This window comes from Coturnix japonica, chromosome 4 (assembly GCF_001577835.2).
Source record: "Coturnix japonica isolate 7356 chromosome 4, Coturnix japonica 2.1, whole genome shotgun sequence".
Classification (NCBI taxonomy): domain Eukaryota; kingdom Metazoa; phylum Chordata; class Aves; order Galliformes; family Phasianidae; genus Coturnix; species Coturnix japonica.
The window spans coordinates 31,919,038-32,893,322 of NC_029519.1; the positions used below are offsets into that span (position 1 = coordinate 31,919,038).

The 974,285-nt window shown below is 37.0% G+C and overlaps 5 protein-coding genes and 2 long non-coding RNA genes across 16 annotated transcripts in view; 5 read left to right on the forward strand and 2 right to left on the reverse strand.

Annotated features, from left to right (window-relative positions):
* CCSER1 (coiled-coil serine rich protein 1) overlaps positions 1-65,994 on the forward strand; it is a 581,898-nt gene extending 515,904 nt beyond the window's left edge. For all 3 annotated transcript variants that reach the window (XM_015861337.2, XM_032444181.1, XM_015861338.2), the window contains one exon: positions 56,942-65,994. In XM_015861337.2, the coding sequence (XP_015716823.2) occupies positions 56,942-57,424 (483 nt within the window). In that variant the 3' untranslated portion in view covers positions 57,425-65,994. The remainder of the gene's footprint in view (positions 1-56,941) is intronic.
* A 29,589-nt stretch (positions 65,995-95,583) lies between these two features.
* Positions 95,584-99,699, forward strand: LOC107313249. Its single transcript, XR_001554880.2, has 3 exons — positions 95,584-95,714; positions 97,714-97,810; positions 99,366-99,699. It is a non-coding gene; the product is annotated as an uncharacterized LOC107313249 (long non-coding RNA).
* A 107,810-nt stretch (positions 99,700-207,509) lies between these two features.
* GRID2 (glutamate ionotropic receptor delta type subunit 2) lies at positions 207,510-845,123 on the forward strand. Of its 7 annotated transcripts, XR_001554883.2 has the most exons (18): positions 207,510-207,694; positions 342,522-342,677; positions 587,694-587,978; positions 603,210-603,415; positions 647,661-647,714; positions 655,068-655,241; positions 659,760-659,921; positions 666,657-666,776; positions 717,516-717,617; positions 727,043-727,240; positions 732,320-732,632; positions 752,027-752,165; positions 761,759-761,954; positions 785,378-785,544; positions 838,342-838,582; positions 840,136-840,533; positions 841,257-841,511; positions 842,468-842,576. XR_001554883.2 is itself a non-coding variant. In XM_015861346.2 (16 exons), the coding sequence occupies exons 1-16, from the start codon at positions 207,607-207,609 to the stop codon at positions 842,888-842,890; spliced, it is 3,024 nt and encodes a 1,007-aa protein (XP_015716832.1). In that variant the 5' UTR covers positions 207,510-207,606; the 3' UTR covers positions 842,891-845,123. The 7 variants fall into 7 exon arrangements, 6 of the variants coding, with proteins under 6 accessions (XP_015716832.1, XP_032300068.1, XP_032300067.1 ...); XM_015861346.2 differs by lacking the exons at positions 840,136-840,533; positions 841,257-841,511 and having other exon boundaries at positions 842,468-845,123; XM_032444177.1 differs by lacking the exons at positions 840,136-840,533; positions 841,257-841,511; positions 842,468-842,576 and adding an exon at positions 842,384-842,404.
* LOC107313253 lies at positions 764,496-779,267 on the reverse strand. The gene is made up of 3 exons (XR_001554885.2): positions 779,092-779,267; positions 766,800-766,958; positions 764,496-764,693 (listed from the first exon to the last, which is right to left on the reverse strand). It is a non-coding gene; the product is annotated as an uncharacterized LOC107313253 (long non-coding RNA).
* An 8,291-nt stretch (positions 845,124-853,414) lies between the features above and the next one.
* On the forward strand, positions 853,415-854,881 carry ATOH1 (atonal bHLH transcription factor 1). Its single transcript, XM_032444512.1, has one exon. It carries the CDS (start codon positions 853,461-853,463, stop codon positions 854,289-854,291), a length of 831 nt encoding a protein of 276 aa, XP_032300403.1. The 5' UTR covers positions 853,415-853,460; the 3' UTR covers positions 854,292-854,881.
* A 75,101-nt stretch (positions 854,882-929,982) lies between these two features.
* SMARCAD1 (SWI/SNF-related, matrix-associated actin-dependent regulator of chromatin, subfamily a, containing DEAD/H box 1) lies at positions 929,983-966,866 on the forward strand. Of its 2 annotated transcripts, XM_015861344.2 has the most exons (23): positions 929,983-930,299; positions 936,868-937,042; positions 938,599-938,776; positions 940,749-940,812; positions 944,164-944,252; positions 945,815-945,904; positions 946,299-946,383; positions 947,836-948,227; positions 953,053-953,255; positions 954,746-954,836; positions 955,994-956,093; positions 957,673-957,732; positions 957,942-958,017; positions 958,615-958,750; positions 959,442-959,579; positions 959,870-959,965; positions 961,339-961,456; positions 961,730-961,851; positions 962,988-963,176; positions 964,149-964,267; positions 965,047-965,229; positions 965,918-966,027; positions 966,321-966,866. In XM_015861344.2, the coding sequence occupies exons 1-23, from the start codon at positions 930,116-930,118 to the stop codon at positions 966,380-966,382; spliced, it is 3,060 nt and encodes a 1,019-aa protein (XP_015716830.1). In that variant the 5' UTR covers positions 929,983-930,115; the 3' UTR covers positions 966,383-966,866. The 2 variants fall into 2 exon arrangements, with proteins under 2 accessions (XP_015716830.1, XP_015716831.1); XM_015861345.2 differs by lacking the exon at positions 945,815-945,904.
* A 1,978-nt stretch (positions 966,867-968,844) lies between these two features.
* The window catches only part of HPGDS (hematopoietic prostaglandin D synthase), a 30,349-nt gene continuing 24,908 nt past the window's right edge, over positions 968,845-974,285 (reverse strand). Inside the window, exons 3-6 of the mRNA XM_015861350.2 lie at positions 973,216-973,308; positions 971,080-971,189; positions 969,889-969,987; positions 968,845-969,285 (exon numbers count right to left, since the gene is read on the reverse strand). Coding sequence (XP_015716836.1) covers positions 969,121-969,285; positions 969,889-969,987; positions 971,080-971,189; positions 973,216-973,308 — 467 coding nt within the window. The 3' untranslated portion in view covers positions 968,845-969,120. The remainder of the gene's footprint in view (positions 969,286-969,888; positions 969,988-971,079; positions 971,190-973,215; positions 973,309-974,285) is intronic.

Consider the following 974,285-nt stretch of genomic DNA (forward strand, 5'->3'; position numbering starts at 1 on the left):
GGTTTGGAGTGAAATCTTGCCCACAGTCAAGCAACAGATATAAGAGCTTTGTGCAACTGGAGACATGAAATAGAGATAAGTTCTGCATCCCAAAGAAGGAGCTGGAGACCAACGGAACTCTTAAGTCTAAACACAATCCTTGCAACTATCTTTGACAGCATGAAAGCTACCAATGGAAATCAGGCTGGAGATGCCTAAATTTAAACCTCAGTTGGAAGAAACTCCCTCTGATTTAATTAAGAAAATTAAATTAAAAACAAAAACAAAACAAAACAAAAAAAAGAGCTGTTAAACTGGCTTGTAATGTAAAATTTTCTAATTCTACATGGAGCTTGTAAAAAATAAAAATAAATAAATAAAAATTTGTATGTCCTGCCTTCCTCACAGACCAGGAAAAAGTATTTCAAATTCTTAAACAGAAAACATTCTCAAGGTTCACTTGCATATGGCAAATGGCTTCTTGCTATCTGCAGCAATCATACCACAGGTCTCTTGACTAGTATCAAGTGCTATCAAGTGCTACGCTTGAGCAGGTGCTCTGAGGTTTGGCATAGAAGCCATGCAACTGCTTTTGTTACTCTCTGGGAGTGTGCTTATTGTTATAGTCTTAGTAAAAAATTTATCTCCTATTGTAGCAAAGTTTTGTATTCAGTGCAAATATGGCCATGAACACCCACAGCAGTGGATAATGCAGAAGAGAGGTAATGTGAATGAGAAGAGCCAAGCTAGTTAACGCATGTACGTGTGATTGCATAATTGAAAGTTACATGTGCAGGTGTTGTCAATGTACAAAGCTTCAAAGAAAGAGAGAGGGAAAAAAAAAAAAAAAAGTCAAGGCTAGAAACAGGAATACAAAAGGAATTAATGTACTCACTGAAGAGTGAGTGACTTGCCATATCCCTATCATTTGCTTCTCTCTTCCAGACATGTAGCTCACTGACCAATGAATAGAATGTACACCGAGGTTAGTAACAGGATACAAATTACAAGAAGTGAGGATCACACTGCATTCAGTGTGATCAAGAGAAGCTCTCACTAATAACACATCTTGCAGACTGGAAGTATTCAGCCATATTTAGGCATGCTAAGTACACTTTATTTCTAAACTTAGTGAATTAATACACTACATAAATATATATACTTCAGTCTTACAGCTACACACTTCATCTTACCTTGCCTGAATCTTTCCAGTTGGGAAAATCCTAATAAATTATATCTCTTGGGGCATATTTGTAGATATTGCTCTGTTAGTATTTATATTCTAACTGAGCTTTAAAGAAGAGTTTTTGTCAATAAAATATTTTTTTCAGATGGAAGAGGAGGAACAAAAACTTACATTTAAGTATACCTTGAAGCCTAGCAAATAATTTAGCAGCAAGAGTCTCGTAGTAGCACTCCAAAAAAGTTATGGGCTGCTGTCTGTAGCCAGAGGTTTTGTTTATTTAGGAGAATCAATTGCCTTTTGCTTTCATCACAGAGGGAAAAATGTCGTTTTAATTAATACTTAGAGTACTTCATAAGATTTTGTCTTTTACTAATGTTAAAATTGTCTTTTCACAGACATACGGCATTTTCTAAAGGGGCATTATCTTCTGTTGAACAACTTCATTTGTAAAATATTTGTCTGATAAGCAGGTGGCTGAGCAAAAGCAGAAGGATTTTAGTTTAAATGTCAACAGAATTTCAGCTTCCAAAGAGTCTTTGTGGTTGCTTCACTGAGACAAAGTGACTAGCAAGGAAGTACAGAGGAAATAAGTTTTTTAATAATTCCTTATAGCATGCATGTGTATTTCTCACCTATCCAATCACTGGAAGAAGTCACTCATAATAAACACTAATAATTTAGTTGGGGTTTAGTAGCATGACACTAAATATTTTTAGTATTCACTGGAGACAGCTAACTTTTCCATTTGTGATAATTTCAAATTGTTGTGGTCATTTCCTTCATCCACCTTCCTACAAGAATTCCTTGAACTCAGTCTAGACATCTACATGCTACTGACTGCAGATTCCCTAATACTTCTGGAACCTGTGGATAAATTTCTGCTTTCTAGTGTAAGAGTAGATATGGTTATCTTGACTACACTGAAGAAAGAACCATTTTTCACATTATGCTAAGTTCTAAGTTAGTATACCAGAGGAAACATTTTGGTTTTTTTTCTTCCTAATGAATAATCTGATCTCTTCTGCCAAACACTGATTGACTCAACTTCTACTTTTCCAATCAGAAGTGAATTTTTAATACTCCACTTCTGTGGGGAATTCATAACAAAACTCACTGAAAGGCACAATGAAAAATATCATAGCTTGTATCATCTGACACTTCTGTTTCAGTTATTGACAAAATATTTGAGTGAATTCATGGAATTTTGGTGTCTAGTTTGTGTTTATTGCAGTGATATTTGGATGGATGGATCATGAGGTTTCTTTGGAAACCTAACCTTTAGAAAGGATTTTCAAAGACAATTCAGATCAAAGCAGTATTTATTTTACCTAGTGTGAAGGGAGGAAATAATAGAAAAACATATGTCTTGAGGCATGTTAAGTGACTTTAATAATTCTCCTTTATTTAGGACATTATACTGAACTAATATAATAGTTCTACCTTTGGGTTTCTTCTATCTTTGAGATATTTTAAACTGTTCATGCAAATCATGGGAGTCTCTAATGGTTTTTGTTGTTTATGAATGTAAAGTACTTAGGAGAGAATTTAATGATTTATTATTTATGCAGTGCATAACATTTTAGATTACACTATTTTTATTTGTGTTGCAAAATATCTTGTTGCAAAATAATCTGAATAAAGTCAGTGGAAATAAGCCTGAGAAATAAACTCTGCCATAACTGCACTAATGATTTCTGAAGTTAATCTGAATGAAATAGAATTATAGTGGTATTAAACACTGTGAAAGCATTAAAATATGTTCAATCTAGGAAATCAAGACTTTGGAATTTTGTTGCAAAGTTCTCTCTAATTTCCTAGATAGGGCTGTTAGGATTGGAATCCACAGCACATATAATATTTGTTTTTATCTCTCTTCTGTTCTTAAGAACACTTCTTTGACTCTATTGGATTTTAAAAATGCATGTCGAGCCTGGCATTCTGCTGTTAGTTTCACCAGGCTTTTTCTTCACCTGTTACATTTGCTGTGCTCTTTTACTCCCAGATTCTTTCTGAAGTAGAGTGTTTCTTTTCATGCCTTGAAATAGATAAAAACATAGGATCGGTCAGTATTAGAAAGGTAAGATATTTGGGTGTCAAATCTGCTTGTGCATCATAATGCAGCATCTCAAATTCAAGCCTTGCAAACACAGAGCTGGAGCTGGTGTTTGAAACTGCAAATAAAAATTCAGATGGGAAAAAATATCTCCTTTTGGAATACACAGAAGAAAAATTGTGCCATTAAGAAAAGTATATAGGTTTTTATTTTTCTTTTTAAGATGGCAGTTGATGGCAGATGTTTTCAGAAGAAACTCCTTGCTTTCTGTTTTTCAATAAAAACTCATAGGAAGCAATTTTTATTTATTTTTTTTTTAATGGAATAAATTGTTTTTATTTGAAAAGCACTTCCAGGATGTCCATTAACCTAAATTCTTATGCCTTCTTTGCCAATTACGCTGCTTAGAGACACTCAGTAAATCTCCTTGTCTTTTTTTTTTTTTTTTTTTCTTTAAACCTTCTCTAAAGGCAAAGTAGTAACATTTAATTGCATTGAAGTACTGTAATGAAACAGAAAACTGCTTGAAGGATAGATCTTTAAAATCAGTAAATAGTATTGCTTGTTTTTGTAAAGCAAAAATCCTCCAATTATCAACTAGTAAATTAAATTGTTTTTTTTTTTCATGGTTGTTTTTTGTTTAGTTTTTTTTTTAGTGGACTTGACTCAGTGAAATCAACTACCAAAGAAAGTAGTATGAGAATGTTTCTGAATTGAATAAAGAAAGCAAAAACAGCATATTACCTACTGTGAGCACAAGTGATCAAATAGAAGTGGAAATTTACGAATGCTTTCCAGTGGCACAGGCTGCAACAGTGTTTGGCTGTCTTAATTTAAATGGCAAGACGGCACAATTCTAGCTGTTGTAGTTCTGCTAATTGTCTGCATTCAAGGCTTAATGGTGCTAGAAAGAAATAGTACATTTCTCAGTAAAATATATCTGACACTTAAGCCAGCACTATGCTGAGCCATGATCCAAGTCACTATGAGCTGTGTGTAGCTTGATTTGCTAGTGTTTGAAGTAATGCTAACCTTTGAAATTCCCTGAGGGAGAGGAAGTATTATTCTCTTGATTTAAAATGTATTACAAGTGTTCACATACTAAGCAACATACACATTAGAGAGATTGCTGTAGGCTCACAAGTTATATTTCTGACACACTAATATTACCATGCACCTTTCTGTGCAGATGTGTGCATTTTGTCCTCAAAGGACTTGCTGTTGTCAGTTCCCTGAGCTTAGCATAATGGAGCTAAGGAAGCTTTAGGCTTTGGAGATGTAATTTGCTAATATGGAAAATAGTGTTTTGTTCTGTTTTGTTTTGTTTTAGCAAATGCATATCTTAAAACTGTAATTGCATTATGTAGTAACACAGTATGATGAAAAATTCATTATTGAATATGATTCTGTAGTGATGGCAATAATGTTCCAACCCTGCCTTCAATGCAGGGTTAGTACTGAAGGTGCAACTATCTCTAGCGATCTCAAAATTCAAAATAAAATATTTAAAGGTTATCCTATGTCATGCATCATGATGAGAGGATGCAAATGTATCTACTGTCTCAGGTCTCTGCAACATCAGGGTCTGCATTAAATAAATCTAACATATGTAACCCCGTGGAGTGTACTAAAGCCCCAGTAATGTTGCCTAGATGATGGCATTGAATAATTCCATGATATTCCCCAAAGTAGCAATAATTTTAGCTCTTAGTCATGAGAACTGGTATGTGTTGATTAGTTTAGGAATGTCAATATTACTAATCCATTCCAGCATATCTTGATTTACATCCTATTAGCAATTGGAAGTAAACTATGTCTCAAAAGGGTAAAATGTATTATTTTCTTGCTTCCACAAGTTGCTTCCATGCAGAAAAGCAGAAGTAGAAAAGCTTTTTTTTTTTTTTTTTTATAGATTATGGAATTCCTGTGCTTTTCCTAATTCCCATAAGTTTCTCAAATTCAAGTCGAAAAGATTAATTTTCTGGCTCTGCTCTATTGTATGGAAGACAGTTCCAGAACTCTCATTTCCTTTTTATTAATCTGAATGTATTGCTAAACTAACTGATATTAATGAACTGGAAACCAGACCATGTATAGACATCATGCATCAAAGTATTTGAACACTTCTATATTTGTTTATTTATTTAAACTTGACTGTTCATGCTGAAAGGAAGTGTATCTGTATAAGATTGTACATAGCTGCATTAAAATAATACTAGAAAAGTAGTGCAGCACATTTCATGCCCAGATCCCCTCAGTGTGGTACCCTAGGTGATTATCAGAACATATAATGCAATAGAAATGCTTTCACTGATTTCCTAACACACAGATCTTTAATGAATCAAGAGCATTTTTTTATTTTTCTGGTAGGTTGGTGGCAATGTTTATTTTATATTTGCATTGACAGACTTCTCAAATATTTCCCACTTGTGAAGGGAACTGAGGACCAGTTCTTGAGAGGTACATTCTCACTGGGTCCCACAGAGAAGTTTCAGGAGGGAGATTGGTGGTGTACTGGCCCACCTAGATTTTTCACTGTGCATATGTTTTTGACAGTTAATTTAGAGGGTGAGAAATGGCTCCATATTTGCATTTTTAACATTCATTTTAGAGAAGCTAGAAGCCTGTGGTTTTCAATTGCCTTTCTAACAGTGGTCAGATGATGAAGACAATCTGTTTAACAAACTGGCATATTAGATAGCTTTCTCCGTATGTCACACATTTGCCATTCCATCTGCTGGGTAATAAAGCCAGCAAAAACCCAGCCTGACCGACCCCTTAGGTGATCTTCTTATCTTCCAAAAAAAAAAACCACCAAAAATAAAAAACCAAAAAAAAAAAAAAAAAAAAAAAAACACCAAAAAGAAAACCAGTTAGTTAGTAGTTAGTTAGTGCTTCCTGTTGTTCTTGATACTATAAAATATAAAGTCAATAGGCTTAAACAAAGTATTTCTGGTAAGCATTATTTTTTATTCTTTGTTCTAAAAGGAGAAATATAAGGTTATGAAAATGATACACATTGTCAGTAACTTGTAACAGGCAAAATAAGTTCATACCTTTTCAGCTTTTTGATCAATTAGCATTAGCAAAGAAGTGTCAGACTGACAATGTTAGAAGAAGATTGCTTTTTTAGCAGCCCAGGTAATAACAGGGACTGACAAATGGAAGTTTGTGACTGTAGAAAGTGGAGAAAAATATGAAGAGGAGTTAAGCAAAGCATCACTTTGCCAAACCTCATCTTTATACTCACTTTGCATCTAACATAAGGTAAAACAGTTTGACAGAAATTGATACGAGTGTATTTTTCTAGCTAAACAAAAAACCTACTTGATATGTTGCTGTAAAATTGCCATTTAATGTCAGAGTGTTGCAGAACTTCTTTGATATATAGTTTAGCTAATCCTTTAACAACCCTCCACTAAATGTAATATTGTTGATTGCCAAATGCTGATAAGGTTATACTGAAAACAGTGAAAATTGGATTCATCATACTGTTTGACAGTGAATTTAAGTGTTTTTGTATTCAGTGTTCATCTCTGTCTCTCTCTCTCACACACACACACACACTCAAAGGAAAAACTTTGTCATAGCTATGCGCTTCTAGTAAAGATGCCATCTAGCCCTGGAGACTAGTAAAATGATTATAACCAGGTGTCAGCCTCAGTTTTTCTAGCATGGCCAATGACAAAGCTATCTGAACACAGCAGTAAGATGAAGGCTTAGTTTATAGACTTATATGAAAAAAAAAATGAGAAAAAAAAAAAAAAAGCAAACAAACAAACAAAAAACCCAACAATGAACCTCTTTTCAGAATGCACCATGGAAACTTTGTTTAAGAAAAATATTTTAACAAGGCAGAACTCTGCTAGAAAATTAGTTCAAATTTTGAGAATTATTTGAGATACAAATGGTAGTAGCAAAACATTATGTCTTATTAAACATTAGGATGTTTAATTATGATTAGATATAGTCTATAGATTAGACTATAGGATGTTCTCAGCTAAAAGACGGGATCACCAGCTGTGTAACTGTTATTTCTATCCTTAATGGGGTGCTTAGTTTTTTTATAGTGTAAATAGAAGAGAGCACACAAGCACAACTGAGGCTTTATACTGATGTATGAAATTGTGTATCATGTGTTCCACCTGCCATGGCCAAGGCTAACAAATGATAAAAAGATGAATACTGAGGTGTCCTTGCTGGACATGTTTGCAGGGGGGATCTGTGCATGATGTTACTGATGTACTCTGGCTTAAAGATAGAAATACGTGTATTAGGGATACGCATTAGGGAAGTTCTCTTCCATTGGTAAAGTTACTTTTCAGTACATGAACCAAGGTGCAACTATTCAGTCTCAGTCCACAGTTCTGTAAGATGATACTCTTCATCTACCTAAGCTTTTTTTTTTCTCTCTCTTTTTTTTTTTTTTAATGTGTAAATAACTACATTAATATTTCAGCAGAAATGTATGCTTAGACAAGCACAAATTTGCAACCTATATCAGCCTCTCAAATCTTAGTGCCATGAAAACTATTTAAGAGGTTGAAGAAAATTATCTGTCAGATGATGAAGTATTGTGATTTCCTTCTGTTAAGCAAAGGAAATTCGCATGACTGCATCCTTACATTCATAAGTTAGTACTGAACTTCAGATTGTGTTTGCTGTTTCCAGGTTTTATTAGTTCTTGCAGATATCTTTAAGTAGTAAGAGCTTCTTCTCTGTCCTTGACTAACTACTTGAAACATAACTTGTGAAGCTCTGCAGAGAATAGAGGGATAACTTATTTTTTCGAAGAGGGAATGTTTTACTGAAACAGAAAGTAAATGCAGTTGGATTCTCTGGTGATGAGAGCACTATCAAAATACATACACCCTGACGAGGGGCTGCTCCTGAAGGGAACACTGGGATATTTTGAGTTGATCCTGTTAAAGAAGTGGGAGTTGATTTCTGTTACATTGCTAAAGGTTTGGTTACTTTTATTACTCATATTTTCTATCAGTGCTAAAATGTATAAAAGTATATCAAGAGTTAACAGTAATTGAAGATGCTTCTTCGTTTGCACCTTTAATTACCTACAGCAGCTTCCTGACTTAGAGAAGAGTACAATAACAGTATTTGATAGAACAAGTTCTTAGCTACAAAATGCTATTTCTCAAATTAGTGACCACCACTAGCTGTCTATTTTTGCCAGTGATGAACAAGAGCCTGCACACGACTCTTGCAAACATCTGCACCAGTGGAGGTGACTCACTGCAACAGTGGCCACTGCTGAAATGCACTATCCACCACCTCACTGTGCTCATATCCGCTGTTTTGTCTCCATACATGTTCAGCAAATGCTGATGAATTTCAGTAGGTGCCACATAGGAATTCAGTGACATGTTAGCTTCATGTGCTCTTCAGTGCCAGATGGTATTCTGTCAGGCTGCCCCTCTGCTGCCATATATTGCACAAAAACAAATACATATTTTCCAAAGTTTTTCTTGAAATAAAGTAATTGAAATTATTTTTATTTAAATCCAATCTTAAGCTTATTTTAATCAGAATAGGGTCATGTGTTGGTTTTGTTTGTTTGTTTGTTGTTTGTTGTTTTGTTTGTGTGTGTGTGTGTCTGTGTGTGTGTGATTTTTTTGTTTAATATAAGCAGATCAACTGAAATATAGGACCACAGTGCCAGAAAGAAAGAGGACATTGTGTTTAGGAAATGAATAGCATGGGCAATGGGCAACTAGGTTGAATTTTTTTTCTTTATAGATTTGAAATCAGCTCCTATATTATCCATTGAGCCGTATAATAATATGTGGTGCCTTATTTTCAGGCTTTCCTTTTTATTCTCTTTTATAATTTCTTTCAAACGTGTTTTTGTTTGTTTGTTTTTGTGGTTGTTTTTTTTTTTGAGGATTTTTAAATTGTTTATTTATTATTTTGTTCGTCATAGAGGAATAGTTAGTACACAGACATCTGCGGTCACTTGGGGAAATAATATCTGTATTATTAACCTTGTTCCAGCATATATGCAAGGTAGGGTTTCTACTTGTTTATTTGTTTAAGAAAAGAATAAAGGCCAACAAGAGAAAATGATGAAACTCATCTCAGAAAGTTGTGCAGCCCTGTGAGTGAGGCCATTGCGCAGATAAGGGATTTCATTCTTTTTAATATAGAGATTCAAATCTGTTTTGTCTTGGGTTGGAGCTATTTGACAGTCTGCTATTCTTGGAACAAATGTTTCATGCTGAACAAAAGAAGTACCTGTAAGTTATCTTTTCATGAAGTGATATGTAAGACTGTTTTGTTTGGTTTTAAATTTAAACAACTTTTTTCCTTTTTCCCCAGTTGAAAAATGAGTATCAGCAATGATAAAGACCTTCACAGCTATAGTTTCTTAGATAAACAAAGCTTCCTTAAAGATAACTCTTTATACAGTGTCCAAATTTTTTTCACGCTATTTATGCTCAGATTATGAGAGTGTATGGCTAAATTCTTGATGTGTTTTGAAATAAATGGGGTGAACTGAAGAATTTAATGCTTCCAAACAACAGTTTAGCTAGGTAGAAAACATGGTAAGTGACAAGATTTTGACAGCTTTTGTGGTACAGCATTTGGAAGAAAGATTGGAAGTGTTTCCTCTCAGAAATGTTTTAATGTATTAGAGAATGTTTCATTTTCTTTTTCCTTGTTTTCTTTCTTTATTTTGGTTTGTTTGTTTGTATATTTTGCTTATTTTTGTTTTGATTGGTTTTTTGTTTTGTTTTGGGTTGTTGTTTTTTTTGTTTGTTTGTTTTGTAATCATTTATTATTTTTAAATCCTTGCAACATTTCTTCCTAGCTAGAAATTATTCTTTTATTTTAAATCTCCTCCTTCCTGGAATAAAAGAAGTTTGACTATATGCATTCACCCATACAAAACATCCTTCTGTACATTTATTCTATTTTGGTAGTCCCTTCAAGTTAATATGCATAAAGATTTCAGCTGGTACAGGAGTAGATCTTGTAACACAATGTATACAATAATGTAATATAATGTAATAGATGGTCTGTATAAATTGCTTTAAGCTAGAAAAGAGATTCTAGGTATTCTTATCCATATCCATTTCATTTTCTTCAGTCATGACTCAAAGTTGATCTATATTTACTAATTTCAGCATTTATGACAATACCACATTCAGTACTTCCTCTGCAGTCATAGGTTTTTTCCTTAGGCTTTAATCTTCATATTTGCTCATAGGATATGTAGTGTTTGTATTCTTCATGACTGCAGTCACTACAAAGTCATCCAAATCATATCTGTGGAAATTATATGTGCCATGGCATACTGACAGTTTTATGAGTGAAATTAATTGCAATATACAAAGATAAGTTTCTTACTTGTCACTCTCTTTTCTTCCCTCCACCCAAATATTCATAGGCTTCTTCTTTTGCTTTATTTGTTTATTGCAGTAGTCTGACATAATTTTAATGATGATTCTTCTTTCCAAGCTTTACTTATAATCTCTGATACATTATACTTTCTTCCTTCTTGAGCAAACAGGGTGATAATCTGAAGAATGATACTTTTCTGTAAGGCGAGTACAGATGAGATTGATGAAAGGTATATAATCAAGCTGTTTTTACTTAAAAAGAATGTCAGCCATTAATGTTACCTTTCTTGCTCTCAAGCTGATGATATTCTTGAAAAAACTAAATTACTTTTGAGTGGTATATTCAGGAGCATTTGGGGATATGCACGAAGACCTTTTATATTCAATTATTGTTATTGTAAACAGTAACGAAATGAGAAGTTGAAAAGATGAAGAAGCTAGTATTTGTATTTGTTGATGTGGAAGTAATATAACAGATACAGTGGGAGAAATATTGCATGATGTAGAAAATGTAAGTATGTTTCTGATTTGTTTATCATAGTGCATATTTTCAGTAAAATTATTTTAGTATTCATTTTCATAGGATTATACAATATCCTGAGTTGGAAAGGACCCAAAAATATCATCAGATCCAACTCCTGGCTTCAAACAGGACCAGAACTTTAGTTTCCATTCCAGACTGGAAGAATAAAATTAAATTTTCTACAGAATTAAAACTTCTGAATATGTTCAATCATAATGCTAAATTTTTGTCATTTCACATTGATATTACACTAGAATCAGTAGTCTTACAGAAACATCTTTTACTGCGATCAAGACAAGATATCCAAGTGATGGCTCAAGTAATCGGAATTACAGTATCAGGAAAAAAAATAAAAAAGTATTGTCAGAAAAAGTAAATTGAGTTATTTTTAGTTTTTGTGTCTAAAAGTGAAAGTATTCAAGACAATTGCATAAAAACGTTTTATTTGGATGGTACTTCATTTTACTATCTAACAACTGACTTAGTTTTTTTACAAAAATTAGAACCAGCTCTAACATAAAGAGAAGGAAATCTACCTAAAATTCTTTCCAGTGTGAGATATCTACATGTAGTGGAAATGCTAAATCACAGCCTGAAGCAGTGATTGAGAACGTGGTGGGAAGTCAGGGCCAACACAGGGGAACTCAGGTGCATGCAGTGTACCTGAGTGACTGGAAGGGGTGGAGCCAGGATCCTCTCCTTCCCAGACTTTATTTAAGGGTTGGCAGTGGAGGTGAGAGTGTTTTACTAGAAATACCTGTGCGCCTGAGGCTGTCTGAAGGTGAGCAGCTTTTTTCCTTTGTCTTTTGTATCCATGGCTGTGTGTTTGAGCAAATCATTTCCTGCAGCCTGTGACCTTGTTACTTTGCTGTTACTGCTATGCTTTCCATTGTGTTACTGTGTTACACTGCCCTATTCAATGGTGCTTTGGACAAATTTAGCACAGTAATACAGAAATAAAAAATGTAGCATATTTGGTCTTTTGGGACTTCGGGCTGTTGGGCCTGAGTTACTTTTTCTAATGTATTATCTGAGGCTTTTTTCTTGGAAGTGGGTTTATTGTTTTTTATTTTTTTAGTAATTACTAGGAGTTAGTTGTAAACAGATTAATACTAGTCAAACTTTTCACAGATTGAAGGATGAGCAGAAGTTTATTATTATTATTATTATTGGTTACTTTTTTTCTCTTTCTAATTTATAAAGCACTGTAAATTTTGCTGTAGTTGAAATTAATCTGAATTACAATGAGATTTAAAAGTTGTGGAGCAGATGAAAAGGATAGTCTCATGAGTCTTGATAGCCCTTGACTCTTCATGTCTCAAAGATATGAATGTAGCTTTAATTGCCATGTTTCTAATGATAATATTAATCAGTGGGAGCTGGTCAAACTGTGATTGAGAGAAATAGTGGCTATGTAACTAATAATACTTGTTCTAATTAATTTAAGAGTAGCTTGGATATGTTAAAACAAGCTAGACTCAGTGCAGCTTTTCAGTTTTCTGTTCCAGAAGAGTTCTGTAGGTAGGGCCAAGTGCTCTGTGACGTTTGCACAAGCTGAGAATTATTCTCAGAGTATGAGGGATGTGTACATGTGGGTGCTTTCTTACTCATAACTGACTGGAAAAAAAAGTTGATCACCTTTGTAATAATCATCTAAGCTCTGTTTTGAAGATGGCTTTTATTGTTCTTACAGAAGTCCCTTTCACTTACAGTAGTACTTGTTATAATTTCTTGTTTTCCATAAACTTCCTTGTGAGACTTCATATCTACATAGTTTGATGTTTAAGGAGAAACATTCATTTCACTTTGTAGCTTCACCATAGCTGACAAAGGTTTTGCATCTACTTAAAATCATGTTCTCAGTTCCATGGTGCTTAGAGAATGTAATCTCTCAAGTCACTCATATAAGTAATAAAAACCCACATCACTGAGTGAGCTTTGTGGCATGGGTAGATTCACTTGTTATTTTCCTTCATTTCTAAAATTTGCTTCTTGCTGGGACTTATTTTGTCTGTAAGTAGGCCTTTTTTTTTTTTTTTTTTTTCCTGCTGTTGCACTCTGATGTGAGTAGTTAGACCTCACTGAAGATACGAGTTTCACACTAGGAGTCTGTTTTTAATTTCAGATGAGTTGTGTCCATTCCATCACCCTTCTTCCTTCCAGTTAAATAGTGTTCTTCAAGGAACTCAAGCATTTTTGACACATGTGATCCTCATATCAACATTTTGGGCTGGCTCTGACTTCATACTGCTTAGAGAAAAGGATTATATGCAGTGTGTCCTACCAGCTGAAGACTGAATCATTCCTTGATCTTGTTGCAGTTTTTCCTACCCATAGGGACATGTTGGCCTTCTCCTAGAACTTGCTTAATGTTCTATGAATGACAGAACCATCTTCCCAAGGCTTTCCTATTTCCATCATAAATTTCTGGGCCTCTGCCCTTCTACAGTGCATCTTTCAAGTCTTGGTTACCAGCATGCTGAACTATTTAATTGATTTCAAGATAATAAATATTTATTCTGCACCTGAAGTCTTTGCTGTTTCAAGTGTTCTTTTATAGTAATCAAAATAGTAAATAGAGCACTTATTTATCAGAAAGATCTTTCTCAGAGACATCACCTTTCACTTTCAGAATTTATGCAGCCTCTCAACAACTTGACTTCGTCTTTCTCTGTGATATCACTCAGATCAGATTTTCTGCGCTATTTTTATTTTATTGGCTATTCTTTCATCTCCATTCCTGCTGAGATTGTAATTTAATTTCTGTTGTGTATCTTTCCCTTGCCCTTCTTCACTTACATTTATACATTCTAGTAATACTTCTTCTAAATCCTTCTGTCAGTCTATCTTTCCAGCAAAACGTCGCAGAGCTGTGACATTGCATCTGTATATTAACTTTCCAGTTCCTATAATCAGTGTCAATACTATCTGTATGTTTTGTTGATCATTCTCAATTCCTCCCTTTTCACTTATTTTTACTTTACTGCCTCATTCTGTTTGTATTTGTTTGAGAAAATGTATGGTTTTAACTGTACCCAGCCTTGACAAATACATTCCTTCTTCCTAAATTAGCTTATTCTTTAATTGAAATTGTGCTGCTGAGATTTTTCTCTACCTTTAATCACCCATACTCTGTCAGTTTTTTTCCTGTTCTCATGCAATATAGATGTTGGATATAGTCCCATTCCAGATAGAACAATATCCTAGACTACCTTGTCTTATTACTTCAAATGGATGCAATCTAGGCTCTATTTCTCCATTTTACACTACTATCATTTCTACCTTTTAAAATACTATTTTACTAGTACTGTCGTTTCATGGTCCAGTGTTCTTTCTGTTGATATTAAGGCCAACAGTCTATTCCTTCAATTAGCTTGCCATCTGAGATGCATTCAGCTCCCATCCATAGCGGTTATTTTCTGTTCTCTTTGATAAATCGGACTTTCTCTTCTTTGTTAGCTTTGTACTGTATATCTATATTCTCATATTCTAGAATACAATACCAAGTGCCTTCCAGATAGTTCTTATTATCATATGATAAAGAGACTACAAGAAGTTAGTTTTTAATTGGGAAATCAACACATATGAACAGAGTGGGAATTCAAACATTAGCTGTTCTTTGGAAAATCAAAAATAAGGGCACTAACATAAGCAGAAATCCATATTATCTATCTAGCATTCTAGGACATAACAATAAATGTCATGTAAGCACCCAACAGCTACTTTTCCCTCAGAAAATGTAATACTTAACTTATTGTGATCTATTCAAACATTTATCTCTGTGATACATATTCTGTAATTATCCATTTCACAAGGGAACATTTCTGTGTTATTCAGATAGGAGGTTGACAGAATCAACCTCATGTTTCGTTTTGTTCTCCTACACATTTTTCTATATCCTCCCCATTGTTCTTAATTATTGGCAATACTCAATGTTATTACATCGATATAACAACATAATAACAATATAACAGCATAATAACAATGTAACAGCACTTATACTACATTTTCCTGCTATGATAGATTAAGATTTGTGTCCTTAGCACTAACAAAGATGTTAAACAGGTTCCTGGTTTGGTTCCAGCAAAGGTATGCAACCTTAAAATAACAAAACAACAACAACAAAAAAAAACTAGCTGAACATCTTCCTGGTATCAAAAACTTTGCATTGTTCCACTGTGGAGTGTCTAAAGCAAAATATCATTCCCATATATATATATAGATATATATTTTATATATTTCTAATATAAAAGCAGAAAAACAAAAATGCTCAGGATAAAAAAGCCTCTAAATAACTTTTGATGACATTTCCTGTTGAAATAATTCCTTAATTTTTAAAAATGTAGCCCTCTGAGTGTTTACCTACCATTTCCTTTAACTGTAAGTAGTATGTATATAGCAAAAATGGGCAAAAATAAAATCTGCACTGACTCACATAATCTAAAATTTTGCATGAACAGCATTAAATCTATTAATTAAACAGCCTGAATCTGTTTTCCATCCTTAATAAAATTATTTTTCAGATGATACCAAGCTAGACAGCTCAAGCCCAAACATTTTGATGGCTCATATGAACAGAATTAAATTAATGTTTTATTTTGCTTTTTTGAGGGAGAACTAAGCTAGGTGTTGTGGTAGTAGGTGTGACAAGTAGGTGCTGTTTTGTTCTCTCCAAGTGGACAGAGAAAGTGGTGTATGGCATGTGTGAAGTTTTTAGCTTAATTTGCATCAGAACTGATGCACATTGAAGGTCAATGTGTTTAAGTATCGTTGTGTATAGGCCATTGCACAGTAAATCATCTAGAGTATACTCTGAATAAAGAAAGATACTCCATAAATGATAAGTTAGAAGGGTTATCAGTTTGCACTTGGTCATCATTTATAGTAAATAAATGATATGGATGTGCATTATACATCATTTTAAAGCATTTCTTCCACTTTCAGCACTACCAACTCAACTTAAGTAGCCATATTTTTGCTATAGGTATAATAATGTTGCTGTTACAATTAATCTAGCTCTCCACAAAAAGGAATTTTTCTTCTGGGTTATTCTTTGTATTTATCACCTACCTGTCTCATTTATATAACAGAAAACTGACCCAGTTGGAATTTGCATGCAGCTTTTAGGCAGAACTGAACATTTGTCTCACATCTGGCTTGGTAAAATAATACCCGAAGGAAGATATGACTGAGAAAGAGAAGCATTTCTTGATCAGTAGTTGGCAAGTACTAGGAATAAATATGTATTTAAAATAACATCTGAACTGCAAATGTTTAAAAATCACATTCTGATGCTTCTAGGTAAGGATTGTAGTACTGTAAAGTTGGTTTTAGGAAGTATTCAAGGTTGAGTAAAGCATCAGAAGTTAAAATAAATTTATTTATTTTACAAATTTAAATAAATAAATTTATTTATTTATAAATTTATACTTTTTTTCTGTTTTCTCTGTTAAATATTACAGATTTAGAGAAAATTGCTGACAGGAAATTCATTTCTAAGAAAACTTTGCAGTTTCTAGTTCATTTTATGTGTGTTTCACATCACATTACTAAATAGGTTACCTTTCTGTATTTTACCTATTTACTATTTAATGTAGACATTATATGCTTTTTTTGATTATTTTTTTCAGAAAACATTTTATTTAGAAATGCAGTTATAATGACCGAGCATTAGTCCTTATTTGTCAACAGTTTAATTTTGTAATTCTTCATGCAACGTTACTGTGTTGCAGAGGATGGATAAGAATTTTGGATATTTATTTGAAGAAACTCAAAGTAAAATCTTACATGAAATTAAAAAATAAATTGTTTCTTTGTGCAAACAACTTTAGAGAAACAACTTTGTCTACAACTGACCAAATTATGTCCAAAACATCTAATGCTTCTGATGAGTAACAATGCAGAAGAATAGCTAAAATATAAGCTAGATTGTTGATGTCCATATTTGAGAACAATCTTCACATCAGGTATACAAATTATTCAATTATCTTGAAAATAAAGAAAAAATATGACAGCTAGATAAGTGAATGTTTTTTTTTTTCTGAAAAGTCTTGTTGTTTTGAAGCCATTATAAAAGTATAATGAAGAGATCAGTCTTAGATTATAAAAGAAATTAACAAACTAAACCTTGCTTTCCATAATACCTGTATTTGTATGAAATTTTAATTCATATTTTCCTTGAAAAACTTGTTGGATATGCATCTTCAAATAAGCATAAAAGTAATGATTGCTAACATTTGCAAGTATAGAAAGTACATTTTTTAGCAGCAAGGCTTTCATTAATTTTAAAAGATAGTCTTGTTATCAGCAGTGTATGAAACAGCAGTAAATACTTCACTGTAGCTGGTGTGAATGCAGAAACAAAGATGGAAATAACTGTATGTAGCTAAAAAAAACTTCAAGCAGACATTGATACAAAAGTAGTTTTTCCTCACACCAATTTCTGTTTTCTAGAACTTTCTTTTCAATACTCTTTATTGTTACTTATGTCACAGCCACTTTTTGATTTCTTTCAGGGGCAGCTGTAGAAACCAAAAGCTCATGTTGAAGTTCATTTAGGTCTTGTCCTGTCAGCTCAGAGTGCCTTTGGAGAAGTATTAAATTCCTCTTTTTTTTATTATTAGCACTGTGTATATGCCACATAAACTACTCCNGCTGCTTGGTTGCTTGTTCTGTGCTTTAGAAAATAGAAACATGTTGACTTTCCTAATACACCCAAAACATTATATTACATCAGTTCATCCAGCTAAAATCTTTTCCCGGAGTAGTAAAACCTGTAGTCAGTAGCAGTAGACATCCTTTTTCCTGTACCTCTTTCCACAAAATTGTCAGTGCACTGTCTCTCCACTGATGGAGTAGATCACTCTTCTTCTAGGTGTTTGAAGAAGAGAAAATGGACAGCTGGTGCTAAACAGATTTAATGGATTTAATCAGTAGTGTTGTCCCATAGGGATGACATGTGGTCACTTACACGAGAATCTTACATTTCTTCTAAGAGAGGAGAGATCTACCAAATTTTAAGGAATTAATGGATAGTAGAAAGTGTTGGAGTTACAGCAGCAGATTTGTCACTTACATTCTATCCTTTACAAAATAATATAGAAATCTTTATTTTCCAGGAGTGTTCCTTTCCCTGTTGCATCTCTTTCATTGCTTTTTTGTTTGGTATTGCTAGAAGTATTTCTTTCTTTTAGTGGTAAGTTTGAATGATGCAAAATGATTACTTTGGACTTTATATAAGACTTTTTTTTTTTCTGTTGATGTTTCAGGAGGGAGGATGTTGGTAGTCAGCATAAGCTTCAGATCTTGGCCCTAAGTATCAAGAGATAAATAATTGTCCAGGTCTTGATGGATAGTTTCTCTTACATTGTACTTTAGGATAGAAATAAAATTGGTAATTCAAAGATAAAATGACTTTACAGTTGGGGAAATATTTTACATCATTAAAACATTTAACCTTTAATGCTTTTTGCTGTTTTTTCTTGAGGTGTAAATTTAGCTGTGTTTGAGAAATCCACACAAGATCTTATAAAGCACGTGCTTTGTTGTTTGTTTGTTTTTTTTTCTGGCCACTTAAGTTAGTTCCTCCAGCCTTTGTGCAGAAGCGTATTTGCTTGTCACTTGGGTTGCAAAAGTATCTGTTGCTAGAAAAGCTTAAATTGATAGTAGAAGAGCTTCAGTGTAAATAGGAGTGAGTAATACTGTCATGGGAATGGGCATGGAGAAAGCTGCTTGCATTCTAAGCGATGAACTCAGTTATCCTGGACCAATAAATAAGAAGTTGCAGTGTGATTCACTGCTGTGCATACACGTATATGGGAAAAAAAGATTCATCTACTTCATCTTCTCCAGCCATTCTTATCTCCATTGCTTATACTTCAAGTTTGGAAAGTCTGGATATCCATTTAAGTTTTTTCTTTTTGTTTTTTGTACAATATTGAAATAGCAGTGTTGTGTACCAAACAGGTTGGTGAACAGATCTGTTTTTCTACTGTATTCAGCTTTGCTATTTGATTGTTCAACAGAAAAGGCAGATGTGCCCTTTTCAGGAGGTTTTTCACCCATAGATTTATTTTTCTTATATTTGAGTGTGTTGTGTGTGTGTGTATGTATATGTATATATATATAAAGAAATGCTGTTGAATTATAACATACAGAATCACTCAGGTTGGAAGGTTGGAAAAGACCTTAAAGATCATAGAGTCCAACCATGACCTAACCATACCACCCTATACCACCCTGGGGAGCCTATTCCAGAGCTTAACAACCATTTCTATAAAGATGTTTTTCCTGGCATCCAGCCAAAACTTAACCTGGCTTCACTTAAGGCTGTTTCCGCTTGTCCTGTCACTAATTAATCACCCTCATAGTACATATCCTATGTTAATTTTTTTAAAATATCTGTTTAAAAAAGATATTGGATTGCCTAGAGAGAAATTTGGGTCATAATCTAGTGAAAACTGATGTGAATGAATGCTCTATTGACTTCAGTGCCAGATAGGTACAGGTATCACCAGAACAGATTTGTTTAGATTTTAGCCATGTAGTACTATTTTTCACAAAGTCATTTGCAATTTTTTTTCATTGCTTTTTTTTTTTTTTTTTTTTTTTTTTTTTAAGGTCTGTTATGACATTATCTGCTAAAATATTGTTTGGCACAATTTTTTTATTTTTTTTATTTTTTTTTTTTGGCACCACATTCATTTTCAGTGAAATGTCTCAAAACAGGAAACATTTGCTTGGAGGATGCAGTAGGCAGAAAACATCAGGTTTACAAGAATTAGTGGAGGATCTTGTAGTCCAAAAAAGTTGTCTGATTCAATTGTGTAAAGGTAAAGCTATCAGAAAAGCAAAATTCTACTAAAACTACTAAACTACTAAAACAGTATGCATATGCAGGGGAAGGAAAGAAGGGCAATAAAAGGAGCAAGTTTTTTTTTTTGTTGTTGTTTTGTTGTTTTTTTTTTTAGATGTGTAAAACCAATGTTAAAAAGTCCTTTAATGTTTCAATAATTGTTTGTATATTAGCATCCTGAAGCTTAAAGATCCAGGGTTTTTCTGGCATGCAAATGTGACTCTTGTGGAACACAGTACGTTTATGGTGTATTTGTCAAGAGGAAAGTGTCTTCAGGTAAAGGTTATCAGTTTAACTCATAAAGCACTCCTACTTTTTACTGGGTAAAAGGAACACTTGCAAGTTGTTAAGTGGGAAGAATTCGCTGAAGCTTAGATGAGGTGATCAGACATAGTGCACACAGGAGAGAAGTCTGTAGGTATGGAATACTGACTCTTTTCTCTGTGGATCCTGAAGTGTGTAAAAGCTGCTGTTTTCACTGTTCAATGCTTATATGGATATATAATCTTATCTTGATTACTTTTCTGGTTTTGTTCAGCTAAGAAAGAAGTAGAACATTTACTATCACTTCTTAAGTTCAAAAATGATCAAAATGACAGTAAAATTTTATAGTTCTTTTTTTTTTAAAGTAGAGGAACTGATAAAATGTATAGCTAGAAGGTATCTGAGATACAATAAAAGTGAATCATATTTAATATCCTTAATGGTACTTAGCTCGAGCTTATACCATGGAAGCCAATAGTGCTGTAGAAACAAGAGCTATGGCATAAAATAGGATTTCTTATCTAATAAAGATCTTGATCTGCTTCTGCAAAAGACAACAAATGTACTGTTAACTTTTCTAAGTCCATAAAAAATGTCCTGTTATACACAGTAATAAGGATTCTTGTCATCAGCAAATGAAGAAGACTTTTTCCATTTGCTTACTTTGAGTGGACTTATAGCTGGTGGAAATTGATGTGCTTTCATTAAAAAGTGCAGATACACACTGTTTGAGAGGACCCTAGTGTCAGGCTTCCAGAATCACCCATGAGAAATGCTGTCTTCTGATGAATGAGAGCACAATGCCAAGTATTTCTGCAACTTTTTACTCTCTCTTCTGCCTTGTGCTCTGACATGGAAGAAGTTCCACTTAGCCAAAACACAAATGCCTTCACCTAGATGGAGCAAAGGGGAGATTTCATTAAGTCTTCCTGCATATGGAGTCATTAATCAAGCACTCTGAAAGAACTTTGGTCTGAAATTTCTATATCTCTGCAAGAGAACTACAATGTGTATTTCACCACATCAGTTGGAGCTAATCTGCTAGGAGAAGGTTACTCTATAAATTAATGTTATGCTGCTGAAGTTGAAACAAGCCAAAGCTGTCTTCAAAGCACATCAGACAGTTTTTAATTAAACTCTCATAAAAATAGCTGTTTGAACTAGGGACCCCATTGTTTTTGCAGACTTCCACTGTCCTTATAATAAAAATTAAGTGACTGTTAATGGGGCTTGGATTCTTTTTGTTGTTGTTGTCTTTGAGCTTTGTTTTCCTTTGTTACTAACATTAGAAAGACACCTTGACTTCTCATAGCTTCTTTCCAATAATGTGTGAGAGTTGTGGTTACTAGACACAGAAGCTTCTAAAAATGTCAGGGGGAGGCTTGCAACCAAGGCTATAATAATAGTACACCTACTGTAATCACTAGAAAAAGACAGTTTATTCTTCTCTTGTGGATAGGACATGAAAATGTTCCTACAAAATGTACATGCAGACTAATAAATATATAGCAAGACCATAGGCAAAATGTTCTGACACGATAAGTAAACTGTTTGTTAGAGGAGTAAATGTTAACAGATAGTTTTACTGCTTTTGATTCAGTTCCATCTTTCAGGAAACTTATCTTACATGGAATTAAATCATATATTAATTCATACAAACAGCTTAATGAATTATCAGTTTGAAGGAGAGTGAATTGCAGATTTCTTTTCCTACATTATAGAGGAATCAAAGGACTTTGCCTTCTTTATGAGCTGTCACTGACAGAGGTTTAATTTAGGGAGAGCTAAACTCTGTCTCTGAAATGAGTGGTCTACCACAGTGATAATTCTTAGGCAAGCTGTGATTTTTATTCTATTTTTTATTCAGATCTTTTTCTGTCAGTAACTTGTAAATTTTAAAACCAGTCCATGTAGTTTGAGAAAGAACACATTACATTTTTTCTTAACAGTAAACAAATACAGAAGTCCCCAGTGCATCCAAGTCTTATTACTGCTGTAATCATAAACATGTATGTGGTTTTCCTCAAGACACAGATGGCTGCTAAAATCTTAAAATTAAGAATGCTGCTTAAGTGTTTTCCTAGATGAAATAAATGGTAAATCCTACTAATTTTTCTGCCAAGGGACTCCTGAAACAAAAGACCTATATGAATCATTAAAAATAAGTAAGTAACCTATACTTAAAAGGACTTTGTCTAAGCTTTAATTAAGTGATCAAGCTATTTGCAGATAAACATCTGGTGTTAACAATACTCCATTGTTACTTTGACCAGCTTTATATGTTAAAAGCTCTTTATCTGCAGTAGTGAATACTTATTGACAAATATTCATTTTTATTTAAGAACTAATCATTGATTTAAAAAAAAACAAACAAAAAACATAAACCTAATGCTGCCAAAGCAAATAAGATTTCAAAAGAGTAAAAGTAAATGAGCAGAGAGAGGGGCAGTGGCATGGCTTTCTTTGTTAGTATTTTGATGTTAATAGTGAGCTCAGGGCTAACAATAAGGTTATGTCTCTATGGGTAAGGATCAGGGGAAAGACCAACTGGGCTGACATCCTTTTGTGTGTCTGTTATAGCCTAACTAGGATGGAGAGATGGGTAAGAACAGTATGGTTCTATGCAAGTACAGCTGGCAGAAGCTGTGTAGTCACCAGCCCTTGTTCTGTTGGGGAGCTTCAACTTCCCTGATGTGTGCTGGCAATATAATACAGCTCAGAGGAGACAGTCTAGGAAGTTTTCAGAGCAGGTGGAAGACAACTTTCTGATGCTGCTGTTCACAGAAAGAGAAGGTCTGGTGAAAGATAGGAGCTTTGTTGGGCAAAGGAACCACAAAGTTTTAGAGTTCTCTATTCTTAGTAAAGACTTTGCAGTGGGGGGGAGGGCAGCAGAACTGCTACTTTGGAATTCTGGAAAGCAGACTATGAACTATCCAGGACACTGGCCAGGAGAATCCCTTGGGATTGTGACCTGAAGTGTAGAGGAATCCAGTTCGGCTGGACACTCCTGAAGAAGGAAGTCTTAAGGGTGCAGGAGCAGGCTGTCCCTGAGTGCCCTAAGATGAGCTGGAGAGAAAGACCACAAGTATGGGGATTTTTGATGAGGATCCTTTCTGTGGAAGAAGAAACAGGGCATCTTGGAGGGAGTACGAAGAAGTTGCCAGAACATGCAGGGAAAAAATTAGGAAGGCAAAACTCAGCTTGAATTCAACCTGGCCACCACAGTAAGAGACAACAAACAACAGAAAGAAATTTTGTTTTAATATATAACAAGAGGAATTATAATGAGAATCTCCATCGTTTACTGGATGCAGATGGGTACCTGACCACTCAGGATAAGAAAAAGGCTGAAGTTCTCCATGCCTTCTTTATATCTGTCTTTAATAGACCTGTTATTCTCGGGGTACTTTACCCCCTGTCATAGAAATCTGGGATAGGGAACAGAATAAATCCCTGAATACTGAGGTGGAGACAGAGACCTTCTACTCTATCTACACTGTTACAAGTCCATGGGGCCAGATAAGACTCTCCTAAGGGAGCTGGTGGAGGTGATTGCCAAGCCACTTTCCACTGTCGGTGTTCTTCATCTACTGAATAGGTCCCAGAGGATGGGAGGTTCACCAGCTTGTATCACATCTACAAGAATGGTTTTAAGGAGGATCTGAAGAACTGCAGGACTGTCAGTCTTGGTACTAGGGAAGGTTATGGAACAGATCATCTTGAGTGAGATCACGTGGTATGTGTGGGACAACCAGGGGATCAGGCCCAGCCAGCATGAGTTGTGAAATACAGATCCTGTTTAACCACTGTTTCTGGAGTTACTTAAGAAACATGGAGATGTTGTTTTTACTAGTACAGGACATGAGTTCAATCTGTAAGAAAATGGGATCTTTTCTATTAAATAGTCTACAGATATGTTTTTTTTTCCTATTATTCCTGAAATGCTGCTTTCAATTCCAGGATTAAATTATCATATAATAGCTTATAAAAATCTGAAGTTAAACAGTATCTGCTGGCGTCCATGTTTAATTAATGACCTACTTATTTCCTAAAAGAAAACAGATCAATTTTATGTTTTCAGTGTTCTTTTGCTTTGAAAAGGCTTTTTTCATAGTAGATGCCTGAAATTGTTGTAAACTTGACCATTACAGCTAGATATACGGCTATCTCCACAAATTCTGTGGAGTTCATTGGCTTTTTCTATCCAGTTAAAAAATGTGTTTAGCAAATTGGCTATTTGCATATCTTACACAGGTTTGCCTGCTCTTTCCCCTCACTTGTAATATTTTTTTCTAAATGGAAAAAGACTGCATTTAGTCTTACCATTAAGCAGATGTTTTATTATGTCATGTTAATTTTTTTAGTAGTCTGTTGGTGCTTTAGTGTTATGAGCTCAACAGATGCTTGCACACCTACTTTATCATCAACTCAGTCATCTGCTCTTTTTTTTTTTAACTCCCTCACCTGTCTGTAGAAATCTTTGTCCAGCAACATGTCCCCAGTGCAGGGTATGACCTTCACATTTTCCAGCTGATACAGACACAAAACAACCTTGCACTCATTTACTATATTTGTGTTTTCCTTTTTCTGAATTGGCTGTCTTTTTATTTACTTTTAATGGTAAGAAGTGAATGATGTGAATTCACATTTAAAGTTTTGTACATCAGTTAGGTGTTCCAGGAGTTCTGTGGTTGGAAAACTGGGAAATAAGAAGCAATTGTAGTTTTCTGTAATATAGAGGTACTAAAAATCTGGAACTGCTGATCTCTAAATACACTTCAATCTGTTTGTTGAAAAAATGAACACATTCCTGGAGAAGAGAGCAGGGAAAGGTGAAACATTTAGGAAGACTGGTAAAACCTTCCAAGCAATTGGACAAATAATTTTTCTTTTGTCTGTTACAGATTTTCATCTTTCTAGGGAATATCCACCTCTCTGCTTACCCAGGCCAATCCACGGCACTTTGTTTCTATTGCTTCAGAAATCTATTGCTCCTCAGTCATGACCTATCCCCTCTTTGCACAACAATCCTTTTGACTACCATCTTGGGTGATGTTTCCTTTAAGTTGTCAAACTCAAATTACAGTACTCCCAGTCTTGCTTTCTTAACTTTTTATCTTTTGTTTGGAAAAAGTCCAATGTGGATTCAGTTAGGAGATATCAGTGCTTTAATTATGAGAATGCTGTAAATTAGAGAACCCATCTTCCTCTGTCCTGTCTCACTTTACCCCTCAGTTTTTTTTCTATTAGATGTAAAAGTGTCCACTTGATTCATTAATGGTTACAGTTTTGTTCATGCAAGAAGTTGAACAGAAATGAAAGCAGCATGTAACTTCAATTTTCTAATATAATTAAACAAGGCAAAAGGAATCAATATTTTGCAGAATTATATATACAATGTAACAGGTGAAATTACCTTCTATTAGTTTTGAGTGAGGCTGGAAGCTGGAGGTGGTACCAGTAGAGAAACCATTACAAAACAGCAGTTTACTGCTGTATATTTCATGTACTTCCATGAGGCTACAAGATAATACTGCCTCAGAACTGCTAAAGTCATTTGCAGTCATTTCATACAACCTTAATGGAGAATAAGACTTCAAGTTAAACTGTTGAGCTCAATTTTATTAATTGGGTTGAAAACTTGAGTATGAAAACCCTAAACCAGAATGAGATTTTCACTAAAAATCTATTATTAAAGCAGTTTTGTCTTTAATTTCACATACAGTGCAGTTTTATCACTCTGAAAATGTGTAGGAGGGGTTTTGTGTGTTTTTTTTCTTGCTTTAAATCATTTTCTTGTTTTTAGTGTCCTTCCTAATAACTCCTTTTCATAATGTTCTGTTCCTATCTTTCTTCTCTGTATGCAGCTCCAGTCACAAAGCCCCTTTGAAATAATTGATGTCTTGTAATATTGAATGCTGTGCTTCACGTTAATCTATTGTTTGTCCTTAATTTATGCATTTTTAAAGACACTCAAAGAAAAAAACATGTTTGTATATTTCTGAGCAGCACTTTGCCACAGTAGTGTGCATCTTATAGGATATTTTGAGAGAGAAAAAAGTTATTTCTATATATATAAATAGATATGAAGAAATACTATCTGTGTTGTAGAATTTGTTGTTCTGTGCAGAATATCTGGTGACAGCTTGGTGTGTCATTGAGCTTCACAGAGAAACTCTATCTCAAGGCTCTAAGGATAGTGACTTGATTTGTATTAATAGCAGTTTCTGGTACATATCACTAATGCAATCCTTCTTCTACAGTATGAAAGATTTTAAATCATAAAATCACACAATCTCTGAATACCTTCTCTGAGCCAGTGTTTTGAGTTTTTTGTTTGTTTGTTTGTTTTGTTGGTGCTTGATTCTAGACAGAAGATGCCTACAGACTGACATAGTTTGAATGTTTCCTCCAGGATAAACATTTAGGATCCCAAAAGCTCAGCTTGGTTACAGTCTTGTTGAATTTTTGTTGCAATGCATTCAGTTTTCCTTCATTGACAATGTTAGATCATCTCCTTCTAGCTGAAGTCCAGTGTAATATTCTTGAATATTTAGTTACTGAGTTGTCTCATCCGCCATGACTGTCAACTTAGATTTGTTTTCCTGCATGATCTATCCACTATACTGATGCCACTCTAAAACACCCACTTTCCTCTCTCCTTGAGAATTCTTTACCTTTTGCATTTCATATCTTCCCATGTGTGTTCCTGTTGGTAGTAATTTTCATTCATCACACTCAGCATACAAAATAATATCCTCTATGGAGTCTCCCTCAGTTATACAACCTCTTTGAACATTAATTCAGAGTTACCTAATTTTTGTAATGCGGTTGGCCAAATATGTGCCATCCATTTTCAGGAGAAGTAAAAGTGAAAAGCACTCTTTGTACTTCAAAGAAAATTAAAAATAAAAAAAGTCACTTCTGCAGGCAGTTTTAGTGTCAGACTAACTGGAAGCAGCATGCTGGAGCTCGCTGAGAAGCAGAGCCCCAGTCATGACTGTGTGTCAGTGAAGCTGCTTGGTAGTGAGAGGTCACAGATCTCAGTTGCTAGAAGACAGTTACAACTGAATGTTATTGTGGAAAGTGGTTCTGCTTTACAGATTGTTAACAAATGTTTCTAGCTTGGGGATCTGCAGTGTACATAGAAAAATGACAGCCTAACATACAGTCTGCCTGGTAAAACCCTAGGATGTTTAAATTAAAATTTTCTTTTGAAGAATGCTTAAGAAAGAGATAATACTAGCATCTAGTGCTTCTTCCAGCAATTACTGTAATGTAATAAAATAATGGGTTCTGGATCTGTGATAATTACTGTGAACGCAGTTGCTCTCATGTATGTACACATATAGCCATGTACTTCTATAAAATTAGTTTGTTAAGTGTACTTTTATTCTCTTAGGAGTCCTGAAATTTGATAGCTTGTTCTTGTGGTTGTCTGACACATGCTGTTTCAACATTGGCCTACTGGGATAATTATGTAATTGCACTGCTTAATATCAAAACATTTATCAGCACTGTTTTTTTTTGTTTGTTTTGCAATAACAATAAATAAATGACTGAACTGATAGTATTGAGGAGAGAGAAGGTGCTGGCTGTTATTGGAATGAAAGAACAATTATCTGGTAATTGTTAGTCTTCTTGCCAGTAAAACTAAAAAATCACTCTTATGTTACTTTTCCTCAGTTACCAAAAAAAAAAAAAAAGTTTGTGTATGTACATTAGTGAGATGACACTTTAAAAACACAGTTAATCTGTTACTTCAGTTTGGGCTACATTAAATAATAATTTTGCCTTCTTTCTTTGGGTAAAATTTGCTATTTAACACAGTGAATATGATAGCTGTGACTTGCTGGATTGTTTTATGCTCTTGAGAAGCCGTATGGTGGTCTTTGACACAAGAATTTTAGGGAATCTTAGAGCATATACTAAAAGTCAGTGCACTGCAAAATACCAAAGCACACAAATAAGCAATGCATTTGAACCATCCAGGTTTAAGTTGGTTTACTGACTGCATTTTACTTTCTTGCCATTCATCTTTTCTTTCTTTGATCATGAATGAGAATTCAGATCAGCTTCCTAACTTTCTCATTATACCTTTTAAATTTTTTTTTTTTAATTTTTTTTTTTTTTTGTGTGTGTGTGTGTGTGGGTTTCAGTGTATTGTGTTTGGTGTTTGTTTGTTTTCCCAGTATGTAGAACCAATTAGTCCAGAGCGTGGTGATCTGTCACGGTTAGTATTAATGGTTGTTATCATTGCATTTCCTGTTTGATTTGTCAAGGTGGCATACTTTAGTTGCAGTTTTGGGAAGTCACAGATGGCTGAGCGTGAAGTGCAGGGTGGAAAATGAAGGGATTTTCCACAGATATGAAGGAAAGAGTACCTCTGGGAATCATGTTTCAGTTTTTAAACAATTGGTGCTGTCATTTTTTATTTTGACTCATTCTGCAATAGTGTGAATTTTTCATGCATGTTGTTCTTCCTTTGTCACTGTACCTGAAATTAAATCTAGTGCAAGAAAAAACCTGCTTACATCTTTTTTTTCTGAGTGGCTCATGATTATAGTCAATATTAGATTGTTAATTAGCAAGGTGAGGCAAATTTCTGTTTTGTATGGAATTGTTTTTCTTCCAAATTTGTTGTGATCTTTCTTATTTTTATTCTTTCTTGAAGGTCAGTTCCTTCTTCCATCAAAACAACTGAAATAAATTCTCTGGGTGTGTGTCCTAATATCTGAACAGATGGTAGTTGGCAGTCAGCTTCAGTTAGGTTAATAAAAAACCAAGACTGGCTGTAGTTTTCATTGCAACTGCTTGTTACTGGCTACTGCAAATTGTCTTGTGCTTTGTGAAGCCTGTTTAGATTTTGGAGTGAGCATATATTTTCATAAGGTGATGATATTCATCATCTTCAAACTGTAAGTGAGATTCTCACCAAAATGTGGCCCAAATAGATTCTTTTCTATGTTGAGTGGAGCCTCATGAGCTTATAGAGCAATAGAAGATTATTCCATGTAAGGATTTGAAATAGAATAGGAAAGGAAATTTAACATTTCATTTTGTCTCATGAGGGCAGCATCAAATTGCTGAATGCTATTTATTTTTACATGTGAAATGGTTAAAATGCTGTAATTTATTATGTATTTGAGACATTTAACATCCACTGTCAGATTTGCTTTCTGATGCATTCATAATTTCCCTCAATTGTGACAGATGCAGAGTATTCAGAAATTTAAAGAAAGGGGGAGATAGTCTCTATAAGAGGTGTATATTGTGTTCAGATGCTGGGGAGAAGAGCATGTAGTACAGAAGGTACTTCAAAAGAATGTAAGATGTTTTTACTTTTATTTGTGGGCTACAGAAGGTACAAGGGAGATTGCTGGTGGCAGCGAGGGGCTGCAGTGGCAGCACCATTTTGACATGAAATACTTTGGGTGAAAGCTTTGTTGGTTCTCTGGGAAGTAATGAAGTCTTTATCCAGAGAAGATTTTAGTACAAAACTGTAGTTCCAAATACAGAAAAATTCTGATAAACGAGAGAAAACAGCCAAAATTCTGGCAAAGTTCCTACTGACATGTGGAAGGAGTCACTCAAAGAATGCAGAGCTCTATATACGTTATTATACATTGTGGCATATACCTCAGTATACACACATTGTGTATATACACACATATACATTGTGGTATTGAGTAAGATTAAACATCATTGATCCATTTTTATCCAGGGATAAAAAGGAATTCTGAAAGTCTTACTATTCCTGTTTCGCTTTTTAAAAAAAAAAAAAATAAAAAAATAAAAAAATTCTGTTGTACAGAATGTCTAATGTAGCAGAATTGGTATGATTTATACTGTATCTGTTCCTGTCTGTAATCACAGCACCATCAAAGAGGGTAGAAATTATATTGGAAGTCGTATGGGAGGGGGGGGGATCAGTCTAAGTGCTAGAAATAAAGGACAACTGGAAAGCATTACATACTTCATTTTCCCATAAGCTTATACATGGAATCATAGAATAGCCTGGGTTGGAAAGGACCACAATGATCATCCAGTTTCAACCCTCCTGTCACAAGAAGGGTTGCCAGCCACTAGACCAGGCTGCCCAGAGCCACATCCAGCCTGGCCTTGAATGCCTCCAGGGATGGGGTATCCACAACCTCCTTGGGCAACCTGTTCCAGTGCATCACCACCCTCTGTGTAGAAAAACTTCCTCCTAATATCTAAGCCAAACCTCCCTAGTCTCAGTTTAAGACCATTCCCCCTTGTCCTGTCACTATTCACCCTTGTAAACAGCCATTCCCTCTCCTGCTACAAGCTATTTAATTTTTAAGTCGTGTAGTTGACACACTTTGGAAGTCAAATTGGATGAGGCATTAGAAACTTGCAAAAAGAAATCCTGAGAAATACTAGAAAAACCTTTCTTAGCACAAACAGAGCTGTGACAACTACATAAAAAGCAGAAGATTGGACAGGTTTTTATGGAGGACCATTGCACCTCTGATACTAAGGTAAAGAAATCTCAAAGCAACCCTATGCTCCTAAGAGTCTGATTGTACAATTACAGTTTTACCTCCTGTATCTGTGACTTGATGTCTTGAATTGAGTGCTTGAGAATGTTTGAACTTTCCTCCTGGTATAACAGCAACTGATTTGCACATAAGAGCTATTTGCAATCCAGAGATGCGTTCTTCCAGCAGCTTGTTCCCTGTGTGTGGCCATCAACTACCAAAACCAGCACCTCATGTGAATTTCACTGCATGATGTGGGCATGTGGGTCCCTAGCATGTCACAGTAAATCAAACCTTTATTTTTTACACCTCTGCTCCCTCAGTAGGACTATTATTGCAGATTGACAGAAGCAAGATAATTTGAAGACTGTTCTCTTAAAAAGTCAGAATTATCTAGCAACTCTTGGATTTCCAAAATCTACAATTTCTGTAAAAAAAATAATAAAAAAAATATTTTTCTAACATAAGAAACACATGCAAAGTTTGACAAATGAAATTTCATCTGAGAAAAGAAATAAAATAGACTTTCTGATCTTACCGTACCAGGTTACTAATTGTTTGCATCACTGACATGTTATAAACAAGAGGTGTTTCAGGTTCCAACTCTTTCAAAGGAAGACCAGTGCTTGTGGAGACAGGAACAGCAACAAATGACAAAAATTTGATCTCAGTTTATACAGCTTATGTTAAAGGCTGCTCCAAAAGTAATACCTTGTATTTTATTATGTTGGTTCACAACATCAGAAGTGGATGCTGGTGGTCTGGCAGAGGTTGTTCCTTCCACCAATATTCTGTTACTTTTTGTTGCTATGTGGCAGATGGCAGCAGATAGGCAGTCTGGCACAATGTTGTCTGAAGAAGTGTGAATGATGTGAACATTTGTCACTGAACTACTCCATGCTGGAAAAAATGTGAGTGGGTGACATTCTTTCGTATTTACTGAATACTGATGAAGACTAACCAGTGGATGTGAGCACAGTGAGGCAGTGGGTGGTGTATTTCAGCACTGGTGAAAGTGAAAGTGAGTCACCTCTGCTGGTGCAGGTATTTATGAGCGTGACATGCAAGCTCTTCTTTATCACTAGCAAAAAAGCCTAGCCAAGGATGGTCCCTGTTGAAAAATTGTACTTTGTAGTTGAAAAAACTGCTCTATTGAGTGGTGTTATTGCGTTCTTTCTGTCTATCTGTTGTAGCTTCCATGGAAATAAATATAAGGCATTATTTTCAGTGCAACCTACTTACGTGGTTTAATTGAATTAATGATACTTAGTCAGTGAGACAGGAAGGAAGTTAAAAATGTCTTTTAAAAGGACTTTTAAGTAAAGCAGGAAAAGAATAATAAAAGTGTTAGTGGTCTATGAAGGATCTCAAACATCGAAAGGTAATTCATGTGGTAATAGTTAAAAACAATGATGGATGAGAATAGCTTTGAATATAATAACTTAGAATTTATTTTGGACCATGAACAGTAAGTCACGTAAGCAGTAATTCATGTCTACTCTGTTATGGACCTGTAAAACAGTCTCATTTTATGTATTTATCTCCAGCAAGAAAAAGATGTTAATATGCCACATATATAGGTGATATAAAAAATAAAATTTAAAAGAGGAAGGCTTGAGTTTTTCTTTAATAGTTCTTTATGGTGCAACAGATGGATTGAATTCATTATTTTGTGAATCTTTCAAAAGCTCTTAGTCTCCAGACCCATTGTATGGCACAGATGGCATTTAATACAACTCATCATTCAATTAGGTGAATAAAATATAATTTTTTCCCCCTTATCTTTCAATCATGCACATTATTTATTCTGGGCATTATTATTATTGTTGTTGTCATTGTTGTTAGTGTTCTTGGTTTACAGAAGAAGGGGAAGTGTAGGTTGTTATGTTTTTGAGATAGATGGTGGAAAATTACATTTCATTCTAAAGTAGCCTAGAATACTTATGCAAATCAGCTTAGAGGAGATTTTGAACTGCAGAAAATCCTCATATCACAGAGCTAAATCGAACTGGGCAATGTAAATAGGGAAATGTTGCAATGCCCAACTATTTCTAGTTCGTGGTGCTGTGCAAGTCCAGACGGTAGGGGTTACAAGCATTCCAGGTTTTGCTTATTTACAGTAAGTCATTTGTTTCATTCCTCTGTCAAACTCAACTGGAATGGGTTCTAGAAAAGTTGGTGGAAAAAGTCTAGTCAAGGAATGATATGCAAAATGTTTAACAGCAGATAATGGTGGCAAATATTCCATTTGTTTACCATTTAAAGAAATAGTATTGGTATTCATTTACTTCAACAAAATGATTGGAAGCTAGGCAATTAGAAAATGTATTTTAATTATAAACATCAGAATTTTATTTTTAAATTGATGAGGAGGCAAAAGCTTTCCTCTAAGGTTAAAACCCAATGGAGCACACCTCTGCCATTCTACTCTTTCTCGTTCTTCAGTGATTTCCAACAATATTTCTCTTTCAACTTCCAATATGCTGTTTTCCACATTATGCAGATGCAAATCAAGAAAAAAGTAAGTATAGATGTGTATTTGGTAATTCTTTCTCAAAATAAGTGATCTCTATTGCAGTATTTCCCAGTGTTATTCAAGGTGAAAATTCAGTTTTGTTAAGCAGAAGTGCTTTGGCAAAAATGGTGAATTTCAGTTTTGTAATGAGACTAAAGTCCTTAGAAAAATAAATCTTTAAGAAAGTCAGGAACTTGACAAATTCTGCCCCTATAGACCATTGTCTGTTATGACTTTGTTACCTTGATATTACTCTGTCCTCTTTTTTTTTCAGCACTACAAAATGTTATTAATTTGTGACACATCTTTATCCATTTATTGTGGAAATTTAAATGATTCTCCTTCTCACTTCAGGAGTTGCTCTTGTTTTTAGAAAGTCAAGATATTGACAACTTATATGATTGTAAGAAAGCACTTTTGTCTCTTTAATGAGAAGCAATTTCACATCTATCTGATCAGGTTCTGTTATCAGGATTCATTCAAATAAATGAAAGCTTAGCTTTAGTCAGGGCTGAAGGATTGTATCCTTCATCGCATTCCAAATAAACTACAGCTCTTCAGTGTGATGGTTCACTGGACACCAAAGTATTTCCTGTGCATTGTTGGGTTTTCAAAAGTCACAAAATTATAGTCACTAACTGCCTAACTGTATTAATTTGCATCTTTCTTTTTGCGACTTCACATTAATTTGCATCTGTTTCCTACAACTCCATAGCATGTGCGAATCAAACATTACAATGCACATGAAGTCTCTAAATATGAGACTTCAGAGGCCTGCTCTATTTACTTTAACACGCCAATTAAATTTCTACTTAGTGTATGCAAATGTGTGTTGCAAATAAAACAGAACCCATTTTTGAAGATTTACAGGGATGCTATAATGTATAAAGTTGCAGAGGTGGTGGTCAGAAGAATTCTGTTTTCTTTCATGATTTTAAATTAGGTAATAACCAGAAGTGAGAATAAACAGTAAGTAAGCATAGGGTATAGGGTTTTAAAGAAGTGTCTTCCCAGAAGCATAGATATCATTCAAATAATTATGAAAATACAAGGAATGAGGAGGAGTACAAGAAAACTAGTAACTACAAATCTAACTTGTATGTTGATTGCATTACTTAGAACAAAATGGTATGTATTTGTCTCAAAGAGAATATCAGCAATGCAGTTTGTTACATATGTCTATTAAATCAGCAGGCTGAAATTTTATATTTTAGTTTTCTGGTGCAGCAAAGGATAGCATTAGTGTTAAAAAAGAAAAAAAATCCTCAAAATTGCACTAAAATGCAGAAAATGGCTCAAAAAATACATTATTGCTATCAGTGTTTCCCTTATTAAAGTCTAATAGCTGCATTTCTGCATGTGAATGAGCACTAAAAAACTACTATATATGTTTTTATGGCAATAGTTCATCATTTTCAATTAATGTTTTCTCTGGAAGCTTTATTTGAGGATTTACAGTATAGCCTGCATTAAAATTTGACAGATTAACTTAATTCCTAGGTATGAGGCCTATTCATTTAAAATAGCGGACTATAGCAAGAAGAAAAGTATGTGTATTAGTTATTTCAGCAAATGACATCTCAATAGTAAAGCATTTATTATTATAGATTTTTATGTTGTGGGAATGTGCTATGATTAGTATTGGTTAAATTTTAAAATCTACTTTTGTATTCCTAGAGTTCTGTAGCCTTAAGTATATTTGCAAGCCATGAAACACAAAGAGACAGATCCACAGTACCTGAACATATATTTTATTGTCAGTGTCACTGAGGCATAAACAAATAAAGATTATCATTAACTGTACATTATCAACTGTATATCACACAGTGTTTTTCACCAGAAGACATCAAAAGTTTCATAAAATAAGAAAGAGTTGTAGTGTCTGCTTAGTCTTACTTTTCAAGCATGTGCTGTTTAGGTCTTAACAAAACTTATAGAATCATGTGAAAATTGTGTATTGAAATCAAATTTGGTAAACTAATGTGTGCTTATTATTCTGTATTTACATTAATTATCCTTTTGTGTGTGTGTGTGTGATCTTGTATGAGAAGATGATGTGATGAGACTTAACATGATAATATTGGAAATTGCAAGGATAATTTTTAGTCTTGCATTTTTTTTTCCCCTCATCTGAGGTTTAAAAGAATCTTTAACCATAGTTTGCTTGGGAAGGTTTCTTTTTTATAGGACTGGAAAACCACTCATTGGAATGAGAAGGCACTCTGCAGCATTATGAAAATTACTTTCTTAGTGAGAAAGTATCTTTAGTAATGCTCTGATAGTAACACATTTTAAGATTCAACATGGAAAATAGAGTGCATTGCTGAAACTGACCATTTTATTACACAGTATAAGCTAACTAGGATTTTTAAATTTTATTTTTTTTTTTTTTGTGGGGGGGTGGTTGAAGGCTTTTTAATAAGGTCATTAGAGAATACTGTTAAGTTACAGAAATTGCAGTGTGTTTTGCATTACTGTTTGACTGAACAAAATCAAGAAAATAGCAAAAATAAGTTATAAATTACAGCAACCTATCTTTGTGTTTTCAACAGAACACCGAGCTTTTCATTCAATCTTTCCCCTCACTAATCTGATCCATGATGTTGAACTGGAAATGTGAATGTTGCTTTTCATTAATTATGATAATAACATTAATTACATTATGAATGATGTGTGAGCTCAAATCTCAGTTTTCAAGGTCCGGACCCAGATTTGATTTTAAGGACTGTTGATGAAGCTATTCTACAGTAGTCTTATCAACAGAATGAGACATTTTATACACTTGCTGAGAAAGAAATGGGCTGAAAATATACTATAGCTTTATCAGAAATGAAGCTTAAAATGTTCTCTATAATGCAGCATAATGCTAACTAAATTAGTATTTCATAAAACAGTTTGGCACTTTTAATATGCATCAAAAAGTAATCGTGTGTACTCATATTCTACAAGTTGTCATGGGACAACTACTACATTTGAGTTATTTCTCCACGTTTTTGTTTTTTTTTTCCCCCCTGTTTTGCAAGGTTTCAGTACTGTTCTCTAGCATTTTGTGATTTGAGCAGTTTCAAAGAGCCAAATTCCTTGTTGAGACCACAGCAATCTGGTATCAGCAGCAGGGAGTCTGCCTTTAAAACTTCATTGTCTGTGAGTGCTGTGAAGCTCCAGACTACCCGGGTCCCACAGCAAATGGGACTCCAGAACTCTTCCTGGAGTAATTCTGACATTTGCCAGCCTTCTGCAAAAGCAGATATTGGCACAGCTCTCTCATGAAATCGCCCAGAAGCTTCAGCCAAATCAGTCTTAATTAAAAAGCACATGCAATACAAACAAAAACTGTGGGGCTAAAAATTGTTGGAGAGAGTAAAATGAAAGTGTTAGGATACCAGCATTAACCACCAGGAATTCTTGGTCATTGCTCTCCATCTAATTTAATGGCTGGAGACTGTGCTCCAGGGCCCTGTGTAATTTGAAAAGGAGACAGTCAGATTCACGGCAGAATGAAACATCTATTTCTAGCCTTGCAATATTTCTGAAATCTGAGAAATTTAAAACTCAACAAAAAGCCAAAATGAAAGGCATTCTTTGAAGATTTTGTTGTGTTTTTGCTTTTAGCAGAACTTATACATTGCTCACTGCATAAATCTTCTAAATCCCTGCATTTTAATATAGTTTACATAATTGAGAACAACCTCAAAGATCATCAACTTTCCACCATTCTTCCTGCTGTAAGCAACTCCCCTTACTCTAAAATGTGACTAAGCTAAGATTGTCACTGCTTAGAATCCATGTAGTTGTAGCAGTTCTTTCTAGCTTTAAAAACCTCTGAGGTAGCTAGGCATCCTTACCTTTGTAGAATGAACAGAAGAGAGTCAAGAACTGGCATATCTAGATATACCTAATTTTGAAGACACTGTGGTATGCCAAACAGCCCCCACAACCTAAAGATTTAATATCTTCTTCAGGGAACTATGTTTCCATATAAAGGTATGGCACAATGACTGCACTGTACTGTAAAATTAGAGAAGAGCATCAATTTTCATGGAAAGTGTGATGTCATATTTATTCTGAGTCTAACAGACTGTTATGCTCTGCGTTATGCACAATCTCTGCTTGTTCCATTGCTGCCTATGCTAAAGGAAAAGGAAGAAACAAAGACCAAAGAATTATAAGTCACTTGAATTTGACCCAAGCCCAGCAAAATCAATTTATTACTTCCCTTTGCTTCCATAAGGATTGAAATAGGTTGTAAGAGAACCAGTAGCTCTGTGAATAGTTTTAAGAAAATTAAAATGCCTTTCTGTTACAAATTAATTAGCTTAGAGAACAACATCAGAAAATAATAGCTTCTAAAATAAGTTTATATAGAGTTCCTTAGTCTTAGTCTTCAAACTGATTTGGATTTAAATACCATGTCATTATATTTTATTGTATTTTTTTTTCTTATTTTTGTTTTTTTTTTTTTTTTTTTTTTTTCCAAAAGATCAAATAATAGGATCTCAGTTTCAAAGATTCAGCTGGAGCTGCACCAACTTCGTGAAATTGCAGCAGGTTCTTTATAATTTCTCCAGCCTTTCCTTTAAGGGATAGAAGAAAACTTTCATTTGACAAAACCTTCATATGACAATACTCAAACCTCAGTCATTAGAAGAATCTTTTGAGATGTTTCTACTTGTATATAGTATGCTTTAGTGAGAATATTCTTTCCATTGAAATTCATCCTGCTTTTTCTGTCATGGGGTAATATAGTATATTTTGTCAATACTGAAGTTGAATTTGAAGGGAAAAATGATATTTTGGCTATCATTTATAGGTAAGTCTTTCTGACTTGGCATGTGTCACTGCAGAACCACAATAGCAGGATGAGATTCTCTTTTGAAATTTCCCATATACTAATACAGTTTTAAGGAACCTTAACCTTAAGAGCACCTAATGTGCTCTGGAACTCCTTACACACTAAAAACATACAAAAATAACTACCAATTACTGAGGCTTTATTTTATTATTTATTCAAACTCTCTATACTTAATGGGCCAATTTTCAGTGTCCTCAGTAAGGGACTACTAAGTTACTTCTTTTGAAGACTGAGTGTGAGCCTAGGGATTACTTCAAGAAAACTGTATGACTACACCTGAAAATATAGTTTAGATTCATTTTTCTTTCTCCTTTTTTTTTTTTTTTTTTTAATGTTAATGCATGTTAAAGTAGTACCCATCACAGAGTATGGGTAGGGAGCACAGAAGTTATCAGGCAGGAAAAGCATTCCTGAATAAAAATATTTATGAATGTATGTTAATCATTAGAAGAGTGAGATAAAATCTATTTTTATCAAATCAGCTCAGATCACCGATTGAGCTGTACACCAACTTCAGAGGGTTAAGTTTGTCTTAAACAAGAAGGTTATCAAAAAGTGAATAACTTAAATGTGTAGCATTGAAATTAACCAGTTGGATTGTTTTGAACATAAATATGTAATAGATACAAGAATGATGTATGGAGTACACATCTGTATGCAATTGTTCTTAACAGCCTCAGAAAACCATTCTATTTCCTTTTGTGCAGAGTTCAGAGACTAGAAATAAAAATGAGGATTGTAGAATTCTTCTGCCGTGGCAATTTCCTCACTGCAGGGTGTCTGGGTTCCCATCATAATGGAGAATGTAGGAGGTGAGCAAGGATTTTCCCTTTTCAGTCTGCCTAAAAAACTCATACTACAACCACATACTTACTTATCTACCTTACTTTGATAAAAGCATCTGTATCTAAAATCTAAATGCATACATTTCACTCTATATAATGGAGAGGGAAAATGATTTCTTATTTTTAAGTAATCTAATCTGCTATCTATAAAGGAAGAGATAATAAATTGTCACCTGATACTTTCAGGTGTTGGCGGCTCTCATATATCTTATTACTTAGAAGATACCAGAAAGGGTAGAAGAAAAATAGAAAAGAAAATATTTGAAGCTTATCCTTTCAGGCCTTCAGTAAGAGATATATGCTCGACTACTGAAATAGATCTACTGAACAACTGCTCTGTGTTAACTGCTAGCATAAATGTATACATAAGAATTAAATACTAGATAGGCTCTATTTCCAGGGATAAAATGTAGCTACAGCAACCATTCGTCTTCTATATTGTGTAACATAACCATCTGCAATCATTTGTCTAAATTTTAAGATCTCCTCCCAGAAATCTGCAAAGAAACAAGCAAACAAATAATTATGAAAAAGGCTTTGTTTGAATCATTACATCACTTGATTATAAGCTATGCAGATAAGTAAAAGATTATTGTCTTTACTCTCTATACAGAAACATTGAAATAATGCAAAGTTGTAAAATTGTTGGAAAAACAACGTAGTAGTGATGCTGATTTATTTGTGCTAAGTTGTTTAGTGTGGCTGTGAATAACATTGAAGGTGATATATAAAAATCTGATATTTAAAATCAATCACATCTTAAAAATAACAAATGTCTGACAAACCAGAACAGATGGAATTCAGGTATTACAGTATAAGAGCATTAATAATTCCATTATTTTTTCTTTCTGGGAACAAATCCTAAACATTTTACTGGCTTTATGAAAAAGCATGTATGTTTTCCAGAGAGGAGAGAACTGTGTTCTTTTGGACTGGAATCCAGAAAACCCTAGTCGATCCCGGGGGTTAAATGATCCTTTACAGAATTAGGGAATAATCAATTATTTCTTTAGCTGTCATGTCCTATAGGCTGATAATTCTTCCTTTTCTCCTGTGATTGACACAAGAATAATTGTATTAATGTTTGTGAAGTAATCTTATAAAAAGGGGTAGTAGCATGAGTGGAGAAGTGAAATGAAGAAAAAAGTCAAGTGGAAAGTATGATCAAAGTTGAACTGCTGAAAGATGAGACACTGCAGTACTTAATTTCTGGTACCATCTCTGCAGCTGACACTTCCATAATATGGATAAGAATCTCTCATATCCTCCAATGGTAAATAGGTTCTCAAAGCAACATTTACTGAAGAATTTCATCTCTTAAGTTTAATCATAAATGTTGTCTTTACATTTTCTTAATAAAAAGTGGAAAGTGTTAAGAGTATAATATGTTTACAGCAAGTTCAAAAAAAATGCAACACCATACAGAGTAATGTCCTATGCTTACTTTTGAGCAAATCTAATCTCTCAGTGAAAGTCAGTTGGACATTGTGTGCTGAGATTATGTACAACCCATGCAAACGCCATGTGAATGTGTCTTTTTAATGCAATATGTTTATGCTAGAAAGAAGATTTAAAAGACCATTAATATATTTTTTCTTGGTATCTTATTGTTCACAAAAATATGGTTTCCATAATAATACTCTGCAGAAAAGCCTGAGAACCCAGGGTAGAATTTTAAATTGTGCTGTGTGGAAATTCTGCTCTGGTTTTCAGTATGATCTTGAGATGTCTATGATGCAGATATCCTGCTTCCCCTGTGTTTGAAACAGAAACAGTCATCACAGTTAATTAAATCAGCATACAGTCAGAATACTGTCTGTACAGAATACACACAGCTGTTAAATATGGGGCATTTCTGAAATTGGCTTTGAAGTATCATATATAGCTTTTACTATAATTCACAGTTAAAACATAAGTAAGATAGAGGCATTATAGTAGTTTTTTTCTTTTCTTTTTTCTTTTTTTTTTTAAACACCCCACCCTTATAAATTATCATATTCTGATGCTTCACTTCCTTGGCTTCCCCTGGCAATGTGTAAGCACTGAATATCATCTATTATTAGCGAACTCTAGTAATACTGTCTAGTTATAGGATTCGCTGATACAGCACAAATGGGAAGTAGCACTTATTTTTCTTCTCTATATATTTTTCAATCATTTTTATGCTAAAATTCAAAGCTGTTGTTTCTTTCTACTAGTAATAGCTATAATTGTTAAGGATTAAATGAGAGAAGCTTAGATTAATGTATTTATTTTCTCAAGAGAAATAAATGAAGTATATTAGGTATTTGGTCTAGTTATATTTAGTGTACTTTTAACTTAATTTCCACACTGGCTGTATAAATCAAAAGTAGTCAATTTCAGCCCATACATCACGTCAACTTTTCTTACCATGTTATGGGAATGTTACCTGTGCAATGTTTAGATTTCATGAATGGGACATCAATGCTTTTATGAGTCTGTAAATACAGATCCAAGCATGTGCACATATATGTTAATTGGACCTGGCCTGACATGTTCTGATGCTTCTTGTGGTTCTGTAATTTTATACAGTTTTTTGGTTGCTTTTTTCTTCCTCCTGATTGTTGATATCTGTGCTAATTCTCTGCATTTGTGAGCTTTGTTGCTGGCAAACTGTTTTAAAAAATGTTTAATATCAGAATTGTTGGAGGAAGTAGAAACATTTTTCATGAAATAGGATCACAAAAAATGATCATTATTTTCCTGCAGAAAATACATACCATATCTTTACAGATAAAAATTTCTATGTTTATACAGCATATATATATATATTTTTTTAGTTTTATTTTCTTTTATGTGGATATATGAGTCTGCTTGATCTTACTTTAAGAAGATACTGTGAGACTTAAATCCTATTAAAATAAAGATTAGTGAACGTTGTAAGGTAAAACAAATAAGAAAAGATTAGACATCCCTATTAGAGCATTCAGAAGAATATTTAATATTAATGAGTATTCAGAGCTAGTCATCCTGGTTACTAATTCCAGTTACTATGTGTGTTGAATTTAGAACATAAATTTTATGAAAACTGCTTTTAAGACTTAAAGGCAATGGTACTCCATCTTGAAATGGAGGGTGTTAAATGTGGACTATTTTTCAGTTAAATAATTTCAGGAGTCGGGGGAACTGCTGCTTAAAAGCTTTTTCATTTCTGCATAGGCATGTGAAATATTTTTTTTCCCATTTAAAGATTTCTATGTGTGCTCATTCCAACATTCATCTTCAGATGCTAGAAGGAAAGTGCTTTATTTTCCACACAGCAGCTGCTTCCTATTTATTTTCTAATACATGCTTTTAAAGGGCAGTGCTCTTAGAAGATCCTCCTTCTTCAGTAATCTTCTCCTTTTCTGGCATCTTTGGTCAAATGCTTTGGAGCTTGGGGAATTGAGCGGCTTGGCAGTCAGGAGTATTCAACAGTTCCTGTAGGCTTGTTGGCTTTTTCTTTTTTTTTCTTGTTACTACGACTGTTCAATAAATTGATTTTATTTATTTAATTTTTTTTTTCCAATAACAGCTGTTGCATGCTTATCCTCTTCCTTGTAGCTGCACCTCAAGAAAAAAGTGCAAGTGCAAAGAAAGAAGGGCATGGAAGAGAAAGATGCAAGAGTGATGCTGCTTGAGCATCAATTTCCTCAAAGCAGAAACATACTGTTCATACTGTACTGAAACAGCTGTGTGGTGGCTGAAAAAAATTGGGCTGCGTTGCAGGTTTAGGTCAATCAGGTTTGGTTGTAGAGCTTCTGTATTTGATCTCCTTCCTCTGCATTGCATGGGAGTTTGCCTGCCAAGAGATGTCCGATTGTTTCTGCATAAAAAGACGGTTGGTAGCTATACTGTTTGGCCTGGGGAGGTGAGCTTCTATGCTGGGCTTACTTTGCGTTAGTTATTTCATGTGGTAATTAGCTGTTGGTATGCATCCTACTGCTTACATCTTCCTAAGGTTAGTAGTGACTTTGCATGCTATTGTTCAGCCAATTGCAGGGAAATGTGATTTCAGCACTATCCTGGCTGCAGTAAATTAGATATATGTTTGGAAGAATGTGCTCAGTTGTGCTACAATGCCCAACACACTCATTATTTTTAGACCTACTTGATCTGGAAATGTTCATGACTTAAGTTTCTGAAATTTCTGCTTGATTTTCCTGAGAAGAGAGTGCTTTTTTAGCACATCCAGCAGCATAGGCATGAATGCATGTGCCCCGGTGGCACAGTGGTAAGAATGCTGCTTTGCAACACCGGGGCCCAGATTTGAATCCCCCTGTGGCGCAAGTGGTAGATGTGCTGCTCTGCTACACAGGAGGCTCGAATCCTGGGGGTTGGACTCGATGATCTCTAAGGTCCCTTCCAACCCGCACGAGACTATGATAGTACGATGATGATAATAGTATCAGTACACCAGTTTTTACTCCAGGACGCTCTCCTTAGCCTGTTTCGATAGCTGAGGAAGACCTTAGTTTGGGACCAAAGCGAAGAACTGCCAAACAGCCCATAACCCAGATTCAGTCTGTGAGACAGAAAGGTAGATGGCATGCAGTAATGACACCTGGAGTCAGCAGAGTAGATATATGCCCTGAATTATAATAGTTTCCCTCTTTCCTACAAGGCTTATGAAAGTGAAGCAAGAGAACGCTTGCTGATGTCTGAGAGGCAAAAATTTGAAGTAGACTGGAGCAGTCTGTAATATAAGCTCTCCTAAATAATGATCACCTAGGATGCATTGCAAGCACAGCCTACATAGCTTCCTTCAAATGTGCTCTTGGGTTAGTTAGGGGAGTCCCTTGTGTGTGCTTTGTAAGCTTTTATGAGTTTATGGATGTCAGTCTAATCTGAGGCTATCTTTTATCAACCCCCAGGGTATCTGTGTGTGCACATTTTCTTTCTTCATGAATTTCAAACGGTACCCATCTTTTATCTTTCAGTGAATTGGCATGCCTGGTATGCTGCCCAAGGCTGCTTCCTTGTCTATGTGCAGTATTTTGTTGTCCTTATCCAGCTTTCTTAAGTATGGTGCCTTTTCAGTTACCTTAGCTACATTTTTAGTTAATTGAAGAGTTGGGGCTTCTCAACCAAAAAGGCATGTTTTTTGGCTGTGGATTATTTATAGGTAAACCAGTTTTAAATTTGTTTTGGATGGTGGGGAAAAACATTGAACATTCATGACATTCATAGGGCTAACAAAATGAAAGAGTTATGCTTAATGGTGATTTGAACTTACAACAGGAAGTGTGATGGTCAGATTGGAGATCTCTTCTCAAGAGAGACTTGGGCTGTTTCTTTCTGGAGTGGCATGGATGCAAGCTAGTGGGGGAGGGATCAAATACTTCGACTCAAGGAGAAATTTGTTTTTGATGTCAGATTTATCTGTAAACTTTCCAGCTTCTATTTAGGACCAATGTACAGGGTGAACAAAGATGTGATCCTGGCTCTGGGGTGTAAATAAGAAAGTAGTAAGTGAACTTCAGGCTTGATGTGTGTGTAATTTCCTAAATCCTACCCCAAGCCCTTTGTTTCTCACTTATCCTCTTATCTCATTGTCTATTACTGGCAAAATACCTTGTAATTCTAAAATGTTTCTTTGATATTCAGCTCTAGCCAAACAGTATTCCTCTTGCAAGACTGCTAATCAGGATAAATATTTCTTTTTTTCAATTATTTTTCTTAAAATGTGTTAAGAAATCTTTTTGCAGAACAGTGTTTTTGAATGTATTTTGTTTGTTATGAGTTATTAAAAAAAATAAAAATAAAAGCACCCTTAATTTAGGTGAATGGAGGGATAAAAGATTGCTGTCACAAAAGTGCATGGTAGTCAGACAAGAAAAAACATAACACATTGGTCCTGCACACTAAAATCATTGGATGTTTTGCTAGTGGACTGAATGGGATAGTGATTTCACTTAACCATTTCAAACTTCAGGAATTCCAATGAAATTATGCATAATGAAATAGGATGGATAACAGTGAAGTTAACAGTTGACATTTAGTTGAGGGGAAAAAAAAATGCTAAAACTCTTGGCTACTTTTGAAGCTATTACACTGTAACTGGTAAGTCAGCCTTACAACATGGTTTTACATCTGAAAAAATGTTTAAGCATAAGTTAGTCGGTCATCCTCTATTACATTTTTTAAGGGAGAGACCGATGGTAAGGGCCATAAGAAAAGAAAGCGTTAATTTTCACTTCGCAACAGAAAGTTGTAAATGCTTCCCTGTGTGTGTGGCACAAAATATAGGAAATATAATATTATGATCTTGCTAACCTTCCTTTATGCTAGACAATAGAGAAGCAAAAGTGGATAAAGGTAATTCAGGGTTTTTGCCATGTCTTCTTTTTTTAATTTCAATTCTCCTAGAAATTTTGCCCCCCAAAAAATAAATAAATTTCAGTGTCTGCTTATTTATGTTTGCTTTTTAACTTCTTTTTCTTTGCAGTGTTTGTGTAATATGATTTTGATGAGGATAATAAGGAGCTGAAATGCTGAATAATTTGAAATATCCACTTTAATAGTTTTTATATTTTCAGGAAATAAAAATAAAATAGGGGAAAGCATATTTTTCCAAGTGACATCATCTTTATACTGCAATATTTCTGTGGCATGTTGGGTTCTTGGTCATTTTATTTGTTTTAGTGGGCAATGTTCTGAAAAATAATTTGCAAAAGAGGATAAGATCTACTTATATCAGAAAATAGATTCTATAAACACCAGTTCCATACTGATAAAGTCAACATGTTTTTGGGCTTGTTTTGTGTTGTCTTTGAGTTTGAATTACTGGTGTTGAATTACTCTACTGGTGTTGAATTATTCTCTTGTTTTGCACTGTTCTATGAGAATCATTCTCATAGTTCTTTCCCTATTTCTGTGATTGTCAGTACGTAAAAATATTTGACATGGAATGATTCATTCAGCTTAGTTTTGTAGGTGTCATTTTTTTCTGTTCTAGATGAAATCGGATTAACTGAACATTGTCCTGTAGTGCAGTGTTCATACAGTTAGTATTTTTTTTTTTTTTTTTACCTCACTTAAGAATATCAGTATCATTCTGGATTAGGAATGCTTCATCCTATCATAGGAGTCTAAACAATTTCTGTGTGATGTTGGAAACACTGTATTGGACTAGCTAAGGATAGGGTTTGCAGGTATGTCATTGTGTTTTTGTCTAACCATGAAAATGTGTTGTGGACATTTATTTTAGGAATACAAGAGATCTGGCTACTCTGAGGTATTTCATTTAACAGTGTTCTTATATATATCATTTTCTTTCTCTTTAGAGATGTCTTACTGTCAGTAATTTTATAATAAAAATAGAGAGACAAGTCAATTAAAGGATAATTAGAATTCCTTCTCTTGTCAGCAGGATACAGTTTGTCCTTTTTTTAGTCTTTTGATTTCTCCTTTGCAGACTGTATGTTGAACTGAGGGATGGTGTCACTGACTAACATAGCAGTAGCTGAACATTATTTGACAATGTATGTAATTTACACACAGTTCTTAGTATTTGAGCCCTTATTGCTGTCAAAAGTAAGGTTCTAATTTATGAAACTCAATTTGATGGAATCTTTTTTTAAAAGTAAATTGTTGTTAAAGAATATAACATAATAAGGTGTTGGCTAACTACAGTTCATCTTTTTTTGTTGTTATGCTTTTTTAATGGAATTTCTGGAACAATAGGAAATCACAGCAGAATGGTTTGGGCTGAAAGGCGCCTTTAAGATCATCTAGTTCCAATGCCCTGCTGTAGGCAGGGACACCTCTCACTAGACAAGGTTGCTTAAAGCCCCATCCAGCCTGACCTCGAACACTTCTAGGGAGGGGGCATCCAGAACTCCGCTAGGCAACCTGTTCCAGTGTTTCATCACCCCACAGTAAATAATTTCTTTGGTAAATAATATTTAGTACAAATCTAGATTTTAAATTTAAACTTTTCCAGTTTAAAACTGTTTCCCTTTGTCTGATCGCTATATGCCCTTATAAAATGTCCTTCCCCAGATTCCCAGTAGGCCTCCTTCAGGTACTGGAAGGCCACTATAAGGTCCCCCTGGAGCCTTATCTTCTACAGGCTCAAGAGCCCCAGCTCTCTCAGCCTGTCCTCATATGGGAGGTGCTCTGGCCCTATGAACATTATGGCCCTCCTCTGGTCCTGCTCCCTCCGACATCTCGATGTCCTTGTGCTGGGGGCCCCAGAACTGTACACAGTATTCTAGGTAGGGTCTCATGAGAGCAGAAAAGTGGGAGAGAATCACCTCCCAAATCATATTAGGTGGTATTAAGATAGGAAAATAAATAACCATATAACTATGAATTTAAGTTTAAAGCAGAAATCTAAGCATGTAGATAATAGAAGTTAGTTGTCAAAAGTAATTGCCACTGACTAATCAGTTTTAATTCAGATGACCTACAGGTGTGATAATCAGGTTTTAGTGACCATATGCTAAACCTGAGATTAGAAATGGACTGAACAGTTTTCAGGCATGCTCATTATAGAAAAATAGATAAGGCTCAAGGTGGAGATCTTGGAACAATTTATTTCGTCTACATAGCAAATCAAATGCTGTGCAGAAGTACTAGTTCGGCTTGCAAAGCCAGAACAGTGTGTTGGCACAGCAATAAGTGTCAGGTGAGTAGCACTATTTTTCAGAAGCGCTAATTAGCACTTGTGCTGTTTTCCTGCTTGTAATTCCAGAGCAAGCTCTCTTAGTGTTTCCTCAGGACCTTTGTGTCATACTTCACTGCTCATATTGCATGAAATATGGTCTCTGGAAGTGACCCGATGTTCCCTTGGATCCACTTTGCCATTTGCTATCCATTCATTTAGGTTTCAGTTATGCAAAAGGACCTCAAGTGTAGGCACCTGTGACTTTCTATTACCTCTGTAACTGAAAGCATGGCACAAGTAGCCCTTAATTCTTGGGCTGCACAGAGACCGTGAGACCCAAAAGGCTGTGTGAACATGGGGTCAGTCTAGTCCTGTTGAATGGAACCTGGGAAGTCCACAAGCACCTTTGGCTCCATAATTTAGATTCTACAGCCTGTAATCAAAAGTACTTGTATGACAAGGGCTCAACCAAGGTTCTAAATTTTTTAACCACTAGCTGCAATAGCTGTGGCTATTTATTTATTGAAGCTGAGGGTGTCAGTGGATATCAGTAAAGAAAGCATCCCAAAAGTGAACTCCTGCATGAATTCAAAAGAAACAGAGGTCATATGAGGGTTGCTAGAAGTGGAGAGCTGATCTATACTAAGTAGGATGTTTTTCCAATTAAGGATTTGCAACTTTCCCCACCCTTTTGTCCCCACGCTCATAGTGTGAATATTCCATGTTGAAAAAACTACCTCATTGGGACTGACTTTTGGATTTTGAGGATGTCTTAGGTAAAAACTCAGTAAAATAAATTTTGTTACCTCATAGTATGTAATACTGTTCTTCAGTCATGTTGTTGAAACATCCTCAATATTAATTTCATTTTCATTTGCATTTTTATTGTTATAAGAATTCTAAGCCATATATTATGACAAAGGGATACTCAGTAACTAAATGATTTTTTTTTTCCTTTGTCCAAGAATATAACTAGAATGGTGAATGGCTCCAAAGTTCCAAATGTTTAATTTGAAAAGGATTGTAAACAGCTGTAGTATGCAAACTTTTTATTAGCTTTAGTAATGGATTTTCTAGTTAGCCTTAGAAATGCAATATTGAGAATGCAGAATAGCAATTTACTGCATATTAATTGCAAATTCTTCACTATTTTCATCCCACTCAATAAAAACAATTACACTTTGTTGCCTTAGCTGTGTTTTATTAGTTACACAAATGAAATTTTTCAAGGATACTACGCATTGTAAAGATGAATATCTTAATTCAGCCCTCTGCAGGCTACTTGTTGCACTATTGTCACCATCAAGAAATCTTTGCAGGGCATTAGCTGAACACTCTGGGTCACTGGTATTTGACTGGATTGTTGATTAAAAGGGCATCACAGGGAAAATAACTTGCACTTTAGCATCTACATTGTTGATTTCAGTAACTAAAGGTGCTGCAGAAAGCTGAAAGGGAGAAACAGCAATGCTTTTTGATTTATGTTGCTTGCATTACTTTTGTAACTGATGGCAGCAGGGCTTGCAAGTTGATCAGCAGCTGTTTCTTGCCTACAACCTGTTGATACTCATCCATGCCTTATTTTGACACGTTGAGCTTTGTTTATTTCATGCATCACATGTTATCAAGACAGAATCTGTTGATCAGTAGGTTCAAATCTGGGTCGTAAAAGCTACTCTTATGGTCCAGGTGCTGCTGAAATCAATATGAAAGAGTGCTTTTAAGAGACTTGAATGAGGAGAAATTACTTGCTGCAAGAAAATTGTATTTCATATCGGATCATCTCTAGGCTGGAAGCTGTGAGCACAATAGCGAGGAGGTAGAAGAATTAAGGAGCTGACATAGTGACAGATGTGGCATACCAAAGTACGGAGTTAACCTGTGTTTTGGTAAATTAGATCTGCACTTACATAAACTGTCAGAACTCTGAAAGGAATATGAAGGGATATAAATTCAAAAGCATCATTCAAGGCTTCATCCTTTGGAGGTCGGTAGCACCTTTTATTTGTTGTTGTCATTCCTGGCTTCTTTATGTTGCTTTATGTTTTAGGAATTTGGGGCTAAGCTTGGAACAGAGACAGCTCTTCAAAAGGTGCTGAAGTCCAGCTGAGACCTAACAAGGGACAAGATAGCCTCTACTGTACTATGTAGTTTATGCTGCATTTTGTATTCCTTATGTACTCACAAACACAAAAGAAGGATGTGGTAGAAATCTTTAGGGAGTTCAGAAAGTCTTCAGGCTTCTGTCACAATAATTACTCTCTTTGGAGTGCACTTCCTTTAACACCTCTGAAAGCAAAAATCCTTTGGGGTGGTAAAACCTTGTTCTTCAAACGCAGCACTGTTAGTTGGTTGTCAGGATACATGGGTACACTAGTGAGAGAGTGTTTTGCTTGGTTTTATTCTCTATGCCAGCTGTCAAAAAGATATATTTAAGAAAGTTGCTCTACTTGGAAGAATTACATTATAGGAGTTTAAGAGAGTGAATTGCCTCTGGGTATAGGCACCTTAAAAATCTGTACCTTTTGGGGGGGTGTTTTTGTAATTCATGTCTTCTGCTGTCATTTTATATCAGTGCTTTATCACAAGATAGTCAGCAGCAATTTCCATTTTCAAATGTCCTGCAGCCACATTGTCTTGTTAACTCTTGTCATATTTCACTCATTGGATCTGAAAAAGGAAAGTGATTAATGGCAGCAGTGTTTTTTTTTTAATAATGTCCTATTCTGAATCTTTCTATAAGAGTAGTCAATTTTCATTACTTGAAAGTGAGCTGCTGAATGCTGGTCATTTTTTTTTTAAATCTTAAAATAAGAAAAAGTTGTGAGAGTGACATTGACATAGAGTAATCCTCACAACCATTTATGACACAAACATTTTAAGCAGCACATTCAGTTACAGGTTTTGGTTCAGTCTTCATGGATTCTGCACCAACATGAAATAAAACCAAAAATACATAGATTTTCTCAAACATACCCTAATGAGTGCCTGATCATGATGCTGATTTATCAAAATTTTATTTCAATGTGAGATCCATCTAGTTGGTTTTTTTTATAATTGGGTTTTTTTGTTTGTTCATTTGTTTTTGAGAAATAGACTCCTTTATCAAGAAAGCATGTGGGTTTTTTTGTTTGTTTGTTTTTGTTTGTTTTGTATATCTGGTTAGGAAATTCAGATCCAGATGTTTTATACTCTTAAGACAATTCTTAATCTCAGCTTATTTAAAACATCAGAGGAGGCATTTTTTTTCCCCTATGTATGAGGGGCACTCCAAAAGTAGTCTCTCATATTTTATTGTGTTGTCTCACAATGTCAGAGGCTGATGTTGATAACAAGTCAGGCGCTTGTACATCACTGGCAGAAATGCATAACTAATGCAAACTAACTTTTGAAAAAAGGTGCTTTGTGGCAGAGAATTTGCTCTATCCAATAGTGTTATCGTACTCTTTGTTGTAGTTTCCATGGAGATAAATGAAACATTACTTTCAGAGTGACATATGTATTCAAAATACATTGTTTAAAAGAAATTTCATGGCTGCATTTCACAGACTCATAAAATCACTCATGTTGGGAAAGACCAATGTAGTGATGGGCCCAAAACTGAACCCAGTACTCAAGGTCCAGTTTCACCAGTGCTGAGTGCAGAGGGATGAACACCTCCCAGGTCCTCAAGGCACCACCATTTCTGATACAAGCCAGCATACCATTGGCCTTCTTGGCTCCTTGAGCACACTGCTGGTTCATGTTCAGCTAAGCATCAACCAACGCCCTAGGCCTGTTTCCTTTGCACAATCTTCAGGCCAGTCTGCCCCAAGTCTGTAGCATTGCCTGGGGTTGTTATAGCCAAAATGCAGGATATAGCACTTGTTCTTGTTGAACTTCATCCCCCTGGCCTCAGCCCAGTGATCCAGACGGTCCAGAACCCTCTGTAGGGTACCCCTGGGTACATTGACATGTTGTCCCAAATTGGTGTCATCTGCAAACTTACTGGGGAATAGCCCATTTCCCAAGCTCACTGGTAGGCATATCATAAAGTGGCATGTGAGGATCTTTGGGCAGAGAAGTTGGTGGTTCAAGTTGAGCTACTGAAAAATGAAAGGGAAATGACGAATGGATTTTTTTTGCCTCAGCAATCACCAGCTGGCAAATCAGATTCTTGGAGAACTGCCAAACAGCAGTTTACAACAACCCTGCAGCTGCTCTAAGCTAGGCTAGAACACAGCTGGCATGAAGCCAGCTTAAGTTTTGGACGAAGATTCAGCCATCATATTGGCAAACAGATGTGCTGGGATTGTGGCTTTGCATGTTCATGTCTAGCCCTTATAGAAAGCAGTTGGTACCTACAAGTTCAATGCGAAGAATTTTGTTTGAAACTTTTACAGGATAAATATGTTAAAAATAAAAGCTCAGGTTTTTATGAAGTATTGTTATTGTTGGAGCTGCATATCTGGTTTCTACTATTCTTCATTATTTCTTTCTGGGATACTTTTCTAAATAATTATTAAAATATTCTGAATAATTTTTAAAATGCATCAGTAGGACAACTCAGTTGGACTAAGCATTTTCAAGCAGCAAAGTAAAATGCAATTATTGTGAACTGTATATACTGTCTTTTTCATATAAATGTTTGAATAATAGTAAAGGAAAACTTTCAAAGCAGGATTGGATGTCAGTGTATGTATTTTGGTTTTTTTGTTGTTTTTTTTTTTTTTTTTGAATGATAAAAGTATTCTAGGAGAGAGGTGAGGATTTTTTTGTTGACTTTTGACTTGTCACAGATCACTGATCTCTCTTTATCAGAAGCTTTTCTTCAGTAATTTGTCACGAATGACAATGCAAATGCTTTTTGGCAATGTTTCTATTAAATTCTTTGAATTCTGTGGCTAGCTATACATCCGACAGCAGGATTCTGCCATTTCTTGTTGACCACCTATTTCATATTGCTGGAGACAAGAGCCAGAGAAGTGTATGAGAGTGTTGTAGTATATTGTAAAGTTCTTATGATGTTTTAAAATTTAGTAAAGTTGGCTGTCAATTTGTCCCCACATGATATTTGTTTGATTAATGTGAGAGAAATTTCAGCTCGCAACTTTACAGAACTGAGAAAGAATTTCAATCAATCAGTTGAAAGACTTTTCAGACAATCCGTTGAACAACTTTGTAATAATTTTTTACGTAAAAGTCTTGGAACTGTTGTGGCTAGCCAGATGATCATGGGATAACTTTAAGTGCTGTACTCTTGAATCACCTATTTCAAGGAAAAAAAAGAAAAAAAAGAAAAAAAAAAGTGGAATTACTGAAAATAAGTAATTACTGTAGTGAAGGCAAGTGAGGGTAGCTCAGATCTAGAAGACAAAATAAAAGATCAAAATTAAATTCTAGATAAATGTATTAAATTCTACATAAATATTTATTCAAAGATGAAACATTAACTCTTCCTTTCTATTATAGAGGGAAATAGAAGGAATAGACTTGAAGTCAGAATGATTTTGCTTAGACATTAGGAATACCTTTCTTAAAAGTAAGGATAATGTTGTGGAAAAAAGATATCTGAGGAAAAAGTAGAAATTATATTTATGGTATATTTTTTTTTTTACCAGTTACTTAAAAAATAAGTAACTCAAGAGCAATATGGTGTTAAGCTGATCCTGGCCAGAAATGTAGAACAGACTTGATGTCCCATTGTGAAGTTCTTCTGAGTTCTGTATAAGTATGCTATCATATCTTTCCTGTTTCTCACCTCTTTGATTACTCCTTTGTCACAGCAGATTCCTTCCATTGGGGAACAGTTTAAATAATTTCATTTACAGGAGCAGCTCCTAAAGATTGTTTTGTTATTGAAGAAGTGTAATTATCAGAATGTGAAAGGAAATATTGTTTAATAAAAGGTCCAAGCAATATTCAAGAATACAAAAGTTCAACATCTTTAATGCTTTACTTTGTTTTCATGAAATACATTTCTTAGCTGTAAAAGTGCAGTCTTAGATTGTATTGGTGTTTTTACAATTTGCATAACTGTTGTGGAATGGACCAACAATTTTTCAGTTGACAAAATGCATAGGTTGGCATATGGTAACTTCATATATACTCTCTTACTACAAGTAATGTATTTGGCAGGGCACTGAATTTGAATCTCTTGTCCCAGTAGGAAGATTTTATTTCCTGACATAGGAAAGGAAGAAGAAAAAAAAAAAAACAAAAAAAAAACAACAAAACAACAACAACAAAAAAGGTTATTGAACGTAGGTTTTCCCCAGGAACAATTCCCTAGGAATTAAACTGAATTTCATCTCAACATCTGTGTGCTTCAGGCAAGAAAATCTGTGGAATGCTTTTCAGAAGCTTTCTACTCCTATTTTTTAGTCTGGACACAACCAGTACTGATTTAAATGGAAAAAAAGTTATGCCAGAATTGATCTTTCTCAAGACTACTGTCTCTGATGTCTAAGAACAGCATTGCTTGTATTGAAGCCTAAATTTGAATCTGTTTTGAAGAAGGTCCATTAGAATCATCATACAATTAAATAAAACAAAAAGCATATAAGCCATTAACATTGATTTTTATCATTCTCCTGCATTGCTTAGAAAAAGAAATACATGTAGAGTGGTATAGGTTGTCCTGAAACAATATGTAAGTTTCATGGAAGCATCCTGAAATATTTCTTTTAGCAAAATATTGTTGTAATGATTGGGATTGGGTTTTTAATCCTCTCAGCTTTGTTCTGCAGTGTCTGAGCCCATATAGCGATGTAAATGTCAAGAAGCTGCTATTGTGTATTTTCAGAGATCTGTTGCAGAAAGCTTGTATATAGTAATATAACTTTTATTCCATATGAATGGTAGAACTTGGTAGTTTTGTCAGTAAGTGTGACAGGAATAAAACAAGGGAAAACACATATTCCAAAATAGCATAGAAAATAAAGTACAACTGATACTATTATTAGAATCTATCCTCACATAACTGCAGAGAAAACAGATTTTAAATAGGTTTTACATTAACAACTTTTGAAACTTGTTTAAACACAGCTTCCAAGTATTTAAACTTTATTGGTGTCTCATATACTTTGAAAAAACTTACTCACCAGTGCTTAGTACAGGTGAATGATTACCTCCCTATTCCTGCAGACCACGTTATTTCTAATACAGGCCAGGATGTTCCTGGACTTCTTGGTCATCTGGGCACACTGTTGGTTCATGCTCAACCATGCATCAACCAACTCCCCCAGGTACTTTTCCTTTTCACAGTTCTCTAGCCACTTAGTCCTAAGCTTATAGCGCTGCATGGGGTTATTGTGGCCAAAGTGCAAAACCTGACATTTGCCTTGTTGAGCCCCATCCCATTCACCTTAGCCCAGTGATACAGCCTATCCAAATCCCTCTGAAGGGCCTTCCTACCCTCAGGCAGATCAACACCACCTCCCAACTTGGTGTCATCTGCAAACTTACTTAGGGTCCACTCAATCTCCTCATCTAGGTCGTCAATATAGATATTAAACAAGATGGGCTCTAGCACCAACCCCTGGGGGACACCACTTGTAGCAGGTTGCCAGCTGGACTTCACTCTGTTAACCACTACCCATTGGGCATAGCCATCTAGCCAGTTCCTTAACCAAAGGAAGGTACACCTGTCCAGGCCATGGGCACACAGTTTCCGCAGGAGAAGTCAAAGACTTTGCTGAAGTCCAGGTAGACTACATCAACAGCCTTTCCCTCATCTACAAGTCTGGTCACCCAGTCGTAGAAGGAGATGAAGTTGGTCAAGTACTATCTGCTCTTTGTGAACCCATGCTGACTGGGCCTGATCCTCTGGATGTGTGGTGTGTGATCTCACCCAAGATGATTTGATCCATAACTTTCCCTGGTACTGAGGTCAGGATGACAGGCCTGTAGTTTTCCAGATCCTCCTTATGGCCCTTCTTGTAGATGGGAGTCACATCAGCAAGCCTTCAGTCTTCTAGGACCTCTTAAGATAACCAGGAATGCTGATAGATGGTGGAGAGTGACTCCGCAATCACCCCCACCAACTCTCTCAGCACCCTAGAATGGAGCCCATTTTGTCCCATGGACTTGTGACAGTCCAGGTGGAGGAAGAGCTCTCTAACTGAAGCATCTCTAACTGCACCTGAAGCATCGGTGCAGTTCATTCCAGACTTCCAGATCAGGGCCTAAAGTGCCCTGATGATAACTGATCTGCCTACTAAAGGCAGACATAAAGAAGGTGTTGAGGATCTCAGCCTTATCCTCAGTGGTCACATTCCCTGCTGCATCAAGTAAAGGATAGAAACTTTCCTTGGTTCTTCTCTTACCATTTTTGTATTTGTAAAAGGATTTCTTATTCTCTTTTACTGTAGTGGCCAATCTGAGTTCAAGTTGGGCTTTTGCCTTCCATACTTCCTCCCTGCATACCTTAGCAAATTCCTTGTAATCTCCCCAAGTCACCTGTCCCTGCTTCCAGAGGACATAGACTCTTTTTCTTCCAGAGTCTCAACAGTAGTTCCCAGTTCATCCACAGTCTTCTTCCCCTACAGCTCACCTTATGACATTCAGGGATAGCCTGTTCTTGTGCCTTTCAACTGAATGCATGAGAGAATATTTAAATATAGTCTGACAGGCCAATCATATCCTTTCCAATTAGGTGTTCAGAGGTCAGAATGAAATATCACACCATGTGCAGACCAGACATCTAAGGCCACTTGGCTTGCCATGATCACATATATTGTCCTTATTTTAAAAAAAACACTGATGTCTGCATATTCACGAGCAAATTAAAAGTTGTTAATGTGCTGGAATTCTAACACTACTTTTTTCAGGCAGCTGAAGTAAAATTACTGATTTGGTCTAGCAGAGCACTTTGGCATGTGTTCTAGTGTTAGTACACTGTAAAACACATAGATTTACAAAATACACTGAAAGCTGAGCTTAAATGAGGCATGAAGACACTCTCAAAAGATGTTCTTTATGTTTTCTAATAATTTAAGTGTGTTAAGTGTTGATCTCTATTCAATAAAAATTCTTGCTGTTCCACCATATTAAATGCTCTTGAAAATCTGTTTGTTGTTCCTCCTTTTACTAAGTTCTGAACAAAATGCTGTGATTTATGCTATTTATTTAAAGAAAAACCTCAAATTGTTACATATGATAAGTATTTGTCTGTTAGTTTTGTTAAATGTGAATGAGCTATTCTTCTATTTTATGCTTTCAGTGTTTTGGGAGCTTTAGCAGGATTGAAGATTCACCTTTCATTTCAGTGCTCTGCCCTGTACTTTATACATAATGATATAGTGAGGAATCTTTTACGTACTCTGCCATTTTCCTGCTAAGATATTCTGCAACTAAAACTTCTGGGTTTCGTTTGTGTCTTTTATTTATGTATTTATTTATTTATTTTTGCTTCAGGCTACATATCCACACAGAATGGTGAGCCAAAATCTCAGCACAAGGGACAGAAATTCAGCACATACTCCCACCGAGGACCCTTTTAGATGCTCAAGCAACCAAGCAATGACCTATGAAAGCAAGAGCTGTCAACTGTCTAATTTGTGTCTGAGCAACCTCCTGAAAGAGAAGGAGATAGTGGAAGTCATCAAGCATACTAGAGGAGCCTATGAAGCCTTCACTTCAGAGACCACCCAGAATGGTTTGGCCACCACAGCACCAAGCACAGCGAAGCCTGCATCTCAGACAGACCGCTATCCACTGTTCTCAGGAGCTCCAAAAGACCATACTGCTGTACCTCAGCAGCACACCACTTTCACAGGCAGACTTGGACAGCCTCCAAGGGGACCCATCTCTTTACACATGTACAGCAGAAAAAATGTTTTCCTTCACCACAATTTACACACAGCAGAGCTGCAGACTTTAGGTCAACAAGATGGGTAGCAAGGTTCTTGTCTTCTTGCCACAGAATTAGAGTCCACTGAAAAGAAACATAAGCTCATACAGAGCTGAGTAATAAGTTTTTACTTGCTGCTACCTTTACTTGAAAATAATAAATTAAAAATTAACATTGTCTAGGTTTCATAATTTCCCATCTGAAACTGTAGGAAAAGAATGAACTAAACTGCTAAATAACTAGATTGATTTGCCACAAAAAAAGTTGCTACTGTAGAATAAATGGAGCCATTGGGCTGGCATTGCTAGTCCAAAATTGGCTAAGTGTTTTTGTTTTTTTTGCTTTTGTCTCTATAAAGCCACTAGCATCCTCTGAAATTCTAGAAAGTGGTCTTAAATAATACTGTGTATGCTTAATAAATTTACTCTTACAGTAGATGTGAGGAATGAATAGATACATAATTAGTAAACCCTATTGAATTACATAGAGAACAGGGAAATAAAGAGTAAGAAGTCTCTGAACCTCTTAAACTTACAGTGGAATTTGCTCACTTGTAGAGGTGTGTTACCTCTTTTTGCTGTATACATTTTATCAAGGCCTCATGCCACAGTTAGAGGAAATGACATTTCTTCATCTACAAGCAGAGATCATAGAGGCTCACTGGGTAATTGAATCAAAATAATTGGAACACAAAATAATGATGACAGCTTGATTTCTCAACCTTCTCTTCCCTCTCCCTACATTTTTTTAGCTACATTTGTTCTGGAGTTTTTGCTCTATGAGGACACATCACATTGAGGCGATGGTTGTTCTCAGCAGACACTATATTGCTCATGACACAATGTCACAGTCTATGTTACCAGGGCTGTTCTGAAAGTAATGCCTCCTGTTTTATTATGTTAGCACACATAGAAGCAGATGGTGGTGGTATGATAGAAGTTGATCTTTTCCAACAGTACTTCATTACGTTTTGTTGCCGTGCAACAAATGGCAACAGAAGAGCAATCTGACAAAATGGTGTCTGATGGAATTGCACACAAAGCAAAGGCCGTGTGATGATTGAATTCCTACAGAATTTCAGTGGAGAAAATGGCACCCAGTGACATTCATCAATGCTCACTGAGCATTTATGGAGACCAAACAGTGGATATGAGCACACTGAGGTTGTGAGTGATGTGTTTCAACAGTGGTGATGGCCACAGTGCTTTACCCCTGCTGGTTGCAGATGTTTGGGAGCATTGCTTGCAAGCTCTTGCTCATTACTGTCAAAAGATACATAGCTAGTAGTGGCAACTATGTTTAAAACTAGTATTTTGCAGCTGAGAATTTGCTCTATCAAACAGTGAATTGTGCTCTTTGTATCTATTGTAGTATCCATGGAGATAAAGAGGCATTCCTTTCAGAGCAACCTCTATATAATGGATCGTATAACTTCATTTCACTTGCCAAATTAAATAAATAAATAAATAATTGGGTGAAAGACTATATTAAGTGAAAGACTATATTAAGTACTAAGTCTGATCTTGAGTAAATTGTAATTTCTATGGACCATATCTGCACTTCATGGTGTATAGTAACTCAGCAGGTTTGCTAGTCTTGACACGTTAAATGCAAGTGAGATGAAGCAAATACTACCTGACATGTAGCTTGCCAATCTCATGGGGATGTGAATTCATCTGATCATGGTACACAACCTGAAGGCTTGTCAGCACCAGAAGAACCTGTTTTCCCCTTTTATAGGGCTTGAAAACAATATCACAGACAGGGTGCTGTAAACATGTGGTATATACTGAACATGACAGTTTGCAACCTCTCTGATGGCAGCTAATTTGTTCAAAAGATATTAGGATATATAGTTAGTAGCTTATAAATAATCTGGATGTTTAAATATGATTGAGGCAGATCTGAGACAAGTCACACCTCTGTTCAACTGGTGATGGGTAATGAAAGGCAAGGGAATAGCACATTCTCACACAAAGAAACAAACTAGTGTGATGATTAAAGTAGCAAATGATGAAAAAAGAAGATTTTCTAGCTTCTAATAACTTATAAAGGTAAGTCACATGGGGCATATAAAATGAGTTAATGAAAGAAATTTTACCTAATGTTAAACATATCTGCTAAACTAGTTAATATTTAGAATATTGAAGGCAAGGATTGGATATGTTAACATTTAGATTATGAGCTTGGAAGATATTCTGTAAAGTTCAGCAGCCTAAACTTTCAGGATTCTATTTATTGAGGGTTTTAATTAGAGTAGAGTTAATTGGATAATGTTATCTGATGTTGGAAAGTCACAGTTTTGTCTAAATATGCTATGATGGTAATTTTGAGTGTCCTGAGCTAGGTACATAAGGATCATTATAAACATTTGCCAAATTTTTTTTTGTGTCTTTATACATTTATATGTGTATTGCCACTGCCAAAATAGAAAAAAAAAAAATTGCAAACACAGCTTGACTGAATTAACTATGGGTATTAAAGAGTCATAGGCCTGCTCTGAAACTGATAGTTTAAACTCTACCAAAAAAGAAATAATAATAACAGAATTTCACTATTAAGACCTGTGTTTTTCTCTAAGCAGTCTCTTACAGTTATGGTAGATTGAAAGCACAGCTAGTTATGGATAACAATATATTTCAGTCTCACTAATCTCAAGAGTTGATGTATGCAATTATATTTCAGATCTGTACATAAATTAACATATATTGCAATCAAGGGTATTTTTTCCAGGACACAAATATACAACAACTACATTTAAAAAAATAATAATAATAATAGAAACAGAACCAAACAACAACAACAAAAACTCAATATCTTCAATGCTGACTTTATCTGTATTTGTAGTTGTTTGTTTTTTTCCTGGAAAAATGGACTTTTGGATTACCTTTTATTAAAGAAATCCATCCACGTATTTAAAAAAAAAAAAAAAAGAAAAAGAAAAGAAAATACATTTTAAATGCTACTATTTTCTTGGAAAACTTTTATAAAGCTGAAACATTAAAAAAAAAAAAAAAGCAGCTCGATTAAAGTGAGGAATATTTTTAAAATGTCATCTTGAAACTGTTTTGTATCAGTATTTTCAGTGCTGTTATTTGTAATACTAAGTGTAAATCTCACTCAGAGAAGGATATTAGCCACATGTTAATATACAATACAGCAGTAACTGTAAGACAGAGGTCCTTTGTTTGATCCTCTTGTGTATATACTAAATCATAAAGCAATGGCATGTGGACATTCTTTCAATGAATTGATTCCTTTGTACTAAAAATCTCTAGTTTTTTAAGAGTTACATGTATAAAATGATTTATACATTTCTCCAAGGCTGTACATATCCAAAGACATGACACCAGGGGAAAAGACACGTTATTTTTGCCACAGAAGTACCTTTTTCTTTTTTTCTTTTTTCTTCTTTCCTTTCCTTTTTTTTTTTTTTTTTTTTTTTCCTGTACATGAAGCATAACTGTAAAATTATTACTGAAAATTTCTTTTTGTTATTTCCATATTTTATGGTGTTATATAGGGCGTTTTAAGAAGGAGGAAATCCCCAAAGAAAAGCTGTTTCCATTTGAATCACTGTCCCATTTTTTGTTGCAGTCACTTGGCATGAGAAACATTATATGTGCCCTAAATACTTTTTAATAATTATATGCATGAAATGGTATATTATCTATACTATGATCCTTACTTCCCTAGAATTAGTACATTCTCCAAGATACATTTCATGCAATCACAGAATGGCAATCACAGATTGGCTTGGATTTGAAGGGACCTTAAAACCCATCAAATTCCGACCTCCTTGCTGCAGGCAGGGTTGCCACCCACAGGACCAGACTGCCTAGGGCCCCATTCAACCTGGTTACTGAGTAGCATGCAGTAACAGACTAGGACCAGTCTTACTTATGAATTATTAAGACAGAAGGAAAACACCTGTCTAGCACAGTTCATATATTTAATTTTCAAAACACTGGAAGAGTCCTTTTTATTTGTTTGTTTGGTTGGTTGATTTTGGTTTTGTTTGTTTGTTTGTTTTTTATTGCTTGCGTATGTGAACGAAGTATAAATGGTACTTCCATACTGGAACGGAAAGTCTGTCCACAAAATTCCCCACACACTGCTTAGGGAATTTGATAGCCTCTGAAATTATTCTGTGAGATAAATTTCTGCTGCCTTTTAAAGACAGCCCATTCTCCTATATACAAAATGAAACAGATGGTAAAGGTTCCTTTTCTTAAAACCCAGACTGTTAACATTTTAGATCATTGCTTTTACTTAGAAAACACACACAGCCATGCCAAATGGGCTTTTCTTACCTGTCTGTCTTTCTGCAAGATCTGATAGTAAGTATTTCCTCAGTAAGATTCTTGCATAATTGGAGCATTTGAAAGCTTACCTAGGCTCTTCAGGTTTGTCCCACAAGTGCATTCTAGTCACTACCTAAAAATTAGTAACTAACTTCCACTTTCCCAAAAGCCAGAGATTTCTGGCTGCTCTTGGGTCATAACAGTGATGTCTCCACTGATTTGATCAGCACACACCATTGATTTCAGTTAAGTTACACTGAGTGTATCATCTGATAACTGGGATTGTGGCCCTTTAGCCCAACTTGTCTCACCTTATGGAAAAGGAGATCTCAAAAATTCGATGAAACAGAAACACCAACTCTCAATTTAGAAAAAAAATAAATATATATATATATATTTTTTTTTCTTTCTTTGTAATAGTGTGCAGAACTAAAACAACAGAATAACATCAACAAAACAACCACAGCAGTAACAAAAGCACCAAAAACTCCTTATAAAATTCCAAATGAAATCCCCTCGTACAGTAGAGTAACAGTGACTTCTAATAAGACTTTGAAATAAAGCCAAAAAATCCACTGCAGTCTTCTTACAAAATTATGGAGTGACTGGATCCATGAGGGTCTTTATCTGAGTGCATTAATTAAATATGGCACAGCCTCTTTTCTTCCAGCCTTTTAATTGATTATTATTTATTTATTTACATACTTATTTTCTGAAGGAAAATTTGCAGTTTGATGCTTATGCCAGATAAAATAGAGAATACAGTTTGAAAGCATGCTGAGAAAAATGGTGGGGGACTTCTCTAATCTTGGAGAAATGTATAGCATTCTCTCCAAGATGTATTTTAATCTTCTGCTGTCAGCAAGAGCGTGGCAGAGGCCTCTCAGGAGAAGAGCACACTCAAATCATGCAGGCCATAGCTGCCTTTATATTCACTTTAACGTGTCCTACATAAGGCACTCCTAACATCATTTGAAAATTTCAGCAGCTGTAGAATGTGTTTCGCTGGGATTTAGTCAATCATGTCAAAGATAAAAGTGCCATGTGCTGCTTTAAATGTGGTAAACTCCAGCTGTTTGGATTGTGCTTCCTCACAGACTTTTTTTTCCCGAAGTTTTGAGAACATATACACTGTGATGCACATGATACTAACTTCTTACAGTATAAAAGACAGTGGAAATCTGTCCTCTGAAGGGCTCAAGATTTGCAGTTTATTTCCTAAGGGCAACTGCATGAACTTCAGTGATTTTCTGTTGTTACAAAGGTAATGGTAAGGGAACTTATTTATTTATCTATTTTAGAAATATTTGGTGTTTATTTTTTGTTGGAATGTACTTAAAGTATTCCTTTCCTTAAAAAAAAAAAAAAAAAAAAAAAAAAAAAATTGTAACATATTATTTTCAATTTCTTGTAAACTCTTAGTAGCCATGCTTGTCACTTGCATTGTGTACAGCTGCTAAATATTTTTGGATGCACCATTTTTGTTGCCTTCATTACCAGCAAATCTTACTCTTATTATTTTTCCCCAGTCATGTGCTAAAGACACAGAGAGAACTGTTGAGGATTTCTGCAAGAGTAATCCTGCCTATGTCAAGTAGAGCAAGAATGAACTTACCTGAAGGTCCCTATGTGAGCCCTGGAGATCAAAAATCTGTTCTGTTTGATCTGAACTAGGGAATATTTGAGAGACCCTGATGGATGTGGCAAGGGTCATTATCTGTTGGTTTCTCAAATTTCTATAGACATGACAGAGAATAAAATATACCATAAAGAAAGGTTTTTGTTGTGTACAAATAATATTGCCTTATATTTTTGTATTATGACCCTTGCTGTGCCTCTCTTTCAGAAGCATTTCATATAGGTACATGCATAGGTTAACTATGTAGACACGCTGCACCACGACACCATTTTTACTTTAAGAAGGCTCCTCTGGATTCTCTTAATATCTGTTCAGTAAAATGTTTTATCTGTTCAAAAAGAATCTCAAGCACATGTGTAGACAAATACATTGAATTATTTGATCCCATTTTCATCACGGTGATAAAGCCCCATAGGGTAGGTATAATGTATATGGATCACAACAGTATTAGTAGAATTTAAATTTACTTTTATTTTTCCATTATGTCAATGCACTTTATATGAGGGTTTAAGGTGAATTACAAACTTGCTTGCATTTGTTTTCTTGCCAAAACTTGATTTAAACAGGGTTCAGAATTTTCTGCTTAACTTTAAGCATGTAAACAATCTCATCAAAATAAAAAAGAAAAAAACAATGAATCTGATTATTTGGAAAGATAACAAACAATATATTTTATAACATAAACAATTTCATTCATATTTATTGTATGAAAGGTATGATATATAAAAAGAATTTTTCCTTTTATATAAATACTCTTCAAGGCTCACAGATATGTAGGAAAGAAACAGCCTTCCTGCTTCAGTCCAGCTGTAACATCATGTTTTGTTTACCAAATCATTAATTATTTTCTTTTAATCTGTTTCTTTCTCGTGGCTAAGAATTTGAAAAAAAGATAATAAAAGGGCTTTGTACATATTCTGCACATTGCATGTAGAGTGTTACATGAAGAATATAAGAAATCAAAGTTTTTACGCAGTGATGCATCTGATGTTTAAGCAAGGTGATCATCAGTATATAAAATCCATGTAAGTGGAGAACAGATGTTTTATAGCTTGGAAAAATCTATTGGAAGGGTAAAAGGTATCAGGTTGATAGCTGTTTTTCCTTGCATAGCTGTTTTCTTTGAATTATGTTGAAGTAATATTTTTAAAATAAACCTCTTGGAGTACAGAAAAATGATTACTCAGCACCATAAAGTATGGATAAGGGTAATTCCATGTGCAAGAAAATTTACGTATTTTTATTACCATAGTATCATGTTTGCTTGAAGTATAAGCAGAACAACACCAATACATTTTATCAGAGAAAAGAATCAGAAGAAAAGAGTGTATTAGTCTAAAAAGCCTGGCACATCATGTAGCCATTTCTAACTTTCTGAAATAGGTTTATGTAACAGTATTTCATGAGGACATAGTAGTGCTGTTATGCTAGGTATTGATGTCCTCTCAATAACAAGGAAACATTGAAGGTGGCAATGATCTAGATTGTGTATCAAGATCTGTATCTTTTTTAAAGGCCATTTGGGTTGGTTTTTTTGGTTTTTGTTTTTGGTTTTTGGTTTTTTTTTTGTTTGCTTGTTTGTTTGGTTTGGTTTTTTTGCTTGCTTCTTTTGTTTGTTTTTCACTTTCTAATGAAAGACCATGATTGTTTTTGAGAAAATTTTACGCAAATATCTCCATAAAAAGTGTGGCCTATGTGAAATTCAAACTGACAGGGAGAGATTATATGGCTTTGAAAATTATAACTATTCTTTAGTTCTGACAGAGGTCAATAGAGTGCTTTAGGCATTTATTTTGTTTTATTTTGAACTGCAGATAATTCTGCTTTGTGTATCAACATTAGAAATTTTATATGAGCCTTTTCTCATTGCCTACATGCTTAGAACTACCTTGCTGTTAAGATGGCAGTTTTTCAGAACTAATTGGGAATATAAAATTTCAAAGATTAATGATTTTTGTATTATATTATTCCAGACATCTGTTTAATTTCAACAACACTGCAGCAATGTTGTAAACAATTTTTTAAATGTAATTGACAAAACAATATATAATACATGAATTAGGGGCTTTGAAAGAGTTGCAATGATGAGAAACAGAGGAGGATATTCACATAAGTATTAATAATAATGTATAAATAAATGCATAGTTGGTGAACATGGAAAAAATATGAGTTCTGTGTGAGGCAATGGAAGACATCTTGCTGTCCAAGATTTCACACTGATGATATAGAATATAACTTAAATTTCAAAAGAAAGAAATTCTAAGAGGTAACACACTTTAAAAGGTAATTTAAGATCAAGTTGGAGTTACATTTACAATAATTGTCTGATTCCCCAGTAATCAGCTTCCAATTACATTTGGAGAAAAACTTTTAACTAAGATCTCACTGGACAAGTTCATTGGTGGTTTTTAGTGCTTACCCTTCAAACCCATGAATTAGTTAAATCCCAGTTTTCACTTAACTTTATTACATCATATTACTGTAATATTTAGAAATATTCAAGGCATAACACTTTCTAACCTTTGATTTGAGTATCACCATATTCTCTGATTTCCTACATTTGTATTCTGTCTTTTAATAGTTTTGTGTTTATGTTACTCATGTGCAATAAGAACCTGTTTGTTTCAAATTCAATCTTTGTGCACTGATTGAAAAAAAAAAAAAAAAAACCACCCAAAAAAACCCAAACAGCAACCAACAAGCCAAAAAACAAAACAAAGAAACAACAACAACAACAACAACAAAAACACCACCAAACAACAATACAGCCTTTGGAAACAAACACTTTTGTCTCTGAAGAATATCAAGCAGCATTCTGTTGTTTTTTTAATCGAATTACTGAGGATATAATTTCTGTGAGTTACTTTGAAGAGTTATCACGCTTCGTTAAACAATACTACAGAATTCTATTCATATTCATATTATTTAATTGACATTTTTTTGTTATTATTTGTAGCAGACATAATTTTTACTTTTACATTTTATGGAAAAAAAATGTATATTATTTTTTGAATATTTATATGAACTTTTAATTGTAGATCTTAATGCAGAAGTGTACATTCGGTATTTCCATTCCTGAAGTTAATTTAAAGGGCTCTTAAACTTTTCTTTCCCTTCTTCCAAAAAAATTAAAATGAAAAAAAAAAAAATTTAATAAAAATCCTGTGTTATTCTATGATTTTGTGTTGTTTTTCTTTGAAGTATGTTACATTTATTTGACTTTTCTTTGACTTTTGTTGGTAAAATACAAGTTGAACTTTAATAAATGTAAATGCTTTTGAATATTTATGCTATGAAAAATCTGTCACTAAGACATATAGTATTTTTCCTAATCTCCTTAATGAGCTGATGAGAAGTGCAGATTTAAGCTCTTTGCTACTGTGCTATCCGATAAGCACAGAAAATTGCAGTCCTTTCTGCACTATTTCCTGACCACTGAAGTAGTTTTGTATCAACAACTGTTCTCTGTTCCCTGCTCTGCTTTCCATTTGTTCTTAGCATAAAAATAGTAATTTCCATAATTAAAATAAGGCCTGATTTTATTTTTTATTTGTACAACTTCCTGTTCTCCTATATTCTATATGTTTGCTTATTGTCCGTAAGAGTGTTTTAAGAAAACATGTTATACTCCTCCACCTTGCTTCATTTTCCTTGAAGTATATCTAAATGAACCTCTTAACCTTCTAAGGCTAAAATCATTATTACTTTGATTCAAATATAGAAGTACATAAGCAAATTTTTACATTTGTAAGGCTACAAAATGTCATCATTGCATTTTATTAATAGAAGTATGAGGAGCAAAATGATGCTGATCCTGTAATAACTTATAATCTTGTCAACAGCAAAAATGCTACTTCAGCTTATTCCTGTCTGTGAAGAACTCCTCTGGGCTGCAATCTCAGTCCAGCATCACCAGCAACAAATATTTTCAGTCCCAACTCAGAAAGCTTCAGCTTGGCCTCCAGTTCTGCATCCAGAAATTGTTATCTCTCATTTCGCAGTCATATATCTACAACTCTCTCAGTGATTACATTAAAAATGCATCCTCTACTCTAAGGTTTTTGTTACTTTTCTACACACTGTTCAGTATCTTCTCTGTTTTAGTTGTGTGTATACTCTTGCCTTCTAGCTTTTGAGTGCCTTGCTGGAATATGAGGCCTAATATTTTGTTTACACATATATATTATAAATATACAATGTATACAATGTATATATATGTGTGCATGTGTAGGAAAAATAGAAATGAAATACATTATTAGAATATCAGTAGAAGAATACTTTCTAATTTTGGTAGTGTTACACCAGCCCATATCTATACAGAACACTGATATTTTCCTATGAATTTAAAATGCAGCATTATAATTCTACTCAATGATGGTAAATTAAAATCAAATTAGATTGAAGTGGTTTGAAATTTACACAGGTTATACAGTTTTTAGGAGACACAGAAACTTCCCTAAATTTTCACTCTTTTTGAAAGTTGTGAAGCTTGACTGTGTTGCCAAGAAGATGGATGTTTTAGCCTTTGCATGGTGACTGTCAAAAGTGCCTGAGAAATTCTTAGTGTTCACACATTATAAATGTTTCCTTACTTTCCTATATATTGTCCTCATTTTTTATGATACATTAGGATGGAAATCTCTTCACTATCACATCAGTACCTCAAAATCTACTATTACTTTGAGTGAAGCAATATTCATCAAACAGCAAAATAATTCTTGTATTGTTTGACTATGTAATATGAACTTCAAGTTAGAATTTTTGCGGATACCCCAGAGCACACAAGCAGAACAACACTCTGTGGCTGCTATAAAGAACTGCTCTTGCAACACTATTTTATTTTTTTTTTTCAGTAAACAGATTTACCTATTGAAAAGTAAAGAGAAACAGTCAAGAACAGAGGTGTCAACAATCCCTATGGTTCAGGTTGGGAGGTATTCAAAGGGATGTCATCTAAGGATGCATTCTCATAACTGCATTCTAATATCGTTTTGAATATTTTTGAGGATAGATATTCTCCAACCTCTCTGGGCAGCCCATGCCAGTGTTCAATGAACTTTACAGTTAAAAGGTTTCTTATGTTTATGCAGAATATTTTGTGTTTCAGTTTGCGCCTATTACCTTTTGTTTTGTAATATTTACCACGGGGAGGAGACTTGCTCCATCATCATCTCTTTACCATGAAGCACTAATACACATTGATTTCCGAAAACACATGACATGGGCCTTAGTCAGCATGTTTGTGTTGATTACAGATTCTGACACATCAACTGATATCACCTCATATACTTATCTTACTATCCTGTGAGTGAAAAAAATCAGTACAAAAATAAAGTAGATGTGCCATTTTTCTTTATTACATTATGACTTAATATATTAAAGTCTCTGTCATACACTTTATCATATCAACAGTTTTGAGAGTGAAGTATGAAAAATATAACTTAACTGCAAGTCAAGGAAAACTATTAAGGATCTCAATTCACCCTCTGAGCTTCAAAATATCTTTCTAATTCTAATGGTACATAACTAGATGAGAGAACCATATTCCTAAGAGCAACTTTCTCCAGGTAGTTACTCTGCTTCTAACATGCTTCAGTGTTCATTTTCATCTGCTGTTGGAGGCAAGAGATGCATTTTACTAGAACTGATGTTTCAGAAAGCACAATTAAAAGCCACATTAACAACTGTATGTGAAGGCAGTAACTGCACATTGAAAGGATTTATATGTTTATTTGACCAAATATGGACCCAATGCATTGTGACCCGAGCTCAGCAAAATTAACTCATATAATGCAAGCAGTAAAAACTGGAATGTATAATTATTTATAACATTTTATTTTACAACACTAAAGCCCTAATGCATATTGTCGCTGTAGAATACCACATGGAAGAGAATGAGCTAAGTCACAGTTTTCAGTTTTGTATTAAAAGAAATACTAATATCTATTAAATAATTAAAGGAAAATAATTCCAAAGATATTTTAAGTGTTGAAAAGGCCATAATAATCAGCATAGTTCCTTGAGTTCACCTCTCTTAATGACAAGCATGAAATGCTTTATCTAAGAATTAAATTTTATTCAGAAACACCCTACATATACTGCTTCACTGCAAGTTAACTTCTTTCTGAGCATAATTACATCTATGTGAAGCCCTGTTTCAAGCAAACTGATATTATGCAGAGCGCTGTTTTAGAGCAGTAGGCACACATCTCCCTCTACGCTGCTACATAACAGAGCGCATACATGCACTCCTATTAGCAACACAATCTAGATCCACACTGCTTTAAGTTATTTCAGTCATTTTAATTATCCTTTTCTTTTCTCCTTTCTCTTTTGTTTGTTTGTTTGTTTGTTTGTTTTTATACTCTTTCTTGTACTTTGTTGCAACTTTTATTTGTAATGTAAGGTACATTACAGCTTTAAGAGAGATTCTTCAATTGAGTTTCATCTGTCTCTGATTGAATTATCAGGTAATAAGATAAATACCATGCCTTAGAATGCAGGAGGAGGAAAAGGTATTTACTGTGGATATTTTGGGCTCTGGCTATGTAACACTTGGAAGAATCTAGAGCAAGTATTTTATGAGAATTTAAAAAGTTATGCAGGAGTGGTAAACAGGTGTGATTACATGTTAACTTGTTTTTTGAGATTATGAATGTTCAGAATTGACAAGATTTTCAGATTATAATAGCTTCAGGGCAAAATTTCTTCATATCTAAGAGATGGATCTGAAGGGTTTTTAAACTCAAAATTTGCTCTAACCTTCATTGATGCTCACAAAACATCCAATTTAAGATTTTATATGTAAACACTTGTGGGCCTGCTTCCTCTATTTAAAACTTTTCTCCCTTCTAGCTGTAATGATGTTATTACGTATGATTTTGAATCAGTTTTTTTAACCTACCTGAATGACAAGCAAAGACTGCTACTATGAATGTGATCCTGAGGTGGGGGTTGTCTTGGTTTTGTTTGTGCTGAAGGTTAGTCTTCCTCATAGTAGCTGACATGGTGCTGGATGTTCTGAATTTAGGAAAAGAACAATATTGATAACACATCCATGTTGTAGCTGTTGCTGAACGCTGCTTATGCTAAGAAAAGAACCCTCGCTGAAGATGCTGGGAGTGCAAAGGAAGCTGGGAGGGGATAGAATCAGGATAGCTGACCTGGGCTTACTAAAAGGTTGTACCATACTATATGATGTCATGCTGGACACTAAACTTGTGGCAGCTGGCAGGTGCAGGGGTATGTTGTTACTTGGGAATGATTGGGGCAGTAGTAACCATGTTATGTATCACTTGTTTTGTACATTAATATATTACCACTATTATTCCTTCATTTTCTATACTGTCTTTATATTACTGTCTTTAGCTCACACATGAGTTTTACTATTTTTTTTTTATTTTTTTTTTATCCTCCCAAATTTCTCCTCTGTCCTACTGAGGGGGAAGTGAGTGAACAGCTGTGTGGTCCTTAGCTGCCTGCTGAGTCAAACCGGAACAGGGGAGTAAAGAGACTGAAACTAACTCTTAAGAACTAATGGAAAAGTGCTGGATCCAACAAAAACTTTTTACTACTGTATTCCCTCTGATCACCGTTTTGCTCAATTAGTAAAAGACAAACTAATGTTTCTCAGTGTTCTAGCAGCATCAAGTCTAACAAAAGCATTCACTAGAAAAGCATCAGGTAAGTTGCATATAAGTAAGTAATCCTCTTTATTAGTTTCCATGGAAACAGGTTTCTATATAAACTGAGAAAGTAGCATATCTGCAAAACGCAGTGTTAGTTCAACCATGCAAACATTGTCACTGTTTGAGTAAAGGAGTTTAGAAAAAAAAAAAAAAAAAAAAAAAAGCAAAACAGTTTATATACATAATGTGAGCAATTCAATTGTAAAATTAAGAACTTTGATCCTGGAATACTAGCACTGTATAGCTGTTGCAACGTTGCTATTTTGTTAATAGTTAACTGGGATGATTATGCTAGGTATTGACTCACTTAGGTCCCAAGAAGTTTATTCTCCATTACAGAAGTAATGAAAGCAAAGCAAGAAACTTCTTTGAAAGATGCTTCAGCTAGTAACTAGTAGAAAAACTGACAGAACAGTGAAGGTAACAAGTCATGCAAAGTAACTGGTGTTCTTTTTTTTAAGGGTTTTTATACATGTAAGTTAATTCCCGAATCTTAGAATGTTTTTGGTTGGAAGGGAGCTTGATGGTCAGGTATTTCTTATGACCATCCAGAAGATCAGGCTGCACAGGGCCCCACATCTAACTTGGCCTTGAATGCCTCCAGGGACAGGGAATCCACAGCTTCTCTGAACAGTTTCAGTGCCTTTCTACTCTCTGAGTTAAAATTTTCATCCTAGTATTTAACTAAATCTACCTTCTTTCAGTTTAGATCCCTTACCTCTTGTCCTGTCACTATATTCCTTTAAAGAGTCTTTCCTCGTCTTTCATGTAGGCTTCTTACAGGTACTAGGATACCTCAGTGAAATCTCAATAAAGCCTTCTCCAGATTGAACAAAACCATCTCTGTCAGGCTCTCTTCACATGAGAACTGCTCCAGCCCTCTGATCATCCCCGTGGCCACCATTTGGTTTTTTTATAATAGGCAGTGTCCTTGTTTTGAGAGCTCCAGAGCTGGAAGCAGTTCTGCAGGTGGGGCCTCAAGGCAACAGAGCAGAAGGGCACAATGACTTCTTTTTCCCTTTTGCTGCTGATCATATGGCCGAGGATAGTTTTGGCTTTCTGGGCTGCAATGAACACTGCTGGCTTCTTCTGAGTGTCTCATATAGATCAACAACATGAAGTTCTTTTCTTCAAGGCTGTTCTCCGTCTGTTCTCTGCCTATATTTGTCCCTGGGATTGCCCCAAATCATGTGCAGGATTTTACACTTGACCGTGCTGAATTTCATGAAGTTTGATTGGACTCAAGCTTTTTTGTGTACTTCTTAATGACATCCCTTCCTGATATCTTCTCTATATTTCTTAGTATTTACAGAATATTCACCTTGACGTAACAAAACATTTTATTTTTGAGCCTGACTATTACAATCAGCTCTGTAATATGAAAATTGTAAAATGCCACTTACTGTGTAATTTGTATTGTGTCACTAATTAGGATAGATGCATAGAGGACCCAAGCTTCATGATACTGACTCTGTTTCCATTTTCTTCAAATACTCGGTTGAAAAACAAAACAAAACTATTAAAGCAGAACTCTGATTTACTTCCTTAAAGAGTGATACTTATTTTAGCTGTTGGAGTAGAATACCATACACAGTGATTATGCAGAAACCTTCCCCCTTATTTTGTTAAATCTGTGTGATGGTTTATTTTTAACTTTATTTTTTTTAGGGGGAGGTTTGGAGGGGAATTCTGAAATCAGAAATTTCTACAGTCTAATGGGATTTCTCTTTGGATGCTTGTGATAATATGTTAAGGACTGATACAGAAAGGCTTACAAACACTTCTCATTAAAGTCAAAGTTGCAGTTTTCACTCTGTAGAATAACTCCTGTGGTCTGTTTCAGCATAGTTCTATGCAGCTTAGCCTCAAATCATATATGAAGTGGTGAGTGTAATGTAGCATATTGTCCAAACCCTTCTGTTTTTTTTCCCTCTGGCTCAAAGCTAACTTTCTTATATGTTTCTTGTGATACGAGGTGAGAGGTGGGTGTTGCTGTGTGCCAGTCAGCATCACTTTGTGGACAGTTTTAAACTTGAAAGCATTTCTTTGGAGCTGTTTGCCTTTGGAAGAGAATGTTTACTGACAGAAGATCTGTCCTGTGACCAAATAACTCCAGCTTAGTAGGGGAGATTGGGGGGGGTAATACCATTTTATCCTGGGAAAGCAAGATACAAGTGGCTGCCTCCCTGCTCTCTTTTATCCTCTGGCAAGGCCCAGAAGATGGGAACAAAAGGTGTTCCTGTTGAGATCCAAAAGCCAGAAGCTGTCACTCCAAAAGGAGCTGCTTTAACCACCTTGGACTTATAAATAACTTTGTACCATTGTTGGAAAAAAGTTGTCATTGTTGTCATTTGAAAAACAACCTCTGATGACCCATTAATACTGAAGATTAACGACCCATTTCTACTGAAGATCAGCGTCTGAACTGTGAACCACACTGGACCCATGGTGGTGACTATCTCTCTTGCTTTCTACAAGGACTCCTTGCTTTTATTTTTTATCTTTTCTATCACCTGTCTTCCCGACCCCATCTCCCTAAATGACTATGATTTGTAATAAACTGGTTGGGCTAACATTTGACCTATTGTGCCTTGATCTTGTGTTGGGTATTCATACATTAAAAGAACCTCCTCTCCCTCCTATAAGTTGGAGTGAGACACTGTGTGGGAAACTGGTAATCACAGCCTGAACCTCTGATTAATCAGCTGAGGCAAGTGCTGGGTCAGCTGTGAGAGCACAGGTGAGGGTAATTCAGCTGTGCTCCTGAAAGGGATGGAGCTCGACTCCACCTCTTCTAGACTTCATTTAAGGGCTGACCACTAATGTAGCATCTCTTGGAGATTGTTTCTCTGTGGAGATTGCTTCAGTGTTTTCCAGCTAGAAGACTTCTATACTGGTGAGTTTTTCTAATAGATAACCTTTTGGATTTTTATTACCATCTTTGTATTATTTTAACCTTACAGACATGTATCTTCTTTCAGAGCAGTGGCTAAAAGCTAGGTATGGTATACATGGGCATTTAAACTAACAATATGGTGTTTTTCTTGTGCAACCATGTTAATTTATTACAAAAGCAATTGTAAATGAATTGGAACTTTAAGTCTGGTATACTTAAGACCTTAGAGCTGTTTCTTCCATGCATGTCTCCTCTCTTCCCCATTTCATATGGGGATATCTCTTATCTGCAGTCTTGCATTACCCCTAGTCTCCATGTTTGAACACTTTAATCATATGTGAGGGCAGGCCTGGAAACTCAGGCAGTGATAAGAGGTTCTACCTCAGGTCTGACATAACATGTTCTTTACTTAGTTCATCCTTCAACAACACGTTGATGTGTGTTTAAAACCTTACAGGAAATTGTCTCCATTTAAAGCTAAGGACTGTGCTGTAAAGCAGACTCAAAAACAGCATTGATTCAAAAACTATGCCTTCACTTTTCTTTACAAGTGTCTTCTTTTTTGAACATATGTCATTTCAGTCTTGCTTTATGAATGCTGTAGCAGTGTCACTGATTGAATAAGTAGCAAATCTCCAGGAACACATATGGAATGTATACCCTAACCAATATGGAATGTAAACCCTGACTTTGCCATAGTGCCAGTATGATACAGGATCACTTCAAATTCTGCTTTCTGAAATAGCTACAGCCTGTACCACAAGAATGAACATGTGGCCACTGGGTCACACCTCACCACTCAGAGATGCCATATGGATATCTAGTTTAGCCAGTTGGCTATAGCCTTCTGTCTTCTGCCATAATGACACACCAGTGCAGACTCTGAATTTCTCAAAACTCAATTACATGTGTGGCATAACTTCATAGACACGACAACTTCAGCCTTCAAAAGTCTGAACTCATTTTATGCTGCATCAGTGAAACTGTTTGCCAGTGTAAAGTGCTCTGGTGATGAGGTAAATATATCTCTGTGTGGGCTTTTCATATGTATAATTAAAGCATGTAGGAAAACAAGAGCTACAGTTGCTTCCTCTTTGGGAGGTATGCAATAAAGTATACTGATTCCTTATTTTACTTTCTATGGTCATTACAGGCAACTAAGATAGTGAATTAACTTAAGTATTTATAAAGCAGAAAAATACTCATGGAAATTACTTAGGATACTTTAAATATTTGTAGGAATAATGAAAATTCCATCTGTCATCCTAAAAATGCTACTGGTGATTGCTCAAGATCTGCAATACACTGTCTGGCACTCTGAGGAAGGCAGAAGAAGAAACCATTTGTTCTTCTCCATTGTGGAGTAACAAAATTGTTCATACAATTTTACATACATAAGAAGAATGTGAAGTCTTCGGGTAGGCCATGCTTGGAAAGCAATATTTCCTAACCTTAGAGAGCAAAGCCTTACTTTGAACTGGAAAAGAATAAGTCATTCTAACGTGTCTTGCATTTTGGTAATTCAGGTTTGAAATAAAAAATTTGCAAGACAGCCTTGGTTAGCCTATCAGTGTTCAAAAGACAAATGAATGATAGCAGAAGCTTTATTTCAGTTTCTTGTCTGAAACATTATCCTATGGCATAAAGGTGATGTCACAGAACTGTTTGGTTGTCACTACTTCTTGTTGTATGTCATGAGTCAATATCACCATTATCAGTGGTATTGGGTGGTGTGGGACAGACTGGTAATTTCCAAGCAGTTTTTTTATGTATCGTATAATGAAAGGACTTCACTGGAGATGCCTCAAAGGTTGCCACTTACAATTTTATTTTTTCCTAAGCTGTGTGTTACTGAACTGTAAGAACATACTGAAGGACTGGCAGCTGCATCTGTGCATAAGTTTAGCTTAGCTAATTAATTGTGCTACCTCTTGGTTTTAATTGCGGAAAATGGTATCATCCTTCAGAATATACATTGGGCTATCACTTACATGAGTGTTAAAGACAACTGCAGTCCTCTGAACTCACATTAACCTTCTAATAAAAAGTGTGGATTCATTGATATATTGATATTATCAAAGTATATCCTGTATTCTTAAGTATGCAGCCATTGTTCTTATGCTGTTGGTAGTTCTAATTAGGGCAGCCACCTTTTCTCGATGTGATGGCAAAGATTTCAAAAGATTACACATTATTGTGTATGTAAAAGATTAATACTATGTATGTGTGACTTTCGTGTAAAATCACAACAGTCCTTTGCTAAACGTGAAGTAAATCTTTTCTAAAACAAATAAATTTGTGCATGATAAAGTACTCAAAATCTACCACAGCATTCTGAAGTAGTAAAATCTCCCAGGGCAAAATTTCTTCCTTAACGTATTAGCAAATAATCTTTAGGAATAAGGTCTTATACTTTATTTGCATTCTAACTCCTGGCAAAAGTTTAAAAAAGAATTTGAGCCATTAAGTCAAATTCACAGTGTTTATTAATTCAAGATCTAGCTGCCAAAAATGCTTCCGCTTCCTCTCATGACAGGCTGATCTTTTCCCCAGGCTTTGTCTAGCTTTTTAGGATCACCTAGAAAACAAGCTGATTAGGATGAATGAAATAAGTTATAACACTGAAGAGGAAAAAATAGTAAAGTTTGTTTCAGAAATGATGAGCAAAACTCTCTAAGCTGATGCTCTTTGTCAAGGGGAATTTTCCATCTGGTATCTGTATATGCCACACTACCACCAGCACCTCAATCAATTTTAAATGTACTCAAGAAAAGGTTTTCTAGTTACATCTTGGTTTTTGGTTTTGTTTTGCTTTTACTGTTGAGAGGATACTTTTAGGGAGAGAGAACAATGGGCAATGGAAATAGATAAGGGGGAAGAGTGAGCGTATCCCCTGCCTATTTTGGTCTGTTCTCTTGTATTGAACTGGGATGTACTGTTTAACACAGTGCAAGGAAATGTCATTGTTGACATTCGGTGACATACCGAAGGCTAGCATTGAGAGTGTTTTTTCTTAGATAATCAGCGACAGAAACTACGCTGAAGATGAAGAAATATTACAAAACCCATTTACTGAAATTAAGATAAGTTGGCACTTGAAAAATATTGTCTTTCCCCATCGAAATATAGCATAGAAACGCAATTGCAATCAGTGTTAATGTACAATTTTTTTTTCAGTATCTAATGGTAGTGTTGGACTTGTAATTTTCTGATATTACAGTTCAGTACAGTGCTTGGTTCTACATTGTCAGTTTTAATCTTAGATGGCTAAGCACTTTTCAAAGCATATTCTTAATAGAAATAATGGTGACTGCATAAAAATGGATTTCTGTATTAAGAGGAAAATGTTGTATTTGCCCTCATCTCTTATTTCATCTCTTATTTTTTGCTGTTTGAAATATTTTTGCCAGCAATTTGGCTGAAAGTCACTTATTGAAGGTTATTTCTTTACAACTGTCAGGGAAAAAAAAAAAAAGAAAGAGAAAGAAAAAAAGAAAAAATACAGGAATACAGGAAAGAGAAATATATGACTCTTTCTTAATCTGCAAGGACATCTGCAGAATTTGAGACAAGAGAATCAAGAAAATGAGTGAATGCAAGGCATTTTCATGCCATGCTAGACTTGCAGAGACAAAGATGGATACTTTAAGATGTCAAAAGTATGAGGTGTTCTTAAAGGTTGAAACTTTTGAACCTTCACCAGCCTATTAGTCTTGTTGAGAAGCTTTTCTTTCTTTCTTTTTTTTTTTTTTTTTGATGTTCATCAGGAGTGTTTACTTTTTCTTTCACCTTCCTAGATACTGATAAACCCTACAAAATATTTTCTGCTCAGTGCCAGTGCACCTGTGATTATTGTGACAATGTCGGACTATACCACAAGACAAGTGGTCAAATCATGCTTATGACTTTATAGAGTCAATTATTACCAGAAAACTGTAACCTATTTTGTGTGTTTTAAAGCACAGAATGGATTAACCCTTAGAAAGTTACAAACTAAATGTTTTGAGCTATGGTGATGTAGCCTGATTTAGTGATTGTCAACCTTATCAACATCAGAAGAGTCAGAGCTTGATGGTTTTTAAGATCCTTTCCAATCTCACCTATTCAGTGATATGTACTGAGTGACCACTCCTTTTATCATTCTTTTAAGGTCCATCTGGGTGTGTTATACCCTTCCAAGGACCAATTAAAAGATTAAAAATAAACGTAAAGCACAGAAATAAATAGCTTTCATTTCCACATAGGTTTGGAAGCTATGTGCAGGTAAAGGATATATCTTCAAAGTGTCAAATCCTTCTTAGGCAAACTTGAAATGTGTGATTGATGAAAGGGAAACCAAGACAACTACACCTAATGTGGTTTTGATTAAGACAGCTCTCATACTGAGAGCTGTTACAAGCTCAATGCAATGTAATCTTTTAGATACTTGTGAAGATAGATGTTTTTCCTGCGCTATTTCATTCTGAATTTTTCTAGCAGTTACAACCTGTATAATGTCTGATGCTTGGATGCGCCTGTATCAACATTATCAATACTTGACTCAATTCCTTGTGGGTTTATGGTATTCCAGAGAGTAGATCAGGTATGTGATTTGATTATTCAAAGTAATCTTACTTACAAAAGCAGCAAGTCAAAACTAGTTCTAATCTGTTTAATGAGATCCTATTTTTGACTTGAGTGACCAAAACTCTGCATGTCTATTTTAACACTTTGAATTCTATTACAGTATGTAAATATACAGTACTTAGTTACTGTCCTTCTCTGTTTGAGTTAGATTAATACAATTCCTGAGGTTTGTCTTAAAATCAAATCAAGTTTTCTTCTGCTGTTTAAACAAAGCTGCAGCTGAATGTATGCTCATTAAAATTTAGTATTACAAAGATTTGCTAGAAAACCATCTATATACTAAGCTTTAAGGGTTTAGAGGCAGTCTTCCACTGAAGTATTAGTCCGTACATATAGATGCATTTCGAAACAAACAAAAAAGGATCTCGAATGAACAAAGCAATGAAAGAAAAATGAGTCCAATGGTAAAAACCTTATTACTGCATTTAGCTCTTTAGTCGGCAAATGTCTGTACTTTTAACTACATCTTCTATATTAGCAACTCTTATTAATTAAATGATTTTTATAAAAATATTTAACAAATTTATGATGTGCTTTTTTACTGTTTTGGATACTAATGTATTTTGATCACAGATCGCTGCTAGTGTGCTGGGTTTTTGTTTTTTTAGTGTTTTTCATCATGTTCTTGTTTCTGCAAATCACAACTGCTTGATTCTAATATATTATGGTCTATTTTTTTTTTTTCAGTATGTAGCCTTCCAGTACTTGAGAAAAATAAGTGCATTTTTCCTTAACATTTTGTATGGTTGATTATTTTGCAAAAAAAAAAAAAAAAAAAAGCCATTTGTAAATCTTAGTTCTGCTTTTAACCTCATTCAGCTCAAAGACTACTTTTTAGTTCCCTTTTATTTTCCCAGACTTTACGAGAAATTAGCTTTCCCTTCTATTTGCTTTTAAGCACTGCTACGATAGTAAATTTAAAATGCATTATAGATCTTTGTCACTTCTGTCTACCTGTTCCCATATGAAGTAATGAAATGTTCCTATTGCAAAGTCAGCAGAGCTTGCTTACCGATTTCCCATCAGACTCAATACGTGCAGAAGGCAGGACTCGTTTGCACAAACACAGCAGAATGCTGAACACCTGTTTGAAGTGATTACCCATGACCAGTGTTTTACTCCACTGGCAGCATTACATGAGTTTTACCTCTGATAGTTATGGTTCCCAGTGGACACATGCTCCCACCTCTGCTACTTGTTAAGGAAAATAACTTCTTCACCTGTTAATGAAGTCATGCTTCCTTTGGGGCAGAATTTTTTTTTTTTGCTTTGACTTTTCAGTAAAGAGCAGCGAGGCCTTAAATTGGTCTCAGTCAATTTGCCATTGTCACAATTTAAGTCACATTTTAGCTGCACTCAGTAATTCCTATGAACTTTAATCTTGGGCTACATTCCCGTAGTCCTGAAAAGACTGCATTTCTCTGTTGGGCAGACTGGCAATGCTGGCTTCACCTGTGGGTTCTTCTGGTCCTTGAAGGCTTCCCTGTAGGAGTGTATTGTAAGGGAAGCCTTGCCAACTGAGCTAAAACCATATGACAAGGGCTTACAACTCAACTGACCATCAGTATTGGTTTCCTTCTTTCTCCTAATAACTCAAAGAGCAGTAGAATATTTCAAGAGCATCTCAGCATATTTCAGATTCCTTATACTTAAGAGGAATCTATGGAACTAAAAAAATGACTGCTAATTTATATATGAATTATCAGTTATGTTTATGTATGTGATGAGTTATTTGATTCATTTCCTTTTCTACTGATGAATCAAAATTCTAAGCCTGCCTCTTGTAAAATACTTCCACTATATCTAGAGTGAAGGGCATGAGTTTGTAGGTTTTTTGCTTTTGTTTGTTCTCCAGACAGGGTTGCCAGCAGTTCTAAATAGATACAGACTGGGTTTAGACTGATTAATAGATAACAGGTCCTTCTCAAATACAAGACCATGCTTTTGAAGACACCAAAACAATTAATGCTATCATTGAGGCAGGTATTCCACATAAAAGTTAAGCAAATACTCATTCCGACTATTGCTTCCTGTGAATCAACTGCTGGCTAATGTCAAGGACAATACACATATACTTTTTTCTTTAATTCATTTGCATTTAATGTTGCTTAAGTGTAATCTAACAGTCAAGGCTGTAGCTCTTCCTTCCCACTTATCTGGGACATCACACCTCCCACTTTCCACTTCAACAAACACCTTGAACAGTTTTGATCTTTGAAAAAGTATTTAGTCCTCACGTTCCTTGATGGGATCTGAAAAAACTAATGAAACTTCATGTTTTCTTATTTAACAATAACTTACTTTCACAGACACATATGTTTGTTCAATTACTCAGTTTGATTTATTTTAGACTGCCACTCCAGGACTGATAAAGAATGCTTGAATTAGATGTGTTCTTGAACCTTCTAAGCGGCCTCTACTACAGCTTCTGAAGTGCAGACAGTAGGAAACAGGCCTGAAAATAATCCAGTGTTGTGTTGGTGACTAGATTAGATATATATGAATTGAACCTCATTGGAGAGGAATTCATAGACCCATAAAACCATAAAGCTAGCTTGATATTTAGAAGGTAGCTAAACAAGCAGTAGACTGAAGGTGATGTTGCAAGACTTGTGTGAAAGGAATTCAAAGCATTATTGTCAATACAGGCAAAAAAGAGAACGTTCAATTTTCTAGCTTCTAACCAAACTAATAAACCTAAGCTTTGAACTGAACACGTTAGAACTACTCAGTACCTCTTTTCTTTCAGCAATCTTTCTGAAACTTGTCTTTCTATTTCTATTATTCTTTTACTGAAGTAACTTCACAAGAATTTAGACTACATATTGGATTATAAAATCTGTGGAGTACAATGTGACAACAATCTAAAGACAAAAAATGAAGTAGGGAAGCTGGGAATGTGAATGAGTTCTGACATGAGATGAAAATAAAAAGTTGATGAAAATTATTTTGACTAAGCTCAAGTGACAGTTGGAGTAATTCAGGCAATGTGAATGAAAAATAATCAAGTTTAAAAGCATGTTTTGGAGTCCTGACTGGGTCTGTTTAATGAGCAGTAATTGTTGAAGTCATGTGATGAGACTGCGACAGGTATGAAGGGAATTCATAGAATTGTGCATAAATGATCAACTCAAACCATGCTGGGCATTTTATGTTTTATAAATAACCCTGAATCTCAAAGCACAAGGTTTGAGATGATAGTCAATCTAAGTTAAAATAACACAAGGAAACTAGAGAATGAATACTTCTGTATTAGAATGATGAAAAAACAACTCGTAATTGTTTAAGTGAAATGTACCAGGAGAATAAATGCACAACTATGACAAGCAGTCTACTCCATCCCTGCATCTGCATGTCAAGAAAATAAATTCCTGTTTAAAGGAATTCAGTTCTAATAAAAGCTCATAATACCTCTTGATGTCAAAATTGCACATATATAATAGGTATTATAAGCATTTGAGAGTTTTTAATAAATATGTGTCATTGACTAGAAGCCTTCAAAGGCAGACAAGTACATTTTAAAAGTGATTAATTTCTCGGTTACCTGTATTTTTCAATTGTATTTAATATAGGTTCATGGAGACAAAAGCCAGCAGTTGGCAGAGGGCAGAGAAAGCTTATGTTCAACCACGGTGAAAGAAACAGGCCCTAGGGAGCTTCTTTGTGTAATGATACAGATGACAAATCTCATGAAGTGTGGTCTGATCAGCAAAGAAAAAGATACCCAGCTACTTATTGGGACTTCTGTTGTGAGTTCATGGAAAACATTGAAAATAATGACTTTAAATTTAATTTTGGAGCAGAGTCCAAGAAATGCATGAAATTAGGAGAGGATGTATTCATTCAGTCACTTATAATGAGTGTGTCGTTGTGGGAGAAACTTAAGGTCACCTTTTTAATAGACAGGAGAAAAAAAAAAAAGGGGGGGAAAAAAAACCAAAAAAAACATACCCAAGTTCCAACATGCAAATTGAGCATAAAGATAACCATCTGGGAAATCAGATGCACTCCAACAGTCTGATGGCAATGCGAAGGGATATGGAGAGCAAACTTTTTTTATTAACTTCCATGCCTCCAGGATTTATTTTATTTGGTCTCTGGTGAGAATAAAGGCTCCAAGCCAGCCCCTGGAAGAGATAGAGATCTTCCTGACTGAAATCAAAGCTCTGCACTTCAGACGGTGATTTGGGTCTAGTATTTAAGTGACTTCCCTAGAAGAGTATTGTTTCAGGGACATCAAGGAGTTACTGTACAGATACAGGATCAGCCCCTAAGTAAGATAATCATAGTAGGAATACAGTTTTTAAACAGATCCTTACTATCAGAGACAGATATTGTTACACGGCTTTTAATGTAAAGTTAAATGTAAATGAATTATTAACAGAAAAAGACACTTTTCATCTATAGAAAATTATTAGTGTGTCAAGTTCAGGAGCTTACAGAAAACCTCTGATTAAGTGTGGCATATCTTCAGTTACCCGCAGTATCCTCTGAGGACTAAAATATTAGAGATATGATCTGTGAACATACATGTTGATATATTGTTATCAACTTTAACTTTTCAAGCAATGAGAGGAAATCTTAGCAGCAGGGATCCAGCAGAGTGCTCCTTTCACAATTCTAAAAAGCTGTGCTGACAAAACCAATGCTGTTTAATCTGAGATAAAGCTCAATTTGACACAAACATGAGATTCATGAGAGAAGGTCATGCAAAAGATAAATTATATTTGTCCTATTAAAAATGCCTGCAAATAATTTAAGTCCAGAACAACTGTAAATTATGTGCAAGTGCCCACATCTTCTTTTTCAAAAGGTCTATAAACATTAAACATATTCACCTCTGGCTCTTATTTTGAACAAAAAGATAACAGAAAAAAATAGGGTACTTCAACTATTTATATTAACTCTTTGCTCCTAGTTGTAGCAGACTGCTTCTTTCATGTACCTAGTGCTATTTCAGGCAATATATTTTAATTAATTTATTTATGGGAGCATCCTTAATGTTATACCTGGGGATTTTTCTCATATGATATGATGGTGAAAAAGTAGCAATGGAGATATATAATATCCTTATTACATCTGAATTCACGTTGGTGTGTCCTTTACAATCCAAATATTCAAGTAGAATTGCTTCATGGAGAATTTGGAATCTGTTCTTGGACAATTACTTGGCTCATGCAAACTAAGTCAGGAAAGCATACCAGTATAAATTCTTAATAACTCTACAAATATTATTCCAGACAAATGTTCTTGGAGGTCTGTTTACAACTGATGTGCTTTCTTTTGCATATGTATTCCAACTGGAGGCCAGGAAAAGATGTTTTTCGAAGGGAAGTTTTCTGTGAAATTTAGTGCTTCATCTGCTCCAGGTAAATACAAATCTATCCTTACAATACATGCATTAGATGGTTCTAAGTCTCCTTGTAAAACGCGTTGTTTTTTAGAAAGCTCAGTTTTGTATTTCTTATTCATATAGTAACAAGAAATTGCATAGAACTTCTGCCATTTCTCTACCAAAGAATTTTTGTCTCTGTGAAGATTTGTAAAGTATTTGGCAAGACAAGATAACTGGCCAGCCAATTTAAGGAATCTCCCCACAGGAGATAAAGAACTTTTCCAAAGTACTACTTCCAGTAGTTAACTTGTTCTGGTAAGGGCAGAGAAAGCTGTCACCAAAAAAGACTCTGCCAAACGTCTATGTCTAAAAATGCTAGTAGTACATAGATGGTTTTGATTCTACCTTGGGTCATGTGAGAATTAGCCAAACCACAGTAATGGCAGTCAGTTACCATTGTTCTGTCAAGCACCTTAGATGTCTTTCACTAGCAGCAGGTGTTGGGGGTTTTTACTCTTGTGGAAATTACTTGTAAGACTTTTAAATTGGAAAGCCAGATTTACAGCCTTTACCGCTGTACTTTTAGCACACTCACAGCCTAACTCTTACTAATATCCACAATATTTATTAGAGCACACAACATATGTAGTGTGTGGTAAGTATTCTCTCTAGTCAACTCATTGTAGAGACATAATGTCATGCATGGGCAACAAACATTATTGTGATAGTCAACCACAACTGAATTCCATAAAATGTGTCTATTTGTACATTCTTAGGCTATTTGAGCACTAGTTGTTGTGAAAGTCATATCAGTCTAGAGTTAGCTTAGTATAAACAGTGATTTCAGTGAAATTTCAAAAATCAACATGGTGATCCTTCTTACATATTACTATAAAATACAGATAGGCACCATGTTCAGCAGAGTCATTTAACTCTAAATTAAACTGTATGCTCAGGGTTAGTTATTACTTTGAAGGCAGACCAGGGAAATTTGTTAATCAGGCAGACAAACATGTGAGATGATATCTGTTTAAAAAAAGGGGCATTCACACTTTCAGTACAGTGAGACAATTCCAGTTTTCATCAGACAATATGAAATACACTTACAGATTAAAAGTAAATAGCCCTCAGATAAGGAGGAGTGACACATAGCAAGTCTATTTATAACCCTGGAGGCATACAGGAAACTGTGAACCATGATGTGATAGGTAGTGGATTATTGTAATGATAACCCAAGAAGTTCTCATTCTCAGAAAAGCAGAAATCCCAAGGGATCAGATGACTAAAGGGAGGAGAATCCCCCAAACTTAATCCTGAGAGATACTTACTTGATCACTGAACCAAGCTCAGAGTTACCAAAAAGGAATAATCTGAGTATTTAAAATTGTATTCCAAGGTAGAAGGTCCAAAACAATTTATAGCATTGGCTTTGGCTGACATATATCTTAATCAGCCAATTCTGTTCAATAAACCCGCTGGAAAGACAAACTAGTTGTCTTTTTCTGAATTACTTCTTGTTTAAGTCAATTCAGTTTATTTAAAAAGTGCTGGACTTGGATCATGAATGGAAGGGGAAAAAAAGTGGAATGGATTTTTTTGCTGCTGTTGACAGTATCAAGCTCTTTATTTGGCATGTGTATTTTATAACTTCACACCTTTGGATTAAGCAGTTTATAGAATTTTAATTCATGGTTCCAGGGGTGTTTATGATGTTTTCCTTCTCTTCCAACATGTTTAATCCTGGAAAGAGAAAAGCAAAGGGAAAGGAATGTCAAAAGATCAGTTTTGGTACCAATTCATTAATTATTTACCTACAACATAGGTCTTTTATAAAAGTTGTTTTGTGGGGGTAGGAACATGTCACATGGGGAGGCTGATTCCTTACTTGTCATTAATAAATAATTCTGTTCTCTATATTCACTTGTTGTCATAATGGATGTATATGTTTTTCTAATTTACAATATGCATTTAAAGAAAATCTATTTAAAAACTCAAATCTCTTTTCTATAAGTTTCAGATGAAATTGCACCTTTCAGAAAGTTTTGCACAGAAAGTGGAAACTAATAATTGGAAAGTTGAACTTTAAAATGTTGATTTTGCTTATACGCAATCTTATGTTGTAATCTAACTCATTGCACTTGGAAACCTAAAATTCTAGAATTTTAGCGTGTTTTTTTAAGTGAGAATTTGTAGATATACATCGATCACGTAACAGGAAAGTGTAGGTATACCATATTTCTCTGCACAGAGTCCTAACTCTTGAAGTACAGTGTTTGTTAAGGGGTAATGAATAGGACAGATGGAGAAACTACTACAGAAATAGGAGTGAAAGAGATCATACAACTTAAGAGTGTGGAATTGCAATGCCTTAGTGGCAACTATTACATAGGTCACTCTGAAGGCAATATTTCCTACTTTCTTTTATGGAAATTAAAAACAACTACAAAGAGCACAACAACACAATTTGATGAAGCACATTCTCAGCTACAGAACACTAGTTATAGTTAATACTAAAAGATTAGTTAAGTAATACTAAAAGATTAACATTGATCAAGGTAAAGAAAGTAAAATTTTCACAGTTTACATCTCACAGCGGTGACATCTTTTAGAGATATGCCATTGATGAAGGATATAATCATGTTTTTGTTTATATTTTATTGTGGTACAAGATTTGTAAAAACAGAAAGCTAATATATGATCACATTGTTTTCATTTGGAATGTAGCTGCATTTGTATCTTCCCATATGAGATTAGGCTCTGTTCAGGATCCCATTTGTGCTTGTCATAAGATCAAGAATTTCTTTTAAGAAATAATTTTCAGCTCTTATTCTAATTTTACTTACTCTTTTATTTTCATTTTCCCTCTCCATGAGTTCACAAGGATGGTCTTTGGTAGTAGCTCAATGCTAGTTTCCTTGCACAAAAGCTTGCATACTTCTGCACTTTTGAATTCCAAACACTTTGTATTATTACATGTTGCTCTGCAAGATTTAAATGCAGATTATAGAAAATAACCTCAGTTCACATCGGTCACTTGTTTCTGTGAGCAATCTTATGTAATTCTCATGTTCCTGGCCTTCTAGACACATTTTCGTCTCTGCACTGTTTTTAAATCTCCATTTAGTCGCTCACCTCAGTCGGCCTACTACTATTCTCATTCACATTCTGATCAAATGTGAATCAAATCAAATTCTATTTGAATCTGTACTATTTCTTCCTCATCAGATCAACAGATACACAGAGTACTGAAATCCACTATAGATTTTGCACTTACTGTGGCAACTTGTTTCTAGTACTGAGTATTGATGGGTTTTGGTGCATATTTATTTATTTATTTATTTCCTATATTCAATTCTCTTATTTATTACCAAGGCAAAGCCCATCAAAGGAAAGTGTGAAGTTCTAAAAGGTGAAAACAAGCAAGGATTTGGCTTGTATATTAGATGTGTCTGCCAAGTTTAAAAATTGTTGATGTAGAAAATATAACATGCAAATAATTATACTTCATTAGAAAAAATGAGCCTAGTATAAGAGGGAGGAATCAAGGAAAAGAAAAATCATCTTGCCTCTTCTGACAACATAATGTAAGCATAGAGTTCTTGAAGTAACTATTATAATCAGAGTTGAAATGGTAGATGACTTGTCCCTGGGTTTCCTCCATTTTCTGTTCAAAACAGTAAGATTTTGTGCTAAAAATGATATGAAATAAAGAGTATGTAGAAGCATGAAGAAAGTAATGAAATAGTTTAGAGAACAAAAATAAATAAATTGAAGAAAGAATAGCCAAACAGACTAAGAGAGGGGGGAAAAAAATAAAAAAAAAGGATATAAGCAAAAGTAAATAAATAATAATATTTAAAACAAAACAAAAAAACTGAAAGAACTCAAAGTGAAAAATAAGGAAACAATGTAGTTTGGAGGGACTGAAGATTCCTAGGTTTGTGGTTTTGAAGGTACAGTCTGAGACAAATTAATTTCAGAATTCTCAGGGGATTTAGAGTAACCACTAAATATATTCTGTCTTTTGTGCTGTTTAATTTTGTTGCTTGCAATGTGTATTCTGAAGGGATGCTATTACTTCTCTAAGCATTTTAATAGTACTGTTTGTGTTTGGTTTTCTGGGCATGAAAAATGCTATTTATCTAATAGTTGTTCTATATTCCAAGATATATTTGTAAGAGGATTTCCCTGTTTGTAGGGCTGGGACAGATTATCACTAGATAATTGATTAACAAGTTCAGTTTACAATATTTCAAAAGAAACATTTACCACTGTATATTTTGACAAGTGCTGCAGTCTTTATTGGTACAGTTTGCTTAACTAAATGTAATTTGCAATAATTATAAATGTGATTAATTATTTCTAGAATTATCAGTGAAGCTCTAGAAAATATGTTCAAATGAAGGACTAAGTGTTCACAAATAGATGTGGAAACATAGATAAATAAACCTTATCATACTCTGTGAGAAGAAAGAATGGAATGCAGACTCAGAAAATGTGTATAGTAGAACATGGTACTGCTGTGTTCTTAAGACGATTCTGTAATCAAAAGTAGTTTTTCTGGACTGATGCACAAACTCACCTCAAACATGCACACATAATTGAAAACAAACCTTTAAATAATGTCATCTTCATACCGTGCGTGTAAATTGCACACTAATTCATCAAAAACTCATATGGGTCTTGGAAAGGATGTTGATCTGCTTCAAAATTACAGTGATCTAAATGGAATTGGAGCTGTCATTGCTTTTGACATACACTCCTGAGTTTATGGTTAAATTACCACAAAATGATACCATATGCATTGAAATATCCAGGTTTCATAACTGCTAAATGAACTTGGGGTGTAGGGAAGAGAAGTAAACAATACGTTATGTGAAAGATAGAGTTGATAAATGAAATAATTTTGTTTGAATACACGTATGAATTTAACAATTGCACATAATACTAAATGGCACTCTTGCAGACAAAGCATACAAGATGCAACAATTCCTCTATTCTCTTTGTTGCCTCCCAAGATTACTTTTTGTTTGTTTCTTTTTTTTTTTTTTTTTTTTTTTTTTTTTTTTTTTTTTTCCTGATTTATAATCAACTTGCTCTTTATTAAGATGGAAATCTAGAGCATTCTCTATAACTGGCAGATTTCACAAACTTGTTCTTATACATTTGTAACCTCTTCACCACCTTCTGCATGTCCTGGGAACTGATAAGTTTACATGTCACTACAGCAGATATGGCTTTGAAAAGATGTTTTTCCAGGCTGAATCTAACAATTCCAGTATTGTATTTTATTCACTTCTGCTCTGAATATCGCAATGTTGATTTGAGATAGTATCATTAAAATTATTTGGAGTATTATACCCATATTATTCATCTAGAGATACACTTCCATCAGTTAGTATACAGAATATTGCATACAATGTAACTTTAAAGTAAAGCATTGCAAGTACTTTGTCTCATAGTATTTGTGTCAGATACAGAAAGTCAACTTAACTGAACTGTACCAAGAGTTCTTTCAATAAATTCAGTACGTAATTCAATTAATAATGTATTGCTGGAGGTGTTTCTATATATGGAACATCAGCTAAATTTATTCTCTGTCACTTATTTATGAAATAGTGTTTGAAGTTTTTTACAGAAGAGCAGAATGCCCAGCAGTTGTCTGATGAGAATATGCTGGGACTGAATAAGCTCCAGCTGCCTGATTGTTTTTAGCCTGAATGAAAGGTGAGTTCTTTCAGCTATCACGCATCAGTCCACATTTCATATATGTACATACAGATTTAATATACACAATCATTATTATTAATAAATATTAATAATTTTTCTGATATTATTGAGATAAATTCAGTATCTTTTCACAGAAATGGATACTTATATAGTAAAACTAACCTGCCATTTTATAGTACATAAAGATTTTTCTTAAGGGAAAAAAACCAAAAACAAAAATAAATGAAACATATTACTTCTTAGCCTGAGCTTTGGTCTCTCTACTCTTGCCTCCCACAAAATGACACAAGCTTACTAGAGAGACTTTATCTGCTATGAAACCTAATGATGAAGTGGGCACAATTCTGGGCATGGTCAAGTCTTTTTTAAATATCACCTAGTAGTGCTACTTTCCAAGAACAAATGCTTATTCCTGTCTGAAATTCTAGACCTGAGGCCCAAGTAGCCTGCTTTTCACATAATGGAAACATAGCTTTTAAAGTAAAATCTTTACTTTTTTAAGTTTCACTCAAATATCTTTTTGTAGGAGCATATGGTAGCTGTTGAATCATGACTTGAACTGCTGATTGAAAACCTGGTGATAAAATCCAGTTAGTCCTGGGAACACAGGTGAAAGTAATTCACCTCTCCAACTGGAAGGGCATGGAGTCTGGCTCCACCTCTTTTAGTCCTCATTTAAGGTCTGACTGCCGCTGTCTAAGGTTTTCTGATTGGAGATTCATACCTTGTGAAGTTTTCTCTGTGAGCCTAGATCTCTGGATTTGGGTGAGCCCCTTTCCTTTTGTACTTGTCCCTTTGCTACTGTGCTCCTGTATTGCACTTTCACCACACTGACCTTTCTAATTGTTGCAAGGTGTAATGTGATTTATATAAGATTGTTGTAAACCTGAAATGCAAAGAACAGAACTGCATTTAAGGAAATGAAAAAAAAATTGTTGGGAAATAATAAGGAAGTTAAAGTAAGATGGTATATTACAATTTATTTATTTATTTATTTATCCCCTGAAAGAAATGCTCAGTTGAATAGAACTAGTTTTGTTATGTTGTGTGGCTTTTTTTTTTTTTTTAAATGAATTATTTTGGATTTATTTAATTTGTATACCTGTCAGTCAAAAGGAAAAGGCATCTTAGGGGAACTTAACAGATAAACAGCATGCTGTTGATTCAGTTTAAATAGGATGATTGAATATAGAGATGGTTCAGGGTTCTTCATTCTATTGAAATAAAAAGATTCTGCCTAATGAACAGGAGCCTCATTATCTGGTGTATACCTGATAAGGAAGAATACTTCACAGAATAAGTTTTTTTGCTTTCTAAAAGGACGTGATTAGAGAACTACATTCAAATAAGTAAATAATTTTTTAACTGTTGTCAATGGTTTACAGGCTGATTTGGCCTGATTTCTTGACTTAATGGGGTTGGAGGACCAATGAACCCACACCCTGGGAAAGGGGAAAAAGGGGAGCGGTAGGGAGATGGGCCTAGAAACAAAACAACGGCAACAATCTGAGGAGGAAAGCTAATTTACTAGAAAACATATCAGAATACAAGATAACAATAAAATTGAAATTGAAGCTCATAAATGAAATAAAATGAGAGTAAGGGAGAGTGTTCAAAACCTGAAGGCTTTACTGTCATGCTGAAAGTGAGACTGCTAGCTGGGACAAGCAGAAAGGAAAAGGAGAGAGGTTTTGTGATGGCTTTACTTCTGAGAGCCAGGTACCCGGAACTATTAACAATCCATGGAACTGGATCATTAACGCTTTAACTCCCAGTGCTCTATGTGATGTTATGATGAGGAACACTGATACAAAACAATTGTAAAACTATGACAGCTGTGTATGAATAGGTAGCTTCTAGGCCCTATGGACATCTACAGCAGTGATCAATTCTTTTCTGCTACAGAGATACTGAGGATAAAAATAATGTGAGGTGTCTCTGAAAATCCTGGCTCTCCCACTCATTTTTCTTAAATGCTGTGTGCAGAAACCAGATGTAATAGAGTTGGAGAAGGAATTCTATTATGCCTTCACTGGTGTTTGAAACTCTCACTGCTATGCCCATATTAGTACTTAAGGTCATTTTTAGAGGTGCTGAGTTATATAGCAGCCTGTGTTCTTATGGGTCTGAACATGCCTTGTCCAAGTATACTTTGTAATTTTCTACTTGTAGACAACATTTCCCTCTTTCTCCTGTTTCCAGCACAGAATACCCTTAGGTAACTCCTTCCCTTTGTACCTTCTGCAAGGAGAAATGAAAGCATCGTTAGGTAATATTACCTTTTTAGAATGCTTTTTGTCATTCTACAAAGATGAAACTACTGAATACTGTAATTTAAATGAGTTTTGGTTGCCACCCTCAGGTTTAACAACAACAGGAAAAGCAAGTAAATTAAAAGCAAGTAAATAATCAGTTACTTTTCCTTGATTCTTGTGGCAGCTTGCCATTTTACACTTTTGTTTGTAGACTGATGAATGTCAAAGTTACAGTTTTGTGCAGCAGATGCATGTTTTTGGTTGGAATGAAACCAACAATAACAGCATTTTATACGAAGTACTGAGAGAAATCAATTTGTTATTTTCAGTGAAAAGCAGCTGCTTGGAATCTTACTTAGGAGATGTCTTAAATGTAATTTCTGGAGATGGGCTTAGTTTCTTAAATCATGAAAGGCTACAAACCATAATTATTAAATGTCTAGTACATAAAAAAAAATCTTTTAGTGTTTTTATTCAATGCAAATTTACCATCAAATGTCTAGAGAATGAGATCTAAATTCCACATGGAATGAGCAGTTAGTAATGAGAATAAATAAATATAGTAAAATAATTTTATTGATGACAGTTGTGTATTTAATGGATGCCAACTGTAAATTCAAGAAAAAAATAACTCTTGTAATAAAAATAATATTCTATGCATCTTTCCTTTTATTATTTATTTATTTATTTATTTAGTATGCTCCTAGACTCCATTGATGAAAAGTTTTTCAAAGAATAATATAAGGAACATAGTGGTAATGTTTCCCCTTTTCCATTCTTGTGAAGCTCTTATTGACTGGAAGAGGGGAAACATAACCCCTTTTTTCAGGAAGGGGTAAAAAAAAAAAAAGATCTGGGGAGTTACAGGCCAGTCGGTCTCAAATCTGTACCTGATAAGACTGTGGAGCAGAACCTCCTGAAGACCCTTCTAATGCACATAAAGATAAGGTGATAGGTGGTAACAACATGACTTCACCAAGGGTAAATCATGTCATACAAACTTGGTGACCTTTTATGATGAACTTATAATGTCAGTAGATAAAGGAAGACCAACTGATGTCATCTACCTGGACTTCTGCAAAGCATTTGATACTGTCTCTCATGACATCGCGGCCACAAAATTAGAGGAAAAATGGATTTGATGGATGGACTGCTGGCTGGATAAGATACTAGCTGGATGGTTGCACTTGAAGTTGTGGTTAACAGCTCACTGTTCAAGTGGAGACTGGTGACAAGACTCAGGGACTGATGCTGGGACCAGTGCTCTTTTAACATCTTTGAAGGCAACATGAGCAGTGGCATTGAGTGTGCCTTCAGTGGGTTTAGAGATAACACCAAGTTGAGTGGTGCAGTTGACTCACTAGAGGGAAGGGTTACTGTACAAATGGGCCCATTCCAAGTCAATCAAGTTCAACAAAGCCAAGTGTGAGGTCCTGCACATTGGTTGGGGCAGTCCTAAAAATAATTACAGGCTGTGCAGAAACTGGTTTGCAAGCAAACCAAGGAGAAGGATTTGGGGGTGTCGGTTAATGAAGAACTCAACATGAGTCAGCAATGTTGATAGGAAAATATAGGTTTACATTATGTTTTTCATAGGTTAATAAATCTGTTCTATAAGGTTTTAATGCATACTATTTACATTAATTTTTCTTGTTCTGTGTAGTTTCTATCACTTTATTAGTAGCATTTATCTTCTTGCCTTTCCTTGTTAGCTTTAATTTACCTGTTGTTTATACTATTTTTTTCCATGTAGAATGGAAACATTTCTCCTCCACTGCATTCACAATAACCATCTTCATTATTAATCCTGAGAGCAGCATAATGAGTGGATTCCATATTTTCTTACCTGAAAAACAAGTTTGTAATATGATGAGATGATTATGAAGAAAATTGTATTTTGAGACCCCTGATTTTATTTATTTTTATTCTATGTAGGCAACTTTTCCTCATGATGTATGAAGAAAATAATTAATGAATAAATTGTTAAGCTTCTCTTTATTTTTTTGAGATCACTTTCCCCATTGCAGGTCTGTCAATATAGACTTAAGGGAAAAATCCTCTAGCACTTTTTAAAATTAAAATCTTCTAGCTCTGCATTTCACTTTGAATTGAATATTTCATTTCAAAGGTCTTCTAGAATCAACAAAATTTTCTATTTCTCGAGTAAATGCAAATATACTTCCTTTATATGTTACTCATACAGACTTGAAGTATGATTAGAACTTTCACACATATCACATATTCTGAGTTTTCACCTGTTTTTATCCTGGTTTGATTCAATTGACTTGAACGACTTTCACCAATTGAACTGACCAGGATCACTGTGTATTTATGAGCATATTGTTTAGGACTTATACATGAACTGTAAGAGGAGCTTCAACATAAAACCAATTTATTTCATCTTTGTGATCTTGTCTCCTCTTTGTTTTTGAATAAAATTGTGAATAGTTATGCACATGTACCATATTAAAAGGGGAAGAAAAAAAAAAAAATCCAGCAAACTACAGTTGAATAATATTGAACTGCTTTACCAATTCACAATGTGGATCACTGATTAGAATATCATATTTCTTTGAGAATGTTTCTGCTTTCTCTTGACCAAAATCAGGCAATGTATAAAAAAACAACTTTCTTGTGTGTATATAGCTATAGATATATATAAACACTTATGTATCTATAAAAATACATGTAAAATCTATATATACAACTGTAAGCTTACTTGTAGATAAATATATAATAAGCCTATATTTCCTTATGTAATATGTAGCATAACATATAATACATGTATATACAATATATAATATATACCTTACTTTTGATTATATATATTGTGTGTAATATATGTGAAATCCAGATACTGCTCACTCAAAGCTGTCTACTGACTTAACTGATGAAAGACAGGCTGACAGGTTAAAAACTAAATGTAAAAACTCAGTGAGATACTCCTAAAAGCCCCCTGCCCAAACTTTCACCTCAGCAAATGTGTTAGAATATAAGCATTTAGAATTTTTAAAATAAGAGCTTGTAATTCTGGGTAGAAATACATGACTTGAAGTATTTCAAATGTATTAGCACAGCATGTTCACTAAGAAAATATTTTAAGCTCAATAAAGTATTGAATGTATTGAAATAAATATTTCATTGCAGAGAATCACTAGGTATATGAGACTTCAACTAGAACTTGATATTTTCAAAGCCTGTCTTCCTAATCCGAATATGATTACATTAATTGGCTATGTTATATTCGGTTGAATATTTCACTACAGAATAATTTTAGAGGATTAGTATAAAGTTAAATTTATACTAAGTTACTGTCTCCTTAATCAGTCATTCTCATAAAAGCTTTTAATACTCAAAATGTGCAGAGTGATGGAATTCTCAGATGTGCTCTAATTTTAGTTAAAATTAAACATGTTATTTCTTACATTTTTCTGAATGCATCTTTATAAATATGTAGTATTTGTCAGTCAACCCAAATGCTAAAGAGTGATCAACTTGTTACTTTTCTGCTTAGATTAGCATGTAATAGTCATGAGGAATTCAATAGAAGATCTATTAGTTTGTATTAATTTTGAATTCTAGTTAAATGTAGAAATTTGAGGAAAAACAATGCACTAAGAAAATAAAACCATGCTTTCTGGTATAATGTAGCATACTAAAGAAATCAAATTTCCAAACAGGTAAACATCGACTTCACCACTTTTTTTCTTTTACTTTTCTACTTTTAGCTGGTGCTGTGTGGCAGAGAACCACTTATGTGCAGAAATGATCACCTATCCATTTTTTCCCCCTTTTCTGGGTGGAATTGTTTTTCCCAGTTGAAGCAAGGGATTTCACTCTGCTTTTCCGCTCAACTATTTCCAAGTGAGTGTCTAACTCTTGGCTCTACCCAGTGCTACTGAAACTTCAAACTCTGTGTTTGACAGTGTTGCACAAATGCTCCTTAAACTCTGTCAGCCTGGTGCTGTTACCACTGCCATGGGCAGCCTTTTCCATGCCCACTGCCCTCTGGTGAAGCCTTTTGCTACCACCCACCTCACCGTCCCCTGATGTAGCTCCATGCTGTTCCCCTTTACTCCTTTTGCTGTCACCAGGCAGCATTGTTAATCACTGCCCCCCCCCTCTACATCCTCAGGAGGATCTGTAGGTCCTTATGAGGCCTACAGTTAGTATCTATTCAAGTACTACTTCCTGATATTTTACTGAAGAGAACTGGCGCTAAAATGGAGCCCTGCAGATCCCCACTGTTGACTGGCTGCCAGTCTGATGTAATCCGATTTTCTGTGAGAATTTCCAGTCAGCCAATTGTTCACCCATTTTGTTATGTACTTTTATGGCTGTGCGCTGGACATTTTGTACAGAAGGATACTGTGGAAAACAGCACTGAAAACGTTGCTGAAATCCAAAACATCAGCTGGTTTCCTTTTGTCAACTAAGATGAGTAACCTCATAATTAAAGGAAATTAAAATAATTAACCTTACAAACTTGTGTTGTCTATATAGGATGATTGACTGTATTGTCTTTCAAGTGTTTTCCAGCAACTCCCAGAATAGCCTTTGTGATTTGTACAGGTACTAAAGTGAAACTGACAGGCCTGTAATTACCGGGGTTGTCTTTCTTACCTGTCTGAAACATCTCTCCTTGTGAAGTGATCATTCTCATCAAGTAACAGATCAGTGTTACATTTGGTCCTCCATTTGCTGTTAACATATTAAAAAAAAGAAAAATCACTTTCTGTTCCCCCTGTCAATGATGTCTGGGTTACCTCTGTTGAATTCAGGTTAAAAGTATGTGAAAGAAAATTAATAGAAGATAGTTTCTCTTTGATTTGTTGCTCTCAGTGCAGTGCAGGATCTTTGCTTACAAGGGAAACTTGTAAAACTCACTGACCAGTAGGAGGACCAAACACAGAATAACATCTGATCTGACTGCTGCTACATTTGGCATAAATAATGGGTCATTTGCTTTCTTATATACAATGTTGATATAAAAGATTTTTTTTTTTTCTTTCTTTGTTTCATTCTTTTTTCTAGTCCTGGTTGTCTGTAACAATTATTGTATGTAAATTTCGATATCACTGCCACTGCTGATTCTTCAATATTACTTCTGGATTATGATTATTCTTAATGCAACATTTATCTTGTTTTTCTTTCTCCTTTTATTACTTTCTTATCACAACTCTTAAGTTATTCTGGAAAGCATTGAATGTTATCCCTAATCCTTTTGTTTTTATTAGCTTTGAAATATTTTTCAGACAGGGCTACATAATTCAAACTTCATCACTCCTGTATAAACACTACAGGTATTTGTGCATATAGGCATCCATTCTTGAAACTGAGGAGTGAAATTTGTGCTTTGTTGCTCTGTTCTGTTTCTGTAGAAAAAACATCTCTCATCTAGCAACACAGCCAGACTGGTACCTAACTAATAAAAAAATGTTTCTTCTTTAGAAATGACAATATTATTAAGCAATGTTTCTGTGTAACTGACATTGCATTATTATGTCCTTATCACTTTGGTGTTCAGATACTATGCAAAATCAATGCAAAATTGTCATGTAACATGAGAACTGTAAATAAAAGGAACTATAAATCCCTCTCCGTTTTAGTATTAGGTCCTTTTCTATATTCGGTAAGCAGTTAATTAGGTACTTAATATAAACTTCAGACGGGATCAGAGTGTCTAGATACTTTATCAGAAACAAGACTTAAACTTTAGGGAAAACCGTACAATTCTTTGAACCTGGGCCAGTAGCACCTCACAGTTATTTTGAAGTATTTGCAGTTATTACAGTTGTATTTTGAACTGGTTTTATGTTACAGTTTCCATTTTTGTTTTTTAATATTTCTGTTCTTTTTCCAGATTGGTTTTAATCTACATCATGGCCTGGTATGGTTTACGTTGCAGAAATGTTTGGACTACGCCAAGGGCAAACGAATCTAGGATGGAATGACTGGAGGTGAGGATAGCAGCTCTAGCATAATTTGCCCTTTTGATCAGGAAAATTAGCTGAGAAACCCTTGCTAACATGTGTGATACCAGCTCCAGTCCCTGCATATACATTCCATAAAATGTAAACTGTGTTCTGGTTTCAGTACTGATTTGAAAGTTAATGTGCACTGGCCATGAACCATGAGATATTGAAAAGGTGGGGAAAAAAACTCCATTACAAATATTGAAAAGTGTTAGAATTGAATGGTCAAGACCATTCTTTTCTGAATGATTTTAAATTGAAACACAACTAGTGACATGGAAGTATACTCAAAGGAAAATTACAAACTAAGTTATTTAAAGTTGTACCTTCAGATGATTGAAACACACACATTTCATGGTCAGAAATTCAATGTCAACACTGGCTAGCAGATAACTTCACAAAATAAAATGCATTTCTGTCCACAGCAAAACTGATTAGTTTTCAAACATCTCACATTAACAGCAAATTAATTAATTAAAGAATGAAATAATAATAATTAAAAAATAAATAAAATGTCATGGTATCCATCCAATAGGAAATAAATTATAATAATTCCTTAGATATATATTGGAAAATCTTGATAGAACAATTAAAGTAACAGCATTAATGATTCAAAGCAGAAATCAATTTCTAATCTATTTCTTGATACAGCTCAAATCAATCAATATGAGTAATCAAGAACGACACAATAGAAGTAGGGGCAAAATATTTGAGAAAATGCCTCTGTAGAATATGGATCTTAGAACCATTCATATATGGGCTTGGGAACTGGCCTAGCTGTGATCTGTTTATCAAACCTTCCCAGATTGATACAACTTTCTGGAAAGACTAATTGTATCTATGTGTGTTAAACTGTGAGTGGAGTTTGACTTCCGACATGGATGTCAGGATACACCTGATAACAGGAACAAGTGAAACATATTCCAAATTGGATTATCTCTAAGTCATATTTCTACTGAAAAGCAGCACTTGTAAGACTTGTACTTGTTTTTGTATACCTGTCTTGAGAAATCTTTTGGTCAAGAAAGTATTCAGTACCACTGAATACTTTTAGCAGTTTAGGACTTTCCTCTCACCTTAGATTTCCTTCTAGTGTTTTATGCCTCTTTCCTACCATGCCTTTGAAGACAACATTGAGAGAAAACTACTTGAAATAATGTTGTGAATACACCTGTGAATGAGGTAGACAATCCAAACACACAATGTATGCATACAATTAGGAGGAAAAAAATCCTCCTGTCTGTATTCACTATCACTTAATTTTTTTTTGAAATGCTGAATATAAGTGAAGTAATAGAACTAAATAATGAACAATCAAATTAAGATGTCATAGGAAGAATAGAAATTAGCTTAGCAAAGAGATTAGGGAAATGTCTTGATGCTGAAAACTACTGATTTTCCACAACCCTCTAGACTGTGTTCTCTCTCTCTCTTTTTTCTTTTTCTTTTTTTTATTTTTTTATTTTGGAGTGATTTCTAAAACTGAGGCAAAAGATCTGTTGTAACTCATCAAGATCATATCCTCTCTTATCTCCTGTAGCATCTTTCTCTGCCACGGAACTTGCCCACAAGCTAGCATGACTTTGAAGACTAGGAGACATCTGCCAGTTGAAACAAGCTGTGATGATGCAATAACAATGATAAATAAACTTCCTTGAAGCTCAGTAGGCTTCTGAGCTTCTACAATAAGTAATTAAAAAAAGAATAACTGAGGTTTTTAGGTGCTTTCATCTTCCATTTACTACTCTAGTTTTCCCTACTTCAGGCTGAAACTGTAATATTGCTTTTCTTCTAACTACCCTCTTTCCTATTTTCCTTTTTCATCCAATTGATATCTAAATAAATTCAACTACCTATACAAACAACATTTTCAACTCGTGCAGTCTATGGTAAAGGTACGCAAAATCTCTTGTAAATGTGTGTGTGATGATTTCCTTTATTCTACTTTTTGAAATGATATTTTATGGAGTTTTACAGCTTCAAAGAAAAAAACAACTAACTGAATAAGTGAATAAGAAGTGAATGCTTGCTAGGATTTTCCTGCAGGAGCTCAGTTCATTAACTGGCAATAAAAGCAATATTCAGTCAGCAGTTCATCTGATAATCGTTTATTCCTTTAAGGCTGTCTAACAGCATAATGAATTGTTGCACAGGTATTATGAAATATGTAAGCTGGCAAATGTCTGCATGGAGCATATAAGGAATTTCCAGAACATCCAGAACTTTAAAAGCAGTTACCTAGTTAATTCTTGGTAGATATACAATGAGTGGTCTGGAGTTAAAATCACAAGATTTTTTTGGTAAGGAAGCTGGAACACCAGTTTCTTTGGATCCATTTCTATATTATACTTGTTGCTATCTGCACTGCCCAAGCAAAGGAAATTTCTGTGACAAATTTTCTAAAGCTTGTGGATAAAAGACATTGAATGTAATTTGATGTGAAGAAAGGAAAAAAAATAAAGGCTGCTGCAGCAAGCAATGTAGATCGTAGTGTAAGGCAAAGCAAAAGTAGTCAAAGATAGGTCCTTGAAACAGAAATAGCGGCTGTTGTGGTCCATGCCGGAGGTAAGTAGCATCAGATGTCAGCTAGATATGCTGTTTTCATGTAAGCTATATCATACATTGAGCACTGTGGTAAGAGGGAAAGTTTTTATCTTCCATCCACTTCTTCTACTTAAGGCAAATTATCTTATGCACTGTAATTTCTAGGATATAAATTGGGATATGTAAGCTTTAAACAAATGAATAAAATTATACCGTGATCCAAATATCTCCTATTAAGTGTAGGCTCTCAAGTATAAGATATTACAGAATCACAGAATTGTAGGGGTTGGAAGGGACCTGCGGAAACTACCAAAGTCCAGCCCCCAATTATAATTGTAAAAATGTGCTTTGAGCAACATACGTAAGCTTATGTTTTCTGTTTTTCCAGCTATACTGAAGGAAATGGCAAGTTTATGAGGATGTGTCCAGGAGTAGTATTATGATTCGTCTATATAAGTGGTACCAGCAGTAAACAAACTAACTAACTAACTAACTAAAAACAAAAAACAATGTAACAGTAACTACAAAATCTGAGGCTTTGTTGTTTGTGGAAAAATTATGCAGCTAGCTGTTGTGAGATTCATCATTAATCTTCTGTATAGTATACTTTGTGAGACCATTAGGAACACCTTGTTTGTTTTGTAATGCAACCTTGCAGAAAAACATTAAAAATCATGATATAGTTTGCCTGGGTTCTTAAGAAGAGGGGAAAGGGGCAACTGGTGTAGTGGAGAAGATGCACAAAATTGAATTTAATGAGGTATATAAAATAAAACATTTTTAAATGTGTTCAGTATTATATGTATTCAGTACTGACATGTGTAATGGAAAACTTTATCTTTCTTCTCTCTCAACTTCAGGATTTCTGTTCATTGTTTCAATTATGCCTTTAAGACAGAGAGAATCTTTGCAGCGTGAGTATCCTTGCAGTGTGTCTGGAAAAAGTCAAACAGTATAGCTCAGCTCTCTTATTCAACCTGTGTCTATACAGTAATTCTGTTATAAAAGTAAGTAAATAAATAAAAATTCTCTGTTTGTGTTGCTTAGTGCAGCCATACATGCTGAACTGAAAAGCTGAAATAGAAACTATTTGCCATCTACTGCTTAGAGGTCCACTTGAACAAAGACCTAACAATTTGAGACAGATTTTGAGCAGGTAGGGCAATGATATTCCCTTTTTCCTGTCTTCATACAGGCAAAGAGCATGTGCAACAATATCATCTAACAAAACAGAAAAGAATGCAGCTGGATAAACTATTGGCTGGATAGCCATGGTCAATTGTCAGAAGTGAGAACTGGGAGGAATTGTTCACATCTGTAATATACAACCAGATTTATTTTCTATGCATAACTGTTTTGCTCACATATCACGCTTTGCTCATGGAACTTCTTGTGATACCTCGAGCTCCCAGGTCATGTATCCTCTCAAACTTCATTTTATAATGTAACCTCAAGAGAAAGAAGACAAATTTCTTCTTTTCAAGGTAAAGTTACCATAACTTGTTAGTGCTTTTTCTATATATTTTCTGTTTCATCTTTTTTGAGGTTGGGAAAAAAAAAAAAATCCCATCCACATCTCCTTATATTTTTTACTGATGCTGGTGGTCTGCCATGTTGGATCCTACAATGACCAGTTATGTGCCTTATTCTTGTTTGGAATCATACTTTTTAGTGCCCAAGGCAGGACTTTTCAGGAAGTGCAATGTAAAATGGAGAATTTTCTCCTTGTGATTCTCGGTGAATCAATCCGCTGGCTGGCATTTGTGCATTTGAAAGCTCTCTTTCATTAAATGGTTTATCTAAGGGAAGAAAGATTGATTATACCCATATGTGCAAAAAACATAATCTTTTTCTTTTCATCCCAGGTAGTACCGTAGTACCACAGTAGCAATCTGTAGAAGCGTACAAAACAATGTTTTCCTTCCTAAAACCTTTTCTGTTCTAGCCAAAATCCAATACTAGCATTAACAGGCTATTTAAGTGCTGCATTACATGAGATATTTAAAAGCCACCTAGAAATTTATATTAATAAATATAGTACACTATAATATATGTATTTCAGCTCACCTTGGAATTAATAAGCTAAAACACTTGAAGGCTTAATTTAACATTTATAATAAGCTTTTATTAAGACAGGCACAGAAATTTATCTTTCTGAAATTAATCACTTTTGTTTGTATTTTTTAGACAAGCTGATGCCATTTACCATTTGTAAAGTCTAAGAGCTGTAACTCTATTTTTCTCATTCCCCTAGGATCAGAAATCATGCTGTATAGGCCTTTTAAATTATTGTCTTCATTTTCCAAACAGAACTTGTTTTCTATATCATAAGAAAAGGGTTTCCAGTAAGAATATCTTTGCCCATCTGAAGTAGTGTGAATTCATTCAATTTAGGTGTACATGCATGTCTTCCTTGGAGTACCAGTACTGATATGTCAATCAGAGTTTAGAAGACTTTCATATAGTACTTCCTAGTAGGAGTAACAAAAAAAAATACCATCTTTTAATTTTATGTTACAAGTTTAATTTGCAGCCAGTGGACTGTACTGGAAAGAATTCCATTTTCAGGTTTATTGCAACGTTTCCTTTACATTTTTTCTTACATAACAACGGAGACATTTATAAGTATTGTATAATTACAGTAAATTTATGATATCTCCTTACTAGTTTTTGTTTTAGAAGCCTATCTTAGTAGCGACACAGAAGACAGTTTTACTTGCTTTCCATTCACAAGAAATAATTCACCCATTTTCAGCATGCTGAAATGTTTCCTTAGTCTCTTTTTAAGAGCAAAGAAAACAAAGTTATTTGGGATTCCAGATAAATCTGAGTATAGACAACTACTGATAATTCTGGAGCTGAGCCTTACAAAACAAAACTAGCTAGAAATGTTCAAGAGTCAACAGCAATTTACTGATAACAGGAAATAAGGAAGGGTTACAATTTGGCAATGTAATAAAATTTTCCTGGAATATAAAAGTCTTGGTTAAAATTTCCAGGACAAGATAGCATGAGCGAGAGATATATGTCCACTAAATACAAAAGTCTGTATGCTCTGAATACAAGATGCTTGTGGTAACAACATGGTTGAGAGTAGGGAAATAATGATGTTATTGTGCAAAAATTAGAAGTAAATTGAAACTTTAAAAATCCACTGTGAGAGTCTGTATAGTCTTGCACTATACAGCAAAAAACTACACATTCAGAAGACGGATTCTTCTCCTCTTGAAGGCAGATTGGTACCTGCGACTTTACTGGCAAGAAAACAAAATAAGAAAATACCTGAGTAAATTATAGTTAACTTTGTGGAAAATTCGAGATTCTAATGAGGTAGATGACAGATCTGAACTGCTGCCTTGATAAATTGTTTTGTAATTTATATCTGTATCTCTTTATTTATTTTTTCACAACTTGAGAAAGAAGTTTTAACACATACACAAAAGAAACAGTTCTGAATGAAGTGCTTTACCAACTGAAACTGTGAAATGTGTCTTCAGGCCTTGGCAGAAGATCAGTCACATTCAATTACATGATGAGACTCTGGCATGCAAAAAAGGAAATTTTTTAGAAATCCGAATTATTTCCAGTCTGCATTAAAAAGACCAGGGTTTTCCTTATAAACAGGAAATTAAAAAATAAATAATAATAATAATGAAAAAAATACCTAGGTATTCCAAACTTGTATGTTAAGATTTGATTGCCAAAGCTAGAGGCTGAAATGTTTGTGAGAAATCTTTTGAAGTATTACAGACCTGACAGTTGGCATGGTAGGTAGTGTATACTGAAAATCTGGAAGGCATCTGACAGTGTATCATGTAGCTACAACAGCTGAAACGATCATAAGTGAATTTGGCATCATTTGCAATGTATCCAAGTGAAATAAGACTTCACTTGCTATAAGAATATGAATAAGACAGATATAAAATTGGAAAGCTTCACTGACTGATATGACAAAAATTGATTTAACCCTGACACTTCTATATTCACCTAAAAAGTAAAAGCAAGGCACAAAGTGGTGATAATGCCTGCAGTAAGGATTTCATTTATGAGCTAACATCAAGCTCTTGTTTTTTAAAGGAGCTATTCTTACTCATACCTGGCTGGGAAAAGTTAAGACGTGTGATTTCTACTGAGATTTTTTTTTTTTTTTTTTTTTTTTGCCCCTTCTAGAAAACTGTACAAAGTCTGCCCTTTTTCTCAGTCTATTTTAATTAAAACAAGTAATTTTTATTGCTATCTGTAAATGCATTGTGTATGATTTGCCTGTTGTTTATCTGGGAAATACATAAAGCAGAAAGAAGCTGGGGGGGTTGGGAGGGGGAGGGGAAAAAATCCCTGCAAGGTTGTTCACTGCTCAGTGTCAGTGAAAACAGAAAAATACCATTTACAGGGTATATTAAACAGCCTGTTGGGGTCATACTGAGGTAAGATTCCTGAATGTACTTTGTGCCTAAATCAGCATTTTAACTCTTGACACTACTCCCTCATACTAGATAAAATTAAGTGACAAAAGTTAGGTGTTTTTTTTTTTTTTGCTCTGATATTGCTAAAAAGAACTTTTGGAAGAATTAATATACAGAAATCTGCAAAGTAGCTGCATATCAAGTTTTTTATTTTGCGCTGTTGACTTGCAGTACCCCATTTCATCTTGCTTGTAATAGCTGCAATATCTGAGAAAACCTTCTTATACTGGACCTGTTCTTTTCATTAGCTTTTCTTAAAACCTTGATATTTTTTCTTCTTTTCACAGAAATAAAACATTTTATGATATTTTTCTTCCCCCCCCCCCCTTTTTTTTTTTTTTTTTTTTTTTTTTTTCCAGACTCACATTTAATTAAATGTATTGGTTTGAGCCTTAGTGAAGACAAGGAAAAGAAAAAAAGAGCGGAAACAAAAGAACAAAACCTATGTATCTTTCTGCAGTTTGTAATCTAAGTACCACATATAGCCCTTTCTTCCATTTGCTTCCTAATAGCAATGGAAAAAGTGTGGCCCAAGTTAGAAATGGGGGAAAAAGAAAAAAAGACACCAACCAACAGCTAGATAAATGGGCACCTGGGAATTTACATGCAGATATACTCCTACTAGGATGAATGAAACAAGACTTCTAAGTAGAATAACAGTTTTACTTCTATGGTTGAAATGCTTATTCCAGTAATTTACTTTGATATAGATTAGCAGCAGTCATTTGCCATGTGGTATCCAGAGGTAGCTTTGGTACTTATATGCAAATTGAGAGCGTTACAGAAATAAACTATGGTGACTGGAATTATTAGGGTAGCTTTAACATTAGAAATGTAGTAGATGCTTATTCTCAATGGTTTGAGCAGAAAAGGTCATGGGCCTTTGTGAGGTACATTTTCAGAAACTACCAGCAGGGGAGAAAGTGGAAAAACTGAAGACAATGCCTTTTACAGTTCTTCCATCTTGCAGGTTACCTTGTGTCATTTCACTCAGAAAATCACAAATAAAGCTTTCTACGCAGTTCATAAAAAATCATAAATGTTTATATGATTGAGTGCTTCCATTACAGGGAGAACTAAAGAAATATTTACTATTTTTTTATTATTAATTTACCCTGTTGTTTCCCTCTGTTGAGCACAAATGTAGTACCTTTTCAACAACTAAATATGAAGGTGCTGTATTTCCTTATTTTAGAAGAAAAGATCTGGCCTATTTTGTAATGTATATGATCATTTTCTTCTGATCTTATAAATGCAAATACACTCAAATATTATTTTTCAGTATGCAAAAGCATTATGAACTACATGGTTTTTTGCAAGGATTATGTTCCTTCTTTTACTATCTGTTTTTTTTGTTGTTGTTGTTTGTTTGTTTGTTTTTTTGTTTTTTGTTGTTTTTTTTATTTTCTGAAGTTGCATCTAATTCTTATCTTTTTGTAAAGGCATATTCACAGTTGGATCTTAAAACATTTTTTATATTTCTTCTCTGCATACCTGCACTTTGTTCATCAGATCTATTTTGTAAATTAAAGAAAAACGTAAACTTGCAGTTCAAGATAAATAACTGCATTTTACATGTAAATTAATTTCAGTATGTACAAACATAGCAATGTTATTGGCAAGCAATGGTGTCATTTTGCCTTTTGGTTTATATGGCTCTTAAATGCTTCCAGTTAGATCTGCAAATTATTTTTAGAGAACTGCATTTCACCACCACCCAACCCATTACTCATCTTTTCATGCAAAGATAGACTTTGTAACTCTCTGAGATAAATTTAAATATAAATATGTATATATGGCTATTATCTTTAATCTACCTTTTTGAAAGCAGAAACATTGCCAATGACAGGAGGAATGTTTTAAAAAAATAATAATACTGTAGAGCCACATGCAAGAGATATGAGGTGTTTTTAAGATCATTTTTCTTATCGTTGTCTAGCTTGAGAAAAATAAGAAAATAAAAGGACAAATGTAGAGCTGTGATATGACTGTAATCCTTGGCTGTGTGTCTAATAACTTTTTGTGCCTTAAGATCTTTAGGCATCAATGTTACATGAAATACTTAACAAAATTTTGACATCCAAAGTTTTAAAGTATCTCCAATATCTGAATACAAAGCCACATCTCTGGTTTCAATATTCATATGCATATTTGTTTCTATTTCTTTAAACATGTATTAAGAATTGCATGATGAGTATTTCTTGTGAGTTCTCAGAATCAAATTTTAAAGAAGAATCTTGTTTAATATATATATTATTTATAGATGTGATAAAAATGTTACAATCTGTCCTATTCTGAAGTGAAGGCATCTCCACCACCTAGGAAGGGACATGGTTTAGTAGGATCTATTGGTAACAGGTGAACAGTTGGACTGGATGATCTTTTAGGGCTTTTCCAACCTTGGTGATTGATTCTATGATTCTATATTAGTTTCCATTTAATCCTTGTAAATGCATACCTCTTGTAATAAAAAATTTTCTCGTACCTTGAGAATAGTTATCTCTCTACTAAAGCTGGCTAGACATTCATCTATCAATGTTAGTCTTTCATTTTCTAGATCTGAAGAACAGCCAGGGTATTATTTTGTTGTTTTTCTCCTTTTCTTCATCTGCTATCTGTTTAGTATTGGTTATTGTAGAAAACATTAAGTATCCATCTGGTTATTTACATTAAACAAATTGTTTTGGGACAAAATTGTTTTGTTGTTGTTGTTGTTTGAGAGTAAGAGGAAATTAAATTTAAACATACATCTTGCAACATCAGTTTTGGATAATATTCATCATGATAACTTTCTTCTCTGGCAATCCAATGTGACAGTTTGCAAGACTAATAGATTGCGTGGAAGAGTAGCCCCAGGCAGGAGTGAATGGATAGAAACTCATCTCAAATACATTTCTTTTTGCAGGTCTCATTAGTAAGCAGCATTATCTGCTGTGATTCTTCTAGGAGGACAAGAGAACTATCAGTTATAATATAATTCCCCATAGAATCATGGACAGAGGAAGATAGAACTGCCCACTGATTGATTTGTTGTTAGGCCTCATGTTTACCTAAAGTGCAGCTACTTATTATCTGTATGTTGTGAAGATTTCATTACTTTCTGCACTCAACCCTCAATCCTTTCAATACATAAATAATTTCCTATAATGGTGTAAGCTCTGAATCTTTCAGATCTACTTACCTCTCTATTTCTATCGTTCTCCTCTGTAGCAGAAGATACTCTGTTCTTTAAAGACTGAAAAATAAGTTATTTCCTGAAAGCTGCACTCTAAACACATTTTTCCTACTTCCTTCAGAAAGGAAAACATGATATAAAGTCTACAATTCAGCAAGTACCACGTGCTATGACATTACAGGTAAAAACTACAATTTTTTTCCAGCTCTTAATGCATATGTATATATATGTTATGTATTGTATCTTTACACATTACATTTCAGCTGGAAGAGTTGTTTTATTGTCAAAATACTTGAAAATACTCGTTATTTACTCTGCAAAGATTACTGTATTTTGACCTTGGTCTATCAGTTCTTAGACAGATTTGACTACAGTGCTGAGAAAATAAATTTTGCCAAAATCACGTTCTAAAATGCAACTGACAGCTGTTTTCTTTCCAAACTTTGTTCATTAAAACAACTCTTTAGAAAAACATACAAAATAAATCTAAAAGATTAGAGGAATCAACATGTAGTACAATACTATATATTAAATATTAAATAAAAATCCTCAGAGTACTCAGGGGATTTACCCTTTTAGTATTGCTATGTATTAAGGAAGAATTACCTTGTTTACGCTCAGTTGTGCCTGTTTTCTCTCCATATTTTGAGTGATGTGTGTTTCTACTCCTTGATCAAACAATTTTGGCTTATCTGTTATTTTTCAAGGGATGTAGATGATCAATTATTAATCCATTTTTGAAAATGAAATCAAAGACTTGTCTGTTCTGATTGGAGATTCCTGAGTCTAGCTCCATCTGTGCTGCTTCTAGATCTGAAACGCAGCATAGTTGCAGGGGGAAGGATTTCAGGTCAGAACTGGATATTTTGTCCAGGCATTATTATCTGGATATGCCATCTGAATTAGTAGAAAGGTAGAGGTTCAAATAGCTGTCCCTTGCACAGCACAGATGTAGTATAGGACTTACTCTGAAAGCAGTGATGTATTAGCAAAACATCATTTCCTTTCACTCTCCTGTCCATCTCATGGATTCTTGTGTATCCATTTGTCAGTAGAAGAACTCAAAAAACTTTTCAGAACTAGTAATTTTGTACTTGCTTTCATGATAACTAGTGGAGAATAATATCTAGGGCCCAGGTGTCAAACTTTAGGATTAAGTTTTTATACAAATACTAACCTCAAAAAGCTTGGAAGACCTCTGAGCTAAGACTTGAATGCCAGAAACAGCATGTTTAAAGCACATCATGTGTTTCAAAACCATTAAAGCCAGAGATTTCTTTTTTTTCTTTTTAAATAAAAAAATCCTAAATTGCAACCCTAAAAATTTTCATATAGCTACAGCCTCACCCTTTAATGCTGTCACACTTTTTTTATTTCAGTTTTCCACAAGCACATAGAAGACTGCTTCTGTTCATGCCTTGAAAGGCCCCAGTTCTGATAGGATTGAGTATTCTAGTTCACATTTTAAAGAGTCACTATCCAGAAACCAGTTATTTTCTTCCCTTGCTGCTTTCTGCCTCATGTATCTTAACACAGTAGTCATTACTAGGGGATACGGGTCATTTAAGAGAGACAGAATTTCTCTCAGTACTTTCTCTGCTTGTACAATAGCCATGCTTAATATTTTTGTCCATGATTGTAAGAGACATGGTTCAGCTTCATTCTCTACCTGGGGCTATTCTCATCTTCCTGTTGGATGGATTGTAGCATTTTCCATGTAAGATTATGCCCACCATTCCTTTAATATTGAGTGAAAGAGGAAAACTATGAAAAGAAAAAAGGGGGATTATGATATCTCAGTCATACAAAACTGGGCAGGAGAATCCTATCTTCCATTTCCTACTCCAAGGCTTACCCATAAATTTTACTTTAGAAAAGTAATTTAGCACACAACTCTCCTCACAGACATATTTGAGCTCTTTTCTCTATTTTCCTCTAGCAAGAAATCACAAAACAGTTTATGTGTGCTTGTTTCGCACAGACAAGTTAAGAGATTCATTATCATCACTCCTTCCCTCTTTTTCTCTTTCTCTACACTTTTTAATGGATCTTTAACCCCACTACAAAATATACGGTCTTGCTATGGTTTATACTTATGACTTATGGACTTTCTTTTGATGCAGCTATCAGTGTTTCTGCAAATTTTAGACTTACATCCTTCAGAGCAGCTTGAAATTAATGAGTAGTTCTTGAGAAAAAATCCATTTTTCTTGTGCTGAAAAAGTCTACAAATCTCAGGAAGAATTCCTCTGAGACCTCAGGTCTATTTTCTTCCTCTTTATCCATGTTGCCCACACTGCTGGTGTTCACATATTCAAGCAAAGGGCAATTCTTTCATCTTTTCGCATGCACCAAATGACTTCTCAACAGAGCAGTGTTCTGAGAGTTTCTTTGGACTGGATTTTGGTGGATGTTCTGGTGCCTTTTGCAGTCTCTGTTTTTCTCCAGAAGAAGCCCTAGATGATTCAGTATCAACAGCATAGCCCAAGAGGCAATGCAATGCCCTGAGACTTAGAGCAAAGGCAGCTGAGGCCAAGTGGTTGATTGGTCTCAGCTGTGCATCAAATATTGCCACCAGCACCCCGAATTATCAGAATTGCTTCTTTGGGCACTGCTTTACAAAATACTTGATCTCTCTCTCAGTTTTTAAGTGAAAGTCGTTTTTTTTCTTCTATGTTAACAAAAAAAACAACATTTCCACAAAGAAAGTGATGTTTTCTGTGATAAATAAGAATCCCAAACATCTCAGCTGGGGCTGCAAAGGATCAACAATATAGCTGCAGTTTGTGATAAGAGGTAACTAGCTTTTATTATTAGTGTTTTATTGTGTTTGTTGGTTTGTTAATGTGACATGTATGACACAGAAACCATAAGAGAGCAGCAGTACTTTAAAAGGAAATAATTCAGGAAGATCTAAGTAGAGGCCATTTGGTTGAGATACACATTTCTAGCTTGTGAAGTTTAAATGTGTATAAATTTGGAAATAGGTGTAATCTGTGGTATTTATGTTTCCTTGTTTCTTATATGTCTTTACCATACCAAAAAATTTTGTATATACTGGTTTGGTTTTGCTTTTTTTTTGTTTTGTTTTGTTTTTTAGATGGTATAATGGAAGCATCCTGGGGAAAGAGCCTCAAGGTGCCCATAGAATTATGTGCATTCCTAATTCATATTACCACATAGAACCATGATAATATTCAAATATTTATGTTTGGGAGGAGCCTACTTGAGGGCAATAGTAATATTAATGCTCAGGCGGTTGCAATTTTCATTGTCCCAAGAACAGAGCACTATAAAATATATTCAAATATTAGCACCTCCATGCTAAAAAGTGTTAAACCAGTGCAAAAAGGAGGATTAATAATAAAAGATAAGTCTTGCAAAACTCAGAAAGTAATAGCAGATGTTTCCTGAGTCTGTGCTTCTTTATTTAGAATCAGGAGCTTCTTAGCTACTGAGGAGAATATTAAAATGGCTATATTGTGTAAATACTGAACTGCTGAAAAATACTTTTTTGGCTACTTTTCCAGTCTCACATTGGAGAGCTGAGAGAAGCAAAATAAATTCTAGTTCAGTATTTTTTAAACCCTACTTTTCAACTGAAAGTATATGAGAACAAGATTGTCTTCACACCATAAATGTGGAGTTCTCTTTCCATTGCTTGTTCAGTTCTCTGTTTACAATAGTATTTAACAGTTACTGAAATTTACCATCATCTGTTTGATGTTTTTATTAATGTTTGAATGGTAAACATATTCACAAGCCTATCACATGGATTAGTTAATTTCTAAACATCCCTGATGAACCCTCTTTAGAATTTAATGGAGGCATAATTATGAGGCTTCTGTGTGCATCTGCAACACCTCACAGGCTCTGCTGTAAGCCTTGGGCAGAGAAGGTATAGGAGGTGGTTTTAATTCTGCTAAAAGTGTTATTTATGTAGTTTTATAGTGAGATGGCTTCTAATCAGTAAAAATTATATAAGAGTTCCAGGCTCACTGCTTTAAAAAAGGCATATGCCTTTTGGATTAAAGGAGGGCAAGGCCCCAAAACTTGGCTTAAAAGAGAAAATAAATACAGTATTTTCTTTGTTTTCTTATTATTTTGTGGGAAAACTGTAATGTTTCCTTACCTGGAAAATCAAAATAACAAATAATTTTTAAAAGACTCCACAAAACAAGATGTTGATAAGAGTGGTTCTGGTTCCTCATGGCAGAATGCATTAAGCAACTCCTTCACTACATTTTCCCTCATTTCTTTCCACTTGATTTGCTGAGATATTTGGCCTACACCAGGACTGAAATACTGCTCATGTTTGTAGTTATTTAATATAATTATGTCTGTACTTTTACGTCTCCCTTTCCAGTTAGGCTATTCATGATTAATGCCTTAGTAGGTAACGCTTTCATATGAGCGCATGCATCCTTTGCTGCAGCTCTTAGTGACAGTACATAAGATAAGTTTCGAATTTATCATCTACAAACCATTCAGAAGGAGAAATCATAATTAGACTCGGAAGTTCTTTCGTGAGATGATAACCTTGAAGAGTGGGATTCTACCTACAGAGTGTAGCTATTCAGAATGTGAATACTTTATTGGCTCTGATACTGGATGCTGAAAGAGAAGTCGTCCTTTTATGTGATTTCAATTTGTGAGACAAGCACACTTTCAATAACCCATTCAAGAATTTAATTTTATTTTCAGAATACTAAATTCTTTTTTTAAAAAACAAACATTATTAAATTCTACTTTGGCCTGTGAAAGTTAGATCACTACAGTATCTTAAAAGGGAAGTCTTTGTTTTCTTTGACTTTCTATCACTTATCATTAAAACTATTTTAAACTTTCACATTGTATTTTTATTTCTAGAAGGAAACAACCTAAATGTATGTGGAAGGACCTCATAATCTATTATATTTCTTATTGTCGATTTTCAGTCATATATCTAATTATAGTAGAAAAAAAAATGCAAAAAACTGGAGATGTCATGTATAGCCCCCAAAAAGTTTAAATGGATCAACTCCTTTCAATCTTGTTGTTTTATTGGATCCGATTCACTACTAAAGCTATTTCAAAATGTAGGAATTATATACTTCTTTTCCAGTTCTTTTGATCTTGTGTTTTCTTTCCTTCTAGTGGGCATAAAAGGGGATTTAAAAAAAGGGAGATAAAATTGCAAGGATATTATTCTCTGAAGCAAAAGATGTACAACAAACCAAGAATCATTTGCATTACTGTATATCTAACTTGCACCACTTTTACTGCAATAAAAAACAGGGAAGAACTTATTCTAAATAATTTTTACCAACACTTGCTCTTACAAAACAGTCCTTTATTTATGCCATTTTGCAACTTCTTGTCATTCTGTGTTTTGTTATGAATGTGTAATCATTCTTTTTCCAAACATGAAAAATAAAAAAACGTCAAGGAAAGTACCATAGTTCTTTGAATTATAAAGTGTTATCTTGATTCTCATGTCTACCTTTTGAATGGGAATACAATCTGGTAAGGAATCTTAATTTAATTATGAATCCTCTTTTTGTGTGTGTGTGTGATATAAATATATAAATATATTAATAAATATATATAAATGAATAAGTTTCTTGTAAACTTGAAGAATTGGGTTCTCCCTCTGAAGAACATTTCCATACATATGACATCATATGACTGCATGTAGAATAATGATTTGTAAATGCAGTTCCACATTATCTCCTTTACAGGAAATAGCTCAGTGAACCGTTTTGGTCCAGTTGAACAGCTTTTGCAGAACAGTAGGACATTGGCTTTGCTTTTAAATCTAAAATTACTAAATTACATAAAATACTATACTGAATAAAGATATAAGACGAAAAAGGAGATTCATACTCTTTCATCTTTATTTGATCTTTGCTTCTTTAAATTTTTAGCTGAAAACTTCATTATTAATTTATTAGCTCAGGCTTTCACACCTAATTAAAGCCCAGTTAAGTACCATTTAAAATGTGATTTTTGTTTTTCAAAAAAGCCATTATAAGGCCATAGTTCCGTATGCATTTAAATCGAATAAAATGCCCCTCTGTTTGAAAGAAGCAGTGTGCCATAAATAAATAATTTTAAATGGTTTAGTTTTGAGGAAAGATCAGTTCTCTACAGTATTTTATTGAGTAAGTACAGAACATCTGGGAGCAGGTAGTGAAGAAAGGGCAAGTCGGAAGGGAGTGTGGTGAGCAATGCACCCTATGTCCAGGCCTTTTATCTGAACTATCACTAATTAACAGAAACTTTTCATGTTGATTACTCAGTCTGTCCAAATTCTTCTAGGGCCAAGTGCATCCCAAAGTTAGGAAGTATAAAAAGCAAGAAAAGTTATTTTATACTGTCCCCAGATCAATTCATGTTAATCAGTCTCTCTACTTAAGAAGCCGTGATTATGAGTTTCTAGTTTTTGATGATATGTGTCTTTTAGCTACACAGCTTATGAACCCAGTAATTTAACCTACTACAGTCTATCAGCAAGCAGATACAGGTAATTAAACAATTTCAATGAAATAAAATGAGTGTGAACTGGCAAATTCAAAAACCCAAATTGTATGTCAAGTTATATACTGCGAGGTTTAGGAAGGTCAGAATTAGGATATTCTCCTTCCTGCGAACACACTGTCTTGCCCTGGTCACCTTAATGAGTATTTCAATAGGTCGAGTGGAGGAATGGAGAGACTTATTGGCCTGTCATGTATTTTCCTTGGAATTTCACAGGCTTTTCAAAACGTACATTCTTGACAACCAGGCATTTCACATTCTCATTTCAGGCATTCACTTCAATGCATGAAAGCATTCCAGCATAACTGAGCACTGTATTTTTGTTCCATATAAGTAGGCTGAACTATTTTAAATGAATCTTGAAGGCAAAAGAAATCAGCCTAAGACAGAGAGGCCAACAGAGAAAATTTCAGTCTAATCAGTGTAAGCTTGTCTGCTGTTTTCTTACAGGCTAATTTAGGCCACAAGGAGTCCAAACTATGTACCAGAAGTTTATTTAGAAGGAAAACGCTCATATGCTGTCTGTGTATGTTCCTGTGTATTCTGATTCTAATTTACTGATCTGAAATTATTACAGTAAGAAGTTTCTGGCAACACTAGTCAGTAGTGTTGCTTCATATAATGTTCAGACACATTGTAATCTCAGTTTACAGTGCAAGCAGATGTGTGGCTTTGATGTACCAGAGTTTCAAGGCCGGAGTCAGGCTTTCAACAACACTGCTCAAGTGCTGATATGTTCAAAAAATCTGATAGAATTAATCAAAATACAGGTTTATAACAAACTTGCAAATATCAGCTTCACATATTTTTTGTCCTGAATTTTTATGTTTATGTATGTTCAGAATATTTATGTATATATTGCCCCGGTGGCACAAGTGGTAGGAATGCTGCGTTGCAACACCAGAGGCCCTGGGTTCGAATCCCCCCTGTGGCGCAAGTGGTAGAAGTGCGGCTCTGCTACACAGAGGCTTTAATCCCGGGGGGTTGGACTCGATGATCTCTAAGGTCCCTTTCAACCCGCACGAGACTATGATACTATGATATGCTTATTTTGGAGAGATTCATTCATAATCAATGGTTTAGCATTCACAACAATTTCATTATCTGAAATTTGAAAAATATATGATTTATACACTCATTCCCAGTGGATACATTAATAGGTACAAAACAATTAGCAGAACTTCAGTCTGTTTCTTTATACCATAGAATTTGAACAATTGAGAAAAAAGCTATGGAAATACTATACTCAGTATAACAAGAGAAGGAAATTTAGTGTTAAATATTCAACATCAAACTCCTATCAAGAATACTTAATATTATCATGCCATGTAGTGTTTAATTAAAGTTGTAGTTACCACAGCAATTGTAATTACTTTTTATTATGTACAAGTAGCATTTCTGAACTACTGTACTTGTCGGTGTTATGTCTTCATATGACCATGAAAGGCAAAGCTGATGAATACTTTGAGACCAGTGTGTAACAGAGGACTAAACCGAGGGAACAGAGCTAGAATTATCTATTTATGCAGTTATTACTGTCCACTTGGTAATACTAATTGGCAGCTCCTGAAGCCATGCAAACTTTTTTTCTATTAATTCCATCTGTATGGCATTACACTTAGTCAAGGTACTGTGTAGTGTTAGCAGTACATTTAGGATCTATGGAAATCATGTGTCTAAAAGAAAAATAGAGCAAACAAACAAATGAAAAACCCACCAGAAAGTGTGTTTTTTACTTAGAGTTGGTTTCAATTTCATGATAAATGTTTTGTTTTGTTCTTCTAGTGGCTCAGCCATCTCACCTTGACTTTTTCTTACAGGAGAAGAAACTCATCACATAAAGTTCTGGACCTCAAATCGTAAAGAAGGTTTGAAAAGTTGAGTGTTAAAAGTTCACAAAAACAAAGACAAAGTAGGTAAGCATTATATATATATATGCATACATATTAGTATATGCACACATAGTGAGAATTGGACCTAAATACTTTTTTAAAATTTTTGAATATCTGTCAGCACTGCAGAGTGACTAATGATCACTGAACTCTGAATAGTACGTAATAGCTATGCAAAATACAAAATGAAAATGAGACCTGGTCTTCTTTTCAGACTACACTTCCCTGGTAATTGGTAATTCGGTTCTCACTGACTTCATCATGATTTACTCCTTAATAGCTTAACTGTTTAATTTGAAACCAAAACTCTTTTAAGGACTGTCTTGAACTCTCTTCCATGTGCTGCTTCTGAAAATGTGTAAAATTCATCTTCTCTGCTCGAGATTGACTCCCTTTTTCACTTGATGTTTTGTGGCTTTCCACAAAAACATTTTCTGGTTTTTGGCTTTTCTCCCTACTCAACACAGCATATTAGTTTATTTTTAAAGCATCAAGAAAAGTATCGAAAATTTGCTTACTACTGGCTACTGTCTCAAGAAAACTAGAATTTACTGAAGAATCATTGCAATACATAGACATTTCAAGCAAACCAAGTCAAAAAGATTCTTACTTCAAAACGCTCTGAAGGAAAAAGAGGAAAGAAATTCATGAGATAACACCTTCTCTTGGTAGAAGGTTTACTCTGCACATTATTTTGATTTTCCTAGTATTCAGCTGATGGGATGTGTGGATTATGGAGCTGGTCAACACTTACCAAAGGATTTGTGTCTTTCTGCTGTCTCTAAGTTAGCAAAGAAGTCATCTGTCCTGCAGAAGGGTTCTTTCTGAGGTAAGAAGAGCAGGAATTAACATTTTCAGAAGTAGTATTTCTTCCCTTTCCTATTTGGTGTTAATGGCTAGTTTGAAGCTGTACTGTGGTGGATTTCTCCTGTTGCTAAGTCTAGGGAAGAATCTTTATCTGACATTCACAGGAAGACAAGCTGCAGTTACTTCATTGTAAAATGTTTTGGGAAGTTGGTGGCTGTGAAATAACATAAGAGGTCTTCTATTCATTAAACTGTGGAAGAGTTACTCAGGCTAGCAGAGGGTAGTTACCTTTACAGAAGTTCTTATATGAAATGCAGTGACAATTCACTGACTATGAAAAACTAATATTGTGCTAGGACTTCTTAAAAACCATTCTCACTATAAAAATGCACTAAATCTGCAAGAAGCAATTTCCTATTGCTTATTGGAATAACTCTACTTGCAAATGGGTTTTATTGTAACTTAGTTGCGTATGTTACTTTAAAAGGCTAAACAGTTATCTACTGGTAAGATAAGGAAAATCCAAGTTGCAAACCCAGGCAGAGCACGGTTTATGAGAGTTTGAAACTGAGGCTTTCTGCTATAAATAATAATAAGTCTAGTATGACAACACTGATGTTTACTCTCCATTGGTATTAGTCTGGAGATAGATAGAGATAAAGGGTTTTGTTTATCCTATTATAATCTAGTCTTCAACTTAGGACATTCTCCACATGACCTTAACCACAGCAGCTGAGCTCTCATCAGCAGCGGCTGTGCAGGAATCATCTGAAGTAGAAGTCAGTTTTCCTTCTAAACAAGGAGAATTCATCCCCTGAATAACAAATATTTTGGCAAAAACTAAGTGAGGCTTTGAGTACATTTGTACCCTTCATATCCCTTGGTTAGGAAAGAACGCAACAGTGTTATAAACCCACTATAGTAACTGATGTTTGTGGAAAACTGGAAAGAAGGACTTCTCAGCAGGACGTCCTATTAGAATTTTTTTTTTTTTTTTGTAGTTGCTGAGGTTTCAGTAGGCTGTTAGGATTGTAGCTTTTTCCCCACAGTAAGCTTGAATGCAGTCAGGGTATACAGTAGTGTCGTTGCTTGTTTTCCTGACTGCACATTCACTGTGGTGATAGAGAAATGATCCAGATGTACGCCTTGATATCTTTTCTTAGGTCCCATGCTTATGTCTAAATTTTGGAAGTAGGAAATCATGTCCTCCCCCTCTCTTTGATTCTCATGTTTGTCAGCTTCACTCCAAATGTTGCACATACTTCCTTTCCTCTATGCCTTTGATCCACTTATATTTGCTTCATTAAAGTTATCTTTAGATTTGTTTGTTTGTTTGTCTTTGACTTAGACATCAGTCAGCAGCACTGCCTTTGATGCCTGAGTCTGTCTGACATCTGTCTGGGAAAATACAGTAAGCTTTCCACAGGGAGGCACCAGTCTGCTGGTTTGATTCTTTAAATAATACAGCCCTGAGCTGGGCTATATTACAGAGGACACTTAGCAGTTTCTGGCTGCTATGATGTTTTCTGGGCTTGAGAAAAAAACAGAATCTGTGCTGCTTTAGAAACTCTAAGTCTTTGTGGAAAAATTCAAGCAAATTTAATTAGTTTTTTTCTTTTTTCCTATCCTGCTTTTATTGAATGGTGAAATCTGATATTAATAGCCTGGAGATGGTGACTTCTGACAAGTGTTTCTTACAGATTTACCGTAGCTCTTCTTTGTGAATGTTGCCCACTGACTCCAAAGTGGTGATTTACTTGAGACTGAACAAATAATTATAATATTGTTGCATTCAAAATGGAGGGGAACATTGTCTGCTTTCTTGTGTGTGTATGTATGTACACATGTAACCCATGTAAGTATAACAAAGAAATATTACGATTGGAAGAAAAGCCAGCATAAAGCACTTCCTAGATGCCTTTTTAAGTACAGTTGTATCTCAGCAACAGTCTGTGTTAGTGCTTCACTCACAGCATAAGTGCTGTACACAATAATCTCAGCTACTTAAAATCATAAAAATAAAAAAACAATAAAAAAATGTGGCCTTACAGTAACAATATCCCACAGCGCTGTTCATTTTCTAAAAGCCATCTGCATTTTTGTGATATGCAGATAACTATTTAACAGCTGAAAAAAAGTCTTCTGCTATTCTAGTCTGTGTAGATCAACAAAAAAATATGACTGGGGTGAGGGACTTGGAAAGGAAACACAATCAACTTTGGAGAATAAATCTGTTTCAGGAACAGATAATTTCTCATTTACAAATCTGTGCTTCAAGCAGAATCCAATAAAATATATACAGCCTGTGTGGCTTTGTGAGATTCTGCAGTGTGAAATTGGATATATTTTTATTGAACTTATCTTTTAGAAATTTGTTAAGTAATGGACATCATGTTCTGTTTCAGCTTCAGAGTAGTGTTGCAGCTTTATGATAGTAACATCCAGTTGTTCCACATAAGAAATATCAGACATTTGTCTTATTTCAAAGCAGAAACTTTGTTATTTAAGTCAAATAAATGATAAGTTTGTGCTTATGGGCTTGGATCATGAGCAAATGTTGATGTATTATGACAAAGACATTTTCTTCCTCCTTTCTCTTTGAATTTTGACGTTTTAATTAATCCATCAATTTATATGCACCTTGGTTTTATTACTTTATGCATGTCTATGTCATTATTTATGTCAGTTTCCAACTTTTAAGGTGCCGTTTCAAATTTTCTCCATCTTCTCAATTTTTATTTTTATTTTTTTAATTTGTATTTATTGTTATTCTTACTCTTATTTTATTTTTATGTTTATGTTTCTATTCATAATGAATTACCAACAAGTAAGCAGTGAGAGGTAGTAAGAAGACAATAAGACTAGAAATGTATAAGGTCCTGGATCTGAAACAGGAACTGTGGGCAACAGAATTGCTGTTGCTCCTGGTGGGATATCCTTGTGGAGATTTTGATCCTGGAAATAGATGCCACTGATACTAAATGATTCTTTAGAAAAATCAGATCTATTCTGAAAATAAATAAATAAATAATCCCCACCCCTACCCCCCCCCCCCCCCCCCCCCCCCCCTTTTTTTTTTTCTCTTATACAATCTTATTTTTCATTCTGGTATACATAAACCTTGCCATACATCATAAAATGCTGCAAAATACTTTTAGATAAGCTCAGTATTCCTTTGGGTATATTTGCTGCTTTGATAAGAAATGCACTATAAAAAACACTTGTAGCTGCTCTACTTTTAAGAAAGTTATTCTCCTGAAATTTCTTTACAGAAGAAAGAAGCCAGAGATTTAATTTTTCTGAGTTTAGTGATAGCATTCAGCAGTGTATGACCAGGAGAAGGAAAATTAATCAACTGAGAAGTAAAATAGCAATAAGGATATCCATGCAGTTTTAACACAGAATAATTCTGTAATACTTTTGACTTGAAAAGCAATTTGACTTTTGGTTCATGCCAAATCCTTTTTCATAAGGCAAACAATATACTGATGTTAGTCTGAGAAATTTCTTTTAAAGCAATGTCTCTTTCAATTAGAATTCTGTTAGTTTAACACTGCTTCTTGGACAGTAGTAGTTTATTGAAAGGCAAAATTTTAAGCTACTGCTTTTTCAAAATCCGCATAGAGTGAATGGTGCCTATATACTTCAGTGTAAGCTGACATTTTGCTGTTACTTTTCAAGTTTAAGCCTCCTTCTGGAAAGAGCACTGAGATAAAAGACATAGAGTTTGACAGTGAAAATGAATGGATACATAGATACTCTATAAATCTGTGAATAATTTCCTACACCTGGCTAGTCTAATCACATAGCTAGTGGGAAATAACTAGGCTAAATCTTTATGTACGTTGGCCAGTTATCCTATATAGAAGTATCCCTACATATAGGGTACTGCCAGATGAATATATCTATGATCTCTCCACTGATAACAAAATCCTTGAACCTATTCTATTTTCCAGCTGGAGAACTTTTTAAATTACCCACCAAGTAGTTACACGTGCTAATTTTGGACATCTGCCTCTAATTGAGTGTTTAATATTTTGAAAGTATCTGCTGAAGTATCTGCAAGCAAGCTTCCACCAGTTCTCTGTATGCAAAGATTTGAGATCCCTAAAATAAAGTGCAAAATATTTCAGAAAAGAAGGAAAAGGAGGAACATAACATTAAAATGACAGTTTTTTGAGTACCTGTGCCATAATTGCTAGTCACTGTATTGGCATTAACACCTTGGTGGGAAAGAGTTACAACCCACATTTTGCACACGGTAATTATTTGAAATAATGGTAGTCTTGAGAGAAATCCCAAAAATGTCTTTAGAATAAATTAGCTGTAAGATCATTTTCTAGTTTTGGTGCCTTGTTTAATGGTGCCTAATATGAGTCTTCTTCGTCTTGTTTGATTTATTTTTCTAGACATTTACCTGATACTTCCTATCAAGATGAATGATCAGACATGTTTAATATTTCTTACCAAAACCCACAATGAGTTTAGGTTTACTTTTGGGTTTCCATACCATTTAGTATGGTTACCCGGCACAGATTAATTCTGGCCATAAATTAACAGAGAGAGAATTTTAACAGATAAGAAGTAACTTTTTAAATCAGGAAAACAAATGTTGCAAATGTATCTCCAGCACCTGAAGTCAGTCTAGCATCATTTTCCTAAGTTAAGATCCTCCTCATCACAATTCAAAATGATCAGAAATTGAGAATATATTAGTTGTTTTAGTTGAGATTTGTGAAAAAGCATGAGTTTTATGAAAAACTGGATTATTTTCTAGGTGTACCAACACCATGAAAAGTGTCCACTCATCTAATTCTCTTCAAAAACTTCTCAACTTACTCAGTTTTTTGTCGCTGTTGTTTGTTCATTTGTTTAAATGAAAATCAATTGTGTGTAATCATCCATAACATTCAGTCCCATTACATGAAGCTAGGGAATTAAATGTAGTATCTTCTCCTCATTGTGTACATACCAGAAATCTTTCAGTGATGCACAAAGAAGGTACTGCCATGCAGATAGACTTCTGCTCACCTTGAAAAAAAATGGAACCCATCTTAATAAAACTGCCAAACGTTCTGCAAATGATAAAGCCCCATCTTCTTTGCACAAGTTGGATTACTCCTAATGGATGAAAGAAAATGCATTCTATTGCTCCTGATGCTGACACAGTTTCTGTTCCCTTGTGCACTGAACATAATAGAAGGTTAATTGTATGAGAAGCACTGTGACTGCTCTCATATATTCCTCTTTAAAGATCATGTAGTGTTTTAAAAAGAGCAGCAGGTTTCAAGAACAATTTATTTAGATTTAGAAAACTTAAAGTGCTGGGTTTCCTTTATTGCTCTGAGAAAGTGTTGACAGGGAAACAGATCACACAGCACATCAAAAATTTTATCATCGGGAGATTTTGCCATTTCTGTACTCGGGAGAAGGAAAATCAATTTTAATCTGTAGAGAAAGTATTTGTTTCAACTAGGAGTTTTAAAGAACATATCATACAATGATCTGTCTGGGTTGTCATAGAACCACAGAATGGCTTGCATTGGAAGGGACCTTTAAGATCATCCAGTTCCAACTCCCCTGCCCTGAGCAGAGATACATCTCAGTCCCATGGGGATTGCTCACAGCCCCAGCCAGCCTGGCCTTTAACATTTCCAGGAACAGAGAACTTGCATCATTGTCATAATCAAGAAAAAGTAAACATCTCAGATACTGAACAAGCATTTTTTTCTGACAAATTATTTTGACTTGGTTCATTTGGCTTGAATATTACAGATTTTGAGAGAATAATGGATTTTGTTTAAAGTAATTGTTTTGAAGAATTCTTCTTACCCAAGCCTCCTTTTTATTTATTTATTAATTTAAGTCTGAATGTATTTCTCATTAGTAATGAAGATTGCTGTGTGGATGCTAATTCCGTTGCAGCAGCTGGCATTGAAAAGCATGACTGTATTCCTAACTGTAACAACTTATGTAGCATAAAATGAAGAAAGTGTCCCAGGAGATTTATTTCTGTCCAAGTTTTCTGCTTGGCAGAAAATCGGTCCCAAAGTTGAGTGTTTTTAAGGCACCTGTATCTTTTCTTGAATTCAGATCGTTTGTAAGCATCCTGTGAGGAATGGTTCCAGCAAACGGGGATTAGACTCTCCCAGCTGTCTTGCATCAGTGTGCAAGAGGAATGATAATACAAGAGATGATACAAAGGCCACTGTAATTAGAATATTCAGGAGTAATCCTTGTCAGGCTTCTTAGCCAGGTTTACTGATGCTTGCAGGGAAGAAATTAAAGCTGTACCAAAATGTTATAGAGTATGACGCAGTTAGTAAGGAAAGAGTTTATGTGAGGTGAGTAAAACAAGTCGCAGTACCTGTGTTTCTTCCTTGAAACTTATCAGAAGGCCAAGCTCAGCAATGAAACCTGCATTTCTTTACTTTCCCCATGGTTGTTGTTTTCATTTTCACAGTGTTCTCTGTGTGGCTGATTCTTTGCAAACAAATAAGGGAACACAAAACTGCATCTTTCTGCAGAGGCAGTGTATATTAATAGTTAAAAACAAACATAAAAAGAAAATCATTTTCATTTTGCTTTCTGTGTAAAGGCAGGGCATGTGCTGGAACACTGTGTCGTATTCTCAAACTAAAAACATCCATATTTTATTATCCCTATCTGTCTGAAATAATTATCTTTGGGGATTATGATGTGGGTTGTGATATTCCATTCTTCCCCCTCTCATTTCAGTAATTGTTAAATTCCTAATAAACAGTTTTATCACTCAGCTGAGATTCCCAAAGGCATAATTTATCCAGTGCTGTGACAAGAGATAATAAAGCTAAAGGATCAGGATTTTTTATTATATTCTATTTTATTTTATTTTTCAGAAATAGTACTACTGTAGAATATGCAAGATTTAAGCTGGTATGACCAAGATGAAAGGTTGTCTATAGACTCTCTTACTGCTCAATGCTTCCCCTTCATGAATATCATTGTCTGGTTGCAGTTGTTTGTTTTTATTTTTTTTCCTCCTTCCCTATGTACTTGGTCCTCTGTCTGAAAGCCATTTTTAGATTGTGCTCCTGTCCTCCTTTGTTAGCGTGTCCGAGGGTGTAACTAAAGAGGAACTGTGTATGGGTCAGTGGAAATCGTAATTAAGGAGCGTGTAGGTACACCAGTGCCAGGATGTGAGCTTTGCAGACTGTCTCTTTGGGTGTCATCTGGTGGCTGCACAGGGTTGCAACCACTGCAGCTTTTCCTCCCATTTGGCATGATGGGTACTCCGGGTAGGTTTGTTCCTAGCTTACAGTGTGGGATGAAAACATGGATTTTGGAGGCTTCTTACTTCATCTCATTTCATTACGTTTTCTACTCCTTTTAATCATATGCCAAGAAGTAGTAAAGCTTAGTTAAGTACAGAAAATCTGCACAGGTATTATATTAATAGTATTTTAAAGTAAAAATATTTTTAAGTAAAAACACTCCAGTGTTTGTTGAAAATGGCAAAGCAGGAGATTATACTATAATGATCAGAATCTCAGTGTTCTTATATTAGAAATTATTTGTGACCCTCTAACAATTTCAGCTGTTTTGTTCCTTCACCACTGTCATTATATCTATCTGTGAGGCTCCACTGACACTTTAAGCTTGAGTCATTCTTGGACTCTCTGACTCCTTTGTGTGCTCTGGAGCCCTGTTTGAGTCATACAGTGAAGACCTTGTTACACTAGTAACACAATTCTAGCTGCATAGAATGTTGTTGAACTTCAATTCCTTTGAGGAGAAAAGGTTTCTGTGGTTTTGCCCTTGGATACCTCATAGTAAAAGTAAAGTTTGTATAAAACTATTTGGTTTGGCAGAAGAACTCACTTCCATTCTTTTGTTATACCAGCCAAGAATCTTTTGGATATGTGAAATAAATTCAAGAACTAAGGAGAAAATTGGCCTTAACAAAAATGCCTGCTGTAAAGTGTAATGTCACCAAAAACTGTGAAGGCTACTAAATGGAAAAAAATAGAATATCACTGTGATATAAAACATCTTGTTACAAATGTGCTTCCAGAAAAAAAAAAAAATACTGCCATTGAAAACAGAACTAGGGAAGAACAGCTGTTTTAGATGTTTATTTCCTACAGAGTATTCTAGAGTTTTTGAATATGTAAATTTTCAGATTCTGCTTATTCATACACCTGAGGGAAAAGGAAGCTTGGTTTTGGTTTATTATATCTATCAAAAACATGTAAGTTGGAACAACATGTCCAATTGCCATTCCATTTCTTACACCTTGGGTGTCTAATTGTAGAAGAGATTTTACAGAAATTCATTTCAGGGAATGTAATTGAAACTGTTGACATGGACGTTTCAGTACTATATATTGAATATTGAGTACAGGTATTTTCAGAAAGGAGATACTATTCAGCACTATACATAGCACTTAATGTGGTTATTTGAACTGCTATTGTGTTTTCAGTTTGGTTGACTTTATTATTTTAAAGTGAATGTAACTTTTCTTAACTAAAGCAATTTTCAGTCTAGTTCTATATTCCTGTAGGTATAAAAACCTAGATTGAAATCCCTGCTTAGGTGGTCGAAAATAAGGTATTTTGTCTTGTTTTTCTTTTTCTTTTCTTTTTTTTTTTTAAGTTAGGAAATCTTCTGACATTTTGCAAAATTAAGTTACGGGCAAAATATTTCTCAAACTAATACAGAACTGTTGTACTTTTGTTCTGAATAGGAGTATCTATAGAAATAGCTGTAGTTTAAATTTTTTTGTTGTTTGTTTCATATCATGTAAATATACTAAGATGCAAAGGAGGATAGCGATCTCAAATAAATTGTCATCAATGATTCAGAGAGTTACATGAATAAATTATGCCTAATTACCATCATATTTATGGTTAATAAGCATGCTTCTTAATATTAAACATTAAAACTAAGTAATTTTAAATAACCATATGTTTTCATACATTAAAATACCACATTCCTTCTGTAACTAATTTTATTTTCTTAGACTTACAGGAAAGATAATATAGAGGGGAGGGAGGGAGGTGGTTATTCGCAAATCTACCACCAAAGAAAAACAACATACTAATGAATAACAAGGAAATAATTAATGAGCACTGTGAGTGAACAATACGGTATTCAGTTTTTGAAACAGGTTGCTCCCTGGGCAACCTGTTCCAGTGTGCCACCACACTCTGTGTGAAAAACTTTCTCCTAATCTGTAACCTAAACCTCCCCTGTTTAAAACCATTCTCACTTGTCCTATCACTATTCACCCTCCAGTGAAAGGGTTGCCTTTGTTTTCATCAATGTTCATCTAGTGAGAGTCAAACAATTCATATATATCACAGTTCAAAATAAGTTAAAGTTGAGTATAATTAATTTTTACTGTTGAAATTCTTCATTCTACAGGTTGATTTAAGTATTGAATCCTTAGGTCCTTACTTCATAGTATGTTTAGGTCTTCTTTCCACTTCTCATCTGTTATTTTTTTATGAGGGATGTGAATCAAAAGGGAAAAAAAAAAAAAATCAGTTTTATTGGTTGTATACTAGAAGCATCCTATGAGGATCATCAGTTCCTTTTTTTCATAGAAATCAGGTTTAGGGATATGTTTTTCCTCATTATTCCACATAGCTTAAATCAGTAATTGTTGTTATTGGTGCCTTCATTATTATTTCACTATAAATATCATACTGAACAGCATATAAAAGGTCAATGACTTCATTTCCTCTACAATGAAACTCCAAGTGCCTTCATAATTTTCCTTCAAATCAAAGAAGGTGCCAATTTTAAACCTCCACACTCTGCAGATCCCTTTCTAAAACATTAATCCTTATGTTTCAGAAGAAAATACCGTTTATGTCTGTGATGTCTCGACAGTGACTTTAAATGGCTAAACACTAAAATGTCTTTACACTGCTAGTTTATCTTCAACGAAAAGTCAGATCTGAGTGAGAGGACACCACTTGAATGTTCAGAAAACAAACAAACAAATAAAGGAATGGATTTCTTTTTTGTGTCCAGTTCTGGGCTCCCCAGTACAAAAAAAGACAGGGATCTCTTGGAAAGAGTCCAGCAGAGGGCCACTAAGATGGTGAAGGGCCTGGAACATCTCCCCTATGAGGAGAGACTTAGGGAACTGGGTCTGTTTAGCCTTGAAAAAAGAAGGCTGAGAGGGGACTTTATCCAAGTTTATAAATACCTGAGGTGTGGGAGCCATAGTGGTGAGGCTGGTCTCTTTTCAGTGGTGCATGGGGATAGGACTAGGGGTAATGGGATAAAACCACAGCATAGGAAGTTCCGCATGAATGTGTGGAAGAACTTCTTTACAGTGAGGGTGATGGAGCACTGGAACAGGCTGCCCAGGGAGGTGGTGGAGTCTCCTTCTCTGGAGATATTCAAGACCCGCCTGGACGCCTACCTGTATGACGTGGTGTAGGGAGCCTGCTTTGGCAGGGGGGTTGGGCTCAATGATCTCTAGAGGTCCCTTCCAACCCCAACAATTCTGTGATTCTGTGATTTTTGCTATGATATTGAGTGGCTAATAAATTAAAAGCATTTTTTAAAAAAAACTTAAATACTTCATGACTAGTCTGAGAATAAAAGATGAGATTAAGTATAACTTTTCTAGCAAAGGTTTTCAGAGAAGTAAGATATTCACAGAGCCAAAAGAATTCTGTAAAAGTAAAGGGGAAAAAAAAAACCCAAACTTGAATACTGCTAGTCTGTCAGCCATGAAATCTGCTTGAGACAGTTCGAGATGCCCAAACAGGGCAAAACAGGTAAAGGTCAAGGTCACAGAGCTCATTTCACAGCATGGTGAAGGAGAAGCAGCCATTTTGTTTAAGACATCTGGAGTGGTGTTGTGTAGGAAAGAAAATGAAGATGAATACAATATTTGTGATGTGTGGTAGTTGCCAGAGCTCACATCAGTGAGCCTTTCTGAAATACCTGAGATTTCCCAAACATCGTTAGCCTACATTTTAGAAATAGAATCTTCCTCAAAACCTGGACTATGCATTGCCATGTCAACAGTTTCTATTCTACATGTTATTTGGGTAATGAAAAAAAATACAATACAGTGTGCTATATACATAAGATTAATCTTTCTCCTTTGACACCTAGATATTTGTTGTCAAGGTAAATACAGACCTCAACACCTCTTAAAAAACAAAAGAAAATAAAAAACATTTGAAATCTTCAGATTGAGGTAAGTAAGAAATTTTTAACCTTGCAATACCTTTACAAGTCATATTATCTAAAATCAAAAACTAGGCCAAAATTTTAACACAGTTTCTCTCTTGTATTTTAGATTTATGCAAAAAGACTTAATTTCCTTGTTTCCTACTCTTTCAATTATATTTGTCAAGCACCTGTTAGCCAGCCATATACACAGTTTTGATGCCTAGACTCAAGTTTCCAAATGTTGCTGTTTACATTTAATACATGCCACTATGTACCCAGGGGTATTAAAAGTGGCTTGAATTATATAGAAATGCGTTTAAGGATCTGTGTCAAGGTGCCTTGAAATAATGAGACCTAAACACCATCTGGTTCTATCAAAAGCTAATGTGTTAGACAAGTCAAGCAGTTCTGAAAAATCAGGCCACTTAGAGCCTCAATATGCAACATGCTGAGCAACTCCTGCCCTTCAGGATGAAGCTTCTTTTTAAAAATTTAAGTTTGAAATGTTGGACATAATTAATTTTCTGCTACGATTAGTTTGAGGCCAAACAATGGGATACAGATCACAGATCTAGGCTGTAGCTGGATCCTAAGGACATCCTTGCTTTGAAATGTAATATGCCTGAAGAAAAAGAGTTTCCCACACTCTTTGTTCCTTATGAGAATTTAAATATTTAATGTGGGAGAATGTAGAGTTACATTTTAAGCCTGTGTACTGAATATAGCTATCGAAGCCACTCTTATTTCATACTTCTTTGTTAAATTTGTTCTTTAGAAATTCTTTTTGATGATTTATTTCCCATGTCAACAGCCATTATAGGGAACAGTACTGAAACATTTCATGTTATTGTTAATTTTTCATTAGAGTTTATTATTTTAAATTGGTACATTGATGCTAAAAAATAACAAAACCCACTTTATTAATCAAAATCCCCAGTGCAGCAAATTACAATGTATGATTTCTGCTGAGGTTTTTATTTGTTTTTCTTTTTTTTTTCTTTCTTTTTTTTTTTTTTTTTTTTTTTTTTTTTGTTTACCCTTTTTCAAAGTTATAAATAATGAATGCTTTGTTATTGTTGTTGGTTTGGTTTGGTTTGGTTTGGTTTTTTTCCTCAGAAGGCCTTTGCAACTGTCCTGAAATCCTGGAAGTCTGTGGTAAAGGATACTAAATGTAGTATCCCCAAGCCTACTATTTGTTTTTGTTCTTGTTGTTTTTGTTTGTTTTTGTAAATAGAGACAATCCTTTACTGGGCAATTTCCATTTCTTTCCTCACATATCTAAATGCCTATGTTGCACTAAATTTCCTTGCTGCTCTTATCTACCAAAATAGATTTGTTGTTATGAATATAAACACAAACCAGCTGAGAATTTTCAGCTGTGGCTAATATTTGTTTGTATTGCTTGGAAAACAGTTATCTGGAATATTCGTTGCTTTTGTACATTTCCCATTCACCAGAAGTGACAGTCTCCCACTGCTTTGATGGGGGCTACACAAATAATCCAGAAACTTTTCAAACTGTAATTTACAAAAGCACTTCTAAAAGCTTGAGAAGAAAACAATAAAACAGCTTCCCACCCACACATATGCAAGACCCTCTGGAAAATGTGTTTAATTTCTTCACAATGCTACCTCCCTTATGCTTCTTAGATCCATAGATGCTACCTTACCTTTTCCTTCTTCTTTTGCCTTTTCTTCTGTCTGTGCAACACTGATATTTGTTCTTACTCCATGTAGTCAAGAATTGGGATAACTGGAATATTTGCCTCTTTATTAAGTATACCTAACTCAAAAAATTAAGGAAAAGGTTCCCTTTTTCTGACCAGTTAAGTTATGTGAGCTGCATAACATCTGCTCCAAACACATTAATCCCTACCCGTGCTCAGCTAGGCTTGCGTGACTGCACAGATCAATTATTGTAATTTCTTACTGTTCAAGAAGAGTGTTAATTACAGCCAGCCCAGATTCAAAAACAAGAGAGTGGGTGTCATTGCCAAGGAGTTATGTTAACAATCATCATCAACAGAAATAGCAGAAATATTACTAATGTAAGTACTAAATAGGAAAGGCTCAAGGTTTTAAATTAACCTTTTCTTTCTTTTCTTTTCTTTCTCTTCTTTCTTTTCTTTTCTTTTCTTTTCTTTTCTTTTCTTTTCTTTTTTTCTTTTTCTTTTCCTTTTCTTTTCTTTTCTTTCTTTTCTCTTCTTTTCTTCTCCTTCTGTCTTTTCTCTTCTCTTTTCTTTCTCTTGATTTCTCTTCTCTCTCTCTTCTCTTCTCTCTCTCTTTCTCTTACTCTTTCTTCTCTTCTCTCGTTCTCTTCTTCTTTCTTTTCTCTCTCTTCTCAGTTTCTCTCTCTTCCTCTTGCTCCTCTCTCTCTCTCCTCCTCTCCCCTCTCCTCTCCTCTCCTCTCTCCCTTCTCCTCTCCTTCATCTTCCTCCTCTCTCTCCTCTCCTCTCCTCTCCTCTCTCTCCTCTCCTCCTCCTCTCCTCTCCTCTCCTCCCTCTCCTCTCCCTCCTCTCCTCCCTCTCCTCTCCCTGCTCCCTCGTCCCTCTCCCTTCCTCTCCTCTCCTCTCCTCCTCTCCTCTTCCCCTCTCCTCGTCCTCTCCTCCCTCTCCTCTCCCTCCTCTGCTCTCCTCTCCTCTCCTCTCCTCTCCTCTCCTCTCCCTCCTCCTCCTCTCCTCTCCTCTCCTCCCTCTCCTTCCTCTCCTCTCCTCTCCTCTCCTCTCCTCTCCTCTCCTCCTGTCCTCCTCCTCTCCTCTTCCTCTCCTCGTCCTCTCTCTTCCTCTCCTCTCCTCTCCTCCTTACCTCTCCTCTTCCTCTCCTACTCTCCTTCTCCTTTCCTCTCCTCTTCTCTCCTCGCCTCCCTCTCCTCTCTCTCCTCTCTCTCCTCTCTCTTCTCTCCTCCTCCTCTCATCCTTCTCTCTCTCTTCCTCCTCTCCTCTTCTTCCTCCCTCCTCTCCCTCTCTCTCCTCCCTCTCCTCTCCTCTCCTCTCCTCTCCTCTCCTCTCCTCTCCCTCTCCTCTCCTCATCCTCGTCCTCATCCTCCCTCTCTCTCCTCCCTCTCCTCTCCTCTCCTCTCCTCTTCCCTCTCCTCTTCCTCTCTCTCTCCTCTCACTCTCCTCTCCTCTCTCTCCTCTTCCTCTTCTCTCTCTCCTCTCCTCTCCTCTCCTCCTTCCCTTCCTTCCTTCCTTCCTTCCTTCCTTCCTCCTTCCTTCTCCTTCCTTCCTTCTTCCTTCCTTCCTTTCACTTCTCCTTCTTCTCTCCTCCTTCCTTCCTTCTTGCTTCCTTTTCCTTCCTCCTTCTTCCCTTCCTTCTCTTTCCTTCCTTCCTTCCTTCCTTCCTTCCTTCTTCCCTTCCTTCCTTTCCTTCTTCCTCGTTCCTTCCCTTCCTTCCTTCCTTCATCTCCTTCTCTTCCCTTTTCCTTCCTTCCTTCCTTCCTTCCTCCTTCTTCCTTCCTTTGCCTTCCTTCCTTTCCTGTCCTTCCTTCCTTCTTTCTCTTCCTCTCCTTTCCTCCTTCCTTCCCCTTCCTTCCTTCCTCTTCCTATTTTAAGTTTAATGCACTCTTTGTAAAACATTCTTTAAAATAAACAGGAAAATGAATTAAGGTTAGAATTGAAGTGTGGAACCAATTTTTTCCTTGTTTCAAATAACCGGAGTGATCCATCAATATAAATACAAAAAAAAAAAAAAAAAAAAATAAAAAAAAATCAAACTGTTTTAAATAAATTGTTCCACCTGGGTAACATTCTTGGAGAAGTAAAATAACTTGTACATTTGTAGCATTCATTCTAACTACTTGGAAAGGGAATAAAAGAAAATGGAATGAATTTTCTGAAAAGTCTTCTGTGATAAAGCTCAGACTTTAACAGAAAGTGTGCAGTAGCTTAACAAGCTAGAACTTATAGTCTGGCTTTTCTTCTTCCTCTAAGACTTTTCTCCCACTACTTTTACTAGTTCAGCTGCAGTGCTCATACCATTGGTAGTCTACTGCAAAGAAGCTACTGCAAGGACAGTAGCAGAATCCTGCTCAAACTTGTCACCATTAAGTCTACTAGGGCAGTCTACTCTCTCCAGCATCAAAAGTCAAGCAAGCAACATTCTCATCCTACCGATGGCAGTTTAGCTCTCTAAGTTTTGGATGGTGATGCTCCTTTCCTCTGTGTATCAGGACATGCACAACGTAAACAGGGAAAAATAAATACACAAATATATATATATATAAATGTATATGCACACACACAAACATATACATGTATATAGTAGCTGATGAGAGAAGGATCCCTTCTTCTTTAGTACCAGCTTTGAAAATATCCTATTTATGAATATTAAAATGTTTGAAAAACTTAAGAGCATAATTTCTAACGATCTAACGATGATGTTGTTGACTAAAATATATTTCAGGTTCCAAGAGCATCAAGAAAATTTCCTAACAGGAAACACCTGAAATAAACAACATAGTGGAATTCCTGCTTAGGCGTGACAGTGAATAAACTCATAACTAGCTTTTGCTCTGACGGGGTATGCAGAATCTCTGCTGCTGTCACTGTGTACCGATCCCAAGTGGTATGCTGAAAGTGAAACACAGATGAAAAAGAGCGTAGGGTAGACAGAGAAAAAAAAGTGAGAAAAATACTAAAGAACTTAGCTTGAAGGGACAGGAGGGCTTGGCTAGTATTTTTTCTAGATGTTTTGTTTACTGAATGTAAATGATCCAAGTTGCTCAAAAGAGCTAAGCAAACTTCCCTCCTTTTCAAAGGTTTTTAACACATCCCACATGATGCTTTTATAATTTTTTTTGAATGTGGTTTGCTTCCTCTGTGTGTTTTAGTAAGAGATTGATGATGCATACAGAACTCCATTAACCTCTTTCCCATTTCTGGTTCTGTCTTGTGTTTTGTTCAGTTGTTTTATAAATGTCTGGACTTCAAGCAAGCTGCTCCAGGTTATTTTGAAGTGCAGCTCCATGCCAACAGCACCTTCATTCTGTTGCCTCCAAGCAGGTTCATTAAAATCTCTGTGGAGTAGCAAGCTTCTATTTGGCATTAATTCCAGCACAGCTCCTGAAACAGCAGTTTGTGATTGATCTTGAAAGCTGCTTTGGGTTTGGCTTTACTGCAACCCCCCTGGTGCACCTTGTGCCTTCTAACAGTGTTCCTTACAGCCAGCTTTTCAAACAGTTTAAACCCTTGGAAAGCTATTGCTGCTTTAAGCTTCACTGGGGTTTGTGGGCTGGATGGTTTTTTTGTTGTTTTTTTTTTTTTTGCATTTTAACTGTGAGGGTAGCAGGGTACAAAGCACCAGTAAGCAATCTTTTTTCCCCGTGTTTCACACCCTCTTTCACCAGGTTATCTTTCACTTTCTATCTGTAATACTTCTTCTGCACATTTGCAGTAGTTGACATTTGTTTTCACTTAAGCTGTGCCAGTTTACATAACTTGTATTCAGTTGTTATGCTTATGGCCAATACCATCTTGTGCAATTATAAATTAGAGGGGGATAAAACAGTTTACAGTTTACAAACCAAGTATGATTGCAGTTGTTTTATATCTTTCTCTCCACCCGCCTCCAACACTGGAAAATTGTTAATACAACTGCAAGTAGTATCACTATCTTGAGTATCTCCTTAAATTTGCAGAGAAACGAGTGTTCATATTTCTGCCTGACATAAATAAGCCTTAAATTATAACTACTTTCCAGCGATGAGATGTTTCATCTTTTTTATGGCTTGTCTCAAGGACTTGCGTTAGTAGGTGAAGTGCTATATGGTTCTATGTTCTTTTACTTATAAAATGAAAATTAGTCAGAAAACTAAATTACTGTTTTGTTAAATTCTTCTCCAAGTGACATCCCCTTATTAGGGAAAGGATTCTTCATTTTGGCTGCTCTTGTTCTTACTGTTAATTATGGCTGCATCTAAAATCTTTACTCTGGGGTAGGGCTAAATTGTGCTAAGTTTGTAGCATTAAACATAAGAGAAAAATGAAATATGGTCGCTGTGCAGAGTCAGACAGACAATACTGGAAAAGGCCATAGTACCACTGAGCTTGCTGAGCTTCAACGTTCTGAAGACTTCAAGGGTTATAAAAGTATTTTATAAATTGTGAGGAAAAGTACCAAGAAGCGTTTCTGAGGAGAGGCTTTTTGTTAAGATGCAAATTTGGTCCAGTGTGACAGCTTTCCTCCTCTAAACAGGCAGCAGATGCTGCTAGATTTTTCTATGTGAATGTGTGTCTCTGTGTGGAGGGGCAACAGAAGTTAAACTTCTCTGCTTATTGCATGTTTTTGATATGATGAATTTTGATGTTTGAGAATCCACAGCAGTCTGTGTCTATCTATGTTCTCCCACACTGTGGTTGATCTGTATTTTAAAGAATTGGTATGAAGATTTTTTCCACTCTTCCTTGTTTCAACCATTTCCACAGACAAATACAAGTTTCTGGATAGTATTTTATATGGCCCTGAATTTTATTTGTGATCACTTTCACTATATGTCTTTTAATATATGATAGCCTTGAACAGACTTTTGCAATAGATTATCCTCTCTTTCTTCCTTTGATGCCACGTGATAACACTTGCCTTGGTTTTGAGAAAAAGTAGGATGTAATAGCAGGTTTCTTTTAGATGTTTGATTTTGCATTTGTGATTCTACCTTTTCTGCTGGTTAGGAACTGCATTCAGCTTTCAGTAAAAAGCAAATTTATTCCCATCTCTCAATTCCCAATACCCATTTTTAATTTCATGAATCTTCCATATGTGTCAGTGCTCTGTTTTGCTTCTGCATTCCGCACTTGATAGGGATTTTAGGCTTTGAAATGCAATACTAATGTTCTTTAAAAAATCATCTAAATGCTGTTCTCATTCCCTTGTCTGTTTCTTTTGCACCTTCCTCTTTGACTTGACTATTCTGGGGCCTCTCTCTTCCAGCCACATTCTGGAACCTGAGCTCATACCAGAAAGCATTTTGATCCCCAAATAATCTTGGTGAAGTCACTAAGATCTTGCAGAGCAGATTGCTATGTGCTGTGTTCCAAGACTGGATGATTGCAGCCTTCTTCTCCGTGACTACAAAGTAGTTATGCACCAGGCTTTGATTGCATTAAGAACTACTGATGTTCTCCGAAAGTATGTGCTAACTTAACATTCTTTACAGTTTCCTTCTTTTCTCCTTCTTGCCTTAATTTTCCTTCTCAAAGCTTTTCTCTTTTTAATTTTCCTGCATGGAAAGCTATTATCCACAAACACATTGCTATTTTCTGATACTGAGCAGCCTAAATCTCAAGCCACCCCTCTACTTTAACAGCCCTTAAGTGAGAATATTGCCAGTGCTTAAGTATACTCATGCACTTGGAGAAAGTGATGCTTTGCCTTCCCCAGCAATATTTTCTGATAGCGATTGGTCCAATGTTAGATTCCTCTCCCTATTTCTACTTCCATATTTTGTTACTTTTCTGTGACATTTCTGTTGGTTTTAGAGAAAATTAAAACTTCCTAAGACCCCAAAGTGTATATATGTTACAGCAATAAAGAAGGTATGATAATGTAACTAATTCTTTTAAAAAATTTATTTCCATAGTTAAATGAAGAACCTTTGAAGGCAGTCCACATTAGTGCTTTATAATGCCATTTAATTTATGATATTTACTCTTTTTATAAGATAAACTTATTGCTTTTCCCACTGTATAACTACACATAAATACACACACATATATATATTAACATGACTAGATAACATGGTATTTATGAAATGATATATTTAAAAAAGAGTGAAAATCCAGCCAAGATATCCCTGCACTAAAATGAGCTTGCATCCTAACTCTCTTTACAGTCTCTTCAAATTATAGCATTCTAAAGCAAGGAAATATCTTTTGTTGTTGTTATTGTTGTTGTTGCTGTCAGTAACTTGAAAGACCAACCAGGAGGAAGTTTTACACCCAGAGGTTGGTGACGTACTGGAACAGGCTGCTCAAGGAGGTTGTGGATGCCCCATCCCTGGAGGCATTCAAGGCCAGGCTGGATTGGCTCTGGGCAGCCTGGTATGGTGGTTGGCAACCCTGCACCTAGCAGGGGGGTTGAAACAATGTGATCATACTGGTCTTTTTCAACCCAGGCTATTCCATGATTCTATGATATTGCTAATAGTTTTTGTGTGGTGGCAATGGCTGTTCTGAATGATATCAATGGAAAGAGGTGTTCTAGAAGTGGTGAATTTCTCCTACTTTGCTCTTGGTGTAGTACAGAATCACTCATCAAAGCATTGAAACAAGGCAAAATACCATAAAAACTTCAAATATTTTTCGTGTCTTGGTCACAGTGGGCACTGAGCTACAGTATTCATTTTTGAACAGTGATTTCAAGAAGCTCATTGCTACTGCCTAATATTAGCACATTTATGTACTCTGCTATGCATGTGTACTATGAAAGCAGAAATAAAGTTTTGGAATTTTTATATCACTCAATGACGTTTTTTGGCAGCAGAAAGGCTATCTGCACATACTATTGGAATCAGAAAATTAGATTTTAACCTCCAATGTCTTTTTAAACATAGCTAGCACATAAGTAAACAGCTGTGCTTATTACAGATCCAGAATGCAATAGTAATAATAAAAAAATATAATTGGAAGAAATTCCAAGGCATTCCCCTGAGATTAATTCTTTAAGCTCCCAGCAAATGAAGCGAGAGCCAGAACTATTCATTCTCCAGAGCTTGGTCCTATAAGACCAGAATTTTTGTTCTTTAACATTTGTCAGTAATATTTAGTACTCAGGAAATGCAGACTGCCAGCTGTTACACATCGTGTCACAGCAGTAGCATGCTCTGATATTTAAGTCTTATAGTTATTTTTGTGTGAATGATACTTGGGAAGCTTGAAACTTGACAGTGAATAAACACTAGGGCGTTCAACTTAACTTGGTATATCTAGTTGGAAGCTTGATAATGCTGTTTGATAGATCAGAAAATTAAACTAGGTAAGGTTATTGGAAGGGGAATTTCTTGTATGTTTGTATATTTACACTGCTTACCCTATTTTGCTTGAAATGTAATAGCAAATTCTGAGGCATTCTGAACAGCATGTTGATTGAGATGGCTGAATCCAGGGGTCATACGGTTACCTATGGCCCCACCAGTGCTGCTCAAGCCTGAACTGTGATGAATCATTACTATACCATTTCTAACTTCCTCCTTTTCTTCTCTACATGTTTAGTTCGCTGAGTGTGTGGTTTGTTTGTTTGGTTGGTTTGGTTTGGTTTCACCCCAAGTGGAAATAAGTTAGCAAGGAAGACTATTCCAGAAAGGATTTCTTGGGCATGAACAAGTGGAATATCATCTTTTTTTCTTCACACCTGCCAGAGATCCAAAGAACAATCCCCTTCCCCAAAACAAACAAGCAAAACCACAGAAAAAGTGGAAATGTTATATAGTTACAAATGCAGTTGTAAATGCACCAAGATGTTAGAGGGACAAGTGCTGAATGACTTCGGCATGATAGAAGCAAGACAGATGGGTTTTCCTCAGGCAGCACTCATGGCTTCAGTGAGAATCAAGCACTTGGCTTTGCTAGCTCACAGGATGCTGTTTTGGGAGCACATTTTCAACTGATGTTGTTATACAGTATTTAAAGGGAAACAGTAAGAATCCCATGTAGGTTGGGACTCCATCTGGACCATGAGAAGTGTATTGCTTAGCAACTAGCTGTTTACTGTTCTCAATTTTTTTTTTTGCTCTTGTAATTGTAAGCATATCTCCAAACAAGTCTGTCTAGCTTTTTTCTTTCTTTCTTTCCTTTTTTTTTTTTTAATTTTATTTTATGTATTTATTTATTTATTTATTTATTAACTATTTAAAATACAGATAAACAAAACTCAGAGCTGTCTTGTGGAAGAACGCATGACAGTACCTATGGGTCCATGCCCATGATAAAGAATAAAGACTACAACACTGCCACTACCCTCCCCAACATAAAAAGACACTTTTCTATGACTCACCCATGTATAACTGTGTGATTTCTTTAATACTCATTCACTTGTTGAGATTCGACATCACTTCAAGTAATTGACATATTGGAGTTAAGAGCCTCGTTCCCTTTCCATACAGTGTATTTTTAAGTTAGCTTTCTGTAATCTGAAACAAGTGAATATATGAAACAGAAACCACAAATGCACAAAAATATAAGTATGCATATATATATATACCTACATGTATTTCTGAAAAACCTGATTGTGTCTGTTCCTTCATCTTGAAATAGCAGATGACTTTTTAAAAACATTTATTCAGTTTCTTCTCTTGTTATATAGGCAAGAATTAGTATACATAGGTGATGTGTTGTCCAGTAGATATTTGAATAACTTAAAGTCACACAGTAATGCAAGACAACCCTATTATGATTCCTGACTTTGAAACACTTGCTTAGTAGTTATTTTTGCAGAGTTGAGTTGTACAAAATTGTTGTCTCTTATACTGTGATTCTTAAAATATTATGCTAGAAAGGCTATTATGGGAGATTAATTGATGCTGAATCAATGGAGTAAAAAGAAGCTCTAGAAAATATAGATTATTTATTTTCAAAGAACTTATAAATTCTGTTTAATTTGCGGTGTAACAGTTCATGGTTTTTGGAAACATTTTTCACTTCCTTTTGTAGAGAACACAAGGTAAGAATTCACTGTGTGTTAAGCACTCACCTCACTCTCTGCCTTCTTCTGAAAAAACCCTCACATTTGAGCCTTTGTGAAAATATTCATTTTCTTTAACGCATATTTCAGAAGATGCCTGATTAATATTTGAACTACAATTGCTGGAATCTAGCCTGACTTCTCAGTCTGTGTTTGCAGAACACCAACTGGTATAAGAATCTGATTCCATGACCAATTCTATTATTTATTAAAAAAATGTACATCATTATGATGTCAGTGTTTTGTTGTTTTTGTGTGCGTGTACATGCATGCTTTTTGCTATATTTTGTATTCATGGTGCACTCACATGTTTCAGAAACTATTTTCTGTATGCCTCAGAGCACTGAGGTGACAGTTATCATGCTTTGTCATTTGAAGCAAGCTAAGATTTATTAGTGTGAAAGGTCACAGTAGCAGTACTAAACCAACAGTCTAATTTTTGGGGGTTAATAAGCTACTGTCTGTCATTTAAGGTGCACTGAATGATCATAATCTCTTAGCCTGCAGCAAATAGAAAGTCAAATGTATTAACATAAGCCCCCTTTAAGGAAAAAGCTTATATTGTATTTGTTCTCTAATTTTTCTTCTCACACTGCTGCTGACAACGGTGGACTAATTTTATTCATTCCTTATTTGTTATTTATTTATTTGTTTTAGGAAATAAGTTCTGTGTTGTAGATTCCTTTTACTTGGATAGGCTTTTTGATCTATCTATCATCTATCTATCTATCTATATCTATCTATCTATCTATCTATCTATCTATCTATCTATCTATCATCTATCTATCTATCTATCTATCTATCTATATATTTTATATATATATATAATTTTTTTTTCTCCTAGGATCTGAGCCTTCTTCCCACTGTAGTCTTCTTATTTTTAACATGCAAGATAGCACTCCGGCTCGGACATAAAATTAGTTTTGCTCAATGGGTTTCTTGTCATGCATGTGCAAAAAGCTTCATTTGCCTCCAATTTAAATTTTTGTTTTCCTCTGGTGACTCATTTTGCTGCATCTGTGTTTATTCTATAACCTGTGGATAAGGCATGTTTTCCTAGCTGGGAGCTGGCTGGGCTTTTGCTGATGACTGCCATGTGGTTGTTTAGTCTTGCATGCTATTCTGTCTTGATTTCACTGAAGCTCTCACTGTCAACATTTCCCCAGGGTGCTCCATGCAACTCTTCTGGGAAGTTCTTCAGGTAGAGCTCCTCTGTGGGCTTGTGGGAGACATCACAGATGCTTGTCCCCTCTAATAAGGATTATTTTCCTCTAAAAAGTATGCATACTTCACTAGTCTCAGTAATAGGTGATTTTCTATTATAGATTGTCTTTTGCTTTATAGATTTTGTTTTGGTCACAGCAGCAGCTGATAGGAAGAGACTTATATGCTGGAAACACTAATAAGAAGAAATAAGTCGAGTGATAATTTTCTAAGCTGCCAATAGTGTGAGTTTGAGAACTGCTTTTTGGCTATGAGAGATTAAACTTTGGTTGGGTCTATGTGTACGGAAGTTGTACTTATAATTAACGGTAATTCACTGTAAATACAATAACAGTACAAGTACAAAGAACAAACAAAATAGTTAGAAAATGTAAGATGCCTTAGTACAGTTTAAGCTTACTGTGGTATCCTCCATCCATCTTTCTCAGTGTTCCATTATCTACATTAAGATTTAGCTGTACGTATATATAGTGTGTTTAATTTTTATATATAGTTTTATATATAGTGTATTCAGGTGTGCTTAAATTTTGCAGATTTTTTAAAATACACCATGCTAGGTAGGCTTGTATTTATAAAAGTTTGTAAGGACAAATATAAAATTTGGGAGAATCTTTTGAGCTTGTTAATAATACAAGAAATTTGACTTCGGAGTAGGAGATATGAGTATCTCTTTAGCAGAAAGATTGAAGGGTTTGTGTTCTGGAAAAGGTGGGGAACCTTGACCAGGATAAATGCAGTGGACTGCAAAGAGAGTGCACAGCTGACATAAGGTTACAGGTGGATCAAACAATACTGATGAAACAGAAACACCTGACAAGCAAGAAATAAAACTAGGTCAGCTTCCTAAAACAGGTAAGTGTTGCTATGTTTCTAGTGCTGCACCCATGAAGTAGCTCTTGATGAAGTACAACTGATGTGTTTGTGAGACCTTTTTAACATGTAAGTAAATTGGAAAAAGAGTTTACACCTTCTTTACACCTTCTTTTGATCAATAACTGAATGGTTAGAAATACATTTGAGCTGAAAGTTTAATATGAGAACAGAGAAATCTTAGTGTTGGGTAAAGAGAGTTAGAGTTGAATTATTATGGTCTGTCCTTGTGCTGTGGTTTTCCTTGCCTTCATCCATCTATTCTCCCAGTGGTTTCTCAACAAAGAAAATCTGCAGTTCCAGCCCATCAGTAAAAAATGCTCTTGAATATCTTGTTAATACTGAAGGTATTTATTTCTGATCATGACAAAACTGACTTGTATTCTGTATATTTCTGTAGGCAAATAGAAGGTTTGATTTTTCATGAGCAGATGAAACATTCTTAGAAATTGATGGGGGCTTTACACAAAGACTGCAAGATTGACCCTATGTCTTGTAATGCTATCAGCTTGGAAATGAGATTGTTTGGATAAGATTGGATTCAGCTTGTTGATACCTAGACCTGTGATTTTCACTGTTAATTGGCTGTTGGGAGAAAGCAGGGAGAAACATGTTCTGTCAGGAAGTATGTCTGGTCTATGAGATAAAATGACTGTTGTACCATTGTACCAAGTATTTTCTGTTTTTTTTTTGGTTTTTTTTTTTTTTTTTTGAATGTGAAAATCTTCACCCCTTGTTATTGCCCAGCACTGTAATGGCACTACAACTTCATTTTATTATCCATGCAGTCTAGCTACAGTGCTTGCTTGAGAAAGCTTTCTGTTTTCACTACAGACTTGGAAAGGACTCCTTGTCAAGGATTACTTCCCACAACCCACAACTCTACTAAAGGATTCAGATTAACAGCTGCACTTTTACAGTGGAGCGATGAAATTGCACTGTAAATGGCTTCTAGTGTGTGATATGAGACACAAAGAACATATCCACCTTTGAACTTACTACAGAAATAAAATTAAGCAAAAAAAAATATATATATATATTTACATACATAGTTCATATATTGCAAAATAAGAATTAGCAGAAGATTCATGTTCACTTTCTCTCTCTCTCTCTTTCTCTCTCTCTCTTTTTTTTTTTTTTTTTCTTATATGAAACTTTGTGGAGGTCTGGGTCATACAGGACCTGCTTCTATCAAGAAAGGCTATCCTACTTAAGTGGAAAAAGCAGATGTTTTCTTGTCTTTTTGTATCATGATGTTACATATTTAATCTCATGGTAGACTGACTTGTCTCCCCAGCATCTTCTCCTTTATTAGAGACTACTTGTGGCTTTGTCTCCTCTTTTGTTAATAGTACATTTCAGTATGAGGTGTTTGTGTGTAAATAAACACCTACTAAGTAGCTACTCCATGCTGTTATGACTCAATGGGATGATAGAGTTCTTGCTGAAATGAAAAAATGAGCTTTATTTAAAACATTCCCCACTCACCAAGGTTCTGATGCAAATATTTGAGTACAAACCCTTTCCTTCAGAGTTTGTATGTTGCTCTGTTTAAAACTGACTTGATGATGCTACATGCAAAAAGCATGCTAGCTCTGCTGTAAAATTCTGTTTTAATGGACAAGAGCATGCATGCATGGACTCCATTAGCACACACAGCTCACTGACTGAGACTGTAAAACAAGAACACTGATTATCTTCATCGCTGCATTATGAGAATGAAAAATTCCTTGGGAATCTGACTCAGACAGCTAAATGCGGCTCTGGCCCTCCATGACTGCAATAACCATGGTTGCTTACAGTCAGTCTGTGGATGCACTTCTGCCATACAGTTCTCTGTGGGTTTATGAATGTGTGTATCTGTTGCATCATGGAAGTGTATGTACTGACGCTATTACTGCTCCGTGGTGACTACCTCCAACAGCTGAACAAGCTCTTAAATGATAGCATTTACTTTAAAATATCTGCTGTTTAAAATTTCTCCTACCTAATTACTTGTCAGTCATTGAAAAAGAAGCTGTTATTTCATATACTTCCAAACCCTTTTCACACACAAATATTGCTTCTCTTATTCTGCACATGATTTTGAAGTGCAGAGATTCAATCAGCTGGTCTAATTACAAAAATGAAAAGTATACTTGGTTACTCCATTCTTTAGCATTCCTACTCCAGTCTCAAACAGATTTTGGAGAAAATATAGAAAAGTCTTCTGCATACAGCATCATCCACTGTGCTGAGGATAGGTATACATTCTAGAACAGGAGGTGGCCATCCAGCACTGGGTAAATTGTACAAAACTGAATGAGGTAGTTGGAGTGTCCTCTCATCAGCTGTGTCTGTTGAACAAAGAGAAATATCTGTGTTGGAAGCAACCATAGCATGTAAACGAGATTTACCATGAAACTCGTTTCTTTCCATAATAGAAGCCTAAGGACACTGTTGTACTTTGCTGAATTTGGAGGCTTTTTTGTCAGGCAGGGAGACTGTGCAAAAATGGTATCAAATGCAACCTCATGAGTCTTCTGTAGCTCTTCTTACTATCAGTGCTGCTTTACTGTTAACAGTGATTTTTTGCCAATGACCTTGACAAAAAATTCATCAGAAAATGATTATCTATGAGCACTGAGTTTGTGCTGGAGGGTGTTAGTGAGGTGTAATAAAATGCAAATTATTCGTACACTTGGCATCTAAATCTGGGCTTCATTCATTGCCAATAGCTACAGCTGTTGGCTTACCTTCATAACCAGACATCAGTCAAGGGCAAAGAGGAAGCAAGAAAAGTACATGGGAAAAAGCCAGTGACAAACAGGTCTGTAACTCTGAAAGATATTTGTCTTGAAACTGTCCTAATATTTGGGGATTTTTATTGCAAAGATACGAAAGTGTACTATGAGTGATCATACTAATATATTACAATTAACTATCTCTGTACAGACACTTTCCATTAATGTGATACAACATTGGTTTTGGTTGCTTTTTTTTAAAGTATTTTTCCTATGAAGCAGGAAGAGTTAGGGAACACCAAAAAAAAAAAAAATAAATAAAAATTTAAAAAAAATTGAAAAACACACTGAGAAGCTTGACTGTAGTGAATTCTCATACTGCTGTCTACAGGTCATATCCTGGACTTGTCGTAATCCATAACACAAAGCCTTTCAGAGCCAGGCAGCTTAGCCACAGCAGGTAACTCAAAACCTGAAAGGTACAAGTCTCCCAGTGAGAGTTGCATAGCTGTTTGGCAATACCCTCCAGAGTTTTTTAGAGTTGGACTTATGTGATGCCATATTTAAACTTTTCTTCTGCTAGAATAAATGGGACAATTTTGCAGAGACTTTGTGCATTAGATTACCGCTTACTCTCAGGAAAAGAAAGGTAGTTTCCTATAAAGTACAGTTTTCTATGAATTTCCAATATGCCAGTGTTATACTGCTGGCATGAAATTGAAGACTAAAACATTTTGGAAATATACATATGCTCTTTTTTTACCTCTCACCCTTATCTAAAATATGAAGATGTGTGGAAAGATGCTTTTGCTTACTCAGACATCAGACCCTACAGATGGCTAGAAACTGAGAAAAATATGACATCTATAAATGTGGCAGGATCTAGTTAAGAAGGAAAAAAAGCTTTTAAGTTAAAGATACAGAGTGGAAAAAAATCTTTATGCAACTTTCATTTTTTTTCTCTTGCATGAGAAATATTATATGCTGTTGTGAATGATTTTTGAAACTTGATGAGTATGACTTAGCATAGTGACAAAAAGTTGAAATGTTCATTCCTGCAGCTTTAAACAGTCTCAATGACCCATATAACTGTATGTACTTTCCCTCCTTCTGTTTAAAATTTAAATGGTTTCCTTCTGACTAGTAGTATTTGAAGAAACGTTAAAGCAAAAGAAGAAATCAGTCAAAGTCTTTAAATTTTGCTGATATAATGGACTAATTCAGTATCACTGGGTTGCATTTTGCAACATCTGACTTCAAATAGATTTGTCAGCAGCTGGAATTCAATAAAAGGTTGAATTCAGACCCACTAGTCTTCTCCAATTCCATTAAGCTGTTGTTTGGCAGTAGGAGCCACAGCACTGTTGAAACCTATGTTTTAGTAATAGAAGATCTTTAATGTTTGTGGGTATGAATAATAGCAAGCTATGGTTTAAAAAACAAACAAATAAAAAACGCTGATTGAGATCTAGCCAAACTCCTTCCAAAATTTTAAGCTGAACTCTGGGTCCTTAATTCTGATTATCCTTTCAGGTGAGTGTCTGCATCCTCTTTCAGAGTGTGGCAAACTTGTGGGGTGTGACAACCACAGTTACTCTCATTTGGTGAAGTTGTTTGGGTGGAACTGCTCTGGAAGTTGCACTGAGGCTTGCTATAAAAGAAGCAAGTTCAGATTTAGGTAAAGCTAAGTGCAGATTTGATTGTTAAAACTGCTATAAAGGAGCATAAGGCACTCTAGTGAAATAGGGTATAGAGAATGGGATAGGTTGCTTGTTTTGTCATTGCCTTTGTTTTCTGTGCCTGGTAACTACAAGCTGCCTTAAAACTACTAAGTGTATTTCATTAATTTTAACTTTTATTTTCAGATGCTAAAGTTTTGTTGTCTTTTTTTTTTCCACCTCCTGAAAAGTCTTTCAAGGATCTCAAAACTAGGTGTTAAGTAATCAGGGCACAGACGTTTTTGTATATGTCTAGATAAGTCGTGACATTGACGTGACTAGTGGGAACATTGACACTTGTCTGGATTGGGGTAGCTTCTAAATGTCTGTCTCTACCTGCTTAACTTCAAAAGGTTAGGCTGACTTAATTTTGGCTTTTTTCAGTGCTGCAGAAGAGAAAACAGTGGTCCACACTGAGGTATTATGCTCCTCTAAAGATTAGACTTTATAGCTTATCTTTTCTTGTCAGCAGCTAATATCTTCGTAGAGGTTTCTTTGGAAGCAGTTGTTTTGTTCTGACATAAATGTCAATTTTATATACATGTAAATAAATTAAAAACAAACAAACAAACAGCCTCCAGGAATGTAGGCAGGCAAGCTTTTGATGTTGCTTTATGAGTCAGAAATTAATTAGGGAATCAAGACTTCAGCATAATTATAAAGGAAAAAGCATTTCTCTGCTGCCCTCCAGCCCAAGTAAAGATAGTTTCATTTTCATATACTCACAATAACACCTGAAATTTAGCATGATACATTTAAAATGTCTGCCTTGATGCCAAGGAAAGTGCTAGAGGAAAAAACAATGGTATAGTGCTGCTTGTCTTTGCTTTTACAGTTTATAATAAGCAGATAATTATGTAATAGTTGGAGGGCATTCTCTGGTCCATGCTATAGAAACTTTCGCACCATGTGGGCCGGAATGAGAATTGCTGGACACTTATCTGTCATCAGGAATAATTAATTAAAATGAGTAGGCTTTTGACAGCATAGCTCTTCTTTCTTAACTGTGAATGTTTTATTTATTCAAGCTATAAATAATGTTGATTAGGACATGCTATCTGGCTTTGGTTACCTCATTTCTGTGAGGGGTTTTTTCTAGTTTCTTTCATGCTTTGTGTTCGTGTTTGAATTACAAATGTTTGCAGGAAGAACAAATATTAACATAAGAATCTGAACGTCAAGTGCTTGAGTAGACACTTTTCCCAACATCTTTAAATGCTTTGAAACTGGAAACAGGATAGAGGTTTGAAAAGAAATGGAATATAATAGTAGTGCTAAGCTGTTTCTGGTGGTGTTTTTTTTCCAAAAGAGTTAAATCTGTTTCTCATCCTTTTCTTTCCTTCCCTTCTTTAGCTCCTCTACAGCTTATGAGTAAAATCAGGGTTTCAAAAAACAGATCATCTATGATAGTCTTACTGTAAGGTAACTCTCCTCAAAGCCTGACAAATAGGTGTGACTTTAGTTGTTGTAATACTTCACAAGGCTGCATGCAGATTAGTTACCAACATAACACCACACGTTCAGGTGACAAAAAGAAAAAAAATATGCTAATTGTAAATCTTTACTGATTTATTTTTGCAGTAACATTGTTCTGTTTTTTCTCAAAGTGCATAGCATTTTCATGAAGAAAGGATGTTTGTTTGTTTTATAAAAGGGCTTTGTACGCTATCTCTGTGCTGTGGTAGGAGTTATTTTATATTAACAATTCATCTGGTTAAAAACAAATACTAGTAATTAATCAATAGCAGGTAATATGGGGAATCTTGGAGAACAGCAGTCTGCAGGTTATTATGTGCTGTTGTCATGCAACAGGGAAAAGAACTGTGGATTAAGTAGTACTCTGCTCTGTTGTTTAATTTCTCCTTTTTAAAATCGTTGTTCTCAAATGCAGCGAGCTAATTTGGTGAAACAGTATGGAATAGTACCATTTTATGACCTAGTATGACAAACTATCTGTATTAGTTAGAAGTTGCTGTTCAAGCTGGGATGAGCCTTCAGCTCAAGCAAATTTAAATCAAACAGTGCCTGTGCTGCTGATGATCCCTGACCTGTCTAAACTAGTACTCTCTGCTGCTATGTGTTTAAAAATTGGGAAACTGTTAGGTGAGGAGCCTTGAATCATTTGTTTTACCTCTAACACTTTCTGTCTTTTGAAATGAGATTAATTTGGTACATGGCAAAACACATACTTAAGCATATTTACTATCCAGAACACCAGCAATTATAATCTGAACTTGAAAATAGGATGGGTGATGTGGGGGTGGCAGGGGAATTATTCCCTCCAAAAGCATGGAGGCGTAAGACAATCCTAAAAATGTGAATCTTTTATACCCAGTTTATTATAAAACCATGGGAAAGCAGGAAAAAGCATCATAAAATGTTTCTAAATGTGGAGGATTTCAGCAGCATTACATTTAGAAATGAAGTTTCTAAGAAAACGCCTTCCACTGCCCTCTACTGCCTGCAAGCAGTGTAGTGAAGCTAGTCCTGCTCAATTGCATGTGCCTTTCTCAAAGACCTGTGCTGGGGAAATGGGTGCTAGTTACGAATGAATGGAGCTGTGAAGGTGAGTCATACTTTGAGGATAACTTTTTACTGCAGGTGCTACTGTAATATCTAAAAGCCTTTTTCTGTGATCACCTGAAACAAGACACACAGCACTGGCAGATGTAAAAAGCTTTTTCAAGTCATCTTTGATTGCTGGTTATATTCACTGCTTAATGTTGGCGTACTGTTCTTGTACCTCCGCTTCTCGGAGACTTGAATTTTGGGCTTCTAGAAGACTATGAAATGCTGTTCTAGCCTATTTGTATTACACAATTTCAGTTTTATTCCATTCACTAAGGAAAAATAAAATAACAGCAAAAGCACAGGTCTTAGAAGTTTGTACTGGATTTAGAGAACATCATGATAAAACTTTAGAGAGTAGAGGGCTAAGTGGATTTTAACATTACAAGTAACTTCATGCCCTTGACGCCCTACTCTCTTTTGGGACCACAATAGTCATTACAGCACCTTAGCCTGAAGGTATATAATTTTCTTTTATGGGCAACTCTATCGTTAGCAGGGCCTTTGAATACATTGTGGCAGTAACAAAACTGCTTGCTTACTCTACTGTGCTGGGAAATCTCCATTACCCATCCAAGGAGTAAATAATCTTCCTGTAAACTTCTGTTTACAGTCTGTACCTAAGTACTGGGTTAACAGAGACAGTGTTATTGCAGCAGAGGTTAAGGCTGATTCAAGTACCTCAGAACAGAGAAAGAAAATAATTAAGTCAGTATTGCAGGAATTATAGCCCAATGTAATACTTCCACACATTGATTTTTAACCTTTCTAATATTACCTAGCTATCTTATTCCCTCAGCTTTTATAACTTCACTCTGCCTTAACTTAAACATGAAATGGCTGTGTCTTGTACTTTCTGTGAAGAAACATAATTGGATGCTATGTGTAGATACAAGTGTTGTTGTCAGGCACCAGATACATTCTTCACCTTCATAAAAACCAGCAGCTCTTCAGGGTTGAGCTAATGTTACAGGCCAAGTAATTATTCCAGGTCAGTAGATGTACTTCAGTAAATACCACTTGGTTAGCACAGATCCCAGAAGTAAGTTAAACACAGTAAGTATATTTGTAAGTTTTTTTTTGCCACATCCTGAGCTTTTTGTAATGAGGTTGACTATGGCTTTATTGGTCAGGCTAGTCTAAGTAATGTATGGATGAACTCATGGTATGCAGCCATTATGAGGACTGAATATTTTGTTAATGCATTAGACATTTTTGTTACCCATGAGGAAAGCAAGATATGAAGTGGTGTCTCAATCTGGTAGCTAGAAGTTTACCTCAAGCTATTGTTCTCAGTGACTGTGCTCACATACAGATTGCTAGCAGGCAAGAGTCTCCTTCTGTTTTGTGCTCAGTATCACAAGTGGTCTTTGGGGTTTCTTGGATGTTGCTGCAGTACAACCTGTCTAACTGGCAGCCAGAGCTGCCTCTGAGCCTGCTTTTTCCCCTCCTGTAGATTTGAAGTGCTCTTGGCACTTAAGCATGAACACGTGGGATCTGCTGTAGGAAAGCATGTGCCCATGATCTGCTGAGTTCAGAGGACTTTATGTTGGAGAAAAAATCTGGAAGGTTATGACTACACAGTGTGAATGCACCTGAGGGTCAGGATGTAGATGGAAAATGTAGCTATCCGGGTTATTGCACCTGTGGTCTACAATATGCTCAATTTATTGGCTGAAGGCATAATTTTTTATGAAATTGCTGTCTAGCCTGTGCTTCCTTAAATCAGGTCAATGATCACAGTTAAATGTAGCTGGAAGGAAGGCAGCATATGAAAGTTGGTCTGGTTTTAGCAAGAAACTTAGCAAAAGAAGCTGTGCCAAAGATGAAAACCTGTACAGTTTTGAGTATGTCCATAGATGGAGCGCTTGCAAAATTGCAATTATCGTTAATTATGAATGGTGAGCTTGCCAACACAGGTAAACCAAAAGAACATGCCTATAACAAAAGATTTTGTTGGCCTATCTTAAGGGGGAAAGACTTCCGTATGGCCGTATCCTTTGTATTAGAAATATTGTTATGTTCTAATAATTCCAGTATATCCTTTCAAAAAGAAAAAACAAACAAAAAAATATTGTAAACCGACTGTTTCATTATCCTGGAGAAGGGGAGATTTCAGGGGATTTCTTCTCAACTCTTCTATTCATTACATGCCTGATGCCAAGTTTTTGTGGCAAAAACTAGCAAACCTTAAAGTAATGAGATACAATTAACCATACGTTGTTATCTGTTCCTTTATTTACATGGATACTTTTGTATTAGATTGTATTAGAATTGGAACTGTGCTGTAGCTTTCAGGATCGATGACTATAGAAGAATTACATTCAGGACTGTTTCATTCAGCAACTAAGTGTTGACAATGTTGATAAAAGCAAGTTTTGAAAGTTGTCATTTCTTTCTCTGAAAGAAAGATATCAATTCTAAATGCATTTGTCTATTGACTTAATTAGCCATTAACTAATGGTTATTTGTCAGTTATGTCCATTTCTATTAAATGGGTGCAGTTAATTTAGAAATTATTCAGCTTGCAAAATAACTGCCAGCTCTGTAAACAATTACAGTACAATTATGATTATATTTTTCTAGTGTCCATTTGATCACTGAAAATGCAGTTCTATAAATTAATTTAAATACTCTCCACAATGCATTTACAAAGCATAACTGATTAATACTTAGTGACTGTTCTTTCAGTTGGGTATAGAAACAGCCTGGTGATTATTCCACCTTTGCCAATCCTGTAGGACAAATGAGAGTAGAAGATACCATTTTTTATTTGACATAAAACAGATGATGCGAGACGAGCTGCTTGTAAAAGCTTTGAAAGTTGACAATTTCACATCCTTGTTATTCAGAAGAGGATTGCAAATTAACAGTTATTTTCATGGATAAAATCTTTCCTATGTAGATTGTTATGAAGTTGCTAAATTGCATTCTCAACCAAATTCGAACAGATAGTTTGGATCAGGGTTAGTCAGAAAAATAACGTTAGTCTTAATTGAGAATGGATTGGATATCTTCCTTTGCAATATCTGGACAAGGTAACGTATTGTCTTTGTAGAGAGAGAATAACACCACAAAGATCACTGTCAGGAAAATCACATTCTGTTAAGCATCACAGAGTAGTATTTTTTCATTTCTACTTAATTAGTATACGAAGATAAGAAAGTTTGCATAATATTTTTGGTTTTCACTTATATTATTTTTTATAGACTTCTGCAGAGATGAAATACTACTAGGAGATTTCATGTGGCCATAGATTTGTTTTGAGACTTATATATCTACCCTAACATGGAAGGTTGATGAGGAACAGACTTAAGATACAATGCTTTTAACACTCTTTTGTAAAACTTTTTGTCTATATATCTGTAAGGTACTCTTCCATGTGTCGTAACTATGGACTTTTGGTCAATCAGAGGTATTTCCAACTTTATGATGGAACCTGTGAGAAGTATTTCAGGAGAACTGCTGTTATTTCAATGTCTTCCAATCACATTTCTAATTTGAAGCACACAGAGCCTCAAGGGAAAGTGGCATTGCATATGCTGCTCCTGCCCTTCTGTTCTCCTCAGTTATGCAAAGCTCTGATTCTGATTCAGTGGACAAACTTAAGTGTAAAGTTATGAAAGAAAATAAGGTTTCAAAGGTTGAATCCCTGAGAAAGTGGTCTGTTTTATGCTAGAACCTCTTTTTTTTTTTTTTTTTTTTTTTTGAAAAGAAAAACAGGGTCGATAGAAATTGTGCAGTTTTTCTGCTTGACAACTAAGCCCCAGGTTAAAGAGAAGATGGAGAGGGAATTTTATCAATGCTTATAGATACCTAGTGGGTGGAAATCAAATGAATGGGACCAGGCTCCTTTTGGTCGGTGTCCAGAAACAGGGCAAGGGGCAATGGACTCAAACTAGAACACAGGAAGTTCCAAAGAACCTGGGAATAAACTTTACTGTGAGGGTGGCAAAGCTCTGGAACAGGCTGCATGGGAAAGCTGCATTGTCTCTTTCTCTGGATACATTCAAAACATACCTGGGTGCTACACTTTACTGTAGGGAACCTGTTTTAGAAGGTGTGCTGGACTAGATGATCTCTAGAATTTCTTTCCAGCCCCTACAATTCTGTGAACTTTTATTTATTTATTTTAATAAAATAACCTGAAATTGTTTATTTACTGTAGTGGGCATTCTAGCACTGTGGTTTTATTTTGATTTAATTTTCTTTTTCTTGCAGTCTTATCGTATGTTATTTACATGCCTGAAATCCTCAGACATTTTTGAGTCTTACTAAATAATGTGCTCAGGAAGGACAAGGCAAGCTTCAAGGAAAGCTGCATTTAATAGAAGAAAGGGCCAGTTGCTGTCTTTTGTAATTTGATGACTATTCTGGGGAACTTGCTGTCCTTTTCTATATTTGCCTATGTTGCTACTTTCTGCCAAAGCTGTTTGTTTTCTAGCTAGTTGTGATTATCAACGTCTTTACTACATTCTATTTGCAGATATCGGGTATATAGAAAGACAGTGATGTGTACTGGAAACAAAAAAATATATTGGCAAGAGCTTAGCTCTTTTTCCTAGTAGGGAAAAAAGGTGTTGAGGGAGAATTAAGTAACAGAATTTAAAGTGATTTCTTAATACATATTAAAAAATATATATCACAAGTATTTCTTCTGGTGTTTACAGCACTGCTTGGAGGGCACAGCTATAGAGACTGGGAATTGAAAATAGATTTTTTTTGTTTTTTGGGTTTTTTTTTTTGTCTTTTTATAGCCAGATATAATGCAGTCTTAAATGCCTGAAAGGAAAAATTGTAGAGCTAACACAGATATGTGCTGTGTAATATTTGCTACACAGCTGCATGCTAAGTCCTTCCAGAAGGGGTAATAAGGGGTCTACAGTCTAATGCCAAACAAGCTCAGATGGGTGGTCAGAAGTTCTGGACACTGCTCCACTACTTAGTTTTACACTGAATGTTTGGAAAAAGTATGTGTATGTATATATAGTACACATATATGTGTATGTACATAGCATGGGTTTAAGCTTCAGTTTATACACTTAAATGTATATTAAAATAGAATACACAGTTAAGGAAGAGACCATTTTCCATCCACAGTGGAGGACCCTGTAAAATACAGTGGAACATCAAATAGCATCAAGCTCTGTTGTTGTAAATAACTTAACTTTCAGCACACCATCTCAGGAAAACTAAAGCCAGATCCACTACATCAAGCTCTATTCCAGGCTATTAGATCAGACCATCAGTCTTTTCTTCCCCTATGTGTAAATAACGATGAGATAGTGTTATTCTAGAGCAGGGTTATAATTAAGGTCTTTCATAGGCAGGTGTATTGTTTGCATATTGTTTAGAGCCTTGCCAATATGCTGTGATGGATCTGCTTTCTGTCAAAAGTTCCAAGGCTTTTATCAGAAGGCTAATTTGTGAATGTTATTGAATACATGCGGAATGTAGTAATACTGGGTGCAGGTAGACTCTGGTTTTTTTTTTTAATTGTGTTCTCCAGTTGCAATGACTAATGCTAAATCTGCAGTGCACTGTTCTGATTTCCTCCCACCACACAGGGGCATTCTGAGCTCCTGGCATCCTCTTGTTTCAGTCTGAAATCCTCTGTGCTGCCTTTGTGCTTACCAACCATGACTTCAATGACTCTCCTCTTCTGCTTCTTAAGAGACTCAATTATTCTAGCTGTCATTTCTACTTGACTGTTATTAATGGTAGGAATGTGATTATATTTTTTTTTCTCAGAAATTCTTTCAAGTTTTGAAGTTTAAACTGATTGTCACTTTTTAAATCTATGTAGAAACTCAGCTTTACGGTTAGTGCTTCCATTACCTGTTAATACTTTCCAAAGGACATCAACAGTAGATTTTGAAGATAATCACCTAAACCATTCCAAGTTCTTACTTACATTTTCAGTTACAAGCATATGAATCTGTGAATATTAATTCTGTCTGAACTATCATTTTTTCATATTTTTCAGAGAAAAAAAGAAAAAAAAAACCAACTATTTGCTGTTCCCCTCTCTGAAAAAATCAGTTTAAGTTTTGTACTTGTTTAAAAAGTCATGTTTCTCATAGAGAATAATTGTGATCAAATGTTTTAAAATACCTTTAAAAAAGTTAAAATGAGGATACAGACCTTAAGCAGTTCTAATGAATGCTGTTACAGAATGCTTGGTGTTTGATATGCAGTATGTGTGCATTTCTACTCAGTGTTTTATTTTTTTTTAGATTGACTCTTCTTCTATAAAACTAATAGGAAGAAGAGGTTGAAAAGAATAGTCTCTCCTTGGAGATGAGTTCTACTTTGTTATTACATGAGGAGGTGAAAGGCTTTCTCTTTTTCTCTTCAGTGGCAGGCTAAATGGCTACACAACCATTTTTAGGAAGTGGCTTGAAATCTTGATATCTTCAGGAAGAAAGGATAATCCATAAATAATTGCTTCAGATCAGGTTCCACAATCTGTCTTTTAGCCTCAAATTTTTGAAGATAAATTCTTCAACATTGTTTTCACTGTCTACAGGAGCCTTAAGAATGCCTGGCAAGATCTATCTGCAGGATAGTGTCTTCTGTAATTCCTTAATTTAAACCAAGTATTTCTTTAATGATGTCTGTAGAAGAATATGAATTCATGGCATTGTGCACAGTTTATTTGTGACAGACTTCTCTGTACCAGCACATGAAGTGGACTGTGGTGTTCGTTTCAGCATAGCCCAAACCTAGTAATGCTTAGAAATAATTTAAATATCTAGTATTTATAATGAAAGCAATCTCTTTTCTCTGCAGTCTTACAAAAAAGAAATGCATTACAGTGTAAAACTTTTTTCCATGAAAATTCACGCCTGGAATTTTTGAACATCTTTAAAAAGATCTACAGATTAAATATTTTAAGATTATATATATTTTGAGGGGGGAACATTTTAATATTTGTACCTATAATAATGAAGACAGCCTTCTCTACATTTACAACTTTCAGAAAGAAAATGCTGTAGTAAGGGAAGTGACTAACTTTTGCAACACTGTCTTAAGGGGGAGAAGAAAAATCCAGATTTCCTAAAGGTCACTTAGTAAAACAATAGTTTTTGTCAAATACTTGGGCAGATCTGGACACTCTCTAGTGGTCATCTATAATTGAAAACTGTAAGAAAATGTCATATCTTGTCTTTTTGTCACTTGTTCTTTATCTCCCTGAGAGGCCAACTTCCCTCTTCCTCAGCTTGATTTTGTATTTAAGTTGTTCCATTTCAGTGTGTCTCATTAAACAATGCTGTGGTCAACCCTATAGGTTTTCCCTCCACAGCACAGAGATTTATCCAAATTTATTTTTCCCTCTGATAAGAAGGGCACAGTTCACATTGGCACTGTGTGTCCAGACTAGAAATGCAAGTTGATAGAACAGGTACACACAGCATTAGTGCTTACTATATGGAAATTTGTGAATGTTCATCTTAAATGGTACTTACCATGAGACAGTACTATTATTAGTATCAATAAGATGATCTTGCAGTTCCTTTTCCACAATATTTTAGCATATTGCTTTTGTTGGCTGACCATCACTAGGAAGTTCACAGATATGGCTGAATGAAAAACTTTTCAAGAAGTTTTGAGGGAATACTGAATTTTACTTACAGATGATATTATCTTTCTTTTGTAAGAAATCTGATTATGAAAATTAGTTTACAAAAAAGTGTATCTGTAATTGTCTGAAGTACATTAAGCTAGACAGGTACACAAATATTTCACCTAATCCCAGAAATTTGAAGTGTGACCTTAAACTCTTAAACTCTTGTACCATGCCGAACATTCCATTGTAGTGCCCAAGATGTGCATACAAGATACAGATGTTTCTGCTGGAGTATGTGCACATTCAGTATTCATTGCTGGATATGTTCTCTTGTAGCTGGGCTGATTTTGTTAAATATGTTGTCTTCCTCTTGGACAAACATATGAAGAAAATCATTAGTGTGCAGTGTACATACTTTATGAAAACATCCAAACTAACAATAGTTAGTGAGAGTTATAAATACTGTCTTGAGCCCTTACATTCAAACTGGGAGTTAGTGCCATCTTGCCTTCAGCCATTTGACTGTTCACTCCACCATTCTCATCCAACTGCTCAGCATTTAACTGTTTTTTGTAACTTGCCTGACTGGCATGAATGAAACTGCATCATCTGCAGCAGCAGAAAATTAGTAAAGTCCTTGAAAGAATGATAGGCAAGTGAATCTCACTAACTCTAGAATCAATAAAATTCGTATTTATTTATTTATTTATTTATTTATTTATTTTACGATTGCCATAACTAAAAAATACAAGGCTGTATGATCTTGAGCATATCTGAGCTCCACAGGATCATGGCCTTGAATGCCTTGCTGAAAGGGTAAGAACAGCCAAGCAGTCCTTACAGAAGTAATGAGTACCAGTTAAAGTGATCATGCTGGCAGGTTCAGTGCATTGTGCCTGCTCCTCCCTCCTCCTCATGCCCACACTGTATGAGACCAGCCTTCACTGGAGCATGCTCTTTGTAATTGTAATTGATAGGTAGACAGCTTTCAGAAGAACACTGCAAATGAGTACTACTCATTCCTGGTGTTTCTGGAACCATGCTGGTTAATTAGGGCTCTGTAAGACTTCCAAACCAGACCACTAGCACACCACATTTCAGCATGGATCTTCTCTCCTTTAGTTCTCTCTTGATTACTATAGCTCCAGAAAGATGGAACAATGACCTCCCCAGACTGTGGAGGCATTACTGGGAAGTTAAGGTCCATTATGAAGCAATGATACTTGTTCTCATTGTTTTGAGAACACTAGAATACAACTGGGACAAGGTTGTAATTGTGGTACTTTGCATAGTTACTACCATCATGAATGGCATTTCCAGCTGTAACTTCATAATAAAATAAACAAGCTCTGCATGAAATGATTCACCTGCACTGAGGAGATCACACAAAGAATCTTCTCAGTTACTATCATTATAGTGCTCTCTGTCTTGTTAGATACAGGATTTCTTGAGGCAAGGTGACTTCTAAAACTGATGTCAATTTTTAACTCTTAAAGTAGATCCTTGATGGATTTCCCGGTTAAAAACCTTAGGGTCTTGCTTTGTCTTTTCATATAGAAAGTTAAGTATTTGAAAGTTAGAAAATGCAAGGATATACTAACTGCAAGAAAACTAATTTGGTGACTTCTTTTCTCCCCTTTCCTGTGTGCATTTAAGTTTTTTCCTTTTGGCTCCATTTTCTGGATTTATTGTCAGTGTGTAACACAAAAAAATGAATTTCACTTTTATATTTTTGTGAAAGAGCCCTTATAGAATTTTACCAATTTTATATATATGTAAATATATATTTTATGTGTATATATATATATATGCACACACATATATAAGGAATACCTAATTTTGCAAATTAGTTTCTTGAGACTGGTGGAACACATCCTTTTCCTGAAAGTTTTATTCTTTTCCTTTAGTTAACTGCATAAAAATGGAAGATTTTAAAGGTTTCCCATATAATCAGAAATAATACTACATGTGTTGATAGTTTTAAACATATGGAAATTCACATATTATATAAAAGCAGGATTATCACCTGCTTTGAAAATAGCAAGTTACAGGAAATAATGAATTTGCAAGTTATACCATCCTGAATACTTATTAAAACTTAAGTGTTCTATATTTACTTTATTCTGTTTTGACACAGTTATACCAGACTATCCTTTTTTTTTTTTTTAATTGATTAGTTGTTTTTGTTTGTTTTAATATATTGACATATTTATATTCACAAATGTGGCTCAGCTAGTGACATGAGACTTCATTATGCCCTTATCAAGGCATGTGCTATGTAATGTAAGTCTAAGTGATTTTTTTTCAATTAAGGTGTACCAGTTTTCAGTTATAACTCTCTTCCTGGCTGATAATGATACTTCCATCTTGTTATGCAAGTAACCATTGAGAACTATCATTTAGTTCTTCAGCAGGTTAAAAAATAAAAAAGAAACAAAGCTAAGAACTGAGGAAGGAGACCCAGCTAGCCTGACAGATCAACCTTCTAGAAACACTTCTAAACTAGAGCTTGAAAAATGAAGCATATAGTTTAAGCATCATTTAACCTCCTACACTGAGCCTATTACTGCTACCCTTCTTACAGAGAAAATGCTGTTTCACTTCTGGTGGTAACTTTATATCCAGACTGAAGGAGCACAAGTTCTCTTAGCTATTTAAGGACTAGACACGTTGTGGGGGAAAAAGAAAAATCTTTAATTTCTCAGCAGCAATTAATTATACCTCTGCTCAAATGTGGAAGTCCTGAACATGTTGAATTGCTGATATCTAACCAAAATATACAGAATACTTAGTTATCATTTTATTCTAATAGGCATTTAGCATCTTAACATCCTATTAAATTTGGGATTTTTATTAAAATTTAGGTCCAAATTCTGCCATCCTTTCTGTTGTTGGGTGGCAAATTTTCAGTGCAAATAATAGCTTGGGCTACTGGCAAAAGAAAACATTGTTCAACAATAAAAGTGTATTAGAAATGCTCTGCATTGTTAATCTTGTGCAAATACCATTGTACTTAAAGATTTTGCTTTCTGGAAATATAGGAGAAAATTGTATCTCTATAGAGATATACTGTATACTCTAAGTGAGTTAGATACATAATATTAATAAATTGAGATTTATAAGCTGGAACACCTTGACTGTAATTGTGTAAGGCACAAGGGATGTTGATGCATCCCAGCAGATATTCAGTAGTCTAATATATGTGAAAATGACATAAACTTGTTTGAACTTCACTTTCTGTGACTCATTTATGCACTTACTTCTATTCCAAACATATGTAATATACTGTACCTTATAAACCTTGTGGTTGGATTGTCACTTAGAATGTTTTGGTCTAGCTCTCATCAGGATAGGTAACTGGAATATCAGTGATCAGAATTAATGGTGATTTAGGTTCCCCACACAATTTATATTTAAGACTGCATCTAATTCTATTCAGTTTAAATAAAAGAAGAAATTTGAATTCAAATCAGGGATTCTATATGAATGTAAAATGTGGGCTGGTAGTAGTTCCTCCTCCCATATAGATGTCCCAGTGATTTGCTGGTGAAGGTCATTACCTGCCTTTAGTCAAAAGAACAGACTTCTTGGCATAACAAAGTTAAATCATAAATAAATAAAAAGACTTAAATGTTAGAGATATAGCAATGGTTGAATTCAAGCAGATGAAGAAACGAACAACTGCTTTGCTCAGTTTAACACAGAGGAAAGAGAATTTTAGATTTCAGGAAAAGTAAATAATGGTGGAGCAGCAAAAAACAGCATCAGACCTTCTAGTGAAATATTTTCATGCAAAATTGTGATACATGATATATGGATTAGATGTCACACACACACATATATATATGCACACATACATATATATAATGTATATAAAAATTATTTCTTACAACAAAGCAACTGCAAGGGGTTATGTAATCTGAGTACTCAGATCAAGGATTTTGCCTTTAACATTGTCCAGTTAAAACCATCACAAGTTGATGTTCTTGCTTGTTTATAACTGCTACTATTTAGCAAGACACTCTCTGTAAGGATGTGATATTAGACAAAGCTAGCACCCAGTGAAATCTTTTTGGTTTTCCAAAATGAAAGCAGTGGATAGCTCCAGATAGATTAATAATCAATATCTCCAGAGAAAATTGTCAAAAGGACTTTTTATTTCCATATCAACAGATTCAAAGAAGAGAAAACTTGTCATTATCAAAAACAGAGCAAGATCCCTTCAGGCATCCTGATTCCTGTACAGCAGAGTTGTATACACATTATATTTGAAGTGGTATGCAGAAGGCAGATTAGTATGGGTGAGACATGAAGCTTAGAAATAACCTTTAGGTTGGTGGATCCGGTGATATGTCAAATAGAAAAAAAGTGAGAGGTGCTGTAAAAGTGCATTGATTTGTACCAGAGATATCAGTACTATTGTTTTGTAGTATTTTTGTTTCTTTGTTTTTGTTTTCTTTGTTTTTGTTTTCTTTGTTTTTGTTTTTAATTTTATGCTGCATAGTATTAAGTCGTAGTTCCAAAACAAAAGAGAGATTCATCTTTAGGTGAAAAATATGAGTGGGTGCAGGTGAAGATATGAATATGAATGTAAGACCGCATTTTCAATTGAACGTGTGAATTTGCCACACAATAAGATTACTACTGACTTATACATGTATCATGACGACTACAAGACTGAAAATCCACATGTTAGTTGTCACTTCTTTCCTTCCAATTGGGTTTCTTTTTCCCTTATTTTTGAAAACTTTTAACACAAGAGGGGAAAAAATAGCCAAATCTTGAAAAGCACAATCCTGACATACTGAGAAGATATTGATGTGTTGTTTCTACAGAACAGATTGAAAGGCTATTAGCAAACAGAAGGAGGGAAGGGCCTAAAGGATCCCTCCATGCAGACAGATTTAAAGATAAGGAGGATAATAATAGAATATGACTGCAAAGGCTAGAAGTTGCATATTGTATCTGCTAGTGTATTACGGTGATGATTCTTTTCTGTGATGGGAAGTTCTGAAATAAAGACTGATTAGGTCTGGATCACACTATCAGCTCTGGGAATGTGAATAGATATCATTTTGAACAGGTATCATTGACTTGCCTGACTTGGACTGCTTATGTCAAGTAAAACTCTCCTATGCCACATGTGTTTTATCCCAGTTCTTTCTATGACCTAGAAATACTTTGTTCACACAGAACTTTGACTTTGAAGAATATAACTTATAATGTGAGGAGAGGAAGTGCAATGTAGAGCAAGTCACAGATCCATTGAGACTGAAACCTCGATAACTGAGAGAAGAAAAAAATACTTTGATACTCTTATGATTCTCTGTAATTGAAACATTGGCTCACTTGAGTTACTGCTTCTATAAATTCAAGAGCACATTGTGAAGTGGTGTTGTTCACATGGGAAGGAAACAAGAATTTGGCCCTCTAACAAGTTATATCCAAAATAATGGGTTACTGTTGTACATGCATTAATTTCAGAAATATTTACAATTTTACTGATACAAACAAACAAAAAATACCCAATCCTTAAATTGCAGTTCTCACTATAAGAAATTTCCTCATGAAGTCATTAGACTGACATTAAAATATTAAATTAAATATACTAAATTCATTGTTCACAGCTGAGGAAAGAAGATTATTATCAAGGCTGCAAAAACAGTGGTTTGGATAGAGTAGTTATTTATCTTGTCTTTAAAGTCAACAGTGTGGAGTTTGTTCTTTTAAAAACTTGGATTGCGTAAAATTCTTCGCAGGATTCCTCTTCTTTCTGCAAATGAGCTTTAGCTGTCTTCTGTGAATTTTCATTAATGATCCTCTCAGTCATGCCATCATCTTCTTGGGCAATCTTAATCAAAAACAGATATGATGATATTGATTATATGTATCATTATTATATTATAGGCAACTGCAGAGTAAAGCTCTCAGTAAAAGGTTTTCTCCATTTTTGTGATACTTTTACTCCAGTTCTTCTCCCCTCCATCACCCCCTTTTCCCCTCCTCACCCTCCCTCCAAAATAATATATATATAAGCATTAGAGAATAGAAAACAGATTCTACAGAAAAAGTATGTGTCAGTATTTGTTAAAATAATTGAGTTATTTGAAAAAAAACAAAACAAACAAACAAAGCCTCTGCCGCTTGATCTAATTGAGTTTATATCCTGGTAATTTTCATGCTATAGGAACCTTCAAGCTTAGGCAAATTAAAATGTGATTACTTTAGAAGTCAATTAGGCTTGTATGTGTTGTGAAACTAAGAGGTTTATGACAATAACCTGGTTGCTATCTGTTAAAACAGCAATATGAGTCTTTCCTGAGAAGGCAGAAATTATTTACAGGCACTCCAGGGTACCCACCACTGGAACTGTCTAAGAAAGAAATTATTTTAATTACTGTTTTAAGTAATTAAACCTCTGAACTAGCAATTTTGTTTTACTCAAGAATTCATGAGCAATTCTCCATCAACATGATTCCATTATTGAATGCAAAAACACGTTTAGCCATTGTGTCTTGAGGCACTGTATGTTATAGGAGCACATTCTGTACCAAACATCTTGCAAGAAACGTGCATTTTTAGCAATGGCAACAGTGACAGTGGGTCACCTCTGCTGGTGCAGGTGTTTACAAACATGGCATTCAGGCTTTTGTTCATTGCTGGTGAAAATGCATAGCTAATGGTGGTGGCTGTGCTGAAAATTAGTATTTGTAGCTGAGAATGTGCTCTATCAAATCGTCTTATTGTGCTCAAAGAGCACATCTTGCATGAAGTAATTTAATATTATTTAATGTTAGTGTGCTCTTTTTATCTGTTGTAATTCCCATGGAAATAAATATTACTTTTGGAGCAGACTAGGTGCAAGGGATTTCAATAGTCATTCTTTTTTTCTTTTATCTTTCCTAATCTCATGTTATGTGATAATGCTTGTGTGTCTTCACTATATAGCCAGTGAACCTTTTCTTGCTCATTATTTGTAAAAGTTCCAGTAATTTTAACATCATATTTTATTCCCTTCATCTAAGACTTCATCTGTTTTCTTCCCCTACCTTCTGTGTTTCTCATTTCCCTTAATAATTATGTATTGTATTAATCCTCTAAAGCTCTTTTTTTTTACCCCCTCTTCTTTTTTTTTTTCTTTTTAAGTTCATCATCAGTTGTTATCACAATATGTACTTCTGTTTAAATCTCAAAATCATGAACTTCCAAATGCCTGCATTAGTGTTCTGATCTAAATTGAATCCTTGTGTGCTATTAAAGCCCCATGATGCAAAACAACTGCCAAGAACACATAAACTATCTTGTTTTATTAATATAATATTACAAAAGTAGTCCCATTATTGCAATGGAAAAAATAATTCCAAAGCAAAATAGCAATAAATTCAAAAAACTTCAATAATTATTCTGCAGCTTGTATATATAGATTGCTATCTCTGCTAGCTTGCCTGTTGGCAAACATCTATGCTGAGATGCTCCTTCTACCAAATCCCCTCCCAAAATGTATGAAAGTTATCATTATAACTGAATTGATTGCATCTAAAGTGTTAACTCCTCATTTAAATGCTTGGCTACCTTGCTGATGTTGCAAGAATATAAGTTTTTGCTGCCTGACACTTATGGCTATATAAAATGTTACTGAGCTAATTTTTTTAGCGTGAATTTAGCTATGGTTTGCACAGATCAGTTTCCTACTGGAAAATCTGGTCATCACTAATCCCTCTTGGTTTTACCTCAGTGTGACACTGAAAGAAGCAGCAACAGATGCTGTTAGAAATTCTTGTTTCTACTTTTCTGACTCCAAAATAATGAATGCTTCATTTTGTTTCATAACATGGGTTTTTCTATCTGAATGGAAAAATATTTTCTGTATAAAATTGATGATGAAACATCACCATGCAGAGGAAAAATAAACTATTTTTTGTGTGTTATGAAAAAGAAAATAAAACATTAAATATAATAACAGAATCATTATAATTGGAAAAGACCATTGTGATCATCTAGTCCAATTGTCAACCCATCACCACCATGCCCACCAACCCATGTCCCTCAGTGCTGTTTATATACAATTTTTGACTCGTTATTCACTTTTCCTCCCATAGTGCATGTTTCATTCTATTTGAAATGACATTGTAGTACCTTTCATTCATAATAGCAGGGATGTAAGTCAATAAATCAGAGATTAATAAAGAAATAATATTCATTAGAGATATTATGAGATATCTTTTTATAAGTTGAAATCAAGTGTGACAGGACTGCAAATGCATATCTGCCAAGTAAAACTATTTAAAGAAAGTTATTGATTCATAACTAGACAATTGATATGTGTGGGGTTTTTTGTAGATGCTGAACACTGTTCAACAAATGGTTCATCAAATTAGTGTTCTTTCTACATGGGTTGCTCCAAAAGTAATGCTTCCTTTTTATTCTGTAGAAACTATATCAGATACAAAGAGCACAGTAAAACTGTTTGATAGAGCAAATTCTCAGATACAAAAGACTATTTTTTTCTCAAAGGAGCCACCACCATAATCTTTGCTGTTTTACCAGTAATGAATAAGAGCTTACATACTGCACTAATAAAAAAAATCTTCATGACTGTCTGGAGTGTAGTTTGTTTTTCATATCACTATTTCCATAGCTTAAAGGCACCACTTACCACTTCCTTGTGCCCACAACCACTGGTTGGTCTCCATAGATATTCAGAAATAGTAAATGAATATTCATACATGTTTCCATGTCAGTTGCCATTTTGTCAGACTGGTTGGTTCTCTGCTGACATCTGTTGCACAGCAACAAAATGTAATGGAATAATGGTAGAAAGGTCCAACCTTTACAGCTGTATCACCAACATCTGCCTCTAACATTGTGGGCTAACGTAATAAAACTGGAGCAACCCTCATATATTGAAATGCCCATATTAATATGTTAGTTTGTGTTAAGGAACATATAACTACATCATAGACAGACCAATGGAAAGGTGGCTTTGTTCTAAACTGTAGTTTTCCCAACTTTGTTCTTAAATGTCTAGGCATTTGTGCCTTAGAACTTGCTGAAGGGATAAAACTCGCAATAACCTTTGACTTACTATAGCAATTGTATGTAAGCCCTGTACCTGATTCATTCTGCTCAGCACATGTAATGGGAAAATGTCTCTTCACTTACAGCTGCAGTACTTTCGTTTTCTTCAGTTATCTGTATTTACAGATTTACATAATGGAAACTACATACTTACAGAGATTTCTTAGGCTTATTAATAAGAGATGTCTGAAAGGTGTTGGAAGCAGGTGACCCAGAAAAGAGACTAGACCTTTCATTAGGTGATAGCTTTACTCTAAAGCTCAAAATAAAGAAAGATTTTGTTTTATTGACTGTAGTTTTACAGAAGGTGTTTTTATTACCTTCTTACAAAGCTATTTAATAAGGGCATGGATATGAGAGCTCTTTTACTTCAGAATGGATTCAAACAGAAGCTAAGTCTTGATTGGAACTATTGTAGCTCTGTCTTTTTGCTCTTTACTTCCTTTCTCTCTCTCCAGAATTTAAGCAGACTTAAAAGTCTAAGACAAAACATAAAATGGGAATATGGGTATAGAATATGGCAGTTCAATTAATACAAACTAAATAGAACCTTTTTCACTACTTGATGTGTTGACTGATTTTAATGGAGTGATGGATCCTAAAATCAGCCTAAGTTCCAAATTGAATATTATCTTAGTCACTTTTCATACATTTTTACCCTATATTTTATCTGCGTAAAGGCAAGCATAATGAATCAAGTCAAGACCAGTTATTAAAACTGATAAAAAAAGATAAATCCCTCAGAATGACAGCACAGACAAAACACATAGAGGCCAAGAACAGAGGACATATTAAATAAAAAATGTTGAGCTTAAAGGACATATGAAATCTTGCACTCCATTTGGACAAATCAGGGATTTTATTTAACTGGTATCAGCCAGACAATTTACAGGCATGATGGCCATAATAAATTTAGGATTTATGAAGAAATTCAAAAGCAGAGATTTTCTAAATGTCTTCTGTAGGAACTTTTTCTTTAATGAAGAAGATGCACAAAGTAAGATCTGCTAGAGACAAAGCCTGAGGTCAATATCAACCTTCGATTCTCATCAATAGAAGTAAATGAAAAGACTCAGAGGACAATGTGGAGAAACACTGAAGGCAGTCAAAGTGAAATGTGCCAATCTTATGCATGTTACAGTAGTCTGGAGGATGATCAGTTTGGCTTTCTTGTGGTCAGCAACCTTTTCCTCCTCGACAGAACAGCAGCTATAATTTAACTTTTCTGTCATTAGCATAGTGTTTCACTCTGTGGTCTCAATCCAGCTACTGTTGTTGATTGACATGAATTCCAATGAGAGCAGGACTGAACTGTGCCAGAAAGGTTTCTTGACAACTATGAGAGTCTGGTAGATGTAATCTATGGGTAAGTATACTGTGAAAAAGTCAGGCTTTCATATTCACCAGTAAGTAGTCCTTAAGAAACTTCAGAAATATAGATATAATATGCTAATGATTGATCAAGTTGATTTCATTAAGAATTCTATTGCAGATCAAAATGCAGACAAGATTTAGTTGTTACTGGGTATCTCAAGTGGGTAAATTCAGTTGTATATAGAAAGGTTCCTGAGAGAAATTCATGTCACAACTTTGAAAGTCAATATTTTAGCTAACAATAAAGAATAATATAAAGAAAAGGTTGTGCTGGGTTACGATGAACATCTATCCAACCTACTGTCCTGTTTCAGATAGAGGCTGGAGTAGGCAAGCAAAGTAAATGTTTGAGAAAGTATGACTGAGGCAATTATGTTATTGTACTTTGTTATTTTTCTTGCTGCAAGGCAACTACAGCTTGGAAAGTTTCTAAACTAGTAGTGCTTTCTGTATTTTTCATACATGATAAAGTAATGGTTGTGAAGAAAAAACAGACAAGAATTTTCCAGTTAAAGTACAAGAACTCACTGAGAATCTGAACATACTAAATATGTCACATTTCACTGGAGAGCTCATTATATCAATGGAATTTTATAAGAAAAGTAGTAACTGTCTTTCTGCTATTAATATTAATAACAGTGACTTAAGATTAAAGGCAAGGCCTTGTACTTAACATGATATTAAAGTCAGAAGATGATGGAAAGATATGTCACTGAAAAACTATCCCTTGATTATTTTTAAAACTGTGGGAAAGGGTAAAATTACAGCTTTTTGCAACAAATAGCACAGCATATGTTTGAACTGTGGAATTCATTATCCACACAAGACTTCTGTTGTAAGTGTTGTAAATAACAAATCCATAATCAGGCCATAGAAAATTGTTAATTTTCTCCTGAGAAATTGTAACAACTTTTGTATCTTTAGTGCAGCAAGTGGAATTGTGGTAACATTTCATTTCATTTGGATGTGTTTCTGATTACATGGGTTATATTTTCACAGGTATGCTTCTTTGATTTGGTAGAAAAATAATGATGGCCCTGCCACATACAGAGACTCCAAACTACATAAAGTAATACAGTTGATCAAATAATATATAAAATAGGGATAGACTATCACACAAAAGGAAACAACAAGTAGATTCACAGCTAAGATTAAGTTCATATCACACTCAAAGATTTATTTGTGCCAAAAAATTGAATAATTAATGCCACATAAGATGTGACAGTAGCAGGTCTAGGATCTGTTACCAATTCATCTTTTCAAATTTACCACTACTAATTGATGTAAAAAAATAACTTTTAACCAGTCTGTAAAATCATATCTGAATGATTTTTGCTAATGATTGTAAATATTGGTGAATATTCTCTAATATCAGTATAAATCTTTTTTATAAATGTGCACTATGTGTGATCATATCTTTAGTACAGCATACATAGTTCTCTGAGAAACATCATAGTATTTCTGGTAGTTGTGCTTAACAGTAAGCAGTGACATAGTACACTGATGCTGATTATCAGTAGAGAAAAGAAATAAGACTGACCTGCTGCTTTATCATTAGCTGTAAAACATTATTGTTTCTAAATTTTCTTTCATCACACTTCATGGAAGTTGTGTTTAAGGGAACAGTGTCTAGAAAATTTAACTGACAAAATGGTAGTTTAGGAAATGGTAAGAAGTGAAGAAGTTTTGAAAGTAATGGTTTCTGGAATTCAAAGGAAAAAGAATGATGGCAAGGTGATATGAGTCAAAGGGTAATGGCTTTAAAATAAAGGGGGGAAATTTAGGTTAGGTGTTAGGAAGAAATTCTTCAGCATTGTTTAGAAGGTGATGGAGTACTGGAACAGGTTTCCCAGATGTTGTAGATGTCCCATCCCTGGAAGCATTCAACACCAGATTGGTTGCAATCCAGAGCAGCCTGATCTAGTGGTAGGAATAAGATTGCCTTTAAGGTCCCCTCTAACTTAAGCCATTCTATGATTCTATGAAACATGCAAAATCAGATTAGATGATGTGATAGTGCCTTGAAGTCTATCAATATATTAATTCATGTCCAGTGGCCAGGGGACGTAGATGTAAACGGTATGATTACACCTGTTCAGTAGTTTGCACCTTGCTTGGCTTAATGCTATTATAGGTCAATTTCTTAAGTAATAAAAGGTAATAAAACATTTTTTTTTTTCTTCAGAGACAGAAATGAAGATATCATAAAAGTTCACCTGTAAATTGCACTATAAATTTTATGTGCAATGTCATTACTCAGCATTAAATCCAATGTTCTGCATGGTATTAAATTCAGCACTCTATACCTGTCCGTAGTGTGTGGAGCACCGTAATCAACACAGTGTGATTACACAACCTTCATACTGCCAGTCTCCTGTAAACCCCTTGATTATTATTAAGGCTGTACTCTTGATAACAAGGATATTATTTTTATTTGTCCTGTGTCCTTTTGTACTTATACAGTAAAAGCTAACCCATGGGATCAGTGTTGTACAGTTTATGTCATATTGTAATACCCTTGTTCATTTTGCAAGGATCTATACTTCACAAGTAGTCATTCTAGATTAAACAACGTACTACTCAGAAGGAAGAAAGGATGTGAAATGTGGCCCTAAGGATAGGAACTATCTGTCTTCAATTAGCAATTCAATGTGAGGTTATACATTTCCTACTCAGTCTTTTTCAATATTGATTCTGCTTCCTGCCCGGGCAGGCATTTCCCTTGTATACCTAATGTATACTTAGCAGCTTGACTTACAAGGTGCAATTCTGGCTTCTTACATTCCTGCTGTTACTCCTAGAGGTCCCAGCCTTTCCCTACATTAGTTTCTTCCTAGATGTTGAATGTTGCTGTAACTGCCACAGCTCCTTTTTGCAGAAAGACATTTGAGGCAGACTGCTCCTTGTACCTTCCTATAAAATGAGGTCTAAGGAGCAGCAGAACTGTAGGGAGGACTAAGAGTGGAGAAGATGGAAACCGTTACAGTATTAGTCTCCCTCATTGCTGCATATCAGCAACAAGTGTATGATTTCTGTGCTGCCTACCTCCATGGCACTTGAAGTAGGAGTTTCTTGCTACTTGGTGCAGAGAAGAGGTCAGAGGCAGCAAGGAGATATTTTGATTAAATATAGGGGTTTGACCCTGGGATGCAGTCTGTAAAAGACACTGTTAGCAACAGAGAAAGTTCAGTTTAATGAAATGGCACGTGGAAAAGGAGGAAAAAGTATGTGCCAGAGAAGGTTGCTCCACAAAGACTCTTTCTATGTTCTTTATAAGAAAACTCCAGGAGACGGTATATCTAGAGCTCTTCAACACAACAAAAACTGTCCCTTGTTTTACAGGTGGGGAGAAATCCTGCATTTATGAAATTGGGTTCTTTAAGCACGTAATGACTGAAAAATGACCTAAGATAATTTGACCCAATGGGCTGGGCATCAGGTTAATCATGCCTGGCTTCTGTTCCCAAATCCTAGATGGCTGCATAATCTTGACAAAGACTTTTTTTTGCTTTCTCTCACAGCTGATTTCCCTGTTCATAGCATGAGGACCCTAACATTTGGCCAATTGTCTTGTGAATATCAGATATGGGTGCCACTGTATTTTGTCCCTTATACTAAAGAACTAAAGTGATCTAGAAGATGAACTAATCAGCACTGCTTACTAACATCCAGCAGCTTGTAAAGTGTTCAGGCGTTATGTCAACTACTGTTTGTCTGCATTCATTATACTAGAGTGGGCCCACATCTATCTCTATAAAGGCAGATTATGCAACACTTAGATTATTCTCTCTCTCGGTCCTTGGCGAACCATCTGGGACTGCTACAAATCTAAGATTGCTATAAATCTCTGCTGTAATTTCTATCATAACAGACTGAGGATTAAGTTCTCTTATGTGCTTGTATGGGAGATTGGTAATCACAGTGTGAACCACTGATTAATCAGCTGAGGCAACTGTGGGGTCAGCTGCGGGAGCACAGGTGAAAGTTATGTAGCTGTGCTCCCGGGAGGGTGGAACACTCGACTCCACCTCTTCTGAGACCTCATTTAAGGGCTGACCCTCACTGAGGCAGCATCTCTTGGAGATTGCTTGCTAGTGAAGACTGCCTCAGCTCCTAGCATCATCACTGGTGAGTTCCCCTTTTCCTTGTACCTTCTATACTTCTATTACCATCCTTGTTGTTACCTTTCTTGTTAACGCCTGTATAACTACCACCAATACAGTGCTTATGGTAATGAACTGCACGTTACTAAAATTACCGCTTATTGTTTCTACCAAATGCAAGCCACTAACTGACAGAATTACCATTTACTATAATGCAGGTAATTGTTGACTTAAAACCTTGAGGTTTTAAGTCTTTTTTTTTTTTTTTTTTTTTTTTTTTATGGGATTCTTAATTTCCTTAGATGTTGTTGGTATCCATCTAGCCACCAAAACAAACAAATCTGCTGCTGCTTTCTCACTTTAAATGATTTTTTAATAGGTGTTTCTTATTCTCTCTGGTTTCTTTTGTGTTTTCCGAGGAAGATGAAATGGAGTTTTTCCACCTTTGAATTACTGTGCCTATACAATAAATATCTGCTTTCTGGAGAATTTTCTTTGGGTAGAATGTGTGTGACTAAGAGCTTATTTAAAAAAAAAAAATAATAAAATAAATAAATAAAGCAGGGTAGATGAAAATGAGTGTTATAGAAATATTTCATACCTAAGTACTAGGTCCAGGTATGACTTGATAATTCTTTTCTGTCCCTGTAACTACATTCCTGTCTGAAAATATTATTCTGTGCTTCCCAGAATATCTTTAGCAAAATATTTACATATATAACTACACTTGAGGGTACAGGAGGCGTGCTGTAAGCAGAAACCTTTGCCTCACAGATGTACAGTTAGGGATAACTAGCTGGAGAACTTAATCCTGCAACTCTTACAACAAGTATAAAGGCTTGAAGTGTGCATTCCCAGTGTTAGTGGTACTAATACTGGAATCATTCATTTGAAGAGGGGAGCCAAATCTGCTGACCAGTGAAGCAGGAGAGATGGCTTTCACCATCTTTAATTTGTCCCTCCTCTGTTTCCAGGTACTTAGGGAATCATTCGATGACATAATGAGTTCAGAAAACTGGCAGAGAAACAAATCTGAATATTCTTAAGTAGGAATCTCTCTTGCAGCATTTCCATTTATGGTTTTGGAAAGGTTTCTTTAGAATACATTATATGGCCTACTGTGCTCTATTCTGATTTCTAGAGGCACATAAATGCTACAAGCCTTACATCTGTGCTGTGTCTGAATTGCAAATTGATGTTCTCAAGACAGATTTTAGGAACACTAGAGGGAAGCAGAAACTTCTGAAGATCCATAATGCAAATTCTTAAGTTTGACGAAGACTGTGATGAAGATTGATTATACCATTTCTCAAGAGCTAAATGCAACCTTTGTCTATCTTTGAATCAGATATTGTTTTCCCACTGAATGAAATGCTTTTTCTTATCTACAGATACCAGGTAGCAGATTCTATTTGCTCATTCTTTCTTTTAGGAGAGTACAGACAAGTTGGTCTTTCTTGTAAAATATAATCTTAAAAAAATCGTATTTACTTTTATTTACTTTTGCCCTAGAATTGTAATCAAAACAAACTGCTGTTTGCTTGTGGTAGCATTTAACAGGGGAACCTGCTATCATTCACTTGTGTGTTGTGGGTGCATATTTCATCTGTGAGGTTAAGATGGACATGAAGGATTGTAGCACAGTAAAATCATCAGGACATTCTCCCTGTTCACTTCCAGATTTTCCTGTTTTTATATGATTGTCTCCTTTTGCTGCCTATGTAAAGATGATTTTGACAAGTGTTGCTGGTATATAGTAAATATATAGTAAATGTAATCTCTTAAACTTGCATCCTGTCTACTTAAACCAACTTCACACAAATTTAGATATAGTATTCATGTCCATATCAAATAGGAAATAAAAAAATCAGTCTCTCCAAATTTCTAATATAATGAACTGTACTCATTTTAACTTTCTTCTAAGTCTGTTTCCAACCCACTCCTCTGTTCGAAGGAATACATTTTGATGCAATGCATCTATAATACTCTTCCTCTTGTTCCACTCTTTTTCCAGCATACCCTAAATTTATAATTATGTGAATCAATGATTTTCTGTTAAGTTTTTCTTTGGGTTTACAAATTATGTCTAGAGGTCGTTCTTTACTAAGACAAGGTAGATGAATTTTTTGTCAAATGTCAAGGGTTATATTCATGCTGTTAATTTAAATTTCCATCACCTCCCTTTCTACACTTATCACTACACTATTTCATGCAGTTTCATAAAATGTTTAACAGGTGCCAGAAAAGAAAATCTGGTTCAGGAAAAATAAAGGTCAGTCAAATAAAGATTTTAGAAAAAGACTAAATGCAGGTAGAAAAAGCTTAATCATTTAAAAGGTCAGATTAAATAAGACACACTGTGGGGTAATTTGTCCCCCAGTTGCTTGACTTACAAAAGTTGTGAAAGCTCAGAGGTAAAGGAGTTTTGTTTTTAGAATCAGCTGCTGAAGCCAAATTTTATGTAGCTAGACATCTTTTACGTAAGTCATCAACTCAAAGATACCTTCGCACTTAATAAGTAAATCTTTTTTGTGTGAAGATCATAATGCAGTTTTGTCAGCTCTCAGGTTTTATTAAATAAATACTCAAAGATATAATGGGACAAAGACACAATTAAGATTTTAAGAGCAGTCTTGGCCTTCAGTGCTTGTGTCCTTGAATGGGTGTGTCAAGCATCTGAGTCTTGACAGACTGAAAATTATTTTATATGCTGCACATCTGCAACTGATAATTTGTTTTTATTAAATGTCTTATTTTTTTCTCCTCTGAGAAAAGAAGTGCATCTCCATTATTTGTAGTATGTTAGTGAGTGCTTCAGGAAGGTCTGATTGTCACAGAGCTTTCTTGTACACCCCTAGTTTAAAAGGAAAAAAAAAAAAAAAAAGGAGAAAAAACAGGAAAACAAAAAATTCTCCTTGTTACCTCAACATACTTATTTGTTCTTATTCATTTTTTTCCATTTTCCATTACAGAAAAAATAAAATTAGATGTATTCAGAGCACACCTGTTTTAAACTTTGTTTAGGGACAACCCTTGGTTTGTTTCACAATCCAGTAGATGATATTCTAGTTGCAATTAAAAGAGTTGTTTGAGTACATTTATAAATGAGAGATACTCTTTTATGTATGATGATCACAGAGATAATTTACCAGTGAAAAGAACAAGGAGAGGATAATACCATCTGTCAAAGATATTTCTCTGTCACAGAATCCAGGATAATTGGGAAATACTGGTAACATTGCTTTCCTTTATAAGAAATTTCTTATAATTGCTTTGCCAGGATCTTTCCCTGTCATCGTATCTTCTTCAGTGTCTGTAGAATGGCTAATAGGGGCTAACAAGGAATTGTAGGTGTCCGTAGGATAGCCATAAGCCTGATTATTATTATTTTATTTACTGTTAAGATTAAGGAATGTTTTCTGTTGCAGTTAATAATTCTATATCAACAGGTATTTCTATTTACATAAGGAAAGGAGACTGAGGTATGTGTGTGGTGTTAGAGGGTGGGGGTTGGCTTAATTTATTTTTTTATCTATTTAACTTATTTTTCCTTTCTAACTTCCACCCAACTTCCATTCTGAAAGTGATGTATGCCCAAATCTTTTTTCTCATATGAGTGACTGAATTTTGTGTTTTCTTGTTTCCTGACCATATTTTAGACTGAGAGCATTTGATTGAATTTTATTCTACACCAGTTTTATTGAATTATAAATAAGAAAAAGCATTGAGGACTTGGGTCAACTCCTTCTCATGTTTTCTCTTAATATTATATAAGAAATTTATTTACTTGTTTGTATAACTAAGTACTTTTAGCACACTCTGCTTATTTTTATTTTATTTTTTAAGCAGGCAGTTAGCTTGAAAAATTCTTATAAAGATGTCTGGGTTTTCTGCAGTTGTATTCTATTGTTGTTCTTAGGGCTTCAGTTTGCTCCCATCAGCTTTGACATCTAATCTTTGTTAAATCCACTTTCTGGAGCAGAACAAAATGCTGCTACCCATTAAGTATGATGCAGCTACAAACTAGAGTTAAATCAGGAAATACTGGATGTTATAGCAAGGAGTACTCCAGTTGAATCATGATATCTATTTCATTGCAGTATATTCTTTCTCTGACATGATAAAGCATCCCACTTCTGAATGAAACCAGGCAGGAGAGCTCTGTAGTGCCTATGAAACTCACTACAGTGTTGTGGGACTGTACATGAAGATTAAAGTACTTTTCAGCCAGTAAGACTTTCACCATACATTTGAAATGATATTAAGAAACCTCATTTGGGTTCCTCTTTTGCATGCTACATAGGTTGTTCCTTTTCAAGGAGCTGAGGCAAGAAAGCAATATGTATTGGTTCATAAATATACTTTATAAAGTGTTTCTTCGAATACAGGAAAAAAAAAAATAAAAGCTGAAATAATGAACATCAGTGGTAGTCTCCTGAATTTCCCTCATGTTTTTTCATTTTTTTTTTCTCTCTTGAAAATGAAGAGATGTTTTTACAGTTTGTTTTATTGTTCTTTGATCCATATTTTTACTGTAAACTTTATGTTCTCATCTATAGGACAAAGATGTAAATTCACTTATGCTGTATACTACTCAGTGGCAACCTTGAAAAAAACTTGTTTGTGCTTTCCAGCCTTTTCCAGGAAGCAGAAATAATACCAAATGGTATATAAGACCATTCCATACAAACAAAAAATACTTGAACCAAGAGCTCTGATGGTTTCTTTGTAAGTATATAACTTCTTTTTAATTCCAAAAATAGATCTTTTTGTTGTTGTAAACAACAAACACTTTATTGCAATAGCATTACAGTTACATGTACTTTATTAAGTCTTTATTTGTCTCAGTCTAGTTAAATGTGAATCATTTTAGTACTTTTTGTTGAAATTATATTGTGTACTCTTCTGTGTAAATCTAAGTTCCTGTTCCACCTTTGACAAAACCACATGGATCGGCGTAGTATGGTTTAATGCTTTTATAGATACTCACTAAAAGATAAATCTGCTGCTAGAGGCTTATTTTTCTGACTATGTGCAGTCGTACAAAATTCCCCAAATAACATACAGCTTTATGATGCTGACATTCTACTGAGAGAATGTCTCAAAGTATTCACTTCTAAAAATTAACAGAATTAAGAAAATGCCATAAAAACACTGCTGTTAGAGATTTACGTATTTTCTTTAGATTTTAACAGCTTCAAATGTCTTAGTTTCTATTGGATGTGCTATTCTTTATCACTGTCACAATGTATGTGATCTGTGTGTAGGATAAGCAATTATATTTCCCTGGTGACTAAAGACATTTCTGTATATGGCAGCATGTAAAAGTTTGGAATGAAAAACTTTCTAAATTTTAAACAATATAGGTTTGTGACATTTCTACTGAGCCATACCAAATTATCTTCTGGTTTTTTTTTCTTTTGCTTGTGCAAATAAGGGAAGGTAGTGGATGCAGTAAATGTGGGTTTCATTAGGACATTGTTTGTATTTACATATGCAAAAATAACAAATTAGTTATTGTTTTGCTGTATCCTTTTAATAGCGTATTGCTCTCTGAAGCATGTGCAGGGTTATGCAATAGTTGGAGTATACTATATTGCATTGCATTTAAATCTTTGTGGATGCTCAAAGGTCGCTATTTTATGGCACAACACTAACCCTCTAATGCTCTCACAATCCAAGCCAAAATCAGTTCAGTTTCAGCATGTGCTACTCCTCTTCTAGAGTAAAATCAGAAACAAACATATGCACAAGCCAGATATTAGATTCTTTCAGCATGATCTACAAGAGATTTTTCAACAAACCCACACTGTTTATTGGTTTTCACACGTTTACTCCCACATGTTCGCATACTATCTTCCTTACTATATGCTTGATTATTTTCGCTAAAACACTGAGCTCTGTGTTCTGTTTCTATATTTTCATCTCCTATTAGCACATCCTTCTTTTGCCAGTCTCCTCTTATTTCTCCCATTACCTGAGTTTCTGACTATATATATATATGTATTGTACTAATAGAACTTCTCAGGTTTCCTTGCTTGAGGAGCAGCAGCTCACATTCAAAACAAAATCTCACAGACCTGAGCTGTGAAACCTCCTGGACCAGCACAGCAGGGGAGGCTTAAAGGGAACAGGTTACATGAATAACTGGAAATCTAAGCAGGCAGGGAAAAACTCAGTACCTGAAGACACTGCCAACAGAAAGCCATTCTGGCAAATTTATAGTCAAAAAGCAACAATTAGGAGTTAGCTCCTGTATTATAACTGTTCCTTTATTTTGGCAGATTGCAACTGCATAATACTCTTTTCTTTTTTTTTTTAATTTTTTTTTTTTTAATTATTATTTGAATCGTACGTGATTCCAAGAAAGGCATCCAGTTTCATTTTGAAAACTCAGACACTCTTTTGCTCCATTAGTGTTCAACACTGGACATGAATTCCTTTCCAACCTAAAGAACAACTGCACCTGAGGTACAGCTTAAACCTGTTTGAATCCAAACACCATCACACACTTAGTTCAGCATCTTTGACAGCCAATAGTCACCAGCGTAGGTTCCATTACAGGTGAGATAGTCTCAGTGGTAGATTAAAAGTTAGGATCTTTGGCTGAAGGGGAGCATAGCTCTAAATTTTGAGAGAAAATTGCAGAGGAGAAAAGAAAAACTCATTTTTGGATGCTAAATTTATTTCATGTTCATGTGTTATGTCCACTTGCTTTTCACTAATTTTAGTGAGAACAATATTTTTTCCAGAGAGATTGTTCCTAAAATATCAAAACTGTGAGGGATGTCTTTGCAAGCATGAGATGAAATGACTGCCTCTTTCTCTATTAGGCACATGTGGAGTTAGAGACACTGAAGCATTCTGCTTTTTCCTGATACACAGGGTAGTTTGCATTAAAAAAGTTGCCTAAGCCTCTTAAGTGAAGTTAAGATACTCTCTTAAAAAATAGTATATGAATGAAATTACAAATCCTGTAAGTCAATAACAGATTTCAAAAAGTGGCTAGTTGGAGTACAAAAGATAAAATGAATAATTTACCAGTTCCCACTGATTTTTGGATTAAATTATTATTTTTGTAGAAGGTTTTTTTCCTTTTTTTATTTGGAAATGATGAGTTACTCTCTACAAATTCTCTTCTCATCCCATTTAGGTGTAGAAAATACATTAAATTGACAAAATAAAGTAAAAATTCCTAGCGACAACTCGCTGCAATGGTTACAATAACATATATTGGTTTCTGGACTGTTAAGACACTTGCTCTCATGAACATGTATGCTTGTGAGAGACAACCCTAAATGTAAATTAGAAATATTCTTTGTAGAAAAGGATCTGCATAGGTAAGAAAACACTATGAATATATAAGAAAGAAAATACTGACCTTTTTGGAAGTTAATAATAGAAAATAGGCTAGGACAACATGAAGTGCTGTTCTAACTGAAGTCTGAAAGAATATATTTGTCACTTGCAATGCAATATATAATAAACGTGTATATTCATGCAGATATTCATCCCTAAAAGTCAGATCAATATATCTTCATTTCAAGATATGGTGCCGTGGACCTAAAATAATTCTAGGATTGCTATCTGTTGGCAGATATACAATATTCTCTGTCATTTATTACACCTGTCAAGCTAATACTTCTGCTAGTGGTTTACTTCCTCTCTTTCTTGTGACTTGTTATAGTCACTGAAACATGAGCCTACTTGTGATAATGGGTCTGTATGTGGATCAATTGTGTCATCCTATAAGGGTGACATTGAAGTTAAAAGAAATGACTAGAGAAGGACTCAGGGGAAGTGAAGCTAATTAGTCAAGTTAAAAAGGGATAATTCATTGCAGGCTTTGTTTTAGAGACACATTTCAAAGTTTCATTTCCACTTCAAAGTTGCAGACTGTAGCTTGCAGAACTATCTTGATGTATAAAGTTGAAGAAAAAGTATCTTCTAATTGAACAATATCTGAATGAGATGCAAGACCTACATTGTTATAGTTTAAAACAATTATTGAGATGGAAAAACACACTTTGGAGTTTGGTAGATTTCCCTGCCACTCCCCAGTTACTTTGGACATGTTTTCCTCTTCTCTCACCTCCTCCAATCTTAAAAGATAAGGCACAGATATATGTGTGTGTTTATACACATGCACACACAAGTCTTTGGAAAAACATGCTGTTTAAATTCTGTGGAGGACTGTGCAGCAGTAAGTTAGCTGCCTGTATACGCTAGCGCGTATAGAAGGTGGATGAGTAATCAAAAAGCTTTATAGCTATCTTAACTGAAGAGTGAGCTGGTGAGAGCTGTGACAATCAGTATAATTAAGATTTCATTTTAATTCCTTCTAATCAGAACTGAAAACTTTTTGAATTGTTTCAGTTCGGGCAGATAACTCCATCAGCTCTTTTCAGCTAAGTTGCCTTAGAACACAAGAAAGCTAATGAAATTTTGCTTTTCCACTTCAGAACAAAAGAAAATACTTTAAAACCTTTCCTGCAATTATAGCTCTGAAACAACTAAACTTATAATGAGTAGTAGATTATAATCTGTCAAGTGAATGCTCCAGTGACTATACATTTAATTGGAATGTGCCAAAAATCTTTTTTTCCCAAAACACAAATAATGCTATTTCTATGCTGTTTTCTTTAGCTAAAATCATATGGTGAGCAAAAGTATCTATACTACAGGAAACGGTCAAGTTAAGAGTCCATGTGCTGCAGTTATTTAACCTAGTATATGGGTGTAATGGAACAGCTATGTTTTTCAAATTATATTTTTAGTACTGTGCAGCTATTTATGATATATTTCATTCATCTTCCTGTGAATAACTGTGAATAACAGTTCATGGCTATGGAATATCTGTAGATTGTCTAATATTAAGAGCTCAATAAGTGAATCTCCTTCAACAAGACAAAAGCTTATAATAAAAACACAAAGCAAGAGATAAATTTCTCATACTGCTGTTAAGCTATCTTTACATTTTAAAACATACTCAGTAAAGCACATATTTGGAAAGATGAAGAGAAAAGGTATAGCAATGATTGTTGACTAGATTGGAATATAAATAGTCAGAAAATTGTGAACCATATTCTTGTATCCACATAGATTCAGTGGAGACTTACGAGGAGGGAACCAAAGAAGAAAAGAATGAAATTAATATCCAAATATAGATAATGCTCTTTCATGTGATTTGAGTATTATTATCACATTAGGAAAAAGTAAGTTTTCTCCCACCCATGGTTTGCAAAATAGAAGAACTTCTCAGACAGTGAACTCTGAGAAATACATTAACTAAGATAATGCAGAATATCATTTGATATATAAATAAACATGTTCATTTGTATTTTAAAGGAAATTACAATACTAGCATATAATAGTAAAACATTACAGTTTGAAGAATATACATGGTCTTCCAAATGTTTTTATGCCCAATTGTACAGTTCCCATTGAATTCAATGAGTGTTGTAGTCTTAAAACAGAATTGGTCTGTGTGCCTGTCACTTGCTGTTCTAAGTAAAGTGGTCTGGAAAAAAAATCTTCAAAGGGATAGAAGTTCTATAGAAGCCATACATATTGCAATTTCTGTAGCAGACATATTAGGAAACTTGGAAAGTCTAGGTGGAAATGTAGATTCTGATTTGACAGGTAGAATTATATCCTGGGAGGTTGCAGCAGGATTTTGATATGCAGAATTCCCTTGAAAAAATGAATAATCCTTCAGTCACATGTTCAGAGTTCTCAGGGTGTTCTGATTTACTGGAATATATATAGAACTATTGTTTATTCAAATGGTAGTCCAATATATTCAACAAGCAATCACCTCGATACAGTACTGACGGAGAGAAGTAATTGGGAAGAATTTTGTTTGAGAAACAGTTTAATTGTTAGCATCTGGCAACAATCTAGTCACAAAATGCAATAGTAAGAATTTTTCTCTGCCATACAGTGGTGGTGTTGTACACTTCCTTTTACAAATTAGAGGAGAACTTCCTTGGTCATCTCTCTGTAGATAGGTATATTACAAGAGCTGCTCTGAAAGTAATTTATTTTATTATGTTGGCCCGTGATGCCAGAGGCAGATGTAGGTGGTGTGGCAGTAGAGGTTGGACCTTCCCACCAATATTCCATTATGCTTTGTTGCCATGTGACTGATGGCAGCAGAGGAGAAGTCTGACAGGCATGTGGGCTCTTGTTCATCAGTAGCAAAAATGCTCAGCTAAAGGCAGTGACTGTTGAAAACTAGTGTTTTGCAGCTGTGGAACTGCTTTATCAAACAGTGTTATTGTGTTCTTTGTAGTAGTTTCCATAAAAATAAGTAGGAGGCATTATTTTCAAAGCAAATGAAACATACGAAGAGGTATCTTGGGCTTTGTTTTTTGTTGTTGTTTTGTTTTGCTTTTCATTTCAGGATTTTAACATTTACGGGGTTCTTACTGACCTTTTGAAGTAATTTTGCTTTGGTCATTACTCACTTGCAATCTCATTTGAAGGGAACCTCAGTCTCACCCTTAAGGTAAAGAACTTCACTTACATAGTTGTTCTGCTATACAAAGAGAAATATCAATTCAGCATTAGATTCCTATAGTTTAGATGTATTTTACCTCATTCCAGTGGAATCCTTACCACACTATTATGTTTGTCATAGCAGACAGTCTTTTCATCAACTATTCAAGCGTCTGAAGAAATCTTTTCACCGCTGTGACCAACAGAACCCCACACCACTGAGACTATTTTTCTTTAAGACCCTTGCGAGAAAAAAATGCAAATGTCCTGCTGAAGGTAGATAATCGTTTTGCTCACTGCCTAAGTAGAATATGAGTTACTTGTGATGGATCAAATTTGTATAGTGTATTTTGTCCTTCTTAGAGTAGAATAGTTGAAAGGGACCTTTAAAGGTGATCTAATCCTACAACCCTTCAATGAACAGAGACATCTGCAGCTAGATCAGAGCCCTGCTTTCTCCTTGTGTTCCTTTGATTATTTTTTTTTTTGATTTTTTTTTTTTTTTGGTGTGTGTGTGTGATGTGTGTTTCTTTATTATTTTGTTGTTTTTAATGTAGTGCAAGGCAGTATGTGATAATGTACCACCGAGTGGGTAACTGGTCAGGTACTTAAATGATATTAATTCTCCATCTGAGATGTCTCTAAAACAACAAATTTGAACTGTAGCCTGCTGTAGAAAGAAAATGGGAAGATTCTTATTTACTTGCATACTTAAGTTAAAGAGCTGAGAGCCACCAAAGAGTAAGCGTTAATGTACCTGCATGAAAAACAGTGTTGTTCCTTCAGTTAACAGCAAACTGGAAACTTGAGACAAGTTATAGGTAATTGTTTTCTAATAATCTAATAGTTTAATCTTCAAATACTAAAGATATTAAAATTTGTTCCACAGTTACCCCGGATAATATACCTTATTATTTTATCATGAAAGGGAGAGGAAAAATAAAGGCTCTGCACCTCTCTGTCATTCCTATCTTCTTCAGTTCTAAAATTTTTCTTTAGAGATGGCAGGTCAAAGATGGACACAGTAGTTAGATGTTGGCGAGATGTGGATTTCTGCAATTAAATAATGGCACATTTCCATTTCACAGTTCTTTGATAAGAACTCTAAGCATTTAGTTTGTACTTTTTCATCAGCTGTTCAGTAGCGTCCTGTTTTCACTTCAGGAAAAAAATTAGTAGTTATTCAAGATACTGTCTTTTTATCAGTGAAGTTGGGAAAAAATATTGTTTTGTTGTTTATGTTTTTGATTCTGATGACATCTTCAGTTTATCCACACTGAATTTCACCTGCTGTTCCATTGCTCAGTTTTTCATCTTCCTGAGGAGTGTTTCTGCAATTTGTCAGCCTGTCCCCAGCCTTGCTAGCCTGAAAGGCTTTTTTTCATCAGCAACTTTTATCATCATCTTGCTGCTCAACTGCTTTTTCAGATCACTTATTTCGAAGTCTAATACCCAGACTGCAGGATTCTGCTGCTGATCATGTACCATTATGAAAATTGACCTTTACTTCTACAATCTGCTTCTTAATAATAAGCAGATTATTTATCTTTTCCAGATCTTTATCTCTTGAATCATATCTACTTAACATTGGGATGTCAGGATGTAACTTCTCTTCCGTAGCCAGGATTAGGATCCAGGAACTCCTGACTATAAAAACTAATTAAATGCAAATATGACCTCCACATCTACAGATTTGTCCACCTTCAGGGGGCATAGATAAGACACAGGGTTGTTTGGCAGGTATTCCTGAGTATTCCAGACCAGGTGATTTGCTTGTCTTTTCACTTTCTTCTCAACTCCTTCTCTTCAGTCATGCTCAGTTCCTTCCAAATAGACATCTTGCCTTTCCAGTGCTATTTGCAAGCTCCTAGCAGTCAGTACAAGCCTGCTTTTCTCTTTTTTTTATCTTCCTAAAATCTTTCAAGTTCTTCAGATTCATCCTAAATATCACTGGGATCAGTTCAATATTCTATCCATGAGCAACCTCAGAAATGAGATTTCAATCCTCCTCAATAAAATAAAATAAAATTATAGGCTAGCTTTTCTCCTGCCTTTGTTACTATTGACAATGATTTATTCCCTCTTTAATTATAGTGTTTGTCTCTGCAGATGGTCTTATCACTACTTTTCCTAATCAGTGTGAGTCATCTTTATTAGGCTCTTGTTCACGACTACAACCTTAAATCAGGAATTCTGTTAATGTTGAAATGTTATCAAAGAAATAAGTAGTGCTCACCTTCAAAATAGTGCTGTGAGTTATGACAGCTAATATCAGAGTCCGATACTCTTTGATCGGGTTCTTTAGTATATTCCGCATGTAGACGATAAAATGTTGAATATGAAATGTATGTAATTAAGATATTTCAAGTTATGTGAGATTTTGATTCAGAAAAGCGGAACAGCCATGTACTGAAGTCACTATACAAGCAGAATATAATGATTACAATTTACGTTTAGAATCATAGAGTCCACAAAGTAGGAAGAACCTTTAAAGTTCATATAGTTCAACTCCCCTGCAATAAGCAGGGAAATCCACAGTTGGATCAGGTAGCCCAGAGCCTGGTCAAGCCTTACCTAGAACTCTCCAAGGATGAGACATCCACCATATCTCTGAGCAGCCTATTCCAGTGCCACAGTACCCTCACTATCAAAGACTTTTTCCTTGTATCCAGACTACATTTATCCTCTTTCAGTTGGAAACCAATTCCCCTTGTCCTGTTACTTCAGGCCCTTCTAAAGAGTCTTTCCCCTTCTTTTCTGTAGCTCCCCTTTAGGTACTGAAAGGACTCTATTAGTTAGATCACAGTACAAATTACCTGTATATCTATGCCTCTCTATTATAATACTGGACATCCTCAGTCACCAGGAAGGAATTTGTGGGTTGAACCCAGCTCAAATCTGCTGCTGTTTTTAAAACTAAATTGATAGTTGTTTAGTTTTTGTATGCTGCCTTGGGCTGAACCATGTATTCACTCTTCTCGTGCTGGTATAACTACTTTAGAGAGGGAGATTCACACTCTCTTTCTTTTAAAGATCTCAGGGAGAAACACAGAACTTGTTGATCCATTCAATTGCTAATAGCTGTTTATCTATAACAAAGCCACTCCTTTATGTTGAGATAAAGTTAACTTCTTTGCAACAGCTGTGATCAGTCACATTCTGCATTATTCCCCAAGATTCATGAACATATCCCATCTCCCACAGCTCATCTCCACTAATCCTTCTTCCATTATACAGATTATGAGCCAATCAGCCTTCTTGAAGACGGCTATAACTCTTGGCTATGTTCCAGACTGTTCATGTCACTGACTCTTTTGGTAACCCTTTGTCCTTTCTTGTCCCAAATCCGTTTAGATTTATTCTGCAGACAGGTAAAATTGAGAACTTCAATCCAGCATTTTAGTTACGCTGAATGATTTTCTATTCACTCCTTTAAAGAATGTTTTATCCGTTTTATGGGTATACTTATACAGACAGAGATATGTGTAATTTCTATATATACTTCTGTATGATTATAAATGTACATACATATATATTGATATCTACATGTAAATAAAATATAGATTTGTACACTCTGTATATACATTTCACCCTTATTCACCTACGTCATAGCATGTACTTTTCTAAGTATATCATACTCACACTCAACATTTCCAATAATCCTTTGCCTTGTCTCTATTAGTTTGTACAGTTAAGACAGCAAAATTTCAGGCTTTAGTCCTCTAAATTTTAGTTTATGGCTTTTTTTTGTTTGTTTTGTTTTTTAAAGAGGCAAAAATTGATATTATATTTAATTAAATCCAGAGCTGTAGTGCATTGTATTTTACTTATTTTACTTACTTATTTTACTTACTTATTTTACTTACTTATTTTACTTACTTATTTTACTTACTTATTTTACTTACTTATTTTACTTACTTATTTTACTTATTTTACTTATTTTACTTACTTATTTCTCTTTCACCTTTGAGTTTTATAAAGATTTTTAGTCTAAGTTATTATTATTGATATGATTATTTATGATGCTTATCTATACTGCCTGTACTACTGTACTTCTTCACAGTTACCTCCCTTTCAGATTTTATGTTCTTCAGTTCTTCAAAAGAGAAAGACTTCTGCTATGGAAATCTCAGGCTCTTGACAATAAGCAATGATGTACAGAATTCACTTCAGTTTATTACAATGACCTTGAGTCCTTCTTTAATCTAGGCTTGTGAGTTGTCCCAGAGGCAGTCCAGTGTTTTGTTTCAGCATCCATTTTGTCTCTTATCTTTTCTTCTCTAGATAACATATGTTATAAGAGAGTAGGTTCGTTAAATTAGAGATTAAGAAATCCACTGCTGTCCCTTCATACATCAGGCCTTAATATAAAAGGCTATTGGGTTGATCAGTAGTGACTACCTCTTCTTGCAGTAGTCTGTGCTGAAGACTTCCTCACCTTCTTGTCTCCTGTGCTTTTGATGACGCTTTCTAGGATTCTTTTTAACTACAGGCTGCATAGAGTTCATGTATGGCTGGCTGAACCACCACGTCAGCAGCAAATGGTATGAAAGATTTGGTACATAGGGGAGATTGATATCTAATTTAATAATGTCAGAAACATTTAGAAATTGAGAGAATGGGAGAAATGAATGTTTTCCTAACGTTTCCTAAGATTCCAGAAGGGTTTCCTACACTGATTTGGGAACACAAAGGCATCCCTTTTCCAAGTCCTGACATAACTGTAAGAAAGTGTTTATTTGGATGGTTTATTCCTAGAGATTTCTGTATAGTAAAAAATAAAAAAATTTAAAAAATAGGGTAGCGTCAAGAAGGGATTTGTTGAGCAGGGTTACTAGCTGATCTTGTAAAGTTGACACAAAATCAATCATGACAGCCACCAAAAAGCTGTAGTAATGCTTTCCTGAGGTTCTGAAATTCAACACTGATGAATTGTGAATGTTTCCTGGTCAGAGACTTCTTCATCATTGAAGAGAAGCAATGGTTTGCTAGTCAGCAGCTTGACCAATTTTTTTTTTTATTTTTTATTTTTTTATAAACACTTTGATGTATATTTATCATAAGTATGGTCATTCAAAAGATTTTATAAATGTCTACCTGATTGAAGAGTGCAAATCTCAGAGAGCACTTATTTTTATTATTAATAGGGAATGACACATTTGAAAAATATAAGTATCCTGAACAATGACTAGAACTCAGATTTTTCATATGATTTCTCACTAAACTGATATTAAGTAGCATCTTCTCACTGAAATGGCTACAGAAAAATAATCTTCAAACACTTCTTTCCTAACCATGAAAATAAATAAAAGACTTTAGTCTTGGACTTGGTACCTTATAATTTTATTGTTGGAAAATAAAATTACTAAATGGACTCACAGAGTCTTCAGCTTACTGCAAACAAAACTGTACAAGGATTTTAATGTTAGATTTAAGCTGTGAGGTATTGCCAAGAGATGAAAAATATATCATAAGCATGACTTTTTAAATTGCCACCCTAGGCTAAATATGGATTATTTGTATATTTGTTTTATAGGATTCTCTGTTCATTATATCTCGCTTTCTTCATTTATTCTCTATGCTAAATGTTTAATATTTTTAACATAAAATTTGCTTTGCAGTCCTACAAGAACAGTTTAGATTTTACAGCTAAACTGACATTTTTCCATTTCATGAGATTTCCTTAGTAAAAGAAAGCTTGCAGGTCTTTTGCTTCCCATTTCCAGTGTAACTTTAGAATTTTTGGATTATTCCCTTATGCTACTTAACCATACCCATTTAAGACTGATAGGTATTTAAGTGTGTAACTGAGAGAATGAGCTGAAATCAGAGAGGGTTTCACAGATTTATCTGTGGGTCTGCAGTCCCTCCTTTACTCAGTTTAATGTGTTATCTGAGAATAAGATGACAGAAATGAGTATCTCATCCCAGGGAGCTCACAGTACTGACATTTTTATAAATTATAAATCATTTATAGAGAAGTCCATGAAAAACTCTGCCAATGGAATTGCCAGTATTGTTTCCATCTTTTCAAGAACTACAGTAGATCAGACTTTGTTGCTGTTCCAGGAAGACTGGTAATAAATAGATTTGCAAGAGTTAAAGTTGTCTTGCTTCTACATAAATTGAAGTTCATGCCATAGGAAGTGAAACTAAGAATGGTAATTTAGGGGGGAAAAAAAAATATATATGTGTGTTTTTTGTTTTTTGTTTGTTTGTTTTTTTTCCCTGTAATTTCATGTTCTGATGATTCAGGTGAGACCTTAATAGATACTCAGTTGTCTGAAGGGATAATCAAAATTTAATACAGCATCAGTGGACTTAACTGCACATAATTTCTGTGAACATGGATCATACTGTCATATGTCATACCTTCCCACAACTATTACATTACATATTGTTGCCATGTGACAGATGGCAACAGAGGGGTGGTGTGACAAAATGGCATCTGACATAGGAGTGCATATGAAGAAAAGGTGTATCATTGAATTCCTCCATTTGGAAAAAAAATGGCACCTGCTGACATTCATTGATTCTTGCTGAATGTATATGGAGACCAAACACTGGATGCTTCTGAGAATTTGCTCTATCAAATAGTGTTATTGTGCTATTTGTATCTGATGTTGTTTCCATGTAAATATATAGGAGGCATTACTTATACTGCAACCCAAATACCATAGAGCTGTTTCTATATTTAAGTTATCTAGACACACCTCAATACAAATACAGACCTTACTGATTTAGTGTAAGGAACAGAAATGATTGCATCTGTATTGCCTTTAGCTAGTTATGCGTTTGATCATTCTGGTAGGTCTATCCTTCAGTGCACTGTATCTGTATATCCTGATCTGAAGTGGAAGAAGTGAAAACAGTTACTTGGAGCACTTAAATTTTCAGTTTTTATGAACCTGGAAAGATTACTTTCAGCATGTATTTCTTTTTCTTTCTTCCCTGAAAAGTGTATGGTTTCATAGGAATGGGAGTTTGTTTCTAATGGGAAAGAAGTAAATACAGAGTGCTGAAAATAGCTTTGTCGCTTTCTAATTTGGTTTGAACCTTTACTGGTTAATAAAAAAGTAACTGTATTGGGGGATGTATTACTTCCAAAAGCATTAACTATTTAAGGATCCCTTAAATAGTGAACTTGAACAGCTATAATGGTCACTGTTCATGCTTTCAAAAGCTTATATATATAAGTATACACATGCTGTGTGGGGAAGGAGAGCAACTATTCATATTTCAGAGAAGAAAGAAAATGGAATTCTGTCACTTTAAGAAAGGAAAATGTGTAGAATTTGATGTGTTTATTCCTTAACTTCTAAAACATGTTTTCTTTGACATCTTTGTTGTGTGATGGGTGGAAGTAAAAAACAGATTTAGTGTACCTGATTAGTATATTTATCACTGTAAATGTATATTTGAGAAGAGAATTTACAGTTCAGAGTTTTATCCTGATGTCCCAGAAATCTGAAATGTGATATAATGCACGAATACAACTGCTTTACCTTTCTCTGTCACCAGATAACAACAACAAAAACAATAACGAAAGCTCAAAACTTTTCTGTAAGTGGGGAGGCAAACTGGAAAAATCAGTTAATTTCATGAGAAGAAATTGTCAATGCCTGCCCAAATAATTAAGAGCTATAAAAATGTCTTACAGTAAACTTTTACTAATCAGATTTCTCTAGATGAAAATGATTACAAATTTATTGTTGTTCTACTTTTAGAATTGCAAGATAGAGAAAACTTAATTGCATGAAAGCTATAAAAACTGCAAAATCTTTACTTCAAACTTCATATTTGAACAGATTTGTTGTTACAAGGATGTAAGGAAAGTAGAAGAATGATCTGGAACCAAAATTGTTGGAAGTTCAGAGTCAGCCATGAAAAAAATTGTTGCCTAGGTCTGGTTTGGTTTGGTTCGGTTTGTTTGTTTGTTTTACATCATTTAGAGTGAGCTGGCATTTACTTTTGGTGTCAGTTAAGAGAGGACAGTGGTTAGAAATCATCTAATTGGTTTTCTTTTATATTATTAATTGTATTTTGTTCTCAAAACTTGCTGATATAAGTGATGTGATTTCACTTCTCCACAACATACATCTGTTAATTGTGTTGACCCTTTGTTGTTTGAGCTCAGAACCGGGAGTTTTAATAGATCTTACCCTAAAACTTCCAGTTAACCTCAGAATGACTGACACAAAACGTTTTTGTAATGCATCTTGAAATAAGCTCTTCAAAGTATTTTATGTAATAAAGCAAAATTGAAGGCAGAACTTCAATTTCACACATTCAGTCCACAAGTACATTTTGCCCTAGGTGATAGAAGTTACATCTCTAGATATGCCAGAAGCAGTATTCTCATGTAATTTTGAAAGTGTTGAAGAAACGTTTGTTAAGTGTGTGTGCATTCACAATCAGGCATGAAAGCACAAGGCTGTTTAAAAAGATGTCATCTCTCTTTAAAAAAAAAATAAATAAAAAAAATAAAATTATTTAAAGTTTGAAAAGTCTACATAAAAAGAAGGACTAATTTTATATTTATATTTATATGTGGCAAGGTTTTGGCAGCTATGGGGCCTCAGAGTGGCCTCTGTGAGCAGAGCCTGGCAGCTTTCCCATGTCAGATGAGCCATCCACAGTAGAGATCTGATGCATGGCAGAGCTGGGCCATGATGATGCTGGGTGTGCCTCTGGGAGAGCAGATTTAAGGGAAAAACTGCTTTGCAACAGTAGCTGTGAGAGAGGAGTGAAAAAAGGTCAGAGGGACTGCCCTGTGGACCTGTCAGGGAAGAAGGGCAGAAGGTGCTCCAGGCACAGCCCAGGAGAAGGCCATGGAAGAGCTGGCTGTTCCCCTGCAACCCATGGGCACCACACATATCTGATCTCCATGTGCAGCCATGGAGGAAACCCACTGTGCAGCAGTGGATGTGGCCTGAAGGAGCCACAGCCCATGGAGAGTACCTGCAGAGCTGCAGTCTGTGGAGATCCATGATGGAATAGTATGCTCCTGAAGGACTGACCACATGATTTGGACCCACGTTGGAGCAGTGCTTGGAGGGCTGCAGCCTGTGGAATGCCCATGTGGAATCAGTTTGTGAATGGCATCCCATGGGAGAAAAACCATGCTGAGGTAAGGGCAGAGAGTGACCATAAAGGAGTGGCAGACACTAGACATTATGAACTGTACCCCGTGTTCCCCATTCACCTGTTGCCACCTGAGGGGAGAAGGTGGAAGGAAGTGGAGAGGAGGAATTTGTTTGAAGTTTGCTTTTAGCTCTCACTGTCCTAGTTTGTTACGTGGTAAGTTACGTTCATCTTCCTTATACTGCATCTGTTTTATTGGGGCTGGTAATTGATTAGTGGTGTCCCTGACTGTATCTCAACCCATGAGCTTTTCTTCATTGTATTTTTTTCCCCCTGGGCATTTGAGGAGTAAGACTGAGAGAGCGATGAGGTGGAGCCTATCTAGCTATCAGTGAAACCACCACACCAACATAGGATATCTGCATATTATAAACTATTCAAATTTTGGAATAATATTGGGAAAAGTGAAGGAAACTGTGAGTGAGAAGAGTGAAAAAGTGGTAGAAACTGATAAAACTATCAGAGTTCTCTGTGAGCTCTGTTTGGCTTTCTTAGTCATCTGTGGGACCTTTAGGAGACACTCTGCAAAGAAACATTTCTGACAAAATTCACACAAGCTTTGGCCACATGTACAAAAAAGAAAACACAGAGGAGCTTGGAATGTCTAGAATACTGCCATCTTTTTTAAAGCAACTTTGCTCTGCTTCCCTAGCAAGAGTTTCACAACCCTCAGTCTACTAGGGAACACTATGAACCTACTATAAGTGACTCTGCATGTTAATGCTTTAGATTATTCAGATCTGCTTAAAATAAAATTGGAAAAAAAAAAAATCAGGCATTTTCCAAATCTCTGTAGGAATTAAACAGTTAGAAGGAAATTACTTTGTGGGGAAGCTATTGAAAATGTTGAACGACTGTGGCATGCTCAAGAAGTTTTAATTAGGCATGGAATTAATATTTGGAAAAACCACAAAGTTTAGACATACACCTAAGTGAATGCTAGGTGAGAAGGAGTGAATTTTCAAGTATATATTTGTAAGAATGGAAAGTGAAAATACATGATCTGATTATTAAAGAAAATGTACGCACTCAATTGCACATGACACATTGTGAATGAAAGAATGCTTCAGTTGAAAGAAGTCGGGATGTCAGAAAGTGAACAAACAGTGTACTCTGATGTCTCTAGATAAGCTGTATTTCAGCAAAATATTACATCAGTGAAATATGGACCCTTGTAATTGTCACACCTAATTGTAATTATTCTTGCTGATGTAAGTAGCCTTACAAGATGTGAGACTAATCTAAAGAATACATTAAAAAAAGTTCTCATTTAGTGTATTTTAATACAAAACTAATGAATTTAAAACTTTTGGATAGTTTTCATCATATCACCTTCTTTTTCTTCCCAACTGCCTCTTAAAAATGGTCTCAAATTTTTGCAAATCTATGATCCATTTTTACTTCTGATTCTCATTTGGTATTGACCAGAGCATATTTGTGTTTAAGCCAAAATTACAAACATAAACACTGAAACAAGAACAAGATGAACTAAGAAAATGTTAATCTAATGAGAGGAAAAGACTTCAGGAAAATTTCAGGGCTGAGGAAAAAGAGACCAGGAGTTGGACTCAGTCTTTGTCTACCTGCTGTTTGAATTATGTTGCTTGTTTACTGTAGCCATGATCATTAACTTTCATGAAATAAAGAAATAACAAATACATTTATTTTAGAGAAATGAAATACTTCATAGGCAACTTATTGCCTTTTGATATACACCTTATACCTTTCCATGTCATAGAAATCAAGTTTTGATTTTTTTATTACCATCATTCCCCTGATGGATAATGAAAATAATCAGCTGACACTCTTAAAAGGATTAGATGTACAGAGCTCAAATGAATGTTTCTAGAAATTCATTAGTGTTTTAAATAAAAATGTGCATTATTCCTTGCATGGCAGATCATAATAAGACATGTTTAGAAGAAAATGCATTTGGCTGTTGAAAAAAAAAGAGAAATATTTATTGACTTGTGAAATATTAATGTTCCTCGCTTTATTGGAGACTTCACTTCAGTTTTTCTTTACTATTTTGGGGGTGTGTAAGATGAGCAACTCCCCCTAAAACTTTCATGCCTCATTGAAAATAATTCAAGTTAATGAAATCATAAGAGAAGAATTTACTGCTGGTGTCAAAAACTGTAGCTTTACTCTTCCATCTTTGATAGCTCTCCTAATTCAAAATGATAAAAGTATGTATTATTCTTTTGGGTTTCTTTTGTTTGGAAGGTTTTGGTGGAGTTTCAAAAAGACACTGAGTCTTCCATCATATACTTACATGACTTTCTCTATGAAGGAAATAGACTTTTTAGTTGCCTATTCAGAGAGGATAGCATTTTGTCATTTAAAAATCTGAGCCATCTAGAATACAAAGAAAATTACTATTAAAGTAAATTTTGGCAAGAACTGAAAGCTGCTTTAACACAAGCAGAAACACTGCAGGTAGTTCCAAAGCCAATAACAAATCTTGCTTGTACTGAATACTTTGTTCAATAACTACAGGTACCATTACCTTAACCTCCTAAGTTCTCTATAGTTGAGTGTTAGTACTGTAAACTTGAACAGCTTTGCACTTTGATTATAGGTTTTCATTTAAAAGAAGCTTCAGCTCAAGACTCAGAAGTATTATACATGCAAATTTAGATTCCAAGTGTGAATAAATACAAATTTGGGGGTAAGCATATGTAGATACTCACCTATCAACAGTTCACACTTCTTTTTAACTCTGCTCCATAATCAAACAATAAAGAGGACATGCTTTGAAATTAAATTACTTGGAGGCATATATATTTATTTGAAGTTTCCTAATCACACAGACAAACCCTGGTGAATTAAGTTACATTGTCTTTTATATCACTGTACTGTCTTCTATGCACTGTTATGATAAAAAGACTGCTTACTGTGCTGAGCAGGCACTGTTAAAAATAGCTCTGAAACTCATTTGACATAAGTAATTGTCACATACAGTATATGTCAGGGACTCAGAGAAAATGTGGACTAGAACTGCCCATCAGAAATTACCAAGCAGAACACTTCTCTGAAAAATGGAGAGGTAAAGGGCTTCCTGTGTGATAGATTAAGCTTTACTGTAAGTGTTCCTAACTGAACAATTTTATATTTTTTTTCTTCACCTTAATTGAGGCCAGACAAATGTTTTGGAATGTACATGGGAAGGTTCAGATGTGTGTACAAAAAATTATTTGGGTTAAAAATTGAACAACCCAAAGTTGCCTGATGGCTGTTTTGTGTCATTAGTGCTTCATCTTTTATTCATCATTTTAAACTTTTTTTTTTTTTTTTTCCCGTAGCCTTGACACCATTCTTTAGCTTTCTCTCTGCAGAGTTTTTCAAGTTGACTTCTATCAAGGGCTTAGAGATTGTGAAAACTGGGAAGAGCAATTGGGAGTGTTACCTGTTAAGTATTGACCCTGTTTCTTTGTCTCATTGAAAATTTCCCTCTAACAAAGCCTCCTTCCCCCTCCTCTATATGTACTGAGAGGAGCTGAAAGAAAGTGTAATATTAGGCTGGAGTTCAGCAATAAGTCGGTGTGGTAAACACTGACTTTCCTTTGAAAGGTTATGACTTGCTGGGGATGTCAGGTTAGGGAACGGCTCTTTTACTCGTACTGCCTTTTACTCTCATAAAGACCAGCTTAATACACCTTTGTCTTTTGCCTTAAGTCCTTCTACACTTTCTGAAACCTGGGATAAAAGCACAATACAGTTTCAATGTTGCTGGCTCAATCTGTTCTGGCAATTTCAATGTAATATTGAAAAAACAACCAAACTAAAAATCACATTTGTAGTATGCATGGATTTCCCATGTTTTCAAAGTGTTTTAATCAGTGTCCTTTCTGTGATTAATCTTCAAACTTACCAAGTATATCTTAAAAAAAAAAGAAAAAAGCAAAGGAAAGGGGGGAATGAAAAAAGTATCTCAGAATAACCACTACTTTTGTAGGGCTATACACTGCAAGTAGTAGAAGGTCCAAATTAAATCATATGCAAGAACAGCCTAAGTACAGAATCAATCTCTTTTAGCTAGAGAATTATTTATAGAAATTGGGACAGCTCTGTCAAGAGAAGCTCAGGTGCACTGCATAAATAGCTATATCTATGAGTATTTCTGTGCATCTAGAACTGCATTTTCACCTTCTCCATGTTAGGATCAAGTCCACTGAGACCTACGTGTGTACAAATCCTCTGTCCTGACAGTGATTTGGATATCCAGGGAGGTAAACATTTCTGCTCTGGCCAGGGAACCGTGACCTCAAAGTTCAGAACACCATTCAACCAAACCTTATTTTATAGCCTAATAATTATGGGACTTGATTTATTGAGATCTATGTTCCAGCTGCTTCTCGGCCTTGGAGCTTAATTTGTGATGATTCTGCTTCTTCAACTTCCAGACCCCCTTTCCTCTTTCATTTTTTCTTTTGTTTTTTATTTTGGCTTTTGATTTTTCTGATGCTTTTTGGGGGGATTGGTCTTTTTTTTTTTTGTTTTTTGGATAGCAATGTATCATGCAAAGTTTTGGTTTCAGCATCCAGATTTTGTTTTTTTTTTCCTCTGTCTTCTTATTTTAGTTTAGTTTTTTTTAATTAAATTGATGGCAGAAATCCAACCATCTATTCAAATGTACACTGTTCTTGGATGAATTCCAGTGTATTTTCTAATACCAAAGGAAACTGAGATTGGGATTTAAAATTCAAATCCATCAGTTGGTTTAGTGCTATTTTCCATAGGATTTACAAGAGTCCTTTCCTGCTTCAGTCCTTATGCACAGCACTGTGCTGTTTTATATGTGGGTCTGGAGGACACAATTTACCCCAAAGGGTGATATGTTTTGGCTTGGGTTTTTCTGATTGTTTTACTGTTGGTGGTGGTGGTGGTTTTTCTGGGGTTTTTTTGTTTTTTTTTTTCTAGATTGAAAAATGCAGAAAAAGTATCTTACTAGCATATATGAAAATAGTTTAGCTGCCTCTGAACAAATCTACGAAAAGCCCCTAGAGGCTTCATTTTCTTTTCTCTTCCCCACTTCCTTTTATTTTTCCTAGCAAATAGATGGCCATTTCCTTACTTCTGCTTATCCGCATAGACCCAAAAATTCAGTTCTCACTTCATTCTATAAAGTTTAATTTCTTACACTAAAAGAATTCTAATCTCATACCTAGCTTGATTGAAGACAGGGTAAATACTCTAAAATGCTTAGTTCATTATTTGATTTCTGAATCAAATTTTGCCTGTTGGGCTCAGTGTTCCTCCACCTGTGTAATACTTTTAATGATCTTATTTCAGTTGAAGCCCAAGTTTGACAACCTCTTGCAATTTTGCTTTATTTTACAAATGAGCAGGTGCTTGATTTCTATTTGTAGTGATTTTGAAACCAGACTTCTTTCTATTGAATACTGAGCATGACAGAGTTGGAGGTAAAACAATTTCAGATGTGTCTGGTTTCAAGTTGCTTATATTTTGCCATCTACTGAAGTATGATTGAAGTCCATTGAACTTTGATAACCAAAAGGGAGGAATGGCAAATCCTAAGGATTATCAATTTTTTTATTCTACATTTTGGTGGGAAGAACAGTAAAATAACATAAGTAAAACTGCTGAGATAACTATGCTGAGATCTTTATGCTAGAGAGCTGGTAGAGAAAAACTTATGCCAGTGCTTTTAAGCTGTATTTGTGTCTCCAGGTTTCTGTATATGGGAAAAGCCTCTGATGACACCAAAACTTTCTGAAACAGAAAGTTGAGTGGATTCAGCTTTGATTCTATTGAGACTTTAACTGATCTGAAAGAAACTCAGGTACCCAAGTCTTGATGCTAATACAAATTTCTGGGTATGTTCAGAGTTTCAAATCCCTGAGGTGATTCTCTGCTTTCCAGTTTGTGCCAAGATTCACCTGTCAGAAATATTTTAAATGTGACTTAATGTGATTATTGTTTCCCCTTCACTGTGTCTTACTTTAGTTGGTATAAAAATTACTTTTCAGGAGTGACAGTTTAAAATCATAGAATCATAGAATTAGCCAGATTGGAAAAAACCTTGAAGATCATCAAGTCCAACCACAGCCTAACCATAGTACCCTAAATCTGAAAATCTGGAACTGCAGCTCATTAGTTAACCTGGACAAGCCAAAGGCCACAGCCTTATGTGCACACCAAAATCAGCCATACTTTGCTCCTACTGCAGTTCAACTATACTTTTCTGCCATCACATGATGAATAACTTATGTACATATATTAGACACAAAAAATGTGCATTTGCTGAAACACATTGCTATGTCTGTATGTGTGTAAGGGAGTAAAAGTGGAAAATAATAACACAATGTTTACAGAAGATTTCTGGAGGTTCAGAACTTACTGCACTTGAACGACTTGTTGATGTGTTCTGATTTACAGGTGGTCCTGAGTGGAGCCAGGAATTGGACTCAAATCTTGTGAGTCCCTTCCAAATTGAGATATTCTATGCTTCTATCATACCCAACAGAAGTATGCAGTAAGGCCTGCAGATACTCATGCCAAATGATTTACAGCTCTTGAAATTAGTAGCTCATCTCAGTAGTCCATTCCAATTTGTGTATGTAAGGAAAGTCTTAAAGCACACAGTTGTTTGTCTATAAGAATAATTTAGAAGTATTTGCTGTGGTGCTTTACTTGAAGAATTGTCCAATAAAGAACTCAGAGGATAGGTTTTTTAAGGTGCATAAAGTGCTCAGTGTTTTCTTTCATATCCTAATAAGCATTCAAATTATGTTGTAGCTTTACTGTAAGATGTGGCATAATTCTGTTTATTGAACAGCTTTCTGTTTTTTTCCCCATATCTAAGCAACGAACAGAAGTACTGAATGCTACTGATCCATTCACTACATTTTGACAGTATTACTGACAATATCTTATTTTCCTGAAGAATCAACTGGAGCCTCATGCAGTAGCATTGTTTGTGTATGTTCATGCTCATAATTTCTGGCATATAAAAAGTATCCAGTGCAAGTAACATTAAAGAGGGCATAATTATTGTTACCACTTGACTTTTCAGGATCAACTACAACCTTAAAAGCAAAGGACAATAGAATGGGACACTTTGTCACAGAACTTACCCAGGTTGGAAAAGACCTTGAAGATCATCAAGTCCAACCACAGCCTAACCATAGTACCCTCTGGTGATGAAATTATTCTCAGCATTTTGCCCAACAGGTAGGTAGGTATTCAAAAATATCGTATGCCTCACTGGTCACCTGTATGTATTCTGAGCTATTCACTTATTTTCAACAACCTAAGTTGATAGAAAAGGCACAGATCAGAAAAATAATGATTAAAGAGGAAAACTGCAAATAAATTAAAGAATGTGAAAAAGAGTAATGGTTGGAAAGCTTGTAATACAAATAAATAGTTTATAACTTTTTAATGTATGATGCAGATGATGCATGAACATCCAGTATCTGGAGTCATCCAAAACACACTTTAGAGCTGGACTAATACAAATTGTCTCAATTTATTAGCATTTCTTTGCTGATATGAAGCAAAAGTTTGACTGAGTTGAAATAGAAAATACTTGCTTTTATTTTTTCTTCCAAATTCATTTGTTAGTACTTCTAAAAAATAATAAAGTGACATAGACTACAGAAATGTAGGTTGCAATCAGAGAATAATTTGGCTCTACTTGTATATTCTTTTTTTTTTTTTTTTTTTTTTTTTTTTTTCCATCTATCATAAAGTTTTATTAGAATTTTTGTTTTGGGAAGTTCTAAAACAAAATCTTGCTACTGGCTTTCAATGAAATAGTTGCATTTCAGAGTTGTGCAGCCTTTCCAGTACTGTTGGGATGGTCATGATTGGTAAATATTGTGAAAAGTACTCAGAGAAGCCAGATTCAATTGAGAGAAATGGGTTGTTTATTTTAATGTTATGTACAGACAAAATTGAATTATCTTAAAAATCACCACAAACAATTTATCATGTTAGATAGGTACTTTCTTCCTTGCCCTGTCATCAGATCTAATGGCTCTTTCTTAATTTATGATAGAAATACTGTGGAATAAGGTAAATGCCAACTATAATGATGCTGTTTGTTATGATGAAAACACCGAGAGAAGGAAATTATGTTTAATGCATCAAAGCAAGAACTTTCAAATAGGTTATTTCGGCTACCTTGATTTAGTATTTCTTCTGGGGAGAAAGGAATGAAGGAAAGAAAGGTAAGAAATTCTCATTGAAAGAAACTGTGGAAACATGCATCATAAAGAATTTCTATAGGCTGTTAGATTTGGAAACATGTTTTTCTTACAAGTGGGCATACAAATTATTTCAGGGACTTTTAGATATACTAACATCCAATCATATAATGACTAAATCTTGCTTTCTAGCATAAATAATTACGTGGCTTAGAAACTGTGATTTATAAAGTTCTTACATTTAGAATTCGTCTTTCTCTTCCAGGCTCTTAATTTAGTCCAAATATATATATATTAACATTCTTGCACCAATAATTGTACTGAACAGCAAATTTTAGGCAAAACATGAGATTTGTTTTGTGCTGAGAATATTTTTGTAAAAGTTTGTGGAAAGAATACACACTGTAGCTCAAGTCTTGTGTTACAACAACTTCTCAATGCTTCTGGGGTCCTGATACTAAAAACATGTACAGGTTGTCAGGTAAGTGTGATTTTTGGCATGTTACTGCCTATGCTCAAAAAAGATCAGACACTGTTCAAATGTATTGTGAAAGATAGTGGATGGTTTTGGAAGTTTTCTCTGATGGAAATTAAGAAATTTAGTTTTGTGACATACAACCTTGGGACTTTATTCTTTCCCTAACTCATTTTACTTCTGTAGCCAGAATGCCCCACATAGGTGGTGTGAGCTACTTTGCCTATGTGTTTTGTGCTCTGCCACAATGAAATCTTAGTCTTAGAAATCTCAATATAACACTAACAATTACTACAAAATAAAGACACAGTGGAAAAATATGGATAGTATTGCAGGTGCCATCTTACTGTTTAATAAGTAGGAATGCCTTCACTATTTGTATTTCACAAATAATTCAGTCATATTTTTCTTAAAACATTAAATTTAAGCAACTTTCTGTTACCTTTTCCAAGCAGGTGAAAGAATTAAATGGGTTGGGTGTACCCCTGCTTGAACTATGGGCTCACAGAGCAGTAGTAATTCTGTTTTCCAATACTAAGTTTTTCTGACTCTCTTCCACTGCCTGCGGTAGCACAGACTTATCTGATTCTAGTTCTTGCATGATATGAAGCAAACAGACAGCGTGTGGCATTTCTGGTTCAGTGATGACTTCTCACTGGCCTTTCTTTCATACTGTCACAGTCGAAACTCTCTTCTCAGCAGCAGTGAAGTAGAATGAGATCAGTAAAATGGTTTGCTCTTGGTTGGCTCTTTCACTCCATGTACTATCTAAAATAATTTGAGTCCTTCACTCACTTAACACAAAAAGGCTGTATGAACAGCAACTCAGATCTGAACTGTGACTTAAGGATGCCCTGCCACTACTCTGCTGTCTTTTAGAGGTTTTCTACAGGTTCCCCACCACTGTAACATGTCATACACTCACAGATAGCTTTCCATCCTTCCTGGCTTCTCCTCTGTGAATACCTTCTCCTTGATGGAGAGATTCTTGATGACTGCTCTATTTCATTTAGTAGCTTCTCCATTGAACATAATCAGCTCTCATTCTGATTTTACTATACCCTGGACTGGTGGCTGGGAATTTACATAAATACATACCAGGAGAAGAGGCTGGAAGGGAGATGAATGAACATCAGGCAGACGATATGCATGTCCTTCACCAGCTGCTGAGCACTGCCTCTGCATTTGACGTTAAAGGCCTACCAAAGTTCTTCACTGACCTCTTGCTGGAATGATTCCTCAGCTATGCTGCTGTCAATAGAAGACACTAATAGATAACAGGTGGGTTAGAGGCTTCAGGTGTCAACATGTCTCTGTTGCTCTTTCTTCCCCTGTGGGTTTCCTCTATTGTTTGTGACTTGTTTTTTCAACTGGTGTAATTTGGAACTGGATTTGGCAGAAAGTACCTTGCATCTCCATCTCTATGGGAAAGGAATGGAAAAGAGAAGTAAAAGACATAGTTCTGAAATGTGGAAAACAGGAGGAAGAATACTGGAAATACCTCATGTAGCACTACCTTTTTCTAGTGCTATATGTACAGAATGACATTACCAGGATGAACCAAGAAAATCCACGAGGCAGAAAAATACTTTGAGAGAGAGAGAAAAGTGACTAGCTGGTGTTTCCAGAGACAAGGAAGGACTTAGCATTAGAAAAATTTGGCTTAATACTTACTTCTCACTGGGCAGATGAAGAAAGAGAAGGAAAATTATTCTCCAGTATTCTTCTAAACTAGATGAGATTTATAATGTTTTATACACAGAGATATCTCAGAGGATGGTATTCTCTCTGGTGTCAGTGGAATGAACAACTCAACATCATTTTTCCTACTGTTTTGTTCTCTCTCTCTCTCTCTCTCTCTCTCTCTCTTTTTATTTTCCTCTTCAGATCATGCCCAAGAAGTCTTATCACTATTAGGCACTGCCATCTCCCTCTTGTAGCATAACGGCTTTTTAAGCGAGGAGCATAAAAGGATGGCTCAAGCAACAGAAGAGATCAGTAACACAAGTTTAAAGGGAGTTTAAATCTACCTCAGCAGCAGTCCCAGCTACTTCACACTGATAACACTGGTTGCTCAAAGGGTTGACTTTACTTCATAACCGCTTTCTAAGTTTTGCGTAGTGAGGCTAAAGGATAAGACATGAGCTCTCAACTAAATGCAATAACAATGTAGACTTTAAAATGCTTACTGTACACTGCACAAAATTTTTGTATTTATTTTGCCCAGAGGAATAACTCTTGATTCTGATTTGGCATTTGTTCCTTTGTGATAAGATATTCAAGGCCACCACATGCACTGTTGAAATGCAGTAAATATTTAATGCTTTGTTTGTTTGAGTATGACCAAATTAAATTATTTCTATCCCCACGTGTACATACATATTTATATAGGCACATACACATACACACTTGCACATTCACACATTACAGCTATGGAGAAACAGAAGGAAGGAATAGGTGCATAAAAGCTTGCATTTGGCAGGGAAAAAAAGAAAAATAAAAAGAAGTTACCAAGTTAGCCCTCAAAATATTCTGTTAAGTAAAGAAAAGATTAACACCATTATTCAGCAGTGGTGACATAGGCCCAAGAGTGCATGTTTCACACAAAGTATGACAGGACAGATGGAATCATTGCCTGGGCCACTACTTAAAATTCAAATGGTCCTATTAACCTGGACCTCTTGTATTATACAGAGAACCTTTGAGTTGGCAGTAGACTAAAGATTTCGTGTAAAGGTTATTTGGCGGTCACTGAAGCAAGTCTATTTCCTAATGGACAGATGTCCTCCTAACACCCTCCCAGATGACTTCTTGTTTGAAGCTATGCCAGGTTAAGCAAAGACTGAGTAGACACATCAACTACAGTAGCCTGTCAGAGTTAGCAGCTTTCCCTTAGAGCCTGGACACTAGCTCAATGGCAGAAGAGCATTTTCTTGCAATGCATAGTCTGTATGTAGGTCTGTCAGTGGGTTGCTTTACACCAGCAATTTGAGAATATATTTTTCCTCAAGATTATAGCAATATAAGGTGTGGTATATTTGTTAATTTATCTATTTAAAATGGGAGAATCTAATTCTTGTTCAGATTTAAATAGCATGATAAAATAGAACATGCTGTCCTACATATGTTAGGCAGCAGAAGCCTATGACTGGTTGTCTTACTATCATTAAATATTTATCTGGCCAGCCTTGAGTAGACTGAATGTTGTGGTTAGGCAGGTCTTTTAAAACCCTACATGACAATAATAATGAGTAACAAGAATTAAATTAATATTTTTTTTATTTGTTTATTTATTTATTTTTGGCCTCATTTCATGTAAATTAGAAAGCAACCCAGGAATTGCATCCTTACAGGGAGAATCCATACCTGTGTCAGTAACTTGCTGAAATGCCCTTCTGTAAGGAGTTACCTGTGCTGACCTGATTGAAGAATCCACCCATTATATTTTGGGAGTTGAAGTACTTGAGGGTATTATATGTTTCTGCACTTCAAATATAAAGTTACTATTTGGTGACAAATCAGAACATCCAATATTATTTGAGGAGAGAAAAATAAGCCCATTCTTCTGTATAGCCATCAAAGAAACATGGAGATTCACAAAATTACTGTTAATTTCTCCCTGTCAGGAGAATTCACTTAAAAAATGACCCAGAAAGACCTGAAGAATAAGAAGAAGCTGCAGTAAAAGTGAAAACAAATGACATTAAGAGTCCAGAAATAGAAACCAATCTCAGCAACAGTCAATGGTCCTTCCTGGCATTTCTCCCATGTTCAGATGGCATCAGTAACAATTTAGGTATGACTGTTACATATTTGTAATTGATTGTTCTCTCCTGTAACAGATGATCCATTCCTTCTAATTCCACCCTGTAGTGAAATAATACTGAATTGTCTTAAGAAAGAGAGGGGAACAAATTAGGACCAAGTAAAGAAAATGCTATTTTTCATGGCCAGTTGGCACTGATGGAATTCACTGTCACAGAAGGTCACATAATTTAATACTGCCTTTTTAAAATTTATTTTATTTTTAATGTTATTTTCTTAAAAATTCTGAGAGAACTCTTAGGAATTAGGAATTAAACAACTTCCCAAAGATAATCTATGAAGGGTGGTTAAGCTGATCTCAGATCTGTTTGCGTGACCAACCAGCCAGGAAAAAGAGAACATTTTCCACATGAAGCTTTAGGTAAGTGAAAGGTACATGAGACTTCTGTATTTATCCATCTTTCCCCCTCAGATAGAAACTGGTCTTTTCTCACTGGTGACAGGACAAGGGGAAATGGCCTCAAGTTGCACCAGGGAAGGTTTAGGTTGGATATCAGCAAACACTCCCTGCCCAGGGAGGTTGTGGATGCCCCATCCTTGGAGGTGTTCAAGACCAGGTTGGACAGGGCTCTGAGCAACCTGATCTAGTAAAGTTGTATGTTTGGTGGCCCTGCTAGGCAGGGGGGTTGGAACTACATGATCCTTGAGGTCCCTTCCAACCCGGGTCATTCTGTGATTCTGTGTGATTCTGTGATTCTTTACAGAAAGGGTGGTTAAGCACTGGAATAGGCTCCCCAAGGAGGTGGTTGAGTCACCATCCCTGGATGTGTTTAAAAACTGTTTGGATGTGGTGCTCAGGGACATGATTTAGCAGAGGGTTGTTAGTTACAGTAGTATAGTTAGGTTGTGGTTGGACTTGATGATCTTTAAGGTCTTTCCCAAGCTGAGCGATTCTATAGTTCTATGATTCTCAGGTCTCAAGCAGGTAAAGGAGCAGAGTGTTACGTGTAGACAGTAAGAACCGTGCATCAGATGGACACATTCATTTTCCTGCTACGTTTGTTTGTATCTTTCTTTTGTTGCTTCTTTAGGGATTGCACTAACATGGAGAACTGCAAGAGATGATCAGAAGAAATATTAAGCGCATCAGCCATTAACCTTGTAGTTAGACTGCTTGGAAGAAGACTATTCCCTGTTGTTAAAAACACTGATTGGTCTTCAGTAATCCTTCTCTGTGGCTTCTAATGGTGGAGCTGAAGTGATGCTGACATAACTGAGAGCATTTGGGGAGGGAAATTGTAGTGAAGGAAGAGGAGCATGGCTAAAAAATGTGGAATTTAAATGTCCAGAGAGCTTAGGGCAGCATGCCTGAAGTCCCAGGAAATGTGCTCATAACTTATTAGAGGTTTGCATTGGCTCAGGACTGATTAATAGAGTCCTTTTTAGAATAATCTTTCCACAGGATCAGTAAATTCTGTTCTGTATTTTTTTTTTCCTTTTTTTTCCCTGATTTCAACTTTCTGTAAGTGCTTAGCATATATTGATTAGAAGAGACCATTATCCTTTTTCAATTTTCTTTTTTAATACCTTGAACGAATTATGTAGCACAAGATTTTTCACTTTCTTTGTATAGATGACACCAGTTTGTGGTTTTAATGAATAAGAATTGAAGAGAATGAAAGTTAGGAAGTACAAATGATTTTATCTGTGTGGGGGATGCATATTATGTCAATAATGTGTTCATTATTTAAAGTGAATTTACTCAAATTAATGTTTTAATTTTACTTCAGTCTCGTTCTTTTCAGGCTTTCAGGCAGTGTTCCTTCATACTGAAATTATTATTCAGAGCTACACTCAAAAAGCATTTTTATTAGATTCAGGGTATTTGTGAACTACAAACTCTTGGCTGTGCCTTCTGTCCTGTTAAGTATGTCCGCAGTCATAAGTGAAAATTTCCATTTAGTGTGGCCAATTCAGGGTACATTTGCTGGATGCTTTAAATAGTCTTTAAGGATAGCTGGCTTCTAGATAAGGCCTCAAAATTCTTAGTATTATCTAAACCGAGAATTAGAAAGTTTCAGTTTTCCAAAGGTTTTCATTACATTTCCTACTCCGTCTGCTCTGCATTGTACATTATTAAAGAGTACTGCTCCAACATGCCCCACAAAGAAGCAAATTAACATTTTTTGTGAACTCTGTTCTTTTGTGGAGAAGTAATAATGACTCAAGCAGCTCCAAAAGTTTTTCAGATGAACCAGAATTTATTACTTGTAAAATTAATGTCCATTACACTCACTGATACTGTGCATAAACTATCATTTATGAAAAAAACAAAACAAAAACCAACACCTTTTTGTACAATTTACTGCTGTTGATAACAGTGACTTGCAAAGAGGATGTGAACAAGGGCATCATGTGAAGGACTCTTGCTCACTATCTTTTGTTCTCTTCTGTATCCTTCTCTTTTGTCTCTTAAAGCTAATATTAGTCAATTTCTTACAGTTTTTTTAGAAGAGACATGGCCCATTCTAGCCAATGAAAATGTGATGCATGACTTGTGCTCAGGATCTGGTTTTGTGTGTTAACAGTTTTTAAGGGAAAAACTCAACTGCCAGTGTGGTTGTAAAAGTAGAAATTACTGCTGGTAGTTTACTTACAGATTTGGTTATCCAACAGTCATAGAATCTTTGAATTGTTTGAGTTGGAAGGGACCTTTATAGGTCATCTAGTCCAACTCCCCCGCAATGAACAGGAACACCTACAGCTCTATCAGGTTGCTCAGAGCCATTTCCTACCTGACCTTGAGTGTTTCCATGGACAGGCTTTCCACCACCTCTGGGCAATTTATTCCAGTGACTCACTACCCTTATTATAAAAAAAGAAGGACCTTTTTCCTCATATCCAGTCTAAATCCCTCTCTTCTAGTTTGAAACCATTTCTCCTTGTCCTATCACACCAGACCCTGGTAAAGTCTCTTCTTTCTTATATGCCACATTTACATATTGAAAGACTATTATCAGGTCATCCTGAGTCCTTCCCCAGGCTGAAAAGGCCCAGCTCTCAGCCTGTTCCCTGAGGGGACGTGTTCCAACCTTTGGATCATTTCTGTTACCCTCCTCTGGATACACTCCAACAGGTTCATGTCTCTCTATCTTGCTCCTTACACTGACTTAGTGCATCTTACTCCTTTCTCTTGAGCTGCATCCTTAAATTTAGTAGGTATACAGTTGTGCTCACAAAGTAGTTCTGTGAATGAAAGGAACAATAGGTCAGTTAGACACAAATATGCAAGTCAGATACAATTAATTTAGTTGAATGAAATCTTATATCTAAGGAAATGCCTTCAGAAGGGGTTGTTTATTGAGAGATGATCTACCTTTATTTACAAGATTATCAGGTCGTATGTGTGAGTTCAGAACAATTCTTTGACTTCTACATCCTGTCTCTAGTATCACTAGATGTAACAAGGTCAGAGGAAAAGTATAATGAGACATAAAGTTGGGATTTGGACTAGTTTATATTATTAACCTGTCTGTGCAATTCTTGATCTGTGCAATAGGAATGTGTATTTAACTGCAGCCAAAATCTGAGGATTAATTGGTTAACGAATTCATAGAACCCTGAGCATAAAAAGTGCACTGTATATGTTTTCCCATAGAAGTTTCTCCAATATCTAAAGAGAGAAATGTGGGGGGGGGGGGGGGGGGAGGGAACCACCTAAATTCATTCCTTTAAAGAATAGTGACAATTCCATCAAGAACGCAGATAATTATAATCATATTAATAGATATTTAGGTCTTCATTTTCCCCTTGAGGACAAGTGCCCCTATTTTTTTTTTCCTTTTCCCCTTCAAGCAGTGTCCCTGACTCACTTGTCAAAGACCGAGAAGCAGAAGTGCCCATCCAGCTTTGAACTTGATACCTGTGGTGGAGTTACAAGGTTAAATAAATGGGATGGGTTTTTCTCTTCTTTTTTTCTTTTCTTTTTTTTTTTTTTTTTTTTTTTTTTTTTTTTTTTTTAAGCTGAGCATAACACTTCAAAAAGATTTTTATTTTTTTCCCCACCCTCCCCCCCACTCCCTCCAATGTATTTTTAGGCTGCGTGCACTCCTGTCTATGTCTCTTCCTCAGTCCCAGTTGAAGATTTCAAGGGAGATGAGAGCTCTATTTTGTTTCTCCCTCGTATTGCAGATAGGGGGAGGAGGTGGTTATTAGAGAGAAGCGCGCTCGCTCGCTCTCTCTGTTTCTCCCTCTCTGGCTGATAGCACTTATCTCTCGCTCTCTCTCCTTCTCCTAGGTGATCCATTTCTAGGCAACGTGCTGGCTGGTGCCGAAGCCGCCAGCTCTCTCTGCATCCCACCAGCAAAGGGAGCTCCGAAAGCAACCTGCAGACCATCATTGCTTTCTTCTGCCGTGCTCTGGGCACTCCTCCTATTGCTCCTGCCCTGTCCAACCACTACCTCGCGCGACAGAGACTGCACGCTGGGCTTCATTTGCAAATTTATCTGTTTTTTGCCCTTTTTTTCCCTTTTTTTTTTTTTTTGTTTGTTTGTTTGTTTGTTTTCCTCCAGTTGTGGGAAGCGATTTTTAAGCCGAGGGTGGGGGGAGATCTCTGCATTACTATCCGCATTACCTTGAAGTTCACTTTGTTTTTTGGCCTCCGGGGGGGCTTTTCCTGCAGGAATCTGGCTGCTGGCACCGGGATCGCCTGCCCTCCCGCTCCCCCACTCCTCCTCCCTCCCTGAAGGCGAGCTCATTGCTGCGGGCTCCCGGGCTCCTCCGGCCGAGAGGGTTCGTTCGCGCGTGTGTGTGTGTGTGTGTGTGAGTGCGTGCGCGCGCGTGTGCTCGTGTGTGTCTGCGTGTCTGCGCGGTGTGGGTTGGAAGTTGTCGTGCAGCAGCCGGGACCGAGCGGCTCCCTGGACCCGGCGGAAGGATGGGGATGTTCTGACCGGCAGAGGCGGCTGCTGCCCGCGGCGGCGCCCGGGCTCGATGGATTTGCTGCCGGCTCTCCCAGCAACTCTGCTGCCCAGGAGTCCTCTGAAGTGACGCGGGCTCTCGCCGAGGGGAGAGACGCCCGGAGCCCCACGCTCGCCCCTCGCCCAGCCGCAGCCGTGCGCTTGCCAGCGGGATTTACGCGCTTCTCCGGCGCCTTAAACTCTTGGGCTTCCTGCGCCGCGCCATCCTCCGCGGTGCCATCGTTTCGCCGAGAGAACCGTCCTTACAAAGCCTGGAGCTCCGCCGGAGATGGAAGTTTTCTCCCTCATCCTGGTTGTGTCCGTCTGTTGGACTCGAACCTGGAAAGCGGCGATTGCAGATTCAATCATTCATATCGGTAAGGGGTTGCTGCGTCTGCCGGTGCCGCTGGACACTTTTTCAGCTCTCCTTTGCAACCTCCTCTCTGTTGGCAGGCTTCCCCCTCCCCGCAGCCCCCGCTCTCTTTCATCCCTCTCTCGCTGGCTGTGTGTTGTTCGCTCCACTCCCGTAATTGCTTCCCGCAAGGATCTTGGGCGTCCTCCTTTTCCCCTAGAGCTGTGAGGGAAGCTTTCTTTCCGGCGGGGTACGTGCGTGTTTTAGACCTTGGTGTTCCGCGCGGCTACCGCTCGGGGGTCCGAGGCTCGGGGACACTTTCTCGCTCCCTCCGGCCCCTAACCCTTCTGCCCCGGGCCGTGGGCGAACCTTAGGTCTCCCCCCATCCCCAGTAGCACGGCGGCGAAATGAAGCCCCCTCCCACCCCCCACCGTCCTCTCCCTCGGCGGAACAGGTGGTTTGGCAACGTGAGTGCTTCCCCTCCGCGGGCGGCCGGCCTCAAGAGCGGGCGGAGGGGGGGGCTCCTGCCCCAACTCCCCCTCTTCGACACCCCGGGCGCCTCCCGCGGCCGCGCCGGGAAGGATGCCCGGCTCCTCCGATGCGGGAGGCGGGGGGAACGGCTGGCGGCGGGGTGATCGTGATGCACGGCTCCGCCCGCACCTTCAGCTGGGGATGGGGGCAGAGGGCTTCACCCGGCCGCTGCTATCCGGGAGTGCGTCCCCGCCGCTGGCTCAGCCTCGGGGAACGTGCGGCCCTCTTCCGAGCGGCAGAGGATGCCCGCAGCGGGCCGCTCTCCCCCCCACCCCCGCGCCGGTCCGGGGAGCGGCGGGCGCTGCCCCCGCCCCGCGGCCGCTCGCCCATCTGCAGGCTCTGCACGCAGGCGGTGCCGGAGCGCGGACTGGTGGTGGCGGCGGTGGCAGCGCTGCCCCGCGGATGGGGCATCTGGGGCCTCGGGGGGGTCCCCTGGGCGGTGCCTGCCCGCTGCCGGGGGCGGCTTCGTAAACATGTCTGCCAGTGGGGCTCTGTGGGAACAGCGTTTGTACGGCCCGGCCGGCCGGAGCTTTCTGTAGGACTCCTGTTTCTGCTCCGACCCCTCCCTCTTTCCCATGCCCAAGCTCTCGTGCGGCTGCTTCCCTGAGGTGCCGCAACTTTATAGGGGTCAGTCCTCTTTGCTGAGTGTGGCTGGAGTGGTGAATATCGCGCAGGGGAAGCAGCGCTAGGTGCCCTCCTTTTAAAGGGAGAAGGACTTCTTTTAAATATTTCCTTCTCCCAGCTGTAAACTGTCAAAGCGACACTAGGAAACGATCTGCTTTACAATTGCATACTTGGAAGCTTGCAACAAAGTGGTCACATTTTAGGATTTGGGTGCAAATCTTGGCTGAGTAACAAGATTGGGAGTTTCTCAGCGCTTTCTTGCCCCGATCCCTGGCTGAGGGAGCGCTGGGCTCTGCAGCAGAAACGGGGGAGGCGACAGCTTTTCTCTTTTCATGTTAATGGCATTTTGGTTTGTTTCGCTTGTTATATACTCAGAATGCAACACACTTTACCGCTTGTGGGTTTTTTTTTTATAATGCAATTAGTGGTTAGATGCATCAGCGCAGTAAATCCTTGCTGGAAAATAAATAAATAAATAAATACCCAAGTAGTTGTTTCTCACACAATTAATTTGTCTTGAGAGACAATTAGTACGGTTGACAAGGGGATTAGCTCCTTTTATAGACTAGTTTATGTTGCCATGAAAATGGCAAATTGATATGGGTTGCACAGAGCTTTAAATCTATTAAAATGAATATATTGCAAAGAAATGACCTGAATGTAGAACTGTGCCAACAGTAAGTGAGCAGACATCCAAACATTCCAACTTGTACAGTATCCTGTGTTGAGTGACCTGAGCGTTCTGACCCCTTCTGTTGTCTTCCACTTGTGCTGAGTGAACTTAAGTATAAAATATTTAGAGATAAATAATGAACTGCATTTATCTAAATGAGTTATGAAAAGGAGCAGCAGAGGACTCTGTGAAGAAATTACTCACAGAGGGACTCATAAAGCCAAGGAAGAAAACAAAATGCTCAGTTCAGGGGAAAAGAAATACTACCAGAGGCAGTACTGATGCCTTAAGGCAACAAGCAGTGCAAAACTGATATCTTTCTCTAATTCTACAGTATTAGTAAATGCAATTGGAAAATATTTTTCTATCTCTTTGGGAGGGGGATGCAATCATAAGAGATACCATGCTACCTGTGCATATCATTTCTCTGGTGACACTGATGGTACTTTTTCAGTGCAGCACAGTAACTCTTCTTGGCTGCCCGTGTGTCCTTTGGTGTGTTAACAGGAAAGGAATGTTTGCTGAATCAAAGTATGCAACAACTCAGCTGCTCCCGAGACAATGACAGAAAGTGTTGGAATTAGTGGGCATGGATTAAAGAATTGGTGATGGCGGTGGGAGGAGAATGGTGCCTGGTACTCACCTATGAGATGTGCTCTCTCACATTCCTGTCCACTGAATGATGATAAGCTGCTGCTTTTGATCATTTAGAGCAGGTCTCTGTGTGTGTAAATGTGCACACTTAACAACAAGCATTTTTCTGTATCATAATTTGGTTGTGGGTAGGGCTGCTCATCGGCATGTTTCTGCTGCCCTGCTGTTATAAATAGGAGCTGGCAGTTCAGAACAACCACACTGAGCACCGTTGTGAAAACGTTGAAATGAATCGAATCCGCTGCAATTTTCCTCACCTCTGTGTGTAAAGGAAAGAGGCAGGGTTACCATGTCAGAGCTGTGCGATTCTGTCTTGTGTTACTTCCCTCAGCCCATGCACTGATTGAGTAATTTCATCAGCCCCACATTACTTGATTGCTTAGAAGTTTCCTAATGATCTGCATGCTGTAGGAAGAATGTGACAGTCGTGAGTGGAATGGCAATGATTTTGTGTTTTATGAGGCTATTCAAAAACTCGCTCTGATTTATGTAGCTGGAAAGCTCCAAAGTCTTTGAGATTAGCCACGCTGCCTAGTATTTTCTTCATACATCAGTCGTCCCACTCTCCTCACTCCCTAAACAGGAGTTTAGAACCCTGCTTTAATTAAGCAGGGATTAGGTGGCTTTCCTTGTCAGCTACACAATTTGTGTCTGCTTTGTGTTTTCTACAGTTGATGGTCTCACGCTTTTATATTTTTTACTTTGTACTCTTTCTCTTTTTTTTTTTTTTTTTTCCCTTGGCATGTGTGTGTTGCAATGTATTTGTATGTGCAAATGGCTCACCTACTGTGTATACACTAACATATATGCAAACGTATGTATTAGATGCAGCAAGATCACCTAAGGCAGCGGTTACATACTGCAGGTGCAAAAATTTTTGCTGAAAAAAGTGCACTAAAGTGTTTTTAAAGATTAATTCAATACAGCACTACCCAACAGTAGTTCGGATGCTCTGATTATTGCGAGTTGTTTCTTTACATTCATCAGTGGCTTCAGCTGCGGGCACTCACCTGTGTACTATCCTTAGCTTTTTCATTTCCAATGTTAAGATCAATCGCATACATTTATAATATTATATGTTAGTATACATATTTACATAGTATTTCATACATATATGCATTACATGCACTTTTTCTCAAGGGAAAAAATTAGGTCTGCTTTTCCATTCCCTTCAGATTGTAGAGTTAGTGGGTCAGAAGAGCAACTTTCCTTGTGCTAGGCAAACTCTGGGCATTGCTGTGCCCTGAGCTGTTTCATGCTCTTAAGCTCTTCTGTAATACAGACAGAAATAGCAGGGCACTTGCAACATGGGCTTATTACTGACTGAGGTAGTAGTGATATTGCAATAGCAAAATATAAACAACAGTGTATTTGTAAGAGAAAGGTAGTTGTTTTGTCTGGTGGTGTTCATGTCCACGTTTTGTCCTATTATCTGTTGTAGTACAGCGTACTTAGCTTGTTTTGTTCTTTGCACGAGTAATAGGAATTTAATTTGATCTGCTGTTGGTAAAGCCTTGTTAGAATGTGTGTGTTGTATATCACTGTTCTTGCATATTTTTTGTGAAACTCAGGATGAGCAAGTAAAATGGACTTGTTAAAAAAATAAATCCCAAATCTGTAGGTGCCAGTAGTGCCTGCAGTACCTACAGATGAGCTTTCATATCTCTGTTTTTCCTGCTGTAGAATGTACCAAGGTTACCTGCTTACTTTACACTTAACTACAGCCAAAGACCCTAAGTACAGTGTGCTGTGGCTTAGCAGCTAGTAGAGTTTGTTAGCAGCTATATTCTGTGACACACTCAGTGTTTCTATCTATATGCAGTTTCTTAAACTCTCACCCAGAGCTTAAATTTCTGCTTCAGTACTTCAGCCCCTGGANTAGTGCCAGCTACTCTGCTGCTAGAGAGGGATAATTTTCCACGCTTTGGACTATGGCTAGCTGTCCTCCAAAGGCCTGTTTACCATTAGGTGTCACTGCTTTCTAGAGTGTTCCTTAGTGATCATCAGGGCCTGATCCAGAGTCTGTCAAGTTCCAGGTGAGTCGTTTTGTCACTTCAGAAGATTTTAAACTGATTCTGTGGATTGCTGACTATGGCAGGCGGCTCCCTTTCATGTTCTTAAATAACTCTTACCATTATTTCAACTTCTTTGTCCTTATATAAAGACAGAGAGGAAAGAAAAAAAAAAAGAAAAGAAAAGAAAAAAGAAAAGAAAAGAAAAAAGAAAAGAAAGAAAAACCACACAAAAAACAGCCATCCAATTTCAAGTGACTTCCTAACAAATGCTTGACATAGCAATCACTGCGGCTGCTGCTGCTGTGTGCTTTCAGATGACTACTTATGGATGCACAGAGCCTTTATTCTCGCAGTGCCATCTTTGAAAAAACACACTGGAGAAAAATCTTTTAAGACTGTGACTACATAAACCTACCAACTAAGGTTCATTTAACTTAATGAACAAAGGCATTAAGTATGGTTCTTTTCCACTCCCAGGCCCTGTAAAGCAAGTGGTATTGGCAGGAGATGACTTTTGTAAGCCATTAGGTTACTCCCTAGATATAGACTTGAACTTACATCATTTTCTTCCATTTGATATATAGCTATCTATAATCTGCCGTGACAGTCTGTTTTTTGCTGAAATTTATTGGAGGCTTTTGCCTTTTGAGGTTTCTATTTTTACTCTTTGTCACTGCTGCTCCATTGCTTGATCTTATTTCAGCAGGCTAGCAATGGTTTTAAAAATGATTTGTACAAAAGAGTAGTTCTACAGGGCTATCAATTTCTAATTAATTTTCCTAGTTAACTAAATTACGTGCAGCTCTCGTTATCTGCCTACCCTCCAAACATACTTTGTGTTTTATGTCTTCAGTGTTCAAAGAACTTATTGGATGTGGGCAACTGCTGTTGCTGTTTGGGCTCAAGTGATCAATAGGAAGAGGAAGCAATATTTATAGAACAGTCTGTATTTTGAGCAAATATCAGAAAATAATAAAAATTTGAAATAATGTTCTGTAAAAATATGTTACAATACATGATAGCCTGTTCTATGGATTATTGACTTCAGGTAGCATGCTGGTCAGGCAAATTAAGATATCTATCTGCATCTATAAACTCAGATGTCACCTTCACCTTCATTTTTTCTTTCTTTCTTTCCTCTCCAACCCATAGATGCTATAGTCACATCATGCCTTTCCTTATGCTGACAACCATCTCTGACAGCCCTACATATCCTCATTTATTTGTGCTGCCTATGAATGCCAAGAAGTGAGCATGGAAATCACAGCTCAGCACTAAAGCATGACACTCAGTTGGCCAGCAATCCTATTGTAACAGCTGGAAACTGGGCATGCAATCTGAAGTTTCTCTGGTGCATTTTGCTGCTGTCTAGCCACTAGCTTCCTGCTGGGCTTCTGGGGTACAAGTGCTATCCATTTCCTTTTGTGATATTATTCTGTCTTCCTACACTGTGAATGATAATCATTTGGTACCACTTTCCTGGTAAGTGAAGAGGTTGGTCTGGAACTGGCCTTCTTCTAGAGGTGTGGAAAATGTTTATATGAAGCTCTGGACTCTGCCTTCCTGTGCAAAGCCTAGTTTCTGCCCCAAAACTTACTGCCTTGGACAAAGCAAAATGCCCCTTCACTGCTAGTAGACTATTGGAGAAGGTGCAATACTGACAGAGAAATGTGGTAGTTGGTACTGGGTATGTGCTGAATGTGTGCTGAATGTGTGGCACTAGTTAAACCATCCTCAACACCAGGTAATGAAGGCATGGATGAAATTTCCAGAGCCCAGGTCCTGGCTGGCTTATTCATTTGAAGCAGCACACAGAAGAGAAAGAGCGGTTCTCTCAGATGCAGATTTTTAATGATGTGTACTTGACAAAGAGGTAGTAATTTAAACATAAAGACTATGATAGAATTAACTAGTGGAAAGATGAGTGAGAAAGGGTGTCTTTCTTGTGTTATGTCTTATGTCCATCAATATCTTCCTGCGTCAGAAGGACTGTATTCTCTTTTACTCTTCATTATAGGTATTGGGCTTTGTTTTCTGATTATTGTTTACTAAATGATTATGTGAGAGATAGAGGAGCAGGGGAGAGATTTTCTTGTGCTTACAGCCACTATAATTAATAATGGTTTATGTGATTTGGAGAGTTATTACTGATCTGTTTAACATGGAGGACAGCGACCGAATTGAAGGTTAGCAGATGAAATGTACTGGCATTTGGATGGCAGTTGTGAAGCTTGGCTTGCAATTGTGTGGTGTAATTCTGCAAGGTTCAAAATTTACATCCTGGTTCCAGTGATAATATACTTAATTCAGCAAAAACAGTGTTTGGTATTCTGTATTGTACTGCAGTGTACTTCATCTGGAGAGTCTTGTTCCTGCTTTGATCTGGGTAATTACATCAGCTCAAGGAAAGCATATTCTATGAGCTCTAAGTGTTGCATTTAAAAAAAAAGAAAAAAAGGACAATGAAAATTGATACTTGCTTAATGAGAAAGGATAAAATAGTATTTTCTTATTACCAGAGTATTTTTGGACAGCATTCAACTTACAGTGGAATACTTGGTACAGAGATGAATATTGTATTCTTTTGGTCAGTTTTTTTGTAAACTGATGGATATCCCATTTAGATGTGCAGGGTTAGATTTAAAGTAGGTACCCATTGCATACATTAGTTTTGAGATGACGTGGAAGTAGGGTGGAAAAAAAGATGAAAGGGAAAAGTTTCCTGAAAGTTATGCTGGGTTTATATGACAAGCTATGCTCAGGAGGAAATAGAAAAGGAAGCTGAGTAAAAATGCAAAAAGCAGAAGAAAATAAGATATCAAAGGCAAGAGACTCTAGTTCTCTGTTTCTGTTTTTCCAGGAGCTGTGTAATATCCCTGTAAGTGCTATACTAAGTGAAACAGTTCTGAACCAGAAAGGGGAAAATGTGAAGACATAGAATTTAAATGAAGAATTATATGTGTATTTTAACCTATTAGATAACATTCTGTGCTGAAATGCTAATTATTCCTAATTGTTATATTTGCTTTACCCATGAATAAAATATCACATATCTAATAAAATATTCAGTGAAAATTGCTATAAAATTCCTCTCGGAGACTTTCATGCAAATTTAAAGGATTTAATATCTTATTTCTTCATTGCTTTTTAAATCATTAACTTTCTATAATCAGTTGGATTACTAAGGCCAATATCCAGTGAACCCAACAATAATTGCTTGTTTTGCAGAACAATTTTTTGTGAGTCCAACCGTATCCTTCTCAGAGGCTTAAATCAAGTTAGTGATTTCATTATAATAATTCACATGTGATAAATCAAAATCAAGTAGCACCATTCTGGTGCTGGAGAAAAGTAGCTCTGGATGAGAACTGCAGAGAGAGCAGAAGAGGACACGTCAGCTAACCTGAATGTTGGCCTGGATTTGCTGTGCCTTATTTTTCTTTTATGCAAATATAATAATGCACACTTTTGCATAGCTACATCTAATAGAGGAATGAGAATGTTCACAAGGTAGGCTTTCCTGCTTTGCCACTCCAGTTCTCGAATGCTGTGCTCGGGATCTAGGCTTAATGACAGAAGGTAACTTGATTTGTCTTTATAAAGTTCTTAGTTAAGCTGGCTGATTGTAGAGCTTTGCCTCCTGAGCCAGAGGTTTTTTTTTTTTTGTTTTTTTTTGGCATATAACAGAGACAGAATCATAGAATGGCCTGGGTTGGACTTCAGGGATCATCAGGCTCCAACCCTGCTACTACAGGCAATGTTGCTGGCTGCTAGATCAAGTAGTAAATCAGATTACCCAGGACCCCATCCAACCTGGCCTTGAACACTTCCAGGGGTGGGGCCTCCACAATCTTTCTGAGCAACCTGTTCCAGCATCTTACCATTCTCTCAGTGAAAAAGATGCCAGTTGTCTTTCTCAGGTGTGGAGATACTATTGCAGAGTTTGGTACTGACATCAGTGCTGAAAGTTACCTGGCAGTACAGCCTAAACTGGAAGTGCACAGCAGAGTGATCTGTGGACAAAACTATTAAGCAAGGACATTTGTTGCTGCATGCTCCTTGTCTTGTTTCATGCTTTATAGTGATCACCCTAAATGTCTGAGAATATTTTAAAGCCATTTTATGTACTGGGTAGTTGTTAAAGGGAAAAGGAGGGTAGAAAAGATCAATTTCTCACTCAGCAAAGCCAGTTTCAGCTACTGTGGTATGGGCTATGTTAAATGGTGAGCAAAAGGCACTTGTACCAGCTGTATTGAAACATGTACTCTTTTCATTTTTGCTATTTTTATTCATTTCTTTCTCATATTCCATGTTTTTGGCAGACAGATGTGACAGTAGCTGTGTTGTATACTCTTAAATACATAGGTTGCTCTGAAAGTATTGCCTCCTATTTATTTCCATGGAATCAGCAACAGAAACAAAGAGCACAAGAACACTATTTGATAGAGCAGATTATCAGCCACAACACATTGAAAGAGAGCCTGCATGCCATGCTTGTAAAAATATGTACAAGCGGAAATAACCCACTGTCACCACTGCTGAAACACACCATCTCAGTGTGCTCACATTCACTGTTTTTCTTCCCCATAAATGTTCAGCAAGCATTGATGAATGTCAATGAATGCGATTTTTTTCTGCATGGAGGAGTTCAGTGACACACCTTTGCTTCATATGCACTTCCATGTCAGATGCCATTTTGTCAGACTGCCCCTGTGTTGCCATCTGTCACATAGGAACAACATGTAATGGAATATTGGTGGGAAGGTTTAATCTCTACTGCCATACCACCAACAGCCACCTCTGAAGTTGTAGACCAACAAAGTAAATTAGGAGGCATAGCTTTTGGGAGAAGGCTTCCTGTATTTTTTATTTTTTATTTTCAAGCAAATGAAGTTAAATATGCCATAATATAAACATCTATTATTTGGACAGACAAACTGATTTTTCTTTCCTTTGAATTCACTTATTTGACCTCTTTTGATACATACACTTTCCCCCACTACTCAGTCCCTCTTCAGCTCTCCCCTTTGTGACCTTGTAGAACCAATCACTGCACTTTATTCACCAATGTACTTCCTGTAAGTATCTTTAAAATATACCCCTCAGGTTCCATCTCCACTCTACATCTTTATAACCAGCAATGGGGAATGTATTTATTTCTGTATATGAAATGTTTAAATAGGTGCGTTCTCAGTAAGCAGAGGAGTTATTCGTTAAATTAGGATGAAATTAGTTTCTATCTTATAAGTGACAATGCAAGGATTAGGGAGGTTTTTCACTTGCAGGTAGGAAGTTGTAACATGAATATAAATCATGCAGTGGCACCCCACTGTGTGAGAAGCTGTACAAATGTGGAACAAAAAGTTGGTCTGTCAGAAGATTTCAAGATGTAGTGAATGAGGAGGCTTGGATCTCTGAAACCCAGACAGTTCCTATATCAGGAAACAAAGTTGCACATCTTTTGGTGTTTTTTAGAGAGACAAATTCATTCATTCATGCTTGTGGATGATCACTGTGTGTACACAGGAGTAAAAGTACATTGATATGTCTTCAGGGATGTACTGACAGGACAGGTACGCTGAGGCTGATGGCAGTAATTCCCACAGGGTAACAAAAGTTACAGTGGTGTGAGTTAAGATAATTGACAGGAAACGAGGGCTAGCAATGCTTGTGTAATCACTGCCTACAGTGCTTGATTGCCAGTGGAACTGGTTAAATTGGCAAAATGAAACAGTCATTATCTTATCAGCTGCCAGCATTTTACTGTGTTTTTTAGTAATGCAGGAACTAATTTATACTTACTGCATATGCATTCTCTTTGTGTTTTTTTGTTGGATAATTATTTCACAGCACAGTTTTAGAAGATATCTAGATAGAAGGAAAATCCCTTTTGGGGAAGGTGGAAAAATACGCTGCAAAACACCCTAGTCTGTTTAAAAGAGCAATTTAAAAGAAATCAATGGTTCTGAGAGCACCTACATCCTCATTAGTTATCCAGTTGAAATTTCTAGATAGATATCAAAGTATTCAAGCAATCTAGATGGGTGATTCTGTGACTCCTTGGAGTAACTCTCCTGTGATAGAATTGTATTGCAGTACAACCTGCGGGTGGGTGAGAAACATCTTCCTGGAAACCTTCTCTTGCTTTTGCTTGTAATAAGTAAAAAAAAACCTGCAACCTGTTTGAAATATTGGCTACTTCAAACAAAACAGCTGAGGAAAGTGGGAAAGGGGGAAGTGTGGCCTGTGTGTCGTGTATGAGCTAGGAAGGAACACTGGTGTCTTGGGGACACCATTTCCACATCCACACCTGCCTTCAAGGAGAGGAGGATTTTGCAAGTAAAGGACAGAATGAATCTTCAGGAACCAACGTTTTCTTGTGTTTTCTCTCTGCAGCAGACAGGCTTTGAGAAGAGAGAAAACATAATGTGGGAAAGGTTTTGGTGATGCCTTCTCTGAGGGAGCTTTGGAAGGGGATGGAGTGGTTAGTAGCAGTGAAAGCTACTTGAGCAGTGAAGGAGTACAGGATGAATTTGGAGCCTCAGTAACAGGATAGGATAATTTTAAGGGGGTGACAAGTAATGTTGTCTAATGTTGAAAATTTAGAGACAGACAGTATAAAGGAGGTGTACGTGCATATGCATAAGGAAAGTTGGGAAATCCAAAGGTGTAAAGCACTGGGCTGGCCCAAATATTACTGAGAAGACAAATAATATAATATAATATTGTATAATATAATACAAACAATGGTTTGAGAACAATATATGTGGAAGATAATACAGAGTTTAAAGGAAACTAAATTATAGATTAGGATGTGTGATTGTTTCTTTGTGTTCAGACTCCTTAATTTCACTGTAAAGTATTTGATACATGTGGTACGATCTTTATTTTTTTTTTTCTTTAGCTGATAATTGCACCTGGTTAATTTACAGAAAAATTAGATCCATTTTATCTTCATATTGTCTCATACCATTGTACACAGATATAAACAACAAGTGCTGAAGTGCCGTCTTCCTCCTCAGCTCCCAGGATAATTCTGGGCGTATTGTACCTTCCTGTGCCTTGGCATTATCCCTCTGATTAAATAATCTTCCTCTGTGTAGCAGTTTTTTGCCGCTCTGTACTGTGCCTGCATGAAAGCTCAGCATTTGTGGCTGGTGAGTGGGAGGAAGGGATGCACACAGCCACAGCTTCTGCTCCATTGGCTTTTGACCTAATTTAGGAAGGAAGGAAAGGGAAAACAATGCATCATGCTTCTGGATTCAAAGCCTGCGGTGTCTTTCATGGAGAGAGAGAGGACTAGCTTTCTCCTTCTTGAATAGCTGCATAGTTTGCCTTAAAATTTAGATCTCTAATCAGTGAAGGTCCAGAGTGGTGAGCGGATCTGCTTTCGTGTTTATCTGGTAGCACGTGTCTTCATTTGGGCTGCTGAGGCCAAAGCCTGGTTTTCTTTCAACATCATCCTTGATTAGCCCAGCTACAAAGAAACGAACTGACCTGTGTTTCCTTTAAATGAGTCACAGTGAGACTTGGGGATAATAGGTTTTTAGATGTATTTCTGTTTGAGATCAATGATCTCTGATAACATTACTGAATGATGTATGGAAGAAGGAGGTAAATGCCTCCTTGGGGAAAGGTAAATAATGATAATACTTAAAAACTGTTATTGCTGAAAGTAATCTTCTGCAGGATTTAGGAGTAAAAAATGCCGTTCATTAAAGTACCGTGATGTTGTTTGTCTGTTTGTTTAAAGCGCTTTTTAAAAGAAAATAGATGCAATTTTTATTTTTATCTTACTTTATATTATATTATTTATTTATTTTTGTAAGACAGCCAAATGTCCCTGAAACCAGAATTAATTGGGTCTTTGTGTTGTGTCAAGTCAGGAGTGTAACTGTTTTCATAAAATACAAAGTTTATAGGCTCCCACCCAAAACACGAGAGAGGCTAACTAGATATAAAAGTAAACAAGACTGTTGCATCATTTTGCAGCAATAGCTTTGAGTAACAAAGGGAATATTGAAATTGTTTGTGTCTGTGCTTCAGAAGTGTTAAAATCATTGCAATAGTCCCCATTCCTTCATTCTGCTAAATTCTCCCTTTAGAACAAGTGCAAGTTCTTTTCCTTCCACCTTGGGGAATGTTGCACTGAATAAGCAAACGTTTGCTACTTAGGAATAACCAGTGTTTGATTTTTCAAGGCTACTTCAGAAGTAAGTGCCATGGAGAGGTATTTTGTTGTTTTTATCATGGTTTTAGCAATTCAAGAGATGTTGTCAGTTGTGATTAATTTCCCCAGAACCAATCTGTATTCTGATATGTATTATCATTTTTAATACTACTGTTTCAAAGACCACTTTATGTGATAGTAAGAAGCAAGTGGACAGCAGCAGCTGTACATGTAAACTTTGAAATGACTCCTTTATTGAGGGGGTTGAGAAGTATGTCTTGGAGCCGCTGCATTAAAATTCTGAAGTGTTAACTTATATGTAATAATGCTGTGACAAAGTGCTACTACCATCTGCTAGTGAGGATCAGTACTACTTAAAAATCTCCATATTTCCCAGAAAGAGCAGAGGAGTCGCGGTGTGAAGAAAGCCTAACTCTAAATTAGTATTTAGTTCAAGGAGCTACAAACTCTTTGTGGGAACCACTGCCTACTGATATTTTGAGTAACATACTCAGCTCATATAAAGGAGTAAATATTTATAGTATATGAAAATAGTGATGCCTATTTCTATTGCAGCAGAATCCCTTCTAATTACAACCACTTCTTAATTACACCACAGTAACAATTCAGTGGTATCTCTACTTACAGTTTGTATAGTGAAATAAAAAGGGAGTGTGCTCACCATGTGTACTTAGAAAGATTCACTGATGAGCCATTCCTTATCATTTAGCTCTCATGGACTGAGAAACAGTTGTTTGCTTGGTATTCCTATGGGGTTTTGAACACCACTTAACCACTCAGCCTGTTCTATACTTGAATGTCAGTCTACACTTAGAGAGTGATCTGTTGTTGGAAATGTTCTCAGTTGCAGAATGTCTCCATTCCCGGACTTCTCTCAGCTGAACATGCAGAAGTAATTTAACTTCTAGTAAGACCAGTTTTGAAGCTATTCTGAAAGCCAGTGTAACTTATTGGTATCTGTTAGAAAATGATCTGTGCAACAGTATTAAGGCTGCTTTACTCATATAAATAAGGGACTAAAACTTACTTGATATTTAAAGATGGGAATAAGAAGAAAAAATTAGTAATGACTGTGTTTAGTTGTTTATCTCCTAGTTCAGTTCAGCTGTACTACAGGCCATGTGTGAGTATGCACGTGCCTGTTGGTGCAATGGCTATGTAGTCCACTTAGTCAAGACTTGCTAAAACCCATTTCTCTAGATAACATATCAGCTCTTGCCCTTTATGCTTTTTATTTACTATTTTTCCTTGCTGAAGTACAACCAAAACTTTCTGCTTTTTTGAAGAATCAGAGCTCTTTCTCTTGTTAGTTTAGGTGTAAAGATCTCGAGCAATTCCAGTCTGCCCCCAGTAACTCACACTGCTTTCCCAGGTTTTCACATGGAAGGATTAATCACCTATGAAGCTTCTTGCTTAAGCTACTATAGAGCGAGGCTAAGTGAAAGATTTCTTAGCTGTCTGTGGCTCAATCCAAGCAACTGTGTAGTGTTGTACTATCACTGAGAGTTATTTTACTTTACTCCATTTGAGAGAGGGAGTACAGAGAGGCACCTTCCATTGTGATAGAAAATGTTTACCTGAGGCATGGTGAATGGAACTTTGTCTTATTTTAAGGGTATTTTTGTTGATTTTAGTTTTATTTTTGTTTTTTCTCCCTTTTTTGTTGTTGTTTACCCTGGAAGGCTTTTGTTTCATTTCTTATCTGATATATAAATGAAAAAGCAAGAATAGATGGATTTTTCTACTCATTTTAGTAAAGAATAGACTGATGAAATAGAAATGGCCAGCTCACACTCACCAGCCAGAAAACTTCCTTCTACAAGGAAGGTTTACTGGGTGCTGGGTAACCTATATTATGTCTACTATGGAGCTTGTTCTGTTAACTAATCCAGCTCATAGCTTTGTGACAGATTGTGCATACTATGCAGTGGGTGTAATGTTACCCTCCTTTCATACATTTCCACCAGACTAGGATATGGTCCTGACCACCATGACCTCCCTGCTTTGTGTGTATGCTACTGCCTATCTTTCCTATTTCCAAAAAGCTTATTTCATCTCATCCCCATCACATGCAAATTTGCCCTTATTCTTCTACCACAGATGCCACTTACTGGGGAGAGTAAAGACTTTACATGCACAGCAGTGGTTTCTTGTGCTTGTGAAATGCCCAGGGGCAAAGCCAAGCAAGAGGAGAGTTTTCTGCTGCTTGGCAGATACTTACCACAAGCAGTTGTTTGTCTCGGGCCAGTTCCTCCAGAGTGAGTTTGATACCTACAATGACATTTATCATCAGAGTACTTGTATTGCAAGCAATATCCTTGGGCTTTTTGGAGGTCCAGACCTTTAAGGTAACGTGGCTGAATGTGGTTTCAGTGTAAGTACTTATGTTGGAATCTGGCACAAATGCAGCAAGGAAGGGGAGAAGTTTCTGAGGCAACAGCTTTTCAGGCAACAGCTGTCACTGAAACTTATAGCTAAGCTACAAGAAATGTACCGTGTTCCCTGTTGCTATTCATCTAACAGCATTGCTTAGTGTTCATGTTGTGTTAATAGTACAGTCCCACCTGAGATCACGGCTCTGTTTTATGTGTTGTGTATGTAGTAAAGAATGGTCTGTGGTGAAGTTCCTGTAATCTTGCTGTCTTGTTGTTTCTTGTCAACTTCATTTACTTGGTTTCATGCCCCAGGACAATGCTCTTGTATTCATGTTTCCAGAAAGGCGAGAGAAAGCTTCAGTAATAGTTTTAGCCTGAAACAATGTGGGGAAATGTTCCTACTTCTATTACCTTTTATTTTCCCCATCTGTGCTGACAGCTTATATTTATTAGCACAACATAATTTTTGAAGCCAGAATCAAAATCTTCTTAAAATTGCTTATTTATCAGTCTGTTCCTCATAAAATAGGATTTTTAGATTCTTGCTGGTGTCATTTCCACAGTATGGCATCAGTTTGGGTCCTAGGGCTAACTTTCCTGGGCACTGTACCAAACTCACTATTCCTAAATCTGCTGTTCTGTATACAGTATTCAGCTGCTTTTATGTACAACAAAAGTGAAGATTGGATAAGAAGGTTTTTTTTTTTTTTTTTTTTTTTTTTTTTTTTAATTTCCTAACCTGTAATCATAAACTGTGCAGCCAAGAAGTTTATGCAGTGGCACAACAGATTTTGTTCACATTTGCTTTTATGTCATGCAAAACAATGTTTTTGCCTTCATCTGACTGTGAATACAGCCTTGAAATCTTCTCAAGCTTATTATTATTATTATTATTTTTTCCTATTCTGCAAAGATCTGAAAACATATCATCATCTCATCTCACCTGTTGAGCAACCCAGACGTCATGTTCATTTGAACCTGTTGCTGGATCCAGAAGGAACTTTATTCCTTTTATTTCCTTTTAGGTAGTAGCTCCTGGTGGAACAGTCATCAAGATAAAGACTACTGCCTTGCTCCTTTTTCTTATTTCTAGTGGGAATGTGATAAAGGGACAACATTTTTAAAGCAGATGCTGGCTGCTACACTTTCAAGTGATGCATGTAACTCATAGCTCACCTTGTTTTGGTTGTTTGGCCATTAACAGAGTCTGATAGACATGACTGCTGTGTGGACATTAGGGGGAAAAAATGGATTTCACAGAATCACAGAATTGTAGGGGTTGGAAGGGACCTCTAGAAATCATCGAGTCCAACCCCCCTGCCAAAGCAGGCTCCCTACACCACGTCACACAGGTAGGCATCCAGGCGGGTCTTAAATATCTCCAGAGAAGGAGACTCCACCACCTCCCTGGGCAGCCTGTTCCAGTACTCCGTCACCCTCACTGTAAAGAAGTTCTTTCACACATTCATGTGGAACTTTCTATGCTGTACTTTCATCCCATTACCCCTAGTCCTATCCCCATGCACTACTGAAAAGGGACCAGACTCACCACTATGGCTCCCACACCTCAGGTATTTATAAACCTGGATCAAGTCCCCTCTCAGCCTTCTTTTCTCAAGGCCAAACAGACCCAGTTCCCTAAGTCTCTCCTCATAGGGGAGGGGATTTCCATGTGAAAAAGGACTATAACTTTATTCTTACAGATATAACCTTATTGTAAAAGTCATGCACTCTGCTGCAAAACATTTGGAGAAATGCTTAAATACCATTAAGTCTTAAACCTGTTCTTTGCTTTTTCGGACTCCTCCTAGCAATGTCTTCTGAAGTCAGTATGAATCATGCCATTGGCTTTATTGAACTTCAGGTCACATCTTCTGTATTTATCTGATTCTTTCTTGTCCTTTTATACTTCTCCTCTCCCTCCCACCTATTACTTCCTTGATTTTTTTTTTCTTTTTTTTTTTTTTTTTTTTTTCCCAAAGTCATTAGTAGCTGCTAGTACTCATAAGCAGCCTCTCAGTAATGCATTTAGAGTATTCCTGAGTACGTCAGTCAGAGAGAGTGCTTAGGGAAATTTTCACACTTCCAGATTTAGACATAGGTTAAGATTTCACTAAGACATTATTTCAGTGATTATTGTAATCTCTTATATTGCTTTCAGTATTTTTGCCCCAAGATGTGAAAATCTGATTTAGTATTTGGTTATTTTCAGTGGGCTCAATGTCCTTCTGAAGCACTGACTGCTGTCAACAACCAGAGACAGACAGGATGGACCACTGGTTTCCACAGATGTTTGTCCAGGACAGTTCTTGAGTATTTTCTTCTCTATGCTTTGTTTGTTTGACTGAGAATGCATATTTTCACTGATAGAAATAGACACAAAAAGTAATTTTATAGTTGAGGAACAAAACTAGAATATATGGAAGGTGGGTTCAGTTTTGGATTCTTTTCTAACCCTGAGAAATACACACAATGATTGAAGAATGTGAGCAGCCAAAATGAAACCGTCTGGGCCCCTTATGTATTAGAGCTGCCTGTTCAAGCTGTTGAACTTTGGTTTATCCATGTGGATATTTATATTCCTTCATCGAATACACTCTGGCTTGTCTGTTGAGTCTGCAAGCTCTTTAGTTTATGCACAATGTAAGCATTGTGTTGTATGTATATGGCCAATCACAATGGCACTAAATTTCAGCTGAGAGCTTTGAAGTTTACAGTACAACTGTTAGTTGTAAAAAATGTTATTTTTGCATCATTGACTAGGACAAGGTATTCTGTTTCAGGAATGCAAAATTTGGAGGCAAGCAGTGAGCATATTCTATGATACACTTCCAAGACAATTGTTTGTGAGTGATGGAGCAGGACTGTTCACTCACATACTGGAGGGGGAAAAGTGATGGAGTGCTGCTGGTTATGAACATAAACTGGGGTTTTGCATGCAAGTTGAAGATATATATGCATATTTATGAAAGCAATCAGCTTCTAGCTTGTGTGAAGTTGGCTCTGATATGTTTTCAAATGGTACTATAAACACATTTCCGCAGTTATATGGAAATGTTACTCTTACAGTTACTCTTATTTTTACATGTTCTTATTGGGGTTGCTGGCTAACGTATTATCTGTAGGAATTGCTCTACTTTGCATTTTCATCACACATTTCAATAAGAATCTGGAGTACCCAGATTGAAAATGTAAAACTGAAAATTGTAGATTATTTCTTGAATTACCAGATGAGCTTTGTTTGGGTGGTTGTTTTTCCTCTGAAATCTACTGTAATTCCATCAAATAGCAGGCTAATTAAAAGGGTTGTATTTCTGCAATGCAAAGGTCAATCAAGTGAAAATATTAAGGCGCTGTAACAGTAGTTAATATGAATAGCTTGCTACAAACGCTGTGCATTTTTGAAGGGGTGGTTGCACAAGACTGTTGTACACCCTTTAAAATATATGCAACATTTAAAATGGTCTTAGTGATCAGTGGAATTTCAAAATAATTCATATGTTGAAATAGACCCCAGTGGATGGTACAAGTTTATGTTATGTTCATTTTTCAGATATTTTTGGGGGAAATCAGTTCCAAGTCGTTGATTGGCATAAGCATAAAAAATAATAAATAATAATAAAAAAGAGATAAGTCATGTTGTCTGAGTGGAGAAGAGCAGATTTATTATTTTTCCACTGAATATGCTGCATCAGCTTAATCAGCTTTACCTTTCTAGTTGTTCAAATGATGCTGTATGGGAAATTGTTAATCACAGCCTGAACCTCTGATTAATCAGCTAAGGCAAGTGTCGTGTCAGCTGTGGGAGCACAGGTGAGAGTAATTTAGCTCTGCTCCCAGAAGGGTTGGAGCTTGACTCCACCTCCTCTAGACCTTCTTTAAGGGCTGACCACCGCTAGGGCAGAATCTCTTGGAGACTTCTCCCTGGTGGAGACTGTCTCAGCATTTCCCAGTGACAGCATCCATATTGGTGAGTTTTTCCTCATAAATAACCTTTTGAATATCTGTTACCATCTTTGTATTGTTCAACTTTACAGATGCTCGCTGTAAAATTTTCAAGAATGTCCTGCTTTGTGCCTGCAGTTTCTATAGACTCAGCCTTCTCATCTGGCTGTCTTTTGTGTGTACGTCTGTCCCTCCTGGTCTGTCTGTGGCAGTAAACTCCACTTTGCTTTCCCCGTATACAGTTGCATTATGCAGATATACGAGCTACCAGTACAAAGAATATCATATAGATGTTCCTCATCTTCATGAAGATGGCTGTAGTCCATGGGTTTACAGCACAGTATACTTTAAGTATTTAAAAGGATTATGTTTGAATGAGCTTTCAAAAGCTTGTGTGCTTCACAGCTTATTTGGAATAGTTCAGAGTCTTAATTTGGAAGTCCTTTTAAAATAATGAATATTTTTATGGTATTTTGTATCAGGACAAGCAGTGTAACTGCGGATCTTTTTTAGAGTTACCTAACAATTTGAAGTCTTAAATGCAACATGTGTGTTCACATTCTAGAAATATTTGGATTGTTTATTATGCTAGCTGGGTTAATCAGATCCTGTTTAAAATACTAATAGAAAGAAATGTCAGTGCTCAGTGTAGTACTTTAGCTTTAGGAATATCTTTTGAGCAAATAAGGTCAGATTAGCATCACTGTTCAGAAGCAGAGAATAACATTGTGGCTAAAGCACTCAACTTGCACTCAAGAGATTTCTGTGTTTTTTGGGTTGTTTTTTTTGGGGGGGGGTGGTGGTGGTGGTTTTTTTTGGGTTTTTTTTTTTTTTTTGCACTTTTCCACAGTTTTTTTTGGGTGACACTGGGCAAGTTACTTACTCTGCTTTATTGTTTGAGTAACGGCAGCTCTGTTTATATCTTCTGATTTTAAGGAAACATGGAAAAGTTGGGGCATCCAAGCAGGATTTGGAGCTTCGAAGAAATAAACAAGGTTCCCTGTCGAGAATTTCTGCATTACTTTAAGACAAACTGAGAATATTCTGTTCTGTCTGAACGATATGATCTGTAATATGTAACAAGTGTGTCATTGCCAGATCTTGACAAGGTGATGACAGCATATATATAAAAATGATTTAATGTGGTAGTGGGAATACTTCCTAGACTGTTCGTACACATATTTACTTACATAGTCAGAGGCAAGTGCATACTTCTACTATTTTGTTCCTCCAACAATATTCAGAGATTTACTTACAGCACTATTGAAAATGGAATATTGCTTCCATTTCAATAACCGTTTGTAAACATTGATATGAATAATTTCCCAGTTTCTGGTTGAAAGTGTATTACAGAACCATGGCTGACCCAAATATTAATGTCAAAGTGAGGGGAAATGATAAATAAGGGAAAAAAAAAAAAAAAAAAAGGAAACCCAAACATTTTACCATGCTATTTGCTTTTTAGAAAAGAAAAAATATACATATATACTAAACTGGTGAGTATTGGTTATTTTTGTGGCTTAATGACAGTTGTTTGTGCTGTGTGGAAGAATGGCTTAATATTGACTGAGATTTGAGTACTTTGGCTATATGCTGTTTGAATTGGAGACATTAAGACTGGTTACTATAGAGGGTGATTTTTTTTTTCTAGTTACTAACATATATTTTCCTGCATAGCAAGTATTTTTTCCTTCTGTTGCAATCTGCATATGTAGCTTGATTCTTCTATGCTTAATTCTGCATGTGTTTGCATAATCCTACAGTGTTTTCTGATAGACTATAAAATTGTCTTTTAATTTTCCTCTTCCCTTGTACATCATTTATAACTGTATGGAATAATTATTAATATGAGGGAAGAAGTATAGTGTCTTGATCATTCTTCAGACCTGTAACTGCACATTAGAAAGGACAGTTACCCACAAATTCTGTTTATCAGTCAAACAGTATTTAACTGGTTAAGCAGTATCAGTAACAGATAACATGGTCTTCTGCTTGAATCACAGAATTTCAGGGGTTGAAAAAGACCTCTAGAGATCACTGATTGCAACCTCTCTGCTAAAGCTGATACCCTACAGCAGGTAGGCATCCAGTCAGGTCTTGAATATCTCCATAGAATGAGACTCCACAACCTCTCTGGTCAACTTATTCTAGTTATCTGTTACCATTATGGTAAGGAAGTTCTTCTACATGCTCTGTGGTAGTGCTGCATCACAGCCTGAAACAGTGGTTGAGCACCAGGTGAGAAGGTGTGGCTAACCCAGGGAGCTCAGGTGCAAGTTCAGTGACCAGAAAGGGTGAATGCTGGATCCACCCCTCATCCTCATTTAAGGATTAGCAGTGCAGGGAGCTGTATCCCTCTGTAGAGCGGTCTTATTTCTCTTAACCTGTTGCTAGTTGTGTTGTAAGGGGTGAGCCAATTTTTCTTATTTATTACCTGCTTTTGTTCCATAGTGCTTGTATCTTATTTGAAGGTACTGTCATTGCTTTGCTTTTGGTTTTTTTTTTGTTTCCCTGTATGTTATGTTAGTATGGAACTTCCTGTGTGCAAGTTCTAGGGCATTACTCCTTGTCCTACTGCTGCACGTACGGGGAAGAGTCTGGACTCATTCACTTGCCTCCTACTTATCTTTAGATATTTATGTACATTTATCAACTCCCCTCTCAATCTTCCTCAGGCTGGACAGATCCAACTTACTTAGGTTTTTCTCTAAGGGAGATACTGTAGGCTCTTTATCATCTTTGTGGTCCTTCACTGGCCTCCTTCAAGGAGACCCCTGTCTCTTTTGGACTGAGGAGCCCAAAACTGGACTTAATAGTCTAAATGTGACCTCACCAGAGTAGAGTAGAGGAGGATGGTCATCTCTCTTAACCTGCTGGCCACGCTCTTTTTTTTAGTGTACCTCAGGATACCACCGGCCTTGTCCAATAGGGCACGCTGCTTGCTGATGGACAATCCAGTGCCACTGTGCTCTTCTTCCACAGTGCTCAACTCCAGTAGGCTATACCTTTAACTTATACATAAATGTTGCTATTATCTGTACTATTCCAGTTTTAGTAATGTTTTGCTGATTATCATAATAGATCTAATGCCAAGTTCAGTTTTATAGGAAGTAATCTGGTTTCTGTACTGCAACTGATCTCAAAACTTCCTGTAAGGCACTGTGAAAACTTTGCCTGCTGCCTTTTTTTTTTTTTTTTTTTTTTTTTTTTGCTGGTGTGTGTGGTGTGTTTGGGGGGGGGGGGGGGGAAGAGAAATACATTCCGTGATCTTTGGAATTGAAAGCAAATGAGCATCCTAGATGAGATTAGCCTATTTATTTTCACATTTTAAAGCACTCAGGAATTACAACTGCAAAGTTGTTAGATTTAGCTTGGTCAGAGTGGTGCTGGAAGGATGAAAATTTTAGCCATTGCAATGTGAAAAAGAAGAAAGAAACACTTCTATTATAATTGAGCTGATGGACCAGTCAAAGTAGCTTGAAACTTATTAGGCAGTGCATTTCCATCAACATGTACATCTGTAGCAATTGAAAAACATTTAAGGATTTGAAGACATCAGAGTACGATTCAGACACTGCCTTCAGTAAGGCATTTGTTTCTATGCTAGCTGTTGTGCTTAGAAACATTTCTTCAAATACTATAGAGAACTACTCTGCGGTTTCCTGCTCCTTATGTTATTTTGCAGCTATCTGATGTCTGCAAAAGGCAAAAGATTTTAATGTTATGGACAGAGAAAAGGCAAATACAGTTTATGGAATAGTTTACATGGTTTGATGTGTTCTATCATACATGAGATTGATGTGGCAAATATGTGATAAATACGTGAAAATATTATACAGTCAATCCATCCTTTTGAAAACATAAATGTAATTGCATTCTGTTTGTTCAGCAGTGACTGCTGCCTGTCATTGCTACTGCTGTCAAATGTGAGCAAAAATTGGCTTTCCTAGCACCTAATCCAGGCTTCGTAGCTTCTTGGCATCCTTCAGCTTGCTTGATCAATTTCTCCTCAAAGTAATTTGATGAAGCTTTTTGTTGTTTTCTGGGAGGAAAACTTTTTCCCCATCTGGCAAATGATGGCTTCTAACAGATTCAGCAGAAACAAAGAAAAGCCATAAGTGTTGTTGTTGTTTGTTCTCTGCTCTGTAAAGCACTTTGTAAAATACCACATTCTTTTTAATCCCAGGTGTTATGTGTGCTGCTACCTTTGTGTGCTGTTGTGGTGTTTTCCAAGGAGAACTGTTTCTCTTGGAGTAGATGGTTGTTGAGGACAGAGGTACCAGGTTAATTCAATGTGCTTTTAGACAAAAGAAAGCATATGGTTTCCTCATAAATTCCTGGAGTTCTTCACATAACTCATAGAATCCTTAAGTGAGAAGTTTTCTGCAGTTCCAATAGTATAAAACTGTAAGAAACTTTCATTAATCAAATAAAAGTAATTTAGTTCAATTAAAAAGGAATGGGTATACTTAGTTATTGGAGTTTTACTTGGTTTTTCTTCTGTTGTACTTTATTTTAGTTGTGAGTATATATATTACTACTAAGGGAATAATAATAAAAATCTTTGTTTAACTTTTTAAAACATATTCTAACTGTATTCCCTCATTACTATTGTTATTTAGAAAGGTCTCTTGACAGTGAAACATAGAAGATGAATAAAAGTCACTGTGGAATAGGAAATTTGCAAACCACCCTGTATTTGGATCTAGATACTAGTTTTATTGGAGGGTTGAAAAAAGGCCATGGAACCGTTCTTGCACAATTCCTTTTTGTGTAATTTTCATCCTTTTAAGAAATAATGTAACAATATTTCAAGTCAAGGTTGAATGGGGTTTAGAACAATCTGATGTAGTGAAGATGTCCATGTCCATGATCTGTAAGGTCCCTTCCAACCCAAACCATTCCAGGGCTCTAGGATTTTGTGATTCTGTTAGTGATTTTGGAATAGTCTGGGGCGTGCATGCCTATCCAGAACACTTTTGAGAGAACTTCTGTTAACAGTTTGTTAATATGCAAATGAATTTAACGTGATTATCAATTTAAGCAATAATCCAATTAAATAGCTTATATAGGAATGTGTATATATTTTGCTAAGAAAGGACTATTATCTGTACACATATTACTTTTGTTTTTAAAATTTTGACTGCTTTTAGGTGCATTGCAAGTGTCATGAGTTACTGAACTAGTTGAGTACCAAGCAAATAAGTTATGCTGCATTTAACAGTCGTGTTTAAACAGGAAATTAACTGCACTATGTATAAAAGCATACAGTATAGGGAGATGATTGATTTTTCCATCAGCAAGGCTTCATTCTGATTTATTAAAATTGCTTTGTTTCTGTGCAGGGATGTTTGCTTCCAGTTGGGAAATGCACTCAATGTGAGAGGCAGAAAAGTACTATGAAGCTGTTTTATCTTTTTGTGCCACATATACTAATATAGTAAAAACAAAATAATTCCAGCAAGCTAATATTCCAGGCATGTGAAAACACTGTAAGTGGGAAAGTGGTATTGAAAAAGGAAACAAGACAGACCACTTCAAATTGCTTTTTCAGGATTGTTTATGAACTTCTGCCTGTCTAAGCTGATAATTCATGGGCTGTGCATTTTAGCAAGCAGTTGGTGTAAATGAAGCTTCAGAGAATCGGTGATGTTAACTTTTGCAGCTGTCACACTGGTAGCATGTCCTACAAATGTGACCACTTTCCAGAGAACAATCCAACATCACTGTTGAGAACTTCCCAGCGACTTGAAACTGTCTGAAGTGTACAGAGTCACTTAAAACATGCTGGATCTCACCAGCACTCCTAAGTGTGAGAACTGCAAGGCTCTGAGTGACTTGTCACACCATGTTTAATGGATTGTGACTTGCATTTGTGGATTCCTGAACCTTTTGATCACCATCTTGTCAATGCTGCGGAAAGAAGTAGGTTTTTTCAGTCACAGGAGGTTTTCCTGCCTGTTAGGGTGATGAGGACACCTCTGATCCAGCCATCACTGTTCTCTTGCCAGCCCAAGGGATTAGCTAAACAAACGCAAATTTCCAGCTGTTCTCAGTATAGCAAGTAGCAAGTCATATGGGATTCAACATTTCATCTTTTCCTGTTTGAAGATATCACCTTTTAGGTTGCTGAGTTTTGGCCCATTCAGGAGTGCGTGCTTGAGCTCTGACAAGGTTTAAGACCAGGGATGAATGCATGGTCAAAACTGTTGAATTTTTCCTTATTGTTTTATTGTGTTGAATGTTCATCTCTGTGTGACAGCTTGAAACAAGCATGATGAAAACTCAAATATTTGTTTTCCTAAGCCTCCCATCTCTTTATATATAGAATTTTATTGTCCCCACTGGAACACTATAAAAGTTGCCATCTAGAATTGTTTTTGTGGGCTTGTTACATGTAATCAATTGACAAGTAAGGAAATCAAAGACTATTATAACATTTATTTGATGCACTAGGACTCTTTATAGATTAGGAAGTATAAAGCATATCACTTTCCTGAGTGCTATATTGATTTATACCAAACCAGAATAATGCATATTGATTCACATATGAATTCTGTTGTCACCTGGAAGTCCCTCCAACATTTCTGGCTTGGTTGGATTTTCTCGTAATGATACTAAATGTCCCACAGTCAATTCGCCTTAAGAAGCCTCCAAGGCTTGACTATAGGGGCAGTTTGCAAAACAAGAACATAGTGATATTTTACTCTGCTATGTTTATCTCTAAGAGTTGGTGAGGGTCTATGAGAGTAAGTATGTATGATTGTAGATACATTTTCTAGTAGTATCATTGTACAATTAGAATTAGGAATACTGAGATATTCCTGTAAACACTCAGTTTCATTGTTTCTGTTGAATTGGAATAGAATATTCTGTCTTTGAACTTCAAAATCAAGAGCTATAATGTTGTGCAGAAATTATATCAGATCTCCTTTATGAAAGTTGGAATCTTGTGATGCCTGGCAGGTACTCACTTGATTTTCAAGCATCTTCTTGAAAATATATCATCCAACTTTATTTTAGAGCTCTAAATTTTGCTACAATTAGAAGTGATTTTCATGTCTGTGAACATTATAATTGATAAAGTTTTTTCTAAAGGTATTTTTAAGGTGTAAGCATCTTTTTTTTTTTTTTAATTTATAAACTTTGTATGCGTTCTTTTCTGTTCATCAAATTTGTGTTGATGTCTTTACCCATTCTCTCCTTTGAAATTATACATTTTTGAAATTTATACTAGAGTTTTAAAGTTGCATGCACAACTGAAATCTTAATTTCTGTTTCACTTTCATGTCCTGCTTGTTGATACACACTGCTACTGAAAATTAGTTTATTTTTTCTTCCTCTTCTGCAACCACTGAGCTAAGCTGCTGCTGCTGCCCAAGATGAAATCAGTTTGCTCTTGTTGAATTTGTTTAACTCGCTTCTGGACAAATGCTAAGTGCCTGGCTTTCTAACGCAGCAGAACACTGCTATCTCTCCATTGTTACATTAGTGCTCCTACAGAGTCGTTTCTTAATGAGATCAGGGACTGAGTAATTTATAATGCTACAGCTAAGGATGTTACAGTTTATTACATTAATAGAATAAGTGTTTGCTGCTAAACTACTGAGATTTGCTTAATAAAATAGATGAAATTATGAAGGAAGAACCTTTTCCAGCTGTTTGGAAGAATATATTCAAAATTATAGTTGTGGGCAGAAACATAGGGATAGGACACAATTCAAACATCTTTGTCAGAACTTGAAGGAGTAGGCAAAGGAGAGTTTTGGGGTATGAAATCAGAGAGGCTAATACCTTGAGGATAAAGTTGTCTAACCTTTGTAAGTTGCCGTAAGTTTTCTGAGACTTTTTCCCCCACGTGTTTTTTTTTTTGTTTGTTTGTTTTTTTTTTTCTTTTTTTTTTCTCCTGTGGATGGTGTACAACATCCTAGCGCTAAACCTGGCACCATAAAAGACCAGGGCAGGAGTTTTACTGTATTGTGCAATGCTTTTCCTGGCTGTTTCCACAGTCTTATAGATTGGCTTGCTGCAACTCATTTAAGCAGAAAAGGTGATGCGTAGGGGAGCCCTGCAAGGTCCAGCATGCTAGCTGCCCCACACTTTCATTTTTAAGGTGAGTGATGAAGATGATGTATAAATGTGTATTTCATCTCTCCTTTTTCATGATGAGACTAAATTGAATAGAGTTTCTGAGATCAATTAGTAGTAGTAGTAGTGTTGTAGTGCTACTAGTCTTTCCCAGGAATTCTCCTGTGTTACTACTAAAACTGATAAAGAATAAATATAATTGCAAATTCTGAAACTCCTACAGTGTGAATACAAAATGAGACAACAGCAGGATGTAGGCAGTTACATCCAGATTGTGTAGGATTATATTAGCATTGTGGGTAGTCCCAGAAATATTGCTATAAGGAGGGAGAAAAGAAAAATATCCAGACTTCCTGAAAAGTGTGTTTGTATATATATATATATATATATACACACACATATATTATTAGCTGAGCATCGGTGAAACATCAGAACTGAGATTTGTTGCTGATATCACTTAATCAGTTGATAAGAAATGACTACTAAATTGAAAAGATAATACACAATGTGCTTGATAGGTGTAGGTATAATGAAGGCAATGTTGTAGTGCACCCTGTGTTGACATAGATGCGAACTAAGATATTCACATGTGGAGGACTTTGCTCTTTGAGATCATCTGTTTTATCAATTAATTTTATCAATTAAAATATCATAAATCATTTTAAGCCATATAGCAGTGCTCCCCAAATGAAACTGTAGCCTCCAAGTCCTTTTAAGTTCATTGTGGTGTAAGGTTATTACGAAAGGAGTTCTTTTGTCAGGTATGCCCACCTACCCAAATACAACTTTCACCTCTGTGTATTTATGTGCATGTGCATTTGCTTTCTTTTCCTAAAATAATCCTTATCCATAATGTCAACATCAAATAATAAATAGGAAGACTGCATTTTGACAGAAACATGGGGATGTGGTGGCTGGAAGGGGAATGTCCTTTGTAGTTAAATCATGGAAACATTACCTTCAGACTAATGTTCTCCTGGAGGAAGGCCAAGGAGAGTGCAGTGCTTTACGAGCTAATATGACAAAGAAATAAACTAATGAAGAAAAAGGTGTTTTTTTTGTTTGTTTGTTTGTTTTAAGTTCCAAACCATTTGCCAGGGAAGAGCTAGGAAATAATTACTGCTAACAGGTTTTTGTTTTGTATTGTTTTTTAAATTTAAATTTTATTTTAAACAATTCTTTAAGTTTTGACGAGTCCCTGTTTATTTCCTGCGTTTCTTTCTCAAAGGGAGGGTGCTAATGCAGGCTGTATCAGTAATCTTCCTTTCAGTGCAGGCACTGAGTTTGGATGAAACAAGTATAATATGGAGAATATGAGGGTGGCTTCAACTGCGCATGATGATTTTCTTTGTAGAAAGGAGGAAAAATACAGGAATATCAAATGGTGGATTATATTGGCATTAGTTCAGCAGATCTTGTAGAGTTTGGCACTAGGTAGTGAAGCATTTGGTATCTTCTCAAACAGAAGATCCAGGAGGGCTCCTTTCCTGGTTGACTCACTTAATACATGTGATGGGAAGTTGTCTTCAACATGTTTTAGGAATTTTCCAGGCTTACTTGTAACAACATGACCCAGATCTCTCAGTCTTTCCAGGTTACAGGCCAAGAAATGTTTCCCACATTGAGACAGGTGAGTTCTATCAGGCCCCAATAGATCTCTTGCCTCAAGATTATAAAATCCCAAATTCTGTTAGATGAACCAGTCTTAGAGCCAATCACTGATGACACAGGTTAACCTGTTTCTTTCCTTGTCTCTCACTCCATTTCTGGGAATCTGAATACCTTTTACTTATTTGATGCCAGTGACATTTCTGCAGGCACCCAGTGTTCTGCGCTGCCAAAATTTCTATCATTTTTCACAGGCAAATCTGCCTTGGCTCCTAGAGTCCCCTGAGGCTGATGAGCCATTCAGACCTCCTCAGATGAGGTTTCAGAAGCCCTTAAAGCTGTACCCTCAAACTTAATTCTCCTTTTCAATGACATTTAATATTATACTGACTTTTCTTTATAACCATCTAGCACTCTAGCTCTACTCTACCGGGTAGGCTGAAGAAGTTACTGGCTTTAAAGCACTTCTGAAGCCTGAAGAGGAATAAAACTGCACTTATACCTGTTTTCAAGATTTGGACTACTTAGTTTAGTAGACTTGGCAGGTGAAAATTCAATTCCTTAGTTTAAACGCTTGCCAGGGAAAACAGGCTGAAGGATAAATTCATTCCTGAAAACTTGGAGCCCCTTTGATTAATTAGGATAGGTCCTGCAAGAGTTATGTAGTATCCCCACTTTTTTTTTCTTTTTTTTTTTTCCTTTTTGCTCTCTCTTTCTCTCTAAGTTAAAAGTATAGACCTTGATGTGTTGTGGAACTAATTTACTGTGGAAATCTGAAATACCAGTTTTGTTTTTGTGTTCTTCAGTTATACTCAGCTGTTATCTATAGTTCTATCCCTTATAAGCGTATTGGAAGAAAGACTTTTTTAACATATTTTCACTGTAAGTGATGTAATTGGCTAACAAAACACTGACATAAAGACCTCACAAGCTAAATAAGTGGCACTTGAATGACTGTGAAAGGAATGACATTTAAATCTTTTGAGAATTTTCTTATTCTGTTTAGTTAAAGACCTGGTGACAGAAGGTGGAGGGGAGAGGGAAGAAAAGAAGGCATCTTTTTCTCCTATTTGGTGGAATGAGACGGCACTTCAGTCACTGTCATGGTTTTGTAATTTTGCTATCAGTATTCCACATAATAACATCGTGTACAGCATGGATACTTTTATCGAATGTGCAGTTCACAGAAGAAGACTACATATCCCAGAGAACATCACAGTCAGGGATAAGTCACGGGACCAGGACGCTATATAATCTTGTTTCCAGGCTGGAGTTCTCTCTCTCTCAGAGAGTGGCAAGTGTTCCAGCCATGTCGCCTAGAGTTCACAGTAGGCCTCTTGGTTTTCGGAGACTCTCTCTCTCTCTCTCTGTGTTTTGTTTGATTTATTAGCCTCAATTATATTATATTGTGTTATCTTGTATTCTGATATCATATTTAGTAAAATAAGTTTTTCCTCCTTAGATTGCCAATGTTTTTATCCCATTTCCCTTTCCTCCCTCCTTTCTGGGCTCTGGGGGCCCTACGGAGGTGGCTCCCCCTGTCACAGGCATAGGTAAATCTAGGTAACCCGTGACAGTCATGTCTCCAAAATAGCCTGCGAATTAAAACTTTCTGATATGTTTTTGTTTATGTAATCAGGAAAATCTAAGTCACCAATTAAATAAAAAAAACTTTTGTTGTTGTTTTTTTTTTAATTTTATTTTTTGGTGTTTTGTTTTTGTTTCCAAAATAAATCAGCCTTGTAGGCCTTCTTAGTGGGAAGTGACACAAAAATAAGAATTCTCAATTCATTTGTTATTTTTCAGAATTAACTATAATTTTCTTCCCTGCTTTCCAGTTAACACTCTCCTGAAAAGCTGCTAATCCAAGTGCAGACAGGTGATGCTTTATATTAGAAATATTCAGTACTACCCTTCTTTCTGGAATGAACATAAGGCTCCACTTTGTATCAAATGTTTAGGTCCCTGATTCTGTCATCGCAGTGCTCTCATTGGTTCACAAGTGATGTCCTTATCTAAAAGATGGTAATACTAACTTCAAAAGTATTTTCAATCAGATAATGTGGGGATTTTATAACCATGTGTTCTTTTCTGAGGACTGTTTGGAAGGGGTATAAAGCAGGGAAAAGCATCTGCCAGAAAGGCCGTCCAATGTTTTAAGGAACACCTAAATGTAAGGGTAATGAAGAAAGGAGGGTGTCCAGTACTGAAGTGAGGAAATGATTGACTGGTTAACAACGAAAGTTTGCCAGGTGAACAGGAGGGACCTGCAGTTAATGTCTGCGTAATCCCATGTTCAAAAAAAATCTGGGAGAAAATGATCTTACACCCTTCCTGGGACATCAGCGTTGCTGAAGTACATGGGAAATAGATGGGAGGACCTTGACAACTGGGTGTAGCTGCAGTGTGATAAAGTAGGTTGTAGAAATAAGGGAGATTAGCCAATCTGACCTGCACACTGCAAGGGAGTGATACAGGCTTTCTTTCTTTCTTTCTTACATACTTACATACTTTCTTTTTGGAAAGAAGAGGACAGGATAGTGAGGAGGGAATTGTCTTTTGTGAGAGAGAGCAGTAGGAGTGCTTGGTGCTCTGCCATGGATTTCTGCTTATGAGAGGCCACTATCAGAGCAATGCGGGTGACTTTGTGGTAGATGTCGGCTACCACCTGCTTGATCAGAAGTTCAGGCTTCAGCCTATTCTGAAATATGAAAGAAAGGAACACTAGAGAGAAGTTCTGGAGGTCTCTGAATTCCATGGATCACCTCATGTGAGTTCAAGATTGATCTCTTCCACTGGGCAGGGTATCAGAGGTAGTGAGAAGACTGTTCTTCTTTTTTTCCTCTTTCTTTCCTTTCCCCCCTTTTTCCCTCTCTCATTCTCTTTCTTTGCTTATTTCCCCCCTCCTCCCACCCCTCTTCTGTGTGTAACTTTAGGGGTTAGAGCTTCAGTGCTGGAAAGAAGCTGTAAGGAGATTAAGTAGATAACCTCAAAAAGCTGCTTTGGTATTAGCAAACCACTATCTATGTATATAATAACCAAAACTTTCTGAGAGATTATTTGAACAAGGTAAAGTCTGTAGGAATGAATTCAAAATTTGAGAGAGAAGCAAAAAAGAGAGGGGAGATATAAGAGACTGAACAGGCTGTTTTAGTATGATGAAAAAGTCAACAGGAAAACAGTTGCGTAGGCAAGCATGGAAGCATGCAAACAGAGTAAGTGTAATCTTTACTGTAAAAATGACACTCAGTGGAAGGGGCAGATAAGAGCCATGGTTGCATGAGCAGAATGAAGGTGATACCTTTCAATGTAGGAGTTTGTGTGGAGCCAAATTGTTACATATACAATAACTGTTTTATTCTTAATAGACAAATTTAACAGGACTTTCTAAAGAGAGAATGCATGAAGTGCATTTTCTTAAATTTGCCTGCTTTTTTCTTAAACCTATGCTGTTACCCCCTTTTCCCTGGAGCAGTAGTTCTGCTTCTCTTGAAGGAGCAGCAGCAATTTAACCTTAATCTATCAAATGAAGGAAAAACCATTAGTCATTTATTTTGTGTAGTGACACACTAGGTGACCCAGTCTTACTTTTACATGTTCATACTGCAATTAAAACTGAGTCTGTTACCTGGAACCGAAGTGATACTGAATGCTACTGACAGGCTTTTTTTTTTTTTTTTTTTTAAAGTCTTTTAAAGTTTATTACTTCATTTCTGCTTTTCTTGAAGGCAGATTTGGGAATGGAAATTTGGAATGTTCCTCCTTTCAAAAGCTGCTGTCCAGAGCTATCCTGAAATTTCAGTTGGGAAAAAAAAAAAAAAATAGCATACCTGTTGAAGTACTCTACAGTTCTGCCATAGAAGCAGCTGAATTACTGTACACCACACTTGACTTACTCATAACAAACTTAATTAGAATAGCCGTAGTACTGGGACATCTCTCTAAGGGCAACCTAATGATACGGAGATGCAATTACTACTGCTTGATCAGGGTAGAAATGGCCTATGTTCTGCTCAGTGGCACAGCAGCTCCCTGGTGCTGAGCTACTAAGTGTTGTTTAACCAGGTGACAAATAAGTGTGAAATTCTGAATCCTGATACTTTTTAATGTAGACTCCTTTCCTAAAGGGACTTTTTTCTCCACTGGCAACTAAGTTTATTTGTTTATTTATGTAACTAATAATTTTTAGTCTATCATATTCATTTTATGATTTGAGTGGTGATCTTAAACTTAGCTTTTCAAATAAGAAAAATTATTCATTTTTTGTTTCCATTTTGCATTTCCTGTGGGAAATTTTCATAATTTTGAGGCACATGGTTAACCATAGCATGAGAGAATGTACTTCATGTTTCAGCTCTTCTTTCTACTTCTCAGCTGCTGGGGTAAAGCTGCAGATCAGATCCAAATGAAGTGGTATTACTGTTTCAGTTTCCAAAGTCTTGTCAGAACAGTGCTCCTTTAATCCATGTTATCCTCTCCATTTCCATGGACTAAGAGATAAGAAGGTTCTTATCTCTGATGTAAGCATGAAGATAAAAGAATGTAGAGAGTTGGACCAACCTCAAAATCAAAAGCACCTGTGATATGTGCCATGTCAGGAAACTAATGGACAAAACTATTGCTTACGGCTGCCAAGCTTGCTTATCCCTTTGTAGCTTTGTATCCATTTAAATGTATGCATTTCTACATGACAGCTGTGATAGGTGCCAAGATTAGTGGTTTTTTTCATAAAATTTAATTAAAAATATTTGGATCTTTGTCCATGTCAGGAGTCACTGGATGCTGCAGCAATGTTAATAGAGAATTAGAAAGCATTGAGTAATTGGATTTCAAAAAGGTTTCTGCTGGAATTTCTTTCATGTGCTTTCTCAACTTGTTCACCTATCTAGAGTAAAAATTACAGTGTAGAACGTTGCCCTGAGGTATGAGACTCTTCCCACCTGGATGCAATGACTGAAGTTCTACACTTAAGCTTTTATATGGTTACAGTTGCAGGAGAATATGTCAGTTAGAAATGGTAAGAAAACACGTCTCTTGTGGATCTGTGTTTGCCTATGTGCGGATGCTATACAAGCATTTATTGAAATTGCATTTGTTCGTTTTCATTAATTATGTACGGAGTTCAATTTTTTTTCTAAGGTGTTCACAATGTGTAACTAGAAACTTCCTGTCATATACAAATAGCAAGGGACAATGTTTTTACAGGAATATTCGATGCAAGCAGTCTTGTCAAACAGATTAAAATAAAATTAAAAAAAAAAATCCAATAATTTGGAAAACTACTAGGACTTAGCTGCTAGAAAAAATGCTGATCCCGATAAAGATCTAAATTGTTCATGTTTTAGTTGTATCAGCAGTGAATGATTCTGTGTTTATTTGTAGCTTCATTGCAAATCAAATGTGTGAATTTTTGAAATGGATAGTTTGCCTTTAAAAAAATATATGTATATAATATATATAACATATAAACATAAAAAATATATTTATATATTTTATATGTATATTAAAATATTATATGTATATATGTGTGTATATATATATAAAGCCAAATCTTTCATTTCAAAAATCCACACATTTGATATATAACACTATATATGTATATAAATATTAATTCAAACTTATTTCATATTTGAGTAATCAGTGGGGAGTTTTCCACTCCTGATAAGTGTTTGGGTTGGCCAACTCAATACATCAGTATTTGGGTGAATGTCTTCTGCCCTCTGGATTGGGTGGAATTCCAGAAATGTTGTCTTCAATCTTTTAAGTATTTATTAAGCCAGCAAAATTTGTATTTAGTGGAAAACTTATGTAACAGTTATTGGCGCTGGTATTTGAAAAACAGGAAAGCAGAGTATCATACATAAAGAAAATAAATTTAATAGTGAAGATGAAAATTTAGTAACAATATGCATTTGAGCAGCCAAAGAAAGTGTGTTGGCTGGTCTTTTTGTTAGCCAACTTGAGAACAAAAAAAGTAATCAAAAAGGTAGTATCAAGCAGAATAAAACCACCCCAACTCTGTTACAGCCATCACTTCATTTTTTAGGGTAATGTAATTATTGTTTACTTCATTTCTGTTAACGGGTATTAGGTTTTAATGGACCAGTAACTGCTATCCTTTTACAGGGTATGTACAAATTTCAGAATACTATTTTGCATTACTACTTAAAGTGGAGAACTAATCATGGAATCGAAGTTGTGTTGATGGAAATCATCACCAAACTACTCATTGACTTTATTGTGCATGACTCATACTAATAAGTCTTCAAGGCAGGAATTGCATTTTAGATGTGGCCTGTATATATGGATCATGTCAGTTACTGATTTGAGATTAATTGGTGCTTGCATTTAGTCTGTGCAAGTAAAGTAGATAATACAAATAAAATATCAGCTACTGTAGGTTCAGCTACTGTAGGTTTGTTTTTTGTTTTTGTTTTTTTAATTTTGTTTAGCCTTTGCCTTATTCAATACGTTAGATGGACTGAATGGATTCTCCCTTGGTGAACAGTCTTGATAAGTTGCTTTTACCCAGTCTTTCAATGTGTAAGGCTACATCTTACTTTCTGCACTCTGTTTAAATTCTTTCTAGAGCCATTTTCTCCTATTCCACTCCCCTATCCCACCACTATTAGAAATAATTTCCCATAATTCCTGTCCAGTGTTATTTCATTCTTGTTTCATTCATGACATCCCAGTTTCTGCCCTAGTGACATAATGGATGACTTTCACAAGCATCTTTTCCTCAACTCTATGACACCATAATCATTTGTATTCAGACTCCTACTAGAAGTTTCCTTCTTTAGTCATTTTTCTTACCTACCTAAGAATGTAATTCACAACTGTGCCTCTCTGTCTTTCCTCTGTTCTCCTATAGCTCCCTCTTTAGCATTCTTATTATTCTTCAAAAAATCTTGAAAAGTACTGGAGAAATGAGCTGCTTGTTCTCTGCTCTGTTTTCTGAGCCCAATTTGCCTGCAAGTCTACTTAAAGCTGCAGCTTCAGGGCCGATCTCAGTCTGCGCAGTAGGTAGTGAATTCAGGCAGGAGGAGACCTTGTGAATTTGGACAATTCGGTATCCATTTGAACTCTTGCATGCCAAAAGTCCATACAAGTAGATGCAGAATACTTTTTGAAATGAGATCCGGGAGGGCTGGAAAAGGGTGGTAGAATGGCAATATAAAGAATACTATCCCACTGACACAAAAATGGAAACGTTTCCTTTTCTCTCAATAATTCAATAGTAAACAGAATAAGAAAGCCTGAAAAGTTATTTTTTTTCCCTTTTCTGTTGAGCGGTCATCACGATTTCATTTTGTCTGCTTGGAGAGTTGAATTCTTTTATGTGTGTGTTCATTACAGGGAAATTTTTAGGAAAATGAGTTTAATTTGGATTTATTGTTAAAGAGTAGAGAGAAAAGTGGGAACTTAAAACTGGAACCGACTTCAAGAGGTAATCCTCTTGCCCCAAGTTATTTTATGTGTATCGTTGCTGGCAGAATATTTGTCATGCCTGTTCTAATTACAGACTTCCTACATTCTGCCAGGCAATTTGTCACAGTCTGTTACTCTTTTCACTGTTTGAAAGTTTCCATTATGTTTAATATGCATTGTTCTTGATGCAAGTTGGATTCATTAATGAACATGGAAAACAGCCTATTTCCATCCTCTTTGTAGCAGTCTTTTATGTACCTGTGTATTATCATCATCCTGCATCTCCTCTAGCTTATCTGTAGCTTGTTCTCAATGCCGCTACACATTATTTTCCTAATCACTGACATCTCTGATGAGAGAGTTTTATCCCAGCTTCTTAAGTAACATTTGCTGGAGCTTATCTGAAATTCTGAACAGGCAGATACTATATCCAGGCAAGCAGATGGATAGATTTAAAAGCCTGGAAAAAAAAAATAAAAAATCTCCTTGTTTACCTGGAAGGAAATATCTCCACTACAATTCTTTCAGATCTCTGTGGATGATTTTCATATCCCTCTTGTTGTTAATAACAGACTTTTAAACACTGTATCTTTTAGGTTTTTCACTGTGTGTTGTTGGTTTTTGTGCGACTTTTTACCCATCTTGTATTCAGACTGTTAAGGTGCTCCAGCTTTTATTACTGCATAATAAGTGTAATACGTTTTAGAAATACCTGGGGAGTGAGTTACATTTAAAAACTTTTTACTTAAAGCACTTTCACATATTTATCTGAAACAAACAAAATAATAACAGCAATGACGACAACAGGAAACCCAGAAAAAACAAAAAATACCGTGATAACAAGAAAATGCCACCCAAAACCAAATGGAAAAAAAACAACCAAACAATAGCAACAAAACATTTTGTTTTTCAATTGCTAAGAAAATGTCTGCTTAGATGCATGAAATTTATACAAATTTGTTATGGTTTGGCAAACACAATGAAGTGAATGTGAGCTTTTTAGCTGCTTTACTTTTTTTGAGCAATATAATATGTAAGGAGATAATTATATTTTAATGCATAGCTTTGGTATCCTTTGGTATCCAAGCATAGTTATCTATCCAGCCACTTTACTCTGCTGCACTTGGTTTCAGAGATCTCCAACCTACTTTCTGGGAGCTGAATGAAACATTTTGTCATCCTATTTGCTTTATTCTTCTTCATCTCTATTGTCTCAGGTTCTTCTTGGTTTTCTTTAGTTGGCAGCCTTGGTTTTAATGAAATTCTTAGGTATGCTGTAGGCTGATGTGCCCTTTCTCAGATTCTTGGCTGTGTTTCTCAGTCACGGTAGCTGCTAGTATATTGAATTGCTTTCTGCTTTTGATATGAACTGCAGTCTTTTGGGGGATGCCTCATTGCAACCTTGGTGTTTTGTTTTTTTCATTGTTTGTTTTTGTTTTCCTTTGATTGCTAAGCTTTATCAATTTTCCTTGCAGCTGCTGAATTAATCGGGCATTTTGTAAACCGTGACTCAGAGTTCTCAGCTGCTTCGTGTTATGGTGGCTATTCTTTTTGATGCAGTTTCCAGACCTTTCTTGGTTGCAGGCTTGGGGGAGGTCACGGGCCTCCAGATTTGTTTTTTGTTCACAGTAAAGGAAAGGGAGCTCAAGGAAAAAGAGACGTTCATTTGAAGCTGAAACATACAGAGTAGTAGACAATACAAGCAAGAAACTACGCAGAAAAGAAGCATCAGCAGTTGTTTGCAGGAGAGAAGGGTAGAAACAAGCATGGAGATCAATAAGAGAATGATTTATTTTGTACACATTGCTCATGAGAGCCAGTCTGAACTCATTCACTGTTGGCTTTGAGTGTTATTGAGATCTGTTGGTAAGGTAGACATGTCATGTTCTTCTACAGAGTTATCTACACAGAGGATCACAGTATATCTGTTAACAGTTCAAAAAGCTTATTCTATAAATCTAGTAATATTATTATTTTAACCTATGCTATGGGAATGATGCAAAATTGCATAGATTCTTCTTTCCTTTCTTTATTTGATGCAAATCACATAGGAAAAAACAAAAAGAGAAACAGTTGAATGGAAAAAAATTGGTCTGGAAGACTTAGAGATGTGGTCATTGCTGAATATGCAGCAAGTTGCACAAACTTCAGCTTTCATGCTTATTTTCTTCTGGCTCCCTTACTTGAAATACATGATATTTGACTTGGATAAGTTTTGACTGATCATAATGTTAATCATATTATTAGAAACGTGCTACATAAAGATACATAATGCTTTCTAAGATATTGTTTTCCAATTAGCCAAATGTGATTATTTGACTCGTTTACTATTTTACTTCTAATTGCTGCCCTTCAGTTCCTTGTGGATAATATGGTCCACCTTATTTTACAGGAGAGCTGTGAAGATAGATAAATTATGTTTGTTTGAAAGAAGAGCACAGTATGATAATACAATAAGAGAACCATAGAAAGCCCATGAGGAAAGTACTAATTTTATATTCAGTGCAGGGTTTGGATGATGTCCAGTAAATGCACTGTGGGATTTCATTCTGAGTAGTGAATATGAAAAGAAATGATGAGTAACTACCAATTGAGTATTCCTATAACCTGCCTTGAACAAAACAGATGTCTTGGAGAAAAATAATGTTTGAATTTGAAGAATATACCATGTGCATATAAGGACATCAGAGTGATAACATTTATACCAGCTTATTGCTGTAATCTTGCAGTGGCTGAGGTTTATCTGTCGCTACTGTATTCCCCAGATGTTTTTGTTGGGGGAATGTAATATGTATAATAGCTATATTTTACAGGATTCCTAGCTTTAATTTGGTCTGTTGATTTAAATCCCATATTAGAAATTTTATGAAAGAGAAATAAGCATTGGAATAATAGCAAGATAATATCTGAATGATTAGATCAAGTGAATGGAGAATGACTGTTATGTAGTAAATGAAATGCAGCATTATATCAGATAAACATGGTAAGTATACTAGGGAATAATTAAGAATCCCTTGTGGATTTACAGGCCTAAATTTAGTATAAGTAAGTCATAAGATTATTTTGATAAAGGCTTGATCAGTGGAGACAAAGAACATGGTATACCAAGAGAGATCAGAGAGACTTGTCCATAAGCACAGAAGAAGGGTAGTATTTCATGCCATCATGATTGCTGCCTCTCCATATCAGCTGGATAGTTGTCAAGTCACTAGAGGCTAAACTTTCAGACTCTACAAAAGACTTTTCAATGAATAAGCTAATCAAGGAATCAATCGAGGGGCACGTGATTGACAAAACATTATTACGAAGGTATGTTATATAACAACATTCTTGAATACAACATCTTTTAAGAAAGAACAAAAATCAGAAGAATCAATGTGGAAATCGTAGAAAACTTAGGGTGTTGTTTTTTAAATAAACTAAAAGAGGAAGGTACAAAACATCATTTTCACTGGTGATATAGACATTTTTAAAAAACACTGTATTGGAGGTAAAACCAAATGTATTAGAGCATTTTAGAAAGACCAGATTAAAGAAGCATCATTGTTAAACACCAAGATTAGAGAGATTATTACATATATTACATACATTCTTCAAAAAGCTGGATTGCCATTCAAGTAAGAAAAAAGTAAATATAATTATATATATTTATATATATATATATAATATTTACTAGGGTAAATATGAAAATGCATTAAGACAGAGAAAACAAGATTGAAGAAGAATTTCCATAGACTTTAACTTATTAGCCATAAGCTGCTTGTTAAATAGTGTGTGGATGATAAGAGTATAAGAAGCTGAATGACAGTGCGAGTACATCCACACAAACACAGTATTTGTTGCAGAAACAGTGACTGTGAAATAAGTTAACAGGTTCCCTCATGGTCACATGATGACTTTTTCTTTTATTTTTTCTGCAGGAGTTGATTTGAAAAGGTAATATAGTAGAAGCAGCATCAGAGTAAACTGACAAAATGAATTGTAAATATTGGTTAAATTGAACTGTGTTTACTGTGCCTCCTTTTGCCTGACACCTTCTCAGTACCACACAGCTGGGGAAAATTAATGTGACATTGAGCTGCAAAATGATTTCTTGGGTGTATCCAGGGATCTTCTTAGCCAGAATGCCCACATTCAGCAAACTGATAGAACCTGTAACAAGGAGTAGTTATTGGACATAAAAATACCTACATTATGCTGGGAATGACTTGACATAGCTTATATAGTTATTTATCAATAGTAGAATTCACTTTGTTGGCTAGAGTGGTCCTGTTCATAGCACTCAGGTTTCCAGAAAGTATTTGATAGTTTTTCACCAAAAAGAATACTGAAAAGAAACCTAACTTGCTCTGAGAGAAAATGAGAGGTGTTTAGTATTAGGTATGTAAGAAAACAACAACAACAACAAAACATTATAAGAATTGGTGTTCCATTTTTTATTTTTTATTTGAAAGAGTATTGCAGGATTTTGTGTTGGGATCTGAGCATTTTAGAGAAGTGGGTTAAAAATGAGTAGTGAAGAATTCTTCTGAGGTTGCCAAGCCAGTCATAGTAATACATGACGGTGCTGGGATGAATAATTTTAGGGAAATGTCCTCTTGGCAACCTACAGCAGACAAAAAAAAAAAAAAAAAAAAAAAAAAAAGTGCATATATATGTATATATATATGAAAAATTATTTGTGTGAAACATTTTATATATAAATTCACATACTGTCCGTGTATTCAAGACTTTTCCCAGAGCATTTGCTAGAACTTACATGGCTAAAAAGAGGAACAACAAAGGTTACTAAAGAACTGCTTTGTCCTAAGTAGCAAGTAGTAATCAAGGACTCTTTGGGTTAGAAAAGAATATGACTAAAGAGGATATGAAGGTAATATGTAAAACATTGTTAGGCTGAGGGAAGATGAATGGAGAACTGTTATTTACAATTTCTTCCGTGACAAGAACAGTAGGGCATCAAATGAAGATAGCAGAAGTCAGTCTTGGAGCAAGAAGAAATTATCTTCAGAAGACTTAATTAAGCTTTGCAAATCTGTGCTGTTAGATGTTTGGAATGCTGAGTGGTTTTCATAGACTGTAAAAAGCAAATGGGTGACGTGAAGGAGAAAAGATATCAGAGGACTTTTAAGTACAAATGTACCACTGATTGAGAAAGTTCCCAAGCTCCAAATCATTAAAGGCAAGAAGCTTTAAATGACATAAGAATGAGAAAAGGGAGATAAAATATGGATTTATGATTAGAGGAAACATAATAATTCTTAATAAATTCTTGAAGGTTTTTTTTCCCAGATTAAATGGTTCGGTGATTCTATCTGATAGACTTCTAGTGTTACAAGAAAGGTTGGATTTCATGATCTTGTAGGCATTTTCCAACCTAAATTATTCTATAATAGTGGTGAGGAACTGGAGGATTAAATATGGTGTATGAGAAAGATTAGAGATGGAGAGGTGGGAGCAAATCTGAGACCAGCAAGAATGGGACCTACGCTGAATGGCACGAGTGTCCTTTAGAAGAGGAGCGGTATGAGAACCATATGAGTTTAAAATGCGTATATTTTATTTTATATTTTATTTATACATATATTTTTTTGCATTAAAAGTTACTAAGCATATTGATTCTGATCTAACAATGCAATGTAGGTTTGTTGATTGAATGTTTTAAGGTAGAATAACTATACTTGAGGCATTGGCTGTCTAGTCTGTTTAAAGAAAGTGACATAACGTTCTAGAATTAGAGCTGTGTTGAGGTTTAAATTGAAGTACAGTAAAAGTTTCTGAAGTATGTATTTTCTCATGTTAAATGAAATTGGAATCATCAGATAGCTCAGTAAAGCTGTAGAGCCCATGCTGTAATGTAATTCCTGGTCTAGTCGTAGTCCTTTCATAACTCAGTAGTGTATGCATTTTTATTTTACTTTTTGCATTTTGGTTTTTATTTATTTATTTTATTTATTTATTTATTTATTTTTGGTCAGTGCATCATCGGTTTAGAATAATGAGGACCAACAGAAACATAAAAATTTTCCAGGTATCTATGCAGAAGCAAGTAAAAATGAATCCCTCTGAACAGCAGAGCTACACGTTCTTTAAGAAAATTCCCCAGTGAATGAAATATTATAATCTTTCCAAAGGGTTTATTACAGAAAGGCTCAGGAAAGGCCACTGAGTATGAGATAAGTGGCTGTTCTACATTAGGCTGAGACTCAATATTAGGCTGACAGAAACACTGCTTTCAAAGACTTGCAAAAGTTGAGCTCAAAGTCAAAGCTAATGAAAGGAGCGGGAGAGGAAACATTTTGCTTATGAAATTGCAATTTTGGACAAATCACTCGTGAACCCTTAATATTTTTTCCAGCGTAAAACAGTGGAATGTCAGTTAGAGAAACACTGCTAAATTGTGTGGATGTCTTTGTAGCATTAACTAGTAAAAGGCAAAGATTTTGTGGGATAAGGTCTTCCTGAATTTGTCCCTTGTAGATTTGAAACAGGATTAGCTTCCAGTTCAAAGATGATTCCTTTGATTACCAGAATGTATAGTCTCATTTCCTAATTAATATTCTATGCAGAGTGCATTGAACATGACTCTCAAGTAGTTATTTATTTGTCCCACTACAGTGGGATCTGGTTCAGAATGAAAATGTCATATTAAGTGTTGGGTGTGTACTATAGGCCAAGTGTGAAACCACTGACATAACAAGCTTTACCTGTAGGGTTTTTTATTTGTTTGGTTTTTTTTAGTGCAGTCTTAACATTAAGAACTGTATTCATATGAAAATTCAAGTAACAGTGGAGCTTCAAAGTTTGAATGAGTCAGTCTTATGTCTTAATAGCCACTCATAAAGACTGTGATCGTATTTTTGGGACAATGTCATCAAATTACCTGGTAGTTGTTTACCTGTGTAAATGCTATCAGTTATTCTAGGACTACTTGACCCCATTATAATTATAGAGAGGTTAGATCTTAAAGTGGTTTTTCTTACATTGCATTTATAAATGCATTCTAATTCTCTGTTTTTTCTGCAGATAAAACCTTTTCTGTCTTAATATTTATTCAAATTCTGTACATTTTATGTGTAAATGAGAAGGCAATTACTTTACTCCTCATTGTATTTAGAAGTTTTTCACTGGGCTTGCAATGTTGCTCCTGTTATCATTCTTTTCTAGAAATCTTTTTATTTGTAGCTTTATGAAATGCTCAAACTGCATTATCTGCATCAGTTTTATCTGTCTGGCATAGTCTGTCTGTCTAGAAATACTTATCAGTAGTGAAAGAACATTGCTTGTCTAAGAGCAGTTATCAGTGATAAAAGGACTTTTGCAGAAAAGAGAGACAAAGGGATACTCTACACAGGGTTGTAGAGATATTCCAAAGTAGGTTTTGCATTGTGATTCTGGGGGCCTGATGCAATTTCTATTGAAATTAATCTGAATGAGTGATTTCAGAAGGATAGTGTCTGGTTTCAGGGTTTATTCAGGAAAGAACAGAATGGACTTGTATTTCAGGTAGGAATCTTACAGTTCATTAGAGTCTGATTTGCCATTTCTAGTGCATGCTGGACTGCCCTGTAGGTTGTCTTGGGTCTGGGATGCCCGAATAATTTAAATTTTTATTTTATCTTAAGCAATTCATCATGGTAAACTGTCACTGGGTAAAGGCAGAGGTATGTTTTGGGTTCTCAGACCTGTTTGAAGAATCTATAAGATCTGTTATATATTCTAGATAGATATATCTAGAGTAATATTGCTCTATTGCTGAGAATTGATTAGTATTTTTTTGCTCTGGATCAGTGACAAGGATTGATGCTACGCATGTTCGTATGCTGTCATCCCTCATTTGATGAATACTAGCATAAAAAGTGCTGATATATAATAAAACACAGTAATTTATAGGCCTCTTGATCGATAGTTTCTAATTTTTTTCAATAAATGATTCTACAGGATTCTTCCCTTCCCCAGACCCACTGATTTCAAACACATTTGAGTTGTTATGAGAAATCCTGGTTAAATCAGCAAAACTAAAATATCAGGAGGGAAAGGTTATTTCACAGTACAATTTGGATATATACCAGCTAACCAAAATATCTGAATTTAACCCTTTAAATGTGTTGTGAATGACAGCCTTGGCAGTCTTTTTGTTACTAGTGAGATAGAAGAATGGAATGAATACAGTTCAAGAGTTATTAGGACAAATGAAAACCAGGTGAATGATATGAAATTACTGTACTGAAACAGGAAAGTGCTTCTCAAAACCCTTCTACTAGACAAGCTACTTTAATTAAAGGGGCCACAATGACAGCTGGGTATATCAGTTTATATAGATTTTGCAATATACTCTTTAGAATTTTTACTTTTTTTTTTTTAATAGGTCTTCTCTGACAGGTCTTTATACATTCTTTTTCCTGCAGTTCTAAGTCTGACACTGAAATGTTTTCTTTCACATCAAACGACAGATCTCTTCAACTGCTACTGAAATATAGAAAGTTGTTTTCATATTTTTTTTCTTTTTCATACTCAAAGGATATATACAAACATACACATCAAAGAGGTTTATGTATACTGAAGTTCTGATGTCAAGTGACAGTATCATAAAGACTTCTGTGAATGAATTTGCACTAAAGATAAGTTTTAAATGTACCCAATCTCACACATTTTAAGCATTGCACTAATTGTAGATTAAATATAGATACCTATTTACATAAGTGGTTTAAATAGAGAAAAGGATTTACTTTTATTATGGGTTGTTAAAGTATGTCAAATAACAATAAACACTTCACTGATATTTCCAGTGGAAATCTTAATTCCTTTAGAGAGTTGCAGATAACATGTTACAAGAGGCTGATGAAAGATAATTACAGTTGCTTCATAGTTAAACTTTCAGCTGTGCACTGAATAATAGAAGTATTTTTTCTATTTTTTATTCATCATTCCTTCTCACTAAAGAACTAAACTTGAAAGATTCATTAATGTTTTCTATAATTATATGTACTTTCAATAAAAATTTGTTTTTACTTTATATAATTACCATTTGCATGTTATACTTGAAAATAATTTGCTTATGTAAATCAGAATACTTCTTAGCATATAAGCTACTTTTAATAGCCATGTAATTTTATGAAGTTCTTTAGTCCTTTAAACCAGATCTTGTTTTCTAATTTGCATATGCCTAATATAGGCAAATCATCCTTATTGCCCATATCTCACTAATGTTTAGTTTTAATTGCTAAACTTCTTTTCAAGTACTTTGAATGGGAGACTTAAACTACCTTTCACATTTCTGGCAAGTAAGATTTTATCTTATGAGTCTCTACAGTAGACTTCTGTTGAGTCAAGGTTTGAAAAGTAGCAAAACATAGCAAACCCTGTGCCACTCCTTTTAAGTGATAGCAGAGGCAATGAATTTAGGCAAACACCACACAGATTATCACCCCAGTGGGTCTTCTAATTATGCAAAGGAAAATTTTATGGAAAAAAATATTTCTTTTTCATTTCCCCATGGTTGTGTGCACGGTCTCATGTTAAAACTTATGCAATCAACTCATGTTCTACTATCATCTTTTTACTCAAAAGCATCTAGTGATGCTTACATAGTGACCCAGCACAGTAGTTTGTTGATGAAATTTGTTGCTTAGCTTGTAGGAAGTGAAATTGAAGATCTTTGCCGAAGAGGAACTTTGAATGTTTCATGATTATCAGTCCCTTGCTAATTCTTCTTTACTCAATTCTATTTTTTATGGTCTTGTTTGACGTTTTTGGCAGCAATGTTAATTAAGCAGAAGTTATCCCTGATTAATGTACTGTAAGCTGCTTCTGAAGTGCTATAAATAATGTGGTGATTAATTGCTGTATCCAAATGCAGTCATCCCTTAGCACACTTCACAGATGGATTGTTTTGGTGAAATTATGTCCCATTCTCATACATATTATAAGCATTGACTTCAGAAAAAAATTATTGCTCCATTTTTGTTTTCTTCCAAATAACTCATTCCTTTTGATCACTAGAGTAATCTGTATAGGGAAGTTGTTTTGATGATGCAAGGGTAATATTTCTGCAGATTCTTTATAAGATTGAGCACTGTAGTTGAAAAGAATGAGGTATAAAGTACCTCAGCTCTAGAATTTCCAATTTTTCAAGGCTTAAGCTATGTTCAGTTATGAGTTTACTAGCCATATACAATGCCAATAACCTTTGAATTATACAGAGAAGATTTTAATATCAGTTAGCAAAACAACATTAGTTTACAAACTCTTGCCAACAAGGAATACACTACACAGATATGATTATTTGTTATATATTTAAATATGTTTTTAAGTTGGTAATATCCAACTGGTAATAGTCAATTTGTGTCAGAGAAAAGAATGGGCAGAAAGCTTATATTAGTATCTTTGAATGAATCACCGTTATTGTTAATTTGAGAATTTGATTTTAAACCTATTAACAGGAGGGAGACTAGTAGTGCAAAAATCAGCAAGATTTTCCTTATTTGTTCCTTTTGGGAAATAATTTCTCTGTAGCTCAACAACAGAAGTTCTCTACCTGGATTGTAGATTTATTACCTATTTTGCTTCTATTAACATTGAGAGGAAGCCAATTATCTTATCCCGCACTTGCAAGTAGAATATTTTAAATCATATGTATGTGTGTGTATTCATGCAGAAAGAAATCAGCGAGAAAAGCGATTACACTTGGCAGTATAGAAAGACAGAACTCTGGAATGAAATCAGAGATTACGGGGATATCTGGACATCCTGAGGGAATTAGCTGATGTAGTTGCCAAGGCACTGTCAATGATATTTGAAAAGTTGTGGCAATCAGGTGAAGTCCCTGGTGACTGGAAAAAAGGCAACATCACACCCATTTTTAAAAAGGGTAAAAAGGATGACTCCAGGAACTACTGACCTGTCAGTCTCCCCTCTGTGCCAGGAAAGTGGAGCAGATCCTTCTAGGAAGCTATGCTAAGGCACATAGAAAACAGGAAGGTGATACAGGAGAACCAGTATGGTTTCACCAAGGGCAAATTCTTGATCAACCTAGAGGCCTTTTAGGATGGTGTCACTGCATCAATGAGAAAGGAAGAGCTACTGATGTAATCTATCTGGACTTCAGTAAGGCCTTTGACACAGTACCCCACAATACCTTTCTCTCCAAATTGGCAAGATATAGGTTTGGTGGATGAACTGTTTGATGGACAAAGAACTGGTTGAAGGATTGAGTCCAGAGAGTGGTGGTCAAGTGACTCAGTGTCTGGATGGAGATCAGTGATGAGTGGTATCCCTCGAGTGTTCAGTGCTGGGACTGATACTATTAAATATCTTCATTGAGGACAATGGCAATTGGGTCCAGTAAACCCTCAGTAAGTTTGCTGATGACACCAAGCTGTAGAGTGCAGTTGACACATCAGAGGGATGGGATGCCCTGCAGAGGGACCTAGACAGGCTTGAACAGTGGTCCCAGATGAGCCTGATGTGTTTAAGCAAATGCAAATGCCAGATTTTGCACCTGGGTCAAGGCAACCCCCACTAGCAATACAAGTTGGGGGGTGGAAAGATTGAGTGCAGCCCTGCCAAAAAGGACCTGAGGGTACTGGTGGATGGCAAGCTGGACATGAGTGGGTAACGTACCCTTGTAGCCCAGAAAAGCAAGCGTACCCTAGGCTGCATCAAAAGAAGCGTGGCCAGCAGGTAAAAGGGAGGTGATCCTACCCCTTTACTCTGTGCTGGTGAGGCCTCACTTGGAATACTTGAGTCCAGATGCAGAGTCCTCAGTATGTAGGACCACATCCAGAGGAGGGTCACAAAAATGATCCAAGGGATGGACAGGCTGAAAGAGCTGGGACTGTTAGAAGAGAAGGCTCTGAGGTGACCTGATAGCGGCCTTTCAATATCTAAAAGGGAGCTACAGAAAATGAGGGGACAGACTCTTTAACATGGTTTGTTGTAATAGGACTAGGTGACTTCTAATGGTCCTTTCCAAATCTAAGGGTTCTATGATTTTCACACAGATCCCCATTTAGATTCAGCTGCTACAGTCACTACAGGTTCTGTACTATTGGTCATGGTTCTGTATTGGCTGTGAAAGCCTGTCTCTTTGCTTCATATTCTGAAAGGGACTCTGGCTGCTTTTCAAGGACTGCAGCAGTGAAACAATTTGGTATAGAAAATTTTTACTGTTATTCTGTGAGATAGGGTGTTTGTCCAGATGGGATCTCATTGAAAGACATGTCTATTGAGTTTATTATAGAAGCAGGGGTAGGGTAGACTGTTATTTATAGAAAATTTATAGTACTGGATGCTTTGAAAATCACCTTGTCTCACTTCCCACTTCTCAGCTAGGTCTCAGAATCATGAGCAATTTCTACTTATGTAACAGAAAAAAAATAAAACCTGTGTTTTGTCTCCTTGATGATTGTTTGTTTAGGATTTTCCAATAATCTTATAGGGCAAATGTTTGAAATTTATTTATCTGCTAACCTGTATTTTCTATCTCAGTTTTTCTAGAAACCTTGGTGTTAAATCTGAGTGCCCTCTCTGTGAACAGCTGTGCTCAGTTAGCAAGAAATAATATTATCCCTGGTCCAGACTGTGGGATTCTTATTCCTACACATTCTTAATGACAACTATGGGACTCTTTCCTGATATGAATGTCTGACAGTTTAAGCCCAATTGCCTTTAAGCATGGTGTTTAAGAAATATGGCTGATTTTAGTCAGTTAATCAGTTGTCTTGATTCTAACATAAAAACAGTATTGAACTCTATCAACAGAACAATACGGGCCTCTCTTTAAGATTGTTACTATTGAGTCATAAAGATGGTTGTGTCTGAATTAGGAGACTGTCTTCACAGTTCTAATTCATAACAAAATCTTTTTCTACTCAGATAGGAAATGATGTATGTTTCTAACTCTCCTGAATAATTCAAAGAATAGAGAAAATGAGTTATTGGTATGGGTTGTTTTTTGTTTGCTTGTTTGTTTTTGTTTTTTTTCCCCCAAAGTGGCAATGTTTCTTTTCTTTATTATTTTGATATTATGTTTGTATTGATGTGCAAAATACATTACTTGATAAAGAATATAAAGCTTAGTGCATTTGAATCCCCCCAAAAAAAAACAAGGAGGAAAAGCTTGGTAATTGCCATTCTAATTATCTATAGGAAAATTCTGTTTTTGTGCCATTTGAAGTAGCCCCATATTATGTTTTTGTAATTTGGTTGGTGTTGCTATTCCACATCAGAACATCATGTGGGATAATGGGAGTTAAGGAGACAAGTTTTTTCTTTTTTTTTTTTCTTTTCTGTGGACTGCCTTAAATGGGCATGGGGGGAAGGGGCGGCACCAGAGGGAGGGAAGGTGGGGAAGGGGATGGGGTTTTTGCTCGGTTCCCTGCGAGGAGGCAGCGTGGTTGGAACTTTCAGCCTCCCACAGCCCGCCGGTGAGATTGGGACTTAGTTTTTTTCTCTTTGTTGAAACTCTCTCGTCGTTGTTTAGTGTCATTGGGTTCATTAAACTGCCGCTCGTTCTCAGATCGTTCTTTTTTTTTTTTTTTTTTTTTTCTTTTTCCCTCCTAGACCCATTCACAATCTCCCTTCCCTTCCCCTCCCTTGGAGCGCATGTGGCTGGACCGCACCATGTTTGTTCCGGCTGTCATGGAGTGAGCTCTAGAGAGAACTCCATGACACCCCAAATACTACTGATACTTCTATCTGATCTGTTCTTATGTTTTTTTTTGTTTGTTTGTATGTTGTCTAGTTATGCTAATTTTTTGTTAAACTGATGAAGGATGAACTGGTTCATACTGAAGACAGTAGAAGCTGAAACAGATCCCAGTCCCATGAAGGTTTACTTATGCATGCTTATATTCATATATGTGCGAAGCTCTGTTATCTACAGAGAAATCCATACGTGTGTGTCTCAACATGATGCACATATGTATGTTTTTACAGAATGAGAGTAGGGAAGAACATTTGGGTAATCTTGGCAGAGTCAAGATACCGGTGTTCTGAGACCAACTTTTTACTTCTTTTTGTATGTTTGGGGATGTACAGTAGTATTGTTCCAAAAGTCTTTTCTAACCATTTGAAGAGACTTCATAGCAGTTGTAACAGATTCTCAGGAATATCTTCCCATTCTTTTTTACATGGACAGTTTATATCAGTAATCCATCAAAATATCAATGCTATACATTCAGACCACAAACACTGCTAGTAAGCAGGCCAGTATATTTGCAAAGACATTGCTCTCAACCAAAAAACCTTTTTGTCTTCATAGGCGCACTTTATAATAGGAGTTAAAAACAATCAAACCAAACAAAAAACAGTGCCACAGGTAGCAACATAAAATGGTTTAACAGAAGTTCAGATGATGACTATTTTTCACCAGTCTTCTGTTACTTTTTTACCATTTTTCCACTTAGTGCTCTCCTTACTACCCTAGGAGAAAATGCTGTTGCTTCATCAGCAACATAAGAAAGCAGAGAAGAATCCAAAATCTTATGGAAAGTGCTTCTCTTCTATTCCCAAGAGAGATATATTGTCAGATATATCTTAGAAATGAATCATAAAAATTGAAGTCTAACATCACTTCAGTCATTTCTCAAGCTCTGGTTCTCACAAATAATGTCATTTACATTACATTCAGAAGTTTGAGAGAACTGAAATGTGAAAAACTTACTGAGAAGATGGAAGATATCTTTTGGCTGAGGACAAAACCATGAGAGCAATTACTGAACTAAGGGCATAAAGTATCAGATTCAGTGGGTAGGGGGATAACAGTGTAACTATGACGAACGACTTAGTGATTTGTAAGACAGGATCCAGGAGAAAAGGGCATATAAGGACTTGTGTTGCATTATAGATATGGAGGCTGGAGCTTTATGATCCTTGAGGTCCCTTCCAAACCAAGCCATTCTAAGATATATAATTTCTCTACTGAAACGTACAAAAAGAAATAATGTGAATGCAGCTGATAGCTGCTAACAGTGAAATAACTTAGGTGTAATGCTAAATATCAAAGGAGAGAAAAGCACTTCTGACTGGAAGTCCGATGATCCCTGAAGAAAATATATTGACCTATAATGTGAGTACCACTGAGAAATCAGCAATAATTCACCATCACAAGATGCACACTATTAAAAAAACAAACAAACAAACAAACACATAAAACCCCCAACACTTTGAGCTATTCCTTAGCAAGAGATATTGTTTCCCTACACTTGATATTGGTTATGATGAGGGCAATAAAGGATGTGACATTTTGAAGCTGCTCATTTAGAGCTGACAAAATACTGATCTCTGTCTCAAGAACTACAAGCTACAATAAACAGATGAAGCTGATTTTATTTTTTTTAGCTCTTAAGGGAAAACAAACAAACAAACAAAAACAGTATTGAATGATCTTAGTTTTGCTGCTCTATGTTGGTTTCCCTTTATGCTTCCATTCCTTTCAAGAACACAGTCAAAATCCTTGTTTTGAATGGATTCTGTTCTTTCCCATTCTTGCCATAGTTGTCTAAAATAATTAGTTTGTCATCTTAGGGAGTCAGAAATACAAGTCTATTGAGCTTTGTAATTAACTGTCAAAAATAATAGCTGTTTTAAGTGAACTTATATAGTACTCTCTAAACTATAGCATATGCTTTCCTAAAATCTAGAGTGCAATATGTTTTTATTTGCCAGGTGTCCTAATTCATGGTTGAAAATGCAATAGATATACTCTCAAATGTCAGTATATTTTTATAAAACGGCCATCTAGAAAGAAATGTTAGATATTCACCTTTTTGAAATTTAGAATTCAAGGTCAAATTAAATTTAAAATACAGTTTGGAATTAAAATTTTATTGAAATCGCTTTTATAAAGGTGACACCTTTTACAGTGGCCTTTTTAAATTGAAAGAACATAAATTTGCACATTTCTGAGGGTGTAAAAGTTACAGCCAAACTGCATTTCCTGGAATAAGGACATGTACTTTCTCTTGCAGATGGGAATTTATATTTTGCAGTACACTGTCACTTAATCAGTAAAACTCAATTTCAAGTCATATTTAGCACTTCGTTTTCCACAGCTTTTCTATCTAATGGGCAGGTTAGTATAGCCTATCAGAAATCTAAAACCCGGTGGAAATTTGTAATGCATGGGTAGAATCGTTCTATTGTGGTGGAATAAATTTTCTTTCTATAGTCAGCAATGAAAAATGGACCTTAAACTGGAATGAAATGTGTACTTTAAAATACCTAGTTAAAGAAAGTTAAGTTCCACATATTTTTACTTTTGGACAAATCACTGTCTCACGTCCCAAACATTCCCTGGGCATTTCTGTAACAGCAAGGCAAAGTCATCCACCTTGCTTTAAATTTCAAGTAGCTAACTTGAATCACTGAAGTAAGATTACGTGCTTAAAATAAATTAATGCATTTATGTAGCTTGTAATGAAATGAACTTAATTTGAGGAAATGCTGAAGTCTTCTGACTTTGTAACAGAAGTTCATAGACCAAGTTCATATCACTTATGCCTGTCACATACTTAAGAAGAAATGCACCACAGAAGTGCTAAAGGGTAACAATTTCAAGTTGACACTAGAAATCTGTAATTTGATGTTCATTTCATATGTGCATTGTGCTCACAGTGAAGAGCTTATGAATAGAAAAAGCCTGCAGATCTGTGAGGAGAAATGTTCTGACCTGAAGTATTCTTGTGAATGAATTTGTCTTTCTGCATCTGAAACATACAGCCTTTGTGTTACTAATTGGTGCTGGACTGACCTTGACTAACCTGCTGACTGCCCAACCGCTCACTCACTGCACTCCTCAACAAGTTCTTCTTTCCTGGGTTTAACTTCATTTCTTCATCCCCAACTTCTCTACCACTTCCTCCTCGCAGGTGGCACCGGGTGATGAGGAATCAGGTTTGGGGTCAGTCCATCACTTCTCCTGGTGTGGGCCCTTCAACAGACTGTACTCCTTCAGAATAAACCTGCTCTACCCTGATCCTCAATGGATTGCAGAGTGATCTCTGTTCACCTTCTTCTGCTGCCTGTTGACTGCTTATTGTCTCTCGTAGGTTTCGTAAAGCAATTTTTCATAAAACGTTCCTGGTTTTAAGCATTCGTGTGCAGTGGGGAATGCAATCAATCTTCTGTTTCTGGAGCATGACTTAACAGAAGCAAAAGTTGATAAGGTGTACAAAATAGATGCACTATGCATTGAGTTTATTTTGAAAAATCTTACACTGAAAAAGGAAAAGTTTTTTTTTGTTTTTTTTTTTTTTTTGAAGTTATTTTGGGCTTTGGGAAGGCAATCAGGATATTTTTGAGAGTGAGTAATAATTCACATATAACTGTGGTGACTATTAATATTCACATGTTTAACAAAGGAAATACTGTTGTAAAGCTATACAAATTGTAATGCAAAGTAATTTTGTATTTTGCATTATTATAACTACCTACAGTTATGAATGCATCCTATTTTTCTTTCCTAAACTAATCTAGTTTTTAAGTAATTGGCTCTATAAATTGATTCTGCTCCCTCCTCTCCCCACAAAGAGATAGCATTGAGTGAAACATTACAAGACATTACAAGATTCAAAAACTTTAACCTTGTAATTAATGTAGTTATCAAAATGATAACATTCTTTTTAATATCCCAATTGCTCTACAAAATTAATAGTTAAGGTCTGTCTTTTCTTCTTTGAGTAGTACTTAATGTGTAAGGGAACTACTGAGTATTCTATCACCACCCCTGGGCGGTTAGACATACAGGGAACATAATTACACTTTCTGTGCTCAGTGTACAGTGAGGCATGGGTGAGGATACAATTTGATAACCCAGTCCTAGGTGAGAAGAGATGAATGACGTCAGAAAGCAAGACTATGCTTTTGGCCAGATGCACAGGGGGCAATAGAAGAAGCAAGTGCAAAAATGTGTTGGCATTCCAAAATGGGTGTGAAGCTGTTAACATTCTCCTATCAGCATTGGTGAGCTCTAATGTGTTATTTCTAGATGGAAGACAAAATGGTTCTGTAATCATTCTGGAATTCCTGATGTTTCCACTATATGTCTGGAGGCAAAAAAAAAAATAAATAAATAAAAGAGCCCTGACAGTTTTTTTGTGAGTGAAATTGTGCAGTAGATTAATGTCTCAATTTTCCATACGTGGATATGAAAATGTCATTATTACTGAGAAAAAGTAATCTTATAAAATAAAATAGCATTTCAGTGATCATTATTCTCTGTGGTGTAACACAAAAAACAAACAAACAAAAAAAACAAAAAACAAAAATTTTTATATGCATATTTTAATGTAGAAATTCTTTATTAGTCTATATGCAGGTCAGAACTTTTGAATCAATACATTTAATATAATTGTTATACATTTCTAGATGTGCTTATATATGAATTGTGTATAGTATTACTTGTTGAGGGGACAAATTTTGAGAGAAAAGAGACATCTCAGGAAGTCTTTTTATTTGCTGATTGTGATCAGTACACATAATTTATGTGAAATGTTGACATTTCTGTTTCCTTTACAAGTGAAAAAATATATATTTTTTTCTATTCTAGTGAAGATAGATTGAAACTTAGAATGCATAATTCCTTTTTAGGTATTTTCTTTACCATATCTAAAGCTATAGTATATCCAAAGCTAGTGTGAACTCTAAATGTCAGGGTGAACAATCCTTACCTTTCTAGTAGTAAGAAACAACTCCGGGGTTCTTGATTGGGCCATGGTTCAGGAAAGTCTGGATTTGTTAATGATTTGTTTTGACTGAAAATTTGTATTTGCTCCACTCTTACCATTCTTATCTACAGTACTGGAAATGTTTTCTTAACCTAAATACCTGTACATCATTGACATTGTTATCATCCTCTATCTGTATGGACTACCATTTATTAGCTGTTGCAAACAGATGTGATTCCTGTAATAAATGTATAAAGCCCTACAGCTACTTTTAACCCATCTCAGCATAATAATACTGGCTGCAATACAAGATAAATTAGCACTGATTGAATTCAATTATGACCGTACAAGACCCAGTCTGCAAGGGCAGAATGACTGTGCTAAGAGCACAGCACCACCACTGCTGTGCCTGTCTTTATGTGAATGTTTTATGTATGGTGCATAAAGTTGAAAGTATACTTAAATTAATGAAACCTGGCATGACCTAAAGTGTACTTTGATTTACTATATTATATGGGAAAGAGAAAATTTTAAGCAAAGTAAGTGAAAATACTGCTTAAGTATTTACCTGGTAAAATTCTATGGATCTGTATAAAGAATGAAAAGAATTGCTTTTTCTTGGTAGGCTGTGATTGTAAAGAGCATACATCTTATAAACTTTAAATATTTAATAACATAAATATTAAGACTATTTTGAAAGTAGCCTTCTTAAACTAGGGGTGAAAGGCAACATATGTAGTGGAGTGCAGCACATGCCTGTCTGCTCACATCATGTACTCTTGAATTTAGGAATGAGATGGCCTTAGGGCATTATTCTTTGGTTAATACCAAACACCTCAGGAGAAGAAGTAGAACAGCAGCTTGCTGTGACTTTATTTTGAATTACAAATCACTTAAAACACTGTTAAACAAAGGTGTATTACATGAGATGTGTTTTCTTCTTCCATAGTTGCTACTTTTAGTACAGGTACAGACTTGTAAGTGGAGTAGAGTTAAATGAGAGCTATGTCTGAGAGAGAGGAAAGAGTAAAGAAATAAGCCAACAAGGCTAAATATGACAAAAAGAAAAAAAAAATAAAATCCTCCAAAGATGTATGTGGTAGTCTCTGTCTGGAGATACTGAAATTATTCCATGTGCTTTCAGGAAGCTTTATGAGGCTAAACCAGCTTAAGTATATTGACTGCTTCCTGCAACTTATGCAAAGTATTTTATTTTCTCTAATGTGCATAAACTTGTATCTTGCACGTACATGTACCAAGTTTTTATCTTGCTTCTCTGTCACTTGTTCTGTATCTTGCGTATAGTGCATGGAGGGAATACAGCCTCAGAGGTTGCCCATTTATCTGGGCAAAGCTGCTGTCTAACAGCTCTTGATTAAAAATAGCTGTCTCAACTTCTGCTTTTTGTTACTGGTGTCCCTGTATATACATCATGAACTACCAATTAGCACTTCTGCTGCTGAAGTGCACCATCACTCTGACACCTGTGGCAGTGCTCCCTGTTTCTACTGGCTGCGTGCACTCCCTGTCTGTAGAAGACCCAGTTTAAGCATTCTCACTTAATACACAGTGCTAAACTCTTTGGCTCTAAAACAGAGAATGTGTGTCTACATTCCTAGCAGTATCAGCACTGAATAAACCACGCTGCCTTCATCTTCAAAATGTTATGAATTGCTCTGTATCACTAGCAACTGTAATGTGCATCCAAATATCTGCTGAGTTCTTTGAGGGGACTGTAATTGGGTTAGCAAAATTCAGCCATGATTAATTCATCATTGTAATCAGGTTACTAAACAATTCATAATGTTCCTGATAACCTAACTATGAGGGAATGATAAATAGCTTTTTAGAAGGATTAAGGAATGGCTGACCTTGCTTTGAGCAAGAGGTTGGACAAGATGACCTACTGAGGTCTCTTTTACCTTGAATTATTCTATGAAAAACTACTAGTATACTTTTCCAAATGCTGTGGGTGTGAATGAGAAGACTCCCTTCAGAAACAATAAGCCCAGGTCACTTCACACAACCTGCATGTTTATGTCTTTAACTACTTTTTTCTTTTTTAGTTAGAAAATTTTCGTTGTCATATTCATCCTGATGAATATGCTTCCACCTCAGGTCGGAAGTTGTGTTATAACTTATTTACACTGCACTATTCTTTGCAGTATTATAAAATACTATAGATTTTGGTCACAAAATAGTGAGTTGCACAGCTAGCAAAAAAATCCAGGAGTCCTAAACCCTGGTTTTCAGCTAGAATAATTTTACTACACAATCCCACCACCAATCATCATGCTGAATTACTGTGTATCAGGATATTTACTCTGTTCACAGCATTCTGTGTGAATAACCATCCTTATTCCAAACTTCTATTGGATGTGTGCTGATTAAAAACAAACAAACAAAAAACCAAAACAAAAATAACGATTTCATGCACAGCAACTTTCAAAATATGAAAATTATATAACTCTGTCATGCACTGTGACATTCAATATAGTGCTTCATGTCACACAACACTGGTGTATGTGAAAACTCTGGGGAGAAAATATGCAAAAGAAGGGCAAAAATATTCCTTACATTCTGCTAGTGCTAGTTTTATATTTTCTGTCTTAAAATTGTCATTGCAGGCATAGAAAGAGCCTTTGATGTTTAAAACACAATGTGTCAGAAGAACAGCCTGAGGAAAGAGATGCAAAGGCAAAGGAGGGAGGATCATTCTCTGTTTGCTCTTCGCATTCACCAGCGTCTTTGTCTTGTTCCATCTACCAGCAAACATTATGGTTAAAATAACATCAAGATGAAACAAAGCTTTTGTGAATCCAGCTGTCGCTCCAAACCAGTATCACCTCCTGCAAATTGCTATGAGTTTTAGATAACTCCTATATTGAAATATCATGTTGGGAGCAACTGAGTGATTCAGACAGGTTATGTACTGCCTTATAACTACTCACAGTTCAGCCTTAATGTTTGCTTCTTAGAGTATGAATAAGTTAGAGTAAAAAATTACTATATGTGGGATATGGAGTAGGTTTTTTTCTTGTCTGCTAGTAATTTATGAAGTGAACTTTCAGCTATTTTGTCTTTGACTAATAGTACCTTTTGTCTCCATTAGTTCTACAGAAAAGTGAACAGTACGGAGGGTCATCTTTGTATGCCTTTGTCATAAAGATTATTTCTGGTATTTGTTTTTTTGGAGGGTAGGGCTGATGTAGACTAACTGAAATAATGTGCAGCCTGCTGAAGTTGTGTATTTATAGTGAGAAAACAAGGGCAGGTGTTACTTGCTATGGGATGTAGTATAAGGGTGCATGAAGAGTGTTTGAAGGCACAGAGCTCACTGGGAAAACGCTGGAAAAATATTCCAGGTGGAGAGGGGTCAAATGAGGTATAATCTTGTCCATATTGCATTCAGGGAGTATTCTCCTGAGAAAAACTTGTCTCAGCATGAGTTGGTTGGCTTGCTAGTAAAGACAATTGGGAAATGAGAAGCATTAGAGTATTGGGACTTGAGAGCTCACTTCCATGATAACATAGTTGTGATTGAAAATGTATTCTTGATGGATGTAAAATGGAAACCCAGTGAGTTTTTCCAAGCTCTGTTGAACATTTCTTGAAAATGTAAACAGTGTGAATGCTTAGGATAAAAAAAGAAGATAACCTGTTATCTACTCTGTGTGATGAGGCTCATGAAAAGTCAGACTCACTTCTCTGGAGACACTAGAGAAGATATAGGAGAAGCGGCTTTTCTTAATTTCACTTGCCAACATAATAAAGTATGAGGCAGGAAAAGAATGTATGAAGGATGAGGAGAAAATGACAATACTGTTTTCTTTCTAGGTAAGATATGTAGAATATCTTTGTTTTTAATTTGTCCAAAAAAAAAAAAAAAAAAAAAAAGAAAAGAAAAGAAAAGAAAATAGAAAAAAGAAAAGAAAGACTTGGCAAACAATGGGGTTTGCTTCTATTATGGGAAACTTAGCCATTACTAGCCTACTTTAAATATTCAGATAACCAGTTGCTATTTAAAAGAAAGTCCTGTGTCACTACTTTGCTAACAGTATGCATTTCCTTCTGTTTTTCTCACAGGCTCTCTAAAAATACTGCTGATTGAATAAGTTCCATTTCCACTAGCTTCTTGAAAGTATGTTGTTATGTCTCGTTTCTTCAAAATAAATTATAGTTAAATAACCAACAAAACAACAACAGTGCATTTTAAAGTTAAATCTTCATCTCTGGTTCACTAAAGATAAAAACCATATGAGAATATGTACTGTACAGTTTTTTTTGTTTTTTTTGTTTTTCTATTTCTGTTCTGTTAATTTTTTTAGTATTTGGTAAGATCGATTAGTGGTAATATAAATTGGTCTCTCTTTAGTGAAATAAGTTCTATATATAAATAATAACTACAGACTTTTTAAAAATTTAGTTCAAAATATCATTTTATATATCACATTGGCTGTTTTTAACGTCTGGGAAAGTTAACTTTTACATTTACATCCACTGCTTAAACATTACTTTAGCTCTTTCAGATTGTTTTATATTATGTTAGAGGCTATGAAAGAAGAAGCAGACATTTGAAAAAACATAATTTGCATCATTCTATAGAAGTACAGTACATTTTTTAAAGTATCATTTATTTTTCCTTCCAAGGGAATTAATTATATTTGTTCCATTGAGAACACTTGTCAACTTAAAGCTCTTAAAGTTTTACAGACAGGTAATTAACAAGGGACTTGAATGCTGTCGTTTATGTTAACGGTATTGTGATGAGTGTTAGTTACTGTAAAATTACTTTGCACCATTCTTGTTTGCGTCGCTGCTGCAGGAATTTATTCATTTCACAGTTGGAGAATGTAAGCAGGATTTGCTCATTGTAGAACAGAACAGCATTCATAATAACATGCAAATTTTCAATAATTGTTAAAAGCACAGCAGCTGGGATTCATCTTCCACCTGATGTGGTGGAAAGGTCTCTCTGAGGGCACCTCCCTGTTATAAGTTATTTTCAGCTTTTATCTGAAAGTAAGAGCTCAGTTAAGAAGTGGTTGCTGTGTTGTAACTGGATAATGTGATAGAAACTCAACAAATGGTATGTATTGGTTTTTCACTGAGACCTTGAAAATGATTTCTGCTTTGCAAAACAGTGAAGGAGGCTTTTCTGGAACATGGTTTCGTGGTTTTTGTGGTGACTTCTTTGCAAGGACACAGCTTATGAGGGTGCAGAAGGGAGGAAGGTGTAATATGGGTGCATCCCTGAGTCAGCTCATTTATTTGGGTATTGTCACAACTTATTTATTGTGAGTTTAATTGCCAGATGGTGGGGTTTTTTTGTTGTTTGTTTTTGTTTGCTTGTTTTTTGTTGTTGTTTTTGCTGTCTGAGAGAGCCTTTGGTGAAGGCTGCAGAGGGAGGCAAGCCCTGGAAGAAAAAAAAAAAAAAAAAGAGGTTATCTCTGGGCCTCAGTTCATTATGTGAAACCCATTCTTTTTATCCCATGTAGAATTTTGTTATCCGTATTGTATACATGTAGGTATAAATGGCCATCAGTTCTACCAAAGGAGCCAACTATCATCAGTGAAGAAAAATTTTTGATTTTGTTGTACGTGCTTAAAAATATTCAGGACTGAGTCCAAACTGCTTCTTGAAGTGAACTCACTGATACTGAGCTTACTGGTTTTGCTTGTTTGTTTTGCTGCTGATTATTAACTTAACCGTTCAATAATTTTGCCTTTAGCTATGCCATTAGTTGTGAAGAAAAAAATGAGCCTTGATGGGACAGTGGGTTTTGTCTTAATGCAAGGGTGTATGAAACACTCCATTCATCACTCTGTAATCTGCATGACTAAAATACTGTAGTGATTGGATCTATGTACTAGTAAACAGTACAACTGGTATTTGAATTAATAGGAGTAGGGAGACACTTTCACTAAAGACATATTTGGTCTTGGCATGTTGAATTGATATAAAAGCCAAGCCTATTTGCTTTTTCCTGCTATGACTTCCTCTGCCTTCCTTGCCTGTGCCAGAAATGTTGTTCAGATGCCAAATGTGACATTTGCACCCATCTTCTGTATAATTAACCATACTACTAAGCTTACAGGTAAATTGAGTTCCTATTGGACAATCATTTGAGTCAGTCTGGTACTGCTTTCTTCCTTTGGGCCAATGTTGCAACCTGTGAGTTGAAGGCTTTTACCTGCACCTGGTGCTATATCTCCCCAGGAGGACAGTGCAGTACTGAGAGCATGCTTTGGAATTCCAACCAATACTCTTCCAGCCTAGTTCTCTTGATTCATCAGGTAGTGATTACACTTTTCTAAATATGTAGAAAAGAAAGACTGACCAACAGTGTTTTTAAACAGTGTGATGTACGGTTTCTTTTCATGTTGAAACCAAGTTTTGAAACCAACCTTGCACCTAACACCTGTGTTCTTTGAAGATTAAAAAATGAGCCCTTATCAGATAAAGACTTCCAAATGTGTCTTTCAGAACTAAGTCGTAGTTTTGCCTATGTTGGCCACATTCTGAACTCTTTATTTTTTATCTCCTCTTGTTAACATATCTTGGTTTTTCATTGCTTTGTACAGAAGAAGTCACAATCATGAGTGCATCAGGCTTTGATTTAGGGTGATTTTTTGCTTAATCAGTGCAATCATGTTCTTGGGTTTGGTGCTAAGTTTTAAGTTGCCTTTTGATAAGGCTTACTGAAAAATCAGTTCTCTTCATTACTTGCCCAGCAGAAGTATGGATAATAAATACTGCACAGAAAAATACAATTAATGTAGTTTTCACAAGAGATATTTGGGTAAGATTTTTTTCTAAGTAGCACCCCAACCTAGGAAACAAATGTTATTTATATCTACGTAACCAAGTGTGTTGCAAAACTGAGACTCTTGTTCTTTCCTTTATCTTTTTATCGGTTTGAGTCTACCGAAGTAGTATTTAAGCAACTGTCTAATTTTAAGTTTATGGGCAGCCCAGTTGCTTACATGCTGATGTGTCAAGTTGACTCTATGCCTTATATTCCTTATAAAAAAAGGAGCAAGTGGTGTTTGAGGTAGCAGCTAAATCTCTTCCTTGTTAAAAGAGTGGTTACCAGGAAGTAGTTTTTAATGATAGAAATGGTATTACTAGTTCAGGAATTATTTTCTTCTTATTATATTTTAAAATATCTTTCCCCTATCCCCACAACACTCACCAAGTAAATGTAGCAATATTTTTTGTCTTTCAACTGTTCTTCAGACTCTGTATAAGCCAGGTATCATATAATTTATCAGTCAGGTAAATGTTGTCTTGATTTCTAATGGGAGTGCTGTTCATCCAGTTGCAGAGAAGAGTTCTATCCCTCTGCCCAGAGATGACAAGATCCCCTTAGATTGATCCCCTTAGAGTATTTGCTTGGGGAAAAAATAAAAATAAAAATATGGGATTTCTAGGAAAAGTAAGAATAAGGAGGATATTTTAAGTCAAAAGGCATGTATTCATACTTCTGTGAGTTTTACTGTTTTCCATATTAAATTACTGGCTGCAGATAGTATCCTTGTTGTTGTTGTTTTTTTATTATTATTTATTTATGAACTTGTAATTGCATGACTCAATGTTTATCTGATATAGTTAACCTTAGGGTATCTGAAAAACACAAGAAATTTGGTACATTTTAAATAACATTGATGTGAATTATTCCTAATTATTACAGTTTGAGAACATCCTTGGTATTTTTGCATCTGAATTGAATAAGATGGAGTATGTTATCTTGGTCATAACATGTTCTGAGAACTTCTGTAGATGAGGCATTGATCTGTGCCATGTTCTATGCAGCTTCAGATTAAAAAGTTCTAGCAGTTAGAGGTAAATATTAAAAAGAGGTGATAATCAGTTTTAGTTAAAATGACTGTTTCTAAGTTTACTTTCCATTCTCCTCTGTCAGGCACCAGGCCTGCTGGGTTTCATATATATTTTGTGCTCCTCCATGGAGCCAGGAATTGGACTCAGTGATCCTTGTGGGTCCCTTCCAGCTCAAGATATTCTGTGATCTGATTCTTCTTGCATCCCTCAAGGCAAAATAAAAATAATAATAATATTTCAGATGCAATGAGAGTATTGTTGAAAAGAATTTCTTATTTAGTTTATTTGCTGTTTTATTGGCCTACTGAGTAAGGAGATGCATTTGTGTGTTAGACTGTTTATTTTCTGAGAGTTACCAGGCTACACTGCATGTGAGAGTTAGCAGTGAATTCAGCCTGCTGACTGTATTTGTTGCTGGTTCAAATGTTTATACTCTTCATAAAACATTAATGATGCTATTTGCTAAATTGTTTCTTCAAACTAAATAATACTAGAGAAATGAGCAACTTTGTACCACAAAAATAGAAGAATAAAGGTCGTGCTAGTTTGGGGATCAGTTGTTCAGACATTTGAGAAGACAGCATCATTAGCAGGACAGAGGTTTCATTAATAATTACACAGAATTTTCTTGCTAAGCTTTCTAAAGAGCTTCTATGTATGTCTTTGGTTGCATCGTGTAGAATCACCAAATTGCTCAGGTCAGAAGGGATTTCAGGAGGTCTTTAAACTCAGCTTCTGTTTAAAGCAAGATCAACATTCAATTCAGACCATTCTGTCCAAGGCCCAGAAAATCTTTGAGACAGACCTTTGGTAACCTCTCTGAATAGTGTGTTCTGGTGCTTCATTATCCTCAGAATGAAAGCCTTTTTTATCCCTCCTTTATCCAGTTGGACTGACCTCCATTTCTGCTTACAACTATTGTCTCTCACTCTCTCATCACTGTGCATCAATTATGAATAACCTGGATCAGTTTTCTCAACAGCCTCACTGTACGTACTGAAGTACTAAAATCTTTTCTCTTTAGGGTTGAATGTGCCCATTTTCCCCAGCACCAAGATGATTATCTTGGTGGCCTTCAGGTGAATTCATTAAACTTTGTCTACTGGGTTGTAACAAAAATAGGTTGACTATCAGTCTTCATTCATTCCAAGGTCCATTGCTGACTTATCTTTAATCAAACATCCACAAGGGTCCTCGTGACCTTTTCAGTAGAGCTCCTTCCATGTTTTAAGTGTTCACTGTTGGCTTACATCTGGCTTTCTGTCCCCTAGAACCTCTAAGTCATCTGCAGCGCTGCTCTCAATTAGTTCTTCTCTCAGTTTGTACGCATATCTGGGATTGCCCTGACCCCAGAGCAACATCTTGTACTTGACCCTGTTGAACTTCATTAGGTTCATGTGGGTCCACTTTTCAAGCTTATCCAGGTCCCTTTGGATGGTATCCATTCCTTTTGTTGAATCAAGTAAGCTTAGTGCCATCGGCAAACTTGCTGAGGGTACGCTCAGTCCTTCAAATGTAAGTACTTGTTGGCATTGTGGGACATTGCTTCTTAGGCAACATATTTGAAAAAGGTGATTGTAACTGTGAATTAGAACTTAATTTCTCTTAGATCCCATGTTTTTTGATCAGTTGTACTTTCTTGCTAGCCTCTATAACTGATACGATTTTCTTGAAAATTCCACTTGAATTCAGAAGTCATTAGTATAACTAGTTGTTCTGCCTCTGAGCTTTTTACTTCTGTTACAAAAAATGCCAGAGATATCTTATCATCCCCTAGTGATTTATGTCTCCTCAACAATTAGATTGCTTGCATGATATATGTGACTATGCTGAGGTAAAAGCAAGCTCAACATGACTATACTTGCACATGAAAATCTTGGTGATACTGTGTGTAACTACTTTTATTTATCTTCCATCCCTTTTGTCTGTAATTGAAATTAAATAGACCTGGTATAGTGCTCTCATGGTATCACTGCATTTGTCAGTGACTTTTAGTTGAACCACATCTTAGTTTACTGTAATAGCGAGGGTTATAAGAATATGCCTTTGAGAGCAGTTAATTCACAGAGAACTTAATTGGAGTGTTAGCCTTGCCTTAACTCAATGATCTATTCCACCAGAAGTTAGTCTGATGCAGGAGAATGCATGCCTACTGTCCCTCAGAAGGCAGGGGTAGAGGTGAAAGAGGGATGTGAGGAAAATTTAGTTGAGTGGATGTTTGTAAGCAGAAAAATGCAAGTCTTCCATATAAGTAGCCATATTAACCTGGAGGCACTGGTGTTCACAGAAACACTCTCTGCTAGCATGTTGAACCCCCTGAAGATGAAATGGTGTTGCTTCATTAGAAAATGAGTGCTAGTCTTTTTGAAAGAGAAAACTCTGCCTGTAACGACTGTGATGTCTGGGTTTCTTATTATGTCTTTTCTGATTGCTTGTTCCTGCTTGATGCAAAGGTGGTTGTGGGTTGTTGTTTTTTTGTGTGTGTGGATTTATTTTTTTTTTAATTGTTTTATAAGGCAGCTTTAAACTCCCTCAGTAGGAGGGGAAGTACTTTCAAAGGAACTCATAGTGGATTATGACTTTAAATCATTTTAGAGATCAAGAGTTAATTCAGAAGCCTTAGATGAAGCTGACAATAGCTATCATCTGTAAGTCAGCATGTCTTAAATTGACTTTCTTTGGTTTACAGGGCAGTCTTTTTCTCAGAGCTTTATAGTGTTGAGCAAGTGAGGAGGATGTGTTATTCACTCTACAAGCACTGTATTGGCTCAGCAGTATTGCCCTATTTACTCAGTGGGCAATTTTAGATCATTAGCCATAGCAAGCTTGTGTTCGTGCTCTTCATAGTTTAGTATTTTAGTACATATTGGCATTTAAATATGCCTATTTTGGACAGATTGCAAAATGTGCCACTTGTTGTTGCTTTGTCCCTGTCTCTTGTCTGACTGTTATTTTTGAGAAATTATTTATTTTTATTTTTTTGAAGCACATACTTTTTGTTGTCTTGAAAAGGTAGGCAATAATAATATGCAGGAAGTGAGAGAGGCCTTCTCTTTATTCCATTCCAGTAGGTTGGAACTCCATTTCTAGAGATGGAGAGCTTAAAATATCAGTGTTTTTGGTATTTTTATGCCACCGTGCACAAACAGAAAACAATACAAGTCAACTCAAAATGACTGCTGGCAATTGTAACTTGTTTTCACTTTCACGTTTTGATGTAGATTCTTTGAGGAAATCTTTTATTTTTTTATTTCTAATGTTTAAGGTATACAATAGGTTCTCTTTATGGCAATAGCAAGATTAAAGGCAGATGCTTTGTTTTTTATTTTTTTTCAAGACAGACTTTAACAGAAAAGTGATAATAGGAAAGATTCCTAATTTTTTCAATAGTGATGAATTCAGAGCTTGAATTGTTTCAGAATATATATATTGCTGTTCAAACTCTCCTTTTTAAATTATTATCCCAAATATGTAAGTATTTTCTTTAACTGGAATGTAATCAGCTCTAAGTAATCTCATGTAGCCATTGATAAATTTATTAATGGGACTTGAGTGTGCTTTATATAACACAAAGTTGCAGTAGTTTTTATTCTTGCGTAGTAAGATATTTTGGGGTCAAGTTGGATTTTACTGAGCTTTACTTAAGCACTTCACATCCTGATATAGTCCCTGACATGACTGCAATCTCCCGAGCTGTCTCCACTTTTTTCTTGCGCAGAGGCTGTATTAGGTTTTTTTATAGAAGTTTAAGTTGACCCTGGTTTAACAAAATATAATATTTTTAATATTCCAGCTATATTTCATTTAGAAATTTACTGATGTCTTATTTTTGGAATCCTGAGAATATTGTGTTCGGTGTCCATTGCCTTCCTTTTCTTTACTGTATTTGGACTAGAGAGTGGGCAAGATCATGGACTGCATTGTTCATTAGCTGTGAAGTCTCTTTTTCTCAAAATAAAACTTTCTGTCTCTTACTGAGTTAGCTTTATTTCCACTCAACAGAACAAATTCAAGCATTTAAGTGATATTTTCTCTGGGGTTTAGTCATTTGATTCCTTTGCTTTTAGGATGCATTCTCATACTGAAATATAGTCATAAATTCTGGAAGGTGAAATTTGATGGAGGATTGTGCAGTTAATATGAATGCTCTGAAACTGAAATTTGAGTAAAACTATACACACTGTGGCATCTCACAGTTCATCAGTACCTGTTTGTAACTGACGAGGGGACCGAAAAATAAAAAAGTAGAAGTATGTTATGACTCACATGGCATTAATTGAAATTCAAGCATATGGTGTCAGAAAGGTAGCATCTTGCTTTGAAAGTTCAGGTTTACTTACTTGTGTAAATGAACATACTAGTATGAGCTGTAAAACTAGAACTTCTTAAATGATAGAATAGTTCAATGGGTTGAGGCCTTCAAATAGCCTCCGTTTGAGCTGTGTGACAATTTTTAGGCAAACAGAAAGTTAACACACATTAATGAAGGCACTGTCCAAATGCCTTGAACACTGACAGGCACAGGTTGTAAAATGTCAGTTTATTTGAAAGAAAAAGCTGCAAGCCATGGCCCTGGTGCTGAATTATATAGACCAGCAAACCTTACATTTTGATGGGATTTGTCCTTTAGAACAATCTCCTGGCTTTTCTGAAGATTTTTTTTGGTGAGCTTTTTAGTTCTGTGGGCCAGGACTTGTCAGCAGGCCTCACAAGCATGTTCTCAGGTTGTCCAGTCAGAGGTGCAGTGGTGCCATGGCTGAAAAGGGGACACTGTTCCTATGAAGACAGGGAGCTTCCACTGTAGTGGCCAGTACAACCTAATGGCTGTGACAACATGGCCAGGCCTGGCCTAGCCCAGCAAGATGGGAGCCATGGACTTTCCACGCACACAAACTTACTCACATGCTCAGGAAAGTGAGAAAATAACATCTCCATTCCATGCAACTAGCAGCAGAATTGGAGCTTTTGTGGATGTCTTGGTCGTGTCTATTGATGGGTGGTATGAAGGAAATGGTTGCTCTCTCTGCTTACTACCTTTTAGCAATCTCTTTAGACATACTGCCTCCAAAGAAAAGGCACAGATAAAAGACTGCTTCTAACATTATTTTTTACAAGGCTGTAATAAAGAGCTTGATGATATATTTGAATTGTTTTGGTAAATTACATTTCCATTAGTGTAGTACTAATAACAGTGGAAGTACATCTTTGTCCAATCAAAAATGAAGAAAACGGTATTATTAAATGTGAGTGCTTAAAAATTACAGTGGAACTATTTATTGAATATTTTATGGCTCATACTTGACCAATTACTAGATTGCATTACAGCAAAAGTAAATATAAAATGTTTGGAGAATATTTTGTTTGCATAAATGTACAGCTTTGATTAAAGGAAGGCAGTTCTGCATTAGAAACAAAACTGTCACACTTTCTAGGGTTGGCCTTACTTTTTTTACTTTTTCTGAAATACTCTGTATTCCCACTGGCATTTTATTATTACGTGTACAGTTACAACTGAGTGTGTTTCACACTGAGGTCATTCAATTTGGTGATTTATTTATTTTTTCCCCCATTTCCCATCTCACTCTACATATGTTCACATTCTCAACCTCCGTTATGCTTGTTTGACAAACCATGCATCTCCTAAGCAGTTAGTATATGGCTTTACCTTGGTCCCTGTATATGTTTGTGAATATATATAATAGCACATACATATAGTTGTGCAAATCTTGTCTTAAACTCTTGTAAAGCAAGATGACCATTTCAGAGTCCTGCTTTATTATTCAAATAATAGACAAATAAACAAATAAACAAATAATAGACAAATAGACAAATAAACAAATAAACAAACACAGAAAGGTCTGGGTTGAAAAGGATCGTAATGATCATCCAGTTTCAACCCCTCTACCATGTGCAGGGTTGCTGGCCACTGGACCAGGCTCCTGAGAGAGCAGCCTGGCCTTGAACCAGAACAAAAAAAAAAAAATGTAGTGAAGAGTTAACAGTTACTGCTCTTCTGCAATGAAGTAATCTTCATTTAAGAAGGAAACTACAGATGGCAAATTATGGTAACTGTGAAACAAGATTCTTCAGGGGTGCATAGAAAACTTGTGGTTTTTGTCTTTATCAGGGAAAGTGATGGTCAGTGTCAACAAAATGCGAATGTGTGTTTTGTACTTTTCTCTATAATTTCTTGCACTTCAGTTTTTCTTTGTTTTGTTAACTTGTACAATATACTATTGATATATGTTCCTCAATATAGTAATTATCGTTTTGCAAGTAACAATATTTTAAGGGAAAATGCCTTTGGAATGGCTTTCTGAGACTCATCAGAAAATGAAAAAAGATGTGGAGTGAGAGAAAAGGAAGGAACTAAATATGATTGTATAAACTGTTTATTTCCTGACAATTCCTTATTTTGGTACGAAAATATTTGTACAAAATTTGTGGTTGTCAAAATGAGAAGTACTGTTTTCACAGTAGCTAGTTAGTTGATTTTTGTACGGGAATGTAGTGTATATCTTTAAGTTTTTTTCATGGGCTTTTAATATATGATTCACACTGTCTCTATAAATAATGACATGAGGCTTTTAAACTGGATCGTTACCATTATCTGGAGTGAGTCCCTGACTTAACAGACCTGCTACTTTGGACTAGGTATTCCTACTTCTGTACAGTGACAAAGGGGGTGTGCACAGGCATCTGGGGTTGTAAGGGGAAGAGTTATGAAATAATATCTTATGATAATTTGAGATCCTTTTCCTTAATTATTATTTACAATTGAAAGATTTTGAAACAGATTTTTATTTTTTTTTTAAAGTAACTTGCAGATTGTGATTGAAAGTTGCATGAAGCAGGAAGTAGAGCAGAAGTGGGAGAACAAATGTTGAGAACATCTATGCACAGATAGGTGCTTTTTTATCTTGAAGCTAACAGGTCATTAGGGCTTTGTTATAAATGCAACTCTTAAATAATGCTGTTGAGCTCGTCAGAGGCTTAACACTGAATATTTTGTTTGCAACAAAAAGATGCCTGAGATATCTTCATCTCATGTGTTAAAGGTGTAACACTGACAGTAAGGTTAACTTAAGTACAATATCAATTTAATTTCTCTTGAATTGAATAGTGGGGATGAAACGAAATAACTGTGAAGGAATGAAATAAAATGAAGTCCACATAAGAGAGTTAGTGACTTAGAAAACTGCCTTCAGTACTCATACACTCTTAACATAATGCTTACTTGCAAGTATCTTGCCACATTTTTTAGCTGCAACTCACAAGTAAAGCAAACAAAAAATAATAGAAGTTATTACTCACTTAGTATTTTCTTGGGTCCTATAGTGTTGTAATGGAAATCATAACTGCGGGATTATTACGGGTTTTTTGGATCTATAATCTGTCATAGACTTTGTATGGGAAACTGGTAATCACAGCCTGAACCTCTGATTAATCAGCTGAGACAAGTGTTGGGTCAGCTGTGGGAGCACAGGTGAAGGTAATCCAGCTGCGCTCTGGGAAGGGCTGGAGCTTGACTCCACCTCTTCTAGACCTCATTTAAGGGCTGACCACCACTAAGGCAGCATCTATTTTGAGATCGCTCCTTCATAGAGATCGGATAACCAGTTTCAGCATTTTCCAGCTAGACTGAAGGTATCCATATTGGTGAGTTTTTCCTATAGATAACCTTTGGATATCTATTACCATCATTCTTGTATTATTACCACCATCCTTATATTATTTCTACCTTACAGACTTCAACAGTCTGAAACTGCACAAAGTTCTCTAAATTTCACTTAAAATGGCTACTTCTTAATGAAATATACCTTAATTTTTCTCTAGGAGTGTGCTAACAGTCTGTAGCTTTTTCTTAAACTGCTACATGTCATCATTTTGAAGTGCCCATAATTTTCAGTCAGTGAGAAATTTGAGGTCAGGTGGCAAATAACTGAGAAGAATCTTGTAATTTTTGTTGTTGTTGTTTTGTGTGGTGTTCTTTTTCTCTATATGAGCTGTCAGAAGACAAGGTGAATATTACACGGCATTGGCTACTCATGCAGATACCAGTGTGGTTGTGGAATCTAAATTAAAAATCTGATAACTTCATCCACCAAAAATCTGATAACTTCATCCACCTAAGTTTTGAGGCATTCTCCCTGGGTGTAATGAGATTTAAGATGTCTGTATAGATCACTAATAGTTATTATTGTTTATACATTTAACACTACAACATTAATTCATGGAAGTGTTTAGGTCTGTAGTTTGAGCGAGTCTGGATTGAGAGACAAAACCTCTGAAAGTTGCTTTAGATCAGCAGTTCTGATGTACCTAAGTATTGCAGAGATGAGTTATCCGAACACTGCCATGAGTAATAAGTATTTCTGTTTGCACATATGAGTGACTTTTACACTTGATTTGGAGTTTTCTAATCCCTTGTCTTTTCAAACATAGTATGTTAATGGTGCTTATCGGCACAGAAAACTTCCATTCATTTTCTTATGCATAGAAACAAGGCTTATTATTTAAAAAAAAATAAAAAAAAAAATTGTCTTAATTGTCATTCTCTACTCCACACTTGTGAGATTCCATCTGCAGTGCTGCATCCAGCTCTGAGGTCAAAAACATATGTCTGTTAGAATTGGTTCAGAAAGGGGGTATGAATATCATCAGAGGGCTGGAGCACCTCTCTTATGAAGAGAGGCTGAGATAGCTTCATTTATTATTGTGCTTTTGTGGAATTTTTATTGTGCCAGTAGTGTTTATTTATTAATAATAATAAAACAGTGATAAGATATTTTTAACAAATATTTTAAAATCCAACAGTGAGTATCCCTAAAGTTACCTTATGATTATAAGCATCTGTGGAGCTTCAGAGATGCTGTGGTTGATGCGATGGTGGAAATTTCTCAGTGTTTGTTGTTGTTGCTTCTCGTGTTTTATTTATTTATTTATTTATTTGAGCACTTTAGTCAGGCATGGATTATCTTTTATTATGTGGGTGTTGATGAGTGGATGCTTTTTCACATTCTGGAAGTAGAAAATCAAAAGAAGATAATGCATTCATTATTTAGCCTAGATGAGCTTGACACAGCTACTCTTCATAGAGCAGAACACTGTATTACTGATGTTTTTATAGAACTGCTATTTTACTCATAGTTATATGTGTCTAGAAATAGTACCTTGCAATCATTGGCAGTTTACTCTGCAAGTTGCAGGGTGGTGTATAGGAAACAAATGATTTGTGAATTTTGATGAACAGTTTCACAAAGGTGGGATGACTCTAATTGCAACTGAATGAGAATCTTGGCTGTGGATTTCTTTTTCACACTGTGCATATTCTTGGTTAATTAATTTTATTAACTAAACAACTGGATATTAAAAAATCTAAACGAAAGGTAAAAACCAGTCAGCACAGTTTCTCTTTTTTCCTTTCAAATAGCCCTAAATGGAGACTTCACTGGTGGTCATTGGAATATTTTCCTTGCTCTTAGATATTCTAATCCTTGTTTGTTTTGGTAGATCATCACTAGAGTGGAGAACTCTAAATTTTTCTGGAGATGAATCATTCCATTTTTAAAACCTTGAAGTAATCTCATATTTTGCCTTTAGGATATTTGAACTTTTGTAGCTGTGAGAAATAATAAAATTATAAAACTTATCCTTGAGACTGATTGAACTAAAGGGGAACAAGACAAGTCTCCTTTCACTTATTGTGTGTATAGACTGAAACTGGGGTTAAACCTTCAGTCTAACTTGCCAGTCACCTCTGCTTTTCTTCCAAACCTCATTATTTTATATTTGAGAGTTACACATTAGTGCATACTATGTGGAGGCAAAGATGTTGTATTGTTCAGGCCTACATTTGTAACTTGAATATATCCTTTTTCATTTTGGAGTTCCAGCTTGTAATGCCTCCTACTGACAGAAAATAGAAATAGTCATGAGGAGATGTATAGACTCTTGAATAAACTGTTTTCAGTCATTGCTTAGAGAATTAAATACATCAAACACATAGTATGGGGACTGTTGAGTCATGGTCTGAACAACTGAATGCGAACCTGGGGAAAAGATCTGGTCAGCCCTGAGAGCACAGGTGAAGGCAGTTCCTTGATGAAGCTTTCCCCTGCAAGCCTAGGATTTTCTGATATGAGTAGGCCTTCTTCCTTCCTTCCTTTATAGCACCTTTATATTGTGTCAGTCCTTTTGTCATCACACCTTTGTTGTAACGCCTCTTCCATTGAGCTGTCCAGTTGCTACACATTTTAAGTTTCTCCTATATGAGGAATAAGTATTCAGTAAACTTGCCAAATAATTTAAGGAATCTTCAGTTACATACTATGTAGACTTTTCAGTTGTGTTCGTTTCCTTCTTTGTTGTTTTTCCTCTAGTTTGCTCTTAATCTGAACCTATGCACTCTTCAGATACCAAGTTGTTTTCTCTGTTCAATGGAGACCATTTTCATGCTAGTAAATGTGCTGAGTGTTTCTGCTTTTCTTATCTACATCACTGTGGCTGTAGCAGTGTCAGGGTAAAACTCCATGCTGCTATCATAGCAGGTGCCTAACAACTAGAACTGTTTCAGACTTTGAAGAAGACATATTTCTTTACAGTAATACATTGTTCAAAAAATTGCCTTGTGTGCCATCTTTAAAATTTTCAGTAGCATGACATAGATAAATCCAGAGGCGTTGAAAAATCTGGTTAAGAGAAAAATCAGGACAATGTTTTCATATGTTAACATTAGTAAATGAGTTATATCAAAACTAAAATAAAAATCATTAAATGAATAATAAAAAAATACATGAGGAATAACAGTGTTTCTGCAATATACCAATTTTTTTCTGAATGGCGCGATTCAACATTACCAAGTTTAAACATTTCAATTGTCAGAAATGTAAACACATTTAACAAAACAATTTAACAGCAGATCTTTGTTGGGTTAAAAACAAGGGGGAAAAAATGAGTGCTGGGATTTTCTGTGAAAGATTCCTTTCCAGCAAAGCTAATGCTGGATTCTTGCTTTAACCTCTACACTGAGGGGTAGGAGTAATAGTTCTCCCTAAAATAAATAGAAGTCTGCTGTTGTAATTATTTACCTATACCTAATGAAATGAAATTTTACAGAAGATTTTATGGAAATGTCTGATTCTTTGGATATGTGTATGGCAGAAAAACTGCCACATGATTCTATGCCTAATGTGGAGTCAATAACTTTATTATTATTACTTTTCATCTTGAATTTTTTTACCTATGATGTATGTTTTTCTAAAATGTAAATCAGTATGTGAATGAAAAAATTGGCTTAAATTAACTTCCTTCTTATTAGATAAGGAGTAATATTAAAAAGTCTCCAATTCTCAGGCTTAAAGAAATGAAAAGCCATTGACAAGACCTATAGTTAGTAGTTACTGACAAACTGAAAATACAACAGTGAGCTTCAGCATCTGCCTATAAGTGTCCACTTACTCACAAACACTATCAGAAACGTTGAAGAATGTTGACTCTTAGCAAATCCAGATGTACAGTCTGTTCCTTTCTGAAATGATCTGAAATCAGAGGTTAATCCCATTCAAGAAATGTTTTTTTTTTGATGAACTATGAATGGCATGACTTGTTTATCCATTTCTCTTTGCATTTAGTCAAAATGGCATGATTCATTCACTTGAAACAAAGAAAATGAAAAATGCATTTACTTTCATTCTCTGTCAAATATCAACACTCTAAATTCATATCAAGTTTATGTAAGGAAAACATTTCAAGGAAAATTCTACTACAATAACCCCTTATTGTTCTGCATTAAGCAGAGTACTTTCTGATCCAATGCCAAATCAGATTTTAAGTAACATCTCAAGGGTAAAGACTCATTAAAATAGAAGGATTAAACCATCAGGAGTTCTTCTAAATTATGTAAGTCTCTATGACACTTGAGTTATCTAGAGTAAATTCATGGCAGAGGTGAGTTTTCCATCCTCTACATATTACAGAGTTATGTTATGAAAACTAAGACCATGCCTTATGCCTAAATAACTGAAAGTATGAACTCAGCATGGGAACTGTTCTTCTTGCTATAGCTTTTGTTTGTTCAAGGCTTTGAACTTCTGGACTGCAAGCTGGGGCAGGGAAATGGAAGAGGATCAAGATTATTAAGAGTACATTTTTAAAAAGAAAGAAGAAATCCAGGCCTACAAGTTAAAGAAAGAAAAATAAACCTCACTAAAGTTTCCTTACTATTTCCTAGTTACTCAATATTCTGTGGCTAGACTTTTGAAACATTTAGCATTTGCTGTGATTTGGCTGAGGTGAGTTCTTTATAAAATGTTATTAAGCAAAACGGTGTATAAAGCTGTTTGATCACTACAGTGTTTATAAAAATCCTGAGGGCCATTCTTTCCTTTTAATACTGAACTTCTCAACCTCTCAGGGGAAAGTACAGGCTTGTCCTGCTTCTTATAAAAATCATTTTAATGCTATGAACATTTCTTAACAAATTACTGTGCTGTTTTTGAAATAGTTCTGATTATGAGAATATTGATACCAACAGGTCTCTACTTCTTTTTGACGGTAAAGTCCTTTGTAGACTTTTAAAAAAGTGTTTGTGATGAGAAAAATGAAAATAAATTTTTTAACTAGATAAGTAGAATATTGAATAATTTGTCCCACTTTTTTTCTTCTGTGTGAGAAAAATTGAGTCCCAGAATATTATAATAACATAGAGAAAGTGTTCTGCAAATGTTTTGTCCAACCACTCTTCAAGATACTGCATATATTGCCAAAAACAGCCATGTTGTGAACCGGTGTGTAGAATCAGAGTGCCATGCAGATCCTTGTGATCTCCCTGCCTGTGGTTTCCACGACACTTTTGACAAGAGAGTTTCAATACATTATTCCCCTATTCTAAAGTGGTTCTTAGGCTGTTTCCCTAATGGAGTCAGCAGAAGCTGCAGAATATTTTAGAAGTATTTTTCCAGCTGTGATTACAGATATCCTAGCTTGTTCATATGCATGGCATTATATCTGATGATAACCATGATATGACACTTGCAGCTTTTATCTATATTTTTAAAAGGCTAAGGTCCAAAGATGTTGTATGATTCTTAGAATTATGCTCAAGATACGCTCCAGGAAAATAGTAAGGTTCATTGACAAGTGCTAGTCCTCTTTCTAAGTGGAAATAACAGGTTGGAAGACAACAACAACAGCATGATAGAAACCTGGTGTCTTGTCCAAATGCCAGACCAAGATGGAAAAAGCGTTTTCAAACCTGAGTTAAAAGGAAATATCTAGGAAATTATTTATACATACGTAGGTCACTCCAAAAGTAATGTCTGCTATTTGTTTGAATGGAAAAAAACAGCAGATACGAAGATGACAGTAGCATTACTTAATAAAGCAAAGTCTTATCTATAAATCACTCATTTTCAACGTACTCACTACTGTTAGCTATGTGTCTTAACCAGCAATGAACAAGAGCCCTCCCCTACTATCTGTTGTATGGCAGTGAAATGTAATGGAATATTAGGGGGAAGTTTCAACCTTTACTGCCAACATCTGTCTCTGTTGGAGGCCAACATAATAAAATAGGAGGCATTACTGTCAGAACAGTCTTTGTTTATATCATGCATATATATATTCTTCCTTTATTTTGTGTGTGTGTGTGTGTGTATATGTGTGTGTGTGTATGTTTCCTTCCTTCCTTGTTTATGTTTTCACTTTGGTCAGTAATACCTGCATAAATACATTATGCAGAATAGCTGCCAAAATAATTTTTGTTTAATCCTACAGATAAGCAGTTTTCCTTTGCATGCAAACCACATTTCTCCTCTTAGTAAGCAGTTACTCAAAATGAATACTAATCAAACTTTGGGAATATTAACAGCACTTCTTCCATAGAGGATGCAGTAGCCTTTTCTGCTTTTAAGTAGGGTTTTAAATACAAATGTTTGAAGACTTCTGTGTGTCTTACTTTGTTACTTCAATATTTTGTTATTTGTCTCAAATGGAAATTTTGATTGGTATTGAAATGAAGTACACCTTATGGGAAATGAAAATTTTGAATTAATTCAATTGCACATCTAAAAAATATAGGGGTTTATTGTAAAGTGTTGTACTAAGTGTTGCTAAAAAGATGAAAATTGTGATAAGGAACTGGGTAGAGGATCAAAGTATAGGATGCTGTCCTGGTTTTTGCTGGAAAAGTGTTTGTTTTCTTCCTACAGCTAGTATGGTGCTGTGTTTTGGATTCAGGATGAAGGTAATGCTGATAGCACACTGATGTTCTTTTCTTTTTGGCAGTTACTAAGTTCAGTTACTAAGGTATTACTAAGTTCAGGACTTTTCAGCTTTTCCTGCTGACTTGCCAGCTGGAAGCTGGGAATATACCAGCATCTGGGAGGGTACAGAACCAGGACAGCTGACCCAAACTGGTCAGAGGGTATTTTATGGTGTCATGCTGGACAACGAAAGAGAGGGCTAGTTGGCTGGGAGGACTACTGCTGCTAGAGTGCTGGCTGGGCATCAGTTAGTGAGAGGTGAGCAACTTCACTGTGCATTACTTGTTTTGTGTACTCTTATTATTTTATTTTCTCTTCCTTTTCTGTCCTTTTAAACAGTTTTAATCTCAATGCACAAGTTTACTTTTTTTCTGATTCTTCCTTTCATTCCACTGGAGTTGAGCAAGTGAGAAAACAGTTATGTGATGCTCAGCTCCCTGCCAAGTTAAACTATAGCAAATACCAAGATTTGAAATAACATGATAATTTTAATAGAATTAGGGCAGAATTTTAAATTTGGTAAGTGTTCTAGTAGCTTGCCGTTTTGCAAAGACCGTCATGACTTATAAAGCCAGGTGATCTAGAATGAAATCAGACTACATACGAAGTGACCTACTACGTTTGAAAGATTGCAAAATTATTGGTTTTTGTCTTTGTAAATAAAATAAAAAACAACACCTAGGTATTAAGTGTTGTTTCAAACAGATATTTCTATGTCTCGTAGACTAAAGGTATATTGTGGAGATCATGGTTCTGATATGTTGAAGTAAAAAGTAAGCATATGAAGGCATTTTTTCTTCCTACAATGTCAAGGGGCTTGTCAATTGTGATATCTGTTTTTCCCTCAGAGAAGTAGTTTTGCTGGGGTTACATACTGAAAAATGTGTGAGTTAAAATATTGTTGAGAAAACCATGATCTCCACAAAATTCCAGGTTCCAATTAAAATAAAATAAATTTATATTAAGGATTGCACTATTTTAAAATCATTTTTGAAGCAATAGGAAACCTTGTTTTCCTCTGAAAACCTGAATTTTGGGTAAATCACAGAAATGACAGCCCAAAAGTAATAGATCTGTGAAATGCTTGTATGTAGAAATGCACAAATATTTTTTCCCACTCCTCTCAAACGCATTTACTAAAACTGTATACCCGGATGATGTATTAATATAAGATCGTTGTGGCTGAGTGTGCAGGACTGCATCAATTTTTATAGCATTTATGAAAGTGAACTTAGCTGATGAGCTGATGGGGCAGTTCCTATCAGTAGAGTTTCCTGAAGTAACATTAAGGTGTGTTTTTGTTATTGTTGTTTTGTTTGTTTTGGGTAAAAGCTATCAGGCAAAAAAATTGTTTCACAAAATGCAGAGTATATCTCTCTATATTACATAGTAAATCCTAAAAGACATTGTCATGCCATCTGTCAAAAAGCTCTTTGCAATATTGTGTTGGGAGAATAAGCTTTTTCAGTAGGTAGCAGAAATTCAGTTTTTCTAGAATTGGGAAGGTATCTGAACATAACATGGAATACAACTGAAATTTCTAATTCCAGTGTCAGATAACATTGCTATACAAATTAGATCTGTCATGATTTTACAGTATTACAATTGTGAGAGAAAGCAAATAAATTTCTGGGGTACCTGAAACAGCCTTAAAAGTATATAGGTTGCTTTCACGTTACTAGAATGTGCCTCTAAGATGCCGGTTTTTTTGGACCAAACTTCTCCTGTCTCCTCCAATTACATTTTTCTAGCACAGAAGTGGTATCCAGGGGTTTCAGCCAGTGCAACCTAAAGAAGGGGGACTGCAACCACTCACAGGACTGTGTTCTACACCCATTTAAAAACAAAAACAAAGCAAATACAGGTCTGGTCACGTTATCTGTGGATTGTTTTAGTGGATAGAAATTGTTGATAAGAAGCAGGTTTTTCTGATGTGATTCTAGTTAAGTAAAAACTATCCTGGTGCATGAGAAGCTGTGCATGAACCAGCAGTGTGCCCTTGCAGCCCAGAAGGCCAACTGTGTTCTGGGCTGCCCTAAAAAAGAGGTGGGAGAGGGAGGTGATTGTCCCCCTCTACTTGGCTCTTGTGAGACCTCATCTGGAGTACTGTGTACAAGCCTGGGAATAAGAATAGATGATGTGACGATAGCAAGACCTAGGAAAAAAGACTGGATTTACTTCACACTCAGAGGTACTCTACCTAATGTTATCAGAGATTTATTTTGATTTTTGGTTTTGAGGATTGAAGGAAGAGCGGTTATCATGACTAGAATTACTGTTGATAGTAATCCTTCTTGTGTAGGACAAATTTGTCATAGCAAGCTACATAAGCAGTCTGTCTCTTCTACCAACCTGTATCTCTTGTGATTCAGTGACTCAGATTCTAATGTAGATGAAAAAGATGCATGAAGTTAATGCACAAAGCTTGAATATCAATGGATGATTTCATCTGTATGATGTGCACTTAAATAGGAATACAAATGCATCACTCATAGAAATACATAATTATCCCAATTAGATGGCTGTGCATGGCTATGCTTGCCTGTCTGCTTCCCCTTAAATGATGGATTTCTGGAACAATTTAGTTATTTTGATGGCTATACTTACAAAACAAATGTTGTCAGGTTTTTATTGAGCTGCTTTCAGTGAGGACTATGATATTGCATTTGGTTTGTCAGATACTTAAAAGAATGATGGTTTGTACCTAGGCATATAGCGGAAGTGTGTTAGCAGCTAAAGCTGCAAAATGGATAGTGAAGAGTTTCAGTTTTGTTCTTACTACATAACAGGCTAATTATAGCAGATGAGGTTTATTCAGGATTTCTTTCAGCTGCAGTGCTTGCTGAGAAATAAATGGAAGTAGCATGTGGATAATTTTATTTTCTCACCTAGCTACTCCTATTCTAAGTTGTTTTTTCTCCAAAAAGGATGTTATCTATGACTCTATTTATGTACTTACTTTTAAGAAAAGCCTGGCAGAGATCTAAATGATGGGAAATTGAAAATCCTCAATTTCTTGTTAATCCTACTTTTTGACTCTAATCTGTTGCAGAAACTGTTATAAGAATGGTAGTGCAGTTCGCCTTTGATACTAACTTAGTCTAAGTGACACCAAAACCTAAATGTTGAGTTGTCTCTCTTTTTATTTTCCTGACATTAGCTATTTTTCTTACAAAATCATATTTTCAAATTGTCCTTTTTATACTTATTCACTAGAGCATCTTTATTTTTTGTATAATGATAGCTACGGAACAACTCTGAAATACTTAAATGTCTTTATTGTTACAAAATAAACAGCAGCATATGTACTGGATAGGATCTGAGTGTGTATGATGATAGACATTTTCATGAGAAAGTAGTAATTTATCCTCCATTCCTTTCTTTCTTTACCTGTTATAGCACGGGCCATGTGCTGTTAATTTTCTGTTGGAGGTGGTGCGTGCAAAGCTCTGGTTCTATTGGTACTTAATACAAGGCACATAGTACAGTTGGCAAAAGTGACCAATAATAATAAAATATTTTCTACTGTGGGAGGTGGGGAGGGTAGAGTAAAAATTGAGGCTAAATGGTAGTATTTTTGTTCTCTGTCAGGAAACTGACCTTTTCCATCCAAAGCTGGCTAGAGCTGTTTCACTGTGAATTATAAACTGTCATTTTTGATGCCTGCTGAGATTCTGCTGCATGAAGTTTTTGAAAGAGTTTTTCTATCTCTCTTTCTGTGCTATAGGCTTAAGATCAGTTTGCTGTGATAGAGCCATTAATTATATTAGTAAATTGATCTATATTTTTGCTACTGAACTTGGTCTTGGGATTCTATTTTGTAAACATTTTCAGAGTTAATTTTTTATAAAAGTATTGTATTACCACTGATGGATCCAGGCATTTTTATTGCTGATATAAAAGTACAAAATAATGTTTTTTAAAGTCTGTGACGTTTGTAACTTTTGTCTTCAGGATATCTTTCATCAATACACAAAGATTTGAAAGCAGCTGTAAATTCATTGTAATTTTTGTGACAAATTCAACCTTGTGTGTGTCGTGTTACCAACTGGCAGGCCCATGTCCAAAATGGGATAAGGACCTTCTAGCATCCCATCTGCTAGTAACTACTGTAAAGAGTACAAACAGCAATGAAAGTTTACTAGGTTTATGTCCCTTTATTTATCTACTTAATGTTCTCAGGCTTCTCTTCAATAGTAGCCACGTAGTATAAATGAAAATGTTGATAAAAAGCTTAATTTTTCTTCCTGACTTCAGATTTATGACAAGTGTAAAAAACAGAAATGATAAATCCCTACCATTTTATTTGATGTTTCCCTCCTTTCACTCAGTACTGGAAATGTTGTGAGTAGAAAAGTTCCTTTGCATATCGCCCATCTCAGAGAGGAATATTCATTATAAATATGGCTGAACAGGAGAGTTCTTGCAGACAGCTGAAAGAGCAACTTGTTTGTTTAAGCCTAGGGGAATAAAAATCTCAGTAAGTTGGTGATCTAAAAGAATAGCAGCAAAATAGCCTGCTGTCTTGGCAATGAGGGAACTTGACATGTTAATCAAGAATCTTCTAATGCATCAAGAATTTATTTTTTTATTTGAATTAATACCTCAGGATTTTTTTTAGTAGTAATTGTTCATGTCATTTGCATGTAAGTAATTCCTGGTGTGGGTGTCAATAATTATATCACTGCTTAGAATCAGAAGGAGAAGAAACGTGCTTTTCGATCAGTTTTATACAGATTATTTATCAGAAGTGTGTCCAAAACTGTGGATTCACTGACACATATGTTGAAGCCATTTCCTAGAAGGTTCCTTTAAGTTAGCTCCAACTTATTCTGTCATTGGCCTTCTACTGCAAGTCAGTGAAGGTATTGTAGTTGCTTTCAATCCTCAAGACAATCTGTAAAGTTATGTTGGGATTTCAAATGGAAGTTTTCTGTCTGATTGTTCAGATAAGTGGTGCTCATTCCTTGGCGTACCTGTGTAGATGTCTGAAGTGAAAGAGAAATAGAAATATGTATTTCTACAAGCTGTCTTCCAGCCTGGCACATGTTAGGAAGAGCGTTGCATCTGATGTCAAAGAGGCTGGCAGAAATGAGAAGGAAAACTGAAGTGAAGATTTACCAGCCCTAAGAAAGTGCAACTCTGTGCCATCAATGGGCAAGCATCAGTACTGGAGAACTAAATCTTCCTAAGCATCCTAACATTATCCAGACCTCCTAAAGCTATGAAAACTACCTGGGGAAGTGATGAAGAATCCTCTTTATCAGTGGTCCCATATGAGAAACAAGCTATTATGTTTCCAGTAAGCAAGTGTCAGCCTTCTGTAATGTGGCACTTGACCTTGTAAACGATGTCATGCCTAGCAGTAACGTTTCCTGTGAAAGAGATCATTCCGGTTTGATACAGGATACATCAATGAGTTAAAGGCACTTGCCTTCCTATAGAAATTGGACATAAGTGTCCAAGTGGTTGCTACACATTAAATTAATGTATGTTAATCCTACACAGGGGGTGTATGTATAGTGGTGACTTACTGCACTGCCAGACTTTTCCTTAGTTTACTTGCTAAATGAATTCTCACATTCTCTAAAAAGAATAGAAAGGAAGAAAAAAAGAAAAAAGACAAATTTTCAAACTGGATGTTTTGATGGCAAAGCTTCTACACAGATAGACTCATTAGCATATTAGGATTTTTTGTTATTGTTGAAGTTTGCTCTCCCCTGCACACCCTCCATCTCAGTCCCCTCCACCCCAAGTTGCAATATGTTACTGTTAGTTTGTAGTGTCTGCAGCAAGGACGGTCTGTCCTCAACCTATTATGTTCTATTTACATTTTAAAATGGAACCTTAGATGGTAAATTGGTGGCAAATAACTCCCTGAATGAACACTGAAGGCCTGTCAACGCACGTAATATAATTGAGTCTGTGAATCCAACTACAGCATGGGTACATTTCTTTGCCAATTTGTAGTTGTGTGTATTGTGACAACCAAAAACAGGACACAGCATACTGGAATGTATAAATATGCTATGCTTGTTGCAATGCAGGTCTGCATTTGCTCCACACTTTGAAGTTTCTAGTCATCTACTTGAATCTAGATTTCTGTTCTTAATGCTGCCTTCTAGATTGTTTACTGTTTGAGTGATTACTTTGCACTGTGAATAGGAAATGATGTTTCCAAGAAACATGGTGTTGTGATGGAGACTGATTAATTTAGGGGAGCAGAAGTGTTGCTTGGTTAGGGTTCCTGAGAACAAGAAATAGTTTAGGAATGAAATAGTTGGAAAATAGAAAGAAATGTAATATCTTTTTAGATGAAAGTGTGGTGGCAGAGCTAAAAAAAAAAAAGAAATATATAGCTCAAAGACTTAACCTCCAAAATTCACAGTTTTAGTTAGGAATTGTTCAAGAGAAAGAAAGAGCTTTACTATCTTGTCCACGGCCAACTGATTGTGGAAGAGTTAGGATAAATTGACTTTGGGGGGGAAAAATAAATAAATATCCAGAACAACTTTTTGACAGGGTGATATTCTCAGTAATTCTTTATCCTGGTATTATTCCAAAATAAGTTGGCTTAAGAAGACCATGATAATAGTCTAGTTTCTATCCCCCTGATATGTTCAGGGTTATCAACAACTAGACCTGGCTGTCCAGAGCCACATCCGCCCTGGCCTTGTATGCCTCTGGGGATGGGGCATCCACAACCTCCTCCAGTGGGTCGCCACTCTCTGTGTGAAAATCTTCCTCCTAATATCTAAACTAAACCTCCCATGTCTTAGTCTAAAGAAAGAAGGAACTTACAGCGTCAGTCATCATCTTATTTTCTTGGCTGGTCTTGATTTTTTTTTTTTTTTTTCTCTCAGTACGACTCTAAGTAACCAGTTTAACCTCATTTCCATCATCAGTTAGGAAAAAAAATCGAACACCAGATTATACATCAGAGTTATAAAGTTGGAAGCAAAAGATGATGTTGGCATATATTTACCGGGCGGAGGTTACAGTTGTCAGAGGAGAGAAACATGCCAATTTGAATGGTGTATCTCAATAGATACTTGTAGCACTGGACACACTGTTTTCTTAAGATGATTTTTTACTAATGCTTACTGGAGTTCAGAGTAGCTTTATAAATATATGACTGAAGGAATTATTATGCCTGTCATATAGCATATTTTTTATTATTTTCATGAGGTTATTGCTGTACACCAAAACTCTTACCTGGATTTTCAATTCTAACAACTTCTGTACTTAGCATTATTTCTGCTTAATTCAGTGAGTGGTCATCACTGTAAGAGCTTATCTTAAGGACTTTAGGATTCCTGCTCCATGTCCCTGCAGTTTTAACTAGATGCCTTAATGCTGTGACCATTCCCTGAGCTCTATCTCTGATAGGCTACTGAATTTTTTAGGAGATAATTTATATTCATGTGTCAAGTGCTGAATGTTCTCAAATGGACAGGTCTCATAGTATTACAAAGAACAGTAATAGCAACAAGGGGAGATTTATTGCTACTTGAAAATGGAAAATCATTGGTATGACTGTAGTTCCTAGGTAGTGACTAGATGGTTTTCCAATTTGTATTAAATAGGGAATTAAGATTCTGGGTGGAGTTTTCTAATGAAACAAACAAATCTGGTCTGTAAAGCAAAGAAAGTACTTAAATATATCATCATATTTCCTGCTGAGGGGTGGAAGTTGTTCATTCAAAAGAGTGGGAGTTTTTTGTTTTGTTTTTAACATCTCTGCAGCATTACAAATCTCCTAATGTTTTGGTTGCTGTCCAGTAATGAATTTACCTTTGAATTACAGCAACCATAAGCTAAATAACTGATCAGAAATAGATAAGAGAGGAATGATGAGCTAATGATGCCTTAAGTCTGCCTTTTGTAGCTCAAAGGAAAGAAATCTCAGATCATAGAATTTATGCTTTTGAATTGCATTCAAATGATTAAGAATTATTGAGGAGCATTGTATGTACTCTTGCAAGCAGAACTTTTTCATGATGTGTAGCTGTTACAGTGTTGTTGACTCCAAACACTCTGAGTTAGCAAAAGACTGTCTTGGCATCTGGAATTTATGAGTTGATTTATGAATCAGCTGTGATTCTGCTGAAAGCAATAGAAAAGCTTTCATTGTCTCAGGTGGGACCTGTATGGTCTCTGCAATAGCAAATCTATTTATTTGTTTGCTTTTTTCCCCCCATAGTGTTTTCCCTTACCTGTGGCTGACTTTGGTTTTCAGTTTTTCAACAAACTGTTCTGAGCACTTCAGAATATGTTTCAACTGCCTTAGTGTTTTCTAAGAGCAAAAATGTTATGGGTTTTTTGTTGTTTTTTTTTTCAGTCCGATTTTATGTTCACTGTCTGGTTGAATCATTATCACCTCAGCCTCCTCCGATAAACTGCTACTCTTTAACTTTCATTCACTGATAGAAAGGAAGAAGCACAAATGTTTTAATACAAAAGTGTTAAAAGCAAAATAAATAAGTAAAAATTGGAGTAAAACTGCTTAAAAGGGTGTGTTGGTCAGGTTTTCCTGAAATGTTAGTTACAAAATATTGAGCTAATGTATTAAGCCAAATGGTGTAATGACTGTTCAGTTTTTTTAAATATTTCTGTACAATGTTTGATGTGCAGAAAAAATAGGAGTGCACAGGTGCTTCAGAACCTGAGAGTAAAATCAATGGTTAAATTGATCATTCTATTTCTATCACTAATGAACTTTAAAATGCAAAGTAGAACATGGGACATCTGACCTGATTTTCTGTTTTCTAAGCATTTTATGAATTCTTATTAGTCTGCACATTGAATAATTTCTAGCCAAATAGAAGTGTTACAAGGGGAGTGTAGGTTGACCTAGAAATTGGACATTAGTTTGGGGTCAAATACAAGTTTGTAACGATAGGTAATCAAATATGTGGGTCAGGCACTCTCCTTTTCTCAAATTTCTTCAACTGCAGCAAATCTAATTTTCTCAGTGCTTGATCCACCCATATGGGAAGCTGGAGAAAGCTATTCTGAGTGAGAGAAATGGGCAAAGTCAGACTTCAGATTCATTTAGAAAAATCTCAATAGATGAATAAAGTGTGATGTGTAGGTGCTATTGAAACATCAGAAGAAAGATTAAGGCATCCAGTTACTAAAGGGAGGTCACTAAGACTTTTCTGTAGTTTTGAAGACAGAAGAGGATTACAGAAGAGCCTAGTTTATAAAAGAGATGGTGCTGATTGTTTTGATTAAAAGAGGAGCTGGAGAATACTCAATGAGCAACTTTGTAATAAAGTTAAATAGGATTTATATTATTCAGAAATGATAGTGTTGTGGTGAAACCACAAGGGTATTTTCTGTAGTTCTTTTTTCATCATTGGTAATTAGAATATTTGACTGTCAATATGAGTCGTCTCCTCACTAATTAGAACACTACTCCTGTGCAATTTGTTAACTGAAGCTATGGTAGAACTGCATACATGACGCATTCTAAAATGTGAATCATCTCAGAAAGCGGGAAGGCCTACAGCATAATTTAATCTGTTAGCAGGAACAGGTTAACTCTGGCGGAAAAAGGTCTTAATAGTTGATGCCAGTAGTTCATACAAATGCCTTGAAAGTCAAAGGTAAGGCTCCGTTGTTTTCAAAGTCATTGAGACAGCTTTGAAAATTGGTTTCAATGATTAGATATCTCTAGGCGTTAGTGTTTGGTTTGTCTCCATGTTTCTTTTCTTTGTTAACCACCTATGGATTGTAGCAATTACTTCTGAGCAGGAGTATCTATTTGAAGTGCCAGTTATTTAATTTGCATATTTATAGACATGGGGTATCATGAGTAGAAGAAAGTGTACTGGACTGCTTTCTCTTCTATTTTGGAACTTTCTTGAGATGCAGAATTTTCATAGTTGTATATTTTCAAATGAGTTTTATGATAAACTTATACTGCTCCTAATGAAAGTCATTTTCGGCCCAGCTCTTCCTGTGTTTTGAATTTCCTTTATCATAAGCCTCCAGAGTGTTGTAGAGTGTGTTGTGATGGTGTTTTGTCTTTTGTTGCTTTTTTTTTTTGTTTATGTTTTCCTCTTTGTCAAATGTGTTTTTGTTTTCTCTTATAGCTTTTCTTTTGTATTTTCATTTTTTTAAATTCTACAATGTTTCTTTTCTGAGAGTCTTGTGATGTGCATCAGATACTACTACGCTGAGAGTTTAGACTCGGTAATGAATGATGGAGGTGGTAGAAAATAGTGGAGAAAAAAAACTACTAAAAATCATACTTAAGCTATAAATTTTTCATTTGCTTAATTGTTGAAATCTTAGTCTCTTACTCTTTGGGAGCATATACAACCTGATTTGGTACTTGATTTAGCAGCTGGCAAGCCTGTCTGCCACAGGGAGATTGGAACTTCATTATCCTGGAAGTCCCTTCCAAACCAAGCTATACTATGGTTCTTCCACTTGTTGTCTGCTTGCCACAAAATCTTCTGGCAACCGATGCATTGTCTGAGTGTGAGGCAAAGCCTGTGGGAGCCAAGTGCCAGACTGAAAAGTGAACAAGAGAGCCAAGTTTTTTTCAGTTGGCTGGGTGTGGAAATTCATTTATTTTTATCTCACACAATGATTCTTGACCATAAGACTGTGTTCTTGGTTTGAGTGCAGTAAAACATGATTTAAAAAAATCGAAAGAATTGGCATTTCAGATCTGAAATCTTCTTAGCAATGACAACTACTCTACCTCTATGAAAAAAACTAGGGGAGGGAGAGCAAAGGACTCAGTGATGGTCGTGGGCCTGTTCCCATTTTGTGTAGCTGTATCTATGGACAGTTGGCTGAATATGAGCCAGCGGTGTGCCCAGGTAGCCAAGAAGGCCAATGGCATCCTGGCTTGTATCAGGAATGGTGTGGTGAGCAGGACTAGGGAAGTAGTCCTGCCTCTGTGCTTGGCACTGGTGAGGTCTCACCCCAACTACTGTGTTCAGTTTTGGGCACCTCAGTACAGAAGGGACATTGAGGTGCTGGAGCAGGTCCAATGAGGCTTGTGAAGGGCTTGGAGAAAATGCCTTATAAGGAAAGACTGGGAGAACTGGGGCTGTTTAGTCTGTGGAGAAGGAAGCTGAGGGGAGACCTTATTGCTTTCTTCCAATACCTGAAAGTTGCTTACAATGAGAGCAGGGCTTGTCTCTTCTTACTGGTGATAGGATGAGGGGAAATGGCCTCAAGTTGCACCAGGGTAAGTTTAGGTTGGATATCAGGAAAACCTTCTTTACAGAGAAGGTAGTTAGGCTCCCTGGAATGGGCTCCCCAGGGAGGTGGTTGAATCACCATCCCTGGATGTGTTTAAAAACTGTTTGGATGTGGTGCTGAGGGACATGATTTAGTGGAGGATTGTTTGAGTTAGGATAGTATGGGTAGGTTGCAGTTGGACTTGATGATCTTGAAGGTCTTCTCCAACTTGGGCGATTCTATGATCTATAAATGAAATAAAATTGCTGAAATCTGAAGTTTCCATTCTGCATTAATACAGAAGCGCTGTGTTGGATGCTGGGTCAAAAAGCCACTGACCAGAAATGAAAAGAGTAATTGATGTTATCTTCAGCATTAAGAATGGCACTGAAAACTACAAGTCTAATTGGTTCACCCAGCAAGAGTGATGAATTTCACCAATCCTATAAAAATCTGAAACACTGGTTTCTGTTCTTCCAATTAAAGCAAGAAGGAATAGATATGGGGGGATGCAGATAGAAGTGGTAGTGTGGCATTGGGGGGCAAAAAGGAGTGATTTTTTTTCTTTAATGTAATTATTTATTTGTGTATGTGGTCAGATTGTTCAGAATGTACAAATGGGACTGTGGAAATGATACAGAATTACTTGCAATGCAAAAATTCAGATTTCTTGCAAAACAAAATACTTAAATGAATTCAGTAAATTCTTCACACAAAGTCTTTGTTCCATTTTAATATTATTTATGACAGAAATACATGATCTTTAAATTGCATTAATTTACTTTAAAGACCTTTTGTATAGTTTCTGAAAAAAAGTCCAAGTAGACAAAAAAAAAAAAAAAAAAAAGCCCAGAAAACAATTGCTTTTCAGCTATAAAAATGGTCATTTTTTCTGCAGTAATTAGTGATGTTTGTTTTGCTGAAGTTCTCCAGTTTGCTGATGAACTCCAAAGATATGCTGATGTTGATCAATAACGATGATAATTTCTGTAGAAATTAGGCGTCCTTTACTCTTGATGGTGTTGAACTCTATTCTTTTCTCAATATAGATGGGGGGAGGAGGAATGGTGAGTAGAAACTACTGCAGGATACTTCCTTGTAACTCCCACTTTTCACATACCTTTAGATTTCCATAATATTGCCTCTCTAAAATAAAACCTCCCTGAAAGGAGGTTGTAGTGAGCTGGGGGTTGGCCTCTTCTCTCGTGTAATTGGTGATTGAACTAGAGGGAATGGTTTTAAGCTGCGCCAGGGGAGATTCAGGCTGAACATTAGGAAGTATTACTTCTCGGAAAGGGTAGTCAGGCATTGGAATGCACTGCTCAGGGAGGTGGTGGAGTCACCGACCATGGGAGTGTTCAAGAAACGTTTGGATGTTGTGTTGATGAATATGATTTAGCTGGAAAGTATTGGTAGTTGTTGGACTAGATGATCTTCTAGGTCTTTTCCAACCTTGATAATTCTGTGATACCTGTGAAAATTTATGAGGATTTTCCTCTATCTGAAATACTTTTGTTTAAAGCTCTGACAACTGCCTTTCAATAATTAGCCAAAATACAAATATGAGAAATACTGTTTAAGTAGTACAGTTTTTTTAATACAGATAGGCAGTGATTACTTCTTTTGAACCAGGTGTACTACTGTGTGAACTAATTTGATTTTTCCAATATAAATCTCAGATGTGGTAATTACAGTCTTTGAATGATATGAAAATTAACATTGGTTATTTTCTTGCTTTGATAACTTTTTGTAGTATTGATACTATTATTGTATGGCTATGGTGGATGCTTTTTCTTGTTTAATCAGGTCAAGTGTTAGTCTTAGATGTTTTAACATAGCTCATAATCTTTTGGGAGTGTTCTTTGTTTTGGATTGTGTGAATAAATTAATCTCTGATGGCTTTTCCCTGGGGCTGACTACAAGCAAGACAAGTGAAGGTGTCTGTTTCTCAAGTATAATGTGTTCATTGGCAGTCTTAGGGTGCTGGGCTGTTCTGTCAGGGCACTGTGAAAGAATGTTTCTTGATCATGCTGAATCATTCTCTCTGAACGGGGTTTAGTTTGTAAAATCATGATTAATGGTGTTGGTAAAGGGCCTACAGTGTTCAGGCAGTCAACCCTCCTGAATCATAATGCTTTTATGTTAGGTAATTAAAAAAAATAAGTAACTGGGATGGAATTCCATAGGAATTTTCTTAAAAACAATCAGAACCCATTCTTATTTTGTCTTCAGAAATCAGAGAAGCCTGTTTTATTCCATGTCTGGTTTTCTTTTTGCAAGTCTAGCACCATCTTTCCTTCAGTCTTTCCTCCACACTTTTCTAGATCTCATTTTCCTCAACTGTATTTCCAGTGTTCCCCCAGCCCAAGGACCATTTCAGAATCCATTATTGGATGTTATTTCTTATGAAGTAAATATGTTAAATGTGTGCTCCTGTACCTTCCTTGAGAGTGGTACGGAGTGAAACCACTGACTCACATCTTCTACAGGCTAAACACCAACTTGTACATCACAGTGTGATGTTTGTCTTTCCCTGTTTTTTTTTTGTTTTGTTTGTTTTTTGTTTGTTTGTTTTTTAAAGAAAAAAAAAGTGTTTACTTATGATGAATTTGTAATCCAATATAATATGTAAATGATCTGCTAAAACATTGCCTAACTTCTCATTTATGGAAAATATTCTGCACCCAATGGGACAGTAGTCTTTTAAGAATTCAGATGTTCATAATTATACTTAGCAATTAAAAGCTCATATGATGCTTCTAGTTGCAAGATTAGAGGCTCACTTTCAGTGGTTTTCCTTCTTTGCTTATCATATTAAATTACTCAGTGTTTCTGTAGTGACTTGCATCCCAGACATATTTTAGAAGCATTAACTAGGAATGATTTTTTTCATAGAAATTCCATGGGAAAATGTTTATTTTGAGTGTATACATGCCAAACAGTTTCCTGTATGCTGTCTAGCATTACTTGGTGATCTATAAAGTATAACATCGTTTTTATTCCTGCTGAAGCTAACAAGATTAGGTATAGAAAACAGTTTGTTATATCTGCAAGGATCATGCCTCTATAAGAATTTTTGTAGAAGATAGTTGAAATAGATAGTGGCCTGTGTTTTCTAGTGATTGTGATTAACGATACTGAGGGAAGTCTGATATTTCAGAAACCACCGTCTGAATATTAACACAGAAGATATGAAGCTAACTAAATATACCTTCTCAAGAAACAATTTTTCTTTAAATTAAGAAGCATGGTGTTTTGGAGGTGATAGTTTGTTTGTTTTTCCTGTTGGATCTTTTAGTACCAAGGCGTGAAGGGCCACCATAATGTCAAAGCTGATGAGCAAAAGATCTTGTACCTGCTCAGCATCGAGGGAAAATCAAAATGTTATTTTGTCAGAGAGATGAACATTCCATTCACACATATGAAAATTTCACCCTCTGCATTCAAATTAATAGAATGGCTTAATTTGAAAGGGATCTTAAATATCATTTGCTATGGGCACGGTTGCCACTCACTTAATCAGGTTGCCCAAAGCTTCACCTAACCTTGCTTTGAATGCCGTCAGGGATAGAGCATCTACAATTTATAGTGCACCAGTTTTGCATATAGTGTTTTTCATTTAACTTTCTTTATGGATGATTGGGAATTTTAATGGATTGAATAGTACAAAATGCAGTAAATGCTGAGCCTGCATTATGTGTATCTTTTTTTTCTTGTCATTTTGCAACACTTCTAATGAAAGCAGAGACAGAAGATGCTTAAGAGGCCTAGCTGTGGGTTCTTCAGTAGTCAGTTGAGAAAGCTGTACTTCATACTAAGAGTAAAATATTCTAGATGCAATCCTGGGAATCATAACTTTATTGCTTCAAATGCATTTTCTTATGATTCATGCAATGAAAAGAATGCTGAGTTGAATTAGTAGCTTAAATTTTAATAATGCTTGACCTGGAATTCACCAGAGGTGCTTCTTGATCTGTGAGGTATTTTACTTAGATTCTAGTCTTTTATCTAATCTGGAAAGCTGTGGAACAGACATTAAAATACTCTAATTTAAACACTTGGAATGCAAGTTCTGGTAATATAAAACCAGCAAAATGTAAGTGATAGAAAAAGCAGGCGTGATAAGACTGTATGTACTTGCTTCTAAGCAAGTTCTCTCAAGGGATGTATTTTAACTTTCTCATTTTTCTGTATGTAATGTTTAATTCAAGCTTTAATATTTTCTAATGTCAATTATTTAACTGTTACTATTCTGTGCCATAAAATCTGGATGTAGTCTGAGTCTTCATTACACTTGACCCCCTTCATGTGGCTAGGGTGAATAGGCACTATTCACAGTCTAAATGAGCTAGGGTGGAGAAAAAAAAAAAAGAAAAGAAAAGAAAGAAAAAGAAAAACATAAAAGACTTCGCTGGAAAGAATACATTGTTCCCCTGTGCTTCAGTCCACAAGTACAATTTTTTTCTCACTCGTTACTCTTTTGTTGCAAGGGCACTACACTATTGTTTGCTCAAAGAATACCAGGCAGGGAAACGTTGAAGAAGTAGTGAGAATGTAAATATTGTACATTTGAACTGTGACAATATACTATCACTTGCAGCTAATAATTCATAGATTAACTCTGAAAGATGCTTCATTGTCTACAACTTAACAGGAAGAAAAAAACACATTTGTTTCTAGATAACTGGCCTTTTCGTATATTGTGTACTGTGACAAAATTACTTGAACAAGAAGCCATTGTTAGATGTTGAGACCTGCTACCAGAAATAATCTTTTCTTCAGAATTATTTGGAAACTCACCAAGAGAATTTCCAAATTTCAGATAGATGCTTTGTTTTGTTGGCCTTAAATATAGGACAATGTTGAAACAAATTATATCTAGTTGATTTTACACGTATGCTTGTAGCCTTATATAGAGTGTTGCTTTTTGTTGGTTGGTTTTTGTTGTTGTTTTCCCAGCAATACCATTTTTATATCTTAGATGAAAATTTCACACTACTTCTTCAGGGATGATACATAAATAGAGGATGAAGTTAAAATTCCTAGTTGAAAACTACTTTTAAATTTTTTTCTGAAAGACTTTTTTAATGCTAGACTTCTTAAAAAAAATAAAAATGACCATTTACTCTAAAATATAGATATGTTTGTGATTTAAAACAAACAAAAAAAGCAATGAAAAAAGAAAATAACCTGAAAACCCAAAGAACAGCAATCATTGAAGGTAAAATACATCTGAAACTTACAGATTAATTGGACATAATTGTTATCTATATATACACCATTCCAAATCAGGAAAAAATAAAATAAAAAACAAAAAAACACAAAACATCGATTTCAGTAGTTGTATATGGTAATAGGCAAATGTTTGTTTGTTTTACATTCAAATTTCAGTATGTCAACTAACCTGCTACATGCACTTCTTCTTACCTCTTGCCTACCATAAGCGAATTGAAAAATATATACATTTTCTTTTCCAGAATAGGCTTTTTTGAACTACTGTGATTACATCTGCATTCATATTATTGGGTAGCTACACCAATGATTATATGAGAACAATTTATTTAATCGCCTCTTCCTGTCTTAAGAATTTATTGGGCTGTTATATCCACAGAACTTTCCATAATACTTTGTGCTGGGAGTTTTCACACAACATTTAGTTGGAATTTATAAAATTATCCCAAAATGTTTTTCCATGGTTTACTAAATGTATGGAATTCAATATGTCTGCTCACACCTGAAATGACTTGATTGTGAAAATGTGTTAAATATGTTTGTGTGAAGGACCTTGCACTCTAAAGCTGAGCTTCATTGATTCATCTTAAAAATGGAAGATACATTGAAATAAGAAGTACAAACTTATATATTTATATTGGAGAGTAGTTGATGCTCACAGCTGAGAGCAAAAAATGCACGATAACCTAAAAGACTCAAAATTTGCTAAATCACCTTGAAGTAAAATGCATTTTCTCATGTCCAGCAAACAAAGGTGACCTGCTAAAGTAGAGAAAATAATTAAAAAAGCAACTACTTCAGACTTGACTTTAACAAATAGCCTTTAACAAATAGCCAGGATAGAGCTGAGTCTAGAAGTCATTACAATGAAAGCATTCAGAAACAGAATGCTTCAAAGAATGACTTAGGCCACTGAGTATCATCTCTGACTAGAAAATGAAGGAATTAAAACAGAACATCAGTGGCAACAAATTTTGAAAAGTAAAGTTTGACCAACTGATAAAATAATTAGGTGGAAGAAATAATTTAAGGGATAAAGGCCCTGGGGAAGGTTCCTTAAAGAGGGGGGATATAATACAAGTATCACAGAAGATGATTTTGATGGAAAACACAGATAGGATATTTTGAGGCAAAAGTACAGTATGGTTCTTCCTCATTTAGAAAGCTCTAATTAAACTGAATCTGATTAAACTGAAAATGGTAACAGCATAATTTTGCTAATAGCACATAGATAAGTAGGGACAAACATGTAGGGGTAAAATTACAAAAAAATTAAAATTAAATTAAAAATTTTAAAAAAGTGTCAATTACTAAAAGGCAATAAAAATGTTATATTTGCTATTTTATTAAACTAGAGAAAACAGTAAATCCATTCTTAATGGGGAGTATGACAAAGTAACGGATAACATAACATAACATGCTTAAATGCTTTATTTTCTTCTGTGTTTCAGGCCTTTTTTTGAAAACAAATGGAACAGTACTTATAATGATTTAATGCAATTAAAATGAAATGAGAACAGAGGTCAGAATAGGAAAAGAATAAGTCAAAAAACATTTATCCCAGCTCACTGTATTTAAGTCAGCTAAGTCTGATGAGGTTTACCTGCAATCCCTAAGGAACTAACTGAATCAATGGCTCAGAAACCAGCACTGTTTATCATGGAGATCTCATGGAGAATGGGCTGGCCCCAGAGGGCCGAAAGAGGGCAAACATAGTAATTAATCTTTCAAAAGAGGAAAAGCAAGTGTGGCTGATCTAACATCATTTCTTTCCTAACTTGAGGAGTTGAAAAGAGGCTAAAACAAATTAACAGAGAGCTGGGTATTAGAAACCTAGAAAATGAAAATTACAAAGAAAAGATAACATTAATCTGATTTCCCTTTACTTAGTAAAGTTTGCCTAGAACATATAATAGGGTGCTCTTTGATAGTCTTGCACATTATTTCCTTTTTAGAAAATAATGCAAATGCAAGATGATTGTAAGATAATTACACCTTATTGGTAGCCCTGTTTACAGTAATCATCAGTAGTTCTCTGCCATTTGATTATGAAACAGGGATCACAGTCCCAAAGGATACAAAATTGCATTGTTATACATTTCAGGAATGGTCTGAGATCAGTAAGATGAAATTGAATAAGGGATAATACAAAGGGTTTGTTTATATTTCTACTTAGGAATAATAATTAAAAAAAAAATAAAAATTCAAGACTGCGAAAAAGGGAAAACTGTGTAAAGTGGTAATGATAGAAAATCATCTGGGAGACCCAGTGATGAGAAGGTAATAATGGGCCACAAACTGCATAAGTTAATGGGATAATGAGGAGTGGTGGGTGGGGCACATTTAAGCATATTACGGATCTAATTAAGGATTGTAAGGAATCAAGGCTGTAAATTATGATTTCATTCTCTTCATGGGTACTGGAATATTTTATGTAGAGTTCTTTGTTCATAAGAGAGAAGAAATTTCAGAATGGTGAAATTACTTAGACATTTCATTCCAAAAATTTATTAAAATTCCTCAGTGTGGAAGTGTTCAAATTTGTACATGTAAAATCAGCTGCTTTAGCCAAATAGAAAATTCAGCTAAATCATACAGGGGAAAACCATCACAATTGAATGTAAATTGGTGCAGTAAGTACTGGGTGAAGGTGTGAGTTCTTTGTGGTGGAAACAGAAATTGGAACAGTTAAAACAGATATGGTATTGTCTGAGGTTTTAGTGAGGGATATAGATGAGCTTTCAAGGTACATTCCAGAAGTATCTTTCTTTGTTTCTCATTTCTCTGCCTAGAAAAACAAGAGAGAATACAATCTATTCCTAGTCACTGATAATGAAAGTTGATCCTTCAGCAGAGATTTTTGTATCAGGAATTTGTGTGAGAGCATGAAAGTGCAGCTGGTGAGAGCCTTTGCTCTCCAGGTAGATGTTTTTTTTTGTTTGTTTGTGTGTGTGTGTGTACATACATAAATATATATATAGTTTTAAGCAGTGTTCATCATCAAAAGAGTTGCACTGAAGACTCAGCAGAAGGAAATCATAAGCAGTCGGCTTTAAGTTCAGTTAAGCTGTGGCTTTTGTATTAAAATAACCTTTTCTAACATACTGCCTTCTCTCCACCAACCATGGAGACAGAATTAGAATATCTTCTTGATGATGAGAAACCTGCATTTTTGTAGTAATTCATGGAGCAGCATATTTTTCCTGATATCAGCTTGTATTCTCATGTTTCCTCTCATGTTCTTTCCATTCTTATTTTGGCATTATATTTCAGTTTCTTTCTCATTGAAAAAGGCAGTGGGAAGTAGCAAGGGTCTTTGATTATGAAGTTAGAAAGCAACCTTTTGCTGATATCTGAGGTCATGCATAACCATATTTTCCCCTCAGAGATGCATACACTGGGTTTTAGATCCTGAACAGGGAAGAAACTAGACATACTAAATGTTTGTGGGAAAAGGACAAAGAACAGGGGATATGTCATAGAAAGAATTTATGACAAACCAGAAACACAAGGTCAGCCCAAGACTGGAACCTAGGTGGCTAGGCAGTCAGGTCCTCATCAGTATTACTCACTGACTAGTTTGTGTGCAGCCTCTTGGTTTTGATTGTATCTAAGTACATAATAGCATTTATCTCATCTCTCAGGAGGTGTGTAAAGATTAGTATGCTAAAGGAGGAGACGTTGTGGTTAGGAGGTTTCAGTAAAGGGAGCGTTTGCTGGATAATGGTAGTCTGCAAGCACATCTACAGTTGTTAAGTGCAACTGATCTAAAGAGGAAAACTTGGATACAGAAAACATGGGAATTACTTCGATGTTTTTTTTTCACACTACTTCAGAGATTTGCTTGCTTCTGTTTTCTACATATATGTGTGTGTGTATAATACATATATATAATACACACACCTGTGTATTACATGTGTATAAAAATACACACACACACACTCATAAGGAGACAGAAAAAGAGAAATACACATTAATGGTGGTTCAGCAGCAGTTTCCTGTGGCGAAACAGAGCATACAAAAAGAGTTCAATAAAGAACTTGATTGTAAAGGCATTAAATGTGACACCAAATTAAATAAATAATAGTGGCAGAATGATTATAAAGACATATCAGGAAGATCAGAGGTCAGGAGGCAACAAAGAATAACACAAATTCCTGCACAGTCTAGTCCTCCAAAATATGGCAGGACAGAATTGTTGTAGTATTTTGAATAAATGTGAAGAAGATTCACTGAACTACCTAAGAAAGGACTGTTGAGGCAGTAGTGTTTAAGGAGTTGAAAGAATTCTTTGCGGTTTTGCTAATCCACATATCTGGCACAGTAGTTAAACAAAAATAATTATTTGTATAATTATTTTAATAATTATAATTATAACTGGAACTAGATGGTCTTACAGATTCCTTCCAACTCAACCAACTCTATCCTTTTTGCTGTTTTTAAATGTCTGTTCAGTGGTTTGCAAGGCTTCACTCAGTTTATAGTGGTTGATCTGCTAGAAACTTTTTAGAAAAATCCTGAAGACCAAGTAAGTTGTGTTACGTTCTGGTAACATCTGAGTATGATACACATGCACTTGACATTTTGATGAATTAATTTGTTTTATCTGGACACTCATCCAGGTAATTGTTTTCTGAAACATGGCAAATGTTTGTTGTTTCTAAGAACAACCTTAATCCCACCTGGTCATCTAAGCATTCCTCTTCTGTTCTCTAGCAAGGACATAAGTTTTGTCCTGCAGTTAAACTTCACCTTTTGAATTATTCTATATTTGTAATAAATTTAAGCTGTGTTTAAGCCTGTGCTACCATTTAGTGTTAGGCAGCCACAGTGCAATGTTGAACAGTTGTGACATTATTCATACAGTGGATATCTTTGTTATAATTCTTCCTGTGCTAAGTTGTTTATATTTAAATTATTGCACTAAAGATTGCTGATTTTTTTTTTATTTTATTTTTTATTTTGTACGTATAGTTATCAGTATTCCAGGAGAAATAATTTCCACTTGGCAGAGCATTTCTAAAGCAATGCTATAGGTTTGACAGTTGTGTGAAGATGGTTAGTGAGATTGGCAGTCACTGTACAGACAGGCTGACCTCAAGAGGCTGAAAACCCTATAGCTATTTTAAAAGTTTTCAAAAGCTTCTTTTGCACTAAGGGAAGTCTGCCTGAGAGTTTGTTTAAATGGATTTTCCAGCAGGAATAAACCTTTAAAGCTTTTGAATGACTCTGAAGGTTTTCTCCTTTGGAAGACAGAATCCAAGATAGCTTTTGCTGGGAAATTCATTTTGAAGATTAGGGTTTTTTTGGGGTTTTTTAGTTAAAAAGTCAAAAGAAAGCTTTTACAACTTAAATGACCATAGAGAATTTCCTAAGCTTTTGCTCTCAGTCAAGATATGGCCAGGAAGAATTACTGCGTAAATGAGTAGGAGATCTAGAGTATTAGTATCTCATGTGAGGATTGATTTATTATTATTTTTTTTAATTTTTATTATTATTTTTGTTATCTATTTATTGGTAGGTAACTCAACCAACAGGAAGAAAAAATAATTATAATAAATAAAAAATCCCACCCAAACTAAACCAAAACACAGTACTGTCCTGCTGCTGGATGCTCTGTGGCAGATATCACAGGATTGTGATATGCGTGATGGAATATTCTTGAGGGGGTGGGAAACACAACAAAAAGGCATATTCTTGTTACCATAGGCAGTAATTATATCAACAGTAACTTAATCACAAGATTATTAGGAGTTAAAGATGTGATTTAACATCCTGATTCCTTTTACAACAGTAGGACAAAATTTTGGTTGTGTAGGGGGAACTCTACTTCTAAAACCTTCTAAAACACAATAATGCTAGCTTTCTGGAAGGCAGCACAGATGATAGGATAGACTGAGTTTGAGCAGGTAAAATAAAATCATGGAATCATAGAATGGTTTCAGTAGGAAGAGACCTTGAAGGTCATGTAATTCAAACCCTCCTTCCACGGACAGAAATTCCAATCAAAAAATGCAGAATAGGATCATGTCTGGGCTCCAAATGAGCATCTTTTAGATTTTGGAAGAGTTGGACAGTTTTATTTTCTTTTTTGAGCTGCTCATAGATATTTCTCTTGATTTTGCAGCTGCATACAAAACTTAGGTTTTTATTTTAGTGAAAATTATGATCGTAACTGTTCCATGAGGCTCATGTATATTTGAGAAAACTTCTGAGGTTTCAATAGTTCTCACTCAGTTTTGTTATGCTCTCTTTATTATTTTAATAGGATTATTAGAGTGACTTAGAAACCATACTTATATACTTTATATAAATATATATATATATATAAACCCTGTTTATGTGTGCCTTTTTTGCCAAGTTTTTTTGTTTCCCCCCCCCCCCCCTTTTCTATTCCACCATCAGAGAACCTCATTGCTTCTTCAGGAACTGCTGTTCAATATCTAATGTCCTGGCGACTACTTAAGCCTCTCTGTTTTCACCTTTGTACACTTTTGAGCATTGTTCAGTATTTTTGGGGTTTGTATGCTTCAATGGGAGAATTAATAACGACTCTTCAGCTCTCTTTTAATTTCAAAGGGAGATCATAGATGTACAGGCAGATTACTTGTGCTTCATTGTTGATGGGTTGTGTTACAGAATGGTATCTGAGACTGGCACTTGTATATTGTTTTATATTTTGAATTGCAGGTGATGGCCTAGGGTATGTGGTTTTGTGGTTTTGTACTGTCTGATTAATCACCTTGAAATGAAAGAAATCTGTAATTATCCCCTCTCCTCATTTCTTTATTTTTGTAGAAAGTATCATAATATGCTCTATGTTTTAGGGCTTACAGTGAATTTTGCCAGGTCATTTCTGAGTACTAAGTGATTTTTCAAATTTACATCTCTTTTTCTTGCAATTAATTGCACTATTATCTTTTGTTCTATATCACTGTAGCTTTTTAAAACCAGGAGATCTCCAGAAAGTAGAGAAATACGGAGGTTCATAATTTATTTACAGAGCTTGACACTCTTACTGAGCTACCTTGAAGGATTCAAAAATAGAACCTAATAACTTGAAAAAGACCAAGAAGGTACCAAGAGCAATAAAATATTAAAAGAATTAACACTGAAGTAAAGTAACTCACAGCCTGAATTAGAACTATTCCTTCATTCTTTTTATCCTTTGGTTACCTTGATTTTTGAATTCAAAATGACAATGATGATGTCAGCTTGATGCTACTTGAGTTCCCTTCACTCTGTGGAAGAGGTGTCTCCATCTACAGTGTAAATTTAACATGTTTCATTAAGGTAGAAGCTGCCAATCTTTACTTAATTTACTTTTGTTCTCCTTCAGGGAGTTCATATTCTCTGCGTTTTAACTTTTCTTGATAATAGGATGCTTCCGGCTTAAAGTTGCATGGCACCTTTCCATATAATTTTGTGCCAGTGCAATTCTGCATTCTTAGCTGCTCAGTCAAGGCTGCAGCATCCTGATGTTTCTGTCACATAAATCTGTAGCAGAAAACGTTGTGCTTTTATAACTTAAATGCTCTAAAGAATCAAACTGCGGGTAGTGATCATCAACCATTGTGGAAAAATAAGCATAATTCTTTATTAGATTGCAGTACACTGATTTAGTTTTTTACTTTGGAAGAAAAAAAAAATAAAAAAAATGACTACATCAATGTATGTGAATTTTGTTTAAATTAGGGAGAACCTGCTGGCTCTTGAATCGAATATCTACTTTTAGTACATCACTGACTCCCTTGTGAATATCTACCCAGAAGGCACTGTTGACTCATGGTTTTGGGATGACAATGGAACTCCTTACATCTATTCCTGACTGAGCCACTTATGTTTTTTTATGACTTTTGAAAAATCATAGTTTTTCTTCATTCCTGTTTTGCTTCTTGGGATGGAAAGAGAGAAGGAGGAGGGATGCCCAGGAAAGTGTGATGTATTTTAACCACAGGATTGGGTAATCTGATTTTGTTTTATCATGAGAAACCTTGTTTTCTAATGACTCGTTAAATCACAATTAACACATTTTAAATTTTAGTCATGGACAGTGTTATGTTGTTATACTCAGGTTTAAGTCTTCATTGTATAGATATCACACTAAGAAAGTCTGAGAGAGACCAAAATAGAAAGGGGGAAAGAAAATCAAATAACGAATGACTTCTAATCCATGGTCTGTCAGCCAAATCTAATGGATATTTTCAGTCTCATGAATATATTCTTTGCAATTCTTAAATAGTACTAAATCAGTCATGAAGATTATAAATTGTGAAAATGAAATGCACTAATGTAGTGTTTTAAATTTTCATACCAATTTGAGTACTTTTGTGACCTTTACATGGTAAAATAAACTTTCTGGGTTTAGTATGTGCAGTTCAACATGCATGTCAACTTTCAGTTTTAAAGAGAGGAGAAAGATGATTTTATCAGTTTTTAGGATGCATTTAATGGGTAACTTGGCATTTATGCACCTTCTGCTACATTCAGATATTGATACATGAACTCTGTAGATTCATAGTCATCCCTCCCTCTGAAATTCCAATCGAACACCTTGGGGTTGTTTTTTTTTTTTCTTTTTTTTTCTCCTCAGATAAAATAGGTGTTGCTTGGAGAACAGTTCATAGGTGGAGGCTATTTTGATATCATTATCAGCTTTATACAGTTAAGAAGGAAATGTGGTTTTAGGCAGGGGAACAAATGTATAGTTCAAAATTCTGCTGTCAAAAAAGACATTTCAATTTTGACATGAATCAGATGTAGTAAGTAGTCAGTGTCTGTGTGTCATCTAAGTTTTGGATTTCTAAAGCACCCAAGCTCCTTGAGTTTTAGAAACTTTTAGAAACAGGTGATAGGTTAACAGTTACTGTAACTTTCACAGGAACAATTTATTAACTTGTTTTCTACTGTATTAGTCATAGTACTTAGCCTTATGTACTAGGAGATGTTATTACTTATCATTAAGTTTTTCATTATGTCTTAGATGTGTTTTCTTATGAGCTGTCATATACTGGGCTGTCTAAACAGTGCACAGAAATTAATAATGTTTGACTTTTCTGACTGTATGTGCAGTGGGTGACAGTCAGTAGCCCTCTTGCAGAGGTTGTGCGTCATGAGTTTAACTGCAAGAGTTGATATTATCTTTCCAGTTTATGTTCACATGTTAAAACATGTATGCAGTTAAAAATAAAAACAGCAGAGGACCTTCACAATGTTGTAGCAAAAAATGTAGGGTTCATGTTTATATGCACAAATATATATTTCACTTCACCCAAAGTCACAAGTTCAGATATGGACCAGTAGTAGATATCAAAATATAATAGGAAGTTATAATAGGATATTAATGAATCTGTTGTGCTTTGTGCTGACTTAATGAACTCCAGAGAAAGTGAAGCACTACTTAAATGTTTTTAATTGCCTAGACTTCTGGTTGATGAAAAGTTCAATGTGCTTTGAGAAGTAAATAGCGAAATATTTGCAACGTTGGATGACATTTTGTGGATGTCTCTTGTTGCTTGGGCACAGTACACTTTGCAGTGCGTTAATCTCCTATTTTTCAGTTTCATGTTTTTATCGCTAGAAGAACTGGAGAGTTTAAAACTGCATTTTGTTAAAATAGTGTGTGAGTGGAAACATCTTCACGACTTTCTGTAGAGAATAACAGTCCTTTCACAGCTCAGGCTTCTCTGTTTTAAAGAGAGAAGTCAAATTTTTTGATTGGTTGTTTTATGGTTTATTTGATTTTATGTTTGCTTGTTTGTTTTTAATTTCCTTTTTAAGCTGGTGAGGTAGCTGGACTAAAGGACTTAAAATTTCAATTAAATTTTTTGGGCTTTTGTCTTCCAGCCCTGGAGTCTAAGGGAAAGTGAGGCTTGAGTAAAAGAAACAGAAAATTTTGCAGATTTCAAGCAAGCTTTCAACAAGCTTCAGAAAACTCTTAGATGAAATATCTAATAGAGTAATCTGCAGGAATTAAGATTCAGTTTTATAGAGAAGAATCTTGGCTGAAACCTGAGAGCTGTTTTCCGTCCCCAGGCAAATCGTCTTCCCTTCTTTTTCTTACTTTATTTTAGATTTTAATGGTACCCCTCGTGTTGCATTTCTTAGTAGCACATTCTCCACAGGATAACTTTTCTTTCTTTTTTTTTTTTAAACTCATGCAAATACAACTACAAAAAAAATAGGATCAGATTCTTAAAAGTTACAACAATCATTAAGATACATTAAGTATTCCTACCGTTGTTGTTGTGTATACAAGCTTTCTTCAGATGTTGTTTTTGATAGCTTTCTAAATGTTCCAAAGAGCTGAAGGGCCTGAGAATTATTCTATTTTGAACTGAAGTTAAAAATGGTTTTAACTGTAGCAAGACGATACTAAATTGCTAGCATTGACAGAAGCCAATGAAATATGAAAGTGAAAGAAATAAATGCAAATATTTTAAAAGGTCATCTTGTGAGAGAAAACAGGAATAAGAAAAAGACCCATCATGTTGTTTACAAAATCTAATTTTTCATGATGTCCTTAGAAGTTGTATGTTGAAGTAGATGTCCTTGAGGAAAAACTAGTCATTGAAATGTTATTAAATACTTTCGAGCGTCTTGTAGATCCTGCAGTGCAGTCATGTCCTACACTTGAGGAACTGTGGATAAGGGGCAAGTTCTATCTGTGTGAATAACACTATGTCTAGTGTAGCATGCACTTAATGTTCTGTTTTCTTTTTCCTTTTCTTAAACTACAGAATATAGTGTATATATTTAAAATTAAGACGAAATAATTGTAGCTGAGCTAATGATTAATATATATGTATGTTAATATACTGTTTATCATAGATGAATTAATTCAAATCAAATTTTGCTAATAGTTTTCTCAGACAAATTTTCAAGTGTTATTTATGAATATATTTATAACATTATAATATACATACTTCAGTTAAAATTGATAAGTATCATTGTAAATATAAGGAAGTATCAAGAAAACTGCTGTTTGAAGTAGTATAGGTCAGACAACAAATCTTTCTTGTTTCCTTGATACAATTATTTTCTATTATTTCCTTGCATTTATTTTTTTCTTCTACCTATCTATCAAAATCTCCTTTACTCCCCTTTCATTCATTATTGATCAGGCATTAGGTAAGGCTGTGTTCTCATTTATAGATTGGAAGGCTCGCTAGTAGTTCAAAAATTTCTGTTGCCTGTCTTGTTTCTCTGCCGCCGGTCTGTAGTTTCTTCAGACTCTTATAATATTCAGGAATGTAAGTACAAAATTAATGGTGTATCAGTTTTTCATGTGGTGACCACCGGGAGTTCAAGCGTCTCAGATGGATCACATCTCATTACATAATTTGGTGCAAATTAGTTGACAGCTGCTCAGTTTACTGTCATTTCTGTTCATAGCTGCTTTGGCCTAAGTTTTCAGACAACAGAGGAATCCCTAAGTAAAAGTGCAAAAGAAGATGGTCTTGCTTCATTGCCTTCAATCATATTCAGACCTGAAGGCAAGTGCTGTGTCTTTTTGATCCTGCGATTGATTATGTCTATTGTGTTATGTGCAAAACCTGTAAGTTAAGCTTAACTCATTGGTTGAAAACTATGGTTGCTCTGCTCTTTGCTTAGATTCTCACATAATCAGCTTTGGTCTCTGCAAATTAGATGGGTCATTTCCTTAGCATTATGTCTGTTGAAGTGGTTAGTCTTTTTAAGAAGTAATCACATTAAAAAAATAGTAATAATAACAAGAGAGCTCATCTAGAACATGAGGCATTGGTACCCAAAGGATGAGATGTAGTGGCCTTAAGTTGCACCAAGGCAGATTTGATTTGCATACTGGAAAAAATTTCTTCTCAGGAAGAGTGATCTAGCATTGGGACAGACTGCTCAGGGAGTGTGGTGGAGCCAGCATCCCTGGAAGTGTTCAAGAAATGTGGAGATGTGGAACTGGAGGACGTAGTTTAGTAGACTTGGTGGTGAATTTTGGTCAGAATTTTTGGGATGAGTTGAAAATTTACCTCTGAAAAACCTATAAAGTAGAGAAATCAGCCCTCAAAGTTTTACATGTAACTTTAGAAGATTAATTACATCTAAGAGAGTAATCAGTTACAAGCAGTTTTCTGCTGCTTTCTTATGGCTATTTTTGTGGTTTGATTAATTTTTGTTAATAAAAATAAAGAGCTTAATTGAACAAGAGATAGCCATGGTGTTTTGCTGAGTATAATAGAAGTTGCTGTAGCATCCTCTTTGTGATCTGAAATGCATCTGGGTTGAAGAGTTCAGGTTTGCATTTACATACAGTGTGTTTGACTGTTGACTCTGAATTTAATTTCTGACAGCCCTAAATACCTTAATGGAATACAGACATAAGAGCAGAGAGACTACTTGCTTTTAACAGCTCATCCTGTGTGGCACACAGCCCTTGAGTGATGCATGTAGAAGAACACTCTAATACTGAGCTAGTTTTGTTTCACGCCATTCATTTGAAGGGAAAGTGTATTACCATGTACTGCTGTGTCCTACAGTGTTACAGGGCTACAGTGTTCTGCATTGGCATTAAGTCTGATCCAAAACCAAAAACCAGTAATAAAAAATAGTGCTTTAAAAAAAAAAAAAAAGGCTGAGAGGAAAGTGAAGTTAATGTGTTATCTTCTTTGTTTCTGCCTCTTTACAAAGAGGCATATATAATGTTTATTCTATTATACTTTCAGTTTTGTATGTCACTGCTGGAGATCTTCCCAGGTCTCTTGAGGACTAATAGCTCAAGTAATCTTTGATTCAAGGCCATCCAAATTCCTTGACACATGTCTGAGTTAAACGTGTTTGTGAAAACGGAATACTTAGGAAACATGAACAAAACTCACTTTGTTGTGTATTCAGGAAAATGTCAGTATGTTATGGTATATGATGACATAGTTTTTACAAGATTTCCAATGGATATTCACCTTAAGGGGAAAAAATGGAAAAAATGCCCCACAGACACTTTTGTTGGAGGTATTTCTATGTCCTTTTGATGAGGCTCATTATTGACTCTCTTGTAAAAACATATGAAGATATAAATTGCTTACTACTACCTACTTCTGTATGTCACTCAGATATCCATGAAAAGAATCAAGGAAATCTTTGCCAAAGGATTTTCTCAGCTTGCAAGTCCCATCAGAGTTAAACCAGCCATAAGCAGAATTAGCCCTCAGATTTCTTGAAGATAGAGTGAATAAGAATTAGGTATTTTAATTCATGAAGGATGTTATTTTAGTATTTCATTTCAGCCCATATTGGAAGAAAATATTAGATGACAGGGGAAAACATCTTGAGGTAGCCATTAGGAAATTACATGTTGAATTGAGATGCAGAAGATTCAGCTCCAAGTCAGAACCAAGACCCTATTTTTGTTTTAACATTGGTTTTCATTCTGGGCTTCATAAGGTTTCTTGACTGATCACTATCAAAAGAAAGGTATTAATTTTGATGAACTGGTGCTGTATGGGGAAAATATGTTCTTGAAAAACTTTGTGACACAGCAGGAGAGATGCAACTAAGCTAATCAAGGCAGATTATAGTATTTAGATGCCATTGCTTCTCAAGACTAGCATTAAATCCAGAGAAATGTTCCTTTCAGGTGCTTTTAGAAGATTAAATCTGGTTAATGTTTCAAAGCATCTGTTGGGCGTCCAGATGAAAGTGCATCCTGGGTCACTGAAAAAGTGCTCAAAAAAACATAGAGCATTGTATCTTGGCTTGCAGGCAGGCAGGATGCCATGCTGTCAGACTCTAGATATTATGCCAACTCCCTATTGTGAAAGAGAATGTCCTGTGTGTTGGGAGTGAGTACATTGCTGGCATCATGCTTTGCCAGGAGTCAAGCTGCCTTCAGTGATGTCTGTGAGACTGCTGGAAGAAGTGTTAATGCGGGTTAGGTTTACAATCCAGATAGACTAAAATTTGAGTCCCAAGTGTGGCAGCTGTATGTGTCAGCTACCCAGTCTGTTTGCATTCTGCAGTGCCTGGCCATATAGAGGAGCTTCATGTCAGCCTTGGGAGTCTGATACTTAACGACCTGAACACCAGTTTTGTGAAGTTTTGAAATCTGTCCTTCCAGAAAATTGTGCATTTCCTGTCCATTCTTCCAAGTGAATAGCAGATCATCTCCCAGCTGTCCTTGAAGCAGAAGGAAATGAGCTTTGAGCATAGCTTTCTGAATACACTATTTTATGTATTCTGCTGAAGTTTTTCAAAAGCTTCCAGAAACATTCTCACTGTTTTTCTCCACATGAAATTTAGCCTGTCACTGTGGCTGTGCTGAGAATGGACGGACAAACAGAACCAAGCCAAAACATAAGAGAACAAAAAGCATACTGTAGAAAGGCAATGAGCATCAGTATAAAAAACACAATATTTCTATTTCACATTGGCACTTTGAACTACTCCTTGAAGAAAAGTTTAGTAACTATCACTGCCATTTGAGTCAGATGGTTGACATTTTGCTGGTGAAGCTAAGAAAACAGTTCTATCTCTGTATTTTTTATTTCTCTCTGTTGTAGTAGAAGCAGTATCTCTGGTATTTAGGTTTTCCCGTCACCTGACCTGTGAAGACTGATACAGTATATTGTATGATTTTTGTTTTTTTTTTTAATATGTGGTGTTTTATTTGTCTATTTATTTTTTCCAACAGTCTTTTTATCCCCACAAAACACTATTGACATCAGACAGCTACGCAAATAGGAAACGTGCTTTTGGCTTTACAGTTCTAATTATCTTAGAGGTTATTGTTAGACCGGAGAGAAAGTACAGGAGCCACTGCTCACTGCTGAACAGAAGGGAAAAGCATTTTTCTATTCTTTTATACTCCATGGATAGCTTTGGTCTTTTAGCACCATGCTACAAAGAGTTTCAGCTAATCTTTATTTTATTATGTTTTATATTTTTATTTTTATTTTTTATCCCCTTGTTGTTTTGTACAATGTTATCCAACAGGAAACAGCCAGAGGGAAAGATTTTACAATATTTATGCAGAATTAATGCAGATCTATAAAAGAATTTCTATTCAAAGGATAGCTTGGTTTTGAGTCTGCTTTTGCTGGTAGTTTATGAAAATTGTTTATTTTGAGTCACTTATTTCTTTATTTAGAAGGTAATATTCAGCTATCAGGACCAAGTTTTGCTCTGGGTTTGGTTGTTTGTCTTGCTGCCTAAGACAGTAAACTGTAGTCCTCTGCTTTGCAGATCATTATTCATTGTAGCAATACTTTAACTATGAGTTAAATACAATGAAAATCACACACACACAAATAATTTAAAATACAACATGTGTAATCACATCAAACAAGTTTCCTTTTATCTTTATCAATACATGTAATATGATTGGACTTAAATACATGCAGACTACTATTTCTATATTGTTAAGTGCTTGTTTGATTGTGTAGAATCCCATGTAATTTAGGGTCCATGTTTTTGTTTTTCTTTTGCCTTTTCTTGTTTTATGTATATTTCAGCATTTTCAAACAAAACTTGTTTGGGCCAATTTCCTGCTGTAATTCATACACGAAAGTCAGCTTTTCATCACATTTTCATGACCTATCCCACTCGCGTGACTATTAAACTTAAACAATGTCCAAACTTTTACCCATTGCAGTAAAAAGCCATAATCCTGAGTCACTTACTGGTGTTGATAATTAACCATTTTTGTTGAGGGAGAAAAGAAGAAAAACAAATATGCCTCCTGTTTGCTAGGCTGACCTTTAACACAATCTTTATACTTGGAATTTTCATTCTTTCAGTTGTTTGTTCAGAACATATTATTTGGTACCAGTGGTAGTGTTGTGACTTAATGACAAGCTGGTGGAGTCACCTGAAGATTTGAAGTGATTGGTTTTCTTAAAATTAAATTTACGTTCTCACTTGAAAGAAGTTCTGAGACATTTATTGTTAACTTTAAGAAGATATGTGCAGAATTATACTTATTCAACTGTCTACTCCTAGTGCCACATCTATTTTGTTAGCTGACAAGGATTTAGGGAAAAAAAAAGCCAGACAAAGAGTGAGGTAGCATAGGGTCAAGCTGACTGTAACTGTTACTAAATAATCATCTCTGTCTAATTCTTACCTGAAGCTATATATGCCCTAGACATAAGTAGTTTCGTATTCAACACGATTATAAGGGCTTTCAGTTCTAACACCCTGTGGCCAGCAATTAGAAGAGAGAGCTGACAGCAGGAATGCTTGCTCATGCAATGAAACAGCTCATTTTCTTCTTCATTTGCCCTTCAGGCCCATCTCTAGAGGTCAGTGTTGTTGGCCATCAGCTGTACCTGTGCAAGGTCACGGTCTTGATTTTGTACCTTAAGGACAAGTTGCGTGACAAAAGCATTTGAGAGGTAAAACTGTTTTCTCAGACCATTAGCAGACATGACACTGTTCAGGCAAACTGAGAGCCAAGGTTATTTTTGTTTTATGAGTGACAGCTTTCTTTTTAATTTGACAGAAACCATATTTCTGACTTGAGTTTCCTGGTGAAGGAATGTTAGGAACATTTAAATAGAGAGCTATTCATATTCTGAACAGCCCAACCATAACATTTCAACTGTTTCTGTATGTACAAGTGAGAATTTACCCAGTTATCAAGGACATAGGATGGGAGAAAACCTTCCCCATGATATTTGGAACTGAATTATAGAAACCCTTCATTATTAAGCTTTTCTATAAGCCTTTTTTTATGAATATATAGCCTTTGAAGAGCTAATTATATCTGAAAGAATCCTGAAGTTATCTCCTTCTAATGTTTGTGCATGATATGAACTGAGTCTTATGCTGGTTTCTTTGGTTTTGGCAGGTATCAGTTATTTGCTTTACTCTGGTCTGAATGATATTTTAATGGGAAAGTCACAAGCTGCAACAGCACAGTTAAGTGGAAAATAAAGGTACTCTTCCTTCATTAATAAGGTGTATAACAGAAGGGAGAAATGAAGTGCTATGCATTTACTCATGCTGTAATCTGTTGGCAAACCTATCTAGACCTTTTATCAGTGGAGGAGCTGATCTGAATGTGCTGTGGGTTAATATGGGAACAAGAAATACAGGGCTTCTGGCTGCAGCATTCATGTGACTAAAGTGTGCCTTTACCTGTTTTTAGGGGTAATTTATTATTGTTCTTTCGGGTAGATACTACATGGCAACTTCTCTTGTCTTGGACGTAAATTATATTGTCTAACTGAATTGTCTGTATGGAACCATTTATCATTTTTCTTCATTGGAACTGGTCAACATTGAAAGTCTGATTACTTGTGCAGGTTTTTTTTTTTGCTTAACTCTATATCTTTTTATGGTTTGGCTTACCTGGTTGAGACTGTGCAGTCTGGTCTAGTGGGAGGTATCCCTGCCTGTAGTAAAGGGGATGGAATTAGATGATCTTAAAGGTCCCTTCCAACTCGTGCCATTCTATGTTCCTATGATTAATTTACAACCTTTTTTTTTTTTTTTAATAATAATATAATACACCTATATAGTTGATATTAATAATTGGGAAAACCATAAGTACTTTAATGGGATTCAAAATCTTGTCATTTTCAGAAAAAATGACTTCATGGTTGTCACAGAAACTGCATATGATTCTGGCTCACCTTGCCAGAACCTTGTTGTGTTCTTATAAATGCAATTTCATGTTGTTTATCTCCCTTGCTGTGTTGTTTAAAATAGTAACATAGCAATGAAAATGAAAGATGACTTCCTAGCTATAAAAATAGGTGTGAAATTTACTGTGTAAGGGGCTTTGTAGTTTATGAAGTCAGCGTAAAGAATGCAAGAATGCCTGTTGTTTTTCTTTCCCATCAGTATTTTTAGATACAGTTGGTTTCCATTCCCAAATAAAACCTCTGTAGATGAATATTAAGCTTTTTGGTTTTGGTTTGTTTGTTGTTTTGGTTTTTTTTTTTTTAATTGAAGAAAAAACAGTCAATACAGTGTGTGTGTGTAAAGGAGTGACTGTGATTAAAGGCTTATAGATCTTTATACTGAAATTATGATCCTTGGACTGGCTATCAGAAGACAAAACTGTATTGTCTGAATCCACAAGTCTTAACTTCTCGAGCTAGACAGCAACCCTAATGCAATTTCAGAATCATAACATATCTTTGGAGTTTACTTGGTAGCAGGTAGTATGCTTGTGTTCTTCTAAGACTTGTTTCAATCTGATTGTCTGTCATGTAAAAGGAAGATATTATTTTCTATGAAGAAAGAAAGGTATTCCTAGCCCATAGTAATTCACGTGGAAGTCAAGACTCTCTTTGAGATATTTGAGGCTACAGACAGCATCAAGTTGGTTTTCACGTATGGTACAGGAAAGGAGAGAAAAAAATAAAAAAGAAGAAAGGACAGAGTTTGCATTTTCTATAGATAGAAGCCCATTGCAAGATATTTCAGATTGACAGAAAATGGATTATGTTTAAAACAATATAGGAACCAAGCAGGATTCCAGCAGATTTCCTATTTGAAATCTATTCATCAGAAACTTGCCTACGTTCTTGCCAGTTCATTTTCTGCATGCTTGGCAGCTGGCCTGAATAAGTGCAGTTTATTCTTTGCCTCAGCCAAATCTACCCCTGACCTTCTTCACCTGTATGTTCCTCTCATATATTATTACTTTTCTAGGCATAGTGCATGTCTGCTTTTCATTGCTTTTACCTATGATTCTTCAGTGGAGAAACTTTTATTTATTTATTTATTGTCCTCTCGAAACCATTCAGGCTCTACTGATGCAGAACAGAGATTTAGTGATCGTTGTCTCAATGATTTCTTGGATAGGAAGAAAGATCCCAAAGCTCTATAGGCTTTATATTCCCTGACACTTTTATACAAGGTCAACCCACTTCATCTTTCAGAATGTCTTGAAGAGGAAACTAAGAACAAGTAAACATTAAAGGAACAGATATATAAGGTATACTGTGATGCAAAAAGGAGAAGAATGAAGATATTGTCCAGTGGAAATACTTTCCAAAATCTATCTTTGAAGACTTGATTTAGGGAAATTAAAGCAGTAGTGAGCTACCTCTGTACTGGAACAGAAACACATCTCTTGTAGCCAATTTGTCTTGGCTGGAAACAGAGTTAAAGGGAATCAAAAGGAAAATGAAAAATGAACCTAACTCAAAGGAAAGATGTTAAATTTGCACCAAAGTGTCCACACCCAGGTGTAAGATATTTTTGTCACTCACTCTTTTGTAGGAAAGATTCATGTAGAGGAAAAAAGCTTCTGAAATTTGTTCTCTACAAGAAACTGTTCCCACTAGAATTACTTAGGTTTCCCTTAACTTTGAATGTGCCCACACAGAGGAGCCTTTGACACAGAAACAGTTCAGTGTGTAGTATTGATCTGGTGGTTAGACGTGCTGAGTATCCAGAACCTCACACAGATCGGGTGAATAAAGTATATTCTCAAGTGACCTCCAGAAAACCTCCTTGCACACAACCATGTGCTTCCCTTTAGAAATCAGAGCAACAAGACTGGATTTGCTGAGACAATTACACAAAGTATATGCTATTCATTTCTTCTTAGAGAATAATATGTTGTTTTTACATCTGTCAGATGTGAGGAAGAGCAAAGAAGGTGTTTCAGGTTTCCTATTTGAGAAAGCAGCAATATTGCTTTTTAAAAGCATATTATAAGGAACAAACACAGAGTGTCCACAGAGCATGGTGCAGTAATCAAGATGCTACTGGGTATCTAAAATGAGGTAACTTGAGTACCAGAAGCCTTATGTGTCTTTTAATATTTCATTTGAGATAATTAGGCTGGGTAAGTTATCCATGGGCTCCCTGTACAGAACCGGACTGAGTTGCAGTTAATTTCCATTTACATTATTTTGTTACCAGCCGGTCAGAGGACTCGAGGTTCTTGATTGCAAATCTAATATTGCTGGACTTTCAATCAGCTAGATAGCTATTAAGTTAGAGAGGCAGTCTTCAAAGGTAGGTCTATGACTGTAAAGTTAATATATGGGGTACTCCAGAAGTAATGTCTCATGTTTTATTAAGTTGGCCCATGATGGCAGAGGTGGCTGTTGGGGATATGGCAGTAGAGACTGGTCCTGCCCACCAATATTTCCTTACATTTTATTGTTGTGCAACAGATACCAGCAGAGGGGTGGTCTAACAAAATGGCATCTGACATGAAAATGCATGTGAAAAAAAGGTGTCACTGCCCTCCATGTGGGAAAAAAATGATTGCACTTGATATTCATTGACACTCGTTGAATGTTATTGGAGACCAAACAGTGGATGTGAGCACAGTGAGGCAGTAAGAGGTATGTTTCAACAGTGATAACAATGATGTGAAAAAAGGCCACATTCCAGACAGCCATACATACTGTCATAAGTGCAGCATGTAGGCTTTAGCTCATTGCTGGAGAAAATGCATAGCTAGTGGTGATGACTATGTTGAGAATACTGTTTTGTAGCTGAGAATTTTCTCTATCAACTACTGTTATTATGCTCTTTCTATCTGTTGCAGTTTCCAAGGAAATAAATGGGAGGCATTACTTTTGGAGCAGCATCCATATTCTGTTTTTATACATCTGTACTTATTCACTAGTGGAGATGGAATTAATTCAATGTGGGGTGTCTGAGGCAATCTTACAAATTTTGTGAGAGCAGCATGCCTCCAAGAGGAAAAAAAGACATAGAATTGAATTGCTCACATTGGAAAGACCTTCAAGATCATCAAGTCCAACCACAAACCTACCCATACTACCCTAATTCTAACAACCCTCAGCACCACATCCAAATGGTTTTTAAAAACACATCCAGGGATGGTGACTCAGCCACCTCCCTGGGGAGCCTATTCCAGTGCTTAACCATCCTCTCTGTGAAGTTTTTCCTGATATTTACCTTACTTTTTCCTGAAACAGTCTGGTGCATCTTGAGGCCATTTCCCCTCGTCCTGTAACCAGTGAGAAGAGACCACTCCCGCTCTTGCTATATGCACCTTTCAGATATCGGAAAAGAGCAATAAGGTCTCTCATCAGCCTCCCCTTCCCTTGAATAAACAGCCTCAGTTCCTTCAGTCTGTCCTCCAAGCCTTTTACAAGCCTTGTTGCCCTTCTTTGGACCTGCTCCAGCACCTCATTGTCCTTTCTGTACTGAGGTGCCCAAAACTGAACATAGTACTTGAGTGTGGCCTCACCAGTGCTGAGTATAGGGGTGGGACTACTTACCTGCTTACCACAGCATTCCCGATACAGGACAGGATGCCATTGGACCCCAGTTACACTCCCACCCCCCTTTGTACCTAGTTTAAAGCTCTATCAATGAACCTTCCCAACTCCCATCTTAAGACCCCTTTCCACCAGTGGGATAAGCTACTCCTGTCAGTTGTCAGCAGGCCTGGTCTAGTGCAAATAGAGCAGAACATGAATTCTGAATCTCTTTTGTCTGAGGGAGAGGTGAATTGGAAGTGGTAAAGGTCTGCACTAGTTGTTGCTTTGATTTTGTAGTCTTCAGAAGATGAAACTTTTCTTAGTGTAGGCTGAAAATTCCTTGTGGTTTTTTTTTTTGTTTTTTTTGTTTTTTTTGTTTTTTTTAGTAGTGCAGAATGTTGCCTCTTGCTAAGCAGAAGTAACAGTGACCACTGTTAATGGATTAAGAAAAGTCACTGAGTTGCCTTTTAATGACAGCAACAGAATATTTTGTCTGGAGTTTGAAAGCTTTTCAGGAGGTTGTGAAATCATGCCTGATGGGCAGGTTCAGTGGTAGCTTGAATGCTTTAGGCAATTTTGTCATCAGCTGTTTGCTGTGTGCTGTTCTTTCCCATGTTAACTTCATTAACATCTGACACATCGAGGAGAATTACACTGGCTGATCTGCAGTAACAGCCTGATTCAGTGCCCAGTGGAGATCTTTACACAGGGATAAGTTGATTTTTAGATTCCAGATGCTCTTTGTTGTGTATTGTAATTAGCACCATTGCTCCCAGAAAAATGACATCTCTGAAGCTGGAAACTGAATTTCTGAAAAATGATAGAGGTTTTTGCTGTTGTTCTAGGACTGATTGATTTCAGTGACATCCCTTATTGTAGTCAGGGCATCTTACTGATCAATCTTATTATAGTAAGCAGAGCATCTTCTGATAAAATAGCAAGTATGCAGTCATTAAAAGTTCATGTGTCTAAGAATGGCCTAGTGTTAATCTGATGAGGGAAAACAGGTAACTATAGTAAAACTTTTCTGTTCTTAGCTATTTGAGTGAAAATAGCACTTTCCTAAGGCTCCAAAGAGCAATGCAAACAAAGATTAACTGACTTCCTGAATTCATCATTTGATAGATTAATTTATATTTCATCAGAACATGGATTCTACTGATTTTTCTTTTGTTACTGAATCACTAGGCAAATCTGAGGTCAAGACAGATTCTACCTTAGCTCTCCAGTTGCGATGAATGATATTTAACTCAAAGCAGTGTTACATCAAATGATTGCATTACTTTCAACATACTCTTCTTCATACCATTTCTGGAAAACTGGAAACTGACTATTATCAGAAGTCTTTGGAAAAATTGTGTTATTTTTCCTTTCAGAAAATAGTGTCAAAACGTAAATGATGAACTGCTCTGCTCTTATGTCTGTTTGGAAGGATTAAATTGTATTGTAATGATGTTTTGAATTTGATGTAGGCTTCTGAATTGGTTTGTAAGTATATAGAGGGTTTTCTCTAACGGCTTACGCATGTTCTTCATTTGCTCCTCCACATTTACATGTTTAGCTTGCAAGGAAGTGAATTCAAAAGCAGCAAAACAATCAGGATATGCCACAGGAAACTGATAACATGTTTCTGATAAATATGACAACGAAATGCAAAAGCTTAGTGGCTAAAGTAAGGAATGAATTGGTGATCGTGTAGTAAATGGAGCAAAGCTAAAGGAATAAAAAATGGAACAAGCTAAGTGCTGAGAAAGTAAAGAGATGAGGTGAGAAGAGAGTGGAAAAGAGAAGCAATGTGTGTGAATAGAGAACTGAAAACCAAGATTAAGGAGGAAAATGATGAGGCTTTTTAAGGGGACCCCTACTTGATTGTGCTGTAGTCGAGGAGGTTTCCCAAAGGGTGAAAATAGTATTATTAGGTATTCGATGTTATTACCTAGTTAGTAAGTTCAAGTTTTGAAGCACATATATGTGAAAAGAAATTACTGATGGAGAGTTGTTGTGTTTCCAGATTCTGAAGACAGTGCATCTTAGAAATTTTGGATTTCATTGAATAGCACCTTAAAAAGGAGAGAGAACTGGGATTTCTAAAAATCATTCACAGTAGGTCCTGATTAATGCAGAACACATCATCCAGTATATTTAATACTACTGTGCTACTCAAAAATATTTGCTAAAGATCTTGTCATTGGCAAGTCATTTCATTTTTTCCCCTTCTTTTTCCTTAAATGTGCAGAGTTGGAAGCAACATGGGACTACTCAATAATCTAGCAAATGTTTCCTACTTGAGTGGTGCTATCAGAAGTAACGTAAATAGATTTTGAAAATCTCCTAGTGAGTAGCTTACTGGTAAAGGGTAACCTTTAAGACCCTTAGAGAATGTCTTCCTCTTTCTAGTCTCCCCTGGAAGGAAATAGGTTTATGCAACTTCTAGCTATTATTTTTAGGATAGTTGAAGTAGAAAGTATTCTCATTTTCTTTTGGATAACAAAAATTCCTAACTCAGATTGATAGTCATCTTCCTTTTCCACAACATCATTTGTTTCTTTTATTTTAATTTTATCACTTTGTGCCTTTTATAGGCCAGTCTTTCCCCCTGAAGGTTAAAAAGACTAACATGATGCAATCTGTGTGATTGATAAAGAATAGATATTGCTGTCTTACTTGTTTTGCCTATCAGGATGACTTTATGCTATCTACCACTTAGACACTCTCTCTTTGTAGGTTGTAATTTCAGGCTTCCTTCAAATGCATGTTATCCAGGACTCTGGCAACATACATACTTTTATCATCTTTTGATTTAATTCATAGTGGCTGAGGTATTGTCTCATTCCAATTTATAGGAGGGAGACAAGGTTCTTTTGATATATTATACCCGGCGTGAGATTAAGAAACAATGATTCAAATGTTGGTCAGACCAGTTTATTACAAATAATTATCAACCGAGAAGATAGGGAAGGGCGAGTGGTGACTACTGAGCATTAGGATGATGGGGAGGGGAAAGCAGGGGATAGGAAAGGTAGGAAGAAAGAATTGCGTAAAGTGGGGATAGTCACCCCTTGGATGCAGCAGCGTCCCTTCACACATTGTTCCGTTGGTCCAAGGCAAAAGGGCAGGGGGGAGCAGCAGCAGGCAGGCCAGAAGTAGCAAAGCCAATCAGTGCAGAGCAGGTGTTGGAGGAAGCAGCAGGATCTCAAGGAGCAGGCCCAGGAGAGTCCGTTAGCAGCAGATCAGCAGAGAGGGATCTGAAGCCGGATACCTATCTTGTTCTTCAGCATGCATGCATCTTCTTCAGCATGTTGGTGTCAGGTCGCAAGGAATCTAATGTCAGAAAACCTAACTTCATGGTTGTTGATCCCTCTTTTATCCTCCTTTCTCCTGGCTATCTGACATTCCTGGGTGCTTGCTTGGGTAAGAGTCATGTGCAGCACCTCCTGAGACGACCATCTTCCTCAAGAAAAGCCCACACAAAAGACCACTTCAAGGCCATTCATCTGCAGCTTATCACTCTCCTGTTGTCCCTGGCCTTGTCCATCTGTGTCCCTCAAAGGATTTCTCAATACTTGCCCAGGACTTGCTTGGATTTGTCCATCCTTAGCAAAATTTGAAGCAATAGTGCAAAAGCATGGCCTCTTACTCGTATGTATGTATCTATATATATGTCGCATATAATGTGTGTATATATATGTGTGTGTATACATATATAAACTACCTCATAGTTTTTATGGTCTTGTAAGTCAGTGTCCTTGCTCCAGAAGTTCTGAGTTTGATTCTAACTCTCATAGCTATTCTTTTCACCCGCGTATTTATGTACTGGCAGACAAATCAGCCTGAGCAGGACCTAAGCCTCACAGGCTGAAATCATGGAATGCACATGTTCAGAAAACTATTGCATCAGTTTGTGCTACAGTAGTTAAAACCTTTTTCTAGAAGATAACATTTTTCCTTCCTTATTCTTATCATTTATAATCATTTTACGAAATAGTTTTAATTAACGCTGACTATTTAACTTTGACTCATTTATATATATGGTTTCGAAAAGCTGGGTGGGGGTGGGGGGGTGAGGGGGCGGAAGGGGGAGGAGGAAACACAGTATTGTAGTAGTAGAACAGGAATGATCTCAAATGCTTGTGGAGCATTCACTCTTCAGGCAGTGGCTGATTGGCCAGCTATTGGAGCTATTGTTTGAAGATCTCCTGTTTGGTTTTGATAGACTCTTCACTTTTGAGCCTGTTTGTTCCATATAAAAATATAATAGAAGCACACTTATGTGTGTATGTGTGTGTGGGGTTATATGTATGCTTACTTATGTTGTGTTGATATTCACTTGTGTGTATGTTGGAGACAGATCTTCTCCCAGTTAGGTCCTGCTTTTTAGACTCTCTCCTTGTAGTGAGGAGATAATAGTGAATTTCCCTCAAGAAATTTGTTTTGGTTTCAAAAGAGGAAAACACATCCTGCTTCCCAAGGGGTTACTTCTGCAGCCCTTTTGGATAAAAATTAAATCCCCACTGTTCAGAAGAGAGTCCATGTGTTTCTTTAAAAGAGTGGCTCCGGCAGATGCAGCATGGTTTGCAGCATATTCTGACTGAATTCAACGGGATGAGTGTAAGTTGCCAACAACAGCAACAAAAGATGGTGATGGGGGAGGCAGGGGGAGAAATAGAAAATGTGTTGACAGTGTATCTGACCGACACAGCCCAAAACAATAGGATGCATGTTTAGCATGACTGGCTCTATTCATTCTCCTGTCAGCACTTGGCATGCGTGCCTCTCAAAGGCAGAAAAGCTGCAGGAAGTGTCTCTTCCTCACACAATATATAGAGAAATTTCTTTAGGCTATGTTCTTCAGTCACAAATTGATGGTCCTGGTGGGTTTGAATTAGTGAGCAGCTTTAAAAGATTTGCTGAGTTTATAATAATCGTGATAAAGAATAATATGCCTGCATGGGAAAAACCTGTTTTGTAAATCAGTCAGTGAATGTTAACTTGGCAAGATTTTCTCTTGTGCTGCACAGCGTGAGAATTTAAGCTTACAGAAAAGTGTAGGGAAAAAGGCTGTGTCTGCCCTCTATAAATGCTGTTTTTTGGTTCAGGTCACTTTATCTTCACTGAAGTGGCAGGGCAGCATGCTATCAGTGCTTTTCAAGAATATGTTTACCTTGCATTTGACATGCAGCCTTGTCACGTTTTCCTTTAAATAAAACAGCAAGCCACTATTTAATCACCTGCAAAGCCCTGAAATTTGGCAAGAGATATGCTTGAGAATGATACATAATTACTCTGTATTTGCAGTACTGTGGTACAGTACTTCATTTGCACAATAGCATTCAGATGCAAAACAACTGAGTCCCCTTCAGGTTGCCTGGATAATGCTTCCAGTTCCACTGTAAATCAGCCAGAAATAATGCCAAGGTAGAAACCATTTTAGTAACCTGCCATTTTTTGCCTCTTCTTTTCCTCTTTTCTTTATCCTTTCCTTAAATCTCATCTGCAGCTTCCAGGGCTTCACTGTCACCCTGACTCCCATTTGTAGGATTTGCAATAAAACAGTAAATAGATTCAATACAGTCTTTTATGGTGTAATTTAAACTGATGAGTACAGAAGGATTTCTGGGGAATGGTTTCAGTCTGTTAACTTCAGGTGATTTATTGTTCTACTGAGTAAGAGCTAAGTTCTTAGTTTCCCATGGTTGATATAAACCTGTCTCCATTTCCTACCTGTTTTCAGTCCCCAGTGCTCAGTGAGAAAAAAATCTTGTTATTCAAGCTTATTGGAAGATATTTTTCCTTTCAATTTGAAGTGGTGAATATGTTTGCTTAAATACTTCTGATCGGTATATTGTGATTATGTTGTATGTGTTTTTCCCATCTCCTGCTGTGGACTTGAGTATTATTTTTGATCCCAGGGATGTAGCTTGAATACTATAAGATTTTATGACTTAGTAGCATAAGTGTTGACTTAAATGAAGCAGAACTGAGCCTTCAAACTTGTCCTGACTTGCTGCTTTTCACATTACATGTTTGCTTTATTATCCTTATTTTTGCGAATATCATCAATTTGGAGAAATGAAGTTTGAGACATTGACTCATATTATGGACTATATATGCTTACATTTAAGATTGCAATGAAATAGTCATAGTTGTCTTTGTCGTTCATGTGATATTGAGAACATAACTCATAAATCACAAATGATCTTCTATTACTATTATACTTTAAGAAGCTTCTGCCTTTGTTTTGAAACTGTGACGTGCTGTTTCTTTATTTAAAAAATGCACTTTGGCTTCTTTATTTTGGAGAATGCATGAGTATGTAGAAGTTGGACTAGTAGATGACCCTTAAATGTCTATTCCATCTCAAATGGTTCCGTAATTCCATATGAAATGGAACTGCACTATTTTTTTTTTCTAGAACTTTCCCTTGATATCCAACCTAAACCTTCCCTCCTTCAACTTAAAACCATGTTCCTTTATACTGGTACTTTAGTTTCTTCTAAGATAACTGAAGAGGACTGTTGAAACTTTAGCCATGTCTTAGTTTCTGTAAGCATACCTTCGTTCTTTCCTGAGTTATGACAAGTAGAATATATATTGTGAAAGTCCCTTGGGATTTACAGTTTTAAATCTTCTGCAGGAATCAGATGCATAACAAGTCTTATCTATGAAGTATACTGGAGCATGGGCTCATTCATCATTTGCTTCTGTATACTAGTATGTAGTCAAAGAACTCATAAGCAACACTAGAGATTTTTGTTCAGTATTTTCTGGTCTCAAGAGTTTGACCTGTGTCCCATGAATATGTTCTGGCCACCATCTAAGAGTTCTGGTAGCCAGCATGGGTATTTTCATCACTAGTGAAGATAAGATGTCCTACTATCCAGAAAAACAAAACAAAACCAACCAAACAAGAAAAACAAACTGGAAGTTTAGTGATCCAAAATTATGAGTATGAAGTGAAGTAGGGAGAAGTGAGAAGCTTCTAATGGGCAGAGATTCACTTGGCATAGCTGTGCACTCTAGTCCCTTCCTCAGTGCCTAGTATAATTTCTTCTCATGCTTTAAGGAGTGTTGTTTGGCATTCTATTTCTAAGGCTATAGGAGAAACTAATGTTCTTTTTGTGCCTTTAAAAAGGTGAAAAAGTTGATAGTGTACCAAGTTCCTAGCAAGGCTTTTTTTTCCCACTTGCACTGTAAAAGGAACTGACAGAAGTTTCGATGAAGGCCTGGAGACTGGAAGGGTAATGATAAAAAGAGAATGCTCTTCAGTCTAAGAATTAGGGAAATACCGTTTGATTTCACTGCCATTATAATGAATCTCCCTGTCCACACTCCCACCCTTACCTTCAAGGGGCTGTGGTTTCTACACCTTGAGTTTTTTTGTTGTTGGTTTGGTTTTATTTTGTTGCTTCTGCTGTCGATGGTAGTTTTGTGTTGTTTTTTTAATTTTTTAATTTATTATTATTATTATTATTTGCAAGATAAGTTGTATGCTTTCAACTTTAAATTTAATTTTGAAGCATATTTCAGTACAAGTTCATAATGAATTGTAACTGGAACGTAGAATATGGAAGAGATCTGAATGTTAATTCTTTCTGTTGTCCCCCTTCTTCAGAAAATATTCCTATTCATTGAGTGCTAGTTTGATATATGTGCTATGTTACTATGCAGCACATTAACAATGTAGCTCTCAAGTCCTAGTCAGTATGATTTTCCTTTTCCTGAAGAATTTTATCTTATGATAAAACTTACTTTGTTAGCAATAGATGATTATTTAGATATTGTGGGAAATCATGATCTCAGCAAAGAAACGATCCCTTTCCAAAACAGTGGATTTGGGACTCATGCCTGCTGTTGTGATCTAATTCCCAGAAGTTACTTTTTGCTACTACTAAGTATAGCATAATGAGCTCTTAGATTTCTTTAAGCATAGGAACACATCAAAAAGACATGCACACAATTTTCCTGTCTTTGGAAAAATGCTGGGTAAGCAGGGCTTACAGTTTCAGGGATTTTTTTTTTTTATCTGTCATTAAGGAAATCAAATACTGGAAGTTATGGACACGAGGCATTTATATGAAGTAGATTTCTGGTTATACCTTCAGCATTCTCCCTCCAGAAATGGTCTCACGTTAAAGTTGAAGTATTTATTAGTAATAATATGGTAATAATGACTACAAAAATTGCTGTAAGTAAATAATACAATAATAACGAGATTAAAAGCCTGTAAACACAATTTAAAGATTTATTATCTCATCACATGAAAAGCGTCCAAGCAACACTGAGATTTGCTCTTTTCCCAAACCACAGAAAGACTTTATTAACACAGAACTGACTAGAAACTGCAGCAAATGTATCTGTTGAAGTAGTTTAAGTGCATAGGAGGGCAGAATTCATACTGTGATATTGAAAATAACCTGTCTCCTTGTGCTTTGTTAAATCATTTCTGAGTTTATTTGCTGTTCGTATTTCCTATATAGAGAGATTACTGGAATTACTTTATCATAGTTTCAGAAGCAGTATGTAAGGAAGATGGTTTCTTAAACTAGTTAGTTGGGAGAGTGGCAAATATTAAAAGCCACTACAAAAAAGGAAGTGTGAAGGTTATGCTTCTTGCAGAGGTTTCCCTGTGCGTTCATCACTTGGGTAGTAACCAGATGTGACAGAAAATAAAATGCACATTGTTTACAGGCAGTTTTTTCTGCTGACTCAACCCAAAACCGTGGGCTCTTCTGAGTATGGTAGCAGGAAATGTTTTAGGATATATTAGTGCTTTGCTAAAAAGAAAATCTATTTTTATGATTCATTCTGGGTGACAGAATTTCATGACTTGTTATCAGTTTTTGAAATTAAGAGGAAAAATTTCTAAAACATTCTTCTAGCTGCAACTAGCAACTGCAGAAGTACAGCTTCCTCATTTACAACCTTGAATTGATCAGCAGAGACCATATAACAGTAAAAAAGATTTTGTCCTTCTGTGAATGTCATTTCTGGAGCATTTTATTTATTTATTTTTAAAAAATATTTATTTATTTTCAGTCTTTACAATGAATGTTTGTCTATGGTTGACCTCATAAGATCTTTCTTGTTTCATCCTGTACACTTTAATTTTCTTTAGCTGCTTTCCAGCCTGCATTATTGTCCAATTTGCAGTACATTAAATTTATTTAATAATCATAGCTTAAGTACAGTTTATACTATTTCTTTAAGATAGAAATATTTTCAAGACAGTACACAGATTATTTCATCACCTTCATCTTATAGACACTTCATGTCCTCTCCCCCATCACCTTCTCCTATGAAATTTCCATAGAAGTTAGGACCTATAATAATAACAAAATAATATAATTTTTGCATCACTGTTCCCAGATTATAATGGTTAAGCATAAAACATAAGATCCTCTGAATAAGCAATCAGCAGTACTGTACCTTCTTCTAATTTTAACAGGTGAATAATTATTTTGAGTGTCTGTGCAAGTTACTGCGTATCTTCTTAATATTCTTTAAACTATAAAATAGGGATATAATCACTCACTTGTATTACTCTCTTAAGGAGTATCTGAAACCAAAATCATTTCTTCAGTGATTTAAATGTCAAGCTGATTTCTCAAAAATATTAGTAAATTGCAGGCAATTTGAGTTCATAGCAACTGTGTACTTGGAAATGGAAAGTATGCTTCATTTATTTTTTCTGTGGTTATTTTACTAAATGTTAGAGCAGCAAGTTCATCTTAACTCTTACTCTTGTACGTTAGAACATAGGACAAAATTATTGCAATTCTACAGACCTGAATTTTAATTTTTCTCTTTGGAAATACACACTTTCCAGGAAAATATATTGCTGGTTGAGGCATTTTTCAGCCTTAGATTTGCTCATATCCTGTTGTGCAGCACCATGTTAGGAAGTCTCCCAAAAAGGTCTGAAAAAGAGCGGGGAGTATTTGGACTGATACAGGTGCCTGGCACATCCCATGCTGTGTGGAAATAGCACAGCAGCTCTCATTCTTGCTTTGAAACTCTGCCTTCTAAGACAACAAAATTAACTGAAACTAATATAAGAAATAGATGAATTCATCTTAAAATCAGGAATTATGTTATGTATTTTTAATTGATGGCTTATGTGATGCTCCTTGGAAACTGTTTTAACAGAACTCGAATGCATTTATTTGACTTGCAGTGAATCTTTGGAAAATGTAAATTCATAGATGTATGATAGTGTTATAATTTTCAAGGAGTTTTATGTTACTGCAGAACTGCAGTGTTAATAAAAACAAAGCAGGAAGTTTAAATGCAGCAGAGAACTGAAGGAATTTATGACTGATCTTTTCAGTCATGTTTGGGAGTCTTATTTAGTTTGAAATTCGTTCTCTGTTTTCATTTCTGCTTCCTTTTTTGCAAAAAGTATGAGCAAATTTTATCGGAATTTATTGGATGAAAATCTTTAAGTCTAACTCATTTTATCTGTGATTTATTTTCTGCAAGGCTTTATTTATTTATTCTAGGCATACTTGAAAGTTATGAATTAGAAAAGTACAAAGTCTTCTCTAAAGTATGTAAGATCTATCTATCTATCTAAAAAAAAAGTTATGCCGCTCTATAAAAAAATGGCATGCAGCTTAAGTTTGCAAAGTCTGTGATTGTGCAGTCTCTTTGAGCCCTGAATGTTTAGATTGCAAGTTTTAGAGGAAGTTGTGTCGTCCTGTTAACGAAATTGGAGTATGAATGTTAGAATTAAGTAGAGTATCATTAGTTCTCTTAGTCTGAGAAGCATGTGGGAAACATGTTAGAGACATGGTTATATGCACCCTTTTTGGGAAGTTTTTATTGGAAAGTGTTTCTTAGGACATTTATGTTGAAACTTGAATCAGATTGATCCTGGATTTGCTAACCTTTGTGTAACATAAGAGTTAAAAGGGGGTAATGTATGTTAATTTTTAACTGAAATTAAAATGACATTGTACTGGACTACCTTGCCTCTACAAGAAAATATTGCTAGGTGACTGAAGCTAGATTACTGGGTTTCTCCCATTTTCATTCAAAGAGTGTGTTTGTGTGTAGATTTGTTGAATGCCTCCATTCTAGCAGAATAAAAACCTCTAAAGAAAAGAAAAGCTGTTTAAGGAAGGGATTAATTTCAGAGTCAGTTTTTGCATTTTTAGAAGAGCACATAAACCCATTTTTCCTTGTAGCTTTTCTCTCTGTTGTCATTTCATTCTTGACCATGGTATTCATGACACTTCATGTAGGATCAGATAGAGTTTTAGAAGCAATATATTTTGAAGTTATCTGTCTGTACTTTTCAGTGATATGCTGACTCAGCACCTCTTTATCTTTTTTTTTTATAATGAAATCTACAACATAAAGCCTGGATTTATACAGTGTGGTACTCAAAAAAAAAAAAAAAAAAAAATCAACAACAAAAAAACCCTTTTATTCCTGTAATATTCTCCCAACGGCAGTATTCAACGTCAGTACCTGTATTTCAGTACTTCAGGCCAGAGTGCTCCACCACATGAAAAAACTAAGCTATTTAGAAAAAAAAAAATAAAATACTTGAGTAAATTTTGAAGAGAAATATGAAGGGCAAAACAAACTAACAAAAACATCTCGCATTATAGTCTTTGCACTTTTGTGTATGTAGGTGTATGTCTATACCTTATTAACACCTATAGCATACTGGTAATCTTATTCCCATTTAAGTTCAGCTACTAGTAGAGTAACTTACAGCAGCTGCTTCATGACCTACAGAAAGGGTTTGACTGGTTTTCTCCCCATCTCTAAACAGTAGTTTGCATCATTTGGTTTATCTTTCAAAAATTACCAAAGCAAAATGTGATGTAGTTGCAGAAGGTAGTAAACAATGACAAATGCTTAACAGCTGTTCACGGGTTTTATGATGTATTTATCTGCACTGACATTGCTTTAGGAGGTGTTCTTGCAATCACAAGTATGGGCTAATGAAGGTGATTAAATAGTTCGTTGAATCAGTATTTGCTTTGGTTCTAAAACAACATATAAGCAAACTCTGAACGTACATTATAAAGCATCTTTTAAATATTTCTTTGAAAAATGCGGATACTATTCAGCAGATTTATTGTTACCACCCCAAGTTTTTGCATGGGACATTAATAATGTGACAGCAGTGTCTACCGAACCACCAAACCAGATGCTTTTCACAGCTAGACCCCATCTTGATATTTATGGATAAGATAGAAAACATGAAAATCTTCTCATTATTATTATTATCAGATCATTTATTGCATAATGAATGTGAATACTCAGTCTCTGTAGTTAATCACCACATCATGTTTATAGTGGAACAGTGTGCAGATACCCTCATTCTTATTTGGTGAGAGGTAATCAGTATATAATACATATTGTTTATAGCGATATCATGACCTGCTTCAAATACACTAATAGACATCAGTCTCCAACAATGTAACTGATATTTGTGCAGTATTTTTGGATTTGCTGGATGAAAATCATTGTAGCTCTGCAATATATGCCACAAGTTAGATAACTATAAACAAATGTAAGGTGTATGCTGATTGTTACATCTTTTAACATAGTAGTTGTGTACATTCATTTTCTACAGGGAGTGGTTCATTTAATGACAATGTAGAGCATGTGATAAGAGATTTTAGTATTTACCAGGAGATTTTTCAGAGTCACTTTTAAAAAAATACCTTAGGTTATTTATTGTGTAGATGACAAAACTATTAGAGTATACAGATGGTGAAAGGTCTGGAGGGCAAGAGATATGAGGAGCAGCTGAGGCCTCTTGGTTTGATCAGTCCATGGCAGAGGATGATGGGAGGGCTCATGGGGGCTTACAGCCATGGAAGTGGAGGGGCAGCACTGAGTTCTGCTCTCTGGTGACAGCAACAGGACCTGAGGGAATGACATGGAGCTGCGACAGGGTGGGTGGTAGGAAAACATTCTTTACCAGAGGGTGGCGAACCTGGAATAGGCTCTCTGGGGCACTGGTCATGGCCTTAGGCTGCCAGAGTTCAAGGAGCATTTGGACAGTGCTCTCAGATATAGGATTTGAATTTTGGGTGGTCCTGTGTGGAGGTGGGAGTGAGACTTGATGATCCTTCCAGCTCAGGATATTTTGTGATTCTGTGGATAGCATTTCTATCAGGACTGAATTGTTTTATCTTACTCTCCTCTCTAGACAAGAAGAATCTTTCCTAGAAAGAGGCTAGCAAATGACAGCTGGTTTTTGTTTGTTTGTTTTATGAGATTAAGGAGATTCAGCAGAAGAATATGACAAATGGCATCATTTGTATTAAACTTAAGTGTTAAATGGTGGCTTGGAACTTGAGAACAATTAGGAATGTCTGTCAGGATGAGCTCAAAATAAATCAACAGTGATTGGAATGTGTTTGTGCTTGTGCATATGTGCCCGACAGACAGTGTAAATAAGGAGGAGAAAATCTTAGAATCTGTTATTTCCAAATGTGAACATAATTCCCAGTGACACTTATGTGTATCCACAGCAACAGAATTAGGTGAGAAAAATAAGAAGTCCAGTGTGCTTAATCACTGAAATTGCAAGAGCAATACATCTCAAAATTTCCTGAGAACACAACAGAACTCCAGCACCTATTGCAGCCAAATGAATTGATTGCTGCTAATCATGTTAAAACTAAGTTTTGTGATAGAAAAGGAAAAGACAGTGAATTTTATACCCTCAAGCTTCTGTTTCTGCTTTTCTAGAAAGCCTTTATTGCTTTGTAATTAGTAGGTGTGATGTACAATACCTGAGGCATTGTCTCTCACTATATGTAAATTAATTCAGAAAAGCTTGTAACATTAAAAAGCTTGATTTTATTTGTCAACTTGACAAAGAACCTTAATACTTCCAGAACTGTGTAGTAGACTAATAGGAGAGGAAAAGAAAGTGAGAAGGAAGAGGAATATCAGAAGTTTATCAGAAGTTCTCTGATAAACACAGAAGAATCTGCATTCTTCTGATGAAGAAGGGCTCTTTTTTCCTATCCCAGTCTTACAGTGAAGCAATCACATAGCTCTGATCTTTTTTTTTCTTTCTTTCTTTTTTTTTTTATTTTATTTTTTTTATTTTTAATCCTGTTATTTGTTTGAAATTATTTGCCTGCAAGAGAGACCCCATCCAACCTGACTTTGAACGTTTTCAGAGAGGGAGCATCCACAGCCTTGCTGGGCAACCTGTACCAGTGTCTCATCACCACAGAAAAGAATTTATTTGTAATCTCTAGTCTAATTCTACCTTCTTCCAGTATAGAGCTATTTTCCCTCATCCTGTTGCTATATGGCCTTGTAGAAAGTCCCTCCCCAGCTTTCCTATAGGCCCCCTTCAGGTAATGGAAGGCTGCTATTAGGTCCCCCTGGAACACTCTCTTCTCCAGGCTGAAAAGCCCCAGCTTTCTTAGCCTATCGTTGTTGGGAAGGTGCTCCAGTCTTCGGATCATCTTTGTGGCCCTCCTCTGGATCTCCTCCAACAGCTTGATGTTCTTCTTTTGCTGGGGGCCCCAAAACTGGATGCAGTATTACATGTGGGTTCTCATATGAGCAGAGTGGAGGGGTAGAATCATTTCCTTTGACCTGCTGGTCATGCTTCTCTTGATGCAACCCAGGGTACAGTTGGCCTTCTGGGCTGTGAGTGCACATTGCCTGCTCATGTTGAAGCTTTCATTAATTGACACTCCCAAGTCCTCCTCCTCAGGGCTGTTCTGAAACCATTATCTGTCCAACCTGTATCTGCGCTTGGGATTGTCTTAACCCAGGTCCAGGACCTTCCACTTGGAGTCGTTGAACTTCATGAGGTTGACATGGGCCACTTCTCAAGTCTGTCCAGGTCCCTCTGGTATCTCTTTCCTCTGTCATGTCATCTGCTCCACTCAGCTTGGTGTCATCTGCAAACTTGCTGAAGGTCTGTATTGCCTACAAAGATGGTAAATAACACTGGTCCCAACACTGATCCCTAAGGAATGCCACTCATCACTGGTCTCAACTTGGGCATCGAGCTGTTGACTACAATTCTCTGAGTGCAACCATCCACTCAATTTCTTATCCAGCAAGTGGCCCATCCATTAATTGTCATAGAAGAGAAAAGTAAAGCATGCTGATGTTTTCCCTTCAATTACTGATTCAAGACTTGATTGCATGGTTGCGTTGCATATGAGTACTTGTAAGTCAACAGAGAATCTTGCAGCAGCTCTGAATGCTTTAGGAATAAAACTTAGTGTTCAGCTGCATTAGTACACAGTGTATGCTGTAATAATGGGAATTACAAAGGCAAAGGTAAATATCTGCTTATGACCTTCTAAAATTCCTACCATGAGAGCAGTGAGATTCTCAGATATGTCAGGCATCTCTTGTTTTTGTTGACAATGGCTCCATTATATAATTATGTTTCCAATTCAGTTTGTATATATTCACCTGATCAGGTACGACAGACTGTGGTTTAGCCAGGAATTTGCTGTTGTGATTTAAAGTGAATGGATTTTAGACAAATTTTCCCAATCACTGAACATTCCTGTTGTCTCATGATAACACAGGATTTTATCCTATGCAGTATCTCAGGATCAGCCCCATTGATTTAAGTACTCAGAAACTAATTTCACATGGTGGGAGTGAGACTTAAGGCAACTTGCTCACATTTCTGCAGGAAATCTCATATGAGGATTGTCACTGAGAAAGCCAAATTCCTGGCTTCCAGTTTTGAGTGTTAACAACATGACCATTATCCTTCCAACAGCTGCATTAGTTTTCTCATTTAGAATAAGAATGCAATATTCATTTTCTCTCCAAGCATTCCTGGACTTCTGAACTAGTGTATTACTGAGCTAAGTATATATAGCTTTTGCTAATGAGGTGTGTATGGGTAACATTAAAAAGTGAAGATTAAGCTTACATGCTGAAAATGAACTCTGACTTATCTTTGCAATGGCATTTAATCCATATACTCCCCCTTATTTTTGAAATGAAGTATTTAATTTTGTGAGATTAATGTCATATCTTCATAGATAAGATACATGGATGATACTTGAAAGCACTGCAAGAAGTTAACTACTTCTTTGCTTAGCCAATGGAAGCAGGAACATAGTTTAAATCTCTTTACATTTCATGCTTACAGACATGATGAATTTCTGTCCCATTTTTGTGTTTCCAGAGCTGTTTCTAGTAGACTAAGGAAATTTCACAAGAAATGACCAATAGCATGTAAGTTAGATTATATTTTTGTATATTGAGGTCAGTAGGACAAGTGGTCTTTGGAATGCCCTCCTAACAATGTCATTAGTACTTAGTGAACGTAGCAAGTATGTGCGTGATTTCATCTAGGTTCATTGCAATTGACGGATTTCTGGTGACGTCGTAGGGTGTGAGATGGTTAAACACTAAGAATTTTCTGCTAAGCTACAGAACTTTATTGATGTGCTGAGGTTTTTTATTTTTAAAAGCTGCTAGATAATTGCATTTGTGCTGTCTTCATCCAGATTCTGAAATAAAGCTGAAAGTAACGACATGCTAATAAAACAGGGTGGGGAGGAAACCGGTGTTAAATAATTGCTGTGTCAACATTTTGGCTCCTGATGCAAGCATAGGAATACTCCTTGAGTATAGTTAGAAATGGCATGTTTAGTATGAGAACTGTTTTAGTTGAGGTACACAATGAGGGGTAGAAAAGGGAACAGCATCTAATTTTGTATCATTTTGAAGACTATTTCCTTTGCCAAATTGTACTTTTATATGGTGTTCTAGAGACCAATTTTGACACAGTATCTGGAGAAATAATTTTGCTATGTTTCTTCAGCTGTTCGTTACTTCCTGAAACATACCCTTTCCCCTCCCTTCCCCCATAGCTGAAAGGGTTCATTTTGAAAATACAGTTTAAACAAGTGGTTTCATTCCATTTTTGTCATTTTGGAGCTTTATGTGAGGAAAGCAGAAAACATGTAAAAGTCATTTTGAAGTGTGATATACTTCAGTTCCTTTAATTTTGTTTGAGCTGGCTAAAAAAAAAAATGTATTTGAAAGAATAAGGTTCCAAACTTCAGCATGATGTCGAGCCTCATCAAGCAAAGAAGTTTAGTGCTGCAGTTAGTGCTATCTAGAAAAACCCTGAGAGACCCAATTCATATCAGAAATCTCTCTTCTCTTAACCATAGTAGAACTCCTGAAGCCACAGGAAATAGATTGTATTTCAGCAATGTTTGTGCAAACCAAAAATGTCTGTATGTTTTCATTCAAATTAGTTTTCTTTTGAAAAGCTAACAACAATTAACAAATTGCATAATATTGATTGTTGCATAGACGAACAGTTGAAAGAAACATTTGGATCAACAAGCGTATTTATAAGAACAGGAACAATTTGAAAAAGCTTCAGATGATGCTTTGTGTGTTCTAGTTTTATCTGAAAAGAAAAATTAAACAAACTTGGAAAACCAATTATGAAATAAAAATTGTTCTAACAGTTGAAGCTGAATGCACATGGTGCTGTGCAGTGATATCTCCTGAAAGGAACAGTGTTGTCTTTAGTCTATCTCAAAAGGATTTTTGTATAATTAAATTAGATCCTCTGATGGGTAAAACCTTAATTTCTGAAGGAATCTGGTCTAGGTTGCTCAAGCAGAAATTATTACTGTAATGCTTTTTTACAGTCCTTTTATATACATTTGTTTTACCTATGAAGATATACACTAACACATGTATAATGTCTGACTTCTGTAATGTAGCTGGTTTAATATGTCAGAAGCAGTGTTGTTTAGGTAGTGTCTGGTAAATGGAGCCATAAATGTTGCCTAAAACAGGCAGTGCAAAACTGGAACAGTTGTACTGTAACGATGAAGAATATAATTTGTGAATGCTGCATGGAGTTTAATCAAACCCTATGCTTTATATGTGTTCAGATGCTATTAGAGGTAGGATGTTCTTCAGGCTGAGAAATGAGAGAAAATCATAGTTTATTGGGGCAACCATGTCTGAAAGGAATTAGGATTCTGAGAAACTTGCTGCAGCACTGGTGACAGCACTGTTTTGGGAGCAGTTCTCTGCTAACCAGTGACAGGGCTATGATGCTGAGAGGGATTTTTGTGATGGCTCTTGCAGAAGAAACTCTGGGTAACTTGGATTTCTCTGTATCCACTGCCCAGTAAGTTACCTGATTTGTGGGGACAAAGCCAGGCCTAAGGCAACAGTTCTCAGCTGTAGAATAAGAATCTATCCTCTACAGAGTTAGCTGGAAAGGGTTTAGCCATGGTGTTTGCAGTGGAGTCAACAACTGCCCTGTGTGTATTCAATAGGTGCATGTTCACTTCCTTTTACTGTGGCATTTGTTGTGGAATTAATTACTTAATAACCATGTAAAATTTTTCCTTTTAATGTTTATTAGCAGTAAACATGACTACATTATGTAGTAATCGTCAGTATAGGTATATGCTCCCTTCACAAAAGCAAACAAACAAACAACAAAAAAAAAACAACAGGAAAAAAAATGAAAACAGTCCCCCAATATACCTACGGAAAACAAAAAAACACACACACACACAAAACCCATCAAAACCAAACATACAAGCACAAGTAATTTTGGTCAAAAGAACAAGCACTCTTTTCTGAAATTATAAGCAGAAATATGCTCTAGGATATTTCAGTAGGTAGATTTCCTGTACCTTTAAATTTTACTTGGATACAAAAATCATCTTCTTGGAGAAGCTATAGTTTGTGGCATCTTGCATACTAAGTGTTTTCTCAGCTGTGAGGCTTTGCTTTATGGAGCTAAATTTAAAAAAAAAAAAAAAAAAAAAAAAGAGAGAGAAAGAAAGAAAAAAGAAAAAAAAAAAAGAAATAGAATCAAGGGAGAAAATGAATCTTTTCAACTGAGATTTGCACAGAGATGACAGGTGAATGAGGTGGAGAGGTAAAGAACAGCTGTTCCAGATGGCAGCAGCTGCAGGAGGAAAATGTTTGAGTCAAAGCAGTCAGACTGTATGAAGAGATGCTCATGTGTAGAATGAGTGGTGCTGGCAGGGAGATGAGTGTTGGAGGTCAGTGGAAAATATATGATAAATAATGCATATGAAATTAACTTCTTGAAGTAGCCATTGCCTGTAAATCAATCTTGTCCCACACCACTGCAGATTTTTTTTTTTTCTTGAGATCATGAGTAATCAGTATTATATGTACCCTTTGGCTGTCTCATTGCATACACTGTCTTAGTTCAGTTTAGTGTTGACAGTGGGTGCTTAAGAATAAATAGGCCTGAAAAGTTAAGAAATTTCAAAAAAAATATATAGATAGATAGATATAATTTTCAAATTTTTGAATTTTGAAGCATCCTTTCAGTGTCTCTTTTGTCTACAGAAATGAAAGACTTAGAGGTGCTTGAATACTTCACAGATACGATTTGAGGCTTTAAACAATAAAACGTTCTTCATAGGTCTGTCATACTATGATTTGAGCCATCTCTGCTTAGATAGTTAATATAAGTAATAAATGTAAAACAATAGAAACTTACTGATGCTAAAAGTAACAGAGATTAGAGAAAGCAAAAAATGGCACCCTCTATCCTGGTTGTTCTTTTTTGAAATATGTGAAGAACTGGCTGTGCAAGCTTTGGAAGCCTTATGCCGCCAACTTCTGTATTTAATGGTTTCCTATTGAGGATGCTCTGCTTGAAGGTTTTGGGGATGGGGCAGAACAGTCACTTTCTGTCATGTTCATGTAGGGAGGAATAACTTTAATTAACCAATTCAACTTAATTTACTGACAGATGGTTAGCTGGAGTGGTTCTTTTACAAATCTGATAGGAATTAGATCTGAAATAGTTTATCAGCTGCTGACCTATGTATTGATTGCTGCTGTAAGTTCTAACTCATGTTCCCAGTGCTGCTACAATTTTAGACCTATTCTTGCCTCATTTGAACTTCATTTCTTTTTTTATTTTTCTTTTAATGATCACTAAATATAATGTGCAACTGATAACTTAGCCCATTTTGTTTATTCTGTGTATTAAACCTCCCTTTTGGAAAGGTAATTAGTTCTCATTTCTAGGCCGTATTTCTCTACAGATGATTTACTTTGTCTAGACAAGGATCCCCACTATTTCTAGCTGGAGTAAAGGCTTCTCTTCAATTTCCGCCCTAAATTACATCAGAATGCAGAAAATCTTTATATTCTATGTAGCTTCTGGGTTCTGTGTTTTGATAACTGCTCATCAGGGGTGAGCAAAGGGGTGAAGTTACAGCATAAAATATGACTTGAGTGGTTATGATTAATGCTTTGAAATGTAAGTGAAATGTGCAACCTCATTATTATTTTTTTTTCTTTGTTCTTTTTCTTTATTTCCCAGGGGCGATTTTTGATGAATCTGCTAAAAAAGATGAGGAAGTTTTTCGAATGGCAGTTGCTGATCTCAACCAGAATGACGAAATCTTACAAACAGAGAAAATCACGTGTTCAGTGACATTTGTGGATGGCAACAATCCATTTCAGGCAGTTCAAGAAGGTAGGATGCAACTTTTTTGGCTTCTTTTTCCATAGAATATCAAAGACTGCCTTTGGTTTTGAATTTGTGGTTTGTGCTGGTCTAGTGACTTAAGGCTGTAAACTTCCGTTTACATCTGTTGTGCTGTAAAGGCTATTGAAAAATGGTACATCAGTAAGTCTATATCTTCACTTTTTTTTTTCCCAGTTGGTACAGGGTAAATAATATGAAGTGATGGTTTTTGATTAACACCAATTCATGCTGATAGTAAATGATTTACTATATCAGGAGTTGCTAATTATTTTATAGAACTGAGTTTTAAGAAAAATATTTAATTCTTACTTAAAAAGGATTGGTTAGAAAATTAAAGCATGTCAAATGAGTTAAATGAGTTGATAACCTTATGCTTCAATATTTAATGACTTTTTTTTTTTTTCACAACAATTACATTTGTCATTTTTAAAATAATATAGTCAGTACCTGAAATATGAATGGAGTTGATTTGATAAAAGTTTAAATATCGTGTGTCAAGGGAAAGAGGTCTTCATGATATCGCTGAGTTCAAAAAAGTGTTTGGTAGTAAAAACTGCTTTTTGTCAGCTACTTGGCCAGCAAAGCCTTATACAATTTTACTGAAGAACAACAGTTTCATCTTTGGCATGCATTTATCTGTGGAAATTTTTTTATTGGTCTATTGTTGTACAGTTAATATTTGCTTTTAATTAGTTGAAATTGAATATAAACATAAATTGTACAGTAACGTTTCAATTACTTTACATTAGGTTTCTTCTTTCTCACTTTTTTCCTCATCCTTATATCACCTGCATCCTGTTCTTAATGGATTTCTTACAAACATTAATAGTAGGGGAGAGGATCTCTGTAATATTACCACGTATGTCATACGTTATACCCTTGGTGGTGACTGTGGGGTGAGAAGAGCAGGATGAATGAGACCACTGTGTAAGCAAAGAGGCACAGGTCTTATATGAGTAGTTTTATGCTTGGCAATGCCATAAACACCTAAATGCTCAGACTTATTCAGTGTGTAAAAAGTAACAGAATGAGGCAAAGATTCCTGGCATAAACTCATAACTTTTCCTTCAGCAGCACAACAGTACTGAAATGCTGATATCAGTAGAAGGCATTGTGTACTTTTCTAACTAATACAGCCTAGCATACAAAAATTAAATTGTGGTAAACTGACTGAAATTTGCTTTTTACGAACTCATAATAACTATTTTTGTGTCTTTGAATTTGTTTATCATCGTGTTGAAACTACAAAGAACATTCTGAAACTAAAAAAGGTTTTTTGGCAAATTGATCATTTAAATCATTAAAGGCCAAAAACTTACAATTCACCTAAAATTGTCTAAAATATACCATTTCTAGTGACTAGGAAAAGTTCTTATGAACTTGGCTCTGATTTTGATTTTCAAAAACCAGGATGTCATGAGTAAAGAACTGATAAAATGAGACTTAATTTGCAGAGAAGATATTTACAAATGTATTTTTAATAATGATCCACCTGTGGACCACATGTTTTATTTCTGTCTTTTATTAATTTTTATTAGCAACATTAGCAAGGGACTTCCGAACAAAGTTAACAGAACCCTCAGATAATTTGTATTGACTCTTGGATGTAAAGATAATTAATTTGATGGGACTGGCTGGAGCACAGTACTTACTGACTGTTCTCAATGAATCTGTTTGTATAAATTATTATGGTGCCCTGAAATGTCTTCTGATTGTACCTCAGGGCATCTCATTAATAGTTCTGATTGGACCAATAAAACTATATGGCAAAGCTGACTGGTTTTATCCCAGAAGAGTAGTGAATGACATGCCCCATAATGTCACTTGAAGTGCCCTCAGGGATGATTTATAGACATGTAATAGAGTACAGACATAGGAGATGAAATTGATTTTCTTTAAGTTAGGGAAATTTTCCTCCCTTTGGTTTATGCTGTGTCAGAAAGGAGCAACAATGAGTGAGATGTGTGTGATTTTATAGTGTGACTTTGGCTGACATGTTAGCATTATAGGGCAGTATAGATGCTTCATCAGGATGCATTCAGGAGAGAGAGGATTACTGTGTGGGGGAAAGTAAAACCAGAGCAGTCAGGTTGAGGGTCAGAGAGTTGCTTTGCCATCACGTGGAGCTGCAGCAGGATGAGCATGGGTTTGCTGAGCAGTGTGGCCATGAGGCAAGTAGATGGCATACCCCAGGCCAGATTAGGGTAGCTACCATCCAGCTGCTGAAATTTATATGTACCTATGGACGTAGCTCAGCATTTTCTTTCCTCCTTTTTTTTTCTTCACTACAAAACTGTTCACAACATTTATAATGTACTTTTTTTAGGTAAGGTCTCAAAATGTTTGTGTGCTGGCATGAGCAAGAAAGGAAGAATATTGTGTCTGACTTTTTTATGTTTTGCCAACACTGGGAAAGCAGGAACTACTGTTTTCTCTGTGCACTGGGGGAAGTAGTGATAGTTAGTTATTGCATGACACCGAGTTAATACAGTAAGCACTATGAAACAGGGAATTACGATCCATACTAGTGGCAGCCATAAAATATGTAGTGTAATACTATAGACTTCCCTTCTTGTAAGACTTGAATTTACAGCAGCATTTAAATGGGAGTGGGATAAGCATTCGACAATTTACTTAAACTGGAATTATTTTTGGAAGGTGGTATGCTCATATGTTTCTTTTTAATAAACTGGGTTGTTTTGCTGTTTACTTTTTAGCTTTTACATGGAATTTTTGTGAAAATAAATACATCACTTCTCTCATTTGTGAGAAAATTACTGCTTTTTCATAAATCTTAGTTTTATTACTCTTGTGCTTACTTCTGTATGCTAATAGTTAAAGCCTAAATGTTATGATTCAAGACCTGCTTCTACCTGCAGTTCTTAACTTGTCATTAATAATATGATCATATGGCTACTGAAGGGCTCATGTGAAATATGCAGTTTTGTAGGGGTTCTCAGTTGAGTTACTTTGCTGGATATATCACTAGGTCTCAATACACTGCAAATGACTCTCTTGTCTCCCTTGCCTTCTCTTTTCCAGTCATATTTCTGCAATATGGGTCTACTCATATCTGGGGGGAAAGCATTTTTTGTAATGAAGGCATCATTGTCTACCTTAATTCTTATCTTAAATTTCACAAAGGGCAAGTAGAGTCTTTGGTAGCTTGAACCAGTGCTAACACTTTGGCTTGTGCTGATCTGCCTTCTTGGACAGCACAGTTCCTGCAGTCCCTATGCTGCCATTCCAATGTGTACATAAGAGTTGTGACGTGAATGTAGTGCTGGAGGCATCCACAGCCTTTTGAGGGCTGTTGGAGTTTGACAGAACCCATGTGCAAGCACGTATGCAAGGTCCTCAGAGATCCAATGCCAGTTTTTAAACCTTATGGCCTTTGCCTTTTGTTTGTGTTTGGTACTGAAAATTTTTATTCTACTATTTTTCCTGCTTGTTTTACTTTTCTTGACAATATGTTGTTTTACCTATATTAAATGGTCCAATATAATGATCCAATGCAACCTTCTGTAGGTAACATAAAACAAATGATAGAATTTGCTGATGCTGTTTGAAGTCCACTTTGTTTGACAAGTTTTCCTATTGGAATCACGTATAGGTTTTACTTTTTTTTAAATGAACCTTTTTGTCATTCAGGTTAGTCACCAGAGTATGCTTACAGACACCAACTCAAGCCTTCATAATGGCTTTTGAAAGCTTATTGAGATCAGTGCAGTAAATAAGGCAGTGAGTCATAACTAAATGGTGTTCAGCTGTAGAATAACAGAGGTTTTTAGGGCAGCAATATGTATGAAGGTCACATGCAGGATTTTATTCAAGCAAAGTTTTATGGTCAGAAATTACAGCCTTATGGATACATCTGCTCTGGCCTTTGGGACTAGGTGAATGTAATAAGATTGTTCTTTCCTGGTGGCTTTTTGTTGTTGTTCTTGGGTTTTTTTTGATTGCTACAGAAACCTGTGTAAATTCTCAGATGTCACAAACTGCTAAATTTTCTGTTGCTTTGTGTCACTTCTTCACATTCCTTACTCTTTCTAGTGCTGTTTATTAACCAATACGTGTTCAGCTTGAGATTAAACCTTTGCAGCTTTGCACTTCTTCATTGACCTTCCATTTTATTTCAGGCTCACTTTCTTCCCAATAAAATTGATTTTGATGTAAAATAATACTATGAATAGTGAAGGGGAAAAATCATTTTCAGCTAGAGTTTGAGCTCTAAAATGTTTAGTGAAAATAGGAGAAGATGCATTACAGTGGCAATATAAAATTCCATTGTAAATCAGGAACTATTGGAAATGCTGGCAATTGCAAATTGCATCTATCATCATTACTTCAGTACTTCAAAAAATATGGTGTAATTCTCTTGAATTTCCTACCTCCTATGCATTTGTACTGTGTAGTAGCAGTGATGGCACTGCCTAGTTCCGAAGTGATTGTACTCTCTTCCACAGCCTTTGCTCTCATGTTAGTTCTCCTAGTGTTGCAAAATCAGTAAGATCTCCACTTTATGGAAATATGTCACAGGGACTCCAAGTGTTGGCAGCTTAAGAAAATAGCAGGTTTTACATCTCTTAGGATAACATTGTGGTGGTTGGAAGATGGGTTGCATTGGAGATCAGGGAGAAAAGGGAGCCCTGATTGAGCTAGAAAGGGACATGTTATAGAGACTTCTCTTAGGAGGAGCAGGACACGTTTTTAACACATCTTCAGCAATAGTTTCAAAGCTATTGTGACCTTCCTTTGCCTGGAGGTAATTTACCAAGAGCATACTGCAAACTGTAAAAGAGGATCAGATTTATTTTAAGTAAGGCATCGTACTGGTTCAGCACTTAGAGTAACTGTGTGAGTTCTACAGCTTTACAGCCTTTGAATTTTGGGCTGCAGAATTTCCTAATTCTGAATTCTTGCAATAGTAATGTTTTCTTTAATTGCAATACAACTTCCATTGTTCTTGCTTCTAGGCTGAAAGCTAATTCTGGCAGTTGGAAGTTGTGCTAGCCTTGGAGATAGATGCCCCCACCACCCCCACACAAATAAATGTATACAATAGTAAGTAAATAGAATCATTCATTCCATCTAAAATGGATTTCCAGAGTAGCTTATGCAATGTGGTAACCAAAGTTTCAGGAAAGAGGTGCAAACCTTAGCAGTCCTTTGCATTCATAGATGGCAAATCTGAAACTTTTTAGATAGAAATCAAGTTTAAACCAGAGATATTAGTGCAGCTGAAAAAAAAAAACAAACAACCAAACAATTCCAAAGGATGCTTTCTGAATAGCTGAGGAAAAGGGAGGGGGAAACTTTTGATTAAAAATAAAAATAAGAAAAATCTTTGTATAGTGTGGACTAGGGCAAATTTCTGGCATCTGTAGTTATTGTTATTCAAGTTGTCTTACAGAATATCTGTAATTCACTAAACACAGTGTTTATGATGGCTGTATGTATTTGTTGTGGTTTAAACAAGAAATACTGGTGTTTCCACGGAAACCAGTTTGGTTCAGATGACCAGGATACCCAGCTGCTTCCCACTGTTAAACTCAGCCACATTACAACATTCAGACTGATCAATATAGCTAGAGGTATTTCTGCAGACCATGCAACAAAACAAGGACTAGCATTTAGAAGCTAATTTTTCCTACCCCATTACCTTTTTGCTGTCTCCTTTTTTTCCTGCTTTCTCTTGACTTTAAAACAGCAAGACTGTTTCCTAAATATGATGACATTGGCTGTTGCTAGTTGCCAAAGTTTGGCTCAACATTAATTTTTAAGGTAGATTCTGAACTTTCTATCAGAGAGCTTCCCCGTTCAAATGACAGATGGCAATTTAAATGGACATGAAAGAAATTCCTCCCCAGACTTCTACTTTAAAAGCACATATCTATGAAGCAGATTATTAACCCTTTTTAAAAAAGGTGAATCAAATAAATGAATAAATAACTGTCCGAGTATGGTGGCCTTTGATACTGGAGTGCAGAGAGAATTTTCTCATGTTACCATGGGAGTAGCTAGATAGACTGATATTCTCATACTCACTATTTAAATTGAGATAGCATCATTTCTGGTTTTGCAGTATGTATATTTCCACTGGCAGTTCACAAGTTCTCAGTGTATGTTTTCATATGATAAAAATTGTGCTTCTATCTGCCGTGTTAATGCTGCTAGTAGTTCACTTTTAAGAGAGCTATACAAATTGTGATGTGATTAAATAATATTTGTAGCATATTTAAATGTTTAAAGCCACTGTACCTGAAGCCGTTTGGAGTATTTCAACAAATAGAAGTATAGAAACAAAGCAAATGAGAGGTGCTTCATCTTCCCAGATGCCAATTATTTAGCTTCCACCCTATGCTATTAGTGCTCCCTTAAAAAAATCTCTATACATAAGTAATGGACACCCTATCCAGATTTTCTCCTTGTCTTTTCATGAAGTGTTGTCCACCAAAATCACTTAAGCAGTCAATCATCACTGTCCAACCAGAAATGCATGTTTGCAGTCAGGCCTAGCAGTATATGGTGACAACTGCTGAGCTATCAACTGTTGTATTCAGTTATTTTCCACTTTGTGCAGGCAATCTCCTTTTTCTTGTTGCTCTTCCCAAGTTCTCTGAGTTAAGTAAAAGTCAGAATATTTATTTCCTCTGGCAGTTCAGGTAGAAATATGTTCCTAGCTGCATGCAGATAAGTATTTAATTTGTATGTCTATATTGTGTTGATCTAAAAGTCAATGTAATTAATTTAGTTAATTATTTGTATAATTAGTCTCCCCTTAAATCCCTCCTTTCTGTTCTTTTTATTCGTTTTCTTCTATCTTTTGATAGCTCTTAGAGCACAGACTGTATTCTGTTTTGTGTCAGAGACATCTGGCTATTTGTGTGATACAAATTATTTTAAGCATACTCTTCTATATATACATAATTAGAGGAAAAATGAACTTTATGGAGGACAGGAGTGTTTTAAAATCTAATTCTGATAATGAGGAAATGAGCCATGACACTCTGGAGGTGAAGCCTAAAGTGAATTATGAAGGTCATTCACTTAGATGAGAAAATTAATTATATTTTAGTTAAGTTCTCTCTCAGCTTCTTTATATTTTCCAGCACCAACTAATTTTGACTCCATATCAATGTATGAAAAATTATCAGAGCAGTTACAAAGACAGACTTGGAAACTAGGCAGTATTTTATTAAAACAGTAATCATATCAGGGAACCACAACATTTCATGCTATCTTTTTTTGAAAGGATATCTCTGTGGGATTTTAATACTCATATGAACAATATGTCACTGCAAAGTTAGTGTTTGTGATCATTAGCCTTTCAGAAACTGTTCTTCCTCCTTAAAATCCAGTCTTCATTTTGTTTATTTTAGGGGAATATTTTCATCAGAAACTTGACACCTTTGACTTCCCCATATGGCTGTAGTTCCTCTGTTATTGCTTGAAGTTGAAATGTGCCTGTCCTCTGATTTTGTCACAGTCATGCCCCTCTGACTTGTGGAAAAGAGTCTTAAATCAGAATGAATTTCCCTGATTGTGAGGCCAGAAAAAGCAGTTAAATATGTAGAAGTCTGTAAAAGTTATGCTTTTCATACTGTATCTTATGACAAAAGGGCTGTAATATGCTGTAATATACTGAGCTCAGTCATCACAAAGCTCCAGTATATGTTTCATTGTTTCATGACCTGCTGCAAGAAAGGAAGATGCTACAATGGCTCCTATCTTATTATGTTGGCCCATGACATCAGGGATAAATGGTGGTGGTATGGAAATAGAATTGAATGCTTGCTGATTATTTATGAAGATCAAACAGTAGATGTGAGCACAGTGAGGCAGTGGGTGGTGAGTTTCAGCAGCGGCTACAGCAATTCTGGGTCACTTCTGTTGGTTCAAATTCTTATGGGTATGGTATGCAGGTTCTTGTTCAGTGCTGGCAAAAATGGTTAAGTATCAGTAGTGGCTGCTGAAAACCAGAGTTTTCTTGCTGAGAATTTGCTCTATCAAACACTTTTATAGTATTCTTTGTATCTGCTTAATTTTCATGGAAACAGATGGGAGGCGTTACTTTCGGAGTGACCTTTATTTTTTTATCTTGTTTATTTCTGGCTGTTATTGTTTATTTCTGGCTGTTCATTGTCTATTTGACAGTGTCTTTTCTTGTGTAGCCAGGTTTTATAACATGAACATACAGTCATCTAAAACAAAAGTAAATAGATTTCTCTAATGTTATGAAAGAGTCACAATTTAGTGCTTGCATTACCTCTGAAAATCAGCACGGTTACTCATACTTGGAAGCAGCAGGCTCCTCAGGTATTTCTGAAAATGTTAGTGAGATTATGTGTACAGTAGCAAGTTGGAAGATATTGCATGTAAAGCATGCATGCACTCAACAATGTGTCTTTTTTAGTGATTTCATTCAAAATTAATTCAGAAAATAATAGAAATGAAATGGAGTAAAAATAAACTATCATTTTACTGTGTTATTTTATGTGTTTTGCTTGCTGCACGATAGCTGGTGATAGCTGCTTGACTGGAATTCTTTCTGGAATTCAAGTCAGCTTACCTTCACAATACAAGCAGGATTCAATCCTATTAAAGTAGATGAAATATGGGTAATTTAAGGTATGCCAATCAACCAACCACCCAAAAATCTGAAGCAATGTAGTAAATGAAATGGACAATAATTGCCATCATATTATTTCAGAAAAGATTTTATTTTGCACAAATTGACAAGCTGAACTGTGCCACTGACATACAGGAAAATAGGGAAGAGATGCATAAAGAAAAATGTGAAAGTAGCATTTAAAGATTTGCTTGTGCCTTTCTACTTAAACTTAGTATCCTATGTTTAAACATACACTCTGTTTAAAACTAGCATTGTCAATGCTAGATTTTGATAAAATATACAAAGGGATGTTAGATCTTGATAAGAATATACAAAGGGCAAATGTAAGAAGTTCATGATGACTGTTGTAATGCTTTCTGGAAGATGCAGAAGGGGAACAAAGAAAAGTACATGTGTTTATTGATTGTAGAACAATACAGGTGGCTAGAAGTTTTCCTTCCCTTTAACCTCCTCTGATTTTGTACTTTTATGGTTATATGTTGCCATTTAGGAAGGAGCACATGATTCTTAGCAAAAATTGTCACTCTTACATAAAAAGGCTTCTTGCTAGAAACAAAGCTTTTTGAATGAAGTTTTTGGTGAGGTCTCCTGCGCCGCAGGAGATCTTTACTTACTATTCAGCTGCAGGTTATGGAATGAAAGAATATTCTCCTATATAGAAAATTATCATTTTATCCAGATTTATAAGTTAGTGCATTTCTTGAGGTGCACTGGCTATTTACATTTTGATTTCAAAGGAGAAATGTCTTTATACACATATTAATGGTCAGATTTGGTAGGGTTGGAAAGCTTTAGGAAGTATTGGAGTGTACGCATGTTATTTGAAGAGTTTTAAATGACTTTTTGATTAAGTCAAGAGAGTGTAGCGATAAATAAGTATCTTAGAATCATAAAATCATTTGAGTTAGAAGGAACCTAGGGACCTTTAAAGGTCATCTAGTCCAGCTTCTCTGCAATGAACCCGTTTACAGATAGATCAGGTTACACAAAGCCCTATCCAGACTAACCTTGAGTGTCTCCAGGGACAAGATGTTTACTACCTCTAGGCAACCTGTTCCAGTGCCCTCATTATCATAAAAGCTTTTTTTTCTTATATTCAGTTTAAACCTCTTCTCTTCTAGTTTGAAACCACTTTCCATTGTACTGTCACAACCCCAGCTTGTATTGATAGTGGGAGTTGCTGTGACCCAGATCCAGGACCTTGGTTTTGGTTGACCTCATGAGGTCACCTGGGTCCATTGCTAGAGCTTGTCTAGGTCTCTATAGGTGGCATCCCATTCCTCTGCTGTGTTGACTGCACCACTCAGCTTGGTGTCATCCACAAACTTAGTGAGATTGCACTTGATCCCACTGTCAGTGTCACTGAAGATATTAAGGATCACTGGTTGGTACTGGGAAAGATTCTTTCTTCCATAGGGATCTGCAATATGTAAAGACCACTGATAAACAGAAGAAACACTGTTGTGAACATAAAGATTGTGCTACTTCTTTATGTTTCTATAGGGAATTTGAGGGGAAAAAAAGGATTGCAGTCTCTTGAAGGTAGCAATTGTGTTGTACACAGAAAAACTTAAGCCGGATTTTTAATTGTAAAAAGTTATCAAGCAAGAGCCAGTGGAGTCATTCCAAGTTCTGGAATATGGTGATGTATTTGGTTCTTCTGAAACTTGAAGTAAACCTTTAAAAAAGGGTGAAATACATGCTGGTCATGAGTTCAGTAATTTAAGTCTCGTTTGACTGACAAACCTGAGATCTCTCTCCTCCACCCCCACTTTATGCCAAGGACTCAAACTCTGTTAATAGAGATTGAAAACTATTTCTCATGAGGATGTGATGTGATATGTGTGTGTGTATTTGTGTGCTTACATTTTTAAGTCAATAACAAGAATTAGAAAATATTTCTTTAAATTAGCAATCTGTATAAACTCTTGGTGTTTAAACATAGCAATACATAAACAGAAAAGAGTATTGTAATTATTAAAACAAACAAACAAAGAAACCCAACAACAAATAACTTCAAACAATAGAATTGTCTTGGATAGAGAAGTGTATGGGTAAATATAGGGCATATTAATGTGTGATAAAATTCTAGTAGTTACAAGAACATACATGATGCTCTTCATTTTAAACCTATCACTGTAGCAGCAACTTGAGCATTTCAAATAGATGTTCCCTAAAGCTTTACCTTGCATAAAAATTACTTGGCAGATGTATCTGCCTTGCAGAGTCATTACATCTGGCAGCTGGAATATATATTGAGATGGAATAGACTGTAGTTTTGGAAATATCAGAAGTTTTGGAAAAGTTAAATACGATTCCGAGATTGTATGGGATGAAAGTAAATTCTGAAATGTTTATCTCTGTCTGTCAGCTCTCTTAGCGCTCAAAGTCTGCAATCTGATTATTTCTTAAACTGTTTCACCATATCTCCAGATGTGACTTAAATGTAATCATAAGGTTTCATACCTAGTCTGTCACCACAGAATAATGTAAAAGCACAATTAGGTGTAAACTTAAGTTGTCTGTTTTATGCGGTTTACTTTTCTTGTTTCCAAGATGCCTCTTGGAAACTGAACTAAGTCTGTCTCTCTGTATGCTGTACTCTGGTCTTGACTAAATTTAGAAAGTGTACATGGTTCTTGGCTCCTTGTTTTAGGCCTCCTCGCTATCGATCTAAGGCTGTGGCCATATAGATTAGGAGCACAATATGTACAGTAGGCCAAAGGGGGTGATTGTCACTTTGTTCCTAGCAAAATCTTGGCTTTTTTTTTTTATTATTATTATTATTTTTATTTTATTTCTATTTTTATAAGTGTATCTGCACTGTATCTCTGCCTCATAAAACTATTATATTGATTGGTACTGATTATAATCTGACCTCTGATTTTTATTTTATTTTATTTTATTTTATTTTATTTTATTTTATTTTATTTTATTTTATTTTATTTTATTTTATTTTATTTTATTTTATTTNTATTTTATTTTATTTTATTTTATTTTATTTTATTTTATTTTATTTTATTTTATTTTATTTTATTTTATTTTATTTTATTTTATTTTATTTTTTAATGTTCAAGATGTTTTCAATAGTTATATCTGCAAATTAAATCTATTTTCTCCAACTAAAACTCTGAACACGGGAGAGGCAACAGCAAGTTTATTGCTTGATTCACTTTTTTGCTCTTTACTTTGCATTATTGTAAGAGAGCAAGAGATCTTCATGTTTTATTCAGCTAATATAACGTATATTTAATTTGCATTTTTAATGTTTGGAAAGGTGAAGGATAACAACTTAGGCAGTGCTGAATGTGATAACTTAATTGGTTGTAGGGCAACCTTCAAGATTCTCAGAAATGGCTCCACTGTGGAATTTTGCAGAGCCTGAAACAAGAGTCTGGTCAAAAGCTCACCTGCATTAAACCATCATCCTCGCCCTGTGAATTAGCAGGGAGTCACAGTGTGCCTTGGTGCTGCCTGTTTATCTCTTTATAAATGCTTTCAGGAGGAGAACCAAATCTAAGCATGTAGAGACCACAATGGCATACTGAACCCTGCTGAATATTTCCTGTAATTTCTCTGTCACTGAAAATTGTTGATATTATCATTTATTAAGTCATTATTTCTGTACCTGAGAAATGGAGGTATTTATTTCCTAATTTGGCATTTACTTGTAGGATTTAGGCTTCTAAGACAACACTTTTGTGGATTGCATGTTATGAAAGATAACCAAAATAAGATGAGATAAAGGCACTTCAGGATAATTGACAGTGTGTGCCTTTTGCTGTGCTGTTAACAGCTCAAGGAGGTATGGACTGTTGCATCAAGCAAAAGAATCTGCATTCTGCAGATTAGATGCTGAGGTGATGCTATTTTCAACTAGCTAATAAATATTCTGAAGTGTGAGCTCAGATAGAAAAACTCTTTAATCAAATTAAAGTAATTAAGTTAGTCCAAAGAGGCTATTTATCTGTAGTCTATAATTGTACACACTATATCAACTCATGATTACCAAAATAGAGATCACTTAAAACATAAATTAGGTATTGTTACTGCAGTTTTTCTTCAATAAGGCTGAGTCATGGCTTTTTTGAACAGTTTATATCATTGGTAGTTCTAAGCATAAATTTGCTTAAGAAGATTCCTTCATCAATGCTGGTTCCCTAATATTGAAGCCCTATGAGTTTTCCTCTTCCAAACCTGCTTCTGGATCTTCGTTTTGGTGGTTTTTTAGGCTAGCATAGCATACTCAATGACATTTCTTTTCCTTACACATAATTTCTTGTTGTCTTTTCCTTAAAGACTTTGTGATTTATTCTCTTTTAAAATTATGCTGCTGGTAGCTACAACACAATTATGGAAAGTAGCCAAGGTGTTTAAATTTTCTTTTTGCCCCAAAGTGGGTGGAACTTCCCAAGACTGCTGTCCTACCTGCACTTGCGATTATATCTTCTCTCTTTTTTTTATTTTTGCCTTTCTGATGTTTTGTATTTAGAAGTCAGAATTATGAATATGCTGATTACTTCTCATATAAAGTCGATGAATATATTCAGTACAACTTAAGTAAGATGGTGTTTTATTCTTCAGCTTTGTTAGATTTTTAGGTTGTCTAACTCGGTGAAGTCTTTGACATTCTGCCACCACCTTGTAAGCCACAGAATAGGTCAAGGGATGATTTTATTGAAAACACTTATTTAGAATTAGGTCACAATTTCAGTAACATCAAGCCATCACTTTTGTTGGGCCGTTTAATCCTGTATGAGTTATTGTTTGGTTAAAGGTTATTAATTACCACATGCCATTCAGTTAGTGGCAACATGCCAAGAAAGCACTCAGAGGTCTCCCCATTCACCCATCTGTCTGTTGCATTCAGCTAGAGTCAACCAGAACATTTGGCTGTATGGCTGAAAACTTTGAAGAATTTGTCTGCCAAGCTTTTAAATTCTTCCAATTGTTCTATTAGTAAAATTCAGATCTTCAACATCATTCTTATTGTCTGGACTTGAGAAAGATAAAGAAAAAAGTGGTTAAGAACTGTATTATTGTGTCATCCCATCTAACACCAATTCTTAAAATATTATTAGAGATCAGTAATAAACTCCACTCACAACTGTCCACAGTTTCAGCAATGTTTTCCAAAGTCACTGATCTCTTTTGAAAGCTACTTCATTTTTATTGCTTATTCTGTTATATCTTTTGTGTCCATCACTCTTTCCTTTTCCCCAAAAATATGTCTTTGCAAGTCATTACCACACAGTGCAATATATTTTTCTTTGCTAGCCCATTAACAAGTTAACAAGGCCCATTGCAAATTATATTATTACAGCATAGCCTATTGAAAAATATGAAGAGCAAATCAAAGGAGAACATATTTATTTTCATTACACTTATGCCATTTGACACTTGTAATTTTTTATATGATGAACTAGTACTTTCATAAGAAGAACAGTTAGTGTGTAATTCATTAGTGGATGCTGATGTGTAGGATTATGAAGGAAAAGCAGGACACTTTACCAAGTAACTTCACAGCCAAAGTGATTATGTCCTCTGCACAGCACTGGGAGCCCAGTGAAAAGCATCTATTGACTAAATGAGCACATATTTCCCAAAGAAGCAATTGTGGGAATTTGACTTGAGGCTAGACAAAACCATTTCAAATGTGACTTTATTTTTAAACTTACTGTCCAACAAGAGGCCAGTAGGGCATTATGCAGAGATGGATAGATACTTGTGCAAAGGGGTTTCTGTAGCCCTTCTATACAAGAATGATTCTAGATCTGAAACAATGACATTAGCAAAAGCCATACTCGTGTTTACTAAAAAGCAGTAGAGTCTTTCATCATTTAGAAACATTACCTGAAAACGTTGTAAGATCTTTAGCAGAAGTTCTTAAAGCAAGGTGCTGTAGCACTATGTATTATTAAATAACTATAGTAAGCAGAGAGAGACACGTTATGAATGGTTACTTAGAGTTGTCCTTAAAGCTGTTCAAATAATTTTGGCACATATTAATATCTTTATCATAGAATCACCAAGGTTGGAAAAGACCTAAAAGATCATCTCATCCAACCGTTCACCTATTACCAATAGCTCCTTTTTAATGCATACCCTGTCTGTTTTTATTTCAGATATGAGCGTGTATATGTAAATCATGAGGAATGTATGTAAAATGTAAGATTGCAGCAAACAGAGGTATTAGCAACTTTTTGTAATGCTTTGTACTTAAATTAAGGCTTTAATTCTGCTGGTTGTCCCTGTAGAGGGGCAAGAAGAGCTATGACACACACATTTTTGCAGACAAGTGAAAGGAACAGGGCAGGAGGTGCTGGCAATCAACTGCCTTGATTCCAGCAATAGAAGGAAGATGTAAAATGGTTACTGATGAGAAATTATTCAGAATGCTTATTCTTTTCTGCTTTCAGTATCTACAACAAACATGCTTTCCTTCCTTGAAGGTACAAAGCCATTGTTGTGACATGTATGTCACAACGTGTATGCTATGCTACTAAGATTCACATTGCTAGGTATGAGGTAATTTTTTTGTTTCATTGGACCAACATGGTTCTAAGTCAGGAACTTCTTCTGAAGTGATGTGGAGATGCCTCAGCTCTTCAGATATCTCAGTAGAAAATGTACACAAAAGTAAAGCCTTGAACAACAGCTGTATTTACTGTTCATGGCTTTCTTGGCTTTCTTCTCCAGCTCTTTCTGTTTGCCAAACAAGGCAGATTCACTGTGAGCTGCTGCTTTGCTCCATTTGTTTCCCCTTCAAACTCCAAAGTGCAAGAGCACTCTTCCTTCTTTTTCTGGACCCATGTTTGCTGACTCAGTTATCTCTATTTCTCCACCTTTTACTGTCTACCTATAGCTCTCTTGAATTGAAAAACAAAACCCATAATGTCTGATGGGATAAACTTAGATCATACCTACTTCTACATGTGATTAGCTAGCGTAAGAATTATGTTTCTTAATGTCTGAGAAGAATTACTATGAATTATCAAATGGTGCCTTTGTTTTCATCCCCAGATGGATGGATATTGTATTAGAAGAAATGATCCTTGAATAGTAATTTTTTTTGTACTATAGGACGGTTCAGATATATTTGTGATCCTCTTTGCTGGGACAAGCTATGGAGAGAGGCTTTACTGCGGACTTTACTGATGAGTAATAACTTGTTTCTTATTTTTCTGCTGGCAATATAGAGAATTTGTTAATGGTTCAATCACAGTGATGTTTACAGCATTATTAGCAGGAAGATGAAATAGAAGACAATCTTTGCCTGACCAAATACACAAATTTCATGCTTGTACATCTGTTCCAATGTTATCTATTGGGAAATTCAACAGATATTTTGTTATCAGGATCATGAAATACTACAGAGCCTGCCCACCATATCAAAACTGTGTCTATCATAGTAATGAGTATGTGCTTATTCTCATTGTCTAGTTTGTTGTTAAAAGGATCATTTTATTTTCTCATAATCATTATAAGTGGAAACAATGAGTCTTTGAATCTGAACTGTTAAGTTTGCATGGTTACTTTGTAAGTCTAATTTAAGGAACCATCTCTTTTTGGAGTGTAGGGATTCCTTAATTAAACAGTTAGGCTTGAGCTTATGTTTTATATTTCCTGTCAGGAACAGTAGCAAGAACCATTATAAGCACATAGAACTACTGAAGCTTGGCACTGGAATGAGATAAACACAAAAAATTAATTTTCTATTGTTACTCATGTTCGATTAAATGAGTTAATCTGTACCTGCGTACAGATAAGTAGGTTAATTGAGGAGCAATGTATACCTTCTTCAAAGTCACCGGATTTTGTTGGAGGAGCTGAAAGAAGCTATCAACCATTCTACCCTTTTGATGGGCAATAAGAAAACATTTGTTAGTGAGCTTACTGTATTTGTTCTTTATTGGTTAATGCCATCAGTCCGGAAGCAGGAATGCATGTAACAGAGGATGCCACACATCATTTAAGCAAGCAACCAATAGCACTTAAAGTAGAGTGGGAAGATTTATTAACTCATAGTTTGGTCTGAGAAACTGAGAGTTTCTCAGACTTGAAATCCCTTTGTAAAATATGTCTATTCTGTGTGTGTGTGTGTGTATTGTTATTTTGTCTGTTGGAGAGGATCTGTGTTTCTAAAATGTAATGAGCTCTCACAGTACTGCTTAAATAATGTTCTGGCAGTGTTATCTTTGGAGGAGAAAAACCTAGGGTGCGGTGTTGTGATGAGTATGGATTTCACAGTTATGAGGATTCTGAAGGCAAGAGCTTTCATTTTTATTCAGCTGTTATACTTGGCGGCTTTTAAGCGTTATGCCTATTAACTTTTATAGATGTCATACATTTTTATGTTAATGGTGATGCTTTGAGTATAGTGAGAATCTCAACTTCTGCTCATCAAACTGGTGTACATTCAAAATTATGACACCTTCAGAATGGTTAAAAAGCTGTTTTTATTGGTTAACATCAATGCATTGCTTGTTCTTACTGATGTTAAAAAAGAAAAGACTTGGGGAGTGGAACTAGAGGACTTCACACTTGCTTAGTAGAAGAATTTCTACTGAATTCTATTTTTGTAGGTACAGGCACTGGAAATTTTGATTTTTACTGAGTCTTGTGTGAATTTTCACAGTGAGGTAGAGGGAAATCACCTTTGTTTCAGTGGAGTTTGATTTAATCACTGGATAAACGAGTATGTTTGTCTTTCCAAAGTTTCACACCAAAAGAGTAAAGAACCTTGTTTTATTTCATCAATTAGAAGTGAAAGCAAGTATGATTCTTGCAAGGGAAATACTCATAGTGTAGGCTGATATATGTCAGAAATAATTGACTCCCAATCTGCACTAGAACTCTTCCAACAGCAAGTAGCCAGTGAGCCATATGAGGAAATAAAACTGAGTTAACCTCTGTTCTGCTGGAAGAGGACCTGGCAGGAAGGATAAGACTGTAGTAGATGGTTGCTTTTCATAAGCCATTTGTGCTTCTGTGTTTGACTACATTTACAGAAGTTTCTTTTATTTCTATGATATTTCCATTCTTAGCAGCTCTATTTCTCCCATTGTTCTGCTGGTATAAAAAGACTGGGCATCGTGCTTTGTTTTTGAAGGAGTTTATGGTTTGCTGGATTTTTATTTTCTTCTGAGAAAGAGAGGGGATGCTTAGATTTTTTTTTTTTTTTATTATTATTATTTTTTTTGCTATGGTTTTTTAACCTATAGCAACAGCTGATAAGAAAAATAAAAACATCAGTGTTTTGTTCCTTTTCTGTGTGTTTATCCCATATCTAGCATAATTGCTAGAATGATGTCCTTATTTGCAAACAGATGTCTATCAGATTTAAGAAAGTACAAAGTGAAGTGCAATTCATTGCAAAATTTGGCCACAAAAATATTGTTGTAGTATTTTATTTGAGTTTAATGTTTTGCAAATAAAAGGTTGCACACATTCAAGAAGACAGTAGTCACATAAAATTAATTATGGACTACATCCTGTATGGCTTTTCCTATTTAACTCTCCATAGAAGAAAAATATGTAGTTGACATCTGTCCTGCCTGTGAATGACCAACAAATTACTTATACTCAATTTCCTTGAAATATGGAAAATAAAACAATGTCAGTAGCTATTGTTCATTAGGTTTAAAAATTAGTTGCTAGTTATTGATTACAGTATGTTAGTAATCTCAAACTTATTTTCTGGAAAGAGTTACCTAATTTGTCAGGAGACTGTAACACAGTGCTTTTATTTTTTTATTTTATTATTTTTAATATATGGCTCTGAATCTGGACTAAATTCAAATTAAACTTGAGATATTTGAAGATTATTGAAGATAATCCATTGAAGATATTTAACCTTTCCTCTGTGATTGAAGAAAATATGTCTATAACTTATTTAGCTATTAATATTCATTTAACATAAATATGTGGCTGTAATTGTCCACTGATTTGCACGTCTGTCTCCACAAAATTAAAACAGTGAACGTTCAATCGACTTATTTATATGAGACCATTGAGATGTTCCAGGTAATAAATAAATAAATGCCTCTCTAAAAAGATTCAAAATTATCCTTCAAGATGTTATTTGAAGAATCTGAATGGAAAGCTTTACAAGATTAAAATAATAGTAAGAATAGTCAACCCGGAAAAAGTCGTGAAGGATTTTACCCAGGTACTAAATAGGAGAAAATCAACCCACATCAGCCTAGACTGAAACATCAAGATAAGCAGCAGAGCTAATGGAAATTTTCAGGTTTATCTGCCAAGTAGGATTTAATTTTTATCTGATGTCATTTCTGTCTGTGACTTCCAAAAGGAGAACAATGATATTGTTATGAATGTTGATGGGTCATGAAAAAGACAGCAGGAGCACTGCTCAGCCCAATGACTATGCCAAAATAATTCAATAAAACGAGTTTACCTTTGGTAATACATTTAATAAACTTATTAAGTGCAGTTAGAGCACAAAGAAAAAACAAACCAAATATGAAATATAAAAATGACAACAGGAATGAAAACAATGTTTGGCAGAGGTAGAAATGATGTTTTTTCCATAGGTATGGAAGTGTTGAGATTAAAAGATTCTCCTTTTAGTTTTTGGTGGTGTATCCAATATGTATGGTGTGAATTAGTCAGTGAGATTCTCCTAGTTCTGAGCCAGAGCCATGTAATTTATTCCTGAAATTACTGCAGTAATATCACCCTCAGTTAGTACTAATCTCTCTCCTTTGGGTTGTAATGCAAAACAAGTGAAATTTTCAGGATAGTACTTTGAATTTCTTTTTTTAAATTTATTTTTATTTTACATCATCTGCATTAATATTGTTTCAGCTCATCATTATTGTTCAGCTCATCAGCTCATTATTATTGTTTCTTTCATGATGATTTTCCCTAAGAAATATAATATATAAGAATTATAATTAATTATATATAATATAAGAATTATAATATTAAATATAATATTATAAACAAATATCAGCAGATAGTAGCAACATTAAGTAAAACATGTAAAATGTTTGCATTATGATTAAGATAGTTTGTTACACTGTAGAATATTTGTGATATACCAAGTGAGCGTTAGATATTTCTTGAGTGTAGTGATAAAGGTTCAGATCCTGTAAGGTATTTAAGTTCCAAATTTCTGCTAGTTTTTGTTTTAATAAGTGGTCTTTGAAAATAAACTACATAACTTGTTATGAAATGATCATGTGTAAATGATATCTACTGTACATTGAGTAGTCTTCTTGATGTGATATCATGCAGACAGATCAAGTAGCAATAGGTCGTGTATCATACAAAAAATTAAAAAAAAATCAATGGAGAATTTCACAATTAATTTATTTTCTTGAGATGTCCAGAGATACCTTGTTTGTGTAATCTCTTTTTGACTAGTTTAGTTAGTCATGGAAAACAAGAAAGGTGTTACATAGAAAAAAGTTTAAATTAGTGGTGTCTGTAAGATGTGTTGCTAATCAACTTACAAACAGTAAAATAAATTACTAAATGGGAAAAGCAAAGGCTCATTAGACCTGGTTAAGTGGTGATTTTGTCTCCTTCCTTCTCACTTAAAAAATCAGTTTCTTCAGAAGAAAAAAAGTGGAAACAGCAATCTGATATGGGAGCCAGCAAGGTGTAAAGCACAATCTTTGTCTTCTGTGTGTCTCATAGATTCTAATTAGCCATTACATTTGGATGTCTGTACATAGACTTTAGATTAGTTTGCTTTTCAACCAACAAAGCACCAAAGACAAGGGCCGTTTGCCACCAAAAAATCAGTAAAGTGGCTTATGTATCTATCTATTCCAGGCACTCAGCATATGTTTCTATCATTATAAAGATGCAAGAAGCAATAACATGTATCTGACTTCCTGTCTATCATGCATTTGGTTTGGATTATTTCCTTTGTCTGAAGCAACTTTCTGATGTGGGCTGTTCTAAACAGCTGGCCAAACCACCTTGTCCAGAGTTCACTCCCATCAAGTTTAACTCATTTGCAGCTTAGAAAACCATTGGCTCTTTTGTTTTGTTTGTTTTTGTTTTATTCGTGTGTGTTTTCTCCTCCTGCAGTTGTATATGCAGTGAATTTGGTGGTGATATGTATATTTCTACAAAGCTTTTCCTGCCAGAACTATGTAGCAAGACATTTCTGAAGTATATGTTCTGCACTTCTCTCCAATATCAGTGTTTTATATATAGTGTAATGACCACACCAGTTCAAAGATGCAGGTCAGTCTGTGAGTATAACTTCAAAGTACAGGAAGGTACAACTTGAAGTTAGAGATGACCTACAAACTTTGGAATCTCTCTGCTGACACAAATGACTTCTGTTAGAAGTCCAGTGTTCCTTAGGCATCTTTGTGCTGAAATCCTAAGGTACCTTTAGTTCCTTGTAATAGAAACTTGTCAATCACGATTATTTTTGGAGAAAATACTCTAAGTGTTCATTTCAGTCAGCAAGATTAGTTGGCATTGATTTATGTTTTAATTGATTCTATATTCTAGTGATTGAAAACATTTTCCAAATCATTGGAAATGTTTCGGTTTCATTAGAGTGTTTAATGTCATGTTTATCTCCCCATATACATCTGTAAGTTATTCTAGTGATTGCACTATTCTCTCACACTGCCCAGCCAAGTGCTCCTCACAACATGCCCTTAAGCCCCATTAGCTCTATCACAAATTGCCTATAAGTTTGCTTGAGATGTGTAAATAACGTTAATATTTGGTACATGGAGCATGTCATCAACTGAAAACTGATATTTTTATATTTGCAGTTATTGAGAAGTTCTCACAGGGTTTTAGACACAGTCAGATGCAGCTCTGGTGCACACTGTATTTCTCTTACTTTTCTGCCCAGGATGTAGTTTTGTGCATGCGTGCCTGTCCTTTCCAGAGTGCAGGGTTCTTTCCACTGCTCTGGTACTGCACACACTATGTCCTACCTCAGCACTAAGTAACTGTTGCACTTCATGAGTGCACACTTTGAGCCTATCAGTACTGAAATCAGAGGCAGATATTGCTCCAGGAAACAGTGTGAAGCTCATGGAGCCCCTGAGAGCTGCCTGCTACTGAGTTAATATTCACATCTTTCTTGCTCACAGAAGTCTATGCCACCACGGCTATTTGATTTTATTATTTTAAAGCTAACTGTGGATCTCAGAGGTACATCTTCCTACTTTCTACATACCAGCATAAAGGCCTTTGACCTGATTAGAAAACCTGAAGCTAACTTCTTTGATCAGATAAATTCAGAATGAAGGGAGAAAAACTAAACCTTTGGAAAGACCTACAGACCTGTTTAATAATCCCAGTAGTACTACTTGTAAGTAGTTCTGCAATTATGACTCAAGACAGGATGCTATAGGGAAGCTATGAGGAGGCAGAAGAAGTTATTCTTGATGCCTTTCCATAAGTTGTGCTAACATAAAGGATCAGTATGAATAGGTGCTGTGTATACTTTTATGTGCCAGTTTGGTAACTTGAAAGTAACTTCTCAAGTTACTTTCATTCAGTACTTGTTGCATTTTCTCATTCCTGCATTAGCACATTGGTTAGGAAAATGTTCAATGTATCTGGATTGCAACTGTATTATCGTTGAAGAGAAAGGGATTGCTACTGTTCATCTAATTTGATTTTCTAACTCCCTTAAATATGCTATTGGCATGTCTATTGTCCTAACTCAGCTGATATTATTTAACAGATGTGGTAAAGTAACATTATCTTGTTATTTACATATGTATTTGATCACTATGTTTGCTTCCAGTGGCGCAAGTGGTAGGAATGCCGCTTTGCAACACTGGAGGCCCGGGTTCGAATCCCCCCTGTGGTGCAAGTGGTAGAAGTGCCACTCTGCTACACAGGAGGCTCAAATCCCGGGGGCTGGACTCGATGATCTCTAAGGTCCCTTCCAACCCGCACAAGACTGTGAGACTGTGTGTGAGACTTTCTAGGTGGCCTCAATAAATCCAGTAGGTGAAATAGGGGGAATACAATCCACATATTGTGCCATTATGTTGACATTAATTGTATCCACAATTCAGCTTTCAAATTTGACTATGGTTACAAGGTTGTGTCAGGGAGATAGACAAGTCAGCTTTTGTAATGTAGTTTGAAAATTATAAATATTATAGCACACAGTTGCTTGTTTGATATGGTGAGCCCAATAATTTAAGAAGGGCCGTTCAAACCTGGAAGCAGGTATCTCCCTTTTTTATTGCAGGATCTTTTTGTACCTTTTGTTTCTTTTTTCATCTAGGGACAAGTTGAGGCCAATACCTTTGCACCTTGTAAGCAGGGTTTAGAATAAAATAACAAAAAATATATATATATATATATATATATAACATAACAAAAAATTTTAAAAAAAATTAAAAATACATATAAAATAATATTTTAGAAACTCTCTTTTCCTGCACTTTGTAGCTAATGGGTTATTTCAGTAAACTTCTCTTAAAACAATTTGGGCAGTTGAATCAACAGAAATATTTCATTTCATTATTAGTAATTATTTCTGGTGACAAATTTAAGTTTAAAAAAAAAAAAAAAAAAAAAAGAGGCTGGGAACAGAATATGAGATTATGGTAAAAGAGGTGTGTAAATCTGTACTCTGTCCCCTTCCCAAATCAAGGCCAGTCGATTAACACAGCTGTGTTGAAACCTTTTTGGACAAATGTCAGCAAATCAGGCTACAGGACTTGTTCTGCCTGTAGTCTAAATGGGTAATAACTCCCAAGTGCCTTGAAGCCAGACAGCTTTTCAATCCCCAATCTGAATTACTGCAGCAATTTTAACCTGGTTACGTGAATAAATCATTCTAAAAAAATAAAAGTAAGAAGATATTGAACAGCCTAAGTATTTATGGCCTCTAGTTACACTAGTGCTGGACACAGGGCAAGAAAACCAATTTCCAGGGGTGGCCTACTTCATACATCACTAGTCAACTATGCTAAAGTGCTGATGGCAAGGAACACCTAACTATGCATGATTAGACCATGGTGGCAGCACATATTTTTTCCTTTTATGTTCCTTCACTTGAAATTTAGAGGACATATCACTCTTTAGCTTAAAAGATCAGAAGTCAAGAAGTTTCAATCTCATCTTTCTTCCATCTGAACCTTCGTCTCATTTTTCTCCCCAAAACAATGCTTACATCCATTATTAGATGCTGTGGTGAAGATGCTAAAACAAAAAATGTTTTTGTTGTTGTTGTTTTGGTTTGGGTTTTTTTTGTTTTGGTTTTTTTTTGTTTTGATTGTTTTTGCCTGTCAGCCATCTGTCTTCAACAAGCCAAATGCAAACTATAAACTAGATTTGAAGTATAGCTAAATAAGGTCAGGTCACTACGCATAGCTTTCCTTTCTCTGTTGGATACTTGAGGCAGTTTGGGAGTACAGGTATCAATTTTAACGTTTGCATTATCTTTCATGGATTAGATGATGGCACAGACCAAGAGCTCTGTGAGGCATGAGAACCAGTTAAAAAAAAAAAAAAAAAAAAAGCAAAGATGAGATAAGGCTTTATGACTTAGACTACTGGCTATGGAACAGAATCAGTCTTATAATCTAACACTAATGGCATCCTACTGGACCATTTGGGAAGTTGCATCATGTGACTTTAAGCAGATGAAGTATGATCTTCACAGGCAAAAGTTTTGCCAAGACTCTTGATTGAGTCTTCAATCATGGTGACTGTGTACTGTCTTGTGGGTAAGAATTTTGAAGTACCTTAAACTGAATAGAATGCTAATATTGATTTATTTCTCTGGGGAAGCAACCAGGACAGTTTGATAATCAGCCACCAAGTAGCCTAGAACAAGAGTTTCCTAATTCTAGTACTCAATCTTTGCAACTTAGTTATACAATGAATCAGTAGAATTGTTAAATATATTTACAAATAGTTCCTATCAGAAAGGACCAGAGGCAATACATTGTAAGTATCTCTGTGTAACTATCTCTGAAATTGTGAAGAAAGGATATAGAACACTTTAAAACCTGGTAGCATTCCCCTTGAACAAGTTCTAATGAATGCAGAAATTGCATTGAGGTAATGAATAAGAAGTTCTGCTAGTCTTTATTCTGCTGATTTATTTGAGGAGGTGGATATTAATGGAGAAGGTGATTCTGTGTTATCTCAGCCTTGTCTGGGCTTGCTGGGACTTAAATTATGACATTTAATAAAGAAGTGAGTCTGCATGATCTAATAGTTTTCCACCGCCCTTTTCTTCCAGCCACATGTGGTTTTTTTGCCTCGCTGTATGAGATCTACTAGTCACTCATTCATTTGGCAAGCCAGTTCAGCTCATAAATCTAGGAGGAAAAACCTTCATTAAAAAAAAAAAAAAAAAAAAAAAAAAAAAATCTTTTCTGCCTAAATGAATGTAAGTAGGAAGCCAGAACAGATTTGATAACTGTGACCACCTACACTGTGTTGGTGCATCTTCACCTTGAACATGGTGTGCAGTTTTGAACAGCACAATACAAGGACATAAAAATATCACAGGGCATCCAAAGGAGAGCTATGAAGATGTTGAAGGGTGAAGAGGGCAGGACATCTGAGAAGTAGCTGAAATCCATTTGTTCATTCAGCCCAGAGAAAATGAGGGAAGCGTAATGGTGGCCTATAGCTCTTTACTTGGGGAGCAGAGGGTCAATGCTGAGCTCTGCTGTCTGGAGATGGTAACTGGATCTGAGGGAATGGCATGGAGCTGCATCAAGGGAAGGTCAGTTTGATTGTTAGGAAAAGGTTCTTCAGAGGGTGGTGGGCATGGAACAGGCTTCCCAGGGCAAGGGGAGCTGCCTGAGTTCAAGGATCATTTGGGCAGTGCTCTCAGACATTGGGTTTGGATTTTGGATGATCCTGTGTGAAGGCAGGAGTTGGACTCGATCCTTATAAGTCCTTCCTCATTTAGGATATTTTATGATTCATTGAACTGTCAGCTATCAAATAGTAGTTTGTTGGATGACTTTTCTTGTGAAGCCTCACATGCGGAACATTTTTCGGGTATTTCAGCTCTGGTACTGTCTGATGAGGTTACTCAGTAGAGGACTTCTTCCTGCCATTGTAGCGTGGTCCAGGCATATACAAATACAGTTAATAGCTCTTATTTTGCTTTCAAAAAGAAAATTTCTACTTGATAGTGAGAGCTACAAAGCTTTGAATGTTTGTCTTTCTGTCACAGGAGTCATGTTCACTAGTTCAGTTTGAGTGAATTCCATATTTCATGGAAGATAAACTTAAAAGAGATTTTCCTTATGTGTACTTAAGAGCATAAGAGAAGAGCAACAATACTGTTAATATTGCTTTGGACGTTCATTCTTCATATTTGAAAACCCCAACTTCTTCAACACGTACAAGGATGTTTTCTTGAAAAGTATAATGGTTTACAACATTATTATTATATTAGTATTATAGAGATTTTAGTTGTCTCTGCAGTGTTTGTTAAGGGTCTGGCGAAGACAAAAGTTGTCATCGTCCATCTAGCGCAGCCTACTTTCTTCTCCTATCCTTTGTAGTCATAAAGACAGGAGAAACGGAAGGGGCCTTTAATATACAAGGATTTTTTTTTAAGTCCAGTAACATTTATAGTTCTGCATGCTAAAAGAAAATAAGTAAAATGAATGTTTCAAAATGCATAATAAATATTTTGTGGTCAGTCTTCCTGAAATCTCTCTCACTGGTTTTCTGGGTTGATAGACCAACAGCTTGAACGCAGTCTGGCAAAGTCTGTGTATTTAAAGACTTCAACAAAACACTTGCTGCATAGTTATTAAGATTCACTTAAAGAAAAAAAAAAATTTGAATGCATTTTTGTGTAACAGTGAATTATTCATGTTAGCAAATTTGTAATCCCCTTTTCTCTTTGTGTTAGTCACCGTTTTTTCCTTTTTTTTTTTTTTTTTTTTTTTATAAACAACTAAACAAGTAGCTAAATTTTTCTCCTCCCCTCACATTTCTCCAGTTTTTATAATTAGAAGTCTAACAGGCATTTTGTTGCTTTATTACTGCCCTCAGAGTTGTGTAATGGAGGACAAGGTCACACCACTAATGTATGAATTCAGTTTCAATTTGCTAGTGTTTGTACAAAGTATAGGCATTATGTGAAACTTGATAATGTTTCAGGGGGAAAAAAAAAAAAGAAAGAAAGAAGAGGACATAAAACAGTACGTACCAAGCAGAAAATGAATAAACATTTATGTTCTCAGTATTTCTGTATGTAAAGCTCAACAAGTAATTCAGATATTTGTAGGGATAAATGAACTTTGCTGACCTTCTTTAGACATGCTTTATCAAATCTTCCTTATTCACTAGTTTTAGCATGTGATTTCAAGAGCGAATTAGTGTGTTTCTAATGACTGTAATGATGTGTGAAGAATGCAACTTTAAATTGCTATACTTAATTATAGTTGTTTTCCCTTTCTGCTCCCCTGTAAAATTGTTTCCTTTTTTATTTAATAGCCAGTGATCAAATGATTTACTGAAATGATCTGTGGAGAGATTCTATGAGAGCAGATTTGACACCTCTGATAATTCAAGAGGTTTTGCCTCATTTCTTAAGGAAAATGGATTCAAGGAGTGTCTCCATGGCTTGATATTAACTTCTGCCTATGTTGTAATTTTTGATAGTGATTTTAAGGATTCAGTTCCTTCAAAATTTCATTCCTTGCTATTTGAAGCCTTTTAAAATTATTCAGATGATCTAATGAAATTATCTATCAAGGTCCACGGTGGTCTAAAGCAATCTCTTGTGCTAGATTTCAGCTACCTTTAGACTGTTCTATAAAATGTTACGTTAATTGCTAGGTTTAAGGAAGTATTACTCCATCCAGGAGATCTTATTAGAATTTATGGGCCTTTTTAGCACCTGGATTAGCTGCCAATGCTCTGGGTAAATATATTGGGGGGTGGGGGGAAGTGTTGATGTTGTTTCTCTAAATTCCTCTTGGCTATCATTGTCTTGCATGTTGTTAAATTGGATATAGAAATTTGAGGTAGAAATGTGCATTTCTTCCTGCAGGTGCATATTTATTTTGCCTGTGGCACATAATGTGAAACCTGCAGTCTTTTGCTCTGGGGGATGTGATGCCTAATGACAACAGAAGGGGTTGTATTTGCAAATTCTTCTACAGTTTTAACTCCAGACAGGGTTGAGAGGAGGTTTGGGGTATGAAGGAGAGGCATATGAGATGTCAAATGAATCCAAGTATCTTGAATGGGGGAAAAGAATGGATATACTAACTTAAGTTCTTGTTGCCATGCTATGATAAAAGTAAGTTTTCCAGGAAAAAAAAAGTTTATGCTGAAGTTACTGTAGCACACAACAAGTTTCTAGGTTGCATATGAGCCTGTGAACTAAAGGAATTCTTCTCTGATAAGTATTTCAGTGCAGAGAGATTGGCAAAAGAAATACAAGATGCTCTCTTTATCCTTTCCACTTCATTAGTGAAACAACGTAATGAAATTTAAGTGAGGTAGTTTGTTACGATGGAGGCTCTGCCTTTGTGCTAGCCTGGAGTGTAGAACAGGTCAGACACTGCATTGTTATTTGAAAATTAGTGCTAATAGAGTAACTTAATTAAAATTGAGTATGATTCTGTCTCTTACGTGTATGATTGATGTAGGTTATTTTCAGCTGCTTCTTTGCCTAAGGTTAAACTCAGCTTGCTTAAAGTCCTTTTTTCTTTATTGTTTTTATTCTTTACTTCTCCTGGAAGTCCATGAAATGGTTCAAAGGTTTGGTGAACTCTGCTTTGGGAAGGGCATACTAAGTCATTTCAGCCTGCTCTTCTGCTAGACCTCATTAACATTTATTCAATCCCTCATTCTTCAGCATGTCTGTTAATTGATGTCACAATAAGAATCGTGTTCATGAAAGCAAAAAAGAATTATATATGGGCAGGACATGGCGAATTTGAGAAGTTACGTGTCATATGAACATAATGGCTAGACTCTTTTCATTCAGTGACATTGGCGTGTGGAAAGTAAACTCCATAACCTCAAAGTAGTTATAAAACAGGTATGTTTAATGTGTGATGCACGTACATAGGAGGATAGCACCACCTCACTTGCACAGCATTAGGAGAAAGTATGATATAGGCTGAACTAATACATAATCAATAGTTTGCAGTAATTTGGATTCATATACATTACATTCCTGAGACTCCATTAGCATGTGGTCCCTCCCCCCTTGTGCATACATAGTGAGCTGTGGGGGTGGTCATGGGATGAAGGCTCATTGTCTTCCTCAGTGGTGACAGGTGACAGGACAAGGAGAAATGGCCTCAAGTTGCACCAGGGTAAATTTAGGTTGGATATCAGGAAAAACTTCATTATAGAAAGGGTGGTTAAGCACTGAAATAGGCTTCCCAGGGAGGTGGTTGAGTCACCGTCCCTGAATGTGAATAAAAACCATTTGGATGTGGTGCTCACAGACATGATTTAGTGGAGGGTTGTTAGTTAGAGTAGTATGGTTAGATCGTGGTTGGACTTGATGATCTTTGAGGTCTTTTCCAACCTGAGCAGTTCTATGATTCTATGATTTTTTTAAATGTACAAGGAAGTAGCATTAAAACATATGAATACTTGTGGATGTAGAAGGAAAATGGGAAGGTGACAGATACTGTCATCTATGTACTTGTTGTTGAAAATGGAATAAAGTTTGCATTCATGCTATCATCCCTTTTTTCACTGCTATGTATTTCAGGGAAAATCATGTTGCCTTTGTTCATGTCGTTATCACTGCAACTCTAGAACAGTACCTCTACATACCACAGATTGTATAACCTAACACAAAATATTATCTAGTTTTACTGCATAGCTGGCACTTTCTGAAGTAGAAAACAAAAAAAACAAAAAAAAAAAAAAAAAATAGATTGCAGAAAATTGTTTGGGTTGCAACTCAGGTTAAATGCCTTCAATTATTAAAAAGCATGCTGCTACAATCAAATGTGTACTGCCTCAGAGAAAAGAGAACTAAACAAAAATATTCTGAGATGCAAAACATACATGCTCGGTGTTTCTTCCCTACAGAATTTAGCTAAACAAAGAAGGAGTATAAAAATGTGTGTGCGCCTATCTGCTTTCTTGCTACTCCTCTTATTTTAGCTTATTTCTAATGTGTTTTTTCTTGCTGTGTGATACTGCGGGAATTGAGAGAATTTCTCACATTTTATAGAACTCGGTGCTTTTCTTTGTATTGCCTCACTGATATGTGCTGTGAACTACCTTAATTTTCAGTATGGTATTTCCTTTGTTAATAAGCGTACTTTGCTAGAATGAAATAGTGTGAATATTTTTTATTTTTTCTTAGACAATTCTTGTAAGCTGCTAGACGTAGTCCTCAGTATTTTTACTGAAATACCAACAAACCATCAGCATGGTAAGAGAAAGTTGTAGAGGCCTCTCAATAATCTGTAGTACACCACTACTCCAGTATTTTTTATTAACGGAGTTTTGACTTAGATTGAGATTTGATTTCTTTTTCTTCAAATTATTCTGTAGAGGCTATGTGTGCAGTGAGCATTTAGTGAAAATTTGGCAAAAATTGTAGAGGATCAGTACAATCTTGATATCTCTGCCCAAGTTTGAAGGAACCTGTTCATTATTTTAATCATTGTCCTCAGCTCTACTTATATGCTATATTGGCCAGACTCTGCTGTGGGGGAGGGAGGTGGGGAAGTCTTTCAATTCTGTAGTAAAATATCAGAGAAAATAAGAAAATATCAGAGTTTTTAGATGACTTATAACAGCCGTAATTTTTGAAAGTTTTTGTGCTATGGGGATTATACAAGCATAACTGCAAGCCTCCTGGATGGCTAGTAGAAGGTAAACAGCCAAAAATTTGTCAAAAACCACCATAAATATGTCTGGGAAAGGAATGGATTTGTACAGCATTTAGATAATACATTAACTTTTCTGAGGAGTTGTAAAGTAGATTAAGTATTAAAGGTTGTTCCACATCTGTATGTAGATTGCTCCAAAAGTAATGCCTTCTATTTATTTCCACACAAACTACAACAAAGACCATAATAACACCATTTGATAGGATACATATCTGTACATAGCTACAGATTACTTTTTTTTTTTTTTTTTAAACACAGTCACCACCCTGAACTATACATTTTTGCCAGTTATGAACAAGAGCCTGCATGCTGTACTCATACTGATCTGCACCAGTCCAGTGGAGGTGACCCATGATTTCACAGTTAACTGTGAACAACATGGTTTGGCTTTCACATCACTGTAACCACTGATGAAATACACTACCTGCCAGCTCTCTGTGCTTACATACACTGTTTAGTCTCCATGAATGTTCAGCAAGTGTCAATGAACCCATTTTTTTTCCCACGTAGAATAGTTCATTTGCACAGTTTTGCTTCATATACTCTTCTATGCTAGGTGCCATTTTGTCAGAGTGCCCCTCTCATGCCATCTGTCAAGTGACAACAAAATAGAAGGAAATATTGGTAGAAAGGTTCAACTTCTACTGCCACACCACCAATGTCCACCTCTGATATTGAGGGGCAACATAACACGGTAGGAAACATTAATTTCAGAGCAGACCTTGTATGGATCTCTATTCTCTTGTATACATCTCTGTTCTCTTGTGGAAAAGCACAGTGGTTATTTAGCAGAGAATACTCATCTGTACGTATCAAACAACTACTTTATACTTTTTGTTATTAGTATATTTATCAGATACAGGGAGAATATTTTTTAAGTCTCTAGAATTTTCAATCTCTAGAAGTATAAACAAATTTCTTGAGAACACCTTGCTATAATGTGCATATATTTGACTTTCATCAAAGTGTTTGAAAAACTTGAGGAGGTTTGTTTTTAATTACTTAAAATAAGCCAGCTAAAATTTTGAGAGGGATCAAGCATTACCTACAGGAAAGATCCATGGGGTACTGCTTAATAAATCATCATGGGGAGGAGCACTGAGCAGAATAATTCAGATGTATTGGAAATTAAAATATACATTATTCTATTTTTAGAAAGCTTGTTCTCCACTGAATGCATACTATAAAATGTAAAAACTTTACTGCTGATCCTATTTACAGCAGTCGTGAATTTAGGATCTTTCTGGCTGCATTGTAGAATCAGTGGGATAGAGGTTGCAAGCATGAGTTTGTGTGTGGATAATTAAGCTTCTCAGTCTTCACAGAAAAGCTTATGAGTTGATGTTTTGCATAAATGTGAAGAGGGTCTGAGTCAGCCTCATCTTTTAGGTGGATTTTCCTAGATTTCCTCTATAACTAGTGCCACCAAAGACAAAAATGTTTTTTAAATCCAAGGAAGTGACTCCCCTTGTGTATAAATTAATATTTTAAAGCAGAAAAGTATCCTCAAAATAGCCATATAATCTGAAAGTGGAAGTTTACAAATTTTATTCTGTCAGGCTTCTTCCTGCTTGTAGTCATTCTATTTCTTCCCTTGTACCACTGCAGCCCCCAAGCCTCCAGGCTTGTTTTCACCCCAGTGATTCTGTGGCTCAAGAGCAACACACATGCTCTCTTCTCTGGGCCTACAGATAAGGGCTTCTATCCATCATTCTCAAGCCTGGCAGTGTGTCTGCTTCTCATGTCTCTCGGTGGTTTCTGCTGTCCAGGCTTACTTTTCTGTTAAGCTCCCACTCAGAGTCCTTCTGCTACCTCCCCTTTCTTTGCTCGTCTTTAGTCTGCCCCAAGGAAATGATTCTTGTCCTCAGAAGCTTCATCATAACTCCATGTGCAGCAGCAGGACAAAGCAAATAACAGCTTGCCCCCTAATGCACACTCATGTTGTGTAATATTAGTTGCACCTCGCACAACATATATTTACATCATACAGTAAATTATTAATTAAAAATGAAATAAAAGTGTCACAGTAGAATGCTGCACATTTGCAGAACACAAATACATTATAAAATCATCAGATGTTTAGAAATACAGAATTTTCTATGAGGACTGAATAATACGCAGACAACAAAAATGCTAACAGCCAAATTCATAGTGGTAACTAAGATCAATGGCAAAGCTTTCCCTCTTTTCATTATAACTATATTTGCTATAGATAGCTTAACTTAAAAAAGACCCTGAGGAATAAAAACAATATTCAAACTTGAATTGAAGAGGATAACACAAGTAGATACATGAGAGAAAACATCAATAAGGCAGAAATGTATTTAGCATTATAATATATGGTCTTGTTAACCTCAGACTAGAGACAGTATGTTTTTTTGCTACCTAATAAAACTGCCTGCTCTGTTAGCAAGAAGAAAAACAAGACTATATATGAGAGGAAGTCAAGTCAATGCAGGTAGCAAAAATATTTCACTATGAAAAAAAGAATAAAACCAACAGTGCAAAGATAAAACCTGAGATTTGGAATAAGAAAGATGACATCATTTTTATTTTTCCCCCTTACACACATTAGTATTATATACTATAAAAATATGAAATGTCTTTTTTTTTTTTTTTTTTTTTTTCCCCCCCCCTACTTCTTGGGAAGACCTGTAATTGTAGTTCATAGTTACAGCTGGAGACACTAGATGTTTGGGGTGGCTATGTGATGTTTTCTTTTTTTCATGGCACAGAGTAGTTTGACATTTCACGCTTAATCTTTTACTTGCAACTAGCAAAGAATGATTTTTAAGGGGTTGTGTCTTCTCTCCATGTTCTTGATTAAATACATAAATAAAAATATTCTTTTGTTTGCTTTAATTTTCATGTTAAATGTATTTTTTCAATGATTATAGATTTTCTTGCTAGTCTGAAGTTTATTTTGAGGTCTCAGAACTGACTTTTGAGGGCTCAAACATATGCCTGTAAAAAGTAGGAACTGGATACCAAACTAATTTAGCAATATTAAAAGAAACCAAAAGGCATTACTTAGAGACAACAACATGACAGTCCCATGGGGTGAACTTCTAGCAGTGGTAGTGGCAGGTCTTTAGGAAAATGACAAGAACTGGCCTCTAGTGGTGCCTACTAGGTTTGTCCTCTTACCTTCTTGCTACTATTGCATTTTCATGTTCAGTACGCACGGGTGGGCTTCCATGAAATTGGCCAGTCTGTTTTTGAACATGCACAGGCTTGTAATGTGGCAAGGACTAGCTTGTAAAAACAAAACAAGATGAAAAACAAACAAAACCAAAATAAAAAAAGTCAGTGTATCTCTGGCCCTGTATGGACAGATGTGGGTTTTATTTATTTTTTTTTTCTTTTCATTTTTCTGTATTTTTTCTGTGAGTTACATCTAAAATACAGTTATAAAAGTGGCACGTTAGCAATACTGTAGATACCTATGGTCAGTTTCTCTTAATTAAATGCTTTTCTAGAATGCTGTCTGACTTTAAGGAAAGCATAGTTCATGAAAGTAATCTTTTTTCATGTATTGTGATAATCTTTAATTTAGTCTGTTATAAGTTTACATGCTTTTAATGTTCAACTGCATGGTTTAGTTTGATCATTTAATCATCTTTCACTAGCACAGGAAGGGCTATTCATCTTCACTCTATGTTATTAAAACAATGATAAAATGGGCCTTCTTATAAGGAAAGCACTGGCAATCAGATCCAATAAGAGAAGCACAGTGAAGAACTAATAGCCACGCAAGGAATGTAATTGATTATTTCTTCAAACTTTTAATTAGAAATGTATATGTTTTCAGGCATTAAGTCTACTTTATAGAAATTAATCATCTCTCTAAAATTCATTTTCACATGATTTTTTTTTTTTCCTCTAATGGCCTGTATCTCATATGCTGTAATGAAGTTCAGTTTTCCGCGTATTTTTTAATGTGGTGCTATACACATAAGGCTGATGTACAAACTTGTGTGGGATGTGGTTGTTTTTTGTTTTTGTTTTTTTGCTTGCTTATTTTTGTTTTTCTGAATATGTCCAAAGTCTATAAGCAGATGTTTCAAACAGAAATAATTAGATATAAAGCCTTGGTCCATATGCACATAACTTTGCAGTCACTGCTTTGGTGCAGGCTACTAAATGTTCAACCAACAGAGCTGAAAATTTCCAGTTCACCAGTTAAGGAGACTCCAGCTGTCAGGACTTTCTATAGTTTGCTTAGAAGAGAAGTTGTGTTTCACTGTTTCTTGTTTGTGATGCACATGACATGTGACCTTTTTAGAAAAGCTGAAGACCTGGCCCTTTGCAATCCTGTTCAGTTTCTGGATTTCTTCATTTGGTGGAGATGAGACACTTTGAATGTGATTTTGAGATGATAATTGTCATGGACCCCTGCCCATCTCACATGCATAAGCCATGCTTTCCTCAGTGGTTTGCCTTCTGTGCAGGTGGCAAGGTTTTGGTAGTGGGAATCCAAAGGGCTGCTCTATGAGGAGAGGCCAGGGCTGTCCCATGCAGGACACTGCCAGCTATAAAGGCATTACTTCAGGGTGCAGCTGGGCCTCAGAGCCTAGGTGGCATGACTTTGGGGAAAATGTATTTAAGGGCAAAAAGTGCTGTGGAGAATGAGAAAAACAGACCTCTAGATACCAAAGTCAGAGAAGGTGGAGAGGGAGGAGGTACTCCAGGCTCTTAAGCAAAAGTTCCCCTACAGCCTACAGAGAGGTGGAGCAGGCTGTTCCCTTACAGCCCATGGGGGGCACTACATGAATAGACAGATTATCACATGGAGCTCAGTGTAGAGCAGGTGGGCTTAGGCAGTAACCCATTCAGATGTTGAAGTAGGCTCTTTGAAGAGACGATTATGCAGGAATAAGTTTTCGGGCAAGAAATGCAGTTTATGGGAGCCTCATATTGGAGCAGTCTGTGCTTAAAGGACTGCACCTGGTGCAAAGGACAGCTGTTAGAGCAGTCCATAAATCTGTTTTGCTGGTGGCAGCATTTGGTAAGTGTTCTCCCTGTGCTCTGTGGTCTCTGAAAGGTCTTCCTTGACCTCCCGAGGAAGGAGAGTGAGAAAGCAGGTGGATGGTCATCTGCCAACAGCAACCTACCACAAACTGTGATGTCAGTTATTTTTAGAATGCCACGACACAAATTCCTCTTTGAATGAGTATTGGCATGCAAGCTGTTAGGAAAATACACAGGCATCACTGAGGGAATACCTTTTCTATCCAAACTAGAGACCTGATCCTTGGGAACTGCCATAGATCTATTGCAGACATGCATAGACTCTAAATTAGTTTTATGGTAAAAATGGATCAGTGAAACACCAGCTTTGGAAACTGGAATATTCAATGTAATAAACTAATGACCCTACTTGTTAGAAGATAGAGTAACAAAACAAACTTCAGTAGGAAAGCTTTGGGGACCTATTTTTAATCTATAATCTCTTAGGAAGCAGCTGTAGTTTGAGAGAGTCCAATAATATCTGGATTCAAATGAATAGTATAGAAATCCTGTAAATTTTGCTGTTCACTTCCTCCTGAATTTCTACCGGATTTTTTTCCTATTACAAACCATCAAGGCTAATACTAAAGAGAAATTAGTATCAATTGCTTTGTCAGACACTCTTTGCTTCTGAAGTGAAGAGAGTAGAGAGGAAAATCCAGAAGTTCTCTGACAGCTATAATAGCTACTGGTTTGTGCTTATTCCAGTTAGATCTATTAGCAATGAATAATTAGTAAAAGCAGGAATATTTCCTGTCCAGTCCTAATTATATGACTCATAGATTAAGATAAATAAATCTAATAAACCAGGTTTCTAGTACTAATATTCACACTCTGCCTTAAACACTTGTAATATTAGTAATAGTGTATTTTGTGACTGTAATGCTGTAGACGTCAAGGTTAGAGCTTTTCTCCCAGTTTATAGAAGAACACTAGAAAAAGTGACATTTTGATATGTTAAATGACTTTAATTTTATTTCTATCTTCTTCAAGTGCTTAGCCCAAATTGGAATAACACCCCACCACCTTTTTCTTTTTTATAATTCCTTTTCCTCTGTTATTTTTAGAAACTGGGTTGATCACAAGGATATGTTTTTGAAATACCTTTCTGCATTTTACTTTCTAATTACATGACAAAGACTAGTTATTAATGCTGTAATAAATCTTACTGAGTTAGCTGGAGGGAACACCGTTTTTTGCTTAACTTCCAACATTTATCAAACTCTAAACTGCTAAAAATTAATTTGGGCCCTTAGAGATAGCACTTCCCTACCAGTGTTGTGCTTAATCTGACACCAACATCCAGGAGTTATACTCAATATTGCTTGATTGGCATAAGTAAAAATCAAACTAAAAATTACATCACATTTCTAAAACATGAGATTTTATCTTTGCTTGTAGGCATTGCTTTCTCCTCTCATTAGAAATTAAAATTACAACTAGATGCATCAGTATTCCATACAAATGATGCCTAATATTATCAGCTGTCAGGTCTTACAGATATGAAAGGCAATTCTTGGCCCATGTTGCCTTGACAACACATCTTGGTTTTGGCCTTCTTTGTCAATTCAAATTCTTGAGTTCATAGAATTTAATTAAGCTGCCTTTTCTTCTTCTTCTTCTTCTTCTTCTTCTTCTTCTTTTTTCTTTTTTTTCTTTTTTTCTTCCCCCCCCCCCCCCCCCCCCCCCCCCCCTTCAGTAGGAATCATTCAGGAGCATCACAGAATTTAAAATGCATTAAAATACAACATTTAAGAAGTGGATGTTGTCACAATTGGTCTTTATTATCTGCTAGAAATTGTGTGTATCTTACCTTCTGATAATCTGCTCCTTCATGGATTGTCTGGGACTGTCACCGAAAAGAGTTCTATTCCATGCAGTTTTTTCTCCCTCAGTATCCCCATGGCTTTTTTTTAGCGTTGGAAGCTTGTGAGACCTTTATTCAGTAGCTGCCACCGAACCACAGAACCATGTGGTTTTTCCAAACTGTTGCATTTAATGTTCCTAATGCTGCAGAACTCTAAATAAGGAGTTCCAGTGGTTCGTTGCCTTCAGTGTTAAAAATATCCCACTTATTTTCAGATTAAATTAATCTTACTTCAGGTTTTGGCCATTTGTTTCTGATTCTTCTGTCATCAAATTTTTCTGCTTCATGTAGTACTTAAAGAGTGTGATCAAGTCACTCCTTCATGTTCCCCTAGATCAGTGAAACAAGTTACAACTCCTTTTTATGGCAAATCATTTCTTAACGCATGAGGTTTTATTTTGAATCTTCAACAATTTTTCTGAAGTATAAACAGAGAAAGTAGGACCTTTCTGATTTTACTTAGTATTTTCTTACTTATGTACTCCCAAGCCTATTTTTTTAACTCACAGTGTGGCAGAGTTGCTCAGGCTTATGCTGTGACCTGTAAGTATTTGTCTTCAGATACTTTTCCCTGGGAGAGAGTCACCATTCAGTAAATCTGGGCTTTGCTGTTGATTCCCAGGAAAATGAAAGCATAATAACCTACATTGAAAAGTAAGAAAAATAAGGAAGTAAAAAAGCAAATGGGTTAGTTCAGCATCTTCATTATAAAATTAAATTACATCCTAGTTGCTTGTAAGATAGACAAATCAGACTTTGGCATTTGTTTTATCTCCTGTCCCCTACAGTTTATTTTCCTCTAGTTTGCTTGAAATTTTGAGTATACTGTCAATCACAGTCACTATGTGTTTACTGGTCTGCTGCTCAGTAGAAGGGTAGCAGAAGTGACTAATCATTAATCAATTTGGAATATAAACAATCTTTTCATATTGTTTTGTTTTCAAAACAGATAACTATTGAATAACAAAGCAACATCTTGGTTCCTGATCATTTCTAGCAATGTCCTTACTGGAAATGTTCACTTCTCTGCTGCAACTTTGCCCTTCTACATATATACCGCTATTTTTGCACAGTTGCTGCCTTTGTGTCTCTGTGTTATTTACTTTAATAAATATCTGATAGACAATTTTACAGTTTCTAAAGAGCCTTTTAAATTTTAATTTCCCAGTTTTTCTGGATATGTGTTTCAGGTGATGCTACTGTCAGTAAGAGATTCTGTACTGCATATCTTTGATTGCATACAGAGTAAATGGACAGGTACCCCTCTGATGAGATAATTATTTCCATTTGGAACAGGAATACACTTTCATTTTTTACTTCAAGAGTCACAAATAGTGTAAAACAGAAATGAAAAAATAGTACAACAGAGCAGTTTGTTTACATCTGTTCATATATGTTTGACAAATTTCACCAGCTACATTGTACAAATAACTCCACCAACCTCTAAGTTTCTATTGCCATTTTGATTTGGAAGCAGACAATGTTTTTTTTCCCTTTTCTTCTGGTAGTGATTGTAGGTTGGTTTGATTCTGTGCGGTAGCATCAAAGGTCTCCAGTTAGAAATGAGATATTATCTGTGCTGTGCCTAGCTTTCTTTGCCTGTGGATGGGCAATTTAGTCTTTTATTCCTGTCATGAGGAAAATGTAGTAATTCAGACTAGAAAAATAGTAGTAGGGAGGAGGGTACAAAGTTAAGCATAATATGGCCACAGTCTAAGATAGACTCATAGTTTAAGAATATTTCTTTACATAAGTTAGTCAATAAATTAGAACAGTTTCTGTTTCATGGTCTGGCTACTGTTTCTTGATAATTAGCTTTTATAAGTCACAGGCAAGAATTAATTCCGAAGGGAAGTTTATTTGAGAATAAGGTGGAAAGATGGAGCATCCGCTATTCAGTATTCCAGATTAATCGGGACTGCAAGGGGGAGGCATCCACTGCTGTAAACTGTCTCAGCATAGGGAAAGCTGTCCTTGACTCAGCAGGCCGTGGGGATTCTGGAGGATGGTGGATACCTTGTTGAATTCATGTGCAAAAAACTATTGATGTTCAAGGCTTCTTGTCTTACTCCCAAACTTTTCTCATGTGATTTCAGAAGCAAATCCTTGTTTAAGCTACAAAAAACAGTTTAAGAAAAAAAAAATAAAAAATCACGGTTATGCAAAATTAAGGTTCTTTCTGACTTCTCTATGATTATTTATCCCTATCATGTAAAGTATAGCAGCAGAGTTGAAAGCATCTTTAAGATGTGTTTCTGGGGCTCAGGTCATGTCTGAACTCTGAAAGATTTGGAATAATTTTTTGGTTTGCAAGGAAGAGTTATAAGAAAGCTCTATCAGTGAAATTGGAAAATGGTTAAATTAGCTCACAGTAGATTTAAAATAGTGAGTTTGAGCTGTGCAACTGTAACTGATTGTTCTCTTTTCTGATCTGGCAGTCAGAAGTGGTCTCAAAATGATTCCAGCTGTTATTCATTTTTGTACCATCAGAAAATCTGTACCTTGGCTGTATCAGCTCTACAGGCTGCGACAGACCTATAACTTATGAAGATATTCCTGTTAGAGTCTGTCTAAATATCATAATGTCTCAAGAGGTTTTAGCATAAAAGAAGTGTTTAATAAAGTCTGTCTCTCACTTTCTCCTCTGGTCTCGCCTTCCAAAGTACTGTTTGACTCTGAAGCAAGGCTAATGAATCAGATTTCTTTTTCTCTTTAGTTCCTTTTTACAGAAGAAGTTCTGAGCTCCTATGACCTTTGATTTCTCTTTCACAAGTGTGGAGACTCATTGGTACTTTCAGATCTAACATCTCTCCATACCTCCCTGTATTGCCACCTGATAGCTGGTAGTGTGGTTGAATGTGTACAAATTGGGTTTCTACCAGAAGTATGAACATCCTTACAGCAGGTAACAAGAAACAGATTGTACTAGCATAGAAAAGTGTTAGGAGACTTAGTCAGTTAGACTTTTTAATCATCAGTGTATTTCTGCATGTGGTTCTGCATATACCTTTTCACCATGTGCAGCTCAAGTAATAAATATTCATATCTTTGCAACATTGCTAAGCATTATACAAAAACTTTCAACCAGGAATGCATACAGAAACAAGGCAAATAGACAGTCTCAAACTGCTAGCCTAAAAATAAAGGAGCTGACTGCATTTCAGCATAGGTTTATGAAGAAAGACAATGAGTGTTATGTGAGCAAATAAAACACTGTGACATTGCACTCAGTACTGACACATGCTGAAGGCAAAATGTGCCTGACCACACAGTTCTTCTTCACCTAAGGGCTCCTAGCTTTGTTATCAACCTCAGCAACAGTTCCAGAGTCAACAGACAGCAATGAAACAGCTTATAAAATTCTCAAGGACTCAAGTACAGGCCAATGAAAAATTATACAATAAGGTGATAAGGTTTTATTGAGTAGCTTTTTTATGCTCCATATAGGCAACAATTTCCTCTTAGGGTTACTAGAGAGACCCATGCTTTTTGACTGATCAATAGAAATTTGCTAATTAGATAATGAAAATAAAATAAATAAGTGGAAGTATGAATACTCAAGTTGCCTACAGTCAGGGAAATATGAGGTTGTTCTTGCAATGAAATAAGTCCAAGCATGTCCAACTTGAGGACCATGGGCTCTATGCAGCTCAGCACAGCTCATGGTGCGCCCCCCCACCTTGTGTCATCATTGCAGCAGCTCTGCCCTGCTGGCCCAGCTCCTCAGCTCCAGCTGAACGTTGGTGCAATGTGAATTGATGTTCACACTATGCTGAAACCAGGATGCTGGGTGCAGTGCAGTGCTAACTCAAGTTTTGGCAAATAGGTTTCTGGATTTTGATACATTGGCTAAGCGCAGTCCTGTTAAGAGCAAAAACTATGCAGCCATGCTTTCTATTTTCAGAAAGAATTTTGAGAGTAGGTTTTGAGATTGCTGAAAAAATCATCAGTTTTACAGTTAATTTGCAACACCATTTTCAGTTAAAAGAAGTATATTACTTGCGAGTTTTCAAATGTAACGTACGGAGTTGCAATCCAAAATCTGATCATGTCTACTCACTACATTTTTATAGGCTCTCTCTTACAGACTTACCCCTCTGCATCCATTTGATGTTCATCAATACATAGTGAATGTTTGTAGAGACCAAACAGCAAATGTGAGCACAGTGAGGCAGTGGATGGTATGTTTTGGCATTAACAACAAGAGTGTGTCATCTCCACTGGTGCAGATATTTTTAAGCATGGAATACAGACTCTTGTCTATTGCTGGTGAAAATGCACAGCTAGTTGTGGTGACTATGTGGAAAAATGGTATATTGTAGCTGAGAATTTGCTCTATAAACTAGTGTTAATGTGGTCTTTGTATCTTGTAGTTTCTGTGGAAATAAATAGAAGGCACGATTTTGGAGTAACTTGTGTCTGTGAGGCTCACAACAGTGTGGCCCAGATAAGGCAAAGGACTTATTTTCCCAATTATTTTGTGCTATGCTGTAGAACACCCTATAACAGGGGAAAAAAAAATAATCCACTCAAATTATTTGTGAACTGAATCCCTGTCCTAGTATTATGAAAATAGCCTTGCTCGGCAACTTTCTTGTTCATTAGCCATATGTTCTTTCTCTTAGTTGGGAAATACATCAGATTCCCATGTGAGTTTTATCTGGCAGTTTCCCACAGCCCATGCAATACATTGTACAGAGTATTCATCCCAGTGATACTAGAATTCAACACAGCTTTATTTATTTATTTATTTTTAGTAGGAGAGCAGTAAGTGATCGAAACCTTGTATTTATTTGAAGCCAAATCTAGAATAATGACTTGCATAAGCAAAGACAAAATAGGTCTTTCATACCATTCATGGGTCCTCTAGGAAACAATACTGAATGTTGTCACGTTGCTTGATTATTTATTTGAAATGTTCTGTGTACTCAGTGCTGCCAGTGCAGTATAATTTAGAAAGTTGCCATTTAAATCCACATATCTTACTGTGATATTAAGTGTATTTAAACCTCATAAAATGCCTTCTAATTTATTTTTCATTTAGTCCATTTAATAAAATAGCAGTAATGTTCTTTCAAGTGAAGGTTATGGAAGGAAAATTGCTCATACTTTTAAAATACACTCCTCAATTTGCTGTACCATTTATTGCACTGCAGAAGTCATTTACCCTCTGGAACATTCACTTAGAATAAAATTATTGCTAAATTTCTTTAAAAAACACTGGAGATTGATCATATTCTTCATAACTTCAAATGAAATTTTATACACTGTTCATGTTTCAATGGTATACTCAATTCTAAATTTAATTTATCCTTATTGGTATTGTTTTTTAATTTTCCCTCTGGAAGCTTTGTCTTCTCCTTTAGTCTTTGGGGAGGTATTGAAGAATGACAAAAATTTTTGCACTGATGATGTTATCTTAAAATGCTTTATATTGCACTATTGTTGCTCTTGGGTTTCTTCTTGTTACAGAAGAAATCAGTTTTATTGTTTCATGTATTGGTTTTCAACATGTGTGTGCACAAGGCACACTTGGTTTACCACTGCTGCTGTAGAAATTTGCATTTCCGACATACTCAAATGCTTGAAAGATGCCTAGAAAGTTATCCCAAAAATAAGAATGCATACCAGTCTGATGTTTGAATTAGCTCTAAGCCTCTTGAATCTGTCCAAGTCCAAGCACCGTTTCTGCTTTAGGAACCTTCCTCTTTCCTCTTCTCTTTTTGCAAGCCTTTTACTTGATCAGTATTGCTTTTGGAGGCTGAAAGTTCAAGTCTGAGAAGTGGCTCTGTAACTGTGACAGTTTTATAATTTCATTTCTATATATCTGTGATTTTCATATAAAGTACGTTTAACTTACAAGTAACTGTATGTGTTTTTTAAACTGCTAACCCTACATAGTACCTCTAGGAGCTGTAAATCAGGCTGTGCTGCTACCTTAATGATGCTGCTGTGCTGGAATGGTATTTTTCATTGTATAATTGCCCTCCACTTACACCAGTGCAGCCTTCTTATTTACAGTCAATATGAGTACTTGTAAAAGTTCAGAACTGTCAATTTGGTACATAAAAGCAGAGCTAAAAACATTAGTTTTCCATATGTTGTCCTGTAAACTCTGGTCTTGGCTTATTTATCCTGGTGGAACAGATTTCCAGTTGAGTGTTACACTTGCCATAGTATTTTCCAGATGAAATAAACAAACAGCCATCCTCGTACATTTACAAGTTCAGTTTGGTTAGGGATAATCTTATAGAAGGCAACGTAAAACTGAAGTCCCTCTTTGGAGCATACGTCTTGAGTTTTGTGTTTTAGTCTTTGACTTTTTCTGTTGACTTCAATCAGGTTGTTTTTCTGTGTATGTCTGACTTACAAGTGTTGTACCTGCTTAGTTGTAAAGACCTGTGTCTTTGTCTGAGAAGGCTCAAGAGTAAAGAAACAATGGCTTTCTCATGAATTTGTGACTCTAACTGCTTTCATAGCAACCAAGCACTGTTTTTTCCAATCCAAGATCTAAGTGTCAAATTACAGAATTAATCAATTTCTCACCCTTTTTCTGATCAGAAACAAAATTTATTCTTTCACAGTGAATAATGTCACAGATAATAATCATAATTTCTATTTGTTTATTTATTAAAATTGTTGATAAATGTTCTTTTTCTTTCTTGTAAAGTTACTTGTCTTCTCTGTAGACGATCCATTATTTATTTTACATCTAAATTATTTTACTATTCTTTGGTTAATGCCTGAGTATCATTTCTCAATATAATAACCTGCTAGAGCTTAGACCAAATAAAACTTAGATGACTTAGAAAACAGTTATAATTGTGGAAATCACACTGGTTGTAACTTTTTGCCAATGTAGAAAGCTGTAAATAGTCATACACACTGACAGTCATAATACAACAAATAGGTGTTTTTTTTCTGTAACTAGTCCAGTACAAAGCTGTGTTGTTGGAAGCATTATGACCCTGAGTATGTGATAGAGGATGGATAGTCACATAATAATAAAGCATAACTGCAAATTTTCTGTCAAAAAATAAGAGGAAATACAATGAATTACTTTTTCAAAATACACTTGTTGAGAACAAGAGCTGCTTGGAAAGAAATGCCTCCTATTTTACTATGTTCACCCATAATAGTAGAAGTGAAAGCTGGTATGGCAGTAGAGGTTGAACCTTCCCACCAATATTTCCTTACATTTTTTTACCATGCAACAGATGGCAGCAGAGAGGCAGTCTGAAAAAATGGTGTTGGACATGGAAGTGAGAGTGAAGATAAGGTGTGTCAGTTAATTCCTCCATGTGGAAAAAAAATAATAATTACATATTGACATTCACTGATGTTTGCTGAACATCTGTGGAGACCAGATACTAGATCTGAGTGCAGTGAGATCATGGGTAGTGTATTTCAGCAGTGGTGGCAGTGGGTTACCTCTGCTGGTGTGGATTTTTATGAGCACAGCATGCTGGTTCTTGTTCACTGTGGGAGTAAATGCGTAGATAATTGTGGTGGCTGTGTTTAGAAATAGTGATTAGTAGCTGAACATTTCTTCAAGCAACTAGTGCTATTGTGCTCCTTGCATCTTTTGTAGTTTCCATGGAAGTAAATAGAGAGCATTATATTTGGAGCAACCTACGTCTTACTTGTGGAATAGAAAAATGCTGGATCATGTAGTAAAAGCATATACACAGGAAATAAACTGCCCTGGTTTCTTATGTGGAGCTTGTGCTTGACCTTAAATCTCCACCTTGGCAATGACTGTTTGAACAGATGAACCTTTGTTCTTATTCGTATTCCAATGAAATATTTAATTAAATAAATAAATGTTCATAGCCCCATTTTCAGTTTGTTTCTCAAGAACTGACTCTGTTGTGCAACTCACAGCTTTATTCCCATAGTGCTAAAAATGTACCTTTTGAACATGTCTTGCAATGATGGTGAAAAATAGGAGGATCCTCTCCCTTTGCGTAGGAAGGTAATAAAGAAGTGTTGTAGCAAATATATCTATAATTATCTCCGATGGTAGGAAAAAAGCTTGGATTTAAGTCTTTGGAATATCCTGTATTTATGTAGTGACAGAATCATCTAAAAATCTAATTTCAGCAGAGGAGTTTTGTCTGTGCTTTAGATAGTGAAGAACATGCTATTTTATACATTCCTTCCAGTGTCAAAATTAAAATCATTGCATTTTAGCAACATTTAAGATGTCTTGATATGTTTTTCCTAAATGATTCATGAACTTTCTATAATACCTTTCTTCTTTTTTTTTTTTTTTTTTTTTTTTGTGTGTGTGTGTGTGGTGCTGTTGCAAGCTTCTCAAAAGGGCTCAGATTTAATTTAATGAGAATTTCTTATATGTACAGAACAGCGTGGGTGTGTGTTTACAGATGCACAAAATTGTGTGGGTTTAAAAGCTTGATGATTTGTTCTCTTGGTGTATGAAAATAAATGTTTAATTCCCAAGCTCTTAATGTTCTTTACTATGCAAGTATGAGCACTTTTAGTGGAATCTGCATGAACATTTGATTTCCCGTGGCTAGTGAACAGAGGGTTCTTGTAAACTCTCATGAAAGGAAATTACACATTATCTGGAGTCAGCATTGTAGACAAACAGATAAGACCAGCCTGGCACTTGCTTACTTACCCTTTTGAACATATTAATCATGCCTGTCTATCATTTCTATTTTATCCTTTCCCCTTTAAGTCTACCCTTACACATTCCACTACCTCTCTACATGTATTTCCCACAAGGAGAATTTGTTTAAGGTAATATTTGCATTACTGAACAGAAAGGCGTAATAGGAAGTGTTTTTCCTTTTTTATTTTTATTTTTTTATTATTTTTTATTATTTTTTTCCCCCAGCATTTTATATAAGTGAAACATAAGTACTTAAAAAGTGTGAGAAAAACAGTCTGTGGGGGATGCCATTTGTTTAATTTATTCAGCTCTTTAAATCTGTTATCTAGCTGCCTCAGGTCTCCTAGTTTTTATGAGGTCTTTATGATTGTTTGCCTGACAAATTAAATTTATGGTGTTCTCAAGTTTACTTGGATTCTCAGAATTAATGAAGTTGTCTCCTGAGGAGTTGAGTGAGGCTGTGCTTTTTAAGATTGTGATCACTGTCCCATGTCACTCTGAGGTTGTTCAGCACTCTTCAGTCTTTTCAAAGGGTGATAAAGATGCTGTCCTCTACCTCATTCAGCTTGAGAAACAGCTGGGAGATATTATTTAGAAAAACATTTAGGTAATGTACACACATTAAACTAGGAGTGGATGGCAACTGCTTTGCACAACATGGGTCCCCGTAATAAGTACTGCAAGAGGAAACTTGCCATTCCATGGAGAAATGGTTTTAAATTGGAAGAAAGTAGATTTAGAGTAGATATTAGGAAAAGAATTTTTACTGTGAGGGTGGTGAGAAACTGGAACAGGTTGCCCAGTCGAGGTTATAGTTGTCCCCTCCCTGGAAGCATTCAAGGCCAGGCTGGATGGGGCTGTGAACAACCTGGTTTATGGGAGGTGTCCCTGCCTATAGCAGGGGGGTTGGAACTACATGGTCTTTAAAGGTCCCTTCCAACCCAAACCATTATGTGATTTTATATTTCTTTATTAGTAATTCTCTAGTTAGTGGTTGAGGTAAGCAGTAGTGGTATCATCAGGATATGTATTTTCACCTGGCTTTTATTGTCAAAGGACTAAGCAGTGCTCTTTATCTGCTGTCCATTAGTGCAGGGTACATCGTTCTCCATGGCTGTTGAGCAGCATCATCTCCTTTCCGTTGTTTGGCTTATAACCTTGATCTCATTCTCAGTTTTGATTACCTTTCATATTTGGTATCTGCTTTCATCTAACATGGTTTTCTTCTTACGTGACAACTCTAACAGACAGCTTTTGTTAGCCATGCACAGATATAAGTCATAACATTTCATATTCCAATAATGCAATATTCTGTTTTCTGCTCCACGTGCTGCTAAAAATTTTTTCCTAGTCTGTGACTTAGGGCACTTTGCCAGTTCTCAGTTAATCTCTCTAATGGTCCTCCCTTCTCTATTACATCAGAATAAGATGCCTATTTTTTATGTTAATGATACTGAAGGCAATTCCAAGCCTACACATTGTTCATTAGATGTCAAACTGTTTCATCCTGTTTTAGTCAGCCTATGATGTTACTACTTATGTACTAGCAGGGTTGTACTTCCCCTCCTTGCTTTGGAAGTACTTGCATCAGCACATCCACCTCTTTTTCTTTATGTGTTGCCTTGAATACACCCTTTGTCTCTGGAAAAGGCTTGACAAGTCAAGTGACTGAATTGTCTCTTGTGCTGGCTAATGATATTTCGTTTCTATCTTCTCACTGGCTTCTCTCAAAGTTTTCTCACACCTTGTACTTCTATTGTCAGGTCTGTAGGGCCTTTTTCTGTGCCTGTATTCTGACATGGATTTGGGAAAAGCTTACAGTAGGATAGCATTAAAAAAAGGTTAAGAATATGAGGGATATGTGTACTGGAAATGAGCAATATATTTATACAGTGTTTAGGGGAAGACTACAGCCTGCTAATTTTGAGGGAAGGATATTTTTCCTTTTTATCTTTTCTCCTCTTTACACACTACCATTCATATGAATTCTATATCAATGGTTTGTTTGCCTGACTTAAATATACATCCATGGGCTGAACATTTTCTGCAGAAAAAAATGAAAAGAAAAAATACCTGTGGGATAAACTTTTAAAATCTGAAGTGTGCCTAAGGAATTGAATTTGGAAGTAGAACTTGCTAAGTTTAAGAATTCCTATTAAGTTCAACCTTATTTTGTCTTGAGCTGTGAAAATCTGTATCAACTGTATAGCTTTGTGTCAAATATTACTAAAGAGAAGGAGGTTTGAATTGGAAATGTCCTTAATTACATGCTTGAGAAACAATTGCTTAAAGATTGCTATTCTGACAAAACATTTTACTTGTATTAATATTTACTTTGAATGGAAATAAACAGGGTTCAATTCAGGCAAATTAGATTTGTCCTTACAATATTAAATATCTGAGCTTTTTCATCTTTTCGGGTTTGTATTGTCTTCCTTCTAAACAAGGCCTCACCTTAAGGCCCTTGGAGCTAATAACTGATCATACTGTTATCCACATTTGGACATTTACTTACAAGTATTGCATTTGAGCTAAATCCCACGTCTGGTTTTTGTTTTGTTCTGTTTTTTGACTCCCTGACTCTTTCACTTTTGAATTACTCTCTATACTTAACCAAGCACTTCTCTATGACCTTTTCTTCTAATTTACTCCAGCAACACTGCTTTCATTTCTTCTTGGAAGCAAGTTCTGAGGAGCGAGCTGGCATCCACTGTTGTAGTGGCTGTGTTACTTGCTTTCCAAGATCAGACTAGTGGCCTGTTGAGGCCCTGATCCTGCTTGCATTAGTGGCTAATGCTTTATGTGTCAGGGGTAAACAGGGCAGGAAAACATAATGAATGACACTGTGTCTTGCTGAAGATCTAAAGCTATTTTTAGATGAAGTACTCCTTTGTGATCTCTGTGGTGAGCTGCTAACACCCAAGGGTGTGACATCGCCTCTTCACTCCAACTTTCTTGCTTTAAATGACAAATTCTCTATATTTTTTATAATTGTTACCAATGACAAACTCATAATGCAAATATATTTGGCAGAAAACAAATGAACAGTGAAGAAAATCTTATCTCAGTGTAGGTGTAAAATGAGCTATTGTATTTTATCACAGTGATTTATCTTTATATTTCTATACCATTGAAATAGCTTCACTTTGTTAAAATGATTGTGCTACTGTGCTTGCAGTTTGCAGCATTGTTTTTGTAGTATGAAGTGGCATTTCTGTTGTAGTGGTAGATGATATGAGAATCCAGTTGTTACATTTATCATCATTGCAGTAAACAGTTATGGATTTATAATTATCCAAAAGCTATTTTTGACAATAGGACTCATTTATGTTGAATGCTAGCAACTACTTTTTAACGCAGTGTGCCCATGGTAGCTTTGCTTCAGACGAGGGTGGGCTGAGTAATGTAGACTGAAATCAAAAATCTGCTCGCCTTATGTGATGTAGAGGCAAGTGGCTTGCAGGCTACCCTTTCTCTTGTAAATCTGGGGCTGAAATCATTCATGTCTTGAGGCTGGCCAGCAGTCTGGACTAGCAGAATTGCCTGACATTTGCTAAGTGAACAGTGTTTTTAAGGCCTGGTGTCACTGGCATCCCCCTTTTCCTATTCGTCTTCCTACAGTACTTCATGGCATTTTGCTATGAGAATACCCAAATTAAATGTTACATGGAAAGAAAGATATGTTTATTAAGGGAGGTAGAAAAAAGGAGATTTTTGTGTGGTATGTATTTCCTGCTATTGCTATTTCCTGCATGTAAGCAATTATTTTTAATAGACTTTTATCTCAAAGCTCACCTGTTGGGGAGCTCATGTTTTGTTTGATTCTGTTACATGGTTTGTCAAAATAAAAGAATGAGTAACATGGATTTTTTCTTGACTCTTTAAGACGTGCTTCATATTTTGATGTTATTCTTTGTTATCTATTATGAGAATTACAAGGTCTGCTCCAAAAGTAATGCTTCTTATTTTATTCTATTGGCCCACAATGTCAGAGGTGGATGACGGTGGTATGGCAGCAGAGGTTTGTAGCTATTGCAGTTTCTACGTTAATAAATAGGAGGCCTTACTTTCAGTACAATAATTCTAAAAAATTGCATAATTCTTGTGCACAAGGAAATTTCTTGGGATGAAGTAATAGTAAAGAAGGAAAAAAGAAAATTAAACTGCTTTTAAAATGTTGATATTGATGACAATTGAGGCAATACTTATTTTCTTGTTGTTTGTAAAGCGTTTCATTGCTTCTGTAAAACAACATACAGCTTCAGATTTTTTTTTCCCGTGCTTTTGGGGATATGACAGGGGATGGTGAAAAGCTGCATGATTTTCAAAAATTGCAATGCAGTGCACAGCTTGATTCAAATATTCCAGAGAGTGCATGTTTTGAGTGAAAGCGTGTCAAAGGAGGGAGAGTGAGGATTTGAAAGAATAGCCTTGACAGAATGAGCAAGAATATGCTTGAGTAGAGAAGACAAAAGATTGTGGACTTCATTGCTGCTGTGATTTAACTCCTGTTTAATCATTACACTGACAGCTCATTGATTTCCACCTCTTCCCACTGCTTTCAGTGTTCTCTCTGCTACCCTCCCTTCCATCTCTTAGAACTCAGGTTGAAAGAGAACACTTATAAGTTTTCATCTGTACTCCTTTTCTTCTTTCACTCATGTTTGCTCCCTGTGCCATAGATTAAAAAATAAAATAAGGAAAACAAAACCAAAACTAAGAGATATTAGAGGGATTGGTTATTTGTCAAGAAAGATATTAATTAAGAGTAGCTGTGATAAAGAATAGTATAAATAGAATGTTCTCAATATAGGGAAATAATTTTTCTCATTTTATTCTTTCCATTGCTTAAATTGCAATGGGGACTTAAGGATTTAATTTAAAATATATTTCTGAGTTGGATAGTGACTGAGTTTCCCTGTAGGAATGGTTCTGCTCCTGTTCTCACTAGTTAGCTACTTCTAAAAGGCTCTTTCCATCAGTATTTACTGTAGCTATTGCAAAACAGTTATCAAAATGGGCTGGCACATGTTTACATCTAGGCTGAGAATTTGAAATAAAAAAGGAAAAAGTATGATTAGTTCATCTTGCTTTAGAAATCCTGCAGTCAATTGTGAGAAACCAAATGAAACAAATATTGTGTAGTTTATGGGTAGAAGTGGAATTGGATTCCTCATACTTTTATTTTCAAGGGTAGTGGATGTCAGATTCCATTTATTTGAAAGTGATACTTCCTGTTCAAAGATCACCTTTGAGCTTTGGTAATAATATGCTAATGTAATAAAATGATCCAGACCTAAATCATTTCAAAGACTGTATTTTCTATACTACTGTATGCTCTGCTAGTGTTTAATAACAAAAACATAAATCAGCTGTGGTTTTTTTTTTTCTCCTGCATGCATTTGTGCACAGCATGTCCTGTATTTTAATAGACAGTAGTTAATGATTCAGAAAATACATCAAAATCTCAACAGAAATCTGATCTATGTTACATTCATATTTTGCCATGACTCATGATAAGCAAATAAATAAGATTAATGAAGACCTACTGTAGGATATGTCTTAAAGGTTGGAATCTGGATATAGCTGTCAGTTCTCTGTTTTGCACCTTTTTCTAAACACAGAAAGCAAGATGATGTTTATTCTCTTTATAAATCAAGGGGCACTGGCAAAGGGATCTCCATCCTTTGATTGTCACGTATACAGGCTGCATCTCTGTGTGGCACACCATCCTTATTTAGCAGGTTGGCTCTTTCTCTTGAAGCTGAATAACCAGGCCACATCCAAAAGCTCCAGGAAGAATGTGATTATTTATTGTTTTTTACATTTCAGACCTGCATTTATTTTGTTGCTGGAGCTGATGGCAGCCATCAGCCCCAGGCCAAACCACCTGCTTGTGTTCCCATAAGCAGCATACACGCTAGGAGGATTATGCGATTACTGTTTGTACCATGTGCTCTCTAATTCTTTAGTATTTATTTAAAGCATCCTAAGCAGTGTTTGTTTTACGGTTGAGTGGTTTGCACAATAGGTTGGAAGTTGTATCTGTTGGCTATTTAACCCCAGCTGTTACGGGAAGGAGAGAGTGTCAAACCAGTCATGAAAGTACAATGACAAACATGGGTCTGAGTGCCAAAGCACTTTTATTATTCCTGTTATTATCAGAGTACTGTGCAGAACCAGAGTCAGAGGCCTTGATTAACACAGAGTGAGAGATAAGCTCTTGTAAATTGATGCTAGCGAAGTGCTGGGGAATTTGGAGTGGTGCAGTCTCTGGGTATTGCTTATTTCATTACAGTGTACTGCTTGCCTATCTTATTTTTACATTACTCTTTTCCCAATGATTGATTTTTAGTGATAGAACATATTCCTTTCCCATCATAAGGAGCTTAAAGGTGTGCAAAGAAATTATGCAATGAAAAGGAGCAACAGCTTACATATTGCTTTAAATGTGTTTTCTTTGATTAAGAATAATTTCTGAAGGAATCTGTGTCATGCAGTGTACAATTGAAAGATAGATCCGTTCTGCACAGAGAGGCTAGCATGTATCTGACAGGAAGGCAAGTAGTGTTTTTTAAGATAAGGTGGGTGTTTATCAGGAAAAAAACAAAGGTTGTGAATTATTTTCTTTCTGAGCTGTTGCTGAAAATCTATATCATATCAATTTAATAGCTAGAATTAAATTTGAGGGATAATGGAAGGAGGAGAAAATGGGGTGAGCTGGTTCTGTTATAAGGGAGAGCTAACTTTCTATGTTGGTCTTATAAAAAATAAATAGTGAAAAGTATGTATAAAAATCATGTCTTATACTGTTGGCACAAGCCATACCAATCTTCATTGGAACAGAGTATGGTTTCAAAAAAATATTAAAATCAAAACTTTATATTGTCATTGTGTCTGTGGTCTCTTGACTTCATGTTTTGCTTTTTATTAAATGAAAGGTTGATACTTGTTGTACTGGGTTGTCGGTTGCTGGACAAGCTGCTATTCCTGGAAGTCAGGGCTACCCATTCCTGTTGTTTATGAAGATTTGAAATCCTTTTAGTTCTCCAGAAAGATGCCAATTCTCTAGTCCCCAAGCTAGACCTGCTTTATTGTTTGTGTGATCTGGGATTGGGATTTGTTTCCTGTTCATCTGAGATTAGAGATCCTTCCCAGTTCAGATTGTTTACTGTTTAAATTATTTAGGTGTGTCAGCAGTTGTTTGTGTCAGTCTGAAGTGTATATCTCATTTTTGTCAGACAGTCTGCTCAGAAAGCATCTACTCCTTGTAGTTCAAATTCCCACCGGCATTAAAAAACAAACAAACAAAAAACCAAAAAATGATGGAAAAAAAAAAAAAGTATTATTGTGTCTGCTTCTAAGATCAGTTAACAGGCAGAATGATGAAACCAAACAAAAATTTTCAGCAGGAACACTCCTACCAGTTTTGGCAGTGCAAAGACTTTCCATCAAATGTAATAACCCAAAGGGCAGTACCTGGTTGTCCATGTAGGAGAGAGTAAAGTATGGATATGGAAAACTGGGATCTGAATTCCCAACCTGATTAGTTCAAACCCTACTCTCAGACATCCCACACAACTGCTTTGTATTCGTTGAAATCCTCTCTAAGCATGCCATGTTGTACTAGTAATTATCTGCTCATTAGATCTGCAGGTTGAGCCTCGCTCTCCTGTGCTGTAGGTTAGTGACATTTAATTATTTGTGATAATGCCAGATAGAAAAAAATCCATCCCTGCAGTAATGCAGTGGCTAGTACATTCCTGTGTTGAAGGATGCATAGATTCAGGTGCAGCCTAAATCAGCATGTTCAGGACCTTGGTGTGGTATCTCCCTGGTGAGCATGACATGATTGGCATATGTACTTAATGAAATGGCTTTGCTCTTTTTCCTTTATTCAAGGAGAAACTTCTTACATGCACGGGAACTCCCATAATCTTCTAGCTTTTGTGCTGGGCAGTGGAGTTTCCTATTAGCAGAGGAGTAATGAGACTCATCCTGTGCTGCTAAACCTCTTTTATCAGCAGAGGCTTTACAATAAAAGAAAAAAATAGTGTCAAAATAACTCCACAAAAACAGCAGTGCTCTAAAAGACTAAGATTATTCCATTAAGTTATTCCAAGGGAGAAAAAAAAAGTCTGTGTGGTATATCAAATATGAAAATTAATCTATAGGTATAAGAGTGGAATATAAAGAAGCAGTCCAGAATACCTCTCAAGCTGAATAGCGAACAACACCCTCTGCAGCTTTCTTGAATCTTCCCACAGTTCTCAGTGAAAGATATATAATTCCTTCTCAAAATTCATTAAAATGTTTATTTGAACAGCATGCTGAGGGATTATTTATGAAAAATCTTTAATTATGTGAGCAATTCCTAATGACTCTCCTTTATCTCTCCAGTTGTGTCACTACCAGAAATTGCAAAATATAGTTCTCTAATTCTAAAGGAAAAATTCTAAAGGAAATAGGCTCAAAACATCACGCATAATTTCTAGAAATACTCTAAACCTCTCATTTTACAGAGGTCAGTTTAGCTGAAGGTTGAGTGTCTTGTTTCTATCGCTTTTCACTTGCACGATGTATATGCTTTGTTAGCAGTACTATAAAAAAAATCCAGCCATCACTTGAATAATGATCTAGTTAAATACCTCTGATAACTCTGAGAATGCTGCTCTGTGTGGGCCATAGTCTGAGGTGTTCAGAATAATGTGCCACTTACCTTGAAAGACAGTTTACTAGAAATACCAATAATAACACTTGAAAATGTCTCAGCAAGTTTTTTTTTTTTTTAAATTGTCTTTGTTTTGACTGAGCTCTCTTACTTCCCTAAATTGCACAGGAAAACGTATTTTGGTTGAAAGTGTCCCTGAGGTGAAAAGAAAAGAAACAACTGCTTTTTTGTAATCTCTGGGAAGACAGAAGTCTGCTCATCACTCATTAAGCAATTTCATATTTTGACCTTTTTATTCTGAAACAAAAGATATTGAAATATCTCTGAAGTGAAAAATGTTAACTCCTTCTTGAGTGTCTCATTGAATTGCAAGTAGATAGTTCAAACTGATTAGAATGCTCAGAAGTGAATAAGAGTAAGCATATATCACGGCATTCATTTGCAGGGAAAACAAAACAAAGGGGAAAACAGCTAATGGAAATGAAGTGAAAAAATGGACTGTTATTTTTTTTTTAATGTCACTGGACTATGCATCCATGTCAGATTTTCTCCAACTGTGTACTTTTCACAATTTATATTACTATCTATTTCTTTATAGTTCCACATTAAACATTTTGCCCATTCAAAAATATGTCCATAAGTTCCATATAGAGAGTAAAGTCTCACAGAGTGCCCCACTATAAAAAACTCACGTTGCTCTGGCAGACTCTGAAATTAGTGATCATTGTGGCTTTTCTCTCTTCTCTGTGAGGGTATATTAGATCATTACAACCCAAACACAAGATTTGAATGTTATACTCTTGCAGGAAGAAGTAAATAAGTCACAGAGAGAGTTCAACCATCCATAAAGGGCTGTCAGAAGTAAAGACAAGTTTGGATGTCAGTTGATTAAAATATAAAAAGTGAAGGCACTATGACAATTAAATATTCTGATGAAGTGAAAATTGGAGGATACATGGCTGTGAATCAAATACTACACCAAATTTTGAGGATTATTCTTTGTGTGTGATTTTAAGCCTTTAAATGACATGCATTTGACTGGCTTATCTTAGCTCAAGGATATGCTAGCCTCAGTCAAAAATAACATGCTTGTTATTATTGTATTTTAATGCACTCCTATATCATTAGATACCCTTTGCACATAAGATTCCCCAGAAGTAAAATAATCTAATTTAGGATTTGAATTACTAATTAAATGAAAGGGGATAAGTAACCTTTCTCAGATCAACTCAGATTGGAAGAATCCTCTAGATATGCAGTGTGGTTTTAAGTTTTTGCGGCTGTGGAATTTCAGTACTAAAAGTATTATGAAACATTTTAAAATATGAATTATTTATAGCTAAGAAAAGTCTAAATATTTAATCAGAAGAAAAATCATTGTAGTAGTTGTTCTTGATGTTTTTAAAAACAGAGATAATTCTGTATAGTGATGCATGACTGAAAATAAGGCACATCTTAAGCACATCGCAGTCCAGGGAACCAAGAAATTTAGAAACTCATAGGAAAATGAGGGATGTGCTGGATGGTGTGCTGATGAAGTTGCAGTCAATCAATTCTTTTTCTTCTTTCACATTATGCCCTTCACATTTCTGCCTCGATTTGCTCAGTTCTTTCTATGTCATCTCTTTATGCTAGCACAGCTTTATGTGACAGACACTTATCTGCCTCAGCCTGCCCTCTGAGCTACCTGCAGGCTGTGTGAATGTGGTTAGCAGAGTCCTGAACCCAGGCTAAAACATCCTGCCTCTTTTAACAGATTATTTCCTCAGGCACTGCCTTTGCTAAGGGGAAATCTCACCTTTTTGGTCAACTGTGAGTGCACAAGCTTGCGTGTCTCTGAAAAATGCCACCTAGATGTTTGTGTGACTGTGTCAGGCACTGTGTCACTCTGATGTGAGGTTTCAGCTGCTGGATTTGTTCCTTTTTCTCTAGTTTTATGTTGAATGATTCTGGGTTGATTTTCACTGAGTTTGCATGCGTGATATAAACTCATTTGGATTGTTTACTTCTAGTTTTAAGCGTGGGTATATGGTTGTTAGGACTTAACTTTGCATGGAATGGTGTTTCTGGACCTTTACTAGCCCTAACTCTTGTTTAATAATATATGTATATTTTTTCTTAATTATGTTGTTGAAAAATCACTGTATTCTTTAAGATATATTTAGAAGTGTTCCTAGAAGTCAAGATTCCTTGTTAGCAGGATACACTCAAAATATTGCAACATATTTTAGCTGTAGTCTGAAAAAATACTGATAAAGATCCTAGTTCTAATAGGGATCTGTGTTGTATAGGCTTATTTCTTCATTTGCAACATGTGAGTGTTTGCTATTTCAGTTGTGCCTAATTTCAATGATATAACAAATTAACCTTTTGGAACACATTCCCTTGGTTATAATCTACTTACAGAGATAAGCTCAGTAGTCTTTTTTAACATTATTTTGTAACCACCGTGATAAATGCTTCCTCTTCCAATTAGCCGTAAGAGGCATTGTCTCAGAATTCATTGGAATATTATTGCTGGAATGATTGCCTCAATTTTAAAGTGCAAAGTGTGTGCACTCTTGTGATGGTTTGCATTGGAGTCAAGGTGTAAATGTTTGATAGAACATATTTATGATGGAACGTGTTATTAGGCTTTATGTACACAGCATTAGAAAATTTACCTCAGTGACGTACAATAGGTATTTTTTGTAATAAAACTGAATTAAAATAGCAACTAGTTGCAATGCCAGATGCTGAGAAGTAATAACTCTGTAATATCTTCCCAGACTATGGTCATATACTGAATGGGTTGTAGTAGCTGTAAGTTTCAAGGAATTCTTTGTGATGACAATGCAGAAGTTTAAAAACTAAGGGGAAGACAGGGCAATGTAAATATACCCATAGCAAATCAAACTAGTACATTGTGCAGTGAATATTTATTTCCTGGTAATCTGATACCATTATTATACAACTCTGAATCTGTGAAGGCTTGTTAAAGAAGATAGAGGGAAACATATACCGGAAGTTATACCTATTATTTCTGAGAAGTGTAGGTAGCTTAGGGTAGATTTCTTAAAAAGTTGCATAGTCTTCAGAATGCGTGATTAGATTCCAAAATACAATGACATGAGTTTCTTGTACTGGAGAAGGATAGAGGGAATTGGAGGAGTTGGCAGAATGTGTGTAACAGGAACCCTGAAGCAGTGAAGCCTTTTAAACATCTGGCCATTTATTCAGGTGATTGTTTTGAAATTCCTAAGTGGTAGGTCATTAACACTGAGATTATTAATACAATTTCTGTCTTACTGTAGCATCTGGAAGTCTCCCAAATGCTAATGAGTGTATCCATGGAGCATGGTCATTAGAATCTATCTATCTATCTATCTATCTATCTATCTATCTATCTATCTATCTATCTATCTATCTATCTATCTCTGATTTGCCAAATGGGAATAAGTATTGAGTACTGTTACATTCCTAAATGTGCTGAAGACAGAAGAGAAATTATCTGTGATTTGCCATAAGTGAAAGAAAGGAAATATGTGACAAATCTGGGAATTAAACTGATAGCATGGGGGTTCTGGGGAAGGGGAGGACCTCATTAAGGACCTTACCCCTGTTATTTTTTTTTTTTTTTCCAGAAGTTTTCATAATTATTAAAAATGTTTTTTAAGCTCATGTAAGATTCAACTTATATCGGAATAGGTTGCTCCAAAAGTACTGCCTTCAATTTATTTCCATTAAAAACACAATAGGTAGAATGTGCACACAGTAACACTAATTGATAAAGAAAGTTCTCGGCTGAAGAACACTATTTTTCAACACAGTCATCATCATTAGCCATGCATTTTTACCAACAATGAACAAAAGCATGCATACAGTTCTTGTAAAAATCTGTGTGGCTGTTCAGAATGCTTCTTGTCATTCACCTTGCTGTAGCTGGTGCTGAAATACTCTGCCCACCACCTTTCTGTGCTTATATCCATTGGTTTGTCTCCTTGAAAGTTCAGTAAATGTCAATGAATGTCAATGAGTGAATTTTTTTTTTCCACATTGAGGAACTGTGACACACCTTTGATTTGTCTTCATTTCCATGTCAGACACGATATTTTTTTTTTTTTTTTTCCACACTGCCCCTCTGCTGCTATTTGTCACATGACAACAAAATGAATGGAATATCAGTGGGAAGGTTCAGTCTCTACTACCACCCCACCAAATCTAACTCTGATGTTTTAAGCCAACATAATAAAATAGGTAGCATTACTTTCGGAGCAGCCTTCATATTTAACACTCCTAATGTGAATTGTAATTCATATGAATTACTTGAAAAATATGGCACATTTCTGTGCAAAATTTTTATTTCTATGGGTTCATAGCACTTTATTTATTTATTTTTAAAAATCTTCTAATAAAGTTCGTAAAAGCTAAACATTTTAGGCCACAGGAAATGGAACCCAAAAAATCAAAAGAATTCACTATTATTTTATTCCTTCTCTTTTTATTATCTTCTGTAAACTTTTATTTGGTAACTGGTACGTTAACCTCATTCAGAGGATTCCCTTGTTCCTATCCAAAAGAGCAAGCAAGGATTTAATCAGTACTGCCCTCATTAAAATCCTTCTAATGTAATCTGTTGTTCTCAAAAAGCTTAGCCTCAAATCTACCAAATGTATTTTAATTATGTTTCAGATGGATTGTGTCTGGAACTACACTGTTGCTGAAGCAAATTAATCCATTACATCAGCTAGTTCTAATTCTTTGTATGAGAATACTTATAAAAGATTCTCAGACTATCTAAATGCACTTTTAAAACAATGTTTTTCTTTACTTCGTGTTTTCATTTTTTGTCCTTTGCCTATGCATGAGGGAAAAAAAAAAAAAAAAAGATAGCTTTTGCTTCAGTGTATTTCATCTCATAGACAAAGATATTAGCAGTGATGTTTACCACACATGCATTCAGTAGTGATGCAATATTTATTTACATAATTGTATTTAAAATATGTATCACCAATAAGAAAATTGCCACAATGAGGTATTTACTACTGAAATAATGTAATAATCTGTAATGTTAAGAAATAAAAAATAATTTAAAAACAAAACAAAACAAACAAAAAAACCCACCCCAAGAATACTATTCTCTAAGAGTTCATTTTCCATGGAAAATGGTCACTTTCCTGTTTAACAAACAAATACTAAATAGTTGGGGGAAGGCGATGTTGACCGATTCACTAATCATTTTGTAAATCTTACTAAATACAGTTTACGAGTTTAAGTGTGGTCTTCAAAGTTCCTTTAATTATTTCAATTAGCCTTGAAATGTATCCTTTCCCTCTGACTGCGCCTGTAATTTTGAGCCCAAGAGTGCTGTCTGTTCTTCAGAACTCGTGTATGTTCCTTCTCCATTTTGAAATAAAAACCACTGCCATCCCTCTTGTAACTCCTCATTTTCATGATAACAACAATTTGAGGACTTGTCGCAACTTTTCCTTCTTCTCCCATCTGGACTCCTTGTGTGAATGAGAAATTGGAAACAATTGGAAATTGTTTCGTTGACAAACAACCCGTTGGTACTTGTGAGGAATAGTAGCAAATAAATATTTCATGCAGTTAGACCAATATTTTAAAAGATAAATATTTCATTAAACACAGGCTTATGTTGAAAAGAATTGAACATTCAACAATTTACTTTTGATTTTCATGTGCTGAATAACTAAACCTATTATTTTGGCAGCTACATGTGTACCTAGGAGCTCATCTCCAGGGTGTCTTAGTTCAGTAAGTCAGAATATGAGATTTCCAAGAAAGCTGAAATACCTCTCCTCATTCTATTATCTGCTCGTGTCTTTGAATAGGAAGGTTTAAAAAATAGTAATAATTAAATAAAAAATCAGCGTAGAAGGAGGGAAAGGGCAGAAGGAGGAGTCATGATCAGAGAAAAGATGAGAGAATTATTTAACTTGCTTTAGTATTGTCTTTGTTGATGCCTTTCTACATCTCTATTTTCCCATTCTTTCTCGTCACTTTATACTAGAGGGGTGTTATCAGAGATGCAATAGCAATTCCAGTAAGAAATAGAAGAGTCACTGCAGATGTTAAATTGTATCTCAGAGGAGAAGCCACCTCATTTGGACAGTCTCTGTGTTGATAGATCCTGATTCTTTAGTTAATCATGGAGTGCTGAGCTTGCAAATGGAAGAGTGCATTTCCCTTGGGTGGCTTGATTAGGAACCCTAGCCATCCAGGGCCCTCAAAACAGGATTGAAACAGACATTGGCCTGTGCAGTGGCATAAAACAAGTAGAAAACTGAGCTGTAGAAATAGTTGGTGTCTTGCTGCTCTGCTTCCAGTGGTGGTTTTTTTATTATTATTATTTGTTTGTTTGTTTTTGGTTTTTTTGTTTGTTTGTGTGTGTAGTTTTTGGTTTTTCTGTGTGTATTTTGTGTTTTTATTTCCCACCTTCCTTCAGATATTAAGGGACTACCCACTGACATTCGTCAATCCTTGCTAAACATTTATGTGACTGAAGAGTGGATGTGAGCATAGTGAGGTGGTACATTTCAGCAGAGACAACAGTAGGTCACCTCCACTGGTGCAGATTTTTAAGAGTGTGGTATACAGGCTCTTTTCATTGTGGGTTAAAATGCTTGGCTACTGATAGGGAGTTTGTTGAAAAAAAGTGTTTTGTGACTGAGAATTTGCTCAATCAAATAGTGTTCTGTTATTTGTATCTGCTGTAGTTTCCACAGAAGGTATTACTTTTGGAGCAATTTACATGTAAACCATTCTGTCTTATGTGCATCTTTTTTAGTATTTGAACTTCAGTAGCATTTTGTGTTTTGTATATCATTTCTATGCTTTATGTCTTTGCTCTGATTTACAGGAAGAACTTCTTTTCACTGAGCATTAGCATGGCCCTCAGTAAGGCTGCCTTACATTACAGTGTAGTGTAGCCATGTTTACAGCAACATATTGAAATAAATTGAAATTAATTAGAAGTTAATGAGACTGTTTCAGCATATATTTTCTTCTGCAATTCTAATGCCCTTTTAGCTTTCCTTTGCTATAAAAAAACTTGTGAAGGTTCATGGGGGACCATGTATTGTGCTTGTCTGTATAATATCAAACTTCATTTTTGTTTCATTCAAAGTGTTTTGCCTGCAGGCTGCTGAGTACGTTTGTTGACCTGTTTTCTCATCTGATGGTTGCATCCTCAATCGTAGGAAAATTGATCTAATATGTTCTCCATTTAACAAAAAAAAAAAAAAAAAAAAAAAAAAAAAGCCATTAAGTATTTTTGGCTTCTGAGGAACACTCAGTACAGACTCCAAATAAAAGTTTTTCAGCTGCTGTGGAAACATTTATTTAGTCAGGCCTTCAGACTAAACTAATGTCTACAATTTCAGGAGACACTTTTAACTATAATAGTCTCAAAAAAATGTTTCTAAGAAAAGATTTATGTTCCATTTTATTATGTTTATGGGGCAAGGTTTTGGTAGCAGAGCAGCTGCAAGGGTGGTGCCTGTGAGTAAAGCCCAGTGCTGCCTCCTGTCAGACAAGAGCTGGCTACAAAAGGGACCTGCTGCTGGGCAGAGATGGGCTATTAGGAGCACTGGTGGTGCTCCAGGAGAGCAGATTTAAGAAAAGGACTGACTGCTGCACAAAAGCCACTGTGAGAGAGGAATGGTGAAATGAGAGAGAAATAGTCCTGCAGCCACCAAGACCAATGCAAAAGGAGGGCAGGAGGTGCTCCAGCAGCAGAGAAAGAAGCTCCCTGCAGTCCAAGAGATGCCCATGGAGGTGCAGGCTGTGAATCTGTGGAACATGGGCATCACATGGAGCTGATCTCCATGTGCAGCCACGGAGGAGCCTATAGTGCAGCAGTGGATTTTTCTGTCTGCTTTTGTAAAGGAAAATGTGAATTCTTTTCTTAAGTCTTAAGTCCAAGGAAAAAAGAATAAGTTGGAAGGCTGAAAGATATTCAAGCATGTAAAACTTGCTGATAAAGGGTGCCTTACAGAATTGCCATTTTAAAGATAATTTTGCATTTTTGAAGTACAAAGGTGTGATACATTTGAATGAGAGAGAAACAAAAAGAGAAGCCAATGAATAGCTTTTTGAAAAAAGTTCTGCAGTTAAGTATTTTGAGAACTGCTGACATAATTGGTGTATATATTTTATGCAGCACTTTCCCTTAAAAGAGTACACTGAGTCATTTTTTATTCCTGTCATTTCAGCACAAACACAGAACAAGTCCATCTTTTTTTTTTTTTTTTGTAAATCAGATCAGTAATTAGGAAAAAAGTTCACTAAATAAAGTGAAATTATTCCCAGAAACTTTCCCAGCTAAACTGTTTCCATCTTTCCCAATTAAACATCATTTGGATCCTAACAAATTTATGTGTATTGGAAAGATTCCCTGGTCTGACCTAGATCTTGGAGATTATTCCCTGGGGCAAATTAGATCTCTGAGATTAATCTCCATTTTGAATTTAAAAATGTTTTCTTTGCACTTCCCCAGGATCAGAGAATATCTGTGGGTTCTTCAAAACTTCTTTCTTCAACAAACAAACAAACAAAAACCAAATACAATGTAATTTGTTGAATCAATTATATCCTCAGTACTCTGATGTGTAGCTTAGTTCTCATCTGTGCACATCAAGAGTAATGCCTCCTATTTTATTTTGTTGGGCCATGAATTCAGAGGTGGATGTTGGTAGTAGGGCAGTAGAGGCTGAACCTTCCCACCACTGTTCGACTGTTTTTTGTTGCCACATGATGGATGGTGGCAAAAGGAGAGTATGAGAAAATGGTGTCTGACGTAGAATTGCATGTGAAACAAAGGTGTGTCACTGAATTCCTCCATAGGGAAAAGAATGGCACCCACTGACATTTATCAACAATTACTAAATGTTTCTGGAAACCAAATTGTGGATGTGAGCAGAGTGAGGATATAGATAGTGCATTTCAGCGGTGGTGATAACAATGTGAAAGACAAGCCATGTTCTGACAGCTGTGCAGATTGTTATGCGCTTGGTGTGCAGGCTTTTGTTCATTGCTGGGCAAGATGCATAGCTAATGGAGTTGACAACATTAAAGAAGTAGTGTTCTGAAACTGAGAATTTTCTCTAACAAGTGATGTTACTGTGCTCTTTGTTGTAGTTTGCATGGAACTAAAGAGGAGACGTTAATTTTGGAGCAACCTATGTGAGACTAATTACTAAAGTGCTGTTCATGGGAGTCATTTAATCTTTGGTAACTTAGCATGAAAAACTGTTGGTTTATTGATCACTGTATGTGTTTTCTGTTCTCGGTCTTACTAGGTGCTATTGTGTTAGTGATATTTGCAACATTTCATTTTAATATTTTTTAAATTAAGTTTACTAAGCTTGATATAAGCATTGAAGTTTCTCAATGGAATTAAATATTAACACACCCTGAAGCTACTTTTAGTGGTGCAAAATGAGAAAATGCAGATAAGAAAGAAAAAACATGCTCAGCATGTAAATTTCTATTTCCGAGTAATAGGATTTAACAGGGAGCATTTATTTATTTATATTTTTCTTATTTAATTCTCTTTCCTGTAGTGGTTAATGCAGTAAGAAAGTATCAAGAAGTGTCAGATTTTTACAGTAGTGCTACACTGCTGGAAACAGGAAAATGTCTGACTCAGCAGGTTGTCATTGACTATCGTGTGCTAGATTTCTTAGATTCCTGAGAATTTCTTGAATGTGATTTGGGTTGCTAACAACAATAAGCCATTTGTCATTTGTTTGGAACAGACTCTGTCTACTCTGTTCTCGTATACATATGTGAAGCCAGATTCAGTGGGAACTTTGGCTTGTTGTTATTATATAATCTGGACGAGGCATGTGTGATCTCCTATCTGGTCTATTGAGCCCATAGTTTGAAAGTGGGACTCTAAGAGCTTTGGATCAGAAGCCCAGATATCTCAAATAACAGATCTGAATAACCACAAAGAAGATTTCATTCTCAAGGTGTAATTCTCCTGACTTTACCCTTGCAGTAATTTTTTTTTTTTTTCTTCAATTATTATATTCCTTCTATGATTATCTGATAGTATCAAAGAGCTACAATACTGCCTTTCCTGCAGGTGTACTCTCTGAGAAAGTTTTGTTGCTTTTTAGAATCACAGGAAAGCTCTGGATGTTCTTTCCCAACCTGTGCCACAATTCCTATGCCTCTGTTTTGCCTTCTCTTGGCATTTCTTGTACAGGGCCATCAGTTTATAGATCAAGCTACTTCAGCTTACTCTGAGGGCGGATTTATTTTGATTTGCCATTTTTCATGCAGTTCTGCCCTGAACATTTTTTTCTGCCCTAATTCAGGCAGAGATCATAGAATCATAGAATTATTAAAGTTAACTGGATAGATTCTGATCTCATTTATGGCTCAGTCATTCCAGACACTACTTTTTGGAACTGCTATTTGAGGAGGTAATTTGGGGTTTAGTATTTTTTCTGTACACTTCTAAATCTTGTGGCTCCTTAATACTCATGCATTAGTTGTTGCCTTTGTTAGTATTCTTAGAGATTGAAATAAAATCAAGATAAGTGAACATCTAACTTGGTACAATAGTAAAGAGCACTATTATAAATGCAAGTATCTTAATTCCTGCATTTATTTTAGATTTGTCTTAAAACTCAACAAACTATTTAAATAGACCAAGCAGTACTGATGATGGTTTCTGTTGAGTAAAACTGTAAAGGTACTGTTTTTCCATCTGTGAAAAGGCAGTCCTGTGTTTCCTCTCAGTAGGGCATAATCTCCATTGGACTAAATCCGAGCTAAGATCTGTTTCTCTGTCTTGCTCCAATGAGAGTAAGAATTTTATTCTGAACTTCTGAGAGGATGAGCATGATACCCATCCTTAAAACCAAGAATGCCTGGAGCCCCCTTTTATAGTCTATCCTGGCAAAACTGCTTCTCTGTCCTGCCATTTTCTTCTCAATTTTCTTCAAAAAGGAGATGATAAAACTTGATTAGAGTCTTATCTGGAGTCTAGTGAGTGGCACATTTGGTTCACCTGAACACCAACACTCTCTTTTCTGCATGAATGTTAAATTTCAGACTTCACTGACTGAATGAAAGAGAAAAAGATTCAATCCACTGTATGGGTTTTCAATAATTTCTAGCATCAGCAAAAACAAACAAACAAAAACAGAAAGGCATATTATTAAAAATGTTTTTAATGGCAATAAAACATAGCAATATTACTTTGAAGTAGCAGATTTGCATTTGTAGTTGATATTGCTCTATTGTTTCTGTGTCAAAATGGAGTTTCTCAAAGTTTTATGCACTCATTGTAACGCTGATAAATGTGAATGGGTGTATACAGAATGTTGTGCTCAAGCATTGTTAATATATGGACATATAAACTTAATCTGACATTTCCTTACCTACACAATTATTAACACGAGGCAGAAATTAACATTGCCCAGTCTGTCAGTGCTCACCATGTTTGTGATGTGATGCCTTCTGACACTGAGTCACTTTAGCTTTCAGGTAACCTGGATAGGCGAGGGCATTAAAAATGTAGGCAGCTTTTCTCTTCATAGTTCACTTTGCTTTGATGTGTAATTTCAAGATAACACATTAAGATACATGCAGAGTATTTTGCTGCTGACTGTACTTTTCCTGTCCTTGTTACAATGGCCTCCCTAGCTGTGGTTCTTGACCTAGGCCAGCAGCCACAGCAGGGCCCAACCATGCCATATGGTGGGGTTTGGAGCTGGCTGTGTGTGGAATGGGGCAATCCCGATCTCTTCTCACTATAAAAGCCCTGCAGCCTTGGCTCCCTAATGTAGCACCTTGCTCTTTCTTTTCAGAGCAAATGAAGCATTTTCCTTCTTCTGTGTCTTCTGCAGCCTGTTTGCTCTTGGGTGGCTCCTTAGAAAGCTGATGTGACTGTGGAAGCTGCGAGGAACTGTAGTGTTTTAGCATTTGAAATGGATGAGTTTAAGCATTAAATTGCATGATGAAGCAGCTCTGTTTCCAGAAGGTGTTCCTCATTTTTCTCATTTTCATTATACCTTACCTGCCTTTTTTGCATTTGCCTTCTGAGTTTTTTCTTGAAGGAGAAGTGTGTGGACTGATCTGAGTTCCCTACATTCTGTGACAGGTGTCCTTGTCTTTGACTCCATCCTTCATCTCTAAATCAAAATGACATGAACCTAACATGTGCTATGGAAGGGTCCATGTAAAGCAATTTCTCATATAAATTAATATTTTCTATTTACTTTCTCTACTCTTTTGAAGTTTTTTTGTTTTTTTTTTGTTTTGTTTTTTTTTTAAATTCATCTATTGCTGCTATTAAATTAGAAAAGTATTTCAGGAAGTACTAATTTGACAGAATTAATCCACAGCTCTGGATCTAAATTCAGAATTTTGTGATAGTTCCATTTAAGGGGTTAATTACATAATCCTTCTCTCATATATCTTTAGTTCATTTTATTTTCAGTTAATCTGAGTGAAGAAAGTTAATGGCCATTTTGGACTCCTTAGAAAGATATGAATGTACACAGTTCTTCAGAATTCTGTCAGGTTCTTATGTTGAGAAGAAACCATATTTTTCTCTAGAGTTTCTGATACAATCTTCAGTTCAAAATTGACATCCTTTCCTTCTATGTCTTAAGTAGGCACGTTTTTCCATGAGTCAGACGTGTTTTACATCCACAGATTACCTGTTGATTTGTTTTTTTGTGTTGCCTCATATGCTTAAAATGGAGTACATCATCTTATGTGCCATGTAAACTTACTTGTCTTGAAATCCATTTGGTAGCCTGGTTATTTTTGATTGGCCTTTGCTTTTATCCTAGTAGAACCCTCCAGATTTTTCAACTTTTGAAGTTTCAGCATTGATGTCTAATAGCTATGACCCAGGCATTTATGTTGTTATTCACGTTTTTTTGTTTGTTTGTTTGTTTGTTTGGGGGCAGATTTAAAGCTTGTTTGAAAGAGCAAAACTTAATTCTTCTCTTCTGTATTACTATGATAAATAGGAATAATATCACTTTTAAGGAAAATCTAGATGTATGAAGTAGGAGATGCAGTGCTGTTTTTCACACAGAGCAGTCTTATGTCTACCACTCCATGTAATACAAGCTGGAAAAACTTTAATTTGTTTCCTCCTCTTTCAACATGGTAGTTAACAAGGAAGACTGTATAGACCACTTGTTTCATTGTCTTCTTTACAGAGTTAGGAAACCCTTCCCTACCAAAACAGACACAAAACAAAACACAACAGCCCTCACAAAAGAACAGATTATAAAACAAGGAATGGTATTCATGTATTTTGTATTCAAGATTATGGCATCCAAGGGTCATTTCAGGGATGTCTGTTGTTTGGTGGTATTTCATAAATCAGAGCCTAGTTGTTGCCGTACAGGTAAAAATGTCCTTGATTTCAACTGCACCACCTGAAAGATCAGAAGTCATGTTAGCACAAGTCATCATGACAAAAAGCCACTTTTATTTCACTTAATTTTGTGGTTGTTTTATTTTTTTGTTTTGTTTGTTTGTTTGTTTTTCTCTTATGTCCATAAAATAGTATGAATATTTAGGCTTAAGACTCTGAGGATGTAAAATAAAGTGATCTATACTGAAATAGTATGTGTACTATAATATGCTGATATATAATGATTTATATCTCTTGAATTCTGAGGAAGATTATAGAGATGTTTAGAAATAGATGAGTTAAAAAAGGGTACTGAATGCTTTTGCCATCACATAGGGAAAATCTCTGAAAGGAAAGAAAAAACTTTCTATTGAAATATCTCCAGATAACAACATCACAATGTTTTTTAAATAGTTGTTGTTTTTTTCTTACAACCTATGGAGAGTGTTGTATTGAACAGCCATTTCTGGCCTTGTAAGCACTTGTACATTTTCATATGACAGTAAAGCCTCACTTGCTTCACACTGATTAGTATAAATTAAATATAATGGTAATCAACCTCAGTATTTAGCATGTGATATGGGAATATATGATTTCCATTGATTGCAGTGAAATTAAACTTACGCTATTTATGCAATATGCTAAAAATGCAAAAATACGTTTTACTGCTAATAGTTGTATATGGTGCAATTAGAGCACATTTTTAATCCTAAGAGAGGGTATACAGTGGTTCACAAATTATGACTTTAGTATGACAACGGCCCTTTCTTAGCTTGAAGCACTTGAAATAGTTGCACTACTACTGTTAGTGTAATTATTCCTGAATTTTTTTTGCTGGATTTGGGGATGTCAATACCAACAGTGTACAGTTAACGTTCAATATCTGGACTATACCAGTAATGTTGCTGATGCTCAGCTGCCCTTCTACTTCTTTGCAAACTACTCAGAGAGTCTCCTCCCACAGCCTTCTTTCTCTAAGGCTGAGGATGTTTCAGCAGTCATCTTCTTTAGTTTTATATTTATATTAGTTGTTTACTCTTCTTAAACCTTGGAATCAGCTTTATGCTTGGCTTCACGAAGCTCTTACACCAGAGAATAAAGAGATAGTTATTTACATTTATTTAAGAAAAAAATTTAAAAAAAACCACTTTTGTTAAATGAAGGTGAAGATGTGAAGTTTGGATCTTTTTTGCTCTGCTTAATTAAGAAATTGTGTGAATTTCAGATTGCTATGTTCTTGATCATTCCTAGAAGAATTATGTATATTTACAAGTCAAGAAATTTTGTCACCTTGATGCTCTCATAAGTGTCTTTTTTAAAAAAAGAGGTTTTAGTTTAACTGCAAATCCATCACTGTAATTTAGATAAGTCATTTAATTGCTGATATAAAAGATTTTCCACTAATGCATGTTTTTCATTTCTTTCAAAATACATTTTCCCCTTACATACAATAATAACTGTTAACTCAGCAGGTAGACTACTCTAAAGTCTAAAACAAGTGTATCTTTAAATAAAGCTAAGAGAATTCTAAGAGCAACAAAGCAAATGAAGCTGTGCATTAGCTGTAGGAAAATGGTGAAGGAATGTCACAATACAGTTGCTACAACCACTTAGAAAACCCTGTAGACAGGTGAAGGACTACAAAAATGAGTACAAATTGAGGGAATGCACAAAAATAAGATATTAAAACCCTAGGAGAGCCCTTGTCAAGAATAAAGTCTACAGAATGTAATACTAACATATTAAAGATGCATAGTGCCTTCTAGCTTCCCAGTCTGAAGTACTTTGCAAACTGCTGATGACACTGCTAAAAAAAAACATTCACACACGAAAAGTGGCAGCTTTTAAGACACAAGTAGGTAAAAAAGACAAATATTCCTCTACCAAAACTGGAAACTGAGCAAAATATGAGAGCAATTTCCCTTATGTGAACCGAAGAGAGTCCAAACAGACTGAGTTTGAGCACCCACTGCTGAAAATATTTTACTCAAATATTACATTAAATAAAAACTTAAGGTGTCAAGTATTTTCTGCTTTGTACTATTATGATGTGTAAGCTTGAAATCAAAGTGTGTAAAATGAAGCATTGGAATTTAATTGAACATTTTACTTTCCTGAAATTAGTGTTAATTCATTTGACTTAATATAAACTGCATTTCTAGTTTTAGATGTATGGCTTAAAACTTATATGGAAACAAAAGCAAATTATTTTTACTGATGAAAGTTATGTGGCAGTTTGGAGTGGATCATATACTGTATCTTGTTTGTCTATATTCTTTTTACACTTTCCTTAGTGATGGTGTTATGAAAGGACTATTAGAAATCTTTTTGGAAAAGTGTGAAGGAATCATCTCTCAGCCTTTTTCACATTGTACCTGTCACCTATGTATTTGAAAAATCAACAGAACAGAAAAAGACCTTCTAAAGGACAGGTTTTTTTCCTTATTTTTTGTCTTAATTTTTGTATGCTTTTTTTATGCTTATTTTGGTGAATCTATGTGTCTTTAACCTATGATTAAACTTAGCGTTAGCATCTGCAGTTGGGAATTGATGTAATAGACAGGTCCGTTTATTGAAAAACTACTGGAGTTAATATGTGAGGAATTCCTCAAGAATTCTAGTTATTACTTTTCAGTTGATAGAACTAAAACTGTTATTGGTTTCAGATCAAATTCAGATCCTTTGAGCTCTTATAAAAGCTAGGGTTAGGGCTGAAGTGCAGGGTTAGAAGAACTGTATTTCTTTTTGTCATTGGTGACTTAGGTTTTGGATGAGTGTTGGTATGGCAACAGTTGACTTTCTGAAGTAGCAATAGTTGATTTTTACTTTTACTATCTAGAAAAAGAATAAGGACTGTCTAAAACATTGAGACATAGTTCTTGTGCCAGAGAAATAAGTCCCTGTATTCAATATTATGGGTTGTTGTTTTTGTTATTGGTTTGGTGTTTTTTTTTGTGTGAAGGTGGGGGTCACAAGAGGTAGAAAGAGATGGATCTGGGCAGGAGATGAGGAAATGAAAAAATCTAGAAGCTCAGAGCAATGCCGGGAAAAATGTAAAAAGAAAACATTATTATTTACTGAGGTGAAAACCAGAAAACTTTAGTTAAATCTACAGTTAGAATTAAAGCTCTGAGGGGCATTTATCCATGGGCTCTGAGTATTTCACATAAGAGTGATATTCAGCTAAGCTAACGTGCAATAAGAGGAATGATCTTGGTTTTTTTTTCTTCTGAAGACAGCATCACCACAAGGAAAGAGAACATCTTTAAAATCCTGCTGATTTTTCAACAGAAAGATAAATATTGCATGAATGCAGATAAGAAGGTAATTTGAGTAGGTTGCTTAATCCAGAAGTTCAACACATGAATTTGTTTCTACCCTAAGAGGACTATAAGGCCATAAACCTAGTACTTGGATACACCCCTGAGGTGATTTAGAAAGAAGTGACTGTTTCAGCTTACCCCCTGAATGACAATGTTGTGTACAGTCTCACTTAAGACAGTGAACTTGATGTCTTACAGCTGTGTCACTGTTACTGTCACTGTGCACATGTTAGCATTCATAAGCAAGGGGATGCCAGAAAAGAAAATGATTGGAGTGAGGATTGACACTGCATGTCTATGTAATTAGCAAAGGTGATGGAAATACAAGTGAAAGTATATGCTCAGAGTTCATGCTTGAAGGCTGGTTTACTTGGAAACGATCCCCAGTGTGTGAAGATGTTCTTTGGAATGCCTTAGTAACAAATGCCGTGGGACTTTTTTTCCCCATTCAGAAATGAAAAATGTCACTTCAGTTGCCAGACCTTTGATCACTGTTCACTGTGATCATTTCTGGGCTTGCAGAGCTCCTACACAGATGGTAAAATAGGCTGATGTGATATATCTCCTAAATGACAGTATTTCTTACGCAAGAAAGATGCACAGTATGCCTCTGTGAGGATTATCTATGTTGCTATTGCTAGCATGAGGTTCCAGGTAGTGTAGTGATTTGGACACTTTTTTTTTTTTTTTTCCTCCTTTCTTTGGAATTGGTGTGCGTACAGGAGGGGGAAGACTAATACCACCATTGTATGAAGGGCTAGGATTTAAATAGAGACATTGTAAGTTACAAACATGACATCTGCCTTTCTTGGCAAGAGAACTGAGAACCTGGAATGAGAATGTTTTGGAACTATGGGGATTCAATTCAATACAAGGTCAGAAACATAAAAGCAAATTACATGGGCCAGTCTGAACATTATTTTTCATTAAAAATCAGTGTCCGTGCTTACTGTTAGATGCAGTATTATGACCATATGTTAGGACTAAAGAAAAACAAAATACATTTGGAAATTGCCATTGATCTTTAATGAGTGTGCTGTCTGTGGTTTAATGAAGCATACAGCTTGTCCAGTTCATGAAGTGGAATGGATTTTCACTGGGGACATGCTGACATAGCAAATGCTTGGTACATTTTAGCTTGTCTATTGTCATTTTTAAGGTGTAGTTTACTGCCACATTTAAGATGCTTTGACCTCCATAACACAGCAACGTGACAACTGGAACTTGAAAATAATTCCTGGTGAAAAGAAAATTTGACTAATTATTGTAGCATTACTGGTTTTGGTACTTCATCTTAAACTGCTATTTTTCTGATATTTTTACATGAGAATGAGGTGTGAGAATGAGTTTATCATTGGTAGTTTTCTATGTAACAAAATGGTACAAGCATTTTAAAAATTTCTTTTGGAGCAAGTGGTAGTGGGTTACACAGTCAGTCAGATATTCCTGGTTCATCAAGTTTTTGAGTGCTTACCAAGTTTCTGAGTATTTTAATTCCATGAAAATCTGGTAATTAAATTTTTGTAATTTCTGGAAGTCCATTTTTCATACAGATTTCACTGTGAATGATCAAGCACATGAAAGAATTCTAAGGTGAAGTAGGAACAACCACAGCTGTTTACTCATACATATAAAACAACAACAAAGTGTGTGGGGGAATTTTCCTGACAGTCACTGGTGGCAGCTGAGGTAGTGGGTGATGAAGAACACTCCCTCTGCCTTATGCCTGCCAGAGAGCTCCATAGGCGTTGTGAAGCAGAGTCCCACTTGCTAAATGAGCAAGTCCCCATTATCATCATTTTCACTTTTTGGGAGGCTGAGGCCAAGTGCTGTGCTCAGCAAAAGAGAAAAGTGCATATTTTGTCAGCTGAATATGCAGGAGTTTGATAGGGTTTGCACATGCAGTGAACTCGCAGTGTTAGCCAGTTTTTATTGCATTATTTTTGCAACAGCAATCAATTGTACATGTCATAAGCCAAGTGAAGATTTGGCCAGTATTAGCATGTTTCTTAGAATTAGCGAGCAGCTGAAATTTGATATATTTCAAAATATAAAGAAGCATCACAGGATGTTATTGAGATTTTAAAAAAAATAATAATCCTCAAATGCTGCTGAATCACTTTTCCCATTGTGCATCATATTAATTAGTTTCTGGAAATAAAAGTGTGCATTGAAAGGCAAATACTGGTTTTCTGCTATCTTATATCTTTATACATCATTGTCAGCACACTGATTAAGTCGACCTTTTGTGTGCCCTGGTGGCGCAAGTGGTAGGAATGCCGCCTTGCAACACCAGGGCCTGGGGTTCGAATCCCCCCTGTGGTGCAAGTGGTAGAAGTGCCGCTCTGCAGCACAGAGGCTCGAATCCCGGGAGTTGGACTCAGATGATCTCTAAGGTCCCTTCCAACCCGCACGAGACTATTACTATTACTATTACTATTACTTTGGCCAAACCCATTATGAATGTTCATATATATTTGCATTATGTTATACTAGTAAACCTGCATTCCACTATGAAAGAGAACTAAAATTGCATTCAACTGTTTAGCTTCTTTTCTTTACTGGATACAGGAGTTCCTATGACATCCAAGATCTTTAAAAATACAGTTTTTTTCAGAAGCCTGAGATTTTGCAAATATACATGCATTTATATTTCTCCCCTACCTAATTTAACTCACCTACTTACTGAATATTGAATTTTGGGACTTGAACTGAGCCTTTAATTTTCATATTAATCAGGAGCCTGAGTATACATCCTTGTCCATCAGAATTGACTGCTCCCAGGTTTTTCCTTACCTAACTTGCAAAGCCTGAAGATGATGAACAGACACGACAAAAAGTTGGAGCTCATTTTTAAGAAGCGTACAACTGTCATTGATTTTAGGTATTATTTATTGCAGTAGGCAATCCCTTTCCAAATAGGTACTGTCTTAAGAATTCACTTTTACACTGATAGGTAAGAAAAATGAATAGAAAGTACTGTACAATGAATATTCTGTTAATATAAAAACTTAAGTGCTGAATTGACAACCAAGGCTAAGTTCCATTTAAAAACCCGTGAAGTCTTACAGGTGTGTAGGACAAACTAGAAAATGGAATTTAATCCCCTAAACTATTGAAAACTGCTCTTAGCCTTACAATAAGCTCAAGCAAAGGGACTGTGCTTGTGTGTCAACTTAGGCATATGCATAATTCTTTTACAGAATCAAGGCCTTAAATTTGCCACTTTAAAAAGCACTGGCCTATTTTACATGCAGGGATTAAACTTACTCTTTGTACAAATCTCCTCACTTCAGAAGCTTTGAGCAGTTCTCTGCAGTCCAGGTGCACAAGTGACCTCGAAGCAAAGAAGGGAAAAATAAACGATTATGTGAAGAAGCAGGGGGAAGAAGGGAACAGAAAAAGGGAAGTAGAAAATTCAACAAGATAACTCTGCTTCCAATGGACTCTCTCTATTTTAAAACATGATTCAAGTTTTCAAAATTAAATGCCAATAATTGAAGACTAAAGGCCTAACTTCCAATTGTGGAGAATCTTCATCTCCCATTGACATCTGCGTTTGTTTGATCTGTGCCTTTTCCATATCAGAAAGAACACCATGGTCAACTAGTAACATACTCTTGTAAATTGTACAAATTTGTCTATGAGGACAATATGATATTTTTATTTTTAAGATTTTTTTTAAGTGTTCTGTTTGTCCTGTGGCTTTAAGCGCTGACACATACTGCATTCTGTTTGTTCAACTGTCATGTAAATACCCAAGCTGTATTATCACGCATCAAAATAACATCCTGTATGACAACTTAAGGCTGTTCTCTGTGTACATGTGTTATGCCTATTTGACTGTTAATCATTGTAAATTGTTTGTAGTGTAAAGAACCATTAATAATACTCAAGGGTTTAGAGGTAGGGCAAGACTGTAATGGCATGCTGTTGGAGTAGAAGAATAGCACTGGATGTTGATGGTGAAAATGGTCAGGTCAAGGCATCTTCTCGGCTTTCTACTGCTTACTGCAAAAGCTGCAGAGGTAAGTTTGTTTTCACTCACTTCTTAACAGTTGTAGTATTGTGAGGACACTTTTGAGGACAAAAATCTTTTCTTTAACTCACTGACCCTTCAGAAGTCTGGCAGAATTCAATGTATTTTCTCCTCAAGAATAGAAGGGGGGTAGTATTGTTCTGTTGCATGTATTTTGCATGCATACGTTCTTAATATGCAAGTAATACACTTGTATGAACTGTTGATTTGTTCTATCATCCTAATCTTAACAGAGACTCTCCAAATTGATTAAATGACAGGATATGCTTTGCATACATCCCATATTGTGTGTGTTTGTGTACATACCTCTCTGCTTGTGGGTTCCTTATGGTGATGCGCTGTTTTCAGATATATTCCATACATAGCTATCAAGCTTATAAAGCAATGCTGACTTTCAGCTTCTGAGTGGATGTTTCTCCACTGTCAAAAGCTACTGGAAAGAATGATGGATGATGATGATTCAGAGCCTATCTTCATTTGTAATACCTTCCGAGATTCAACAAGAAATGCTGTACAGCATATAATAAAATTATGGCTGTGTGTGAGATTTTTGTATCACAAAATACTTCTCACTGTCTAGATTTAAACATATATTAATTCCTTTTGTATTTCTTAGATGCATTGAAATTGCTGTCAAGCAGAATCTAGGCAAATTAAACTGCTCAGCGGCAATATGTAATTCTGGTAATAATCCTGGTAATAATCTACGGATACGCAGACATTATTTGCAATTACAGTTGCAGATAGAAGTTCTGCACAACTGCTCATCATTGCTCTGTTCCACACCTTAGCTTCAGATCAGAACGTATCAAGTTGCAATTTTTGTAGTATGCTGTATAACTGAACCTCACATTATCTGCCGTCATGCACCTAGAGTTGAATATTTTATTATGTTTTCAGTCTTTCAGGTAGCTGGGGTTTTGAAAATAAAACACTGCATAAGACTACTGTTCTTATTGTCTCGTCAGAATGGACTGTGATGGATAGGTGATAGTTGTTTTTTTTTTTCTTGCAGTGTGCTTAAGTGTAACACAAATAATAAGATGAGTCTTCTTCCGAGGAGCTTGTGATCTTATTTATTAGCTGTATTAAATCCTAGTAATAGAGTGGTAGGAGGTCCATTTGGCAACAAAGAACTAACTCAAGAAATATAGGTGCTTTAGCCAAACTTTATAGACTCAGTCATGCAAAGAGAGTGAAATTGTATATAATGCAATTGATTGCTTCACACAGTACTTACCTTGAAGCTCTTTTTTCTTGTTAGTGTTTTGGAAAGTCATACTGTAGTTTGAAGGATCATCATGTAAGCTAGAGTAGCCTTCTGCAGAATAATGTAAGCAATTTAAATTTGGTTAATACAATTGTGAATTATAGGGCATTTATTAAGTTTCCTTCCCTGCATTCTGTCTGCAACTGTATAATGCAATTCCAAAGGCTGCTTTGACATTACCAATTTTGATTCTGCATTGATGACTTTTTTGGATTGTAGGGGCGAAAGAAAAGCTTGGTAGTGTAGGACATTTTCCATTCCTCAGAGAAAAACTTATCAAAACCAAATACAAAAAATTATTGGGAAAATTTGGTCTGTCTTCAAATAATATACAAACTGTCTTACTAGCTCCAGAAAAGAGCAAACTGACAATCTTATAGTAAACAAAATGAAAAGTTTGCCAATTTAGCTTATAAATGTTCCATTCTGTGATGGAGACATTACCCTCTTGCCTCCTCATAATAATACCAGGAACAGGTAATACTTTAATTTGATGTATCATTTTGAGAAGACATAAGCATGATTTTTATTTTTTTTTTAACTGCATTCTTACTGTTTTGCTAAGAAGTAATGATTTGTTTCATTTTGGATACAAGCCATTTAGCTTTTGTATGCTCTGAGTTATGCTGAATTAATATCACAAGTCAGTAAAGTCCTCCTGAATTTTTCTGGCACAGTTAATAAATAAAAAATATAAAATCAAAACCAACCAAAAAGCTAAACAACACAAACAACAACAAAAAAGACCCCCCTATATATTTCCTTTGAAGAGAAGCCTGCAAATTTTCTCTCATTTTGGCCTATATTTCTCTCTCCTTGTTTAAGAACGAAAGCATTCATGTTGTGCTTGTCATTTAACCCAACAAGCAGCTAGACACGTCATAACCTCCCAGTGGTATGAGGGAAAGAACCAGTTAGGGGAAAAACAAACAAGCCAACCTAATTGTTTGAGATAAAAACTATTTACTGTGCCAGAAAAGGAAGAGTGAAATAACAACAATTATAATTATGCACCCTTGCACGAATAAGTCACTCCAAAAGTAATGCCTCCTGTTTATTTCCATAGAAGCTACAACAGTAATAAAGAGTGCAATAACAGTATTTATTTGATAGAACAAATTCTCAACTACAAAACTGTATGGGATTGCTTAGCAACAGCATCAGTGTATTATCAAAATTGGTTTTCTCCTAAAGCCAAAACATACTAGGGCTACTTGTATTGACCTGCAACACTCAACCAGATGTTGGTGGACCAGGGGGAGCACGTGTGATTTACCTGGGGTCTCATAGCAGCCAACGCATTGGCTGCAGAGGGGCTGGGAAGTCATACTCACTGTTTTTTCCGTTTCGTATTCAACATTTGTGGTTTTGAAGGAAAAAGGAGGAGCCAGGTTTTGCTGAAAGTGGTGATCTCAGGGTGAAAATGGGAGTAGGAAAATTGGAGTAAAGTTTGGAGTGGCACACAGGTTAAGCAAATTTAGAACAAGTGTGTTAGAAATCAAATGAGTAAAACTAGTCAAGAGTGTTTCCTTTCTAAACATACGTTGCTAGCAAAGTGAATTTATAAGGTCAGTGCTAAAGCAGTATCACTTTACAATCTAAATAGAAAATGCCCTCTGTCAGCTTCTATCTGAAGTTCACCTTAAGAGACTTCTCTACTGAACTTTCCTTAAGAGCTGGTAGTATGATCAATGAAAACAGGTTTTTTTCAGTTTTTGGTAGCCAAGGGGTTGCATGTGGTTGTTCAACTAGAATGTGGTAAGTCAAACTGTGATATAAGATAAACAAGCACGTGAAGTTGTCTGTACTACTGACAACCTCCTGTTGAAGTGGTAGCCATGAGCATTTTAGTTGTGTATTTTTCCCATAGAAGTCATGCACACTGTACAGCAGTTATCACTAAAGCCAATGAAAGCATGAAGAGGCACTGCTGGAGAAGATTTGAGTAGTGCTGGAAGGAATAGAACTGCTCAATGGGAAGCAAATATCTAGAGTAGATAACGATAATCTGTTCACACTCTTTAGGATGCACTTTAATCTTCAAAGATTAGTTTATAACCACAAGTCTTGTACAGAATGACCCTCCAGCTTTATTTTTCTGTAACCCATGTGCATTTTGAGCTGTCTTTTCAATTTGTTTTTGGAAGTGCTAACTTGGTGTTGTTTATTACTTTCATTTTAAGCAGAGTACTTTCAAATGTCTATAAGAGCTGGAACATCTTTAAAGCTGGAAATGGAAAACATATTAAAGACTATACACTTCTCATTTTATTCATTCTCTATCCTTTTAAATGGAAAATTACACAACCTTCAAAAGCAGCCTATACGGAGCCCCAGATCAAATTAAAAGTGTCATCACAGTTTGGATGCTTCAGTTTCTATATTTGATTGACCCAGTCTCACACTGTGACTTCAGAACTATAGGCCAACAAATTTAAAATTTCTTTTTTTTTTTTTTTTTACTAGATATTTTTCACTCTGTTTTTTGGTTGGTTGGTTGGGTTTGTTTGTTTGTTTTTTCTCCATGGGGAAAAATAGAATATGTTTGGAAGAAGGACCACAAAAAATGACTTCCTGTTATTTTACTCACAATATACATGTGACAAAGTAGAAAATAGGAATTTGTGTAGATTTTTTTTTTTTGCTAATATTAAACAGAAGTTTGATATTCAATTCATAAAATTTGAGGTGTTCTCTATGCCTTTCAAAAATAAATGAAGGGCCAGGTACCTTCTGTGGGTGATTTATCTTCTTTATTTATTCATCTTTCTTATTTGTGTTTAAAAATAAATTAACCCTTCAGAGATTCCTCTTTTTTCTTTTTTTTTTCTTTTTTTCCAGTTCACTACAATGAAGCATCTATATGAATAAATTCGTTATAAACAAATAGCTCTTTTGCATATAATTGTCTAAATCTGGTTAGGTTGTGTTGCTTTGTCCCTCACTTCCCTTTGACATGATACCACTGTCCTGAGTGTGACAGTGCAAACAACATTTGCATTGCATCTGCAAGCTTAGCAATCTTGGGAGAAAAATTGTATACAAGTACAATGTATTTTTATTCTTATCTGACTTTGGACTTTGTAGTATTAAATTTCATTATCTTCTCTTAAAAAAAATAGAGAGCTTTTATATTTATATAACAGTCATGGCTTCAATGCTTGGTTGTATTTTTAATAACAAATCTTATCCGAATTTTCTGAAGTCTCTTGGGAAAACATTTTTTGATAGCTCATTAAAATCACAAATAGCATGGAAAAATGCTGAGGTTCTTTTTATCATGCTTATAACTTTTTTAATGCCAATTTGCTTGGCAAAATTAGGCAAGGGAAAAGAAATCTGAAAACGAACTTATAAAATTTGGTGTAAGTTTTAATTTTAGGTCTCATATTTTGGGTCTATCTCTTATATGCAGTCACATGATACATTTTGCATTTTCAACTTTTACTGTAAGTTCATACAAAGCAATTAAATTAATGCATTTTTCTTCTCTCATTGTGTGCTATTTCAGACACAGTAATAATTTATTTTCTAACACCATGTTTGTTCTATCAGTTGATTGCTAAATGCATATATATATATTTAAACTGAAGGCCAGCTAGCTGTACTTACCTTGTATACAGACCTTTTAGCCCTGATTATGCTCATATTAAAAAACTTAGAAAAGCAGTTTATATCTGTCATCAAATGAGTTACTGTTGCTGTTTTGACCTGGTTGTTCATTTTTTTTCAGGGAGTAGAGAAGGGTACTGTAATTGTTGTCTTCAAATGCCTGGCAGTTCAGCTAAGCAAGAGTTTGTTGTTTAGCTAAAGAAAGAACATGATAACATTGATGTCTATATAGCTGCATGTAGCTTTAGTGAGATATGGAAGTTACTGTACGATTTATTTTTATCTTGTTCTCTTCTTATTCCACCTTGGTTGGTCAGAGATCCATGTGACACATCAAAAATACAATGGCATCCCAAGTGATCATATATGTGTTATTACCGTGATGTGTGGATAACCTCCAGTTCTAGTGTTCTAATAAAAACACTAGAACATCCTTTCAATATTTCAGATTGTCCGTGTATTTTCACTATGATTATATGATTAGGAAGAAATATAGTAGTTTTTGCAGATTTTAGCACTCACTGGTGATCAGTTAATGGATTGCACTGCTATAGACAATTTATGAACAATAAGATTGTTAGCTTAAGGAGCTCAAAAAAGCATTATCAGTGGACGTATTTAATGCTTCAGGCTTAGCAGATGTTTTACTAGCTAAAGTGTGATAAGGCTAAGAAGGATAAGATTTCTATTCCTGCTTAATGTGGTCCTATAAGCACAAAAATAATAATATGGTTTTCTTTGTAAGATGAAAAATTTCACGTAGCAAGAAATGTTTGACAAAAATATGTATTTGATGCATCTATTTAGCTTATGTGAGTTAATCTTCACTCTCTCATTGTTCTCCCCACCAAAATTAATACCCACTGATGATGTCATTTATCTAGTAGTATTTGATTACGGTACAATAATTCCTAGTTCTTAGAGTAGTACTGATTATATCTGAGAGCTGATCCTTATATCCATGTATTTTTATGACTTTTTTTTCTTCCAATAAGAGAGTAGCAGTATAATTCTGGGTGGATTTCCCTATAGGGCAGGTTTTATAGACATATAAATACAATGAATTTTGCACAAGGAAAAATGTATTTTATTTCAGCAGACGCATTTATCTCCTGTAACTTCAACCTGTCCTTGCTGTAGAATCTGTTAGGGAGATTTACTTCTCTCTTGAACAGATAAGATTCATAAACACATACATATGGCCATACATCCTACAGACTGACATCTGCATTTTTAAGACTTGTGCAGAATGTTGATACTCACAGAAGTTTTGCCATCAGGTTAGCTTATTTTTTGTAAGGTTTGTGTTGCTTGAGTGTTTTGTCTGTATGTATAGTAGCAAAATACTCCCATCCTAAGCTGGAGTGATTGTTGACTCACAGACAGAGAACCTCACTGATGACACTTATTAATAGTCCTAACTAAAATTACTGAGTTTCTTCAAAATAATACTTAAAGCAATTTTCAAAGATCCTAAAAATCAAGCAGTGAATAAGGTCTTATTAACAACATTTAGCTGTCAGCAAACTCATTCCAAAAATCTAAATATTCTACAGAGGTGGTTACAATTTTAGGAAAACTTTGCCAGGCAGCCCATGGTCGAGTAGATTGAGTAGAATTATTATTATTATTATTATTTATTTATTTATTTTTTTTCCCAGAAACTGATTATCGTAAGATTTTATGCATTCAGCTCACCTCTATTTAAATAGTGTTATGAAGTTTTTAGTGTTTCTGCAGCACTGCTTGAAGGTCAATAAAAAGATCAAGTAAAAGATGACTTTTACTTATGTTTATCTTCAGGTGGATTATGTAAATTTGACATTAAGATATGCTTTCTCATTAAATATCTACATATCCCAGTGTATTTCTTAATATACTTTATGCTGGGAACTCCCAAGTTTTTTCACTTGTAAATTTATTTCATATAGTGGTCATTGCCACAGCAGAATGTAAAATAGTCTTTGAGGCGGGATGTTCTTCCTTCAAATATAACAGTGAAAAAGCTCTGCTGTATTGGCAAATCTGTTATAGAAGAATATTCATCTGTGTGCTCTGTATTCTATATCACACTTTGGAAGAAGAAATGTTTCAGAAAAGTATTGAAATTGAAAATCACTGAAAAGAGAAATATGCGTGTATATTTAACAGAGTTAGGAAGGGAGAAAATAGTAACTCTTTCGTTATTACAAATTTACTGGGATTAAATATTTTGATCCTTTTAGAGACAGAAAAGATTTTCCATTAATACCAGAGGAACCAGAATGTTCCTTGTATGCTGCTCCCCTGCACCTCTTCTCCTTGCTACCCTTTCATCCCTCCAGGCTTTGATCTGATTAGGGCAGATATTTTAGGGAGTGACGTTGCTATAAGTAAAAGAAAACAAGTGTGTTTATAGAATATCACTGTTCTCTGCAATTATTTCTTCACAGCCACTGTCACTAGCAAAGTGACACCTGCTTTGGTGGTTACTGACACTAGCTTGAACTGTTGTGTTTTCTTCTATTGACTAATAGCAGATTAACACATCTCTGCCAATTTGAACCTGACATCAATTGCACCATTCTGAAAAGCTTTCCTTCTTCTTTTTATCTCAATCTGAAATTAAAACATATCTGGATTTATTTCAGTCTCTTTTAAAAATCCTCTGCTAATACTCTGACTTCTTCAGATGCACCTGTTGCTATGCGTCACTTATGCAGTCAGGTTGTACCTCATTTAAACCCTTTCTTGCAAAACAAGGACTTCCCCTAAATTAGTTAACTTAGGACAAACTTTAATATTAGTTAAGTTTGTGTAAATCCAGACGGATTCTTTTCAGGTATTGTTTCTATTCATAGTTCACTCTATACATATAAAACCCCATGCCTATCATGTTACTCCGTTGTTTTTCTTGTTTGGCAGAAAGTACTAGCTGATAGTAGCTGAAAGAACTCTTAATTCAATTATTAATTCAATTCTTAATTCAGTTTAATTATTTTACAATTGTAAAAACTTCTTAGAAGCATTAATACTAAATGGTGTATATATTCTACGTAGAAAGTTTTAAAATACCATATAAAATTCTGCATGGATGTCCCATAGCTGGCAGGATAATATTTATCTTTTCTGCTTTTTATGTGATGCTGCACATCTGAGGCTTGTATATGGTTGTCTTAGGCCATTGACACCAGTCTGACAGAATTAACTGGGACAGAGCATCAATCAAAAAGCAAAGACTGAAATAAAATCCTTACTTTGTCACTATTATTCTCAAGCTTGGCTTGTTGGCAAACTCCTGTAAAAATCAAAAATGATCTATCTTGTCCTCTATGATGGTTTTATGAAATTACAGTTCTTGCTGAGTTACTACGGATATGAATACCTAGCTGACAATATGTCCTATTCTCTTAATCTCTGTGGACAGGGAGCTGTAATTTTGTATTATTACCATGGGTTACACCAATTGAAACTTTGAACCAGATAAAAGCATCTGCTTTGTGGCATGTTTCCTGTCTAATGCTGTGGAATGTGCATGTGGTTCATATTTAGTACAAATGCCATGTATTCTCTGATGGCTATACAGAAGTGCACTGTGAGAAATCTTGATGCAAAGCAGAAAGGATATGATGTTAAATATTTTCCATCTCTAGATAAGCAAGCAGCTTATATCAACAGAGAGAAGGAATCACATGCAATGGAAGGCAGAGCACCAGAAAACAGATGGACAAATGAACTCAGGCAACTAATTGCAGCACATACCATGCTACTAAAAATGTACTGTGGGAAGAGGCATCAGTGAACCATAACACAGGGTGCATTCAAAGTTAGAAGTATTACACACAACACCCAATCCACGTTGAAAACAATTAAATTATGTTTAATTTTATATTTAATTTTTTATATTTTAATTTTATATTTAATTGGAACATTTTTATCTGCACATAACTGAATGGCTGTATATCTATGCAACTATGCCCCATTACAGACAAACCTATAGCACATAGACTTAAAATGTAAAAGGTATGGATTTTAATCAGTTATTTTCTTTTTGTCTTGTTTGGTTGGTTGTTTTGTATTTTCTCAACAAACATCATACATAAGAGATTACTGAGGCTTTCTGCAAATGACTTCAAACTTAGAATGATATTGAATAGAAGAATATTAGAATTTTTCAAAGTGGTAAATTTTTTGCCACACTGTTGAAAGTTTTATGTTGTTTTTTCCCTTTGATTTTTTTTTTTTTTTTTTTTTTTTTTCCAGTTTCATCGTAGAATAAATTTGATTATTCTCCTTGTTTGGACAGTGTCCCATGGCTTCATGTCTTCTGACCAAGTATTGATGCTGATGATTTGATTTATGTGGCTATTTTCACTGAGTCTTAAACATATTATTATTTGAAATGTTATAAATTTATGATATAAATACAACTCACATTTGATCATTTATGATTTATTTAACTCTTCAGCAATTTGCATAGCTTCAATAACTTTTAACTTTTTTGTTTGAAAACTTACATTTAGTTAATCCAAAATGCTGCAGCTTGAGGTCTTAAGGGATTTTTTTAATCCAATTTGAAGTAAAATAAATGTAAATGGAATATGGAGAAATTCCCATTTAAAATTCTTAGATCCAATGTATCTGAATCTTTACTAGGATCTTACTTCTGCTTCTGATTTCATCAGTTAAGTTTTTAGCTTTCTAGATCATTTTGCACCAGCCAAGCTGTTACTCAGGTTGTGACTATGCAGGTATGACTAAGTGTGAATTAGGTAGCAGAAGCTTCTATATCGAGTTCTGGCCTCATACTTTACCTTTGCAAAGTCTGACTGACAGTTCTTAGGGTACTCTACTAATCAGAGAACACTACCATTAATGTGATGTATTCTTTGTCAGCTCTGTCAGTGAATTGTGTCCATCTAACTCCAATTCAGTTCCAGCAGCGTATGCCTTTGGCTTGCAGTCTGGTCTTGTGTAACCTCATTCTGTACAGTTATTATATTACAAGAATTTAAGGTGTTCCTCAAAGAGTATACAAAGTCTGAGGCCTCAGCAGCTCAAATCAACACATCAAAAGGTTTCATTTTAATCTCTTTCAGGAGCTACAAACAGACCCAATCCTCTCTGAGTTTAATTTTTTCTGTCTTCATACTTACTTGTTACTGTAATCTTTTGCAGCATGCAGAGGAATATTAAATTTAATTAAATTTAATGAACAGCATTGTAATCCTCCTATGACATTCGCTACAGGAATGTCTTGTATCATTATTTGATTTCCAATTTTTTTTAGCTGGTTAATTAGGGAGGAGGTAAATTTATAACATGCACAAAAGCAAAGGGGGGGGGGAGGGGAAATGGTGGTCAGTATGCGGAAGAAATTACAGAGAAAAATGGCAAAATAGGAGTCACAAAATTTTAAAAAAAAAAAAAAAAAAAAGTGGAAATCAGGAGAAAGCAACTTAGAAAAAGAAAAAGTAAAATAAGGCAGAGAATATTGTATCTGTGTGCTTTTGCGTAACACATATATTTTGGGAGTATCTCTTAATATGTACATCTACTGGTATGTTACAAATATACAACTTAAGAGCACAGTTGTGTTATATGTACATTATCTCTTACTAGCTGTCTCTAAGGCTCTCTAATACTAAATGGAAAACTATTATGCTTTGTTTTATTTATTTATTTATTTATTTTCCAAAGATTATTTTCTCCTTGCCTGGAATTGGTTCCTATGTTAGTCATTTCAGAAATCCAGTAAAATTTTTGTCATTCTTTCTGTTTTGTGTAGGTAATTTAGGTGATTTGTGCTTGAAGTTTTTCAGTAAAGCTTACTGCCTGCCAATTACTTTTTACTGTGTCATGGTTTTGTGCTGTTGCTGTCAATAATAATGCCATGATCTCGCAGTGGTAAATGCTATGTGCTTACCATGGTAGAGGCAACAACTGGGTGGCTTGAAACATATGCAGTACACCATGCTACTGCCCGAAACACCATATGTGGTCTTGAGAAACAAGTCCTGTGGCGACATGGCACTCCAGAAAGAACTGAATCAGATAATGGGACACATTTCAAAAATTCCCTTATAAATACTTGGGCCAAAGATCACGGCATTGAGTGGATTTATCATATTCCCTACCATGCACCAGCTTCTGGTAAAATTGAACGATACAATGGGTTGTTAAAAACTATGTTGAAAGCAATGGGTGGTGGAACATTTAAGCACTGGGAGAAGCATCTGGCAGAAGCCACTTGGTTGGTCAATACTAGAGGATCTGTCAATCGTGATGGTCCTAGCCAATCTAGCCCCTTACACACTATAGAAGGAGATAAGGTCCCTGTTGTGCATGTAAAGAACATGTTGGGAAAAGCTGTTTGGGTCCTTCCAGCCACTGGAAAGGGAAAACCTGTCCGTGGAACTGTTTTTGCCCAGGGACCTGGGTGCACTTGGTGGGTGATGCAGAAGGATGGGGATGTTCAATGTGTACCACAAGGCAAATTGATGCTGGGGGAGTGCAGTCAGTAGTTCTATGTGTCTATGTGTATATTTGCATGTGTAGTGTATTTTAGTTATTATAGTTATACATTTAGTTATATTACATTTAATCTAGTTATCATAGATGTAATAATGTAGAATAAGGGGTGGAAAAGCTGTCATAAGCTTTATGATATGCTACTGTTTATGAACTGTCATTTTCAACTTCATAAGAGCACAGATGTTATGAGTGGTGCCTTGCAATGTGGTTTTTTTTGTTTTTTTTTTTTTAATATATGTCTACTAAAAGATTTATTCCATCTCTGTTAGCTAAGAACACAATTTTTACAATAAACCATTTAGGAAGTCAGAACTTTACCAAATATTTGCTTCATAATCATTTTAGAACATTTACAAATTATTATTTTTTTTTCCTAAAAATATTCTTAGGCATGGATAGAAACTGAAAATGTGTTCCAGAGTTAGCTAAAGTAACTTAGAATGTTGAACGTGCTAGCATTATTGATATTTCTTTGTGACATTCTGAGGTAGCTGTGGAGGTCTGCAGAGCCATACAGAGCAGTAGGTGTAAAGACAGCGATAAAGACAACTCAGAATATAAATATTTCGTGCAACTGAGTTTGTATTGGGGAAAGAGCCTACGTGATTGGAAAACATCAAGTGAATAGACAACTGGGCAAGTACTGCCAAGTTGCTGTTTCTTAAAAGCATGGAGATTTGTGTCATACGCAGGTTCAAACTATACTTTGTGGTCAAATTTCTGGTGCCTAAATCCAAACATTACCCATATTAGAACTAAAGACTTGAGTCATGTAGCACTTCAAAATGTCTAGTGACTTAGATGTGGTTTATATGGTGCTCTGAATGGAGGGGTTTTATTTTTTTCATGGACCTTTTATTTGGGAACAGACCTAAAATGGAGATATTTCTAACACTTTGCTGCTGTTAGTTCTTTAAATTATTCCCATGATTAGACTTTCCAGATGTCCTAAACACTAGTGTTCTCATTTTTACTACTTGTTTCTGGAGAAAGGCTGTAACACTTCAGAGACTTAGTTTAAGATCTAGTCTAATAAAGATCCATCTTTTTAGATAAAGTTTGTTTAAAAAAGCAATCAAACATAGAGCCGTACTAAAATTCTTCAGAATTTGCTCATGCTCTCTAAAACTCAAGTCTTTGCTGGAGCATCCATACTTATGAAAGATGTGAACTGGGATGAGAGCTTTATTATATGTAGGTCACCTTGAAAGTAATGCTCCTATTAATTTCCACGGTAACCGCAAGAGATACAAATAGTGCAATAACAATGTTTGATAGAACAAATTCTCAGCTATAAAACATTTTTTTTTTTTCAACTGTCACTGTCATTAGCTATGCATTTTTGCCAGTGATGAACAAGAGCCTGCTGGCAACACTCGTAAAAATCCACACCATTTGAGCTGTGAACCCACAGTTTCACAGCTGCTTTGACTACATCATTGCTAGGAAAATGTTGCCTATGTATATATCTTTCATCGTCCTGAATAAAAGGAGGTTAGAAGGCACCAAATCCATACTCTTTTATGTGTTTGGTAGGACAGTCCAGACAACAGTTCTTGAATGAATGAGAATGAAAAGCTCTTGCTCCAAGAGAGATATCTGGGCTGTTAGAGTGATGATGAGAGGCTTGAGAAATTTGAGCTTTTTGTTTAAGTACTAATGAAAATATAGTTTTTACTGAAGAAAAAATGAGTTGACAAGAAAAAGCAGAAAGGTGCTTGGGAGCCACAAAAAATAATAGTGGAATGTAAGGCAAGAAGCTGCTTTTGCAGTGAGAACTGAGTGTGCAGTCTTGGCAGCTACTCTGAAATCTTAACTCTGACCCCTTTAACTGGCATCGGAGGATATTTAAATAGTGTCTGCGGCTTAAAGGTCACGCAGTCATGACAAGCATGTAAAAAAGTTTAAGAAATACTGTATTACATGATAAGCAATCTTCTTTAATGGCTTTTTTCAGAGATTGTGGAGGAGAAAGCAACTATGGTATTAATTGCAGTTGGGAAGATTAATATTGATGTAGTAGTGCATAAATATGCATCCCTATAAATACACACTATACGATTTGTTGGTGAGTTTTCTGTGCTTTGGTACTTATGTGAAGAAAAGCTCTACTTTGATACATGTGCAGTGAGACTTATGGTTGTCATGGGAACTGTTACTCTACATTTTGTGGGAACGTGCTTATTATTAATGTTGTACTCATACGGAGATTTTAACACAGGCTTTTTTTTTTTTTTCTCAGTTGGGCTGGTTGTGTATACACTCCTGCTCAGCTAAAAAACAGCTTGGAACGAATGAGTGCTTTCATTATTAGATGTTTATCTGGTCCAAAAGACAAAGAAAATTGTGTTCTGTGAAGGCGAGGATAAGAGAAGAGAGCCACTGAGCATTTATCTCATTAATTCTGCAAGCAGGGAAGAGTAGATTGCAGTTAGCATGGGAAGACAATGTCTGTTTACTTCGATAAACCTTACTGGAAAGTTAAATTTTAATACAATGCTTCTTCAGACTATCTTGAGAACAAATGGAGTTATGATTTTATTAGAGAGCTTAGATACCATTTAATTTTCCCATCTTATTTTCACAAGCTTTTGGACAGACCTTAAACAGAAAATCCGTTCCAAGTAAATGGATTACAGTGTTCAGTTTTCAGGAAAACCATAGAGACTTTAGAGGAGAATGGTCAAGAGACTCTCAGTTTTGTACTTGTTGGAGGATAATGACAGTTATGAATGAGTTATTCTAAAGGGACATAAATCTTTTGTAGAAACAGTTCTGATAATCGTTCAAAGTATAATTTACTTAGCTTACTGGGAGCGCACTTAAAATTAATCATTGTGGTCCAAATACACTCCATGAATTGATACAGTTAGTTTTCCAATAAAACTTCTATTGTTTATAAATTACAAAAATCCTACCAATACTCTCAAAGGTACATTTTCTGAACTGTTTTATGTGTTCATGTATTTTCAGTTTGGTTAGTTATGTACAGTAGCTGACAAACAGGTTCTGGAGCATGACAATTAGTAATTCTGAGTGAGAGAAATATTTCTGTGTGTGCATATATATGCATATGAAATAATTGATAATATATTGGATTTTTACTATGATTTCTGAATGGTGAGCTTACTACATTTTTGAGCCCTTCTATGGTACATTTTCATGATGCTTCATTCAAGTGGTGCTTTCTTTTGTGTTTCTATTGTTTATCAATGGATTACACTAAAATACCCAGTAACAACTGGAAGAAATTAGTTACTCAGAATTTAATGCTTTCCAGCAGTGACATGGTTCATCTGTAGATTTAGACTTCCAGCAGTAAGCTTCCCTCTTTCAGTAGCACAGACATTCTTAAGAATGAAATAATAAAAGCAATGAGCTTTTTATGAATCTGGTAAAAGAAGTGGGATGAACACGAGTCACTTAGACTTCAGGGAAGGTAGGCTATAGAATCATAGAATCATTTGAGTTGGAAGAGACTTTTAAAGGTCATCTAGTCCAACTCCCCTGCAATGAACAGGGTCATCTTCAGCTAGATCAGACTGCTCAGAGCCTGATCCAGCTGACCTTAAATGTCCCTAAGAATGGAACATTGACCATACCTCTCTGGGCAGTCTGCTCCAGTACTTCACTACAAAAACAATGTTTTTTCCTTACATCCAGTCTTCCTCTCCCCTCTTTTAGTTTCCATTTCCACTTGTCCTATCACAACAGCCCTTGCTGAAGAGTCTGTCTCTTTCATCCTTATCTCCCTGCTTTGGATACTGAAAGGCTGTTATCAGGATCCTTCTCCAAGCTGAACAGCCCCAGCTCTCTCAGCCTGTCCTTGTAGGACAGGTGTTCCATCCCTTGGATCATTTTTGTGGTCTCCTCTGGACATCACCCAACAATGTCCTCCTGTCTGTCCTGTTGTCCTGGTTTTATCAGTATTCTATATTATGACATCATGTGATAGGCTGTTGGGTACAGAAGTACAGTACATTACAAAGCTGTACTTCCTTGTCCTGTGCTCTCTTGTAGTCTTGTGCAAATTCTGAATCTCTTAGAGAAATATACACTTAGATGGAATAAACTTCTGTTCCCAGGAGTCTTCAGTGGGATGACATGATCTCTGATTCTGGCTCACAGGGGTGAAGGGCCTTCTGATTTCCAGCAATGCAGCAAGCAACATAGCCAGTATTTTTCTGCCACTTGTTTGATTTATTAACTATTACTCCCTTTTGTATTATTATCTTGTATTTTTAGCATTGGTAGTGTTTTTCAGTGAAAGGGATCTTTCCCCTCCCCCACTTCCCCTGTTGCACATGAAACCTTGACACCTGTACTGAGGACTCCACCTCTGGACACAATACTGCAGCTGAGGGCTTACCAGTGCAGAGGAGTGGGCAGAGTCACCTCCCTCAACCTGCTGTCAGCACTTTTTTGGGTACAGCCCAGGATATGGTTGGTTTTCTGGGCTGCGAGGGCATGTTGCTTTCTCATTTTTGCCTTGCCAGCCACAAATACCCCCAAGTCCTTCTCAGCAGAGCTGTGCTCTATACTTACCTCTCCCATTACCTCTGTATTGGTAGTGGGTGCTGCCACAACCCAGGTGCAAGATCTTGCACTTGGCTTCATTGACCCTCATGTGGTTCAAACTTGCAACCAGTTCCTTGGCCATCAGACAGTCCACCTGTCATATCCATATTCCAATTTAGAGAAGAAGTATGTTATGGGAGACCATATCAAAGGCCTGTGTGAAGTCCAGATAGATAGATAACACTGGTGTCTCTTTCTTTGTCCATTGATGCAGTTTTGCCACCATATAAGGCTACTGGTATGGTCTCTGTCTTCCGTGTGTATTAGCTGTAGGGAGCTATAGCGTATTGCTCTTTAAAGCAAAGGTAGCACGAGTCTTCTGTATCTGTTTAAGCTACTACTTCAGGACTGAAAAGCCAAGGAAACTTATTCTCAGTGGAATTTTTTCTGGAAAGTGATGAAAGTATTAAGAATATAGAAATCACAAGCTAAAATGGCACACATAAGATGTGAGACTAGCAAAATGAGATCATAATTAGTTTCTGTGAAAGGTTATCTTATTTAGAAAAATAAGTCTCTCTAACCTGAACCTCAAGCACATAAGATATCAATAGTATTGCACACCTGGCTGAGCCCAGTGCACTTTTCCATGCCAAGGCTTAGTAAATTTTCTTTAAGAAATATTGGTGTGATATTATGAAGTGATAAAAAATCAATGAGGCAATGATTTTCCAGTCAGATGGAATGCTTTGTTGTTAAATTAATTCTTTCACTTGAGGCTGCAAGGGCTGAAAAAAAGTTGGAAAGCATTGCTGGGTGACTTGATGGAGATTTAGTTGCTATATTATTGCAGAGAAGCCTAAAATGAATATCCAAATTATGTTTTTACTACAGTAATGCACCTGTAATTATTTCCTTCACCACTCATGATAGACGTAATTGATTAAATTCCAGATGGTATTGACTGTAGTGGTGTGGCTTAAATTATTCTTTGAGACTCTGCATTTACGTTGTGCATTTAAAAGTGGTGATAGGAGGGAGGGAGGAAAGGGTGCCTGGTTTTTTTTTGTGGATGGTTTTTGTTGGTGGTGGTGGTTTTTGATTTTGTTTGTGTTTGAACAACAGAGATAAAGCATGTCTTCAATATTAAGAGAGCTTTCCTCTGAATTATTACAGTTTTATTTCTGGCAAGCTGAAATATGAGATGCAGATTTAGGAGCTAAAGTAAAAGTAGGCCTGTTTGCAATGGAAGTTAAGTTATAATTTTTTAGTTTTCTGGTGAGATGATTAAAACTGAGCTGAAAGAGAGACCAAAATCCCTGTTTTTAGTGTTGCATGTGTGATTTGCTACCAGCTATGGCACTCATAAAACTGATTTAAATTATGAAACTGTTGTTCAAATGCTGTTCTAGAAGTTTCAGAAATTGAACAATCTAAATAGTATTGGCTTTTATAAAAGGAGATAGAATTAACAGTTTTAAGGGCTTTGTCATGAAAGAGAATTGGAAGTCAAGTGAAAATGAAGCCTGTCTATGTCACTCTGGAAACAAAAGAGAAACCATTTGAATGACTGAAAAAAAATAAATAGAAAAAATATTTTCAGTGGATATTAGAGAATATATTTAAAATCATTTTCCCTACTAGGTAACTGATGTGAAAATCAGAAAGTCAGCAACTTAATCTTGATGGCAGAGTATATTTGAAAAGGAAGTAGTCTCTTTAGATAAGTTAAAACAGATCTGGCCTCCACATATGAATTTGTATCCATGGATTTGGAGTAATCTTTGGGATGTCTGTTTTGATCTCTTCTGTGTCTTGGCCATTACCAATTTAATGTAACAGGCAAAAACAAAGCAAACAAAACAAAAACAACAACACAAAAAAACATTGCAGGAAATGTACCCTTGAATGTTTACAGATGAGGACAAGAAATAATGAAGCCTAGGTGGCTTATGAAACCAGTAGGTTTTTTTCTAGAGTTAGACATTTAAAAAGTTTTAAGCATTCATAGTGATGGATAGTAGAAGGCTGACATTTTGAGAATTGAATCTATGTGCCTCATGTTTGGTGTGAGTTCTCTTTTTTCCAGAGTTGTTAGATATTTTGAATGAATAAGAATGGCATTCCTTTATTTTTTTGATAGAAAATTGTTTAAGCTTATGACCCTGGCAGAAAGATCTTTCTGAACCTGAATTTCTCTGCATCTGTCCCTGCCCTACTGCTGGAGACCAGATTTTACTGATGATTTGTTAAACTTGCCTTGAGAGTAAGGATATTGAAGTAGAGTTTAGATGTCTGCATTTCCTCATTAACGTGGCCTTGATGGAATTAGATTTTATTTCCCATATTTCAATTTTGGCTGCCATAGGCAGTGTCATTCAAGAAATAGTGTTACCTGTTTTTATTGAGTTAGTTAATGAGGAAGAATTGTTCTTTACTGGCTTCTGCTGCATTATCCAAGTAGGAAATTGTGGTTTGGGAAACAGGAGGTTAATGAAAAAAAGATGGAAAAGTTTTGTTGTTGTTGTTATTATCATTATTAAAGAAAAACATCAAAAACCTGCATCACTGATAAGCTTTTCATGTTTTCACCAAAGGCTGTGCATAACTACATGAGGCTAAAACAAGAACAACTTTTCATCACAGATCTGCCTGATCTGGGCTTGTAAATGTGACTGAGGTGCAATATGCAAACTCCTCATTTTAACATTCTGTGTTTAAATGTGCTCATGTGTAACAATATAGCAGTCTCTTTGCAGTAACATAGCTGAATGGTTTTCTGTTCAACTGTATAATTTGCTAGAGGCAATGGTGGGGTTAAGAAATGTTAAGTAAGGAGTGTTCAGGCAGTCCTCATTTCTACCTAAGGGAAATTACCATTGCTTTGTGGTATGAGTGTTCAACCCAAGTGCTTTTCATGGTATTATATAACTGGAAATTATCAGATATATATGTGAAACACCTAACTGTAAACTTGGTTTCCAGTTGTTTTCCCATTTCTGTAATTTAGAAATAATAGTCGGCCTTTTCAGCATCAAAAGTTTTGCTGTCAAATCACTTTTTGATCAAAGAACTGCCAAAAAGGTATTGTTTGTTAGTAATACTTCAGTGCTGCTGACTCTCATACAAAGGAAATGACCCAACAAGCCTAGTTTTAAAATACTTTATGTACTGTCTTGCTCCAAGACACAAGGACAGACTTTTCTTTCTCAAAACATGTGGGATAATAGGAATAGCAAGGGAAGCTCTAATGTGCTGGCAGATCATCCAGCTTGGGAGATTTTGGGTTCAACTTCAGTGTTTCTGAAATTCAGAGCTATTTAAAAACTGAAGTGTCTATTTCTTTGTGTTTGTAAACCTGAGTGAACTAAGATCCAGATATTCTCTACTCTCTGAGAAACTCTGATTCCAAAATGGTTTGCAAGGCATGTTATTCTGGGGTCTCTGTTAAAGGTTAATAGCCAGAGAGAAGCTGTATTTTTCCATCTATCTGTGGCTATGACAACAAATCCAAATTCTGAAAATCTCCTCAAGAATGTCCTGAAAATTGAAATACTAATTGTAGGTTTGCAGCTGTAGCTGTGGTATGTAATTTTATTTCACTCAGGCAGTGGTCATAAAGAAAATCAGAAAAAAATACAGGCATTTTAGGTAGCTGTTATATATATATTATTTAAATGATTCTTCTCAAAGGAATTCTGATATGATTTAAAAAAAAAAAAGTATGTTATTGACTAAATTACATGATAGACATTAAAAAAAATAAATTACTGCTGGGACTTAGCAATATTTGTGAGCACATGGTAAACATGAAATAAACAGTCTCACTGGCTACATCTTAAAGCTTACTGTCAAGGTGTATTTATAAAAGATACTTTGGTATTCTGAATTAGCAAAGTATTTCTGTCACTTCTGGCATTGTAACATATATCACTGTCAACCGGTCATACGGAAAAATAGTTCCTCCTGCTAACAGTTGTTATGTATTAAAGTTCAAGTTGAAAATAGAGAAGGTGTTCATTTTGGGAAAGTAGATTTCTTACTCTGTTATATTTACATGCTCTCTTAGCTGGTTATTTATTCTGGAAGAAAACTGAGATGTCTCTTGATATTCTTACATATTTTAGACTGTGTAGATACCTGGAGCTGAATTGAAGAGTATCTCTTTTATTTCAGCTGATCACTGTGTCAACTTCCTCTGTGTAATAGGAAAAGAGTGCCTCGTAGGCAAATCTGTTACTGTCTCCTGCATTTAAAAGGATGGCTTTTTGGGGGAAAAGACACATTTCTGTATCAATGTATATATTGCTATGAGGAAACATGGAAATCTGAGATCTCATTTTTGAAGAGATTACAAATTTCAAGTTGTATTTAAATGAGTAAACTGAGTAAAACTTAATCATAGAATCACAAAATGGCTTGGGTTGGAAGGAACCTTAAAGCCCATCCAGTTTCCATCCCCCTTGCCATGTGCAGGGCTGCCACTGACCAGCTCAGGCTGCCCAGAATCCTATCGAACCTGGCCTTGAACACTTAAAGGGAAAGGCATCCACAGCTTCTCTGGACAGCTGTGCCAGAGCTTCACTGCTCTCTAAGTAAAGAATTTCTTCCTAACATCTAACCTAAATCTCATCTTTTTAGTTTAAAACCATTCCCCTTATCCTATCCACTCTCAGGCTGTGACTTGACATCTGAATATCTGCATGTGCGATTAAGAAATTTAAAAGATGTTTTCATGATGCAGATCATGATGATTTCTGAAAACAATCCCAGAGGCTCATGAAAAACTAAGATATTCTAGTTAAAGAAGAAAATATATATTTGTTTCTTTATTCATCCAGACATCATTACATTTATTTTCTAGCTTTGAATTTTTTTAATGCCTTTCAAATTTAGGGTCATTCAGACTTCCATTCCAGGAAATCAAGCCTAGGGAGATACTTCTACGTGAAATACTTAAACAACTTTTCAAATTGAAGGATAGATTATCAGACAGAATTAGCCTTGTTCTGCTTCAGTGTTAAGAACCAAAGAATCCTGTATACATACCAAAAAACAGGGTGTATGACACATCATGTACCTTAAGAGCTTTGGTCTACAATGATAAATGTGTTTCTGGGGGAGAAGGGCAATTGAATACTAAAGGATAAAATAAAGATTATATCACAAAACAAATGTGTGTGTGTGTGTAAGCCCAACCTATGTTTGTTAAAATTGTATTTATTTTCTGTTGTTTGTTTCTTTCCTAGGCTAGATCTAGACTCCGGTGTCAAAAAAGGAATTTTATTCCTTTAGTATTGTTGTTGTTTTTTGGTTGGTTTTTTTTTTTTGCCACTACCTCTCCTTGTAACCCCATGCTGACCTATTGAGTTCAGCTGTGTTTTTTCCAGGGATTCAAGGTCTTGCTCTAACACAATGCGCATAACCTGTGCTCAGATGTCTGAGAAAACTGTCAGGTTGTGAGAAAGAACTGTGAGAATGTCTGCAAGACAAAATAAAGTTACGATTTCAGGCAGAGGACAGTAGAGAAAAGGACTGTTAGTACCACAAAAAGACATAAGGAAAAGAGCTAACACACACAAAATAAACTGGTTGGAAGTGATCAGATATGGTTGTGAGCCCCTCAGGTCTTTGGTACCAACAGTGGAGAATAGCAACTAGGCAGCACATTGGATGCAAAAGACTTTTGAGTCTTTAGTCAGGGTGGTAAGCAGCCTATCATCCCTTAAACTTGATACCTTGTGCATGTGTTCACCAAATAATAATTGCTTAATACTTTTAAGCTGTATATGTACTCCTGGGGCAGTCTCTTTGCATGTGTTTGAATAAATTAACACAAGTGAGGGTTTGCAACACATACAGCCACTGACCCACCGAGAAAGGCTATCCAATTAGGTACCTTAAAGACCAAGTGAAAACTTAACAAAGAGGAAAAGAAAAGAAAAGAAAAGAAAAGAAAAGAAAAGAAAAGAAAAGAAAAGAAAAGAAAAGAAAAGAAAAGAAAAGAAAAGAAAAGAAAAGAAAAAGTGTGGCATATTCTGTGCTTCCTTTTCTTTTGTCTATGGTTTACAGCTAGGGTATAACAAAAGGGATATAAGTTTTCTGGGGTTGCTAAAATACAGTTGTATTCTGTCAATTTATCTGCCTATAAATTAATGTTGAAGATCTTAGTCCAGGGACAAAGCATACAGTAATTTACCTGGTTATTCTCAATGTATTTTTGACTGGTAAAATTTCTGTTGCTATTGTTTAAATAGCAATTGTAACTCAAGTACCTTTAATCAATATTTCCTTGGCAATTGTATAGATTGTATAAGGTGTGTGAGATTTGAATTTTGATATTACAGATGATATGTATCTTGTATAATTTTTCAGTTTGAAAATCTGTAAAGTTTTAATATCTATTAATCCAACTTGATTTGCACCCAGGCCTTCTATATGAACAGCTTAAATCCAGTGTTTCAGTGCTGCTCAGGAGATAAATAGAAGAGCAGTCGTTCTTCTTGATTTATTTCCTTGTGCCTCATTTAATTTTATTTACATTTTTATTTTGTTTGGATAGATTTGTTTTTGTTGTTGTTTTTCTTCTAGTTGAGAATTCAGTTTAACTAAAAAGAGACTTATAAAATATGTATCAGTGGAAATCAGGTTTTCCTCTTTGAAATTTATATGCTTAGCATGAGTTCAGTCCACCCTCATTATGTCTTTTGGATAATAGGTTCTTTCATGTCCTTCTTCACCCAACCCCTTCTTTTTTCCTTCTTATCTCTCCCTGTAATGTAATGTCCTCTTTGAAATTAAAACTTATTCAGTAGGTTTTTAAAACCTACTTTTCAATACATCATTGCTAAAATGTACATGACATTTTAAAGTATTAGATTTATTGAGAGGAATTAATCCAGTCAAAACAGGAAGGTAATGCTCTCTTTCTAAAGAATTCAGTAAATTTATACGGAAACTAATATTTTATTTACAGCATGGTGTGTTAAAACAGTTGGCGTGTAAGACGTGGTGAATGCTCTGGTCATTACTGTTATTTTAGAAGACTGAATTTAATTTAACCCATTAGCTTAGCGAGTGTAAGAAATTATATTATGGGAAACAGGCAGATGGCTGGACTAAGACAGTATCAAGGAAATATATTTTGATCTGTAGATTCAAGATTTTACATAAAATATTGCAGCTTACTAAAACAAATCTGGGGTAAGAAATATAAAAAATATACAGAAATATTATTGAGCCTTCATGGAAAATACGCCAGTGCAGAAGTAATGTGTGATTGGTGAATATCTTTGTTTTTTGTTTGTTTTTGTAAGGAAAAATAATTAGAAAGTTAATTTCAAGTTAATCTAAGATCTATATTTTGGAATAGAATCAAACTGGAAGTGTGGCTGCTCTTGGACACAAAAGAATAAGAATGCCTTTTGATGATGAGATGCAGAAGTGTGGAGCCAGTGAAGGGTGTGAGAGGGTGTAAGGGCAATGAGGGTAAGGAAAGTCTGATATAGGATAAAGATTTCAAAGTGATGTGGTTATAAAGCTACTGGCAAGTGATAGAGTGATAGTGGCAGAATTGTGGATAGACAGAAAGGTATCAGACAAATTCAAGCAGAGTATCTGGAAAGCTGCCCATCAGAAAAGAACCTGAGAGTGCTGGTCAACAGCCAGCAGTGTGCTCTGTTGGCCAAGAAGGCAAAGAGCATCCTGGCTTGTATCAGAAATACCGTGGCCAGCAGGAGTAGTTAAATGATTGCCCTTCTGTACTTCATAGCACTGAAACTGTTTCTTAAGTACTGTGTTCAGTTTTGGGACCTTCAGTACAAGAAAGATATTGAATTGCTGGAACCTGTCCAAATAAAAGCAGTGAATATGGTGAAGGGACAAGAGAACCAGAGTTGCAAGGAGTGTCTGAAGATCTGGGTAATCTGAAGTAGAAGCTGAGGGGAGACCTCATTGCTCTCTACAACTACCTGAAAGGAGGTTGCAGTGAGGAGGGTGTTAGTCTCTTTTCTCAGGTGACAAGTGATAGGATATGAGGAAATGGTCTCAAGTTGCACCAGAGGAAGTTTAGATTTGACATGAAGATTTGATGCATAGAAAAGGTGGTTAAGCACAGGAATGGGCTGCTCAGGAGAGTGGTGGAGTCACTCATGCTTGGAGGTGTGGATGCGACACTTAGGGATGTGGTGAAGGGCTGGACTTGGTAGTGTTAGGTGTTATTCACACTTAATATTATGTCTTCTCCAAATGAATGATTTTATGGTTCTATGCAATAAAGACAGTAAGAGAGTGGTTATCTTTTTGTAAGTCCTGTAAGGAAGCTTCATGAACAGTTTTAAACGAGTGCTCTGTTCATTGCAGGTGTAAGAGATCATTAAATCAGTATTTATCCTTGTGTTAGCAGAGTGGATTCAGAAGTTGTATGCAGATATGTTATGGATTTGTTTATTTATTTATTTATTTTCATTAAATGAAGCTAGTTGAAGGGGTTTCAGGTGAATATAGAAAACTAGAAATAACAAAGACAAACAAAATTTAGAAAAAAAGAAACAAAACATTGGGAGGGTTGGACTTCTAAGTAGACCTGCTTTGTTATTCATTTCTATCAGAAGCTAAGTTTTATTAATGTACAGTGTGGAAGTTTTCAGTAAGGGATCTGAAAAGTTCACATTTAAGACCTATTTTTTCATTTCTTGGTGTGTTATTTTTAATGATGCACTTCTTTCAGAAGCAATGTCTGTAAGATTTCTACTTCTCTTTTCAGGTGGGCGAACTGCACCCACTCCAACTCTTCCTGCTGACTTTATTCTTTCAGGTAGCATCCACCTAGGAAGCTTTGAAGCCTAGTATGCCTATTAGGAGTAAATGCTTAGTAGATACTTGAGTTCTTATTGTGGAATTGATAAGAAACTTAACACAGACAGATGTGAGTACCTAATCTAAGGGCTTGTTGCCGTTTGTTTGCAACTCAGAAGCACTTCTTTATCTGTTTGGGAAGTATTAGTTATTATGACAGCATACAGCTTTAGGTGTTCTTGAGCAGATCATTTTGATAGACCAAATTGGAGCAACACAAACTTTTGTACTGCTGTGACTTAGGAAGACTTGGGAAAGAGGGCCGTGGACAACTATGTTCTGGATTGTTCTATTTGCAGCTTCTGTTGGTCTCTGTATTTTTATTAAATGGAGTAAATGTTAGCTAAGTATTCTGGAAATGGACTTGCAACAGTGATTCATACTGTCTCTCCTCTAGAAACAATTTAGTAAATGATTTTGAATGACTGAGTGGTTAAGGGGATTTTTCCCCAGCAATATAGTTGATGTGTATGCATTGGCGTGCTTAGGTATGTATCTAGCTGGTTACAGACAGGCTGTGTGATGGACAGCCTCCCGAGTAATTGTCTTGCTGCAGATTTCTTAGAAGTGTGTGTCCAAGTGATGGCATACTTCCTCAGACATTTCCGATAGGGTTTTCCAAAGTGAGCTCTGTGTGTGAGAAGAAGGGTGAGAGATAAATTTTCATTGTTAAATTAAGAAAAAAAAAAAAAAAAAAAAAAAAAAAAAAAAAAAAAAAAAAAAAAAAAAGAAAATTCCTCAAATTCCATTTGTCTGGATTTGAAAGATTTTTCTTCTCCTGCCTAAGATCATGGTGTGTGCACTTGGGTTATGTAATACTTCAGCTTATTCATGGCTAGAGAGCCTTCATGTTGCTCCTGTTAATTGCAAGGGCTAATAAATAAATCTTACTTGTTTGGTCTCTTGGTAGTTTGCTAACTTTGTGATACAGAAGAGCAGCACCTTTTCTGGGCTCCTTTTTCTCCTTCCTCATGCTGTGGAACATTATGTGGTTAGTCCTTGTAGAATGTTCTTTCCTGAAAGACATTATAGGACCATGTGGTTGTAGTGTGAATTACTCTACTTTTGTTACAGCCTCTTAAAGCTGAACAAAGGAACTTCTATTTACTTTCTGGCAATCTGCTAGCTCAGGTGTGTTCGGGGTGTATTCTTGCACACCTAGTGTGCAATCATTTTTCTTACTAGGAGCGTAATGATGGTGGCCATTAGTGAGTCATTCTCCTGCCAAATCATCACTAATGGGAAATCTTCTTTTTCAAGATTCCAGGCAGAATCTGGCCAGGGCACTGAAACTGTTATTGTTACATGCAGCTATTTGAGAACAGGAACATACTTTCTGAAAGCATCACTCAAAGTACCATTACCACTGAGTGATCATTAATAACAGAGTCTGGACTGAATTCAGTGCTTCCCAGCTGGCCACAGTTGTGGAATTGAATTACTAGAGTAACTAATCATCTTAATTAAAAAATATCATGACTTTTGTTGTTGAATTTTATGTATATTCAAAATAATTCCATGAATATATTGGTTGTAGAAGGAAAGTTGAGTTTTATTCTTAACCGTAGTAGTTGAGCTTGTATTTTTTATTAAAAAGTAAAATAAGCTTTGGTAGGAAATCCTATGCTCTTAATCAACTGCAGAATTTTGCTGGAATGCTTAAGTACACCTCCTGTGACAGTACTGGAAATTATTTGAGTTTGGGTGATAGCATAATAAAATTTGACTTTGGTAGTTCTGTAGAAATTTCTGTAGAAATTTAAAAGATGTAAATGCATATGCATGAAAACCTGTTCCAGTGATTTTTCTATTCACTGCAATGTGCTTTGGATGATCAACTGTTAGAAATAATAATAATTATATATATATATATATATATATATATATATATATATATATATATATATATGTTATTTTTTTAAAAGTTTTTGCTCTTTAGTTTGGAGGAACTGTAATAGTACCCATGGGATTTTGTCATGCATCTCTGAAATTGGCAGCAAAACTCCCATTGACTTTCAGTAGTTTTAATATTTACAGCATACTTGCTACTACTGAGTATCACATTTGGTATCTGCTCTGGGTCTGGAAGTTATCTCTTTGACTTTGTGTCAGCTTGGACAAGGCTCCATCTTTGAAACTGTCATTACATTTCAGGAGCTGGAGGTCACAAAAAGGGCAAAGATAGACACAAGCAATTATATGCTGTATTTGAACCCAAGATTCTTGTTTGCAAAACTATTTCTTAATAGAACCAGTGTATATATATGCTTACTTTGGATGCTATGCATGATGTGAAAACGACCAGTTTTCCATTTGCATAGTTCTTTCTTGTGTTTAGAGCACATTCTAGTATATCCCTTGGTCTTTGGCAGAGAAATTCTATACTTGGTTATACATTATTAAGCAATCAGACTCTTCAGTAAATGCTCCCCAACATTTTAAATATGTGAAGGCATCATGTGACTCAGAATGAACTGTAGTAGATTTATTATTTCAAGTGCTGCAGAGCCTAGATTGTATTTCAATGTATGCTGTGAACCCTACAGAGATTATTAGCGGCATTGGGTGAAAAATCGGTGAAAATAAAGTTGAAAGAAAAGGCATCAGTACTAAAGAGTACGGGAAGCAGAGAATTATATAAACTGTAAATTATATAGAGTCAGCTGAGATTAATTACTTGGAGCAGTATTCATGCATGCACTTTTCTTGCATGGAGATTCAGTTTTCAGTATATTGGATGTGGTGAGTTATGGCAGGTATTCTATTTTTTTCCAGCACAGTAATATGATTCATCAGGGTATTTCTTAAGGATTGGATAAAATAATAATAGTGAATAATGGATAATTAATACTCTGTTCAAATTCAGGCAGTAATCCTGATGTGCTGTTTCTTACTGGATATGTGGAAGTGTTGAAACTCACCCACTTTCCTATGATGATAAAAACAGTATTGCTAATTGGAATTTTGCATCTGGTACTTTGTTGTGAGAGAAAGAAATCTGACTACTTTCACTGGAGTATCTGTAAGCAGTACCTACAGGAAATCCTATTTTCCTCCCTTAGAAAGACAAGAACTTAATCAGAGTCCTGGAATCTGTTCCCCTTGGTGATTATTTCACAGATACTCCCACACAGATAAGTCAGCTTGTTCTCTATTGTGTTTGCCTACAGCCCCTTGTAATGTAGACATGAAACACAGGTTCCTTCCATAGTAAACCATCTAGTTTTGCAGGTTGTCTGTCACATGTAGGATGAGGTCAAGATTGGAGATTAAATGGAACAACTGCTTGAAGACATCTGTATTTATCACAGTTGTGCACTTGTTTTATTTTTGTTTGTTTGTTTGTTGTTTTTTTCCTCCAAATTTTATTTTTAAGTAAGTGACTATACTTAAGGTGTTCTAACATGGATTGCAGACTTTATTAGGAAGCACAAGTTTATTCCCAAGATTGGTCTGTGAGGATTGTTATGATCCAGTTTTACTGCTCTGAAACAAGAGAAGTTTGCATATAGGAATCTGGAGAGAGCTAGTGGCTGTAAATGGCTTCAGTGATAGTGTACAAGCTGCTGCAAGGGGACGGGGAGTTTTTACAGAGGCAGTGCGCACTGAATTTCCAGAATAGGCTGAGGGAGAATTATAACGAGTATGATTAAATGAAATCACTGTACAAAATAAATAACAATAATAAGCTACAAAGATTTTAAAAATACATAAAAAATTCAAAACCTGATATCTTAGATTGTATGTTTAAGAATATCTTAAGTGTATTACATGCAGAGAGGCCCTGAAGATGCAATTTTGCATCAGGACTAAATGGATAGATAGTCCTGAACTTCAGAGAAGAGTTGCAAATCTTTTTCAGGAGACAATTTCATAAACTTTACATCAGTAGAATGTAATGAAAATTAACAATCTGGACTTAGTATGCCTCAGACTTAGGAGTCTTTTTCTCACCTTTGAAAGCAGCTCTTATTTCTCCAGGTGTTTGGCCTCATTCCAGAAAGTTTTGTATTGCTCAGTCTGATTTGTTGTCACTTTTTAGAGAAAGCTCCTCTTTGCTTTTCTCATCTTTCCTTGACATTGCTTAGATCCAGAAGTAGTTTGAAGATCCAATTCCTGTTAAACTGAGAGCTTTTGAAGTAAGCATATGTATATTTAGAATTTACTGATGGTTCTTTGAAGAGCTGTTCTTGCGCTCTGTGAATAGCTCTAATGAGTTTCCTTAGTTTGATTTAGAAACATAGCGCAGCTCAGTGCTATTGTAAAAACTGCAGGTATGTTTCATAATACACGTAATGGAAATGTTTGATGCTGCAAAGGAGAAAAGATAAAGTCTGGATGATCTTATTTTCTTTTATTGTGAACTGGCAGGCAAAGAACAAACTAGGAACAAAACCTGAAGCTACCACCAACCATTAGACATTATAAGTATTGTTTAAAGCTTTATGATGTTAACCAGATGTAGTACAGACAACAGGCTTAGCATAAAGAATCTTTTAAATCTTTTTAATTTACTTATGATATATATATGGAGGGTAACTATTGCTCTGTTAATGTAATGGATTAAATAAAAACACTTGCAGGAATTACATGAGAGGAGTGGTGGAATCTTGTCCTTGATGCATTCCTTTCTTAGATGGAAGATAAATACAAAGGCAGAGCACAACAAAGAAAACCAAACTGTATTTTTAATTCAATGCTTCTTTGCTAAAAGTGTTACCAATCTTTTGTATGTTCTCCTTTTCCTCTCATTGTGTATTCAATTTCGAAATAGATTAGAAGTCCTTAAAAGATTCAAGTGGTAGCAAGGTCTACCTGACAGAATTGGCCACTATGTTGCAAATTAAAAAGAATTCTGTTAATGTTGCTGGATTTATTTGGGGATTGTGTTTAACTATAAGGGATTTCTTATAGAAAAGAGTAGCCAGAGTGATGTACGGGTCAGTTTGGGAACTCAGTATCTATCAGTGAAGGCTTTAGCTCTGTATCTATATGTGAAAAGGTATGTTCCAGATGTAATAGCTGCATGAGAACTCTCAGATCTTCACCACACCATCATAAGTGTGTTTAGAAGACGGAAAGACAGATATTTAAGTAGTGTGTTAAGCACAAATGTCCTTAATTATAAGCAAACTTATCATAGAATCACAGAATGACCCGGGTTGGAAGGGACCTCAAGGATCATGTAGTTCAAGCCCCCAGTAGTAGTAGTAGTTCTATCCTATGTAGAAGTCCAAACAGTTATTACCAACAATATATATCCATAAGCTTTTAACCTGAGAACAAGCACAGAAGCCTGAGTATTGAATGGCCTACAGTTTATGTTCTCAGTGATTTTCCAGTTCTTACCTTTTGTTTTCTGCTTCATTTTTGTTTCCTTTCTTGTGAGCTAAATTTGCTTAATTTTGAAGTTTTACCTCCAGGGGCAAGGGACTGGAAGAATGAAAACCATTTCAGAATATATGAAAATTTATACATCTTTTCCTCCAGGTGACCTTGGAGGCATTTATCTTCATTACTCTCATTAATATACTTACAGGAGACTATTTTATTTTATTTTTCCAGAAGAGCTCTTTGCAGCTCACTGCTTGTGGGTGATGAGTACACTTATATACTGATCCAGAGCGTTATGCTAGGGTCAAACCCTTGACCCTCTCTGTTCTCTACTGTAAAGAACTTTCACTACAATTTTGAGATCAATCTTACTCTGCATAAACAAGCTACTTAACTCTGTGGAGCTACTTTTGTAGCAATTCATTCCTATTTGTGATTAATGATGTTTGCCTGAAGGCAAGAAAAGTATGGTTTTACTCTCCTTAGGAAAGAGAGTGTGTCCTAAGTATGTTCAGCATGCAATTTCCGATTGTAGCTCAGGTGCTTAAATTTAAATGGAGTTTGCCATTCCTTCAGTGACCCCATTAAATCATCAGTTATGCACTTGTAACAGTGTTTCGGTGCTATCTCTGTTGACTAAGTCTTCCATGATCATCCCTAGAACATGGAACAAAGTGGAGTTGCTTTCCATCTTTAGGGTAGGATCTATGTAGATTTTAGTGTGTGTATGTTTGTTTTTAAAACATGGCTGCATATTTCAAATTGCCATGTGCTTTTGTGCATTCATAATGGTAAGAGATGCTAGTAGAGAACTGCCAGTTTCATTTTGCCTTAAAATTCTTTGAGTGATGATGGAACTATGAAAGCCACACACAAAACACCATTAAAGGGCAAACAGGACAGCATTGCAATAAAGCAAATAAAGCTGCTTAGCGTGTATTAGACAAATGCCATAGGGAGTAGCTGCATGTGAACTGCATGATTTATTCAGCTATAAATAGTCTGAAGGGATTTGTCTTCATTGCTTTGTTCAACTGGATAAATTTATCCCAAGAAATAAAGAATTGAGAAACCTGCACCACTGATTGTGAGTTCACATTTGTATACAAAACTTGCAGGCAAGAACAAATGTATGTGCAATGTACATGATGTTTTATCGTGCTGATGAAACCAAATAAAAACAATCTGAAGTGCTGTTCATTGTCAGAAATCACTTATAATTGCTTTTCTCAGTTAAACTTCCAGTGGTCTTTCTGAAATAGATGGGAATAATTCTAACCAAATCTCCCAACAGGTCAGGAGGAAGTAAAATTTCCTCATTCCCCAACAATGTAGCAGTGTTTTCCTTTCTACAGATTCATCTCATACCAAAGTGAATTTTCACCATGCATATGAAGAACATTGGTGAGTGAAAATCTGATGTTCTGCAGCAGAAAACGGACACCAATTATTTTTCTTTAAGTAATCAAAAGAGAACAAATTTATCCTTCTTAAATGGAAGCACATATGCTCATTGATGGTAGCCATATACTGTACAGACTGCTGTTTTTCATGCTCTCTACTAAGGGTGTAAAGAAGGCTGGAGGGAATAAATACATTAAGTGTTATTAAGCTTTTTGTTGCAGGAGTAGGAAAGAATTTGTGATCATTGAGGCTGTTAGGCTTTACTGCAGCTATTTCAGTCCAACAAACTGAAACATTCAGTTGGAGTGAACTGTGACCTTAAGATTGTATGAATCTCTTATCAACTAATACAGATGCTCTTTGCAGGTTTAGGGTCGGCATGTATTTAGATATTACTGTATTAGGATGCTGCTGAGTCACATAGAGACTTTATCTCCTTCTTTGTTGTTAGACATTCTGCTAAGCATTGATGTCTCAAATTCATATATAAATGAGAAAGGACAAGGCTTGGGTAAAGACCTGTCCTGGAGTTAGCAACTCATATTCAAATATTTTTAATGTGGGAAATTTCTTTGCTGTGTTCACTGATGTGCTTGTAAGAAAAGATACTGTACCTTCATTTTGCAGAATGCTGCAGGGTGCAGTTTTAGAAACTAAGCATTTCTAGAAAAAGCAAGGATGTTAGGATTTTGAGGAAAGGAGATACTTCAAGATGTAGGAAAAGATGTGTTGAGCTTGTGGCTGCTAAGTGCAACCAAGAATTGCCTGTCGTTAAAGTTGTTTGCAAATGAGGATGCTGAAGAATGTTAAGGAAATTTTTAATGCTGTTTTGCAAACCCAAAGACTTCTGAAATGGTACAAAAAATGTTGATGTTTACTTTCTCGTTAAGGTATCTGTCCTGACAAATGTGATATACTTCTTCATATTTGTGGGAGCAGGGAGATAATTTTGAAATGCGTTATAAATCAATTACATTTCTGTTGCATATGTCAATAAAATCTGATATTCATAATATATGATAATTCAAGTGTCTCAGGACAAAGTTGATCTTTGTAGTTATAAACATCTTAAAATTCATTAACTGATAAGGCTGTTGTAAGGAACTATTTAACTGGAATTTATTAAACAAATATTTAATACCTCAGTGGGGCCTACAAAGGTGAATGCTATTTTTTAACTATGTTTAGATGTCTTGTCAGACTAGCTAAGCAATTGGTGTGTCTGCTATTTTCAGTTTGGATTAAAATCAGTGACTTGAACTACAAAGCGAAGATATCTGAACATATCAGGTAATCAGGATTTGTTTACCTTTTATTATGATCCCTTTGTCCTATTTACAGGTTGTATGTGTTTAGCTATAATGCAATAATTTAATGTCCTTGAATATGAGTTGTGAGAATGGTTGTGTATTACCATGGAGCTGTATTGAGTATTTCGACTATTTTTATACATCTGTGGTTAGTTCTTTGAACTTGCTCTCAATTTTGAGTTGACAATAACATAAGAAACTAGTAAAATTTCTCGAACGTCCTTCTCTTAGTGACTCTGCTCAAGTCTAAAAGTTTGCTGAAGTTGTTATGGGTCTCTCCTTTAATTTCTGTGACCTTTGGATCTGATTGTAAACAATTCACGTTTTCCTGCAATCTCTCTCTTCTTTCTCTGACATAGTAACATACATGGGATGCGACCTGATGTGTTCTGGGATCTAAATGTTCTTACATATAAAAAAATTATCTTTTGTAAAGATGTCCTTGAATTCTCATCTTTTGCTTTGAAAAACCATTTACGCATCAGGCTATGACCCAACTCCAGCAGACATACTAAGACAACTCAGCAAGGTTTTTGATGTGAACATTGACTATCTATATGAAAACAATTCTTTCTACTTTATACTGGCTAAAAATACAACCTTTAAAACTGCCTTAGAATGATTATTTGTTACAATGAAGCAAATCTCAGCATTCAAAATTCAATTACCAATTTTTTTTAAAATCAGATTTCCCCAAATACTTTTTTCATGCAAAACAAGTATTACCTATAATTAGTATTTACGTTAGACTTACTACTTTTGAGCAATTGACTACACCTCTGTACCCAGCAAAGGATGTTCACTGAAATTCTCTGCTCTTGAGTGCAGAACCTACAATAGGGAGACTGATGGTTCACTGTGTATTTTTTTCTTTCAGACAGTATATTTCTCTTACAGTTGGACCCAATTGAATTCCATTCTTCTGTAGGAGTTCAGGGAACTCTGGCTGGGATTGTTAGAATAGTGTTTGTTTTAGAGTTGTATTCTGTCTTTAGATCTGTGCATTGGGTTTCCACTGAGGTTATTATGTGCCCACAGAAACTAATAGAAAATCTCTGTATGATGCCGCTTCAGCTTCAGGTGGATAAGGATCTGGTTTCCTAAGAGACTGCTTCTTTCGAGCTGCCATATTTTTACAACTGTTAACGTCAAATACTCCCAAGCAGGACTCTGGGGGAGTTGTTCCTCACAAGGAAGGGTCAGGAAAATGCCAGCTCCCTGCAGAATTTTTCTTCCCACTTGGCTTGTAGTATTCACATTGGCTGTTGCCTGCCTTTCTACCATCTCTCTTTTTCATACTTTCTCCTTGTGGCATCCAAATTTGGGATTGGCATTAAGAGTGCTTGATCTTTCCTCAAAATAAGACGTAATACAAATCTAATGACTAAGACAACCCTGCAATCCATTTCTCGCATCAACTTTGAAGAATTCAGTATGTTTGTATTTCAGCATTTTGAAAGTATCTTGCTTGTTACTGCTCTGTGCTTCTGAGGAGCAAGTTTCAAGAACACAGGAGTAAAAGATGCACTTACTGATAAAAATAAGAAGAAGCTAGGTCTACAAAGTTTTAATAGCGTCTAACAAGTTCTGCTTATAATATGATATTATTCATTCTCATTATACACCTTCCTACCAGGGCAGTGATTAATTTGTCCCTAGACATTTCCCTGCTGTGTTGATCAAATCCAGACATTGCATTCAAATACAAGGTATGTTTAGGAATTACAAAACATAGGCTGTGGCTGCTTGTTTCTGATGCTGGCATCTGGGTGACTGGCTCCATCCTCCTCCCTGACCTCTTGTCCAGCTCCACTGCTCAACACTGTAGCAGCTGTGAAAGTGTCCATAGGGGATGGCAAGGGGTTAGATGGCTGCTGGGTAATTATGCAGATATGGCTGTCAGAAATTTAGTTCCCTGTTTGATGTCTGGGTACAGTACAGCAAAACAATGTTGTTGTTGTTGTTTTGTTGTTTTTATATATATTTATGTATGTGTATATATTTATTTATTTATTTATTTTCCCACAGTCTCTCTCTGCAGACTGCACACTTGTAATGGTTCTAAAAGACTGCCCAAAGGTATTTTCTTGGAACAGAAGAAAAAAAAGCAGTCATGCTTGAGCTCCTGGGCCAGTACATACCAGTGCTGCTGTAACACACATTGTATTCGTGAGACAGTGACATAAGGGAGGTTACACTTCAGAATGATTGGATGCAGTTTTATTAATTGTGTCTCAAAAATTAAACAAGAACAGAAACAAACAAATTGTATTTTTCCTCCAGATAAAAATATTATGTTTATATTCTTAGTCTTGGGATAGTGAAAAATTAGTCCACAGTATTTCTCATTTCCTGTTATAAAAAGAAATTACTCTACAAAAGTCTTATGCTCAGACTGTTTTCCTCCTTCAGAAGATGAAAGCAGTCCATAGCCAGACAGGATTGTGCCTGTCTCCTCTACTGTTTTTATAACAGAGTTGACACATCTACTGTACATACACCACAAAGCAGAGCACAACCACTGAGGTATTCAATCTGCCACAAAACCAGTTAATTTAAGTACAAGTAATAATATAGCTGTACAAGCCCCAGAACATACTGCAGCCTGAAATGCCACTGAGCATGGGTGCAGAGGTATCAGAATCCTGTGAAATGCATGTGGGAGCTGTGGCAGGAGGGAGCCTGCTGGGGAAGCTTGTCTGTGTTTATCAAGATATGTGCATGCTCACAGAAGTGGTGTGTTGTTCCTCATCAAAAAGTTTCTGTTTAAAAGGAGAACAATGCAGAAAACTGGTTTACTGTCAGAAGGTGGTTTTCTGATGGTGGTATTATAATAATGTTGACTTTTAATTAAATGAAGTTGACATATTTTAAGTCTGCAGATTAACCATCTGCTGTTGCATTAATGAATATCCTTCATAGCATTAGTTCACGACCCATGTTTTGTTATTTTTTTTTGCTTTTTTCTTTTTAATTCCCCTAGACAGCTTTCTGAAGCATATACTCGTTGACTAAGGCATGAAATATTGGCCAGAATCAATTTGGATGAGGCATTTACCCACTGCTGGGAAATGAACTTTGTGCACAGGATTGTATTTTCCATATTTCTGCTTTCCTTTATGGTTAAAATGTTACCAAGCAATTTTTGATAGTTGTCTTCACTGTGCCAAATAACCTCTTTTAAGCAACATCTTCTGATTTATGGATTGTGAGGAATCTCTGTTAACATATGTTCTGCATAGAAAATTAAACTTGGAAATGCTTCTTTTTCGTTATGAAGGTGGGATATTTCAAATGAGTGTGTTATCTTAAGCAGGAGATCTTCACGTATATGATTTGTATATTGAATTTTAATCTTCAGCACCAGATGTATTGTGCATTAAAAAAAAAAAAAAGTTGTTTTGTAGAAATGACTCCTGGAACCAGCAGCTAAACAATATGCTTAGTTCAATAATGACGGAGAAAGTAGTCATAAAAAAAATATTATGCCATAATTTGCAGCTGCATCTCACTTTGCTTTAAGTATTTATATTGCTCATTACTGATATAATATTTACTGTTTACAAAAATAATTTTTATGATAACTTAATCTAGATGAGCATTCCTTTTTCTCTACCACCCATCCATAGGGACTTATTTGGGTATTGAATTTATGTTCTAACATACTTTCAGAATATCATTTTTCAGTAGATTCTTACTGTTTCCATCATCCATGCTGATTCATTATGAACATCCTTTGTTTGGACTGCTGGATAGCTAACATTCGATTGGTTTCTCTTGAGAGGAAGCTTAAAGTAGTAGCAATAGGTACTCTGGTTTTCATGGAATACTTTACTCTTATTGGTGACTGTTGAGATGGGGAGGGATTTGTCTTCTGCAAACAGTAGGGGAAGCCCAAGTAGTCTCTTAGATCAGACTCCTGACATTAGTGCTCTTTGCAGAAGGTGGGCCATGTTCTGTAAAACTAGGAAGAACAGGTCTCATACTTGATTTTTTTTTTTTTTGTCTCTACCTTTGTTTTATCTGTGTATTATTTGTGATACCCTCAAGGCAAAGACTTTGGCTGATAAAAGTAATTTTCTCCCTAAAAAAAAAAAAAATAAATAAAATTTTCTTTTGTCTTTATAATTCAAAGAAATATGGTAGCTGACAGCTTGAATAACTTGACAGATATAATTAATTCTGTTTTACAAAGAGATGGAGCAGTTACTTTTGGCATTGACATAAGGAGGTCACTGACACTTGAGGCTGATTAATTAATTTATTGTGTAAAGAATGGAAACACGGAATCACAGAATTTCAGGGGCTGAAGGGACCTCTAGAGATTGAGTCCAACCCTTTGCTGAAGCAGGTTATCCATAGATCACACAGGCAGGTGTCCAGGCAGGTCTTGAATATCTCCACAAAAAGAGACTCCACAATCTCTCTGGGCAACCTATTCCCAGAGGTAGTAAAAAAGTTGGCACTAGTAATAGAAAAGGTGGCAGCAATCTTGTGATGCTTTGGATGTTAATAGTAGTGGTAGGAAAGATGGTAGCAAATGTAGGATGCTTCTGATGCTGGGGACCTTGGCTATTGCAATACTGGATGAATCTTCTCACATTGATCACTTCTCAGATCCCATACATGGGAAAGTTTGTTAACATTATTGTATTTTGAGGTTTAATTGAATGTTCTTAAAAGTACACAAATCTATTATTTGCTTCTCCTTTCAAGTGAAGGAGTCTTATGCATAGATACGTTGCTTAATCTCAAGATAAGACAAGGTATATAGTTGATGTCACCCACATGTAGGCTGTTCCACATCAGTTCATCAGCTAAGTCTATCCAGCAGCTGCTAAGGTTTCCTGAGAGTTTTCTGTTCCTACATATCTCCATCGGAACAAGTTAAAGACAAGCTGGTATTTGCACATGTTATATGCTGGTTACTCAATTTATGTGCCTTTATGAAAAAGGTCTGTGGCCACACTCTGTTTAAATATTGTCTGAAATCACTGCCTCCTCAGAAATTCTACACCTTCCTGGCAGATCTATGAAATGACCAGATACAGAGAAGGTGCTCCAGAGCAGCTATTTTTGTGGTATTTGCTAAGAATATAAATCTGTTGGTGTGATCCAGGTATTCCCTGTGCTTTGTTAGAGTGCTGAGCAGCACTGGCAGATATGATGCTTTATTGAAGCTACCTTCTTTGTATACTGAATGAGTAGGCAGCAGAGGTCACAGTCCAAGAACAAGGGTCGGAGAGGAGTAGGTTTGCAAGTGAAGTCCCAGGGAAGAAGGTTTAGCATGTAGATCATTTTAAGATCCCTATAGTTGGATGTTGTCTAAGTCAAGATGAATATCTGGGAAAAATAATGAAGTAAAGCAACCCTATGTAAGGCTTTAAAGTTAATAGTGCCACCTTTATGTTAATTTTCAATTTTAAGGAGCAGCCTTTGAAAACATCTTCTAATAAATCTGCATGATGTCACCCATTAATCTGATTAATTCCATATTTAATAGTGTTCTACTGCAAACAGAACTCAACAGTTAACTGCTGGATTTTTTCTAACATCTGAAGGGAAAAAGAAAAAAAAAAAAGCCTCTTGAGTATAAGAAAACTATTAGGATATTTTTAAAGTGGGGAAGAAAGCTTTGCACTTTTGTTAGTATAAATGTTGTTAGGATTTGATATACAGATTTTTTCATGCCTAATAACTGATTGCTATCATTGACCAGTGTAATCTGAATCATTGTTATCCTGAAGAGAATTGCTTGATTAAAAATATTTATCTCTCAAGAAGATGAAAGAATGCCAACGTACAAGGGATTAGCAAGTCAAATTTTTAAAATTGAATACAAAACCAGAAAGTTAAAGATTTTCTTTTCCTATTATAGCATGCTAGCAGAGTATGAGGAGCTAATGTCCCTGTTACTGTAATTTCACTGTATGAGAAGGAAGAAGCTTCAGCTGCTAGGTGAGCACTTTCAGTTCTAGAGTTCCTCCCCGTAAACAAGCTGTCAACAGTGATCAATCCAAATGCCAGTTCAGCTGTGAAAGGGCTGGTGCCTCAGCTACTATTAACTGCTTGTGATGGAAATGAAGTTCATATTTTTCTTAAAAGTCTTCCTTCTCAATGTTAGCAACCACTCAGACACATTACAGAAATTCCTCTGGAAGCCAAGACTTCATTCTGTGTCTGTCTCTCTTGTTCTCTGTCAAGTAATATTGTTTTATGTAAATAGACAACACTGCCAGCTGTATGAGAGCTGGACTGTGGCTATGGATGCTGTCTTTTGGGGGCAGTTTAACTCAGAGTAGTGCATTGACAGTGTGAGCAGAGACCAGTTAGAATGAAGTCGGCTTTCACCAGGAAGGCAAGATCAGGCTCCAGAGCTGTAGTTCTTTGTGGTCACCATGAGCAGGTGAAGGTCAGTGGCTGCTGGAGGACTCTGCAGGAAGGAGCCCAGCTCCCTCAGAGCTGTGCAAGTGGCACAGTGTTGCAGATGCCAAGGTGATTAAAGCAACCTGTAGAGGCACAGCAATGATGGTTGCCAAGGCAACCTGATTTCTTCAATCTGAATGAACATAAAATATGAAATACCAGCATAAATACTGTATTGCTTTATTTTCTGAAGAAGCAACCTCAAAATAACGTAAAAAGAAGTCAAGCTTTTACTATTAATAATAATTATTTGCTTTGGAAATTCTATTAATTTCGGAGTGATAATATTTTCCTGTTGACACAGCTTATATTCAAGTGTTGTGTGGTTTGTATGCAAACGTGGGAGCCAAGAGAGCAGACCAAGCAGGTTTATGGTTACAAGTGTGTGTAGACTTAAAAATGGCCAGATTCAGACTTCATGTAAAGTGTATTGTTTGTTTACCTTCCTACTAGCTTGTGCTTCTAAGTAATGAGTTGGGGATGTTTTTTGGAGGATGGAGTGTTTGTGATGGTGATATTTTGTAGAGAAAATTCACTAGCTGGAAGTAATGTAACCATCAACCATATTTAATCGAAAATAATGCATTGAAATATGTTTTGAAATTTTTAGGAGAAGTCTGAAATGAGAGAGTTCTGTAGTGCTATGGAGGTGTGCTGGTTTGGCATTATCTTGCATTTTAAGTACACATTTGTGGCATCTCTGTGAACCCAAAGTGTTTCAGTCATAGGATTTTTAAATGTAGGGTTCTGTTTTGCTCTGTGTTGCTTTAAAGAAACTTCAGGATTGAACTGCAAATGACTTATCTTCCAGCCAGATAGCAAAACACATTAGGGAAGAAATAACGTGAAGAACCGCACAGTTTGGGATATGTAGATGGATGCAAATTCTAATCAGATGATCATATTTTATACCTGTTTGATCTTGGTTTATCGAGTAGCTCTATTTTCCAGTGGCTGAAGCAAGAGGAAGAGCCAGTAGTGTGTTAGCATGGATTAAGGCTGTGGCAAATAATTCCTGCCCAGAGAAAGGCATCTTTCCTATGGGAAAGAACCAGGATTTAAGTAAGGGCTACAGTACATCTGAAGATGATTATCATTTTGCTGTTTGTGTATCTGGACTCAATTTCTTGTATGCCCCACTTATCTTTGCATAGTCCAGCATAAAAGGAAATAATGTGATGTTGATGCAGTGTGATTTGGATAGCCAGAATGAAGTGAGATAAATCCTTCACGTATACAGGCAGAGATATCTAAAGATGATACAGAGCTACATTTTTAAATGAGGAAAGCTATGAGGGCAATTTAGGCTCTTACTTTAAAATGTGGATTTGGAATAAAATTTGAAGTTCTTAGTAGCTAAGACAGGTTTTATAAAGTAATAGTACTAGAAGAACTACAGATGTAGCAGCATTGTATTGTTCTAAAGGTAACATACATGGAGATATTCATAGATGCCACGTAAACATGCATGTAGTGGATAAGGATTTACCATATAAAATGGGAAAATAATGCTTTTAAGTAAGTATTATATATATATATATATATATTATTTTATATGGTAAACTGTGGTAAATCAAGAAGTTGAGGCACTTTATTATGAGAGACTATGGTACAGGCAACTAGGATTGATAGATGAGCACAACACTTCCATGTGTTTCTCTGTGAGGAGCATAAACAATAATTTGAAATGCTGCAGATGAAATCACAGAGCTGTAGATATGTTGCTGCTTTTTCTGTTAAGTGTGTGTAAATCTCAGGAGAAATTGTTGCCATTTCATCCATCATTCAATTTTCCTCCAGAGATAATTGCCTAAAAATAGCTGTCACTGCAGTACAGTCCTTGATTGTTGTTCTAATTTATTACTTGTTTTAGACCAAATTCCTTTTAAATAACTGGGAAATTAATCAATATGTTGAGGTCTTTCCCTTTAGTAATAAAGAGTATCTCTGAAGTCATCTTTGTTCCAAGTAGTTTTTGGTCTGTAGATACGTAGAGGGAATTAGACAGGTATCAAATGCAAGCTCATAATAGCATGCAGCAGCTCTGCTTTCAACTCAGTAAAATTTTGCTTTTTTTAATGAAACACACTTCCCTGCCTGGTGTTTTTTTCACTGCTGCAGGTAGGAAGCTTGGACTTTGATGGGCAGAATGGCGGTGTATGAGAAAGACGTGCTCAGTGCATGACCACAGCTAAGTGCAACTTAAATAAATCGTAGAAGGGTATAATGAAAAGTGCATTTAGTTACAGGAAAGAAATCATGTGGAAGTGATTTGGATTGAAGTTTAAATATGCCTAAGTTGTATCTTAGCAGCATTGTTCATTGTTTCCAAGTTGCAGTCACATAGGCTTCCTCTTCACTGAGTACCCCAGCCACAAGAGTTTCTCTTTCACGTGATATATCTCATAAAGCATTTCTAGCTCTGATCTTTACAATCACCTTTTATGACAATGATACCTATTCAGCTCATAGTTGAGCTTAACTGGAGCTGTGCTTCATTGATTGTTTTGTATTAATTCTTTTGAAATCTGACTTTAGTTAATATAACTAAAATTTATGAAATTTTCTCCAGGTTTCTGCTATGTTCAGTTTATCATTCCAAATGCATCCTTCTAATGCAAAACTCAAATGAAATCTGACAGTTCTTCATACAGTGCTTCTTTAGAACCTGTCATTTGGTGAATACCATTATCAGCATAAATTTAGGTTATTGAGTTTTTAATAGCAGTTTTCTGATATTATCTTAAACAGCCCACAAATATAATTACTTAGACATAAACAGAATGTAAATAACTGGTTCTCTTCCTATAAGAAGAAAGCTCTTTATATAAACATTGAAAGAATACCTTCAATGCAAGAACTGCTGACAGTATTTTGTGCTGCTGGTGACAGACTGACAACTACAAAACCAGTGCTTAGAAACCTCTGTTCATTATCTTTTAATTACCCAATGACCTATGAACTCTAAACCTCAGTATGTTGCATTTGAAGAGGAGAGTGCAGCGGTGGAGGAACACAAATCTTTTTCTTGACCTAAGCACTATCGTTTTAAGTGTGTTAATCTGAAACATCCTGAATACTAAGGGCAGAATGGGAATGTGGCTTCCTTAAAAAGATATCAAGGCCTGTATCTCCTGTCTTCTTTCCTGTTGCTTTTTGCTGTTCTAGAGGCTGGGAGCAGCAGGGCAGCTGGCACATCTTACTGCCCAGGTAGTGTGCTGGAGTAAAGAAAACCCCTTAGTGGCATCATGCCAGAAGAGCAGTCTTATTTCATCCTCTCTGCAGCTTGCAATATGAAATACATGTCATAGGATATACACGTACATTTGGGGTGAATTGAGACAAGAAAAATTTGTCTAGAGTAAATCCTGGGGTCTGGAAAGACTTTGTTTGCATTTGAGCAGAGCTTGAGTTGCCTGCAAGCTGTTATTTGACGTCAAAAGGAAAATGGCAAACCTGAAGTACCAATACATCAACAGAATAAGGAAAAGACCTACTGTGAAATGTTTGCCCTGAATTTATAGAGTACTGGTACACTAATAAAATGTGCACAAACTGTAAAGACAAAGCCGACAAAGTTTACTTTTAGAGTTTGAAAAATAGACATAACCTTCCATACCTGTTCCTGAGCATGAACTGGGCGTACACATAGTTCAGAAACCATTCTTTAAATGAACTAGATAAAAACAGGAAACTCACATGACATCTGCTGCCAAACAGCCTGGTTTTTGAAGAGTACAACAGCAATGAATAGAAATTGATCTTTATATCATAGGAAACCTATTGCTCTAGCCTGTAATATATTTTCACTATCAGAGAAAAAGAATAATGGGGATTATTAGCCAAGTTTCAATGCAACTTCAGAAAGAAATGGTTGAGATTACAGACAATTGATCTATTTAAATTTAGTTGCCAAGGTAATCTTTACAAAATGTTAGGAAATTTGTCAGAAATCTTTTTATAAAGCTCATGCATAGGTACAAACTAAGTCCAAATATATGAATGTTAGGATTGCAGAAATTAAATATGTGAAAGCTAAGACATACAGAAAATGAGAATTGCCTTCAGTCAGTAATCAACAGTAGCGAGGAAGCTGTCAGTTGTTCAGCACATGCACTCCTAATCCTCCTCAGTGTATATCTGAGTGTTGTGTTTAGTGCGACTCATTGCAGTATCTGACTAAATGTTCTACATCTAAATTACCAGTGTCATGGTGGGAATTTTGTGCTACATGGCCATGGTCTTGCTGCATAAACTTTAATGAATTCATCCTAGCCATACCCAAAGGGAAGTTATTGCTTTATCTTTATTTGACAAATACATAATTGACTCTTCAGGAGATGATCAACAAAATTGTCAAGTAAACATTTATTTGTGGAGGCATGATCTGAATTTTCAGAAGTATGCAGTTTTAGGGCAGTATTTCCATTCAAAAAATCATTTCAGTCAAATACAGTTGCAGTTTGAGTGCTTAGAACTTCTGTAAATCTGGCCTCAGGTGTTGCGGGAAATGAGAAACACACAATTAGTAGCCATCTGTGAAATATTTGCCCTGCATCACACTGGAGCTTGATGGCAGATATGGGGATGGAATCCAGTCCTCCAGAGCAGCATTCAATCGTCTTCACCATCAAACTCTCATTTCTCTTCCGTCTGTCTCCAGCACCATTTATTAACTCCTTGCAGCATTGGCAACAAATGGGGCATGGACAACAACCTTCACTACTCAGCTCTGATTCATTCGTGTTGTGTGGTCCCATACTACGCATTGATTGAGACACTCATCTCACAGGAGAGGGGTGAAAAAGTATATTTGTGAAAATAAAAACTGAGTAAAAGCTATTTCCCTAGGTTTTGAGTACTTTGCATTACATCCTTAATGTTCTTTTAGTGCAAGCTGATGATTTGGAAATATTTTTATGTATATGCATGTTCATTCATGAGGTTATATATTTAAATTATCACTTCTGCAATAACAGCAGCTGTTTTTAAAGCCATAAACAACCTATGCTAAGTATGTGCTAAGTATAGACTATAATGTGTTCTCTTGTATGGGTCTAGGAAGAAGAACTTGACATTATTGTTACTGTTGTTTTTGTTACTTTTATTTTAAGCTTTGACTTCAGAGTAGGAATGAATAGTTCCTAGTTTGGAAAATATAGACCAAAAAGAGAAAATAAATCCATCAGCCATGGGAATAAATTCAAAACAGAATGTCAGAATGATAGTATCAACTAAAAATATTACAGGAATAGATCTGAGTAGTGAATTCTTTTGCTAAATATCTGGAAGTAAACTTAAATATAGAGAGACAGTAGTTTCTTTTTGTTGATTACATGAAGAATGCCTTGATTTCACAGATTTATTCTTCTACATTGAGACAATTTGCTCTTTTGCAGTTTCCATCAAGGATTATTAGGGTCTGGAGATGAGAGACAAAAATGTGGGTTTCTTTGTCTCATTCAGTTTTCCCCAAGGACCTGATAATAATAGATTCTGCATCAAGAAAATGTAAGAAAAACAGCTCAGACACTCTGGTCACTGCTTAATCAGTTTGCCAAATGTGTTTTCATGAGGGTTTGGAGTTTGAAAACTGCCCTTCAGATTTTTAAGTCAATAGACTATTCAGAACTGTTTTACTGTTTATCGCTTAAGGCTTTGAGATAAGTTAACTGCTTATACAAAATAAAGTAATAAAAAAGCCAGTCTTGACTGCATGTGCATGTGCAACTGCATGTGCAACATAAATGATACTCATAGAACATGGCTAGTGAGCTCCATTGAGGAGACTTTGAGGGTAGCAGCAAATAGAGGATGTGTATGGGGATGGCAGCTGGGGTCAGAACATGCAGTTCAAGTCAGAAGCAGGGATAGGTGGGTCAAGCAACCAACAGACAAGACCTCTAGATGGAAAATAGGCTCTTAAGTCTTGTATTTAGTGAAGTCTGCTTTCTACCTTTATGGCATGGCACCTGTATGATCAGGGTTTTTGACTGTGGAAGTTGACAAAGCTAGTTCCTGATGTTCTCCAGCATCTGTGTAAACATCATCACTTGCTGATGAATTGTCCCTTTCTCGTTCCCATTAGTTCCTTATAATTTTGGTGTTTTAAATCTGATATTCCAAGTAATCACCAGAGTACAGTGCCTGGGTTTGCAGCTGAACCAGAGACCGGCAGCCACTCTATAATCTGCTGAGATCTTGTATGTACTCATCATTGCACTAACAAAGTCACCAACTTTATTATCATTATTTTTAGTTATCCACAGCCAAGGCAGCATGAGTAGATAATTATTGAGGATAATTTCTCTAGATGTTTTTTCTAAGTAGAGTCTAGCAAGCAGACAGTTACAATAATGTTTATTGTTGTTTATGACTACTTAACGTCAATGCATAAATGGTAAAATATGGTGTTAGCATATGATTATCTGTGTTCTGTTGCAAATGCAGAATGGAGCAATGAAAGTACAATATTAAAGTAAATGAATAAATGTCAGTGATAGAAATCATGATCCACATCATATTTTGACACAGTAGGGTTTTTTGCGATTTCATTTACGTGAAGTAGTTAAACAAAATCTATACTTCATACAACCTAATGACTGTGTATAATAATTCTGGCAGTCCACTTGGTTATTTTAATTCATAATTATATGTCCATATAGGAACTTTATGCAAACATAGCAATGACAAGACTTGGCAACACAAGACTTGGCAACAAGTCTGTAGTATTAATATGCAGAAAATGCACATGTGCATATTATTCATATATATATACTGCATGAAAATATTACTGGACTCGTCCTCAAGATAAATGAGAGACAATTAAAAGTTTTGTACTAAACAATGCATTGTGTTATAATTAGGGGTGAAATTCAGGAATCTAACTGAAAGCTTTTGATGCTCACTGTTGCTTTTGTTGTAACTTTAATCCTGGAAAAACATGATCATTCCTACAAACGTTATTCACAAAGATTACTTAATAAAGACACAGAGCACCACTGGGTGAATCTGTGAGTGTGTTGGACGAATGCAGCCATGTTATACTTATATGATCATCTTGGGATAACTAATATTAACTACCTTACAGAAAGTTGTTCTTCATGTAAATTCCATAGATGGGTTGTGAATATTTGAGCTTAAAAAAACAGTTTTCACTTAGGCTTTTCATAGTGTATGTTTGGCTGGAAAAATGGAAAAGGAAAACCCCAGAGGTAAGAGATTTTGTGTATGCTGAAGTATGAATTACTCTTCCATGTAATACAAATTGTCTATTGAACTGAAATGACATACCTTTTTGTCTCGTAATTCCTGAGGGTTATTGCCATCTCAAGTGTTAGACAAGGGGAATAGTAGTATTAAGCTCTCTGGGGGAAAAATAGTATTGGTTTACTCTTATTTGCAATTAATATAATGGTGTATTTTACCTCTTATGCTCAAGCCTGTAATCAAGAAATTAAAGTACAAGTACATATTGGGGCAATATGTACATTGCTACTGACCTGAATACACTGATACCAGAAAATAAAAATAATGAAATAACTACAGATTGTATGTTAGATCTTTAATACCTTTTTAAACCTTAGCCACAGAGCACACATAACCTGCAAAATGATCTGAAGGTTTGTTGTTATCAAACCTGAATTAATCTAACTAAACTGAATTACTTCAACATAGTTTGGTAACCAGAATAACTATATTTACCACTACTAATCTCTGTTGTGCTTCTATGGGATTTCAAAAGCTTAATAAGGTTTAACCATGCCTTCTAGAATCAACTTAGGTGAGGCTGCAAATTATATTGAGTTGTCCTCTTCCTTCTTCATTTGTATTGTAATGGTATTTGAAAGTGCTATGCTATTTGACCTCCAATTCTCATGATAAAAGGCCATGGTAAAGAATTGTGCAGATCATATAATCCTGTGCTCCTTTTTTGAAAGAAAAGGCGTGTACAATGTAAACTCTAGAACAAATTCCAGTATGACTAATTTAAGCAGCTTTCCTCAGGTTCTAGTAAGACTTGTCCTTCTCACTTGTGATTTCTTTTTAACTTTGAAGGAATCCTAGAGACCTGAAGAAGTCATAAAACTATTTTAACAAATATCAGGAAAAACTAACCTGGATTTATGTTTTATATTGGAGAAAAACAGAAGTAATATTTTATGTTCAGAGAGATCTCAAGATGTTTTTGAGTTTAGATGAATTAAAACTGATAAATCAGTCTCAACAAATCCATGCAGTGCTTATTAGTTTATTCTGTAGTTTCCGTTACATACAATGCTGTTTGAACATTATTATTTTGTTAGATACTGTAACTTCTCTAATATTTCACAGAAGGAATTAACTCTGAAGCAGACAGCAAGCCACTAGAAAAATGTTTTATTCACTGTACTATAGAAATTGAACATCAGAGTTGCACATTTGTTATCTTCAGACACATACTGTATCATGATCTTTGCTGTTTTCTATTAAGTGTATAGGTTAACTGAAAAAATTTTAGGGCATACAAGAGCATGAAAAATGCTATTTTTCAGTCTCAAGTATGTTGTCAGCTTGGAGCATTTATCAAATAAAGCCTCTGAATACTGAAGAATAATCTAAAGAATAGTTGGTGAACTTCTGTCTTTATCAAACATTAGAGTCTATCCTATATTCATAACCACTGTCTTGGGAAAATGTCCAGGATATAGCATTTGGCTATATCTGCTGTGTAGTTCATATCATGAAATGCTGTAAAGTCGGCTATGGGTCCTTATCAGTGATCCCCATCCTGCAATCTTGAGGCGTTTCCTTTTACTTTGGATGTTTGTGCCTGTGTTTATACCGCAGAGGGATACCCAGGGATCCAGCTTCCCTGGCTCATCCCTAGAGGGGCCAGAAGATGTCCCAGCTGGAGTAAGTGGGTGAAACCCCAGGAACATCCACTCCTCTGAATGTCTGCAGGCTGTTTGAATGACTGGCACCTCACAGTGACCTACTTGGAGTGACCCAGTTCTGCCAACAGATCTTTCTGAAGGACATATGGCATGGCCCACACTGTTCATCTCCCACTGACACCAGGATGCTTATACAAAGTGTGGCTCTTCACATGGTTGCTCAAGGAGAAGATCTATACCTTCCTTTCAATACAGAACCTGTACATGCAAAATAAGTTTTGCAGAGCCATGCACAAAGCCACATGGAAGGTCAAGGAGGCCTACTTTGAAGCAATAACAGCTGTTCATGGTGATAATCCTCTTATAGAGAAGATCCAGAAGAGTTTTGAGAAGGTTGCCTCAACTGCAGAATAAGCACCTCTGAGAGGAGGAAAGAGAGGAAAAGAGATGGTTCAAGAATGGAGGAATTTCTTATCAAACATCTTGTATATCTACACAGTTGTGTAAAAAATACCCACCCAAATGTGCGCCTTCACCATTTCCCATAGAAATTTTGTGTAGTCAGTGAAAAGATTATTTCTGGGAATAGAATGCCACAAGTTATCTGTGGACTGGCATGTGGTTTGAAAAAGAAGAGGAAAAAATGAAAGCTGGGGAATGCTGGTGTCCTTTCCAAGGAATGACAGCTTTCTTTCTTCTTTGTTTCCAAAATATTACATACTGTGAACAAGGGTTGTTAAGAATAAAAGATGACACGGTCATCTTTTTTTCACTTAAGTTCAGAATGAAATAGCAGAAAATGTGCTGCCTCTTTGTTGCATGCTCTTTGTTTGTTTTATTTTAAGATAGACTTGAATCTGAATGAAACATGTACAAGGAACATTTGGATGTTGTGTTGAGGGACATGGTTTACTGAAAACTTGGTGATGGGTGGACAGTTGGACAGGGTGATCCTTTGGGGGTGATTCTGTGACAGCCACATGCCTGCCAAATAAGAAATGTTTTGGAGGATGTCTCTCTCTCTAGGGGACAAAAGACTAGGAGAAGACAATAGCGTAGGGCCAACAAGCCTCTAATTCATTTCTGGAGTGGTAGCTGGAGGCTAAGATCCCTCCACATCTGAATTACTGATAAGGCGTAACTACACATAATACCTCCTGATCTCTGGCTAGCCTTGATCAGAACTGGGAAATCAGCCATCACCTCATCTTCCATCACGACTGTGATCACTCCCAGTCTAAGTTCTGTGCTCTCTGAACTGCTGACTTTGGGTTCAGCTGTGTGTCCATTGCTCATGATTATGTCATGCCCATCTGAGCATGGATGAATTTGATCTGATAACAAACATATGTTCTGAGTGCTTGAGTTAATGGGCCATGGTTTTGATGCAAGGCTTTGATGCAAGTTAATATTTGTTTGTTACAGGCCATCAGAATTTCAGAGCAATGCTTTATTTTTCAGCTTTCTGTAATGGTCAAGCCAGGCATAGTTTGTATTTGTTCATTTTCTGAACTATTTGGTCTTCCATGAAGGTAATCTCTGTACTAGAATTAAGTCTGAAAAGTTCTTGAGGGGTCTTTATTCTTTTGGCCATGTTCTCCATTTCAGAATACTGAGTCTGTATTATTGTTCACAGTAAATAAATGTGGTTTATGTAAAAGCACTCCATAATTATGCTTCTTGTCTTGCCTACTTGTCCAGCAAGAGGAAAGGAAAATACTTTGGTTTATGTAATCTGACTGTGCTCTGAGTAAAACATACCAGTTTTTCTACAAAAGGACTTACCTTTGTATAAACATTCTCTTTTGGTTTTGTTTTCCTGATTGTTCTCCTAGTGGATGGTTAAGCCTATGCAGTGCTGCTCAATGTAAAACAGCTTTCAAGGTTAAGTAATCTCTTTGCAAGGGCAGTACAGTTTGCTGACTCTTTACAATTTATTTTTTCACGCTTGATAACAAATTGTTTCTATTGTTTATAATGCGGTCTCTGAATTTACTGCTCTGTACACAAGTGTGGTGGCCCTCAATAGGACCTGACCATGCAGCCGCAAGATCTCCCAGCAGGGATTTTGTCTGGCAACTAAAGGACTGTAAAAGATCTAAGACCAGTGTTGTTGGCAGTGAGATATCTTGCCGTATGCTAAGCTGAAGCTGCAAAACACCTTGGGCCTTAAGGACCCCAGCTTTCTAAGTGCTCTAGGTTGAGCAGCTGAGCAGCCAGGATTGTGTATAAGCTCGCCTCTGAGAGTTTCCCCTCAGTTCTGCATGTTCTTCCTTTGGATCACCTACAATAAATAAAATTAAACTTAATGTATAGTGTATGTGACTAGTTACTACTTTGGTTCAAAAGAAGAGAGACAACAGAGATAGGGAACATGGGAGAGGAAATGAGAAGCAGTTGCTGGAGTGAGACAAAATAACACGAGGTAGTGGCATAATTGGTGAGAAAATATTTGATCAATATATGAGCAACATCATACACAGGCCCTGTGATAAATGAGTATGCAGGCAGTCTGCTTGCTTTGTCAGTGCTCTTCCATTTTTCCTCCTTCTCCCTCTAGCACAGTTATGGTTTTCCTGGGCTGCAATGTGATGAGTTGGAGAAAGTTGGAGAAGGTGTGTGCGTGAGGCAGGAACTTGTAAGAAACTCCAACAAGGGAGTCTTCATTAGTAAAGAACTGTGTCATCCTGACACAGACTCGCATGTGCTAAGGAGAGAAAGGTTTTTGTTATGTTTGGGAGAAATGGTTTATACGGGTGTCTTTTTGGAAGGCTATAAATGGGCCTCTTTCCTGTTGCAGAAAGGTTGAAAAGTGGTTCAGAAATCTGGCCAATTTTCTGTAATCATAAAACTGGAATCTGTTCTCAGCTGTTCTTTAATGTACAACAAAAGCATATTTTGATGAAGGTATTCTGATTGTTGTAGCCTTGTGTTCCAATCCTGTGCAGATTATTATTCAAATTTGCTGTTTAGAAAAAAAAAGAAAAAAAAAATAGGAAAAGAAATGCAAGCTTCATGTTTTGTTGCTGTTTTGAAGTTTGTTTGGTTATTTTGTTGTTGTTTTGTGGCTCTATCTAGCAAGTGTATGTTACAGGTATGTACTTTACTAGCTGTGTGAACAGGACAAGGGGAAATGGTTTTAAGTTGAAAGAGGGAAGATTTAGGTTGGATGTTAGGGGGAAGTTCTTCACTAGGAGAGTGGTTAGGCCCTGGAGAGACTCATTCTCTCTCCTATTTTGCTTGATTCGTTAGCTCATTTTTTTTCAATTATATTGTATTATATTGTGTTATCCTGTATTTCAATGTAGTATTTAGTAAATAAGTGTGCCTCCTTAGATCGTTGCCGCTATTTTCTTTTCCTAATTAACTTTTTCCTTTTGGCCTAGGGCCCCTGCGGGGCCCACGGCCCCTGTTACGGACGCAGGTGGATTTTTCGTTTAAACCGTGACATCTGTATAAAAAGATGGGGGACATATCCACACCCTGTGTTGGAGAACACGCTTGTAATATCAGAGCAAGTAGAGACCTGAGTCAGTAACTCTGTATCTACAAGTGCTAAGGTGAGCACATAAACCCAGTTCAAGAGGCACCATGACCACAGAAGGTAGCAGACAGGAAATATCTATCTGCCACTAGAATTAATATGTCACTGGAACTTCTGTATCTATATGGGCTTATACACTTGACATATAATTGTGTGCTACTGATCTCTGTGTCCCTGACTTTTAAAGATCATTCTTCATTCTCTACCATTCTCCTTTTCTCCACCAGAGTTCCTCTGTCCGTGTCTAGCAAAGGCATCTCTAGCTGGATCAGATAGTTTGGAAACTTGTCTACATATCTCATATATCTCATTATGTTTTCTTACATGATCAAATATGCTATTACTTATGATAATTCCATCTGCTTCTTATGCTTTTTTTTTTTTTTTTTTTTTTTTTTTAAACCCTTGCTAGCTCCTTCTACTTGCATCTGATTTTGTGCCTAAGATTTCTGGCTTCTACATCAGCCTCACTCTATTGTTTTATACTTAGCTATAGCCTAGTTTTTGTTTTCTGATACATTTTTGTCTCAAGCTTAAAATTAGGTGAAAACTCATTGTAGTAGTGAAGGTGGCATCTATTGCTCTATCTGAAATCAGCATCTTCTCCTGCCTTTGATCCTGAGCAGACATATAGTTGGAACAGGTTGTCCAGGAAGGTTGTGGATGCCCCCTCCCTGGAGACATTCAAGGCCAGGCTGGATGAGGCTCTGCACATCCTGGTCTAGAGGGTAGTGTCCCTGCCTATAGGAGGGTATTCTAACTAGATGGTCTTAAAGGTCCCTTCCAACCCAAACCATTCTATGATTTTACGGTAGTTTTTGGAGACACGGCTGCATTGCCCAGAATGCTCATTTTAGTATTTTTTTTTGTTTGTTTGTTTTCCTCTTGCTGTTTCTTGACATTGGTTTCTTCTACCCAAAGCAGAGTAAAAGCGTTCTAAGCTCATGACTTGCTATGCTAATAGTGAGTAAACAAACAGAAATGATAATTATTGGCTTAGTCCCCCCCCTTTTTTTTTAACAGAACATAACAAACAATCAGTTGACTGATACAGTTTAAGGTCTATTCTAAATGAGCTGTTGGATCTCTTTTTGTAGTTTGCCATTTCTTTTTTGGTGAACTGTTTTTAACACTTGGATAAAGGAAGCTGGGAGAGAAAAGCTTTAAATAATGAATGTTTTTGGCTATTTTTTTCTTTTCCCCCATTAGTCCGTAATGGATTCTGGCAGCAATCACTGTTAATTTTATTGATTTTTAAAAGAAATTTTAAACAATTGTTTTAAACAGTCTTGCTATTTATCTGGAGAAGTAGCTTGGACACTTCGTTTTTATTTCTACATATGTAGGCAAAAAAAAAAAAAAAAAAAAAAAGTAAAAATGAAAAGTCAAAATCCCTGTTTGACTATTGCAGCAATTGAAGTTCCAGGCCTTGAGCTAATTTTGTTTTGTTGGTTTTTAGTACATACCCATTGTTGTGATATCAGCATAAAATGTTAGTAAGTACACTTGCCTTAGTCAAGAAGGGCAAATGCTTTTTAAAAATTATATGAAAATGTTGCAACAGCTTGTTTTCTAAATTTTAATATCTGACAGATTAACAGCATCAGATTAATACCTGGTTACAGTAATTGGATCTTGGTAACAGTGGTGCTGGCAGGGAGATCCTATTAGCTTGTTTACAGAGCAGCCTTACATGGCTAATCCAATTTGGAGCTTAGCATTAATTATAGTTATGCACTTTCTGCAGGGAAACTGGTTCTGGTGGGATAGTGTACTGGAACTGATGGGATGATTATGAATTATCAGAGTTTGAAAAGAGCCTACTCCTAGAAAGCTAATCTGTCACTGTGTCTGGCAATCAGGGTTATCCACACTTCTCTTTTGGAAACAGAAGACTCCTCAGGGCTGTTATTGTTTCGACCAGGAGGTTAAAGAAGATGATATTACTTTGAACATACGAGAATGCAGTACAAAGGTTTGTTTGCTTATCTTTTGTCTCTGTGTTCATATGGCATGGTAGAGGAGCAGTAGTTCTTTACATTTCGCTAACATGACTGTATGTGCAGGAATGTGTCCTGATCCACAAAAGCTCTTGATGTTGGATCCTATCAGTATTACAGTTTGGCTCAATTTGTCGATAGAAGGCAGGAAATCTTTGGCTGTCACACATAATATGAATACCGAACTTGGTTGACCTTGTGTTAAAGTTGCTAGACAGGTTGGTGCAAGTGAAGAAAGGTCAAAACTAATTGCTCATTCTGAAATCTATCAAAATGTAAAGGATTTGATTTGATTTGATGACTGTGGGTTTAGTTTAATATCTTCTCTCACATCCCCTTCTCTATGTGAGTATGTAGTAAGCATGTTAATTGAAAAGCATTATTTTGCTTTTTCACATCAAAAACAAAGTATGTGGGAGATTGTTCAAGTGTTGTCAAGAGAAAAAAAGATTCAAACTGACACTGCACATCTAGAAAGAGTACTTCAGATTTCTGGATGAAAGTATGGTACTTTTTCTTGCTTGGTGAATTTTTGGTCTTTTTTTTTTTTCTTCTTTGTGAGAGCCTCTTTCTAGGCAAAATTCAAAATTTACAGTGTAATTATTATACACTGATAATAGATACGTATCATATTATTTAAGCTGAAATGTCAGTTAATATTATTGCAATATTATTGTACTTGAAAAGTGTAGGACTAACAAAAAGAGGCTTTGCTGTGTCCTGTGTGTCTGTTGGTGATAAAACAGATTTCAGTCCAAACTCAGTACTGAAATATTTTTGTAGTATAATTTACTGGCTCATTAATAGGTATAGCTCTTGAAATGCAATGTGCTTACAATGTGTACGTGACGCTGATAGTCATGCAAACTGCATGCTGTTCTGTTTTCTCCCTTATTTCTTTGGTAACCACCACTGATTTGGCCTCTCAGTCAGGCCCTCCACACAGATCTGTTTCCATCTGAACTGAGTGCTCCATTTTCTTCCTGTATTTTTCCTGCAGCATTCCCTTCTACTTACACTCAGTATTTCAGAAGATGACAGAATTGGGTATTCATGGAAAATATATGCAACATTCACCAGGCAAGGATTTTCAATTTCACAAGGTGAAATTATAACACATTTGAAGTCAGTGACAAAACTCCCTTCAACTACAGGAGGACCTAGATTTTATCCTCAATTCTTAGGCCTAGATAAGCACTTAAGACATGAAAATACTCACTTCAGAGTTTACAGTGAAAAAACTGGCAAACACAAAAACAATGTCTGTTCCAGAAAAAAGAGTCAGTAGTTAGATAACTATGAATTAAAAGCTGTATCCTGTGTGCTTACTTACTTGCCATGGTCATGCTATGTTTTCAGCTTCTAGTCTGACTGTAGTATATCACAGACACATGAACTGATATGTAACCTATTTTAAATCATAAAATGAAAAATTAAAAGGGGGGAAACACAGTGTTATCGTGTTCCCTCTATACAATGTTAATGTAGATAGGCTAGGTTACTGGAATTAAAATCAGATTCTATGCTTTTGTAATGAAACAAGCTAGTTTAATGATTTTCTGTAAATGCTGAATGCAGCAGAACTGCAGATCTTTGTCAGTGTCTTGGAGGACAGACTTTCTTTCTTTCTGTTTTCTTTTCTTCCCATTTTCTTTTCTTCCTCCTTTCCTCCTTTCCTTCTTTCTCTTTTCTCTTTTTCTTCCTTCCAAGACTGTTCAGTAAATGGAACAGAATAATAAGTAAGCAAGCACATTTCAGCCACCCATGCCAAACTCAAAGTGTGAAAGCATAGATGCACTTCAAGTAAATTTATAACAAAGAAAATCCCCAGACTGAAAAACAAATAAAAAACACCAGATAAATGCAAAACACCGATGAGGTTGTTCTTCTCTCCCTCGATCTTGGTGCAAGAGTGTGCTTATGGATATAGGAAGTCACTCAGCCCTTACATAATGTCTTTCAGGACTTGAAAAAATGTTTAATCTGGCTGGCTGAACTTTGCATTCAGTTTGACTGAGAAACAAGCTGTTGGTGTTTCTTTAGGCCAAACAGTAGTATTTCACAGTTTCACTTTCAGCTTAAAGATGTTACATATAAATACTCGCTCCTTTTTCTCTTTCTCTCATTTTTCTCTCTTCTCACTCTCTTTCTTCTTTCTTTCTCTTTCCCTTCTCTTTCTCTTACTGTCATATATTATTGTTTAAATAGTAAATCATACTATAAATTAAAACTTCTGTAATTTCTTGTATTTTTTTAAGTCTATTTAATAAAACTTGCTGCTAAAGTAAGCATGTCAATACTTTAAATTAAGTAAAGTGATTTTAATTTCCCATCTTCCATTGAAAGTAAAATGCAGGAAAGACTGTCTTTGGGAAGTGGAAAAGTGCTAGGTAGCTGCCCGGTGATAGGAATTCACCAGTGTTTCAGATGACATGAAGAATGTGTTTGAGATCCTGGACAGTTCTGGGTTTTTGGCTTCTGGCTTTACTCCAGCCAGTGGAATCTCTATTTGTTAAAACAGAATGAAAATTACCATAATTATTCTTTTTCCCACTCGATGAGCTGCTTCTTCTGGGCATTATTTCCTGCCTCATCTGTTCAAGTGTTCTGTTTTGGAGGGCTGAAATATTTGACAGAAGTCTTCCAAATCTGATTGACTCTTATTTACAATATTTATAAAACTTCTATTTAATAAATTTAATACGCTGATGCTATTTAGTTTGTGCTTTTCTGTTTTCCCTGTTAGACTCTGCAGATGAAAAGGAGAAATAAGATGGTCTGAAATTACAGCATGATACACAGTGCGGTAGGAACAGGAGCACCATTTCAGTAACATGGGCATGTTCCTTTCCAGCTAGGCTGGAGAAGGCAAAGAGCAATATTTCTCTGCAAACTCTGTCTCACATAGCCACAGAAGCTCATTTGACATCAGACTTCTTGCTCATTACCACTACTCTGAGTGGGTGTCTTTTCATGCTAATGTCCTTCTCCAGACAAGGTCTGTTCCTGTGATATATGTGAGACTTTTCTCTGAGTTGTCACAGACTGCCTCTGCATGCTGCTAGTGTAGATGTGCTGCCTGGGTCGAAGGGAATATAATACATAAGCTATTGTAAGCTTGCTTGAAAATCTCTCACCAGATGCTCACCAGATTGTTTTGTTTGAGTATTTTCTGCTGTGTCTTTGTTCATAACTGTTCTTCTTCAGGGAAGTCTGCAGCACTGCTTCTTTCAAAGCATGTTGTGCCTCATAAATCTTTCAGTGGCATGAATCCTACTTGCCTAGGTCTCAAAGATCCGTATTTTTCTTTCCCTCCCAGTGCATCCCAGTTGCAAATTTTGTGTGAGTTTTGAAATTATTGTTTTTCACTTCGAATAGTCTGAGAAGTGCATACATCTGAACAGAACAGGTGTTTAAATACTCCGCTTTTCTTTGCTATCTTTGCGAAGTTGATGTAGATTTCTCTTTGTTTCTTTAGAGGCAATGGCTGGTCCTATGATTGATTCCAGTAACTCTAGTTTCACAGAAAAACTTTACAAGTTCACGTTGCCAGTTTAAACTTTTTGTCATGCTGCTTGTTGTGCCAGAAAATAAAGATTCTTTTTGTCCTGCCCATAGGTGAAATGGGGAACGGAGAAGTAGATTTTTTCTATTTGTTATTATTTTTTTTAATGGTTGATCATTTGCTTTTTGATTGCTGTTTTGTTTTTTTTTTCTTTTTTTTTTTTCTTTTGTTATTGTTTTAATAAACTAGGGATTAGCATTGCATAAGTTTCATAGTAATGAAAGGAGTTTATAGTAGCAGGCAAATTTGTCTCTTCATTCTCATTCAGTTGAATTCCAGTCACCTGTAGCTGGAATCCTGTGATGGACCTGAGAGGGAAAAAAATGATGGTGTCCATAACCTTGTCAATTGTTACTGTTGGATGCAAGTCAGTTAACAGAATGCCTTTCCAAAGGAAGAATTAGAGGCTTCCAAATAACTACAAAATCTCTTTGTCTTAAGTGGAATAACAAATTTTCCATAAGGATCAGAAAAAACATTTCTAAATAACAACCAAAAAATAGCTTTTGAAATAAATCAAGATCTCTTTCAAAAGGAGTAGAACTAGTATAATGTACCTTGTATCTATAATCCCTGCTGTTTTAGACATACAACTGTTTCAAAACAGAACTTGTTCCAAATTTCTAGGTGCTTTTGAAAAATTAATTCTTGCTAAATGTTGGGAGGCAAATAGACTTCCATTAGCCCATAATGATGTGGCAGACACAAACTTTCCACTCTGCACTTGTTTGGATTAAATGATATAATGGAACCTCTGTTATGCCAGTTCTCTTGATGACATGTTGGGGTCAGTCTCAAGTTAAGTAAAAGAATTTTCATGTACCTTGGCTATGGTTTCTCTGATATTTTGAGGTAAGCACAAAGTAAACTTGAAATCTTTTACTTCTGATTACATAACATTTTAAACTTGGAGTTGCTGTGTTGAAGTTGTAATTATGACACATTTGTAAACATGTTCAGAAATTGCAAAAGCAGTTCTAGAAAAGGACTGTTCAACTTTCAGTATGAAAAATTTAGCAGAGGTTTGTGCAATGAGCATTCAGGGAGACTTATTCAGTCTTGGAATATCTAATTGAGGTTTCAGCAGTTAGAAGAGAGAACAAACAAATTCCCTTGTCAGTGTTTCAGTCAAATAGCACTTATTTTTTCAGGATTCAGGTGTTTCTCAAAAGAATTTGCCTGAGAATGTGGTTCAGAGGCATTTTCTTTTTGGAGTAAGTTATTCATTTTCAGAAGTACAAAATTTACTGTATTTCAGAAAGTTTCCAAAAAACCTCTCCAATTACATTATGTATTACGAAGAGATATTAAAAGATGCAGATGATTACTTAAAAGGGAAAACATAAAGGGAACTGACACTCAATTCTGATACATTTCTGTCTACTTACTTGTTTGCCTGCTTTTTCTGGGAAAGAGACAGCCTTTTTATTTTGTCATCACACACTGGTTTAGCATTGCTGTGTTGTAGTCTTGCTCCAAAACTGTGGGTTCTGGGATAATAGTGGCAACAAATTATGATGCTGAGTGTCAGTCCAGATGTTTGTCCTGAGGTTAAAATCATATCAACAGTGCAAGTGGACATAATTTGTGTTGTCTTCTTCTCCTAAAGCAATGGCATGTTATGACCAGACAGAATGAAAAGAAAATGATGTTCTCATTTCCTCTTCTAACTTGTTCAGCAGATTTTTTCTCACCCCTGTAGTTTCATCTTGCAAATTGGAATCACACAAAATAATTTAGAAAAGCCTTTACTTCATTAAGTGCTTTATAAAAGATAAATCAAGAATCTGAAATGAAAACCTTGTCCAGTGGATCTTCACATTCAGGTTTGTGAGCTGCATCATGTTAACCTATGTGTTTAACTGCATTTGAAACATTGGTAGCTTTTGTTTAAAGAGGCTTATTGCAGGGTTCTATAGCTGAATTCATATGCAGTTTTCAAGTATAATTCTCAAACATTTTTAAGAAAAAAAAAATTCCCCAAACCATCATTGCCCATCTACACATTATAACTGCATTGAAATACCTCTACAGAGAGAATGTGATTGGCAGCTGTAGAAAGCTTAATTATTTTTCCTGCAGTTGAGTGTTTATTTCCATTTTTCAAAGAAAATCTGATTCCTCTTTGCTGCATAAACTGTCAGGAGAGCAGAACATAGTAGTAAAGTTTTTTTGTTTGTTTGTTTTATCTTTCCCCACTATTCCCACATCTCTTATAAATGTGATGATGCCCAGTAAATCAGCTCTTTCCTCTTGTGTGAAGATCCCAGTTCCTCCAGATGCTGCTGTCTTTCTGCACGGTGATGGTAGATAGCACCACCACCATGTGCCTTCCATCAGTGAAGAGTGCTACCGCAGTGCATCTCCTGTGTGATAACTCAGCATTGCTAAAGCCTCACCTTGACTACTGTGTTCAGTTTTGGGCACCTCAGTACAAAAAAAGTCATGGAGATACTGGAGCAGGTCCAAAGAAGTGCAACGAGGCTTGTGAAGGGCTTGGAAAATCAGCCCTATGAGAAGAGGCTGAGGGAGCTAGGGCTGTTTAGTTTAGGGAAAAGGAGGCTGAGGGGAGGCCTGATTTCTTTCTTCCCGTATCTGAAAGGTGCTTACAGTGAGAGCAGGGCAAGTCTCTTCTCACTGGTGATGGTGACAAGAGGAGGGGAAATGGCCTCAAGTTACACCAAGGTAAGTTTAGGTTGGATTTTAGGAAACACTTCTTTCGAGAAAGTGTATTTAAGCACTGGAATAGGCTCCCCAGGGAGGTGGTTGAGTCACTGTATCTGGATGCATTTAAGAGCTGTTTGGTTGTGGTGCTCAGAGATATGATTTAACAGAGTTAGAGTTAGGGTGCTATGGTTAGGTTGCAGTGGGACTTGATGATCTTTGAGGTCTTTTCCAACCTGAGTAATTCTATGATTCTATGATATACATAGGATATGTATATAGCCTATCACCTGCCTTAAATAAATAAATAAATAAATAAATCCTGACTCACACTTTATCTTGCATTAATAACATTGGAATAAGGAAAACAAATTAAATGCAGGTTTCTCCTTTTCATTAAGGAGAAAAAAAAAAAAAAACCCAACAATTTCTGTATAGTACTGGTTACTGAGTATCCTCAAGTTATTCTGTTATTCTTGAATGCAGAGAAATAAGTTAGGCTTACCAGAACGTAGCTTCCAGTCCACCTTTAAAGAAAAGCATAAACACTGCACCTCTAGGTAGGTGCTGATAACATCGTATGGACATGGGTGTACTTTTGGAATGTGCTTTCTAGGCATGCTTTTAGAGCTGGCCTTTTTCAGTGTGCTCCTTCTTCCTGAATTATTGATGACTTTAGATGCAGGCAGCATTAAAACATAAAGGATGATTTGACAGTGCTTCTTGAAATAAATAACGTATCAAAGCTCTTTTTAATAACATTTGGAAAGGGTATAAAAATGCTAAGATTTGTTGTTTCTTCTAAGGAGGAGAAAAAAATAGATAAACATAGCCAGATATTATAAAAATCTCATCATGAGCAACACTGGGTTATTCATGCAAATTGAGTGTGTCTGTATCTAGGAATGACAATGAAAACAGTTCAGCTAGCTTAACCATCCAAGCAGGGTGAGTTGGAGCTGAGTGGATCAAGAGCAAAACTGATTAAAAGTTCACTTTGTTTAAAATATCTTCATATCTTAAAACCTTTGCTACTACTGTTTTAGGGACTTTCTCAGAAAGTTAATGATAGCTAGTTTCCAGTTGATTTTTAGAGAATCCACTTCAGATACCAATTCCAGTCTTTATCTGAGGGAGGGATTTTTCTGTGTTCTGGGGTGTTTTGCTACTGATGTAGACCAGGAGGTAAATGCTTTTTCAGCTATTTTTGACATCAAAGGGCAATCTGCTTTACAAGTAAGAAATGGGAGGTAGACATGTTCAGTGGGCCGTAGCTTAATTCATCTGACTCACTAATGGAAATAAGAAAACTTTCTTTGCATCTTGAATCAGGTGATTTCTGTGAGGTAGGTGGGGGTCTCTGTGACTCCCCTGCTGCTTCCTTTCTGTCTACTTAATGTTCTTTGCTATCTGGAATAATTTCACACAATAACAGAATCGTAGGTCTTGTAAGGGACCTCCGGAGATCATGAAGTCCAACCCCTTGCTAACGCAAGTTCCCCATTGTAGGATGTGTAGGAAAGTGTCCACATGGGCCTTGAATATCTTCAGAAAAGGAGAATCTACAACCTCTCTGTGCAGTTTCATTTAGTGCACTGTAACGCTCAAATTAAAGTTTTTTCTCATGTTTTTATGAACTTTCTGTATTCTAGTTTTTGCTCATCCCCCCTTGTTCTATCATTGTGCATTATTGATAAAAGCCTGGCCCCATCCCTCTTGACTCTTGCACTTTAGCTGTTTATAAACAGTGATCACAGAATCATAGAACTACAAGGTTGGAAAGGGCCTAGAAGATCATCTAATCCAACTTTCCTCCCATTACCATTTCAACCACAGGCCACTAAACCATATTTTGTAGCTCCTCATCCAGGCATCTCTTGAACACTGCCAGGAATGGTGACTCCATCGCCTCCCTGGGCAGTCATTCCAGTGCCTGACCACTCTCTGAGGGAAAAAGTTTTTCTTTATGTCTAGTCTAAACCTCTTCTGGTATGACTTGCACCTTGGGTCCTGTTTGTTGTCTGGGAGAACATCCCTAGAATAATGTGTTTCCAAACTCCACAGATACAAAATACTTCAATTTAATTTTACTGGGTTTGTAACTAAATAACTTTACTTTTCCACCTTGTGTGACTGTTGTACATCTCAGCTGTACATCTGTCTTTTTAGGCTCCCTCTTGGAAATTCATACTTTCTGCAATTTCTTCCAAGAGAAAATTGCTGTGATAAGGGTGTGACCTCTTTGGCTTATCTTCAGCTCCTTATGCTTGTCTATGTATTTACTATTTTCACAATAAATGGGAAGCTGAGACTCCAAGCAGAACTGGGAGGTGATTTCCAGATTAGTTCTAGTCCAAACCAGGACATCAACAGCCCTGGAGCTGAAGGTCCTAATGGCCCCAGTTCTCTCTGTCTCTCTCTCTCTTCTATTTTTATTTATTTATTAATTTTCCTCACACATAAATAGACACACGTGTGTACGTGCAGCTGACAATATGCAAGAGGAAGATCTGTAAGTAGGTTTTTGCCTAAGCTGAGAAGGCTTTATTATTCAAAAAACATGTCCCTAACAAAATAAATACATAGTATCAAAAAGACACCAAAGCTCCCTGGTTTGGTTTATTTGGACACCAGTGGCTATAGAGGAGTAACCATCAGGTGGTCTTTGAGCTGCTATAGGAACCTCTTTGTTGTGTGACATTCCTAATTCCATTGTCAGCATAGCTACTGAGGGTTGCTTCTAAAAGTTGGATCTTTAGCGTTAATTCAGAAAGGCTGCAAGCTAGAGTGGAGATGACAAGAATACTTTAAAATATTCTTATTTAAAAATAATTTATTTTATTATGCTTCACTATTCCAATTAGGAAGAAACAGAGTAGTGCACGGTTTAGCGTATGGGGTGTTTTGGAGTCCAGTACGTTGGAAGAATATTTTGAAGAGATGAACTGTGCCACTGGTTGAAGCCTATGGAAAGAAAGGTCTTGAGAAAGTATTGAAGGATCCCCTCCACTGGGGTGAAGCTGTGCACCCTTTAGGTCACAGGAATACTTGTAGTTTTGATAACAAAGATGTTTAATTTTCTAATTATTATTATTATTATTTTTAAATTATTCTGCATAGCTGCAGCTGTGCACCAGGGGAAAAATAGTAGACAAGGCTGGTGCATTTGTTCTCTCTCCTCCTTAGACTTCCATTGTAGCCTGTGGTAAATTACTTCAACACCTTCAGTTTCTGTTTGTTAAAATAGGGATTATGTTCTCACACTTCACAGGAGGTAAGAAACAAAACTTACTCATGTTTGTGGAGTGCTCAGAAATTAGGTGCTATTAAAATGCAAAGTGTTCTTTCTTGATAGCAATATGAAAGCAGCATTAAAATTTAGTTCTTTAACTTTTCCCTTTGTAGTGATGATCCTTCCCTGCAGAGACCTTTTTACCCTTCCTGAGGTGTTTGTGGTGGAGCACCTTCAATCCTGCAGAATGTTTTCTCATGAGGTTGATATTGACAAAACAGTTACCTGGCATAGGTGGGATAGCATGTGGTTGAGAGCTCAGCTGCTGCTTTGCTTCTAATTGTAGCCTGCTTATAGTGTGTGGAAAATCAAGGCTAAATAACTGCAGCTGCAGCAGGTGCTTTCGTCTATCTCTGCTTGTGGGCAAAGAACTTGACCTGGGATCGTCAACTGAGGTACAGGCAAACTCATTAAAACTTTTAATGTTTAGTTACGTTCTTCTAGTTTAAAGAAATTCTTAGTAGGGGAAATAAGTGACCTGATAAAGTTTTGTTGGGTAAGTTACGATTTTGTGTTCCATTTTCAAGTGTCCTTGGGAAAAGTTAGCAGTAATTGAAACTGCAGTTTTTAATGACCCTGTAACAACATGAAAGGGGTGTTCTGGCATAGTGTATAATTTCAAGTTTCACCTGTGGATAGGATTTAGCAGCAATTGAAGCTTGCTGCAGATTATGTTATGTAATGTTTTAGGAAGAACTTCCAGTGAAGAAAGCAGGCATAGCTATGAAAATACAAGAAAACCCAGTAAATAGAGCTCCAACCCCAGGAAAAGTCCAACAGATCTGTCCTTGTTTCTGCACCGCACATTTCTTCTTTCCTTGGATTTCCCTGTTTATTCATATCATCTCTTTCTGACCCTTTCAATTTTGCAGTCTTTCTTGTTCGGTTTCAAGTGAAAATGATCTAAGGGACCCATTTTAGAAATTTTGGCCAACTAACAGTGAATAAACAGGAAGTTTCTCTCTTTTTGGTAGGGAAAATTTTACCTGCAACCCTTTACTAGTTACCGTGGATTGCTGCCATGGATTGCCCTGTGCAATAGCAAAACATATGTTAATGCAGTGTAGTTTTAGTAATGATTGATACATTATAAGCATCTAAACATACTTTTTAACTTAGGATATAAGAGATGCTTCAGTGAGTGAAAACTTGATTGGATCATGCATACACGGGCATCTACAGGTGTTAACTCATTTTGCATATGGAAGTTGTATATGCAGAAGTTCATACAGATTGGGGATGCAGACTGAGAAGCAGTATTGCCTATAGGTATCTGTCTTCTAAAAGTCAGCTGTTCAGACTCAAGTGTAGACAGCACAAAGAACCTGACCCACAGTTACTTAATGTGGCTTATAAGAAAATATTGAAGTAGCAAAATGAGGTTTTTTTCTGGGGTTGTAGATTGATGGAGACTCATTTTGAGCTTATGAAGTGTTTTGTGGAATCTCTGCTAGGCTTTGATTACGAGCTAAACACTGAGTATGATTCAGACAAAAGTACCATTATCCAAATTTATCCAGGTGTGCTTTGTGTAAATTTTCACTGAAGTCTATTGTATTTTAAACCATATGGTAATTTGCATTAATCTTAGAATACATCATTGTAAAAGGGCTGGAAATTGGTGGTTTTAAGGGTAAAAAGTGATAAAAAAAACAACCATGTGTAACTGCGACATATGTCAGTAAAACAGGTATTAAAATTCCATTCTGAAGATATCTGCAACTTACAGGCTTTTATAAAGAGGAAATACTGTGTACCATCTGAAATCAATCTGAGCCTAGTTCCTTGGAGCAAATCTACAGAAAAAATGTGACAGCTGTTGTGGAGTAGATGTGGACTTTTGTGCATTCCTACGTCAGGTAATGTGCAAATCCAGGAATTATGTTCTACAACTCCAAAGTTCCTTTCCTACCAGTACATTTGACAGTCTTTTATGACCTGAGGCCCTTTGCATCTTGCTAGCTCACTGTGACTGAAACAAGCAGGAATGTAAACATTCAGGGCATCCTTGGTCTACTCAGAAATAATACTGTGGGATGTTGGTTTTTGAGCAGCAAACTTGCACTTGAACTGCACATTTGAAGAGTCTGCAATGGAAAATTTTCTTTTTTTTGAGTCTTAGTCTATCAAAGGAAATAGAAGTAGAAGAGTTTCACAGGGGGAAGGAGATTTCCTGCTGATATTACCTAACAATGTACTATCTGATTTCTCTGACTTCAATGAGAAACAGCTGCAATAATGCAGGCAACTAAGGGAGTGTTAAATGTACTTGCTAGAATCTGAAGAGAAGAAAGTTCAGTAAGATCTTAAAAATGCTGTGCTTTGCGCTTCTCCACTGTGTGCCTTCATTAAATGTCAATAATGTACATAATGTTAATCCTGGTCCTAAAGCGCTCGTCAGTAGGAAACCTTCAACTCTTGAATTATCAATAAATGCCATAATGCAAAAGTGCTGGATCCTGCAGAGGGTTTTCATTTTCATTTTAGAAAAGCGGGAAATGTAGATGGATGTCATCAGTGAGAATTTTGTCTTGACTCTACACAAATTTTATGGCTAATCCTTTCTGGTTGTGATAAATTAGTTCTGGTAAGCTCTAGTTATTTGTATAGTCTTTGTTCCCAGTATACAGTGATTCTGGCTAGATGGGCAAGTTGTATAGACTAATGGAATTAGTACAGACTTTCCATTGTAAAATAATAGTCAGTTAACTGTGTGGGTGCATCAAAGCAGAAAGGAAATGCAGCCGAGTTAAGATAATACACTCACATAAAACCCTGTGGTTTTCACCTATCTAACTCTTTCTAGTGTTCATTTACATAATTCTGTCAAAGCAAAAACTGACTTTCACTCACAATCAATTTGAACATTAATTGTACATGAATGCAATCTTTTAATTATTTCTTTTGTGACTGGAGAGATTATCTGGTAAGGCATAAATGAACAGTGATTAGAAAATTGAGCAAAATGGGATTTGCCTGTGGAGAGAGAGAGTGGAAAATAGGTGCATTTCTCTTGCCAAGTTTTGCTCTTCTTTGGTTCATGAGGTTAATGACCATATGCCAGAGATTTCCTTCAGGTTACAGAAATTGGAGGCAAAAGTCTCAAATGAAAGAAGGGTCAGATAGGAAATCCTTTTCAAGCAAAACTGCTCTTTTATTTCAATCAATGCCAGAGGAGACATCTTTGCTCAGTGGATGGAATATATTATCCTCTTCAAAAGGCCAGTTGAAAGAGGTTCAATAGATAAGCCAATTTTAATGAAAAGCTTAGTGATAATGCATTAATCTCCCCTTGTCTGACATGATTCACCCAGGAAAAAAAACCACCAGAAACAACAACATGTAGACTGGGGCTGACCCCACGTAAGGAATCTGGTGTACCTACACATGTAGCAGCAAGAGAGAAAGCTGCTATGTATCACAGGGCAAGATGAAGGGGACATGACTAGAAATACCAAGCCCTAAGTCACTGTTAGGTTTTGTGAGAAATAAAGCTGCATTGAGAAGAAGCACTGTGAAGGTGTGTACGTTTACACTGCCAAAGTCATCTTCTTCCAGACATTTTTCCTTGTTGACTGAAATTAATTTCTTACTAATTTCTTGGAAGTGTCTTACTATTCTTACTAATTTTTTGGAAGTGTCTACTTTTTCTCATGGTGTGTTCTAGGTGAAGTATTCACAGCCATCCATGTGTTGTGGTTGGGAATCACTCTTGAAGGCCAATTGATTGTAGTTTCTCTCTTCTCAAGCTGCTGTAGTTGAAACATATTTTCAACGTTTATGAACATCATGGGACGTAACTTGCCCTGTGTATGCCTTAGATGCTACTAGTCTCTCCCTGCCAGCTGAATAAATTAGAAAAACAATTTGTCTCAAAACTGATTAACCTAATTGGCTTAAAAGTAATGAAATCAAATGCAAATCCTGGATATCTGTTGAATAGTACAGCAATGTGACTCACTCGCTTGACTCAGAAGCCCTCAGAAGTGTCTCAGCTCTCTGAAAAGTGCCTTGCTATGGCTGCTTGCTAAAGGGGTGTTAAAAATATATTATTTAAAATCTTAAAATATTCCTTTCTTGCTTCCTGCAAAGAAAATTACAATTTTCTCCAGAATTTGTGCAGGTTACCCATACAATTCTGTGAGGACCAGCGTTTTTGTGATTGTACTTTTCTGGCATTCAGACAGAGAGGTGAGAGGGGTAGCTGTGAATAGGATGTTAATGAGGTGCTGTTGCTAAGTATGGTGGAGCAGAAGCATTGTTTAGGAATTTCGAGGCAGATAAATTATGCAATTCTACCTCTGACTGTTTTTGTTAAGTTGCAATTTGTGTTGGCCGTAAGCATGTCATTTCTCATTCCTTGTCAGTTATTCTCAGCATGGAATGGATGCAGTGGTAACCCCTTCCTGGGAGATGCAGCAGGGAAATAAGAAATCCCTTCAGTGTTTTGACATCTCTTTCAATATTCTTTCAGAAATGACAGCTATCTCTTGTTTTCTGTCCATTTTTGATGTGCATCTCTGCAGCTCAAGTTCAGTTATGTTTGTAAAGCAGAACAGAAATTCCAAATTTAATGCAGATATTACAAAAAAATGCAGTGGTTGTGACTCAGTAGCATTACATCTCAGGTCTCATAAGGCTTGTACTAGCTTTTGTATGAAAGATAAAATAACAAAACTGTTACAGAAACAGATCACCTGTAAAACACTATTTCCAGTATCTAAGAAAATTTGCAAGTGCAAGCAGCTCTTAACACAATCAACTGAATTATTTTAACTTCTGAAAACATATTATGTTTTATTAATTTCTTAATCTCATTGGTATTGGTTGTGCATTTATTTCCTCAGTACACATAAAAAAACCTTTCTTAAAAACACAAAACAAAACAAAAACCTCAGTTATTAGACTTTTTGCTCCTTATCTTGATGTGGCAAATAGTTAGTATTTTAACTAGAACGTTCAGCTGAGGCATAAATCTGCCTCCTGAATGTCAGCTGCCAAGAACAAGAAGGAAGTTCTTTCCAAGGTGATATACTTTCCTAGAGATATACAGCATGCAAAATGCAGTGCTACTTTATAGCATTAATCAGCATGTCACAGCTTTCAAAATGAGCTCCTGACAGGGAGCATATATTGGTACTCCGGCTGATAATGGCCTCCCTAATTTATGACAGTCTACAATGTCTGTAATAATAAAAAATCTTCTCCTTGTGCATTTCTGATATTTCTTCCTCTGATGTATGTCATTTTTGAGTAGGATAAAACAGCTCTGTCATAACTTATAATATGTATTCTATAAATGCAGAATATGCTATTATATAGAAGTAAAATGTCAATATCGTACTATGTAGGAAAGAATAAGCAGCTTTATACTGTATTTGTTCTTGGGTAACTAAATTTGTTTATCCACTCAGCTCTTCCTCTGCTCTGAGATGAAAGAGGTTTTTGAAGAAACACGTCCAAGGTTTATTTTGTTAAAGAATGCTGTTGTGTCTTCAAGAGTGCATAAGATTTGGGTTTAATTTAGTACACTGATCTATTGGTAAAATCAGTGTTTCACAAAGCATGTGTAACAGATAATAGTCTTGGCTTGTTGACAGTGGATCTCTCTTGGAGAACATTATTTGAATCATAAAGCTAGCTTGTTCTCAGTTTAGACATCAGTTTTATCAGTGGAGCCTTTTTAATCAGTGAAATATTAACAGGAAGTCCTTTGCACCTCTTTCTGCCTCTTTCAGAAGTGTAATTCATAACACCTAACTGTAAGATATTTAATACATTTTATTCCTAGTAGGCTTGCTGCTTGTAATAAGAGTCCTAGCTTTTTTTATAGATTTTAAGGAAATTTACTAAAAATTTACTAGTCTTAGGGAATCAATTACCAAGTGTTGCACAACATGTGGAAATTCACACTTTTGTGAGTTCATAATGTGCATCATTGCAGTGTGCAAGAAGAAAATTGTCTTCCAAGTCATAAAGTATTAGTGTATCTCCTCTGTTTTTAAGAGAAATCAAAGACTTTTCTCTGAGAATTCTTGATGCCAAAAATCCTCTGTTGTTTCTGAAGGCTTTTTCAGCACTGATTCTGGAGTCAGGTGGGCCAGTGTTGCTTCTTTGAAAATGCTGTGAAAATGCTCTGAAATTTGAGCTTTCAGCACTCGGGTTTAAAAAGTCCCCGAAGTGCATCAGGCAGTGTTCATGGCAACTTCTGCTCTCAGTTTAGGAGATCAGAAGTATTCTTCCTAATGCTGAGAAATGGTATCAAGGACTATTTTCATGTTGAACAGTTTTGAGTTTTCAGGGATCTGGGTAGTACCTTACTGCCTGTATATATTGTTCCAATATGTGTGAAGTTAATAATGCAGGATGGTCATAAGTAGCTGCCAGAGCCTTGAGCTACTGCTGAATCACAGATTTCCTGACCTGGCTGACCCATTTCATTGTAGTATTAGTCTTTGTCAAAGGCTAGGCAAATGTTCTGCCCACTGGGTTGTGAGTACACGCTTGGAGATTTGGAGATTCAAATGCTTTTCTTCACATCTTTCTTTTTCCTTTTTTTTTTTTTTTTTTTTTTTTTTTTTTTTCCCCCCACTATTTGATTAGCAGTTCTAGCCTTGGGGACTGCTTGCAATATCTGCAGCAAAAATGTTTCATCTATCTCTTCCCCCCAAAACTGCAAAGCACAGTGAGGGAGGGGAAGGGTACCAAGCCCTCTGCAGCGTACATTTATGATATGCTACATCTGGTCTGAAAAGCCTCAAAATCTCTAACAAGTATGCTGATCTGCCCACTAGCAAAGACTCCCCAGGGGAGCTGGATGAAGGCAACAGAAAAAGAAGGAGGCAGTAAGTGCAAATATTCAAGAAATGATAGGTAGTTTGCATGAATCACTCAGAAATACAGGGTTGTTTTTCTACATGCCTAATGTGAGGTTTCCCCTCACTATGGTGTCATGGAACTATTTCAAAGTTGTCAGAAATTTTAGGATAGTATTTAATCATAGTATCATAGTATCATAGTCTCTGTGCCACCGGGTTTGTAATAAACAAACCTAAAAAAGTTAAAGTTTCCAGAATTTTTGCTTCTGTTTATTGTTTATTTTTTAGAATAATACTGAATAGCCTTAAGATTTTAGCCTGTTGAAATACCGAATATCACCGTCGGTGCATGAGGATAGACACTTTATTAGCCATATTTTATATCATTACATTGATTCCTTGGCAACTATCAAACTATCATTCTCTGTTCCACTGACTTCTTTACATTTAACTACAAAAATGTGTTCCAAAGAAAGGATTAAAGAATTAGGGAAATATCGCCACAACTTTTAAAAGGAAATACGGAGGTAAGAATAGGAAAAGTACAATGCATAGGTTCCTTCTCAAGAAGGAAAAAACCAGGATATGTTTTTCCAATTAGGGTCCAATGAATCTGATATGAAGAGAATGGCAGTTGTTGCTTATTGAGCCTTTTCCAGTGTAATTTTATAGTATCAAATGTTAAACGAAGCTGCCTGCAGTAAACATTTCTGCTAGGTGACCTATGTTATCATTAAGGTGATGCTCTTGCAGTGTTTCTTGTGCCTTTTTATTCTGAAAATATCATTTACTACAGCCTGGAGGCTTTTTTCATCTTTGTATTTGAGTATCTTTTTTCATCTTTATATATGAGTGACAGATGCACTTAGGTATTCTTTATATCATGTGCTGTCTTGTGGTCACTAAGAGTTATTGTTTTGATGGAAGTATCTGAAGGTGTCAGCATGAGGAACAAAATTTATTTTTCTACAGATGGATAGTAGAGATGATAGCTCACGTTACCACTTATGGAAATACACACTTTTATATGTAAACGTAACTTCAATGGTACTAAAATGTAATAATCAAAGGAAACAGAATGCTGCAAACACCTTTCTGTGGGTCTAGCAGACAAGATCCCTGGTGAAGCTTGGTAACTGAAGTGACTACCAAGCTTTTTCTCTGTCTGCAGTGAAACTTTACTACTTTTTGTCAGCAGAAGAACTATTCCCTTCAGCATCTTTGGTGAATACCAAATTTCAATTGGAAAGGTTAATTATTTATTGTATGAATGATGCAGACTGAAAATATCTATTAATTTGTGCCAAGTTTCAATTCATATTTTTATATGAAAATTTTCACATAGTGGTGCTGTGTAAATGAAAGGCTGTTATTAGCCATAACGAAAGATAAGGGTTAAGAAGCCTGGAGTATAAAGACCAGCAGATTACTTTTAAGTTGCTTTAATTATAAAGTAGAAAGAATACTGCACAATGAAAAGCATTTGCTGGAAATGCTGTATACTTCAAAGGCATATTGTTTTTCTCCAGTACACTATTTGTAAAATTTGTTTACTAAGACCATCAAGCCTTTACTGGACAAAATGAATGGTGAGTAATGTCACTACAAGGAGCCTCCTGGAAGCTAAGAGTGGAAACAACTCAAACCAGCAGAGAAGCAGTTTTGAAGGGCTTTTGAGAGTCTGCAGGGTGGAGTGGTAATGCATGGAAAGCAGCACTGATTGAACCTGGGAGGCCTGACTGCTATTCTGACATTGCTGTAGACTTCCCATATAATCAGATGTTGGATTATGTGTGTGAGCAGTAGAAGGAAAAGGGATTATGATGACTTCTTTCATGTGAGTTCTTTAATGCCTTGAGTATGAAATCACAACCCTTCCTCTGCTATGTAAACCTTGACTTTCAGTGCATTTCACCTGCTTCAGAAGTTGTTCTGAATGCCCCAACTTTCCTATTCAGCAAGCTGCATAAGACATTTTTCCCACTGGTAGGTACCAAGCCCTTGCATAAGAAATAGCCAGCACTGCTAACACCTCATCCATTGTTTGATGTTATTTTCCTACAAAATCTTAAGTCTTGTTGTATGTTGTCCTGGACAAACAGAGAATATGTAAGGACAAGGATATTGCTGTGATTGACAGACTGTCATTTCAAGGTGGCTCGCATGGAAGCTAAAGTGTGACAAGGACTGACACCATTTCAGCACACTTCTGCTGGTGGACTTTGGGCAGTGGTGCCCTCAGTCTGTGGACACAAGGCTGCTTATTACTCAGTTTGTATTGTCAGTGGAATTATAAAATCTGCTGAATTGTAGTATAGGATCCTGAATGCTGTTCTTGCTCTCTGACGCTGTCAATGGAAAGTAAAGATTAAAATCCTTTATTGGATCTGATTTTTGTTCCCAAAAGAAGCTGTACATAACTCAGTGCTTCATTTCACTCTATCTGCTGTGTCCCACAGCTACTGATGAACATTCTGATCACTGATGGTTAAAAGAATGTGAAGAAAAATGCCTTAAAGCAAAATATGTTGATTCACAGAGCAAGAATGAAATGTATGATAACAAAGCAATTGAGGAAAAAAAAATCATGTTTGGTTGGTTATTATTTTTGGGTTTTTTTGTTTGTTTGGTTTTTTTTTGTGTGTGTGTTTTTGTTTTTTTTTTTTAAGTAAGGATTACACATAGAAAGGGAACGATTCAGATCAGTGATTATAGAAAGTAATTCATGATGAACAAAAGCAAAATGTACTAAAGCTCTGCAGAGATGGATACAGAAGGGTTCTAAACCATGGCTGGGTTGCAGTATTAAACAGGAAGCCCAAAGACAAATGTAAGCATTGAACACTTGATTGCTTTAAACACAGTGGAAAGTGGATGGCAGAATTACAGTCATTACCCTTAAAAATAATCAATTATTTTTATTTATTTATTTATAATAAAGAATGACTGTCAGTAGGAGAAACTGGGAGCACTTCAGTCAAGCCTGGGAAGTAGCCAGGTGGTGGCAGTGATAGATACAGGTTCAACTTGCTCTGACCAGAAACAACTGACATTTCACATTCTCTTCAAGCCCCCTACCTCTTGGAAGTGAGAAATAGATAACAACACCACCTATGGCAATATTATATTTATTTATGTTGTTATTCAAATGTGAAAATCTGGTTTCAGACTATGGTGTGAATATGGCTTCAGTTAGCATCTAACTTCAGTGCAAGTGAAACATTTTTTTGTACTAACAACCTAGCTGATCAAAAACGTTAGTGATTCTCTGTGGTCCTCAGTGAAGGAGAGCAGATCCCAGCCCCTTCCTCCTCCTTTTGTGTGGGGTATTTGGAAATGTTGAGTATGCAGCTGGAAGCCGTCCAAGCTAGTCCTCTGTGGTTTCTGAATGACAGGCATACTATAGTAATAAGCCTGTGAGGTCTCTCTGCAAAGAGGCATTTTTTACGTTTGCATTATACATTCAGAGCTGGGACTCTTCCTTGTCCTTGTAGAGACCCATTTTGAACAGTGTATGAGGCTTGTTTGGAGCAGCTGAGCTACATGGATGTTGAGACCTCAAAAGCTTATGTAAGACAACAATACACTTTTCTGGGCTGAAAGTGTCTCTTTTTGTACCTAGTACTTTGAGGGTAACCTTTTTGCTTCTACCTAGTTCTCAGCTAGATAGCTGTGAAGCAATGCTGTACATGCTGTAAGTACTTTTCTGTACACAGAAAAGGTATTGTGACACCTTGGAGGAGTAATTAGTTTTCCCTCAGCTGTAGTGTCTTGTGCTGGATTGTTTTGAACATCTTTTTGTTCTTAGTAGATCAGTGTGAGACAGTGGAGTGCCTTCTTGCCAATAAACATCAGCTAGCTTTCTTTCTCTTCTTAAAACATATGGAGTCTGAAAGGAGATCAATATCGTGATCAACAGTGGACCATTGAGTAGAGGAAAAAACAGCCCAGAAATTGTAGCCAGACTTGAAAATCGCATTGGAAATCCTATCTCAGCCTCTAGCTGGACAGTTTACTTTGCCTTGTTTCCATCATAAGCATCATAATAACGCTTTTGCAAACTGTAAAGATTAATACTACGGCTGTGTAGTGCATGGAGAAATTTATGTTCTTTCATACTTTTAGAGCATTAATGTCAGTTCAGTTCAAAAGAGTGAGACCTGTGTTATTGGTGGATGTGAATAAGCAAATCTCAGTGAGCTCAGGCAATTTACAATTGCTAAGAATTTTCCCCCGTATTATCTCTTGCTTAATTCATATTGAATGTAAAGCAGTGTGTGTGGTTTGATTCTGTTTCTCCCTGAACACTGACTGATGCTGTACTATCTTATCTCTGATTTTGTTGCTACTGGCCTTTCCTGCCACCAACTCTTTTTCACATAAATGTGGAGGATTTTTATTGACAGCTTATTTTAACAGATCTTATGATAAAGGGTTTCTTTTGCCGAGGTAGAGAACAGCTGTGAGATGAGTTTTACTGGCTATGATCCAATTTATCTAAGTCGTCTGTCTTGCTATGACTCATCAAGTACTATAAAAAGTAGATGCGAAATGGGAAGAAAAAAATTCCTAGTGTAAAAAGGCACTTTATGTCATGGTGTCATACATTAAAGCAGGCCAAGAAGAGCAGCCTAGTGCTGCCAGTATCACTTCTGTTTGGGGTAGAGCTGCATGCAGTGAAGTATCTATCCAAAACAGCAGAAAAATTACCATGTTGAGTGCAGGTATAGATCTTGAAAAAGGATTGTAGGCATAAAACCAAAGAAAAACACCATTTGGAGCACTTGTCCCCTCTAGATAATACCTATTTTACATTTACACTGTCTTCCTGGACAGAATATGTCACTGAACAAGTTTGGGCCAATTGTCCCATTTCACTTAAAGCCTTATTGAGAAGAGATTTACTTGCTGATGATCCTTGCTGGCAGCATCAATGCTTTGCTTTCCTACCCTTTGCCTTAATCTCTGACTCCTTTTGCTCTTAGCTGCATAAAGGAAAAGGAGGAGGAGGTTATTTAAAGCCACCCACCAAAGAATTGTTGGCTTGCATTTGTGATAGATACAAGATGGGGGTGGGAAGGGTGAAAAGAAAACAGAAGTTTTTGAAACTTCAGCCTTTGTAAATGTGCATGTATAGAATTGGTTGTGATGTTACAGGCAAGAGTAAACAGCAGAAGAAAAATGGTCAGTGTAACAGTTTGACAGACATATTTTGTTGACTGAGTTCAAATTAAATGACAGCTTCATAGTCTTAAAAAATAAATACAACATGAAATAATGACAGTACATATGGTGCATGTGTATATATTTGTATAAAATGTTATGAATTATAAAATTGTCACAGTTCATCTTAGATATATTTTATATATTAGATATGTGCTGCTGATGCTAATGAGCTGTGCATACTACTTGATGTCTCTCTTCTGGGGAAGGTGAAATCCAACAATTGAAAGTTCCAAAGGTGCTAACCCAAGACCTACTGAAATCATGAGAAAACATGAGCTCTAATTGTAGGTTTACATTCTCAACAATTAAATCAGTTTTGTACCTTCTAGTTGAAGTACTTTGTTCTAGTGAAGAAAAATAAAAGTAAATGAGTGGTGTTTCAATAAAGAATTTTTCTGTGAGAGTATGTATAACTTTAAATAATTAATTCTGTTTTCATTAGTAGCAAAAGTGATAAGAATGTGGAAAGACAATAGGCTATAGGTGGATTACTAAATTTCAAAAACACGCATCTTTTCAGATTTTACTATTTTACATCCTAGTCATGACTGACTTTCCTGTTGACTCGTAGTAGGTGTTAATTCCAAGCCTATTCATTTTACTGTAACTAGTTTCAGGCAAGTCTTAAGTGACTGTGTTTTGTTTTTTTTTTAATCTGTCAATTATCATTAATGTTTTTTACATATTATTACCTTAAAAATGCATGTGAACAGCTTAAAAACCACTTCTCCTTTTTATTCTTCCTCATCCTCAAAGCTACTCACCTCTCACAGCAGTACTAGGAGTCCCAATGCAAAGTACGTGTCAAGTCTTAAAACATGCCCGATGGTTTCTTTTTGGATTTGTTTTTAAGCTAGTCTCTTCTGAGCAGTGGTAGCTCAGAACACAAAATTTTGAACTTAACACTGGTTTTTAACATCTGTGCTTTTATTGTTCCAAATTTAATAGCTTTCAGAAAGAAATAAAATGTTGAATTATTTGTTGTAGAAAAAGGATTATCATCATTTTTTGCATCCTTAGGTTATTGTTCTATTCTAGGGACTTCTGGTTGCATCATGAACTCAGATTTTTTTTTGCTAGTACCTTCTAAATTCTAGTGGAATTGAAATGGTATGCCAAATCTCAGTCATTTCTTAAATCTATTGGCAATGCTTCTTTCGTTATTTAATTTTCTGTGGCTTTGTTGTTGCTATTTCCCCTTTAAACTGGGCTGAGTCACAGTGTGACAGGCTGCTGAAGTGGGTAAAGTAAGATAAACTGAATCTTCTAAAACTATAAATGATTTTTAATGTATGTGTTTTGGTAATTTATGGAACCTGTTCACCTGGAAATTAAACATACACTAAAAGTGATATGCCACACTTGATCCTTTTTCAGTTTTTCATGAACAAACTAAAATGGGTATTGGTGAATTACTTAATTTTGTGATTTAATAAACATGCAAAGTAACGTCTTGAGGACAAACAAGAGTGCTAACAGCCAACACATTATTTGCTGCTTGAGAAGTATGAAGTGATTTTCTCCTTGGAGGCAGACATTCCTCATAAGTTGATGGCTGGGACCTGGCTTCATGTCCTTGAGAGATTTATAAACTGAGGAAATAATTAATTATCCTTAAATATTTGGAGAGATGACCCTTAAATTTGTTAAGTTTCTGAATAAGTTTCTTAAGCATTGCTGTATGACTTATTAATCCTCCAATTAATAGCATTTGTAGTGAAATGGTTTCTTATGTTAGCGACAGCAACAAATGACCTTGGTGCGTTTGTGCATAAAACAACTTAGTATATATAGCTGTGATATGGAGCAGTTTTTGCAATTTACCATTAAGTAGCTTGAAGAGGCTGGTATCCTTATTGACTGTTTAAGTGTCAAAATTATTCTACAGCATATTTTCATAGTTAGAGCTGTTATCCTTGAATTTATATGTGTAGAGTGATTGTAAGTTGAAGTAGTTTTAAATTAATGATTCCTAAAATACTCCAAGTTAGATTTATGTAACAGTTTTCCATAAGGAAAGAGGTAAGACATTGTTCATAGTCTTAAAAAAATCATATGAGAAATATTGATTCATTTATGTGGTAAAGTTTTCTCCTGAAAGTTTGTGTACCTACTCTTCTATTGCATAGAAGCAGAAGTTTTTTGGAGCCTCTTTAATTAGCCTGAATACAGTCTTCATGGAACAGAAGTTTGCAATAGAAGTAGATGTCCTTTAAAGAGTATTTTGGAATTTGGTAATGCTACAAACAGATTTGTAAAGATTAATACTGCAGTGCATTTATATAAGAGTAGTATAGTTGCCCTGATTCTGTTGATGCACTTGTTTGTATCCAGCTCTTTGACAAAATGCAAAACATAGATGCTAGCAGTGGTATCTGGACTTAAACAAGAAGAAAATATAGAGAGAATAAAAAAGAAAAAACCATAGGAGGTAGCACCTAGCAGAGAGAGAAATTGATAATTACTATTCTTTATTACTTTTTCTTCATTAAAACTAAAGATGTAGGAGTCATATCGCTAGGTATTTCACAAATAGTAATGTGTCAACCTGAAAGCTATTTTTTTCCCTCCTGCATTGGAGATTTTTTGATTTTACAATATTTCCTAAGCTGAATTGACTTTGAAATGCTGCAGTTCCTCAAAATCAGATCCACAATTCCGACTGACCCCTGGAAAGAGGGCTATATTAGAATCATAGAATCACCAAGGTTGGAAAATATCTTATGCAATATGAATGAACAGATTCAGAATTACTGTAATAAATCCAAGAAGTATGCTTTTATACAGCAAAGGACATACTTTTCTATTTAATGAACATTCAGGTAATTAGTGCTATGCCAAAAGTAGATTTTGTTTGTTTGCATGGTAATTTATAGGAGCCTAAGACTGCTCAAATAAGTTGCAGTTCCAGCCTTGGCATTTGTCAACATGTTAATTATTCTTTTTTTAAGTAATTTTTTTCTTAATCCCCTTTTACTGTTCTGTATTTTTCATGTATTCTTATGGTTCCTAAAACCTTAGAATTTTTCCTGTGTGTGTGCAGTTTTTCACCTTTCTCAGAATACCTTAATATCTCTTCAGATCTTAATGAACAATTTGGACTGGTTTCATAGAGGTGATAAATAATGCGTGGATCATTAATAAAGAGCTTTTCAGTCTATATTCTACCCCATCCCACCCAACAGTCTTGGAAATAGTCCATACTTTTTCTTTTAAATTAAATGTTCTGACTATCTATTCATACTAAACTTGGAAGAATATGTAGAATGGAAGAGGTAACTAACAACACTGATAAAATCTACAATAAATGCAAGTGACAGATAATCCTTTAAGAAAAACAAGCTAGCCGACTGTATCAGAAGTCTGTTAAAAGCAATCAAACCTTTTCTTCCCTGTGGAGATTCAAAAGACAGGATAAATGAGTAAATGTTTAATATTGGGTAATGATCACATGGCATGAGATTTAAAAGGACAGGTGCTGGAGTCCTGAGTCTCTCCATCTGACCTCAAAAACCCCATTCTCTTCCCCAGTCTTCCATGTGAAATAGTGATGGAAAATATGTGCTTGTTTATTAAACTTCTAGAATAGTATTTGTACAGTGTTTCTGCAATACAAAACACTATTTGAGGCTCAGATATTTTTGATATTTCATATTATTTTCTTAATTTTACAGTTTTTCTTACTTTCATACCTTTGTGAGAATGCAGAAATACATCTTCTATGATATTTCAATCTGTATAATTTTCCTAACAGTGATACAAAAGAAGAGAAACCATTAATTCTAATACAGTTGCCACAGAAAAAATATGCACTTCAGTAAGACGTTGGGGTCTTAAGTGTTGTATTGTTATATGCATTGTGTTATTCCACATTTATATACAAATATCGTTGCTGTTTAAAGTTTGACTGTGACTCTAACATCTGACTGTGGCAAATATATTGCTCTGTCACTGGGTTTCCTGCACTGAGGGAGGAGGGCTCAAGCACAGCACACCTGCTCAGCAGCTGGCAGCCTCAGCAGGGCGTGTGATCACACATTCACACTGAGGCACTGAGGTGCTCCTGCTGAGCTGCTGCAACCCATGCACAAGCAGGGAGCGAAGCTAGAGGAAACACAATGACAACACTGATATGTTTTTGTTTTTTGTTTGTTTCTTTTTCCCCACAATTTCTTCACCAAATTTATTATCTTCTCAGGACATTTTAGCAGATGTTAATAAGATTGGAAAAAATCTTAGATATTGCTAAGGCTAGTTAAATATCCAAATCTGTGTGTGCTTGTTCGCTTCTGTCATGCTGGCCCTCTGAGTCATATCCAGGCTTCTTTCATCAAGGTTTTTGGAAGCTGCTTTAAGCCAAAGTAGCAAGGGTTTCATCTTCCTAGGGAATCACTGATTTGTGTAACCAAGGAGATATGCATGTTTCCCCACATTTGTTGTTTCATTCTGTTTTGCCCTACAACATAGCTGGTAAAGCTTAACAGGTTGTTTTTCTGCAGTTTTTATCTTCATTTCTGTTTGGTCACTGACTTGATCCTCACTCTCAGAACAAGGAGCACACAGTGTCTTTTCTGTATATAAATGCTTCACATTCTCCTCTTTCACACTGGGAGGAAAATTCTGGCTCTTCACAGCATCTCTCTGTCAAAGTTCCTCATGTGTACTCATTCTAGTCCCTTGTAGTTGGGCAGAGCTGCATCTGACTGTGGGTTGAGTTTTTGTCCCTTTCAGTTCACCCGAGAACAGTTCATAGACAACTTCTCCCAGTTTGGTTTCCCTTCTTGATAGATTGTGGTTTTTTTCTCTTGTTTATTTTCACTATTTAAAATGATTTTTCCATATGTGGTCATTCATTATCTTCCCTGAAAGGCTCAGAGGAAAATTTAGGGTTTTTTTTTATGATTTTAGCAGCTTCTGAGACAAGCTGTCATTAATTGGAAATGATTGGAGGCAATTCTTCTCACTGTGACATTTTGCTTTGCTGCATTCTGATTGAAATTTCAACAAAATGGAAAAAAGGATGGTGAAAACATGTTAAATGTAACACCATTTTTACCAAATATTGCCCACCAGTTCTAAGAAGTTGTTTTGTCATGTTTTGTTAGAGATGCATAAGAATGCGGTATATGTGCAGGGCTATAAGTGCGACAGCTGGGACTGGGGAAAACAGGCATCCTCTTTTGTGAAGATCTTATTTATTAGTATGCAGATATTTTAATGTGAGGGCACTAAGAGGTTACTTTAGCCATGATGGAATGGGAGAAGAAGAGAAGGTTTATTTATCCAAAGTTTTATTCTTCTGTTGCCTTTGACCCTTCCTCTGAAAAACAGAAAATGCTTTGCATATTTTCATTTGCCATTAAGGCAGAATGTACCTAAGGTTAAGTATGCAATTAGGTCTACTCTAATAAATGCACCCTTTGTCAACACATCCTTATAATCTCTGGAATCTAATACAAGCTGATACTTTTCTAAAATTTGCAATGTGTCCTTTAACAGTTCAATAGATCAAATGATTCTACCTCTTCCCTCTGATCAACTCTAGTTAAGCTCAGTGTATTCAGTCAGCAAATGACTAACTGTGTAGCCGTTTAGGCCCTCAAAAGCACGACCAGCATTGATCACACTCTTTCTGCTAGGTAAATGTATGGAAGTGGTACTGGACTGGGTCTCATGCCTTCGAAGGCCTAAGATGCAATCTTAGAATCTCAGCTCAGGTGCAACGGAAATTTATCTTATTTGGCAATAGCAGCGAGGTTTCTCCCACTCATAGAATGGCCTGGGTTGAAAAGGACCACAATGATCATCTAGTTTCAACCCTGCTTCCATGGGAACAGTTTTTAACCACTAGACCAGGCTGCCCAGAGCCACATTCAGCCTCATCTTGAATGCATTCAGGGAAGGGGCATCCACAACCTCCTTGGGCAGCTTGTTCCAGTGTGTTACCACCATCTGAGTGAAAAACTTTCTCCTAATATCTAACCTCACACTCCCTTTGTTAAAATTTGTCTCTGAGCTGTTTGTATAGCATCTTGTACTGTGGGTTCTTGGTCTTGCAACTGCAGTTCAACTTTATTTTAAATCTTAGTTATATCTAACATTTTTTAATTGTTCCTATGATAGTGTCTTCTTGGATACTTCGTGTGCAGTGTGCTAGAGTAGTTGTGGTTTGTGACAGAGGAAGTGCTGTCTCTCTCCAGTTTGCAGCTGGTTGCTGAATGAGATGCTGTATGATGACCGCAATACTGGCATTTCATGCTGTGCTGTGGAATGTCCCTGACATCTGATATACATTGTATTCAACAATTGGCATACTTGTGTCTTACAGCCTATGGAGGGCTGAATGGGACTGATGATAGTATCTTTTCTTTTTTTCTTCTAATTCAACACTTTATTTAATGCCCATGTACTTCAGTCACAGCATTTGCTGCTCACTATTTGCTTGGAATTCTGCATGCATCATTTAAGGCTCCAACATGCTCCAAGGTACTGTTCATGAAATTGCTTGATTGATTGCACATTCAAAAAGTAATTAGTCTTGGGTCTTTTCAATTGTTTATATGGAACATCTGTGGAATATTCATATGAATAGTTATCAACATGCTCTTTCCTTAAGAAATGATGAGTAAAAATAAACTGGGGGGAAAAAAAATTCCATGATGTATTTGAAGTTGGTGTGAATGTCCGTCCCACTTGCCATTTACAACAGAAATGTGTGCAATGCAATGTTATCATCATTATCTGAATTTTGTTTTGTACATCTCATCTCCTGCTAGCAGAGAATGAAAGGGGGGGGGGGGGGAAAGAAAAATCAACCAAAACCAAAAACACTTTAAAGCATTAAGAATTCTGTATAATAAATATGAAAGTGTTGATATTAAAATAAAACAAGCATCCCCATATTGCATGAGTGAATGTCCTCTCAAGAAGGATTCCTTTATGAGAATTGTGGTGCTCAAATTTCCACATCTCATTTTTAGAAACTTCTACTTGAAGTTTTAAATTTCTTTTTTTTTCATTCTAATTGGATATTAGATAAAGAAAAATGTACATATGCATTTCTGGGAACCACCAGAAGCAGTATGAACTGGTCTTAAACAAAATATGTTCATGTGTAGGAGTTCAGCTGCTTTTAATACTAGTATTCCAACTAAAAGAGGGGAGATTTATATTAAGTATAGGACAAAAATTTTATCATGAGGGTAGTGAATTCATGAATGGTAATTAAAACTAATTAGTCCCTTGAATATTTAGCATTAAGGTAGTTAACAGAAAGATCCTAGTGTTTTAGCATACAGATAAGGAGTCTGAAAGTCTGAAACAAAATGGGTGTATCTTAGTAGACAGTCAGAGTGCAGTGAAAAGGTCATGTTGTGCTAATCCAAACTGCATTTCTTGAAGGCAAAGGGATTAGTCTCTGATTTCATTCTTTTCAAGAAATTCATCTTCTGATGCTACATGACTGCAGATAGTAAAGCACTAGATCGTAAAGATAGATAAGACCATGCCATGCTCCTGCATGAGGTTATGATTCCCTAGCTGCACTCATTTCATTATAGCCCAAGGAAAGAGAAAGTCGTGTGACAGAGCATGGCATCTTTCTAAACAACTGCATCAGTAGAAACCCCCTGCAGAATTTCAAGTCATTCATCATCTTCACACCCTCATTCCTCCTCACTGTGCTGATAAAATGCTTTGCATCCATTATTAAAACACATCTTTCTGTATTAGAATGCCCCTGCAGCTAGAGCTGTTCTCTGCTTCGTTATGTGAGACAAGAAACTATACAAATTTCTAATTTAACATGTTTTCTGACAGTCTAGCATTGACAAACTGCTTTTGGCAACTCACTTTCTTTTCTGCATTGTTCTTATGCACCAAATATCTGCAAGCTGAAATGAGGTGACATGTTTGTGGTTTGCATAAAATTAAGCAGGAAGACTTAGTGTGAAATTTATTATAAGGAAGCAAAGAGGCTGAAATAGTGGTACACGTCAAAGCAAACCATTCAGTGTAAGGTGTAGATTTTGGGTTTTTTAAAAAAAAAAAAAAAAAAAAAAAAAATGTTGCCTGTGCCCTGACACGTTGTATCTTGTGCGCTGCCTCATCCTAGATGTCTCACCTTGGATAAGTTTGGGTACTATTTTAAGTGAATACAATGTTCAGGTTTTATTTAGTTTTTTGCTTGAATCTAAAAGCAGTAGGCTGTTGTGTGTGACCATCTGTCTAAAAGAGGAAGGAAAGTTATATTAGAGGTGTCAAATGTATTTTTAAGACTTATTGGAGTCCTCTGATGGTGCAAAGTGTCATATTAAATAAATATATAAAGAAGTAAATTGAAAAGGAAAAGGTGTGAAAGAGGCCCCCCAGGACTAACCCAGTATTCTCTCATAAAAAAGACTGTTCTACACAGCTGCTTTTCTTTTGTTGGGAAATAACAAAGATGACTTAAAAAGGCAAATCTCTGAATATTCCTGAATTCTCTCTTGGAATGTTATTTGTCTCTGACAACCTAGTTTGCAGTTGCAATCTTTGTGCATGTGCAGACATTGAAGAGGTGACTTTTTAGCATGCAAAATGTTCTTGTTTGGTTGTTTTGGGTTTTGTTGTTGTTTGTTTGTTTGTTTTGCATGCTCTGTGCATGTACCTCAGCATTCAGTGTCTTCCTTTAGTAAGACTAGTTAAAGATACGTAACAACCTGCCATGAGTTCAGTCAACCTGATCTTTCCATAAACCTGATACTGGCAGAGAACCTTGTGCTAGTTTCATGGGTACACTTTGCTGATATAGAGTGACTCCATCACTCCTGTTTAGTGTCAAAAAATATTACTCTCCATAGCTTCTGGAAACCCTGAGAGTCAAAAAGGCACAAGTTACTGTGTATATAGCCATTTACAAACGGAACCTTTTATGCTCGAAGGAGGCAGCAACAGAGATTTAGGAGTATAGATGCTTTTCAGAGGAGGTCTTGAGGGAAAGAAAAATTACTTAGCTGAAGTTTTGCAAGATAAATGCCATTGCCTTTTGGGTACTTAAGTATAAAAGGATTAAAAACAATTCATCATTTTACTGGAAGAACAAATGAAAGACAACAAACCTACCTACCAGTAAATTCTTAATGCTTTTTCCATAGCAAATTCCCAAATCCTTCATTACAGGTCTGTTCCTGCTGCCGTAAGTGTGTGGGGAGATCATAAAGCTAATACCCACAACACAAAAAGGAAATCTGCTATTAAATCTTACGCATGGAAATTTCATCTGTGTCTAAAAGAGATGTTGCGTTTTATCTTGCCAGCAATTTACAAAGTTGAATTTTCCTTTAGATTTTCTGACAGTGTAATAGTATAGTATGTATACTTAATAGTGACACAACGACTCATTCACAGCTGTTACAGACTGTTGTGCTATATGGCTGACTGGAAAGCATTTTAATCCAGTGACACCTCTCAGAGTTGCATGGATTGTTGATAGTGCTTGCTACAAGCTAACAGTCAAACATCTCCAAATGTTCAAGTCACATTTCTGTGTTGCACGTATGCTAAGTAACATGTACTGTAGCTGCTACTGGTAGACAAGAGGCAAAAAATCTGTTCAACATATCTGGTGAGTGATATTATACAGAATAACTTCAGGGTGTCAGCGTGTGAAAGCTTTGCATGCTGTCATGGAAGACTGTCAATAAGATGAACACCCTCAGGTCTGTAGAGCATTGTTAAAACGCACATCAGTTTTTATTTTGGATTCTGAAGATCCTAAAGTGTATTACGTTGTGGAAATATGCATTTCCCATTTGTGATGATTTTGACTCTATCCAATCTAAAGCCAGATGCCTGTGGTTTGTGAAGATCCATTTAGACTAACAAGAAATAAGAAATGGGGGCTGGAGATCATCCTTGAGATCTGCACTTCCTTCAGGGAAACAGCAACTTATACCAACAAAATTGTGTAATTGATTCTAGGTATAGAACAATTGGTAACTAGTGGAAGCTGCTGGCACTTCCATCTTATATTCCAACTTTGCATACAAAAGTATAAATTCAAATGATATCTCACACAGAAAAATAAATAATCCCCCAAACTAAAAATACTGTGATAAAAGGGGATGCTGAGCAACCCTAAGCCCTATGTAAAAGAAGTAAATAGGGGATTCTGTTACATAATAATATTTGAGAACATGAGAGAAAGAAAAGGAGAAACACACACAAAACTCTGAAATACTGTTTTTCCATGGCATGTGTGGCACAAAATGGTTGATGTGTTAAAAGGAGAATATTAAACAAAGACCTGGGCCAATCGCTATATGGTGAGTATATCAGTATGTCTTGGTTTTGGGACTGTCTCAGGATCAGATGCAGGCTGATGGGTTCTCAGAGGGAGTTTCTAGGAAGGAGGAACTCAGAAAACAGTTAAGGGGTAAATGACATACAGAAACACAAGTTGTGTGACAACTGACTTGGTCATATCATTAACTCCCAAGTCCAAATGGCTTTGGTATATGATTAAAGAGCAAAGTGAAAAGGCTCATATGGGTTGTTTTTTGTTTTGTTTTTTTAATAATTATTATTTTATTACTTATTTGAATAACCCAGTAACATGAAAAATGAAAGTACACATTGTGCCTCACTCAGGTTTGAAAAATATAATGTGCAGAGGCTTTACAGAGAGGCATGTTAAAAGCTGAGAAGCTTATTCATAGTTAAGGCAGCCAACTGAATTTGCAGTAGGCAGGATTTTCACAGGGACAGCTTGTTTTGCAAAATATCCTGCTGCTGCTTTCCTTCTGGGATGGAAATAACCAAGACTATATTTACTTATTTATTTATTTTACCTCCTCATTTGTGAGCTTTAGATGGAAACAGAAAATGTGAAGGAGTACAGAATTGTGTGCTCTGTCAGGATAATAGGGCTCATACACATAGTAAGAAAGAATATCTGTGTGGTAAACAAATGCTTTTATAATCAAGTAGAAAGTATCAAGGCTTTTTTCCCAAACACCTAGAAATGAATGTCACAAGCATGCAAAAATGGTTTGTGTTCAAGGGTCGCTGTGTATGAGGGCAGGTGAGAGAAATGCATTTTATGTTGCAAGGTTCATATATATTGTACAGGTAAAGTAGGTAAGTAGAGATGCTCTCCAGCTAAGAGGAATCCAGTTTGGGTATTTTCTAGCTCTGAAACTCTTGCTCTGCCATACTTAGCCAACTATAAGCAAGTTTCTTTGCTAACAGTCTCCTTCTCTCTGCCTGAGCTATGACTTGCTTCTTTTGCTCTTCACTGAGCATATGTAAACCTGATATGTAGTAATACATTCATCTGCCCATACTTCCCCACAGGGCCAAGTCTACCCTGATTCAGTTCAAATATTTGCAAAGTTAATTAGATTTCTCTAATCTTGGAGTAACTTAAAGTAAGGTTCAGGTATGTTCTTGTAATGTTTAAGTGGATGTGTGGGCTCTTGCTTCTTTCTAACAGTTTTTAATTTCATCACTGTGAAGCCATCAGGTGAAAGAAAGAATAAGACTTTTCAATTATTCATTTATTTTGTATGATCTTCTTACAGACCTAAGTACATACTGTATTGTATTTCTGGAATAAGCTCAAGTAGGCTGAATCCCATAGAGCGTCTTTACAGAAATAGTCATTAGATAACATTCGCATGTTTTTCAGTTTCATTTCATTTTGGTAGCAGCTTTTCTGTATGAATCAGTGTAAGAATCTGTCATTTCTTTTGTGCTTCTTGGCCTCTTTAGAAAGATGCAACATTGGCAAAATCATAAAATAACATACTTTATCAATTTACTTCCTTCCCCGATATAGCAGGTTAAAAAACTGAGATCTTCCAAAATGATTTTCACATCATATCTTAAAGATTTCTTATAATTTACACCTTCAAACGTTTTCTATATCATTGGGATTAAACATGTTTTCTTCTGTTTCCCTGGAAACTTCAGAATTGAGATGGTGTTTATTTTAACCTGTAACTTAAGCCAACTTAAGTCTCTGCTCTGCTGGTGGTCTCTTAAGTCTTCTCTAGGAATCACTTCCAAGGTAGTCTGACAAGCAGAAAATACTGAGGGAGTTTATTTTTCAACTTTTCAGTTTTCTCTTTTCATAGAAATATTATGAAGTCTAAGTTTGTTTTCTGGGAAGTGAGTTGATATAGATCTAAGGGGGGTATTAGGAATAAATACCTTTGTGATAAAGTGATAGCACTAACAGCACTAACTTAGTCCATCCCCTCTGCTTGTTCTCCATCACAGCAGACTTCCCCGTGTGAGGGAAATGCCTGTAATGGTCCAGAGTTCTGCACTGACATAGCTATAGTAGTTCAAGCTGACTTCAACTTTTCACACTTGTAGATTAACAGTGAACACTTTTTGTCTTTCTTACAAATACCCTAAATTAATCTGAAGTTAAAGGGAAGGGTAAATGTGTCCATAAGCAGACCAGAGCAAAATATAATCTCTATAACTGAACAAACTTACACACTGAGTCTCTTTCAAATAAAATATTTTTTGTCTCCTTTAAATATGTGTACAGTCTTACACCGCTTACCGTTCTGCTTGAGATAGATTTCTAATCTGAAGAGTTAATTCATTTGACTACTTTCAAAGTTTCTGATTCTTTGTGCAAGACAGAAGACCTTCTATCAGGTAAACAGTAATCTTTCTGAAGCTGTGAGAACATTCTACTTTCTTTTCATATTCAAGCAAAATTATATGATTACTTCAATGTGATTTACATCTGTAAAACAAGAAAAAAATTGCTTCAATAGCCATATTAAAGACAGTTTGTAAAATGGATGATGAGTCCTTAATCCACATTTTTCTTTTGTTGGAATTTTCCTTTAAAACACCCTATCCATTTAAGTGCCATAATGCTCCATTTATGTTAATATTTTATTGCTTTCTTTTGAGAAGAAGCATCAGTCTTTTTGTGAAAAGGCCGGCTAGACAAAAGTTGACTCAGCAAGCTAGTTGTTCTCTCATAAACAATAGTCAGACTGTAATTGTGTGGCAAATTGCTTCATTCTCTTCCTCTGCTACTTTGAGGAGGAGAAAAGTTACAGACTCTTTAGAATAAATTTATTCTCTCTTGTAAGGTTTAAATTGTAGACTATTGCAGAAGTTGAAAAGCTCTATTAAGAAGTAATCTGAGTCAATATTAGTATAATAACTATCAATAAAATTGTCAAGAAAAAGTGGAGTTTGTCGCTTAATGTTGAATACATTGGTTTCTTTCTTAAAGAAGAACATCAGCGATATAAGCAATTTGCTGTATAGTCCACCATCTGATATTTATATGTATGTACGTCTAAAAAAAATATGTCTTGGCGTATGACAGGTACTGTATGTCTTCTTTTACTGAAATATTTATGCCAATGGATATGTTTTCTCACTTGAAAAAATAAATCCAGAGATTTCAGACATTTGTAATCATAACGATGAAAGAAAGATTGAAGGCCATACTGGAAACACTGTAATTTTCACTTCTTATTTTAGTGGTAGAAACACTTGATGTGGGCAATTTTCAAAGTGTCATATCCTATCATCTAAGAGAACTTGTATCTCTTCCAGATATCATCCTCCTCAGTCTGCATAAGTAGGAATATGCACAGTAACCTGTACTGGTGGAAAAATGATTGATGCCAGAATGCACTTACTAATTATTTAATTTATATAAAAATAACCAAAATGCATCTATATCCTGATCTAGTGTATTCACAACTTGAGACATGCATTAATGCTTTGTTTGGCTAATTATAAAACTGAATAAATATCGATTGCAACCTTGGGCAGGTTGTCTCATTGGCAGTAGTGTAAATTTGGTCAGCTTATTTGACACCCTCTGTTTCAGTTCATCCATGCATAATGATCAAAGATGATTTTTGTAATAGAAATCAACATTTGTTTATGATGTTACTGTATTACCTAGGAGAACTTATTGTATGTTAGAAAAAATAATAGAGTGAAAGGCATTTTGAGCCATAAAAATTGATGACTAGTTTTGATTTTTATTCTTTCCAAATCAATTATGATAATTGAACAGTTCAATTTAAATCAACTGTTAGATGGCCCTCTGTAAAAATATGGGCAAATGCAATGAATGCACCATATTTATGCCAATGAGGTATGAATTATATAAATACTTATGCAATTTTAAACAGTTATTTATTCCTAATAAAGGAAAGTAATATTTCCAGTGAAGGTTGCTGCAGTGTTTCAGATACTGATTACAGAGTTTCATATTATGTTCATATGTAAGTCTGAATTCTTCATTTCACTTTCTCCTAAATTTTCCTAAGTTATTATTTAATGGTGGATCTTGGTTTGAAAAAGACAAATTTTATCAGCATTTGTCTTTAAAATATAGTATCAGTGTTTATCTGAGCACATTTGATCTGTGCTGAGCACTAAGACTGTGAAGTTCTAAGTTCTGAAACATCCAGTCCCTTGTGCATTGTAATTTATTAGTTAATTAATTTCAGCACAGTTTACCAAAACATGAATTTCATCTACTTTTGATCATGTCTGTAACAGATGAGAGTTGTTTATTTACCCATCGAAACGCTTTCATTATAAGCAGCATTATGTGCATAAAATCTTTTCCTGAACAATAGCAACTTCTTGTAGTGTTATTACTTCCTTTTTCTAGTCCATGTATCAATTTGAACTCCATTGTAAAATATCAAGTTTTATCTTCAAGTATTCAAAAGTTATGAGAGATTGTTCATTTGTGTAAGTGTGTGATGTGATAACATTTAACCTATTTCTCTATGGTGTGTTAAATGGTTTTGTAAATTCGAAAAAAACCTAAAATCTGCAGTACTAATTTGTGTGGTTAAGACATTCAGAAGCAGCAGTCAGAAATGCTGGTTTGGGACAGTAGTTAAAGTGAAACTTTCTGCCTTGGCAGCAGGTAATGGGCTTGTGCAGCTCTTGTAACAGGTTTGTTGGTAACAGGTTTTAGGTTAAGAAATCCTGGGACTTGAACATGATCCTTTTTCTATTGTTTGGGAGACTTAGTGCCTTGCTTGTGATTTACTTTTTAGTTGCAAACTTCCAAATAATGCCTTTATTTATTTATTCATTCGTTCATTCTCCCCACGTTTTGCTGAAATATGTTTTCCAGCCTATCTGGTTTTACAGGGTTGTCCTCCACTTGTTTTTCCCCATTTTTCAGACCTATGTATGGGTTCCTAAAGTGATGAGTTCAATCCTCTGTGCTTTATAAAAGCAGATGAGTTATACACGATCTGCTGACTTGCTGTAAGTATTTTGCTAGCCACAGGATATGTCTGGTACAAATAGTCTAACTAGTAACATTTGTCTTCCCCTGAATACATCATCTGACGCTATGTTTTAATTTCCAGTTGCTGTCTTTTCCCTGTTAGACAGGGTGTAGACACTCTTGATTATTCCGTCTGCATTGCTAGGTCTGTGTAAAGAAACAGTAACAATACTAACAGTGTGAAATCCCTCAGAAGTTCATGATCTTTCTGGATCAGCTAGCAAGTAATTGCTTGCTTACTCCTGTCATCAGCAACCTATAAGTGCATACAAAAGCAAACTGTGTCGTGGTTGCCTAAGACCTTTTTCTCCTTTTTGAAGACGATTAAATAATGTAAATTAATTCATACATACATAATAAGCAACTGCGTGGTCGGACTGCCAAAAACAAACACATTTATCACCATTGCCAAGAACTCATTGTGTTGTGCAAATGTGTCGTCGAAGTCTGATACAGTATCATCCCTGTGACAGATATAACAAGATTAGGTAACCTCCAAAAAAACTCCCTTTGCAAAGCATTATAGATAATGCTATGTAAATTGACAAGCAGCACAGACAAAAAGCTTAATAATTGCTCCTTCTGCCTGTTAAAACATTTTCTCTTTTGGAGGTCAGTCCAGGTTAATTTATAGAGTCTGAAAGTGTCTGTTACACACACTGTAGTCATTTTTCAGAAAATGAAGGAAAAAGACCCAACAGTTTAATTTAGGAAAAGTGATCAGTGCAGATTATGTTAGTAGGTCTTTGCTGAGCCTCAAAGGTCAGAGGATTTCAGTTTACAGTTGGACAAGCTCCAACAGAACCATCATTCCATATTAATGACCCTACCAGGTTAGAAAATCATTTTAAAATACCAAAACTCCTCCAAGAAACAACTGAAAACTAATTTCTCCAGCAATTATCTCCAAATATCTCCAGGAAATACCTTCCTTCATTGAAGGAATTTCTTCCATATAAACTCGTGTCAGCCTCTGTATGTTTCATACATTCCTGTCTCACGAATGCCCTCCAAAAAAACAACTTCTCCCATGGATGATAATTTTTAGAGTATCCATACTGTAGCTTGTGTAAAAGTTCTTGAAATTGTTGATAACGTTGTGTGGTGCAAGAGGCGATAGAATCATAAAATCATTTGATTGGAAGGAACCATTAAATATCATCTGGTCCAACACTCCTGCAATGAACAGGAATACCTATAGCTAGATCAGGTTGCTCAGAGCCCCTCCAGTCTGACCACAAATGTCTCCAGGAATGGGGCATCCACCATCTCTCTGGGCAACTTGTGACAATGCCTCACCTCCCTTATGATAAGAAAAACAAACCTTTTTTTCTTGTATCCAGTCTGAATCTCTCTTTTAGTTTGAAACCATTTCCCCTTGTTCTATCTCAGTAGATCTTGTTTAAGGGTCGGTTCCCTGTCTTTCTTATAGTCTCACTTTAGCAGATCAGATTGGTTTGTAATGGCATGACAGAATGTGTAAAATTTTCTGCAGTTTTTCAGATTTGGTTTTTCCTTTTAAAAGGCACAGGACACACATGGTTGTATTCTGTAGAGGAGGCCTGAGTGGGAAGACGGGAGAATGGCTGTTGACTTTTCAATTCGGTTGGCTATTTTGCTTTTGAATCCCATCTTCTAATAATCCATCAGTCACCTCTTAGGGCAAAACTGGAGTACAATCAGGAACTGGAAGCAGTTCCTCTGTATCTGTGGAAGGGGTACTGGGTGGCTGGGCTGTGCTTGTTGGTAAGGCAGTGTTATTGCTTTGGCCATCTGCAAGACTTGCCAGGGACAGGTGCATGTTGTGCTCATCATGCTGTCAGCATATATTGGTTTTAGTCAGTATAAGGTCATGGTTAACTATGCACAATGATTAACTATGCGCAGTATATGAAACTGTAAACTTCTAAATGTTCAAGGCAGAAGGTTTCTCACCAGTGTGAGAGATGATTGATAGCCAGCTTGGACTTTAAATCTGATGGTGTTTTGGAACAAATTTCTCCCATGACATTTTGAAAACTTCTCATGGATTTTATTTTTTACTTTTATTTTTACTTTTTCTAAAGGCACACTAACAGCTCAAACATTAGGACAGTTTTGAGAAATGCTTTCAAGAAAGGGGCACGAGCAGTAGATAAGGCTGGCAGAGTATATTTATTTATTTATTTTGTATGATTCTTCAGTTTTGTGGAAGGCAAAAGGTGTTGTTATAAGTGAATGACTTTTTAAAATTACTAAGCCCTGTTAAACTCCATGTAATGTTTGACAAAAGTCTAAAACCCATTTTGCAATATTTTCATTAAAGATTAACAGCTCAGGATCAGAACTACTTTTCCAACTTTATCAGAATAAGAAAAGGTGTGGGAGTAGGGGGAGGAATTATGGTTCATCTGTGCAAGTGAAGACTCATGTCAAAGCTTCTCCATTCCCAGGTTCTTATACTGAAGGCATAGTGTGAGTTGATCACATCAGAATGGAGCTTCCTCTGAATTCTGATTGTACTGCCTGAAGAGAACCTAATCTTGCACAAGAGCTAGCTCTTAGGGGCCTTTCAGATAACTTCACCTTTGTAAATGATATTTACACAGAAGATGTATTATGCTAGCTGATACTCAGACCTTCTTGCTCTTTCATAGATGTTGCACAAATGTGTTGCAGAAGCCTAAAACTCACACAAGAAAGAGAGAAAGCATAGGCATTTCATAGGTATTTCGTGTTACACAAAAAAAATAGAAAGGATAGATTTTCCTCATCTTTTCACTCCAATGCTACAATCCAGGCCTTGGGCTTTTGACTTACTTGCTCTTCAGTTTTGTGTGCTTTTGATGATTTTAATGCAATATCTATTTGGTAAGGGTGAATAAAGTACTGTCTGTAAATTGCTGTGGCGATTTCAGTGTTTTTCTGTATGTATATAATCTGCTACATGATCTGGAAATCTGTCTACAGGTCAGTACAGAAGCTTCAGTGTTAATCTCTTCAGTGTATTCATAATAAAGGTTGTAATTGTAACCATTTAATTAGGCATGCCCCCTCATTTTAATACCTTGGACTTCAGTCAACTGAGCATATATAATCCATTGAGCATGTGGATGAATTGTTGGCTTCCATTTTGCATTTCTTCTGTCTTCTGATTAATTATGTTGGTAGGACAAAAATTAATCTTAGATGACAAGGAAAAACATTTCTGCTTGCAAAAGCATAATAAATGCAGAGATGTTTTTTCTTGAGGCAAATATTGGATTACAAACCAAGAAAAACTTGGAAAACAGTCACAAAAACATCTTGCTAAAATAAGCAAGAAAGCCTTTAATAGCATTACTTTCTTCCCCATGCAAGGTAATACAATATTACATTAGTTGCCTTTTAATTACGATTTTTTTTTTATTTCATTTTTTTCTGCAGTGAGTTCTTATCTTACAGAAGAATATTTAGGGGGATGGGGGAGGTATTCCTAGGCTACCACCACTCAGATGTATGAGAATATATTGTTACTTTGGTAAAATCTCATACTAGAAAATATGGAACATTTCATATAAGAATCCGTCCTTCTCTGTGTACAACACTTTATGTCTGGTTAAGTGCCTCATATTTTATTTGCTGTGTTATAAACTTTTATCAGCTATTGGTCACTGCTAGTGGCAACATACTGTAGTACTTGATTTAACAAATTATCTTCTATTGCAAATTTTCTGTTTCTTTAAGATCCACAGATTTCAAGGGCTGTCTTGTTGCCTTTGAGTTTTTCATGTTCTGTGACAGAATGTCTCATTGATACATGTACTTTTTATTCACATTAAGGAAAACATTAATTTAAAAAACACATCTTTCTTCACCTGTGCAAACATAAGAAGAAAGCAGCGTCTGACAGAAATAATTCAGGGCTAAAATCCAAATTATTTTATGATGTCTGAAGCTTCAGTGCTCTCTGAAGACTAGATACTTTTAAGTTCATGAACCGTAGAAAGTTTTGCAATGTTTACATCTTCCCATTCCCTTTTATTCCCTTCATTAGATATTAGTTTATAGGAATTTCAACAAAAATACTACCCAAGGGAAATTAGTCTGTAAAGTCCATTTGAAAACTGTAGAGTTCAACTGCCTTCTCTACTGAGCAAACAAAAAGAGGGCTAATGAATATCTAACAAATCTGTCCTCATTACAGTGTAACACCTGAGAGTGACTATCTGTAATCATAAAGGCATTGGCTTTATATTTCTGTGGCTTTTTTTCTAATTGGAAAGGGTCAGGGGCTCCAGCAGATGTGAATTATCATGACTATATCCTGTCTCATCTAGATTTATTTTTTTGTAAGCTAAATATTGTGATTTTTTTTTTTAATTTTTTTTTTTTTTCCCCACGTATAATAGCCATCCCTTCAAACAGAAGATCCTCCACAGTTTTGGTTTTAAAAGAAATCCTGCTGTTATCACACATTTCAGATCCATATATTAACTCACAGTACATGTACTTTATGATAAGATATCCTTCTGGACTCAATTAACCCAAACTACCTCAGCTGTCTGCTATTTGGCCCTATTGCATGTTCAGAATTCTGTGAGTAACTGACAAAAACTTGTAGCTGTACACAAAAAAAGTGGTTTCTCCTTTACACCAAAATATTTATGTTGTGCATATTCTTTTCAAGAAATGTGTATACATAGAGATTATATGGGTTTGAAATAGTTCACAGATATTACGCAAACTAAAATAGGAAATAAGCCCTGGAGGGTCATTAATTGTGGACATGAACTTTGTCTTCCACCAACAGTTGTTGAAGGTTCTGCAAATATGCTTGCAGAATTTTTGCTTTCTAGTTATCGTGCTGTCCTGGGCTTCATTTGATTGTCATTTCTCTATGTTATACTGAGTATGTTTCATGTCTGACATTAGGGTTTCCCAGTTTCTTTCCATTTAGAAAGTGTTTCAGAATTATATCATTCTTTATCTAAAGTACCAGACACTTGAGTGTGATTTATGATTGCTTGCTTGTTTGTTTGTTGATTTTGTAATAAAAACAAAGATCCTAGAGGTCATTTTCTGCCTTTCCTAATCACGTTGGAACTTCAAATGAAATAAGAAAGAGTATGTTATATGTATTATGTCAGACAAATTGTTTCTTGTTATTGCCTTTAGGAATGTAGAGATAGCAGTGAAAGTGAAAGGTGAATGAAGCTTTTGAGCATGGTGCTGGCATATCTAAAGAATGTTGCTGATAGATTAATTACGAGCAGCATAAAGACAAGAAGCATCAACGTTAATGTTTGATAGCACACTGTAAATCTTCATAGTTACTTTTCATTCAACATAGGAGGGAAAGTAGATCATTACGGAATATAGTTTTTTCTAATGCTTTGTTTTCCTTGTGAATCTTGAGTAGTGTCACATAAAATTACACAATGAGCTCTTCCTACATATTTACAGACTGTAAGACTTGTCTTGGTTGACATGCATTTGAAAGTATACTGACAATTATTTGTGAGAGTGCCTTTGAGAGGCAAGCCCATCCTGATAATATTCTCCAAGTGCTGAAGACCATGCAAGAAAATATTTATCTTGGACCAAAGTTTTTTACATTTTGTATATGAATATTATTTCAGCAGTGTAAAAATACAGAGGAAAATACAAAAACAGACAAAGCAAAATTTCCCCAGGCTTTAGTAGTTTGATGCATAAATTGATATACACTGAAGTTGAGGGCAAGTGTACAGTTCAGTTCATAGCATATGGCCAGATAGACCCTTTGACTTCAGTACCCACATTAAAGAGTCATGTTCATGAGTTATTTTCAAACAGATGTCTTTGTAGCATAAAGCAGAGATGACTTGGAAAATACAACCATAAATATCTGAAAAAGCTGTTTCCAAGACTGCAGTGAACTGGTTTTCATTAGTAACTGTTTAGAGCAGACTGTTAGTTACATAAATTCATTTAAACGTTTTGGAGAGTTTGCAGTCAGAACATAATTTTGCATTTTTAATGGCTTCATTAAACATTATCAACTGGGATTCATAAATATTTTCCAGATTGATATTTCCCCTCTCCTTGTAATATAGAGTCTCTCCCTGTTTGATATTAATGCCTTGCAATTTTGCATGAGTCTTGCCTTAATGCCAATAAATATTCATTAGAAAATACTTCTTGTATGGAAACCGGTTGAACTGAAGTTCTTGGTTTGCTTCTGTATTATTAGAGGAAATACTAGTTCAGTACATTAAATAATGGTAGATACTTGGACTATGCTTTTTAGAGTGTTTCCTTTTGCTATTGAAGTTCGCATATTTCTGTTGTCTTGCATGTTCCGCAGTTGTTTGCCTGTGCAAAAGCTAGGCTTGTTAATCAGATGTTTGCACTCATCTTGTCCATGTATCAATGCAAAGAAAGGAAAGAAGTGATATCACAGCCACAAGCTTCTAGACCACTAGTGCGCTAGAAAGATATAAAGCCACGGGCAGTTTTAAAGAGGTTTCAAACATACCTGACATATTAGAGTCCTGGCTGGGCTATTTGAGACCTCCAAATGACTTTATTTTTTTATGATTGTTGTGATGTTATACTTTTTAATTTATTTTTTCCTTTCTCTTGTTTCCTCCTTTACCAACATTCCAGTTTCATAAAGATTCTTTTTCTGATTGCTTTTTCTGTACAACTCCACTTCACCTTTTTGCAATTTTTTCATCTTCTGACAAGTACATCACTGACACCTTGACTGGATGCTGTATTTTCCATCAGACATTCCTCAGTGCCCTCTGTACACGCTGCAGAAGAATGCAAGCAAACAGGTAGACGGCTAATGATCACATTGGTCGCTGTCCTTGTCTCCCTAGTAGTAAAGAACATCATCACACCTTTTGTTGCACCATAACTTAAACTGGCAGCACTCCCAGTAACATTTTCAGCAAGCTTTTCACTCTGCAGTAATCTTCAGTCAGCTGGGAACAGAGTGCCTGAGAAGTAGAGTTATTCCCAAGCTGAGATTTCTAAAGAATGTACTATATTTTGGCTCTCTACAGTACAATTTCTAGCAGTAGTTTTAAAATACTCATCTGATTGCTCTGGGGTCTGGCCGTATGGCTCAGAGTGTAAGTAAAATTTCAATCCTCTTTCTCTGAGTTAGGTGATAAATTTTCTGCTTTGCTGATAGAAATTCAAATCTCTGTTTTAGTGAGAAACCGAGCAGTTTTAATCTAATTCATGGCTTTCTTCTTGAGCACTCCGTGAGCTTATTTTAAATAAAACAGACATAATTGGAAAAAGATCTCAAATAAGTTGGAAATTGTGATTTATTCTGCCAGTAATGTGTTGGATTCAAGTGAATAATACAGAGAGAACAGGGGAATGCCTTTGGTTCCTGATCTGTTCTGCTCATCTCCCCTTGATTGTTCATATTTCCTTCCATGTATGACCAAACTGTTCTGTTAGTAATAGAGCATATAAACATAATATAAAAATGCAATATAAACCAGAAAAGCTCAGAAATTTCCCTTGTGTGGCACAGGTGTAACGTGGGCAGTGTATTAAAATCTGCTCACAGCTGAGATGAGTGGAGATGACATGCAGCCTGGTTGTTCTCTAGGGATAAGGAGGTGAAAAAACTTAGCTTGTTTTCTGTGACCTTCAATGATGAAATCTTAGGTACCCTTAACAGCTATGGCTAGTAATGCATTTGTGGCTCATTGTGGATATTGAAAACAATAGATGTGATATAGGCAGTGGTATTTACTGGAGTAATCTGAAAGCAGAAATTGTTTTTCAGAGAAAAACACTACTGAAAGATAAATGGCAACTGAAAATAATTTTGTCTCCTAGTGTCTTAGTAATAAAACGGTTTTTAATGCCTAAATAACACAAATGTAGCATGCTGTATTTTCATTTCATCTTATTTTTCCAGTACCTGGTGAGTGAGGATGAAGAAAAGATTTCTGCAAGAATTTATAAGGCAAATACAATTCTTTCTCTAACTACAGTAAATCTAGTCCTCATAATGTATGATTTACTTCTCTGCAGAAGATACTATATTTCAGAATGAAAAAATATGATAGAAGATCTGTGTTCTTTTTAACAATTAGCAGCTTCCATGACTGGTTATATTCTGATTAAACTGTCTAAATAATTTTATGCTAATAATTGAATTCTGTACTTCTTAAAATCTTTTGTAGCGTTAGATTGTCATGCAGTATTTCTCATAGGAGGAGGAAAGAAAGCACAGATATTTCTTTTATAAAAAGCTGAAATTGGTGGTGGTTTTTTTTTTCCTCTTTCAGTTTCTGACAACCTCCTCAATTTGACAACTGTCACAATTATGTATGCCATACTGTATTTCTCGAGGACTTTTCCATGACATAGGCAGAGGTGTTGGGAAATAAGTATTTTGCTTGGGGGTGATTTGCACTGACATGACTATCTTGATGGCCAAAATACTGTTTGTTTTTCTTCAAGAAGTTTGCTACTAATTACTTATGATGCAATATGTATATAAATGAGGTGCTTCCGAAGTAATGCCTCCTATTTTATTATGTTGGCGAGGGGGGGGGGGGAAGTTACACTGACATTCATAGAATCAGAGAATCATTAAGGTTGGAAAAAAACCATCACTGCTATGCCCACAGTGTCTCTCAGTAACACATTTACATGTTTCTTGAACATCTTCTGAAACAGTGACTCCACCACCTCCCTGGGCAGCCTTTCCCAATTCCTCACTACTCCTGAGAATAAATTTTGCCTAGTATCTAACCTGAACTTCCTCTGATGGTACTTAAGGCCATTACCTCACATCCTATCACTACTTACCTGTACTTCTCTTCATCTCAGGAAAAAAAGCTCAAGATCTGACTCAAATATTTATTTCAACAGAGCTTCAGAAGGCCCTTCAACAATTTCTATCTATCTCTTAGCAAACTTTATTGTTTCTATATGTAGTTTTAATATTCAGTGTGGTTACGAGAGGTGGAAAGTTCTGTACTTTGCCAGGAGCTCTTGCCAGGAACTGATGTTTTCTCTATAGCTTTGTACACTACATGTCTAGTGGGGAAGAAGAATCATGGAATTAAGCTCCTGAATTTAGCATCAGGAAGATTTAAAGTCTGGGCCCAAAGAGACTGAAATGTTAGGGAGAAAAAAATACTCAGCTTATTATTTTCAGGCTATGCTGGTAGTATGTTGCAGTTGAGATTGAATTGCGTTTGTGTATTTGAGTATAGCTTCTGTTCTAATGAAAATTTATAATGATTAAGCTTTTGTGGGCTGGATTCATTAAAGGGATTAACTTGTGTTTGGGCATATGTGTTTATGTAGCTTACATTTGTGATATGCGTATATAAATCTATTCCCACACAGAAGACTTTGTTAGCCTTAACTTCAGATTGCTAGACAACATATCTCACTAACATAACCTACTGGGAGGTGGTAGGAAAAAAAAAAAAAATCAAGAAAGAAAAAAGGAAGCTATTTTTTCCTGCATTGCTCATCCTGTCAGTATTGCTTAATTTTGTATTTTTCTCTCTTAATTCCTCAGCATTATGCAGAAAGATGGCATCTCTTCTTATTCCATCTGATAAGGAAGTAGTTCATACTTTTACTCAATTTCCTGAAAAATATGGCTATCAATCACATCACCTCTTATTCCTTATGTTATTTTTCATATTTTGCAAACAGAGTGTTGTTGACTTGTGTACTTTTATGTGAGGCAGGTGGAATTTTTGAAGGAAAATGGTGATGAGTTGTTTTGGAACTGTCAGTTTCTCAAGCTGATCTTTTGTTCTCAGTTTGCTTATATTTACATCAAATTCTACTCTGCTTTTAGTATGGTTTGAGGGCACACGATTATTCTTTAGAATGGGCAGCTTGTAAAGTGATGATGCCTTAGCATGTTAATTTTAAACTAAGGAGTCATCCAGTCTGAATATGGCTCTCCTTTAAGAAATCTCCCTTCCTGCTCTTTCATTTCTGCTTTGTCTTGTAGAGCAAACCCATGGTTTTGCATTCGCTTTGCCAGAAGAAAGTGGCTGTAGCCATGTAGTGAAGGATTGCTCTCTAGTGACTTATCTAATAAAATGTTTTGGTTTGTTTTGTGTTTTTTTTCTTATTTTTTTTTTTTTTTCTGGAAATGTCACATATAAATAAAGGCCAAAGATCATTCGACATCTCTGCCAGACTCCCTCCATCATGCTGTGCTTACTGTCACAAGACATCTAGTTTCAGAAGAGAGCAGCTGTGCCAAGTGTTCCTAACAAAAAATGAGTACCAGTCAAAACTGTTTTGGCTTTGACTGCAAAATCTGCAATTCAGGTCAGGGTCATAAAAAGCTTGCAAATGTGCATCAAAAGTCACCAGCTGCTACTGCTCCCACACTGTCCACATTGTGGGTAAACATTCCTTCAATTAACAAGTGTCTTACTTTATGTTACTGTACTTGTATCTGCCAGGTGTCCTGTGTGAGAGTTTCCTTTGCTGTTAGAAATCAGCATCAGGATTTTTGTTATGGTCTCAGATCCCTTTCAGAAAATAAGAAAAGACCACAAGACTGCTATGCCTTAGACCAACTTTTTTCTCTGATTAATTTTTCTCAACTTCCTTTAATGTAATTGGGTTTTATGGAATAATGGAACATCATAACTATGATATCCTGATTCTTCTTCATTTAAGTTGTGGTGAAGAAATTTACTGTATTTTTGTAATCTTATCAGTTCTCTTACATTTTCTCTGATGAATGGAAGTATATGTCATCCAGGCAAGGGTGAGTGAATGTGTCGCTTTTAGGTCTTCCACTTGCCCTCCTGCTCATACATATCCTACATGTCAAGATAACAGATGAATAATTTGTTCTTTAGTCTGACTGTATATTTACCTAATTTCCCTTGCTCTTTCCAGGTCTTTAATTCTTTTCTCCCCTTGATTAGTAACCATGGTGCTTGTAATGTGCAGCAATTATAGATTGGAACATACCAGCATAGAGTAATTTATGCAAAAGTAATTACTTAAATGACTCTTCATTATATTGCAATCAAATCCTAGATGCTCTGGTATAGATGTTACATATCCAATCTCAGCATGCTGCTTAAAGACTTTGAGTCCAATTCTGAGATGATGTAAATCAGTGCTGCTCATCTACACTACAGTCCCAGTGTTTTGAGAAGGGCTGCTCAAGCTCATTGTGAGCAAACTGAAACTCTGGCTCACTGGTATACAGCTATGAAAGAAAAGAAATTGAACCTAAAAACTAATGCAGAAAGGTAGGTCTGAGTGAGACTGAAGTATTTTGAGAACAATAGCCGTAACTATCTAGCAATGACACTAATGATATTCTTTCCTCTCTGAAGGTCATTTGAGAGAATTTTCAGCATTTTTACTTAAGTCACTGAGCTAGACAAAGTGGTGAGTTATGCTTACGTTGATTTTAACCATAGCTGATTGTAATTGATTTTATTTATTTTTTTCATCTGTGGGTTGGTTGTTGGCTTGTTGAAGAACTTAGCACTGTTGTAGTCCCAGTTTCTATTTCAATCCTGTTTAAACTGGATAATAACAAAATTATCTTTGACTTTGTTCTCTCAACAATCTGGGGCAAATTTGACAGTAGCTGATTTGGAAAACTGCATTGCAATATGCATTAACTGAGGCTTTGCAATTTTCTAATGAAATTAGCATGTCTAGTTCATGTTGCAGGGTACTGAAAAGCATTTGTGGAGAAAGTTGCTTTAATTCAAGGTATTAAAATTGATTGCATTCTGGCTAATATGGAAACTCAACCTCATTTCCTCTGTAATTCAGAATGAAATCTAAAAATGTCCAAATCCTCTGATGATGCGCAGAAAGGTTATTATCAACCATGAAAGTCTTTGTGCCAGCACTGGTTCTGCCTCTTAAACTACCGGGTTCTATTTGTCATGTTTTGCGTGAGTACATGCCCTGTTTGCCGATCATTTTTCAGCGTATTCAGAAAATTTCAGTATTTTCAGAGATTTGCATAGAGCACTTCTAGCTCAGTCAGGTCTCATGAAAGTAATTCCAGGAAAGTCTAAAAATCTCTCAACAATAGTACTTAACGTGGTCAGCAGGAAATGCCATTGAGAATCCATCCATCTTTCTGGTTCAACTGCTTTGTCATTAGATAAACAGCATGGCATCTGTGTTTTACAAGGATATTTCTTTCAGTAAGAAACTGTTTCCTGCTTTGTCTGAAACATTATAGCATTAAATTTCTTTATTCCTTTGCAATTCTATCTCCTGAGCTCCTTTGTATTTCTTACTAGACAACAGCAAACTCATCTTAATTTGCTTATGAAGAGGTGGTGCCACACATTAAGCATTGTAATTTATATCATTGGCTAAGTCTGTTTGTGCTAAAACTGTTACTACTTTGATTTTATGTTTTTATTAGTCTGCTCATCTGCAGGAGATTCATTTATATGCGAGCTTCTCTTGGATGTTGTGACTTCATTTCACCATATGTCTAAATAATGAAATTAATATAGGTGCTGGTTAAAACATAGTTCTCTTGCAAGTTTCTTTCAAACAGTACTTTCAGACCATTTAGACAAAGATAGAAGTAAAAGACTTGAAGAGGCACTTGATTTATTTCCATTGCCTCTCTTCTTTCAGAATGCTCAATATGGCAAATAATTTGTTTACATCCAGAATAGCTGTCCACCATTTCCTATTGTTTAGTCCTAGGACATTTATTTATTTATTTATTTATTTGTGTAATTTTTTAAATGATACTAGAGGTTTGGTTTTATCAACAGGCTTTTGTTCCCTAAAAGCACTTTAATTGCTAGAAAATGACCTAATGACCTTCTGTTCATTACAACAAGGACCTGCATTCAGAACACATTGTGCTCTGAAAGATGCCGTATAAAAAGGGCATTGTAGAGTGTCAGGCATCTTGAACAAAACTTTAGGAGTGTTTAATGTTTCACAAGTGTACTGTTATGCTACACACATAACTCCAGGCTTAAATAATTAATTGCAAAAATGGAGCTTTTTGGGAACATTACTGGAGCAATTTCTAGGCAAACCATAGGTTTTTACTCTTTAAGAAGAAAGGAAGAGGGTGTGCATCATGAAAATAGAAAGATCCTTTATAAAAGTCATCACATAATTTTGTGTTCATCTTTTCTTTTTTTTCTTTTTTCTTTTACTTTTTTTTGGGGGGGTGGGGGGGGCGGAGATAAAGGATTACCTTTTTATTATTATTTTATTACCTTATTATTCCTAGTTTAGAGCATACTTACCTCATTATACAACACTTGGAAAGAAAGAAAAAAGCATAGATATTAGGGGAAAATGTTCCTATTTCGTGCTGACTTTTCAATTTAGGGGATGTGTCAAGCTAGCAAAGGAATGTATGATTATCCCATGTGGTACTGTGTGGTCATTTGTTAGCCTACCAAGAAGACAGGACCACTGAAAGAACAGATTTCTGTAGTCTCTAGCCTGAAGTACCAGGAGAGTTGATGGATACAGTGAAGGCCATGCCACAGGCTTTCTGCTGGCAAAATAAAAGCTAATACGGGTTTGTCTTCCTGGCTGAAATTCTTCCTTCATGCATCAATTTCATTGATCGACTTATATTGCCATGCACTGAAAGGTATAAAAAGCAGATCTACAGTGAACGTATATTCCTGTAAAAAAGTACTTTATGAGAAGTGATGATTCAGGAAAACAGACCACAGTGAAATAGTTCTTGCTGTCAGACTTTTCTTTCCTAAGTATACACCATCAAAGACAAGATGTTCCTTTCCCATTTCTTTTCTGGATTCTCAGTTTTGCTAAGAGGAACACATTCAATCAAAAAACAGTTTAATTTTAAAAGGGTATATTGAAACTTGAAACCAAATTAGAATTACATAAAATGTGAAAATTAGTGCTTTGAAATGTGTGCCTGGGGACAGGCTTGTGGGTACAGAAAAAGTGTATATTCAACTTTAATTAGGTCCCAGCTGAGCCAAGTTGTGGATGGAGGAAAGGTGGAGGGAACAGAAAACTGCTTTTGTTAGATGATATGAACTATTGAGTCACAGCCTGAACCACTAGTTGAGCACCTGGGTAAAAGACCCAGTCAGCCCTGAGAGCACAGATGAAGGCAATTAACCTGTGTGAACAGAAGGGGTGGAGCCTGGCTCCACCTCTCTTAGACCTCATTTAAAGGCTGACTGCCACTGAGGACAGTTTTCTTTCTGGAGATCCTTCTTTGGTGAAGCTTTCCCTTAGTTTCTGTGAAACTGGAGTCTTCAGTATGGGTGAGCAATATTCTCTTTCTCTGTAGTATCTTCCCATAGTGATAGTCCTTCCATCATCACACTGTTGTTGTAATGCTTTTCCCATCATATTGAGCTGTCTAATTGCTGCAGATATATAGATGTAGCAACTTCGTGATCTCTGTCTTAAATAATAGTGTGCTTTTCTTGAATGGTCTAATGCTTCATTTTTTTCTGTGTTGGTCCAGGCTGTAGTAAACAGCTAAGGGTTCTTATAATCTCTAAATAAATTTCTATTATTAAATTAAATGAATTAGATTAAATTCAATTATTATGTAATTTAAGTTAGTTTTATTTGCATTCATTGGACTTCTTCCAAATGTCCTAAAGTAGTTCAGTTTTGCTGTGTCACTAGACCCGTTTACTTCACTGGAATTGTGAAGGTACTGAAGTTTGTAACAATGATGAAAGGTGTTGAGAAGCAGTGAGTGTTTATTGATGGTAAAATGAAAAAGTGAAAGCACAAAAGGCAAATCTGAGTTCTGTTATTTGGGATTTTTTTTTTAATTTTATTTTTTATTTTTATTTTTTTTTGCCTCAGCATTAAAAAATTTATTTTTCTGGACTCTATTTTCAATCTTGATATGGAACAAATCATTTCTACTTGCATAAGTTTTTAACTGTATTTTGTGCCAAAGCCTTGAGGAGTTTCATTTATTTACTTATTGAAAATGCCTGTCATATTAATTTACTCAAGATCAACCTTGTCTAACAGACAGAAAGAGAGAAAGTGAACATTTCATTAATTAAACAAAAGAGTAAAGCCCAAGAGTATATGTGGATAAGAATGAAAAAAAAACCCACAATTAAACATCTGAGCTGCTTTGCACTGTATTGTGACTGAAATATAGTCAGTGGAGTAATACCTTCAAAAATCACTGTATTGAATGTGAAACAGAAATGAATTTCCATTCTTACTTAGCGATGGGAATGAGAGGGAAGGAAAATATTTCCATTTAATATGAGCTTTCATCAGAATAAATTTTGTACAAAGGAATATGCATGTGAATGATGTGGTTTGGGTAATTGCAGCTTTGGTGAGATAGCTTTTTGAAATCTGTAAGTAATTAAATGTGCATAATTTAATAAATAGATTCAGTTAAGGAAAAATATAGCCAGATTTGACAACTTACAAAACAAAGTTTTCCCAATTTTCATTTTGGTAGTTATTTCAGTTCACAAATTGGCAAATTAACTATGGAGTGTTTGTTTTTTATTAACACTAGGAACTAATTCAATGTTACCTGCAATTTCTCATTAAACAATGTATGTCAGAAAGGATGCAAAATTTTAACATTTAGGATGTGATTTTATATAGAATTATAGGATAGTTAAGGTTGGAAAAGACCTCTAAGATCTAGTCCAACTGTCAACCTGTCACCACCATGCCCATTAAACCATTTGGGTGTTACTGACAGTGATACAAGTGGGGATGTTAGTGGCCTTTTTGGCCACCTGGGCATGCTGATTGCTCATGTTCATCCACCTGTGGACTAATACCCCCAAGGTCCTTTATCTCTGCACAGCTTTCTAGTGTCTCTGTCCCCAGACTGCAGCAATGCATGGGGTTTTTATGACCAAAGTTCAGGACCTGGCACTTAGTCGTGTTAAAGCTTATGCTATTAACCTCAGCCCATTGATCCAACCTATCCAGATCCCTCTGTAGTGCTTTCTTCCCCTCAGACAGATCAACACTTCTTCCCAACTTGGTGTTACCTGCAAGCCTACTGAGGGTGCACTCAGTCCCCCTCATCTAGACCATCAGTAAGAGTATGTGAATAATCTGTCTGGTGAATTTGTTGCGTATTTCTTTACTTTAAAAGTTGTACTGATTTAGTATATACTTTTGTTTCTTACTTACTTAATAGGTTGTGCTAAAATACAAAGGTCTTAAAAAAAACCTTTTTAGGGGTAGGGGGGACGTAGTCCATAAGCACTAAATAGTGTTGAAGTGTTAGGATTTTAGGTAAAACAGTAATATGTACTTGTTCCAGAGGATACATAAATGTGTTATAATGATACTCATAAAGCACCTTTTATACTCTGATTTCTACAGTTCTGGCGTCTACTTAGCTTTTTATTCCGGCATAATGTAAAATATGCTCAGAAAAAAAAGGATAAAATATTTGCATGTATAAAATTTATGGAGCTGTTTTTTGTAGCCCTTAGCTCTATGAACATATATGTTCTGTCTTCAAAAGAATCAGTAAAAAAGTCAGTTATTTCACAGCGATTCTGTTCTTAAATAGTGTGCCCCGGTGGCAAGTGGTAGGAATGCCGCCTTGCAACACTGGGGCCCAAGTGTTCGAATCCCCCTGTGGTGCAAGTGGTAGAAGTGCCGCTCTGCTACACAGAGGCTCGAATCCTGGGGGTTGGACTCGATGATCTCTAAGGTCCCTTCCAACTCGCACAAGACTGTGATACTGTGATAAATACTATCAAACTTTGCAAAAAGTATCATTCTGTTGAGGTATCCTATGGTAGGATTTTCTGTTTTGCTGGTAAACACATTCTGGGGCTAGAATAGCAGTAGGCAAAATGTGCTAAGACTGTTAGTGTGTCTGGAAGAACCAAATTACTATCATATTGTCTTATGTTATAAGTTGTTAGAGAAATGGTAAAGTTGGCATGGAGAAGATGCTCTTAAGGTCTTGTTATTTAGATGAATAAAATCAAAAAGGTAGCACAGATGATATATGCAAAACCATCCATTACTGTCTTTCATAGTAGTAGCACAACAGAAGGGACACAGGCCAAAATTATAGGATCACTATTTTCAAAGGATAAGAAAATACATCCTTCTCATGGTTTTCTTTAAGCATTGACCTTCTGGAATTTGTTGCCAGTGAATAAAGTGAAGATAGATAATAGACAGGAGGTTCTAAAGAATTAAGCTAACCTGTGACTCCAGAATCACAGTAGATGCTGAGAAAGTGAAGCCTTTTCCACCACGTGTCCCTGGGTTAGTGCCTGGAGTTGCCTGGGAATAGGAAACGAGAAAGGAAAAAAACCTCAGCTGTTGGCTGCTCCAGTCATCAGTCATCATTTGGTTTCGTGTTGGAGTCAGACATCACTGGTCTAAAAAGCAGGCCCAGAATGGTATTTCTTACATTCCTAAGTCTGCAGTTTGAAAAATATCCACTTTTACTACACTTTTTGTGTTAAGTGTTGCTGAAGCTGAATAGTAACTGGGCTGGTTTCCTGTTTCACGATTGTCTTCTGCTTTTATCTTCTTACGCGCTCTCTTATCGTAAGTACAGCGGGAACAAAATATCTAGAGGATTTCATTCATATCTCACTTTTCCTCCACTGTTAGTCTTTGTTGACGCAATTTTAGTTCTGCTACATAAAGGCATGTGCTCAGCAACTGCATGCACTTTTCTTGCACAAATCTAAATCGCTTCATAATTTTGTGCTATAATTAGTGTAGAGTTATTCCAGACAATTAATATATTCCTGAAGTGCTGCTGACTCAAGTGTAGAGCATAGAACTTTGTGTCTGGTCCATCTTGCTATGTATGCTGGAGCACAACTTCAGAGGGAAAGAAAATGACAGACATTTAATAATGCCTTCCTTATTGCTTATTACTGCCAATATGAAATGACATTTTCAATAATAAATGCAAGTGGGCTTCAGCTATGTTTCTCTGCTGTTGTGATTATGAAAATAAAACTAGCAACAGCTACTCTACTCCTACACTCCTGTAATTAGGAGAACAGAGTAATTATTGGGCTTTGGCTAGCTGAAAAGCTCTGCATGATTTTTGTTGAACTCTGCGGGAAAGTGAGAATGAAGCCAATGTACAGCTTTCATAACTAAGTAATAAGATAAGGAATTTGGATTCTTTGTAGGGAGCCTGGGGGCAGTGACTCAAGAAGTATTATACAGCTCAGTTTGCACTGACCAGTACTCTCACAGTATTGATTATCTTTCATCTGTATATCCTAAATCATTACTGGTGAGAAGACAAAGATTAGAATGGAAAAGATCAAGAAATATCCTACTACAAGATGAAATATGGCACAACCTTAAAAAAGAAAACATCAGCACCTGTTGATAATACTGATATCTATACAGAAATTCTATGTGAAAGTGAAGAACAGAAGGCAGACAGCTTAAATGCTCTGTTGTGATGAAGTTTGTTGAATTAATAAGAAACTTATTGTAGGTCATAAAATGTGTGGTCTTATAGTTTATTTAGTAGATAAGTGGCTAGCTTATGGCTTACTATTGGATAGCCAAGATTTGCTGCTGCAGGAAGTAAATTCTGTAGTATATCCTACGTGGTGGAGGGTAGTGCTAGTTGAACATTATGTGTGTGGAATGGACATCTAATCTCATATACTTGAGGGATAAACTTTTGCCTTCATAGAGTACACAGGGCTATAGGTATGGTTTGGATATTATAAACATGCCCAGAGATATTGTTAGAACATAAATACATCAAGTTCATAAATTAGCATGGTGTTATTATTCCTCTGTCAACCTCAGCCAGTGTGCTTCATGTACACAGATAACTTGTAAAAGCAGCTGACAAACTTATAGCACAAAAAAATACAAAAATCACCAAGTTTATACTGTATTTTACATGTGGGTTATTGCTTAGGGAAGCTGGACCCTACATTCTGTGAGCTGTAACAGTAATAACCCCAAAGAGGCACTCTTAATTCTAGTTTTTTGCCTCATTGATCCTCAAATCAAAATCAAGGATAGAAAAGATTGAGTATAAAAATTTCACGCTGTCAGTAGAATATAATGATGTAAGTACAACAACTTACTGAGAATAATCAGTGTTGGCTTGGTGTGGGAATTTGGTGAAATGCCCTAATCCAGTTCATTCTCTAGCCTCTCAGGAGATATTAAAATATCCCATTACCTTCACATGCTCCTTTTCATTAGGATTAGAGTTGTGCTCCTCCAATGGGAAAGAACAGTGCTGTGTCAGTCATGTTGACATGAGCAACAATGTGATACCCAAATAAACCAAGCAGCAAATACTCAATGTTATGTAAATGAGCTCTACATAGAAGTTTCTTTCTAAGCAAGTAAAATCTTTAAGAGCATTTAGAGGGAATTTAAATAGGATCCAATCAAAAACCCACTAAAATTAATAGAGGAGTTCATGTTTACTACAGTTCTGTGTTAATGAACATTCAGAGAAACAGAGATCTGCTTATAAGTATTATCCTAAAGAGAATAATAATGTGCATTTGCTTTGAATTATTAACTCTGACCCCAGACTGAATGATTCTCATAAACTCGTGCATAAAATTATTGGTAGACCCAACAGGGAGATTTTATTGAGAGTCTGGTAGAGTTTTTTGAATAAAAAAAAAAAAACAACAAATATATAGATCAGCTCTTCTACACCTTACCACCAAAGTGGAAAGCTTTGACAATAGTCAGGACTTATTAAGGACATAATTGCTGATGAATGGCAAGACATTTTACTTGCAATTCAAAGCATGCTTTGCACATCAGTTTGAATACTTTAACTGTTCTGTAGAATTTAATAGAGAATTAAATCCCTCCTGTTGGATTCTAGAGAATTGTAACAAGAATCTGTAGGAAAGTTTATCAGAAGTTAAACTTTTAGTTTGAGTATTGGCCAAACTCTTTTTCCCTCCTCACAGAGCTCAGCTCAATATAATATTACAATATTATAGGGCTATTTTAGATCAGGTTCACCAGCTAAATTTCAAGCAAACTTTACTGTAATATGAAAGGAACTGGTATTAACAAAATAAGATTGAGCTACATGAATTGGAACATCTCAAGTGTTTAAAGATGTTATGCATTGGGCTCTTTAAATTTTGTTTTAAATAGGGCAGGATTGGGCTTTTCTTCTTTGTTTTGAAGAGGGAATTGTGTTGTTTGTTTTGTTTGGTGTTTTAAATGGGCAAACATGAGTAAATTTTGGCTGAATTTCTAGGAATCAATTATTTTTTAGGACCAGTTATGTTTACCTCATATTTAAATGACCTTGGAGGAGGATGCATTATAAAAAATTGCGCAGCTGGCAAAACCAAAATTTGGCTCGTGTTGATAACTTAGGCTTTTGTGTTGTCTTTTAATACAGAGAAAAGAGTACTGGATTACTGGATAATTTTAATAGTTTATATATCTAAACTTTAAAGGTTAGTGAATCTGAGATCCAAAAGTAGAGATACCTTCATTGCGACTGGGAAAGGGAGAGCAGTGAAAACTTAGCAAAACTGTTTGTGTAAGATTCAGTTGGCACAATAATGCATAAAAAGCAATTCTTGATATGGGCTTGTAAATAAACAATTACATTTATAATTTATTTCAAGTTATTTGGGCATAAGTTGAAGAAATAATAAAATTGCATTTGGAATAATTTGTGCACTTCCAGTGACTTTCATAATAAGTAGGACATTGTTGATATTAGGTTGCAGCAGAGACCTCTAATTTACAGTCTGCAAGATGAGAAAGATTAGCCAAATTTGATCTAAGGAGTTCTAGGGGGAATACAAGGGGGGGGGAGGGGGGGCGGGTATCATAAAGGTAAATAAAACCCTGGGAGAAAGGGGACGGGAGTGATGCTAATATACTATTATTAGAGATAAGTGATTTAAACCAGCAAGATAGTTAAGAATTTGTGGACTGAGGAAAAAAAAAAAAAAAATTAATTCACAAGAAATTGAATCATTTTTTCTAAGTAGAGAGCAGGTGAAAAACAGACCCAGCGTTCTGAGTCAGCATTCAATAAATTGGTCCAGGAGGGAGCTGAGGGAGGTTTTGAAAACATTAGCTTACAGACAAATTTGGTTTTTGTACAGATGTGTGCTACTTGTCAGTGTTTTGTAAAAACCTAACTGATGGCCAGATGTCACCTGTGCTCAACTGGCAGAAACAGGAACTTTTCTCAGCTGGTAAAGAAAAGGTATTTAGCTAAATGAGTATTACTCATAAATGATATTAAAGACAAAATGCATCCACTTGTCTCTCAGTAAATGGTGTTGGAATAGGAGTGCTTGTATGCCTGGAGGGGTTCCATGGGCTACTAGCTGGTTCATCCCAGCACAAATTATGTTATTCTATCAGAAAAATATGTGAAGCAGAGAGATACTCTACCATGTCTTAAAACTTGCTGTGCAGCGGACAGCACCTGCTTGCAAAATATTAAACATGAATTCTCTAGATGCTGCTAACAGGTGATGAAACTGGCATCAAAGCTGTTACTGGAGGTGTTGCTTGTTCTGCATTGAGCAGATTCAGGGTCCTGTGCAGGCTTCATCTCCAGAAGGAGGCAAAAAGGTGGCAGGGAACATACCAAGGACTTGACTGCTCCCCCAGACAACTAGAAAGAGATCGTTATGAAATGTCATTGGCTTAGGCATTATTACACTCATCTATGAGATCCCTTTCAGTATGTATCAATATTATAACAATTGTGGCCTCTTTTTCTGATTTTTGTCAGGCCATGTTCATTTGTATTCTTTTTCTCTCTGGAAATCTGTGTAATTTTTCCCAAAACAGAGCTGCATGTCTTCTAGCTCTAATAAAATTTTTATTTCTTTTTCTTGCAACTTGCTTCCAGAGCAGGGCTATCTGGCATGCTCTGCAGCACAGGAGATAAAATAATCAGTAAGCCCGGATCTGAAAATGAAATGCAGCATTTGTTGTTTTTTGTTTTTTACCATGCTCAACACAGCCTAAAACAGATGTTTTTCTGATGAGGCTTTAGTGTGTTCATAAGGATTTTTGAATTGTGTATGACTTTTATTAAGAATTTTATTTTTAAAATATAAATTGAATGAATGACTACTCTCACGATGACTTTACATCTGTTATCCCTCTTCACAGATCAAGAGCTTCAACTGATGAACAATTAGAGTAATGCTTCTCTTGAAATTAAATGTTAGCATATTCAGTGTCTACAACTCTCCCATTATTCAATATTGAATAGTATTTTAGTCTGTCACTGGCTGTATGGCTGCTTGTGTATGTTGTTCTGTGTTTCTCAGCTTATATGGCAGTATATAGTGAATGTATGCTTATCAAGAATGGTTGGCAAACATTGCTTATCTGATGGTGGCAGGTGTGATACAAAATGTGTGGTTTTTTATATACATATTTGTCCTTTATATGTCGTTCTGATTAGCTTTTCTTGTCTGGACACTTTCTTAGAATGAGGTTTTGTAGATGCAGTGTGTTACTTTAGAATAAGGAGAAAGCGTATTTGACTGTTTCATAAGCAAAGATGTAGTATTTTCAGTTGGTAAAAACTTAAATCTCTGAAAATCATTCCCTGACCCCTCTCCATCTCCCCCATGTCCATGTGTCTCCAATGATTCTTATTCATTCATAAGGCTGCAGTTAGCTGTGTTGCTGCTAGTACAGACATATGGCCATCTCCTCCTTTTTAGGACACAGACAGATGACAGAAATGTAATAACTGATGCATGTGACCTCAGACAATCCAAACAGATCTGAACCTCTTCTGTTGCCTAAGAATCTTTATGAGTTTTCTCCAGAGAAAGACACAAATCTTAGAAAAAGCCAAATACACACCTTAATTAGACCAACTGTTAGGCAAGTGAATTTATGACAAAATAGAGTTCATTAAACAGTGGATATGTAGAACTTCTGTTGGAGGGTGAATTGCCTTTCCAAAGGGAACATTCTGAAGCAGACTTGGAATTTTTTTCACAGGTGCCAACTCACAAGGAAGGAGATTGTGGGCCTTTTTTGGTTTAAAAATGTCATTTTCTTTGCAACACTTTTCAGGAAGCAATATTGGGGGTTGGAACTTCATGATCCTTGAGGTCTCTTCCAACCCGGGTCATTCTGTGATTCTGTGATTAGCTTAAATGCATATGAAGAATGCAGACCTGGTCTGAAGATGACATGCTTTTGTCACAGTTAAGGTGGCCAAATGAAAACACAGTATCAGTGATCTTCAAAATACTGTAGATTAGATGCAATGCATTTGAATGATACAGCTAGTGACTGTTTTTTTGCATTAACAAGTTTTCAAGATTTTTGTAAGCTTTGAGAGGCAGGGAATCTTTTACTTTGCCTTGTGCACAGTAGGTGGTAACTTCATTTCTGTTGAACATAAGTAAAAATAATCAGAGAAGAAATCTTCTCTAACAGCAGTTTTCAAAAGATGAAATAAACTTTATAAAGCCAAGGGTGGGTCAGTTGGTCCATCAGTTACGTTCAGGAAGCCATGGAAGTTCCATCCATGCCAAGGGCTTAATCACAAAATAGATCTATTCTTTGAGTGGAAAAAGGTGCTCTAATTGCAAGCTGTGGGAGATAATGAGTGCTCTAATGTTTGGCCAGAGTCCAGAAATGCTACACATTTGGGATGGAGGCAACAAAAAGAGGAGGTTCTGGGAGCAGGGGAAGCTTTGAAATAACTGAATAGCCATTTTTTTTTCTTTGAAAATCCAGTATCCCCATACTGTGTTCGGAATTGGTAGAGGAATAGAATAACTTGCATCTGGCAAATTTCATTTAGATATTTTGGGGTAACTTTCTAGTTTACCTAAACCTGAACAACAAATCCAGGCTGTAGGATGACAAACACAGCATGCCTCAGAGGTTTCAATGGAAATTAAACATGAATGGGGGCGAGATCATTTATTGTGAAAGATGTGTGTTATTCCCATTTGTAAAAATGGTCAACTTTTTTGCATCCTAAATAAGAAGCAGTTCTTAGCAGGCTACTGAGTCGCTAAATTGAGCAGTCTCAGGGAAATGCGGTGAAATTGATTAATGTATGGCAGTGATCTGAAGAAAGTACTGAGAAAGCAAGGGCATCTAATTGCAACATCTTGTATTTGCTATAAGAATATTGATGAAAGAGGCTTTTATCATAACAGTTTCATTGTGAGATGCATTTTTTCATAGAGTCATAGAATTGTTTGAGTTAGAGGAGGTAATTGAATGTAATCTAATGCAACTCCCCTGCAGTGAACAGCTGCACCTACAGCTAGATCATGTTTCTCAGGGCCCCATCCAACCTGACCATGAACATCTCCAGTGGCAGGGCATCTACTGCCACTCTGGGCATCCTGTTCCAGTACCTCAATATTATAACTTTATATCCAGTCTAAATCTCCTCTCTTTAAGTTTTGCTGTTGAATGATTTCATAAATACTATGTTTTATTCTGTTGCTCCTACATCTCACTGATATTGTGGAGATGTCTGCTGCAAACAATTCATCTGTTTATGTCACTAGCATTCTTTTAGTCTTACCACTAAGGAATGTGCATTGTCCTAGAAGTGATCTGTGTGTCTATGCTAAAAGAGTTTTCTATTCTATGATTTCCAACTTTATGAACCAATGGATTATGATCATTTCTCAAATATATTCCAACGACTGTAAAGCACTATTGGAGTAACGCTTCAAAAACCACTTTGATGGTTCTTCCACTTAATGTAATTTCACAAGATCATGGCTTGGATATCACGAATTATGGAACTGTTAAAACAGTTTAATAGAATATGCACAATAAAGTGTAGTTTCCACTGACATCCACTGGAGCAATGTTGGAAATGCATATCCTTTTTGAATCTGTGGAAGCATCTGATCCATGTGGATTTGGTTTTTGAAGATGATGTGTAATGTTAATTCTTTTGCTCACTTCAAAGTCTTTATCACAAAAGAATAAACTAAAATTTGCAAACAGTAGGGCTTTGCTCAGTACTGTGAATGGTTTACCCTGGCCATACTTATTTTTTTTGTCTAACAGAGTATGTGGAGACATGAACTCTGTGTAGTAATATGAGATAAAAGGATTTGTTTTCTTTGCAGCAAAACTTTAGGGAAGTGTGGTCCTAATCATAAAACAGGAATTTTATATCTAGTTCTAGGACTTAGGAAAACAGAACATTAATTTCTATTGCTAAAAAAAGCAACTCATTGGCTACTAGAACTTTATAAACATAAGTTCTGGATCCTTTTTGATTTAAAATGATCTGCAGATGATCTGCATATCAAATTGCACTGCAAATGATTTCTAACCAAGTCATCAAGGCTTTCAAGCTGTCAGTCAAATTCTTTCCATAACAATGCAATTCTTAATACTCACCTGACTTGCTAGTTGTGGATCAGTGTTTGTTGGCAAGCATATTTTCTGCCTTTTTTCCCCTCTGTTTAATAATACATCCATAGTAAGTGAATTCAAATATCACTGGAAATTATTTCTGGTTTTACAACAGAGGATAGAAAACTTGCAATAATATACAGACTCTCTGCCAGTCTTTCAACATTCTCATTTTTATAAGACTATACAATTTAGCTCCGAGTTTATCACCTCAGGAAATAGCTGATGTCTCCCGAGTCAGGATAATGACAGTCCTTAAGTATGGCAATGCTCATTCTGCACAGGAGTCTTCATCTTGCAGAAATCTTCATGAGTTTTTGACAAAGATAAAATTTTGTCTAGGACAACTTATAGCTGTTTTGTCTACCTTGGCTGACAGATAAGCAAAATAGTGAATTATTGATTAGTGAATTAACGAAGTGTGCCTACAATAGAATGTCTTTGGCATTCTTGTGGTGGTAATCTTGTTCTGCTAAGAGAGGACTTATCACTTCAGTTGTCTATCAAAAAAAAGGTTGCATGCAGCATTGCAAATATGGAACCATGCTGTGCACTTGTTGTTAGCTCTGACTATAAATTCCCCTATTGATGTTACATTGTTAAAGAGTGTTTTATTGATAACACATCTTTCCAGAGGTATTAAGTCATTATGTTAGATCTGGTAAAGTTCCTGGGGGGAAAGGTCTTGATGAAAATCCATTTAGAATGCAATTTTTTTTTGTTGTTTTTTGGTTTTTTTGTTTGTTTGTTTTGTTTTTTCTAGTAGCACTGCTAAGGATAGAGACTTGATTAGTGGCTCTGCTTGATTGTGTCCTGCATCCTTATCCTTCTCCCTCAAATCCATTATAAGCTTGATATGTTTAAAAAAAAAAAAAAAAGATTTTATTTTATTTTTTCTTTTCCTAGAATCAGTAACTGGAGGTGTAGCTTGCAGACTAGTCATTATCTTGTAGAGAAAGAGCAATAAGCTTCTGGTTATTGTTTATGATGGAAGTGTGGTGTGTGGCCTGAAACTCTCTGCAGTGATGGGAGAAAGCATTAATTCTCATCTTCAGCTCATCAGGGTTGACATTACAAAGAATATATTCCAAAAGTCTAGCTTATGGAATGTCAACAAGATCTTTGAATAAATGGAGAAGAAAGCACCTCACCTCATTGAACTTCTCTGTTAGGGAGAAGAGAAGCAGTGAGGAATGTACATCTGAGGAATACCCTTAAGTTATCTTTTTATTTATAGACCAGATGGTGCAAAATTCAGCCAATGCTACTGTCTTGATTAATCATATTACTTTGCAGAGGCCACAGAGTTGAAAGAAAAAGAAAGCAAACAAAAAAAAAGCAAAGTAGATGATTCTTTTTTGAGTAAGTTATTCTGAGCTCCTCTCCTGACTCTATCAGCAGCATCTCTGAATTTTCCTACATAATGAAAAACAATTTCTGCCTAAATTTGTTTTTCCCAAGCCATACCCACTTAGTCTTTTACTCTCAATAAATACATTGGAAGAGAAGCTAATTAAAATCTAATTAATTGCTCTTATAATTAATTGACTTTGAGAAGTTAAGATTCATCATTTCATAAACACTTACAAACTATGGGCAAAAGTAACTTTATTGTAACTCTAAAGAAGTAGAGTAGCTCAGTGCAGAATTTTACAAATGAGCACAGGTGTGCAGAGGTACATTAAAATAAACAGAATATTTCAAATAGTTTCAAATGAAAATCTGATGGAATACCATTTTGGTTTTAATTTCTTTTGCCATAAAATAATGAAATACCTAATCATTCAAAGCAGAACAAAAACATAAATAATTTATAACCCAATCAGCAACTCACTGAAAAACAAATCTAAAAATACTTAAGGTTGTATTTTTAAGCACAAGGAAGAAGGGGAAGTAAAATTAGATACTTAATGGAACATATTATTGATTTCATGGCTGCTTTTTAGTTTTGTCTGCAATACTGTTACTGGAAACATTGGGGAATGAAAGAATCTTAAAGAAACAATAAATATGTAGGCATTTTCTAACATATATGCAGCCATTTCTTGGCTGAAGCACAAAAAGCTGGGTGTTAATAATATATTGTGACAATGTAAGATTGGAAATAAAGAATAATATAACGCCTAATGAAAATTGCCAATGCAATTTATGCAGGTAGGATCTGATTGCCCAAACTGGAGTACAGTCAATCATGAAAGTGTTTATGCCTTCTATTTTAGGAGATTGAATGGGTACTTCTGTCATAACAAGCTGGAATTCTATCAATTCTATCCAAACTCTAATGTCTTGCATGCAAATCTGAAGGATTTGTTTATTGCTACCTCAACTATTAATGCATTTTGTAATTTTAACATAGTTGTATGCAAAGGAGCAAGGCTGCTCTTCCCCCTAATCTTTACAAATTAAAGAAAAAACAACTGGGCAACAAACACGGGAAAAAAGCACATAAAAATAACAAAATCCCTCGTATTATATGCCATTCTAGACATTTTGTCACTCAGTGCATTAAAATATAAAAAGATTTATATAGTTTGAGCAGATTTTAAATACATGTTTTACCAGATTTCCTTTTAAAAAAAAAAAGACATTGCTCTGGGAGCATGTTCAGATTAAAAAGAGAATGTTTGTTTCATACCTCAGAATTGTTGCAGATTTTTCCAAGAAACCCAAACTATATATAAACATTGAGTAAATTGTTCTAGGACTTTTTCTTTTTCTTTTTCTTTTTTTTTTTTTTCTGAAATTTGCAGTGTTATATATACCAGGTGATTGGGTTTGTATTCATTTTGAGCTGAACTTAGGATTGATATGAAAAGTGATGTGATCCAAGAAGGGTATCAGATGACCTTATCACTGATATGTGAATAACCCAAAATTGATTTCATATTTCATTGGAGACATGAATATATTGATAACTTTTCAGATTCTTTGTATGCTTATTTAGGCTTGCTTTAAATTCACTTCTGAATATTGCTCCATGAACCACTGTTAGTCTTCATTGATAAAATTAGAATATACTCTATAATCTTAGTCTTGGTTTGAAATTTAATTAAAACTAGTGAGACTTGCAAATTGTTGCCTGAAGAGAGCGTGTTCCTAACATCGTGATTCTCAATTACACATCTTTTAATAGTGCATTTTTTATGTGTTCTTCCAGCCATATAACTAGGATTCTAAGAAAAAAATAATACTGAATGTCCTTTATTATTTAGTGAATATTTACCTTGTCTTGATTTGGCTGAACTTGAGAGGTTGATGGTGGAATGGCACTTGGGAGAAATGCCTTGTAGTACTGAAAGGCTAAGTACCGCTAGATTATATTCTGGAATTTCTCAATCTGTGTTTTTCTCATCTTCATCATAAAGGTTCACATTCAATCCGAATCATTTTTATGTAATATGGGAAAACATGCTTTTTAATTTTCTTGTAACATCCATTCATGGTATCATTTGGGTGCAATGGCTTCTTTCTGAGACCAATCAAGGTGATTTCATGAGCGTTATTATTTCTGAAGAAATACAGAAAGAGTCCAGCTTTAGCTGATGCTAGAGTCTCCCAACAGCCCTCAGATTTAGCTGTCGATACTGTGCTCACTTAAAAAGAGTTGATTAAAAAGAGGAAAAATAGGCAGTAGCAGTGACAATAATATGTTATCAAAGACAAAGAACATAAGTTTCAGATGTTTCAAGTAAGCAGTCAGTGTTTGGTCAACTATTTGTACCTGCAGATGCCCTTTGCAGTAGAGATAACTTTTCCAAGTAAAACAGCCACCTGTTTGCTAGTGTAAGCAGAAGATAGGTAATAGTCTCATGCGGGTTGGAAGGGACCTTAGAGATCATCGAGTCCAACCCCCGGGATTCGAGTCTCTGTGCTGCAGAGCGGCACTTCTACCACTTGCGCCACAAGGGGATTCGAACACCTGGGCCCCTGTGTTGCAACGCGGCATTCCTGCCACTGCGACACCGGGGCAGAAATCTCTGTTCTTCTCACTGAGATTTTCTCAAGCTTCTTTCTCCCTTTACCTGCTTTGCCCTCCTTTCTGCAACCCAGGAGCAGATCCAGATCCTCAGCCTTACTTGTGCTGTAGGTGTGGCTCTGTATATGCTGTGTAGTTTATGGCATTTTGTTTGCCTGATTGTGGATATGTGAGGTATACCTTAAGTATTTAAATAATATTTTGTTGAGAAAGAAGGTGATATATTTTTTCATATTCAAGCACGTATTTCTATTTATCTGCCTAGCTCTGATTTTAATCAAAGGGATGTGGGTATATAAACATTTCTGAAGATGGTACATCTAGGAAGATTATTAAAAATGGAAGGCTATGAGACAGCTCAGTATAGTGGGTAGCATAAATCTGAGATATTTATTTTAAAATAAAAAAATAAATAAATAATGGGTGCAGTGTTGTACACTTACATAGTTATAGAGAGGGTGGTGAGTTTTTGATTCGTGTTTTAAATTATATTTTTTTACTTCACTGTAGATGAATTTCTCCAAACAATGAAACATATATATATCAGGCAATTAATTTGTATCAGATGAAAATGCCAGAAGTTAGTATTTTTCTCCACAAATGTCTACTGTCAAATATATTTTTAAGTTCTTCTGTTTTGCTGAACGTGCCATTGAATTTGCCATGGAATAGATAATTATCTTTCATTGTTCTTTCATTAAAATCCATTGAAGTTCTTTCAGCTCTTTCAGCTCTTTCACTTTTAAGTCTTGTAATTAACTTTCATATGAATTATGAATAGAAAGAAAGAAAACCTAGCACTTTCCCAGCTCCAGAACTTGAAGAGTAACTAATTAGCAGAAAGGGCTGAAGAGATTGAAAACTTTACCCACATCCTTAGTATTATTGATGAAAGTATCATGTGGGAATTGAGGTCATGACTCTACTAGAGCTCCTTGTGTATAGCAAGGCTGACAGGTCTAAAGACTTTCATGCTCATTCTCTTAAGTTCTTCCAAATACAATAAACGTGAATGTCAAAGAAATTTCTCTCTAAAATTAGTATCTAGAATAAAATTCTAATTATTTTCCTTTTATTCGTTTTTGAGGATGCAATATTATTACCATGGCATGGTAATTTTCCTGAAATGCATGCGTAAGTGTTGCAATGAATTTGTGGGAAATAATTAAAAAGTAATAATAATGCTAACCTTTAACAATAGAAGTTGTGGAAAAGAGAGTAGTGATGAATATCACTGGAACTGTGTAAAACTTTCGTGAGACCATAGTTCAGATCTCTGAGGAAGGCGATCTAAATACAGTTAGAGGATACTGAAGCTCACAAAAGTAATTTATCCAAGGGTTCAGGCAAAGCTGTTATTTTCTAAATTGACTTATTTTTCTCCTATTCAGTTTTCTCCTGCCCAGGTCTTGTTCTGTATTCTGATCATCTTATTTATAAAGAGATTGATGTTTTGCACATAGGAAAGATAGTCTTACATTTATGAATTACAGCCTGTAGTGAAGGAAATTATGTAGGAAACTTGCACAGTCCTGTGTCAGTATACGAGATTATAGAATCTCTCTTGTCATTGTCTAAAATTTTCCTTGCTTCTGGTGTAGTCACTTCTTGGAAACCATACTTACATATCTTTAAACCACTGGAGATGATGCATACATGTCATAGAGCTCATCCAAGAAATTGGTGATGTATTCCTTAGTAGTGTTCAGTCTTGATGTTTTCAGAAGTCTAAGAAAAAGGATTGCAACAGTAAGAAGGAAGTGAATCTAGGTTATGAATACACTTATTCATTATGGCCAATCAGGTTCTTTAGAGAAGGAGGCATACAATTTATGTAGCGTTCTGTGTTCACAGTATGGCAAGATATGAGTCCTAGTCCTAGAATAATAGGTTATTTTTGTTGAAGAATTCTTCCATCAGGGATTGTTTGTAAAGATAAGTCTTTGTAATTACTAGAAAATGTGGTAAATGGATACTCGAGGCAGCACTGTATTTTATCTTAACACTACTGCCCTAGGTGCGTAAATGATGCTTCTTTCAGACCTAAGCAGAGTACCTCTAACTAATAAGTGAAAGCTTGCAAATGTACTTCTATAAAGTAGGAAACTAACCGTGCTGCAGGTATTGGCACAAACACAGGAATAAAAACAGTATAAGCTATGAATAAATGTTCTATTGTGTGAATGTAAGGTAACTCATTAAAAATGAGTTCATGTAACACTAGTAATTACTTTCAGTGAGTTGAATTCTGTAGGCACTTAACAAAAAATAACAGCGTTCTATATGGGCTAATATTGTAACACCTGTGGTAAACTCAAATATTTTTCAGGATTTAATTACAAAAAAGTCTGCCAAACATCTGACACTGGTTTTGATACTGTCTTGACTAGGGGGAAGGAGTTATTTAAAAAGCAAGATTCAGAAAATATTCAGTTTTTTAGTTGAATAATACCTAAATTCATGTTTTGCTTTTGCCTAGTGCAGACTGTGATTACTTACTGCATAGTCTGGGCAAAACATCCTCAAAGTCTTTCGAGATTGTGCATGGGTTTTGGTTTGGTTTTTGTTTGTTTCTTTGTTTGTTTGTTTTTTTAAGATGTGTATTTGAAAACAAATAGGAAAAGAACCAGTAGTTCTTTGTCTAGTGGACCATAAGTGTTGCCCAGTTATTCTGTCACATATGGTTATGATTCAAGTCCTTCTTGGCTGCAACATACACTTTAAATTACTTTTTTCAAGCTTGAATTTCAACAAGAGTGAAATTATTACTTTGAACTAGCATAAATTGGTGTGGTTCTATTAAAATCCCTAGAACTATACTGATTTATGTCACTTGAATTTCTTGAAGGGATTTTTTTTGATGATCTGGTGAACTTGTACCTACAATAAGTAAATGAAAGATGATAGCCATAAGATGATATAGCAGCATCTGGTTGCTGCTACAGAACAGATTCTTCCTGAAGTCATGTTTCAAGTTAATGCATTGCATCTAATACTCATGTGGGTCTCTCTGCTTGCAAACTTTGCCTGAAACTCTAAAGCAATTGGATGTTATGGCAGTTTAGTGTTGATTAACTGAGCTGCTTATCTATTCAGCTTTTTTAAATATACCATTCACCAAGATATCTAGATACCCTTCACGGTTGCTAAAGTAATGCATGAAGTCATAGAAAAACTCATTAGAACAATGGGCATTGCTGTTTATTGCTATGTGTTAGTAACTGGGCATGACCACGGTTTCCAAGCAAGGTTTGGGCAGTGCTTATTGAGCTCCATATTGAGGCTGATGGGAGCTCATGTTCCCAGTGTGAACAATTTATATGTCAGGTAGCTCCTGTTAAGGCTGAAGGTTTCCTATCTTTGGTGAAAAATAAAGTCCTGCATCATTTTTAAAGATTTTCAAAATGGAATTTCAAATTAATTTTCATACTTATCTCAAATTACTGATGCACATCAAGATTATAAGTATTTACACAAATGCTTTTTTTTCCAGGTGTTCTGCCCACCCTGTCTTGCTCTTTCTACTTACTGCATACTGTATGTCAGATGCGTGGTGGTGGCAAAATGAATGAGTTCTATTACTTTCCTGGTGTGTGAATATAGTTTAGAATGTTAACAGTCACTCCCTTTGTGAATAGGAGAAATATCTAATGTGAAGGAACAAGGAAGAAAAAAACAACCACCTTCTGGCATGTACAATTTGACTTTTTTTTTTCTCCTCTTTCTCTTTGGCTCTCAATTTGGCACAAATGGAGTGGTACTTCGCCTCATGTGCTTGTGCCTTGCGTGTCTTGTCTCCTATTGTAAAGCAGTGATGACTTCTGTTTATCTTTTAAACTTGCCCTTTTATGTTAACTATGTTTAATGCAGACTATTTTCCTGTTTTCCTTGAAAGAAGTAGCTGAAGGACAAGTAATCCTGTACATAACCTTCACATTCTCCTTCATTGCTAACACATGTTGAGGATTATCTGGCTGGGCTGTTCTCTAGCATTTCATCACTAATCTTTTTTGTCAGCTTGTCCATTTTTCTGATCTTATCCATTCTTTTGAAGTTGTTCACTTCTGTCCCTTGTATTCACTGAAGGAACAATGACAAAAGATCCATTGAAAACATAATTTACATGTTTTAGACTAATGCTAAATATATGGAGTTATGCCCTTCCTTGTCACCACTCATTGCTTCATATCTAGGAATTTTTAAGACCTTATTGATTGACAAGAGATAAAAAAAAATAGCTTGTAGGACCTGTTTGTGGTTGAAAACATTCGTATTTGACTCTCAATCATGATGGATCACTCTGTTCCTTTTATACATTTTCCTTCTTATTAACTCTCCCACACCAGCTGTCTTCAGTACAAAGGCAGGCAGATGTCTGCTGACAGCTGTACTTAGAAATAAAAGTGCTTTACAGATTTGAATCCTTGATCCAAAATTTTAAGATCAAGGCGCGGATACTGTGGAGGTGAGAAAGTGTGGTTTTCAGCAGGGTTTTCTTCTGAGTACGACATTGATCTATCCTTCTAAATAGTGTTTCATCGTGTTCCTATCCTAAGAAAATAGCAGCAGGCAATATTGCACTAGCTCACAGAAGCTGAGCAAGTAGATATTTATTTTTTGAGAAGATGCATATTTTCAAAGAATACAATACATGTAAGGAATACAATATATGTAAGACTGATGGGGTAGTAATCCTTAACTTTGAGGAAGCCCACTCAGGAGAAATATTAAACTGGTTTCACATGCTTCCACCGTTAATTAGAATTCCAGGTAGATTACTGGGAGTCTGAGCCCTAAGGTTGCACCAGCACAGTAGCATATTTCAGAGCTGTGTAACCATAGTAAAATTTTTAATTATGTGTTTTGTTTCTCTACCTTTGGCTCTTATAATCGAATATCTGTCAAACAAGTCCATCAGAAAAGCTAAATATACTTCTTAAGGCCTATATTCCTCCAGGTGGAACCACACACCTTGTGGTGTATAATTTTGGAACAGAAAAAAGCTTTTATTATCATTCATATGCTAAAATGTTTGCACTGCAGCATCTGGATATAAGAGATCATAATTTCTCATGATGATCAGGAGGGAAGGTGGGAAATAAGTAATTCCTGATTTTAATTTGAAGCTGTATTGTGAGAAACCAAAATGGTTCCGTGATTGATTGACCCTGGCTAGCAGCTACACATCCACCCAACTGCTTCCTTAATCCCCTCTCCCATAGGACAGGAGGAAAAAGAATGGAGGTCAGAAGACTGAGTTATCAAGATTCAGATAATTCAGTAAGTAAAGCACTCAGGCAAATGAAAGCAAAACAGAGTTTACTCATGACTTCCCTTTGGCAGACAGGTGTCCAGCCAGCCCCTTTGGGAAGTAGGGCCTGAGCAAATGTTATGTGCATTTGCAAATACAGTTGCAGTAACCACAAATGTTCTCCATCCCTGCTTCTGTCCTCAAATTTTCATTGCTGAGCATGATTAGCATATGGTATTAAATATCAGTTTGATCAGTTTAGGTAATCTGTGTCTTCTCTAGTTCTTTGTGCCTTAAGGGTCTGTTGCTACTCCTTTTTGGTGTCCAGCAGAGGCAGCAGGCAGTGTGCTTCTTCAGTTAAACTGCTCAAAGCTCTGTGAATCACTAGCAGCAGAAGATCAAATTTGGTGAGCATCACTTTGAGATGCCCACTTTCAGTGGTCAATGCCTATTCCCCAAGCAGCGCAACACGCTATCTGCTCACCCAATCAGCTCAGAGCTCTCCTCCACACAGAGCTTCTAGCTGCCTTTAAGCATGTCCTTTGCCTTAAAAATCACCACTCCATCCATAGTGTATTGTCGTTGTGTCATGGCTCATTGAGCTACATAATATTTTTGAATGCATCACCGTTTCATATTAAAAATACTTGGCATACAGAGGAGAAATGATAGCAAAGGTGGCATGAGCACTTCAGGAACAAAGGTCTTAGTGTTAAAAGACAGATATGAAAGCAGCTGTCATAACATATTATGTATTTATGATTTATTTGTGATTTATTGAGATTTGAGATTCTTTTGGGAAAACTAACACCTGAACTCTTTATACATCAGTTTTTAAAACTACATTGGTGGTTCTAATATAATATATTTTAAATAACCTCTGAACATTTTATGAGGTGCCTGTGAGATTAAAAGAAAACCAAACAAACAACAGCAAAAAACCCCCCTGATTTATAGTAGGGTTTTCTTCTCTCAAATCTCTTGAAATTTCAAGTATCAAACATTCCAAATCTCTGAGACAAAATTCATAAGTCTTCCAATACATTATTTTAAATAAATGGTTGCTACATCTTACAGTCTGGTCAGCAGTCAAAGATTTTTTAAATACCTTTCTCAGTTTTGTGGAGTCTAAGAAGCAAGTATTTATCTTGCTTATTGTTTTATGGAAAATTATATGAAAAAAAATGCTGAAAAAGCAGGAAAATATCAGACAAGAACTTTCTTGAATCTGATTACAATAAACAAGGAATTTTCCTCATGAAAAAAATGATGTTAATAACAGATGTTTTGTGCAAATGTGCCAGCATTTGCTTCTGTTTATATTTCATATGCTCATTAAATATAGATTTAGGTTGCATGAGCTGTTCAGAAATTATAAAATATTCAGCTAGCACTCTAATGTGAATTTGTAGTCACGGTCCCCATGTGCATAGTGGGATGTTACAATATTTGTTCTGAAGACTAAATAGGAGATGTGATGATCGACAGTTCTCACATACCAAAATTCTCCTTAAAATCAGCGCTGGAGTTTCATACATAGCTTATGTCATTTCCACATGTACAAAAGTCTGCCTGCATGAGCAAACATACACAGCAAAAACAAGTGTAACAAACTGACGATGCAAGTCTTTATTATGCTCAGCAGTTGATTGGGATAGCTACTTACCACACTGTTGAAGCATAGCCGGTTATCAGTATGATTCCTTGTAAGACTTTAACAATAATAATGTCATTATTTATTTCATTATATTATTGTTCATTATATATGAACAATAATAATGACAATAATTCTTGAAGATTCATACGTTTTTTTTTATTGTGGATGTGAAAATCCTTTCACTCTAAAGACAGAAAAGATTAGTCAAGTGGTATTGTATTGCTGTTGTTCTGATTTGAGTTTGCCTTTGGCTTGTTGGAAGAAAGCAGCTTAATTTGCCCTCTTTTAGCTATCACAATCCAGCCAAATGATTGTGTGAACAGGTAGCAGAAGAATAGAGGTCATTGGCTCAGCTGAAATGTGAAAGCTATGGCTTAAGCTGTAAGGCACATGAGGATGAGGAAGTGAGAAAGCATTAGTGGGCAAGGTTAGTTTCCTGCTGTTGGGAAGATGATATCCATAGTGAGTTTCACTAGGATTGACTGGATTGAACGTAGGAAATGAGACAAACAGATATCAAAAGTTTGGAGCAGTTTGCGTGCTGGAGAAGTTGAACTTCACACTTAAGTTTCATTTGGACAGGCAGAGTGACACAGATGCCAGAGAAGTCCCAGGTGAGAGGAGCTGACAGTATTCTCAATTTATACTGATGAAAGCATAAATGAGAATATTGATTAAATGGAAAGACAGAAGAAAGGTGTTATCTGGGCCAACACTTAACAGAAACATCCAACACTGATTTTCTTACTAAGTATCCATCTTGAACCCACATCTTCTCTTCCTTTCCATTAATAAAGTGCCCATCCTGGTAACTGTTAATGTAAAGACAGCTACACTGAGTTGAAGTTTTGAGAAAGGAAAAGATATTCTTTTGCTGGGTTAAGTTCAAACTAAAGGTGAATCTTCCAGGAAAGCACATCAGAGAGAGTCTTGGTACAGTCAATCTCGTGCAAACAGATGTAGCTGTTGGACAGGCACAAGGAATACTTTTTATCTGCTGCTACTCTTGACATCTATTCTTTCGGTTTACTCTTTTCCCAGGTATGTTTTCAAGATTCTACCTGCATTTATTATTTTGAATAATCTTTTATGTCATTAAGATAAAAAAGTTGTGTAAGAACTTCATGCAGTCCTAGCCTGAAGAAAATACAGTGTTGAAATTCAAGTTTAATTATGTAGATAACTAACGGCATACTTGGAACACCTACATATCTTTTTAATACTGTCCAAACACTGTTGAAGATATATTTAGATACATACGTGTTACCTTTTTAAATGGAATTAAATAGTTTTAAATGTAGACTGTTCTACTGAAGCTGATGGTTAATGTGTCTCTGTCATGTTCAACATTTCAGGGATCATATTTCAAATAGGGTTTATTTTTAAATTACATTTTAGTCTCTGATAGAGTGTCTGCAGTTGGGGGGGGAGGGGGGGGGAAGTAAAAAAAGACAACAGTAAATGGGGCTAAGTGATTGCAATCACTTTCATTCTGTCACTATTAATTTTCTATGTAATATTTGGAATGATTTCATGTTCTGTTTAGAGGAAATCTCAGTTCCCTGAATGAAAAGATAGCATGGCTTTTGAATACATGTACTGCCTGCTTTTGTCTGTGTGCTGTTAATACCTGCTTGCCATACAGAGTGGTAACTGTGCATAAAGCTGATTTTGTTTGAGCAGGTTTTTGCTTTTAGTTCCTCTACAGTGAAGGCTGGAGAGGCAATATTTGCTAGTTGTTATACTGCAACTCATTCCTAAAGCAACTTCAGTTTTGTATGTGGAAATGGAAAGTGCTGTTGTCGCTATCTTACTTGCAAGACAGGTGAATACAGGAGCTTGTTCAATAAAATAATTAAACTGAATTTACATAATTGTCAGTGGATTGAATTACTTTGAAAAATAATAATAAAAACAGATTATGTTTACTATAACTTCCATGGCTAAGGCTACTAGAACTGTCTCAATTCAGAACAATATTTGTACAGATTAGCCAGTCTTTATCATAGTGTAACTGTCATGCTTGGAGATTAGTTTAGAATCATAGAATAAGAGGAAAGCAATGAGGCTTCACTTTTTCTGTGCGTGCTAGATAAAATGAGGCTGTAGAAAGACAAATAGAAGCAGACAGATTTTGCTTCTGTGTTTAATCAATCAGTAAGTGCAAGAAAGCTATTTTAACAACAACAAAGAAAAAGGCAGCACGCCCAGCTTGTATGATGTGCTTCTCATGGAGTCAGCAGTATATGGAGAAATGCTATGGTGTGACTCCCGAAGGTGTACTTATGAGGAAGTTTCTTGGGCATTTATTTGATCAAGCATCCAGGCAGCTCTTTCACCCAGCATCTCAGGCTTGTCCAAATCACATTTAGTGTAAAATGCAGTGCATGCCTAACAGGGAAGGAGATCTTGTTTGAGAGTATGATAAATGTCTCTGAGGTTCGTTTGCAGGATCTGTTGAAAAGAAACAATTCCAACATGATGTTAGGGCCCTGTAAAATGAATGACATTGCCATTCTCCACAGGGTGGCTACAGGAAAGGATACTGTTTACACAATAATGTTTATTTACTATGTTTTCTTCTGCTGCCGGTAGCATTTTCTGATGACACTTTTTTTCTCCTTTTGCCATTGTATAATTTATATGGCCTTAAGAGTTAGAGTTTTCTGTTGCATACACACAGTGTCCAGTTCTATATTAAGAAATACCTTTCCTTATATCCTCTTTACAAGGGAGGTCAAACCCTGGAAGAGAGCTTCAGAGAGGCTTTGGGGTTTCCATCCCTGGAGGTTTTCCAAACCCATCAGGACAATGCCCTTAGCAACCAGATGTCATTTTCAAGTTATCATTGCTCTGAGCAAGAAGTTGAACCCAGGTGGCCTTAAAAGGCCTTCTAGCAGATTTTTTTCTGTGTTTCTGTGGTAATAGAAACTAACTTAGGGCTTTTTTGGTTTTTTCCCTTTTTTTTTGAGGTAATTATGAAGGCAGTGTTTGATAGGCCTGAGACTGATTTGTTTGAAAGATGGAGTGGCAGGAGTATATCATTTGTTTGTAGAACAAGTTTTTATGACCATTCTTAAGTACATAACCAATTAAACTTCCTTATAAATTGGGGGGTGGGATGGCTTAGTACTTAAACCAGTGTGACTAAAGATTATGAAGGAGGACCAGCTGTCTCTAGTACTGGAAATCTCTGCCACCGAACATTTGACTCTTATTTTTCTTACACAAAGATACTGGTAATTATGGTAACTGTTCAGCTTAAATTTTGCTTACTACCCCTCTTTGTTAATGTATTTTGACATTGCTTCTAATTTGCAAGTATACAGTATTGTTATAATTTAAGATTACGATTTATCATCCTCCTTAATATACAGTGAATGAAATACCCCATTTGTACCTATCCTTTCATAATGCCTTTAATAGCCGGTTTGCCATGTTGAGGACTACAAGTTATGACTTGCTTGTTTTCTTGACTAGAAAAAATGGTGAAGGAAGTGAACTTTTAGTTACTCTTAAATAAATGTATCTACTGTTGCAGAGGAGTACATATGCACACGATTTTCTTCTATTTTGTCACCCTAAAAGTGCTTTCTAGTTTGTTATCAACTACTAAGTGGAGAAAGCATTTAAAATGTAGCTATACTACCGAACTTAATGTTTTAGAATCTTTTGTTGTTTGTAGCATATCCAAGCAGTTGAGATAATCTCTGGTAAAACTGCACCAGGGTGGACTTCCGTAATTTACTGTAAGAGAGTAGAGAAGCATTTCACAGAACCCCAAGGACCCTGTTTTACAGCAATTGCTCCACACTGTAAGGAATGTGGGAGGTCCTTTGTACAATTTTTCCTCCTTTTACTATTGCAGCCATTTTGCAGGTTATTAGTAGGGAAAGTGGAAAGAAGCTATGAGCTAGAAACCAGACTTGATAAGTGCATTTTCCTTGGACTTTTGGTTCTTTTCCAGAAATGCAGTTCAGTTAATCATCTGGTAGATGATATTCCTGAATTAACTTTGCCTAAGTTTGAAGATTACTTTGTTGTAGAGAGGAACAAAAAGGGGTTGCCCATATTATAAATATGAATATGGGGGGAGGGGGGGGGGGGGGATGGAAATTGAAGACAGTAACAAGGTTTAGTGATGTTAAAAATCACTGGAAGAACACAAGAACAAAAGATTATTCGAATGTTCTTGGAGCAAGAAATAATGGAAGCAGGGGATTTTGAGGCTAGCTATTAAGAAACACTTTTAAGCCATAAAGATTGTGGAGCATTGAAATAGATTGCCTGCGGAAACTGCATTACTTCTATCTTTTGAAGGTTTTTAAGAATAGATAAGACAAATATCTGACAGGAATTGTTTATATATAGTCAGTTCTGCTGTGGGGACTTAAATGACCTCTTAAGATACATTTCAGCTCTTTTCTTCTGGCTCTTTGTAAATAGAGTGAATTTTGCTGACTTCTCAAGATGCTCACTGAAAACCAATTTCTCTACATTATCTTTGTTGCCAGTTCTAAACAACCGAATAATTTATGTTTAAAACTGCAGTGGATTATGCATTATGTTTGATCATATTATGCTCGATCACTGTATTTGCTGTTGGATGAGTAACGCTAATTCTTGTTCAATACTAACAAGTCACGAAGTTTGATGCAGGGAAAGCTTGACTTAGTATCTCCCTAGAATATAAAGGAAGAGACTGGCTTTGTCTAAGAAATTTGCTATGGGAAAAATTACAGAAAAACAAATCCATGTAACAGTGGTTATGTTGTATTGATTTTTATTAAAATTCCCATGTAAAAATATCATAACATGCCTATTACATTTCAGTTCAAGAAAAGATTCCTTTAAATTCTAACCTTTATGGTTTTAATTGTAACAGAATACCTGCTGATTATGCTATAAGTAGCAAACTTAAGAAAGCTAATGAATGTGTACTAACAGTATTTAAATTGGTCATTTATTTATTTACTAATTTATTAAGGAAACATTCTGTTAAACATTAAGTATTTTGGTGTTGTTTTTTTTTTTTATTTCTTAGTGGCACATTAGAATTACTGTTCTGTATTTTGTTTCTGTACCTCATTAGTTTTGCTACACCCCTGAACCTGACTAAACATTATCAACTGGGTCTCTGAGAATCTGAGTTGTATTAGGAAATGAAGTGTACCATAAATTGCTTCTTCACAATGCAGCTTGTTTTTGCCACTCAGAACTAAAAAGCTAACAGGAACAAGTTGACTTTTGACTTGCTTATCTGCATGGGACAAATTTCTCAGAAGTGAATATAAAAGTATTATTAATAAATAATCTGTATTGTGGATTTGCTGCTGTTCAGAAACAGAATTGTGGATAATGTAATATAATCTGCTTAAGAAAATTCAGAAAGATTTGAGTATGTGTGAACTAGTATCTTTTTTCTATATTTAGCAAAAATATGCCTTGTCAAGACCAGGCTGGATGTGGCTCTGGGTTAGGCTGTTCTAGCAGTTGGTGACCTTACCCCCACAACAGGGCGACTGAAACTAGATGATCTTGCGGGCCTCTTTAAACCCAGGCAATTCTTTGAGTCTCTTAAAGCAAATGAACAAAAAACAAAAACAAAACAAAAACAAACAAACAAAAAAAGCCGCATATTAGTGTCTACCATGGTAAATTTATAGTCTGGTAAAGTATACTCTGTTAGAATAACCAAAAAACAACAAACTCATTGTAAACAGTTTTTTAAAATAAATTAAAATGCTTGTTAAAGTTACTGAAGAGAGAGAACTAAATTAAAAAACAAAATAAAAAAACAAAAAACAACCACAATAATAATGAAATAACTTCAAGGATGTTTTTTATTTAGATAAAGAATGCCAGGATGCAGATTAGTTACATGGATGCAGATTAGATTAAAACAGCTTGTACCTTCGTATCAGAGATGAGGCTCTAACTTACATAAATAAGAAAATAAAGAGCGCAGTTACTCAAATGCAGTGTGCTATATCTTCAAATTTCTAATTATATCAACAATGAATGTTCATAGAATATCTACAGATGTGTTGTACTGCCTTTATTTTACAACAATCACAGGTGAAATTCAGGTTCGTAGCAGTTTTTCTTAAGAGAATGAGACTGAAGTCAGTCAGAGTAGTGCACACTTGGCAGTCAGACTGGAGCAGAAATGAGGGAAGTTGTTTCTGTAGGCCCTGTTTTTGCAGGATCAGAATGGCTTTCCCAGCTCTGGAGGGGGCCATCTGTGACCCCTGGGCAGGGCACAGTCGGAAGCTGTAGCACTTGTCCCTGTGTCAATAAGGGTGCCAAAGGATTTTTTTTATTTGCTAACTACTGGGTGAAACTGTCCTGCCAATGTCTCAGTTGGCATCTGTATTGCAGCCATTAAATTGTGTCTCAGGCTCTAGTGTAGATATGGAGGTTTCCTCACTAACTGTCTATAATCGTCTGGTGGGTGCTTTTGGAAATTAATGTTGTCTTAAGTAGTAGGGGGAAAAAAGATCAGAAGGACATAATCAAATATCAAAACACACAGTTTATCTGTAGCTGTGTAGGTTAACTTTTCAAAGTTCTGCTCATTTAGAACTAGGTATAATTAGAAGAATATATCTAGAGGGTTGTTCCAAAAGTAGTGCCTTTAAATAATGCTCCAAAAGTAGGTGTGTCATTGAATTCCTTCATGTGAAAAAAAAAAAATTAAAAATTAAAAAAAAAAAATAAATGGCAGCCATTAAGATTCATCATTAAGATCCTAAACAATTTTGGAGATCCAGCAGTGGATGTGAGCACACTGAGGCAGTGGGTGGTGTATTTCAGCAATGGCAACAGTGACAGTAGGCCACATCTGCTGACACAGGTTTTTACAAGCACAGCATGAAGGCTCTTGTTCATTGCTGGTTAAAAATGGTGTTTTGTAGCTGAGAATTTCCTCTATAAAATAGGGTTAGTTTACTCTTTGTAACTCTTGTAGTTTCCATGTAAATAAGCAGGAGGCGTTACTTCCAGAGCAACCTACACAAAAGGGAAAGAGGCAATGTTTTGTTTACATTTTCTTTTTCCTCTGGTACAAGTTTATTTTGCTCTGTATTTCTTAGGGATCTTGATTTGAGAGGAGGAAAAAAGCCATTTTCATTGATGCTTGGCTGTGCAATGAAACACCTTTTGCATTTCCAAATAATGAGATATATGCTGTAGTGTCAGCACATGTCTGAGGCTCACTGAGTGGTGAAGAGGTGAAAGCTGAGCAGCACTGGCCGTTTGCCTCCTTGTGAGCAGGAACACCAGAGATATACTTCTGTATCGAGAGATTTGGACTATCTGGCCTGTAGTCTGACCATATTTTAAGAATTTTTCCTTACAAAATAAAAGACCAAGTACTAATTTTGTATGTTCTTGTATAAATGCTTTTAAATATGGAGTTTATTGACATAAGACAGATTGACTTTTCCAAAACCTTTCTTATTAGCTCAGTTCAGATACTTGACCTCAGCTCATCATATCAGGGTATTTTATAATGATATACTTGATAAGAAAAAAAAAAATAAAAAAAAAATAGACTATTAGATCATAAAAAGCATTTTTCTGCTGACTTTCACACAGATAGGTATATCTGATATTAAACTGTATCTCACCGTAATCTTAGCCAAAGGGTTCAAACTCTATAGTAACTCAATTTTTGAAGCTTTCAGTAGGGTATTAACACCTCATTGCATTCATCTATAATAATATTATTACCATTAGCTTTCTCAACCACAGATAGGTGTCTTCCAAGTGGTTTTATGTCAGCAGCGTTCTGTGAATATATTCTTGTATTGTGCATGAAAATGAAAAGGTCATTTGAGAAGACAGATGCCTTTTTTCAGGTTTGATTTCATCGTCCAGATTTACGAAACATAAAATTAATGTTTATGCAAAATAATCGAAGCAAAAGCACAATTAGAGCACGGTAATGAGAAAAACAGAAGGGAAAGTGTGTTTATGGAATTATGTAAAGTAAGACCTCTGGTTTATATAACACACATGGGGTACATGGGGGTTATGATCAACATGTTAAAATAAAATGCATCATCGGGCTGATTGCCAAGCAGTTTGTTGGGCAGGTGCACAATTATTTTAGCACTGCAGTTATGCCAGATTTTATTATTTTTGTATGGCCCATTTAATTATCAAGCAGGAACATTCGTGAGAACTTTCAGCAAATTAACTTTTGGAGAGAACCTGGATTTTAGGAGTACGTAGGTTCTGATCATTTTTTCTCTGCAGTATAGCACTGCAGTGTTACTACTGTGTAGTGTTCCTAGGCCAAAAAAAAAAAAAAAAACAAAAACAAACAACAGTCTTTTTGTGGGTCAAAAAGACTATAAGAAAGCCCCCCTTTTTTAAATGGGGATGTTTGTGAGCCTTCATATCTGTGTGGGCTCACAGTAATGCATCTCTCACTGACCTTCCCGGAGAGCAGAGTTGTGCCGCAAGCTGTGCCTGCACTGTGTATGGTCTTGTTGTCTTCTATGGTAAAAAGGCACAGTTCTTTCTGATGCAGAGTGGCAGAATCTTGCCACTAGAAATGAGACCAGTATCATCTCTTCTTTGCTTGCTGTGATATTCCCTTTGACATTGATCTTTGTGCTTTAACTGGAAAGAAAGCAGGAAAATGGCAAAGGATAGGGCAGCAGGAAATGTCCAACTGCTGCATAGCAAGTCTGGACCCGTGACATGGGTTAAATAGGGGAGTTCAGAGCTGAGGTGCTCTATTTTTTACTCCCCAAGGAGGTGGTAACTTGAGGGCTTTGCTGAAATGAAGCGAGGCAGGGAGGAGGAGCAGCTCCATCAGTGCTGAGTCACATAGAGGAGTTGGAATTCCCATGCTCAGTACCATGTAAACATGAAGAAGGATCTGCCTTTGATTTTTCTTAAATTTTTATTTATTTATTTATTTTTATTTATTTATCTATATATTTTTTTGAGAGTCTATTGATGCATTTTGGATTGCCTGTTGAATATAGAAAGACTGAAAATAAGTAATCCTGTTAGGGTTTTTACTTCTGTTAACGCTGTCAACACTGCCCACTGCACCTCCAGTCTCAGATGCAATAGCCAGTTATATTCTTACAGTTTAGTTTGCTAAGACAGATTATTCCAGATTCCATAGCACCAAATGGTTATAGATCATTTCTGAAGCAGCGAAGATTGGCTTGGGCACTGTATTTCTCTGGTCCTTATCCTACTTCTTTCATTACCCCTTCTAAGCCATGTGTCATGCAGCTGGCAGCTTGGAAGAAAACGCGAATATGATGGAGATAACCTGGAGATGTGAAGAGGATCTGAGTTGCAGTATCTGGGGCGGGGGGGGGGGGGGGGGGGGAGACGCCACTGGTGTTGAAGTAGAGCTCTGGCAAGCTGTATTGGTTCAGGACACTTTGTCTGATAATCAGGTCATTTGAATCCTTAATTGAATGCATTATTTTATTAAATAACATTGCTCATTAGCCGGTTTGGAGTTCAAAACAGGACTGTCTGCTAGTGATATAAGATACGCAAAAAAAAAAAACCAAAAAAAAAACCTGAAAGCAGATCAGAAGCAAATACTTGTATTTAAATATTTAAATCTGAGAGTCAGTGTCCGTGGTATTATCTGAGCTGGAGGGTACAAAAATCTCTTGAGCTGCTCTGGTGACTTTCAGCACAGATGTCAGAAAGCCTGTGCAGTGAACTGGTTCCACAAGATTTTTGTTTCTTTGAATCACAACTGATTTCAAACTCTGTTATTCTTATTTATTTATTTATTTATTTATTTATTTTTCTTTGATTTGTAAGACTTTGTAAGGTCTAAGCCAGAAGATAGCTGGAAATAAAAATGTAATGCTTTTTCTTTGAAAAAAATGTTGTTTTTGATGAAAAAAATTTTCTTTGAAAAACTGTAGGAGGGCTGTAAGTGGTACCTCTTCAGTTTCAACATGAGAACTTTTAGTCTGGATCTTCAGGATATTATGTTTCTGGAGCATTTGGATTGAAAGGTAATTTTCTAAAACTAATTTTCAGAGACTTTTAGCAGTTATATCTTTAATGCTAGCAAGAAATGGACTGGAAAACTGCTGTGAAAAGTGAAAATTGGGTCTTTTGGCATCCAACCTTGTACAGTGAAATACAGATCACTTTCTGCAGCTCACACTTACTGAAAACTGCAGGTAGAGAAAAAGAAAAACAAAACAAAAAAAGAAGGGGATTTGTTGAAAGATTTCAGACATCTCTCATCTTTGTCTTCAGTAACAGAAACCTTAGTTTACTTGTTTTGGCTTTTCCATCTGCCTTGCAGTCTTTCAGTATGTGTATTCAACTGTATTGTTTCGATTTATTGACAACTTTCAGTTAGTTTAATTCATGTATGTCCTTCTCTATTTGTGTACAGGTACATTTTGTTCCCATGAGTATCAGTGATGTTAACAGGCTGTTGTCATATTCAGTGTTTTACTTTACACATTTATTTTGGAATATGCTTTCTCTGCAAAGCAGTGAAGGTACTGCCTTCTTGTTGGGAGTGTATGGTTCATTGTGATTATATGGGAGAATCCTTTCTATAGATATTTCAATAGAATGCAAAATCTGTAGTAGCACTATACAAACGCACTGAGGTTCAGCTGAGGTTTTGTTACTTGACTTTTCAAACACAGCAGTATTAGAAAGACAGTCAGCTGAAATCCAGACTTGCTGAACTCTGGACATTTTAGTCACAAAGCATTTAAATAGAATTGAATTCTTGAGGAGGAACACGATCGTGTTGTAGAAAAGAATGAGAGATATGAGATGAATATTATTTATTCACTCACTTTCTTGCAGGAGAAATGTTCACAAACATGTGAGTGTCTAAAGAACCAAAGAGCAGCATATGGGCTGTGGGACTCACCGCTCGTGGAACTTTTTTAGGCAATGAGTTCTAGAGAGTTTAAAAGTGGGGCATTTTACTCTCATCTTGGTATCCTCCCAGCTGTCTGGGAAGCAGGCAGGGAAAAAGTAGATAAATCTGAACATTAGGTATGGAAGTGGGGAGTAAGTTAATGCTTTTATCTAATTTATATGTCATAACCAGATCCAAATTGTCTAGCATATTTTCCAGAGGAGTGTACTAATGCCTCTTTGAAATCCATTCAGAAATCTAGTTGGAGACCAGTGAGGCTTAAGAAAAGATGGCAGGTCTACTACCAGCAAGTGTGCTGAAGAGATCTTGCATGATTTATATGAATTTAGAAGAAAGGGAACTAAATAATCAGAGGGTCTGTGTGCATGCGTGGTACATATGTGTGAGGCAGTCTGCCTGTTTTCCTTAGGTGGAGCCTGGTAGCTCTCATCCAACATAAATGCTTTTCTTTGTGAACAACCTGGTTATTTCCCTAGGGGAAGAGGAATGCTGTTTGTCAGAGTGGCAAAATCTAGTTCCTTAAATCCAAACTGGTGACATATCTCGTTTATGTTATCACAGCTTTCTTTTGTAATCGATTTGAAAGTTCAGCTATTGCAGAAAAGTGACAAATGGTTGGTGCAGAAGTTATCTGCAAGCTTTTGTAAAGACTGGTGAGGCTGTTGCTGGTACAGATGTAATCTCATGAATGGCAGAGCAATTGCAATCTTAGAGACAGAATGGAGATCTTTATTTAAAAAAAAAGAAAAACATTGGGAATGCCTGATGAAATCAGATAAACCCATTATTAATTGCACATGGAAAAAATAAGATGCCGAACTGTTTGGCTGTGTGTTTGCCAAGCATTTTTAAACCAATATTGATTTATTTTTATAAGAGGATGCTGCTGTTTGTCAAGTGATGTCTGAAATACAAAATATTGGATCATTCCTTCATACTGCTCTCTTACAACACTTAAAGGAGACATAAATGTGGGTGTAAAACAGCAATGTTTTAACTTTGACCTATGTTTAAATGGGTCAATTTATACAAGCTGTTTCCTATACGTACAAAACCAATATGAAAATTTAGTCCTTCCATTATTGAAATAAAGGAGAAGGCCTGAGTTTACCTGCTTTTGACATGCAATGGGAGACTGTGGAAGCACAACTTAACCAAAGTAGCTTCAGCACTAAAAGGTGTGAGGGGTGGGGGGAGGGAGATCTATATATTGTTGGCAAAATCCATTTTCTCAAGTAAAGAAGGGATTGTGGAGTGGTGTATTCAAATGATTCTCTCAAAATAGTAAGCAAGCAGGGTTGAGAGCAACCACTAGATGAATTAAAACCCAGTAGAAACAAAGGCACCAGTGGGGTGGGTGCCTTCTACAAAACAAAGCTGCTTTGAATGCATGCAGGGAGAAACCAGAAAATGGACCACTGCTGCCAAGCCACTGTTTGATGTGTAACCTCCTTGCTTGGAGGTTCAGTGGCTATCTGCAGCTTGGTCTTTCTTGTATTAACAGACGTCACCAAATGTGGAAGTTCTGAGTTAGGCCTGTGGGGAAGCAGTGGGCATAAATCCAGTTCAAGTAAGCTTTCAAACACTTCTAAACCTTGCTCAGAGCTCTCCTATGGTTTACTTCTTTCTCTTAACATTACATGCTGTTTTGCATCTGTGGCAAAAGCATGAGAAGCATTAGTACCTCAGTAGATATTTAGAATTAACCACTAACTCTGAAATCTTTGAATGTTAAGCAGTCAATATCAAAGATAGCACACGTTTTCAAGTAGTGTATTGTGGATCTTCTTGTTATGATGATTGCCATGGAGGTAAGATTTTTAAACAAATACAGCCTGAACACCTTTTAAAATCTGTCTTCAAATGTATCTCATAGTTCTTCCAGAAGAAGAGTGGTGTGTTTCTGCTTCTATTAACTTAGAACTGTTTTCTTGGAGAAAAAAAGAAAAAGAAAAAAAAAAAAAAAAAAAAAAAAAAAAAAGAAAAAAAAGTGCCACAAATGCCACACTGGAATCATGGATTTTTCAGTATCTCTAAATACATCATTGAAAATTATATTGTTTTTGTTTTTAAGTAAAATTATTTAAAAATGAAACTCTCCTCTGTGTAAAACTAAATTAGATGGATCTCTCTACCGGTCCAGGGCATTGAGGAGACATGTTTTATTCATATAGCAAGCTGCTATTTTATCCTGATGCAAATAAGGCAACATGTGAACTAACAGCTGCTCTCAAACAGATTGCTGCATGTCACAATCTGCTAAGGGAGCACAGCTGGAGAAATCTGTGGAACATATTTAACTGTAAATCAAACACAAACTAGGAAAGCATTAAGTTCTGTACATATAATAGCATTGATGTTTATGAAGGGTTTCCCCATGCTGTACATAGGCAGAGTGGCTTCTGGTTCTAGGCTGCCATTGATAAAATATCCAGTCAAACCATGTTTTCCAAGGAATTCAGTCCTATCTCAAGCATGCTGTTCACTGACTGTTGGTACTATGCAGATGTTTTAACTGGCTGTTCAGGCTCACGTTTTCTGCTAGGCTGTGAAAATCATTCTGATGTGCACTTGCATTGTCTGCTTCTTTTGAACTAGACTTTAGTCTAAGAAGCCAATAGGCACTCAAATCCTCATATCAACACTAGGATAAGCTGTTTCTGACTGAGAGGTGAAGACAAATTTGTCAGGCAGATTTGCTGGGAGTTTCCTTGCATGAGAAGACTACCTCTTTGAGTGGTTCACGCCCTTGAGGTAAGCCATAGTAGCAGGCTCTGTTTCTAAAAGGAGGATGAAGAGAGTTGCATCTTAAGCATTCGTAAAGTTGAAGTGCCGCCTTGCCTAAACTAAACAAGTAAAACCCAATAATCACTCAGTTCTTCCATATGAAAATTAGTAAACACAAAGGCGTAGTAACTATTTTAGTATTTTCTGCCCAAAGCAAATTGTTTGGTTGATTGGATTGATCTCTTCCAGAAGAGAGGTGAAAACTAAGAGTTTACCATTATTGACCTTAGCAGCATTTTAGCATTGCCGTCTTTTGACTGGCAGGTGCTAGCTAGCAAGCAGAGCAAAGAGCTGCAATGGAAAATGCTGAAAAAGGAAGCTTTTGAGGTGGTCAGTTAAACCGGTAAAATTCCAAGGACGTTAGGCTTGTAACTAATAGTGAAATCACTGTAAAATGGCTTTGTGCTCTGGGGATTTAATGAATGAATGTTTGTGGAGTTGCTGAAGGCAGAACAGACCTAAGCGTATGGACTTATCAACTCCTTAAAAAGCATTTAACTGTTTCTCTGAGATGGAGACTTCATCGTGTTACACCATAGGAGCAGAGCACAGATCCATTTTCATGTAAGATATGGCATAAAAGAAATGTAAAGTGTTTTGAAGTATTGCAAAGAATTGCATCGTTTAGACAAGTCCATGGCAGGTAATAGGTTATGCATAAATATTTACATACCTTTCAGCAGCAGTTAGGACTTCTGACTGGAAGAAAATTGCTTGTCCTTTTAAAGATTTACCTTTGACTGTAGGGTGGGTTTTTTCATTTATTTTTTTTTTTCATTCTTTTTTCTTTAATGTATCAAAGTAGCATTTGGTTCTTCATAACTTCAGATGCTTGTTTTCTTTTTATAGATCAGTGCTGTAAGTGACTGTAAGTGTTGAAAGGGCCTGATTCAGCAGTGCATCTTTACAGGTACATATAAGTTTGCCGCATCAGGAATATAGCATAGAGAACTGCAGTTCCTTTTGCTTTGTGGGCTATTCTCCAGAAGTGGGTTCTATAGATGGCCGCTTGTAGCCTGAGAGTACTCTGGGCATGTCAATTAGAATGGAAACCTGTTTCCAATTAAATATGCCATTAATTATTGAGAAGATGATTATCTGAAGTCAGAGCCTGATGTGTAGGGTCACTTTCTGGCCCTTGAGCCAGAAATTTTTACTTTAAACTGTGAAACAACTGTATTTGCACGTTGTAGTTCTATTATTGGGTCTTAGTGGTGTAGCATTTCATTCACTGATACATTTTTGGTATGCTTTAACAATCTCTGTGTGACATTTACTTATGTTCATCCTTTAGAGATTCCTTCTGCATTTCTAGGTTAGGTGGTGAGATGTACATTTTTTTTCAAAGGCAATGGCTGACAGCAGCTCAATTAGGTTATAAAGTGACATATTCAGAAACGTAGTTTTTAGAGAAGTGAGATACATCAAGAAATCTGGTAAATGAAAAATTCACTTGTGGAATGAAAATTAAAATGGCTTCTTTGGATGTGGAAGAGATGTGTTGTTTTTTTGGTTTGTTTGCTTTCTGAATGTCTTTAATTTGTTATTAGAGTCTTCGTGCTTTCCTACCTTATTTAGCTTGTAATGAAAATTTTGTTTTTGTTGTTTAAATACTACGTTAACAGGCCTCAACAAAGCACTATGTCCAAGGAATGATAGTAGATGATCAGTTCCTCTTTTAATGTTCTACAACTTAATTTTTTATTTTACTGTTCCATGCTTTTATCTATGTGAAAAACAATCTGATCCATAATGTTTAATATTCAAGCAGTAATTCCTGAATAAGAGCTTGGTTTTGTTATTTAAGAGAACAGATTAAGCATATAAATAAGAAACCCAGAAAAGCAATCACAATGGAAAAAGATTAACAGTTTCTGTAGCCGCATTAAACAAGATGCAAATAAATTACTTTGTTTTTTCCCTCACATAGATTAGAGCTCTTCTGAGGGCATGCAAACACAAGATGAAACAAACTAGTGGTAATTATGGAGGAAATCAAAGCCATTTAATTGACCAAGACTTGTCTCATGATACTGACATGTCCTTAAACTCTATTTCTATAACAAATAATTCCACCAAAATGGCTTATACAAATGTCTAGGAAAAAAATGATTTTGATATATTACATTTGTTAAACAAGAACTGCATAAGATATTTATGTTGCAATTGGCTGTTCTTACCATAGCTCCAAATTCATAGAAAAGACAGTGAGATGCTATATTGTTTGCTTTTTTTTTTGTGTGTGTGTGTGTGTGTGTGGATATTGTGTATCTTATCAGCTGTGTCTTAGTTATCAAGTTATATATATATGTATATATATATATGTGTGTGTGTGTATAAAAGCATATATATTTTTTCTTTCCCAACTAGGAGGGAGAATGGGGGAACGATGTCTGATATGTAAGCAGCCTTTGGTTGTAGGAGAAATGAAAGGTGCAGTATTTTGAGATTCAATCAATTGCTAAAGGTAGACTTAGTATGTTTGGGTGTTGGGTTTGTAGGTTTTTTTGTTTCTTTTTTTGAACTTTGCTTTGAAAATGGCATTTTCTTTCAAGAGAAAAATTGAAGGTTGTTGGATTAAAAGAGTCACTTTTGGTAGGGAAAGCAAAACTGTTTCAGAAGTCAGAATTGGACTTAAACCAATTCATGCTGAGATAACTTTTGACATTTAGGCAAATATATATTAAAATGATTTGTTGTAGCAACTGTGTGTTGAGTTTGTTTTGTAGTGTTTTTTTTCTTCAAGGCCTTGAAATATTCTGTTTCAAAGGTGCAGACATTCACAGTCAGACTTTATGGAGAAAATAAGGGAGACTTTTAACAAATAAATGAATAAAGATGGGAAGAAATAAACATTTATGTGAGATCTAAATGAAGGTACCGGAAAAGGGCACAGTGTAGCAATATAGTTAATTTTATTTTTAAATGAAAAGGATCATTTTTTCTTCTGTCGCCTTCTAAACAATGCACAGAAAGTAAATCATGAACATATATTTTGTATGTGTTTTACTTACTGTGTTATTAATCAGTAGGTTCTGTAATGTAGCGCTAACAGAAAAAGAAGATAGATTTGTTCTAAAAGCTTCCCAAATTTTATATTCTCAGAGAAAGAGGACAAAAATCTTCAGCTGAGGTAAATGATTCTTTATTCACATCTGCCCGGAAAAAGGGAGCTGTTCCACACAGAACTGAAGTTTTCAGAAGTTTAGCTTGCACATAAGTAACCAAATGAAGTGCGGGTCAGTCTTTCTGGAGAAGTTAAGTCTTCTGGAGGTGCTGAGCTTTTTTACTTCAAATAAGCAAAACAAAATAAAAAAGCACCACAAAACAAAAACAAGTTTCCACCTCTATTTCTCAGATCATGAAATAAATCAGAAGCTTGTCTGCCTCAAACTCATGGGGATAGGGATGCAAGGTGATGTTAAACCAGGTTTCTTGGTGCTGTGTGCAAAGGGCACAAGTAAATTGCCAAATGTTATTTTCCAATTGAAGCTTCTGGTAATTTGCGGCATGCAGTGCATGTTGTGATTTTCCTTGCAGCTTTCTTTTAGCATAATTCCTCTATGCTCTCAGAAGGTTGGTTTCAGGAATTGTACAGTGACAGAATGGTAAAAGACGCTGTAAGAATTGGGTATGCACTCTGTGTCGTGTTCACAAGAGCATAAAATGCACAATGCTAGCAGAAGCTTGCAACCAACTGCATGCAAACCTGATTTGAAATGAGAGACCTATAAAAAGAGGCATATGTGTCTGGCTTTGGTTTTGAAATAATGTATTAGGCTGGATTGGAAGTAAAACCTAAGAGCAACAACGGCAACCATTCTATAAAATATATTAGTGTAATTAAAGGACATAATTGTAAATATGCAGTGCAGTAAACATCAACAGAGGAAAAGAACTTAAGGGGCCCTCTAGAAAAAGCATTGGCATAATTATGGGTATAGGCATAATGTTTTATTGTGGTTAATGTTCTTGGTAGAAAATAATCATGGATCATAAGAGAAGGACGGCATGCCCACGTTTATTTTGTGGTTATCAGTTGTTCTGAGATAAGTGGAATGTTATTTATTTACAAATATTAGTAGTTTAGATGTTTCACTTTGCACCTGCCTTAAGAAGCCAAACATATAGTAGAAACATTGGTTCATTATTGTTTTTGTTGGTTTTGTTGTTTTAAATGAAATATGGAAGAAAAATTATCTTCAACCCGTTTCACTTGCTCTGAACTTCACTGCCATGCCAGAAAACAGGAACAGAGATCATGCCAAGTACTCATTCATACTAATGGTATTCTGGGCCTGTTTTGTTGGAAAATCATGCCAATTTGACAAATTGAGAATGAAATTTATACAAGTTACAAAAACTTTATGCTATCCATTGACTTTTTTTTTTCCCCCCTCCTCATTACCCATTTTAGTAATTGCTTTATTTTAATTTCTTTTTTGTATTCTTTTAATATCCAGTTTTCTTAATGAGGACAATGGCAGCCAACAGGAGAGATCAATACTAGATTAATCTGCTAGATGATATTATGGTTTGTTGCTAATATTTACTTCAAATCATTTTTTATTCAAATCATTTCAAATATTTACAAAAATTAATGTGTGATTTTTTTAAATTTGGGACGACTATTTGGTATTTAGTCAGGAAGACATTGTACCAAAATATATGTTATAAGCTGTCAAACCAATGACTTCTCCAACTGCTTTTTTTTTTTTTTTCCTTTGTTTTTACCTTTCATTCATCTCCTATTTTGATTATGTTCTTGTAGGGACTGTTATTTCTTTGATGCCTTCTCGTCATTGTCTCTTTTAATACTTTTTTTTTTAAAGTAAGACAGTAAAAAAAAAGCAAACCTTTTAAAGACCTCACAACAGAGCTTCAGTAAGTAAACAATCTAAAATTGCTAGCATATACTGACTGTAACCACACTATAGATGTTATGCTATGCTTCATAGGTTTAATGTAACTTGCTTGTAACAGTTTGAATGTCAAGCTTTGCTTATAATATTTAGGGGCCACCAACATTCTTAGCATAACACAGTTAATTACATGAAGTGTTGGAAAACGTGGTTCTTTTTGATAACTTGCCTTTCTTTCTTCCTTGAAAGTGTGTTGTGTTCTGTACTCAGCTCTTAAATGATTGCAAAAAGAATGAATAAATTGTAAGAAAGTGTTTGTGTACAGTTAATTGTCAGATCTCCACATAAGAAGGTGCAAACTGATTCTCTCTACACCTAAAGATATAATTAGGAATGTCACAAAATGAAGTTTGTTCAGCAGGAAAACATGGGTGTGTTTTGGTTTTGCCTTCTCCCAGGTATGTACAGTGTATGAAATGCACTTACTAGAGGTAGGGCATTAGTGGGATGAGACTGGTTTGACGCAACAAGTGAATGGAAACAACTGTGGCTTAACTGAGATATTTTAACTAAGAATTCCACTTGCATTCAGCAAGTGCCAAGGGGTAAAAGAATGATTAACCAAGTCTTAAATCTTTGGATATTTACTATAGTTTCCAGGGGAAGTTTAAAGGGATTTTTTTTTCTTTATTTATTATTTTTACTTAGCTTCTTAGAGAATTCTAGATGTATAAAATTGTAGAATGATTTGAGCTGGAATGAACCTTTAAGTTCATCTAGTTTCAACCCCACTGCTACAGGGAGAAACACCACTCACTAGATCAGACTGATCAAAACCCCATCTGCACTGGTAATTATCTACAATCATTTACTTTGACAAATGAACTCAGATCAAGTAGAAGAGGAGCCACAAAGTGGGCTCTTTGTGTGAGTTCTCCTATTCATCCCTGAAAATTCCTCTGTCTGTTTTAATAGGTCAATGAGACCTTTCTACAGACATTTAATAGGAAAACAATAATGTAATTTCACTAGATGTTGAAGTGGAAAAGATGTACTGCGTCTGATTGCAGATGTGCTGCCTGTACAGCCTGAATGAGTGGTTATTTCTCTCTGGGCAACCAGAACCCTTATGCTGTATATGCAAGAGCCCTAGAATGATGCTCACAATAGCAGTCCAGCACATTAACCACTTCTGTTGGTCATTAGTTGAGTGGAAAATATTTGTAGTCAAGTTCATGTGTCCTAGGGAAGCTCATGTGTTCTGCAATTGAATGGGGCCAGGAATGGTGAGGGAACAGAGCAAAAAAGTAAGTGTAATGCTTCCTCTGGTCAAGGACTGACTTGGCTGTTCCCACAGCAACGGAGCTCAGTGCTTTGCTTAGGCAGCTGCTGATTACACTTTGAATTTTATTTGCATTCATGATTAAGGAGGAGTATGAAAGGACTGAGGTAAAGAATTAAAAAAGCAATAAGAGGATAAAAGACCTTTCAATCAGTGCTCCTTAGAAGCTTTAATTAAAAAAAAAAAAAACAACAACAAAAAAAAAACCAAAAAAAAACAGAAGAAGGGGGGAGGAAAGTAATGGATGGAAAACAATGGTGGAATTTCAGAAAATTGTATTTAATAAACAAATAATTGTTGCAAATATATTAAAAGGATTACTAGTATCACCATGATGAATTACTTATATTTCATAGCTTTGTGGTGTGTAAAAATATTTCATCATTGTAGGGAGGACTATCATGTGCCAGTATGAAAAAGATAATTCAATCTGAAGCTGTGTTTAAGTGAAAGATTTGCATTATATTGAAACATCTGAGGTTTTCCGGATTTGGCTTTGGATCTTTCACAAGGCTATTCTGATGAGGTAAACTACCTTGGCTTTATAGTCTGTTTTTATTTTGGCTTGTGTTATTCATAGAAATTATCAGGTGCTTTCATGTAGGTGCATAACAAATCTATACTACGTATTTATGTGTGTATAAAATATGTGTATATATTACACCCACATAAAGAGAACCTGCTACTGAAATTCAGAAGCTTAAAAGCCTCTTCTACCTTTAATAGCTGGTGTACTTCTCAGTCAAATTGCAGATGTCATGTCATTGACATAAAAATGAATTTGGTCTTTTTGTACTTTGGAGTAGATACCTGTGAAAGTTCTTTGCATTCCTTATAATAAAATCAAAGTCTAATAGTGATCAAGCAATCCCTTGCTTTCCAAGGTTGTTGACGGGAACAGGATTTACAAAGGAGGATAGTTTTGCATTCAATAGAACTAAGTTTTCAATGTGGATCTTTATCTTCTGCCATCCCAGTGCAGGTTGGGAAACTCTTGAGAGTTGATGAGCAGTTACTCTGATATGAGGCTGTATATTCTCTGGACCAAAGTGAAGTGATGCCAGGGAAGTGATACATTTCTCTTTCCAAACCAAACGCATATGGAGAGTCAAGTGGTTAGAATCTGAGACAGTCACAAGTCTGTGTAAGAATGGTAATTGAAGCCTTTGTACCCATCTCAAATCCTGCCTTGAGATGAATTTGACCAGGATATTGCTTATAGCCCTGTCTCTATTTCTAACATACTCAGTATTTCTTACTCTGTTAAAAGGTTTCAGACAACAGCTTTCATTCTCTGTGAAAGGACTTGTGCATGTTTGGTTAAGTGAATATGGTTAGCAGGTATTCATCATACCTGGTACATAGCAGCAAATTTTTAAGCTTATTTGGCAGCTAGTGGAAATATTCTTTTGAATGATGTATGTTAAAGGAAACTTAAGCTAACATAGATCTGTATTTAACACTGTATGTAAATATATATGTAAAATATCTTAATACATATATAGAGAGAAGAGTGTAAGGAATGAAAACAGGGTCTTAATATTATATCCTCAGAACTTAAGAGGTACTTACAGACACTGAAGAAAATAAAGTATATAGCTTTCTAGTGGAAGATGCTTAAGTCTTTTGATGTACATTTGGGACACGTCACCCCCAGAAATATTTTTCCTGAAAAGTTGTTTAATGTTTCAATAAGTATCTGAATTCAACAAAGATAACTGGATCTGGCATAGACATCCCACCTGTTGAATAGCTTTTTCCCTTCTCTAGTCACATTTGAAGTTTTGATCCAGCAAGCTTTGATATTTATTTTTTTTATTGAACCCCTAGCCTGTCTATTATGTTAGAAGATGATTTAAACTTTTAAAGAGTACTCAGTGGGGAATACTGAAGAAAATAGATATTGAGAAAATGAGTGAGAAAAAACAGAAGGTATCATTTGTCACTTCTGAAGCTCATTACTGATGTGAAAGAGTTCTGTGAAGATTCTAGAAAATGTCAGAATCATGTTTAAGTGAGATTTGTGACATGATGTGATGAAAATGACTGCTTACTGCCACCGTGCTGTGGTAAATCTGATGCTTCCAGGAAGCACACTACATATATCCCCTGAACAGTGACCATTGCTCCTTGTCTTATCCCTAAGAGTAGCAAATGTTCATTTTGAACAAACACATCGTATATTGCTGTTCCACTGAGCAAGTAACATTGCTACTTCCAAGATTATAGTACTAATTCTGAGGGGGAAATGGTACCTTGAATGCAGGAGATAGGAAGTTTCAGTTTTGATGTGGTTTTGTTTTTTCTTTAATATTTTCATACTAACCAGAGCTAGACATAACAGCACTCAATTTATAACACTTCTTGACTTTTTAGGCATGTTTAAATGACAAAACTTTCCCTGCATAGTAGTAGGTATTTAAAGATGGAGAGGTTATGCTACTACTTTCTTGCTACCCTGAATTTAATTTTTGGAATTAGGAAAACCAAACTGAAGACTGGCAGCCCTGTCATCCTCCATGTTGTTATCTCAAGGCTTGTCCTTTTCCATATTTCCTTGCTTGTCTACATGTTAACTTTATTCTGACAGCTTCAGTTGGCTACGTTTATCCATCCTCTAGACCACCTCCTGGCAGATGTACAAATTGATAGCAACTTTGGGTTTGCAAGACTGATGTCATCACTGCAATTGATCCAATTATTCATAGAACAGAGTGGCCTCCTTGGGGCAGATATTTATTTCATTTGTAGCTAGGGTTTGCCAGTGACTAAACAACAGAAACTGGTAACTAACCGTGCTTTGAAATCAGAGTCCAGTGACAAGAGGGAAAATAGACGTATATTATTTTCTTGTGTGGGTTTTTTTTAGTTGACACTAAGCATCTGTAATTTTGGTATTAGTTTTTTGTCCATGTTCGTCAGAGGACACTGGCAAGCAAGTACTCAGGTCTGTGCTCTCTGCATTGTAGTTGCTAAATTAAATTATGGAACTGGGTGATTTTTATTTTTTTTTTATTATAGGTAATGTCACATAAATCATGCAGGTTCTGGTAATGTAACTTTCACTGATGGGAGTTTTAGTGAGGAGATGTTCTTGAGTGTTGAAGTGCCAACAAATACCCTTCTGATGCTATCTTTGTACCTCATCCTTCACTCTAGGAAGTATTTGAGGAAACTGCTATGCCAAGAAAATAAATTCAGTTCAGCTGTACAGTTTTCATGGAATCTTAAATCATCTCATAGAAATAACCTGTCTCTTACCCTGTATTTCTCTCTTGAATTAAAGTTCTATAACAAAATGAACCTAGATTCATAGCATCTATGAAGTAGTATGCTTATAGAAACCAACATGTACTAAAGTAATGAGATTCCCAATTAAGCTAAAGAATAAACACATATGGTGTTAAAAAAAAATAAAGTTTTTGGAGAAATATTATTTCCTGATACTGAACAAGAAATGATTTGATTGCATTCATTTCTGATGTGAACAAAGTGTTCTTCTATGCTTTAAATGATTTTAAATTGATTTGGTTCGAATAATTTGAGACGTATACTTGCATGCATGAATGTGATAAAAATAGACAAATAGAGCACATAAATGCTTGAGTAATGCATGTTGTAATTGTAATGCCTAGCTTTAGCACTTCCAAAATGATTGCAATACACATGAACAGAAGAACATATTTTTTAATATTGCAGCCAAAATGGACTATAGTCAATTTGAGCTTGCTAAAGCATTTGGAAAGAGTTAGGTAGTTGGCAAGGCATGAGCTGACTGTTAATGAATGCAGGATATACTGCCATCATCTTCTGGGCATGTGGAAATTGCTTTCTGTACTTTGATTTTAGCAAAGATCTTTGATAATACATATCTTGTTTATATTCAGCTTAAAAAACAAAAAACAACACAAAACATCAACATATCTTTTTTTTTTAAATAAAAATATTTGTCATTGTAGAAAGAAGCCTATTACATATTTAACATCATAGTAGATGTGGTATGTGGTTTTAAAATTGTTTATTTATGTGAGCTAAGACAAATTGGCATGGCACCAGTTTTTTAATTTAATTCCTTCCACACAAGGTGTTATGAGAATATATAATCTGGATGCTCTTCCTTCTAGGAAATCAGTTATTCTGAAAAGTAAATATATCTTATATGCTGTGAATGTATGACATCTGAACAAGTCATTGCACCTGATCAACAAAGCTCTCTGACTTCAGTGAGTCATTAATGAGGTACAGTCCTCGAGGTTGCAACATCATTTGTTTGTTTCTAACCCTTATACTGGAAAATACTTTATAGTGGGGAACTAATGCCTCTATCAGAGGCATTTAAGCTTGCACTTAAATTATTATGTACAGATTAACCTTTGTTTAGGCCAACATTCATTTTCAAAATTCACTATTTTTACTGCTTTGGTCAGATGAGCTAACAGAACATTCAAAACTAATAAACATTTATGTGTATTTTTCTCTCTCTCTCTCTCTCTTTTTTTTTTTTTTTTTTTTTTTTTTTACTTTCCTCTTTCTGTTCAATAAGCTAAAATCCATGCGGCATTCTGAAGGGAATCATTTTGAAGGGCTGTAACGCCTCTGTTATTTGCTTTTTCTATGATGGTGAAACTAGTGCTTGCAGTCAAACATCAGTCCCTATCTCCTACAGATAAATCCTGTAGATTTTGCTTCTGAAGTTAGAGTTAGCACACCATGACCGTTCACCTTGCGGCCAGTGTGCTAGCAGGAGTAGTTATGATGTGTGCTCCACAGAAGGCTGTTATCCTGCGAGATCACCTTTGCTCATCGCTTTTCTGTACACCAAAAATAGTTTCTAACTAGGAGACCTATTTTTGTGTTATCTTCTGGCTATAAACAACACAGTATCCACTGTCTGTGTTTTGGTTTTTATTTGACAGCTTCTTAGCACTTTCTAGCTGATGACTCAGCTCCCCATTTCCAGGATATTTAGTCAATGTGATGGCTCTCGGGTAGCTGCTGATATGAGCTGTCACTGTGATCTGACATTTCCTTGGTGGAGCTAACAGGAAGTCTGCTTCTGTAAAGGCCATGAAATTTAGGGCCCCCCTGCTTGTTTTCTCATAAATCCGAGAATATTGATTTCTACAAATCTTCTCTACAAATGTCAATAGGAGGGGAAAAAATAAACGTTTTCTTCTCTACTCCACTTTTTTCTTATCTGAGATTCTCACAACCCGCTGAAGATGTTCATGTGCTCTAACAATGCTTTATTTATAAATCCTTGAGAGAGATGGTATGAAACAAGATGTGTCACTGCCTTGCAAACATTTAAGGAATCATCACAAAAAGAAGAATCAAGATTAATTTGCTCCTTCTTTTGTTGAACTTTTTCTTCTTCTTTTCTTCCTTCTTTTCTTTTTTTTTTTTTTTTTTTTTTTTCCCTTTTATCCTCTTGTTCTTTTTTTCTTTCATTTTTTTTTCCCTTTAAAACTTGAAATAGCCTGTGTGGGGTAAACAAGCAGGAAAGTGTCCTCGATGTTTTCACCTGCTTCCTAAAGGATAACAGAGTGAAACCTGACTGTTAGGATTAGCAGCAGTATTGCCTCCAGAAATCTAATATGATTCTGGTGATGTTGCTTAGTGCTTTTCTTAAAGTAAGAGTACTGAACAATGCATACTGATTGATACAGGGGCAATCTATCATGTAGACTTAGTAGTTCTCTAATCTTTATAGTAAGCATTATGAAGTAAGTCAGCTTTCCCTTAGGAAAAGTGGTTCCAGTGAAATAGAGGAGAAATGAGTGTTTTGTGTTTGTTTTTTTTTTCTTGAGCCATTGTTTAACAGTTGTTTCCTTTAGCTTGTATGAGGTTTGAGTATGACCTGATTTTCCCAATCAGACCAAATTAATTACTGCTAATGGGAGTTACACTAAGATTTTGTTTTTCCATTATGTGTAAAAACTGAGTTACTGTGCATGCTCCAGTATAACTTATTTGGGAATATTTATGTTGATTCACTGTTTAATATCCCGGTGTAAACATACAAGTTAAGATGGTGGCAGAAATGTAGACTATTTGCCTTCATATCTGTGTTTTCAATGATTTGGGTCAGCATGTGGAATTTCTGGTTTCCCCCTTGTTCCAGGTGAATGCTGTAAACATTAGCTTATTTATATATGACCCTATTTTGCTCTTTCCTGTTGCAGCAGCATGCTGTTTGCAAAAATAATTACTTGTTCTCTTTCACCTGTGTTATTCCACTTAGTGTAGTCAAGATTTGAAGTCTGGTTATTGTCATCTGTTTGTAATATTTTTTTTATCTCAGATTTTTACTCAACTTGGATTTGTTCAGATGCAAAACAATAAATGTTACTGAAACCTCAAAATATCTGTAGATAAGGTAAATGTTTTCCAATGTAATTCTGCATATTTAATGTTTATTACCAGTGTCTCATGGGAGAAAAAAAAAAGTAGTGTTTTTTCATTTGTGGTCCCCACATAATACCATGTCCAAGTTCAGGGAGGAATAAAAGCAAAGTGGAATTAGAGGGTACACAGTGGATTCCTGTAAGTGCCTAAAATTAAGGGTTTTTTTAATTTATAAGAATTGAGAGAACTGTCTCTAATGGAATGCCAGTAAGTGTTTTGAAGTATAATCCTTGAAGCATTGCATAGTTTCAGTTTGTTCTACTATGTTCAGATGTTGCCTTATCTTATTTGCATTTTGTTTTGCCTGTGAGGCTTTAGTTAGAAAAATAAAAGACAGTGCACCCTCCTAGATGAGCAATACTTAAGAGTTTTATTTTTTTCTGGCAATCATCTGAAAAATGGCAAAATACCAGTTAAATACCAAATCCTGCTGTGTACTTTCTTAATTTCATGGTGTCTATCCACAATTAAACACTATATGTTTATTTTTCAAAATCCACCATATTTTTCTTGTGCGTATATTGCTGGATTGGACAGATTCTGTCTTTATCAGCTTTTACATACATGAATTTCAGAGGGATGTCTCATTTACATTTAAAAAGATTACAAGACTTTGACATAGAGGATGGTATTGAATACTAGGATAGGGTATAAATTTTTGATTTTATCAAATGCTCCATGACCATCAGAAGTAAAAGGGGTTAAGTTACCTCTGTTCTCATTGATTACAACAGGGTAAGATTAAATGTATGCATTACAATGGCAGCACTGTGCATTTACCCTGTCTCACTTGAGTGTCATATCATTTGTGCTTAAGCGGATCAAGGTGATTGTAATTCCTTTCCTGTAAAATGCTTGCTGGATACGTGTTCCACATACCTTCTCAGCAGTATGCTAAAGACAGCTTGGATGATGCAAGATTAGACTTCATGATTTGGCTTTGAGAATAAGAGGTTTAAAGACTAGAATAAAATGAAAAGTTTATTCCGGTAGATGAGAACTATCTTTCTACTTGAGACAAAAAGGTTTGCGTGAAGTTTTTGTTGGAAGCAGCAAGCAAGGTTAGAGTCTAGGTTCACAGAACTCCTAAGGGAAAATATTTTCTTCTTTTACATGATAGCTGAGTGATTTTTGCATGCTATCAGGATATAGAAGGCATAAATTTTCTTCTTTCACAAGAGATTTCAGTTTACATCTCTCAAAATCACTGTGCTAATAAGGACACACTCTCTAGTCCCTTGGGTTACAGTCCTTGTACCTTGAGTCCTACAGCTCGCTTGAAATGCAGCGGTCAGAGAGGCAGCCTTGGGATTCACCACCGAATGTGTTTCTGTCTGCTATGCAGCAAGTATTGTTATAACAATAACTCACATATATATATATATATATATCTATATATATATATATATATATAGGAAAGAGGAAGACTGTGTCTTGAATGATTACTTTAATTGCCTATTGGCTGATTAAATTGAGCATTACTCTCACAAGAGGTAACTCTCTCCCAGGTAAACAGGGCAACAAAGATTGTGTTTTCCAGCAAGTTTGTAATTAATGGAGGAAATATTTTCAGTACTGCAAGCCCTCAGTATATATGTTTGGGTTGTAAGGGACACACCACAGAAAGGAGATGTGATGCAGCACTGTGGCACAGAAAATGGGTAAAGAGAAGGGTTTATGAGCCTAGATTGAGGTGAACTGAGTTAATTCTAGAATTTGAAGATGTCAGCTGTATTCTGGTTGAAGAACTAGAGACCTTTGCTTGCAAAAACAACTGCTGGTAAGGTATAAGTTTTCTGAAAAATTGTGTTTGTGACATGACAGTAAAATCCCGCAGCAGGCTATCTGTGCTGGAGGTTTTACACATCCAGCCCAAAACCACTTTCTACTCAGTGATAAAAGATTTCCCACTAAGATAGCTTCGCTTTTGATACGACTTTTGGTCATATACTCTAAAGTGCATCTTTGCTAAATGATCTGAACTGGTAAAATTCATAATGCAATTGTTATGAACTGTAATGGACCTTCTTTTAATATTATAAACATAATATTACAGAGTGTCTGATTTGACTGGACTTGTTGAATTTTTTTCCCCTGTATTTTAGATTGATTTAGGGATTTGTTAATAGTGTGATTTGTAAAACCAGATTTTTAATTTATTTTACTGACCAGAATTTACAATATATCAGACAGTATCCCTGTCCAGTTCTTACCAACTTTGTAAAACAAATGGAAGTGTAAATGTGTAATAGATGTAAAAAAGGACAGTTGTTAAAGGTATAGTTTCCCTTGGTTGATGTCCTGAATGAATGTGGAAAAAAGCAATGATAGAAAAAAAGCGGTCTTTATTAGCTTTTCTTATATCTCTGATGATGTCTGCCTCCCTAGTACCAGACTCTTTCCTTGATCTTGTTTATCCAGACTTTTTTAACATCCCAAGGCCATGCTATTTAAAAATGGATATGGTTGAAGTGGGCAACTTTTGAATTCATAGAATAACTAACCCTTTTTATTTCAACTGTATTTTAGAACATCACCCTTGTAATTTTATCCTTCTTCACATGTGTAGCGTTCTTTCTAAGATGTATTGTTTGTCTAATCTATTTTTCATAGCACCAGTACCGTTAACAATTCCCTTTGCAGCTGTATCTATTACAAATAAAACAATGGTATCCATTCACTGAAATGTCATTATGTGATGTAGTCTTCCTTTGTGAAAGGAAGAAACCATTTACAAATAAGAGCAGTCCCTAGCTCTGCAGCAGGATGTTTTTTTGCTTGAATCCCTGAGCCCGTGCCATATCCTATTAACAGCAAAAAGACCTAAGGCAATGGATAGTTTACATATTCTGCTGCCAGAAGGAGCTTCTATTTCTGTAATATTCCCAGGTATAAAAAAAATTTGCATGTAAAGAAATCTATTCTTTAGCTAATGGAGACACGTGACACAATGACATTTCAGTATGCGTGTGATTACAAGGTGCTAGTATGCGATATATTGTGGATTGTCTCTTCAAGCAAACCACAATTTGTCAATTTTGAGAAATATATGAATCAGATCCTAGAACAGCTGAAGTGTGAGGATGGTGTGAAGTCTGCACTCTCTAAAGCTTCTGCCAGCTTTCATATAAATTTTTATGGTACCTTTCATTGTTCTCCAGCGACACTAGCAAGCACAATTTTTGGTGACAGATGCGAAGAACTTCCGAGAGCTTTGTATGTGTATCTGAGCTCCATGACTTCTCTGTGGAAGCTCATATTGAGGATTTATTTGGAACTAACCATGGGAATAACTCTATAGCTAATTGTTCATGTTGCAAGATTCAAAAGTTAGGTGAGCACAAGTTCCGAAGATAAACAGTGGCTGTGGTCTGTTCTTCTGTAAAGGTACTACTGATTTATGTTGACAAAATATGTACTAGGCAAAGCAGTTCATTCTGACCTCTTTAAGGCCGTAATCCTGCATTTGCTTTGAAGAGAAATTGAATTTTAGGGAAAGAAGACTTTGAAGGGTGGATTTAGAGTAGGATGTGCAGGATGCCAGATCTGGGAGGCATTCTGCAGTTTGATAAAGCAGTTGTAGTCACAATTTTAGGTCTCCACCAAAACTCAGTATTTGGATGTGTTCAGTGATGGCTGGCATCAACAGTCTAATAGGAGTATAGAAAAGATATTTCTTGAAGAAAGAGGTCAGTTTGTTATATTAATGGGGGAACTTCTATAAGCAAGGCCTTTGTGAAGCACATTTTGTTGTTGGTTTTTTGTTGTTGTTGTTTTTTCCATGTTTTTAATACTCTACTGTTTTTCAAATCAGGTGCTTGAAGATGCTAGGATTTTTGTTGTTGTTGTTGTTTGTTTGTTTTTTCCATTCTTTAATGTATCTGGGTTTTAACACTGTTTCATTTGGGATCTAGAAATCTCATTGATACTAAGAATAAGAATTAATCTCTCTCCTCTGTCTATTTTTTTATTTTTTACTTTGAGAAGTCTAGTAATTTGGCAGTCCTTGTATATGCATCAAACTTCTGTGCAGATCATCTTCTGTGGTATCTTATTGCTCATACAATATAGTAGGGAATGAAAGCTGCATTAATTCAAATGTCAGTTCCAGGATAGAAAAGGCTTTCATTTTGTTCTGTGGGGATGAAAATAGCTGGATTTGGGGTCATTTCTTGTGCTATAATACTAAATATACTTTTGTGTTAATTGAAGCCTTACTAACTGACCTTTTCTACAGTTGGATGCCTTAAAGGCTTAGAAATGCTGGCAGCAGAGATAATTGATGGCGGCTAGAAAAAAAGAGATCAGTCTTTAAGTAGAAGCTAGTCTCTTTCTCTTTGGTTTGCATTTGGCCTATGGACAATATTGGTGTGCGCAGGTTAAAGCTGGAGGTAGCTGTGTGATATTTTCAGTGTGTGTATGTATGTTTTTGCATGAACACATGCTGCTGATATACCAAGCAAGAAATGCTTGAATCTAGTTCCTAAAACAAAGCAAAGAATCCTGCTGTATTGATTGAATTCCTATAAAAAATAAGGTAGTATCAAAAGCAGCAATGGGGAGATAATGGTAACAAAAGGCATGCAAAATAGTAGTGCCTTAATTCTCCTTCTTGATAAAGGAACTAATTGATTGCATGGAAATAGGAAAAATTGCAATGTGTAGTTTGCTCTCTTTTCACTAATTCATTAGCTACAATCAGGAAGAGTCATAAAACCACTGAAAAGGAGATCAGGTTTGGACTATTTGCTAAGCATAAGCCCTCCTAATTTGTGTAAGATCTGCATAAATAGATGAATAGACAATAAAATAAAAATAATGTATTGGAATTATGCAAACTCATGCATTACAATGCATTTTAAAATTATTTACTCTTGGCAGCTCGTCATCTGTAATTAAATTTCTGAAAATTGACCTTCCTTTTTCTTTTTTCTTTTTTTTTTTTTTTTTTTTTTCCTGTAGCACACCTCTTGCTGCACACTAATGAGATGCTGTGGGAAACTTAGACAGTGTTTGCTCTTTGATCAGACCAGCCCAGTGGTGGAAAGACCACGTAGGCAATACTGCAACGCCCTTGGCAACACTTAAGTTACTAAGAAATCTTTGCTCTGCTCAGTCCTAAAGAAACATTTTTTGAAACTTCAGCATTATTTCCCTTGTAGATGCAGGATTCAAACTGCAGAGTTAGGCAGAGTTAGTGACATGCATACATGTACCCATCTCTTGCTGCTTACTTAAGAATTGGGCAGAAAAAGATGTGTGCTTTGTAACTCCAGTTTTCTGTGTGTGCTGCTTAATCTGCTATATGCTTCCTGTATTATCATAAAATGTGAATCACTATATTTCCTTACTTCTGTAGAAGCATCAAATATGTCTGAATGTAAAGAATGCTATTTGTTCCAAGTCTTTCCACTTATGTGCCTCTTGTTTCTCAGACTGCATGATACATTTCTATTGTGATTGAGATGGTGGTTTGTGATATTCTAGTTCTGTTCTGGTATCATAGAATCATTAAGAGTGGAAAACTAAAATAATCTAGTCCAACTATCAGTCTATCCCATTTCAGGGCATCCCTGCAAGCTCTGTGTGCTGAGTGATGGAAAGACCTTTTTTCCCCACTAGCATCAAACTCAGTACTAGAGCTAAGCACCATAAGTTCAATGCAGCAGATGCATTTGACATCTGAAGCAACCATCCCTGAATTATGTGCCCCACATCAGGAGACTGCGTAGAGAATGTGGGTTGACAGGTATGCTGCTACTTACAATCTCCAACTAGGAGCTTTTGATATACTTGGTAAGCCTCATTCACTTCTCATTCAAGTCCAACAATGACTGAACAACTTACTTGAAACTTGTGTAGTGATACAAATGAAAATGTGTAAATGTGCCACATAGACACAGTCCTCTAGTGGATATGATTCTTCTATTGTATAGTGTTATTGTAGCAGCTTTGTGAAGGAGCTGGAGAAAGGGAAAGTACTGGTCTAAGGACAGCAATGAAAGAATAAAGCTGCTCCTATCTGAAGTAGCACAATAAGCACTAACACATCCAGTAGTCATTAAACTTTTTTAAAAGATCTTATGAGAAAGTCATAACTTGCATTTGAAGCAAAAGTGAGCAAGAAAACTCGACTGGTCCACTGCTTCACTCCACGTGGGATTCCTATATGTGGCTTTGGTGTTTTTTCAGTAGATAGACTGGCTGTGGCAAACCATATTTGCTCCAGTTTTTGGAGGCGGAGGTACTTTGTTTTTTCCACCCTATGCAATTCTGTGTTTGTCAGGGAGAAATATGGTATTGAAATGCAGCTTCAAAAGGATTTGGGTCAATTGTTTTCTGATTGTCATTTTCCAACACAGAAATGTATTGTGTTAGGTATGTGCCCTTTCATTGTCAGAGGAGGCTTTTAAATCTGGCACTGATGTGGGCTTGTGGTTTGTGTGGTTTAGATTAACTGCTGCTTCCAACTAAGGTTAAGTGTTTAGTGTTACCCAAATGCTCCTTATTGTCAATGTTTTTTTTCCACTTTAGAGTTATGCAAATTTTGTTTTCTATGACACTGGGAAAAGTCAAGGAAAAAGAAAAGCTGCATTACCATCATTTCCTGGCATCTCTTGCAACCATTAAAATCGAAGTAATCTCAGTAAAAGGTTGCAACTGGCACCAAAGGCACACTGCACAATTATTCCTGGAGTAGGAGCGCAAAAATAGACTCTCAAACTTATGCTTGTTTTGTCTTTCCTTCTCTTCACATGCCAAGCCCTGCTGCTGCTTTTCCTATAACATGTACTCAGTTGATGCCTCAATGCCCTTTCAGCTGACACATTTGTCAATGCATTGGCAGACTACTGCTTTGGCTGTTTCAGTATCACAGTTACTGGCTTAACTGCTGTATCTGCTCTTCCATTATTCCCATATTGCAGCAGTCTAGATCCTGCTCCTTGATGTCTATATGGATTCCTTATTTCCCATCTACAAATCTCACTACTTCATTCCTTACGGTCTCGCATTTAAGAGCCTTCTCTGTGGCATCAAAACTACGATTACATCCCTTTACTCTTTGAATTCCTTTATTTTTGTTCTGTGTGTGTTCTTTTTTGTTTGTTTTTTCCCATGTCTTCTATTTGTTCTATTATAATACTTCTGAATTTATATATATCTACAGAAGTACTGTGCCCCTAATGCCATTAAAGTGTGTTCTTCTGTATTGTTACTGTGCTACATAGTTGTTAATTAACACAGATAAGCTGGCTAAGATTCTTAGGACCAGTTATGTTTCATATCAGATATGAAATCATGTTGAGGATATTTGTGAGTAATATATGTTGAGAGACTGAATTTCTCTGTCACGGGTACTGGATACCCAATCTGAACAAGTCTATGTCATTCTTCAAAATGCCCAATCGTAAGAGTATATTTCCCATGCAGTTTTCCCTGGCCTTTTATTTCAACACCATATATATACCAGATAGTGTCTGTAAGTTTCCTTGTGAAATGCTTACTTCTTTACTGAATACTTCTGCTTACTGTATGCTGCCCACGTATCCTGCCATTTTGTTATCCTCTAAGAGTTTGTCTCTCCCCTGCCTCCCTGCTTTTATTTATACCTCTTTCACCTCCAATTTACTCTCAGTGTTGGGATACATGTCTTACATCCCTCATAACCAAGAGTGTGCTTGCTCTGGAGTCGCTGAACACCTGGGAAACTTTGTCATTTAATTCCATTGTTGTAGACCACATTGCTTTGCCTTTCAAATCATTCATTTTCATAAAGCTTAGTTATATTAGACTCAGAACATAAAATGCTTTTAGTTGAGCACTAATGCTCAAAACAAATAATGAGGAGCTCCAACAAAAGACTTTGTTTTCAGTCTTTGTGCATGCTTTAACTTGGCATGGAAAACAATTTCCTTGGTTTTCTTTCTGACCTTGGGCAAGTAATTCCCTTTGGCACATCTGTTTTCTTCTGTGAAATAGAGACGAAGATGCTGAGCAGCTTTGCAAAGGATTTTCAGAGTTACAAATAAAAAGCATTCTATAAAAGGTAGTTGATATTTTTATTCTTAACATGATTGTTATTCTGTATGTCAGTCAGAGAAAGAACTACACTGTCTATTCTTAGCAAATAATAATGGTGATAGTTGTTTTGACTTGTCTGAGGTTTTCTTGAGTGGCTAAGTTGCTAATGGAAGTGATGTTCTCTACTCCTACAGGCTTCTCAGGTTTTTCACACCCATGTATTTTTTTTTATTTTATTTTATTTTTATTTTTTTCTTTGCAACTGATGTAGCGTCTTCCTTGTTTTCTTTTTATTCTTATAAAAAGTCTTTTATCTTAATGTAGAATCTGTTTCTTTCATGGCAAATGGAAGGTCTAGCATTAGTATTGTTTGGTCTTCAAATCACTCAGCTCAATTTACTAGTCTAGTAGAATTGCCTTTTTTTTTTTTTTTTTTTCTTTATGAAAAGGGAACTTTTATTGCACGTCTCTTTTGCTTTCTCCCCTTGCCCCCCACGCCTCCCCCTTTTCTTTTTTGGCTTATGAAAATAGATTCCTCTGCAATGCCTCACACACACACACACACACACACACACACACACAAAAGTTACCCTACTGTCCCCTTTCTGTCCCCTTTGCTGTTTGCACTGAAGGAAAGAAAGCTCCCAGATTGCTATTCACAGATTTCCTTTCCTTTGGAGATGGCCTTATTTTGAGCAGTATTGTTCAGTCATATCTGTGCTTGGGAGAATGCCAAGCTCATCCAGGGCAGCACAGGCAGCTTTTTCCATTGTAGGGCTTCCAATCAAACTAATGCTACCAGCTGTGTGTTCTTTTGTCTGCCCTGGACTAGGTTGTGCTATTGTGCTTCACACTGCATCTCTACAGCAGAGCCTGTTGTCTCCATACTAATATTTCAAGCAAGAAGGGAGAATTATGAATCATTAGCATTCATAAGAGGGGAGATGTAAAGGAACTTTACACAATGTGAATTATGCTAAGAAATGTTTTTTCTAACCATGGAAAAAGTTGCTGGTGATGGGAGGGGAGGAATAGTAGTCCTTTGCATTTATATCACTCCAAAGGACAAGGGGGAATGGTTTTAAGTTGAAAGAGGGAAGATTTTGGTTGGATGTTGGAGGGGAAGTACTTTACTAGGAGAGTGGTGAGGTCCTGGAACAGGCTGCCCAGGGAGGTCGTGGATGCCCCATCCTTGGAGGAGTTCAAGGCCAGGTTGAATGGGGCCATGGGCAACCTCATCTAGTAAATGTGTATGTTTGGTGGCCCTGCCAGGCAGGGGAGTTGAAGCTTCATGATCCTCGAGGTCCCTTCCAACCTAAGTCATTCTGTGATTCTGTGAAATTGTTTTACAAAGGTATCACACTATCATAATCTACTCATAATCCTGAGAAATCAGATTGCTCATCCTAAAAAATATTTTGTGCAACAAAGTAATGGCAGAGGCAAGAAGAGGATTTGAACCTTTAGATTCTCAGTCTGGTGCCAAATCTTCAAGATTTTGCTTTTTTGTTCTTGGAGAAGATGGGTTGAAGTAGGTGGGGGGAAAGAAAAAAATAACAAAAGGATGTGGAGGAAGGTATGTGAAGAGTGCATTACTTTGACCATAGCAGATGCTAAGGGGAAAGGGAGAACAGAACAGGACATGAAAGAATGAAAAGGAGAGCTCTGCACTACTTCAAAGATGAAAAAGTAGTTAGGAAAGAGAAGTTGGATCTGAGATGGAAACACTGGAAGGAAGAACTACCTGACAATCTGATGGGCAGTTGACAAGGAAATGGTGTTTTTTGTCAAACGTCAGTAGGAATGTTTTGTTCTCTCAAAAATAATTTTGCCATGTCTTGTTTTCAGCAAGTCCATAAAATGGGAATTGTTAATGATCAAGATTTAAACATGTTTTATGTTAATGGATTTTCCCCTAATTCTTCTACCCAGACGTTCAGAGAACACAAAAGTAGACTAAATCCTAAGATGTTACCTTTTGATAAAACTGTCTCTAATTTTATATTAAGCTTCTTTAAGACTCAGTCTTTTTGTTTCCATATAATTGCTGCTATGCAGCAGGCAACTAGCTATTAAAAAGGGTATCAGACACTACGTGCTGCTTAATAACTTCTTAAATAGTGTGCTGGTAAGGAAAATTAAAAGATTCGGAAAAAAAACAGGGGCAAAGATGAAGAAAGAAAGAATGGGGGAAGTTGCACAGTAGACTGAAGTCATATATGCTTCATCATTAAAGTAGGTAATGAACTATAATCTACCAAGGGCTATGCATAAAATAGAGAGTTTTCATTTTCTTTAGTGGATGAATGGAAATTGCTCATACAAAAGTTTGATCTGAGATGCTAGCAGTAGATAGGATTTGGCTCATGCTAGCAAGGGATCAGCACACAATAAAGGGAGGATTTTAGAGTTTCCATTCATTGTTTACTCCCCAGTCAGCTAAATGAACTTTGCAGATAGTCATCCTTGTTGAGATGTCAGAATTGAGACTAATTTTGTTGATATCTTTAGGTTTTTTCTCTAGTGCAAGTCACTGCCTGACTTAAATTGGCTTTACCTCCTCCTTTCTCTGCTCCTCTTCAATTAGTGCTCATGTTGAGCACTGATATAGCAGCACTGTACCTGGTACCCTCTCCTCTAGCCAGGGCTGCCAGCAGCACAGCACAGCTTCTCCTTAGCTCTTTACCATGGGCAGCATAAAAAGAAGTGGTGCTTTTCTGCAATGTACTCATCTTCACATGGTAGAGGCGATGGTGGCAAAAGCCATTATTTGGCTAAGGTTTTGTAGCTATGCATATTCTTTGAAATACTATTTTTAAATGTATTTCAAGGCAGTTCAGGGCTTCTGAGTGTGAGGAGCTGTCACCCTCTGAGCCAAAGTGTGGATGCAACAGTTGAGTACCAGGTGAAAAGAGATTTGAGAAATGTTAAGTTTTAAAAATAACTATATTGTTTATCTGCCTGCTGGGATGATCTGTCAAAAGAAAAGTGCCCTATGTGACTGTAGAATTGAACAGAATATCTACAGGTTGACTTGGAACCAAAATAATCTAAATTTTTGGCCAAAAAGAGATATTGAGTGTTCCATTTAGCAGCAGCCATTGTAACTTGGCTTTACCAGATGCACTCACTTGAAGTTCTCATTGCATCCTTCAAAGAATGGTGTCAAAATGACATGTTATAGAGGTCTTACTTCCCTCCATACCTGTGAGATTTCTAGTTTATTTTTCAAGGCTCAGATGAATAACTAAATTTTAATGTGGTGGATTTCATGATGCTGTAGTTGGTACACTCCTCAGTACAGATGGAAGTCTGACTGAAGAAAAGATTTCTCAACAGGCTTGTTAGTAAAAGCATCCAAAACTGGTTGCATAACAGAGATACAACTGCTCTTTCTGATAATGTTTTCTACCCTTATAATTTATTCTTTAGAAATGAGAATTTTTGATTATTTTTTCCAAAGAAACTCTAGAACATAAAAAGCTCAAGTTCATCTGTTAAAACTTAAATACAAGTTGATTTGTAGAGACAAAACAAACTAAATTCAATTACACATTAATTACAGATACTGCTAGCAGTCTCATTTGTGTAGTGAAGAGGACAATTGGTTAATGTTTACAGAGAAAATGCAGATGAAGAGGCTTTCTATAACCATATTAGGGGGGAAAAAAAAAAAAGAAAAAAAAAAGTATAGTGAATAATACTATCCTCACCCCCCCAGCAACAACAGCTTATCAAAACTACATAGAAGTTCTGGTTTCAGGTGTTCAAGTCACCTCATGTTGAATTTTGCCCCTTGAATCAGGTGTCTGTCCTTATGCAGGTCTTGATTAGTACAAACAGGGTCATGGAGGAGTTGATTAATTTTATGATTGCATTAATAAATCTGTAAGTACTTTTCTTGTGCAGTGTATGGGGGGAAAAGACCTCAGGTTCTCATGGGATTTATTTATTTTTTCCTCTCTGACCTCTCAGAGAATGGCTGTTGTGTTGAAATGGGGAGCAAACTGAGCAACCTTTTAGGGTAAACAGTGATCCATCTGGTAGTTACTTTTGTTTAATCAGCAAATTAAATGGGAGTAAAGTAAGGCCATTGCTGAAGCTGAGATCTCATGATAACTTTTTACACTTTGACTTTTCAAGTTGCTATGTATGAGATTGATATGTTAAAATTTATTATCAGAATAAGAAAAAAAATAAAATGAAAAAATCAGTGAAAAATTAATAAGAAAACTGTCACAAATTGCAAGATCCAAATCACGGTAATCTTTTTATTATTTCTTACACATTTGTGCATCTGCTTTTAAGCTCACTCTTAATTATAGGAGTTAATTATTTTCCTGAGTTACAGCAGTGAGTAGTTATATCTAAAATGGATACACCGGTAGGCTCTTAGAGCAAACATTTTAAGGATGTATTCGTAACTATGGCTGTTAAAACTGTGCTTTGCTTGAAGTGCATATATTTATTAGCCTAGCTGTAATTTATTTATTTTAAATTGCATTGGCCATGGTCTTTACATCAAAAAATATCATACCGGACACAAAATTGGGTTTTTACATTCTCTACATGCCATGCTATGTATAGGCTATACTAGTATAGCAATATTCACTGGGTAGCTGCAGCAAGTGACAATGAGCCCAAATGCAGCAGCTGCAGACAAAGAAACAAAGGAAAAAAGCTGCTTATCCTTAGAAGGCCTCAGATATGCAGAGATCTACAACAAGATATTCTCACCTCCACTGCCGTCCCTTAAATGAAGTCTGGAAAGGGGTGGATCCTGGCTCCTTCCCTTCCCATTGTTCAGGTACATTGCATGCATCGGAGCTCCCCTGGGTTTGCCCTGCCTTCCCACCAGGAGCTCAATCAGGCTGTGACTTAGCATTTCTGCTACACATGCCAAACCAAATTAAAGGCATTTTTCTAAAAAAATAATGATTTTTGAAATTATTATTTTTGGTTGATGGTAAGGCTGTCAGTGTTACGAAATTCAGTAACTTTGCATCTTGAGAAAGTCAAACTGAAGTGTGAAATGTAAATCTGTGCATGTGCAAGCATGTGTTATACAAGAAGAGAGTCTGTATGTATATATACAATAGAGAAATATTTTATATTGTTCTTTAGGCATTCAGTATTCTCTCTACATGATATTTTAAAATCTTTGGACAATTTTTAACTTCAGCTGCTGAAGATCTAATTTTTAATAGCATCGGCTATCTGGTACTTAGGAGAGTGAGCTAATGCCCAGACAACTTCTGTGTAGAGATAATCCATGTTGTGAAACAGTAGTTTTTATTTTCTGTTTCTTCATTGTCGAGTTTGCAATGGAAGTCTATAGAAGTCTGTTTGAGCCTGACATTTCTTCTGTTTTGAATGAGGATACAGCAGTATTTTTATATCTCTAATTGGCAGTAAGCTAATATGACATGATTGTATCAGCAGTAGATCAAGCATCAGCTTGGAAATACAATCTTTAAGGTCATAGTGACTTCAGTTGTAACTGTTTTGAAAGGCAAACTACCATTTAAGTAATTCTGTGTATGTGTATGCATATGTGCAGTTTTGTTGTGTTGTTGTTGAGAAGGATTCAGCTAAGCTTTTGTTGATGGGGGGTGAGGGGGGGAAGGGGCTACGAAGACGTAGAACTCAGTCTCACATTTTATCTACTAACTCTTCTGCTGGATCCAAGAGAATTTCTGCATGGCTAAGAAGTGTATGAATATTGTACATGATAGTATGACAATTGTGATTCTGTGATAAGGTATAAATTTCACTTTCTATGTGTATATATTATATCAAAAAATAACATTGTCATATTCTGACTCAGAGGTGATCTCTGCAACTCATAGACTCATTTACTAGAAAAGCTTTTTCTGAGAGAACAGCCCTTTTTCCAGCATCTAACTCTGTGTTTTATGTAGTCTCTACATGTACAGGAATAAGTTCAATTTGCAAGCATAATTGTGTATTGCCTCAACCCCAGTGTGTACACTTCTCACAGACATGCTATGGAAGAAAGAACTAAATGGGCAGCTTCAGTCCAGAGGCTATTGTAACAAATGAACATGGTTCAGTGTCGAGAGAGAAGGTTTTAAGCATTTATACAGTTTGTTTGCTGATATTAGCATTTGGCCCTGTGGAGCTAAATGTTTCCTGCTGCTTTCTTCCCCTTCATGTTTCAATAACTTGCTTCCCACTACCTGGTGTTACAGTGAGTGCGCTGATTATTCTCAGTCTGAAAGTGTGCCTGTAAACGTACACATCTCCAAGCTATTTTTGCAGCGTGGGCTGACTCAGATATATTTTAAAATATCATGTCTGAGAGACAAGAATGTTACACTACATATTTAATTGGGTGGTGTCAGGACTTTCTAGTACTGCATTCCTGTTGAATTAAAGCAGACTTCTGCAAAATCTAGCTTTGATTTCGTTCATCAATATTTAGCTGGGAGGATATCTACAGTAGCTCTTGGTGTTTATTGATGGATAGATCTATATATCAATAATATATATATATATATATATTTATTTATTTTTTTTAAATTCTTTTTTCCTCGAGCAGTAGCATTTTCATCAGAATATGCAACCTAAAAATTGCAGTAGTCTATGGGAAAACTATCAGGAAAAAGATTCAGAAGTGACCTAAACATAGTCCTACAAATTGTTTACCTTCCTGTAAGTGAGGATGATGAGGAATGTGAGCAAGCAGCATCCTAGATGAATAGCTAGCTAAATAATAGCTAAAATAGAGAATTTTAAGATCTTCCTTATATTAGTAATTTGTGATACACTGATTTTTATTTTTTTTCTTTTATATATCTTTCTGGAGAAGATTAGTTGTGAACTCGTTATTACCTTTAACCTAAAGCCCAGAAGCTGGCCCAAAAGCTGTGGTATGTTCAGAGCAAATACAAAGGAACACTTTATTCTAAGCCAAAACACCTGGAAAACTTTGTGGGAACAGTTATCCTCTCATCTGCATAGGTGTTTGTATCAGTTAAAGCCCCAGTGGTATCACGTTCCATATCTCACCGTCTTAATGAGAATAATGTGCTGTCTTTCTAATAACGTGTATCTCTGCATTTAAGACCTCCAGTGCCATCCTTTGGCTAGAAAGTCATGCTCCCCATGAGCCTGATTGCAGTAACTCCATTCATGTTGAATAATTCCTCATGCTGTAAATATTCCTATTTCAATCAATAAGTGTTTGTGGAGTAAAACATTACTCATTGTAAGTAAGAGCCATATGAAATAAGACGACAGGTTTGCCACTAGAGTATGTTTTTTATATTTTTAAGGGCATGTGTTCTCACTTGCGGGTTTCCTGTTTTTCGCTTGCACCTGTCATGTGCACAGAATATTCCTGAAAGATAAGAAATGACAAGGCTAATATTAGATGTGTGTAGGTAAATAAATACTACTGTTCTATGGTTCTATGATTCTATTTACAGTCCCATTATCTAATTTCCATGTGTATATACAGATTAAGTGTATATGCAGCTTTGCCAGTGGCAAACTAAGTATTTCAGAATTTGGCTATGGGCGTACTCTGGGGAATTATGCTACCAGCTTGTATTGCTTCCTCATTCGAGCTCTCAATTCTATTAGAAGCCCAACATAAACACTTGACTCTGCCTTGTTTCAAAGGGTAATTCTTCAGAATTACAGACCTAATCATTGTTAATTCTTTTGGTATTTATTGATTGCATTAACATTAATCACGATAAACATCTCTGGTATTAATATGGTTGTCATTTGTATAGCACTTCAGATTGTCTGCTTGTAAATCAGCTATCATTAACTGAACAATTAGTTACAGGGTGCTCTTTGTGTAAGCACCAGCATGTCTGTATTAAGGAAGTGAGGAGAGTGAATACATATAAACTGTTCATTGAGTTTTGAAAATGTTTTATTTTAGCCTTTTTTTTTTTTTTTTCTTAAGAAAAAGAAGAGAGAACACATACAATAAGTTAAATAAGATTATTGAATACATCTCTTAAAACCCATTAGTAGTTCTGTTTTTTGCTTATCAAAGTTAATGTACCTAATCCTATTCTGTTTTTTTGGTGTGGTTTTTTGTTTGTTTGTTTGTTTTTTAAGTTCACAGTGAGACTTAATTGTTATTTCTTCAAGCTTTTTCTGTGTGAAACAAAGATGCTATCCATGAAGCTGTTGTGCTGGATAGATAAGTGCTTATCTTCTTGGGAAGTCGCATTAATTTGGTAGCTGGGATTTGCTCCCAATGTTCCTCTGAGGGTCCAGGAGTTAGCTTCCATTTTGAAGGCATAATCCACTTCTGGGCAAGGCAAAACAGACAGTCTTTCAGCTTTCACCACGAGACAGCTCAAATTGGAATAGAGAAGCCTTATGACTTCATGAACTACTCAATGTACAAAATTTTATCCATATTTCACTTGATTAAACTGTTGTATTTCAGTGCCCAGTGTCTGCATTTCAGCAGTAAACACACTGAGCTGCTCTCATCTTGAATTTTACTGTGTTCTCTTACAGCCTGTGACCTCATGAACCAAGGCATCCTGGCCCTCGTGAGCTCCATTGGCTGTACATCAGCAGGTTCCCTGCAGTCACTGGCAGATGCCATGCACATCCCTCACCTCTTCATCCAGCGCTCATCAGGAGGAACGCCAAGAAGCAGCTGTGGGCTCACCAGAAGCAACCGCAATGATGACTACACACTCTCTGTCCGCCCCCCTGTCTACTTAAATGATGTCATCTTGAGAGTGATCACAGAATATGCATGGCAGAAATTCATCATTTTCTATGATAATGACTATGGTAAGTATTAACTGAGTAATTTCTATCAAATCCTTAAATCTGTGGAAAGCAGTCACACTATATCTTCTACTATGTTGTATTCCTTCTGAACGCTTATGCTTCTGTAAGTATTTCACAATACAGGAGAGATTCTAAAATCCATTTGTATTTAAAGGTTAATTTGATAATTTCTGTCATAGTTAGCTGATAAACAGAGAAATTCATTTACTCAAGAGTAAAAAATTTAGCAAGTTTGCTTTTTCTTTTTTCTTTTCTTTTTTTTTTTTTGAGATGATTGTTTGAGAGGTAACATGTAAATTTTTTATTTTTTTTTATTCTGTAAATTGTTTCTTGCATTGTGAATCTCTCGTCTTTTATAAGCACACATTTAAAAACAGAAACTGAGGCAGCAGTGAATGTAGGACAGGTACCTCAGCAAGAATAAGCTGCTACTTGTACATGTGAAACTTACAGAAAGAACTTACGTAGGGTGAAGCGCTTGAGGAGAAGGGGTAGAGAATACAATATTCCTTCTTTTTTGGTACATTCAGTGTTCCTGAGAAGTGCTGAGTTGACAGTGACTGTGTAATAGAGTAAGTGTGACATTAACAATGGCATCAGAAGTCAGACGGTACCATCCTGCTTGGTGAGCCAAGTTTAGTTCAGATAATCTTCTGCAACTGAGAGCTAGACAGATTGCTGTAGTAGAGGTGCATTGTCTAACAAATTTTATGATCTTTTTCAATGGAAAATTGCTTTGAAACCATACTTGTTTTCTTCAGACACATCCATTATTCATAAGTAATCATGATTGGTTTGGATGAACATTTTAAAACTTATTTTCAAAGTTAAATCTTTGAGTTGTTGAAAAATGCAAACTTCAGCGACTTGCTGTGCATAATAGCTGGTTCATTCAGGTCAGGTGTTATTGATTTTGGTTCTCTGGCAACCTAATAAATTCTTAAATTAGAACTATAGAAAATGATGAATAGGAGAATTCCTATTTATAACAAAGCAGCACCTAAAAGTGCCAGCTATAGAATCAAGAACATGCGAATAAAAACTGATCCAAAAAGCTTACAGCAGAGTAATTTTGTTCACATTTTATCAGTTTATGCTACTTGAGTACTGGTGTAGTTATAAAGAGGACTCTAGTCTTGCCAGCTAAAGAATACTTTTTGCATGTATTTGTTTTAAAAATCAGACTTTAACATTTGTTTGTTTGTTTTTTCATAATTGTATTCATAAATAGTTTTAAATTATCCAGGTCATTTTGTCCTTGATTTCTGGATAGGAATCTCATTATGGTGTAACTCATGTCATGCAATTGCTTGAGATACATCAACCCCAGATGTAACTTGTAGCAGATATTCTTCTTCATCTTCTATTCTTTCTTCAGTAGGCAAGTAATGCTGTACTGAACCAGACAAATTGGTAAACTGACTCTCATCAGTGATAATTGTCTCGTAATTAGGAAAAGATGCAGAAAAATGCCCTGTATTTCATATGTGCTAAGCAGTCTGTCCATATCCTAACACTATTCTATTCAGGTGATATCATCAGGCTTGACACAATATTTTGTGTATTCTTAATTCTTTTAACCAGTTCTTAATCTATGCTGTTAGTTTTCCTTTTACCTGTGATTACATGATTTTTATAGCAGTCCCTAATGAGCGATTTTGGCAGTAGCTTATTATAAATATTAATGTGTTTCTCTCTCCCCTTTTCCGGACACTTTCTTGATTTGTTCCTAGCATTTTCAGTATGTTAGAAGGACACTATTTCTTCCTAGGTTTTGTACTGACCAGAGAAGGGTTTGCACAGAAGGCAGGATGGAGGAAGCAAAGGCATAAAAGGCATGAAATTGGGAGCTAGGATCACTTATTTAATGGATTATAAAGTGAGGAAATCTAAATTCAGTGTCCACCCTACTTTGACTTGGAGATGAGACTTAATTACCTCTAGAAGTTCCATCCAACTCAATTATTCAGTGATTGCAATCTTTGAGAAAGTTGTTTCTTTGGGTTGGCCTTTAGTTGCAAAATACTAATACTAACTAAATAAAAAAAACCTAACAGTTTGAGTTTTAAACAAGCAAGTTGTCCTGAGAACTCCATAGGAACATAAGGAAGGGGGCATTGGCTTCTGTTCCTGTGAATGAAATTAGGACTAGATGAACTTGCTGCGAGGCAAGGCATCCCAGTGTTCAGTGTGTCAGTGCAGCAAAGTTTGGTTGCATTTCCTGGTGGAAGCCACCATTCCTCAAAGTGGCTGAGAAGATCTGAGGCAGTATTTGATTTATTTATTCTCTCAGCTCATACAGATCTGAGCTCAAATACAGGCTGGAAGTTTTGCTCCTTTAACTGCTAGCAGCAGTTAATATTAGACGTTTTAATATAATATTTAGTATTAAATATTAAAGTAGGAGGGAGATCAGCACTTGCATTAGCATGAAACTCATAGCTTTTAATAGGGAAGGTATTATTTATTTAAAGCGAAACACATCTATCAGTTCTCTGAAGTACACCTGTGCAAACACAGCTGTTTGTTATCCCAGTGTGGGTTTTGGCTTTTTGGGGGGCTTTTTTTGGTGATCTTTCTCAAGATAGATATCATATCCTCAAGTGATATTTCCATAACACTAAATTACACTTGAAAATTAATGAAAGTATAGATTTTGCTGTGTTAATTCTTTATTTTTGTTCTGATGTTGCTATAAATAATATGGAAAAGCTGTCAGGGTAGTTTTGACAGTGATTAAATTTAATGATTTAGTACACAATACTGTAGTTGTGTTCCTAAAGTTATTTCTGGGAATATTTTTGATATGTGAAAGACTTACCCTTTGTATATGCAATCATTTTTCCAGCAATAAAGTTAGGCTCATATCCAACGTGAATACTGTGCTAAACTGGCTCCTTTAAAAGAGGTTGCAACCATTTGTGTGGCAATTTATAAATATCATAGTTTTGTAATCATATGAATTGAACTGTTTTTGATATCTAACTTGCAATCTATCAGGATTCTTTTTCATTATCAGAGGATGAAAGAATTGTATATAGCTGGAAATGTGTCTTTCTGCAGGGCAGAGAGGTATTTGCTGGATGTTATCTTTTTGTAAGAAATGACACATCTCTTTTGAGTAGAAGTAGACAAGTGTATTCAGTTATAACATTTTAGCACTTCTTTCAGCTTAATGCAAGAAGATTCCAGTCTACTTAAAGTGCCTTTATCAACTGAGAAAGTTACTCTTCGAAGGAAGCAGTTATTTTAGTCACTCTTACAGAGATGGGTGTTCAAGGAGGCATGCAGAAATGCATTTCTGGAATAACTGACATACAAATCTTAACTGCTAGTTATTTATTTTCTTAAGTAAAATTTTTGCCAGGTTGACTTCTAACACAAAGAAAATGACATTCGCACCTTGATAGTAACAATAATAATAAAAAAAACATCTTTAATTGTTGTTGTAGACGTAGCTAAACTAACCAAAAAATGTATAAGATCTTTGTCCTTTGTTGGTGATGGCGATTTACCAGTAACAACTGTGGCATAGAAGAGTGAATAGTGGGTGAGGAGATGTGGGAAGAGAACATTTTAACTTAAGCATTGACTTAGGTGTTTTTTGTGTTTACTTCTTTACCTTTAGCGTATAAACTGAGATGAACTTAAAAAATCAAAATAAGTCTCCTTCTCTTCACCCTTGCATTCTGCTTGGGATGATCTAAATCCAACTCCTAGTGAATTTAATGCAGTTAGTCCCCTTTTATTCAGCATGTATTGTTCCTTGAGGCAAAACAAAATAAAATCCTACCGAACCATATGAACTTCATATGAGGATATTAAAAGTGTTCCAGGACAATCCTGTGCTTCTGCAAAAAACATTAAAGATGGCTTTCTTGCACAGTTAGAGTAGAAGGCATGAAAAGCAACAAAATTATCAAGTGAAGTAAAGAATTTCTCAGGCTGCTGTTAGAAGTACAATTCACACAGTACATACAAACCAAATGTACTTTGTTTGAGCTGCCATACTCTTTTTGATTAAGAGTATGGACAGTTCTGTGTCCTCCTTTAAGCCTCCACTAAGTCTTTGATCTTGTCCTTTGGACTGTCAGCAATTTGTTCTGTCAAATCACTTCCAGACCAGGTAATGGAAATGTAAACCTTAGACCTCTGAAAGTAACTAAGTTTAGGTTAGTGAGAAGAGCCACTGACATATGTAAATATTTTTCAACAAACTTGATCAAGTTATTGCACCTTTACATACTGATCTCAGGTTCAAAATGCAGTTTGTAACAGTAAATAATGCAAATCCTTACATGCTATGGACCAACACCTGACCATGGCCAGTCCTCAAATATTCACAAGAAAACAAAAGCTCTTATGCATATATCATAGAATGGTTTGGGTTGGAAGGGATCTTTAAGACCATCTAGTTCCAAGCCCCTTGCTACAGGCAGGGACACCTGCCACTAGACCAGGTTGCTCAAAGCTCCATCGTCCACAGTCTCTGGGCAGAAATTAAATCAGAGAGGAAAACAAATGAAATCATAATGGAAGATCTGAATGTGAGCACCCAGGTTACAGAAGCATAGAAACGGACACAGAATATGTATATATTTATTTTTATTATTATCTCTATTGTGTAGTAACAAGAAGCAAGCTTTTGCAATTCATGTCTTTCTTTTCAGGCAGTGTGTGCTCACTGTATTTTCCAGGAGGACATAGATACTTCCCTGTAGTAGTAAATTTTTTATAAAGAAACCAGTCAATCACTGCAAGAACATAATTGTGAACTTTGTGCCATTTAAAATGTAGGTATTTCTGAGTTTGAGATGAAAGGGAGAAAGTCTCACTGCTTGGAAACATTTATTTTTAATGTTTTGTTGGTAGCAAAGCAGATAAAATGTGTGATCTTTCTATCTAGAAATGTTAAGGGAGTAAGACTGTTTCTGGAGAATGAATTTTGCCCTATTTCCTCTTCTCTTTTCAAGTAGAGATAGTAATATTTTAAAACCTTTGTATTTTAAAAGCAAATGATAAGTTTAGAAATCCCACTTCTCCATCCAAATTTCTGGCTTAACCTTTTGTTTTTCAACCTGGTATGCCTTCAATATGCAATCATGGTTGCTAATTTACATCATATTTACTGATTCTAGGATTAAGATCTCTTTGCTTGCATTTTTTCACCATCTTATTAATAGTGCATGATACAGCAGTGGATATTTGCCAGTCACTTAAGAGGTAATTTAATTTTAACTTTTTTTAAACTATAAAAAACAAGACAATATGTGGGGGGTTTACTTCATGAAGCAAAAGGAGGTAGTCTCACTGCAAATTGAGGTTGAATAAATTATTGAAAACTTCATTGGAAAGGAAAGGTGGAGGTTAGTGAGGCAGCTGTTGCAGATCTTTGTATTTAACTCTCAGTGGTTTCAAGTTCTTTTTGCACTGGGTAAGGATTAAGACAGTGGTGAACTGCCTGCTTGCAGCAGGAAAAGTTGACTCAATCTGACAGAGGATTTTGGGGAAGGACACCAAATATTTATTAGAAGAAAAAAAAAAAAAATCAAGTTGGAGAGTTGTGAGGTCTGCAGAACTATGAATTTAAAAGAGATTATCCCAGAGTGGTGGTGGCTTACAAATAAATTGGGTGCAATGTGATAGCATGGGAGGACAGTTCTTTAAAGATCATGCAAAAGGAGATATCATACTTGGAACTCAGAAGGCAGAGCTCTTTGCAGAAGGTGTTGTAAAAGGAATGATACTCGTAGCTGATGCCCACCTGCAAGTGCAGGTCCTCAATTCCCAGTGTCTCCTTTCAAAAACACGTAAAGCAAATAATTCCTTTGACAGTTGCCTGCATAAATATTTTGCAGAAGGAAATACATGATGACCATAGACAAATATGTGCTTGAAACTGTAACATTTTCAAACTATTTGAAGTTTTAATGCAGGCTTAATAAAGATTCATAAAAGAATCACACTCTCTGTAATCAATTGCAAATGCTCATAATTACCCCGAGGTTTTTTTTCAGCTGCCTGATGACTATAATATTTACAAGTCCAGCTCCAGACAGTCTTAAGTCTGTTTATTGCTCATCTGTTTTTGGTTTTTTTTTTTTGCCAACTTTCTGTACTCTATTGCATCACTGTGCCTCAATAAGCAAGATATAATTAATTCACGCTTCTTATTGAACTATTTTGTTTTTGCATTAGTATGTATTGCATCATCCAGACAAGGAAAGGAACATGTATTTTTCATCTTTGTAACTGTACTGTGTCAATTACGTTGCAAATTGGCGGCTGTTTGTGGGATCTTTCACATTACCTTGCTTTTGCTCATTGACATGCCACTGCAAATTGAACATATATTCTGGCTGCCCCTAAAATTATTCACTTCTGAGATAAATGGACTGCTGTATTGTATTTTTCCAGTGGAACAATGACCATGCTTCTGTTTTTTACACTGATATTGTTAGGGAAATTCATTTCAGGAGCTATGCGTCATTTTGTAGAATGGTGAGAGAAGATAATCCTTTGTTCATGTTGATTTCCTTTGTGATGGAATAGCTTGAATGCTTGGTCTGAGCACCTTATGTGTTGTGTGTCAGTAAAAATGGAAGAGCGAATTTTCTGGAACTTCAAAGTTGAGGTCAAAATCAAGCTGTAGATGCTTTTCTGATGTCTGTGTAATTATAATCTCTGGAATTGAGATGATATCTTGAGGTTTTGCTAATTTGTGAGATTTCATTTGTGCATGGGCAGACTGCAAGCCTCAAAAGGAAAGTGATTGGTCCTTTTACTGTTCTACATTGCTGTTAGCATGTCCATATCAACTTTTAATACAATTTTGGTATCTTTTCAGCAGTATTAAAATTTAGCTTGCAAATGGTTATATTGGCAGCTAGATTAGTTGCTAAAATAGAAAACTGTTAAACAAACTACTTTGCATGTTGTTTTGAAGAAATTATACCTCAATATGTGTTGATCCTATTATTGCCATAGATGTTGTGTAGTTTTATAAATTGAAAACAAAACTTCTCTGATACAGTTTTAATCAGTCAAGAGAGAGACAGGAAAAAGTGATAAATGATTCACTGCAGTATTTGTTAATCGTAGTTTAACTGCATTATTTTCAGAGTTTGCATTCTTTACGTCACCAATCCACTCATAATACGTTCCTGTCCCTATAGTGTACACTTGTAATCAACCAAAAAAATTATTGAGGTGCACTCAAAGTAAAATTTGTCTTGAGTAAGATGATCACACACACTGTCATGCTTATTCTACTACCACAATGGGCTGCCTGGACAGTCACTTTTCCTGCCACCTACCTGGACAGGAGCACGAAGTTCCTCACACTCCTGAACACCAATAAGGAATAATAGGGATCTACAGGGAGAGAGATGGTGCATAACGTACACAGAAGCACAGCTTTCCTGCACCCAATCACATGTACCTAGGCATAGGTATTGAGCTGTGTTACACAACTGTATAAGCTTTAAGTATGGTTTTTTCAGGATTGGCATAATTTTTAAGAAGAAAATAAATGTTGAAGATAAGTAGTTCTCAGCTCTAAGCTGTTATCTGAGGCAATGGAGAAAATTTTTTTTCTCTGCAAGATGCTGCTTTATGCAAAGGAATCTACTAGAGGCCTTCTGAAAATCTCTAATGCCAAGTGTGGTCAAAAAGAAATGAAGAGGTTTTAAGCAGGTTATGCAGTCAAAAGCATGTGATTGTAAACTGTATTGGCTTGTCAGCCTCTGTGAGAGGGGTGATCACAATCTGGCTTTTTTCTATTTTCAAAAGCCTAAAGTAACAGCTGATACTCAAGGATTAGTTCTAGCTTCAATTTTATTTCTTTTTTATCTTTTTCTTTCTTTTTTTCTTTTTTTCTTTTTTTTTTTTTTTTTTTTTCTCTCTCCTTTTTTCTCTGTTAAAAAGCTGAGAAATTGAAGTGAAAAATCTTGTATGAATCATCAGTGTGGCTGGAAACTTAAGTCTTGCAGGATTTGTGAACTGCAGATGTTGGTAGTATCTGTCCAGCAATATGGATTCAATTTCCTGAGATTACCAGTATTGATTTTCCTTGTTTAGAAGGTAATCTCTAATAACTGAGGAACAGAGTGATGCTAAAACAAACTAATGGCAATGACATATTCAGAGGATCTTTGCAAGTAGGGTTTTTCTACACATTTCAGTAGTACTGCAATAGTTTAGATCAAAAAACAAAATTGAAGATACTCGTTTCTTGTTTGGTTGGGTTTTTTTTTTAATGATTTGAAGTGGAAATGATTTCAGAAAAGAAAAAAAAAAGAATATTGATGTACAGTTTATTTCTTTTTTCCCAGCTGGATGATCGTAAGAAATTTCAGACATTTGTTTAAACTCTTTTTCTTTAATCATGAAACCTCAAAAAGTTGTGCATGAAGAAGGAAGGAAGTAAATCTTATCATTTACAAATTTTAATGTTACCTGAGAAATAGTTTCTTCACTTGCTTGGTCTCAGAAATTTTGATAAAACAAATAGGATCCCAGCTGTAAATAAGCATTTGAGCTTAAATATTTTAGTGTTGAAACTAGTTTTCAGTTCTTCAGTACTGATAGGAAGCAATAATAAGAATAGATATAGGTGTGGAACTGTGCATTTTGTTGGTGCTGTTGTTTTTCTTGGTGCTGTTTTTGTTTTTAATTTTGGAGGTTCACTGAATTACATATAAACTTACTAATGAGAGGAAATCCCACTGCGTGCAAGTAGAATGAAGGACTGCTACTGAATCATCATGCTAAATTGTTGTTTTCCTTAGTTTAGATCTTAACCACGTTAATAAACATCAACACACGCACAGGAATGTGAATGCTTTGCTCAAGGCTTTAAGCAGAACCGTTGCATTGTCAGATTCTAGCCAGAGCTGCATATCTCCCTTGTGTGCGGTGCATTTCCATAACTAATAGTTGCTGTCATGTTAGCCATCATTGTGTAAGGAAGAATCACTGTGCTAGGCTTAAAAAGCTTTCTTGATAATAATTTGGACAGTGTCATTTGTTATACAATGGCTTTTCTCATCAACTGTACAAATAAAGTGGTCTTTTGTGTAAATCAACCAGTGAATATTTATGACAAGTGCATTCACCTTTACTGCCACAGCTGAATCAGTTGGTATTTATCATCTGGGTACTGCAAGGAAAATGCTCTCAGATCTAAAATGGTATCAGAGGGAGGATGAGCTAATGACTGTAAACCAGCTTTGAGGTAACCACAATGCTCAGCAACAGCAAGTACCTTGTAATTTAGACAAAATACAATGATAAGGGTAGACAGATGGATTTATTGTTGGTGGTGAATACCACCATATTTCTCTTTTCCTAGCCATAGCGTGATCTGAAAATTTATTTTAAAATATTTCATAGAATCGCCAAGATTGGAAGAAGAACAAACTTTTCCTAACATCCAACCTGAATCTCCCTGGTACGAGTTGGGGCCATTTCCTCTAGTCCTGTCGCTTGTTATATGGGAGAAGAAGCTAATCCCCCACCACACCGCAACATCCTTTCAGGTAGTTGTAGAGAGTGATAAGGTCTCCTCTGAGACTCCTAAACAATCCCAGTTCCCTCAGCTGCTCCCTGTCACTCTTTCATGTCTTTCTTTTAGTGAGGGGCTGAAAACTGAACACAATACTCAAGGTGCAGCCTCAGCAGTGCTGAGTACGGAGGGACAATCTCTTCCCTGCTCCTGCTGGCAGTGCTATTTCTGATCAAGCCAGGATGCCATTGGCCTTCTTGGCCACCTGGGCACACTACTAGCTCATGTTCATCTCAGCATCTATCAAGACCTATATTCCATGCAGTCTTCCAGCCACTTTCCCAAATCTGTGGCATTGCCTGGGTTGTTGTTGTCAAAGTGCAGGACCCGGCACTTGGTCTTGTTGAACTTCATCACGCTGGCCTCAGCCCAGTGATCCATCCCTCTGTAGAGCCATCCTACCCCCAGGCAGCTCAATATCTCCTCACAGCTTGGTGTCTTCTGCAAACTTACTGAGTATGCACTCAATGCCCTCATCCAGGTTATCGCTAAGGATATTAAACAGGGCAGGTCCCAATACTAATCCCTGGGGAGCACCGCTTGTGACCATTTGCTGTCTGGATTTAATTCCATTCCCCACCACTCTCTGGGCTTGGCCATCAAGCCAGTTCTTTACTCAGCAGAGAGTGTATCTGTCCAAGCCATGAGCTGCCAGCTTCTCCAGGAGAATACTGTGGGAGATGGTGTCAAAGGCTTTAGCATCTACTTCTAGCTCAATTTTAATGAGTGTGTAAGATGTTAATTTGCTATTCATTTTGCATTGATTATAAAAGCTTCACTGAATATACAAACTGCTTTTGCTGCATGAGGTGTGTTGGCCCCAGCCTATCTTAATCTGGTACATCCTAAACATTGCTCTTTCCCCAAGGCAGAGCAGGACATTTGCTCCCTCTGAAATTTTTCCATGGCATAGAAAAAGAGGTGTAAATTAAATGTCACATAGTACTAGAAAGAAGAAAAACTAAGGTCAGCATTTGTGATGTAGTGGAAAGGAAAGCTGTAGGAGGAGTAAAATGTATTTTTTACTGACATCAGGCAGTGGAAATCAAGAATCTCATTGTTCAGTGTTCTGTGTGCATCATATATATTCTGTAGTGACCTCAGTAAAAGCTATCACAGCTCCTTAAATCTGGTGTCAAGGAAAGTTGTTGACTTTAAATTGTCATGGTCTACTGAAAATATTGTTTTACTCTTCCTATACACAACCTTGTTCATATTTTCTACCATAAAGCTAGTGAACTTTCCATTAAAGTGCTGCTACTGTTTTTTTAGGTGAGGTCCAAGCATTTCTTCCAGGCTGGCCAGTTAAGGAGATCTAGATATCAGATCCGTTGTCCAAAGGATAGCTTTAGTTCTGTCTGCTCTGGGCATGTTCTGTGGTATCTTGTCCATATCTTGTGGTCTCTCTCAAGTACCCACAAGGTGTTTGTTAAACAGACTATGGGAGTTCAGGTATTTGCATTTCATTTACAATATACTTTCATAGGTACTGATACAGTAATGACAAGTCTACAGCAAAGCTGGCATCTGAATTTTCATCTCAACCAGACTCATAACAAGCTGTGTTTGAATTTGCCTGTCACGTCTTTGAAGGTTAGGGGGCTGTAGGCCTTGTGCTCACTCAAAGGGTGCTCTGCAGCTGCAGTTCAGCTGCATAGTATGGTTGCAGCCCATCACATTTGTCCAGGATTGGACCTTATATGCCCTAGTAGCATCCAGCCTTGCTGTATTGTGTCTGTGTTTGTGTAGTCAAGGAAGGGCATTTCCAGGAGAGATCTGGATAAAGTTTACTTCCCTGATCCTTGTTTTCTAAACAAGGACTTTCTAAACTTTCTAAGCCGACTTACAGTTTCTTGAATCAACCACAATTTAAGTTAAGAGAGTATTTGCTAACTTTTCTATTTCCAGACAGGTTTAATTCTATAGCTGATAGTGCATCTCTGTCTGCAGAGTGGTACTGCGTTCTCATGCATATATGCATAGAGTTGAAGTGATAACTATACAGTAAAAATCAGAAAAGATGTTATTAACCAAGAGTGACTGCGAGATGAGAGAGGAGGTATTATGTAGCTTCAGTTTTAGCGTCAGTCTGTCTCTGTATGGCAACACTGACTTTCTTCAATAGAGAAAATAATTAGTACTGGTGATAATGGACAGCATTTCTGGAAATGACTGTGACTCATCTGATTTACATAGAAAATAGAAATGCATCTCCTGGCTGGGCAACAGGTTGGCTAGCAAATCCAGGGTGAAAAGCACCTGTGTTCCAGACACGAACAGTTCTGGGTCTCTGCAGCAGAGCCATCTGTGCCACAGGTTGCTTGCCAGATTTTCCCTCAGAAGGAGTTTAGCTATTAGAAAGATGTTTCCACAGCGCAGCGTGGAAATGTGCCACTTTCAGACAATCCACGCAGGAAAGATAATGCTGCCCATTCACTGGTAGCATCTGTTCTTTGGCATTCACTTTGAATATGATGATTACTAGTGACTTGCCACTGAAATACTGGATGCACCATCATGATTTAAATAGCACTTCAAAAGCAGGATGTGTTTTTGTGTGCTCTCTGCCATTTTGCAGTGGCAGGTGAGCATCACCACTATCTCAGTTTTTCTACAGGGTAGGCAGAGATAGAAGTAAAGTCAATATTTATTTTCCATCCTCCACTTTGTATTATTGATAATGACAGAAGTAGTAAAGAAGTTTTATGCACCATGGTTTGGTGTCCTTCCTATTAGAATGGTGCTATTTTCCTAGAAGTGAATCACACTGACATCATACTGCTGGCATGATCACCTAACAAATGCAGAAATGTAGAATTATACTGGACTCACATCCCTTTTGTCTCTTCCTTTGGTGAAAATTCTGTATAGTTGTCTCATTTATATTTGCAGATATTCATGGCAAACAAAGCAAGTTGGACTATAATCTAGTTCCTGAGACAGCACAGATTATACAGAATATCAGATGATAATTCCAGTATATTTTTAAATTCTGGTCAAGAGTAATTATATTCTTGCTTTGGAAGGACAAATAATACTTCAGCAATACCTACATTTCCAATTCTGGTGAATATATATTCTGAAGAATATATGGTTATATGCTATAGAATTTACATTTTAAAAAGGCTTTCTTAGCTGAAGTCAGTTTTCCCCCTTAACATTTTGATAGTACCCCTAGGTTCATCTAAATATTTTCATTGCGCTTCGGTAACCTGGATTCTATCTTGTCAATTTTTATGCAGATCTTAATGTATTTGTCTGGACATGGAATAATTCAGAGTGGATAAGCATCAGAAACTTCAGAATGAAGGGGTTAATGTTATTTTACAATTTGAATAAAGTTAAACATGCTTGTAGCAGTTCAAACAATCTTGTTGCTTCTTAAGTTGGTGTTTAAAGTGCCAAAAAAATTCTAACATCTGATTAGATTGAATTTAATTTTCCTGATTTGGATGTTAAACAGAACCTCTAATTAGTATCTGTTTCTCCTATAGGATTTTATTTTTAGGATAAGCATGTATATAATTTGTCTTTTAACTATTCTTTAAGTGTTTTGGCAGACTTTGAGAGCTGCACTGTGTTGCACTGCTGAGTGCCTAACATGTATGCCATTTCTGTCCAGTTCAGTGTTTCAATGCTCTAGACAAGACACGCCTTGTTGGTTGTGACAGGGTGACTTCCAAGACTAAGCTTATAGAAATACTTTTGTTGTCTGTTTAAGCTATAAGCTATGCTACACTACACTTGATCTTAGGCAAAAGGCCGAGAAGTGATGAAATAATAATTAAGCACTGGAATAGGCTTCCCGGAGAGGTGGTTGAGTCACCATTCCTGTACATGTTCAAAAACCATTTGGATGTGGTGCAATCAGGAACATGGTTCAGCAGAGGGTTATTAGAGTTAGGGTAGTATGGTTAGGTTGTGGTTGGACTCAATGATCTTTAAGGTCTTTATTTCCTTATGCTGTTTTCTGTTCTTAAATTAAGAGGAACAGGACAGAAATGTCTTTCTAATGCTCAGATCTTTTTCGATTACGCCATTGAATTTCTCTGAAACCAGGAATCTCTCTGTCAATTTATTTGGCCCAAGCTGGAAGTCAAATGCCAATATCAATGTGTTTGTTAGCACCTTTAAACTACAGCATGTGTTCAACCCCAGTCCAAATCCACATGTAGCCAAGTAGAAAAAAAGTGTATTAACCTAAGGCTGGAAAAGAGGAAAGCTTGCACTTAGTTATAGCAAAGTTCTTCTGGAGTTCAGAATAAAGACATCTCAGCTGAAGTATTTTCATCTTTCCTCAATGACTCTTCAGGTCTGAATGCTGAAGCATTCCAGCTACGCTCCCTTTGGACAATACAGTATTCACCTGCTGTAGTTACTAGCCAGACCTTAGTTGTGTTTGTTTCACTCTCACAGGTCCCATGCTAAATCCACGTATGACACCTCCTTGATCTTCTCAAGGGAGTGTAATATGAGTTTCTCTGTCATTATGCTGATGCTTGCCTAGGGGCATGGGTTACATCATCCTCCACCGTAGCCCTGTTTGCACCCACAGGACTGAAAAACAGCAGCTGTGTACTGGTAGTACTTCTCTCTGGAAGGTTAAAGGTGGCTTCTGGTGTGTAGGTGGTTTTTGAGAAGCTATTTGAAGGATTTCCTCACAATATTTTTTCTCTAATAGAGAGATTTTAATCATTTTTTCTAGTCTTAAAATTAGTTTTAGTCATTTTAAATGCCATTCATTGCCTGCCAGCGTACCCCTATGAGAATATAGTAACTGAAGACTTGATAAAGTAGAACAGCAGCACCATGCTCTTCTGCTCTCTACAGCTTGTGTCAGCATTGACCTGAGCTGTTATCACAATGTGCCAGAATGATGTCACTTGTATCTCCTGAAATGTAGACCACCCTGAAGGTCAACTGAGAGCACTTTCCTGTTTGATGTTATGACTGTTCTTGTAATAACTCTCCTAGGGCTTACAGTCTGCCGTGCTCAGACATCCCTGATTTTCCAGCCTTTCGCAGTTCTCTATCACCATGTGAGAATGGAATCTTCTGTTTCCAATAGCATAAATTATTTTGAAATTCCCCATTCCACATCTACTCATTCTGTACTGGCTGCATTGCTAAGTTGCAATGTTTTCCTGGCTTTTTAGAACAATTTAGAGCAACAGTAAGACTTTTCAAGGGCTTCACTTAGTTTAATTTACATGGTGTTGCTGTGAGTAACAATTTTGAGCCCAGAGACAAAAAGTGTCTGTTTCCTCCTCTCCCCTCCAGCGCACTTACTCAGTAAAAGCATTATAAGTTGCAGCTCTTTTTGCTTCACTGCTGTTCTTGAATTTTATCATGAAAGTCCCTTAAGAACAATATGGAACTACTATGATGACTGAATGACTAAATGAGGAAACTTGCTAGAAAGGTTCATTAGTTTGATTTCTTGTGATTATTTTGTATATATATCCTGTTATGTGGGCGTTGTTTCTTGCGTTTCAGTACTCTAAGCACAAGCTAGCTCATGAACGAACTCCAGCAAATTTGAAGTCCAGAGGGATCTACCTGACACTGAACAAAACATTTTTGCGAGACAAATTGAACAGCTTTTTTGTGTCTTTCTTTTTCCCTGCTTACCAATTAACATCTTCCTTGGCTTTTGATTTTCCTAGATATCCGTGGAATACAAGAGTTTTTGGACAGAGTATCTCAGCAGGGAATGGATGTGGCATTGCAGAAAGTAGAAAACAACATCAATAAAATGATCACAGGGCTCTTTGCCACTATGCGAATTGAAGAACTGAACCGTTACCGGGACACTTTGAGACGGGCTATTCTTGTGATGAACCCCTTGACAGCCAAATCATTCTTAACAGAGGTATGTGTTTAGCAGAGGAAACATCTTGCTCTATCTATGAAGTCTGCGATTGTTTTTGTCAAAAGATTCAGTTTATTTGTAATCATTTGAAGTAAGTATTTAAGTGGTCTCTTCCAAGATCATGCCTATTATCTTCATGTCTGTAAATGTGCATACATTTTGTGTCAACAAAAGCGCGTGGGGAATATGCAGAAAAATTAGCCCCCCTTTATAAAACTCATGGGTATTCTTTTGCTGTTTCCTTGGTTGTCATATCCATTCCTTTATAAAGGAAAAAAAAATCCATTATATGATATAACTTTTGCTAATAATCATGCAGCAGTGGAATTGATGAAGGACTGGATCTGAGTGAGGAGTGCAAGACGATAAGCTAAAGTTATACTTATTTAAACAAAAATACAAGCAGAATGTGTCATTTTCAAGGCTCTGTGAGATTTAGAGACAGAAGACTCTTGTTTTGTTTTCATGCTTTCATATTTCATAGATCTTTTGAAACTGATGTGCAAAACCTAACTGGATATATGCCAGTGAGTGGCTTTTAGGAACATTATTTAGAAAAGGGATTTGGAGTAATTTTTTGACTAGGCATTCTGTTGTCCTCATCACCCCATCAACCTGAGTAATTCTGAATGTCCTGTCCTGCACTATCCAAATATTTGCAGTGCCTCACAACATGTAAACAGTTTGTGATCATGTTGTAGATTGTTCTGTATTATTTTCTTTACTCAAGGCAAAAATGTACTGTAGGTCTCTATCTTCTTTTGTGAGTGAGATTCAAAGAGAGAATGTCATACAATGGTTCTGCCAATAGTGTACTGACCTGCTCTCTTATAATCACTGCCTGTGCAAAGAGAAATATCTTGGGATATGTTTGCCAGTCAAAATCTGTTACTCTGTAGTTGAACCAGCAGCTGTACTTTATGGGTAAACAAGTTAATTGTAAAGTATATGTATTGCCAATGTGTTAAGTCACTGATACACAATCTAAGTGTGAACATGTGTGCTTGTTTCAAAAAGTGAGCCATGTGCCCAGTCAGTCTAACCTTGTAATTTAGCTTAACGTAGTGGAATTAGCAAATGAAACATATGATTTTAATAAGAAATAAATGCATATGTAGACAAGCCTTAATTTTTTAATTTATTCTTATGGCTTTTCTGCCCAGAAGATGTGTTTAAGCCACCTTTTCTTCCCAGATCTCACATACTCTCTGTTTCTTGGTCCCTTCTTGGATGACCAGTTTGGCTGAACTCCCTCATTGTTCGGCTGTGAAGAGGGTTCATTCACTTTGCAACAGCTGTAGTAAGTGTGAGCTTGATTACTATGCAAGTAACAACTTTTCCAGGGTAAATAGACAGTAGCTTGTGTAAATAGGCAGCCTGCAAATTGGAGATTCCTGTGGCAGAATTTATCTTCTCTTTGACTCACTGTAATATTTATTTTTAAATAAGAGCATGCTGGGTTTGAGCCTTCTATTTTGTTTGTTTGTTTTCAGTAGTGTTGCTTCTTCTGTTGAGTCTTAGCTGATTCCTTCTTTCTCTCCAGCTTGCGTGTCTCTATAACTTTTAGAGAAGATTATAACTAATAGACAAGAAAGTGGAAATTGAGATGTTAATACAGTGCTCTGACTATGGAGATTAAAAATAAATAACCCACAACTCAACACTCCACTCTCTTTTTGTCTTTAAAAGCTGCATAATTATTTGGGACATAAAGAGATGGGAATACTTGGGTATCTCTTTCCCTTCTGGCTAAGGGGTTAATATAAAGTGAAAGGAAGAGACCAGCCATAATCTCTAATGTCCTTCTTTGCTTCGAGTCCTCATGGTGACTGGGGGAAATTCTGCTGAAGCAGTGAGATTTGATGAGGCTGAGGATTGTGGAGACGTGAAGCTAGCATGGATAGGGACCACTGCCCAGATCAATTTACAGAAGAGTCTGGGAAAATCCTTTGCCAGCGATATAATGATGACTTGTTCAGTTTTCAGTAGGGTGATAGATTTTTGTACCCTCGAATAATCATCCAGCATCCATACGTGAAGGAAATTACCCTCAGCCAAACTCCTCTGATTACGGACAAGCACCTCACATCCAATCATTTCACACAAAAATTGCTATGCTACAGAAGTGCTGGAAAATGATGACAACTGTATCCCACTTGCTTGCAACTGGGTTTCTTTTCCTTTTCCCTTTTCCCTTTTCCCTTTTCCCTTTTCCCTTTTCCCTTTTCCCTTTTCCCTTTTCCCTTTTCCCTTTTCCCTTTTCCCNTTCCCTTTTCCCTTTTCCCTTTTCCCTTTTCCCTTTTCCCTTTTCCCTTTTCCTTTTTCCCTTTTCCCTTTTCCCTTTTCCCTTTTTCCTTCCCCTTCCCTTTTCCTTCTTTTTTTCTTCTTCTTCCTTTCTCCTTTTTCCTTTTCTTTTTCCTTTTGATGTGTGTTTGTGGTTGTTTTTTGTTGTTGTTTTTCTTTGTGTTCTTCTGATCTGAGATGAACTTTTGATGAAGTTCCAGGATATGAAAAGCCATACGGCAAAAAATTCCAGGGTCAAATGGTAGAAAGATTCACCTGGTGCTTTAGCAAAAGAGAAAACACTTCATGTCAGCCTTCAAAATGGCTAGGAAAGAGAGCAACCACTCCTGTGTTGAACCTACTTTGCAAATCAAGGACTTATCAAGTGTGAGAGGGAGGAGGAACAGACCAGCAGACAGGTTGCGATGTAGGTTCTGTGGGGAAAACCAAACCAATTTAGGGAGCAAAATTTACCAAAAGGATTTTTTAAGTAGCTAGACATCCTCAAGAGGATTGGATCGCTATCAGTACATCTCAGCTTACAACTTTTTTTCTACTTAGCTAAGGAAACTGCCTTGTTAACTATATGTAGAAAAATGAAGGTGTCTTTCTGTGCAAAGAATCTTGGAGGTAACCGATTACAAGGGAGGAATGATGCTTCAGATCTGTTTCTTAGATATAGTAAATATTGTTGGTTAGCAGTAGACTTTTCACAATGAAAATTCAGCAAGCCATGAGTGAAAGGAGCCCTAGCATTAGCAAACAATTTAAATGGAGTATTATCAGGCAAGCAAGAGGGGCCTTGTTCTAAGAAGTAAAGATTTGCTACAGTCATTTCCTGTCCTCAGTGGAGGGGTTACTATGCTAGCAGCAGTCCAGGCAGATGTGAGTGCACACCTTGCTGCCCTTTGCTGTAGCCTTCTTCTTGGTTTTGCAGAATGGTTTGAGTTGGAACAGATCTTAAAGAGTACTCAGTGCCAGCCCTCTGCTTATGGGTATGGTTTTACCACAGTCCAGAACAGACTGTCCAGGACCCCGTCTAATCTGGACTTGAATGCCTGCAGGGATGGTGCTTCCACAGCTTCTCTGATTTACTTGTTCCAATGCCTCACCACTCTTTTAGCAAATAAGTTCCTAATATCTAATCTAAATCTACATTCTTTTATTTAAAACCATCACCCTTGTTCTATCACTACATTCCCTGATAAAAAAGCCCCTATCTTTTGTGTTGACCTGTATGTATGCAGACAAGCTTATTGTACCAATCTACATAAGTTACCTTTTATTTTCAAAGAAAATTCAAATTATTTAGCTTTCAGCCATTAATACAATTTGCTGTGCTTTTTTTGTTGTTGTTGTTTCTTTTTTTCTTTTTTTTTTTCTTATTTTAATATTTTCTGTACTCCAAGTTGATGTGGAGTGATATTAAGATAACATTACCTTGAAGAGAAGCATCAATATTACTTTCATAAATAAAAGATCTTGTTACAAATTAAATCTTAAAAAGTCAGGGAAAATAGGAAAAGCATGTAAATGAGACACTGAGAAATTTTTGCCAAATAGAATGCAAATGAAAGAGAGAAGTGAATATTTATAGAATACATAATTTAAAAATGCTGTATGTTATTGAATCTCTACTGTGATTTTTTCCCTCATTATTGCTGTGAATAGAAGATATAGAGAAATTTCATTATTATTCCTTATGATAAGTGTTGTAAATATTATGTCCCCTTTTTGAAATAATAAGGTATTTTAAACTTAAGTATTTTTTTAATTTAAAAAAATAAATAAATAAAAGCTTTTTTCAAGCAGTGACACAGTTGTACCAGATTTTATCTTTAGATATGATCATGCAGTAAAATCAAGGATCTCTTAGATCAAAGATGGGGATTTTCTTCAGTGTTACGTAGCTCCCTAATGAAGGCTTATTTCTTGAAAAAAACTTGTTTGAATTAGAAGAGTCTATTCAACTTTTTGTCCACAAGGATTTTCATCCCCTGTGTGTCTAAGGTCCTCAGAAGCTTGGTCTTGTTCTTTGTTTCATTTTGTTTTGATTTTTAATTTTATTCTATAATGCTGTTCTCACTGAGCTTTACACATGCTCCTTGGAAGCATTTAAGGCCAGGCTTGACTGCACTTTGCGCAACCTGATCTATGGGAGGTATCCTTGCCTGTAGCAGGGGGTTGGAACTAGATGACCTTAAAGGTCCCTTCCTACCCAAACCATTCTATGTTTTTTGATATCCTAGGGAGTGTTACGTCAACATTTAACTGTGCTTTGTTCTTGTAGATAATAAATGAAATTATCCTGTCTTTAGACAGAAGTGTGATGAGATGTTAAGAAATGAAGTGAATTCTGCTGAAAATAGAAGTTAAGGATCAGTGTGGTAGATCTCAGTGCTATTTCCTTCCAAATCCATGGCAAAAATTCTGTAGTTTTTTGTGAAACCAGATGGCAGCATTGTTTGTTCAATCATGAATAGGTTACTTACACTGGAGAGTTTGGAAGACTCTGGGGTAGACATCAAGTATATGCAACTACCTCTGGAGATGGCATAATCATATAATACTAGTCTGAAGTCTCTGAAGGAAATAGTTGCTCAAGGAGTTCTCTTTTAGGTATTAGAAGTGAAGGGTCATCAGAAGCTATATGGACTCTGTTTTTTTAAGATTATCATCCTTTCTTGCCCCCCAATACCCTCTCCCCCTCCCCAAGAGTTTGAGCTTTTTAGACATGCATTATCTTACTCTTTTGAAAATCCATTCTCTATGCCATTCAGCATGCCCATTGCAATTACTTGATGTTTATGGAAATCTAATTAAATACATTTTCTATTCTTATTTTTTGGTCTTTCTGTAGCTAGAGGCTTAAAATATTTTTTTAGCCTGAAAGATCTTCCAAATAACTTTACTGTTCAGAATGTTGAATATGTTGAAACTTTCATACTTCAAATGTGGTAAAAAGCCTCATTTGTGAGTTCATTTAACCTGGCAGAGGGTAAGCAAGTTTCTGGATTTTCATATTTCCTAATCTAATCTTGGATTTACTCTTTGGTCCAGTTTACTGACTTTTGCCATACAGATGAAGGATATATGAATATCTCTGTTATTTTCCAATTCTTGATGGATGAAGTGATGCTGCAGTAGCTTTTTATATTAACCTGCTCTTCATAAATACAGGTTCAAAGATTAGATGTTTAATCATGGGCAAATGAGAAAAGCAAGAAAGTTTCAGTGCTCAAATAAGGTAACTTCAAAGGGATTTGCATCTCATGCATTGTCACCGTGATCATAACCTAAACAAACCATTCCGTTTCTATATTAACTGTAAAACATCAGGAGGGACACAAAATTCAGGTTTACAATGTAGTGCTAGGGTATATGTAGCACTGTGTAGTACTTGCTGTATCTAAGATACATTATTTTAGTGTATGAAATGAGGAGGAAGCATCACAGGAAATCTATCCCAATGCAGAAGGTCTGCATCTTCTTAAAAGAGTAACCTAAAGCAGGTCCTTTGCACTGATATGTATTTTAGAAATATACCTTTCTGTTCCTTTAAAAGTAAGTATGTAAGTAGCATGGAGAGTAGATGGAACATACTGGCCACATATTGGCCTTGTTTCTTAATGCAATTGATAATCGCAACCAGGAAGAACCGGAAAGCAGGCATGCACATCCTGCAGTCAGCTATGCCTCCTATATTTGGTGATGGGAAAAGGGAGACAAAAGTCTGCCTGACCTTCCAGTCTGCTGATACCAACTTACTATGGTCATGTATGCTCTATACCCTTTTATCTGTTTTAATGGTAAAATGATGACTGAAGAGTGTGTCAAAAAACAATTGAACAGGAGGATTTATGTACTTCACATCCTATCAAGGAATGCACATATATTTGTTATATAGATGTATGCATAACAGTGTGTGTGACAGTAATTGCTCTTTGTCTTGTTATCAAGACTAATATTTAAACTATCAATAGTTTTGTAGTTACACAGTACCACAGTAAAATTCTTCATCCCCAAAGATAGTAAAACAAGAAAAATAAATACCCTGCTTTGGTGGAAATTTTGGCTAGGATTCTGGATTTTAATCTTCAAATTTTGGAACCATTTAATAATCTTTTAAATTTCTTTTTCTATCCCCAATTCTCTTTCTGTGTCAATCTGTAAGTCTCAGTCCTGACTCATGAGTCTAAATACAATTCTACTTTCAATGAAATTTCATAAGAAATATATTGCAAATATTGAGGAAACCTTCAGCTGCAGGTGTTCACTTGACATAGAAGAATAGAAGTTTTAGGAATGAAGTACTGAGTTGAAGAGAATTTAATGTTGAGAGATTCATATATGAATTTCATATTTGCAGTTGTGTAGGTAGCTGTTTGTTCCTGTTTTCCTATATTTTTGTTTTGTTTTTGTTTAAGTACATGACATTTAATGCCTTGGTACCTTGCCTGTTGCTGGGGATTCTGTTATCTTGACTAAACTTAATTGAAAGGTTGACTTGAGATCTATTAATTAATTGCTTTCTTTTTCTTTTTGGATTGGCTGTTATTTTTCCTGCTTTCTTAAACTGCTGTTATAATTGATTATATTCTGCTTTTATTATACCAGAGAATTTAATTGGATATAATAGTCGTCCTTGATTTTTTTTATAGCTTTGCTTTAAGCATCTCTGTTGCGCTCCTTCTGAGACAAATGTCTTGCCATAGAGAACAATGATATAAAATATATAATGAAACAAAGCTATTGTGTGTACACTGGGAGAGACAGTCAGTATATTAAAGTACATATTTTTCATGTAGCTGAGGGTGGCTGTCTGATTCATGTAGGTATCATATAAAGCCCACTCTGAACATCTGCAAAACTAATGTGCAGTTGACTACCACAGGATGAGTGCCTTTTTGAGGTAAAAAGACAGCCAGAGAGGATTAACTTAAAGCAGCGATAAGATCTGACAAAACTATTTGTAATCCAATTCTTCCTTCAAAGTCATGTTGTGTGATTGGCAGAACTGTTCTGCTTCATTCTTTCCCACCTGTATATAGAGGTATTGCCAGTCTATTAGCCTAACCTGGTTTCTCTGAAATATAACCAGTTTCCAAGTTTCTGTGAAAATTCATTGTTGAATGTTTTTAACCCTGAAGCACAATTGATTCATAAATAATTAATAATGAAATAATTTTGTTCATCTGTTAGACTGAGTTGAGGAGAACTAAAAGTAATAAGTTCTTCTATTTTTAAAGAGATTATGGTAGTTTTATTTTTTTATATATATTTTTTACTTTTATTTTTTGAACCAAAAGGATAACTCCATTTGTAATGTTACTTTGTAATTGGCTTATGAGATATAGTTGAGAAGGATTTCCCACAGTTTCATGGTGGTGTTTTTGTTTTTGTTTTTTTGTTTGTTTGTTGGTTTTGTTGTTTTCAAAATACACATCATAGTTTTATTCTGGTTTTAGTCCCTCTGAAGAGAGGGACTACTGGCTCACAGAATTCCTGGTTCATGGGCAGCCCTGTAGCTGGTGCCTGGCATCTCCAGCTGACAGCATGGTACAGGATGTATTCTGTGGAAGCCTCAGGGTTTTTAGGGTCACAACATTTCCAGGTTCTTAAGTGTTCTGTCCTTAGCAAAATGCAATTTTTCATCTCTTCAGGTGATCACATGAATTTTGAGCTCTTCGAATTTGTGTTGCATAGTAACTTCTAGTTCCCATCAGAGCATGATTTAATGCATCCGTCTTGCCATAAACCTGTCTTTTTAAACTGATTAATCTCTGCACTGTTATTAAGATTTGTTTCTCTCAGAGTCTAAATTGTTCAACTCTGAAGAGTCAGTCTGTAATAACCATCAGCTAGTTTTGAAATGTGCATCTTAGATCTGGATATATTTGCTAGCGTTGGGAAAAGGTGTATAGCAGGGCCAGCCCATGTTTTGCAGCTCAGCACAGAGACAAGCTTGCAAAACACTTGCCAGCTGTGCACTTAAAATGTGTAATTTCAATACACTTCATGTCTCCTGTTAACTTTAATTCTTTGGAGCATCCTTATAATAGCAAGTTAAATGTGGATTTGATTTGTGTTTCTTCGATTTTTATTTTTGGCAACAGTGTGCCTTCATTTTAGGAAGTGCAAATTAATTCTTATAAAATAGAATCATGTATTATTTATATACTGTTTTACATATATCCCTTCAAAATGCATAATCCAAAAAAGCCTGCTTGTAGTGCAGAAATCATGCCAGCAGTATGTTGCTGTTGGAATCAGAATTTAAGGAGCAAATCTGTGGTTTCATCTCCCTATATCAGTTTAATGTTGAAAAACTTTGTTGACATTAACAGCTCAGATTTGGACTGAAGCCATCTAGTTTTGGTGGGGCTGTTTTTGTTTGTTTGTTTTTTCCATAACAAAATCCAAAGCTTTCCATGGTATGTGCTCCCAAGATAGTCGGGCAGACTACCTGAAAGCTTGGGCTCTGATAACTCTTCTACAAAACTTTGAAACTTTGGGGTTTCATTCCAGCTTAGAATAAAGCCAACTATCAACACGCTCTGAATATTTGCATGACCTTTCTTTCATACAACTTGCCTTCAGAATAGCTTTTAAATTTTCTTCCAAGATGAACACTTTACATTTCAGTCTGGCATATTATGGTCATGGGTCTTTCATTACTGAAAGAACATTACTGCATTACTGTCTTGAATGTTAAAGCACTCATGCTAGGGCATTTAAGTGTTCTTATTGCCAATTGCTAAATTTGGGATGGAAGTACTTTTTCATTATCCATTTCATCCATTTTCATTTTTGTCTTGCTTGGAGGTTGCCAGACTGCTATTTCTGAGCATCCTAATTAGGTTTGCAACAGTGAATCAAAGTACACTGTAAAAACAGCATTCAAAGAGGATGCAGAAAGCATTGGCAAAGTTGTGTAGGTTGAGGTACAGGTAGATGCACCACAAGCACATCAAGAGAGGTCCCACAGTGTGCTACCCTTTTTCCACTGCAGTTTTCTCATCATACATGTGTCATGACGTGTTCATAATGTGCAAAGACAAGCCCCAGGCTGTATTCCCTAATTTTTCCATTTTTTTTGATGGAGCTGAACCACAGGAATTGTGGCAAACCATATTGAACACTATATCTAAAAATCCACACCAAGTCAATGTCATCTGACTTCTGCCCATTATCAGAAGCAAGAGATCTGCTGAAGAAGGAACTATGCATGCATCTATTCTGGCCTAAGATCCAAAACTAGGAGGAAGGTAAATGCAGTTGGATTTCTTACAGTTATTTAACAACAAAAAGTTTAGAATGCGTGTATATTTACAGAATTTAAGTGATATAACTAGGAGTGAAATATAAGGTCACTTCCAGTGATTTTGTGTTAAACTTTTTTGTCATCTGAACATCTGAGAGAGATGAGTGAAGAATTATTTTCAGAAAACAGTATCAAGAATATATCAAGTTAATTGAATTTTTAACTCAAACTAAAATCAAAGCTTAAATTCTTATATGATCACGCTTCTTGCTATATCAAGCAGCCAAATCTGAGGTTTTTGTAGTGTACTGTCTTTCACTCTATCAGTGAAGTGATATTCCCTGAGGTCTAGTAGTTAGTATTTGCTCAAGGAATATAATACTTCCCTTTGAGAGAAGGGAAACAGAAGCATAGAATTCCACCTGGGGGAAACCTGTGGAGATGCTTTCAGTTTTGACAAATATTTTGTTGGGATGTTAATATAAATTCTACAGGACTAAATTTGTTGAGTGCAAAGATACGCGTATGCAATAAGAGTCTGAAATTTTAAGGTTGTTACAAATGTGCTTCTCCTCACAGGACCGATAAGTAATAATGTGTTATGCAGAGAGCTGCTGTTCAGATCAGAGTACTTGATTGCGCAATGATTTGAGAAAGTGGAGAAAATCAATGAAGAGCACAGAAAATTAATGTTTATTGGAGATCAGTTTAACTATATAGATTCAAAATAATTGCATTTCCAAAGCTTGCTTCCATCCTTAACAGTTAATATTATTTTTCAATATGATCTATATAACTTCCACTTAAGAATATTTCTTTTCACCACAGCATTTAGCCTGGTTATCATTCTTTGCCCAAGATCTCTGAGATATCTAATGCATCATCATTTACTACTTAAAATCAGGTGTATCACTTCATCTCTTTTTTTTCTTTTTTCTTTTTTTTTTTTTTTTTTTTTTTTTTTGGCTTTCTAATATCTGCATGGAAATATAATATGNCCACTTAAGAATATTTCTTTTCACCACAGCATTTAGCCTGGTTATCATTCTTTGCCCAAGATCTCTGAGATATCTAATGCATCATCATTTACTACGTTAGAAAAGGTGTTTTTTTCTGTTTTTTTTTTTTTTTTTTTTTTTTTTTTTTTTTTTTTTTTTTTAATTGGCTTTCTAATATCTGCATGGAAATATAATATGGTTATTGTCTCATTTCTTTTGTATGACAATTTTAAGGAAGAAGTTTTACCATGATTACCATTTAATTCCTAAAGTCTTACTTTGGGTAGATCCCTTTCTTTACCTTGCTGACTTCTCTGACTTTGTTGCTTACTGTATGGACCACAGACACCAGCTCTCTTTGTGGAGCCCATTTTACACTGTCAGAGGGAAAAACCAGTGTGCGGCTTCTCTTTATTTTGTATTTTGAAATTCTGAAAACAGAATTTCATAACTTGTGCCTTCTGATCAGATGGCATCCCTCTTTTCATGAGGTGACTGAGTCAGACATTCTTTTGTATCATCATCTTTTGTTGAAGGAAATCACACAAAGTCCCATTTGTATTTTTCGATGTTAGTGGTTTTGTTGGGTATTTTTCCCTCCTTTTCAGGAGTTAATGCCCTAGTGGCTTTAAATACACTTCCTCAGCAGTAGTGCACAGCCTGCTGGAGTATAGATGTGGTAGCTCTTATGAACTTTTGTCAATATTTTACTTTGTCTTTTTGGATTTATCCAGTTCAGTGAATCTGACTTCAGGACAGAGAGTTTGGGATTTGAAGATGATGAGCTCTGTACATATATCAGTATACAATGTAGATATATTGTGCATGTTTTGCTTTCCCAAGGCAACCACATGATATACTCAGACTACGCACAGGCTTCTTGCCTCTAGTTGCCTGAAGTTTTTGGTGTTCCCCAGGGGTCAGTGCTGGGAACCATCCTCTTCAATATCGTTATGGATGACCTGGATGAGGGCATTGAGTGCACACTCAGTAAGTTTGCAGATGTCACCAAGTTGGCTGGAAGTGTTGTTCTGCCTGGGGGTAACAAGGCCCTGTGGAGGGATTTGGACAGGCTACATAGCTGGGCTGAAGCCAATGGGATTGTACATTGGTCACAAGAACACTATGCAAGGCTTCAGGCTTGGGGCAGAGTGGCTGAAAGACTGTGTAGAGAAAATGGACCTGGGGGTATTGATTGATGCTCAGCTGAACTTGAGCCAGCAGTGTGCCCAGGTGGCCAAGAAGGCCAATGGTATCCTAGCTTGCATCAGAAACAGTGTTGCCAGCTGCCAGGGAAGTGATTGTTCCCCTGTACTGCTGAGGCCATGCCTCAAGTACTGTGTCCAGTTTGGGCCCCCCCCCGCTGCAAAAAAGACGTTGAGGCCCTGGAACATGTTCAAAGGAAGGGGGGTCTGGAGCACAGGCCATATGAGGAGAGGCAGAAGGAGCTGGGATTGTTCAGTCTGGAGAAGAAGAGACGCAGGGGAGGTCTTATTGCTCTCTAAAACTACCTGAAGGGAGGTTGTAGTGAGCTGGAGATTGGCCACTTCTCTTGTGTAACTGGTGATAGGACTAGAGGGAATGGCTTCAAGCTGTGCCAGAAGAGATTTAGGCTTTACGTTAGGAAATACTACTCCTCTAAAAGAGTGGTCAGGCAGTTGAATGGGCTGCCCCAGTAGGTGGTAGAGTCACCAACCCTGGAGGTGTTCAAGGAATGTTTGGACATTGTGTTGAGGGACATGGTTTAGTAGGAACTATTGGTGATTGGTGGATGGTTGGACTGGGTGATCTTGTAGGTCCTTCCCAACCTTGGTGATTCTGTGATTGTGTGATTCTGAGAATCACATAACTTCCTCACAACCAGTAGTTCAGATGCCTTGATAGCCTGCTTCTCCTTTTCCAAACTGAAGTGAATTTGTGCTGTGGTTCGCTCAGTCCAGCAGCAATATTAGTGCAAGGATTTCACTTCTTACCATGATGGATTTTGCTATTTTAATTTCATACTAAGTTCTATGCAAAAATGCTACAATTTCAAAGAAGGGGGAAAAAATAATATCTTTTTCCTAGACAATTCAGTGTTCAATGGTAAATATTTATTTTGAGGCACTAGAATATACATGAATTCAAAAGAAATAGGTGAACTGACTATTAGGCCACTAAAGAATATGCGTATAAATAAATCAAATTCTACTTCTCAACAATTTATGTTTTTCTTCCCAAAAGTCTTCCTTGATGCATTCTGTATAACTTTCAAATTAGTTTTCTGGCAGTGCCTATTTTTTCCAGGAGCTTGTATTTTATGTGATAGCTGTAGGGTGGATTTGTTTGACACAAACCACTGCTGCTAGTATCTTTTGTTCAGCTTGTAGAATTTGATTCTTTGTCACATCAGTACATTCCCCACACTAATATTTAATTTTCCCTACATTATTGAGATATATATATAATCGTTTCCATACTGACAATTCCCTATGAATTGATGTTCTCTTTATGTGTAGTAATAAAGATATATATTTATATTGAATCTTCCCTTCGGTACATGATTATTTTAAAACATGAGGAGTCATATTTAGGAAGGAAAGAGAAATTCTATTCTCATTAAGATTTTTTTATTATAATTATTTTTAGTTAACAAAATTTATCAAGATCACCATGTCCTTTTGTTTCAAAGAGTTTCATCACAGTATTTCATCAGTGGCAATACTACTAAGTTACCACAGCAGGTTTTAGCATAATACTTTTAGCATAATAGCTTTTAGTCACTCAGGCTCTCATACTATACATGACTACATCATAGACACTGGTTATTTGCAGTTTATCATAATTTTGTCCTGCCATCTTCTCTTGGTACATAGTGCCTGGACAATTGCGTTTGTAAACTTAACTTCGAAACCTGCTCTGTGATGAAGACTCACAGATCTAATCTTTCTGGATCTCCATCCAACTTAAATTTCTTCTCTCTCAGATATCTGTTTGATGCCTAATCACCTATATTTATGCATTTTTAAAATCTTTTTTTGCTTACTGTATTCATTTTGGAAAAGCTATGTTCTAATTCATCCTTTGTTCATCAGTTTTGTCGTCTCACACGATTTTCACATCTGTGCAGCATTTGAATATATCTAATTCTGTCCAGATAGTAATTTTGACATGCAGACTTTCCCAGCAAAATGTACACAGCTACAATTTGTACCTTGCACATGCAAAATAACCTTGTCTGATCTTAATAAATACCATCTCACCTAGCATGAATCTATTCAAAATACTGATGAAAGGTTACTTTTCTACGTTGTTGCTCTAATCATCTACCTGTTCTTCAGTCTACTTTCTTAGCATTATAAAACACCAAGCTTTTATTTATTTATTTATTTTTCTCAGAGCCTTTCTTGAAGTATTGAATCTTGGCTTTTGTATTTTAAAAGGTGTTCAAATGTCAGCTCTTATTTGCTTTGCCCATCTGTTATTGTTCACTGCTTTCATTTTCAGTGATCTTGCTTCTGAGGTGAATGTCCTTTGCACATGGAAAGAGCATGCTACTAATTCACATTACAGCAATTTATTATCTTGCTTCAGACTTTCCCCAAACCCTTTTGTCACCTTCACTTTGATTAACTTGACAATTCATAGGCAGCAGTTACATCAAGACAAGAAAACTGCTTGCTGTAGTGCGTAATCTTGTCTTGCTTCTCTGTACTTATCCATCTGTCTACCCACCTCTTTCTCTGTCTACCTACATATCTGTTTTTATGCTTCAGATACTAACTTTCAGAAGGCAGGTTCTCTCTCACCAATACACATGTTCCAAGATGGGTTTTGACCTATAAGCCTTCCTCTTGTGGTGTTCATTCAGAAGTGGTATGATTTTGAAGGAATTTAACTTGAAAAATGGCAGGCGTTTATGATTTTATGATCATGAAATCTCAGCAATGTTGAAGTAGATTTAAGATCTCAAACACCAAAGTCAGTCTAAGGGAGATGAATTTCATTGCATGTCAAAGGCATCTTTGACTCTTCTCTTATGATGTAGTTCCCACCTGAGTAGCAGAGTGCCTTTCTGTTTATAAGAGCAGATGATTTCTCCTATTTGTATATGTAATCTGTATTCATGAAAGTATAGAAACCTGTTGCCCTTTTATTATTTTTAGTAAAACTGCATTCCACATCTGTGGCTTTTTATGATTTCAAAGTACTTCGCAAGCATTATTAGTTCAACCAAGAAATTGCTGGTGTTTTGTGGGACTTTTTGTGTGTAATAGAAACCAGCTTTGGAGGCATGAAAAAAATAAGAGCGAGCAAATGACACAGCTACTCAGAAAATCCGAAATTCACTTTTAAGACAGCAATTATGTGATTCCATTGTTTCAAACTATGGTAGCTCTCAATTTTATCAAACTGCCACACTCAGTAGTTGAACCTGTAAAAGAACACGTGATTACAACAGAACTGTAACCATCATCTTGTGCTAGATATGTCTAAACTCAAGGCTGGATTTAAGGCTATCCGATTCTGTAGAATGATTTTGGAGAACTATTAAATGAAACTTTCATTTTGATTTTTTCAGAGAGTTTTTTTTAAAGACTAGGGAACAGTATTTAAGGGAGATTGGCTGAAAATTCTCTTTGAAAAAGTTATGAAGATGGCTGCTCTTTGACTACATCTCTGGCTGTATGGGGTATTTCATACATACTTTCTAGTTGTTTTCTTTCCAGAAGCTCATACCTTGTCACTATGATGTTGAAGCTTTTGTTTCTTTTTCTACACTTAGACTTAACATGTAAATGTGTATACAAGCCAAATAGTGAAAACAAGTCTTTGTTATGATGAATATAGATTAGTACTGTCCTTAACTGCTTTCTTTATTCATAATTTCAAAAACTGTGATTGGTCTGTCATATAATTGAACGCCAATAGTAATTAAAACTTAGTGTCATATATTACGCTTATGGAATTACTGAAATGTGTATTTTTGAGATGAGGTCTACTGTTTGGAGCGCTGTCATGTAGAAGTCAAAAATATTCTGATTGTTTCAAGTTGACAGTGAACATATGGTGACCCAAATGGAAAGTTGATGTCAAATATAAAGAAACTGGAAGAATTAGGCATGAAAGTGCTGTTAAAACCAAATGGGTTATTTATTGCTTAGCATGAGGGGTTCCTAGAAAAATCTAAGCATTGCAGTTTTAAATGATCAGAACCATTGTCACTTGCCTTATTCATATGATTTTATGTACATTATTTCAAATCAGTTTAGCAAAGATTTAGGGATCTTAGAAAAGACACTTAAAATGTCAGACAACTAATTCAAAAAGCTTTCTCAACACAATAAGCAGATCAAAACAGATCATGGCTTTAATTTCTGAACTAAAAAGGACAACATATATTCCTGCATTTGCTTCAGCAATAAGGCTTCTAATATTGGTGTTATCATTCCTTAAGGAAACTTCTACAAGATGGACTTGTAAGTCAATTTTAGTTAGCCACTGTAGGTTCTGATATTATGACATAGAAAATATTCCAACAGTTTATTAACATATATTGGTCTTAACTGTCTGGCTTCAGGAACTGAAGGTAAAATGATTTGAGATGCACAATATCTTTCAATTTAGTACATAGAATATATTAAAAAAATTAAATCTTGCCATTAAACCTTTATTGATTGAAATCAGTAGAGAAAGTCAATCACTGACCTGTAGGGGTCTCTTTGAATTTTACTCACAGTTTTCCTTAGTAGAAATTTAGAGATTTAGACCTTTTGAATTCCAGAAAGCACTCCAGTATTCAAGTGTGCACTTGACATTGCTTTCACTGCACTCTTCTTAAAATGTTGGCTTCATCACATAATTTTTTTTATGTCCATGTATTTTCATAGGTGGCTTAGATATGTCAGGAGACAAACACTGTTTAACTGTTATAGTGCCAAATATCACTAAATTGTCTCCATACATATCAGTCACTCTGAAAATGCCTGTTTATTTCCATGGAAACTACATTAGATACAAAGAACATAATAACACTATTTGATAGAGCAAATTTTCAACTACAAAACACAGTTTTTGAACCATCACCACCAGTAGGTAGGCATTTTTTCAACAAAGAATGAGAGCCAGAGTGCTTCACTTGAAAAAAAATAAATAAATAAAAATTAAAAAAAAATTAAAAAAATTAAAAAAAATTTTTAAAACCTCAGTTGCCTCTGCTGGAACGTTCCACCTACCACCTCATTCTGCTCACATCTGCTGTTAGGTCCCCATAAACAAATGTTGATGAATGCTAATGGGTGCCATTATTTTTTCTGCATGACAGAATTCAGTGATACACCTTTGCTTCATATGCTTTTCCATGTTAGACACCGCTTTGTCAAACTGCCCTTCTGCTGCCATCTGTCACATGCCAAAAAAAAACGTAATAGAAAATTGGTAAAAAGATTCAGTCTCTACTTTTCTACTTCCATATCCCCATCAGCCCCCTCTGACACTGTGGGCCAACATATTAAAAAAAGAGGCATTACTTTCAGATAAATTGTTCTACTTTGGTAGAAAGGGTATATTAGTATGCAGTGCATACTTCTCCTGACTTTCATTCTAGTCAGAGCGGGAGTGTAGCAAGCTCATATTTGTTCATATTACATGATGCAGATGCAAAACCTCAAATGAATTAAAATACAACTTAAAACTGCTGTTTGAGGTTTTGAGTTACTGAAGTTGTGATCGTATTAAGCAGATCTTTGAATGGTCTTACAATTTTAGAGAGAGCTAAAAAACTCAATTATGATTCCTCTAGGTTTTTAAACTTCTGGGGGAAACCATTGTAGTGGCCTTTTTCAGGAATATAACATTTTACAAATCATATTTTTTCTAATTCCTATTCATCCATTTTTCTGGATATGGCTATAGTCTTGGGAGACAATATGTTATATTGTTAAAGAGAACTTGGAAATATAAGTAGGAAATTTGAAAGTTTTATAACTGTTAAGCTGTATACAATTTCACTTCATATTTATTTCCTATTACCTAATATGTCCCATTGTTTCCTTCTGATTCCTTCTCTATATTGGTGTTGCGTTAAGTCCAAACTGAGTAATTATATAATGTAGAGAGAAGCAGGGGAACTGTCTTTTTGAGTATGTGTTCATTAGGAAAGGTTTTATTTTATTTTTAATGTATTTTGAAGCTATTGTCTGCTGTCCTTAGCTCTTTGTCATAGGTGCATGTATTTTTTCTTGACTTCTGAGTATTAATATTTTAAAGAGAGACTTTTGGAGGAAAGGAAGAAGGTCAGAAACTACTCAGCAAAGCTTAGGAAAACACCAAGTTCATTTCAAGGCTACAGAGAACGTAAAACATGCACTATAGCTTAAGCCTTCAAAATTATAAAGTAGGTAAATTGGATTTTTATGGAAATTTCACAGAAAGACTTGTATTTCCAAACACCAGTATAATATCTGAATCAGGGTGAAATCTGCATGAGATTTGCTGACTTTAAAATTCAGCACTTTCTTTTTATGCCATTGAGCAAAAATCTAATTTATTATTTTATCCATATTGCATAAATAACAAAATGAAATTTTACCCCCTATTGACTGACAATACCTTGCATTAGCCAAGATTAAGTCATTAGGAGTAGCATTATAGCTTTTCTGGATTTCAGGGCTTGATGATGTTTCTATTACAAGACCTGGCCTTAAGGATTATTTAAAACCAGAACTTCAAATTTATTTCCAAGGCACATTGAAAACTTCTGTCATGACAGAAGCAGAGGTGTATTTTTTTTTGTTTGTTTTGTTTATTTGTTTGGTTTTTTTGTTGTTTTTATTTTTAATAACAAAATAGAGGAAAGAAATTGTCAAGATTTAAAACATCTTCTTGAATTAAGTGTGGGGGTCAGTAATGTAAACTACCAACTCCTGCCACTGACTTTCTCCATAAAGGCAGGAAAGTACCTTCGCTTCTTGATGACTGCAATGTCTTTGTATTCTTGGAATTCAAGTAGCAGGGAAAAGGATTCTTTTGTTAGGGATTTTAGCTGCGTAGCTTAGCTCAGCTCATTTAAAATAACTAAGTTGTTCAGTATTGTGAACAGCTTTGAACAATGGTGAACAAACATTGCTGTTTCTGTTTTCAAGAATTATTGAAGGTGTGAAAAGAAGATTGATCTTAAATGACTTTTCCTTAAGTAATTTCAAATTGGAGTGGTTCCAAGCTCTTCAAAGGCCAGGTCCTCATCTATATTTCCCACTGAATAAGCTACATTACATGGGTGATTTTTGGATCTCTGTCCCTTTTTTTTTTTTTTTTTTGCCATACAGAAGAAACTAAACCAAGATTACTGCAAAAAAAACTGAATTAACTCTAACATTTTCCATTATGTTTTGCATTCTAAAAAAAGAGTCCTTGTCTTATATTCCATTTTCATGTGACTGAATAATACAAACACATGAAATATAATTTGTATTATAATAACTTAGATAGAATGACTTAGGTTGAAAGGGATCATTTAATTCCAGACCCCCTGCTGGTAAGGTTGCTAGCCACTAGATCGGATTCTGCAGGGACCCATCTAACCTGGCCTTGAATACCTTAAGGAATGGGGTAACCACAACTTTTCTGGGCAACTTATTCCAGTGCTTCACCAACCTCTAAATGAAAAATATCGTCCTAGCATCTAACCTGGATCTCCGCTCTTTTAGTTTGAAGCCATACCCCCTTGTTGTATCACTGTCAGACCATGTATAATGCCAGTCTCTCCTGATTATAAATTCCTTTTAAGTACCCAAAGGCTAAAGTGAGGTCTCTATGAAGCCTTCTCTTCTCTTCTGAACAAGCCTCAGCCTGTCTCTGTAATAGTGATGTTCCAGCTGTCTGATTTGGACCCACTTATACAGCTCACCTCTCTTGTGCTGGGAGCCCAGACCTAGGCACAGTACTGCAGATGGGGTCAAATGACAGCAGAGGGGGACAATCCCCTCCCTCTTCCTGCTGATCACCCCTCTTTTGATGCATCCCAGGACATAGTTGGCCTTCTGGGCTGCAAGTGCACATTGCTGGCTCTTGTCCAGCTTTTTGTCCATGTTCTAGTAGTCTTATTATATTAAAGAAAATGTTGAGTTCAAACATGACTGTTTGAAAGAGGCAGTGCTAGATGCTTAACTTTTCTGTTTTTCCCATCTATAGAAAATGCAGAGCTGCAATAGCATAAGGTTCCACTAATGGAAAACCTTTGTGCCTTTTCTGAAAGGTAATTTCTTACAGTGGAGACAAGATGAAGCAAGAAGGGGAGGAAGGTCTTCTGGATCTTCCCTCTCTTTTAACCTGATTGTAGAGACCACAGCAAGCTACAAGAAATGATCATGGCATACTTAGACACTGTGGGAGAAGGCACACAAGTAATGTCCAGTGATGGGTAGAGGATCCCCTGCTGTCTTTGTCTAAACAATGTGCAGAGGCACTCCTAATGAATTTTAATCACACTGGAAGGGATTTCTTTCTTCTTGTTTTTCATTTGTTTTATTTTTTAAATTTTCTTTGGTAGTGTTGCTGTTGTTGGGTGCTAGTTGGACTACAAATGTAAACAGTGCTTGTATCTTACTGACATGAACTATTGCGTGTGAGCTTTTAGAATTTCCTCCTGTCTTTCATATCAGAGGAAAGTGCATGCTGTCACACCTGTGCCCAATGAAGACAGAGAAGAAAGAAGAGTTGCAGAGGTCCTCCTTTATTCTTTTGTTTTTATTGTGTTCAAGGCACAGAGAGCTATGGCGCTGAAACAGTCCCTTCACAATAAGTCCTTCTGTCCTCTCCTTTCTCCTATGTCTTCCTTTTTCTATTGTATGCTTCAGTAGATTGTCTGATCTGGTTGTTCATGTAAGCTAACAAAAAATCTTCTTTTAATTAATTTGAGAACCAATTAACTGTTATTTTAGGATTTCTTCTACCACGTTTTGTTAATACTGAATAGTTATAGAGTTTATTTATGAATATAACTGAAATTTTGCCACCTAATGATATTAAATGAAGAAATCCTTCAGTTCATTATAAACTGCTAATTAATGCTATGTAAGGAAGATTTTATTAATGATACTTTGGAGAAGGCAGAACAGAAATGTGCAAATCCAGAGCAAGAAATGAATCTCTGTACTAGTAATCAAACAGGAAGCTTTTGCAAGTTGAAAGCTGCAGTGCATACAACATACAATCTTAGTGGATGCCTGTGTTTTTAAAACCAATGTCCTTCCTATATCTTTATAGTATGGATAACATCCAACCGTAGAAATCATCACAGATATGTCTTCTTTTATTCATGATCATGTCAAAATACTGTCAGCCAAAGCTATAGCTTTGCATGGAATATTGATGTATACATTGCTTTTTCTCTCACAAACTTGGGATATGAATTTAGAAGAAGCTTTCTGCTGAGCACGGATATGCTCTCCAAAGAATAACAGTTAGCTATATATTACAATTATGTAAACTCTGCATTCATGCTAAAATGAATCTACAACATAAAATGAAAGAAAAATAAACAAAACGTTCTGCCCCTGGGAAGGCTTTTTGGCTTGATTTTATTATGTATTACAGTTATAGCTCAGTGTGTTATCAGTGAAGCTGGACAGTGGAGAGGGAAGAACTGAACCATCAATCGGGTGCCCAGGGAGACTGATACTGCTTTTTACATTCCTATATTCGGCTGAAATAATGAGGGAGACTAAGATGTAAAGATGAGCATGTAGATGCAAATGGGTATTCAGAATGTTGGGATATCTATTGTTTTTTGAATTAATCTAGTCCTTAGGCATTTAAAAAAGATTTTATCTGCAGCATTGTTCTACTTATCAAGTGGAAATATGATCTTCTGTATTGACTGGCCTTTTAGTCAGATCAGAACATTAAGTTCAGTTGTCTTTTGGAATTGTTAATGAGGTGGGCATGGTTATATTATTATGGTATGAATTTTAAATTTTTAGAAACTAGGTAACTGGTTTTCATGATGTTTCCTTACTTTGAGAAGTGACTGTCCAGGAGATGCAAACAGAATGCTATTTTGTCCAAACAGAAAAGAAAGAATGCTAGTCAAGTGTTTCAGAATATCATTTGAAAAAATAAATATGTATATATTTGGTTGTCAGACTTTCAGGAGAGAAATGCCAAAAGAAATGCATCTTCCTCTAAGATTTCTTGACTTTGCTCACTGCTTTGAAAAAGAGAAGTGAAGAAGCCATACATTTAACAGAAATGTACTTACTGTTATGGTATTTTAGTGCTGGTTGTCTTTTCTCTCCTAATTTTTTTCTATTTGCTCCACCCCCTCCTGTCTGTTCACTATCCCCCTCTCTGTCCTTTGATATCAACTTAGTAAAATGAATGCAAGAGCCTTCTGTTAACTGAAGTGCCCTTTTCACCATTCTATGTTTCCATCTAATTAACGTAGGTATTTGCCAATATATGTCAGGAACCTACTGAAAATGTACTTTTTTCTTGTCTTCTCTGCTCTTTTTCCTATTTCTTAAAATCTAATCACATAACTCTATTTGAAACTGAGAAAGAAGTTATGAAGGCAAGTTCTATATTTCTGCCCATTTTCATTTTTCCTCTCAAGTCACTTTGCTTAGTTTTATTTTTATATTCCATTTATTTTGCTCAGTTGTGACTGAAAATGTTAATAGATAAGATAATTATATATACTGAATGGAAGAGAAAAGTAAAAAAATTTTCAGTCCCTGTAGTTATTCCAGAAAAAGAGCAGTTAGACTGGATGATCTTAGTGGTCTTTTCCAACTTTAATGATTCCATGACTCTCTGAAACGATATGCAGAATAACTTGTCTGTAATACAGTTTTCCAGCAGGAAAAAAAAAAAAGAGAGAGAGAGAGAGAGAGAGAGAGAAAAGATACTCAACATAGAATGCAGGCCAGTTTTGGATATAACTACAGTAAACCCTCGGACCTTGCTTTTGTTCATACTAAGTGATTTAATTCCACCTAGCTAGATCAAAGTATCATAAAACAACAGGAACTTCAGAAACTTGTGCTTGTTTACAACTCTGTCTGTGGAAACAAAATTTGAGTCTTAACATATGAGCGACTAATGCCTATTAATAAGGTTAGCATAAGTGTTTGTGATCTTATCCCATATGACACAGATGTCACAGTTTTCTTAAAGCTTTTTTCTTTTTTCTCATTTTATCATGTGTAGTTTATGGCTTCTAGTAACAAGAAGTATGATCCCACAAGTAATTTCAAATTCAAACAACAAATAGTGGGAACTGTTTGCATGTAGGCTTCATGGCACCTTGTTAGCATGTACGCTTATGCCATTGCTTATCTTAAGCATTCTCCTGGGCTTAGTCTGTCGACAGTCAGAAGAAAATGTTTTGCTATTCAGTGAGCCAAGGTAGTGAAAGAAATCACTGCTGCTACAGAAAATACCTCCTTAAATCTCAGAATGGACATTTTGTTTTATGCTACCATTTATAATTCAGTGTACTAATAAAGTGGGAGAGAATAGGAATTGAGGTGTATTTTCATAATCACATGTTAAAGGCAAAAATGTTTCTGGTCTCTTGAAGCTATGTGGCTTATTTTTAAACCCAGTTTGCTGTTGTGTTTTGTTTTTTTTTCATGCATCCAAAACTATTTTAGTTTCAATATGATTCTATCAGCTGCCCTGTATGAGCATGCCACCTGAGAGAAGGAGACTGCAATATGTGTATAGGATATCTAGAGACCATAATAGAGAATAGGAAAAACAAAACAAAACAGAAAAACGTGTTTTAAAACCACCGTGCAGAGTGTTTTAGCAGAAAACATTATGGTTACAGTAAGGTTTTGACAATGGGTAGTTGTTAACATCCTGTCCCTGTCCTTGTCTTAAACTTAATTTAATGCCAACTTTAGTTTCTCTGCAAGATGCAAATAATGACATAGTCCCTGCAGTGACAGTCTTTAACTTTAAAAATCCAGGTAATGTGTAAATCAAGAGACTTAAATCAGTCACTGAGTAGGCTATGGTCTGCAGTGGCATATGTGTCTGTTGTCATTAACTTGCACAGAAAGGCGCTGCTCAGCTGTCATTTTACACAACAAATTCAATGCAGCATTTGATGCTTGGAAAATGCAAACAGTGCTCTGAGATGGCAGTCGAGTCTGCAGGCTCTGGCTGCCTTGAGGGCCTCCTCCCTCCCAAGGGAGGGCTGCGTCTCTGCAGCAGGGTCATGGTGATAGCAGGACCCTGCAGCCCTCAGAGGGATGGAGCTGTGCATGGGGAATTCTTATGATAGGAAGAGCAACACTATTGCTTTTGTAGGCAAAGAGAAAGTGATCATGTGCTTGAAAGAAAGATCACCAATCTGTTTTATTTTATTTTTTCTGTGCGTTGTGGTGTGGCTGGCTAGATTTTCAAGAGCAGCACTTTTTGACACTGATATATCCAGGGGGGTGATCAGTTCACACCACAAGCAGGCATGATGGCACAGTAGAACATTTCAACTGCTAGTTTGAGTGTTTTTGTCTTTTTGCTTACATGAGGTAGTGGAGATAATTAATTGAGAATGATATGTCTATGTCTTTTCCGTGTTGCTTACACTGAGCAGGTAACCTGCTTGGGGTGGGGGGAGGGGAATTCAGAATTGTCTGACTGTTACTTTAAAAAGGAAAGAAAGAAAAACCCTGTACCTAAAATATCTTCATTAGTGATGTCTTGACAGCTCTGTGATTATTAATAGAATCAGCAGTATTTTGACTCTTGTTTAATCTCTGAAAGCTGCAGTATAGAGAAATACTAGAAGAACATCTCACTTACTCTAGATGGGCACACACATATTGGGTTCCTACTTTTAATATGCTCCATTTCTAATAATGTTATATATTAATAATATAGTAAAAGTTAGGGTATTAAATATGTCTATGGCCACAGAGTTGGAGATAGAAATGAGGGCAAAGAAAGCTTTCTCTTTCACATGTCACTGAGCTTTGAGATGTTCGTATCTTACTTTTGAACCTTATCTGTTTTTTCATTTTCTTTTGACAAACTCAGTCTTTGCCTACTGACCTGGTAAGGAAAGATTGTTTAGAAGTTGCATATTTCTGTACTGTTCTGAAGCTGGATCAGTTTTTCTGCCTGTTCTCCAGATCAAGCAGGACAAGAGAGGAGACAGCACAGGAGGGGATCTCTTGATTATGGATGTGGTGGGCTCATGGGCAGACATTGCTGCTGGACCTGATGGAATTTCCCCCAGCATTTCCTAGTTGTCAATTAATGGTATTGCATCAAGACTGTTGTTTCGTTTGGAGGCTCAGTGAACTGAAGTCAGTACAATATGTGTGTGGAAGGAGTGATCCAGATACTTGTTACTCACCATCGCAGAATCACAGATACTACTACCATCATAAATATCCTTTCTCTATCAGAGGTAAATATATAAATGGGATTTGTTTAAATGAGAAGGGAGGTGTGAGTCACTGCTTGGTCCATGAATTGTGATGTGAAATCCAAAGCAACCTCAGCATTTTGATAGAAAGTTTTATCCATACTGTGACGCATTACAATTTCTTATTAACATGATTCTACAGACTTTAAAAATACTTTTCCTTCTTGCAGGCCTGTACCCTGCAGTTAGGAATACAGGGGTTGTTACAGGATTTTGCCAAATTGTGTGAGGTATCTGAGGCATAGCGCAAGAAATTAGTTTTCATAACACTTACTGTCCTAGCAAATAAGCATAGAGATCTTTAAGTAATGAAGTCGTATCTGTTCTTATTTATGTAAGATTTAGGATTCTCAAAATGTGTAAATGGCTACTTTCTGTAACCTCATAGCCACCTACTTTTATTTCCGTATTTCTCTACTGAATACCAAGTATATGTTTTACATATAATTGTTAATGTACACTCTGTGTTAATCCAGATGGCAAGTTCTCCAGAATGCACTACAGGGTACAGATTTTAATTGATTCCTATTCTGAACTATAGCTATTAATTACTTAAAATAATAAAGCCTTTATAGCACCTTCAGTGCGTATATATTTTGCGGGGGGGGGGGGGGGAAGAGAGAGAAATAAAGATATGGTTATTGCCTTGACATTTTGATAATGGGATTTTATGCTGAGCTGGAGTTCAGGAAAAGCACAGCAAGTGAAACTAATAGAAAGTGGGAAGAAAAGAGCAAAGGTTAGAAGGTATGAGGGAGAGCTCTGAGGCTCCACACAATCATGCTCATCAGCTCTTTAGAGCTTTCCCTGCTTTCCTCTCTGCTTCTGACAGCATCACTGCAGTGGCCGAGGCATCTGGTATCTAGTAAAAGTCATTGTGAATACACATTCTGTATTTTCATGTGGCACTGGACTATCTAACAGCTTTATTTTATTCAGTAGCAAACTAGAGGTAATTCTATGGAAGCTGATAACATGGGGATAGTTGGCCTTCTCCCCTCTTAGATAGTTATTTTCACCAACATGCTATATTTTGCTTTCTTATGAATTGCTCCCTTCCCTTCTATTTGTTTTCACATTTGATTTTGTTTAGGCTGACGGAGAGGTTGGAACTCAGTCATTTTGTGAGTGTATTGGCTTTGCATTCACTGTTTTCTGATTGCTCTGTCTCTGAAAGCTTAGGTGCTTTGTATGCGTAGACAATATGAGTGTGCTTATTCTTGCATAGTTGTGGAGTTATTTAGGTATGCATTTCACACTTGTTCACTTCCCATTCTGAAAGCAGTTTCTTTCAAGATGCCTTTTGAAATTTTCTATGTGAAAATCTGAGCATTACTATTATTTGTTGATTCAGACTGTAGGGAATGATTCCTTTAAGTGTTATGGAACTTTCAATTTGGCTGTGAGTAATTTGCAATGAATGCAATTTTCTAGCTGGAGCAAGCAAGAAGAGGGGCTTAGCAACAAATAGTTTTGTGATTATAAAAGAGCAAGTGGGCCAAGGGAAAGGTCATTATCCTTAATTAATAGGGTTTTACTACAAACTATGAGCAGGCAGGGGATGCCTGTCTTAGTTGTTTTCTCTTTTTTTGTTTCTCCTTTCCCAAAAGCCTTCTTTCAGTTTTTGTTTTTTTTCCTTTATAAAACATTTGGTATTACTAAAGGAACTCCCGCCACCACCATTCATCTATTCTTGTATGCAAGTTAACCAACAGCAGCAAGAATTCAGTGGACTTCTGGGGTGTGTATCTAACTCTATAGCTTCTTTTGGCTTAAGGCACTTCTGGGTAAAAGGATTTATAGATGAAGATTTTTTTCTTGATGTTCTTCATTCAGATAGTTCTTCAATCAGTTCTATTACTTTTTTTGTGACTTACCTACATTTCTGCTACAATTACATAACAGAAAATAGGATGTTTAGTATAACATGCATTTTTGTATGCATAACTGAAGAGCCAATCTTATATCCATAGTTGATAGATATTCTTCATAGTCTTACAGTTATAAAATTACAGTTTCAAATTTATATTGCCTGAAACTTGATGGTTTGGTTTCTACAGCAAAAAATTTCTTCATGCAGTTTTGCAAGGGGCATACAAATGGCGTAAAAGCAAAATAATCCATTTGTGTCTATGTATTCATGTGCTTTTATTAGCAAATTTAATTAGCATTAACATGTTTGCATTCCATTGGGATAATTTAGTTACTTCCCTGAAAACCTGATTTTTTATTTTTTTTTTTGGAGCACTGTCTACCCACTGATTCTTCATAAGTACTCAGGGTCTGAATTGAGGCGTGAGCTGTGAGGTCAGCACTATGCTCCTGTTGGTTCTCCTGCTGGAGTAATCTTGGAAGTAATTAATGTGGTGAAAGGAAACCTAGAAATGAAGGTTTGTGTTCTCTGTTTGCTCACATAATTTTTCAGAATGTGACTGTAAGAAATAGTGAATCACAAAGAGCTACAGTGTTTGGTGAAAATGAGAGTGTGTCCATCCAGTCTGTTGCATGAAAGCATCTTGCTGGTTGCAATGGCTTGTGTTATTAATAGTAAGCACTACAAAATTTGAAGGCAATGAATTTATGAAAAGGACCATAATAAAACATTGTGTTAGCAGTAATGTTGGTTTTCTGTTTACTGGAATGATTAAAGCATTCAGGAAACTAATAACAAAGAAATAAATCACAAATTCTTACTAATAAATAAACAGAAATTAATGGTTTAGTCAACAGGAATATGTATAGTAGCTTAGCCTTGGCTAAGTGTGTTTCAGATTTGAAGTGAAAATTTTCTCAACCAATTATTCATAGCTGATTCATAGATCCAGTGCTAAAATTTCACGCTTTCTCTAAATTAAAAGGAAAAACTGTCCCATTAATGAGAGCAAAATGAGGCTAGCCACTATGGTTAATGTGCTAATACACTGTTAAAAAAAAATTAATTTGCACTATGATAAATGTTAATTTGAAAGCAAGGCAGATTATACTCGTTCCATAATTAACTGTAAATTCTTCACCCCAAGGACTTTGTTTAGCACAGTAACTGATTGAATAGAAAGGACTGAATAACTGTGACTAAATCATGAGGTCTAAGCAGCTTGTACCTAAACCTCTGTTCAACCTGTGTCTCCCAAGGACTGCAGTGGTACATCAGTAATTAATATTCTTGAGAGAAGGTATTCCTGATTTATGTTGTAGGATACAAACTGATGTGTTGATACTGCTCTGTGCTCTGATATGAGTTGAAGAGTTTGAATTCAGAGTTCACATCCAGCTTCAAATCTCATGGAAAAATGATTCTCAGTGAATATTATATTCCATCTGGGGGCTTAACCTCAGGCTAGCTGTGGACACTGCAGGAGAACTGCCTATTTCACTGCAGCACTTACACATGCTGTGGTTTAAATATGTTTCCATTATTTATGTTTTGGATGTTGGGTAATTTTATTTTTTTTCCTGATTTTTTATTTTTTTTATTTTTTTTCCACATCACTGGGTTTCTCAGTGCATTGCACTGCTGGAATTTGTTGCCTTCAGAGTGAAAAAGCAGAAACCTAATAAAATGAGAGGAAGCCTCAGGATAGCGTGTATGCATGCAAATAATTTTAATCTATTAAAATAAGTTAGTTAGAGGCTAATTTTTCATGGTTTCATGTTTTGTCTGCCTTGAATTGTGGAGCTACATATACTTTACTTGTAGTCCCCTTCTTAATTCGTATGCCATGGTGTTCCATGTGTTAAAATGACAATAATGTAAGGAAGCTGAGTTGTTCTGTATCTTAGTGTGGGAGAATATCAGTAACACAAAAGCTGAAGCAGAAAAGATCTAAACTGAAATATCTGGAATAGCCCAAACTTCTCTTTATTATTATTTTCAGACATATTCTATTCATTCTCATGAGTAAGTCTGCTTCTGCCCTAGTAAATCTCTCGTGTCATCACATTATCCTGGGAATGAAGTGACAGCACTGACACATGGCTGCAGTTGACTGAAGGCAGTCAAATTTTGCTCCATGAAGCAGAATTATGGTTCCTGGATCTATAGATAAAGATTTGTTCCTACCCTTATGTGTGATGCAGCGAGTAGAGGGTGTGATATCAGCATATAGGACTTGTTTTACAGTGTGGTACTATAGTAAACAGAAGAACCTTACACAACATTTTCCTGTGTACATAACACAGTAAGGCTAAGTCATTGTATATCAACTTCACCATTTCACTACTCAGCATCGATCCTTCACTTCTGAACTTTGGGCATGGTCAGAAATAACTCACGTATAATACTACAAGATCCTTTTATTGGGCTTTTCTGTTCTGTCATGGAAACCACAGTTTGTTTTAATTTGCGAATAAAAGCTTCTTGAAATCTTCTTTATAAGGGATATAATTTGATGCCAAATTTAATATGACTGCATTATCCCTTTCTTGTTGTTTTAGATATTGTCATTTTGAAAAAAGATAAAGGTAGAGGACTGAAAAGACAGTGCAGATTTGGAAATATTTCTTCCCTTAGATAGAAATACAATGCAAAGTGAGACAAGTTGTGTAAATGGAAAAGGCTTTTTTTTTATAACTGAGTTTCCTTGTTGTCTAGGGCTCAGTGCTTTCCTATTCAATATTCAGAGAATTTTCCTGATGTTTTCTTCCCTTTAGGAAGGTGTCAGTTTTGCTTTATTTTATAGGTTACTTCTTGAAAATCATGTATAGTGCTTTGAATGTATTTCAGATCTGCAGATAGTAGCACTTGGGGTAGACACTGATCAATAAAGCTCTTAGTAGAAAGCAATTTTAATCCAGAAGCAGTGTGTTAACCCTGTGTTCATATTCTTTCTTGTCCTTTTCCTCATGGGTTCCTTTGTTTCCTCCATGTGTATACCTCAGAGACAGTAAACTTACAGTTAATTAATGTTTGAGATGATAAGGGAAATTTTGCAGAATAAAATGTAGAAAAATCCATAATGATTGCATCAATGATGCTCATTTTGTTAGCTGATTTAGTAACTTTAGACACATTTGTGCTCATACTAACTCAAACTCTAATGTAGACAGGCCCGAGGGCCATTTAGTCACTCTTAATAAGCTTTCAGTGCTGTTTAACCACTCAGTTGCACCAATCAGCTTAGCTGCAATAGTGCTGGGAAATTGGATGGTGCCTTTGTGTGAAAGTGTGAATATAGCTGAGAATGCTCCTGCTTTGCTCATGTAGCTAGTGCTCAATAACTTTTCTGCTTTCCAAATTTAGAGAGTGATTTCAGAAAACTCAGTCACTTTCTTTCTTTTACATCATCATTGTAGTAATGTGTTTTCCAGCTGAGTCAAGACTAGAATCTCATTGAGGGCAAAACTGTATTAAGAGCAAACAAAAACAATTTCCTGTTGTGTTACTATCCCTTTTCAATATAATGTACCCCTAGAAAGGAAGGTTCAGCCACAACTGTTCTTCTTTCCCATTTATTTGTGCCCTGCTTGGTAAGGGAAAAAACGGGACAGAATCTGAAGTGAGCAGAGGGAAACCAGAATTCTGATTTTTTAGTGTCTCAATATTAAATTGCATCTGCAAATGTTGTAGTGCCCAAGGTCCGTGCCCCAGTGTGAAAGGTCACCCACAGCTGATATGCAGGAAGTTTGCTGAACTTGAAACATGCCTGCACATCTGAAGCTATTGTCTTGTCCCGAGCACTACAGATAGGAACTCGTTTGCATGTCAAGTCTGTTATACAAGTTTGATACAGGCAGTTGGTGCAGCCATAAGGTTTTTATTTGTTAGGCACTTTAGCTCACTGGTCTAATTAACCTAGTATAACACTTTCAGTGCTGCCCTGAAGATGTGCACACTTGAAAAGAAAGCACCATAGGTTTTCAGGAAGCATACATCCACAGCAAGAGCAAAACCTTCAAGATTTCCAAAGACAGCAGTCCAGGTACTTTTTTTTTTATCTAGATGACACCAAGTGTGGTTGTACTTTAATGCCCTTTAAGCAAGGGAACTACAGACATGGGTAGCTATGGGGACCCTCTATGTTTGTGGAAGGAGGCACTACAGATGCTGGTGGGGGTCCTGGCATTAATGAAATACATGCTGCTACCGAGAATGGGTTTTGTGTTTACAGCCTGAAATATTTTAAGATGACAGCTCTTATTTTAGTTCACTCGGGAGAACAGTATGAATTTTTATTTCTTTCTTTCTGTCCTGCTCATACTGAACCAAAGCAGGAGTTCTTGATGTGCTTTTAGTCCTAGCTACTCTTTGATAAAATTTGATTTAGGGATTGAGAGCTACATATTTAATTCCAAGTTTTTTCTTGCATGTTTTCTCAAAGTAAAGACAAAAACTGTGGTTATTTTTTTAAAATGTCAAAGTATGATCATATAAACAGTGATAATTTTTTGCCAGAGAAGACATCTCATTCATTTCAGTTATTGCTCAGTCGTGAGCTAGGATATCATACAAGTGCAGAACAAAGAAATAATAAAAATGTCTCTTTTTTGCCATAAGTATCAATAAAAAAGTCATCTATTGGATCTTGATGCATATATTCCAGAAGATTCATATTTTGACAGAAATATGACATTGCTCTACTTATATATTTTGCTCAGGAGAGAGTGAAATAGATCTACAATAAGCAATTTTGATTGTCTCTCCTTTCTGGAGACATGGCATGGAAAGTGTCATGGATCAAAGTTAGAATCTTTTCCACTAGAGGGAATTTTCTATGATGTTTATGAGGAAAATTTGCCCCCAAAGATATAAGCATCTTCAATTTAGGAAAATAATCTTGAATAATGGCTGCCCTAGGATCCTGGAAAATGCCTGAATTAGAAGATAAATCTAGGGAGATGGAATATAAACTGTTGTAAAGGACAACTTCGCATGTACAAAGATGCATTTGTGATCCCTCTCAAAAAGCAGATTGATAACATATAGGACAAGAAATAGTAGATGAAGCAAGCAGGACTGAGTAATAATGAAGTACCCAGCAAAGGCTTTCCAGGCTCAGCTTTTCCCATGTCTCTGAAAACAAACAGGGACATTTTTCTTCCTATCTCAGTGGTGCTCCAGTGATAGAGATCAAACATGATTTCATCAGATGAGAGAACACAGAGACTCCAGGCTGGCCTCTGGGACTGTTGGGACCATCAGGTGGGCAGCATCATATAGAAAACACTTGGAGGGAATGTAACACATCCCTAAATGAGAATATGGAAATGTCCTCAGTACAGCTAGATAGAAGTGTCTGAGCTTTTATATTTAACTGTGTGGAAAATTTGCACCCCATTCCAGTGATTTTGGTACCTTCTTGTTTGCAGGTGATCTTCCTATAGGGAAGGGCTGGGGAGGAGGGAAGGGTTTTTCCACTCCTGCCCCTGACAGCTTCAGGAAATGGTTCGAGCAGTCTCTTGACACATTTGACATTGCTTCATTGTGTTTTGCTAGCCTGTCTGCCTGGGGTAAGTTGGGATTTAATTGGACTTGAGATGGGCCATAATTATGTGCAAACATTCAGAGTTTTGCTGAGGTCCACAGCATGCTTCACTGTAATTTATTTCTTCATGACTAACGTGCAGTTCTACCTCCCTCACAATGGACCAAATAATGACCTTCTGAAATCATTGTGACTTCTTCCTTTCTGCCTTTCCTTTTCTTTCGTTTTATTTTTTAACTGGCTCAGCTTTGCTCTCTGTCTGTATACTTGGAGATTCACAAAAGACTCCTGCTGTACTTACTCCCAGCTGAAAATACAGCCTCATAGCCAACTTGTTTTTCTTATCAATCAGTTCGGAAAGAATAGCTCTCTATCTTGTTGATCATTCTTGTGTAAAGCTCATGTATCACTTCAAGGATTGTCTAGATATTGGTTCTGTCAGTTTGCTTCTATCACCGTCCAAAAGCAAAGATGATATGCCCATAATATTAATAGTCAGAATAGGAGATGTATATCACAGCTCTGGCTCACATTAGTCAAAAGGGATGATTGAAAGAACACTACGAAAATGCAGCGCTTAGGGGTAGAAAGATGTTTGACAGTACCTAAGGGAGAAAGAAATGTGTTTCTGGAAAAGTTATGACAGTCTATATAATGGACCTTTCATAATTTACATCAGGGACCTGGACCTGTAATCTCTTAAACTGATGAGTTATCTTTCTCACACGAGTAATTTTGACTGAGTCATTACATTGGCTATAGAGAAACTGTTATCATAAGTATGAGTTGAGTTGCTGATGTTTATCGATCTGTCCTTGAGAAAAAGAAAAAAGAAGCAATTAAAAATGATACTGTAAGCTTCTCTTCCGTGAGAAAGATATATATATATATACATATAGTTGGAATCAGGTTTAGGTTGAAATGATCATTAATGCTTCTTTTGCAAAAGTGTTTGTCTTCCTTTTTTTCTTTATAGCTCATTGCATTAAGGCTATTGCCAATTCCACAGATGCTGTTAAAATGCAGAACCAATCATGTTTTTAACAACGTGCATTGTTTTTTCCTTTACTTGAATTCTCAAATCCTCTTAAAGTTCTCCCACTCACTTTACTCTTCTCCATCAAGGATTTACAATTTATTTTTTAAAAAATGATAGCAGGGATTTAATTTAAGCCTCTTTCTTCAGTAACTGAAAAGAAATGAGCAATGAAAATTCTTGAGAAATATTTCTTAGCAACTGAATTGCTGTAAATTATTAAGGAACTATCTGGACTATCTGGAACCATGTTGTTTGTTGGATGTTAGGACAAAACTTTTGTTTCAAACATGTTATGGTAATATTAAAAGTCTTCAAACAATGGCACTAGCTTCATTTACTTGTGGAAAGTATAGTAATAGCAGGAATTTAAAAATAAATAAAATTAGAGGTAATTTACCTCTACAGTGGACAGTGGGCTTGAGTGCACTCTGAGGAAGCCTGTGGATAACACCAAGCTTGAGTGCATGGGTGCAGTTCATACTCAAGAGGGAAGGGGTATAATCCAGAAGGATTTGGATGGTGAAGTCTTGAAGCTTGGTTTGAGAAGTGAATAAATTTTTTACTTAAAGGGTGATGAGGCACTGGCACAGGCTGCTCAGAGAAGCTCAGAATCCCTAGAGGAGGTGCTCAAGGCCAGGTTAGATGGGTCTAGTGGGTGGTTCCCTTGGCCATGGTGGGGACTGGGAACTAGGTGATTCTTATAAGGTCCCTTCTGACCCAAGCAATTATTTGATTCTATGAAAATTTAGAATCTTAATGAAAAACAGACTGATGTTTTTATCCATGCCTTCTCAAAGGTTCAGTGAGTGCCTGTGTGGATCTGGATTTGCACTGACTTTGGACTATTAGTAGGAGTGATGCATTTTGTGGATCTGTTATCAAGCATGGAAACCACATGGCTGATGGGCTTCATGTTTGCTATTTCCATTTGGTAGTTAGAATAATTTCAGTACATTTACAGTACATTTTGTCTTAGTATGCATACTTCTAGGAAGATTTTATCACAGGGAGCTCCAAGCCTCTAGCCAGATAGAATTCATTTAAATTGTTCTTGATTCTTGAACTCTCATTGCCACAAAAAAGTGCTTTCAGTTGGCTTACTTGGAGAGGAGATGAATGCTCAGTTTGTGCGCACGTCAAAAATACAGGCTATCTTGCTTGAACCTCTGCTACTGCTGTTCTCTGCTGATAAGTGAAATGAAAGGTGAGGCACCTCCATGATGCTCAAGAGCAAAAAAGGCTGATGGCTTTAGTGATATTTTGTCACTTGAGCAGTGACCTTCATTAAAAACACCTGTGATAGGAAAATGAAGTACTTTCTGTTTCACTAATGTCAAGCTGATGCAAGTCAACAGATGCTTTTAAAGGTGGACAGGAACAAAGAAAAATAGTAGCACCATTGCATTCTATAGTACATTATTTACAGTATTTCCCCTGTTACATAGGCAGACTGGATTTTGAGTTTACTATTAAGTGTAAAAGGAGTTGAAACTACATTTCTGTATCTCTAAAAAATACAGAACATCCTGCCAAGTTAATCAAGACTGGATTTTCAAGGCACTCAGCTTAAGTTTAAAAACCTAAATGGAATGGACAAGTTTTCAAAAGCACTCTGCATCCTGCAGCTTCTGTTGAGAATAATCTGGCTAACTTATAGATGTTGAGCAATTCAGAGAGTCTGGCCTTAAAATAGTCTCTTAATACTCCTGGAGAAAGGTGGATTGAGCCTTGCATTTTTAACTTGTTGGAGTGAATTCAGTCTACATGTTTAGAAGTTCCCCTAAGTAAATGCTTTTGAAGCATTTAAAAACAGCACTCACGTCTAGTAACAGAATAGAGGAATGGTGTCAAACAATCTATTTAAAATTTAATCAGTATTTTGCTGAAGGTAGGAATGGAGAGGAAGGTTTTCTTTTGGAAGTTAGGTACTACTGAGAGAACTGGTATTCTATCTTTGCTTAGTTTTTGTTGGTGTTGTTTGTGTTTGTGTGTGTGTGCTTTCAAGCAGTGACAATCTAAAAGTGTTTATTCACGCTACCAAAGAACTTTCTCAATCAGTGACCCTGTTTCTTGCATTGATGTTCATTGCTTCCCTCCTTGAAGTTTGTCCTCAAAGCTCTTGTTTTTCACCCTCTTTCTGATTATGGTTTCCATCCTAATTAACTGTTTTTCTTCTCATTAAACTGGTGTAAAGCAAGAGTAACTGCAGTGCAATCTGTGGAGTTGCTGAGGTGTAAAATCAGATATGGATGAGAAGAGCAGGGTTATTCAAAATTACTAACCTTACATGATTCCTTTGCAAGTTTTATTTGAATCAATGTCCTTTTCTTCAGTGCAGTCAAGCCAGCTAATGCACTCTGAGAAGGAATTTTGTGCTTTTCGTTTATTTTCTTCAGTTTTAACTGTTTCATGCCTTGATAGTTAGACACATTATCTATCTAACTCCGTACTGGGGAAAGAAGAAACAAAAAATATAAATTTACATATTTATATGTTCTACCAAAAGAGCACATATTGAAATTGACAGATACTAATTTATCATCTCTATTTTCTCCTGCAACATCACAAACTCTCTTCACTAGCAGCCTAGTCCCCTAAAGTGTGCGTTAAGAATGACCTTGCATCAAACTTGACAGTCTTTTCTATACAAGTTAAAGCCAAGAGTTAAAGGCTATTTGCCTGAGCTTCTCTTGTCATATTAACAGGTTGAAAGACTTTTTCATATCCTAAGTTTTGACAAGGAAAAATGTCAACATCAGTAATACAATTATTTTCCCTGTACTGAAATGCATGCCGGAAGCCTTCAGTCTGGAGGAAGTTCACTCAAAGGGTAGTTTCTGCATGTATTTAGGTGTAGAAGATGGTGAGGTATTTAAAACTGCAGTTGAAAGAAATCTGTTATTGCCTCTGAATCTTCACAAAGGAAAAAATCTGAAGATTACAACATAGGTTTAGACTTATTTTTGATTCTTCAGCTTGAAATATGATGGTAATGAGTTTAATTTAAAGCCCATGTTCAACTCAGATACTCAAGTTTTCTGTGTAGTTTTCTTACTTTCAAATGGATTTCAGCTTGAAAAACAAAAGGAGCAGGTGAAGAGCAAAGATGGTTGTGAAAAGTAGTATTACAATGAAAAAAATCAAGTTATGTGTAGAAGGGATTTCAAGAAATTCTTAAGAGGTGGCACAGGCAATTGTACATAAGCAACATATCAGAATGTCCATGATGGTTTGACTCTCTTTTTACTTTGAAATACGCAGTTTCTAGGTGGGAGGTACATTATTGTTCACTGAGAATATTATTTTTCTGCTTAATAGCATCTGTAATTGAGTGCAGGTAGTATGATGTTGTACTTATGGTTTTGAGTTAAAGCAGGGTAGTTCAAAACAGGTGTGTTGTAGGGTTTTTTATTTTTTTCTTAGCAGCAGCTGTTACAAGCTCTTTTTAAAAGGATAATTAGAATATAAATCAAAACATAAATTTAAAAATTGTGAGATTGAGTTTAAAAGATCCCGAAAAAGAAAGGTATTTAATGAGTATTATTTAAAACCTGTAGTTTACTGGTTAACCTCCAGTGAAGTGGATTCCTGGCTATAGATTCCTATATAACAAATTAAGAGCTCTTCTTGATGAGGAAGAAAAATGGTCATTTCGATCAGACAGAAGGAACTCTTACTTTGTGTTCTTATTACAAGCCTATAGTCATATTTTCTGAAGTATTAATGCAGTGATTTTTTATACTTATTAAACATTCAACTGTTGGTTTTCTTTTACACTTTATGCACTTCTAGTTTGGGGTGGATTTCTCTACTTGACTGTAAAATCTTTTAAAATCTCCATTACATCTAAAAATCCAAATAACAAGGGCGATGAAATAAATCTTCTCTGGAACTCAACTTGTTTCAAATATAATAAAGATGGCAAGTAGAATCAAAATAAAACTAATTATTTAGTGGAATAACTAAATTTCATTTAGTTTAAATGTACCATCTTTTGAAATAAATCTGGAAGAAAAAGAAAGAAAGCCAATCAAGTAGGTCAACTACATTCTTTTTCAAAGAAATTTGTTCTCATGAGACAAGCAAGTTAAGCCATGTTTTATTAAGCCATAAAATGGCTGTGGCTTGATGAACTAGTAACTACTAGAGAAAGAAAGGGGGTAAAACAAAACAAAACAAAAATAAACATTAACAGACACAATCAGGATGACCATGTATAAGTTCTACAGCATTTAGTTTGATGTAGTACAAATCTGTGCATCTACTTCTCCAGTGTTTACCTTGTCACCTACGTTTCTTAGTGCTGCATGCACATGCTATGCAAGTCTTTTTGGTTTTTATACCACTGTCTTAGGAGCCATCTGCAGTATGGCAGACAGTTCCAGGTGCTCAAGCTAGTCAAACCACTTTTCTTCAGTTAAAGGAAATGTTAAGAAATGTCATCCTATTTCCTATGCTTGCTTGGGATTTTTATAGAGTGGAGTTCCCTGTCTCACGTAGCTGTGCAGGATGCCCAATTTTTGTCGTGTCTTAATGATCAAAAAATGCCTGTCCCTAGCAGAGGTAATTAAATCAAGACACATATTTGCTTATATAAAACAGAAGTGGTGATTCTAAGAAGTTGATCTATGGAAAGACACAGACACCAAGTCTAATGATACTGGACATAAGCAATTTAGCAGTCTTCCAGATGGAAGAGCGCAGTTCAGACTACAAGAGAGTGCAAATGAGGCATATTGTACACAGAGGTTGTTTGGAAGAGGTTAGTACTGAGTCTGTGTCCCAGTTCAACTCTTGGGTAAACTAACTGAAAAATCACTTTATAAATGATTTCAGTACTAGTCAGTTCCAAAACAAGGAATTATGCAATGCCATTTGTTGGCTTATGTGAAAAATCGAAGGAAAGACTCACTTGGCTTGGTGGTGGTTCCACAAAAAGGGATTTCCAGTCACTACCACAGCTCCTGGTGGTGCAGAAAATTAACATGAAGTTCTAGTTGACGACATTTCTTCTGCATTTTGAGAAATAACTTATGACACCTGGATGGCTAGCTGTAGAAGAGTCCCAGCTGTAGTAAAGCTAAAATTGGAGCCCAGGAGTTGTCCCCTTTATTTCAAATAGGAAACATGTGAGGTGACTAAACTCTGTATGGATCTTTCCATACATGCAGCACTGCTGCTCATTAGATGTTTGCAGGAAACATTCCATGTGTGGAGATGAATTTTGAAGACACTGAACAGTTTATCTGTATTTAATTGCTAAGGGTTCTGTTCTGCATCTTGTGGTTCTGACCTATATCTTTGAGATTATATTTGTAAGCAAGAAGAGAAGTAGAAAACTTTTAATGCTATTTTCTGTTAAACTGGATATTCTTTTTGTTGGGCAGCTGTATTTTTCTTGCTTGTTATTGTAAGAAATATTATTCTGAGATGTAATGAGGATTATCATGAAAAAAGCTTGCATGCTGGCAATGCTGCCGCTTTATTTACTTTGGAATGTCTTGCATTTAGCCCATTTGAAGGTTTGAGTATGAACAATAGAAATAGTTGTGATAAATTGTCAGCCTCTTCCAAAGATGCAGAAGTTCTGGAGATGGTGCCAATTGACAGATGGTTTGTACTTGCTCATTGCTTGTCTTCTTGACAGCATTTTTCTGCTCTATGTAAAATCTCCCTTGGTGTGTAGTTGAATTCTTTAAAGAAAGAAAATTATATTCTGCTTCGTCCATTTTCTTGTTCACTGATTTGACTAAGTAGAACACCTTCCTCATAAAGCAGAAGTTTGATTTATTTTAATAGATTGGAAAAGTGTTAGGAAAACTGCTGAAGTTTGACGTGCACATTTCTGAAGTTACAAAGACGTTAACAGTGATATTTTATATCTATTGCTGTGGACTTCTATAATTGTGTGAATAACACTCAATACTCGACAGCTGTATTCTTTGCTGCAGGAGTTATGCAACTAATGACTGTATTTTCTGACACTCTAGTATGAACTTTCTGGCTGAGCAGGGACCGAGTAGGTGGAGATGCAATCTTCTTTTTAGTTTTTCCTCAATTTCATGCAGTCCGTTTCAGAATTGACCTGTTCAAGTGCTGCTTTGATTCTTACCAATGGAGAATTATGTGGTATGTCAATAAAAAGTAGCCAAATACTAGTAGCCTATAAATGAAAATATACTGATTGACCAAATAAATAAATGTTGTTCTTTGCGGTTGGTGGCTATGTTGTCCACCTTCTGCATATTCTCCAGAACTGATTTAGTTGGATGAGACAGGAATGTGTGAGCTACTTTATCCATTAGGCTGCTAGTATGCAGCTTTCTTACTAGTATGCAGGTTCTTCTACTTCTGGATGGTCCCATACAGTGAAGACCCTCAACAGAAATGCTACCTCAACAACACAAAATGCTTTATTTAGTATTGCTTTTGTTGCAAGCATCAGAATGTCAGCCAGCTACTTTCTAATATTAATTCTCTCAGTAAACAGAAATAGTCTGAACTTCACAACAGTTGGTACAGAGTTAATAAGATTCTGCTGCTTCTAGTTGCTGCTTTTCATTGCAGTTAAGAAAGCAAAATATATTTGGAAGCTTAAAAGAAGCTGTGTTGGGTTAGATTAAAGATTACTTTGGTATCTCATCTACAAAAGAGGCTGTAAGTGAATGCCTAAGGATAAGCAAGAACAGAGCAAGCACATATAAGACTGTGTCCTAACAGTTTCTCAGCTTCCAGCTATGTTTAGGCTTAGAGACTCTGCTGTGTTGTGTATAACATTATGTGTTCAGTAACCCACAGCTGGATTGTTGTATGATTTCCCCTAGAGGTAGTATGAAAAGAGAATTTGTCAATGTGTGTGTGGTTTGATTTTATTTTGGAAAGGGTTAACTTGTCAATAAATACCTGTAGGATTCAGCTGGTGTTCAGCTGTCATTATGAATGCACACCGTAGTTTTTCTCAGTTTTGTCTTAAGAGGCGAGCTGCATAAACAATGCAGTTAACTGCCTTCTGTCTTGTATGGAAATTTCCTATCTGTCCCTGGCCTTTCTGGAGTTCATAGCAAGGCTCCTTGTCACCAACAGCAGAACAGTTAGATGAATCTGAATATAGCATTGTATTCAAACTCATTGTATTCAAATTCATTGTATTCTTGAGGTCTCTAATTCCTACAGGCTCCATCAAATTGTTATCACCTCTAATATGTGGGATAAGTAATTTATTTTACGTTATTGCCCTCGTGCCTTTGCAAGTGTTATTTTGTATAGTCATTATTTGCTGGCACAAATAAGTCTGTGCCAGCTCACAATGTGTGAATTTCATCCAGAAAAAAAAATCACTCAGATAACAGATACATTTCAACTTTTTCAACATATAAGTCATATGAAACTTCTGAACAACTTCATTACATACTTCTATTGTATTCTGTGTACTTTTAAAATAAAAATTTAAAGAACAAATCAAAACAAAACACACCTATTCGTAGTAAAAAGATCTAGTAATTTCTTGGGGGCAAAGTCAGTTGCATTTTTAAGCAACTATTTCCAATACTAGAACTATCTCTGTGTGGATGAGCTAAGGAAAATACAAAAAAAGAAAAAACCACGCTTGTGAGAGGATGAAAGAAAAAGTGAATTCTTAAATTGTGGGCTATTCATAGCCCATCTAAACTTAGAAAATATTAGTTTGAATGTCTCAGAGTACATTACAGGTTCATCTCAGCTTGACATAAGCTTTTTGAAAATGGCTTTAATATTAAGTAGATTCGTGAATGCATAAACTTTAATGGATAAAACATGATTTTTCAGCTGAGAAAAGTTGAGTTATAACTGTAAAATGTGTGTTTTTCAACTTAAGATTTGCAGATGACAAGTAAATCTGTCATAAGTAGCCTGAGCTATTTGAGCAACTATTGAGGCCAGTAGGCTTCTTCCAGAATACAACTGAAGTTGTTTGTGAGCTGTACTGAATAATAATGGTGATTCTTACAAGCACACCGTTGAAAAGGCTTTTTTTAATTGAAATATGATAGCCTAGACAAAGTAGACACACAAAACCAAATCTTTTTAAAGAAACTAAATTAACTGAATCTGAAGATTCAGTTGATTACCATTTTGAGGCAGAGCAAGAGCTGAGGAGTCCCTTGTAGAACACAGTCATTTTTGTTTCCCTAACACCACCACAAGCCTTGAATCTGAGAATATTCTCCTGTCAGACTGTCTCAAAGCCAGTGGGAACCTTGGGAGGCCTTGTCTGGAGAAGTGTAGTCAGGGTAAATCAGCCATCCTTGGTAGCATGTCTTAGAACTAGAGGACTAGATGTAGAACTAGTGTAAAATGGCAGATTCTCAAACTTACTTTCTTTTGGAAATTCTGCTTGCTTTGAAGCAGAAATGTATGTAGATTGACTAATAGAAATGTTTCTGCTTCAGTAAGGTGTTGATTTGTTTTGTCCTATGAAAAATTTAAAAAGCATTGCTTATTTTATAAATTGTATAAACTTCCTATGCTTGAATACTTGGGAATAAATGCTGCCTTGAGAACACTGAGATTACTGTTCCATACATTGTTAATCTTCCTCTTTTCCTAAATGCATTTGTCTTCCAACTGGTTTGATGTAACAGATCTGATTACAAGCAATGCTCCACTTCAAGCATCTGGGCAGGGCCTGTTGTCATGCTTCACATCACTTAGTTACTCAGGTTCTATCATTTTCTTTTGTATGTTCTATTTAGACATTTTCTGTGGAGAATGTAAGATAGCACCAAAGGAACATGACAAAATACTCTGTTGTTACTACATACAAAGAGCAGCAACTCAAAGCTCTGAATAAAGCAAGGACCTTGATTCTTGCTCCTGATGATACTGATATTTTCCATGAGCACACAGTGTTGGCTTTCAAATAGGATCTCAATTCATATACTGCTGCTCTTGATTTTGGTTTTATTTTTCCGCTAGTGACTCCAGATCAGAATTTCTAATCTTGCCTGTCATTGTACTAAATAAGCATTAACCCTGATTCTTGTGGACTCTGAATTGATAATGAAGGTTATCAGTATGGGGTCTTTTGCTGCTCTTAAGTTTTATAGCTGGTTTAATTGTTCTCCTTTGGACGTGGCACAGTATAAATTACAGCCATCCCTGGCAATTTTATTTCTGGTGGTCACTGTTAAAAGGCAAACATGCCTGCTGTGCACTAATCTAAGTAGCAACAGGACAGCTCCAGTCATCTACAAGAGCTCCTCCAAAAGTAATGCCTCCTTTGTTATTCACCCACCACGTCAGAGACAGATGCTGGTGATATGACAGCAGAGGCTGAACTTTCCTGCAAGAATTCCATTACTTTTTTTTTTTTGCTGTGTGACAGATGGCAGTAGAGGGGCAGTCTGACAAAATGGCATCTGACATGGAATCCTGTATGAGGCGAAGGTGTGTCTTTGAATTCCTCCATGCAGAAAAAATAGCATCCACTGACATTCATTGATGGTTGCTGAACATTTATGATAATCAAAGCATGGATGCGAGCACAGTGGTAGGTGATGCATTTCATCAGACGTGACAGCAGGTCACCTCTGGTGGTGCAGATTTTTACCAGTATGGCATGCAGGCTCCGTAACTAGTGAAAATACATAGCTAATGATAGTGACTATGTTGATAGATAGTGTTTTGTGGCTAAGAATTTACTCTATCCAGTAGTGTTATTGTGCTCTTTGTACCTGTTATAGTTTCCATAGAAGTAAACAAAAGGCATTACCTTCAGAGCAACCTATTTACTTGAATGTAATAACACTGCAAGTCCCAAGACCTGTTTCAATTTATTTATTTTTTTCTGACATTAAATGCCATTTTAGATATTCACTGGTTTTAAATGGTGAATCAAGTTCCGTGTATTGATTATACAAATAAAATTGGATTTACCTATTTAAAACTATTTCAGTGTAAATGTCAATTCAGTTCTATTTATTTAAATAATAATAATGATAAGAAATAAGCCTTTTCTATAGCTTTCCTGGTCTCCTTCCTATCAACTGTTTCCTTCCTAACTAATGAAAGTACACCATTTGTATTTTCTTTGCTGTGAATCAAACATGGCTTTCTAGGATAGTAGTGAACTCAGGAAGGGAAATAATAATGTTGACTGTAAGAAGAATTAGGCAGTAAATTTCAGTCCAGTACAAAGGTATCTCCATGAATAATTTATAGTAAGAAAATGAAAGGGATGGTGGAAGAAGGATTAGAAGCCTTCTCTGCACATAGCTAGGGACAGGTCACTGTCCATCATCCCAGTAACAGCTCTCTTTCTCAAGAGAAGCCCTCTCCCCAATCTGCATTTTTCAATGAGTCTCAAGGTTGTTGGCTCTTTTTGCTTGTATTTATTTATTTATTTATTTATTTATTTATTTATATTCAGAGGTTTCCATGCAGTGAGAGGATGCATACACTAGAAAGGCAGGAATGTAGAAATCTGATATGATTTACTTGATATTCATTTTTGGCTTTCCTTTCTGTTGTTCCATTTCACCAAACAATATTAAGGCAAAAATGCTTTCATTTTCTCTTCAGTCAACTGAAACATATTCTATTCAACATTGCCAGCAGTGAAATGTATTTTCCAACTTTAATTAGCAAGTCAAACAATAATACAAATGCTTCCACAAAATTTTGTTCAAGGTTCTCTATCTTCAATTGAATAACAGAGGTCTTAAAGAGCATGTGCTTTGATATTTGTCACTTGTAGAGAGCATCTATTTAAGTTTTTTTTTGTTGTTTTCTGGTTTTCATAAGCAAGCTCACTGATAGCTGGTTTGTTCTCTATTTCAGGTTGTGGAGACTAATCTGGTTGCTTTTGACTGTCACTGGATCATTATAAATGAGGTAACTGTCAAGTGAACATTGTTGTGAACCATGAATCCTGTTTTCAGGCTTACAAACAAATATTCACACTGGTCTTGCTTTTGCCAGCAAGAAGGAGTAACTACAACAAAGTTCAGGCATGCTGAGAGGGCCAACATTTAACAGAAAGCAAATGCCAAGTCCTTTGGTTTTGCCATTTTGTCTTGCTTATTTTAAACAGAAGTACTTAAATGAGTAAATGAAAAATAAGCTGAGAAAAAGAATACTTACTTATTGAGTACTTGAGCTGACCATTTTAGAGGATCTCCTTCAGATCATTTCTCATTCATAACAGATCTTTCCTATTGAAGTGCTTTTATTTCATGCATATTTTAATTCCTTTTTTATTAAAATAAATAAAATTTGGAAGCCCATCTTTCCTTTTCTTTTAAGAATTCATCTAGAATTCGGTTATGGTTGGTACCTAAAACCATTGATATCAGTAGAAGGCTTTTTGGTGGACTCCTGAACCAGGTCATTTATCAGTGCTCCTGAAGGAAAATAAAAGAAAAATGGAGATCCTATTTTTAGACTGTGAAGTATGTTCTTCCATGAACACTTGTCAGCTAAAATATGACAAGTCAGTGTGAAGTAGCTTTGCTAATGAAAACTATGAAAAGTGCTGTTGTTCTAGCTTTGAAGGCATTCACTTTTTCTTTTGTTTTCTGAAAAGCAATTTAAGTCCAAAATGGCTGAATTCCCTGAGGAGATAACTCCCCAGTGTGTTAATTGTACATCTCTTGCATATTCTTAAAACAAAAGATAGCCTGGAGAAACTGAATATGGATTCTAGGTCTACTCTGGATTTACTGCGCTTTTCTGTTTTCATACCTTGCTACTAGTTTTCCACTAGTAGTGTTAATTGAAAGCTTTTTTTTCAAGGTTATAATAAGTTTTAACATTTTGCAGTGAGAACATACTTTGTCCTACTCCTTTAAAACAGTGAACTTTAAGCCAGCATTCTGTGGAGAGAATTATGCCTCATTAAGTGCTGTGAAGACAACCGAGGTTCAGCAGAAATTATTGCTTTGGGCCCTCCATCTCTCCTGACTAGTAATTTTTCCTTGTTCTTCAGCACTGAATGGGGTGGGTCTCTGTGTCTGAGAACCCAACTCTAAACTACAGCAGGTCACATGAACTGCACACGTATATTTTCTTTTCTGCAAGATTAAACTAGACATTATTTGCCTTCAGTGGAATATTGAAGTGGAGCTGATGTGCACTCTTCTGAGTTAACAGTAATTATTTTTTTTAAAGATATAAACAAAATCTAGATCAGCAGAAGACAACTGTATGCATCAGTATCAATAAAGTTCCCAGATAGACTGGGAGTAGGTACTTTCTCTTTTTATATGACCACTCCTCCACTCTCAAAACCAAAAAGAAAACCAAGAACCAATCCTATTGCACATACTTCACGTTCTATATTCATTTATTAGCGTCTTTATGGAAGAAATTTTGCTTTCTGAGCATTATTGACTGTACATAGGAGTGGATTAAACAGCACAGCAGTAGAAGTGGTTATCACTTTATTTTCTCTGATCCAAAACTATTCCTTTCCACAGCAAGGAGAGCTGTATGATGTATGCAGAGACACATGCACCACCCCTTCATTGCTTTATACTTTTATATGTGAAATGGGTGGAAGATGAAATTAAGTTCATTCTCACTAGCTATGCTAAAAAACATAGCCATTAAAATCTTCTTTGTATGCCATTCTGTCATTCCTGCTGTCATCTTTGAAGAATGTGAACATGTTTAACACCATGCAAAGTTAACTCTTGAGCCATCTTAGCTTAATCATCTTCCTAAATTCATATCCCCACTGAAGAAAGTTACTATCAAGCTCTGTTTATTGACTCTAGGAGTTGAACTCAGTGATCCTTGTGGATCCACTCCAACTCAGGATAGTTTATGATGTCAAAATGCTCAATATTTTGTGGATGTAAAGATGAGATTAGTAATTAATAAGGTTTGTAGATGATTTTATGGAAAGAAACATGTTTTGCCCTATTCTTCTTTTAGTTCTTAACACTATGTTCAAATTAAATAGAAATAGAAATATTTCCTGACTGATGAATGTGACACAATATTATTCATTTATTGCAACATTTCACAAGTTCAGTATTAAGATCACAACTCCACCACTTTAGCAGAAGTAGAGTAATATCCAGGATCTTTAGTTCATAAAATTGCCATCTTCACATCCAAAACCAATTTAATATGCTTTAAAATAATATGTGACAAATACTTCCTTGCAATAAGATACCAAAATAAGGCATCTTTCTTGCCACCACTGCATGAAGGGATTACAATGTGCTTAGTGAGTATAATAATATAGAAGGAAATACCACCTTCAGTTTTGTGACTGTGAATCTGCCTGGGTTTTTGAGGCAACATCTGTTATTTTAATTGCATGCTTTATATGCAGTAATGTCTTGAAAGAGTTTCTTAATTTTTATTGTCCCATTAGAAGCTATTTTTGGTAATATGGAAAAATTGCTTGAAGACTGTGTATCAAAATGGAAATGTGTGTGTGGGAGGAGGAAGGTTGTTCCTTTAAAATGAAATAATTTGCAAAAGCATAATACATCTTATTAGTCCTTTACAAATAACACAGATCTTTTCTGCATGATCGTTGCATTCTGTTGAAGAACCTCTCTCCAAATAAGAGTTTCTCTTTCTTCAGGGCTTGAAAGCAGATGGTACAATTCTGTATTTAAAATTTGTGAGAGTCATAGATTTGAATGCAGTCATGATCAAATATGCCTTAAAAAAGACATGGGAATGGGTTTTGCACTCTCCCTTTCTGACATTCTCTCTGCTTTTTTCTTTTCTTCTGCACAGTATTAAGTGCAACCTTAAAAATCCCAGGGTAGTAAAATAACATTTTGTTACAACTACTAAATTCCTACTGCACAATAAGATAAATTTTATTTAATGGACCTGAAGAAGGGATACTTGCAGCACAATTTCTTTTTGTTCTTTTTTAATTAATGTTTCCTTTTTAATTTAAAATTAGTTTCTGTCTCAAGCATTTTGCTTTGTTAAAGCATCCAGGGGCATCTTACTATGCTCAAGGCAGCCACCAGTTCTCCATTACTGTTGTTTGCTCAAGGAGACTCTGAAACACTTTACGCTGTTTACAGTAACCATAGAGAAGATAGAAATACTAAAGCCACTATAAAGTATTGGTAGGTTTCTATCTGCAATAATATGCACAACTGTGACTAACAGAGTTAAAATAAAAGTGGAACAAGTGCACAGAAAAGCTCATTTTTGTAAGAAGAGCCTGCCAATTTTGGCTTGGTTAGCCTAGGAAAACAAAGACTGAAAGGGTATATGCTCTCTACTTATGTATCAAGTGTGAATAAATGTATCCTTCTCAAAGGCTAGAGAGGGCAAGTTTGCCACACTAGTAAATTATTTCAAAACGCCCATGAATCAAGTGAGAGAAACATTATAAGACTTGGAATTACCACAAGCATCAGAGTATGAAAGAACTCATTCAGGGAGAGGCATGGGATAGTTTATGGAAAAAGATTTAGTGATAGGTTTGCCTGTAACAACGCAGGAGAGATCTGGAAAAATCCACAGTATTGCATTCAAAAACTGCTTTCACATGAAACGTATTTTCCCCTCGGAGTGGGCTACTGCTTGACTGATGCATTCATATTGTATATAGTATACAATATGAATGCAATATAGTATAAAGTTTGACTATGTTTTAAGCTTGAGCAGCTTAAATTGGATCAGGTCCCTAAATCATAATTAAATTCCAATAGCTCACATAATTTTACATTTGAATGTTTATAATTGAGTAAAAGTAGTGTTAGATGTTTGTTTCAATCCTTATGTTTTTCAGTTGTGACAGCAGGTCAAGCCACCCCTTTTGACAAACCCTTCCTGTCATGAAGATGGCCATACTGCCAGGTCTTTTGTTCAGATAGGTTAGAGCCAATGGATAGAGGTAATCTGCTTGTGGGACTGGTTAGCCCTGCTTTCTCCACAAACTCTTGGATTTTTATTTCTTCCTTACCTTTTTTTCTCCATCTTCTCATCTCCCTGCCTTTTCTCCACCCTGTCCAGAATCTAAGCAAGCTAGGAGAGACATAATGGAGCAAGTGTTTATGTGAGTACTGCTGGCTGAGAGGCCTGCATGGACAGTGGCCATCTCATCCTGCTGTGACCCCTGCCTAAACTTGCTTCAACCAGCTTGCAGAGGAGGAAGAAGTAATCCCTTCTCACAAAGGATGTGTTGAGAACCTTCTGTTAGATGTAACTTCTGGAAAATAGGGCATGTTAAATATATGATAAAATCTGGAAACATCTTGACTGAAAGTTAAGATGCCTCCACAATAAATGTTGTGGGGTCTTTTTCTGCCTTTATTAGATCTTATTACAGGATAAATTATTTTCCTCCATGTTTTTCAGTTACTCTATGATAAAAAGTAATTCTGGATCTAAATTGCTTATTTCAAAATGGCACTAAGTTGTACAGCAGTGTATAACAGGTGACCAGTATATTGTCTTGTTTTTCACTGGAATATTTTCCTGATACATTGAGATGATCCTCTCGCTTCCATTTTTTCCATCTGTACAGACCTATGCATTTAAAATTACAGTCCTTTCCTTACTTATTTGCGTAATAGGATGAAATGGACATCTAATATCTATTCGTGTTCTGCCTGGAAAACCACAGCCTCTCCTTATTCCAGGTTCAGACCTTCAAAGAAAGGTTTGGAACTGTATCTTGAGCTTTGGAACTTTCTAGAAAAGCCCACAGAACCAAGCCTTTATTTATACAGGTGTCAACTCAGTTCAACTTGGCCAACTTTGTAATTTTTTTGACATTTTGTGCTTGTATAACAAATCATCTGCCATCCTTCTATCATTGTACTGTATCCTGCTTTGAAGTGCAAATGAAAATTGTTTCCTCTCATACAATAGTTACTTTATATAGTTTTCTTAAGTCAGATCCAAAATTCAAGAATGAGAGATGATATTGGAGAGTCAGTGTAAAAAAGGCTCATCACTCAGCCAGTGCCAAATATTAAGAAACTGCAAAGAAACACATAGCAAATGGTAGAAGTTGGGTCTGAATTGGTATGGGATTGCTTTCCAGTTAACCTAAAATCTGAATATGTGATTTAATCAGTAGAACTCAGAGAATTTAAAATCATAGTTATTATTCTATTGATGCTTATATTTCCTCACCACCACAAGAAAATCTCTTTGCTGTGTGGATTCTGTTATTAGTTCTCAGGTGCTGTATAAAAATATAATAACTGAAAGTTTAAAGTGAGAACTTCTAATTAAATTGCACAAAAATGTTGATTACATTAAAACAAAACAAAAAAACCCACAACTTTTTTTTAAGAGAGAAAAGATGAATGTTTAACCAGCTGAAAGTCAAAATCTCTTCTAAAGTATTATTTAGCGCTATAGAATTGCTATTTGGGAATCGATTTTTTTTTACATTATTAAAACTATTCTAATAGTCTTGCTATTGCAGATTAGGCACAGCGTGTAATGAAACCAGACTAACTTTGTAAATGCTTCTAGAAACGACATAGTTTAAAATCTAAATAAGATTCTTGAACTCTTGCTTATGATTATTGGGAAGTATTTTAAAAATTGAACGCTCTTTGCTAAAACAGCATTTTTTTTTAACCTCACAGCCAGGAAAATGATACAAACTAAATGAAAGGAATGCATCTTAAGCTGGGAGAAACCATTATCTATGGTACATTAAGGATTAATCGACCAGAAATGCAAGATATTACAGTGGACACAGCTGATACCATGTGTTATTTTTGTTTGCAAAAAAAATCTATATTTCATAAGGAACATTAATAACAGATGAATTCAAAAACTATGACAATCTGTGAAAATGAATAAAATATTTATATTGTAGTGAAGAGCTGAAGTTAAAATTTACATCTCGTGCTTTTATTCCAAGCTCTAAAGAAAACAAATGAATCCCAGTATGTCCAGACCTGTTGTTTCAAACCAATTTCATTTAAAGAACATTAACTACAGCCCTAGAAAATAAATCAGTAAATAAATGCCAGGATAGTTGTCTTAACTTTTGAAGAGCTGTGTTTTTAAAAACCCTGGCCATCTTTTCTCAATTAAGAAAATTCGCATTAGAATCTCTTTCGTGCTTTCTTCTAAGAAATGAGCATGGATTACAAGTTTAGAGGCAGGAATGACTGCAGTGTTTAGTTATAGGCATAACAGAGCAGAACTGCTAAATTCTTTCAAAAATTAGAAGCTAGAAATACACAAGTGAGAGTCAAATGTTGAATATGGCTGTATGTAAAGTTATTTTAAATGCGGGCTGTTAATAGGAGTTCCTCAAGAACTTCAACTTACTGGGTTGAGTCTCCCAATTTTAAATATCTGGAAAGTTCTGGTGCATCAGCCTCTGGTATTAAGCTAGATTATAGACAAACAATTCAGTATGGTGGAAAATAATTCTACTTTGAAAAGCTGAGCTGTTTTATAGATTATTTTTTCTGCTTTGCAGAAAATACAGACATAGGATTTCCTTGAAAATTGTCAGCTAAGTTCTTTGAGTCCTCGGAAACAGCCTGTGTTTATCTAAACATCAGGATTTTATGTGTGGGTTGAAGCCAGCTGTGGTTATTCCTGAGCCCTGCTTGTCCCTTCATTCCCTCAGGGCCACGTATTTCAATGGTATAAAATACTGTGTTATCAAGCTGCAGGAACTGACACTTTATACAGGACTGTTCTTCTGATTTCATTAACCTGCCTTAAAGTTAGTCTTTCAAGCTTAATATTTCACATATTGAGGATAAATGATGTTCACTTACTTGCACATTCTTGACATTCTGTTTCTAGGAATTGTACACTTAAGACCCAAATAATTGTCAGTACCTTCACAGCTCCTAATTAATGCTACACTTAAAAATATATCATGCTATGACTTCCTACTGATTTATACATTATCTACCAAGAATTCTATGCAACACTTTTAAGTAAAAGATCAGAGGCAAAAGGAGAGAAAGAGGAAACCCAAAATGAAACAACTAAGCCCAATTACATCTACAGAGTCTCTGTGAGGTTTGGGCACACTATATTTTACAACAATTTTTGCAATTGTTGAAAGAGTGGTAGTCAGTTGTTTTAATGAGCTTAATATGTTCTTCTTTAATATGTTCTTCATGAGACTATGGCTGAGTTCAACACTAGCCATGTAACAGTCACAAATCTCTTGGTACTCTCAGTTTATTTTTCACTTATGATGTGCTAGTAAAATGTTCATATTTTAACTTTTATGCATATTGTTTTCTTTGCCTTATCTTCCAGGAAATCAGTGATTTGGATGTGCAAGAACTGGTGAGAAGGTCAATTGGAAGGTTAACAATTATTCGACAGACATTTCCCGTCCCCCAAAACATAAGTCAGCGCTGTTTCCGTGGCAACCACAGAATATCTTCATCACTGTGTGATCCAAAGGACCCTTTCTCCCAAAGCATGGAGGTAGTTTATATACTGCTCTATTCCCTCCAGGACACTGTCTTTGTAGAGAAGTTCCAGGTTTTTCCTCAAAGGCTATGTTAATTTAATGTTTATATTTTGTGTCATTTCTGACATACAGTTTAATGGTGACTGGGGAAAGTAGTTGGGTGGGAAATGAGCAACAGTTCTGATGGATAAGTACTCATGCACTCCAGGCAGCGTGATCGTTTTGCTACCCTGCTCTCTTAGCTTCAAATGTCTTGCCCATAGAAAAACCTTTACTTTGGACAATCCATAAAATCTATGTTAAGTATTTTTATGTAGGTACCTTAGTCTATGTCTGCCTTCCTAAAAGGCCTTATTTTGTAGCTGGTAATTACAAATCCTATCTGTGATTCTGCGATTGCAATTATAAGGTGTACTTCTGTAAATTAGAAGAGAAGAGCCTTCCTACCATGTGAAATCAGCAAGATCACAATTGTGAGCAAGTCCCCCCCCCCCCCCCCTCTCTCTTTCATATGTCTGATTAGACTTTGTCATGGCAAAGCTACGGCAAATCAGAAAAGTGAAACTGGCATAAAATACCTATTTATTTATTTTGTGAAGTCATTTATGGACTTGCAGAAAGATGGCTATATTGGCACTGGTGCAGGAGAAGCATATCTGACTTAGCAGCAGCAAAGAGAAAAGTAGTGGTGCCCAAAGGAAGGACTGAAACAATAGAAAAGAAATAGGAAATTTTAAAAAACTGCTTTCATTTACCTAAATTGAAATATGTTAAGGTGGAAGGAAGTGCAGCCAGTCATGCTCTGTTTTAGGTTAGCAATAAAAGCCATTGTCTCAATAACTGCTCACAAAATAGCCAGTAAACACCTATTGATATGAAAAGCTTTGGCCATAGTACACTGCACAGTGGTCTTATTAGTGGTTTTAAAATAAACTGACCTGTGAAAGTTCAGTGGATGCACAGAATATCAGTAGGGGCCCAATTAGGAGTCATGTAAAGTCTTTAAAGTCTGTGTCCTTCTGTTGTGGCAGTGTGATCCTATGGGAAATGTTTGGAAGTCCATGGGTCATATTCCCCCACATCAGTGAACTTACTCTAGAAAAGAAAAGTTTTAGAAATATATTTTTTTTTCTACACATTGGTAAATTCCCTTTAATGTGTTAGGTGGGATAATAGTTCAGCTTTAACCTATTCTTCTTGATCTCCTAGGCCGTAGCTCTTGGATAGCTGTATTCTTCCTATTCAAGGCCTTCAATACATTTCTGTTCAAAGGAATTATGGAAGTTTGACTCAAATTTTTGCACAGTTCAGTTTCTATGTTCTTGCTTTCCTCAAGATGGCTGTCCTTCATTAGTAGCCAAGTGAAACAATGATAAACAGTGAAAGGAAGTATCCCTAGTGTCTTTGTATGATGCACAGACTCAAATAGCTTTGGGGTTTGTTAGGTGTTTCTTTGTTCTACTCAACAATATTATAAATTAATTTCTATTCCGATGGGAAGTTGGAACAGTTTATAAATTGAAATTCTAATGCTTTTCTTATGCCATTGAACTGTGACTAATCAGAAATATTCTATATTCTCTGGAAGTCATGAAGGGAGATTTCTTTCCCCCCCCAGTCCCCTAGATATTCCCCTTAAAGGCTGTGTGAATAAGAACTTTATTCAGTACCTTAATTAAAACACTAGTAAAGGTCTCTCATTGTGTCTGTGGGATTGTCCTACTCATAATGGCAGTTCCTATAAATTTTGCTTTGTATATAATATATAGTATATAATTTTCCTATAAATGTTGCTTTGTAAGCTTCAGAAAGCATAGGAAGCTTGCATTCACTAATGTAATTTTGCCTCATAGCTCTTTGCAACAGTCAAAGGATAAGTAAAATAAGTGTAGTTAATCCAGATAAATCACTTTGATTGCTAAATAAATGTCTTTTTTCCTATACTTTTGAACAAAAATTCATCTCTCATTTCTGAATTACATCAACAGGAGTTTAACCAATTACATATGGCATGGTAATGCAAATGTCCAGACATTAGTCTGAGAGACTCAGAATAGATGAAGTATCAGTAATGGATACCAAGCAATGAATTAAATGTCCCAGTAAATATACGTGGAATTGAATAAAAATGTAAAGTGACTTTAAATTGCAGCACCACTGTGTGCGCGTCAACGCAGCTACTAATGAAGTATAGTCTGGCAGTGGAATGGAAGAGAGATTTTGAGGTTCAGAAATTAATTGTAGTGTCTTTATCATTACATTATCAATGATTGATTGCTGTAAATGTTAAGCTATGCTATTAGTAAAAGAATAACAACGCTTAATAATTGCTGAACTCTGTACCCTAGAGCCCTATTAATACTTGATGAAGGACTAACTATATTTCTCTTGGATTAGTAAGTGCATCCTTCCTCATGAACTGTGAAAACAGTCTTCCATTCCCATGATATTAGGTTCTGAAAACTACCTTGAAAGCAATGTCATTTTCATGGGAAATGATGACTTGGCATCTGTAGCCTTTCATTTACCAGTTTAGTCTCGTTAGCAACCTTATTGCCTGCTCTCTCTAGAGATGTTCGTTTGTTTTTTTCTTTGGTGAAGGCACACTTAAAATAAACATGTCTCAGGGCATAGCAGTAATTCCTTTTTCTCCCTCTAAAACAGAAGTCCCCTTGGTGATGATTTCTTTGGGGAAATATGGATTTAACTGAAAGGCTTTGAATCTTTTATAGTTTTAGGGAATAAATAGATAAATCATCCAAGTTATTTTAAAAATACTCAATTAATCTAAACCCAGATCCTCTATGCTTCTAATCCTGTCACGCACAGTGATGCCTAGCCTATGCATCTTCAGGGAAGCAAATTAATTCCTGTGTGAATACTGAAATGGAAATTCTCAGAACCACTGATATTATGGAAGGATTCTAAATAAGAATTAAGAGCCAAATACTAGAAACAATGAGTGAAGTATTGCTGTCATTTAAAGAAAAAGATATACGTGTGTATAAAGATCACAAGTTCTGTGCATTTCCAATGATGGGGAATCCTGGGAGTTTGTTGGGAGGAAAAAAAGCAGATTAGATCTCCTTCACTAGGACATAGAGGGCAAAATGTCCCAGGAAATTGTGGCAAGGTAGGGAGGCAGATTACCTCCTTCATCGATGGGAGGCAGGGAAGAAGTCTGTCAGAAAACCTTTCTGCGAGAACTGTACAGAGCAGATTGCAAATGACATAGGCAAAGCCAGCATGAAAGTGGAATTTACATGAGAAAATAAATAACATTAAAACAAACAAAAATTAGATGGATAGGGTTGGACAGGAAGAAAGGTACTTTTTTTTTTTTCCTGTTTTAAGACAATTTGCCAAGCAGTGTCTCAGATCTTCAGCATTGTGATCCCTTGGCATATATCCACTCCTAACAGCTGTGAGACTTTCCCAATCTTTGGATATTTTCAAGAGGCAGAGTAAGGGTTCTCTCTACAAAGTGTAATAGCTTCCTCTTGTAAGGACCCTTACAGGCTTTGAGCAGAACTGCTATGTGGAGAGACCTTCATGCAGAGCAGTCATCCTTTTTCACAACTCTAGAAAATATCTTTTGGCATATCTGATGGAGAAAATATATATATATATATATATATATATATATATATATATCAGCAACTGTGGCTCAGTTAGCAAATTGCTGCTGGCTAATTTGTTTTCAGAGATTGGAAATGCTCTGTAGCATCATTCATAGTACAGCTGAGAAAACAAAGCTTCCCTCTATCACCGCAGGAGGCCCTATGGCTTCAAATGACCAATAGATTATCCACAAAGAATATTCTCATAGGTCCTTCTCAGTTGTTAACATTGTCTCTTACTGAGCACTTGCATTCAGGAGCACTGATGTTCAGGCTAGGGGCTTTTTGGTACTTCAAGGAATTAATAGCCATTGCCAAATGCTCTGACAGGAAATGCTGTAAACCTCAGAACTGGAGGGCAATTGTACACAAAGGAAAAATTTCACTGGGTCAGATTCTGTACAAGAAATTACCTCCATCACAACTGCATGAAAAGAAAGAGAAAAAAAGAAAGAAAGAAAAACTAAGTAAAGAAACCCACGCTGGAACGATTTATTTTTTTAATTTTTCACAATATCTGCTTTCTGAAAGAACAGACAGCCTTTAAAAGAGTTTGACGGTGTTCAAATGTCTAACAGTGGAAAAACTGAAAGTTCCAGGCATCTGATTAAAAATAAAAAGAAGTGGGGCTTTTAATCCTGCCTGTGGAGCTGTAGCAGCAATTGGATTGCTTGTACTTCATGTGTGTGTAGTTTGCTGCTGCAAATCAATTGTAGCATTACAGCCCGTAGCTGCTGTTTCTACCAGAGCCAAAGAGGGGATGTTTTTTTACTCTTGTTATTTCTTCTTAATACCAAATAAGTCATTTAATTACCAGGGGCTTATGGGTGAAGCAAAACAAATGACAAATTCTGGCCACTGTCAGAGGACCACAAGTAATATGCTGTTACTCCATTTTTTATGTCTTTACAGATTTCTAATCTGTACATATATGACACTGTCCTTCTGCTGGCAAATGCCTTTCACAAGAAGCTAGAGGATAGGAAGTGGCACAGCATGGCCAGCCTGACCTGCATTAGGAAGAACTCAAAGCCCTGGCAAGGAGGACGATCCATGCTGGAAACCATCAAGAAGGTACCTTTTTCTGTACTTCATCATCTTTGATTTCTATACTACTTTCAGTAGTATTTACTTCTGAGATGTGTACTATTCTTAATCAGTAGCAGTGGTGTCTTTTCAAAGCAAAAGTCTTGATATGATAGTAATTTCTGAATGAAAACTCTTTAAGTGTTTTTCTTTTCCATGTCATACTATGATATTGCTTTTTCACCAAAAGTACCAAACACTACTAGACACTAAAATCCCATTGAAAAATATTGCAGATCAGAAGGTAATGCTGAAAAAATGTACTAGATTTACATTTACGGAAGAAAAAAAGTTTGACAGCTACACTCAATTGATATTCTGTGGAATCTGCTGTTGCACTGCTATTGAAATTAACATAGTGGAGTAACAGAAATGGAAGTAAGAAAAGTCTGTTGAAGTCATCTTGTCTACATCGTGTCATTACAGAAAATTTTCTTACTGTAGACTAGAAAATGCTTTATCCAATGTTAAGCTCTCACTACTTCTCTGTGAATATTACACCATACCTAAATAATGCTCTTTCCCAAGACTTTTACTGTTCTTCAGCTTGAAATATATTTTTCATACTTACACGTTTTTTTCATGATATCTAAAGACCCTCATCTTTAAGAGGCAATTCTCACAGCCGTCAAGGTGATTATGTAGTCACAATATTCATAGGTTCTTTGTTTACCTTTCTCTGTAAGCTATTCTACTCATCATTCTCATGTTATTGATGTCTTTCATAAAACTGCCTTTTAATTTGCCTGCACGTACTTTCCGGTAATGTATACTTACATTTAAAGTGCTGTCAGTACCTCCATTATAAAGACAAAGGAAAATAATAATAATAAATTTTAAAAAAAAAATGTAGAACCGTTTAAAAAAAAATAAAATAAATATTCTTTACTTATGGCTTTCATTGGAAAGACAAAAATAATTTCAAATATATTGTTGTTTCGAGAAGTTGCTTTTCTCTATTAGGTCTTTAGCTACACCAGAAATTACGGTGATGCAAGCAAAATGTAAAGTTCCTTTGAACACTGTTTGTTGGAGGTTTTTGGTTTTTTGCCAGTCACAAATTCAGTTCACATTAGCTCCCAAATAACAGTTCGAGGCTTTGTTTGGTGGCTGTCCTCAGTTTCCATTCTAATAGCTGAAAGTCATGAGACAGCAAAGATAAACCAGGAGGGAGTAAGGTTATGGCTTTAAGTGGTTCTAAAGTAGTATTGCAGGGCAATTTCAAATCCACACTTGGAAGTCTCATGTATTTTAAGCTACTTTTCAAGCAAGGCTAACTCTGGAGTTTTCATTATCAGCTTGCGCTTTGTAAATATTATGGTGCACTTTTTCATTAATAAATGTATTACTACTTACTCAAATCCTAATAGGAAGCCTGAACCACAAAAGTCAAAATACCCACTTTCACATTAGACTTAGATTTTACTATCTGAATTAGGGTTTAGGTAAACTTTGATAGCCCTGCTAGCAACTCTAAATTTGCTTTTGAAATGAAAATCAATAAAAGGGCTGCTGACTTACTGCATTTACAATTATCTGCTTGCTTGTGACGTTTCTGGATGTGAGACTGATTCTGCTGTCCTACATAAATGTCCTTCATACTGTGTCTTACCACCACTGCATTTTTTTTGCACCTCTGACAGCCAGAGTTTATTCCATTTTTGCTACATTGCTGTTTCTAGTGCATCCAAGTTATTAAAACAAACTCCTCCTGTGACCATCTTGAAGATCGGTTTGCCAGGAAATAGTGTAGAAATGGTCAGTAACATATGAAAAGGAAAGCAGGAGCAAGTGGAGATCCAGAGATGTGGTTAGCTTGCTAGAAAATGAATTGAAAGTCATGAAAATTCTTGACATGTGCAGGTAACCAGGCTTATTTCCTGTTGCCTTTGGGTTTCTCAGCTATTCAAATGAGATGGCTTTGATAGTAAGCCATTTTACAGGTGTAAATGAAAGAATCCAAAGTATTTCTAACACATCACATTGTGCTGACTGAGATGAATTTCTGGAAGCAACATGGTAAAGTTCAAAACCAAAATGAAACCCACAGTTACAGACAGAAATTTCCAATGTGTATGCATCTTTACCACTTCCTCTCTGCTTGAGAATCCTTCCATTTTTTATCTTGTTCTTTTTGTCAATTTTTTTTTCCCCTCCCATCCTTGTTGAACTGGAAACAAGTGAAATAAGTAATTCTCATAAATGTACCAGATTTTATTCATTTTAATTTTGACAGAAAATTGGGGGAAACAAGAAATGGCCAAGTGTAATTTAAATTCAGAGTGAAAAATTCTGGATTTTCATTTTGAAATCACCACAATTTCAAGAATATAGCATGTACTAGAATAAGAAGATATTGCTATACCTCAGAGCAAAGACAAAATCTACATCCTTAAGAGTCTGCATAATTTTAACCGTGCCTTTAAAACAATCTGTATGAAGTAGCAGGAATTGCAGTCTTCCTCATCCTGCCCCTCAACCCCTTGTAATTTCAGTGTAGTCAGGCCCTTGCTTGGTGGTGGGGAAACAGTTAAGGAACTGATGACTAATTCCAGCCTGCCTCCCCTAGAAAAGGGCTAGCAGTGAAGTAGCTATTCTCCTGTTCTCAGCAGCAATGTGGAGGTGATGTTGCCATCTACTGCTGGTCACAGCTGAGCTCTTCCTTGCCTCTAAGAAAGCAGAAAAATGAGTTCTAGATGAAGCTTTTCTGGAAGAAAATCTGTTTTCTAGAGTCAGAGATCAAGACACGGCATTATCTAACAGCATTTTAGCTGGGCATCACCCTCTGATTTCCGGAGGGAAAAATAGGAAAAGAGATGGGAAATCTGTGTAAGCTACACACTGAGGAAGGTAAGAGAAAGGGATGCTGATTTACCTTCGGCACCACTTGCTAAAAATAGCAGAAATCTGACAGTAAATGGAGAAAATAGTTTCTTTATGATTAATGAGCTAATATGGAAGAGCAGAGAATGAGGGGGGTTTAAAATGTTTCAGTGATTTCTTGAAATAACAGAATGGCTACCTGAATCATTCTTTGTTGAGTGATTTTTATTGTTGAACATTGGATGCCTGGGTCACTATTTCTACAAAAAAAAAAAAAAAAACCACACTCGAAAAGCTCAACTGCTGTGTGAATTCAACTGATTGAATAAAGTCTAGAAACCATTTTAAGGCCAATTACATTAATTTTAAAAGACCTAATATCTGTTTCTATGCATCCTGGAACTGAATAAATAATTAGATTCATCAGGAAATACAATCATACTAATGAATTTGGCCAGCTCTAGCAATTATATATAAATTCACTTCTCTAATAAGAACTATCCCAAAACACATGCCCCGTTGTATATTTCTCAGTAAAGCTATTTCACAGTGAGAGTAATAATTATTACTAGAAAATAATTCTACTGTTGAAAAAATTAATCTTCCTGAATAGCCTGAAAATAAATGTAAGCAGGATTATGTGGCGAATCAACTCAGAAAAATGACATCAAGTTAATGCATTTATCTTTTCTCTCATCTCTTTGTCTGATCTCTTCCCAGTCACATTTGTTTAGCTCACTGACAAACAACAAATTTTTAGTGCTAGCAGCAGCATAGAGAATGTTCCTTTGAGGCAAATGGGCTGTAGCTTGTGCTATTTCATGAATCATGGACAGGAATTGTTAACTAGTCTCAGACATGTCAGTGATGTTCAGTAATGATGTGAAAAAGATGCCAAATTGTTGTTCAGATAGTCGCTTAGCTTGACTTTACAGGCACCTGAAAACAGTGTCTTTGGTTGTGAATTCAGTAATTTTTTAAACATCAAATTTCTCCAAAATTAAAGTATGAAATTAATATTTGAGGCTCACAAAATGTTGGGTTGGTTTTTGTTTTGTTTTGTTTTGTTTTTCTTATTTGCAAAATATGCCACATCTGAGCGTAACCAGAATTTGAATAGCAAATGTGAGAGCAAGTGATACACTTTAAAACTAATGACTTGGTAAGCTGACATTCCCATGTGAAGTCTTGGCTGTTGGGTAAATAATACTTTCTTCAGGGACTTCCTTACAGTATAATAGTGCCTAAGCGTATATAAGCTGTAGTTTATCTTGCCAGTCTAGACAGGACTCAAGTAGGCTTTCACTATATTACCAAGCTTTATAGCAGCTCTGTGAAGCCCAGAGCAGTAATCAGAAACATAAGTAAAACATTTTTGTTCTAACAACTGACATTTCATTCTTCAATTTTAAATGTGTCAGGAAATTGCATGGTTGTGGCTCAACCTTAGAGGAATTTTAGAGCAGATAATAAATCTGTCTTTTTCTTTTCCCAAATAGCGTTGTTTCTATAAGTTAAATGAAATGAAAAATTTCTTTGACTCTTACCCATTATCTTAATTAATGCTGACATAACTTGGAAAAATCTCATCAGGAAGTTACTGGATCAGTAGCTGTCATACAGATGGCCATTTCCTCTTTGATTTCCTTCCACTATGCATTAGAGGAGGGATATAAAACACCTGCAGTAAATCAATTAAGGGCTTTAGAGGGTAAAAGACTATGCAGAAAATGGGAGCACTGTTCTGAAACTCATGCTCTGCAATATGCTGTGCCAGTCCCTCAGCCATGAGGAGTAAAACATAAAGAGCTTTGCAGGGCACCAAAGACTAGCAGATATCTATAATAGCCCAGCCTTCATTGATGAGCTGACAAGGCAGGTCCCATGTAGGACAAAGGTGTCAGAACCTCTGAGAAATTCCCTGTTGGATTCCATGATTGTTTTTTTATTATGTGGGTGGTTCTGCTCAGTTCTGACTCTTTTCATTTAATTTTTTCATCTCACTTCTCAAGCCAGGATCATTCCCATGTAATCTCCACTCATATTACTCTATTTTCAGGTGGACACAATCTAGGAAAGAAAACTCTAATCAAAGACACTTGTGTATGACAAATCCTCAAAGCAAGAGAAGATTTACCAAATAAATCAATGAGATAATTTGTTGTTATGGTTACTGCCAGGATTCAGACAGATAAAAATAACTTACAGACTTGCAGTTTGTATTTTGCTTCAACGTTTGCAGTCATTTAAAAAATCAAGGCAAGTAAATTTCCACAATGATTTGGATTAAGATTCAGCTTCAAAATCTTGTAGTGCATCTGTTGGCTGTGCTAGTTAGGGGCCATGTATGTAATGCCAACCATAGTGACGTGTATAGTGGCTCTCACCTAGTGTGGAGCAACTCGCAGTCAGTCTGCAGAAGATAATGTAGATGTATTCTTAATCAGAGGTAGTTTTTTTCCTTCTGGCATTTCATGAGAAAAGCAGAGATTATAGAAAATGTTAAAAATGCATATACATCATAGGATTTCTTTGTTTTTAACTTAAAAAGGCACTTCATGAAATATGCAGAAAATGTTTCCATGAAAATTCAAGTCTCTAATCTGAAAGATTTAAAGGTATTACCTCAATGAGCAAATTCCTCATTTTTATTATAATTATGTTAATGTTTTACCAGAGGATGACCGCATGCATTTTTTCAGGTCACACTAATCTGCAATGCAAATATTGTACTCCTACCTGGATCTTGTCAAAATTAAAGATATGAGAACAGAGATATTAAATCATGATTCGGCAATGGCCAGGTGCTTTGGTATTTTGCAATGCAAGAATTTATTTTCCAATTTTTTCCTCTTCATATATTAAAACCTTTAACTGGAGAGATTATTAGAACTGAAAAAGCTCTCATATTGTTTTGAAGAAAAGCTATGAATTTTGTGTGGTTTTATAATTGATGCAGATTTTTATATGTGCTTGTTTAAAATGTTGTTCAGGTTTCTTGGACAAAGTGGGTCAAAGATCTAATTTTTTCCTTATCAAAAAACAGGAAAACTTTCTAAGGCTTTCAATGTAGGCAATTCAGAAGGCTCTGTTGATTTTAGAGTTTTGCTTTATCATAGTTCTTATAAAAGGTTGAAATGTGTGTCATGTTGAATTACCCTGGAATATATTGACTATTGCTGCAGCATGTGTCACCCTCTCAGTTCTGAATCTTTACAGTAAATGCTCACTGTCTCCTCTTTAGTATTTTAACCCCTTTGCCTAAAATGCAAAGCAAAGTAGAAGCAAGCATGAAAATTGTTTGTAGTTTATCTGATGTATTCCTAGTATTATTGAAGACTTGTGGAGGAAAACAGATAAATAACTACATTCAGATAAACAAATCCCTCATAACTTCTACAAATCATGCATATGATCTCAAAATGCAACTAGTTTAATTCAAAACTCAGCCTGACACCCTATTGTAGCATGTTTTGGGTGATAAATTTTTGTGTAGTTTTTTTTTGTATGTTAGGTTTGATTCCACTAAAACTAGTTGCAAAACTGTTGTTTATGTCCTACTGGCAGGACAAAGATCATATGTTAGTGTGCAAATATGATAAAAGTAAGACTACTGCTTGTATTGAATCTCTTAGCATTGTTGAATTTGATTATTTTGTGAGGAACTTTAGTAAGACAAAAACAATTTAAGGCTCCAATTTTGGGGGGAAATGTGGTCTTTAGAAAACTGTCCTAGTCTTGTTAATTGTATATATGGGTATGTATGTGTATATATCTTCTTTATTGGTAGTACACAAATCCCCCTGGAGAAACAAAACTTAACTGGCTAGTTCTTAGTTGTCACTCCATTCTTCTGTTAAAAAGTACATATATATTGTTTGTTTATTTGTTTTCCAATAGGGCGGAGTGAATGGCTTGACTGGAGAACTAGAATTTGCAGAAAATGGGGGAAATCCCAATGTGCATTTTGAAATTTTGGGGACAAATTATGGAGAAGATCTTGGCAGAGGCATCCGCAAGGTGAGGCTACATATATTCAATCAAAATATTGTCTTTTACTTCATTTTCTTAATCTTTCTTTTGTGCCAATCTGACAGAAAAAATAGCTGGTGGCAGATATACATGTTATATTTTATTGAGAGAAATGAGAAGTGGTATGAAAATTCTTAAATGTATAGGTAAACATCCATTTTATTATTGCAGAGAGACACTGCTGTTGGACATATTGATCAAAATGTTGTTCCTTATGCGCGGTATGTTAACATGCTGATAGGCTGTCACAGAAGGCTAGTGAAGGCTGTTGTTTTGTAGGCCTTGCAGCCCATTTCAAAAATAGTGTGTCTTACATCAGAAGATGTTTAGAGCACCCAGATTTATGCTGGATGCTTATGGTTATAGTAAAATGTCTCAGTTTTTAGGTGATTAAAATTTATGGCTACATAGCTATAAAATTCATAGCTAGGAAGAGAAAATCTGTTGCAAAGTAGACAAAAATTGTGTAATTTCTTGCTTTCATTTCTACTAAATCATCCTGTACTTAGACATGTAAAGTTAGTTACTTAGCTGCTAGACAAAGACCAAATGTTTCAAATTGCGTACATGTACAGCGAAAGGAACAGAACTCTGTTTGCAATCTATATCCTTAAATTTGTATGGATGGACCTCTATCTGATGTGGAGAATGATGCACAAGTCACATCATACCTTTTAGGAGAATAGAAGACAGATAAATAGGCTCTTCTGGGAGCAACCATTCTTCAAAGATAAACCTGTTGAAAGCCAATACCTGGATTTTTTTCATTTAGTGTATTGAACCTAAATAGATTGTCTCAAAGCAGTTATCTTAATACATGTATACTGCTTCCATGTGTCAGAGTCACTGTATGATGAAGTACATCATTTGTCTGCATACCTTCTGCAGTAAAAAGATAAGTGCTCTGAAGGAAGAGAGAGATAAATAAAAAGTTAAAACTGACTATAAACTCCTAGAATTTCTCCTTTGATTTTCATCAGAATTGTTATTCCATTTGTACTGTTCTAGGCTCCATTATATCATCTGTTGTCAATAAGTTAATACACACATGTGCCTACAGCTATGTCACCTTGAGCAGAGATCCCAACAGATGCTTCAGAAGCTAAATGAGGCTGGATCTTGTTAACATTTGGAAGGACGCTTTGCAAAGCCTTTAGGCAATCAGAATGTTGGATGAGTCTTTTTCCCTCACCTACAAATTGAGTCTGTTTCAACACGTTTTGGTTTGATTTATTTCTTATGCTATGCATTTAGGACCTATTTATTTTCTATAGCGACTAAGTAGTCTTTCCTGAGACAAATCTATATGACTTCATTTAATTTAATTGATTGATTTTGGTTCACTTTTGACTTCAGGCCTTTGTAGGTGAATGCCTGAATGCAACATTCAGTTGTGTTTTCTCATTTCACAAAACGATAGAAGGGAGAGAGATCCACAAAAAAACTTGCAGAAACAGAAATATAAAGGGAATTCCTAGTTTATCTTGCTCTTCTTCATTGCTGCAAATTTAAAGAGGAAACTAATGAGCATGGGCACACAGAAGATTGCAAAGTAATGAGAGTGCAAAACAGGCTTTTTGGAACTTCCTTGTTTACCCTTTATTTTAGCTCAAGGACAAAGAGACATTGTTTGTCTTTGGGAGGAAATAATTGGTCAAATAGAATGGAGCTGAGCACAGAGTATCTTTAGACCATGGAACTCAGTGTTACAGAGCCTTACCCAGAGGAAAATCAAGGTTAAAAAAATAAATAGGACATAGAAAATATGTATTTTTATTTTGTTTTTGCAAATATTATATAAAGAGATTCTTGGCAAATTTTTGTGATGAAGATTGCACTATTAGTGTCTACCTTCTGTGCTTTATGATGCTCTATAGCAAATTTAAAAATAAATAAATAAAAGCATCCAGAGCAGAACTGATTTAATCTGTTCCGGTACCTTTTTCTAAATGACATTCACTGATCCAGAGAAAGCCTTAGAAGGAGCTCAGATGTAGTTTTTAGATAAAGGCATTTTTTTAATTTTTTTTTTTAGAAAGAAAGTCATGTATACCTTGTGAGAATGTAATAATTGTTCCTTAAAATGTCTTTCAAGAAGGTTTAAACTAATTCAAATTTAATACTTATTTACTCGCTTTTCTTTATTTACCTGGACTGTAAAACAAATTAAAAGAATTGTGATATTTATAGTCAGTGTCTACCCTAACTCAAGCCCTAATAAACAAGCTGTGGTTCCTGGAACAATTACATCATATATATATTTATTTAAGGTGAAAATGCCAGATGTTGATTTTATTCCCTTGACAAAAGGTCACATGTTTCATCTTTGAGTTTTTCTTTTACAGAATATGATCCAGTAGTATTGGAAGCAAATTTTAACAATTACAGGAGTGACACACATTTTTGTTAGCAAGACTGACTAAAGTACACCTTCGCTTTCCATGTATTTAGTGATCTCTCTACAGAACTACCTAATCATTTTAATTTCTCAGTTCCAGTGGAAGAAGCTGCAATTAGCAGGCTGACTGAAATTTATAAACAAATGCATCTTTTCTAATTAATGTGTTTTCAAGTACTTTTGCAGAAGATAATAAAGGGTGAAATCTTGACAAAAGGCCCATTGAAGTTGCTGGAACCAGAAGTTCACATCAAGTCAAGTGTGTGAAGAATTTTTTTTCCCCTAATGAATAATCAATTTATTTTAATTAAAGCAAGCAACATTTGAAAAAGCACTCAGATTTCTCAAGTGTCCAAATTCTATTTGAAGTCAGTTCTGTTAGGGTCCCAAAGCTATTCACTAACTTCTGGAATGTTCACCGATGCTTACAGGTCAATAATCCTGGGACTCAAAAGTGAAAACAGTTTAGAATGCATCAAGATGTTGCATGTGTTTGTCCTTGCTAGACACTTTTTACCATGTACCTAGAAGAAGGAATTATCATACCTGGAAAGCAGCCTTAGCACTGACATGAAAAGTCATTGTGTAAAGGCCTTTCATTTAGTGAGGAATTAACAAATTCAGCAGTGGGATTTGCCTGAAATACAAATTTCTCATGCTACTTATCTCACCTGGATGTACTGTTGCATCTGTAAATACCATCCATCACCTTGCAGACCAGGGATCATTTAAGCTGTATGTGTTGCCAGGGTCAGATACTTGGAGTAATACAATCAGATCACTGCCAGATACTGATTTTATTGAAACCAGCAGTGTTTCAGTCCCAGAGGAACTGCAGAAAAACTCTTGCTTTTACATATCGTGCTGTGGCCTGCATTTGTGCAGATATAGTTATATCCAGTGAGAGACAAGGATATGTTTCTGACATTTCTCTGTTGGCATTTGTCTGTTGGTGTTTGACATTTGAGTATGTATTCTTTGACATTTAAATTTCAGCGTGATACTTTTATCTATACTGTTGAAGTAAAAGCTGCCATTCCTCTGAATAACCATCCAACATACAAATGAATGAGCTCATAGCTCAGAGGAGTACTCTTTTATATCTTAGTGGTGTAGAAAACAGCACTGCAGAAATGAAGTGGTTTTCATGTTTCTTCTAGTGCTCCTTGAAATTCAGAACAGGCTCATCCTTTGATCCAGACCTCTGGAAATTTATAGGACCTTCTTGTTCTTTCCACACTGTCCTTCTTACCACATATAGGCAATTGGAGTCCATGGTACATTTTGCTCTGCCTTTCTGTCCCTCTTAGAGTGTACCCACCTCCTATGAATTTTCCTTCTCTTCTTGACCTGGGTTCTCTTGTTTTCTCCATCCAGACTTTGTCTGTCTCCCTCTCTGCACTGCAGTGTGCTTGTCAGGCCTTCCTTTGCATTCATATTATCTGGAGTTGTCTCAGAGCAAGCAGGAAGATGGATACCCTGAGTGGGGTGGCTGAATTGCCCAGGATGCTTTGAGCCTGCAGTGTTTGTCTGGTAGGATTTCATGGCTCTGTCCTTAATGATTTTATGTGGTAACCTTAAGGAGAAAATGATACATATCTTAACCCAAGGAGTATCTATATTGTGAGGCATTTCATATGTATGTCAGTGAAGCCATAAAGCCTGACAGCGGTGGTGATCCTCTCTCCTCTGCTAGCATGACTGATGAGACCTTCCATGCAGCATCAATTCATGCAGGTTTTATTTTACAGCTTATTATTATAGGCTGCATGGAACATGTTATAGTTGTGATATTTTTTCAAAGATATTAAGGTTTGGTTGTTGGGTTTTTTTTTTTCAATCTAGTGAAACAAGTACTACTTCTTCCATTTCATCGGAGAACAGATGATTACAATAGTGGCTTTCCTATGTTATCCAGTATATCAATTTTTCTTACATTTGCTTCAAGAAGCATTATATATTAGAAGTCTGCATTTGGTTTCTCTCTTGGGGAAATTTCTGTCTCTTCTGATACAGTTAAACCTTTTTTTAGGGGGGGAGGAAGGGAGCAAGGGCATCTTATTTCTCTTATTTGCTCTTGCTGCATTAGCTAAAAAATAGTTGGGCAGCTCTACTGACATGTTAGCTAGCACTATGTAAATCAGCAAGAATGGACACAGTATTTTCTTCTTGGTTAGCTACATGAAGCAAATTATAAGTTCACCTGTTCTCTTTGTGATCATGATCAAAGGTAGAGTTCTGTAATGTAATTTAAAAATGTATATATATCAGCAGTTGGTATTTTAAGCTGTGATCTGTTCCAGCTGCTTTTAAAGGCTGGCATGCAATTTATGATGTGACTGAAAGATACACTTACAATTTACAGTGAGTTATTGACGATGTGTTTTTTAGTGAGTTGAAAAGAAAGCCGTGTCTGCTTTGCCTCTAGTATTGACAGAAATGATAGACCTTGTACAGGACTAACATGATGCTCTCTTTAAAGCAACTTTGAATACATAAGTGGCCTGTTAAAAATGAAACAAACTACTTAATGCTAACAGTAAAGAAGTAATTAAATACCTTGGTGCATTGGTACCTGCTGCTCCAGTCCAGTGAAGTTTTTACACCTGCTGAAGAGTAACATTTGCTTCCTACTTTTAGTGCTGTGCAACCTGTGAAGATACAGTGAAAATCTTTAGTAACATTTAGTAACATTTCAGTGAAATTTAATTTGGCTAGGAAGTGTTGAGAATTTGCATGTTATCGCAGTGAAGTTTATGTTAGAGATCGATGACTTGAAAATGCAACACTGGTTTGCTTAAAAGTTAAACTAAACAAAAATTACACGTATTAGACTTCTGAAGATCAAAACAAGGGAAAACTGTATTCCTGATTTTTTTAAGTTTAAAAAATGTTTCTCTTTTTCTCTTGAATAAAACTTATTTAATTTAAAATGTGAGACATTGAAAGAGACATTGAAACTGACTCTGAGTAATCTGTGGATTACTCATCTGGAAAAGAGATCCAAATACTGCTTTTGTACAGTCAAGTGGCTGCCCTGACCCTAGGCTGTTTGTCCAGACAAGCTTTTCAGTGCTCCTAACATAAGAAAAAAAGTCAGAGATGTGCCTCAGTGGATTCGGCCAGAGGAACATAGAAGACCAAAGCTGAAGTCCTTCTAGTGATCATTTATTTATGCAAAACAACTACTATAGGGTGTGTTATGAGCAACCTGCATGTTCCCTGTGAATTATTCACTTGTGGACTGGTACATCCACTGGGAATACATGAGTCTGGATCAGGTAAAATTGACCAGAACACAAACTCTCAGACTCCAAACAAAAGCCCACAAAGCCAAGAAAAACTCAGTGCAATAGCAACATATGAAATTCCACCTGTTTCTCTCAAGAAGAAGGTCAATAAGCCATGTCTGCTGAGCTCATATATTCAGCATTCAAAAATTGAGGTACCAGTCATAAGGGAGCCAACTCCAAGCTGTGAGATGGGATAGGTGCCCAGGTTTCTCAGTCTAGAATGTTAACAGTATTTGGCAGGTAAAAATTTGTCTCAGACAATTGAGATAGAGGTTTATTTAGTTAGTTGTGACATTTATAGAGTTTAAGGAGACTAGCTTGTTCCCCCCCCCCCCAACCCCCCCAAAAAATCTTTGAAACCTCTTAGTAACCGCATCATTCTGAAATGGAAGTTTTACTCATACGTTGGGGATGGTGGGAAAAGGAGAAAATGCAGAGTGGCAGGAGGGGAGGGGATGGTGCATTGGGACCCTGGGGAGAAGCATTGGTTTCAAACAGATATTCCCCTTGGGTTATTTTTTTGGTTTTTTTTTTTGTTGGTTTTTTTTTTGTGCTCTGTAGAATTTCTCTGGGCAGTTTTGGCAGGGATATGTCTGTCCCTATTTTGCTTGGAATTTCCATTCTTGTCAAAACTCACATGAATGTTCTTACTGTAAACTGCTTTCAGTAGGATTGAGAGTTTTGACTGATCTTTTTCATTACAAAGAGACAGATTTTTTTAATGTGTTTTAAATTATATAGTTTCATTTTTTTAATTCACATTTGTTCATCAGGATGAGGATATATTTTACACTCATCTTGTTAAAAATGCAGTTGCCTTGACAGAAAAGAACAGGGAAAACTTTTTCCCCTTTCATAGCTGTATTTTAATTTCCTTTAATATACTGCTATGACAGTGGATGCTTGAGAAAGATCAGCCATTTAAAAAAAAAAAAAAAAAAAAAAAAAAAAGCTAACAACTATCTGTATCAGTTACTTCTGTTTTCCACTGATATTGTTCAGAAAGTGCCTAGCCACAGCAGCTCCCATGTGATTGATTATCCTGTGCTTAAAAGTGGATGTAAGAGCATAGCATGCCACAGAACATCATTCTTTCACTTTTAGAAATAGAGATTCTCTGAATAGAGGAATGTGCTCTAAGCTTATGTTTGTTTCACTAGGGAGAAAAGGTCAACTTGGACTGAAACACTGGCCAGGTTATTGTAGTGTGAGGAATTTGGTTTGTTTCCATTAGACACTTTTCCTTCATTTTTTTGGTTCCCATCTTTGTCTTGCCTTTATTACAGCTGGCCACGGGCTGAGCAGACCAAGGGACTGTTTTTCCAAGCTTAACCACTGAAATTAGTAAAAGCATTTTCAATTCCATGTGACTGGCTGAGCAACTTTTGAAAAATGTTTACTATGGCTACGTGGCTTTTTCTTCTGCCTAAGAAGCTATGAGAGCCTCACAGAGAACATGAATTTGCCAAACTGGCTGCCAAGTTGCAGTGGATTTTTATCCTCATATACTTCAGCTGAGCACATTAGCTTTGTAACTGACTTCAGAGATCTGAAGTGCTTGGGAACTTTGAAGTGCCTCCAAAATGACATTTTAAATAATGTTAGAAGAAACTGTGTATGATTAAAGAATGGACTTAATGCTTCATTGACGTCTCAGGCAGCAATGCTGCTATGTGATTTTGAAAATCCCATTAGGGACTTCTCTTCACCTTTAAGGGAGCACTCAGTGGGCACTGCTTCAAAAATGTTGTTCATCATTCCTGAAATTAGTAGAATAAAGCACTCAGCTCAACCTGAAATCATGTTTTTCAAGGTAGAGATTCTCAGTGAAATACAGGTTCATTTCAGAACTGAAGTGTTTAATGTTTTTCTTTTGCTCTTTAGAACTGATTTGTTTTTGACCAAAGCTATCATCTGATGTGAATTATTTAATTTCTTGAATACTTGTAACTGAAATTAATGCATATTTTCCAATGGTAAGTGCACTAATCCAAAAGCAGGGATGTTGTAGTTGATTCACCTTGAAAAAAGAAGATAATAACTAGATCTTCAGACTATTAAGTATTTCCATCCAAATTTGGATGTAAACCAGGTGTAGTCAATAATTAATAGTAATTGGAAAACCGTGTAGACAGGAGATATGAATGATAAAAAATTGAGCTACTTCTTTTAACAGGAGACATAAAGAGACAGTAGTGGGAAATGGGTCATTTAGCTTTAGCCTCTGAGGGTGCTGAAGGGTGCTTTTCAGTTCTTTGAACAAAGAGCTCAGTGCACAGCTGGGGGAAAGCTGAGATGTGCAAAGGCTGTGACACAGATCATAGGGCATAATATGTGGTAGTCTGTCTACAGAGATTTTAACTGAATTGTGTTTTTATTTGTAGGTGGTTGGGTTTTTTTGCTTTGCATGTGTGTGTAGTTTTTTGTTGGTTTTTTTTTTTTTTTTTTGTTGGTTTTTTTTTTTCTTTTCCTAAAGAACTATAAGATGAGCTTGACAGGATTAGGTAGCTTGCTGTGTCCTGCTAAGACAGAACTAACTGTGTCTCCCCATAGTACTGAGCTGTTGTGAATCTGTACATTTATTGTGATGGGTTTTTACTTGAAGGCTGTGTTGTTTCAGAATGCTGAGCATCTGTGGTACATTGAAAGGTCTGGGAGGCTCACACTGATCAAAACTTTGCTGATTCAAGTTTGAAATTAGGCAGATTGCTCTTTTTTTCACACTGAGGTTGCTTTGTTCCAAGCTAACCTATTTGTGGGAAAATATGAAAGCATGTCCTATTAGATGCTGAATGCTTTTGTACGGCAGAGATGAAAGCAAGGGGATTTTTAGCTGGTTTGCTTGTTTGTTTGTGAAAAGACTATTTCATTGATCTTGATGTTGAATATTATTTTATTGACAATATTCTCTGGTACACTCTTGCAGTAGGATAAACAACCCTGGTAAGCCCAATGCCCATTGCTTTTGTAGACATAGAGTGTTTTGTGGCACTTGCTACTAAAACAGGGAGAACAGAAGAAAAACATTTTAACCTTGTTCCCCCTCCTCAGGCTGTGGATACAGGAGAGGTAGTCAAGTCATAAGCTGATTGTGAAACAGGTAGTTGAACTCAAAATGTAGGGTGTGGGGATTTTCACTGGGAGCACCCTCCATAATATATGTGTAATATCTACCACTCGTTCTCCACAGCCTCGAGACTAGATTTACAGTGGGTAAAAATGCGAAAACATCCATGAAACTCATAAAGACTCCCAAATTCTTTGGTAAGGTTCAGACATATAGACAAGAGTTAGAGAGAGTTACATAAGCAGAGAGGCAAGGATCAGCTATCCTCTAGCAAGAGGAGAGTGGTGCCTGCCAGGTAGAATAGGTCAAGTTATTAAGAGTCTCCTATTTGGGCTGGATAAGAAAATGTGTATGGGTGCAGTGGTTAGCTGAAGAGGAAGAGATGAAATGGTGTGTCAAATTGTGGAAATTGCTTTCCTCTGTTGTTAGTGCAACACAGCTGAAAGTACAGTAAATCTGTTGTATTGTTTTTAAGATAGATAAGAAACAAATGGAGATATCTCAAAAGACAAAGTGTCTGAGTGATGTCAACTTAGATAACCATTGCTTGCATTGCATTTTAGTTTTTAACTCATGTATTTCACAGTATGACATTTTAGCATGCTTAAATCTTCATTTGTAAAGAAGTTTTGAATTACTTTTTCTTAGCTATCAGAACAATTCCAGAATTAGAAGCAGCATTTTGTTTTGCCTCAACATTGCATTTATAATAATGCTGAGATCTGTTTCCTGTTTCCCTGTGATTAGAAGAATCTTAGAAGTTATTTCCAGAGATAAAAGTTACTTCTGTGTAACTAGAAAGGGCCACCTCCTTGCACCTTTCGAGTTCTTTTCAGATGATCAAGATGAAGGTGCTGAGATTTTTGATGACTTCATAATATTTTATAGCTCTTTGATAATGTTGATTTTTATGCTCTGTTTTTTGCCTGTTCAGCAGTTATGATATAACGCCTTAATCAAAGGGTAAGTTACAATAAAAAGTAATAGTAAATAGTCTTGCCATGGTGTATTCATGCTTAAAAAGGTATGGCAGAAGTAACAGAGTTATCTACATTATCTCAAGTACTGCACATTTTCATCCCAGTAAGAAGTGACTTTTCCTGATATTAGCTCTTTTTCTTAAAAAAATAAGTTTTTTTAGTAAGGAAATACTGTATTTTAAAGCGTATATCTAGCAGCTGTGGGAGATGTGTTAGTAAATAATCTCAGGCTTACTTCCAGTCCTACTTCTTTCAATTTCTCAAAACCTGTAAAACTGTAAGTATGGCAGTGGGGAGAATTTGCATTTTACATATACAGAAAAGGATAGGGTGGAGTATATTGAAGAAGAGCTTTAAACAGGAAACAGAAATGTATATCAAGAGAAAAGTATATGAAAAAATGTCCTTCTTGAAAAGTATTACGGAAATGAAACTCTTTTTTTTATTTTAGTGGAGTTATCCATCAATTCCAATTAGGAGAGAAGGAACAAGGAGCCAAAGCAAAACCAAAGACAGAATAGTTAACTTAAAGATATAAAGATACAGTAGTTAACTTCAACAGTCACCTAGTCCAACTGCCTGACCACTTCAGGGCTAACCAAAAGTTGAAGCATATTAACAAGGGCACTGTCCAAACATCTTGTGAATACAGATTAGGAGCCAAGGAGCTAATGCAAGAAATAAAGCTGGTTGTTATGGCTGGGCTAGTGCTGTTAAGGACTCCCAACCTCTGAAGCACAACTTCAAGTTATTATCTCTTATGAGTGATACCATCTTCCACCTTATTTTTGATTCCTAATGTGTCTCTTGGAACTCAAATCTAGTCACATCTTCACTGCATTTCCCTGATTCACATTGAACCAAGCTGCTTTTGTACCTCACCTTAGTCAATAATCTAGTCTGTAATGCTGGATTAATTTATTCTGTGGGGAATTGAGTTTCTGTTTGCTTTGAAAATTTGACTTTTGCAATAATTATTTTATTTCCATTATAATCCATAACAATCTGGACAAAAGAATAGATTTTAATGGAGTATGTTAATAATGAGCATTAGTATTTTTTGTGAATATTTTAAAGAAGTCTGCAGTACACACATCTGCTGATTTTGAATCGAAACTTGATTGTTTTTAAAATAATGGAAATATATTTTAAAGCCTCTTTTCTGGTGTTTTGCATCAGTTTTGATGGAAAAATTGTAAAATATTTTAATAATCAAAGCATTAATATTCTAAATTCAAACTTGAGCACTCTTAGCTCTATGTTTATTAAACACAGTTGAAAAGGACCCTTAAAGGTCATCGAGCCTAACTACTCTGCAATGAATAGGGACACCTAAAGCTAGATCAGGTTGCTTGAAGTCCTGTCTGGCCTGACTGTGAGTGTCTCCAAAAGCAAGACATACACCACTTCCCTGGACAACCTGTTCCAGTACCTCACCACCCTTATTGTAAAAAACTTCTTCCTTATGTCCAATCTAAATCTCCCCCCTTATAGTGTGAAATAATTTTCCCTTGTCTTATTACAGCAGACCCTGCTAATGAATCTGTCCCCCTTCTTATAGTCCCCCTTTAGATACTGAAAAGCAGCTATCAGGTCTCCCTGAAGCCTTCTTTTCTCCAGGAAAAACAACCCTGGTTCTCTCAGCTTGTCCTTGTTGGAGAAGTGTTTCATCCCTTGGAACACTTTTGTGTCCCTCCTTCGGACATGCTCCAACAGGTTTTGTTTCTCCTGTACTGAGTCACCTCTAGATGCAGAGTGGTTTCATGGCAAAGGTCTTTGTGCTACTTTTTTAATTTGAGAGAGATGAGGTTAAACGTGATAGGAAACCTAAGTTCTGATTTTTGTTTTTTGAAATCCTATCTACCCTTAATTTCCTTCAATCGTTTTATAAATAGTGACCACTTTTATTCCATGTATTTATGCCTTCTAAGCGTTATTGGGCACTTTTCTAACTGCTGTGTAATATCCAGGTTATTGGTCCATTAGTCATTAGAAGCTGTTTCTAGTTTGTTGTACCACTTTAACATATTGAGGAAAAATGAGTATACCAGTAAAGTAAATGTCAAAAGTTATGACATCTTGTTAAAGAAATGTTTTTCCTCGTCATTGTTATACTTTGTATTTTGTTACTCTTTTCACTCGACTTTAAAAGAGAGGCAATACCTACACAGAAATGTTCGATCTAGTTAAGCTCGCTTTAGATATGTGTATATCTAAACAGAGATGTACCTATGTATATCTAAGAGAAATTAAAGGTGCTTTCATATTTTTTTATTTATCTTTTACCACATATTTACGAAGGTGGCAGGCCACGTACAAATACATAATCATGAGCCAAATTGGTCAGGTTTTCCCCCTGCTGTACAAGTAAGGGGGAAAAAAATCTAATTTCATGGGAATTCTTTGCTTTGTTCATAATCTCTGTTTTTTCCAGTTCTAAACAAAATAGTGCATTTTCTCAGGGGTGGGAGGATGTTAGTTAAAAATAATACAGCATCAGTTAAATGCTCCACAGATTTTGAAATTAAATGTCTGCAGAGATTATTTGCTATCATGCTTGCTATTAAGGTATGTGGCTGTTGTGGGAGATCTTATAATAATCAGAGATATTTCACTGCCCTCTCTTGGTGAGAGCTAAAATTGGTCTCTCCAGTTTCTCTGTTTGACATGAGAACAAAAAGGATTTTCCTTGATTCAGGTGTTACTTATTGGAAATCACTGCAAGTGGGATATTGTGGATTAATAGCTATCCATAAACCTTTTATGGGTGTACTATTTACTTCAGCCTAAATCTTGTCAGGCAGCTCGCTGGTTTGGTCTATGATGTGTGGGCACTCGCATATAGGAATATCTTTGCATTCATTCATTTATGTGGTTCAGTCTTATGCAAACATCTCTATATTATATCCTTTTTCATAAATGTGTAGAAAAAATTTAAAATACATTCAGCAAAATGTCTGTCTTTTGAGCATTGAAAAAGCTCATATGAGCATTCTTCTTATTTGCTGGATGACGATTTCTTCACTATTTTATTGAAACCTATCAACTAGACAGCTGACTCAGGTGCACATGTTAACCAGTAATCTCCCTGTACAATATGCAGAGGGAGGAACTGCCTTAGAAGACAGTTCAAAACTGAAAAATACCTGGAGATATTAGCCAGCTAAATTCACAGTTCACTTCCAAAATCTATCAATAATTTTTCTCCTCCAAATATTTGAAAAGATCAAATTTTTCAAGCTCCCTGAGTTACCACTGAAGCACAGCTTCTGCGTTATGTTTGAGTGCACTGAGAAATCATGCATGGAGCCTTAAGCCATGACTGGTTTCCTAACCACACCCTACAATGAAAGGTGTTGTGAAGCACATCGCAAAAACATGAGCTTCTGTTCCTGAACAATGATTAAATCTGACTAGATTACGTAAAGAATTGTAATTAAACTTCAGTCAATTCTATGTTTCACTTCAGATTAATCAAGCAAATCTTTCAGTGTAGCATTAAGGAGGGGTTAGTTAAGGAAGGGTTTACTGCAGGAAAGACTACAAACTGGAAATTCAGTGGGTTTTGTTTGTATGGTTTGCAGTTCCTGAAAACATCGTTTTCAGTTAAAGCTGTTTTCTACCATCTATTTCAGGAGGTCTGTGTTATAGCAATGTTTATGAGGAAACGAGTGGATTAAAATAAGCCTATATACATATTATATTTGATGAGCTTTTTTTCCAAGCCAAAGAAGTAAAAGAAAACAAAAATTTGCCATATGTCCAGGGCCACTTATGTGGATTGGAGTCCAACATTCTGCTTTGTACTGACAAACATTCAAACACAATTTACCTGTGTTGGTAACAACATAGCAAAATAATGTGTCTGTGTAAGTTGTTTTTATTGAGATCAATGACTTGTAGTGCAGAAGTGAGGATTTGGCGTTTTCCTGTCACAAGCTGCTTGGTTTGAGAGGATGGAGAAGTAGACATGTCAGCATTAGAAAGTTTGAGCTAAGCCAAGAGTTAAACAAATTCCAAGGGAAAGGCTGAATGGGAGGTGAAATGTGATGGAAAGGCAAGGAGACAGGGAAGGGATTTGGATGTTTACTGTTTAAAGACACTACTGCCCTCCAAGCAACATTTTGTTACTGAGCAGGATGTCTTCAAGAAAAGCCTTCTTTTCTCCTATCCTGTCTTGCATTGAGAATAAAGCTCTCTGACCTGACTTATCACCAGAGGGCTATTAGGAACTCTGCAGATCATAAAGCTCATTGTTCACTGTTGTGCTTGTGATCCAGCAGTGGCTCTCTTTGAACACCTGGAGGGGAGCGGGTGGGCTTTTCTGGCATGTGGCAGTATCAGCAGGTCTGACTTGTAATGAATTAAGGTCGTGCTTTATAAGAATTCTCTCAGCTCCCCAGCAGTAGAGCCAATCAATCTGTAAGGAGCTTCTGCAAATGTCACCTTGCAAACTGGCTACATGCTTCGGCAGGAAATCAGAAGTAGCAAAAACAACTCAAGAACCAGCTTGAGAAATGGTTATTAATTTTTTCTTCTGTCTTTGCTGAAAGGGGAAACAATCATATCTCTTTCAGCACAGCAGAATAAGAGGAACCATGACACATTTTAAAAATGTAATATATTTGATGCAGCAATCTTGGTACATGGTGTTGTGAAATGCCTCAGGGCTGCCACACAGTTCCCTGCTTTCTTTCTTATGTAGCTGTTATTTCAAGTCAGTATTACAGGATATGTCCCATCCCCTAATGCATTTTTGAAGGAGACATATTCATGACTAGATGTTCTCTACTGACTATTTCTGTCGTAATAGGAAGGCCAGTGTTTAAACTTGGCATTATAAATCTGGCTGGCTGATGCATTTCTCCACATTACCTATGTCAGGGATTTGACTTGTCTGGACAAACACCAACTGAAGGTGAGTTTTAGACTCAACTGAAGCACATTGGTGACATGAGTATGGGGCAAGAATGCGGGGTGTTAAGGGGGATTTGTGGCTTCTCCATTCCTCTCTGGTTTTAATTTCTGATGTCACTGGATGAAGCCATAGGAAGGACATTTTTTTAAAGTTCCCCCATGAATGCAGGAAGAGTTTGGAGGAAGAAAAGCTGTTTGGGAAGAAGTGTGGGAAGAGAGAGAACGTGACTGCTTCCTGTACCAGCTTCTTGTGTTTCACTTGTTTTGTCTTTGCCATCCAAGGTTCCAAGTGCACCTAGTCAGTGTGAAATGCCAAAAGCAGGATACGGTTAACTCCTTGGCTCCCTGTTATATCTGTACGCAGGTAAAAGATCACCACTTACCTTTTAGTACTGACTTTCTAATAACCTGAGAAACTAATCTGAGTTAGGTTTTTTTTTGTCAGAATGTTTTATTTTAAGCACAAACAGGTGCTTATCTCTATGTATGTATGCATATATGTGTATGGGTACATGCACACAGACTGGTAGCCTATAGTTTTTCTGTATAGCCAAGGACTGTAGAGCTGTCTGTGCAAAAATAGATTGTCCAGCCTCAAACATAGAATGTTTAGAAATCCTGACTACTCAAAGGTGGATTGGACTTTCAACTCCAGATCTTTCTAAAACCTTGAGGCTTTTCTCTACTGGAGATCACATATCTTTTGAAAATCTCTAATTCAGATGGTGCCTAACTTGCTAGGAGATTGCTTGCTGTAGCTCTGCACATGGTTTTCTTGTGAGTACCAGCAGGTATTATTGGTCTCTCTTTACTTTTATTCCTATTCTTTCGGTCGACCTCTCTTTGAGTAGAAAGTCATTGCATCTCTTCTCTTCCCAAGTGCACATGTTATACTGGAGAACTAGGTATTCAGAGCTGTGCTATCACAGTACTCTTTATAGTAGTAATGAATAGATTATGCCTGAGACAGTCATAGGAAATTGCGCCTGGGTTTTAACTTCTCTGATTAATAACTTTACAGGGAGCCATTTTATTTCTTGGTTTCTCTTTTCTTCTTGCCCTCTGACACTTTTGTCCTTACCTTCCTGACTCAATACTTCGTGTCATCAGTTTTTTCCTTCTTTTTGTCCCTCCCTAATGCATTCAGAGATATACATGAGGAAGCTATAAAATTATATATATGTATTTTTCTTCTGAATGAGTCACTTACCTGACTTTTATCACTGTAATGTAAGAGTGTAATGAGCCAACTGTCTCAGATGGGTTATTAGAAAAGAGTCACTTAACCATTTATTTTTGGTTTCAGGCTTAGATGGATCAGTTCATTAGAGCTACCATGAGCCCTGACAACAGATTTATGAGAAGGAGATTGCTTTATCTTATGTTCTTAGATTGCATTGTATTGTCTGGTAACAATTGGATGTCACTTAGTATAGTCATTTCCATTCTTTTTTGGATTCATTTTTCCAGCCACATAGTATTTTCAATGTTTACTCTTCAAATTCTGTTCCTGATGTTTGAGCATTAGTAGATTTGTTAGACTTGAGTGCACAATATGTGTGGAATATTGGATTGGTTTTTCTATTGGCTTGAGCTATTCTGTTTCATAGATCCTCCTAGCTGTAAGCTGTTTTTATCTTCCTTTAGACCAGAGTTCTTCTTCACGTACAAATACATATATACTTTTTGCTGGAACACTTCATTTCATTTTCTTTCTTCCAACAAGACTAAATTAGCTGCAGAAAATTCTCTAAAGCTTCTGCAAAACCCTGAGATGTATTACTCTCCATTTAGGTGTAAATTTTCCTATGTGACCTTTAAGACTGCATTAGAAATAGCATGACAAAATACACACTAAATTTAAAAAAAGACCAACATTAGCTAAAGTTCCCATTTTTTTGAGCTAGGATATTTATGTAATTTACAGATCAGTAATTAAACCAAGACATTTAAGGTTGTGGGATTAAACAGTCATATTCTCAGTAAAAGTGATTTTAGCTTTGTTTTTTAAGTGTGACTAATGTAAATAAAATTAACATGTATGTATTTATTTACATAATTGTTCCTTGGAGAGAGAAATTTTATCCCACACTAAAAGTATTCTTGATGAAAAAAGAAGCATTGAGAGAGGCTCTTTTTTGCACAGTATGGGTTAGGAATCTAAATTTACAGAGCTAATTGGAGCTAAAAATCTTAACCATCTTGGAAGATGAAAACAACATGGACAATTAAAGATTTAAGACCCTATATTTAGGTGCAGAATGAGTAACATCTAAGGTATTTTCCAGCATTACAGGTATTTAGTCCATTCAACAGGAAGATTCAGAACATTATGGTCACAGATGGTCAAGGATGATTTATCCATGAGAATTTTAAACATTACATATTAATTTGTGATTTCTTCATTAGTTTTATGGGTATTTTTCACCATAGAAATACCTGCTTAAAAAAAGTAGATAAGCTGTTTCCGATATCTGTCTCACTGTCACTGAACTTCCTTAACTGTAGACAAGGGCAGGTGTCTCAGAAATACAAAATCAAAGTTATTGCTCCTAGCTTTGGAGAAGGCAGGAATGAGTTTTACTCTTTGGGGTAATAGATGGCTTTGCTCTGTAAATGCTGATTTTCAACTGAAGGTGCATGATATGCAGAAATCATGCAGAGTGTAGTTCTGGAAAGCTTTTGGCTCTGGCAGGGATTATATCTCTTTTCTTGTGGCTTTTCATGGCTTAAGAGGCAGGGTGCTAGCAGTTCATTTGAACTGTTGTTGAATGTGTCTGAAGTGATCTCATAGGTACCCCTCCTGATTTCTGTCCCCACGAGTCTCATTCAAGCTGGGGACAGAAGGGTGGGGTCAGCCAGTTGCCATGAACATCACTTGTGAAGGCTGATGAAAGCACTCTCATCTCCTTATGCATTTGGTCTGCAGGAACAGAACTTGCTGCCAACAGTTGCCTATATATAATTAGCTGCATTTAAAATGCCAGTAAAATATCTCTAAAATCAATGTTGTGAGGCAGAAATGTGGTTATTAGTGTAGCAGTGTGCTTTTTTTTCTTCCTTCAATTTTAATTTCTGCAAGTTCAATTACATTTGAGTTTACAGAGATCAGAGGATAGAGGAAATTAGTTCAATTTGTTTTTAAAATCTACATTTAACTTGAGGCCTTGAATTATGCGGATTGTAAATCATGAGGGGTGCTCCAAAAGTAATGCCTCCCATGTTATTATTCTGGCTTATGGCATCAGAGGTGGAAGTTGGTGATACGGCAGTAGAGGTTGATCTTCCCACCAGAATCCCATTACATTTTGTTGCTGTGTGAAAAATGGCAACAGAGAGGCAGCCAAACAAAATAGTGCCTGATGTGGAAATGTGTGAAGCAAAGGTGTGTCATTAAATTCCTCCATGTGGAAAAAATTGTACCCACTGATATTCATTGATGCTTGCTGAATGTTGATAGAGACAAAAGAATGGATGTGAGCACAATGAGGCGGTAGGCAGTGCATTTTTGCAGCAGTGAGTGACAGCAATATGAAAGACAAGCCACATTCTGGATGGCCATGCAGATTTTCATGAGCATGGCATGCAGGCTCTTGTTCATCGCTGGTGAAAATACATAGCTGATGGTGGTGTCTGTTGAAAAATGGTGATTTGTAGCTGAGAATTTGTTCTATCAAATAGCGCTATTGAGCTCTTTGCATCTGTTGTAGTTTCCATGGAAACAATTAGGAAGCACTACTTTCAGAATGACCTTTGTACATTTCAGAAGTTCACTGACTTTTTTCAGCAAAGGAGTTTTTCCCATTGCAAATATTCACTGAATATACGTTCTTTCTCCCCACACTATTTTGTTTCAAAAAGGATAGAGTTAGGAGTGTATGTTGTGCAGAGCTTTAGTAAGACTGTACATTTTTCAAAGAAAAAAGTGTAACTCTAGACCTTGTGTTGAGAAATAAATGAGCAAATGTTGTAAAAAGAACTTTCCACCTACTGTTCCTTAGTTTACAAAGCCTACACAGGTACAGCTGAGTACCTGAAAATAATGTTTTGGGGTATGGAAGTTATGTATCTTCATTCTGTGGCTCCTGTCTTTAAAAAAAGCTACTGCAAGACATCATGTTTATGTGAGTGATATGGGGAAAACTTTATAACTTCTGTTCAAACTATACATCACCTGCAGCTTGTGAGGCTGATATTTCCTAGCAACTCCCCACAATGGTGCTGCTGTGTTCTGCCGATGAGTAATTGCACCATTATAAGGCAAAACCCAGAATAGCTTCCTCAATTTCGCAGTCTGTTTAACAGAGAGAAAATCATTCAAATGGCCATAATTATCAAAGTCCTCACTCCTGTTGATGCTGGAAGCAGAGAACCTGCTGCACTAGCCCTGTCTGTTGGAGCAGTAGCTTGATTGCACTTCCCTTCTCAAGGGCCATCGTTAGACTAGCTATGTTGATTTGCATTAAAGATGCATTGTGCATACCAGAGATTTCCAGCAGGATTCGTGAACATATCAAAGCTTCTAATCAATCCTATTCTTGTCTTGTCTACAATTTCTGTGCATCTTAACACCTCAATAGACATTGTGGTTTTTCTTCCTTTCTTAATATTTTAAGAAACAGTTGATTGCCTGCACTACCTGGAATAATAATTAGCTTTAAAGTTTGTTATGACATATAGTAAAACTTAGGATGACTGGCAAAATAAAGGTCAGCTTTATGATTACTCCATTAACAAAATATGTAGAATTACTGCATGATGTTAGTTGTATCAGAGGTAAGGAGAGATCAAATAGTGACATCGTCAACACTTCGCTGATGTATTAATCCAGCTTGGAGTGCAGACATTATCTTTTTGCACTTTGACTGAAAAAGTGCTTTTTGGAATGTACAGTTAAGAACATTTGTGCACCAGACATCTATATCACGGCCTCTTCATTGGCATCTACAAGTTTCTGTATATTTATGGACATAGAAAGGATTCAGTGAGAACTTTTCCTCTTCATATATCTTATTGTTCATTGTGTTTGTAGTTTATTTACCATATGAATACACTTTCATGTTTTCATATTCTGAGTGAAGAAAGAATCAGCCAGCATTTTAGGTGTAATATATCTTCCCTAAGTTTTAATACTGCATCTGTCCTCTTCATGTTTTTTCATTCCTTTATTTCTCTGACTGTCACTAAATGCAGAAGGGCTAAGTGCTTTTAAGTACAACAATGGTATATATATTACCACAGAGGCTCCAAAATTTAATTAGAAAAACACCAGGAAATGAATTCTCAGTGGGCTGGATACTGTGAGGAACTTGAACTCAAGAATGGCATAGGCCATTCCTCACAAGGTTTGTAGTTTCTCCAGACAGGAAAATCCCTCAAGATCCTTTTGATTCTGACTGTACAGAATCAAACTGTAGATTTGTTAGAATAAATTTAAGGTCTTTTCCTTTACTGGAATATTATCTCCTCTGCTTCCAAACTTTGGCAATTGGATATTTGTTGAATTAGTGTAATGTCTGATTTGGAGATTAAAAAAACAATCTTAAATGACAAATTCTGCAAATTTTACCTGCAGAACATGCTTTATAAGACATTTTCAATTTCATTTTCACCACACACAGTACTTGGATATTTTCCTAGACTAAAATTTAAATCTGTTGCCTGCAACTTTAATGCCTTGGACACGTGCCTTAGAAGACAGACAGACATACTACAGAAATGACAAAGCAGATTTAACATTTTTCTAGTGCTGTGGAATGTGGTTCTGATTTTGTCCGGAAAAGTTTCATTTTTCCTTTGAAAGAGAAGGTAAATTATATGAATTTAAGAGGTTTTAGATTCCAGTTTTTCATTAATTACCTTGTTCATGCTAACATAATAGCTTACCGTTCTTGTTCTCAAACCAACACAATAATAAGTTTCCATTTTACTTTTTGTGATGGAAGCTGCATTTTATTTTATAATTACACTTACACTGTAGCCTCACAGACATATGTCATGGTTCTGAATGGAAAAATATTTATGTACTCCACTAACACAGTCAAACCCAAGCTAAATTAGCGTGATTCTGAGTGAAAGTCCTGGTAAAGGCTTAGTGCAGGCAAATGCTTTATCTCAGAGCATGAGCTAAGCATCTGCCTTACATCATCCAGTGTAAATGTGAATCAAGTTAATACTTTACATATTTAGAAGATTGCCAGAAGCAAATAAAAACTATGAAAATGAAAAGCTTTTTGTTCTTGTATAATGCTACTTAGAATAAAATGAAAATATATATATATCCTGTACTTTCATTGGGTGTAATATGCATAATGAAAATGTTCAAGTGGGTTTCTAGCAGAGGCAGATAACTGGAGATGCTGTTTAGAAAATTCATATAGTACATAATGCTAAGTCTACATCACACAAGTGAACCATGAATATAAATTTAATATGCTTACTTATATCATTTGGTTCTCAGTGCAGTCGTGCTATAGACTGGAGCTCACAGATTAGTTGCTTCATATCTTTCTATTCATTTTTCTGTTGCTGTTTGAAATTAAAAAGATCAGAGCCAAAATACACAAATGTTTCTGATTGAAAAGCAAATCTGTGCAATTTCATTGAAGTTTTACTGCCTTCTACTTACCTTACAGAAATTACCCACTGTATTTATTTATTTTTTCTCAATTAGAGGTTCAATATTGTCATCTCTTGTACATGGTACTTCTTCCTGTGACTCACAAAAATAAACAGATAGATAGATTATAAAGTTTTTTAGTGAAATTCTTAACTTTCTTGAATTCAGTGGTGAAATTTTGATCTTGGTGAAGTCAGCAGCAGAATTCCCTCAGAATGTTGTTTTTCCAGGCCATATTTCTTTCAAAATTAGTCATTTGATTTATTTTTTTCTTCATATCTAGAGCTTGACAATCTGATAGACCTAGATCTGTCTATAAAAAATATAATCACTGTTTAAAATTTCTGCGTGGATACACAAGAGGGGGAGAAGAGGGGGCAAGGCTACAGATGAATGAGTAGAGTTGTGTTAATGGGAGAAAGAAGAGTTTGAGTGTTTGCACATAATTTTAGTGTTTTATTGCGTAATATTACCGCAAAAATATAGAGGCAGTATTTAACGATGAGATCTGCCCAAATCATGTGTGGTTATGTCACACAGCAGATATCACGGTATTCATAATATCCTTCTGCTGTGACATTTCCTTTTTTTCATTTTTTTTCCTTTTAATTACACATCCAGGAGAGGTCCTTCCCTTACATGCCATGATATTTTCTGTCCTTTATGCCATTACTGTGCAAGAGCTGTGTTGTTTACCCCCATAGTTCTGTGTTTAACAATGCCATTGCTAATTCTGTTTACCTTCTCCCTTCTTCCCTGGATGTTTCTATCTGTGAATATCACAGTATTTCACTCCCATCTCTTGAAAGGAAATAAAGAAATCTTAACTGTAAATTTTGAGCACTGGATAGTAAGTCTCTCCCAGAGCTGAAGTCATCAGTTTAGTGACACATGCTTTTGTAATGCAGCTTGAGATTCCTACCAAATTTCAGTTTTTCTTTTCATAAATGCATATGGCACTTTTCTATAGGAAAAAAAAAAAAAAGAAAAAGAAAAAAAAGAAAAGTGCTTCTATAGACCTAGGCTCCTAATTTTTTTGTTAAATTGAGTTCCCTAAAGTAAAAGTAGTGTAAATAAGAAGTAATGCACATTCCAGTTGTGCTAAGGCTTTGGATTCATGCAATATTAATGTAGGTTTTCAGAATCACAGAATCACATTTTGATTAATACTTCTACATGAAACCAAAGGAGACAGAGTAAAGCCTTTTCTATTAGCATCCCCACCCCATCTCTGCATTTTAATGAAAACTTTGTTAATATTTAACATGCATTTAAAGCCTCAAGTGTATAAGAAAGTTATGTATTGGAAAAAAGATATGGACATTTTATTAAGCACAGCTATTGGAACAAAAGAATAAATGTCAGGCTAATAATGCCAATGACAAATTCTGCAACTTGCAACATAATTGAAGATTTTCAAGTGTATTTTGCACTTTTATATTATACCAAAAAGAACAAAAATATCATCAGGCAAAAACTGTGCCTGTACTTAGACACTTCAGACAAATCATTGTTCACAAATACTTCATTTAACGAGCATATCTTTTGTTAAATACTGTAACACAGCACTTGTAAGCTCCTGAAATGCCATGGAACTATAATAAATCAAGTAATCTGTTTACGTTAACTGAATGAAGTATTTTAATAAGCAAGTCTGAGTCATTTGGATGTCTGATTCATTTGAACATCTCCATTCAGCTGACTTAAATATTGCGCTATGCTGAATATGTTTTTGATCACAACTTTTTTTCTAATACATTAACTCAGTACATAGGAGAAAAATAATATAGTTATTTCAGCTTTGATGCATACAGGGAAAAATGGAAACCAGTCATGTAGAGAGAAATATATATATATATATATATATTGCTTACTGTTCAGTGCATAGTCACAGTGTGCTCTAAACTCCCTAGACTTGTGTTCAAAGTAGATGTCTCTACCTTTAACAGCCAGAAGGCAGCCCCTTCATTCATTAAGGTCACAAAGAGTAATATTAGAAAATTAAATGCTTCATGTTGTGCTCTGGTACTGAATTACGGTTACTTAGCACATTTGCTTAATGCATTCAGATGAGCTAAATCTCTTCATCAAAATGTGTGTAGTGCAACTACCTTTGCCTGATAAACTCTTACAAAGTTAGATGTCCTTGCAAGGTCTCGTCCACTTTCTTCTTCGATTATTTCTTCTTTAGCTCCCCCAGTATTTAGCTAGGGAATAATATTTCTATCTCTTTCTTTTTCTTCTGGTCACTGACAACCTGGCCTCTTCCTTTTCCCTATTACCTGGATGTGAGTTCCGACTATTTGACATGGGTAGAAGAAAGGTAGGAGAAATCTCTGTGTGTGGATTCCATATTGCCAAGTTCACTTGATCCATGCACTGTGTCTTGCTTGTTCCATGCGTACTCTAAGTCAGAAGTACAAATCTGTGGACATGCTAGAGATTTTGGAATTTTTCTCACAGGTCAAATAACGGTATCTTTTTCCTCTGGATGTAAAATAATTTCATTTTTTTTTAGCCAGTGAAGAGTGATCTAATGAGGCATTGATTTCAGTTTATAATGTCTTTACATGGAACTTCTAAATAAATCAGGTCTATATGATGGAATTTCTAGTATCTGAAAATGTATACTCTCTAAATCTGTGGCTATATTTTTAAGCACAGGTCTTTGGCTTTCTCATGTTTGTCAAATGTGTATTACTGTATCCTTATGTGCGTATGCATGGACACATGTTCCTGTAAACCTCCATTAAAGTGAATTTGAAACGCTGATTTTTTAGCCTCTAAATATTAAGACTGAGCTGCAGTGTAGTGCTTCAGAAATGCTTCAGTATGGTCAGGAGTAGGTGTGTAGTACTCTAACCCATTTCATGTATCCTCATTCTCTTCATTTATTTCAGTGGTTGAAATCAGTGAAAGCATTTGCATAAGTAATAATTGTAATATTTGGTTACGGGCATTTATCACCATATTTCTGAATTACTGAAATCAAGTGCTTTAAATCAAAATCCTAGGAACATGATAGTGCTGTAAGATGGAATATAGTTATCAACTATTCTCCTATAGCATTTTCAAAGGTCTTTCTATTTTTTTCTGAAATCTGATACTCCGTAAGGCCTGATTTCTTAATATGCCATTTTATCTTGACTTATTCCCCCCTATTCTTCCATCAACCTTCGTAAACGCTCTTCTTTGCTGTGTCCACCTGTTTGTGGTCAGATTTGTTTCACTGAGCAATCGTTGTCCCACCTCTAATAAATAATAGCTCACACTTGTGAAATGTGGAGAAACAACTGTTGTTCAATTGCTTTTTCTAGCAGAATATTCAGTAGACAATCTATATACAGTGCTGATTTGTGTAGTTTGTGTATCACAAAGGTGTATGGAAGTCAAGGTGAGAGAGGAGAGAATAGCAGCTAGACAAGCAGCGTTCTTGGCCTCCATCAGCTGCATGCTCTGCTGCTGCTACCCCCAAAAAGCCAAGGTTGCTGGCAGAGTCTGAGTAAGAGAGGGAGGAATGCTTCAGGTGCCACTCTAGCTTTGTTCAAAAATCTTGAGCAGACATCCAAAAATAGGTAACGCATTAGCTGGACAAAAGCCAAATGCCTGGCAGATGTTCCAGAACAGGATTAAGCAAGGTGCTTCGTGGTGAGAAATGTTATTCCTCAGTGGGGGAGAAATGTGTCAGTCTCAGCTTTAGAATGTAGCAGCCAAGGTTACCACCTGCTATCTCTCTAGGCTGTTTTGAAGTGTGGAACAGAGGGGTGGCCCCATCTTTTTGCTGTGTTTTTGATGGTTGCTGTCAGCTTCCAGTGTGGTAGAGGTGGAGCAGCCTGCCTTTCTTGTTATAGCACTCACTGGAGAGTCGTCCATGCCTGGAGGTCCTTCAGTGCGTTGTGTGCTTAAATTCAGTGTTTTGAGATCCAGCTGCTGTCTACATTTTCATTTCCAAATGTTTTTTGCTTTGTTTGTACTTGGGGTTTTGTTTTTGGTGGTTTTTTTGTTTTGTGTTTTTTGTTGTTGTTGTTGTTTGGTTGGGTTGGGTTTTGGCTGGCTTGTGTGTTTTTTTTCTTGTTCTTACTGTATGTCTGATTCTTCTGCCATTTTCCTTTTTATTTCATCTTTCCCCATCTAAACTGTAGTTTTTCTTATTCAGTGTTTCATTTTGAGTCATCTGTTTCTGTATAGGAAACTGCACATTGCATGGCGTTTATGGATAATCATGAAATCACAGTGTTTCTTCCTCTATTAAAGTAAAAAGCAGTGGTTTTATAATCCTCTTTTTGGGTTGCTATTAAATATCCTACCTTGCCTGCTCTTAAAAGCGCTTTTATTTGTCTGAGTGTAGATGAAGAATGGTATATATTTTCCTTAAATAGTTTTGGGCAAAATGCTGCACTGTGAGACAATTGCAATTCTGTAAACTTCTCTTGCATTCATTGCTTCTATAAATGTAGTTTGTCCTTTTACTGTACTTTCTATTTTCTACCTGAGATTCCATAAAACTGTAGGTGTTTAAATATGAGAGAGGCTGAATCCGAGAAATAGTTGTGAACATTTTCCTTGTATATTTAAATTTTATATTAGTGATGGATGCCTAAATACATTGGTGTTGTGAGTGTTTGTATTGCTTGAGTTTCTGCAACCAAGTGGCTGATGTTGTCCACCTTCTTAAAACAGAACAAATCTTTATAAAAATAACTATCCTATCTTTTTGTGAGCAACCGTTGTCAGGGTTAGACATGAATGCTGTTGCTGTTTCATCATTCAAGAGAGACTGTTGCACAAAGGCACAGTGAGAGGAACTTCTTCCCATCTCCATCTCAGTTCTGGAGATGAGAATTTCACTCCATATGTAACCTACTTGCTGTGCATAGGTTATTATTCTTCATATTGTTAGAAACATAGTCTCCTCACAGTTGCAAAAAAGAAAGATACTGGATTGATAGGCTTAAGCAATCAGTATTTAAAAGTAAGATGCAAACAACAGTATGCAAATAAATAAATAAATAAAAATATAAGGACAGTAAAAAAAATAGTGTAAGTGCATGGTTAGTGCACAGTGCTGTTTAAAGTATGCATGTGAAATTTAGTGTTGGGAATTAATACTTGGCATACAACGGCATTTGAAGACCCAACCTTCTGTTTCATTTGGCTTTCTTCACGTGTCCCCCACCTGAGCTCAGAGCTGACTCGTATTATTTATGATGAGAAAGCTGCATAGCTTATCAATGGATTTGAAATGCTTGCCAGGAGAAATGCATGCAAAATGCAACAAGCTAGCATGATGACTGTGTCACCTGTTATACAGTTACAGGTCATTCTGATTTTGTCTTTGGAAAAGCCAAGATACTCGATTCTGGACAAAATTATGATGTTTTGTTTCCAAGGACAGAGTAATCTGGGGGAAACAAACAAACCAACAAACAAAAAACTAACAAAAAAAAACTTGTAAGAGAAAAGATGGGAGAAGAAGAAAAAATCGATGTGTACTTATGAAAAAAAAAAAAAAAGATAAATCAGAAGAATGAAATAATGAAATGAAAACAGAATTTACACGAATAGTAGTTTAGGTAGGCTGACTTTGAGAGAGCAGAGAAAAGGGTATTGCTATGCTGACACCCAGTCATATATACAGTAGGTGATACCTACTTGAGGTTCTTCTGAGAAATCAAATAAAAGATGGAACTAAGTTTCACCATCGGTAATTTCAACCTGATGTTACTTTTTGGGAAAAATAAATAAATAAGAGAGAGAGAGAGAGAGAGAGAAAGAGAGAAAGTCCCTTTAAAAGTAATAACTCTGAGAGTCTGTTTGCCATCTACTTAGTCTATACCCATCTACTGAAAATGAATATCAGTTGCTTTCTTCTAAAGACACCTAACAGGGGTAGGAACCTCAGCACCATTCATTAAGTCTCTCTTCCTTTTTATCTGTCATTTTCATCTGTTTGTGTGTGTCACAATTTTGTGCTCCTCTTTCCTACATGATAATCAAATAATTTTGTGCTGGTGAAATGTGCGTAATGGAATCAAGGAATTTTTACTCTATTATTTTTCTTCCCTTTAAGTAATTTATACATATTGAAGAAAGAGATAACTGAATTACCTGATAACCTGAGCCAGGGTAGGCAAGGTATGTAATTTTTTTCATTCACTGGAAAATTTAGTAACATAGAGCTTTTGTAAATCATATTATTGTCCAATACATACATTTTTATACATTTTTTAGAAGAATCAGGTTTTCTTTTTTTTTTAATTCTCAGTCAGGTGGTACTGAAACTCAAGTATCAATGGAATATATGCATTGCACAGTCATCAAGGACACTGAGCAAACTTGCTTTGGAAAATGGGAACATTGCTTTTGCTATTTTCCAGCTCTTCTTACTAGTGGCTTTTTTTCTTTTATTATAATTGTGTATTATTTTATTATAATTATATATTATATACTTCTTTTAATATAATTATATGAGATTTGACAATAGAGATTTTGATTGCAAAGTATAGGTGGCCATATAGCCTTGTGACCTAATTCTATATGAGAATAGACAACAGATTTTCTATAAGCACTTTAAACACTTAGTGAAAATAAAGCAAGAAGAAATAACCATATTTAATGATCTCCAGAATGCATTTCTATACTTTGATTTAATGTAGGTATAGACGTAGCTCTTGGAAGTTCTAGATCCATTGTCTTTGATTAGATGTTTCTGTTCTTCTTCTTTGTTTATTTTTCCTTAAAAGCTATAAACATTTTTCTAAATGAAGAGTCTGTATGTTAAAAATCCTTGACTGAAATTCTGCAGTCTTCTGGCTCCATTTGGAAAATAAGACACTGGGAGAGATACGCAGCAGTATAGAGCAAATAAATGCTAATTATGGAGTGAAGAGCAGAAATGGGAGGGAGGGTTAAAATGGGAACGAGATTTTTCCTGGATAAGTGATTTTTTTTTTTCCTTTTAATAGAAACCAAACTTTTATTTATTTTTTAAACCACCTTTGGGCTTTTGAGCTCAATTTAGCATTGTTTGTTCCAGAGGGATAAGCAAGTTACGTTGGATTATGTGCTTCATGTCTAACAGGTTTTAAAGTCGTAGAGATGTTTATAGAGAATGTTTCAAGTACAGGTGTTAGAAGGAAATACATACAGGGTCAGATTCATGCAAAGAGTTTAAGCTATGATAAATGTCATCCTTTCTAACAATAATTACAGAGCAGCAAAGTATGTGTTATTTAAAACATGTTCAAGCTCCAATAGGACTAAGCAGACTTATGTGGTATGTTCTGTCTCGCATAAAAACAGTTTACTAAATAAGGCAGGTGGATGAGGTTTGAATATCGATGGCGTTCTTTTGCCAGTGGTCTGTGAACTGGTGCAATATTTAGCTCTGCCAATTTTATAGGACAAGAACTGCAGTATAAGTAATATCGACCTGATCCAATAGTTCATTCCTGACAATGATGCTAGACTGGGCTAGAAAAAAATGTGAGAAGAAAGATGATATCTCTTCCTGCTTTGTGCTCTGAAGATATTTTGAATATATACATCTGGCAGGCACTTGTTTACTTTTGTGGTGTTGATGACCTTACATGTGGTCAGATGAAGAATAAGAATGTTTTCTGAAGATGCTACTTGTCCATTTTTAATTCAGCATTGCAATCATGATACAAAATGAGCACTCTCCATTAAGACAGTGCTAACTAGTGAAGTACTTTATTTTTACTTTTGATTACAGCAGTTGACTTTCGAGTTCAGGTAAATTTTATTAGTGCTTTGATTTTCAGGTTACCATTTTCTAATCATCCCAGTCTGAAAAGTACTCAGGTCTTTTGGCATTTTCTTTTTTTAAGCACAGGCTGAAACTCCAATGACAGGCATAGCGTTTTTGCAGGTAGAAGGTTGTTATTTTATTATGTTGATGAATAATAATTACTAGTTGCAGCAGGGGTAGAGAGGTTTTGTCTAACCAGCAGTAAATAATATGAGAAGGGAATATAAAGAATCAAGGATAGAGTCATAGACCCAAAGAGGACAAGTAACACTGCCATATTAGAAAAAAACTTGGAATAAACCAAACAAAGCAAAATCAAATAAGAATGTGTGTTTAACTAAGTTATATAATTCACTATATTATTTCTCACAAACAGGCATTCTATAGGGAAATAGTTATTAAGACAGATCTGACATTTGTAAGCTTTATATCAAGACAAATTCTAGAAAACTAATTGCCTAACTTCAAGAAGTTTAAGAATATAAACTTAGCCTAAGTCGCTCTGAAAGTAATGCCTCCTATTTATTTTCTTGGAAACTACAACAGACACAAAAGGCATCACAACACTATCTGACACAATTAATTATACATTTTCATCAGCAATTATCAGGAGTCTGCGTGCTCCTCTTGTAAAAATCTGCACCAGTAGAGATGACCCACCGTCACTTCTGAACACACCACCTGCCACCTCACTGTGCTCATATCCACTGTCTGGTCTCCATAATTGTTCAGCAAGTGTCAATGAATGTCAGTGAGTGCAATTTTTTCCACATGGAGGAATTCATTTCCACACCTTTGCTTCAAATGCGGTTCCATGTAAGACAGCATTCTGTCAGACTGCCCCTCCGCTGCCCTGTGTTGCTTGGCAATAAAATTGAATGAAATGTTGTTAGGAAGGTTCAGCCTCTACTGCCATAAAACTAACAACTGCCTCTGATGTCGTTGAACAAAATAATAAAAATAGGAGGCATTATTTTGGAGCATCCGTCAGTCTGGAATTTATTTATCATGTAAGAAAAGTATGTCTTGTTTTTATGAAAAATTACAAATTGAATGTTGTTAAGAAAGGTTATTAGAAAATGTTACCAGGAGATTTTCGCAACATATATCCAGGGCAGATTTCAGCTAGTCAGAATGCTAAAATCAGTGTTAAGTAGGCTTGAAGAAAATGAAAATAAAATGAATTCAAGTGTTTTAAGGAGAAGGCAAGATGAAGATGGAAATGAAATACAGTTATTCACTTTCTGCACCTGTTATTTTTCTCTTAGTAATTTTAAGGTGATTTAATTCAGTGTAATATCTAAGAAAACACTTTAAACATATCTTTTTTGAAAAACACATTATGCCTATAGCCTGGATTATGATCTTATGACACACCTTGAAATGGATTTAGCACTCTCACTTTTAAAGATGCTTTAAGACACTTTTCAAATCCTTAAAAGCAGAGTCTGAAGATTGAAGCTAGCGCTATCAACACTGAGAATGCATCAGAGAATTTCAGTTTATACCTGAAACTCCCAGGAGGGAAATTCTCCCAAGAAACACTTCATATGACTGGCTTAAGCTCCTAATGTTTTCTATATTCAGATATAAATCCTCTTGTAATGAAGAGAAGGTAGCAGTAATTTTGATATCAGGTATCCCCTCTAAAATCATATTTTTAACCTGCATCTAAATCCAGTGCAAAAAAATAGTCCTCTGTAAAAATCCAGAAAAGCTGAATTCTAATAGGTGCCCTCATACTTAATATCAGTCATTATGTCAAAACAGATCAGGAAACATATCAAAGAGATTGTAGAAAAGTATTGTATGAGGTACATTACACCAAAAATGTTCAGAACACTGTCCTTTATTTAGTGCCTCCATTCCCACCACTGTAAGGTCACTGCTGCAAGTAAAGTCTGGTAGGATTGAGTGCTGTTATTATTAGAGCAAAGATTGTTCAGTCTTCATAAAATTAACATCCGTATTGACAAATTATATAGAGCTGGAAAACTGCATCTAATTTGTACATAGACTGTCATTACTTTTTCAAGCTAAATCATAGAATTAAATAAATAAATAAATAAGTCAGGTACTCTCACACTGGATATTGTCACAGTGTTCTGGTACCAAATCCAGTACCAGTGATTTACATCACTGAGAATTTTCTCCACTGCCAACAACAGAGTTAAATGATTAAATGAACTTAACTCTTTTCTAAGTTCATTTAGTAACAACATGCCCACATAAAATAATGGTTTAACTCCAGGTAGCCAGGGGCACCACTGCAGACAACATTTTTAGCTCCTCCACTGCAGGATTTTCTTTAAAAGTGCGCTGTTTCAAGTGCTCTCCCTTCTCTTGACAACCTGTCTATCTGTTATATTATTGCCATTGCTTTCCCTCAGGCTCTGCCAAGAAGACTGCATTTGCAGCTTGATCAAATTACATGCCTTTCCTTGATGTGAACATGTAAAACACCATTGTGCCTGGCTCTGGAAGAGATGACAAATTACAGAACATCCCTTATTTACGTCACTGATCTGAATCCAGTCTAAGCCACTAGTGACTGACTGTCATCCCTAAATAACCTTTGTGAAAGAAGAAAGAATCTTAATCATTTTAATTTTATAAATGAAATATTTCTTCAACACTATCAAGGAAAGCCTGAAAATTCACATATGGTCTAGTTGAGCTGCAGCTGAGCTTCAGTGGAAAGGGAAAATAATTCCAACAGATGCTGTAAGGCAGCACTTGATTGACAGCAGCATCTCGAAACAACTGAGGAACAGGGATTGCTCCTCCTTCTATTTTAATTCACCAAATGGCAGCTTTTAGTTCTTCTCCCAGTCACCATTATGATGGTAATGTTAGTACTGATTAGGTATTTAAACACAACAGCAATAATCACAGTAATGATACCTCATAACAAATAGGAAAGGTAATAATTTACATAAAATAAAAAGTACTATTACCAATTACCTCTAATCATGAGAAATTGAGGAGTAGCTCAGAAAAATCTATGCTAATAATACTCTTCTCCAGCACTTCTAGAAGCTCCAGGAAGGGAAATAAAAGCAATGAATCTCAGTGGCTTTTTATGTCAATGTTTGAAGTAAGACTCTCAACTCTAATCACACGCATCAGCTGTGCCTTAAAAATAGTTAAGATGAAGCTTGAGATCTTGTTTGAATGACTTAGCGTGCTTGTATCAAAACATAAGCAAACTGTCCTTGCAGGCAAGTGAAGTCGTGTTCTGCTTTAATTGGGTTTCATTAATTTGTTACTTGTGATATCAGAATTCTTGTGTGTCTGCTCATTTTATGCTGGATAATGTTTTTTTTCAATCTTATGCATATTGATCTCTGAATTTTTTTCCACCAGTATGATTATTTTTAGGGTATGGTGTTATTGTTATTTGAAGAGCAGCGTTGAATCAACATCACTCTGTTAAAAGTGCTGCCCAAAATTCCTTAAGATTGAAGTCATTTCACATTAAAATTGATCAACCTGATAAGATTAATAATCTTTGATCACATAGAATTCTCCCAGCTAATTTATTATGTAAATGAAATATTTAATACTGGCTCATTATTTCTTCGAATGCATATCATCTGGGACATCATATAAGATAATGGATCGTAATCTTGCACAGAAAGGTATCAGAGTTTTTGCCAAAGTCTGAGCTCTCTGGAAACTTTCAGAAATCTTTTTTGGTCTCCATAGCAATTTATGAAATGGATTTGAAAGTACAGATAGAAGAGATATTAACTTGTGTAACACAGGAATGTTTAAGTTGAACTTATCTACATCGTATTTAAGTTTGGTTTCTGCAATATTTCTTTTACAGTTTCTGGTTGATTTATCCCTTAAATATATTGCTGCATTATTTATTATAATGCCTAAACTAATCTCATGTTACAGATAAGTTTTTCTGTATTTGATAAATCAGTATTCAGAGTAGGAAGCACTTCACTTGACTATGTTGGTGATATCAGATTCTTGATATGGTACAAAAAAAATGAAATGCGCTTTTCTCATTAACAGCGGTCGGAATGGAGTTTTCAAAGCAGAGAACTCTCCTCTTGCATTAGCTCTGCAGTCCATCTCACACCTAGTGCTAATAGAATTCCATCTGTGTTATCTGCCAACTTGCAGTCTCTCTTACAAGTAATCTGGCATTTGACTCATCTTTTCAATAGCACCAACTTCATGTCAGAGCGTTATAAACTATACAATTTTGGTTAAAACCAAAATATCATGATATTTTAGGATATTTGTTAGCACTATATGCAGTGCATGTTAGTAGGAGTTATGCAAATGGAGACTTAAATCAGCTACACAGGAGATGATTACTACTGGAAGTTAGCAAGGTCAATCTCACTGCTATCGAGGTATACAGGAATCACAGGAGTGCTCAAACAATTTAGGGGGTCAGATCAGGACCAAATTTGTTGTCACAAACTTCTAAAAAGGAAGAACATTCTGGTTCAAAAGAGAGCTCTGGATACTAATCTTGAATTGTTCCATTTGAAACTAAGGCCTGCAATTGTTTAATCAAATACCTGTGTCACTGCATTATGTATTATTGCCCCTCTACTCAGCATTGGTGAGGCCTCACCTTGAGTACTGTGTTCATTTTTGGGCACCTCAGTACAAAAAAGACATGGAGGTACTAGAGCAGGTCCAGAGAAGGGCAACAAGTCTTATGAGGGGCTTGAAAAATCAACTATATGAGGAGAGGCTGAGAGAGCTGGGGCTGTTTAGTTTGGGGAAAAGGAGGGGTAGGGGAGATCTTTGGCAGTGAGACTCCAGTGTGTTGTACAGCACTAAGAGAATATTTTAAGTAATAGGACAGTTTATTTTCTTTTCGTTTTTTCTTTATTTTTTTTTCTTTCCTTTTTTCCTTTGTTTGTTTCAATCTTGTCATTACCATTGTGGTTTAATCTGGAAAGCATCTAGACATCACACAGCCACATAGCCTTTTGCTTTCCCTTTCCTACTCATAGTGGGAAACAGGAACAGGAAAAAAAAAGAAAAAGAAAAAAAAAAAAAAAAAAGGAGAAGTATAACTCATTGGCTGAGATAAAAACTATTTACTAAGACAGCAAAAGAAGAAAAAAAGAATAGTTATTATAACTTTATATATGTGTTTATTTATATACGTAGTCTACATTTTGCTAAACTTCTCACCAGCACTGATGATGGGCAATTGAATAGCTCTTCTTATGTGAAAACTGCATCAAGGAAGAAATGAAGGACTTGTATTCCCCATAGATAAGTAGGCTTAGAAAGCACAATAAAGAGAAATTCATTCGTCTCATCACAGCTGTCAACATTTTACCTTTGACTATATATATTTTAAGAGGTTCGTTATATTCCTGTGGTTTCAAAACGAGTGTGAAGTGGAAAGGGAGTGGTGATTCTTTAATGTGACACTGATGATAACATACTCTTTAAAGTTAAGGATGGGTCATAAAAAGGCAAACTATGATCAAAGGGGATAATGAAGATTTATGAAAAGTTACTGAGCTTTCATTGGGCTAATTAGATCCAGAACTGCTTGGCCAGGACCTTGTCTGTCTTTTGTGTCCTGCCTTGAGTTTTTTTGTGCCTGATTTGGGACTGCAGGAAGCTCTTCATCGCTGCAGATTTCTCTAACAGGGATCCCATAGGGAACTATAGACAGAGCAAGAGAAGACTTTTCTGTGCTACAGAAGAGGTTCATATTCATCTCAGTACTTCATTAAAGATGTGATGGTAGCTTCACTACAGAAAAAATCCTCAGTCTACTATCAATTTCAGATTTGTATGCCTAGTTTGGAATTGAGCAAGAATAAACTGTAAACCATATAAACTTAAATCTGTTAGCTATAAATCTTAAGAAGGTAGCTGATATGTCAGCAGTAAGCTTTAGGAACAGGTATGTGAGAACTAGCCGATTTACACATTGTGCAACATGTCTCCAAGCCATAAGGGTTTTATGTATTTTTATCATTGCATTTGATACGCTTGCAGATGAATTCAGACTATGCAGATTCCTGCAGCTACAATGAGTTTTGATATCTAATGACATTCAGTATATTTTCTGTCTTCTTCTGTTTCTTGTATTATATTTTTTCTGTCATGGTTTTGCACTGTTGCACAGAAAGTAAAGTACAGCAAATGCATCTGCTTGGCATAAGACTGAAAGGAAATCTGAGAAACCTGATATTAAACCCTAGATTTTAGAATTGCAGGTCTTTTGTTGTAATAATTCAAGGTTTTATAAAAGCTTTAAGAAAAAAAGTGTTCAGGAGAGAGCTTCTCTGTACTCAAGCTGTTCCCATTCTTTGTCTTCCTACTGTATTCCAGTTGTTTCTTATGAAATTTCATTCTTTTTTACTTATGATTTCATTTCATAAGTTCTATGGTTTTACTTATGTCCTTTGTCTTAATGCCAGGACTAACTTGCTGAGATTAAAAAGAAGTACATGTCTCCAAAAGTAATATTTGCAGGTATTAACTTGATTGCACACAGTTTTGTAGCCTGTATGAAATGCCAGAACTTCTGATTACTAGTCCCATGACACAGCCCAGGGCTGGTGGTCTGTGTGACAGTCTTGAAGTCATCCATCATTGCTCACCTTTCCTTCTAGGAATATAAATATTCTGTGCTAAATAAATGTGCTGAAGATGTACCACAGATTCCTTTCCTATGTGTGGTCTGGTAGAGTGTTTCGTGCATTGAATTCTAAAGGTTGAACCCTCATGTGATGATCTGAGGATCTGCCATATTCTGGTTTTGCTGAGTCCTGTACCTAGATGATACAAGTAAATTATCAGAAAGCATGACAGTTCATTCAATGAGATAATTTATTCACAGTGATTTCTTTCAACTAGATTCCTTAAGAGTTAAAAATGGGCTGAGCATTCATGCTTGAGAGGTCTGATCCAAAGATGACTGCAGTCACTATACTCTCATCCAGTTTCTTGAGTTTCTGCGACTGAGGATGTGGGTGAAAGGTTTAGCTGTTTGGGATATTATTTTAAAATAAATTTATTATTTAAGCTATTGTTTAGTTTAAGAAGTTGCTTTATCTTTTGTTTTTCTACATTTAAGGAAAGGTGTGGTGTTGTTTTTAAGGTGTTAATTGAGATTATGTTAATTACCTAGGGTTGATTTCAAAGTGGAAAAATTTGAGATGGGAGAAATTGTATATCACTGAGAGAAACATATTTTCTCAGGTAGTTTGTATGAGAACTCTATGCTTTATCAAGCAAGGAAAAAAAAAAAACAACTTTTTGTTTCAAAGAAAAACAGCCTTACCTGATTTTCAAGGAATTGTTTCATCAAAAAAAAAAAAAACAGTTTTTTTGGACTGATTAATAGCAAGCCCTTATCTAATCTGCCAGAAAGAGCTTCGTGAATTTTATGGAAATTTTCAGATTTTCGATGCTAATAACATCTACTTACAGAAGTACTTATTGCAGTATTGATTGAAAACGATGTCCAAGAAGCCTGTTAAAACCTGAAATTCTAATTCAGCTCTTCTGAGCTATGAATTTAAGAGTTCTGTCCTATTCTGTCAAAAAAGAGAAGAATAGCAGGATGTTTAAGTTCCATATATTGCAGATTTTACTAACGTGATTTATCACGAGTGGTAAAACAGTTATAATATGAAAATAGAAAATGGAATTGTCTGTCTGTCTAGAAAATGTTTCAGCTAGCATATACAAGCTATTTACAAACTATTTGTTTCTCTGCTGGATTGAGCTTCTTGTTCCATACAGTGATTGAAGTAGGTAGTGGCACCTTATGTTTTTGTTGTTGTTGTTTCAGAATATTCTTTTCTAGAGCTGTCCTTTTGAAAAGAGTTAGAAAATTGTTGCCATATCTAAAAGTCTAAAGTAAATAATTAATTAATTTAAATCTGAGAACATTTCTAGACAGAAGTTGTTAAGCAAGTGGAACAGTAATAGGATAGGATCTTAATTGAGAAAGGTGTGCTGAAATGTTAATTAATGTATTATCACTTTAAAAATATATTTGTAGCATTTCTAACATGCAGTACTACTAGGAAATCCGAAATAGTCCAATTCATTTGAATTCCAACTTTCACAATTCAAATGTGACGTATGTAGGAGTTACAACAAGAGTTTATTATATTCTGAACAGACATCTGGCATAGAAAGCTTCAGCAGTTGTAGTTCAAATTGCTAGTACCAAACAAATGGAAAAAAAAAAGGATGACCTTAATAACTACTGATTAAGTCTCCTTCTATTCTACCTATCTGCTAATACGTCAATTTATGGTATGATTCTGTATTCTAGCTGCTATTAGTTATGAGGTGCAGTTTTATTAACCTTTAGGCAAAATGGCTTGTTTTCCTTTCTAATATTTTTGTCAACTATCTTCAAGATACAGCTGTCATTGTAAAACTGGTAGATGACTAAAAGAAGAGTTGTCCACTGTAAACCAGCCTGGATTAATTGGTAAAATGGGATTTGAAGGATCATAGTCTTATAGAAAAAGAGAATTGCTAAGATGTTTGGTGAAGCTTACTTTCCCACTTCAAGGGAAAGAAGCACACAGATAATCCACTGGACTGGATATTTTGCCCTGATGCTCAGGCAGTACAACCTTATGAGAGAAAGGGTCAACCTCCACTTCTCATTTAGATTATGCCTGACATCTCAATGTTGACTGACTGGAAACCTGTATCATGTTCTTCCTGTATTCCCATGATTCTTGGTTTCATTAGCCACGCTGACTTTTGCATAATGAAATCTGCAAAGATTTTCCTTTCTCAGGAATGTAGTAGTTCGCTGTGACACAAAAGCAATTTCTTATAGATAAATACTCTTTTCTTTCCTGTCCCCAGTATTTGGCCACTCTAAACACAGAGAAGTGCTTTTGCTGTAGCTTATGACTCTTGCTTTTCATTATCTCATTGGTCATCACCATCGCCAAACAGTCTGGTTCCATCTTCTCTGTAATTTTTGTCCATTTGCAGCTACAGTTAACAGTTAAGATTCTCCTTCATCTCCTCTCTAGGGTGAATAAATCTGGCCTTTTACTAGCTATACTCTCCCTAATGCAGCCCTGGCTACAGACAGTGAGAAAAGCCTGGCTAAAGTCAAGCAAACCGCCACCTCCTCATCCACTGATCCAGGCTTTCTCACTTCAGAAAGCAATCAGGAAGATGAAGTGTGTTTTGGCCAGCAAATCTGCCAGCTTTTCTTCAGCACCATCCTATCCATCAAGTCTTCTGAAATGCTTCTCATCATTTGTTTCATGGTCCCCCAAAGGAACAGAGGCTAGGTCTACCAGTCTGCTTTTCTGAGTCCTCTTAGGCTTTTTTGAGGATGGATGTGCTATTTACCTTCTTCCAGTCATCGTGATCTTTCAAGATCAGAGAACACAGCTTTGCAATGACATCTAGATAAATCACATGCATTCCTGTGTACTCTTTTACTTGTTTAAGCAGCCCCTCATTGATTTTCCTGTGTCATGGAAAGCACTTCATTTCCCCAGACTCTGCTGCTGGTTGCAGGAGCTGGAATGCCTGGAAGAAGACTTTGCTAGTAAAGATTCAGGCAAAGAACTGCCCATTGAGCAACAAATGTTGTGTTTTCCATAGCCTTCCCAGTATATGGGGAGCCCTACTTCCAGTAGTCCACATCCCTTCGTATCCTTAAATCTCCTAAATGAATATAACTTCAGCTGAGTGCCATTTGATTTCTGTTGCTTTCTGTTGTTAACTGTCAGTGTACTAATTATCAGTTCTAGTGTGCTCTCTCCAAAAGTACTGATCACTGCGTTCTGGTCTAGAGGTCAGGAGCCTTGGAAAGCAATGCTGTCGTGGTGCTGAGCTTGAAGAAATCATCTTCTGGTGTCTGTCAGTCTATTCTGTGTAAGGAGCTGATATTTATCCAAGCCATGCTTTCACCTTCCCTGTTTTCTTGGCTTTTTGGTTAAGTTTATTTTGTTTTACAATTCCTTTTTGACCCATCTCCATCATAAGTAATCTATTATAACAAAGGACAGTCAGGCCTAGAGGAAAAAGGTTATTTCTTTTATGAGACCAAATAATACAGTAGGAGGAAAAACAAGAAAGCTTTTCGTCTCAAAGGACTTTCATTAGTTTTTTGAGCCCAAAGCTTGTTCTCTTCCCAGACTATATCTCTTCTTCTAAGAAAGGTTATTACTTCTCTCTACAAGCCTAGCTTGTTTATAGAATTATACCAGTACAGCTACACTTCTATATGAGCAGGGAAACAGAAGAAGCTCTCATGACAGATGATAATGTGTATGTGTTAGAGATATCTGTTCAATATAGTTAGTCTGAGTGTAACTATAATTAGCACAGAAAAAGATTTTCTTGATGAGAGAATTTGTTCTAAAGAGATGTGCCTCTATCAGTGGTGGCTATCTGGAGGTGGGAATAGAAGATGCCAATGGATTCAAAGTGGGAATAGACAGTGTGAAGTGGCTTTAACCATCAGAGAAATAGCATGTAATAAGTATCTGGGAAATAATATTGAGCTACTTGGCTACTAAAGAGAGATAATTGTGAATCCCATTAGCTGTGAGAGGAGGACATTAGTAAGATATTTTAACACATTGTTTGTAGTGCTATGACTTCACTCAGAATCACAGAACTGTAGGGGTTGGAAGGGAACACTGGAGATCACCTAGTCAGCTCCCAAACCCTCAATAAAGCAGGTTCCCTAGAGCAGGTTATACAGAAAAGTGTCCAGGAAGGTTTTGTATATCTCCAGAAAAGGAGACTTCACAGCATCTCTGGACAACTTGTTTTGGTGCTTTATCACCCCCAGGTTTCTCAAGTTCAAATGATGTTTCCATGTTTCAGTTTCTGCTCGTTGTTCCTTGTCCTGTTGCTGGGCATCATTGGAAAGAGTCTGGCCCTATGCTCTTGGTACCCACCCTTTACATATTTATAAGCATTGATAAGATCTCTCCTCAGTCTTCTCCAGGCTAAATAGTTTCAGTCTCAGCTTTTCACACAGGAGATGCACCAGGGCGCTCTTCACCTTTGCATCTCTTCACTAGACTCTCTCTCAAAGTTCCTTGTCTTTGGTGATCAGGTGAGCTCAGAACTGGACCCAGTACTCCAGATGCAGCCTCACCGGTGAAGAGTAGATGGAAGGATAACCTTCCTCAACATTTCAAATCTATATTTTTATTGCTTTGGTAGTTTTATTATCATTTTAAAAACAAGAAAGACTGGTTTGTGTATGTTTGGATGCAAGGGGTTTGGACTTACCACTGCTTTTCCTGAGGACGTACTCAATTTCGGTTGTTCAAGAACTTCAAATATGTTACAAACTCACAATGACATCTACTTTAAATGGGACTATCACATGCTATGCAATGTTTATTCTGACTTACTACTAACACTTTCTTTAGAAATTATGTGGATTGTATATTCTTGGATTCTTAAAGTGAAATATTGAATTGATAATTGTAGATGTTCATGCTAGAAACCCAATAGTCCAGTCATGAGACCAAAATGTTCTGTGAGTGCGATGTGTCCTGACAAATAAATCAGTGAAATTTTCTGATTATTGAATGCTCTGGAGAAACTGCCTGTAATCTCCATAACAGCAGCTATTAGAGGATATTATGCTGTGAATAAATTTGTATATGAAAAATAGATGAATTATTCACTTAGTTTTATTGCATCTTCCGTAGAAGCATTTTACTTTTCCTCTAGCGGTACAAATTCTCATTTGAATGAGTGTTTTTATGCAATGAAAGGAAGCTGAGCATAAACCCCAGATGTTGTACTAAAAATGGAGACATATTCAGGGCCTATTCTAGGAAAAAATATGGTTGTATTCACAGGTGTAGAGATAGGGTAGGATCCTCAGCTAGACTAATGGGGATTATTTTCATTAAAACATTCTGAGTTACCTGAACCAAGAATCTAGCCTCAAGTGCCTTATACTCAGGTTCACAATAGCAAAATATGATTGCATATTAGGAGTGAAATGCAGGTAAAGTGAATAATATAGATCTACCTTCAGTGTAGACAGTGCAAGTGTCTGAAGGGTTTTAATCAGAACTAAACTGATAGGCTAATAATTTGCCTTTATCTCTGCTTTACACTATGGGTAGACATCATACCAAATGGTAGGCTCTTTTGATTTCTTATTTTCTCTTCAGCCTGAAGGTAATGGGAAATGGAGGGTAATGTAACGGCACCCACAGGATGTTGAAAAACAGACCACTGGTATCCTGTTCCTTGGCATATATATATAGCATTTGAAGAAAGAATATTACTTTTAAGTCACTTTTCCAGTAGTTTCTCCTTTCAACTAATTTCTCTTTTCTCTTCGAAAGGAGTTTAACATACTTGGTAAAACTAGGCTGTGATCTGACAAACAGTTGGACTGTGCAGAGAGTTAAAGTATTCTTAAACACTGTCTATTGCTCTAGAAGGCCATAGGAGCACAGGTCTTACTTGGAGACCTGTATAAGCAGGTGTGTGCTGCGGTATGTGAAAGAAAAGAAACAGAATGTATTTTCTGTGATGAAGGTTAGTGCTGTTAGTTATAGAGGAAATTGCTTTCGATTCTTATCAGTTTAATGTTTGGTTATCAGTGTAATAGTTCTGTCAGGGGCTTTAGCAAAGAAATAAGTACATAAATAATTTCAGTAATAGTTTATTGATGCTAAAAAGGCCTGTGCAATTGGAGCTAACATCATTTGGAAGAGAAGATATGGGAAAGGATTATCTGGACCCTGTGGCAAAACAGACCCCTTGTATGAGACAGTGCCAAAACCCTAACACTGGAGGTCTGCCTATGCTCAGATATCCTGGCACCTGCTTGATGTCTATTACACATCTGTTTTCACTGCAGTTGTGTTTTATGGGAAAAAAAATGCTTTCACAACTCATGTGTTGGCCACGACCATCTCCTCAAATTCACACCTAGACTTCCATTTTGTGGAGTGAAAACACCCTTTAGAAGAAGAAGATGATACTTCCTTTAAAGAATAGAGAGGAGACTGCCTATTAGCTGTAGGCTTTATTCACCCAGTGCATTTACATGGTCCAGGCTGTTGCTCAGTATGGGTATTCTGCTTGGTCACTGCTGAGCCAAAGCTTTTTGGTCCTTCAGCATCAGCTCTGATTACTAAGACAGTTGTTTTGGATTGAGAGTGGGGGAAAAATTCCACTCCACAAGCTTCTTTACCACCAAGTTTTTTTAAAAATATGATCAAATACTTCACTTGTAATACCTTGTCTATAATGTACTTTTAATTGATGACATAAGCCACACATCCTATGAGCATGTGTTATATTGGAATACTGTCTTCTAACACAGCAGTGATCAAATGTTCTTTGATTTACTAGCCAGCATCAGGCTAGTAAGCCAGTGACATATCCAACTTAGTAAGCCTCTTTATTTTTTCTGCCAACAGGAAAAATTAATCCTGGATTTTAAGAATGGAGTAGTGATTTGTGTGTAAGCAAAGATTGTTTTAATCTGTGCATTTCTCATTTAAGCATCACAGAAACCTGGAGAATCAATGGAAAGCAGTTTACCATCTTGTGCTATGATTGTTGCACTGCCATGTTAGTTCTCTATAGTGAGGAACTCAAAGGCCATTTTCCAATAGCATCTTATTTTGGTTTCTCTTTTTCAGCAAAGATCTTCGTTCTTTAGACATCTTCAGGAGTGTTTTTATACACGTGTGTGAAAGTAGAAATGAGTTAAGCTGGCTGATGTTTCGTGTTCTCCATGAATTCATTTTCTCCAAGAATTTCTTGTTCTCCATCAGCTGTGTGTGTGAGAGAGTGTTTATGTTATTTTTTGGTCAACATTGATGCTTCGTGAGCAGGAGTTTTATTGTTCGTGTCCCTAGGAGTCATACTGCGCTGGCATATATGAGTAGGAGATGAAGCAATAGGAGATCACATCTTTCTTTGTACTACAATTAAGGAGGAGCTGACAATTTTTTCCATCCTGCACAGAGTGCAAACTTCTTTAAAGAGGCGTAAGTCTGAACAGCTTCTAGACAGGTACAAATATGCTTTGATAGGTATATCATCTGTAGCAGACAGTGGTGCATGTTCTCACACTACCTCTGTACTTAATCCTTTGTCTTTCACACTGGTAATGAAAAGTGAACGTGTCTGAGAAGAAAGTGAGCTGCATGTACTATTTAGAACAGAAGTAGTATAATTTCAGCCTTTCTGAGGCTTCATATTTGGCAGCTGCAAGAAGTATTTTCATACCAGTACATCGTTGTCTTGGATAATTTTTTTTTGTTTTTGTCTGTCTTTTTCTATATCTCCTTCTGAAGAACTTCATAGAATGTCAAACATGATAAGCAGAGGTTTAAAATGAGGTGGTTCTCTCTTCAAGGTTTTCAGAACATATATTTGCATGGTATGTGCATTCTAGGAATATTTGCCATGCTTTACCAAGCATGCAAGATACAGCATTTCGTGTATCATGGAATCCATTACAGGAGTACTACACAGGGAGCATTGATTAGCTGGATATACAATATGTCTGTTTGTGAATAAGTAGTGATGAAGTATTGCATCATTTAAAATCTGTTAAAAAAAAATAAATAAGTCGTTTTCCAAAGGAAAGGGAAGATTTCCATGTGTTATACCTGAAAAAAAAAAAATATATATATATATATAACTAATAACATTTTGTTTCATATAAAAAGATAATCAAAAGTATAGTTCATCATGCAAGCAATGGTATCATAACCTTCTTTATATTTCAAAAACAGGGCTAAAGGGGGTACCACTGAGAACAGTCTGGATGTTCTGTAACCTCACTGGGCTCTGTGCATACTTAAATGTGTCTCTTCTTGTCAGCCTTCTTTAATACAAGCATGGATTTCTCTAGTACACAGGTCTGTACTGCTAGGGTTATTTAGCTCCTGGGATGGAGTCTTTCTTTTTGCTGGGAGAGCAATGAAAACTGATGCACTATTCAGAACTGACTCCCAGACCGCTAATTCTGTAGTTACATTCAAAAGGAGTATTTCATTGTCAGAGAAAAAAATCCTAGGTGATTCTCAGCATGCCTGCTCACCAAGCTGACTGCAATGCAGAGTGGAGATAGATATCCAAGTCACTCAGTGTCAGCAGCATTCTGTTATGAAAGAAAGGTGTTCAGATCTGGTCAATTTGCTCTGCTCTGAAGGATTCCCTTCTGTGATTTATTGGACCAGGCTTATTCACAATCCTGCTCCATAAACCCACTTCTCTCTAAGTAAGATAGTGTTGGGTTTGTCCTATGCTATGCAATTTTGATTCATTCACAGAGCACTGCCCCCAGAATTTTTGAGTCCTGCAGCAGATCCCTAAAAAGCATCCTAGTGAGCTGAAGTAAAAGCTGAGAGTCCATTGAATGTTCATATACTATCAGGAAATTGATGAGAAGCTGAAATGTGCATTGCACATCTTGCTGTTTATAGTAGAGAGAGAGATTCACGCAGTTCAGTGAATAATAGTATTTCTCATTGTTTGCTGCTGATCAGGTTTGATCAAATGTTTTTAAACAATAACAAAGTCCTATATGTCATGGTCTAATGTACTGAGTATTTTCCTCTTTGATTTCATAATGATGTAGGGATGCACCAGCATTGAATGCACAAAGTACAATTATAAATCTATTTACTTATTTGTTTTATTTAGAACTTGCATGATTTAGATAAATGACCTCTATATAAACTTCTAAAATTCTTAATGAGAAAGAATTTATAATTTGCAATTAAAAATCAAACTGAGTGTATTTAAACTGCCCACAAAGCTGAACTTATGTGGCATTTTCAATTTCCCTGGATTAATCCGGACATCAGTGAGCGAACTTTCTGTGTATTATGACAGCTATATTAATGAATTTTACTCTGGCAGCAGGAAGACATATGCTGGGGGCAGATTAATGCTTTCTATTTATTTGGAGGAGGGAGATTGTGGTAATGCCATTTTAAGTTACTTTATATCACCGGATAAACAATCCCCAGGCACCACTGGGATTTCCAAGAGAGCTTTTACTGGGCAATTCATGGTCGATCCACCAAACAGCAAAGGGATGATATCTAGGTCAAAGAAGAGTCTCTTTTGAGTGTTTGACTTTCATTGAAATATAGAAGTAGTGGGAAAGAGATCGCCATCTGATCCCTTAATATCCTTGTTTGGGTCTTTGAGGAAAAAGTGAAATAAGTATTTCAGGGAAGGGTGTGATAAAAATTTGAAAGGTAAAGACAAGAGATGCACAGCCATATTTGAATGTATTTAGTTAAGTCCTGTGTCCCTCAAAACACAAGTGGAGGAGCAGGAGGTGAGGGGAAGTTTCCTGGGAGAGGAGATTCAAGGGCTAAAGAGAAAGAAGGGGCACAAAGTGATTGAAAGATAAGTCAAAGCAGGATCAAGTGAAAGAAAGAAAAAGCTTAGATTCCTTTATCAACCCAAGAGAAAACTTAGGTCCTTCTACCAGTCCAAAAAGGTCATAGAAAACATAGGAGAAGATCCAGAGAAAGAAAAGCAAAGAAGAAAGAAAGTGTGCTGGAAGTATACAGAGAAACTGTGGGAGTAATTGCAATACAGGAAAGAGCAAGATAATTGCAAGTTAGGGAGCTGCTGGGAGAGTACTGGATTCACACAGAGGACCTGAGAAGGAAAAAAGGTGTTTTCCAAAAATAAAAGAGAAGACAATTACTAGTGGGAACTGATGGATTAAAACCACCAAGTTTCAAATGAAGGGAAAAGCAGTAATAGGGAAAATAAGCTAGAGATGAAGGGTGTAAAAAAGGGAGGGAGCTTTCAATGACACCACTAGCTCAAGGAAATGGTTCATTACCTTTGAGGTGTGGTGATTTACTATGCTTTCCAAAAATCAGACCATTAGAGTTCCTCTGAAAACTTGGTCTAAGCACTAAGCTGTGCTTCATGAGTTGAATGTACAGTGTGACAGCAGTTATGTAGTCTATGCTATTTCTCCCCGTACTTGTCAGTGCTGTAAAACATCTGGTTATAAATTCTGGCACCAGTCTGGGTGCATGAAGCCTTGAGAAAATACTAAGTCAAAAGCTGGAAGGAAAACAAACAGCACATTACCAGCAGGTAGATTTCCATTAGCTTCTTTAACTCAAAATGCTGAGGAATTTTGGTCAGGCTGAAGTGAAGCATTTTATTAACTGTGTTATTTGATTGTGTGCTTTGGCTTTGAGGAAAGAAATCCATACTTAGGTCATTTGCACTTGTCTATGATAGGTTAATAAAACAAACTGAACACTTTGAGCACTGCAGTTATGTTCCTTGAGGCTCTGAATTTAAAACTGAACTTGTGTGCTCACATGCTCCTAACATATCTTGAAAACAGTACAGTGAGTCTAGGGGCGAGTCATTCCTTCTAGTCAAAGACAAAGTAATAAAACATGTAGTAAAAGGTAATTGTATAGCTTCCTTACACACAATTTAGTTATTACAAGTGCTGCTATACATTATACAATTTGTTAAACACAGTATTTTCTATTGATTCTAACAATTTATTATTTACTGACTATTACCTAAGCTCTAGTGAAGTTAAACACAGCCTTCCAGCTAACCAGGTTTATTAGGAAATGGTTGTGGAGAGCAAAACCGGTCCTTGTTTTTTTGTCAGTCCCAGGATTACCAGAACATTGGTTAGCCCGTGACCATCAGACATTTTTCAGATGTGATTGACCAGACATTGGATGCTTGCTGGGGAGCTAAGCTAGCAGGACTTTGCACAGGTAAAAGAGATCTCCCTCAGCTTTTTGTTGCTAACAGCATCTAAACAACAAACAAAACATGTATTTTACAGCTTTTCTTCTGTGAATTGGACTCTGATTTCACAGTTGCTTGTATATATTAAATCCCAACTGAGACAAGAGTTGTACTGGAAATGCTAAGTTACAACCTGAATCAGTGATTGAGCACCTGATAGGAAGGCAGGGCCAACCCAGGGGAGCTAAGGTGCCTGCAATGTACCTGAGTGACTGAAAGGGGTGTGCCTCCTTCCCTGGCCTCATTTAAGGGGTGGCAGTGGAGGCAGCAGCCTCTTGCTGGAGATCCCTCCTAACTAAGACCTTCCAAGAGTGAGTAGTTTTTCTTCTTTTGTTTCTGTAGCCATGGCTGCTACATTTGGGCTTGTCCTCATTTGCTGCAGCCTAGGATTGTGCCATTCTGCTATTATTGCTGTGCTTTCCATCATGGTACAGCATTACAAGAGTCATCAGGCATATTATGTGCAAAACTATTTTCATATTCTCTTACATGAATTTTGCGTAAAGTGGTGTCCTAGAAAGCTTTGTAAATGCTGAATCCACCCATCACACAATGGGAAAAAAAAAAAAAAAAAAAAAAAAAAAAAGTTTATTTGTGATTTTTCTGTTGTTTATCCTGTTTTTGAGTCTTCCCATAACACCTGGGATTTAGAATCTCCCAGCTGAATGTTGTCTCACAAGAGGTGCATGGTATCTCTTCTATTTGCTTGAATTTACTGTATTTTGGAATGGAGCTGGGTATTCTTAGCAATTATTTCTTCTACTGGAGTCTTAACTCAGAAAATATCTCTTCCTAGAGCAGGTTGGTCTTAGGTGAAAACTGAGAAGGGCATTTCTGAAGGACATATGATATTTCAGGCAAGGAGGATGGTGTTTGCTCAGGCTACCACCTCTGATGTGAGCCTCTAATGCAGCAGCTATGTGGTGACCACTGCCACTGCAAATGTTTTCTCAGACTTCTTGTAGTGAAGCTAGTGTCTTGTGAGCTTTTTGGTTTTTTTGATTTTAAGGAAAAATCAAGGATAAAGGAGTGATACTAGTCTTGGCATCCTAATCTATTCCGATTGCGTGTGTAATGATGTTTTATCTTTTGTATTTCCTTTGTAGCTTCTCTGGAGTATTTTGTACTCTATTGCAGTGTTGCTGCATACATGCAGTCTGAGTTCAGAGGTGATTGCACTGTGGTGCTGGATTAACTGGTTCATCTATATTTTCTACGTTAGCTTAACAAAATTCTGTCTGATCTCAAGCAATGACCGTCGGTGTGTACAAGTAGTGCATTTGAACCCATGCACTCATTTCAGCTGTTATGTGTGTCAGTTCTTAACTGTGATCACACCAGTCCACTGAATTTTTCTCAATTAATTGACAAAGTTTAAAGCTGTGCACCACGCTGCTGAAAAAGGTGATAGCTCAAAGATGCTTGTGAGAGATTTCTTATGGAAGATATGAATTTTATTTTTGAACATGGAAGCTGGAAAGAAAATCTGCCTGTGAGCTCTGTATCAGAGTCATAGATTTTAGTGCTCTGTATAAATCTGTGCTTGGAAATTGGAACTATATATAATATAGATTTTGGCTATTCTAATTAATATTGATTAATAATTGTGGGCCTTCCATATACGTAGTTCATAGTTGCAAAAATTTTTAATAATGATGCACCTCTGTTAAAGGAGGTCAAAGTTTTGTCTCTGACAGTGATAAAAGCAGAGCCAATCCTCACTAATGATGATGGTAGCAGGGATAACAAGCTGGGAAGTGGGATGAGATTGGAAACTGGAAAACAAACTTAGTGGCACATCAACAACCTTTCCGTCTTCATCATTTTATTTCAGAATGTAGTGGAGTAAACGCTGTTAATAAAATAGTAGAAATTTCATCTGAAGTACAAAGCAGTATAAATAGCTAAATTTATGTCATACAAGGAAGACAGGTATTGTGCTCAATAGTTGTCTGTGTTCTTCTACACAGATCAACCTGAATTAGTGTGAGATTCTGTTAGTACTGAATCTAGTCTCTCATTTCAACTGTCAGAGACAATAAAAAGGAGGACACTAAAGTAGTACCAGAAATTTTGCAGAAATAGCAAACAGAGAAGGTAGAGCTGTAGAGGAAGCCTCATGACAGCTTTCCCCCCTCCCCCAGCCCCCCATGCTTGCTGTTTCAGCAGAAGTTTACATTTGCTTTAGCTGCAATGACATGCTTTACTTGTCATCAATAAATGTTGATTCATTTTTGCCTAATAACAGTAAGAAGCTCCCACTCAAAATCAATTTAAACTTTGCTGGCAAGGTACTGCACATTTGTCTCCATCATGACTGCCACATAAAGGAACAAGTGCACTGGAAATTAAATGAACAATAATTGAAAATTAAATGTGTCTTCTCAGTGTTCTGCTTAAATCAGTTACATTGTATTTTTTAACTTAAAAAAGTAGAAAGTTCCAGGATTAAAACTTCCCTATATAAATATGCACCCATCAATGTATATAATTAAAATTGGACTTAAACCTCAAAAGGATATAAAGGCTCTTCAGAAACTTCATAGTTTTAAATCTGGCAAAAACAGTACAGTATCCATGGTAATTAGACGTTCAACACATTGGGAATATGCTAATTAGAACCAAGTTCTAATTAATCTCTTGATGTGACCAAGAATGACAATCTCTGAAATAATTCAATGTACTTTTATTCTGAACTTAAAGTTGTTTTCAAAATTTCTAATACAAAAAGAAAAAAAAAGGTGGCTGTCAAAGGCTTTACTTTATAGTTATTATGGCAGTGGTTTATGCCACGTAGTATATTGTGTGTATGTATAACATACATTCATTGTTTACGATTACTGGTAACAGTTAGGATTTTTGTGTCAATCTGTTGAATACCTTTAGCAGAGGAGGGATGAGGATCTGGAGCGTCAGCAATCCCTCTGTTCTATTGTTAATAACTAGGAATGTTGTGGAGGAGGTACTGCAGAAGCAAAGGTGGCTGAAGTCTGTTGTTCTTCTGTTGTTTTTTTTTAATTTAATGTAGTTATTTTTAGAGGTCAGATGATTTTTAGTGTTGAGTTTTAAAAATGAAACCAGTAAAGCTTGTACATGTGACCAGTGGATGAGTGGCCAGTTGTTTAATTTCTCTGTACCTAAAATAATCATCTACCTTCATGTAAGAATGTAGTAAAGTCGTGATTTCAGAGAAAATAAATTGCAGTTCATTATCTGCTAAATTCGGATTAAAATGACATTAGAGATATCCCTGAGTGAGAGCTTCTGTCCATAGAAAACCAACAAATATGATAGCACCAGGGCAAAACATCTCATAGCTGCATTCCTTCTTCTCCACTACCTGTTGCAATCCTTTCTCAGCACTCGGGTGTGCCTACATGTCTTTTTCTTAGTCATCTTTAAATAGAATCTTTATCCTGGCTAAAAATCATTGCCGTGTCATCGCCAATGAGTAAGTTTTAGTAAAATCTAGTTAATTGCTTTTGTTAGAGTTCCACTAGGAATGATGGGCTGGAGCAGACAGAGCATTGAAATTATTGTTGCTGTTATTTCTCCAATTAGTGTATCAGCAGAAGTCAGATGGAAGTATTTTTACGGCCTTACGACATTTCAGATATTTTCTATTAATACAGAAGCCGTCCCTGAGTTCTTCAAAAGCAATACATATTCCTCCAAATACTGGGTGCTGTCATCCATTACATTCTGGTATTTAAAGGCACTAACTGATATCCCTAATTGCTTCATTTGCAATTTAGAGATAAATCCATGCAGAAACCTTTATCTGAATTTCCGTCCCATTGATTCTAGAAGGTACTCTGTGCATTTCCTATGCTCCTGCTTGAAGGTGCCTAAGAGGAATGAGCAGTTTCATGGGCAAAACAAAAACAACCTCTGCTTTCTATTTCAGCTCGGCTGCTGGAATCCCATCACTGGTCTGAATGGGTCCCTAACAGACAGGAAGTTGGAGAATAACATGCGAGGAGTGGTTCTGCGAGTAGTGACCGTGTTGGTAAGCAGAGGTCTTCATTGTTTTGCACTGCAAGGAATATATATTTTTTGCCTTGTCTTCTTATAAGAGGGTAATTTGAAAGGGTTTTTATTAGGTACAACATTTTACCCATTTTTATCAAGAACACAGTCAGTGAACAAGCACTTAATTTCTGCTTGTCAATAGGGAGTAATTTCCACTAAGTTTTTAAAAAATTAATTTAAAAAAATATCAGTAAATTTCAACTCGGCACATGAACTAAATTCATTATAACCTGTTTTTCTTCCACAGGCACATTCTGAAGTAGGTAATATGAACTGATAAAGGAATGTCAAATGCTCTGTTAGCTAAAGTTACCTAACTCATGGATAGCTGCTTGTAGCCTTACTATTGCCGTGCCAAACTGAGTACAGTCTGACATGAATTGTTGCACTGCTTTTAAGTGAACAGTAAAGACAAAAGGCAGATGCACAAAGTTCAGTGTGTATGAACTGTACCAGTTCAGGCTCCTCTCCTCATGTGATGTGATGACATTTCTGCTTTGGTTTTGTTGACAGTTTTCATTAGTGGTGCTTTAAAACACTATTAACCTGAATTCTTCTGTGTTAAAATCCACTAAGTTATTGTTTTTCAAACTGACTCATCTATTACATAGAGTGTGCAATTAAGGCAGTATAGGAGAAAGATGGGGACAAATCATACCAGCTTCATAGCAGAAATGGTTGTTTTAAACTGTGAAGTTTTGTATGGTCGCTAAGTGCTGTCTAGACAAAATCATTGGTGAACATTTCTAGAAACTGAGTTTCATTGAGTTTTATTAGTAAAGATGAGAGGCGAGGAGTTTAACTGTGTACCAATTATTTCTAGACTCCTCCAATCTCTGGATGTCCACAGGAGTTACTGCCACCCCAGTGGATGGCAGAGCATTATTTAGGGTGCTCACTATGCAGCAGTTTCTCTTACTGCTCTTATAATACGTGAGTAAGGTTACTCATTAAGATACGCTATTGTGTAAATCTTGCTTTGATTTGAGAATTAAGACACCCCCATCAGTAGCATGTCATTACTTCACACATAAATGCTGCTTTGGGATAAACATATATAGCCTTTACGTGTTACTAATTCTAGCTAGGTTCCCATATTTATTCACACAGCAGTGGAGCAATTACATTACTTTTACTGGAATAGAATTAATAAATTGGTATAGTATTTGGAATTGAGTGAAGTCCTTGTTGAGATGACATGACAGTGAGGAAATTCAAAGTCCTACAAGCAATGTATCCATAGTTGTTGTGTGGTTTTTTTTTTTGTTGTTGTTGTTGCTGTTGTTTTGAAAATTAGACTTGTAGTCTCTATATTTCTTGGTTTTCCATTGGATCTTAGAAAAATCTGGTCACCAAAGACATCAACAGGAATTTCATTAATACCTATTTATTTTAGTGCAATTATCAAAGGAAAATTGCTTTTAAGTCTGTTTATCTTATATCATTCAATTTGTAGTTTGGTCTGAAGTGTCTGACATAGAAGTGTGTATGAAGCAAAGGTGTGTCAACAGATAGCTCCCTGATGAAAAAATAGCACCTGCTGACGTTCTTTGATGCTTGCTGAACGTTTGTAGACAGTGGATTTGAGCTCAGTGAGGTGGAGGGTGGTGCATTTCAGCAATGGCAACAGAAACAGAGGGTCTCTCTGCTGGTGCAGATTTTTCTGAATGGAGCATGCATGCTCTTGTTATCGCTGGTGAAAGTGCACAGCTAATGGTGGTGAATCTGTTGGAAAATAGTGTTGTTGGTAGCCAGGAATTTGCTCTATAAAATAGTGTTATTATGCTCTTTCTATCTGTTGTGGCTTCTGTGACCAAAAATAGGATGCATTACATTTGGAGCAACGTACATATTTACTGTAAATCAAAGCCCTAGTAATAGATGAAAGCATAGTTTTCTTCCAGGTTCACAACTGCCCTGAAGGACTGAAGTGAAGTTTTTTTTCTATTTAATGTGAAATAAAATGTGTAGGTTTTCCTTTTGATCTGAGTAGAAGAGGAGGGATTTCACCCATGGAATTTATCTTAGCAGTGGTGTTTTTATCCTTCCTTCCTCTTCCATTCTTTTCTGAGTTCCTCAGTTGAGTTTTTGTTGAGATTTCTGTTAAAAGTAAAGGATTTCTTAATGAATTCTCACCTTTCTGTAAGCAGGAATAAGAAACAGTTCTTTGTGCTTTATTCTGAGAACTGTAATACTGCCTGTGTATACGCAGTTCTATGTTTTGTAACATTTGACTTGGATTAGCACCTTTCTACACTTGTAGAATAGGTTTATTTTGTCTGATTATCATTTTCCTTTGTTTTGGACTGGCTCCTCGTGTGCAACCCAAGTTTGAACTTCATGTTTGACAAGCTTGTTCTAAGTTCAAGTGACTTGCTGGCAAATTTCTGAAGAGTATTCTGAGATTTAGAAGTGGAGCTCAGTGAAAGGTCAGAATAATAACTCTTACCAAATAGGAAGCATCTTGAATGAGCAATTATCCAAGTACAAATTTAGCTGGATATCCATTTTGGCAATCTCAGTTTATTCTTCTCTTTTTCAGGTGTTCAGCTTTATTGAAAGGTGGCTAGAATACAACAGATATTCTTCTAACATCGTTTTAGTAGCTGTGGCAATGAATGAATTATTCATATGAATGTTAAGCCATCGGCAACAAAATGAGATTTGCCTGTTTGACAATGAATAGGCGAACAGGTATTCACAAAATCACACTTCCAAAGCAAGATCTGGTTCTTTGAAAAGGCCCAAGTTTTAAATTTGGTGTTTTAAATAATGAACAATTTGCTGAGAAATATATAGCTACAGGGCTTTTCCTGAGAATACATGAGGCATAACTTTCTAGTGATGTGAAATATTATATTTGAGACTTTTTAAATGGAAGGTATGGCAACCAAACAGAGGTATGCATTTTCATATCCAGATTAATCTGAAATGCAGGCAGGAGGAGGGAAAGAATTATGACAAGCAACACTTTAATTATCCTTTGTCATATCTCTGTACCTACGATCTCTTTCTTGCTATTGCTTGCAGAGAGCTAGATGGGCTAGAGACAGGTTTGTGATCCAACTCCAGGCAGGCACTGTGGGAAATGAGAGGGCTGGTAGAAGTGTAGACTATTGTAGGAAAATTAAATAATAAAAATGCATCAGCAACAGTTGGGAAAATGTGGAATAGGTTAATTCTCAAACACTGGCATTAAGTCCATGACTGTTTGTTAAAGAGATTATGTAAGAAACAGGGAAGTGGACATTATCTTTATGAACATGAGTTGGCGGGAGGTCTGCATCTTTAGACCCTTTTGTCTACTGAAATTCCCCCTTGGACAAAGAAAAGAGGTATAAGGCTAAGACCTAGTTCTAAAAGCTGAGGCTGTCTTTGGGAATTGACCTCCAACTCTGCTTTTAGCAAAGTGACAAAAGTTCTTTAAAGGAAGTCAGGGTAGCTTTCAGAATGATAAGAGAAAAGAAAGGCATGAAAGAGATGAAATAAGACAGAGTATGCATAATCAGAGGAACAAAAAGTGAGAAGCAATGAAAGATTAAAAAACAGCAGGACATACGTATCAGTGAATGACTGTAGATGAACTGCAGAGAAGATTATGTGTAAGATACCTCAGAAAATACATGTTTATTTTACAGTAGAGTAATGTCATTTATGCCATTTTCTCTCATTTTTTGTTAGCAATTTTCATACACATTTCTTGTGTATCCCTCTCACAGATGAATCCTGTGCTCTTCCATGAACTTTCTTCATTCTGTTAGGCTGTGTTAATTTTGTTCTTAAGTGAATTAAGGCATTCTACTAAATTATCAACATTATTAATGTATTGGAGGCCTGTGCATTATAGTGAACATTAAGAAGTATTACTTGACCATATCTGTCAGTGGTAGCATTTATCTTAGCTAAAAACATGTTTTACTTTTCAATTTACAAGGGATAAATTCTTCTTTGGCCATTTATGCATGTGAGTTTGAATGGCAGGAAAGTAGTACCTAACGTAGTTTCTGTAGTCTTTTTAAAAATCTCTAGATGTTGTAACTTTGGTAATGTTTTATATATAACTTACATGCTATAATTCAAATATTTCAAAATCCCTACTTTTAGATTATGTCATTGATAGTTATAAAAAAATGCATAATTTTCTAGGCAGCAACATTTCCCCATGCCTTGTGATTTGTCTTCCTCTTTGTTACCCATATCCACCTGCAGAAGAAAGCTGGAAAAAATGGTTCTCTGATAGACAAAGACACAATGAAAAACATTCAGTGAAACGGTAGTTAATTATAGCAACAGTGGTAGATGTGTTCATTTAATCGATGATTGAATGAAAACATCAAGAGTGATGACACATGATATAATTGTGCACGTTATTTACTATCTTTTATAGCAACTCTTAATTTTTTGACTTAAAAGCAATCATTCCATATTACTTACTGATGAGACTGACTTTCTCCTACGTCTTTGCACAGGGCAGGTTTTCAGTTTACAAAACTAAGGCTAGACTTCATCTAACACAACTTCTCTCCGCAAACAGCATGCCCTTTCTACATGGCAGATCAGTGTATTTAATATATCTGGTGCTAAATCAGAACACTGAGTGTTTTAATAAGATTGCATTGAAAGCAGTACCATTAATGCAACAAGGCAGAGAAAAGGAGTGGCATTTGTGCATTACTTTCTCACAGAGATAGAAGAAAATAAGATTCCTAAATTGCCTCCTGCCCTCAGACATCTGCCCTACCCATCTCTCTTCTGAGGCTTGCCAGCTCTGTTTAGAGTTTCTTTATCATTGAGTAATTGGGAACAGGAGCTGTTTCAGCCACTCCCTTTTAATCGATCAGTGTTGATAACTCAGTACTGTGATTAGCATATAAACAATCATCAGGGCGGTTTGCTTTGGTTAGGTATACCTTGCTTTGCCAGAGATTTAGAATTGGTATAGACTGGTCCCAAAAATCCTTGTGTTAGATTTTTCCCATCTCCAACCTTTTGCACGTGGTTTTGGGATTCTGTTTGAAAATGACTCGATCACTCTGAATTTTTCATTGTCAATATACATGGCAGTGCACTCCAAGGGGTTTTGTGACAATATTCATAGTTATGATGATTAATGAATATAACAACAGAAACTAGTATCCCTCGATGAAAGCAGAACCTGTCTCATCCTCCTACCACGCCTGTGCAAGATCCAAACTGCACCTGGTATCTGACTGGGCAAAGGTGATGTTTAATATCTGATTGGCATCTCTTAGAGCTAACTAGCTTACATTAAAACAGGTAGGTCATAAATGGTGCAGTTATTCATGCTGTACGTGCCTGCTGCTTTCCATCAGTATTGTAAACTTTTATTTCAGAGATTGCTAGAGAACCCAGCTCCTTTTATTCTTTAATTAATATTTGAAATTCATTTTTATGAAGTAGCAGGTGCTGTACAGTAGATGAGGCGTGTATCAAGCAAATGAAATGCTGTGGGGCCTGGCTGAATGACAGTTTGACAGCAAGGTAGGAGCAGTGAGTGACGTGGTAGGGCCAGCCTAATTTATCTGTATGTCCTGGTCTACCTCTCAAGGCTCTTTAGCACTTACTTACCTTTTCATTGGCCCTCACCCCATCTGTTTCATTGGGTACGTTTGCATTCTGGGGCAATTCTCATAGTTAACGGAATGCCAGGGAATTTGGTTTTTAAGCATAAAGAGGTTCTTGCGCTGATTACAACTATCTGGGCAATCTATGCAAGACAGAAAAGGGAATAAACTGTATGACAGTGTAATGTCATGAACTATTACAGGAACATATTGTAGACAGAAGCTCTCACATGTACTTCTCCCTGTGGCTTATGAAGCTCCCAGCCAGTTAATACACCTATACAACACTTTTGCTAATTCATGTATCTGAGCTAGTTGTGTTAACGCTAGAATTGTTCTGTTTGGACATAATCTAAAACACTCAAATCAATTCCAGCCTCAGTCCATATTTGTGTCATATAACTGTAATGGTTCAGAAAGAACTGTTAGGTGCATTAAGTTATTTTGAATTAAAATCAATACACAGAGCTTGTCTGCATCCTGACAGACCATTGCTATAGATGGCTTTGAAAGAAAACTTAGTCCTGTTGCAAAGCAATAGGAGATACTGAAGGGAGGGTGAGGTGGCTAATGTTTTGAAATTTGTCTAATCCCAATAACAAGATAAATCCAGAATCCACCGTTCAAATTTAGAAAAGGGGAAAAAAAACAACAAACAAACAAACAAAAAAAAAATTTAATGTGCTGTTTATTCACTAGATTGAATTAACTCATGTTTCATCAAATATCGTTAATAAAGTTGTCATTAAAAGAAGTGATGCGAAGTCTGTTGGTGAAGACAGGGACAAGTGAAGGCCAAATTTGAACAGCCTTCCTCTTCAGCTTCTAGGATGCAAACTAGATTTCAGTTGTTGACAAAGGGACTTTGTCTCTTGGCACAATTGCTTTTTCTAGGGTTTTTTTGTTTGTTTTGTTTTGGAAATTCAAAGGATCCAAGAATGGTGCATTTATTGCCAATATTGTGACAGAGCCCATTGGCAAAATGGGATACTGAATGAAAATAATACTTTCATTACATTAGGCTTGAAACTTTCATCTTGTTTTAATGTTATTAGGGGGTGGGGATTGTGTTATGTTTTTCAGCAACTTTTATAACTATTGCTAGTGGGAGAATTTCTGTAATGAGAGAATTAAATGTTTCAATTAAATTTTGGTCATTGATTCTAATGTGAAGTAATGTACATTGCTGTTCAATTAAAAATAACAAGCTGCTGCACAGTTCCTAGCCAAATACAATCCCCAAAACAGCGGTCAGTAAAGCTGTTGAAGGAATTAAGTATTTGGGGCTGCTTATTTCATTGAAATCTTCTGGGGGTGGAAATGCCAAATAGCTAATAATTAAAAGTGGGGGGTTATTCTTTTATGAGCTGAGGAAAAAGTACTTGTGAAGAATGAGATGATCAGACAAAAGCATCCTGTATCTGAAAATATTTTAGTTATGGTTTTTAAGTCCAAGTCTAGTCAGTCTTGGTAACGCTTCTTGTAAGTTCTAACTAACTGACTACCCTGCTTTGTCATCCAGTAGCCACTGAAAAGATACTGAGAAATCCAATAATTAGACTGGATTTCACTTTTGGGTGCTGTTTCTTAGCATTTGCACACAATAGAAGTTCTTGAGTCTCGCAGTGCATATTCACTCAGTGTGACTACAGAGCTGTGCTTAGGCTTCATGAGTCATTTAATGTTCGTTGCTCCTAGAATCAGCGCTGAGAACAGATGGACAGTCTCACAACCGGGCTTAATTTCTTGCTTTGTTCCCTCCCCCCCCCCCCTTCTGACTTTTGCTAGAGAAGGGAAGAAGTAATGAACATAGAGTTCCATTTAATGAAGACAGACTGTCAAAATTGAAGTATTACATCAGAGTGCATTCAGAAATTTCTTATGAGTAGATACAGAGAGGTCATTTTCATATGCTTTTTGAGTTCTAACTACCCCTATAATAACCTAATTTTGAAACCGTCTTCCAAACATGGTAGAAGCACACGAGGTCATCCATCTGAGCTTTGAGTTGAACCCCAGTATGCTTAGTAAATCCCAGCAGAGACCGTTTTCTCTAATCTGAGTAGACAGTAGATTTTTATTCACTAACTTAAAAATTTCTGTATGGCTTCCCAGCTAGGAAGTTCTTCTCACCATAGTAAGGGGAAAAGAGGATTCAAACTAGCAGGAGAATAATCCCCAGCAGTTTATTTTGCTTTAGCTTTTTCATTTTTAAAGTATGTATTGGCTTTTTTTTTTTTTTTTTTTTTTAACTTCAGAAAAAGCATCAGACTCCTGTAAGTGAGCAAGTATAACAGAGCAGTGTACCATGGCTCAGCCCACAAGAAGGGAGCTAGTTCTTAAATGATACCAGTTGTAATGCATTTCATGCTCTTACACTAAGCCACGAGATATAGCTTCTTTCTTTAAAAATTTTCTAGCCCTAATGAATTAATGGACAAAAGAGTTTTTGACTGCTTGAAATCTGATGTCATTTTACCTTTGCCCATGCCTCCCTTTTATGTCACATTGCCGTAATCTTGCCTCTAGCCTTTCTGGGATGCTTTGGTTTTAATTTGGTTTGTTGTTTTTTTTTTTGTGTGTGTTCTTTTGTTGTTGTTTTATTTGGTTGGGTTTTTTTGCTTTGCCTGGAGGCACAAAGAGCATGCTGCCACTGAAGTCCAGTTGCTCACTGGTTTCAGCAGCAACATTCACTGTGTGTGGCTATTCAGGTGACTGTCAATTTGGACATTTAAGTGCAACCCGTTCTTACTTCAAGTACCTCTCTCCTACCCTTCTTCTCTGATAGTTGTGGCATGATAAGAAAGTAAGAACATTGCTAGAAGTGACAAAATCTCCTGTTAAGATTTGCCTAGAGCTCAGGCCACAAGCACTGGGGAAAATATCAACCCTTTTCTCCTGTATGCTTATGAGTAACAAAAAGGAGAGAAAATTAAAACAAGCCGTGTGTGTAGTCCATCTACTACTGCAAGTATATGTTTTATTTTCTTGAGATTCTAAGGGTAATGGAAGAATAAGGGTAAGAAAGAAGAGTGAGGAGCTGGGGAAGGGATTAGAACTTAGCCGTAACCATCTCTTTCTGGGAACAGTATCAGAAAGATTACTCTTTTTAATAAGGGAAAGATGATTGATCTTAGAGAAAAGGTAATCTGATAATCTAATACACTTTCTTATAGAGTTGAAGCCTTTTTTTTTTTTTTTTTTTTTTTTTCATCATTTAGATGATTGTTAACCCATTATCCTTAGAGAAACTCAAATATTCTCCTGATTCTCCCTCAGCCTGGATGCCTGGAGTTTAAAAGCAGCAACTCATCCAGTTTATATTAACATCTGCAAAATAGTAGAAGGACAAGAGAAATACTGGAAAGAGAAAGTCTGTTGCTGCAGCTTGGCATGTTTTGCTCTGTTTTTATTCCTTACAGCATGAATTAATAGTCACATTTGTCAGATACAGTGTTTACCCAGTTGGTGGGAAGCAGCAGTATGGCAGAATCCTTCATATTTATGGACAGACATATGAGTGTACGTCTGTCGTGCTGAGCATAAGTACAGACAGAAGGCATTGCTGAAAAGGATCCATGTTACCATGTCACAAGAAATTTACTTTAAAAATGCATCATAGATTCTTACCTGGAGTTTGAGGTAGTTTTATTGAAATTAAAACCTAGAATATCATTTTGCAAGAGGCCCTGATACTCTTTTATTGGAAAATGTTGCATGTAGTTTAAATACTTACTTCCTCCTTTAAGAAAGAAAGACACCTCAGTGGAATGAGCCCTTACTTCACTAACAGTCATTCCATTTATTTTCTGTTCAGGAAGAGCCCTTTGTCATGGTGTCTGAGAATGTTCTGGGAAAACCAAAGAAGTATCAGGGCTTCTCAATAGATGTCCTGGAAGCTTTGGCCAATTACCTTGGCTTTAAGTATGAAATTTATGTTGCGCCAGATCACAAGTACGGGAGTCCACAGGACGACGGGTCATGGAATGGGCTGATAGGAGAACTAGTATTTAAGGTAAGGTTGTTAATACATTATTTAATAATGTGTTTTAAGTCTAAATAATACATGTTCTATTATGTTTTCATCAGCTGGTAGCCTTGGTTACTGAATCCTTGGTTATACCTATATTATATGTGATAAGAGCATCTGATAGCGCAGCCAGTACACCGGGCAATAAAGAAAAGCCTGCCTAGGTGGCAGCAATATCTTTATTTCCTTTAAGTATAACAGTATGAAATCTGAATGCTGCCAAATAATGGTTTGCACAGTTTCCTAATTCATGTGGCAAGACCTGACACAAACAAGTGGAAGGAACCCTCAAGGCAGTAACTGCTAGATCTGTAAGTACACGTCACAGGTGGAATGGATTTGCCAGTCTGCTGCAATTTTTCTTTAAATGAAAATAATTAATGGTTGTGAAATCTTTCTGTACAATTAGAAGACATGAAGTATTTACAGAATTGCGCTTGGAATGTAAAGCTTGTTTTTCCTCAGTATCATTTTTTTTTTAGCATCTTCCTTACCCCTTGTATAATTAACAGAAAAGGTTCTATTCTCCACTTTTTCTGTCCCTCTTGAGGCACAAGAGAACCTCTGGGCAAGCAGCCAGTGTGTATCTACCCCTTACCAAGTGCAAGCTGTTCATGAAGGCTGCTTTTTTATTTACTGCAAACTGAGTTCTGCTCCCAGAACTTACATATCTCTCTGCATGGTAACTCTGCGAGGGGAAGCAAAGGAGCAAAAAGTAGTTTTAAATTAAAGACCTAACCTGTTTAAAACACAGTGTTTTCCTTATTTTCCCAATCAAGCATTACACGATAGTCTTGCCAGTGTGTGGAAGAAATCCAGAAACAGGGGGAGTGCTTTTTGCCTGGTAATGGATAAGCCAGAAATGAGTTGGAAACAGTGCATTTCTAACAAAAGACAAGTCCTGCACAAGCGCAGTGGAAAACTGTTGTCTCTTCTTCGTGAGTGCATCGCCTTCAGAAGATGTCTGTGCCCTCTGCAGGAAAAGGGTCAGAAATGGTAATTGCTGCAGCAAGTGCATAATTTCTGTGATAAGGATCAACAGATGCAATCTGCGTTAATCAGAATCAACGTGCAGCAGGCTCTTGCACAGCTCCCAGCACCTGTGAGAGCTGTCTTGGGCAGCTCTCATTTGCAGCCATGTGGGATGAAGCCCTAAGCTGCAAACATGTGCCCTAAGCCCTCACGCCTTGTGGAGCTTAGCTTCTGTCAAGTTCACTGTTCCTGCTCCAAGGACAAGATGTTCCTGTACCCAATCACTGCTGAAATAGGAGCTGGAACCTGCATTTTGGTGCAACTAGCCTTTAGTTTGAGTAGGGAACCCACTCTTCCTCTTCTTCACATTTCCACACAGTTCACATTACGTATATCCTTCCTGTAAACACATTCTTTCAAAATAAACCGACTGTAATGTGATGCAAACTGGTCTGTACCTTACAGAGCTTCGGCTTACAGACAAGATTATTTTGGAGAGTGGCAGTGTTCATCAGAGAGGCTAAAGCCTATCTTGGGGAAGTGATGCTTTACTGCATGTCTTTCTTTTGCCATAAGATACAGTTTTGCAGCGCTTCCTTCGGTTAACCTCAAGGCCAAGTTACCAGAGAGACAAGCCTGCGTGACAAGCAAAGGAGGCAGCAAAAGGCTCTTCTGGGAGAGGACGGTAGACTTTCTAGTGTCGTTCTGGACATGCCAGTGATATTTATATTTATAAGCCAGTTTCCCACATTGTGCCACGCCACTTAAATTGCCATGATTTTTTTTCCGATGAGCCATCAGGAATCAAATGGCATAGAAACAATTCCACAAACTATCAGCAATAGAATGCTCTATAAGGCTCTTCTCTCAAGTGCATCTTCCTAAGAGGAACAGTGTAGAAAGGCAGAAAGCATACAGGAAAGCCAACATGAGAATGTAACATATAAAACAGTTGAGGACAAGGAGAATTATTTTTGTAGGTTTGTTACTTTGAGTAAAACTATATCTGCAATTAATTTTTATATGTCTGTGTTAAGGACTGTGTGGCATGTGGAGCTGTGGCTTGTTCCTTCCTTCCAACATTCAGTGCAACTTGGTTCAATGTTAAAAATGGATTAACAAAAAAATCCTTGTGGAGGAATTTAAAGTGAATATATGTACTCCCCCTGCTCTTGGTCATGTACCACAGAAATCATCTTAAGATCACTTTACATGTATATAAGGCGTACCTGCTTAAGCAATAGAACAGAAGGATTTCAAACCATTTCTGATGAGCTGAGTTTGTGACAGGTAGCAAAACTTTCAGGCCTGTTTATTTGTTCATTTATTTTGGATTTTTTGATCCTGGTAATGTAGATCTACATTGACCTCAGGAGACCTGCTATCAACTTATATAAATTCCTAAGCAGGTTACCTAAAGAAAAATAATGCCCTCTACTGTTTTCCAGAGAACTGATCTCAGGATTCACAGTTTCATTAATCCAAAATATGCTAAAACAGACTTCTAAGTTGCCAATGGTTGATTTTGGCACTGCAAAAACTGAGTAGAGAATTTTACATGTTTATAATTCAGATTGGCAGCTTTATATCTAAATATTGACATAATCATATGCGTTTGCTTTTCTCTCTCAGAAGCGCTAAGTGAACCTTGAATCCTTCAAACTGATGTCTTCTCTGATCCAATTTGACGTGTTAATGACAAGCATTTAATTTTTTCCATCTTCCAATTTAATACATGGTGACAGATTCTGTACATAATTAAGAATGCTCACCTTCAGTGGATCAGCTGCTGAGTGAAGCTTAAGCCTAGTTCTGTGCTAAACGTACAGTTTTCTACTAATCTGGTGTTCATTATTTGATTTTGTAAGTTAGGAACATGAGTTGTTGTAGTTAAGAGTGACCTTTATTTTATGGAAAAAATGGCTAAACACAGGAGTACTGGGAAGTCCAGACTTCTCCCTCTCCTTTTCATTTTCTACGTTGCTAGCAATTTTTTAGATCGAGACATAACTAAAACGTGATCGCTGCTGCCGTATCGCGAAGAAAATGCAACATTTCCATTAGGACAGTATTGCTCCTTTCTCGTAGCTGGCTGATATCCAGAGTGGAACTGTAATGTTATGGAATGTGAAAGACTGCTCCTCAGGGATGTGAAATACAAGCAGTGTTTCCATAAATATCACACACTGTGCCCTTCATTGTATTTCATGGAGAAATATGCTCTTTTTCTTTTCCTTGTCTTTAATTTATATTGGTTTTCTTTGAATGATCTTTACAAATCTTCCATGTATAACTTGAATACAACTTCGCAATAATCTAGCACAGCATGGAAGTATTTCAGTGGCACATTAAGTTAAACAGCAAGAGTTACATCCATCACTTGGTGGTTCAGTATGTCATTCCATATCCCACTTCATGTTTCAAGACACATTCAGGAAAAAAAATAGCCTTGTACACTAAATATGATTATTGTGCTTGACAGTTGTTGGTACAGAGCACTGGACTTTCAGATTTGGAAATTATTTTGAAAGTGCAGTTCTATTCACTACTGTGGAAAACATTGTGCATGATGTCTGCTTTGCATGTTGCTCAGTGCAGCTGGGGCAAAACACTTGGGAGATATTAATCACTCAAGTCATTTGTTGGCTAAAAGTTCTGTAATTTTATAAGTTAATTTACAAAGCCACACTTTCAGCTTTGTACATCAACATAGCTTCATTTAAGATGCTACAAAACCTAAACTACAAATTAACGATGAAGATCTTGTTCATGATTTATAAACAGGCCAGTATTTTCAAGTGCTTTATTGCTTAAATCATCGGGCCCTCAGCTACTTAGTGCTGTTTTTCAAGACAACGAAAATTAATATGAAGCACATCATGTAAACCAAAGACTTCAGTGCACTGTGATTAAACGTATGTCTGTACCGTGGGCAACAGAGTGTCTCACAGATGGTATTTTGCAGATGATTTGCAAATTTGATTCTAATCAGTTTCAGCTCCATAATTTGTCACTTAATGTTTCACATTTCTTAGGAGCTGCTAATCTCTGCCTTTGGACAAGGAGAAAGAAATTCAACGCGGTTAATAAAATTGACTCGGTACTGACACTTTGATGCACATGTGCTCTCTTCCCCCCTTCCAAAAGACCACACACTGCTTTAAGCAGATCAAAAATGAATTGAATGGAACTGGTAGCATCTCTAGGTATTTTAAATACTCTTTTTTTGTCTGAAAATATCTAAAATTAACAGTGTCTTTCTTCACTTTGGGGGTTTTTTTAAACTGTTACTGTGTCTGCTTTCACTGCAGTTCAAATTGTCTATATAAAGGAAAACAGCAGCTGCTTTAGTTTTGCCTGCTGCCTCTGGAGACCTAATACCCAGACATGCTGTGGAATAAGTTGATTGGATCAAAACATATTATTCATCCCCTCCTCAAGTGAAGTGGGTTCTTTAAATTACAAAAATTTAAAAAAAATAAATGGCATAAATCAGTAGCATATGGAGGACCTAGCAGAGAAGGATCTGTGTGTGCTACCTGCCATTCTGCACTTTGTGTGCAGTTGCTGAGGCTGATATTGTTCAGAATATCAAGTACCCCAAACACCCCAGGACATATAAGAATCCCTTCATCACTCAGCAGCCCTTTATCATGAGCATCATATCAACAAATAGTTGGAAATCATACAGCTCTGTCAGGAGCAAATTTCCTCTAATCATAAATGCTGTGCATAAAGCCACAGAAACAATGATGGCATCAATAGTCCAAGAAGAATGACCAGAAGTAGATTTCCTTGAGCTATTCCCTACATTGAAAGTGTTTTTACTTCTTGGAAAATAATAACTTGAAAAGCTAAGGTGTCTGAGTCCACCGAGCAAAGTTTGTTCATGGAAGCTAGCAGAGGTGGTATGGCTGTTCTGCTACTCACATTTCTTACTCACATTTCTGAGTTTATATATATTGAGCCTAAAACATTGGCATTGGCATCTGCTATTTCATACTAAGTTTAGCCACTGCAGATCAAGGAGGAGCAAAGATCTTTTCTGTACCTCCTGTTAATGCATAGTATTCTCTCTTCCTCTTTCCTCAGAGAGCTGACATAGGGATCTCTGCCTTAACCATCACCCCCGACAGAGAAAATGTGGTGGACTTCACAACACGTTATATGGACTACTCAGTGGGCGTACTACTTCGGAAGGCAGAGAAGACAGTGGACATGTTTGCCTGTTTGGCACCATTTGACCTCTCCCTGTGGGCATGCATAGCTGGTACCGTGTTGCTAGTAGGGCTGTTGGTCTACCTCTTGAATTGGCTCAACCCTCCTCGCCTTCAGATGGGATCTATGACCTCCACAACACTCTACAACTCCATGTGGTTCGTGTATGGATCCTTTGTGCAACAAGGTAAGAGACAGAGGGAAACTGAGATGGCTGCTGTGCGTCTCCTGTTGCCATCCTTCCGTGAGTGACTAGGAGCACTGGTGAGCCATGTGCTGCTAGTTTTCTAAAGCATGCAGCAGCCTAGTGTGCAAACCATGAGAAGTTTTTTAAGCGCTTCATGCTAGCTTGTTTTCTATTTGTAGTTGTCTAGTTAGAGAAGGAGGATTTCTAGGGCTTGAAAAAAGTATTTCTCATCACATTCTCAAAAACTATTCATCCTTAGTGTAAGTAAGTGCTATGTTCCAAAGAAGTCTGAAAATGTTTTGAACCAACTTTATGCTGGTCACCAGTGCTAAGTGATCTTACTGTGTCAGATACTCTTTCCTCCCTCTCCTGCTTTACCTCAGTTTTCCCCATATAACTCTTAGACTCAGCCAAGTTACTCAGGCCTTCCTGGATTCTTCCTTCCTTCCCTGCAGCATCTAGCATGGCCCAGTCTGGTTTATATTACCGAGACTTTCCACAGTCCATCTCTTCTGCAGACATTTAATCATGTATCCCAAAGGCATCAAGGATGGCAGACCTTGGCTTGGTATATACTTCTTAAAATTCTTGTCTACAAACCAGAGTGATAATGCAAAGTAGAATAAGAATACACAGCTTCATGTAAGATGGCTTAGGTAATAACAGCTGACAACAAAATAAAACAAATACCTTCTGGTAATTACGCACATAATTATCTGTCAGTCTGTACCAGCACTACAGATACATCTCTGGATGCTAGGAAAAGCTGAGAGAGTTAGACCTGTTTATCCCAGAGAACACTGAGAGGAGATCTGATCAGTGTATCTTAAGGGAAGGTATAAAGAGAATGGGCTAGACTCTTCTCAATGGAGCCCAGCAACAGTATTAGAGGCAAAGGGCACAAACTGATACCCAGGAATTTCCATCTTAATGTGAAGAAAAGGTTCTTTACTGTGAGCATGACAGAGCACTGACACAGGCTGCCTGGATAGGCTGTGGAGTCTTCTTCCCTGGAGATCTTCAAAAGCCGTGTGGAGATGTTTGCACACCCCACTCTGGATGTTTGACATGGCAGCTCAGAACACTAAAATCATTGTGAGGCTTCAGAAAAAAAGCAAGAAAGTAATTCACAGAACTTAAAAGCTGTGTTGTATTTCTTTACTGAGATTTACAGAGAGAGATTTATTTAGAGATTCTTAGAGATCTTACCCCTCTACCAAGTAGGTTTCCAGCAGAATTTACAGTCCAATAGGACAATTTAAAGCATGCACTTTATTTCTGCATAGTGAGGGGTTCCTGTACAAATACACCTCTCCTTCAAAGGAAACACAGAAGGACAGTCTTTAATTTGCTAGACAGAAAAATGACACAAATTTAATAGCGTTGGTACTAAAATACAACAACCTTACAGACCAATTTAAATATAAAGACTCAGAAGACTTCAGAAATGCATTGTGAAAGAGTAATAGATCCATTTATAATGTCAGCCTGTATTTCACATTCAATTTGAATATAACACAAAACTATATTAGCTGAAGCATTATTGTTTACTAACCCTTGTGAATACAGACAAATGAAAGTAATTTCCACTGACAGGCTGACTGGCTATTGTAGTAATTTTGCTTCTGTTTTCACTCATCAGTTCTTCATTCAGCAGAAAAATCTGCAGGTTTTATTTGTTTTGGAATAGCCAATCTGTTGCTATTAATTGTGATTGGCATACTTTTTAAGTGCAACAGCATGGGGCATTTCAAATGCTGTCACGTTCACTTAAGAAGTCTTTCAGCTGTGGTTTTAAAGCATGACAAGGTATTCATTTCTGCCATCAAAACATACAGCCAAAGATGCTCTTATATCTTACGCTAAGAGCAATAAGGGACCATGAACTGAGGATTGCTAGTGCTTTGATAGTGCCACATTCTTTTTTGGAGCAAGCCAGCACATTCTGGCATTGTCTGTTCTTCCTTTCCTCTAGCTAGGTGAAAGATTTGCAAGCAGGGAGCCTGATTCCAGACTTGCTGCAGGTTTAAAGAGGAAAGAGTCTTTTGATATAAAAATCAAATCCTTCTTTAAGGAACTATGTGACGTGTTTTGATTGGGTCAGAAAGAGTTGTTTCTTTCTCTTGTTCTGAAATACTGTTCTGCTGTTTGGTAACTGCATCAGGTTGTATTTCAGTCAGCCTGACTGGTGCTTCAAATTCTTTTAACGAGTTCTAACCGTCACAATTTTTGATATATCAGAAAAGTACTGTAGCATGGCCTGGACACTTGAGTCAGCACAACCAGCCTGGTAGTTTCTAGGGTAGGTCTGTGAGTTACTGTGACACTCAGAAGCAAAATTATCTTTAAAGTCTGTTATGACATATAGTAAAACTTAGGATGACTGGCAAAATAAAGATGCAGAGCTGTGTTTCACTTGGAAACATCCTTATGAAAGGGAATAGGCAGATAGAGGTCTTGTTTGTTTCTTTTTTTCTGAGTAGCTTGAGTATTGTTTTTTTTGTTTTTGTTTTTGTGGGGTTTTTTTGCTATAACAGGAAACATCTTTAAAATGCTGAATCATTTGAAATTTTCAGTGATTCCAGCAAATCTAGTATTCACTACGGTTTTGTAGCTAGGGTTTGACCATGGGTGTTTAAGGTATTACTCCCCACAGCATTCTTCTGTTCAGAGATCTTAATATTCTCCTTTAAACTAGCAAGGTTTTGAATAAATGGTGTGAAAGCATCTCTAAAGGGCCATCTTTAGCCCTTTACATTTTTATTAGTTTAAAATGCCGATCACAACTGGGGATTTTGATTGGTCATCAGCAGTGTCAGTAATGGTCAATCACATTCATAATGCCCAGTAAATGAGCAAATCTTACTGTTTGCCTTGTTTAAATTACATTTCATAAAAGCAGCAAGAGAGACTTGAAGCGTTGGCTCTTCTAAGTCATTATTACACTTTGTGGATGGTTAAAGCTGCTCAGACTTCTCAGTCTTGTTCCTTGTATTACCACCCAAGGCATGATATACGCCTCCTGAAATGTGCTGCTGTTGCTTAGTAAATTATCTCACTTATCTTACTCATGGCACATCCCAATCAGCAGGAAACCATTATCCTGTAACAACATACATTCCTGGTGACATTTCTTCTTAATTAACTGTACACCAGCCTCTGTGTATTTAATATGCAGGGGAAACCACTAAAAACCTTTTGAAAAGATGTGTTCTCTTTCTGTTATGTCCTCTTATGTGATATTTAGTGGTGAAAAATATTTACTTTCTAGAATGATCCAGCATATAAGCTTTGGGACTACCAGTGCCCATTTTAGTCTCTGCTTCCAAGCTTCCTGGCTAACCACAGAAACTTCATTTAATATCTTGTGCCTCACTTCTCAATTACAAAATAGAGGTGATACCTACCTTCCTTTGTACAAACATGCTTTATGTCTTCTGATAGAAAGCAGAACTTAAATGCCAGTCTCATTAATTAATATTATTTATAATTACTCTTTGAATGCCAGGTCTTGACATATTGCCATAAGAAGGAGAATAGATTGTCTGAGCACTTACTAATTGAGTACTGAGCTGGGAAAGTGAAAGGCAGATACCAAACTTCCTAGGGAAAGAGCAACTTTCTGTGATTTTCTAGCACACACACCAGCAAGTATACTTGTTCTACTTTACTTTAAAAAGTGAAACTTCCAAATTCACATTTGATTATACTATATCTAGGCATATATACTAGTGTGTACTTTCATGAATCTTATCTCTTTAAAACAGGTACTGCAATCTTGTAGTACTCGTACTCCCTTTCCAAGACTTAATTGTTTGGCCAGCCCCATTGACAGTATCAAAAAACTACATTTTGGCAGTTTTGTTACGAGTCAAATGTGGAAACTACGAGCAATCAATGGAACTGACAAAACGTACTGAAAATTATTGTCATATATACAGTACACATTTGCAAACATTGTCTGTGGCTTTATGTTCATGCCACTTTCAGAGGCATGTTTGACTGTCTCATTTTGAAAATGTAATTCCAAAGAATAACCACACATCAAGTAAAACATTCAGTAGTATGGACATTTGTTTGCAGCAGTGTGATAACACTAACATTAAACTGCCAGGAGATATGCTTGGGTTTTTCCCTAAATTGAAGTTTAGACTCAGGCAGACCCCAGAGACATCTAAAATAATGGATTTCTATATCTTATGTGCACCTGCTTTCTTGCGTGATAGCATTGCGCATGTGAAGCTGTATATTTAGAGATGTTGTGTCCAATGCACTTCCTGAGAGAGTGAACAGCACTGTGAAAGCCCAAAAGACACCCTCCTTCCCATGTGACTTGTTCCAAGCCTGATTAATTGACTGTGAGAAAGGAATGTATGTCTGACTAGGGTATAAATGTTGATCAAACCAAATGAGTCAGAAGGAAAACTATAGAATTGGATGTCTTCATCTCCTTCCATCCCTTTAGAATCACATTTACTCAGAATAATTTCTGTAATCAATATTATTTCTAACATGATAACGTTCTCTATATTAATAAAGAATGGATAAGTTAGATGCAGATTAAGTAATCAGTTTTGACTTTTCAAAGTTCATCTGCGTATATTATGTATTTAATGAAGGAAATGAAGAACAGTTTAGCCAGGAACTGAATTATTCTTGCCTTAAGAAGGAACGTAACTCATGCTGTCATCTTCCAAGTTGTTTAGAAGCTGCAGAAGCAAGCCTTGCTTGTCCTGATAATTGATTTTCCCGCCCAGAAGCTTGCACTTAAGTTGGCAACGTAGGGTGTTCAGGGTAGGGAGGAAGGAGGATATGAGTTATGGCTTTATTAAAAATGCTCCCTTCTGCTTGGATGAGAGCAGTTTCATCTACAGACTGATGAGACTTTTTCAGTGGGGATTATCTGAGGTACCAGATGAACATGAGCTTAGAGGGGAACCCGTGATAGTTTTCGGTTGCTTTTTTTTTTTTTTGGTCGGTGGGGAGTCCCTCCTCTGCAACAGCTGCGCCACAGCTTTATCCGCCCACAAGACTCTTCTTCATAGCCCCAGTTAGGGGGAATGTGCCAGGAAAATCATCTGCAACATGTAAAAGCAGGAATAGCAGAGAGATTTTTTAGGTCCTAGAAAAATTGTCTCCCTTCTTCAAATGTTGAGAATTTTTTCCTCAAATCTCTTCTACTACTAAAACATGTAGAAATTGAATTTATTATTTAAAGTTCTTATTACTAAAAATGTATTTATTATATTTAAATATTTTAATAATACTTAGTATTTAAAATTAATAATGAAAATAAACAGATAATGATAGAAGATGAATCTTTCAAATTTTCATTTTGTCAGCTTCCCAGAATACAACTTAAGGATATTGTCTTCACTATGGCAGCATCGTAAATTGAGAGCCAGCTGCTGCCTCATTCTTATTATTCCACCCTCCCCAGTGGAGGAGAGATTGCAAAACAGGACATCACCTTTCAAGTACTTTTGCAGTTAGTAAGAGGTGGTGTTGGGTAAAAAATGTGCAATACCTCATCTGCCAGACAAAAGCTGAGATAAAGTGTAGTTCTGACCAAAGAGTTTGTTTCCCCCACACTGGGACAGATAACAGTAAATGGGAAAGAAAGAAAATCTTCTGCGAAGAAGCTGTTACAGTGAAGTGCAGTCAAGCGAGAATGTTAGTTGTGCTTGCCTAGACATACTTGCTAGTAGCACATTTTTAGGTATAAGCACATATTTCATTCTTACAATTGCTTCTTGCATTTCTCTGTCCCCAAAGCAGAAAACACTCACTGTCTGGTGAAGACATTCTTGAAATCATTTCTTGCGTCTCTATGAATCTTTATCTTAAGCAAAAAAATAGGTGATTTGAAAAAAAAAATAAATAAATAAAGTTATTAAACAAGCAAACATGAGCATTTGTATTAGTGGCTTTAATGAATAAATGGCATTATAGCATTATTCTTACCAAAACTTAAAAGGAGGAGGATTTTTTCTTTCCTTTCTTTGCTATGAACTTCTGTAATATTACAGTAGGTCAAGCTGACCTTTAGAGATTGCTTTGATAACAACATTACAGGATGTACCTAAGATGGAATTTCAGGCTACAGTTCAAAAATGTGCTATTTAGAAACACCATTAGAGCTTCTATATTAGTTGTGGTTAAATTCTGAAAAGTTAGAATTTCTTTGCAGAGAAGTGATCTGAAAGTTAAAGGATGGCTAGAATTAGTGGCACAAAAACTGAACTAACGTATGCAATTCACCTTGCCTCTGAAGGAGTCAGACACCACTCTGTGATGATGGATGCTTAGACATCTTGCAAAAGCAGTTTTGAAAACCCAAGCAAGGAATATGCAGCTGTGCAACAAAAGTAGACAATGACAGTGCCTTCTACTGAGATACAAGCACTATGTAACAATAGATAATGACAAAGAAGTTAGCTCACCCCTTCTGATGACCAGTGATGGCTCATGAAAATTATGACCTCTATCCAGGGAGATGCTGCTCTTTCAGCTGCTAACTCAAATGAGGATGAGGAGGGATGGACTGAGAGTCCAACCCTTCCAGTCACACAAGTGCATTGCTTCCATCTGAGCTCCCTGTGTTAGTCATGCATTCTCACCTGCTGCTCAGATACTGCTTCAGGCCATGACCTGGCAATTACTCTGCACACAGGCATTACTGGAACTATTATTTGTCCTTATGCTCTGAGTCACATTTTGTTTCATTTGTAGCTGTTTGGTTTCAGCCAAAGGGGACTTTGTCTCCCTCATGTTCATAATGTCCTCCCTGACAGGCTCTAAGATAAAGCAGCACTTTAATATCTCATTAATGACATTGTTCAATTTGATGTTGATCGTATGTGCAGATGGCCTATTTTCAGTCCATTGTGCACAATCCCTTTTGCCATCCCAGAAGGTACTGCATATAACATTGTCAGTAGTCTATGGAAAGGCCAATGCAATGTAAACTGCATGTGACACTTTGCTTCTTGGTCACTTATGGATACATACCAGAGATGTTAATTGTGGTTCTTTGAGTCTTTAGAGCATTGGTATTCAGACATTAGCAACAGAAAGTGATTTAGGGTTCAACATCTCTTTAAATCCAATCAGAAAGTGGCCAGTGTATAAGGTTATTTGTTAAGATTGGGTTCCACTATTCTCTGACACAGTAGCTAATGTATCTATCATTGATGCATTCACAGTGGCTGCAAATAGTGACTTTGCAGAGGTATGCAATCATTTGCAATCTTAGAAGCGCATGCTGCAGCCCTACAAAAGAGGATCCCCAGAATCTCCTTGTGTTTTTCACACATACACATTGACCTCCAGTCACATTTGGGTTTTGTGTATTTCTCTGTTTATAATTATATAATACAAAATTATTCTCCTATGTTGTAAAGGTGGCAACAAAAGATTGGTCAGCACCCCTGAGTAAAGAACTGTTGATAAAACTGCTCGGCCTGTTGCACAGTTATTTTTGAGATATAATCCGATGGTGCTAGATTTGTTAACCCCAAAATTAAATTTGAAGCCTTGCTAAGTTTTCTGATAAAACTCTGCATTTCAGCGGCATTAATACATGAGGTTTTGGCCAACCTATTCATTAGAGCAGTGCAGGAAGCTTGGCAGTTCAAATTTGATCATACTTACTTACAGCATCCAAAAGATTTACGTTCAAATATCAAGCCTTGCATGGTATTTCATCGTCTGAATATATGTAGTGTAAGTAGTGCTTCATCTAAAAGCTTCCAGTAACTGCAGTAAATATTAGTAGACACCTCAATTTTCAAACTTTAGCCACAGTCATTTCTCTTCTGTTATGACAGAAAAATAGAAAAATGAAATATATTTTTATGATACATTTTCCCATACTTCATCACGTAATTATTTCACTACATGTAGGAGCAATGTGAAGCCCATCCATCCTTTGTCTCTGTTGCACAAGTTGCACAAAGTCACTGCAATGTATTGCTATTAAATTAATGCTAGCTGTTGTTTGTAAAAACTTTAAATCTATGATGAACTTTGATTTGCAGTTGAAAATATGTCATTCTCAAAATTCTGCAGGAAGATTGAGTTTGATCACTTTGAAGTGGCTAATATCTGAAGGAAAATATTTTGTTGTTGCTTTATACTTAAAAGCCTTTAGATAGAACTAATACAAAGCTTAATGCTATGTAACAGTAATGTGTGACGGATGCATGTGGCTGAAAAATCACTGATACCAGAAGAATCTACCCCACAGCCATTCTCTATGTCATTATGTGCTTTCCTTCCCAACTTTTGCCTCATTGTCACAGTTTTAGCAAAATGGGTGAATGGGAATGATTTATTGTCTGAAAGGGAATTATAAATATAGTATAACTAATATGTTATGCTAAGATCATTTTAATCAGGTAATTATTAAAAGACTGTTTGGCCTTTAAGGACATTGATTTAATGGAAATTAATTTAATGATTGACTAGTGTTTGTGTAACATTATCAGTGCTAGTGATGCGGAAAATTGGAATCTCAGCTCAGCAGAAAAGAGGTTACATTTTCCATTATCACATTAGATCCCTTTCTTCTGGAATGCAGTTACTAGACTTTTTTATACTTTAAGTATATATTTAAATACTTGGGCTTGATCTGAATATTCCTGACTCAAAAAAAAAAATAGGTGAAAATGATCATTTTTGTACCGTCCTCACTTTTAATCAGAGACATAAATTTCTGATTAATGTAGCCTTAAACAAAGTGCATTGAATTGTGATACTGACTTGCTATAATTTCTCCTATGAAAAATTTTCTCAATTGTCATTTTGTACTTTCCTCACTGCAAATATGATCATTGCATTTGGGATTACCAGGATTTTTGTTTCAGCTATAAAGAAGCAGCAGTGTTATAAGTAGAAGTGGACAAACACATTTCTGTCTAAATCTGAAGTTGAATGATACAGGCTCAGGTCACATCTTAGGAATGATTTAAAAGTGACTCTGACCCATTCCTTCTCTAAATGGTGAGCACTGTAGAAAGGCTATGTCCAGTAACTGATGATTAGGACTATGCTAAAGCTGACCCATATAGGTGCAACTCCCATTTATCTAAATGGATGTTGTACCTGATTACCCTTCTTAATTTGTCCTTAGTTATGCTATTGTCACAAATTATTTCTCAGCTATATACTGCCACTAACAATTATAGTGTAGAAATAAAGATCTAAAAAGAAAAAGAGAGAAATCAAATGCTATTGGAAGCATGTAGTAAATAGCTGTGTCTGATAGACCTGTGCAGATTGATTTTCAAAGGAATTTTTAATTAGGGATGACTATCACAATTGTTGATGTATCTTGGCACTTTTGCAAGGGAGATGGGTGGCCAAACGATTATTCCTCTGTCACTAGAATGTAGCCACTGTAGTAGGAACAGCAAGCTGAGCTAGTCTGATATTTGAAGATGGATAAATAACTTGACAACAAAAGCAAAAGATAATAAAACTCCTAACTACTTTGTAGTTTGCTCCCCCTGCAGTAAACAAACAATATAGTGGGCTGAAGTGCTTTGCAATGGTTAACATCAGTCTTTTCCTGGGTAGCAGAACATTTGCTAGCTTCAGGTAGAAGAGTTTCAAAGAACATAGCTGAGAATCCTGTGTTTCAAATGAATTGGTTTGTGAGTAGTCATTTGGACAATCTTTGAATATTTCTGTTTGTATGTCAAAGCTTTCTGAACAGATTTATCAGAGAGGTACAGCAGGCTGTGACTTGATGAGCGGCTGTGCCACTGATGCTTGGTTAGCCCCAGCATTTGAAATCTCAGCATGGATAATCTTTCCCTATTAATGAGGAAACAGAGCTGAGCAATGAGCCTTAGTATGCAAGTCAAATGCCAGAGGCACTTCTGAATAGATGCACAATAGTAGCAAGTGGAGGATTTTCACAGGGAGTTAGGAATTTTCTTTCTCACAGAAGTCTAAACACAATGATATGATCAGGGATAGAAAACTGATAGCCAAAGAAGTAGCAAGTCAAGTTTTCATTCTTGCCAGAGACCAAAAGGGCTTTTTCTACATTAATTTTCTAGCCATAGTAGTGGGGGAAATATAGTTTGGATGTAAAAGAAAAGCTTCTAAAGACACTGGAAAAATAGAGTTTCTTTTAAAGAATATGATAAACATCAACATTCCTCATTAGGGAAAGAAGGAAAGTCTTGGTCAGAGGTTCTTTTACAATAGAGAAAAGTACAGACAGCATGTAAACATCAGGTGCAGAAGTAGAGAGTAATTGACTATAACCACAGTATATAGGCAGTCTTCCACCTTCCAAAGGGAGTACCGGAACCAGAATATAACAAATAAATATTAGGCTTTATGTTCCCAGCACAGAAATTTTCCCTCAAAAAAAAAAAAAAAAAAAAAAAAAAGTGGATTCTTCTGATCAAAACAAAAATTAGAAAATAAAAATGAAAATGTATAGTACAAGCTTAAGACAGTTCTGTACAGGCACACATGCAGGAAGAGATTGTGCAAAGCCCAACATTCATACATTACAGATAATCATCCTTGTATAGAAAGTAGACAATAGGATGAGCTGCTTTGAATAAAGATACAACATATAATTTGTAAAAGACTACTGGCCAGCACTAACCTAGCTTGACAGTGTAAGTAGGTGATAACATTCTGACTGGAGCTGGTTCATGCCCAGTCTCATTTGTATGAGGGCAGAGGGAGCCTAGACCTGCCTATACAGGGTCATGTATATACCACAACATGAGCAGGCTTACGGAGTTGTTGACAAGAGTCTGTATGTACCTATAAGATGCAGCTTCTCAAACCACTTTAAAAATTACTGATTAGTTGGAAGGATTTGAAATAAGCCCAGAGGAGAAGAAGGATCATCTCAGATGTTCTGCCTGTCATTTAAAGAGGAGGAATAAATAAGATCTTTCTTTTGTGGATTGTATCTTCCCTTCTGGGAGGGCAGCAAGGGCAGTGTTTTGCACCCAGCTGAAAGGAAACAGTCTTCCAGGGAGCAACCATAATGAGATTAGTCAGGGGATCGTTACGCTAACAATAATACATGGAAGAGGGTAAGTGATTGTTTAGTTCAGAATTAAGACATTAAGAAAAAAAAATTAATCTGGGCACCAAATGACAAAGTGAACACATTATACATCATTGCCTATAGAGCAGCACCAGAATTCTGAGTAGTAAACAAGAACAGTAGAATTAACTCACGAATATAAGTTTGTTTTTTATGATGTTACTGAAATCTGATAGGAAGATTCATGTGGTTGGTGTGCTAACCCATGTACTGAAAGATAAATGGATGAGGTGGGCAAAGGGGAAGAAGGATAGGAAGAAGATGCTATATCAATATTGAATTAGATATTTTGGAGGATTTCAGAACTTTGAAGGAATTGATTTCTTGTAGGAAAACATGCTAATGACAGGAAAACAAATAATTGGCTCCTCTAGGGCATATCTGTAATGTATAAGGGAAAATGTGAGCTACAACAGGAGAATTCAATCTAAATGAAGTATGTTTTAAGTCTTGCACCACCCATGCTGAAACATCTTGAATGCACATAAAGAACAGATGGGGAAAAAGGGGAATATTGGTTGCAATGAAGCTGCAGATTTCAGGGAGTAAGTGTACACAGCAGAACAATAGGATGTAGTGCTTTAAAATTTTCTTAGGAGCTAAAGAAACCTGTATGTTGATGGTGCATTATGGGGTGAAATTGATGCCATTCAAAATAGTTATACAAAAGAGGCAATGGACATTTCTATTCTGTATTTTGAGAAAAGCAGGTGTTGGGTTTGTACCAGATGATATTTAAATATTCCATGTTTAGATGTTAAATGGCAGGTACTAACACCAGTTTTTTCTAATCACCCAATCTGATTATGTGAAAGTCTTCAAGAATATAGTCAAACTTCAAAGTTCCAAAATATATCACTATAAAAAACACTGTATTACTTTACATACATATGTATATATGCATATCTATTTATGTTTATTTATGCCTAAAACTTTCCTTATCCTCAAAATTATTAAGAGAAGGAGGGGGAAAAAAAGAAGCCAAACTATGTCCATGGCATACGGAAAAACTGTGTTGCTGGGAGCTACACCATATCCACACATGGAGAAGGCACTCAAGAGAGAGATTATTGCTGAAATCTGACAGTAGAGGACACTAAATGAGACTTTCAGTATAGAGAATGATAGGATATATTTGCCCCTTAAGTGGTATTTGATGACTTTTAAAGGACTTGTGTTTAGCAAACTGTAATGCTGTTCAAGTAGGCGTATAAAAATGTCTCTGTCGAATTGTGTGCTGGGAAGATGAATGCACAGACATCAAAAAAGTCTCTAATATTTTTAATTTGAAGATTAATACCAGCATTATTATGAATAGTAATGACTTCACTAAATAATTTTGGTGCTAGACAGGAGAAAATACCAACTATTCTAGTTATCTTAAAATTAACTTTTCACAAGTTTTAAATATTGAAATGAGTTTCACATTTATTCCTAAAAATCTGATATGTGAGGATGTATGATAACTGTTGAGTCATGGCCTGAACCATTGATATCTGAGGATAAGACCCAGTCAGCCCTGGGAGCACATGTGGAGGCAATTCACCTGTTTGAAAAGAAGGGGTGGAGCCTGGCTGCACCTCTCCTAGATCCCATTTCAGGACTGACTGCCACCAGGGAAGGAACTCAGGTTGGAGATCTCTTACTTGTGGAGTCTTTCTTACAAACCTTGATCTTTGGAGATGGGTGAGTACCTTTACTTTTCCTTTGAAATACCATCCTATCTGCACTGGTCTCTTTGCTATTACTCTCTTGTGTCACCCTTCTACCACTTTAATCATTCCAATTGTAACAGGGTATCTTGACAGTGAGAGCCCCCCAGATCTTTTGTATTTGACAGCAGCTTCTAGAATCACTGTAGGGTTTTGGATTTGTGGTAGTGTTGTACTAGCAGTGTGGTTATCTTGTTTGCTTATTTCCTTAAAAAGGCTATTGCCCTACAGAGCCTACTCCTTCTGGTGAACCAGAGCCCAGCTCTTTCTGTTTAGGGAGTAAGATCTGAGGATTTGTTTTAAGTATGAAACAAAATATCTGAAATGTGTCTTTTCACTAAAATAATAACTATAAAATAAATTGCACCCCTCTGGTTAAAAACAAAACATTAGGGAAGAAATAAAGATATGTAGTGAATAAAAGCAGGAGCAAGCTCTTGAACCTGTCTAGGCTGTGAAATCTGGTCACCGCCCTGCCTCATACTTATTCCCTTCTCTGCTTGTAGTGCTATACAATCTGCCAGTATGTGCAAGGCTAGGGATTGCAGCTACTGATTTACAAGCTTGCTTGGAAAGCATTACCAATTCAAGGAGTTGTATTCTTCTGTTGAAGAATATATATATAATGCCTGCAGTTGTCAATGGATATTACCTTCGGCACACAATGTAAAATTACAAACGCAGGTTACAACATGCCAGTTTATATCTCACAGAAATGAATGCAATCTGCACAATTCAAGGAAGAATGGAAAAGTGTGGGTGCAAAATGAAAAGATGGAAAGAATGAATGAATTTATGTCATAGCTAGTGGAAATGGACACAGGCTTCATTGACTGCAAAGAGTGTATTATTTTTTCTGTTTTCAACTAAATTGAACATTTTTCAGTTGAAGACTGGAAAGATTTTACATTATCGAGAAAGTTTCTAACAGAACAATAGGGATAGCTAGTGCCCCCAAAAGATGATGCCTTTGAAGAGCTGTGTTCAGCAAACTGTAATAACTTAGACAAACTTTTGTTTCATGTGACAAAAATAGCAAAAAATACAAAATGCCTTTGTGTCTGTGTTGATAATAACTACTCCTTCACACCCACTCTCTGTTAAATGCCCCTTTCACAAAGCAAGCCTAAGATATACATTGATCTAAACTGTTTGCAGCAGAATTCCACACTTTATATTTGTGCAAATGGAGATTGCAGATGCATAGAATAATTGATGTGACTGTTCTAACAAGCTAAAGGCTAAACTGCAGCCAACTCCCAGTCCTTTGTGCTTTTTTCCAAAGGCCGATAATTCACCAAATGTAGGCAGAATTTTTACAAGTAAAAGCAGAGCCAAAATCTGTCCCCAAGTAACCTGCTCTATTATTTCTTTACCTCTCTGTTTCAAGCACAATTAAAATGCCTGCTTTCTAGTTCAGTAGTAATAGAGTTCCTCAGCAAAATAGTCTCAATTATCTTTTTCACAGTTCTCAAAATTGAAATAATTGTCTGAAAGTCCACACACAGCAATTCAGAGCACTACTGACCTCTAGCAGAGACTATATTAGCTTAAATGATGGAAGGTTTGACAGCGTCATTGGCATCTGAAATATGCTGGTAAAATTAGAGCTATTGATGGTGGGTATTGGTGACAAACTGAATTTTGTCTGTTGGAGGAATCTAGTCTCTGTGATTTGACACACCTGTATTTTTTCATGAAAAGACATCACAGCATACGATTTTTCTAATGTCCCTTCTAACCCTTCTTACTGAAGCCTCTCTCTTCACATGTGGAGTGTCTGTGGGTAGGCTCCCAGTATGGCTCTGAACGGCCTTCAGATATGTCATATAACAGACTTTTCAAATTCAGGATGTAAAGTAATGATGTTTTATGGATTTTCTGTGTGTGTTTCATTGTTTTAAGAAGTACTTTTAAACAGTTGCAGTCATTCAAACCTAAGGGAAAATGACTGACAAAAATAAATGGTTAACAATGATGACAGATTGTATAGAGCTACAAGAGCTGAAACAGGCAAGCTAATTTAACTACAGACCAGTTGCAAGTTCTCTCAGTATTATGTACACTCACATTTTGTCACCTCGTGCTTTTATTGTCTGTTCTTTTAGGTTTGTCATAATTATACATTTCATTGTTTGTGTTGCCTAGACAATGCATTATTTTTCTTGCCTGCTGATAGCTAGCTCGAAGCTCTTGGAAGGAAATGAAAATAAACAAATGTAGTTGTAGTATAAGCCTGTTGTCTGAAGTAGGCCAGCATTAAGTTAACCTAGGATTAATGAACAAAAGCTGCATTAGATAAGAGTGGGAGGACTAAAAGCAATTGCTTTCACTGTCACTTCTAAGGTAAATCAGTTGTTTTAAAAAGCTTCAAACAAGATTGCTAAACTAGCTTAGTTTAGTCTAGAAAATCTTTTTATTTCTGCACATGCAATCTGCAAATTTTAAAGGCAATTTTAGGTTTTGAAATTATTCCTAGAATACAACAAAAGTGTCAAGTGAATTATACTGGAAGCTGTAGCTTCCACACACCTTGTCTACAGGTATTGGCATGTTGTGTTATATTAAACCCCTCTATTTGCTGCAGGGGTATTGGAAGGGACAACTCTAAAGAATAGTACAGCCTCTGTGTTCTTTTGAGACCTGTCCATTAGCTATATCAAGTATCAGGACTGTTGAGTGTTGTTTTTAATTTCCATTTGTGTCATGAAAGGAACTCAGTTTTTTAATATATAAATATATTTATTTATATATTCATATACTAATACAAATACTAAAATAATATTAAATACTAAATATAATATATTTCGTATATATTATACTATAATACTAAAATAGCCATCTTTTTGGTGTAACTGCAGCCAGAGTCTTAACTTCTGTGGATGAATTTCATTATGGGAATGAGGTATGGTAGGACAAGTTTTACACTAGTCATCAACTTATTGGCATGACAGCAGCTAGGCTCCTTTGCCATTGTGGATTTTGAAACTTTGCTGGTATAGTATAAGACAACAGCAGAAAGATTGGATGTTTTTCTTGATGCCTCCTCCTTTGCACACTGTATGTATGCATACATTATCTGTCATGTGTAGCCACTCCTACCAAGTATAGACTGTGATTCTTGATATTATGTGCATACATAAAATCTATACTAGATACTGGGAATATTTTCACCAAGCAGAGCCCTAGGAGTTGTACGTACGTACTACTTCACAGTCAAGAATGGTAACTGTAAGATCTGTAACTCTTTTTCACAGTAACTGTAATGGAAAACCAGTGATTGCTGCACTCTTTACTGACTTGGTGCTCCTCAGCATGAAGAAACATGTAGATTTATGCTAGGAAAAAAAAGCTATAGGGAATTTTATCTTAGAAACCAAACTGGGGGATGGGGATGACGATGTTTCTTAAGGTGAGCTGTCATAGTAAGATAAGTCTTTTAGCAAACACTACAATAGAACACGACTGTATGGCATTTGCTCTCTGACTAGATGTCAAAGAAATTATACTGCAGCAGTAAAGCAATAGCTGTAGCCAGTCATTCTGATGGCAAGTCATGTTCCTTAATGTCTTCATCAATGACGTTGACCGTGGGATTGAGTGCACCCTCAACAAGTTTGCCGATGACACCAAGCTGTGTGCTGTGGTTGACACATCTAAGGGATGAGATGCCATCCAGAGGGACCTAGATAGGCTTGAGGAGTAGGCACAGATGTAAACTTCATGAGGTTCAAAATGTCCAAGTGCAAGGGGAAGGTTCGCATCCAGAGGAGGGCCACAAAAGTGACCTAAGGGGTGGAACGCCTGTCCTACAAGAACAGGCTCAGAGAGCTGAGGCTGTTCAGCCTGGAAAAGAGGAGGCTTTAGGGAGATCTGAGAGCAGCCTTTCAGTACCTAGTGAATAGCTATAAGAAAGGAGACCAGCTCTTTAGCGGGGCCAGTGGTGATAGGACAAGGGGAAATGGTTTCGCAGTAGGAGGGGAGATTTAATAGAAGGAATAATATTTTTTTACCATAAGAGTAATGAAGCACTGGAATAGGCTGCCTAGGGATGTGGTGAATACACCAGCCTGTCTGTAGACGCTCAAGGCCAGGCTGGACCAGGCTCTGAGCAACCTGACCTAGCTGTAGGTGTCCCTATACATTGCAGGGGAGTTAGAAGGCACCTTTGAAGGTCACCTGGTCTAACTCAAACAGTTCTATGATTTTATTAAAAGATTTCTTTTGGTTTTTTTTCTTTCCTTCACCAGGAGAGGAGGAGAAGGTTGCCTGTAATGATTAGAGATCATGTACCCTTGCAGCTGCAGCATCAGGCCTACTTTAGAAATGGTTTAAGAAGTATCAGAGCAAAGATTTTTTTGAGCACTAAATTATTTTCTGTGCTTCTTGTAGTCATATGCAAGCTTTGTCATCAAGTTTCATTTATTGAATGCTCATACACAAGATATTAGAGTGCATTAGGTTGATCTAAATGACTTAGGGATTGCAACACTGTTACTTAAAGTCCATTGTTAACATGGATGTTAATAAAGAAAAGGTAACAATCAATGGTGGGTACCATTCCCCATGTATGGGAAAACTTCACCATATGAGCAAAAGCAAGCTCTATTGCTGAGGGATCTGTCATAGATTTTACAATTGCTTACTGAACAGCATCATCAGTTGAAAACTTAAGCTGTGCCCAGAAGGCAGGTGTGTGACTTTCAGTAGTCCTCTCTTTTCTGATGGTTCACTTCAATAAAAAACATGAGAACTTAGAGTTTTACTCATTAAGCTATAAAATGGAAATGCAAGGATGCCCAGGAGATCATTGGCTTCTCCTCTATGAATTCTACCTGTTTCAATTTAATACAAAGATTATCTGCAGGGATTGGCATGTGAAAGTTAAAAGGACAAACAGTCTGTTCCAATGAATTGATATCAATGTCTTTTCATTTGATTAAAAAAAAAACAAAACATTTTTAAATGAAATATTCCAAAGACATCACACACACACAAAATTGTTGTAGAGTGGAAACATTCTATTAACAATCACTTGAAACGTATGCAGGAGACAAAAAAAAAAAAAAAAAAATCTTTAGATGTTGAAGCTAATGTTCGTCTTTGGAAGTCTTTTACTGAAACAATAGCTCCTGACCTGATTAGAAGATTCTTGTTTTAGATAAAGAAAATGAAAAAGAAAAAGAAAATTTAGTTCTGATTGCAGGAGTATAGTAGATTTATTTATTTTATTTTTTTTTTCTTTCAATACTGGAATTCTTAAAAGGCAAAGATTTGAATACTTACATGCTGTAAATATAACTAAATGAGATCAGTTACTATTTAGCATGTAGCAGAACCTCACGTTACTAGGTAGAAAAAAAGCTTCACACTTGTTTGGTGATGCAGGGTCCCCAAGGTGGTGCCTTATATTCAAGAGCTGATTAAATGTCTAGATGATTTGTGTTTGTAACTGAAAATTACGTCTACTTAGGATAAGAGTAATGGGAAGAAAAATTGCAATAAACTTATTTACTGAGGAAGAAAAAGAAGTTTTTATACAAGTGAGTATCAAGTACAAAACACTTATGGGTGATGGAATCTGTAACAAGCTGCATCGCATATGACAATTCAAGTTCTCATTCTGTTACATGGTCATAAGATTTTGCATCTGAGAAAACTCCCTGGAAATGATGACTACCTTCTAAAGCACTGAGTATGGAGAGAGACAGAGGGGTGAATCTCTTGAGCAGTTTACTGGGAATGTTTAGTGCTTTCACCTGTCTTTCTTAGTACTTATAGCTGTAACAAAACTTTTACTACAGACAAAAACAGACATCTTTAAAAGAATTAATTTTCTTTCATCTAAAAATCTGTATATTTTTAATTGAAAGAGTTCTGTAAAGATTTAACATCTTGTGGGCAGCTGTTTGCATAACACGTTTTTCATGGCTTGCTTAAAAGGGCTCTGTCCACACAAGCTGTAGTGAGCAGCTCTTGTGAGCCACCAAAGCACTGGTAGATTTAACTGCTGTTAATGTTTTGTTTGCATGCCATTTAAATTCTGAGGAAAAGCAACCATGGGAACACAAAGTAGTTTTGCACTCTTTTTTCAGCATGTGATTTTATTTTTTTCAAGTCCTGGTGGACATGAAGCAAGTTGCACATATATGTACAGATCTTATGAGCATCTGCTTGCCCACAGGACTGTGAGAAATAATTGTGTTTTGATGTGTTTGGTTTAACTTTATATTCTCCAGAACTCAAGAAAAGCTTAATTAAGGCCTGTGTATGAGAGCTCTAAGGAAAGAACATTTTAAGAATTTACTCCCCACCTTGTTCTTAGATCTTGAAGTCTATTTCCATTACGGAATAGGATAGGCAGATGAATTGCAATTAAAGACACAGTAGCAGAACAGATCAAATATGATAATAATGGCTGACCGTGAGTCTCCTTTATCATTTTCACTGCACAGAAAGCATGGCTCAAAAATTTTGCTAATTTTATGAAAGCAATCACCCTTCTGACCCAAGGTCTCCTGCACGCAGCCTGAGTAATGGCGATCTGGATTTCCTTCTGCCAAATTACAATTCTTGCTTTTCCTTCTTTTCCACAGGAGGAGAAGTTCCATATACAACCCTGGCAACACGACTGATGATGGGGGCTTGGTGGCTTTTTGCTTTGATTGTCATCTCCTCCTACACAGCAAACCTAGCTGCTTTTCTCACCATCACGCGCATTGAGAACTCTATCCAGTAAGTTGATGAACTGAGGGAAAGGAAGGATGCATAAATGTATGTACACATGGAAGGGTTTGAATGCTCTAGTTAAATGTGAGAAAGGGGAGTAATGTCAACCCTCTCTTAAGTAGTAGTTCAGAAGCTAATGAGACAATATAACATAGCCTTCCTATACTCCATAGTACTTCCTTCCTGGAGACACTTTAACAGAAGCCAGAATTGCTGGCTTCTGGCATATACTATTCAGTGGCAGATAGGCATACATATGTATATACATGTACCACGTTTTGAAAGAAGTGTTTGAATTTGTGATAATTAGAGTATCAGTATCTGAAGCGGGAAAAATACCAATTGCTGGTATATGTTTTTAGGCTATGATTTCTGTTCAAATGCAGCATACAGTAATGGTACTCTGATCTTTTTAATTGAGAGACCCAGAGCTTCTTTTAAGTGTGGGGAGCTCAAAGCTGATTCACCCTGATTTTACCCTGTCTTGATTCTTTTTCTTCATCCCTCCCAAACACAAATGTCTTAATCTTCTTTTCATACTGTTTTTCTATTTTTTTTCTTTCCCCCAGTCATCTCATCTCTCCACATCATAGAAACCTTTCTAGGTGTCTTGCTCTCCTTCTCTCCCCTTTTGTGCTCCAGTTTTTCTCCCCTTTTGTGCTCCAGTTTCTCTCCCTGAGCATGCAGTGTGCTGAGTTGGTCTAACTTCCACCACCCACCTAAATCCTTCCTCCTGGGTCAAATTGGAGACTAGTAAATACATAGAAACACCAGTAAGATAAGCTGTCCAAGGACCATCTGGTCATTTTTCAATAGAACACTACTCTTGAACACTAATCTTGAGGCTATGCATACACAGATAAATGCAAGAGTGGCAAACTTAGCCTTTCCCATTAATTCTTCTTCAGGAAAGTACCATGTGGCCTTAGTAAAGAGACATTTGATGCTGTATTTTTTTTCTCCAGGGAGGTAACTGATTAATACTCTGTCTCAATACTGATCTTAAGGAAAACTCAGTTTTCTCACTGCAGTTGTTGAGTCAACCTCCTTACCTCTGCATCTCATCACCTATGATCTTACTACCTATCCTTCAGCTGTTTTCAGACTCTTTGAAATGCTCCTGATACAGTGAGACAATGATATAGACTGGGCTGCAACATAGGATTTGTGAAAGCAAAATAAATGAAGGTGCATTCAGTTTTTCCTTACAAGTATGTAATCTTCTGAATCCTGCTTTGAAATTACATCTCCTGGGTTTGAAGTAGTAAAAAAAAAAAACAAACCTTAAATTGCTGTGTTGAGTATCTGAGGCTTTTTTATCGTGTGTAAAAATATATATAAAAGATACCCAAACTATAATTTAATGTATCTTTAGCTTTTTCTCATAGTTTATTATGATGTCACTAGAAAGTCCCAGTGGAATTCTGAGATTATTATATACAGTTGGGACTACATTGGTGTTTGTGCTGTATTATTTATGGGCAAAGTCACTGATAATGTTTTATTCAGTAGAAAATGTTGCAGCTGGAAAGCTTCTGAAGTGGAAGAACAGAAACATTTATCAAAGTGCTTGTAGCTTAGAAATAGAGTAATTAGATGTGTTAAGTATCCATTAGGGAATGAAGTTATCCTAACTATGGTGGGAGTGTAAAACTTTAGTTTACAAAACTGCCAAAATTGGAACTCAAACCAACACATAACAGGGAAGATGTTTGTTTACCATGCTGAATTACTGCAAAATGGGAAACATGAATAAGCAACAGAGAAGAAAGCTGATGCTCTATTTTTTTTTAAACAGATCAAATTGTACCTTGGGGAGCTTAGGGGGGCAGAATGGGAACGAGTTTAAGCATTTGAAGAAAATAAACCAGATTCTGTGCATAGTACTATTCAATCAGCTTATAGAAGAAAAAAAAGTCAGATTGAAGTCAGTAGGTTTGCACAGATGTAGCAAGTAGTTAATGGGTTTTCATTTCAGATTTCCAGCTAGCACCAGATATGACAGCATGTTGTCCTTGTGATATCTTTTATGATTCGAGCAGCCCACAGCAAGTTCATTTCCATGAAACATTTCAGCAGTTACTGTTTTACAGTATTTCAGCCAGTTTTTGTACAGAACTCTTCCCTCTACTGGCTATTATTGTGATGGGGCCACTTCTCCTAGTCAGAATCTAGTAGTATACAGAAGCTTATTTTAAAAGCACACATCATGTTGGCAGGCAACGCACTAGGAAGGACTAGTGAAATATTCCCTTTCCCCAGAGGATATCAAAGTAGATCTTTGCTGTATAACTTGCAACTGGTGGAATTTTGTTATCTGCTTCACTGATAAATGTGAACTAAATTTGTTCAAGTTTGTAAATTGTGTTTCCAAACGAATGTTGACTCCTAATTACTTTGGCAGCATTAACAATAACACCAGTGGGCAGGATCGGGAATTTAAGTGTGCAAGTCATGAAGTACTTCCTAGTGCATCTTTTATTCACACTTGACCCACATTTCAGACCTTACTGAAATCAAGACAGTCATTGTTTGGTAACATTGTGACAGCAAAGAAAAGCATAACTTTGATATTTCTTAGATCACTGTCTGAAATACAACATGAATGAATGGTAGTCAAGAGTAGCTTCTCAGCAAATGTCAAATAAGTTTGGAGGACTCAAGCTATTTCTTCTAGATGAAGATGCTGTGAATTTCATCATTGAGCCACTATTTCTGTTATGGTGTTTTTATTATTCAGTTACAGTACAACTAAGAGTCCACTGGCAGAGAAACTGGCTGTGGTCATACTGTATTACTTTCTTTGGTAAGTTAAGCTGTCACCACTATCTCAGAGGCATTGAAATTGTGAAGAGAAATTGGAACTCAGAGAAGAAGCCAAAGGATTTGTCATAAGAAAGGATGGGATTAGGTTCAGGTTTAAATCTATCCCACAGCTAAAGATAAGGAAGTTTGTCTAAGAGGTGTTGCTGCCAATGGTACAGAGAAGAGTCTGTATCTTCTGTAAAATAGGAAGTTCATGTTATGTTATCAGAGACAAAGGTTGTACATCCTGTTTGATAAGTGAGACCACCTCTACATAGTAGAAGCATGGCAGTAAAGCTTGCTTTCAATGATGCTTATTTTGCCTAGTCATTCTCACGACATCTTTCCTAAACCACAAAATACTAAATCTGTCTCCAAGGCTCAAATAGCTCCATATGACTGCCTACATGTTTTCAGAAAAGGGTGTTACACAAGAATGCTGTAATTGAAGTAAGCATTTCCTTGCTCAGAAAAACAGAATGTTCTTTAACCTCTCCTTCTGCATGGTTCACCCAGATCTCTAAACTGCCTAGCAAGCAACATTTTTAGTTTCTGACACAGCTGTCACTGCCAACAGTTAAAAACCTCTTGGCTTTCTATACCCTTTTTCCTAAGCTCACCTCTGAATGAATCTTGAATGTAAAGAAGAAAAGAATCCTGAAGGAAAAGAAGAAAAATGCATGCTTTATCAGAATTAGTTGCAAATGAGCACTTGAGCCTAAGCAATGAAAAAGTCAAAAATGACCTAAAACATAATGACTGGTTTCTTGCAGAGTGCTGTGAAATAGTCAACTCTAATAATAGCCAGCCAAAAACAATCTATAACACAAGTCTACGAAGATATTTTCATACTCAACCCTCTGACCTCAATAAGATGTAATCATCTAAGAAGGAATTTAGTTACCCCTCTGTGAAACTGACTTTTTATTTCGCTATACTTCCAGGTTTGTTTTTTTTTTTTGTTTGCTTGTTTGTTTTATAAACACTTTTAGCTGACACACATGCGCAACATTATCAATTCTCTGTTTAGCGTATGAGTTTATGAAAGAAGGTGTGCCTTGGTAAAACAAACATGTAAAACTCAATGTGAAGGTATTTTTCTTTGAGTTTAAAGCAGAGATAGGTTTTCTTTTGTTAAAAAGTAATTAATCTGTAGTGAATTGATTTTTACTGCTTGATTAAGGTGTAAAATAAGCAAACTCTACAAATGCTGTAAAATACACGTAACAGCTGTTAATTTGTCCTCAAATTGCTCGATTCATCCTCAGAATAGCTTTGCATTGTTAATTGGTGCAGGATAATGTTTTTATTGGCTGAGTAATTGCAACTAGAAAAGATACAACAAAGGCCACATAATATTTTTTCCCCCATAATGCTTCGTGACTGATAATAAAAAATAAATCAAACTGTAGCTTGTGTATTGCACTGAATGGTCATTTCCTTTCAAGTAGGATTTGTATAAATGCAAGCTTAGGTACAGACGTTTAGCTCCATAGCAATTTTTCAACTTCTTTTTACTAGATTTTATATGCTTCTTTTACCATATATATATATGGTAAAAGTCTGCAAACCTTTTTCACTCCTCGGCATAGGACCTGTGCATGGAGTTTTCGGCTGGCCACGGTATTTGTCTCATTTGCAGAGTTTAAACCCATCTTACTGTCGCCTACCTGCTGTTATTTTCTCAGCATAGAGCAGTACCTATGATGTGCAAAGGTGAGGAACAGGGAAGTTGAGAGGCATCTTGTGTTTTAGGGTATGATGCCAAATAGTGGAGAGCTGCAGACTGTAGTTAATGTCAGAATAGACAGCTAGAATGCACCTTCCTGAAGGCATTAACATAATCATCCTTGTCATTTCTCTTCTGGTGATCCATTTGGGTATGATGGCACTCTTGCTTCCTTCTCCCTTATGAAATGAGATCTCCTCCATACCTCTCTGTAGTACCCTTCTGGATGAGCTGCTTATGTCTAGCATTTTTTCCCACCTGAAAATAGTAAGGTTGATTTTACAGCTACAAGATATAGAGAGGAGTTGTTTATCCTTTTGTGCTGTTTGTGGCAGCAGCTATATGTATCATTTATATACCAGTTAGCAATTATATTTCAGAAAAATGCTTTGTTGCTTGTTACATTAGAAATTATATGGCTATGCAGAGTCCAGTAATGATTGCAGTTTTGCTAGGTGCTGTCGTTAGCAACTGGGGACTCAATAAATAGTTTCTTCTGTGTTCTTTTCTAGTAATATGTATGACAAATAACAAAACAATTACAGGACATTACAATATGTATCCCATGACAGATTGTTGCACTTCTGAGCGCTGCCAGGAGATACAGAAGCATATTGGCAGCAGCAGCACTGACACAGAATGGGTGAATATAGTATCTTGCATTAGTCTAGCGCCTTTTGTCAGTGGTGCTTTTGACAGATATGTCGCCTATAAATGCAATTGTAATGCACCTGCTTCTACACAGCACTTTGTGTAATGGTGAAACAAAGTATTTCTCAACGAGGCTTGCTGTTGTCTACTGGAATGCCTATTTGCTGATCTGCTGCCCAGACAGCCAGTTCCCAGTGTGGGTTGTTGAAGAACATTATTCCTACTGCAGTTCAAGGCTTTGCAATTCTTGTTGAATTTCATGATGTTCCTGTTAGCCTCTTCCTCCAGCTTTTTGAGGTTCATCTGAACGGTGGTTTTGTTCTTGAGATGCCTATGTTGTACTGTCCACAAATCTGATAACAGGGTGCTTCCTCACCTCTTCCAGGATACTGAAAGAGATGTATCCTTTGTGATACTTGCAACTGAATTTCAGGTGTGATACAACCCACTAACCACTACTTTTTGAGTGTGATCATCCAATCAGGAACTCACAGTCACAGGGCTTTGAAGGGCCTCAATACCTCTGCTAATGCAGGTTCCCTGCCTTAAGTAGGAAAGCATCCAGTTGGGTCTTGAGTATCTTCAGAGAAGGAGACTCCACTGCCTCTCTGGGCAGCCTAATCCAGTGTTCTGTCACCCTCAAAATAAGCATTTTTTTCCTCATGTTTGTATGAACTTCCTGTGTCCCCTTGTCTTGTCACTGGATACCACTAAAGAGCCTGGCCCCATCCACGTGACACCCATCCTTTAGATATTTATAAGCAGAGATAAGATCCCATCTTCTCTTCTTCAGGTTGAATGGTTCCAGATTCCTCATAAGGGAGATATACAGGCCTCTTGTCATCTTTGTTGCTCTGCACTGGACTCTCTCTTAGAAACTGCTTGCATTTCTCAATCTGAGGAACCTGGTACTTGACATGGTTATTCCAGATGTGGCCTCACCGGAGAAGAGTAGAAAAGGGAGAATGACCTCCCTCATCCTGTTGCTGACCATGCTCCTTTTAGTGAATCCCAGAATAGTATTGATTGTCTTTGGCCAGAAGGGCACGCTGCTGGCTTATGGCCAACCTGTTTGCCACCAGGACAAATAGATCCTGCTCTACAGATCTCCTTTCAAACAGCTCAGCCCCTGACCTGTACTGATGCATGCAGTTATTCCTCTCTGGCTGTGAGACTCTACGTTTGCCCTTGCAGAACCTCCTAAGGTTCCTCTCCACCCTTCCTGTCCAAGTCTCACTGAATGGAAGCACAGTCTTTTGGTGTGTCAGCTACTCCTCCTGGCTTTGCACCTTCAGCCATTTGGTTTTCCACATAGCCAGGCCTAATAACCTAATTTATATATGAGAATATTGTGGGAGACATTACTGAAAACTTGCTAAACTTAAGGTAAATTGCACCCATTGTGCTGCTTTTGTCCACAAACTCAGACATTTTATTAAAAGAGAAGGCCTTGGTCAAGCCTGGACAGCCTTGGTAAATATGTGCTGTCTATTCTATCAGCTTTTTCTCCTTCATATACTCAGAAACATGCTTCAAGAGAGCTCACTCCTTGTTATTGTTCAGAAATTGAATCAAGGCTGAGCAGCCTTAGTTCCCTAAATCACACTTGTGATCACTTGAAGATGGTCTGGTCGTGTCCTTTCTCCTAGATGAGGGAGATGGAGAGATGGATTCCTTCAGTCTCAGTTTTGAAGGTGGCAGTGAACAGTCTTGCAAGAAATGTGGTCTACTCTCTCAGTGCACTTCATGAAGTCTTTCAGGTCCCACGGGCTTCTATATCACGTGCTCTGAAGCAGTCCCTAGCTGAATTCCTTCTTTCTTGCCTGTCCATACTTCCCTGTTCTTCATGCCATCTGATGAAGAACTTTTAAATCTTGTTTTGTGTGTTTTGTTTTGTTTTTTTCTTTCTAGTAATTTCTAGGGTGAATGTTGTTTTCCCTGAAGAAATCAACTTAATGGCTATCTTTACATTTTATCAAGCCTTATTTCAGTTTATTTCTTAGACCTAAATTTAACATCATACTCAAGGTGCGTACTTTTGTAATTCCTCTGATCACCACTAGTGGTTTTTTTTTCAATATTTATTGCTTTCCTTTCACATGCTGCCTGTTACAGGGTTTCATATTTTTCAAGTATAAATAATAAATCATTAAGAACTCATATATATTTCTGTCTAGACTTAATTTTATTTTTATCTTTTCAATTTCAAAGTAGTCAAAAATACATTAACAAGTAGAAGAATTTCAACAAAGAAGGACACTTTAAAGCTTAAGTAAATTTGTGTTTCTCTCTTTCCACTTTTCCCTTTTCACATTAAACTGTGTTTGTACATGTGCTTATACAGAGATCCCACTGTTACTTGGGTTACACTCCAATCTACATTCAGTAACTGCTTTTACACTGTTGAATGAAACGATCTTCTTGAATCCAAGCATCCAAGTGGTTGGCAAAAGAGCTTGCATAGGCATAGTTTAAGCACAGAATTCAAGAACTCAACACATCATCCTCTTAGAAGTCTACAATATTTGAGAATGTAATCTTACATCAACATTCTGAAATTTGTCAAATAAGGGAATTCGTTTCCATCAGCCTCTCCTCGACTTTCATGTTCTACAAGGTATATAGTGGTGTGCAGCTACAGTGTTAGGAACTTTGTGGAATTATACTGAATAAGGCACTGGACTGATACACAAGTCTGGGGTTTTTTTGTTTTGTTTTTATCTATTTGTCTGGTATTTTCTTTATGGGTAGATTCACATGCTAGCAAATAAAGAAGGAGTCTCCTGAGACCTTAGTCTACTGTAGTCTCACATTTTTCTATTTTTCTTCCCAGAAAAGGGCAAATCTCAGTTACATAGTAAGAGACCAATATACTCAGGTTCAGTAAAAGCTTCATCTCACAGCTCCCTTAGTCACATTTGACAATCCTGTATGTGTACTGATTCTTTACAGTTTCCCTGTTGCTTCTGTTCTTGAAGAGGAATACCATCTTGTTGGAAGCAGACGAGAGGATTTTGGATTTTTAAATGGATTTTTTTTTTTTTAATTTATCCCTCTCTAATGTTTGCTATATGTTATCTATTTAGAATTTAGCTCTTGCTCAATGTTTTTCTTTGCCTGTATGTCTGAATTTCAAAAGATTTCTCTTTGACTCAGTGAACCTGTAAAACCTTGCCATTGGGCTCTATTGATTTCTTCCTTCTTTTCTTCCCTTCTGTATCCTTCAAGATGCGTTCTCTTTGCTGTCATCTCTGGGACATTTAAGAATTCCTTTTTTTTTTTTTTTTTTTTTTTTTTTTTTTTTTTTTTTTTTTTTTTTTTTTCCACTATACAGTACCCTTTTCCTAGCCTCTAAATTTACTTGTTTCAAAAATGCATCTTGGAATTTGATGAATTTCCTACCATTGAGTTTGCATTTTCTGCAGCTGCAGAGAGCTTTTACAGTTTGCTATAACCTGCTCTAAGACAGCACTCAGATCCTTGATTTGTCCTTAGGTGTCATCCATTAGATTTGTTCAGTTTATACAAAGTTAATTTGTACCAGGAAAGCTGTAATGGATTTTAGGCACTAGATGTATTGCAGTAGTTATTTTGAAACTTTAATGAATGCCATTAAAGAAACAAAGGTATGGGAGAGTAATTCTGTAGGACAGAAAAAAAGGCTAGGAGGTAAGGAGACTTAAAAGACTATTAAAATATATATGTATTTCAAGGCCAAAGCAGGATTGACAAAGTTGTATTTGAGATGCTTTAGAAACTTCTAAAGTGGTTAATATTTTTCTGTTTGTAGAGAACAAATAAGACTTCATAATATGTAAAGTAGAGCAAATCTATCAGAGTAATGTGAACCATAATACAGAGGCATTTCATAAATCATATGAGAAAACATCCCATTGCTGAAAATCGTATAGGATGCAATTTGGTCCGTGTGGTAGGTGCATTGTTCAGTGCAGGGATTGCACCAAAAACTCTTCTTTGCCACATAATCTGGTCACTCAGAAAGCTGGTTGTAGCGAGTTTGGCCGTTAAGAGAATTTAACACAGTTAATCTGCTACATGAGGCTGGAGGGACTGAAACACTTCTTTCTCCCCTTTGCCCCTGCACAAAGGAGCTCCCAGCATTTGACAGGATCCTCCTGCTCCTTCTGTTGTTATCTTTTCACTCATTTTCATTTTTTTCCAGCCCTTCCTTTCATTTCATATTCCTCCCAGTGTCTTAAACCACAACAATTTTCAGACTCAGGTTGTCTTTAAAAAAACAAAAAAATCAATTAAGTTATTAAAAAATATATATCAAAAGAAAGTGGCTTGACAGCTATCTTTCTATACATTGCCTTCTTCTTTCCTGCAGCACCTTCCACTTGAAAATACAGCTTTAAGTCTCCTATGTCTCTTTTCTTCACCAACAATTAAGGTCTCTCCAGGATCTCTCAAGGCAGACGGATATTCCTTATGGCACTGTCTTGGACTCTGCGGTGTACGAACACGTTCGAGTAAAAGGGATGAATCCTTTTGAGAGGGACAGCATGTATTCCCAAATGTGGCGGATGATTAACAGAAGTAACGGTTCAGAGAACAACGTCTTGGAGTCAACCGCAGGCATTCAAAAGGTATTGTTGTGACTTGTTTTTTCCTTTTCTTTGGAGACGCGCTATTGTAAACATCAGATTTGCTTAGCTGTTGCTTTTAACTGTCAGAGTTAAAATTGGTACCCAGATAATGATCATGCCCTGTACCAATTTTGCAAGCCTATTTTATCAGTAAAGAGGACTGGGACTTCTTAGTGAGGTAACTTGTTTTCAACTATGTTTTAAAATGTAAGTACATAGAGTGTTCACTCTGAAAAGGTTTTATAGGTATGAGAGATGAAAGCATTTGTCAGGATGCAAAATGAGTATAGGATCACTGGACTGCTCATACCAGAAGATGCATGGCAATGTACTGTACAAAGTTCAAAGCACTTTTCAGTACAAGATATTGATTAACTACCTTCTGTAGGATCCCAACTCTGACTTTCTGTGAAGTATGAATCACGTATGTTTCAAGAAAGGCAGGGAGAACAAAATGATCAACCACCTTTTATAGTGCTTTTAACTGAGAGAACATAATTTGAGTCAATTTTTGCAGGTGAATGTAACATTTCCCTCCCTTGCTTTCGATTAATAGTTACAGCATTTACAAGAACAGTAGTCCATGAAGCAGGTCAGTGTGAGTGAATAATGGTTAATGGGAGACTAAATATAAACTTTATCCCTGCTATTATGTTTTCTCATTAAGTTTTAAAGTCAAACTTGTCAAATACTGTGTTTTGCAGATTTCATTTTAAATTTGAAAACATGATCAGGGCAAATATCCATGAAGTTGTACTTTAGATAAAGTTTGGTCTAAAGACTTCTAAAAACAGGAGCAAACCCTGTGTTTCATTTTCACCGGTATCCATTTGCTGTGGCAACATGTAATTTCTGTGTTTTGACACCCAACACAAACACGCAAAAGAAAAAGCAATGTTTGAAAGAATGACTAAGACACTATTTATCTCTTGATAATAAAAGAACCACAGAGTTACAAAGGTGGTTCAAAGTTTTAATAATGACTAGTTCAGTCTGTAAAACTGGTATCATATTTTCTGTTGTGATGGACAAAATGGGATGACTGAATGGGGATCTGTTCTTTTGAAACTCCTTTAGAAAAAGGCATAAGCTGAAAAAGCAAGAGACAAAAATCTAAAGATTTGTTGGCTGGAGAAAATTGCTTTTTTTTTTTTTTTTTGAGAATACACATTTTAGCTCAGTTTGCAAGGGACTGAAAGCTAGGGTTTGCCTTTTGTATTATAAGAACTTACTTCTGTTTTCCTTCCTTCCCAAATTATAGTGAGGGGTTCAGGAGAATCAAAAATCAGAAACCAGTAAGCATAGCACTCAATACAGCCAGCAGTGCGTTGACAAATTGCTCTTACCAGGGAAAAGAACAAATGTGTCATACTGGCAAGGAATTATAGATTATAATCTTTGATTTCTAATTCCTGGAAACATGGCTAGTGCTGTCTTAAAACCTACGCCATCAAAACTATCTGGGTTTTGTCAGGTTCCCCTGTTTCTGCTTCCCAGGAACAGGCACTTGCAAGTGACGTCAAACAACCAAGCTGCAGTATTTGAGCAAGCCAGACACTCCAATTTTAAAATACTTAACAGCTCGATTCTAAAGAATATACATACCCACCTCTGTGTGTGCAGTTTCTCTCCTCCTTTTCCCTTACAGGAAGAACACAGAAGAAGGTTATCCACCAACTGCTGTTCACATGAAAGCTTTTGGGAGATCATATTTGGATTGCTCAGGAAGAAAGTTCCATTGATTTGCAAGCAAACACAAGAAATACCACTGAAGCTGTCCTTTTCAAGAGTCATTTGAGATACTTCTCCCTCAGCTGGAAGATGAATGTGATGATAAAAGCTACTCTTAGGCATGGAAAATTAGAGTAGAGTGAAATAAAATAGTTTCACTGGAAGGGACTTTGAAAGATTACCTAGTGCAACTACTGAGCCTCTTCAAGGCTAACCAACAGTTAAAGTGTGTTATTGAAGGCATTATACAAATGACTCTTGAATGCTGACAGTCAGGGGGCATCAACCATCTCTCTAGGAAGCCTGTTCCAGTGCTTGACCACCCTTATGGGTGGTGTCCTTTACAAAAGATAATTGATAAAAGGCAGGGACTGTGATGTGTAGAAGAGCTTGAAAAACAACATTTTACAGGAAAGAATTTGTGGGTCCCCTCTGCCTATATATATATATATATATATATATATATATATATATATAAAGTATATATAGTTTATATATATATATATACATATATATATGTATATAAAGTAGTATATAAAAGTATATATATACATATATATATACTTTTTAATGCTCTTCAGAGCCTTGAATGAGTTTAACAGGCTGCACTGGGGCCACTAACACAACCAGATTATAATTCTGGACAGAATGAACCACCGAGTGTCCCTCTGTTCTTTGTTAACCAATGCGAAAGCATCAATTAACAGTGGGATGTCCATGCCCTGCTACTCTCTGAGGTGAATAGGGTCTGCAAGTAGCTGTCACAAGATTACAGGGTTAGACAGACAGATAGACATCAGGATACTGAAAAGGCTTAACCAAGCATTTTTATTATATCACTGTTTTGTCTCACTTCTGTTCTTCAAATATTTGGAGGAAAGTAGCAGTAGAATGTATCTTTAAACAGGGGAGGTGGAGGTGGATCAAATGCTAATGTATTCAGCTTATTATCCCTTGTTCAGCAGGATGGTGCATTTGCTGGACCAGAGACCTCATGGGGAATCACACCTGTACAAGTGAGAGAAAGTTGTAGCCAAATGACAGCAATCCCATTTTGCAACAGAATGTCTGCAGCACTGACTGCTGGTGGGAGAATAAGGCAGGGAAGAAAAAAAAAGGATAGAAAATTATGCTATTTTAAGTTTCTGATCTTTGATATATATTGCTTCTGTTCTTCTCATAAATCAGATGCATACATATCACTGAGCATCCACATAAACAGCATTTTACACATGTACATCAGGTCCAGTTAGACAGGAGCTGGTTGGATTTACCTTGAAAGGATAGCACTGTTAAATACCTCAAACAGGAGAAAGCCTGAAGAGTGCAGGCACTTTTCTAATTTCTATAGATTATTGTCTCTGCCTTTCTCAAAGGACAACAAAAAGTGGTTTAGGATCTATATCAGAGCAAGGGAAGCATTCAGTTGTTTGTCCTAGTGCTCTGTCAAATCAAAACAGTTGGGGAGTTATCTGTATTCCTGTATATACTTTGATTATTTCAGAGAATAGTCACTTTTGTCTCCTTTTTTTTCCCCCTTTATTATTTCTTAGTATTTTCTGTATTTCAAATTGATTTCCCTTTTTTTTTTCTTTTTTTTTTCTTTTTTTTCCATAGGTTATGAAATATGCATCCCATTCCGTCAAAGGAGTCTGTATTTTCAGGGAAGTTATTTATTCAGAGGGGATTTACCAAGGCCTAAGTCATGCCTGCTTAAACATTCATTGAGGACTCCAAGAAAATCATTTAGGCTTAAACATATCACATTACATACCTCTTTATGTCTTCTTAAAAAGCACATTACCCTGCTTAATCCTTTACAAGCACCACAGGCTTTCCTATCCTTGGAACTATTCCCATTTAAAATATAATGAAGTGCTTCCATTGTGCCCCTGTCTGCTCTTTCTTCCCTAGAGTATAATAGTGCCTAATGCCCTATCCTACCCACCTCATTCCTCTGAACAAGACTCTGTAGCCTACAGCATCTCCATTTTTCTCAGCAGTACAAAGTGGAAAATTCCTTTCCCAGGCTGCATAGAAAGAATCAAAATGCGTTTGTAACCTCAGTCTGTTTAACTCTGTGTGCAAAATATTTAGCTTGTAGGAAACATGAGGATGACTGCCAGGAGAATTAATGTTTTTTGGATGGTGCAATACAAGAAACTCATTTTACTCTCTCAGTTCCAGTGTATTCATATTTCCTCCCTAAAACCCATCAAAATATCAAAAGAAATTTGGTCTTGACATTTTCATTTTCTCGTCATTTTGCCTGTATTGGAAACACACTAACAATTGCTGAAGCTTTTCATTTTCCTCAGATGATTATGGATGATAGTTTTACATTCCTGAGAATATTCTTAACAGGAATAATATTATTGTTTAAACTACCTATGAATAGGCCATAACAAAGCTTTGCTGAGATGATTTTTCTGGGGAAGAAATGAGTATAATGATTTGCATATCTGTGCTAGAAGAAATTATCAATGACTGGACATAGTTATTCTTCATTTGCAGCAGTAATGGCATCTGTTGATGGGGCAGAAAACTCCTAAACTAGGTAATTAATCTGATTTATTTACCAACTTGCCATTCAAATTGTCATTCTGGTAGCAGATACACTCATCAAACTACAGAAAGACCTAGTTAATGTTTTCAATCTTTGTTATAGACATCTCTGACAACACAGCTAGTCAGTAGAAAAACAGCAAAAACAGGAGATAATCAAGCAGACTTCTTAGATGTTGAACCTGTACTGTTGTTCTGTAGTGGAAGGAATAGGAAATGAAAAAGGCAAGAGCACGTAAACATGCTGGAACTGCACTCCAATCTACTGTATGTCTTCTCTCCAAAGGGATCAGCTGCATTGCGAAGTTTTTGATTAGGAAACTAATTATCAACCCTTACACTGGTTTCTCTCTGCCTCTGGAAGTGATGCTTCTTGGACAGATGAGATATTCTGTTGCTTCTCCACCAGTAATAACGTTCAGGAGTACCCTTAAGACATCGACGTGTTCAGCCCTACAGCTGAGGGTGCAATTTATTTATTTTGCAATTACCTTTTCCTTTATGGTCTATGGTTTGGAGCTGACAGGTGCTTAGGGGTATCAAACTCACCTTCCATCCTTGCTTTGATTTGTCAGAGATGGTCTGTCTCTGTCTTATTTGCGTTATGGCAGCCTTTTCATGGAAAGCAAGTCCCAACTCCAAGTCTGAGCCCAATTTACCATCAATGTGCTGTTAATAATGACAGGATGAATGTGTGATCCTCTGGCACTGTAATGTTCAAAGTACCAACGTTTGTCAACATGTCAGTTAAAGGTGGGAGTGGGTTATATTTCCTTGCAAAGCACATTTCTAGTAGCCTTATCACAGCTTAGCTCCAGCTTGCTTGAACCTGAAGAATAACCAGCCTGGAGAAAGATTTTCTTCTGCAATCCTGTGTATCTTTGCTCCTATATCTAGGGTTTAAACAAACTTACAACAGGGAAAAAAATGCAGATTACTAAATATCTGTCCTGAAAGCACTGGAACTGTAGTACAATCTTACCTTCATGCATTATCAAAAGGCTGTTAGTTATCTGAATTAGCCTAGGGATCAGGGTGTTTGGGATGTTTAATAACTGAGCTGTGACGATTAACAGAACATGAGGAAGATTCTGGACATAGTTTCAAAAGTAAAATGTAAAACTTTTATTCTTGTTGCCTCATTTTCTCAGTAGTGAAGGTGGGATCAGCAAAAGGCTTCCTCCACCTCATGAATATTCCAAAACAAATTCCAAAGTTTGATCCAATTAGGAATTTCTAGAGAAATTTTTATCTGGAGGAGAAGACCTGTGGAAGTTCTTATTTAGTGTAATTTGGCTGATTTAAATTATTTAATTTAAATTAAATATATTATATTATTATTTATTATTAATAATAATTTATGATTATATGATTTATAAATTAATTTATTGTTAATATAAATTAATAAAATATTAATATTTAAATATTCCATTCACAATTTAAGTCAAAATTTCAGTCAGTCTGCATATCAAAAAATAGATCTGCACACATGTATCCATCCAGCAACAAAGCCAGTGAGTGCTGTATTCCTTTTCTCCCCAAAATTTCCTGAAAACTCGATCTTAGTTCACCTTCTGTTTTACCCTACATGTTCTCAAATGTACCTTCCACCTTGTGCTCCCACCACAATGCCATCTGAGCTACTAATAACTTCTGTTCAATCTGCAAATCCCTGCCAGTACTTTTAGCAGTCTCAGACGTCACTAAGTGGCATCCTGCTGTGGTGACAGGCCATTCTTCCATCCATGACTGTTTTTGCTTGTTCTCCCTATTAGTCCTATGTTATTTTGGAGAATTTTTCAGGTCTGTTCAGTTTCTACGGGCCATGCTATTTCTAAGACCATAATACTTTCTATCTGTAGCTCTGGGGATTGTAGGGCCTGGAAGTGACCTCTAGAGATCGTCTAGTCCAACCTCCCTTCCAAAGCAGGCTTCCTAGACCGTGTTGCATAGGTAGGCATCCAGATGGGTTTTGAACATCTCCTGAGAAGGAGATTCAAAGAAAAGGTATAGCCTAACTTCAGAAGATGAGCACAGGAGCTACAGTTTCTAACAGTCAGGAAAATAATAAGAAAAGAAGGGGGAGGAAAAATATTTGACTGGGTGAGCAGCCCTTATTTTCTCTCATTTCTACAGCTTCCTTGTTGCCAGCTACATTTTTCTCTTGGATTATCTCACTTATAAACATAATTGCATCTCAGAGACTTTTTAATAATCTTGAAGTTTTCTTCTTGCTCTCAGACAAGGCTCTTAAAGCCAAGTTATTTAGGTATCCCACCCTGTTATATCCGTTCTTCTCTTTACTTTTCACTTAAAACTTTGCTTCACTAAGATCATCAAACTGTCATGGCTACAACAATGTTCCCACTGTGTGTAACTTTGGGGGCCTAATTTAAGTGCCCAGCTTTCATTCCTAACTACTGTAGACAGACAATTTACTTCTCTTGAGAATGGCTGGGAGTGTCTAGGCTGGGAAACTATTTTCCTTGGTGACTTATTTTGTACAGTACCTATCACAGTAAGATCATGATTCGCAACTAGAAAAGGCAATAAAAACAGAAAAAAAAATAAAGAAAAGAAAATAAGAAATGGCAAAATATACCCCATGGAACTAATTTTGCTTGACTTATGTAGACTACCATTCTGCAGAGAACTGAGATCAGACTTTTTTCACTGTAAACAGAATAGCTGACATCCCTCTGAGGCCTGAGTGTGAAACAAGAGGGATTTCCATGCTTCATCCTAATGGTCAGACATCAAGTTCGTCTCACCTTAGGCCATTTCTAACCCTGTTAATCTTTCCACGTGACAGACCCAGAGAGGAACCTTCATCTCCACTGACAAAGGTTTGTTGGTGGAGATTTCATTTGAGGTTCCTTTTGATTAAAAGTGGACTAATTAGGATGATGTTAAGAAAGTTATTCCTGATGTGTGTCCCTGTTCTGATGGTAGATCAGCTCTGTGGGAATATTTCTGTGTCCCATCTAAGCACTGTAATCCTGACTGCCTGTATGGGGACTGCTGAGTCATGGCCTGAAACACTGACTGAGTGAGCACCTGTGGAAAAGACCCAGTCAGCCATGGGAGCACAGGTGAAGGCAATTTAGCTGTGTGAGTGGAAGGGGTGGAGCCTGGCTGCACCTCCCATAGACCTCATTTAAGAGCTGACTGCCATGGGGAAAGGGTCTCTGACTGGGGATCGCTCCTTGGGGGAGCTTTTCCTCCTACAAACCTAGAGTCTTCTGATACAGGTGAGCAATCTTCTTCCCTTCCTTTATAGCACCTTTCTACTGTGTGGATCCTTCTGTTGTCACACCTTTGTTGCAATGCTTTTCCCATCATATTGATCTGTCCAATTGCTACAACACCGTGTATGAGAGACTTCAAATTTCTGATTAACTAAACAACATGTGTGTTGATTGCAACTGTGCTGGCAAGTAATTAATGGCAGAAATGCCAAGCCCTGTCCTGAAGCAGGGATCCTTAGAGAATGGGAGGTCTTGTAAGGGAAAGAGGGCTAAGAAGTCTGACAACTAGGAACTAATTTTAAAATAGGGTTCATTTGGAGTCTGTGGTTTTGAAAGCTGAGCATATGTTCAGTTAATGAAATTTTATTTCTAATATTTTTTTTTCTGCTAATGTTCTCTCAGATGGCCACACTGTGTTTTATGGAGACACTTGAGAGAAAGAGTGGCTTAAACAGAGACAGATGATGAAAATATCCCTACTTTAGCTACCTCTAAGAAAGTAACTGTATTTGGGTCTAATAGAGCAATACTACTGTCATACTCTGTAAAAGGAAGTTATCTGAGCATTCCTTATGTGATGAGTGTATTTACTACATGGTAGCATAGGAGAGGTCTAAAAGAGAAACAGCTCTCATGGGTGCTGTTACAAACCATCACATGAGTGAAATACAGGCTTTGTTAATGTGAGCAGAGCAGGAGATGTATTTGTAGATATATTTGTTACTCTCTCAATTAAAAGCGAAGCAAGATTATGTTCTCCTTACTGTTTATCAGCTTCAAAGCCTGAGAAGGGTTTAAGAGAGAAACTCTTTGGGGCAGAAATGTTCTGAGGGCTGTTTAGTTAGGGTGTCATTTTGGTGTTGTTGTTGGAGTGACTTTAATTCTGACATAGCATCTGACAATGAAGCATAAATACAATGGAGGGTGATTTTTTTTTCTAGGTTATAAACTTCTACACAAATGTACACACAAAGGTACTTCTCATGCTATTACTAAAACCATACACAATATTTTCTCAGAGTCTTCCATCTATGACATTGTCTTTGACCAACAGCTTTAAATGACCAAAAGTCATGGAGGGATAGGCAAACTGTGCTGGGATGCTATTAGTGCAGTGAACCTCACCTTATGTGTCTGCAGTTTGTGGTGGAATTTTTGTATAGCAGCAGTATGTTATCTCAGGTTGTATTACTGGAGGGTGACTTTGAGCTCAGCTCTTGTGGCTGTGCTGCATTAGCATCTATTGTCTTCAGAGACGGAATGTGCTACTTGCATGTCATTCCTCTTTAGCAAGCGGTCATTTATTTTGATCTAGTGGGAATTGGGCTGAATGTGACATTACAAGTCCTGTAATTCTTGAGGTCTATAAGATTGCTTTTTATTAGGCAACAGAGACTCCTGATGGAAGTTGCAAGCTCCTAAGAATATGCTTTCCCAGTCTTGCTTCTCAAATGTGTGCTGTTCCTGTGCAACCTTTGAGAATGTAACGTTTAGGCTGAGTAAAATATAATTCTTGAAGAGTTTTCTGTTGCTTAACCCAGGTCACTTCTTGAAGACATTTTTCCTGTGGGGAGGTGACAAAAATATTTGCACTTGGGCAGTTTAACCCCCTACGTGCTTTCTTTTGTTTCTGGACTTGGTTCTATAGCCCTTTTTCAAAATAATCATTGGAGGATAGCCATTAAAAACTGCTGCTTCCAGAAGAAATAGAAATATGGATTGTATCACTTTCCTTGCTGGCACCTCCCTTCCTCACTCATGCAAACCAAGAGCTGCCACCCCTTGCTGCCCTGTCTCTGAATCTTGCCTCCTTTTCCATGGTAGAGAGGCATAGCTGTGCCCTTATCCGTTCTTTTGGAATCTTGTTTCTCTAAGAGAGAAAACTCCTATAAAGTGCCTGACAGAGATGTATTTTAGTGTCTGGAGGGCTCTCATGTAGCTACAGGAGACATTAAAGGTTTTAGGTGCCTCTTATTCTGCTCCTATGAGCTCTTGTTTCTGCATTTTGTCTCAGTTAACATAGTGCTTCTCCTACAGGGGTTCTGTAATATTTCCAGGTTTGTGGAGATGAATAATACCACCATACTGAGGGTGTGTGGGGAACTACACAGACTCCAACAACCTCAACTCATTCATTTCCTTTTGAATTCTTTTTACTTTGTTCCCTTCCTCTTGCTTTTCCTTTTTTTTTCCTGATTTTTGACTCCCTATTCCTTCTGTTTGGATCCCAGCTTTTCCAACATTTTCCCAGCTCTCAGAGCTTTTCTTCTTTCCCTACTTCACCTATCTGTATGCAGTCACACATCTCCTTTGCTGTCTCCATCCCCTCTTGTTGTTTATCTCTGCGATGAGTTTTGAGACTCAGTTCACCATCCAACAAAGCTTTACAAAACTCTGGCTTTCGCTTTGAAGCCAGCTTCAGGCTCACAGTATGGTGGGTTACGCTGGGGACATATCATGCTCAGATCAGGGGAAATGCAGGCTCTGACTAATGATCAATAGATGGAGACAGGAGAGCACGCTTGCTTCAGGCACCGAACTTGGTAATATATTCACTTTCTTACTTGAATGTTTCCAGCTATCATTTCTATGTATTAACATATTTTAATAAAACCCAAATACATTTTGATGCATTAGCAAATGCAAATGATGGGTTTGAATGTACGGTTGTTTAAAGGATATGTACAGCAGAGAAAAAGCTATGAATAGAAGCAGTGAGAATGGGAGATTTATATATAAAATATATAAGTGCCATGTATTTCAGCTCTAAAACATGTTTTAGACAATGGGGCTGCAAAGCAGAAATGGTAAGAGAAGTCTAAGAGATAGCAGGGAGATCTTGGTTGATATTTGTAGAGCTGTTATAGTAATTGCTTATGAAATAGCTTGACCTAGCAGGTTTATATCATTTCTGTTAAATAACTTGTTACCAAACAAAAGCAAACAAAGAATTCTATTCTGGAGATCAGCAAATTGCAGAAAGTACATCTGTAGCAAATTTCCTGAGACATTTAATAGTCCCTCATGAAATCAATCAGAATTTTTCAATTCTAATAGTCTTAAAGCTATAATAAAAAAGCAAAAGAAGAGAGCTCAAGGAGTTTCTGCGGCTCCTCTGATACCAATTTTTTAGATTAACACCCTTAGATAAGTCAATACATTAATAAGCAAGTTTGTAAGCAATGAAATGCTAGTGAAATAGTAAGGAAAATAGCAGGAAAACTAAACTGAAAGGCTCTAATAGCATGCATAGCAAAATCAACCTTTCCTAGGAGCACCTTTCCTATGAAGACAGGCTGAGAGGGCTGGGGCTCTTCAGCTTGGAGACAGCTCTGTGAGGAGCTTATTGTAGCCTTTCAGTAGCTGAAGGGAGCCTACAGGAAAGCTGGGGAGGGACTTCTTAGAAAGGTGGGTAGAGGCAGGTTGAGGGGAAATTATTTTAGTTTTCAACTAGACATCTCAAAGAGATTCTTTATTGTGAGGGTGGTGTTGTGACACTGGAACAGGTTGTCCAGGAATGTTGTGGATGCGTCCTCCCTGGAAGTGTTCAAGGCCAGGCTGGATGGGGCTTTGAGCAACCTGGCCTATGGGAGCTATCCCTGCCTATAGCAGGGGGTTTGGAACTAGGTGATCCTAAAGGTCCCTTCTAACCCAAACCATTCTATGATTACAGTCTCTAACATATGTAAGAATCAAGCATTTAACTATCAGAAGTTTTAAATGAATCAGATTGCCCTTAAAGTCAATTGCATCATGGCTGCTCTCTAACAGTGTCCTAAATCATCAAATTAAAGAAAGATAGAGCCTTACTAGAAACTTTCCATCTTGTAGGAATATATCAATTTCCTGTGAGGAAAGTAAAAGTTTGTTTTGAGCTTAACTGGGGAGTATGGAGAAAAGACATTTCAGATTTAGGGGTTCAGACTGAGTAAATGTTGCACAGTGTCCTACAGAGTAGATCGTCAACCATATGATTAACTTCTGTGGGCTGAAATCATACTTGTGAAGATAACATTTGGTGTTTGGGTGGCAGGGGGTTGTTACTCTAAAGGACAACTGCAGGAGCATGCAGTCTGCAGTGGCAAGGCTGTCAGGCTGCATTGAGCTCTGAGCTGGGACACAAGTAGTGGCTCCCATGGGTTTTTGTTGCTCTCCAGCCTTATTCCATATGCCTCCTCTAGAGTGATGTGAAATGCAAACACACTGCTTCAGCTCCCAGTAAATATTTCAAGGAGTTTCAAATTGCATCCAGCAGAGCCAAAAGTTTCATGCAGTTTTCTTCCTAATGTCCGTGGAGGGGCTCTGAAAATATTCTGAAGAAAACTGGGACTCTGTGTGAGCGCCACAGCTGTGGATGGGGCTGTGAGTGGCCTGGAAGGATGGGCCAATTGATGCTTCTCAATGGGCACTGGTACCCCACCACCACATGCAGGGGGCTTCACTAAACCTTGGTATGAAAGAACAGCAGTCTGTTCATCTTCAATAGAGGAGAGACACACAGCTAGTGCTTGTTCAGAAAGTGGAATTTGACACGGGGGGGAAATAAAGATGCTTATGAGCCACAGTATTTTAACAATCAAAATTTTGGCATCAAGTGTTAAAATTTTGCCCAAGTGTTGCCTTTACATGCAAATTATTATATGAATCTCTCTTGGAGACCCAGATGTTGCTAAGGAAAATGTCTTAATGTTGCAGTTCGTAGCACAGTCTGGAAAAATAATGTTGGTGCACGTTAAGCAAGTATAAACAATAAAGGCAGGAATAATTTCTCACACAAGGAAATGTGAGTGTAAGTAAATGGATGTCTGGAAAAATGCTTTTAGTCCTTCAGATGATGCTATTATTAAACTGAGTGTCTGGGCTTATGCTGCAGTTGTGTTAAAAGCTAAATGAAGGAGATGGCTTTCTTTAAACAGTATCTTATTCTTGATTAGCTTGAATATTAAATGCTTTTGGGTGTAATGAAGTGAGCAGCAGATGGAAAACAGAGCAGGAAAACAAAAAAAATGGAATATGCTATGAGATTATGTATGAGATTATGGAAGGGAATCAAGGTAGACATGAAATTAATTCTAAAGAGCTCGTACTGAAATTCTGGCCAAAATATATAACACATGTTTGGGAATGACAGAAGTTGAGGGAAATACTCAAGGTATTACTTTTTCTCTCCAGTGATGCCACTAACAATCTTGATTTAGAGAACTGTATATCTGAATGTGCCCTCGTTCTTTGGTGCAGAGAGTATACCTGCTTTATCAGATGGGATTGCATTGCGTTTTTGCAAAAGAAAAATAATTTTTGATTGAAAGAAGTAGACTCAGTAGTAAACCACAGCTCTGTATTTGCATCTACCAGTTTGGAAGCTGATTTGACTATTCCAGTCTTGGTGAACTGAATAACATGAAGGGGAAAGCTTGTAAGAGCAGGAGATATTTTATTATCTTGGGACATCCAGATCCATTCCTAACTGAATGGAGAAAAATTACATCTATAAAAGACAGAAGATGTTGAATTTTATTCTAAAAATAATCCTAGGCTCAGTGGAGTTTTGTGTTCTGTAGAGTTTTACTTGCTTTTTTTATAGATACTGTATCAAATTCTGTTATATTCTTTCATGATTTATTCTGCAGACATTCAACAACACTTTCAGCATTTTAGTTATTATTACTCGATAAAATTTGTAAGCTGTGAGGTGTTTCTAACACCCCATGACAAGTTTTATGTACATTATGTGGTTGTGGTTCTGATTTAATTTGTGTCAGATGATATTCGTTCTGTAGGGTTTTCTATTTTTATTATACTCTTGCTGTATTTTATGTCTTTACAGGTCTGTTTTGTCTTAGTTCATTCAGCTGGAATATCTGTAGGCGTGTTCCAGTCTGATTGTGTAGCCCATGTAGATTGAAGTCCACTGAGGTACTCTTTCAGTAGCTGCTGAACATAGATACCTGTTCTGGGTCTTAGATTTCCATTCAACCTGCGTGTTTGAGCTCTAAGTATTTTGGAAAAAGACAAATAATAACCATAACTTAAAAGTCAAAATAGACAAGAGAAAATACTGTTTTCATCATCTTCAGGTATCCTAAAATACTCTCTTCCTAGATGCATCATCCATAAAATGATAGGACGTGTTTCCATAGCACTGTATTCCCTCTGCTGTCTTGTATCCATCTTGTGAATTGAACTTTTTCAAAACATAACGTGAATGAGACAGCAACCAAATGCTACACTGGATTTGATGTAGAAGTCCATCAGTAGGAAATATGCCTTCCATTTGTGTCTGAAGGGATCATATTTTCAGAACAACCCATATGTGTGCAATTGCGCTGCATGTGATGTTGATGTAACTGAACAGACAAAGGAGATATATCTGTGCACAAATACTGCACAGCTGTTTGTCTGGGTGTGTGTGCAGACCCTGCCGTTTCCCCATACACTGTGGCTGTGCAGATAGATGCAGGCACACACAGCTGCCTCTCATGAAAATCTGGACAGGAATTCAGTACCAATTTGTGAGAAGCTGTGTACCACCCTCTAGTATTTCACTTGGAAAGTGATGACATTCTTGCTTTCCATTTAGGAATTACTACCAAAGGAAATAAGAGTATGCCAATGCAATAGACCTGGGCAGGAAACTATTTAATGCACTGAAGAAAGAGACGTACCACTGATAAGATTAGCTGGACGCTTTGCTTTCCATGCTACATACACACAACCCTGATCTGCAACAACGTTCATTCTGCATGTACCAAAGAAATCTTAGCTGATGTTCTTAATTCTAGGCAAAGTGCTGCTTCATTCTTAGAAGGCAGATCACCTCATCACATTGTATCATGGCAATTCAAATTGAGGATTCCTGTAACATCACTTTTTTCCACTCCTTTTAACATTTTCAATCCACTTTTTTCATTGACTTAAGATTGGTTTTTTTGTTTGTTTGTTTGTTTTTACTACATTAGGAACAAATTTGGATTTAACCCAGTGGTACTGTATATCCACGGCACACAGTACACACATCAAACTCAAATGAATAAAATAAGTAAGACTGGTTGACTAATTGCATTACATTTGATGTAATTCCTCTTCTTTGTGATTTGGTAAGATTTCAGAACCAGTTGTGTCTGTGTTTGAATATGCAAGATTCAGGCACAATATAAATTCTAGTCATCATGGCAACTTATATCTAGAGTGAATCAGAAAATGCAATTGCTTATTATGTTACTGATTTATATGCCTAGATTTTATTTTATTTTTTAAAGATGCCTGCAAACACAGATTAAGTGAACTAGAGCTGTCATTTTTGGTCTTTTGCATTGGAATATTACAATAACTGAAACTGTCTATGAAAGATGCTTCTTACAAAACATCATTATTCCTGCTTCTAGAAGCTCTAGAATTGACAGCATCCCCTTGTAGGATATTTTCTTACTGAACTTAAAAGTTTTGATCGATGTGTTCATTCCTTTTAAAATCTTAAGTCCATTGTGAGGAAAATAAGTCCGTTTGAGATCAAGTCTCACTGCTTATCCTTCTCCTGCAGTTCCTACTGTAGCCTGTAGGTCCTGGTATGCAAACGAAAATGATAACATTAGTTTAGATTTGTCTAGTTTTCTTTCTTGTAGGTTCAGAGTATCTCTTCTGAGGACTAAAATGCACTCAGGAGGGATTCTCTAAAGAGCTGACAAGCTGTTGTTGGCATAGTGGGCTGGCATCAGGAAACCACACATTAGAGGAGCAACAGCACAGTGACTTGGGGACAAGGGGATGTTTACTTGTGCAGTATCTGTCATCTGGGCCACATGGTTATAAGGGACAGACACACCTGTGGGAGACCTTGACCAGGTTTTAAATGGCTTCTTTGCTGGAAATACCATATGGCAAGAATTAATCTGTGGGACTTTTCAAGGGGTGTTTTGCTGGAAACCATCCATGACATTGGTCTTTACAGGAGCCTGAAGTTACAGCCAGTTGAAAGAAGTACTTAAAGATGTACCAGTGGTAGCCCTTATTGACCTCTCAGGACAACAAAGATACCAGGTGTTGTCAGAAAGTAGAAACACTGAGGGCCTGGGACACATGTCAAAATCTGATAGTTCTGCAGGGGTGGGAACTGCCACTTGAACCACTACGCTTAACAAGTAGAGTCGTTGGGGAGGAATGACCCCTTCACAGAGATTTTCAGGTCCACCAAAGTTCATATGCTAACACAGAATATTGAGCTCTGAGATCCAAGCTTGTTCCTACCAAAATAAAGGGGAAATTGCTAAATTGCTTTGCAATATTATTTCAGGGGGGAAGAAAAAAAGAGGGAGGTTGGGCTGGAGGTTATTTTGGAGCTTCAAAATATTGTGTTTAGATCTGCAGTGCTAAAATGGCTTCATCTGAATTTAGGCAGGAGATTCTTATCAAAAAGAGAAGGGTAAGATGGTTTAGAATACAAGATAGGTAGAAAATTACCTTGTGTGACTCATGGGCTGTCTTAAATCTTACTACCACTCTGAATATGGGAGAGCTCTTATAAAAAGTAATACAAAAACCTAAAGGTTAAGTCAGATTCTTTAAGTTTCTAAAATGAAACTTTTTTTCTTCTAGTAAGCATTCACTGCAGGATTTTTCAGTAATATAGGTGGCTTTGCAAAGAATTTTATCATGCTTTAAAGTAGTTTTTCAGATAAGAATGGTGTTGATGAGTAATTTCTTGACTTCTGTGTGTGATTTTTTTTTTTCTTTTACTTTGCAGTTGGCATTGAATAAGTATTTCTTTGAATAAGAAATAATGACAAAGAACTGCAGTTATATGGATTCTGCTTCCTTTCTAATGCATAGCAGAACCAAGTGTGGGACAAAAGCTAGTATTGTACTGGACTGGCTTAATTTGAAGAGGGATGCTCCTCCTTTAAACTCATCTATGCCTATAGTTTCCTGGTACTCTAACCCACAGAATTTTACTTTCTTACCTAAATGAAGAGGATTAAAATGTGGGAGTGTACACAGATAAGTGTTATTTCATTGTGGATTAGCTGCCCCAAAAATACAAATATATCAAAAAGAGTCACTTTAGGAAGTTTTTTCCATTAACGAGACTGCTACTTGGCTTCCACAGGTCTAAGTATTTGAGGAACCTGAAATGTTTTCATAGTATTTCTGCATATGACCTTGTAGTGCAATGGAAAGTGCAACAATAACATCAGAGCAGCAAGATCCCAGGCTGCAGCAAGTGAAGGTTTGTTCAAATGCATCAGCTGTAGGCACAGAAATAAAGGAAACTACTTACCTTCAGAAGGCCTCATGTGTGCAGAGATCTCTAGCAAGAAATCCTCACCTCCACTGCCAACCCTTAAATGAGGTCTGGGAATGGGTGGATCCTGGCTCCAGCCCTTCTGGTCACTCAGGTACATTGTATGTGCCTGAGCTCCCCTGGGTTGGCCCTACCTTCCCACCAGCTGCTCAGTCACCACTTTAGGCTGTGTCTTAGCATTTCTACTACAGAACTTCAGTGGTGATACACTTAAAATAGTCTCCAGTAATATCTACAGCAATGATTTGTCATGAAGTAAATGAGAAGGTGGTAACAAAAGAAATAGATTCTTTACCTTTGAAAGGCCTGCCTGGCTGGTTCTTTATTTTCTGTGTTTCTTTTCATTTCCCTTCCAATACAAAATTACCAGCAGCTGTAATGAACCTGTGGTTCAGCTTCATGTCAGCGACCAGTGCAACCAGCTGCCTTTCTGGTGCTCTGCTGAGATTGTCTGGACAAGAGCTGACTCCATTCTCCTACTGCACTCAGAAACTGTACCTTTGCCCTCTGCTCTGTTTTGCTTCAGTTATTAACTTTCAGGTGCATTTAATTGCAGAAGGCAAAAGGTGACTGCATTGAGCACAGGAAAAGCTGTCTAACACAAAGGCTCCCTCTCATCACAGTGCTCTCATGCCTCAGTAATTCTTCCAACTCCAGATGAATTATTCTAGGTCTGCCCAGTGTGATAAAAGTACATGCAATTGTAAGGCTTTTCTCAAGTAGTTGGTGGCAACCTGCATAAAAAGAATTCGTGCTTTTCTTGATGAACTTTTATCTGGAGCAAATAGCTGTGCTGTTGAAACTGAGATGTCAGTGTAATGAAAGATAAATTTCATGCAGAAGAGATGAGGTTGGGATTTCTAACCTCTTCTTTCTTTCCTAAGGCTCCCCAGAGCTTCATTTCCTGCTTCTGTTCACTCCTGGCCACTAAGCTCAATAATTCTTTTAAAAATGATTCAGCACTTTTCTGTTTAATGAAATATTTTCCATGTTTGACAAACTGTGGTCACTGAATTTAAACATTTTTCTATGGAGACTGCGGAATGACATCTTGAGGGTTTTTTTCTTTGTTTTTTAATTATTATTATTTAATTAGTTTTATGTATAGATGAAATTTTATTCTCTACTGTTGCTATGGGAATACAACAGCCATCCTGTACCACAGAGCTTAAGGTTTATTTTATTATTCTCTGATTGCATGGCTGCACTGTACTCAGATTATGTAGGTCAGCTACAGATGCTGTACTACAAGAGAGTATGGGACAGAAAGCTCCAACATTATAATTAAGAACTATGGATGGTTTAATTTGAAGAGGATTCTAAATTAGTGGGTTTAGTCTTATACTACAAAACTGTAATATGAGATTTTATTTCTCTGAGATCTGGTGGAGATTATCAGATTTGTTCCCTTTGTGTTCTCTTAAGACTGAGGTTTGAAATCTTTGTCCCTGAAGGAAAACAAAATAGCAAACTGAAATTACTCTGAATGCAGTATAGCTGTCCTTTGCTTCAGTCTAATAAACAGCAACTTCATTGGCCTCTTGCAGGAGGATTATGGAGATCAATGTATCTCTCTTCCCCCCTGCTTTAAAAACCTTCATTGCAGATGCCATCTAGCTATTTGGCAGCATCTGGCAGCACAAAAATCTAGATTTAAGCTCCTACCACAAATTTTATCTTTGCCTTTTCCCATTTCAGAGCGCAATATCCACATTATGTATATTAGCTCTCACTCATATATTTGCAAATGTTCTTTTGCTTTTGTTCCCTCTTCTTTTCTCCTCATGTAATAAGAGCCTTCACAAGGATGCTTTGTAGAGTGAAGCACATCCCTCTGCAGTCTGCAGCTACCACTTACATAAAAGAAAATGCAAAAATTGTCAGAAAATTTGCTATTTATATATGCCAAAGTCTCAAGTCCACATTGCTAGGCATAGAACGAGCAGCATCTGGTGTCGTGGTTCCCCTGTGTAGTTAGTCAGTGCAGTGGAGAATGGTCAACAGAAGAGAACACAGTGTCCTTGATTGTTATTAGGTCAGAGCTGGAGCTGCTGCTATGCAGGTGAAGAGTCTGATTCTGTTCATGCGTTCTTGGCTGAAGGGCACCTGACAGCTTTGTAGGCAGAGAATGGTGCACAAAGAGGAAAGATAGTACCTGCCTTACAGTGGAGATGCATGGGAGAAGCATCACTGCTTTGTAGGAACAGAGTACTCAGAAGATGGGCCAAATCAACATTGCCATATCTCTTTCTGACAATACAGTTTTAATAAGTTGAATCTTAAGATTGGAAGGTAACACATTTTTAAGTATAATGCAATATTTAAAGGAGATCTGTATAAAAAATGTGCCAATTGTGTTTGTCTTCCTCTTTTGTATTTTTTTTAGATTTGTGAGGATTTCTTATATCTCTTATCTCATTTGAAGAGGCTTTTAAAATACAGAGGAGATATTGCTGAAGAATTTAGGTCTGAAAAATTGCAGTCATTGGAAGCTGTTTAATAAAAAATTTATTTTTTACTGAAATATATAGTTTTCTAGATGTGGAAATGTATTTGTAGAGTGCTGGGGCAGTACAGATATGTTATTCAGCCTACTCTGCGTGAGTAGGCTGAAAGGGTTAGCTGTGAGAAGAAATATGACCCGTATCAGTGTTGGCATAAAATATGTGGATATGCAACAGCATAATGGCTTTAAATGCTTTCCTAGTATAACTCGACTGGTTCTTGGTGGAATCATCAAGGATAAATTTCCATTAATATCTACAGGCAGGGCTTCAGCAAATAAAAACCTCGCAAATGTGCAGTGATGGAATAGAAATGGAATAGCCTTAGAGAAATAATTTTGCCATCTACGTGCTGATGGCCCCTATTCTTTGTAACAGCTCTTTCTATACTAACTCCCTTGAAATTGCTCACAAATCTAGAAGTGAAGTCAACCATTTTTCCTGGTACCATCTAGACCTCCGAGCTTTGCTTAATGACCAGCACAGAGCATGAGTTCAAAATACCTTTAGGAACAATTTTCTTCTCTTTTTATTTTTGTTACAATAGGTAGCAGTATTCCAAAATCTTTTGAGCCTATGCCATGCTGACAAGCAGATTGCTCCAGGAAGGGCAAAGTTGATGCTCCATGTCCTAGTGGACTGCTGCTGAATGGGGAATATGCTGCCCATCCACAAATGCCTCCATGGCCATAATGCTCTAGGTATCATGTGTGAGCTGTACTCAGCTTTGCCATCCTCCTAAAATGTCTTTATCTTAATGCAAAACGACACTGTAATAGTGTGGAAATGAATGGGCCACCTGTTACAAAAATTCATTTCTTTCTTCTTATGTCTATTTCCTTCTCCTTTCTCCTTAAGCATTGTGGCTTTTTTCAATCTATAGCTAGCTGTTCTCTGTAGGAGCAAATCTGAAAACTATCAGCAGTGTTCAAGATGTGCTTTACTCCAGCAAAACTTTTTTTCTTAGATCTTTGGTTTGAATTTTGAGCAGTCCTGTGTGGAGCCAGGAGTTGTAGTCAGTGGTCCTTCTGGGTTCCTTCCATCTCCGGATATTCTATTATTCTATGATCTTACACTAAAACAAGTTTAAATCTGTGTGAAATATACATGGACAGACAGTTGATCTGTGAATCTCAGAAGTACATGCTAAAAATGGAATTAAAATCCTCCTGAGCTGCTAGATCATTCTGATTCTTAGCAAGACAAGATTTTATTCTCATATAAAAAAATATGATTTGGAGAGAGTTCAAAAGTAGTGTTACTGGTAACGGGAGGACTGAAATGATGGATTTGCAAGAAGAGATGAAAGAAATTTCTATTAGTATCATCCAGCTGAACTAAGTAACGGAAGAGATGATTAATAATTGAAAATTGTCAGACCCAAAATTGAGTATTTTGAACTACACATGGAAAAAGAACTCTGAATGACCAAAGAATGTTATCTTTTTTTTTAAAAAAATAGTAAAACTAAATGTATGGAATAGCAATAAAGTCTGTTAGACTAAGGGAACAGCTCCATAGAAAGAGTGATTGTAGGCACAACAATTTCAACTTGGGCTTGCTCCCTGGGTTTGAATTCCCTAGATCTGTGAATGAATAGGGCAAAAATTCTAAAAGGAGTGTATTTATTGCATGAAGCAATCATGTGTTGAAGGTAGATGATTGGGATGATGCCATCTGGCCCTTCAATCTCCCTTTCCTGCCTCCTGTGCGTTAACTGAGACTCACTGTGATCTTATCAGTGAGAAATAATATCTTTGCAGGACCCTGAACTGTGATATTATTAGTTCCGCTCTAAGGATATTATATATACTGCTTCATCACAGATGTTATTGACAGTAAGTGCTTTTACCACTTTTATATATTCTCGCTGTGAGTTGTTTTATAGAAAGACAGCCAAATCAAGAGAATTCTTTGTGACCACCTGAGCAGCTGATAAGTTTCTTTACAAGCACTTATGTGAATTCAGTGCCACAGGGTGTTAAAAGGGTGAGGTAGGAACAAAGCACAATCTAACATAGTCTTCAAAAAAGAGCCCCAAAGGTTATTTCCGTTATGTAAAACCACTTGTCTACTTGAACCCTGCTTTTTCTTCAGGTGTTTTTTTTGTGTGTGTGTGTTGTTTTTGTTGAAAAGTTCATCTGATCTTTTTCACGATCTATTTACACCATTCTGATCCTCTCTGCTTTTGCCCCCTTTTCTTCCTTGCTGACCACACACCATGATTCTTTATCCTTTCAGGCCAAGTAATTATCCTTTCAAATGCTCCCAAAAATCACCTTTTTTTTTTCAGTCACCCTCTATATTTCTTTGCCAAATAGCATGTTTAGGAAGAATAAGTACATACACTGGCACAAAATTGAGCTAGTAGATGCTTTGTAAATTGCAGTGCCTCAAGGATAAGAATGCAAGTTGTATTGTTAACAATGAGTTCATTTGTATTCTTTATTCCCTGGCCATTTAGATAGACTTAAACCTCCCGTGAGAGACAAAAAAAGCATTTTAGATCATTTTTAGAACATGCAAATAGAAAATGTCCTTCATTAATGTGTGTGTATGTATTTTGAAAATAATTCTTAACATCCTGCCAATCACTCAGATCCCAGAGATAATACAGCTCCCTTTCTGCTCTGGTATTTACATGTATACCCCCTCTACCATGTCTACTAATGCAAATAGGAAGTATTCCCTTCCCAGGCCTGCAGTGTCTAATTCAGATTGATTATGCATGAAAAGGAATGTGTCCCAAATGCAACAGTTCCTTGTGCACTACATCTTGTGAGCAAGCAGCCAGTTTGGCTTGCTTCAGTAACTTTTATGTGTAAACAGTCTTTAAAAACATAATCTACATTGTCAAAGCCTAATCTAAATGATGTACTGACATTGCTTATCTTGATATGCTGACTTGGTTTTGAATTCTCCTTTGGATTGCTTGGACCCAGATGGCCTTCTTGTGTTTTGCTTACTTTTCACTTAGCTGTCACATATTTATTCCCATTAGATGTAAAAAGTCATTGGGTTCAGCCTAGTTTTACAGTATAGCTGGCTAATATGGCATGGGGAAAACACTGAGTGAAGCCAAGCAGACGGGCAGGAGGAAAGCAAAGTAATTCTTCAGCTCTAATGTAGAGATCAGTGAAGCAGGAAACTGGTAGATGATCTGGAACAGCATATAGATGGGTGGGCTTTTTAAAAAAATCTGTTTCGATTGAAAAGTGAAAATTTATTGAAATGGGGAAGTGTTTGTTTAGACTGCATGCCTGTTTTTAAAAGCTTTTTTACGAATACATTCTAAAATCTTATCTACATTCTTCATGTTAATTTTTAAAAAATAAATTTGTCTCAAACGTAGTGGGTATTGGAATATTACTTCAAAAGCTTCGAGATAAGGGGTTCTTTGGGATTTATCTTAACCAAACAGAATGACTTACATACTCTTGCTGTACAAAATTGTTTGAAGATATGTAAGATCCTTTGTGTTGGCTCTGTCTGTAAGGAAGGAAACAAAAAACAAACCAAAAAAAACCTTAGTTGATATTATCTTGCCCACAATTGTGCATACAGTCAAAAAGACAAATGAGTGCTCATGCCATTTACAACATCTTGAAACATGACTGAAATGTGCACCATCCTGAACTGTGCTCTTCCTTCTGGATGAACACACATGCCCTCCCATACTTCTCCCAGTGCAAATACCTGTCTTCCGTCTAAGCAGTTGTTTTAAGGGTTCAAAAGAAAAACTCTGTGCAAGATTTGGGGAGGAATGTGACACTGATGGAGGAAGTTTGATGTTTCCTCTTGTTCTCTGAGCAGGGAAAGTAAAACTTTTCCGCATTGTACTATTTCATTGATAGCATGTTGCTCTCTAATACATTTCTTCCATTTTTGAAGAGCTGCTCAAGCAAAGCACCACATGGCACCAGACATAGTGCATTTTTTGTTTGACAGCTGTTGGGCACTCAAACATCACTCCCTTTAAAGGGCAGACTGTGCTGAAGCTGCCAACATTTTACAGTGCACTGGCCTCCCTTTGGACTTAACAGCCCATCATCTAAGATCTTACTCTGTTTACTGCAGGTGAAACATGGGAACTACGCCTTTGTATGGGATGCAGCGGTGCTGGAATATGTGGCTATCAATGATGGAGACTGCTCTTTTTATACAGTCGGGAACACTGTTGCAGACAGAGGATATGGGATTGCACTGCAGCATGGCAGCCCCTACCGAGATGTTTTCTCACAAAGGTAAGAGCTTAGAGGAGAAACAGATCCTAAGAGAAGGTCTTTCTGAACTACTGGCCTTTCTTTGAATTGTTTCCTGTGACAGGAAAGGATCTTGTCTTTGCTGTATAGACATTCACTTTTTCAGAGATACAAGATTGTTCAGTTTCCTATGAACTTCAGTAGATATACTTTGTATTGCTTTTATTTGGGTTCCTCCTGTTTTTCTTGGAAAACATTAATGAGAGAGGCTAAATTTCATCAGCTGGAAAATGAGAAAAGAGTTGATGCATTTATTTTATATGAACAATAATTCAACCCTTCCTGTTACAAAAGCCTTTTCTTAAGGAGAATAAGGTAAACTTGGGTGCTGATGGGAAAACTGAAAGGGATGAACAAATATATCTGATATTTCAGATCTCTACACATACTTATACTATCATGTTTGCTGCTAGGTTCCGAAATACTGAATTAATTGTATGTATTATGCCTTTGCAATGCTCATGCTTCATTCCACTATTGCTTTCTAAATCATAGAATGGTTTGGGTTGGAAGGACCTTAAAGATTGTCCAGTTCCAACTCCCTGCTATAGGAAGGGACAACTCCTTCTAGACCAGATTGATCCAAATCCCATCCAGCCTGGCCTTGAATGCTTCCAGGGAGGGTACATCCAGTAACGTCACTGGGCAACCTGTTCCAGTGTCTCCCACCCTCGCAGTAAAGAATCTGTTCCTAATATCTAGTCTAAATCTCTTCCACTTTAAAATAATTTCTCATACTGGCTCTATGCACCCTTCTAAAAAGTCCCTCCCCAGCTTTCCTGTAGGCCCTCTTCAGGTACTGGAAGGCTACTATAAGGTCCCCCCAGTGTCTTCTCTTCTCTATGATTAAAGAGCCCTAACTCTATCAGCCTGTCCTTGTAGGTGAGGCACTCCAGCCCTCTGATCACCATCATGGCCCTCCTCTGGAGCTGTTCCCCCAACTCCATGTCCTTTCTGAGTTGGGAGGCTCCAGAACTGGACGCAGTATCAGGATATGTGTGAAATGTAGAATATTTTAGAAAAGTAATTTCTATGCTCTATGAAGAGACACTGTGGGCTAATGTCTTGATCATTTTTCATTCTAGAACTATTATTTCAACCCAGTTTCTAATGGTTTGCGTTAGATGCATGTAACAAAATTTTACAGATGCTGCCAGGGAATTTCTTAGTATGGTTGAAACATTGTGTCATACCAATGAAATTCATTCAGGCTCTTGCCTTTGCCTTCAGTCCATAGAGCAAGAAAAGGTAATTAATGTGTGACAGTATGAAGATTCAGAGAGATCAGTCTGTTCACATACATTGCATGAACAGGGGAAGCTTAAATTCTTTAAATCCTGTTCTATTTTGGGAATGACTTAGCTGATTTTTTTTTTATTTATTTATTTATTTATTTTGCTGACGTAGCGAGTAATATAATACAGCAGATTACAGGATCAATGACATGTTTAATTTCATTCAATGAAATATGTATTTGCTTTATGTATTCCAATTAGCAATAGAGGCAATTATTTACTGAATGCTTTAATATTCTGACCATGACCAGGCTGAGTCTATTAAGTGTCTTTGTATTCAAGTTCTCCATGCAAAACAAAGGAACAAAATTTATTTCTGTAATATTCCAACTGCTAGAATTCTCAGGTGCTAGTCAAGGTGTTCAGTAATATTCTTTATAGAACCTATTTAAGTCTTTACTAAGACATAGGATGAGCTTTCCAAGTAGAATGACTTGGTTCATACCCAGACAACTGAGCTTTCCTTGTTCTCCTCACCATTGCTCTGCTAGTCAAGGTGGATATAACCAAACTGCTGCTTAGGAATGATTTCTGACATCGTTTCTAGATTTACTGTAGGTCTCAGTACACTGGGGTCATATCTGGTTCTGGTGAAAGATGATCTTCTGCACTGCAGTACTCGACACCTGGGCAGACTGGCTTACACCTTCTGATACCTTCGGGAACTTCTGGATCATTAGTCTGTGCAGGCATGACATTTCCAAGTATAACTTTTATTTCATAACAAAATTTCACTGTATTATATTTTGAAGGTGTAGGAAAGCAGAAAGAAGCATAAAAATTTGCACATATATAGCTCTTTTTATCCAAGGATCTTTGAAGCAATATTTAAATATCACCATCTCTCAATGGAAAGTAAATGCCATTTCCATTTAATTCTTATGAAATATACAATATAAGGGGACTTAAATGAATTCCCAAGGTCGAATGATTTTTCCCTGGTGGAATCGGCACTCTGACTTCCTCATTTTCAGTTTCCTGTTATAGTTACGAGAGTTCAGGCGGTTGAAGAAAGGGATAATTTGTGAGATCTTTGACCACAAGAGTGTCTGGATAGAAATGCAAAACTCAACACTGCTGAGAAAATAACTCACTGCATTATCAAGACTAATGGCTGGACAGAGAAATTGGAATTTTCTTGGAGTTAAACTGCCTACCAGAGAATTTAGAGAGCCTGAGATGTATGCTCTGCAAATGTCTGTGCTGCCCGCATATTTTTATTTCTGTATTATAGGAGCTTATTATATTGCCTTTCTAATTATGTCCATAAATATAAATTTACAGTTTGAATCTGTGAAACACAAGATGAGAAAAAGACACATGGAAGAGAAAGCATGCTTACAAGGTAGCTTACAAGGTTGTTTGTTTTTTTTTCTAAAACCCCTTCATTACTGTTCCTTATGATTACATCCATGTGGTTTTCACAAATCATCCTTGCTTTTCTTCCTAATGAAAAGGCTGAACAACCTCCAGCTGATGCAGCCTGCATGCTAAATAGAAAGGGAAATAGATTTCTCTGGGTGGGATTAGCAAATGTTCACATGAATATTTCACGTTCTTTAAACCAGTTCCCTACTGCATTGAAATATATTGGCATTTCTCAATCTTTTCCCAAATAAATATATTTATGTGAAAATGCAGGGCTTCTCTTTTATGAAATTTCATATAAACCCATAAGCTGCATAGAGTTAAATCCCTAAGGTGTAGGCTGTAGACAGTCTAGCAAGATTACAGGAGATTTTGATCTCAGAGCAGGAAGCATGAGCATGAGTTTAAGGCTTTTAAATACCTTTTCTGAAGATTCAGGCCATTCCCAGAGAAACAGAAAAAGAGATAGAAAGGTATCAATACTCTTCCCTTCTCTTGCAGGCTACAGGGCATGAGTTGCCATCATGATAGCACTGTGGTGAGGTTTAGATGTTTGGGATTTCCAAACATATTAGATGTTTGGGATGACTGCTGTGTCCTTCTCTGGGGGACAGACACATGCAGGGCACAGTGGCTGCAGTGGCTGGAGCACGGTGGTGACAGTACATTTGTGTTTGCAATTTCACAGGTGTAAAGCAATGCCTATAATCTTCGGAGAGAAGAGGGAGTGCTGTCATGCTGTCACACATTTGAACTAATGCAATTTAAACTCAGAATTTTAATTACTAATGCAAGCTTGATGAAAACCTGTATAGGGTTATTCTCTCAACTCTGAATGAAATATAACATTTTAGGGGTGAACAAAACATTTCTGATGAGTATGGTTATGTCATTCAAGATGCGATATCAGTATACCTTCAAAAAGCCTTTTTGTGGGTATGGCTTAGTGTAATAAAAAGGTGGCTGCCTCAAAGCACTGCAAATAAACTGATCTTTGAGGCCTTTCTTTTCTGTGTGCAGAAAGTCTCTTCTGGGCCATAACTATGATGTGAGTCACAGCAAGCAGTCTGACAGCAGAGTGAAGCTGCCCTTTTAATGTCTTGGGATGGGGAGATGACCCTCTGGGCTCCCACACAGTTGCTGTGACCCTTCTGCCTATTGCTGCCTCTGAAAACAGATTCTTCAAGTTCATCCAAAGAACAATGTGTGGCTGTAGCACTAGTAGTGTAGAAAATACTGTAGGTTATGTTCAAGTGAGGGGCTTGTAGCATCCTGATTACTTCATTCATGTGTCAGAGATCTTAACAACTGCACCTGGCTGTGCTATTAGGCTGCCAGTTCTGTCCGGGAGTAGATTGCTGTCCCCTTGTCTTTGTCACTAAGGCTTCACCTTCTGAGTACTGGCAGCTTCCATGCAGTGCGTCAGCTTTCTCTGTCTCTATTTCTCTTCCAAAGTAATGACAGGGGCTTCAATAATAGGAACTGACAAATTTTGTAGGAGACTTTGAAGATGATGTGTCATTTGGTTTGTGCTGACACTGAATTTGACACCTGTTAAGTCTCTTCAGTCCTAATCTCTAAAAATTCCGCTGACCCCTGGGAGGCATAAATATAATTGTGAGCTCTTTCGGAGCAGTTCACAGCATGTCCCGTGCTGCCTGCAGTGCCACTGCAATGGTTCAGGCATGGTTCTGGTGGCTGGCTTCTGGAGGAGTTGAGGAGGAGGCAATTGGGAAGCACTCAGATCCTGTTCCTATTCCCTTTCCTCTGCTGGAGAACTCACTTGTTCTGCTGTCCCGGCAAGGCAGCACACTACGTACAGAAGGAACACTAATTTCACACTCCTAGGAGGCCAGCCTGTCACTTAAGCAACTCAACAGCTGTCAAGACCCAGTACCACTGAAAAGCTAATCCAGAGTTGTGCTACATTTCTTATATTCTTAGAGCATCCGAGTGCGTTCTGCCTCAGTGACTTCACTTTTATTTTAAAGGAAGCAGTGACAGTAGGGGGTGTGGGAGGAAAGCAAAATTGCTCACAGAGACAGTAATATGGCACTCAGCTCATTGTTGGTCAGCTGTTTCCCCAACCAGTGCTGACCCTGGCTGAGTTCCCAGACACCTAATGTTGTTTTTGTGCCCAAAGGAGAAGCAGCAGCCACACACGTCCTGGTATTAATTTATTAGGGGTGGGGTATACAATGGCACATTGCATGACAGGCACAGCCACCATGTAGCTTCTGCAGAATCTGCAGATTTAATTTGGCATAAATCACAAAGAGTCACAAAGAATTTGTGTTTCAGCGAGAAAAGTCAGACATTTCTTTCTTTCCTGGGGAAAAAGAAATGGGGATTTATAATGATTTCCCCATGACAAGCTCTAAGACACCTTGCTAGCAGCAAGCTGTTGCATTTTTCAGATGTCCAAAACTTTAGAGGCAAGGAGGGGAGATACCCACTGTGCACAGTTTGACTTCCATTTCACAAATCATTAGGGATGTGCTTTAAATAAAATGGTATGGATTTTTTTTCTTGTCCTTTTTTTTTTTATCTCATCAGCAAAACTGAGGTTTAGAAAGTTCCTGCCCTGAGTCATAAATATGTGTTCTTCCTGCCTCCTTGCTATTAATTCTCCCTGCTCAGGTTTTCATTCTGTGTCTTGGAGGTCACTGATGTCCAAAGACTACAGTGCAGGGAAAATTACTTCCTTCCCAAGTAGCTTAATTTGTTTTTCTGGGACCTTGGGACTATGTTCTCCTTTCTTTCTTTAAGGAAATTGCTCCACCATTTATATTTTCTGTGAAAACCCAGGTGAATGTCTGCTGTGTCTGATGCACGGACTCATGTGAACAATCCAAATAGTTTATTATGAGTACTCACATCACTTCTGTACCTTCACAAGTTTTCTTTTTCTGGCTTTCTCATTCACCCCTACACGCCAACGGAACATTGCACCAACATTCTGCAACCATTCATGTGGGCTCTTATCCAACCAGAGCTGTCAGCTGTTAGTTCTTCTTCTAGAGGTGTCCTTTGTAGAGATGCCGGTAAAACCCTTCTCTCTCTTGAATGCTTTTATTCTTGTAGAAAACAATTAGAATTATTGGAGTTGAGGTAAGCGCTGTACTTAGATGGAAATGGGCCTGCCCTTAGACCATGTCACAAGTTCGTATGACTGAAATTACAGTGGAGGAAAAAATGAAAGTTTGTTCCAGATATCAGAACAATTTGACATGAAAATACAATATTTATTAATTCCTACATTGTCACTGTTAAGGAAAGAGTTAACTTCAAGGTAGGACGCAGCAACAGGTTGGTTTTGATGATAAGTAGGATGTAAAGTAATAACCCCTCTAGTAACACACGAAAGTAATAAATATTTATCAATCATCAAAAGTAACACATTTCATCCTAATATTATAACTGTACACACGAGGCTTGTAGGAGTGAAACTAGGAATTACATTAGATCCTAGGCCTCAAAATACATCCACCTTCCCTGTTCCAGACCCAGTTCCTCTGAGATAACTGCAATTGCCCTCTATGCCTTGGAGGTTTCATGTCCATAGTAAATTCATTACTAGAAACTGAGAGAGATAGAAACACAGACTTTAGCAACTTTTTAATATGCTGTAATACTGTAACTGATGGGATGAGTTAAAAGATTATGCGGCAAGTCTTAAATTTATAGCATGCACATAATGGAAAATATATTAATGAAAATATGTAGTAGCAGCCAGCATATTAGTGGGCTTTTAAAATATACTGTGATAATAATTGATGAGGCTAAGTTAAAGGATGCAGAAGTAGTAGCACTCAGTAGCTTGAGGAAGAAAGACATAAGGGAAAATCATTAGAACTTGTTGCATTCATTCAGCATCAAGCTATGAAAATTAGAGAACTGCTCATCTACTTTGTTGTGGGAAGGCACTCCTGTATCTGATGTGTGTGAAGGAGTTGCTGCTCATTGTAAACAAGGTGCTGTTTAAAAACAAAAAGACTCTCTCACCATGCTACTGTTTGCTTTCAGAAAGGGCACTGCTTTCCAAGTTTCAGAAAAGCAAGCCAGGTAAGGTGTTTGTAAATCCCTCATCACCATCTCTGAACTGTTCAAATGGAAACATTATTAAAATGCAATGTGTTAAAATTGCCTGTAGATAACACTTTGCAAGCTATTTCTTAAAAAACTTCATAGCCTTAAGCACCTCGGGCTTGGTTTGTCAAATGACCAGATATTGCCCAAGGAGGTGCGTGCTGACAGTCAGTGGCAGAAGCATTGCTCATCTAACTATATGGATGTAACATTTATTGTAAGCCAAGTTGCTTGTGTGTTTTAAAATTTTATAGAAAGAGTGCACTGCTGCAGAATTTGAAACAGCTTAGTTATAAATCTGATGACAGTAAAGCTAAAAGAAGTCTCCACAAGTAGCTTCCCTCTGAGACCTCTCCATTTTATGAATCTCTAATGAAGAGATTATGCGTGTCGTTAACATGCACTTTACTGGAGGAATTTTCAGTTTTTGTGGCCACCTTCTCTTGTGCTCATGTCCATTGCCTCAAGGGGAGCAGATATAACTGCTCCCTCCAATGCAGCTGGACATCTGGCTTGCCTGCAGATGCAGGAAGGTGGAAGGTGAGTGCAAAGCTTTTCCAGCATATAGGAGAGCTCCAACTGAGCGGCAGTCTGGTTTACAGAGCCACAAATAAAGGCTTAGCTGTCCCACTCCTACAGCAGCACTGCCTGCCAAAGGTTGCTGCTTCTTGACCTAAGTTGCATATAGCACTGGTCAGCCAATTTCAGATAAAATGAGCAACAGAAGCAAAATGGTAAAGAATAATAGATCTTTCCTAACCCATTTTGTTAGTTTGAATGGTAATTGACCTTTAGCTGCACCATAAAGCTAGTCTTCAGCTGACCCTGTTTTCTAGATAAAAACGAAAGCCTTTTGCCTGAATGTAAAGCCTGTTTTCAAAGCTGAAATGTGCTCTGGTAAATAGTGAACTTGATGCTGTAATTATTTGGGGATTTATGCATACCTAAGCTGGGAATTTTATTTCTGGGGTGTACAGCCAACTAGCCATTCATATGTTATGGGGTTGAATAAAGGGAACTTTCCTTATTACTTATTACCATGCAGGAGGGAGTGTGAAGCTGGGGTTGGGAAGACTTTGCTTTATGTAGGCCTCAAGAAAAAAATGCCCTGGGGATGAGGTTTGTAGGAGTTCTGTCCACATTCAGATAAGACTTGACAGTGATAAGGAAGCCAAGGCAACTTTTCTGATGTTCATCTGGGCTGTTGTAAAAACAGTAAGTGGCTTTGGAGAACTGTGCTCTGTGCTTTGGTTACCATGTAAACCAGCTGATCTGCCCTGCATAGAGCCCCTGAGGTCTGAGCCCTAGGGGTGCCCAAGACAGGGAGAAATAGTGCTGTGGCGTGGATGAGGATGGCACAGAGCAGTAGGCTGCAGTGTACCAAAACCTGGGAGTGTTATCAATGCTATGTCTGGCTGATCTGAATTTAACTTGAAATATTTCATGGACTCGGTCCATGTCATTTACTTGGATCAGAACTGGCTACCAAGCAAGCAGTCCTAACTCTAGAGGCTTTGAAGGAGTTAAAATAGATAGAAGCATTTGGTTATGTGGATCAGCTGGAAACAGTTGAGACGCTTGTTGGCACAGTGTCTCTTGTGTGCTGCACTGAAGCAAGATTAGCCCAAAATAAATCATGGACTTATCCTAGCTGTCATATATCTGATAACTTTTATAAAAGCCAAGTGTTTTCCAGAGCTACTTTTTGTACTTAAATGTGGTTTCATCCTGCTTTATGGCTAAGTGCAAGTAGAAAATAATGATGATATGGCCAAAGAAAAACTGTGCTGGCCACTTTATGAATAAAACACTTTGCAGAGTGTATTTAGCAATTTGCCACTGTACCTACCTGCACACAGAGCTTTCAGCGCAAGGCTCTGGCACTGCATTTAGTTCATACTTAGTTCAGCTAAAACTTCCCAATTTGTATGCATTTATTCTGCTTCGTACATTATGTTATCAGTCACTTCCAATATTTCAAAGTCACAGCAGTCTTTTTCTGACACATTTGTCAGGATAAACTGCCTTGATTGCTGTTATTACAGACTGCAGTTACTGAGTAAGGGAAAAGTCTTATGCAGAACCAGAACAATGAAATTGCTCAATAAAACAATAGATTAAACAGAATAAAATTAGACTAAATAGGGGTTTTAAATGACCATCCAAAAAAAGAAGGAGAAAGAGAGAGGAGTGCAAGGCAGGTTTTATAATCCCACACAACAAAATTAATCAGGAAATATCTAATATTTTTAAGCTGATATTAAAGGAATTGGAAATGGCACTTTTCTGCTGCCTGGTAGTGAGTCAGTGAAGTATGTCTTACTTTGACTTACTGTTAATCAAATGCTGTATTGTCTTCCTCTAATGATCACTCTCAACAGAAGGATTTTAATAATCAGTCCATTACAGTCCCGGCACAATATAATGAGGGGCTCTGGCCTAGCCCAAGAGGGTGCTTACACTCCTGATTAACTTCAAGTCCAAGTGGTAGTAATTTATCATGGCTCATGAGCCATCTCTCCCTCACATGTACTTAATGCATGCAGGGGCTTTGCTAGTTGAATCTAAAGACCCTTTCAGTTTAGGACCTTGGAAGAAGCACAATCACCTGGAGAGAGAATTCTCCTCTTGTGCTTATTGTAATTCTTATTATTAATTGTAATAAAAATTATATATATATATATATATATATATATATATATATATGTGTGTGTGTGTGTGTGTGTGTGTGTGTGTGTATTATTAAAAGTATATAAATAATATATTAAAAGTAATATATTATTTTTATTATATATATATGTGTGTGTGTGTGTGTATATATATATATATATATAATAAAAATAATAATATATATCTTATTATTTTATTTTATTTTTGCATTATATTTACTACTATTGTCCAAAACTGTGAAGAAGAGCTGCCCTTGTATTGCCTTACCATTGTAAATATTACAGGTGCTCTCAATGAGGCAGAGAGGCTTCAACATAAAAGGAGAAATAACTTTACTGGCTGTAGTATTGTATGTGGAGCTCCTAAATATGATCAAAAAGATCATTTATCTCTAAAGAGATCTGATTTTTACAAAAAGCCCAGGGGACGGATAAACTGATTTAAAATAAATAAATAAATAAATAACCACAAGATTTCTGTTACAGTAATATTTGCAGAGAAAAGTAGCAAAATGCTTAAGAGGGATTTGCAGCTTTGAGAGCAGGGATTAGGAGTTCCTGACCCAGGTCTGAATTTTCTTGGCTTTGCCTGAGAGGAGGAGGTAGTGTGCAGAGCTGAGCCTTGAACTGGCTGAGAAGCTTGCCCTCTGACTTCTTGTATTGTTTGGCTGTGCAAGTTTCCTTGGGTTTGGGGTGACTTAATTAGCAAAGGATCTTCAGATCATGGAATTACAACAGATTTATACTGGTTTAGCTGGTGGGAGAATTTAATCCTATAAATATTTCTTTGGCATAATTTAGATGTAATACTCAAGATTAGCATCCCTGTGAAACATGGAATTAAAGTTGCTCCTCCTTTTTGCCTGTGAAGTACTGTGCAAAGCTACAGAAAGGTGTCAGCTCTGACAGCGTGCTTATGTACCATAGAGCAGTCAGGGTGTTCAGAAAGCCATCAGAGTTCACTCACAGCATCCAATTCCCCTCCATCCTTCCACCACTTTAGACAAATCCACAGAAGAAAAGCAATTGGAAATGAGTCGTTAAATTTCAGAGGGAATTAAATTTGCTGTCATTCTTTATGTCTCTCTTACATTAGAAATATCTACAACAATTGTTTGTTTGTTTTTTTAGTGGCAATAATGCTCCCAGTTAAATATATGAGGCCTCAAGGAATAGCGTCTGAGCACCACAGTAACTGGGGTGAAGGGATCCACCTACAGCTGATAAGCCAGCACAGCATTTAATCTCCCTCCTACCAGCTGGGTTTCAAATTGTCCATTGCCTTTTTCCTTTTCTTCTGCCCCACGTTCTTTCTAACTGCAGTTTCAGTTAACACTGACCCCTTTACCCAGGTTGCTGGAGTTGGGCAAGGGCAAGTTTTGGTCTGCAGGGTCCCTCAAAACTGGCAAACTGCTGCCATTTGGGATTGCTTCACAGTGAATGAGAAAGGATTTTATTTTTTTCCAGTTTCTAGGAGGAAATGGCACGAGCCCTTTGTCTGTTCATTCGGCTGAACTACCATCATCTTTTGGCTTGTGTTTGAAATAAAGGCTGGGGAAGAGGCTCTTATGAGAAGACTTATATCCCAGGCTGGCAGGACTGGGAGCAAATCATGCTGTTGTCTTTTCAGCCTACTGCAGACCAAGATTTTTCCCACATTACCGCATTTTAGGTTCAGATTTGAAGATGTGCTTGCTTGATCATAGGGATGCTTGCTCAGAGATGCTTCCTGATCCCCACAGGCACTTCCATGCATGCTAGCACTTGCCAAATTGTATAAAAAGTAGAGATGCTAGCCCTTCATCTGGGCTAGGCAATTATAAGCTTCTTGCTAAAATCCTTAAATCTTACAGCCCTTTAGATCACTAGTATATATATGGCAGATCCTTTGAAGCTAGCACTATCTTGGCTGAATCTTAGTAGTGATGGTGTGTAAATAGCATGGTGTCTTTATTCAGCAGGAGAAATGCTGCAGGTCTTAATTAATGTATTGACCTGGATAAACAGAGTAGTTGATTCCTACCTGGAGATGCCTTCTTAGAGTTCAGTTTGTAGTGCTTACGGGTAAAACTTGATTTGTTGGTCCTGGATACGACAATATACCCAGTGTGCTGCCTATGAACAAAAGTCATTTTCTCCTTGGACCTGATTCTGGATTTCAGAAGCTGCTTCCAGTACTACCAATCCTAATGGAAACATTGCATCTGGGCAAGAAATGGCCTTATTTGTCTGCTGCTCTTTCCATCAGCCTGCATTGCTTTCATTTGGGGCTCTAGTGGTTCTTACCTTGAGCCATAATGCTTTGACAGCAAGGTTATAAGGTTTTTTTAGCAATGTTTACTTTTCTACAGAATTGTTTCCTGGCTGGAGGCTTACTACCTGCTCTTAACTTGAGGCTTTCTTTCAAAGAAATTTCAACTTCTTGAACTCAGTTTTAACATAACAAAGTATTACATAGCTGAAGGAAGAAATATGATATTATTTTTAACTCAGAGTTGGGGGGAAAAAATGAGATTATCAGGCAATTGCTCATAACCCTGTCAGTCATAACTGCAACTCATCATTTCTCCTGCATTACCAGTCTGTTTCCCAATAACACTGTAGTTAGCTAAATTAACTAGTATTAGCAAGACACTTAGACGTCATTAGGAATCCTTAAACTGAAAAAAAAAGTTGGAAGAAAAAGCCTGTTATCTGATAAAAAGACATAGAAAAGAATGCCTAGAGTAATTGTAGAATCAGTAACGATAAAATAAGGAAAGTCTGAATTAAGGTGAGGTAAGGAATCAATTAATTCATCCAACCAAACCTAAATCAGCTTTATAATGACACCACACAGAGGTGTCATAACCTGTGGTTATGATTATGACATTTCCTTAATTATTAGAACATGAATAGATAAAAACAAATGTGTTTGTTTCTGTTCATTTACTTAAGATTCATGTTAGATTTCTGTCTTTGGATGGTTATTTAGTGGCAAAGATGAAAAGGTCAGTAAGCTGAAAGCTCAGAAAATTGAAAGTGTGTGGGAGGAGGCTGCTTAACCCTGTTTTACTTTTCTGAAAATCTTCCTCTGGCTTTTCCTACAGCTGTACAACATGCTCAACCCTTTGTGTCACAGGATACTGAACAAGGTTTTGTAATGGCCTTTCTGGCCCTACTCTCCATGAATCTGTTTTCATTTTTAAGCCACTCTGTCATCATCCTGCTGCCTTTGTCCTCCAAGCTTATACTCTGCTCCTTTGAAGCATTCCTCTGTCCTATTCAGGGCACTTTGGTCGCCCTCGACAGCATATGTGAATGTCTCAGTCTAGAGAGTGGATAGCCCTGGGACATCCAGGAATCCTCCAGATTGCTCACTGTCCATACCATGAACCCACAAGAAACTTCCCATGATCTATTGTGCTTCATTACACTGCTTATTGAATTTTGCTGCTGGTATTGTCTTTCGTACTCTTGTGACCAGCATCAATTGTCATGGCAATTATTTTCAGATGGTTGCAACTTGTGTGCTTGGAGGAGGGTAGGAAAACTGATGGCCAGAAGAAGGAGTAGCAGTTCAAAGATGCAGAAAATATCAGTTATTAATACAGCCCAGGTGTCAGAAGTATTTGGGACTGTAGATCATTTGACTTCAATCAATATTGTGTACCTTTCACGTTAGCTCCCATTGAATGTTATTGGTTTGTTCTTTAATAATCAAGATGACATGTAAAATGATTGATAAAAGAAATGGTTCTTTGTTGTGAAGTCATTCTTCAAGTTGCTTCAGTAGTCATATGCTACACGTGGCTTGTCCATTTTACAGTAGGAAGGAGCTTAAGAGGGAGCCCTGAGGCATGTTTAAAAATATGGACATAGAATCTTAGAATGGCTTGGGTTGGAAGGGACCTCAAAGATCAACTAGTTTCAACGCGAATGCTATTTAAAACCTCCCAACACATAAGTTATCAATGTTGAACTTGTGCTGGAGATTACATTTCCTGATTCTTCACGCTTTTGTAAACAACCCCTATGAGGGGAAAAAAAAAAAAGAAAAAAAGAAAAAAAAAAAGGTCTCATCATACTTATTTCATCAGCATCTCAAGGGAATAAAGCTGGTTTCTTGTCACACTAGGGATGACAGTTTTCTGATTTATGGTATTTAGTGAAAGTTGAAAGAGGATTAAAGCCTCACAGTGCTGATTCATTGCAAGAACATGGTGTGTTCAATATGATAGTAAAGTGGGATTTTTTTTTTCTCTGGCTCTTATGTGTTTGGGGTTGTTAAGGATGAAATTGTGGATGAAATGATGGCTGAAGTCAAACATACTTGTTTCTGAGGCAGTTGGATGCAAGGTGACAGGACTCAGTTTTAAAACGGTAGTAAATTTTTTGCTTTGGAGGACTTGAAAGCAAAGCCAAAAGGAAAGTGATACTGTAATGATTCATTTGACATTGGAGGCTGAAACTTTCAACAGCACTGGAAGGCACTTTGTTGTAACATGCTTGAATTTTGTAGCCATGCTGACAACGTTTACCTAGGACTATCATCAGCAATAGGCACTGGAGAAAGAGGTTTGAGATTACAGCTATTTAGAGGGTTGATTAAGTGAGAGTTAATCTGATATTCCCTTTTGGAAACATACCAAGTGTGAGGAAAGACAGTGCTTACCAGTATCATGCATTAGCTCAGAATAAAGAGTATAAAATCCTCACAGAAAGGAGAGACAATCGCTGAACCATCTTCCATCAAACACCCAAATCAATCTTTTTTCTTGCTTTCCCATAGAGCTCTGAAGCAACCCTGCATGGTTTAGCTATTTATATGTTCACTTAAAATAATGTTCTAAGTAAGCTTGGTTGGTTTGTTTTAGCTCTGCAGTTCGAGATCTTTGTTCGTCTGTTAGAAAAGAAGACCCAAGTGACAGAACTACAGACAATTTACTTTATTGCTGTTCTATGACCATAGAAATCAAAGGGATCTGCTGGGTCATCGAACCCATTATCCTGCTATGATAGGCAAGCACACCATGTGGCTCCTTTTGCAGCTTCATCAAGCTCTATCTTTATTCCAGTCTGGAGGATTTCTTGTGCAGTTGAGTGTTCTCCTGTGGAAGTTCTCTTGTTCTGGTGTGCTCCTCCTGTTGGGAAACATTTTCTATCTCATGTTGCTCCCAGGGCATTCTTTTTAAGTCCAGTCCAGATTTCTTCACAGCCAGTATGTTACTGAATGCTTTTGTTAATGTTGGCTTTCCCCTCAGCTTTTCTAATTGTTTCTTTGTTGTTCTGATCTGATACTAGCCTTTAGTAGAAAAATCCCAGTCATCTATTTGAGTAACAACATAACAATATCAGTGCATATGTGTAGGAAAAGGCCTGATATGAGTGCATGACTGAAGCTGAAAAACTTTGTTATTCAAGTTTTTTAGTAGACAGCTTGATTCCATTCACTTTTCTCACACCCACACTCCTTCAGCATGAAGAATAGTAGTACAGAGGAAAATGCCATTATTGTAAACTCCAGCTTGCATTTCTTTATTCTTTGCAAACCAGAAGAATAATAAATGCAGATTGCATCTCATTGCAATCTGATTGGTCTCTCATTATTCACTGTAGTAGGACAATTACAGAAATCTTGTATTTTTCTATGGTGCTATTGAGATTTACAGCATTTCATTTCAAAAACTGTAGAACAGAGTCAATGAAGGTAGAACGTCTCTTTTTCTTATAGTCAGAAGTAGTATTTGTGATTGCTGCCAAGAGCCTGCTTTCTTGTAAGAGCAGTGAGATGAAAAACAAATTGCTTCCATGCTCTTCACCTGGGTCCTGAACCTTTTAGAAAACTGGGCTTTGAGACTCCAGGAAAAGCCAAACTCTGGTGTGTTTCCTGTGGATTGATATCTTACTGCAAGTATTTTGCACTAGAACTACTGTTATCTCGTCTGGATAGATAAATTCTTTATGTTTTGTGATGGATTTTTACATGCTAAGTAGCATAAAATACTGTTGTTATTTGACAAGTATGGGCTATTGGAAGGTAGAGACAAAGAGAGAATCTTCTCTAAACATTCTCTTCAGATTTACAGCTGCATGTTTTCATTTCAATACTTAGAAATTTTTGGTGCAGATATACTGCTATATCTCTGTGGGAGAGATTTGATCTGTGGTCATTGAGACATAGTTCATTTTTGGCTGGTACCAGTAAAAGTAATTCTGATGTCAGTTCTGTACCTGAATTGCTTATGATAGATATACTTCTGGATTAGCCAGTCTGCACTCTGAAATAATGAGAAATGTCAGGTTTTGGTTAAAAAACGAGGAGTGAAATATCTCTGCAGGTTATTATCACTTTGAGGGATTGTGGTTCCTCTCCATTATTCCCTCCACTATTGTTGAATTGTCCAATTTAAATGAGTAACAGCACATTCTTTCTAGAAACTGTTGGTGGGAGCCAAGGAAATAAAATGTTAGAGGGATGTATTATAGGAAGGATACCCGTATATAATAGCTATTGGCGAAGTTGGAAGACAATAATAAGCAATCAGGTTCACCCACTTGATATTTTGCTTTTCAAAAATCTGAGCAACACACACTGACCAACCTAGTCTTACTAGAAAACAATTCTTTTTTTGCACAGTTCCCACTAATACTGTTAGCACAGCAGTCTCACAGGCTGGATGCATTCTGCCTCCATTAAAACTCATAAAGCTGCCAATCTTTTGTCATCATGTATGATTAACTGTAGAAAGAATTAGGTGCCCCACACTTTCACAATTATAAAAATAATAGTGGTGTTTTAATTTTCAAAATTCAGAGTTTTCCATATGTGCTAAAGGAACAGTTTAAATTTCTACCCTTTTTAAAAAGAATACATTAGATCACTGTTTTCTGGTCTTGATTTTGCAAGTCTTTCTTGACCTGTCTACAGTCACTGGCTGGGTCCCAGAGGATCAGTTTGCTGTAGCAGTTGCCTGTGCAGTCTGTTACTAAGTCAGCTTAGTATTGCTTGAAGTTGATGCTTGTGTTGGACAGGCATTTCTTTAGTGATAAAATCATGCACTGTTAATATGCCTAAATTGCATTTTCAGTTAGCAACATCCAGGTGTTGGTCATCTTAAAAACAGAACTTGTGTGTATGGCAGTGTGCCCAGAGAATATCATTTTGAAAAGGGCGTTATTCTTTGGTTTGCTTGTTCCTTTCAGATATCTTGTTATTTGACACGTCTATTCCAGCATGCCAAGCATCTCTTTTGTGGGGAAAAACAGAGTAGGATTCTGCAGGAGTTCCCTTTGGGGAAGTAGTAGGAAAAGCAAGGCTTGTACTACCATGAGGTTTGGGGAGGGCTCTTCAATGAACACTCAACAATGTCTCAGAGCATCCTTCCATTGTCCCACTTTGTCAGCTCCATTTGGGATGTGTTACTCATATGACCCTCATGGGATGAGCTGACACATGTATAGTGCAATGGAAAGCACAACAATGACAGCAGAGCAGCAAGATCCCAAGCTACAAGAAGTAAGGATTTGCTCAATGCAACAGCCATAGTCACGGAAATAAAGGAAAGAAGCTGCTTACCTTCAGAAGGCCTCAGGTACACAGGGATCTCCAGACAGGTACCCTTACCTCCACTGACAACCTTCAAATGAGGTCTGGAAAAGGGGTTCATTGCATGCACCGAGCTCCCCTGAGTTGGCCCTACCTTCCCACCAGGTGCTCCATCACTGTTTCAGGCTGTGACTCAGCATTTCCACTACAACAGGGAATACAAAGCTTATAGTCTACAATGGTTAGGTTGTGATTACATATTTAGATTAAACATAACAAGGAGCTTTTAAAGTAAACTGTTTTTAATTATAGCTATCCTTTTTGCTGTGGAACTTGTTAAAATACTGTAAGCAATTAAATCATTATGCAAAGTCACCAGATTTCATTATTTACATCCCAGCTGCCATTGTGGCCCATGAATGCAGTACATTTCTAAACAAGGAACAACCTTCTTTTCTCTCTTTTGCATTTGAGAAGTGTAGGACAGGCTGAACTGTCATGCTTAATTCATCTCTAATGAAAATGTATTTATTTGTTATTCATTTTGTAAGTGAATTTAGGATTTGGTCTGCGCAGAGAGGAGAAAAGAAATCAACAACTCTTCTCTGGGCTAAGATCTTGTGCTGTGTGCCAGGTTTTATTAGGAAGCAAATTTTTTATGGCCACATTTCAAAGCCTTGTGGAACAGAGATTATAATAAAAATGTTCCTGGGGTCTGCATCCGTAGCAGTGCTGGGTGTCGCTGTTGTATGGAATTTAATTTTCTCTCATCAAACTGCGCATTGCCACAGTATGTTGTGTCTGTCTATTTGATTTACATAAACAAATTTCAGAGTAGCTGGGGTATGCTGGCATGATGAGATGAACACGAAATGTCACCCACTGCCTTAAATGCTCTGCTTTGTATTTTAGTTGTTATTCTTTACAGGTAGTGCTGCTGCTGCTCTGTTAAATAGGTTTTCATTCATTCCCAGTCCTTTTTGCTCAGCTTCACTTAATGATCCATGTCAGCAAGTAGATGCTAGTTTAGAACAAAACAAAATAAAATTGATTTTCACAGTAGTATTAAATTTATTTTACAACATATAAGCTATCAGTCTGATTCCTAGCTGAAGCCTGAACATCTACTTGAGCAGAGCCTCCCAACCTGAAACCTGCCCAGCCAAGCGAGAGCAGGCACACAGGTTAGCTGCTTTGCTCGCTTCTACCCCTGCCAAAAAGCAAAAGGAGCCTAGGACATTCTCCCTTACAGCTGACACCAGCTGGCATGAGCACTTGTGTGTGGATGGGAAGCATGACAAGGTGCTGACTGCACCATGCTCCAGCTGCAGGAAGGACAGCAGGAGTGCCTCTTTCTTGGGGTGCTCTTTCTCCTGCCCTGTTCTGACTGCAGCAGGTCTGTGAATTGAAGGAAATTCTGCCCTTAACGTGGGAACAGGAGCTGAAGTTGGAAAAGGCTTGTTATAGCACTCCATTTATTTCCCTGAGAACAGATCTATCCTCTGCATTTCCCACTGCTTCAGTTGTCTTAATTTCTTTCTAAAGGGTGTGAATCAAGCATTTTATCTGGTTGTTAAAAAGCAGAATCTTGCTTTTTTCCTCATGCATTTCTTGCAGCAGAAAATATCTGATTGGTTTACCTAATTTTCAGTGTATAGTACTGCATGCCATCTTGTAGGGAACCCCTATCTAACTGATATTAGATAAGCACCATCTATTTGTACAGTGCCCATCAGTGTGGAATCTGAGCACCAATGTGGCAGCTTTCTTCTCCTTTCCTGTATGCACATCAGGTTGGCTAGACTTATGATTGTCAGCTACATTCCTAATACTTATGCTTGTCTATGTTCATGTTTAAATGAGCTGCAGCATTTTACCAAGCTTGCTGATTTTAGCCTGCATCAGCATTTTGCAGTGTAAGATAAGACAGACCTTTCTATCATTTCCTGCAGCCTCAGGTTTTTCAAAAAACCCAGTGCAAAAGCAACTGGGTTCAGTGGCTGCAGGAAAAATATATATCTTTTTTTTTTTTTACCTTCAAAAGCTGTAATAAGGCTGGAAAATCAGAAATCGCCAGGAGTGCTGGGGCTCTTTGCCCTCTGCTTGCTTCCAGCGGAAGGAGTTGGGCTCAAGAATGAGTGGTGTGGTTGCAGCTTCAGTAATGGCACTGTTGTTTCTGCTGGTAGTTTTATGAACACCTGTCATTGTTATGCTCTGCTTACTGCAGGTTAAAGGGATTGCCTTCCTTCAGCTTTCATCTCTGCTGGTGTTGGAAAACATCCCCAAGTGGGACAGGAGACTCTTCAAAACCTACTGAGGCTTGTTGGCATAATATTTAGTGTCAGCATGCATCCTCCTTTGGCTTAAAAAGTGCATCGCAAATGGAAATGTCATCTCTGCTTCCCTGCAAAATATCTGCTTTCTTTGAGAAGTTAATTACTGATTTCAGCAGAGCTGAAATGAGGCCTAATGATGGCCTTCTCTTAATTCTTGACAAGTGATGGCTTGATTGGAACTAACTTTACACAGCTTCAAATGTGAAATTTAATTATGGTACATTTCCATTTCCTCAAATCCTCCAAAGAGCCTAGCTTATATTCTGGACCTTTAACAAAGTGGGAGCTGCAATGCATGAGGAGGCATTTCGAATGCTCTCAGTAGATGATATTGAATTCTGCAGCAGCAGGCTGGGCACTGTAGCTATCCTCACTACCTCCTGGTAACAGCAAGGAAAATGGGTCTGACACATGGCAGGCCTGAGGAATGCAGCAGGTGACAGTGACACTGATGGATACCTGAGGAGGCATATATTAGCTGAGATAGGTTTTGAAGACAGTTTCTTCTTTTGACGTTGTTGAGCAAGGGAAATGGATGAGTCATTAAGAGGTCACTTTCCTTGCCCCAGTGCCTTGATGATGGATGCATGGTTGGCTGCCTGAATTCAGAAACATCTCACTTCACTTCCCATGCTCACCAGGTTGGCTTTGCCTGAGGAGGGACTTATCCTGCCTAATTTAGCACGTCCCAATGGTGTCCTGGCCTCACCTCCTTATTTTACCTGTTTTTCGTTTGGTGTGTGACCTTAATCCTTGATTAAATTAAACATTCTTTGTCCTACCAAAGCTTTTCTGAGCCCAACAGGATTAGGCCTTTAGTGAGCTATAACAGAAGCAAAGCCTGTAACTCAGAGTAAGTGATTTCCTTCCTTTCTGTGTTTTCCTGCCAGAAACAATGAAAATAGCCACAAGAGACAAGAATAATGCAGTCTTATTTAGAGAGTACTGAATGTAGAGTCTGTGTTATTTACACTCTATCAAATTAAACTGAACTGTATGTTTGCTTGACATCTACCTTTGTGTGCCAGGCCTTATTCTAATGGCAGAAAGCAAATTAAAACAAAATCTGGGAATTAGTGAAAAGACAGTGACTTACAGACAGGTTGGACCTAGATGGTAGTGTTTGTCCAGATCTGGCTTTCATTTTCTAACAGGTTGAATCTGACATTTTATTGTGGGTGTTTGTTTTTGTTTGTTTGTTTTACATTGAGAGTATGTTTTTATGAGGATATGAAATTGGCCATTGACTCTACTTATTTTCTGAAGTCTGACATAGATGCTTAAAAATCCCCTTGGTATCAAGTCTGTGCAGGGACTCTGCTCCAATGGCAGAGATTAGAAAACAGCTAATAAATTCAGTACTTTCTGCCACTTTGAGCACCTAGCTCTCCAACCTTCAGCTTACCATCCCAGGGCTGTAGGACCCCTTGAATTCAGCTGTTTTCTACCATTTACCCCTATTCTACTGTTGGACCAAGAATTCATTTCTTTGTGAAGTTTCCCAGTGGGTTGCATTCTTCTGCCACCAGTACCTCTTCCTGTACCACTTCACCCACAGCTTTTGTTTACCTATAAAGTCAATGTGATGAAGTACCTCATGCCAAGCCATGATGAGTCCTTTGTTTTCTTGACAACTCTGGCCTGCCACCCCACAGCCCTTCTTGAAGCAGATTTTTGATGGCTGCTGCTTAAATTGATCTCCTGGGCTGGAGGAAGAGCAGCCAGAGCCCAAAGGAAAGATCAGGGAAGCAGAACGCTTTCAACGTCTCATCACTTCATAGGGGCCATTTGAAAGCTGGAGATGACAGACAAAAAGGATCTGGGGAAGAGAGCAGCAGAAGAGAGAAGGCAGAAAAACCTCTGTGCATCTTCTAGCCCAAATAGTAAATCCAGGTGTTTAATTATGAGACCCTATTTAAAGCAAAAAATTGTTACTAAATCTTTTCTGAAGCCGCCAGGCAAATGTATATTTAATGTAATACAGGATTCTGATTCTTAACTTAATTTTATTATTTCATTAATTTTCTTTTTCATTTCAAAGGCTTGCTGCCTTTCTCCTTACATAATGCTTGAAATTTTGACAAGCCCTTGTGGATTTATGTCATGAAGACATGCTCTCCTTGCCATCAGTAAACACAGCTGTTGGTTGCAACCTGGGAAGGCTTCATCATAGATAAACCTGCAAGCTTTCTCCCACTGACTAATGAAAGATTCCTCAGAGGCATATCATCCATAATAATCAGCAATGGAGTCCACTTCAGCTTTGCATATTTCTTGGAGTCTGCAGAGGTTTGCTGACCCCTCTGCGTGCCTCTGTGCATAAATGAGCATGCAACATCTGCACAGAAATCCTGTTATCCTGAGGCCAGTTGGATACCATGGCCTCAGCCCACCAGCCCCAACACTCAATTTTCATGACAGGTCCCTTCTGTACTTGGAAGTTTCCAGGTGGGAGGTCACCACACATTACCTCCTCCTTCATTATTGTAGCAGAAATGCTACACTGAACCAGTGATGGAGCACCTGGTGGGAAGGCAAGGCCAACCCAGGGGAGTTCAGGAGCATGCAATGTACCTGAGTGACCAGAAGCTGGCTCCACCCCTTCCAAGACCTCATTTAAGGGTTGGCAGTAGAGGTAAGGATTTCTTGCTGGAGATTTCTGTGTACTGGAGGCCTTTCAAAAGTAAGCAAACTTTCTTCTTTTGTTTTTGTGTCTGTGGTTGCTGCAGCCAAAGACTTTGGCACCCCACTATTATTGCTATAATTTCCATCATGTTATAGCATTACATCTGCTATTTGGTTTCTCTTTTTTCTGTTTTTCACAATTGGCAGGTACATCCTTAGAGATACTTTTGTAATTTCTAAAGGGAGAAGGAAGCAAGGGCTGAACCGCAGGCAGAATTTGCAGGGCACTGTGTCCTCCTGGTTTCTTTACTGTGTGTCTATCTACTCCACCACCTTGTTGCTTAATTTGATGCTTCTTTCTCTGGCCCAAGGGTTGTTTTTGGTTTGTTTTTTTTGTAATTTGCTTTTTCACTTCTCACCTGAGGAAGGTGAGATAGCAAGCTCCGAGCTGCAGCTGAGGGTGTGCTGGGCTTCAGGCTGTAACAGGTAGCCTGCTGCAGATCTGCATGTGAGCTAACGGAGAAAAACAAGCAGGATGAAGTCCTGCTACATTCGTTTGAAGCGGGAGAGATTTGTCTGTACATGCTTTTACTGAATGACTGCATTATGTAGAACATGCAAAGTAGCAATTCCTATCCATTTTTAGAGCCATTGTTAAACAGGGAATTAGCATTGAGAAGAAGACAGTGGGGGATTTCACTTTCTCCCCTTCTCTCCTTCCCTCCCTCCCATAGTACAGTGTCTTTATTTTCTTTTCATTATTTCTCTTTGTCTTATTGGTGTGCTGCTTTCATTTATATTGAAATCAGCTGGCAGAAGATAAAGTTCACAGCATATATTTAGAGCCAGTGTTTTTGAGAACAGTAATTATTATTTTCCTCCATCTTTCCTGGGAAGCTGCTGGTGATTTGTTTTCAGGTTCATTTCATGAGTGTTTACTGTCATTTACTATGAACTTCGGTCTTTTCCTTTCTCTGCCTGTCCCTCAAAATGCTGACCACATGCTGGTTCTGCTTTGCATTTCTGTATCTGAGTTTGTATTTTAATATTCATTAGATATTTGTACTGACAGCCCATCAATACATTAAATTAGTATATACACAGCTAACAAGTATGGTACATGCCTAACTGACTTATAACAACATTAAAACAGACAGAACAGATTGTCTCAGCAGGGTTTAATAAACTGTACTTATCCACAATCCCTGTGAAAACAGGCGTGCAACTGCAACGTACAGTGCTCCCTTGGAATCAGAAGACCAACATTAAATGTACTAAACTGAATGTCATTTGTTTTTCTGAACAGAGAACAAAACTTTCTTCTACCTTTGAAAAAGTGCTCAGTCCTCTATTCTTTTTGAGAAACAAGACATTCAATATGAAGCAACAGGCATTCTAGTTCAAAAATATTTAGGGAACATCAAGTAGCATTGGAGCTGATAAAATGCATGAATGGTTATGCATTACTCTACTTGTTCTCATGAAATGCTTCAAAGGCATTGAGATCTCTGTAAGTAATTAGTGTCATAATTAGAATATCTTTTTTTCTGCTAATTAAGACTAATGTGTCTAAATGGGGAGCTTTTTTTTGGTTAAGAGGTATTATTTCTTTTCCATATGAGTGAGAAAGTAGATCCTCTAAAGCAGGCAGAAAATTGATGTCAGATTACAAGACAGCTGCTCAATTTGTGGTGTTGTTTTGGATATGGTTGACTCCCAGCCAGAAATTTCCTGGGAGATCTCCTGTTTGGCATCTGGGAGAGAGCACATACCACCTCTTGCATTACAAGAATTAGGTAGGATAGAATCTTTATATTATTTTTATATCCTGTTTCTCTGTAGTCAGAAATTGGCTGATTAAAAACTGCACAAAAATTCTAAAATAAGACAGCAGATGCTTAAAATCCATGAGCAAAAAGAGTTTTGCAATAAAGTATTTATTCTAATCTTTTTCATCTGTGTACTGAATCAGGATTCCATGTAATTGGCTGATGAGAGTTATCCTTTAACATCAGTGGAGTCAATAAAAAGTTTCTTATCCTACATTAGAGCATCGGAAGTGCTCAGTTTAAACCACGGGGGCCCCTCTCCCTGAACACTTCATTTCACCAGGCTTGGGGCCCAAGCATGGATGATGTTGCTTTTCTGCCAGGGTGTGCTCAGGGAAAGTTCTGCAAAAACTGCAGGGCTTCAGATAGTCCCTAAACTGCAGTAGCTGTTCACATGGCTTTTGGTTCCCCAATCAGTTAACTGGAAAGCACCAAAGAACACAGAACAAACAAGCAGGGAGCTCAAAAGGAAAGCCAGGGTTAATGTACTTACCCACAAAAGCAAACGTGGAGCATCTGATCATGGTCCATGTAACAACTGTCTTTAGGCACCAGGGTCTTTCTGCAGTAATGCTGCTGATGTGCTCCACAAGAGCACATGCCATCACTGTGGTAATGGGGAGATTCCTTAGCAGAGTGTTTAAACAGCCTTCTGAAAATAATGATTATTTCTTGTTCCCTTTTTTCCACTTGATCTTTGTCTCTTTACAGTGATAAAATGTTGACTTATCCGTTATTTACTGTGTTCAAACTTGTTTAACCTATCCCTTCTATTAATGAACAGCATAAAACATCTGAGAAGTTCCTGTAGGATACAATAACAGTATGTTGCAAATGTCAGAGACCTGTTTAACATCAGATATTTCCTATTTTCATAATGAGAAAAAGCAGCAAAGGCGCCCGACCTGCCTTTTCCTGGGTAATTCTGCTGTGAACAGTGTGAAACATCTCTGGTAATGGAGTGAAGAGCCACCTGACATGGACAATGGGTTCTCTGACCTTGGCCAGGCCCTATAATCTAGAAAATCAGGGGCCTTTCATTCCATTTACCTCTGTTTATACCTCCTTAGAGAGATGATCCCTATAACTACCTGAAGGGAGGTTGTAGTGAGCTGGAGGTCAGCCTCTTCTCTTTCTGTAATTAGTGATAGGACTGGAGGGAGTGGCCTGAAGTTGTACCAGGGGAGATTCAGGCTGACTGTTAGGAAATACTACTTCTCTGAAAGAGTGGTGTAATGGAAATGCAAGTTGTGGCCTGAACCTGTGATTGAGCACCTGGTGGGAAGGGAGCTCAGGTGCATGCAATGTACCTGAGTGACCAGAAGGGGGTCCACCACTTCCCAGACCTCATTTAAGGGTTAACAGTGAAGGTGGTGGGCATCTCTTGCCAGAGATCCCTGCCTACTTGATGCCTTCTGCAGGTGAGCAGCTCATTTCATTCATTTCTGCATCTGTGGCTTCTGCATTTGGGCTTGTTCTCATTTGCTGTGGCCAAAGACTTTGTCACTCTGCTATTGTCATCCTGTTATAGCATTACAAGTGGTCAGGTGCTGAAATGGGCTGCCCAGGGAAGTGGTGGAATCACTGACCCTGGAGGTGTTCAAGGAACATTTAGATGTTATGCTGAGGGACATGGTTTAGAGAGAACTGTTGGTGATAGGTGGACAGTTGAACTGGATGTTCTTGTAGGTAATTTCCAAACTTGGTGGTTATATGATTCTATGATGAAAAGAGGTCCTCAGTGGTACCATTTTCTCCTCAGATTTGTTTCTTTTTCCCTACTGCCCCGGACCATTTATTTTTCCTAAACTGCCTCTAGCCATGCTGATCATATGTAATAGGAAATAGGAGGCCCCAGAAGGAAATAGCTGGTTTATTAGTGATGGCTGCATGTTTCCACTCGTAACTTTTTCCCAACCCAGGATGATAAAAGCATTCTGGGTGGTTTACAGTGACCATTACCTTCATGAACCTTTAAGAGCATCCCAATTTTTTCTCCCTATGCTTTTCCTTATGGACAGATCACAAATCTGGGGGCAGTCAGCACCTAAAAGGCCAAGCTGAACACCTGGCAGTAATTTTCTTTCACATAATCAAGTTCTCTTAGACCAACCCCCATAAAAGTTGCATACCTCTGGGAGTGCTGGTGCTTTTATTTCATTAGAAGATAGGTTTCATTTCTGATGCACCATAATGCAACCCCAGAAAGTAAAGTGGATGAAGAGAAGGTTGTTTATTTATTTTATTGTTTACAGATGCTAGGTTGTAAAGCTTGGCTATAAAAATGTGGAAGTGAGATGTGTAAGTTCAGAAGATATTTGCCATAGAGCTGTAGAAGTCTGAGAGCTGGACAAAGCCAAGGTACATTGCAAACATCTCTGGTCTGGGGTGCCCCCAGGAGTTCACACTTGCATGCAAACGAGGTTCTCTGAATTTATGGTATTAAGAGAAGACGTTATGCTGCTAGAATATGCCTTAATCCATGTTATGTTGTACTTAGGCAGTTATCATAGAATCACAGAAAGGCCTGGGTTGAAAAGGACCATGATGTTCATCTAGTTTCAACCACCCTGCAGGCTCACCAACCACCAGAGCAGGCTGCCCAGAGCCACATCCAGCCTGGCCTTGAATGCCTCCAGGGATGGGGCATCCATAACCTGTTCTCAAGTGCTTCACCAACCTAGGAAGTTTGGTAACACTCCTTTCTCAGCTGTCAGGCAACTATTGTGAGATTGGATTCACACACCGATAGCATACTAAGCCTTCTCACTCTGCCCTTCATTTTCATTGTTTTCTTCTATACCAGCTGGGTACAGCCCTTGAGTTGGACTGTGCTCCCTGGAGCTGCCCTGGACCTCCATTTCATTTTTTGTGCTTTACAGAGGTCTGAATACTTTCTTAAAGGTGGAAAATGCCCTCTCCTGATATTATTACTAAGAAGTAATAATAAGGTTCATGTGATGGAGGCAGAGTGGAGACGCTTCTCTTTTGGGCAGTGTTCAAGCTGTCCTCACCTCTGTTCTGGTGAAGTTGGTGTATTGCTACAGAGAAGGCATTTTCTGGAGGGGAGGTTCTCACTTCCAGTGTTGTTCTTATCCAGTTTCTACAGAACTGACTTTTTTTACATTTTCTTTTATATCTCTAGACTTCTGTTCTTGCTTTTGTTCTCTTGGTTTTCAGAATTCAATCTGCATTTTGCTGTAGTCTTGCACTGTTCCCAGTATTGCTTTTAGAAACTGATAATATCAGAGACCTGAGTGTACCATAGTGGTTAATTTGCTTCTTCTTTCTGACACCTTTGGTGTTAGTCTTTTCTGACATACACATACTGAGTATTTTGTTCTTACTCAATTTTTCCTTTGAGCTTTAATACATGAGCTGGGAGTAAGAGCTATATCATGCTATTTAAGCAAACGGCTTTAGTACTGCCATGCGTTACTCTGGCAAGCTGTAATCACCCCAACTGTGCCTCAGAGCTTGTCTGATTGGGACTGGGGGGCTCAGTAATGAATCTTGAATTTGCTTTATCTTTGAATGAGTCCAGATGCTTTGTTAGATACCAGTTCTATTCTCCCTCCCTTCCTTTTTTATATCTCCTCCTATTTTAATGTCAGAATGAATTGATCCCGGGCTGCTCCTCTGTACTCTGGCACTCCTGAATATGGAAGTGTCACTGTAAAATGAACCATAGCAAATTCTTAATAAGCTACCTTCAGAGAGAGTTATAGTTTTTGACATTTAGTTATGGATTTATCCCTTGTGCAGGAAGCCTCATTCATTTCATGCATGCTAACCATAGTGAGAAAAAGTTATTAAGTATTTTTCATACTTTGGTCTATTGAACTGCCACATCACACGCACTGCCAGTCTCCAGCAGGCTGCAGGAGGTTAGTGAGAGCAGGAAATGGAAGGAAGGCTGGAAGAAATGAAGACTCTTTGTATGAAAGCTACAATGCCATGCTCCTTACAAAGGCTAATAGGTTTAGAGCTCCTGTTCCATCATTTCAAGTTAGAATTCCCGTTTCATATGTAGAAAGTCACCTCCAGTTATCCAGGCTTGTTGGGTCAGGGCTCTGCAGTGAATCCCATGAACTTGACCCTAGAAGCAGCTATTTCTGCCAGTAATTAATTACTATTATTATTATTACTATTCAAAGAAATATATTTTATATATTTTTATATTTCACGTTACTGTTATCACAATTAAAAAATGGTGACCGCTATGAAATGTAGCACTTCAAATAGTCTATAAGTTTTGTTCTTCCAAAGTATTTATTTAGAATGTCAAAACTGTAAACAAAACAAATTTATCTAGTGAATCTTACCTTTAATAGAAATGTGAGGTATACAAGTTCTGCTTATAAGAACAGCATTCTCATTTTTTAAGGAGCATGTATGGGCCTGGATATAACACTGTTCACTTGTACTATCTTTTAAATTTGTCCCAGGCATGGTAACTTTAAGTCAGTGCTTGAGATCTGACAGAAAATATACTTAATTTTGTTCCTTTTGTTACATGTAGCAGTCGCTGTATTATTGTAAGGAAAACCCATCTTTAGGGGGAAGTAGAGGTTCCCTGTCCAACAGAAGCAGGCAGGAAAAAAAACTGTGGGTATTTTCTTCCAGTAGGAAGCTTACAAACATATCCAGAAGGCACACTGACAACCTGATGTTAACTGTTCCCACTTTTTGCTTCTGGTACTGAGCAAATTTCACTCCAAAAATTGTGAAGTCTTCATTTCAGCTTAACTAGTATGATTAAAGGAATGTCAGTGACTTCAGGTGGCAATTATTTAATTATTTACTTATCTAGCCAGGTACACAGGCTTTTTATAGCGGTGTTATCAGACTTTTCTATTTCTCTAAAAATACCGTGTTTTGGTCTGTTCTTTTCAGCATCAGGTATAGCAGGGTATTTGAGGAAGTGGTGTTGATGGTTATATAAGGCAATGCGTGTGTGAGATTAAGGAAAAAAAAAAAAAAAATCCTACAAAACGATGGAGAGATCCAAAATACACCAAAGTCACTTATTCCCTTCCAAGAATTCAGGAGACATTTATATAGCCTGCCCTCTATCCCCCCCACCGTCACCTACCAGCTGGTCTGCTGAGTTTCTTTCCTTTAGGGCAGAAATACAGATGAGTTCCCTGGGTTGTTGGACATACTGAGCTGTTCCAGAATTAGAGCATTAAACCATAACAGTTAAGTAGAGGTGCTCCTCTCCTCTCTAGCTAAAGGCACCGTGTTGAAGTACAAGGTTGAGTAGAATTTAAAAATTAAAAGAACCTTCTAATATCAAAATTGGGCTGCTGCAGGAGATGAAAGTGCAAAGCATGGCTAAGGAAAAAGAGATGAAACGCATATCTACCTGATAAAAGAGACTGAATGATCTGTGAAGAGTCTCTCTGTGTGTTGCAGGTAAATGTGGGTTTGTTAATATTGAAAAAGGTTTAATAAGTACTGTCATTGGATTTGCAATGAGTATCGTCATCAAAATCAGATCACATCTTCTAATACTACTTTCTAGGGTGTTTTCAGTTACCTACCTTGAATTCCTCATTCCATTATGTGTGTTATTCTTATGCAACCACATGAAACAAATTGGAGTAGTGTCAGCAGTTTCCAGATAGATGCTAATTTTACTGATTTCGTGTGTAGCTCAATCCAATTCCAACTAAAATGAGTTACTGGGTATTTATGAGCTTCAGCTGGAGCAGCTTCTTACAAAATATGATACTGATCTGTGCTTGTGTGTACTAATTGTACCCAAAATTAGGCTGATAAATGAATGCACTTACAATACTGTTTGTGCCATACCTCATGGGTGTGGAGGTTAGAGCAGAACTTGAATAAGTGTAAGGGGAACAATTCGGTGATCTGTGCTGCCAACAAGGAGATCTGACACAAAAAGAGGCATCTCAGCAGAGAGGGTGGGATACTTTTAAGAGTACAAATAGCCATTAAAAACTCAATTTATATGAGTCTCTGGATTTTAATTCTATAGATATGGGATTATAAAAGGGTTACACTTCATCTGGGGATGCGTATCCCCAGTATGGAAGTGCACTTTGTGCAAATAAAAATATTTGTTTTGCCAAAAAAAAAAAAAAAATGTTTTTATTAAAGAATTTTAGTTAAAGTTGTTCCTCAATTGTACTTAGAATTTTAGTAAAACTGAAGGCATTTGTATATGTATTAAGTGCCACTGAGTATATATGGGTACTTTATCATCAAAGGTATATAACAACTAATAAGTTGTTCTCAAGTGACAAATCATAACCAGTAGATGTGTTCTACCAAGTCTTTGGATGTGTTTAAAATACATTCTTCATATTCTAGAAGTTGGCAACTCTGCCTGTGACAGGGGGGGTGGAACTGTATCATCTTTGTGGTCCCTTCTGAAACAAAACATTCTGAGATCATGGTTGATTTTTAGATTGTTTCTTTATTTGTTTTTGAATAAGTGTTTTGTCAAATGCATTAATTAAAGAAGCTGCATGTTTCCAGCAGTGGAAGTTTGGTGTTGACTGCATTTCTCTGCTATGCCAGCCTGAGCAGACTGATGTCTTTCTCCCCACTGTTAAAGGTCTAATTGTGCCATAGGGAGCTACCTTGTTCTTCTCAGTCTCATATTCTGCCACATTACCACTGGAAGCAGAATGCGCTAATTAAATAGGTATACTAAATGAGTATTTTCTCATTCATTTATTCACTGTCCAACCTCATTGAGTATTCTCTCCTAGCTAGAGGATAAACAGAGAAAGATAGACCCTGTTATTTCTTCAGTTCTCAGGGGTTTAGGCTACCATTAGAACTATTACAGTTGTATGTGGGTGATTTATTTATTTTTTTTAATTCCTCCTGCTTTCAAAGATTTAAATCCACTCCTTCAGCATATACTCTCCTGTTCTTAAAGACAGCAAAGGAAACCAACGTTTAATCCCTCTTTAGTCCTACTGTGGTTCAGAACATCAAAATTTCAGCTTAATAAAATGCTCAGATTCTTTAAGATGTTGGTTCAAACCAAAGGTCGTTTTAGCCTGGTGCCCTGTTGCCAGTCAGTAATTTACTGAGTGAATGAAAATCCAGCCACTAGTGGACTGTAGCTTCTCTATTTCTATGTGTGGTGACCCATGCTCTGTGGGTTTGCACTGTGTTTTAGTGGGAAGTAAATGAGCTGCAGACAGCAACAAATGTCCCATTTCCCCAATGCCGCTTATCTCTTGATAGCTCAGAAAAGGAGAATGCATTGTCACCCTTAGCTTGTGGACACTTTTGCCTTACTCCTGAGCAAAGGACAGCTCCTTGAGTTTTAAGTCTCTCAGGATTTTAGAAGGAGAAAGTAGACAATGTTTCAAGACTGCAGGACACAGGGCTCCATGCACTGTGTAAAGTACAGTTCTGAAAACTCTATGATTTATCAGGCAGATGTAATTCCATCAAGGGGTTCTGGAGATGCTGCAAAACACATCATCTAATTATGTTTTGGAAATTTGGTTACTGTGCCTGCAGGAGTAAATACAGCTCTCATATCCTATAGTGTGATTCTGCAAACCTTATTTGGATGGCAGCAGCACTGCCCTCTTCCCTGTCAGAGCAGTTGCAGAGGTGTCTGTGTCGTGTGTTGGTGGAGTACAAGATGTATTTAAATCATTATCAGAGATGTGGCAAAAAGAACTGAATTGTAGAATGGCTTAGGTTGGAAAGGACCTTAGTAATCATCGGCTTCCAACCCTCCTGCCATGGGCATGGTTGTCCCGCACCAGCCCAGACTGCCCAGGGCTCCGTCCAACCTGGCCAAGTGCCTCCAGGGAGGGGCCATCTACAGCTTCTCTGGGCAGCCTGTGTCAGGAACTCACCACTTCGAGTAAAGAATTTCTCCTTTTTTGGTATAAAGCTATTCCACTTATCCTATCATTATCAGACCATTTAAAAAGTCAGTTTTCCTCCTGCTTGTGAGCTCTGTTCAAGTACTTGAAGGCTACTATGAGGTCTCTCTTAAGTAAGTCTTCTCCATGCTAAACAAGCCCAGCTCCCTTAACCTTTCTGCATAGGACAGGTGCTCCAGCCCTCTGATCATCCTTGTGACCCTTCTCTGGATGCACTCCAGCAGCTCTACATCTTTTCTTGTCTTGGGGGTCCCAGGCCTGAATGCAGTACTTCAGATGGTGCCTTAAAAGGGCAGAGTAGAGGGGCACAATCCTCTCCCTCACCCTGCAGGCTAACCCTCTTTTGATGCAACCCAGGATACAGTTAATTTTCTGGGCTGCAAGTGCACACAATGAAGTGCAGTTTTTTCACTTACAAGTTTTTTTTACTTAAATTCCACAAGTTTAGTGTACAGCTAGATACAATCCTAGCAACATGGCCAGAGAAGCAGGAGGGTTAATTAGATACAGTATGCTGGCTTTAGTACAGAATACACAGGGATTGACTAGTTTAAGTAAACAACTGAGTTTGATTAACCTGTGCTTATCCTAACAAGGAGAGACAGTTGTAATAGAAAAGATGATACAGGTTGGTTTCTGTTTCGGTCTAAAGGATTTTTCTTAATAGGAATGAAAGATTTTTGAATTATCAAATGATTGAACTTCTCCATAGGTGATGAAGCATTTGTTTTTAGACTCATTGGATAGTGTACTGCAAGCTGGACTTGCTTTTCTTAATGAAAATATTTTTAACACTCTTAGAGCCAAGCTCTATACCTCTGAAATGTAAAAACATTTCCCAAAGTACTCACTTGGTGTTACACAAGAGCTGTATTTAGACTTTAGAGTGTATCAGACTTTATTATGATAAATGGCATTGATAAATGCCATTAAGCCTGTAGAATATTAGCTTATTTTGTTTCATTTGAAAACACCTATCCAGTTTGAGAAGATACTGCTTCTGGCTTTCTGCTATTAAAGTTCCCTCAGTGTGGTCCCAGTCCTGTCAGTCCTGACACCTGAACTGAGGGCAGTTTACTTGGGTTTTGCAATGTGTGTGCCTTCAGGTGAAATGCCTTCACTCTGGCCAGGGTGGTGAGGGTCCTTTAGATATTGCCTTGAGATCTAAATGTAGGTTGTGACCAAGTTTTTCTCCATTTCTTAAGGCAGTCTCACTTCATAAAACCCCTGCCATTCTTGGTATGATGGATAATCCAGAGTATTTTTAGGCGTATTCCAACGCAGAAAAAGAAAAGCAAAATACACTAGGCTATCAACTGACAATAAGTTGCAGTGCAGCAGTTGGCCCTCCAGGTCACCCATGGCTTTCTTATGTTGTCCCTGTCTTTTGCTACATAAGATAAGCAATGGGGGGGGGGGGAGTTGTTTACTCTAACCAGCTTTTGTGTAGCTTTGTATTATGTATTGAATTGTTATAAGACTTTTTTTTTTCCCCCCATGTTCTTTGTGTTTATACTGAAAACATCTGAGGAAGGTGACAGGAACTCTCTCTCAATAGAGAACATCTACAACTACAGGCAGATATAACAATGAAATTAAACACTAATGGGTGCACCCTAACCATGGGGCAGATTGGTACTAGTGGGCAGATGTGGCCTATTGCCTTTTAGAGCCATCCAGAAATGCACATGCCTGCAGTGAATCTTTGCACCTCCCTCTGGGCATCATCTGGGTAGAGGGTGAGATGATGAAATGGGGGTTCTGTTTGCTGAAAGCAAAATATTAATAGAACAGAAAACTTCAGGCTCTCCTGCTGCATTTCACCTTCCCCCTTGCATCAAATGTGTTACAAGACATTTTAGGACTTTATGGAGCTCCAAATCAGATCTTTTGGCAGAGAGACTGCTGCTTTTGAGAAGCTGTCCTGATTGCTAAATACCCTGTTAAAATGCAAAACTTCTCCCAAACAAAAGATTTAATAAAAGATCATTTTTAATTTTACTGCATTTTTTTTACAACCACTGCAGTGTATGGCATCCTCAGTGATTTTACAGTCCCCTTGCCATTGCCTTGAGTTTACTGGATGTAGTAATATTTATAGAGAGTACAGACATCGTGCCCTGAACACAATCTTCCAGCCAGCACCAAGTATGATTCACAGGATGGATTTTTTTTATGTCATGAAATTGGCCAGTAAGACAGAACTTACACTGTTTATTCACAATTTTTTCACACACTGAAACATTCTGGTCAGCCGCCTTTGTTTCAATGAGATTTCTGTGGAAAGGATTTTTGCTTATTGTTATTAGAGCTCTCCTGGCACTTTATTTCAAAGTTTCTGGTTTATTTTTCCTTTTTCCAAGAGTGGAATCTTACAGCAGGTATAGCTCATTCACTGCATCTTCCCATGGAAACAGCTGCAGCAGTGATCCAGCAGTGGCATATCCAGGTCCTCACTATCTTATTGCCCTTCATGCAATGTATACCCTGTTGCGCTGCGGGAAAACCCACTGATTTCAGCCATATTCAGTACTGCTTGTTTTACTTCTTTGTACGATCATCGCTTTGGGCCTACAGGGAAATGGGAAATGTTTGTCCTGATGCACTGCTGGAGAAAAGGGCTTCCTCCAAAACACTTCAGATGCATTCATGTGGAGAAAATGGCTGGAGCTCTTCTCATCCTTTCCATATCAAGCATCCCTCTAGCACTGTCAAAACCTTGTTACAAATGAAGCTGTCTCCCACAGAGGATGTTTTTATAACCACAGGAGCTCGTAGTCATACTGCAGAGCTTCTTGCTGGGAAGCACAGCATTTCTTGCACGGAGCACGTTTTCCCTTTCTATAATGAAAGCAGGAGGAAAGCACATCCAAGACTCATATTTACTTTTTTCTTGGGTTCTTGGCAACTCTTTAAAATACAGGCAGAGTGGCTAAATTATATGAATGAGACGGGAAGTGCAATTTCCAAATACAGCAGATATATTGCAAACAAAATTGATTCCTGTGTATTAGCAAAATGCCTTGACCATCTTTTCAAAATGATATCAGTATTGTTACTGTTCTTGCAGTGGCTGAGAACCTTTTATTGCATTCATTTCCCTTATTAGCGGTAGTACCAAGGCTGTTTTCCAGAGTAGTTGCGGTGTGTATCATAGCTATTGTTCTGATCATAAATAATTTAGTGAGGTGTGGTAGTTTATTCCAGCACTGACTGCTCTTCTATTAGATCTCTGAAAATTGACTTTAAATTGACATTGCTGCGTCCAGTGTTTATAGCTTCAGAAGTTTTCGAATCAGTGGTATTCACATTTCAAGTGGAATATTTTCTTGCTTCTGTAGCTGCCAGCTGCATCAGTTCAGTGCTAACTTAGCATTACAGTTCATCACATTTCTCCAAGCTACATGTTGCCTTGAGTGGCTCAGTGCACTCTCCTTGCTTTTAGGTTTATACTGGGGCCCTTTATTCAGGTTGTTACAATTCACCTTTGGCTAAATAACAGCACGTGTAAAGATTATTTCTCAGAAGTGTGAGCACTGTGTTCTTACTTCACTGGGTCCTCTATGAAGTGGAATAAACTGCAAGGATATGAAACAGTCGTCATCTCTGTGGCTCAGTTTTGCAGTTTGTCTTAACTCAAATTAACCTTCAAGTATAGAAATTGTGGAATTGTTGAAATGATTTCAGGAGAGGAAAGCAGGCAAGAGACAGAGATGAAACATGCTGGGAATATGATAGTTGTTTTTTTTCTCTTTTAGATATTAGGCCTCAGAATAAATCAACACAGTATTGTCAAATACAATGCTCAAAGAAATTAACAGAAATATGTCAATAACAAATTTTCTTTAATTTTATGTCTTTAAAAAATGAAAATTCTAAAATTCTTAATTGCTAAAATCTGAAGCAAGGTTTTTACTCTAGGTTAGATGAAATATTTTGCTAGAAGTTAATTTACTTTTTTCTTTAATTGGAAATGGCCCTTATAATTCATTATTTGAAGTGTCCTAAGAAGAAATAATGGGAATTTAACATGTAAATTGGATTCTACTGAACAAGCAAAAAAGGAGGTGTTGCTTCTTCATGCAGCGCCAGTGAGATTTTTTTTAATGGTGATTAATACTAAGTTCAGTTCTGCTACAGATACATCATAAAAGTTCAGAGCTGTAAAAGCAGCCTGGGATCTGAGAAACAGGACTTGGGAAGGATGTTAGAAGCTTAGGCTATCTGGCATATCAAAACAGTGAAAAGGTGATCAGTTGGATGTGATTTTAGCTTGATTATGTGGGAAGAGAATTTTGGTAACAGAGTACTTCAGCCTGAACTAGAAAAGCGTAACAAAGTCTAACAGTTGAGCATTGAAGCAAATTGAGCTCAGTCATGAATTAAAGCTTTTGAGGTGAGATTTTTGGGGGGTTTTCTTTTTGAACAAAGGAAGCTAAGTTTTGGAACAATTCCATAGGGAAGAGGGGATTTTCTATTAGTTGGAGTTTTTCAATCTTACCTTTCAGGAAGGCACTTAGCTCTAGCACCTGAAAGGGCTTGGCCAGGCTTGATTTTCTGTCAAAGACTGGTCAGGCACTGGAATGGCCTGCCTAGGGAGATGGTGGAGTCACCATCCCTGGCAGTGTTCAGGGTATCTGGATGAGGAGCTACAAGATATGGTGTAGTAGCTTTGTGGGTAGTAATGATGATAAGAGGACAGTTGGAATAGATGATCTTGTAGGTCCTTTCCAACTTTGTTATTCTATAATTAAATTATTGTGGAGATACTTGTTTTTAGTTGTTTCAGTTCAGAAAGAAAGAAATGTACATCAACGTTGGTACAAAATAATTTTAGTTTCCAAGGTTTGAGTCTAGATTTTAGAACTGTTAGTTGACTTCTAGAGCTTCCTTTATACAAAGTTCTTTCTCAGAACTGCTTTCCATAATGATATTTATGGATCGAGACAGGAGAGTAGATATAGCCTATTGGTTATTCATTGTATTTGAATGAGGATACAGAAACTGTGAAAGGAATTACTTTTTTTTTTTTTTTTTTTTTTTTGTAGAGGAAATGTATTTTTCCCTGGCAGCTCAGAATTAAAGATCTGTTCGTACTTTGCATTATTTTGCCTCCTCTTCAAAGAAGTTGCAAATCAGGCTCTCCTATATGAAAGCATAGTAATAATGTTCAGAAATATTGCACCTATCTCTAGGAAAAGAATTGTTCAGGGAAAGCTATGACTGCAAGTGCATGGATTTTTGTTCATGGGAATTGAAACTCTCAGCAGTTCAACTTGAGCAAAGAGAGTAGTGGCAGGTACGAGCTGTCCTATTTTAAATGTTCATGAGCCACCATAGTAAATAAAACATTGATTTCAAATTATCAAAAACTGAGACAAACTGCCTTTCAGAAGGGAGTAATTTTTTATGCGAAGTTGGATTTGTAGTTTTTGTTGTACACCTGCAGCACCATGCTTTCGTGCTTTATTTTGAAAGTAGAGCTTACATAGCTCAAAATTTGATCCATATTTGAGTGTCATTTTTTCCACACAAAGTAGATTAGCTAAAAAAAAATCTTGAAAATATATTAAGCAGTTTAACTATTTATTATTATTATTACTACTATACTTAATTAAGAGACTTTTAACTGCTTAAACAAAGAAGTGTTTAGGGTGTGAAATAAGTCTTATGATTTGTTTGTGTCTGGAATGGATCCATGGTGGTTGATGCCTTTCTGTCAGGGAAAGGAACCTTGGACCTTTCTGGAGCAACTACTGATCAGAACAGCCTACCATGTAAAGACTTTTAAGTTTAAAGCCTACATGAATCTTCCATTCTGTATGTCTCATGAGGTTTCACCCTTGGGCATGACCTCAAGTCTCAGAGTCATCTTGATGATCTCCAGTTCTTTTCTCACTTTCAGGAGAAACATTCTTTTGTGCAAGATCTAAAAAGGACAGGTTCTCTATTCTGTAAAAGAGTATCCCATTAGAGAGTTCAAGTGTATACACTATTTCAGGGAAAAATGAAGCGGAGAAGGTATCTCAGTGTTTCTATTCAGATATGAGCTGTGTAAAATAGTGCTGTCTTCAGAATACTGACTCTGCTATAGGTCTCTATGACCAGAGACACTCAACATTGGCAGAATATTAGGGTGTCTTTAATGAATTTCCAAACATCCAAAGTGGCTACTTAGTTTTAAGTTATGTGATTTCAGCTGATGTGATTTTTTTCAGACTTAACACTGAGATCAGTTCCCAGCTGGACAGTGCAGTACAATACTTGGTGTTACCAAAAGGCATACTTATCTGCATCAAGGAGAGCTCTGTTTTTTGACTTCTTACCTTTGCTATTTTGCTGGAGGCAAGAAGAAAGGAAAGCAATCACAGAAGAAAAAGGTTATATTTGCCAGTATCTCCTTTGCAGCAGTCTTCTGAAGAGCAGACATACACAAGAACTCCGTCATCTTCAGCTTTACCTTGGAGACCACAGCAACAGCAGGACCGTAGGGGATGAGAGCAGGGACAAAAGCAGCTGGTAGCATAGACCCTGCTGCCAGGCAGAGTTGTGGCACTATGGCTGAGTGCAAAGAGGAGAGAGCTTTGTGCTCCAGGGCACCAAATCTCAAAAGGGCTCAGGTAGTGCTTCCCTGGGGACATACAGCCCCTTTTTGGCTCAGCTGCCATTTCCTAGAATTACCTGGAGGAATAGAAGATATAAGACTCTTTATCCACCCCTGCAAGTTTGTCTGTTTTGTTTGCAGAGAGAGTGATGCCTTCCATGTCAAAAGGCACATATTTACACACCACACAAAATATCCACTACTATTGATTTACTTTGAATGCCATGAGATATTTAACTCCATGGCAGAAGAGCTCTACAAAATGAGCCTGTGATCCTTAAGTGGGGGGGGGGGAGGGAGGGGAGAGCTGTCTAATACAGCTCTGAAATGCAGTAAATACAAGTTGTGAGAGGTTAGAAGTTCAGTGCAATGCACAGAATGCGGTCTCATTTAAAGCTTCTCCTCTGTTCGATCGGTGCTGTCCTGTGGAAAAAAAATTACCTTCTCATTAGAGCACAAAGCTGCTCTGTAATTAAGATAATGATTTTTTTTCTTTTCTATAGTTGCCTTTTATCTTATTTTCTAGTTAGTTTTTTTCTTTTCAACTATTAAGTTTTTGAAATTAAACGTGTTGGGAAATCTCTTATGAAGTGCTAATAAGAAAAACTGAGCTGCTGCCTGCCAAAAATGAGTCAGATGAGGGGTGTTTTTGCTTAACTTATTCCGGTGGGAACTGATAATCATCTAGTGAATCACATTTGAGAGGCTGTGGTCTCCATTCCTAATGAAGCAGCTGAGCCTGAGACCTTTCCTGAACCAGCACCTTATCAGACTCAAACCATAAAGGCATCTAGGTAAGCAACACAGCTATCTCTGCATCACTTTTATCTCTGCATGGTGGGCACTGTTCACCAGAGAAAAAAAACTGAGAATATAAGTACAGGTTTTATATGGCTCTTCTTTCATCCTGCCCTGCTTACTCAAGAGGGAGCTGAGAGCTGTCTTGTATTTTCTGTGGAGATCCATAATGGTTTTGAGCCCATGTTGTATGACCACTGCAAGACACTTGGTATCCCTCAAAAACCTTGTGCCATCCACAGAGTCAGTCACCCCTCTAAACCACAGTAACCTAATTAAGAGATCTTTGGAGCTTATCAGATTTTATGGCTCTTGGTGTGAGGGGTGTGCTCACACCCCATTTGCTGATGGAAGCTATTTGCTGGGGCTAGGGGAGCACTATGCAGGTTAAGAATCACTACTGTATGTAGTTACAAGAGGAAAAAAATATCATATCTGTGCATGCTTCATAATGATGGTGGGATTTTCCCATCACCCTTTTCTAACACAACTATGTGCAGGGCTGCTGGTCTTGGTGTCTGCCCTGAGATGTCACCTCATACCAAAGCAAACAGCAGCAGGGCAAGAAATGTTCACCTTCATTTTAACAGCACCTGCAGTGAGAAAACATTGGGACATCTGCTCCTTGCACTCCAATTTGCTCCTTTGGATATGGTAGCATTCCCAGACTTGCTGGCATGCCACTTAAACATTGCTGTGGTGTAGCAACATGCAAGATGGTGTCATCTATGTTGTGAATGTAGTTGTGCTAAGATGCAGTCATCCAAAGGAAAATGTTATGAGGATTTGGTGACGGGAAGGGCTTGTCCTGGTAATTAGACATAGTCTGGTTGTACTTTTGTCACCACTGGTTATAGTGGGGCATGGCACACCTATGCTCTGTTCTCACAAAATCGAAAAATGATGAGGCTATTTGGCTGTTCTGGATAATGCTTCCTGCAGTTCTCAGCTTGACAGAAAAGGTATTGATGTTACAAACTGCATTATCTGTGGGAAAAGAAATGAAATTCATTACATGTTGAAACCCCATGAGTAAGGAACTTTGTGTTGATTTTACCTGTCTTTCTTGTGCCTGTCCCAGGTACCTATGCTTTTTAGCAGCAGACTGTCATAAAAACCCTTGTCAGACAGTCATAATATTCTGCAGTAAGAAGGCAGAGAGCCTGTAGGATCAGCCTCTCTGCTGCTCTTGTCCACCTCCCCATGCTGTCACCAGTCCCTTTCCAGGCAACAAGGTCAATCAGCTCAATGACCCCATCCCCTTGGCTAGGACTTTAGCTGCCCAGAGCCACTCCAGCAATGTGTGAGGAGTTGAAATCTCCTTGGCAAAGAATTAGGCACTAAATGAGCTAACAAAATGCAAACATAGTGTTTACACTGGCCTTTTGCAGTGTGTATTTTAGGGGTGAGCGCTCTATTACAAGAGCTGGAAATGGTGCTGATGCAGTGGATTAGTATGTCCAAAGAACATGGTGGTTTCTCTGTGCATTCTCTGGACATGACTTCAAGCAACCATGTAGAACTGAATCTGTCCTCTGCAAGTGGAACCTCCTTCTCTCTGTGTCGAAATGTGAGCTTATAAACAAGGCTGAAAGCATCCTAGCAGCCACTGAAACATGATGACCTGTCCAGGAAAGTACCTTCCTAGCACTGTGCACAGTAGTCAGAGATGGTAATAGTGCCAAATGTAGAATGGGTTCATGGATTATGATCAAAAACTAGAACAGAGAAACCTGGGAATGTAGTGCACCTCTAACATTAGTTTAAAGTTAAATGCAAGCTTTGTCTTTTTTAACCTAAACACCTCATCTGCTCCTGAGTCTTTAAGTGGGATTAGTTCTCTGTGTTATTTATAACTTTCATTTTTGTTATAACTCTGAGCTTCATTTTTAGCTCTAAATGGTTTTACATGAAAGCTGGTTAAACTCAAAGCTTTCATTAAATGTTTAAAAAAATCCATAGTGTATCACATTAAGTATTAACTCAATTTGTAGACTTTCAGTCTTAAGGAGCTCATCCATCAGGAAAACAGGTAAATGTGACTTGGCTAACAGATGTGATCAGCAACCAACAGTCCTGTTGGTATTACTGCTCTGAAGAGATATGGCATAAGAAGAACATTAGGTGTTGTGAATGCCTTTCTGTATTGGCTGTCCTTCCCCTCTGCCTGGATGGGCACTAAAACAAAATATGCTTTATACCCCCTTATGCTATTTGCATTGCTGTATTGGCTTCTGTTTCCAACAAGTGGGAAATTTGGCTGCCCTATTCTGCAGCTGGATTCGCTTTCTTTGATCCCATTTACCTGCAACTGCGATTGCTCTCTAAAAGGATGCAAGCAGCAGTCACGGGTTTTTCAGGCTGGTCTCACAGCATGCATGTGCCATTGTGCTCATTTCACTGCTCGGACCAAGGGGAGCAGGTAGGTGTAAGGGGCAGAGGGTTTACTCTGATGCCTGTTAGCAGTGCTCAGTAATCTTTCTGGGTGGCTTAAAGGCCATTACTTGAACAGGCAGCATGGGCAAGCTTTGCCTTTTTGTACCTGCATGCTTCCTGTGCCAGAGAGGGAAATGAGCAGTGAGTGCAGGCTGTGCTCCAACCACTGAGGATGGTCTTCTCCAACAGGGAGATCCTGTGCTGAGTGTTTAATTCCTGTTTCTGGAAGAGCTGGTTGGAAAGCAATAATTGTGTTTTGATGGGAAAAAATAATAAGGAGCCTAAGCTTTGGTATCTGATTTGACAGAGGCTTTGCAGTGCAGGCAAGCTCCTCTATGTGATTTTCATGAACTCTGCAGTAGCTTCCTGAACACAGGTGTGCTCACAGGGATGGGAGTCTCTTGTCCCTGTGTTCAGTGTGAGTTCTCCACCAGATCATTCAGGTTACAGAAAAGATCTGGCTGCTTTCCTCTGCATTGAGCACATGGGGTAGGAGCTCAGTCTGCCTGCACTGTGGCACATGCCAGGCATGTGTCTTTCTCTCTGTGAAATTTTGCCAGGGTTTCTAATTTGAGTTGATGTCTAACCAAAAAGAGAAGTTAAGAAAGAATAGAAAGAAAACATTTTATTAACATGGTTTATAACAGAGATCAAAATTAGGAACAAGCCCAAACAAAAAGCGCTTTGAAATCTGCTCAAGCCTAATGTAGCAGAAGCTGTGGAAGGCTCTCAAGCACTGTTTTCTCACAGAACCAATTACAGCTGTATCTAAATGATTCTGGACTCAGAAAAAGTTGTTTTTTTAACCAGCTGTCAGAAGTTGGATATATCTTTCTTATGAAGATCTTTATTTAGAGAACTTGGGCAAATACATTTTCTGTCTACACTGGCTAGTAAATGTCTTAAAAGGAAGTTTTAGCCAGATGCTTTTTGAATAACAAAAGCCTAATAGGAGCTGTTTTATCTAATTTGATTGTAACTGCATGAATCTTAAAGGAGTGTGAGTTTGCTTTAAGAGCCCCTGCTCCTGGTTTCTGCCAAGTATGATGAATCTGAGGCTAGCTGGTTAAATTAGCTATTTATTCCCATCTGCATCCAGTGTCCATGAGATGCACTGCAGCAGGTGCCCTCGGTCTCAGAGAGGTATCTCCTGAAACTTGTTTCTAGCTGTCTGCAGTATCTGACCCAAAGTGCATGAAGAAATAGTGATTGGAACCAATAGGCTGGGACTGCCCAGAGCTGGTAACCCAGGGCTTGGTCAGCCAGGGAGGGCTGTGCTGCAGTGAGAGCCTTCAGATGCTGACACTGATTTTAGGAGCTGAGCAATGGAGCTGGCCAGCTGCTTGCTTAGGAAGTCATGGCTAATGTATTCTCACATATTTAGCCTTTTCCTCCTATCATGTCATCTACCAGGTTGCTCTTCTGCCTTACCCTTTCTTAGGAAAATGTATCCCCAGTGCAAAAGGGGATGGGGAGAGGCCAAGCCGAGCTCTCCCTGCTTGCACCGCTCACCTGAGGTGTGTTCTTGCAGTGCCTGCTGCATGGTCCTGCTCCCTCTGAAAGCAGAGTAATGCTCCCTATTAATGAAAACACTTCTAAGATTAAGTACGTGTAGAAAATTAACATGGCAAGCTCCTGAAATTTGTCTGAAGTTATGACAACTTCCTTATAGAAATTCTCCTGTGAGAGAAAAGAGACAAATATTTTGAAAGGCTCACAAGTTAATGCGATGATAAATGCTGGGATCCTACTTTTCAGGCTGTTCTGCTTTCCCTGCCTTGGGGCTTCTCTAAGCTCAACTCCCAGCAGTGGTAGCAGCTGCTGGTGGCAGGGGAGAGCTCCTGTGGCATTATTAATGGCAGCTCTCTGAGCAAGGACAATGATGGACGGTCTGTCATTTCACACAGCTGTGAGCTTGCAGCATGGAGACAAGACTGATCTGTGCAGTCCTCATTTTTGGTCTGACACAGAGCTAGAGAAAGGTGAGCTGGCTGGATAAAAGCAAGAACCTGTTAATGTCCTCCTTTGCCCTCAGCAAATTAACTTTTATTTCCTGGAATTGGGAAATTAGGGTTGGGAAAATCACTGTTCCATCTCCTGCCAGACAGCTTCTTGAGAAGAGCAGGGCTGGTCTTGACTCTCCCTCTATGCTTGTGAGACTTTGTATATGGCTCTTTCATGTTTCTCCTCCTTCATTCTGCTTCTGACTGCAATGGACCCTGGGGACAGACACTCTGAAGGGACCTGCTTGCCACCAAACCTTCCCTGCACTCAATGTGAGTAGCATTCAGCAATGCCACAGCAGCCTCAGATCACAGGCTTTCAGATGAGCTGCTTATGTGGGAAGAAAGGAGCTGGCTTCTCTGTGCTATCAAAGAAGCTGCAGAATTGACCTTGTGCCCTTGATCTTGAAGGAGATATGCATAGATGTCTGAACAGCTCGCTGACTTACAGAAATTGAATCTCAGTGCCAAGTCACTTGGTTTTGACCTGCGCTATAAAATTGTTAAATTCCCTACAAAGCTATCAGCTCACTTCAGAGGACAGCTGATAGAATACACCTGGGAATGCAGCACACTTCATTTCTGCAGTTATTTGTTTTAGCCACAGCTCATCTGGCACCAAACATAGGAAAGCACTGGGTACATTTTGTAGTGCTGTGCAGTTAAGGATGGCAGTGCGTTCTGTCAGCAGCCATGAGCTATGGCAGGCTGTGCAACCAAACCCAGCCCAGCAGCGTGCGCAGGAGGATGCATCCATAGGAGGATGTTGTGGTTATGTTTGCTGAGATGGAGGGAGGGCAAGGTTCCTCCTCCAAGTCTAGATGGCAGGCAGTGCACACCTACAAGGGGAATTGGTCGTTTTGTGAATGAATGGGCAGCAGCTACAATAATGCTGGGTATCCATGCCCATCATCCTGTCTGAATGACCACAAAAGATTTTTGCTTCTCTTGAAATTGTGGAGTTTGTTGGTCAAGATATTAAACACTTGTAGGCTATATGTTGTATCTGTCATTGTCATGTTGTATGTTTGTTTGTTTGTTTGTTTTATATATGTCTTATTACCCTGAGCTGAGTGGGCAGTCAACAGCGCAGATAGTAATAAACTGGCATGGGCCAGGAGGCAGGGGGAGGAACCTCATGAAACTCCCAAACACTGAGAAAGAATGAGAGGCGCTAAGGCTTCAAAACTAAACACTGAAATTGTTACTTTTAAGAATAGGATTTAAGAAAGTTGCTCACTTTAGCTACGAAAACTGTGATAATCATGAAAAAAGATATGACGAAAGGAAGGCAGGTTCCTCGTGAAAATCACTAAATCTTGACACAGTGCCAAGTGCTTTAAAAGCATGGAGGCATTTTACATATATGTATACATATAGCCTTCGCTATTGCTCTGTTAGGAATCTGATTTTATTCTTTTACATTCCATTTAGAAATTAAGGTTGGGTTTTCTCCTTGAAAATTTTCCTGCTTACGTGATTTATAACTTTTGTTTGTGTGTTTACTGTCAAAGGTAATTATTGACCACTGAGATAATAGATATATGGGGCGTTTGAGGGGACTGTTCTTGCAGGGGGCAAAATCTTAAGTTCTTCATTGATTTATTTATGTATATGTGCAACTTGCATCACTTATGTAGTCTAAAGATTTGTACTTTTTTGTTTGGATGTGTGCTTGGTTTTGTCCTAAGTGAACTTACTTATTTGGGTAGGTTTGGGAGCAGTCAGTGTGCATTTTTCTTTCTGTACTCTTCCCTTCAGCTGATGTTTTTCAGATTTGCTAAAGCTTTGCTGATCTGTGAAATGCTTCTGACTGAAAGCCCTGACGTGGGAAGGTTTCTGTGTATCTTGTGTGACGGATACACTTTGAATATTAGTACCTTTCCATATCTTACTCTATTGGAAAGTCTTAGGTCTGATCTGGATGGATTAGTCACAAAGAAAAGCAGTTATTTCCTCGTGTTTCGGTCTGGGCTGAAGTTTCTGACAGGCAACCCAGCTTTGCTAGTGGTTTTGCTGTGAGTATATTTTGCCCATGAACTCTTTTTGCACTGAATAGCTTGTATGAACAATGTTAGCCTACGTTTGAAGGGAAAAATAGGTTCAAGGTGAAATGTAAAGCTTCAGATCCTGATCATCTCTTCCTCGCCGCTCCCTCCAGAAGCAAAGGTCATTGTATGTCATGAGTTTCTATCCAGAAGAGGATCTTCTGTGAAAGACTTGCTTGAGAGAAGGGACCAGATTCATGAGTGCTATTTTTGGAGCACTAATATAACATATGGGATTCCTTAAATTACTTTGCTGTCTCTGTTCAAAGGATCACTTGGCATGGGTTCTCCTTGGTATAATGTTAACTGACCTTACAGTTCAATCAGTGTGCAAAAATACGCATTTCAAACCAAATGTTAAAGCGTGAGTGGGAATGGATATGGGAAGCTCTCACTGCTATAACCAAGCAGCTAGGAGTTAAGAGCCTTTGAGATACTTTGAAATGTCAAGTTTCAGACATAAAATATATTGCTGTGATTCGATTTTCAGACTCTATATTTATCTCTCTAGTTTGTCCTGCTTTCTCAACATCTCTGTTCACCTTGGAGATAGCTTTAAACTCTTGATCTGTGTTCTTTTATAATCCAAATTGTTTATTTAAACACTCTCTAAAAGAAAATTCCAAGTTTCTGTTCTTTGTTTCCAAGGGCTTAAAAAAAGCAGCGGACAAACAAATAGCTGCAGAAACTGAAAATAGTCAGCCATTCATTTCATTAATTTTGCTTATGTGAAGACCAAATGAATGTCTAATATTCAAGTGCTATATAGATATCTTACTTTTAGGACAGGCTGTTCAAGACAGTCAGCTAACAGGACTTTGTGTGACTGCTATGTATTCTGCTTTTAAAAATGTGGACTGAGGTAGTTTGTATAAGGCTGAGGCTTTGCACTGCCTGAAGCATGACTCCAAGCAATGATGATCATTTCCAGATTCTTTCACTCAAAGGGAAGATCTTTGCCTGCACCCAATAACCCAAATATCACAGCATACTTAAGAATAATGCTGACATTTTCAAAGACCACCTAAGGTGTTCACTTTCCAGCTGCAGATATGCCCCAGGTCTTTGCGGGATTTACTGCCTTTTCCTTTTGAACTCTCCTGAGTCTTTTAGGCTTTCTTTCTTTTCTGCTTGTTATCAGATCACTAAAGCCCAACTTTGATATTGGCAAAAATCATATTGTTGTAGCTGTAACGAGTGCTTGTCTTTTAAAGGTAATGTAAACAAAAAAAAATGAAGTGCCGTAGTCATCACAACTCTTCAGATTAATCATGTTAGTCGTTTGATTTCATATTTAGTTGCTTATTAGCTGAAGATGAGGCTTGCATATTCAATCAGCAGCAGGTTAAATTCAGCAAGCGCCTCTTGTCTTTATCCTTCTTCATAGAATCATAGATCAGGTTAGAAAAGGCCTTAAAGATCATCAAGTCTAACCACAGCCTAACCATACTGTCCTAACTCTACCCTCTGCTAAATCATGTCCCTGAGCACCACATCCAAATGGTTTTTAAACATATCCAGGGGTGGTGATTCAGCCACCTCCCTGGGGAAGCCTATTCCAGTGCTTGTTCTTGTAGGACAATAAGCAAGTGGTCCAAACAGAAGCATTAGTCCTTATGTAATTCCATTTGTGCACACACACACACAAAGTCTATAAAAGATAAACATTTTTATATTTTCTTTTTATTATCTCTAAATAAAGAACTGGTGACTGAAAGGGCACTTTCCAAGCTTTGTTTTTGGCTAATCCAGCTATTCTGTACTGATTTGTACACGGAATAATGTCACTTGCATGGCAGCCTTCCAGAAAAGCTGTGTTCTTCAGTGTTCTTTGTGTTGGTCTCTACTGTCTTCAAGCTGTTGGTGAAACTCTTATCAACTTCAGACATTGAGGTAATCTGATTTGGTGTGAAATTATCAGTTATTCCACTCCTGGAAAAAAACAAATATCGCTGTTCTGCTTATATCCAGCTGGAGACCTGCAAGTCAAGTCTTCAGATTGTATGTAAGTAATTGTATGGTCCCCTTATAGTCCAAATGTCACTTACGACAGCCTTCCGTTTTGTAGAAGTGGTGTCATAGGGGACAGCTTGAAGAAAGTGTAATTTTAGGGGTGACCATGATCTCCATGTAATTGCACAGGGTGGCAGCTGACCTTTGTGTCTTAAGGATGACTTGGCAAGTGGGACTGCTTGCGAGATAGCATTTCCTGGTACAAATGGAGGAGAGGAGGCAGAGAACTGTCACGAAGAGCCTGCTGATGCCTGCTTTGCTTCTCTGCAGAAGCCATGAGCTGCCCTATCCAACTCTGCACTCAGTTGGATGCACTTACTTACTGTTGGTCTGTGGTAGTAAAAGCAAGAGGAAAATTAAGCCCCAAGCATTCACGTGGCTTATGAAGTACATCATCTCCATAAAGCTTAGTATCTGTCATTTTTCAAGTACTTTAGCAAATGATCTAGAACAGGACTGCGATACAGGTAATGTGCAGGAAGCAGTATACCTTGAAAGTACATTTCTTTGTTTTAATAAGGTTGGCAGCATACCGTGACTTGCTGTAATGAATTAATTTGGTGTTTACCGTAATAGCTTTAAGCTTAATTGAACTCATATTTGTGTGTCTGTCTGTAGGAGTTTGCTTGTCATTTAGGATTTATAAATAGGTGCTAATACTTCTATTTCTGCTTTATCCCAAGCAGGAAGTGTACAAAAGGTCCACATGGTAAAAGCTCATCTCAGACTTTTTTCATAATTAAGTTAGTAATAATTAAAGTTTCTGAATTGATAGTATTCAACAGTGCCAAATGACCTGAGCAAAACTTAAGTTCCAGCACAACTGCCTAATAAATATAATTCAAATCCTATTTATTATTACTGCAGGTGCTGTGTCACTTCAGCGTTCCATACTTGGGAGACTGTTTGTTCAGGTTTAACAGATTTAAGTAGCAACAAGTTCACTAATTCGAACCATGTAATACTAGTGTATGGGATCTAAGTCATGAGTGTTGTCTATCCTGAAGCTAATGGTTTATTGCTGAGCAAAACCAGAAGGTCATCTGCTTTCTCTCTTCAAATTATTTGATATACAAATCCTCAGTACTGAAAAGCAGGTCTGTTTTGCCACAGCTGATTCTGTTGTACCTGGAAGTGGAGATGTTTATTCTGGTTGCCGTAAGGTATGAAGGTGGCTACCTGCTCTCTCTTGTGAGGTGCAGTTTGTTGGGGTTTTGATCTGCTTGGAGTCCATGCCAGAAACAAGTTTCACATCTGGGCCCAAGAACACTCATTTTGCTGGGCTTAATTATGGGAATGGGTGTTGAGGGAGCACAGCTTCATCGAATCTGGCAGCCCAAGCTGCATTTGGCTGGTATGAAAAATTTCCTCTTGTGCAGCCTGTGATTGGCAGCTCATCAGCACACTGGCTTAAAAATAAAATGAAAGCACAGCAAAACAGGAAGCAGACTCTTCAAAACAAGCATTTCCAAAGGGACGTGGACAGGCTGGAGAAGTAGGTCTGTGTGAACCTAATGAGATTTAACAAGACCAAGTGCAAGGTGTTCCATTTGTGTTGTGGCAATCCTGTGTTTGTACAGACTGGAAGGAGAACTGTGGAGAAGGACTTAGGGCTCCCAGTGGACAAAAAACTGGACCATGAGCCAGGTGTGCTTGCAGCCAGGAAGGTCAACTCTATCCTGGACTGGATCAAAAGAGGGGTGACAATCGTGGTGAGGGGAGGGGATTTTCTCACGAGGCCCCATCTGTAGTAAGCATTTTGTTCTTGCATTCTCTATCTTGCATGCTCTCCTAGCATCACCTCAGCCTGCCTGTGGATGAGCACAGATATTTCTCCTCTTTTACTTTCTCCCTCAGATATCTACTTCACTACACCTTTCCACACCTGCTCCATCTCTGGTCTGTGTTTTGTGGTGATTAGGTACCCTTTGAAAGGTCTAGAAATGGATAACTGGGTGGTGCAGCTGAGGCCAGGCAAACAGCTATTTTGGGATAAACCCACCAGCTCCCTAAATGCTTAGGGGAAGGATTTGGGGTTTTTTGCTTATTTTATTTTATTTCTTTCTTGACTGCTCTTTATCTCTTTATTCTGTGTATTTGGGCAAGAAAAAATCCCACAGGACTATTTGCCTACTATAAGTGAATACAGATAAATCCTTTACTCTCCTCAGCAGCTTTATAGCTGTAATATGATGCAAACAGGATTTGTTGGGCAGCAGAGGAATGACAATGTTTGTTGGCACTTGGTATAGAATCTAAGTCATGGCTTTGAGCATCAAAGCAGTGCCCCAAGGATGAGGCCAAAATAATGAAACTTCATCTTAGCTCAGGAAGACAAGAGGGGAACTTAATTCTGCAAAGACTTAGCCCCAGATCTTCCTATGAAAGGCTTTGGTGCAGAGCTGTTGCCCAAGGAGTGTGACCCCCTGCTAGCTGCTGGAGAAGTCACTGGAGCTTTTCTAACCATTATGCTTCATGTGCAAGCACCGAGCGCTCCCAAAAGCAACCCATGCAAGTTACCTGGGAACATCTCAGGATCATGTGAATAAAGCTTCTCGCTGAAGCTATCCCTATGGTTAACATGCTCTTGTGCAGGCTGATGATCCTCAGTAACCCTTGCTATCTCAGGCTCACTGCTTTTTAATGGCTTGTTGTGTCTTTTACTTCCAACTTTTAGTTCAGAATAAAACAGCAAAATCAAAACTCACCGCTGTTGGGAAGCCTCAAAGCAGAACTACTGGCTCACATTTAGCAATGGCACTCCATGCTGATTGCTCAAAGGTGCCAGGAGTGGCAGTTCAGATGTTAAAAGTTTGGACTTGCAGAGAGAGGTTCTCGCTGGACATTATCATAGCTTTTAGTGTATCATTATCATTCATTGCATTTAGTTAATGCGCTATTATTTTAGTCCCTTATTAAATTTGAAAATGAAATATCAAACTGATTGTAGCTTATGCTGCCCAACAGGTATCTGATTAGATTGCGTAGGGCTCCCAGCAGGAGCTGCAGCGCCAGCACAGATCTTTGTGGCAAGACTGCCATCGTGTGGGAGGCTCCTGCAGCATGCGTGGAAACGGCGCCTACCTGCTGTGTGCCTGCAAGAAACATCGCTTCCTCACGTTATTATATTTCGTGGCGTTTTGCTAAAAGTATCATTTTTATTTCTGAAAAGGCGCTACAAAAATAGTGATTTCCTGAACCAGGAAAACGTGGGTAGTGTTAAATCTTCCTAACGCTGTTATCTTAGTTCCACAAAATGCCTGAAATCAGACAAAAAAAAAAATATTTTCTACATCTGACAGAACCAGGACGTCCGTTTTCCTCCACATGAAGGTTAATATAGTTAAATATTCATCCTCTCTTAATTTCTAGTGTATATTTCGACGTCTGTTTTCAACTGCAGCTTTACAGGTCTTCATTATAAAATTCCGATTTCTTGAGGTCTTTCTTGTAATTGTTTAATTACTGTCCCTGGTTTCTGTTTCCATGTCGTTGTTGTTTTTCTTTAAATAATTGAACTCGCATGTTACATCCATAAAGAAAATTGCTGATCGTTACCAGGAGTACAATTAGGAATAAATCTCTGTTAAGGAACAAGCTAAAGTTCGGTGTTTTATGCAAATGCCTATTGTTGAAAAGATGTCTTGTGTAATCAGGAATTAAACTGACAAGTGAAGAATCATTTAATTAATGAGAATAGAGCAATCATTTAGATGGTTCGTTTTATCACTGACTGAATAGAAGAGACAAAATAGCCCTGCTCAGGGATTAGAACTGCTGCTGAAAGAGGGGGAAAAAAAGCCCCAGAATGTTGTTTGGTTATTGCCTTATGTAGTTAGTATAGCAGCTCGTAAATATAAAGAAATATATGCTGAATGTTTGAGATAGTACACTGAAAAGTAATTTTTTGTTACCTGTTAAGAATTTACGCAAGATTTTTGTTTACCAGAAATGCTACCTGCTGCCCCTATGAATTCTTGGGCCCAAGTATTCCTCTAAGTCCTATCACAGGTGCCAGAGTAGTGAGACCTGGAATTACAGTGAATTATATGTGCAAGCAGCATATTCCATAATGCAGGTCAGCATACGAATCGTGTTCACAGTCTCAGAGGAATACTTCTGATAGCAGGGAACCTCTGGAGGTCTGTAGCCCAGCCCTCTGCTCAAAGCAGGCCCAGTTAGGTCAGGTTGCTCAGGCAACCTTTGAATAGCACCAGCCATGGGGATCCCACAGCTCCTCTCTTCCAGTGTTTGACCTCCCTCTTTGTGAAGCATTCTTCTTTTTATCTTGTCGGAACTGCTTATGCCCAAGCTTGTCCCTTAAAGCAGAACAAAGCGTCTTTGGTCCTTGACCAATCCTTGCCTCCTTTGGAAGCTTCAGGATGTGCAGTTTCCGACAGCAGCATCCCAGACTGCTGCTGGTTTGTGTGCACTTGGATTTTTTTGCATGCTGTGTCCAATGATTGCACGAGTGATTGTTTGCCTTCCAACGCTGAAATGAAAAACAAATTTATTATGTGAAGGAAAACATTGCTTTTGTTTTATTCCTTTTTAAATGTAATCACTGAGTTTATTATTTTGGGTAATCAGAAGCACCCAGCTGCCACTTGAGGCACTTCTAGATGTTTGTTTAAATTAAAAAATAAAACCTCAGGAATTTATTGCGATTAATAAATGAACCAAATATGAAAATCTTGTAAACAACATTTTTGTCTCTCAAACTGCTCATCCCACTGGGAGCCTAGTGAAAAACTTGGCCCTTGCAACCTACCCAGCAAATCCTCAGCAGCAGGCTGGCTATGTAGGTGCAAGGACAAGTGAGTTCCGCAACAAAGAACCTTCCCCTGGAGGTTTCTTGCTAGCAGATTGCATGTTACTGGTGGCAGGATTAGTTTAGGTCATCGCTGTTTGTAGTTTAAGTAGTTCTGCTCTGCTCTCTCCAAAGCAGCAGGTAAGTAACCAGATAATGATCAGCTTGCAATAATGTAACATTTTAATTCAGGGTTTAAAGAGACTTGTGGGTATCTTCGTTCATCTAGAGTACAGGTATCCATATGCTCAATCTTATGCACAGTCCTATGTTCAAGCTGTCTTTTCTGCTAGACCAGTACATCTGAGTTCTCTGGCTGCTTGGCCTTCCTAGACACATGGATGGATGTGAGCACTCAGGTTACGTCCTTGTTCCCCTGTATTTTGGTGCCATGTCTGCTGCCCCAATGTAATCCCTGACTTTTTGCTTTCTCCTCAAGGATTCTGGAGCTGCAACAGAACGGTGACATGGACATACTGAAGCATAAGTGGTGGCCAAAGAATGGTCAATGTGATTTTTACTCATCTGTGGATACCAAACAGAAAGGAGGTGCCCTGGACATAAAAAGTTTTGCAGGTGTTTTCTGCATTCTCGCCGCTGGGATTGTCCTATCTTGTTTCATTGCAATGTTGGAAACGTGGTGGAATAAAAGGAAAGGCTCCCGGGTTCCATCAAAAGAGGTATTAGATCCTCCATTTCTCCTGGGAAATTTTCATGCACCGTAAACACAGTTGTAATAAATTGGTAGCCTTTAGGGAAAAAGAATCAGAGAAACTTCCTTAGCTTCCTGATTTTAAAGCTCTAGAAGAGCTTTAAATAAAACAACGTATAATGATGATATATAAATATGTAACTATTCTGAGTAAAACACAATTGTTACTTGTAGAATAATATATTAACACATCATTATATTGTACATTATTGCCATTGGCAAGAGTTAATCCTCACCACCATGTTCAAAGGTTTCTTGTTTTTTTTTTCCTTTCAAAATGTATCCTCCAAGCTCAATGGCTGAGTCTTTTAAGATAGATTCTCAAAGTTTAGCCCTTTAATCAGCTGTTAGCTTCTTAAATAAGCTTATCTTGATTTTTCAGGTCTGTTAAACACTTGGAACTTCCACAAACTTCAGCTGTTATTATTTAATCTGAAGTCCAGGGAAGCCGGAGTAATTTAGATTTTTCAGATTCAGGCCAACCTTATTTTTGAAATCTATTACAGACTTTTTAAAGACAGTCCTAGACAGAGAGTGGGGGAGATACATCATCTTATACCAGAGATGAGTTTGGTTCTGCACCTTCCCATGGTAATCCACTTGTCCCTTTGCCAGCCATCTGAGCCTTATACAGTCTTACAAAAAAATTCCTTAAGTCTTTTAGCTCTGCAAACCACTAGAAAAACATCAGGAAAATTAAAAGATATTAAAATATACTTGGCAGATGTGCCCAGTGATGAACCTAAATATTAGCTATATAATATAGCACTATCAGTTATGCCTGTTCTGTGTAGCTTAGACTTATGTTGTGGGGTATTGCTGTTAATTTGTGTTCAGTGGTCTCACCTTCTCTGCAATTTCTCCATTATGTTTATTCCTGCTAATCTAATGCTGTGTAATCAGGCAGGATTAATTATACTACCTAATTAGACAGCATTGACACTGATGTTAGAATACGTATTATCTTTTCTTGCCTGTTTTAATTCCCAAGCTTTCTTTGTTAATGATCTGGACCAGACCATTATTAAAAGTGAAAAAAGATCTCTAGTCTTTAATTGGCTTTCTCAGGACTGGGAACTGTTTAAGTTTCAACTGATTAAATTCTCCAAAAAAAATAAAAACAAAATTGACAAGCCTGCTGTTTACCCAGACTCTTAGAACATAATTCATATTTATTTGGTTCAAAACATAAAAATTAATACCAAAGGAAAAGGGAAAAAAAAAAAAAAAACAAACATTAGCTGAGATACTTCATGTAACTATAAAATTTCCCATTTCAATTTTCAAACACATAAATTTTAATGTGTACTTCCCATAAATGGTATAATTTGGCCTCCTTTATCTTTTTCATTTATTCATCAGCTTAGCATTTAAAATTGCATCTCAAAGCTCCATTGAAAAGCTTGGCTCGAAACTGAGTTTATCATGGACAAATGTACTGAGTGTCCCCACTGTCCTGGATGTGGGGGGTCATTCAGCAAAGAAATACATCTTAACTAACTTTCTTAAAATTCATTTTAGCTTCCATGAAATCCATTGGCTCTTCCAGGCCACTAGTCCCGAATCGGGGGTCAGATTGGGCCAATTTGTGGTCAGCAAGCCAACCCTTTTTCCTGGTGGCTGCCATCTGGTGCTCCAGAATGCAAGCATTTATACTGAAAAAAAAAATGTCTTATGGTTGCGAAGATAACATTTCAGTCGCGTACCAGAAGTAATCCATTCAATGATGTCTGCCTGAGTCTGCAGACAGCCTTAAACAGTAGCTCTGAGAGAAGTATGAACTGCCCCAGTAATCTCAATGGGATGTTGACTCTGAAGCCTGATGATAATTTAAATGTGAAAACTGCTGCATATTTCACTACTGATCACACAAGAGAGAAGAGGAAAGATCATATTATGGAGATGTGCACAATCTTACTGTGAGTGGGTCTCATTTTGGTGTATCAGTTGGGTGGAGATTGGGTTGTGGGCTAAAGCATGGGAGAATATCACCGCTTTATTATATTTTTACTGGTCTGACTCTAGCCCCAAATGCATCTCAGAGAAGAATGAAGAATATTCTGAATAACTTATAGAGGCTCAGAAGTACTGAAATTCAGATTGGCATTTGTAATTACAAGGTGTTCATATGTGTATCAAAACTACACAAAAAAAAAAAAAGAGAATTAGGACTTAGAGACATAGTCATGACTTGCACGTGCTAAAGGAGCCTCTGTATATATTTTTAAATGCCAATGTGGCCCCAGTTCTTCTGCATCCACATGCAGCTCCAAACATTTTAAAGGAGAGCGTTTGGTGAATGCGTTTGGTTTTGGTGTCACCTGTGTGGTTGTTATGTGCATCCATGTCTATGTCCACATGTGAATAAACTACAGACAGAAAGTTAAGTCCAAGAAATGAGCACTGCTTTTATTCCCTTCCCGTGATGAGCTCACCTATAAAGCCCTTGTGGTCAGCTTGGTTTCCTCTGGCAGAGTCCTGGTGCCCTTTTCCCTGCCCTTTACCCTGCAGTTTGTCTCACTGTCCCCTGTCTCAGAAGGGAGCTGCTCCCTCAGTCTCACTTGAGTTGGGCTTTTTATTCAGTGTGCTACTGGTGCAAATATTTGGTGATCCTTTTTTGCTAAGAAGATAAACTCCTGCAGTTTGTTCTAGGTGGAATTTTCAGAGTGCTTGACTTCATTCCTAGACAAAGGAGGGACCTAAAGCCCATTCTGTATACTAGGAGTTTTGCCATTGATTCAATGAGCTCTGGATCAAGCCAGTCATTGAATTGCAGTAATCGAGTCTGGAAGCCATCAAAGCACATCTATCGGCCGCCTTATTGCCCTCTGTGAGGTCCTAGAGTGTGAGATATTTCTAGTGGCCTGGAAGAGCCAGTAGATTTCACAGAGATTAAGGTAAATGTTAAGGTTAGTTGGAACTGATTTTTGTTCTGAATGAGCTGTGCTGCCTAGACTTGAGAGAATACATTCCTTTATACATGTAAACATAATGCTGCTTTGCATTAAGCTTTGCAGTTCAATAGAAATCAATATGTACAATATAGGTGATTTATTGGGTCACATAGGATGTTCTTCTTTTTAAATTCTCATGCATTTAAAATCTCAATTATAACAAAGAAGTCTCTCTAGTGGAGTTCACTGGGTTTAAAGAGGAAAAAGGACAGAGGTAAGAGGAGTGATGCTTTGTTATAATAAATCCTCCAGGCTGCCTTCTCACCCAACAGCAGCATAATTCCAACTGAATCTATGGAATTGCTTCTTTATAGGTAAGGAGAAAATTAATCCCACTTTTGGCATCACAATTTAAAATCATTTGGTTTACTCCTTCCTGTGTGATGTCAGTGAGATGCCAGTGCTTGGATTTGGGCCTGGAAGCTCAGCTTTTGTGTATAATAAAAGCAAAAATCAACCTGAGGAGATTTTAACCCATCCTTAAGCCCTGAGAGAATGAGCACCTATGAAGAAGCAGTCTGGCCCTTCAGAGTCCTCCATTTTGTCATTCAAATTTAGTCATCAGCAGCATTTAAGGACTGGCATCATCCCAGACTTTTGAGGTGATGCTCTGTTTTCATTGTATGAAGAAACCTATCAATAGTTCTTGGAATTCTGTCATTCAGGTGCAGGGTTTGAAGGCAGATGTGGAAAAGGNNCATGAGTTTATTTTAGCTCATCCAGCTTCAGGAGGTGGGGATGTTTGCTGGTGATGTTTAGAGCTGCCCACAGCTAAGAGGAAGCTTTAGTAAGTGTGTATTTTGTTTACCAAGCAGTTCTGATTGCACTGTGAAGCTTCAATCCTGCAAAAAACATGGCGGTGGTGGTGAGCGGTACATCTTGTTCTTCTCCTTCCCCAGGATGACAAGGAAATTGATCTGGAACACCTCCACAGGCGTGTGAACAGTCTCTGCACAGATGATGACAGTCCTCATAAACAGTTTTCCACATCGTCGATTGACTTGACCCCGCTGGACATTGATACTTTGCCCACCCGTCAAGCACTGGAGCAAATCAGTGACTTCAGAAACACTCACATCACCACAACAACCTTCATACCTGAACAGATCCAGACACTGAGCCGCACGCTGTCTGCCAAAGCTGCTTCTGGCTTCTCCTTTGGCAGCGTACCCGAGCACCGAACTGGCCCTTTTAGGCACAGGGCACCAAACGGAGGCTTCTTCAGAAGCCCCATCAAAACAATGTCATCTATCCCTTACCAACCAACTCCAACTCTGGGGCTGAACCTCGGCAGCGACCCAGACCGAGGCACCTCCATATGAGCATCAGACCGAATTTCTTCACTGTTTCTTTTCTAGGACTCCCTTTGCAAGGAGCGGCTGTAATGTTGTGGGACTAACATGGATGTAACCTTTTCCTTTCTTTTTTTTTTTTTTTTTCTTTATTTTATTTAAGAAAAGAATCAGGATTATTAGTAACAACACTCCTCTGCTTTCTCAGTCTGGTCTCCTCTTCCTTTCTCTCTTTACTACTCAAGTCGCTTATTCTTTCATTTATCACCAGGTTAGGTTTTGGTTACTTCAGGCTTTTCATATACTTAAATATAGGAAACATGTAGTGATTAATGCATAAGAAAACCCTGAAGACTGCTTTACAGAAGGGCATTGGCTCCTCCTCCCCAACTGCCTTTTTTTTTTTACTATACTTGCAATAACTTAAGTCCTTTACATCTATTCTGCTGTGTGAGGTCAGCGCTCCACTGCTGTGTGTCCTTTTAACTGTGGACCAAAGGCAAACCTTGCAGTTTAAAAGACAAAAAAAAATAAAAAATATAAAATTAAAAAAAAAGGCAAAATGGAGAAAAAAGGGGGAAAAAAAAAGAAAAAAAGAAATAGAAAGCAAAATAAATGAAGTTGAAAGACCATTCAGGCCCCATTATATAAGAATGCAATTTTGTAGGATTACAAAAAGCCATTACTATGCCAGTAAAGACTACAGTTAAATCTACTTTTGCACTGCAACAGTGCATATGACCTTTATGTGATTGTACAGTGTTAAAAGTTTTTCTTATGTACAGTAAACTGTATCATATGGCAGAAGCCTTTGTTGTGTTAAATAAATTAGTATCTCATACATATATATATATACATATATACACACAAGTATGTATATATATATATACATGTATATATAGCTATAAAATGGCAGCCGTTGCTACTGCAATTCATTTAATAAAGCTTTAGTAAAATGTGTTGTATACAGGAAAGATGTACAGTGCAGGGGTCTTTTCATTTAGAAAAGACGGGTCGCTTTTAATGTTATTCTGACTTGCATTGTTTGCCAACAGAGCATATTTTATACTTTTTTATTAGAGCATCCAGGGCAATTTGAAGTTTGTACCTAGATGTAACTCATTCGATTAGGTTTTGCATTGGCTGTTGAGCATTCTATATGGCTAACCTTGATAATTTTAATTAATTAGACAGATGGAACACTCTCTTAGGTATACCACGCTCATGAGCAACTAATATAGCTCTAGAGAAGTTTAAACATAGATCAAAGGTTAATAAATTATTTTCCAAATCAGTACGGCTGATCAATATGATAATGGTGTTAGTGGAGCAAAAGCCCTTGAGAATTACTGATGTGGCCTTAATTATAATCACACGTTGCTCAAAGGGGGGAAAGCAGAATATGAACCGGCGCTCATTTTTAACCCTTTATATGTTAAGTTAGATTTAGAGGAGCTACATACTTTTTATATTAGTGCCAACTGTATAGAACAAGAGAAAGAACAGCAGTGAGAGCAGAACCAGTTCCGGTTTTGGCACCAGCTTCTTAAAGTAACGCTGTTACCTGTTAGAAATGTAGGAAGAGCTTTCAATTTGTAATCCTTAAAGCTAAAGATGAGGCTAAGTAGAAAGCAAGCAGTTTATCCCATGAGGTTTTTCAGTTTGGTTTAGTTTTTAATGCAACCATACACTTATTTTAACCTAACTCATTCTTTGGCTAGGATTAATAGGAATCAACCTCTGTGATTTGCTTTAGGATAAATGAAAAGGTATATTCTTCAGACCTATTCTATTTTGATGCTAATTCTGTTCTGGGGGAGCATCTTGTACTGTCACTGTTTTTTGTACTAAATCTTCAAATATTGTCTACTGTGTAAGGCAGAACAAATTCTTATCGTGCAAAAGGCCATTTTGTTTCCGGGGTAGCAAGCGTCTAAAAGCATGCACAACTTGCTTCTCCCTTGTAACATTCATGAACTCATCCACACCTCTGAGGAAAAAAAAAAAAAAAAAAAGAAAAAGAAAAAAAAAAGAACTAATTTCTTTCCAACAAGCTACGTAGGGACATACCAGATGTTGCAGTGATTTTAGCTTTGAAAAAAGAAATCTGTTAACCATGTACGATATTTAAAATAGGCCTATTTTGATGTGTTGCCTATTATACAGATACACAAAACACTTTTTGGAGGCCTCAGTTACAAGTGGCAGAGCTTTCTGTGTATAATTTGTCTAAATAATTTGTCTAATAAAATTGTTTTCTAAACTCGCGTTTCCTCCTGTTTAAATGCTGAGCAATGTGAGATTTTCCTTTGGTGGCAGGTGTCCACTTGTCAATGTTTTTTCTACACAAAGGAGAGAGGGTGTTTGAGTCTTATTTTATAGCTTCTAAAAGCATATGTTGGAAGGAGACCTCAATTCAGTGCTACATTAATAATAATAATAATAACGATTAATAATAATCTGAGTCCAGATAACATATAAATATGAAGGAAAGTACTGAAAATGACTTGAGGATAAAAGGCGCCTACAGGCTACTACCAATATGCACACGTGTCAATGGGCACTGAATGCCCAGCAACAGGATGTTAGAGTATATTACCATAAGCAGGGTTTTCTGTAGACCCAAAAATGATTGCATGATCAGAGTCCTACTTTCAGGTTATTCCTGAGCTGTAAAGCAACTGTGATGGGATGAGAAGTGCTATACTCCTGGCCTTGACAAATCATTCACTTTACATTTAATGTGAATATTGTCCCTGTCATTTATGCTCCCAAATACACCTAACCAGAGCTGGGTACCTTAAGAGACACAGCCTATTTATTCTTCATAAGGAGCTAATTTAACTCTGTGTGACATTTCTCCTCCCTGTCTCTAAATAAAAAGCCAGTGAGGTAAAAGTTCTTTATTAAAGACTGTCAAGCATTCCTGCTGCAGTAAGACTGCTGAAAATACAAGCCAGCTCTGTATAAAGATGAGTTGTTTGCCTGGTGATTCAGGTTGTACGCCCATTCTGACATATCAGCTACAAGTGAAAAAGTGAGCATTGGCACAAAGCATATAAAACAAGTGTAGAGTCTTGCACCTTGGGAGGAATAATTGCATGCACCAGTACAGGATGGGGGATGGCCTGTTGGAGAGGAGCTCTGCAGAGAGGGACCTGAGCATCCTGGTAGATGACAGGTTGGACATGAGCCATCAGTGTGCCCTCATGGCCAAAAAGGCCAATGGCATTCTGGGGTGCATGTCGAGCAATGTGACCCTCCCCCTGTACTCTGCCCTGGTAAGGCTTCATCCGGAGAACTGTATCCAGTTCTGGGCTCCCCAGTACAAAAAAGACAGGATTGTCTTGGAAAGAGTCCAGCAGAGGGCCACAAAGATGATGAAGGGACTGGAGCATCTCCTCTATGAAGAAGAGCTAAGTGAACTGGGTCTGTTTAGCCTTGAGAAAAGAAGACTGAGAGAGGATCTGATCCAAGTTTATAAATATCTGAGGTGTGGGGGGCAAAGTGGTAAGGCCAGCAGTGTGTGGAGACAGGACAAGGAGAAATGGACAGAAACTGGAGCATAGGAAGTTCCTCACAAAAGTGCGCAAAAACTTCTTTACAGTGAGGGTGATGGAGCACAGGAACAGCCTGCCTATGGGGGTTGTGGAGTCTCCTTCTCTGGAGATATTCAAGACCTGCCTGGACACCTACCTGTGCGACCTGGTTTAGGGAACCTGCTTTGGCAGGGGTGTTGTACTCGATGATCTCTGGAGGTCCCTTCCAACCCCTACCATTCTGTGATTCTGTAAACTGGTTTCAAAGATTTGCTTGGTCAGATGGCTTTACTGACTGATGGCGAAATACCCAGAGAGAAAAAAAATTGTCCTGCTGCAGCAAACAGGTGAGTGATGATAGCTGTCACTGGTCCAGCCACAGAGTGATCAGAGCTGTAGTATCATTTCATCCTATCTTGTCAAAACAAAGTGCTGGTACAACTTCCCTCAATATATCAGGTTTTTAAGAAGTATTTTTCTTCCACACTAATGTGGGATGTTGCAAACTGATGAGGATGTTAGGGTACCTTTTTGTGCTGGCACACCCACTGCATCTGGGCCAGAAAGCATGATGGAGCTTAATACTCTGGGTATGTTTGATTTCATTAACCTGCACAAAGGTGATGGGATGAAAACTAAAGCAATTTCCCATGAGCACACTCGTGCACAAAAGCTGTGTTGCACCAGCACAGCACAGCTGCATTCACACTCCCTTGGTCCAGAGAGCTGTGTTTCCTCCTTGTTCTGTGGAGCTGTTTTGAAATAAATGTCAAAATCAAGTATCTGCTCCCAAGAATGAGTCTTTGATACTTTTGTTTGTTATTGAGTACTGGTATATGAACACATGTGTTCATACTTTACATCAAGACCAGGAAGAAACAGCAAACTCATCACCATCATACCCTACCATCTGTGTCTCATACATGACACTGCATGTGAAGTCAGGAATCAAAGTAAGTCTCCCAGGCAGCCGTATGAGGGCAAAATGTTTTACAGCCTAATTAATTCCTAACCAAAAGCAATTCCCCCAAAAAGCAAGTCCCTCTGTTAATACAAGAGTGTTGTGGCCTGCCAAAATTAATTAATTAACTACAAAACCCAACTAATAGCTAGATTCAATAGTGTTGTAAATGAACCTGTTTGTTATTTTGGCATTCCAGACCAATCCTTTGCTCTACTGGTGCATCATCTGTTCGGAGCAAGGAATATTCTGGCTATCAGCCATTGTAAGGCCAGTACTTCCTCCACTCTCCTCAGCAAAATAAAACATATAAAAATAAAATGGAGGTGTGTGGGCAGTTACTGAGCTCTCCAAGTCATCACACAGCTGCAGGTGTTTGCTTCAATTCCTCCTCTGGGTCATGCTGCAGCAGATGTGGCAGCAGAATAATAGTTCAGGCTTAACCTCCTCCTATGTGGAATAGGGAGGTTTGCTATGTTGAATTTCAGTCCTCCAAGAGAGTGATTTCCAGCTGGGGAAACAGCTTCAACTGCTTGCTTGCTTCCTTCTACCTATAGGAATGTGAGCAGCAATAGAAGTTCCAGTGGGTGAGGTCTCAGGGATGCTGCTTACCACCCAGATTTGACTTCCTGGGGATGATCCTGAGGCAGCCAGAAGATGCTGCAGGTGCTTCGCCCAGGAGCACAGAAGAGATGTGGCAAGTGTTCTGTGCTTGTTGGCAATTAAATCTAAAAAGAGAGAGTGGGCAACTCTATGAGCATGTCATAGCCCTGCTGCTGTGGGTAAACTTGTATTTCTCACCTGCTCATTTGTTTCTTGAAATATGCTGTGGGGAGGTATTAAATATTGGTTTGGGATATTTCTCTCTGGTGGACTATGGCAGGAGCAATCACTGTTGATCCACGTTCTTACTAATTAATACTCTTGCTTACCCTTGGGAGAGAGAAGCAAGTGCTGTGATCAAAGCTCATAACATATTCCTACACTCCAGCACACATTGAAGGAAAAGTCTCTGTGGTGTGACAGCAACCACAACAAGAAACATGTAGTGTAGCAAGAAAATAGGCTGCTCTGTTCAACAGTGCTTTGGCAGCACTGAGTGGTTTGTCTCACTCTAGCTTTTACAGCTCTAAGTTCTGCTATTGCTTGGATCTCTGCAGGTTTGAGGCACAGCAAGTGATGCTTTCTTCTTATTTCTCTTGACTCTTTTGCCTCAAAGAACAAATAAGGTTCCCTAAAAGACTTCATATGAACCTCGCTACGACCTCCTGTCAAGTAGTTGTAGAGAGTGATGCTGTCAGCCACCTGAAGACTAAACAACCCCAGCTCCCTTAGCTGATCCTCCTAACGCTTTTCTAGACCCTGCACTGCTCTTCTCTGAGCGCGTCCCAGCTGAGATCACTTGTAGTCCCGGCGTCTGCTCGACACAGTGAGAGAGCGCAGGCTCTGCAGCTGGAGCTGTGAGCCGAGGGCCGGAGGCTGCATCTCTCTCTGTCGTCCAGCTGGTGGAGCTGCTGCACCGCCCGGAGAGGAGAGCCCCGAGCGCGGCCGCCCACCCGCCGGGCGCTGCCGTGAGGGGCGGCCGCCGTCGAGGGGCGCGGAGCCGTGCGCGGCCGCGGTGTCCCCGGCGGCGGCGGGCGGCGGCTGCGGAGCCCATTTCCCGGGAGACGGGGCGGCCCGCGCTGCTATGCAGACGGGATAATGGCCGGGGCCAGCGCCGTGTCACCTCTTGTGTGCGCTTTCCAAAGAGGAGCCCAAGCGTGGCGAATGGGACACAGACCGCCATTGTGCCGGGGACACTTTAATAACCCACACCTACAATATCCAACCTGTTGTTCGCAGAGGGACGGCCCTGCCACGCACAACCCACCCGAGGGGCGCGGGGGGGACGCGGAGCTGGCGGCGGAGGGTGGCACGCCGTGTGCTGGCCCCGAGCCCCTCGCTGCCATTCCACGGGTGAAATGGGGCACGTCCGAAAGGCTTCGCTGCGGTTGCTGCGGGGTGCGGGGGGCCATGCGCTGTTCAGCTGACAGGCACGGAGGTGGCGAGTGTTAGTACGGCACTGCGAGATGCCTGCGGGACGCTGTGTGGCTGCGGTGACGCAGCTCGGGTAGCAAAATGGAGTGCTTCATGGCAGCTGCCTCTGGCTCTGACGTGGGGCTCACGGATGGGATATAAAGGAATCTTCTCCTCATGGGAACTCCTGAGTCTTTTAGCAATTTCAAAGCATCCTGGAAAACAATAGTGCCTAAGAACTCTATCGCAGGTCTTCCTCCAGCTGTGGACCAAACAGAACTGCAGCTCCAGGCTATGCCAGAGACAGGGCTCACTACAGAGAGAGCCTTGCAAGCCTGCCGGTCCAGAACTGCTGCCCAAGGGCTGCAGGACCACCACTGAGCATCCCTGAACACGGAGATGCATTGTAAGCAGTGCTCTGCTGAGGTTTACATTGTGGCAGTTGTCAGGTTGGACACATAGTTTAAAAACAATAATTCTGGTTCTGCTTTACTAACAAGTATTTAAACACCCATTCTTAAGGCTCAGGGTATCCAGCTTAAGACTCAGGGTATCCAGCTTCAAGGAACAGCAGACTGGAGAAGATGTATTCAGAGCAGCTGGTTTTCATGGCTGTTCATCCTGGTGGCTTCTAAACGTTGCATAGATCTCTGTGGTGATGAAAGGTGGGCCTGTGTGGCAATGGAAGCTGGAAGTTCCTGGCAGCCTCTTTGCTATCAGGAGTTACATAGAGTTCACAGAGGTTTTCCTGTGGATGGAGAAGATGTTTTTTCTTGGCTGACCGGTGTTTCCTTCCTGGGTAAATACTCTCCACCCTGGGGGTTGATGTGAGATGTTGATCAGCAGACACTTGGGTAAATTCTGTTGGTTTTGTCCTCTAGAGGGACTCCAGACACATAGTCCCTGCATTTTAGGAGCCTTAGGGGGATCTGCTTTCCTTAGGAGACCTGCAAAGTTTGGTATTTCCACGTCTAGGAAACCTCCTTCTGTTTTGACAGAAGTAGAACCATGGCTGCTGATTGCTGAGGCAATGCTGGAAATGCCTCAGTTTGGGATCCTGTGTTTAAGGCCCTGTATGACTCAAGCAGAGCTCCCCATTCCCAGGTCACCACTCTGGTAATGTTGCTGGTAAGAAGTGTACAGACTGTTTAAGATGTCAGATTCTTCCTTTCTTCCTCTTGCTAACATGTTTATAGCATACAGTGCCTTAAGCAGGAGACAGTTTGTTGATGCTTATTTCAAGCAACTGAGGTAATGAACTTGTAGGTTACGTGTGTGACCCCATGCGGGCTCAGCAAAGTTGTTTCTGCTGCAAAGGGCAAACAAACTAAATCTGAACTAAGATCACTGTTAAAGAGGTGAGGAAACTGAGAATGGCAGAAGTGTAAATCCCATGGGTCTGATACTAGTGCTTGTATTGCACTAAGACTCCTTATTTTTAATTGAAAGGAAAAGCTTTCAATTCTGTGCAGGGATTGATTATACATCATGAATGCTTCTTCCTCCAGTGCTTAGTTCTGGCATGTATGCAGAACACAGACCCTAATCCAGCTAATGCCAGGTCTCTGGGTCACAGTTGCTGTCAGATGCACCAACCGAACAGCTGCAGCCCTCTGCACCTCTGTGGCCAGGAGGAAACTGCTCATTTCCTTCCAAACCTTCTAGGACAGCAGCTCCCAAAACCTCAGTTTGGTGGCTTTTTGTGTTTGGTTTTGCTGGCTTTCTGAAGGGCTGATGCTGAGTGACTCCCAGCCAAATGCCCCAGTGCTCAGACACTGCAAGGACTGAAAGCATCGAGCAGTTTCAGAGGAAATGTCTTGCTGAGCTGTTTTAACGCAGAATGCTTTTTAAATCAGCAACTGAAAGAAAATTATTAGTCATACTTCCATGAATATAAGGCTTTTTATTTGTAACATATTAGCATAAGTTCTTAGTAAAAGTTGCAGCGACGTAACTAAAGGAGCAGAGCAGGCGTTAGGTATACATGCTATAGACAAGATTTCCACATAGATGAGGAAACTGAATTCATTATGCCCCACAATGGCCCCAGGAGGTAGCGAGTGCTGTTGCAGTGATGCTGTGCACATCACTTGGAGGCAGTGGGAGTACATGCACGGGAACCAACTGTGCGTAGCAGAAACTGTCAGCAGGATGAGGCCCAGGGTGTGGGTCTGCACCAGATCTTTGTGGGACCAGGAAGCGAGAATTACTTTGATGGCCCCCCAAATAGCCAAAGTGGATGAAGCAGATGCAGTGACCCACCCGGGAAGGTCAATGTGCAGCACAGGGGCATGTCCATGTCCCGGGGTGGTCGTACTGCCCACGGGTGGGACAGGGCAGCCTTCGAAGCTGCTGGGGACTGCAGCAATGGGCACCTGGGGTTTTCGTTCCTTGCAGTCGTCATTTCTGATCCACTTTTAAAACACTTTCGAAAGTAACGCATCGCGACTAATCATAGGAGGAGCCCGAGGAAAGACTGTTCTCGGGACCTGCTTCGATCCCATGTGCTCCGAGATAAATTATTGTTGTTGTCGGGTGGTTGATCTGGTTTGGTGGTGCAGTCGCTGAGGCCACGGGGCTGGCACTGGCTTTACGCATCTGCTACAGCTCAGCATAGGTCCGGGACCGTGCCGCCGAGATGGGCTCTGCCACGCCACAGCTACAGAGCAGTGCAGGCTGAGGGAAGGAAATCGCAAAGAAAATAGGGCAAGAGAGGAACGGGATACTTCCTAATCTGCGGCGGTGCCTGCCGCGCTGACCGCAGATCCTGAAGCGAGATTGAATAAGTAATCGGGGTGTCGAGCACAATTAAGCCGAGGGCTGACCCATGTGCGCTTTGTGTGCTTTGAGAACGTCCCTGGCTGTAACGACAGAGGAGGCTTTTTTGAGCTTTTTCCTTTCTCCCCACCTCGCCCCCCCCGTCCGCCCCGTCCCCGCCTCCGTCTGTAACCCATTTCTCCGTGACACCGCTGCGTGCTGACCCCGCGCCGCTGCCTCGGCCCGATCCCGGCCAGGAGGGGGGGGGGGGGGGGGGGGGGGGGGGGGAGAGGGAGGGAGAGGAGGAAATCTGCATAAAGATACGGGGCCGCGTCCAGTTCGTGCGGCTCTGAAAGCTTTGACACTTTGAGAGAGAGGGCAGCTTCATTTCCACGGCTCCCGCATTCCTGCTATTGTACAGTAAGCGCTGCAGAGCGGTGTGCTTGTGTTTCCGACTCCCGTGAAGTTCCCCCTGCGCAGGGCGTGCCTCGAACCGCTTCAAAAGAACCAACTCCTACAAAAGGAAAAAAAGAAACTCAAGTAGGCTTGAACATACAAAGAGAGGAGAAAGGAGAGAGAAAAAGGGCCGGGCGGCGCTGAATGCGGAATGAGCTCAGCCGGCCCCAGGAGTTCTGCATCCCTCACATTTATCTTATTCTGGTGGAGCAGCGCCGAGCACACACCGCGCCGCGCCTTTGGCTTTGACTCTGAGCGTGCGACGCGCTATTCCCCCCCCCCCAGTTCCCCGGCTCAGAGCACTGTTGGACGTGGAATCTGCTCCCCGTGCCCAGGGTCGAGACTTAACGCCTCGTGCGGCACTCGGCTGCACTCTGAGGGTCACTCTGCCCGGCACGGCCCGCTCCGCTCCGAGCCGCTCCCTCCACCCGAGGGCTCCGCTTTGCCCCCGTCCGCTCAGGGCAGCGGTGCGGGACGGGCGCCAGGCTCGCGCCTCCCCGTGCGGACCGGCCGCGCGTGCCGCCGCTCCCCCCCGCCCTCCTCCCGCTCCGCCGCCCTCCCCGCGCCCCGCGCTCCATTGGTTCCCCGCACGCGCCGGCCCCCCGCCCGCCCGCGCCATTGGCCGCCCCGACACGCGACCGGCGCGGGGAGGGGTGGGGCGCTAAGGAAGGGAGCGCGGGGAGGGAGGGGGGAGCGGGGGAGCCGGGACGGGACCCCGGCGCGTGCCGCTCCTTAAAGGGGGGCGCGGCGCACGGCCGACACCGGAGACGGCGGCTGCCACGCGCGAGGCGGGCGGACAGCGGGCGGGCGCCGCTGGCAGCCGTCCGTCGAGCCGTGCCGTGCCTCGTCCCATGGGCGCCGCGGCCGAGCCATGAGTCTGCCGCGGGCCGCCGCCGCCGCCGAGTGGGTGGAGGGCGGGAGGGAGCCGGAGCCGCTGCTGGGGCCGGAGGCGGGCGGCTGCGGCTTCGCCCCCGGCTGGCTGGGCGTGTGCTGCGCCGCACGCGTGCCCGCCGCGTCGCCGCGCTACCTGCTGCCCGCCGACGAGGAGGACGAGACGGCCGTGGCGGGGGGCGCGGCGCGGCGTTCCGGAGGGAGCAGCCCCGGGGGAGCGCGGGGCGGCGGCGGGCGGCCGCGGGGAGGCGGCGGCGGCGGGGCCGGGCCGCGGGCACAGGTGAGCGGCGTGCAGAAGCAGCGGCGGCTGGCGGCCAACGCGCGGGAGCGGCGGCGAATGCACGGGCTGAACCACGCCTTCGACCAGCTGCGTAATGTCATCCCCTCCTTCAACAACGACAAGAAGCTCTCGAAGTACGAGACGCTGCAGATGGCGCAGATCTACATCAGCGCCCTCGCCGAGCTGCTGCACGGGCCCCCCGCGCCCCAAGAGCCGCCCGCCAAGGCCGAGCTCCGCGGGGCCCCCTTCGAGCCTCCTCCGCCGCCCCCTCCTCCGCCGCCCCGCGCGTCGCCCCCCGCGCCCGCCAGGACTCGCTTCCCCCCGGCGGCGGCCGCGGGCGGTTTCGCGGCGCAGCTCGAGCCGCTGCGCTTCCCCTCTTTCCCGGCGCAAAAAGCGCCTTCTCCCGCGCTGCTCCTGGGGCCCCCCGCGCCGCAGCAGCCCGAGAGGAGCAAAGCGTCGCCGCGCTCTCACCGCAGCGACGGGGAGTTCTCGCCGCGCTCCCACTACAGTGACTCGGACGAGGCCAGCTAGGGGGCTGCGGGACCGCGCCTCCCACCTGCCCGCTCCCGCCGGGGCCGCGTCGTCACGCCGCCGCCGCGTAGTCGCTCCTGTCAGAGTTTCCGATGCCCAGAAGCCGCTGCCGTCCCTTCTGCCAACGCGGGGCGAGCATCGCCGCGACGTCCGTCCCGTCCCGTCCCCGCAGAACGCGCCGCGACGGCGCTCCCGGGGAGAGCGCGGCGCAGAGCACTTTATCAGCGGCGGAGACGCGGGCGCGGCTGAGGGCCGCCGGCTGCCAAGGGAAACCCCGCACCGCGGTGGTCGCCGAGCCTGAGAAACGCGAACTCTTCGCTCGTGTCAAACTTTTACGTTCGTTTTATTTCGCTTTTGTGGTAATAGGAAACTTATTTATTACGGAGTGTTTGCTACTGTTTCTGCTTTCTGGTTGGTTGTTTTTTGTTGTTGTTGTTTTTTTTAAACAAAACTTTTCTACGACGAAAATGTTGGTTTTTTTTAATTTTAGCCCAGCCAATTGCTACTCGTTAATGTATTTTATTTTATTTTATTTTCGAGATCAAATAAAAGCGGAAAAATAAAAAGGCGAAGCGAAGCTGCACCGCGGTCGCGTTCCCCCTTATCTCCGCACACTCGGCGCCGGGACGTGGTCCCGTCCGTACAGCACGAGGAGCGCCACGGCCGTCTCCCCCCCCCCTTCACACCCCCGCCGGAACGGGCAGCGAGTGCCGCTCCCCGCAGGTGGTCCCTCGAGTGGGGCCGGGCTGGGCAGAATGGACGCTCCCCGAGCCGCCCACCTGTCCCCCGGTATAAGGCGCTCGCCCGGCCCTCGGCACAGAGCGGCCGCACGGGGCGGGGGCGGCCCCGCAGGGTGAAGAGTTCAGCGGGACGGTTCCCCCCACCCCCCTTCTCCCTTCCCAAAGCGCTGGAGGAGGGAGCACCTTTCGTTGCCGGGGCCGTGTCTTGCCGGCGGGAGATGGTTGGGGGAGAGGAATACAGAAACATCATCACCCAGTTACCCAGTTAAAATTTTTGGAGAGGCGGGGGACCAGGGTTTTATTACATTTGACTTTATTTTACGGAGGTTGGGTTATTTGTTTCCCTTCTCTCTCCTTTCGTTTCGTTCCCTCGCGTCGTGTTTTCCTCCCCACGAACCGGCGACGGTGCTTCAGGCAGCACGGAGCGGTCGGACCGCTCAATTGGAGGGCGACCATCGCGATGCGCACATCCGCGCTCACCAGAGTTCCCCCCCCCCCCCCCCGACAGCTGAGCGCAGCAGATCCTCAGCTCTCGTTGTCTGAGGCTTTTCTTTATTTATTTTTTTTCCTATTTTTTTTTCCTTTATTATTTTTTCCCTAATGCTCAGCGCATTTCCATGTTGAGGTTCAGCCCCGAAGTTTGCATAACAACCGCTTGGCAGCCCCCTCCCCCACCCCCCCCGCCCCGTTAACAAGCTGGAACGTAGAGCTGCAGGTTGCTCTAATCTCATTAATATTTTGGAAAGTTGAATATTGAGCGTTTCGGAGCGCTCATTCCCCATATGCCGGGCCGCTCCCGCTATGCTGGCTGCTTCCTTTCTCTCCATTATAAGCAATTAGCTCCTACCTTCCAAAGTGGGATCCAAGTAACCAAGATACTAGCAAAGGCATCAGCTCAGCGGTGCAAGCTAAGCACGCTCCCAAACAAACAAAGAGACAACATTTCTTTAAGTAATGAAGATGGATAAATCGCTTTATTGAGCTCGAGACCGTGTTTGTTTTGCACGGACGAGCGCAAAGTTTGCAAAGCGGAGAGCGCGCACTTCGCTGCTGCTTTGCTTTGTGCCATTTTTATCACTTTTTCGGGCATTTCTTTAACGCAGATGCGTTGGGTTTTGGCCGTAATGCTTCGTTTTCTTCGGGGTGCTGTTCTCCGGCTGCTGTTTGCCCAACCTCTGGCGTCGGGGATAGAAGGAAGGAAGAAGGGTGTGGAGAAAGGGTTAACCCCGGCGCTTCTTAATTAGAGCGAGGTGGACAATGCGGCGGGGCGGCCCGGGGGGGGCTGGCCGCGCTCCCGGCCGCGGTGCGCCGTGTCTGGAGCGGAGCACGCGCTGTCAGCTGGTGAGCGCGGCGCGGCGGCCTTTCAGGCGGCGCCCCGGGGAGCTGCGGCCCGCGGGGAGCTCCGCCAAGCTTCCCCCCCCAGCTCTACCCCGGCAGCCCGCTCTCGGGTCTTCCCCCGGCCCCCTCCTCGCCTCGCCCGAGGTGCGACTGCCGTCGGACAGGGATACAAAAGGGCAAAAGCAAGGCCTGCTAGCGCGGGGGGGGTTCCACGCGTGTGCGTGCTTCCGTGGTTCTTCTCCCCCTAGCCCCGTACACGCGTGGGGCGCCGGCGGAGCTCTCCAGGGACGCGCGGCTCTCGCATCTGCTGCAAAGCTCTGAGATTTCGCCGCCGCTGCCCTGCTGGAATGTCACCCGCGGAGGCCGCGCAGAGCCCCCACGACCCCTCCCCGCCGAGGGCAACCCCCCTGTGGCTCGGCTCCGGGGAAGGCAGAGAGCCCCTTCCGAAGAGCTATCGGGTGGCAGAGAGACGCCTTTGGGAGCGCGGCCAGGACGTGTCAACACGGCGAAGCGTTTCCTCGCTGCCCTCGCTGCTTTTCTTCTGTGCTCTCCCTCCCGCCCGGCTCGGGACGGGGGCAACGGATCCCTTCGCACCGGGCTGCTGCAGCTCGGAGCCGTGCGGAAAAGCGACATTTGGGGCTGGGAAAACGAGTTTCGGGGCTGGCAGAGCTAATCGCACTCACTTACAACGACCCAATTTCCCATTCATCAAAACTTCCTTCTTTATCGTTTACTGTGTTTATGTTTAATCGCTGTAATCCCCGTGTCCTCTCACCCGCCCTGGTGCGCGCTCCCGCACACAACCCGGGACAGCGACGCGCACCCGAGAGGTGCTGCCGCTCTTTATGGAGCGGTTAATCAACTGCGCATCAGCGAGACAGCGCATCAGCCCATCTGCTTGATATATATTCAGGAGGGCTCCAGCCCTTTTGAAGTCTAATTTCTTCCCCGGGAGAACGCGCCGGGTAATTTACCATCATTTCATACGCATCGCGGCCACCGAGTTAACCCTTTCCCCAAGCGCTGCCCGCACAGGATTTTCCTCCCGAAAAAAGCCGGGTTCGATGCTACAAACTTGTCGAAGTGTCTCTTCGATGATGCTCGTTGAAATAAGAGACAGCAGCACGCCGGCCCCATAACCCCTTGGATTTGTCGGATTAGAAGGGAGGGGTTGTTAAGGATCTGTTTGGGATAAGCAAACGCTTAGAACCGCCCGTGCCAATACACATAATTTTATCCTCAACCACCTTACTGCCAGCTTTATTTTTAAGATCTCTGTTTTTTAAAATTATTTTATTTTATTTTTTTGCAAGACCCATAGTGGCAGTGCAAGCAGGCACCCCTTCTCTATTACCTGCAATAAATACCATTTCCTGCAGCAGGTTTTTCCTCCAAAGTCTGCTTTTAAAAGAAGGGACACGGGGCTTGTGGTTGTCCATGCCATGCAAACGCTGCCTTGGGAGAAGGTTCCATGCACGGGGTTAAGCTGTCCCAGGGGCAAGGACAAAGCTGGAACTCCGGGAACCAGTGATCCTTGTTAAGAGTGAACACCGGGCTGTTTTGTGCTGCTTTTTAAAAAGGCAGAGGAAAGTGGGCCAAATGCTCCAAAACGATTGGATTTCTTTGGAGTTAAGGTCCCTTCTAACCTAAGAGATTTCGTGATGTCAGTTCCTGTGATAGCAATTTCTCTTTTATTATTTGTTTCCTATCCACCTGCATGCTCCTTTTTGTTTTTCCCTTCATTTTCTTCTGGCTGGTACTAGTGCTGAACTAAACCCCTGTGTTAAGGATGGTCCATCAAAATGTTGGCTCTGGGCTGACAGTTGGGATGACTTGTTGGATCACTTCCACACCTGTGTGCTTAAACCTACAGCAGTTGTACAGCTGGGAGCTTGCCCAAACTGTTCATCAGTATCCCTTGTTGGGACTGATGCTCCCATTTTCAGACCCTCAGAGCTGCTCCTTGTGTCCCATCTGTGGCAGAACACATAGGACCAGGGTTAGGTGACCTTCAGTATCAGAGAAGGAGCACAGCTTGTGTGTCTTTGCATGCTTCTTGTATGATGCACTTTTTCCCTGGTCCCTTCAGAAGTATTTCCAGCAAGGAGACTGTGTTCAACACTAGGGATGCTGCTTTCCTCTGATATAGAGATGGTTCACCTGGGCTATGCCTCCTGCTGGGACCCTCCTTCCTCCAGCCCTGGGAAGCACGATGTAAAGCAGATGCCTTACTCCACCTTTAGTTTGTTTGGAGTGGGCTGAGAGGGAGGAAAGAGCAGAGATTTGTGTTAAAGGACACATGTGAGGAAGCCTTGGGAAGGATAGCAGCTGCAGGTAACTTCAGTGGGCAAGTCATTCTCCCCACCTGTAGCTTGTTCCCTCCTCAGAGTCTATGCAGGTCAGTTGGAGGTGAGAAAGCTTGAAATAGGTTGTGCATACTGCTCTCCTTGATGTTTGCTGGAGGTTGCTTTTTGGAGAGAAGGAAAGCTGCGTTCTGACATGCAGAGGTACCCACAGGCCTTGGTCACACTTCAGGTAGGAAGGGGTAGCTGTGGTTTGGGTTTTTCTTCCTGAGGTTACCAGTGCTGTAATGTTTATAGTCAGACTGGATTAAGTGCAGTTAGGCTTGTGCTGTTCTGTTGCATTGCTTGTCAGACTTTTTTTTGTTTGTTTGTTTTATAAAAGAGAAAAATATGTAGTTTACTGTATTTGTGGTCACGACAGGTGTTCTGGATGAAATCAGTTACACTTTTATTACTCAGGGGAGCCAATTAACCCTATTCTTTTCTGCATTGCAAAGCATCCTAAAAGCTGTTTGCTTATGAGGGCTTGGGGGGGGGGAAGTTTGATTCTGTGAGAATGGTAACTGAGGCAGAAGGGCTTTGAATGGTCACTAGAGGTTTTGGAGTATTGGGAAAAGAGATGAACGCTCTGAAGTGTTGCTGGCTCTTATTCTGAGGTTAGCAAGCAATGAGATCAATTCATATCTGTATTGCTGTTGCCTGTGACACCCCACTGATGGTGAACTGGGATGAGCACTATTTCTAGTTTGAGGAAAGGTGGCTTTGGGTGGTCTTGTTACCTAATCCTGCGAAAGCTAGTGGGTGCCACTGTAGTGAGATAACCTGTTTTTCCCATTTACCCATTTTTACCTGGGCTCCTTTATTGTGCTGGAAACTGTGCTGTGTTTTTAAAGGGGGTTTCACAGCCTTGGCCTGTGGTTGCATTGCTCATGGGGCTGAGATGTGATTCTCCTATGGCAAGTATTCCTGGACCTGCACATGTAGTGCTTTCTGTACAGGAGTCATGACAACAGCCCTACAGCATGGCCTTCCCTGATGCTCACACAACCAGGCACCTTCCAGCATTCAAGAGCGTGGCTGGGTGTTCTGTTGTAGAAGTGTGTGCTGGAGGAGTAAACCTCAGTGTAAGACTGTCTGAACAGAAGTTAAAATGTCAATTCAGTATTTAGTCAGTATTCCAATGACTGAGGGAAGTGATGTTTGGAAAGGGATCTTCTGTTTTTGGTTTGTTTTTGTTTTCCAATGAAAGCAGAGCAAAGAGAGGAGCATCATTCTGGCCCTAGTAAGAACTGTGTGTCAAATATTACTGCTGTGATTTTGTTCATAATTTCATGTGGTCATAAAGCAGGGAGTAATAAAAGTTATTCTCTAGAAAGGAAGCAGGAAACATGAAAGGCGAGCATCTCAATCCAGGCTTATAGCTCTCGAATGCTCAGAGATTTTTCTTTTATTCTGTGGCAGTTTGCTGTTTAGTTGGTCAGGAAGAGTCAGCCTCTTCCTTCTTTCCATAAACACTGAAGATAATCTGATGGGTATGCTTTGCAGTCACATTTATTTTACTCAGTGCACACCTCAAAAACAGTGTGGGGAGATGTGATAGGGATGTGGCACAAAGATTCCTGAAATACTGGGTGGTATAGGACCATAGTTTGTGCAGAAAATTGGAGTAAGAAACATGTTGAAAATTAATGTTGTTACTTAGTATACTAATAATGGCAGCATTGGACAGTTGTATTGGGCAACTTCATATGTTTTTTCAGTTTTTCCTCTGAATTCCATTTTGGATTTTGATCATACTGAATTGGCTTGAACCTAAGTGTAAGCATCTGGTCTGTGGTGAGCTATTTAAAGGTATTAACTCTACTTCTGGAGCTTTTTAGAAAAAATAGTTAACTGTGGTGTCATATTCTTTGCTGTTTGAGATTTCCCAGTTGCATTGCATTATCTAGGGAAAAATAAGTCCTAATGGCCTCACTGCTTCAGAAGTAGAGGGTTACAAAATTATCGATAGGAAATCCCTGTGTTAGGTATGCTGTATACCTGATATAAAAACCTTGGAGCAGTCACAGTTTCCCCTTCCACAGCATCACTGTGGTGGCTCCTTTGGGATCCACCTGCAGGATGAGGAGTTTGGCCAAAAGAAGGTGGGTTTAAGTACAGGGCTTTTGTACTGTGCCTGTTGGTGTGGAAAAAATAAGATAGCCTTTGAAGTTACCTAGAAGCTGCTGTCTTGATTAATTTAAAATTTTAGATTTACACACCCTGCAATAAAATTTTATTCATGTTTTATTGCAACTGAACTTTACGTCTTTTGTGCTTACCTAATATTAGTGTGGTAACTGCTGGGGCAGGTGAATCAACAGAGGGAAGTCTAAACTGATTCAGAGATGGCCATAAAACCCCTTGAGCAGCGCTGATAAACCTGCCTGGCTTGCTCTCCTTCTATTAGCTTTAATTCTGGCTTCCAGCACTGACGCTGGCAATGGGGCGGTGGAAACTTTCCACAAAGGGATATTTGATAAAGCAGATGCATGAAGGTCCAACATGTGCTGGTTGTGTGTGTGATGAGTGAGCAGGCTAACTCTGCAGCTCCTGGAGAGCTGTTGAATGACTTGCTTTTTAAGTTATTATCTTGTTTTTTAAAACATTCTTTCCACCCTCCCCGGAGTTGTTATATTGACTTTCCCGTCAGATTGCCCTTGCCGTACGTGGTGCGGGCGCTGTCCATGGTACCCACTCGGCTGGTGGGCGGCTCTGTTCTCAGCGGCCTTAAGTTCCCCGACGGAAGAACTGAGGATGTATTTTTATTTGTCTATGGTCACTGACTCACTTTTTGTCCCTTCCTGATAGCAAAACTTCTATAAAGAATGCTTTTTCTGCTTGTTCAATGCAGTGCGTTTTTTATCTACGTGGCAGCTTTAGCTTTAAGACCTGAATAACAGATGAAGCTGCTGTGGTTTAGCCTGGCAGGCAGCTAAACAGCCATTTGCTCACCCACTTCCACAGGCACAAAGAAGAGAAGTGAAGATAGTGGTGCAGGGTGGGAATTAAAAGTCATGAGTTGAGATAAGGACAGTTTAATAGGAAGGAAAACTGTGGTAAGACAGACAAAGCAAGTGTTGCACGATGCAGCTGTTCACCATCAGCCTGTCTATGCTCAGCCAGTCCTCAAGCAGCATCTGTTCCTCTGGCCAACATCTCCAGTTTTATTGTTCAACGTGATGTGAAATGGTATGGAATGTTCCTTTGGCCGGTTAGGGTCAGCTGTCCTAGTTCTGTCCCCTCCCAGATCCTTGTGCATCCTCAGCCTCTTTGCTGGCAGAGCAGTGTGAGAAGCTGGAACATCCTTGATTCTTTTCAGCACTGCTCTGCAACAACTACAGCATTGATGTTTTAATAGTGCTTTTCTCCTACTTTTTGGCTCTACTGATTGTCTTTTTTATTATTGTAAATTGTGCAAGAATCCTCTTCTATTATGATGTAACTGGTGAAATGAACTATACTAATCTGATCTGTATGCATTTCATTAGAGGTTTTACATAAAGTAAAACATTTCTATGAAACAAATGAGACATGATTCTATACTTTGAGTATTTTTTCTTTAAAGATGAAGAGCTTCATATAACATCTGTTGGAGTTACCTACCTTAGGTAGTTGAATCTTTAGGGGTATTGTACATTGAGATCTACGATTTGGTGATTTCATTTAACAACGTTGTCAAAAAAAAAAAAAGGAAAAATGAACAGAACTGATGTACTTCAAAGCCATTTTCTCATCTGCCCCAAAGATTTACATTTGTGTGGCACGGATCATATTTTGAAAATACAAATCTGATAAGTCCAAAGCTTCTAGATAAAATTCCAATATAAGTAGGTAAACACAGCACAGATGTTTGAAATCAAAGGAAGTCTCTTGATGCTTTTCTCAGTTCCCCCCTCTGCTTGATAAAACCAGAATCTCACTGAAACAGCATCTCTCTGCTGCAAGCTGACATCAGTTAGGAGACGTTAGCAGGTGGTGCAAATCAGGAGGAGGAGATATTTGGTCTGCCTCTGGCATGCACATTGCGCTGACAGGAGTCAGCAGTGAAGTTATAGGCAAAGCTTTTGCTCTTTCTTTAAAACACTTTATTTCTTAGTACTCTGTGAAGCCTAACTAAAAAATTCAGTTGATTAATGCAAAGTAACAATTTTGTCTGAAATGTCACAAATTTTTTGTTACCTGATCCTTCTTTGAAGCTCTCAATATTTGAAGTCAGGATGTTTTGTAAACTTGTTTATTAGCTCAGCTTTATCACAAGGAAGCAGCCTCTCCAGACCTCATTCTTTCTAGTTCTTTTCTGTTCATACAACTCAAGTGAATTTACATTGGCAAAAGTTTCTGCTTGAATTGCCTCTGTATAGAGAGAATCCTGATAGCTCATGGCAGGCAGTGAAAGATCTATTTCCTTGTGTGGTGGCCCCACTCCAGGATGTTAACTATTCCTTAGCTGGAGCACTTCCTCTCACCGGGTGAAACAAGAAATAAATAGAATGGAAAGTGGGGTATGAGAAAGCTTTTTTCTATTAAGAGTAAGAAAGAAGGAGATATGGTGGGACATTGCAGGTTAAAATAATGATGATGGCATCAGCAGCTACAAGAGAGAAAACAACCCAAAAATGCAAGGTTTTATTAAAAAAAAAAAAAAATCTAAAGAAATTTTAAAAATCTGGCTGATTTGAAATACCTTGGATTTGCATTTATCTTGCAAAGCAGCATGCTAGATGAAATTGTTTACTTTGTGAATTTTGTCCTGATATCAGAAAGAAAGAAATACTGGCAGTGTGATTGATTCCCCCTATAAGAAACAATGGCAGATATTTCTGTCTTAGATCCATAGTGAAACAAGAACTTCTAATCCTCATAGAATATGTTGGTAATATTTCATTTTCAGCTTTAACTGGAGCAGGAATTGGAAGCTGCAATAGGATCCTTGTTTGTACTTCTCTGCATAGCTGTGCTTTGCTCAGACATGGATGAAAATTGTTTGATTACATTTTTTTTTTTATTGTTTATATTATGATAACGTTGGCAGTGAGCAGGTGAGTGCTGGAACGACAAGGGTGTAACTTTTTATTACAGTAAGTCATCTTTAGGCTCATAAATAAGCCTTTGGAATTGAATGAGATTACTCAACTGTGCGAGAGTGTACAGGATGTGCCCATAAACTGAATTAAAACAAGCTACCCAATGTAGTTAGAAACAAAGATCTGCTGCATGAAGAAAGAGCCTTTCTTGGTGTTGTAAAATAATATTGGAATGGTTGTTGAGAGTTTCATATTGGTGCTAGTAATTGAAGTTCAACTTAATATTACTAAGTTTGGTGAATTCTGCATATGCAGTTTGTAGAGTCCTGCTCACACAAACATCTGTCAAACAGAGACAAGTGTTTTTAGCTTACTTAATGTGGGAATGTATCTGAATGAAATGAACAGCAGGTGAGTTGGCTGAATCCTTGAGGATCTTTCTCACACTTCATGGAATACCACCTCATGGTGTGTATTGAGAGAAGCTTGCAGAAATGCATCTTAGGTGTGCAAGTAGATCATCTAGACTGTAAAACATGCATCTGTCTGAAAAGAATAGATCCCTTACCAGTTTGATACTTAAAATAAAAGTACTTTAGTAGCTGTATTTTCAGTACTTTTGTTTTCATGTTTGTTGGAACTAAAATAGAACAGTTAATCTCCTTTAATTAAAAATATACTTCCTTCTCATATCTGTAGATATACCTGTTAATTTGCCAGCACAACAGGTTTTGCCTAGGACGCAAACTATACATTAAAAGGACTGCTCCTGCAATTTTATGTGAATCTTCTACTGGAAGCTTCACAGGCAATGGTGCTGGCAGTGGATGCTTGTTCTTTGCTACATGGTCACAAGTATTGTTTCAGAATCCCTGTAGTCAAATGAATGCCTACCCAGTCAGCAGTTGTAGATTTGGGAGTGTAGGCAGAGCCCTGTACAACATGCTGCATCTCTGAAAATTCGCATAGCCATACTTATGTGTGCGTGTTTTCTGTTTTTGTTTTCCCAGCCTAAAAAAAAAAAAAAAGCAAGTTCTTCCTTTTTAAAAGAAAAAACAACAAAAAACTTCAGAACAACTTCATTTGATATTGGTTTCAGTCCCAGCTGTAACTGGGAAGCAGATCATGGCAATAGAAGAGCTAAATTAACTAAATATTCTTCTAGCATAGGGAGTCAGAGTACAAATTTTCTTGCAGTTCAGCTGTCTCGGGTTTTGTCCAATTTGGAATACTCTTGGCATTAGTTCTGTTCCTTTTCAAACTGATGTTTTTTGAATGGGCAATAAAAAGTGAGTACACACGACAGGGCGTGCACTCAGCTGCCTCATCCACGTGTCTTGGCCACGGGGCATGAGGCCATAGGAGCATAACGTATCTTGCAGTATTTCAATAGTACTATAACATGAATTTTTATGGCCCGAAATAAAACACAAATAATTTCCTTCTGAAGCTTTGTGTAATGCATGTATAACAGAGTAGAGGGGAAAAGAGTTCATGAGTTTCTGAAAAATTGATTTTATTTCTCAGATATTTTGGTAAAAGCATGCATTAAAAATAAAGAAACCCTGAATGGCACACAGGTGGATATAATTCTTTCAAAGATTTCTTCTGATCTTGCTAGTGGAAAGTCTTTAACAGCTGGGTCCTTAGGAATCCTCTTACAAAGATATCTTGAGGGAGTACTAAATTTCTCAGAACAACTTAATTTGTTTGTTTTAAATGAAAATAATAGAAATGCTTAGCTGGTAGGTTTAACTGGCGAACTAAGCAATTGCATTTCCTTAATAGAAGGTTTCCCTACAAAAATGACTTTTTTTTTTTTTAATTGAAAATGCAGGTAAGATATGACTGTTTGATTTATTGCATGGTCATGATACTATCATTACTCCTTTCTATTTCCCCTGAACCTCTCTCCCTCACTTTCTCTTTGGGCTAGTCCAAACTCCAGATGCTAATGTTGTGTATTCTGAAGTCTCTCTAGAAGCTTCAAATCTTATCCCTTAATTCAGTTATTTCATAGTAACCTCATGCCAACCATGTACTTTTTCCGCATTTTAGATTTTCATGTTTCCCCTATATCCTCCTTAAAAAAACAACAACTAAAAAAGGCTCTTCTCTTTACCTGCTGTACACCCATGTCATTGTTCATCAGCTTGTTTCATTCATGATGACAAGAGGCTTTCTACTTCCTTCCCATTTATTTCTTCAAATTAAAGCCCTATTATATTATCTTTAAATTTGTTTTTTAATATTTCACAGCATCTGTCATTCAAAAACTATGATTATCTTAATGTGCTTAGTTGAAGTAAGCCTAGGAAGCCTGCTGAATTGTTTTTGAATTGATATTTGCTTTTAAGGTGTGGAGGACCTAACCCAGATGCTTGTCTGAGCTCTATGATACTGATACAGGGATGGACCTAGAACTCCTGACTCAAAGTTGAACATCCAACTGCAGCATCCTGGACTCCAGAAGTTAAAAGATATTGGAAATTAGATGTTGTCTCTTGGTGAAATACTGGAGATGTTATGTTGACTGAAATTTGTTGAGTTGCCAGGCTTAACCCTGAGATTGATGGTATCCAGAAACTGGTGCCAGAATTTTCTAATTAAATAACAACACAGCATTGTTAGCCTGTCAAGGGAAGGAACTGTACCACTCTGCTTTGTTATGATGCAGCCTCACCACAAGCACTGTGTGCAGGTTTGGGCTTCCCAACATAACATAAGGAAAATATAAAACCATTAGAAAGCATCAAAGGGAGAAGACTCTGAAGTTATTGAAGGGTCTAAAGGGCAGGACATGTGAGGAGCAGCTGAGGTCCCTTGGTTTGTTCAGCCCAGAGCAGAGAAGGCCGCAGAGGGACCTCATGGTGGCCTACTTGTGGGGGAGGCAGTGCTGAGCTCTGCTCTCTGGTGACAGTGACAGGACTTGAGGGAACAGCATGGAGCTGTGTGGGAGGGTTAGGTTGGGTGTTAGGAAAATGTTCTTCACTGAAAGGGTGTTTGGGCATGGAATGGGCAATGGCCACAACCCCAAGCCTACTGGGCTTCAAGAAGTGTTTGGACAACCCTCTTAGAAATATGGTTTGAATTATGGGTGGTCTTGTGTGGAGCCAAGAGGTGGATTCAATGATACTTGTGGGTCCCTTCCAACTTGAGATACTCTATTGTTCTATGAACTTTGTGGGAAGAGAATGTTGTGCTATAGTGTATTTTATAAGCAATACTGTAGGAAGCCTCTCAGCTTCAAATAATTTCCTTGAGGTGCAGGTAGGTGTTGTATGTTGCTGAGACAGATGTTGTAACTCTGTTTGGCTGACAGTACTGGACCATGCAGCTCTTCTGCCTTCCAACTGTTATAAAGGCCTTCCAATGTATGTGGCTCTGGGGGAAGACTCCAGTGTTAGGTCCATTGTTAACCCAGGCTGGAGAAAGTCCTGGAAATTCCACAGAGGATGGATTGTGGGGGCTCTAGGTTTTCTTGAGGTGATCTGAATGGGTGGCAGTTTTGGGACCTAGTATGATCTGTCCAGAGCACGACAGCTGCTGCAAAAGCTGCCTTTTCTGTCACTGCACAAGCACAGCACAATGTAAAGTTATTGCAGAACTTCTGAGGTGGCTTGGCTGAAACCTTGTCTCTTTCTGAATATCAAATGAATAGGCACTGGTACCTAATTAAGTTTTCAAATATTGATTTTTTTATTTTTTTTTTCCTGCCAGTGTGACTGATTTCTTTTTCTTCAATGTAGAGAATTTGCAACTAGTTCATCATGTTGGTGAAAGTGCTACTAATATGCGAGACTTTGAGCTTTCAGGGTGTTTGGCATTGCAAGGAATCGGACTCCAAATTAATTGTGACTGAGACTCAAACCATCAAGAAAACCAAAAGCCCATTCTTTTCTGGTTGTGGATCATAAAATTTCAACTGCATGGGTGGACAACATGAAGTTCATCAACATTAGCCTGTATGCAAAAGCCCTCTTCATGTTTAAACTAGGCTGATGTGCATTCAACTCTAGTACTTGAATACTTCAATGCTCCTGCTTATTACTGCAGCCAAAGCTCTGGTAACTGTCCTACTGTGGCTTGAAAATGAAAACTGAATGCTTAATATTTGAATTTAATGGCCTATTTACCTTAACTCCTGATCATATTCATGTTATTCATTGTTGCAATTTGAGCAACTTGAGCTTCCTTGTTCAGGTATAAAGGAATACATCTGGGAGAAACTGTCAGCGCTCTGGGCTCTGATTCCACCAGCAACTTGAACAAAAATGTTGCAAGTATAAAGTAATGGAAGCAAGAAGAGGGCTAGATCTTAAGTTAGGCGCTGAGCTTGGGTATTAAATTAAAAAGCAGTCTTTTAGAAGTCTTCATGAAAAGTAAAAATAAACCTCATTAGACTCAGCTTTTGTTGTGGAGCTTGGAAGCAGAAGTTCATCCCTGCATAGAAGGCTGTGTGAGTTTTGTGATGGCTCTGCAGTGTGGGTTTTTGTCTGCTGTTCACTGTGGTTTGGGACAGGGCTCATCTTTGGTGTTTGTGCATTCACTGACGAAATTTGGCAATACAAGTGGGAAGGAGACGTGAAAGTTCTGTGGAGCCACAAGGGAGGCAGAATTAAGTGGGACTTATGAAAAATGGAAAGATGTGCTGAGAGAAGACAGTGTAGTTTGACACTGGGAAACAAGTGATGTTTTAAAAAGTGGTAATGGCATCTGCAGTGATTTTTGCTGTTGTGGTTGTTTTATGTGGGCTTTTGTATTACTCCATTAAGTCAAGGCTGGCCATATTAGATTATGCCATGCAACAAATGCTAAAATAAGACCTGTAAATAGATAAATATTGTAACTCACATCAATGTGACCTTTGACCTTATTACACTTTTATTTGCTCCCATTTCTTTCTTTCAAACATGTAAGTGATATCAAGGCCTGTAAACCAAGCTGCTGAAATAAACTAGAAAATGGCATAGACAAGGCAGGAGAAATGGCCTGGGAGGGATTTGGCTGCAGGTTATCAGCCATTAATTATTCATTTGGTAAACAATGAGGGAGTGCAAAAGCAGTCAGACTAGGTAGGCAGAGGATTAGGTTGTAAGATAATAGAGATAAAGGCAAATAAGGAAAAAATCCTTAGCAAATAAAATTGAATGTTATTCATAACTGTCACAAGCCATCTTATACTGTAAAATCAAATACCACTGAATTATTAATGGCTTTCATTAAGGTAATTGCACCAGTGTTTGACAACAGAGTTGGATATGACTCATAAAGCCAAAGTTTTGCAAAATGTAAACAAAATGAAATGGCTGCAAGAAGTTTTAGAGTTTGACAAGAGGAGGAAGTACTAATTAGGCGGGGGGCAGGCAGTCATGGGCTTCTGCCCTTTCTGGTTTTATGCTGTTAGCATGTCTGAGACCACTTCTGTTCTGCTCTCAGTGGCTTATGTACTTATCAGTCTTCCTGTCAATGGCTTTCACTCAGCCTCTGAGCAAAAATGCTTGTATTAAAGACTTCTCAGCAAAAACAAATTGACAACAAGATACATAAGGTTAGAAATAACATAAAATCTGCCCAAGCTACCCTTTAGCCTGAAAGGTTTCATCCATGTTCTCCAAGCAAACATAATACTGGAAGGTAACTATTTCTTAATCTTAGTGCTGTTTAGTAAGGGCAGAGATCTGTTTTTTCAGAAGAAAGTAAATGCTGTAAATTATGCCATTTTATCTCACTAGTGTGCAATAACATGATGGAACAGGTTCCTGGAAGGTACAATTTAGCTGTGAGGGAAGTTGGTCCTGGGTCATCTATTGGGACTGCTGCTGAAGGTGGGGTCCATTGATGGGGGCGGGGGGAAACCCAGTGAGGCTTGCTGGGATGTCATATTCCACACATCCAATTTTCTGTTCAGTATCTGCACATCCACCGAGAGATTTTGGTATGATTTTGGCTCTATTTTCCAGGAAGGTCTGGCATTTTTTCAGCCTTCTAAACTGCAAATTAAATGTAAAACAGGGATTTTAGGTTCCATCAATAGCCCCAAAGATTCAGGTGCAAGTGCTGTAAAGTGTATTCTTGGTGGCTTAGTGATGCTCTTGTAGCTATTAAATTGTTCTGCGTTATGACTGTAGGTAATAATATTTTCAACTGATGAGCAACTAAGCATAAAATATAGTGTGAGAGGGAGGTATAAGAAATGAAGATCACTTAAAATAATACTTCAATGAGGACAAGGTTTCAAGAGTCAAAGCGCGCTTCTGAGTTTCACCTTGCATTGTCTCCCCCATGGGAGCTGTTTTTGAAGGGACATTTGCACTTGGTATTCAGGTTGTCTCAAGTTTCATAGTTTCATTGTATTTTTAAGAACATCAATGTCAACATATTGCAGCTATGTTTTTTCTTTTTTTTTTTCTTCTTAGTCTATTTGATTATACTTGCCATTTCAAATCAATATGACATCCGCAAGTTGTGACCCAGGCTGCTGCGTAAGGCTGTAGTACAGCTCTGGAAGCTGATGTTTCACCTCAGGCACAGCTGTCCATCAGTGGCAAATCAAATGATCCCTGCATATTTATTTATTTTTCTATTCTTGTTCCATCAATAGACCCCCCTGAGATCCATTAAAGGTCTTGTATGAAAATAATCATGAATTCATTGAGGTTAGAAAAGATCTTCAAGATCCTCAAGTCCAACCATCAACCTAGTATTTATCCTGGAATCCCCATATTCATTTCTATGAGTAGGGAAGACTTTCTGTTGAATGTAAACATAAAATTTATATGCACAGCTCACTTTAAAATTTTAGTAGTTTTTAATTTGTGATGATTTGAGCCAGATGGAAATAATTACAGTAGAGTTTTGTCTCTAGAAAAGTTTTATTACTTCTCAGAGCTGAAGTTAAGGTAAATGCCCTTTTAAATGAAGGTGCAGGTATTGATTCACTTATTTTAGCACTTGGCTAAAATGCCAAGTGCAGAAAAAGAAAACAATGCTCATTGCTGTGTGCATCTGTGTACCTCATATATGGGAGGAGAGTGCTGGTGCTGGAGGAGGCTATGGAGTTGGTTTATGTGTTGATGCTACTTTTTTCTGTGCATCTTCATCACTCTTGAGTCCAAACCTGCACAACACTGAAGCCTTGCTGAAATGATTCCCTGAATTTTGTTAAATCATCAGTTGCTAGTAATGCATGTTCTGAGAATCAGTTTTCTAATGACATTGTTTGCTGTAAGATCCTTGCTTTCCCCATAATCTCAATAACATAATACTTGTGAAATGACTAAATCTGTGATCATTCTTATGGCTCCATTATGCCACAGAGCTTTCTCAGTAGGTGTGCCATCTCCCTCCCTGTGCTTCACCTACATGAGATTCTAGCATGTGAAGGACAAGCAGATCTTCAAGGAGCTTTGCTTTCTCCAGAGGACTGGAGCCTGGGTTCTGTTAATTTCCCCAAGGCAAGTGGGGTGCAGCAGCAGGCAGAACCCTTCTGCACTTGAAGCAGTACATGAGGCACCTGCTGCAATTGGCTTTCTTTTCTACAATGGGACAGCTAGAGATATGGTCAACCCTGTTTTAATTCAGGAAAAAGTGTTTGTCTTTGGGTGGCAAAGAGACACAATGTGATGTATTTCCTTGGAAGCTGAAGCTGTGATGAGGAAGGAACCAGTGTCTCATGCAGCCTTTGCTTATCCCACCAGGAGGTCCTGGACAGCCTCAGTAGCTCATCCATCTCTTATTTAAGTTTTTCCCTACAGTCACTCCAATGCAGAGTGTGGAGATGAGAAACCCACATTAAGCACAGATCCTCTTGCATTTGCCCATAGTTTCTCCTTGGGCTGTTTTTCTTTCTTCTATTTTGCTTGGTCTCTTCTTGTTACAGCAAGTCCCACTTTTAACAGAGACTATGTTTAGAATCTGAAAATCTTTCAGATATTTACCACTCATAAATGACTTGTAATACATAACAGCAATATGGGCCTAGCTGCAGAGGAAGGCATAAAATACATTTATGTCTCAGTTGCTACAGCAATTTCCAGTGCTGCCTTGTCTCTAAATGTTGGGTTTTTTTTGTGTTCTTTTTATTGCCCCTTAGTTTTTACACTTGAGTTTAGTTGAGTTTAATGCTTTCCTTTCTTTTCCTTTTTTGCTTGTATATCCTTAAAAACTTTGCTCCAACATTTCTACCTCTTGCTGATGGCAGTTCAGTGCTAGCGAAAAGGGAGGGGAGGGGGGTGGATAATGTGACACGCATTTTACTTTCAGCGAGCTTGTTATACCAGTTCTGAATTTTTCATGAAGGCTTCAGTAACCTGTAGCCGAAGCTCGGGGGGTTTCCACCACAAAGAGGTGGATCGGCTGAGCTCTCACTTCCCATCTGGCACCGGGTGACAGGGACAGTCGGGGGCTGGAGGAAACCTGAAGAAGAAAAAAGTTCATGTGGGACATCCATTGTGATGCATGAAAAGCTAAACATGTGCCTGTTGTAGGGACATATCTTTGAAACACTTACTTATCTCTGGCTTCAGATTATATTTAGTCAGGGTGTTTTACTTGAGTCACCGGCACAGCTGTCCTGTCTGTAAATAATACTACAGATAGACTCCCTCTGACTTCTTTTTTTTCCCTTTTTGCCAAGGCTGTGTTTTCAGCATCTCTTGACAGCTTGTAGCACAAACTCAGTGCCTGCTGTTTGCCTTGGTGTGTGTGCTGCTGCTTGACCAAAGTGGGGTTTGAATTAGAGTGTGTTTTACAAAACAATTCCTTGTCAGTCTAGTGAGTTAGGAAATAAATAAAAATCTATGTATTTTTTTAAATCAACAAAAACGCTGGGTCCAAGTAATTGATCTGATTTTCATCCAATTAATAGCAACCCTGTTGGGATTTCTTATGAAATAAATTCATATCTAAAAATCTCTATAAACAAAGCTGTGTGCATTTGGCAACCTTCTAGCTGTTGCTTCCCAGCAGCAGTGCAACTGCCTGTATGGGAGTTGAGCTGATGCATTGCTCTGCAGGCTGCTGTGCATGTTCTGTTCCATACAAAGAGTAACTAGCAATACAGTGTTTTATAAACAGCACAAAAGTTGGAAAGACAAGGATTTCAGCAGTTGCTTAATGCTGGAATAACTTTTGCCACTAAAGCTCACTCCTGAAGTAAGTCTCAGTATCATTAAATGCGATGTCTGTGGAGACTTTGTTCTTTATTTTTCCCAATAACATGATAACAGTATTTGTTAATTTGTTGTTGTGTGAGTGTGTGAGCTCGTACAGATGACTGAATATGAGGTTCAATTGGCCCCCTGTTCAGACTCTTCTTTGGGTAAGGCAGTAGGGTGACGTGGTAGTTATTTCTTTTGAGGTTGATTGGTTTATTTGTTTTATGGGAAGGGAAGTAATGAGACTTATGCCTCAACTGCACTAATTTGTGGTGGTCAGTGTAAGACGCTTTTGGTTCTGTAGCAAGTATCCCAGCTATTGCTATTCCAGCTTCCGGCTGCTACTATTTAAATTTTCTGCCTATGGAATAAAGTTTTCCAAGAGGAGCAGAAACTGTATCCCACCTGCACAGAACATGGTTAGGTTCCTTGCCAACCAGCACTAAATGTGTTTGTAGCTGAGGATGTGGCTCCCTGCAGTGCTTGCTCTGAAGTGCAGGGCTGCTCTGCCACCCCTCGACTGCTTACTGACCGCTCACAATTTCTGCAGCCCTGGAGACAGGCAGCAGCCTTTCTCACTACACAGACATGATTTACTCCCCCAGTGCATTAAAGGAAGCACTGATCCTGTGGGGAGGAAAAAAGGGAACAGTCTATGAAAATATAATGCAGGTATTGCAGTGTTTGTCGCAACAACTTCATTTCTCCTATGTCCTAAACTTGCAGGTTGTGATGTTGCTGCCTAATGTGCCTTTGTGATTTCTGTTTCATTTTTCTAAGTCATCAGTAGAAATGAATGGAAAGTCTAGAATTAGGGTCATCTTCCAACTAGTGTTTAAGTTGGCTACCAGTGGGACTCGATTGAGATAGGCTTCTATGGCTTGAGCTAATAGTTACAGGTTACAATTATTAGATCTCGTACTTGAAGAAGACTCTTACTGATGTTAAGAGCCTGTTTTGCTCTCAGACTTCAGAAGTTGTCGCTGCCTGTGGAGAAGCACTGAAGCTTGTGGATCCGAAGGTTTTTCTCAGGGCTTTTTGTGCCCATTGCTTGCCCTCGTGCCTGCCTGGCTCCTTCAGTGCTCAACCTGCTTTTTCTCTCCCACCACACTGCTATCCCAGGTGTCTCCAGTGCCTTTTCCCTGCTCTTTCTAAAGCAGCAGGACAAGCAGAAGTGATCTCCTTGCCCTCAGCTCTTCAGACCAGGGCTGCAGCTGAAGGGAATGTCTTCAAGGTTCATGAGGCCCTAGAGCTGCAGGATAGAGCTTCCTTTGGGAAGCTGACAATGTCTATCAACCATTTCTTTTGCAAACTGTTTTTCAGTGGCTTATAATCTGGTTAAGTCAGATGAATTTTTGCCTGTAAGGCAAGGCAGGCTACAACTTCAGATGCTTAGCTTTGTAATTTCTGAAGCTCTTGCAAGATATCCCACATGAGATTGTTTTCCTTTCCAAATGTAAATTAGAAGAGTTAATAAAATTATGCTATATCAGTATATGACTGAAGTGGATCCCAGGTGAAATTCTCATTTATTTCTTTTTATGTGTATGAAAATGTGGTGAAAATCTTCACAAATAAGTTGTTTGGCTAATAGGTAGCTTTTAGACATCAGGCTTAAATGAAGTCACACCATTGCAGTGTCAGCAGCAAGTAGCCCACTTGTAGATAACAGGTTTATTACAATTATCAGTTAATCTTGCTATGTAAAGGCAGGGTCTTTCTAAGAAGCCCCTCCTGAAAGATAAATGTGTTTGTAAGTTGTTTGTTGCTGTTTAGGTAGGTTAGGATAGATGCCTGTAGTTGAAACCAAATCTAGAGGTGGGGCTGGGCTTTGGGGCTGGCCTTTTACCCTTGTATATCTTCTTTATCTCTCACACCTTGCCTACTTTTCCTTTTTCAACCTGCTTAAGGGCTCTGTGTTAGACATGAAGCCATCATAACCTTTGACTCATGCAGCTGGGTGCTGTTCTGAACTGCTTTAAGTATGTGATAGGGAGAATTCCTCTTTTTTTTTTCCCAGCTAACTTGTGATAGTATTTGATCATGACAAGGAACGTGGCAGACACCACTAAAAGTGCCCTGTGATTTTTAAGTCAAACCCAGAAATGAAAGCTCAGATTTACAAATGCCTGCAGGCAAGCCTGCTTTTTTTTTTTTTTTTTTTTTTTTTTCCCTTTTTTTTTTTTTTTTTTTTTTTTTTTTCCCGTTTTGTTTTTGTTCTGAGCTACATTTGTCAGTGAGATATTAAATAACCAATGTCAGGTTCAGCCTTTGTCTCAGGGGGTCAGTGGATGTAACCTGCTCCCCGTAAATTCACAGTTTATGAGGCAGTGGTGATCTCTGCACAAGTGGGAGATGACTTTTGAACTCACGCAGCCTCTGATGGGAGGAACATTACACTTTATGGGCATGTTTAGAGGCTGTTAAGGCTGCTTAGAGGCTGAGAAGTTTTCCCTCATAAATCAGGGGACTGGCCCAGGAGGGAGAGTTCTGCTGGTCCCTAGACAAACAGATCCGCCTTGAGAACACATCCTTTGCATCTATATCTGCTGGAGTTAAAATAGCAAGTGCTGTTGTAAATGTGTATTCTCTGGCTTTTTTTTCCTTAGAGATTATTCCCAGCTAAGTGTATTACTTGTGAGGAAATCCATAGCAATCTTTACTAATGTTTTTCCTCTTCTGTGTTGCTGCATAGTCCTGATGAGAAATAACTCAGGAAGGAGGGAGAAAACTCTTAATGATCAGTTCAGAGGCTCTACAGCTCATCAATACTGTGTTATCTGGCTGCTCCAAATGCTCAGTGAAGTAAAGCAGTGCCTTTCTCCCACCAAAAATACAAGAAAGTGGAACAGAGAAGTCCTGCCCTAGCTAAAACTATAGTCTCACATGGCTTTTCAGCTCTTTATTATTGTTATTATTATTATTTCTAAACCTGTAGTTTTCCATCTTTTACATAACCCCCAGAGCCTGGAGAAGATTATACTGGGTAAGAGAAAGCCAGGACAAGCAGGCACTCCTCTGCTCCCTTCCAAAGTGGAGGAAGACAAGATTTTACATGTGTTTCATATTATTTGTTGGGGAAAATGAAATTAAAATATATCCATTGGCAATTTCTGGGTAAGGGCCACTTCTGCAGAAAAAGAGCATTGAGAATGTGGGTCTGACCTGGGCAGTGCCTCTAGCATCCTACACTTGCAAGTGCTTGAGCCTTGCCTGCAACAAGCTGCCGAGAGCAGGAGCTCAGAGTGAATGTGAAAAGTGAGTTTAAGACTTGCCATGTGTAAACTCTCTTCTGGACAACCCTTTTTTCTCTGATTATCTATGGTCAGCTTATGGGTGCTTTTTGGTCTTTTGGACAATTGCTCCTCTTAAAGCCACCAGAGCTTTGAATCTTTGTGTTTGTTAATTAGAAAATAGGATAAAGTTCTGCCTAAATAGCAATTCTCCCTCTCAGCTCAAATCTATAAGTTAAGTACAGGGTGAGAGAGATCAGACAGAACTACTACTACCAAAGTAGGCTGTAGGTACAGTCTTACATAGCCATAGTTGGGTTATTCTTTCTCTAAGCAGCTGTTAGCAGTCAGATACATATTTAATGGGGTTTCATTATATCCTATAAATGCTGGCACTGGAATACTTTCCCTGGGGCATTCTATGAATAAAAGAAAGGAGAAAATGATGAACGCACTTAGCACATGCATCCACAACTTCATGATAAAAGCCAGCATTTCCCCATACAACACCTGTTGTTGTAGCTGGGTTAATTACTTTTCATTGTAATCAACTGCCTGAAATATTTATCACAGTGCCTGTAATTCCCCAAATCTGAAAGCGACACCCGTAAAAACAACATTTTGACTCTAATATTTCAGGTACTGCATTCTGTGAATACTTTTTTTCCCTTCCTTAGGATAGACTGTGTGATATATTCCTTAATTCTTATCAGAAAATTCCATTAATTAAAAACTACTTGTTTTTCTGTTTGGTGAAAGTACAGTACCATCACGCTTTCTCCTTTCTTAATTCCATTCTCAGTCCTTCTTTCTTGCCTTTTCCTGAATTACAGGAACTATAAATCGTTCAGACCTGCAGCATGGCCATAATGAATAATGTACATTTTATTTTCTCTGAGATACAAGACATGATTCTTAGGGTTAGAAGATGTTTGTAGACAGGAAGGTGCATAGAGGAGTCCTGTGGCAAAGCATCTGGAGTAGATTTGGGGAAAATCTGTTCTGAAAGCCACCTGGCTCTGAGTCTGCTCCCAATGGTTTGGTTTGTTGTTGTTGTTACATTCCACAAAAATGGGGCTAGATCTGATAATGTCAAACACCACCTAGTAAAAAGCATACCAGTATAATGACTGTCCCCAAATCCAGTTTCATAGCAGTTCCACAGAATCATCGAGAAGTGCGTGCTGAGCTAAAGCTTAAGCAACTTGATGGAGTTGTGCTCCAGATTATGACAAAGGGTGGTGATACACTGGGGCCAAGAATAACTTTCTTCCAGTGTAAAACTGAGAAATGTGTTCTCCCTACACCTGTGAACACCTGTAAAATAATTGCCTTCCTCATCCCAGCATGCCCTTACAAAGTCCTTGGTGCTTCAGAGGAACCTAGGTGGTTAAGTGGTCTTGGCACATGTAGTAGTAGAAGGGTGAGTGTCTGAAAGGCTGCTGCTTTGCATTGTTCAGCACCCTGCATGGGTAGGAGTCAAGCCTTGAAAGATGGTATCTTTTCTGCCATGTCTGTTGAAAATTGTTTTTAATGGAGTCTAGTTGGCTGGGACATGATTAAAATGGTAACACTGAAAAGCTTCCATAGATACCATCAGCTCAGTATGTCATTCACGTCCCAGAGAGCTTAGTGCTCTTTCCCTTAGCCCTTCAAGTGCACTTAGGTCAGTAGAAATACCATTCTCTATTCTACTAGAGTTGGTTTGGAGCCTGCTATGCAGGAAGGGCATGATCTGGTGACTGGGCAAGAGCACCCTAGCCAGGAGGTTGGTGAGTGGTGGGTACTTGGGAACTGTGGATGGGATTGCCTTAACTAGATTTCTGTGAAGGAAAACATTAAGCCTGAGTGACTGTTGGCAATTTAACTGAAACCTTTCTAGCTATAGGGAAGGTACAAGAATATCAAATCTATAATGGGAAATGGGTAAGCCTTTTTGATACCCTTTGCATAGTAGAAAGAGCAAAATGGCATGAAATGCTGTCAGGTATCTGTTCGGAAGCTATAATGATCTACTCAACCAAGCATGTCCTTTCTGATTTGCTCTGAAGGTTGGATGCTTCTTTTCCTCTACTTGATTATAGTAATTTTTAATTTTTTTTTAATGGAGAAGCAGAGCTCTTTAGAAGTCGTGATCCCCAGAAATTACTCTAGTAGTGAGGTTGTTTTCAACCAAAATGAATAGGCTTTTAATGTCTGACTGGACAAAACCCTAAGCAATCTGCTCTGATCTCATAGCTGACCCTGATCTGAGCAGGAGACCTCCTGCTGCCCCTTCCAACCTGAATTACCCTGTGACCTGAAGATAAGGGCCTGGCAATGAGTTGTTGAGAGTTAAGTACCTCTTAACCCCTGGTGCTAACTCCTCTGTGCTTCTTTAGTGACAGAAGAAGGTGTGAGGTCTTCCAGAGAGCAATTACTACAACCTTGTGGAAGTTGAAATAGTCCCCAAGGCACATCAGTGCCTTTTTTTGGTCTAGAGATTGGCTAATTTGGGCATTGTCTTTTGCTATTTGTTTCACATTTTGCCTTTTCTAAACTGCTAATCACTGAAAGTAATGCAATGAAAATTCACTGATTAACCTTGCATACCTTATTGAAAAGAAAACTCTGCCAAACCTTCAGGTGCTTTTCTGCTTCCCCCGCTTTTCAGGTGTAGCCCCAGATGCTTATGACTCTCCAGCTTGCTTCCTTGGGAATCTTAAGGTCTCTAGAGCTATTAATTGTAGATTTTCAAGTATAGTGCTCAGGTTATCAGGCAGTGTGTTTAGTTGGCTGCTCATGGCTTCAAACTCAAGGCAATTTAAAAAGGGAGTCATTGCAGATGAGCTGTCCATCAACAAGATTGTTATTCGTAGGTCTAATGTCATATCCATGTATAACAAGGTTTTGATTGACAGGAAAGTTTGTTTTAGAAGGAGCAAAGGTCAACATTTTGCTGACAGCTTAACAATGGGAAGATTGCATCATCAGTATATTTTATGGAGACATCTACATAAATGTAACATATGATGGTGGAACCCTAATGCAAGTTGAAGCTCTGAGCTATAGTATAAAAGATTAGAATACTTGGAAAGAGTTATATGCTTTATGTTCTTGTGGCATAGATTTAGAATATTTTTGGGTATGGCTCATGCTATGAATTTGACTCGCATCACGTAGAAGAACCTTCTCTGCGTGGCACCATTGTTGAGTGGACAAGACGTTAATTAACTTTGTCAGGGACTTGCTTGGGGACCTTGAACAAATGACTGCACCTGTGCTTCCCTTTCCCTTCCTTTTAAAAGGGAGAAAGCATTTTGCCTGCCATTTTTTTTGCCTGAATTTTAGTGATGGAAAAACTCTGAGTATTTTCGGCTGCAAAAGAATTATTATTTTTTTTTTTTTTTAACTGGCAAGTGTATTAGAGATGCCAACAACTGAGAAGCATTCTGAAAAGCAGTTCAGTATAACAATCTTTTCAGCAGACCTCTCCCCATCCTTTTCTGCTGGGGATTTTAACTCTACAAATTCCCTCTTGAATCTTTTTGCTGTAGTTTCAGGGAAGCTCATTCCCTCTAGGTTCAGCTTGCTTCTCAGACCACTGGTAGCTCTTGGCTTTGCCTGTGGAAAATTACTTTTGCACTTTCTACTTTTGCATTTTTTACATTCTGCTAAAAACAGGCTAAGAAAGTTGTTTATGGCTGTAACAAAATTGAGCCGAGATCTGAGTTATTTTTTTTTCTTAATTTTTCTGCTCCATAGAACTTAATACTCCCTTTCCCCAACCTCTGCTCAGAAGAGTGCTCTTTTAGCACAGCGGTTAGTTAGATTTCATCTTCACAAGTGGCCCGTTAAAAACCCAAAGCGAGTTAGCCACTAAGCTGGTGAAATAGCAACTCAAAGGACAAAGCTTTCCCAGCATCTTCTTCAAACACAGCCCAAGCGTTTAGTTAACATTTGAATTAGATACCGAAGGTCAACAAATTCAGGCCCTGCTAGCTCTAGTGGGTCACTGAGAGCTGTAGGTGGGAGCTCTCCCCACTGCCCGCTTCCCTTTGTTCACACATAAGGATATCACAAAAGGCATCATCTCTTCCGTGTCAGGTTTCTTTCCTCACTTCTCCAATATAGTTATCCCATTCCCTTCAAGCGCTGTGGTACGGAGTTTCTGCTGGCGTCAGGGTCCTTCTCCATGCTATGTGATAATTAGTCTTCTATTTCTGGGAAAGTTCTGCAGCCCAGGCTGCCCTAAGTTTCCTCACTTTTAGAGAATCTTACACCATAAGACAGCAAGAGGAACATCCTTGAGGCACGGCTGCATAATAGAAACAATGATAATACAGTGAGGGATCTGCCAAGCAGTGTTACACATCAGTAATTAGTAACTTGATGGATTTTATGGATGGCAATGGATGGATTTTAGTTTAAAAATTTTAAACCTCATTACTAATTGTTACTTTTAACCTAGACAATTCATCTAATCCAGATGGAAAATGTGATAACACTGCAAGCATATCTTTATTTCTTATTGCACTTGTGAATACAAATGTTCCCATTATGCACAAGCAGAAAAGCTGTGCCTTTTATGTCTGGTAGGTACTGCTGGAAGCAAAGCAGAGTAGAATTTTTGTTATTCCCCTTTTGACAAGAGAAGGTGTCATGTTTGCATTAACATTTTTCATGGTAATCTTAAACATTTTGGCAAATTAAAGTAAAATTTAAACCCACAGTGCTTGTCCCCAAGCCAGAACATTCTGATCCACTATAGTTACTAGGGACTTTCAGTCTGGGCTCTTGTTTCTAATTTCTGTTGTGATGTAGACTTCTTATCCTAGTCTGACTTTCACCCACTGTCCAACTAGAGGAAAAGTCTGCACTGCACAGAAATGTGCTTAAGGAAGGAAAAGAACCACAAAATCTAAAACCTAACTCCTCTTCACAAGTCAGTCTGCATTTTTGAACCACCTCTGCCTGTGGCATCTGCCAAGTGCATCGTCTCAGTGAGGATGAATGACAGAGAGCCTTGTTTGTTCTGGTTTTAATGTGATTAATAACACTTCCATTACTAAATGACAGCCTATCTATGTCTTTGTGAGCCACACCAATAAATAGTGCCTGGCAGCTTAGCTAAATACAATCTTTTATGGGTGGATGAGGGATGAAGTACTGACATTTTTCCTTTCCTTCCAATGTGTCTGCGCTTGACCAGAGTGTATTATTGTGTCCCTGTATTGGGATTACATGCTCTTGGGTTAGATATCAGGAAGAATTTCTCCTCAGAAGAGTGGTGAGGCATTGGAACAGGCTGCCCAGGTTGCTGTTAGAGTCGCTGCCCCTGGGAGTATTCAAGCAACATGGAGATGTGGCACTGAGGGATGTGGCTTGGTGAGCATGATGGTGATGGCTTGATGGTTGGACCAGGTGATCTTTGCAGTCTTTTCCAATCTTAATGATTTTATGATTCTTGTCTGCCTGGTGTGGGAGTAGCATGCTGCTCTTCAGAGTGCAGTTAAGGAGATGCAAAGGTGTTCTTAGAGGCAGATCTTGTCCCGAAGTTGTCTTAGGTGCAGCAAAGGCATGCTGCTCACACACTCTCCCTACCCTCCCTCTACCTGGAACAATAAGGTATCAACAGGTTGTCCACTGGGATAACAAGGTATCAACAGGCTGTCTCTCAGCAGCCTACATTTTGTGCAGTGTTGGCTGATTGATGTGCATAGCTGTGGCTCTCAATACAAAGGGATGTCCAGAGCAGAAATGCTATCTTTATTATTGTTATTTTTTTTGCCTGCTGGAAAAAATGCATAATCTGGTAGTGGAGAGACAAAAGCTTCCTCATGCGATACCACCATTGCATGACACTATAAACATACTTTATTCTTATTTCAATATAAAAAGCAGAAAAAGTTGAGAGCACCCGATTGATGCCACTATTCTGCTGCCTGGCTGCACCAGGATGAGGGCAACTCCACATCTGCCGCGTGACAGAGGGATGCCCTGCCGGGACAGGGCTGCTTCTCCTGCCAACAGTAGCAGGAGCAGGGCCAGCGCATGGCAGAGAGCTGACAGGCAGCTCTAATCCACTCTGCTGGTACCCGGGGGTGGCAGGGCAGGGGTGAGGGAGGAGAAAATCACTGATGTTGCATGGCGAGTGGTAGAGTTGGCTCCTGAGCAAACCCTGAGAGAAGGTTCCAGTGGGACCATCTGAACATGTGCCCCTTCATTTAGTGAAAGGGAAGTGTTATGCTTGTGTTTATATTAATGTTATACAACGGGATATTATGCACTGTAATTCTGTATTTTATAGTATAGGATGACTGAGTCCACACCAGTGGCGTAATATAAATATTCAGGGATTTTTCGTTTTCAACTTTCTCCATATAGGTATAAGCCTTACATCTATATTTCTGATGGGTTTGCACGGGCTTTGCTATCAGAAACTTCATTTTCCTTCTCCAATTAAATGTATGAAGTGTTATTGCATTGATTTTTGTACTGGTGTTTTTTGCCTCAAATGAGGGGATGCAATAGAAGGAACATGGAAGTCAAAAGTAAATGCCTTGGCTGAGCGACTGCCTATTACTATATGTTTGCACTGTCCCTGGCGGTACAGGCCCTGACCCAGCTATTAAAGTATAATGATAATAATAATCACCGCAATCTGCGGCACGCTGCTGCGCTGCCAACTGGCTGCTGGCACTGGCTCTTAGGGAACAGAAGGGAAGGCTTGATATCAAAGGCACTGGTGCCCAAGTTCAAATTTACAATTTTTATCTTCAAAGCCCAACCCAAAGTAGGGAAGGGACTGCCTCACGCCTCGGAGATCATGACCTCCCATGACAGCTACATGCTTCCAAGACAATGGATCTGTCAGCCACAACAGAGAGGCTTGGAAGGGTGGGAGACAAAGATCTCTAGGCAACTTGGCCCATGATTATGGAATGCCTGGAGGAGATCAAAACCACCACAGAACTCGCCACCTCCACACCATGCTTAAAGACCATGGGTTTTCATTTGTGCTTCCCTGCAGCACACAACAGAAAAGAAGAAAGTCGGTGTAAGAACACGTGCTTCTAGGGGTGTGGAGGCAGGAGATGGGGTGGAAATGTAGATCAATTTAGCTGTTTGCTTGTGTGGAAGGTGTTTGGGATCTGTGAGGAAGAATCTGGTGTGAATGTTTAGCAACTTGCCTTCTCAGTAGTTGGGAATATTGTGGAAACTCGTTACTATAATGCTTATAATGATGACTGCCTGATAACTTTCTTTGCAGAGTGGTATATTCAGGGAATTAAAAAGCTGTATTAGAAGACCACTACTAAATGTAAGCTGAGCACTAAAAATGAAGGCAGGTCTGAAATAAAACACCTGCAAAAAGGTGAAGATCGAGACAATACCCCTACTCATTTTCAAGTCCCTGCTTCTAAGGATGCCTGTGATTAAAAAGGAACAGGCACGGGCCTTACATATACATTTCTGAATGCTTCCCAGGAGGTCCACTCTCATGGACACTTGACATTTCTCCTACATAAATTAAATTCAAGTGATGTCTATGTAATTTGGAACTAGAGAATTAGGGGCACCTCCCAGCGCCTCCCAAGAAATCTGCCGCTGTTTTGTTAATACTGGCAAGTGTTTCCAGGTCCTTTAGTGAGATTGTGAACATTGTGCAGATAAGGAGTAATGCTGCACACGTAGACTTTCCAGGAAAGGAATTGATGTTTTTCTTTGTGGTTCGAAGGACACTAAACAGAAATCATTATGATGTTCCTTAACTAGTAAATAACTTGCCAGTACTTTCCAGTCCTCAACTCTCTATATGATACTTTCATCCTTAAAATACACATCCTTCTTCAGTATGTGTTGAATAACTTATGTCATAAGCCTTTAGAAAAATATTTTATTTGCTCTAGTACTATTTACAGACTACTCTGCCTGAAGATTGCCCATTCACACAGGAGGGGTGAATTATTTGCAGGTACAATAGCTGGCGGTAATGTTACTTAGTACTTTACATTTTATCTCAAGCATCAACAACTATCGTGAGCCCTTTCCTATGGGATGTAGGAGTTGGATGTCCTATGGTTCTGGTCCCTCTCTTACCAGAGTATCCTGATATTTTCCTCGCAGCTCCAACCTCTTTTGTATCTCTGTTCCAAACTGGGAAGACTGAGAAATGCAGTGAAAACCAAAAATCAAGAGACCATTTTGTAGGTGTGTGAATTCTTCTTCTCTGTGTTCCACATGATGTCATGATGTGGAATAACAATAACAAAAATTACAAAACCATGACATAGAGGCACCTTTGAGCAAAAAGTGTTGATTGGATATATGTGTCCTGTACGTAAAAGGAGAAGGATACCTGAGGAGGAAGCAGGTTTGGAGTGTGTGATGTGCCTACAGATCTGAAGGCCTTTTTCTGGAACTGCAAATCAGCCTCATGGCACCACCTCAGGACACTTGCTGAAGGCTTTTCCTGTTGATGCAGGAGTGTATCAATCCATTCAGCCTGAATGTGCTTGCTCCTTTTATTTCAATACCACCAGCAGTTTATCTACTCCTAAGAAATAAAAGCTGCTCCAGCTTGAGGGTTTCTTCAACTAAGCTAGTACAGTCCACAGGTGTTTCAAGGAAGTAATTTTATTTCTCTATGGTCTTAAGCATTCTTACAGTCTGTAAGAATACATAGATAATACTCTCAGTAAGTAGTAAATCTACATGGTTAAAACCTTCTACAGGACTATGTCCTTTAGTGATATCCTAAACAATTTCTTATATGAAAATAGAGTAACATCGTTGTCTATGATTTAATTTCAGATGACAATTTAGTAAACTTTCTGTCATAGGAAGAAAAAATATCCCCTTCTGTTGACAAGAATTGTCATTGTTGATTGGCAAAAATAGGACAAGCTCAATAAGGAGCCACTCCACAAACCAACTACTTCACAGAGAGGACTTGCGGTTATCTCTCTTCTAAAGAGGAGAGTAATCTTTGAAGTTTTTGTTTTCCTACCCATGTTAATTTTAAGAGGATAAGCAATCATGCTGTTTTTATAGCCTGAACGTAAATTTAGTTTGTGTTATGAACTTTTTGCTTTCACTGTGACAATAATTGTATGAAGAAACTCTTTAGTTGACAAGATGCAAATAATTGTATATGCAGAGCATGAACAGCACAAAATTTGTTGCCTTCTGAAATGTGGCAGCTGTTGTGAGGTCCTTTGCAGTATTTTTTCACTGCTTGGATCAGCTACTACATGACGTACTAAGGAGTGATGGGCTTCAATTGCATGCCTGCAGATGTTTAACCAGCTGCTTTTTGGAGGCAGCAAAACTCATGAAGTTTCCTTGAAACTATGCAAGCTTTCAAACATGTAATGAGAAAACTTAAAATTCACTCTTTGCATTCTCCCAGCTGCTTGTTTTCATGAAGCTCATGAGATCCTGTTGCTTTTGAAGCCTCAAGGTCTGGTCAAATTCTGATGAGACTGGTCAGTGGACTTGAAAGATAAAAGTAGGAAGAAAGAGCATTAAGAAACAAGGTGGAAGACAGATGGCAGCATGAGACTCATGGCTTGGGAAAGCAGGTTTCAAAATGTAGTGTTTCTCCTTGTTTCTACAGTGCTACTTGTGAATCCTCAAGCTATTGGTGTTACTTTGGAGGCAAGCACAGCAGAGGACTTGCTCCTTATTATATATGGACCATACATAGTCTGGTGTAAAATTTAGAAACTAGATAAAGTGTACTTTTGTCTCAAAATATTCCAGGGTAGTGCAGTCAAAATAAGCATTTATGTATAATGGAAACTTTGTTAGCTCATTATACCTGGGAAACACTGGATGCTGTAAGAATTTTATATTGCAGACAGGGTTTTAGCTCTAGTGAGTCAACTCTTGAAGACAGAGGTCTTATGTCTTTATAGATTTATTTCCTTCAGGGGGGTTGAGGGGAGGGGTGTGTGTGCAGTATTGTACTTGTATTTAAATAAAGCTTTCAGTGATATTTTAATGACTTGTTTCTTCTCAGCTGGAGTCTGTTATATTCTGGTATCTTTTTACCTAGGATATCACAGAGTTAGGACAGTGGTTCTTGTGGGAGCAAACTACGTATCACCACCTGAAGAAAATGAATTTCTTTTAAAAAACATTATTTTTTTTTTAATACCATAATCTGTGATTTAAAAAAAAAAAAGGTACAAAATAGGTGAGAATGAGGCATTTTCTTAAAAAAATTCTCTATCTCTTTAGATTTAAGGGACGTTATAGTATAATTAAGAAGTGACAAGTAGGGGCAGGCTGAATAAAAGGTAGCACACATCAAATATCTTGTTTTATTTATTTTAAGTTTTGTCTATTTGATAAACCTGGCTAAAAAAGCACTAGTAAAGTAAAGGAGCTTGTTTAAGTATCCTCCTTGATGTTGTTGCTGAGTCTAGACTAAAGTATGAAAATGAGGTCCTTTCTTCTGATTTCTTTTAAAGAAATATATCCCATTCAGAGCTGTACTTAGACTGCATGTGAAGAGTGAATGTGGTGTTTGCCTGGGTAAACCAAGCAGAATGTAGTTAGAGAGCAACCTGGCATTGCTCGATGAGATGCATTTCACTATTTGACCAATTCTTTCATGCTAATTTTGATATGTATTTCTGTTACCATACTTTCTTTGGAAAGAGTTTTTTTGAGGGGAAGAAAACAAAGCATTTATGTGAGTCTGTGTGTTGAAATTTGCTAAAGATGCTGTCTTTAAAGAATGGCTTTGTGCTCTTAGATTATGTGCATTTTTGATATGGGGAATCCTGGGAAGCATAACCCATGTTGGTTTTTTTTTTGTTGTTGTTGAATCGATTAAAAACTGGATCAAGTGTGTAAATAACTGTCCTCATTGTGATCCATGGAGATCTCCGTTTCTGGCTTTCTGATGTTTTAGCAGGAATACCCACTGTGTCTTAGACTTTGTTTTGTTTAATATAATCTTCAGAAAGAAGAATATCTGCACATTAATAAAGCCATGAGAGGAAAATAATGCTGAATATCTTTTCACGCAGATGAGCTGCTTAAGTCTTTAGTTGATGTTTGCTGAACTGCAGAAACATCTTGGTCTTTGCCTACATAAAATTCTCTAAATGGCAGCAATCAGTTTGTAGTGGGAGATATATCTCAAAACCTCCTTAATTCAAGGTTTAACTGAATGTAGAATTTCTGCCTGCAAAACAGGCAGAAAGGCACCAGATTTTCCTTACCTGTCCTACAGTTTATGTACTCCCAATGGTGGTTCTGAATTGAGGCCACCAGCTGGGCTTTGCTATTTATTTAGTAAAAGGCACCCATGAGCAAACTCATGTCTCAGCTATTGCGCAGAGAGAGCCCTTCCATTAACTCCCACTGCTGTGGATCCTTCTCCAACTGAAGATAGTGGCAAACACTGGAGCTGGTGGACCACTAGCAGAGGCTTTCTGCTTGTCTTTTTGCCACATTGCATTTTCTTTTCCCAGAGCAGATCCCTGCCCCTTCCAAAATGCCGACTTCCTATGATGACAGCCTCTCTCCTTTTTTGTTTTTTGTTTTAATCTCCGAGGAGACCAGAACAGGGGATTGTTAGCTTTCACAAAGCATTTCTTTTAGAGAAGAGAAATGCTCTTGCTCATAGGCTGTGATGCAGTTCAGCTTTCTGCAGTATTAGTTTCCACTCCTTTTGTTTTTCACTGTCAGCAAGTGTTACCGTGTATACTACACCACATTTCCCCGTCTCTGACTAAGGATTCCTGTGCTGGCTGAGGGTGGAGATAATAGCAAAGAGGTCCTGGTGACCATGGGCCTTGTTCTTTACAAAACTCCCGCTCCCATGGCAACAAGGCCTATTAGGAAGTAGCAGCCTTGTCACCACAACGTTAAGTCCTAATCATTCAGCCAAAAAGATAAAACGAAATGTGGCAACCTTATCTTGCTCAATCTTTTGCATAAAGTAATTTCTCAGAAACATGATCAGCGGTAGAGACAAGTGTTTAAAGGGGAGAGGCTTTGAGACGAGTAAACTCCATTCACATCTGAGTTTTGAAAGATGAGCGAGAGATGGAAGAAAACACGATATTACAGCAATCTTTTTACTTCTTCAGCACAATGAACAATTGGCCCAAAGTTTCAAATTTTGAGATTTTTCTGATTAGCAGGGCAGCTGGAGATTTGTAAGTTGCTTCATATCTGAAACTGTTTGCTTTATGAAATAATTATTGATTGCAAATGCTTCTGCCAAAAGAAAAGGGGAGGAAAAAAAAAAAGGAGATGAAAAAACCAAACAACCACAACCTTAAAGCACCTCCTGAGCAAAGCAAGTCTGTTTTGTTCGAAGACCCTCTTCAAAAGTGGTCTACGTTTGAAAAATAATTTGTGTCCTAGAAGCAGGCAGTGTGGCTTCATGTTTCTTTCACCTGTCCTGTCTTAGTGCAATTGCATGGATATAAATGGCAGAGTTAGAAAATCGCTAATATCTGTAGTTACCATGTGTATGTGTTGCCTGTATATTTTCATATAATAAAGAATTAATGCTTTCTGCCCTTATTGCAATGACAAAGAGTTATCATGGTCTAGTAGGATGAGGTGGTTTGAGACCAGCAGAAATGATAACAGAGGTGCTGCTGTGATGCCACAGAAGTTAGAATTTGAACTTTGATGCAAAAGCCATCGCAGGCCACTGATCAAGTTGTTGGGAGTACTGTGTGTCCAGATGAACCAAGGTGCTTTGAGGGACTGAAGGCGGAATTGACTAGTTCTAGTAAAGGAGAAAATGTCCATGTTGTAAGTAGTGACTTATCTACAGCAGAATTACTGGCCTGTTATTTTAGCAGACTTGTTGTTTGTCTGAGCTAAACCACTTTAACTTTCCAAAATACAACACAACAACAACAGAACAGCATAGAAAGCTGATTAAATACCAAGCGAAACACTAGAATGGTAGCAAGTGGAACAAGGATGTCTCGCGGGGCTCTGCACTTTCCTTCTGAAATCAGGTTGCAGTGGGACACTGCTACCTGTTCTCTCTAGCCATGTGCCCTCTCTTTTGGTGTTAGGTTTATCACGCAGGGTATCACACTGTGACAGTCCTGCGTGAAGGCTGTGCACTCGGAAATGGCTGAGGGATGCAAGCTGAGGCGCATTTGTCACTGTGTTGAGCTGGGAAAGACATGGTGACCATGCAGGTACATGCATCCTAATGTCTGAATACCTGATATGGAAAGGCATGCAAGAGGTAATAAAAAGACACGACAAAGCCAAATGGTGTCTTTTCATTGTGAAGCTCTTCTATTTGGTGCAGGACACATCCTCAGTGAGGCCTAGTTACCCTGAGGCTGGATCTCCTTTCAGAGATAAGGGCAGAGTAATTTGTTTCCCTTTGACTGAAACATGGGTTAAAACATGCGTTGCCAGTACTTAGATCTTTCTTTGTTCTTTTGTTGCTATAATCAGAAAAGAAAAAAAAAAAAAAAAAAAAAAAAAAAGAAGGACCAAGAGACCTTTTAGCCAATAATATAAAAGCCAGCTCTTGAAGTTGTTTCTCTTGTTGTGTGAGGGTAATACTGTTGTGATATTAGGTGAACTAATATATAAAGGTTTCAGGGCCTGACTGAATGTGAGCCAAGAGCTAGGCTAAGTCATTTTGTAAATGGATGGGTAGTTTCAAGCTTGGTTATTTGAATGACAGTGATATTCCTGTGGATAAAGCTGTTTTCTCCAGGATAGCTGATCAAATAAATACTATATATCGTACTTCTGTAAACATGTTAAAACTTGATTACCAGTAAATTTGTGTCTGGTACCTGATCTGATGCCTACATCAGTTTGTTCTGGTGATTCAACTGAAAATCTCATAATGGCCATTGCAAGAAAAAATCAGGTTAAGCTTCGTGCTTGGGGAATATATTTCTTTCTCCCTAAACAATGTTGATGCCAGCATGACTTTAAGTGTTGTGTTCCTGAGTCAAACGGATGTGTGTACATGCTGAGCAACTTAAACTTCTAATGCTTTTCAGTAAGTGGCATCAATGTGTTTTCTTCCACTTTGCACAGGTGCAGTGGCAAAAGAATGAACAATTTTGGGGGCTAATATAAAATACTTAGAAATGTCTTCTTGCTATGAAAAAATAGAAAGAAATAAGGTGTACAGTTTCTGTTTAGAGTGGTTACTCTTCTGAGCTGAATTGGTGAAAGGTGAACAAACTCAGTCAAGTTTCACCTCAAAAAAACACCTAGTGCGAATAGCAGGGTGCACTTCACTAAGTAGAATGGTAAGCTGGTGAGTTTAAAAAAAATTAGAAAAATAATTGATATAATGATTTTACATTCATAAACGGTGAATTTGTAAGAGATAGAGCTGAGGGAGTGGTAGAAAGAAGCAGAATCATTGTAGCTCTCATATGTAGTGCTAGTTCTGAATATGCTACATGCTTGGACTACTGCTTTCTAGTCTTTGTTTTTCTCTAGACATTTTGTAATGTTTTGAGTATGTATTATTTATTGGAGCAAGGAAATGATAGAGTTAAATATAATGAGTCAAGGGGGAAGTGATTTTAGCAAATGTAAGGCTTTTGCTGTTTGGTTGGTTTTTCTTGGTTTTGTTTTTTTTTTGCCTTGGGTCTATTAAAGCACTATGGCAGAGTCTGCTCTTACTGCTTGCAGTATGCACCAATGATGGCAAACCCACACTTCTGAAAGTGCAGAATAAAAATGTAAGGTGGTGAAGGGTCTGGATGACAAGGCACGTGTGGAGTAGCTGAGATCCCATGGCTTGTTCAGTCCAGAGCAGAGGAGGCTGAGAGGAGGTCTCATGGCAGCTTACATCTTCTCACAGGGGGAGTGGAGCAGCAGCGTTGAGCTCTGCTTGCTGGTGACAGTGGCAGGACCCAAGGGAACAGCACGGAGCTGTGTCAGGGGGGAGGCTGTAAAACAGCAGATAAATCTCCATATTGATATTTGGGTCATGGTTAATATCACAGAATCATAGAATCGGTAAGATTGAAAAAGACTGCTAAGAGTCCACCCGTCATGCTCCCTGAACCATGTTCCTCAGTGTCAGTTACACATTTCATGAATACCTCTCTGGGCAACCAGTTCCAATGCCTCACCACACTTTCTGAGAAGGAATTTTTCCTAATATCCAACCTGAATCTCCCCTGGCACAACTTAAGTCTGTTACCTCTAGTCCTATCACTAGCAGTGATGGGAAACATGATGACTTGCCATAGGTTGTGCTATTTATAAATGAGCGAGGAATCAAGGATTTAAAAGGCTGTAAGTGTTGTTTTCTGCCACACATAGACACGTGAACTGAGGTATAGCATTTTAGTACAGATCATTAATTCCCTTGGACCATTGGCATGTGTGAAATGCCTCAGTTGCTGCATTGTTTTTCACTTCCCGAGATTTCTGGTATACCCTTATGCAATATCCTTTTGTGGGGGTTGTTGTTGTCTTTCAGAACTCAATAGGAGATGACATAAATACAAACACCTACGCATTAGGTAGGACTTGAGTTACCATCACACCCCGGAGAGTAATACTGCTTGTGGGTTTTATATATCGCCTGTGTACAGGAGGTTTCACGTGATGCTGCCCAAACAGGGCAACTAGGAGGAAGGAACAATGTCCCTCTATCCAAGGCTGGACCTGCATTGTTCTGCACATAGCCTGTTGATGAACGTGAGATGGCAAAGTCATCGTCATTAGACGGAATTTAATAGTGAATCAAAGTTGGAGGGGAGAATAGGCTGAGCTCAGCTTCAGCCTCCCTTGGGTCCTGCTGAAAGATTAGAGGGAAAGAGCAGGGCCTTGCGAAGTTGAATGTATCAGATTGTTTTTCAGTAATAGTTGTGCCTGTTCTAAGGCCCCGTGAACCACACAATTTAACTCTTTTTGGAAAACCAGGTACCACATGGGCTGGGGAGGAGAGGAAAAAGAGCTGTGAAGAAGAAAAAGAAAAGCAGTGCTTGATTTCATTATATATATATATATATTTTTTTTTTCTGTAGAAAAAAAATCATTTCAGAGTTCAGAAATTTCCTTTTTGTAAACAAAACTATGATTCTCCTCAAAAAAAAAAAAAAAAAAAAAAAAAAAAAAAACCATACAAAAAAAACCCCAAAAACAACACTATGCCTTATTGCAAATATGTGATCTAGAGGAGGCAAACTGCAGGATGGACCAAAAGTAGAATCTTTCTTGTTTTCAACATACTTTCACCATCTGAAATCCTGACTTCTGTAAATATTTTGATCTACTTTCCCTGTAGTTATTCAGAATGCTGCTGATCAGGTGAAGGACAGCTGTTGCCATTGGCAGTGAGGGAGTTAACGCAGAGTGTGAATAGGGGGAGCAACCCTCTGAACGCTCACCTACCAGCACCTGCAGGTCAGGATCAGGCATAGCTAACAATAAGACATCAAAATGCCATTAGGTGATCTTCCTTGCTGTCCCCATAGTGTCACTGGGCACCTTGCCTTTAGTTTCCAGCCTTCTTTCAGTGGGAAGTCAGATGATGGCAGCCCCCGCGTATCAGTGCCTGGTGATCAGCTGGATTGTCCCAGCAGCTTTACTCTTTTGTTCCTGCCTTGGGACGTGTTAATGTAGCAGTGATAACATCACTGCAAAGAAAGGTAAACATCGACCAGAGAGATCTCCACGTAGATTTAGAAGTAAAAAAACACCAACAGCAAAAAAGGCAAAAATAGTTTTAGGGGCCTTCTTTTTTCTCCGCTTCTCCAGGATCATCATGGTGCTATGGGTCTCTAAGGGTCATTTGCGTATCTACTGCTTTCATTTCAGTAGTCTCAGTATCTTCTTATAACACAATAAACCTCCAGCTGAAGCTGCTCTGGGTTGTTTCTGCAGTTTCTCCAGTCCCAGGAATGCTGGATTATATCTTTCTTCCTTTGCTTTAAGGTGAGCAAAAACTCTTGAGGCTACACATATGTTTTTTTGTTTTTTTTGGTTTTTTTTGTGTTTTTTTTTTAAAGAGTTTAATGCTTTATGTGCTGGAAATAAATACTGGGATTGAGCTACATTTTGGTTTTTGTGGATGCTTATCTTAGCTGGGCCTGTTTAGGTTTTAGCTGCCAACATTCTGTAGTGTTGTTCCACACCACGAGGGTCTTACTGTGTCAATATTTTTTGGTTCAATACCAGGCCTTTCTGTCAGTTCATTTCATTGCAGAACTTCTCATTTAAGAGCAACATTGAAACATTTTTGTTGTTGTTACATCAAACCCTTGTTCCACAACTAATGTCGCTGGCCAGCAGTCTCTGCTCTAAATGTTCCTGGCTTCTTTCTTTAGCCTTCAGCTTTGTGTTCAGAGAAAAGACAACAGATTGCACCCTCAAAATACTGTTTTTCCAATTTTTTTTTTTTTTTTTTTTTTTGTACTCTTGATCTTGTTGGTATGGAATCGTGGTATTTGAAATGGACTGAATCTATCAAGTTACTGGGCTGTGTGAGGATGTTTTTCACTTCTGTAACATCTATGACCTGCCACCATACACTGATGCTCTCACTGTGTCCAAGTGGGGGCTTCGCTGCATGTTGGCTATATCATTTCCTGACAAGCATCAAGCTCTGAGTATTCCCAACAAGTCTAGAGGTTTATGTTTCTTTTTTTATGTGTTTTGAGGGTGTTGGTAAAAATTTGGAACGGTTCCTCCCAGGGTCTTTGCAGGGACAGCTGTTGGCCTGGCCAGCACTGGCTGTACTATGTGGGTATTTGCCTGACCGTCAGAGCAGATTTCAGCCCAAAGTGCCTTATAAAAAGTTCACAGCTCATGTTCTCAGAGTCAAAGCCACATCTCATAAAGGACTTTTGACTTACACAAAGCCCAAGCACACTCACCTGGGAAAAGGGTCTGAGCCAAGCATTTTAGAATAAGAGACCCAGGATACAAAGGGCACCAGGAATAATTGGAACATTAGCAGGCAGAAAGCTGTAACTAACTGTCCTGTCCAAAGAGGCATGACTTTGAATGTGGATCAAGGCTATTTTATCTTGCTGACCACTTGTAGTTTTGAGAGGTAGACTCTTGGGAGTCTTACTAAACCACTAACTCACCATGACTGACCCCAGTGTATCAGTCTTTCACACTGCATGACTCTGTGCCAGCAAGCTTGAGCTTACTGGTGTGTTTCAGACTAATTAAGGTTGGTTTTCTTTAGCATTTCTAATGAAATTCTACCTCCTCAGATGTATGTGCAGGCAGAAAAAAGAAGACTCCAACTGAAAAACAAAATGAAACAAGAAGAGCTGCACAATAGTGACAAACTATTTTGTTTCTTTGCATTATTAACCTCCACAAATGTCAAGCCATTTTCCTAGATAGCCTTAGGCAATACTGATATTTTTGGCTAATTCAAAGATCAGGAAAAAAGAATGCTTCTCTTTTTACCTTTGAAGAAACATTCTACCTGCACTCAGTGTTGCTTTCAGAATTAAACCTGATCATTAAAAGGAGCCAAAGCATTTAGGGAAGCACAAAAGCTTTGGGGACAGTTGTTGTTTAAAGGGATCTCTGGTGAAGCTGACAGTTCTCCTTATTTGCTGTCTCATAAGCTCTTTGGCAGGACGTAAAATGAAAATACCCTCCTACAGAAATATACTAATTCCCTGACAGAATATTAAAACCCCACTCTATGTTTATTGTCATTAACAAATGTCCTAAAGAGTGGGGAGAAAAATCTTAGTGTGTGGATTACTGCACTGAGGAATGGTATCTGCTTCAAACTTTTGCATGTTTTCATTACTTAGGTCTCTGTTAGGAAATCAGGCAGCGAGAATGCTTCTCAGGCAGAAGGGGCACAGTAAGCAAGGGCAAGCACAAGGATAGTGCCCTTGAGAAGGGATTGTTATTCACACTTGTCAGAATGAAATTGCAAGCCCTACTTTAAGAAGGGGATTAGGGCTACTTCCCTGGAGGAGAGCTGAGGAACTCAAGTTCTCTTGCTGGTTCTGTGCAGATAAGCTAGAAAGAAGTTCAGGACCTAGCATGAGTGAGCAATATTGTGCTGTGAGCTCAGAGGTTACCAATGCTTTCTGAAATTTTGGGCCCATTGCATCAAAAGAGAAAGGCTTGCTGACCTGTAGATGTCAGCATTTGTGTGGTTTTAAGTAACATCACACTTGAAAAATTTTGCTCGTCCATCCAGAAAGGGTTCTCAAAAAAGATATCTGGGCAGCCAAAAAAATAGGTAAATTTCCCACTACATGCATGCTTAGATATGCACCTGCGTACATAGATGTGGTGTAGAAATAACTATATCTTAGATAGTATATACACAGGTTGAGACAGCTGGGGCTGTTCAGCCTGGAGAAGAGAAGGCTGAGTGACTTTTCAATATCTGAAAGGGGGACTATAAGAAGGGGACAGACTCTTTGATAGGACAAGGTGAATGATTTCAAACTAAAAGAGGGGAGATTTAGACTGGATATAAGTAAGAAGTTTTTCACAGTAAGAGTGGTGAGGCCCTGGAACAGTTTGCCCAGAGATGGGGTAGAAACCTCATCCCCGGAGAAATTTAAGGCCAGGCTGGATGTGGCTCTGAGCACCTGATGTAGGTGTTCATGTTTGTGGAAGGGGAGTTGAACTAGATGACCTTTAGAGATCCCTTCCAGTTCAAATGATTCTATGATATTGACTGCTGCTTGCTAATTAGCCATGTCATCATGTCTTCCTTTGCAGTTCGTAGTAGTTACCATGCCTATAGTACCACAATAAGAAACTGGGTTGGAAATATCATATGTAACGTATTTGACATATTTTTTTAATGTAATTCTGAAGCAAGAATTGCTGTGATGTACTTTATATCACAAATGGAAGCTTGTTGGCTTTCAATAGCAGCTTTGCCTTAGTAAAAGTACTTCAGGATTCCTGTAGAAGGTACAAGCATGCTTGCTCCTCTCACTGTCTCTCTTGCTGCATATATATTGCAGACCAGTGGCTGGGGGAAAAGGAAAAGTAGTGATCTCATCATGGCATTTGTGTTCTCAGATCATGAAAAGTGCACTAGACATTGCCTTACAAATACAATCCCTTAGAGTTTCAGAACACAGAATAAAAATCTAAAAGAGTAAAAATGAAAATTTGTCCCACTTCTTGCAGTGAAACCAGAGAGTTATAAAGGATCTCTGAACAATATTGAGTTTGGGGTAGCACAATCGCATCACAAAAGATTTACCTTCACTCTGCAAACTCAATACAGGGCAATAACAACCTATTACAAGCAGAGCAATACAACATCAAAGGAATATTTAAAAGAACTAGACAGAACCTTTAAATCACCAAAATTGTGTTAGGTTCTCCCAAAGGAAATACCTTAGGGACAATTCCTAGCAGGATTTTCAAGAGGTGGTGTTCATTTACCAAAAGTTGTATTTATTGCATATCTTATGCATAGCCTGCAATCTTGCCTCTTCTAAAAACACAGAGGTCTGCAAACAAAAAGCACCTGTCCTCCAGGGATGGTTAGGGCGGCAAAATGATAACAATTGCTGTGTACAAGCATGCCCCTGTGTCCCTGAGGTCAGCGTAAGTGATTTTGTTGTAGAGCCTCTGCTTTTGCATCGGTACTGGAAGTAAAGCATGGAGTATCTATCATACGCATCATCCCCTAAGCAGGCAAGTCAGTAGAATGAGGTGGAATACATGATATGTAGCTCTGACAGTCTAACTGTAGAAGTGATCAAACTCACAGGTATTATAAAAGATGCCGACTCTAATAACGTACTGGCTACCTAGGCACAATTCTGATAGATGTTCCTTTTCTCTCTAACCATAAGCAAGGATTTCTTAAACAGTAACAGTTTGGTAGAATACTGAAAGTGATTGGCCCTAATGTTGCATTGAACATTCTTCTTTTCTAAAACATACCTTCTTAAAACCTCCCCTTGCTGCATATTTTGCAGAATGCAATGATTTGTAGCTAGAGCTAGAGAGGCACTGCAGCAGAGCTGCGGCCCTTCCAGCGTCTGCTGGAAGACAGACCTCATGCCTATTCCCTGTTTTTCTAGATGATGAAGTGGGGTACAAAATTCAGTGTGAGCAGAGGATTAGTGAAACAGAAGCAAGCAATGAATAATCTATAATCTCAGGCACTTTTACTATGGATGCTCTAGCTTCTGCATAGACAAAGTACTGATGCCTAAAAAATGCTCAGCAAAGGAAACCAGATTTGAGAAGGTAAGCACAACAACCATCTTCACTTGTGTCTCAGTGGTACATTTGCTCTAAAGTGTAATAGAGTATGTACAGAGCCATTAGGAGGCAAAATGAATTTTTTTGTATGCCCCCATTTCAGGAGAATTGGATTCCAATTAATGGAAGGGGCTGCTTTCGTAGTTAACTAAACTGCCTTTAAATCAAAGGTAATTCAGAGCAGGTCACGGGATTGGGTTAACTGCAGAAAGCCTCTTGCTTAAATCCCCAGGTGATACCCGACACACTCGAGCATTAACTTTTGAGATGGGAGCACAGACAATAAGATCCAAGTCACACAGTGGTTTCTTTGCATTTGGCCCAAGAACCGTGCTTAAAAATACAAACAGGCTGTACTGCACAGAGGGTGAAATGCTTAAATGTCAGAATAGTATTGTTAAAACCCTATCTGTATGCATAGCAACTATCGTGTGTACTGCAGAGAAAAGGGCTTGTTTCGTGAAGGCAAGCAGGAATAAAAGGCCCGTATCCTGTTTTACCATTCCCAGGTGGCTTTGAAAAAAATTCTTTTGCAATTAAAATGTTATTGACCTCGGTGACATATGTATCATGTCTCTCAAAACCAACAGTAAATATACAAAATGTTTGTGTAAATACATATATTTGTTTAGTACAGGCACTTATGAACAAAACATGAACAGAATAAACTTTTATTTAACAGTTGATGAAAAGCATTCTGTCTTTTCAAGAGAGCAAGGGGAGAGATTTATAAACTACTTTTTTCCTGTTCTTCAAAGGGACTATTGTAGGATATTGGGCCACACAATCTCATGTCTATACACTGATGCATAGGCAAGGGGTGAGGAGCCAGATTGTTCCCAGCTGTCTGTGAAAGAGCTGGGTACCACTGTAATACATATGTTTGGGTCACATAACAAGTGTTTTCTTTTTGTATCCTGAGAAAGGCCCAGGCATACCAACAGAAAGAGGCTAGGTCATCTCTTCTGACCCAGGCTCTTCAGGAAAACTGAGCCACCTATGCTCTTCCACAGGGTAAGGGGGTCTCAGCCCTGGCCTTTTCCATGGCACTGCTGACAGCAGCGGTAAACACTGCAAGTTTTTGTGTATATTATAGGAAGTACTAGGCATGCTGTTTCTAAATTAGCTCCTAATTACATCACCTGAATAGCCTCTACACAGGGCAGAGTTAGAGTAGTCATACGTCCGCTTAAGCCAGAGTAGAATGACCTGGGTACCCTGTAATTAGTGGTTGGCTGTAGGAGCACCTTTCTCCCTAGCAAGTTTTTTGGATCTTGTGAAAGTAATAGAAATTCCAGGAATTGGCATTTTTAAAAGATGGTAAATTGAGTATCTGAAGGAACATTAGGTGGAAAGGATTGCTATGTTCATCATGATATTACTTTTCCGCCACATACAGAAGCTGAGAAGGAGCTAGGAAAAATGGGAGTTTTTGTAAGGGCAATACCCTTAGATTTCTTTAAAGGAATGAGTCTGGTCTTTATCTCTTTATGGATATGAAGTTACAAGTGCATTTCTGGTGATACAGGGAAGAGGTCCTAGGAGAACTGCTCCAGCAGTGAGAACACAGGAATATTCATGAAAAAGTATGGTTAGAGCATTCTGGAGCAGGTATGGCAGTTTGTCTTCTGCAAGGGTCTGGAGCCCCCTGGAAAAGTATCTAAGGAGGGTGCTCAAAGTCTGAAATTTCATGCAAGCAATAACAGTTATAAACTTTAACTGTTCTCTGTGAAACTTCAGCATCATCCAGACTGCTATTCTGACCTGAGTAACAATGCTCAAATTTTATGTGGCTTTCTCTATGAAGAGTTTGCTAAATCTGTGGGAAACAGTTGCCAAGGAAGGTGTTCCTGTCTGTGAGGGAGTCTGGCAGAATCTGCATCAATGATAAAATGCATCTACGCAGTGGATCTTGTCAAACCTATATCTTTTCATTAACATACGGTCAGGTGTGATTGCTAGAGAAAGAGAGCAAACTCAGATCCGTGTAAAACTGGAAACAGATTGAATCTCCCTTTATTTCCCAAGGAACAAGTTTGTAAGCTATGCTGCACAAGCATTATGCAGCCTTTCTATTCTTTATTCTTGGAATACATTCACTCAGCTCTGATAGGTTGACCAAGGGGGACACAAAATGACAAATGGTCCGCTTTCTCCTGAATTGAGGGTAACGATGTATATGCAGTAGGGATGAGGATTCGGTGGTCCTACAAGAAGGGGCTTGTAGACAAGCTACTTGTTACAAAGTGACATTGGACACTCCCAGGTTGCCAAGAGAAGGGAGAAGGATGTGGCCAAATATGAAGTATTAATCTAAAGAGAAGCACCTACTTTTCTATTTGTTAATCCAAATCTTAGCCTGTAGCTTTTGTCAGTAATTCTGTAATCAGTGGTTCTGAAACACAGTCTTTCTGTCCCCTTTAAATTAGCTCCTTTCAAATTCTCATAAGTCAGAGATTCAAGTAGACTATTGAAGGGCACAGCGTTTCTCATGCGGCCTAAACACACCATCATTAAGCAAGTCCCTGCAGACTGGAGCTGTTGGCAAGAATTGCCTTCTCCTGGAAAATAAAAGGTATGTTTTAACAAAAAAACTTGGGACTTCAGAGAGCATTAGGTGGGTAGGAGTTCCCCACCCACAGATTCTCATAGAGCTTTCATTTTCACTTCTGTGATGCAAATAGTTTCCCTTTCTAATTTCTCAGCTAATTAGCTTATCTCTCCCATGCAGGTTTGGGAATGAAAACATAGCTCCTGCAGGAGTTCTCTGATGTTCAGGCAGACATCTTGAGAACACAGATCGAACTGATAGCAGGCTATTTTATAGGGCCTTAAAAGCCACTAAGAAACTAGCAAGGCCCATTAAACTTTCTCTCATGCATACGATGAGAAAAAATATACCAGCATAAAATCCACTTTATTGTCCTACTGTGACAGCAGTAGCTATTGTGCTGGGGAGCTTTTGGATGGTAGCTCCACCTCAGTGTTTCTGCTCTGCTGGCTGGTGGAGTTTCACAGAAGGGTACCCAGACAGAGGAGGCTTTGTGGTAGGCTCCCGGTGACCTATAAGGATTACAACACACAGCCTGGTGGGTTGACAAGGAGGAAAAGCTCAGTAAAAGTGGAGTGACCTCTTTCAGTTTCCTGTTTCAAGCCTCGCTGCTTGCTTCCTCGCACACAGATTGGTTTGAAGAGTTGGTTGCATGCTGTATTCAAGGCTTGTTTCATTGTGAGTTGTGTTTAGTTGACTTTTCTTAGGGATGTTTCTCTTCTCCATTTTCCTCTATGATATCTTTAAGCTGACAGGAGAAAATACTGTGCCTTTGTCAGGGGTCTGTGCTCATTTTAAACAAAAAATATTTGGCGTCTACAAAGCTAGAAACTCAAGGTGAGTTGCAAAAGATTTCCTTTTTTTACCTAGATTTCTATTTTACAGTCTAAGTGATCTATAATGAAAGCAAACAATTATTTGCTCTTTTGTCTTCAACTTATTCCTAAATAATTACTTGCCCTTTTAGTAATAACCACTGTGCAGTAATATTGCATGTGCCAGAGATTCTGCATTTCACAAACAGTGCCCATGAGACTAGTTCACACAGATCTTGTGGGCTGTGGTCTCCTGTTGTCATTAGAGAAACACATGTTGGGTCCAGCTGATGCTACATGGAGAAACTGAGCTACCAGCATGGGATTACCTGTGCCAAGGTGTACTGAGTTAGCCTCTTCCCTTCTCCTCAAACAGAGGGTATCTTCATGGAGAATAAACACTTAGAATTAGCACTCTTTTGTTAGGTTGGAGAATAGGCTTTATTACTATTGTTTATTTTTTACCAAGTAAATCTTTTCCTTTCTAGAATAACTTTCCCATTCATCCCTTCCCTTCCTGAGACAACCTCTGCCATCTTAGCTTCTCTCCATTGAAACTTCATGTTCATGTGAATGCATGTGTTATTACTTCTGGACATGATCAATTTCAGCACAATGTGGAAGCTGTATATCTATTGGTGCTGGCCAAGCATAATAGCTGAAAGGTGGATGGTTTGAGGTTTTGTTTTGTTAAGGAACTTCAGACACAATCTTGGTGCAGTTTACAGATCTTACTAGCATGGTAATCCTGGGACTCAGTTTGGCTTTCTGAATGTAGCTATGCAATCTACTGCTGATAAACACTTCCATAATGTAATGTGTTTTTTATTCAGGGATGCTGAGTGTCTCCCTATTAAGATTGTGTAAAGGAGGCTTGCTGGCATATATGCGGAAAGTTAGATATGTCTTGTGCAAATTGTTTTTCAATTAGCTCTTCAAGAATCTCTGTTAAAATCAAAGTGCTAATAGTTTAGATGGTGTGTTACTTCATTACAGACTTTGTGTCTCTTCAGACCAAGATTTGTAATAGAGGCTGTGCTTATTTCTGACTTCCCCTGGCCTTAAGACTTACTGAATTTTGTGCAATTTTGTTTCAAGAATGCTTAAAATAAGAACAGATCCTATATCTCACGTGCTTCACCCGTTGTGAGAAGTCAACCCACAACCAAGCCCTTTGGGGTAATCTCTGGAAGATACTGCTCTTTCAGGTGGCTTTGAGCTACTCTTATTCTCAGACCAAAGCGGCCATCCCTTATTGTTTTGTTCTATAGCTTTTGTTTGGAGGTGTTTTCATCCCTTCCCTCTGCCTCCCCACTCCCCCACACCCCTCCAAACCCATAAACCCTCTAACTAAACTTCAAAACAGCAATGGAACAACACTCAGATTTTGAGATTCAGATCTGAATTCATCAAGCTGCTGCTCTTCAGTCAGCAAGTGTGTCTGTGGTACAAATGAGGGAGAGTGCATCTTTTGTAGTCTCTGCTCCACCATCTCACTGCACTTGCAAGAACAGGGAGAAGAATGTGACATCTGGGCAGCCTGAGTGCCTCAGCTTTCTGGCCAAAAGCAGAATTTAAACTGCCCTTAAATTCACTGACTGTTTTCTTTTGAGAGTGTACATGGGGTGACTGAAGCAGTAGTTTTCTCACCAAGGCAAAGATTAATTCTGTAAGGGATCAAGTCTGCTTATACTGGGGGCAAAACTGCTCTCCATCAGGTAATCAATCAAAGTCACTGAAAATAATCCATGCATAAATGCCAAACTTCTTCAGCTTCTAACTATTCACTGGCAAAGACATCTGACTTTGATGTTCATCTCTTAATTTACACCCCAAACTCCTATTTTGAAATGTTTTTGTTACTTCCTAGGACATTCTTACTATTTTAACAAGCTCAATCAGTAATTCCCACATAGTGCCTTCAGCAACACAGTGCTTTACTCCGAAGTCTCATCAGTCCTCAGCAAGAGCTTCAAACTGATCCATAAAACACATAAACATTCATGGCAGAAGGTGAACTCACTATCCAAAAATACTGATTTGTGTGCGAGTAGTTTGAAGTAAATAGCCTTCACCTTGATCAGGAATGAATGTGACTCTTAAGGCATTTTAATGTTTAATGTGCGTGATGGTTCCTTATTTGTTGTTTTGTTTTGTTTTTCTTCTTAAAGTTTGTGATTTAAAAGCAAACTTTCTTGTTGCTTCAGGCTGTCGGTAGAAAGCTCTGTTTGAGGGTGAGAATTAATGCGACTGCCAGGCTGTACTTGCTCCCTCCGCCGTCCCCGCAACCTCTCCCATGCTGCTAAGGTCCATGTCAGACAGAGCCCCCTGTCATGTTCCCCTTTCACTCGCTGCGTTCTTCTGAGAGCTGTCACCACCCCCTGGAAGCACATCTTCAGTGTAGACACAAGGCTCCTACCAGCCCGGGTGGCAGTCTGGGGATGTGAAAGTAAAATTTATGTCTAGTGGAACTCAGTCTGCAACGAGTTTCCTCAAATGTCAGGTTACTGCGAGAGTGACTGTGCTTGAGCTGTGCAAAATGATTCTGGCTGAGGGCAAGCATGAAAGCTGCTAGCAGTAATCTATCCTCATCTCACTGAGACCTCAGTGCACTCCGAGATGTTTAAGTAACAGTCTTTGCAAGAGGCTTCCTTAAGTGCAGAGTGGCAGTGTTGTCACCTGCAATATAACTTCAGTTGCTTTGCCTTGGTCAGTTAGCAATGGGAAATGTGTTAATATAGTCCTTTTATCATATTTAAAGGCATTTGAAATGTAGGATTTCAAGCACATGAGAGGTGAACTGTATCTGTGTTTCTTATCTCTGGTATGTTTTCTCTCACTGTCCTCTATTTCATTGCCATGTGCCATTTATTTTTATGTTTTTCCACAAGCAGTTGACAGGGTAGACAGCGAATAAATGAACAAACACTGTTTGTGCACTCTGTAAGCAAGGAATTTGCAGGGAAAGGGAAGATAGTCTGGTCCTTAGGGTGATGCCAGCAGTTTGCTCTAAAAAAAGTTAATAGCTACAAGTTTCCCACATGTTCTTTTTCCACCTTTTCTCTCTGTTTTTCTATTTTTCTATTATTTTTGCTGTTTCTTATCTCCTGATTAAATTGGCCATAGACCTGTTGTTCAACAGGTTCTGCTGAGCTGTTAGAATGAGCTCATTTAATATGGTAATAACCACAATAAACAGGTATACAGAGGCTGCAAGGCTGCACCTTTCCCGTAGTGGTACAAAGCAAGCCTTTGTTTTCATTGGCCAGTAGCCACAGTAAATAATAACAATTAGAATAAAACAACAACAACAACAACAATAATAATAATAATGGTTGAATTATGCCTTTATCGTTCTAATTTCATGAGTAGTACTACTAGCTGTTGGTGGCAAAGAGTTCTTCAGTGGGTTCTGAAGGGGCAAACACAGGTAAAAAGAGTGGGTGTAAGGTGGTGTTTTAGTTTCTTGGCTTTTCACCATCCAAACTATTTTAATTGGCAATAAATAAAATTAATCCTGCCCTAATCAAGTCTGCTTTGTTCACAGCAGTACATGCTAAGTCATCCCTTGTCCTTATCCCAACCCACAAACTTCTTTGTCTCTTTGCCATGAAGAAGAAGGACACATGGAGAGACCTAGGTGGGAGTCTGGTGTCTGCCCAAGGTCAACCTGCCACAGTAGTACACTGATTTGGAAGTCAGGGTGAAATTTCATTCACCTCATCTATTCGCTATGTATTAGTCATGACAAAAGGTCTTGCAACTTACTAGGAAAAAGAATTCCAACTACTCACAGATACAAAGAGAGCAGAAAATTCCCTATGTTAAGAAATGTAGTAATACAGTTCTGCTAGATCTTCCCAGCCTTGACCAACTGCACAGCTCTCTCATGACTGCTTTTTTCCCTGCACCTTTGGTACCTTCAGGTGTCAGGACAATTTCAGACATTTGTAGATAAGGTGAGTTTTGAGATGTGGAGGATCTATTGCTATCTGGACTAGGGGTGACTTCTTTAGTGTATTGGTGCTTTTCTTTTCCTGAGCAAAACATGCAGCTGTTGTAATTTCTCAGCGTGTTGGTAAGGAAGGATATGCAATGTTTTTTTCTGAGCACTTATTTTCCCAAGTGAATTAATTAATAAAAAGATCTGGTCTAGTAGGCAAAAGTATTTACAAGTTTCAGCCTACTTGGTGAGTTAAACGCTGGTGAAAAATGTGGTGTTTTCCTTGTCTTGCTGACTTATATGAAAATTCCTACCTCTGCAAATTAAATCCTCCTGAATTTTTCTTCTTTTTTTCCTCTTGAGAAAACAAATCTTTGATATCCACCTGGTTGTAGTCTCACTAAACATCTAAGTTAGACCTCTAGAAAACAGTCCTACAAAGTTCTTCTTGCCATTTTTGCCTATTCATTGAATTCACTGAAATCTGGAAGTATTTATACCCACACCCGTGCACCACCTCAGTGCCTCATTTCCATTACAAGCAAAGGCAGTTGGTTCTGTGAAGACTATTTCCTCTACTTCTAGACAGCACTGGTAATAGTCATACCAGAACACTTGACCAATGAAAATTATACCCAGATCAGCCAGAATTTCACCAATAATGGTGAGTGTTGCCTGATCTTATTAGCAACATGCTAAAATAATAAACTCCAGGACATGTCATGTTCATTTTCACATTCTGTCTCATTCTGAAGATTAATTTGGCTAGCCAAGGTTACCGCTAAATTTAACATAGGAAAAGAAATAAGAGCAGTAAATGTTCTCAGAGAAAGCAGTGACATGCCCTTTAACTTGATGGTAAATATCTAGAAATATCTTTGAAGTGTTTTCATGTTATCAGCCAAGGTGACAGTCACACACTATGGATGTACCTGATGGATACTGCACAAATATGTAGAGTCTCTTCCTTTTATAGGTTAACAATTCTGACAGAGTTTTTGCTCTACCTGATCATTTAAACATGTCGTTGAAAAAATCTTGAATTTGAGGATACAAATTGTACAGAAATTCCAAAACTTCATTGTTTTTATCATCTGGTTACTGAATATGACTAGGTGAAATACTGGAAATAGGACTGTGAATTTAAGACTGCAAATAAAACATGATTAAGGGCATAGCCAGCCTATGATCTTTGGGTTTCTCCCACTATTTCTTTAACTTCTAATGTCTGTTTCAGCTGTGGAAGCCAAGTCTCACCATAGTTTGAAAACTAGTTTCTAATGAAATAATTTGCTTCATGTTAATTTCTTGAATCACAGTTAATTACACCAAATCAGACACTTATCTCCAATTTTCTTGGGATGCCAGCCTTCTTAAAAGCAACTTTTTCTAACTTGGAGCAGGAAACTATGTTGAAATATTGAAAACTGAGTTGTTTTGAGAAAGGATTCAGTATTATTTTATCAGGGACTGTCTGAAGCATTTCTTAGCCTTCTTACACTTGTGATATGGTCTTAAAAGAAGAACAACATTTAATTATTTTTTTTTTCCCAAAGGGTTTTGTTCACAGTAACCTTTTCAACTTATAGATCCATGCAATATACTAGCTTTGACGTTTGTTCTAATGTAGCCTATGGAAGATCTACATACAGACAATTTATTTAGACTATTCAGTCTCAAAGACTGGAAGATTCCTATTCAGTAGGATTTGAATAGCATTTCTCTGTACTTCAAACTCATTCATCAGCATTTGAAATCAGGTATGGCTACTACCTTTGTTGACAGTGAACACACAGGGCTGTACCTTGGGTGGTAGGTATTTCCAGTGTTAAGCACAATTACAGACACCATCCTTCAGGTGAGGTAAGTTGAGGTTTATTCATTTGTGCTATGACCCAAAGCTTGTGAATGGACTGGAGCTGTCCAAGCAAATGTAACTCATAAATCCTGCAGGCCTCACAGAGACCTTCCATGTGCCCGTGTGCTGCTTCAGGGTGCACAGGTACTTGTAAGCAACCACAGGGTACTCATAAAAAATCAGCCTATCAACCAACAGTGTACAGCTCAGTATGTGAACCATGCTACTATCATCCAGCTTAATCAACTATTGCTGTAAGTGCTTCCTATGTGATATTGACATTCAAGTTTCCGTAGACTTTTCAGCTTTTAGCAGGCAGTATGTAGGTCTATTGCTCATTTCACCTTTGTATTTTGCCATAATACTAACGTAATGAAAGCAGTTATTTCATTAAGCTACTGAGAAAACACAGTGATACATATCTTGGTACAAACACTGTGCAAAACATCAAGTATGCAGGCAATGCCCCTGCTGCAATAAGAGCACAAATATTGACCAACCTGATATCCCTACTTGTTGCATGGAAAAAGAAGAGGGATTATCCTACTATAAAGCTTACATATTTTTACTACTCTCAATAAGCACTTTTCTTGCACTATATTCATAAAGAGAGCTGGATTAGTAGATGGCCACAAAATAAAAAAGCTTGTAATATGCCTTGTCAGTTGGGAGTGGAATCTGGAAAATAAGAAAGGTGAGGGAGGGTTAGGAAGTTCTGTTCTTAAAACATAGGTCTGGAGAGTGGCTTTTATGTAAGGAATGACTGAGAAGGCTTGGGCTCTGGCTTTCAACAGAGGGAACTTCTGGTGTGAATAATAGAGATTATCAAAATAAGGAGAAGCATGGAAACAATGGTTTGGTGTGGGCTATTTGTTATTTCATCTATGTACAAAATCAAAGGCTTTTGGATGATGTGATAAGAAACCACGGTCAAAACAAATTCAAGGAGTTGGCTTCTGAACTTCAATGTGTAGTAGCTTCATCCTTATCAAAGGACGGTGCAGACTTGCAATGCTTGCATAGGTTCAATGGAAGAATGGACAAATATTTGAAAAAAAAAGGTCCATGGAGGATTACTAAATGAGACAAGCCACATAATTGTGAGGAAATTCTTTCACCTGTAAGTTGACTGGGGCTGAGACAGTGGTGGGGACATGTCATGCATTTTACCCTGTTCTCATTCAGGCACCTACTTAAGGACACCATCAGAGATTATGTCCTGCAGGGACTCTGGTGCTGAAACAGTATGGCCTTTTCTGCGTTCCCTAATCTCAAGTGACTTTTTACTAAATCAGGATAATCTTTCTATCTTTATGTTGCTGAAGCAAGCTTTCTATACCACCCCTTAAGTTCCAGTGAAAGACTGAGATTACTCTGCATCCCCTTCAGGGACATGAGCTCCAAGGAATGCAGTTTATTTTCATCTTATAGGCTTACTTAATGTAACATGTATATTAGCACTTATAAAATGTTTTAGCACAGATTAATGTGAAGTAATCTACAGGCAAATATTTTACTCGTGTGAAATGCCCTAAAGGAGGGAACAATTTTATTTGTCACCTAGATCAATTTCCAAGAGATGTGTAATTTTAAGTCTCAAAAACTGCCTCCTTCATAAAATGTAAAGCTGACAGATGCAGGTTTTGTGGCTTTAAATTAAAAAAAACCTTATAAAGATATCTATATAAATAAAAGAGAATTCAATGCCCTAAAACCAAAGTAAATAAAAATTCAATGGGCCTTCATATACTGGTGTTTGCACTCAGAAAGCAAGGTTTAATAAAATTCTTTAATTTTATGGCAGAAGACATGTCAAGTGCAGTTTAGATTTCTCAGGCAATAATCATATTTTCTTGCAAGTGGCTGATACACTTATTTTTTAGAGACAGACACAACAAATAATAAGGGTTTATAGTTGAGAAGAGAAACAAGCATTTTTATCAACATGAAAGGGGCATCATAAATTTATGAGACCTCACATACAGCTATAATACAATAAATTAGGAGGATTAATGTAATTGTAGGCTACAGTAACCCTCACTAGTAGAATGCCTATTTTATGGAGCTTGATAATATAGTTTATCACCGCCTCCATGGGAATTCCCACAATATATTAGCTGTGGTGTAACAATAAAGCACACACAGTAAGAGGCATGTCTCTTTTGACACACATTCTCTTCCCACACTTATTTTACCAGGGAAACAACTCCGGTGCAGTTTAATTAAACAGCACTGCAATGAATTAGTCCAGGTCTTAGCCCCCTAACAGTGAGGAGCCTGGCATTACCCCAGGGGGCTGTCCCCCTGTGACATCAGAGACTGTAGAGAACCTGGGAAAAAAAGTGCAGGGTCTCTCAAGTGACACTGTCACTGTGCAAGGCCTTAGCTGTCAATCACAGGATCTGAAAAAACTCAGACCACTTTCCATTAAACTTTATCTGCCTACACTTGTTCACTTTGATCAGGATTTGATCAGCAAGTGATGTGGAGAAGTATTTAGAACACCTCTCCATTTAGGAAGAAGGCAGACTTTGGTGGCAGATAAAAAAAACCTTGTCAGCAAACATTAAGTTGACAAGACTTTAATTTCTCTATGTGATTCTTAGCACATGTGTGTACTGAAATCTAAGTCTAAGAGGAGGTGCTTAGATTACACAGAGAGGAATTGCAGAACCACAGCCCATGGGACTCTCTGGTGCTGCACAGGTCATGGGACTGAATCTATTCTTAATTATTTGAAATAGAATGTACCTTTCTACAAACAATTAATTCCTCTGTATTTTGCCATTGCCAGCATGACAAAGGCTACCACAGTTTTTGGAACCTCTTCAGTGGCTAACTACTACCCATTCTTTAAAAGGGACCTCTAATTTTGTAGATGAGGTTTATCAAAGACATGCTTGTGATGTTACACCACTGGAAGCTGTAAAAGCTTCTGTTAAACCAACTGAAAAGTAATGTTTCACCAAATTTCTGTTCCCTGAAGGTAGTCAAAGAGCATGATTGAGTCACTGTAACTGGAGTACACTGAGATCTTCAGTCTCCTAAGAAGGTATATTTCCCATTCCTTTAATCAGTGCTTTCTATCTCATATTTGCAACTAGTACGTTGAAACTATCCTAAGGTGATATACTCTTCGAAGAAAAGAAATTGATAATGATTATTTTTTTTTCAAATTGAATTGTCTAATTCTCATGATCTTGGAGGGGAGTTCAATACAGACGACAGTATTTCCCTAGAGAGAAACTTTGAAACAAATATAGAAAGGTAATTCCCAATAAAACATGAAAAATAGTCATCCATTATTTATAGATAAGCTTGTATAGAATTTCTTATTATTCCATAAGACTGTTTAGGAGTTGGAAATGATAATTTAATCTTTTCTAAATGCATTTTTAGTAAAAGTTCCTTGCCAGACCAATTGTAACACATTTTTATGAACATACACACTATGCTACAGAAGAATTCATTAGACAATGGCAATTAGATCTCTAATCATTGGGCACTGCTGAAATTACTGCACTCTGTTCAAATGCCAGACATAGTACCTTAGTTACTTGCTTATCCTGTCTCCACATTTCCATCAGCTACCAAGCCTGAGAAATGACAGTCACATTAGATGTCATGTAAAGCATATGACCTTGCTCTCCCAGCACTTGTTCTTCACACTTCAGGAGGATATTTATCATTGTCCTGCAGAGACAGAATTCAGGTGGTTCAGAACCACTACTGGTTTTCATGTTATAAAGGGATTACAATGGTCCATTCACTTTATCTTTCCATTGCATACTATTTCATATAGGAGATCTGGAAATGCAATTTTGCTACTAGCTGACCAGGTGAATTTACTTGTTGGAGGGAGAGGTTCCCCTGGGTCAAAAGACTGGAAAAAAGTGTTTAGCCTCAGGGGACATAGTCTCTAATTCACTCAGATTCCCTATGTTTTAACTGCTTTGCTGGTAGAGTTGAAGACTTTGATTAATCAGTTTTCACTGCTTTGTTTTTTATGACACAGGGAAAGGCAGAGGTCAGAGATATTGAAATGAGATACACATATTGAATAATGCAGTCCTAGGTGCAAAACAGCAGTCCTCCCACAAAATGGAAAAGACCTTCTGCAATTAGCAGAGGTACCTCAAATAAAAACTTCCCATCACAGCTCTTAGAAAATTGGAAATTACTGTGAATGTAGTGCATTGCAATGGACATGAGATTTCAATGGGATTTTCTTAGGTTCCTGTGAAGAATTTGGCCCAGTGTGCTGTTTCCCAATGGGATCCAATAGACAGCTTTATGTTAAAGACTTGCAAAGAAGCTGGTTAGGGTTTTCTCAGACCAATGTTCCCATCTGTATGTTTCTCTGTATAGCAGAGATGCGTTAATGCAAATCACAGGTCTGAAAGTCATGGTTAATCCCAGTCTCTGTGGATTGTGAGTTTAGGGCATGTACTTTCCTTTAACATGTGAAGGGAAAGAATCTGAACCTGAAATATTTTTATTTAAAATGAAGTGAAATCAATTCAGTTTTGTAAACCTTAGATATGATATTATTTTCTATGAAAACAAACACAAGGACTTTACAAATGTTATTTTGGAAAGAAAAACAGCATTGACAAGCATTATCTTGTCTAACTATAAACTCTTATTTTAATGTTTTCATGAGCAAAATTTTTATCCTAACCATTAAACTAAATCTGCCTGAGTAGCTAAGCAGTATTTTTAATCATTACAGATAAATGCAGAGAAGAAGGTGGCTGGGAATTTGCTATGACGTGCCAACTCTTCTTAGTTTTGGTTTTTTACTTTACTTTGGCAGGAGAGATATGAGACTTTTCCCTCTGAGTTAGTGCCCTCAGCCTTCCAAACCTGGACTACAAAGGTAACAGTCTCTTTAACAATCTTTTTTGGTTCTGAAAGGGGTCTTTTTCTGTTTTGTTTAAAACTGACTAATAAAATTGTCCCCATCTTCAGAACCATTAAGGAGCTTAGCATTTCCATGAAATCTTAAACACTATTTTACTGAGATCCATATCTTATTGGATATTTTGCAAATTCTAATGAAATGATTAAAGACAGGTTGAACTATTAGAATGTGGTGAGTTTAATTTAATGAACTATGTATAAGTAAATTAAATAACTATTAAATTTTTCATTCAGATTATAGTTTTTAAGTGTTGTATATAAGCCAGTCTAGTTAGAACTATAAAACAAAAGTAAGTGAATTATCTCAGGTTGCACTGTGTTGCCTCATTATTGGAATACACATATATTTTTACTTCTATGAGAGGCAGGGCAGACTCTACCCAACTATGCAAGAACAAAGGGAATGCTATTTTATCTCATGACTCACCACCAGAGTTGTCAGCAAAAACCTAGCTGCAGGTCCTTTATTATTGCTGTGAAGTCAGAAATGTGAAACTTTTCTGTTATGCTGAGTTGCAAAAATTAAGGGTAACAAAATTCTGTAAGCAACAAAATATACAAATTTGACTTGGAAGTTGTTAAGAGAGATTGTATAACGCTAGACTTTTCTTACCACATCTCTTGCCACTGTGTGGCATGCCTATGGAATAATTGGTTCTGGTGTGAGTTATGTACTCAGTGCCAAAGGTGAGAGTGAGAGTCAAGGTCAATTATTTGACAGTTGTGCCTGCAGCAAAGGGGATTTTTGTGGTTCAGAATTCTCGTTCAGGGTTGGAGCATGATATGCTGTTGGAAGTCCTTTACTTTCTTATTTCACTGCTGCCCTCCCTTTCTGACAGGATCTAGTTTCTGCCTTAAAAATTTTACTAATCATTTTGATGTTCCAAAACATGTCAACATATCTATTAACTACAACTGCATGTGACCATGTAGCTTTCATTTAACAATATCATTTTAGTGGCTTAAATAGTACTGGAAACCTGGAATTCCACATGAAGGGGCCAAATTACTGTGCAAAAAACCCAGAATTTGGAACTCTTTCACTGTATTTTGCATGGATAAAATCTTGCTTTGTCTAAGCAATGACTTAAATTTCTGGTAGATTTTTACTATTATTTTTCTTAATCAGTTCTTTCCTAGCTAGAATGTTTTTATACAGATAGAAATATTTTACAAGAAAATTCATTAGCTGCACTAACACCGTTTCTCAGCATCTGAGGACTTTGCATAGCTACATTTGAATTGGAAGGCCATATTGATTCTCGGTACCTGAGCTTGAGACCAAGCATAGCCTCTGTGCACTTGCTGGGCCTCCTGCAGGGGAGTTTGACATCAAAGAGACAAACTAGCTAAGTCATAATTAGCCCCAAGCTTGTTTGGTGTAAATTGTAAACAATATATCAAGTTGACTAATTGTAATGAGTCTAACTACCAGACACTGAACCTTGGGGATTGGCGCGTCCTGTCGCCACATTAGCGCTTGATGCTTCATCGGAGAGAAGAGCTGTGCACAGGCTGTGTGTCAGGAATCCCAGCACTTGAACTCAGCACTGCTCTGGGACATCCATCAATGTCACCCCTGGACAGGAGTCAGGTGCCCCTGATTCTCCAGGGCTCGTGCAAGTGCAGCCAAGCCACTGCACAATTTCTCATGTTAATCTGTGCAATTTGAGGGCTTTTTCAGATGTAGAAAAGTTGAAAGGTAGCAGAAGACTCTTCAAGGAAGTCACATGAACTGTGTTACTCTCTTCATGGAAACAAGCTGTCTTCTGAAATGTAATTTTATTGAGGAAACCACCGAGTTCCTTCTTTCCTATTTAATGTCATACAGTTCAGTCATTTAGAAGCTGGCAAACCAAATCTACAGAAGGCTTAATATTTATTATTTACCTTAGAAGAATTTTCCTGACATCACACAAAGGTAAACAGGGTTAACCTGGGTCTTAGGGACTTGGTGCATTTCAACAAACAAGAAGAACACTGACTACTAATTTTGCTCAACTGACCCAGATTCACCATACAACTACATCAGTACATGCTGCTCTTGTTCAAAGCTATGGGATCAAATAGACACAATAGGAGAAATTACATGCTATTTGTCTGTGGAACATGCTCTATCACGGTATCAACAAGATATGGGAGCAGGGCAAATTTTCTTATCAGAGCAAGTTTTGGTTAGCTCATTTTAGCTCTGAATAAAAGAAATACGCCCATAAATAAATTTCAGGTAATGAGTGGTGATATAAAGGAACAAAGATGAATGCCTGAAACATCTCATTGCAATCCAGCAAGCTTTTACAAGATGAGAAAAAAAATATCTTCAAATTATCTGATGAGCCCCTAAGCTCATAGCAAAATATTTTTCCCTGTTTATCATCATTTTTTCCTCATTTCTAAATTAAATTTGGTCTTTTTCTGTCACCCATGCAGAAATTTCTCCTGATGAGATCATCTTAAAATGCAGTTCTTTGTAGTTTATTTCCCAGTGCTTGAGAGAAATGCTCACTAAACACTGTCTCAAAGTCAATGAAAGAAATGCTTTCTTCAGTCTCACAAGGATAACCACCATGCAAAGTGAAGATCTTTTTTCTCCTTCCCTCTAGCATGTGCTTCATGCAAGGCTGAGGGAGCTGGGAGGTGCAGACAGCTGCCCACTGGCATAACACAGAATTCAGTCCTGCAGGGTCTCTGGGATCAGTGAGCAGTGCAAATGTATTCCAGTCATTAGTCATCCAGTCAGTTATTATGCTAAGGAGGGATGTTAGGAGTTATACTTGGTAACTTTTAGGACAGAATCAGACTGAGAACAGTCTCCATTTGTCAGTGCAATCTTTCAGAGAACTTTGGCTTGGGGTTCCGTTTCTAAATGATGGTGGTGTTCATATGCTATAAGATGGTTTTTATAAGTTATTAATTGTTTTTGTGGCATCAGTGAAAACTGTATAAACCAGCATTTTAACTATTTCAAACCATTCTTAGCCTGCTATGCCATTTCTATTGACTACTTCTGATAAAGACTAAGGATGTTAATTGTTCATAATTCAGGTGCTCCTGAATCTCACAGATTCTCTTAATTTAAACACTGAGCTATAAAGTGCCCATATTGTAACAGAAAGTGTGAGCCCTTGATACTTTATGAGACTGAGGAAGTTATGTGTCCCCCGGGCTTTGAATTGATTGGCTTCTGGAGCAGGCAGACTTTACGGGCCAGTTCACAAACACTAGAGAAACAACGCGGATGCTGAATCAACTTGTTTCCAACTGGTTTTGAGCCTGTGTCATTCGGTCTGCGAAAGAGAAAAAGTTTCTCCTAAGTGTGCTTTGCTCTCACTGAAATCCGAAGCCCAACTGTGCTCACTTAGCTGGCTTATTTTAGGGCAGTGGGAAGAACAGTGAGTCTTTATCATAGTGACAAAGGTATAATATTTGCTTGTCACCAAATCCTACCCAAAAAGAGAGCACCAAACAGTACATTTTGCTTCATGCCAACAGTGGTATGTCTGCGGTCCCCAGCATCCCAGGAAACCCATTCATCACCTTGCAAGGCTTCAAGGTGTTAAATAACTACAGGCGTGGTGCCAGGATGGACAGAAGGTTTGTTAACTCATAAGGACATCTGGAGCTGCAGACATGTAACTCATGCCACAGGTTTAGCATGGTCCCAGCACATAATTTTATGCTGATTTGCAAGAGCACATGGTGGAATGAGCTGCACATAACCCTGTATGTTCCTTGGGTGTCCCTGCACTGGTCTGATGAAAGATCAACTGGGCTTTGCTGGGCATATACAGGTTGGTGCACTTTGGAATGGCTGTTTTTTGCCTGTGTTAGAACTTTCTGTTTGCCAACAGGGTGTGATCTGCCAGATGAACCCATGGAAAGACTGTGTAAAGCAAATAAGAACTCTGTTATTCTAAAGGCTTGTATCAGCTTACCCTTTTATTACATTGGTTCCCCCCCCCCCCCCCCCAGCCCCCCCCACCCCATGAGAGCTATGATAGGGATCCAGAGAATCTAGCAATAAAAACCCACAACTCCATTAAGCCTGCACAGCCTCAGTTTGTAGCACCACCATTTTTGGTTAACCTATTTTCCTGTGATTCTGGGATTTTTATACCTCAGAAAGTGAGTCCTTATGGTGGTTTCACAATAATGAACTGAAAAAGTTGAGCTTTTAGTTGTGGTCAACCACTAATTTAATCATCCCTAGACGATTGAGCATGATTGAGTTTGCATGAAAACAGGAGTGAGCCTAAAATACTGAAACATAGAGACAGAGCCGGTGTGTTTTCTACAGTCAGACAGAGGGACCTAGAAATTCAAAGCAAATGTGTTTACTTGTGGCCCCTTCACTGTACCATCTGAAATCTGGATTATACATAAAAGATTTCCCTCTGCATTATCCCATGCCTGTGCTGTTATGGTATGATGACAGTCCAGCCCCCTCATTCCTGACTGAATCTACATCTCTGGCCAAAATGAAAGCCCTTGACTCATGTTAGTTGCCTTGTTTCAAAGCCTCTTCCCATTTTATTTCTTTAGTTCACTAGTAATGTAACTTTAGTAGCACAGATCTTCCACTAAATCTTGAGATTGACCAGCTTTCCTGATTTAAATTGCTTTATTGATAATGGAATATTTTGAAGTGTATTATACTTTAGAAGTATTCACTGTTGATACATCCCATTTGTTTCTATCTCTTCAGAGATCACACACAATACAATTTCAGGCCTAACACTTTGGGTGTACTACCTATCTGAAGTATTTTGTGCCTCTTCTGAAATGCAGGGAATGAAGCTGATATTTCAATATTGGGCCCATGTTACTGTTTTGAAGTTAAATACAATGGTAATGAAACAGCAAAGTAATTTTAAGGGTCAAATTCTGGCCTTTCTGGTAAGTTGAATGTGTTCAATTCTCTTTGTAGTCACTGGAAACCAAACATGTATCAGACATGAGTTCAGATGTAATGCTATAGCAGTATGAATCTCGGTATCTCAGTAAATTTATAGCTTTCTGTACTGGGCATAATTTTGTCAAAGTCCACTTTTTCTACTCTCTTCTACTACATATTTGTTCTTTTTATAGGTTTGGGTTTTTTTTTGTTTTGTTTTGTTTTTGTTTGTTTGTTTTTATCTTGAGTATGTCCGATTTCAAGTGAGAAATAAGCCCAAGAGCATCTATTGTATCACCAACATATATTACTGCAGATAATCAACACAGCATGTCTGTGGTTCAGGTGTGGTGCCCACACTTTTCTGGCTCTTAGTCATAATGTCTGTTGTCAACAGTTTCTGAAGCTCTTCTTCTATACATTAAACTTGGGGGTCACTTTTTTTTAGAGGACCACAAGTTGTTTTGTCAAAGCAGATGTTGTCTCCTACACTTGATCAACCACTTAATGACTGACTCAGGAAGAGGTAAGACTCCTTCAGTTTTTGTGAGTTGTTTCATATTGCTTTGTATTTTAATATGTAGCTCATTACTAGATCTTAATTAGACCAGACATTATTTTGAGTTGCCAATAATTTTTGGATGGTGATTCTCCAAGCCTTTTTTCTGGTATTATAGCAGTGATACAATCTGCAAATTGTTTGAAGTGACAGTAAGAGTTGCAGGTTGCTTTTGGGTGGAGTTTGAAGGAAAATTATATGTAAAATGTATGTGAAAATAAGATTAGTTTGAAGACATGAGTTGATCTAGTCCTGATCAAAATCTCAAATTCTGTCCATACAAGAAGGCCAAGATTAAGATGCAGATGAATTTCAAAAACAAAAAACAGTATAACATGTGGCAAGGCTGGACAATCATCATCAAGGACATAATGAGCCATAAGGAAACAAGAGCAAGCTCTCTTCAGCCCCAAAGGTATTTGAAAGTCTTTAGCAGATCTGCCATTTTATCTGGAATCTCTTGGATAGAAGTAAGTGCTATGCAGCATCCATGGGGAGCCTGAGACATCCGACCTTCATGTGTGTGTTAAATTGAGGAAGAACTGTAACTACTGTGTGCATGCTGTGTCATCAGTCTGTGCTTGTGTAAAAGCCACTGGTGTGAAATCTGCATTCAGAACAAGAGGCTAGAGCTAAGCAGGGTAGCCTGTAAAATCCTAGACAAAAGGCCAAAGTCTTTGTATCCCACCTGGAGAAACTCTCCGTGTGGAAAAGCAGGTGTGGCTGGGAAAACCTGGAATGTGCATAGTCCTACTCTTGCTACTGTGTAGGTGAATATTTCCATACTGCTTAGGGATAGCCTGTGTCTAAAACAGTTCAAGTACATTTAAAAGTACTTATTCTTTTAGATTATCCCTCGATTGCTGCATCTTCAGGGACTGACGCCCATGTGGCCTACATCTCTGACTGTACCATGGAGCCTGCTTTTCCAGGTAGGACCCAAGCTGCACTGGCTCAAACAAACTGTCTGGAAATTCATTTTCTTAGTGCATGGCTTTTATGATGTAAAAATAAAAGGAAAAGTACCCAGTCTTTGTTATGTGAGGGATACATATCTAACTTTATAATATTAAATGACCTAGAAGAAACAATATAAGGCTGGATCTTTAATCTGTTCTGAATGGAAGAAGGAAAGGGCAAGAGGAAGAAACAGCTGTTTTCACACGAAATCATAATTCTGAAGAAAAAAAAACCAAACAAACAAAAAACAAACAAACAAAAAAAACCCAAACCAGCAAAATAAATATTGAGTAGCATATACAAACATAAAATAAACTAGAAAAATATGGGTGGATAACATCCTGTTTCATTTATGATGTACTATATTGTAGAACAGTGTTATTTTCTTTAGCTTGAGTTCAAACAGAACAAACAGGTCTCCTATTTGCACATCATTTAATGAGATACAGATTGTAAGAATGTCGCATGCTACTAGTCACCTATTCTAAAGTATTTTGGTTTCCATTTGGAAATGCTGGCAGCTGTTTATGTGTTCACTTACTTATTAGCATTTATTTCTAAGTATGTGCATTAGAGAAGATACACTGTAGTTGGAAGACTATCAAGAATTAAGAAACTAAGGCAGTGTTAAGTTTACAATGCCAGATAAACAGAAAGAAGCACCATTAAGCTACCAAAAAGTTAGAGATGGAATATAAAATCATCATTTTCTAAGCATATGGACTCTTGAAAAGAACATAATCTGAGGGAACAAATTCACTGTGCCACATTTACCTGCTTTGAAACTTTTAATTCCAATTCTGTAGCAAAAAAAATACAAAACAAAACAAAATAAAAACAACAACAAAAAAAACACAAACCAAAACTAACAAAAAAACCCAAAACCCAGAATAAAAATGCTTTTGAAGATTGTTTCTTAAATAACTACTTCCAATCAATATTCACAAATATTTATAGTCAGTAGCACCCTTTTCAATACTGACTTTTATTGCATATTAGGAAAAGATCAAATGAAAGTTCCTACACTAAGTAATAATTATAAAAGTCACATTTTCACAGCTCCGTAAGCAAACTACAGAAAGCTGTCTTAGAATTAATGCACTGAATGACTCCAGCTTGATTCTATGCTCTCCTTCCTAAATATATGTTAGGTCCTGTTTCCCAAATGTATTCAGCCATGTGATATGTAGTACCAGCTCATTCATATCAGATGAAGTGTGACTGGAAATAAAGCTGGATCTTTTTAAGAAGACACAGTCCTTTGCTCTATATTTCCAAACCAAAATAGCCAAGTTCATTGTATTTTTGCCTACATTTCATTACTGATCCTTTTCCTTCTAAGTAAAGACTAATGTAAAGAAAATCGCAAAAGAAGCAGCAATCATAATACCCTATACTAACTAAATTCAGACTTACGGCTACTCACAGGAGAAATACATGACAGATCCATTGTTCTGTATTAGCAGGATATTGTCCCAGTATATGAACACATGCAAACTTTGAAGGCTTTGAATATTTAAGGCAAGACACTAGTGGCTCATCCCAGTGGGAACCACAGAAAAGGGGAACCTGATTAAATTTAATGTCATTGTCACTTTTTTTTCCATTGCTAAGAATTATATAGGTAGCCATAGCTACCACACTGTTCAGACACCATGACCACAATATTCTCCCTCAGAGGTTGGCGTCAAGGGCTGAATTATTCACTCCAAGAATGTGATTCATTACTAGATGTGATTCTCGCAGATTAAAAGTTTTGTCAGTATATAAAATACATATACATATTCTAGAAGCTTGTTTTAAAATTACTGTAACACCCTCACCAACCTGAGCAGCTACCAGTTTTCAGTAGCGTCACATAAGTTTGGAGCACATCTGTCCCTGCCCCACTCGGAAAGCTTTGAGTAACCAAGCAGTTTTTTCTGTTCACTGTACTGCAAATGATGACAATGAAAACTAAAGTAGGGCTACGTAGGAAAATGCTGACATACCCTGAAATTAAAATGTTTTCAAACTAGTTGCTTAGAAATGTTTGCCTGCGTGAGCTGTCCCCTTATCAGTTGTTTATTCTGCCAACTGAAACCTCAAATATATATACTGTTTAAATGTAGAAAGTGTGTAGTGCTGTTTCTCAACTACTTTTTCTCGTTAACTCCCATTTCTGCAGGCCTGCCTCACAGTGTTATTCCTAAATTGGATAGACTAATTAGACTCATTTCCATCCCAAATAACTTCTGTGAGCATGCCTCATTTACCACTCACTGAGATACATGAATAAAGAAATGTCTCTATCTACAAGGATCTGCCTAGTGTAAAATGGCTGGTACCTCTATCATGCTTAGAGAATAGCATTGTTATTTTTTCCTGTGCGCAGTATTAGTATCCAATTTGACATTTTTGCTCTTCTTTTGAGTTCTAAAATAAATCTCTAGCTTACACTGCTTACAAAGCTTAATAGAGCAGCAATCCTTTCACATACAATGACTACACTGACACAATACCTCTGAGTTTTGCTGGGCTTGGGGGTTTCAACAATGAGGAGCATGAGATGGGCAGAACCATTAACATTTATGCAACTTGATCTCAACAGGGAAGCCGATGATAGGCAAAGTGGCCAAGAACCTTGTTGTTTCCCCTGTTATTGTTTTTTCAGTGTTCAGTGTGTGGCAGCACTACTGGGTATTGCTGCTAGGTGAGCAGAGAACTGCACTATGAGTGATTTTCTCAAAAACCTGGGGTGCCTGTGTCTGTGCCTGGAGACTGTGGGAGATGCAAGGCAAATCTGAGCAGGACCTACTTGAGCCAGAGGCAAAATCTGACTTCCTAGGAGAGAAATGCATATATACAAATACTGAATACTGGTCAGTTCACCAAAGTTTATTTTAATGAATGATGATTCATTTTGTTTAAAAATGAGACTAAGCAAAATGTGTTAGTCGCAAGATAGCAGTTTGTGTCATGTTACCCTAACTGGAAGAAAGCAGATTTTACTGTTTTCCACTGGTAATCTTTCTTAAATTAATTGCTATGTTTGTTCTTCTTCCTTTTTATTTTTTTTCCCTTTCTTTTCTCTTTTCTTTTTTTTCCCCAGAAAGATTTAAAATCTGATACTGACTTTGAATTCAGGAAAGGGCTTCCTGAATAATAGAGCAGGTGTTATTGAATAGTTAATTTTCTAAGTTAGATACATGCAATTTAACCTACTTCAGTGTATCTATTACTATTTAGTATTTTCTAACTTGTCAGAGGCCCTTGCTCACATCAAGTATTTTCTCTTCCAGCAACCAGCCCTGTGAAACTAACGCAGCACAAGATTATCGAGCTGAGCAAGTGAGGAAGGAATCAGAGCACTGGACCCTCCATTTACCACCACCACAAACGTGATAAAACTCTTGTCTCTATAGAAACTGGAGCCACTGTGGCTTCTGACTGCCATGTCATTTTCTGAGAGGTAATCTCAACCCAAATAAAACCCTTGATGGCATGCCTGTGCTTTTCACAGAGTGCTGCCTCCCATCCCAAGAGGTGTGTGCCCAGCAGGCCTGTGGCTGGCCATCACTTGAGGAGTAGCATGCCCAACCCCTGGTATTGCTAGTGGCAACGCCCCAGTCCATCACCCCTCTAACTCCTCCTGTGCCCAGGGAGCCTCTCTCACACATACTGATCAACCACAGGCACGAGATAACAAAAAAAGCAAATATTGCCCCAATGAGGTCTTAAGTCAATATTTTGAGCTGCTGCCTGGCCTGTTTGATGACAGCCAGAGGTTGGAGGTCACCTACCTGTTGATGGTGGCACTGGGATTACAGGAGGCAGGGTCAGCAATCATCCATGCTACTGTTCAACTAGGTTTGTTTGCTGATCGAGTGTGTCAGCTACACAACTCATTCCAGTCTCTCCTCCGGGAGTTTTCTGCTGATACAGAAATAAGGGACGTAGAAAAACCCAGTTCTTACCAACAGCTCCTATCTTTAGTTCTTCTGAAATGTCTTTTGCTCTTCTCAAAAAATTCTGGGAGATAGAGAGGATAAATCCGGAGGGTTTGTCACTGAACTCAAAAGGTAGTAGGATTTGGTGCTAAACACTACAGCTTGTGTCCACTACATCGAAGAGAGAGGCTACTTGTGTAAAGCTTTGCAAAGTCTGTGCAGCTTCTCTGCTCTGCAAAGGAAGCCTGGCATCTAGTGGACATTTTGCTGTTGCATCACTTTTACCTTTTTGCTTAGCAGAGCTGAAGGCTACCTATATAGAGCCTATACAGAATTGAGCACCAATGTTCAGTTCATGTACACGACTGCAAGTTGTTGTGAGTTGACTAAGTCCTAACTGCCGCTAAATGTTCATGCTGGGTCTTTAATCTGACTGGCTGCCACTTGAAAAAATGTATTTGAGTTGTTATTGTAAATAGCTCCTCTAGGAGACTTGCTTTTCTGCAGAACATTGTTTTCCATATTTTGTTTTGTTTTGCTTTCCCACAGTGGATACAAACCTACTTCTCTTAAGCACACATTTAAGATTCTTTTCCTTCTCTTTCGTGTTATTCTGAGCCCAACAGAGGCCAAGTTGTAAGTGCTTTGTCACACAGTTGCTTTGAACTGATCTGTTACTTTTATTTAGCGCAATATTTTCGTGTTATTACTCATGCTAAGTTATGTATTACTTATGTACTTAGTCCAATTAAAAGGATTCATTTAGGAATAATATGCAATATTAACAGAAGGAGAGGACATGATCCACGTGATTAAATTATTTTATGTTTACTAATTAAGTAAAATTTTACAACATTTTTAAGATTTTAACGTTTTAGAAAAGAAAAAAAGCCAAAATTCATCATTTTTCTCAAAATGAATTCATTCTGACTACTATTTCAATAGATGGATTTAGGTCTCTGAAAAGTCTTAAGGAAAACAATTTTAACCTGCTATCGCTAAGCCTGGCACAAGCCCTCAGTGGCATTTTTCTCCCCCTGGTGGACATGAGCTTCACTTGGCTTTTGAATCTGCTAGCATCCTAATTCCAATCATGTGTTGGACAAACTGATTTCTGCAGAAAAATAAAACGAATAGTGGACAAAAATATAGCCCAGAAACCATTTTCACAGTGATGAGTTATCACTCTAGATTGGCACTGAAAAATTTAATGGAGCAGTTATGAGAAACTCGACAGGCAGATGATGTAACTTGTATTGTTTTGATAGGAAATTCTGACATGATTGGATTGTTTAACCAAATATCCATAGAAAAGACAAAGGCCTGGGAATACATATTTTATTATTCTTGGTCTTTTTAAAGGAGACAATGTAATTCATTTTTTAATAAAGCTAAGACAGAAGTGACAGAAATGTTAATGATGTTACCTATGTAATTTGAAAACTGAGCTGTCAGCATAGCAGTGAATCAGAAAATAATGCACCACAGTACTTGCTAGGGAATACTTAGCAAACATCCCTTTGGCTTTTGCAATGTATTTGAGTTGAATGCTACCATGTCAATTAAGAGGCATGTTTGTTTTCATCCCGAAAGGTTTGTTCTCTCTTAATTGAAAATCTCAACAAAGCCTTAAATGCGAAGCAGCTTACAGCACGCCTTCAAAAATACTTACTCAATATTCCCTTTGCCTGGCCCTCCAAAAAGAAGTAGATATAGAATGTGAGAAATTGAAAATTTCTCTGGAGATTTGTTCTATGAGATACTGGGCTCCTCTTGTGCTGGTTCTCATAGTGAAAAAATAGATCTTTTATAAGCACATGGTACAGTAGAAAAACAAGAACATTGCATTTATATGGCATTGTGGCCATTAGTCGATAGCTGCTTTACAGACAGCTATACCAGCTTCCTTTCCCCACATCTGGGGATGGATACAATTAGCTAGATGATCTCTGTGCTCCAGCTCTTGGCCTTGCTGGGTTCTGTAAGCGCAGCACAAGAAGCAGAAGGAAAGCTGCTCTTATCAGTGCCAGCCATGACTGTGTCTGTCTGTCTGTTTGAGATTCTCATCATAGTGTGGTGGACTGCAGAGGAAGAGAACTCTTGTCCACTACAGTCCTTACCACAACATCACCGCAAGGAATATCTAACCTCAGCAACAGCATATGAATATGGGAAAAAAAAAAAAAAAAAGAGCAAATGCTGACGTTTATAAGGCTTTTTATAGCATAAATTATGTGGATTTGCACACTATGGCGTACCCATAACTTGAGGCATCCTGTAGAATAGCTGTAAGCCATAGAAACATGGTTAGATTAAACTCTGGAATTGGTTAAAAGCCCTAGAGATAAACTTGGAGTATAACATCTGGTTAAGGTTGCAAATTCTTCAGTATTAGAAACTTTTGAGAACCTGTTAGACAAACATCTGTCAAAGTCAATGTACTTACAAGTTGATCCTGCCTTTGGGCAGGGAATAGACTGGATGATCTCCTGCAGCCCCTCCCAGTACATTTTTTTATGATTCTTTCTCTTAGTCTCTCTCTTTCTTTTCTCCTTTTCATTATCATGCTCTCCAGATTCTCAGCCTTCCTTTAACAAGAGCAATATGTAGAACTTGTGGAGGCTTTCCACAGTTTAACCTTCTCACTTATTTTCACTTTTCAAGACAACAATTTCACACAAGTTCAGGATTTTAAAATGTTACCGTTTTCTTTGGTTGGTATACATATGTTTCAAATGAAGAAAATACTAGTGGTTATTTATAATATTGGTTGTAAGTAAATTATCAGGAGAAGAATCAAACTCCCAGATTCACAGTTCCTACTTCTGTATCAAGAATGAAAAGAGGGAAAAGGTAAATGTTTATGAATACTCTTATTCTCTAGCTATAACTAAAAAATTTACTGCTTCCCATTATCTGCTCTTTTCTCTCACTTTGGCCTCTACTTCTCTGTAGTGTAGGGACCATAGGAAACACAGGCTGCTGCTTAGCCCATAGTGTTCACCACCCCTTACACCAACTGAAGCTGTTGCTGAGGTTAGATATTCCTTGCAGTGATGTTGTGGTAAGGACTGTAGTGGACAAGAGTTCTCTTCCCCTGCAGTCCATCACACTGTGATGAGTATCACATGTTTCAGAAGATCTAGTGATAGGCTGTAGTCCTGTTGTGAACTCTGCATGGGTGAACCACTGTGCCCAAATGACACCACAGCAGAGGCAGAATGAAATGTGAAACTCCTTGATTGTTCCAATGAAACTAACAGTCTAGCCTAAGATAAATCATTCTGCAACTCAGCATATCCTTGGAAGGAACAGATCTGGACAGGAAAAAATCCTCTGGTAAAAGCCGTCAGTTGAAGCTCCTGTAATGGAGTCTTCAGTCAGCCAGCCTAGAAAGCTAGTTCAGGCTAGTCCAATTTCATTTCTTACAACACCTGGAAATGTCAACCATTGTATCTTTGGGTCCACACCTTATGTACCTTCTAGAGGTACAGAAAAAGGAAGTGGTACCAATCCTAGTAGCTGCCATTCACTATCAAGTTTCTACTCCAGCACATGTGGAAAGCAGTAAAGTGTGTTGTTTTGCTTTGTTTTGTTTACCCACTTGAATGAATCCTCTGCACACAGACAATCATTCCAGTGCTGGTATTGCATACAGTGTAATTTCTTTTAAATAATGAATAGACTTTGTGTGTGGGAAACTTTTAATTACAGTCTGAACCTCTGATTAAAACCATCTGAGGCAAGTGTTGGTCAGCTGCAGGAGCACAGGTGAAGATAATTCAGCTGTGCTCCCAGAAGAGGTGAAGCTTGACTCCCACCTCTCCTAGATTTCATTTAAGGGCTGACCACCGCTAAGGCAGCATTACTTTCTGGAGATTGCTACTTTGTGGAGTTCTGGTGGCAAGCCTCAACGTTTTCCATCTTGACTGAAGGCCTCAGAGCTGGTGAGTTTTTTCCCATAGATGCCCTCTGGCTATCTATTTACGACTATTCTTGTATTATTCTAACCATACATAACTATTCTTGCATTATTCCAACTGTACATTTGACTGTACACTTTGAGAAGTTACACTTTTTTAAGGTCATATTCACAATTTTATAAGCAAACATTTTATAAATGTCCCCACTTTTAGGTGAAATTCTTTGGATTTCAAAACCTTATTTCATGTGCAGAAGTTTGACGCGTTGTGCTACCATAGTGACGTAGTTATGTGTAACATGAAGACAAAGATAGAAAACTAAAGAGGAAAGCAAAGCTAAGCATGCAGGTGCATTAATAGGTAACACCTGGCTGAAGAACTCCACTAAAGTAGGCTCTTCCAAGGTGCTGTGCATGGAAAACAGAGAGGATGCTCCATGAGAGCTTGATGTTCTGATATTTGCACTGCTGGCCATGACACAGTAAAATGATCCAACAGGAGATAAAGTACTGACAGTAATTTATCAGCACGTAAGCTCTCCAGAAATGCTCTCTGGAGCTTTGTCTTTGAGCTTCCTTTATGAAGATTGCCTTGTTTTTTCTCCCCTCCTCCCAAATATTCATTCAATCTTATCAAAATGAAGTTAACTTGGACAGAAGGAAGAACATCTTTGAACAGAAACATCTAAGAACTGAACTCCTTTAATAGCTCAGATAACATTTAGTACTTCCTTCTATAGTGTTGTAAATAAATAATTCTATAAGTATCAAAATGGTATCTTTAAATGACTGAAGCTTACCATGAACTACTTGTTTTCTGTAATATTTAGCCCAGTTTCCTAAGGAGGACAAGTTTCCCCTCAGGCCAACTCTCTCCTTTCCTGTTCCCCACAAAGCCTTATAAAATGAGCATCTAAATTGCTAAACTGCTCTTCTCTCTTTTCTTACTCAATCAAATGCTCAGAAAACCAAGAAGAATATTTGAAAAATTCAGAGAGGTGGAGGAAATTAATATAAAATGAAGATGTTTTTTTAAGTAAAACAAAAATAAAAAATCCTGAAATGATATTGAGATTAACTATCTCAACTTCACATAATAAGAAATATACTAGAACAATATTTCTTAGCAAACGTGAACTGTGGCAGACACTTCTAAAGTATAAAAAAAATAAAATAATGTCAATACTTTTCTGTAAAACCAGTCTTATCCTCTTATTCTTCCACAAAGGGTGTTCTTTTTTTATTGTCTCTCAAATAGAGAAAGCTGCCTATTCGATGGACAATAAAAAAAAACACCCCCTTGGGTAAGAAAGAAAAGACGCAGCTCTGGGACAGTTCTGACCTGAGGTCTTACTCAGTAATCACCGTGCTGCTCACACATCAAAATAGTTTGGATATTCATGTATTTAACCCCATGTACAGTGGGGTTGCTACAGCAACGTCATGTACGACGTGCTACTCCCGTAGCTTTCCCAACTGCAGCTGTAAGAACTAGTTCAAACATTTTCTATGGTTTTTTTCGGTTGTTTTGTTTTGTTTTTTGTTTCTAAGTGTGTGTGTGTGTATATATGTGTGTATATATATATATATATATATATATATATAATTTATTATCAAGTGCAAACTCATCTCCACTCAACAGCTTGTCAGGTTGCTCACAATTTGTAATAAAACTGCAACACCTATCGTGAATCCTACACAATATGTGGGGACAAGCCCCGACAGGTGTGCTATGGGAATCTGTGTCACAGACTGTTGATTTCATATCACTTTGATGTAACGTTGGCACGTTCTAACACTGTAGTCAGGGTAGACCATCACTTTTTCTTAATGCAAGACAAAACATCTACCCGTATTCCTAGTTGTGACAGGGCATAAAAAGGGCATCAGTTAACAGTAAAAGAACAGTGGTTAAAACAGAACAAATGGCCATAGATGCATTTTGTCTGGGCCACTGTTTACAATTTCACTAATAATGTGTCAATCTGTAAAATGTCATGCAAAATAAGCCTTATTCCATCTGGACATACATCTAATATCAGACTGTTACAACTGACTTTACTTCTACTCAAGACAATGCTTGAATAAGCATCAATTTTGAAAAGAGCAATTTTAATCTGTTACTTTTGTTTTCAACTCTTGGTGTTTGGGAAATTGTTATATATCACTGCTTTATAAACCCTCATAATTATCTCAGAAGGCCTACATACCATCTGGTATGCTCGTCTTTATCACTGGCAGAGCAACAAAACTGTAGTTTAAGTAAAAACATGTCAAATTTAACCACTCTAAGGCTGCATGCAAAGTAATTGTCTGTGTAAATAGATTATTTTCAAATTTCTGCTCCTGTGGTTTACAACAAGGTTCTTTCAGAAGACCTCACAAACCACCCTCCAAGACAACAGCAGACAGCAATCTGACAGGTCCCCTGCAAGTATGAGCCAATTGGCATCACTAGCACATCAAGGAAAAAAAAAAAAAAAAAAGTTTTGCTTGCTTTGCTTGCCAGGAATTCTGTATAGCGTGCTAATAATACTGATACCTCCCAGTTACCTCGTCCTTTCAAGTTCAAAGGACTGTGAAAAACTGGAATAACCTACTGCAGCACTTTCCAGATTCATGCTAATTCCTGTTAACACAAACCTTTTTAGAAATCTAACGCGTTTTAGAGTGCTGTATTCCATCCCTTTCATTTTCACCGTTTTCTTAGCTTTCACCTGCTTTCTTTTCCAAGTTCTGGAATTCATGTCTTTTCCAACCCCCTCCCCCAACCCCACAATGCCCTGAGACTGACTGAGTGATGGATGGGGAGCCAAAAATACAGACTGACATGGGTTGACACTAGCCTGTACACTTGCTTTCTCCAGAGCTGTCTTCCTTTCTCAAGTCTTTTATTAATACTTATTTAGCAGTTGACTTTGAAGTCAGTCAAGCAATGTGGTTTAGTGTCCACTACATGTGAATTATTTAGCCCTCAACAGATGATAACCTTGGATCATAGAATCATAGAAACATAGAATCATAGAATCACAGAATGGCCTGGGTTGAAAAGGAACACAATGATCATATAGTTTCAATCCCCCTGCTATGTACAGGGTTACCAACTACTAGACCAGGCTGCCCAGAGCCACATCCATCCTGGCCTTGATGATTTCTGTAACACCAGGAGTTCCACCACCTGGAAACCACCTTTGCAAATCCACCTGCATCCATCTCTGTGGGGAAAATCTCTTCCATTCAATTTGCAAGTTCAGCTTCCATGTTTCCTATTTTAAATCCTTCACTGTCCAAATATTTTGTATCTGATTGTCATGGTTTTGTAATTTTGCTATCAGTATTCCACATCATAACATCATGTAAAGTATGGATACTTCTATTGAATGTGCAGTCCACAGAAGAAGACTACATATCCCAGAGAACAACAGGGGTAATGATAAGTCACGGGACCAGGACGCTATATAATCTCGTTCCCAGGCTGGAGTGCCCTCCTTCTTCTCTCGAACTTCTCAGGGAGTGGGAAGCGTTCCAGCCGTGTCGCCTAGAGTTCACAGTAGGCCTCTCGGTTTTCGGGGACTCTCTCTCTCTGTTTTGTTCGATTTGTTAGCCTCTATTTTATTATATTGTGTTATCTTGTATTTCAATATCATATTTAGTAAAATAAGTTTTTCCTCTTTAGATTGCCGCTGTTTTTATCCCATTCCCCTTTTCCCCTCCTTTCCGGGCCCTGGGGGGGGCCCACGGGGTGGCTTCCCCTGTCACGGGCATAGGTTATAAGTAGGGCATAAGTAACCCGTGACACTGATCTAGAGTCAAGACATCTTTCCCAGAGCTTGGTTTGGAAAGAGGTTTTTCCAAATCCTTTTGATCCTTAGTGCTTGATTATGTAACTTATTTACCTGTCCAGTGCTCAGCTCTATATTCTTGCTCCTAACTGCACTATGTCTGGAATAAGAGAAGACAGAAATGATAGGCACAAGAGCACAAACCGCTTCTCCTTGATGCTTTCAGGACAAAAAAGGTATAAATGTGCTGGATCACCTGATTGTGTGAATGTTTGCTGAGCACTGAGCTGTGTCATTAAGGTTATAATGGCAAAGAGCGCACCCCGTGACACGAAGGTCACATTCAAACAGGACTGTGGGCTTATAACAGGAGCAGCTTTATGTTCTCCATCCCTACTGCCCTAAACCTTCCATCTCATTGCTGGGTGATCCCGAGCAGCATTTCCCGGCGCACGCATGGGGCGGCCCCACCCCCGCGGAGCAAAGCGCACGCGTCCGTTGCTTGGGCGCGCTGTTGGGCGGCGACGTCACAAGGCAGCGCCGCGCCTGGCCGTGTGTCGGTAGGTGCGGGTCGGCGCTACCTGCCGCTGCTCCGCGTCTGCGTTTCCCGCTTTTCCCCTTACGCGGTGAGGGACGCCAGGCTGACCCGATGAGTCTGTTCAACCTGGACCGCTTCCGCTACGAGAAGAGGAGGGCAAGCGAGGAGAAGGATGGGCGGCCTGCTGCTGCTGCTGCTGCACAGGCCCAGGAGGAAGGCAGCCCTGCTGCTGGAGGCGGGGGGAACAGCACTGCGGGGAGCAGCAGGCCGGGCAGCCCGGCTTTGGAGGCAGCAGGTGAGTCAGAACACAACAGTGTTGTGTGTGCAGTGCAGGGTGAGTGCTGCATCGCTACAAGTAAAGCACTGTGCCCTTCCTGTGCTGGTTTTTTGTTGTTGATTGCTTTATAAAGGTCCTTCCCTGTACACGTGTGTTTCACATCAGTTTTCACAGAAGCATTTGCACAGTGCACGTTCTGCTTGAATCTGTGCATCCATGGTCACCTGATAAGCAGAGATGAAATGAATTAAATTCACTAGGCAGGCTTGGTTTAATATACACAAAGCTTTCCTGTTTATTGATGCTCATCTTAAACTAATGAAGTATAGTAAGGCTTTAAAAGGTTTTACTATAAATGCAATCTTATATAGAAGTAACTTTTCCATTATAGTCTGAGATGAACTGGAACAGGTTGCCCGCAGAGGACGTGGATGCCCCATTTCTGGAGGCTTTCAAGGCCAGTCTGGATGTGGCTCTGGGCAGCCTGCTCAGGTGGTTGGTGACCCTGCACACAGCATGGGGGTTGAAACTATATGATCATTGTGGTCCTTTTCAACCCAGGCCATTCTATGATTCTATGAATGCAGCGTGGGATATGACAGATAAAGCTGAAGCCAGGTGTTTGTTCTTGCTTTTGTCTTTCCGCTTGGCCTGGTTTTGCAGAGATGCCTGTTGCTTGTTATCAGGAACTGATAGTGTTGATAGTTTTGCAGCAATGTTTGTCCCATTTTCTGGTAATAGATTATGTTTTTAATGAAAATCTGAAAAACACACCTTGCTTATATGGAACTTGATTAGCTTATTTGGCTGATGTATTGGAGTTGTGTTTGGATTCATCAGTTGATACCAGTGTGCCGCTGTAGTGGCTCTCAACTGCATAATCACTCATGAAGTCTTTCCTTCTTTATTGTACTGATAGCTTTTCTGCTTTTGAGAGTGTGGGAATGGAAGAACTAAAAGTATTTGTTGCTGTTTGTTTTATACACCTTGGATGTTCTTATTCTGTATAACTTCCGATACAGGTGTCAAGATAGAAGTATCATTGGAGAGATCAGACAGGCTTTGATTATGGGTTTAGGTAATGAGGGAGCAACAATATCCGTTGGTGTTGTTAAACATCATTTGTTCCGCATGCAGCTTACTCTTGTAAGACTGTTTATTGCAGTGTCTTATCTATATGATAAGAGAACTTTTCTTGTAAGGGAGGAGTTGCTTTTTCTTTCACAGGTCCTCCCAGCAATGCTGTGGTAGGTAGATATTTATTTTTCTGTGAATTATGATATACAGCTTCAGTGTTTTCAATATCAATGAAGGCTTCATGTTTCTAAATAAAGGGATGAAAGCCTTGACTTGTTAGTTACTGCATAGGTAGGACAAAGGATGGATGGAGTGGAAGGGAAGGAATATTCTCCTTGTTTCCTAATCGATGTTAAGAAGGTAGAGTTTTTCTCTCTTTGAATTAATTAAAATAGGTACCTATTATTAATTACTGTATTACTGTGGAAGAGATGAAAAAATGGCCTGTTTCTGGCACTATGTGTTCTCTCTTCTGCTAAAAATGTAAGCAAATTGGTTTTGCCATAGTAAACTAATATGGGTGGAATGTCGTGCACCCCAGGTATGCGATGCTCCTTGTTGCTTTGTATGGGACATAAGTACCTTACACTTCAACAAGTAGTTCTCAGTATGATGAGCAGAATTGGTCATCTCTATATGCTTGTACATTTTGAAAGTTATGTGGGCTTGTAGCCACTTTACAGCCAAGTTGGAGGTAACTGGTTCTGAACATCACTTCACTGAGAGAGGATGGTAGAGCCATCAACCACTGAGAGGCAGCTACTGGATTGCATCAGAGAGGTGCCTCTCTAAAAAGCTGGGAAAATGCATTGGAATACTTTACTGAACTTCTCTGTAGAAATTGGTATTGCTAAATAAATAATGCACATTTGATTTTATTATATGGTGAAGCTGTCATCTTAATTTTCAATTAGGCATTTTTAATTATGTAATTGCGTACTGAAATGGTGAGATTGTTCCAGTTGTGGAAATGGAGCTGAACTGTGGTAGAACTACATGATTAGAAGAGTTACAATCAAGAATTCCAACATAAGATTTGTGTTCGGAAAGTGTGCTTATAGAACTTCAACACTGAATGGAAATAAAAGTTGTAGATGAAATTAGGCCAAGGTATACAGTGATGTTTTTGATGATTGACTGTTGTTGTTGATAACCTCTTTGTATAATTCAGGTCTAAAATGCAAACGATTGAACACTTGGATTTTGGTGTTCACATTGTTGCTTGCATTGGGAATGTTTCTGCCTGTGTAGGGTTACTTCAGTGTTTTCTTATTTCTGACCTTACAGGCAGACATCGATCCTGTGATTACAGGCATTTCTTAAAAGTCCCCTTTAATCATCTGCAATCAGGGAATTCTGCCTCCAATAATTACATGCTGTGGCAATAACTGTTTAAATGATTACTGCTATACAGGGTTATAACTTGCTCTAAATACATTGGAAACACTCCTCCTATTCCATATGTGACTGTTTTTGTTCTTTTTCTTCCCCCCCCATTTCTCCTGTTAGCTGTTAGGGGATTCTGTTCAGTGGAATAGATGGAGGAAGGGGGTAGTGCTTTTCTGAGAGAGAGGATGCCTTTTCCAGGCAGTTCAGTATTTCATAGTTATGAGAGTTAGGAGCTGTCAGGAAGAGTAACTGTTATTTAAAATACAAATAAATTGAAGAGAGCCTAAGTGAAGCAGTAAATACACTTTTTTATTTAACTCTACACTTCTTCCAAGGCTTGTTCTAAGGAATAAAATAATTTTTAAGGTTGTGTTATTTTTGTAAACTCAGTTTAAATCCGTTAAGGATGCTTAGTGAAGGTTTCATGAGTACCTGCCAACTGCATATTGTGCTGCTTGTGGGAGGAGTATATTTGAAACGTACTCTAATAAAGAGCATGAAAATGGCCTCTATCAGTTTTCTTAATTCAGTAGAGCCAGAACATCTCATTACTTATAAAGATGCTTTGTTATTTCTATTAAATTCTTGTATTAACGCCTGTCAGTTCCATGTTACTGTGATAACCCTTGCTTTGCCAGCCCAACTTGATAACCTTGAAGCTAGAGAGTAATTACCCACATCTTTGCATTTAAATAAAAGAAATATGTGATACTTACCCCACTGTCTCTTTCATGTTCTCCTTAAAACTTCTGCATATATGTGATATTCACATAAGCAAATTAGACAAGCAAAAGGACAGTGTGTCTCCTTTTACATATGGATAGATACAGATGAGGAGCTTCCTGCTGCTATTGTGGTGTTCTTGGTTGAAGGAAGGCCTGTTTTAGGACATTTATTACTCCAGAACTAGTGGTGCTCTTTAGGCTGCCCTTATTAAGTTTATGTGTGTATGGGCTTTTCAAGATAACGTGGAATCATTAATGTGTGAAAAGACCTCTAAGGTCATCTGGCCTACCCACCACCAGTATTTCCCCACTAAACCATGTCCCTGTGTACTACATCTACCCTTTACTTAAACATTTCCAGGGATGGTGAGTTCCGTGGACACCCTGTTCCAATTCCTTACCACTCTTTTTGTGAAAATGTTTTTCCTCATATCCAGCCTGATCCTCCTGTCACAGCTTGAGGTTGTTCCCGCTAGCCTTGTCACTAACTACTTGGGTCAAGAGGCCAACTTCTTGCTACAGCATCCTTTCAGGTTGTTGCAGAGAGGTTTCCTCTGAGCCTTCTCTTCTCCAGACTGAATAATCCCAGTTCCCTTATCTGCTCTTCATAAGACTTGTGCTCCTGAGCCTTCACAGCTTTGTTGCCCTACTTCGGACACTCTAGGGCCTCAATGAATTTCTTGTAGTGAGAGGCCCAAAACTGAACCCAGTACTGGAGGTGTGGCTGGTCCTGCTGGCTGTGCTATTTCTGATGTGTGCCAGAATGCTGTTGGCCTTCTTGGCCACATGGGCACCCTGCTGGCTCATGTTCAGCTGAGTGCTGACCAACTGCCTCAGGCCTATTTCTTCCATGTAGTTTTCTATCTGCCCTTCCCTAGGCCAGTAGGGTTGCCTGGGGTTATTTTGGCCAGAGTGCAGGACCCGACACTTGATGCTTATGAACTTGATCCCACTGGCCTCAGCCTGGCAATCCAGCCTGTCCAGGTCCCTCTGTAAGGCATTCCTGTCCTCAGGCAGATTGATGCTGCTTTTCTGAGTCACTTGACTGTCTTGAAAATCATTACAGTAATCTTCTATCTCATCTGAAAGTGATTGAAATTTTCATGGTAATTTGCTTAAAACCGAGATTTTTATTTATTTATTTATTTTCATAAAGGAATGAATTTGATTATCTGTAGGTCACTTCTGCCTTGGCTAGCAACTGAATTCTGGTTTCAGCTGTGGGAACTGAGATTACTCTGTGATAACTGAGCTGAGCTTTTTTTTTTTTTTTTCCTCCTGTGTTAAATGACAAGAGCAGAAGAAGCTGCCTTTATTTACAGCTCTCTGTTTCCAGATTTGGCAACTAAGAAAAAAACACTGGTGTTTGGTTCATAGGGACGTGAATTTTAAGAAGGGTTTGGTGCGCTAGAGAGAAAAGTGTGCACATGACACTGTATTTACATGTTGAATATATAAAATGCATTTATACAAGGGCTTTAACTGACAGTTACATCATTAGAACTCAGCCCTCCCACGAGTTCTCTAGCTGTCTCCTGGCCTTACCTGGTGTAATTGATTTGGTCTATTTTCTTATTCTGAATTCAGGTTTCTCTGTAGTAGGAGGTGAGTATTATTTTTTTCCACCCATCTGCCATCCCAGTCCAAAGTATATTACTGTCTGTCATCATTCATAATAAAATATACCTATTATGCTGTGCACTTCTTTGTATTCTGTCCTGTTACAGTGTAAATCAGAAATTGTTAGCAGTGCAGAGCTCCTGTTAGTTCTGTACTGACTGAACAAATGGAGTTTCTTATGTTCTGTCATGGAGTGAAAGGCTCATCTCCACAGAGATGGGTGCACAGAGGTGGGTGGGAGAGCCCCAGCACCCTATCCCAGTTACTCCTATGGCTGTCATAGGAAAGCCGTCAGTCCCATGGGTTGAATATGATTCCTGTCACCATTAGTAGAGAGGCTCTTGGGAGCATCATTCTGATGGTCTTTGGAGGCATGAGGCTTTTAGGGGCATGTGGATAAAGACTTCTTTAGGATTTTATGAAACCTTTTATGATATGTTTGGAGGGGGCCAAAGGTGGGGAAAGGAGGGGGGATTGGTTTGAGGAGGAGCAAGTGTAAGGAAAATAGAGGAATAAGGGGGCAAAAAGGGGGAGCTCTGTAGCTGTATCCATTTAACTGTTGGTAAATAGGAGAGTGGGCTAGCCTGCCTTGTGCTAAGTGACCAAAAAGCCTGGCAGGGAATGAAGGCTCCAAGTCACTCATCTCTCCATGTGTGAGGCAGCTCATGGCAAATGCATCTTGAAACAGAGGGTACTGAAGCATGCTGCCAGGTTTTGTGTTGGGGTTGCAGCTGTATTCATCTGAAGAGAACTCAGAGCTCTGGTTTTGCATCTGGGGACAGTTGTAGAGGGAGCTGAGCAAGTGTAGAGGCTTTTGTTAGCAAGGGCATGTTCTTGGTTGGCCCCTCAGACTGGTTGCAATGACTGCTGTTCTGTAAGGGGAACATGAGGTTTGGTTTCCAGTTGTCTTACTGACAACAGTAGCTAGCTGACTCTTGAATGGTGGCAAGAATGAAATCCTGCCATGCCATGTTCAGGAAGCTAGATGTTATGTCTTCAGTTCTTATCGTTGCTCATCTCTGGTTGCTGCTTTTGATTCATCAGCAGAGAAATGAGCATGGATGAGGTAATAGCAGCAGCAGATAGAAAGCAGAACTCACCTGTAGCATGGGAAACAGGATGTTCTTTGGTATGAAAGAAAGGCAAAACCTGCATTGCTACACATCGTGCATCCAAATTTGGAAGTGTCAAAGTTTGAAAAGTTTGAATCATCTGGAGCACTGTATAGAAATGACTGGTGAAGATTTATCTGTTAAGCTTCCCACAGTAGCTTCCTGATCTTCTTCCATCTAATACTGGCATTCCCTTCCTGAAAAACTGTGACAGACATAAATCAGCCATCAGAAATGCTGGTATTTATCTATCCATGTCCTGCTTAGCTTGGAAGTAGCTCAGAAGATTTTGCTGTTTGTTTTGCCAAAAATAAACAAAAAATGAAACAGTAACTAGCCTGAAATACGTGGCCTTTTAATCTTTATGTTTTGCAGTATACAAACCTATATTTGTTAGAAATAAAATTGCTGAGGCTGTTTTAATCAGGTAAGTCACTGCTTTAAAGAATACCACTCATTGAAGTTCTCCATGCATGGAGATGCGAGTTCTGCTTGTTGTGTCTGATACTTTAAGTATATATATATATATACTTATATAGCATATATATATATATATACTTATATAGCATATATATATACTTATATATACTTATATAGCATATATAAATATTTCAAATTCTAAGTCATTTTCACCCTTCTTTTTTCCTATTTAAATGGCTACAGGGTACTCGAGCATCCCGGAAACTCCGGAAGCTGAGAGGACGAGGGAGCAGTCTTATTTCAAGCATCAAAGAGGGGTACATTTCCTAGATGTGTCTTCAGACAGTGATGATGAAGTACCGATAAAAGTCAGTGCTTCAAAAGAAAACAAGGTTCCAAGGAAAGATGTGATTTTAATGTAAGGTTTGAGCTAGTAATGTTTATGCAAGTTGATGCAATGTTCTCAATTGTAATATTGAATTCAGAATAATATGCTAGGTTCTGGTTTGCGATTTACCCTCTCCTACCTAAACTTTACTGATTTTCTTTATAGTGTCTGTTATGATGCTATGTTTTGGCTTTGGGAAAAAAAACACATTGATAACATGGGTATGTTTTTGTTTTTTCAAGGAGTGTGGCACAGAGCCAAGATGTTTCAGTTTTTCATCTTTTTCTACTGTCCTGCCAATGAGAGGGACTGAGGGGGCACAAAGAGCTGGGAGGAGACAGGACAGCTGGCCTAAACTGGCCAAAGGAATATTCCATCCCATTATGGCATCATGGGGAAAAAACAAATGAAACAAACCAAAAAACCAAAAAAAACTTGGGGAATTGGCTTTGAGGGCAACTGCTGCTTAGGGTCTGCCTGGGCATCAGTTGGTAGGTGATTCTGTATCACTTGTTTTGTAAATATATATTATTTCTCTCTTTCTTTTCTCTCTTAGTAAATAGTTTTTATCTCAACTCACAAATTTCAATTCCCCTGTCCCATCAGAGGGGTGGGAGGTTGAAGGGAGTGAGTGAAAGGCTGTGTGCTCAACAGGCTGTGAGATGTTTAATTGCCTGCAGGGTTAAATCATAGCTGCCTGACATGAGCCACATCCTCTCATGCTCTTTCTTATTCCTTCAGTGCACAAAGTATCTCAGTGCTTAACACTTCATCACAGCTCATTGTCTCGTGTGCTAATCAATGTATACCTAATCCACTGAGCTACTTCACAAGTGGCATTGTGCTAATAGACTGGACTTAAGACCATGGCAGGAATTAGCTATTTGAGCTTTGCTGAAAACACAGAACTCTTAACACAAGACTTTGTGGCTCAGAGTCATATTCTTTTAGTGGTTATTTGAGCATTTCTTCATGCTTGTGAAGAATGAGATTATAGAAAAGATAACGTGTGCACTTCTTCTTTGTTGACAAGTATCTAGATTTTAATCCCTGATAAGAAGAGATGGGATCATTAATTTTACTATGTCAATTTCAATTGATATTCTTTTTTTATATGCAGTTTGTAAGGGAACTTTCAAGGCAGGAATATCTGAAATATGCTAACGAATTTCAGTGTGCCCTTTTTCTGAGAGTTTAAGGGTATGCTGATTTGTCCTTTGAAGCTTACGGCTAGACTGACTGGTGGTTTGAAGAGGGATTTGAATTATTCTTTGTTATGACCGTTGTTACTGTAATAGCTTTTTAGTGATATAAGTGTATAAGTAGCGTATTACTGTTATTTGCAAAATTGTAATGCAGTTTGCCTATTGCATCCACTAAGGAAAGATACATCAAAAAAAGATGTTTTATATGCTTACAGGGTGGCAACTTTTAAAAAATAATACATATTTGAGTATAACTTAACCTTTAGTAACGTTAATTTCAGCTCGTGTGATCCTGCTTGTTTGCTTTTACAATGGCACTCTGGCAGAATAAATACAAGAAACAACAATTTTAATACTTTCCTTGCCCCTCGTACATCATAGCTCAGAAGACTCATCAGAAGATGACGAGCCTGTGTTTCAGCAACAGAAGGCATCTTACGCCAACAACAGGGACCAACTAATTGACTTGCAGGAAGATACTGAGGAAGACATCAGAAATGCAAAGCTACAAACACTGAAGGAACTTTTTCCTCAGAGGAGTGACCAGGATTTGTTACAAGTAATAATTCTTTGTTCTTATTTTTTATTTTGATAACTATTTTGTAGGCAGTATTCCTATGCTTTGGGCACTGCAATAGAGAAGAGCCTTGATTCTTATTAACAAAAGCGTATATGAAAGTAGTATTTGTTTTAGGGGAACTACAACCATGGAAGTTTATTTCATTTTTTTTGTTGTTCAAGTGCATGTGTGTATCTGTACAGATATTTGTTAACAAAAAAAACCAACCCAAACACATAAATCTCTTCAACATTGAATTCTAGGGTATAGTAAATTTCTCTGTTTTGTCTTGACGTTCAACCTGACTTATAACTATCTTGATTGATAGCTACTGATAATGTTTGGAATGCAGTTAACTGGTTGAATGCAGAGTTAAGGAAATTATCGTTGCCATCTTCAATAGTTGAAACACTTCCCTCTTGCTTTCTTCAACTTTAATACTTAAAGTATGAAAGTGTGGTAAAAAGAGTACATTTGAAATTATAGTTATTTCTAATGATTATGCTGCCATATAAAACTGAGATACTCTTTGCTATTCTCCAGTATACATCACAAATTTACCATCATGTTACTATAACTTACTATGGTGAAATTATCTTCAGTACAGAAAAATGTATCTTCAGGAACGTTACCTCTTAGGGCTGATATTTTTTTCAGTAACTTTAGTTTTCAATACCAAATGTGTTTAAATTAATCTGTCAAGTTTCCTGGTTGAAATGGCATTTTAAAAATACAGAAATTTCATTGTTTTTTGGGGTTTGTTTGTTTTTTTCTTAGTGGGTCAAGCTTTAAGTTACAGCCTGAGGAAGAAATAAGGGATTGCAAATACTACTTTGGGTTTTATTTAATTTTTGCTCTTGGAGAAATTAGGCTACAAATACCCAGAGTGTTTGAATTACCACGTAGGATGTATTTAAAGCACAGGGTGATCATGATTCATTGTAGCTTAGAAACTAACTAGAAATGACACTTGTATGATGTGTCTGATGCAGTTTTGTGGCTTCAGTGAGGAGTAACTTCAGGGGTGGTTCTAACTATGTACTGGTTTGTAGTGCTGCTGTTATTTATTATCAGGGGGTGTCAGCATACTTGAGGGAAGATGGAATAGTAGGCAAATCTATTGTTCACGAAGGATCTGGGTCAGCTTGTCCTGACAAACCCTATGTGACTGGTGAATGTTGTTAAAGAAAAACTGTAGGCAATACCTACTGTAAACCTTTCATAATGGCAATTATATTAAAATTACAAGGCATTGTTTACAAAGGTAAATGGGAATCAGGATTCCTTATGCAAAAGGTTTCTGTGCGTTTGTAACCATTTGCTTCTGTTGGAGTTGTGACACTTGCAAAAACCTGCAAAAAGCAGCACTTATGAGTCTCAAGATTCAATTAATTTGTAAAAAAATATATGCTGAGATTACAGGTGGATGGAGGAAGAATTTAGAGTTGCAAGGATGATAACCTTTTGAAGGCATGATTTAAATTTCATGCACATAATCTCAGAAAGTCAACCTATAATGAGGTAACAGCATATACAAACTTACTGACTTAAGCTGTTCATCTTCTTGGATAATCTGGTTTTGGATCATCTGACTTTGTAATAGTAACAATGAGGGGATTTTGGAAAAAGCAGTTCAAGTAATTTGTGAAATTACTTGAAATTATTTGTGAAATAGGAAGGGGGTGGCAGGGGGAGCAGTCATAAATGAGGTTTAAAAACCTACTGGAAAACAACTTAAATAAGATATTTCCAAATATAGCTGATATGGTTGTATTCAGTCTATATCATTTAGTAACCTGTAAGTGTTGGTTTTGGATTTTAAAATACACATCTTTTTGATGTGTGTTTTTGTATATGTTTTTTTGTTTTTTATTTATCCAAGTGTATTTCGGTCCTGCTTGTTTACAGTTGTTATCATCTGTTGAAATGGGTTAAATCTTACCACTTAGCAGCTATTTATTTTTTTTTTCAGTTGGTAAATTCAACACGTTCAATGGATGAAGCGATAACTGCTTGTTTGAAGTTCAGTGATGAAGGTATGTTTGTTTGTTTGCTTTTTAAAGAAAGGGGAGGGGGAACGCTTTAGAAACTACAGCCAAATCAGAAATTAAGTTGCCAAGTAAACTTGAGGGGAGTGCAGACCGTGGTATTTGAAAAGTGGTAAAACATACAGTAAAAGTTATTCTGCTTGTTTATTGTATTAGCACAGACTTTTCAGTGGGAAACACAAGAAGTGGATGTGTAGCAAAATCCAAAGATGGAACAAAAGGGTTTTGGTCTTTTTTTCCTATGTAAATCAGGATTGCTGATTGAAGATTGGTGTCTTTAATGATTTTTGTTGTTACTGACTGCTTCCTTCTTTACTCAGAAGTTGAGGTGGACAGTAACAGGTTAGGATAGTAGTTCTAAATGTTGTATGTGAGAAATCTGATGAGTTACGCTGTAGTAACTCTTACTTGTGCCCAGCTCTGTCACTGTTACCAGAGTGAATTCTCTACTTGCAATCTTGAATAAGAACTATTGGTCTTAATCACTAGACAAATCCTGTGGCAGAACAGCCCCTTAACTATGTTTTGAGCCTTCAGCTTTCTTAGGGCATTCTTTTTTTGCATCTGAATCCATGCAGCCTCTTGATGTTATCAAATAACCCCAAGATGTGGAAATGTGTCAGTGTCATCACTTCAGGCTTTGGGTTTTTCTCTTTGATATCACTTAAGTCCAGAGCTATTTCCAATCATTCCTGGTTTTGCTTTATGTGATTCATGTGTCTTTTCATGAAGTACCCTGTGGATTTGGAAATTCTCTCTAGGAAGCTCATGTGATGAGGAGAACACAGTTGTACTTCATTTATAGTATAAATGATTTTTTATTTATAATATAAATGATATGGTTCTCCCTGTTGTACTTGTCATATTTTCATCTTCAGATATTTGTACACATTCCCAAGATTTATGGTAAATAAATTGCACTTCAATTTCTGGTATCCAGGCTCTTCCTTCTGGCCATTTCACATCATAAGAGTACCCAGAGTTGGAAGGGACCCACAAGAATCATCTAGTCCAACATTTTTGTGTTAGTCTGTGTGCTGCTTCACACGCTTTCAATGTGAAGGCCCACAGAAGAATCTTGGCAACAAAATTCTTTTCGATTGCAGCTGTTATATAAAAAATATTTAGTTAAGATTGAGCATGCCTGAAAGTGATGGTATAAATCATCTCATTTTAGATACTTTTTTTGTTGTTTTTTTTTTAAAGTAGAGATGCTATTGAACATCTGCTTATCCATGTCGATTTATGATATGTTTTAGTTGTTACAAAGTGTTGACTTGGTGAGAAGTGAAGTACAAGATAAAGTCTAGGCCCCGTGATCTCTGATTCCATTCTGAGGAAGATTCATGTCTAGACATCACAGGACTTCTTCATCCCCTAAGTTCTATGCTTCCTTAGCCTAAGGAGCAATAGTTATGTATGTCTAGCTTGCAAAGTGAATCTCTTCAGGAAATTATTTTTCAGTTGTAGATGTGGCTACATTTGGAAGTCCACAGAATGATTTCTGTGTAATTTTATAGTGATGGATTCCTGAGGTCGTGGTTGTTCAGATCCTCCACTGTGGCTCAACTGAAACTAAAATTGCTCTTAATCAGTTTTATCTATTTATTTTTCCTCCAAAGACCAATGTTCATTCAGCCAATTACTTCAAAAGAGGATGATCTTAGAAATACTTTTATGTGGAGTATGTGTGTTTTTAAGGCTGAGAGGACTGCATGTTTATGTCTGCAACTAACCACTTTGAATACAGTTGTAGTTGATCTTAAAGAGTTATACTGCTTACATTTTTAGTGCTTTACCTAACAGCAACCTGGCTGCCCCTAGCCCTGATATGAAGACAAGGCTAAGATACATTTGACTACTAAGCTGCAAGTGTTTTTAAGTTTTCCTGGCTAGATTGTTTAAATGAATGTCTTGGACTGAGAAGTGAAATGCATTGTTCTCTGAATGCAGAAGGAGAGCTATCTTCATCAATGTGTTTGCAGGATTTTTTCTGAGATGTGCATTTTCTATATGTCTATATTGATCTACAGAACACATGCTTTGGAAAGTCTCACTAGTAGATGCCTTGATCTTGCTAGATATTTCATTTACTGGAGATTTAGTTACTGCTGATGGTTTGCTTCTGTTTTCTTGAGAAATGTTAATTTTTTTAGTCTACATACCGTGTTTTCTCTTTCTCATCAGAGAGCAGATAAGTCTATTAGAAAACTTATATGAAAGTATTTTCACACAAAAAAGAGTGTTTGTACAGTAAGTAGATAGTTACGAAAAACCAATTAAAACTGTTTTGATCTTCCAGACAGTCTTAAAGATTTGAAAGCAAATGTGCTTTCTATGTGCGTGAGATCAGCTCTGCTTGTTCGCTGCAGATGCTGATGTAAGACATCAGAGCTCTATTGGAAGTCCTCCAAGAAGATTGACTGCCAGTAATAAATCAGATCATCAACTAGGAATATTTAAAATATTTTGGGCTATAGTAAAAAGAGAGCATTCATCCAGTAACTGTTGTTGCTTCAACCAAAGTTAATGTGGAGAAACAGCTATATCATGTTTTTTTAACTTCATGAACTGTGCAAAGTAGCAACTGAAAATGTACCTGACTGGACAGATCTTAATGCTAAGATGAACATCTCTGATAATCACCCAGGCCCAAATGTATTCAGAAAGTTCTGACTCATGTAAGCTATTCATAGGTTATTTAATGTTCATTAATAATTAGTTATCTCTGTCTTACTATGCATAGTTTTCTTTCAAAGGCTTTGATTTAATTTTGAAAACTGCTTGATAATAACCTTTCCTGTGATTATCTGAGCCAAAAATCAGTCATCAGCACTTCCAGATGGGGAATGATGTAAATGTTCTAAGTCACAGTTGGATTATAGCCTTGGTTAAGTACTAACTTTCCAAAAACATACAGCTTAAATATGATTATCTTTTGTTGTGAAAACTACTCCTGTTTAAAAGGCAGCAGTGCTTCTTTATTCAACTCCTGCGTAACATGCTTGGCAATTAAAAGAAAAAAAGCAAACACAAAAAAACAAAGCCTGTTCTTTCACATAAGACAAAGCTGCCTGTTTAACTGCTAAAGTACTGCAGAAAACGTGGGGATACATAAATGTGTAAATAAAAACATTTTTAGTAGTTGCTTTGCTTGGAATTTCTGTATACATATGGACTGTAGTAGAAACCTATTACAGAAGTCTGGTAAAAATATGCTGTTAACAACTAGCTACTACAGTAGTTGTTTGAATGATCCTACTTATATGTGAAAGTAATTGAAAGCAATACTTGTAATGAAAGTAATTTCCATTTTTTTTTTCTTCTTACTTTTTAAAGCTGCCTCTTGTAAAAGGAGATTAAGTGATTCTCACATAAATGGCAACGAGAGTGATAAGCATATGACAAAAAAGCCAAAAGCTGATTATGTAAGTATTGTTTTTTCTGTTTGAGCACAATGAAGTAAGTGGGGCTGCCTAACTTGGATCTCTGACAGCTGTACCATGAAGTTGCTATGTGTTATCAGAAAATTCTATCAAATTCAATCTTGTCTTCTGGATGAGTTTTCTGCTTCGTTCTTTTTGGCATTTTGGCAATGCTGAAAGTTACTTGTTTTAATCCTTAGTGTATGTGCATTGCTATTGCTTCTGTGGTAGAACTTGATGACAAGTAGCAGTATGTGCAGTTCAGTTCTCGTGATCATCAGTGGGAGTTTAAAACTATAAGGCAACTTGCCTCATCAGATCATTCTTTGTTTTTCCTCAAATAGGTGGAGTTCAACATCTGGTGTTACTGTTACCATGTGTTATAGGAGTGAAAGAATCATAGAATCACTTTGGTTGGGAAAGAATGATTGCTTACAAAAAAGAATGAATTGGTTGTGTTAAAAGGAATGATTACTTTGACCTGTGCTTATAAATAGGAACTATGTAGATGATCCTGGTGCACCCAGTTTGGTATTACACACCTCCACACCATGCATTGTTGGAAAACATGGGAAAATATTTGAGAATGGGGATTTTACTGCATGGACAAAAGGCTATAATGAGAACAAATAATTATCTCTGCATTGAAATGTGACTAAATTTTGTCTTCCATTAGAGCAAAACAGGGCGCTCCCATTTTTGTGCTGACCGTAGTTCTACTGTTAGTGATCCTGTAGGTCAGTGAGAGTAGGAACCATGTCCTCTGCCACCTGGAGTAATTTTGGGTGATCTGGTTTATATTCTTCCAGTAAATAACATAATTCAGCTAAGTAAATATGTATCAGATATGATGGCATCTCTGCTGTAGGTATGTAGATTGGTAAACACTTTGCATTCATGAAAGACGCTTGCATAATTCTTTGTGTTGAGTAGATAACAGAACAGCTTGTGGCATGTAGAAGCTTTGGCACTTGTTCTTAAGCAGCCTCCCTTTTTTTTCGAATTTAGAGTAGCTGTTAGTGTAGCTGAGACAACTGAAAATATAGTGCAAAGTTTTTATGTGACTTGATGGTTCTGGTACACAGTCTTTGTACATTGGTTTTTATATATAGATCTTAGTATAAGCACTCAATTGACACATCTATAGCTTCTGGTGGGTTAAATATAACAGTCAGTTAAGATAGTTTACTAACTGTGTACCTCTTGAATGTTAGCACTGCTGCCTTCTGCCTTACGTATTATGCAGAATCACTGCTAACTATAATTTGCATTTTAATGAAATACAAGCTAGGTGCTTCTAAATCATTTATGTTGTGGTGTGCAGCTTCTCATGGTACACGATAACCAAGTAAAGAATGCCAGTCTGTCATGACCAGAGACTTTCTACACTCCTGAAAGTTTTAGCCCTGAGTACTGTTTATATATGAGAAATCATTCCTGCTACTTGGATTTGTCTTAAGTGCTTTTGTCATTTAGAGTGGCTTGTTAAAAGTAAGCAGTATTGTTTTGGTTTGATTTTCCTGTTTGTTTTTTTGTTGTTGTTGTTGGGTTTTTTTGTAACATAGCTGGATGGGTCAAAGTCTGAAATACAATGGGAGAAGCAAGAGATGCTTGTAGAGAAGCTGCAAAGCACATTCCCTGGCATAGAAAAGGAGGTGAGTGTGTCTCCTGATGGCAAATCAGATTTTGACATCTGAAGAACACTGTATCTGTTCTTCAAGTGCAAATGACACAATGCTTACACCAGCCGCACTCTCAGATGGAGCCTGTGGTAGGAAGGTCTTTACTGTTCCTGCTCTTGGAATGTATTTTGCCCTGAAGTGTGAGCAGCTGGAAGTAATCGAGGCTGCATAGTACTTTTTGTCTTAGTATTTTGGTCCTGTTGGCACGCCTAGCATAAGAAAGTTTAACCTATGATAAAATGGGGGGGGGGGGGGGGGGGTGGTCATTTGCCTTCTGCAGTTAAAAGTGTTAGTGCCTCAATGTCAGTATATATAGAAATCCACTGTCTACTTACCTTGTCATAAAGCAAAATTTCTTATTTTATAGGACCTGAGAGATGTACTTCGGGAACATAACTGGGTGCTTCATGAAGCACAAGAGGCCCTGAGAGTTTTCGCAGAAGACAATGATGGTAAAGAGAGATTTATAATCCATTTTATACCAAGATAAAGGAAACACGCTTGCAGTATCTTTTCTAATGTCCAGCAGTAATGACCCTGGCTGCACTACATCTTGAAACTTGAATTAATATTTGAAAATAGTACTCTGGGGAGGAGAGTAGAGGCAAAAGAAAGAAACTGGATATTTCTCTACTTTTCAGTATCTTCTTTTTTTTTTTTTTAACCCTTTTCTCTATAAATGTAGAGATTGGTATCTTTGCCTTGCTAATGCAGATTTATTTAAGAATTTGCATTTACCTATATCATAAAATATATTCTGAAATGTATTAAAGCTGCCACTTGTTCCCATCCTGCTTGTTTGCTTTTTCTTTTAACTTGAATAATTTGTTAATCACTAATTGCCAGTACTTGCATCCTTTTAAAATATGCTGTAGTTTAAAAAATATATGTGTATTAAAAGCATACCTTAAATTATGCAATAGATGTATACATACCAGTTCATTAATTGTGGTGGGGAGCAAAATCCATAGCCCCAGGAAGATCTGTGTGTAAGACCTTAAGCGCTATTTATTGAGTTCATAACTTTTCGGTGTTAGACAGCTGTCAGAAATGCATATGTTTTGCTATATCAGCTCCTTCAGTATTCTTGTGGTTAGGATTCCGTTCTTATATCTTTCAAGAGGAAAGAGAGCTATCAGCATGCATAAAGTTGGTTGCTTACTTTCTCATTATTCGGAAGGAAAAGCCTGGGGATTGGAGTGACCCAGTAGCAAGCTGGCATTGGGCAGAAGAGAAAGCAATGCATGTGACTTCTAAAGAGGGAGGGAAGCCTACAGCATACAAATCCTTCTGAAAATGACTGGTTTGCTTACAGCTAAATAATTTATTTCTTAGTTCAAGAAAGTAGAGTTGTTGTAGTTGACAGTATGTTGTTCTTCCAGTTATTTTTAACAGTTTTGTGGCTTTTTTTCTTATCCCATCTTTAATGCTGTACTGAGAAGCAATAAAATGGAATTTATACTTCTGTGTATGAAAGTAGGTTTGTTTACTTAAATTAGCAGAACTCATTTACTGGCAGTTGGGCCGAGTGGGGACCAGTGTCTCATTCCAGCAGTGTTACCAGAGCTCTTAAACTTTTTGAAGGCTGCTCTTACCTCAAAGCTTCTGCAGCTCACACATACGACATCTTGTTGCTCATTTGTATTCTAAGGTAATTTGAGCAGTATAAAAATTAAGTGTTCACCTAATCATAGTCGATATTGCTCATGTTTCAAATAGGCTGGAATGGTATTTACTGCTTTTTTTCTTCTCTTATTAAGACCTGTTGCTGAGGCATTGTGTGTTGATATGAAACACAGTCTTAATATTTTAATACGAAATTTTATTTTGGAAGGACATGGAGTTTTTATTTGCCCTTAACCAATATGTATTGACTTGTTGCCTTCTCTATATCACATCTGTAGGCGTGGAATTTCCTTCCCAAAGTGAAGCTTCTGACTGGACTGAGGTTTCTGCAAATAGCAGAAGTGATAAGAAGAAAGTGCAGCAGAAACGGAAGTTTTCTGGGAAAGAGCAGAACTGCTTTAGGAAAAAGCATAAAGCCAAAGCAAATGTTTGGAGCACTAAAACAGAAGTACAAGACTCAGAGGACGAGTCAGCAGCCGAAGATGGTGGTAGCTCTCTAGATGAGGACTATGGCAGTGGTGATGAACTGGTGGAGAGTGTTTACAAAAGTAAAATCCTTAGCTTCCTGCAAGATGCTTCCCCAAGTGAACTCACTATGATTCCCCAGTGTTCTGAGAAAAAGGCTCAGAAGATAATAGCGCTCCGGCCCTTTAATAGTTGGGAAGCTCTGGTAAGTCTGCATTCTTGTTTTAACATCCCCAGCATGCCTAGAGTCAAGGTGTCTTCAGTCTAGAGAGGCATAGATGGGTGGCCTTAGCCTGATTAGGCTAAAATGCTATGTTCTTTGTAAGCCAATAGCATTTCAAATAGTGTCATATGACCTAATTTTGAATGAATTAAGGGGTGATTTTGCTGAAAAACTCAAGCTGATTGGCTGACATTACTGCCACTCACTTTTTCGCATAGAAACTTGGTTGATTTCACTGCAGAAGAAGAAATTAGAGCTTTCATTTAGGAAGGAGGTGTTTACTAGCCTGTTCTGAGCTGCTTTAGCTGAAAACCCATGAAGATGACAAGAATGTGGCAGAACCTTTATTGCAGCCTCCTCCAAGGGTAGCTGGTAGCTCCATTACTTAAGATACCAGCATGATTATTTTCAGTCTCGTACAAGAATCAGTTGTCGTCTCTCTTTTGCTCTTTTTTTTTTTTTTTTTTTTTTTTATTCTACTGCAGCTTAGTTTCTAGCATGGTTTTGCTGGCTAAGCAGTGCAGCCATTTTTTTTAGTGGAGGAAACTGCTGTGTTTTGATTAATAAGGTAAAGCATCAGAAGGATAAGCCACAATCCACAACAGAAGGGAAAGCAGTAACGCTTGGTAAGTAGATAATCTATTCTCACTGGGATGTTACTATGAAATGTTTCCCATGGATTGCTTGCTGCCTTCAACTTTCAGGCATTTCAGTTAACTGCAAGACATCAGACCAGAGAGAAGCAATAAAAAATCTGGAGTGCTTTACTACGGACTGTCTTGGTTAAGTTATTAGTGCTTTGGATTTTAAGGCAATAGCTCTGTGTAGGCCCTCTTAAAGAGTAACTGCTATGTTTTTTTTCCATCAGTAAGTGTTCTGAAACCACCCTTATCAACATATACAAGATGTGCTTGTATTTTTGTAAGAGCAGAATATGATTTCGTCAATATTCCTAAAACAATAACGTATTATTTGATGCGTGAAGTGTCTTACCACAGAACAGTATGGGTTGATAAAGAGACTTTTAAGAATACAAAATCATGTTTGTACGTTGTGTTGCAAAAGGGGGAGATAAGAGAAGGATCTTTGGGGGGGAAAAAAAAAGAGAGAAGTACAGATATTCTGCAAAAGAAATCCGTTTTGCCTCAAGCCTTTGGCTTCTTACAGAACATCTGTCATATGGCAATTCCTTTCTAAACTTGTTGGGTTTTGCCTGAGCTTAATTCTCTGCAGAAATATTTGCTACAGGGCTGTTCTCTTTTTCTCTGTGTAAAATATTTAACAGAAAAACTGTATGGGCCTGTTCGTGTTCAAAATCTTTCTTTCCTAAAGGTTGCTGCTGTCAGCAGCTACATGTTTATGTAGCACTGTGAATACTTGCCTGGAGTAGAAGTGATTTGCAGCAAATTTTAGCAGATGTTTAATATCAGTGTTACTTAGTTTTTTTTATAATGATCCAGTAGCACAGTGGCCCAGCACTTTTATTTATTTATTTATTTATGTTTTGCTCCTATGTATTAATAGAGTGGTAGAATAATGTAGTGAGTTGGTTGTCCTGGCGTTTAAAGAAACTGGCTTGTTTTTAAGGTTTGGTTTGTTGGTTGTTTTATTTTTTAACCTTTACAATGAATGTATCAGAAACTTTTACTTTTGTAACAACTTTGTAAAGCATTAGATAGTGTTGCTGCTCTTCAGGAAAACTGAGGAAGATCTTACAGCTCTCAGCCTGAGGTGAAGATTAAGGGTGTTAATAGGAAAGCCTACCTCTCCATCAATTAAATGGCTTATTCCAGGAAAACTTAAATGCCATTTTCTTTCTAGACAAAACTTTAAGGTTGCACTAAGAATGTTTTTTACTCTGGTTTTAAAGTTTTCAGATGAATTTCAAAGTTATAAAATCACCGAAAATTCTTGGAATTGCTTAACTGTGTTTTTGAGTAGATTTTGAAAGCATGTTTACCTCGATTTGGTGACACTGCTTGGGTATATCCTTGGGGCTTTAGCTTTCTGCTTCTTCATCTATAGAATCAGATGCTCTCTGGACAAGTACTTGTGACCTCCCTTTGAATACAGTGTGTACTTTAAAGAGAGTAGCATCATACATTCAGGTGCATGCTCGTAAAAAGCACGTGTTTGAGTCTTAGAATCATAGAATCATAGAATTACCTAGGTTGGAAAAGACCTTGAAGATTATCAAGTCCAACCACAGCCTAACTAGTACCCTAACTCTAAAAACCCTACACTAAATCATATCCCTAATCTTCTGGTACTTGTCTTCACAAAAGATCACTAGAAGTAGAACCAAGACAAAACATGGGTTTACATTTAAAGAGGGTCTTTGAAGCTGAAATTAGTGATGTTGAGGAGCTGATAGTTGTGAATATCCTGTGATGAGAACTGGAGGTATAATGCAAGATGAGCAGATGGGTGACGGGACAGATGAGCTGAATGGTTGTCAGCAGAAAGAGGACTTGTGGGAACTGCAAGCAAAGGAGAGAGGAATAGTGGCAGCCACTCAAGTACTGCTCAGTGGTGGCTTTTGTTGTGCTAACATACTGCTGTGTGGCTTTCTTTCTTTTCTTTTTTCTTTTTCTTTTTTTTTTTTAATGGTGGCAATTCTGGGCACCCAGTGCCTTTCTTCCTTTCCTTTACTCTAAAAGAAACTTGCTGGTGATGAATATTTTGTCCTCTTCTCCAAACTGGACTATATTGCAAACAGCAGCTTTGCTGTTTCCTCAGAAAATAAGTTCTGAACTGCAGTCAAATAACCAAAATACCTGTAAGCTGTCGAGTATTGGAGTGAGAGGGAGGGGGACAAAGGATATACCCAATGCTGGCTAAAAATTCTTTAAGAAGCTGAGCTGAACTTTTTGTGTTCGCGGACACTTGATGTTTCTTTCCCTGTAGTGGATTTGAGTGCTTGAGACACTGGAACAGGTTGCCCACTGCATTTGTGGATGCCCCCTCCCTGGAGATGTTCAAGGCCAGGCTGGGTGGGGTTTTGAGCAACCTGGTTTATGGAATATGTCTCAGCCTATAGCAGGTGGATTGATACTAGATGATCTTAAAGGTCCTTTCCAATCCAAACAATTCTATCATTCATTTTTTGTTAACTCTTATTACTCTCAATGACAGTAGTATTGTTCAATCACAAAGCAAACCATCTCTTTTGAAATTAAAGACCTCATGTGAATTAAATGATGCCTGTATCTTTCAAAAGAAAACAACCCAAAAAAATACTAACTCCTTATGAATTTTCAGGTGTTGTTTATGGAGGTTCATCTGATGTCACAAAATTTTATGTGGAAGTTTAGACATAGTGTATATTTAGTTTGTTTCTCTGTTTCAGTTCTTACTTTCCCCAAAAAGTCAGGAATGTCTATTGCATTCTGTAAACTGCAATACTGTATGAGCTGAGACCCACTAAGGGATGGGAGCTCCAACTGTATTGTCATTTCTCATTCTGCTTGGCTCTATGTTTGTAAACTCTTAAAAACTCCAGCTAGCAAAAATATATACATACATAAATAAATCCGGAAGTCTTCCACAAGAAGAAACTGAGTGGAAGCAGCAAATGCATCAGGTTAGAAACAGCCAGTGCTGTAAGTGGAGTTGGGGTTTGTCTGTTAAGGATGGGGCTGTCTTTTAAAGCTAAGCAGTAAAGTGAAATTTTTTATCACCTTTAAGCGTACTAGAGTAAACTTGAGCAGGCTGTGTCAGTGTGGTGTTACTCGGGCTTTGACTTGACTCTCCTACAGGATTTTTCCTCAAGCCTGATGTGGAAGATTTTGTCTGTGATAGTCTCAGAGTTTTGGACCTCATTTGAAAAATGCATGGAGTTGCAGGAGTGAGAGCCTCTGGTAATGCAGAGGCCAACCACAGATCTATTTGTGTTCTGAATGACAGCACAACTCTGGCTGTGAAGTGTTTCTTGTTGTAACTTGGAGATGGATGTTAATATGCTGACACAAAGTAATTCAGCTTTTTTTTTTTTTTTTTTTTTAATAACAGATGGCTTCATTCTCCACACATTTATTTATAGATTGCAGGACTTATGTTTATGCCAACTGAAGCTTTAGACACCAAAACAAATGTTGAAATTTCTTAATTGCCTATTGAAAATCATGTTCTTTGTAACACTTTATTAAAAGGTGTCTACTTTTTTGCCAGTGTTGACATGTGTGCCTTAGCCTGGTTTAACCTGTAACTATTGGTAAACTTTTATGTTTTAAATAAGCAAAACCTGAAACAAACAAACAAAAAACATGGAGACTGTGATTGAGATCTGTCAGTAGAGGGCATCATATCACTGGAGATTTTTGGAGTCAAACTATGTGCAGTCCAATTTATACTGTGAAGTACTGATCTGCTACTTAATGTGTAATAGTTATATTCTGTGATCTTTTTTATTTATGAAAGGAACTCTAGGAGAATGTGTTCAAATCTTGTGCTAAATTTAACATCTTTTTCTGAATTCTTATCAGGTATCTATGTGGAGATTGTCAGATTTAGAAAAAGAGTGGCACATCCAAAGATAACTAGAGCCGTTCTGTATTAATCATTGGTATGCTGTGGGTGGACAGGGACTTGCAGTAGCTACACAAAGCAAAATGCTTTTGCTCTTGCAATTTTAAGTAAAATTAGGGAGAAACTTGCTGAAAGCATCTGGCAGTACAGCGTTTTAAAGTTTTGTTAACAGAAGGAAGATGGGTACAGTGCTGAATGTTGCAAACCAGCATTTGATCTGCTGGTTTGATTCCCTTTAACAGACAATATTCATACTATTTGTTAAAATATTTTTTTGTAGTTTTCAAAGATAACTGAGACCGCTGGCTTGTCAGAAGACATCGTGTGGAACTGCAAGACCCTGCTGAAGGAGAGAGATGTGGTTCTCAAGCTCATGAATAAATGTGAAGAAATTTCAAATAAACTGACAAAACAAGTAACCAAAATTACTGAAGATGGAGGAAGCAAATGGAACATAGAGCAACCCTCCATTCTGAACCAGAGGTATGTATGTATATATATATATATACACATATATATATATTTTTCATTTGAGATAATCTTGGATAATAAGCTATGTTTGAACTCCAGGATTTTCAGAATTGTTCCCTGTGTAAGTACAGATGTAGGTCTTTGGCACACTGCAGTTCTTGGAGAGCCATTTATCTAAAGGGGAACCTTATATATCAAGGATGCCAAATGACAATTCATCTTTAGGTGATAACCTTCACGTGTTTAATCACTGAGGACCTTGGTCAGGAGGCAGATGTGCAAAATGATTTCGAACTGTTTATCCAGCGGGAGAGTGCCATGCAAAAGCTCCAGTGCTTCTGTGTAAGGATTAATGATCCTGAAGAAAGTACACAGAGGCAAGATAGTATTCACTGATCTAGTAGAGAGGTGTTCATGTTACTGGGGGCAGCGAGCTGGGAAAGTCTCCCACAAGTCCTTATTACTGGCTGCCTGGCAGAGTGTCTGCTCTGGGGTTTCCCCCAATAGATACCAGTGGCAGCCAGCCAGCAAGGTTTCCACACAACCTCTTAGTACTGCAGCCATTTATGTAACAGTGAGAGATGATAAAACATCGTGAATTGGGTTAAGCTAGGTCATTCACAAAAAGCGAGGATACCTGGTTGCAGCTTCAGTGCAGTTTCTTATGAGCAAATTTCTTCTGACTGTATGGAGAAGCTGGAGGCAGTTTACTTGTGTTCCCAATCTAAAATCAGCCCTCTCTCACTGGCTAGTTGTCTGTTCCGGCCATGATCTGTATTTTTCCATGCATGGGTGCTGGGGCATTTACTGAAGGGGATAATTTGTGTTAGGCGCATGAATTGGTAAATAAGCTCCAAGAGGATACTAAAAGTGAGTAAGGAGTTAAAGAGGGATGGCAATGTGGAGCAGGGAGGAGAATGGGACAAGGCATGTTATCATAATGGTTAAGAGGTATAAAGGTGAAATGGAAATGGCCAGCATAGTACCTGAATGAAACTTACAAGGATGAATGGTATATAGCAAAATAATTTTCTTTTGTGTCAAAACATAGTAAGAAGGGGAATTGGTCAAGAATGCTTTGTGGATTATATGTGGGGTTTTTTGTTGTTTGGTGTCAATATTGTCAATAACATTTAATTCATTGTATATTTAAGAAAATACTGATTGCGTAACTGCTTTTAATTGGTTACCAATCACTGATCTAAAAGTAAGAAATTTATTGATTCATTTTGATTGTTTAACATGTATAAGAATTCCAGCACACTACTTAGTTCAGAAATACTTTCTGATATTTGACCTGACTGATTGCATGGAATTGGAGGTGTGTTTTCACTATGCCAGGATATTTGGAGTGAGTTAAAATACAAGCAATGTTAAACATGCTGTGCTGTGATAAACATAAGTTTAAAATTGTATTTCATAGATAAACAAAAGGCAGCAACATGGTAAACCTGATATTCTTCTGTTTTGTTTTTTTTTTTGTTATCTTTTTTTCCTTCAAGTTTGGAACTCAAGCCATACCAGAAGATTGGTTTAAACTGGTTAGCACTTCTTCATAAACATGGATTGAATGGTATTTTGGCCGATGAAATGGTAAGTATGAAATGAAACTGATTGATACTTCTAAAAGTGTTCGAGATATCTTAGTTGTAATTTGGTTTGGGCTTCTTAAAAAAAAAACAAGAAAGCAAACCAAAACCAAACATTTGTTTTAGCTAGTACAATTCAAATAACAAATGAGTTCTTCAAACGTTTTTCATATCTTTTTCAATAGCAGTAGCTTCTAAGCTCTTTTTCTCAATTTGAAAGTTAAAGGTTACTTGAGATTCATAGATACTGATAGTTACAAGCCACATGGTCCTCTGATGTAATTAAACCAATTCATAACACAACAGATAATTCTTGGACCATTCATTTTCATAGCTTTGTGTAGTTAAATAGAAAATTAACTCTTCTTGACCCACAATGTGCTGTAGTGAGCCCATTACTTCTACCTTTCTCCGTCAGTTTCCAAATTGGTAGTTAACAATACAAAAAATGCAGTACAAGCACTTCCTGCTTCTCCAGAATTTTAACCACGTATTGTCAATGTACCCCTCATTCCTGTCTTCTAACAGGATTAAAAACAAGAAAGTTTACAGATTTGAAGTTTTGAGTGCTAGTTGCTTTTCACCTTGTGACTTAAAGTGAATGAGCAGATTGGTTTGCTTCACTAAGACTTAGGCAGAGTTTCTCCCATATTTTTCATGCCAGTAAGCACAAGCTCAAGAAAATTTTCTGGTAGATAAGATTATAATCTTAAATTCATGGTATAAAAGACAGGCGAGTGAGTGTTGGCAGAAATGTAAGCTTACTGCAAACAAATCTGGTTTCCATATTAAATCCTACTTCAGAAGTAGCTGGAGTTCAGTTGCATAATTGGTTCTTATTGAAAGAAATGATTCATTTCCAATTGAACTGTTGTCTGAACTTCTGTTTCTTGAAGCCTTGAGGGATGAGCTGAACTAAAATGAAAAACTTCATAAATGAAGTGGGTGAATCGCTGATGCTCAAATATTGAGCAGAAAAGACTGTTAACTTGACTGTTTGAGAAGGAATTGTTTTCTGAAAGCAATGCTGCTCGACAGAATAAATTTGTGCTGATTTGTAGGTTTTAGTTATCACTGATCAGTGTGTATTCATGTTAGGAGTATGGAAACTGTTACATTCCGGAGACTAAATTTTGTTTAAATGGATTTGTATTCTTGTAGGGCTTAGGAAAAACAATTCAAGCTATTGCATTTCTGGCCCGTATTTACCAAGAAGGTGATAGAGGTCCACATTTGGTAGTTGTGCCAGCTTCAACAATAGGTAAGTTGCAAGTCTGGAAGTTACTTGACTTTAAAAAAGAAAAAGGAGAGAAATTGTGGATGAGGTATTAAAATTAGGATAACAATTTAAAGAAAATTCCCTAAAGAATTTGAAATGGAATGTAAACCATACTGGAAGTATACTTGTTATAAATTAACCTAACATTAGACCTTACATGGATTTATTTAATATATTGCATGTGATTCACAAAAAATAAAGCTGCTTGTTACAGTTTGAACTTGTTTAGCCAAGTCTTTTATGTACTGAGTATTGGCGGAAATTCTGTGTCTTCAGGCTGTGCTTTCAGTTAACTTTTATTTCATTCAAAGCATTCAGTGCCTTTTTCCTCTTTGGTTTATACAGTCTTTTAAAACAGATCAAAATCTTAGAATGGTGAGGCTAATAGTGTGTTTTAATATTGTGTTTTGATTCTTTAATGAGATAGATCAATTAAAAGTGCAAAGAATATAGTAGAATGAAACACATCAGCAAAGGTGATGAATTTTAGGATAAACTTGTTCTTTGCAGTTAAATTGGATTCATTGAAAGACTTTGAAAAAGAGAAAGTAGCAATCTTAATTAGGAAGAAAATAATGCTCCTAATTTTTGAAGCCAATACATATCTTACATTTCTTCTAACGCATCAAAAATGGTTTCAGTTGCTCAAGACCTGTTTGAAAATGCCATTATCAGTGTCCTTTTAAAACTCACTAGAATCCATAAGTTTATAAAGTAACTCATAAAAATGCATATAATTTAAAACCTGAGGTGTGAATGTGGGTGCTTTTATGAAGTGATATTTAGAGGCACATAAATTGTAGCGGCAACTTTGGCCAAGCTTTTGTTATTCAATGCTCTGAAGCCTGAAAAGCACAGTCTACCAACAACTTCTCAGACTTCTCTGTTGGAGGATTCGGTCATCCCCAGGCTGGGTCTAACCCAGGTATAAGACAAGTGGCAATTACCCTTCTGCAGTTGCATGTGATGGTTTGAGAATAACACTCATGCACCATGTACAGAGATGTTTGTCTTTGGCCTGGTGACATTTCTGGTGGCTGCTTTGATGGCTGCACACCTGGAAATGGATCAAGTTCTGATATTTTGCCAATTCCTAGAGGCATTGTGTCTCCTGATGAAATGTTTCTAAATGAAAATAGTTGATAAATGAAGTGATTGCTTTTTGAGGAATTAATTCTTCTGGGGAAGAAATCAGGCTGAGCAGTTAAGCAGCTTGGTAGACACTTATGTTGTTTTAGACCTGGTAAAAATTCAGATTTTAATAGGAGTTTAAAGTGCAATGGCAAGAGTCATATGGAAAAGGTTTGCTTATGTTAATCTGTTGTTCTTGAACTGCTGAAGAAGTCTTCTGAAGCCTTTCAAACGAGGAGGCTTTGGAGACTGATGATTCCCTAAACGTAAACACATTTTCCAGTTTTTGGAAAGATAATTCTTAATGTTTGGGAGAATTTTAAGGTATCTGCAGTGAAGTCAGGCTTTTGTTTTAATGCTGAGGTGGTTTTGGAATTATGCAAGGCATAAGAAGAAATAACTTTGATTTTTTTTTATTGATATTTTATAGATAACTGGATAAGAGAAGTTAATCTGTGGTGTCCTGACCTGAATGTCCTTTTTTACTACGGTGAGCAGCATCATTTAGAAATTAATCCAGTCATACATTTGGTTACATGTTCAGCCTCAGAAAACATTAATTTCTCATAGAAGCATTGTTTTTAGATAATTGTTTGTATGCAGGAAAACAACATTAAATACGTGCATATAATCTTGATTTTAGTATGTATTTAAATTTTAAATGCATATGTAGTTGTACTCATGTTTTTCCTTCCGTAGGGTCCCAGGAAGATAGGAAACATCTCAGGGCTGACATTATTAACAGAGTTGTAGATTTCAATGTCATTGTAACTACGTAAGTACAGTAAAAAAATAAAAAAATAAAAAGCAAAAGTAATATAGTTACTGTCTACTGACCTCTAGTGATATAAGAAAATTTCATCTCTGCCAGTTGCATTTCACTAAAGGGCAGGATGCCTTCTTCATTCACTGGATTGTTTGGCAAGAGTTAAAGCCTATGGGGATTATTCTATGCAATATCCATTAATGAGGGAGGTGTAAAGTGTGCTTTGCTGATGAAATTCGTAGAACGAATAACTAACAAGCAATATTTAGAATGTGATGAGATGGAAAAGGAACTTCATCTTCTCCAAGTAATGATAAAAAGGCTTTTATTAATGCTGTAGCAGATACTATGCATACTTTGTAATACATTTGTGTGGATTTTTGGGAAGTGGTATGAAGAGCACTGGTTTACCAAGTAAACTGTAATTATTTGGCAATAGTAAACTTTGTTATGATTGATCATTCCTAGACAGTTTTACTTGAGGTGGCCCCTACTGTTCTTTTCCGTAGGTCTTAGAATTATACGGAATGTAATTTAGTTGTGGTAGCAGTATGTTCATGTCAAGTTTGTGTTTAACATTACTTTTGTGATTTATTCCTCTGACAGCTATAACTCTGCAATTAGCAGCTCAGATGATCGAAGTCTGTTTCGCAAGGTGAAGCTTAACTATGCAATTTTTGATGAAGGTCATATGCTCAAGAACATGAGCTCTGTACGCTACCAGCAGCTTATGAGAATTAATGTAAGAGACCTGGTTGTTGAGAGGATGGGGTGAGGGAATGACTCCCTGGTGTCTTTTCCTGTTATCCTTGTGGAAGGAAGGAAGGAATTTATATACTCATGATGTTTCAGAAACTACTGTGTGCGGGTGGGCATAAGTTGTGGTGTGGTTTCAGAAGTTTATCCTGCATTGTGATTTCTTTCAAGGGATGAGTTTCCTGTGAGATGTAATTGGTTACTTACAGCATCATTAGAATTATGACAGTGGCTCAGTTTCAGTATTATGCAGTTTTCCAGTCTTTACTCACAGTAAAGATGGTGAAATTGCTTTTCTGAACACTAAAATAACTTGTGCTGAAATACTGTAGTATTTAAGGATGTATTCTGATAGGACTGTACTAAAAAAGCTAACTTTGAAATAGCTTTTTCTTGAAGTTTGCAACCTGATTCAATGGTGTTTTTAAAGATAAATTTGGAATAAGGAGTAATAATACTGACTGACTAAGAAGTAATAACATATGATCACTTAAATTATTACAACTTATTTTTCAATATTTTCACTAAAAGCATTTTTAGGAAGTTGATCATTAAGTCGTTAAATTGTGGCTTGTACTTGCAGTTGACAACTTGTATGTAAAGTACTAATTCACCTTAAAAATATATATATTGTTTCTCACTACTGTTTTGTTTTTTTTTTTTCACTTGACAAATAGGCAAAGCATCGCTTACTGCTAACAGGAACTCCAGTTCAGAATAACTTGTTGGAATTGATGTCTCTCTTGAATTTTGTTATGCCACATATGTTCAGTAGCAGCACAAGTGAAATCCGAAGGATGTTCTCTTCAAAAGCAGTAAGTGTTGCATATTCTTTTCATAAAACTAACTTGTTTATTATATCAGTGCTGTTACCACTTGCTTCTTGGTACCTTGTAGAAACAGGTAGTGAAAATCTAGAAAATGAAACAGTAAAATAAACTATTTCAAGTAAACATATATCATAATAGGATGTCTCAGAATGCAAACTGTCCTATTAGATCTGTCTCTTCGGGTTGAGTTCTCCACTAGCTTAGAAGTCTTACGATAGTGGTGTTATTGCTGAAAATTTCACCCTACAATTGAATTCTTGCAATATTTTCCATAGAAGACTGCTGAAGAACAAAGTGCATATGAAAAGGAGAGGATTGCACATGCAAAGCAGATAATCAAACCTTTCATCTTGAGAAGAGTAAAAGATGAGGTAATGATTTATTTTAAAATATTGATTCCTTGGTATCCGACAACCTCATAATCTTTGAGACTCATGGAATTTAAAGCCAGGTTTCATCAGTGCTATTTTCACATGTTTCTCTAGGAGACTGAAGAAACTTAAGCTACTTATTTTGAAGGAGTTTGCAAGAGTGTGACATGCTGTGGTGGTTTTGGATGTTTATTGCAGCTAGGAATTTTAGTTAGGAAAGATCACTAAAAGGTTACCTGGTTCACTAAGCAGACATCAAGTGACTTCACAGTCACTTCTGAAAATTCCACTTGTTTGCATCCATTAGTGCATATCTAAGGCTGCTCTGCAGGGACTCAGCCTGCCCCTTGCAGTGGAGAGAGAGCTCTGGGACCTATTATCCTGAGGACAAGGTTCTGCTGGTAATGTCAGATCATAGAATCACCAAGGTTGGAAAAGACTTCCAAGATCATCCAGTCCAACCATCCACCTATCACCAATATTTCCCACTAATCCACGTCCCTAAGTACAGCATCTGAAGATTTCTTGAACACCTCCAGGGTCAGTGGCTTCACCGCTTCCCTGGGCAGCCTGTTCTAGTGCCTAACTGCTCTTTTGGAGAAGTAGTATTTCCTTGTGTACAACCTGAATCTCTCCTGTCACAACTGGAGGTCATTACCTCTAATCCTGTATCTAGTTAATGGGAGAAGAGGCTGACTCCCACCTTGCCACAACCTCCCTTCAGGTATTTGTGGAGAGTGATAAGGTTTCCTCTGAGCCTCCTCCAGACTAAATAATGCTAGTTCGCTCAGCCACTCCTAATAAGGCTTGTGCTCCAAGCCCCTCAGCAATTTAATTGCCTTTCTCTGAACACACTGCAGGACCCCATTGTCTTTCTTATAGTAAGGAGCCCGAAACTGAATGCAGTACTCAAGGTGCACCCTCATCAGTGCTGCATACAGAGGATTGATCTCTTTGCTGCTCTTTGCTGCTGTGAAAACATTATTTCTGGTGCAAGCCAGGATGCCACTGGCCTTCCTGGCCAATTGGGCACGCTGTTGCCTTGTTTAGCTGAGCATTGACCTATAGCTCTAGATCTGTTTCCTATACAGTCTTCTAGCCACACTGTACCAAGCCTTTAGTGTTGCCTGGGGTTGTTGTAGCCAAAGTGCTGGATGTGGCACTTGATCTTGTTAAACTTCATCCTGTTGGTTTCAATCCAGCCTGGCCAGAGCCCTCTGTAGGGCCTTCTTACCCTTAGTACTTCCTCCCAAGTTGGTGTCATTTGCATACTTACTGAGGGTGTGCTCAGTCCTCTCATCCTTAAGAGTAAGCTAAAAGAACTATTGTTTGCTGCAATACGGTTTTCACCTGGTACACTTTTATTTTCTCAGGTCCTTAAACAACTACCTCCCAAAAAAGATCACATTGAATTATGTGCCATGTCTGAGAAGCAAGAGCAACTATACTGTGATCTCTTAAACAAGCTGAAGAAAACTATGAAGGGTAACGGTATGTGACAGTTTTGTTTCCTTTTGCTGGTTTTTAATTTTCCTAAGCTCAGATTTCTGTTGAGTGGGACTACAGAGATTTTGATTTGTAAAGATGTCTAATACTAAATACTAAATATAAATACTAAAAATGACTATATCCCTTCTGTGATTTATTTTTAAATAGATGAAATACTGAATATAAGGAATATTCCTTAAAACTAATGTTCTGAGAGATAAAGATACATCCAGATCTGTGCTGCTTCTGAATATATTTTTATTTTTTTGTTGATAGAGAAAAACTCTGATATGGGAAATGCAATGATGCAACTTAGAAAAATGGCTAATCACCCTCTCTTACATCGTCAGTATTACACAGCTGACAAACTCAAGACAATGTCCAAGCTTATGCTCAAGGTAAGGGGATGAGTGGCAGGCCCTAATTCCTCAGAATTTTGCATGTAACTTGAATTTATTTTCATTGCCAGTCCTTGGATCAAAAGTGTGTCTTTGCAAATCTTAATTCACTGCTGCTGCTTTTTGTTTTTCTGCATCTGTCCAGTGTTCCAGACAAGTTCTGCATGAGTTTTAACACTCTGACTTCTAGAACAAAAATTAAATAGAGAGAATAGTTCTGGGATTGCAGTCATCATCTTTTCTATGAACCTCACTCTTTAACACATCATCCCTCCACACCAAAACTTAAAACCATAGTACTTAAGAAAATGTCTCAGGAGGAGGGCATCTGAGTTTATTACTATTTGCTGGGCAGCAAGGAATGTAGGCTATATAGACGTAAAAATAGGGCACTGATATATTGAAGTTTTGAGGTTTTTTTCTTTTTACCCATGTCTGGGGTTCGTGCCTGTGGAGCTGGGGAAAAATTGTTGCATCTTTCTCAGAGTGCAAAGAAAAGATATCTTGGGACATGCAGGAGGGTGTACTCTGAGAAATCTTCAGCTGGCTTTGAATATCTGTAGCTTTGCTAAAAATAAAGCCTGTCAGGGTTGGGGGGAAGGGAAGAAGTCATCCATTTTTATGAAGGATTTTTGTCCCTTTTTTATTCCTTCTCATGCCATCATACTCTCCAGATGTGGCTTTTCTTTTCCTCTTTCTTCCAGGCATGACATCCCTCTACCCGCCCTACATCTGGGGCTGGGCTTCCCATGTCTTCTACCATCTAACCAAGGATTGGATCTCCCTTTTAGGGAATGTGTCTTCAGGGGAAGAGGTCAGATACAGGGTCAAAAGATCGTAGGGCTTGATGGGAACTAGGTAATGGCTGTGGAGGTTGAGCATATACTTAGTTTTTGGTAGCACAAACTCCTGTAAGAGCTAAATCGTAAAGTGACAATCTTCTATTATAAACCTGGGGTTACAGATTTCTTTTGTTGCTTGCATGAGCCATGCTCTGGCATTTGTCAATGTCTAGTTGTGCTACTTTTTGTTCTTGCAGAAATTGTGGATGTAATTGTGTGTTGTTGTGTTTTTTTTTTTCTTGTCTGTGTATCAAGGTTGCTTACTGTATTATTTTCCTTCATTTTTGCTAATAGGAACCCACACATCGTGATGCTAATCCTGACCTTATCTTTGAAGATATGACAGTAATGACAGATTTTGAACTGCATTTGCTTTGTAAGCAATACTCTCATGTCAGTGACTTCAAGTTAGACATGGATCAGATTTTGGATTCGGGAAAGTTTAGAGTATTGGAACGCCTTCTATCAGACCTTAAAGAGAAGGTTGGTACTACAAATGGTTGAAGTGTCCTTTACTGTCTGTCTAGTGGCTGGCACCAAAAAGACCTCACCATCTGGTCACCAGCAGCTGTATGTGCTACTCATTTGCTTTTGTATGGAGTATGATAGTGTGATTTAATGTGTGTGCGGTGTACTGCTTCTAATGTGTAATCCTACTTTTGCACATTGCTCTATACACAAGAAGATTATACAGTGAAAGTAAGATGAGCATCAACCTATACCTCTAGATCCATTTCCTCTACACAGTCTTCCAGCCACTCTGCACCAAGCCTTTAGTGTTGCTTGGGGTTGTTGTGGCCAAAGTGCAGTACATGGCACTTGATCTTTCTCATTTTTCCAAGTGTTGAATATTGTATCCCAAATTAACATGACAATTCGTAGGAAGGCACAGTATCACTTTCACAGCTCATAAGTGTTGAATCATCTGACATTCTTTTGGCCAATTCAATAAGACTATTAATTTGGCTTAATACATGATAATTTTAGCATAAACATAAGATGCCACTGTTTTGAGCTACAGACTCAAGCTGGCTTATTTTGCAAATAAGCATGTACCAAATACTTCAAGAGGGAGCTATGGTATGGAAAAAACAGCTCAAATTTAACAGTTTTTAGCAAAAATATTTTTATAGATCTGTCATTCTTGCATTTGATTTGTGATTTCTAGGTTGCTTAATTGACTTAAGTACAAAATAACTCAAAAACTTCTGTCTCTAACTAAAGATGTATTACACAACAGAAATACTGGACATGTTTTACTAAAATTCAGTCAGCATCTTAGTAATTTCAGCTTAGTCTTTTAGTTTAGAAATCAGGGACTCGAAGTTAAATCAGTTTTAAAATGCAAATAGTGTTGTGTAGTTTATATTTGTGTAGTATAACATTTGTGTAGTTTATTATCTTTTACTGAAGCGTTTTAAAACTTTTTTTTTTTTTTTGCTTTGTCATTTCCAGGGTGACAGAGTTGTGTTGTTTAGCCAGTTTACAATGATATTAGATATCTTGGAAGTTTTCCTAAAACACTGGCAGCACAGATATATTAGGTTGGATGGAAGAACACAGATTTCTGATAGGTATGTGACTTTTCTGTTTGTTTTCTGAAGTCAATTGAAGAAATGGAAGTGCCACTTGCACTGAGGGTCTGACTTAATAACCTTTGTTTTCTAGTATATAGAATTCTGTAGTTGCTGGGAATTGACTCTAGTAGGAGTTTAAAGTTGAATTTCAGATTGCTTTAGTAAGGATGAGTCTGAAAAGTGAATTTAGATGATCAGATTATCATCTTAGCACGTCAAAGTGAAAAACTTTCACCTTTGGTGTAAATGATGTTTTGATTTGCTTTTATGTCAGCATGACTTAACAGAAGCTCGTGTGTAGGCATTTCCCGTTTCATGAATTCTTTTTTCAGGTGCTCTTTGAATTATCAAGTTATTGGTATGATCTTACTTCCCACTCACAGCTGAAATCTCTACCCTTCTTAACTTTTATGTGCAATTAGTACAAGGCAGTCGTGAACCTAAATTTTTTACTCTCCTGTCACCTGTTTTGCCACACCTCAGTTCTCCTCACTCTCCTCTACCAGCTTGTTCTTTGCATTCTGTGATGATAACCCAAGATCTTTTTCGAAACATTACTTCATTCCTTTCTCTGTATTGTCACTCTCAAAGTATGTTCTGGTTACCCCTTAGCACTGTTACACCTTTTCCTTTATGCCTAACATCTATGCTTTTGAGTTGCTTTGCAATACCACTGGCCTCTTCCTCAGATCATAATCTTAACTTCTGTGTTCAACTCTGAAGCAAGAATGTTGTTGTTTTCTAAAACCTGATGTATGTGTTCCTGTGTTCTGTAGGATACATCTAATAGATGAGTTCAATACAGATATGGGTATATTTGTGTTCCTTCTGTCAACCAAAGCTGGTGGCTTGGGGATCAATCTGACCTCAGCAAATGTTGTTATTCTTCATGACATTGATTGCAATCCATATAATGATAAGCAAGCAGAAGATCGATGCCATAGAGTAGGTCAGACAAGGTAAGGCTTCTTAATTATGATGCTTGTTTCTGTTGGAGGCAAACAGTTTGATTTAAAGATTCTATTTTAATCAGATTTCTCTAAGCCATCTCTGAATTGCTTGGCAGCTAGATGGTTGCACTTGTCTTACAATTACATGTTGTAGGTGGAACTAACCTTAACTACATTCTACTCTTATTTTTCATTTTTCCTTAGTTCACATCAGTTCTTAGCACCAGATATTTATTTGAGGACTGGTCTGAAGTCATTGGAACTGGTTGAAAAAGCTGTTTGTTTTCTTCCAAAGACTTCTAAACTTTAAAATGCTGCTCTGTCGTGAAGAATAAATCAGTCTTCTGCTTTATAGTTTCCAGTAAGGAATAAAAGGAATGAGTTGTGAGCAATAGAATGCTTTTAGTAAATGGTATTTTGCCTGTAGTATGGGACCGAGGAATGTTCAGTTGTTTCTGTTAACATAAGTTTGTTGAGACTGTACAGACCCTTGTTCTGGCTATAGGATAAAACAAGTTTTCTGTCAGTATGGAGCATAACTGGTCCAAAGAGGGAAACTGTCTGCTTTGGTATTGCCTCTACTATTTTTCTTCCTTGTTGTAAACTACTGCCACTCAAGCAAAGGCATAGATCCTTTCCTTTTGCACTAATCTGGAGAAACTGTAAAGATGTATTCATCTTCCTTTGTGCTTTTCAGAGAAGTAAAAGTCATAAAGCTGATCAGTAAAGGAACTATTGAAGAATCCATGCTCAAAATGAACCAGCAAAAATTGAAGTTAGAACAAGATATGACTGCAGCAGATTTGGGTAAGTCTCTTACTAGTAATGATTTCCCCTTAGATGACTTAAGGAGATCACTGCAATATATTATTCCAAAAAAACTGCACTCAGATTGAAGATGAGGCTATTTTGTTCCACTTTGAACTGGAAAAATAAGTCATGTCAGTTTACTTTTGAGTTTGACATGAAGTGTCCCTTGACTCTAACACACAGACCAAATGCTTGCAAGTGGATGATTGTGTACAGTTATGGGATTGTAGGCTTTCGTCATTTTATGTAAAATACTTATTGCTCTACTATTGTATGTTTTTATTCTTCAGGAGAAGAGGGGACCATTCCAGCAGATATAGCCACGCTATTGAAAGCCTCATTAGGTCTCTAAAATGTAAATAGGTGGAATTTAAGGAAGAAGTGTGATGCCATACCCCAAGGGACTCTTCTGTTACTGATGACCATGAGATTTGTGAAATTTTATAACTTTTTATAGTTTCTTCATTTTATTCCTCATGGCATTGACAGTTTTTAACACTGGTAGCATTCTTTCAAAGCTCAAAAACAGAAACAGTAGAAATCTACCAGTAGCAGATGCTGGTGAAATACTATTTTACAGAACATTTCTCAAAATGGGGACCTATGTAGTAATTGTTTTAATAAATCTGCTACTGCTTAAGATTTGTCAGTATTTTTGTAATTATTTCTACCTCCAGACTTATAAATAAACTGTCTGTTTCACTGGATTATGCTTGTAGATTTCTTTTATATGTGCCTTATTTGACAATGCTTAAGTCTGTTTCTGCTTGTTCTGGTTCATTTGATGTATTGTCCCGGTTTTATATCAGTTTGTTCAAATAAAATTCTATACATTATCAGGTTGTTCTCATGTTGTGGTTTTTGGGAAAGGAGGGTGGAATTGGTAACTTGCATGCTACAAATCAGAGGCAGCTTTCAGACTGTCCAAAATGAACTGACTTCTCTTTATGTTAGTAAATATTTACTATTATTATATTCAAATAAAAGTTGTGTTAGAATGCAGATTATGAAAATGGGAATTCCTGCCTGTAGCAGAAATGCTAAGTTATGGCTTGAAGCAGTGATAGAGCACCTGGTGGGAAGGCAGGGCCAACCCAGAGGAGCTCAAGTGCATGCAAGGGTTGGCAGTGGAGGCAAGGGTGTTTTGCTGGAGATTCCTGCCTACCTGAGGCCTTCTTGAAGGTAAGCAGCTACTTTCCTTTATTTCTGTGCCCGCAATTGTATTTGAGCAGTTCTCACTTGCTTCAGCCTACGACCTTGCTACTCTGCTGTTACTGCTTCACTCACCTTTGTATTACACTACTAAATTGAGTTTTCTGCTCAGTTTGTATTACAGTTTATTACTGTGTTCCAGTTTCTGCCTGTTGCCCCTTTGTCTTTCATTGCTCACCACCCTATTTATCCCTATCAAATTGACTCCTGCATTTCAGTTATTTATAAACAGTGATGAGATCCCCTCTCAGCCTTCCTCAGACTGATAAGTCTCAGATCTCTCAGCCTTTCCTCATATGGGAGTTGCTTCAGGCCCTTATTGTGTTTGTTGCCCTGTGCTGGATTCTTTTTTTTTCCCCATTTTTAACTTGGGAGCCTGGAACTGGACACAGTACCACATAAATGGCATCACCAGGGCAGATAGAGAGGATCATTTTCCTTGACCTGCTGCTGGCAGTGCTCCTATTTGATTCACTCCAGGATACCACCGGCCTTCTTGGTCACCACAGCACGCTACTGACTCATGGCCAATCTGTAATCTACCAGGACACCTAGTCTTATTGCTAAAGAGGACAGTATGTTGGAAGCTGAGGAAAGAAAAATAAACGAGGAGCTACAACAAAGTATACAAGGAACTGCAAGAGCAAACGGAGACTGCATATTCAAATCTATGTAAGAATGAACCTTGCTTCTTTTTCTGATGATACCTCTTAGTTTCTGAGCTGCTTAGTAGTTGGTTTATGTCACTTTTAGAGCTCAAGGAAATAACGCTCATTGAAGTGGGGGAAGGTGGAGAGTAGCTGTAAAGGAAAGCAATTTCCCACTGTTTTAAATGGATAAACCAACTACAGGCATTGGAGTCCTCTAATGAGCTCTTGTCTCCCCTTGAGCTTGGGTAAGCCTTTCTCCTCCACAGCCATCCCTGTTTTCAGCAGCTTCACAGACCTATTTTCTCCATTGGTATAAGAATAAACTGTTGGCATGTTCCATTTATTTTGTTCTAAATTTAGTTTTCATCCCTGCCACTTTTGTTTGTTGCTTTTACTGGAGAGATTCTGAGCAATCAAATGTTTTTGCAGCTGGTGTGCTTATAGGTGGTGTGCTTATAGCTGGTGCTGATGTGGGCAGCATCTCAGCTGGGCAGCTGCATTTTTTTGTAATGGCCTAACAGGAACTTGCAGAAGGCTAAGAAAGCGTTGGAGGAACTTGATGGACTAGGGGAAATGGTTTTAAGTTAAAAAAGGGAAGATTTAGGTTGGATGTTAGGGGAAAGTTCTTTACTAGGAGAGTGGTTAGGCCCTGGAACAGGCTGCCCAGGGAGGTTGTGGATGCCCCGTCCTTGGAGGTGTTCAAGGCCAGGTTGGACGGGGCCCTGGGCAACCTGATCTAGTAAATGTGTGTGTTTGGTGGCCCTGCCAGGCAGGGGGGTTGGAACTACATGATCCTTGAGGTCCCTTCCAACCCGGGTCATTCTGTGATTCTGTGATGCCTCTTCAGAGAGTGAGTAGTTTTCATCTGTGCTGCCTACTGTCCTTAATCCTCCCAAACACTTCTCTTCTTTAACCTGGCTTCCTCCAGAAACTCAACAACAAACACAAAGTATCATTGAGATTATATCTGTCCAGTAATGTTTATTATTATTATCTTTTTCTCCCCCTGAGATCCCACAGAACATTAACTGTGTTTTCCAAACTCTTGATTAGTGATGAAGGGAATGTAGTTGGAATGGCTCTACTCTACTAGATACTGATTTGCGACTTCACACCCACCTGAAATTAATTTAAAAGATTCTAAAATTAATAACTTAGCACATTTGTAATGTTTGAAGACCAAAAAAAAAACACCACCATGCATTTGCTTTTCCACTGAACAGACGATCTAAATTGTTGTCTTTGGTCTTTTCTGGATCCAGGCTGCAATAGCAGGCAGTGCTTCCACTCTATCCCTGAGAGCCGACAGCCTGGGGTACTTTTCTACCAGGTCAGCTTTATAGGACAGGAGTGTCGTGCTGCACACATCCCAGTAGAAATCAGCCCATGTTACCTGGTGAAAAGAGGGAGAAGTTGTAAACCTTAATTGGTAATCTCAAAAAAAAAAAAAAAAAATCGAGACTATGAATATTCTCTGCAAACTGTGGAGGAATATCTGCAAAAATGAAGCGTGGATTGATCTGGTTTGTGCTGGGTTTTGCTGTTATTTTAAGCTACAGAGATAGTAACTGTGCTGCAGTGCAAGGATTAACTTGATTACAAATTAGTTAAAACAGGCCCTTGCTACTAATACTGTGTTTTTGTTTTTATTTTCCCATATTTTCTTATAAATTGAGCAGCGGCTCTAAGCAGAGTTTGTAACTCACACCTCCACTAAGTAGTACAAAGGCATTTATAATGTATCAACAGCTAAAATTCTTTAAGAAATGCAGATCTATCCTGGTTTACTCTTTCTTGATGGCATGGACAGCATTCCCTTCACAATGGAGCAACTAGTTGTGCATTGGTAAGAACAAAGAATTAAAAGAATTAAAATAGTGACTTGTTTTTACAAGATTTCATTGGGATAGCATGAAATCCGTAATGTTAACAGTAGTCAACAGCTACATTTTACTGGCAGCATCATTGGAATGAGAGAAACCAAAATGATACTTACAGATTTCCCTACGAACCATTTGTTGTCTCCTAAGAAAGCATCCAAAGCTTTCAGCAGCTCGGGGGCTTTATTGGTGAGGATGTCATTAAAAGCTTTCTCCTGGGGGAAGAACAGAATACACACAACGGTCAGCAAAACTGGATTCTTGAGAGTTTCTTAGGGAAAAAAAAGATGAACAGGGAAAACTGGATAAGGTGATCGATGGTCTGACCCAAGAGCACTGAGCTCTTCCCTATGCTCACAGCGACGGGACTTGAGGGAAAGGCATAGAGCTGCATCACAGAAGGGTCAGGCTGGGTGATGGAAAAAGGTTCTTCACCTCTTCAGAGGGTGGAGGGCATGAAGCAGGCTCCTCAGGACAGTCATCATGGCCCCAAGGTGCTGGAACTCAAGGAGCATTTGGACAGCAGTCTCAGACATTTGCTTTAGTGTTTGGGTGGTGCTATGTGGAGCCAGTTGGAATCCATGCTCCTTGTGGGTCTGTTCCAGCTTGGGTTGTACTATGATTCTTTGAACTGAGTGTTATGACTGCAAGTCACAGCCACAAGTTTGCATACCAGGAATGTCAGATTTGCAGCCTGTCCTGTAACATTCCACCCCCACTCCCCAACCCCCTTTTTTTCTTTTCTTTTATATTACCACCCTCTGCAAGATACACTAAATAAATGAAATCTTCTCTTTACCCTTTGTCTCCTTCCTTCCCGTCCTTTTGCACGTCGACCACAAGGTGGTGGCAGTGGACCCAGGAAGTGCCAGAAGTACTAAAGACTCCCAGAAATCAATTTTCTAGATCTTTTGGGCCCCCCAGACGATGCTATGCAGCATATGTGCACGCAGGTACATGCAGGTTGCCTGTGAGCACTGCTCCCTTTCACGCTGAGCACCGGAGGTGTAGGAGCTCAAGAAGAAAAAGGGATGGAGCTGTCAATCCCACTGAATTAGCAGAAGCAGAAAGATTTGAGCCCTCCTGTGCTGACCTTGTTGTTCCCACAATGGGGGGAAATCTTGTGGAGGTGGAAGGGAGCAGATGACCTTAACTCAGTTAGCTTGGAGGAAGAGCCACAGAGGTCTTCCACCTTGGCATGAGGTGAGATGATGGACCCAGGGGTTGGCATGGGGCCTTTTCCAGAGAAGATATGCTCAAGTACAGATACATATGGATTATCTTGTTTAGTTTAGTGGCTGTCTTACTTTCACTTCCTGATTTTTCTCTGCCCAGGGAAACAGCGTAATGAAATCATCGATGGTGTCCACAATGGCATCAGCCAATGCCTGCTCTATTGGAGTCTGACCTGCCAGACCTGTCAGAAGCAAGCACAGGGGAGGTTAGTGAGCAGCTCGATTCTTTGTGAACATTTCCATAAGAATATGTGCTAACCAGAGTATTTTGATTCTAACAATGAGTATTTGACTCCCTTGCATCCTGTCATAATTTCACCCACCTTTGTTTTTTTCCTCCTTTACCCTCATATAGCTACCTAAAAAATGAGTTTTCTTTCCACCACCTGAACGCACAGCCCATTTAAACCTTCTTACGACACACTGCTTGCTTTTGATTATTTTGTCTTGCTTGCAAATCCGTTTTCCTCCCATGCTGCTCTCTGGTTCACCTGTGGTCATCTCAGTATTACTTCTTTCCCTTGCTCTCTTTTCAGACTATTCAGGCTTTCACCTATGTGCAGAGCCAGACCATCTTCTTCTGTTCTTTAACACTCCCGTAAGTCATATGCCCTTTCTCTGTTAACACCCTTCCCTGAATTATACCTTATGCATTTAAAGGCAATGAATATGCTGCTCCTTTTGGACACCTTATTCTGTGAGCCCTTCAGTAATGAATTGTTAGTGATGGGCACCCAAAAATGCCATTTCTGTATTTTAAAGGGTTACTGAATATTGTCACTGGGAATTTTAAAGGGTTTTATTTTCCCCTTCTGCACATACTTGTTTTTTCTGCTGCACTAACATAAGCAGCATGGTCTGAATTTGCCAAGACTGGCCAGAAGGAAATTCCAATCACATTCTGATAGAAAAAGCCAGGAGAGAATATTCAAGTGATAATTTCTGACTATGAAAGCAACACTGCTCCCAACCAGCCTCTCAACAGAAGACAAGCGGGAAGGTGGCGTGGGAGGAAGGATGAATTTCTCATCATTTTTCCCAGTCCTATATTGCTCATCGTCCTCTTCCCTGGCAAGTAATAGATCCTATCAGGGATGGAGGAAATTGGCAGTGTTACTTGACATGTGAAAACACATTATGGTAGTGCCTCGAAGAATAACACTGTGGGCTTCTCGCTGTTTCCTCAGCTGGAAAACGTGGGACATCAGGAAGTGTTCTGAAAGGCAGGTTACGTCTCTCTGTTCAGAATACACAAATAGTCTGACAGCACTTTGTTTCCCAGCCTGTCTTTACTTTGCTGACAAGCAGCACACCACCAAAATGTTTATTTTCAAGCAGACCCATTTTGCACATGAGTCTGAATGACAGCTACTGACCTAAAGCAAGCCCTGACTACTCTCTTTGATTACTTGCATTACTAAAGAGTCTTATACCATTTGGTCTAGCTGGCTGAGTGCTTTCATGGTGTGTAGTATTTAATGATGAGTGAAGTCACCTTCTGATGTAGTCTCTCTGCCAGAACAGAGCTTTTGCCTGCATCTGCTTCAGAGTGCTCTGTCTGCTGGCTGCAATCATCTCAAGTGCTTTCAAAAGCTCCTTAGCCTGGTGCTTTCTGGTGCTCGTGACAGCTCAGTTTAGCTGCACAGAAAGCTACCCTGAGAGCCACTGGGTCACAGGTGGTCATGCTTTCTGTCATGCAGAGACAGAAGGGTAAAGTTTAGTGGCTGAGGAAGTCAGACCAAAACCTGGGTGTTAGATGCAGAGAGGAATGCAGTTGGATAGATAAAGGGATTCATAGAATCTGGTAATCATTTGAGCTGGAAGAGACCTTTAAAGGTTATCTAGTCCAACTCCCCTGCAATGAACAGGGACATATCTATAGCTAGAACAGTTTGCTCAGGATTATTTGTGAGATTTCCTTTCGGTGTACTTAATGTGCAAACGGGAAGTTCTGCCAAGTGATTTCAGCTGTGAACACCATAGCACTTCTTGCTGCAGACTGTTACTTTGAGCCTTACTCTTCACTTTGGTCTGATTTTTATTCTGTACATTCCATTTGAGTAACTCTATATTTTGCCCTAGGGTTCCAGTGACTCGCAGAAGTCCTACTCTATGGTTGGGCTCATTAAGCTGTTAGTTTCTTTCTGCTTTTGGCTGTGATTGGGTATGGTTTTTCTTCCAGAGCATTAAAGGTGTCAGATGAGTTACCTGTTTCTCTGGCAAGGTATCTTGCGATTGCCAGGCTCTGGTGAATGATCACTCCATCTACTTCCAGAATGGGGACTTTGCCGAATGGAATAGCTTGGAAGAAAAAAAAAAGAAATGAAATAAAATCACCGTCCTTAACAGTGAGTTGCACTTTTACCACTCTTTAAGGGAAATCTTTGTTATCGCACTTAACAGTTTAACTGTATTTCTGTAGGGAAATGCTATAGACACAGACTAAAAAAAGACAGGTTAAGGAGAAACCACCTCACACTTCAAGAAGGCAGCTGTAGTACAGAAACCAACTAATTCCCTAAACTCATACTTTGAAGCCTGAATACATCCCTAGATATCCTGGATTCTTTATGGAGGGAGAGTTTTCTTCAGAAGCTTATAGTTCCTTCTCAGCTTTCTCCGCCCCAGGAAAGTGAATGCCAATGCTAGGCAAAGTACTGCTGAAGTCTTTGTAGTGCAGGGACCAGCTGGGGTATGAAATGGAAGATGGGCAAAGACTGCAAAGATACTTACTTGCTTGCTGTTGTTTTAAATCATAGAATCACAAGGTTGGAAAGGACCTACAAGATCATCTAGTCCAACTGTCCTCCCTTTACCATACCTACAGAAAAACCCTAAACCATATCTCCTAGCTCCCTATCCAGATGCTTCTTGAACACTGCCAGGGATGGCGACTCCACCACCTCCCTGGACAGCCATTCCAGTGCCTGACCACTCTCTGAGAGAAAAAGTTCCTTCCTATGTCTAGTCTAAACCTCTTCTGGTACAGGAAGATATGACTTTTCATATGACAATTCTCCAACAGAGATGGTGTGAAAGCTTATCTCACCAGGAGACAAGTACGGATCTCACAATGAAGCACAACTGCTAGGATATTCAAATCCATTTGACTAGGCTTGCATTCAAAAACAAAAACTCAGTACTGAGAAAAAGGCCTCCAGACACTGAGCACAGGTGATGGCAGACTAAGCAGGCATGATAGATAACCTGTATGAATTTGAGCAGGCACAATGGATACCTGTGTGTCACGGGTTACTTAGATTTACCTATGCCCGTGA

Excerpts from the sequence above, each read along its gene's own strand:
- ATOH1 (XM_032444512.1), top strand. The coding sequence starts at position 853,461 with ATGAGTCTGCCGCGGGCCGCCGCCGCCGCCGAGTGGGTGGAGGGCGGG.
- GRID2 (XM_015861346.2), top strand. The coding sequence starts at position 207,607 with ATGGAAGTTTTCTCCCTCATCCTGGTTGTGTCCGTCTGTTGGACTCGA. Across the intron at positions 647,715-655,067 it reads ACTGGATCATTATAAATGAG|GAAATCAGTGATTTGGATGT; the intron begins GTAACTGTCAAG and ends CTTATCTTCCAG. Across the intron at positions 761,955-785,377 it reads CAACCGCAGGCATTCAAAAG|GTGAAACATGGGAACTACGC; the intron begins GTATTGTTGTGA and ends TGTTTACTGCAG.
- SMARCAD1 (XM_015861344.2), top strand. The coding sequence starts at position 930,116 with ATGAGTCTGTTCAACCTGGACCGCTTCCGCTACGAGAAGAGGAGGGCA. Across the intron at positions 958,018-958,614 it reads TTCAATGTCATTGTAACTAC|CTATAACTCTGCAATTAGCA; the intron begins GTAAGTACAGTA and ends TTCCTCTGACAG. Across the intron at positions 964,268-965,046 it reads AGAACACAGATTTCTGATAG|GATACATCTAATAGATGAGT; the intron begins GTATGTGACTTT and ends TGTGTTCTGTAG.